The sequence below is a fragment of the Peromyscus eremicus genome, chromosome 1 (assembly GCF_949786415.1).
Source record: "Peromyscus eremicus chromosome 1, PerEre_H2_v1, whole genome shotgun sequence".
Classification (NCBI taxonomy): Eukaryota; Metazoa; Chordata; class Mammalia; order Rodentia; family Cricetidae; genus Peromyscus; species Peromyscus eremicus.
In genome coordinates, this window is record NC_081416.1 from 121002622 (window position 1) to 122156054 (window position 1153433).

General features: G+C 39.7%; 1 protein-coding gene and 1 long non-coding RNA gene across 2 annotated transcripts; one reads left to right on the forward strand and one right to left on the reverse strand.

Moving 5' to 3' along the window:
• Window positions 1-175423: 175423 nt before the first annotated feature.
• On the reverse strand, window positions 175424-941166 carry Agbl1 (AGBL carboxypeptidase 1). Its single transcript, XM_059270317.1, has 23 exons — window positions 941134-941166; window positions 940198-940261; window positions 938327-938473; window positions 934162-934293; window positions 929346-929439; window positions 871191-871228; window positions 847247-847455; window positions 842048-842213; window positions 841062-841126; window positions 834919-835035; window positions 833293-833873; window positions 831750-831833; window positions 831446-831532; window positions 828911-829059; window positions 827767-827854; window positions 815563-815707; window positions 803104-803257; window positions 677890-678070; window positions 564829-564958; window positions 548864-548995; window positions 513428-513604; window positions 406524-406681; window positions 175424-175652 (listed from the first exon to the last, which is right to left on the reverse strand). Exons 1-23 carry the CDS (start codon window positions 941164-941166, stop codon window positions 175433-175435), a joined length of 3351 nt encoding a protein of 1116 aa, XP_059126300.1. The 3' UTR covers window positions 175424-175432.
• A 169082-nt stretch (window positions 941167-1110248) lies between these two features.
• LOC131918652 (uncharacterized) lies at window positions 1110249-1121498 on the forward strand. Its single transcript, XR_009381043.1, has 3 exons — window positions 1110249-1110706; window positions 1119657-1119776; window positions 1120820-1121498. It is a non-coding gene; the product is annotated as an uncharacterized LOC131918652 (long non-coding RNA).
• Window positions 1121499-1153433: the final 31935 nt, after the last annotated feature.

The window sequence follows — 1153433 nt, forward strand, 5'->3', positions numbered from 1 at the left end:
GAAAGATATCAGAATCCTCATCTGTAAGCAGACTCACTGGGGTCTATGCTGATGAAAGCTGCAGAGATTTTAGAATAAATAGATAAATTCCTTATCAGGCAACTTGCAAGAAGAGATCCCAAGGAATTTATGCATCCCAGACTTTCTGGTTCCATGAATCTCTTAATTGAGAACCTTTTAGGTCAGTATTTTGCTTCCTAAGTTCATTTTTCTGAAGCACCATCAGAAAAACCAGAAACTTAAAATTACCTATTCATCTAGTTGGTCACTAGTTGATGTAGTAGCTAACATTTAGCGACACAGATTAACCAAAGGGGGAAAATACTATGGATAGTAACTTTTACAGAACTCATGGCTAGGTATATGTTTTATAATTTTCAAATTTACATTAAAAATCCCAACTTATGCATAAGTCTTGTTAACATTGATTTGATTTTTTTCTAGTATGTGTTGGTATTGGAGCACAATACTGAAAGAGTGACATAAATGTTTATTGATCACCTTGTCTGTTACCATTACAAATGTAAATTATTGTTTCTCATTATTATATTGCTATTATCCAATAATTTTGTTATAAGTTTCTTTTAATCTTACCAAATTCATCAAAGACTCCATATATGTCTTTCTAAAAACAGGCCAACTTTCACTAATCAGAACCATGGTTATTTATGAAATTCCATGGTATTGGATAGGCTATAGATATTCACTCTATGTCTGACATTCATGCATGATCTTGTAAACTGTGCTGGATTTGGATGACATGGCCTATTGTTAAAAAAAAGCTCTCCAGACACAGCTGGGTACCCTAGATGCTACCTTTTTTCCAATAGCTAGCCCACCTAAATGTTAGTGGAATTCCATTGGACTTATCCAGTGAGCTGAAGGTATTCCACCTGATCTAGCTCTTTCTATATCCATATTAACTCAAACTGTAGGATTTAACTTCTTAATTTTATGTCTGCTAAGTTAATGTGCTGGGGATGTCTTTTTGTATACTGTGAATGTGTTGCTCTGATTGATTGATAAATAAAATCCTCATTAGCCAGTAGCCAGGCAGGAAGTATAGTATAGATGGGATAAGCAGAGAGGAGAATTCTGGGAAGTGGAAGGCTGAGTCAGGAAATGCTGCCAGCTGCTGCCGCCATGAGAAGCAAGATGTAAGCCTGACATGGCCACACAGTTTATAAGTAATATAAGTCTCTGTGTGTTTACTTGGGTCTGAGCAGCTGCAGGAACTGGACACAGGAAAACTTCAGCTACACTAATGGGATAGGGCCTCTTTTTGACAACTCAATGCAACTGAACTTGGCCATGGTTTAAAACCTGGCCAATCCCAAGAAGAGGTTGCTCTTCTCTCTGCATCTTGGATGTTTGCTGAAGTCTTAATTTCCATTAGAAACAATATTTAGAACAAACTCACTCATTGTTCAGTAACACCACTCCCTCTAAGGCAGAAACAAAACCCAAGCTTTAAGCAGTGGTATCCTGGCCCACTGCACAGCACCACAGCATCATAAACATGACCCTGTTGACCATCATGATCTTTGCTGTTATCCATGAACATCTATGTGTCATATACTATGAGGTACTCATGCATGTTCCAAAAAGAGAAAATTGAAGACAGGGAACTGGAGTCAATTCCCCAAAGTCACACAGTGAGGGAAGTATCAGATGTGTAGCCAATGACAAAGCTGGCTCCCTTAACCACTGCCCCACAGAACTTCCCTGAGTGCCTTCCTTTTCTTACTTTGCAACAGTGGGGACCCATGGAAAGCAACATGGACCAGAGCTAGAACCTCCCATTGTCTACACACTATTTGGAGTTGTGCTCAGATCATTGTTATCATAGGAAGAGAAATTGTGACTTATTGGGAAAATTGGCCATTCTAGCCTCCACGATGATATACACATTTTCCTACTGAATGGTGGTATTTCCCCCCTAAATTTAAAACTCATAAATTCCCTAAAGAACTACAATCTTGGAAACATATTCAAACAATCCCACTGTTTAACTAAACTGGTCTGTTTCTGCCCTACTTTTAATTCCTGGTGGGAAGCAGTGCACTTGTTTGTGAGAATTACTTTTAACCATAACACTGTCTGTTGTCTCACATATAAGTTGTTCTTATATTTCATGCCCCCAAACTTAAATGGAAATTACTTCATAAATCAAAAAATTTCACAAGTTTCACTCAAGAATATAGATTTTGGAAGTAAACTTTTATCTTAATTTTTCTTACAACATTTTAAACAACATTTTCCAAGATCCTAATTAGGTTTAAATTGTTCAACTGTTTATATTTTCCTCCTTATTTGTAGGGGATTTAAAAATTCTCCTAACCATTTTATATTTAGTCATAATACAGCAGTGTATCCTTCACCTAAGTGATGAACAGGCCAAACAGCTTGTATTTCTTAACATCATTCCTTGAAACTGATAAAATAACCTTAATGGATTCAGGTTGACTCCTGGGTAACCAAATTTAGTTGGGGGGATGAACATTTGATAGTCTTGGAACTCTGACCCTGTTACTTTACTGTAGGCACAAACCTAAAAAGATGAAGTTGTTGACAGCATTAGTAACATGACTTTAGAGCTAATATCTTCTAATTTGTTTTACCCTACTCTGTAACTCCCTAAAAATAAGAAAAAAATACAGGATGATTGTTGATATTGAACTTCAAAACATCTGTTTAAGATGATATTAAAACCCTGTTCTCTGGGGAAATTTCACAAGGTCCTACTCCCAGATGAATAGTTATAAATGGTCAATGGTCTTTAAGGGGAGACAAATCAGTTTCCTCCAGGGAACAAGCTGCCATACAGGTTGTCAAATCCCAAATGATTATTTAGCCCAGATACATGTATCTAAAAGCAATGCTAAATGGACTTGGTATATTATGTATAAATATAACAATACTAATTAAAGCAGAGCTCATGTATGTGGGAGGGAGGACCCAAGCAGAGTGGGAAGGGGAGAAGTGTAGGAGTAGTATAGATGCAGTGCTCTTTGAAGTTCTCCAAAAATAAAATGGTAAAAAGCCCACCTGTCCTAACAAGCAGCAATTTCTATCCCTAAACTATTAGAGAGATCTCAGACAAAAAGAACAGAAATAAACTATGTTTGTTTCCTTCTTATTATTCAGAGGTAAACAATAAAGTACAATACAGAGAGAAATATGGAGGTGGACAGAAGTGATGTACACATACTTAAATTCTTAGCTTTAAAAGCAAGAGATAAAATGGGAGATGTGGTACATAGAAGTTGCTTTCCAGAACACAAAGACAGGTAAGTATTTCTCATGGAAACTCTTTGTGGAATAAGTCAGAAAAAAATAAACTATTTTAAAGTGGGAGTATTGAAACTTCTTAGACCTGTTGAATATGGTCTGATGAAACAAATCAGAACCACTGATCTCTGGGGCTGTATCCTAACACAAAGGGATGCCAACTCTTACCAAGCTATCTGTGTGTTTTTTCTGTATTTTGAATATCATTTTAGTTGACATCATTAAAAGCTACTTAAGGTTATACTCTACTCCTACTAGATAACTCTGTCCTGACTTCTCTTCTGGAACTGGGTCAAGATAGGTTCCTCTCTTATGTGAATGGGTACACTTTGTATATTTTGATTTACACCTTGTGACAATATTCCAGTGACATCTACTCATTCTATAAGACAGAATAAGGCAAATGTTTCCAGTGTTCTCAGTCTCTAGTCTGGGGTCAATTGAGTTAGCATGGGTACAAGAATGTGGGAGTAATTGAGAGCAACCCCCTCCTTTGGCTACCTTGCCTAAGATTGGTTTAAAGCATATTTCTGTGAATCCCTGAATATGAATGATAGTGGCAGCGCTGGATTATTCCAGGAAGCGAGCAGCATGGCAGAGGTGCACATAGAAACAAGTAGTAGCTTCTGAGGAATATCATGAGTCAGATTCGATACTGACCTAGTGTAGTGAAATCTGTGTCCATGAAGAAAAAGAACTGCTGGGCTATTTCTAGGAAAGGAGCACTAGGGCTTGGGGACTACGTGCTCTTCAGACATGCTTAGCTAACTGAGGCCTTGCTGCTAAATAATATTCCTGGATTAAAGCCCACTATGGGTACTGGAAAGGACAGAAAGTAACTCTATCAGCCAATCTTATCCTGATGCCAATACTATTAACATACCAAAGTAGGGGAAAACATTACAAGAGATGGAAACAGCAAGTTTTCTGTTAGTATCTATTAGAAATATGTACTCAAAACCTTTAACAAAATACTAGCAATACGAGCCCAAGAATCACATTGCAAAGCTGTGTACTCTGTGACTAGTGGGGTTTATCCTGGGATTATGAGGCTGGTTTAACATAGAAAAGCCAGCAAAAGCTCATAAAACAACAAAAACAGCATGATCACCTTAATACATAGAGATGAATCAAGTTACAAAATTAATACCTTTTTTTATGAAGATAGTCATGGAATGAAGGTCACGCAATGAACTCAGAACTCATGGGTTTTTTTGTCCACTAGTACAGTTGGTGATAGATGTACAAAGCTGTACTTTTTTATTAATGTAACATACAGAGGATCAAAACCCAGGTCCTAAATGCTGACTCAGAATACTAACCGAGCTATCTTTATAGGCCCTTCTCACAAAATTTAACCATGGTGCAGTCCAAAGAGAGTAATTAAAGCACTGGGCTTCTAACTGAGGCAGGGCAGAGGCTGAGAAAACCACTGCACTGCCTCTAGGTTACCTTAACATATATTCATTGGAATTTCAGATGAACTGCCTGCCTTATTGGCTCATTCTCCCCTATCTGTGACATGTCTATCATCTATGCCAGAAGCTCAGTTGTGAACTCTCAGACCTTCTTTGTCCTACATCAGATATCTTTGAGATAACTCACATGGAAAGTGGACAATGTTTATCTCACTCCTCCTCACCCTTGTACTGGCCTGTCATTTAAGCAGGGCAAATAATACAAAGTTTGTGGCTAAAGGAGCAATTTCTTATTTTTTCCAAATGTGTAGGTGGGATGAGAGTTTCTTCTTCAGTTTCCAGTAGGCAAAAAGACCTAATCTATCCTCATGCATAGTGGCCAAGGCTCCGTGTTTAATTGAGTTCCCAGAATATTTTTCCTCCCTGTTGCCTCCTTTTCTCCATAGGTTAGAACCGTTTTCCAAATGCCTAAGGGAAGACAAAGCAGAACTACAAAACCTCTGATGATCTAGTCTCATAAGTCCTGGGGTGCCATTTGTGGCACATTGTATTTGTCAAAGTAGCTTCTGAGATGAAAATAGACCAGCATCTCTGGGACAGAAGAGGTTTCTTAACAGAACCAAGGAATATATATATATATATATATAGATAGATAGATAGATAGATAGATAGATAGATATAGATATAGATATAGATATAGATTCATATATATGTATTCATATATATATCAAAGATGTCTATGCTTGGTGGGATCATTGTGATAATATTTTTCAAACCTCTACATCTACTTCCATTTGAAATCAAACCTGCCCCTTCTTTCCTCAGCTCCACTTTCAGTGAACGACACCACATTGCACCAACTGCATAAAAGCCTAGTTTGAGCCTTCAGATCTTCTCTATGCTACGCATACAGTGAGTCCCCTTCTAGACCTTGATGTTCACCAAAATATCTTTAATCTCATCAGCAGAGCCACTTGTCTAGTCCCAACTATCATCTTATCATCTTTTCTAGGTATACTGAGATGAACAATCCTATGTCCTTCGGGTCTGCCCTTAGCTTTGCAGACTACACACACACACACACACACACACACACACACACACACACACACACACACACGAGAGAGAGAGAGAGACAGACAGAGAGAGAGAGAGACAGAGACAGAGACAGAGACAGAGAGACAGAGACAGAGACAGAGAAAGAGACAGAGAGAAGACAGACACACAGACAGAGACAAAATCATCTTTGTGCTCATGGATCTAGTCATGAAAATTTTGTATCTGGAAAAATAGTTTGTACTTTGTCCTGCTATGACTTCTATGGTCTCTTCTAGCCCAATGCCTTTGCACATGCTATTGTAAACCACTACCCACATGTAAATGATAGACATCTAGGTTTCATTGGATTATACACTAGGCATCAACCATTTCCAGAACTAGGTTATATCTCATTCTTTTCTAACAAGTTTCACAATGCTCATAGGGTTGTTTCATATATCTAGTTCTACTTGGTTGACTGACAACTTCCATACAAGGATGTAGAATCCACAAGGAAGAGTAAAGACCCATCATACCTCCAGCAGTGTCCTGTATAAACAAAGCATAGGATAACTTGTAAAATGATTGGTTTAACTACATTAACAACTGGAGATAAATGGGTCTTGGTTTATATCATAACTCACCTACCTTAGCAGTGTGACTTTAAGGAAGGAATTTGTTCTTCCAGGTGAGGCTCCATATCAGTAAAACAAAGATGAAATATTTGTAGGTTTAGATGTTTTCTGAAAAAATTAATTGACTATTTTCAAAGCTGCTCATGCAGTGTCTGGAATATAGCAAATGTTCAGTCTTCTGACAACGTGCAGCCTAAGAGCTTCATCTTAAAATGAATACTGAGAGGAGAATGAGATTTTCCAAGCATCACACAGGTTGTGGTGGAGCTGAGTTGCATGTTAGCCAGATCTAAGCCTTTGTTACCCTATCAGCTATCTGTACGATCTGTTCCAGTTCCAGTTTCTTTTTGTATAAGATCTCCCTGTTTCTGTATCTGTCTCTGTGTGTGTCTCTGTCTCTATCTTTCTTTATCTCTCTGTCTCTGTCTCTCTCTCTCTCTCTCCTGTGTGTGTAGGGGGGTTGGAGAGAAGCTACCTTCCATCTATTAAACTGTTACACAAATCAGATGTCTTTATTTGGAAAGTGAAGGACTTTAAAATTCTTGGCTCCCTGGTGCTTCTTAAACCCAGTTTGATTCTGCATATTGATTTGCTCCCGTGTATTATAAAACACTATATGTTTCTATTATTTTTATTTTACCAAGAGAGTTAAGCATGACCGTAGCTCAAGGCTTTGCTTTCTTACTGACACCTGTGTGCAAAGCTTTAGTCAACTGTTTGCTTTTCATCCTTTCTCAACAGCCTTTGAACTCAGGAATGTTGAACAAGAATCCAAAATAATCAGAAAGCAACAAGACAGAGGTCCAATGGTACATGGGGTTTCTTGGTGGGAAGCAAGGCAGCTTCAATTCATATTTCCTAGTTTCTATGTTAAAAACTGATGTCTGACTGCCAGCTTGGGGAGGGGGCCTTTCTCTGCCTTGTTCCTTGCACTCCATACCTGTGTGTTTCCCTATACTTTTGTCTATGTCTGGGAATAGACTGGAGAATACCTTCTCTGAGTTCCTGATGGAGTTTAGGGAATGTTCCTCATCCCGTGAAGAAAGCTACTCACTACTACAACTATCTAACTACAATTGTGGAACTTTCCCAACTGAGTAAATCTAGAGCACTCATTCCAACTTCTTTGCCCAACTTTTCCTCTGAGATGGGGCTTTTCCCTCTTGCTTTAAAGGTAAAGAAGCATTGCTGCCTAATTACGACAAGGTTGAGATTCAGTGTTGAAGACCTAAGCCATGACACAATTAGGCACTGTGGCTGGTAACTTTTTTATTAGTAGTATAGGCCTTGCTGGCTTGTGGGTCACTCTGAGAACCAAAGTTAAAGTTATCAGCACAAATGGACTTGGTTCCACATGGCTATTACCTGAATCTGTCCCGAGACTCAACTCTAAGAAGTGTGGGACCAATAGGAATTAAACTCTCCTCAGAGAATACTTCAAGGTGGTTTCAACCGACTCTGTTAAGTGTAGATTATAAAGTTTTTATTTACTTATGACCCGTTTGCTTATTTTCATTCTTCTTTCTTTCTTTCTTTCTTTCTTTCTTTCTTTCTTTCTTTCTTTCTTTCTTTCTTTCTTTCTATTTAAAATAAATTTTTATTTCCTTTTGTATACCAACCCCTGTTCTGCCTCCCTCCTCTTCTCCTGCTTCCCCCCACCTTACCCTATCCCATTCCATCTCTTTCTCATAGAGGATAAGGTTTCCTTTGGGTAGTCAACACAGGCTGGCATACAAGGTTGGGGCTGGACCTTCCTCCTTGCATCAAGGCTGAGTAAGGCATCACACCATAGGGAATGGGCTCTCAAAAGCCAGTTCATGTACCTGGGATAAGTCCTGGTCCCATTGCCAGGGGACCCACAGGAAAGCCACACAACTTTCACCCACATTTGAGGGTCTAGTTCTGTCCCATGCAGGCTCCCCAGCTATCAGTCTAGAGTCCTTGAGCTCCCACTAGATTAGGTGGTTTTTTCCTGTCATGATTCTGACCCCCACCCCTTGCTCTTATAATCCTTCCTCCTTCTCTTCAGCTGAACTCCAGGATCTTGACCAAGTGCTTAACTGTGAGTATCTGCATCTGCTTTCATCAGTCACTGGATGTAGGTTCTATGAAGACAATTACGGTAGACACCAATCCGAGTGCAGGGGATGGCTATTCCAGGACATATACCCAAAAGATGCTCAACCACACCATATTTGCTCAACTATGTTCATAGCAGCATTATGTGTAATAGCCAGAACCTGGAAACAACCTAGATGCCCTTCAACCGAAGAATGGATTTTAAAAAATGTGGTACATTTACACAATCGAGTATTACACAGCGGTAAAAAACAATGTCATCATGAAATTTGTAGGTAAATGAATGGAACTAGAAAAAAAATCATCCTGAGTGAGTTAACCCAGACCCAGAAAGACCAACACAATACGTACTCACTCATAGACACAAAGCAAAAGATAACCAAGCTACAATCCGCAACCCCAGAGAAGCTAGGTAAAGAGGAGGACACTAAGAGGGACACACATTGATCACCCCAGGAAGGGGAAAGGGTTAAGATCTCCTGGGTAAACTGGGAGGAGGCAGTAGAGGGGAGAGGATGGGAGGTGGGTACATGAGGGCTTGAGATGGCCATTTTGGAGGAAAGATGAGGAGGGAGAGCAAGGAAAGAGATATCTTGACAGACTGTACCATTAAGAGGATGAGGAGAAATCTACAGCTAGAGAAAAAACCCAGGAACTCACAAGATTGTCCCTAGCTGAGACTCATAGCAATGGTGGAGAGGGTGTTGAGCTAGCTGTTTGCTTATTTTATTTTATTTATTTATTTATTTATTTATTTATTTTTTTGGTTTTTCGAGACAGGGTTTCTCTGTGTAGCCTTGCGCCCTTCCTGGAACTCACTCTGTAGCCCAGGCTGGCCTCGAACTGACAGAGTTCTGCCTCCCAAGTGCTGAGATTAAAGGCGTGCGCCACCACCGCCCGGCTCCGTTTGCTTATTTTTAACAGACGATCTGAGGGTGAGATTACAGTATAAAGAAATGCTGATACTATTGTGGTTGGGGAATAGTTCTGAAGAGAGATTTTCTTTACACAGAATTCTTTCTCGAGCCATAATAAAGCATCTGGAGATGTGTGGAAGCCACACTTAGTTTACAAAGAGCTAGGTAGAACAGAAGTGAAGTATTCAGAAAGTCTCCTGAAAAATTGGTTAAAGCACAGACTCCTGGGAGTCCTTTTTCCATTTTAACACCAAGCTCGCTTGTCACATTTTATCTTCCTTCTTCTTCCTGCTAATTTGCTGTCAGTCCCTTCCTTATAATGTAATCTCCCCCTCAGATCGTCTGTTAAAAATAAGCAAACGAGCACCCATAAGCAAATAAAAACTCCATAATGTACACTTAACTTTTGCTTGAAAGAGTGAAATTTCTGTTAGTCTATTAACAAAATTGATTTTGAGCAGCATATGTGATTAAAGTACTGAGTGCATTGACAACAGAGAAGGAAACATGTCATCCAGATTTCATGGTCAAGAGCCAATGGCAGCCATCCTTCCCTTTGAAGGGCCAGGCAGTATACGCTTTCAGTCTTGCAGAAAGTACCAGTGGTAAAAGTGCCATCGACATTATGGACATGAGCAGACATGGCTGTGTTCTAATAAAACTTTATGTGTAATGGAGCAGGATAGATTTTTTTCCCCATAAGCCATTGTTTTCTGATCTCTGATCTTGACATAGACATCTAATAGAGAAATGCTAACAAAATATATTGAATACCATAGTAGATTATCTTAAAAAATGAATGAAGTATATATACATTGCTTGACTCTTTTATTATTTGTATGTTGATTATGTAAGTTTCATTTTTATTCTTTACTAGCCTTTTGCTGATGTGTTGTTGTTTTTGGTTTTTGGTTTGTTTTTTTTTTTTTTTTTTTTGCGACAGCGTTTCTCTGTGTAACAGTCCTAACTGTCCTGAAACTCACTTTGTAGACCAAGCTGGCTTGGAACTCACAGAGATCTACCTGCCTCTGCCTCCCAAGTGCTAGGATTAAAGGCATACACTACCACAGCTGGACTTACTAGCCTTTCTTAAGGACACACTTTAATTTTAAAGACAGAAGCTTCTGTAAAACCACTTTCTAGAGAGCTGACTCTGAAACCAAATGTGGAAGAAGAAGGAATTAACATTCATGCCTCATCAGAAAATATGAATGTAGCATGAATCTTAAAAGTTCTTATTAATAAAATCAAACCCGGGGCCAGTTATTGGGGTGAAATGCTGGATGGTCAGAGAGACAGAACAAGCCACAGCTAACCTCACCTGGCCAACTTCTCAGCTGGTCTTGTTTCCTCAGACTGGAAGCCTCTGTGTCCTCATATCCGAATGGCTCTCAGCTGAACTGTGCTGCTAGAAGCCTGAAAGCTTAACCAGCCAAATGCTTCTAGTTTCTGGTCCTCACGCCTTATATACCTTTCTGCTTTCTACCACCACTCCCTGGGATTAAAGGCTTGCTTTCTGGGATTAAAAGCGTGTGTCACCATGCCTGGCCATTTCCAATGTGGCCTTGAACTCACAGAGATCCAGAGGGATTTCAACCTCTGGAGTGCTAGGATTAAAGGTGTGAGTGCCACCATTTTCTAGCCTTTGTGTCTAGTGGCTGTTCTGTGTCTGACCCCAGATAAGTTTATTAGAGTGCACAATATTTTGGGGAACATAATTCCACCATATACGAATTTAAAGTTATTTATGTTTTCACCTACCATATATCATCAGGGAGCTTGGGTGAGCCATTCGTTTTCATAGATCCCTCCTGAAAGCACTCCTTCTGCTCACTTTCTTTCAGGGTCCCAGGCCCTTCCACTTCCTTAAGATATGCAAACCCTGCAATAAATTTACAGATAAAATTAGACAAGAAAACTTCCATACTGCTCTATGTACATAATAAATGCAGCTTTCTCTTTTTAAATTCTTCTTTTATGTCTCTCAGTAGAGTGTCATCATTTTTTTCAACAGAGTCTAAACAATTCTCCAGTTTATTCTCAGACAGTTTATCTTTTTTGTGGTTCTTGCAAATGGACTCTTTCCTGCATTTCATTTTCTAACTTTACTGCTTGTGTCTAAGAAGCTATTGATTTTTATATAATAATTTTAAGCAGTCAATATGTAAAATTCTTTATCATTTAAATAGCTTTGCAGCTTGTTCAGTTTCCAAGTATACAATTATAACATGTGCAAATAATATCTTCATGTATTTCAATATCTGATACATTAAGTTTTTTGCTTACCATATTGATCCATACTATCCAAATTAATTAAGTTAAATATTGATTTATTCTGGATTTTAATGGTAATGCTCACATTTTACTCACTAAAAATGTTTATCTTTGATTCCTGAATATGTTCCACTTTAAATATTTTAAAAAGTATTTACATTTCAACTTTGCAATTTGCTGAATATTTGATAAATTAATACATAACTATGTGTATTTATAAATAAATCCAAAAATGTACATGTCAAATCAATGGAGGAAATTTAGATATTTAATTAATGGCACTAGTTGAATCTATCATCTCTCAAAGAAAACTTTATTTGGACTTTGGTTTTCATAGAATTTTCAAAGGAATTTCCAGTGAAATAAACAAAGTGAAAAATGCAGTGTTGATAGTAAAATATAGGACAGCAACAAAGTGAAAATGATGATAAAAATATACTGTTAACAAAATTGTTTCAATTCAAATAACAGTAAAAGATTAGTGCTTTTAATGTTCAAAGGAAATTTACAGACTCACCAGAAGAACATAATACAGAAGAGAGCAGGAAAAAAATGGGTAAGAGAGGTAAACAATTTGCTCAAGAAGATATTCAATTGATCAACAAACAGAAGAGCCACAAATTCATCAACTGGATGAAAAACAAATTTAAATCAGAAGAAATCCTTTCAGAAGTCTCAGCTGGATGGAAGCTAAGAGAAGGAACAGCATCTACTACCATGTGGGAGGCAGGTAAAGGGCTCTTACGTTCAGCATGGAGTTGTTGTGGATTGCTACTGCTTTGGGGCAAAGCCATCTGGCAGCATCTATTTAATTTATAAATCCGTGTGTTCTTCAACCTAGACATCTTTATCGTGGGAATCAGTTTCATTGCCAGAAAGCTATAACATTATCATGTACAGTGTGGTACCACACCCGGATGTCCCCAGTAGGACTGAGTCCTTGTTTTCCCAGCTGTCAGGAGTGGGTTATCAATCTGTTTAATCCTTAGAACAGATTTTCTTCAAGTGATATGAAGAGTATCTTTTAGGGACCAGAGCACAGTGTGCTGGGATGTGGTTTGTTCTATATCTGTTTTGATGCCTGAAGTCAAGTGAGAGAAAAGAAATCCCAGCTGGCCATGCACAAGAGGGAGGAAACACCAGAACCGCAGTGCATGAAGACAAGCAAGAGTCCATGTCATATTTCTTTCTCACTCAGTGCCATGAGAGATTCACAGGAGAAGCTAAAATCCCCATGGACCTGTGTACTCGTGAGCGTAAGATCCATCGAGTCTGAGTGGTAGAAGTTGTGGAAATAGGAAGAATAGTTAGTCCATCCATATTCTAACTAGTAGAGGTTGTGTAGGGGCCAGAAAGGTGTCCAAGCTACCAGTGTCCAGCTCTGTCGACTTTCAGATAAAATGAAACAGCTACAATGTTACTCTCTGGCTTACTCTAACACTTTGAAGTCTCTGTTAACAACTGTTTTGTAATTCACGATCTCTCTCAGTCCAGTCCTGGTTCTTTATTCCCCCCAAATGGTGTTCCTGGAAGTATCCTTAAACAAGTTTCCTATGGGAATTCTTAAGTACCCAGAATGAATGTATTCTGCAGAAAACTTAACACACATATATATATACAAATATTTTATGAATTCATAAGTATATAGAGACATATACACTTTTTGATGATAAAAACTCTGTGGTAACAATGTGTATCTTAATTATAGGCTAAACAGTTGTGTAATATTTCATCCATAGATTATGCAAGGAAGAAATGCTCCAGAGTTATTCTGGGTGATGTAGAGGGACTCCCCACCTGGCGTTTGTGAGAGCTAGAAGCAATATACAGAAAATTCCATGTTTTTAAAATTTGTGTATTTAAATGTATCCAACATATATATCCAATGCTCTTGTGTGTATGGTTTTATACATGGGTCTATTTGTGTATATTTATGTGTATATATGTTTGTAAAAACACAAGTAATTGCATAGCCATATTAAAATTCCAATTATTATGACAAGCTACTTCTTAACCTCATGGTGGCCAGGAAGCAGAGAGAGGAGAGGGCCAAGGTAACCATGGATCTTTTTCCAGGATGTGTCCAAAGTGACTTCTTTTTTTTTTTTTTTTTTCGAGACAGGGTTTCTCTGTGTAGTTTTGCGCCTTTCCTGGAACTCGCTTTGGAGACCAGGCTGGCCTCGAACTCACAAAGATCCGCCTGCCTCTGCCTCCCAAGTGCTGGGACTAAAGGCGTGTGCCACCACCGCCCAGCATATGACTTTTTTTTCAATTACAGTCTGATACCCATAGTTCCACCAACTCTGAATATTCTCTTCAAATTTGAATCCACCAGTGGGTTAATAATGGATGAAGGTAGAACTCGCATAATTCAATCAGTTCCTAAGACTTCCATAGGTGAAGATTTCTTCCATTGGGCAGGATGCTTTCAACACTGAGTTTTTGATGGGAACATTTTATGTACAAACCATAATCTTCCAGCTCAGATCCTAATGGCTCATAATTTAAAATGCATTCAATCCATTTCTAAAAACCCACAATCTCTAGCTCTTTAATATTGCTCAGATGTCTATGTCCAAAAGTATTTTGAGACTCAGGCAAAATCTTAGCTGTGAAACTTTATAAAAAGAAAACAAAAGTTACTCTTAAGTTAAAATGCCATTAAGCACCTACATTACAGATGGAGGAATGGGAGGAAAGAGAGAGACTGAATTAATCCAAAGACTTGAATTCAACATGAAGAGCAGAACATTTTCTTACTCTATGTCTGTTGTATGGAGCATGTGGTGGAATGATGTGAACTCTAAATGACTTGCTTTGTCCTGTTGAGCCTGGGTGTGGCCTTGCCATTTGCAGCCCACGTGGCCTCTCTCCTGGGTTGACTCAGCTCCCTGCCTGCAGCTTTACTTGGCAGATGTTCTATTTTTCTGGCACCTCAAATTTCCTTGGGATTTTATTGCATCTTTGGCTTCATTCTTATAGCCCCTTTTAGGAGCTGTCTATAGGCATTTTGACCCTACCACATATTGCTTGGCCTCTGAGACTTTCCTTTGAAATCTGTGTAGAAGCTTTTATGATTTGTAATATCTGCATTATGTAATACCTGAAAATACACCAATGTGTGGGACTATGCTAAGGCCTAGCAACAGTTTGAGTCGTACCCTGATCCCCCTAAGATCTCAGCAATAGTGGCTGGAGTGTTCAGGTCATTTAGATGGTTCTATGAAATAAAGAAACCTTGAAGCTGTCTTCTCAGAGCCCAGTCTTCTTTTTCTTTTTCTATTATTATTATTATTATTAAATTTTTACATTTATTTTTACATATCAACCATAATTTCCCCTCCCTCTTCTGCCCGCCCCACTCCCTCCCCTTATCTTGTTCCTCCTCTCCATCCCCTCATTGGAAAAGGTAAGGCCTCCCATGGGAGTCAACAAAGTATGATATATCAAGTTGAGGCAAGTCTTCTTAAGTGACTTAAAAATCTTCGTATTTGCAGTCTATACTAAATAGGTCTAGACATTCTAGAAATGCCATGAAGGCATCTATTGCCCCAATAGAAAAACATATTCAATTTCTTCAGGGCCCCAATTACTATGGCTTCAATTTGAAATGTCCTCTTTTTCTGGTCAAACAAGACATTTTCCACATCTTCCTGTTCTATTTTTAATCACAATTCTTAATATAAATTCAGATAAATGTACCCAGAAATACTAATGCTACAGCATTGATGTTTTATTGCTTTGGATATTCTGCCATCAGACTGACCCATTGATTGCTTTAAAATGAAACTACTATCCCACTCTACAGACCAATCAGACTTGAACTTGTGAACTTGCTGCCTGAGGTTATAGGCCTGTACCATTAGTGACTTACTTTTCCCAATAGCATGAGATTGCTGAGCTATATCAGGGAAGTAACTCCTTTGCAAGAAATATTTATAAATTCTTTTTTTTGTTTGTTTTTGTTTTTTCAAGACAGGGTTTCTCTGTGTAGCTTTGCGCCTTTCCTGGAACTCGCTTTGGAGACGAGGCTGGCCTCGAACTCACAGAGATCCACCTGCCTCTGCCTCCCAAGTGCTGGGATTAAAGGCGTGCGCCACCACCGCCCGGCCTATAAATTCTTACTATGTGTTAGACAGTAATAAATCCTCAATAAATATTTAAGTTAAATTTTTGCAGCATATTCTTTGAATAATTAATTTGAAAATTATGAGCTATTCCCAAAAGAGAAATCAAAATTAGAAAACAGTTGCATCTAAGAGCTTGGATATTATCTACTATGTTAAGAATGAAATCAACACTAATATTTCATAACAGTGATAAATTATTAGAGTTTCACATCTCTTCAGTGACCTACCTTTTAAATCACATTTAAAATTACTTTTATTCTTTTTAAAAATAATCTTGCTATTTAGTTCCAGTTGGCTTTAAACTTGTAATCCCCCTGCCTCAGCCTTCTAGCTGCTCAGATTCCAGGACTTTGTAACTATTCAAATCTTTAAATTTCTTCATATAAACTCCAAAATGTATTAATTAGGTTAGCCTTGATATTATAAGAATGAAAATAAATGCTGAAAATTATATTTTTTTAAATTTATATCTCTTCGGTGCTTACGGTCCTTGTTTTCTTCTTCCTGATAAAACAAGTGGGAGTTCCTGATACACTGTTTGTCTCTCCCCTTTCATTGTCAGGTTGTGTTTGTTGTTAACTTTGTTTGGGACTCAATCTAGTTTGTTATTATTATTATTATTATTATTATTATTATTATTAATTGTGACCTTTATTGTATCTTTGCATTTTATGATGAGGCACTTATCACTGGGGATAGCAATATGTCATTAGACTACATTTTATTTCTGTGTTCATTTAGCAGAATGACCATATTGGTTTTCCCGTAGGCCAGTCCAAGGTTCTTGGCCACTTTAGCAGTTTCAGGTGTGGGTTCCATCTCATGGAGTAAGTCTTAAATCTAGTTTGTAAAAAATTGGTTCCTCATATAACATTTGTGCCACTATCTTGTAGGTAGATCACTATCGTTTAAGTCACAGGGTTTGTAATTGAGTAAATTTGATGACTATCTTTCTCCTCTAGTAGCATGCAGAGTACCTTCCCTCACCATGAGTCCTAGTCATTAGAGGCAAGGCTTCTAGTTATACACAAATTCAACTCCTTCATCTTCTATGACACAAGTATTATCTTCAGCAATAGGGCCTTACCATTAGGGTATAGAAAGCAAACCGATGGACTTGGAAATTGAAATTGTTTGTGATGCTTGAGGGGTTCCATGGGATCTTTTTAGCCAAGGACTTAATTAGATGTAACTCGTTCCCCACACTGGGAGATTTACTGTGTGGCATAAAATGTCTAGTTGGGGCATTTATCTCCCCTATCATTTGGTGGCTCCATTTAGATTCCTTTCATATATGTATGTATACATTTTAGGAAGCTTCTACAGTAGTGGATTTCCATATATTTTTTTCAATGACTTTTACTGTTAGTTGTCCCTCCTCAGATTGTGTCCCTTACCCTGGCTTAGGAGACACCCCCTTCCTATTTAAATACTCCTAGTTTCCATAAGTCAATAACTCCAGATTCTATTTCTCCTTCCTTGAGAGTTGTTCTTTTCCCCAATCCCCTTACTAGGTACTTAACTTCTGTGGTTATTTACGTTGCAGCACAAGTACTGAAATCATAACGTCTACACATAAGAGAAAACATATGATGACTTTTTTTGGATCTGAGTAACCTCAATGTCTTAGTTAGGGTTTCTATTGCTGTGAGAAGACACCATAACAATGGCAACTCAACTCTTATAAAGGAAAAAAAAAACATTTAATTGGAGTGTATTGCTGCCTGGAGGAGTATCAGCCTCTAAGCAGCACAGGGCTTGAAGGGAAATCCACAGCATGGCAAAGCCAGGACTTTTCTATCTGAGGGGTTTTAGGGAAGGAAAATACTCACACGTTCTCCTGATGGTTCCTTTCTTTATTCTCCCACATGTGGTTCTCATCATGCTGTCCTATCTCATTGCCCCATTCACTCATGTGTTTTCACAGCTTATATATTCCAAGAAAACTCTTACGGGCAATACAGGAGTCATAAAACTATTACATTCCTAGATAAAGACATGACTTAAAAACAGACATCCTGACAACTCTCATATAATATATCAAAGTAGCCTGTCATGAGCAAACAAGGAGCATATTTTCTCAGCCAACTCTTTTAATTGACAGGCTGTAAATTGTAATTATAAAGAAAGAATCAATTACTGTATTATCTATCTTGAGAGGTAATCTTATTCCGAGATGCCTGGTGAGTGCTGGGTTTTTGGACAAAAAGAACTAAGGGTGTTACCGAAGCTTTGTATCAGCAAGTGGTGCTCAGGCATAAAATTAAAGGGATTTGAGCCTTTCTGGCTCCCAGTTATTCTTAATTTGAGCTGTGATCAGAAGCAGCTTCCAGGGGGAATTTGTGGGCCTTGACTATGTAGCATATCATTGTATTCACTTGTATTCCTCAAAATTATACAGTTAAAGGAGGAATCATCTTTTTTGACAATCCACAGATATAAATGCCCAGAAGATAGGGATGTTTTCATGGGATAAACATACTTCAAAACAAGCAATGGTGGACTCCCCACATCCAAATATATTATATCAGATACCAGAGAAATCATTGTAGCAATAACATGTAAAGACACAACAGAAGCAAAAGACATTCTGAAGCCTGTATTCTCATAAGCCTTGCTTAAGTGAGATGTATCCATCAGAGAATTTTTCTTCAGGTGGGCTGACACCTGAGCTTCAATCACCACCTGCTGTACCTCTGGAACAGCCACCAGCAGGAGTGGCTTACATTTTCAGAGGTTTAGTCCATTATCATCATGGCAGGACATGGCAGCATGCAGGCAGACATGGTGCTACATCTTGATCAGAAGGAAACAGGATGTAGACTGGCATCTGGGGCATGGCTTAAGCATATATGAGACCTCAAAGCCCAGCTCCGCAATGACACATTTCCTCCAACCAGGTCATACCTACTCCAACAAAGCTACACTTCTCTCTCAGTAATGCCATACCCTATGGGCTTATGGGGGCCAATTACATTCAAACTACCACATTCACTCAGGATAATTTTTCTCTATCTTTGTAAAATTACCTGCCAATTTCATTATTTCATTTTTCTTAGTAGCTGAATAATGTTCCACTTCATAAATGCACCAACATTTCATTATCCATTCATCTAACAGTTGATGGTTATCTGGGTTGTTTTCAATTTCTGGTTATTAAGAATAGATCAGCAATGAACATGGATGAGCAAGCATCTTTGTAGTAGGACATAGAGTCCTTTGGTTATATGCCCAGGAATGGTACAGGAAGGTAGATTGATTTCCAGTTTCCTGGGGTACTGCCATACTGATTTCCACAGTGGGTGTGCAATTTTGTAGTTCTGCTGCATGAGTAAGGGTTCCCCTTTACGAGCATCCTCTCTAGCACGTGCTGTCATTTGTTCTGTTGATCTTGGCCATTCTGGACCAGGGTAACGTGAAATTTCAATTCAGTTTAATTTCCATTTCCATGGTGGCTAATTATATTGAATATTTATGTGTTTCTTAACCATTTGTGTTTCATCTTTTGAGAATTCTATGCTTAGATTTGTATTCTATCTTTAATTTTGATTATTTATTGTTCAATTTTTGAGAGCTTTGTATATTCTATATACTAACTCTCTACCAGAGATATAACTGATAAAGTTCTTTTCCCATTTTTTTCTTTCTAAATATTTATTTATTTGAAATTAAAATATAATTACATAATTTCTCACCTTCCCTTTTCTTCTGCAAACCTTTCTCATATGTCTTCCCTGATCCCTCTCTCTCTTTTTCTTTCTCTCTTTCTCTCTCTCCCACACATATACACTGCTGTGGGATGGTCTGTATGTCAAATGTGTTGCTCTGATTGGTCAATAAATAAAACACTGATTGGCCAGTAGCCAGGCAGGAAGTATAGGCAGGACTAACAGAGAGGAGAATTGAGAGAACAGGAAGGCGGAGGGAGACACTGCCAACCACCGCCATGACAAGCAGCATGTGAAAATGCTGGTAAGCCATGAGCCACGTGACAAGGTATAGATTTATAGAAATGGATTAATTTAAGATGTAAGAACTAGATAGCTAGAAGCCTGAGCCATTAGGCCAAACAGTTTAAATAATATAAGTGTCTGTGTGTTTATTTTATAAGTGGGCTGTTGGACTGCTGGGGCTTGTTGGGACTTGGAGAGAAAACTCTCCAGCTACAATACATATATACATCTTTACATTCACACACACATATATATTTGTGTGTGCATGCTATTTCATGTGATACAAATGATGTATATGAAACCCATCTGTGTCCACTACAGAGATTTCAAAGTAAATATTCTTTGCTACTTTTCTTGAGTGCTAATATGAAATTCAGACCAACATAGATACAGAGTGACTTTACCAAGACCATTATTGGGTATTTAAAAAAATAAATATCATGCTAACACATACTTTTGAATGTAGCTAACTGCAATTCTAGCTTCTCAATTTCATTCAACCCTATAATGTTTAACTTTAGAAAAGTGTAACATAGTATTTAATATGTCAAAACCTAGAGAAATAACAATCTGTTTGGTGGGTAGAATTTGTGTGATTTTTCTTTTCTTTTTTTTTAAATTAATTAACTTTGTGATTTTTACATCCTGGCATCAGTCACCTCTCTCCTCTCTCAGTTGATTCTTAGGTTTGTCTTTGTTGGAATGGTGTTTTGTTCTTTGGTTTCTCTTTCCTCTCTGGAGTTCTGACCTAAACGGCTCAGCATTCTGGTGACTAGTAAGTCTTCATGTCCAGTAGGGTGTCCGGGGTTTGGGGGGCCTGAGGTCCCTAGATCTGGCCTGGATTCTGGTAAAGTTGCAGGTTATAAGGCGTCATCACTGTTATTATATCCAGGTCCCTTTGTCTTCCTCCCCTTACTAACCATTAACTTTGACTCCATCTTTTTCTGATTCTATCTTAGTGTTTCAGTGGGGCTGTACCCGAAATGGGACAGCACATGTCTAACACTCACCAAAATACTGAATTCAATTCTCAACACTGCAAAACTTTAAAAAAAAAACTATATTACATTTCATTTATGGAGTTGCTTTTGGCTTGCAGATGTGTCAACTTATTTCATGTCCTGAACATATATTCACATTGCCAAGTATGTAACTCTCCATGCCTTACGTTTTGTTAATTATAATTTATTCATAATCACACAGGTCAAAATCAATATTTCAAGCAAACTTTCATTGCAATATAACTAGCCTATAAACATTATAAATACTGAGTGTCTAGCTGAATGAATTTTTATACACAGACATCCAAAAGCACACAACCATGAAATACTCAATCTAGATGAAGTAATGGAAACTTCCCTGTATTCTAAAAGCATTCTTTATGCACTCTTGGTCACTGGATTGCTCCCAAAAGATAACTACTAGCTTAGATGGTTTGTGATCAATCCTTATTTTGCATGTAAATATATAAACTTATAAAATTTACATGAAGAGAACGTGTGTGTGATGTTTCACAGACTCTAATGCCATTGGTCACTCTCTTGCCTCTAGTTACTCCCTCAGCCTTAACCTCTAAAATCATAGCAGCTTTATCTGCTTCCCCAACCCCAGCTGCCTCATTACCCACATAAGCTCCAGTGACCCACGGCAAGTTTTAACCCTTAATGCCCCATCACTAAGAATCTACTGGCTCTGGTCATCTTAGACAAGCTAATCAGAAAGAAAAATAGAAAAAAGAGAGATCGCATCTGTAAGGTTTTCATTTAAGGTACTGAAGTATTCAGAATACATGTGCTTAACACATATAGATATTTTTCAAAGAAAGTGTGTGTCTTCTAGTAAAAATTCCCAATTTGTTATCTATTTTAAACATATTACAAGTTCAAGTTATTATAAATCCATGTCTGGTTTCTTGGATACTTACATCAGCTGTAGACTAGATTCACCATTTCCTCTTATAGTTATTTCTAGAGTGTGGCTGGGGACTCTAGGCAACATTTAAAAGAATGGCAGATTTTAAGTATTCAAGAGAACCTTATCTGTATATGAGTCTATACTTTATAATCTCTTATTTTAGCAAATGCATTTAGATTATTATTCATAGTTAGATGTGGAGATTTTGTGATTTCAGTCTGAAATGCCCCCCACAGACACACACACATACACACACACATATATATATATGTGTGTGTGTGTGTGTGTGTGTGTGTGTGTGTGTGTATGAATATAGCTACAGATGATGGTACTGTTTTGTACAGTTGTGAAAACTTTAGAAGGGGGTGGCAAACCGGCAGGTCACTGGAGTTGTATCTGGAAGGTTATACTCATTCCTGGTTCCAGTATTTAGTATGTGTTTCTTGGCTGGACACAATGTGCAAAGGGATAGGCATACATTCCTACTGCTGTGACCCAAGAAACTTCTGCAGCAGTGCTTTCCCAGTCGTGATGGATTGCACTCTGAGATTATTAGAGGTTCATTTTCAAATCTCTCCTCCCAAAGTTACTCTGTCAGGTTTTTCTCTCACAGCAACAAGAAAAATAACTAAGACAGTAGTAAAGCACCAATGTGGGACTAAGGCAGGTAGAGGCTCATGACTCTTCTAAGCCCTCGACTCTTTCAGGGGCCTCTACATGTAATCATGGGGAATTTACCCAAGTCCATTTCACCTTGAATTCTCTGAACTATAATTTATCCCTTTCCCAGCACAAGACTGCTGATGGCTCTGATCCTCTTGACCTCCAAACATCTATTTCTATTTTTTAACATTTGTTTCTTTTACATTTTGAAGAATAAAATATAAATAAAATGATGCCTGGAGTGATAAAGACTAGCAACCACATTTACAAATCAGCAAAACATTTAAGAAAAAATAAAGCATGCATTTGAAACTTCAAATAATTCTTACCATGCTTTACCAAAGATAACACTGTCTGAATTGTATATTCATGCTGTGTATTTTCCATAATTACTGGAACAATGTGTATCTCTATTTCTTTAATGTTTAATGTGGATCAAAGTGCTAAATTCTCAAATAAATTTTATAAAGTCTTAATAATTTCTAACATATGACTGATGATAGATAACAAGGAAAGCTTGTCCGTGTCATGTGAATACACTTTGCAATACAACAAGATTTCATTACAAACATTTCTTCAATTACTTGGTTCACTTACAGTGTATAGTTTTAAATGTTATAAGATTAAATATTTATAGATTCCATTTTACATCTACCAAAATCAAATGAATACATTTTTGACCATGGCATTGGTCTACATTAAGAAAATCATACCACTTATCTATCTATTTAGTTATTTATCTATCTATCTATTTATCTATCTACCTACCTACCTACCTATCTATCTATCTATCTATCTATCTATCTATCTATCTATCTATCTATTTATTTATTTATTTATTGTTGGTGGGTATCCAACTCAGGACTGCTTGTTTTTTGTTTGTTTGTTTGATTTTGTGTCTCGTTATGTTTTCCAGGTTTATTTGAACTCCTAAACTCACAGGAACCTTCTGCTTCAGTTTCCCCACTGATGAGAGTACAAGTATGTGCTATATGGTTTCTGAAGAAAATTTTACATCCTATCATCATCTGAAACTTCATTTTCCCAGCTTCTGTTTAGGTTGTAAGTATTGAAGAGTACTAAGGTTAACTCTAGTTAACTGTGGATATTCTGAAAATTCACATATTTCTTGAACCTATCGGAGAAAAGACAGAAAGCAGACTAGAGAAAGTTAAGACAATCCATGTCTGCGTTTAAATTTTATTTCTCCTATGGAGCATAGAACCAAGTAAAACTGAAGGAATAGGAATGTGCAAAGTAGTCTCCTTCCAGAACACTTAATTCAATAGTAACTGTTTTAAGTGCTAATGAAAAATTTTTATAAAACAAACTGAATGCTAGGCAGAAATCAAAATCTGTGAAGTTGAAATAAATTGATATATTACCAAGTACATTCTTGAACCACATTGGAGTTAAGAGAATCTATCTATTTTTCTATCTATATCTATATTTATTTATCTACATATAGATATAGGTAGATAGCAATAGATATGTTATATAAATTAAGATATAGATGGATATATATATATATATATATATATATATATATCAATAAAGGAATTATTTAGAAAACTTGAAGTGTTAATCACTCCGGGAAATCAGTAAATACTTTTGACTGACTACAAATGAGAATATAGCATACTAATAACTGTGACACAGTTGAGGTGGTGCTGTTAGAAATGTGTGTAACCTTAAAAGGTTATATTGTAGGGTATGGGGATACATGCTTTTAATCCCACCATTCTGGAGGCAGAGGTTGGTGAATGTCCTTGAGTTTGAAGCTAAATTGGTCTATATAGGGAATTCCAGACTAGCCAGCAATACACAGTGAGACTACACCTCAAAACAAAATAAAACCAAATACAAGGTTCCATTGAAAGCCATCTTGGTAGCACACACCTATAATCCATGAACTAAGGAGACAGAAACATAAGGATTAGGAGTTTGAAGATAATCTGAAACTAAGAAATAATACAAGTTTTATTTAATTTTTTTCCAGCAATAAACAGAAAAAGATTTTAAAAATACTTCCTAAATAATTTTTTTATTTTGTTGTTATACTGACACTGGAACCTCAAAAGACACGAAGAGAAAATGCCAATATTCTTTCATATGAATGCATATGTCAAAGTCCTCATACATATTAACAAATAAAATCCACAGCCAGATATTACACACAGAGAGGGACATTGGAACGCACATCTCTAAAAAGAATGTTTTCATCAACTATCTCCCTTCAAAGCTCTGGAAAGCCCATGGAAGAGGAGGCAGAAAGAGTATAAGAACCAAACGGGATGGAGGACCTCAGAAGAAGAAGGCATTCTAATTCAACTGAGCAAAGCTCATATGAACTCACAGAGACAGAAGCAGCAAGCACAGGGCCCACATGGGTCTACACTGGGCCCTCTGCATGTGTATTATACTTTTAGTTTAGTGTTTTTATTGGACTCCTAGATGTGTAAGTGAGTAGATTCTTGTTCCTGCTCTTGAGGTTCTTTTCATTCTGTTGGGTTGCCTGGTTTAGCCTAGATATGAAGGATTTTGTTTTATCTTATTATGTTTTAGTTTTTTATATTTGGCTGTTATCTCTTAGAAGCCTGTTCTTTTCTAATGAGAGACAGAAAAGGAGTGGATCCAGATGAAAGGGGGAAGAGGGGAGGAAATGGGAGGAGTAGAGTGAGGGAAAGTGTAACTGGGATATATTGTATAAGAAAAGAATATTTTCTTTTCTTTTCTTTTTTCTTCCTTCCTTCCTTCCTTCCTTCCTTCCTTCCTTCCTTTCTTTCTTTCTTTCTTTCTTTCTTTCTTTCTTCCTTTCTTTCTTCTTTGGGGGCGGGATTCCAAACAGGGTTTCTCTGTGTGTCTTAGTTAGGGTTTCTATTCTGTTGCTACAACCACAGCGACTTTTATCAGGAAAACATTTAGTTGGAGTGGCTTGCTTATAGTTCCAGAAGTTCATCCATTATGATCATGGTGGGGAGCATGGCGGCATGCAGGCAGACACGGAGCTGCAGACGTAGCTGGGTGCCCTGCATGTTGCAGGCAACAAGAAGTTGACTGTGATACTGAGAGCAGCTTAAGCAAAAGAGACATCAGAGCCTGCCTCTACAGTGACACTTCCTCCAACAAGACCATACTCACTCCAACAAAGCCCCACGTACCAATAGTGCCACTCTTTGGAGGCCATTTTCTTCCAAACCACCACATTGGCTGCACTGGAACTCATTTTATAGACCAGGCTGGCCATGAACTCACAGAGATCCACCTGCCTTTGCCTCCTGAGTGCTGGGATTAAAAGCATGTGCCACCACCACCTGGCTCTATTTTCAATAAAAGGGAAAATATATTAAAACAAGAATCTCCTGAGAATGCACGGTTGGTTCAATATTGCATGAGCCAGGGGACCAGGATATCTGCTCCAAGGTAGCTTCCTCTAAAGAAAAAAAAATAAGGGGGGGTGTGGAAACAAGCAGGGAGAAAGAGAGAGAACCTGAAATGAGGGCGGTATGGATGAAGGAGTAGATTTGCTAGGAATTGAGGGAGGAAAGTGAATATGATTAAAGACGTATCACATGAAATTCATGAAGATTTATTATGGGACACAATGAAAGCCATGCTAAGAGGAAAGTTCATAGCACTAAGTGTCTATGGGTTGGAGAGATCACATACTAGCAACTTAACAGCAAACCTAAAAGTTCTAGAACAAAAAGAAGTAAGCACACACCAGAGGTGTGTGAGCAATAATACAAATAATAATTAAACTGAGGACTGAAATCAATTAAACAGAAATAAAGAGACTAATACAAGAAATTAGTGAAACAGAGTTGGATCTTTGAGAAAATCAACAAGATAGATACACACTTACTCAAACTAACTAAAAGACACAGAGGGACTATCCAAATTAACAAACTCAAAAATGAAAAGGGAAACATAACAACAGATATAAGCAAAATCTAGAGAATCATAAGGACACACTTTAAAAACCTGTACTCTACCAAATTGGAAAATCTAAAAGAAATGGGTAATTTTCTTTATAGGTACCATTTACCAAATTTCCATACTAGATTATCTATCTATCTATCTATCTATCTATCTATCTATCTATCTATCTATCTATCTATCTAATTTTGTTCTTCTCTCATATATTACATCCTGACCACAATTTCCCCCCTACCTCTACCCCCAGTTTCTTCCCCCCAATTCCCTCTGCCACCAAACCAACTCTCTCTCCACCTCCCTTCAGATAAAAGCAGAGCTCCCAGGGACACCAACCCAACATGGCACAACAAGCCACAACATGACTAGGCACATACTATCACTTCATGGCTATATGAGGCAACCCAGTAGGAGGAAAAGGGTCCCATAAGTAGGCAAAAAAGTCAGAGACAGCCCCTGCTCCCACTGTGAGGAGTCCTACAAGAACACCAAGCTACTCAGCTATAACACACATGCAGAGGACCTAGGTCAGAACCCTACAGGCTCCCTGAGCTCTGTGAACCCACAATGAGTCCCTGTCGACTGATTCTGTGGGCCATGTTCTCTTAGTGTCCCTGAACTCTGTTTCCTCTGACCCTTCTTTCCCTTCCTCCACAGGACTCCCTGAGCTCCACCCAATGTTTGGCTGTGCAACGCTGCATCTTTTCCCATCAGTTGCTGTATGAAATTTCTCTGGTGTCTTTGATGAGGATTCTGCTAGTCTCCAGTCTCAGAACACTATACAGACAAGATGAAGTATAGGTGAAAGTTTTTATGGTTGAGTTGGTGTCCCAATCCCTCCACTTGAGGCTTTGCCTGGTTATAGAACATGGTCAGTTCAGGCTTGGTGTCATGTCTTCTATTACTAGAAGTCTTTAGTAGGGTTCTTTCACAGATTGTGTGGAGTGTCCATTGCCTTAGGTGTCTACCTTGCCCTGAAATGTTCACCAATTCTGATCATTTCTCTTAGTATTTTTTTTCCTCAGCCCTTCTCCCCCGCACCCCATCCCTCCTTTTCCCAACCTCATCCTCCCCCAGTCAATCCTAGGAATCTTTTCTATTTCACCTCCCCAAGGAGATAATTTCACCCCCCCTTAAGCAATCCATATTATTTAGCCTCTTTGGGTCTGTGGGCCATAGCATGAATATCTTTTACTTTACAACTAATATCTACTTATAAGTAAGTACATACCATGTCATCTTTCTTGGTCTTGATTACCTAACACAGGATGATTTTTTTCAGTTCTATCAATTTTCCTCAAGATTTCATGATGTCATTGTTTTTAACAGCTAATTAATACTCCATTGTGTAAATGTACCACATTTTCTTCATCCATTCTTCAGTTGAACAACATCTATGTTGTTTTCAGTTTCCAGTTATTATAAATAAAGTTGCTGTGGACATAGTTGAGCAACTGTTCTTGTGATGGGATGAAGTGCCTTTCGGATACTTGCCCAGGAGTAGTATAAATGGGTCTTGAGGTAGATCAATTCCCAGTTTTCTGAGAAGCTGCCAAATGATTTCCAAAGTAACTGTACAGGTTCACACTCCTACCAGCAGTGGAGGAGTGTTTCCCTTGCTCCACATCCTTACCAACATGAGTTGTCATTAGTTTTTCTTTTTTTTAATCACAGCCATTCTGACAGGTGTAAGATGGAATCTCAGAGTCATTTTATTTGCATTTCCTGATATCTAAGGACATTGAACATTTCTTTAAGTGTTTCTTGTTCATTTGAGATTCTTCTGTTAATAACTCTGTTTAGATATGTACCCTATTTCTAATTTGATAATTTAGTTGATTTATGTCTAGATTCTTGAGTTATTTTTTTAAATAATTTAATTTTATGTGCATTTGTGTTTTGCATACACAGGTGAAATCACCTGTGACTAGAATTACACACAGTTGTAAAGCTGCAAAATGAGTGCTGGGAATTGAATCCAGGTCTTCTGGGAGAACAGCTGAGTCACCTATCCAGTCCCCTTGAGTTCTTTATATATTTTGGATATTAGTCTTCTGTCAGATGTGGAGTTGGTAAAAATTATTTTCCCTTTCTCTGAACTGCTATTTTGTCATATTTATGGTGTCCTTTGTCTTACAGAAGTTTTTCAGTTTCATGGGGTACCATGTATTAATTGCTGATCTTAGTGTCTGAGCTATTGGTGTTCTATTCAGGAAGTTGTCTCCTATGCCAATGTGTTCAAGGCTATTTCCACTTTCTCTTCTATCAGTTTTAGTGAAACGTGATTTATGTTGAGGTCTTTGATCCACCTGGACTTGAGTTTTGTGCAAGGATAATTGATATGGATCTATGTGCATTTTTTTACATGCTGACATCCAGTTATGCCAGCACTATTTGTTGAAGATGCATTGCTTTTTCCAAATGTCTATTTCTGGCTTCTTTATAGAAAGTCCACTATACATAGGTGGGTAGACTTACATCTGGTGCTTAGATTCAATTCCATTTATTAATATGTTTGTTTTTACGCCAATACCATGCTATTTTTATTACTACAGCTCCATAGCAGAGCTTGAAATCAGTGACGGTGATATCTCCAGCATTTCTTTTATTGTCTAAGATTGTTTTTTGCTTCCCTTGTTTTTTTGTTTTTCCATATGAAGTTGAGTATTGTTCTTTCAAGGTCTATAAAGAATTGTGCTGGAATTTTCACGGTGATTGCATTGAATCTGTAGATTGCTTTTGGATGGCCATTTTTGCTGTTAATTCAACTGATTCATGAGTATAGGAGATATTTCCATATCTGATATCTTCTTCAATTCCCTTCTTTAAAGACTTAAGGTTTTTGTTTGGGTGGTTCTATATTATTGTTTTATTTATTTTACAACCTGACTGCAGTTTTTTCTCCCTTCTCTCTTCCTATTCCTTCCCTGACCTCACCACTGGGCACCCATCCACTCCTCCTCTGTTTCTGTTCAGAAAGGGGCAGGCCCCCCATGTGTGTCAACAAAGCATGGCATATCAAGTTGAGGTACGACTAAGCTCCTCTCCTTGTATGAAGGCTGGGGAGGCAATCGAGTATGAGGAATAGGTATCCAAAAGCTAGCCAAAACGTTAGGGATAGGCCATGCTTCCACAGCTAGGAGTTCCACAATAAGACCAAGCTACACACCTGTCACACCTATTCAGAGAACCTAGGTCAGTCAAATGCAGGCTCCATAAGCTGTTGGTTCAGAGTCTGTGGCTCCTATGAGCCCAGGTTACTTGTTTCTGTGGGTTCCCTTGTGATGATCTTGAGCCCCCTTGCTCATACCATTCTTCCTCCCTCTCTTCAACAGAATTCCCCAAGCTTAGCTTAGTGCTTGGCTGTGGATCTCTGCATCTATTTCCATCAGTTACTGGATGAAGGCTCTCTGATGACAATTAATATAGTTACCAATCTGATCACAGGAGATGGCCACTTCAAGCTACCTGTCCACTACTGCTAGGAGTCTTAGCTGGGGTCATCCTTGTAGATTTGTGGGAGTTTCCCTTGCATCACGTTTCTACCTGAACCCAAAATGCCAACCCCTATCAAGACATCTCTTTCATTATTCTCCCCTAATACCCACCCCCCAACCTGACCCCTAATGTTCTCCTGTACCAACCTGTCCCCAGTTTACCCAGGATATCTCTTCTTTTTCTCCTTCCTACCTTCCCAGGGAGATCCATGCATCCCTTCTTGAGCCCTCCTTGTTATCTAGCTTCTCTGAGTCTGTGGATTGTAGCGTAGTTATCCTTTACTTTACAACTAATATCCACTTGTGAGTGAGCACACACCATGTTTTTCTTTCTAGGTCTGGGATACTTCATTGAGAATTATTTTTTCTAGTTCTGTTCATTTACCAAAAAAATTCATGATGTCATTGTTTTTAACAGCTGAGTAATACTCCATTATGTAAAAATATCACATTTCATTTATCTATTATTTGTTTGAGGGGCATCTAGATTGTTTCCAGATTCTGGCTATTATGACCAAAGCTGTTATGATTATAATTGAGCAACTGTCCTTGTGGTATGATTGAGCAAACTTTGGGTATATGTCCAAGAGTAGTGTACTTAGAACTTGAGGTACATTGATTCCCAATTTTATGAGAAACTGCCATATTGATTTCCAAAATGTCGGTACAGGTTTGCACTCCCACCAGCAGTGGAATAGTGTTCTTGCTCCAAATCTTCTCCAGCATAAGCTGTCATTAGTGGGGTTTTTTTGTTTTGTTTTGTTTTGTTTTATCTTAGCTACTCTGACTGGTGTAAGTTGGAATCTCAGAGTCATTTTTATTTTCATTTTCCTGCTAGCTAGTGGTGTTAAACAATTCTTTAAGTGTATCTTGGCCATTAGAGACTCTTAAGTTGAAAATTATCTGTTTAGATCTATACACTATTTTTAAATTGGATTTTTTTGATGTCTAGTTTATTGAGTTCATTATATATTTTGGAGATCAGCCCTCTGTCAGATGTGGGGTGGGTGAAGATCTTTTCCCACTCTGTAGGCTGCCCTTTTGTCTCATTGACCATGTCCTTTGCCTTACAGAAGCTTCTCAGTTTCAGGAGGTCCCATTTATTAATTGTTGATTTCAGTGTCTGTAGTACTGGTGTTCTATTCAGGAAGGTGTACCCTATGCCAATGCTTTCAAAGCTATTTCCCACTTTCTCTTCTGTCAGGTTCGCTGAAACTGGGTTTATGTTGAGGTCTTTGATCTACTTGGACTTGAGCTTTGTGCAAGGTAATGAATGAATCTATTTGCATCCTCTACATGCTGACATCTGATTAGATCAGCACCATTTGTTGAAGATACTTACTTTATTCCATTCTATAATTTTGGCTTCTTTGTCAAAAAATCAGGTATGCGTAGGTGTGTGGATTCATGTCAGGGTCTTCAATTGAATTCCATTGATCCACCTGTCTACTTATATGCAAATATTATGCTATTTTTATTACTACAACTCAGTAGAAGAGCTTGAAATTAGGAATAGTGATACCCCTGGGAGTTCCTTTGTTGCACAGGATTTTTCTTCTAGCTACCATAGGGTTTTTTGTTTTTCCATATGAAGTTGAGTATTGCTCTTTCAAGGTCTATAAACAATTGTGTTGGAATCTTGAAGGGGATTGCATTGAATCTGTAGATTGTTTTTGGTAAAATGGCCATTTTCACTATGTTAATCCTACATATCCAAGAGCATGGGAGATATTTCCATTTTCATACCTTCTCCAATTTCTTTATTCAAAGACTTCAACTCCTGGTCATACAGGTCTTTCACTTGTTGGGTTAAAGTTACCCCAAGATACTTTATATTATTTGTGGCTATTGTGAAAATTGTCATTTCCCTGATTTCTTTCTCATCCTGTTTTATCATTTATGTATAGGAGGGCTACTGATTTTCTTGAGTTAACATTGTATTCAGTCACATCAGTATAGGTGTTTATCAGCTGTATGAGTTCTCTGGTAGCATTCTTGAAGTTGCTCATGTATACTATCATATCATCTGCAAATAGCAATTCTTTGACTTCTTCCTTTCCAATTTGTCTCCTATTGATCTCCTTTTATTGCCTTATTTTAGCTACAGTTTCTTCAAGTACTATATTGAATTGATATGGAGAGAATGTATAACCTTATGTTGTTCCTGATTTTAGTGGAATTGTTTTGAGTTTCCCTCCATTTCATTTGAGGTTGGCAATTGGATTTCTGTATATTGCTTTTATTATGTTTGGGTATGTTTCTTGTGTCTTGATCTCTCCAAGACTTTTATCATGAAGAGGTATTGAGTTTTGTCAAAGGCTTTTCAGCATCTAAATGAGATGGTAATGTGTTTTTTCCATTCTGTTTGTTTATAGGTGGGTTCCATTGATAGATTTTCATGTGTTAAACCATCCCTTCATTTCTGGAATGAAGTCTACTTGATCTTGGTGGATGATCTTTTTTATGTGTTCTTGGATTCAGTTTGCAAGTATTTTATGGAGTATTTTTGCATCAATCTTCATGAGGGAAATTGAACTGTATTTCTCTTTCTTTATCTAGATCAGGGTGACTGTGGCCTCACAAAAAGAACTTGGCAACCCTCCTTCTGTTTTTATTGTGTGGAATAATTGGAAGAATATTGGCATTATCTGTTCTTTGAGTGACTGGTAGAGTTCTACACTGAAACTGTCAGGCCCTGGGCTTCTTTTGGTTGTGAGAATTTTAATGACTGCTTCTATCCCCATAGGGCTTATAGGTCTATTTAAGTTGTTGACCTGGTCTTGATTTAATTTTGGTATGTGGTACTTATCAAGAAGTTTGTCCATTTCTTTTAGATTTTCCAATTTTGTGGAGTACAGGATTAGAAGTGCAACCTAATAACACTCTGAATTTCCTCAGTGTCTGTTGGTATGCCCCTCTTTTCATTTCTAATTTTGTTAATTTGGATATTCTCTCTTTGCCTTTCAGTTAGTTTGGATAAGGGTTTGTCTATCTTGTTGATTTTATCAAAGAACCAACTCTTTTTTTCATTGATTCTTTGTATTTTTCTATTTGTTTCTATTTTATCAGTTTCAGTCCTCAGTTTATTTCCTGGTGTCTACTCCTTTTGGGTGTGTTTGCCTTTTTTTGTTTTACAGCTTTTAGTTGTTCTGTTTTGTCTCTACTGTGAAATTTCTCCAAATTCTTTAAGAAGGCACTTAGTGCTATGAACATTTCTCTTAGCATTGCTTTGTTTGTGTCCAATAATTTTGGGTATGTTTTGTCTTCATTTTCACTGAATTCTTGGAAGTCTGTAAGTCCAGTAAGTTACAGGGGGTTATTTCAATGTTTTGTATCTGTTGAGATGTGTTTTGTGACTGAGAATGTGGTCAACTTTAGAGAAGATTCTTTTGTTTGGGGGTAAAATATTCTGTAGCTATCTTTATTTTTCTCTTGACCCATTGGTAATTCAGTTGAGATTTGTTCAGTTTCCAAAGGTTTGTAGGCTGCCTGTAGTTTGTGCTGTTGTTCAACCTCAACTTTAACCTCTAGAGGTCCAAGAAGACACCGAGGGTTAGTTCAGTTTTGTATCTGTTGAAATTTGCTTTGTGACTAAGTAAGTGATCAATTTCAGAGAAAGTTCCATGAGTTTCTGAGAAGGCAGACTCTTTTGTTTTAGGGTGAAATGTTCTCTAGCTACATGTTTGGTCTATTTGAGTCACAACATGTGTTAGTTCCCTTATTTCTCTGTTTAGTTTCTCTCTAGAAGACCTGTCTGTTGGTGAGAATGGGGTGTTGAAACCTCCCATTATTAATGTGTGGGTTTTGGTGTGTGATTTAAGCTTTACTAATGTTTTGTTTACAAATGTGGGGTGCCTTTGTATTTGGGGCATAGATGTCCAGAATTGACACATTGTCTTGATGGATTTTTCCCTTGATGAATAGGAAATATCCTTCTCTGTCTCTTTTGATTAATTTTAGTTTGAAGGCTGTTTTGTTAGATATTAGGATAGCTACACCAGATTGCTTCTTAAGTCCATTTGATTTTAAACTATTTTTTCTAAACTTTTACTCTGAGGTAATGTCTGTATTTGAAGTTGAGGTATGTTTCTTGTATGCAGCAGAAGGATGGATCCTGTTTTCCTGCCCATTCATTAGTTATGTCTTCTTTATTGGTGAATTGAGTCCAGTGATTGTTAATATATGTTATTTATTTGGTGGTGGTAGTGAGTGAGTGTGTGGGTGTTTCCATTCTTTGTGTTTTGGTGGTGTGTAAGATTATCTATTTCCTTTGTTTTTGTGGTTATAGCTAAATTTATTGGGTTGAAGTTTTCCATCTAGTACCTTCTGTAGGGCTGGATTTGTGGATAGGTATTGTTTAAATTTGGGTTTGTAATGAAATATCTTGTTTTCTCTGTTTATGATTGAAAGTTTTCTGATTGTAGTAGTCTGGGCTGGCATCTGTGATCTCTTAGTGTATGCAAGGCCTGTCTGGCTTTTAGTGTCTCTATTTAGAAGTTGGATATACAATCGATGAGAGAGAGGAGGGATTCTGCAGGCGGGGGACATAGAGATCTTGCTGGGAAGACGTGTAGAGATGACCAGCCACACTATTAGAAGCCTATGAACTGTAGACTAGTGGCTGTGGAGTCCGCATGGGACTGGGCTAGGCCCTCTGGATATGGAAGATGGTTGTTTGGCTTGAACTGTTTGGGAGGCACCCAGGCAGGGGGATCAAGATCTGTCCCTGGTGCATGGGTAGGCTTTTGGGAATCCGGTGCCTGTGGTGTGACGCCTTGTGCAGCCTTGGTGCAGTGAGGAGGGGCTTGGACCTGCCTAGGCTCAGTGTGCCGGGCTCTGCTGACTCCCCATGGGAGACCTTGATTTGGGGGGTGTGAGGTGGCTTGGGATGGAGGGCTAGGGGATAGGAGGAGGGAGGAGGTGGGATCTGTGGGTGGTATGTAGAGTGAGTAAAAAATTTCTTAATAAAGAAAAATGAAAAACAAATCAAAACAAAAGGAGCATATATATAATATATGTATATTATAACAAAATTGACTTTAAATTTGTATCAATAAACTAAAATCCATAACATTGTAAAAAATATATGAAATGAATGAGAAGACTTGGGGAAAACATGGTGTGCTGCCTAATTTAATGTCAACTTGACACAAGCTAGAGTCATCTGAGAGGAGGGAACAGCAAAAGAATAAGATCAGGCTGTAGGCAAACCTGTAGTGTATTTACTTAGTGATTGATGGGGGAGGGCCAAGCCCCTAGTTGGTGGTGTCACCCCTGAGCTGGTGGTCCTGGGTTCTATAAGAAAGCAGGCTGAGCAAGCCATAGGAACAAGTCAGTAAGCAGCTCCCCTCCATGGCCTCTGCATCAGCTCCTGCCTTCAGGTTCCTGCTCTGTTTGAGTTACTGTCCTGACTTCCTTCTTTTTTTTTTTTTTTTTTTTGGTTTTTCGAGACAGGGTTTCTCTGTGTAGCTTTGCGCCTTTCCTGGGGCTCACTTGGTAGTCCAGGCTGGCCTCGAACTCACAAAGATCTGCTTGGCTCTGCCTCCCAAGTGCTGGGATTAAAGGCGTGCGCCACCACCGCCCGGCCTGACTTCCTTCTTGATGAACAGTGATGTGGAAGTGTAAACCAAATAAACCCTTTCCTCCCTCCCCCCAAAAAAGGAAGTTGGATATAATTCCGATAGGTCTGCCTTTATATCTTCCTTACCCTTTTTTTGCAGCTTTTAATATTCTTTCTTTATTCTGTATGTTTAGTATATTGATTACTATGTGATAAGAATATTTTTTTTTGGTCCACTCTTCTTGGTGTTCTGTAAGCTTCTTGTACCTTTATAGGCATGTTCTTCTTTAGATTTGGAAAGTTTTCTTTTATGATTTTGTTGAATATATTTTCTATTCCTTTGAGCTGGGATTCTTCTCCTTCTATTTCTATTAATAATAATAATAATAATAATAATAATAATTTATTTTATTATTATTATTTTCTTGATGTCCCATATTTCTCAGAAAATATTAAGTATTCTAGAAGATTTTCTTTGACTGATAAATCTATGTCTTCTATGGTATCTTCAACTCCTGAGATGCTCTCTTCCATCTCTTGTATTCTATTGGTGATACTTTTATTTTTTTTCTTTTGGTTTTCTTGGGATTCTTTAATTAATTGATTTCTTACAATTTTTTGTTTGTCTTTTCCTTTTAAGGCATTTTTCATTTTTTCCTTAGGGGCCTCTATCATCTTCATGAAGTTGTTTTAAACGTATTTTTTCTTGTACTTCAGCTGCTTTGAAATGTTCAGGTCTTGCTGTCATAGGATTGCTAGGTTCTGGTGGTGCCACATTGCCCTTTTTGTTGTTAAATATATTCTTACACTGGCATTTGGACATCTGTATTTGGTATGATTATAGGTCTAGGTGTTAATTCTTGCATTTGTCTTGGTTGGAATGGTATTTTGTTTCTTTGTTTTTTTGTTTCCTCTCTTGTCTTCTGGTCTGAATGGTCAAGGGTTCTGGTGACTGGCAAGTCTTCACAATCAGTGGGGTGACTCCACTGAGGTGTGTGGGCCTTGGGTGCCTTCTGTAAAGCCAATGTCTTCTTCCACAGTTGTAGACCAGAATATGGAGCCCAGTGGAAAGGGAATGTTCTTATATCTGATGTGTGTGGTTCCTCGGCCTATGGAGTCTTCTGGCATTGTGGGGAAGGTCTGGTTCTGGGGAGGAATCTGAGGTGGGTGGAATTGGTGGAAGAGTTGGTCTTGGAGGAACAGGATCCAGTGGGTGGCAGCTGGCAGGCTGGTATCTCACCTGCCCTCTTGCTTGTGGGGACTGCAGCAGAGAAATTGAATTCTACCAGAGTTGAGGGGGAGGGTCCAAGAGCCTTTCTGGTGCTGAAATGAGAAGAGGATGTGCACAGGATATGTTCTGGGGCTTATGATGTTGAGATTGGGGTAGCTCAGCTTGGAGGCCAGTCACTCACCTAATCTTCCAACTGGTGTGGTCTGTACCTGGGCCTATGGGAAATGCAAATCAAAATGACTCTGAGATTCCACCTTACACCAGTCAGAATGGCTAAGATCAAAACACTAATGACAGCTTATGCTGGAAAGGATATAGAGCAAGGAGAATACTCCTCCACTGCTGGTGGGAGTGCAAACTTGTATAGCCACTCTAGAAATCAATATAGCGGTTTCTCATAAAATTGGGAATCTATCTACCTCAAGACCCAACTATACCACTTTTGGGCATATATCCAAAGGAAACCATACCTTACCATACGGACATTTACTCAACCATGTCCATTGTGGCTTTATTCATAATAGCCAGAAACTGGAAACAACTTAGATGTCCCTCAACAGAAGAATGGAAATACAAAATGTGGTGCATTTAAACAATGTAAGAGAAGGAGCCCATGCTTGACACTGCTTGAACAGCCAGAAATGGGAAACTGAATAGCCCAGAGGCCTAGGGTAGAACCCAAATATGACTGGTCTAATAAGAAAATCAACGAAATAATTCCTAATGATATTCTGCTATAATCGTAGATTATTCAGCTGTCAAAAAAATGACAACATGAAATTTGCAGGCAAATTGGTGGAACTAGAAAAAAAATCATTCTATGTGAGGTAAACCAGGGTACATGTGAGCTCACAAAGAATAAAGTGGCAAGCACGGGGCCTTCCTGGTCTGTAGTAGGTCCTCCATGTTGTGCCTCTTAGCTTGGTGTTTTTTGTGGGACTCCTACCTGGGAGAAGGTGTATCTCTGACTCTTTTGCCTGTCCTTGGGACTCTTTTCCTTTTATTGGGTTGTCTTGCCCAGCTTCAGTTTGAGGGCCTTTGCCTTGTCTTATCATATTTTGTGTTATCATGTTTGACAGTATCTCTTGGAGTCCTGCTCTTTTCTGATGGAAGACAAAGGAGGAGTAGATCCAGGAGAGATGGGGGGTGGAGGGAGCTGAGAGGACTAGAGGTGGGGTAACTTGTTGGGATGTATTTCCTCAGAGAATTGTCTATTTTCAATTTAAAAAGAAATACACTATTAAAAAATAAAATTAAGAAATTGGGCTAGTGAGTTGGCAGAGCAAGTCCAGGCATTTGAGACCAAGCCTGGCTTTCTGAGTTCAGTCTCTGGGAACTACATGGAGAATGAGAGCTCTAACTCTCACAGGTTCTCCTGAGATTTGGACTTGTTATTTCTGTCAAATAGAGAAACTAACAGTCCATATTTAATGTATATGTTTTGAAAGAAGTTTCTGGAAGGAAGCTGTGTTCAAAGGCTGATAGACTTATTTAAAAAAAAATCCAAGCAATACCAAGGGTTTGGAATGTTGCAGTTTCTAAGCCTAATTTACAATTATCTTAGGTGATCTTTAACCTACCGAATACCTTGCTCACCACTGTGTCATACCCAACATCTTGATCAACAGATAAAAGATCTTTGGGACATATTAATTTCATACCCTAATCTCCACCAATGCTGAGAATGCTATTTTTAACCCCTACATGCCTGGCTGTCATCTACTTCTTTGATATATCCACCAGTGTACTTTAAAATTTCCTTGATTTATGGCTCTCCCTGTTCTGCTACTAGAGAACTTCATGAAGCCAATTCTTTTTTTAAGAATTTTTTTAAATTCATTTTACATACCAATCACAGATCCTCCTCTTCTCTCCTCCTGCCCCTCCAACCTCCCCTCAACCCACTCCCCATTCCATCCTACAAAAAGGTAAGGCCTCCCATGGGGAGTCAGCAGAGTTTGGTACATTCAGTAGAGGCAGGTCCAAGCCCCTCCTACTGCTTCAAGGCTGTGTAAGGTGTCCCACCATAGACAGTGGGCTCCAAAAAGCCTGCTCATGCACCAGGGATGGATCCTGATCCTACTGCCAGGGGGCCCCTTAAGTAGATCATGCTACATAACTGTCTCGAAGCCAATTCTTTACTGCAACACGGGACCTGAAGTAACCCAACTCCATCTTCACTGGCCTTGGTCAGTCATGTTTGGCTCTAGTATGAACTGCTTCTTATTCCATTTAAAATGACATGTGCTTTTTGCTTCGCCAGTGTACACATTTCTCACAACCTGTTTAGGATGATTTTATTACTTTTTGTTTACGTAAAAATGTCATTATCTATTATTACTTTTGGTTTAGGTAATAATGTCCATTATCTATTAATAATTATTGCAGTCATTTTCACAAAAAAGTTCATAGAAAATGAAAATATAATATGTCAAGGAATACTGAAAATAGGTAATACATCAAATATTTTCTATATAATTAATTTTTCTAGAGTTTATTTAAATTGATATTAGCTAATGGTTTTGAATTCTTTATACACAGTATATTTCTACATGCATTATGTGTAAATCCTACATTTGTACTATTAGATGTAAAGAATTAATGTAAATTTTCTTTGAGTTATTATTACTATCTATAAATATTTTCTCTTTTGCATATTAAAATGATAAATTATTTTAATATATATTTTTCTATTCAACCAACTGCACATTCTTGTATTTAATTGTACATTATTGTTTTAGTTTGCTAGTTGAGATTACTAATGTATTATTAATATACATTTTGGATTTCTGATCTTTAAAAAATTAGCCTTTGAGTCTTCTTGAGCTAACTTCATGATTTATTATGTTAATTATACTTGATTTATTTATTTAATTGAGAATGAATTTATTGCTGTCTAGAATACAGACAATTTTAGAGAACTTGAACATCTTGTGTTTTTAAATGCTTTTCTTGGAACCTGTAGCTCTTAGGTCCCAGGATGTTAAAGGAATTTTAAAAAGCTGCTAAGGTTTTTCAGTTTTAATAAATTCACTAAATTAACACTTGTTTGTTGAGAATAAGATAGAAAAATAACCCATTGGGTGTATATGTTCTGGTGTTGTTAATGTTTCTATAGAGTGTTTTGCCTGTAAGTGTCCTCCATATTTGTAATACATTGCTGCTGTGGGAAGTTGGCACTTCCTAGATTTTTCCTGGTTGTGTTTCCAAAGTCTGATTTTAGGATAAAGCAGAAACACTAGCTTTTTCATTTATTGATCTTTTTATCAGTTCTCTAATGTATTGATTTCCAGAATTATGTTTAGTATGTACCTTAATGAGTTTTCCTTTTAAGAGTTATTATTTGGTAATTTTATTTTCATTTCCTAGTTCAATAACTGAAGTATTTGAACTCATGAACACTGTTCTAAACACCTTTTTCCATTTAAGTTTTTATGTGTTCTTACTGTTCTAGTTGACATTAATATCTGAGTCTGGAACTGGGTGTATTATTTCATCTTTGCTCCTTGAGCTATTTGGTATTCTATTTTCTTTCTTTTTTTTTTTTTTGGTTTTTCGAGACAGGGTTTCTCTGTGTAGCTTTGCGCCTTTCCCGGAACTCACTTGGTAGCCCAGGCTGGCCTCGAACTCACAGAGATCCACCTGGCTCTGCCTCCCGAGTGCTGGGATTAAAGGCGTGCACCACCACCGCCCGGCTAGTATTCTATTTTCATCTTTCACTTTCATTTCAATATAGGTACATGATTTGGAAGCGTCCTTTTGGGACTTTATTCTTTATTGTTGAGGAACTTCAGTTTCATCTTTTCTAAGATGTCTGTCATTTGCTTTGCATTATTGAGGACCACCTCAGATTCAGCCAGTCTCGTGATGCTCAGCCAGTGTCATATTCCCTTTCCTCATTGCTTTCCATGGAATAGTCTGGGAAGTCTGACTTCTAACTTGTGACATGAATGTCTCTCTCCAAACACTTGATAGAAAATGTTCATGTTTTCATTAGTTTTTGAATTTGGAGGCTAAGCACCAAATGAAAACTTATAAATTACCATTAGTTTTCCTTTAAAAATATGTTGTTCTTCTCTGTAAAAACAACAACAAGAAAAAAACATAATTTCACAAACTTTTCAAAGTAAACATTTGGGCTGAAATTAATTATTTGATATTGTAAGAATAAATTATTCCTCATAATAGTTCTGTTCTATACTCTTTCAAATAAGCAAATAACAAGAAAGCACTGAAGTTTAGCAGAAATGTTTAGGAAATTCTCAGTAGGTCTCAGATACAGGGAAAGTCCATTGCTTACAGTCCCTCTTCACTGATTTCTTTTTTGATCATCCAGTAAAAGAGACTCATGTTTACCATGATGTGATCAGGACTTGGAATAGCATTTCCATGCCAGCTCCCATCAAGGATTCCTCTGGGTGGGTCTGTCAGAAGATATCTAGTTTCCTTTAAAATTATATATTTAAGGAGGAGGTGCTGTTGTCTTTTATTAGATGTACAAGCAGAAAGAAACCCAAATTTCCTAAAGTTTGATTCTCAACATATGGCTTTAGACTTATTTCATGAATTACATGAAATCCATACACTAAAAATCTTCGTTTTGGACCCTAGGAGTCTATATAATGTCTTGTATTTGTTGCAAGTAGCCATAACTGACTGAATTAATCAACCACTGCAGTGATGCTGTTTATATTTAGGTCTTTATCTGCACATCAGTGCCTTTTCTATTGATGTAATAAAAACTCCATGAGTGAGGCAACTTACTGAAAAAAAAAATTAATTTGGGCTCTTGATTTTAGAGGTTTAGAGTCCAAGATAGCAGAACCAAGGGATGAAGGTAGGAACAGCTGAGAGCTCACACCTTCTACTATGAGCAGGAGGCAGTGAGAGCTAACTGGACATGGCATGTAGCCCTGGAAACATCAAATTCCCCCCTTGTTACACATCTTCTCCAACAAGATCACACCTCCTTATCCTTTCCAAATGGCTCTATCAAGTGGGGACCAAGGATTCAACCATTTGAGCCTATGGGGGCCATTCTCACTGAAACCAGCATAGTCACTCTCTTGATGTAGGACTGCATCTTCACACAACTAGTTAAAGGTAGTTCTTGCTCTTGTATGTGTTCTATGGCAATTACCATTTTCATGAACAGCCATTGCTTTAGTCTGCAGCAGCCTAACTATTTCTGGTTTCTGTTAAACTTTATTTGAATAGAAACTGGGACCATTATTTCACCTACCATCTTACAAGTACAATATAGGAACATGACATTTGTTTATCATGAAAAGATGTAGAACTGAAATCTAAATTTCCTGAATTTTGTCATGTGTGCTTTTTTGTCTAGCAACTATTTCCTAACTTTTCAAGCTCCAACACATTTTATGATATAGGCCACTAAGTCAAGGAATATAAAATTTGTAAAAGAAGAGTTAAATTGGAATATATGCCATAGAACTAGACCCTGTCTGTTCAGCCTTCCTACTTAGTCCCATTCAGTAATCCCACATTAACACAATTTGCAAACTACTGCTGTGGGGGAAAATCAACAAACAAAACATAGCAATACAGTACAAAATGAGTAATCAGAACTACAAAAGCTTAGAGGAAGGAAGATGCCATGTGGTAGTTGTAGAGGGAATAACTTTCCATTATAAACAGAGTAGTAAAGGGAAACATCACAGAGATGATATTATAAACAGAGTAGTAAAGGGAAACATCACAGAGATGATATTATGAACAGAGTAATAAAGGGAAGCATCACAGAAATGACATTTGAACAGGTTTATTGTTATTTGTTTGTTTGTTATAGTAGATGAGGGAGAGATGCTTGCAGCATGAGGATGGAAGATGTTCATGACAAGGGCATGATGCATCTCAACCATTGGGCATGTCCTGAATATAAGTGAAAAGGTGCATGGAGAGATATGAGAGGGAAAGTTTCACTTGCTAACCTGCCCTGCCATGTAGACAGTCTTGTAACAGAGTGAGTAACAGCTAAATCATTTAATACCAACTTTATTGATATGCCAACTGCATCTAACCTTCCCATTGAACAGAATCTTATCAAATTTTACTTTCCACAAATATGTCTTTGCATCCATTTCTATATATATTTATAGTGACTGAGCTAATCAGCTTGTTCTGGATAATAGCATTAATTGCTTCTGTGTATAGGCAGATTAGAACATACTTGATCAAGGCCCCTATCACAATGAAGCACAACAATGAATTTCATTGTAACATATATATGTATATGTGTGTGTGTGTGTGTGTGTGTGTGTGTGTAATTTTTGTTGCTCGTGTTCATTTCCTGTGTTCTCCTTCCTCTCCTCCAATTTCTATTCTCTTCTTACCAAATCATATTTAATAAACATACAAATAAGTTGAACTAATTCAATGACGTTATCCATGTTCATATTGTATAAATGAACATATACCCTTGGGAAGGTTTATGTGTTGAAGATCAAGGAATGGAAATTGTGGGGCTGAATAAATGACACAGAAATTCAGAGCATTAGCTACTTGTCCAGCAGCACCAATATGGAAGCTCACAAATGAATGTAAATTCAATTGCATCAAATCTGACACCCTTCCTTCTCTCTATATGTATGTGGTATACAGGCATGCATGCAAGCAAAACATTTGCACATACACATAAGAATGGATAAAAAAGTTGAATTTACATATACATGAAAGAAAACTTTCTTAGGTATCATTCAACATGAAGTGGACTTGAAGTACACTATTTTTACTATATTAGTCCTAAAACCTAGAGAATATTTGTATTGTATGAATATTACGACTGAAAATAGAACAATCATTTCTACCAAAGGAGATGAGATTTTGTTGCACAAAAATAAAAGTGTTATCATAGAGTTATTCATTAATTTATTCTCTTCACTCCATTTATTTCAGATGCAGGCATGTACTAGATGTAAAGGACCAAGATCTCTGCGGGGGGGGGGGATTGTGGGTTTTTTTTTTTGAGACAGGGTCTCTTTGTGTAGCCTTGGCTGTCCTAGAACTAACTCTGTAGATCTCCTGGCCTTGATCCCTCACAGAGATCCTCCTGTCTCTGCTTCCCAAGTGCTGCGATTAAAGGCATGTGCCCCCACAGCCTGAAGATCTTTGTTTTTGATAAAGCGTGTTGTCTTCCAGTATTGAATGGGAACCTTTTGTTAATATTTAATAGAGAAGTAGATGGGGTATAGGTGAACTAAGAATTTAAGGAGAGGTTTTGAATACAGTTCTCTTCTTAACAAATTGACATTTCCTTTGACAGAGTAAAGAAACAAATGCTTCCAAGTATGGTTTGTGACCCAGGGAGTTCTCCGGGCTTTCACATACAAGCATGGATGAAGGTTATTTACGAGAGCATAGGCAACTCCAAAATAGGTGCATCACTGAAGTCCCGGTGCACCATGGGAGATAACTTGAGAAAAACACTGCATGGATGGAGTTCACGTCCATGAGTTATCTGCCTCTTATGCTGTAGTACTTTCTAAGACCATGGTGCAGGTAGTCATGACTGTACTGCCTCACCAGAAGGATAAGATAGACTCCTTTGCAAATGGGAGTCAAATGATCTCCCTATTTCTTCTATGAGATAATGTTAACATGCTCAGCCTTCTGAGCATCTCCTTTGCTTCAATTTAAGATGCTACTCAACAACTCTTATCTGGAGGTTCTACAATACTCCATCTTCCTTCAACTCCTACAGGCTTTGTTACTCCTGTTCTATGATGTTCTCTGAGTCTTGTAAGGATTATTTTCCTCCATTTAGGACTTATCACTGGTCTGCGAGGACATAGCAACAGCCATTATTCTAACACTTTGACCCATTATGAGTGCCTGCAATAACTACTACTCTTTGCAGAAGGAAGCTTCAGTAACCAATGCCAGGGTCAAGAATAATGTACAGTTGTAAAAGCAAATGTTTCAAGGGTATTTTTCTTTCCTTTTCCTTTCCTGTTTCTTTTCTTGAAGACAAGTGCACAGAGGCTTAAAGCTCTTTGTATATTAGAAAACCATGTTAAATCCCATATCCTTTTTGCCTACATTTCCCAGGTACTAGGATCACAGGTTTGCCCCATCATGCCCAAATAGAGGGCAATTTTAACACACATTATATCTATTTAACAAAACAACGGCCAAATCTTTCCCCTAAAGCCTATGACTTCCCTCCAGCCACAGACTTTTTTTTTCCCTTATGGTACCAAATGTGAGTTCTTTCCCATAGAGACAGCTTTATGTCTAATCAGAACACAGGTAGCTGTAGCCATTACAGCCATGGCACTATCAAATCAGAGAGACATTCTTGCCTATATGTTAGCGTACAACATTCCTGCCTATAGTGATCAAAATCACTGGTCATAATCCTTCCAGAGTAGCCATCAAAACTTGTTGTTTTGGTACATAAACAATGGCCAGCAGGTCTGAATTTCCATCTCAGTTCCAGTGTGATTTCTTTATGTCTGCAGTCACAGTCTTTGGTATTTTCAGATATGGAGTCTGAGCATCTAGTTTGAGCATACAGCACCAATAACCTTAAGGCTCCCCTGGTGAAAAATTTGTAAGATGGTAACCCACCTCTGACACTAAAATTTTTATTAAAGTACATGGTTCCTAGAAATGTCTATCCACATATATTATCTTTTACAAACTCATTAGTCATTGTTTTAACATTTATGGGCATAGGCTATTATCAGATTTTTCACAAACACCATGTTGTATATTATCATCTATGCCTCATTCAACCATGAAATTCTCAAAAATTTCACAGCTGTTTCTGTCCTCCAAACCTTGTACCAATTGAATTTCCAGCCTTACTCCTGTGGGTATACTTGCTCAACTTCCAGATGCTTTTTGGATCTCTAAGACACTCAGAAGTGAGCATTATGCAATTTGTATAATGGAAAAGAAGTTAACAAAGAGTGGCTGTAAGCAGCACCTTTTATCCTGACTTCCTGGTCCCCCCAAAAAAAACTCACCAAACCTTGTATTAATTACAAAATGCTCTGTCAATAGATCAGGCTTATTACTAACTAGCTCTTACATTCAAATTAACCCATGTATATTAATCTATGTATTGCCACGTGTCTTGTGGCTTTACCTGTCCTCTAGCGTCTTGCTTTCCCTGCAGCTGGCTCCCATCTGTAGTGACTTCACCCTTCTTCATTCCAGTCTTCAGTGTAATTGTCCTACCTAACTTTATCCTGTCTTGTTATAGGCCAATCAGCTTTATTATTAACCTGTGAAAGTAATACATACTCACAGCATACAGAGGATTATCCCACAGCAAGTGGTCATGTCTTTGAAAGGCCTAACTGACCACTGCCAACAAGTGCCAATTAATCTTGGATTCAGCAGCAAAAGAGATGGTAAGCAGCAGGGGAAAGAAAAGAAAAAGAAGATTAAAAAGGAAAGCAGAAGAAAAAGAAAGAACAAGGCTCAATACACCATAAAGAGATCCCACTGCTTGTATCAGCTGTTACCTCATATGTCCAATGTTGTTTAGAGTGGATGATGGTACCACCTCACTTGATGCTCTTTGATCTGCAGTCATTCTCAGTGGGACATCCTGCTTCCTTATCTCCTGGCACTGCCACAGGGCCTCAATGTGCATCTCCCAACTATCAAGGGGCTTAGCAACCTAGCTTGCACTGCTCAGCCTGGCCAGAGGCCAAAAGTGACAGAAGACATGCCCTGGCCTCCCATTCCCTTGCCAGCTACACAATAGGACACTCTTCCAGGTCATGGCTGAATCTGGCTGCTGTCTCTCCTTTGCCTCAGAAAGGGTCTGAGAGTACTTTAAAATCTCCACCACCAGAATAATTTCTTGTATGGGAGAAATATACACAGTCTACTCTGCGGGGTATAATTAATCACCCTTGAGAGAAAATTTAGTCTTGTTTTTATTTACTTATTTATTTTGCTTTGACTCTCCTGTCAGTCATTCTGTCCTTATTTCACCCCTTTGGTGAAATGCTACTCAGCCTTTAAAGCCATGCATAGGCTCATAAACACTTAGCTTCCTGTCAATTTTCCCCTACAAACTCTGTCTTGACACTAATTTTGACAAATTTGTTTTGAGCATCCTAGAAATGCCTCGTTTTCTACTCACCACTCTTTTCAAACCTATTTTCTTGGTTTAAGGCACTCAGATCTGCACACTTTCTAGTTCATAAAAATAATGAACCATCCCGTGGCTCAGAAAAACCATCACAGAGCAGAACACACAGATATCAATAGTGAAATCTCTTCAGAATTCACTTATCATTATTAACTTTCCTAACTCTTGGGTGAACCCAGACCTATCTGGCTTGGTGAACTGGACATCACATCTCACCTCTCTCATGCCCGATCTTTTTAGTGTTATTCTCTCCCTCATTCATCTTTGATTTTACCATGGGTTCTAAGTGTTTGAATTCCACAGGCATGACTAAACACAGGTATAATTTGTACTCTTTTCTTTCTGTGTCCATAAGCAGACATTAAAAAAAAGCCTTGCTTCCCATCCTCTCTTTCTTGTTTTTAACAAACTTACCTACAAAATTGTGAATGATGCCACTTGCAAGCTTTTGTTATTATAATCCCTTTCTGGACCAAGTTCTTTCTGGATAGAACTCTGAGCCTTGGTTGTATTTCTTGACACCCATAACAGGAGAAATGTAAATTGCAATATAACAAGAAGGCATACTATTCCATAGCTCATGGTGAAGGGCAGACACATCAGGAACCAACCCAATGATGCTCCACTTATGGATGACTTGCCTTCAGTTGCATGTCTTGTCATCAACAGTGGCGGTCATCCAGCTGTTCCTCTGAAATTCATCTTTGGTCCTGCAGTATCCCTATTCAGGTACCAAGTGTTGTGTGCCAAAAAATGTGAACAGATATCTTTTCTTCATAGATTGGGACACCGACAACAGACCAAAACTCAGTCCCACCCAAATCCATTTTGGTGCACTAATGAGTTCATTGGACTTACATACTGGAGTAGTGGTGAAGAGTTACAGAAGTGTGGGTGGCCCTAAAATAGCTACAACATCAAAACGTCCCACACTGGCATGGTAACAACCTCCCAATAGCTGCATACGTGGAGTTGTCTCCAAAGTCATCTCTCCACCTCCCATTTGCTCTATCCCCTCTTGAGACCATGTGTAGTGAAGGCAGGCTTTTGTGTAGTTAGGCATTTGGGGAATGACTGTAATTTCACACAACAGTCTGATGACTGTCCTCCAATTCATTCAATGAGGGAATGTTAATGGGTCCAATCTTGTGAGCATCTCATGAATGAAGATAATCACAACTGCTCTGATTTCAGGATCACACCAGCCTCAGTCACAGAGGACAGAGTTCCACAGCAGTGGACTAATCGAAGAGGTGACCTTTGTACAGTTTTAAAGGAATGTAGACCTCCTGAGGGACCTCAGTTCAGCAGGATTCCTATGACCTAGAAGCCCCTGAGCAACAGGCTCAGATAAAGCCACTTAAATAGCAGAGCAAACCCAAAAAACATTCCTTGGAGCACTTGTTAAGTTCTCTAAGTAAAATTAGCCTGCAGAAATGACATCCATAAAATATTCTAATAGCATAGCCATCTCCAAGATGAATCTGGCCTGTGCATTTTAAAGATAGCAAAATATTTCCATCACCACAGTACTTTGCAAATATTTTTAAAGATCAAGGAAATTGGCCAATTTGGAAATGTTTAAAATGGAACACTTTTACATCACCTTGTATATTACCTACCCTTTAGCAATGCATTTTTTGCTTATTGCAGAGGTAGAGTTCTGGTCCTTCCACCTCATGGGATGAGCAAGCTGAATAAATGCTGTTGGTAAAAGGCCCAGTGATGATTCACGACAAGTTCCCTGGAGGTTGCTGTGCTTAAGATAGGCTGATGTTCCCTTACTTTGCCAGCTCCTATCAGATTTTGCCACTTGGAGAAAATTGACTTGGACAGAGCTATCATTATTATTACCATTATTTTATTCTTGCCAGAAACTGCCATTTCAAAGTGTTCCTTTCTGGATTGAAAAACAAAATAATGAGCCTGTACTTTTATTTCCTGGGAGGCCACATTCATTTACATTCACTTACTGTTTAGACTCCCCAGGTTCTATCATTTGCACAGTGCTTCTAGAAACAGGCATATAATCACAGCAGGAGGGCAGACAGCCCCCAAATTCTAGATATTTCAGACTCTCTAAGTTGTGCTCATGTTGACTCAGGGGTCTCATGCCTTATGCGCTATTCCCATATATATATGTGCTAAGACACGCAGAGAAATTGGATTCTGGTTTATTGTGCTAAATCTCTCATGTATCTGTGCCTGAATGCCAAATAGCCTGTTGTAGAAACCAAGCACCCTAAGTGGTTTCTTCTGGATGCTGCCTGTTCATTTCTGACGTCTCTTGTGATGTGTTAATCACACCAACATATATGTATTTAATATCTATCTATCTATCTATCTATCTATCTATCTATCTATCTATCTATCTATCTATATGTCATATATATAAAGCTATGAGATGTGCTTTCCCCAGGTAGACTGCTGCAAAACACTGATTGAGTGATATATCATTATTTCCAAGATTTGATTCCATCTATTCTTTTTTAATTTATTTATAAGATTTGCATATGGGTGATTTGTCTGCATTTATGTCTGAGCACCACTGTGTGCCTGGTACTGATGCAGGGCAGAAGAGGGCATCAGATCCCATGGAACTGAAGTTACTAATGATTGTGAGCTACCATGGAGGGTAGATGCTGGGAATGGAACTGGGGTACTCTGGAAGAGCAACAAGCGCTCTTCACCACTGAGCCATCTGTTCATCCCAGCTGACTATTCTTCTGCTTGTGTGCATGTATGTGTGTTTGTTATGCATCTCTATGTTTAGTGCATGTATGTGTGTGATGCATGTGTGAAGAATGTGTGTGCATTCATGTTTGTGAGTGCCTGGCCAATCGGGACAGTGTGAGTTCTGGCTTTCACTTTCTACTTTATTTGAGACATGGTATCTTTATTGTGTACCTCAGCTTAGTCCACCCATGAGCTTCCATCTCCCTATGGAGCATGGGATTTTATAAACACACACTAGCATGTCTAGCTTTATGTGGGTTCTGGGTAGTTGCACTTAGGTTCTCATGTTTGTACTGAAAGCTCTTTACCCGCTGAGCCATCTTCTTAGCCTGATCCCATCCATTCTTAAGTGTCCAAATATCCAGGCCACCCACCTCTGGAAAGCTGCAAGGAAATCTGTTGTCTATTTTTGGCTTTCCAGATGGAGCACTCTGTGATGCTTTTCTTTGCCATCCCTGTGATGACTTATATCAGCTGTTTAAGCCATCAGAGCATCCAAAGCAGACAAGGCTTGTTTCTCTTCCGGTTATCTATTGCTGCTTAACAAACACACTAAAACTTAGTGGCTTAACACAGCAACCGTTTTATTTGCTCATGATTTTAATTTGTGGGTTGGGCTCAGCTGGGCTTGCCAGTGATCATTTCTGTAACTGCATTCAGCTGGCAGGTCAGTTGGGACCTGGGCTCAGCTGGGGTGCTGGCATGGCTGGGCCTCTTTCTCTGCCCATGTGGTTTCAAGACCCTCCTGACCTGTGTGAATGGCCCACTTTATTTGTCCTTGCACCATGGACAGTGTCATAGGATTTGTTGCCTGGAGGCTCAGAGTTGCATTCATAAGGTTTCCAGAAGCTTCATAAGGCTTAGGCCCAGAACTGGCAGAGTGTCATGTCTACCATATTACGTTTCATAATTCAAGTCACACATTAAGAGGGTAGCCCAGAAAAAAAGGTCAAGGATAGGTTAAAGCTAGTAAGGAGTACTGAGTGAAATTCTGGTGAACACATTTGTGAATTTCATATTGTATGTGCCTACCATGCCTCACCTACTTCAAGTTCTATTGAACAACAACAAAAACAATAAGAACAAGAGCATAAGTGTGAGAGGCAGTTAGGACTAATTGGTGCCCAACAAAGAGCAGAATACCACAATCCTCCCTCAAGTTAATCATGAATCACATTCTTTTAATATGGTAGACATGCTCACTCTCTATTAAACAGGATACTAATGATGTCATCTTTATTCAGTTCACATTTGGGCAGTCATGATTGCAGGAGTTTATAGGTGCAGCTTCTGTTGTTACTAGGAGACACAATCTCACAGCAAACTCTTTGATTATCTGGCTCTTACAGTCTTTCCACCTCCTCTTCCACAATGTTCCCTGAACCTATTTGCAAGAGTTTTTGTAGATGCATTGATTGGAACCAAGCTCCATAACTCCAAATTTTGATTTTTCCTAGTTTAATGTGGTCTTCATCTGTTGCAAAGAAATTTTCTGGATGAGGGGTGAAGACAATACTTATCTGTGGCTTAAAGGACAAATGTTTATAAATTCTTGTTAAGAATGATACTGGGTTAGTAAATTAGTGATTGTAGTTTCTCCTCCAAAAAAACCATTATTTTCTTAGTATGGCCTCAACCCCATTCAAAGAACTACTGGTAAATGAGGAAAGCTGGGAACAGGAGAGGGAGTCTTCCCCCATAGAAGAAGACAATTGATCATTCAGTCTCAACCATTCTACCCTGAAAACATACATATCGGTAATATTATACAGGCTGAACAGGTTTTATTTAGGAATATATATGTGTATATGCATGTATACATGCAATAAGAATTTGTGAAAAAAGAGGCCTTGAAAGTGAAGATCAGAGAGAGGTTGTGTGGGAGGGTTTGGAAAGAAGGAAAGGAACAGGAAAAAATATTGTAATTACATTATAATCTCCAAAAAAAAAAAAACCAAACTTGCAAACAAACAAACCAACAGTATGGCCACCTCTTATCTCTATGCTTGGATATGAAGTCCAAGCTGGTATCTTCAAAGACTCAGACATGACTGAAGAGGGCTGTGTGTTGTTCTTCAGAGTAAACTCGATGAGTACACATTTTCTCTTTCTGAAGACTTTTTAACTTGGGTATGTGGTATGGCCCCATGTACCCTAGGGTATGACAGTTACACAGACACAGAAGTTGAATGACTTTGGTAAACACAAATATACAAAAAGCAAGAAAAAAATCTGTGAGCTGATTTCTGGAAATTCTGAAATTTCTATGCATACACTTATCACCATTGTCCTACCAGAGGAACAAGATGTATTCCTGAGATGAGACTCAATTCTAGAAGGTGTATGTGGGAGGGGAGGGGTGTGCACACGTGTGCATGCACATGTGAGCTTGTGTGTTGACTGTGCTTGCTCAGCTGTTTGTTCTGCCTTCTGCATTGTCCTTTCTTTAGAATATGCAAATGGCCTACATTTGTAACTGACAAATGTCTAAGTTTCAGATCTCTGGGAACTGTCCCAGTCATTTAAGCCTGAGTTGCTAATATTTTTCTATCAGTATTATATCAGTGTATCTATAAATCATATCAGTATTTTTATAAATACTGAATGATAAATAAATCATATCATTCAGATAAAAGCTATGTCCTCAAACATTTCAAGACACATCATTACACTTTATTTTGGACTAGTAGGATACAATGTCCTTACAGTTATTAGAAGTCCCTTTGTGTTGTTGAACACACACACACACACACACACACACACACACACATACACACACTTACACACACACCTCCTTCATGTTAAGTTCTTATAGAGCTCTAACAAGGAACACATAGCTGAGTTTCTGCTGAGTTTCTGATTCTATTTTGATTCTGGGCCATCTTCGCTGACAAACATGAACCCAGTTCTTACCTGGAAACCATATATCTCTTTAAGAATCATGTATGTTAAGGAAACTGGGATGAGAAGTGGCTTAGCTTTCTAACCCAGCAAGTAAAAATTTAGACATATTTTTCTTTTTATTTGACTCAAAATTAAGGAGTTTATTATTTAGTACATTCTCTCTCTGAATCGAATGGGGCTGGAACAATACAATTGGCTCTTGAGCACCCAACTTTGTAATCTCCTTAACTGTTTGAACACATTGGATGAGTCCATTTTCTAGGTTATCAGTGACAACACTGCTGAATGTCCTTTCATCTGGTAACCTAAGGTATCTTGCTCCAGTCTCCCTTTCTCACTTTCTTCATGCCTTTCTAGCACTTGCTGCGGGCCATTATTACCTGAGGTCCCTATGCTCCACCAAAACTGATGCCAGTATCACATGTATTATGTATTTGCTATGACATCACTCATTTCTAGGTGCTAATTTCCATCTGTGTTCTTCATTGTTGCATGACCAAGAACTTTAACAGGATTTAGAGTACCACCATTTTATTTTATCCTAATGCTGTAAGTCAGAACTTGGGATATCTTAGTATGTATGCCCCAAATAGCTTTGACTCAATATTTTGCTTAGCTTTATTCAGATGGTGTCCAGGATTAATAAATTGTATAAGAGGACTCTGTTTACATGTCTACCTTCTGTATTCCTTTGTACTGTTCTGCCTTCTTTGGGGATAGGCTATGCTTCCTTATACCTTGACGATTTCAGAATAGTCATATCATGTGTAGAATGTCTGTCTTCTGAGAAGGGGGTATCCTAGAAGTGATGAGAAAAAACTTCTCCACCATAGATCAAATTGAAAATTACCTAGAACTGCTTCAGATGCACTCTGTTGACCAAGAAATCACACATTCTGCATGCATTCAATGAACATGATCTAAGAGCTATTGATATAAAATATTATATGTTGATCATGATAGTTTCTTTCACCTACTCCCTTCTTCTCTGTAAAAAGACAAACTACCTACTGATCCGACCATGATTTGCAACTTACTCTTACACTCTAGCTGCTATCTTGCTTAGGACATTAAGTCCATTTTTTGCCTTAAGAAAATTTTCTGCCGAATGGACTACAAAATCTTCTACACTGTAGTTTAAATGTTCTATCAACATGCTAGTAAATCAGATCTCTAATTTTATTATTGCTGCTGGGTTGCTGATTTTTTTAATCTCTTATCAGGGCATAGGAGTTTATGAGAAGTAAGTCAGCTGATTTAAGAAAAGCAAAGTTAGCTTTCTCCAAATTTCCTAAATTATTCCACATGCAAAACATTATACATACCCAGTATGATAAGATCTGACAAATGCTTACACTGAAGTCAAACACTACACAATTATTGTGAAGAACTTTGGTATCACCCTTTCATAAAACCTTGCATTATATATCACTCCAGTACCTTCCTTTAACACTAATTCCCATGTCCAGGGAGGCTTTGATGTTTTTATACTACCAAGAAATTATTTTTATTGGATACAGCATTTTGTTTTATAAAATTTGTTACGAAGTTTTGTATTGGGGTATGTTGCTTCTAAAAACCATACTCATTTAAAATCCATTGGTATGTTTCCATGCATTTCTAATAAATTCATCAGCAATTTCAAGCAGCATTTTATTGTACTTATAAACCAAAATTTGTGTGTTCATGCACCTGTTGATGAACACTTATTACAATTTCTAGTTTTGGATTATTGTGAATTAAGCATGTTCAAAGAGCATTATCTCATATTTTTATTTCTTTTGGGTAAACACCTAGAAGGGAAAGAACTGCTCATGTGATGGTAAATATTTACCATTTGCATTACCAATAGTGTATGCATATTGTACTTGTTCTAGATCCTACTCCAACATCAGTGTGGTAAACCGTTTTAAATTCCAATCATCCTAATTATGGCTGTTTGGCAAACCCTTATGATGTTAATCTGTATCCTTACAATTATTAAGGATGCCAAACACATATTATGTACATATTAATCATTTGTTATTATTTTTTAATTATTTTAGGAGAATGTCAAAAATGAGTACTAAATTGACATCATTTACACTCCTTGCTTTCCCTCACCTTCTTCTATGTACCCTCATTCTCTCTTCTTTTTTATTAAATATAATATATAATGTATAATGTATGATATATAACATATGTGATATATGCTATATATGATGTATGTATATATTATCGAGAGAGTGAGAGAATCCATTTCGTTTGCTCATACAACCACTTAGGATCAGTTAATCTACCAGTGTCATGTTCTTGGAGAAAACTGGTTCTCTCCTTCTCAGAAGACATTGATTGTCTTTAGTTCTTCATCTAAAGGTGGGGTGTGAAAAATTTTCCCTATTTGAATTGTCTTTCTGGTTGCAGTGGTCATTATACAGGTCTTGTTCATGTAACCATACTATTGAGATTCCATGGGTGTAGCATCCTTGTCCTGTCTAGAAGATGCTATTTAGCAGCAGATGTCCTTGTCCCATGAGTCTTAATATCTTTCTTTTCCACAGAGTCCTCTGAGCCTTATGTGTAAGCACTGTATTATAGACAGACTAACTGTGGCTGGGTTTCTCACAGTCACTAGTTCTCTGCATTTTTACCAGTTGTAGGTCTTTGTAGTAGCCTCTGCCTACTGAAAAGTAAGATTCTTTGATAAAGAGTGTGAACTATACTTATCTGTGGTTATATAGATAAATAGTAAGATTATAGTTGGAAACTATACTGATTTATCAAAATGGCAGCAGTAGGTATAGGGTCTATCACACCTCTAGTCATGGGTAGTTGGCTATGTTTAAAGTAACAGATATGATTTCCTACCTGTCAAATGGGTCTTGAGTCCAGTTTGACAGCTGTTGGTTACCCTCAAGACATCAGTGCCACTACTGTACCACTGTGGATCTATTGCTGGGTCAATGAGTATGGTGGTTCATAGGTGTTATAGCTGGATAGACTACTGATGGCTTTTCCCCCTTGGCAACTTGCATAGCACCTTCTGATACTATCAAAGTTGGCCTTCAGGAAGGAGGTTTCCAGGCCAGTTCCAGCATTATTCCTCCTAGTGGTCTGTCAAATGTGTCTTTAGTAATAGGATCTTCTCATCAAGTTTGGGGAGACAACCAAGGGACATGGCAATAGCCTACACTGTTTTGGTATTATCTTGCTATGAAATGAGAGAAATCATTCACACACACACACACACACACACACACACACACACACACACGTGATTTCTCTGCTTCACTTTCAAATATCTTTAGTGCTATCTCTCCTTCTCCCTTCTCTCTCCATATTGCCTCCACCCCCTTTCCCAGTTGAATCCCCCACCCCTTTCCTTTACCCCTTCATAGGACTTGTGTTTATGAGGAAAAGGGTACAAGTAGGAATGCCTAAAAGTGGAATAGTAAAACATAAGTGCTATTTATTCTTGAATAAAGTCAGTTAAATAGTTTAGTGGGTAAAAGCATTTACTGCCAAGCTTGCATTCAATTCCTGAATCCTACATGGTGGAAAGAGAAAACCAATTCCCATGTGCCAACAGATCATAATGGATTTCTAAGGTCATTTTAAGGGCTTTTGCTTTTATTCTGAGTTATAATTCACTCAAGGACCATTTGAATATTTTAATGAAAGTAATTTGATTTAAATTATATTCTAAAACAATTATCAAATCTGAATATTCTAAAACAATTTTTGAGTGTTAGTAATGAATTCTAGAGTAAAAGCCACATAAACCCAGGCTGTTATTATTTCCTTCAAGATAAGTGATCATGGTTTCTTGCCCTAATGAACCTTTATTGAGTTTCCAAAATGGAATTAAATACCATGATGTGGTAATCTAAATTTTTTTATGTAACACCCATCAGAGGTGATCAATGAGTTCTTCTACTCTTACAGTTTAGACATTCTGTGATCTACTGATGTACAGCCTAGCACAGTCAAGATCTATCACCATTTGCCATAACCTAATCTCATTCACAGTGCTTCTATATTTGGGATGCCAATTTCCATTACTAACTAAGATTTTTTTCCAATTATAAACCACATAATAAAGTGTGCTTAAGGTTGTAGTCATATTTCTTCAATATAAATATAAAAAAATGAAGGGACATTTTCTAGGGTTCTGGACAATGATTTGAAATAAACAAACTTCTTTAGACCTCTCACAATGTTGGCCTATCTTCCTTTAAATCTATTGTGAGCTCATGGACATCCAATTGGCTAGCCATGTTGGCCAAAGGTGGCCAAAGGGAGCCCCCTGGTGGAAACAGGAGTTTTCTGAAAGCACTCCACAGGTCCCCTTGTATGATATATAAGATAACTTATTTCACACAAAACATGTTTTATTTCTGACTATAGTGTTTGATAATGTTCAAAACATCAGGTTATGAATCCAGCTAATTCTCTGCTGCCCCATGTACTATTGCTTCACATGTAGCTTACTGAACTCTTGAAACGAGCATAGTCCCAGTTGAGATGTTCAGTAAATACAAAATAGACATTAGATTTTGAAGAGTAACTATAATGAGAATGTAAACTATTTCATTAAATTTATAAATTACATGTCTGGATATACCTACCAAGTAAATCTACCATTTAAAGAATTATTTCTTTTTCTTTCTTTTCTTAATATGGCTACCAGGCAATTAATGCATATGAGTTGTATTATACTTCTATTGGTATATTACAGAGATAGAATCATAGTTCATGTTGTCATGAATGAATAGTGCATGAAAATGTACAAATATTTCAAGATGTCAGCGTACTTCCCACTTCCCTATTTGATTCATTATCTTCCTCTATACATTTATCTCATGTTTCTGTTTACTATCCTTCTAGTGGTCTTTATCTACAGTTCTCTCCAGACACATGTTCTTTGTCTATTATAGCCAGCTTTCTCTGCATGTTTGGGGGTTTTCACATCTCCAAAGCATCCTCTAGCCGTTACATAATCTCCATAATATCACCCTGTGCTCTGAACTTTGACAAATTGTGGCTGGAGACTCCACTGGCTATCCTTATTGGACAAGGAGCTTGGATTTGCCTGGAGTCACACCTGAAACTATCTTTTTCCACTTTCTGTGTTATTCTTCACCCTTCTCCCTGTTCACCCTCAGAACATGAGCATAATAAATCACTACCCTGCGAGTCTTCATGTCAGAGTCAACTTGTGAGGAACTTGCAAATGTTCATTCACTGTAAGTACCTTTAAGTGGCATCTTGGACACATATTTGTACTAAGCCATGATTCCTGATGAATCATTTTCTATTTTATGTTTCAGAGAGCTATGGGATCTACAGAAATCTGTGACTTCAGTGCCCCAGTCAATAATCATACATTTAAATGATGAGAAGTAGCAAGTGTATGCAATACAGAAAGACATTATCTAATTCTAAATGTCTCCTTCTTTAGCTTCTGAGAAAAGTAAGTTTCTTCCAAAGGAAATTAACTTGATCTAAAAAATCTGTTCTGGTTTGCAGGATGATCTGTGTTGGCTGCCCATCTCTGAATTTCATATAATATTGAAGATTGATATGTTGAGAGAAGAAACCCCAGACTCAGAAAACCAAATCCTTATATTTTTCTCTTATGGAATCTAGGATCAAAAATCATGTCTTAGTCACCTTTCTATTCTTGTGATGAGACACCATGACCAAGGGTAATTATAGAAGAAAGAGTTTAATGGGCTTACAGTTGTATAGGGTAAGTCACACATGACTATCATCGTATTACAGCAGGCAGGCAGGCAGACATGACACGGGAGCATTAGTGAAGAACTCTCTTCTTGAGAAAATAAACATGAATCAGAGAGAACTAACCAGAAATGGTGTGGAATTTTGAAATTTCAAAGCCCACCCCTGGTGATATACTTCTTTCCACACCTTCTAATCCTTTCCAAACAGTTCCACCACCTGGAGACCAATCATTCATATATATGAGCCTGTGGAAAACACTCTCATTTCTCATTCTAACACCATAAATATGTGAAAGCAAAATGGGGTGGAGTAAATAGGAACACATTGGGGCAATACAAATGGTAGCACTGGACAGAAATGATCAAAATTCATCCCATTCCACTGTGAAGTCAATATAAGCTAAGGAAACTGTAGAAATGCCATATATAGATGTGTGTGTGTGGAATGGATTGCAAGGGTTGTCCATCCTTAACTAATTGACTAAGTGTTGTAGGACTTCTCAGGACTATCTCTCTTTTAAATATGAAGTTATTCCCAGCTTTTTTTAAAAATTTTCTTTCATTTTTTCCTATTAAGAAATTTTCTACTCATTCCACACACCACCCACAGATCCCTCCTCCTCTCTCCTCCCTCCTCCCACCCCCAGCCCTCTCTCCCAAGCCACCCTGCATCCCCACATCCCCCAAATCAAGGTCTCCCATGGGGAGTCAGCAGAGCCTAGCACACTGAGCTTAGGCTTGTCCAAGCCCCTTCCTAATGCACCAAGGCTGTGCAAGGTGTCATACCACAGGCATAGGGTTCCAGAAGCCTGCCCATAGACCAGGGACAGATCCTGACCCCCCTGCTTGGGTGTCCCCCAAACAGTTCAAGCCAAACAACCATCTTCCATATCCAGAGGGCCCAGTCCAGTCCCTTGGGGTCTCCACAGCCACCACTCCTCAGTTCATGGGCTTCCACTAGTGTGGCCGGTCATCTCCGCACGTCCTCCCATCATGATCTTGACGTCCCTCACATACAGTATCTCTCCTCTCTCTCATCAATTGGATTCCCGGAGCTCAGCCTGGTGCCTGGCCATGGATCCCTGCATCTGCCTCCATCAGTCAGTGGACAAAGTCTCTATTATGACAGCTAGGTTATTTGCTAGGCTGGTCACTAGAGTGGATTGGTCCAGGCACTCTCTGGACCACTGCCAGCAGACCAAGGTGGGGTCAACCCTGTGGATTCCCAAAAGCCTTCCCAGCACCCCGCCCCTTCCTATTCCTATGATGTCCTCATCTATCACGGTATCTTCCTCCCTGCCCTCCCACTCCTGTTCCTGTTTCAGCTTGACCTTCCCATTTTCCCATGTTCTCATCCCCACTCCTCACCCTCCACCACACCCCCACACCCAGTCCACTCATGTAGATCTCATCCACCTCTCCTTTACAGGGTCATCCATGTGTCCCTCCTAGGGTCTCTCCTTGTTAGCCAGCCTCTCTGGAGTTGTGGATTGCAGTCTGACCATCCCTTCCCTCACATTTAGTATCCATTTATGAGTGAGTACATACTATGTTTGTCCTTCTGAGTCTGGGTTACCTCACTCAAGATGATATTTTCTAGTTCCATCCATTTGCCTGCAAATTTCATGATATCATTGTTTTTTACTGCTGAGTAGTACTCCATTGTGTATATGTGCCACATTTTCTTTATCCATTCTTCAGTTGAGGGGTATCTAGGTTGTTTCCAGGTTCTTGCTATTACGAATAGTGCTGATATGAACATAGTTGAGCGTGTGTCCTTGTAGTATGATTGAGCATTCCTTGGATATATGCCCAAGAATGGTATAACTGGGTCTTGAGGAAGACTTATTCCCAATTCTCTGAGAAACCGCCATACTGATTTCCAGAGTGGTTGTACAAGTTTGCATTCCCACCAACAGTGTAGGAGTGTTTCCCTTGCTCCACATCCTCTCCAACATAAGCTGTCTTCAGTGATTTTAATCTTAGCCATTCTGACAGGTGTAAGATGGTATCTCAGAGTTGTTTTGATTTGCATTTCCCTGATGACTAAGGATGTTGAGCAATTCCTTAAATGCCTTTCAGCCATTTGAGATTCTTCTGTTGAGAATTCTCTGTTAAGCTCTGTAGCCCATTTTTTAATTGGACTGTTCAGTATTTTGATGTCTAGCTTTTTGAGTTCTTTATATATTTTGGAGATCAGCCCTCTCTCAGATGTGGGGTTGGTGAAGATCTTTTTTTCCCATTCTGTAGGCTGTCATTTGATCTTATTGACCGTGTCCTTTGCTCTACAAAAGCTTCTCAGTTTCAGGAGGTCCCATTTATTAATTGTTACTCTCAGTGTCTGTGCTACTGGTGTTATATTCAGGAAGTAGTCTTCTGTGCCAATTCATTGCAGACTACTTCCTACTTTCTCTTTTATCAAGTTCAGTGTAACTGGATTTATGTTGATGTCTTTGATCCACTTGGACTTGAGTTTTGTGCATGGCGACAGAATCAGTTCTATTTGTGGGGATGGAGAGATGGCTTAGTGGTTAAGTGCACTGACTGCTCTTCTAGAGGACCCAGGAAAGGCGCAAAGCTACACAGAGAAACCCTGTCTCGAAAAACAAAAAACAAACAAACAAACAAAAAAAAGATCTATGTGCAATTTTCTGCATGTTGACATCTAGTTATTCCAGGACCATTTGTTGAAGATGCTTTCTTTTTTCCGTGGTACAGTTTTGGCTTCTTTGTATAAAATCATATGTTCATAGGTGTGTGGATTAATGTCAGGGTCTTCAATTTGATTCCATTGGTCTACATGTCAGTTTTTATGTCAGTACCAAGCTGTTTTTATTACTATAGCTCTATAGCAGAGCTTGAGGTCAGGGATCATGATGCCTCCAGAGGTTGCTTTATTATACAGGATTCTTTTAGCTATCCTAGGTTTTTTTGTTTTTCCATATAAAGTTAAGTATTGTTTTTTCCAAGTCTGTGAAGAATTGTGTTGGGATTTTGATGAGGATTGCATTGAATCTGTATATTGCTTTTGGTAAGATTGCCATTTTTATTATGTTGATTCTACCAATCCATGAGCATGGGAGATCTTTCATTTTCTGATATCTTCTTCAATTTCTTTCTTCAGAGACTTAAAGTTCTTATCATACAGGTCTTTCACTTGCTTAGTTAGAGTTACCCCAGGTATTTTATATTATTTGTGGCTATTATAAAGGGTGATGTTTCCCTAATTTTTTCTCAGCTCCTTTTTCATTTGTATATAAGAGGGCTACTGATTTTTTTGAGTTAATATTGTATCCTGCCACCTTATTGAAGGAGTTTATCAGCTGTAGGAGTTCCCTGGTAGAATTTTTGGGGTCACTTATGTATACTATCATATCGTCTGCAAATAATGAAAGTTTGACTTCTTCCTTTCAATTTATATCCCCTTGATCTCCTTATGTTTTCTTATTGCTCTAGCTAGAACTTCAAGTACTATATTGAATAAGTATGGGGAGAGTGGACAGCCTTGTCTTGTTCCTGATTTTAGTAGAATCGTTTTGAGTTTCTCTCCATTTAATTTGATGTTGGCTGTTGGCTTGCTGTAAATTGCCTGTATTATGTTTAGGTATGTTCTTTGTATTCCTGATCTCTCTAGAACTTTTATCATGAAGAGATGTTGGATTTTGTCAATGGCTTTTTCAGCATCCAATGAGATGATCATATGTTTTTTTTTTCTTTCAGTTTGTTTATACGGTGTAAATTCCCAGCTTTTATACTAGCAAAAGCAAAAAGGTAACAAAACATCAGATGACTTCAAAACACTGTAATAAACCACATTGAAGCAACCACAATAAACATGAATGTGCAGAAAAACTAGAAGTTTAGGGAAAATATGAAGTGAAAAGAATGTAATGAAAATTTATATCAACTTCTTTGTTCATACTTATAAAAATGTCATTTGAAACATGTGTATTTATTATTTGCCCTTAAGGGTGTTCTTTGTTATCTTAGTATAATAGGGAGCATTTATTCCTGCTCAGTGTCACTGGATATTTTACATAAGAAATATCTCCCTATATTGTTTATATACCTCCACTTCCAAATGCTGTCATCAAATCATCTTCCTCTTTGTAAGAGTGGCTACATCAGCGCAGCACAAATGCTGTTTTAAAGCAATGACAGAAAATATCTGCAACATCAGAAAGTGTCTGGGAAGTCACTTCCTTCCAGACACAAAGCTGACACATGGGAAGAGAAGGAGAGTTTGAGTTTGTTCTGGCTTACAGAAAGCTCGGGGTATTGTAGTTGGAACTGAAGAAGTAGGCAAATATGTTTGCCTGAAAATGAAAAATCCCTTTTTTATAACAGCAAATATTTGCCTTTGGTTGAGAGCAAATCGATGTCACCGCGCTCTGAAGTGGTGCTGCTTGTATCGAAAACGGAGACCCTGTGATGCGGCCCTCTCATTCTTCAATTCTGCAACAGTGCACATCAGAGGAACACTTGTCACTGGGGAGGCTGGGAGTGCTGAGGAGGAGGGGCTGAGACTGAGGGCAAGTACAGAGATCAAAATCAAACACCTTGATGAGTGGGAAAAGACTAACCAGTGATGGAATTCAGAGGGCTTTCCAAGGGAACAAATGTATTTCTTTCATGATAAGGTTGCTAGCTGTTAAACTTTTCCAATATTGTTAACAATATATCTCACAAGGTTTTTTATTTTTTCCAATGGGTGAAGGTAAGATGCATAAGGCAGCTGAGTTTGCATCTCTGAGTCCTTAGAAAAGGTTTACTGGCACCTTCCACAGCTTTCCTACCCATCTGGCTTTCTACATTTTCCTCACTTGTTTGCCATAATGGAAAGCCTGACTTAATTATTCTTAAATGCTGAACATCACAATATAGCAATGTACTTCATGTCCATGCCCTGAATTGTAGCTCAGATTTTTTTTGGGGGGTGCCTGTTTCATTATTGAGATTTTATAAGAAATACTTATTTGTTCAACTTGACTCTATGGGTATAAAAACAATACCAGCCCAGCTAGATGGCTCATTGGGTTAGACACTCACTGCCAAACCTGAAAGATCAGGTTCGGTCTTCAGAACCCCACTGTGGAAGTAAACAACTGACTCCTACAGGTTGCCCTCTAAGCACCAACATCAGCCTCACACACATGTATCCCCAATAACACTTAACCCTCCTTAAGCACTGTGATGAAATATTACAAAAGTGCATAGATACAGTATTTCAATATTTTAATACTAAGTATTTTAATTATAGTAGCAACACCATGTAAAGCTGCAAATTGCCTTTTTTAATATAAACATATTTTCAAATGCTGAAAGTTTAGCTGATTTTAAGCAGTCAATGCATTAATAGTTTAATTGTAAAAGATTATTTTTTTTTAAATTTTTATTTTGCAATACAATTCAGTTTTACATATCAGCCACAGCTTCCCTTGTTCTCCCCCCTCCCGCCCCCCTCACCTTCCCCCCAGCCCGCCCCCCATTCCAATCTCCTCCAGGGCAAAGCCTTCCCCACAGACTGAGATCAACCTGGTGGACTCAGTCCAGGTAGGTCCAGTCCCCTCCTCCCATGCTGAGCCAAGGGACCCTGCATAGGCCCCAGGTTTCAAACAGCCAACTCATGCAATGAGCACAGGACCCGGTCCCACTGCCTGGATGCCTCCCAAACAGATCAGGCCAATCAACTGTCTCACCCACTCAGAGGGCCTGATCCAGTTGGTGACCCCTCAGCCATTGGTTCATATTTCATGTGTTTCCGTTTGTTTGGCTATTTGTCTCTGTGCTTTATCCGACCTTGGTCTCAACAATTCTCTCTCATATAAACCCTCCTCATTCTCGCTAATTGGACTCCCAGAGATCCACCTGGGGCCTAGTCATGGATCTCTGCCTCCAGGTCCATCAGTAGTTGGATGAGGTTTCTAGCACGACAATTAGGGTGTTTGGCCATCCCATCACCAGAGTAGGTCAGTTCGGATTGTCGCTCGACCATTGCCAGCAGTCTGTTGTGGGGGTATCTTTGTGGATTTCTGTGGGCCTCTCTAGCACTTTGTTTCTTCCTATTCTCATGTGGTCTTCATTTACCATGGTCTCCTATTCCTTGTTCTCCCTCTCTGTTTTTGATCCAGCTGGGATCTCCCACTCACCCAAGCTCTCTTTCCCTCGACCCTCGCCCTTCACTACCCCCACTCCTGTCCAGGCTGTTCATGTAGATCTCATTCCATTTCTCTGTCGTTGGGCGATCCCTGTGTCTTTCTTGGGGTCCTGTTTTCCAGGTAGCCTGCCTGGTGATGTGAGTAGCAGTCCAGTCATCCTTGTTCCACATCTAGTATCCTGTTATGAGTGAGTACATACCATGTTTGTCTTTCTGAGTCTGGGATACCTCACTCAGGATGATTTTTTCTAGATCCATCCATTTGTCTGCAAACCTCATGATGTCATTGTTTTTCTCTGCTGAGTAGTATTCCATTGTGTATATGTACCACAATTTGTTTATCCATTCTTCAGTTGAAGGGCATCTAGGTTGTTTCCATGTTCTGGCTATTACAAACAACGCTGATATGAACATAGCTGAACAAGTGCTCTGATATCCAGAATATATAAGGAACTCAAGAAATTAGACATCAAAATGCCCAACAGTCCAATTAAGAAATGGGCTATAGAACTAAACAGAGAATTCTCAACAGAGGAAACTCAAATGGCTGAAAGATATTTAAGGAATTGCTCAACATCCTTAATCATCAGGGAAATGCAAATCAAAACAACTCTGAGATACCACCTTACGCCTGTCAGAATGGCTAAGATCAAAAACACTGAAGACACCTTATGCTGGAGAGGATGTGGAGCTAGGGGAACTCTCCTCCACTGCTGGTGGGAATGCAAGCTTGTACAACCACTTTGGAAATCAATATGGCGATTTCTTAGAAAATTGGGAATCCATCTCCCCCAAGATCCAGCTATACCACTCTTGGGCATATACCCAAGGAATGCTCAACCACACCGTAAAAGATTATTTTTATCTTTTATGAGTGTTTTGTATGTATGTCTGTGCTCCATGTGCATGCAGTATCTGTAGAGACCAGAGGAGGGCATTGGATCCTCTGGAACGGAGGATAGAGAGTGTTGCTAGCCACCATTTGGGTGCGGAAATCTAAACACAGGCCCTTTTCAAAAGTGAAGTGTTCTTAACTGCTGAGCCATCTCTCCACCCAATGTGTTAATTTTACATTACTTTGCTTAAGCATAGTTATAGAATCCTCACATTTCTCTCTTGTGCCCTTAAGCAAAGAATCAATGAAATTTCACTTTGACTTCACAATCCAATATTATCTTTATATATCTTAATTACTAAACTATCCCAGCAACCATTGTGGTTGGGAGAGTGTTTATCTGTACAATATAATGTCCAATAATTCTATATAAAGCTGCTTCTTGGGTCTTTGGTCTATATGTGGGGTGTGTGTGTGTGTGTGTGTGTGTGTGTGTGTCTTATTTGTGCCTCCAATGTGGGCTGGGAAAGCAGATAACAGGACATAAATATTACATTCTTGAAGCAGAAAGACATAAAAAGATGCTACCATTCTTATTTTCCTTCTTATTTATTTTTTGACACTGAAAAGTAAATTAAATTAAAACTTGGTTTCTTCATTACAGAGTGGTAATAATTTGATTCACCTAATAAGGTTTGTAGAATGACACATTAATGTACTATATATAAATGTTTGTGCACAGTTTCTCCTTTTGTGTTTATATTACTGTGGACTTTAGATCTTTTGCAAAAAAAAATATATACTGACAAAAACCATGCTAAAAAAAATTCAAACGTGGGAGCATTCATAAAATGCAGGCACCCCTGGGGCTGCTTTGACTTACTGAATTCTTGATCCTAGTTCTGGTGTATGGTTAAATTAATGGGCACTCCTGGAAAGTGATTTCTAGATAGATGAGTTGTTTCAATCTTGTATAAGAAACATTGATCCCCTGATTTAGGGAAACAACACATGCGTCTTTGAGCCAAAGGGAAAGTCAGTCTCCAATAAGAAAGACCCATTTTGGTATATGAGTAGAAAATGACCAAGCCACTGACTTCCTAATAACTTGATGTGTTTGCTGAAAAATATTTATGAAATGTCAGTTCTATTTTGCCTTTAATCTGGATATTGGAAGTATGAACCATTCAAATAGAATCTAAGTATATAAAGTTTGCTTGTGTTTTCTTACATGGAAATATGAGCTATACTCAGGACAGAGCTGTGAAAGCCAAGTCTTTCTTACGACATTCACTATGTTGCAGATGAAGTACATGTATCTAGGAGGAGACCAGGGCACACTGCAAGAAGGCTGTGAGCATTTGAAAGGCTAGCATAAGGTATTATGAGCTTCACATGTAAGAATGAACAGGACATGGATCACAGCTAGAGGTTTTGTAACTTCTGTTGCACATTTAGTAAAAATGGGTGACCTTAAATATGTAAGGCTTATTTTTCTCTTTTGTCAATTGTAAATAATTATTCCTGAATTTGTGTTAGAAAAGAAAAAGCTGTCCCCACACTTCCACCAACATGGCAGCTTTAAGGAGATGGGCTTTTCTTTCCTTCTTTATTCTCAGTGCCCTGAAGAGTTCCTGACTCTTAGAAAACGACCAGTTAGTGATTATTCAATGAGTGGTTGATTAAAATATGTCTAGAAGTGTGAAAACTCCAAACTTTGATTTCCTGTACATACTGGAGAGAGAATGATGTGACTCTACTTCAATTAAAAACATTTCAATTGCCTAGTTCATTTTATGAGGCCATAGTCACCCTGATAACCAAACCACATAAAGATTCAACAAGGAAAGAAAATTACAGATCAATTTCCCTCATGAAAATTGATTGGAAAATACTCAATAAAATAATCTTAAACTGAATCCAAGAATACATCAAAAAGATCATCCACCATGATTAAATAGGCTTCAATTCAGAGATTCAGGGATGGTTCAACCTACAAAAATCTGTCAATGTAATCCACCATATAAACAAACTGAAAGAGAAAAAGCACACAATCATCTCACCAGATGCTGAAAAAGCCTTTGACAGAATCCAACCTTCCTTCATGATAGAGATTTTGAAGAGATCAGGGATACAAGGGACACATGTAAACATAATAAAGGCAATTAATAGCAAGCCTACAGACATCATCAAATTGAATGGAGAGAAACTCAAAGCAATTGCACTAAAATCAGGACAATACAAAGCTGTCCACTGTTTCCTTGTCTGTTTAAAATAGTACTTGAAGTTCTAGTTACAGCAATAAGACGACTAAAGGAGATAAAGGGAACAAATATTGGAAAGGAAAAACTCCAAGTATCACTGTTGGCACATGATATGATAGTATACATCTGGAATGAGATAATCCAGACCCAGAAAGACAAACATGGTATGTATTCACTTATAAGTGGCTATTAACTGTAAACTAATAGTCATGCTACAATCCACAGAGCAAGAGAGTCTAAGTAAGAAGCAGGATCCACAAGGGGACACATGAATATCCCTGGGAAGGAGAAATATAATAGAATATATTTCATGGGTAGACTGTGGGTGGGAGGATGGGAACGGGAAATATTAGGTTGGAGAGAGAGAGAGAGAGAGAGAGAGAGAGAGAGAGAGAGAGAGAGAGAGGAAGTACTGGGAGAGATGATTGGAGGCTAGGGAGAAACCTAGTGCAATTGGAAACTCCTAGAAATTCACGAGGGTGACCCTAGGAAATACTCCTAGTAATGAGGAATATGTTACTTGAACTGGCCATCTTCTGTAATGAGGCAAGACTTCCAGTGGAGAGATTGGAACACCAACCCAGTCACAAAACCTCCAACCTACAATTAGTCCTGCCTCCATGATGTGCTGGTATAAACATGTTGTAGAACTTGTGGGAGCAGCCAACCAATGACTAGTCTAAATTGAGACCCATGTCATGAGAGGGCGCTCATGCCAGACACTGCCTGGAGGGCCAGAAACCAGAGTCTTGATAGTCCAGAGACCAAGGATAAAATCAAACATTATTGGCCAAAAAATGAATAAAAATAAAAGAAAAAAATCAGTGAATTGATTCCTAATGATACTCTGATGTACTCATAGACTGGAATGTCCCATAATCATCATCAGAGAAACTTTACCATTAACTGATGGGAACAGATGCAGAGACGTACAGTCAAACATTAGGCAGAAAAAGTTGAGAAAGGATTGTAGAATCTAGAGGGATCAAGACACCATAAGAAAATGGACCACAGAATCAACTAAGCAGGCCCATAGGGTCTACAGAGACTCAGTCGACAATCAGGGAGCCTGTATGGGTCTGACCTATGCCCTTTGCACATATGTTATGGTTCTGTGGCTTGGTGTTCCTGTGGGACTCCTAGTAGTGGGGGAAGGGACTATCTCTGACTCTATTGCCTGATTTTGTGATCCTTTATCTCCTACTGGCTTGCCTTATCTAACCTTAATATGAGAGGAAGTACCTTTTCTTTATTATAACTTGGCATGCCATGTATGGTTGATATCCCTGGGAGGTCTTCCCTTTTCTGAAGGGAAAGGAGAAGGAGCAGATCTGTGGGAGGGGGGATGGCAAATACTGGCAGGAGATGATGGAGGGGAAACCATGGTTGGGATACAAAATATGAGAGAAGATTAATTTAAAGAAAAAAAAGAACTACAAGAAAATCACAGTCAATCAATTTGCAGAGTTAGGTAACCCAGTCCCAATAGGTACATGTACACACACTCTCACAATAAGGCTCAGGTAACATTTTGGAAGAAGGGATGAAAAGATTGTAAGAGCCAAGGGATTAGAGAGTTTCTGTGAGATTGTGTCTGTTAGTAATTTCAGAAGCTATACCCATAAATTCTCACCAATATGACTGCCTTAACATGAGCTGAACAAAGACAATGACAATAGGCATGCTAAAATGGGTGGTGGAAAGCCAACAAGGGCTCAAGCCTGCTCAAAGAACTACGGGCACCCAAGGAAAGCTGAGAGCAGGAGAAATAGTCTTACCTAGGGAAGAACACACCAATTGGTATCCAATACCAAATGGTCAAAAGTGAAAATATAACAAGTAACATTATATAGACTGGCCAGGTTGTATCTATGTATTTAGGAAAATATATTTATATGCATATACATGTATGTGTGTAACAGTAATTAATGAAAAAAGAGGTAACAAATTAGAAAGAGAGCAAGGTGACTTCTTGTTACAAAGGATGGAGATTGACACAGAAAACTAAACTAACCAAAATACAGAATTGTTTATCCTAGTCCCAGCTGATACATTTGCAATACAACTCCTGAATCTAAGGCAGGGATCATTTTAGAAGATGGGGATGGAAAGATAGCATAAGCCAAAAGAATAAGGAGTTTGCTGTGAGATTGTGTCTCCTAGGAGTGTCAGAAGCTACACCCATGAAGTCTCACCAACCTGACTGCCTAAACATGAACTAAATAAGGATAGCAGTAACAGAGATGTTAACATGAACAAGGATAGGTTCAAGAGGCATCAACCCTACACAAAGAACTATAGGCAACTAATTTATTATAATAATATACCTATTATTGTTCGTATTCACATACATTAATTGATTAATGATTGATGTAAGAGCGACCATTCCTGGGCAAATGGTCTTGAGCTGTACGAAAAAGCAAGCTGAACAAACGGTGGTCTTTTCCTTATTCCCTGCCTCCAGGTTCCTGATTGAGTTCCTTCCCAGACTTCCCTTAATGATGGGCTGTGATGTGGAAGTATAAGCAAAATAACCTCCCCTGCCCCCAAAAGAACATATTTCAAAAAAGAAAGCAGTGATTATAGATGTAATAAAGCTGTAATATAACTAAAAGTTAAAACATTACTCATTTTAAACTGCAATTATGCCTTTTAAAACTCCTCTAGATGAAATTGGCTAGTTCTATCATTTAATTCAGTTACGCAGCAATCGTATTTGATGCTATACTCATCCTTAATCTGAGAAACTTCTCTTTGTAGTAATCAGTGGTGAAGGCTGCTCAAGGCTCTGAGAATAAGTAAAGGGTGAGTGCTCAGCCTTAATAGACTTTTATACCACTTCCTCTAAGGCTCAGGGAATATCATGAAATAAGGGCAGAAATAATGTGAGCTAAGTGTCATCCTCATTCTGTAGGTATGATACAGTCAATGCAACCATGATCTTATAGCATCTGCAGCTTCTGCACTTAGCCAGTACAAGAATGGGTCTATCAATAGTTACTCATGGATGAAAGCGGAGTTCATAAGGCTATACTCCTCTTTGTGAATTATTGGCTACTGATGTATTCTGAAGAAGGGAGAGTCAGTGTCTTTAGTATGAGTTATGTATGTATTGGTAAATACTCCAGGATCTATTGGATAATTCCAAGCCTTATAATCACACAGAAGGCTCTGGATAAACTCAGTGGGTCCTGAATAAACAAAACAAAACAAAAACACATAGATGTGGGAAAAGGGACCTAAAGGAAGAGGGACCTGAGAGAAAAATAAGAGAAGAAAAAGATGGAAATAATTAGAATTAAATATATACCTGTATGAAAATGTAAAAGAAAAAATAATTAATGTAAAATCAAGTCACAGCCAAGGGTGTATGGGTCAAGTTCTCTGGAAAGCAATACAGGAAAACTAAAGAAGAAATGCAGTGTTTTGCATAAATGAGTTATAATAGTGCTTATGGTGTAGCTCCATTTTTTTTCAATATAAAGAGCTCGCCATTGGAAAAATCTCATAAGTTACTGCTGAAAATAAGTTAGATCGGAAGGTAAAATACATTAAAAATTTCCTTTTCCAGGATGATCATGGAAAACAGGGGATGTCTTCCTTCTCTAGTGTCCTCACTTTAAAGATGAAAACAGTCCCAGAGGCAGCATTTTGCTGGTATCCCCTATGCAGAGGACATCTTTTCACTCTTCCCCCAGACTGCAAGCCAGTCACCAATGCCCAAGTCTGAGGAAACTGCCCTCATCCAGGCTAAGTCAAGTGCTATGTCTATCTTTAATTCTTGTTGGTCTCATTGCAACCAAAGCAAAATCTGATTTCCCCCCTGAGCATAAGCATCAGCTGTATGTTTATGAAAAGCTTTTCTTAGTTTTGTTTCCTTTGCTGTGATAAACACCATGACCAAAAGGAACTTGGAGAGGGAAAGGTTTTATTTCATCTGACAGCTTACAGTTCATTATGAAGGGAAATCAGGGCAGAAACTTAAGGCAGGAACCTGGAGGCAGGAACTAAAGCAAAGTCCATGCTTACTGGTTTGCTTTCCCTGGCTTGCTCAGCTAAGCTTTCTTTCACACCCCCACCTCCACTTGTCCAGAGGTGGCACTGTCCACAGTGGACTGAGCACTTTGGTGTCAATCATTAATCAAGAAAATGCCCTAAAGCCTTGCCTTCAGGACAGTCTGATGGAGGCATTTTCTTGACTGAGGTTCTCTCTACCCAGATCATCCTAGCTGTGTCAAGTTGACAAAAACATAACCAGGACAGGTGAGCTCCATATAGAACCAGTGGATCAGAACCTTCAAGGGCTACGCCTGAGTCTCTGTTTTAAGTAAAAATCTGAGGGGACTGTGAATGAAATGTGGAAAGGATCAACTCAAATCACTGTGTAGTTAGGACAGTTTTTAGCTACAAGTATTGAAATTTCAGTAGGGGCTGTGTTAAAGAATAACTTGTAGACAGCTCACATGAAAGAAGATACAAAGGCAGACCAAGAAAGCTTTTTAATTTTTTGCTGATTTGTAGCATATAGGAAGCTAAATCCTTTCTGTGTCTGTTCTGTTATAGCAGATTTAGCATTACCCTAAAACTTGATTGAGTTATATATGTAGGGTAATCTCTGAAAACTAAGAGAATTTTCTCCAGAATGCTCTAGAAAATCAAGCTTAATATGTAATACTTCAAGTTTATTAGTCTTCAAAACTATGCACGCCTTTAATCCCAGCACTCGGGAGGCAGAGCCAGGTGGATCTCTGTGAGTTCGAGGCCATCCTGGACTACCAAGTGAGTCCCAGGAAAGGCGTAAAGCTACACAGAAAAACCCTGTCTCGAAAAACCAAAACAAACAAACAAACAAACAAACAAACAAAAACAAACAAACAAAACTATCAATAGCAATGATAAGAACTGGGGAATGAGAAATGAGATTGATATAATTGGCTAGAAGTCATCAGTTGTGGCAATCAGCTATTAAGTGTTTTAGGAGATAAATAAGTGAACATGTAAGCAACATCTGGTCTGTTCTACCAGGCCGTTTTCAACTGAGGTCAAGAATCATGTTGTACGTGTTTTCTATCTCTAACAGCAATCACAGAAAGTACTTATAGTTTGATGACTGCATGTGGTGGGAATCACAAAGCTTAGTGGGAACTGAACTGCTGGACCCAACGGGTTTCATTCCCTTATCCTTGCCCTCGCCTATGCATCAAGATAGAGTAGAGCTCCGTTAAACAGGCTTCTAAAACATGATCGAGGGGAAGTAGGGAAGTGGAAATTGTATTCAGGGCAGGCCTCCTTGTTCAACAATTCTCCTACTGAACTTGACAGTGCAAGTGATAAAAGCACTCCTCCGCCTAAAATGCTCAGGAGTAAAAGTGTTGAATACCAGGCTTCTCTGTGTTCTTTCTATACCTTTTCTGAATCATTCTTTTGCTCTTGCCTCTGTAATGGACTTTATAATCACACATCCCTTAATCTGAACACTTTTTAAGAGATAATCATAATAACTCGCCTAGATCTAATGTTGTAGAGAAACATCTTATGGCCCTAGGATACATTTTCCTCCAAGTTATTAAAGTCCAATTACATCATGTTTTCTTCCAAGGAATTCCAAGTATTTAGGGGACAATACTGCAGCCACCCTCACTCTCTCTTGAAAATAATTACATGGATAAAGCTTTGATGTCACAGATAAAACCTCTGTTCTCTGCCCTCCCTCCCTAAAGGAATGGAAAGATGTGTTTCCTTGCCTAGGATTCCTCAATATACCCAGGGAAGAAAAAATGGGAGCAGAATGCAAACTCTCTCTTTCCATGAGCTAATACACACAGCCTTCTTTGTAGAACTACCCAGCCTGTGTTTTGTGCTTTTGATGAAAAAAAATTATCATGTGCAGTTAACAACTAAAGGGAATGAAATTAAAGGTTTTCCAAACAGCATACCCTTCTAGCTATAATGTAGTTCTACATTCAATCAGTCTGACTGTAGAAATATTAATACAAGCAATAACAGACTTATGTCATTATTAGAATTATGAATACTATCATTTTTTTTATTTTGAGTACACTAAAACTAACTTTTGTCTTCATAAAATCATGTGCAGTTGATCTTATTTTGTTTGGGGGTGGAATTTGAAGCTTCAAAGCTATCATGTGGAAGGTAGAAACAAAGAGATTGCTTTGGTACCCTGTGGTATCATCCACATCCACAGTTTACCAAGTCTGTGTCCCTGTACACTGCTCTGGAGTAGTTGAACTAGGAATTCAACAGTTGAACCTGTATAAGTCATTTCATGTCTCAAGAATCAACTTCAAACAAGGACTATATTCTCTATTTTGAGTTCTACAAATGTATACCCAAACATATAAAAAGAAGCATTTCTACAATGAGGAGCAGGTCTTTTGTTACAAATGGGACCTAATAAAGCATTTAATCCTCATGTACATAACTGTGGATACCTGTGTCTCTGTTTCCTCAATCAGAATACATTTTGTGCCTAACTTTTCTTCAAAATGAAAGATCAATTTACTCTCTTTTCTATTAATTGTGTGAAGTGTTTCCAAAATTGTAAAAGGGTTTGAGCTAGCTCTAATCAGATGCAATTTCTGCTATTGTAGTACAAATAAAGTAAAACCCTAATGTGTGTGAGGTAGCAATCTCCAAGATGTTCATGACTTGAGATATGCTGGAATGAAAATGGAAAATCCTCTGAGAAGCAAAAAGACCATGGACTTGGCTGAGCTTCATCCAGCCTCTCCATCTTGCCAGACCTTTGAGATAACAGAGCATGCATATTTAAATTTGAAAGGTTTTTATGATTATTTAATAAAATGAGGATGAAGTAAGCAAATAACTGTTGAAGAGTAACATTTAATTTCCAAGAGTGCCCTGAGAGACATATCATGGAGTGAAGCCATTTCAATTACTTGGAAATTCATTGTCAGAAACATTAAACTAATTCAGGCTACAGAAATGTACCCGACAGTATTATGAAGTAAATCCAAGTGGCTTTGGTTAGAAAATACAAATTATAGCCACAGTATATAGTACAAGGTTAAAAATCAGGAATTCGATATCAAAGGCAAAATAGTCAGCTAATTATCTCCTAGCTTAGAATCTCACAGCATCAAAGTGCAGTGCTGAAAAGAGATTTGAGACACCCCAAGGGCAACTGGCTACCTTTAGGTAAGTTTGCATTTCAGCCATAGTGAACGGATGGGTTCTGGTGGATTTTAATTTCACATTTCACTTTTTATTTAGCTTCCAGTTTGGGTAGCTCTATTGCTCAAAATGCTAATGTTTTCTATTGACCAAACTGAACATAATTAGAATAGTCTATAAAAATGAGTCCAGCCTATTTTAGCATCAGTGTTTTAATGGAGGAAATGATAGGGTTCAACCTTAGATCACTTTCAGCTTTCTCTCCTTCAATTCTCAGACATCCATCATCAACATTTACAGTGGTGGGAATTAAGATTCACTTACCAGTTAACTGTAAATAATTTACTTCAAGAGAAAGTATTTTATCTTATTGTTGTATTTCAACTCTTAAGTGTCCTGCACCATATTTTCAGTATTTAAAATTAAATACATCTTCTTAATCATTTTCATATGTACATATTAAGTTGCTTCCCCTTGTAACATCAGAAACTTAGCTATATGACAAATGAGAAAAGTAAAAGAGTTAGCTTTATGCTACCATATCTTCTTAATCTTTTTACATACAGAAATACTCAGTACACATCCCAGGGTTAGCCTTGAATGTAAAACATCTTAGCTTGACCTCCTAGGTTCTGATACTATAAGGCTGTACCATCAAACCATCATACTTGGCTTTGCTTGCATCTTTTAACTTTGCTTGGACAAATAGTGGTTCAGTCTTTCAAGGGTGTATGTGTGTCTCCCTGTGTGTATTGTTTGTGTAAATATATGTAAGGATTCGGAGAAAGAGAAGACAGAGTGAATATTGGAATAGATAATATGAAGGGTCACCTTGATTAACATAGCATTTTGAGTATGTTCCCTTTCTCAGCATTTATATTTCCAAATAGAGCTGTCTCTATTAAAAATTAGAGATAGGAGCCTCTATTGGGTCTTTTATAAACCTCAACAGCAGAAAATTAAATTGGCTATTGTTTTTTTTTAAAGTTTCATGGGGAGATATCTCCATAGAAAGTAAATGGAATGTGCACCAGCTTGTTCTCATCTTTGAAACTTTGATGACTCTTTTATAAATTCTCTGCAAAGTAATTAAAGTCCAATTAATTGGAAAAATATACACAATGGGTATTCTAATATTATATCTTCAACAGAAGCAGCTTTTATTACCTTGAACACATGGTTGAGCCGAGGCTACAAGTTCAAATTTTGAGCTCCCAAGCAAATATTTCAGAAAATACACTCTTGAGCTTTGCTGATGACTAAATAAACTCTTCTCCAATGGAGAGCTATCCCACCAGCTTTGGGAATCTATGATAGTGCAGTTTGCTTGTATGTAATGACTATACTATAAAATCATGCTGTCAGTGCAGTGCTTTTCAATAGACAGGAGAAGCCAGGCTTTGACTGGAATCCAGAAGGAATACTCTTGTACACAAATTATTGCCATGTGCTTCATCTGTCCTCTGAATGTGGACTTTTATTTATAACAGTTTTAGGTTTTGTTTTATTTTTTAAATTGTTGGTTTTTGTTGTGTGTACACACACACACACACACACACACACACACACACACACACACACGTGCACACATCACACATTCATGTGCCTGTAGAGACCAGAAAAGGGCACCAGAGTTGCAGGTGGTTGTGAGCCACCTAACATGGGTACTAAGAATGAAACTCAGGTCCTCTACAAAAGCAATGAATACTCTTAACAACTGATCCATTTTTCCAGCCTCTTTCCTTCTTTATTTTGTAAACATAAATTCATCCTTCATTTACATTACATCCCTGCCTTTATCCATTTATGTTCTATTTGCAAATAACAAAAGCTTGTGCTAAAATTCATATTCACAATGGTTAGCATACTTCAACTTTATCTTCTTTTCATTTCTATAAGCATGTGGGTAGGTATCTGTTCCATGCAGCCATTTAGAATCTCAGGCCCCTGTCACATGATAGGTCTCCTTTAATGCATGGCTCAAAGTCCCCATGAGAAGGCATGCTTTAACTGAAAGTGACAAGTTGTTTCCATCCACAATTCATTGGTGGAAAAGTTGCTCATAATGTCTCTCTCATACAAAGTTGTTCACACAAGGTAATGGATCTGTACTTACAGAAAGCAGAAAAAGATGGTGAATATTTCATCAGCCTATACTGCATGTTCTAGTTTGGAGCTTTTTTGGCAATTCTGTCTCTTTTTCTAGTTGTATTAAGGTTCTACACATTGACAGAAACTATAGAATGAATAAATAGATACATACTTAGATAGGTAACAGATATATGATAGACAAGTACATGATCTATATTACATAGAAAGATGATAGGTAGATAGATAGGTAGATAGATAGATAGATAGATAGATAGATAGATAGATAGATAGATAGATAGATAGATAGATAGATAGATCAACAATAGATAGATAAATAGATGATAAATAGACAGACAGACATTCAGACAGACAGATAGATATATGATAGGTAATTTATTAAAAGAAATATCCATGCAAATATGGGGAAATAAAAGAATTGGAGTGTGAAAGATGGTTCAGAGGCAAACTCTCTTGCTACATGAGAACTTGAATTTGAATCCCTAGACCCATTTAATGCCAGGCGTGGTAGTAAACCATCTGTAACACCAGGCTCCTATGGCAATATGAATGACAGACAGAAAAGTTCCCGGAAGTTTATAGTCATCTAGCTGATATGTGAGATGAATAAGAGGCTCCATATCAAACTAGGAGGAAAGAAAGGACTGATATCAAATGTTGTGCTGTGGTCTCAACATGCAAACTATACTACATCTATGTATTAGTCAGGAAGAGTTCTCTAAAGGAACATAACTAATAGAGTGAATATATACATTATATTTAGGATTCATTATATTGACTTACATACTGTGATCTGACTAGTCCATAGACATCAATGGCTGCCTGCCTACAGAAAGGGTAAGAATTCAGTAGTTGTTTATTTCACAAGGCTGTATATCTCAGAAGTCCCGATATGTGTGGGAGTTCAAGAGGATTCCTTGAGAGATTCTGGTCTTTAGTCTACATCGTCATCCCAAACAAGTAAGAGAAAAGGTGTCTCAGGAACAGGATATATTAACTTTCTGGCAAGAGTGAAGGCAAGCAGGCAAAAGATCAAAGCTTCCTTCTTCCATGTACTTTTATGTGGGCTGCCATCAGAAAAGATGGCCAAAATTAGAGTGGATCTTTACCTCAAATAATCTAATCAAAACATATATCACAGGAGTGCCCCGCTGTTTGTGTTTTAAATGATTCCAGATATAGCCAAGTTGACAAGCAAAATTCACTATTATAGTCTGCATACCTGCTCATGTGCATGTGCACACATACACATGAGAGAGAGAGAGATAGTTCCACAGTAAGAGAAAGAGAGAGATATTCCCACAGTAGGCCATCTAATTGAAACAGAGAGAGCCAGAAAAGCAATGATTTAACCCTCAGATCCAGAACAAAGATTTTAAATCCTTGGAACAGGAGTTATAGGTAGAATAGGAGGACCAATACATGTCTGTGACAGACCAAAGGGTAACAGATACTGAGTTCTGATGTCTAAGAGCAAGAAATGGGGCTCGAGTACTGGAGAAACTAGTCATGTTTCCTCTACTATGTTGTTCTACAGGACCCTTGTTGGACTGGATGTGCCTTCACAAAACAGATCTTCCCACTGTGATACACTGACATTGCTCCTCCAGGAATACCTTCACAGGCAAATTCAGAAATAATACTTTGTCATCTACTCATCTATCCCTTAACCTGGTAGACATCTAAAATTACCATCAGACCCCCTCCTGTTCTTCAACAGATAAAATTTTTCATGAAAAGAGGATAATCCAAATTTCCTTCTTATGACTTCCCTTTTTTCTCTTAAAAAAGGTTACACGGACTCATCAGTCAGAACATGGCAGTCAGCTACAGTATTAGCATACACATTAGGATGTACAATTAGAAACACTCACCATAATCTCAGTTTTAAGATGATGAATCTGAGATCCTGAAAGAGACCAGGCATACAAAGATGCGGTTTGCAGAGCATTCTTATTTGCCCAAGCAATGCATCCCCAGTTCATCAAAATCAGCTGTTTCTTCAACCAACAAGCCACTGTGTCCCTTTTTATCAATTTTCTTAATTCTTTTCCTCTTTGTATTTTCCTTCCAACTTCTTATGTATTTATCTCTAAACAAAACAAAACAAACAAAAAAACCTGACACCTAACTCTCACTGTGTCCCCATTCATGTCTCATATGAGCAAAAGTTGCTCTAACAATATATTGGTATCAAGAGTAGGTTCTGTTGTAAAGCTGTTAGAAATAACAATACAGAACCACTGATATCAATTGTAAAGGTCTCACCAAAGTCCAGAATCCCCACACATTTTCCATTAGAAGTGGTTTTCTTGAGGAAATAATTTAGTTAAGCAATTTGTTTTTCCACCTTATTGGCTTCATTTTGCCATTATATCTAATGCGCATCATTTTAAGAGTCTGATGTCCCATTATTTTCATTACAAGTGTGCAGTAATTCAGCTGCATTATTGTTAGCTATGGTCCTAGATAGCTTGGAAATCTGGTAGCCGTATAAAGCATTACTTTCCTAAAAAAAAATTATGCTATTTATTGCAAAAACTTCCCAGGCAATAACTTCTCATTTTCTTAAGAAAGAAAATAACAGGTTTTCAGTTCTTTCTGTATTCTTTGTGTATCTTCATTTGTGAACAGATTTTTAGTACAAGAGAATTGAAACAAAATTTCTATTTTCCCTAAAGTATAATATACATATATAATGGCTATTTCCTCCTTTCATTGTCTCATTCTCTGGTATATCTCATTCTTAATCCATGAAAACATTATTCTCATTTCATTCTTCATGGTATGAAGTACTTATTTGTACCATTTGTTCTTTATGACCTTGGAAAGTTGAGCTAGCCTTTCTGAAGAGCTTTAATTTACCTCTGCTTTTGCCATTAGGGTTGTGCCAAAGCCTTGCATTACAGAACAGTTGTTAAAAAATTAGATTCTGTATTTCTGGTGTCCTATTGTTGAGCACTGAGTAGCCACTTCACACGTATGATCTTCCAGAAAAGAATTTTGCAATATAACAACTTATAACAAGCTTAGTGCTTAAAAATCCACACAATTGCTAACTTGCAGTTTCTGCAAGCCAGACTTTGGTCATGACTTCTCTGAATCCTTTACTTCAGGGTCTCTAAGAAGGTATAATTAAGATATTGGTCAGGATAATCAGCATCATCTAAAGGCTGATGGGGGAGGAATCAATATCCAACAGAATCAATGCACTGTTGGACTGGTAGTGTAAGTACCATACTAGATCGTAGCCAAAACAGTAAGAATCAATGACGGACCAAGTTCCTAGATGGCTGCTGTAAAGAGGTTGTGTTCAGTTCATTTGTGCTTGGACCTTCCAGCATGGTCACATGCATTATGAAATCCAGCAAGGGAAAGCCAGCAGAAAATGAGAAACATGGAGATTGGACACTCTTGAAGCCAGCCATCAACATGTTACTCCCTAGTAAGAAAAGTCACCAGGCTAGATAGAACACAACTTGAGGGGCATCACAGAGAGCATGAGTCTAGAAAGTGTGATCACTAAGGACTATTTGAGGAGATACTTGCATTACTTCTCAACTGCATGCTTCCCCAGGACATTATAGAACTCACTCGGTCCCTCTCAGTATCTCTCTTTGTCCCCCCGATTCCCTCTCTCTCTAGCCATGTATTTACATATACATATAAATATATATTAGTTTAACATGATGTTTAATTTTGTATTTAATAATTCATATAAAAAATAAAAGCTATGCAAGAACAAATGAAGCAAAAATGGATATATATTAACCAGATATGCCTATAAATACACAGTAGGAAGTGTTTAGTACATAAAGAAATACGATATTTGTATTTTCTTGTCACTAAAGAACACACAGTTCAGAGGTTTATATTGGTTTTTCCATTAAGTCTCTTATATAAAAGCAGCAGAGGTATTGAGACTGTGGGCTTTGCAAACAAGCTTAATGACTCTCTCTGTGTAGTATAATAATCAGACGCTGGGAACCCAGGAGAAGTAAAGTAACCAAGCTAGTCAGTCAATCATAAAACCCTAGACTAAAATCATCAACTAATCAATCAATATCTATTCTGTGCTTTCTGTTTTCAAAGTCCTTGCTGGTTACCAAAGTCCCAAGACTGAGGAGGGTGGGGGAAAGCCACAAGAATTGAAAAGGAGCTTGAAAAATTGAAGCTGAGAATTAATTTACTTTCCAATTATTTTGATATATAAACAAATGCTGAAGCAGACTCCTTAGGGGCAGGAGGAATTGAAGGAGAGGTTGCTTCAGGGAAAGGGATGGAGAAAAGCATGCCACTAAACTGATAGGATGCAGGGAGAGAGGGCCCTGCAAGGAGGCCATAGGGACCTGGCGACTCTAATTAGGGATGTCTGACATGCGTTTGGTTATCTCTGAGACCCAATGTATGGAAATAAGACAGAGGCATGCATAGTTAGACTACAGAGTGGCCTGGGACCAGGAAATATGATTAGATCACATACAAATCATTCAAGTTCAGAAGGTGAAGGCTAGAGGGACTAGGTTTATTCAGCAATGCATAACTGAACAAATACGAATCAAAACAACAAGAAAGAATAATTGGCTATGGAATTCTTTTTTTCTTTTCCTTTTCTTTAATTTTGCTTTTCAATGGAAGCTTTGGAAAGATTCTTAATTTTAAAATTCTAGAAAAACAAGTTCAGTTATGAATATTTTCTGCATATAATTTTTTTTCTTTTTCTTTTCGAGACAGGGTTTCTCTGTGTAGCTTTGGAGCCTTTTCTGGAACTCACTCTGTAGCCCAGGCTGGCCTTGAACTCACAGAGATCCACCTGCCTCTGCCTCCCAAGTGCTGGGATTAAAGGCGTGCACCACCACCATCCAACTCATAATTTTCTTAAATAATATTTAAAGCAAAATGTGCATTGCTCTATTAAAAGGAAAAAAATACAGTCTTTAACATTTACATATTTGTTGATGTTAGTTATAGAGTCACAATTTATTCTGGTTCAAGTGAAAAATTTAAAGTATGAATAATAGCATTGATACTAAATGTAAATAATATTTATCAGGAACAATTACACATTAGATTCTCAACTGAAAGTTTAGACACTGACCCAATGTACTAACATTTTTGTTCATTTGTAATAGTTACATTTTCATTGGTGTGTCCCAATACCTGATAAAAGACTTAAGGCAGAAGGTGTGCACTTTGGTTCACAGGTTAGAATGCCTCATCCATTCATGACAGAGAGGGCATAGCAAAGCAATTCTGAAGGACAAAGGTAGAGTGAAACAAGATAAAATCAAGAACAAGACACTTTCCCAGGTCTACCCACTGTGACCTACTTCCTCCAGCTAAGCTCCATAATCTAAACTTTCCAGAAACTTCCGAGACAGTACCACAGAATGGAGACTAAGCATTCAAACCATGAGCCTGTGAGGAATGTTTTATATTCAAACTATGACACCATTCCAAAACTGATTAAGATGACTTCAAATATTTAATAACAAAGTAAACCCAAACCAGCAATTCTACTCCTACTTATATGCCTAATTGAAATGCATACATATGCTCATACAAAAGCATGCAATAGTGTGTTCAAAGCAATTCAATTCATAACAATCCAAAGCAGCACATTATTTGAATGTCTAGCAATGATAGGAAGCAGAGATGAATTGAGCAATAGTCACATGATGAAATTTTATCGTCAGTAGAATGAATGAGGGCAGTTTTACTAGCGAATCTCCTAAGGCAGGACTGACTGAAAGCTATGCAAAAGGATCTAAGTTCTGGTGTCCTGTTTATGCAAAATACAAAACTAGACAAAATTAAGATAATGTTAGAGGTCAGGATAGTATACATCCACTCTTATTATTTTTTCTATTTTTCATTAAAATATAATTGCATCATTTCCCTTCCCCCCTTTCCCTCTAAACCCTTCAATATAACTCCTCCCACTTCCTCTCATTTGTGACCTTGTAAAATTATTATTATATGCAATTATGTTAATAAATGCATAAATACAACCTACTGAATCTATTTAATGGTGGTTGTATGTGTGTGTTGTTTAAGACTGACCTCAGGATATTGGTTAACAAATGAGGGGCTCATCCTTGGGGAAGATTAACTTTCCCTCTCCCATCAATCATTAATTGTCTATATCTTGTCACCTAGGAGTAGGACCTGGTCAGATTTTCTCCATCCACAAAGCATGTCAACTAGTATTGTCATTGTTTAAGTCTTACTTAGGTAGCAATATTATTAAGATTTCATGTGTGTGGCTTCTCTGTCATTTCTCGAAGACAGGATCTCTCAGCAGACTTCCTAGAATCTGATTCTTACAATAATATTTCTTAAGATATTAAAAATATGTAATATAAATAATAATATTTCTACTCTCTCTTCTATGATATCTCTTGAGCCTGAAACATAAGAGCCGTATTTTAGGTATATCAATAAGAGCTAGACACCCAATGGTTAGTTGTTCTCTACATTTTGACTAGTTGGGGCTTTGTAGAAGCTGTCTGTTCACTCTAAAAGAAGGTTCTTTGGTGAGGGTTGACACTATACTTATCTGTGGATATGGATATAAGCATTTATAATGCAGTTGCAACATATCCTAGAGCACATCCTTAAGCACATGGTTTATATCGCAAGGTTCAGAACGTAGGATTTTGGATGCTTGATGAGAAGCATTCCTTGATTTGGGAGCTGGTTCCCAGAGGGTACTCTTCATACATTTTCCAAGTTTTATCCCCATAGTATTTTTAATGTTTTTTTTCTGTATATACTCTTCAAAAATATTGGTTAAGTGAATCAATTAATAAATAAGTAAAGACTCTATGGCAGGGTTGAAAAGTTAGAAGGCAGTTATCAGTTATCACAGTCCTTAGAAGGCTGGTAAAAAGTAAAAAGCTGAAGAGAACTATGCAAAATATAGTAAAACACAATAAAGTTGAAAGAAATTGTTACAAGGATCCCACAAGAGAAGATCACTCAGACACAGTTTAGAGCCTATTGAAAGTCTTTATTGAAAGTTGGCTGGGATTGCATTCAGGTATTTGGGACCCAAGTGTACCAGTGAGTGTTTAGAGTTTGTTTTGCTTTGACTTTTGTTGTTGTTGTGCGTAATTATTATTATTATTATTATTATTATTATTATTATTATTATTATTATTATTATTATTAGTTACATCCAGACCATAACTTCCCCTCCTTCCTCTTCTACTAGTTTCTCTCCCTACCTTTCCCCCACGTCTACTCCTGCTCCATTTCTATGCAGAAACAAGCCAATCTACCATGGATATCTATCTACCAAACATGGCACATCAAGTTGCAGTAAGAATAGTCACCCCCCTCATATTAAGGCTTGACAAGGCAATGCAGTAAGAAGAATAGTGCCCCAAAAGCCGGAAAAAGAGTCAGAGACAGTCTCTGCTTCCACTGTTAGGAGGCTGACAAGAAGACAAAGCTACACAACTGTAACATATATGCAGAAGACTTGAATCAGTCCCATGCAGGCTCCTTGGTTGTTAGTTCAGTCTCTATGAGTTCCTGTGAGCCCAGATTAGTTGATTCTGTGGATTGTCTTATCCTTGGCATCTCTGGCTCCTACACTCCTTCCTCATCCTCTTCTGCAGGAATTATTTTGATTTGTATCAATTTTCTTTCATGTTATAGGTCTATTTAAATTGTTTACCTGATCTTGACTTACCTTTGGTAAATGGTATCTATCAAGAAATTTTTCCATTACTTTTAGGTTTTCCAATTTTGTGGAGTACAGGTTTTTGAAATATCACTTAATTATTCTTTGGATTTCCTCAGTGTCTGTTGCTATATATCCCTGTTCATTTCTGATTTTGTTAATTTTGGGTATTCTTTCTGGGTTTTTGTTAGTTTGGATATGGGTTTGTCAACTTGTTGATTTTCTCAAAGATAAAACTTTTGTTTCATCGATTCTTCATTTGGCTCTTTATGTTTCTGTTTTACTGATTTCAGCCCTCAGTTTGATTATTTCCTGGTGTCTACACCTATTGGGTGTGTCTGTTTCTTCTTGTTCTAGGGGTCTACTGTTACATTGCTTGTATGAGATCTCTCTCAATTCTTTATGAAAGCTCACAATGCTACGAACTTTCCTCTTCCCATGATTTTCATTTTATTCCATAAGTTTGGGTATGTTGTGCATTCATTTTCATTGAATTCTAGGAAGTCTTTAATTTCCTTCTTTATATTTGCCTTGATCCAGTAGTTATTTAGTAGAGAGCTGTTCAGTTTCCATGAGTTTATAGGGTTTTTGTTGTTTTTATTGTTGCTGAAATCCAACTTTAATCTGTGGTGGTCTGATGAGATACATGGGGTTATTTCAACTTTCTTGTATGTATCTGTTAAGACTTGCTTTGGGACAGTGCGACAGAGTATGTGGTCACTTTTTGAGAATGTTCTGTGAGGTGCTGAGCAGAAGGTATACTCTTTTGTGTTTGGGTAAAATGTTCTGTAGATATGTTATGTCTATTTGATTCACAATGTCTGTAAACTCGATTATTTCTCTGTTTGGTTTATGTCTGGGTAATCTGTCCATTGGTGAAAATGGGGCATTGAAGTTCCCCACTATCAATGTATGAGGGTCAATGTGTGATTTAAGGTTTAGTAATATTTCCTTTACAAATGTGGGTAGCCTTGCATTTGAGGATAGATGTTAAGAATGAAACATCATCTTGGTGGGTTTTTCATTAGATTAGTGTGGCGTTTCCTTCTCCATTTCTTTTGATTAATTTTGATTTGAAGTCTATTTTGTTAGATATTAAAATAGCTACATCAGCTTGCTTCTTGCGCCTATTTCCTTGAAAAATCTTTTTCCAACCTTTTACTCTGAAGTAATGTCTAAATTTGATGTTGGGGTGTGTTTTTTATATGCAGCAGAAGGATATTTTTTTTTTGGCATCCATTCTGTTAATCTGTGTCTTCACTGGGGAACTGAGTCCATTGATATTGAGAGATATCAATGACCAACAATTGTTAATTCCTGTTATTTTGATATAGTTTTGGTGGTAGTAGTGTTTGTGTGTTTTCCCTCTGGGTTATGCTGGTGGGAGAATACTTATTGCCTGGGTTTTCTTGGGTTTAGTTAACCTCATTGGGTTGGAATTTTCCTTCTATTACCTTCTTTATGGCTGGATTTGTGCATATTGTTTAAATTTGAATTTATCATGGAATATCTTATTTTCTACATCCATGGAGATTGAAAATATTGCTGGATACAGTAGTCTAGGTTGGCATCTCTGGTCTCTTAGAGTTCGAAGCACATCTGTCCAGTCCCTTCTGGCTTTGAGAAGTCAGTTGTAATTCTATTAGGTCTACCTTTATGTGGTACTTGGCCTTTTCCCTTGTAGGTTTTCATATTTTTTTCTTTGTGTTGTGTGTTTAGTGTTTTGATTATTGTGTGGTGAGGGATTTTTCTTTTCTGGTCCAGTTTATTTGGTGTTCTGTAAGCTTCTTGTACATTTATAGGCATGTCCTTCTTTAGATTAGGAGAATTTTTTTCTATGGTTGTGTTAAAAATACTTTCTAGGCCTTTGAACTAGGAATCTCTTCTCTTCTTTTATTCCTATTATTCTTAGGTTTGGTCTTTTCATAGTGTCCAAGATTTTCTGGATGTTTGTGTAAGGAATTTTTAGATCTAATATTTTCTTTGACTCGTGTATCTATTTCCTCTATCTTGTCTTCAATGCCTGAGATTCTCTTTTCCATCTCTTGTATTCTGTTGTTGAGGTTTGCATCTGTAATTCCAATTTTCTTACCTCGATTTTCCATTTCCAGAATTCACTTAGTTTGTGTTTTCTTTATTGGTTCTATTCAATTTTCAGGGTTTGAACACTTTTATTTATTTCTTTCAACTGTTTGTTTTTGGTTTGGGGTTTTTTTTTTTGTTTTTGTTTTTATTTGTTTTTTCTTTGGTTGGTTGGTTGGGTTTTTTCTGGGTTTTTTACTTTCTTGACATTCTGTGAGGAATTTATTGATTTCCTCCATTTTTTTGTTTTTCTTTTCCTTGATTTCTTTAAGGAATTTATTCATTTTCTCTTTAAGGAACTCTATCATCTTCATAAAGTTGGTCTTAAGGTCATTTTCTTGTGCTTCAGTTTTGTTGGAATATTCAGGGCTTGCTGTAGTGTGGAGGCTGGGCTCTGGGGGTGACATGATTGTAAACAGAGGCTTTTCTGTCCCATCGAGTCCTTCAATCACCTTTAAAATAATCACTCAGACACTTATTATTAATTACAAACCATTTGTCCTATTGCTCAGGCTCATTATTGACTACCTCTTATAACTTAAATTAACCCATTTCTATTCATCCATATTTTGCCACATGGCTTCGTGTTCATTACCTATTCTCTACTAGATCTTGTTGCTCTGGCAGCTTGCTTGCTGGCATCTTCTGTCTCCACCCTTCTCCCTGTCTCTGCTTGGATTTTCTGCCTGGCTTTATCCTGCTTTGCTATAGGCCAAAGCAGCTTCTTTATTAACCAATGGTAATAAAACATATTCACGGCATACAGAGTGGTTGTCTTATAACACATGATTGTGTTCTTATGTGAGTGTTTAGTCATTTGGATTTGGAGTGATTATAGGTTGAGGTGTCGATTTCTGTTTTTTCTGTTAGATGAATGTTTTCTTCCTTGGTTTCTCTTTCCTCTCTGGTCTTCTGGCTGGAGTGGCTAGTGCTTGAGTAGAGGGTCTCTACCTGATCACAGGGCTGAATTTCTGATGGCCTGCATGGCCTCTGGTCTATCAGGACTTTGTCTCTCAAGTTGGGGGCTGGCGTTCTGGTGATGTGCACGGTCTCTAATCTGGCCAGTGGTCCTCCGGGGTTCAGGATGCTGGCCTGCCTCTGGTGGGGTAGGATGTTTCTGCCTGGTTTCAGGGATCCAGCCTGGTCTCTAGGGTTCAGGATGCTGGTATGGTCTCTGGGGTTCAGGATGCTGGACTGGCTTCTGGGGGGTCAGGAGGCTTCTGCCAGAGGGTTAAGACAAGATATGGTGACAAGATGAGTGGAGGGCTTTTCAAAGGTAAAAACTGCATCCTGGTATCTCACTTTGCAGCTGCATGTTTGCATAAGCAGTCAGTTTAACAGAAGCCAAGCTAAGCAGCTAGCTGGAGGAGGTTTGTATAAGCACACAGTTTAACAGAAGCTAAGAAAAGTTAGCTGGGGCATCTTGACCTTGGGTTCCTAGAATAGAGTTGGGTAATTTTCCATGGGATTCTCTATCAAGGAGATCAAATTCTAGTTAAATGGCCTCAGCAAGAATACAAAATGGAGGAACCTCTGCACTGTCTTGCTCTGTCACAAAATCAAAAAGCTTATCATTTCAGGTGGTGAGAACTGTATCTCAAAGGTGATTTTCCCCTATTGGTGCTAAAAATAATTTCAAAATGATAAGCAGTAGCCTCATAAAATCAGAACCTGAGGGTTGGGAGATATAAACCTGTTATCAAGACAGACTACTGCAGATCATCTTAAATGACCAAGAGCCTCCACACAGGTGAGTTCAGGTACTTTCATAAGAAAAAAAAGACACATAAAATTTAGTTATTGGAGGGAAAATTTTAAATTAAATAAAGAAAACTTAATTGTAGTAAAGGATATGTAATATACTCAGAGATACAAGTAACACGAACTAGTTTCCCCAGGGTCAGAGAATTTTTTCTTGTATTTACTTGCATTCTTTCCAAATACTTTTGTTTTACCAATTTCCTCTGTACATTTTTTTTTTCTGGAAAATATATTCAAATCTGGAGTAGTCAGATCTACTCATTGACATCACTATATTGTTGGTGCCTGGCCATTCAGGGCAGCACTCCCCAAATGAGAAAGCAATACATACTAAAGATCAATGCTGAGACCTTTCTTCTTAGGCTAATGATTTAGAAGAGACACTAGTCCCAGCATGTGGCTGGTCAGTGGGAAATAAATCTAACAATATATCCTTTTCAGGCTCAGTACAATAGGCCAAGCTCTTGCTTAAGGGAGGATGGGGAGTAGAATGTTAAAGACTTCAAGTTAAGTGAGATTTTTGTTCTGTATAAATCAAGCATTTGCTGAATATTTAGTATGAACTTGGTAGGGAAGAAACAGACAAATCCAAAGTTGATAGTCTTACATTTATTTTCCGCTGGTAGGATTTTTTTCAGTCGTTATTTTATCCTAAGTCACTGGAAAAAAAGAAAAGCTGAGGTAGAGATGCTCCATAACCTTGATGTGTTAGGGAAGGAGCTTCTCTCAGCTATGGCATGTGAAGAAACCATGCTGGAACATGAACTGAGGATAAGGGATAGATGCAGATGCTAATATGTATGCATTACTACACTTATGATCATACAGGGAACACAGAATATTTGTGTCTAAGCACTAGTCTTGAGATTCAAACCTCCCCAGTCTCTGGATCAACATTCATTTTTCCTTCCTCTGAAATTTTCTTATTGCTTAGATCAAATCATCTTGAGTTATTTTGCCTTGTCTTTAAATCTAGGGTTTTGTAATTCTATATTAATGTAAACATTTGCAGACCAGAACACATGTATTAGAACACTACAATTCTCTAAGTACTGTACTAACTTACTTGTCTACCACTGTTTACCACTATCGCATAAAAACTCATAGATAGGCTAGCATGAAATTCAAATGCCTGGCTCTGACTGTCTCACATTCTAACCTGTCACTTTAAAATAATTAAGATTTGAATTCTCAGGCCCCAGCCAGATCTTCCCAAATACAACAAATCATAAGTATATACTAAGAGTTAGAGGCATGGTTCTTTATGACTTCAAAAAAATCCTCAGCCTTTTTGTACTTCAAACATTGCATCAGGCATTAGTATATATATAATAACTTAAGTACATAATGTTCTATGACAGTATGTGTTATAAATATCTATCATTATAACATGAAAGTATAACAACACTATCCACACATACAAATACTCTAGTTCCCTTAATACTTAAAACTATTTTTGAGAAATAATTGTAAATCTAAAATGAATAAAAAAAATGCCTGCCCTGCTTTGCTTTCTATTGTGATAAACACAAAGACCAAAATCAACTTGTTGAGGAAAGGATTTCTTTGGCTTACACATTCCAATCACAGTCCATCATTGTGGTAAGTCAGTGCAGGAACAGAGGCTGGAATCATGGAGGAAACCTCTTACTGGATCACTTTCCATGGCTTGCTCATCTTGAATTCTTGTATACCTACCCAAAGATAGTACTATTGACAGATAGTGAACTGGGCTCTAACATACCCATCATTAGTCACTTCACCAATCTGATGGAGGCAATTCCTTAGTTGAGGTTCTCTACCCTCAAGTGACTCTTGTTTGTGTCCAGCTGACAAAACTAGCAAGCACAGACACCCAATGGACTTGGAAGACTTCACTCCAGAGGAAAGGATGAAAATGACCAAGCATATATAAGTAGCTCCGATAAGATGGGGGATGTTGGCACTGATTGACAGCTTTCTACAAGGAACTTGATATTCTATGACATCACACATAAGCACTCCTCAGAACTTTATTAAAATGACAGCACAAAAAAAAAAAATAAACAATCGCCGGTCGGTGGTGGTGCACACCTTTAATCCCAGCACTCGGGAGGCAGAGACAGGCGGATATCTGTGAGTTCGAGGCCAGCCTGGGCTACCAAGTGAGTTCCAGGAGAGGCGCAAAGCTACACGGAGAAACCCTGTCTCGAAAAACCAAAAAAAAAAACCAACAACAACAAAAAAAAAACAAATAAACAATCAAAAACCAGGAAACATTCTTCTACCATTTATCTACTGAAAATTCAGACAGGAATTTAAAATATTAAGAATTGATCAGCTGGGGGTGTGGTGGCACACCCCTTTAATTGCAGCACTAGAGAGGCAAAGGCAGGCAGATCTCTGTAAATTTAAGGCCAGCCTGGTCTATAAAGCAAGTTTCAGGACATCCAAGGCTGCACAGTGAATCCCTGTCTTGAAAAACAAAACAAGCCGGGCAGTGGTGGCACACGCCTTTAATCCCAGCACTTGGGAAGCAGATGCAGATGAGTTTGAGGCCATCCTGGTCTACAGAGCGAGATCCAGGAAAGGCGCAAAGCTACACAGAAAAACCCTGTCTTGAAAAACAAAACAAAAAAAAAGAAAGAAAGAAAGAAAGAAAGAAAGAAAGAAAGAAAGAAAGAAAGAAAGAAAGAGAGAAAGAGAGAAAGAAAGAGAGAAAAGAAAAAAAATATGATAAGACTTTATCATTCAGCATGGGTGGGGAGGGAGGGAGAATACAGCGAGAGTCCAGGAACTCCGCTGCGAGCTCCTTTTGGTCTGAGAGACACAGAAAATCTAAATTCCTGATCTAAAATGAAATGGCAGCAATAACAGAAGAATCAACTATATAATACTCCTCTTTTCCTTCAGTGGAGGAAAAAAAATTCTTTGCAAGGGTTGGACTTTCTATCCTGAGAAATACATTTTGGAATCTTCGACAATGAAAACCATTCTGACATTCTCATAGAAATAGAGACAGACTGACTGTAAACTTCCAGTGTTCAGTTCCTGTATTCCAGAGAGCCCGACTGCCCTTGTTGCTGGTGGCTTTAGATAATTCCTGCTGCCTTTCTTTTGAGAGAGGACCATTTGTTGTTTTCAGATTTCCAACCCATTCTTCCCATAAAATGAAGTTAATAATTGGATCCACACTTTGAGGTTATTGTGAGTTTGTGAAATGGTAACTATGCATAGAACTCTTCAGAGAGTGTTTGGAAAGTGGTAACTATCAGAGAAAGAAGTTAGTGTCAAATGCCTGCCCTGTGTCCCCAATGGCTAACTTTCTGTGATGTTCACACTGCTCTTCCCTCTCATTCGGGTTTCACCTGCTTGTGTTTTTGCTCTCATGAACTCTAGCTTCCACACAGAAGCCAGAGTATACTATTTAAAAATAGCATGCTCAGAGTCTCCATGGTTTTATCAGCCAGGCAAACGTCTTACCCCTGAGTTCTACCCTCATAAGAGGGCTATATCAACTTTAGAAAAAGAGACAAAGTTACAGTTGTGTGACAGAGCCTCTCATTTCCTAGAACCTGTAGAATCTGAAACTTGACTGCCTCTTTAACTTGACATACTCCTTACCAGTCAAACTGCTGTGGTTGCTTACTGGTAATCCAGATCAACTGGTTCTCCAGGTTTCTGTGGCAGGGTCTTTGTGCATACCATTTCCATTCCCTGGGAAGAATTTCCTGTATAGGGACAGATAGTTTTGTTTGTTTGTTTTTCCATTTTGCTTCAGCATTTGTTGGAAAGTCACTTTGATCACATAGACATTCTTAGGTATCCTCTTTAAAGGAGTACTCACCAAGCTCATCTTCACATACTTTCATTCCAAATACACACTGGTATATTCCAGATTCTACATTTATGTATGTATGTATCTGTTTAGTGTATATATATATATATATATATATATATATATATATATATATATATGCCCAAAATACATTTTTACTTAGAAAATATTTTAATAGCTTTCCAAATACACAGATTAAAAAAGAAAAATAAAGAAAATTTGGTAAAAGAGAAACTTTATAGTACATAATTATCTTAATAATAAAATCCTTATTATATATTTGTTGATAGAAACCTTCCTTAGCTTTCAAAACATTATTTCACCAAACCAATCAGACTGTGCAGTCAAAGCTTAGAAGTGCTGTTTCAATATGCGTGTGCATGCACACACACACACACACACACACACACACACACACACACACACAAAACCCAAGAAAGTATTTTCCATACTTCTTTTCAATAATTCCTTGATTCTTACCTGATAAAGCAAGAAAAAAAAAGCAAACAAATACCTGTCACAAGAGGAACCTCTCAAGATTGTCAATGCGAGGACAATATTAATTAACTGTGTAAAAGAAGCATGGGATTCCAGAAAAAACTTATTAAAATTAATCACTAAAAATTCTTATGAGGATTCTGATCATAAATCCAAAATCTAAAATATAGTACATTCTTTTAAACAAAAATGCAGGCTCAGGCAAGTGCTAACTAGAGCCTGGGTCCTCAAGGCCTGGACTGGCAGGAAGATATCCACAGCTCATCTGATGCCATTCTGCTTAGGCCAGCCTGAGTCCTCAAGGCCTTGGCTAGCAGAAAGACATTCATGGGCCTGCCTGACACCTTGTGATGCCAGGCGGGTGGGTGACGTTATGACAATTGTGGGAGGCCAGTTGGGAGACTGGCTCCCACATTTTACCCCAAGGTACTCTTGAGGAGTGAGGGATAAGAGATTTAGATAGAAGGATAGAGGGGAGAGAAACAGAAACATAGGATAGCCTCGGGAGGGCCTGGATCCTTATCCACCAGCCCCTTCTGTCCCTTCTAAACAGCTATTTATAGGAATGCCAAGGGATGGAGCAAAAGACCTCCCCCTAGCACAGCCAAGTGCAGACCCTTCCAATCACCTGGTAACCATGCACATGATCAAGACATCCTCTAATGAAGCCCTGCTGGGTAAAGCAATCTCAGATCTCTCTAGGAAACCTCTGTGGACCTCTACAGAAGAGCAAATGTGTGATAAAGAAATGGGAGAGAAAGAGAAGTGGAATGGTTCATGTGCTGTGGAAAGTGGCAGAAAGGAAGAGGTAAAGATGGTGAGGAGTAGGTGCCCTGCATGCCACCTGGGGCCATGGTGATGTCCAGACCTGGGCTGCTGCCAAGAGTCATGTCTAGGTCTGTGGTCCTACTGCAGCCAGAGTCTGTTGACATCCATGGCTTTATTGTGCACTCTAATAAATTTATCTGGGGTCAGAGAACAGAAAAGCCACAATATTAAACATAGATGTTAGGCAGTGGTAGCACATGCCTTTAATCCTAGCATTCCAGAGGCAGAGATCCACCTGGATCTCTGTGAGTTTAAAGCCATACTGGAAACAGCCAGGCATGGTGACTCATACCTTTAATCCCATGAAGTGATGGCAGGAAGCAGAAAGTTATGTAAGGCATGAAAACCAGGAACTGGCTGATTAAGCTTTCAGGCTTTCAAGAAGAAATTCAGCTAAGATCCATTTGGATGAGGACTCAGAGGCTTCCAGTCTGAGGAAACAGGACCAGTTGAGAAATTGGCAAGGTGAGGTAACTGTGGCTTGTTCTGTCTCTATGATCTTTCAGCATTCACTCCAATACCTGCCCCTGGGTTTGTTTTTATTAACAAGACTCTTTAAGATTTATGCTACACATGGCCTATGTTGCCACCAAAGGCCACAGGCATGCCCAGTGTCTGGGCTGCCCCATGTGGCCATGTAGTTGTCCGAGGCCTATGCCATTACAAGGGCCATACCAATCTGAGTGGTCTGTACTGTCAACCTGTCACCCAGGGCCATGGTGTTGTCCAGGCCAGAGCTGTTGCTGAGGGCCATGTCTAGGTCCATGGACCTATAGGAGCCAGGGTCTAAATTGACGTCTGTGGTTCTTATTACAAGTGAGTGCCATGTGGTTGCCCGGGGTCTGGTCAGCCACCTGAGACGATGTTTGTGTCTGAGGGCCTTGTTGCAGCCAGGACCATACAGATCTGTAAGCAAAGCTGATTGGACGAAAGGGTATAATGTGTGACACAGTGTAGCTCCCAGTGCCACCAAGATGAATGAAGAGGTATCAGAGAGACAGAAAAGTCAGAGGAGTGAAGAGTTTTTTATTTGTTTGTTTGTTGTTTCTGTTTTGTTTTGTTTGGTTTGGTTTTATTATTTTTTTAATTTTCTTTTGGGGGAGGGCACTGTAAGGGTGAAGAGTGGAGATGGGGCAACTGGGAAATGAGCAGAATTGCATTGCATGATATGCAATGCCCAAAGAATCAGTAAAGAAATTAAGTTTAAAAAATTCAATCCATTCTTCTATTTTCACAGTACACAGTAACAAAGTCTGCTTTTAATGTCCTATTTACAAATGTCAAAACACCAGAAACTGAACAAATGGATAAATCTAACTATGAAGATAAATGGAAAAAAATGGTAAATCTTAATGCCATGATATTAAGGAAGACAAAGCACGTGCCTTTTAATAGGGCAATATCGTAGAGATGAGTAGTGGTTTTAAGAACAAAAATAAAAATCAAAACTAGGAAGAATAATATAAATTAAATAATGTTCATTTACCACAAAAGGACTGTAGTTTGCAGGGATCATTCTACAGCTACATAAAACAGGTAAATTCAGAGTTCTGAGCACTGCGTATTTTAAAATAACCAATAGTCATCTTTACTTGTTGAATATATATGGATCAACCACTTTGGAAACAAAGTCAGCACTGTCATGTATAGCTAATAAGACATTGTTGTTCTTGTGGATTCTCACATTAACTTTTCTCTATCGAGCAATTACACTCTTGGGAATATAAAGTCAGAAAACTTGTACATGTAGAATGAAATATCCATAAGAATTTTGTAATGAAGTTTACAAATAGTAAAACATGATAATAATTTTCAGTAGAATATATGTGGTCCAGCACTAGCAATATAATTTAAAGAATTAATGCATTACTATTTGAGATATTTTGCTTATGCGATTATGCTTACCTATAGTAAAGGAAAATTATCTATTGATGTATCAAGAAATGATCAGAACTTGTTACCATGGATGAAAATGTATCAATATTCACAGAATGGAAATGACACATAATCATATCAATTGACACATCAGAAGAATTTGATAAATGTGAATAACATGCTATTAATAATAACAATTTGAAAATCTCTTTAGTCCATTTGAATCATAACACCAGTTAAGTCCCTTTTTTCTCTGTTAAGTTTTAATCTGGCAGATCTGCCCAGTGGTGAGAGTAGGGTGTTGAAGTCTCCCACTATTAATGTTTGGGGTTTTATGTGTGATTTAAGCTTTAGTAATATTTCTTTTACATATATGGGTGCACTTGTGTTTGGGGCATAAATATTCAGAATTGAAACTTCATCTTGGTGGATCTTTCCTGTGATGAGTATGTAATATCCTTCTTGATCTCTTTTGACTGATTTTAGTTTGAAGTCTATTTTGCTGGATATTAGGATGCCTACACCCACTTGCATTTTAAGACCATTCAAAGTGTCTATCTTTGAAATTGAGGTGTGTTTCTTGTATACAGCAGAAAGATGGGTCCTGCTTTTGTATTCATTCTGTTAGCCTGTGTCTTTTTATAGGTGAATTAAGTCCATTGATATTAAGGGATATTAATGACCAGTGATTGTTAGTTCCTGTTGTCTTTAGGTGGTAGTGTGTGTGTACTTCTTTTCTTTGGGGTTTTCTGCTGTGGCATTATCTATCGCCTGTGTTTTCATGGGTGTATCTGAATTTCTTAGTTTGGGATTTTCCTTCTAGTGCTTTCTGTATTTGTGGATAGGTATTGTTTAAATCTGGTTTTGTCTTGGAATGTCTTGTTCACTCTGTCTATGATGATTGAAAGTTGTGCTGGGTATATTAGTCTAGGCTGGCATCTATGGTCTCTTAGTGAGTGTCTGCATTACATCTGTTCAGGTCCTTCTGGTTTTCAAAGTCTCCATTGAGAAATTGGGTGTTATTCTGATGGGTTTGCCTTTATAAGTCACTTGGCTAGAAAATATCATCCTGAGTGAGGTAACCTAGACTCAGAAAGACAAACATGGCATGTACTCACTCATAAGTGGATACTAGATGTAAAGACTGCAACTCACAACTCCAGGGAGGCTACCTAGTAAAGAGGACCTTAAGAAAGACACACGGATAGCCCAATGACAAAGAAATGGATGAGAACTACATTAGCAAACTTGGGGTGAAGAGGGGTAGTGGAGGGCAAGGGTCAGGGGAAAGAGAGCTTAGGGGAGCAGGAGGTCCCAGCTGGATCAGGAAGAGAGTGGGAGAACAAGGAAAGAGATACCATGATAAATGAAGACCCCATGGGAATAGGAAGAAACAGAGTGCTAGAGAGGTCCCCAGAAATCCACAAAGATACCTCCACTGTAGACTACTGGCAATGGTAGAGAGAGTGCCTGAGCTGACCTACTCTGGTGATCGGATGACCAAACACCCTAACTGTTGTGATAGAACTCTCATCCAGTGACTGATAGAAGCAGATGCAGACATCCACGGCCAAGCCCCAGGTGGAACTCCAGTCCAATTGGCGAGAGAGAAGAGGGATTATATGAGCAAGAGATATCAAGACCATGATTGGAAAAAGCACAGGGACAAATAGCCAAACTAGTGGAAACACATGAATTGTGAACCAATAGCTGAGGAGCCCCCATGGAAATAGACCAAGTCCTCTGGATAAGTAAGACAGTTGATTAGCTTGAACTGTTTAGGCGGCCCCCAGGCAGTGGTACCGGGCCTGTCCTTGGTGCATGAGCTGGCTTTTTGGAACCTAGGGCCTATGCTGAGACACTTTGCTCAGCCTTGGTGTAGGGAGGAGGAGACTGGACCTGCCTCAACTGAATCTACCAGGCTGAGCTGAATCCCCAGGGGAGTCCTTGCCTTGGAGGAGGTAGGAATGGGGGGTGGTTTGGGGGGAAAGGCTGGGGGATGGGAGGAGGGAGGACAGGAGAATCTGTGGCTGATATGTAAAATTAAATTAATTATAAAATAAAAACTATTAAAAACTAAAATAAAAAATAAAATCTCTTTAGAAACCAGAAGTAGAAAAGGCATTTCATTAACCTTACAAATGGGTATTATGAAAATCCAACAAAATGTTACCATTTATATTTAAAACTATACAGTGAAGATTAATACAAAAAGCCAAAGAGCAAAACAAAAACCATACACAGTAGAATGAAATTCAGCTGTATTACTGGAGGATGATAAAATCATTAGTATAAAGAATCCTAAGAAATTGCACACACACACAAAAAAAAACCTAACTAGAACTAATGTGAATTTATCAGGAAAGCTAGGCTATGAAATCAACACATGGGAAAACCAATTGTCATTTTAGAGATTAATGATAAGAACTGAAAATGAAAGTGATACAAGATCATCAACAAATTATAGATGATTTATGGATAGCTTTATCAAGTGATGTAGACTTAGACAGTAAAAATTATAGTGCTACTAAATTGAAGTAAACACCAATAAATGGAGTTATATACAATGTTTGCATGTTAAAATGATCCAGTAGAATTAAGCTATCCCTCTTCCCACAGTAACTTACAGAGTGTATACAATTAAAGAATTGTGACTTGCTACCTCCTCCTCGAGTGCCACCTTTGCTTCTTCACCTTGCCTCTTTTATTTTTTTTCCTGAAGACATGGACAATTTGATGCTACAATGTGTATTGATAGCTGAAGGCCTTATAGTAGTCAATCTAAATTTGGAACTGGGTAAAAATCTGAAGACAGGGAATATCTGATTTCAAAACTTTTATCGAGTAATCAAGAAAGTATTGGCAAAATATAAATGCATTTTTATTTTGTATACACATGTATGCAGACATACATGTTGTGATGGCTAATGGCTGAATTGATTATTGACTTAATTTACTGGAGAAATAGATACTTAAATCCTTTGTGTTTCTCTGTGTGTGTATGTTTGTATATGAAACTGTGTGTCTGTGTGGTATATGCACATGTGTCTATGTGTCTGTGCCAATTCCCTCTTCTATCACTGTCCTTTTGGCTTCTTATTTGTTTTTGAGACAATGTTTCTTACTGAATCATGATGATGTTAGGGTAGGCGAGCAGCTAACAAACCCTAGTGATTCTCCTATCTTGCGACTCACTTCCATTAGTGCTGGACTTACAGGTGTGTGTTTGAACACACCTAGCTTTTAAGTGGGTACAAGGATCTTAACTCTAGTTCTTAGGCCTTTACAACAAAGACTCTTATCTGCTCAATCATCTCTAAAGCCCTGTGTCTATGATTTACATGTCAAGTTTTCCAGAGATGATCATGGGAATTCTGATCTACTGAATAATTTAATTCATTCACAGAATCAAAACTTGAACAGACTCCTGGGGGATAGAAAAAGTGGAATATTAAATCTGGTGGAGGGAGGTAGATTCCTTGTTTCATGTCTTTGAGGGGATCTTCCTTACCTTATCCTTGCCCATTACTGCCTCATTCTGATCACTGGCCACATATGCTTCCACTGCCATGATAATCTATCTACCTCACCATAGGCTCAGAACACACAGCCACTGAAATCGTCCAAGTGGTAAATTAAAATACATCTTTCTTCTTTAATTCTGTCAGATATTTTTAAAATATAGCTTTGCAAAAGAAATATACACACTGACACAGACACTCCACACATCACTACACACACACACACACACACACACACACACACACACACACACACATACACACACACACACACACTTTCTCCCTGGGAGTGTTAGATCCCAGTTAGCAGCAGAAACTCCATTTTTTCCCCAGTCTGCCTTTCTACCCTGAGCTGCTACCAACAATTTCCTGATGATAGGCTGGAGTCTTCCAGATTCCTCACACAGGTGTAAACCACAAATGTTCTACCCCCTTCTGATTGGTTGGCCCAGAATTGAGTCTGAACCACTAAGCCACAGAACTGCTTGATAGGCTGAAAGTGTGTCTGTCACCTTGGAAAGTCCCCAATTGCTTCTTTCTTTACTACATTATGATTGGATGGCACTCTGGACCTGTCTCTTTGTGGTTTTCCCTTTTAAACCTGGCTGCTGCCCCTGCCTCAGGGACATGGTTTGGAGACTGAACCTGCCACCTCCCTGATAACAGTTTTTTTCTAAATAAAATTTTGGCTTGCTCAAATCTGGTCTTTTGTGGTGGATTATTCGTGGATACTTAGACCCTAAAAGGAGAATGAGTAAAAGTTCTGAAATAGTAACTCATTTGGTAGAGGGCTCACATAGCTTTCATGAAGCCCGGGATTTGACCCATGCCTGTAAACTGGGTATCACAGTGCAAACTCATTCATCCCAGCCCTCAGGAGGTGGAGGAACAATAATGAAAAGTTCAGTGTTATCCTTTGATGCATAACAAGCTTGACTCCAGCTAGGCTACATGAGACTCTATCAGAAGAAGAAAAGAAACAAAGGAAGGAAGGGAGGAAGGAAGGAAGGAAGGAAGGAAGGAAGGAAGGAAGGAAGGAAGAAGAAAGAAAGAAAGAAAGAAAGAAAGAAAGAAAGAAAGAAAGAAAGAAAGAAAGAAAGAAAGAAAGAAAAAATATTAAGCCATATAAAGCCAACTAATTTTCATAAAATTTCCCAGGAAATAAATGACTTTTTTGGGTTTTTTTGTTGTTGTTGTTTTTTTTCGGTTTTTTGAGACAAGGTTTCTCTGTGTAGCTTTGTGCCTTTCCTGGAACTCACTCTGTAGCTCAGGCTGGCCTCGAACTCACAGAGGTCCTACCTCTGCCTCCTGAACGCTTTGTTCTTTTTAATGAATTATATCAGAACAATTCATACAGAGATGAATTCAAAACCCAAGAATAAATATAAAGCTAGAACTAAAAAGGAAGCTTATAGCAATAAACATGGGAAATATTTATAGATTAGACAGAATAACATGGTTAAAAAAAGTGGGTAAATTCAACTTCATTAGAATTAAACTCAAAATTTCTCTTTGAAAGAGACCATTGAGATAATTAAAAGGCAAGTCACAAAATGAGAGAAAACACTAGCAAAACACATCTGATGATACACTTTAGCCAAACAAAATTCTTACAAATATAAAATAAGAAAATAAGAACACAAACAGCTCGATATAGAATAGGCGACATCTTCAGTAGACACATTGCCAAAGAAGTTGCAGAGATGGCAAATCAGCATGTAAAAGGCTTCTCTGCAGCATCAGTCATCAGGGGAAAGCAAATTAAAACCATAATAGGATGTCACTGCATACACATTAGCATGCTAAAATTATAAAGGCTGATGATGCCAAACGCTAGTGAAATATATAGCAACTGAAATTCTCATAAATTGCTGATAGGAGTGTAAATGCTACAGCGATGAGGAAATCATTAGGCAGTTTTTGATTATGTTTGAGTTAACTGACAAGATGAACCAGCCATTGAGTTGTTAGACATTTCTCCACGAGGAAAGAAAATAGATGCCTGCACATAGGTTTGCGTGGGAATGTTTAAAGCAGCTTTTACACATCACACCACACACACACACACACACACACACACACACACACACACACACACACACACACACCTATCTGTCAGCCAAGCACTAGCGGGTAAGAGAACAATCTGTGCAGTGGAATACTCTTCTACAATTATCTTCTACAATTAAAAGGAGTGTGCTATGAAACCAGGCAACGATATGCCTGGGTTTTTGTGACTAAGTCATTTGGTTGTGGAAAAACAAAAGCTTGGTGTTTGCAAGTATAAAACCTGGAAAATGCACACTAACCAATTTTGATAAAAAGCAGATAGGTCATTGGCTGCAGGACCATAATCAGCTTTAAGTGGGTCCTGAGACCTTAACTCTGGCCTTCTTGCTTACCCAGCAAGTGCTCCTCTCCACTCAGTTATCTTTAGCCCTGTATCTGTAATTTACGTGAGAGTTTTCTAAGAAATGATTGTCTGATGAGGGTTCTGATCTGATAAAAAGTTTAATAGAGTGATAGAACCCAAATTTGAATAGACGGTGTAGAGATAGTGGCCTGCTAGTGGTAACAACAGGTAGAAGCATTGTGTTTACATTTTGTGTTCTGGTGGTTTGAATAGTGCATGTATCACATCTTATCAAATTGTTGACTTTAAGTTTCTGCTGTTTATAAAGAATTTCAGTGCATGTAGAACAATGGAATCATTGTTATGTAGCTGTTTTCTGCAAGATTACAGTTCTATCTTGGAAGGAAACACTTTAAGACAGGAAATCAACAACTTATAATAGCTTTGGGAAGTTCCTAAAACTGATCAAATTCACTAGGATCCTCCTTCCCCAAGATTATACAAACAGCAACTACTGCTGAGAGTAACTCTTTGGCAAGCCAAAGGTACAAGAAAATCTCAGACAAACCTAACTAGATGAAGCTCAGACCAACTGAGCCACCAGGAAAAGACACTCTGCAACTTGTTAAACTGACTATGAGTTGTGCAGTGTGCTTCAGGGTTCTATCTTCGGCGAGCTGTCACTTCTGCTGTGGTGGATCTTTGTGATACAGCTGTGTTTGAGTCTTTTATACTCTTTTAACCAACTCCTCACTCCTATTCCTCTAAGTAACCACAACAAAACACATAGGTTTACCAGGTTGAACACTGAGCCCATCACTACTTTGGTCTGTTTTGAGATCCTTTTCTAGGGTGAGTAGATATGTGTTTGTGTGTTGCATTTCCCCCAGGAAATATTGATCACACAACAGTCATTTAGAAAATACCTACTTGGGAAAACAAACAGAATTTCAAAAGATACATTGCAAAGATGATATATGTATGGCTAGTAAGGCCATAAAAGACATTTGGATCATTATATAAGAAATGCAAATTTAAACTGCAGTAGCTTAAATTCTAACCAAACACTAAACTAAACTTGTCTACTGAATGTGGATTATCTGATAGCCTCAAACATTTCTTGTGGGAATGTAAAATGAGTAATAAAATGTTTAACATGTTTTGAAGGTAAACAAAGACTTTCCACACAATACAAGAATTTCTTTTCTAAGTACATCTCTGAGACAAATTAAAACACACACACATACACACACACACACACATATATATATATAAAGTTTATATCTATTCTTATATGTAAATATTTATTTTATGTACATTAATAATAGTTGTTTTAAAACATTACTTACTGTATTTAATTACTACAACCTTATGTATTTAGTAGATAAATAAGCTACAGAGTCATGGTGACTTGAAATAGTATATTATGTTATTCTGAATTTTTAAATAATATTAATAGCATATGAAGTTAGTAAGAACTCCTAGCATTTAATATTATGTAATTACATGCAGGAATCTATTCAGTACAGAGTCTATGTTGTAGCACGTATACCTGGTGGAATATATATTTCCGTCTTATTTCTGTGCCAAATGAAAGAGGCATATTTTCCAAAGAAATCACTTTCATATTTCTGTTTCATCCTAAAATGCGTGAGAGAAGCTTATGACCTGGGAGAAATAGAACTTACTTTTAAAATACCATTGCCAGAGGATTACACTTTACAGGGAAGCTGCTTTGGTGAGATTTTCTGGGTCATTTCTCCTTCACAATTTTTGCAGTCACTTTGCTGTGTGAAACTGACTCTGACATTTATATACCAGTACTGTTTTCTGTAATGTTCCCCCAGGTAGGAATATCTTTCATTCAAAGAGACCATTAAATACAGTTAGAGATCACACACACACACACACACACACATACACACACACACACACACGCACAGCCACACATCTGTTTGCTGCTTTAGCCCTGGCCTCCTTTTACATCAGCCATCTCCTCCATGAGCGCTGGCTAAAAAAAATGACTGAAACTCCCTTTTTTGTATAAGACTAAGAGCTCTTCACTGACTTGATCTGCTGTAACAATAACAACAACAACAACAACAATAATAATAACAATAATAATGCAGAATTCAGCACAGAGAAAATGGAGACAGGGAATCACTGTGTAGCCCTGGCTGGCTTGGAACTTGCTATGTAGATCAGTTGAGCCTTTAACTCATAGAAATCCATCTATGTCTCCTAAGTGCCAGAATTAAAGATGTGTACCACCACACCCAGCAACAGTTCTCTTTCTTTAAGCACTTCAATTCTGATAATTTCTCAAGCCACATTTGAGGATGTTCTGTCCAGGGAATGACCTATGATAGCTGTCCCTTAATCCCTTCTTGTTTTGGTTGTGTGAGTTTATTAAGTATCAAGCAAGATAAAGTAAAAGACCAAGTAGCATGAAGCAAATGGATAGCAAGTCATCACCAAATCATGTGCTTTCATATCAAGCAGGAAAGGCTGAGACAGTCATACTAGAGTCCCCAGACGAGAGATTTCCAGGCAAAGCAGAGCATGAATGAGCATTTGGCTTCTCATTTTTTGATACCATGGAATAAACAATTTAGGGATATTTTATCTTCTTTCTATTCTGAGTGTGTCCTGTGGGATTTTTTTTATTTGTTTGTTTTGGTTTTGGATTTAAACACTTTTCAGCGCTCAGTTGTTCTCCTTCCTCTCTGTGTGCAGGGGGCCAGCCTGCCACATGCCTCATGAGTCTCAGAAGACACTTGATATGTGACAAAACCATGTTGAGTCCTAGAGAAAGGATCAGCGAGAGGCCATCTTGTTTTCCGAGTCAGCTCTCAACAAGCTCCAATGATGACTTACCAATATAACTTACATTACAGGAGATCTGAGCATTAAAGAAGAGGAAGGAGATAGAATGTGAGAAATTACTCTCAACTGTTAAAACATTTACCAAAAAACTCCAGAAAATATCCTTTGCTAGATTTTTCTCTTGTTGCTGGTTGTTTTTGCTCTTTTGGGGGGCCTTCACCTAGTTCACAAATAAATCACACATGGAGCCTTATTCTTATTTATGAATGCCCAGACTTAGCTTGGTGCCGTGGATATCGTTCTATATAAATAAAACACTGATTGGCCAGTGGCCAGGCAAGAAGTAGGCGAGACAAGGAGAGGAGAATTCTGGGAAGTGGAAGGCTGAATGAGGGAGACACTGCCAGCCGCCGCCATGACAAGCAGCATGTGAAGATGCCGGTAAGCCATGAGCCACGTGGCAAGGTATAGATTTATAGAAATGGGTTAATTTAAGATATAAGAACAGTTAGCAAGAAGCCTGCTATGGCCATACAGTTTGTAAATAATATAAGCATCTGTGTGTTTATTTCATAAGTGGGCTGTCAGACTCCTGGGGCTTGGCGGGACCTGGAGAGAAGCTCTCCAGCTACAGTTTGGCTTGTTTCTTGCCAGCTTTTCTTAACTTAAATTAGGCTGTCTATCTTTAGCCTTGGGACTTTTACCTTTCTCTATTTCTGTATATCTTTCTTTCTTACTCCATTACTGGTTGTATAGTTGGGTGACTGGCCATTGATGTCCTCCTTCTCTAGCTACTACTTCTTTCTCCCTCCCAGATTTCTCCTTCTATATATCCTCTCTGACTGCCAGCCCCACCTGTCCTTTCTCCTACCTTGCTGTTGGCCATTCAGCTCTTTATTAGACCATCAGGTGATTTAGACAGGCACAGTAACACAGCTTCATAGAGTTAAACAAATGCAATATAAACAAAAGTAGCATACCTGAAAATAATATTTCCCAACATTCTCTAGTAGTAGAGAAGAGAGGTGCAAAGAGAGCTTGTTAAGTCACAGGAAGGCAGTATTAGGATCAGGCACGTATAATTATGAGAGAGAAGTTTCTGCCTCCAATGTTGACTATTCACAACCTTTCATTTTTAAATTATTTCTTTTTAAACATCATAATGCAATTGTATCATTTCTCCCTTTCCCCCTTTTCTTCCAAATGTTCCCATATATACCTCCTTACTCTTCTTCAAATTCATGGCCTCCTTTTTCGTTTACTATTGTTGCATGGATATGTATAATATAACACACATATACACACATACACACATGCAAACACACACAGAGACATGCACACACACACACACACACACACACACACACACATGCATTTGTTTATTTGTTTCAAATGAGACTCACTAGAGAAGACAACAAAGAACTGGTTAAACTAGTCAAAGATGTCTCACATTCTTCTGAGTAAGAGCAAACTCGGCTAGTATAATGCTAAGTTCCCTGCCTCAGAGGACTGTTTTCCTTTTAAAGCATGCAAGTATGGAGAATCCTGACTATCCACTACAAGGTGCAGGTACATGCTCACATTTCCAGGCAATAAGAACTCTCTTCAACTCATCTTCTCAATAAATTCATCATTGCTTAGAAAGAACTTTCTTGGGGAGTTATACTCTATGCTCCCCTTTCTTGTTGCTGGTCACAAGCCTTCTTTCACCAGAAAACAGGAGTCACCCCTAAAGCTGCATCTATGCTGATGATTCTGCAGACTATCTAATTAGAACTTCTGTGCTTGTGGGGAATGGAATGTTGCAGACCCAGAGCCCAAATTATTTTTACTATCTTTAGTCCCATTAATGGACATGTATTGCCCACCTCTGTGTCTTTTGTCTGTTATTTATTTTCTTGTTAAAAGTTTAAGTTTGTGAAGAGTGTTTGTATGGTGTGTGTGTGTGTGGAGTGGTGCATGTGCCATGCTGCCCGTATAGAGGTCAGAGGACAACTTTGGGTATCGGTCATTGCATCCATCCTTGTTTGAGACAGGGTCTCTTTTTTGTTCACTATCTTGTATGGTAGACTAGTTGGCTCACAAACAACCAGGGATTCTCCTGGCTCTGTTCACCATATCCCCAAAGGAGTGCATTGGAGTTACAGATAAATGTGCTACTGTTTTTACATGGGTTCTGGGAATCCAAATGTAGACTGAGACTTACCCAGCAAACATCTTACTTCCTGAGCCATCTCTCCAATCTATTGAACATTCTATTTGAGCGAGGCTAACTCTGTGTTTCCCAACCATACTTATTTATATGTGGCTCAGCATACACTACTTTTCCCTTTAAGTACACCCTGTTATCTCCTTAGTCGTGTTTATTGGCTTTGCAATCATGAAGAAGTGAACCCACTTTATGTGGTGACAACACGTGTTGTAGGATACGGGAATGTAAAGTCTTCAAGAAAGTGCTCTTAAGTTGATTTTTAATATTGGCTCATTTAGCTGCACATATCTGAGTAACTATGAGTAGACAGCTAATGCATTGCATTGTATATTAACATAGTAAGATAACAGTGGTTGTGGAAGTTTTAGAAAATAATCATGCTTGATAGTACAAGATATTCATTTAGATAGAAGTAAGACACTGGTGTATTTTTGCTTACCTCTTCAGCCTTGCTCTGTATTTCTCATGTCATCATAATGGATTTATTTTTCTAAGAGATGCTAATTCTTCATGGCTCATGTTTGAAATTATGAAATAGACATATATTTTACATTATAACTGTGCAAAATTGACTAAAATTATTTGGTTTAAATGAGGGGGTTGACCAAAGCAAAACCCAGCATTACAACAGTCAGTATCATGAGTCAATGAATAAGATGGGGCCTTCTGAAGCTGTGGCCTGCACCAGTAGCAAAGGGTTCAACACAGACATTATTTTTCCTAAGTTTAAATATGAATTTGAAAAGCCATAACTCATCAGATTGTTTCTGTCGGTATTCTAACTCTGTTTCCCACTTCTCGTAGATTCCCTCTTACTGGGGCCAATGGGCCATGTAACTTCACATTTATTTGCCACGAGAGAATTGGCTGAAAACCAGAATTGCAAAGAGACTGGTTATCTATGAGTCTGAGAGGTCTTGCTGATTGTTTATCAGGTTATCAGTTAACAGTGAACAAGAGTGAATTCGTGGTCCTCTGTAGCTATAACACATCCTAACCCCAGTGCTTCTGTAATCATCAGGGCTCTAGTGACCACATGTCCCTTATCTATCTCCTTTCTTATAGCTAGGTGTTTCCTCTGGTCAGTACTTTGGTTCTATATTGGTAAGTGTTTGGGAGATAAGCTTATACTAAAGCAGACTTTTAATTTCATCCTAAAATGTGGACTGTAACTTAGTTTATTATCTAAGCAGATTTTAACCTACTTTCATAAAGTATGACTGAGTCTCAGCCAATCACAAGAAGCCATCTGTTCAAATCACATTCAAATCAGACAGATGCATGCTAAACTAACCAATTGGATTTTCTCTGTATCTCATTTTTGTTTTCTGTATGGAAATTTGTTTCCCTGGTTATAAATATGAACAGCCATTGCTCTAGAAACAGATATTCTAAACCATTTTTATTGAAACACTAATATCTTAATCTCTGGGTCATGACTGTCAAGTGGCAATGCTGAATACTGGAAGCACGAAACATTTGTCAACAGTAAAAAGTATGAATGCACAATGGTCATATCGAATTTGAAATAAAAAACACAATGAATCCAAGGTGTTGGGGCAGTGCTCCTCTGTGTTGCATCATGTGACTTCACTGCAGCCTTGGTCCAAACACACAGTATGGCCCCTTTGCAGTGTGCAAGCAAGTGTGCTGAATGCTCTCAGAAAGACTGCAGTGTGGATTTGAGACTATGGTTACATGAATAGTGATGTTTTCAATGCATATGCAAAGTTTTCAGCTCTTATCAACATTGTGGTTTAACTATAGTTAAATGGTTAACATATATCGAAATAAAAGCCATAGAAAATATATTTTTACCATTTTCTTAAGATCAGATGTCACTGTACAAGCGTAAAATTATTGTATCTTTGTATTGTATTGTGTTAGAATGCTTGATTTTAAAAATTGCTGTTTGAGTTGCTGATTTAAGTTTCATATCAATGTTCAGTTAGTGTTGGTTTGGGATTAGGTCTAAATTTCTAATTTCTGAAATGATCCTAAACACAGTTAGGACATTGTGTTATAAGAATTTTTTCCTCAGATTGATGATTAATGAAATCAAAATATTGTGCAAATTTGAAAACCACTAAAGGTGATCTACATTCTGTAGTACTAAATATTCAGTCGAGATATAATAGCTTATGTAAAAATAAATAAGCAATCCCATCTCAATAATATGTAAATTGAACTAATTTCTAATAAATGACAAAATTATATGTATATCAAAGAATTGTTTTAAAATAATTTCACTCATCATTTATTATCAGCAGCACTATGATTTGCACTTCTTTTATATACCTGTATGTAGCAGGATTTCTTGGACTACCAGTCCCCAAATCTGACACAGAGACTTACTATTAATTGTGAGTGCTCTGCCTTAGCTTAAGCTTGTCTCTAGCTAGCTTTTTTTTTAATTTAAATTAACCCATTTTTATTAATCTATATGCGGGCTTGAGGTTTGTTTACACCACATTCATACTGTACTGTCCATCCTGCTTCCCTGCTTCCTCCCTGTCTGTCTGGCCCCTGGCTGGCTGGCTGCCTGGCTCCCTTTTTTTCTGTGCCTGCCAGCCATGCCTATGCCTCCTCTGCCTAGCAATCAGCCATTCTGATTTTTATTAGACCAATCAGGTGCCTTAGGCAGACAAGGTGAAACAGCAACACATCTTTACATAGTTAAACAAATGCAGTATAAACAAAGCAACACATCTTTACATAGTGAAGCAGTTATTCTGCAACACATCTTTGCATAGCTAAACAAATATTATCTTCCACAACTCCTGTATACCTGGGATTGTGTAAAAATTTATTGGGTAAAAAGGGGTTGTGAGTAGAAAAGTCAGCAAGCCCTAGTCTAGACTGTTATCTGATGTGTCTATTGAAGATAAAAATGGTCAAGATCTGAAAATGGTTTGTTGTAATTGTCTTTTAGCACCAGTCTTCCTTTGATATCTTGGTGTGTGCTAGATCTGTTGCATAAACATTGAGCTTTGCTCAACAAGCTCTGTGGCTTTTGGACACCCTCCAGAAGTGTCTTATTGGTCTGAATTACTCTCATAGGTTTGCATCATATTTCACAAGTTAGTGTTTGTAGATACTTAGGACCCCCATGAGTGTATGTGATATCACAGAACTTACATTGCAGAAAATTTACTTTCTTCTTTCTCAGTATGGTTAAATTCATGCATCCACACTATTCCCATGCAATAGAGGATTTTTCCTCCATTATCAGAGCCTCTGGGCATTTCCTTAGACTTGTTTCAAGTCTATGTATAGAATTTCCAATGTGAAAACTTCCTCCTAACTACTGACCACATCAAAAGCAAATAGTCAACAGGATATTAGTAACAGATTATAAATTAGGCTACTGGAGTTACTTATACATATTGACAAATGAATCACAAAAGTTAACATTAATTTTAAAATTTAAAAAAAAATTAAAAACCAATTTTTGTCTAAAAAATATTTTATATAATAAGATGATGATAATCTTCAAAATATCACTGCTCCCATGTGTGTTCAACTATGAATGTGGTCTAACACAAAACTAAATTTACTTAAAACATTTTGAAATATATTTTGCCATTTTTGGTTCATGAGTGTGAGTTTTATAGATGACAACATGTTTTATACTGTCATTTTACAGTATAAAAAGGTGTGACATGTATGATAGACAATAATTTTGAGAAGCATTTTTAAACATCTCTGTTTTATTTTAAACACCCATTGTAACCAGCAATAGTATGATTCATCCATGTCACTGTATCTGGAGATTCGATGTTGGCTGAATTAAATAGAAGAATGTCTCTTTAACTCACATATTTGTTAATATTTATCTGATATTAGAAATAATATGAGAAATAACCATTTCAGTACATGATACAAGTCCCTGGTTTCAATTGCCAGTCCTCTCCACATATAAAATAACATAAATTTGTGATGTTTGGAATGAAAATCATACCTAGGAATTAAGCAATTAGCTACATCTTAATATAACCTAATATTTTTTTTCCTATTTTTGTCATAATACATCAGAGAAATAAAATGACACGGCAGGGAAGAACTCATTTGTAATTATAAGAACAGAGAGTGAATGCTTAAAAATCAACTTGACAAACAGTATATAGTGGTTAGAAGGAGAAATGAATAGCTTTTTGAGACACAAAGGGCACTAGTTTTAAAGTGGAATAACAAGCTCACTGAATCCATAGGAATTGATTTCATCTATACAAGTAAATGTATCAGGGCTGGAGCAATAGCCCAGAATTTGAGTGGTTACTACTCTTGCAGAAGACCTGAGTTTAGGTCCCAGAATCCCTGTTAGGGGATCAAAACAGCATGTAACTCTGGCTCCAGGGAGTCAGATACCTTCCTCTGGCCATCATGGACACATACCTACCCACAGATATACACATATACACAAAATTAAAAATAACAATGATTTTAAAGTATATGTATCACAATATCAAAATAAATTAAATAACCTTAAGTAAAGTGAAGGGATGATGATATTACTACATACCATAATATTATAAAATTATACTAATGTAGTTTTTTGACTTAGAATTGCAGATCATTGACATTAAGACTTTATAAGAATTATTGTTTGAATGGTAGTAGATAAAGAAAAGATATTCATACACATAACCCAAACAATAAATGGGAAAATGAAACAAATAAACCCTTTTCAAAAGACAAATTGCCTTATAATTCTGATGTTTTAAAAATAAAAATAATAGTATTCTTAGTCCCCAGGGAAATACAAAGCTTCCTATGGGACAAGTTAGAAAGAAAATTATGGAGTTATGAGAAAGAGAGATCCTCTCACCAGAGTTTGGGGAAATCCTCTCAGGATCTGGGACTCAAGAACATCAGCGAGTTAGCAACATATTGTGTGTGTGTGTGTGTGTGTGTGTGTGTGTGTGTGTGTGTGTGTGTGTGTATGTGAACCTTGCTGACACAGAGCTACCATTTCCTCACTTTGAATATATTTTACTTTAAAAGAACAATGAATCCAATTTAAAGCCTGAGTGTGTAGGACCTTTAGTAGGACTTCAGTCCTCGTGGGATTTTCTGGAAATTTCACAACCAAGACTATTAACTTTGTTACAGTAAAGATACCTGTCTTCCTGTATCCCATGAGCTAGCTTTATCCTATGAACTATAATCCTGTCAGTTGCTCCTCAGGAACTTTCTGGATTTCCAAAACTTAGATTCTTTTGCAACTCTTTGAAGACAATAGCTTAAAAACTCACCAAAATGGTGCATATGCATGAGATAAAGACAATCAAGATGGACCATCCTTTAAAAAGCCCACACCCATGTGTTCAGGTACCTCTTAAATTCTTTCTAAGTGTCCTTTGTTTCTCTTAACTTTTGTGTTTAGGCAAATAGATAATAAAAACGTTGTAAATATACACTATACTGTTCATCAGTAAAGAAAAATGAAATTATGAAGTTTGTAGACTAATGTAGTTCTCACCCTTCATCGAAGGAAGTTCTCTTTGTAACAGATGGAGACCATTACAGGAAATCACAACCAATGAAAATGCAGAGCTGAGAAGTCCAGTCTCAACTGACACATTTAAAACGTAATTTCTCCACCTAAGGCCCAGGGATCATTGAAGAAGAGGGTGACAGAAAAACTGTAAGAACCAGAGGAACAGAGAGTTTGTTGTGAGAGTGTATCTCTTAGAAAGGTCATGTGATGGCTATCCCATATATATCTATATATTTATATCTATCTCTATCTCTATCTGTCTATATGTACATATAAATATATAGATATATGTGTTTATATACATAAAGAGAGAGAGAGATTCATTCCATAAGTTCTATAACTCTAGAGACCCTGACTAATACAGATTTTGGTTCCAGAGTGGATCTAAAGAAACAAAGTATAAGGATGAATATTTTAAGTATCTGCAATAGACTTTTTAATTCATCAGCAACTTTACATTCACCAACATCTTCAGCTACTGAAGCCTCTCCAGTCACTCTCTCTCCTGTGATCTCAGAAAATACTGAAAGCCCATGGTATAAACTATATTTCAACCTTGAAGAGATAAATGCTTTATCTTGACTCATCAATAGTTGTTGGAAGGTCTTGCTGGCTGGTCAGAGGTTGCAGTCTATCATGGCCTGGCAGCTTTTTCCAAAAGCTTGGCGACATGGAGACTCCCTCCCTCCTCGGAGAAATTTCCTGCTCTCCACCTGCCCTTATCTGGAGAATGCCCCTGGGCCTGGAGGACTGACCTTCTCTAAAAGCTGCCTCTAAGCCTGATGCCTGATTTATCTTTAGCTTGACCCTTGGCACTGATTCCTCCTAGAAGCCTCTCTTGCTGCACGTATGATAACTAAGACTTGTGCTGGGAGCCTTATGATAGGACCGTGCCCCTTAATGCAAATTAGGGTTTGTCCCCAGGCTCCCCAATCCTATATATTCCTTATACTCTGGGGAAAAAAATGGAGCTGATTCACTGAAATCTGTCTCCTAGAGGGCTGTCTACATCATGCTCAGTGGCATATGAGTATCTCTGTCATTACCTCTGCCCCTTTATCTTTGTGGACTGATGGCCAGTAGACTGCAAAGACAAAGAGTACCCCTACCAATAGTGAGTGGAACCAGCCCAAGAGAAAGAAGTGTGTTGCACTCAACAAAGCCAAAAGGAGTTGGAAATCTGCAGAGTGCTTTGACATCAGACATACAGAGTTTGGAGTTTGCTCAGCTGATGTTTGATCTTATATTAGTCCAGTATTTCCTCACTATGCTCCCTTCCCTATGTTTTGAAATGGTAATGTATATCTTGTGCCGTTATATGTTGGAAGTATGTGATCTGTTTTTGTTTTTGTTTTTATTTTGATTTTTATGGGATTACTGTTAAGAGATTGCACGAATCTCAGAAGAGACTGAACTTTGCACTTTTAAACATCATTGAGACTGTGACAGACTGTGGACACTTCTGAAGTTGGACTAAATGAATTTTGCATTATGATATTGTTACAAGCTTTTGGGGGCCAGTGAGTGGATTGTGGTAGTTTGAAAGTAATTGGCCCCCATAATCTCATAGGGAGTGGCACTATTAGGAGTTGTGGCTTTGTTGGAGTGTGTATGGCTTTGTTAGAGGAAGTGTGTCACTATGGGGGTGGGCTTTGAGGTTTCCTATGCTCAGGATACTGCCCAGTATATCAGTCAACTTCCTGGATACTGCCCAATATGTCAGTCAACTTCCTGTTGCTTGAAAGATATAGGATTTCAGCTACTCCTCCAGCACCATGTCTGCCTGCATGCAGCCATGCTCTCCAGCATGATGATAATGGATTGAACCTCTGAAACTGTAAGCAAATTCTCCCAATTAAATGTTTTTCTTAGAAGAGTTGCCATGGTCATGGTGTCTCTTCACAGCAATAAAAAGTCTAAGACATGTCAGAAGCTAAACCCATGAAGTCTTCCCAATATGATTGCCTAAACATGACCTGAATACAGACAACACTAACAGACATGCTAATGTAGAAGAGGAAAAGCTCAGGAGCCTTGATTCAAAAGAAAGAACTACAGGCAACTAATGATGCTGAGATCAGGAGAAATAGTCTTCACTGGGGAAGCACACATCACTTGGTTATCCAAACCAAACTGTCATCCCTGAAACATACATGGACAAGTAACTGCAGATAGATTGAGCAGGTTGTATTTATGTATTAGAAACACACACACACACACACACACACACACACACACACATACACACACACACACACACACACACACACACACACACACACACACGTACACGAGCTTTATTAAGCCACAAAGAAGAATGGAATTATATCATTTGCAGGAAAATTGATGAAAATGGAGACACCACATTAAGCTAAATAAGAGAGACTCCTAGAAATTATACATGCTTCCTCTCCTATGTAGACATGGATAGAAAGGGATCATTTGAGAAAGGGAAGGGGAGTATTGTAGCAGGGGCCTGGAGGCACAGGAGACAATGGCAGTGAGTGAATATGGTCAAAGAAAATGTACTTCATTTTTAAAGATGACATTTTGAAATACAACAATGAATAAAATAAAATTATTACATAAAAGAAAAAAAAGTTGATGGGACAATCAGAAATTTAATTGGAAAAACTGGAAGAATGTTACCTGATAACTTATCCTAATATAAATATAAGATATTTATTAAGACATAAAGTACACATACAACACAAACAATATGACATAATTTTCACTGTGTTAAAAATGCTCACTATACACCAAACACTACATGAGAATTAAAAGGGTCAACACATTGGAAAATACATAATATGCTGAAATTGTATTGATCAGCATCTTTAAAATATACACAAAAACATTTAGGGGCTGGGGAAATAACTTAATCAGTAAAGCACTTAAACTCAAGGATGAAGGCCTGACTTTGATCCCAAGCATCTACACTTACAAAACAATAATGTATATGGACACTCACCTGAAATATCAGTATTGGATAGATACAAACAAAAGTATAACTGGACCTTGCTGGATAGTCAGTATAAGCTAACCAGCAGGCTTTAGCTTCATTGACAGATCTTTTCTTAGAAAACATGTGTGGACCAGGCTGGCCTCGAACTCACAGAAATCCACCTGGCTCTTTCTCCTGAGTGCTGGGATTAAAGGCGTGCACCACCAGGAAAGGTGCAAAACTACACAGAGAAACCCTGTCTCGAAAAACCAAAAATAAACAAACAAACAAACAAACAAACAAAAACGTGTGGAAAGTGATCAAGGAGGCTACCCAAATCAGTCTCTGGCCTCCATATGCATACACACATGCACAAACATGCATGTGAACACACTCTTGCATACAAATACACACACACACACATGCACACACACACAAGACTATCATGAATCACTAATAAAAAGTAAAGCATCTTGAGTGAGAAAAGCAACAGACATATATACAATAGGTAGAAAATAAGTTTGTTTGGTGCTAAATATACAAATGCATGGATTAAGTATATGCTCATGCCTGTGTGCATTCATGCATAAATTAAATACTATACTATAAAAATCAAATTAAAACTAAGTACACATTTTAATCGACTGGCAAGTATTTAAAAAACTAGCAATAATATTGCAGGGATGCACATGTGTGGAGGCCCAAATTACTCAGGGTCCGAGAATCTGAGCTTGCTTTACCCAGCAGAACTGCGTAAGAGGATGCTTGGATCATGGGCCTGGGTACTAGGTATTGGAAAGGGTCTACACTTGGCTGTATCTAGCAAGGGGGAGGTTTTTTACCTTGACTCATGGCATTGTTATTAAAAAGACCATTTGAATAAAGTTCTGGGCCGTTGGGTTTTGACCCAGGTCCTCCCAAAGCTATCCTGTGTTTCTGCCTTTCCTCTAGGAAAGGTCTATCACTCTATCTACAAGTTTCTCATCCCTTTATCCTCAAGAGTACCCTGGGAAAGGTGGAGGTAGCACCCCCCCACACACACATATGTCTAGATAGTCTTAAATTTCAGTACTTGGAGAGCGCTTTGGAATCTGCCTTTTATGGGCAATTTGGCACTATGTATCAAAACATTAGACTCCATTTCTGTTTTAGAAACAGAAGAAAAAGGTTCTACAAATTTGAGCAAAACAGTTGTTTACTACAGCATGTTTATAATAAAATATTTATATGCAAATGACAACTGTAAACTATTAAATAAGTAAATCGGTATGCTTGAAAAAAATCGCGTGGCATAGTGCCATATAGCTTCGGAAAATGATTTTAGGACTAGGGATGTAGCTCAGTTGGTACAGGGCCTGACTTGCATGTATGAGGTCTTGGGTTTGAGATCAGAACTACATAAACTTGGTGTGGTGGCACAGAATTGGAAGGTCAGCCCTTGGAATTCAGAGGCAGAAGGACAGGAAGGTTCACATCATCCTTGGCTAGCTGCAGGTTCAAAGCCAGCCCTGGTTACATGAGGCTGTCTCAAAAAGTAAAAAGTAACCACGAGACAAAGGGAAGGGAGAAAGATCATAATTAAATTATAATTTCAAAAATATTAAAAAAATAAGAAAAGGAAAAGAACTATAAGCAATTACAGACTGCTGAGAGAGGGAAAATTACTCCTTCCCAGAGATGAGCCCCATAACTGGTTATCTGCTATCAACTGGTCAGCTCTGAAATCATGTCTGTACAAACAATATGAAACAGACTCAGAAAGTTATAGTCATATATTTTATGTATACATATGTATATATAACATGTATTTGTATATATGTGTGTGTGTGAGTGTGTAGATGTGCATAACAATAATAATTAAAGAAAAAGAATCCATTAATTTGAGTGGGACCAATGGAGAAGAGATATGGGAGGGGCTGGAGAGAGGAGAGAGAAACGATGTAATTGTACGTTCATTTTAAAAATTACAAAAAAGACAAAGTTATACATGAATTATACAATGTACACTAAAACCTATTATTTATAACAAATATACACTAATAAAATAATGACATAGAAAACTTAAAATAAATAAAGGATTTTAGAAAAACAATGACTTGAATTTTTTTCTTAAAGATTTATTTTGATTATTTTTAGTTTTGTATGTCTGTGCGTCTGTGTAGGGGGAGAATGCAGTTGTATTTGTGTGCCCCCAAAGGCCAAAGGGGATGAATTCCCTGGAGCTAGATTTACAGGCAGGTGTGAGCCATCTGCTGTGGGTCTGGGAATTGAGCCCCAGAAGTTAGGTATAGAGTTAGGGGCTAGGAGAGAAGGATGGATCTCCCTAGGAAGGGGAAACAAAATAGATAGTAATGGAGAGATGAGGTGGTAGCACTAGAACGGGAGGATCAAACTGGGAGTAGGAGAGAAGGAGGTGCAGAAGGTAATACTGGGAGGGACAGCTAAAACTAAGGGGCTATTTGAGTGGTTTACAGAAACCTAAAACAGTAGAAGCTTGTGTGTGTGTGTGTGTGTGTGTGTGTGTGCGTGTGCGCGTGTGCGTGTGTGTGTGTGTGTGCACGTGTGTGTGCGTGCGTGTGTGTGTGTGTGTGTATGCTCGTGCGTGCGTGCATATGTGTGTGTGTGTGTGTTGGTAAAGCCCTATTGGGGAAGACAATACTGATTGAACATTGAGAAGTTGAGCTGGTGCCAATCCAGAATGTTACTCCCCATGGACTAGTGTTCATGGCACCAGAAAAGTACTCTGCCCACTACCAAAAGGGAAAGGCAAACACCAACCCAGCCACAAATCCTTTGGTTTACAATAGTGACCTTAAAGACACACTGGCGCAACAGTAGCACAAAGCTGGTGAAAGTAACCACCTAATATCTGATTTGACAAGGCCTATACTGTGAGGTGGAACCCATACAAGACACAGCTCAGGTGCCCAAGAACCTGAGACTAGATAGTCCAGGGACCTAGGGGGAAATCAAATACTATTTCACTGTACTGCTAAAGGAACATAGCAATAAAATAACTCCTAAAGACATTCTGCAATACTCAAAGATCAGTGCCTTGCTGAGCCATCATCAGAGAAGCTTCCTCCTGCATCAGACAAGTGCAAATACAGACACCCACAAACAGACAAGCTGCAGAGAGAGACTTTGGAACACTCAGTACAAATTTTTGTTGTTGTTTTTTTTTTCATTAAATCGCTCCTTTCAAAGCTCAGGGAACCCTGCAGAAGAGAAGGCGAAAGATTGTAAGAGCCAGAATGGATGGAGGACACCAAGGAAACAAGACCTTCTAAACACGGCAAGATTGATGTACATATGAACTAATAAAGACTGTGACAGCATGCATAGGCCGCATGGGTCTGTACCAGATTGTGTTCTAGAACTGAGAGGAGAAGCAGACCTCCAACCCTAACCCAAAAGCTATCTCCAGTTGACAACCACTTGCAAATGAAAAATCAGTTTTCTCCAAGGAAGTCTCATGGGGGAATCAAACCACTCTTAAGGTAGACCCCATGACCAGCAGTAGGTGGACAACATAAAATAAAATCCATGACATCTTTGGAAGTTCTTTGTCTCCTAATGTTATATTAGGGCTTTTTGTTTTGTTTTGTTTTTTTGTTTGCTTGTTTTTACCTTACAAACCTTTTGTCTATATATTATGGCTTCTGGTTTTGTGTTGTGAACTTACATGTTTCCACATCTACACATATTCCTTATGCTTTTTCTTTGGCTCCTTTTCTTTTCTTTGTTTTTGTCATTCTGTTTTGTTTACTTTTGTTTTATCCTATTTTACTTTATCTTATTTTATTATTATTACATAGATGTCTGTTTGTTTTTCTAAAGAGAAACAGAAAGGCTGTGGAACTGAATGGGAGGGAACATGGGAGGGGAAGAATGGGAGGAATATGGGGAAGGGGAATTGTAATCAGAATATACTATACGAACAAAACCTATTTTCAAAAAAGGAAAAGAAAGAGCAGTATGTGCTCTTCTCTACCCAGCCATCTCTTCAGACATACATGTTTATTAAAAATACATTTTTATTATTTTATTAAAATTTAAATAATATATTTATGATATAATAATGATCTTATGAGCAACATATGCCCAGTAATCTAAAATTATATATAGAGGGAGATTTAAATATACATAATTATGTACTGCAAGTATATATATTACTGGAGTGGATTATAATATTTGAAATAAAATACTTTATTAATGTATTAATAAATTATGAGTATGTGAAAAGATAATGAATCATTATTCCCATGTGATGGAAATAAAGTACTTTGTCATATTTATTCTTCTGCATTTTTTCAATTTTCTACATAGAATTTGTATGACTATTAGGAGAAATTTTAAATTATATATTATTAACTTATTTCCTTACGAGTTCATTTCTGCATTCAACAATTATTCTGCAGAATCTACGGTCATTCTTGCATGTCAGGGAAAACTGCTTCTGCTGTCATGAACCTTGCAGCTGAGTGTGGCAGCTAGGTCCCGGGAGCCTAAACGAATTCCACAGTTTCCTTCACTTGGGCTATATGAAAGCACTGACCAGTAGCTATTGATATTTTAAAACAATAATCTGATATAGTCTGGAACCTCAACAGATGTTTTCCTGAGGAAATAACATTTGAACTAAAGGATGCAAGAGGACTGTAGATCAACTCAACAACATGTAAGGGAGAAGGATCTCATACAAAATCACTAGCACTTTCCACCTGTTCAAAGGGAGGGACAACAATGAAACAGGAAAATTGAAGATGCTTATTGGTGTGGTTGCAAATGAGGTTCCCACTAGAAAATAAAGTAAAGGCTCTGTCTATAGCTTAAGAACCATGGATCATGGGAGTAGTTTTATCGTTCTTGTTAAAAGCACTCTATGGGGGAAGATTATAATTGCTCTTATCGCCAGAGCCTTCGATGTGATGAGAAATGGGTAGCAGACACCTTCCAAGAACAGCTTCTAGAGGCCTCTGATTTACCTGTCCAAACTACCAACACCACGCAGAGACACAAGTTGACTCTCACTCATTCTTTTTCATATCCCCACTCAAGTACTACAAATGAATTGTCTCAAAGTATGATTTTTCTGTCCTCTGCTCAGTCAATTGTGACTATGATCAACACAAAATAATTCTCAATCTGCCCCCCACCAAACTCACTTGAAATTTTTCTTTTTTTTAATCTAGAGTAGATGAGATATTTATAATTCTTTGTTACTGCCCATGTCCTCTCTGTTTTGCTCACTTTGAAATTGAAGCAATATTTTTTAGAAAATGATACACAAATATCCATGGCCCATTGCAGACCTTTTCAGAGCATTAATATTAGGAGCTAGGCAGATTTCATAATTCTAATTTTCAATGAAGAAACAAATTTAGATATTTATACCAAGTTATTGAAAGAAAGACCTGGGAAAAAAATAAGTTCCCTCTACAGTTAAAGAATGCTCTTTTTACCATAACACACTAAGTTCGCATGAGGCCCAACGATCCTTTATCACTCTCCCTAGGGAATACAAGGTACCATGTTGTTAGGCTTTATCTATATAGTTTGCTTTGTACAGAGTTAGCACAACATTCTTTTCAATGCCTAATAATCAAATTTGGATAATTGATAGTCAAAGTGTGATTTCTTTTTCTGATCATGCTATGCCAGGCTGACAAGAGAAGACTGGGCTAACTAGTTCCCTGCAGAGCAGGTAGTGACTGACACTGAGTGACTTAGAAATAGGTGGAAGTCAGCTGAAATTGCAGCCACAGTGAAAATGCCCTTTTAAGTAATTATATGCAAAGTAGATGTCTCACCACCAACAAGTTTCCGCTATTGATGGTATGCAACTAACAGTAGTTGATTATGTCTTCAAGGTAAGTTCAAGTCTCCTGGGCATAAGATCATTAGGGACATGATGCCATTTATATGTCACCATGTTCTCCATGTGGTAATTTAATGTCATTGGAGTTGTAAAAAAGGGATAATGACAATAGCTAATATACACTAAGTGCTAACTAATGGAACAGCTAAGCACATTATTCATCATTTCACCACCTTCCCAGGCTTCAAGCATTATTAATACACACTTCTAGTATGACTTCACAACCATCACACCTGTATCTGAGAGAAGTTTTGAGATTCAATGAAGGTCACACAAAGTTACAAAGATCTCAGTTTATCTGATCCAAATTTGCTTCCCTTGACTATATATAAACAGTTCATCTACTGTTTAAACCCAGATTTCAATACAAGAAACAGGCTGCTTCTCAGTACAGGACAGAGTTTATTGACTTACTGAGTCTATCAGAATCAGGAAAAAATGACTCAGGATTGCACAATACTAAATGTTATGATATGAAAACAGAATTTCCAGAGATTATGGAGAATACAAGTGAGAAGCATAGTTTGTAAATATATGTAAATTAACATGATCCGTGTACTTTTCCTCTTTGGAGGAAAAAGAAGGAAAGCCACATACAAATGTGTGCTAACCAAGGGAGAGAGAAACTGCAAATGGGCTTGATAATTCCAATAGTTGGGGAAATATGGACAAAAGCTGGTGCCTTGATGTATAAAATGAAAATGACCTTGGTTTATACAGTGAGAATACAATGGACAGGATTCCATTTTTCAATTTAGAGCTCATAAATTTAATCATCCCAGTAAATAAAATGCTTCATTTGAGATAACCATCTTATTCTACAATAAACCATTCATCACCCAAGCATAGATGAAACCTATGCCTTGCTTTGTCATGCCACAGGAAGACACTACCACCTCTTTAAAGCTGCCAAAGTGGCACCTCTTAGCCATGTGATGGACCAATCAGCTTATTTTAAGGATCTGAAAATTATATCTGCGCCTTCTCTCCTCGGACCATTGGTCTATAAAGAGTTGGCAAAGTAGGGTTCATAAAGTGACATCTGTCTGTTAGCAGTAACTTTCTGACATGTTGTGTTGAGGATTCTGAGGTTTCAGGCAAGGTGATAAAAAATATACTTAGAGTAATTGGCCAGAGGAAGGAGGAAGGCTAACAACCTAAGTAGTTATGGCAAGCAGAGAAGAGGAAGCTCATATATTTTCTTTCTTAGAATACCACCAAATTCATATTTTTCCTCACAGTGTTCAGAATTCATCATTTATTTGCTTTCTACTTCTGGCTATTCTATGGAAGAGGATATCTCCTTCTTCCTAGCTATGCTTGAGCTAGTCCATATAGTATTTATGAAGCATGGCTTAGGGTTTAGATCAACTGATAGTTTTCTTTCATGAACATGTCTTCCCTTCTGATTGTATATGATTTAGAGCAAATGACTAAGGGACCACACAGTAGATGTTTGTCATTATCTCCCACCATGGGTTAGAATATAACTACAAAGAGAAGTATCCCCATGAAACAGGATGACAAATATGCTTCTTTCAGGTTTAACTACGTTTCAAATTTGTAGGCTCAATCCATATCAATGTGGGATAGTATTGGTATACCAAATTATGGAAATGGGGATAGAGACAAGAGATGAAATGAGTCATTATCAACTTGAATTCTTGGGTTTCTTAATTTGGTCAGAACTGTCTTGGGTTCTATCATCCTGCCATTCAGAATGATGGAGGACAGTTCAGCTAATTTCATCTATTCTCTATGTAGAGATTAAATGTAGTCTGACTATGTTACATTGGGTCAATCATTTCTTCCCTTTCCCAACAGGTAAATTGGTTTATCTGTTGTACATCGCCTCTTGTGTTATCAAATGAAATCAAAGTAGCAAAAATTGTTTAGAGAACAAACCCAGGATATAAATGCAATTTCAAACACATTATGCCAGAGTTCAAACCATGCTATCATCACTGATTTACACAGGATCATGTCTTCAGTGCACATGGTAAAGAGGCTCAAATACATTTGGAAATCCTCAAAGAATATTAACAAAGAATACTGAATGTAAAAACCATTGAGTAGATTCTTATTCATGTGCTAAGGCTTACATGGAAATCAGACTGAGTTTTGTGACAGGCACAGACTTAAGACCATTTTTCATGGTTATTTCTAGGATGCATCATTCATCATAAAAGTATAAAGTAGCACTATGTTGTGAATATTTTTGACAGGATAATCACCTTTGGCCATTTCTATCCTTGCAAAGTGCAAGGCAAACGATCTCTAGTGATCTCTGCAGTAGTCATGTTGATGTTTGAAGGAATCAAATCCCTGATTGAGTTTGTGTGCATATTTTTTTCCATTAAACATTCAATTTAAAAATAAACCTTATACTCTCTCAATGAGACAGACAAATCTTCTTGTATTTGTGTAAAGTTGGAGTGTGAATATGAAGGTAAAAAATGTCCATGGAAAGTCAGACAGGAACCAGTTATGAAGCCTGGTAGATCAAAGCCTTACTGACAGGAAATCCTGCCACCTTGGCTTTGGTGTCCTTTTTACCCAAACATTCAGGAAAGGGTCCTCTTTATCCATGAAGCTGAGCAATTCAGCACACCAGACTTGGCATACAAGAGAATCCAAATTTTGTTGCAAATGCTTTAATCTCTCTTCTAAATTCAAACTTGATCTCCAGCTCTTCTGTAACTTTCTTGGAAAACTTTATGACATTTTCAAACCAAATCATATTTCATATCAATTCTTAACCTTTCCCAGCCTAGCAGCAGTGACTTCCTGTCCATTTACACAAACTAAGGTAAGTTTTGTGTTATAAAATTATATAGAGTCCCCTATAGACTAACCATTTCTGCCTATCTTATTTCAAATATTATTGTTTGTTTATAATTAAGTAGAAATGTACAAATGGAAAAAATATAAAGCAAAAAACAACTAACCTAATAAAAACCTCTTTTTTTCCTGCCACACCATTTGGGAAGGTAGTTATACTCATGATATTGTTTAAAGAATCATATTGTATCCCATTGGGGTAAACTAGCTGTATAGAGGATAATACCTAAAAAGATAAGGGGAATAAGATTTGCCTGACTGATGCGCCCCCGATTCAAAATCTTCTGGAGAACTCGGAGGCTACTGATCCCCACCATTAGACATATCTGTCAGGCTTCAAGGAAACAGCAACCTTGGGTTGCTGCCAGTGCCTCATGAAAAGTAAGGAGGTTTGATTCTTCAAGGAGCTGGAGAAGGAGTGAGAGTAGGCAAGCAGGATGAAAATGAAAGACCAGAGCTTCCAGGCAAGGAAGACATGTTCACTGTGAGAAGAGAGGACTCTGTGGTGTATCCAGCTGGTTCAGGGAGGGCATCCTTGTCTTTCTTATCCCCCCTTCCCCTCTTTCTCCTTGTGGTTTGGGTTTGCTACTCCCTCTCCTTCTCTTTCTTCCTTTTTCCTTCTTCTTAGTCTCTCAAGTCATGCTTTGTTTCTAGCTGAACGTAATACTGACATTTTCATACCAAAGGTTCAATTCTTAACCTTGCCAAGCCTAACTACACTGCCTCCCTGCCTACTTATGCAAGCTAAACTACAGCATGTTAGCCTCTCAGGCCTTACATTCAAATTCAACCTAGTTCAAGAAGACAACATGATTGGTTTTCTGCCACTTTTCTTTTGGGTTCTGAGTATTTTCTGAGTTTTCTAGATTTAGATTGTTTTTCCAATATAGAAGCCATGACAGGCCCAAAAGTGAATATAGTAGTCCACCCACCATCCCAAATCTTAAAAGGGCTCTGTAGACTATTCTAGACATGTGTACTTATAAATCCTACTATATACTCTGTTCCAGCATGGGTTATTCACTCTTGGAGTGATGTTACATAAAAATTATACTTTATTTCCATCCTAGTATTTTGTCTCCATGGCAAGCACCTTGATTTAAACTCTCATCACCCTATGGAGTTTTTCCACCATACCTTCTTTGTTTCTTTATATTTTATAATATTATATATTATAGTGTTGGGACAATTCTTTAATCAAAACCAGGGAATTATATAAGACCAATAATGTAGAGTTACTTTGGACATAGGTGAGGGCCCAGCTGGGTATAATAATCCATGTTTGTAATCTCAGCAGTTTTGAGGAAAGTAAACCAAGAATTCAAGGTCATCTGTGGCTACATGGACCAGCCTTGGTTACTTAAGGCACTGTATCAAAAATCAAAATTTAAAAATGTAAGGTCTGACTTCTCTGAATTTATATCTATACATTTGTGGGTGTAATTTGGAATTGAAAATCAAAGTGCTGTTTCCTTAATAGCATGGTCATTACATCTTACATTCTGTTAGCTGAGATTCTTTGATTATAGCACTAGAAAGCAAACTTAACATAGATTAGGTATAAAGTAGTTTCATTTGAAAAGTACCTGAGCAGCCTACATAATTAAATTGTAGTCAAGTCACAAACCTCACAAAACTATGACTGGGTCACTTCTGGAGACTTGGGATAAAGAAACCATGAACTTTGTGTGTGTGTGTGGGGGGGGGGTTCAATAGAATACAAACAATTTATTAAATGCTTACTAATCCAGGCACATGTCCAGCACATTGCTTGCATAATCTCACTATCTGTCTGTCTATCTATCTATCTATCTATCTATCTATCTATCTATCTATCTATCTATCTATCTAATCTAAAGACAGTTTCTTCTCTATACAATACATCCACACCACAATTCCCCTTCCCTCCACTGTTCCCAGCCTTCCCTTACCTCTCCTCTCCCCTAGATCCACTACCCCTCCATTTGCTGTTCAGAAAAGAGTAGGCCTCCTGTCAAACAGGACAAAACAAGATACAATAAGACAAGGTAAAAGCCCTTATATCCAGGTTGGACAAGGCAACCGAATAGGAGGAAAAGTGTCCCAACAGCAGGCAAAAAGAGTCGGAGATATATCTGTTCCCATTGTTAGGAGTCCCACAAAAACACCAAGGTAAAGTTTAATATACATTCAGAGGACCTGGTGTAGACCCATGCAGGCCTCATGCTTGCCTCTTCTGTCTCTGCTCTTATTTCTTCTCAGAGAATTTACCCTTCAGCCAAATTCCAATGGTATGGTCCTTAGTTCTGTATCTACTTATTTTCTCCTCTCAAATGGAGACACACTTAGATTCTCCTAAGTTAGAGCATATTCCTCTTTGAGTGAAGATGTAGAAAATATAATTATTTATCTTTAGCACATTGTAAATTATGGCAAACAGTTTGCCAAAAGAAGAATATTCAGTTTTCCTAAAATGAGATGCAATTTCAGGTTCGTCTACCAAGCCATCAACATTAATGAGTCCATTTCAAAGTTTCATGCTCAGCTGACTTCCTGCAGCATGCTCAAGTTAGGAATACTGGAACCCAGTTTAAATATAACAGTAACTTCTAGTCTGGGATGACCATTCAATCAGGACATTTGGGCATGCCTGGAGTCAGTTTGGATACCACCGCTAGAGATGAAGCAGAGGTCTGTGGTGCTACTGAACACCCTATAGTGTATAACATGACTTACTACAACTAAGAATTATCAGCCTGCAAGTGGAATAACTTCTGGGGAAGGAAAGTTTCCTGAAATACAGTAACCAATGCTAACTTCACTGTTGGAACCACATGTAATTCATAATTCTGTATTCAATTTCAAATTTCAAGGTGTAACTTCCATCAGTTGTCAGATTAGGATTACAGATCTTCTAAACTGTTTGGAGCAACAGAGAGAGAGAGAGAGAGAGAGAGAGAGAGAGAGAGAGAGAGAGAGAGAGAGAGAGAGAGAGAGAGAAAGGGGAGAGAGGAGATGCAGGGGCGGGCAGAGAGACAGAGAGGAGTCTTCTGGCCCAGATCTAATAATCCAATTGCTTGCATCTTTTTCTTTCTATTCTTAAATGATACCAATGCTTTACTCTTGAATCACACATAATGCTTTACCCAGGCTCTCTTATCCCTGTCATTACAAGTATGAAATCTGAGCCCAGTTCCATACTAGATAGTGCTGGGGGAAAAAAAAATCAGACACTCAACTACCTGAAAGCTACCGTCTTCAGAGAACCATTGTTCAGAAAACCATTGAACAGTAGTTCAAGAAGAAAGCCAGCAGCTCAAAAAGGACTCACACAATGACTGTGGGAGGAAGGAAGTCTGTAGCTGCACTCTCTAGCCCACACCTATACCAATTTCCCACTAATTCTGAGTTATGTGAGGCTACATAGATTAACAAATGGTTGAAGACTTTTCCCAATCTTTATTCATACTGTAGCACCTAATATTTATCATGTATATGGAATATGCTGGTTATGTATTTATAGAATTGTTTGATACAATTTTGCAATATTCCCTCTTCCAACATCTTAGATTATGCATAATTTATTTCATGTACTTGATTATATGCCTTTGAATGAGAAAGTTCTATCTTGTAGACCTAAGCTAGTGCTAGTGAGAAAAAAAAAAACATGCGAAAATGATTTAATTAGTGAATGACTAAATGTTAAGATAGATATTTTCATGCTATTATAATACTTTCAACTTGAAATTGAGCCACATGAGAATCATGAATGAAATCAGAGTTCTATATAAAATGTGTCAATATAACAACAGTAAATTATATCAACTGTTTTTATCTTTCTAGTAAATTTTGCTAGTTTCTGATCCCATCCACCCTTTGTCTTTCTATTGTTTTCTTAGTACATGCTGACTAAACGGTGATATTAGAAGTATTTATACCAACTTATCACCTATGAAAGACTAATGTGCTATTTTAATATCATCTTTTACTTTGTAGGTAATTGTTATTGGTGCTCAAATTCTAAAAGATAAATACTATTAAACTTATATTTTGTATTTTTTCAATCTGAATGTAAAAAATGCATGAAAGTCACATACTTCAGAAGGGTATCTTCTAAATGACCCTTTTCAGATAATTATCTTGAGGTGCAAGTATTATGTACAAGGTTCTGTCCTCCGTAACATTAAATCTACTTACTCAGAATCATTACCTTACAGAGTGAGCTCAGTAAAAAAAATATTCTGTGAATGGGGAGATGGTCCAGTCAGTGGATGGCAAGAAAGCATGAGGACCTGAGTTCAGGACATCAGAATGCAAGGCAAGGCGATTGACACCTGTAGTAGACAAGATTTGTGAGAGGAGGAGAAGGCAAGTTCCCTAAAACTTAATGAGCTGCTAGCTGAGCAAAGCGCATAAACATCAGATTCCATAAGATTCTCTCTGTCTCTCTGTCTCTCTGTCTCTCTCTCTGTCTCTCTCTGTCTCTCTCTCTCTCTCTTTCTCTCTCTCTCATCCCCCACATACATGCCCCCCCCACACACACATGCACACACACACACACACACACACACACATACACATACACACACACACACACACTAGATAGTGAATAAGGAATGACACCTGATATCAACCTCTGGTCTCTGTACACAGGTGCACACTTGTGCACACAAGTACACATTAACAAGTACAAATACAATATAGAAAACACAAAAAGCACGCAAAAGTCTGAAAATTCAATGATAATTTATAAGAGATATAATTTTAATTAACATGTTAAATGTACAAAGTAATTGGCTTTGTTATGACAATTCCCTGCGTGCACATAGCTTTTGTTGATATCTTCTCCATTTATTACCTATTGTCATTCTGAAACACACCACATATAGACACTCACACACTTTGTGATAGAATTAATATGGGGAAGACTAAGAAAACAAAATAAAGAGAAATTTCATTATGAATATTTGGAATCTCAGATATGTTAATGACATTGTAAATAACTATAAAGACCTATTACCTTGTAGAATACCATTTGGATAGAAAATTTCCCACTCCTTTAGTGGGTTGAGACAAGGTCTCTTGCAGGCTAGGGTAGTTTCAAACTCACTATGTACCTGAGGATAGCCTTGAACTTCTGATCATCATGCTTTACCCTTGATAACATTAAGAGCCACTGTGCCTGGTTCACTTGGTGCTGTGAGTCGATTTGAGTTTCCTTTTTTACCAGAGAGTTCTACTGTGTCACATCTCAAGCTTTGCTATCACTTTGGAATGCTTTTACAGAGAATACACAACACCAGGAGTGTATGGCTTCCCTCCTTCCAGGTCCTGGGCTTGAAACTATAAATTTTGCATTTTACTGAGGCTTATGGTAATGGTATTGTATCTACATATGTGTTTCTAAGCCTGAGTGCAACTTGTTCTGCTTTTCAAACACTGCTAAGCTTATTGGTTGGCTTCTCCAGGATAATTGAAGTTGAGAATTGAATTTGTGATTTGTAATAGAAAATGGTAACATAATATGACTACAAATAAGGTCTTGCTAACACATCTCAAGAGATTTCTTTAATGTTTTATCAGGAGAAATGGGGCAATTGATGATTTATTCACATATCCAGGCTTTCCAAACATTACACTGTAAAACAGCCTTCAGATCCATTTGAGGAGCAATGGCTGTTCCATGCCCTTTACTGTCCTCTCCACAGGAACGGAATCAAGACCATCTCAGTCTCCATGAGGAGAGGCCACTATGACACTGACCAGTATTTAGGAGTTCCATTGGTAGTAGAACTATAGTGTGGAATCCACTGTCTTTTTTCTTTGCTTCCCAGAAAGAGAGAAATCATCGGAGCCCTAAGAGGATTTATAATACTCACAACAGATAAAGACTCTCTTTCTCTCTAGCTTTATCGAGGCTTTATAGATAAATAAAAATATGCACATCTAAGGAATACAATATGAACTGACATTTGTATCTACTGGAAAATGAGCAAACATCAAGCTCATGAATGCATTGGTCATCTCTCATGTTTGCTATTTGTGGGAGTGTCTGTGTGGTGGTGAGAATAGAGAAATCTATTTTTTACCGAATTTCAATGTACAATATAATCTTGCTAACTGTAGGTACTATGCATTTTACATCTCTAATTCACTCATCTTCACACTGAATATGATTTTTGCATTTCTTCGAGTTTTGAATTTCCTCTAACATCCATCTGGCAGCTACCCTTCTATTTTTTCCATGAGTTTAACATTTCAGGTTCCTAGTATTAGTAAAGTCATGCAGCAATTGATTTTTGTGTTTTTTTCTCATTTAGCATAAGATTCTCTATGTTCATCCATGCTACAGCAAACTGTAAGTATTTTTTCTTTTCAGTGATTAGATAATATTCCTTTGTCTATATATGGAATATTATATATACATTTATGCCACATTTTTTACACCTTAATTCCTTAATTAGTCAATGGACACATGTTAGCATATCTCAGTGTGATATGCTGCAAGGTATATGAGTGTGTAGCTATCTCTTTGAGGAAGTCATTTTATTTTTGTCAAATATACATACATTAGTGAGGTGGATAGACCTTATGGACGTTCATGTGGGGCAGGGTTGGGGTAGGCATATGGCATGCATGGAGTGCCTGTGTGGAGTCAGAAGACAGGATACAGGAGTCAGTTCTCTCCTTCCACTATGTGGTTCTTGGAATTTGAACTCAGGTTGTCATACTTGGTAGCAAATGCTTTTAAATTCTGAGGGATCTCAGCAACTCAGCATTTAATGGTAACTCCGTACAGTTGTCTGTGATAGCTGTGGTGACTTTTATTCCCACCACCTATATAAATGTTCTGTTTACTCAACAGACACAAGGGTACTTGTTACCTTCTGAGTTCCTGAAAATGATTCACTCTCGTGTCAATCTCAACTAGAATTTGACTTGTGTCCTCTGGAAATAGAGTGAAAGTTATGGATTTGGTCTATTTCAACCAATCATCTCATGTTTATAAATACTATTGAGTTATTTATTATTTGTAGATTTGAGTTGGTCAGTATTATAAAGAAAAATAAGTTATAAAATAGAATGATAAGGATATGGAGACAGATGTGGCTCCATCCAAGGGAAAATGTGAGTCATCAAGTTCCATCTTTTGTCTGCATCTACTTAAGGACTAAGAACTTACTAAAACAGACTGTGTGAAAAGCAACATAAATAGTGCTCTATATTTTCATATTTTCTCTTGCTTTCAATTCAGTACAGAAAGATACAGAAGTGACTTTCAGTTGAATTTTTTAAAAAAATATTTATAAAACATATCCACTACATATTTCCCTCAAACTCTAAAAGAGTTCATTTGTGTTTTTAGAGACGACACAGTGTTAATCCCATTTCCCTGAACAAGACAAATGAACAGATTAATAAAGATCCAGTGTGGCCATGTAAACGTAAACATAGATCAATGATCCACGGGTTCCACTGAATCCATTCTAGAAATAGGAAAGTGGGAAGAGACTCAGATAAGAATAATGGGCATCATTATTTTGGTTTGGGAGATAAAGATAAGGCTAGTGAAAGGGCATTAAAGCAAATGAGAACAGAGATGAATGTGTTGAGGTGAGAAAAAGAAGAAAAGAATGAAGAAGGGGAGAAAATCTAAGAGGAACTCATTAATAAACCAGAAAAATAGTGTAGCTGTGTAGCTATCTGAAACATAGAATTTGAATTTTGCCATCCTTGTTTAAAAATTATAAACAAAATGAATAGGATTTTGGGAGGACTCTCTTCAAAGTCAAAAGGAGAAAATTCATATTTTAGATTAGTTCCCCTGGAGATGTGTAACATCTGCTAATAAAACCAAAGGAACATCCATTTCCCACAGAGAGATACATCCATAGGAATTCTTAGGAACATTATAGGACTTTGAAACTCTCTTCTGTGTTTTTAGGTCTAATTTTATCTCTAAGCATTAGAGAGAGACATCTAATTAATGGGGAAGGCATAATCAGCCAATGCCTTACATTATTGTACTCTAATTATATTTCCAAATATAAAATGCAGAGAAAAGGAAACATTTATTTTTATGATCAAATATTTTAAAAATATGAAAATAGCCATGTATATAAGACATTTTTGTGGGTTCATGGTATGATTGTTTGTATGTTTGCAAGTGTTGGGGAGTAGGTGTGTTTGGATGTACATGTACATGGGGTCCAAGGTTGGATTTGGGGTGTCTTCCTTGATCATTTTTCACCTTATATATTGAGATAGTGTATAACTCTTTTTATTTTATAATATTAGAGTTTATTTGGGCTTACAATTCAGGAGAGCCAATCTATAATGGTAAGGGAAGCATGTCACCAAGTATCTGGGAAAGGAAGCTGGTTATTCATATTTCACTGGCACACTAGAAGACAGAAAGAGCAAACTGGAAGTGATGGGAGGCTATAAACTCTCAAAGTTCATCCCCAGGGATGTACTTCCTCCAACATAACCTTCCTCAACAGAGCCTACAACTACAACGTGAGCCTATGTGAGGTGCTGTTCAGTCCAACCACCCGTGAGCCTATGGGAGACGCTGTTCAGTCCAACCTCCCATGAGCCTATGGGAGACGGTGATCAGTCCATCCACCCATGAGCCTATGAGAGAGGCTGCTCAGTCCAACTACCATACCTCATATGAGGTGTTTTTGCTTATCTCAACCCTAGCATGGACAGATGTGTGATTCCTACTTTCCAGATGGAAAAGTTGAGCCTCTGAAGCAGTGGTATGCTAAAGTGTATTGGTTTATCAAAACTAACTGATACATCTTTGGGAATTCAATGAGAGGATTGACATTGCATTGGTGTTTGGAATTGTTGAGGCCCAGTTTCATATTCTTAAAAGCCAACTGTAACCATATCACTCACTTGCATATTGTCATACAATGGTTGCCCATTCTATTCTTGAAGAAAAGGTACATATTTTCCTAAACAGGGCTCACTACTCTCATAAACTATTTTCATGATACACATCGCACTTTAGTTCCCATTAACCTCTCCACATCCCCTGTGCCTTAAATAATCCCACCATGTTCCCAGAAGAGAGGTCAGGTCTGCTTTAGTTAGTGTTCCCTCAACTCTTCCACCAGGAGCAGGGTCTCCATGTGAACTCCCAGCCTAGCATTTTGGCTAGTCTGCTAGCCAGGTTGAAGAGGAACTCTGGTCTCCACCTCCCAGTAATGGGATTACATCTCACAATTTAATCTTCATCTCTATAAAGACCCAAGACAAGGCTAAGCATATCATAAAACACAAGCTCCCCAGCTGCCCACTCCCCAAGCCTTTATGTGGGTTCTAGGGATCCCACAGTTTCTCAGGCTTGCTTGCCAAGTGCTTTCTTTACCACTGAGCCATATCCCCTAAAGTCTTTTTTTTTTCATTACAAGTTTGGGATCATTTTTAATTAAATTCCTGCATCATCTCTACATCCTTTCCCTTCCTACAAGGGTAAAACATTCCCTCACATTCTAGATATTTATTACATATTTAAGAATAAGCACTCTATATTACTGTTTCAAGTATCTTGGTATATTAAATACTATTTCACTCCATGTCTGCATTGCCACTTGCTTTCTTCATGGTGCTATATTTGGGGTTTGTTCATAGACATGTTCAGATCTTTCTTAATTCACTTTAGGAAACACAGCATATTCTACCGAATTAAAATATGAAGTTTAATCGCCTTAATAATAAACAGTAAAATTGCTTGCATGTTTTTACTCTTATAAACTGTGCCAAATGAATATTGTCTTAAATATCCCTTTGAATATATTTGTGGAGATTTTTCTAGGGTGGATTCATAGATATGATAAAGTTGGTAAAATGTGTGTTACTTATTTTTGCAAAAAGGTCTTCACAATGCTTATTTAATCAACAGGGAACTAAGGTTTTAGAGTTGCTTGGAAATCCATTTCACTTGTTTTTACATAATTAGCTAATTGTCTAGGTCCCTGTATTGAATATCACCCAGTCTTTTATATTATCTTACTTACAAATGCCCACAATCTATGAATGTGTCTATGTCTTCCTCTTGATAGTTAGCTTATACTTAACATATTTATCTATACTTCCATTAATATCAAATACCTGAACAATATTTCTCAATGGTGGGCGATTTTACATAGGGTATTTCAACCTTCACCTCTGTAGAGTTGAGAGGTCAGAGGCACTGATAAGTACCCACACTGCCCCCCTCACCTCCCCACACAGAGAATTTCAGTTTGCTGCTTTGTTTTCTCAGAATTAAAATGAACTTCCCCATATTTTAATTCATTTGTATAAATTTTATGATTAAGGTCTTAAATTCCAGAAGCATATTATGGAAAATGGTCATTGAATAAATTTTTTACTGAATGCATGATAATGGCAAGAATCAAGAGTTTATTATATTGATTCTTCATCTTCACTATAATATCAATCTATAACTATACAGATGCTTTATGCCGGTTCATTATTTAAAGTTTATATTTTTTATCTTAATGATCCATCATGTCTATGATACATTACAGAAGGATTAGTCCATTTGATTATACTGTTTCACAGGAAAAATTTTCAAATAGCTACATTATTGTTAGTTATTGCTGTGTAATAATATGACTAATTTTATATACAGATATTTTAAATATTTCATATTAGTGTGATAACATTATAAAATTGACTTATATCTAAATATTTTCTATAGAATCCCTGTGATTCTTCTTAGTAAGTATATCAGAGTAATTAGAATTTTCTAGAATGTTATCAATTATTTACATTCTACTTTAATTTCTTCTGTCTTAGTTGTGCCTCTGCCACACTGTGATGGCAAAGGAAGCGGTGGCCCCATCTACAGGAGTGAAATCCATTGGACTTCATCAGTGTCTCTTAGCTACTTTTCTACCACTGTGACAAAGTACCATGACAACTTATAGAAAAAGTCATTCAGTGGGTCTTCCAATTTCAGAGGGTTTGAGTCCATGATCATCATGGTGGAGAACACGGCAGCAGGCAGGCAAGCAAGACACAGGAACATTAGCTGAGAGCTTACATCTATTCAACAGGCATGAGGGACAGACACACACACACACACACACACACACACACACACACACACACACACAGAGAGAGAGAGAGAGAGAGAGAGAGAGAGAGAGAGAGAGAGAGAGAGAGAGGCAGAGACAGACAGAGAGACAGAGACAGAGAAAATGCTAACTGGGAATAGCATGGGCTTTTGACCCTCCAGGCTCACCCCAATGATATATGTCCCCCAACAAGGCCACACCATGGAATGCTTCCCAAATAGTTCCACCAACTGCAGACCAAACATTCAAATATGAGCCCACTGAGGCCCTTCTCAGTCAAAACTCTATAGTGTATTAAGTTTTATTAAGAAACCTTTCATTTCATGGCATCATAGAATTACCGCACTACACTTGATTTTGTATTCTTTAGCCGAGGTTCCTCAGTTCCAAATCAGTAGGGTCCTCCGCTGTTGTACCTACATTAGAGTGACTGTACTTTAAACTACTAGGGGCCTGGCTGCTCAGGCTGTAGCCTGGGGGAATCCTGTTCCCCCAGACAATGGCTCTGTTGCTGCTGCTAAAGGTAGATTTAACTAAATCTCTATTGTTCTAATAAAACTCTAGATTCAAAAGCTAGGGTGAAAACCTGTGAACTCAGAGAGTTAGAGTAGCAACTGGCAAACTTCCTCTCTTAGCTGGCCTCCCCAGAAGCCCCTCTCTTTTCATACCACCCCAAATAAATACCCACTATGCTTCTCCCTGCTACTTCCTGCCAACTGGTAGCTAACTCTGCCTCTCTGAGCCAGGTTAATTTTATTTATTTAACGCAAATGCAACACATCTTTACATACTTGAACATATGTAGCATAAACAAATTTAACACATCATTTCCTAGTTAAACAAATATTCCACACAGTCCCCCCATCACACCGTGTATAACATCCCTTATGTTTTATGTCATCTTTTCCTTTCCTTACTCTACTAACTTCTCATCCTCCATCCTAGATATCCAATTTATTTTTCACAATTTAAGTCATTTCAATCCATTCTATATGTACATAATATATATGTTTATCTGTGTAGTGTTATGTATTACATGTATGGAAGTTAAAAAAAATAACATCTTTTATTCTGTTCAGCTTCTTACTTCAGTAATAGCAGTTCCAAGATATTATTACATGACTTGATGAAAATGGAACTCATTACTAATGATAAAATATATCGTACTTCACCTTTGTCATACATGGTTAATTTTGTGTGCCAATTTGGCTAGGCAATAATAATCAACTAGTTTTTCAAACACCTGTCTAGACGCTATTATAAGATATGTTAGATGTAATAAACACTTAAAATGAGTTGGCTTTAAGGAAAGAATATTGTCATAAATGACTTTATCGAGGAGTGGAGATTCACATGTCTCAAATGATCAGTCTTGCTTCCAGGGTTCCACATGACAAATCTGTTTTAGTTCCTAGTTCCCAACCTCCAGACTCAGGATTACAGCATGAACTTCCAGGATAACCTGTAGCCTCCTGGCTGGAACGATAAGCTTTAGCCTCATAGTCTCCACAATATTTTAAGTCTTTAAAATGAACCTCTTCCCCTTCACCTCTTTTCCCTCCTCTTCCTGTTCCTTTCTCTAATACATATACACCTGTTTTCTGTGCCATAAAGACATATTTACTGGGGAAGTGTTGTTTGAATCTTAGATGGTCTTATAATAAAAAACCCAGAGGCAGATATTGGGGTGAAAGCTAAAAGATTAGAGAAGCCGAGCAAGCCACATGCAACCTCACCTCGCCAACTCATCAGGCAATCCTGTTTCCATGAATCCTCAGACTGAAAGCCTCTGAGTCCTACCCAAAAGGGTCTCAGCTGAGCTGCTTTAGTTCCTGTTTCTTCGAGCCTTATATACATTTCTCTGCCCTGACATCACTTCCTGGGGTTAAAGGTGAGTGTACTTCCCAGTACTATGATTAAAGGTGCATGCCATGGCTCTGTTTCCAGTGTGGCCTTGAACTCACAGAGAACCAGACAGATCTCTGCTTCCTGAGTGATAGGACTAAAGGTATGTGCCACCACAGTCTGGCCTCTATGTCTAATCTAGTAGCTGGCTCTGTCCTCTGATCTTCAGGCAAGCTTTATTAGAGTATACAATATATCATCAGAGGGAAGTGGCGATTACATGCTAATTCTGAAAAGTCTTTCACATTGTATAAGATAAGAGAATGACATGTTCTGCTCTGGCTTCATTAGTTAGTGTCACCTTAGGGTTCCAAGGACATGAATCTATAGAGCTTTATGAGCAGGCTGTGTACCAGAAGCTATAGTACATTCTCTTTTGAACTTACATAACTCAAATGAAAATACCTGGTAGAAACTATGTTTATATAAATATTTGGAATTTTTCCACTTGTATATTTTTATTTTTTTCCTTTTGTCATTTTCATCATTACATTCACATTGCACATCATATATATATGAATATATGTATATATATATATATTTTTTTTTTTGAGACAGAGTTTCTCTGTATAGCTTTGTGCCTTTCCTGGAACTCACTCTGTAGCCCAGGCTGGCCTCGAACTCACAAAGATCTGCCTGGCTCTGCCTCATATATATATATATATATATATATATATATATATATATATATGAGAATATACAGTATATGTTTTGTTCTGTGGCAACTACTGGCAAATAGAGCACTTTTTCCTTATCTGTTTTACTGATGAATGTAATCTTTTGTCGCTACAGATGATGCTGGTTGGGTTGTGTTTTGACAGGTTGTATATGAGCAGAACTCTGCATTTCTCCTAATTTAGTCCGTAGTATATGTTTATACTTGTGTCTGTACCATAGTACAGCTTGCTTTCGAGAACTACCATTTTTTACTTTACTCTCATCAGCATACAGGAAAGTGCAGTTTCCTCCATGACCTCACCAGCATATATAATATTGAATTTTAATATTTTTAACATTTTCAGTTTAAAGTTGTATTTTTTAAAATCTGGTGAAAGGCTTAGGCTGTCATTCCAATATGTTAAAATACAGTCAAATTCATTTAAAATTTTTCCTCTTCAAAATCTGGTTACTAATGTATTTTAAGCAGTTAATTCATTTCCTCAATTTTAGGAATTTAATCATGTATATTTCATAGCACCTTCTCAGCAGATTAAACAGCTCTGTTAATTTTGCCATTATATCTGATTTATATTCACCATTTCTTTGAATGCTTCTTTCTCCTAATCACACTGGTCGAAGGTCTCTTTCCCTTATCCTTTTTTTACAAACCAAATCTGAGTCTTGCTTTCAAAGCTTTTGTGCATTTTCCCACACTTACCAGGACTTTCTATAATTTTATCTGGATTTATTCATTTTGCTTTTTCACTCTGATTTCTAAACTTCTTTGTTTCCAAATCTTGATTATTTTTGTAAGGGTGGAGTTATGGTTTGAATTTTCATTGCCCTTCCACCTTCACCTCCAGCCCAAAAGATCAAAGTTTTGGTCACCAGCTGATGTTGTTTCTGTGAGGATCCTCTAGGAGAGACTAGGGGACAGGGTTAGGTCATTGGGGCATATAATTGGAGGTTCTGAGATACAGACCTCCCTTCTGCTTGCACTCCAGGACACAGGGTCTCAGGGTCTCAGAATCTCTCTTCTCTCTCTCTCTCTCTCTCTCTCTCTCTCTCTCTCTCTCTCTCTCTCTCTCTCTCTCTCTCTCTCTGTCATGCTGTCCCTCTATCTGTCTATCTCCTTCTCTCAGCCCCCTTCCATGGCCACCCTGAGATGAACAGGCCTCTTCCACCATATACTCCCACAGTAACACAGTGTAGCACAAGCCCAAAGTGACAAGGACAAATGGGCCTCCATAAATCCTCTGAGACCATGAACCAAGTAATTCACACAACCTTTTATGTTGACCGGCCCAGGTATTTGAAGTTAAGGACTCCTGTTAACTCCTGATGAGTAAAAACGCAAGCATTTTAACCCTTTTTAGAGTAAACTCTAGGGCAGCTGCAGTGCATGGCTTTTGTAGGCCACACCAAACTCTGTGCCAGTAAGCACTTTCGCTAGCTCTTCTCATCATGAATATTAAATGTCAGACCTAGAGGCATGCTGGGATAGGTGAGGAAGTGCTGAGTAGCTGAGAAGCCTCTCACTGTGGTTGACTTCTGTACTGGTCTCCCTGGTATGAACCTGAGGTGGGTGGGATACCTCCTTGAGAATTAGGTTTCCAAGTACAGGCTTAGAAGGCAACTTGGCTCCTTCTCAACCTTTCCCAAGGGTCTTTTTTTGTATATTTCTAATCTTTCCATTTCCTTTGTGGGTGAACAGAAATCCCTGTCCTGTGGTTTTACTTGCATGTCCCTGATGATTAATGGTGCTGAGCAGATTTTCATTTGTTTATGAGGCATTTTGATATTGTCTTTAGTGAACTCCCTCTTCAAGTCCTTTGTCCAACTTTAATTGGATTAGCTGTGTTTCTGCTTACTAATTATTTGAAGTCCTTTTTACAGTTTTTCATGAATCTTTTGATGCAGTTTCTGTTGCAAATATCTTCTCCAATTAGGATTTCCATTTTTACAATTGAATGGTTTCTTCTAATGAGTGAAATATCTCAATTTTAGCCATTTAATGTTAAATTTTTCTTTTGTACATACTGCTGTTGTGATCTATTTTTGAAATCTTTCTTGTTATTTCTGTGATGTCTTTAATAATGTTCTTTTAATATTTTTAATAATAGTAATTTTTCTAAAGTTGTGGTTGAATTCTATATATTTAGTCTTCAAAAAATCCAAGTGTGAAGTTATTCATATTCTCTGTAAAACACATCTTATAAATTTCATTAATCTGTATTTATCTTATTACTTCTCATTTTAACATTTTTGTGAGTTTAATTGGATATTCTTTCCCTCACTTCTTGATATGTATACATGGGTCATTGGTTTTTGAAGCTGTTTTAAGATTCAAACTCATTAAAACATCTTCAGAGTTATTTCTCCTCTGCAGAAATTTAACATGTAAATTTTTATTAAATTTTGAGATTTACCTTTGATTTGGAATACTTTTTTAGTTAAAATTTTCCTTATGCCTTTCTTGCTTAAAGAGCTGAGAATTTGCTCTTTATTACTGATATACAGCTTGGTTCTGCTATGATTAGAGAATACACAGAATGCAATCATTCTTTCAGAATTTGCAGAGCTGGATCTGAGACCTAGTATGTGGCTTGCTTGCTATTTTTATAAATACTATGTCTAATAAAGATACTTATTTGGCTATCACTGGCCATTGTTGTGTTCTAAGAAATTATAAACCTAAACCTGACCTGGAATTCAGTCTATAAATTATTCTTGAGAGCTCCCTGTTGATGGGCTCTGTCAGTTTCTGTATTTGAATGCTTCTCAATAGATTTGTGAGTTATCTTATTGATCACATTAATTCTTAAAATACTGATATACTGCCGGGCGGTGGTGGCGCACGCCTTTAATCCCAGCACTCGGGAGGCAGAGCCAGGCGGATCTCTGTGAGTTCGAGGGCAGCCTGGTCTACCAAGTGAGTTCCAGGAAAGGCGCAAAGCTACACAGAGAAACCCTGTCTCGAAAAACCAAAAAAAAAAAAAAAAAACAAAACAAAAAACTGATATACTAAAAAACTTTGTCACACACTGCAATTTTAAAATCTTTATGTTACTTGTGGCCCTTTTATGATTATGTAATCCCTCTGTTCCTTGAGCAGTGCCTTTACATGTAGAGTAAGCTTTATTGTTCATATATTTATGTTAATTTACTTTCTTATTATTTGATTGCCTAAAACACCTGTTTGCCAATGTACTATGAACTGTTGCATTTTTTTTCTGGTTTCTTCCCTTTGAACAGTGGCCTTCTATCTGACTTATACTGTAAATATAAAAGTTCCTCAAAGGTTAAGGAAGTTACTCAACATGGGTGCACCTCTCTAAGATGGCCTCCTTCCTGGGATCTAATTTCCCTGTCTCTGCCTTTGTTGGCAATTCTTTGATACATACATCTACATATACAGATCCAGTATACACATACATGTGTATATAAATATATCTTTAAAATTATCCTTATTTTTCCACACAAGAACTTTAGTCTACTTTAATCAACTCTATGACAAAATGGAACAGAAATCCCACTGAATCATCATTCACCATCATTTCAAAACAAAACACAACAGAAAAGAAAGACCTTAAGATCCAGAATCCAGGAAACATTTGATTCAGGAGTACAAGAAATCATTTCACAACATCCTTCTTAAATTTATAACTTAATTTATAGAGGAAAAGCAGTGACTGATCTTTTGGTTTCTAGCTGATTAATTTGATGTTTCCTGACTAGATTGGAGCTCTGGCAGGGAGAAGTGCCATGTCCCCAAAGGAGCTTCAAAGAACTAATGCCTAGATGATGAAAACATCACACAGATTGCTAAGTAGCAAACAGAAGACACATTGAGGATTAAATTAATGTTTCCTTCCACCCCCAACCTTCATTCACATCCACAAAATCCTTCAATAATTATTGGAACTGACTCAGAAGTGAATGAAAAGTCCTGGCCGTCTTCATGAAAAAACAGACAGGAAAAACCACAAACTACGGAAATTAGAGGTGGAATAAATTCCACTAATAAAGAAAGGAAAATCCCAAGTATTACTTTGCTAAAACGTAGGGAAATATTCCATTCATGAGAAAGCAATTTAAATTTGTATTAATTTAAATGTTACTTTAATTTGCTGATAGGAAAAAAATATCCAATGTGCTGATGATATCATGTGTGAGCTTTCAAAGTAGGCTTTCGGAGACTACTTCCAACCAGTAGTATCCCCTTAGTACTGTCCCTCCTAAAACCTGTGTTATAACTAGCAACCTGGTATGAAGCCATCTTTGAAAGAGATTTAGATTTGGAGTTGGGAGCCATGAGATGTAATTTCAACTGCACCTCAAAATACCTGTTCGACTTGGAGCAACTAAGTTAATCTTTCAGAATTTCCGATCTGGAAGTATGAAATGAAAATTATAATACTCATCTACCCTGAGCAGATCAAATCAGTAATGCACATGAAAGCACTTTAATGGAAAGTGCTACACATTGAAGAAGAATTGTTATTCTTTGACTCTGAGCTGCCCTTCAGCCAAATCTGCTTGTAAAAACCTTAAGGAGTCCCAATGTAACTTTTCAAGGAATAGACTGCCTGCATGCTGACTAGGAAAAAATAATCAGACTAGAGAACACAAGAGAAAGCTAAAAGAGGGTGGAGAGGGCTAATTGACATTCTATGAAGGTTTGTATTCCTCTAACAGGCAGACAGTGTATCCTAACACCCAACATGATAGATAGCATTAAGAAGCTCAAATTTGTTGAAGTTATGGAGCCTCCTGTTGTGAGTGTGATTTGCTCCTGTATGAACAAAGCCAAGGAAGTGGTCTTGCATCTACCTCAATGTGAAGACACAGAATCAAGTGCCATGAATGTGCAAGGAAGCTGCTCCTTTTCAAATCTGCTGGTGCCCTGATTTTGGATTTCTTAACTTCAGAACTATGAGAAATAAATTGTATTACTTATAAATTTCTCAGTCTTAATTATTTTATTAACAGCAGGAATAAGTATCTAAGATCTTAAGATATGCATGTATACACACACACACACACACACACACATATATATATTATATATGCATACACCATGATACCATTCTGCAATCAAGTAAATAAATTGTGTTGTAGCAATTTTCCACTGTCTTTTACCACACAGTAGAATGAATGGAAATGACTTCAAAGCTGGTCGTTTTTCTTCTCTTAACATGCTGAACTATTCCATGGCATCAGATTGTTTATCGGTAACATCCTTTAATCAGCTGCTTATCCACAAAGAAGATACCTCTTTCTTTATTGCTATTATTTGTTTATTCACTGTGACATTTTAAACACTGGTATAACAGAGTCCATGAGAACCATGTACATGAGGACTATGTATTAGACTCCTCTAACCTTAAACTAGAACCAACTTAGATCTGCCAGTCTGCTGTGTTTATGGCTTGAAACTATTTCAGTTTAGAAATAAATTCTGCTCACATTTTATTTTAAAAATTCACAATTACTTTGAAAGAGTCTCCTAAAGTATGCAAAAGATAACAAAAATGTGAGCTCATGTAAAAAAGATGATGCTTAGTTATATTAGCTCTCTAGCTGGTGTGGGACACATATCCACCTCTGAAGAAGAAGGTATTCAAGCATTTGGGTTATATATGTCCAGACGCAGAGGGCAACCTCTAGGAAAACTACAAATGCTGTAATTTTCCTTTTGACCATTTCTATGTCACAGTTACCATGGATCTTATATGACCTCAATATTGCTCAAGCCATGTCTAGTTAAGCAATGCATATATTCATAACCAAGAACTAATTAGGAACTGGGGGGGGGAGGGCGGTAGCTCTCTAGTGCATAGCTTGTCTAGCATGGGCAAGGCTCTGGGTTCAATCCTCGGTACTTTCAAATTCACACCCTGACTCACCCAGTGTGTTCCACAAGGGCCACTCTGATTTATCTCCACACAGTGATCTCCAACTTAGAAACAGGCCTGCCTTTCTCCTATGCAGTCTTGGAGTTTTATCAGTTTACTTGGCCTTGGGAAGCCTTTGTGAGTTAGTACGTTGTCCTAGCACTTGCCTGTATTTTCCAGGCTCTCTTGGAGTTAGTCTTGGCGCTTTGACTTCTTGATAACTGCCTTGGATAGAAGTGGTTTATTATTTGTCGGTTCTACAATCAATAGAGATGACCTGCATTATCTTTTGAACTTAATCTTTTCCACATGTTCATGTTTGGCCATCTCCATGGTTTTCACCCTTGAGTTTAAGCACACGCACAATTTCCCAAAGAGAATTATTGTCCTTTTCTCTGCCTCGTTATCTGGATGTGTGTGTGTGTGTGTGTGTGTGTGTGTGTGTGTGTGTGTGTGTGTATGTGTGTGTGTGTGTCCCATGAATGTAGTCCTGAGACAGAAAAGGCCTGACCAATTTGTATCAAGAGCTGCCTGCCGTTCACTCTACTTTTAGTTTCCTTATGTTCCCATCCAAGTCAGGACTCTTTAGAAAAAAACTGTTTTAAATGCCTGCTATAAAGTATGTATCAGAAAACATCCGGATTAAAAGGAAAATTATGTTCCAGTCACTGAGATTTTAGAAGCCATGTATTACACTAGTTAGTATTAATTATCTTGTCTAATATGCATAGTAGTTCTAAAAGTGTAATACTGATACTATAGAACTGCAATGCATGTAGCATTTGGATATAAGGTTAGCATAAACCTACAAGGAACCAAACCTGATACTGTGTCTGCAGTATGAGAAGGATATTGTTGTTTAATAGTTGTTACTAAGGAGGCACTGAGGACTACTGGTAAATTGGGAAGGTATTTCTTAAAAGGTGTGTGATGAGCCAGTAATTATCCTTCTTGTATGCAGAAGTGAATCAGATTGAAACAGATATTATGTGGAAAATTCCAGCTTTGAGGGTTTGGACTAACTGTTTGAGAAATCAAAATACTAAGTACTGAATACATGTTTAATGACAAATGCCCAACTGGGTTAAAGTGATTTAAGTCACAGACCAGGCTGAGTCTGGAGGTGGCTTTAATGAAGGTGAGAAAGAATCATGAGGGCAATAGTGAAAGGGAAGAGCATGCCCTAACAACCTCTCTAAGCTATCTGTATGCTTAGTGGCAAGTGGAACTAAAAGTAAATTAATCAGAATCTAAGTATTTAAGGGGATTAGACAACTGGAAGCCTCAAGCTTAACACTAAAAAATATTTTCTGAAACTTTATAACAAGCACTTAAGTCCTTTCGCTAAAGAGCACTGGCTCATATGAGCCCATAGGAAACTAAGCAAGGTGAAGGGCAAGCATCTCTGCTTTGAGTCAGTGAGCTGGTGAACTCTGCATCGTCCTGTTATCCACTCAAGGAGTATCAGCTTAAAGACGCTGTGAACACTCAATATTGCTCATCCTTCATGGAGGCTAAAGGCAACAAGACAGGTATTTCCCTCTAGCTTTCAAAATGTCTTGCTCCAGGCCCCTAAATGTACCTGAAGGCCTCTAGTTATTGTTCTAAATCTGAAGTCACCTAGGGTTCCAGGAATAGCAACAGCTCTCAGGACAGATAACCCCTCTCTCCCCAGATAATAGCTGTTAGGATGGTGTTCCATGGGGAAGGAATAATCATCTTATAGAAGCCATATTGCTCCCCTCAAGTGATGACATAGACTGCAGTTTCTCCAGCCCACATTGCAGAATCAGAACTGAGACAGTGATCAACCGGGCTACCTCTTGATCAAGGCTACCTAATTATGTACAACTCTTGACCCCTGTCCCGTTATTTGTATTTTTAAATATGAAGCTAAAGTTTGCATCAGCATCTCAGAGGAGGATTTTAGTCACTGGAATGACTGGTGTGTTCCTCCCTCTAACATATATCATTGATGAATCTCTCTTGATTTTCACCCTTCTGTCTTCAGTTGGCATATTGTGACAAAACATGACCAAAGATAGTTGGTACTTGTAAAACTGAGAATTTTGTCCTAAAAGTTTAGCAATAGGACAATTGCAGAGCTTTGAACATGAACATCCTGATCTGCCTATGCTAGAGTATCACAGCTTTCCCATACAATCCATGGCTATAACTATTGGTGAAATTATTAAGGCCACTCCACGTAGTTAAAAGGAGATTTATTTAATGGCATAACTTACAAATTAAGGGATAGGTAGGTCGCGGGGTCTGGGGAAGGTGTATCGCAGTAGCGGTGTTCTCTGGAGCTCTGCTTGGCCCACTTCCACCATCCAGGGTCCCGGAACGGAGAGAGCACTCGCCTATCCAGATCTCGGGTCCCCAGGCGCCTCCCTTGGCTCTGCCAGTTGCCGAAGTCTCAGTGGGGGTTGGAACTTCCAGATCAAAGCTGGAATGGCTACCCACTACATATAACCAAGGAGTGATATAGATATAGTGATATAGTCTTCACTTTTCTTCCAAATGAGAGAGACAGTTCTGTACAGAAACTCTCTTCCACTCGGTCAATACAGCCATTCTGCTGTATTGTATTTGTGTGTATCTGTCTGTCTGTGTGTCTGTCTGTGTCTGTGCATGCTGCACAGGCATGCATGTTGAGGAAAGGAGTTGAGGAGAGTTATGTGTTAGTTCTCAGCTTTCTGACTTCAAAAATAATATTTCCATCCTAACAGAGAAAACTAGGTGCACCTAATATTCACTCATCTCCCCCATTCACCTACCCTGTAGGTGAAACACTGGCTCTTATCAATATCTCCTTCTTGTTAGTAGCTCTGATGCAGCATTAGACACTGAGGGAGGACTACAGGAGACACAGGACTGTGACCCTCCCTGTTCTGGTCTACTTCCTGTGCATGTACCTATAGTGCATGCCTCAGCAGCACTGGGCCTCTGCAGCCCATGGTGCCTTGTAGCTGCCAGCACCCAGCAGCTGGTTTAGCACTCCTCCTTCAAGGATTTGGAATACAGTGCCACCTGGGAGATTTCTCCTTGATAATAGCTTTTCTAGATGGTTTCATTCTAGCAAATTTCAGAGGGCAGATTTCCACTATAGGCTCCCAGCCAGATAGCATAGTGACATCTGACATCAGGGGATGTACAATGGACACTTCAGTGAAACTGGACCTTAATTCAGGATGGACAATATCCACTGCAAAAGTTCCGGTTTGGTGCTCTGTTTAGACCTACTGTAGGGTTGCTCTTTATATCTGCGATACTGCTATCTTTCAACATTTTTTTAAAGCAGTAGTCTCTGACAACCCATTTCTTGTTAGTATTAACTGTGTTTTATATTGGTTTCCTGACATTTTTTTCTCTTGATATGACCAAACAATACAGGGTACTAAAGAGGTTGAGTAGTTGATTGTACGCTTGGAAAAGTATATTTCACATGGGGGAGCAAGAGCATCAGGATAGTTACCAAAGAAAAGGAGCTGGCAAAGTAAAGGTTAGGGTTCCAGGATATCCCTCTACAGTTTTACAGTTTTAACTCTTCCCTCTAAGCCACTTACCTGCTAACTGGCATATTGTTTCTTGCTTTTTCTTTCATGTCATACTAGTAAAGAGTTCAATTTATGGTCTTTGTGTTTTGTGTATGTCTGAATATCTTTGTAGAGAAGTTCATGTCTAGGTAGCCAGCCTTGTATCCCATGTGCCCAATATGTTAACATACCTATTGATCATTGTTGATCTGGTGACTTCATAATCACTCAACTCATAGATTTCTCCATACTTGTTATGTAATTAAGAACTATTCATCATGCTTTAATAAATCATCTCAGCTAAAATGGTTCTGAGTTTTAAGTTTCCTTAAAAGCAAGTGGATTGCAAAAACGGACAAACAAAATACAAAAACCTCCTTGAGTAACTCCTGTACTCCGACCCAACAAGGGCATCAGAATGTAAGTCAATTAGACAGTTCCTTTGGCTGAATTCCTTAAGTCTTCTAGACTTTTTATTAGATTTTTCAGCATGAAATCTCAGGTACAGGGTCCTGTTGTAAAGAAGGGATATTTTGTCACAGCACCATGAGGCATATTAAGTATGGGGAGATGTTATGTAATCCTTTGAGTTAAGAAGTAAGTTATAGACAGACTGATATAGCCAGAAGCATGAGCAGGAAGATACCAAATAATAAGAGGCCCTTGCTGAATGGAAAAGTGGGCAGGAGTGATGAACACTGAACATGGGTCACACGCAGGGGTCTTTGTAGAATTACCAACTAGTGTTGTTCTTTGCATGAAGCAAATTCACAACCCAAGGTCTTTGGGGAAGACATGTTTTCTTTGTTTCTTTTTAATGCAGTCATGTAGTAATAATGAGACCAAATCACTGGAAAAGCTCAACTTTCTTCTTCAGGTCAGTTAACTTCCACCAGGACCAGAATACACTTTTATATTCTCTGAAGTAGATGTTCAAAACACCAAGGAAGACTTGTCTCAACAGCAAGGATTATTGCTTCTAAACCTCAACCTTCACCTCACTCAAAAAGCAGGCTATTCACTTAGATCAGACTCGATTTTGTGGTGCATCTCAGACTAGATAATTATAATAGCTGAGTCTCATACAGCAAGATAGAGCCACCCTAGCCTCATCTTTTAAATAAGTTAAGAATATACTCAATATTTTGATTCAGACTGCATTGAGTCTGTAAATTGATTTATGGATGGTCATTTTAACAATATTAAGTTTACTGATCCAGGAATACAGGATGTCTTTCCATTTTCTAGTGTCTTTCTCAGTTTCTGCTTTCGATTTATGTTTTTGTGCATTCATATGCACACATATATGTAACAATAATTATTAAAGAAAAAGTGATTATTAATTTAAGAAGGAGGTATGTGGGAGAAGTTGGAGAGAGGGTACATGGGAAGGGCTGAAGAAAAGAAGGGGAAGTGATGCGATTCTACTTAATTTAAAAAGTATTAAAATGAAAGAAAAGGAATACACTCACTATTGTCAAAATAGATGAAAGAATGAAATGAAAGAATCTTTAAACCAAGTTTTACTTTACTCCAACATCAAGAACACATTTTGGCAATTACTACAGTCATGCCAGTAGCTAGGCATATCACATCCAAGCTCCCTGCTGTTCTCGTTGTTTTCGCTCCTAGTCAGAGGGTAGCTACAGCAATTCCACCCACCATATGTACATATAAGGCAGGGGAGCATGGAAGAAGGAAAAGATCTTGGCAGTTACATACACTTCTAGAATCAGGAAGGTATGTACATTGCTTTTTAACCTTTTGGTTAAGAACAAATACAGAAAGAAGGAGGCATTTTGCCTCTACCTATTCCTGTATAGGCAGATGTCCCTTGATGCAAGTCTTCCAATAGATGTAAGAGAAGATGGGGGTTTGTATTCAAATTTATAAGCATTGACTCCGAGCAATCATGCCTTAGAACTTGTGTAGTGCACCATCAAAATAAATGCTAGATAGCTCATAGAATAGCATGTAGACTCTAACAAGAGATGGCTAGCTAACTATACTGGTCACTCCATCTGTTTAATGTGAAGAATCAGACCTCATTCTGCTTCTCTTATCTCTACATGTCACATCTTACACTTTGAGAGCCTCGAGAACCATACATGGTTCCATTTTTTATTCAGGATAGCTTATAGAATCTCACACACACACACACACACACACACACACACACACATTGGTTTCTCAAGACAGAGTTTCTCTGTGTAGCCCTGGCTGTCCTGGAACTCACTCTATAGACCAAGCTCACCTCAAACTCAAAGATCTGCCGATCTCTGCCTCTCTAGTGCTGGGATTAAAGGCATGCTCCACCACCACCTGGCTTAGAATGATATATCTTAAAAAGGGATTTATTACATTAATTTGCATGATATACGCTGGGTAGTTCAACAATGGCTGCCTTCACACTGGTGAGGCTGAGAACCTGGTAGCTGCTCAGTCCATGAGGCTGGGTGCCCCGGCCGTCTGAGTCAGGGGCTGAAAGTTTGGAGGATTCTTGGTCAACCATTGGTCTTGAGTCCAAGGTAAACTGCTGAAGAAGCTGGTTTATGAGGTCATCAAGGAATGGCATTAGAAGCAGCAGCAATAGGGTAGATGAGCCTTCCACCACAGTGTGGAGACAAACAAGGCAGAAGCAAAGCCTTTTATTTCTCACTTCCTTTTATCTGGACTGATACTGGAAGTTGCCACCCACGGTTAGAGTGGGTCTTCCTATTTCAACTAACCTGATCGAGAAAATCCCTCACAAGTGTGCCCAATAGCTTGAATCTAGATCCCAATCAAACTGACGACCCGAATTCACCATTTTTATGTCTAGGGATCTGACTCTTGAGAGAATGGGCTCCCCTATGCCTGTACAGTGGAGTAATGCATGGTATGTAGTATTTATGGAAGGCTTTAATAGTCCTGCTTACACCTCTCTGTACTGTTAGCAAAATGCTAGAGCAAAGTCATACCCTGGCTTTTCTGCTGAATTCTAGATTATTTGTCAGGTAAATCTAACAATTTGTCAACAACATCAGCTCCCAGCCAGTGTGCCATGGAACATAGAGAACTGCCATTGCCGCCTCCCAGTTTAAAGCCTGACAAGCTGTGAAGAGTGTGGTTTCCTTTGGCTTCCCTGATCTGGTTTTTCATGTTCTGTGTATTTCTCTCTCTTTGTCTCTGCCTTCCTCTGTGACTCTATTTTTGTCTTCGTCTCTCCTCCATCTCTCTCTCTCTCTCTCTCTCTCTCTCTCTCTCTATCTATCTATCTATCTATCTGTCATCTATCTTTCTATCATCTGTCTATCTATCTATCTATCTATCTATCTATCTATCTATCTATCTACCATCTATCTTCTATCTATTTATCTACTATATATAGATATATGTACACAACACACACACACACACACACACACACACACACACACACACACACACACACTGCTCTGTTTGTCATTTTATGTTTGTTCATTTGCCTGTCCAAATTTCAGTCGATAGGCTAGGCTCCCACAAGCATAGCTCAGACATTCTAAATTAAGGCCATAGCAGAGACTAGAAGCCTGAGCACAGGCAAAGGGAAAACAGTGCCAATGGAACAACCTGCCCATCAGTTCATTCTCCCTACCCCCCTCTGCTTGTACAGCTGGCTCCCATTCTTTTCCTTGCCTGGGGTTAGGGCTCTACAGACTCTAGAAGAGACAAGGCTGGTTGCTGTTCTATTGTAGACTTTTTTTTTTTTTTTGCTCAACTCCCCACCACTGTGGTTGGGAATCTTTTGTTTATATTTGTAAAGTAAGTGAATTTGACATGGAAGTCACCAAGGGAAAATATGTTTGGAACACTGAAATGCCACTTTACAGTCACATTTCTAATCGTGACTGCCCTTTGAGGCCCACATAAAACCAATGCCTCTAGTCCTCTGCTTTCTTACCACCATGTGGCTCTCTTTGCAATCCCACAGTGTGACAAGAACAAGATTTCATTTCAAGTCAGACTTGACATCAGCTAAACACTAACATGGGGTCTTTGTGTTTCTGTAAACTCTCTGCTTATGGAGCTACAAAGAGCAAGAGAAACAGAGAATTAGGTTCCAGCCAAAGAGCTCTGTGCTGACCTGCTGGAAATGGCACTGCTTACAATTTTTAAGGGAAGAGGGAAGGCTTATTTAAAAAAACAAAAGTGCAGTGGTGCATGGCAGTGCATCCCTGGGGAGCTATCAACCCGATGTAGGCAAAGTGGAAATTTCTCCCATTAGCTAGCTTACTTTCAGACTTAGAACTCGCTCTTAGCCTTCTGGCCTTTCCTCAGCCATCTCTCTCTTTCTCTGCCTTACAGCCCAGTTAATGGACTCAAGTGCATGATTAATTTTAATGTCACGTGTACTGTCAATTCCTCTGAGGTGATTCCTGATGTTTGCATTTTAAAAACTTCCTTCCCATTGATTCCTGGAGTCATCCAAGATAGAAGGAAAGACTCTTGGAAGGACAGATTGCAAGTTTGAAAAGTAGGTAGGAAGATGGATTTGGAGGGAACTGGCTGGATTCATTTGTACACACATAACAAAAAGAAAAGTTACTCTTCCTGAGAATTTTAAACTAGGGCAGGACTGATGTTGCCCAAGCTCTGGTGTCCATTCACGCCATGCCTGTCATGTTGTAACTTCAATTCCATGTTGCCCAATCAACTATGTCTTTTGCAAGTATGGGAAACATGAGGTGATTTAATCAAAAGAACTTTTCAGAATGGTTACTCTGTTCTTCATTGCCCTACTCACAATTTTGTCCAGACACATCTTTTAAAATTACTTGTTAATATATGTGGGGTTTTATTTTGGCTGTCTGTGCAGGCATGGGGTTTTCTCCTTTCCTCATCTCTATTCAGGACCTAACATAGAATAAGAATAAATGACAGCACTGTAGTGTTTGTTCAAGACTGTATGCTGTGAGACAGGTGCTGTTTTAATCCTTGTGTTAACTGACTCCAAGGGGTGCAGTCTTATCTATGAAGCTCCTCATCATGTATACATAATATGTGTGTGTAGGTAATGAATATATATTTATTTTAGGTATGTATGACTAAAGGAGTGAATTATATGAACTTTGGAGACATTTGATTTTTTACTTAATTTTTACATGTGTAGATTCTTAAGAAGAGCCCACTGTGATAACCTACACCTGCAATCTTAGTACGGAGAAGGTCAGGGTGGAGGGTCAGGAGTTCAAAGTCAGAGCCTTAACTAAATGGTGAGTTGGAGTCCAGTCTAGGATATATGACACTTTGTCTCAAGACATGAATGAGCAAATAAACAAAATATGATAAATGAAATGAAATTTAAATTTAATTGAACACTTCAAGCCTGGAGATGTAGCCCAGTTAGTAGAGTACATGTCTAGCATACAGGAATCCCTGAATCTTTTCCCCAGGACTACATAACCAGGATGTGGTCGCACACAGCTGCAATCTCAGCTTTTAGGAGGTAGAAAGAGGATATCCAGAGTTCAAGGCTAGATTGCACTACTTAACAAGTTTGAGACCACCCCAGGCTACATTCAATCCATTCTAAAACACACACACACACACACACACACACACACACACACACACACACACACACACACAGCAAGCAAAAATAAAAAAAAAAAAAACTCCCATGGCAATAGAAGGGAAGCCGCATAGAGGCACAGAAAACAGAAGCTCTTTCACTTTCCTCTTAGACCCCCTCATCCTGGCCTATCTCTTGGATGATTCCTGACTGCTTCATTACATTACTCTTGGCCAATGGAAAGCTATGCAACTTCCTTCTCATTCTAACAGCTTTTTAGATACTTTAGGCCAGAGCATAAGTAATAGCCATTGAAATCCCAAGTCTGTCCTGGAAAAGATCAGGCTCTGAACATTCTCAGCCTGCAGAACAAGTCTCCTCAGAGAAGTGAGGTATCTTCTCCCTGTCCCAAGATTGTATCTGCATGTAGCTGCTTATTGCAATTATGAATTTTGAGCACAAGTTGGAAGAGATGGTGGATGCAGTATCCTGCTAACTTTAATAACACTCTATTATAAATCCAGAACCCAAAGTGATGTCTGATAGCTGCATCATGATGTTTTCATAAATGACATCCCTAGTCAAACATAATAGTGAAAGACACAGGAAAGTGTGTCTCATTTGTACAGTTTTTACATAAGGAAGATAAGCCCAAGAACTTAAGTTAGACCGCAGCTTTTCTCAGATTTAGAAGCCCCACTCAAGATTTATCTTCAAACCAGAGTCCTTCCCAGAACATCAGCATCCAGGGTGGGTGAGCTGATGGTTTTAGAACTTTCATGAGACACTAGGCATTAGGAGATGGCTTTACAGAGGATTCAGGGGTAAGCAGTAGGGGATAAAGGTCTATGCAAATGAAGCAGATATACCGAAAGTGACAGGGAGAAATAAAACAGCCAATAGACTATTATAATCAAGGAAAGAACCCTCTTAAGGCCACATTTCAAGGCTGGCTTGGAGGTCCTTTGCAGACTAGTTTGTATAAAATCTCAAATGGCAGAATTAAAGCTAATGCTATATTGTTGATAATTCTATTATTATTCATTCAATTGCACATTCACAAATTATACCTCAATATTTAGAAGATTGATTCAAACTTGGCCTTTAAAAAAATCACCATGGAGACCATAGCCAGCTAACAATTCTGTCTCCACTGGGAAGGCCCTCCTACACAGGCACTTTTTATATTTTTTTTTTTACAAGCATTTAAATGCTGGCTAAGACATCTTCTCATCAGAAAGAAAATCAGTCTGGATTCAGGCACCTAGTCTTAATGGAGGGAAATTTCTCTAAAAGGTTAATTTCTGCCTTCAGCAATGCCTTCATAATGGGCTATTATACAGAAAACAGTGGTGGAATGTGGAGTGCGCCACAGTTGATGTCACTGTAAAGTGATTTTGAACAATAAGTACGACACTCAGGACCAAACCACAAGGAGCAGTCCTGTCCTTGCCTCCTGGAGCTGGCTGCACGTGACCTCACTGTTTGCCTCCAAAGCCTGGTGATTTCAATTTATTCTGGGTGATTCTCTCTCCTAACAATTCCTTGGCCTCCAAGTCCAGGCAAATCCACATTGCCACAAAGGGAAGGGAAGACTTTTTAGGCAGCCTATTCACTGTCAGGACAGTTCATTGCCACACCATTCCCTCTTAGAAACTGAAAGAACTGGACGGTTGGCTTTCATCAAGGAATAACACCCAAAGAATATTCTGATTAGCTCTCTCTCTCTCTCTCTCTCTCTCTCTCTCTCTCTTTCGTGTGTGTGTGTGTGTGTGTGTGTGTGTGTGTGTGTGTGTGTGTGTTCATTTGTGTCCAGGGGGGTACATATATATATTTATAGATGCTATGCCCATGTGTGTATGGATATCCATGGCAGAAGATAATCTCAGGTTTTTTTTTTCCTTTTCTTTGAGATAGGCTCTCTGAGTGGCCTAAAAGTTGCCAAGTAGGCCAGTCTATCTGGCTAGCAAACCTCAGAAAATAGCCTCATCCTGTTTCCCTGGAATTAGGGTTGCATGTACATGCCACCACACCTGGAATTTTTATGTGGGTTCTGGGTATTGAACTCAGCTCCTCATACTAGCAAAGCAAACATTTTACTGAATAAGCCATCTCATCATAATGATGTTTTCCCATTTTCAATACATTGACAGAACCCAAATTTAATACTTGTGTCTATTTTTGCTGTAATAGTTTATCAATTTTCTTTGTTTGCCCTATATTAGGAAATGTTACATGGCATGTTTGGAGAAACTGATATAAAATGGTATTTGGGGAAATGGTATGGGGAGCATTGTGTTATGTCTTGGGAGCCTAAATTTGAGACGTGCTGTCCTAGCTGTGCCTAGGGAGCTGGTCCTCTCTTAGCCACAGCTCTCCCATCAGTAACACCATGCAAGCCAGATAAGATGCAGTTTTAATTCCTTTCAGCTTTACAGTCCTATGATTCTGCAATTACATTTGTCTTGTCCTTTAGAATACCAAACAGAAGCACAAATAGGCATTTAATAAACATGTCTAGATGGCATCGCTTTTTTATGTTTACTGCCTTTCTTCCCCTAAATCATCCCAGCTTTTTAAAGTCTTCAACTAAAGATTCTGCAAATTGTACAGTTCATTTTGTTTATATATTTAGGCAACCATGATGCCTTCGGGGTTATGGTTATAAATGATGATATTGGCTTGTTATGAGAAGCAAATAACTCTAGGAAAATGTTTCCCAATAGAATTCAAAGTATTTCCATCCTATCCCCCTACAATCACACACTCACACTTTGAAATTTCAGGACAAACCACACAAAAAAATGTGTTGTTAGCATGTGGAGTATTAGTGGAATGGTAACGAAAAAATATACTACTGATCATTTGAACTTACTAGATTTCAATGAAAGAAAATTAACATTTTTACATGGCTTCCTATGGACATTCTTACTATGTCACCCTGAGTATTTTCCTTGCGTTCATTTTGTGTCTTGGATCCATGAATTCTGGAAGCGACAGCTAACACACAGCAACAAATGTATGATGCTGTTTTGTTTTGTTTTGTATTTTGTATGTTTGTTTATTTTCTTTCTTAAATTCTTGAAAAAAAATAATTATTTGTTTAGAGCGAACTGTGTGCTTTTTGCAAGCAGAGAAAGCATTCCCTAAGCTCAGAGGTGACACTCAACAGAATATTTCGAGTTAAGCATCTGAGAGGTGTCATTCTCTATCTTTTTCCCCCCTTTCACTCAAAGCAATGGCCCCAACAGAACGGGTCTCTTCTTCACTGGCTGCCACGAGACCTCTTCCTGTCCTTGATTTTCAGGCTAAAGCTCTGTTTATGTAATGGTAGGAAACAGAAGAACTCTCACCTCCCTCCTTCTGTTCATAGTTGCACCATGTGGAAGGCAGCACTGGACTTGATTTTCATTCCAGAGTTCTTTCAGAGATAGGTGGCCTGTCTGCAACAAGTGCCGGGAATGAGAACCAAGGTCTCCAGTCCCTCTTCCTGGGGCCATTTGCTCTATTCTGTGCAGTGGGGGGGTGAGGGTGAGCCCTTGGCTACATTTTCACTTGAAATTTATTCGTGCTTTTACTGTTAGCACTCAGGGCACAACAAATGGCCAGATTTGTGGAATTCGTGGGTAGGCAGGCATGGGAGAAAAGAGAAATGGCCAGGGACGGCTAGGGCATTGACTGCACAGCTTCAGGAGAGCCACACAACAAATGCCTTTGGCTCTGCTTATTAAAGTATTAGTCGGCGGGAGGGTGGTTATACAATTGAAAAAAAAAAAGGCAGGTATGCAATCTCCAGAGACAGGCGCCTTCTAGTTTACACGGTCCAGGGAGCATGCCCTGTTTATCTGTGAATATGATATATAGCACTTCAGTGGGAGGCCAGAGATGAATGCCAATGGCCATAAAGAAGGCTATTATTGGGAGTTTGCCAGCTATACTCAAAGTTGAAATATCTTACAAGAGGACAGATCTGTTCAAAGAAGTCCAAACTCATCAGTACTATCAAGAAGTCCTGATGTTTTGGAAACCCCACAGCATTTAATTGTTTTTTGTTGTTGTTGTTATTGTTGTTATTGTTTTTTTTAAAGGAACCTCAGGCTCTAACATAACCCTGTTTTCATTTTCTAATTTGTGTGTGTGTGTGTGTGTATTTTAGAGGGACTCATATACTCCATGTTGGCCTCCAAGTCACTATATAGCTAAAGATAACCTTGGACTTTTGATCTTTGTGCCTCTAACTCCTAAGCGCTGGGATTAATGGCATACACCACCATTCCCAGTTTAGGTAGTACTAAGTTTCATGTATCCCTGGCAAGGGCGCTCTACCAACTGAACTATATCCTGAGCCCAAAGTTTCCAGCTCTTCAGAGTGCTCCTCCCTTTCCCGAGTCCTGGCTGTATTTCTTCTTTACTTGTTTCTCCCAGGCTGTGTAAGTCAAGGTAATGAAAAATGGTAGGAAACATCCAACTTTGAATTGGACATTCAGGGAATGTGATTCATCACAAGATTAAGACATAGCTAGACAATCCCCATCTTGATGGGGGGAAGGAGCTTGGTCCTGCCTCAACTTGATATGTCATGCTTTGTTAACTCCCATAGGAAGCCTTACCCTTTTTGAGGAGTGGATGGGAGGGGAAGAAAGGAGGTGGGGGAAAGGAACAGGAGAAGAGGGAGGGGAAACTGTGGTTGGTATATAAAATAAATGCATCAATTTTTTTTTTTTTTTAAAAAAAGCACAGCTAAAGAGTTTTGAGAATTTACCAGAGGCCTAGGGAATGTAGTGTGAAGCAGCCTCCTTGATAATAATTTTGATGAATTTTTAAAATCCAACTGAAAAGGCAAGCAGTGAAAAAGTGTCCCAACTGTGGTGTTCCTCCACTGAAAAAATGCTGGATTGGGTTGACTACTACTGCTATTCATGTCAAGTCAACTGGTTTCTTCTTAAGAGACTTTCAAGGCCTGATGTGGTCGATTAAATTAATACAAACCAGCATAAATAAATGTAGGGTTTGGGGAGGAGACGACTAACATGGGAATAAACTGTAGAGAAATCACATATCAGTACAACTGAAATTAATATAGATCAACTTCTCATATGAGGTGAGACTTGAGGTGAAATATGAGGATGACTTTTACTGGTTTTATCCATTCAATAAGAAGTATTAGCTTTATTCATTTAAGTAAGATAGAAGGAAACATGACTAGAGGAGTTGAACTGGGAAGAGGAAGGAGGCATGGTCTAAGTAGTTAAATGAGAGATTTCAATTACACAAACATGCACAGAGTATGCATGGTCCATGTGGGAAAAGGAAATAAGAGAAAGGAGAGAGCATGCTCATTGTTAAGATGCATACACTTTCACTTTTGTAAAGGGTAGCACTCAAAGAGTAAGAGGGGTAAAGTGAGCAACCCCCAGCCCTGTGATGATGTGAAAGAAAATGCCTTCAAAGGGAGTGGTACTATTAGGAGGTGTGGTCTTGTTAGAGGAAGTGTGTCACTATAGGGCAGGCTTTGCCGTCTCATATTTACTCAAGTTACTACCCAGTGTCTCAGTTCAATTACCTCTCCAACACTGTGCCTGCCTGCAGGCCACCATGCTTCCTGCTATGATGATAATGGATTAAATTTCTGAAAATGTCAGCCATCTCAATTAAATGTTTTTCCTTGTAAGAGTAGCTGCCTGGCGGCGGTGGTGCATGCCTTTAATCCCAGCACTCGAGAGGCAGAGGCAGGCAGATGTCTGTGAGTTCAAGGCCAGCCTGGGCTACAGAGTGAGTTCCAGGAAAGGCACAAAGCTACACAGAGAAACCCTGTCTCAAAAAACAAACAAGCCAAAAAAAAAAAAAAAAAAAAAAAAAAGAGTTGCTGTGGTCATGGTGTCTCTTCACAGCAAAAGAAACCCCAAACTAAGGCATCCCCCCCAATAACCATGCCACTCTTAGATCAACAATCTTAAGTAAGAAATTTGGGGTCTCTAAGTCAAAAGGAAAAGGAGCTTGTCAGACAGGGCCAGAAACTTTTGCAAATAAGGCTTGTCAAGAGACAGGCTCTCTCCAGCCTTCCAGTGTGAGGCTGTGTTCTCCACTGTGGCCTGTCTGCCTCTGTTCCTCTATGGCTCATCTTCTCCTCAGGCTCTGACTCCTTTATCACTTCGACATAGATTCTGCTAACACAGAGGCTCAGCATATTTATAGTTTCTATTTGTATAACATCCTTCATGGGCTCAATTGCTTTCTGAATTCTCAAAATGCTTCCCTGATCTAAATAAATCATTGTCTTTATATTCGTAGTTTAAATGCCTCCTACAGGGATCCCATTGAAACAGTTTCTTCTTGTTTGGCCTCATAGATCTATATCTATTAATCAATTGATATGTAATTTTATAGTGCAAAATGCATACAGTTAAATGCATCACCTGTAAATAAATGCACATACAAATATGTGTACAAATGGATGAATAAGCAGACAGACAGACAGACAGACATCATTTAATATTTACAGGAGATTGGTCCTAGGAGTATCTCTCATATATCAAAGGCCATAGATTTTCAAGTCCCTTATATTTTCATGGAATCTGTATACTCTGCCCTGTGTTCTTTAAATCATCTCTTCCTTGCTTATTTTATCTCAATGCCGTACAAACACTACTTAAGTACTTGCTACACTATAATTAAAAAAATAATGGCAAAAATGTCTGTACATTGTTTCTAACATTTCCAATCTGGGAAATCTGTAGATACTGAACTAATGAATAGGAGGGATCTGTCTGCCTGTCTTTCTGCCTCCCTCCCTCCCTCCCTCTGCCCCCCCCACACACACACAGACACACACACACACACACACACACACACACACACACACACACAGACACACACAACTATGATTTACCACCCTTGAAGCAGTTACTCTCCTCTAGTCTAAAATTGTAAATAACAGTGTAAGGTCATATTTTCACAAAATTATAAAATTATGACCTAGGTTTGACCTTCCATCAATGGCTTAGTGAAACCATTGCTCCAGAGGCCTATGATAGGCAAAAAAGATACCTTGGTTACATGTCTAGTACACTAGCATATGGGGATTATTTTCCAATGTTTATTAATACTGTGTGGTATGATGGATTCTATACTTATCACAGCCTTCTTTCTGGTTCATGTTTAAAATAACTTTCCCTCTTATTTGTAAATCATTTTCCATTGAGGTATACAATTCTCTCTCTCTCTCTTTCTCTCTCTCTCTCTCTCTCTCTCTCTCTCTCTCTCTCTCTCTCTCGTTAATTAGTAAGTGCTTCCTGAAAAAAAACAAAACAAAACAAAAAAAACAAAAAAAAACAAATAAGGTTAGGTGCCTTGTTGCATCCAGACCATCGTACTCCTGCTTTAATGAGACACCAAACCTCCATCTTTACTTCTTTTGTTGGTAGTGTTCTTATTCAACAGTTCTTCATGTTTTCCAACATCATCAACAAAGAAAATCAAATTGGTGAGAAAGTTCACCATCTACAATGCAGTAGTCCTGTTAGTGCTCCCACAAGTACCCACCTTATGAATCTTAAGGTATGTCTGCCGGGAGACTGGCTCCATTTGTGTCAGGAATCAGATCCACAAGGTTCAGGTTCATGCAAAAACACAGTGACATGACCATTTTATGACTGTGAGAAGGAATACATGTGCATGGGAGGTATGCTACTTTATTCAGAAGACATTATACCCGTGAGGTTTCTTGCTTATCCTGAATCACTCAAAGTTTGAATAAATTTCTAGAGTAAGAGTCAAAAACAATCATTTTGTTCAGAAAGGATTTGTACACCAAAGGAAACATAAGGGGAAATATAGTCATGGAAAACGAAGTTATCAATGAAGACCACACTCATTCATAGCACATTTTCATTTCTATAGGAAAGGAAAGAGTAGAGAGAGTGTTGTAAGTTCAAAGAGAGGAAAAGGAGATAGAGGAACAGGACAGTGTCATGAGAGAAAACCAGCAGGACAGGAAACAGAAAGAAATAAAAAGAGAGCAGTGGTGATGACATAGAGATTAGCTTTTTCTCTCCCTATATGTCAAGAGTTGTTTACTCTGGGCCAGTGATTTCCAACTTCCTTGTTAAGAAAAAACTAAGAGGTACCACTGTGAAGGGAAGAGAGTTACTTAGCCTACAAAAGTGCCAAGTATAATAGATCACAAGAGTTGTGTAATACAGAGTTCTTTATATTCTCTTGGGTAGAAGGGAGAGCAGGAAAATAGAATCAGAAAGAAGTACTTAGGAGTGGTGTTAGGAAGAGCTCTCTATGCAGTGGTGTTATAATGCATTTTCTTGAAGGAATCGGATTGTCCTGTGTTGTATGACCACACACACCATGCCTGATGGGGCAATTGTTCTCAAAGGGTAGACCCTGGACCAGCATCATCTATATTACTTGAGAACTTGATAGAAATAGATCTTATTAGACTTTGTCACAGGCTGTGAATTACTCTCCAAGAGTGGGCTCTTCCTTGCTTTAACAAGCCACTCAAGTAATTTTCATAACTGAGAAGTTCTAAGGGGTGAGGTGTCATGACATAGGGAAATTTTGTGATTCTCACCGGGCACAAAGATCACCAGTTCACAATGCGTAGCATGGTAAGGAGTGTAGTTATGTAGATAACCCATGAACAGTCTGAAACTGCTCTCCCGTCCAGAGTTCTCACTCCCCCTGCCAGGCTTCTCTCTCTCTAATAAGTTTCAATGCTGTTGTGCTTCTCTCTCCTGAATAAAGAATGAGCTGGGAACCTGAACAAACAACATGCCTGCTGAGCACCCGTCCCATTCATTATACGTCCCAGGATCATGATTAATACAAGAATGGACACAGAGCTTTTCAACAGAAGAGTCCCTTCAGAGCTAATATTTCTACTAACAGGGCCCTACTTCAAATAATATTCTTACCATTACTTAATCAATAAACTCTGGGCATGCTTGCAATAAAATTGAGCTTTGAAGCATCCTGTTACAATTACACACTTTTCTCCTTCAATGGGACTAAAGGTTCCCCATGTCCTTGGCAATGAAGATCATTCATTGTGCTTTTGGCACAGCCGTGTCCTTTCAAGCAGAATCATGAGCAGGACTTGCCAGCTAATCTGTCATGGCAAAAATGTTTGTGTTGTGTGTGTTTGTATTCATGTGTGTGCAACCATGTGTGGGTGTGTATATATGTTTGTGTTAGCAGGTGGTTACATCAGCAAGTGTGACTAGACAATCCACCTATACATTTAATTTGCTTTAGAAATACTGCCATAAAATGTATATGCAAATGAAAATAAAATAATTGATACTATTATGGAGAATTTCTTTTGTATTTGTATAGGTTATGTCTTTTATTTTGGTTTACCTTCTACAAAGATGATACACAAAGGTGTAATAATAGGAAAAGTGGAACGTATTTTACCTGATTCACGTGTCTTCAGATATTTATTGTGCCACTTAGCAACTGTGTAACTTAGAGTTAGTTTTTAACATCTCTAAATTCTCTTTACCTCATTAGTAAAATGTGGAAAATAATATTTAACATGAAATTTTATAGTGAGCATTTGGTAAGGTAATAATTCAGTAAGCAAAGTAAAATTTAGACATTCACAGTGATGATCAATATTATAAAATACCATGGTCTTCTCTGCAGTGGTAAACAGTGTGCTTTGCCAATGTATGACAGACACATGTGAAATATCAGACCAGAGTGAAAGAGATAAATGACCAATTAATGGAGCATGAAAGGACATAGCTAATTGCATAATAAATGCTGTAAGAGGTCATAGATGGAAGAATAGAGAGGATTTACAAATTACATTCAGATTAGAGGGCAATTTGAGATTTGAACTGGTTTTTGAGGAGAAAGAGAAACAGCCAAAAAGGGTGAGGAGGTGAGACCCTGCTAGAGAGACTGGGAAATGGAAGAGAGGCCCATTTGGAAGGCAGTCTTGCACCTGGGCCCTGCAACTTGCAGATAAGCACAGCAAGGCAGTCAGGGCAGGCTACAGAAGAGAGATCTTTGAATGTCAAGTTAATGCATCATGCAGACAACTGAAGGAGACTGTCTTGCCAGTTCGCTTTAATCTATCCTAAGCTCACATAATTCAACAGATCTAGGTACCCTTTCTACTTATTCATTATGCTTTAAAAGTTATCGAGTGTAAGAGGAAAAAAATGGATGAGGGACACCAGCTAGGAGAGTGTCACCTTGCTGGTGTGCTCCCGTGCAATCCTCCTCCATCCTCTGGCCTGTACATGTGGCTCCTTGTGAAGTGCTCTGGGTGACAACCCTCTGCATTTAGTGTGTCTTTCTTGTTATGTACTATCCTAGTCCAAATGAAAAGGCTCCTCTTTGTCCACCATCATCAAATGGCTCTCATCATCAAATGCCTCATATTTCTCCTATTTACTTCCTCCAGAACTTGCTTGTGACTCGGTTGTTTATTCTGAACTTCACTGTTTGCATTTTAATCTTTCTCATTGGTCCCTAGAGGTCTTTCTCTGGTTTCCTCTTTTCTACCTAGATTGTTTCATTATGAAATATTTTTATTTAATTTTAGATAATGAATGAAAAATAGTTTCCCATTCCTTTTCTTGATCATGCTTGATATTCTGTGACACTTAGTGATATAATTCATGGCACTTAAATTTATAACCACAATTACTCAGCAATGACAGGTCTATGCCTTCTGTTTACTTGACTTTCAGATTTCTGGATGTTGCTTTTTCGTTAGGTTTTGGTCACATCGCTCTGTTTTCTGCCATGATTTTTAATGTGACATTTTTATAGTTTTGAAAGAGTAGGCCCCACCAAACATGGCTGTTGGAATAAATGCAGTCTCATATTTATTAGCCCATTTTATTCCTAATTTCTAATTCTAAATATTTATATCTTTGAGTCTATATCTGCCATTTCCTAAGTTAATATAATATGACCCAGCAAATAGATTAGAAGATAGTAAAATTAACCCAGTTTCCTCTGTAACTGAGCATAAGATGTTTTTAAGTAAGTCCATGTAGAATATCTAGCCATTTATTGTCAGTTTTTCATGTAAATATAAAATCTTGTCTATAGCTTTATGGGCTGAAGAGACAACTCAGCAAGTTTAAACTTGATGTTCTTCCAAAGGAGTTCCCAGCACCCACATCAGGTGCCTACAACAGCTTGCAACTCCAACTTCAGGAGAACAGCATCTTGTTCTGGCTTTTGAAAAAATCTGTACATACGGCATATACATACATAAATTAAAAATAAAGTAAATATTTTTAAAGACCTTGCATTATACATCAAACTTTAGCATCATTTCTTCTTCTCAAGGATACCTAAGGGGAGGTCACTCTAAGAGAATGCATTCTTGGCCTGGGGCCACATGAAATACAGTACTTGCTGAGTAAGCATGAGGTTTTGAGTTCGTATTCACATCAGAAGTTAGGTACAGTGGTCCACACTTCCTGTGATCTCAGCACCGAGAAACAGAGACCGGAGGATTTTGGTGTCTCTGGCCAGTCAATCTAGAGGGTCAGTGAGCACTTGGCTCAGTGAGAGACCCTGTCTGAAAAACCAAGTAGGAAAGTTATGGATGAGAGAATGTGTGCATCTTAGATAACTAGTTAAAACTTTGAACCAGATGGAGATGTAAACATGTGGCTTCAGATTAAACCACCACTACAGGGAGTCTGAATTATGCAAGTTCCACACACTTCTATCTGCATCTTCTCCTGATCCTTCACAACTCCTGGTCATGCTCACTTCCCAGCATGGATGGATGGTAAATACAAGTTTAGATAGATCCATGGAGTCACATTTAAGAAATCTAGTACAAACCTAGGTCCATAACTAACTTAAAATGGAAGAGCTGTGTATATTGCTTCAACACTCCATGCCTCATTTTCCTCAGATTTAATGTTCTGGACAGTGAGGATAATAATAGCATTCACCTCACAGGGCTGTCAAGATCCAGTGAGATAATGGACATGTAGTACAATACTTAGATTGTTTTTGTCTAGTATCTTCTAATTCTATTTAAGGTAAGCAAAATTATAAAAATACACTTAAATGAGCTTTGCTTTTTATATAATTCCCTTCTTTTGTGCCATGGTGTCGTGGTTGCGATTTTATTGCTGTGCTAAAATACCATGACCAAGGCAACTTGTGTTTAATTTTTCATACTATTTCAGAAGGTTAGAATCCATGATGATAGAGTGTAGGAAAGGCTGAGGGCTCAGATTTTAGTGCACAAGCATGAGACAGAGACAGACAGACAGACAGACAGAGAGGAGAGAGGAAGGGGGAAAGCGTAAAGTAGGCAGATAATTATCAATGATTTGTAAAGATTCAAGTGTTGGCTTCAACCTGCTTTTTGAGCCTTCTCTCTCCTGGTTCTGTAATCTTATAGCCACTTCAGAAGAGACACCACTAACAAAAGCAATCAACAATCCAACCAGAATATTCAGGGGAAAAAAAAAAGAAAGAAAGAAACTTGCCAAGCTCCAGCGAAACCCATTACAATAGAGGAGGGAGAAAGTTGACTTGAGTCTGTTTGGTCTAGGGTCACTAAATAATGGGGGACAGACCACCAATGTCTATTAAACCAGAAGCAGACTTTATTCCAGAAGGAAAAGAAAATCACTGAGGGGCACAAAAGCTCATCAGCTAGCTGGACCACAGCCAGGGTTCTGGATTCTGAGGCTGTGGTGAAGGGGGTGGGTTTCAAGCCCCTTTTTATAACAAAAGTATGCATCAGGCATGGGATGCATGCTAGAAGTCATGTAGAACCAACTATTAAAAGTTGACTTTGGTCCAGGCAGTTGTTGGCTATAAGGGGCAAGGGGGTTAAAAGTTAACTCCTGGCTGTTGACAGAGGAGCTGGCTATAAGCAGAGAGTCATTGTTAGAAGTTAACTTTTAGAGCTGATGACTGTCAGTTTCAGTTTCTTTTTTTCTTTTTTCTTTTTTTTTTTTTTTTTGGTTTTTCGAGACAGGGTTTCTCTGTGTAGCTTTGCGCCTTTCCTGGAACTCACTTGGTAGCCCAGGCTGGCCTCGAACTCACAGAGATCCGCCTGGCTCTGCCTCCCGAGTGCTGGGATTAAAGGCGTGCGCCACCACCGCCCGGCCAGTTTCAGTTTCTTAAGTTTATTACTTTTTATTCCTATATTCCTATCTTATTCCTATATTTCTGGACGCTTCAAGTCTTACTTCTCAAATTGTTCTTTGCTAAGTGGGTTAGACTTGCTGAAGAAGCTGGCCCATATAAGCATCGATGAAAGTATGTAAAGCTGAGATTCAGACATTGTTTAAGAGTTAAAAATGTGAAGTTTCGTCTTTGTAAAATAAATTGAAAATCATTTGAAATGAGTTGATGTTTTATGTTGCAAAACAGATCTGAGCATAGGGGGAAATGGGCTGGCCCCAGCCCTCTGTCAGAGTTGCTAGAAAGAGAACTCCAAAGACAGTCTCATCACCAGATGAGCAGGTGGTGTGATTCAGAGCACCCACAGGCATTATCAATAGAAACCTAAGGAAATCATTTGCTGATCCACAGCAGGTACCCAAAGGCACGTGTTGCTTATCTCAACCCAAATGTGGTTAGGACTGTATCCTTCCATGATATTTACTTAACCTCTGTTTGAAATAAGTGTTCATCTTTTAAAATGATGCTCTGAACATTTGTTTAGGGAAAACATGCAATGTGTTTCTCACATTCCCAACCCACATCATTTTCTACCTCCATCAACTCATTGGAGAATTTCATCAAAAGGTCACTGGGCTTTCTCCTTTAGAAATACAGAATATTAGGCAAGAAAAGTCAAGATTAGTGCATTGGGAAGTGATAGATATTGACAAAGTTTAAACATAAGATCCATTTCCAAGTGAATCTAAAGAAGAAAGCATGAAAGTAAATTTGCCTCTGAGGGGAAAAAAATAACAGAGAAATAGGCCAACTTGGCCCCCAAGGACCATTCTTTACAATATTATTGGTCTGTGTGGAAAATCATAAGCACACTCACTACAGATCCTAACTTGGTCTCTCTAGTAGCCACTTAACCTGCACTGTTGAGTATTGCCATTATTGCATCATCTGTCGTTGAGATAACAATAGTGACCTCCTTCCCAGGGCTCTGAGAGTGATAAGACTTCATCTATGGATGGGCCTATGGAAAGAATTTCTTGCAATGTTTTATTGTTATTATCATAATTCTAAAAGTGTTATAAAATTGAACTCTGATGTCTTAGAAGCAAAGTCTTCAGACTTCCCACATCTACTTGGGTTTTCTTGGAGGTCTCTGCTAATTTCATCCTAAATGAGCAATTTCGTATTTCATCTCTTACAGACATCTTTAGATCTCAGCTCTAGATTGGAGCTAGGAGGATTTGACTGACAAGTTCAAGGCGTGGATATGATGAAGGGAGACCTCCCTAAATGAGAAATTTAGAATTAATTATTAGACATTACATTTTCATGGCTCAGGATTTCTCAGTTTCTTGATCCCCTCAGCCATCCTGAGAGAGTCCCTTCCCTCTCTCCTTTCCTTTTGTGCTTGTGAGCAGCACACAGTGCCAAACATCTAATGTTCTTATTATCGAATGCATAGCAGGACAGCATTTCGTTCTTCTGCCCAATCATGCTCACATTTGCATATACCTGAATTTATGCAACTTTCTGAGTCTCCATCCGATATGAATCTGCACCTCTGGAAACAGAGACTGGAAGAATTTCTTAGGGCTTGTAGAGAGAATCGGTCCAGTTTCCACTGCAGCCAAGTGTCTGCTGTCTCTGCATGCCTCGTGAAAGTGCAGAGTGGCTGAAACATTACATGGACCCAGTAGCGATGAGCTCTCTTTCCCTAACCCTCTTGCACACATCCTGCCCCAAACAATCAGATCTGAAGCTCGTTTCCATTGAAATCCCGTGTGTGCTGCAGAAAGGCAAAGAGGAAGCTGGGCCCCAAATGCTGAGAGACAAGGTCGACGAGGGCAGCTGGCCCGGACCCAGGAGGGGGCCAGGGACAGGAGAAGGACTGTGTAAAGCTCTCTCTTTGAACAACCAACAAAGAGACAACGAGAAGGAAGGGGCCAACTATGCCACAGAAAGGAAATGGACTAGAGAGAGCAGCCATGCCTCTGCTCCGCCCTCTGCCCCCTCCCCCAGCGTGGCATCAAACACATCATCAATGGTATTTTGAATTCTAAGAGTCCAGCCACCTAACAGGTCAAATACATGCAGATGAAAATGAATTTGACTCCTCTATCCTCTCCACAAGTTTGCTGACTCAATCCCCTGCTCTATTCTTCCTGTCTTCCTGTTTATGTTGTCACTTTGTTTCATTATTTATTTTTAGCCCTGGTTTCGGAAGCTCTTATTCTGCTGGGCATTGGCAGGGTGTCAAGGGCATCACTCTCCGCTCTGAAAGGATCATTGTCCAGCTCCAGTATCCATCCTCTCCAGACAGAGCACCAGTGTGAGCCGCCTCACGCTGCTGCTGCCTCTTCACTGGCCCAGCCAGCCTACAGCCTCTGTGTGGCATTCTCTGCAGGGCATCCAATGCTGCCCTTGTGAATGATAGAAATGTAAGTGACCTTAGCTTTCAGCTGATCCGGGTCCTCAGTTTTCAAAGAAGAGACTGAGATCCAGAGAAATGAAAGTTCATCTAGAAAGTCACATGTCAACATTATACTAAATCTGCCTTCTGGACTTCCTGTGAAATTCTCTTTGCAAACTCTAGGAAACAAGCTCTGTAATGATATCTTGCCTTCCTAAATTCCCCAAAGAACACCACCTTCATTTGCTCAATTTCACCACAATTCCTACACCATTTTGAATCCCTCTCTCTCTCTCTCTCTCTCTCTCTCTCTCTCTCTCTCTCTCTCTCTCTCTCATATATATATATATATATATATATATATATATATATATATATATATATTCTGGATTCCAAATTTACTTGTGTTTATGAAAAAGAAATCAAGCAAATGACAAGAACCTCAGTGGGACTGCTGTACATTATGCCCGTATTCTTTTTTCTTTGTTATTGCCCTTTTTTCCCCTTAAGAAACACAACTTTTTTTCTTGCCAATTTTTATTTCCAATGAGTCAGGAGCACCGAGCTACTGCAAGGACTGCAGTAGCAATGAACGGACATGCTTCAGTTCGCAGGACAACGGTCTCTTTGACTGGGAATATACCAACCAGTATGACAAGTATGAGAGAATAAACAAGGCTGGAGTCAATCTAAACTTGTTTTACACTCTGTTTTATTAAAGTCAATGTGTTTCCGTTCCTATGTGCGGAGCCTCTGCTGGCTTAATTATACATACCCAGGCGAATTCTAATGGGGACAGAGGACAGTCAGTGACTGGAAAACAAGGCCCTTTTCTGACCTCTACAGGCCATCGAGAGGAAAGGAGGCAAGCCTGCTTCTGGAAATTACAGGCTAGGATGGGGATTTTTTTTCCCCCTTTCTTTACTGCTCTGAGTGCCAGACACACACGTGTCCTACTTTCCTACAGTTTGCCTATCCATGTTTAACAGGTTACTGAGGCAACGAGGAGGAGGAGGGGGTCACTCTCAGGAGGCTTTTGAAATGGAAATTTAGATCTTCATCCTTCAATACATATAAAAAGTAAGTCCATCACATCTCAGACCCTGGTGCTATGTACAGAAAATGAAGGTAGTAAACAAATCATCTTTTTTTTCCCCAAGAAATTAGGCTGCTGTGAGGACAGAAGAGTTCATGGCAGTGTTGTGCAGGTTTCTTCAAGACATTATAGAAATTTAAAAACCATGGGAGACTTCCGGGAAGACAGCACATTTAAGCACAGGGTGTCTGGGGCTGGTGTTCAGAGAGAAAACCCAAGAACTTGCTAACTGGCTGCGTCAGGAAGGGTCCTGGTGCTAGGTTCCCTTTGCACAGGATCAGAGGTAGTTACTAATGGAAATAGAAGGTTCTTAGTCTAAATACAACCTGGTTGCCCAGATACCAGAGCTAGGAAGGGGATAAAGGCAAAGGAGATAATAGAAGGGAGGAAATATGTGTAGAAGTCCATGTTAGAAATGGCCCAAGGAGAACACACAGTGGCCATACTCACAAGAAAACTGGGTTCAGACTCAACCACACATCCCAATCCACCCATTTACTAAAGAACAAAGGCTTTGTTCTGAACCTGGGTCATGCATCAGACAGAAAGAGGCAGAAGTTCCCATTAGTAAGATCATGATTATTTAGGAACATGGAGAAAAAGATTTAAGCTAGGGGAGATAGTGAGTAGCCAGGCATTGAACTTGGTGAATTTGAACATAAGATGTCTCACAAAGATGCCTGGTACAAATAGCTCATATTGTGATCAGACCTTGAAAGTCACTGTAAAAAACACACTTTCTTGAAGCAAGGGAGCTGTTTCCAGGCCTTGATAGGATTTAGGTCTTTGAGGAGTCAGCCTTTCTGTATGAACCCATTTCTCACTCCCTGAATAGTATTAGACAGGATCTTACCTTCATTGTTCCCCAACATCCTCAACTATAACATGACCACTGAAGAAGGCTGCAAGGATAAGACACGGTAGTGCACAGGTGGTCTTAGCTGGCAGGAGGTAGCAGCCATATTCACTTCTTGTTATGGTCCTGCTTGTGTTCACCTCATCTGTGGATGTGGAAAACCCCTAAGTGGAAAACACTTGACTTCTCTTGAACAAATTTCTACTCCCTCCTTTACTTATATTTCCCCTATAAGGAGAGACTTCTATTTGAAAATGGAGGTCCCTTTACCTACCTTCCCACAAGTCAGAAGTGACAAGAAGCAGGGTCTGAGCACACAGGGAGGTTCCTCCTCCACGTACTTCCATAATAAAGGCCTCCTATGTAGGAAGTTCAGGAGGGGCCTTGGTAGTCTATTCAGGAAAGCTCATGGCTTTAGCATCCATACCATAGAACTTAAGCACAGGACTATGAGGCTTTGCTCCTTCATTCCACACCTGACTCATAACTGAACTTATGGCCATGTCTTACCTTACATCAAGAGAACAAGGTCACACTAAGTACCTCCACCAGGTTCTTCCAAAGAAGCATGCTTTGAGTTCAGTACTTTGTCAGGGGTAGTCTTAATCCTTGTCTGCTACCATGAAGTCATTTTAACCCACCAAGAACTCTAGAGTCTATAAAAGGTTCTTCTGACCTAGCATAGTAGGTTTTCCCCACTCACTTGTCATGAGACTCAAGTATGGTCAGTTTATTCAGTGTGTGCCCACTTCCAAGGACAGAAGCACTTTTGCTTTGTGACCAAACAGGCCCAAAAAATACCCATACTTGGAGACTGGCTTACGTTAAGTGTTGGTCAACAAAGAGCCCTGTTTTAAATTCAAGGTGTCTATTTCTGAATCTCTGTGTCTCCAAATAACCCCCCCTCTCTCTTTCCCTCTCTCTCCTCCCTTCCTTACCCTCTCTTTCCCCTGTGATATAGAGAATTCAAGTTTAATGCCATATTCCTTGTGTTAGGTAAATATAATAGTTTTTAAAGTTATATACAACAGTGTACAGTTAGGTACTGAAATACATTTCATCTCAAAAATCTCCCTTTATCATGTACACATTTTCTGACCAATACTTTGTTATCAAGAATCCATTGGGCATCAGAAAAGCCAAACTGTAACACAAACAAAAGGGGACATCTGTTAGGCAGACAACAGCAGGTTCCAGGCCTGATGAATTATTGTTGCCCAAAAAGCTCTCATGCTGAGTATCAGCTACTGGCTGTGTGTCTTTCCAAGGCTGGAGCCTTTGGTGGGCCCTGGGTGAGACACACCAGCAGGGCAAAGCAAATCCATCACTCTAATGTGGATCCAAATGTTCACATCAACCCTGTGGGTCACTGTGCCGAGTCCCTAACAAGGATGACTTATGTCAGGCATTCCTGGAAGCCTCCGCTCTTGGCAGGAGGAACAGGCTCCTCTTGGAATATGAAATTCATTCCACAGCTAAGTTTTCCAGACTGACAAATGGAAGCTGGGCAGGAGGATTTCACCTTCCTTTGGGGTGTAATGTTTCCTTACATGTGCTGGCAGCCCTCAATATGATCTCATAATTCAGAGATCAGGCTGTTTTCGAATGTATTTTGTGACTCAGAATCCTTTCTCTGGCTGCTCAGAAGAAACTGGAGGCAATGGATGGAATTGTGGGATGCTAATTTATCATCAATGGGATTGCCAGCAGCTAGGCAACTAGGTTGGTACCACGTGCATGGCCAGTTCTCACCAAAGTGAGCATGGTGTCTGTAGCACTTGGATGGATGATGCAGTCACTGGAGAGATGGAGATGCTGTTCTTTTATGTGCAATGTGCTACCATATTTATATCATGCATAAAGAACAAGGCCATTATCCCATTCTTTAGTTTTCCTGTAGAAGAACCAGTCCTCAGAATAACCACCAGCCTGAGAGGCAGGCTGTGCTCCTGATAGATGCCTTTTATATAAAACCTAGTGCCCTTTCTGTAACATAAATCAGGGTTTGAGATGGCAAATGGAAGGATTTAAAAGAAACATATGGGGCTTCATTGGGTTGTTGGATATCTCAGTTAGAATCTGAGTCTGAGAGGGGTAATAACACAGTTTTGAATCCTTCAATATGTAAGGAAACATTTCAGACACGAGGAGAGATGCAGGACAGTAGCAGGACTGCATTTTAGAGTCCAGATCTCGATGGTGCACGGGGAATGTGTATAAAAGGTACCTAAATCACACTGTAAGTGATAACCTTATTATAAAAGATATACATATATATTGATATCGATATATATACATATATATCTTAATATCAGATAGATAACATTTTATATGTGTGTATGTATGTATGTATGTTTGTGTGTACATACAGACACAGAAGAGAGGTCGTAATTTGTCTTAGGCTTATTAAAAAAGATTTTACAGAGCCAAAGATAAATTTGAAATGGGTTTTATTTTGATTCATGGTGTGGCATATGAGAATTTGTGTTCATGTGGGTGAATATGCCTGTGTTCTTGTGTACATATATGGGCATGCATGTGGGAGACCAGAAGTCAACAAATTGCATGTCTTCCTCACTGCATAGCTTTCCAGTGTCTCTCTCTGAAGATGAAGCTTGGTGGTTGGCTAGACAGACAGGTCATTATGCTCCAGATATCAACCAGTCTCTGCCTCTTCCCATCATGGGTTACCAAGTGTGAACCTTAGCACTCACGTGGTTTTCACATGGTTGTTGGAGATCCTAGCTCAGATCCTCATGCCTGTGTAGCAAGTACTTTGCTGACTGAGTCATCTTCCCAGAATCTGAACTGAGTTTTGGTGGCCCGCATCAAGTCATGGGAGTCACCTTGGAGAAAGAGAATCCCATGAAAGGAATTACACACTCAAAGAGGCCATTTGGAGAACTTTATGGCTCAAGAAACAGAGCACACACACGCACACACACACACACACATGTGTGTGTGTGCATATGTGTGTGCATATGTGTGTGTGTGTGCATATGTGTGTGTGTGTGTGCATATGTGTGTGTGTGTGTGTGTGTGTGTGTGTGTGTGTGTATGCACAGGGGTGACACTGAACTTCAATTCCTTGCTGTACCTCTCAGTTAAAGAAATTCCCTCCAACTCAATGTCTCTTAGGTTTCTAGTATTCAACAGTCTCAAACCACACTCACTCTTTTTACCTCACTGCATGTGTTCTGCCCTGTAAGCATGTTGTCATACTCAGGGGTAGTCCTCAAAGCAATGAACATCCCAAATGGAGAGAGTGCCAACAAAGTATTCATGAACATATGGGCAGTGTCACTGATGCATGGTGGGCATGCATCTGATATATATTGCTATCCCTCTACCACATTTAGAACCAGACTCAACCTCTTCCTGAACTCATGCCACATATTGTCCAGTCTAATTATTACCTTTCTTCTCAATTTCATCTTTTCACATTTCTCCTTTCCCATTCTACAAATAGAACCTTTAGTTAGTCATGCTGATCATTTAATCCCAAACTCCAACCTTACCTTAGGACCTTTAAACACATACTTCCCATTTCTTAGCATGTCTTTTGTTTGTTTGTTTGTTTGGAGTTTTTTGCCTATGAACTTGTGAATACCTTTCAATAGTAACAACAATTATGATCTTCTTTTGACAGAATTTTCCCAATACAAATATCCATATTAGAGTCAATATTTTTCATATTATCCTTTGTGTAATTTCATCATGGTCCATACCAATGTAATAAAATAAAATGTTTATTGTTCACACATCTCAAATGAGTTTTGAACTTGAAGATATAATCTCTTCCACTTGCATTTGTAGAGCTTAGTAGAGTATATGGCATATAATAGGTGCTTTATAGCCCTTCTTTGCACAGATAGATCAATGAATATTCCATGTCCTCGATGTTTTCTAAATTCTTCCTTCAGAAGCTAACCTTGCCCTGGTCACTCACAGTTCAGTTAGATGACTAGAAACTAAATCTTGAAATAATTAAGACAGGGGTGCTAATTCTGATGACGATCACTCTTCATCAATCAACAGGATTATATCTTTCACTCCTCAAGTCAATGGAAATCCAGGAGCAAGTTCTTTGATCTTCTTATTGAGAGTGGGAAGATAGGAAGATGAATACAAGAGATGTTAAAAGATGCTGTGAGTCTGGAATTTGAATTGTCTTCCTGGTTTTTTATTCTCCCTTAAATCTTACATGTATATTACAGAACACTGTATTTATTAATTGAAAGAATGGTTTTCCTGAGATGTAGCGAGAATTTAAAATAGAGGTATAATAGATGTAAAAGGAATAGACTACCAATGATGTGACATCTCTAAATTGCAAGGGGCATGCCTTTCTTCTACAACTTGGTGCTAAACTGTGGTAGAATCTTGCCCTGTGGCTTTCTCTGAGTTTTTTCTGTTATTATTTAACTAATTCAAAAACTATCTGGAGTTGGTGAACAGATTATGAAATGCATCTTTGGCAGTTAACATCAAATATGCGGTATTGTCTGTTTCTTTTGTTTTAAAAATTCAAATGTCAGCAACTATGTCAAGACAGTCAGTTTTCCACCTCCCTGATTGTCATCTGTGTGCTCTCTGGCTGGGATTAAGCAGAAATGTTAGGTGTGAATTTTTGAAGGGTAGAGAGCACATTCCATTTTATTTTGGTTGTTGTTCCTGATGACATACGGGATGCAGATGCAAAGGCTGATGCTTCTGTAGCCATCCTAGATTAAGAGTAAAAGCTACAACTCACAGAGTTCAAAATCTGATGAAGTAGCAGATGCTGGATCTCTAATACCAAGCATCTATAACACCAGCTCCAACTCATCTTTACATATGGAATTCCATATGAAAGAAAAGCACCTAGGAAATCTTCCACTATTTTGTAATTTCCTTCTCATAGTCAAATCCAACCCTAACAAAATTTGAATGGCAACTATATAGTAAATACACTATACATTTTCTGTTCTATTCTTATCTGTATCCCCAGGTTTCTTGGGCTTTCTCTCACTGACCCTGTTCATCTCACAGTTCAGTCTCAAAGCCATTTTTCTCTGTGTGCTGAACGACCCTCTACCATTTTCCCCCATGTTAAGCCTCCCCAATGTCTCCATTCTCTTCTGTGGCTTCCTTTGCAGATCTCTTCCAGGAAGAAGTACTTTACCATCATGTGACCCCAGACCCCAGAGAGCATTTGCTCATAACTGTGCAAATACTTATATAGAATTCTCTGTTGTGGGTGGGAAATGTGCTATGAGCTAGTGTTAGTGTGGAGCAGGTGCCAAGTTGCACACTTTCATATATGATCTTATTTCATCTTTACTATAACTTTGTGATATAGATATGTCCATTCCCATGGCACATATAAAAACCCTGAAGTTTAGAGAGATGTAATTACTTACTTAAATTTTCAGAACAAGTCACTGCCAGATGCAGGATATGAACCACATCTGTCTGTCTGATTCTATAATGAATGGATTTCCCAGCACACATCTTCTATCTCCATCATGTTTTAACAAATTTGAAATCTGTGAAGACCAGTGATTATATTGTTTACCACAGAATATAGCCCAGCTGCTGGCCTCTCCAACCTCTGTAAAATGTAGATTGTTATAGAGCATCGAAGGTGATACTTGCTGTGACTTGGTCTCATGGGCTTTTATGTTCATTCACCCAGGACCTGAGAAACTGCCAAGCCTTTCAGGATCTTAGTAGGCTTCATGTCTGTGCTGCAAGCTCAAATGTTATGCTATTGAGAAACCATTCATACGTGGAGTAACTTAACCACTTAGAACTCTTTCTGAGAACCCAGAAAAAGAACCCTCTTCTCTGGTTATAATCTCTTTCTGTGTCAGGCTCAGGACTGGTGAAGAGCTGAGGTCAGAGAATCCATGGCAATCCTGAAAACACTACCCATGTCCAAATACAAGTGCAATGATAGCATGCTGTATATATAAAATCTTATGACATATCCAGATTCTATGCATGGTAAAGCTAGACCAACAATACAAAGAAGATAGCTAAGCCCACACAGACTAGTTTTTCTACTGGCTTAGACGCTATATATCTAATAGTGAAGAAGCCATGTGATGGCCATTAATCCAATGGCTGGAGACACAGCGCTGGCACTGAACCTCAGGACTGGGGGACAGATCTTCTTCTCCACCCTGTCCCTTCCTCTTTTTCCTCTTCTTCATCCTTGTGAAAGGCACACTCCTGGATCTGCCGGTCCAGCTCAGTGAAGTTGGGTTCTGGGTCTGAGCTGCTGTCTGCACTGTAGTTAATCTCCTCCATGCAGGATGGCTCATCATCGACCTCAGAGGATCTGCTGGTGCTACTGCTGCTGCTGCCACATCTGTAGTTCATCTCCCCAAAGCAAAGAGAAGAATGAGGGAGGAGAGAAGGAAAAGCACATAGGGGAAGGGAGATAGACACAGGGTGGTGGAAAGTGGAAGGAGGAAGGAAAAGATAAGTTAGCCAGAAGGAGAAAATTTACAATACGGAAGAGAAGGGTAGCCAAGCCCCCTTTCTGACTTTTTTTGTAATTTATTATTTGAGGATTTCTCACTAACCTCTTCAGCTCCTCCCAGATTCCCTACTACACTATACCCAAGTCTTCATATTGTCTTTTTCTAAATAACCCACTAAGATCAATTAGTACTGCCTGTATATACATGGACATGAGGCTTTCCACTGAACAATGGGAAACTCAAGAAAGGCCACACTCAAGAAGAAAACTGACTCTGCCTCCTCCAGCAGCCATCAACTCTAATAATTCCCCAACAAGGGTTGGGGGTATCATGAACTCCTACCCCATCCATGCTGGAATTTTAACTGGCTTGGTCTGACACAGGTTTTATGCAGACATCCACAGCTGCTATGAGCTCAAGACTCATTCCTCCCTTAAGTGTTTTCATTCACATCCCTCTCTCTTTAATTCCCCCCTTGAGGGTAACCAGGGCACCATTCAAAGTCCATAGATTCCTTTCTTCCTCTGCCAATTAACTGCACTTCTCTCTCAATTAGTGAATTTACATCCAAATGATGTAGACAGTCTGGCATATGTAGAACTCTCAAGATAGGTTAAGTTTCATGTGGTCACACCCAGGAGGCTACTATTGAATGTATGAGAATGCCATTATATCCCTCCCAGCACAGAGTAGAATCAGATCAAAGTAGAGAGGACTCCAAGACTTAATGGCCCCCCTTCTACCAAATCATACCATGGGTCTCACATAGTTCTCCTTCATCATAATAAATGGTTTATTGGAAAGAAATTAATCCAGATGAAAATAAATAAATGAGCAAGCAAGAAAACAACATTCTGTTTCTCCTATGCTTATATTTCTCCATTATCCCGCCCCCCCCCAATTTATCAACAACTGGGTGATCAACAGGGGCTGAGCAGCAAGAGACAAGAGGGAGCAGCCGCAATGGATCAAAGACTTAACTGCATATTGTGATCAGAGGGAATTTCCTCCCAAGAAGCTATATATCTCCCTCATTTGCATGAGATACCTGAAGACTTTCTAATCACTCCCTACTTAGGACTTTACCAATTAGGATTAGCAGCATGCTGGGTTTCTACTTTGTGATTTATAGAAGGCAAGCACTTCATAAATCAGGAAGCGCTGTTCATCCACCTGCCTCTCCATAAACAATGGAAATGGGCAATCAGTAGCATGGTTACACGTTAGCTCAGGAAATGAATCAGGCCAGTTTCTTAATTGTTTACTGACTGATCGGAGTCCCCCAGTGCTCTCCACAGTCTCTGTTGCCTAAACTGAAGGTCTGGTAAGACACAAATGGAGAAGAGGGGAGAGAAATATAAACCTTGTTTCCACAGTCCCATTGCATTAATGGCCATTATATTTTACAGACCAAACTGTCAGTAATAAAGTCATTGAATCAAGGAAAGTAAAAGCTACCTAGCTCTAAGATAGTTTCTGTTCAGCAAGAATCTTGAGTGCCTGAATCTCTTCTGTTGTCACCCTAGGTACTGTGGTGACAGTGCAGTAAAACATCGAGAGCCTGATTTCAAGTCCTGGCTATGGGACTTTGGGGAAAACCCCAGTTTCATAGTGAGATCACAGTAGATGAGGTGAATTCTGGTGAAGAAACACAGACGCTATCTAGCAGAATGCTCTGTGAAGTAGTGTCAGTCAACAAATTTTAATTCCATTTCTCTGCTGTGGATATTAAGAAGACACTAAAACAGAAGAAAATTATGCATTTAAATGTGTTGCTTCCCACCCATGTCACTCCAATAATTATTACAGACAAATGGGTGCTGCTTATATTCTCTCTAAAATGTGTGCCATCACCAAATTTAGGACCTTGCAGCAACTCACCATTGCTATTTTTTTTTTTTTTTTTTTTTTGTTTTTTTGAGACAGGGATTCTCTGTGTAGCTTTGTGCCTTTCCTGGAACTCACTCTGTAGCCCAAGCTGGCCTTGAACTCACAAAGATCCGCCTGCCTCTGCCTCCCGAATGCTGGGATTAAATGCATGCACCACCACCGCCCGGCTACCATTACTAATTAATGGAACATGAATATCAATGGGTTTAATGGATAGGACTTTCAAATGGGGTTCAGTTTTCAGGAGTAATATGGTCAGTTTGCTCTACAAAGGCCTTGTCCTCCAGGAAGAGTATGCTCAAGTCAATCACAAACTTGGAGCCTCCCACTACAATATAGTTGATAAATTGATCCTGTTGGGATACATATATCAAACTTGATGCCTCTTCAATATTTTACTCATACAATCAACTTCTTGTAATCTTCCAAGCTCTCAACATCCAAGAAAATGAGACATGTTTCTATTAACACATTCATCTTAACTGCTACTAAGAGACCATTTTGATAACCTTTTCCCTTACTGAAAAATTCCCAACTAATTGTTACTCTAAGATAGTTACTGAATTTGTTTGGAACCAGAGCTTGCTATAATTTAATTGAAATTAAAATATAGCTCATGTCCCACCAAATTCATATCTACTTTATTCTACAGCTTATCTAAAATGAAAACAGCAGATGCAAAAATTTGCCACATTGAACATGTATGTTTGGGATAGATTGAAAAGGCTTTATAACAACAAGTCATTTTATTTAGCTGTTTTCTTTTTTTTTTTTTTTTTTTTTGGTTTTTTGAGACAGGGTTTCTCTGTGTAGCTTTGTGCCTTTCCTGGAACTCACAAAGATCCCCCTACCTCTGCCTCCCGAGTGCTGGGATTAAAGGCGTGCGCCACTTAATTGCTTTTACAAAATCTCTGGTTTCTAAAGTTTTGTGGATATTCATGACACAAATATTCTATCATAGATTATTAATGATGTAAAACACTGACAGTTTCCTGTAGAATTCTAGATAGAAGTCAAACAGCACAAAGTAGCACCTATTGTAGGAAAAAATACACCTACAGATTAAATGTAAACCGTGAAGACTAAAGCTAATAAAATTACATTGTGTGATAAACATTCTTAAATGAACAGACTTTTGGTGCCTCTCTCTTTCACAAACACACACATACACATACACTCATAGGCACACAGGTTCACATGGACATACACAAACACATACATACATACACACACAAACACACACACACAAACACACACACACACACACACAAATAAATAAAATAAAAACCAAAACCAAAAAATGTGTATCGCTGACTTTACTAGAGTAACCATTTTGCATCTATACATAGCCCGTGATGTTATGATGTAGACTTCAAATATGCAAAAGCACATGAACATTCTTTCACTAACAATTAGATGGCTAAACAAGATCAAAGGGGATGTCTCAAGGGAAGTCTAGGTTAGAAAGTGAAAAAAAGGAAAGTCTGGGTTAGAAAGTGAAAAAAAGAAAACCTCACATAGCAACTGCAAGAGAAAATTCAGAGTCAAAACTATAATCTATGATGTATAGAAAGTAGAAAAAGAGACATAAGAAAAAGATGCAGAGCAAGTAGAAGGAATAATTCAAATACGAGCAAGAGTTAATGGAAGGGAAGCAAACAGAAGGTACAAAAACAATGAAATAGACATGACTATTCGGAAAAATACATAATACTATTACAATTAAAAATTGATAAAGAAGAAGAAAGTATCAGCAATAAACTATGGTCATCCCTTAGATCTCTGAAAATTTTAAGTTTTCAGGGATCTAAGGGATAAAGCGATATTAAAAAGAACAGGCAATAACAGTAACAAAATCTATACATATGTGAACTTAGCACCCAAGAAATGATACAGATCAGTCTCTCAAACAATGAAAACAACCACAGGACCAGGTTTCTCCCCTACCCCATGATGTCTCTCTCTATCAAGATATCTCTTTCATTGCTCTTCCACTCCATCCCTCTCACAGCTTGGCCATCCCATTGCCTCATGTTCTCATCCCCCATCCCCTCCCCTCATTCCCAGTTTACTCCTGAGATCTCATTTGTTTCCCCTTCCCAAGGTGATCCATATGTCCCTTTTAGGGTCCTCCTTGTGTTCTAGCTTCTCTGGAGCTGTGGGTTGTAGTCTGATTATCCTTTGCTTTACATCTAATATCCACTTACGAGTGAGTAGGGAAATTCCCAGGAATCCACAAGGATGACCCCAGCTTAGACTACTAGCCATAGTGGAGAGGTTGCCTGAACTAGCCTACCCAGGTAATCATAAAGCTGAATAGCCTGTCATCACAGAGCCTTCATCCAGTAACTGATGGAAGCAGATGCAGAGATCCACAGCCAAGCAGCAGGCTGAGCTCCAGAAGTCCAGTTGAAGAGAGGGAAGAGGGTTTATATGAGCAAAGGGTGTTAAGATCATGATGAAGAAATCTACAGAGACAACTGAACCAAGCTCATGGGAACTCAGGAACTTTAAACCAACAGCTGTGGAAACTGCATGAAACCAGACTGCATAGGGGACACAGTTGTATAGCTGGGTCTGTTTGAGGGGCCCCTGGCAGTGGGATCAGGATCTTCCCTGGTGCATCAGCTGGCTTTCTGGAGCCCATTACCTATGGTGGGACACATTGCTCACCCTTGATACAGCGGGGAGTGGCTTGGTCCTGCCTCAACTAAATGTACCAGGCTTTGCTGACTCCCCATGGGAGGTCTTACCCTTTTGGAGGAGGGGATGGGAGGTGGGTTGGGCTGGGGAAGGCTGAGGTGGAGCAGGAGGAGAGATGAGAGGGGGATCTGTGGTTGGTATGTAAAATGAATAAAAATAATTAAAAAATAAGAATGAAAAACAGCCACAAGTTCCTTATGTGAAATGGAATATCTGAATGTCTCTGGAACTATTCAGAAAATTAGATTCATAGTTCCAAATGTCTTAATAATGACATGTTAGGCTCAGATATTTTCATTAGAAAAGTGTGAAAAATGGAAAAAAACCCAACAGTTCTATATAATTCCATCTAGAAAATAAGAGGTATTTTCTATTCATTTTATAAATCTTGTATTACACTGGTACCCAAACTAGACGTCGTAATCAGAAAGACAATTGTAAACCTCTATCCCTCATAAATAAAAAATGTGTTATTCTTTTAAGAAATAGGTGGTTGGATTCAGTATTATATATGATAATTATAAACCCTGACCACATGAAGTTAAATCTTGGGAGTCACGCTGGTTCAATACTTGAAAGATTAATAAATGTAATCCACTATATTAATAGGATAATGTGCAAGAATTACACAATCATATACATGTCTTCAGAAAACAATTGATAAAATCCTGTAATCGTTAATGATATAAAACACACTTAAAAATACCAAGAGTTTCTCATATGAACAAAGAGTCCTTGTAAAATCAGTTGATACTGGGCACAGTGGCTAAAGATTGATTCTCCATAAAGATTAGGAAGAAGAAAAAGCATTTCATCATTGTTATTCAACTGGAAGTCTTAGCCAGTAATGTAAGAGAAGAATAAAAAATATATATGCACAAGTAAATTAAAAAAAATGTCCTTTTGGGACTGTATGAAAGATAATCACAGTCCACTGCCAGACCAAAAAAAAAAAAAAATGAAGACATGCAAATGCTAACTGCATTTCCATACAGTAGCAAATTGCTGTAATATCTGTGATATAATTCATAATGACTGAACAAAAATGAAGCAGTTGGTTATTAATCTAACAACACACATACCAGACTCATGCCAGAGTTACATGCCATACAACAGGCAGAAGCAGATCACAGACTCATGTCAGAGTTACATGCCATATAATAGGCAGAAGAAGCAGCTCACAGAAAGGAAAGATGTTTAAGTGAGTGGACAAGCAGAAATGGCTTCACGAACTCAACATAGTAAAGACTGATAATGGAGATCACCCTAAAGCTTATATAGAAATGAAAATGAATGAGAAATAGCTAAGATGATTTTGAAAACAAGACCAAAGTGGGAATAGCTACTCAATCATTTCTTTCAATCAATGTTTTAAGACAAGAAGTCATATATTAGAGTGGCATTAGACTCACTATATGCTGTGGGATAATGCTTTTTTTTTGTACACTGGTTCAATAAAATCCTGATTGGCCAGTAGCCAGGCAGGAAGTATAGGTGGAACAAGCAGACGAGGAGAATTCTGAGAAGAGGAAGGACGAGTCAGAAGTTGCCAGCCAGACACAGAGGAAGCAAGATGACAAGGCAGAACTGAGAAAAGGTACCAAGCCACATGGCTAAGCCTATATAAGAATTATGGGTTAATTTAAGTGTAAGATCTAGTCAGTAATAAGCCTGAGCTAATGGCTGATCAATTATAGTTAATATAAGCTTCTGAGTGATTATTTTATAAGCTGGCCATGGAACTGCGGGGGCTTGGCAGGACCTGAGAAACTTCTGGCTACAACTATGTAATCAAGGTGACTTGAACTTCACACTTTCCTTCCTGCCCAGCCCCCAACTCCAGGGCGCTGGGATTACAGGTATTTACCATCATGCCTGGTTTATGTGGTGCTAGGGGACAGACTTGGGGTGTTGTGTGTATGGGGCAGATACTCTACCAGCTGAGTTATAACTCCAGATTTATCATTCCATTTCAAGATATACATAGTGACTGTGCTCAAGACAGCACAGTATTGGAAGAGTGGCAGACACTAAGGCCGTAAGAGAGCAGAAAGCACAGATGTACATGCACACAAATAAAGCCAATCGGTTGCAATTTCACAAAAATGAAAATTAGTGAATAGAAGAAAATTGCCTCTTTTGAAGCAACTGTATGTTTCTTAATAAAACGTAAGTAAACTCTTCCGTAAACCTTATACTTTATACAAATTTAATTCAGAACGGATTTTAGGTTCAAAACGTAAAATACAAAGCTGTAAATCTTTTGGAAAATAAACATCTAGGAAAAGGTAAGTGAGATTGGCCTAGACAAAGAATTTCTAGAAATGACATAAAATATGATCTGTATGAGAAAAATAACAGATAAATTGTACTTCATCAAAAATAAAATTTTATTCTCTAAGGGCTCATTAAGAATATGAAAAAAAAATCTACTTACTGTGAGAAAATGTTTTCAAAACACACATCTGATAAAGAAGTCACATTTAGAATTTGTAAAGAGCTCTGAAAATGGATTATAAAAATGTATTTATGAAATATGTAGATGACATGAGGAAGATATATGTATGGCATAAGATATTCATCAACAGCAGTCATTAGGGAAAGACTATGATAAAATGAAAATTAAGACTGAATGTTAAAAATAGCCGTAATACAAAATAGCAAAGAGGCTATCAACTAGACTCCTAATATATTGCTGCTCGAAATGTGTAGCCATTCTTGAAAATGGTTTGTAAGTTTTCTCAAACACAGGAAGCACTTTCTATATGAAGGACAAAGTGCACTCTTGTGCAGGTAATCAAGTTAAGCAAGCAGTTATAGTCACACTATCCCTTTTGACAGTTTTACTGAGTGTTGTTGTTATTTTATTTCCCATAACTACAATTCTTTGTGTGATCTTTGTAATTAGTAAAGGGGGGCCTTTCCTTCCTCCCTCTCTCTGTCCCCACTTCCTTCCTTCTTTTCTTCATCCTTCCTTCCTTTCTTCCTTCCTTTCTTTCTTTCTCTTTCTTTCTTTGTTTCTTTTTCTTAAAGAATTTGTGTCCCTATCTGCCTTGGTTAGGGTTTTTATTCCTACAACAAATAACCATGACCAAAAAGTAAGTTGGAGAGGAAAGGGTTACCTTTCCATACTGTACTCTCTCATTGAAGGAAGCCAGGGCAAGAACTCAAATAATGCAGGAACCTGGAGGCCAAAACTGATTCAGGGGCCATGGAGGGTTGCTGCTTACTGGCTTGCTCATCATGGCTTGCTCAACCTGCTTTCTTATAGAACACAGGACCACCAGCCCTGGAATGGAATCACTCACCATGGACTGGCCCCTCCCCATCAGTCACTAATTAAGAAGTTGCCCTACAGCCAGATCACAGAAGCACTTTCTCAATTGATGTTCCCTCCTTTCAGATAACTCTAGCTTGTATCAACCTAGCTATAAATTAAATACTTACATTAGTGTCAGAGGGCTCACTGGGTGTTTGCAATGTCTCAAAGGTTATAAAGAATGGGAAAGAAAAACAAAAGAAAGAAAGAAGAAAAAAAAAACAAACAAACAAAAGGTCCTGAAAACAAATCCAAAAAACCATGAAGACTTTGGGAAACATCACATGGCATTTCTTTTCTTTTTCTTTTTTCCTCAGAAATTATCAGCTGCAGATGGATTTTATGAGGATCAAGCACAATTTGACTTCAGTTAACCTTTTATAGCAACCTTAGCACCTTAGCAATCAGCACAACAGACACTCTGGTGGTGCCCTCCCCTCACCCCAGCAAAGTGCACTAATACAGTCATTTCTATCATCTCCTTTTCGGTCTTTGTCCAGAATATTTTGGACTCTATCAAGCTTAAAGGTTAATAAAGTCATTGAAAAGTCTCTATGGTGCAGGGTGAAGGAGGTGAGCCAGATGTAAAATGAATTTTGCTATGCAGAAAAGTTGGAATATGCCAATAACTCATGCATTTGAAAACTTTCTAACTTCTTTCAGTCTTCACAGGATTAGAATCAAAAGAAACTCCAAGATGAAAAAAAAAATCAAATGTCTGCTGAAAAAACACCTCAGTTTTGTATGTAAGTTTTCGGAGCAGTCTTGGTAATTGGGGGATGGTACAAGCTCTACAGACTAATGAGAGCTCTGGCATTGTTTCCGAACAGCAGAACGGCTTCATGCAATCAGTCAGCTCAGCTGAAAGAGCCAAATCTTGGTTGAATCCTTTCAGTACTACCTTGTGACTCTTTATTAGTGGATTCCATTTAAATAACTAATAACAGTAGCACCAGTCATCCTTGGTGGCAGCTAATTACTGATCGGTTGCTAAATAGCACACAGCACTAAGTAAGTTATTGAGTTCCTCAAAGAACTCACCAGGTCAGTTTCTTGATATTTAAAGTGAAAAATCACATTACAAGCTTCCCCCCCCCCCGTAACCCACATTTCCTACAAATACTAAATATCTAGATTTTCAATTCTCTTATGTAAAAAATAAAAGCAGGTGATTTGCATGTATACTATACATCTTTCCATATACTTTAAATCATCTCATAATTGCTTATAATTGTTAATATCATGTAAATGGTTGTTGTAGTAAGTTTTAAAGGGAATAATGACAAAAAAGATTGTATGTGTTTTGTACCTATGCAATATAATATACTTTTATACAGATTTTGATTGAATCCAGGAGGGCCAGTTTTGTTTACCATAAAGTAGTGTGATAAGGTTTAGGTAAGGCAGTATATACAAAGTGTTATACGAAGTTCCTAAATTGTCAGGGAAGAGCAGACAACAACCAACACAAAACCAAACCAAAAGACATTCAGTGTTTCCATCCTTTCTTAGTAGAAGCAGTTAAGTACATTAGTTTCCAACTTTGCCATCTAAACACCAAAATTCTGCCATAATTAACATGTTAACATGAGTCATATTACATTGTGATGTATAATTTTTTCGTTCTCTAACAGGAAAAACTGATTTTTTGCCTTTAGATAAGATTGTATGTTCTCTTCTGTTTGACCTGCTCATCTTCCTTCTCACTCCTATCAATAGAAATCTAATTTAACCCATGAAGTTTAACACATATAGTGATTAGTAACTTAATCCATTCATGCCACTCCTATCTTTCTGACCCTGTGAATTTTAGACTCTACTGTAAAATCTGAGGGTCTGTTTTGTTTATATATATCTAGTGTTCTTCCTAATATTGATCTGTAGGTACGCGAGGCCAGAGAAAGCAGTTCACAGCTGGCTCCTCTGCAATAGGCTTCCAGCCTCAGCACAAGGTCACCCTTTTATTTTTCTTTTATTAATATCTTTTCATTTTTATACCAACCACAGTTCCCCCTCCCCTCCACTTCTCCCACTCCCCTCATCTCACCCACCCCATCCACTCCTTAGAAGAGGTAAGACTTCCCTTGAGGAGTCAACAAAGTCTGGCATACCAAGTTGAGGCAGGACCAAGCCCCTCCCTTCCTGCATCAAGGCTGAGGAAGGTATTCCAACATAGGGAATAGGATCCAAAAAGCCAGTTCATGCACCTGGGATAAGGCCTGGTCCCACTGCCAGGGGCCCCACAAACAGATCAAGCCACACAACTGTCACCCACATTCAGATGGCCTAGTTCAGTCCCATGCACGTTCCCCAGCTGTCAGTCCAGAGTCCTTGAGCTTCCACTAGCTATGGTCAGCTGTCTCTGTGGTTTTCCACATCATGATCTTGATGACCCCCTCTTGATCATAAAATCCCTCCTCTCTCTCTCTTCAACTGAACTCCAGGAGCTTGGCAAAATGCTTGCTTGGGTGTCAATCTCTGCATCTGTTTTCATCAGTTACTGGATGAAGGTTCTATGATGACAATAGGGGGATTGATTACAGGGGAAGGCCAGCTCAGGCACTCTCTCCACTATTGCTAAGGAGTCTTAGCTGGGGTCATTCTTGTGGATTCCTAGGAATTTCCCTAGCACCAGGTTTCTCCCTAACCCTATAGTGCCTCCCTCTATCAAGATATCTCTTTCATTGTTCTCCCTCTCCATCCCTTCTACAACTTAGCCATCTAGATCCTTCATGCTCCAATCCCTTCCCCTCTACTCACATTCCCAGTTTACCCAGGAGATCTTAACTATTTCTCTTTCCTGGGGCAATCTGTGAGTGTCCCTCTCAGGGTCCTCCTTTTTCCTAGCTTTTCTGGGGCAGCCTACAGAATAGGAAAAGATCTTCCCAACCCCACATCTACAGAGGGCTGATCTCCAAAATATATAAAGAACTCAAGAAACTAGACATCAAAATACCAAATAACCCAATTAAAAATTGGGGTACAAATCTAAACAGAGAATTCTTAAGAGAAGAATCTCAAATGGCTGAAAGACATTTAAGGATTTCTCAACATACCTAGCCATCAGGGAAATGTCAATCAAAAGGACTCTGAGATACCATCTTAAACCTGTCAGAATGGCTAAGAACAAAAGCATTGATAACAGCTTATGTTGGAGAGAATGTGGAGTAAGGGGAACACTTCTCCACTGCTGGTGGGAGTGCAAACTTTTACAGCCACTCTGGAAATCAGTATGATGGTTTGTCAGAAAATTGGGAATCAACCTACCTTAACACCCATCAATATCAGTCATTGGCATATACTCAAAAGATGCTGAATCATACAACAAGGACACTTGCTCAACTATGTACATAGCAGCATTGTTTGTAATAGCCAGAACCTGGAAACAACCTAGATGCTCCTCAACCAAAGAATGGATAAAGGAAATGTGGTACATTTACACAATGGAGTATATCTCAGTGGTAAAAAACAAAGCCATCATGAAATTTGTGGGCAAATGGATAGAACTAGAAAATATCATTCTGAGTGAGGTAACCCAGACCTATAAAGACAAACATGGTATATACTTCATTCAAAAGTGGATATTAGATGGAAAGCAAGGTCACTCTTTACCTTGGGATTCTCCAGTTTCTTTGCACTGAAGGTAGTAGTGGGAAGTTTTCCTGTGTCCAGCCAGGTCCTGCCACTGCACGGACCCAAGTAAACACACAGAGGCTTATATTACTTGCAAACTGTATGGCTTAATGGCTCAGGCTTCTTGCTAGCTAACTCTTATATAACCTAACTCAACCTGTTTCTATTAATCTATATGGTGCCATGTGGCTGTGGTGTTACTGGTCTCCTAGCATCTTGTTGCTCTTTGGGCAGCAGGCTGAGTCTCTCCCTACTCAACCCTTCTTCATCTTGTCTTCAGTCTCAATGCACCACCTAACCTTATCCTGCCCAGCCATAGGCCAATCCAGCCTTATTTATCAGTCAATCAGACCCTAACACATTCACAGTATACAGAAAGACATCCCATAGCAGAACGGTGCTGGTCTCTCCCCATTAGCTGCCCACAACATTGCTGACAACCAGAACATGGCATCCAATGCTGCCAAATGCTCTCTGTCTGAGCAGGACACTTCTGGTTGAGAATCATTGCTTAAAGTGCTAAACTATGAGAAAGCTTATAAGTAGGGATGTGACAAGTAGAAGCATGCTTTTGGAAAGAATTTTGTGAGAAATAAAGGGAATGATAAAAGAAAATCTTGATTAAATATTACTTTGCTAGAGAAGAAAATCATCTAGGAATCAAAAGCCTATCCCCAAAATGATTAAGCGATGCATCAATCATGGTGAAGAGCCAATCAATGAAGTTCTCAATTTCCTACAATTAAACTGGACATTAAATTCAATCAAAAACACCAATGGCCACTACCATATGTAATATAATAATTATAAAACATCACAGCAATCAAATGAAATTCAACATCAAGAGGCACTTGTCAAAGCAACAATAGTAATTTTTCCCTGAGTGTTAATTTAGTAAAATTTGGCAAATAAAACCAGAGTATTTGGGGCTGATAAGACAGTTTAGCAGGTAAAAATTCTTGCTGCCATGTCTGACACCCCCTGTCAGATCTCTGGGACCAGCAGCATTGAGAGAATCGACTCACACAAGTTGCCCTTTGAGCTCCACATGTGCACTCCTCACACACAAAATAAATAAATCAAATAATTTATTTAAAACACAGAATACATAATATAGAAAAAGAGTCATAGCTATTATTTTGAATGCCAGGCTCATGTTTGTTGAAAGCAATTAAAAGGACATTTTAGGACAACAAAAGCTAACTTAGATGACTACATATACAAGTGTGTGTGTGTGTGTGTGTGTGTGTCTGCAGGTGCGTGCGTGTGCACGCATGTATGTTGTTTTGATATTTGAACATTAACTAGTTAAAACATTAATTTAAAAAGAAAAGATTATATTCATAACACAGTCATGATGAATAGAGGATTTAGTCATAAAACTAGGAAATACATAAGCTGACAGAAGGAAAGTAACAAATCTCATTGTGTGTGAACTGAACAAAACGCTATTTTGAAGTTACTAATTATATAACCACAAGAATTTGTGAGATTGGCATAGACCTAGGAGGCCAGATATGAAAATGTGGTTCAGAGAGATCTGCTTCATACACCAATAAATTCATTCAGGAAGGATGTGGGAGCAAAACCTTCTGGTTTTAGTGAGTGCAGGATCATGCATGTCTTCAATTTCCTTATATAAACTCTCCAAAAATAATAAAAGGAAAGTAAATGAGTTATTTCAATGACATTAACCAACACTGGTAAATTACCTTAGTTTCAAAATTATGAACTATTAAACTATATGAAAATGTGGATAATAAGCAATGACACTAAGTATGGACACATACTTCCCTAATTACCCAGCATGCTAAGCTGCTATGAAAGAAAGTAGCTGTCTTAATCAATATTCTATTGCTGTGAAAAAACACCATGAGCATGACAACTCTTATAAAGGAAAACATTTAGTTAGGGCTGGCTTACAATTTGGAGGTTTAGTTCATTACCATGATGATGGGAAGCATGGTGGCATGCAGGGAGACATGGTACTGGAGAAAGAGCTTCCATATCTGGATCCACAGGCAGCAGGAAGAGAGAGAAACCCCAAAGCCCACCCCTAGTGACATACTTTCCCCAACAAGGTGACACTTATACAAAAGCCTACACTTACTTGAACAAAGGCACACCTCCTAATGCCACTCCCTAAGGATTTAAATATGTGAACCTTTAGGGGCCATTCCTATCCAAATCACCACAGTAGTATACAGTTGTGATCAACCAGAAGGATTTTTAATTAGGGATTTTTTGCTCCTTGTTGAGGACGCTGTGACTGGAAGAGCAAGCATACTTAAAAAGCTACAATTTGCCACTGAATCAAAGTATGTGATGGGATGAAAGAAAGACAAACTGAGGATGATTTTGCATCAGATACAAGTAATTCAGAAGGAATGTCTTCATGTGAAGCAGAGTCCAGAAGGGAAAATCAAGAGCTGGTATTTTCCATAAACATACATAACTACATAACTACTGTCTATTCATTGTTAACTTAAAATACAAAGATTTGAAGATAACTTTTGTCTGAAGATCAAAGTGGGAATAAATACCAAGTCTCAAGAAACAAAAATGTAATCTATTCTGGACCCTTAATCTTCTGGGCAAGTTTTTATTCTTTGTATTTTGCTCATCCCTTCACGTAAATCGGTTTATAATTCACTCAGAGTCCAGTCAAGTATTGATAAAAGATTAGAAGAACAACTTGAAAGAAGGAAGCTGGAAGTGGTTACAAGTTATGGGAGACACAGCCATATTTGAAGCAACAAGAATCAAGATAAAATTGCTAGAAAAAAAATGTCAGTTGACAAGGAAGTCAGAGTTCCAAAATTTACATTAAATGCTTTGGGATAAACCAAAGGACCAAAAGAGATAACAGATAAGGGGGGGGGGGGGAGACAACAACTCAAGGAAAGATAACCCACTTCAGACCCCGGACTTTTTATTTGTTAGTCTGTGGTGTCTAGTAGAAACTTTATATCTCTATAACAGGCTGACTCCATTTTAACTTATTTTTATATGGGTAGGTATATATTGTAGGAAGCTTCTACACCAGTTGGCTTCTGTAAGACATTTCCCAAAGGTCTTCGGTGTTGCTAATCCCTCTTCTCCCTTGCTGAGGAACTAATGGCAAGTGTTAACTGCTGGGGGCCGAAGGCCAGGTTCTTAAGAGTGTTGCCTGTGGTAGGTCAACTGTACTCAAGTGGGATCCCACACACTCGGGAGTATGTAGCCAGCATAAACTTCCTTTGACAGGTTAAAAACAAACGAACAAAAAGAGGACAGAAAGTTGGGTAGAGAGAAAAGGGGAATATGTCTGGGAGGATATAGGGCAGGGAAAGAGTATGTTCAAAACAAATTGTACAAAATTCCCAAAGAACTAATAAAAATTGACTTAAAATAATAGCAAAAGAAAGAAGAAAAGAGCAAGTGAAGTAAATAAAATTAGAATTTAAATATGTGTTTGGAAAATATTAGATATGAAAGTAAAAGTTATCATTGGTAAAATATACAGTACAAAGATGAAAAAAAATAAATATAGAAAGGCAAAATTGTTGATCAAAGGAACACATCAAATGCCAGGTATTTAAACAGCCTGATTGAGAGCAAAGTGCAGGCCTCTGTATTTACTAATCCACTCACCCATGCAACTCTGACCCTTCCTTCTGCTAGACAGCATGCCTGGCTCTGGTAATAGTACACATGAGAAGTACATGCCGGATGACAGCAGAAAAGATATGAGCATGAAAATATAAAGGTATGTCTCCCAAAGTGGGAATGCACCTTAATTTTAAGGTAATGCCAGACCTAATTACTTTATGAAAATCTAGTTGACTTACACAGTAAATTTGTCACACAGGCAACACCCTCAAAATACAAAAGCTTGTTTGTTTGTTTTGGTTTTACTGGGGAGGGCAGGTAGACACAGGGACAAGCTTGAGGAAGTCCAGAACACCAGAAGTAATTAAATTCAGATTTCAGAAATGGAAAGATAGAATCAGAAAAGTTTTAGTGAGTATACTTCTGGAGATAAAGGAGAGAAATGTAGAGACAATAAGAAAGGGAATAAAGATAGATGGAAGGAGAAAGAAGGGGAACAGGGAAATGGAAAGAAGGAGAAGGCTATCAAAGAAAGGCTATAGCTAGCAGTTATCCCCAGTAAGTGGGCAGAGTAGCTGTACAAATCCAGATACTACTCCATCCACTTTTTCACTTCCTATAAACAAAATCACTCACATCTACCAAAGCACAATACAAACATCTTTGAATTTCCTTCTGGTTCTTCCCAGGTGAAAAGCAAAGCTTTCAAGTCACCTTGTTGTGAAACCTTCCTGAGAACATCTGCAAGAGTCTCCTCCCACCCACCCATGTGCTCCAGCATTTTGTTGAACTGATCTTTGAAAAGTCACATATCTTTGGTCTGATGACTGCCAGTAAAAATAAGTAGTAATAAGTGATGCTAAGAGTGCTGATCTTCTTCGACTTGCAAGGATCTTAATTTCACTGTCCTTTTGTGCTGAGGCATTAACAATTTGCTCATTCCAAATCATCCCCCATCTTTGTAATAGTCTCACCCTGATGTTAGTCTCAAATACCAGAACCCAAACACAATCCTGATGTCCAGAGACTTCTAAAGGCAACATTCTACAAGGCTAAAAGCAGAGAACAGCAACTAAAACAAATCCACCAGCATAACTGAGGTGACACTATCTCTCTAGAGCTTTCGACCTTACTTCCCTAGCACAAAATGCATGCGGTAAGCCAGGGTTATTGTATTTTCAGCAATATTTGAGTGCTAGCTACTTCCTGTCTCCTTTCTCTTTCCCTTTTCAAAGATGATACATTCAACAAGAAAGGGTTAAATATAATGGAGAATAAATAAAAGAAAATAATATGATGCAGAAATCTATTTGTGATATCATTGGGAGAGTGCATTTTAATACCTGGATGGGGAAACTACATAGACACTTCTCTGAATACTTCTCATGTCTTCTTTTCAGCTGGTTGTTTTGATGTCTTCTAGGCACACACCCAAAAGTTACTTTGGGTGGAAATAAGGAGTCTTGTGACATAGGAAAAAAGTATAAATTGAAAACAAGACAGAAACTTGGAATCAGTCACTCAACAGGGGGTTTGAATTTTGGCTATAAGCACCAAGTCTAAAAATAGAATTTACCTTCTGTAAGCCTCCTTGGATTAATCTATAAAATGACAATCTTATTTTCTTTTATAAATTGAAAAGCCAGAAACAAATGTCATAGCACAAGAACTCACAGTTAGTTACTGCTGTGGTTTGAATGTGAATTGCCCCACCCTGTTAGCTCATGTCTTTTAAATACTTGGTCCCCAACTGATGGTGCCGGGAAGGCCAAGAACCTTTAAGACAGTAGTTCTCAACTTTCCTAATGCTGTGACTCTTTAATATAGTTCCTCATGATGTTGTGACCCCCAATCATAAAATTATTTCATTGCTGATTCACAACTGTACTTTTGTTACTGGTATGAATCATAATGTAAATATCTGACATGCAACCCCTCCCTAAAGGGGCATGACCCACAGGTTGAGAACTGCTGCTTTAGGAGGTGGAGTTCCACTATTAGAAGTGGTTCACTGGGAGTGGGCTCTGAGGCTTTGACAGCCATGCTCCATGCCATGTTTGCCCTCTGCTTCCTGAGTGTGGATGCAATGTGACCAGCCAGCATCCAATACCAGAGCATTTCCTTTCCACTGCCATGTCTTCCCTGTGAGGGTAGACTATGGTTTTCTGGAACTCTAAGCCAAAATGAACCTCTCCGGTAAGTTGCTTCCATTAGAGTATTGTATCAGAACAACGCAAAGGTAGGTAAGACAGCTACTGCACTCCCTCCCCTTTCTTCTCTGCTACAACTGGAAACATTAAGCACAGAAAGAATCTTGTCCTGGCAAGTACATCATCTTCCTGATTAAACATCACCCTGTGGATGCAGCTTCACATAGTCTCCAAGCAAAGCCATTAAGAACTCTCTATTCCTTGCAATTCTTCCAAGCCAGACTGTATAGCAATTTGCAACTTTATGATGTGATAAATAGAATTTCTTTGTTTGGATTTTTCATTTACATATTTATTGAGATATGACGATCTTAATTAGTTCTGCTTTTTTTGTTCTGTTTGTTTTTCCTGGATGGGGAAAGACAGCTTTCTGTAGTCCAAAATAATTCTGCATGCTAACAGGGTGAACAAAACTCAGCCTGTGGCATTCCTTCATGTTGATGCTGCATAAAACGCAGCTTTGCAGATTCCTTTTGCACTTATTTTCTCTTCAAATGCCAAGGTAATACTCAACACTTGGGTGCCTGCCATACCTTGAGAGGCAGCCACCTACAGAGAGGCAAGAGGGGAACACTTTTAAAATTCCGAACACTTGTATTTATCCACTATGCTCTCCCCAGCTGCCTATCACCCATCTCCCTTCTGAGAATGCTGAACCTCCATTGCCTCTTGCTAATGAAATGCAGCTCTGTCTGCCCCTCAGCCTGTGTAGGACAGCAAAGGACAGCTCTGATTTCCCCCAGGGCCTAAGTTCTGGGGTCAAGGAAGGTTTTAGACAGCTTGCCTGCATTGTACTGTTCTCTGTTCACTCTCTACTTGCCTCAGATCAGAGCTGTGTGAATGCTGCACCTCCCCCAGGAGGCACTAGCAGCTTCCCCCATCATGTGCATGTTACCATCATCACCCAGAACAATTAGCATGGTTCCCCGGGGCTTTGTGTTTATCAGCTTCTTCACACTATCACCAAGTCTGCCACTGATTCAACACTTTCTAGAGAAAGGGCATACTATATTATTTTCCTTGTTTCATTTTTTTTAAGTTAACTAAACTAATGATGTACTTCCTGTGCACAGAAGAAAGCTCCAGGCGCTTTTAGGGAAGGATGAGGAGCGAGCATAGCTAAGCACCTACCATGCCACTTGCATTCATTCTCACGTCACTTAAAATATAAGCAAACAAGTCAGAGCAGATGCCACTGTTCTTAAACTAGAATAAAGAAAGACCTTAGAGGTTTAGATCATTTCTTTTCAATATCCTGAAGCCACACATGACTTAGAAGATGTATGATAATCACAGGGGGCCAAGTGCTCCTATAGCCTGTGATTCAATCAATACATATTTATGTGTATAGTTTACCTCTCTGGAGGAAGAACTATGATGAGACTTTAAACTCAAGCAAAACAGAAACTGGGGACTCTTGTCATGTGACCAAAAGGTCTCATAAAAAACTTGGCAGTCACCCATAGAAGGTCATGAAAATAATTGTCATCCTTCTTACTGCACACATGTTCCCAAGAAGGTCTCGGAAGTGTGATTCAAGTCATTCATCAAAATATAAGAAAGAATAGAGCAGAAGAGGGTGAGTTAATGAGGAGAGGATGAGAGTAAGACAGCAGGAGGAGGGGGAGGCTTTGCAGGATGTTTAAGGAGACCTGCACAACTGGTTTCTTATCATGGACTCTTTTCTCTTCAAAATGGCGGAGGTCAATGGACCTAAAGAAAAGATATTTGAAAGAGTAGTGAACTATAGATAATGGTCAATAGCTCAATGTGTAGCAACTGTCTGAGAGAAGTATTGTTTAAGTTTTTCTTTTATTTTTGAGATTATATCATTTCTATCCCCTCAGTCCTGCCCCTAGCCCTCCTACATAACCCTCCTTTGCTTTCTTTCAAATTCACAGCCTCTTTTTTGTTGCTATTTATGGATGTATATATTACTAAATATAATCTTTTCAGTCTGAATAGTGTTACTCTTATGCATGTTTTTAGGGCTGACCATTTGGTATTGGATAACCAGTTGTTGTGCTCTTCCCTAGAGAAGACTATTGAGAGAAGATATTTGAATGTCATGTAATACACTGAAGCTTCAGCCATGAATATCTAAATGATTTATTGAATAGAACTGGTGCAGTTGCCCTGAGATAAGCCATATTCATTTGCTTAGTTGTTTGCTTTAAACTGAGATTAGGCTAGATCTAGTATCCATGAATGTCTATGCTCTGCACACAAGGAGTCAAGAAATATTAACTACTACAGGGAAACACACAAAGCCCACGCCCTTGTAGATGTTTAAATCACAATTAGGATGACCTTGGAAAGCCAGTTTGTCACTTCAGAAAGGAAAAATGATGATGTCATTCTTATTACTACAGCTTCCTTGAGCAAAAGTCAACCATTCCCATGCTTGATTTTGACTGTTCTCAATGTGTTTTCTTGTGCAATGTTTCCAGATCTAATCCATTCTATAGAAAACTGCTACAATTTGTAGAGCTCTGTTCTATTTCACCAAATTTTGTTGGGTTTTAGAATATTATTTCTTGCGTACATTTTGGTTTAGAGGGAACCTATTCAAGGCCCTATACACATCTGTCTTGTTTGGGTCCAACAAAAGTTCAGAATGATGGAAGAAGGAAAGGGGAAAATGTATGAACAGAGGACAAATTTCTAGAGCTCTCTAGACTTATCAGCCCACAATCATTTGAGGCTTTATACTACCTTAAAGACATTCTTGTTGAAAAAAATCAGACTGTAAAAAATCAATAAATGTTTGGCAAATAAAAAAAAAGAAAATTGTGAAAATTGTTAAAATGTTACAGCATCATTGGATGCATCTGAGATATATCACTGCTTGATACAATCCTTGGAGCAGTGGGACAAAAAAGACATGGAACATCCAAGCTGTGGGTTTTGTCTAGTTGAACCATAGTCCTGCAAAATTCATCATCTCTGTAAAATGTACAGGGGAGCTTTTTCTTGTCTGCAAAGAAATCAGAGCATGTGGGAAGAAGTATACATTGGCTGAAACCACTTAGACTTGTGTTTAATTTGAAGTCTATCCTTTTACCCTAAGTGGCCCCACTATTCCAGCTTTATATTAGAAGGATTTTCCTTTTCAATATGCCTTAAAACCACAAAGAAGTAAACTTGGTCATGGGATATAAACTAAGCAACATGTGAGGGTGAATTATGTAATAGGAATAGTCAAGAGTGGTTTAGCAGTACAAAGAAAACTAATTACCAAAGTTTAAAAACTAGACATGGGTTCTAGTTTTTGAAAAAGTGAAAAGATAATATGTATATTTATGCTCTGACTCAAATTTTATTGGCAGGCCCCCTAAGTACCACTTTATAGTTATTTATTATGGATCCCTTATATATAACTGGATACAATCCTTGGAGCAGTGGAAAAAAAAAGACATGGGACATCCAAGATATATATATATACACACATCTCACCACATGCAAACACAATCTATTGCTCCCAGCCACTGAATCTAAGCACTGTCCTGGATTTTTTCTTATAAATTGCTCAGCTGGATTTGGTAAAGGATGGCTAAAATCTCTCACTTGGAAAGTGGAGACAGAGTGATCAAGAGTTCAAGATTGTACTTAGCTACATAGTAAGTTGAAGGCTAATTTAGACTACAAAAACTCTACCTCCAAAGAATAAGAAAGAGAAAAAGTTCATTCTTTAACTCATTTGTAGATTTCTTTTGATCTACCTTTATGCTTTAATTATCAGTTTTGAGTCACAGTGGCTCATAAGAGCCCTGCAAATAATAGTCCTGGAGATGGAAACATTGATGCAAGTGAACTGCTTGTTAGAAATGAGCCTGACACCCTGGGTACATTTAAGTAAAGAGGGGGTAAGCAAAATGAAAATAAATGTCCGTGGTCAATTGAAAGCTTCATGTTGAGGCTGGAAAACTTTTACATCGGATTTGGAGTCACCACCTCCAGGCCCCAGAAAATTCTGTATTGCACCACATGGCTACCATTCTCTCCTCAGTGTAACAGTAGTGGTAAGCTCTAGATGGAATTTTGGTTGACAGAACCTAAAAAGAATAGTTTGAATTTCAGTATCAGTGCTATTATTGAAACAAAGGAAGAAGATTAATTTGAAGTGTATATTTTATATGGGCTACTGAGGTGTTTTTTGTTTTCATTTGATTTAGTTGTATGGAAAAAGAGCTTCTGCTGCTGGAATATTTAGTTTCTACCAGGCAGTTCAATACAGTTTTAAAAGGTATCCCATAAGTATGTGGCTGCTCATCAGGTCATTTCTGATATAGTCTGAGAGGTGCTGAGCTGAGCAGGACACTGATCCTGGGATGTCTTTCGGTGAAGTCTGAGACCACAGGCTGGGAAACACAGGGTCAGTTATTCCCTCTTCTCTGCTATTCTCAGAAAACTAAATTATTTCTTTGGGTCTACGCAAAAGGAATCCAACTTTCTGAAGACCTGATATTCCCACAAGATGTACCCCCTTTCTCCTCCTTGGCACATAGAGACAGCAGGAGTGGTGAGAGATTGTAACCCGAACCATCTCCTCTTTGTTGCATTTCTTGTAGCCTGCCCCAGAAGATTTGGAATAAGTGAAAGACAAATTAAATTGTGTTGGGATTTACACACATCATTATGAATATGCCTGTGTGTGGAGATCTCCTTATCCAAGGGATCCCAAGGGGAGATATATTTTCTTTCTTTCATTTGTTTCTCTATTCATACTAACTCAATCAGAAAACTTTGGAAGCGCTTTGATATTGAAAAGAGCTTCACAAACTTCACTGTACCCCAGGAGATATGTACCCTTAATCGAATGATCTATGACTTTAAAATATCTTGGTGGTGTGAGTGGAACAATGTCAAGAAATGAAAAGTGAAGTGAGCAATTGTAAAATGAATGTGAGGAACTCATTGCAATGGGGACTATGCTCTAAGGACTTGGATGTCTTTCATTCAGATGGTATTGCCATTTTCACAAACACCTCCTCTTTACTAAACTCAAAATGACTATATATATATATATATATATATATATATATATATATATATATATATATATATATTAGCAGCCTATAACCGAATATGAGAACACACCAGAATTCATCTTGGGGAGGCGATTAAGCAATACTGGGGGAGCGGGCATACACTTGCACTGGTGGGCAAGATGTTGAAGATCAGGGGATTACAAACACTTAGGTATGTGTGTATTAAAGAAGGCACTTAAATCTTTAAAGCTGAGATGTACGGTTCAAATGGTGGGAAGCATACCGAGAAGAAGTGATTGTTGAGTGTTCAACTCTAAACCTGACATCTAAGGTTCAGGGGACATCAAAGAAGAGGGGAAAGGAAGAAGGAAAGCACCAGAGGAGGGGGGTGCTCTGAAGTGCTTTCTTCTAGACATGGCATGGTCACTGCATTTATGAACTCTCACCAACTGTGGTTACCTGCGTAAGACCTACACAAAGATGTGCCTATCAATATTCTATAGACAAGGGGAGGGGATGGTGAGGCCTCATCCCTCCTGGGGAGCTACTGGCAGTTATGGTTTCTGAGAAAGAGGAGATTATGTTCATTTTCCCCATGGGGAGGCAACTGGCAATTGCCCTTGCTCCAGCAAAGACCCCTTCTCCATGTTTATCTAACCAATACTAAATAAACCCAGTGAGTCACACATGTACACAAAGACATGCAATTAGGAGGGGGACTTGCAGGGAAGAAGAGGAGGCCAGTAAGAGTGGGAGGGAGATGGCAGAGGGTAGCAATGAGTTGACTGTGATTGGAATAAATTATACACATGTATGGAATTGTCAAACAACTAATAAAAATGCTTTAAAACATGCTGAAAGAAGCAAAATTTCCAAGTTTTTAAAAAATGATAACCAGGGTCCATAAGTTCTTGGGTTTAATGCAAAGTTCCATGTGATAGAGGCAAAATTGATATCCTCCAGCTCCATGGTAGAGCCTTCAGATCATAAGAAACATATTTTAAAGGAGATATCCAGGTTCTGGTCTCCCCCTCCCTTTCTGGCTTCCTTGTCACCATGAGATAATCATCCTTATTCACCATGTGTTACCAGTATGATATATTGTCTTGCTCAATCCCCCAAAATTGAACCTAGTAACCTCAGACTAAAACTTCTAAAGATACAAGCAAAAACCACCTTCCTTCCTTATAATCTTGTTATCTCAGGTACTTTGTCACAGTGATACAATGCTGATTAGCACAGATAGATGAGAGATGGAGAGTGAGGGGGAGGGGTCATAGATGTGCAAAGCATTCATGTATGTATCTTAATATGTTTGTCTTAATAATTTACTTTTACAAATCAGAATACTAAATTAGCAGTTTCATTGAAATTAAGCTATGATCTGTATCAAACATCTACAGCAAATAAAACTCCCTTCAACATGGGTGTGAATATGAGCATGCTACAATCCTTGGTTTCATTCTTCGTTCCTGACCTCTATAGAATTTTGCTTCTGAATCTTCTATTTTTGTGACTTGGCATTATATGCCTAGCAGGAAAAAAAATGAGCTTTCCACAATCTGATATCTATTTACTTTCTCCTGTGTGTTACACTATCCCCTCCAACATAATCCTTCCATTTAAGTTAAGACTGTCTCTCCTCTCCTCAAACACCCTCTGGGCTTGCTCATTCTCTAACTTGGCACTCATAGACTCTGCCTGGGATGCAATCTTTACCAACACAGCTAATTGAAACCTCCCCCATGTCTTAAGATCAAGCCCAAATGTCATATGCTCCATAAAAGTACCCATGATCTAGAAATAATTGCTCATTTTATTTTTTGGACATTTGCTCAACTCCATTTCCCCTTAGAGGTCAGAGATATGTTTTGTATTAATATGTATCCAGCATAGATTTTTATCCCTTGCCTTAAACACATAAGTATTGAAAATGACAAATACAAGCCAAACAATACTGTACGTTTAAACTCACGAAAAACACACTCTGACAACACATTGGGGTAACAGAGAATCTCTGCTGTTTTCTACTTGACGAACACACAGAAATGAAAGGGGTGGGGGAGTCCTTCAGAGAACTCATTCCTTAATTTTGAAACTGCAAGAGTAACAAGCACTAGTCAAGGACATTTCTTTACAAGATCAATTTACTAAGACTTAGATAATTGGCAATTTCACAGGAGTGTGTTTCTCTTGCCATGGGCACGTATTTGTGTCCTGTTTTACTTCATGGTCTATTTTATTTTACCTTCTATTCTATTCCTTTTTTCACAGCTACAACAATGTAGCTGGAAATGCATCAAGCTGTTTACAGTTAAGATGGAGAAAGCAAAGGTGGATGGAAGTCCAAAATCTGCAGGATGGGGTAGATGTTTGAGAACCCACATGGGAAAAGAGAAAGAAAGAAGGAAAGATAGAAAGAAAGAAAGAAAGAAAGAAAGAAAGAAAGAAAGAAAGAAAGAAAGAAAGAAAGAAAGGAAGGAAGGAAGGAAGGAAGGAAAAGACAGGAAGGAAGAAAGAAAGAAAGAAAGAGAGAGAGAGAGAGAAAGAAAGAAAGAAAGAAAGAAAGAAAGAAAGAAAGAAAGAAAGAAAGAAAGAAAGGAAAAATCAGCAAAGCTATTTAAACACACTATTTTGTTATCTTAGGAACTGTCTTCCAAATTCTATGTTTCCACTCAGGCTCTCAGGTTTCAGATAAAAGGATTTAGTGTTTCTATTGTTGCAGACTAAAAGAATTCTTTACACAGGCCTTTTTGTTGTAAGAACAAAATCAAATCTCCTCGCCTTCTCAAACACCAGGGGACTCTGGAGAGTTTACAAAGCAATGAATTTTGATCTCAGTTGGAGGAAGAAAAGGAGTCTGACTCTTGGTTCCAGAGCAGGGAACCAGCTACCACACCACCTATGTTGACTCTGGAACAAACCCATTGTTTTGTACATGTCCTTGGTCTAGTTCAGTTAGAAGTAACTGCTACCTGTAGGTTGTCTGTTTTATTACAAAAATTTTCCTGACAGTGAACTTGAGGGATTATCAGGCTGAAAGGTCACCAATGTGAGCACTATAAACAACTGCATGAATGAAATGATATGGGAACAGTCATGGTTGGTAAACATTCTGTGAGGTAAAAAGTGGCAATACTTCATGCTAAGTAGGCAAGTAATCAACATATGGTGTTTTAAGAACTACAAGATATTTGGAAAGGACAACGACACAGTATAATCTTATGGCTAGAAAATCTAGTCATTTTACAAGATACATCAGAGGAAGTTATTCAAACCCTCTGAGACTGTCTACCTTAACCTTCATAAACCAATTTTAGGTTCATACACATTCAATTCTAAGATAGTTTAATTAATGGGAAGTTAACTGAAAGAATAAATTTTGCTATAAACATTACTGTTGACCTTCAAGGACAGTGAAAAGGCACAGCTTGAACTGGGCTAGTAAAAAAGAGTATGGGCAAAAACAAAAGTGGAGGGCTTTATTTGGATATCCAAATACCAGTGAAATAGATGATAGTCTCTGTGTATAATAATTAATGGTGTACACAAGAGTATCAGAGAGTCAAAAAATTAAATGTCACTAGAAGAGGAGGTGTGAACATTTATTACAAATAATAAAATATATTATCTAAAACAATAAAATTTAATACAATTTATATGTCTAAATTTCTTATAAAGAAGTAAGCTACTATCACTATGCAAACATATGATAATCCATTATAAAGTACATTGGGTATTAAGTTGTTTTATACAGTATATGTAATTACATTGTTATGCATCATAATTTATTTCAAGACTTTTTTTGGTGCAAATGAAGATAGCATTGTTAAAGAGATGCTTTAGCATTATCTGGCAGCATATGCTCTATTAGGTGGCTTTGTTCATTGCCTAATTACTGAACAGCATAGCAACAGCAACAATAAGAAGCACAATAAAACCCATCTACTGTGTTTCAGAGTAACTGAGTGGCATTTGCTGGATCCTTTAAATAAATTACCTCATTTAACTCAATGGCACTGTTTTGTAGTATGTCTTTAACTTTTGATTTTAACATGTAAGTATTCTGGTTCTTATTCATTATCATGTGTGCCTACCATACAAATCCCCAACCCTCTAGCATTCATAGAACTCACTCGTTTACTTATTCTATTCAGTCAATCAAAAAAATTGATCTTGTCTGCCAGTTTTCTTAATTTATTTCTCTATCCACTAATTAGAAAAAGGAAATGAAAGAAAGAGGATTTAAAAAAGAGTCTCTTGTCTGCCACTACATGCTGAGGGTTCGAGTTGTACAAGACACCAGGATAATACAGAAGGAGCAGACAAGCTCAGAGGCAGGTAACAGATTGGTTGTACAGGGAATATTCTATCAGGGCAATGGGCCCTGAATTTTTGAGAGCTCAACAACGAGTTAAGAAAGACTCCTCCAAGAGGAAGCAAGTATATTTTAACTACAGAAGTGAAGGAAAGGGACCTTGGGATGAGGAATAACATAGGCAGAGCCTTTGCATCATGGAAGATGGCGGCACACATAGACAATAAGCTTTTCCAGGTTCTGGAAAACACAAGCTGTGTTGGCCTGGAGGGGCAAAAAAGTAAGAGGGACAGACAGTACCAGTGAGGCAGGGCCAATGAGTCAAGGAAGGTAGCCAGGCTTGCATTTATAGGTCATTTTATTTTGCATTTATGAAGAAGGTACTGAAGCACCCTCTATTTCATTAGCACGAGACATAATTATTTAAATATAACTTGCTAGAAATTAGATGTTCAATTTAAAAACATAATTAATTGGAGCAATGTATTAAGTGATAATATTTGGCATCTATTAATGAGGATATAATTATATGTGTTATTTAAAAAGCTTAGTGCAATACCAATATTTTCTCATAAAATGAAGTGAAGCATACTAACTTAAAAAGATTCAACAACTTGACTGAATTCATTTCAGGATCCACATCTCTGTCAATAATTACTCAATTTCTAATTTCGGGAATCTGGTTAAAATTTTATCCATGTTATTTTAAGAAGAATCTGATAACATTTTCCACGGAAAACGTATTTTTTAGAACTGAAGAGAGTAGAGTGGAAGAGTCACATGGGGTTCACGTAAATTCTTTGTGAAGGTCTCTACCTTCTCTCAAGATACCTCTAGGAAAGAGATTGCTATTCTGTTACAGAGGGTCAAGGGATTGAATTTTAAAGACTGGGTCTTGTATGGATGGAGTTTAATGCTGATGTGCCTTCACAGTGCACATAGTACCTTTCTTCAGAAAAGCTCACAGGATTGTGTGATTTAATTACTATTGACAGGTAAGTTTTATATGGCAAAAAAAAATGAAGCTTAAAAAGCTATCAGGATTGTAAAGAGAGAGTTCATTAAAAAAATATTCATTTTACAAGCCTTAGAACAGAGTTTAGATCTCCCAGACTCATATAATGTCTAGTGAGTATGACAACCAATATCTAATTCCAATGCTAGAGGGTGATGACAGGGGATCCCAGAGTAAGCTAACAAGCTAGACCTGCAGTATCAGTGAGCTCTGAACTCACATGAGAAACCAGGTTTCTTCCATGAATAGGATGGAAAGTTATTGAGCAAGACTTTTAAACTCCACATCAGCCTCAGACCTCTGCAAATAAACATAAATGTGTGTGTGTATGTGTGTGTGTGTGTTCATGTGTGTTGACATTGAAACACACGTGTGCCTACACACATGCATATATGAATGCATATGTAAAAAAGGTAGGGGATTATTTTTCAAGGTCACCCAGAAAATAATTAGTACTGCTGCATACTACACTGGGAGAGACTGTTAATTGATCACTAAGAATTTAATTCAGTCACTAACACAGGAAGATATTAAATGTATACATAGATATCTTCTACAATTTGAGCTGGATACAACACTTCAATAGTATAGATCTGTTCTTAATTATCTATTATCTAGAAAATGAAATCTGTGGGAAACATCCTGGAATATCAAGAGGTGCTTTACTTGGACATAAAATCACCCTCGGTTCCCATGTGTGTAAAAGGCTTGGCCTCCATTCTGTGGCACAATTGGGAAGTTGTGAGATGTTTAATAGGTGGGATCTATTCAAACAATATTGAATTATTTGGAGAGAGCCCTTTAAAGTGATGATAGGATCCATGCCCTCCCCTTATCCTGTGAGCCAAAATAGACCTTCTTTCTTTTTAAATTGATTATCTCAAGCATTTAGTGACAATGATAAAAAGCTAGTTAATACAATCTGCTTCTTAGGTCTGGAAAATCCAACATATTCTTCCCACAAGACTGCTGTCATAGAATCCATGACAGATCTATATCAGAGAGCAGGCATAGGATCAACTAAACTACTAAGCTTTCTAGATAGAGAAGGGCTGGATGTTATTAATTACTTACACTTTGACTTCATACAACTAGATCATTCTATCGAAAGGCAGCCATGGCCAGGGTATAGTGTGATACAGGAGAAATGAAGAAGAAAGGTAGAACAATCTTAAATTGTTTGGCAGGCAAGTACACCTCTTTCCTAGTATACTGGCCATGAAGAATAAGTTGGGTAGGTTTCTAAACTACTTACGAACTGAAATAACAGAGAACTAAGTAGATATAAGGGACAAGAAGAAAATGAGAATCATCAGGAGGACTCTGACTTTCCACTAAAGAAACCGAGGACATTCCAGGAGGTAAGGTTTCTCACAATGTAAGGGATTTTGAATAAAGATTTTCTGCACATTTCTTCAGAATTCCACTCTAATTCAAGAAATGCATTTATGTTTCAAAAAGAAACATGAAAAGAGAAAGTGACATAGTCCAGGCTCCCAAAGTTTCAGCAGGGAAGTGTAGTAGTTCTGGTGATGGAGAAATAAGATGAGAGTTGCCTGTCTCCATATGGACCATCCCTCATTCTCATCAGTATGAGGTACAGTTCCTCCATGGGGCTGAGGTTTAATCAGCACCAGCCGGGAGCCAGGTTCAGGGCCAGGTGCCAAGTGTGCACAAGAAGAGCACACTTCCCCTCCTCAACTCTAGCCCTCCAAGTGGTGGGGATGTCTGTTTGATGGGCTGTTACAGTGAAAATGATGTGGGCTGAGATGAGGGATTAGGAGTGAAACATGGAGAGCAGTATTCTGACCTGTGTGTTTATATTCCTTAGAGTATGTATACACATACATGCAGACATGCATACCCTCATATATGTACACACATATCCAAACCTACCTCTATACACACTACATATATATGGACATTTTCATATATATTAATATACATTTATCTTCCCTATACACATTAAGATGTACATATAAACACCCCAAAGGCATATGCATGTACGTCTTGTTTGTCATATATATGATCATGCTCACTTTCAGACATACAAGATGTATGCATGTGCATACTCACATTTACACACAGATCGTATCACATATGTACAAGCATATGGACACACAGGTACATGCACACACATGAATTCACATATGAAGTTGTGCATCCTCACTCACCCTTGCATTTATGCAAATGCCTAGTACACATAAAGCCATATACTAATTCAATACAGAAACACACATAGACATGTCTTTGTGCATATGAACACCCATAGGCTCACACATTCATATCACCATGCACTCACATTCACTAACGCCAACCTCGGCACATACAAACCCAGGCATTCACATACGCAGGCATCTTACCTGCACCCATACTCATATACCTAAATGTACAAACATACGTGCATGGATCACATCTACACTTCACATACATACGTTCATGGTCACACAAGTGTTCACATACATTGACAAAGACATCCAGCCCCCATCCCCCCCTCCCTGCTCACTTCACAAACCCTTCTCACTGCTGTTGCGATTCAGAAAACTTTTCCATTCTGCTGGCTGTCATTGGCTCTCCTGAAACTCACATTTGTTTCTCTATGTCTCCACCCCTACCTCCATGCTCACAGTGTTGACAGCTGGCTCATTTATCCCTTTGTTCTGGTAATCAGGCTAACAGTTTGCGATAACACTTCACATAAATGGCAGTTCCAGGCAAAGGGTCCTCAGCTTTGACAATGGGTGTGCAAAAGAGCTGATTTCTTTATCATTGAGGTTATCTTAGAGCCCACTTTCCAGATGCACTTGGGAAAATCCAACAGACTCTGGGATTCTATATTTGTTGTTATGAGAGAGAGAGAGAGAGAGAGAGAGAGAGAGAGAGAGAGAGAGAGAACAAAACCACTGAATCTTGCTCAAATAGTTCTAGTTCCTATCTGATGTATTTTCTCACTGAAGGGTGCTCTATGACCCATCACTTAACACAGCTCACTGGGGCCAGATGTAAGGGAACAGGTTGCTCTCTTCACTTGCTGTTGGCTCCCTACCACCTGCAACCTCACAGTTTTCCAAGTAAAGTGAGGTCTCACTTTGTTGTGAAGTAGCAAGAAAGACCTCATGGGTACCCCACGTCCCTCCTCTGTGGTAAAGATGATGTGGGTGCCACTCAGAGCCCTGGTATTACCTGTGACCTTCTCTGACAAACACCCACCAGCACACAGCAGAGTGGGTGGGTTGCCCTGGCAGGCCTGAGCAACGCTCTTTCTCTGATGTGTCCTCAGAACACACTTTCCTGGGACCTAAACCCAAAGAAAATACAAATGCATAATATGATGTGGGTGTTGTGTATTAATTAGTTTCCCTGAGTTCCTTCAGTAATTACAATCTGTAGCATTTGTACTTAATTTGCTCAGATTGACAATGGACATTTTGGCACATCAGTGAAATTCACAAGAAGGGCCAGTTGGCTTGAGAGAAGGTAATTTTACCTCAGGAGACCAGGACAAGCTGACGTCAGGCCAAGTCCCAGACAACACCATCTCCTGGACCAGGCTTCTACGGCAGCATACTATCATATTCAAGTCTTCCCCAAGGAAGGGCCATGTGAGGTAACCAAGTGGCCTCTGTGCTGTTCCATCACGCTCCTTAACCATCAGAGGAGCCTCTGTTTCAGGCGTATGTGAACTCAAACCCTTGCCTCAGCCCAGGATGTACAGTAGGGGACTACTTGGCAACCAGATGAGTTTAATTGGAAATGAGTTATTTTGTTTCATGGGAAGAAGCCCTTCCCTTGAAAGAAATAAGGGTGAGAACAGGACACAGGTTGAGAATGCAGGAAGGAAGCTGCCTCCTCCTAGAAACTGGCTTAGAAATATCTTTATGCTAAGCTTGTAAAAGGCCCTCTGCCTTCCAGCACCTTTGTCACTAGCCTCTCTTCTTCCTGTGTCTTTTTTACGCATCTCTAGGGCTTTCTGGTTGACTTGTCATGACTATTGGTGCCATTGTGAAAGGGAAAACACTGGCTGCCAACATCATTGGACCCAGAGAGTCTCTTGCCCTGAAGTTGAAGGGGCTAAAGACAGAGAAGAGTTGCTGTCAATCACAGCTACTGTGGAGGTTGTGGGCAGCACTGATATGGAAAAAGGAGGAGGTACACCAAGAGCAAGGATTGACCAGGTCACATTTGCCTAGTGCCTAGGACAAGGGAAGCATGGTGGGAGCGCTTTCACAGTCGCTCCAAACAGACCCTTGCAACTCTACTCGAACCTTGAAGACAGATTTTCACTGTAGATAATGGTTTTGCAACATGGGCAGCAGGTGCTTTATTTTAAAGAAATACAGATAGAAACCCATAATGAATATGACAGACGGTAGAGGTGGTTAGACAAAGAGCAAAACAGAAAGGAGGGACAATCAGGTGCCAAGAGACACCTGTAGCTGGTGAAACAGAGGTCTGCTGAGAAGGACGGCTGGCTTGCAGGAGAAAAGAATGATTTCCCTGTGAGCAGGTGACAGGAAACCCAGGTGTTTGGGATGAATCGGGCCCACTCACCATTCCTCTTATTAAAGATTTTGGTGCATAGCTTTTTATACTTCCTCACATATGACCTGTGACTTCTTTTGTTCTGTGGGTGGTATAATCAAATGCATATGAAAGAAAGAAAGAAAGAAAGAAAGAAAGAAAGAAAGAAAGAAAGAAAGAAAGAAAGAAAGAAAGAAAGAAAGAAAGAACATTTGTCCTGAAAAGCCAGAAATATTTGCTGACTCCCTGAAGAAGTTGGCTATGTCCTGATCAGAGCAAAATCTAAATCACAAATGCATATGTCTATTTATTCACTGTTTCTTGTAATGCAGGATCTGCCACTGTGGAAATCTGCCAAGCTACTGCCCTCCATGCAGAAATCAGTCTAATGTGGGAGGACATTTTCTGGTTGGACGGAAAGATAGTCTACCCATTTTTTTTTTTTTTTTTTGGTTTTTCGAGACAGGGTTTCTCTCTGTAGCTTTGCGCCTTTCCTGGGACTCACTTGGTAGCCCAGGCTGGCCTCGAACTCACAGAGATCCGCCTGGCTCTGCCTCCCGAGTGCTGGGATTAAAGGCGTGCACCACCACCGCCCAGCTAGTCTATCCATTCTAATGTTGTATATTGTAAACCTCAAACAGAGCAGGACAGAAGTAAGGATGCTCATATTAAACATGGCTCCACTATATCATATAGAAATGTGTTCTTTAAAGTGTTGATGCATTTGTGGGACTGATGAAATGGCTCAGTCAGTAGTCCTTGCCTTGAAAGTACAAGGACCTGAGTTCAACCCCCAGCACCCATGTAAGACAAACAGGTTTGCCAGTGCTGAGGAAGCAGAGACACACAAATACCAGGGGTTTGGAGTCCAGCCATCCTAGCTTAATCAGTAAGTTCCAGGCCAGTGAGGGACCAGGTCTCAAAAAACAAAGTAGATGGCCCTACATCTTCTTCTGACCTCCATACACGTACAAACATATGTGCATGTACTTCTTTGCACACATACATAGCTGCACATCAACCTCTACACATGAAATTTTGTTATATGTAAGCCTTGTCCCTGGAGAGTAACTAAGAAAGGAAGTGAGGAGAAGGAAGCAGGCTGGTAAGACAATGTACCTGATGGCGTGTATAGTGTCCAGTAGTAAGTATTATTTCGACAACCCAAGTAAGGAGCCAGGAAGAAGTTGCTAAGCTATGGAGCATTTGGTGGCCCTCAGGTCTCTTTGTCTATCCCTATGACTGATAGCTATAGACTGTAGATGGATGCTTACTGCCTTCTGGGTTTAGTGACTTCTCAAAGAGGATTAAAAAGCGAGAATGGAGCCTCTTCTCCTTAGTAGAAGGCCTCAAGCCTTGCCACTTTCCACCTGTCCCTCCACTGATGACCACAGACAAGACAGTTTCCTAGTATCTCTTCACAAATAGTTCTGTACTCAGAGGTCAGCTGGTTTTATCTCCCATCTCTAAGAAAAGCATCATCTAGTTTCCATCTGCACAAACCAATCCCATCCATGTAGAGCAATGATACCTGGGCCTGTAACATACTTGGTAGCAATTAATTCCATTAAGGATGGACACTTTCTGTGCTATCATCCACTTTAAAATGTGGATAAATGTGAGCACCTGTCATCCTCTCCATAACCAGGCTGAGATAAGAGACTGTTATTTGGATGTTCTTAGTGGGTCTGCCATGAGGTAGTGGCTAGAAAAAAAGTGAGATTCATTAGCCCTTGCAGAAGAAGACATGATGATGGAGAAGACATTGGTTATGGTGTTTGGCATATTTGAACGGAAGTATGTTAGAGAGCTGATAATAGACTCATATTCTATTACCTATTGGCTTTGAAAGAATTCTTTCAGTCCAATAGTGAGATGCATGGGTGTAATTCTTTCTTGAATGCCCTAGCACAGCCCAGGAATGTGAAATTAATACAATAATATGAATTAGGGCTATATTACTACCTGCCAGTCATAATACTAGATGATTAGCATGAACTCACTTATTCAAACTTCTCAACAACACTGTAGAAGGAAGGAAACTGAGACACATGTTCATTTTAGAAGATGCATTCTTGACAACCACAGACTTAACTCTTCCCTAATCTGGAACTAATGGTAATCGTTGCTGAAAGGAACTCTCCCACAGGAAGAGAGGCTCATTGAGAACTGGTTTTCTTATACCTAGAACACCTGGTCTGAGCACAGCTGGGCATTTACCTCTAGATTCCTGGATCCCATTTTGTGTAGCCCATTAGTGTGACTTTGCCATTGCCTTCCAGCTTTTGGTTCCTAAGTCCTCTCTAATTCCATGTTAGTCCTGGCATCCTTAGCTGGGTCATGGAGGAGGTTACTGGGATAAGACCCTCCTACCTGCCTCTGCTTTCCCATCTACTTGAGCCCTGCTTCCTCCACTGCTCACACCTGGATAGACTTCCTGCATGGTCCCTCAATGGTCACTGGTAATCAAGGTGACAATTCCCTGGAAAGCCAATTGAAAGTCTCAACTTTTAAGGCCAGAGCACACTTTTTCTGGCCTTAAAAATGAAGGATTTAATTTGTTTTTGTGTAGGTTGTATTCTGACCTACACACACACATACACACACACACACACACACACACACACACACACACACACACACACCCTGTGGCATACATGCAACCCCACACAAATAAATGAACAATAGATAAATGTAAAAAGTTAATTATCTTGAGTGAAAATATTGGCTTAGATGAAACAAGAATAGATGCACACTTTTATCCTTGATAGCAAAACTAAGCATGTATGGGAAAACAAAAACAAAATGGCCTGCATCCTGTGTAATGTTGCTACAAGGATGTTTCTGGAGTCAAGGGACCACTTTGTTTCCTTGTCCATAGAATAAGTGAGGATCCCTATGTATGTTCTGATGGTAGAGGATTGTTCACTTAGGAGGAAGTCAGGTAAGGTGATAATAGCTCAGCCCTGACTCCTAAGTCTATGTTCCCCTGATGTCTACCCAGATATTAACAGTATCTCTCTTGGGAGCTACTTTTAATCCATCCTTTGAATACAGAGAACAGAAGGCTGGAGCCCAGCCAGGGATTCAATATCCTATGCGATCATTATTTTCCTATAGAAAACAAATCTATTTATCAGTGCTATGCTACCACTGCATCTTTAACTCTATGGCAGTAGCTTCAGGCCACCAGGTGTTAATAAAACAAACCCTACTTGAACAGATGCAACATAGACACGACAGGGTAAGCTATGGTGCTCAACACTGATCCCAGCCACTCACATATCTGCTCCTTTTCTCTGAAAGCTTCGGTGGGGAAAATTAAAAACCCTGATGACACCATGGCAAGAGCATTCACTGCGCCTAAAGAAACCTGGTCCATTTTTTCAATCAGATACCTGATTCAAGGTTGGGTATCAGCTCTGGGCTTGTCCGAGGTAGTGGGTAGATTTATAAGACCCAGATTTTATTTATAGTGCCAGTGGCAGACCCTGATGAAGTGCTTGCCCTAGGCAGGGTGTAAGAAAGCTTAAGATGGATTTCACTCTCCTATTGCTATTAAAAGATCCTTAGCACTTGGTGTGAAGAGAAATTGTGAGGCTTGTTCTCTGGGGCTCATTAACAAAACATCCACAAAAGAACTAGTTCCACTTCAGCTGTTCTCTATTTTCACCTGTTTTAAGTCCACAGTCCTGGATATGACCTCTTTGTTTTCTGAACTGTAGAACAGTCACATTGCCACCTGTCACAAAGGACTGACCTAGGAGGAGAAGCTACTACTCTGAGCATCATGCTTAGGGGAGACAGACTCTCTCAAATGGTATTTTAAAGTGTTGGATTATGACCTATTTGCATATCCTAAAATACTCTATCAAGGAATTGTGGGGCAAATAGAGCTGAAAGCACCATATCATATATTGTGAAAAGTAAATATGGAGATCTCTCCATCAAATTGTGCCTTGAAATGTACATATATGTGTTCATAAGTGGGTTGCTGCGTAAATGTACACTCTATGCGTTGCTTTCAAAATACGTGAAAAACAACCATTCTAAGACACTGAGAGAACAAAGAATGTCCCCATTTTTTTTGTGTGTGTGGTTCTTTTCATATACAGTAATTACCCTGCCCTTGGGTGATTTGAGACTGAGCTGGGACCTTATATTTTCCAGCTTCCGTGGTAGGGACCCCAGGCATAGCCTCTGATATTCCCTTCCCCCTGTTATCAAACCAAGAGCAACTCAGACTGAGTGAGGCTCCAACCAATGTAATTAGAAGGAATTAACACTGGTTGTGTTTTTATTGTGTGCCAGTTATAGTCACCAGTGTGTGTGTGTGTGTGTGTGTGTGTGTGTGTGTGTGTGTATTTCATTACAAGCCTACAACAGGAATTTTTTTTTTTTACCATTTTTCACATAGGGAAATTGAAGTTGAACAATCATAATGTCATGGTTTTTCTAAAATCCTTACTGCATACTTTATGTTTCTGATATTTTTCCCTTTCAAAATTAAGCATCTTCTATGAAAATTACAATGCCCTTTCAGATAGATTGGGAAATATCAGCAAAATTGTGATTCTTCACAATGGCATTTTATCTTAAAGAAGCAATATATGCAATTGTCACTGAGCTGCAAAATGAACAAAATGTGAGTGTAATAGTCTAATCTGACCTCACCATGCATCTGTCAGGTGGTGAGGAGGAGCAAGGCACCCACTGTAGAGAATAGAAAATGGAGAACATAAAAGATAAATGATCCACGGATTTAATAGGCAATGGAGTCAAGTCCTACATGTGGTGTTTTTGTGTTCCCCAAAATATTGTGTACCCTAATAAACTTATCTGGGGTCAGAGAACAGAAAAGCCACTAGATACTTAGGATAGGCAGTGGTAGCACACGCCTTTAATCCTAGTATTCCAGAGGCAGAAATCCATGTGTTCAAAGATACAGCCAAGCATGGTGACTCATGCCTCTAATCCCAGAAGGTGAGCCTTTAATCCCAGGGAGTGGTGGTAGAAGGCAGAAAGGTATATAAGGAGTGAGGACCAGAAACTAGAAGCATTTGGCTAGTTAAGCATTTGGCTGGTTAAGCTTTCAGGCTTTGGAGCAACACAGTTGAGCTGAGACCCATTCTGGATGAAGACTCAGAGGGCTCCAGTCTGAGGAAACAAGACCAGCTGAGGATCCAGCGAGGTGAGGTAGCTGTGGCTTGTTCTGGTTCTCTGATCTTCCAGTTCACCCTAATACCTGGCTCAGGTTTGATTTTATTAATAAGAACTTTTAAGATTCCTGCTACACCTACACCCAGGCCATCCAATTCTTCTTTTTCGTTCCCTATCTGCTCATATTATAAGATAATAAAGTTAATTGTATCTAGAATTACATTTTCCAGTTCTTCTCATGATGGAAACAAGAAATTACCCCTCATGGGAACAGTATCATTAGTTCACTTGAAGTGTTGTAACACAATGCTGTAAGGTCATTTGTAAAGAACATACAGTAGTTTCTCAGGACTCTGGAGACTGGGAAGTCTAAAATCAAAATGCCAGCAGAGTTGTTACCCACACTTCCAATCCATACATGAAAGCTTTCTGTGCCTGCATGGAGGAAAGAGCAAAGGATGTTTGTGTACTGTCCCTTTTAAAGGCACTAACATGACCCAAGACAGTTCCACCCTCAAGACTTAATCACTTTCCAAATACCGTCATATTGAAGCTTAGTATTTCAATATATGAATTTTTGGGGTGGGAGACACCCCAAACATTTGTACCAGATAGGGAGGAAAAATTGACATTATTAAGCACTGTGGGGTGGAGATATTTTAAATGCCTTTGAAAATGCTGTTCAAAAGTGGATTCTTAAAAATTGCATTATCATGCCTTATAATCTTGTGGTACTCAATGGTAACTAGCCAGATTTCTAACTCGTTAATAGAATTCTGAGGATTTTATTCAGAAATCAACTCATGTGGCCCCAGTGGGGAAGCAGGAAAGATCAACATGCCTTTGGTCTCAAACTGCAATCCCCAGAGCGCTTAGAATGAAAAGGAAAGATAAGGGTTTTCTCTGTCACTTTAAACAGGGAAAATTAATTGCTCCTGTGGAGATGAAAACTTTATGTTTGAAAAGAAACCAGTGCAAAATGCTTTTTTTCCATCAGTTCCCACCTGTGGAGACCTAGGTTTGGCAGCAAATTGGAGCTTAAAGAATGTATTCACAAAGACAAATGCCAGACCCATCTCTAATTAGAAATGCCTGGTTCCACAGACATTGAGGCTGGAGGCTGGTGATGGGCAGAGGGAATGAGGTAAGCTTTATGGTATTTTCATGTTTGAGAATGAGTGTCTTCATACCTGCTCTGCATGTGCAACCAGGTGGGCCTTTTGAACATTATAGTAGTGAAAATTAAGTGAACAAGGCTTGCTGTTCATACAGTTATTGATTGACAACTGATATGGAGAATAGGTCTTTCTATTTTTCTAGTTTGTCTGCAATTATGGTAAACAGGCTTACAGTCCCCATAACAACAGCATGCAGTGTATAAACTCATGAATGGGGAGGGCATGATCCAGCATTCATGACATGAGCTTGAGCTTTACTTTTCTCAATGGAGTGGTTTTAGTTAAATATGAATATTGGTTTAGTATTCTTTTTTTCCATCTAAAAAATTGAAGATTGCTATCTTTTTTATTTAAAAATATATTAAGGAGAAGAATACAGGAGGAATTTTTGGAACTTCATAGGCTCTATTTGTGATTAAAGCAAGTGGTTAGTCTATCCTAGCAATCTAATAATTGCCTGTTTTTAACAGAGAGCCCAAATGTGCTGCGTGGCACCACAGCTTTGAAATTTTCTCTATATGTTTTAGATAGGTCTCTGTTAATCAATATTCATTGAAGAGATCCATCTTAGCAACACAACCCACTTTCTCATCTGAATGAGGAAGACAGGGATATGACTGTCACAGAGCTGTTGGTAGCATCAGGTGTGAAAATCTCTCCCTAAGTGTTACCCTATAAATATTAGAATTTAAATATAAATACACCATCTCATAATTACTCAGATCAATCAATCCAGATTATTCCATTTTCCCTTTAGCGATAATATAGAAAGGCAAAATATAAGTACCCAGACTGTTATTTGTGCAGATGGGTTATGAGGTTAATTGAAGAAGGAGTTCTAGGAGCCTGGATCTTAGGCATGGGAGGAGGTCAGGTCAGGTTGTTAGTTTGAAAAACATCAAGGCAAAGATTACCCAGTGGGTCCAGATGAGATACCAAAGTAAAATCATGAAGATAGACCAAAGAATCAACCATTGCAAGAAGCCAAGTCGCCTTTACTCTGATACATTGAAGCAGTCATACATCCTTGAATTTAGTTAAGAGTGGTGTCGTTGAGAGAGTAGATAGAAGGAGGGGACTGATAAGGAACTAGACACTAAGGAGGGCAGCTTCTCTCACAAGAACCCCTGGAAGGATAGTAGGAGTGAAGAGACATTAATTTTTTGAATCAACAGCCTGAACAATAGAACTAATAATGATTTAGCCCCAGCAATACCACTTCTTATGAGAAGTTCAGATGTTCATTTGGACTTGTTTGTTGAATAATCTACCCAGACTTCCTACTGGAGCATTTGTCAGGCTGACAGGTTAAGGTTAAGTCTTGTTGTCTTTAATGGGGAGGTGCATGGATATTCTCTTTGATGTCCTGGGTCCTGTAGATGAAAGATGGATGTTGCAAAAGACTGTGGATCTGAGGATGCTGTTTTCTTTCCTTTTTCCATGCCATAAGTAGAGTAGAAGAAAGAGGAAGAGGAGGAAGCGGGAAAAGGGAAGAGTAGAGAGAAGAAAAGAAAGAAGAGAGGGAAAGAAAAAAAGGAAAAAGGAATGACAATAATATTGCTAATTTGGTTTCTTCAACTAGTATCTTGGTTAAAACACTTAAGTGTGTCTAATTTAATGGAAATTAGCAGTGTAACCTCACATATATTAAGAGTGGTGGTGGGAACAAGGTCTACATTACCATCCGCTCACAACTAGCTACTGAGTTCCAAAGGATATAAATTCTCTTTTCAGATCAATGGTATAACGGAATCCAAATTTTAGCTATACACAGAACAAAAAAAAAAAAAAAAAAAAAAAAAAAAAAAAAAAAAAAACCTTTGCTTGGAAATTTCCAGTGTTGTTTCTGCAGCCAACTGAGAAAATTGAAAGATCAGATCCAATACCAGCTTTGATGAAATTGTAATCTCTGTGCATCAGATGCATCCCCTGCAGTGCAGACACCATCAGCATGCTAGTTTCTTCCCAAAGGGATCAGAGCCACAGTTTCACTGCATCTCTTTTCTTTGTGGTTTCTTCCACTCACTAGTTAATCAGATGCTTTTATTGTCTCCTCCCCTTTCTTGCTCTCCATGTATCTCTTTGAGATATGTCTGAAATAAATGCCCAGTGTCCCAAGATACTTCTGCTCATGTAAGTGCGTGCATAGTTTCCACCAATGTTTTCATACAGGAAATGCTTAAATGTCAAAGAGAAAGAGCTTTGGGGATTTTATTTTTCGTTCTCTCTCTATGGGTCCATTTTTAAATGTTCTTTCCAAGGCAAGTAGAGGTAATTGTAAAGATGCTTAAGTCTCACCTGTACCTGTCACTTCTTATTCAACCTTCAATGTGTGACTTAAATTTCTATAAGCCTTAAATTCTTCTCTTGCAAACTGAGAGTAAAAAGTAAGACATCACATAGTCCATAGAAAGCACTAGAAATTAGTGGCTATAAATTAGCTTTTTCCCTCTCCCTGTTGACAATATAACCAAGAAGGTCATATTATTAAAATGTAAATATGAACTCTGTGTCTATCATGGATATCTGTGTGTAAGATGAAGATTCTCTGAGCTGGGGTGAATGGCTGTAGTGGATGGAAGAGGGAAATTCTGCCTAGCTGAGGCTGTCTCAAAGAGAAGACTTATAGCGGGTGCATGGCCTGTTTCCCAGCTCTATTGATATAAGCACAGATAATCAGCCTGGCCCTGTCAAGTCCCCAAACCATGCTTTTCTTTTGATAAAATCCCTGAAAAAGTGGGGAATCCACTTAATATAGCTACAGAGTACAGAAGGTACTGTGAAGATGAGTGTAGACCTTGTCCAAATGTAATAAAGTGTGTGAAGTACTTATCATAGGGCCTGGTACACAGCCATCTTTGTAAGGGTTTGTCACAGTTGAGGTAGGATGTATGGTTATTATTATTGCTGTTACTTTTACTGTTACTATCACCTAGAATATTTGTCTTGTCTTTAGGCTCTGCCCACATATCAGATCTACAAGGTCTAATTTGACATCCTCGGAAATGTACTTCTTCCAGCTCTTGTGCTATGCTTGAGATCTTCCTTATGCAGGTAGAATGCTAGTCTGCTTCAGTGTTACCACATCTTAGGTTAAGTCATCTGTAGATTCATTTCTAAGAAAGGAAACCAAAGCCCTAAAGGTGTCTGTCATATCTAATCCAAGGGCATTCAAGGTTGTAAGGAAGAGAGGAGGCCATGCCTGAGGCTGGAGTCTGGTGAGCATTAGGGGCCTCAGTACCCCACATTCAAGGTGGTCATCACTTTGACTGCTGGGAAGACACAGTGGGTAATTTTTTTGGTAGCTGTGCCTGAATTCTTCAGCCCCATGCCAGTTTTCCCCTGATATATCTCTCTTGTTTCTCTGGGATAGAGTTGGTGAACTGACTATTACAGACTTCAGTAGTCCCTCAAATATTCTTTCATAGATTTAGTCTGTTTAACTCAAATTCAGCAACATTTATCACCCTGCCACCAAGGCAGTTGACAGCTAAGATAAAAATGCTCTACAAATTCTTTCAAAATGATGCCTTTGCTGGGTCCTTGAGGCTGTGTGATCTACAGCTCTTGCATTTGGAATGTCCTGAGTTATGAGCCAAGGTGTATATGCCACCTTCTTCATCTTATGCAAAAAGCACAACATGCAGTTTTTTTACCTATGTGGGTTGTTAAATTCTTTTTCTTTATGCTTTGAGATTGCCTTCTATTCTCCGAAAATGTATTTCCTGTGTCTGTTTCATTAATTTGTGTCATCCCACCCATAAATACTAATGGTTCACGGGCTCCACTTTTTGGGGTTGGATATGAGCCCAGGTACAAATCAGGCATTGTAGGGTCAGAGAATGAAGCTCTTCTCTCTTTAACAAAGTCATAGGTGAAAGAGAATTGATTTAACGTAAACGTAGATAGCCTCATCTCTTTGAAACATTCTTATCATGGCTCTTCTACACCTCTGCATTGGTAAAGTATTAACTTCCACGAGATTTTTTAAAAAACACTCAGCATTCTGTGCTACTTGGACGTATATCCTTGGCAATAAAAAAGTGTGGAGGTGAACTCTCTATATTTCTAGCCACTAAACTTGAAAGAGATCTTCTGGTATGGTGCTTTGAAGAAAGGCCACAGAGGTTTCCTAGTGTGCTATGGCCCTGTTTGATATGTGGTGGTGTTGTGCCCTGTGGTTAGTGTCACACTGGAGCAACACACAGTGTTGGCAGCTTTTCTTCTGAATAAATTCATTGCATTGAACAAATTCATCACCATCTTATGCCTATCCCTGTCAATGTGAGGGGTGTGTGTGTGAGAATGAGTGTGTGGTTGTGTGTGTGTGTGTGTGTGTGTGTGTGCATCCCTCCAACCTCACCAGATATTCCTCATCCTCACTCATGTTACATCCTGATCTCTCCTTTTGGCCCCACATAATTTTCTGCACATTGATATAGCTTCATTTTGGCAAATTTTAAAACTTCCATCATATAACTTCTCTTTTGCACAATGTTGCTGATATCATAGCCCAGATAGAGACATATATTCAATACAAATGAAACAAAAACAAAATGAAACAGCATGCATGGTCACCTGTGTATAGTAGTTGCCATTCCCTTTCTGTGCTACTTTACAAGGTCTAGAGTTCCTAGGACCTGGACATATGGTATTCCTGGCAAAGTTGTGACCTTGCATCAGAGGAGATGAATCGTACCTTAGATCTTTAACCATAAACCTTTGAATTTCCCTTGTTTTAAATTACACTTGCTAATTGCCCAAGCTTTTACACTTTTGTGAATCTGGATTCCTTTGGCTGACTTTATGTCTGACCCATGATATAAACAATAAGATTATACCGAAAATACCTAGCATCATAGGCTCTCCCTAGTTCACGTATGTTTCTTCTTCGTATCACTTTGCATTTAAAATTTTAGCTCCTTTTATAGGCTCACTTACATGAGGCAGTCCCACTTCAAGTGCGACACAGCAGACTCCACAAAAGCAGCAGAGCCAACTACTAAAAGTCCAATGGAAGGTATCCTGTGTAAACTTACACTTGATTTTAGCTTCTAAAATTGTTTCTGCTCTTGCTTCATACACCCAGAGCTCCTTGTTCCCTTGTCCAGTGACTTATAACATGTACCACAGAAATTCAAGAAGTTATTCTCACTTACCTGGTGAGGGAGTTGATTTGTAAAATGTGGAGTTAGCATAATGCCAGTTCGTGGTGAGAGGAAAATTGAAGTGTCAGCACTTTCAGCATGGCCCTGAAGAAGGTGTTAGGCTGTGGCTGACATGGGCCCAGGAAAATGAGGGCAGAGTATAAATGTAGCGAACTCTAAAATTGTAACTAATTGTGGTGATGAAGCAGAATCTCCCCACTCTCCACCATAAAAGGATACAGCTTTAGTCCTTAGAGCATGGAGTGCTTGTGTTTTACGGCATGTCCCTGCCTCCCTTGTTCCTTGTCACCCTGCAAGGCATCACACTACCACCACATCAGTGCATAATTGTCTCCTGAGAGATCATGCCCTCTTACCCAATGCCTTTGCAGACTTTATTTAAGGAGGTGGTATTTTTGTTTGGTCTCACCTAACTTTGGCCTCATATTCCAAATGCTCTTCCAGCATTTTCTACTGTGGGAAGTTTTCCCAACTTGCAGTCGATTGTGGGTGGGCACATAGTAAAACAAGAGCAGTCCTATTACAGATGTTTTGTGTTGTGTAATGCTCTGTGTGCTTCTTCTCTACAACAAAACTATTTTCACAGTAAGTTCATTCAGAGCAAAAAGAGCATCCTGTTTATTGTTGATTCACCTTCACTGGTGTCTAGCAGAACATTTTCTAAGGCTAATGATAAGCATTCATACATATAGTGCAAGGAGTGGATAACTACTGGGTTAACCAAATTCCTTCACTCTGAGTCTTGTAGTCATTCCTTGAGAATGTGAGCACTGTTGTACTGACACGTAATAAACAGTGCACAGGTCATAGGTCGATCGCATTTGGGATGTAGGTCCAATGGGATATTAGGAAGTGGTAGTCATTGGTAATTCCACTATAAAATGCCTGCTGTCCTTCACTGTCAAGACAACTCTTTGAATTTTTGTAACACAATGTTCATTTTGAGTTACAGCCCAGTTATGAGGAGGGAAATGGTTTTCTTTTCATATTCAGAGTTCCAGTGAAAGGGAACTATGCATTGAGAATGTAGAAGGGAAAAGGAGCTGGGTTGATAGTGATGATTCTTAGAGCACAGTCCTAGGGGAGGAAAAGAAGGCTGAGACAAAGGCATTCAGGTGTTATAGTAATCACAACGGAAGTGTTAATCACAACAGCCAAGAGCTACCAGACATGTGGACATATAAAAAGGACACATAATATGTTAACTCATGGAATCTCTCCTGATTCTGGGAGGGCTGAAGCACCCTCAAGCTGCACAGAGTGAGGGTACCCTCGAGAGTCAACCTAGGTTGGCTGAAAGCTCACTCTGCTCTCTTAGATGAGGGCCAGGGGAAAGGGAGGCTCAGAAGAAATGGAGGATTGCATGCTGCTGAGTTATGTCTTGCTGTGAAATAAGGTTTTAGTAGATAAGTTAAAATTGTGCCCTGGGAAGGAAATATAGTGATTAGTTCTGGGACATGGGATTCTCTTAGTCATTTTGAGTCAAGAAAACTAAATACAGCTTACGTAAACTTATGATCCACTTCCAGCATTTGCTCTCAAATTTATTTTTTTTCCTCAGACTATTATGGAACTGAGAAGGCAGAAATGAATTCTCTTGCTCTTTTTTTCCTATGCTGTGGGTCTATGTTTCTGAAATATTTGGTTTAGGTATGGAGTACCTCCAAAATGCTATCACAGCTTCATTTGCAATGTGTTATGATATAAAATGTGGAAATTTGAGTCTAAAGGACTGGAATATTGCATGTATGACTCTGGATAATTCAAATAAACATTTTGATTTTTTCTGATTCCTCTTCCATGAAATGAAGAGTGTTGTTTAGCCACCTCTTGGGGCTGGGAGTGTATATCATGTGAAATAGCATATCTGTAAGCAACTTCTAAATTTGAGGGAGATGATCCAAAGTGCTGTATCAGGGTTTATTGGTCTGTTCATTCACCATTCACTCCATGGCTATTTATGTAATTCCCACTGTGCGCTAACACTGTTAGACGTTCTGGGGATTCCATACGGAACAAATAAACAAACCCCTGCTCCAGGGAGAGCAAGTATTTCTATTGCAATGTTAAAAAGGAAGAAGGAAGTAAGCAAGAAAACATGGATCAGTTTCAGATTATCCAATGAAAGCTATGAACAATCAAAATATGGAGAGAGAGAGTTGCTTTGGCCACATCATTTTATCCAGCCACTACCACAGACTGGTGGCAGAGTGTGTAGTGTACATGATGCTTCTCCCCAGATGCTCATAGGAGAGTACTGTAAGATTTGGGCTGTACTGTAGAGTGTCCACTCTCACTCTTGGCATCTGGCACCTGGTGTGCTCTTGGAACCATAGTTTCTTCAGTACTCCACTAAATATATGGCAGTGACTGATCATTTTCCGATGTGCTCTTGCCATGAAATATGAATAACAGCGTCACAGGTTTGGGAGTTAAAATCGAGACCGAAGGCTTCAATCAGTTTGATATTGATACAGCCATTCAGTGTAATAGTATGCTGGCAAGCTCTAGGGTATGACAGACCTGGACTGACTCTGAATTCTAACACCAATTGCCACATCCAAGCAGTGTGAACTCTGTAAATCCATTTTCCTGTCTGTGACAGAGGAGTATAAGAAGCACGTTAACCCATAAGATTTTTGACAGTATGATATAAACAAATGAAAAGGGTATTTAGTGTGGTGCCTGAGTACACTGAGCCCTCAAGACATTTTTTAGTAGGTTAAAACCAAAACTAACTCAAGGTTTTTCACATGAGTCTAAACAAGTTATTGTAACAACAACAATAATAATAACAATAAAGCTAGAAGCCAATGTGTTGTTCACTATTTCATTTAGACTCCAATTTAGAGCTCAAAACTCAGTGATCCCCCTGGGCTAGGGCCTTTTTCCCCCCCCAAGTATCAAATAGATCTATGCAACAGAGGCCTTTCATTCCTCTAAAAAGTCACAATGACAGTGCATGTAGCAGCTGTCTCTTGTATAGGCACTCTGGCTTGTTGCCTCACAAAGCTGTGTCACCTGAGTAGCAAAGGGTGCAGTGTACATTCCAAACCCTGAGTAGGAGGGAGATGGGTGGGGTTCATCTGTTCTGGCCATATGCCAGGCATGAGGCTAAGTAGTTTATGTGTATTAGAAATAATTTTTAATTAAAAAAGAATAGCCAGGACAAGCCTTAGAAATAGATATGGTTATCTCCTCTTTGAAGGCTAAGGAAAATCAACTGTGTGTGCTTTAGGGATCCTAGTGTCTCTGATCCACTGGGCTGGACAGTCCATGCATTCTCCTCCTTAGACCATTATATTGTTGCTACCACTCTCTTACTATTGTGATTACAACATGCTCACAATTCCATGGAGCTTTCCAGAGTTAAAATACAAAGTGTTGGTCATTCAGAAGGGGAATCCTGTCTTACAACAACATGGACACTTATCAATGCCTACCCTAACAGCCTTTTACCTCAAGGAATAGACAGTACCTTCTATCCCTATATAGAAAAGGACAATGAGGACTTGTCAAAGAAAACTGAGCAGACTAACAAGCAGTGGTTGGGGAATTTCCCCAGCAGCTATTACTGTGACTTTCCAGTCATGCCAAAAATGAGACATGCATTAGGCCTCGAGAGCTCAGAGCTCCAACCCAAGTCATAGTTGTAGCAGCTAACACGGCATGAGTGTTTAAAGCTTTAATCAGATGTGCAGTCATCAGTTTCATGAGCACTTTTGCTTTTGATGAGAAAATACGCAATTCCTTAGGGGTGAATGTCAAATGTTCATAAACAGAAAAGCATCTGAAATATCTATGAGCAACATTTATTTATGGGAATAAATTATCCTGAGCCTCTGTGTGCCTCTGCAGCTCCAGTATTTATCTGTGGTATTATCTATCATTGCACAGTGCCCATATATCCACATGCACCATCTATTTATATTCCTGGAATCTACCTCTAATTGTTTTCAAAGCTCTAACTAGTGGGTAAGAGTAATTCACTTCCTGCTAGACGGGAGCACATGCATTTTTTTGACTGCTCATTTTACCCATAGTCAACATGTGGGCAAATCATTTATTGGTCCTTCCATGACTTTTTGTGCATCCCTCAGCTACTGCATGTCTTTCCATCTACAGTGTCTGACCCAGTCATGATGAGAACTCTTTTTCTCATACATTGCATTTCCCATTCTACCTTGTGCTTTCTTCTTCTGGCCATTCTATAATCCCAACAGTCAGTTAATGCTATGGTCAAAAAAGTACAAAGAACATTCACTTTTGAATGAGGATATGCATCTTCATGCCATGCATTTAGCTTTATGGGTGTACCATTTTCTAATGGCATATAATGACTAATCCTATAAACACTGAGATTAACTTCAGCCACAGAACCTGATTAGTAATCTAGTGTTAAGCTTTGGGATTTATTTGACTCTGTTTTCCATATATGTTGATCTTCTACACAATATACTTGACTCACCTAAAGGGCATTTTAAACCACTCCTTCCATGTAGAGACTATGATTCTGTATTGACATGCATTGTTTATCTTATTTAACCTAAACATGTGCAAGAAGCATACACTGCTGTTGATCCAAATACATAAAATGAGAAAACTGAATACTACAGAATACCACAAAATAAACTGTTAATCTATTGTCATAAAATGAGAAAACTGAGTGTCCTAGATATGTATAAATCAAATACACAGTATCTGCTTATAGACCTTGGTAACTCAGTAAGAATATACTAATAGAAAGAAGAAAAAATAAGTTTACAAGCCTCAATTTTTAGAGAATCAAAAGCAATGAATAGACTTAACTGTTATATCCTCAGTGCCCAGACATGAGGATTTGACCTGATTTCTAAGACCTACTCATATCTTTGAAGGTACATATTTTTTTGCATTATTCAGTGACCACATGGCTGGTTTAGCCTTGTGGATAAACTTGACAGTTCACCCATGAGTGGGCATGGAAACTTTAGAACTGGCCATTTCAGACTTCTTAGTCTTTGCTCGGGGATTTGTGTAGCATATAAATGTCACTAATAAAGCAAAACTAACAAATGTTTTTTAGTGGATTTGCTCTGCCATCACATAATATTAAGTGTTTGATATGAGAGCTATTCCATCTGCTTCTCATGTTGAATTCTAAAATATATAAATAGAATTCTAAAATTCTATTTATTAAATTAAAATTCTAAAATATACATATATAAAATATATAATTATATAATATATATAAGTAGATGACATTGGTGCTCAGTTGTATAAATGGGGAAACTGAAAAAAGGAAGAGTTTAGGTCACATTGATAGTCACTATTAAAATCAGGTTTTGAGCACTAATACTTTAGCTCTGAAGCCTCCCTGTTGTCAAGATAGTTTATAAACCTCCTAATCCTTCATTTCTGGTATAAATATTTCCTAACTAAGAGGGTTATATAAACCTGTCTTTGACACAGTCCTTTGATCAGAAAGTGATGAGCTAATTACATCACCACCACAATTAGTTGTTGCTTGACCTTGAACTCTCTGACAGCAGGAGCCAGAATCTAGCTCACTTATATTATTCCAGTGGCAACTAGACAGTATGGATTTGCCTTGTGTTGTGTTTATGCACAGTATTTACTTTTGAATGAAACTGAGGAGGTAATACATATGTGTGATGGATATCAGACTTCCCTAGAGCAGAGTAATTTAGAAATGGCTGAGGTCCTGAAACTTCCATAAGTAATCTTCCATGTTTCCAGTGAAAAAGTCACCATCTTGGGACTGGAGAGGTATATGCGTAGTTAAGAGTGTGTCTGCTCATGTAGAAGACCTGAGTTCAGTTCCCAATATCCATGTTGAGAGGCTCAAATCATTTTAACTCCAGCTTCAAGAGATCCAATACTTTCATATGGCATCCATAGCCAACTGAACTCATTTTCAGACACACATTCATATACATAAATAAAAATAATTTTAAAACTTAATCTCTATCATATGAAGCCTAATCTGTTAGAATTACACTGGGATCCATAAGGGCAGGAACAACATGAGCGCAGCTTCCTACATCCCCACTCCCTGGACATAAGAGCAGTAAAGTAGGTAACAGAAAATGTAGGGCTTCTGTGTCATCCCCATCTACCTTTCTATAGCTGTCTTCCTATAGAGATGTAGCAGAGAACCGATTTTTCTGGATAGAAGCAACTGGCTCACTAACATTTTCATAAACACAGAAGTGTGTGTTCATCCAAACAGGTGAGAATCTATACATAAAGGGGGAGAAGGGAGGGAGAGGGGAGAGAGATAGATAGATAGATAGATAGATAGATAGATAGATAGATAGATAGATAGATAGAGAGAGAGAGAGAGAAATAGAGAGAGATGAAAAGAAAGATTTGTAATGAGGAGGCTATCAAACATTAAGTTCCTTAGAATTGTCTGTCAAACAGTGATGCCTGCCAAGGGTCCCAGGACCAGAGCTTAATTTGCAGTCATGAAATGTCACCAAGCTTGGATGTCATTGTAAAACATTTATAAATCAGGCCCTAATGAACAGCTTCTGTGCTTTACAGCTGCATTTAGCTCTTATTCTTCTAACTTGGTTAAATAAAAGGAAGAAATTGTGTATGTATATGTGTATGTGCATATATATATATTTGTGCACATAGTTATATGCATATAAACAGGAGAATGAGATTCATATAGTCAGGATAATATAATACAAGAGGTTGTAAAAGTTAAGTGAGAGCCTGTTCTTGTTATGAATATAAAAATATACCAGGGCAGAGAGAGGAAAACCATATTGCTGACATAAAGGGAACAGAGGAATACTGTCTCCGCAGGTAGAGATTTGACGATGAATAATAAGAATGACAGTGCCCTGGGAATGTGCTTGTGGTGATATATTGTATACCCCAATAAAACTTATCTGGGGATCAGAGGACAGAGCCAACCACTAGATTAGACATAATGGCCAGACAGTGAAGGCACACACCTTTAATCCTATCACTCAGGAGACAGAGATCTCCCTGTGAGTTCAAGGCCACACTGGGAACAGAGCCAGATGTGGTGGCACACACCTTTTGTCCCAACACTTGAGATCTCATGCCTTTGCTTGCGAAGCACACATGCCTTTAAATCCCAGGAAGTAAGATGCCAGGGCAGAAAAAGGTCTATAAGGCATGAGAAGACAGAAACTCACTGTGTTTAGACTGAGGATTTTCTGCAGGTAAGTTAGTAGCAGTAGCAGTTCAACTGAGACCCTCAGGGGTGAGGACTCAGAGGCTTTCAGTCCAAGGATTCGTGGGAACAGGATGGGCTGAGGAGTTGGTGAGGTGAGGTTGGCTGTGGCTTGTTCTGCTTCTCTGATCTTTCAGCTTTCACCCCATTATCTGGCTCCAGGCTTTTTATTACTAAAACTTTTTAAGATTCGTGTTGCATGTACTTGTGCTAGACTCTATTCTCAGCCCTTACACCATCACCTCCTACAATCCTAGAAACATGACAGAGAGGGGGTTCATTCACTTTCCTTTACAGACACAACACTGAGGCTCAGAGAGGCTTAATTACCTGGGCCATGTTCATTGTTGCCAAGTAACTAGTGTGTAAGGCTTTTGAGATATCAAGCCTCTAAGCCCCTGAGTCACTATTATGTGCACACATGCACAGTTTTGGAGAAGATCAGATCAGACCCAAGTGAAAGCCCAGAAGTAGGTTCAAATTGTTTTCATTCCAGATTTAGTTTTCTGGCACCTGTTCTGAGGTCCATTCACCCCATTTTATACATAGTAAAATTGAGCCCAGTGAGTGTCATTCATTACTCAAGAACAGATACCTAGTAAGCACTGGAGATGGAATTTGGAATCTACTATGGCTGACTGGAAAGTGTTAGTTGTCTGCAGGTCCTATGTTCTCATATGTTTTGTGCTCAGCACCAGATAGCTTTATTTCTAACTGATTTTTTTTCACACCTACTACAGATGTCCTAGTCTCTCACTGCAAGTCTTATGCCACAAACAACCCCAAGAGATGGAACCTGTCTGGAATTGCACAGTGTTTTGTTTGAAACAAAAGTCTTTGGTGGAAGTGACATTTGAATTTACAGGACCCCATTCCAAATAGTATGGATTTCTTTTATTTATTTATTTATTTATTTATTTATTTATTTATTTATTTATTTATTTTGGTTTTTTCAAGACAGGGTATCTCTGGGTAGCTTTGCGCCTTTCCTGGGACTCACTTGGTAGCCCAGGCTGGCCTCGAACTCACAGAGATCTGCCTGCCTCTGCCTCCCGAGTGCTGGGATTAAAGGCGTGCGCCACCACCGCCCATCTGAGTATGGATTTCTAAAACAATGGTCTTAAAGGAGATGTATTTAGAGGAAGAGGCTACAAGCCCTTCTCCTTCACACCATCAGTGAAAAGAAAAATGCTTTGCACATTCGGTTCCATGCTGTTGATTTTTCACCCTGCTTCTTGGCACATTGGTATTCATGTATGTGAATATCTCTCATTATTCCTGGCAGGACCAGTCTGGCCTGGGGTATGTTGAACACAACTTCTGCCCTTCTGAGTGACCAATGCTAGAAACTTCCACTGTGAGTTGGTTATAGCTAGACTCACCAATTTGCTCTTTTCACACTCTCCAATACAGTGATTGGCAGTAGCCCATTTCTCTTCCACGCCTCTTCAAGTTTGCTTTCACTAATTAGACAGCAGAAGAGCAATGAGTTTTGGAATGGTTGGGCCTAGTCTGGAATCTTGGTCATAACATCTGGAAGCTGTGTTAAAGTAGGGAGGACATTCAGTCTTTCCAAGGTTCTGATTCTTTTACAAGCTTTCAGAATTGCTTAATGGATTAAATTACATGAGGTCTTATTAATAAGAGCTCACAGGCTTACAGTCTACATGCAATTGTATTTCAGGCTTGTCTTCCACACCCCATTTCATATATGAATGCATGCACACATGTGCAACTACACAGACAGATAGACAGACAGACAGACAGACAGACAGACACACACACACACACACACACACACACACACACACACACACACTCATCATCATTCATTCTATCTCCAGAGACTTAGTATCTCCCTCCACGATTCAATTTTTTTCAGCTTTTATGGCACACACTACCTTTCAGATACTATCAGTTTTGCTTATGTTTGCTCTATACCTTGCAACTGTAACTCTGATCTTTACCTGAGAGATAAACTCTTAAAAAACAGCATGATTATTCTGCTATGTGTGGAATACCAAGTGCCTAGAAACTTGTCATTAACATAATATGTTCTCAGCGATATTTTTGGAAGAAATGGAGGAGCAAATGAAGAATGAAAGGAAGGAAGGGGCATCATATTGGAATATATCTCAGCTCCTGCTGTCTCCACACCTATACATGTACACATACATGTGAGCACACACACTCATAGCACACATATACATACACACACACACACACACACACACACACACACACACACACACACACAGAGTCACAGACACTAGCCCAGCATGACTTGAGAACCCCTTGGAGTCAGAACTACTACTCATTCTTTTCAGCTCCAGTACCACACTGACACAGTCTGGAAATGATTGGGGCTGGTAAGCAGGGGTACTGTCTAGAACCCCACCATATTAAAGTATAAGGGAATTTCTAATGAGCCTGATTTTTAAATCATTTTCTTCACTCTACCATGCAGCATCTAGCGATTATTTACCCACTTTTTTATGCCGAGTATTTTTTTTTCCTGTTGTCCCTACATACTCTACTAAACACCATGTTTCCATCCTGGGAGATTGTGCTATGGGGATTGTATAACACCAAAGGCTTTTATGTCCTCTGCCAAAGTGGTACTATAGGACCCTAGACTTTGTGTAGTTGACTGTAAGGTGTTAACTGGTTAGAGTAAAAAGGAGAGCTGTAAAGACTATTCTGCAAGGAAAGGAACACTGGCAAGGGCTCACAAATAAGGCAAGATTTCACTACTTCACTGCCAAGAAAACATTGGGGAATGAAGAGACCCAGGTGTGGGATGTGGTAAAGAAGTTGTAAAGAGGAAGACAGACATAAGGAAATGGAGAAGTGACTTCTAAATTGAGTGTGTTCACTCATCATGTCAGTCAGTATTGACTGAATCTCTTCTAGGTGCTGGCAGGGATGCTCTGGCCTCTACATCTCCGAGTCCGCCGGGGAGCCAGAGTGAAGTGAAATAGTTATAGGAGAGTATAAAGTGTGAGCCTCTAAGTGTGTCATAGGAGATCTGATTTCTCTGGAAGAGTTAGAGAAGGTCTCCCTGAGAAAGGCAGTCTTAGAGTTGAGATTTAAAGATGAGAGAGAGTTAACTGGACAAAGGAAGGTAGGGAAAATTTTATAGTCCAACCAGAGAGGGAAAATACATACAAAGCCTATATTTGGGGACAGGAAATAAAAGGAGGTCAAAGACTAGATAGAGCAAGGATGTGCAGAGAGCAGCTTGAGAAGCAGTCAGAGAGGGATCCAGCAGGGGGAGAATCACAGACCACTGGGAGGGATAGGGTGGGAAGCAGTTAGAGGGTTTATGTTAGGAGTGATGAGGAATTTGAATTCCCCTATGCTAAAAAGTAAGGATAGAGGAAGAGCACTCAGGTAGGTAGCAACTGCAGGAGTCAAGCAAGAGCAAACAGTGCTGAGGTCCCTGTGCCAGCCGTGGAGGACAGAGGAATGGAGGTGTATTGAGGAGGCAGCAAATATGTGAAATGCAGAGGAGCTGGTAGTAGATATAAATGTGGTAGATAACTGATGTTTCCACCATGATGTCTGCCTTTCTGGAGTGTTCACCTGTGTGGCTGGAGATGGGAAGGAAATGGGTTTTGGATTCACATAAAAGCTGGTACAGCTTTGGATCCAAGCATGAACATTTCTGTCATACACATCACACCTCAAAGCTCATTTTCCTCATTTTCAAAGTGAGGGTAATAATGTCTACTGTATAGGGATAGTGTAAAGCAAAATGGAAATATATATATGTATGTATGTACATACATATATATATGCGTGTGTGTGTGTGTGTGTGTGTGTGTGTGTGTGTGTGTGTGTTTGGTGTCTAAGGTGTTATCTGGCTCTGTTTGCATTCCACAGACATTAGTGGTCATCTCATGATTACCTTTGTGATTTCAAGCCAACATACTTAACTTCTTTGCATATCTATTTTCTATTCTAGATAACTGAAATGACAATAGTGACTACTTTGTATTCTGCTATAAAGGACAATGAAGAAACAATGGTCACAGAATCAAAACTCAATGCACATTATTTTTTAATATTGAAGTTCTAGAGAAATGTCCATTTTCTGTTTGGCTGGAAGAGTGAGAAATGCCTGTGTGAACCAGGAGATCAGCCATACATCAATTATTTCACGTGGACATGTGTCAGCTCTCCTCTCTTTTAGATCTACACCTCAGCCTCAGCTATCCATTTCATAAAATGGGCAGAAGGACTGTTTCTACTTTTGCCTCTCAGAAGTCATAGAGAAGGTCATTATGGGGGAAAAATAGAAAAGAAAAGAAATCAAGCAATGAAACCAGAGAGATTTGTATTGTCAGGGGTTCAACAGAGCAATGCTTTTATGCATGGATCAAGAAAGAGGACATTCTCTTTTCAAACACATAGAGATGGCATCTCACCCTCTTGGGAGGCGGGGACAGGAAAGGCAGGAGATAATGGAAGAAAGTGGGAGATGAACAAAGATACAGCCTGGAGCTAACTGTGAAAGACAGTGTGCCTGCCTGCTGTCCACCCCTCTGCAGCAATGTCAAGACAGGCCCCATCACCAGAGATGAGAAATCAGCCATAGGCCCTCTGAGAGGGTCCATTCCAAGAGGTAATTTATCTCTGGAGGCTGAACCTATGTAATGTCCTTACTAATCTTGGGCTTCTGGGTTATGAAGCCTGCCATCAGGGATGAGTTATATTTCTAATAAGTCACTCTAGCTAATCAGTCCCTCTCATCAGGAGCTGTTAGAGAAGAGGGCAGGATGAACTGCTTTGCAGCTTCTGAGCAGAGGTCCAGAATGAGGAGAGAATACTCCACAAAGGCTTATGCCCTAAATGAATTCTGCCTCCACCCCTCTTTCAGCACGGAGGGAAACAGAAGGCATACAGCGATGCAAGGAAGATGAAGGGATCTATGTTTGATAGGGTTATGATTAAATCAAGGTTTTTGCTCTAATTACACTGCATTTAAATAAATGCAGCCTAGTAAGTAATTGTAATTGATGTGCAATTAAACATGTATTTATATCACCATCGCCTTTCCCATGCAGCTGTCTGTTCCAGCTTCTCATTGTGGCTGGGGACAGTGAAATCTGCCAGATGCTCAGTCAGAAGAGGCTCATTTCTCCCACATTAGTGCCTAGCTCTGTGGAACAAAGGGTGATCTGAGTCAGAGGTGGTAAGTATTGGGTTGTAGAACCCCTGAATTCATTGGAAGAAGGCCCACACATGTGTTATTTTGGCCCTAGGATTATCAGGACATGCTTAGAAATGACCTATAATCATCAACTGATGGACTTCTAGACCATCTTGGGAAGTAAGCTCCTAACATATTCATTGTTTACTTAGCTGATCTGTTGACTAGTCCTCAGTGCTGGGTCCCATGTTTCGTACATAGTAGCCCTCTCCCAAATACCTGTGAAAAGAAACTTTAAATACAAAGGGGAAGCCTTATACTGAATACTCACCTGTATTCACTCTAAATTGGGCAGTCATAATGTGAAGATGTCTACTATGTCACTCAATGTGAGATTTAGATCTTGTTCCTTTACTGTACCAGAATTATCCAAAAGTGATGATGGTGGGATGCTTTAGAAAGAGTGAACCTTTACAGGTAGAAGATAAGGACTAGATACTGCAATGTAGAGAAAGGGAGACATGTAAAAAAATTACATAAAGATTGACACACTATTCATAATTTAGTGACTACTCATCAATGTTCTTATCTAGAGGAAGTGATTAGTAGAAAGAAATATAGTCTAGAATATCCCTTTGTCTGTGCTCCATAATGACAGGAAAATATCCCAAGGGAGCTGGTAGTACGACTCAGGGAGTAAAGTGCATGCCATATAAGCATGAGAACCAGAGTTTGGATCCCCAGAAACCACATAAACAGCTTGATGTGCCAGTAAGTTTCTCTAATAACAGTGCTTGGGGCCAGAGGTAGGTAAATCTCTGGGGATTTCTGGCTAGCCAGTTTAGTCAAAATGGAGCTCTCCAGGTTCAAGAAAAGACCTGTGTTAAAAAGTAAGTCACTGAGGAGGACATCAACCTCTGTCCTATACCCATGCACTCCTACATATAGCACATACATAAACACCAGCTCAAGCCAAACAATAAAGCTTACAGCAATTGAAATAGAAACAACGTGAGTGCATTTTACTGCTCAGCAGAGTTGACTGTTTACTTGGGAGCCAGACAAACAAGATGGTCCTTTGGCCTGACTCTCCTGTGGCCCTGATGGAATGCATCCTGTTGGACCCCTTGTCACCCATCACAGTGCTAATTAAGGAGCTAGAAATACCATGGTGTGCCACATCTGTTTGTGTTCTCCTGCTGAAAGGACACCATACATCTCCCTGACAGTTAGTCATTACAGGAGCATATGGGCACCTCAGACTTCTGCCAGGGACAGCTAAACCCTGAAGAACCATAGCAGATCTCTAAGCCACACTGGCATGAATATCAACTGTCACTCCAGTGGTCAGAAGAGATGTACACTGTCGGCCACTGAGATGGCTGGTGGAAATGTGGCCTCTCGGAGGAGTGTCAGGGGACACACATCAATGAGGTGAGAGAATGAGAAAAGGAGAAAAGCGAGGGAGAGGGAGAAACAGCCAGGCTTGTGTGACTGCAACTCTCTGAGTTCAGTTTCAGATCCTAATCACTTGGAAGGTGAAAATGATTCTCAGCAGTTTGAAAAATGCAGCACTTACCACTCTCAGAGCTCTTCATGACAATGCACCTCCCTGGGCTTTATTTGACCTTTCTCCTCCAGCAGGAATTATTTTCTCTGAGTGATTAATTAAAAATAACTGAGGCCCTGAGAGGTTACTGTATTCTTCAAGGTCAGAGTACTTTATAAATGACAGGGTTGGGAATAAAACCCAGGCTTCCCTATATCTGCTCCTCCATTCTTTTAAGCCAATCAAATAAATGGGCACAAGGGATCTTTTAGGGCTGATGGAAAAGTTTTAAAACTAGATTTGATGATGGCTGCACAACCCTATAAATTTCCTACAAATCATTGTACACTTAAAGTGAGCTTTATAGTGTATAAATTATATTTCAATGCAGCTCTTATTAAATAATGGAAGCCAAGTGTTGTAAGTAGAACCTGGGTCTTCAGGTCATTAGAACAGAGGTCAGGTCCTATTTTCAGCCACTTTCCCCTGAATGACCTTGGACATGTTCTTTAATTTCTATAATCATCAGATTCTTTGTCTCTAAACTTAGGACAGTGCTATCCACTTCTCAAGGTTGCTCTGAGGATCCAGTACTAAAGCAATAGTGGCTAATTTTATTTCTGATATTTCTAATACCTAGGAATCATGACATAATAAAAAAGACAATTAGCTCCCCTTGGCTTGCTTAACTAGTAATGTTCATTCACATCAAAGGATAGCCTCATATGATGGTTAAACATCAATTTAGCTCTAGTCAAAGCTCTAAACCAGTGCTACCAATTGGAATTCAATGAGCAAATAACAGTAGTTCATCGTATCAAGCATATACACCATCTCATAGTCTCCCATACTGCTTTTCAAACTTGGCTGCTCATTGGGATCATGGAGGGAGTTGTAAAAAAGTAGAGTTCTTGGTATCACTCCAGAGATTTGATTTAATTGATATGGGATATGCCATAAGTGTTGGGATTTTTAAAATTTCCTAGTGTGATCCTAACCAGCGCAAAATTAAAGAGCCGCAACTCATAAGCCTTCAAGTCTGACCATAATATGATATACCTGGGGAGCTTCTAAAAGGTCCAAGCCAGAGCCTTCTCACATCCATCAATTCTGATTTAATTGATCAAGCAAGGGGTACCTCCCTTGCATATCTCAAAATCCCCAGGGGTTTCTTAGTAGGGCCAAGCACCATTGCTCAGAACCTCAGAGCAAGCTGTGTCTTAGGTAGGAGATCTATTTCATAGCCTCCTCTCTTTTTCTCCCCCCTGCTTTAAGGAAAGGGACTTGCCAGGTGCTGTGGTGACTCCCACATTAGATGCTGATCTTAGGGAACACATCACAGACTGCTTCTATGAAGGAAGCCCTGGGTTGTTTAAAACACATTAGAATGTTGGAAGAATAATGTTCATAATAATAATCTACCTTGCAAAATGGAATACTGGGAGAATAACTAAGCATTCCTTAAGTCACAATGACTACATTGTACGTAACAGGCTGGAGATGGGTTAGAAAGGAAAGTGTATGTGGTGCCAGATAACATAAAGTACTTTAGGAGACTCAGGACATGCTCAACCATCCATTCATCCATTTAACAATGTCCACTGGAGTAAAAGCTATGACCATGGTGAACAAGACAAACACAGCAGTCTTCTCAGAACTCAATAATAAACTAAGTAGGATCTGAAGAGATGGTTCAATGGATAACGTACTTGCAAATCAAATGTGACGACCCAAATAAAAAGCTCAGTGACTGTGGAAGCCTACCATAACCCGAGCATCAGAGAGACAGAGGCAGGAGAATCCTCAAGACAAACCGACTAGCTAGAATAGTTGAATAGATGAGTGCTGGGTTCAACAGGAGAACCTGCTTCAGTAAAAAATGATGAAAGTAATAGCAGATGGCATCTGATGTCAACCTCCGACCTCCATTATACTCTCACACACATATGCATGTGCACCCACACATGGATGTGTCCACACACATGACAGCATGCATAAACACACATGTAGACAAACAAAAGAAAAGTGAAAGCATGTTATGGATACAGGCAAATGAATAACTAACTTAAGTCTCAAAAGCCTAACCTTCCAATCACCTCCCTTTTTTCTACACAAAATGAAAATTTCTGTTGGCCACTGCTGCCATGCTTTCAAAATAGCTCCCCGGCCCACCACGAGCAAAGCATATGGCAGAACCTATCACTTCCCATTCCTATCCTTTCCAGGTCAGGTTCAAGTTGATGCTTACTGTTCTTTCTTAATACTGCTTCTTGTCAGATCTTTTAGTTATTTCTCAAGCAAGCTACTGTTCTAGATAGTTTTCAGGGGCAGAAACAGAGAAATCCAAAAGTGAATCAGAATTTATTCTGGCGTGTTTGATCAGAAATTACTTTCTCTTTCCAAAGAGTTTTGTGGAAATTCTGAGAAGGTATAAAGCTTCATTTATTGGAGGGAAAGAGAGATAGCTCATTTAGTAAAATAATTGCTGCACAAGCAGCAGATCTGTTTTTCAGATCCCCAAAAGCCATGTAAGGAGTCAAGCATTGTATCATGTGTATGTGATCTCAGAATTTGAGAAAGGGGAATTTCTGGGATTTCCTGGCTAACCAGCCTAGTTAAATCAGTGAGCTCTAAGTTCAGTGAGAAAAAAATGTCTTAAAAAGTAAGTCAGAGAAGTAATTGAGGAAAATGCTCAACATTCTGGCCTCCATTAGCACATGTGTGTGTGCCTGCACAGCACACACACACACACATGCACACGCACACGCGCACACGCACACGCGCACGCACACACACACACACACACACACACACACACACACACACTTTCATTCACTATATATGTCTAATAAGTATCTTTAGCATTTCCTCCTCCAAATCCATTTCTCAGTGCCTAGGGAAGAACACTGATGATGGGTCACCGACCTGGTAATGAATATCTCTGTAGCCCTCATCAGATTTTATCTCAGCCCCATCCTGAAAGGCTACGTGGATAGTGTGGGTCAGTTCTAGCATTCTCTGTGAGATAAGACCAGTGCCTGTTCTAAACCTTGGGGATTGATAGTCTCTGGAGAGAGAGACTCCACAGCCCTAACTCATTCTATCCCAGTAAGAGCATCCTATCTTGTGCTCTTCCCTTTCACGTCTTCCCTCATTCCCAGAACAGTAGATGAAGGTGCTGCTCTCATGGAAGTGCTAAGAGATGAGAGCTGCTGATCTCTCCATTACTATGACAGGCAGCATTGCTCACTGTACTGACTAGTTATATGTCAACTTGACACAAGTTAAAGTCATCTGAGAAGAGGGAACCTCAATTGAGAAATGTCTCCATAAGATCGACATGTAGGCAGGTGTATAAGGCATTTTTTTAGTGATTGATGGGGAGGGCTGAGCCCATTGTGGGTGGTACCATACCTGGGCTGGTGGTCCTGGGTTCTATAAGAAAGCAGCCCAAGTAATCCAGGAAGAGCAAGCCAGTAAATAGCACCTTTCCATGGCCTCTGCACCAGCTACTGCCTCCAGGTTCCTGCTTTGTTTGAGTTCCCATCTTGTCTTTCTTTGATGATGAACAATTATATGGAAGTGTAAACCAAATAAAACCTTCCCTTCCCGATTTGCTTTGGTCATGGTGTTTCATCACAGCAATAGTAATCCTAACTAAGACCCTCTCCTTCAGCCACATGCTTTGAAGAATGTTATAAATCTAGTCAGTTTAACAGTTGACCCCACACTCCCTCAAAGCACATTTTAGAAGTGATGATAGAAAACAATTACTGATTTCTTGTAATTCAGTTTATTTATCAAATAAGTAAGTATAACAATAACTAATAAGATAAGATGTTTTACAAAATACCTAACTGACAGAATGTATCTGTTATTAGCATTTCTGTTGGCCAAATGCACACACACACACACACACACACACACACACACACACACACACTCTTCATTTTTCATTTTCTGTGAGTTTTGAGAATGACTACATGATACAAAGGAAAACTGATGAATGGGTACTATGAACCTTTACTTTGAGCAACTATCTTATATTATATCTTGTAAGCCTTGCAACACATATCACATGGATAATTACCACTCTTCTGTATTGTATTTAGACGGGGTCATAGAGAATTTTAATGATCAAGATAATCATGAGAATACACACTCTTTTCATCTCAGCTCTAGAGAAGTAGAGTCAGAAGCATAAGAAATTTGGGACCATTCTTGGCTACATCGTGTGAGGTCAGCTCAGGCTACTTGAAATTCTGTTTTTAGAACCTTTTGAAATCTAACATAAATCAATAATTTTGTATCTTAATTAAAACAGTGAACACAACAGAGAGGGTTGACAGAGAGCAAGAAATGATGGGCTCTGGTGAATAAAGAACGTCGCAATGCAAGGTCACATTATACAGGCGGAGGCGACACATCTACAGGTACACTGCAGTACGAGGGCAAGTGGACCCTTAGTCTTAGTAAAATTTAATTAAGTTCTGTTCACAGAAATGACATGTGACAGCCACGGTAGGACATGAGTGTAACAAGGAGAGAGAACGGAAGTGACAGAAAAGGGATCAGGACATCAAACAAAGCAGTGAACACGCCCTCTGCATATTGGTAATTCTTCCAGCATTTAATCCAGGCCATGTCCAGACACTGCTTAATAAAATAATGGATGAATGAATGAATAAGTAATGTTCGTAGCCTGAGGCCGCAAAGACAGTGACATCTTGCTGCTTCTCAAGCCTTGGAAAGACTGTCCCGTTTGAATCCAGGTACCAGTACCTTTCTGCCTATACTAAATAGGAGTTTCATGCTTACACGATTGCCCAGTAAAGCTATCTGACCCTTTCCACTGAATATAATTGTGATGAGGGTAACTGAATAATAGTACCCAGGTAGATGGTTCTGTGCTCTAGAAATTTATGAGGCATCAGCAGTGAGGTCTCCTAGGCCAGCATGATTGGACAGAGAGGCATGGTGTGAAGAACATTCTTCTTTATTTTCACACTTTCACAAATATCAAAAGGAGTAGCTTTTTCTGTGACTTTTTGTTAAAACTAAAGCATACTGTTGAAAGAGGTGTAACCTGACAGGAGCCCAGGGCTTCTGAGGAAGGAGTCTTCCTTCCCGAATGCATTGCAAGCATGCGCTATTAGGATGGAGATCCAGGTTCAGGTAAATGTGACTAGCCACAGTTGGTCACAGACAAGAAGCCTAACAGACCCTGCATCATGCATGCATCACAAAACTTGGGGGTGAAACTGCACAGAGCTTCCTTTTCTTTTTTTCCATTTCAGATATATTTGTTCCATTTTCATCCCAAATAAAGCCTATCCAGATTCAGCAAGTCTGTTCTCCTAGAACTTGCTATCCTGATATTTCCTTGTAATTTGCCTAATATTGGTCCAAAAGGGAAGTATTATTGGAGGGCATGATCTTGTTTTTATAACCTGTTGTTAGGCTTAACAACTGCCCTTGGCTTCAGTGCCTCTGGCAATTCTGATTTGCATTCACAAGCCCCTCAATGATTTCTTTGCAACCATTCTAATGGTGGAAATGTCTACTTATTATGCTGGATGTGCTCCCAGTGAGGATGGCAAACTGGTACTTCAACATCCAGAGAAACTGATTCTTAGGGACCCTTCTAGAGACCAGCAATTTGTGCTGCTGAGGCAAAACACAGATATCTATGTAAGCTGGAACCACGAGTCACTAATATTCCATAAATTGGACTCATTTGAAATTTTACACCAGTTACCCTTTTTATCAGTCTACTTTACAACTAGTTATGGCAAAGAAAATTATTCCCAGTTTGTCATCCAGTTGCAAAGGGCCTTTCTCTAGATAATGAACCCCACTGCACATCCAATAAGCAAAAGGGTTCCATTCAGCGAGTGTCCAACCACAGACTCCATCCAGCTCATCTATGTGCTAAATGTTAAGTCTAACCATGCTGCCTGCTCCAACTTTCTCACCAGCAGGATTTCAAAGCATAAAAGAATGACCATTCCCCAAAGCCTTAATAGTACCTAGAAGATGGAATGTATTCAAGAGATGTTGAATTTTATTAATATCGTTATAGTCTCCATTTCCCCTGTGGATTGGTTACTGCTACATTCAAAAACTAAGAACAATGATGTTTATTTGTAAGTGACCACAATTCCTCTGATGAAAATCTAGTGTCTTTTCTCACAATAACTCCTCAGCTAGTGTCCAAGCAACGTCTACTGAACAGCTGACCCTTCAGTTTTGTCAACTAAATTTAGGTTAATGTATTTTGCATTTTACAGAGGAGAGCTAAAACTACTTTACTGATTGAGGCAATAGTTGCAATGCTGTGTTCAGTTCCTGGAAACTACATGTTAATTGGGATATCAATAACAAATACATGGACCAAGACTGTAAAGTGACCTGATATCATGTGATAAGAAGGATGAAGAGGGACATCATACATGACTTTTTAAATGGGCGAAGCATGCTTCTTCCATGCATATTCCTTTTATATTACCAGTAAGACAGGGCACAGGACTGTAATTTGAACACTTGAAAGACTTACACCAGGAGGATTGCAAATTCACAGCCGAGCTTGATGATATAGTGAGTTTCAAATCAGGTAGACCTATCCAAAAAATAAACGAATAAACAAAACAAAGAAACAAACAACAAACCGGAGCAAACAAAAATACATTCATTAAACCAGACTTCCAACATGGTCATTTTGTAGCTTAGGTGTCCTCACTCCAAACACTGACTATAAAAATTTCAATTAAAGAATATCTTTGGAAATAACCAAATAGCAATCAGTCAAGTTGTGACACAGAATTTATGAAAAAATGCTTAACTTCAGACAGGAAAATTCCACACCAATTGGCATTACAACACTGACAGAAAAAAATTCTTAAGCCTCCCCGCCGCCCTCCACCAGATGAAGACCTACAGACAATTAATAGCTCCTGCCTAGAGAGGGAGAATCAGTCTTCTCCAGGGAAAATCCCTGATAGATTACCTTATCCCAAGTCGTAAGCCCTAAACACACACACATACCCTGTACGTGAGCAACACTACATGAACTCATCAGGTTGCATGCATATTTGTATATACCGGTAACAACTAAGGAAAAAACCACAGTAAGACTGAAGCCATTCTGTTGAGAACAAGTGAGGGGACATATGGAAAGAGCTGGAGGGAGGGAAGGAGCAAATGATGTCAATACAGTCCTCATATACAAAATTCTCAAAAATGAAAAACAGGTTAAATAAATGAAAACTCAAATTGGTGCCATTCTTGCATTTGGCTGCTCTCAACTCATCTGGCATGAGGGTTCTAACAAGCTGGGCCCGTCTGCGAAATACAAACTTCGTCGAGGGAGAAGACTGATTTGCAGGAAGTAGAAAAAGGCACCCTATGTTAAACAGCATTGTCAGCGAATTCAGCCTTCACAGTCTCAAATGAATCAATACACAGCAAGCCAAAAAAAAGTGTGTCATCGTGAGAAATTTCAAGGGAGATGCTGTGATACGTGGCAACCATGAGGTTCCTTGAGAAGTTCTCTGTCGATTCCTAGATAACTAATAGGTTATGCACACCCACAAGGTGTGCTAACTAACACCTAAGTTACCCATACATGATGCTTGCTTAAAGTCTACACATATGTGGAACAGGACCTGAAGAAAGTAGAAACCGTGGCCAATTTAAAACTTGAAGGAATTGGAATCTGTGTCTCACAATACACAGATTTGTTGGCAGAGTAGAGACTTCTTGAATTGAGATGTTTGAGCACAACCTATCAAGCACAGTTTGATCACTAAGCTACACAGATCAGTGTGACACAGAAAAACATGTATAAATAAAACTGCGGTTTATTTTTAAAATTGAGCAAGAGCAACAGCAGTCACATTACCACGTTTTCTGTGAATTCAGTCAAAGTGAGTTACTGTGAGCATAACAAAACAGAGGCAGTGAAAGAAAAAACTTTGGGCAAAAAAGATAAACCAATATTCCTGGGGGCTGGGGAGATGGCCCCACAGTTAAGAACACATACTGCTTTTACATAGGCCATGAGTTCCATTCTGGTCCCTGCACTCCCCGAAGAGGGCTCACAACCAGCTATTGCCCCAGCTCCAGGGGAATCTCACTCCCTCTTCTGGTCTCCACAAGAACCTAAATTCATGTACACACACACATTGTTAGAAATAACATAGATTTTTAGCACAATATCCTGCCTAAATTGTTCTGGATCTCAGAAAAAAATTATGAGAAATACAAAGAAAGAAGAAAGTGTATCCCATACCAAAAAAAAAAAAAAAAATCTGCTGGGCGGTGGTGGCGCACGCCTTTAATCCCAGCACTTGGGAGGCAGAGCCAGGCGGATCTCTGTGAGTTCGAGGCCAGCCTGGGCTACCAAGTGAGTCCCAGGAAAGGCGCAAAGCTACACAGAGAAACCCTGTCTCGAAAAACCAAAAAAAAAAAAAAAAAATCTATCTTTGAGGAGACACGAGTATTATACCTAACAAAGACTTCTAAGTATTGAAAAGATTACATTGACAAAAAAACTATATTTAAATAATAAAAGAATAACAATGAATAAATAAGTAGAGAATTTCAATACAGAAATAGAAAGTTTAAGAATAGCCATATACAAATTTTATGAGAAGAATACACAGTGAAAATTACATGAAGAAACCTAAATCACAGAACTGGGATGGCAAAAGAAAAAAATAATAATACTCAGTAAATTTAAAGACAGAACAATCAGATTTGTCCAATTGGATTGTCAAAGAGAAATATCTGATAAGCAGCTGAAACTGAAAGGTATCAATAAACACATCATGGAACTTTCAAGAAGTGGAAGGAAAGAGAGGGAGCAAAAATATGAAAATAGAATAACCCCCAAACTCCCCAAATGTTAACAAAAATATTCATCTATAAATTAATGAAAATTAATAAATTCCAAGTAAGATAAACATTAAGAGATTCATACACAGTTATATTGTAGCCAAATAGGTCTCAAATATTTTTCGGAAGTTCTTACACAGGCATTGCACTTCAATCACACACCCGCACTCTACCCCTCCAAGTTCTCCTGTGCCCTCCACACAAATTCATCTCTTCTTTAATTATTATTGTTACTGTATATACATATGCATATCTATCTATCTATCTATCTATCTATCTACCTACCTATCTATCTCATCTATATCTATATCTACAAATACATGTCTATGTAATATACTGAGTCCGTTTAACTTTGTTCTATGTGTTCAGGGCTGACCACATAGAACTGGAAAACTTATGTGGGAGCTCTTCCCTGTTGGAGACTAATTCTATCTCTCTCAGCAACCTACAGCTCTTTTTCTAAGGGTGGAATTATGTGGAATTACCCTGTCTGTATTAGCATGCCAAATGGTATCATAATGCTGAACTTGTTGAGGGAACTCTATTGTTCATATATTCATGAGAAGAGCTTTTCTGTCATATGTAAAAGACTGTTTCATAGCAGACATCATGGCCTTCTGGTTCTTACAATCTTTCCATCTGCTCCTCCACAATTTACCCTGAGCCCTAGGTATATACGTTGCTTTGGGGATTATATTAGCTGGGGTTAGGCACCCCATAATAATTTATATTCTGCATTTTGACCAGTTGTGGATCACAGCTAAAGACACGGAGAATTCTTGTTACATTGAGATGAGGAGAAAATCATACATCCCCTCAGAAACAATAGGGACTAAAAGGCAGAGCAGTGAGTGATATATTCATTTCAATGAAAGAAAAGCAAACAAACAAACAAAACACTGTCAGTCTGCCAGCAAATGTATCTTTCAAAACTCAAGACAAAATAAAGACATGCCAGGCAATTGAAGCTGTAAATAGTGCTTTTTCAGCTAAGATGCTGTACATGAAAAGCCAGAGTCATTTATGTTGAAAAGAAATAATACCAGATGGTAACTCAAATCTACATAAAAAGATAAAGAATATCCCACCCAAATATATGTGTAAATATAATATAATGTATATGGACTCACATATTTTCTCCTTTCTTTTCTAAGCTTTAAAAATGTAAGAAGGAAATGAAAACTATAGAACTAACTATTCAGATTCTTGACATACAAGAGGATAAAACATAATAATCACAGCACAAATAATGGAAGAACTGAAGCTATGTTACAGCAAATTCCTATATTTCACCATGGTTCAATCTAAATTAGCTCACTCTGTTAAAATATGCATTGAATTATTTAGACAAACACTCATAAAATAAATTTTAAAGCAAGAAGAAAACCAACAAAGGAGTTCAATTTACACAATTAAAATTTCTATTCAACGCAAATAAAAACAGCAAAAGAACTATAATGGAATAAAAAGAAGAGACTAGCAAATCTCAAAGAGCAAAATACTAGTGATAATACCAAGGAAAATTGTGTCATCAACTGTGAATGGATGATATATTCCAATAGAAAAGCAGGAAATTCAAACTGTATAAGAAAAATTACGAACTAACTAGAGCCTCAGTTCAGGAGGCTCTCCAGATCCAAACACTCAAATTAATGTAAATAAAAAGAACAGAAAATATGCACCATAGAAAGAGACCATGTTAAATGTGAAAGTAAAAAGATATGTGTACCATGAAAGCACAAGCATAAAGAATGTTAGTCTTTGTATTAATGTAAAATATATTGATTAGAGGAAGATTTACGATTAGAAAACCAAGCAAAAGTAATGATGGAAGGATCAATTCAGTAGGATGATATAATAATTGCAAAGATGTACACACTTAATAACATGGCTCACAAACAAGAAGACAAAAATGGACAGAAATGAAAAAAAATAGACAAGTCATGACTATGATTTGAAAGTGTCAATATCCCATTCCCAGGAATGTGTAGTATGACTAAACAGAAAATGCTTGGCGACTGAAACATACATGTCATGTCAAGAATCTGGAGCATCCTTCATGAAAATTCATATGCTAAAATTATAACACAAATTTCAAAAAAATTAAAAGAACTAGGACCATGAAAAATATGCTCTTTGATCACAACAGAATTAAATCACATATTGAAAACAAAATGGTAGTGGTGGGAGTTTACTCTTTAGACACTGATAAATTAAGAAAAACACAACTTAAAGACCAATCCTGAAAATATGCTACAAGGGCTAGGACGATGGCTTAGTCGGTAAAAAGCTTGCTGCGCAGGCATAGGAACCTGAGTTCACATCCTTGGTACCCATGCAAAAGTCCAGACACTGTGCCACCAAACATCTGTAATCAAAGCACAAGGAAGTGAAGACAGAAGTTATCCTAGGAACTTGCTGGGCAGCCAGCCTGACCAGTGGTTAAGCTCCAGGCTTCCAGAATAGAGGAAGACAGCCAATGTGACCTCTGGTTTCCACATGTCCATACAGATGTGCACAAACGTACTCACATGCACAGAAACATACATCAGAGGGGGGGGCAAATAATAACACAAAAAAATGATGACTGAAATCATCAGAAGGGAGGGAAAATACAATACATTCAAGGCAGAGGCTCCAGTCAAGACAGAATTAGACAGAATAGATAAATTTAAGTGACTGTATTGGAAAGGCAGGAATGTCTTGTAACACTGCCTTAACTTCTGCCATCACACCTCAGATTTAAAAAAAAAAACAGACTAAACTGTAATCAAGCACAGGAAACAAATAATACAAATTGTGGTGGGGATTATTAAAACAGAAAACACATAGACTTCAACATTCACTCTTCGGTACAGATCTACAAAGTCAGCAACATTTACCCTGATGATCAGCAGAAAGCCAAGGAGAGGAGAGAGCACATGGGATCAAAATCAAGAAGAAAAAATAGTTTAAAAATTAACTTGTTTTGCTGCTTTTGGTTGATATCCCTGGGAGTCCTGCTGTTTTCTGAAGGGAAATGGAGGAGGAGTGAATCATGGAAGTGAGCTGTGGAGGAGGACTTGGAGGAGTGAAGGGAGGGGAAACTGTCAGGATATAATGTATAAGAGAAGAATAAAAAAAGTTTAAAAAAATTAGACATCTAAGGGTTCAAAAACAGACACATCCGTAAAAATATACAATTGGTCTAATCTGTCTCAAGAGAAAATTCAAATGTTGATTATTTCTAATATAAACAATAAAATTAAAACTTCAAAACATACTTTCTACAAAATTCTAAGCCAAATGTTTTCACTGATCACACGCGTGCACGTGCATGCGTGTGCATGCACAGACACACACACACACACACACACACACACACACACACACACAAACACAAAACCCTAGCACTTCAGAGGCTGAAAGCAGGAGGGTTGCTGTGAGTTTAAGCACATCCTGAGCCACATGTAAGTCCTAGGGCATCCTGAGCTACAGAGTAATACCCTGACTCAACAGATGTAGACACCTAAACAAAGAAAAAAATAAAATGATGACAATGATGAGCAATAATAGGATGTAAGGTTAAAAAAAGGTAAGGATACCAGAAATATAAAATATGCACTCACTTGAAGCAAATTGGAAGTTATCTAAGCATTAAAAATATTCTCAGCACACAGCTTAGCAAGGTCCATCCTACTGAAATTCATATCCATAAAACTATCTGTGGGAAATGTCCATGGCAACACAGTGCATAGTATCTCCAAATTGGAAAGGATCCTGCTGTCTGTCAACTGATTAACAGATAGACCAAATGTGGGAATACCATACCAATGAATAGTACTAAGCTGTATAAAAGAATTCACATATTGGTACACATAGCACGATGATTAAGTCTCAAAACTGTGTTGTGAGAAAGAAACCCGGTTCTGGAGACTGTATATCATAAAATACTTTTAAATGGGTTTTTAGGGGAAAACGGTTAGAAAACAAAACAGGATTGGTTGTCTGGATGGAGGCATGCTGTGGGAGAAGGTGACAGAATCACTTCTGGTAGGAACAGTTAAGCTAAGATGAGGCTGACATTCTAAAACTGGATTACAGTGCAAATTTCACAACTCCATATATTTGCTGGAAACAGATTAATATCTACATGGGTGGGAATTTATAGCAATCTATAAAATAACACATGAGATTCTTGAGCTCAGGGTTAGCCATGGTGCTTAGTTAGGAGGCAGAAAGCAAAACAATCAACTACACTTTTGATTTGGGTAATTTCCCAGTATTAAATGTTCACCACATATCTGTGCCATGGAAGTTCTCTTTAAATCCAGCCACACCTTTTTTTTCTCACACTCATCATTTCTTCTTGCTTTAAGGAGCCCGACTCTTCTCCATTTGTGCGTGGGAGTGTAGAACAGTGGGTCCCTGTGTTGCCTGTACTGAAGTTTGACTTCTCTTAAAGTTGTGGCATCTGTCAGGCTCTCTGAAGCAGAGCCATCATGCTGCTGGGGCTGAACATAGATTCCTGATCTGGCGATGTGCTTTAGAGATCTCCAGAAGCACTTAGCTACACTGAACACAGATTCATGCACCTTGTACTTTGCTGTTGCTGCCTTGGAATATCTTCTATTCCTGCATAGTCATGGTAAGTTGGAGTCAGAGGTACACAGTCCCTGCTTGGTGCCCTATGCTTGAGGAACTGCCCCCACCCACTCCTTCTATCATAACATATGGTGCCTGACCTGTCTGCAAGCACCACAAACCCAATCCTGGGTGCAGTTATACAAACCACGGGACTTGGAAACTCTTTCCAAACTGGATTCATTGTCTAATGAGGTCATTAAGGAAGCAAAGGGGAAGAATGCTGGCTCTCTAAAGACAACTGCCTGCTGCCAATGAAGGCAACACCCCCGTCTGGATTGCAGTAAAGACTAATTCAGCGCTTCTGTTCCGCAGACCTCAGCAGGGCAGAGTCCTCTGCTTGCAGTTGGGAAGGAAAGAATGCATCCTCCTGGAGAGTACTTGGATAATTGGAGGAGTTACAGAAACATTCAGGATTCCATTTGGATCCTGTACTAATTGCAATAGGCCAAATAATCATCTCAGCTGAACGAAGCACGGTGCTCACCTTTCGGCTATGAGAGGAACATTTCCCTACATAACGAGCCCCTCTGGCCCTTTATCAACCATTAGCTTGCCAGTTCCTCCAGAGGACTCAGTGGGATGTTCCCAGACCATTTCTTGTGGCAGCTAGTTTCTGATTCAGAGAAAGCAAGCCTTCTAATTGCATTGAAATGGAAAAGGAAGCCAACCAGTGGATGGGGCTTCTCTTGGCCACAGAGCTCAGGCAGAGAGGTCTGCCATATGGCGGCTTCAGGGTTTGATTCATTAGAGTGAAATTGATCTGTCTGAAGGGCTCAGAGTCAGAACAAAGTTCTTAGGCAATTCCAGTACCACCACTTCAATAAAAGCTTGCCCCTTCCTAGGAGTAAAAACACTCAAGGCAGACGCAGCTGCCTTTTGCTTTTTCAATATTGATAGGACAGGGGTCTCCTGACCTCACTGAAGAACAAACAGTCAATTCTTGCACACTGCCAGTGGGAGCCAAAGAATCCAAGCTGTTTCTTCTAAGTAAGCATTCAGACTACGCCTTTTCCTCTGATGCATCCAGAGTTTCCCACTTTATATCAACCAAACAGCTAGTGCTAAACCAGCCTTGCCTTTATTGAGCAACTAATATGAACCAGAGGGGAAGAAATTAGAGTCCCATATCTGATAAAGGATAAGATTGGTGTTTTTATTTTTTATTTTCATTTTTATTTATGTGTGGGTGTGGGTGGCAGTTTGTTTGAGGGGAAGAGGTACATGGAGGCCAGAGGTCAATTTCAAGTCTTGTTCCCCAGGAGCCACTCACTTTGTTTTGAGACAAGTTCTCTCACTAGGTCTTGGAGCACACTCATTAGGCCAGGCTTCCTAGCTAGTGAGCCCCAGTGATCTTCCTGCCCATGTCTCCTCACAGCTAGGATTACAAGGGTATGCCATTACACATGACTTTCCCCAGCAGTGCAGGAGTGAAGTCAAGACCTCACGCTTTCATGGTGGGAACTTTACCAACTGGGATAGACCCTCAGCCCAAGGTAAGTGATTAAACCAGCTTTGTCTGACTAGAGAGAAGAAATCTGAAATGTAAATGAAAGACCAAGTTTTGGAGACAGAATAAAAACACATTTAAAATAATAAATAAGAAAGACTCATTCAAATTAAAGGCTTCCATAGGCTTTTCCAGCCTGAAGGCACAGCCACAGCAAACATTCTCTGAGAGTCTCACTTGCATTCACCATGTGCCCACAAGCTTTGCCTCTCTTCAGCACACAGCTCTCCGTCCACTTATCCCAGTCTCTGCGTTCTCTGATCTGAGTCTTCAATCCCTATGCTCTCACACCTCTTTGCCAACAAAAGTCCTCTGAAAACCAGCCTGCCAACTCAGCGTGAATGAGATATGTTTGGGTCGTGTCAGCAACATGCCTACTTTACCTGGCTGGCCAATTGCCTGCTTCTCTCTTGTTGTTGATGGGAGACTGCCAATGAAAAGCAGGGCTGTAGCCAAGGCGAAAGGCCGATTGAATAACACCCCTCCCATTGCTGTTCCTCCAAGTAAAACTCAATGATCTCCCCCTACTACATTTTAACAAACAGGGACCTTTCTGTTTGTTGGCTTGTTTGTTTGTTTGTTTTGGGTTTTTTTGAGACAGTGTTTCTCTGTGTAGCTTTGGAGCCTGTCCTGGAACTCTTTCTGCAGACCAGGCTGGTTGTGAATTTCACAAAGTTCCACCTGCCTCTGCTTCCCAAGTGCTGGAATTAAAGGCCTGCATCACTACCACCTCAACTGGCTAGTAGGGATCATTTTTAAAAGATAAGTTTTAGAAAACAATAACCTTGTAGAATTATTTTCAGTGGACAGTTTTGTGTGTGTGTGTGTGTGTGTGTGTGTGTGTGGGTGTGTGCGCACACGCGCACATGCGCGCGCGCATGTGTGTGTTTAAGTGTTAGGGATGTAATCCGTGTGTGCTTAGTAGCAACAGAGGAAAGGGAACTATTTTGAAATGTGCTTGAGTATTTTTTCTTCTGAACAAGGCTTGTCCTCAAGGGAAACTATTCAATTAAAGTCTGCAGGTTTCTTATGAATGCCTAACTGACCTGAAGGAAGAACAACAACCAACTCCAAGAAGCTTTAGATATCTATACAGGAGAAGGAAACACTCAATTCCAGACAACTCTGGCTCTCCTCTTTCATCTAAAGAGGGAAACTCTTAGGAAGAATGGGAAGTATATAGTCAATGGTCACAGGACTCTGAAAAGCCAAGATTCAATCAGAAGACTAGAACATGTGGTCCCTTCATACTTTCTTCATCAGTTCATTCCTCAGGAACTATTTACAAGAGTTCCTCTTACCTATTTGACACCTCATGTCCACCTGTTAAAGAATAAGTATAAAGAAGCAGATGAAAAAATCAGAAAAAAAATAAACAGCACATTCAGTTTTATAAGGATGTTGGAGTCATTAGATGCAGAAATCAAGCAGGTGTGGTTAATATTTAAGATTCTAATATATGGAAGAGAGAGCCTACAGTACATCTGGGCAATGAAATCAGATGGAAATCCTAAAATGAATTAAAAGCAAAGTTGGAGATCAAAGACGGTCCCAACAAAAGTGAAGAGTACCTTAGACCTGTTTCCAATGGAAACAACTGAGGAGACAATCATGGAAAAAAATAGGAAAACTTTCTTCATAGAGAAATGATGATAAGAATTATCAATGACAACTCAGAAATCACATATGCAAGTAAAGAAAGGAGTATATTCTGGAGGGATAAAGCAAGCTAGAATTCTTCTCAAGCTAACAAAAATTTGAGGAAAGTTGATGCTCAGAGAAACACCTTGTAAGAAATAAAGAAAAAGATCTCTGATGAGAAAAAAATGAGGGTCAGACATTTACATTTATACAAATGAGAGCACTAGAAAAAGAGTAAAAAGGGTAAAGTAAAATACTTTAAATTCTTATCTAATAATTTTTAAATACAATAGAGGTCAACATTACCTTAAATTATATATTCTCATGTATATATGATACATAAGCATATATGTGTAATATGCTTATATTCAAGTGAAATTAGGAATAGGAAGACCATAATGAATTGTGACACTGGTCATTATAATTTACTCAAATGAAAGAGTATAGTATATATTTTAAACTGGATGTAAATTTATTATAAATTTATTTTTCAAAGCCAGGACAGGCATTTAAAAAGAAAGTAAAATTAGCGTGCTAAAACTGAATTTTACAAAGTATGCAATTTAAAGTACAAAACGCAGAAAACAATGGATGACACAAACAGGAACAAGGGACAAGCACAGCCCACACAGATGAGTAACATCTATGCTGGATGCTAATCCAGGTACATCAGTAACTGTCAAGTCACTAGGACAATTATTGTACTAGATAAAATGCAGAAAGTATTAGAGTGGTTCACAAAACAGGACCAGACTATATAGTGGTTCAAATAAAAATTAAATAACTAAATATCTGTATTGAGGTAGATTGTGAGTTCAAGGCTAGCTGGGTCTCTAAAATGAGACTGTTTCAAAGCTTAAAATGAAAGAAAGAGAGAAAGAAAGAGAGGAAGAAAGAAAGAAAGAAAGAAAGAAAGAAAGAAAGAAAGAAAGAAAAAAAGAAAAAAGGAACATAACATAAAGATACATGCAAATGAGGGGAAATGAATAGTTGTTTCCACTCTAGTCTGCAGAAGTGAACCTGGGAGAGTGGGGCCTAAAAATGAGACAGAAAAAAGTCTCATTAATAACCAACTTTATTCAGAGCACCAGACAAGTTTATACTCTGAGGGTTAAGATAGAATCACATGTGTAAGGTGTTCAATCACAAGGACAAGTCACATGTGGCAGCAGCATGTTTTTCCATAGAGGTACATGAATAACAGCAGATGAAGTCAACTCACTTCTATCCTCTACACCTGGGAGGAGCAAAAGACTACAAGAACAATTTGTGTTTTCAACTAAACTGAAGACACTTGTCTTGTTTTCTTGGAGTTTTCTCACAAGCACTCAGAAATCTCCTCACTCAACTCCATTCTTGGACCGTGTTCTGACAAAAGTGAAACATATACCATACTAACACTGGTTTTAAAAATAAAAGCTAGATTTTCCATGTTATTTTCTGACAGAGTCGACTTTGGTTCTAAAAAATCCATCATTTATAAAGAAAGTTGTTACATACTAATAAAGAGATCAATTCTCTGAGAAGATATACCAATTCTTTACAGACATCAAATTCTTCTCTAGGTAACAAAGTTATTGAACTACAAGAAACAAATGAATCCATTATCGTTGTTGGAACATCAACACTCCTTTATCAGAAATGGAGAGATCCAGTAAGCAGAAGAGTGGTAAGGAACTCAGTGATGTTATTAATTTGAGTTCACATTTACAGACAATGTCATCCATCAACTACAGAATGTACATGCTTCTCAAGGTCATAGGGAGCATCTACCAAAATAGACCACATTCTGAGCCATAAGACAGTTTTTAACATATTCTAAAACATTACAAGCTGTATATTATCTGTTTTAAGGACACAGGAATCGAATCAGAAATGACTAATGGAAAGATAACTTGATAACCTCTAAATGAGCAGAGATCAAGCAACATGGTTCTAAATAACAGAACTCAAAGAAGAGAAGCAATATCAAAAGAAAGCAAATATTTAGAACTTTAAAAAGGCAGATTGCTAGGTGGTGGTGGCTCATGCCTTCAACCCCAGCACTCAGGAGGCAGAGCCAGGCAGATCTCTGTGAGTTTGAGGCCAGTCTGGTCCACAGAGTGAGATCCAGGACAGGCACCAAAACTATACAGAGAAACCCTGTCTTGAAAAAACAAAAATAAATAAAAAATAAATAAATAAATAAATAAATAAATAAATAAATAAATAAATAAAGGCAGATGAAGATACAGCTTGTCAAACTTTGCAAGATGTGGTAAAGGCGGTTCTTAGAATGAAATTTATAGAATGTGATGTACAATAGAAGAAATATCTAAGTTTGACACTCAAATTTTATATGTTGGCAAATTAATAAAAGAAGAGCAAACTAAAGCCACAGCAAGCCAAAGAAAACATACAATAAGTATTGCCTATTCTTCAGGCAGAATGCTTGGCTGCACTGAAATTCTCAGCCAGACAAGATTATCTGTAGAATTTAAACTTCTACTGTCTCAGAGCATGGATACAATCTGCAAAACATTCTTCACCAGAATATAAAAGAAATGGTATGTAGTCCAGATGCCCAGAGTCTCAATTCTTACTTGAAACCTCTTGGGCACAGTCATCAACATGCATATTCTTTTTGGCATTCTGGCTTCCCCAGCCTCCTTAAGAATCACCTAGTAAGCACTGCTTATAGCATTATGGGGCCTCCCTTGACTGCATTTCCAATTTTCCCCCTTTATTCCTACAAACCAGTTCCAAAGACTCAGGAACATGGTCAGCTTTAGTCATAACAATGACCTCCATAATATGTTATCAATTTTCAGTATTAGCCAATATCAGATAGCTGTGACCAAAATATCTAGGTTGCTTTCTGTTGCTATGATAAACATCATGACCCAAAGCAACTTGTAGGGGAGAGGTTTATGTGACATATATCCTGATCACAGTCCATCATTGAGGGAAGGCAAAGAAAAAACTCAAGGCAGGAACTTGGAGGCAGGAACTAGAGTAGAGACCATGGAGGGATGCTACTTACTTGCTTGTTCTCTAGGATTTATTCAATTGGCTTACCCAGCGCCACCTGCCCAGGTGGCACTGACTGAGAGCTGGGCCTACCTTTATCAATCATCCATAAAGAAAACGATGTACAGACTTGCCTACAGGCCCATTTGATGACATTTTCTCTGTTGAAGTTCTCTGAAGAGAGATGTAACTTGTGTCAAGTTGTCAATAAAGTAAAACCAAACAAAAACATACTAGCTAGTGCACACATCTTAAAGTAAGTAACTATTTTGGCTTAAGGTTTTAATTGCTGAGAAGAATGGGCATTGAAGAGCCAAGAAGATCACATAGTGCTAACTAGGGAGAGGTAAAGTGGGGATCAATGGATGCAAATGCTTGTGCTGACTTCTTCTTTGTCTTTTTTTTTATTGCATCTAGGCTCCCATATATGAAATGAAGCTATATAGATCCAGGGCAGAGAATGACCCCGTTGTTAATCCTCTGGGGTACAACCAGAAGTGTGAGTTGCTGGTCTCCTAGTAACTTTTCAATCCACGTAAGCTGACAAGATGAACCTTCACACTGGTTCTTTGAGAGAAAAAAAAAAAATCAGTAAAACTGATATACTTCAGTTATAAGAGAACACAAGTTATTGATTTAAAAATGAAAAATGGTGAGATGTCTCAGTGGGTAAAGGCACCTGTTGCTGAGCCTAATGATCTGTGTTTAATCCTCAGGACTTACTATATGTTAGGGCGAGAGCATTAATGCACATATGTGCACACACACATACATACACACACAAATAAATATAAATAAATGTGATGAAATTTTAAATGAACTAGCTAAAATTACACATTCTGAGAACAGTAAAATGATGAGGGAATACTATGAAAAATTCCAAGCATATGAGTTTGATAACTTTTTTTTTTTTTTTTTTTTTTTTTTTTTTTTTTTTTTTTTTTTTTTTGGTTTTTTGAGACAGGGTTTCTCTGTGTAGCTTTGCGCCTTTCCTGGAACTCACTTGGTAGCCCAGGCTGGCCTCGAACTCACAGAGATCCGCCTGGCTCTGCCTCCCGAGTGCTGGGATTAAAGGCGTGCGCCACCACCGCCCGGCGAGTTTGATAACTTTGATTAAAAGGAAACAATCCTTGAAAAACACAAACAACTTAAAACTTACACAAGTAATAATAGATACTTTGAATGGATGTAAATTTAATCAAAAATTGAAATAAAAATTTACAATAATAGAAAGGATTATATACACATAGCCTCTCTGCAGTCCTACCACACATTATAAAGGACATTTTATGAATTTTATACAATTTTTTTCAAAGACAATCATTCTAATAATTCCATAAAGCCATTGTTACATCACTAACAAAAGCAGACAAAGATGTTAGAAGTAAAGACAACAGCAGATTATGATCTAAGACATCAGCAAAATATTAGAAAGTCAAATCTGGCAATATATAAAAATCATGATAATCCGAAACAAGAGGGATTTGGCCTAAGTGTGCAAGTCTGATTTAACATTAGAAAAATCAATTAATGCAACCCACCATGTGACCAAACTTTAAAAAAGTAAAAACCCAAGTGATGATATTGAAAGAGGCAGGAAGAACATTTTTTAAAAAGAAAGACATTCACGATTTTAAAAATCAAAAACTCTCAGTAAACTTTTACAGTTGATGATTTACCCAGTACCAAAATTATATATGAGACACTATACAAGAAATTCCCATTAATGGTGAGAAACACTAATTTTCCCCTCTAATGTAGAAGAACTCATGGGTGATTCCCTTCCACCATTGCTTTTAGCACTGTACTGAAATTTAAAATGAATTAAAATATATAAAGAATGTTAAAGGATAAATGTCTTTTCATCATAAAATACAGTATCCTCTTTGTATAACATCAAAATGAACTGACATAAACTCCTGAAATAATAGATGACTAGAGCAAAGTCACACTCCCAAGATTAACTTATAAAAGCCTGTCACTGTGTACTAACAATAAAAAAATTGAAATTTAAAACATAGCTCCATTCAAGTTAGCACAAATGGAAGAATAAGTAAAAATTTATCAAAAAATTTACAAGATGAATATAAGGAAAATATGGATTATCGACATCAAAGAACATCATAAATAGAGATATAGCATATCCATAGATAGGAAGTCTAAAAATTGTCAAAATATTATTTGTTCCCACTTGGTTTACATGTTCAGTGCAAGCACAATCAAAATTCCTGAAAATTATTTTGCAGGTATTAACAAGCTGATAGAATCAAAACCTAGACTAGCAGTGTTGTATTTTTAAAATGTCACAGTGCAGTCATGGTGGGTGGGAGCCCTGGAGAGGGATACACTATGCAGACTGCACTCACATGGAGAGTTTTATTGGGAGGAAGGGGAAGAAGGGAGTTGAGGAGAGAGGAGTAAAAAGAGAAGGAGGAGGAGGAAGAGGAAGGAGGAGGAGGAGGAGGAGGAGGAAAGAGGAAGAGGAAGAAGGAGGAAGAGGAAGAGGAGGAGGAGGAGAAAGAAGAAGAAGAAGAAGAAGAAGAAGAAGAAGAAGAAGAAGAAGAAGAAGAAGAAGAAGAAGAAAAGAGATGGGAAAGTGAGAAGAGTGGATGGGCACAGGCCACCTCCTGGAAATAGAAAGAAAGAAGGTGCCCACACCCTCACGCCCTGCTTGCTTTTATGAAGGGACATCACCCATACCTAGAGAGACCACATAGCAATGAGCGCTTGACTTTGTCAGGACCCTGAGCTGGCCAGGGCATTGCCTGCATATTGGCCAGGTCCCCAATTGGCAGGTCTGAATGCTAACAAATAGCAAAAAGAAATGAAAAATAAAACAACAGCACAAGAAGAAAACTCACATGAGTATCATTAAGCATAAGATGTCAGTCTAAAACACTACACAAATGAGATTTTGTAAAATGAAAAACTAGAGAGATGATAAGGTCTTCAGGGGTTGCAAGATTACCAGGGGATTTGGGTTAAGGGGCAGGATAAATAGGTAAAAAGTAAATAACAATGAAAATACTCTAGATAATGCTATACTTGTGGACTGGAGTTTATGAAATATGTATATTTATATATGTAATATATAAATATATATATATATATATATATGAGTAAAGCATACAAAATGCCATGTGCATGGAATAATTGTAATAAATCAATATAGATTCACATATTTTAGTGCATCTACCAAACTAGGGGATGTTGATAGGATGTGTACTTAGGGGAATAAGGGATATTTTTTGTAAATATTCTTCTCCATTTTGTTGTGATTTTAAAACTTTTCTGAAAAATTGAGAAAACCATGTGTGTCAGACACAACAGGAGTGACATACATATGAATTCACAGAAAGTGTGGCAGTCTGCTCAGGGGCTACACAGTTTCAAGCCACACACAGTCCTGGTGTTGAGAGGGGAAGGAGACATAAGCTCCCATTCCTGAACAAGAAGTTATTTCCAAGGCTATCTAGCCATAAAGGAAAAAGTAGTTTTATTCAGTGGAGTCACTGGCTATATTAAATGTAATTAAGGGCAGGCATCATGCTCTGAAACTGATGGTTAATACAAAGCAAACTCTGTGGTATTTTTGTACCCTTTTTGTATTGTATTGATTTGTTGGGCTTTTTTTTTTGTCTTACTAGTCTTTTTTTTGCTTGTATATTATTGTTTGTAAAAAACGTTAATAATATAAAAACATATAATAAAGTCAGGTACAATCATGCAAAATTCAGATTATAATAGATCCATTTTCACAATACTAATTCTGCTGACCTATAAGCATGAGAGGTTTTTCCACCTTCTAGTGTCTCTTCAGATTCCTTTCTTTGGTGTCTTAAGGTTTTCCTTGTAAATATCTATGAAGCCATGACTTCCTTAGTTAGGCTTATTTTGAGATATTTTAACATTTTAATAATATTTGTTTTAATTATTTGAGAATTTCATACAATGTATTTTTATCATATTTTATATTCACTTCTTGGTGCTGAGATTTTGTCTGGCTTGAATTTGTACATGCTGTCATACTGTATTATCCCTGTTTTATCTGAAATTCCTTTTTTCTTTCAGTCATTTACAACCTCTGGCTCTTATAATCTTCCCAATTCCTCTTTCACATAGATTCCTGAGTCTTGAAGGGGATTTGGGGGTCATTAGCGAAGACATCTCATTTAGGACTGAGTGCTCCAAAGTCTCTCACTCTCTGCAAATTGCCCAGTTGTGGGTCACTGTACTAATTCCCATCTACTTCAAGATCGTAATGCCTACTCTACTGGGGTTCTGTTCAAAATGTCTTTTCCTGTGCTATGAGTTCAAGAATATTTCTTACTTTCTCCTTTATTAGATTCAGGATATCATGTCTTATGTTGGAGTTCTTGACCATTTGGAGATGGATTTTAGTGCAGTTTGAGAGATACAGATCTACTTTTATTCTGCATGCAGTTAACCCGTTAAAATGCTTTCTTTAAAAAAAAAAAATGCTTTCTTAACTTCAGTGTAGATATTTTACTTCTGTCAAAAATGAGATCACCAAAGATGTCAGGAATTATAAGCAGGTCTTTAATTCTATACCAAGGATTCCTTATTGTGTCTGTTTTTATGCCAGTTCTGTGCAGTTTTTATTACTATAGCTCTGTAGTGTAACTTAAAATCAGGGGTGATGATACCTTCGTAAGTTCTTTCATTGTTCAGGATTTTGGGTATCCTTTGCATGTTTATGTTTTCTTATGAAGTTTAAGATTTTTTTTCAAAAACTCATTGAGATTTTGATGGGGATTATAATGAATATGTAAATTGCTTTTTTGTATATGTCTATTTTAACAATATTAATCCTACCAACCCATGAGCGTAGGAAGTCTTTCCATCTCCTGTTATCTTCTTCAATTTTATTCTTCAGTGTCTTAAAATTTTATTCTACAAGTCTTTCACTTCCCTAGTTACACTTATTCCAGGATAATGTGATTTTTTTAAGGTTACTGTAAATGGAGCCATTTTCTTCAATCTTTCTCAGTATGTTTGTCAGTTGTGTATTGGAAAGTTACTATTAGTTGTATGATAATCCTGTAGTCTATATTTTGCTAAGCTTATTTATCAGCTGTTGGAATTTTTGTGGAGTATTTAAGATCTTTTATTTATAGAACTATACCACCTGAATGCAAGGGTACTTTGGCTTCTTCCTTTCCTATTTGTATCCATTTTATCTCCTTACTTGTTGTATTGCTCTAGCAAAGACTTAAAGTACTATTTTGAATAAAAGTGGAGAGAATGAACATCTTTGTCTTGTTCTGATTTTGGTGGAAATATTTTGAATTTTTCTCCATTAAGTAGGAATTTACTTCAAGATTTCTACCTAGTTATGTTGAGATATGCCTCTTCTATTCTTACAATCTCCAGGATTTTTTCATGAAGGAGTATTCAATTTTGTCAAAATCTTTTCTTCTTATAATGTTTATATCAAATACTTAACATATTAAGTGTATATTTCAAAAAATGGAGATATCACATGCTAATAACATTTATTCACCTGAAGGTCTCAGAAAAACAAGAAGAAACAATGCCCAGAATGAGTAGATATAAAGAGATAATTAAATTAGGGTGGAAAATAATGAGATAGAAATTATGTTACTTGGGCTAATGATAATGCTCCCTCCAAGAGCCATAGACTATCTAAAAATAAACAAAAATCAGCACAAGCATGGGAAACTCCTTTCAAGTTGTTCCTCAAGGAATTCCAAGAGACTCTTCAAACATGTTAAGTTATTGCTGTTGACTTTGATTGCCTCCAAGAGTTCAAGGTAAATCATTATTGCTGAAAATATCATGTATTGAGGACATAGGATTTTGGAGATTTGAGATGGATCTGGTCTGAAAGCCTCCTCCCTGAGGACTAGCTTTCATAGTACAATAAGGTGCTATGCAAGCTACCAAATGGAGTATGTAATCAATAGATATAGGAAGTTATGATGCCTGTGAACCACAACAATATCCATCATGGCAAGATATCCCTAAGGGTCCAATAGTGGCACTCATATCTTGTCAGTAACCAACAGCTCTCCAATTCGAATTAAGGAGCTCTCAACAGGTAATGAAAACCTAGCCATTGGGGCTAGTGAGGTCATGGATCTTAGAGGGAAATATACTGTCATCATTTTTCCAAAATCAACATAATTCTTAACTGTGTTCTGAAAAGGCATACTTGTACTCACATGTAGCTAGAGTTTTCCTGCCTGGCCCACAGTCAGGAAAAATCTCTCTCACCTGCCAGTCCCACAGCCGCTCAGACCCGACCAAGTAAACACAGAAACTTATATTGGTTACAAACTATATGGCCGTGGCAGGCTTCTTGCTAACTGTTCTTACATCTTAAATTAATCCATTTCCATTAATCTATACCTTGCCACGTGGCTCGTGGCTTACCGGCATCTTCACATGCTGTTTGTCATCGTGGCGGCTGGCAGTGTCTCTCTCCGCCTTCCTGTTCTCTCAATTCTCCTCTCTGTTAGTCCCACCTATACTTCCTGCCTGGCCACTGGCCAATCAGTGTTTTATTTCTTGACCAATCAGAGCAACAGATTTGACATACAGAGTATCCCACAGCACTCACAGATAACTGAAGCTGTCACCCTTCATCAGAGAAGCTTCTCTTTGTAGCAGAGGGAGACTATCAGAGAAAATCACAACTGGTAAAAATACAGAAAACAACTTACCTGGGGTTACTAAGGCCTAAGAGATATGTCTACAACACAACTTCTTCACCTACATCTCAAGGAATGTCACAGAAGACAGAAGATAGAGTAGAAGAGCCAGAGGATAAGGAAGTCTGCTTTAAGATTGTGCCTTCAGGCAGTAACAGAGAAGCTACACCCATGGTATTACAACAATATGGCTTCCTAAACAAGACCCAAACAATTACAATACAAACAGACTTATCAGCATGGTAGGGAGAAATGTCAATAGTCCCCTATGCCTAGACAAAGAACTATGGGCAGCTAACAACTAATGAGAGAAGGATAATTAGTGTTCCCCAGGGATGAGCCACCTAATTAATTGCCCAATACCAAGTAGTAAGCACTAAAATTATATACTTATAATACCTAAATGGACTGAGCAGATTATATCTTTTAGTATGTGTGTGTGTGTTTGTGCATGTGCATGCATGTAACAATAATGATCAAATCAAAAGAAGCCATGATTTTCAGAGGGATTAAGAGGGGGTATAGAAGGAATTAGAGGGAAAGGAAATAGGAGGGAGGGGTGGGATTGAGGAAAGGGAAGTGGGAGTGATATAGTTATATTTTAATTAAAATGTAAAACTTATTAAGAAAAAATAGTATCTATCACAAACAAATTCTCTTCACCCTAGAGATACAGGGATGGTTCAATATGCAAATCAACAGACGTAATCCACCACATGAACAGACTTAACAACAGAAACTATACCATTGTGTCATTAGATATTTTAGTTTTGAAACCTATTACATATGAGATTAATTTCCTGATATCTTTCTCGATTAGTTTGTTTTGGTACGTAGGAATTATATTGATATGTCTCTGTTCATTTTATGTCCTGTCAATTTACTGAAAATATTTTCTGGTTAGATTTTGAGGGTCTAATGGATAAAGAATAATATTATCTGCAAATAATGATACTTCATCTTTTCTCTTTCATATTTGTTCACCTTTTATTTATTTCTCTTTTCATTTTGCTTTAGCTATGGCTTCAAGGATTATACTAAATGAAAGAAGTGGAGAATGTGGACCTCTTCGTCTTGTCTGTTATTTCCGTACATATCTCATTTGTATCCTATAGATTCACCTCTTTCCAGTTGGAAGCATGTAGCCAGAATTTTAACACTATGTTGCCTCAAGTATTCTAAAAATAGATAAAACAAATTGTGTTGGATTAAAAGCTTCCATGTGTTAAACGCCAAAAATAATGGATGAGACTTTATCTGAGTGCATCACTAAGGATGAGAGGTGGCAAGACACAGGTTTGTGAATTGAAGATGAGCTCCATCTTCAACTGGGAATGAATCACACCTGGAGAAGTAGCAACGTGTTGTGAGGAAAACAGTGTCATGTGTCCCTGTGGGGGCTTCCATTCACCAAGAACCAGTCCAACCAGGGGATTTGAAGAAGCTCCTGGAAGTCTGCAAAAATTACCCATACATTTCTGACCAAGGACAAGAGATATCTCCCCTAAATCATGGCCATTTAGAGCCTGAGACATAAGGGTGGGACTTAGATGTAGATTTCAAAAGATTAAAAGATAAAAATAAGGTGTTTCTAATATTATAAAATGAGATATCTGGCTTGGTAAATTAAGATCCCTACATGTCATGTTTATTTCTGTGAAGTCTTCACTAAAAATCACCATGGTAAGAAGAAAAAAACTTAGCTCATTATGCATCCTATATAGTTTTTTGGATACTTGATGATAAAGGTTATGGCACCAGTATTTAAGCACTTAGGACTCTGTTGACAAACGCAGAGATTTGATGAGCCCAAGGAAGTTGAAATTCCAATGACTTTCAGAGAGGAAATATAACATAAGTATTGACAGACACTACACACACCTCAATATTTGAATTAGTTGCCTTTCTTAATTAAAACTATAATGCTGTTTATAACGGAATAAAATTCTTTACTTAGCTATTATAAACTTTCTGCCCCATCAGATAGGAGAAAATTATAATTTTCTAGAAAAGATTTTAAGTTTGCATTACTGTGACATAATATCTGAGCGAATCAAATTACAAGGCAGAAAGCCTTATTTTAAGAACATGTTCAAAGGTTTCAAATCATAGTCGTTTGACCCCGTTGGGCCTGTGGTTGGCACAGTATATCCTCAGAAGTAGTTCAGGGTAAAGGAGGCCATGTCCTTCATGGTATCTGGGAAGCAGAGACACAGAAGAGGAAGAAGTCAGGGTCTCAATATCCCATTTAAGACTGTGCCTCAGATGAACTAACTTCCCCCTACTCTGCTTTGCCCCACCTCTTAAATGTTTCATCACCTCCAAATAGTGCCACATTCTGGGGTCCAAATCTTTAATGTATAAGAATTGGAGTAGCATTTTATATCCAAACTACAGCAATACTGAAACAGAATTAACTCACAGAAGGAAGTCTGCCCTAACATCTGACTTTGACACAAGCCTCAGAGGACTGTAAGTGAAGTGGCCAAAGGGCTTGAAGCTCAACTCTAGCTGGGGTGGATGCTGTGGGTCCTAAATCTTGACAGGAATCAGGAACAATTTTCTCTTCCTTTAGCTTAACTCTCCTATATACTGGCCATTTTCAACAAAAGGGAATTCAGATCCCAGGAAACATTTGGCAATGACAGGAAATATTTTTTTTTTAGTTGTCAAATCTGTAATGGGGTCATAGACAGGGTTGCTATTGGCATGCTGAGAACAGAAGCCAGGGCTGTGCTAAACATCCTGCATTCCACAGCATAGCCCCTCACAACAAAATATTATCTGTCCCTTAATATTGGCAATGTCAAGTTTTCAAAGCCCTGCTTCATATTAATAGCACAGAGAGACAGCCATGAGAACTTTGGGGCTTTGGGAGTCAGACTAATAAATTTAACATACAATGGATCAAATAAGAAATATGTAGACATCATCTTCAAAGAATGAGGGTCCCTATGGCAGAAAGCGGACAGTTTGATAAAGTAATTGATTCCCTGACAATCACTAACACAAGACTATTTCCACAGGACGTATGCAAAAAAAATCAGTGTCACAGAGGTTGGTGCTGGAAGTAGTCATCCTGGACCTTTTAGAATGTGCAATGCTCTGATCCACAAATGTGTTTTGCTTTTTCTCACTCTGATCCACAAATGTGGTTTGCTTTTTCTCTGATGATGCAACTTCTTATTGGGAATCAGATCTGCTGGATATTCTGTCATAGATGCAACATCAGTTCTCTTAATTTTACTACTTCACTTTGCAAACCCCTTGTCCATTGGCTTCACACATGGCCCTTCCAATAGGAAGAAAATGCACTGAAGGACAAGATAAAATTGCCTTTTTTTGGCTATTATATTCCCATCATGATTGAATGATTTGATATTTTTATTTCTTGAATGTATAAAACCTTGGGGGCTTGGTATTATCCAGTCAGACATCCCAAAAGCTTAGAATCTGGTCACAGATCATGGTGAATTGCTAGGGAAATACAACCCTACACAGACACCCAAACACCATTGCTCTGTGAGATCTCTTCAATAGCACCAAACTGCAGCAACAGGAAGAAAAGGGACCAAGCAACGCAAGCAATATATTTTAATGCAAAACTCTTCCATACTTTTGTTTTAGTTGATCTAGAAGAAGGATGCAAGGAAGGATTAGGGTTTTCTGTCCCACCCTTCTACAGCTTCCTGCATAAGGAGTTCTGTGGGTAGATTAAGTTATGGGTCAGTGGGTCCTCCTTCAGTGTTAGGAACTACATACCCAGCATGGAAAAGCAATGTGAGATATTTCAAAGAAAAATATGAAAATAATCACTTTTTAATTTGGAAGAGAGACCTGAAGATGAAATTGCTCAATTAGCCAAAACATTCCCCAATTGGCAAGACAACATTCTCTTGTGGTGCTGCCTCAAGGTAAAGCCAATTAAATTAGTTTGCACTGCATTACTGTCGGAAGCCAAAACTAGATGGAATAATGAACTGATTAAAAACCTGTAATTGGAATTCAGTGGAGGAAACCATTCATCTCACAGATGACTATATCCCTTACATCCCAGATTTCACAGAGAGGACATGCTAACTTAGGTGGGAGCAAGGACTAGGTGAGAGCAAGTTTGATGGGGCAGCTTGATCTGTAGTCAGGAAACTTCCAACTTTTGACTTAACCACTATAATGGAGGAGGGGTTCTCTCATGCTTTGATCCAAGAGCATTTTAAAGACAGATTTTTATTTTTGAACATCATAGAAGTTTCTGGATTTTTCCCAAAGAAAACTTTAGTCTTCTAGTGTTTTCCAACTTGTTTTCTTATACATTTTCTGTTTTGGAACTTATACTGCTTCGTATCAAGGTCATTAACTATTTTCTAAAGGCTAGATGGCAGAGGTTCTCAACTACAGACATAACATTATCTCTGATGCACACTGTAAACTCTGCTGTTGAAACACAGAAGTCATAGGACATGTGTAGCAAGTGGTGTTGTGTTCCAATAGAACATCACATAAAAACAGAGCATGAACAGATGTGTGGTTTGATTGATTTTGCTTAATGCACATGGGAATAGTTATTTGATCAAGACATTCTTTTTGCATATGTGATATACTTAATATCATTAACATGTCCAAGAAATATATACTAGCCAGAAATAAAATAAACATTTAGGAAAGCACATAAGCTAATCAATGAAACAAGCAGCCATCAGAGTGAGAAGTAAGTGGACACCAATGCTTCCTTGGTTCCTTAAAAGGCAGAGAGGTCATTTTGCACAGAAGGGCATTTGGGGGGGGAATGAAAAGATTTTCGAAGAGTCCATAAGAAAAGCAGTAACCTGTATGAGATCCTGGTAGTGTAAATATCATGAGATGCATGAACAATATATTTGATTTTTTTGTATTATTTAATTTCCTCCATCAATTAACATTGCTTGCTTGGGGAAGCGCTGTGGGTGGCTGTCTGTTCCATGGACTCTCCCAGCTGGAAGCAGTATAATTCTGGTTGTGACAGAAGTTGTTCTTAATCTATGGAGAACATAAATAAGAGGTAGACAATAAATAAGTAGATAGTTTCAGATGTTAACATTGTTATACTGGAAATCAAAAGGTAATTTTTACAAAACAAAGACAAAGGTAGAGTAGCTGCTGCATTCTCAGAAGTTGCACAGAGTCCCTTTGAGATGGTGGCTTTCTGCTAAGATTTAATAATGATAACATTTCTTCAAGAAGAGGAAGGAAGGAGAAACTGGAGGAATCCTGAGTAAAGCTGGAGAAAATGGCTAGAATGAAGAGAGTGGGCAGACTGGAGGCAGGTTATGGGGATTCAGACTGGATTTTACTTGTAGTACAAAGGAAGGGTATGAAGCTGTATGAAGAGACAGCACAACTGTAGCAGACCCTTTGGAGGACAAATACTGTTGGTGTGTGTGGATAGATGGTTGGAAGGGAAACCAGCTGCTCAGGTTCTGCTACAAATTGGTTAATTCTCTGAAGCATCACTTTTTATCCTCTTCCATTGTGTTACTGAATTTAGCATTCAGATCTTAGTGTAAATTGATAATTTGTATGTTACAACCTTTGAAAATGTTACTTCTATTGAAAAGTCCGAATTCTGTCTGAGGACTGCCTCTGGGTTTCACAATTTGTGAATTGCTGACCTCTACTGACACCCAACTTGATTTCCTCTTCTGTCTTAAGGGTTACCCATGTGGCCTGTTGGACATATTAGCTATTTGGGCTTAACAGCATAATTTTCCAATATTTTGAAATCAGTGAATGTACTTTTAATTCAGTATTTCTTTCCAGAGTTTTAAAACAGGGCATTTTTATCTAGCAGTGGAAATTCGTACCACTACACCTCTAGAGTTTTTTAAGAATATGAATGTTTTTCTCTGTAAGATTATATCATATGGTTTAGTCAAAGCATAACCTACAAGCAGCATGCTGAGTTAAGCATGTTCCTCAACTGCAGATTTGATCGAAGGTAAAAACAATTATTTTTCTTTCATTTTGGTGAAAGATGTGGCTCACAGAGCTGGATAAAAAATTGTCTTCTCAGGACATAAACCTAAAGAAACACATACAGGTGTTTCTCTGTGCATGTGTGCACACATGCATGCACACACACACACACACACACACACACACACACACTCACATATTTGTGTGGGAAGTCTGAGTCAGCTTCTGCTGTCTGTACCATACTCACTTTTGCCAGCTGTTATTATACATGCCTTTCTTCTTCCCTGGGGCTCACTACCCTCATCCACACCCTTCTGTTGACATTCTACCAAGTCACTTCTCATCCTGGCCAAATTTTTCACCTACCAACATGGCAGAGAAATCCCCTTTGCTCTGTAACCATGTCTTCATCTTTGTTCTTCTACATCAGCATCCCCTCTGACATCAATTAAAAAAAAAAAAGAAGAAAACAAACAACAAAACCTTCCTCACCACATAAACATTACATGTCTGTCACAGAATGCTTTTCTGTTCTGCATACTATACTTGCCTGTGGGGCATAAGAAAGAAAAGGCCTCTTCCTTCCTCCCACTGATAAACTATAAGCTCAGTACTTCATTTATACTTCAGGGAGGTCATTATAAGCCATCCTATTCTAACTGTTACTGCTTACTCTACGGGACAAATTTTTACTACCCCAGCTGTTGTTAGCAACTCAATCACGTCCATCCTCTATTAAATACATCCGTTAAGAGCTGGCTTGTAGCAGGACAGACTTATGTGAAGGACAGGGATGTGACCTTCGACAAGCTGCTTCTTTCCTTTTTGCTTCTGTTTCTCATCCATAAATTGGAGATAAAAATAGTATACACCTGTCTTAGCATGGATTACCCAGAACAAAGAGCCTAAGGCTACTAATTAACAAAGAAAGTGTAATCCCAGGGAAGCAAGAAAGTCAGGGGAAAGGGGAATGCATCAGGAGAAAGCTAATGTGAGAATGCCTTTCCAAGTGGGCCAATGCTTGGTGGCAACTCTGGATCATTATTGTGGGGCTGACTCTAGAGTAGTCCTAAGATGTACTCCCTTCTAGGAAAGTCTATAGGAACAGAAAGAGACAAGAGTATCCAAGATACACATGCCCCATCGGCTGTCCCCAGATAGAATTAATTGGCACACTTCTGGACCTTGCACAGCAGGCTGCCACACAGGTGCGTTGGCAAGGCCTGCCTTAATACAATTAGGAAACTTAAGGCTGGAGGGCAAACATGGCCTAACAAGGCAGGAGACACGGATGCTGGAGCTGGATCACCATGAAGTGGGTTATAGTGCACACAAAGTCACTTAGTTGCTTGGAATTGGAGCCACTGACTAACTTTCCAGTTACTCAATGAGTCATTCTGTCTAGCTGGTTATTGATACCTCCTCTGAGTGTATGCTTCTTGGAAGAATTAAAGTAACATGTATGGTTCTACATGCTTTGAGACTATTCCCCGGGGTCTATGAAAATAGATTTTCCTCAGAGCTACTTGTCCTTGTTATTTTTTTTTTTAATCCTAGGATGCTATACAGTAAGCTAAACCCATTTTTTTCATAGCCTGGTGTTCTGTGTATACTTATGTCTGATCATTAGTCCTTCCACATAAAGTGATCAAATCATACTAGTCATAGACCTTTCCATCAATCAGATTGTATTTCTCTTCTCACTATCCTCCCCAGAAATGCACTATGTTTATGAAGTTATGCATTTTGAATTGGCACTGTATGCACTGCTAACTCATTTAGAATAAAATCCAAAATCTTATTACGTTCTTTCAGTTTTTGGTGAAGAATCCCTGACATGGCATAGGTATGCACAAGGAAGAGATATTAGTATAGCTGAGACAAGGTTTATGGGTTAGTAAATCAGACAAACTCCAACTTCAAATGTATCATTGGAACTATGGGGTGAATCACTGTTATCCAGAAGCAGTATGACTTGATAGGTCTGATTGTTCCTAGTTCAAGATGGGCAGCTCCAGTTAAATATAGCTGGTGGACCTGTGGTCAGGTGCCCTGCCTCTGTGCACTAATACAAAAACAACTGCTTTCCAAATGCAAGTAGCTCTCTGCTATAGGAGTTTCTCAACACTTTTGAGAACTCCAAGGTGTGTACTGTGACATGCCCCTCCCCAACCCATTAGAGCTTACTGTGGAGATAATGCATCATTATCTTCACTACAGGCTTTTGAAGGCCAGACACATGGAAGGGATATAGGAAGGAGACCACTATCTCTGTATAACTAAAGTCCTTAGTGGTAAGCTGCCCCAATGGTCACAATATTGCTTCTGATTTAGTGTCTCATCTGGGAGGGCAAGGAGATTTTAGGGAATGTTTGTGCCATTTCATCTGTGCCAATTATTCATTCAAGACACAAGTAAATGAACACAAGTTTGATTTATGTATCCACTGGATTTGTGTGAGATGAGCTTGGGCCAAAGTCTATTTAATAGCTGAATTCCCTATACAAATTTAGCTGGAGGATTCTGCAGGCATTGTGGGATATATGAGTTAATGTTATCTGAGAAGATCCACCCAACAGTCTGTAAATTCTCTATTTCCTGGAGTTCCCGTATAACTGGCACAAATCCCTCTGGAAAGAATCAGGATCTTTACTTTTACAACGTATGATGGCATTGATGGGCTCTTTTCCTCTTTGGGCCAGACTTCACCTTCAATCAAAGTCATCTTGATCACACACATTTCTATAGAATGCTAGAGGCAATCAAGCCATGGAGATTGCCTTGCCAGCCTTCCTACTCATTACAGTACTTATACCAGACATGTCTTCCTTGCTTCTGGTGATTAAGAACTGCTGCTCATCCTAAGTCAGTCTGAAATTTCAGTACCACCATTTATATTAAAGAGCTCGTTTTCACAGCGATGTCTTCCTCTGTGAAATCCAGTATACAGAGGGCAGCTGCCACTACATTTCTCAAATTCTCAAAGCTGCTGATGTAGCCTCCTCCCTACCTTTTATTCTCTTAGGAAGGAGTAACCCAACATACATGGGAGTGTTTTAGAGGTGAACATTTAGGGCTAAAATGATGGCTCTGTGGTTAAAGGGACTGCTTTCTCTTTAGAGGATCTGGGTTCAACTCCCAGCACCTACATAGCAGCTCATAACAGTCTGTAACTCCACTTCCAGAGGATCCAAAGGCCTCTTTTGGCCTCTGTGGCACCAGTCGTATAAGTGATGAACAGACATCCATGTGGGAAAAGTACCCATGTTAATAAACACATTTTTAAAAAAGAAATACTGTTTTTGGTTTTTCGAGGAAATACTTTCTTAAAAATATAGAAATTTAAATTTTAGAGATGATGACATGAGATGAGAGTCTAGAGATGTTTAAGCAGAACACTTGATAATCACGATGCAGGTTTGACTCTGAGAACCGACAACATAACAGAGGTGGTGTTGCAATGAAAACCACATGAAAGTATAATCAGATGGTGCGTTTCAGATGTTAAGTTGAATCCGTTTTGCTGCCTCCACTGCCCTAGGGCTTCTGACTCCATCCTCATCATTATTCAAATGAACATATCTCAGCTTCAGTAGTATAAGGTTTTGATGTGTAAGATTTCAGGATGTTCTCTAAGGATTTTTCTCTTTTCTTTTGTGCATAAACCCATATGCATGCACAGATGCACATGTACAACTGAGACAAGAAAACCAGTAAGATCTATGGATTGTATTAATGTGGATTTCTCAGCTCTGATATTGGGTTATGATTCTGAAAGAAGTTACCGTTGCAAGAAACTAGGCAAAGCATATACATAGAATCTCTCTGTATCATTTCTGATAGCTCTGAATTATAGATCTATGTACTAGAAACTATATACTATCAACCTCACTATTCAGCTCAGTACCTATTTATATAATTCACTCACTCACTCATCCATTCATCCACCCACCAACTCATCCATCCATCCATTCATCCATCCAGTTCCCACCAGAAATGGAAGATCAGTTAATGTCTTTGCATTCTCTCCATCAACGGGTGTTCTCACTTCTTTTTATCTACATTTACATGGTGGCTTATAACACTTGAACTATTTTATATGATTATTTGCTTTATGTGTGTCTCCTTTGATAAATTTTTCTTCATATATTTAATTTGGTCTATCTTAAAAATGAGACAGTTTGATACATTTTACTGTTGAATCTTGCAAGCCTTACACATCTATTCTAAGTGTAAGTTCTTTGCTATATCTATGCATATAGATATGGTTTGCAACTTTTCCCAACATGTAGTTTGTCTTCTCTTCCTTTGTGTAAATATTTTGCAACATAAAAGTGTCTGATGGACTCAATATTTCAAATTGTTCACCTCATGGAGCATATGCTTGATATCAAGTCTAAAAGCTCACAAAATTCTTGAATAAGGTGTGAGGTACCGGCCGGGTTTCTCTGAGTTTATGATTGTTTTGTTTGCTTGTTTTTATTTAATGGTGCCAATTGCTTCAGTGCTGCTGGTGAGAAGGACATCTTTCATTTAATTTTTTTCACATTCATCAAAGTCAATGGAGTTATTTCTTTATATGGTCTGTTTTGGGGTTCTTTATTCTGTTTTATTGATCAAAACTTATATCTCTTTGCCAGTACAGGATTCCCTGATCACTACAGCCATAAAGCAAGCCGAATGTTTGGAAAGAATGATTTTTCCCATTTTACAATTTTTTCAGAATTGTTTTAGCTACTCTGTAATGAACATCTTGCCACATGAATCTTATGATAAACTCGGGTTTATCTATAGAAACAGTCTTGCTGTTTTGAGAGCAGTTGTATTAAACCTATAAATTTCTTTAAGGGAAATGCTCATTGAGTATATGAACATTGTCTCTCCACATATATTTTGGACGTCTTTCATTTCTTTCATCTTTTCTTTTATTATTTTATGTACTGTTAATTTATTTGTGAGCTTGTTTTATTTTTGGATAAATTATAAATACTTTCATATGTTACATTCAACATATTTTTTTCAATTTTATTTTTATATGCAGAGGGAGTATTCCCAAATAGTGATAAAAAGCATAGGAAACACAGCCCATTTACCATTATTAGCTATTGTATGCTGAGTATATTGAATGTGATATAGATGTTTATAACATCATCACTAAAACAGATTTTATGGTAGAAATTATTTCTCAAAACATAAAAAGCATACAAGACAGTATGGGAAACTGGACTTGATCAAAATGAATAGCCTCTGACTGACAGGGGATACAGTTAAGAAAACAAAAAGATGTAGGATTAAAACACTTACACATCATGTGCTATGTAATAACATTTGGGCCAACAGTGGACTATATGCACAAAAGTGGTCTCAGGAAATAACAGTGGACCTGGAAAATTCCTACAACCTAAGGGATCCCTGGGTGTTATCACACCAAAGCACAATGTATTACTCATATTTGTCTTTAGTATATAGAAATGTGATTAATTTCTGTGTGTTTATCTTATATTCCACAGTTGACCTCTTATCACTGTGGGTATGACTGATATGGTAAAAAGAATAGATTTTATGGGTATGTTTACATAATCATGTCACATTCATTTTGTTTCTTCTGTTCTAATTCATATACTTTAGTTTTCTTACACTGTTTTGCTTGCTAGAATCTGCGGTTCTATGTTAAACAGTATTGGTAGAATATGAAAATTTTTCTTGGTTCTCATCTTAAATGAAAAGCATTTAAACATTCACTATTTACTGTGAAACTAGCTATATACTTACTATAAATGACTTTTATTTTTAATATATTTCTTCTCCATTCATAATTTCCTGAATCTGTACATATATATATATATATATATATATATATATATGTTGAATTAAAAAAAAAGATTTTTCCTTGTTAGTTATATGATCATATAATTTTCTTTTTTCATCTATTAATGTGTACATCCATCAGACTGAGAATTTTCAACAATGACTCTGATAGAACATTAAACAGAATTCCAGTTGGCTGTTACTATGTCAGTTCTCTGTTGTCTAGCCTCCTGTTCATCTGCCCCATCCCAATGTCATTTATTCAAGACACACCCTCATTAAGATTCTCCTGTTTCCTGCCTAGACACAATAAAAGAGGTTGTAAATCTTTATGTGGAGGCTATATGTATTGGAACAAAACCATGCTTCCTTAACTGACCTGTTCTAAGGCCTAACTATTGGTCTGAAGATGCAGTAGGGTATTTTTGGAGAGTATTAGCATTATTTTGCATGGCCATTCTTCAGGTGAAGACACTTCAAGTTATTTTGCAAGGACAGATGGTTATCCTGAAGTAAGTAGGAATGGATTGCATTTGTATGCTCAATGAACTTAGGGGAATTTGGGCACTAAATGTTGGCATGTCTGCCCAGTAATCCTATGCCAGGTACCATTCTTTTCAAACAATGTTATACTTTTTTTTCAGATTACCTAGTTGAAGGGGAATATTTATATTTATGTGCACCTCTTTTTACTTTTATAATAGGCTCTGTATATGATTTTCAGTACAGTAAGACTTAGAAGAGAGGGGTCTCATTAGAACCTGTTATAAATACCCTGCAGGGTCCACAGCATGACTTAAGCTGGCAATGGACTGCCCTGAGCCTATCATTTTCTGTTGTCAAGGTGACAATTATTATGAACAGAAGCTGTCCATTACAATCTTTGCGTTTGTCTCTGTGTCCACTGTGCACCATCCTCAAAACCACCTAATAACAGTGGTTCTTCTCCCACCTTGTCATCAAAGTCATGGACTGGGAAGGCCATAAAGATGGTGATGCCATCCCATAATAGATTTGTCTTGACTAGTGTTTTAGACAAGGTTGATCTATGAAATGTAGAGTGCAGCTACATAAAGCACTTATAGCATTGCTATAAGAATATATATGCTTAATGAATAAAATTATTACTATTAATAATACTGAAAATATCACTGGCCTTTTTATATCATCTGTTCATATCTAAAGACATCATAAAATAACTAAAAAACTCATCAAATTGATTTATTGTTTTGCTACACAGGCAAGCCATTCTGACCACTGTATTTCAAACAGTTGTCTTAGCCATCTCTTTTTCTACATGTGATCTTAAATTTCATTCCTCTCTGACTTCTGGACTGCTTTAAGAATTTTCCACTTTAAATTAAAATATTGTGCTTCTGTCACCTGAGTTCACTTTAAGGCTTGCAATCTAAGTCCACCATCCTATGTGGTCTCTGATACCCTTTTATTCTATTACTATATGAAAAGCACATTGAGCATGTCTGAGATGTAGTAATCACTTAGTAAAAACATACTTCCTCTTCTTCTTCCTAGATTACTTCTTCCTATTTTCACCATGACTACCACCACCACCTCTGCTCTGAGTATTAACATTGTTGACATCATGACACCTTTAATGTACAAAGGATTGCAATGTTAGATTTTGCCTTCATAATTTCTTTGTATATTTTTTGTAGTTCATACAAAAACACTCTCAGGGAAGGGCATATAATGGCAAGAGCATAAAAGAAAACTGCAACCATTACAAGCACTACCAACTCACCTAAATTTATTGAGTACTAAAACAGGACTGTGGTGAATGCTTTGCATGGCCCATGCTATTTAATCTTCATAATAGTCCTATGCTGTAGGAATTATTACATTCATTTTTGGAAATAAGTAAACAGAGCCTTAAAACCTTAAATAGCTGTCTCTGTCTCCCAGTCCAACACAGGCAGAATAGTAACTGAACCATTGCTGTCTATATTCAAAATTAGTATGCCAAATCACAATATGCACAAGTAGTCTAGATCCCCTACAAACTCTACTGGACTGTCATCTCCCCACCTGGAGAATGCCAATCATTTACCATCCATGCTGACATCTTCTCAACACTTCTCCAGCTTTCATCTAACTTCTACTGAGAGATTCCTTCTTTGCTGTTAGGATTTTTATAGCTTGCACAACAAAATGTCAAAACAAAGGTGACTTAAAAAGGTAGAAATACGCCGGGCGGTGGTGGCACACACCTTTAATCCCAGCACTCGGGAGGCAAAGCCAGGTGGGTCTCTGTGAGTTCGAGGCCAGCCTGGTCTCCAAAGCGAGTTTCAGGAAAGGTGCAAAGCTACACAGAGAAACCATGTCTCGAAAAACAAAAAAACAAAACAACAATAAAAAAAGAGTAGAAATTCTTTGTCTTGTAGTTCTGTAGGTCAGAATCCAGAAGTCAAGGTATAAGCAGAGACTTGCTCTTTCTCAAGCCTATAGTAGAATTATTCCTTGATCCTTTCAGCATCTAATGTGTATCCTGGCATTCTTGCCATTACTTACCCTATGGATTACTTACCCCAGTCTCTCTCTATCATCTTATGCTGCCTTCCTACCATATACCCATCTCAGTGTCTCTTTTCCTCCTGGGAGGACAGATACAGTTTATTATATTACAAATTGACTCTAATCCAGCTTAGCCTAATATTAATTATATTTTAATTAATTCACCTTGATCATATTTGCAAAGACCTTGCTTTTCAGCTACAGTCATGTTCATAGGAAGCAGGGGTTTAAGGCTTCTACATACCTTTCAAAGGTGCATGATTCAGTTCCTAATATCAACACACACACACACACACACACACACACACACACACACACACACACTGGATTTAATAGTTGGAGGCTATCCATCATAATCACTATTATTTTCTTCAGTTCTCATTTTAATACAAGTGTGGAGAAATGGGATATGTGTAGAGCAAATTTGGATAGTGCTTGGTCTTCCAGGACTAGGTCTCAGATTGTGGTACAAGTTTGCCCCTGCCCGTGTATGAAAATCTGAATCATTTAGTTATTTGCTTTGAGACTTCATTTATAGTTTAAGGTAAGTATAATAATGTTTTTGATTTTTAAATTTTTATTTATTTTGTGTGTGTGTGTGTGTGTGTGTGTGTGTGTGTGTGTGTGTATGTGTGTGTGCTTGCATGTATGTGTACCATGTCCATGATTACTTCCTCTGGAGGCCAGAAGGAATTGGATTCTCTTGGAACTGCAGTTGTGATGACCATGCAGGTGCTAAGAATTGAAGTTGGGTTCTCTGAAAGAGAAGCAATTGCTCTTAAATGCTGGGCCATCTTCTCCAGCTCCTAATGATGTTTTTCTTGTACTCACTGTGAAGGTTTAACGACCTAAAGATATATGTTTGAGGAAGAACACAAACCATCTGCATTTGCAGTTCCTGCTGAGTGCTGAGGTATCACAAAGGGAAGAGGACAGGCACACACTTACACCCACCCACCTCCTTCCAGCCATGGACCTCAGAGTGAGAAAGTTTTCCACGTGTCCCGAGTCTATCCTCTGTCTCCTAAGGGACTTTTGCTTCTCTGCTGTACTAGGACTTGGTTTGAATTAGTGTCCCCAGGCTTCTTCCCTCAGCTGAATTTCCTACAAACACAGTCTTTTTTTCTACTTCTGAGTAGGTTTTTCAATGACCCTCCTCACCACTGTCAATTGTCACTTTCTCTGCACAGCCCACCTTGCTGATGAATGTTTTACAGCTGTACTTCCATTTCCTTTGAACCCATCCTCCCGTTATTTCTCTGGCGTCTGTGTCACCTGTCAGCTAAACGGCCTTTTGAAAGTCACAATGCCATTAAAAATGTAGACACTAAAAGCAAATAGCTGGACGCAAACATGACCGTTCCTGGGCAGCATGCTTCTTGATTCTGTTGTGGCTCCAAAGTGGCCACCCTGCCTTCTTGACTTTCTCCTGCTTTTAACTTTCTGGATATGATAGGTGACTCTCTTGGACCTGTGCCTTTGTGAAAAAGACCTTTCCATTCTATTTCCAACCATTCACTTTTTATCTCTGTCCTGGTGATGGGTGTTCTCTGGTCTTCAGGCTTTCATAATGTGTTTTCTCTTCAGTCCTTCTGAAAGAAATCATTCTTTTCATGGCTTTCACTGACATATGGTGTTCACCCCCCTGATAAAAAGGGAACGTACTCTCCAGCACTTGAACACACGTGCCCTGTTCCCACTGCCTCTGCAGGTTCAATAACTATAAAACCCAGGTGACTAACTTAGTTGCTTCTTTACCCTTCCCCTCACCAAAGCACCTTTTAAAAAATCCCCCATTGCTACAAATCTTTTAGCCTCAAAGCTCAGAGCTCCATTCAGGAATGATAGTTTATATCTGTAATTGTGGCACGTTTGGTGAGCTAGAGAAAGCCAGCTCATCAAAAGCACTAGGATGGCTTAAAATACAGCAAGTTTGAACAAGCTGTGCTGCACAGGGAGATCCTGCCTTAAAAGACAAAACAAAACAAATAAAAAACAGGAACAACAACAAAAATAAAGCGAAAAGGCTGAACTCACTTTCTATAATTCCACTTTGCTTTTCTTTCCAAGTCTTTCACAAGTGTTGAGATTCATCATCTCTTTCTCGGTCCATAGTCACCTAACAAAGCCTGAACTACTCCACTTGCCTCTTGGATGCCTGTCTTTCTGCATTACTCTAACCAATCACTCTAAAAGTGCAACTCAGTACTTCTTCTGCTTCTATAACTCCTGATAATTTGAACTTCTCATCAGTGTGATGATCCTGACCAAGTTCATGGAATTTCTCACTTTCTAACCATGAATACTTCAATTCCTTTACCTCATTCCCAGCGGTGGAAGAATATCTCATTATGGAATTTTGCAAAGAATACAAATGCTATGCTGGACCTAGGAAGTGTATCCTATAAACTTGTTTTCACTGAACTAGGCTAATCCACTTACAATTCAGAACTTCATTTGCTTCAAATACACACAATTTAAAACTAAACAGTTAAAAGATACACATATCCCTAAAGTTATTCAATTAATAAAATGTTCTTAGCAATTGATAACTGCTGGGAAAGGGAGAATTCGTTTTCTCTGAGGGTGTGTCCCCTGGTAGGTTGACCATACTCTGGTGGAAAGCTTAGATATATGGAAAACACAAATTAGACTTGACAGGTTAACAGGATGAAAATGACACAAGTTGGGGATTTAGAGGAGGGTATTAAACATGATCAAAACACATTGTACAACATTCTCAAGGGAATGATGAAAATGCCCTCAAGTAAAATGTTTGTTGAAAAAGATTTATTTTATTATGTGTACGTGTGTCAGTGTGTGTCCATGAGTGGAAGTGGCCTTGATGCCAGGGAAATGTTGAATGCCCCTGGAACTGGAGTTACAGAGGATTGTGAGCTACCCAGCGTGGGTTCTGCCAACTGAACTGGGGTGTTCCACAAGAGCAGTACATACTCTTAACTGCCGAGCCACCTTTCCAGCCCACTAACATGTTGAGGGAAAGGTATTTAGATCATTACAGTGGGGATATTAACATATATGGCAGTTCCACCATCAATAACCTCACACATATTACACACAGAAGTGTTGCTTAGTTGCCAACATACAAAATAGTATTATTCTGTCCATAGTTCATCCCTCAGATATGCAAGGTTAATCAATTTGCATATGACAAACAAAGTAAGTTTCTGTCTTTTCTACATAAATTATGTAATTATAAGGACACATAAAAGAAACGAGATAAAGCAACCAATACCAAAATGTAAATTACCAGTAAAATAATAGGTAGAATTCTGATGGAAATAGGATGGTTTATTTGCGTGTTCTCTATAAGAACCTGGCAAGTGTTGTTTATTACTATTTCACAGAAGGAAGAAATAAAGCTAAAAAGCACTAAAAATCCCTAAGAATAAACACAATATCAGCAAGAAAATTGAATCTTTCCTATAGTGAGCACTGAGGATAAATAAACACAGGACTTGTCTTATTTGAATTTAGATATGAACAGTGTTGACAGACTCACACTGCAACCAGACAACTCAAATCCAGAGTTCTGCTTCCTACCCTAAGCAATTCTTCCTATTCCTTTGTTAGTTCTTATTCTATCTCCTAAGATACAGAGGTGTGATGTCTGTTCTCAATGGCAGAGTGTGTTTCTACATCCTGGATGCACCTAGGGTTGAACACTGTGCATGTCTGATGTCTAGTGATAGTCAATGCTCACCATGACTATTCTCTGCAGTTTCAGTGTCCTGGATAGCCAGACTGGCCTTAACATCACCCCATAGCACCAGGCTTACCAGGATGCCAAACTAGAGTAGTTGGCAGGCTAAGTCAGAACCTTCATGGTTTCGAGGTCCTATTCATGAATTCCATCCACCAATAATGAGGGACTGAAGCCATTCATGGTAGGAGGAGGGGGAAGTGTTTCTCATCATCTCTTATAGCAGACTAATGGCTCCCTGTATTTGAATTAGCGACGTTCACATCTCTGCTTACGTTACTAGAATTTCCAGATTTTGGCAAGCCAGGAAACTTCTGGTTATGGGATCCTCCCTCTATAGACTATAGTTCTTTTGCTCTAGAGCAGACTGAGGGCTGATATCCATATCAACACAATTCCTCAGAACAATGATGCTGCCACCCATAAGGAATGATAGGTAGATATGAACTCCAAAAGAGAGTCTGATGGTATGTGGAGGGCAACCGGGGCATTCACATAAGAGCCTTCAGTGTTTTCAACCTCTGAAGATACCAAAAGAATGGCCAGAGTTAACTCTTTAGAAGACAGCCAAAGAATGTTTTAGAAAACATATTGCTCTTGAAAAAAAAAACAAACAAACACAAAAAAGCAAGAAAGTGTGATGGACCATTGTTATCAAAACATTTCTTCTGGCTCTCAAATGTTAAAAAGAATTCTTCATTACACACACACACACACACACACACATATATTAAAGTATCACTAATAAAAAAATAAGATCAGAGTCCCATATTGGATAATAAAAATGCCACAACAGCCCTGAGCTAGGTACCTAAAGCCTATTAACCTGAAGGTCCTCTGTGCCCCAGATTGATTAAGCACACACACACACACACACACACACACACACACACACACACACACACACGCATGCACACATACCTTCCCCTCTCCAGAATGTCTCTCTTCTCTATTGCACTAATGGATTTCTGCCCTACACTTGCACTGGTCTGACTTACTATTGGTCTGGTAGATAATTTTCATTCTCAATTTGCATTCAAATCCTGCCAAGCAGCTACCTATCTGTAAAGCCTTTTATTTCAGCCTAGCCTCCAACAAACAAAATTTTCCGTATTTCTGGATACTTCTAGTCTTTTACTTAGTTTTTTGTTTGTTTGCCTGTTTTTTGTTTTTCCTGCAATTACTACAACTACATTAGTTTATCACTTCCTATGTTGTGCATGCCCACCGTGACTTGTGCACAGTGGTGATGTTTATTCATTTTTCATTCTCTGGGTACTATAATGTAAGTGGGACAGTAACAGTGAGTCTGAACAATTGTGCATGCTTTCCATTTCTAGCAGAACCAGGGCGATGCCTATGAGGCTGAAGCTAAGGACAGGAAGATGGGAGATACTTTTCATGTACCAAGCATTGTTGCACAAATTTACAGGATTCAAATTGCTGGAACCAACAGCTAGACACAAGCATTTCTCAGGATCACCTCCGTCTGCTGAACTTAGCCATATACTGAGATCTAATCTCTATGGCAAAGGCTGAACCTCGTGATGCAGGAGGCATGTGGAAGTACTTGGTGCTAAGGCACTGAAAGGCTTATTTTAGAATACCTTAGGTGATTCTAATTACTAAGCAGTACTAATGAGACAAGTTAACAACTTTATATTTCTCTTTGTGGATTTTTCTAAAGTAAACTTAACCCCACTGCCTGAACAAATCACCATACAGAATTAGGGAGACACTAAGTCATCTTACATAGAGAAGTTTAACTTTGCTGTAGGAAAAATAGCATTCAGGCTCAATTTCTTTTGAAATTAAACAAAGTACATGAGGAAAAATGTACTTAAAAATGAAGCAGACAAATTGTCAGGCTAGTTTAGGCCTGCCTTCCAGAGACTTACAGGAACTAAAACCATTTATATGAACTCTATTACAAATCATTGATGTCCTCACAGATGTTACAATTTAATCTGGGACTCAATGAAAATTCACAGAACATTTTCCCATCTGTGGCTCAGTCTGAGAGGTAAGCAAGGCAGGCATTTTCCTCTGCCTTTTGGAGTTAAAGCAGCTGAGCCTTGAACTGGAGTTGTATGTGGGTAAAGGTGGTTAATGTGAATTATCACATGGGGTTGAAATTGTATAGTCTCTAGGCTTGAAACATGACCTCTGTGCTTTCTTTAACCACAGCACATTCAATGACAACCACTACACATTGCTTTTTAAAGAACTCACAATATATGTCACATCTTATACACCTATAGCTTTCTTTTTGTTATTGTGTTCCCAGTGGTATTTCCATTTTCATGTAATTGGAAAAGGATCTTTCTAAAATCCTTGGACACTTAGAATAGTTATGACTACTTGGTTGCAGAAAACCCATGCACTTAGAAGTTCAGTTTTAATTAAACAATACAAAAAAAGAAATTAGGAGAGTTGTTTGTGCAAAGAAAATGGGAAACTTGTTTTGAAACTCAGTCGATGTGTTCATTCCTCATCACTAACACAAGTAAGCTCCAACAAGCCTAGGAGAGAGAATGGTATCTACAGAGGGATCACAGTTGCATCTATAACCCTAATTTCCCTGCATTTTTCATCTCACATTTGAACTTCTTCAGTATTCCCTAGTTGTTAGCTCCATATTTAAAGTCCTTCTGATTTCCACCTATGTTTTCTCCAGAGAGCACTTTTTTTTTTGAGATAGGATTTGAATCAGTGTTTATTTATTTATTTATTTATTTATTTATTTATTTATTTATTTATTTATTTATTTTGCAATACAATTCAGTTCTACATATCAGCCACGGATTCCCTTGTTCTCCCCCCTCCAGCCCCCCTCACCTTCCCCCCAGCCCACCCTCCATTCCCACTTCCTCCAGGGCAAAGCCTCCCCCACAGACTGAGATCAACCTGATAGACTCAGTCCAGGCAGGTCCAGTCCCCTCCTCCCAGGCCGAGCCAAGCGACCCTGCATAGGCCCCAGGTTTTAAACAGCCAACTCATCCATGAGCACAGGACCCGGTCCCACTGCCTGGATGCCTCCCAAACAGATCAAGCCAACCAACTGTCTCACCCATTCAGAGGGCCTCACACTTTTTAAGACTCAGTTTGGCCAAAACATTTTTAGAGTTTTCCTACACCCTGTGGGATAAAGGCAAAGTTTCTGTATTTCAAACCCATGACTGTTTCTATGTTATGAGAGCATCCTCCTACTGAGATACATCCACTATCCTATGACAGTTCTTTATTGAAATGGTCTTGATATACATGCTTTACTAATAGGATAATGAATATGAATATTGCAAACATACTGAACTCTTTTGGACCTAACGTTCTAGGAAACATCCAGGTATTTGCACATAACCACTCCCCCTTTGCATTAAATAATCTGCCTTGGTCCCTTGGTCCATTTTCAGGACAAGCAAGAACCAGCCCCTGAGACTGGACTAGTGCATTTCATCCTCTGGTGCCATAGTCATAATTATGTTTGCACAGTTTTGGTAGAGATCAGTTTTCCTGAAAAACCTAGAGTTCATGGAAGGTGACTCAGATCTCACCAGCCACATGCCCAGAGTCTATCACATGCCAGCAGTTTAATTTTGTCTGTTTGCACCAATGAATATTTTATAGATAAAATGTATTTTATAGATATTTTATAGATAAAACTGCTTTCTAGATAAAGTGTAGGAGGAAAGATAGTACTAAAGCAAAGAAAATGTCAGTTGGGGAAGTCTACCTCTGGGTGGGCCATTTGCAAGCATTAGTGCACAAGGAATCCTGAACACAAGAATCCTGAGACAGGAATTTAATTAATCCAAACAACACTGAAGACTGAGATGACTTTAGGTCATTTAGTCCTGCCAGGACTATAATATTCCCCACAGTATATTTCCTAGTGTATTATCCTGTCACACTTTAATATTCTTGGTAATGGGACCTTTCAGAGGTGCTGATTAATAAGGTTTAGAGAAAGACGGCATGAATCAAGCTACACTCCCAAGACCAGAATGGAGACTAAGGGAGATAAGGAAAAAATAAGGGGAGGGGGAAAAGGAAGGGAAACACTCACATCATTGAACACAGAAAATGAAAGGATCATTCTCTACAGACTGTGTGTGTTGGAAAAGGAAAGGAAATCATATGGCATGTCATAACTAAAGGACATATGAGAAATTTCTATTCAAACAAAAGGAAATATTATGAATTAGTCACCCAGAAAGCACTAACAGAGATGATCTCTCTCTCTCTCTCTCTCTCTCTCTCTCTCTCTCTCTCTCTCTCTCTCTCTCTCTCTCTCCCCACCCAGTCTTCACCCTATCTCTCCCTTTTCTTCCCTCTCTCCCCCTCCCTCTATTCCTTGCCTCCTCACTCTTGGCTTTCCCCCTTCCTCTGCACCTCCAAGAACTTTTGATCTTATCTGAGACGTTGTGGGTAAGACTATAAAATAACTCTTGCTTCAGGATAGAAGGAAACAAAAAGAGTCTACTCATCCTGCTACCCTTACTTCTTGACTTCATTTTTGGAGCAAACTCAAGGATAATTTGATGTGGTTTCTTAATGGATTAAAGTGTTTCCATCCCAAATATTTGCACTGGAGGTAATAATTTATATTCATAAACTAGTGATCCAATAGAGCTTTTTCCAGCCAAATACCATGCAACACTCATACCAAAGAAACTCAGAGCCAGTTCACAGCTTTTTGTCCTCTTAGAACTTTTTTCCAATTATTCTGGGTGGCCTGAACCTCACTATTAAATTGAAAATGTGTGGTCTACCAAAGTGCTAATATTATTGAGTCTGTTAAGTTATAGTCATTTAACTCAAATAAATGTAGAAATTCAGCCATATGATCAGAAATTCACACATGTGACAGAGAAGGAAAGATCTAGGTGCTTGAGTGGCTCTGATAAGCTTACATGTAACAAATGAATTTTAGAGAACACAAAGAAAAACTCTCACAACCCCATATTGTATTTCATTAGTAAAACGTTTTCAGTAACTATCCTAAAGAATAGAAATGAGAAGACCCACAGAAATTGCTGCACTGCATATACAGATTAGAATGAACCACTGTGTTTTAGTCAAATAGATCTTAGGTTGAGTCATGAGTCTGCCATTTTCTGGCCAGTAACATTAGGCAAGTTAATTATTTTCTTTAATCTTTACGGGGATGAGGATGAAATGAGACCATGGATGTAACAAGCCTCTCCTTAGATCTTTCCATGTACGTCTTAATAAAAACAGCCCGAACAAAAGAAACCCTGAGATTATGCCATTGTTCCTTCATTAGTTTCTCACACTGTCTGTCATGACTGATCAATAAATAGTTTCTGAGTACATAATTGAATGAATTAACCAAAGAGAAAAATCCATCTGTGATGACGGATGACAAGAGCAGAGAACAAAAATGAAGCCAAGAAGCAAGAGTAGCAGGCTGGAAACTAAAAAAAGTAGCAGACTCAGTGACTAAAGAGTTTATCATGCTAGCATGCAGACCTGAGTTTAGCTCTCCAACACCCATATATAAACTGGCCATGGTGGAACTCACCTGTCATCTCAGCACTAGGAGGCAGAGACAGGAGAGTCTCAAGGACTCAGTGGCCAGATAGCCTAACCAAATTAATGTTTTCCAAGTTCAGTGAGAGATCTTATCTCAAAAAAAGAAAGAAAGAAAGAAAGAAAGAAAGAAAGAAAGAAAGAAAGAAAGAAAGAAAGAAAGAAAGAAAGAAAGAAAAGAAAGAAAGAAAAAGAAGAGAATGGGGAGAATTGAGGAAGATATTCAATATTCATCTCTGATCTTCATATGTGCATACATGAGCATATTTATCTGCACACACATGTACCCATATGTATATACAACACCCCCATACACACACATGAAGGTGCTCATGCACACACATAAACAGAAGTCACAATAGCAAAGAGGCAATGATCCAGATAAGAATGGTGCCTATAACTATAAAGAAACACTGTTGATAGTTGTCTTAATGTTTCTATTGCTGTGAAGAGACACCATGACCATGACAACTCTTATAAAGGAACACTTTGAATTGAGGTGGAAGCTTACAGTTTCAGAGGTTTGGTCCATTATCATCATGGAGGGGAGCATGACAGCAGGTAAGCTGACATGGTGCTAGAGAAGGAGCTGCTAAGTGTTGATCCACAGGTAACAGGAAGTAGACTGTCTCACTGGGTGTGGCTTGAGCATATATGAGACATCAAAACCTGACTCCACAGTGACACACTTCCTCCAACAAGACCACACCTACTGCAACAAGATCACACCACCTAATAGTGCTACTCCCTTTGGGGGCCATTTTCTTTCAAACCACCACACTAGTATAGTGGTGCGTGCCTGTAATCCCAGCACTGGTGAGGCTGCAGCATGAGGACAGAGAATAACAGCTCATGATGAACCCAAATTATAGAGTTAAATTCTGTCTAACATATGCCATCATGGTTTCTGCCTTTCGGCTCCTGCCTTATATTCCTGCCTTCATTCTCCTCAATGAGAGACTGTGACCTGGTAGTTTAAGCTGAAGTAAATCATTTTCTCCCCTAATTTGCTTTCAGTTAGAGTGTTTTATCACAGTTATAGAATGAATCTTGAACAGGTAGTAAGTAATGAATCTCAATTATAATCGTCAAATGTAATGTAATAGATTTAAAACAACAACAAGACTTTTTGTTCAAGTTTTATATGGAGCAGTATTGTTAAAAGTGATAGTACACAAAAACTAACTCAACTCTCTTTCAGTAGCCCTTATAGTAGGAAGGGTTATTGTTAATTTCCACTTTACTTGAGATCACATAACTAGCAGGTCTCAGGGATGGCATTTTAGTGAGCAGGTCTGAGGTCATGTGTCTTCAGTGACATTACTATCATGGCCAATTTGAACCCAGTTCCTGAAATTCCAGGCTTAGGACACACATTTCAAACAACAGTAAGTTTGCTTAATCTTAAGGAGTTCTACTTCGGTGTCTCTTTCTTTTTATTCAGACGTTTGTGCCTCTAGGTGAGTTAGTGATTTACTTGTAGGGTCAATCTGGGTGTTGGGTGATGTGATAAGGAATCCTACAATCTCCAGTACAACCTCATGGGCTCAAATCATGACTGTGTCCTTATCCTCTGAGTCAGGGAATACAAAATACTGTGATGATGTATCGTCCTGGAGGAGTACCTGCCTCTAACAATCTTCATGCTCTAGAGACCTCTTGCATATCCTTTTTTTAATTGATAATACTCAACAGATGTCCAATCAGTGATGTCAAGTGAATACACTAGCTCTTACAGACTATTCACCTTCTGACAAGAAGAAGGGTCTGTGAGAGATACCCTGAGATCAACAAGGACCCTAGCTACAGTTTCTGATGACTGGGGTGTTACAAGCCACTAACTCTGGTATTATAGACTATTATAAATATTTTCTGTTTCTAGAGGGATGCCATAAATTCATTAGGATACATATATGGTACAAATGTATTTTCAGGTCTTCATCTGTCTTATACAGCTATAGTGTGCTAGAGTTGGTTGTTGAAAGTTTGTTGGTGACTTCCCTTGGAATTCAGAGCAAATTTAATGTTTTATTTAGAAGAACATATATCTTGCAAGCAAAATATGTGGGATGAAGCACTCAGTGAACTTTAGGAAAATCAACCAGAATGTTCTACCAACCTTCTGGGGTTGTATTAAGAACAAATATCTTTGTGACATCAAAAGAATTATCCTAAGCACTTTCTAGTTACAACTTCTCTCTGACACATTCTCAACCCTCCTCCTAATGGCACATGTCTATTCATATCTAACTAGCTTCCTTTTGGCAGATGAACAGAAAAAGTCAGTTGAGAAGCATCCTTGGAATCGAGGGACTCGTCACAGAAAGTTCCTGTGGTAGGATAGGCTTTTGCAAAAGTTTTTGATACAAGCTAAAAGAATTCATAAAGAAAACTTCATTCTGCTTTTGTTCCACTAAGTCACTATCCTGTGAGTTAATAGAAAACCTCAGCCTCTAGGGTCTATTTGTCCTGTGCTCCTTACAGACATAAAATTCATTTTGAGCAAGAGGACAAAAGAGGCTCTATTTTTTTTCTCCTTTTGTAAAAATAATGGATTGTTATAATTTGTCATTGGCCCATGGGTTAGACAGCTCTGCTCAGCTCACCAATTATCTCCTGGGGCCAGAAAAGACCACTTGAGTCCCTTGCAATCACTTTTCCTAATATGCACTAGAAGCTTGGCACAGGGAGTCCCTCTGCTATTCCCATGCGACCCTGCTTATTCCCTTGGTGGCTCTGTGAATAGCATTGCCCTTCCTGGCAAATTTAAACTTCTCTTGCCTTAGTTCTAAGCTCTTGGCTCACAGTCTGTGATTTTTGGCCACCAATGCTTCATTTCTTCGTGTAGTGTGAGTTTGGAAAATAATTGTTCCAAAATGACTTTGGTACTTAAGACACTAAGATCTTCCATTATTTTCCTTCCATGCGGACATGAAAATATGGAAACTTCCTTGCCCTTTACCTTCTTCTGTGCCTGAGCCCTCCAAACACCCTGTTCATTCCCAGGAAAATGACTTAGGTATCTCTGTGCAAGAGAAAATAGCATGGCTCATGTCATTTGAGTTGTGCCTTGGGCCAGTGCCTAAAGGGTGATCACAGCTTGTCTTCTAGTTTAGCATCACATTAAATTGAAATCAGGGCACACATGGAACATTCACATTTGGTTTGGTTTTCCTCTGTTTTGCATCTTTCCTGAGGGTGGACTGACTGTTGTTTTCACATTTGCCATATTTTCGATTTGGAGTTTTTGCTGTTTCTGCTTCCACTACTGGAAAAAGAAAATGAGCTAAGGAGGAAATGTAGTGAAATACGTATTGGGAAGAGAGTTGTTTTTTTTTTTTTTAATTTTTATTTTGCAATACAATTCAGTTCTACATATCAGCCACGGATTCCCTTGTTCTTCCCCCTCCCGGCCCCCTCACCTTCCCCCCAGCCCGCCCCCCATTCCCATCTTCTCCAGGGCAAAGCCTTCCCCGCAGACTGAGATCAACCTGGTAGACTCAGTCCAGGTAGGTCCAGTCTCCTCCTCCCAGGCCGAGCCAAGGCATCCAGGCAGTGAGACTGGGCCCTGTGCTCATTGCATGAGTTGGGAAGAGAGTTTTATACTGTCATTAACTGGTGGTATCTATATGAACCCAAATCCACAGCAGTAAATAATGTTACTTACTTTTTTCTGTTTCAAGCCAGTAATGTGAGATAATGTATCTAAAGTTTGTCAGACTGTGAGCTTAATGCATGTAGCTTTCCTTCACCCTTTTCAGGATGATTGATGGAAAGTGACTCCCAGTGGAAATTACGGTGCTTCTTTTCACCCCTCAATATTTCCTTTTCATTTTAAATAACACAATTCTGAAAACCCTGTCCTTTATCATGACCCATTTGCTGTCTGACCTGTAGTTAGCATTTCTTTTTGAGAACCAATGTTTGTCATGTCTAAAATTCTGTAATCTATCTACAAAACTTTGAAAAACAAAATTATTTTAAATACTCAACATGTGTCTTTAATCTTGAACATTTATTCACTGAATGTACACTGAACATTACATGTTTATTGGGGCCAAGCAAGTTCAAGGGTCTGTGATACAAACTGAGATTTAGTTGATATTCAGGCTGATGCAGTCCCAGGCACCATGAATACTACAGAATCTGTGTAGTGGAAACTGAAAGATTTATATAACTCAGCAAAGGGTCATTTGAAACTGAAAACAGTAATGCCAACTCTAAAACATATGAGTAAGATTTTAATGTTAGTAAGTAAAACTTGGATAATAAAAGTTGCTTATTGATTCTCTATTCATAACTATTAAAGGAAACCCATACAGTTAGAATCCACCCAAGTATTTTTAAGGATTTATTCTTACCATCTAGTTAGCCACTGGCTCTCCAAAGGAATAATGTTTAATTATTCCAAAGTTTAATAGCACTCTTGAGTTGTTGGCCGGGGATGGATGTTTTCCATCTTCAGCAAAAACTGCCCAGATTTCCAGCCTCATGACTTTTAAGGCTCTTGAACCTCTAAATGATTCTATGGCTCTCTCCAGATAGGACAGGTAATAACAACAACATGTTCTAGTTATTGGTTGCTGATATTTTCCTAATGTCCTAACGAGTTTAATTGTAAATCTATCAACTTTTATGTGAAACATATTAGCAGAGACTTTAAATCTCTTCTGTGAAGAGATCTAAAGCCTGAAGCCCAGTGCAATTCCAGATAGACAACTAGATGGATGCTGGATGGATAGACAGATAGTAGATATGTAGAAGATAGACAGACAGATATGTAGACAGATGATACACAGTCAGAAAATAGATCCTACATATTTACATATTCATTCATAGATATTTTAGATAGATAGATAGACAGACAGACAGATATAGACAAGTCAAGAAAGGTTCTTGAAGTGTATTCTAATCATCTATAAAAGAAAGAGGTATCTCATAGAGATAAAAGGTATGACTGCCCATGAATGAACACCAGGGTGTTTAGACAGATTCAGTGAGCTAGAATTTGCTCATCATAAACTTACATACTAGCAGCTTCAGGAAGAATAAGGAGTGAGTGAAGTTGTGAATGGTTTAGTAAGCTTTTACATGTAATCAAGAGGAAATTACCATGGTCCTAAGCTAAGCAAAAATATGATCATTTCAGTTCTCTCTCCTTCCGTTTCTTTTCTTTTTTACTTCTCCATATCATTTTGTTAACAACTGGAATTTAGAAAAGAGACTTACAAACTGTGGAAGAATGATGATGGCTGCCTCTGAAGAAGCAGCATTCAAAGCTGTGAGATGGTGAATGTGACGATTGTTCAGAGATGAGTCCCTAAAGAAGCAGGAGGTGTGAGAGTTCCAGACTGTGGTCTGAAGGTCAGGATGCCTGAAGAGACACCTGTCATCTCCCCTTCAGGATGTCACCCACTATACCCTAACCGAGAAACACTGTTTCTGGTAAGAAGCGACACTCTGGTAGAAGAGAGGCCAGCTCTCCTTTACTTTCCAGTGTCCCCATGCTCCTTTCTTCTCTGTTTGTTGATGACCTTCTCTTTTTTCAATCAGGTAAGAATCTGTTGAGCAAATATTTTCACATTGGGGAGACAGCAGGTGAAAATTATTCTGAAAGAAGCTTGCCAGGTGGTGCATGGTTGCTAGCATATGGTTCTTGCTTGAATCAGGCATAGCTTGCCAAATTCAATTCTTAAATTATGTCTCACTTTGAAAAATTCCCTAAAAGCATTAGTGGCCACCATCCTGCAGGAAACTTGTAAACTAATAGCGCAGTTCAAGAAAGTATACTCATAACTACATGAAGAAATTTGCCCAACTGGATATTCTTATATACATAATCTTTTAAGCTTCATATTGTATATTCCTATCAATTTAAATAAAAATTAGAGAATATTGAACTCTTCCCATCACCTGTCTCCTAAGATGCAATATTTTTACATATATAGAAAGGTAGGATATAATTCAAAACTTTTGTGAGCTGATATGTTGATAAATTTCAGTCTTTCCCCATGCTTTGTACCATTTTGTAAACTTTTAATGTATTTTTTCCTAACTATGCCCATAAAACATCCCAATACACTACATATAAATACCATGTGCCTCTTACTTGCCAAGGATCCATGATAAAAATAAATAAATAAATACATACATACATACATACCCATCAAATGGTATTATTTTAACCATATGTTATGGGTATTTACAACGGAGGAAGTGGACATCAGGCACTGATTGATAAATAAGCATGGTATTGGTTATCCTATAATCAGAAATGAGTATAATGAATTATTAGTGATGCACCCAAAAGTAATGTGCTGTTTTGAAAAGCCCATATTCCACACTGTATTAAGCTGCAGTTTATACCTGGGTAATTATATGGATATTTTCTGTTCTTCACTGGAACCTTAATTTTCTGATCCAAACACTGCCAGTTACATGGTAATTAATCTTTGAACTTTTTTGATGACTTCAAGTATTATTAAGCAGTAATTTGCAGAACCATTTCATTACAAGGTAATGATTAGTTTTATATGCAATTCCCTAGCACTTTTTAGCTAAGAATTTCAAAATGACTTACAGAAGCATGATGAAGATGTTGGAGCTTCGTTTTTTGAATATAGTCTAAAGTCAACAAAAAAATAGAAGTGGAGTTTAAATTACTTATTCCATTTCCTCAACTGCCTAACGCCTGCAAGACTCCCCTAGAGCGGGGTTCCTGTAATTTAGATAATTCAATCACATTAATTCCATTTTTCTCATAGATGAGCCTCTCTGCAAACAACTGAGAGGGAGTATTAAGACAATAAATGTTTTCAGACATCATTATAAGGTGGTGTTTCATTTCCTCTTTGTGTATGCCTAGAAAAGAGATTGCTGGGTTATATAGTAATTGTGCTTTTAATTTTTTTTGACGCTTTCATTCTAGTTTCCATAATGAATTCACCAATTTGTATTTCCTAGAGTTTGTATCCAGAGTATCATCCCAAACTATTATTCCCCAACTTGGTGCAACTGGGTGGATGTAGAAAATTCAAGAAGGCCTGAGGAAGACTTTGGCTCATTGAGTGCATGCTCTTTAAGGATTACTATGAGCCTCATTCTTTCTCTATTTCATTTCTTTCCCATAAAGTGAGTAGTTTTACTCTACCACCCACATTACAGTGGGCTGCCTTGCTATGCTGCCTTGCCACCCTTCTGTAAGCCACAGGGTCAACTGATCCTGGGCTGGAAGTTTGGATATCAAGAGTCAAAATCAACGCGTTTTGTATATGAGCTTCCTATCACAGATATAGTGACAGAGATCTAATAATCCCACCAATGGTGTCCAACAGTTCTCTTTTCTCTACATGACTTCTAAAATAGTTTTCTTGTGTTCTTGAGTGAGTAAACAAGTATTATCTTTTACAATATATATGTATATATTAGGTTATCATAAAAAACAATGGATTTTATCATGGCATATTCATTCATATGTGTCATCGTGTATTTTTCTCAATTGTTCCTTTTCCTGACTGCCTCAGGCCCCTTCCACTCTCTTAATTGGTTATCTTTCTTTTAGTTAATACCCTTTACTGATATCACATATATTTAAATTTCCCATTTAAATTAAACCTTTTCCTCACTTCTCATGATCCCTTTGTTAGTTTTTTGACCCAAACACTCACATTTATTAATTTTAAAATCTTGTTTCCATATACAAATAAAACACAAATCATATGGCATTTTTCTTTCTGAATTTGTCTTTAAACATGTGAATTTGCAGTTGCATCTACTTTTTTTCAACAAATGTAATGATTACATTTGTCTTCATGGCTGCATAAAATTCCATTGAGTATATGGGCTGCATTTTTTTCTTCATCTGCTGATGTACATCTCAGTTGGTTATGCTTTCTAGATAGTTTGAGTAGTACACCAGTGAACACAGATGGGCCAGCATCTCTGTAGTATGGTGAGTTCTTTGGGTATATATTGAAGAGGGTACAGCTGGGTCATATGATAATTTAGTTTGGAATTTTTGAAGAGACAGCATACTAACTTGCATAGTGGCTACTAGTTAAGTATTCATTCTCGCCAGCAGAGACTGAAGTTTTCTTTGTAGCTAGAGTTTTCCTGCCTGGCCCACAGTCAGGACAAATCTCTGTCATCCGCCAGTCCCACAGCCGATCAGACCCAACCAAGTAAACACAGAGAATTATATTGCTTACAAACTGTATGGCCGTGGCAGGCTTCTTGCTAACTGTTCTTATATCTTAAATTAGTCCATTTCTATAAATCTATACCTTGCCATGTGGCTCGTGGCTTACCGGTGTCTTCACATGCTGCTTGTCATGGTGGCCACTGGCAGTGTCTCCTTCTGCCTTCCTGTTTTCTCAGTTCTCCTCTCTGTTAGTCCCGCTTATACTTCCTGCCTGGCCACTGGCCAATCAGTGATTTATTTATTGACCAATCAGAGCAACAGATTTGACATATAGACCATCCCACAGCAGACAGCATACTAACTTGCATAGTGGCTACTAGTTAAGTATTCATTCTCATCAGCAGAGACTGAAGTTTTCTCTTTCTTCATATTCCTGTCAGCATTTACTATCATTTTTTTCACTTTGATACCCATTCTAATAAGTGTGAAATGGAATCTCAAAGCACTATTACTTTGCATTTCCCTGATGACTTAGAATGTTTAACAGTTGTTCAATGGGTTGGTCATTCTCCTCCTCTTCCTTCCTCCTCCTCCTCCTCCTCCTCCTCCTCCTCCTCCTCCTCCTCCTCCTCCTTCTCCTTCTTCTTTTTGAGAACTATCTATTTGATTCAGTTACTCATTACTGATTTTTTATTTGTTCATTTGGTATTTAATTTTTGCATTTCTTTGAATAACATCCTATTTGATGTGTATTTAGCAAAGATTTTTCTCCCACTCTCTAGAACCCCTCTTTATTCTGCTAATTGTTCCCTTTGTTGTACAAAACATTTAAATTCCAAGGTGTGTGTGTGTGTGTGTGTGTGTGTGTGTGTGTGTGTGTGTTGTGCACCTGTGTGCCCGTGTGTGTGTGTGTGTGTGTGTGTGTGTGTGTGTGTGTGTGTGTACACAACACACATATGTGATTTCATAGTGCTTTTGACTTGGAGTTTTCTAATGACTCCTGATACTCAGCACCTTACATCTGTTCATCACTCATGTGTCTTCTTTGGAGAAATGTCTACTTATATCGAAGACATCTGCACCATTGTGTTTACTGTAACATCATGCACAATAAAAAAGACCCAGGAAAGGTGCAAAGCTACACAGAAAAACCCTGTCTCAAAAAAAAAAAAAAAGATATGGACACAACATTGGTGTCTACTAACAGATTGATTGTACACACATACAAAAAAATGTAAAAACATGAAGTCTAAAGAGACAGAGATAAACAATGGCCACAAGGGGAGGAGGAAAAACTGCATTTAGATCAGAATATAAGAAATATTAAACACATGGGATGAAAAAAAAGCAAGAGAAGGAAGTAAAGCACAAGTCTTGTAACTTGTTTTTACATGAGTGTATGATACCTGGGTGCTGAATTCTTCCAATGTGAGAAAAATGTCACCTTTTGATACTTAGTGTGAATTAGTGTCATCTCTCTTACTCCCTTTGTGTACACTGTGTAGAGAACACATTCTGTGTACTCTATATTTTTAATATTTACATATTTAATACTAGGGAAAATTTAATTAAAAATTGTATCCCTCAGCAAGAGGGCCTAAATGTTATAGTCATATTCTGATAATGAAAGAATGAACCATAGCACACTCAAACAAGATAGAAATCTGACCCATATCCAGTCACAGAAGGAAGATGACTCCAAAAGGAAGACTCATCTGAGAACTGTGGTCCTCCTTCTTCCTCAGGATCATCAGTTTGTGAGTAGGAAGGGAGCTGAAGCAGAGAACAGGATTCCAATGGCCCTGGATATGGCAGAGATAACCTCCTGGAATATAACTTCAGTGAATTACTTCAACTTTATTCCATAGTGTAACAAATATATAGGATTGGGCTCCCATGTTGCTGAGCTTAGAGAAAGATGGTAGGCTATGGTAGAAGAGAAGTAAATTCATTCTCCACTTTTCCAAAAGACACTAAGTGAAGATGGTCAATAAGCCAACTTCTTTCCCAAATCCTCATTACCAAAGCTCCCCCACCAAAGAAGCTACCTTGCAGCAAAAGTAATAATAAGACAAAATTTAAAACCAAACAACTAGAAGAAAAACAAAACTATCACTAACTGAATACAGGATCTCCTGATTATTGATTCATAACATTCTTCAAGAAATTCTAGACTCTGGCTTCACAACTAGCAATGTAGATATTGGTCCTAAATATGTGGGATGAACAGGGAAAGCTTCTTAAAATTCCTTCCATTCACCTTCTAACATGGTAAATTGGAAAGAAGGGTATTCATCTCACATGGTTGTTCAATGAATACATAATGTATGTAAGTTCTAGCTGATTTGTTCTGTAGAGTAATGGCTCATCCAATGGATGATGATCAATCTCTCACAAGGAAAACCAGTATACTCTATTTCAAACTTTTAAGGATGTCTTGTATTTGAAAGTACTAATGCCGTGAATAATAGCAGCATTTTTAGCCTCATGCAATTTGTGTTATTCCTAAAATGTGAACATTGTAGATTGAGGCATTGAGCTCTAGTTCAATATTAATGTGATTATGGGTGATACTTCAGCTAACTAACAGCTACAAAACTCAAGTCTGAGTTTCCAAGATTATTTTTCAGTTAGGGTTCCACACATAATTTAGCTTTTATGATTTGGAAAGTAGATTTTAATACTATAAAAGCATACTTAATTGTTTTTTTTCTTTAAAAATTATACCATAAACTATGTTTGGGTTTTGTGACCAGTACTTTGTTGGGTACCAAGAAACAACAATAGCATCCTCAAGATTTCAGTCAGAGTGTTTCTGAGGAGTGGCTAGATGTTTCTCCTGACTATGTTGTTTATGTCTGAATAGCACCCAAGCATTGGTTATCTCACCTTCAAGACACAATATAACTAATAGCCTTCCTGCTTACAATAAAACCCTGACTGATACATTGTCAATATTTTACTGACAATGACAAAGTCATACCCATAAGATGAAAGAGATGAAGGAGGAGAAGGAGGAGATATGAGCAGCTTTGTATCACACCATTTTGAGCCCACTGCCTCTACTTACTCTGTACTCTCTCCACCCCCATTACACCTTGTTCCATAGTTGTGTTTCCCTCTGATCTGCTGGTGGATCACTCGCCCACACCCTTCTGCTTACCTATAACATGAAGCTCTAGCTTGAAGGTCTTTCTCCCCAGAGATGAACCTTTGTTGATTGGTTTCCCCGAAGAAGCTGAGCTATTCTTTCAAGGAGATGTTTAAATGGGGTCCCTTTGTCTTGACCCATCTCAACTGCGATTAGCTGGAAGGATCACATAGCAATCTGAGATCTCTGAGCCAGATGGAAAGATCAATAGAGAGGCAGCTATCAGCAATTAGCATTTGTCTGGTATTTTTTTTTTTTAATTAGAGCAGATAAGCTGAAAGATATCAGATCTCACTGAGGAAGATGAAGAAGTGGAAAAAGAAAGAAGGTTGTGCTCCTCCTTGTAATGCTGCTTTTTATATTTCTTCATTTCATTCTTGGAGAATGTGGGCATTTATTCTTGGTATATAAAGAGCAACTTGACGATGAGGAGCAGCTCAAGGACAGTGAGAGCTATGTGTGTATCTACTCGGATACCCAGTATGAGTGAAGAATTTGTGATGTTGAGATGCAGGCCTGTGGAGGTCGTATAAGAAATATCATTAGATCTCTTTGTACCTGACACATGTGTCATCTTGTTTAGACTTCGAACAATTCTCCAAGGGAAGAATTCCCATGAGTACGTCACAGATGATAAAAAACAGAATAGACCAGCAACTTGTCAAACAGTGTACAGCCAAGCAGTTGTTGAAGTTTGAATTCAGGGTGCTGATATCCACAGTCCATATTCTAAACTACACTGTTCAGCCACTCAACTCAGCAACATCACAACTAATTCAGTCAGTCATTAAGATCAACAGTGAGGAATGTCTGTTGTTGTGAGAAATACCCTAGGTGGCTTTTCCTACTTGATTCATAAAACAGGTCTTGAAATCCTTTTTCTATGAAGAGACAAATGGCAGATATTTGCTTTTTGTGGAACATACAATCTCTGATGCAACTACTCAACTCTATTTTAGAGAACAAAAGCCACTTTGAATAACATGTGAATAAATGACTATAACTGTTTTATTGGAAAATGAAAAAAAGAAAAAATAAAACTTTATCAAAGCAGATAGAAGCTTGTGTTTTGCTCTTGAGCATTTTTCCTCTTTTTTATTTTTTTAATTTAATGTATTATGTTTGTGTCTCTTTATATTTTAGTTTTCTTATATTTTTGGTTGGGAGCCTAGTTTTTAAAGGCTGAGCCATCTCTCAGGCCCACACAGATATGTCATACAATCTCAACATATAAACTGTGCTGTTCTCAGGCTTACTATGCACCCTGAGCTGACCTCCAATCCAAGTTATTCCTGCCTTGCATTCCAAAATGCTCATGTTACAGGTAGGTGTGTGGCATCATACATTTCTTTTGTGCCAGCTCTCTAAATTTGTTCGGGAGCCATAATTTCATTCTAGTATGTGGTAAGTTATTGAGGAATATGAACCAGAATGACTATAGAATTCTTATGTCACAACAAAAAGTCTATCTGTCCTTACAAACCATATGAGTTGCTTTAGACAGAAGTGTTCAAGAGGCAAGTTATCCCATTGTTCTCCTTGATCCCCTCTCACACTAGTTTAATGGTAAAGGAAGAATTGAGGCCAAGAGCTTCAGTTTGCAGAGAGTTCACATGTGTGCTCTGGGGGCTCAGGGATGATCTTTTATGACAGAAATGAAAGAATAGAGTATATTGTGTTCAAAGCCCAATGACATTTACTTTTCTAAGAGAACAAATGTCCAGTCAACCAACTTGTCTCTTCACTTATCCCATCATGAAGTGGCAGAGACATGACATTTTAAATTACAATGAATGGAAAGGGAAAGTGGGTTCCAGATACATAGATACACCATTTTTCATGGTTTTGGGTGACACGATTATCCTCTGAGTCTGTGATTATGCATCTTAACTTCCATCCATATAACAGTATGGATATATAGATAGTATAATAGATGCAGTTGTTTATCAGGGCTAGAGGGATTACTAAGTAGTAAAGAGCACTTGTTGCTCTCAGAGGATCTGGAATCAAATCCTAGCATCCAAGTGGATGGATGCTATTCTTAACCATAGGAAACTCCAGGTCCAGGGATTCCAATGCCCTTTTCTAGGATTCATAGGCACTGCAGTCAGGTACACATACAGACATGTGGGCAAACCCTCAGACACATAAAATAAAAATAATAAATCTAATTTTTAGTCTAGTCGTTTACATATGCAAGAAGACAAATCACAGTAGTCCTGGGCACATGGTGGACATGTGTTATTTTCTTTCTGAGCAACTTTTTAAAAAAAATTTTATTTTATAATTAATTTAATTTTACATATCAGCCACGGATTCCCCTGTCCTCCTTCCTCCCATGGGGAATTCAGCTCAGCCTGGTAGATTCAGTTGAGGCAGGTCCAGTCTCCTCCTCCCTACACCAAGGCTGAGCAAAATGTCTCAGTATAGGCCCTAGGTTCCAAAAAGCCAGCATATGCACTAAGGACAGGTCCCCGTCCCACTGCCTGGGGGCCTCCTAAACAGTTCAAGCTAATCAACTGTCTCACTTATCCAGAGGGCCTGATCCAGTTCCATGGTGGCTCCTCAGCTATTGGTTCATAGTTCATGTGTTTCCACTAGTTTGGCTATTTGTCCCTGTGCATTTTCCAATCGTGGTCTCAATATCTCTTGATCATATAATCCCTCCTCTCTCTCGCCAATTGGACTCCTGGAACTCCACCTGGGGTTTGGCCGTGGATCTCTGCATCTGCTTCCATCAGTCACTGGATGAGAGTTCTACCATGAGTCTTAGGGTGTTTGGCCATCCGATCACCAGAGCAGGCCATCTCAGGCACTCTTTCGACCATTGCCACTAGTCTATAGTGGAGGTATCTTTGTGATTTTCTGGGGACCTCTCTAGCACTCTGCTTCTTCCTATTCCCATGGGGTCTTCATTTATCATGGTCTTCTATTCCTTGTTCTCCCACTCTGTTCCTGATCCAGCTGGGATCTCCTGCTCCCCTAAGCTCTCTTTTCTCCAACCCTTGTCCTCCGTTACCTCCCCTCACATCCAGGTTGCTCATGTAGATCTCATCCATTTCTCTGTCATTGGGAAATCCCTGTGTCTTTCTTAGGGTCCTCTTTACTAGGTAGCCTTGCTGGAGTTGTGAGTTGCAGTCTGCTTATCCTTTGCTTTACATCTAGTATCCACTTACGAGTGAGTACATACCATGTTTGTCTTTCTGAGTCTGGGTTACCTCACTCAGGATAATTTTTTCTAGTTCTATCCATTTTCCTGCAAACCTCATGAAAGATCCACCAACATAAAGTTTCAATTCTGAACATTTATGCCCCAAACACAAGGACACACACATATTTAAAAGAAATATTACTAAAGCTTAAATCACATATAAAACCCCACACATTAATAGTTGGAGACTTCAACACCCCAATCTCACCACTGGACAGATCTGCCAAATTGAAACTTAACAGAGAAATAAAGGACTTAACAGATGTTATGACTCAAGTGAAATTAATCGATATCTACAGAACATTCTATCCTAACAAAAAAGAATATACTTTCTTCTCAATACCCCATGGAACCTTCTCTAAAATCGACCACATAATTGGCCACAAAGCAAATCTCAACAGATACAAAAAATTGGAATAACCTCCTGTGTTCTATCAGAATACCATAGTTTAAAGTTAGATTTCAACAACGACAAAAATTACAGAAAGCCTACAATCTCGTGGACACTTAATAATGCTCAACTGAATCACCAATGGGTCAAGAAAGAAATAAAGAAAGAAATTAAAGTCTTCCTAGAGATCAATGAAAACGAATATACCACATACCCAAACTTATGGGAGGCTATGAAAGCAGTGCTAAGAGGAAAATTCATAGCACTAAATGTCCACACAAAGAAGTTGGAGAAATCTCACACTAGTGACTTAACAGCACACCTGAAAGCTCTAGAACAAGAAGAAGCAAAGTCACCCAGGAGGAACAGATGCCAGGAAATAATCAAATTGAGAGCTGAAATCAATAAAATAGAAACAAAGAGAACAATACAAAGAATCAATGAAGATTTAGTTCTTTGAGAAAATCAACAAGATAGACAAACCCTTATCCAAACTAACCAAAAGGCAAAGAGAAAGAGAGCATCCAAATTAGGAAAATCAGAAATGAAAAGGGAGACATGACAACTAATATTGAGGAAATCCAGAGAACCATCAAGTCATACTTCAAAAACCTGTACTCCACAAAACTGGAAAATCTAAAAGAAATGGATAATTTTCTGGATAGGTACCATATACCTAAATTAAATCAAGACCAGATAAACTATTTAAATAGACCAATAACCCCTAAGGAAATAGAAACAGTCACTAAAAGTCTCCCAACTAAAAAAAGCCCAGGACCAGATGGTTTCAACACAGAATTCTACCAGATCTTCAAAGAAGAGATAATACCAATACTCTTTAAACTGTTCCACACAACAGAAACAGAAGGAACATTACCAAACTCCTTCTATGAGGCTACAATTACCCCGATTCCCAAGCCAAACAAAGATGCAACAAAGAAAGAGAACTACAGACCGACCTCCCTCATGAACATTGATGCAAAAATACTCAATAAAATATTGGCAAACAGACTCCAAGAACACACCAAAACAATTATCCACCATGATCAAGTAGGCTTCATCCCAGGGATGTAAGGGTGGTTCAACATATGAAAGTCTGTCAATGTAATTCACCATATAAACCAACGGAAAGAAAAAAAACCACATGATCATATCACTAGATGCTGAAATGACATTTGACAAAATCCAACACCCCTTCATGATAAAGGTCTTGGAGAGATCAGGAATACAGGGAACATACCTAAACATAATAAAGGCAATTTACAGCAAGCCAACAGCCAACATCAAAGTAAATGAAGAGAAATTCAAAATGATTCCACTAAAATCAGGAACAAGGCAAGGCTGTCTGCTCTCCCATTACTTATTCAATATAGTACTTGAAGTCCTAGTCAGAGCAATAAGACAACATAAGGAGATCAAGGGGATACAAATTGGAAAGGAAGAGGTCAAGTTTTCACTATTTGCAGATGACATGACAGTATACATAAGTGAATTCGACGAAGGAACTCATACAGCTTACAAACACCTTCAGCAATGTAGCAGGATACAAGATTAACTCAAAAAAATCAGTAGCCCTTCTATATGACAAACAGGCTGAGAAGGAAATCAGAGATACATCACCCTTTACAATAGCCACAAATGATATAAAATACCTTGGAGTAACTCTAACTAAGCAAGCAAAGGACCTGTATGACAAGAACTTTAAGTTTCTAAAAAAAGAAATTGAAGAAGATGTCAGAAAATGGAAAGATCTTCCATGCTCATGCATAGGTAGGATTAACATAGTAAAAATGGCAATCTTACCAAAAGCAATCTACAGATTCAATGCAATCCCCATCAAAATATCAACACAATTCTTCACAGACCTGGAAAGAACAATACTCAACTTAATATGGAAAAACAAAAAACCCAGGATAGCCAAAAGAATCCTGTATAATAAATCAACCTCTTGAGGCATCATGATCCTTGACTTCAAGCTCTACTATAGAGGTACAGTAATAAAAACAGCATGGTACTGGCATAAAAACCTTCTGAGCAACTTTATCTTGTGAGCCACTGGATATTGCTCTTTGGTCATAAGACTAAGCAATGAGCAAGTTGCTTACAGTCACATGCCTCTGCTGGGGACCAGCGGGACCTGCACATCAAGAAGTTAAGCTCTCAAACATTATCCTATGACTGAAACTCATGCAAGCAATCCAGGAGACGTGCTACCCTTTCCAGGTAATAGAGGCCTCTGGGTTTGTTTAGGATTCCTTCTATTAAGAGCAAATATCTCAGAGTTCACTACACAATTTTAACAGATATATACAGACAAGAAAGCTTTATAATGATTAGCTGTCAGATATTACAGTGGGACTCTGCCAATCATCCCTCATCTAGCCAGTGATTTGTCTTCTCTTATTTCTCATTTGCTCATGTAGTGATCCCAGCAAGAGGAGGTAGTCAATGGGAATCAATGATATGGCTGTTCAAGGGTTCTGATTGGTATTGGAGAATGAGAGTTGGCCATTGGAGCACTCAGGGTCACAGAAACTAGATTCAAATTGTGAAATGTGTGTGTGTGTGTGTGTGTGTGTGTGTGTGTGTGTGTGTGTGTGTGTGCACGGATGTATGTATATGTATGTATGTATGTATGCTTTTTGACAAGGGCTGTTGAAAATGATTCTCTAATAAATAAATCTCTGGGATATGATGTGATGACACAGTTCTTCATATCTATGTTGCAAAACTGTTGCTTAGTTGTCTGTGTTTAGATCTTTGTTCAATTTTGAAAACCTAGCACCTTAACCATCCAGATAACCACAAAATAAGCTAAGCTTTCTGTTATACAGCAAGCCATGAGGTATGTGTCCAAGAGCTGTTCTTTACAGAGATTCTTTGAGCACAAATTTTGGCAGATGCTGCAATGAGGTGGAGACAATCAAGGCAGGTACTCTTTCCTATCAAGAAAAAAGTTTACTTAACATCAAATTCTCCATTTTAACCATTGCCAAGCACACAATTTTGTGACTCTTATTATATTCACAATATCATATAATTACCTGCTGCTTTCTGCTTCTAGAACATTCTCACCCCCAAGCATATCTATATCTATCAACAGTCACTCTCCATGCCCTCTTCCACTCATGGCCTGGAAAACATTAATTTGCTTTCTGTCTCTATTAATCCTCTCATTTGACCATTCACAAAAAAGCATATAATTCCCAGTCTTTTGTGCTTGGCTTCTTTCACTTAAAAATGTTTTCAAGGTTCTCCATGTTGTAGTACATGCCGGTAGTTTAATTCTTCATATGGCTAAATAATAGTCCACTGTCAGGAAGTCACATTTTTTATACTATCCATTTATCTCTTGATAGAAATCTGAGTTGTATCTGTTATTTGGCTATTGAAAATAGCACTGTTAAGTCACATTTTTTATACTATCCATTTATCTCTTGATAGAAATCTGAGTTGTATCTGTTATTTGGCTATTCAAAATGGTGTTGTTATGACTTTGTATTTGTGCAAGTTTTGTTTGTTTTTCTGTTTTCAATTCTTTTGTTACATTTTAGGAGTGGAATTACTGTGCTGTTTCATGCTTAACTATTCAATCACCAGCAAATTTCTTTATGGATGTAGCGTTTTATATTCCCATCACCATGACTAAAGATTCTGATTTCCCTTTGACTATCAATAGTTATTTTTGTTTTAATCATCATTTAGGGGGTTTGGATTGATATCCCAATGTAGTTTGACTTTGCATTTCTCAAATGAAGTGGGGCCTCTTTTGAAAACATATTCATCAAATATTTACATGTTGTCCTGTGTGCTATCTATTCTAATATTTGACCTATGTTTCTAACATTTTTATTGACATAGATTAACTTTTGTACATGGTAAAATTGTTATTTCAACAATATTGATCAAATTGAGGTAATCAGCATTTCCTTATAATCTCCATTTTCAGCGCCTTCTAGCTATACCTAAAGTACACAATAGCTTACTATTAACCTACTTATCACAGTCTGATAAAAAAGAACAGAACTCACTTCTGATGTCTGTATTTAATGTCTATTATCCAATCTAATTTAATTCCTTACTCCCTTCCCTATCTTGAATAGCCATTATTTTGAAAACACATGCAGAGTGATTTTGGTATTTTAGTTTCCACACATGAGAGAAAACATTTTTTTCTTATACTTCCCTCTATCTTGATGCAAATGTCAAGATTTCAATCTTCCTTATGTTTGAATAATAATCCACTGTGTATATATACTATCTTGTCTTTATACATTCATTAATTGTAGGAGTTCTCTGATTACCAGGAGCACAAAAATGTCTCTTTGATATACTGGTGTCATTTTTCTTTTGGAACATATACCTTAAAGTGAGATAGCATGATCATTTGACTAGTCTATTTTGGAGCAACTGTCATACTATGCTCACTTCAAAATATTACAGTTTGTCTTTCTGATGTTGAGTTATTACGCCTCAAGAGAGTAGATCATGGTTGTGATATGATTTGCAAATATTTTCTCATACTTTGTAGGTTGTCTTTTTACTGTTTTGCTGTGTCTGTTTTAGGAATTTTGAATTTTTTATATTTTACATATAAGTTTATGATGGCTGATATATTAATGTTTTAAATGAAGAAAAGCAGACTTAAAAAATCTATCTCTTTGTACGTGCAATAGTCTCCCCTGTGGTTATCTGTTAAAGACATTATTCATTCCTCACTTGATAGTGTTGGCATGTTTGTCCAAAAGGTCATCTGGCCAGGTACAGGCTTATGGCATTCTTCTCAACTGTATTCTGTTAACTTGTATGACTAGAATTATGGCATTTTCCCTTAAATAATATTTATGTCAGATTAAGTTATTCTTTGTATTTCAGATTTCCAATAGAAGGAGATTATGTGTGTGTGTATTTTTCAATAGAAGGAGATTGTGTGTGTATGCATATGCATGTGTCTGTGTCTCTCTGTGTATTTGTGTCAATGTCTCCGTGTGTGTCTACATATGCATATTTCTCTCTCTCTCTCTCTCTCTCTCTCTCTCTCCCTCTCTTTCTGTGTGTGTGCGTGTGTGTGTGTGTGTGTGTGTGTGTGTGTGTGTGTGTGTGAATCTGTGTCTGTGTGTATGTCTCTGTGCACCATGCATTGAATATGAATAAGGTTCATGGAGAACATTCCAGGAGCTATTTTCTAATTCTCATTCTAAACAAAAGGGTACAAAATATGTATTATTTACTATTAAAGTCTTATAAAGAACAGAAGACCAGGCATGATAGTAATACTCCTTGGAATGGGAAGCCAGGCTAGGAGACCGTAAATTTGAAGATTGCTCAGCTGCACAGCAAGACCTTCTCATGCTCAATATTCCCCCTCTTCTAATGCCACCATGTTCTTTTTGTTTTCTTTTCCCATTTCTTACAATTCTCTAAAACTAATGTGATTCTTTTTAGAGATGAAGGCTTTTGAGAAACAAAAGGCCAAATTGTTTGCAAAGATAAAACCTTCGTCTAAATGAAGGAAAAGACACACCAGGGCATGCAGAGGAATGACAGAGTATGGATGCAAAGAAGATGGGCTTCCAGAAGTCAAGGATGAAGGTCTCAGAGAAACCAAACTATTTACTCATCCCTCGATAGTGAATGTCTGAGAACTCTGACAGAAGTACCTCTTTCTCTCTTCTGTTGTTTGCAACAAATATCATTCCTAGTATTTTGTTTGTAGATTTTTCTGGGCCCTTCTTTTCTTTTGAGTGAGAATAATTACTGGTTCTCCCATGAACATGTTTCCTTTAGCTTGCAGAAGACACAGGGTATGTTACAGGAGGTGCAAGCACATGTAGCTGTGCATTTTCCAAGTATCTGTTGAATTCAATTAGAGGTATGCTGGATCCTTCTGACAGGAAGGGTATTTAGCATAGAAGATGATTAGGGAGCAATTCTGAAAGCGAAGTGCTAAATTCTTAAATTCTTACATCCTCCATACTGTTGCCTGATTACAGCTCCTGCATAGATATCGACCAAGCTCTGAGAAAGATCAAGTGCTGATTAAAATACAGCTGCATATGCATGTGTCTCTGTGTATTTGTATTTAAAGAAAAATAGGCCCCTGGCTTCCGTTCAGCTGTTAAATTTAACACAGCATGCAGGTTCTTTGCCTCAGGTTGACAGTGTCCCCTGGATACTTGATGGGATAATTTGTATAGTACCATTTTTTTTTTCTGGAGAAACAACATGCTTTGTCTGTCTGGATTTTCTGTGAGCTTTGACACTTGAAAATGATTGGCAAGTGACAAGTGAATCTCTATGTACCCTCCTCAGCAGGCTTTGCCATCCCTGGGATGAGAATTAAATAATAAAAATGCCTCATCAGTACTGAAAGTAAAACAACAAAACACTCTTATTTTTAAAGAATGCCTAAACTTTTAAGAAATCTGATAAGAAAGAAAGCAGAAATCAAGGAAATCAGAGATGATGGTATGTTACTTACTGATTAAGAGGTGTGATACCTTCCAGTCACCCAGTGACTTTTTTCATCATCAGAAATGATTCAAAAGATTGCAGTCATTTAAACAGAACTAAGAGCTGTGAAAGCACAATGGAGACTCCTCATGGTTGTCTCCATGGAAGGATGAGGTATTTTGTATCCCTGCTATCACCAACAGCATTCAACTGGTCAACAGACTATTTCCTTTCTTTCTAAAGCAATGGAATATCTCCAAGTCCTATAGAGATTGCTAAAGCTGGCATGTGTTGAAAACCACCCTTTGGACAAATAGCTGAAAACATACATACAAGTAGCATTATACAGACTGAATAGGTTATATTTAGAAATATTTATTTATATACATATATGCATGCAAAAACAACGGTAAACAGTCATGAATTTGAAGGACAGTAGGAAGAGGTATAAAGGAGGATTTAGAATAAGTAAAGAGAGAAATGCTGTAAATATATTATAATAATTGTAAGTATTATTATAATCAAAACAAAACAAAATCACCCAATGCTGGTTGAGAGCTACTGAAATATGCACCATGTTAATTAAAGTTGGCAGAGTCTGGACCACAGTTTTACTTAGACCTGGTTCATTGACCTAGAGGTATAATTTAATGTTCATTGCTCACTTCCCTGCAGCTGTCTGAGAAGATAGAATCAGGTCTGTTTGGACTCAGCTGTTTGTTCGCACAGTAGAATCTTCTGGGGACTTGTGCATAATGTCTGAGATGAAAACTTAGGAAACCTGGCAATAACTGTGAAAGTCAACATGGAAACTGCACTGATGGGAATTTGGTTGATGTTTACTTTGGATGATGCACTTTAGAAGTGTCACTGTCTCAATCTCACTCCACAATCAGACTTTGCATTCTAAAATATTTGCTCCTTTGGGATAACTCCTCCCAGTACCGTATCATCATTACATGCCTCAAGGGTAATCTCTAGAGACCCAGGGCTACAGAGCAGGAGACACAAGTATGGAAGTAAGTGGGTTGAGAAAGGCATGAAAACGCAGTGGATTGTGGAGCCTTGTATTTTACTTTTCAGTTGTATAGACTAATGGATTTAGATTCTGAGGTTTTGATCTTGCTGTAGATTGCAATTCTAATCTCTGTTGATTGTAGATGTAACCAACTGTCTTATTAAATAAGAAACACAGAACCAATGCAAAGAAGAAAGCCAAGAGATCAGAGCTAAGAGCCTTACCCGCCCGCTGCTGCTAGCCTCTTAAGCCAAGAGACCTCTCCAAAAAGGAGCTACTTCCTGTCGTTTGTCTTTATATAGACTTTCTGTTCTGCCTTCTCATTAGTTGTAAAACCAACCACATGACTGCCTCGTCACTGTCTGTTGTACAGCCCTCCAGGTCTTCTATGGTATTGAGATTAAAGGCATGTGTCTCCAATGCTGGCTGTATCCTTGACCACACAGAGATCTACCTAGCTCTGCCTACCAAGTGCTGGGATTAAAGGCGTGCACCACCAAGGCCCAGCTTTTGCTATGGCTCTAATAGCTCTGACCCCCGGGCAACTTTATTTATTAACATACAACTAAAATCACATTTCAATACAAATAAAATACCACCAGAGTTGACGCTATTTCTCTTGGATAGAATGATCTTTAGTTTAGTCTCCATCCTTTCAGATTTTGCCCATGTGAACTACTTTGCAAAAGTATACTTCAACCTCAAACCCTGATGTCCGCAGATCCCATCGGTCTTTTCTCTGTGCTTTCTGCTTGTCTGAGAATGCCAAGCTCCTGACTACTTCATCCCCTGTACTTGTCTTTTTTGGTCTAGAATATTTTCCTCTAAGATTCTGTATCTGGTTCTTTCTCGGCTTGCACAGCTCAGTTCCAATTTATGAACTTCAGATAGGCTACCTCTTGCTGGATCACCTGAGGCAAATTTGCTTAACACTTAATGGCACCCATTGTTAAGTATATTTGGCCCAGAATTTATCATCACTTAATTATTTACTTAATAATCACTTATACCTGGCAGGGATTTATGTATTTATTTATTGATTGATTATTTATGATTACCTTTTAAAGACATATACTTGAGGTGGTTTTGTATCCCCTTTTTACTGACTTGTCCCTTCTAGTACATGCTTAACACTTATTTCACAAATAAAGAAGTCAATGCCACTAAATATTATCCAATGTTTACATAGCTCAGCTGAAGTTGTGTCACGTTTCTTGCAATGTCTTCTTTGACAAGAGTGAAAACTCTTGAAAGTCAACTACCATATCAGTTTCATGCACAGGGCACTGGCAGCTTGCTACACAGTCCAGAACATAGTATATATCCACTAAGTGCTGAGTGAAATAACAACTCAATTAACCATTTTTCTATGCATCCATAGTGATATTTTTCTATAGCTTGAACTCATAAACAAAACACTACCGAGAATATCGAGCTTCACCTAAGTAAAAAGGCAGTTCCATCAGCCTCCAGAAACTACACCATGTTTCTCTGTCCCTGGTATCTCAGCTCATGGCCAGTACCTTCTGATGCTTCATCTTCTTTTTTTATGTTTTTTTTATGTTTTTTTTTCTTTTTTTTTCTTTTGCAATACAATTCAGTTCTACATATCAGCCACGGATTCCCTTGTTCTCCCCCTTCCCACCCCCCTCACCTTCCCCCCAGCCCACCTCCATTTCCATCTACTCCAGGGCAAAGCCTCCCCCGAGGACTGAGATCAACCTGGTAGACTCATTCCAGGCAGGCCCAGTCCCCTCCTCCCAGGCCGAGCCAAGCGACCCTGCATAGGCCCCAGGTTTCAAACAGCCAACTCATGCAATGAGCACAGGACCCGGTCCCACTGCCTGGATGCCTCGCAAACAGATCAAGCCAATCAACTGTCTCACCCATTCAGAGGGCCTGATCCAGTTGGGGACCCCTCAGCCATTGGTTCATAGTTCATGTGTTTCCATTTGTTTGGCTGTTTGTCCCTGTGCTTTATCCAACCTTGGTCTCAACAATTCTCGCTCATATAAACCCTCCTCATTCTCGATAATTGGACTCCCAGAGCTCCACCTGGGGCTTAGCCATGGATCTCTGCATCCAGTTTCCTCATTCGTTGGATGGGGTTTCTAGCATGACAATTAGAGTGTTTGGCCATCCCATCACCAGAGTAGGTCAGTTCGGGCTGTCTCTCGACCATTGCCAGCAGTCTGTTGTGGGGGTATCTTTGTGCATTTCTGTTGGCCTCTCTAGCACTTTGCTTCTTCCTATTCTCATGTGGTCTTCATTTACCGTGGTCTCCTATTCCTTGGTCTCCCTCTCTGCTGTTGATCCAGCTGGGATCTCCTGCTCCCCCAAGCTCTCTTTCCCTCGACCCTCACCCTTCATTACCCCCACTCATGTCCAGGCTGTTCATGCAGATCTCTTCCATTTCTCCATCATTAGGCGATCCTCGTGTCTTTCTTGGGGTCCTGTTTTCCAGGTAGCCTCCCTGGTGATGTGAGTAGCAGTCTAGTCATCCTTGTTCCACATCTAGTATCCTCCTATGAGTGAGTACATACCATGTACATCTGACAGAGGACTGATATCCAGAATATATAAGGAACTCAAGAAATTAGACATCAAAATGCCCAACAGTTCAATTAAGAAATGGGCTATAGAACTAAACAGAGAATTCTCAGCAGAGGAAACTCAAATGGCTGAAAGACATTTAAGGAATTGCTCAACATCCCTAATCATCAGGGAAATGCAAATCAAAACAACTCTGAGATACCACCTTATGCCTGTCAGAATGGCTAAGATCAAAAACACTGAAGACACCTTATGCTGGAGAGGATGTGGAGCTAGGGGAACTCTCCTCCACTGCTGGTGGGAATGCAAGCTTGTACAACCACTTTGGAAATCAATATGGCACTTTCTTAGAAAATTGGGAATCCATCTCCCCCAAGATCCAGCTATACCACTCTTGGGCATATACCCAAGGAATGCTCAATCATACCACAAGAGCACTTGTTCAGCTATGTTCATATCAGCATTGTTTGTAATAGCCAGAACATGGAAACAACCTAGATGCCCTTCAACTGAAGAATGGATAAACAAAATGTGGTACATATACACAATGGAATACTACTCAGCAGAGATAAACAATGACATCATGAGGTTTGCAGGCAAATGGATGGATCTAGAAAAAATCATCCTGAGTGAGGTAACCCAGACTCAGAAAGACAAACATGGTATGATGCCTCATCTTCTTATCATCCAAAAACTTGATGCATGTTTTTTGTTGTTGTTCTATAAACTGACCCATTGTATACAAGAAAATAGTTCCACAGAAAATGCCCAGCAATTTGAGAAAGCATGTTTTCCATGTAGTTTAAACAGAAGGATTTAGCCGGTCAATTCTATATATGACTTGAAATTGGCCTTTAAAATGATAAAAATAAAAGGACAAAAGTAAATATAAGATAAGATATTAGTAGAAAATTCTTAGATGAAAACTTGAGTTGCCCAAACTGAATAGTAGTTAAGAAAATGCAAATTAACCATGCAATCCAACATTCTTTCCATTGGGCATACACACAGAAAAGATGAGATCAGATCCTTGTAGAGATTTCTGCTCCCATGTTCACTTGTAGCACTGTTCACAATGTCTAAGTTACAGAGGCAACACTGATAAATCAAAAGGATATCATCTATGTGAGAAAAATCACACACTGAATAAAAATTACCGCATAATCTTATCTACATATGGAATTTAAAAAAAAAAAACAGTCAAATATCCAAAAAGAAGGTTAAACAGCAAAGGCCATGTCTAACAAGAGATACGTACATGCTGCACATCTGAAATGTCTCCTCCCTTGTGTATTAAAGAATGAATTCCCAAAATGACAGAATTGGGAGTTGGTGGAAACTTTAGTGAAGGAGCCTAATGGGGGGGTTTGCCTAGTGGGAGGTCTCCTGGGCACTGGTTGTGCCCTTGAAGGGGATAAATGAAGCCCTCGACCTGACTAGTCTTCCTCTTTCCTTTGCATTCCAGCTGTGAGGCAGAGTTTAGTGATGTTACCTGTCCCACAATGAGGTGCTGTTCCTACCACCAGAAGCCTAAGGGTGACAGGCCTGCCCAGTCGCAGACTGAATTCTTCAAAACCACGAGCCAGAAGAAACCTTTTCTTGTGTATGACAAAGAGTGCAATATTTGCTCTATTAACAGAAATCTGGCTATCACATAGCACAAGCAATAAAGGTACAAGGCAGTTCTCAGAATGATAAAAGCTAAATTCTGATAATGGTGACCTCAGGATGCAAAGAGAAGCTGTTTTGTGATATAGGTATGTAGATGTTTATTTTGTTTCTATTTTAATCATTTCTATTTTATAATGTTAAATATAATTCTAAGTACTGCAATTTTATATATACATATATCTTCTGAAGTTATATTTAACATATTATATTACAACATCCTTTGTACCTATCCACCACTGCACATTTCATAACAAATCAGACTATATTTAATAATTCTGAGACTGTAGCATTCATCAGCTTCTTGAGCCACATTCTTATATAATGATAAGAACACAGGAGAAACAGTGATAAATGCTTCAAGAAGATCCAGAAAAGCATAGAGTTTATGAAAAGAAACCCTTCACAGCCATTTCCCCATTAGTGTCCCTACATAAGCTACTCAATATGACACTCTTCTCTACCCTACACATTAGCACTAATGTACACTAAAATCATTCCCCACCTCCTGTCTCATATTATGCACCTGTTACAGACCTGGCTCCATGCATGTGTCATGATACTCTACACAGACATGAACTGCCAACCTTTGTATCTTATTGGTATGATTTGAGCACTCAGTGCCTTAAAATTCAGTTCTCTTGGGTCAAAGTAATCTGGAATGTGAAATGTCATACTATTCTGATTTCTGTAGGTCTCAAAGTTAGCTAATTATTATAATCATAGCATTCCTGTTGATATTGTTTTGTATTGTTTTAATTTTGAAACAGGATCTCACTATGGAACCCTGGAACTCAGTATGTACTAGGGTGGCCTTGAACTTGGAGCAATCCTCCTGCCTATGCTTCCTGTGTCTTAAGATTATAGACATGTGTCTCTAAGCCGGGTATACAGCTCTCTTCCTAGTATGTGATGATATTGTCATTAATATTCATAATACTGGAGGATAAATGACATAGACAGGTAAGAAGAACTAGTAACTGATATTTTAGCAAAATTTTGTTTTGAATGACACTAGATTTTCACAAGAAATATTTAAAATGATATGCTCTTTAATTATGTCAGACTTCATTTGACCCACATGCTATGAACCAGAAGCATCCCAATGTCTTGAAGGAATTTGAGCTAGATCTACTGAAAACTTTAATATTGTAGAGGATCTGTACTCCAGGGCAGGGTGACTAACACACTCCATGGACAACTTACAAGGACCAGAAACCATAGTTTCCCTTAAATTAGGGCTTTCATGAAGATGGGAAAATACATAAGAAAATAAGCACCTTCAAGCACTAGAATATCCTGAATTCGAGCCCAGTATATAAGTTAATAGAAACACCTAGGGAACATCCATAAAACATATTCTTAGCTGTTGAGGCAGGCGAAAACTCAAAGGACAGAACCTTGATTTCCGCATTATAACTAGCTACTTTGGAACTCTTACTCACAGGAAAATCTGCAAACCAAATGGGGAGTGAATATACCATGGCAAGCTCAAACAAATGCTAGCTATTATTTCTTGAATTTACATAACCACATCTCTTGTCTTCAGTCCACCAGTTCAAAAACAGCAAATTAACTCCCCGGTTATATTTTTCCTTAATCCAATCAGCAAGTTGCCTCTGTGTAAAACAGAGATCATTCAGCTCCAACATTGTTAATATTATCATTAATATTTAAGATGACATTAAGAGCTTACAACATACCAGCTCTGTTTGAAACACTTCATATAAGTTATTTCATATACATTTAATAACACCTCTTTATGGCAAATATTATTATTATTTCTATTCCTATTATAGACAGAAACCATAGGTTAAGAGACTGTGTAGAGTTACACTGCAAGGAAAGGTTACTGGAGGGTTCCAAGTTCACTTAACTCCTATCACAAATCCCACTTTCTTAACTATTCTACACAGCCTCCCATCAACCTGGAGTTTAACTTCCTTAGCAACTAGACTATAGCCACACAGAACCTTACCATTTAGTCCTCATGATTGTAACTGAAAACATAATAGATGTAACACCAGCAAGATGGCTCAGTAGCTAAACATGCTTGTCTCTAAACATGGCTGATGACCTGACTCCAGAACCCATGTGAGACTAGAAGGAAAGAAAGAACAGATTCCTCAAAGTTATCCTCTGAGCTCCATGTGAATGCTGGGGCACAAGGTACTTACACACACACACACACACACACATACACACACACACACACACAGACAGACACACACACATCATCATCATCATCATCATAATCATCATCATCATCACCATCAAATAGGACCTAAGAAAACACATGGCAGTGAATCACACTCCTTGGCAATGGAACCAGAATAACATGGACACATGCTCACAGACTTTACTTGCTTCTTGCCCACACATTCCAGTTCTGTGCCATGAAGGAACAGGAGATTATTTCTGCTTTGAAAGAGAAATCAATGTTTAAAAAATAAATAGTAAAATTTCCCTACCACAAGCATTTCCTGAGTGCTCTAGAAATTATAATATTCTATAGTAATGGATCCACATTAACTCAAAACAAGACTTTATGAAAACAAGAAGGAAAACAGTATAGAGGACCAGTAAGTATTTAAGGTCTGCAGCAGACATTGCTTCCCAATGGACTGACAGAAAGGAAAGGACAGCAACCAGGGTGTGGTAAATGGTGAGCCATTAAAACAACAGTGTCATTCAGCAAAGAAGTTGTGGTTACAACTGAAAAACATAAGAAATTTGGGAAGAATGAAGCAATTTCATGGGTATGGGTTCCCATGGGATCGAGCTATTTTCCCTGTCTTTGAACAAATTATACACATCATTGGAGAGATGAGGCACCACTTAAAGATAGAAAACAAGGAAAATCAACCAAAAGGGTTTGGATACTGTGAGTTGAATTTAATTTCACCTTCATCTAAAGCTGACTTGGAATGTATCCATTTCAGCAAAGATGCCCCCACTGTCTCTAACTCTGAAAACATTTTGACGCTAATCTACAAGTAGAGGTCTGCTCTACATCACTAAGAAATCTACTGGATGGGAATTCTTCATGCTTTTGTGTATGGTGATAGTTTATTTGTACTGAAATGTGATTTTATTTGTATGTTAATAAATGAAGTTGCCTGGGGGTCAGAGCTAATAGCAAGCAATTGCAGAAGCCAGGCAGTGGTGGCACACACCTTTAATCCTGATCACATGACAGGTAGATCTCTGTGTGTTCAAGGATACAGCCAGCATGGAGACACATGCCTTTAATCTCAATACCAACCATAGAAGACCTGGAGGTCTGTACAGACAGGCAGTGATGAGGAGGTCATGTGGTTGGGTTTACAACCAATGAGAAGGCAGAACAGAAAGTCAATAAAAAGATAGATACACAGGAAGTAGGACTCTTTCTGAAGGAAAGGGCAACAGTGGCAGCAAAGGGTAAGAAAGGGTTTTCAGTATCAGCTCTTAGCTACTACTACTCTGACCTCTTGGGCTTTTAACTCTGCATTTGGCTCTGTGTTTCTTATTTAATAAGACTGTTATATCTACACTTGTGGAGTGCTTTCTTTCTTCTCCATTGCCACCAGCAAACTTCTTTCAGCCTTAAATTGGATTGATAAATGTAAGTCTCAATGTCAACTCCAAACAGAGATATTGATAGATTACTGGGAATATGATTCCAACCTTCATTGGTAAGTCAGTATCATCAGTACATTTTAAATGTCATCATCAAAAGAGGAAACAATATTTTCTGGACCATGCAATTTCAGAGTAAGTTACATGGCATTTGACAAACACGGTCTTAAAATAAGAAGTAAAATTCTACCAAATTTATACCTGAATTCTCTTGTCTGTTTTTATAAGGGAAAGAAATGCATATTGAAATGAGAGATTATATATGCCAGTTAGCATAGAATCAAATGACTCTAACAAATCCAGAAGGCTGTTCTGCTCTCTGATACATAAGGATTATTGCTAAACAGTGTTAATGTTAAAAAATTAATAAAGATGTTTTAAAATGAATCAAAGGCTCTTGAACCCCACCTCTATTTAAAAGATATGTAAAATGTAATCCACAATTTAAAGATTATTTTATTCTGCATTATAACAAAACTGATATTTGAATGAGTTTATGAGATGGTAACTTTGGAGTTAGACTTTTGGTATATTAAATATCTAAAACTGATTCTCAGAGGTAGATAGCTTGTGAGATGTGACAGAGACAGGAGAACTAAGGTTCAGGAGAAATTATAATAGAAATGAACAAATCTGATTGTGCTAATATCTAACACAGGACCAGTTTCAAAATATCGGAGCAAAATATGCCTGTGTTTGTTCTCCTCAGTAGATGATTATAGCACCATAATCAGCTTGGAACAATTCTCCCACTAGTGAAGGTGGGAAAGGTATGTGTCAGCTTCAATTCTGAATTGCCTCTGATATTTACCTAGACCAGGTTAGAAGTCATTCTGTGATTCAGTTGGGTTCTAATGGTGTAATAACTCATATCTCAAAACTTAAATGCTCCCATTAAGTCCAAGAATATATATGTAGATACACACACACACACACACATATATATATGTATATATATACACATATATATACATATACACACATATACATATATACATACATACATTTATATACACATACCTATATGCACATATATAGAGACTAAGAAAAGATTGTTTATATTGTGATAATATTTCTAAAACACCCAGGAACATTCATAATCATAATGAATATTTTGTGAGCACCTATCATGGGTCTTGCATTCAGAATACATGGCCTCATTATCATTACTAAATTCTCATTTCAACTCCCACAAAGGAGGCATCACATTGAAATATTAAGAGAAACATATAAAAGAATAGAAAACATAATGTGTGCTTTTATAAACAGTAAAGTGGAAGGTGCTTATACAGTAGATGGTAGAAAATATGAGCATGCACATGAAGAGGAGGCATAGAAAGCAGAATATTGAGAACAGGGTGAGAAGGAATACATTAATGCACCTGAGGAATGAAGATGGATGATGTGTACCAAGCAGCAGTAGAGATGGTCAGCTTGGACAAAGCCTAGATGTTATGTAAAAGAGATGAGACAATACAGAAAGAAAGAACTTCTGTGGGACAATGCCTTTGTACATTGGTTTAATAAAATGCTGATTGGCCAGTAGCTAGTCAGGAAGTATAGGCAGGATAAGCAGACAAGCAGAATTCTGGGAAGAGGAAGGCTGAGTCAGGAGATGCTAGCCTGCCGTCCAGGGAGCAGCATGTAATGGCACACAAGTAAAGCAACGGAAAAATGGCAACATATAGATTAACAGAAATGGACTGATTTTAAGTGTAAGAACTAGTCAGTAATAAGCTTGAGCTAATGGCCATACAGTTCACAAATAATATAAGACTCTGTGTGTTTACTTGGGTCTAAGTGGCTGTGGGACTGGCAAGTGAGATATTTGTCCTGACCACAGGCCAGGAGGGACACAGGAAAACTTTCAGCTACAAAAAACAGGTGCAAAAGTTGGTTTAAGATGCTGTTTATATTGGCACAAAATTTTCAACTATTGATGAGTAAACTACCATAAGTTATATAGTATACATATATATAATATATGTATATACATATTATATACATATATATTTACTTATTTATCTCCAAACCAAAAAACTTTAAAAATTACTAAGAGAAGTTAAGAAGACTTAACTGATTGGAAGGATGTTTGGTTTATGGGATGGATGCTTTACTGGCAAACCAAATCCTCCCCCAAATTGATCAGTTTATTAACCATAGTTTCAAAGAGGTTCTCAGGATGCAGTGCCAGTAAAGCTTACCAGCTGATTATAATTTTGTTTAATGAAAGTGAAGATGGCCTATTAGAAGCAAAAACAAATAAATTAAATAAGAAGAAAAATTAAAAGATATAACTAACTATCTAGCAAGACCTATTACAAATATACAATCATGAAGATAGTATGATAGCACCCTGATGGCAGGGAAATGGATGAGTGAAATGAAATAGATTCCTGAAACAGTTTATGACATGTGCAGTCACTTAGAGTTATGATGAAAGTGATACAACGAGGAACTGAGATTAAGGATGGTCCTCCACAAATGACTCTTTGCCAACTGGAGGACAATTAGAAGCAAGTGTATCCTGACTACTACATCAGCCTGTACATTAAAATAACTAAAGAAGAAGTGCAGGTTTTCATGTGAAAGGTGTGAAAATGAAGCTCTAAGACGTTACACTTTCTGTAAATGGAATTGTGTAGCTGGTTTCCTCCATGAAGAGGATATTTTCAATGGTCCCTCATATTACAGCATAGATCAACAATCTGTTTTCTTTTCATTGCTGGGTAATATCCCCCTGTATGAAAACACATTCTGTTTGCTTCTTCATCAGTTAATGGCCATTTGCATCATTTTCTCTTTGCTTAATATGAGTTATGTCATTATGAGCAGTTAATGTGAAAACATCTATGCAAACAAGCATTCTCAATTCTTTGGATATCTAAATAGAAGTGCCGAGTCATGTGGTCACTCTATATTTAACCTTTTGAGCCATCTCCTGATGACTCATGAATCTAATTTTTTTTTTTTTTTTTTTTTTTTTTTTTGGTTTTTCAAGACAGGGTTTCTCTGTGTAGCTTTGCGCCTTTCCTGGAACTCGCTTTGGAGACCAGGCTGGCCTCGAACTCACAGAAATCCGCCTGGCTCTGCCTCCCGAGTGCTGGGATTAAAGGCGTGCGCCACCACCGCCCGGCAATCTAATTTATTTTTAATTGTATTTCAAAAAGCACTATTCACCAAAAGCCACAATTAAAAATGTGAAGGTAAACAAAGGATGAGAAGAAGAGGACTGAGGCAACTATAGCCTATACTTGATCCCTGCTTAAACATTGTTGAACTTCTACAGAAAGGTAAATATTATACTATGCTACAAATAAATGTATGTACTCTGGCTTAAAAATAGAAACAGCTTTTGAAGAATTCAGAATAAGTGAGACAAACAAGTTATATTGCACTAGATTAAATGTGTATTCTAAGAAATAAATTAACAAAAACAAAGAATACCACCAATAGTTGGGAATGAGGAACACCATACTTCTCCATATGGCGCTAATAAACCCTTTGGCAGTATCCAGTGTCCTTTGAATATATGTGAGTCATTAATTATACTTCTAAGTCCATACCTAAATAATTTCATAGTACATTCGCCAAAGGACAATTACAAGTAAAACTCCTTTTAAGACTCTTAATAATGACTCTTAATAATGACTCTTCTGTAGAAATTTCACAAATAATCACTGGATGCATGTTGAAATGGACCAACAAATTAGGTAAATAAATAATAAAATTCATTCAGTGTGGTTGCTGTAACAAAACATGATTAACAGAGTTTCTTACAGGCCATAGGAAGTTATTTATCACAGCAGCTATGAATGCTGCAAAATCTAAAATCAAGGACCAGAAGACTTACTGTCTGGTGAAGGTCCCATTCCCGGTTCATAGACTGAAACTTCTCCTGACTTCCTCACATCAAGGCAGTCTTAGGTCTGTTTCATAAAGGCACAAATGCTATTTGTGAGGGCTCTACTTCTGGTGATCTAATAACCTCCCAAAGACCTGCCTTCTAAATACAGTTACACTGGAGATGAGAATCAAATATATGAATTTGGGGTAGACACAAATATTCAGACCCCAGAAAATACTACTCAGCAGGGAAAACACATAGCAGCACTGTGGATGAACTTATAAAGCCCATGCTGATGAAAACAAGTTAGGCTTACTACATATGTGATTCCATTATCTGCAACATTCTAAAGGAAGACTCCTGGTGTTTGACAATGGTGACCAGAGACTCCCTAGGGAGGAGTCATCAGGGTGCTTTCAGCATAATACCCCCTTTGCCTTCTGGAACATGCGCGGTGTTCTCTGTAACATTCTGTGTTTCTATATCTTCTTAGCTATAGAGTCTTTGTCATGACACTTCTGTAAACACACAACACCACGATTGGCTCACACATTTGTATTTATATTAAACATGAAAGTTTTAAAAAGAAGCAGCAACAAAGTAGCACAATTAGTGCCAAATGTGAACCTGGAATTATTTTTCAGACCAAACACTCTCCAAATAGTTTTTCAGCATCTGAAAGGTTTATGGCCAGAGTGTAAAATTTTATTAGAAGATTAAAAAGAATCTTGAAACAAAACTAGGTATATCTATATGGATGATAATTGTAGCATCACAGAGTTGAAAGTTCTTCAGAAATTAAGCTGCAAATTCAATATAATTATAGTCAAAATTACAAAGTAATTGTTCTCTTTTTGCATGAGCCAATTGTAACCTATGGAAGCTGCAAACTCTAACAGTGTCCAGAAGAATCTTGAAAAGAAAGGGAAGTTGAAGAGACAGTTGAAATGCTATGGAAACAAGAGAGAGAAACAAGAGGAAGATAGATTGATATCAGTATATTTAAATATATAGCACATAAATATATTCTACTAGGAATAATAAATAAAATGTTAAGGTGTTAATATGTTTATCTGGATGGTACATGTACAACAATAGAAATTAAACAAACACAAAATAGAATATCAAGCCGGACGGTGGTGGTGTACACCTTTAATCCCAGCACTCGGGAGGCAGAGGCAGGCGGATCTCTGTGAGTTCAAGGCCAGCCTGGTCTACAAATCGAGTTTCAGGGAAGGCGCAAAGTTACACAGAGAAACACTGTCTTGAAAAACAAAACAAAAAAAAAATAGAATATCAAAGGAAGAATGGGTGCTTATGCGTATCTGCGCTTACACAAGACTGAAGCATCATCAAAAGATTTTGAGGCTCCCCCCTTGATTCCTAGCACCCACACAGTGGCCCTAGTTCCATGGGATCTGATGTCCTTTTGACCTCCCTGGGTACCAACCATTCACAGGGTACAGAAACATACATTCAGGCAACCAGAGGCAAAATAGCCCAGAGATTTAGGGTAAAACAAAATACCACTATTCTAAAAGAAGACAAGAAAAAGAGAGAAAATAAAAGAAAAACAATAAAATGACTCCTAATGGCATTCTGCTATAGTCATAGATTAGTGCCTTATTCAGCCATCATAAGAGAAGCATCTTCCTGCAGCAGATTGGAACAAATACAGAGACCTGCAGCCAGAAATTATGAAAAATGAGAGACCTTGGAACACACAGCTCTAAATAAGATGTCTTTATCAAATCTCTTCCCTCAGAGCTCAGGGAACCCCATAAAGAGGAAGTGTAAAGAGCATAAGAGCCAGAGGGATGGAGGACACCAGGAGAACAAGGCTCTCTAAATCAACTGAGCAAAGCTCATATGAGCTCATGGACTGAATCAGCAAGCACAGGGCTAACCTAGGTGCGCACCTGGTCCTCTACACATATACTATAGCTTTCAGTGTGATATTTTTATAGAGCTCCTGAGTGAATGAATGAGTGTGTCTCAGACTCTAGTGCCTTCTCTTAGATCTCTTTTCTTTTTGTTGGCTTGCCTCATTCTACTTCAATGTGATGGTTTTGTTTTATGTCATCATATTTTATTTCATTTAAAAAAATGCTATACTCCATAGCAAATGGAGACCATTATAGAAAACCACAACTGGACACAATGCAAAGATCAAAGGATTGTGGGAGGGCTAGTCCAAGTGGAGACATCTGTAATACAGTTCCTACATCTCTGGCTCAGGGAACATTGAGGAAGAGAAGGGAGAGAATTGTTTGAGCCAAAATACCTGTATGACTGCTGCTCTGGGAAAGGGCTGCATAAATAAGACCAGAACAATGACATTATCAATTGGTATGGTAACTCAGAAGGAACAAATTTCCACAGGGACCCACCTGTAGACAAATAATGACAGGCAGCTAATGATTGCTGAGAGAGAGAGAGAGAGAGAGAGAGAGAGAGAGAGAGAGAGAGAGAGAGAGAGAGAGAGAGAGAGAAAGAGAGAGAGAGAGAGTTAGCACCTTTCCCAGGGATGAATCCCTGACTGGTTATCCAGTGCAAACTAGTCAGCCTGAAAACCATATACACACAAACAACAAAAATGAACTCAGCGGATGTTGTTTGTATATTTGTCCATTTATATATGTAAAAATAATAATCAAAATAAAGGTTGCTCATTTGAGAGTGGGAGAATATGGGGAGGATTAGAGTGAGGAGGTGGGAAGGGATTAGAGAGAGGAAAAGGAAGTGGGGATTGATGGAATTATATTTTCATTTAAAAATGTAAAAACTAAAATAAATATAATTTAAAAGAAATAAATGCAAAAAACAAACAAAAAGCTTATAAAATTACTTAAGAATCACACAGAGAGAAAGAACAAATTTAAAAATAGACAAAGTGAATTAATAAGTGATTGAGAGCAGAAGAAACTTATATGGATAATAAAATGTGAATGGAGACTTCAACCACACTAGTAATTGGGTAAATTATGATAAAAGTGATGACAATATGGTATTTCACTTCCAGATAGTTAAAAAAAAAGAACACTGCATGAATATCACCAACTATATCACCATTTACACTTCCCAACTTCTCAGGGGCTGGCATAAAGGAACTTTTATAGACAGCAAAGAATGGAAATAAATTGTTGTATCTCAGCAAGGAAAATAGATCGACCCACTGTGGCCACCAATGCAATGGGAGGTGTACAGCTACTGGAATGAATGGAAAGGATCCACTTCTGTCAACACGGAAGTCTCAAAACCAATGTTTCTGGTGAAGAATGCAAGTTGGAGAATGGTCAAGTATGGTATGCATTTGAGGACTTTAAAATAAATCATGTGTTTTTCATGACTACATATGTGTTCTGTAACTACAGAAGATATCCACAGGGTGTTACCTACATGATGGCCCCTTCTGTAATGTTCAGTTCTGGGTGTTGTTATTATTTGAAGCAGGGTCTCACTTCGTATCTCTGGCTGACTTGAAACTTATTATATGAACAAGAGCGGCTTTGACCTTCCAGCAATTCTCCTACCCCAGACTCCTTAGTGCTGGCATTACAGGGATACATTGTCATGCCCAGTGATGAGATATTAAATGTGAGGAAGAGATAGCAATAGTCCTTAATTGTCTCTTACTACTTTACAAAGAAACCTGAAACAAATATAACACAACGTTAACTACATTTAACATTATATATCGATGGCACAGGCCTGTCTGTTACATTGTTTTCTGTTTTCGAAATATGATAATTAAAGTTTAATGTAGTTTTAGTGAGAAGTGCAGACATATCCTAGAAGTTTTATAATATGAGTTTAAAATATAAAATTAATCTTCTATGGCAATAGCTCAGGTCCAAGAAAAAGCTGAAAAGTGATATTTTAAAAAGCATTTTTTTAACTGTAGCCTGCCTTCAGCTGTTTTAAAGTCACCCACTCAGAAGTTAGTTAGAACCAAGGGATCTGCTGCCTATGATGTGAGCTCTTGACAATTGTTTCCATATTACAGAGCAACCTTAAACTTCTACATCACCTTTCTCAACTGGAGGATTTAAATCTGTGATGTACCTAGAGACTGGTAGTGTTTGAGGGGGTTCAGTTTTGTTTCTGGAACATACTGAATCCAAAGATGTTTCTCCTCCAGAGGCATTTACCAGGAAATCCTAGTTGTAACGTATGCATCATGTACTCAATCACAGTGTCCCATGGACTTAAACTCGATACCAACTTTAAACGATGTCATCTTTTAAAGACTGACATTTATGTTAAATAATATGCCTCAGCATGTAAAAATGTTAAACACTTACCCACAAATGCATGAAACAAAGATAAACAAAGAAGCATAAAATGAAACATTGTCTTTGCTCTATGCTGTAACTATCTTGAAATAACCCTTAAACATTATTTAAAATCCCCATTGGTAGCCATCTGTCATCATTAACCACACACCAAATGAAAAGACCATAAAGAGCTTTAAATTTGTAGATGGAAAATGATCCCACATTGAGAATTTTTCATATTCTAAGAAATTTTTTAATTTCTCTGATCCAAACTGGCACACATATAACCATCCTGGGTTCAGATTCATTGATTTCTCTTGCTGCTGTGTACACCACTGTGCTTCCTCCCACGAGTTATTTCTCAGCACTGAAGTTGAAGGTGTTCTTGGTTACAGTTGCTAGGCAAAGCCTTCTGGGATAGAACCACCTGCCCTAATTAATAGGCAAACATTTCTGAATGTGGGTCACTGGGGCTCACCAACACCCACATCTCTGTGAATAGATTTCTGTGGCAGTACTGCCCTTATCAGAGCCAACCTATTCATTTTCCATGGTTTGTTAAATAGGTTCCCATCTGTTAGAGGCTTCCCTGTGGAGATGGTATATTTCATTTGAAACCCTGTGAAGATAAGCAATGTAGAAGAGATTCTTCTCAACCCACATCTTGATGCGTTGCCTTTTTCTTTATCAATGGATGTAGAGCCAACTAGTGGCAGTTGAAGAAATCTAATTCTAGTTTTCGCTGTGTTTAGTCCATTGGGTGTGTGAAAGCTAATTGTATTGGCATCTATTATTTATGCCCTGGATCTATGAAGGGAATACATATATTTCCAAAGAGAATAACTAAAATCCTTCAAAATTTGGGTCAACTTTCTCTTGTTCCAGGAGGGAAACTGTTCCCCATAAAATCTCCCCCTCCATATCCCATCTCTGAATATCCACTTTGACTTAGGATATCTCTACTCAACTCTGTCATTCAAAGCCTAGAATACAGTTCTATGCAAATATGTGCTCAATCACTGTTGGTCAAAAAGAACTTGGCCTCGGGCAAAAAGCTGAGCACAACTGTTGCCTTAGTGACTTTTCCTATCCTTGTAAAAAAAAAGAAAACAAAGGACAGAAGCTACTTAAGGAGAAGGGTTTGTTTCTATCTCATTGTCTAGGGAGAGATATAATCTATGTGTCATGGCGGAGAAGACATGGTGATGGGAGCCCTAGATGCCCAGTCACATTGTCTCTGTACTCAGGGTGCAGAGAGAGATGAAGGTGCTCATGTTTCTCTCTCTCTCTCTTTTTTCCTTTTTGTGCAGTCTTAGATGCCTATCTGTGGGATGATAACACCTGCATTCTGGGGATACATTTTCTCCTAAGCTAAATTACTATGGAACACAACCCATTTCCACAGTTGTGTCTCCTAGAAGGTTCTCCTAGAACATTTCTAAATCCAGCTCAGTGGACAATGAAGATTAAGCCATAGTAACCATGCTCTTGATTCAGAGAAATCACGGCTTTTCTAAGCCCAGGCTGCCATCTGTCAAGTATGTTCCTAGCTCCAGATGGTTTAGTTTTGCAATCGAAAGGTTCACTGGCCTAGAGGAGCTGCTTGTGATCATGTATCTCCATTTCTTCCAGCCTCACTCACCTTTCAACCCACTCCACTAGGCTTTTGCTCTGATCTTCCTACTGAAACAGGGTCTAAGATCACTAGTGGTGTGCATGATGCTCAACTTGGAACCATTCTCAGTCCTTAGTTTATTAAACTATCAGAAACTGTAGGGTGGCTTTGTCCTCTAGGTGTAGCATGACAGTTGCCATCTTGAAATCAGAGAAGTTGTCATTACTCACAAAAGACCTACAGAAGATCAGGCCTATCAACATCCTTTTATAGAATTGGCAGGTGTCAGACTTGTACCTGATATTTCAGCCATTTAATTACTCTTCTGATCCTACCAGCTGCATATAACCATGCTCCGAATGCAGGCTACATGGAAAGTGAAAGAGTGACTGAGTGACTCATTGCCTCACTGGGACTCTAGTGATGCAGCTTTCAGGCTTATACAGTGATGTGATGCAATTGCCTAAGTCACCCAGTCTCCTACATGTTACCCCAATAAATTCATTGGCTCACCATGCTGAAATTGGGTGGAATTTTTCCTTTGGTTTGACAATGTCCCATCTGGGGAGAAGAATAGTGTCCATGAGTCTTCCTAGGAAAGTTCATACAACTGTAACAAACACCAGTGCATACTATAAGATCACCAAATATTTTTTTCTGCCCCAGCCTCTTGCAACATCCTTCTTGATTTCTTCCTGCCTCTCTGGTTGTATCTCCTCCGTTTTCATTTTACATAAAGCACTGGAGTTACCCACACCCAGGTAGGTCCTCTGCTCCTCTTGTTCTTCAGCTTTAATGTTACAGTCTCACACATTCCTATAACTTAAATTACTACTATTGTGGAACACAGTCTTCTGGGCATGGCATAGATGTTGTCCTCTTGAACTCTTCAGCATCTGTGACTGCTCACATGAGACTTACACAAAATTGAAGCTATTAACCTCCATCGTTGAGTGGTAGAGGGCTGACAAACTCTTGCCCCTAATCAAGGATATGTAAGTAGCTAATGGTTGTTGGCAAATTTACCTATGTTCCTATAAATAACTCTCACACTTGCTCCTCTGAGTGACCCTAATTAAACTCATTGGACCACCAAGCTAGACTTGAGTGAAGTTGTTATGTTGGTCTATTGCTGGAGCCCTATCTGGGATGAATAGACAAGTGTCTCCACAGGGAAAAAAAAAAAACCTCATACAGCAGCTATCAATGTGAAAATTACATGCAAGTGTTTGCTTCATGTCTAGAGAACTTTTCTGAAATACAGGTTGAGCTCTCCAACTGTCTTATCAAAATTTCTATATAAATATGACAACCAGATTGCAAACATATTAGGAAACAAACTCATTAGTCTTATATTTCTCCACATTTATAATTCTTATGGATATCTCTGTTTTCCATTAAATGATTCCTCAACCCATTTTCCAAGCCTAAAATTTCAGAGTAATTCTTATCAAATTATTTCTTCCTTCTCATTTTCCCACATATTTCTCACCAATATATTAATAAGTTTTAAACCTTCACTGTGTCTCTAATCTGTGCTGCTTTCTCAGTATCTGTACAAAAAGTGACCTACATTACCCTACGGATCTGGTAAGGAGTCTTCTCACATCATTTCTAGACCTCTGTGTGATATTATTCTGCATGCAGCTTGTATAATAGCAAAGTTTAAAAGTTTATATCTTGCTGAAATCATTCAATGATGTGTCGTCACTCCTAGGAAAAAGTCTAAATTCCTAATCTGGTATATTAGCTATTTTTTTCATTGATATAAAACACATTGCACATGAATCAACTTTTAATTGATTTATTTCAGCTTACAGTTTGTGGGTAAAGTCTGTTATGATGAGGGAGTTGTGTTGGCAGAAATATGAAGAAGCTGATCACTCTGCACCCTAGTCAGGAATCAGTGAGCAATGAATGCTTGTACTCAGCTGCCTTGCTTCTTTTTATCTATTCTAGTACCTAAGCACAGGGAATGGTGGCAATAACTTTTAGGATTAATTTTCCCATATCAGTTAACTCAATCAAGGTAGTGCTGTACGTAGAAGTTTTTCTCTGTTCCACTCCTTCCTGCACCCACTTCCAAATAACAACTCAGAGGCTTGTATTAATTATAAATGCTTGGCCAGTAGCTCAGGCATATCACTAACTAGCTCTGACACTTAAATTAACCCATAATTCTTATCTATGTTTAGCCACCTGGCTTGGCACCTTTTCTCAGTATAGCATTCTCATCTTGCTTCCTCTGCATCTGGCTGATGACTACTGACTCTTCCCTTCCTCTTCCCAGAATTCTCCTAATCTGGTCACCCTGCCTATACTTCCTGCCTGGCTACTGGCCAATCAGGGTTTTATTAAAACAATTTGAGTGACAAATCTTTACAGTGTACAAGAGGATTACTCCACAGCATAGTGCCTTTCAAGCATATCCAGAGACTAGCTTAATCTAGATAACCTGCCAAGCTCTTGTCCAATAGTCACAATCACAACCGGGTTGGGGGTGCATGGATGGTATGTACTGCTTTGGGTTCAAGTGATAGGACCAAAACTCAGGCTAACTGAGCATAGAGAATAAGAGCATACCTGGCTCCAAAATCTGAAACTGCAAAGCGTTTAGTTGACTTTATTTACAGCAATATTTAAGAGTTGAACTCTGCTACCAGGACAAGTTTATTTGCTTTTTAAAATAGCACTGTACTGTATTCCCAACCCCTTCTTTGTGAGACAGAGGCTTACTGAGCTGCTCAGGCTTTCCTGGAACTCATTCTATGATCCAGAATGGTGCAGAATATGGCTTTCTGCTTTAGCTTCCCGTGTAGTTGTTATTAGTAGTAGGTGTACACAATCATGCATTTAATAGTACAGTAAGTATAAACTGCTACCATCCATGAGGTAGCCATGCCACTATTGAAGTGGCATCTGTGCGGTGCCTAGGCTTACCTGGCACAGAGAGTTGGAATCTCAGGACTCAGAGAGGACCTTCCCATGACAGCAAAAATGTCATACTAAGGACAGCTCCTAGGCTGCTGCTCAGGCAATATGCCCATTCCTATCACAGTTACTGTTTAGGGGACACTGGTGGAAACAAGGAAAGAAAAACATAATGGGTATACTGTGGGCCATGTCAGCAACCCTGGAAATGGCAGTGAGTACTTAGCCCCAATTTAATTTCTAGGATCAAAAAGCAAGGAGAGCTGGCTTCCCACAAATGATACTGGGTAGTATGAAAACAAAGCCACTTTTGTGTCCCTCGGTGCTTGTGACTTGCACTCTGAGATCTAGCTATACTGTTCTTTTTTTTTTTTTCTTTTTGGCACGTGCCCTGTCAGAGAGTCACATTCTGCCCTCATCTGGCCTAGTACAAACTTCTAGGATGTTCCAATGCTGCCACACGTAAACACCAACTTCCATTACAGACTGCCTGGCTACTGGAAACATCACCTCCAGCATTCTTAGGGACCAATAAGCTCTCAGAATGTGAGTTGAAACCTGCCTTCCAGCAGCTGGGAAAGGCTGAATACTTCTCTGCATTTGTATATTCTCAGTTCATTGAAAAAAAAAAAACTATCTAAAGGGAAACTAAGTAACCACATTGGTGAAATTTTTCTTGTTATCCATTCATGAGTGTCTGACAAAAAAAAAGTATTAAACAGAAATGGAGATTCTATTTACCAACTGACTATGTTATCTCTCAAACTAGGCTAAATATTTTAGATAATGAGAATCCTGAATGGGCATACTAAATCATGCACAAAAATATGAGACAGAGACTATTTCTCACCTTCTCTAAACCAGAAGAAATCATGAAGGTTGAAGACTTCCATAGAGAATCTCAACATCACAGACTTCACCTGAAATACGCCAAGCTAACCATCGCAGGGGAAAGAAAAAGGACCCAACTTTCACCGTACTGGAAAAATCAGGTGTTGGAGGCTTGATTCTCTCCATTCACTAGCTTGTGTCATTTAGTGACTTTGAGCCCCTTTTTCCTTATGTTTAAAATATGGAAAGTGGCATGTGTATTGCAAGATTATTGAAAAGATTATGGGTAATTTAGCTAAAGTGCCCCATAGTACCTGGATTATTTGTGGTGGTATGTACTTCCATAACAGACAAATGCTAAAACCCCAGTGGCTGAATACCACATAAATCTTTTTGCTCTGGCAAAGTCCACCTCATAGCTTTGCATTAAGTGGTTCTCAGCCGGGTGGTGGTGGCGCACGCCTTTAATCCCAGCACTCGGGAGGCAGAGCCAGGCAGATCTCTGTGAGTTCGAGGCCAGCCTGGGCTACCAAGTGAGTTCCAGGAAAGGCGCAAAGCTACACAGAGAAACCTTGTCTCGAAAAACCCAAAAAAAAAAAAAAAAAAAAAAAAAAAAGCATTAAGTGGTTCTCCAGGACCAGCCTCTTCCCATCTCCTTATAGTCTTTTCAGGATTTTAGGAAATTTTTTTCCAGACTGCAGAAAAGAAAAGAGACTAAAGACCACAGCTTGGTGGCTTTCTTTAGCAAATCCAGGAATTGGACACCTTACTCCTGTCCAGTCCATGACTTTACTCAGCCACCCAAGTGCAAATGTACTTGAGATGCCCAGTAGAAGAGCATGTCTCCATCTCCCCAGCACAGTCATGGCAATCAACACTCTATCAGACACTGCCAGTTGTCTCCTGATGGGAAGCAGTGCATTATCAACCACTAGTTTAACAGCAATGCTTATTTTTAACAAAAATAAAGTAAACAAGAAATGAAGAACAGGAAGAGCAATAAGATACAAAACAAAGAAGGAACTTGGGTAAAAGAGGTAAATATTTTAATGCTGTTGCAATGGAGTAGGGAGTCAATAAGTAACAACAAACGTTTAAACTAAGAGGTTTAATTAGTGTTAAAAAGCACACCAGACTGTGTTTAATGCATAACTGGTTCCCTGCTCTGAAATATACGTAAGAACTCAGTCAACTTGAAGCCTTTTATTCTTCTTTTCTTACGGGATCTCCCAGTTTTTGTTTTGGTTTTGTTTGGTGTGTGTGATTTGAAGGCACTGGGATGAGATTAGAGGGGAGAAAAATCTGTTCATCCTAAGCATTTCTCCAAATCTCATATTTGTAGTCTGTGATTGCAATCTCATATGGGACTGGGATATTGACTATGGGGGCCGCAAAAATACATTAGCATCAATAAAATGTTTCTGAACTCACAGTGACAAAAAGATAATTCCAAGTAAATGTAAAATGACTGCGAGGTGTTTCTGCAGTCCAAGCCCATGGTACTTTGTATAATTACATTACCATATTGCTTCTGTATATACAACATGCACACATTGTTCTGTGTCTGCAGATACACCATGCATTGTCAACAAATGGTGCCTGAAAACCCTCAACTTGGATTTGAGACTGTAGTATGTTCTGAATTAGGGTGTTTTTTTTTTTCAGGAGGGACATGTAAAGTCTTCTGCTCTTAGAGAAACAGAATGATTTAATTACAGAAAGCAAAGTCTTTGAGTATTTCCTCATCATGTAAATATCAACTTATTATCTAGGATTATATTGTAGTTGAGTGTTTTATTTTAAAATTTGCTATTGAAGTTGCTGGACTGGGTTCATAATGAACTGTTCAATGAATTTTGGCTTGGGATTAGGATATAGTTTCCAAAATTTTCTGAAATGGCACTAAACATAATTCTGCTTATTTTGTACCATAATTATATGTGCAGCAGTGTTCTCAGCATTGATGATTATCAAATTGAAGTATCAATCAACTCTGAAAAGAGCTGAAGATGTTGTTCAATGCCCTGCACTATCAGCCAAGATTTATTTAGGCAAAAAAGTACGTGCATTATATTAGTATGTAAATTTGTTTTCATCTTGAATAAATGATAAAATTATATCTATGTGAAATGTTTTAAAATCAATGGCTTTATGACTTATCATCAGTAAGTGTTTGATATGTGTATCCATTTTATATTCCTATATACCCAGAGTCATGTGAAAAATGTTTCATATAAAAGAAAAATATTTAAGAAGCCTTGTGCCAAAGAATCCTTACGATATAATTTTCTACCACTGGGCTACTACTGTTTAACTTGAGATAAGGTCCTGCTACCAAGTCCAAGGAAGGTCACTGTTCACATCAAAGCTACTAATATAGTGAGGATGATGAATGAACAAGTGTCCTTGGACTTGGACTGATGATGCCCATGCTCTTCTGAGGGTGGTTAGACCAGACACCAATCAAACCGGACAATGTGAAATTATTGAAGCTTTTGTAGTGTTGTCTATGAAATGTAAAAGTAAGTGAGATTCATATGGGTTTACCAAGAGTGTGAAAACTACCTGTTTGGAGATGGATATCTCATATCTATACAGGGTCTCAGTCCTTTGAGCAAAGATGTCCAGAGCCAAATTAGGAATATTTACATAAGAAGACATTCCCGAAAAGCCAAGCATAGAGATCTCTCTCTTCCTTTCTATGGCTCAGGATAACAGAGACAGAAGCCTCTCTTTCCTATCCTGGGTAAACACTGACTAATTTTCCAGAGCAAGATGTCATATTTCATTGTACCCAGGGACTGGAATCTGACATTGGTAAATGATGCAAGATATGGTCCCTGCTGCTGATTTTACTGGAATAAACCATCCCTGTCCACCTTAGAGATCTTACATTGAATGATATTAAAGACCTCATGCTCCAATTTTGCAGCCTGAAAACCAGTATAGATTTGAGAAGTTGATATGTAATCCCATCACCAGCTGATGAGCTATTAGCATTTGATGGTTTCTAGGAGAAGGAGACTAGGTTCTTTTTAAAGATGTGACTCCTGGTAGGCTGACCACACACCAGAGGAGATCTCAATCCTCAAACTTGCTGAACAATACAAAATGGGTTTTGTAGGGGGAGAAGATTTTAAAAATGTACTCTCAAAGTTGGATAGAAAAAGATAGGAGAGTTGAGAGGGTGGGAAGGAGAGGAGTTGTGGGAGTGAATATGTTCAAATTATGTTGTGTGAAATTCTCAAGAAGTTAATAAAAATTATTTTAAAAATTCTCATACTCTCTTAGCATTTGGCATAACATCATGTTGTGAACCTTCATTCTGTTCAGTCATCTATCTGTTTTTTAATGAGTGCTATTATACTTCAGAGATACATCTAAAGACCTGGGACATATCAATAAAGTAGTGTGGGGCCTCACATTTGATAGAACTTATAGTCTACAGGACAGATAATAAGCAACTCAATTAGTTAAAAAGCATTTTCATATGGTAGTAACTTCGGTGGAGAAATCTATGAATGTCGTGTATAAAGTATGATGTCATGTGAGGTGGAACCTAGCTGAGATGAGGTGATAAAACAAAATATGGCCTCTTGGCATAAAGGAGAGGTGAACTTGTCTGAATGATAAAACATAACATCCCAGTAGGAAGGGCATTCTAAGCAAAAAAAAAAAAAACTAAAGTGTCTGAAGAGCTTGGAGTAAATCCAGTGCAGATGGAAGACAATGGCCATGGGAGAGAGAGGTATGATCCAAGAATGAGGCAACTCATGGTTGGATGGACTAATCAAGCTTGAAGGCACTTGCAGTACATTTATTTTTATCACTTTATATGCAACCAAGAGCATGGCACTGTCAACAGTCAATTGTGAAACAGGGAGGGGGTTCTACTGGGTTCCTCCCCCTCCCCCTCCCTGACAAGTGCCTATTAATGGATTCTGGAGGAGGTGCTGTCACTGTTTCCAGTTGAGGTATCCACTGAGGAGTATACTTGGCTCTGGTGTACAAACGTGTCCAAACTCACAGTCATACAGATAGTCTTATATGGCTCAGTGGGTCTAAGAAAATAAGAATACACAAATATCAGAAATTGTAGAGAAGAGGAGATAATGAGGGTGAGAGGGGTGAGGTTAAAGAGGTTGGGTAAAGCAATTGGGATGTACTTCATACATCTGTGAAAAAGTCAGAGGCCAAATTCAAATAGAAGTTATTTTTTTTTTAAGTTTTATGTTTTAAAAGAGAACTGAGCATTCCAGTCCATATCAAACCGCTTCTATTACCCGAAGGTGTTTCATCTCTGTGCATCCTACATGTTGCGATTACATCTTGGAAACAGGGAGAATGACATCCATCCAGACATATGTGACACCTAACAAGACCGTAGGACTCAATACACATCAGGGCATTGTGATAATTTTAAAGTAAGGAATTGCATCACTATGTAAAAACTGAATTTCATGATGAACAAAATTGCTTAATCCCCCCAGGGGAAAAATTAGATGAAAATGAAGTTGGGGGAAAAGGCAAGAGCTGTAAATTTGACTAGAAAAGTGAAGGGAGCAGAAGAGGAGAATCTAGGAACACCCTCATACTTAGAAGCAGAGTTCTCACAAAGACTGCCCTGGCTGCGGAGCAGTAGCAAGCTGAGGGTGTGGCTGGCTGGGGCTCGAAAATCAAGGCAGTTGCCTTGCACTGATGAGCTCTTTCTCTGCAAACGAACTCAGCTGAAGAAGGCCCTTGTCTCATCTGTGAGTAGCTGTCTGATTCTGCTCAGTTCATGGTTTACAAAGTGCAACGAAGAAACACAAAATAAAAAAAGGTTGAGTTCTACAAAAATCTCACATTTAAACAGACTTAGCCTTGTTTGGCTTCTCAGAATGAGCAATTTGGATTATCAGTGAGACTGTGGCATGCTTCATGGGAAGCTACCTGGAGACCAGCACAGGTCATGACATTGGCAAATCTCATTTTAAAATTGCTGTTTTGTTTTTTTTTCCTGGTAACTGTATGATCTCAGGAAAAATCTTAGGCATGTTCCTGCTTCTGTTTCCTCTACCATACAGTAGGAGTGTCAATAAAGCCATGGGAGCTACTGAGAGCACTAAGTCAAATGAGAAGGACACTTGGCTTTAGAGTCCTGCAGATACTGTATACTGTATCAGTTCTTTCCCCAGGTGGTGTGAGATTCTCTGGTTGTTTGCCCAGGAGATTTTGCTACTTCCTAATACTAAACTTTGCTTTAGATAATATGTCTCCTCTGCATTTCTGGTGAGGGGTCTCCTTACAATAGCAGGAGTTACAAAGTTTTCACAGGAAGAAGAATTCAAACAAGCAGGGGAGGGTCTCTCTCTCTCTCTCTCTCTCTCTCTCTCTCTCTCTCTCTCTCTCTCTCTCTCTCTCTTTCTCTCTCTCTCTCCCCTTAGTTTTGTTTTACTACTTTGAAATGGTTTATTATAAAACTAGAAAGGGGCCTGTCAATCTGTCCTTCTTTAGAGACAAGGCATCAGAATTCATGTGTTGTCCAGAGAATTGGTGGCTGAAAGCTAACTTTCAAGAATCTGGTCCCATCGTTTTCAAGATTCATCTACACACAGTGTTTCATTCTTTAAAAAACACAGATTTAAAATATGAACTTCCCTTATGGAGCTAATCATGTCTTTAAAGGGTTGATCTTCAAACAATAGTTCAAGGGAAGTAAGCATTATACACAGCTGAGCACTCCAGCATTAATTCTTAAACACAATTATTATTTAATATATTATAAATTCTCCCTACTTAAAATTTAATACAACCCTTTTTACTAACTTACTCTAAATCCTCATGTCACAGTTCTATTTCTTTCCTCTACTCAGCCAGGTTTTAAAAAGAAAATCTGCCAATTGCTTAGAGGTATTCAAAGAAGGTGTGTGTGTGTGTGTGTGTGTGTGTGTGTGTGTGTGTGTGTGTATGTTTGTGTACATATGTGTGTGTGCATATGTTCACGTACACTCATGTGTTGAGAATCCTTTTTCCCAGAACTTTGCCTGTAAAAAAATCACCAATATAATAATTCCATCCTTTTTAATCACTGTGAACATTCGCTTCTTAAGTATATAAATAAAAAACGGAACCTCTGCTCTCTTAATTCCCTGATTTTTGCTTCCTGTTTTCTCTTCTGTTAGAACAAACAGAAATTTGACTAAGCCCAGATGCTGAGAGAGTCTTCTCGGGTTAGGACTGTGTCTTTTTTGTTTGTATCCCTGAAACATAATCAGAGACCAGTACATAGATTATAATCAGTAAACATTTGACAAATGAATAGATGGATGAGTAGCTGAATAAGAGAATATCTGCATAGAAATATCAATCATTATGACTTGTTCCCTTATATTAGAAAAATTCATATATAGCTATCTATCTTTTCATATGAATTTTTTATCTCATAACTGATGGGTCTGAGAAGAAATTTAAATATTAGATATAATAACTTCATTATCAATAACTTTAATGTATGAATAGCTTTAATAATATCAATTTTATGAACTTCACAGGGCCACAGGGGTTAAACCTATAAAATCCTGAGCTTATACACATCAATAGTTTTATGAAAGCAGTAAACTAAAAGAAACAAAAATTCAAATAAAAGCCTAAGCAATCTAGAAGTGGTAATGTACTAGCTTTACAAATGTTAACAGAAATTGTTTCAATAGGCAAGGCACAGGGATGAGAAGAAGAGTGAAACCTCATTGGGGAGCTTCTGGGGCCTTACTCCTGGCAAGCAACTTGGTGGCCTTTTGACCTTGGCCAAATAAGTCAATACTTCTATGTCTCATCTGCAATACTGGATAACAGTCGTGACCTGTCTCACTGGGTTGTTTGGAGAGTCTAGTCAATTCAATTGAATTCTTAGACTGATACATGGCATATAGCCCACCTGTGGTGAGTATGGGCTGAGTTGCTATTATAAGTATCATGCAAAACCACCATGAGTCTGTTTAATTAAAGGCTAAAAGTACTTTAAGGCAAATAATTGCTCACTAAGTTAAGTCAGACCCCATCTTTCCTTGAAGTAGCCTAGACACTGTTCATTAATCTGTTGAGAAAAAATATCATATTTTTTTCTATAAGCCACAAATTATTACCCATCTATTTCTATCTTTGTGTTTGAAGTAATCATCTTATAAAACAATATCTATACTTCCAGAAGAGATATTCTGTCTTTGCTAACAAACAGAAGTATAGTTAGGCTATACATCAAACTGCTTCCACAGCATGCCACAACAGTGGTCAGTAAAAAGATTTCCTATCAGTCTTCAATTTATGCTCCTAACCTGAGATCTACAATTACTGCCCCCACTATGAATGCTGTACACCTCTATCTGCTTCATTTAACCCTGTGCATGCTGGCTTTCCCAAATGCCTGTCTGATCCCCAGAAAGTGCTACACAGGCACCCTCTTCTGCTCCCACTCTGGTTAGTCTAGCAGCAAAACTTGCCAGTAAGGATCAAGGATGTCTGCTGAACTCCTTTGTCTTCTCATTGGGCTGTGAAGGCTTTGATGAAAATGTCTGGTCATAGTGCCTATTACTTATTGAAAACACAGTGATCATTTGTGGGAAAATACACGTGTTACAGGTGCACAAAAGCAACAGAACTACCTTCAGAGAATCTTCACAGTGAGAAACATACACAGCAAATGCTTCTCCACTTTTAGGTCTGTATCACCTTCAAATAGGAAAAGTCACAATAATGTCTTCGGCATGTTGTAGTATATATAGAACATGCTTCATTCAAGTTACCCAGTGAGGGGCAAGCTTTTTAGTCCTCTATTTAATACCAAGAACACAGGCTTATCACCCTTACTATCCCATCTGCAATAATCAAAAGCACTCTAGAGCAACTGATTAGTGAATATCAATATTTGTTATCATGGCCTGGAAATGGATTCAGTAGGGAAGAGGTTAATCAAGTGTTTCTACTGTAATATATACTCACCCAACTCAAAGGTAACCCAAACTAACATTAAGACGTCATCTTAATATTCACCTGTAAGATTTTAAAAGCTTCATGGATATGAAATATCTTGGCCATGTTATGTTCTAATAACTTCAGATACTGAGGCGTAGTGAACTTAACAAATTTAAATTGTATAGGCTGGGGATATAGATCAGCTAAAGCATTTTTTATAGTATATTTAAGCACTGGGTTCAATCCCCAATACCATGAAAATTAATTCATAAAATATAATCTTTGCAAAGTGAACTATCAAAACTCAAATACTACTATTAATATTTTATAGAATATAAGCAATCCATTTACTTACATTTTATCACAAAATAGCTTAAAATGGAAAATAGGGATAATTTATAACAAGTGTTCATTTGCATGTAAAAGATTTTCTTCGTGTTAAAACTCTACATTTTTGTCTCAGATGCTTTATTCACACACACACACACACACACACACACACACACACACACACACACACACAGGGTGGAGACAGGCACAACACTGTTGCTAATATGTATAAATACATTCATTTAAATACTTTGACTCATACCCACATCCAAGTTCTTCATTCCTGGCAATGCTATCTGACAGCACTACATTTTTATCCTGCCGTTGTTTTTAAATGTTTACTACATATAGTTTTACCATAAACAGTTCATCCTGTATTTATCTTATAAGATACCTATACTACTACACTATTTTGCTTCATTTTGCTGTTATCTCCTCTCCTCTCTAACCCTTGTTCAATTCTGGAAGCAAACACATTATTATAAGTCTCAGTCATCCCAAGCAGTGACAAGAGAAATTTGCTTTGTAATTTCTTTCTCACAGTCCACTGAGCTCAGAAAGGCATGCTAATTTTTAAAAAGTTTCTGTCCCTTTTCCCCTATAACACAAGCTCCTTCACTTGCACCAGCCTCCTGTCCTTCCTTTTCTTCCCAATACCCAGTAGTCTTAAGAGAATATTTGTCCATGGTTTCCTCTCACTTTTAGTACATCTAGAAAGTAGCAATGTTCCAGGCCAGTAATGTGAGGTGTTTGTATTTACCAACAATAAGGTATGACTTAAAGTAAGATAATGATAAACTGGGACTACAACCTCTGAAGTGCCCTAGAGCCCCTCACAGTCCCTATAGAATTTCATTTACTTCATTTCTGTCTGTCCTCTTTAAATACACATTGTTCTTTAAACTTGGTCTAACTTTTATGTTTCCTAATTTTTCTGGGCATGTATCAACATCAGCAATATTTCCCACTGCAAGTTATTAAGATAAGATATGCTCAGTCACATGATGTGTTAAATAGCTCTTTAACCCTAAGAACATACAAATCATCTAAGATACTTTCTGTATGAGGAAGTATCTGGGAGATTGCCTGCATGGACCACCTTCTGAGTGAACATGCACTCAAAATGCATACCTTGCAACAGTTAAGTATCTGTGTTGCTCCTATTTCAGATGGTCTTCTGCTGTTACTGTCAATGGAGACCAGGGAATGACTGTGATTCAGGACAAAAAACTATCCATCACACTGTAACCCGGATGTCATGGGACATAGGGTTGCCTGTATCTTCTGCTATTCCTCTGGGCTTTACACATTTACACATTTACTCATTTACACATAACAATGCAATGCTAGATTTTATGTTCTTCAATACTTGGCCCTACTTTTAATACTATGGTGCTTATCACATGTTCCCTGTTTTGGTCTCTATACACCATACCCAAAATATCCTTTCCTCTTTTCTCTATACTTGCACCCTTCACTTGGATGAATTCTATTTAAAATACCAGCTAGTCTTCCATAAATATTTAGAAAGAAGGAACATTACAGATATGTAGAAGTGAATACATTATTGAGTTAGTATCACAGAACTCCATGACTGCACTTGAGTTCTCTGTTTCCAGCTTAAGAAACAAAGTCTCAAGGCTCTTTCATGAGAGAACCAGGGCTGCAACATAGTCTTTCAGACACTGATTCACTGCTTCTTCTTTCATTTCATAATATTTTATTTATATGTTGAAAGTTTTATCCATGTACTCAATCTATGTTGCTCTTTTCCAACCCCCATTATTTCCCTCCAACTTCCACAGTTCCTAACCTAGCTAACTCCTTGACTTATCTTTCACTTTATGACCTATTTTATTATTACTATTTTATAACTATTATTTTTATTATTAATAATATTGTTATTATTATTAATAAACACCTGTGTTCTGGTAGTGCTGACAAAATGTGTATGGGTAGTATGGATAGCAAGCCACCAAATGGTGTATAGGCAGTCCATAGAGTTCTGCTGTTCTCAAACTTGGTCAGAGAGACTTCTTTTTGTATTGAGTTGTGGTTAAAGAAGATTCCTAACTAGTCTTTGCCTCTTCTGAATGGACCTGGCTCTCTTGTGAACTTATCCAGAGGCCTTCTGCACTTTGCCTTCTTCCCTCAGAGATTTAGATGACCCAGGAAGAATTCCTGACTTGTAGAGACAGCTCGTGATTAGTCCTTCATTTTCCTCCGAGTCTTTCAAAATTCTTTCTTCATAGATTATTGGGACATCAAAATCACATGTATCTCTTACATCTTACAGATGGATTGCACCAATAAGGGCATGTGTATTTAATGTATGCACAAACTAGGTATAGTTGCTAGCTCAAGGAAACTTAGTTCAGCTCAACCTTTGCCACAACCAGTTGAAAGGAAGCAAATTCTGCAGGAAGTTGACAAAGCTTCACTTGCCTGTAATGCAGCTCCATTTATATTCCTAATTGTTTTTTAAGACCATTTCTACACTGCAACTTCCAGGTCCCACAGTGCATGGATCTGACTCATACAATCTTCATGAACATGGGAAATCACCATTACTACCTCCAAATTTTGTGATAATAAGATTAGAAAAGTTGTACCTTCTTGGCATTGTGGTGGTACAGGCCATGCTTCTTACTATCATGCTTGAAATATGGTAATTTTTCAGTAAACTTGTCATCACTGACCATCATACTTCTGCCTATATGAAAGCAAATGAAAACTGAAAAGTGCTATGATCTGTGACCAAAAGTAATTAAGAAAAAACCAGAAGCAAAGATTTGAGGCAATTTCATGAGGAAAAAAAAAACTAAAAGATTTTTCTATGCATGCATTATCATCAGAAAGCACCAACTGTGTTTAGTAGAAAATGCTAGGATGTTCCTCCCTCCTGTAAATTGCTGAACCAAGCTATGTTTTACACATCATTACCTGTCAGCCATTGAAAGATGTTTAGCCTTTGGACAATGAACCAGCTTGAACAGGCTGCTTCTTTCTTTCCTATACCCTACACACACTGACTTTTTGTTTTCTTTTTCTAGAGAGAATTGGGAAGATAATTCATGGAGACTCAGTTTCCCAAAGCTGGTAGCCTGACACTATCCGACCAACCTGACCTTATTATGAATGTGAACAAAAACAACAGCATATTCTTGAGCACGGTAAAGGAGAAAATATCTCAAGGTGTTATTTATTTTTGTAGGTAAACAGGAGGCAATAGCTCCTTTAGCTCAAACTGCAGCAGCTGGCTGGCCAGATGATCGATCAACTCGTTCTTACGGTGCTCTATTTACATGCACAGGCACAGAAGGCAAGCGGCAGAGACATCTCTCAGTGTGTGTTTCCATAATGCCTCCCCATCCTTCACCCCTTCTGTGGCTTTTCTCTGCATTTAGAAAGTCATTGAGAAATGTTAATGGTCTAGGGGGAAAGTCGCATTTGGGGAATGACGAATGGGCAAGTAGCAGAATGAGGGTGTGCAGCTAATGATTTCCTACAAGTGATGATTAAACATCATTCCTCCATCTCTCAGCACCTAATTCTCCCCAAGGCTGATTTATGGAAGACATCCTAACATACAGTTCCTGCAGTTTTATTAGCCAGGAACAATTTAACCATGAGAGGTAGTCTGGCTTTGCTTCTCATTTTCTTCCAGCCAAAGAAGAAAGAGATGATGCAAGGTAAAGAATGCTCAGGGCTTCATTTGCTTAACACTGAAAAGACAAAGCCACACAACCCAACACCAGCTAAAGACTCTGGGAATTTTCCTCCAGGATAGAATTCATGATGGCAATATTGTCACCCAGTTTTTACAGTTCCTATAAATGGAATCCCCTGATGCTATTTCAGTATATCTAAAAATAACTGCACAGCTCATTTTCCAAAGGTCAACTCTGGCCACCTTACCCACCTTCACAGAGGTTATAAGGCTTATAGAAGCATGTGGAAGCAAGACTATTTGTGATATCAAAAAGTGGGCATGATAAATGCTTCCCCTATGGGCAGAGAGGAATTAGGATCAAGTTGGGATTTGGAGAAGAACATGACATCATTGTGACTCTCTCCTCTCTGAAACCATCTGCTTGCTTCTTCTGGTTGATGATTTTAACATTTGTCTATATACCATATCCAGATTATCAGTGATAACTTCTACATTGCCTCAAATCAGAACTTTCTAACAATGGTTACCTCATGTTTATTACTTCTGAAAGCATTTCAGATCATATCCCCCTTGCTTATAAAATCCCTAACATTCACTGAATACTTACTAGCTGTTCAACATGATATTGTACATTTTTCCCCAGATTGTCATGTTTAGGTCTCATCTATTTCACTTAAAGTTTCTATTTTACACTGTATCAACAAGTTCTGAAGTCAACATGGATCCTGCAACAGTTTAAAATAGTGTTCTGAATTAAAATTTACATGAATAAAAATCCATATTTAGAAGATAGTCCAAGACTCCTCTCATTCATAAAAATCTGTATTATATTCTAAAGAAGAAGGGATTCAGTAGGAGTAGGAGAGGAATAAGTGTGGATATTAGGGAATGTATATGCTCAAACCATACTGTGTGTGTGTGTGTGTGTGTGTGTGTGTGTGTGTGTATGTGAAATTGTTAGAAAATAAATTAAAAAATAAGGTAGCGAGCTATTGTCAATCTCTTGTCTTCTCCACACACTTGAGTACACATTTACACATATGTGTCAACATGTACATACCTACTGAAAAAAAATCAAGCAACTTAAATAATATATATTAAACAGAATCACACTCTTCAATCACTGTGGTATCACTTGAAGTTCTATCAGGGCTGAGATTTGCCACTGCATCATAACACTTCAAACAGCAACTGGATCACCCACAATAAAACTCAAAACACTCAAACTTTTAGCATCTGACCAGGGAGCATCCCAGAGGCCAGTTTCTGGGACTATGATGGTAATCAGAAAACGATTCAGCCCCTGTTATTATGAAGTTTATAGTCCACTAAATCATACAGACATGAGTCATTCACAGTACCAATACAAATAATGATTTATGTGGTAAAATATACAGTATGTGGGTTGCATACATTTGTCCCAATTATTCTTGAGACAGAGATTCCACTTCTGAGAAAGTAACCACAGCAGTCATTTCAAGACTGAGAAGATATTAACTATAGGTTGGAAAAAGGTTCCCAGAAAAAGAACCTGTGCAAAGTCCTTATAAATGAAGGGATTTGGAAATGTTGGAAAGAATATGAAAGGCCAGCAGAGATGAAACGCATGGAAGTCATGTTTGACATGATGAATGGGGCAACTCGAGATATAGGGAAGAGATGGGCTTTGCATGCTTTACCAGAGTTTTAGGGTTGTATCAGAGAACTGGGAGCTGTGGAAGTCACCAGCTTGGGTTATAATTCTGAATACATACACTAATAGCACAAAAGGCCCTGATGATTGCTAGTGTGACAATTGCCCCTCACCCACACACTTTTGGTAAAGAGAAAGAATTATGAACTCCTGCACCAGACGTTGGACTACAGAAAGCTCTCTGAAGTGAAATAAAGTGCCTGGAATTGCTTGTCTTCCATTTGAAGATTACAGTCAGAGAGAAAATTATGCTTTCCGACATCCGAATTTGCATGTGTTGCCTGCTACACTATGGCAAAAGAACAAAGAGCTCTCTATGGCAGGAAGCGTCTTAGTCCAAGGCTTCAAACTGCAAATCAGCTTAAAGAGACACAACAGGCCAGAGAAGGGAAGTGGAGGGAAAAACAGAAACAGCAAGCCTGAGTACTGGGAGGAGGGAACCAAGACAACTTCAGAAAACAGGAGATGACAAGCGTGAAGAGACAAAGCACGTGTTTGTCAAGTGCATTCACTGGCTTTTCTGTTTCCTTTGGGCACTCCAGAATGATGGTTTGTTGAGCAACTCATTCCACTCTGTTAAGACTTGGTTTTCTCCTGTGTAAAGTCAGAGTTAACAAGTCCTCCTCCTAATGCTGTTGAAAGAATCCAAAGAAAGAGCATGGAAAAGAACCATTTATGTTAGGAGTGGCTCGGCACACATTATTTCACTCTTCTAGATCATGGAAAGTTGCTATCTAAGCAAGTTATCTCTGTCCCCTGTATGAGATTTTTAATTCGAGGGCCACCCACCCCACCCAGCTCTTACTGGATGGGGTGCAGAAGGAGCCTTCCTATTCCTCAGCAACAATAATAGCACCAAGTTTGCATCTGATAATTAATGTGTCCATTCTACTTATTAACTCAGCCAAGTACCCTACAAGATATAATTTCTCTGTAAAGCCAACAAATGAATAACTAAATGGACTCCAGAAAAGGGATTTGAGGACATCAAAACAAATCTCATTTGGAGCCCAAAGATTGTATGAGATAGCTACATCTTACTGTTCTTTCTTTTTGTTTTAATTGGATACTACAAGAAACTTGTGAGGTTGTATTTCAGACATGGCCCTTTTCTTTGTATTGAAGAATGGTTGTTATGACTGGCCCTTGGTATTAAATAAAAATGGTAAAAACCCTTAATTATATATTTGTGTATTTATTTGTTTGTCTTTTTGTTTGTTCCTGGCTCCTGGCATTAAATAAAAATGGCAATAACCCTTATTTATTTATCTATCTATCTATCTGTCTATCTATCTATCTATCTACTGTCCAGCCATCAGTAAAACCTGCTACTGGTCTGCTGTCACCCCTGAGTTTTCAAGACATCTGGAAGAACAGCAATCAGATAGATAGCCACCAGGAATCCTAGAATAGTGGATCCCAGGATGGGGTACACTGTTACATGGTATGGAAAAATCTCAGTCCCTGGATGTCTTCTTCCTTGCCAGGATATACATTATATCTCATTGGTCCAAGCTTTCAGGAATCAAGTTCAGATATCTTAGGTATGGTTGAGCATTCTGGTAGCACTTCTCCTCTAAGCTGCTCACATATTCTTATAAAGGATACATTAGCACCAAACTGAAGTCATGTGGCAACAATGTGAATCTGTGTGTACCTGGCCAACTCAGCTGTTGGAAGAAGGGATGACAGTTAGAGTCACAGCATTGGGGATCTACTCTCAACCTCCAGAGAAAGAGAGAGTGCAGAGCAAGGGATCCTATACTCATCCCACACACTACTGAAGTAACACAAAGAAATGCAGCAACACAGATGTCAGGCACCGAGGAAGACTCATGGAGGAAGAGATTTTGAGGCCAATTAAAAAGGATTGATGATTCATTTCTGGATCATGTAAAAGGCTCTTAAGAAATGCTATGGGTGCCCACTGGCTATTGGAAAAGACAAGCAACATGATTTATTTTTTTCTGAAGACTTTGAATTTTCCCACATTTTTATCTACTCTAAACACATGATGAGAAGAGTCTTGTTCTTTTAGTGATCCTTGACGACACATTAACTTTTTCATTCTACTCATATGTAGCAATAACTTATACTTAAGTGAAATATAGGCTAGAATTCCCATACTTCTGATACTAGTTGAATGAATGCTTCTGTTTATTTCTGAACAGGGGAATGACAGATTGGCTTCTCTATATTAGCCAAAGAGGCAGCTAAAAGCATGAGACTACCCATCCCAATTCTGCTTGCATTTGTTTTACCTGTCCTCCTCCATTCCTTTTGAATTTCTGTCTTTCCCATGGAGCAGAGATCAGTATAAAAGCCCATCCTTCTGGCAACATATTTTTTCAACTTGTGTCACACACACACACACACACACAAGTGTATATAGATAGATAGATAGATAGATAGATACATATATGAATATATATGAATGCATATGTGACGAAATTTTTTTTACAAGCATTTTTCAATGAGAGGCTCTGGATAAATCCCACATTCCACATCTTACATACACACACACACACACACACACACACACACACACACACACACACATATATATATATATATATACATATATATTCTAAAAGAGGCATGAAAGGATACAAAAGGCAAGAAAGGGGGTTAGGATGGGAATGAGACTCAAATGCCAGGTAAAAAGAAGGGCAGATAGGCTTTTCTCTTGAGTTTGGCAAAGCATGCAAGCTAAAAGGTCAGTGGCGCTGAGAAGGGAGTACAAAAGATAAAAAGATGGGAACAAAGAAGCCACTTTATGCAGAGGTATTAGTGCTATCAGCAACAATAAAACTGCACAGCCACAATTGAACATTAGTGTGAAAGTTGTCACTGAGCAGTGGCTGCTCGGTGACTTTTCGATGCACGGAACATTTGGACAGTTGGGAGAGACATGCATATTAAAGTCCTGCAGGAAACTCTGCCAGCGATCCATTCAGTCAGGGGCCTTTTCACCCAAGAACAGATGGCACAGAATTGGAAGACATGCCTTTAGCATGCCAGAAGCCCTGACCACATGCGTTTTCCTCCATTCTTGCAAAACTGCAAAGTGAAGGAAAAAGCCAGACATCAGAACCCACATGGTGACAGCGCCATTAAGCAGTCAATATTGTTTATCACTTAAGTTACTGGGTAGTCAGAGTTTTCAGCAATATGTGAGTTATAAAACCTGTCCTCAATAATCTTGCAGACTAGCTTGAGTACAAGCATTAAATACGGCAATATTAATTAGGGGTGCATTTCTCCGAGTAAGCACAAGACCCTTTAAATCTGTTCACTTTGTCTTAAAACTAAGTGTTTAAGTATGCATAAACTTGCAACATGATAATATTTGGAGCTTTTTATACTGCCAAACTAACAAATTTTGAGTCAACCATTACAATGTTGTATGACAGATATTGTTGTTTTACCGGAACTCAATCTTCAAGATAGTTTTCTTGGTTTAGCTTTCTTTGCTGTTGAGCTAAGCAGTACCAGTCATATCATAGTGTCTGGTAAGGCTCTCAGCATGTTTCCCAAAGAACTCATTGCTTGGGGCCAGTGAGATATGGAAGGACATTAGTCCCTGCTCTCAGTTTACTTGTATCTACTTCTAGGAAGCATGTAGAACTGGAAAAGATGCTGAAGTCCAAATAGAATAGCATCTAAGCACATGATAGGCATGTGCTTCAGATAGTTTGTATCAGTATCCTGATACTCCCAGTATAACATGGACACATATTGTCATGGGGATCAAGATACACTGTCTCTATCTTTCTCCTTAGATCTAGATGTGTGTAGTGAGAAAGGCAACATAGATCTTGCCCCAGATTATTCTTGTGTATCTAAAAATATAGCAGGCCCTGGACAAACACAGATATGATAGAAGCTGAGTCAGAAAACCCCTGGATCTCAGGCTTTCCATAGCAAGAATGAGATCATAAAATAAAATAGTATGCATAAAATAACAACTATGCAGCACTAATATACATATATATAATATAAATTTATATGTAATATACATATATAAATAAATGAAATATACTTGTCTCAGATCCATTCTTAAATGATTTATACTAAATAACAATGAGGTTACAGAACAATGTGATTTATAAGGAAGAAAGTGGGAGGAGAGATGACAGAGTCTTGAGTGTAACTCTACTGTTACAGTTGGGTGGGAGAAGTGTGTTTTCATGTGCACAGTAGGGCAACTATAGTTCAGGACAATGTTCTATATGTTCCGAAAAGTAAAGAGAAAGGACTCTGGGTGCTTTACAATTTTGGTAAAATTACAAATGTTTGAGAAGATAGATATATGTACCCTGATGTAAGTATTATACAATGTATACACATATCAAAAGCATCTTATGTTTCCTTAGTTATTTTTATATTTTATATATCAATTAAAAGTAAAATTAAAGGAGATATTTGTTAGGGAGAAAAAGTAGGGCATTATTTTATAAACCTTTAAAAAACCTATAGGAGGGACAATAGAGAGAAAGGAGGGGAAAAATCTAAAATCATTTTGTATTTGAATATTGCATTAATCTGTTCAACTCATTTGATGAACCTATCCTTCAACTAATCATGTGCTTGATTTTTTTATTAAGAATGTGTTTACTAAACAAATAGCATAAATCTAATTTATTTTCTCATGTATGACAAATAACAAAAGAGTGAGCATAAAGAATTTGGGGGGTGGGCTGGGGGGAAGGTGAGGGGGGCGGGAGGGGGGAGAACAAGGGAATCTGTGCCTGTATGTAGAACTTAATTGTATTGCAAAATAAAAATTAAAAAAAAAAGAAAAAAAAGAATTTAGCTTTCTCTTTTCATGTTTCTCAAAATACATTTTTAGAGACTTTAATGAAAGTCTTATCTTCATCTATCTGTATATATTTAGATGAACAGATAACAACTGATAGACAGACAGAAGATGAGTCAATAGATTATCAGTAAATGGTCTCAGGCTCCTCTGTCTTTTGCCACTTGGTTCTAGAAACAGCACAAAGATTTATAGGGAACAAGAGTGATTTATTGATCTCTCCCATTCTCCCCAGTGTATGCTGCCCACTGAGATAAGATGGCAAGGAAAGAATGTACTGCCTCTTTGTTCACATCACTTGAATCAAACTTACCACCCAAGGAAGGGCCTAAAGATCCTCTTTGTACTAAATAAAAGATGATGAATGACCTCATCCTGAGAACCTGGGTGGATGAAGACACATTTCAGAAATGCATCAGCACCCAGGATACCACAAGTCCACATGGCCTATCCACTGTTTCCCATGAGACTGGGAAGATGGACAGGCAAAACACTGGCAAAACTGAAAAGGAAGGTTGAGGAGAAGAGCCTAATGATAAAAGCTGGGAGTAGAGGTACATGCTTTTAATCCCAGCACTGGGAAGGAAGCCAGACAGATCCCTAGGAGTCCCTGGCCAGGCAGCCTAACCTACCTGGAGCTCCAAGATCCAGTCTCAAAAACCAAGGCAGAGCAGATCAGTGGATCAGGAGGCAAAAATGCTCTTTGTGCAGTTCTGATAAACAGAACCCACAGTGGAAGTTGAGAACAAACTTCCAAGTTATTTTCTGACACCTATACATGAACATTGGCAATACACACATCCACATTTACACACACACACACACACACACACACACACACACACACACACACACACATACACACACACACATACACACACACACACAAATAGATGATATAGATAGATAGAATGATAGATAGAAAGATAGATAGATGATAGATAGATAGATAGATAGATACATGCATACATACATATATAGATACATAGATAGATGATAAATTTGAAAAAAAATGGCAAGGCAAGGCAGGGCTCTGACCTCATGGAGTAAATGCTTCATAACCTGGGGGCTTCATTTAGTTGTTGGTTTTCATCCTGGCAATTTTCACACAGATCAATGAAGGTTCCAGAACACCTGCCTGTGGTATATGAATTCCTGCTGAGATGGCCCATTGGAGCAGGCATGCAATTGCAGAATGGCACAAAGTAAAGGTTAATTTGTTCCATACATAGAACAACTGGAGCGTAGGTAGTCAAGTACCTCTTAGTAATAACCCAGAACACCTTCAGCAAATGTGTACTGGTCACTATGACAAAAGTATTGCCCTTGTTACATTGATAATAGGTAAAATGTAGGCGGTCTGCCTGCCATTACAATGTGTGGTTTTCTTTTTGTCCTAAAAGGATGTCCAACAGTGTCTGCAGTCCTGTGTATATTTAACATGATCCCATAGATCAATCAATAAAGTGTGATCTCATTCATCTTAAATTGGTATCCTTCCTTTCTCCTCGCTTAAAAAAATTATTACAAACAGACCACCAAAAGCTGTGCAATGTGACTTGTGAACACATTTAAATAAGAACTATAAATAATAGTTTTCACCTTAGAGAAAAGGACCTCCCACACTCCTGAGTAGGGTACAAGGGCAGGTTCCACAACTGATCAAATGGGACCCAATTGATTTGGCAAAATCCATCAATATGCAAACAAGTCATGGACCTTGCCAGCTGTTCCCTTGCTTAATTTACAGTTATACAAAAGCAGAATGAAGTGAAGTGACCACTAGTTTCATTTTCTAAAGCAAAAATAAATAAAAACTACAACAATGGACACAATTTGGGCTGCAAAACATTCCTAATAGGTGTTAATGGAAGGATATTGAAACAAATGGGAATCTAACCATAAGACAGAATGCTACACAACTATCAAATAGCAGTTCTTTGTGTTTTGTATAAGACAAATTAACAGAGTCTACTCTTCAATGAAAATAAATAAAATAGCCTTGTATTACTGAATGACTCAAAGTGTCCCTTATCTGGAACTAGAGGAGCTTCAGATTTTGAATTGTTTTACAGTTTAAGATATTTAAATATATAGAGTGACTTATTCTGGGACTGAGACCCAAGTCTAAATAAAAAAAAATTCTATTTCATGTGTATTATATGCTCACATCCTGCAGATAGTTTTTACATACTATTTGAAACTGTGTCTTTATTATGAATCATCATATATCAATGGGAGATTGTTGAGAGGAAAAGCCATGATTAGAATACATTGTGTGAAAAAAACATCTATTTTCAATAAAAGAAAAAAAAGAGACAAAAACAAAAGGGAAAAAAAAAGAATGGAATTCTACTGAGGCATTATTTCAGTACTCAGAACATTTCCAATTTTGGAGAGTTTCAGATTTTCTGAGTAGACATACTTGACTTGTAATGACAATTAATCTCTCTCTCTCTCTCTCTTTCTCTCTCTCTCTCTTTCTCTCTCTCTCTCTCTCTCTCTCTCTCTCTCTCTCACACACACACACACACACACACACACACACTCACTCACACACAAACACACAGAGTAATTGACAAGAGAGAGATTTTTTCTGTAAGCATCTTAAGACAATATGAAGTCTTGTTGCCTTTAGACATAGTTTCATGTCATATTATTTATATCTTCTTATATTTTGTACATTTTATATATTTCAAAACTGTATGCTTTTTATAAATCTGTGTATTTTATTTTAATCAAGTTTTAAATAATGAAACTATACATAGGTGCCCCTTTATCTACAACAATTCTGTAGCCTATCCATGTATGATAAAAAGATGGATTTTCATTATGTTTTTACTATTTTTGCAAGTTTTTTGAAAATGTTTCAAATATGAAAATACTCCCCCCTTTCCACTTGCAGGAGCATGGTTATATTTTGAAATTTTGTTTTTAGTTTTAATTATGTGTATGTATGTAGGGGGTGTATGCACATGGGGGCCAGAAGAGGGTGAGATCCTCTGGAAGTGAAGTTACAGGAAATTGTGGGCCTCATCAGTGTGGGCTTGGAATGGAGCTTAGGTCTTGTGCATATGCAACAAGTCCTCTTAAACACTGAGCTTGCTCTCCAGCTCCAGGACCATGGATTCTAAGGGAAAACAGGAAAAAGTCATGATTCTCAATCGTTTGGCAGGATGCAAAGACATGCACCCCTTAGAGCCCTCTTAGAGTTTGGGGTGCTTGCTTGAGGAATCTAAGAAGCTGCAACACTCAGTGGTAGAGGGTGTCCTCTCAATTTTGTTTTTTTAACAGCCATGAGCATACTCCTTAATCACCAACTTATTAAACATTAAATTTTCACATGATTTCATCTATTCCATGACAGCTCAGCAACATAAGAAAGTGATCTATTATTGAAAAACATGAGGTCACCTTTGAAAATCTATAGTTTCGTTGTTTACGGGTTTATGTAGTTTTGAGGTTGCAAGTGATTTTGCCAATTAACTGAATAGTGAAGGAAGTTGGTGTTATATTATAAACATATCATTTTGCCACCGATGCTAGGTGGAAAGGTTGGCAAAAAAAGAAACTAAACATTCTCCATCATTTTCCAAATATTTGTTTAGTGCCTGCTCGGTGTTGCATCTTGTCCTAATTAATTATGGGGATGTGATGAGAACCAAACAAACACAGTTCCCTGCCTCAGTAAGCTGACAGTTGACGGGTCGAAGCTGAGGTGCACATTTTGGAAAATACAAGTAGGGGCAAAAATTCTAATTCTTAGATACATTCTAAGAACATCCTAGAGGGTACAACAGAGAAGTGATGTGTAAACTGATACCTCGTAAGTAACTAAGAGTCAAATTACAAAGGTTTGGAGACAGAGGAACAGTAACTCACGACTAAGAGGCAAGAGAAACTCTGTCATGCTTGATGAGCTAAAAAGATTTAACTCAGGGCAAGCCTACAGAGAAAGGAAGAACTATGTCTTCAGGGTTCTAAGTAATATTATTAAGGAGTTCAGAAGAGTTTAGCTTCATCTATGTAGCAGTGTTGAGATGCTCCAGAAAGATGTCATTGCCTGCAACGGTGAAAGAAGAAAATGGGTGGAGGGATGCTCTTTACCAAGATGACCACAGGGAACACCAAAAGGGGGTAAGTATTGGCCTATCCTATGCTTGTCAGACTGAGAGGGAGGGAGAGGGGGGAAAGAATGGAGGGAGGGAAAGACGGAGATGGGAAGGATGGAGTAGGGACAGAGGGAAGGAGAAAGGAAGGAAGGATGGAAGGAGGGAGGGAGAGAGAGAAGGAAAGAGAACGAGAGAGAGACAGATAGACAGAGAGAGAGACTCAGAATATCTTGGAGATAAAACAATTTCTATCATGAACTGGGCACTAGATCCTGAACCACATCTATTACTGATTTCAGACATGAGACTAAGCTCAATTGCATCAAGTTCTCCAGATGTCATGGGAAAGATGAGCTAAAAGGATCTTACCACTTACACAAATGTTCAACTCTTACCACAAAAAGATCACTGAATGAGAGGACTGAGCAGAACAGATCTATGTGGTAACTTTGTCTCCGTCTCTCAGGAACCATATAAATAAGATGGGTGGGAGTGATAAGGGAAATTTATGAAATCAGACATGTACCACATTGTGTTTTAAAATACTGAAAACTCTTCAACATCTGCTGACCAAGATAATGATCCAAATGCTGGTCCTTACATAAGAACCAGAAATTAAGCAGTGTTTTTCACTTCACCCTCATTTGTAAGTGATCTAAAGTCATTTCATGTGGCACATAGCATACTTTCATGAGGGGACTATGGGACCACACAGCCTTAAAGAAAATATCCTTTGCTGTTAAGTGGATATGCACTCACATGACCTCATGCAGGTCACTTATACTTATAGATTATATATCCATTTTGAAAAAAGAGATATTAAAGTTCATCTTTAAAGGCTGATGCATTTAGAAAGATATGGCATAATGCCCAACACGTAGTGATAGGTTTGTAAGTAGCTGTTATTATTACTGAAATGATCTATTGTTCTTCTAATTAAACATTAATGTATTGTCATGACACACATCTAATACACAACTAAGAAATGAGCAACATGTCTGTGCACACAGATAATCCCTGTGTTTTTCACAATTCAATGATTTGTGGTCTTTGACAATCGTTGCCTATATTTTCAGCCCCATACCTACCAAGTTCTTTTTCCAAAATGCTAACAGTTATACAGAGAGACCAAGACCCCTCAAGATCAACAGAAATATGCAGGGTGACCCAACTCTGGCACCTGTATCTAGCACTGAATCCGCAGGGCAGGAATCAACATAATGAGTTACAAAGAAACATGAGCAACTCATCTTTTTAAACTATGAATTAACTCAGTCAATAGAAAATAATATCTGTGGAGTCATCTCAAGGAGGTGTGACTTTTCTCTTAGAACAGATGTTGGACTTAGTGTAAGGAGTGTGTGGCGAATGGGAGGACAGAAGAAGGCTGGTGTACATTTACCCCTTCCTTGCCTGTGTAGAATGTCCCCCATGGTGCCCTATTCTAATGCTGATCTGTAAGAAAAGATGTCTCTGCCCTTTGCTTTCGGAATTGATGGTCTTGGACTCCACTGTTATTGCCCCAGCTCCTGAAAGGCCCGCTGATTTATTCCCTTTATATTAGAAAACCATATCTGCTCATTATCTAGGAAGGTCACTGGGAGGGAGATATGTCTTCTGACTTCAATAGCAGATCACTTGGCCCTTTTTCACATCGCTCTTGGCATGGCAGGAGCTTTGTGAGAACAGGGGAGGCTTGGACAAACAATCAAGGAAAATTTATTCCTAGGCAGAAAACACAATGCAAGAGGCTAGACGAACATATAAATATGTGTAGCAGGCTCACCAGCTCCCCTCCTTGGTTTCTATTTCAACTTCTAGTTTCAAAGCTAATTATTCCTGTCAATGAGAAATCCTGCCTTAGCCAAGGTGGCAGGAGACTGAGTCATTGAAAAGGGCTTTATGTTCTAGATGAGATTTAAATCTCTCATTTCATCCAATTTCAAAGAGAATAACATTTTGAAGGATGATGAGATTGTGTATGTGTATGTATATATACATACATATATACAGTGACATGCACATTCATTTGAAATTGCAGAGTTTCTAAAATATTTTTATCAGAAATAGAATTTATTTTCCTTTTAAATTATATATTCTAATTTACCCATATCAGCTTGCCTTTTATTTTTGTCAAAAATACAGCATATGTCTGTGTAATGACTCACACTCTAAAGTCAGTGTTGAGAATATAAAACTATAAATGGAACAAAAATGACCCCCAAATAACACCACTTAGAGTTGGCTAAATAAGTACAGTTTTCATTCCCAAACCATAATCATTCTGGCATTGCTGTGTGGCTAGCCAGAGTGTCTCAGAATCCTTCAGGGACCATCGACTTCAGAGTCCCCTTTGAGAGGCTCCTTATAATGCCAATGTCTTGTGTCTGCACTATCCCTCTTGAACCATGTATTTTGGATACAGATTATAGGAATAGGCCTTTAAAACACATTCCTGCCACTGATACACATTGGATTGTTAGTATAGGAACTCTCCAGGACTGGGGACAGAACTCAGTTGGCAGACTGCTTATCTAGCATGCACTATGCCCTCGGTTCAGCGCTCAGGACCCCAGAGATGGTGGTATATGCCCAGAATCCCAGTACTCAAGAAATGGACCCTAGAAGATAAGAAATTGAAGGTCATTCTCAGATACATAATGAGTTCAAAGTCAGCCAGGACTGCATGAGACTCTGTGCTAAAAACTAGTTTTTAAGAAGTTTAAAAAGGCAATCTTCTGCAGTTTTGTAGGTATATAGCCCATCCTTTATCTCATAACCTGACACCAGGGGGAGCTCTCCAGCCAGCAGCCCAATCTTCTCCATCAGGACAAGGGCAAAAGTGAACTAGGCTCCCCCACAGCTCCATTCAGAGAGGCATTCTTCGTCTTCCCTTTTATTATGAGTTTGATACAAGAGTAATTGCAACACTAAGGATAACCTAATCACAGGCATATTTTGTGATATTAAATTTTCACAATAAAGCTATTTTAATAAGGAATTTAAAATTATTTTTAAAAGGAATATTGTAAGTATTTTATGTGTTGAAGTGTTTGAGCCTCTAATACACTCTATATCCAAGATCTTTGGAGCTCATCAAAATACCTCTATTTATCCAAATAATAATACAGCTTAAGGCCAGAAATACAAAAATGAAATAAAACAAACTGTGTATCCTGTTACAGTAAGAATAAACACCTCCACTTCCCTTTCCTAAACAGAAACAGAGGAGTGGATTGGGGGTGGGAACAGAGTGGGGTAAGGAGGGGCTAGGAGGAGAGAAGGGAGGGGAAGCTGAGGCCAGGATGTGAAAGAAAGAGAGAAAGAAAGAAAGAAAGAAAGAAAGAAAGAAAGAAAGAAAGAAAGAAAGGAGAAAAGAATAATGAATGAATGAATGAATGAATGAATGAATGAATGAATGTATATGTTGTCTTTACCCCCTCATTTTCTGTGGAATTTATCTATATAACAAATGTCAACCAATGTTGATAGCCAGTTTTGTTTTCACATTATTTCCTGAAGAAAGCTACCTGTGAGTTTCTGACTCTTTCTGGTACAGATTTTAAACTAATGTAGTCCTGTAATCCCAGAACTCCTGAAATGGAGTCGGGGGATCCAGACAATAAACAAAGCCAGAGAGAACAGCAGGGACCACTTAATCTCCATAAGACGGCCTGTAACCTGGTGATTATATCACAGGAGTAAAGAGAGATCTGGGGGAAAGGGTTTCTTTCCCATGTTACTGCTCATATCAGGCTTGGCAGGGTCCAGGTCCCTCTCTCTGTGACAAAGCAGGCTAATCTCTAGTAAAGCTAGAGCTGAGAAGAGCCTTTTGGGGGAGGACCAGTCAGATGGGGCATTGACCAATGGAGAGACAAGCAGGGGTCCTTACCCTTTGTTCCTTGCATCCCCTATTCAATCTTCTGATTTTCTAAGTCCATGGGTACAAAGGAGCAGAAGAAAGTAAGATTGGTAAATAAGGAAAAACTCACGTGGCCAGAATCGTGACCTTTGTCTTTTTTGGCAAAGTATGGGTGAAGAAGGGTCTAGTCACTCCTATCATTAATTCTCTCCAAGGAGACTTACCGAAAGAGGGTACCATTTAACTTGTCAACTACTTCTATTCAATCATCCTGAGATGTCAAGGCATCAGAAAACACTGTGCCATTTGATTTCATCTTGAGGGATTCATAAAAATTGCAAAATGGAAACCTTCCAGGAACACAAAGGAGATCTGACCCAACTGGCACTTTGCTGCTGTGTGGGACGTATGAAAAACTATGCCAACGTCAACTGTGATTTCCCATGGCTTAGTGCATCACTGCTTGCTTGATGTCACTGCTAGGTCCTAAGTACTCCTGTGTACTGAGGAGGGAGTGAACATTCCCTTCCATTGTGTTGAGCCTTACATGGCCTATAATCCTCCATAATTATATCTAGTAGATGAGGAGAGCTAATAAGTACCCCAGTCTAAAGATGGCTTTGGGGGAAATGATGCTCACATCTATAAATATCTTCTCTGTGTCAGGCTCCATACTAGGTGTATGGCATTGATTCTTAAATAAATCTCCCATTTAAGCACTGCCTCTGGTTCTCAGACTATAGAACTAGTGTAAGAGAAGGTTAAATAAACATCTGAAGACAGGCATTAAAGCCAGTTTGAAATTTAGCTTAAGCTCTTATCCACTAAGGCAGTGGCTCTTCATCTGTGGAGCACAACCCCTTTGTCAAACCTCTCTCTCTCTCTCTCTCTCTCTCTCTCTCTCTCAAAATATTTACATTATGATTCATAACAGCAGCAAAATTAGTTGTGAAGTACCAACAAAAATAATTTTATGTGGACCACACAACATGAGGAACTGTATTACAGGATTGCAGCATTAGGAAGGTTGAGAACCACTGCACTAAGGAGTGATGTTTCAATTTTCAGTAAAGAACTCAATTATTATACTGAAGGTTGACTAGCACACAGTATAAAGTTTTATTCAAATTGTCATTCAAGTTCCTGGCAATGTAGGCTTTAAAGAAACCTCCACCAACATACAGAATCATGATGTCTTATCATAGTTCCAAATTTCAGCCATCCTCCTACCACGAGAATCAAAAATGAATTCTCTCATTTCTGAATGTTTTCTGTGTTTATTCTCTTTCTAACACTTTACAGTTTCCTTGAAGTTCAAAGTCATTGCTACTTTGTTCAAACTCCTCCTTTGTAACTTTGCTTCACCTAACTGTCCACCCACAATGGACAGTTGCCACCACATTCTAGATGCTTCTTTCCCTCTTTCCCCATAGTACATGACTTCTGTGTTAGTGGTGATATAACTTATTTTGACTCTTGAGGAATATTTTTCCTAATTATTATAGAATCCTTCTTTCAGACCCTGAAGCAAGATGGACTCCATATTAGGTGACCTTACCTCTAAGATACCTGATAAATCACATTGCTCCCTAACTGAGGAGGCTGGGTAGTGGCAAACAGAATCTGTGTACTATAGAGGAATCTTGCCAATTGGAGAGTGAAGATACATTTTGTATGGGGTCTTACATAAGATAAAGAATAAAAATTCTTCCACCTGTCCTCTGAGAGGGAAGAGTTTGAATAGATACTTATGAAAACCTAGTGTCGTTTGTGTGTTCCGGAGGGGTGAGGTTACTAATGCAGAATTCTGACATTCTCCAGTTCTTAATTTCTACTCAGCTAAATATTGATTGATTTTATTTTCAATCTGGAAATCACTATTTAACAAAGCCTTGAATTTCATTTAAGATAACTTATTTTCTCATTCTTATAAGGGAAAGAATCCCACCTAGAACAACTTCATTTTTCTCACCCACCAAGCACTCACCTGTCTCTCTAACCATTTCTGGATGGTGGCAGCCCCTCTGTCTACTCCTTTTATACATGGACTTTTAATTCATGTGCTATAATTACCACTCAATTCTATACCAGCTGATTGTGGTCTTCTACTCAATGTTATGTCCCTGGTTAGATAGCCTTCTCCTTAACATCAATTTGTGCCAACTTGAATCTACTCTACTGGTGGGAGATTTCTCAATTCTATCCTTTCCATCTGATCTCTAGACTATCATGCAGGGTTTAGATACTAAAAATTTTATGCCAAGAATCGTAGAAATTTCGGGATGGGAAACTCATATTAACAAGTATAGTATCCTCTCAAAGCCACATATGTGGAAGTTGAGAGCAGTTACTGTCACCTAACTAAGAGGATTCAGTATTAGCTCTCATATCTGACCGATAGTGAGCCATGCCAAGGATGCTGTTTTTAGACTTTATAATGAAAGAGAGAAAAAAAGATGCAGCTATTCATTTATAGAGGACCAAGTGAGCCCTACTGAATGAAACACACTGGATGGCCACCATTGTCTAAATGAGTAAGGCTCTAAGCTGAGTACTTTTTATTCCTTTTAAAAAGACTATATTGCCTCTTTAAAGTTCAGCTATTTTTATAACCATACAAGTCCTGAAACAGTAAACAGGGAGCAGGTATTTCAGGCTTTAAAAGGTGAAAGAGGTTATTTAGGAGTATTATCAGAGCTAGCCAGCTGTGAGCACACACACTATCAAAAAACCATAAACCTTTCCCTTCGTATATGGACTCAAGTATTCATTAGCCACCCTACTGAAATGTTGGAAAACCTTTGAGGTGCCCAGCCTTCTCTGCTGGTCCACTGGATGAATAAAGAGTTTGAAGAATGGTAATTGTCTCTCCATCTACTCATATCCCAAGGGTTTATTTTTGGAAGTGATAATGATGAGAACAATAATGGTGTTTGCCATTTCTTGACACTTCTAAAGTGTCAGCCTCAGTCTGTTATGCTGAAGATGGTCCTTGACTTATGGGAGATGGTCCAGTAAGGTAGGGGCAGAACTGGGATTTGAACTCAGATCTTTTGCAGACTACAGCTTATGATTTTTCATGTGGTTAAACCAACATTTCTGACTTCGCATAGAGACATTCATCCTCCTCAACCCCTGCAAAAAGAATTGAATGAAAAAGTGGCTTCTTAGCTATATGACTTGTCCACACATAGTTTCTATCTGTAAGAGCTTCAGAAAACAACCTTGCTTATTGAAGGCTCTGAGAAGACTTCCACAGTAACCTGTCTTTCTTGAGTAACTCAGGCTTTACAAATTCATTTGAGATCAGAACTCCATCTCCTACTACATGAGATGGTATTCTATTGTCCAAGGCACATCCTGGAGAATAATGTGCTTGTGAGGAGTACCAAAATGTCCTATGTAGCTAAATGAAGGAGGCGACTCTGCCTTATGTAGAATTGTAAAGTGGGCAGGGCAGCAACTGGTGGGATAATGATTCCAAATCACACAGAATTCTCATTCTCACAGTGCTCTTTGTCTTGGGTTTATTCTGACAGCTAGAACTCTGCTTCTCTATGTTGAGTTCTTTTGGAACAATGTGGCTGTGTCAAAAAGACCCTGGCCTCTGAACCTCACATCCATCCTTGTGAGTTAAGTAAGTTATCATGGGTACTTTGGCTTCTAAAGCTCAGGTGTCTTGGTAACAAAACAGTGATTTATAACAACAATAAAACAAAATATAACGACCTCACTATTTAGAAATATGATAACTAGAATCAATGTGTGTTTAAATCACTGGAAATCAATCACTATTCTTATACTCTTATTGGACTCTTATGGCAAATATGATCTTCCCTTTACCCAGACATAATTTCCCTGACTTTTGGTTTGATCCATAAAGTCCTGTTGTCCTTCTTAGGACCAGCTCAAACACTACTTCTGCTGTCAAAGTTTTGAAGGCTCTACAACAGGCCTGACCACATTCTTGCTTTTTTGCCCAGCTCATTGGGCAAGATCTCATTGTTTCCTATCCCACACCACTCACCACATGGCTCCAACACATTACGTATGTGTACACTTCTTTTTTTTTTTTTTTTTTTTTTTTGGTTTTTCAAGACAGGGTTTCTCTGTGTAGCTTTGCGCCTTTCCTGGAACTCTCTCTGTAGCCCAGGCTGGCCTCGAACTCACAGAGATCTGCCTGGCTCTGCCTCCCGAGTGCTGGGATTAAAGGCGTGCGCCACCACTGCCCGGCGTGTGTACACTTCTTGATCAGCTATGTAAAGACAAGGTCTGAGCCACAAACACAGTGATTTCTACAACCCCTGTCCAGGACACCAGAGGAAATCAAGATGCTCAAGAAATATTATGGGCATGAAGATACAAGGGCCTATAACACTTTATAGACTATGATTTTTGTCCACAGAGAACTTGAACTCTGCCAGAAATGGCTAATAATTAAACGCAATATACGATGGTGTCAAATGTAACGTGTTCTTATGATGGCTGGTTTTGTTTTTCAACTTGACACATACTAAAATTACCTGAGAGGAGAGTCTCATTGAGGTTAGCCTGTGAGGATGTGTGTATGTGAGAGATTATCTTAATTACTAATGTTAATTGATATGGGAACACCAAGTCCTGTGGGCAGAGCATTTTAAAATATGTAAGTAAGAGAGAGTGCTGAGCACAGGTGAGCATGCATGACTGTGGATGTGACCAGCTGCTTCAAGGTCCTGCCTTAACTTCCTATGATCCTGGAGTACAACCTGGAATTGTGTGCTAATACAGCCTCCTTTTCTCCTGTGCTGCTTTTGTCGGGATTTTTTGTCATAGCCACAGACACAAAACTAAACTTAGTGAGCCCCTAATGTGCACACACACATGAAAACACTCATATCACACACACACACACACACACACACACACACACACACATAAAATGTACTAAGTGATCTATAGAATTATATATATATATGTCCATAATCTGATACATGCAATATATCTATATCTAAAAAGATTGAACTAGGAGATGATAATAAAAAGTGCATCAGAACCCTGTGAATACTTTTAAAATGCCCCCATCAGCATTTTTTAAATTACCATTTTAATTTTGAAATTACAATAAAATCACACAATTTCACCCTTCCTTTTCCTCCCTTCAGACCTTCCCCTATAGCCACTCTTGCTCTCTTTCAAATTGATGAACTCTTTTCAAAAATTAATTTTTTTATGTATGTGAAACAGCTTTAAATTAATTCTCAGCCAAGAAATCGCACCCTTTATTCACATGGTGTGGGAGGAAAGCCTGTAAACATATCAAGCCACGAACTTGTTGGGGAGAGGCCCCCAAGACACCACCATTGACAGAGGAGCTATTGAAAATGGGTTGCTGCTGAGGGAGGGAGAGCCACTCCTTCAGGGACGTGGCTGCTGGTAGGCTTCCCACGTCTCATTAGATGGCCCCATTCCCATGCACACTTAGGAGGCACTAATTGGATTAATGAAGTTATAAATAACATCAACAACAAAAACAGGACATGAAGCTGGGATAGACACGGGGTGAGGCACTAGGGCAAGTCCAATGGAGGTTATAATAGATATGATCAAAATGCATTGTATAAAAAGTATGCAATTATCAAAGAATCAATTAAATACATTATTTTTAAAGAGACAAAGAAGCCCACAATAGCACTGAGTCTACACATAGAGATCAGGTGGTTGTGTTCTAAACAAGGAGGGGAGCCCCACATTGAGGGTACAGCAGCCACTTTTACAGTTTCCATTCCATCCTTTAACCTCCACCATGTGCAGAAGGGACATATGAACATCTCTTTGCTAACTTAAATCTACTTCTTCATATTCCTCTTCACACTAGTCTTTGTCCTGGTCTTCACCTTTCTTGAACAAAGCTCTCCTTGTCATTCCCTTGCCATAAAGAGCAAAAATTCATCAAATCACAGTTCTTACAACTTGAATTATGATTTCATTACCACTTCAGTCATCTTTCTTATTGGAATACTCACTCAAGGTCATATGACAGGAGAAATATAGACATGATAAGAGTCTATATTGAAGATGGAAGCCTAGTCTTCAATCTTGACCATACTGAAAGATACTTATATGACCTTGTATAAGTTCCACAACTGCCAAGAACCCAAGCTCCTTGAATTAAAAGTACTAGCTCTGTGTTGCTATGGTTTGAATGTGAAATGTCCCCATGGGATCACGTGCTTGAAGAGTGCATCTACCAGTAGCACTGGTTTGGGAGGTCAGAGAACCTGTAAGAAGTGATAGATGAAAGTAGTCCACTAGTTATAGCTGGATCTGTCTTACGGTTTGAAATCTTTCTACTTCCTGGCTCTGGCAAGATACTACAAGCTGGCTGCATGACCACATTACCACAAACAGTGCCCCAGCCACAAAGTGTTCACTCCCACTATTCACTGTATCCTCTCTCAAATCATGAACCAGAGTAAGCACTTCCTCTTTTAAGTTATTTCTGTTAGATACTTGGGCCCAATGATGAGTAAAGCAGCTAATGCCCTTGTGTGCTAAGATTCCTTACAACCTGAACATTAGAAATTAAATGTATATCAACTGCTTGGGTCTATGAAAAAGTATGACTTCAGCACAAGGAATTTTCATTATTGGGAAATCAACAGGGATCATTCTCCACGTGGCAAGTGAGTACTGGCTTAGCTAAGCCACAGATGCAGGATAAGTAGGAGGATTGCTTACAGGAGGTTGAGAAGGATTCCATGGTCTCAACAGCAGTAAGAAACAGTAAGGCTACAATGGAGAATGCTCTAGGTATGTTTGCCCATGAAGAACATTTCTCTTTGCCATATGTGGTGTGAAGGATAAAGGGACTCGCAACTGAGATAAGTATTAAGCCAGAGATATTAGTTATTCTTTCTACTGCTGCTATTAAACACTACAACCAGTGTCAGTGACACAAGGATGAATTTATTTGGGCCTCCAGGTTCTCAGGTAGATTCCAATTGGGGGAGAGGAGGGCATGGCAGCCAAGAGGCCAGAGCAGGAAGCTGAGAGATCACATCTTCAGCTGCAAGCATGAAGCAGAGAAACCAAACCAGAAGTGGGTGACGCTATCCTGCCCTCAGCAATATAACTTTTCCAGCAAGGCTTCACCTCCATAACCACCCCAAACAGTACTCCCCACTGGGGACCATACTAGCTGTTCCATTACCTGAGCCTATAGGAGATATTTCTCACTGAAACCACCATACTTGCCAATTGCTGGTTGTGAGATTCTTGGAAATATAACTTACAAACTTGGTTTATGACAAGTGACTATTATATTGCTGTAAGCACATATAAAACCATTAGGGCCATGACTTTTACATAATACAGAATCAATGTGTGTTAGTTATACTAAGAAACAAGAGGAACAAATTCCTGGAACTCAAAGAACAGTAATCGATGTTTATGTTTTAGTTACTAAATATCAGGTGACATCATATGTGGTGATTGAATATTCTCATATATGATGGTCAGTTTTATGTATTAACTTTATTGAGCTAAGAGATGCTCAGACAGTTAGTACAGCATTCTTTTTGGCTGTGTCTATGATGGTGTTTCTGGAAGAGATTAGTATCTAATCCAATAGCCTGAATGATTCAATATCTCCTTTGCCTTTATTATCATGGTAGGTAGGAATTACCAAACATGTTAAGGGCACAGACAAAACAAAAAGACACACAGAGGGCAAATTCGCACTCTCTCTGAGTTGGGACATTGTCATGTGTTTCTCCAGATTAATTTTCCTGATGTTCAGTCTTTGCATTCAACGCTGGACTCCCCAACCACATACAGAAACAAACTTACACCCCCAGTAGTTCTCAAGTCTGCGAACTCATACTACACTGCACTACTGTCTTATCTAGTACTCTAGCTCAGAGATGAGAGATATCAGGCCTTCCTGGTTTCGATAATTTGTAAACCAATTTCTTCAAGATCATCTCTCTCTCTTTCACAAAATCTCATGTGTATGTGTGTGGGTGCACACACATACCCACAACACACACACACACACACACACACACACACACACACACACCCTGAATAGTGCACATTAAACAATCAGAAAGGATGATATGAAATGCTATCACTGTCCTCATTTAAGATGAGGAAAACTATGCAGAAACAGCAAGAGACTCGCCTGTATCACATAGCTAATACATGGCAGTGGCTGGGGTCAAGCCATCAAGCCCAATCACTCCAAATGTAGTCTGTATATTAAATACTCTGCTGCCTCCAAAATTCTGAAAAATGAACCCCTTGCCACATGCTCTACATTCAAGGACTTAATTTTCAAGAGTACTGCCTTTCCTAATCTCCGTAACACTTCACATCAATCATGGCTTTAAATGCAAGGAACTATAGCCAGATGGGCCATATTTAAGAGTATATGCAACAACATTGGGGTGCACAGCCTTGAGAACCAGAACCAGAAAAAGAATTGTCTCCTGGCAGTGCCTGCTGCACTGTTAAAGACATTTGGGACATCACTGCATAGGAATTTACTATGATAATGGGGTAGATGGTAGATTATTAGGCAATTTTTTTTTACTGAAAAACAATTATAAACGTGGAAAAATATAAGTATATATACACATATATGTGTGTGTATTGTATTTATATATATACATTGTAACACGTGTGTATATACATAAATGCATACATACATGCGTACATATATACATGCACACATTTATTTATTTATACACACACATATATCATCATCATCATCATCTATCGCTTATTAGAAAAACTTGCATGCATCTACCTGGCAGCTGTTGCCTGCATTTGAAATGCAATTGTGCAATTTATGAACTGTGTAGTTTTAGATAAGGTATTAAGTGGGCTGGACATCAGTAGTTAGAAACAAGGAAAGCACTCTACCAACTAAGATAAGCAATACCTTTAAAATAAAAATTCAACAATTGATTCTGAATACACGCTTGAGGATTAAATTAAAAGTTAAAATAAAGGTAGATTTTTTTCTTCCATTTATATCATTCCAGGTTTTTATATCATTCCAAGGTTCTGAATGACCAGGCTTTTGAAAAGAGTGGAAATGAGGTATATTATGTATTATATAATGTATAATAATATATATATTATACATTAGCCCTTCTTCACTGGAAACCTATGAGTGCACTTTTGTACAATACCATTGGGGTTGCAAATCAGTTACGAAACAAACCATGTTGACTTTATAAAACATGTTGATTTCTTAGGCTAACATCATAGCCTAAGATTGATTTCTTAGGTTTCATCATAGCATCTTCACACACATGTATGTTACTTTGCTCTCATTTCCTCACTAATGTGGTCAATATAGCAAAAACATGGATGTACAAGAACCTCTGTGCTGTGTTAACTCAGAATCCATCAGACAGATTCCCCAAATCATATAAATGAGTCACATGGCCGTTAAGTTTCAGTTTGGAGGGAACCTTCACAATGCTTTCTGCAGTGGCCACAGGAGTTTATATTCTCACTAGTGAGGAATAAGAATTCTTTTCTCATGTCATTGCCAACATTTGTGGTCATTTGTTTTCTTGATGACAGCCCTTTTTTGAGTGGGATTAGATATAATCTGAAGAATTGAGTATTATTAGAAATTCAGTACCTCTTGAAACTAAAATTGTTCGCATGTGGCAGAATGGAAAGAACTCTGCAGCAGGATGAAAAGTCCTTGACCTCTGCACTTCATGCTAATTTTTCTGCATCTCATTTATCACATCTATAAAATAGAGGTATCTTTTGCACCTCAATGACTTTGGGACCCGTGGACAGACTGAAGTTTCTGAAAAGGGGGAAGAATGGTGACTTGGCTTCATACACTGTCTTTGGAATACAGGACACACCCTATTTTGCCTACATTCCATGTTTATGCTTTAACTAAGTGCCAAAAAAATCTTTCTAAATTTGACTTTTAGACAGCAAAACTTAAAACTTACACATTGCCAAAGTCTGCCTCCATGCAGAATAGTACTGAGAAGGAACAATGTCTACTTCTGGGTGTTCTGACCCAGCTTGACCTCCTTTGATGTAACCCAATAAACTCAATGACAAGGTACTTATTCTGGACCTCAGCCCTCTCACATAAAATAAGGGGATAGACTCGATCTGTGAGCCCTGTGCAGCTTGACATTCAATGATTCTGAGTCTATAAATTGATTTCTCCTGTGTCCTTAAGTTGGGAAATCACGATAAAGCTTTCACTCCATGGAAAACATGGTCATGTTATTACTTGGATTATATTTTGCTTTTCCAGCTTCAACTGCGCTCAGCTTGGCTGATCTTTACCTTTTAGTTTGGAGAGATAATGAATCTGAAAACAATTGCTTTCTTTGTCCTTGGAAATGAAAGCAAGATCAGGAGGCTGTCATCTCCATACCTTGCTTTTACTAGATGAAAGGCCATTCTCACTAATTGATGCACTATTGTCAAGACCACAAGTCACGGGAACGAAACAGAAATTATAAAAATTTAATGACATTTGCTTCCCTAGGCACCTCCTCCATAGAAAAATATTCTTTGCCAGTCATGCTTGTTATGGCTTCACACGTCCGCTGACACTTCTAAATTTACACATCCAGTCTTCTCAGGGCCATAAGGAGCACCAGGAGTCTTAGTTTCAATGTCACCTTTGTGCTGTGGGAAGTCCCTGAGTATGGCAGAATGTCTCACACCTTCATTTTGCACCTGTTAAACATCTGAATGGTGCAGTCACATTCCCTCCCAGGCCATTGTTGCATCAGTTTGGCACCTTTGAGCTTAGTGGCATGATCATTATCTTAGCATCATCCTGGAATTTATTTATTTATTTTTCTTTCTTTTTGACTAAACGCAATCCAGAAGGAAGGGAAAAGTGTGTTTCCTATGTTAATATCCTTTTCTCCAGATGGACTTTTTTAATGTTTTACTTAGTTTTATTTTTAAAAACATATATTAGTTTTACATATTATTGTGGCTCAATGTGATATTTCAACACATACATACATACATTCACATATATTTGTATATACATATGCCTGTAGCATGCACTAATCACACCACAACACCCTGTTTTTCACTTTCTCAACACCAACCTCTATAAACCACTATTCCACATTGAGGTCAACTATCCTTTGGCTTCCCCTTATGAGAGAAAACACACAGTATTTATCTTCTGCACGTGATGTCTTCTGCAGCTAATGTCTTCTGCAGCTGACTCATTTTACCTGACATATCCTTTAGTTTTACCTATTTTGCTCCTTAGAACAGTAATTCATTCTTATGAGTTGCTGAATGCTGTGTGTGTGTGTGTGTGTGTGTGTGTGTGTGTGTGTGTTGCATCGTCTTTATATACTCACCTACTGATAGTCACCTAGGTTGATTCCATTTCTTGACAACTAGAACTAGTGCTTCAATCAACATGAGCACGCACGTTTCTTGTTGGTATGCTACTTCCATTGCTCTGGTTCTATGTCCAGCAGTGGGAAAAGCTGAATCATAAGGTAGATCTACTTCTTAGTGTTTGGGAGAACTCCATGCTGTTCTCTATAATGATTCCCTGTACAAAATAATCAACTCAAAATAGATCAAAGACTTAAATGTAAGACCCTGAACTCTGAAACTACTGGAAGAAAATATAAGGGGACCAGTAAGATAGTCATGATGATATTTTAGATATGAACTCTAAAACACAGAAAACAAAGGCAAAAATAGGCCAATGAAGTTACAATATACCAAACAGCTTCAGCACACCAAAGGAATCCCTAATTGTTCCAAGGCACAGTGCACAGGAATGTTCTGTGAACAACTAACCAATAGAGTAGGCTAACTCGATTAATGATAAATGAAAAAGCCTTACAGAAACTTAACTAGTTAGTAAGTTAATTTCAAGGACAACTTCAAATAAATAGGTTGAGCAGAATTACCCTGCATGGGTGGACAATGCCACTCTCAGAACACATGGGTTATTAAAGGAAAAATCATAGTACAAAGCATGGGATAATAACCTATGAGTTATTGGCAAGGCGGTCTCCCAAACAACACAGGCTATTATCCTTGATTACCCATTATAACTTACATAGTGAGACACCACACACTTTGACTGCACAGAAATTGATCTCAAACTGACTGGAAAACTTCCTTCCTTCTGACTAACCATAAGGTGCTATGTTGGTTTCCATCATACATCAATAACCTTACCCAGCACTGTACCCTGTAGGCTGCAAGATAGACCTTTTCCAGGCAAGATATAGTTGTTCATGAAATAGTGGCAAGGCTATTATGGGGTAACTAATTAGATTTTGAATTTTCCTCTACAAGAAGGAACCTCATGCCTGGTACTATAATTATGATTAAAATCACATGGCTAAGGAAGTTGTAGGCCCTAGAGTAGAACTTTCTATAGTTATTTTGCCAAGTTGTCATTAAGAAAATTCTCCCTACCTTGGTCAAAGAAACATTTTTGGTAGAGGCTGGCAGTCAATAGAGAGATACATAACCGTTCAAAGAACTGAAAATAAGAGACTCAGTCTTATCCCTAAATGGGATCTTAAACTCCACTACCACCAAGGCTCAGCGAACACTGCAGAAGAGTCAGAAAGAATGTAAGTCAGAGGATGGGAAGGTGTATTGTGAAATGATGTATCTGTACACAAAATGTTTACCTTAAAATGATGTTGTGATGGCTGTGGTTACCTCATACAAGGCCTACATAAGATAAAGCCAGCAAAAATCCCAGAATAGATGGAATACTTGATATCCATGCAGGTCCTACATCATACTAAGGAGCTATCAGCAGTGGACTGTTGCTGGTGAAGGGAAGCTCATACTCTGCTGAAGATATGGTCAATGGCAGCTTGTGCATATTGTAGTGGATGACTCCAGCCCTATGCACATACTGGCAGCACTAACTTGAATTGGGGCATTATTAAACAAAACAAACAAATGATCAAAACAGTTACAACAAAAAGGTTAGAAGAGGATTCTACATGTTGGAAGAGATGTGTGGAAAAGTGGGATAGAGAAATGTGAAAATGTTTCATTGTATTCTCCAAAATAAATAATAAAAAAATTAAATCCACATTTCCCCATTCATTGTTGTCACAAACTCATTATACCAATAATCTAAACACAGTGCCACAAACGATAATAATGGACAATATCTAAGGATTATGAATATATAGGGACCTTGCTGTGTCTCATGCCTCTCAGACTCTGATCACATCTTTTTCTCTGCTGACCTAAGAAATACTTACTTCCTTTAAATCATTCCCATCTCTATGAAATGTTTCAGATAATCCAGGGCTCCAGTGCACTGAAGGAGTTACTGGATCACTCTCTGTCACTTTCTTTGCCCCTCTATCACCTAGACTATACACTCGTACATTTGTCACATTGTATTGTGATATGGAGATGTTGTATGCAAAGTCAAGTGCTATTGGAATTCCCTCAACGAGATGGATTATTTTTCTTTCTTTTATTCTACCATATAGTGGAAATTTCAAAGAAATATAATAAGAATATATACTATCTATTCTGTATTCATCCATATTTAACTTTTGGCTTCTTTTGATTTCTGTTCCCAAATACTTTCATTGTTGTTATCTTTCCCTGTGTAGTCAGCCAAACGTACAAGGCCATTCTTTCTTCTTCTTAAATAACTTAGTACTAAACAAATCCAAAACTTGTAATAATTCTAGAGAAAGTCAATATCCCCATGAGTGGCTGTCCTAATCTCTTTGCCCTTCAGTCCCTAGTTTCTTTATCTCTAAAACCGTTGGCTTTCATCTCAGTCATACACTCAATCACAACTAAGAGTTCATTTCACGTTATCTACTCAACTTCAAGTACCTTTTATCTTTCCAGTATTTGACATCTAGAACACCAACTCTGATGGTTTCAAAATCTGCAGAAACTTCTTCTCTATAGGTGCTATCACTTCTCTTCCCGCCCCCCCCACCTGCCTTGATTTTTCATGTATACATTTCCTGTCTTACTTATCTTATTTGTCATGCTTCAATAGTATAATCATTCCAGTCATCCACTCTCAACCATGTCTGTATTTTTTTTGCATCATCACTGCCTAGTATGTATAATGTATTCTCCATCTCTTTGCTCATAATAAATATTATATGCCTTACAATGAAGGAATCAGCTAAGGGACTGGTTGCATTTTATCTCAGAGACTATACATTATAAATAGTCCCTTGGCTGGGGAAATAAAGCTTCTCATATAGATGGACATATAACTTATGTTGTAAAAACTAGACACAGTCAATCATTTATAGGATAATTAACATTTGATATCACTGAAATATCAAATATTAAAAATGAACAGGTTATTAAAGACATTTAAAGATATAAAAAGATTAGATAGACACATAATGGAAAAGAAGAAATCAAAGATGATTCTCATGTAGTGTGGTATGACTTGCTTGCGTGGCATGCACAGGCCCAAGAGTAGGTGCCTACCTCTGAAAGACAAGATCATGTTCAGGCTTTGATGCTGATAATTGGGTAGATATATGTTTTCAGATTTAAAAAAATGATGAGGGAGAGGTAATGGAGGAACTGGTAAAGATGGAAGATAGGCAAAAGGACTAAATTTATTCTGACTTATATAAAGGAAGCTTTTATGAAGATATATGGCCCTTGAAATTGGGGTTGTGAGAAGTCAAGATACTGATTTGACAGTGGTAATTGCATGTGTACTAGCTCTCTCTCTCTCCTCTCTCTCTCTCTCTCTCTCTGTCTCTCTGTCTCTCTGTCTCTCTGTCTCTCTGTCTCTGTCTCTCTGTCTCTGTCTCTTTCCCTATTTCCTTACCCATCCCAGTGCATGTGTTTGTGTATGTGTTTATGTGCCTGTGTGTTGTTCCATTCTAATATTATCAAATATGTATATAAGACACATAGGCAAAAACTGCAGGCTTGGGGTCAAGCCTAATATTTAAGGAGTTATAAAAAAATAGAAATAAATAAGCAAGGTAACATGGGAATTTAGGAGCACAGAGCTAGAATGGTGTTCAACCGAAGAGAACACTAGCATATGCCAGATTTTAACATACGTTTCCCTAAACCCTCTCCCCTATTGGACGGACATCTTTATTTTTTATCAACAGGGAGATACACCAATAATCAGGAAGATCATCTTACACAAGTGGAATATCTGAGTGTTGGTACTTGCTGTACTTTGGAACTACAATGTCCCCCAAAGCACAGATGTTATTTGGTCTCCAATCCTTGGAAATACTGGGAGGTGATGGAACCTTTTAAAGGTAAAGCCTACTGGGAGGTCAATGTGCCTAGAAGGGTGTTGGCAATGTCAGTTTCTTCTCTTATTAATACCACCTGTGAGGAAAGCAACAACCTTTGCCACGAATTTCCACTATAATGTGCTTTGCCTTCATAGTCCCAGAAAATAAACAGAGGAAAAATTTCTATAGGCTGAAGACTCCAAAACTGTGACCTAACCTAAACATTCCTACTTTTTTATTTCATTTTGTTTTGTTCTCTGTCTCTGTATATCTCTGTCCCTGTCTCTCTCTCTCTCTCTGTCTCTCTCTCTCTGCTTGTATGTGAAAGAGAGAGACAGAGAGAGAGAGAGAGAAACAGAGAGAGAGAAAGAGAGAGAGAGAGAGAGAGAGAGAGAGAGAGAGAGAGAGAGAGAGAGAGAGAGACTCTGATTATGCTCTCATTATGTATCTCTGGCTGCCCTAGAACTCACTGTGTGGACCAGACTGGCTTTTAACTCAGTTTCCTCAAATATGTGTTAAAGTATCAGAAAGCTAACAAAATACAGAAATAGAATTTGGCTAACTTCAAAACTCTTAGCTTTTCCACCATTATCAACTATCTTCATTGAAGATAAAAAGCAATGTTTATGAAGATGGAATAATGGAAGAAAAATAAAGGATAAGAGAAGGGAGAGAAAGTTAATACTAGATGAATTCTACTGACTGAAAAGAAAGTTTTAGAATGGATTATGGTTTTACTGTGAATCTTATCCATAGTCCATGTGCATGGGAGAGAATTGAAAGACTTTATTCGTGAGGAAGAATTTGAACCTTCAGTGTCAGGATGCTTTACTCTTTTCAAAGTCTGGTGTACCTCCAGCATACATGTATACTTGCACTGATATTAATTACCATAGGCCTTAAAAAGTACTTGGAGGGTGTGGTAATTTGAATGTGAATGGCCCCCAAAGGTTCATATATTTAAATATTTGGTTCCCAGTTGGTAGAATATATAGGAAGAATTAGGAGATGTGGCCTTATTGGAGTGAGTATGTCACTAGGTTGAGAAGAGGGGTTAAAGACACATACCAGGCCCTGTCTCATTTTTTCCTTTCTCTGATGCCTTTAGATCAGGATGTAAGCTCTGAGCTACTGCCCATGCCATGCCTACCTTCCTGCCATGATAACTGTGGACTCACCTCTAAAACTGTAAGCAAGCCCCCAATTAAAGGCTTTATTTTATAAGTTGCCTTGGTCATGGTGTCTCTTCACAGCAATAGCAACTCTAAAACAGAGAGTAAGATAGATTTGAGGCTATAGGCTCTAAACTAGCTGGAGCATCTTTTCCTCTACAGGGCCTGATTTAATTGCTCCCCTACTGATTTGTAGTTTCCCTTGATCAAATGTTTACAGACTTCTCTTTGTTCTGTTACTTATTGAATACCAATGTTATGTTTCCCAAAATATCATTCCCATGGTATTAACTTTGTTCCCGAAAGGAAAATTCCTGCTAGAGTGAGAGGTGCGGGGGTATGGTAACTTAACTCATTAGGCATTCAGGAGAAAAACCCAGTTTTGTTTTGGTTTGTTTTTTTTTATGAGTACCAGATACAGAGAGGCTGGTTCTACTCAGAAATGCCTGGTTTTAATAGTTGAGAAGGTAAAAACAGGATTAGTAATTGATAGAATAACAACTTTCCTTTGTTCCTCTAAAAGTTTTAATTTGTTATCTTTTTTCTTGTTCAAAAGATAGATATACAAAATACAATTTATGGGGAAAAAAGCAAAACTTCCTTTATTTTCTGCCTTCTGCTGCTATGTAGCTGTTCCCATCTGCCTCATCTGTCCATCAACTTCACTTGTCTTTTGAGCTCTAGCAAGCTGAAACTATTCTTAAGGGGTTCCTCCACCTTGCCATGGCTTTGGGCACAGATGGTTCTTCTGACTTTCCCTCAGCTAAGCTGCACTGTTTGACTCTGTGTTATTACACTGTTCTTTCAATATAACTATCCACAGCCTGAATCCATAGTGGGGTCCCTGGCAGCTAAATTTATGTGCACCAATTTTAATATTTTCCTGCTTATCTTATAAGGATTTGAATTTTGATTATTCTAAATATGTTCTCTCCAAGTTCATTGCTATGCTGAAGCTGCTTTCCAGTGGTACTGTTGAGTATAAAAGATTAAACATGAAGCACAGGAAACACACATGGTACTCCAAATCCCCAGTCAGTTTATAGCTCAGCCATGGCCACTTCTGTTCTATGAAGTTACTGACTTGTCAGTAAAATGAGAATGTTCTGGGGAAAGTCTACAAGACAGGTAAGAACATCAAAATGAGGAACTCAATTTGGATAGCTGTCAAGGAACCCTATGTGCTCCTTGCAGTCACAATGACACACAGAACCATGGTATCTGTCAGGTTGGATTCCGCAGACCTGCATTGTTCTACCTACAAATATACTCATTGGTACATTTTTCCCTGGATTCATCAGGCAGGGGAAGAACTTCCAAAGATGTATGTTGACCCCTTTAGTCCACTACTGTTTTCCCTAGGAGAAAGCATAGGAATCTACATGAATTTAGATGGCAAAATAGAAAATAACATTGTCCCTGGGAAGTATATCCTACTTTTTCCTGTGGTTCCATCTCTCAACATAGTCATTGCTAACCCTCCTTGCATTGCTCTTCCATTTTCTCCCTTAAGGTTTCTTTCATTTTTCCCTTTGAATCATTTTGTCATCTTGGGCATCTTTCTGATTTGTCTTAATACTGATCATTAATATTTTTAAACTTACTATATGCCAGGCAATTGCCTAAAGCATTTAAAATGTATTAGCTTACAAAACATTTCTAGAGTTAGGATATATTACCATCTCTGCCCTAGAGGTAAAGAAACAAAACAGAAATAAAATTTTCCACAACACAGAATGATAAAACAACTCATCCAAATCATGTAATAAACAACAGAATCAGGATTCCATCCCAGGCTCTAGAGGGAAGCTGAGTCTGATTTCACCACGAAGACTCAGATTTCCCATCCTCCTCATGTGGTCCCAATGCTTTATCAGAAATACCTATCATCATTAGAGACAATTTCTCTAAAGAGTGGATGCCATAAGTCTAAGGGAAAAATAAACAATAAAGTGTATGTGAACCAGTGGATGCTGTAATAACATGATGTTACTATTAAATGGGCAGCTAAGTAGAATGCTGGAATAATGAAAAATAGCTGATTTCTCTTTACAGAGTTAAAAAAATAATCATTTGTAATTTATCCAATATATCTCTTCTTATGCTCTGTACTTTCTTCTCTCTCTTTATATAAATGCTTATAAATACATGAACAGTCTTGCAAATAAAACAAGAGATCTACCTAGCTATCTCTCAATCTCCAAATTCTAAAGAATAGGATTCATGTCATTTTGATTCCTAATGGTCAGCACCACATCAGTCAGTAACTATTTCATCTTCTGAAGGCACAAAGGAAGGGAAGGCTTCTATAAATTACCAAGGAAATAATAACAGTTTGATTATAAAGAACCACAAATTATAAAGAATCACTGCTTTTTAATGTGAAATAACATGGTTTATACTCTTATCCAGGAAGACCAAGATCATAGCTGGAAGACCCACACAAGTGCAGTCCCAAAGACTGGTTCAGACTAGAAAACGAGAGCTGTTTTCCTTGTGGCTTCTCTATTGTGTGTGTGCGATAAGGGTAATTGCCACTACAGGAATAGTGAACCACAACAATGGCAGGTACACAGGTCTCTGCCACTAATTCACTGCTCAGGAATTAGACCATTTTCTCCATTCTCTGACTTCAGAACTCGAAGGACAGCTCCATTCTGGGCATTTGGATTTGCAGGTGAATCAGTAGACTTGCTGGCTCAGGTCAATTTCCTCCATCTTCTTTTTGTAAAAGCAGATTAAGCTCCTAAGTCTGTAGCAGCTGAAGTGCTGGTAGTGTTGAGAGGCTCAGTGTGATGTGGCGGGAAGATCATGGGGAATAGACATTAAACTACTCAAAGTTGTTTGAGCCACCCCAAATTTCACTAAGCCAAGAAGTCTTAAAGGAGGAGCACAGCTCTGAAAACACTCGGGGTGCTTCCCTACTGAGAGTTCTCAGACTAGGAGGCCACAAAAGAGGAAGGATGCTGGAGAGAGCTCCCTCACTCAAAAGTTTAAACTGCTTTCCTCTGATGGCATGGCATCCTTTATGACTTGGGGGAATGAGGCATTAAAGTTCAGGGCATTAGTAAGAGGATTTTCTCTTTTTGTAAACCTTGAAGACTTAAAGAGGACTGTTGACAAGGTCATTACCTGAATTGAGGTGGAGAACTGTGCTAGGAATGCTGAGCCCTGCCTTGCTCCAGGAAGTTATCCTGGGAATTCAGAGTCCACAAGATTTGGGGTTTTTTTGTTTGTTTGTTTGTTTGGTTGGTTGGTTGGTTTTTTTGGTTTTTGTTTGTTTGTTTTTTCGAGACAAGGTTTCTCTGTGTAGCTTTGCACCTTTCCTGGAACTCACTCTGTAGCCCAGGTTAGCCTCGAACTCACAGAGATCCACCCGGCTCTGCCTCCGGAGTGGAGAGCTGGGATTAAAGGCTTGCACCACCACCGCCTGACCCAAGCTGTGCTTTTGAAGCATTTGAATTGTAATAGCTTCTTACAGACTCCAACATTCCCTTGTGGATCACTCCCATTGGGTCCATGTTTGTCTAAACACATTGACAGCTTTGATGAAGCAGCCTTGGATGCACATTTCCCTGACTTTAAACTTCATCAATTCACAGGAATATCACCTGCATTCTCCTTTGAACTGTGTAGTGATTCATTTCCCTGCGTTCAGCTAATGCCACTCCTTCCTACAAGTCAGGCACCTGACAACCATCTACACTTGACATTCAAATTCTGATTCCAGTATCACCTAAGCCTGGAATCTCTTTACCCAAGGAAGTGTGCCTTAAGAATCTTCTGTAACTCAGTAGCATATAATTTATATTTCATTGGTCTCATCCTGTTACCTCATACGTAATCCAATGCTTACGAACATCCTACCTCCCTATTTCTTCAACACTATACGTACTGAGATAAAGCAGTCATAGCAACCATATTTGTAACTCCTGGTCTTCACAGCTGGTAATCAACACTGTTGAACAGAGTAAACGTTCAGTCATTCATCAACACATTTATCCACTTTTCTTGCCCAGAGCTCCAGTTTTGTGTGCACTCAAGGAAATCTATACATTGCACATTGCACATTGCATCATTCGTATTTACAATTGCATCTACATGCAGGTCGATGCTAAACAATTAGCAGATGCTCCACGACTCTGTGTCAACTTTCTAACCTATTCATGAATGATTTGATTCTAAGGTATTTCTTTCAGTCACTACAAGGTAAAATAAAATCAGAGAGAAAAGGAGGGGGTGGTAATAAGGAGAGAGAAAGGAAGAAAGTGAAAGAGGAAGAAAGGAAGGGAGGGAGGAAGGGAGAATGGAATGAAGGAAGTCAGATGGACAGGTGGGCAGCCATACCCCCAAGTCTATCTACTTCAGCTCTTGCTTCCTGCATCAGGGCTGAAGGAGTCATCTCCTAGTGAGTTATGTGCCCGGAAGGAGATGCTTTAAGCTCCCACAACTAATTTATTATGCTGACCTGAAATCCTTTGAAGGGTGTTGGAGCACAGTTCTGTCTTTCATCAGCTCATTCTCTAGTTTGCACAGACCTGTTCCTTTCTGCCTTGTCTTTTCATTTATTCTGAACCTACTTTAATCTCCTCTAGTGCTCAACTAGCACCAGGGATTCCAATGTCATACTATAACACTAAAGTAGTTCTGACATTATAATTTCAACTCCATAATTCTAAATACTATGCAGTCTGGACCCAAAGTAGATTATGTTTAAAGAAATCCATATCCATAATTGTTCTAAGTGCAATTTAACTGTTTATGCATTTTAGAAGTTAAATTGACTCCATTCATAATCTTCTACAATTCTTTGAGATGTACCCCTTTCATAGAATTTTAATGTATTTTTGTCCTACCCCAATGTCCTTTACCCAGTAAAATGTCTTCTATAAACAGGCGGCCTGACTTTTCTACCTTTGTCCTTCCCAATCTCTTTCATAATTAATGATGTAGCTATACTTAGCTTCCTTTCTTCTTTCAGAGGAGGAAAGGGAGAAAGTAGAAATGTAGAATTAAGACCTTTTGCAGAAGAATGGGTAGTGTAGGGACCAGTAATGCCATGTAAACAAGATAGGGACCCCATTCTCAAGAAATTTCAATCCTACAGAGGAGGGGGAAACAGGAGAGCAGCTGTACTTTATGGGAGCTGGGCTGTAACTAACACCACAGTTCCATAGGAGGGTGACATCTGCTAGAATCTGGTTATGCCAACATGACTGAGCTCATCTGATGAGCAGAGAGCTCCCGCTCAGAATAGCAGCATGGAAGACAGTGCATATTCTGGGGAGTCTACAGGGATTTCATCCAGGACACTTCACTGAAGCTCCAAATCATCTGTGTCTGCATTAACTAAACAGACTTCACTCTTGGAAAACATGTCTACTTCCTGGAAACAGAGTTCACCTGTTTTTGTTGCCCTAAGGAGTCTAGAATTAGACCAGGTGTCTTGGTGTGTTGTAATCAATGCCTTACAAATGGCACGTATCCTGGGACAAATAGTATGGTCTCCGAACACAGGCTGACAGTGTTACAGCTCATTCAATTGCTGCTGCACCTAGCCCAAAACATAAGTGTTCACTCCTGGAGCAAGCAAGGATTTTTTTCCTCTTCCATATTAACTAATTAAGCACATTTTAAACTGTACTTAGCCTGGCATTATTTCTACCCAAGTGCATCAATTAGCCACATTAAAATTCATATTCTACTTTGAAGCCCAATTGAATAATCTCCCAGAGTTTTCCCTATTATAAGAGTCTGCTTTCACTTTTAACATTTTTCTCTGTTTTAATGCCAATAGTAGATTTTTTTTAAAGGAGCTTGCATTGCTTCTGTGATCATTTCCATTAAAAATAAGCCCATCACGAAAGAAATACAAGACAATGTCAATACACAGAAACCAAATGTATGAAAATATGCCTGGGCATTTTTAGTTTTGCTTTTTGTTTATCTAGCTTTTTAATTTCTTTAGGAAACAGAAACACTGGCATTGGATGGGCATTGGAAATACCTTTACGTGTTCACCTTGGTATAAATGTTAACCACTTAGTTTAATTATAAACATCAAAATATCTGGCTTCAGATAGGTTATGGGTGGGGGTGAGTTTGACCTTAGGTCTAACTAAGCCCTGATATAGTTCTGGGTATCATCTTCCTTCCCTGAATGATAGCAGAAATAAGATCCATCTCACAAAAGCTGTTAAGAAAGCCATTAAAAGCATGCCATATATCTGGTACTTAAAGAGACTTCTTCAAAGCTAGTATGATGATAGTGATGATCACATCAGATAGTAAATATTTAAACTTTAGGAGTCACAAGGTCACATGCTCTTGTGTAAGGAAATCAATGTTTGGAAATGTATAAGTAAATGTCTATGACTGTGATTAGAGGCTAACCAAAATAGAGGACAGGCTGGACTGGATTGGCTGAATATAGCTTGTGAAGTCCCATTTTAATGTCATTAGCCATTAGTTCACTCAAAAATATTTACTTGGTGTGTACAATAAGCTAGGAACTATAGCTGACTATAAATTATAAGTGCTAGCACCTTTTGGAAGGCAGTAATAAAATGATAAAAAATAAATCCTTATTCTCCTAGGGTCTGCCTCATGACTATGAAAGGAAACAGTGACTAATCAAGCATGTTCATGAAGCAAATAGGACAAATATCCCAAAGCACTGGGCTGTCCAGAGAATCCTAGCCAAAGAGACAGACAGTGTGCATGCTTCTAGCTAGTACGTAAGGCTTCTTGCCACACCGCAGTACACAGAGCAAAGTATTGTATAAGCTATTTCCTGAAAGGTTCTCATTGATCTCACTGATGCTTTTATCTTAGGATTTTCACAAAGATTTTAAAGGTTCTCAAGCTTTTCGCTCCCAAAGAACTGGGCTGAGATATATAGTCCTGAGCTCTTGAACAGGGGCATCCAGGAAAGAAAGCACTTCAAATACCTATAAGTTATCAAGGGCAAGAGAGAACAGCAGAGCTGCAACCTAACTATTACACAGAGGCCTGGTTGGATAGTGAAGTATTCTCTTTTCCACATTTCCAGGGTCCTTTAAGGTTATAGCAAGTCATCATCTGTGAAAGGGCCTCTAAGTCTAGTGAAAAAAATCACACCAATAATAGCTATAAGTCAGGCTCTAATCTGAATTCTTTCAGATCATCTACTTTGCTCTTTTGAACAACTCTAAGAAGAAATATTATAATCCCTATTTCACAGATGGCAGAGATGAGGTTTGTAGGATTATGACTCCTCACCAAGTCAGTAAGCAGAAGTGCTAATATTTGACCTTAAATCCTTCTGCCTGCAAAACCATCCACTCCAGGATTTTGTGGGTTTCAGAAAAGCCATTCAGAAAGATTCCTGTGTTTCTAGACTTTTCATTCCAATGTGCATTGTCTATCACTACTTTATTATCTATTATTGCTAAACCAACCTGCCATGCATTCATATGTTTATCAGTGATAAGGAATGCTGTCAGATGATTTCAAAAATATCTACTAACATTGAACTTACTCATTTCTCATTATAACAAGTCCAAGAGCAATTTAATTTTTTAAAGTATTCAAATGTGTTTGACATGACTTATTTTCACAAATCTATGCAACCTCACAGCAATTAAACTGCAATCTTTAGGTGTAAATCTGTGCAGGGCCCTAAGTATCAGTCTGTAATATTCTCCCATCAGAAATAACACCTCTGCCAGAGTCCACAGTCAATCATGTTTTATGTAAGATATAATGAGGGTTATTTTCAGTTTTACCCTTGTCTGATAGATTTACCCTAATACTTAAAAATGGGTTAATAGGTACTTCTAAAATGGCATTTCTAATCAAGTATACCAGTCAAAAAATGGAATCCATTGATCACTGGTACTTCACCTACTTATATCTTTTCCAAACTGTAAAGAATCTGTATGATTGCTTGTCTTGTTTTTTCTCCTGAAGTACAATAAGTAGATCTCTCTCTGCAAAGAGATGTTTGTGTTGAAAGCTGGTTGCAAATGCCACACTTCTCACTAAGACCTTTGTTACACACATATACTTCAGGGAGGTTTTATGCTCATTTTGTTTTGCTTTGTTAGTTTTCTCTTTGCCTCATTCAAAGCCCAGCTAGGAACCTCATGGTGTGTTAGAATCAGTTAAATATATTTTCATCTTTGAGACAAGAAAAATTTGGGGCAGCACTGGCCATTGGAAAAGAAATAGAGAAGAAACAACAAAAACATTCTTTGTCCATGTTTTTGAATGGTTACAAATACAATTTCAGAGACTAAAAGCACTTATATACAAACCAGACTCTATGGTGAGAGTTTTAAATAAGAAACTATGGTTTAGTAAACAATTGCTCTGAGATAACGAACGGCAAAGGAATGAGATAAAATTTCAGCTCTGTCCTGCGGAACTTTTTCCATGGCTTCTACACTATGCTGTCTTCTTAAGTATTATATCACTATTTAAGCTTGGTTGTTATTGAAAAACAAAGAGGAAACTGTTATACATTCTTTCCATTTTTGAATACATTGCATAGATACTATTACGCATTGAGTAAATATTTCCCTAATACACTGACTATATTTGAAGCACTGCACTTAACTATGAAATACCCTAAGGGGAAAGAACATATTCTTAACCAATGTCATTTTCATTTTGAAAATTCTGGACTGACATAACTGTGTATTGATTAGCAAGTTTATTGATTAGTTGGAGATTTGAACTTATGTTTAAGAACTTTATTGTTTTTTTCATTTTTTACTTATTTTTATAAAATCTTGCAAAACATGAGACAATTAGAGATTAATGCATAACTAAAGGGCACAAGAAATGGACTTCAAGAAAATATGTAGAAGAATTTTAAGCAGGAGATCATCATAACAAGACTAAGAAGAGCCTTATGACTGCGTGGTGGTGGTGGCGCACACCTTTGATCCCAGCACTCAGTTTGCAGAGGCAGGCAGATCTCTGTGAGTTCGAGGCCAGCCTTTCTACAGAGGGAGTTCCAGGACAGGTTCCAAAGTTACACAGAGAAACTCTTGTATCAAAAAAAAAAAGCCTTGCATAACCTATGGCACTGAAGATGGCCTTAGACACTAAGAAAATTCTTATGCAGAAGGGAAGAGAAAAAATATTTTCTGGAGTGAATTATAGATATGGTTATAAAGGAGTGAGACACACATATGAAAATACCAAGATACAACATGTTATTTTGAATGCTAACCTAAAATTTGAATCTAATGTTTAATTTAAAAAAAATATGGTATGCTCTTGATACAATGGGGTAGATTGAAAATTTGACATTTGGACCTTGAGACAGTGATAATGCGCTATAATTACATGGACTATTTTGGACACATTTTAAAATAAAGTTAAGGAAGCCAGGCAGCAGTGGCATACACCTTTAATCCCAGCATTCGGGAGGCAGAGCCAGGTGGATCTTTGTGAGTTCAAGGCCAGCCTGGGCTACAGAGCAAGATCCAGGACAGGCACCAAAACCACACGGGGAAAACTTGTCACAAAAAAATCAAAAATAAATAAATAAATAGATAAAATAAATAAATAAAGGTGAGGGATTTGGGGAGTGCCTTGGTACCCTTTGAGGTGTTTAAATGAGCTTTTGTGGTGATGATGAAGTATTAAAATGGGAATTTTAGGACTTGGGTAGAATATATAAAAAATCAGAGTTCCGGATAGCTGTGGAGAAATTCTATGAACAAAATAGAACATGGAACAAGTGGCCTGGCCCAGATGGACAATCTCAGAGGCAGTAAGTATAATGCCATGAGACTCAAGTTCTACACCTGTTGTCCTTGGCTCTTTGTGGCTAGATGAAGTAACCTTTTCAAGTACTTAGGCCTTATCTTTAGTAATACCTTGTTCTTAAGGTTTTATATAATTTCTTGGAGTCTGTGAGTATATTTAATTAGCACTGAGTCCACACTAATGTAGTTGAACTTATCTTAGCTCAAGCTGCCATAACTGATACCATAGACTGGGTGGCTCATCTAATAGAAACCCATTTTCTCATGGCATTAGAATCTGGAAGCACAATGTGAAGTCTCGCAGGGCTGGGTTCTGCTTCCAGTGAAGAAGATGCAGCTAGGTTTAAAGATGATCACTCTCTCACTGGGTCATTGCACAGCCTTTCCTTGAGGGTGTTTATGCACAGAGAAGGAGGAAGTCTCCAGTGTCTCTTATTACAGTTGACTGATCCTATCAAATTAGGGTTCTGCCTTTATGACCCCATTTTACATTAATTACTTCTATAATGACCCTGTGTCTGAATACATTTACATGGGGGGTTAGAGTTTCAAACCATGAATGGGAGAATGCACAATTAAGTTCAAGGGCAGTCTGGATGCAGTGGTGCCTATGTTCTGAAAGTACTGGCATGGAAAATCCTAAGAATGGGAACTGATAAGTTGTTGTTTCTAACCTGATTAGAGAAGGAAAATGAAGGAAGTGAACAGATTGAGAATAATGTCCAAGTTTTCCACTTAACTAAGTAGATAAATTGTGTTCTCTCTTGGACTTCCCATCAGTCTGACACTTTCCTTAATTCCCCAAGGAATGCTTCATGATAAAATGAAGTCTGGCCCTATAAAACGAGTCAACAAATAGCTACTTTCTTATCTCCATTAAAAAAAAAAGACCAGCTTCAGATTCTACTTTAAGGAAAATCTTGAGCATTTGATGATTGCAATAGTCTTTTATAACACACTTCCCTTTTTTTTTTTTTTTTTTTGGTTTTATGAGATAGGGTTTCTCTATGTAACAGCTCTGACTGTCTTGGAACTCACTTTGTAGACCAGACTGGCCTCAAACTCACAGAAATCTGCCTGCCTCTGCCTCCTGAGTGCTGGGATTAAAGGTGTGGGCCACCACTACCCATCTTAACACATTCTTTATTCAATGTTGCTTCAATACTGTATATAGGAAGTTTAGTAGAGATTTGCCTTGAACTTATGCGGTTTTTCTTTCCTCCAGTGGGATTTCTATAAATACTATCCATGTGGCATTGCCTATTTGATAAATTATGTAGACAATATTTGAATAAGTCAGGTAATATCCACATCCATTTCTATGAGTCATATTTAGAACTTACTGGGTGTGCAGTGGGAAAGATGTTTTATTTAATGCTTCTTTTCAGTGCTTATTTAATAAAATGAATGTCTGTTACAGAGGCATATCCTCTCCTCTTGTATGAGAAGACAGTCATGAGATCTTTGTTCAGTCATCTTTCCAACTGGCTCACAGAGGAAGTCTTCCCTAAGACACAAGTGAGAGAGAAGTAGTGGACCACATATCGGAATCCTTGCCTCTTGTTATGATGTGTGCTGTATAAATCTGAGAGTAGTGCATTGCTATGACCTGGAAGTTGGTACTGAGGAATGGAAATGAATCCCAATGAGCTGGGCACTTCCTGTGTGAAGTTCACTGGCAAAGAACTAACGAAGAGAGAGATGTCCCTTTCTCCCCAGGGACAGAGACTTGAACTCCATTCCTTAATTCATGGTAGTTGTCCTCATAAAGGCATGCAAAGTCTCGTTAGTCTCATAAACTAGTCAGTTATCCCTTTTGACTACGTTTTCCACTCATTGCTTTTTCCTGTCCATAGGAAAGTAAGTTATAGATCAGGTGACTGGGGTTGAAAAAACTCAAGTGAGTTAAGTCGGTTTCTCTGATGCCTCACAACAAATTAATGCAAGCGTCTGGCCTTTGACTAAAGTAGGTGATGGAAATGCTTATCTTATGAAATCCCCAGAGGCTGATTACAATATAATAAAGTACAAAAGTTTCAAACAGTGGAATCTGTCTCATAAGGAAAACCCTGTCGTGTTAGGATGCTAGGAGCAAAGTTGGTGAGCGTTTTCACTGTCTATGTGAACCATGGGTGAAATTTTAACGATCCCTTATGGCAGAACAAATTGTGATGAACAGCATACCATGGTAACTTTAGAAAGCAAGGTTTTTCTAAAGGAGACATCTCTAGTAGGTGACTCAGGGCCGGAAGATGCAATGACCATAACTGAGTACAACACTCAAGCTCCAAGTGATTGTATTCCAAGTATTTCCCAAAGTTAATAGGTTAAGCCTGAGACTCTCTTGTGTGTGTCTTTGTTTTCTTTGAGACAGGTCTCACTGACAATCTGGATCAGGCTGTACTCTACTTGTGGTAATATTTATGCTTCTGCCTCCTGGGTTCTAGGATGGCTTATGCCATCTTGCCTATCTCAGATCTAAGAATCTGAGTTCTGCCTCTTGGACTTTTGGTAAAATTGAGATTTTTCTAGCATTTTTCCTATAAACCCATAGTTATATGCATATTTAAAAAAACTGTAATTTCAAAATATTTTTAAATTTTCATTACGGCAGTAAAGGGTGGACTGAGATAAAGATATTGCATCTTTGATAAGTAGCACATAGATAAATCACAAAATTAGTTGATCATAATTTTTAATAATTTTCATAATCCATACAGACAAATTTACTGTTTTCCATTTAATATTTAATATCTTCTTTCATATTGAAATTAAATTATGAAGAGATATATTGCTTTATATGACTATCATGTGAAATGATTGTATTTCATACTTAAATTTTCTTTCTTTTTATTATTCAGAGCATTTCTACTGATATAGATTCATTCTACACTGTGTTGGCTTTCGTAAAGGTAATTTCCTTCAGATGTGTCATATACTTGGGTCATACACACCAAGACAGGAGAGATAGGTTCAGCATTTGATTTGCAAACAATTCTTTACAAGCAACATCAAGTTGCTTTCGAGGAAAATGCTTATTTCCTCAAAATGAAAATCCAATTGAATGTAATCGTCACAGAATTTTCTCTCTTTAACACCGCATTTCAAAACACTGCAGATACCTTGATGTGCTCCATGAGAATTCTAATCAGATGAATGCATGTTAAGTAACTGGTAGAAATGTGCACATCAGTACTTCTGTTTCCTGTCATCAGGCAATAGTACATTCTGAGTATAAATTATACAACATATGATTGGGAATGAAATAATTTGAGGCTGCATAGTGCTTACAGCCTTGTAATACTATCACTGAGGAATAAACTGAGTGGAAGGTTCAGTCAATTACAGTACCAAATCTTAAGTTCTTCATAGTAATTCAAACAATAGAGGAGACAGGAGAGAGAGAGAGAGAGAGAGAGAGAGAGAGAGAGAGAGAGAGAGAGAGTGCTTGCTGTGCATGGAATACTTAAACATAGGTATGGTGGTTTGACTTTCACAAAGGCTCTATAAATTTGGAAGAACTTAATATACTGACCGTTCAATGAAACATCAAGCTGTAGGATAGTAGCACAATAGTGAGTGATGGGTTCAGGGCATTGGCTAAACATTTTCAATATATGTACTCATGTAATCTCTAGAGCAACAAGATGAAGACACTATTATTTTCATTTCATGTGTTAGAAAATTCAAACAGATTAGCAACACATCTAAGACCATACCATCTAGTTATGAATAATTAGAGATAAAATTGTGCCATCTGGCTCAAGGGGTCAAACTATTACAACCAGGCTGGGATCAAATGAGGTAGGGAGAGTGTACAAATCCAGTTTGTTTCACATTGATTGAATGACTGTATATTTAAAAATAACAAATGAAATAGAAACGTTATTACCATTTTTGAACATATGAGCTTATCAGAATAACATATCCATGGTTAGAAGCTCTAATTCCTGTCTGTCACCATTCTACCTACATGAAAATAGCTTTTAGTGTTTTGTTTTGTTTTTTTACTGGGCTCAGAGACACAGACATATGTTGATGTTCCTGTAACTTCTCTGGTCACACATTCTCAAGTTTCTTTGGAACTCACACTCATCTCCTAGTCCTTTAGAAGTTGGAGTGTCCTAGGACTCAGTCCATGGCATAACATTTATTCTCTACCTACACTCATCTCTTCAAAGAGATTTCTTAGCACAGAGATGGTAGTCCAAATCCTGGAGGGTGATGTGGTCACACAGGAAAATGACCATGGAAGAAAAAAAAAGAATATAAAAGACAGCCAAGTCACTACTGGAAACAGCAACAGAGGAGGACAAGCACGTGAAAAATAATGCCGAGGACTCTGATGCTGTGAGGAGGAAAGGGACACAAGAAAAGCAACGTGTTGGAGAAATGTTCTAAAGGCAGAGGAAGTAATTAACTCCCTGTGGCAAACGAAGGCTTAAAATACAGAGAAAGCATGGCAACCATGAGGTATCATTGCTGAAAGCAGTTCTCACATGGCTGAGGCTCCATTATGAGTGAGCAGTGGATATCAAAGGCAGAATTGGGAACGACTACAATTTTGAAGATGAAGGAAAGAAAAAAAAATGGTTGTAATAAAAAATGTCAATGTGTTGTTTGATTTGTTAATTTACTGAGTGTCTACTATATGTGCAGAACTACTTAAACAGATTAGATACCCACGCTGAAGAGAAGAACAAAAGATAACCCTCACTAAATGTTGCTCTTTCGGGCTGGATGAATTTAAATCACAGAAGTCTCCGGGGTGATTATTCACATCATTTACATGACCTGCCAGGTATTTCTTTGACTACACACATTTTATATAACATTCCTTCAAATCTAAAGCGAAACCTTAGTTTCTATGTCTCTTTTCAAGGTAGTCTGATACTTGATTTTTTTTTTAAGTGTGAACAGTGAATGAAGGGAAAGAATGATAGAGTAATGTGGAAATCTGGGAAGGGAAGGGGATGAGAGGATAGGGAGAAGGAGAACAAGGAGAAAGGGAAGGAGAAGCAGGGGAAAGAAATAGGAAGAAAAGACAGAAAGGAAGAATCTGTGTTCTGCCATTGTGTTTGGTTCTTTCCAGCTCTTCCCCCTTTATATATCCTTCAGACCAGCCCAGAAGTAAAGTTGAAGTCCTGAGTCTGGGCCTCTTGGTATTTAAAAATCTAACTATGGCTTACTCAAATATCTGATGATATATGCACACCAATGTGAATTCTTCTATAGGTTTATGACATTCTCAGCCTTACTACAAAACCAGAGTCATCATGTTTTTACCTTCTAAATATCCTTCCCAATACAACCTACACACATACATACACCACCTCCACCAAACTCTGAAACTAACAAGCATGAAAAACATCTCTCTTCCCCCTCTTAGTGATAATTACTATACGATCTAAAGGGTGCATAGGCTGAAATCTTCCCAGCAGAATGTCATCACTTACTTTTCAAAGCATGTACAAAATCAAGTAGCATTGTGGGAAACAGAATGCAAATGGACTGAAGCTGACACTGAATGTGTTAGTGTGCACCAAGAATTCATTTGGGGAATGTTTCTGGGGTCCCCACAATGGAGCAGCCCTTCTATCGCCTTCACTTAGGTGTGGTGGAGAGGGGTACACTCCATTCACAGCACTGTGGTTCCAGAGTCAGCTGCCTCTGCTTGTCTTTAGAATTGTGTGTGGAGGACACATAAACATGAATTCAAATACTGTGTGTTCACTTGGATAAGGGAATTTAGCCTCAACCCAGATATGAATGCTGAGCACATCACATTTCTTGGATTTAATATAGAAAATTCCTTGGAAACAGTGAAATGCAATTGAAACAAAGTTAGGGATGCCTGTGTCACAGTATGTAATGAAGGCAGTACCACTCCTCAACGACACTTTTGGGGATTCATCCTAGTCTTAATTTTCTCGGGTTGAAAATAGCAGCTTTTAGTAATAACTTAAAAGTCATTACTATCGCTGTTACAATAAAATGAATGCTGACTTGAGACGTAAGAGATATAAACGTTACTCAGAGTTAAGAGCATAAACTAGTACACTCACTGTTAATCAGTATGTGCTTCCCTGAAGAAATTAGACATGAAACTTTCATGTGACCCTGTCATATCAGTTTTGAGATGTACATACAGGAATCAAAGCCAGTTTACCATAGTGACGACTGTATACTCACTGCCCCATTCAGAAACCATGGAATCCACCTAGCTGCCTATCAACACATAAATGGATAGTAAAACATGACATAAATATACAATGGAGCTTTCTTAGCCATAGGGGAAATTGAAATCAAAATGAAGTTGCAGAGAAATAGACAGAACTGGACATCATCATGTTAAGTAAAAAAAGTCAAACTCTAAAAGAAAATCTTATCTGTTTCTTCTCATCTGGATGAAGTAGGACTGGGGAAATGTGTCATGAGATTTAAAGTAGGATAATGAGAGTGCAGGAAGGGGAGTAGAGAGGAAGAGAAAAGATGGAAAGGGGTGAGACACAAAGTGGAGGGAATGAATATGATCAATGTACATTGCATGCATGTGTGGAAATGTCATAATAAAGCTCTTTTGTATAATTAATACACACTAATAAGACAGTATCTTCTGAGAAAGAAATCATTACTGTCTAACATCACTTAGGCATTTTCAAAAGCAGACTGCTGCTGATCAAAAGGTGTTTTAATGACTGACTACTTGAAAAACAAGTGGTTGTATAAGTTCAGTCTATGGAAGAAGTAACAGCCACACTTGACAACTAGGCCTTGGTTTTCAAATAGCACCTCCAAAACAGGGATGAAGGATTCTGAGGAATGTTTATGATCCAAATTGAGGACAATTTGAGCATCAAACTAATGACAGTAATAGTTTGCAAATTTTTGAAGAAAATAGTAACCCAGAAATCCATAGATGTAAAATGAAATATGTGTATAATTAAAGGAGAGCATAGTAACTCTTTTTGTTGTTGTTGCTTGTTGGTTTACTTTGTTTTGTTTTGGTTTTTGTTTGTTTGTTTTTCGTGGCAGTATCTTGTTATATGGCTCAGGCTATGTAGACCAGGCCAGCTTAGATTTTGCAGCCCTCACCTTGCCTTTGTCTATGAGTGCTGGAACTATGGCTGTGTATCACCATGTTTGACAGTAATCACTCTTTCTCACAATAAAATGCCAACTAACAAATGTGAAGGAAATGATGGAATTAAAAAATAACCACTTTTCATTTACTATAATCATAACTGTTTTAGGGAAAAACTGAGTGGATGCTGAAACTGATAAATGGATGGCAGAAATATCAAGGCTTTGATCCCACATGACCTGTATGAATTACAAAGAGGCAATACAAAGTTCATGGTGGCAAAATTACACACACTGCATTAAACAGGAGATCAAAGTTAAATCACCCATAAAAAGATGAAACTGTATCATGTGAGTGTTGGTAGGATGCACATAGAGAGAAAAGACCCCATTCCCCTTTCGTATAGCACGCTTGGCTACAGTACCTACTCTATGAATACTCATGAGCGAAAACATCAAGAAACACTGAAATGAGAGAAATTTGTTGCTTAAAGTCTTTTAGAAAAATATCAAGTAAGATGTAAAAAGAAAAAACAATCTGTTATAGATTAAAGGAAACTTGATATTTGACAACTAAATGAGACTTGTTTAAACCTGATACATTATTTTTACTGTGTCAGTTACCATTGGTTTAGTACACTGTGCTGTGTATGGATATGCCTTGCTATTTAAGAAATGAAACCAAGGAAGTGTAGATCTCACCCCTCATCAAAGAAGCTTCTTTTTACAGCAAATGGAGACCATCATAGAATACCACAACTGGATACAATGCAGAAGCCAATAGGTCATCATGGGGAGGAAAAATTATATATATATATATATTTATATATATATATATACACACACACACACACACACACACACACACACACACACACACACATATATCACCCTTCCTCCCAAGGCTCAGGGATCACCACAGAAGAGGAGGCAGAAAGAGGGTAACATCCAGAGGTGTTGGATGAGAACAAGGAAACCTCCTTTGGACACTGATCAGATGCATATATAAACTCACAGAAGTTGTAACAGTATGCATGAATCCTGTGTGGGTTTTGTTTTTTATGTGTTTCTTGTTTTTTAGGTTTTTTTACTTTGTTTTTGTTGTTCGTTTTAAAGAGAGAGAAAGAATACAAAGTTGGATGGGTAGGGAGGTGAGGAGGATTTGAGGAAGGGAAAACATGATCAGAACATTTTGTAAGAAAAACTTATTTCAATACAAGAAAAGTCATGGTGAGAGGAAGATTGTTCTCCTTTTGGTTGTTAGGGCTTCCTCTTGTTACCAAGTTGATTTAACCAGTTGCCACTGCTCTGCGTTTTTCATTCATACCAGAACCAATGTTTCCATTAGTCATTGACTTAGTCATTGACTAAGGAACAGAGGCGCTCCATCAAGCCTCCACATTCTTAGTACCTGATTGGGACTGCAGAGGCACCTGGCTTTATGGGCTGAGAAACTACTGGGGTCTTGGCCTCTCTGCCCAGAGACAGCCACTACTCTATTATTACTGACATCCCTAACCTGAAGGAATGGACAGTTAATGGGTTCTCAGCCTTTCAGAGGCAATACAGCTGTTATTACTATTCCCAGGTAAACTGATTTAATAAATTATTTTAATATACCCACATTTGTCCTTTTGGTTATGCTCTTCTAGATAACCCTGACTAATATATTCTGTATCCTAGGCAACTAACTCCAAGGACTGTCTTTCCTTAGGTCATGGGTTCCAGTTCAGGCAAACTGCAACATAATCTGGAGCTGAGAACTCAACAGCAGAAAGAAGATGCACTGACTCTGCAGTCTCCCTCCATGTGCAGCCATTGCTTTGTGTGACATTCATTGCTCTGTTTAAGGATACAGTTTCTAGTGGACAATGACTCTTCTACAGATGGAGGATGGAGGCTCTTTCTTGCTCGACTTTTATTGCACTGAGGACAATATCTTTCATACTCTTGTTATCCTTAGGTTACCAACCATCTTATGTTTTTTTTTTCCTTTAAGTTTGCTTTCCTATATTGTCTGTTCATTGAAGTTTTCTCAATAAAAAGGCATTTCTTCAATGTTAGGTCATCCATACAATCAATATAAATCCCAATTGGACAAACCTTATCTTATCTGACTTATCTGCAGTCATGTTTAAGATACTTTGTGCCAAGGGAAAAACAACCCCTGGAGATGTTCCCCGGTGTCAGAAAGAGACTGTGGTTACAGCGTATAAATATTCATGCAGCAGCACTGTCATGAGGAACCACTTTAAATACTGATGATGGGATATGCAGTCAGGCCCTTTCAATGAAAATAGCCCAAATCCAGGTTTTTCAAAATATGATTCTATGTCTCTGATTTTTTTTTTAGAAAAAAAAATGAGTTGGTTCATAGTTAATGTCTATGTCATTATTAGGAATAATATGCCTTAATACATTCTAGCACAGCTGTGGCAGAAAGTAGAAAGGGAAAGATAAAATTGGCTGAATGTAGTAGAACTCTATCGTTGTTGATTTTCCAGAGGGACTTCATATCTATGAGCATATTTGTATTTTGTTTGGAATCAATAGATTTTGCTCTATCTGAAATTCACCTCCATTTGCTACTCACTCCCATGTTTTCCCTCCCTTGCATCAAGCATCTGGGAGTATTTTACAATGCTTTCCTGTAATCTGCCAAACTATGCACACATGTGTTTTTCAGGAGTCCAATTTTCTCCACCCAGTAATTGGCCAATGCAGAGAAACAAAGTATCATTTTATTTTACGTAATGGTGCTATGTAAAATGATTCACTAATTCAGTGCTGAAAAATAATAACCACACGTTGGGAGATTTAAAAGCACACGTGAAAGAAGAGCACCCAGGGATATCTAAGTGTTCAGCACTTACACAAGCTCATTCTTGCCCCCTGCAGTTTGCTAAGGGACCAAAAAATGTTTTGCAATTAGCTTTGTGTCTTGCCTGCAAACTTGAGCTGAAATATTCGTTTGCCTTATAAGGAGCTGTCAGTACCCCCCAGGAACCCAGCACAGAACAGTATTATTTAGAAAAAGATTATCTCCTCTATCACGTGACAAATATTCCTTGTTCTTCCTTTGTCTCTTTTCTCGTTAATAAAGAAAAATCATCACAGAAAATTATGCAACCTACTACTTACTATGGATTACTGTGTTTTGTGCTCTCACAATTTGAAAGGCATGTCTATATAAATGATGAGCAATAGCTAATGCTTTTCCTAAATAATACAAGTTTTAAAAACACAATTCCTAAGAAAAGTGTGTGCACTTATCACCTGCAATTTCTTTGTACTAATGAGGTTATGAGAAAACTTTTTTCCCCAGAGCCCCAGAATTCAGCACCAAAATTGTGGACAGCACCCTCCAAGAAGGAGCACTTAAACCAAACTACTGAATGGAAACAGAATAAAAACCTGTGTGTGTGGTAACTAACTTCTGACAAACAGAATACCTTACATGCCAACTCCAAGTACCCTTATGCCACTTAGTATGAAAATCTGTTCTCTTTGATTATCCCAATGATACAAGACATATTTAAATCAATTATAAATAAATTCTTAAGTCCTTGCCACTCTTCAAAATAACCTTTGTGGTAGATTGTTTATATTAATAAAGGATTGAGTAAATAATTCAGGATTTTAGCTGTTTAAAAAGGAAAATAGGCTCACTCTCACCCCAAATGAATTTAATGTAAACATTATATTGTGTTATTGTATGTTTTATTCATATTTCACAGTTGGTCCAGGCCTTACATATGCTAGCATGCAGCTTGCACTGCATACTTGCAAGTCTGTTCTGCAAAGCATTTTCCACGAGCTGCATGTGCCTGCAGTCTGTAACGCTCCTTCTGTGTGAGGCATTTCTGTTCATTACATAGGATTTTCTAAGCAAGAATAGGGGTGTCAGAGATTAATCAGTATGGTTCCCTGTTAATAAACAGGGCTTCTTTCTTTCTAGAAGTGAACCCTTTTAAAATAGCTAGTAGAATTAGCACCATTTTTTCCACTGTTCTTTGGATCCAGCACTGTGGAGCCTTTTCAACAAATAGCTGCGCAATTTACTGAAGCCATGTCCAGTTTTGTAGCCACAAGTGAACTATCAGGTTCTAAATTCATTCTCTCTTTAATCTCTTCTCTTTTCTTCTCCTTTCCCCTCCCCCACATCCTGTGTAGAAGTGATGTCATTATATGTTACTCCACAGCTGTTGGTAACATTCTTCAGTCAGTGATTACTTTGGTTCTTGTTGCTTTTTTTATTTTTGTCTTTGGAGACAGAGTCTGTCACTAAGACAAGTCTGTCACCAATTAGACCTGACTGGAAAGCCAGGAAAGCCCAGGGATCTTCCTGTTTCTACCTCCACAGTGCTACAATTACAAGGTATCCATGCTACCACTCGTGGCTTCTAAAATACGGTTTCTGGAAATTCTACTCGGGTCTTAGTGTATAACAAGCAACGGTGTGCTCTTCTGAGAAAGTACACTCCTGTCCCTTGGCAAGAGAAACTCAGAACAGAGTTCATTATCCTTGTTCAGTTCCATCTATCATTTTGATCTATAATTTTAGTTCATAATATCAATTATCTCATCATTATGGTGTGTTACAGTGTCATATTACAAAGAAAGGAATGACCATTGCTTCTGTAGATAGAGCTAAGCATTTAAAAAAAAAAACCCACAGATAATTGAATGAGACAGGACTTAGGATAAAGCTATGAATGTAATTCCTTGTCCAGGATTATAAACTTTCCTTAATCAGGATTTGAAAGTATTCTTTCAAATAATAACAATTACACCGAGCTATATTATTTTCCAGACCATAAATATAATATGCTTCCCAATAAACATGTCATTACAGGCCTGGTAAGGATTTATTTGTCCATTTATTGATTGACTACTTCCCATGCATCAGGCATTGTTCTAAAAGTGCTAGGGATCCACTTTTGAACAAGGCAGCTAAAGTTCTCTCTCTGATACATTCTATCTGGAGAATACAGACAGTGGGAAATTAGAACTGTCACAGGCGTAGCAAGTAGGAGTGCTACTTTAGGCAGTGTGGTCATGAAAAATTTTGCTGAGGTGGTTGAAATGAATCTGAGATTATGACATTTAAGATGAGACTGGAATACCAAAGAAAAGCTCGTGGTGTGATCATCTGCAGGAACTGTATGCGGGCATGGTAAACAACTAGTGAATATGAACTGGGATTGGTTCAGCTCAGGCTGTTACCAAAACAGAATAGCAGTGGAAGTCTGGATGAGCACTTTGTTCTACAGTTCTGTATTTTCTTGGAAAGTAACTTGTAAAAATAAAAACATATTACGACATAGATGCACTCACTTCTGCATCCTTACACTCTACAAATTAAGGCTAAAGGAAAAAAGGGACCATGACTAATGGCTACATTCACCTACCACCTACGATTCTTAAAATTCCAAATGAATTTGAAGGAAAGAAAACAAAGCAGGGTTGTTTGGTGATATAACTGAAAGATATCTGGGCAATGATCAGAGTTTTGATTGCTGAGATATGATCATTCACAATTGCATGTACTGTATAACAGTTCTTTTGAACAGTAGGCCTGTGGATTTCAATTTATACTACCTATACATGACTAGAGTAAAAAAGTTAGATTTATTTATTTTCCTTCATGCAGGATAGTTGATAGCACCTCCTGCTCACTTTATAAAAGTCCCTAATAAACTTCTCATGATAATCCATATCAGGTTTTGCTAATTTTTGCATGAAACTCACTCCCTTATATTTAGAAGATGCTTTTTTCAGTGTGGGACAGTAAGAATATTTACCCTGTCTATTCACAAACATGTCTCCTCAAGAACTTTGTACAAGAGCTAAAGATCTTAATTTGCATATGGTTTCAACATTCCATTTTAATTCAGTAATTCTGGAAAACGTGAATTCAATCAGCTAAATACAGTTTCTCATTTTACCCTGCTCCTTGGAAGCAGGCTTCTTCTGTTATTTGCTTTCTCCCTCTGTTCCTAATCCTTCTCTCATTAATTCTCCCCCCTCCCTCCTTCCTTCCTCCTTTCCTCCCTTCATCCCTTTCTCCCTTCCTCCATCTCTCCCTGTTTTTCTTCCCTCTTTGTAAACAAATTTCTAAAAGCTCTTATTAAATAAAAAAAAAAGAAACATGGAGCCAGAAATTTGGGTTAAAGCCTTAGAGAGATCAGGGAAATATGGAAAGCTACCAGCTAACCTCACCTCACAAACTCGGCAGCTTCCAAGGAGAACTACTTCCTGTCTACCCAGGCTTATATGCCTTGCTTTTCTGCCCTCTCATTGTCTCTTAGCCCAGCTACCTCACTTCCTCTTCCTATACTGCTCTGTCACTGTCTGTACAGACCTCCAGGTCTCTATTGTTGGTACTGGGATTAAAGGTGTGTGTCACCAGCTTGGCTCTGTTCCCTAGTGTGGCCTTGAACACACAGATAATCTACCTGCTAAGGGATAAGGGCGTGTGCTGCCTGACTTCTTTGTTTACTTAAAATGGCTGGCCTTTCCCCCATCTCCAGGCAAGCTTTATTTATTAATGTACAAATAAAACATCACATTTCAGCACAAATAAAATGTCACCACACCTCCTCCCACTGAATACCATTCATACACATGCACAGATGTGAGCTGACTTGAACCTGAAGTCTTGCACATGCTAGCTTAATATTATTCTTTATGCAATAAGGAAAAAATTCCCTAGGTCAGGAAATCCTCCCTCCTAGAGCATTAGTCACCCACAACCCTAAGAGTGTTTTCCCTTTAGTTGTGTTTGTACATGAAATATAACCAGATAAATGCTTGTTTCTGCTAGTTTTGTTTTATATATGTCAACTTCTTTTAGAATGTTTATGACCTTCATTTATACCATATGAAAAAGCCAGAGTCTTAGAGATGCCAAATCTGTACTGCTATGGAGTGAGGAGCAACCATCTTATTTGATTGAGACATCAGTGATAAATCTCAATCAAGGATTAGACAGCTCTGGCTGTGCATATATGTGAACCAGCTTCCACTGAAGGGCCTTCAAAGAGCTCCTAATAATAGAAATTCCTGAGTTTAGTAAAGATAAAAAATAAATCAATGCAGTCATTATATATATATATATATATATATATATATATATATATATATATATATATATATATATCAGGATCCCCCAAAAGCATGTTGACTTGATGATTCCCATTGGTGCATTGCTCAATAACCAGTGATACAGACTTACCCTACACATTTTCAGAAGGCACTCACATTTCTATTTTGAAGCCATACATCAGTCTACTTGCAAGTCTTGATTTTTCAAAATCACTCATGACTATATAAAATACTATAGAGTATATACCATATAAGAGTGTTGTCATTTCTTAATAGTCCCCCAAGTTCCTGGAACACATCCTATTTGTCAGTTTGGTATGCAGAAATTGGGGCATTTTCATAGATGAGTGGACATACAGTAGATGTGAAGATTTTACCAGCTTCCATCCCTGTTTTGGAGTCCTCTTCCTTAAGACTATTGGAGACAAAGGTAGGTGAGGACAGAGCTCTCCACTCCACCCCACCCCTGAAACCCAGTAGACTTTGTGAATAAAATGGATAGCAGGAATACCCTAGAAGTGCTTTAGTCCACAGTAACTTCAGGATCAGATCTTAATGATGGCCACTTTGACACAGATGGGTTATTTGCCATCAAGTCCTTACATTTAACCCCATAAGTTTTCCTATGACTTAACAAGCCTCTCTTTTCATTATTACTACAATAATACTTAGAATTTGTGAAGAGACATCTATTTTTCTAATAGAAATCTGACTGGTGCAGATGCATTTGATTGGAAACAAAACACTGAATGGTTTTTACAAAACTACTTCTATTATTCACACTTGCTCAGTGTTTAAACACACTGGTCCCACAATCCACCTGCCATTGTCTAACTTCTGCTCTAACCCTTAGTAGTTGTCAGACCTTTGACAGATTATTTAAACCATCTGTATCTTGATTTTACCTCATATAATGGAGGCAATAATATTTATATCTTAGTACTATTTCAAGGGATTTTTAAAAATTCATATGAATATTAATTGAAAATAGTGTCTAGCATATGCTAAGCCAACAATAGATACTATTAGTTATAGCTATTATTATCAATGCAATTAACTAAATAATGCTTATCTGATGAGAAAACTCAATTCTCAAGTGTCTGTATCCTGGAAGAGCAGTGAATAAGTGTTTAATCCAAAACTAAGTCTGGGTTGCATGTTACCTCTACATCTTCAGAACATAAAAAAGAATGCCACGTCAGCTTGCTTGGTTAACATACTGTTTCATTCTTTTGTAAGGCAAATCTTCAATAGTTCATTCTAGGCAGACCTGAAAGCTAACCATGCATCTTTTTCTAGGAGTGTAGTAATGAATTAGAGCTTTCTCTAGGTCATTCCCAGGTTATTAACACACAAAGAAGAGGAACAACAAAATTAAATGAGCTACTTCCTCTTTGTGGCTCAAGTAGCTAGTGAGTCAAGACTTCAGAGTATTTGGACAAATTTTCTTGTACAATTCCCTGCCAGGGAGGGTGTGTACTGAACTTGAACTTTGTACTAAAAGTAGATGAGCTGGTTATTTGGAGAAGAGCTGGAGTCAGAAACTGAAGGTGGGGCCATGCAAGAGTGCTCCTTAGTGGCTTGCCTCTCCTATCTTGCTAAGATCGCTGTCTTACAGTGACCAGGCCCACCAGCCCAGGGGTAGCACTGCTCACAGGGAGCTGGGTCCTCTCAAAGGAATCATCAAATGCACCACAGGCTTGCCCACAGGCCAACCTGGTGGGGGCATTTCCTGAATTGAGGCTCTCTCTTCCCAAATGACTCAGTCTTGGGTTAAGTAGACATAGAACTAGTTAGTGCAAAGATTTGGAGGAATGTTTAACATGTGGGCTTCTTTACAGCTCTAGTTTTCTTCCTTCTTGAGAGGGAAAACTTGGCAACTGGTTAGAATAAAGAAAGGAGACAAAAAGATACTCATATGAACAGGAACTGAGAAACCACCCTCTTCTTCCCACATCGCTGCTGTCCAAATGTAAAATCTTATGAATACAAAATGTTAACTGTTTACCATTATTTTTATTCCCATCCTTAGTTTTCATATGTTGACTTTGTGTTTGTTCTATGTATTAGATTTTCCCATCCTCTCTATCTTTCTCCTCCTTCTTCCCAGCCTCCTTCCCTCTTCCTTTTCTTCCCTTCCCTCTGTCTTTGCTCCCCATGCTATTCCATGCATGTTTGTTTTCCTTTATCACATCTGGTAAATCAACTCATAGGTGAAAGTGCTTTCAACTAAAGAGCTAGCACTTTAGCCAGTAGGGTCAAGGGGCGTGTTATAAAGTGAAAGACAACCCAATTAGATGAGAACATAGGGGATGAATACTACTTTAAAATATGCATGTAGAGTTTGTGAATTTAGAGTTGTGTGAGACCACACACGTCCTAGGTTATTTGAAGCTTCCTTAAATTAGACCAACCAATTTTCACTGTTTGGAAAAGAAAAAAAAGTCAGGGATTTGATTAGTCCTTCCATTTTTAAGAATTAATAATAACAAAATACAAAGGATGCCACTGATATAGAGAAGGAAGAATTTTTTTTTTGATTGAAATCCTCCTCCAGGGGCTGAGAGCCTATTCTATTTTCAAGTGTTTATCATTTCATAGGCAAAAGATAAGGCATTCATTTGGCTGAGCCCGAGGCTGAGGAGAATGAGATTCCAGAATGAGTGGCCATGAGAAAGTCAATTAGTTATACCTGGAGATCTAGAGACTCGAGGGAATTTCCTGGGTTCTGTCTAGTCACTTGCAGAAGAGGGATTCCTGTAGGTTTGCTTTCATGGCTAAAATCAGGGAGAGACATTTTGAAAATTCCTGTAATAAGTTATAATAAATAAAAATACTTCACTCTTTTCTATGCATAATCATTTTCTCTTTTGAATTTTTATTTTTTTCTTATAAAAAACATTTAATTGGGGTGGCTTGCTTAGAGTTTCAGAGATTCAATCCATTATCATCATGACAGGGAGCATGGTGGCATTCAGGCTGATGTGGTGCTGGAAGAATAGCTGAGAGTCCTACATCTTTCAGGCAACAGGAAGTTGACTGATGCACTGGACAGTATCCTGAGCATAGGAAACCTCAAAGTCTGCCCTCACAGTGACACACTTCCTCCAACAAGGCCATACCCACTCTAACAAAACCACAACTACTAATAGTGCCACTCCCTGTGAGACTATGGGGCCTAATTACATTCAAACAACTACAGGCTGTATTATTATTATTATTATTATTATTATTATTATTATTATTTTATATCTCCTTTCTAGTTTTTTTTAAACTAAAGATACATGCAAATTTTCTGATGAGGCTTTAGGTAAAATACACATGCACAATGAAACTTATGAATGTCATAACTTGTTTCTCTTTCTTTATTTCCAAACACTTTCCTATTCGAAATAGGAAGCAATTATCAACAGAAATTTAGAATGATTGGAAGCATGCTAAACACTTTCATTTTAGATAATAAATACAAAGTTCAGTCTTGAATCGCTTATGACAAGGAAATAACTATATTTTACTATAACAGAATTTTAAAACAAAAAAAGAACATAAATTAATCTCTCAAATAATGAACACACACCATTTTTATGTTTATATTTACACCTGAGACTGCTATTATTTTATAATTATATCTAAACAGTTTTATTACCAAACCTCAGGTTATAGTCACTGTATTAAGATGGCTTAGATTTCTATTGCTGATATAAAGATGAAAAGAGTGAAAAATGTATCTTTTTATTGTATATATATATATGTATATAGAGAGAATTTAATATGTAAATATAATGGTATGTGTAAATTTGCTAAGACAATTGATTTCTACCTTAATTTTTGTTTTAGTCGTGACCCATTCCTGTGCTGGAGATAGTTAGCTAACTAGACTAGCTTTGTTCAAAAGCTTTGGGCTTGACTGAGAGATGCTACTTCAGTAAATATGGTAGAGAGAGACTGAGGAAGACTGTTGATGTCAACCTAGGACTCTCTGCACACACATGCATGCCCATCCACTGACTCCCCACTACAAAAGTACAGGTGATCCAACACACAGAAATACACACACACACACACACACACACACACACACACACACACACACACATCCCACATGTACACTAAACAAGTAAGTAAACAAAAAGCACAAACAATTGCTAGAAATATTATCTGCCATAAAGGGTCATTTATAGGCTTGAGGTTGATACTTACAAAATGCTTAAGCATGTAGATGATAGTAACGCTTGATCTATGCATTGAAATGCTCATAATTTTTGTGGTTTTATAGTATCCTAGAAAGTTTATCAATAACATTTCTCCCATGTTTTTCTTTTTCTACCTCTAGGAATTTGGGGTATTTAAAATTATGTGGTGATACGGCATCCTTTCTATAAATATCTACCTCATAAAATATTGTTTCCAGTTGTGTTTATTTTCTTGGGAGATATTCTGCAAGCTAGATATGTCGTATCAAGTGAGAGGTTTTTATAGACCTTCTTGCAAATTGCTAAATTACTCTCCAGAGGAAAGTAAACCAATTTGCAGATAGCTGTGTGATATTAAACCTCTTTCCTCATAGACACACTAACATTCAGTTTTTACTATTTTAATTTATTTATTATAAAATAATCAACATAAAATTGTATAAAAATATTTTTCTGTAACTGCTGATATAAGAAGGATTTTTGTTGGTGTCCTTGATTTCTCAGTCTAGAACTGGCACCTGTTCCTAACCGACCTATTCTTGTCATCCTCATAATCACCAAAGATTCCTAGGCCAAGTTCCACTGAAATGCTTCTGTCCATGTAGCATTTCTTGGTTTGCAACTACAGAATAAAGCTAAGAATATTCTGAGATGTTACACACCATAGGAATCACTGTGCCAGAATTCAATTAAAGAGAGGTCTCAACAGAATTGCCACATAATTTGGATAATTTGGAATTGATGGAAACAGTGATAATGTGAAACTCATAGATTTAATAGATACTTCATTCTGTGAATGATTTCATGGTACTTTCCAGAGAAACATTTTCCTGAATTCCTGCTGTCTTGTTTGGGTCCACATATGACATCTTTCTACCCATGAGTCCTCACTGGCATCTCCCTTTCCTCTCTCCTTGAGGTTCAGTGTAGTCACCCCAACTTTATTTGCTCATGCCACAATCAAAGGAAAGCAAAAGAACCTGCGTTCAGCTTCCCTGTGTTCTCTACACTGTAAAAGGAGTTTGATGAACTCCAAGCTCTTGGTTACTAAGAACTTACAGGGCTTGATAGGGCTCTGGTGATTGACCAACTGATAGACAGAAACTGTTGAAAAAGAAATGGAAAGACAGTGAAGAATGTTATCCCAGGATAATGCAAACTAATCACAGACTTAACATCACTACAAACAGAGGCAAAACCTCCCCAATAAAGAGCAAATAACTTCCATTTCTCTTTAAAAATAATATTTCAAAGCGTAACCAAATATCTCTTCCTTAGAAATTTAAGAATGGGTTAAAAAAAAAAAAACCAGAAAATCTACTAACATAATTACTCTCCTAATTAGAAGAAACAACCACTTCTCTAGATACATTTTTGAGTAATCATACAACTATGGTGTTTTAAGGAAATGAGCTATGAAAGAGCAAAATGAATAAAGAAGACACTGGACATGAGTATTACACCAATAGCCATTGACCAGGGCCTTGAATGGACTAGACAACTACACTATAATTAGTAGTCACATCTCCACATTCTGTTTTTGTCAGTTCTTCAAAACTTAGGATCATCCTCATCTCTAAGTCATTGTATTGATGAGGTCACAGAATTCTCAAATTTAAACACTGACTTAAAAAATGCTGGCCACCCTGAGGCTCTGTTGGGTCTACCAGCTTATCTAAGCCCTTCCTATCATTGTCCCAGGCAACTTTCCCGAGCACAATGTGCTTTACTCTTTCTTTAAAGCTCTCTTCCTTATTGTGCAGCTGCTTGTCTGACATTTGGCTGACCTCTGTGTTAACCTAACTCAGAGGACATAGTTTGTTTTCTTCTTGCTCACTTCAGCATTTTTCTTTTAGTCCCTAGTAAAAATCTCCTTGAATTAAAAAAAAAGTCTATGAAAGAATCTAAACATCATACAATAAGAAAAAGACAGACTGGGTATGGTGACGGGCATCTATAATTCCAGTACTTGAAAAAGATCAGGCATTCAAGGCCACCCACACAGTGCATTTCAAAGTCAGTCTGGACTACACAGACTCTATCTCAATACTGCGAGGCAAAAGCATGTGCCAGCAAGATGGTTCAGAATGGCTAAAAGCATTGGCCATGAAAGCTTGATGGCCTCAGTTTGGTCCTTCGAATTGGCAAAATGCCAGATACAGTAGTTTTGATCTGTAATCCCCTGAGCTACCACAGCAGGGTAGGAGATGGGAATCAGAGACAAGGGAAATGCCTAAGATGAGATCTCATGGGTGAGCTAGCCTGGACTACATAGCATAGAAGAATCAAGAGAGACCTTGCCTCAACAGCTAGAAGGAAAAAAATTTTAAACTCCCCAAAGTTGTCCTCTGACCTCCACGTATGCACCCCTCCACATACTCAACAAAAACACACATAATACATACACTAAAAATAACTTTTATAAATAAAAAGAAAATCTCCCAGATGTTTTTAAAAAGACAAAAATAAAGAGCAATGAAAAAGAAGTAAGGGAAGCTATCAAAATTTATAAATGGTACTATTGTCTATCAGAAAAAATATTTCATAAAACAAATTTAAGTCTAATTATTGAATCGAGTGAACCTGCAAATAAATCCACACTAATGCAGAATTTTCTTATATAACTAAAATAATAACAGGAAATGACAGATGTCTGAATGATAACAAATTTTTAAAGATGAAAGTTAAAGCTTATAATGCTTTATTAAAGAATCATATCAAGAGGAATCAGAAAAAACACAACATATTTGGTGAAGACCATTGAAGACTGAGATGAATAGACATGAGGTATCAGATCTGATGATGACATCAGTAGTCAATAGGCCAAATACATCTACTATTTTAATATAATTCAAGCTAAAATCCCAGGGAGTCAAGCTTTGTAGTTTAAAAACTCAGTAGAGAATTCATCAGTGGAGATAAGTAGAGGAAGACATGGATCACTTTCCTAAGCCAATAGTAATGAGCTATACTTTTGACATCAGATGTGTACATTGTAGTGCTACAAGCATGAAGTCTGATGGAACAGGGTATAAACCCAAAAATGTACTAGGTGCATACTTGTGATCACATCATAACAAAGTGATATTATTATTACTAATTAGTGATGAAAAAGTAGGCTATGTATATACAGTATATACTTATTTATAGAGCATTGAGCCTATGGTCTTGTGCATTGACTTGACTACTTAGGTACATCCATAGTCCTCTTATTTACATATTAGTTTGAGACAGTGCCTCATTAAGTTGCTCAGGCTTGCTGTTAACTTTCTTTATAATCCAGGTAGGTTTGAACTTTCTATTATCCTCTCTCAGATTTCCAAGTAGCTGGGGTTACATGTCAGCACCACCAAGCCTGAAAGATGAAGAGTATATAATGGTAGGAAATGTGGAAGAAATTATATGGTCTTTTAATATATTCACTGTGAATTTTGACAAAGGTTATCTTGATGACTAAAGGCAGGGGTGGGGTGCTTTTTATGTTTTCCAAATTCTATATTTTGATTCATAGAATAAAAACCATATTGTAGCAAGAATCTTAAAAGTTCTTATTAATAAAAACAAACCTGGAGCCAGGTATTGGGTTAAAGCTGGAAGAGCAGAGAAGCAGAACAGACCACAGCTTCCTCACCTCGCCAATTTCTCAGCTGATTCTGTTTCCTTAGAATGGAAACCTCTGTGTCCTTATCCAAATGGATCTCAGCTGAACTGCTTCTCGAAAGCCTGAAAGTTTAACCACTCTAGTTCCTGGTCCTCATGCCTTATATACTTTTCTGCTTTCTGCCATCACTTTCTGGGATTAAAGGTGTGAGTTACCATGTGGCTTTAATCTCACAGAGATCTGGATGGATCTCTGCCTCCCAAGTGATAGGATTAAAAGCGTGTGTGCCACCATTTTCTGGCTTCTATATCTAGTGGCTGTTCTGTTCTCTGACCCCAGATAAGTTTATTAGGGTGCACAATATTTTGTGGAACACAATATCACCACACCATACTTTCCTTCTTTTTTTAAAAAAAATTACTCTCTGTGTGTGTGTGTGTGTGTGTGTGTGTGTGTGTGTGTGTGTGTTTATGTGTGCCACATGCATTCAGGGGCCCACAAAACCTAGAAGAGGCTTCACATCTCTTGGAACTAGATTACAGGCCATTGTGAGCCACCATGTAAGTTCTGGGAAATGATCCTGGGTCCTCTGCAAGAGCAATGCTTTTAAGTGTAGAGTCATCTCTCTATACAATAAAACTATAGTTGAAAAATAAAAATCAATTGCTCCTTATTTATTAATTTTTTCCTAGGGCTAAGGAGATGGCTCAGGTGGAAAAAAGCTTGCCTTGCAAGCAAGAGAGCCTGAGTTCAGTTTCCAAAATCCACATAAAATGTAGACATGGTGGTACATGCTCATAATTCTCCAATTGTGTGTGTTGCGAGAGGGGGAGGAGTTGATGGAGACAGGAAGAGCCTGCTTAGTCTGGTGAGCCTAGCTTGTGTGGTAAGTTGCAGCCAATGAGAGATGCTATTTCAAAATAGTATAATGACATTTCAGATGAATGATATCTGGTCTGTAAGAAGTACACCCACCTACCCACCCTCACACAAAAACACAAACACACAAATTAAAGGGGTATTTTTCTTTCTACAGTCTGCGGAAGATCTTGGGTTTTAGTGTTGTCCCATCAAACTAAAGAAAGAACTAAGCAAATTTGGTCCGTGTAAGTGCTAAGCAGATTCAGACCAAAGAGGCCATCTGTGGTTTGGAGAAGCTGCGAGTTACCGAGCAACTGCTGAGGCGCAGAGCGTGGCTCTGTTATTAATGGAGGGACACATGGAGATAGGGCCTCTCAGCTGAGAAGATCAAGAGGCAGTGGAGGGACACAAATCCAGATGAACAGCAGCTGACTCGGCAAAACTGTTAAATGACTTTGCAAAAGACCTGTCACTGGGGATAAAAGACACTTCCAGAGGGAGAGGCTCAGCATCCCTCCCTGCCCTGTGCATGGTTATTTCCAGGAGAAGATTGAGAGGGAGGAGAAAGGAAGAGAGAAGGAAGGAAGAGCAAAAGATGCTTTTAAGGAGTCAGCAGACATTTTTAAAGTGAGCAACTGGGAGGAAGAGGACATAGAAGAAAACAGAAAGCAAAGAGCGCATGCATTTTATTTCACTGTTTCTACCTTTACTGAAAGACAGCAAGTTGCTCTGTGGATCTGATGGCACTCTAATTGTTTTTATGGTAAATGAGGCATGAAACCTATTGTCAGAAAACACGGTGTTCATGTGTACAGCCACACATTCTCTTCCCGGCAGGTCAGTCCCCAGGGGTTAATGTATTTGATAAAGCTGGAGGCTCAAATGCCATATCCTTGCATTTCTTTGAGGCAAACATTTGGAAAAGAGCATGCTTTCCTTTTTCCATTCTTAGAATATGACAACAAGATCTTTGTAAAGGGTAGTGGAAAAACTTGTGTATCCAAAGAAGAGACAGGGTGTGGGAAGTTTGACACAGATCTCTTTAAAATATACTAAGAGAGGTTAGGGATATGGCTTAGTGGCTAAGAGCATTTGCTGTGCTTGCACTTGTACTTGAGTTCAAATCCCCAGTGCCCATGTAAAAAGACAGGCATGGCCTAAAATGTTAAAACAGTGGAGGACAGAGATGGGAGGGTCCTGGAGCATTCTGGTTGCCAGACAAGTGGATTCAGAGACCCTATCTCAATGGACACCAAATGTACTCCTCTGGTCTCTGCATGCATTTACAGGGTGTGCATACTTACATGCACATGCATGTATACCACACACTCATATATTTACAAGATGTTTTAAAATACTTTATAAATAAAAACAAAACATATGGAGAGCTGTTGACAAGCATTAATTGTATGCTTGGCATTTGCATAAAATCTTGGTGCTGGGTAAATTCCTAGGATTTGGTCTGTTGATACTCATATTTCTTTCTTTCTTTCTTTCTTTCTTTCTTTCTTTCTTTCTTTCTTTCTTTCTTTCTTTCTTTCTTTCTTTCTTTCTTTTTGTATTTTATTCAAACCAGACAAAATCCCAGCACTGAGAAATTGAAGTGGACACAAAACCCCACACCTATTGGAGATGACATTTGCAATTGATAAAGCGAAAATCAGTTTCTCCAAGGGAGTGTTACTTGATATTTGAACCACATTCCTGGGCAGGACCCATGCCCAGTAGAGTTGGTCAACATAAAATGAACTGAGTTTGTGTGTGTTGTTTTAGTAATATTTAATCAAATATCTTATCAAATATGATTATGATTTTTCTTCATTTAATTCTATTCACCAGATAAAAACTAATCAAGTATAATTCAAACAGCCTATCCCTGGCTTCACACCAACAGATTTTATTTCATTAGTTTTTCTTTAGTCTACTTCAGTGAGTACAGATTTGTTTCCTGGGATATTTTGGAGTTAAGAAACTTTCAGGTTGATTTTCCACAAGCCATGTAGTCATGACGCGCTTTGAGCAGGGACCAAAGTCTGTTTTGATAAATGGCTTCACAATGTAACAGATATTTTGATGACAAATAAAACTGTATGAAACAATTTCTCTATGGTTATCTACCAAACACACCTAACAAGTTTAATTCAAATATATTCCAAACAAGCATGTTAATCACATCCTTTATTTGGGCATCCTGCCCTTAAGTTGCTGAGATAGTCTAAGAAGAGGCAGAGATCAAAGGGCACTGTCTAGCTTCAGCATCCTTGGACTGGTGGCAGCTGAAGACTGATGGTCAGTGGTATGAGGTGTGTGTGACAGCTACCTTCTAATGACAACCCACATAGCAGCCATTGTATTTGAAGCCTGACACTGAACTCTTTAGACTTGAATTAGAAAAGACATTTCTTTGATAGATTTCTTCTCGTTCTCGTTTAGGCAATCTTACTGCGTTGGATCAAACAGACGGGCACAATCAATTCGGGGAAATCAAGCAATGCCAGTTCTGCTCAATCTTCCCTCAACGAGCAGCTTAGGACGAAGGGGAGAGAAAGGTAAGGAAGATAATTCATCCACATCCCCACTTAATATTGCTCAGCAAAGGAAAGGGTGAGAAGATGAGTGGAAATACAAGTGGAGGCAGGTGGATACCCTTGTTGTCAGAAGGGGGAATCTGAAAACTCTGAGACAATGTCAAATAGGTCAAACCTTTGGGTGCTGAGGCATACTGAAGGAATCAGGGGCAGATGGAAATGATTGTAATGCCCAAACAAAAGTAAAGGGTGGCAGTATGTCCAGGGGGTCAGGGTCTGGATTTGCTTAAGTCTCTGTCATCTGAGGTTTATATTACTCTGTGATGAACAAGTTAATTACTGTGTTAGATAATTAAGTCCCAGAGAAATGGAGGCCTTCCAAAGTTGTATTAATGCACACTACTAGATCTTTTTAGGCCTGACTGGCCATTTGGTAAGAAGCCACAGTGAAACAGCAATTTAATAGTAACACGCAGAAAACTAATGACATTTAGCTGGAAATAAGAGGCTTCCCCATATTAATACTTTTGCCTTTGCTTTTGGAGGCAAAGGGCATGGTTATATGTTTCCTCATCTACCAGCATACAGTAAATCCCCCATCAGTCCCATTGCTCAAAGTACAGGCTATGACTTAGCCTCTTTGGAACTTCTGGTGCCTTCTGGTCCTCTCTTCTTTTTCATATCATTATTTTTCCCTTCTTGTAACTGAATTTATTCTGGTCAGGACTAAAGTATTTTCCTCCAGGAAAGTGCATCAAAAAGCTCATTTGGATAATGGTTCTCCATTCCTTGACTCACTGCTGATGCTCAGTTCTCAGATATCTAGCCATTCCCCACCATGAGAGTTAGTTTCTCCTGACCAATGACAAATCATATTATATCCCAGGATCATATAGTTTAAGAGACACTTGTCTATATATTGTCAATAAGACACTTCCCCATTTTTTTTTTTTTTTTTTGGTTTTTCGAGACAGGGTTTCTCTGTAGCTTTGCGCCTCTCCTGGAACTTACTCGGTAGCCCAGGCTGGCCTCGAACTCACAGAGATCCACCTGGCTCTGCCTCCCAAGTGCTGGGATTAAAGGCATGTGCCACCACCACCCGGCCACTTCCCCATTTTTATATTGAGCAACAGCTCGATAATGTTACACGTATAAGAATGTAATTTGAGAAGAAAAGAGTCTGTACATGTATAAGTCTGTGGCACCAAGCTTCAGTGACATTATCATAAGCAATACATAATAATTATATATTTATAAATATGTAAAGTTTTATACCTACACATGTGTGTACATGTGGCAACCTCCATATTTTCAGTATCTGTGAAGCTCCAAGTCTGGCTTTCCTCACAGTACAGTTGAACCTACCTTCGCTTGGTAGTTCATCCTTATTTTCTGTCTGTCAAGGACCCATTGATCCACTTAACCAGCACACTTGTACTGAATATACCTGAGACATCTCTGATTCCCCTGTAAGCATCTTACCGCTGGAGGTAGTGGTCCAGAACATCTGCATTCAGCAGAGTTGTAGCTCGAGCCAAGAGCTCATGGCTACAGCTTGCAGATTTCAGCTCCAAGATGAAGAGGCCCAAGCAGAACATGGCTCCCATTTCCTCCAGTTCACTGGTACCAAACTGTAGTCCCTGTCAGTTAAACAAAGCAATCAACAGTGACTACTCTGTGGGAATTGAGTAGTGACATTTTCAGATTAGGAAGAGGGACTCTAGACACATGTCTGTCATAGAAACTGAGAAGTAATAGTGTTTGTCAGTCACTTTCCAAAGCTGACTTTTCTCAACCTGTGTTGCATGAACATTCTGTGTTTCCTGACAGGATAGCAAGCTTGAGAGGATGATTAAGGGCATGGGTGGCACAGGACCAATTACTCTTCCTACCCCCATTGCAGTGATATCCACAAAGTGTCCATCTGTATTTTGAAGAGGAATTTACTGTGGAGACAAAGATTTATTATTAAATAATCTTGTTAAGAGATACGTCATTTGACCCTAATTTTATTAAATAATGGTAAAGAAGGGTAGACATCCTTCACATATTAATATTGGAACTGCAAAATGAGCCATATTTCCCTGAAATTATCTTTTTATCTGTGCCAGAGTAATGCAACAAGTAAAGTCAAGCCTAGCACTCTAAGGTATAGTCCATGAAGTAGAGATGAGCACAGTGACCAGGTGTGATGAGATATGCTTGCTTTCCATCACTTGGGAGTCTGACTCAGGAGGATTATGAGTTCCAGACTAGCCTGTACGACATAGTGAAACTCTCTCACAAATCCTCTCTATGAAGAAGAAAGGGAGGGTGGTAGAGAGTGGAGCAGTTTACAGCAATTGAAACAAAACCTTTTGCGCATCTACTTAATGCCAGTAAGTGGTCTGAACATTTCGCAGACTCACAGAATGATGTTGGTATTTCCTCACCAAGTCCTACAAAGTAATTATTTTATCTAATCTGCACAGAAGGAGATCAGACACACACAAAAAAACAAGGAACTTATCTGAGGTCCTACAGCCAGTAAGAAACAGAGACCAGCAGGGGAATTCTGCCTCCACCACTGCATGTGAAATTCTATATACAACACAGACTGCTACACAGCAAGGGAGAAAGTGTGCTCTTCAAAATTCAAATCAGAATTGGATTTAAATCATGGTTTCACTATTTTCTGATGGTATCATATGGGGTTCTAAAACTTTACTAGCATTGACTCCCTCATCCGTAAAATGGGATCATCATCCTCCCCTCTAGACATCTACAGTATTATAAATTCTGTCACTTTTGTATCTGATGATAAGTGTTCCAGAGTCCCTGCAATATAAATAGAAATTATCTCAGATTCTTATTCTCTTTTCCTAGAAAAGAGGTTTCATGTGATGGAAATTCAAAATAGCCCTGGGACTTACATATTTCATCTAAATAAAAAAATCAGTAATTGATTATTTTAATAAAATGCATATTATCATATCAAATATTTTACTAGGATATACTAATTGTACAAAATAACTGGTTTCACTCAATGTATTGTAATATAGAACATTATAATTACAACATACAATTATAAAATAGTAAACAGTTTATTATATATTTCAAAACAACTAAAAAATTATTTTAAATCTCACCAGCACAAGAAAACATGATGCATGTTTGATGTGATGGATATGATAATTACTTTGCTTAATCATTAGACATTATACACATGTACATACTGCTTAATCATTAGAGATTATTTGCACACAGCACAGTTCTCCAAAATAGGTACAATTATTATGTCAGTTAAAATTAAAGTTTAGGATTTTCCATCCAAATAACAGTGCTGCTATGTTCTAGAGGACAGAGATAGGGCAGGACTGATTGTTAAGAATAGCTTATAAACATCCCAAGGAAACCAAACAAATCTAGAAATTGGGAAGCCTCAAGCCTCATAGGAGTCTTCTGAGGTAAAGCATTCCCTGTGAGTAGAGAGTCTCAAGTTGATTTGAGCTGCTTGAAAATTGGATTTTCTGCTTGTTTTGACACCTGTTTCCTAAAGAAAGGAGACATTACATCAGAGTTGAAGGAAACAAGTTCCTCTGTAAACAGCTACAGTACAAGGGAAAGACAGATGTTGAACAAATCGCTTTTATTTCCTCCTCCAGTCCACAGGGGAAAAAAAGACCACTTTTTAAAAAGAGAGAAAAACCCCAGAGTCCCTTTCTGTGTGCTGAAGTTCTAAGGTCTGACTTTTTGCCCAGTCTTGTGTAGACTTTCTTCTTCCTTGGAGAATGACCTGACCGGGTCAGAGGAAAGGACATGAAGGTCACATTCATCCAGTGATCTGCCTCATATATGTGGCCTAGGAAGGTCTACTAGAAGAAAAAAAGAGGAAAACTCCAGCCTTCTGGACCTGGGAGAGCTCCATACACATCCCAGCCTCTAGCTAGGTGTATATCTGGATAAGCACTGTAGAAACCCATCTACTAGCATGTGCAGTATTGATGGGCCAGGGGCCACTGCTTCACACCAGTGCATTGATAGCAGCACAGTGATAGCATTTATAATGTGAAAATAGCTTCTATCCCCAGCGCAGCCCCACTTATTCCAGGCAGCTCTTGGCATCATAAAAACACTAGTTCAGAAAACTCCTAAAGGAACTCATATCACTTTATTGGCTGAGAAGACTTGGGCGAGACTGCAGTTTCATTTTGCCCTCTCCTATTGATTTTTCTTTCCCACTTTCTTTTTATTTTCACTCCTACACAGTATTAACAATATTTGCTTATATAAATGATCTCTTTCTCACATTCAAGTCCTGGTGTGGAAATAAACTTGCAAGGGAAAAGACTGAGTAGCATCTCTTTCTGACTTGAACACACACCCATCCATGGTATACTGTCAATGCCTAATAAATGAACATGCAAGGCCCCTTCCTGAGTGAATGTGGAGAGACCTTTGCAGACGTCCCTTAGGCACACACTGCACTTGTCACATGGACCTTGATTTCTCTCGGTGGAGAATTCATGAGCGCCTTCAAATAATTTTCTCCCACTTTCACAACTCATGAACATTAAAATTTGCATATTTTTGCTCAAGAAGAACCACATCTCTCTGGGTATGATGTGTGAGTTATCATGCACAACCTCTAAATTGGTTACTTGGTGGCCTCACAGTAGTGAGTATATAAATAAAGCTGTAGTTACATCAGTTAAAATTGAGAGCCAATAAAATAGAAAACTAACTTTTATCCCTAATAGTTCATTAACCACCCCAGAGACAATAACAAAGTCTGGCTATATTCACTTAAGCAAGTAAAATTTTCCTTTGCATATTACATAAATGTAGGGCATGGTAGAAGATTCATGGCATTATTTCAACACTTTAAAATCGTGGGTGTATCATCTGTCTTCCTTTCGATTTTCTTATGATTGAAAAATGACTGCTGTAATTTCATCTACTGCATCATTCAAAGGGGAAGAAAAGAAAATAATGGGGGAGAAATCACCAAAATGTTCTTGCTTACATTTCACTCAGCAGAACTATGTCATAGAGCCACTCCCAGATTTTTAACAGTCTGTAATAGAAACTTTTAGCTTGTTCAACCTCTGCAAAAAAGGAGAATAAGAGCCATGACAGTCAAGGTGGATGAGACAACTGTGTGTTCTACCTTGACACTTTCGTAATAATGTTGCTAAAATATGCGAGTGGCTATTCATGCTAGCAGTAAATACACCTCACTGCCATAACAATCAAATGTCTTAATAATCCCTGCCTCCCAAACAATATTTGTTAAATATGAGTAAGATCAAAAGAGAGTTCAAGAAACATAGGTTTAAATAGCATAAAGGCTAGAATAAAATACAAAAAAATTACTAAAATAAACATATGTGGGGAAATGTGCAGCTTCATTATTTTAAATAGAACTGCCATTTACACCCAGCAAATTAGTGCATATATATTTAAGTTTGCAACATTTCTGACCTCCCTTTATGCCAAAGGCTGCTAGATATCAAAGTGTCTGTTGGAATGTAAATTGATTCATACCTTTAGGGAAATTACTCAATAACATTTGACATGATAATGTCACTTCAGGGAACTATCCTTAATGAACTGATTGAAAAGGAAAGTGAAGCTATATGCATAAAAATGTAAATTATGCCAATGTTATATGTAATAATCAAAATTTGAGGGAAATAAAACCTAAATGTCTAATAAAGAAGGAATGACTAAAGGAACTATAATGGAATAAATCTGATAGAATGTAATGGAGTCATTAAAATGATAATTATAACAACCATTTAGCAATATGGAAAATGCTCATGGTTTAATGATAAAATAAAGCTACATACAAATTATGCAAAATATACTGAAGAGTTAACAATGAAGAGAAGTGGTTACCCAGCTTCCTGGACTCCAAATCCTGCCAGACTTTATTGCTATCATTTTCCAGTAAAACCTAGATATTTAGAAGAGAGAGGTTTTACAGTTATATCTTGAATGTTTGGATACCAAAATTTCAAGAGAACTCTGCTACATAAAAAGGTTATTAAAATGCTGTGTTCCATCAATAGATGAAAGGTAAAGTTTCTTCTGATTTTTGGGAGATCTGTTAATCCTTATCATTCTTAAGAAAATTTAGAGGTGGGAATGGGGAGTAGGCTGGGGAGAAGGTGAGAGGGGTGGGAGGGGGGAGAACAAGGGAATCTGTGGCTGATATGTAGAACTGAGTTGTATTGCAAAATAAAAAAAAGAGATTCCTTAAAATTAAAAAAAAAAGAAAATTTAGATTTTCATTTCTTTCATTTGGAATTCATTGACATTATAACTAGTCCTTCAAAAATTCTAGAAAAATAACACCCATTAGCCTTTTGAACATTGCCTCCCTGACTGTTCTCTGACAAGAATTTTTTTAAGTGACTAGTAAGTTTATGTTATTTGTTTTACTCTGCCCTTCATATGACTTAACTTTAATAACAAATTTTCCATTTCTCCTTTATTATGATAAATTCTGGATACATTTTGATAAAAATATTCCATTTCAATGATTCTCTCTCCAGCCATATTGAATTTTCTTGCTAATGCTCTGACTGTATTGAATCTTCTTGTTTGAAAACATTAAAAATTGTTTCTAAAAAATTATTTCTAAAACTCTTACTTTATTTTGATTTACCTTATCATATACAATCACACTGGGCATTATTTATTAGTTCCATTTTTCTTTTAAATAGTGCTAAGGTAGGATTTTTGCTCAGTTGTTTTACTATCATTGAAATTCTAAGTTCTTATCTTTTGAACTTTGAAAAAATCTTTTGTAAGTTTAATTCAATGCTTCCTTCTCAAGTTAGAAATTGTGTCTTTCTGCCTTACATACTTAGGGACATGAGCCATAAAATGTTACTATAGATCACATTTTTAAGTAATGTCCTTTACATGCTCTACTGTGAATTTTGAATTTAAACTTAATTGAAGGAGGGTTCTGACTAGTAATACAAATAGTGGGTTGGCTTCCTTACCCCCAAGCCCATTGAATATCCCTACTTTATCCCTTCACATGTTATAGTTTTACTTTTCATAGATGAATGTTGTTAGCTTGTAGTCCTGGCTTCACGTGATGGTTCCTAGTCTCTAGTCAATCCCCAAACCATGAATGGTCTTCAACTTTTACCGCAAAGCCCAAGACAGGAATGGGTGTTGGCCTATGAAGATCTCTAGAAAATTCTCATTTTATAAAAACTGGGCATCATTGAACACCCTTATAAATATATGCATAGGGAAGATAGTATGTTAGTAAGAAATAGTGCAACTGAAATAAAAACAAATACTTTCAAGACGCAGAACAAATGTTTTCTATTGAAATAGATTTACTATCAAAGTAAGTAGCTATAAAATTTCCTGTTTATGTTCTCAGAGAAACAAGAGCATATAGAACTGAGAATAAATGAGAAGAATGGAAAGGGTATAATAGAAGTTAGGAAAGAATGCAATATAGAGATGGAACATGGAATTACTAAGTTAAAAGCAGACACGGCTTAACAGACTGGTGTAGGTATAAAAATTCATTCTAGAGAAAACAACCTCATGACTTTATCCAATATTTTAAGGGAAAGATGGTTAAAATGATGAGTAAGTATTTAGGACAGATGAAGGAAGAGTGATGTTATCCTAACTATTTTTTTTCTTTTTTAAAAAATTTTATTCTTGGCCGGGTGGTGGTGGCGCACGCCTTTAATCCCAGCACTCGGGAGGCAGAGTCAGGCGGATCTCTGTGAGTTCGAGGCCAGCCTGGACTACCAAGTGAGTTCCAGGAAAGGCGCAAAGCTACACAGAGAAACCCTGTCTCAAAAAACCGAAAAAAAAATTTTTATTCTTAAGTACAGTACATTTTTATCATATCTGCCCCTCTCTCCCTCACAACTCCTATGTCTCACATTTCCTTCTCTACTAAAATCTTGGTCCTCTTCTTCTATTACCATTATATATGATATCTACTATCCATGCATATACATGTGCACAGACACACACGTGTGTGTGTGTGTGTGTGTGTGTGTGTGTGTGTGTGTGTGTGTGCGCGCGCGCAGCTCATCCCTGAGGAAATCTGATTCCCACTCCCTTTGCAGCCATTTACTGCCTATAGTTCCTCAACTAGTAGTTGTGAGCCCTCCCTTCCATAATGTTCCATGAGCCTTGGGTGTAGGGGTTGTGTTATAGATGCCTCATGAGAGATTAGATACTTAAACATCATTGCTAATTTTCTGCACTTTGACTAGTTGTTCTCTGAAATAACCTCCATCCACTACAGAAATATGCTTCTTTGGTGATGAGGAGAGCTGTGCTACTCTGTGGGTATAAGGATAAATGTGTAGAAGGCAGTTGGATATCACATCAATTTAGCAGAAAGCCAGCAGTAGGTTCTCTTCTATTGTCAATATTATCTCCAGCCTCAGGTTCTTGGCTATGTTTATATTCAGGCAGGCTTTTACTCTAACAGAAGTCAGCAAGAGGAAAAGAAACAAGATGAAGAAGTGAGTATCTGCCTCTTTTCCAAATAATAACTAAACCTAAGATCAAGGGCCCTTGCTAAATATATGAGATACAATTAGCAAGAGGACATGGGATGAAACATATTGGGATGGATAAGAGTAATCACGTTAAGCAACCCAAGACTGCTCACCTTACCAAATACTAAAGCCAATAAAGCAGGATGTACAGATTTTCATAGAGGTCAAAAATTACCATTTCTTTCAAAATGTTCATACATGCTGTTGTATGAGGGAGAAATTACCCAATATCTGCCCATTCCATTGACACAGCTCCATCCATGTATAGCTTGGTGAAATAGTGAATTGATTGGCATTACTGAAATGAGCATTGGTGATGTTCAGATACCTGTGACACTGGAAAGCCCATCTAAGCATTGGTGACAAACCATAAAGCTGCATCCCTTAATCTCCCCACCCAACTTGCAAGCAATCCTTCTGGAGAAGCTTGTCACTTCTCCTCAGCAGTCATCACTGCTTATCCAGCCTCTTGTACAGGCCTTGTGAATCTTCTAACTCTCTGAGCTTCTTGAATCTTATGAGCCTCCATCTTTCCTCCAGTAGTGATAGTTTTACTTCAGAGGAATTTATTATTTGACTGATGCTGAAAACAAATGATTATCATAATGCAGAAATAAAATAGATCCTAATTAGAGATGATAGATACTAGATAGATAGATGACAGACAGACAGACAGACAGATAGACAGATAAATAGATAGATAGATAGATAGATAGATAGATAGATAGATAGATAGATAGATAGATAGATAGAAGATAGAATATAGAAGCAGGCATATATAAACATTTAGATCCCAAATTAAAGAAATCCTGTTTAGAACTATAATCAAAATTTATGTAATGTGACCTAGACAGTATCTTTTTAATGGGATAGTAGTATCATTGGGAATGCCACTAAAATATATTTCACACAATAAGAAATTAAAAGACAGAGAAGAAAGAAGAAACTCATGGCAGCTGCATGCATTCCTGATGAAATTAGCAGCATGTGAGCCTCCAGAGAGCACTGTGCATGACACTCTGAAGTAGTACCTGCACCCAGAGAGCTTCACACCCAATACTACCATGTCTATCTGTATGGTTTGAAGGAAGTCATTTGACATTCTAATGCCTTCGTTTCCTTCTATGTATAATGGAAACAAAGTGATTTATAGCTTATTGAGCTTCCAAAATAATATTTTCTCTCCATTTCTCTGTTTCTCTCTGTGGGGCATGGGTTGTATGGAGGTGTATCTGTGTGTGTAACTTAGCCCATGCACATTAGAACAGTCTTCATTGTTATCAATGATAAAGCAAATGTTATATAAAACCAAGAGCTGTAACATTGCCCTTATTAAAGCTGTGGCCTAAATTATATCCTGCTCTCATCACTGTTATTTACCATTATTTGAAAAGTTCCAGAAAATCCAATAAGAAAAATGAGCTGCACATATTAGGAAGGAAGGAATCCCATTATCATTGTTTGAAGACTGGTCATATACTAATATAAGTCAAAACAAGCAAATAGAACACAGAATACATTAGACACACATAAAGAAGTAAGTAAGTAGACAAGGTTACAAATTAAATACATGAAAATCAATTTTTTCTCTGAAACATCAAAATAAATTACTAAGTGTAATAAAAAGTCCATTCACAAAAGCATTCTATCTATAAAATATCTGAGAATGGACTTAGTAACAACCATCCAAGAGTTATGTGATGCATTCTTGCACTTTACCAAGAGCTAACAAGGAAAATTTAAACAAATGGATAACTACAGTGAATTCTGGGAAAGCAAAGAAGAACCATACAACATCAATTCTCCTCATATTGCTCTACAAAAACATAGGAAATCAAAATGCCAATAGATGGTTTTTCAGTGCTGACAAACTAATTCGACTTCAGAAGAGCACATGGCAAAAATCCTCATCCCAGAATTGCTTTGATAAACAGCCTAAAAAATAATGAGTTTTCATTCACAGAAAGGAAAATCCTGTTACACACTTTAAAATAGGCATGCTTCATTTTATCATATTGTTCTCCACTGCACTCTGCAGACCATGAGCTTGTTTGCTTGTATATAAATTAAAGGGTGGCAACAACCATATATCAGCAAGCCTATTTGGATAATTTATCCAACAGGTTAGCTAATGATTAGAACCCTTAGCAATCAAACATTTTAATTAAGGCATATACATTCATGGGACACTGAACTTTTTGTGTGACTCACTTATCACTCATTGCAGTGATGGCCGTATTGCAATGGTCTTAAGCCAAACCCTTGATATCCCAGAGGTACACTCATCATTGAACATGATGGAATTGGTGCAAAGCATGACAGACAAAACAAGAGATGAACACACAAAACAGGAAAGAGCTTGCACAGTGCAAAGAATCTACATGGTCAGGGTATGTTCTATGATGATGCAAAAGCTGAAGTAATTGGTCAAAACACTTAAGGGAAAAAAATATTAGTCCAAAGATAAAAACCCTCCCCCTTTGATTATGAAGTTGAAGGCTTGAAATTTGAAACCTTTAAAAACTAAAGACTAGTGTTTTCTCATCACACCCAACTGGTAAAGAGCTGAAACCAGGAACCATTTGATCTCATCACCAATGGAAATACACGTAAGTACGTCCACAAAGGACTGGCTGGGTATATAAACCAAAAGGTCTTCAGAATTTCAAGTCCAGGAAATAATTTTAAGGAAATAATTGACTGTCTCTGTTTCAACACTACGTCATGACTATCACTGTGATGTCACTTGTTTAGATTACATTCTGTGATATGAATACACTCATGGTTGCTTAGCCAATAATGTACCTGTGTGCATGTAGTGTTTTCTCTGTTGTTCACCTTGTGCTTATTTCTCAAATTTATTTAAAATAGTTTTAAATTTTCATACATATATACAATGTACCTTGGTCAGACTAACTCCTAACTCTTCTCCTTCATTTTCCCGTAGATACTCCCAATATATCCCCCTTCCCAATTTCATTATCCTTCTCTCTCTCCTTTTTATTTTGTTCTAATAAAATCCATTGAGTTAAGTTAGTAGAGCCTATATGTACAAGGATATGGATAAATCACTAGGACATGAGCTATCTACCAGTGACCACCTCTCCAAAGAAGGTTGACTTCCTCTCCCAGTAGCCACCAACTGCCATCAGCTCCTCAGCTAGCATAGAGCCTCAAGTGCTTCTCACACATCCATGCTGGAATTTTAACTGTTTTCATCTTGTAAAGATCTTGTGCAAATAAATTACTTTCACACAGGTGTTATGAGCTCATGTATGTAACAGGCATATCAGGTCCAGAAGACAGTATTTTGCAAAAATTTAAGTGACCTCTGTATTCTGAGACACTGGATACCTCCACATGGTGAGTTATCACAACTCAAATATATTTTCTTAGAGCATTTTCCTTGTTGTTTTCTAATAATGTAAAAATAGCTCATTGCCACTCAAACAGTGCATCTAGTTTGAAAACAGTAGCATGTCTGAACTCATATTTCATATAATGGGAAGTTTCAAGTTCATGAATGAAATTAAATTTAAAATTATTTTGAACATTGTTGAGATTCAATCATATTAATTTAAACACTTAACAGGAGAAAATAGAAAGGGAATAAATGTTCTAAGGAATCTATAGGGTATTATTGGAGTATATTCATTTTACATAGTATGGAGCTTCATGAAGACATTTTCATGCAGGTGTATAAAATGCTTTAGACATAATCTCTTCTATACATCCTTTCTACTCCTCTTAATCCTTCTCATTAGCCCCTTCACTCTAGATAGTTTCACTATGACTTTCACTTTCATGTCATATATACATACATAATTTTATATAAAATCAAAAATAAACAAATGAAAGAAAACACAATTTTATCCTGCTGAGACTTAATTAGGCTAATACGATAATTTAATGGTGGATCTATTTTTCTGAAAATTACATAATTTTGTTTTTATGCATAAATGAAATTGCAATAACACACACACACACACACACACACACACACACACACACATAAATACTACAAAGTTGGTTCCATAACTTAGCTTCTGTGAATAGTGCTATAATAGAAACTGATAGCCAGGTGTCTCTGTGACATGTTGACTTGGTTTCCTTTGAGTAAATACCTAGGAGTGCAGACCAGGGTCATGTGATAGATCTATTTCTAATTTTTGACAAAATATCCATATTTCTTTCCGTAGTAATTGGAGAGTAAGTTATATTCTCACCAGCAATGTGTAAAAGTTCCCTTTTGCCTGTCTCCTCACCAGCATCTGTCATTTTCTGAATGACTATCACTCTGACTGGTGTGAGATGGAATCTCAGTGTCAATTTAGGTCATTTTTTTCTGACATATCCAGTGTCTGAACCCTCCATTTTCCTGTGTATACTTCCTGGTAGCATTTAGAATCTCATTCTAGGCTCTCACTATTTTCCTTATGTAAGAATCTTTTTCCTTGGTCTAGTCATAGCTATGAAACAACCTATTTCTTTGGTATTGTTCCTAGAAACATTCTCAAAAATCTTTATAAAATGCATGTGTGGGATGAGAGACAGTGACTTTGGAGACTTTTATGAGATTTACTTTTATTATTTTAAATATGTAAATTTATGTTTTGGTATGAGTATGTACATGTGAGCTCAGCTGCCCAAAGAGGCTAAAGATGTTGGCTCTCTCTAGAAGTGGAGTTATATGTGGTTGTGAACTGCTCAACATGGATATTTGAAACTGAACTTGGATCATCTGCAAATACAGAAGTGTTCTTAACTGCTCAGCCACCTCTCCAGAGAAGGCTGTGAACTGGAATTTAGTTTGTGCATTCCCTACCTTGTCATGCACCCAGCAGAGAAGTTAGAACTGAGCCAATCCAGCTATGCAGAGCTGAGAACTCTAATAGGTAGCAGGGAATAAAGAGAGAGGCTGGTGGATAGGCTCTATGGCATCCTCGCATATCGACTCCATCAAATGGACTCTAATGCTTTCATGCTGGGGAATGAATCAATCATGGAGCGTGTTGCTATCTCTGCTAGACTCTATCTGATGGGTTCTTCTATACAAAGTCCCCCAAACCCCCAGGGCCCATCCTTTCAGGCCGAGCTTCCTCTTCCATTACTGACAACTGTTTCCTTAGTAACTGAAAAAAAAAAAAAAAAAAAAAAAAAAAAAACACCGTATATTCACTAGACCAGCAGGGCACAAGGTGTGAGCTGGATTTCAAATATGTCCTTCATTTCTATGTTGGACTTACTGAGACTTTCATTGGTGAAATTGTCCCTACACTATGAATGACCACACAGCAGATAGCAAAGCTGTCTTTGAGTGCCTTTCATGTCTTTATGAACCACACCACCAATGGTAATTGTGAAACAGATGCTACATCTTTAAATAGCCTAGAATTTAAGCAAGCCTATTTCTCTGATCCACAGATATGTAAACGGGCAGTGCTGTGTGCACAGTTATATAGATCTACCAAGACAATGATGAAACAAATCTTTGGTCCATGCCAATGCAACACACACAAAAAAGTCAAGCTTCATATACCTGTCTCTCAAAAGCTTTTGAAGATCTGGAGGTCATCCTTTATTTCAGGCTACGTGTAAAGCTCTAGTCCCTTCTGGAAACCTCCACAAACACAGCTCTCTCAGTCTGGCACAGGAACATATGTAGCCCAGTTGTGGATCATTGCAGGTGGCTTTCCTTCCTCACTATTATCACTCACAACCCTGCACTCATCTTCCACAACCCTCCCAAGCCTATTTTACATGATGGCAAAAGTGATGTCTCTAGGTCTGGGACTATGTGGGTTCTGTCATATCTAACTTGAAACTTTGCTTCTACTCCATCAGACTGGAAAAGAGAAGACGAAGAGGCTGCTTTTCCCATGCTTCCCATAGGTTACAGCCATCATTTAGACAAGCTTGTCTGAAAGGACAATGATCATCTAGAGCCTTGCTGGCCATAGCGACAAAGCAGAGCTCTGGCCTTGCAAGTTGAACTCTTTAGTATATGCACATAATAACACGAGTATGAAGCTACAGCTTCCCCATCCCCATATGCATGTTGTCTACCAGGAAAGGGGTCCATTATACATGTCTTTGCCAGTCACACTGGCTGGAGGGCAGCTTTTATTGGTAGGAACATTAAAATCAAGTTCAATAGTTTTCAAAATGTGATCTGCATATTAATGCTTGGCTATGAAACATTCATAAATTTGTGTCTTTGATGAAATAAGAGGCCTGAGCCAAAAGGGAAGCCAGTCTTACAACTAAGCACATGGTTTAAGCTTAGCTCATTTTAACAATGAAGGGAACATTGTGGTGGCATTTATTTATCCTGTCTACTGGATTCTTAGAGAAACATGGCATTCCATGGCTCAACAGCTCATGGCCAATAGGTGTCAATAGATGATTTGAGGGGTACTATGCCCGAGTATATAGTCCCCAGGAAGGCTGTCATGTAGAATAGTGTAGTTTGTTAGTAATGATCTCTCAGGTAATCAGAATCTCAACTCAGCCACTCTCCCATCTATACAACTACATTCACATTCACACTGCTTTTAACTTCAGTACCCTCAATTTTAAAATGGGAAAATATTTCCTACCACTGAACGCCTCATGGGGCAATGAGCTATAAAGAACACATGCCCTGCCCAAAACTGTAGAATAGGTGCTCTGTCTAAGTGTCAATTAATTCAAGGACGTTATGTGGTATGGATGTATGCAAGTATGTGTATTTATGTGTGTGTGTATGTGTGTTTGTGTACAAGAGTAGTATATGTCTCTGATCATATGTGTATGCATACGTGTGTGTGTGTGTGTGTGTGTGTGTGTGTGTGTGTATCATAGGTCAACGTTGGATGTCTTTTCCTTTACCACTCTGCACTTGAATTGCTGAGACAAGTTCTCTTCACTGATCCTGAATCTTACCAATTAGGCCATGCTGGCTAGCCAATGAGCTCTATAGATCTACTTATTTCTGCTCCCTGCTGCCCACCCCCCAGTGATGGGGCTTTGTTTTGTTTTGTTCTTAATGTGGATTCTAGGTATCCAAACTTGGGTCCCCAAGCTTTTACCCCAAGTACTTTACCAGCAGAACTGTCTCCTGAGCCCACTGTTTCTGGGGTTTTCAGCACTCAGAGTATCAAACTCAGAGTCATAAAATTTTTCAGAGTTAAGAAATGCATGTCTATACATCTCTGTATATGAGTGAGTGCCACTAGTGACTGCTTGGTTTTCTTCTATGTGAATTATTTACTTTTCTCCATTATTTTTTCTGGCCAATATTATATAGGTAAAACAAAGCAATGAAGTATCTCTGATATTCAAAAGAAATTAGAGGTTTGACCATTATGTTTAATTAAATTAATGAGTAAGGCAAAATAGAACAGTATTCCTAGGGTGTGTATTCTGTAGGGAAAAAAAACAAGATTATTCAGAGAAAGAAAATGTGGATTTTGAAGTAGAGAAAAATTTTCCCAAAACAATGATCCATTACTAGTCAGATATGTTTGCTGGAAATCTGAACTAACACAGCATATCCAGCATCAAAGGCAAAGAAAAGGAGCTCTTGCAAAACCATGCATCCTGGTGAAACTTCAGCATCCTCTCCCAGAAGCACATGTCACAGGCTACTTGAAGGTTGTTCATTTGCTCTCTTCAAGAGAATTTATTTGGGTTTAAATAACCAAGAAATGTTGTAAACATTTGATTATTCTTAAATTGCATGTCCATATACATGTAGGCTTCTTTTAGGTAATATCTCTGGTTTCATGAAGAATTGGACAGTTTTATTAAGTTTGACAGGGGAGCTGGGTCAAACTATCATCACCAGCAAATAGTTTAAGGTCTGTGGTCAACTCACTCATCTAATGCACATCAGCGTAACCCATGGTGTCCTGGGACTTAAGATAAAAGAAGCATGTTCCGGCTTTCAAAGAAGACCTGCTCATCAGCCATCCCTAAAAGACTGCCTTCACTTCTTATGGGAGTATAGGGCTTGGTTCACGGGTGTGATTTTAGTTCTGGATGGACAGTGAAAGGATCATGGAAAGGGATAAAAAAAATTTGGATAGGTGGGACTTCATCAAAATAGGGGAACTACTTGCATGTTTCAGGAAACAAAACTTCTTTGACTTAAGCTAGGCTTTGGAAGGTGTGTACCTGCAGACATCTTCTGGTTAGCCACAATGCTTACCTATCAGAGAGTTCGAAAAGTGGTATAGCTAAGCTTGTATAGAAGCACAGGCTGTTTGGCAAGCAGTTCTTGTATTTCCCTAGTCCCTTGTAACTGCATTGCCTGCCTAGTACCCATAGGCACTCAAGTTGTAAGCATTTCTTGTCACCTACACACTCTCTCATGAATATGTGTATCATTTTCCTTCAGGTTTTCGCTGAACTGAATACATTAAAGAGGGACAGAACGGGGAAAACATGAACATAAACAACAAGAAGGGCTCACATGCATTTAAGTCTGTCGATTGCTGTGTGGCAGGGTTCCCTGGTAAGGTCCAAACAATAATATCTGACCAAAAGCAGTAGGACCACTTAGTATTCAGATCAGTCAAATGAGGCCTGACTAAATGGAGAGAAAAATCATCACTGACAGCTTAAAAGCAATTAAGATCACTGTGTGAATTTTTTTTTTAGATTTTAGTCAATAAGTAAATTAAGAAGTAATGATTAATTTCAGTATCTGAGTGAACATATCAATAAGAAAAATGTATTGACCACAGTGGAATATAATACAGTTAACATTAAGGGTGATTATTTTTTAAATTTTCTAAGTTGTTACTATTGTCAGACAATGAGACCAACCCAATTACATACATATTTGTAAAAATATGTGTAAAAGGCACACTCTAAGAATACAAAGTATTCTGATTATTCTGAAGGAGAAATTTGTTTGTTTTCATAAATGTATTTATTTTTGCTGTAAGCAAAAATAATGGAATACATATTGTGGACATTTTTGCATCAGGTATGCCTCTGGACCCAGATGCAAGAAGGGAACCCTGATCCAAATGTACAGGCAGTAGATCTTTTCAATTGAAAAGGAAGATTCTGTTTTTCCTCTACCCTAGGCCTGCCTGTAGAACTGACATTTTCTGCAGGAAACTTTCTTTCCTGTGAATGTAAGTCTACGTTTCTTTGGTTTGGCTTACCAGATAAAGGGAGTACGTTAAATTCATATCAATCCCAGAGTCACAGAGCAGTGACGGCAAACACTGTGCCTGTGGCTTGGTGAATCCCTGGGGTTTATGTCTGTGTAGACAGGCTTCAGAATCCATGAGCAGACAAGTAATAATAGTCATGAAAGCAGTAACAGACCTGAGCACTGCCAGGCTGTAATTGCTCTGGCAGCCAAGCAAACAGTCCTACTGCAGGCTACAAAGCTTTGATACCCAAGCACTCTGGAGGGAACAGCTGGAGACCCCAGCAAGCTGAATCCTTGTTAGCAGACTTTGTTCACTTCAAACAGGGAGGGATGTTTTGTTTTTTTAATGAAACCCTTTCCAATCAGCCTAGTCTTCTTCCTGCCTGCCTCCAACCTCATTCAGATGTCATGCTTTACATAAGGCAGAGTATCCAGGTTAGATGCTGTTGCTGGCCGAAGAACTGGAATGCACTGCCAATCAGAGGCTTGGAGTTCAACATGGAGCAGCAGACAACTGTGGGGTTTAGGGAAGAAGCAATTGCTACTGCACTCAAGAGAGAAAATCCTGCTTTGGGGCAAGGAGATGAACCTACACCAGGACCTCCTGCAAGGATAGGCCTCGGCACCTGGACCTTTGACTTCACAGACTGTGGCTATTGGAATGAGACTAGTCACCCTAAGCTTATATGTTTGAATATTTGGTCCCTAGTTGGGGGAACTATTTGGAAAGGATTAGGAGGAGTTATGGTCTTGTTGGAGAAAGTGTGTCACTGGGGATGGGTTTTAAGTTTCCCCAAACTAGTGCCATTCACAGTGTGCATCCCTGCCTCCTACCTGCAGATCAAGTTGTGGGTTCTCAGCTGTACTTACTACTGAGCAATTGCTCCACCATCATGGACTCTAATCCATATAAGTTAACTATAATCCAATTAAATAATTTCTCTAATAAGTTGCCTTGGTTATCATGTTAGGTCTCAGAAAGAGAAAAGTAACTAATATATATGGCTTGGAGCAGGGTCATATTTTAAGGTTACCAAAGACTTCATGTTTTAAATCAACTTATTAAGCAGTCTTGCAACTATTTAGAAACTCTTATCAGTGATTCTACAAATGATAACCATTAACAAATAGAATAACCTTAGCTTTTTCATTGCCAATAATGCACGGCTATTACTATATAACCATTTAGTGGATGTGGAGATAGAAAAGAGTTGTGACTCATGTAAATGCTGGTGGAAACAAACAAGAAAACAAAAAACTTTAAACTTATAGGAACCACTTGAGGGTATGGATAAGGCGGTGGAATAGGGATTAAATTAGGCAGGGTATTTTATTAATGAAACAGTCCTGACTTACTTTTGCCTTTACATGTGTTTCCCTCCCAACATGTGTCCTGCTCACCACAAAGAAAATGCTACCATAATATTCCTTAACCTTCATGATACAGGTATCCCCAACTTGAGGTTCTGTACCAAACACATTCCCCTCATATTTACTCTCTGGAAATCATCTTGTTAATATCTTTGTGTGAACTCATAGGCAGATCTTGTGACTTCTAGCTTTGATGTGACAGATAGTCAACAGAGCTATGTCCTGTGAATCATATACATATTTTAATCTTTATTCAAAGTCCAGGCCCCTCCTGCTCAATCTTGGAAGTCAACTGGTAACTTTAGCAGGGAAGTTTGAAAAGGACTTTTATGCTAATATCTACTTCAAACTAATTTCACACTCTTTGGATACCTTCAAGGTGAGACCCCAAAAGAAGGCATAAAATAATGAAATTCTAGCCCAATCTTACATGCTGGGTTCAGTTACCTTCTGGCTGGAGGATGTGGAAGTATACATGCAATTGTTTTTTGGGACTTCCCATTCAGGAGTTTCCTCACTTCTGTTTTTCTTGACAAGTACAACTCAGTTATAGATGGCTAATAGAAACCCAGAACAGTCCCTAGAGAACATTTCTTCTCCCATTGTGTCTGTCTCTTGTCAATGTGAACAAAGCCTGATATAACCCAAGGGAAAATTCTTTCTTTTGGCTCACAGTTTCAGGTGTGTTCAGTCCCCATGGTCATTTATCTCCCTTTGTCTGTTGTGACATAAAAAGAAATGGTCATGGGAATGTATGATAGAGAAGCTCTTTTGTGATGAATAGGAAGCATAAAAAAAGAGGAACATTGACCTTAAGCTTTCTCTTCTTTGCCTTTGCATTTAGCAATTGGAAGTCCCTCAAATTAATGGTCTGTCTTCTCCCTGAATAAATCTGTAAACACCCTCATAGACATACTCTAAATGTTTGCCTTCCTAGTCAGAGGTGACTATCTATAAACCCAGTTAAATTGACAATCAAAATTACTCCATATTATGGTCTGTGTTCCTTTCTTACTCCATATCACTAGGCTATGTCAAGCTCCCTTTCCTTCTAGCTTATGTCACAGGTCTCTGTTCACAGGAAGGAAACATCTATCATAAAACTGCTCTCAACTGAACTTGGTCTCTGATCCATCTTCAATGTGATAACTAAATATGATGCAATTTTCTAGAGCATTAAAGTGGGAATCAACTGCAATACCCCAAATGAAGAGGTCCCATATATATATCATTCTGAGCTGAGTATTAAGTATCTTATCTTAGAACATCAGAAGGGAATCTGTGACCCCAGGTCCAGAGCATTTTTAACCAAGACACCCATCAAAGACTCTTCATCCCTACCTTTCTTCTTGCATGCTCAGGTTAGTGCCCATTTACGTAGTCTCAAGAGTAGAAGATATGATCATAACTGTGGTGTGAGGTCAGCACACCACTTTAAATGTGAGTCCAAAATTCCATATATAAAATATACCATAATTATACATAAGACATAGTTTTCTGGGGAAACTTGAGCTTGAAACAGTGGTCTCCATTGGCAACATTATATATTCTATATTTTCATAACTGCTGTTAAACGTTTTCCTAATTTATGGGGCAATGAATTTCTACTCTAAACAGGACCTTCTGCATGCGCATACACACACACACACACACACACACACACACACACACACACACGTTTTGTGTTTTCTGCGTCTCAGTAGCTTTGCACATGTACAGGAAATTTTCCCTGAGGCTTGATATAAATAAATAAATTGACAGTCTGATTTCCCACTAATGCCACAGAGAAGGCTCTTTCAGAATATTTATCAGAAACCTTCATAAAGTAAGGAAGGATTATTAGAAGAAGCAAGAGGAAATTTGTTGATCCCTAGGGTAGGAAAACCAACTGGCCAGGAGGTTGGTGCCATGTGGCCTTTTGTGCTTATGCAAGCTGACTATATCCCAGGTTGGCTTTTCTTTCCTAAAATACTTAAATCCTAAAGCTATTTGAGGATAATAGAAGAGGTATGGTGGGTAGTTAGGACATCAGTGAAAGAAGTCAAACTCACAAATGAAGAGAGCAGAAGTCTTGGAAACAGTGAGAGTTATAACACAGAAATCTGGTGATCTTAAATGAATTATTTTAAGGACTAAATTACCTAATATACCTCAAATCAGGTAAAATCAAGGGCAAAGAAAAATAAGATTTTACATAAAAAGGGAGACAAGAAACTCAAAATTTGTTACATAAAATTGGCTCACAGTTCTTTTGAGATTCAAATTTTGTGTGCAGTTGTGGGATATCTCTGTCATTGTGGGATAGTTCCACCTCTCCCTCCCTCACTGTGGCTTTCAAGTAAGACTCCTGGGAAAGAAGGAAGGATGCTTCTAATACTAGGTGAAGAGGAAAAGAGTCAATGAGAAAATTGGATTAGGAAAAATTGCAAATGCATATAGCCAAGTTTTATACTACAGAGGTCTACTTAAATACTCTGCCTTGATTTCCTATTTCTAACATTCTCATTGAAGTCATAGCTCAAGATTCTTGTGAATGAGAGATATGGTATAATAGCTAAAGCAAGGAAAAGAGAGAGATTTTTCCAGGAGGAAATTAGCCAGGCTATAGAAATCAACTGCTTGAAAGTCAGAACAGTGTCTTACATTAGCAGATACTTTGTTAGTTTTCATGCCTAAAGTACTCATAAACTCACTATTGAAGCCTGGCTAAGTAGAAACCCATCTATGTTCCCTTCAATGATGAATCAGGAGTGGTGTTGCAATAAGTTACTTTACACCTATACAAGACAATGTGCAACATGCCCCTAAGACCCAAGATGACACCTACTCACTTTAAATAATATTAAATTGCTAGTACACTCCTTCTTGAAACGCCAGTCTTGCAGGCATCATATAAATTTCAAGTAATTGGAGTAAAATTTAATACTGTGCATGGTTTCTCGCCAGTTGTAAAATGGTAGAAATATTTTATGAGTATTTAATATAGAATACAAAGCCACCCCTATAAATCACAATTACCATCATCCAAAGGCCAGTAGGGAAAATGTCAAAATTAATACAACAAAGAACTTCATGATTTGATCTATTACTTCGAAGGTGATGGAAAGAGCTTAGCACCATCATTCACTGTCTTACAATGTTCTACTACACATCTTACTTATTTATAGCAACTCCACATGAGTAAGCATAATTATCTCTGTTTTATGGATGATAAGGTTGATGGACAGGAGAGGAGAGTAAACTATCTTGCTCAATATTTGAACTGTCTATCAGTCTCTCTGCCAATCATATTTACTATCTGTGGGAATCTGTTTCTCCAGTCAAAACTTTCCTAAAACACAACCAGACTTTCTTCATAATCTCTACCTAAACTTCACCTTTAACTGCCTCTTCAAACAAGTTATATCCTTTCATAACATCTACAAATTGTCAATGACTTCCTTTCTCTCGACAACTACCAACATTTATTGAGCATCTGTTGGAACACAAGGGCCTTTAAATTTTCTGAATGGTGCATCTTCTTATCAACACATAAAACTTGACAATGAAGAAGACTCCTTCTAGATGGTAGAAATGTCCAGAGTTATGTAAAATACAAGATGATTAACAAATTTGGGAAAGAAGATGGGGAAGAAAAACACAAGAAAGGTAAGTAACAGGAAAGTATTGATCACCGACTTCAGAATGGTACTTTGTAGATACTTAAGCATAATTTATGCCTGTGTATCTTCTCTGTAATGCCAGTGGGAAATCCATGTGTATAATGGTAATTCAATAGAACACAGACACAATTTGCTGGTCTAGTTTCTATCTTTTGACCGTGTACTCTACATGTTAGTAAACCACTGGAAGGCAGATTGTTACTAAAAATGTGTAAATCAAACAGAAATGGTGCGAAGGTTTACTCATGTTGTCTGTTCACCTGTACCCCCTCTATAATGCCTTTCCTAGGGAAAAAATGAATTTCCAGAGATTGAGATCAGCTCCAGAACTGTCCCACTGGATGTCACTGGAGTGACTGTGCCAGTGGCTATAACAAATCCTCCTTCTGACATGCTGTGAGTGTAAGGTCTTATTTAACACAAATTGTTTTTCTACAATACAACTTTGAAAAGTAGAAACTGCTTCGACATTATGTTACAACTGAGCAAGACCTTACTGAGTGAGATTCCAGAGTGACAGTCTCTTGCTCTCTGGAGCTCTATGAAGTCATCAATTCACTTGGATGGCTACCAAAATGTTCTGTCAAAGAAATACTGTGTCTAAGCTTTGTTTTCTCCATGGCTGGCTAGCTAGACAGGACTCAGTCATTTGGAGAGCCTTATCTAGAAAGGTACTCAAAGGTCAATGACCCTAGTTCTCCTGTCAAAGAAAATAAAAACAAAGGTAACATCATTATATTGCTTTAGTACCAGCCATACTTTCTGTTGCTGCTATAAATGATGAGGTTGATGGACAGGAGAGGAGAGTAAACTATTTTGCTCAATATTTGAACTGTCTATCAGTCTCTCTGCCAATCATATTTACTATCTGTGGGAATCTGTTTCTCTAGTCAAAACTTTCCTAAAACACAACCAGACTTTCTTCATAATCTCTACCTAAACTTTTACATTTTAAACAACACACATTTTAGACAATAAAGCTGGAGAACATTAGGGTGTATTTTAAGATCCTAAGATGAATGGACAATACTAGTGTCAAAACAGATGAATTGCACATAAAGCCCTGGGCAAAGAGTAGGAACTGCATTGTACCAGACACCAGATCCTACCCATCCACAGATAGGCGCCACAGGATTCACATCCTGTGATTCAACAAACTACAGACTGCCACTGACGATATTTAGAGAAAGAAATCTGTGTAGACACTTTTTCTTGTCATTATTTCTAAACAATATATTACAGCAAATACTTGCATAGAATTTATATTCAGGGTTATATTATCAGGAGACTATTAAATGTATATGAAGGGATATTGGAGAGATGGCTCAATGATTTAGAGTCCTTACTGATGCTTTTGCAGAGCACCCAGGTTCAGTTCTCAGCACTCATGTGGTAACTCAAAAACATACATAATTCCAGTTCCATGGAACCTGATGTCCTCATAAGGCCTCTGCCAGAACAAGAGTGCATGTGGTGCACATACAAACATGTAGGTAAAACACTCATACACACAATAGAAAGATTCCAAGAGTTTATGAAGAGATACACATAGTATACATACATATCTTTGTCATCTCATAAGAGACTTGATTTGAGTTTCTCTTGGAGTTCATTTTCTGCAGATTCCAATCAATCATTCCTGCATATCCAAGCATGTGACCATTCCTCCACTTCTTTTTCCCTTAGTCTCCTTCTTTGTGTTCTTTTACATTATGAGCTTGGGCCATAGAGACGTTCAAGTTCATGGCTCAGAATAAAATCTTGGTGGTTTTGTTACCAGCCAGAACCTTCCAACTTCTTGCAAAGACAATGTTTTTCATCTGAAGATACCAACATTCTAACAGTATTTTACTCTTCCCTCCACTTTAGGGTAAGCTTTTGTTTTTATTTTACCAAGCAAGTCATACACACTCATCTGTTCTAATCTGTCTTCATTTATAGCACAAGCTAATTGCAGCTCCCACATAAAGTTAAGAGCCTGAAAATGCAGCTGGAAGAGAATCTAGGTCCAGGCTTCAGTTGTGTTTAGTGTTCTGTTCCTAGGAGCCTAAGACACTGGATAGATCCCACTTAATTTGTTGGACCTTATTGATCTTTTAGCTCTTCAGCACCAAAGTGGAAAATCATTTCCATTAAAGACATATTTAAAATGATTCTTGGGTATGGTGGCCTGGGTCTCTTCCATCTGGGAGTAGAGACAGCCTGTGCCCACTCCAGAAACGGTACAGGCAGGGTGCATCAAGCCATTAGGAACAAGAAGGATAAATCCTTGGCACTTTTATTAGCTTTGATTAGTTTTGTTTTCAGGATTCAAGTACAGGGTTTATAAAATCAAAAGAAGCAAGCAGTTATAGATTGTGTACTACATGTCTTGATGGTTTATATCCTATGTCTGTAAAGGTTTTATTGGATTATCGGTAGTGTGTTTATTTGCCTGGACACAAAAAGTCCTGCTTGGCCTTGCCTTGACAATAATACAGAGGAATGAGGTTTTGTGATCTTACAGGATTTGTGATGCATCTGTGTCCTGTACTCTGGCAGGTGGCCGGAAACAAGGAAATGAGCAGATATCAGAGAGCCCAGAATGCACACAGTCACTTAAGAGGAAGTGAACTATTAGATGGGGAGGGAGCCCATCAAGCCAGAACTAGCAATTCCTTGTTTGTAAACCAGCATCCCCTGGGATATTTGTGCTTATTTAAGTCATTGAATTTGGAGTTGAGAAGGTTATGGAAGGACAAAAAAAAAAAAAAAAAAGAAGAAGACTACTTGGCATTATACCAACTGGCCGATGGGTGAATTAGTTTGTCCGTGAAATAAACATGAATATGCATCACATATACAAATTCTTATTTGGTTTCTATCACAGGGCTGCTGACATCTGAATCAGGAGAGCCTTTTTGTGGAGACTGTTCTGTGAATTGTACCAGGATTATTCATATATTCACAAATAACAAAATAACATAAACACACAGTACAGAAATAAAATCAATTATGTTGAAGTATGGATTCTGCCTTTATGAATGTCTGATAGGTGGTTATATATTACTTAGATATAAAACACTTTCTAAAAGAAATTTTTTTTAAATCAATGTTTGATGATCCAAGGATCACTGCATTATTTTGTTGTTTCATTAAAAAACTATCTGAGCATTCTATTGGTATTTTTTATATTCCCATGTGTGGTGATGGCATCTTCTATAAGATCTCTTTCAATTCAGGCAATGAACACTAGCCTTTTAAAAATATAATAGTAAAGCTGAAAAATTAATTGATTTGTGTATTATTAGAGTTTAATACTTAGTTGAGTCAGAAGTACAATAAAGCACTTAATCTTAATATTGATGTCATTTTTAGTATAAAGGCAGCACAATGATATATTATAGACAACTTGTAAAATAAGAAATGTCTGAAACATAAAAACATTCACTGGAAATATTGAGTATGTCTTGTACTTGTTAATAACTAAGCACATGCTTATCACCTACTATATGCTGACTAGAATACTATTATTCTAAGGGACTAGACTGTATCGGTGACCAAAACAAATGAACAAACAAATATCATTACAGTTATGTATCAGATTATAGTATGTTTGTAATATGTACATCTTGCAATATGTAACTTATATATAAATACATAACAGATACTGATGACCGAAAGGTGGTAGATACCATAGAACGAGTTGGAAAAAGTTCAATGTCTTAGAACTGCTTGAAGTATGACTGTGCCACCACTGGTACAGTTACTGAGAAGATGACACTTGGTGACAATTGGAGTCTGTGAGAATGTGAGAAAGGGTATCTTATGGCAGAGCCTTACAGAGAGGAAGGGCCAGTAAGAAAGGAAGCTAATGCCTGGTATTTCTTAGGAAAATTTAGCAGTCATTGATTAGCATAAAATGTAAAAGTCATAGGAAATGATCAGAGGATGGCCAAGGACCAAATGCTCTAGTCCTTTAGGTCAAGAGAAAGACTTTGGATTTTTCTCTGAGTAAAATCAAATGCTAGCAACATGATTTCATGCTGTAGGTTGCATGCTCATTGATCTTTTTATAACACTATTTGGGTGTTAGGGAGGGGGGATATAAGAGAGAGATCAGGGGAGACAAAGAAGGTAGGAAGCTATTTAATTACCCCAGTAAGAACTAAAGGAGTTTTGTACAGGGTAATAAACCCAAAATTGAATGTTAAGAAGCAGATTCCAGATTTGATTTGAAGATAGGGCCAAAAGAGTGTTTTGTGGGTTGGATATAGTGAAGAAAAGAAAGAATAATAAAAATTAAGGCAGTCTTAAGTTTGTGGTACAAGTCATTGCAAGGATGGAATTGCCATCCACTGAGATGGGGAAACAGAGCTTTAACAGATTTGCAGAAAGTTGAGATAACACAAACTCAGAGTTCTAAATGTTCAGTTCTGCAGTTTCTGTCAGAGATGATACCAAATTGATAGGTAAGTAATGACCAAGAGTTCAAGGAAAGGTCTTAAGGACACATAGATGACTCAGTCATGGGACTTTAGAGAAACAGGGTCACAGTATGAGTGAAGATTGACTTAGTGAGATATTACTCTTTTTAGAATGGACAAATAATTTATATGCTGTAGGATATGGTTTAGTAGAAACAGTGGTTTAATAGAAAGGCACAGATTTGAAGTGAGGAAACCAATCAGAGAGCTGGAGAATGAAGTATAAGAAGAACCAGGAAGCAACATGGAAGTCAAATGTTCAGGAGACCCAGTGAAGAAACCATTTAAACAAGTGATTCTCTTAGATAAATGAGGTAAAGCATTGTATTTTATAAAGTGAAAGTTATTAATAACATCTGGTGCAAGAAATGACAGTTTGAGAAAATAAAGAAGAATCAGCATTTGGGAGTAAAAGGAAACAGAAATATGGCCATCAGTGGAGGAAAGTGAGACGTAAAGAGATGCATGCCCTTCCTATCTATCCATGTTAAATGATCTGAATTGATATTCTGAGAATAATCCTTCAGAGGGCAAACACTGGTGTAAAGGGAATGTAAGGATTATTGAATTAATATTCCCTCTTAGATAATGTTATTTTTATGTGTATATTTGGTGTGTGTTTGTGTGGATGCACATGCCATGGTGTGCATATGGAAGTCAGAAGATGATTTGTGAAGTTTATTATCTCCTTCCATCCCTGTGTGGATTTAAAGGACCAAGCTCTGGTCATCGGGTTTTTACGACAAGCCGACAAGCACCTTTCTCTCTTCAGCCCTCTTAGTGACCCCAGTTTCCTTTTTCAGTTTTCTCCAAAATGCTGGGACTCGAGCCTAAGACTTTGCCCAGGCCAGGCAAATTCTCTACCACTGAGTTATATCCTCTGCCATGGTTAAATACTTTTGATTGAAGACAAAGAGAAAGAATTTATGTATACATATACACCCAAATTGGCCTAGATGAGACTCATACTCATTTATGATAAAAGGGAGAAGCAAGAATGACGAGAACAGGTACTACAAGATGGACAGAATTGCTCATGGGAACTCTCAAAGATGCCATTTAATTGATTTAATTTTGTCAGTGACACAACTGCATAATTATTTCTTTTATATTTTGAGATTATAAGTACACCATTCCCTCCTTTCCTCCCTCCAAGCCCTCCTGTGTGCCCCCTTGGTCTCCTGCAAACTTACGGCCTCTTTTCAAATGCATTGCTGTTCCATGCATACGGACATACATGTTTTATTTTGTTAATGAGGACGGGAGACTAACTGTTGAAGCTTTCAAGACAAAGGAAAAGGCAAACGACATGGCTCTGATGAGAGACTGCAGAGCAATGAGCGAGAGAAGCACGGCTCTCTATTGGCAGAGTAAAGATCCACTAGGATTTGATTGGGAATGCGAAATGAGATGATCAGCTTTGTTCTACGACATTCAGCAGTTTGGAAGCACAGTCTGGGCAGTAGGGAAACAGGAGCTGAGGATAGAGGGAGTTACATGGTTGCACTAGCTGGCTTTAGAGTTTAACCCAAGTAAGGAAAAGTAGGTGTCCTCATAATTAGCACCTTATTGCACACACTTTTCTCTTTCATGAATAGAATAAATGAGATTTGAGGGGATATAAACAATTACTGTGGATTGTGTCCTTTTATTCAACATTACGACTAGGCTATAAAAATACTCTAGCTTCTGAATTGGCCAGAATATATACATCAGCTTCTCTAGGAGCACTTAGTTTCCTGAGAACAACTGATAGTATTGGGGGTTTTGTTTTATTTTGTTGTTTTTGGCAGATATTCACTTTTCTCACCTTTAATAACAGTGGAATGCTTTCTTCTAATTTTATTGATATATGGCTATCTGAAAGGAATATCATATTTGCTATTATCTTTATATGGCCCTGTGATCAACTTTGGCCAAATGAGGGTGGAAGTAGTACGTGCATCATCTGAGCATCCACCCTTCACAATGTATGTATATATGTGTGTATATATTTGCCTGCATATATATGTATTCTATTGTGAATGGTAGACTCTCAGATGATATATAGATATAGATATAGATATCAAGATATATTCGTGTGTGTGTGTGTGTGTGTGTGTATGTGTGTGTGTGTGTGTGTGTGTGTGTGTGTGTGATTCAGGGAATTTGGCTATCTGAAACTAAAAAATAATACCTCTGGCTAAAGATATAAAGGAGAATGGCTTCTTCCATAAGCCAGTACTACTGCAGCCTTTAGGAACTCACAGATGAACTATAGCTACCCCATATTGTAAAAGCCTAACACCATGTTTATTAGGCCAGTTGTATGATACCCTATTTTTCATAAGACTAAAACAAATGAATAAATAAAATATTTCTAAAAGGGTAAAGGAAACACTGTCAAATCTAATAACTGTATTAGTTACTCTTCCTGTTGCTGTGACCAAATATCTGATAAGAAGCAATTTAAAGGAGAAAGAGAGTATTTGGGCTTAAAGTTGGAGAGGATAAAGTCCATCATGGTGCACAGACATGATGGTAGGCGGGGGAGGAGGTTACATAGTACCTTGGTCAGGAAACCAAGAGGATACAGGAAGTGGGGCCAGGCTACAAAATATCAGGCCCTACACTTGCTGATCCAGCTAACTCTTGTTCCAGCTAGGTCAACCTCCTAAAGTTTTCATAACCTTATAAGACAGCACCATCGGTTGTGGACCAAGTGTTTAAACAATGAGCCTATGGGGGACATTTGACATTCAAACCATAATAAATAAAAGACATCATGTTTATAAAACACAGATTTAGGGTCCCACAACAGCTTTTATCAAATCATAGTTTGGCCATTGTGTACCAGCATGTTGTCTAGAATCCTTTTTCCCTAGCACACTCCTTTCTTGGACCTGCAGATTCTAAATCCAGATATAACTTTTACAGCCTATGGCTAGTCTCATCTGTGCTATTATCTGCCTGGGACATATCCCACATAGGCCTGTGGTAGGGATTTCATTGACTTCACAATTCACTGGCAAAGTAGTGATTCTTAAAAGCTTGTACTATATGAATCCCCTAACCTTTCATGATTCAAATTCTCAAAACCCACCCCACTCCTCAGAAAGGGTAAGGCCTCCTTTGAGAGTCAACAAAGCCTGGCATACCAATCTGAGGCAGGACCAAGCTCCCCCCCCCCCCCGCCCCTGCATCAAGGCTGAACAAGGCATCCCACCATAGGAAGTAGGTTCCAAAAAGCCAGCTCATGTGCCAGGGACAGATCTTGGTCCCAATACTAGAGACCTTACAAACAGACCAAGCTAAACAACTGTAACCCACATGCAGAGGGTCTAGGTCAGTCCCATGAACACCAGGCTTTTTTCATATGAATTTTGAGAAATGAACTAAGTTGTTCATGCTTATACCTATTGAGCCATCTTCTCAGCCCTTCACACTCCTTATTAATTGACAAAAAAAAATAAATAAATAAGATGATCAAGTTTGTAAGACTAACGGCAAGGTAAGGTTATGGTCCTGTGTCTATCAGTCCCAACCTCTTCCTACAAAATATCACAGGACTTCATGGGGGCAAACTTCCTCTAGATGAGACAGAGTATACCACACTTATTTTACCACACACACACAAAAAAAAACAACTTAACACCAAATGGTGACACCATTTTAAATATAGGCACACAGGCCAGAATCATCTTTTTCCTCTTATGACAGGAAGGGAGCCAAACAAATGTAAACAGAAAAATGCAATCCCAGAAACAAAGCCTTAAAACAATACCCTTTCTGTGAGAAGACAATAATTCTAGAAAGTACCATAAAGTTGAGCGGACTGTCTAGGGCTTAACATATATATTTTCTGGAAGCCTGCTAACAGTCACTAAACTGAAATTAGCAATGCTAGACACCAGAAAGCCTTCTGTTTGAATTCCCTTTTCACTGCTTCTATGCATGACTCTCCACAGAACTATTTATATAGAATTACCCATAATGCCTGATGCCATGATAATTCCCTTCTGCTCTGATGCATCCCCTACTGACAGAACTGAAACTGTGCAAGGAAAAAAAAAAAAAAGGAAATGAATCAGCAAACTGTTGATGTAAGACAGAGAAATAAACATTCAGAAATCCTGCTCCATGCCAAGATACCACTCGCTGCCTGGCCAGGAAAGAGAGCACAGCATTGCACTTTCAGAAGGGTTTTCGAGAATGTTCCCATCACAAGCAGAAAACAATGTCTGATTGACATGTGGTCGAAAGTCAAATGTAAACCCAAAAATCAAGCTAAGAATTAAACAGTTGCTTTTGTTTTTCCTAGTTTTTAAAAATAACTGTGCTACCCTAATGTTCCAGGCCTAAAATTCCTCCTGCTCCTACATTCGGATCTTTGATGATGCAGTGAAAGTAATATTGATTTGAAACTCAGAAAATCAAGATTGCCATACAGGCTCTGGCATTCTTAACTCACTGTGTGAACTTGACCGAGTGCTTGATCCCTCTTGACATTTTTAAGATTACAGTATCTGATTAGCCCATTACTCAATACCCTTCCACTATCAAATTCTGAGAGGTCTTGAAGCTTTTACCTTTCCCAGCTGTCAGTCAGCTGTGTCCTTGTGGCTCTCCTGGAAGTAGAGCAGGAGATGGTCATGGGAGCTGAACCACAGAGCCACCAGGGTCACATAGTTGGCAATTTACTAAAGTTCCCAGGCCACAGTGCCCACATGTGATGAATAAAATCACAACAGAAAAAAAAAAAAGAATTTAACCCTTTATAAAAGCAGAAGAAATAGCCTGACAGAAACCAATACAGTCTCTACTGATCTGTGATACTTTGTAACATTTCTGTTTTCTTTTTACATGCATTCATACAACAATGAATAAAAAGTCATTTTTCAAGTATTAAAAGTTACACACACATATTTTGTTGTATGAGTGTGTGTGCATGTCCTTGCATGTCCTATGATGTGTGTATGAAAGTCAGAGGATAACTTTAGAACATTAGTTCATTCCTCCCACCATGAGGGCACTAGAGATAGACATCAGATCTTCTAGTGTGGCTGCAAACTCATTTACCAGCTAAGCTTTCTCATAGGACCTCACTGAGACATTTTCAACTGTCCTGCAGCTCCCATAGCATTTGATTCCTAAATATGTCATCTTGTCATCTCCAAAAACAAGGGCACTATCCTTCACAGCAACACCACAGTATCATACTCCAAAATGTAAGCCCAATAAGAAAATTCAAGCAAACACATACTTCATATGTAAATGTGTCCATATAAATCTACTGTTGGGTTGTCATAGGTTCCCCTAGTTAAATTGATGAGCTCAAGGTTCTGAGAAAGACCCTATCTCAGAAAATAAAGGGGAAAATTATTGAGGAAGACACCTGATATCATCCCCCACCCTCTGTATACACATGTACTTGTATATATGTGCACACATGCATACATACACAAAGATGGCAGTTAATAGTGAATGTGAATGTGAGATATAAACATTACATGATTTAGCTTATCTAGTGATTACATGAATATGTGATCACATATTATTTATGTAATCAATTATGAAAGTGTCAGAATAAAATGAATTAAGCAATTTAAATTTTAAATTATTTTTTATTACTTATACATGAAACTGTGGTATTCCTCCAAATTAGATACAGAACAAGCTACATTATTTGTATAAGATTTAGTAGAAATGGAAGGCTCAGAAACAACTTCATGATACTTTACCTATAGATATGGTACTGATGTAAAGCCCACTGAATCAAAAGTAAATACATAATAAAATAGTCTACTCTGGGGGAACTCTATAGTGAGAATATTATACATCTATGTAACTAAGATAAACACATATAGATGTAAATTCTTAAACCCTTTACCAGATAATATACATTTTCATTTCAAGAATTTAAAGAGAAAAAATAAAATATACCTCAAGAAAAATGGGAAAAAAGATAAAATACAATAAAGTTTATTTAAATTTGAAATTTCAAACTAATTATTAAAAACACTGAAAACCAGCATATAAGTGAGTTTAAGTACAAATTCTTAAGAAAAAATGTGAGATACAAATATTGAGTATGCTCCACAAATCTAATTAAGATTATAAGGATATTAAAAACAATCTATGTAAGGAGGATTATGTAATTATATTTTAATTTAAAATGAAAATATTAAAAGTTAAAAAGAAAGTGATGAATTATGTTAAATTTATTTCACAGTACCTAACACAAATGCCCTAATTAAGTTCTCAATATTATGAATATTATGAAAGAACATCTAGTGCAAGGTTATAGATACAGAAGCATTTTGGTGATTATAAATTACCCAGCACTACACAGAATACTAGTTAGCATATTTTAAAATCAGAATAAAATGAATACCACCCTTGGGATAGATACAAATTACAAAATTATCTCAGAAAAATCTAAGCAACCTAAATAATGCAGCAAAATGAGAAATAAATACTAAAATATGTATACAAAGAGCACTGAAGTTGAATTTGGTTTTAAAGACAGATAGTTGTAACTGTTTAAAGATTGGTGGTTACTCTTTCAATTGACTCTTCAACCCCTTCTCTATCCCACTACACTATTAATAGCTCTAGGAAGTGGTCCTACCAGTATTTCCAGGACAGTGTTCTGTTTGCACTAACTAATCAATGTAAGATTTTCGTTAATGTGATTAGAGTGGGTGACCCATCTATAAGCATAGCAATTATCTGTACAGGAAGTGCTTACAGCATAGCTTAAAACACTAAATCACAAGATGAGGCTGTCAATAGATTTCTCAAAATAAGATTCCTACCTCTGTCACATGAGAAGTTGTATAAAATCTGCCCTCACTGGACATCAGTCAGTAGTTAATGGTTGTTGAGGAAAATGGAAAATATTTTTCTTTAGTGCTGTAGTTACTACTAGCAAGTTGACCATACTCTAAGCCCTGGGTTCGCCTAAGAAAATAAGTAATAAGAAAACATTGATGTTGTCTCTTAAAATTCAAAAATTGATTCTTCATTTACATGTTATTACTATTCATTTTTCCAGTTTACTGAAAAGGTTTAATTAACAAACATTTTTTATAGTTTGGATTTATTACCATGATTTAAATTTTACTTAAATTGTAAATAGAAAGGAACAAAAGTAGGAACGAACTAGTTAGAAAAGGGAGGGTAATCAGCGGGAGAAAAAGAGAAGAAGAGAGAGTAGCAGGGGGTGAATAAGATCAAAATATATTGCATACATGTATGAAAATGTCATGATGAAATCCATTATTCCATATAATTAATATATAATAGCTAAAATAATCTTTTAAAAGTATCAAGCAGCCCCCCTTTCATTCTGAACAATGCACTATAAAGATGTGATGCCAAGCACTCAGACAAAAGCTGAATGGAGTCATAAAAAGAGACCAAATCCTGAGTGCTGCACAGTCACTGAATGAAACCAACCTCAAGCCCAAAACCCACTCATCCTCTTCCAATTCTGACAAATACTCATAGAAATACATTTACTTTAGAGACTGTGATTTTAGTTTCTCTATTGTGTATAACAAAAATAAAGAAAATAATTATCATGGAGCCTCAAAAAAGCTGCCAGCTCCACAGCACTTCTGAGAAAGGAAGTACAGCCCTAAACATCAAACTGAATGAAAAAGCTGGAGCTGCCAATGGAGATAACCAGATATCACTAAATATGATTTATTATGGAATGGAAGGCAGCTTAATTTAGTAACATTAAACATCAATATATTTAATGACAATAAGTAAAATATTAAATCACTGTAATAAATCTAAACTATAAAAATAAGTGTTAATTAAACCTTTTCAGCAAACTAGAAAAATGAATAGTAATAACTTGAAAATGAGGAATCAAGTTTTGAACTTTAAGAGACAATATCAATGTCACAGGTGAAATGCAGAGTAATATAAGAATAATATCTCTATTATCATGGTTTCTCAGTTATTCAAAATCTAATTGCAAAGCCATGAACTATCAACTCTCAACTATTCGGCCTAAAGGATAAAACAAGAGAAGGGACCCAAACAGTACTGTCCCTGGCACTTGAGCTGGCTTTGGGGAACCTATTCCCCATGATGGGTTGCCTTATCCAGTCTTGATGCATGGGGGAGGAGCTTGGACCTGCCTCAACTTGATGTGCCATGCTTTGTTGACACCCATGGGAGCCTGCCCCTTTCTGAATGGAGGAGTGGATGTCAGGGAAAAAGGGAAGGCAGAGGGGAAGAACAGGAGGAGAGAAGGGAGGGGAAACTGTGGTCTGGAATATAAAATAAATGAAAAAAATTAATAAATAAAAAAGTAGACAGTGAGGAGTATGTTTAGAAAACCTGGCATATCTCATGGTTGCTCCAAATTCTTCAACATCTTGCTTCCAGATTTATATGGTTTTTAGGTACATGTTTTCCGTGGTTGTATTTTCCTAGTGTATGTTTGAGTATTTCTCTACTTTAGTGATGCTAAGCTGTGATGTTTGATTAGGCTGATAGAATGTTACTAGGTATGAGCCAAGTAGACCCTTGAGATGTTCCTGGAAGGTATGAATAGTTCATTCCCATGCTATGTTATGCCATGAGCACATGTCTAAGGTAGAAGGTCCATAAGGAAAGACATATGAAAACAGTTTTGATATGAAATTATAGTCTGAAGCAGAGCTTTCCAAATCTAGTCCAAAGTGCATTTGGCTAGCTGATTGCTGAGCTGAGGAACTCATGTTTGTTGTTTTAATTCATTTAGTGATATGTGGTATTTCAACATTGAGGTAGTGATTTAATAACATGACTTGAATCATTTATATAACTCAGCAAAAGAGGAAACTGAAGTAAGGTGTAGATTTTGGACAAAAAAGGGAGAGGGTGTTGGAAACATAGGAATAATTGAGGAGGTTGGGAGGGGATGTGATGTGCATGCAATACTCATGTATAAAGTTCTCAAGTAAATAAAACAAAACTTTACAATAAAAAAAAAACACAAAATCCACCTGATTTTAGGCTGATCTAAATGCCCATGAAATGCCTTGTGTCATATTCCTGAGGAAGAATAGCACATTGGGGCAGGATCACCACTTTGTCAATGGTTATCACAAAAGCAGGAAGCAGCCAATCACTGAGCATTTTATCTGTGGTGAAGTCCAAATTAAGATGCACTGTAAATATAACAGAATATAAAGTATAAAATAGTTTGGTGACATGCTATAAAATATAACTATTCTAATTACATGTTGATCATATGTTAAATATTATTTCAATATAATGAATTATATGAAGTTTAATAAAATTAACTACCTTTTACCATTTTAGTTTAGCTGTACATTGTGGTGATATTTTATTTGTGCTGAAATGTGATATTTCATTTGTATGTTAATAAATAAAGTTTGTCTGGAGATCAGAGGTCATAGCCAGCCATAAACCAAATTCAGGTGGTGGTAACACATGCCCTTAATCTGATCACATGACAAGCAGAGTCTCTGTGTGTTCAAGGACACACCCAAGCCCAGTACCAACCATAGAGACCTGTTGGTCTGACTAGACAGGCAGTGTGGCTCGACTTAGAGCCAATGAGAAGGCAGAACATGAAGGCAATAAAGGAGCAGGTTAGACAGGAAGAGGTTCTCTTGGGAAGCTACAGCAATGTGGTAAGCTAAGATTAGTTGGCGGCTATTGCTCTGATCTCTACAGCTTGCACCTCTGTATTTGGCTTTGTGTTTCTTATTTAATAAGACTGTTTAGAAATTCATCTACAGTACATATTTGAATTCTAAATTGTTTAATTAACACATAGTAATCATATACATTTATGGTGCACACTGATATATCAATACAGGATGCAATGTGAAATGGTTAGATTGTAATAATTTTTATAGCTACTACTTCTAACACTCATCTTCCTTTGGCATTAAGAAAATACAAAATCCTTTGTACTCTCTATTCTTCAATTTGTAATTGAATATTGTCAATTATAGTTCCTGCATTGTACAACAGAATATTAGAAGTGATCCTTTCCATCCAACATCTACTGTGTGACTTACACTATATGTGTGTCTCATATTTTCTGTTACCTGTTTATAAAATTAGGTACAGTGAGGAATGAAAATTAAGTGAAAAAAAAAAAGAAAAAGAAGAGAAAAGGGAAGAGAGAAAATATTACAAATGGATAGAGGATGAGACTTAGCATTGAGCAGACATTCAAATCACTGAGGGAAAATAGTAGATGTCGATATAACTGTTCATTAATGTGGGGAAAAAAAGAGAACCAGATCCTTCTATGGCATCCTAAAGTAAAATTACATTGGTAACATCTGAGTCCAAACCACAAATATTTAAGAAGAGACAGAAAGGGTCTCAGTGACTTGGAGGTAATGAAAGATTTTAAGACACAAAAAGAACAGATCATAGAGGCAAGGTTGCACACATCTGCCTAGGGAAAAGTTAAGAACTTTGGTTCATCAGCTAAAACTGTTTTTAAAGAAAGGGAAAAGATACATAAGAGAACAGAATGAATGAGGACAAGATTGCTCAGTACATACAGCACTTGCAGAGCAAACATGAGGTCTGGAGGTTCATCCCCAGCACCCACATAAAAGCCAGGTGGTCATGGCATGGCAACCCTGCTGTAATGCCAGTTCTTCAGAAGTATAGACTGGAGGTCTCTTGAGCAAATTGGCTGTCTACATTAGCTGAAGGGGTGAACTATGGATTTTGCAGGAGACCTTTCCTCAGTAAATAACATGCTGAGAAATCCAGTTAAATGTTCAATGTCAGTCTCTGACTTCCACATATACCATCACACATATGCATGTGTACTGACATATACATGTACACAGGAGGAAAGACATGCATGCACGCATACCACACATGTACTGACACAGACATGTGCCCACACACATGTGAACATATCTACATGTGCCCACCACAACACACATCCATGTATAAAAGACAAGAAAGGAAAACAGTGACATATTCAGAATACAACAATGAAAAAGAAGTGCCATTGTTTAACCAGCATAATTTGGAACTGTGTATTCTTGACTGCTAAAATGAATAATAGAAAAAAATGCCACATTGTGGTTACATTTATATAAAATTCAAAGACAAGAAAAAATAATATATTGATTAGATATTGAATGCATACAATTACAAGCTTAGGAAATGAATATCATACAACTAGAGTCAGTGTTCAATGCAGGGCTGAGGGTTGATTATACACCAAGTGAGGACACCGGCAGACTGCCAAGTCCTGGGCCTGGCTCTTTTCCTAATCTAATGCTTGAGACCAGAGTTTTCATCTTATCATCATCATTTAAACAGCACACATGCTTTTTAGATGGTATCTATTTATTTGCTTTACATATTCTGAATATCCATGTGTGCTTAAAAATAGTTGATCATAATTTTTAAGGAGAGTTGAATAGAGTGTTCTGCTCTGGAAAATGTTACACCAGAAGTTAATGTATTTAGATATCAATAACATCATAGACATAGTATTAAATAAAAAAAATCTATGAAGTGATTTCAAGATACAGTCAAAAGATTAAAAACATTTAATTAAAAAGTCTTCACATATTAAGAGAGAAACATCAAGATCCAAGTTGGCAAAATCATGAATTAATCATTCACAGAAGAAAATGCAAATGATTTTAAAACAAATGTGGAAAAGTCAACTTTATTAATTAAAGAAAATAAAATTCAAATGAAATTAAGTATTTCCCATCAAACCATGAAGGAATGTAGAGTCACAGATGCTTCCAGGAAAAACACTTGGCCAAATTTGAAAAGTGCACAACTCCTGTACCTAGGGTTCAGAGATCAGAGCAGAAGAGGGGGCAGAAAGAATTTAAGAGTGAGAGGAACAGGAAGTTTGCAGTGAGGTTGTGTCCCCTAGAAATGACAGAAGCTACCCCATGAAATCTCAGCAACATGCCTTCCTAAACACGACCTGAACAAGAACAATACAAGTAGACATGCTAACAGGGACAAGGGAAAGCTCATGGGGCCTTAACCATATACAAAACACCATAGGTCACCAAAAAATGCTGAGAACAGGAGAAACAGCCTTCACCAGAGAAGAGGCACATCAGTTGATTAACTAACACCAAATGGTCAGCCCTGAAAAGATATATACTAATGGTGTCCTTTGAAGTCCAGCCTCAAAATCCCCTTCAGGACTCAGAAAAGATGCTACAACAAGCAAGGGAAACCTAAGAATCTGAGGGTGAAGGAATGAATCAGCTCAAAGTGTTCTTCATTGTTCTGTCTTAATTCTAGTTCTCTTATCCTAATTGTCAATAATTTCTTAGTTCTAATTCTCTGTTCTGATTCTAATCCTAATTTCTCTTAGCTTCTCCTTCACTTAGTCTAATAACATTCTACTTTACAGGAGGCTTGAAGCAACAATAAAAATTGTAAGAGTTACCTCTCATTGGTCAAAAGCTCATTCCTAGGGTAAGTAATAAGGGCAGAGCCATTTACCATGGCAACACAAGGTCCAAGGTTACAGGAGTAAGACTGTGACTAGAAGGCGGGGGGAGCAGGGCCCAGTGACAAACTTTGAGACATGGGTCTATTGTCAGAAGACTTCGCAAGTGAAGAATTGGCATGTTTTCCTTAGGGTGCTTTGTGTAGTAACCTTGGGAAGGCACCTGTGACTCTGACCTTGGATATAACTGTAAAGTTTTAAACTTACAATCTATTTACAAAAGGCTTTAGTCAAGTTTGAACTTGCTCTGAGGTAAAAATGAGCTAACTGTGTGCAGTTTGTGTTAGGCTAAGGAGAGATTGTTATTTTCTTGTATTAGCTTAAGCAAAAGGAACAAAGCAGTCTTTAAGTGTCTACAATCCACATGGGACAATAGATATGGCTATGAAGAACAGCCTAGTATATTTTCTATACACCAAAATTGTACAGCTAATGAAAAGTATCTTCCTGACCATCCATGGATATATGTGTGCCCGTAAGGTTGAGAAACAATCATGAGATTACATATACATATTTCATGAAAATGCATGGTAATAGGGAGATGTCACAGCTGTTATTGCACAAGAAAATTACAGATAAAAACAGCAGTATTCAGCATCAGTGGCCTGCAAGCCTTGTCTGACAGGGTATCCCATCTGAGAATTATTCCTCTGGTGGGTTGACATCTGAATTATCAATTGCTATAAGTTTATTTGCATCCTGGCCTGAAATAGCCTGTGAAAATGGCTTCTGACAATATACAAGTAATATTATACAATTATACATACTGAGAAGATTGTATTTATATATTTGCTAATATGTATGAACATATATATATACATAAATGCATATATATGGGAGGGATTGGAGGAAGGCAGGGAAAGGGAGAAATGATGTAATTGTATTATAATCTTAATAACAAAAATATTTTAAATGGTGCTAATACTGACCTCATAATCCAAAGTTAAAACTCTAAAAATGTAACTAGAGATATAGACACTGAAGTATTTTGGAGTTGAGTCAATAACTTATTCTACAAAAGAGGGGTAAGATGAATCTTCAAAACTTTGAGAAACAGTTAAACTTGTTACATATGTTTTAATGGAAAACTAAGTCACCAACAAAATAATACACTTTTATTGTTGCTTTATAAACTATAACAAGAAAATGGAACCAACCTAATTTTCTATCAATCAATGAATGGATAATGAAAATTTGGCACATATATAAAATGGAATGGTCTTCAGCTCTAAAGAAAAACAAAATATTAAAATCTGTATAAAAAAATGGAAGGATTTAGAATGTATAATTTTAAATGAGGTCACACAATTTCAGAGGTCACCCATTTTCTCACCCTTATTCAGATCCTCAGGTATAATATATACATATGAATGTAAACAAATGTACTTGATGGTATAGTGTAACATGTCAGAAGCAGAACAAGAGAGGGTCAATATTAGGTGATGAGGAAGGACTGAATGCAGGTAAAGGACATGTAAGTCATGAAAGAGGAAACAAAGCTAATTGCTTTTCTAGTTTTAATTGTCATGGGATTTTTTCAGTTATGGTAGTGAAAAAGTACACAAAAGAATATTTGATAGTAAAAGGTAAAACCTAGTAGGGAGCTCCACTGTTTCAGAATCATTGTTCTAACTGTCCATAGAGAAATGCAGACTTTGTATCTGATTAATTTTTTATGTGGGTGTTTGTTTTGTTCTGTTGTATTTAAAAGTTCATTATGATAAAGTTTTAATAGAAATTAGTATTCTCAAGTGTTCTGAATGACAAAAAATTGCTCATAATAGACAACAAATGCAGCAAGATAGAAGGTCTATGTGCACAGACCACACACACATGTGGAGTGCGCTGGAAAGAAATGATGGAATACCAGCAGAGGTTTCTTCTCATTATAGTCTCATTTCTATTTCCCAATTTTATACAAACTTGACTGTGTTTATAAGTATAAATGTAACATCTAGAAACATGTACACCATCATAGGTGACAGTTCCACTCTCAGAATTCTGGGTTGCAAAGGCAGAGGATGGATGCATAAATGCATTTTTGGAAAGGATTTGTTGATGTTGCTGAGCTCAAGCCATAATGGTCTAACTGGGGCATCTGTCTAGCAAAAGGCCTATTTTTCCAGATGGTGTATAAGAGATGTATAAGAGGATGATGTTGATGGGGTGAGCACTGCAATAATAACTGTGACACACATATAGAAGGCTACAATTCACATAGCACTTCCAAGCACGTTATCTCTTTCAACCACAACAGTCCACTGGAGAAAATTGTAACAGCAAAGCCCACTTGCCATCCACTCTCCCACTCTCAGTCCAACATATGCTGTTGGATAATACAAGAAAGCAGAATATAAGAACATTCTTATGAGGAGTTTACAATCTGTTTAGAAGAATTAAACCTGCAAATAAAGTACATTATATAAGGAGGCTGAAAACATTAATATACTCGGGTTTCTAGGTTTTCTTCTTCCCTGATAGCTTGTAAGAGCTTGCTTTGCTTGCTCAGTAAGCCCCAAGCCTGTTTCTGCAAAAACAGGATCAGCAAACACAGGGACATTTTGGTTCTATAGACACACCTTTCCTCTTAACTTCTGTCCTCTGGAATAGGAAGCAAAAACAAGAGTTCTAGGCAGTTGCATGGGGCAGAGAGGAAAGGAGAAATTTTAAGGCAACTGTGCTGTGTTAACCAGAAGGTAGAAGACCAAGAGGGAATCTTGGAGCGATATAGCGTAGAAAATGCTTGTCTTTTAGAACACCTGGGCAATCATGGTAAACAACATGTCAACATGGCATAACATGTGGCTATTAGATTATTTCTTCAACCAACTCACCGGACTTGAGTGTGAGCACTAATCTAACACTTTGGAGTTTTTTTTTACTCACAGCAGAAGGCATTTGCTAAAATACAATACTGAATTATTGTCTGTTCTTCTTTCACTGAGTCTCAACTTTTTACAAAGAGTTTGCAAATAGATCTGATTTAACATAAGATCATTTGAAGATCAACATCCAAGAGGACTCTCACCAATCCCCATGTCATATAAACTATGCCTTTCTGCTGTAGGTACTTCTTGAGAGTAGATCAAAATTAGTGATGAGCTCCTAGTCAACGGAGTGTACAGAGGCAATGGGATACCAATCCCCTGACTTGGAGTTTTCAATCACCTTCCCACTTACCTAGCTAAAAGAAACAAGATGCAATGTTCAATAAGCCAAGATACTCACAGGAAACAAAGGTGGCTCCCAGCCAACTGCCAGGCAGGAAGAGTCCTGCCAACAACCAGAATTATCTTGGATGTTCGTCTTTGCCACATTGAGCCTTGAAATCACTATAGACAAGCCAAGGCATCTATGAGAGATTGTAAGACACCAGAAATGCCCAGCCAAGCCCTAGCAAAATTGCCCCGTAGGAAGTGTGATCCTGTGTACCAATCTCATCTCTGAATTCCATTGTAATTTTTCACTCACCAACGGTAATTAACATGTCATACATAGCATTATCTTTTCTTTCACTTTGGTCTTTTTCTCAAATATTTCTCTTTTCCTAATCCCTATGATACTATTCCCTAAGGCAAGTTTTTCCAATCAAGTTATTTAGACACTGAAGCTCCATGCAAACAACACAGTATAAGGCTGGAATAGATTTCTGAGGTAGAAGAAAACATGCTTTTACTGTGGCCATCCAAGTCTATTACAAAATAGATCAAGAGTGTGGCCCTCACAATTCTTTACCTATACCTGCATCCCTACATGACAGAGAGTGATTCAAGCTTTAATGTGGCCCTCATGTTCCTGAAATTAGTCATGTGGTAGAGATGGAAATCCAGGGAAAGTATTACACCCATGTAAAGAATCAAAAAGTGCCAGATCTCACACCATGCTCACTAAAAGTTAAAGATGTATATAAGGGCATTTTAAAGGCATGTCCACCTCACTATCATACAAAACAATGGATACTAACAGGTGAAACATTACACGTCTTTACCTCACTGGGGAATGCTCAGAGAAGATTTGAAGAGAGAATTCACCTCTCCTTGCACTTCACCCCATACTTATTTTGACCCCAATCTTTTTTTTTTTACATGTATATGTGTGTGGTGTGTGTGCATACATGTTCACAAATTTTGGGGCATGAGTATGTGTCCATGTGCAAATGTGTGTGGGGTGTGTGTGTGTGTGTGTGTGTGTGTGCATGTAAAAGCCAAAGGTTAGCAATGGCTTTCTTCCTCAACAACTTTTCACTTTACTTCCTGAGTTGAGCCTGAAGATCAACAATTCTGGCTAGTTTGGCTAGACAGTTTTTCTTTGGGAACCCCTATCCCTGCCTCATAAGCATTGGGATTTCGGGCACTTTGCTTTACCCACTCAGCTTTAATGTGGGTTTGGGGCATACAAAACTCTTGGTCCTCACTCTGGCATAGCCCTCACCTTATCTACTGAGCCATTTGTCCAGCCCTGTGACCTCCATTCTGAACTCTCCTTGCTCCCAAAATCTACTTTTTTCAAAACATATCACAGTTGATAATTCTTTTTTTTTCATTTTTGTGACCCTTTGTCAATATATATTTTTTTAAATATTTTTATTTTATAATTAATTTAATTTTACATATCAGCTATGGATTCCCCTGTCCTCATCCTCCCACCTCCTAGCCTTCCCCCCCAATATACCTCCCATTCCCACCTCCTCCAAGGTAAGGTCTCCCCTGGGGAGTCAGCCCAGCCTGGTAGATTCAGTTGAGGCAGGTCCAGTCCCCTCCTCCCTACACCAAGGCTGAGCAAAGTGTCTCAGCATAGGCCCTAGGTTCCAAAAAGTCAACTCATGCACCAAGGACAGGTCCCAGTTCCACTGCCTGGGGGCCTCCTAAACAGTTTAAGCTAATCAACTGTCTCACTTATCCAGAGGGCCCAGTCCAGTTCCATGGGGGATCCTCAGCTATTGGTTCACAGTTCATGTGTTTCCACTAGTTTGGCTATTTGTCCCTATGCTTTTTCCAATTATGGTCTCAATATCTCTTGCTCATACAATCCCTCCTCTCTTTCGCTGATTGGACTCCTGGAGCTCCACCTGGAGTTTGGCCGTGGATCTCTGCATCTGCTTCCATCTGTCACTGGATGAGAGTTCTATCATGACAATTAGAATGTTCGGCTATCCGATCACCAGAGTAGGTCAGCTCAGGCACTCTCTTGACTATTGCCAGTATTCTATAGTGGAGGTATCTTTGTGGATTTCTGGGGACCTCTCTAGCACTCTGCTTCTTCCTATTCACCTGGGGTCTTCATACACACATTTGTGTTTTGTAGATATTTACTCCAAGTTTAAGCATTTCTTCCTGGAGGTAGAGGGAGAATTTCCCAAGACTCAGGAAGCTGAGAAAACTTAAATAGTTCAGAAAGCTTGTGAAATTACAGGCAAAGGAAGGATAGAAAGTTACAGATTCATAAGGCCACTCCTCAGCATTACGAAAGCAGTAAACAGTTGCTGGAGAAATATGACTCTTCCATGGAGCTGCCTGCAAGTTGTGTTGGGACCTTTAAGAATGCAGCTTTTATGAGTCTGTCACCCATGCTATGGTGGGATTTTTGATAATGCAGCTGCCTTAGAGGCACACATTATTCTATAAGTAATCCCAATAAACTCACTGGTTCACCAAACTAAACTTGAAAGAAATTGTTTTTTTGGTCTGCTGCAGGTGCCCTAACTAGAGTGAATAGACATTTGTTGACATCTCCCCAGGAAAAAACAAACAAACAAACAAACAAACAACAATGGTGTATCTTGAGTTATCCATTGAGTTGCTTTTGTAGAAAACCATAAACCCAATGAGGGCAGGGATCAGTATATTTTATCCATCCTCCTGTCTTCAAATTGAGGGTCAGGTGAAAGCCTCTTCTCTATAGAGTCCCACACTGCAAATATGTCAGCTGCCACTCAGTGTCTTCTGTATGTACCTCATAGGGTCTAACTTCATAGTTCCCGGGTGATAAAACTATGTCTTATCATCTGAAACCTAGTTTGGGTTCAGTGAGAACCTTGGGCAGCGTTAGCATTATTAAGTAGTATCGAATGGGTGAGAGAACAGAACTGTGCCTTGTGAAGGATCAAAGGAGATTCCATTGCTGTGTTAAGAAAGGTGATCCTTTCCTGCATTGCAGATTTATATTCCTGATGGAACAAGTGTCCTCTAAGCCAGTGTGATAAGATTTAAGGCTTCTGACTCACAGTGATTCAGTAATCTAATAATACTCTCATGGTGAAGACATTACTACGAATTTGTTTTAAAGATGTATTTTATGAGGGGAAAGGAAGGTTTCATTTCTCTCCTTAGTAACGGGAATGTCTAAAGAGTAGAGAATATTCTAGGAGAAGAAAGAAATCTTGATAAATTAAAGAATTCTTTTCTCATATTGAATCACCGTCTGGATATCCTCTGTGTTTTAAATTGGAATGTATGTGTCTGATAACACATAAAATTTCTTTTATCCTAGGGATAGGGCTGGTGTCCTTAGGGAATCTCTGTACCTACCTTGATCTCCACAGCAACATTTCTATATATATGTGGAGGAAATGGGGAAATATATTTGTGTATATTGGAATCTGTGAAGACATGTGTCAACAGAGGGGAATTGAACATGAAGCTCAAGAAGCTGAAGTTTTGGGACCCCTTGGAAACACTGCTGTGGGATGGTCTGTAAGTCAAATGTGTTGCTGATTGGTCAATAAATAAATCACTGATTGGCCAGTGGCCAGGCAGGAAGTATAGGCGGGACTAACAGAGAGGAGAATTGAGAGAACAGGAAGCTGGGTGGGGGAGACACTGCCAGCCACCACCATGACAAGCCGCATGTGAAGATCCCAGTAAGCCACGAGCTATGTGGCAAGGTAAAGATTAATAAAAATGGATTAATTTAAGCTGTAAGAACAGTTAGCAAGAAGCCTGCCATGGCCATACAGTTTGTAAGCAATATAAGTCTCTGTATTTACTTGGTTGGGTCTGAATGGCTGTGGGACTGGCAGGTGAGAGAGATTTGCCCTGACCATGGGCCAGGCAGGAAAACTCTAGCTACAAAACACACTCCCTCCATTATTATAAGATTTGCAGAATTGAGCTCTTTTTTTTCTTTAGCTTAAACTAAATGTATTTTAATGAGTATATAAAAGCACAGAAGTTATGCACATTTATATGCTTTGTGCTGTTCAAAGAGGCTTTTTCAACAGCAATGAGCTAACCTTACCATCATGCTTCTCTGATATTTCTGCTTTCTTCTTTCTTCTGTCATATCTGAAGAATGCTGAGGTAGTGTCTATGGGCATCCAGACACCCAACTTCAAGAGGTGACTTACAGAAGTATTGAGATACCCATATACAGATTATAGTGACTCTTGTGTGTCATTAGCAAGCATTTCAGTGTCTGAAGGGTTTCTAAGAACTCTGTTAATAATTCTGACTTCACTAACTCTTCAAATATCAAGATACAAAAGTCAGGGTTTGGCATTCTATCATACTACAAAAACATCCCACAGCCCTTAGCCCTGAGAACTGGAAATGATGGGACTCAGTGTTTGAAACGATTGTGCTTTTAGATTTCATACTGTAATTGAGCAACATTTTTTCCCTCTGTGATTTGTTATGATTTGTAATTTCTTTTGACATTCTAAGTAAATGTAAATTAAAAAAAAAAAAGCTGTTACATCTTTCCCGGGGAAGACCTCATTTCTAATATCAGCATACAGACTTTTTCTGGAATAAGGTAGATGGCAACTACCAAATTCTTCAAGGTCCTCAAGTCATCCCTCTTGCAGGAACATTGACCAAAGCTTAGTCTGTTCCTATAGCTTCTAAACATTGAGCTGAAGCAGTATCATCTTCCTGGGGTTACCTTCAAGGCAACTTGAATAACAGCTCAATCCAGCAGAAACTTGTCACTGATGATTAAGGCAGAAATAAAAAAGATAAAACAAAGCAATATTCCCTGCTACTCAGAGACTAGGGCAAGCAAAAGAATTGTGGGAAATCTCTGGGTACACTAGGATTGAGAAAAAATGAGAACAATTCATTCTTCTCTTAGTTCCACCAATTTCTTTTTTTGAACAAGAATGTATTACAAACCCAGTGAAATGTTTTTTCGTCTAATAGAACAATGTGCTGTTTGCCCTGTGAGTCATACTTTCTCACTCTACATCCAGCATATGCCTTTGAGACCACCAGGAGGGCACACAAAATGTAAAGTGCCATCTCTTGTTACATCTGTGTTTCTGGAAAAAAAAATGCAAAGAAAAGCGTTCTGTGGGGGCTATTGGACTCAGAAGAGAAACAAGGAATAGAACAATGAACACATTTGTTGGTGTGGACCTCTCGGCTATATTGACTTCAGCTAACATGTGGATTCACCTACAGCGACTGTTTTGAAACACAGTTAGCATTCTGAAAGTTTCTTCTGTCCTAGACTGCTCTCTCCTCTGTGCCATGGGTTTAGCAGGGGCACGCGTGCTAAAGGACACACGTGTGAAAGCCAGAAGACAACCTGCGAGGTTTGGGTCTCTCCTTCCACCATGTAGGTTCCCGTGAGTGAATTCAGGTCACCTGGCTCAGCAGCAAGCCCCTTGGCTCACTGAGTCATTTACATACCATACAATCCTTTTATGACATACAAGCAATTTTAGTGTATTCCCATGGTCGTACAAACACTAACTCTCCTTACGTTTAGAACATTTTCATCACCTTGTGGAGAAATTCCATACATAAGTGACCACTCCTCATTTTTCCTCCCCTAGTCAACCACTAGAGTGCTTTTTCAGATACAGATTATTCTGTCCTAGATATTTTCAGAAAATTGAACCATTTTATTGAGTAAAATATGTGACTCATGACATCTGGCTTCTTTCACTTAGCATGTTTTCAAGATGATCCTTGCTGCAGCATGGATACTTCAGTGGTTTTCGTAACACCTACTCTATGGATATACCACATGTTGTTTATCGACGGTGTCACCTGTGCAGCTACCTCATCAAACACAAATTGACATCTGAGATAGGGTTATATGTGTGTGTGTGCACTGTGTACTCTTGAATATAGAGATCAGAAGAGAGCCCTCTGTTTTTTTCCTCAATTGCCATCTAGATTTTTTTTTTTTTTGAGATAGGGTCTCTCTATGACATGGAAACCTCCAGGTAGGCTAAGCTGGTCAGTGATCCCCAGAAATCTGCCTGTCTGTGCCTCCCCAGCTCTGAGATTATGAGCATGTCTTACCACATGCAGTTGTTGTTGTCTTTTTGCTTGGTTGATTTGTTTTCATATCTGTTCTAAGGATTGAACTCAGGTCCTCATGCTTGGAAGCCAAACACTTTACCAACTGAGTTACCTCTCCAGCTCCTCAACAGAGTGCTGATTTGTAACCTAGACACTTGTTTATATTTGAGCACTGGCCCATTTTATGTGTGCCTAGTTATTCATAAAATCATAAGTAATACAGAACAGATGACATAATATAAAACTTTCAGCAAAAAAATGTTTCAAATACATGAAATATTTAAAATTGTCATTGAAAATGTCAGAAAATGGTCTTTTTTACACCTCGGAAGTGAATTCATCCCACTTATGAATGATCTCCCTGAAAAAAAAAAATAAAACCACAAAATTTAAGATAAAAATTCTGCTAAAGACCCAGGAGTCCAGTATTCTATGGACAGTGTTCATTTATTCACAGTTCGCTATGTATAAAACTTTCTATTTTTCAACAGAAGAAGTGCGTAAAAGACCAGGATTATTCACAACACTAAAGACAGTCTACATTATGTCATAGACAAGGTCATCTTGACATAGATGTTTTTGTCCTTTTAAGTTAGGAGCATGTAACTACATTCCATCAGAAAATAATTCATGGTGCAATCAAATGCAGAAAAACCAATAAGACTTATCTTAATGATATAGATAGTAATTAATGAGTGTGTAGAAGCCATAAAGGCTAATGATTCACCTAACTTCCATCGATTTATTTCCACATAAACTAGCTTTGCTTCTTCAGAGCTGTACTTTTGTGTCAATTCTAAATGATAGTTAGATAAACTCTTTTCTGTATAGTTTTTTTCAGATATTTTCTTGATCTTTGTTGGTAATTTTATTATAATACACTGCATAGTGTAGCATGAATCTTAACTGTTCTTATTAATAAAATCAAACCCGAGGCCAGTTATTGGGGTGAACACTGGAAGATCAGAGAGCCAGAACAAGCCACAGATAACCTCACCTGGCCAACTTCTCAGCTGATCTTGTCTCCTCAGACTGGAAGCCTCTGTGTCCTCATATCCGAATGGGTCTCAGCTGAAATGTGCTGCTCAAAACCTAAAAACTTAACCAGCCAAATGCTTCTAGTTCCTGGTCTTCATGCCTTATATACCTTTCTGCCATCTGCCATCACTTCCTGGGATTAAAGGCTCATTCCCTGGGATTAAAGGGGTGTGTCACCATGTCTGGCTATTTCCAATGTGGCCTTGAACTCACAGAGATCCCAGATGGATTTCTGCCTCTGGAATGCTAGGATTAAAGGTGTGAGTGCCAACATTTTCTAGCCTAAGTATCTAGTGGCTTTTCTGTTCTCCTACCCCAGATAAGTTTATTAGGGTACATAATATTTTGGGGAACACAATACCACCACAGCATAGATTTATTTTAACCATGAGTGTTGAGAATGTATGTATCAACCTAATGCTACTATTCAAAATGTTTACATCTGCATTTTGTCTTTAAATATTGCTCTCATGTTTCTGGAGGAAGCATTTTTGAAGTAATAAGTGAAACATGCAAGTGGTTCAAGAATGACTAGTTTTAACGAAAAACTTCTCCATAAAGACAATTATGATAAGGAAGAAGCATGTCGAATGAGTTTGATTGAGGTCAGCCTTCACAACACGGCAACACCCTTTCTCTGCACTGTTCTCCAAAAACGCATGTTCTCCTCCTTCTCTCATACTCTGGCACTCAGTCAGGTACATTCTTCTCATGGGAAATGATGCAAGATAACTAAAATGTTCCAGTAGGCCTCAAGTCACACCATAGATAAGAGATGGGTAAGACAGAAACACAATGTTTTAAATAAATAGAAGAATGCAGGCTATCTATCTACCCAGTAAATTTGGCTCTGGGCAAACTACTAAGTCTCTTTGATTTTCCCTCATTCTCGACCCATTTGAGTTGTCTAATAGTTAATATACAATATTAGTGACCCTCTTGTGGACTTTGCAAAGATTAAAACTTAGTGTTGAGTAAATTCATCATAAAGAGTGCTCAATGAATGTGAGAACACTGTTTCCCATGCCCAACCCACATCTCGCTTACTTTCTCCTAAGAATCAGACATGGGACACCATCCCTGACATGTAATGACTGTGGTTGGAATAAACAGTCAGGAGAACTCCATTAGCACCACCATAAGATACTCACTATGCCAATGGCTCACTGATCTCTATATTTAGTAGTGGTGAATCAAGCAGTTTTCTTTATATAAATCCAAAATTACTGACCATATTTTTGTTTCACTTTGAAATAAAAGTTACATGGCCCCCCTGGACTGTTAGAGTAAACCCCACTTTGTTTTTGTGCAGTGGTGGAAGAAGCTGAAACACATCACTGGCCAGGACAAGAGAAGGGAGCTCTACAGTAAATCAAGATGAAGTTCCTAAATACACAGTGTCTATATGTGTGGAAGCCTGTAGAATCAGTCTACTTGCTGGCAAAACCCCCAAGTGATTCCTATGCACATTAACTCTTAAGAAACATGGCACAGCCCCCCCTCCACTTCAGCACTACTGCCTCCAATTTCCCTTGTCTAGACCAGATACACAATCCAAGGAGCCCTTGTCTTTTATTCCAACACCTCAGTTCATTCCATTGTCAATGGTGAAGTCTGGCTGAGTTTCCCAAAATCTGTCATGCAGCAGGGAATCTGTCAGAGCTAAAATCAGTTTCATCAGCAGCCAAGAGAAGAACAAGACTGGGATGCAAAGGAGTTGGATTGGTGATGCTTGAGGGATGCAAACAAGGCAGGTCACAAACCTACTTCTCTTCTCCCTGTAACTTGTATTCTGAGCAAATAGGAGAATCAGAATCAGAATGAAGAGACCCTTACTGCCCTCTTCAAAGCCTCGCATTGCAGAATTTAAGATTCCGAGTTTAAGAAACATGTGGCAGCAACACATTTGCAAACGTGACAGCAACTTCTTTGCTTATTGCATCCCCAATTTCTATATGTATTAATGTAATGCAAATTAAGTCTCCTAATGAGAATTATAACAGAAGGGAAATGACCAGAAGATCCACACAAACTGTTCCTCTTCATCTGTTTTCTTCATTCTCTCTGTTCTGTTTTTCTTTTTCTTTTCCTCTTAGCAATGAATTGATTAGCACTTGATCTGAAGGAAATGCATTATCTGTCAACTCACTATAAATATGAACGGGAAATTCTGAGGGAGGTTTTTTTCTGTTTCTTTGGCATTTGTTTCAATGCTGCATGGATTTATTCTGAAATGAGCTGGGAAGTCAGTACTATAAAAATGACTAAATGCAAGCACAAAGAAGTAAACCTTTGTATCTCGGACTGAGCTGATGGTTATCTAGCTGTAGCTCATCTCCATTTTTATTGGCATCAAATTATGCATCTGTGTGTGATTCAAAGGGTGCTTTATTTTACTCCTCCCCTTCCAAAGGTGTGAGGTTGCAGGGGCTACAGATAACTTTGTATGAGCAAAAGGCTAAAGCTCACCTTCAGTTTGGAATGTCCTATCCGCAAAGATAGACTGATTGACAGATGTGCGTGTATTCACAAGATTCAAAACATCTGGGAAATGACAGTTAGCCCACAAGGATCATTTTAGTTTAAAGAAATCTTCTGCACCTAAACATATACCAACTTTTCCATTTCATAAGTAAACAAAATAAAAATGGTTTCTCCTTCTTGCTGCCTTCTGAAGCTCCAACTATTTCTGTCTTGTTTTAAAATGTTTGGGACTATGAAAAACTGAAAACAGACCATGATATCTTTCATAGCCAGGCAAGGCTCCAAGTAGCTGGATTGCAATGCATTTAGTTGAGTTGTTGGTCAAGGAGTTCCCATGGAAATCCCCCAAACAACCTAAGCTGATGCTAGGATAGAAGGTTGCTCTCTGAAAACTGACAGCAGGGAGCTACTGCTGAGGACACTATTCACACAAGTCCTTGAATGTAGAGAGATCAAGCCAGTGCCTCCATGGAGCTTTCACCTGTATGTTCTAGTCTCCTTGATGCAAGAAGATACCCTGCAGGTTACAGATTGCACCTGGACACCAACCCAGGCATAAAACCTTTGACCTATATTCTGTCTTGCCTGAAAGATGTGCTGAGACAGTGTGGAACAGAATTTGTGGGAGTAGTCAACCAATGTCCAGTGATTTAACTTGAGTCCCACTCCACAGGAGGGAGCCCATGCCCCACACAGCCTTGATGGCCAGGAACCAGACACTAGGTAACCCAGAGACCTAGAGTAGAAACAAATACAACTTGTAAATAAAAAAATTTAAAGAAATATCAATGAAGTGATTCTTAATGATATTCTGCTATATTCATAGATCAATGCCTGGTTCAGTTGTCTTCAGAGAGGCTTCCTCTGGTAGCAGCTCAGAGCAGATGTAGAGAGCCACAGCCTGGCATTATGCAGAGAGAGTCTAATTCAGAGGTCTTTGTTGGGTCCCTTCCCTCAGATCTCCAGGAACCCCAAGGAAGAAGAGGAGGAAAGTTTGTAGGACACGGAGGGTCCTAAAGAATATGGTCCAGCAAATCAACTAAGCAGGGCTCACAGAGACTGAAGCAGCAAGCAGGGGACCTGGAAGGGTCTGGATGAGGTCCTCTGCATGTATGTTATGGCTGTTAGCTTGGTGCTTTTGTGGGACTCCTAACAGTAGGAGTGAGTATGTCTCTGACTCTTTTGCCTGCTCTTGGGACTCTTTTCCTCCTGTTGGGATTCCTTGTCCAGCTTTGATATGAGGGCTTTTGCCTTGTTTTATTGTATCTTGTTTTGTCATGTTTGATTGTTGTCTTTTGGGGGCCTGCTCTTTTCTGAAGGGAAATGGAGAGGAGTGGATCTTAAGGGAGAAGGGACATGGGAAGAAGCTGGAAGGAGTAGAGGGAGGGGAAACTGTGGTCAGGATGTATTGTATGAGAGAAAAATCTATTTTCAATAAAAAGAAAAGAAAACAGAAACTCGAAGAAATGAAATGAAATGTTGGTAGCCAGGGGCTTTTGGCTGTTGGGGGATGTAATAAACATCATAATGATGAATATTAATAATACCCTTTGTGCTTGAAATTTACTATGAAATTACAATAGATAAGTTTTACTATGTGCAGTGCTGGGGATGTGAATTTGCTAGATTTGGGTCATTAGTTCACAATGTATATATGCATTAAAACATCATACTGCCACCTTGTATATATATGACTTTGCCAATTATACTTCCATGAATCAGACAGATTGAAAATAGATAAATAAAAATTTCAATGAGAAAATATTTTAAACCAACAGATATGTTTAAGGATCTGGGTTAACACATTGAAGAGTCCTGTATTGTTGGCAATAAAACCTATTGCATGTGAGAACAGTCAGCCCAGACTCATATCAGTGCTCAGTCAGAAAAGAAAAGAAATGCTTGGGGTTCCACACCTGCCTGAATGAATCTCCAGGAGCCTTCTGACTAGCTTGACAATTCCTCAAGTATGATCCCTAAAGCAGCAGCGGCATCCAGGTAGCTGGTTAGAGTGAAAGTCAGTTGGTGGGGTCTTCACCTCAGATCACTCAGAAACTCTGGAAAGGGGCCTGGTGAAACCCAGCACAGGGTTCTGGGGCTGCTGTGAATTGAGAAGGACCTCACCACCCCAGAACTGTCTCTGGGCTTCTTTTACTACTACTTGACTTCTCCTTCTTTAGTGACATTTAAAAAATGAACCCCAAACTTTCCTAAATGGCATGGACTGTGTGTGTGTGTGTGTGTGTGTGTGTGTGTGTGTGTGTGTACTTCTTCATCCAGCAATACTTACTGAATGAATCTGATGATTGGTGCATGGACACTGTCAGATAATGTGATTATAAAATCTCAAACAGCAGGGCGGTGTGGCACACGCCTTTAATCCCAGCACTCGGGAGGCAGAGCCAGGCGGATCTCTGTGAGTTCAAGGCCAGCCTGGTCTACAAAGCGAGTTCCAGGAAAGGCACAAAGCTACACAGAGAAACCCTGTCTCAAAAAAAACCAAAAAAATAAAAAATAAAAAAATAAAATAAAATCTCAAACAGAGCTTCTGATGTCCAGAGGAAATGAAGTGCTCCTCAGACAACTGTATCCTCATAAACATTGCCAAAGACACTGCCTCAGTGCCCCTTAACCCCTCAGGTGCCAGAGACTAATGACCCTTTCTTTAGCAACTTCCCTCCTTTGTAATACTACACATGTAATGTAACCCAGCCTCTGCCTCAGAGGGGATGTTCTTGCTTTGCTTCCTCACTTTCACTGTCAGATCCGTCTTCCCTTCAGCTTCATTTGTTTACATTGTCTCCTCTAATATACCTTCTCTCTAATTACCTTTTCTCAAACCTTGCCACTGCTTCTCATCTTTATTTTTTTCTAATATTGATTCTGGTTTCTTCCTTTTCTCACCAAGATTAAAAAATCCCAGGCATTTCTGTGCCCTTCCCCGAAACTCCAGCATGTGTTTTTAATTAGAATCCATGTCATAAGCTGGTGTCTACAGCATCTCATTTTTATTCCCGTTGTCATCATACAGGTTCAAAGATTATCTTTCTAACTATCTGGCCTGCTTTTTTCCTATATCCATTCTCAAATGAAAGACATACTTTGATTTCCTGTCATATTGTATATATCAGTTACCTTTTACCAAAACAATGGACAAAGATTCATTTCCAGAAATTTTAATCTCTGTATCATTAACTTATTTACTTCAGAACTGGTGTGGGTTCATCAGTGTCCCCAAGACAAAATTTTTTTAAAGGATGTCTACAATTTGATTAAAAAAAAAAAAAAAACTTTTGTGAGACCTTTCCTCCTGTGCTCCATGGATTTTAATAACTCAGTGCTCCATTTCCCAGATTCTACTCTTTCTTCACAGTGATTCTCATGTTTGCATGTCCCACATACATACCTCATTGTGTTACTACCCAGCTGAAAGTACCTGCTCCAAGGTGCTATCCTAACTCTGTCAGGGGATAAAGCTCCCTTCAGTGATTTTCTACAAATCTTTGCATGTTTTTCCTCGCCCTCTGCTGCTCTTACTTGTGTTTGAATATTGGCTTGACTGGGTTACATCTTGCCTCCAGGGCTAGATGTCTTTCCTGCCTTAATGAGTAAGTTTCTTAGGAGAGAAACTCAATAAACATTGGTTGGATATAATTGAATTTTGTTTTCCTTCTTCTGTGAACTTTACTGACTGTTCTTGCTCCCTGTTTGTTATTAGCACTTGATTCACAAATATCCTTCTTGGATTCCATTCCAAAGATGTAGAATCTACCTTTTCTGAGTTTCCTGGAGCTCTCTCTGTGCCTCCATCTTACCTTGTTTTAAACTTGTTCTCAGGACTCACAAGCAGTCTATGTATGGTGGCTAAATGAATGTCTTGATGGTCATGGAGTAAATCTGAGCAGATCTGGGTGAAAATGTTTTCCTGTACTGATTTTCTTTTGCCTCTTGCTAGTCTCACATGGCCTCAGCTCTTGTTAAAGGGGACTAACTCCTCCCACCTCAGATGCTGAATTCAGGACCAAATAAGACAAAGAGCGTGGAAGGTTCAACCAAATAATACACCGGGCGGTGCTGGTGCACACCTTTAATCCCAGAACTCGGGAGGCAGAGGCAGGAGAATCTATGTGAGTTCAAGGCCAGCCTGGTCTACGGAGCAAGATCTAGGACAGGCACCAAAAATACACAGAGAAACCCTATCTCGAAAAACCAAAACCAAAACCAAACCAACAAACAAAAAATAATACATGACAAATCTTCCTTTTCATTTCAGAGTTGCCAGGACCTGATTTAAAAAAAAAAAAAAGCAAATTTGCTTGTGTGTGTGTGTGTGTGTGTGTGTGTGTGTGTGTGTGTTTGTGTTTGTGTGTACAAGTTGGTGCATGTACCCATGGAGTCTAGAAGAAGGCATACACATGCCCCTGGAAGCTGGAGCTACAAACATTTGCGAGCTGCCCACTGATTGCTGAAAGCAGACCTTGAGTGCTCTGCAGGAACAAGTGTGCTGTACTGCTGAGTCATCTCTCTATTTCCAAGAATCTTTTATTTTACAGATGAAGAAAATGAGGCTCAGCTCTATGGACAGAGCAGCTGAAGGGCGTCAACTTCAAGGAAAAAGTCATTGTGCCTGGACTTTCTTCCTGATATTTCTCTAAACAAACTGCATGAATCTTCTTCCAGGAACACTATCCCAGTCCTGCGAGGTATGGAGATGTTCCTAGTCTCTCAGCTTACTTGTAAAGCAGCTGGAATCTAGCTTTCCTCCTGTTCTGAGGGAGCAACCTGGACTAGGGGAGTTTGGGAGGCCTTTCATCAGATCCCCAGCAGCAATGGTATTCAGTCGATTTCTACAGTGGCAGGGCTGACTCTGGGCTGATTTGCTCAGCTATGTGGGCAAGAATGGTGCCTCTCACATAACTGCTGATGCAGTCTAACCTGTGAGATCTTGACTACCAAATATGTTAGACTCCCTGGGGCAGTTGTGACACCCTGTGACAGTCAGGTGGATTCATCACAGCAGGGTTCCCCTTAATAAAACAAAGAGTACCTGGTGTAGGGGTGTAGGTTGTAGGTACATGCTTGGTGTGTGTGTGTGCGTGTTCACGTGTGTGTGTGTGTGTGTGTGGGGGGGGGGGGGGTGAGTCCCAACTTTTGGGCTTCAAGTCTTTCTCACTGCCCTTCCACCACCAAATACTACTTCAATCCTTTATTAGATGAACTGGCCTTGGTTCACTCAGAACAGGAGTAAGAAAGATGAAATAAAAGAAACTGAAGAAATGAAAGAAATAATTCCAAGTCAATACTAGACAATTCTAAAAGATAGAAGCCATTTCCTCCTCTTGATGGATCTCTACCAAATTTGTGATGGGCAATGGATACTATACGAGCTCAGTAAATGTTACTGAATACTGACTGTATCCCAGGCCCAGTGCCCTGACCAAAAACTAATACATGGCATTTACTATTGTATTAGATTTAGTCAATCAATCTTGAACAATTAGCACATGGCTTTTTAACCTGCTCTTGACTTTGAGTTGTCAACAGCGGGATTTAAAAGCCTTGCCTTTCTACTTGGCTTAGAGAGATTTAGACAAGAGAACTTTGCATAAAATTCTTTATAGAATAATTAGACAATGTTATTCACCTGTTGCTATTCTTTCTTTGACTTCCCACACCTCCATTCAGCTTGCCCTCACTCTGTCCCTCTTCTTAATCTCTGTTGTTTTCTTATGGAAAGGGCACTCGTTCTTCAAACTTTCCCAAGAGAAAAGAAACCAAGTCATAGCAGTTGCTGAGAACAGAATTCATCATCCCCAGTCCCCATCAACTGTATTCTTTCCTAGGTAAATGTCCCACAAAGCATATCTCAGTTTAGTTACAGGTGAATAAACATTAAAAATATATCAGGGATATAGCTCAGTAATGCAGCTCTTGTTTATTGTGTATTAGGCCCTGGGTTCCATCCCCAGGATCACCTCTGAAAAAGATGCTAATAGCAAAAGACGAATAATTGTGTTCCCAGTGTAAACAAATACATTTAACAGAATATGGAATTTTATGAAATGACCTTTTATAAAATTATCATGTCGCTTAGCATGTGTGTTTGTAGGGGGAGGTACATGTGTGTATGCACACGCATGTATGTTGCCAGAGGTCAATAGCAGACATCATCCTCAATCACTCTCCACCTTAGTTGTCGATTCAGATTCTCTCAGTGAATCTGAGAGTCGATTTGGGTAGACTGCCTGACCAGGAAGCATCAGGTAGCATTCTGTCTGTACCTCCCCAGCCCTGAGATTAGCATTTTATGTGTGTCCTGGAGATTGAATTCAGTCCTCATGCCTACACAGTGAGTACTTAACAAATGGAGCCATCTTCCTACCCCGATCATGTCACTTATTCTTGAAAAAAAAAAAACCTAATAGCCTATAATATATCGTTCAGCACAAGATGATTTCTATAAATACCTTAAGCAGTACTATCTAATTCTAATATATAATAAAATAAAACAATATAAAAGAGAATAAGAGCAAGGATACAAAGTTGATGTTGTTTTCACATCTGTAGAAGAGTTTGAAAAGTGAACAAAAAGAATGGTAGTAGAGATAGAAGGTGAGAGAAATGAACTATATACCACATAGACATTCTCTAGTGTGCAGATAGCCAGCCACAGTGCCCTCAGCTCACCCTTCTGGAGATCTTACAGCTAATGGTAGCCATTTCCTAGGCACCGCACTCTGTTAGGCATGCTGAATCCCACCCAGCACTCATGGTGACCTCTGCCAATCAAGAGTCTCAGGAAGTAGATGATCTAGCTTTTGTCTCCTTATAAAAATGGTACTCCCCACTCCCCTGAATGTATACTTAGCAACCTTGGTTCTCCTTCTGCCACAGGGAATTTTGCAAACTCTTCTTTCAAGAGTATGCCACATCCATCCCCTTGCATAAGGTAACCCCTCAATTCATTAAGAACCTCCTCAAATGCTACCTTTCAAAGCTTACCATGTTCTGTCTTCCTTTATGCTGCATACCTCCTCTTACCCCATTTCATTTCTCTCTGATTTATTTTCAATGACATGGAATTACATTAGACAGCTATCATGATACTTCATATTAGCTAACTCTGCGTAAGGACTTGAGTCTTTTCTATTTTGTCCAGTGTTAAGTACTTCATCATTGCTCATAAGTATTTATTAATCAGAAGAATGAATCCTGAGAAGATTTACTTAAACCCCTTCCCCTCCAGTATTTTCAATTCTGTCTTGCTTAAGAACGAGAAGAGGAAATTTTTCTAAATTTATTAATCAAGCACTTAGGCCAGTGGTTAATATTTTAGTGCAAAGCAATGCCGTACCTGTTTTCTAAAGTACTTTATTAAAGAAAACTTGGACAGGAGAATTAAAATATACTAATTTGTATGCTATGCTGGAGACTTTCCAAATATCACATTATTTATTTCTCTGAACAAATTCTGAATGGCAGTATTACTATTCTTCTACAGATGAGGAAACCAAGGCTCAGATAGAACACATGCCTTAACTAAAGCAGTAATGAGCTAACAGCATCCTCCAATGGTTGTTTCCAACCCACTAGTACCTGGAAATATGAGCTTGTGAAGAAACCAAGCTTCTTCAAGTATAATTGAGGACCTACAAATGATATTATACTAGATTTAAGTTGGTCTCAAACCCAGTTGGGGGTATCCTTATGAGAAGAATTAGGCACTAAGAGACTGACGAGGCAGCCCTGGGGACATGGGGACAGAAGCTGAGATGGCAAATATATGGCCAACAACCTGCCTCAGGTTGTTGGTGTTCTAGTTTCCTTGCTGTTGCTGTGATAACATATTATGACAGAAAGCAACATGGGGAAGAGAGGCTTTATTTGGCTCATACTCCCAGGTTACATCCCATTACTGAAATGAAGCCAAGGCAGGAGTCCAAACAACCAGTCACCTCACATCCACAGTCAAGAGCAGAAAGACAAAAACATCCATGTTATTCGCTTGCAACTCAACTAACTTTCTCTACTCTTCTTTAGTCCAGGGCCCACTCCATGAAATGGTGCTGCCCACGTTCAAGAGAATCTTTCACCTTCTACTAACAATAAAGACAACCCCCCCACACCCCCACACCCCCCACCCCCCACCCCGCAGACATGCCAAATGGGCCAACACTTTTCTAATAACTCCTCATTAAGACTCACTTCTCAGGTGATTCTAAGTTCTGTCAAGTTGACAGTTAAAACTAACCAGCACAGTTGGCAACCACCAAATGTTAGGAGACAACTAGAGGGCAGAATTTCTAGCCACTAGGTCCATGAGAGAATATACTTCTTGTTTTAAGCCACACTGTGATCATTTGTCACAGCTCCCATATTTAGCAAATATAACATCTTGGCATGGTAAATCCTGAGCAAGGGTTTGAACCTTGATCTGTTAGCTCCAAAGGACCTGGGATTTTTCCAATGACTAGCTGATTGCCCAGAGCTCGACAGCATGGAGTCCATCTTTGCACAACATATCTTAACCATATAGACATATTGAAACAGCAGAAGCCCATAAGTAAGTAAAATTTGCAAACAAGGTTGTTGCCTTTAGTTGAATTATCATCTGTATTCATGGCCATGGTGCAAAGAAGACACACACACACACACACACACACACACACACACACACACACACACACTAAGGAAACTCTTGGGTGAATCCAGATTGAAAGGGTTGCAAATGCCAGAGGGAAAAGAGGAGAAATGCAATGCAGAGGAACAGAAGATAGCAGCCATAGCAAGAAAAGCAGAAAATAATAAAGATTTAACTGTAGGGAAAGAGCAGCCGCTCCCTTTGATGGGAAATATTCAAAGCACAGCTCAAACTTGAAAAGGAGAGATGGTGCAGGCGGTGAGTCGGATTTAGACCAGTCATGCAATGCTCCAACAAGAAAAGGAAGCTAATACCATTTTGAAGCTCACTTTCAGAGGTGGAAAGATCGCACAGCTGGCAGGTTGCAAAGTCCCTTTTTACGAGGCTCTAATAAGAGGATAGATTATTTCTGAGTCACTTCAAACCAGACTCTGGAAATACACAACAAGCCAGAGGATTGATGAAAGTGTTAACCGAAATGAGTGCATGGAGAGGATGGATTGATTTCTGGGGACATATTAAATGCACTAAATACATATTCTTGATGAGGTGATAATTAAGGTCACTGGGGAAGCCATGGGAGCTATCTGGGAAGGGAGGCCCTGAGCAGTGGGTGTAGAATAGCTCAGAACATCTCACACAGGCAGGCAGGTAAGTGGGAGTGATGGGGTGCGACCCACAAAGGAGTGTTCACAAAGTCTCAGTGCAAACTTCCTGACAGGGTGAAGTTTATTGCATCTCTGTGCAACTCAGATTTCAAGTGACCTTTCGCCATTCCATGAGTGAAGTCATTTCCTTTGAGGAAAGGTGCTATATAAATGTAAACATGGGAGTCTGCACTGGACAGAGTGTTAGAAAATAGATACATCCTGGAATCCTCTTGCCCTAATCCTCCAGAGACAGGCTGGATGTGACCTCATAGATCTTTCTTTTCATCTTCTATTTATGGGAATTGTATCTGACACCACCAATTTGGTTTACCCTCTCCATGTGGGAAATTCACAAACAAGTGATATTACTGGAGACCACACTGTTCTAATGAAGAACTTGCCGAGGTCAGTCCTGACCCAGCTTGTCTGGAAGAATGATTATGTGACTAATATCAGTCTGTCTGGAAAACTCTTGATCAGGAGAAAGACTGGGTTCTGATAGAGAAGACTGAACTACATAGAAATATCCAGAACTAGAGCCTTGCAGAAATCAAGTTTTCCATTCGCTCTGCATGTACATAATCTTCAGTCCCTTCACATGTTTTGCATCTACTCCTGCAAATCGCTTCCTTCTTTCATTCCACAAAGCCAGGTCCAATGAAAGCTCAGTATTAGTATCCTTCTCCACAGGAGGCTTTTCTGTGGATGCCATGGAGCCATCTTAGGATGCCACGGAGCCCTCCCAAGCCTGGTAACCAGCCTTTGTTAGTGGTGTCATAGCCTAGGATGCCATTTAATTACTAATCACATTTTTGCCCTAGCTTAGGGTCTGGGACTCTGAGGTAAAAAGGTGAGATAATTCTCATATTCCACCTCTCTTCACCCCCACAGCACAGCCCACCCCACAGGTCTATGCTGACTGGTAAGCCTAATTATCCATAAATGGAAAAGAAGCTAAAGGTGATTTTCTCTCAGCTGTGAATTAACTAAAAAGGTCATCCAAAAATGTGATTTTTTTTTCCTCCCCAAGGAACAGTGATATCAAAAGCTAATGAAATCTGAACTTTATCATTTTCCACTGAACTTTTCATTGAGTTGTAGAATATTAAGAAAAAGAGAAAAGAGTGTGAATAAAAGGAAAACCAAAAGATAGGAGGTGGGTGTTAAGAGGCGCTTTGTTAGTAGGTCATCCTTGCTATAAGGCCACACACAAATGGCAGTTTTGTTACTGGTACGTATAAAGATGTTGTAGATTTTCAGAAAATAGGTATAATATCTATTTAAACTCTTTACTGAGTACCTATCATATGCTTGACATTATAATGACAGTAAAGAACATTTGAGCCTAGTAGTGTCTAAGTTATAGTGGATACATAATACACAGTGGCTTTACACATAAAAAGAATGAATGAAGAGGCTCAAACTAGATCAGTGCTTCCCTGGCCCCAGATGCCTGAGGGCTCTAGTTATAGAAGTATCTATGACTTTTTATGACATGGAAAGTCACAAATTTTAATTCTTAAGGAGCTAAATGATCAGTAGTGACACTGCTGACATTTCTGGAAGCAAGACTTTTAGCCCTAGGGGAGGGCAGAGCAGCAGAGCATTTGGCAAAGAACAGGCTGGATGCAGTATCATCCTTGGAGGATCTTCCATGGAGCAGAATGGGGAGCTTCAAACGAACTCCACTGTTCTGTTCCTAAGAACCCAGTGAATCCAGAGACATCCCACATCAGTTCTGGTGGAAGAGTGGGCCTAATATTAAATAATAGGCCCCTGTGTTGTCTTCGTACCATAGTTTCTGGTTCAGTGGCTCTCAAATTTAAGGTAACTGAGACTTGTTGTATTCACATTCCAGTATTAACTTTCATTTAGATGACCAATGAAACACCAGACTTTCGGTGGCTATCTGTCATTCAGAGTCTCTAGCTCCATCCTAAAGATTTCCACTCAGTAGGTCTAAGCCTGGAGCCTGCAAATAAATATTTAATTAAATAAACAAGTGAATTCCAAGAGGGTGGTCCTAGGGTCAAATGTTGAGGAAGATGCTTTAACTCCAATGTCCTTACTATTTTAATAAACTTGCCTATGTCATAAATGTAGTAAGCTGTACTTAGATAGGGAAGAGCCTTTAAATCACAGATAAATAACAGATTGCAAATGGAAAAAAATAGGAAAAACAAAACAGCACAGAGACATGTGTAGTTCTTTACCAAAACTGCAGTATTTTAAAGGCAAAATTAGGCAAACATGTTTTTCATTTTCTTTCTTGGAACCTAAATTCTCTTTGACGGCATCAGACTTAGCATCCTGGTCAATGTGCAATGAGAATGCAACTCCATTTGTTGTTCACGATTAAATAGTCTACCAAGACCTCTCAGTTCCTAAGATATGCAAGGGGAGATGGTAAGTTTTATGTGAAAGAAAAATGTAGTGATAAAGCCTTGGTCAATCAATTCCTACCTCACAGAAATATTTAAATATTTAAAAATATTTAAAAAATTCAAAATATTTGACTCACAGAAGTCTATGGGAGTTCTACTACCAAGTTCTTGCATTTTTGAACCGCCCTTTTCCTTTCTTTCTATGTGCATATGTATATATAATTGACCATTTTCAATCCACAAAACAGCATTTTCATAGTCTTTCCTAATATATAAACTGTGATTACAATATTGATAATATCATAGTCTAATCAATTCAGTTATATATTAGCAATGATTCTTGTAGCTGTTCTTTTCATTATAGGATATCTTCATATAAACAATTGATTAGTACACAGGAAGGATTTTATGTTCAATTCTACTAAAGTTTTGCATTTTTCACATAAAAATTTTTCTGATTATAGTGAGCAATATCATTTCTCCCACCATCAGAGCCAGTGTGGGCAGGTTTTTTTTTTTTTTTTTTTTTAACCTTGTGTGTCTAGATTTCAAAGTAAAAGAAAACAGCAGTGCTTAAAGGTCATGGGAGTATTATTGTTGACACCTTTGAAATTCACACAGTTGTCAGACTCCAGGAAACATCAATTCTGGCCAATGACATGAGCCCAAATTCCCGTCAAAAGGTCAATAAAGTAGGTGAAAGCAGGACACCTTATATAGAGAATGCAATTAGAAAGCATAGATCAAAGGTTAGGTCAGAACAAACCTAACTCACCAAGGCCAAAGATACTACGAAGACAGGTTCTCTCCTTTCAGCAGAGTGAAGATCAAAGGAGTGACCCCATATCTTGGAGACGGGCCTCTACTCTTTACTAATGGGGAATATTACAAGTCCTTTCCTACAAGCAAGCAGCTGTTCCTGGTGACAGAAGAGGAAGCAAATATTTTCTTTCTTTTTTTTTTAAATCTTAGAACTAAAGATATATTTTAGCTGAAGCATAATTTGCAAAAATAGAAAATTATGGGAAAGAGAGGGACACTATCATTGTCTACAATGAGACAAATTTATGAGTAATGAACAAAGTTATTCATCAACTGAATATTTGGCATTTGAAAATAAATATGACACTATTATAGATCTATGACTTTGGAGAAATATAAATAATTTGACACTATATAGCCATGATACATAGTTTTTCCAGGATAAACTGCATGTTAAAGCAAAGCAAAACTAGTTTGTGTTTGTCCAATGTTCAGGCACTAAAATTTTTTTAAGGTTTATTATTATTATTAATTATTTTGTATGTAAGAGAGTTTTGCATATGTGCATACCTGTTGGAATCCTGGAACTGGGGTTGTGGATAATTGTTGGCCAACATATGGGTTCAGGGTATCTAACCCAGGTCTTCTGTAAAAGCAACAAGTGCTCTTAACCACTGAGCTATTTTCTATCCTCTGCTCAGGAATTTTTACAACATTCTCTTTTAGTATTCACCTCCTTTCTCATTTCCTTTCTCACTCAACCCCTGAAATGTGAGCAGTACCAAACTCAGCATAAACTTACCTTACTGTGATCACCACTCCATGAAATAGCCAGCATTCCACCTTCATTTCGCTTGATTGGGGTAATGGATACTGTTATCAGCTTAATGTCCCTATCTCTACCACTGCAAACCTTCCCTGGGCCATTTCTACTTTCACTGCTCCAAGAATATTTTTGTTTCCTCCATGCTGATGTCTTTGCCTTTGTCTAGTCCCTCTTTATTTGTAAATGCCCCAAATTTCACCTTTATTGATTTTTCACACTTTACACACGTCTGCTTTCCAAAACTATTATCTATGTTGTTGACATGTAAATGTATTCCTTTGCTTTGGCTACTCAAGTTCAGAGTTTCATCTCAGTGTCTTGAGTTGGATGCTAGGCAAGTACTATACTATTGTGCTATGTTCCCATCACTCACCTTTGTTACTTAAGATGGTTTCACTAAGGTTCCCAAGGAGGCTATGAACTTGTGATCTCCTAACCTCAGCCTGCTGAGTAGCTGGAATTACATGCTAAGCACAGACATTTTTTTTTCCTTGTTGTGCCAGTCAATGATTTAGCACCAATTCCATCTCTTTGGATACCAACCAGGGATTCCCATCACCTTGATAGATCTAGATAAGATTGCTTCATGTCCATGGGATGTCACGGTCGTCAGAACTGTGTTGTCCACACTTGGATGGCAAGTGGCCCCCCTCAAGTTTGACTTATTAACAATCACACTTTTCATTTCCTTTACATTTCATCTTGCAATGTATATCAAATATTTTAAAGCCATAGTAAATACAAAATCATTCCAACTATATGCAAAGATCATAATTTTCTTCCAATCCCTCTCCATTCTTCACATTGAATTAAACACAAACTATCTGCTTCTAAATAGCCTTCCAATGTGCTCTTCTTGCTCCTTTCTTGATATTCTAATCTTATCACATCACTTACCACATCTTTTCCTAGACTGCTTTTTGGTCCATAGTCTTTCTTTTCATTTTTCATTTTCTTGGACCTTTATTTTATTTCCAATACTAGAAACAATTACCCACATTTGTGGATAAGGATTTTTTCATAATGTCAACATTATTCTTATATTTAGACTTCCTCATTGTCTCCCCACCCATTTCAATATGATATTTAATATGACATGTGAAACAAGCTGGTCTTATTTTCCCCAATAAGACCTCTCCTGAAATTCTTACACTTGGTATCATTATTATTTTAGCCAAATTGTCATGCATAAATTTTCACAGCTTTAGTTTGTTCACTTGTCTTGAAACAACTTCACACATTTCCTAGAAGGCCACCTTCAATGCCTGGTCAACTCCAAACTCAGCAGGTCTGTACCTCCAGAGAAGAATCTCCAGTAGGCCTTCAAAAGTATAATAGCCTCTGCTGTCTACCTACAAAGTAAACATTTCCTCTTGCATTTAGTGAAGGATACTGAAAGAATACTATTTCTTAACTACACTACATCATTCATGATAAGCAGACTATTTGAGCATCTACATTTGGGGTGTTGTTCTGGGTATTGAAGAGCAGTTGTGTGATGAAGTTCATTCAAATAAACCAACAGAAGCCCATGCACACTTTTGTTTAGTGCCACATTCAATGACATTATAATATGAGATTGAAAGTGATTACAAAAGAAATTATTTTACACCATAGAAATCAATGATCACTAGACAGTATCTTGCTCTAAGAACTGCTTATCAGCAGTGTATCACGAAATTTGCACAAAGTTCTTTGTATTATCAAAACACATATTCTAGTGAAGTAAAAATATGTCAAATAAGAAATGATATTCTGTAGCATGAATCTTAGAGAGTCTTACTAATAAAATCAAACCTGAGCCAGGTATTGGGGTGAACACTGGAAGATCAGAGAGACAGAACAAACCACAGCTAACCTCACCTGGCTAACTTCTCAGCTTATCTTGTATCCTCAGACTGGAAGCCTCTATATCCTCATATAAGAATGGTTCTCAGCTGAACTGTGCTGCTCAAAACCTAAAAGCTTAACCAGCCAAAAGCTTAACCAGCCAAATGCTTCTAGTTTCTGGTCCTCATGCCTTATATACCTTTCTGCTTTCTACCACCACTCCCTGGGATTAAAGGCTCGCTTTCTGGGATTAAAGGAGTGAGTCACCATACTTGGCTGTATCCTTGAACAGATGGATTTCTGCCTCTGGAATGCTAAGATTAAAGGCGTGTGCTACCACTGCCTATCCTAAGTATCTAGTGGCTTTTCTGTTCTCTGACCCCAGATAAGTTTATTAGAGTACACAATATTTTGGGGAACACAATGCCACCACAATTTTCATTTGACATTCAGAAGTTCCGTGTACTCTGTATAGAATAAATAGAACAAGGTAGAGTGACTTGGAATAACATAGGCATCACCAAGGATTAAGAAATCACTGGGTTGCCGGGCGGTGGTGGCGCATGCCTTTAATCCCAGCACTTGGGAGGCAGAGCCAGGCGGATATCTGTGAGTTTGAGGCCAGCCTGGGCTACCAAGTGAGTTCCAGGAAACCAGGAAAAGGTGCAAAGCTACACAGAGAAACCCTGTCTCAAAAAACAAAAAAAAAACAAAAAACAAAAACAAAAACAAAAACAAAAGAAATCACTGGGTAAAAACGAATAAAAAATTTCTTAATAATAAAAAAAAGAAAAAGAAAGACATCACTGGGCCTGAGAAGGGGTTGCAATGGGGAACTGCTACTGCCTTCAGGAATGACAGAGAAGTACTCCAGGGTCATCACGATATTGTCCATTAGGGGTAGAGTATGACAACTTTGCTTTATTCCTAGTGCCTGGAATAACACAACAGATGTTTAATTAAGTTTCAAATAAATTAGAATCTTCTACATGGAGTCAGATCACTAGTTCTCAGTTCCACATTCTGCTGTCCTGAAGCTGTTTCTGATTAATGAAAGCATTCAGAAGGGGCTAGCATTTTCTCTTTTTCCACCCAGAAATTCAGTTACCCACTAATTACTTGTGTTTCCTTTAATAACAAACCCAGAGTATCGTCACTCTACTCAAGGCTTCCCAAACTTATGTAGGTGTATAAAAGTCAACTGCAAAACTTTATGCTATATGTTTTAATTCAATGTGTCTGGAAAAGCTAACTTGTTTTCAAGTGAGGGAGACACTGCTATTCTGAAGACCCTACTTGGTAACTGTGTTCTCTTATGAAGTACTACTGGTTGGTGCTGGATGCTGTAGTTTCCTGCTGTATATTTTCCAGCTTCATCCCTGATAAAACCAGAGAGCAAATCTTACCTCTCTCATACATAGAACTTCTGAATTACTTAATATCCAGCCTTCTCTGCCTGTGTTAAGTATTCCCATCTTCCCACACTATTCACTGATCTAAGTGGCTTAGAGTCACCTGCCCATTATAGTTATTTTCTTTGCACCAGAATCTGATGTCAGGACATCAGCCTACCTTGAATGATGCAACTTCCAGGGTGATGGAATGTAGTCAGAAGATTTCCTGTGTCCCGGCCTGCCAGCAGTTGGGACAATTCTCTCCCATTCACATCCCCCAGTAAACTGTATGGCCATGGTTCAAGCTTTTTGCTAGCTAGCTCTTATATCTTAAATTAGCCCATAAGTATTCATCTATGTATCACCACATGTTCCGTGGCTTTACCTGCATCCCATTACATGTTGCTCCTTGAGCAGCTCTCTGGCATCTCTCTCTGCCTTCTTTCTGTCCTTCTCTTTGAATTTCCTGCCTGCCTCTAAGCTGCCTTGCTATAGGCCAAATGGCTTTATTTATCAACCAATCAGAGAAACACATATTCGCAGTGTGCTGAAAGACATCCCCCCCCATCAATAGAATCCTGCAACATTCACCAAGGCACAACACTTGGATTTCAATCTCATAGTCCCCTGTCCTGACTCCTTCTTTTATGTAACTGTTTGTATTGAGATTGCTCCCTGATGCTTGTCCTTATAAGAGCCTGAGAACGGGGCACAGAATGCTTCTTTCATTTCCAGAGAGAGATGGGTTGACAGACAGAGACAGCAGAGACACAGCTTATTGTGTTCTTTACCCATCACCATCCCTCCTATTTCCAGCCTCCTATTTCAAGAAGAGCAAACTTTCTTCCCATTTCCCTTTTCATTCTTTTTGTTTTCCAAGACATGTCAAATATTACCACAGGAGTAAACACATCAGTAAGTGCCGCAGGCAAGTCCCTGGCCACTTAAGCAGACATTCAGAAAACAAATAGCATGTTGCCGGCTACATATTACTAAGAAGAATAAAGGCCAGTATAGTAGAGAAAGGAAGAAGGAGGAATGCTCTGAAATCAGATGGGGAGACCCCCTCCCCCATGTAGGCATATTGAGGCAGAGACTGGTTTAGGCAAAGGCTATTTAAACCCGTTCTCTCTTGCTCTCAGTATAGAATGTCGATGGGGACACATTTTAACCTCTATATTTTATGGTCTTGTGACTGTGCCTTGCAAACTCTTTTGACATAAAATAGATTAACAGAAGGACAGCATACAGATTTGTTTAATACAAATTTTATGTTACACAGGAGCATCCATGAAGAAAGGAATTCCAAAAATGGGAATGAACTCTAAATGCTTTAAAACCAGGTTGAATAAAGAAAGACAACTGTGGAAATACAACCAAACCATGTGGAGAGGAAATGGTCAGAAAAGAATGATTATTAACAAGGACTGTTTATACAGAATTCTCCCAGCCTCAGCTTGCTACCCTTATCAATAGTGATGAGAACACTATTTTCTCCCTAGAACAGCAAGGACATCTCCGAGTGGATATAACCTCCTGCTTCCAGGAAGAATATTGGGAAGACTTAGAATGTCCTTGCTGCACCTGTTGGCTTTTAAAAATGTCTTTAATTCAGAATAACCTTATGTCAAGTGGCACCACCATCTTTCAGTATCTTATATTTGCATATTCAAAAGACTCCTGCGGGGAACTCATTCTGCTGTCCATCAAAAACATGGTTTTCAGGGACTCTGTCTTCCTCTCGGTCATACAACTTTTCAACAAGCAGTGAACAGCATGGGGATTTTATTCCCAGCTTATTTTCATTGTTTTCTCCTTCCCTCACACCTACCAAACAAGGAAAGATAGAGTTGAATGTGGACATTTGGAATTATTTATTGAAGTCCTTTATAGAATAGGGCAAGGACTACAAGGCAATTCTGCGGGTGTGTTCTGACCTATGCTTAGCCCAGCTTCCCCAGCCTGTCCCTCAGTTTAAACACCAGTGGCTTATGCATGCAGCATAAGAACAAATTTACTTTCTTGGCAGTCTTGCCCTTCTGTTGACTCACCTCAAGTTTACAGTAAACTGCTGCCTCTGAGTCTTTCCCTGTAGCTAGTTTTTCCACAGTATCTTAAACATGGGCTTGCTCTCTTAATGAGAACCAAGTCTCTGACCACTGTTGCTTACTGAATATAAAGCTTTAAAATAATAATGATAATAAAAGTCCCATGCAAATGTAAATTAGCTTCCTGATTATATTGCCAAGGAAAAAATCAAATGCAAGGGCAGAAAGAGGTGCAAGAAATCAGCAAAGATTTCCACAGCCTGCTTAAACTTCACTGGTATCTTGCAGGATCAAAAGTTAACACTTTGTCCTTATATTCATCTCTTTGTGAGTCCTTTTTCACTCTGGCTTAGCTTCCATCTCCTAGAAAAAGCCAATGGTTTCCCAGTGGATAAAAGTACTGAAGGAACATTTCATACCCCTTAGTATTAAAGACTCCTCAAAAGCGAGTTAGGTACTGTCCTGATTTATGTTCTGTATGGCCAATACCTAGAGAGTTTGCTAACATCAGAGGAGCATACCCTCAAATACACAAATATGTAAATGAACCCTTGTTCAATTAAAGATGAAGAATTTATAGCATTGTGGAGGTTCTGCAATATTATTTTTTACTCCTATGTACTGTCACATACCCTATGCATACCTATACCATATAATTCATCATAAACAAATAATACAATGTGATTTCCAAACTTGAAAGCTTTCGTATGTGGGCCTGCATCAGAATCAGCAAGAGGACTTGGGAGATACAGCTTGCTGAATGCATCCCTGAGTTTTTCACTCATGTCTAAGAATTAACATTTGTAACAAAATCCCAGATGGTGCAGATGCTGTTGGTCCAAGAACCACATTTTGAGAACTACTGGTCCACAGCCTACAAGCACCTCTATTTTACATCATGATCTCTATGGACATTTAATTTTAAAAAATGTAAGAGAATGCAGGGAAGGCGAAGAGAAGAGAAATGTGTTTAGGGAACTGGGTTCAGAACTCTTTTTGGACTTTTGGGTCTCAAAAGAATGTTAGGTAGCAGTGGCATTCAGCATCCAAACTCTCAGTGGGTGGTTTGTTTTTCATTTGTTTGTTTGCCTGTTTACTTGGTAGCTTTTTGTTTTTTTGTTTTGTTTTGTTTTGTTTTTCCTGTCAGTTTTGCTGGATTTAGATTTGGGTGTTTTTCCATTTCAAACACTGGAAGACATTGGGAACAGTATGTCTAAAGTTCTCTGAATCTGAAGTTTAAGTGAACTGCATTATCTGGCTAGTCCAGGGAAGTTCTTGACTTCATGTGTTTCTCCTGAGGCAGATACAACTTCACTCATAAGCAAAAAAAGAAAAAAAAAGAAATGGCTTATTAACTAGAGGCCCCACCTAAATATTTCAAGCCCATTTGTTTGTTACATGTTTAACACTTTAATTTGTCTTACGGCATTTGATGGTGTTTTATGTTAAGCTTGGTTTTAATCTCACATACACCAAAGAGCTAGTGAGTTGACTGAATCAGCTGACAGTCCTAACTGTCATAATGCTTAGCATATACCCCATGGCTCGAGGTGCTGAGACTTATCATACAGAGGTACCACAACCACAGTTTTACCATGGCAGAAGAGATCTACTGACATCTTCTACAGAACACACTGATTTTAAATGAAGCTCTTATGTCATTTTTAAAGCAATAGTTCAATTAAATATTTACTAGTAAAAAAAGGCATTTGTTGTCCTAACTGGGTTTTTACGTTTTTGGTATCTGGGAGGAGGGGAGATTGTACTTATGATTTATAGCTCGGCCACTAATTTACTCTGTTAATTTGTATCAGACACCATGTTCATTGAAAGGTGGTCTCATTTAAAAAATGGGTATAAACAAGGTTAAAGTGGCTGGATATGGTGGTGTATATCTGTAATCCCAGCATTTACGAGTTGAAGGCCGTCCTGGGCTCGTAGTGAGTCCCTGTCTCAGCAAACAAAAAGGTTGTAACAAAAACCTGAAAATCTGAGATAGAGTTTATTTAACATACTGTAAAACTCAGGTATATTGTTGGCATTTACTGAATAGTTACAGAAAATCTCGCCAAGTTGTTATGGACTTCACTAGCTTTCTGGGTGGTTTGACTTTGCTTCAAGATGCCTTTCTCTGCAAGAATGTTATTTACACACCCCCTCCAGCCTGGCGTTCTGAGAAACATCCATTGTTCACATGACTACAGTGGTAACAATACTCCCTTTGTGATCCCTCTTTACTATGTTGAGACATTTGTTAGAATTAATGGATTTTCTTTATTTTAAAAAAGAATTTTTTATGGGGATGAGGTATTTTGATGAAAAAATACAATATATTCTACATCAAATTCTTATTTTAGTCCACTGAGACAGTAACCAGCCCAAGTCCTTCCTAATCCCCAGCCAGTACAAGATATTGTAGATAATTTCCTAAACCACCATATACTGCATTTCCTATATTTAAATACCCTTAATAAAGTTTAATTCACATGTTAGGCACATTAATATTAACAGCAACAACTAGCAATAAAATAAATAGAATAATTATAACAGTATAATACAAGATATATGAATGTGGCCTCTCTTGAAATATTTAAAGCAAATATTAATACCTTAATAGAGCAATGGGCTGAAAATTATGGAAATTGGAGAAAATTAAATCCCTGGTAAAAAGATAGGGACTAACTGGTGTGAGCACAAAGCAACTTCTAGGGCTCTACATACTGCTCCCAATAGTTTCTGCTTTCCCTCTTCCAGCTGTCTATACACAAAGCAGTAATGAAGCATTCATGGGCCCAAGCAGCTGACACTGCTGTATAAAGGAGTGTTTCTCAGGTGGCCAAACCTGAGAAATGTTCCACAGCGTTTGGACATGTAAAATTTCTGCTCTGGTTTTCTTCTCTATCGTGATTTCCTTTTTAAAATGATTTTTTATTCCCCATTGATGTTTCTTCATTCTCCACAGTACTGGGATACATAAGGAAATTTTTATACAAGTGAATAAAATACATCGAGCACATCCCCCTGCTACGCTCTGATTTCTGCCTATTTGACATAGCTTCAAATCTATTACTCTACCAGAGGAAGGCCAGAGCCATCAGTCTTTAATCTTATAAAGACAGAAACGTAACTGGCTTTTGTCTATGATCTAGCTACTCAGGGGGCTAAAATAGTAGAATTACAAGTTCAACACAAGTTCGTCACAGAGTGAGTTCAATGCCAGCCTAGGTGACTTAGCATGATTGTCTCAAAATGAAGATTAACAACAACACAAAGGCTTAGGATGTATTTTAGTGGTAGAATACTTGCCTTGAATGGGGGAGACCCTAAGTTTACTCCCTAGCATGTGCATGTTCACACATGTGCGCACACACTCACACACACACACACACACACACACACACACACACACACGGGAGAGAAAAAATAGACAAACAAACACACAGAAAGACAGACAGACAGAGACAGAAAGAGCGGAGAAGAAGGAGAGATGGCAACACTTTCAGTAATTTATCTTTCTGGAATCCATACATGGCATTGTAATGTGGCCAAGAACCTCTGTCTAGACAGGTCATAGGCCATTGGGGAAAATGGCCTATGGAATAACTTAATATACTGTTATTCTGCTAATTGCACGTAGTATTAAAATGACTCCTAATGACTTAGTGCTATGTCCATAAATCAGTAGATTTCTGAATTCTCTTCAAAGGGGTTTCTTCTTACAGTAGAGAGCAATTAACACAAAGATTCTCAACCGGTAAAAATACAGACAATAAGAGACTCTGGAGTATCATCTTGAAATGAAAGACACATATCACACCCATTCCACTATGGGCTCAGTGATCTTTTGAGAAACAGGAGGTACAAAAGACTATAAGAGCAAGAGGTGGTAAATAACTTTAAGAAATCAGTGTTTTCAGACACAACAGAGAAGTTGAAGATGTGAATGCTCAGTAATTGTGATCACACGTACAAGTGCAAGCCAGACAAAAATCTCAGCATCCATGAGAGGGGTAGATAGACACAAAATCCTAGCCATTACTATGAGAGGGGCTACCAGTGTTTGATAGCTTCCAGGAGAGGGAGAATTGGATTTTTTGCTTTTCGTTTGGTTGGTTTGTTGTTTTTTTTTTTTATTTTTTTAATCTTTTTTGTCTTTCTATTTTTTTAAATTTTTATTTTTATTTTACAATACAATTCAGTTCTACATATCAGCCACGGATTCCCTTGTTCTCCCCCCTCCAGCCCCCCCTCACCTTCCCCCCAGCCCACCCCCCATTCCCACTTAATAGCGTGATCCACATATGAGGACAGGCCCCACTCACAGAAGTATTTTAGCACCGGGTGGTGGTGGCACATGCCTTTACTCCTAGCACTTGGGAGGCAGAGCCAGGCGGATCTCTGTGAGTTTGAGGCCAGCCTGGGCTACAGAGTGAGTTCTAGGAAAGGCACCAAAGCTACACAGAGAAACCCTGTCTCGAAAAAACAAAAACAAAAAAAAAGGAGTATTTTAGCAACATGAATTGGGACTCAATCAGAGAAGAAGGGAGAAGGACTTAAAGTTGGGTGCATAAGAGTGGAAAGAGTAACTCTTGGAGGGGTTGCAAAGGCGGAAAATTGTCAAAATGTATCACATGAAACTGAATCATGGACAGGGGAGGTCCTACCTCTAACTAAGAAGCTACTAGAAATTGATAGAGATGGGAGAGGAAAACTCAATTTACTTTAAGGGTACAGACCCTGATGGGTTGACCCTGCTCTAGTTGAAGACAACACATCTATCATTATATGGGCAAGACCAACTATATTTGATGGATTAAAAAAATAAAAGGAGACACAAAATTGGGTGAGTTGGGAAGCAGGGCTGAACCTGGGAGAAAGAATTCATCATTCCACGTGTGTGTATATGTAATGGATCAGGCAACATAGAGAAAGAAAATGTAGCATTACATCCTCACACAAATGAGTCACGATGTGTTGACTTAGCCATAACTGGAAATAAAATTATATACCTACAAAAGTAAAATAAATGGTCTTCCTATATTGTCATTGTTGAAGTGCAATTTCCCTTAAAGAACCAGTTAACAAAGTTAACCCACACAGAGTGAATATCACGTGCAGAAAGCCAGGTCTCATCCACAGACAGACTTCAGAAAGCTTACCAGGTTTCTTTAAAGACAGGATTCTATAGTGTCAACATACAGAAATAAGGAGATTCCACATTACAATCAGATTACTTTGAACAGTACAATCTGACTTGGCTCATATTCCAGAATTTGATAGCCAACTGAAGTTGACAGTAACTGCCCTTTCCACTAGGCAATGCTCTTCACCTTGCCAACATCATCCAGTATGGGTGCCTACCAGGTCACTTTCTGCTTAACTCTGTAGCTCAGCCCTGGACCACATGTGGTCCTTCAGGTGAGGCAGCTCAAGGCCCATTTTATTCTTCTACTATCCCCATTACATCTGGAGATACAAGCATTTTTACTTCTCAGTGAGGAGCTGCAAACGATATAATTTGAACATAATTGGGGATATAGCATCTAATCAAGAGAAGTGGAAATCAAAGCTGTGTTCAAGCAAATACTTCTTTTCTCTTTTAACTCCATAGATTAAAAAATCTAAGACTGAGGAGTAAATTAGGAGGAAAAGACAAAGAACAGACTTTCTACTCTACTTTGGATCTGGTCCCAGCCTGGCTTGGGCCAGATATTTTTCCTTTACATGTTAGAGATGATTACAGTTAGTGACCAAGGACTTGAAGTGTCATTTCTGGTATTTCTCTCCAGTGATTAAAGGGCTAAAATGCGCCTGGATCCTAAATAATATGCCTATATTCTAGCAGGGATAAACTGATTGTTATTTTAAAGTAATTGCATTAAATTGCAATACGTGATTGCTGTTTCATTATGGATGTTAAAGTCATTATAAACACTACTGGAAACACAGTTAGACGATGTAGATTTTAGAGCTTGGTTTTAAGAGTAGGAGGCAGAGTCAGGCAGATCTTTGTGAGTTTGAGGCCAGCCTGGTCTACAGAGCGAGATCCAGGAAAGGTGCAAAGCTACACAGAGAAACCCTGTCTCGAAAAACAAAACAAAATGAAAAGAGTAGCACTCACGTTTGCTAAGTGCATGCTCTTTTTTTTTTTTTTTAGTGCATAACCTCAATTAACAGGGTTTTTTTGTTTGTTTGTTTTTGTTTTTGTTTTGTTTTGTTTTTTGTAAGCCTTGGGAAATATATACCTGCAGTATCTCAGTTTTGCTGACTTCTGTTTCAGAAACATAGAATTCACAGAATAATTATTTCTCTTTAGAGAAACATTTCCATAGAAGCATCAGAAATCTAAAAGCAAAGCATGTTTTAAAACTCAACAATAACAGACGAATTTTTAAAAAGACAAATGACCTTAAATGACCCCTCCAAAGAAGATACATAGATTAAAAATAAGTCTGCAAGAAGATGCTCAGTATTATATGTCATTAGGGATTTTTAGTCAAATCAATAAAGCCTCTGTCTGACTTTGCATTCCATTGTTGTGATAACACAACAGCCAAAAGTAAGTTCTGGAGGAGAGGGTTTACTTCATCTAACAAGTTATAGTCCATCACAGTGCGAAACTCGAGGCAGGAGCCTGAAGCAAAACAAAAGAGAAATGCTGCTTACTGGCTTGCTCTCAGTCTCTTGCCTAGACATCCTTTATATACAGCATATGATTACCATTTAAAAGTGAGTCATTCAACAGTTTCCAGGAATCCAGAACATATGAGATCTTTAATAAACAATTTTCTCATATACCTTGCCCAGAGGCTATTTAGATAAAAATCCCTTGCCATCACTCTACATTAACTGAATGTGCCACTTGAACAGACAAATTACAGTGGGTAAGATCTGTGGTCAAATTTACAGCGTGGCTGTGGTTTTGAGGGGATGCTAAAAAAAAAAATGTTGCTACTTCCCTATATGTGCCAATTCACATGAGAGGACCATGGCTTCTAAACATCAGACCTTAGGCTTTAAGATAGGACTGATCAATTTAGGAATTAGAAGACATTATCTTACACCCCAGAATCTCATGAAAATACTAAACCAGAAGCCATAGCGTATACACAGAGGGCCTGGTGTAGACTTGCAGAGACCCTGTGGATGCTGCTTCCGTCAGTCTCTTTGAGTTCATATGAGCTCTGAGCATGTTGATTTAAAGAGCTTTGTTTTCTTGGTGTACTCCATCTCCTCTAGCTCTTATACACTGCCTCTTCTCTAGTAGGGTTCCCTGAGCCCTGAGAGGAGGGATTAGATGGAGACATCCCATTCAGTGAGTGTATCACTCACTGCATAATATCTATATGTGGGTCTCTGTATTTGTTCCCATCTGTTGCAGAAGAAAATGTCTCTGATCCTGGCTGACCAAGGTACTGATCATATTTGGTTCTTTTCTTTCTGTTCTTTTGTCTTGTCCAACTTCAATGTGTTAGTTTTGTTTTATACTCTTTAAAATATTATATTATATTATATTATATTATATTATAATTATATTATATTATATTGCTATCCCTTAGTAGCCTGTTTGTTTTTTAATGAGAGACAGAAAGAGAGTGGATCTGGATTGGAGGGGAGGAGGAACTGAGGAGTAGATGGAGGGGAAACCATAATCATGACATATTATGTGAGCAAAAATTTCTATTCTTAATAAAAATAAACAAAAGAAAAAGTGAAAATAAAGAAGCCATTATCATAAAGATCCTTTTCTGTATTTTTTTCTACTCATGCTTGAAATTCTCTTACGAGCCCCAACATACACATATAACAGAAATAGACAGACACACACACACACACACACACACACACACACACACACCTCTATCACACCAATCACACATACATATCTGGCCTGGTTGTCTGTCTTCAGCTAGGAGCAATATTGGACTAGCAAAATAAATGTTTTAACCAGTAAGAGAAATATCTATATTTCATGTGACATTGAGAATGAGGTTTATATATCAAAGATTAGGAAAGCAAAGGGGGGCTTAAAATAGAAAGTCCAACCAGCTTCTAACCCACAAGCTACTCCCATCATCCCCTGTGCCAATTTCCCACAATGGGGAAGTCCATGCTTAGTACCTGCTGTATCAAAGAATGATTGTTCAGCTCCTGCAGAGATTTGTGCAACAAGAGACATCAGAAATAAAAAAGCAATGCATGTGATTTCACAGAGGACTTAAGAGAGATATGGGACTCCTGGGCTCTCTAAGGAGATATCAACAACATGGAAAACCCATAATGCTTCCTTTTAATGCAAAGGATTTCCTTCATGATTTAAGGAAGTTTGAGGTAAAAGCTGAAAAAAATATTCAGCTTATTTCTTTTTAAGTGTTTAATTCTTATATAAGCAATCTGTTCCTTAAAATTACTCTGTCACCAATTTTAAGTCCTGAATGTGAAAAAGTTAGAAAATAGCAATATTTTCAATTTATAATTATTTATACAAAATTTTAATTGTTGAGCTCAACTATCTGTGTATCAACTAACAAGCAGAAGAGTGAACCCTCCTTCCCATCCTTTTGGAAATGAAGATGTAAACATAAATGCCCAAATACTGACGATAAGTAAACTGAAAAAGCAGATAAATAAAGCCACAAGCTGCTTCAGCCACCGTGTAATTGGGAGATGAATGTGAAGGATATACTATTGTCTGGTCCTGGGGTCAGAAGACATGGAATGTAATTTCACCTCCACTCTTCCTTGGTTGGGTAATTTCAGTGAAGTCCCACAATTTTAATAAAAATGTAGTTTTCTCTGGATCTCTGTAATAGGGATACTAGCATGTGTTCTCAGGATTATCATAAAAAAAAAAAAAAAAACAATTCGGAGCCAGGCGGTAGTGGCATATGCCTTTAATCCCTGCACTCGGGAGGCAGAGCCAGGCAGATCTCTGTGAGTTCGAGGTCAGCCTGAGTTAAGAGTGAGATCCAGGAAATGTGCAAAGCTACACAGAGAAATCCTGCCTCAAAAAAGCAAAAAAACAAAGAAACAAACAAAAAATTCAGATAAGCCACAGAAATATGTGTAGCCCAACCAATGCATAGTGCTTTTGATAACTTGTTTAATGAGGATATTGCCTACAATTTCATATTAATTTTTCTTCCATTTTTGTTTCTGTGCTTCTTTCTTGTATTTGCTTCCCCTCTACCTTAAAAAGAAAATGCATGGACTATTATAAAATATACCGTGATATCCTCTGCCATGAGTTGGTTGTAGATAGGTTAATTTAAATGTGATTTATATGTGCCAGTGGCTGACCTGAAGACCTGGTCATGTCAGCACATGCTTGCTCTGGGTTTCAGGTTATGTGCCTCTGTGCCTTCACACAGAAGTATTTAGGCAGCTCTACAGCTCTGGGTCGAGTGGAAGGCTCTGAAACACCCTGTTTGATGTCTCCAATGGACAATCTGTCCTCATTCTTCTTGGAAAGGAAAAGTGGAAATTTGCTACTCAGGGGCTAAAGAAGAAAAGAGAAAATACAAATGGCAAACAGACTGCTTCAGATGTCCGCAGGGCTCTCTGGGCTCCTTCCACTGAAGGATAAACTTTCCTGTATTTTGGCACTTTCAGTAGAAGTAATTAAAGTTTGGCAACTTCCAAATTTCTCTGTTTCTCTTCTCTTCCAGATGGAGGGAGTGGGAAGAGAAGGAAGGGGTCAGGCTCCCCTACTTCTGTCTGAAAACGATTCTTTTTCTGTTAGGTAACGTGCCAGCTTTATCCCATTCTTAGGCAGAGTGCCCACCTTGGATGGGAAGTGGATGGGCTGGAAAGCAGGGGTGTAGGGAGGCAGGAAGCTGGCAGGACTGCAGTATTAGAGCAAACCTTTAGCCAAGTGCCCAGATGCTGGAGACATGAACAGAACTGTGATCTTAAGAGAGGTACTACATGGGCTTTATATTCATGTCCTCAGGTCAGTCTCCAACTATTTCCTAAGTAACAAGATCACAAAAAAGAAAACTAGACCATTCAAATATTCATCAGAGGACAACCTGTGCTGAGATGCAGGAAAACTGTATTTAAAAGAAACAGGCAACAAAGCTCACAATGTAGAATAGAGAGATGGCTGGTAGGGATGGGTAAAAATGAGGAATCAGAGATCTTCCAGTTCTGAGAATTAGCAGAAACCATCTCCCCTGTTTGAGTGATGTGAGAAAGTGCCGCACATTCCAAATGGCTGATGACCTTCACTCTATCACTGGTTCTAAACTAAACTGCAATTGCAACCATTTGGTATGGAGCTTCATCACCAACGCAGGTCTACACCCAAGAGCATGTCAGCAGCCAGGGTGAGGCTTGATTTAAGATGTGTCACTACTGGGAAAGCAGCCTCCCCTGGTCCATTGCTAGAGGAACAGCAATTATAGAATTCCACTGAGCCTGCACACATTTTATGATGACTCCAAGAGACAAACACAGTGACTAAAGTCTCCCTAACCTCAGGCCCTGACTTCTTTTTTCTCCTAATGCATACAACTTCAGAATTCTCCCTTTCCAGTTCTGAATACATTTCTTCTGTCACAGTCTGATATTAAAGTAACTTCCCACCATGTTGACAAAATAGAGACCATCCACTCCAGTAAACGCTGATTATGATTCCACAAACATATAAGAAATTAGAACATTCATCTTTAGCTATGCAATCTTCTACCCACTGAAAACATTTTCTTGTACAAGAAAGGCATTGAAATCAACTGGCATTTGCCCAGAACTCTCCCTAACCATCTGATGACAGAATATGTAAGTTTATCTCAAATCAGAGTTATGTATTCTAGAGCTCCATTTCCTGCCTATTTGAAATGAGGATAGACTTGTCATTACTAAAGTTCTTATTTCATCATTGCTTATTGAGGAAATCAACAACATAACAGAGGCTACTACTGTTTAGTGGATACTTTGGTGTCACAATGTACTAGGGATTATGTTGAGGACTTCACAAAATGATCAAGTTTAACCTCAGAGGAGTTCCATAAGGGAGAAAATTTGTTATACCATCTACTCCCACCATTCCACATGTGACAGTGATAGATTAAGCTTGGGAGTCCATGGTTATGTTTAACAACTAAAGATTAGAATTTCCCTCACAAAGAAATCAACCTGCTTACTAATGTCACAGTGTTATGAAGAACAACAGAAAACAAAGGAGGGATCAAAGGTGAGAAAAAGAATGGAAGAGAGAAGGGTTGGAAGAGAAGAAGGGAAAGAGGAAGAAATCAAGATATAGTTAAGTTTAGTGTTCTGGGGAGGTGGTTAAGTCATTAAAATGCCTATTCTACAGTAATGAGGACCTGAGTTCAAATCCCTATCACCTACATAAAAAGTCAGGTTTGGTAGTACACACCTATGATCTTAGCCACAGAGAAATTGCTCTCTCACTCACTAGCCTTGCCCAATTGGTGAGTTCCAGGTTTAGGGAGAGACCTGCTCTCAAACATATGTAGGAGAAAGCATTAGAGAACTTCTTAAACTCTAACCTCTAACCTCTGGCTTCCATATGTGCATACACCTACATGAACAGCACACACACACACACACACACACACACACACACACACACATTGCACAGTTAACATCTGGTGGCATGAACTGAATAGAGATCTTTTGAGAATTCTTAGTGGCAACATAGCATCATGGAAGGAGTGTCCGGCTAAGCCAAGAGGCCTGGGCTCTGTCCTAGATCTGTTTATTAGCCATCTAGGTGACTTCCAGGGTGATATTTATCCTGCCATCTTCATTTATTTAATCTGCATGATGGAGACTGTCTGTAGCATAAATCACTTCAAAATTCAATGATACAGTGAGTATAGAAGATACTTGGAAAATTAAAGCTACCAGTGCATGTGTACATCTTTACTGATGACTACTTGAAATAGCAGGTAAAATGTCTCTCTCTTCTTTTGTTCCCATAACATATCACTGACACCTTCCTCTTAGGTCTTAATTAGTTGGAAAAGAAACTTGTCTATCTTTCTGCAGACTAACAACACCTTGCTTGTCTTTTTAAGAAGCATGTGTTTGTTCATTTATTGAATTAATTAACCTACTTCTGCCCAACTCAAGCATTACTGATGCTTAACTTTACAACTATATTTTTATATGAACTAATGTTTTCAAGCCTTCAATTCCAAGTTAAGACTTTTCCAAGAAATGCAAATTTGTTGTATTATTAGCATAAGCAATGCATAATGAGGAAGGGAAATACCTGAAAAACAAGACAGAAACTGAATAATGTATAGTGTGGTTTGCTTTCACAATTGCTGGCTCCAAGACTTAATAGCCAGCAGCTGAGTTCTCTGTTAAAGAGTCTGCATATCCACAACCAAATCTATGTGACAACCCCATCCTCCCCTTGTAATAAACTGACTTATAACCAGCAGACTTCTTCTCTTTTGTGTCTCTACCATCTTCTTTGACAAGAAGCCATGTCATCAGGCTGCTTGCTCCACAGGGACTGGCTGGAGGTCAATGTAAAAAGGCAGATGGGATAGGCTTTTTTAGTTAGTGCCAATCCTGGGGTATTTTCATATCCAGGAAAGCTTCACAAAGGGAGAAGTCTGCAAAGGCTACAAGTGCTTTTAAACAGGCTCTGAGCTCTTGGAAGAACATGAGAGCGAGCAGGGAATGCTGTTGCAGACGTTCTCCTCTGGCTTGATTAAATTAACATCATCTCTCCCCACCCCATTTACTATAGCAGTGTCCAGTGTCCAACACATTTAAGATATAAGGCTCCTTGGGAATGTGCCATTGAATGAACAAGTCAGTCTAATTTCTCTCTCATTCATATTCTTTGATTATGAAATTGCTCAGCTGTGAGAGTAATTCTGGAGTTGTTGTGGGGGAGATGGATGATAGAAAGGATCAGTAAAACTGTTCCACTTTAAGTCACCTTCATTCCACTGGGATCCTTTCTCAGGCTTCTGCTCTCCATTACATTCTGTCTAGCTTCAGAAGTAGAATGAGGGGGTGACTGTTTGAGTGACTATATTAGAAGTTTTCTTGTGTCTCACCCGATCCACAGCCACTCAGACCCAAGTAAACACACAGAGGCCTATTTAATTAAAACTGCTCGGCCATTAGCTCAGGCTTACCAGTGACTAACTCTTACACTTAACTCAGCCCATTTCTGTTAATCTATATGTTGCCACATGTTCTGTGGCTTTACCTGTGTGACATTACATGCTCCCTGAATGGCAGGCTGGCATCTCCTGACTCAGCCTTCCTCTTCCCAGAATTCTCCTTATCTGATTATCCCACTTATATTTCCTGCCTGGCTACTGGCCAATTGGCTTTTTATGTGTCAACCAATCAGAGCAACACATTCACAGCATACAGAACATCCCACAGCACTGTTTGAGTGACTGTCTAAATCCACCTCAATATTTCCAGGTGATGACTTTTCCCTGAACATAGTCTATGAGACATATGCAGAAATATCTTCATAGATGGGTGGTCAGATCCAAGTTAGCAGAAAGCCATAGCCCATACAGGCTTTGGGAAGGTCTTTAGAATCTTTCAGTATAGTGAAATATATTTTGGTACAAGGAAACTATGACCCCTGTCTTTGGATATTTGTATTACTAAAAGCCACATGTATATTCAATGTGCAGTGTTGAAATATTAAACTCCAATATTTACAAGAGCTCATCACTTCAATTTAGATTTAGAACTTTTCCAGGATATGTTTTTTAGTTCCAGCAGTGCCATGAGATATACTTTATAACTATTTGCCAATTTGATACTTTCCTTTGAATCCATTCATTCAGATTCTTTTCCTATGCTGTCCCGAACTCAACACATATTCTGTGCATGCTCAAGTCAGTAATCAATAGGAAGAAGGAATCACTTTCTTACCATTGTAGAAGAACTCAAAGTTAAAATTTAAAAGGTAGCAAATCAATGTACTATAATTTCGGTGTCTAACATATTCTCAGCTAAGTAACCTCTATGTGTTGCATTTAATGTTCTTATTTCAATAAGTTTCAATGGTATGGTTGTATACTGTGAAAGGAATATTATCATTTTTATCTAGTAAGCACTGTGTCTTAATTATGATTTTGAAAGCAAAGATTAAGGAATGGGGCTGACAATTGTTAAAATGGGAACCCAGCTAGGTAAGAAAGATTTAAATGTTAGATGAAGTCTCTGTCAATTATAGATATTGAAGCTTACTGACTCATCATGGAGCATGAGGATATCACTACTTGTGAGCACTTACTGAGAAAATATTAACTTGCCAAGTCATTATACATGAGTGTTATCAATCTATTTATCAGTCTCATATTTCATTTTCCTGAGTATTTGAGGCGTTTACAGAAATGTATAGTATAAGTAAAGTTAAAATATAAAAATGAAACTGGTTGCTATGTCATTTATAATAAGAGTTTAAGACTAAAAAGGAAAATCAAAAATAGAGGCAACAGGAACTGACATAGCTAACATGTTCGCTGCAAATTTACCCTTGGGCTTCATGGCAGCTGAAGCGCAAATAGAAATATCTTTGGTTATAGGATTCACATAGTCTTTACAGAAAGAACATCAAATTCCTACAGAAAATTCTCAGTGACAGATGAAAGGATCTATGTCTAGTAAGTGTTCCTTTGTAACTCCGGCTCAAAAACTAAGCAAGTGCATCATGGGTGAAAGAAAATCATCTCACTAAAAAACCAATCTCTCTTCCCTCTCAAGGATTCTCCTAAAATGAAACATACTCTCTTTCTTAAAGCAGTTCGTCATTAATCAACATCTCTTAAAAAACATTCTGAGTTGCAGACTCCAGGCATTGAAAAAAACTTTACACTTAATCTGTGTCAGCCCCTCACTCAAAGATCAAACATTATACAGTATCTCAAAGTCATTGAAACAATGGTTAACACTGGAATGCCTTCAATAGTGAAAGCCTGCTTCCCTCTCCAGGCAGGCTGATACATTTTAAAGTTCTTGACAGCCGGGCGGTGGTGGCGCACGCCTTTAATCCCAGCACTCTGGAGGCAGAGCCAGGCGGATCTCTGTGAGTTCGAGGCCAGCCTGGGCTACCAAGTGAGTTCCAGGAAAGGCGCAAAACTACACAGAGAAACCCTGCCTCGAAAAACCGGAAAAAAAAAAAAAAAGTTCTTGACAATATCAAATTCAACTGTAGATGGACAATTCGACACTGGAACTAAACTCAAAGCTAAATTTCTATATTGTAAATCTGCTAATTTATCTACAGTAAGCCATTGCAACTTCCAACATAATATCCTTAGTTTAAGTGTTAAACTGGGCCATCTTTTAAACCATTTAGACCATTTTTTATAACACTGGGAGTGTCCCCGGGATTAGGAAGGGAGCATAAAAATAAAAACTTACCGATATGTAAGCCTGAACTATACTGTCTTACTTGTTGATGTCAGTAGTGATGAACAAATATATCACTGCATTTGTTCCCAGCTAGCCATCCTGACATCTGTGTCATTACTAAAACCAAGTGTAAATGAATCAAACAGAAGAGATATGCAAGGTAGACTTTGTATTGAGAAACTATTTAGGTGGATTGACTTCCATTGACTCTGGAATTTGCTCTCTTGGCAGCACATCCATATATGTTCTTGCTTATGTACAAATGCATAAGTATGCGTGTGAACGTGTAGTGACCAGAAGTCAATCTCACAATCTCAGGAGTTTTCCTCTACTGCTCTCCACCTTTTTTTTTTAATTGTTTGAAATTATTATAATTGTGTGTGAATAATGTACGTATGTAGATACATGTTCCACAGAGGGCATGTGGATGTTAGAAGGAGAATTTCGCAGAGTTGGTAACCTTTTACTACCTTCATCTGAGTTCCAGGACTCAAACTCAGGTCTCTGGGCTTATACAACAAATGCATTAACCTTGTGGTGCACCTCACTGGTCTTCCCACCTTACTTTTTTGAGGCAGGGTCTTTCACTAACAGAGAGCTCACCAAGTCCCAGGGATGCTTCTGTCTCTGTGACCAGGTGGGGTTTTTTGTTTGTTTGTTTTGTTTTGTTTTATTTATCTGGCTGCTGGGAATATGAACTCAGGTACTCATCCTTGTACACCAGGTACCTAACTGACAAACTTCCCAGCCCTAGTATTATTTTAATAGTGGACATGAAGTTTTCAAAACTATGCATACACAATTCTACAAAGCCATTGAATATCACATATGATCACATACTGACACAATGACAAAAATGTCAAGATTTTATCATATGATTGCCGATGATGGCATTCTTAGACAGGGAGGATTTGAAACTGCTATGAATCTGTTCACTCTCTTACAAGCAAGAAAATGGCAAAAATGGGTCTAAGAGACTGAATTTACATACAGATCAACAATAGTCTAACAGCATGGCAATAAAACTCATCACACAAGAACTCAGAAAGCTGTTCAATGACTTCTGAAGTGATCAACACATGAATGTCAGGATAATTACAATTCTGAAACACTCACATTTCAATAAAACAATTGCCTTTAACCATCAGTGCATGCAGTATGTGCACGCATGTCTACAAGCAAGTATGTATGTTTCTGTAAATGATTTTGGAAAGAGAGTGGGTGAAAATTATAAAAGTATGTATGTATGAGTGGGGATATTTGATATTTTCCTTTTTGAAGGGAGGGGTGGTTTATTTTTGCTTACAGTTGCAGAGATTTGAGTTCATCATTGTGGGAAAACATGGTAGTTTGTTTATAGTGGGGGCTTGTCCGTATTGTGCCTAAGGACCAGGAGCCATGTTTGGTGTTTTCTTACTGATTTCCTAATCAGTAAATTCTCAGTTTTCTCAACATTAATAAATATGTTTACAAAGGATTAACACAGGTTTTTCTAAAAACAAAAACCAGCTGCTTCGGTTTCCTTTAGGGAAGAGTTGCTGTGAACAAATATGGGTCTTTGTTCAGTTCTTACACCTCACACAGTCTGGTTTAGTTCTTACCAGAAAAGAACTAAAGACAAAGCTTCATTGGAATGTGCACAGAAGGGTCTAAAAGTGAAGTGATGCTTTGGGGGCCAGCCTGCTGGGCTCCATCTCAGAGGGCCTGGCATATATAGCAGCAGTAGAGTTTGATCAGGTTATATTTGCCGTGTCATCTGACCTCAGGCAAATACATTCTATGTGCATGTGTGCTTCAGTCTTATTAATGTTGAAAAGCAAATCTAACAGATGGAGGCACTCCCTGCAGTAGTTTCTAGTGAGCAGGCACAGCAAGCAAGCCTGTCCTCAATGGCTTCAGCTGTCAATTTTCTTCTGATGGAGAGATGGGGTGAAGCCAGTCCCATTGTTTGAGTCTATAGGGTTCCTACTGGCAGAAGCTTCTCAGTTAGGGATAACTAGAGGAGACCAACTGTATCAAAGAGCCTTTGATATCACGTTTGAGCAATAGGAACCACAAAGCTCAGCTTCTCTATTCTTTAACGCAGAAAAGATTATACTCATTGTTACCAATATAGCCAAGCCAGGCTCAATTAGATTTCACATAACATTATATTTATCTATTAATTCATGATAATGTGTGCATGAGCATCCATGCATGCATATATACTGACATGTGCACATGTCACAGTGCACCTATGGAAGTCAGAAGACAACTCACAAGAGTCAGTTATCTCTTTCTGTCATGTGAGTCCCAGGACTTGAACTCTGGTCATTGGTCTTATTGATAAGTGACATTATTGGCTGAGTCATCTCACCAGTCCTACATTCTGAGTTCAAACATCTTAATATTGTATTGGTGAATTTGTAATGTAGAATTTTTCAGTTTTGCTCCTCAACTTCATTCTTATCTGTAAATATAATTAATTGGGTGACTAATTGGAAGCATTGTTTATTCCTTGAAATAAATTAACAATTAAAATCACAGGAGATAGTACTCAACATGTTTTGTAAGTCTGTGTGTTGCATATATATATATATATATATGAATACATACATAATGTATGCATATATATATATACACACATGTTTATACTCATACATATGGATACATAGGTATACATATATACACATATACATTTCAATATTGTAGCACTTTACAACACATATGAGGAAACTATTTCAAAACAAAGGACAGTGTGAATGGCTAGGCTTACAACCAAAGAGACAAGAAAGGGGTTAATGCCAATAAGATAGTCTAGATAGCCTTTGGGGTTAGAGAAAAATGAAACATTTGCTACTGGGCTCTCATTGTATGATCTTCTTCTCAGGGTTACCTACTTTTCCCAGCCCAGCCACTGTTGCTTAACTATCAAGGAGGGTCCCACAGAAACTTTTCCCTTTTTTTGATCAATATGGACTTTCTTTGGTCAGCATGCCTGTAATTGTAAATTTTGCTTACTTGGTTGGATTAGGTCTTGCCTAGGAGATTAGTCAAGCACTTGTCTGGGTGCATCTGTGAGGGTGTATCCAGAAATGTATAAGTAAAGGGGAAGACAGATCCTGAATGTGGGAGTAGGGGAGCTGCATCTCATAGACTGGGATTCAGATGCACTAAAAGGGGAAAATGGAAGCCAGCCAGCCCTGAAGTTCTCTGTTTCTTGGCCAATGTGGTTAGAACAGCTTTGCTCCACCCCACCCTCCCTGTCATGATGAACTGACGCCTCTGATAACATGAGCTAGAATAAACCTTTCCTCCTTCCACATTGTTCTATGGGAGACTTTACAGTGACAAAAAGGTTGACAAACTTGACACTCATGTCTCTCTTTAAACCGAACACATTTTTCTGCTTTCAGAGTTTTGCTGAATCATAGTACTTTTAAGAAAATCTCCAAGATAGATTTATTACAGCTGTTGCAGGAGAAGATTCTTCTGTCCCAGAAGAATTCTGTCCCATAGACTCAATGAACAACTGAGCAATAACATGACCAGAAGCTCACATTGCATCCCTGGGCTGTGTGTCTTGACTTTTGCTGACTCATCTTCCAGGAAAGTCCCCATTCCCTGTCGTAAAACTAGATCTGTATTTATAACATCCCTTCTGTGATGTCATCAAAAGCAACCAAATATATGTTCCTGTTCCAAACAATGTGTGAACCTGCTTACCCACTCTTTCCTGTGTTTTTTCCCCTCAGTATATTACCTTTGTACTCTTGGAGAAGAACAAGAGACTAGAAGAAGAAAAATGGAAAGCAATCAAATACATTTAAATCCCTGATTCTGCACTTCATGTGTCTAGGACTTTGATGAGTTAGCCAGCCTCCATTTCCCTCATTTTCTCATCTATAGAATGGATAGTAACACTAAGACCTGTATTAGTAGAGCAGATATGAGGGTCAGAAGGAAACGCCTGGAATATGCACAGGTGATGCTGCCTGGTGGAACAACAAGGAGCAAGGACTTGGGGGTCATAACTGGTGGGGCTCAAATCTTAACTCCTTTGGTTTATTTAGTGTGTGATCTGTGACATATCACTCAACTATTCTTTGCCATATCTTCCTTGTCCTAAAAGATAGATAATAAAAATAGCAATCACTGCATAGGTTTATGTTAACAGTGAATGCATGTAAATATAAGAGTACATATTGAGCTTCAACAAATATTATGATTTATTATAAAGTCAAGGATAATTTGAGGAAGCTCATGACAAGCACTTAAATGAAATCTCTTGTTACATTCACAGTCATGAACACCTGCTCAACTCCAACAAGAGAAGTTGTTCTCCTTGGATAACTTAGAATTATAAGTTAGGTGAGAAAAAAACATGGCATAGACAAAAAAAGCAAACGAGAGATTTACTACCCTTTCTTCTTTCTAATTCAGTCTTACCAGGAATTATGCCTCTGATAAGAATGCTCTTCCCTGAGAAGCTGGACTCTAATCCATTAGTTCTGCTCACCATTTGGGGCACACTGATAGGTACTCACAACAAAGACACATCTAGCACACACAAAAAAAATCAGAATTTAGAATGAGAAAGTCCAAGATGGAAAAATCACCTTACTTGGTAATCCTTCCCATGTCTCAACTCAGCCTATATTCACTATCAGGCACTAAGAACTTCACAAGCCAAAAACTAAACTCATCTCCTGTGTCCTGGGTGAAGAGAAGACTGTTAGCTTCTATCTTCCTTTTAGAAGGTCTTCAGCATTTGATGTCTGAGATTTATAAATGGTTTTAATTCTGTCTTTGCTGGTCCAGTGAGGAAACGGCAACATCAGGGAGATTTGCAAGAGAGAAAGACTTGGTGGCTTATTTATATGGAGTGGTTGATCATGCCAGCTGTAGTCAACCTGTTCATGAGTGACTGAGGAGTGCCCGAGGACTGTTAGGACACACAAATTGATTTGTTATGGTAACTGGCAATGGCTGTCAGTGGTAAATGAGATTTCAAATGACTGTTAAAATGATGATCCAATTTGGAAGTCAATCTGTTGTTGCAATGGCCTCTTCCTGGATACTAATTCAGAAGAGCTAAAGCATAGACAAACCAACTTATGAATTCTTTTTTATGAATAGTAAGATATCCAAATAACAAAACTTAAAAGGGGAAGTGTAACTACATCTTGTCTTCAGCAATCTTGGTGGGGTTGGAGAAAAAGGAGCCATTCAAATGAAGAGATAAGAGAACTTGAAAAAAACTATAAAGTAAAAGTAGCCATTCCATTTATATATACCTACTATCCTCTACCTGTTCACAACAGATGAAATATGTTACCATAAGTGAGTGAACTAAAATGCCCAATGTGGAAAGCCAACTTCTCACACTGACCATTAGCCAGAAGCAAAGACCAAGCCAGATCTTACTGGAAGAGTGACATTATCCAAACCATAATTTTCCCAATTATTTTAACCTAATAATTACTCTTTTGGAACTCTAACCAATTGATGAAATCATTGATAGTGAGTGAAAGAAAATATGAACTCAAAGATCTGCTTCCTAAAGGTAGATGAGCTAGTAAAAATTTGTATACAAAATAAATGACAACTATTTTTAGTAAATTCCAGCACAATCAATTAAATATTGCAACAAAATGTAATCATTGGAAGCATGAAAGATTCAAAGTTATGTGAAGATTTTTGTTTGTTTGTTATTCTTATTGTTGTTTGTTTTTTGTTTTGTTTTTGTTGTTTTATATTGGGAATTGAACCTAGGCCCTTTCACATGTTAGGCACATGCTATATCACTGAACAGTATCATCAGATTTATCAAACATCAATTAAAATGGGTTTTGCAGGTGGACTGGGGGCAAGTGAGGCTGGAAGCAGGAGAGAAGAATGGGGCTGGAGGAAGACAGTTCAGGGAGAGATGGCTGGAATTAGGAGCCATTTGGGGGGTGTGTTATTGAAACCTAGTTCAGAGGAAACTTCCTGGAATGTATGAAGGTGATCCTAGTGAGAAATTCTAGTAATGGAGGATACAGAGACTGGACTAAGCCATCTCTTGTAGCCAGGCCAGGCTTCCAGTAGCAGGACAGGGTTGCATTTGGTTGAGTTGTTGGTTGAGTAGAATTAAAGGAGATCCCCCAAATAACCCAGGCAGATGATAGGAGAGAGGATTGCCCTCCTCAAACTGACAGTGGGGCACCATTGCCAAGGACAAAAAAAAAAAGCTCAATGAATGTAGAGAGGTTGAGCTGGTGCCCACATGGAGCCTTTACCTTGACATACTAGTTTCTTTGGTGCAATAAGGTACCTGGACATCAACACAGCCACAAAACCTTTGATCTACAATCTGTCCTGCCTGAAAGATATGCTGGACCAATGGTGTCATAGAACTTGTAGGTGTGGTCAACCAATGTCTGAATTTAACTTGAGGCCCACTCCACAAGAGGAAGCCCATGCTCTACACTGCCTGGATGGCCAAGAACAGAGACTGGATAGCCCAGAGACCTAGGGTAGAATCAAACAGGACTAGCAAAAAAAAATCAATGAAATGATGCCTAATGATATTCTGCTATACTCATAGATTGGTATCCTGTCCAGCCATCATCAGAGAGGCTTCGTTTGGGCAGCAGATGGGAGCAGATGAAGAGAGCCACAGCCAGATATTCTTCAGAGAGAGAGAGTCTAAATTGAAAGTTTCCATTAGGTCCCTCCCCTCAGAGCTCAGGGAATCCCACGGAAAAGGAGGCAGAAAGATTGTAGGAGTCAGAGGGATGGAAGACATCAGGAGAACACAGCCCACTGAATCAACTCAGCAGAGCATATATAGGCTCACAGAGACTGAAGGAGCAAGCAATGTGCCTGCATGGATCTCCTCTGCATTTGTGTTAAGGCTGTTAGCTTGGTGTTTTTGTGAGGCTCCTAACACTGGGAACATTTGTGTCTCTATTTTTTTTTCTGCTCCTGGGCCTCTTTTCTTCCTGGGGATTGCCTTGTCCAGCTTCAGTGTGAGGACTTTTGCCTTGTCTCCTTGTATCTTGTTTTGTCATATTTGATTGTTGTCTCTTGGAGGCTTATTCTTTTCTGAAGGGAGATGGAGGGGGAGTGGATGGGGAGGGATGAGGAAGAACTGGGAGGAGTGGAGAGAGAGGAAACTGTTGTCTAGATGTATTGTATGAGAGAAGAATCTATTTTCAATAAAAAATTAATGATTCACAAATATATTTGCACATTGGTCATCAGTCTGTATATCTAGAGATGTGCATGTAAACCAAGTATTTAAAGAAACATCAAAATGACAAAATAGCAGAAATAGATACATATATTATATTTATGAACCACACTACTTTCCTATTTTTCCTTGATAGTTCTACAATACAGCTATACAAGATATATGTTTACACAGAAACACACATACAATTACATTTGACCTACTGTCAAAATAGTAACAAAATTATAGATTTACATTTATTGGAAGCTAGTGGTAACAAGAAAATATATAAGAATTTTGAATTGCACTGAAAAATAAGCATTAGATTTAAATTAGGTTGCAACAACTATTAATTCAGTTGATGTGAAGCAGTGGTGAGTGTATGATAGAGAGTTCCTCTATGTTAAGTAAGCAGTTTTCCAATCTCTTCCATTAACGGCTTGATGGATGGCAGACTCCAGATTATCATAGAATGACTTGTCTATAAGTTTATAAGCCAAATTTTGCTTCCTTCGTTCCTTTCTGGATATAACAGCGGATAGGTTCCTCACCAATGTTTCACTTCCTGATGCCTATGATTGCACACACACACACACACACACACACACACACACACACACACAAGTATGTCCTTTTTATTTATGAGATTCAACCCAAAGTAAGAATAGAAGAGTCACTGCAGAATTCCATGACATCATCCCTCACGACCTCAATCATCTTTTGTTCATGTCTGATCAACTTCACTTCCTGAATATCTCTTTGTTGTGTGTCTAGTATTATCTACGGTAAGCCAACACTGGGCAGTTGTGATCATTTTCTGGCTGGTCTCAGATCCTTCACTCATCTGTCTACTGCAGAGTTGTTAAAAACTATGATCCCATTATTCATCACCTTAAATCATACCAACACTCTCATATTACCTTGGAATTAAAGTCCACCCCTTTAATACAACCTACAAAGCTCGTTTCAGCTGATAGTTTCTTATTTCTACTACTAATCTTCCACATGTCTCTAAAAATTGAGTTATATTATTAAATGAAACACATTTTTTTCAGTGCAATTAGATAGGGTTGGAAAAAAAGGAGAAATATCATGCTTCTCATTTTAGTTATTATGACCATTTTAGTGTAATCTAATATCACATATGATTTTTAAGAGTCATAGTTCATATTTAACTCATATTACACTAAAAATTTAAAAAAAAAACACCTTAAACATTTTTATAAATTTTCTTACCCTTGAGTAATTTCTTTTTGTTTGAACCAAATACAAGGCTTTCTATTTAAACATACTGAATTCCTCTTTTGAGATTCTGCCTGCGATTCCATTTCACTGCAGTTTTTAAGAAACAGTCTTTGCCATGAGACAGAACTGCTTGTGCTATCTTCGTGGTGTCTGAAAATGTCACCAGCCTAAACTCAAATGGAGGACCCCTGGCTAGTCGTCAGGAGACTGACAAGCCATTGGAGTTTTCCCTGTCTTGGTCATCACTCCGTAGGTTGGATGTAAGGAGATACAGGTGAGATGACAGCATGTGATAAAGGTGGAGGTGCCGATTAGCTATATTTCATATCAGACATAAACTGAGTGCTTTTGGTACATTACACAGATGGAGGTATTAAAAATCAGCTCTTTCTTCTGGTGACTGAAGGTTAGAAAAGAATAAATAACCCATCTTATGTGCAGCCAACAAATGGGGGACCTAATGTACACAAGTACAAAAAGCCTAGTGAATATTATCTTCTTCCTTCTTTTTTATGTGCAACCCATTATTCAAACTGATACCTGTTTATTTCACTGGTCGACTGCTGATGGGAATTGAGTTTACATTCATGTTTCCCCCATTAATAAAGAGTGAGTGGGTATATACATATCTTAGTGCATTACTAGAATTAAATTTTGGCAAGTGTAAGCACAGGGTCAAAAATCATGCGTATGTTATGTTGGATATTACAAATTGTGTGTTATCATTAATGTATGAAATATTCATATTTTCTTGGCAATTGTAAAGAACATATTTTGGGGACCATTTCAGATTCACTCCAGGTCATCTGTTCCTGAGGCCCTGGAGGTGAATTTTGCCCCCAGTGTCACCAGCTGTGGTTGGGAACTGGCAGTTCCTCACCTGAGCCTCCAGTCACATGCCTGGGAAATTCTTCACATTTGCTGCCATGATCTAGGCAGGCCAACCAGCCTCACATTCTGATTTTCTGGCCAGTCAAAGCATTCTGGCCTTGGATGGGGAGCCACAGCAGAAGCCAGATTCAGATGCAACTGAAAATGCCACTTTAACTCTCTGGGGCACCCTTTGGACTAATGAGAAGGCAGTTGATGAGGGCAGGTAGGACATACAAGTAAGTGCTCTGTTCTTCGTGTTCTTCAATACGTGAGCTGCCTAGAACATCCATGTAGATGAGCAGGACCCCTGGGTGGCTTTCATCAGTATAGCAATGCTTATTTTGCATCACTTTTTGTTTCCCTGCCCTGGCTCCCTCTTGATCTTCCACTGTCACTTGCCCTTCATGTTTGGTGTGTAGTACATTTCTGACTCATTTGAAACTTTTTTACAAAAGTGTTTGTCAGTTACAGATTGATTTGAAAAGGGAAGGTGATTTCAGGAAAATAAAATTTGATGGTGCAGCCAGGATTTCCTATGGAACAAAATAATCATGCAGACCCTTATTTAAGTCTGGACTTCCTCTTCATCAGACTAAGCTAGACTTTCTAATCTTTTTGACCTTTCTGGTTCTCTCTGCCTCCAGGGAGGCAGAGTTATCAATGAATTACATAGCAATGCCCTCAGAGGATTTAGGGAGTGCTCCCAAGGAGGACCCCCTGGTGTCAGTCACCCCAGGATAAAGGGTCCAAGGACTCCAGCATGCATGATGCAAAAGCCCAGTACAGAATCCCTTGGTAAGATTTAGACATGGGAAATGAGACAGAAGGATGAAAGGAAATGAGGATGAAAGAGAAATCAAGAACTTCCTCACCCTGTCCTACTTGCAAATGATCGTCTTCTGTTTTCCCAGATGTTGTCTTTTTCAGTTTTACACGATCCCCCCTCCCGCACCAAAAAAAAAAAAAATCTTGTGGATAATTCATATTCAAGGAAACCAACATTTACTGAGACCTAAATCATCATCTCCTGTAGTTGGAGTTTTCTCCAGTCCCGCTCTGGCCTGTTGCTGCTTAGACCCAAGTAAACACACAGAGACTTATATTACTTATAAACTGTATGGCCATGGCAGGCTTCTTGCTATCTAGTTTTTATATCTTAAATTAACCATTTCCATTAATCTATAAGTTGCCATGTGGCTTGTGGCTTACTGGTACTTTACATCTTGCTTCTCATGGCAATGGCTGGCAGCATCTCCTGACTCAGCCTTCCACTTCCCAGAATTCTCCTCTCTGCTTATCCCGCCTATACTATACTTCCTGCCTGGCTACTGGCCAATCAGCATTTTATTTGTCAATCAATCAGAGCAACACATTCACAGCATATAGAAATACATCCCCAGTAATCTCCTTCTGCTCTCTCAATGCACCAGATCCTTCCTTACTACTCACTGCTGCTGTTGCTTATTTAATTATTTGCTGCTTTGGCTGGTAGAAGAGCTCTTGGGGAAGGGAGGTGCTAGTTCTACTCTGTGTCACAATCTTGGCTCTTAACATATTGTGGATTTAAAAAAAAATTCCTTGAATGATGTATGGAAGAACAAATGAAGAATGAAGATGTAATGGCCACATACCTGGCCTTGGTGAAGTGTTCTTAGTATTCTATATATTTCCACAGTCATCAGCCAGCTTCAAATAAAGTAGATAATAAGTGTATGTTGACTGATGAGACAATATAAAAACCATCTAATGTATGTCTGCTAATATCAAAGTTCAAAGTATTCTAAAATACTCTCTACTTAGCAATCTTGGAATAGATATTATAAAGAGAATTACTGCTTACTTTTTTTAAAAAATGAACTCTTAAGTCACTCTCCTGGAATGAAGACACAGCAGGAAATGACAACAAATTGGCTGGAGATCTTGAACTTTCTCCTTCTCCACATAGTAAAGCAGTTGCTGTGACCAGGTTCTTCTCTGTGTTATCTTTTGCTCTCTGGGTAGCACTGCCTAACCTGGACTGTGCCTTTCTGGGCACATTAGTATGTAGATGCTACTCCAAGGACTCAGTCATGCACCAGAGACCAAAGTCAAGCATCCCAGGTGGGACAAATCCTGAGTCCCAGTGCTACACGTGAAATAAAACCCTGGCTTAAGTCTGCTTTCTTTGGTTTTAGATGTCTGCTCTATAAGGATAGCTGGCTTATTGCATTTACATTGATCACATGGGGAGAGTAAGATTTACAGAGATAAACCACCTTTTCTTCTTCTGACTCGTTTGAAGCCAAATTATTTTTAAAGAACCAGAGGTCATTTAAGGCTTATTGGATTATTCCAAGTGTCAGATTCCCTCCTTATTTTTGATACAAGGAATCATTTTCTACAACGAGCATTTAAAATTCAAGGCTGCCAGAGTGTGAGTAATCCCAAGAAAGGCCCCTGCTGGCAACCTTATTAGCATCGCTGCCTCTTGATTCTTATTTAATTCCTTTTAATATTCTATCTCAGTGCTGACAGACACTATGAATCTGAGGGTTTCAGAATGAGGGCAGTATTTCACTGTATCATCAAGCATTCAGTCAGCTAATAAACTCTTCACAAAGTGCTTTGAGATCATATAGCCAGAGGTCAAAGGAGCTGGGGTTTTAGCTCAGTGGTAAGAGCATTTGTACAGCATGTGCAAGGCCCTGGGTTTGATCCCTAGCCCCATAAGTAAACAATAAAATGATGTGTTAAACAAGAGAACCACAAGCATGGAATCAGAGTTAATAAGCAAAGAAAGAGTACTGACATAAGCGGTCCAAATAGTCTTCTCCCAAAATGATGCATTAGCATCTGGATTTCATCTTTGTATCTGCAAAGGACTAAAGTGACATGCCAATGGCAAAAACAAGCACTTGGAAAACTATTCTTTTCTAAGCTCCAGGGAGGGGAAGGCTGTTACAGAACATGGGTGAAAAAGGGAAAGCTCATATAACATTCAAATACTAGCTTAGAGTAACCAAGTGTTTCATAGTGGGGATTTAGCATGTAAATCATATTCATATATGACTATGCATGCTAGCTCAAAAATAAATATAACAATAGTCTTGCCCTAACCAAAAGGTTAGCGCTCCCAGCTTCCCCTTACTCACTCCTGACCCTTGCCAACCTAATTTGAGTCTCTCAAGTGGAAACATTCACTGGGAGAGCTCCTGCAAAGAGAGTCTGTTTGAGCAGCTGGGACCTAGAGACTTGCTTTTCTAACAAATGCCAGGTACTGCTGATGTCCCATGAGCTAAAGCACCACCTGGGAAGAAGAGCTCTGGAAGATTAGTGTCCTGTGTAATCACAGAAGATTAAGACTGAAGTTAATCTAAAACACACTTAATGAGAGGCATCATTGTTCCCCTGCTAATGGATACCGAGGCAGAGATATCCAATGATTTACAGACTTTAGTAGATTATTTTTTTCAGTAAGTCAAGCAAAGTACTTAGAGAACTAACCAAAGTATGGAAGCTCTGCAGGGCCCTCCGGGGATCCTGGATTCTTGGAAACATTTGCAGGTGATCACAGGCCCTCTCAAGAACAACTTTAAAACTGTCAAGTCTTCTCCTAGGAAAGGCACATATAGTTCCTAGTCCCATCCCTTACATAATTACATCTTTTTCCTAGTTCTTGTAAGCTCACATAAGAAAATGGTTTAGTCTCCTGCTCTGAACTTGGCCCAGAAGCCAGGAGAAACAAACAAAATCATGTGGAATTTCCCTGGGAAAGTAGATTTTTTTAATATAAGTCTTATAGAAAAAAAACCTAAACTAACTATGTAAATGTGCAGAAGACAATTTTAGAGAAAAACAGAAGCAGGTAAGAACAGGGGAATTTGAGAGTCTGGGCATGAGCTGTGGGACTTTCTCCATAGCCCTAAAAGGGATCTGGAGTGGGAAAATAGTTTTAAAACAATCTTGTCTTTTATATTCACATAGATATCCTGCCTTGGTCTCTATGTGAGCAGATCCTGCATCTCCAGGTTCTGAATGATTAGCATGAGCTATGACAGTTTACCCCTGGCATCCCATCACTTGAGAGACTAAAGTAGGAGAAAACATATGATATAGTTTTAGGCCAATCTAGACGACACAGTGAATCCCAGAGCATTGTGAACTACAACAGCAAGACCTTGTCAAACACAACAAAATAAAAGTTAAAGTTAAACAAAGACAAGAAGAAGAGGAAGAGGAGCTGGAGAAGAAAGAAGGGGAGGGAAAGGGAGAAGGAGAGAGGAGAGGGGATAGGAGAGAAGGGAGAGGGAAAAGAGAACAAATTCTTGAGCCATGCCTTAACTCAAGAAATTTCTGACCTCATGGTTCAGAAGTCTCATTCTTTAAGCCACCAAGTGGTTTTAACATACATTAAGGTTTGAAAGGTCTTTAACTTCCTTCTGTTTACTATAGTGGAAGTAAAATCTACCTTGCTTGTTTTAGTTCAACTATGTTTGTAGACATTGCAAGTTGTCCCTTACACTGACATTTATTCCTCCTTTATCTCTTTCTGCTCCTTTAGATAAAGGCTCACAGATTCCCCTCTTCTTCATACTTTTCCAGGACCTCACATATACAATGTCTGTAATATATATATACATACATATATATATATATATATATATATATATATATATAGAGAGAGAGAGAGAGAGAGAGAGAGAGATTATGCTAAGTAGCAAGTTTGATAGATGAAATAGCTGATGATAAAGGAAATCTCTAAACATTACATACATTTTTCTATAATATAGGTAAATCTATGAACATGCATATATGTAAAGAGAAAGAGGTGGATAATAGTCTCCACATAAGACAACATCATTAGTTTTTAAACTCTAGCTGCATATTACAGTTTTTAAAATTCAGAGTCCTCATCTCTAATCAACCCTAAACGTTTGATTAAGAAGGTCTAAAATATATTATGGTTAAAAATTGTCATCGTGGATCTCTGCATCCAGATCCCTCAGTAGTTGGATGAGGCTAGGCCCCGGGTGGATCTCTGGGAGTCCAATTAGCGAGAATGAGGAAGGTTTATATGAGTGAGAATTGTTGAGACCAAGGTTGGATAAAGCACAGGGACAAATAGCCAAACGAATGGAAACACATGAACTATGAACCAATGGCTGAGGGGTCACCAATTGGATCAGGCCCTCTGAATGGGTGAGACAGTTGATTGGCTTGATCTGTTTGGGAGGCATCCAGGCAGTGGGACCAGGTCCTGTGCTCATTGCATGAGTTGGCTCTTTGAAACCTGGGGCCTATGCAGGATCGCTTGGCTCAGCCTGGGAGGAGGGGACTGGGCCTACCTGGACTGAGTCTACCAGGTTGATCTCAGTCCACAAGGGAGGCTTTGCCCTGGAGGAGGTGGGCTGGGGGGTGGGCTGGAGGGAAGGTGAGGGGGTTAGGAGGGGGGAGAACAAGGGAATCCGTGGCTGATATGTAGAACTGAATTGTATTGCAAAATAAAAATAAAAAAATTAAAATAAAAAAAATTGTCATCATTGGTAAGATAAAAACATAAAATTGCCATTAATAATTTTATTATCAATACAAACCAAAAGCTTGTTTGGAGTTTAAACAAGGAGTAAGCTCTTATTGTGAAAATTGAGGTAAGCAGTCCTCTAAGTGGTAGTTTCTTCTGTCTTGTCAGTTTTCAGGCATTGTGGACAGGCTAACCTTGAATCCACAACTCTCCTGCTTCAGTTTTCTGAATGTTTGAACTACAAGCAGAGCCGCTCTTTGTATACACTCAGTGGCTCATTCAATATCTACAAAGTAGATCTTCCTAGAGTCAGAGCTCCAAGGAGTACAATATTTCCTAGTGAGAGCCTAGAGCTCAGGAGTGTCTCAAGCTCTTCTCTGTAAGATCCATAGACCCCTCTGGAACTCTGACAAGGAACCCCCAGTGAAGAACAAGGTAAGGTTACTCAGTGAATTTGTAATTGGAATCCATTGGCATATACAAATGGTTGCAGTCTATCTCCCTGAGCTTGTATGCATGCCCTGGTAAAAGCCAATTCTACAGCTTAAGATGGATTTGAAAAGAATTCCTTCAGTCAGGTTTGCATAAGTCCAAAGGGATATCTGAGTGCAACAAGTCTGTGGTGAGACAAGAGGGAAGTGATTAGGAAGTGAAGTGAACAGAGAAGACTATAGGACAGGCCACATCACATGACGTTAGATTGGCTGTTTTACTTAAGATGTTCCACACTTATTTTGCTGCTGGTAGAAAGCTGCTATTTCATTTGTGTTCCATTCTTCCTTCCCAGAAAAGATGAGAAGGATGAGGGGAGCTGCCTCAGTAGGGTAAAAGAAGGAGAGGGAGAACAGTCCATAAAAGAAGGAATTTGACCACCAGCAAATTCCTGATAAAAGAAGAGAACTTTCTTCCTAGAAAAATAAATGGCTAGACACAGAACACGGTACAGATTTTTAGGGGTTTTATATTCATGTTGGGTTTCCTCAGCATAGGGGTCCCTTGGATCCTCAACAGACGTAGCCTTTCCAAAACATAATTTATCAGAAACTCTGCCTTTCTCTCGGTGTTAATTGTGAACCTCATATAAATAAGAACCAGGTTGTGTGCTTCTTCTGCTGCTGTAAATCTACTTAATGGCAGACAAGTACAGAAAATGGGTCTCCTGCTCCAAAAGCCAAGGATCCCTTTAAACAACTGCAATGCACTGTGGGAGTATGACCTGGCTAGCTTTGAATCCTTCAAGTTACTAAAACTCTCCTTTGTATTCATTTACAAAACATAGATAACGAATACAAAAACAGTAACTGTAATGCTTTCTTACAATACGGTTCTCATGGAATGGTTTAGTACATGCTAAGGGTCTTGCATCTTCTCAACACTATAGGAAGTGTGCTAATGTTACTGTTGCTCAAATGCTGTATATTGTAATATTCAAGGAGCACTAGTCAACATTTATTACAGGCTGAGACTCAAGATGATCTTCCATGAAGCTCTAAGAAATCCTGAACTTCGTTTTCCTCATCATGGAATAGAGAGAAAATAAGAGCTGTTATAACATGAACAGGGCTTCACAATATTGCAATAAAAGACACGAATGAAAGCATCTTCTTAGGATCAATAGTTAAAGGCATTTGCCATACAAATATCACCATATGAATTCAATTTCAGGAACCCAATTAAAAGAAGGAGAGAAAAGACTTCACAAAGTTGTCCTAGGACCTCAACACATGCATTATGCTGTTCACTAAGTGCAATATACAACTATACAAATAATAATTAATAATAATAATAATAATAAAGATTACATATAAATATAATCTTCATTCTTGGGTGTACATGTTCTGCACAAACCACAGAACAAAGTTAAATAGCATCCTTCCATAATGTACTCTTTCCCAGAACTTCAGAATACAATCCTGTTTGGAAACAGGGTGGCTGCATAGGAAATTAGTTAGGAAGAAGTAATACTTTGTAGAGCAAGGTAGAACCTCAGTTGTGTACTCTTGGAGTCCTTATTGGACAAGTAGAGGTGGAGAGAGGCACAAGTAGAGAAAGCTACATGAAAACAAAATAATAAGCTGAAGCTATGGGTATAGAAGATTCCTGGCAATACCAGCAGCCAAGCGAAAGGCATGGGATAGCACCTCTGATTGAGCTCTGAGAGAGAAGGTAGTCCTGCTAAGACCTTGATTTCAAACCTCCAAAACCATGCAAGAGCACTATCCACCATCTACAGTCATTTGTTATGGCAGCCACGCACAACTGCGGTAATATGTCCAACTTCCATTTCTTTTCAAGTGTTGGTGATTGAACCCAAGACCTTGAACAAGTACTCTTTCACTGAGCTGCATCCCTAGCCTTTAGCCCTTTGGATAATGTCTCTCTATGTAACCCACACAGGCCTTGTGCTCACCATGTAGACCAGAATGGCAAATGAACTGTGATCCTCCATCTTCCATATTCCAGATGCTGGAAAGACAAAAATCACAGCACCTGGCTGCCTAGCCCCCATTACATAGCAATATAAATAACTCACTACTCAGGTCAAGTCCTGGGCCAATAGAAGGCTTCATGTCCAAACTAACCAAAGCCAGTGGAGGAGTATGAATGAGGGATCCTGGGAGCCTTGGATGGTATTTGTAGATAATCGAATTTCCTTCTGAAATTCACCACTGTCAAAACATCTCCAATATTTGAATGTTTAGTTCTAACATTTATATTTCCTAATCTATGTCTTTTTAAAACACTGTTACAAGTTGTTTGCCCCAGGAAAGATATTTGGAGACTCAGAGACTCCCATAGAAGTATTTTAGGAGTGCTCTGTGCAACATTGGTGAACAACAGAAAAGCAGAGATGGCCAGGATATAAGTTAACTCTCACTGAAAATGCACTAGAGGCCCCAGATGATCCAAGAGAGAGCTTGAGAGCTCAATAGACCTTTTATAGTTGTCCTAACAGAGGCAAAGAGACTAGTCCCTTGTCCCAAACCTCTACTTGCCACTAATTGTACCTACTCTAAAGAGCCAGAGTTTAGGGGAAAACAGCTGGCAGCTTCCTTCAGATACAGGTAATGTATGACAATAGACGCAGTTATTAGTATGTAGAGGAAATGAGTGACTGAGCCTAAACTGAGTCCTAGAGTATGGACTGTGGCATCTACCTTGTATACAAATGGAAGTCCGTCTGTCTAATCACCATCTGTTATGAGAATGTGGCCATGAGAGATTCCACACCTGGACCAGATTGCCTTTTCTGGGAAAGAATCCATTAGGTGCTCTCAAATCATGTACATTGTGACAGGTCTGAGAGATCTCAGCTCTGGTTTTTTGGCCTTTCCCTCTCCCACCCACACACTTTCCATTTGCACATCCTGCAACAGCTCTCAAAATCTCCATTTTTACAATGGTTATGATGACATTTGGACCACAGTGAGTTCAGTTTTATTAGTTACTTGGATACACAGGATAATAATTTAACTGCCATTTAGAAATTTTGACTCATTTTATTCATTTATTTATTTACTCATCATATATTTTAATAATGATTCAATACTAGACAAGCATTGAATATTTTAAAAAAATCAAGAGATTATAAAAGTTCTTAGCATAATGGTAAACAATGGGATTTTACTTAGAAAAAAAAAGATACTTGGATCATATTGTGGATTGCTGTCCTCTGGCCTGTGACTATCTTAATTAGACCAGGTGTGATGAACTGCACACCAGCTGTGATGAACTGCACAAGACCCTTCCAAGATCATGCCCACTGGTAGTCCTTTATAGAAGTGGGAGGAAGGTCTTCAGACCCTCTCCTGTGATTACACCCTACTCTTTCCTTTTGAATGTAATTCTGCCTTAGTTGTCTGGAGTCTTGGGAGGTAGTAGAGTGCACGGTGGGTGAAAGGTCTACTAAAAGGGGACTCCTTCTGTGCAGCTCCTATGAGGGTGTTACCCATGCTGGAGTAGGAATTTTCAGTGGTACAAGTGTTGAGGACCACACAAGTTCCTCTAAGTAGCATCTCACCCATGCTACTGCAAGTAAGCAAGTGACAAAGTCTTGGTTTCACAACCCTAAATGAGCGGAGTTATCTTCTTGGTTTGTTGTTGGTGCCAGACATGGATAAATAGACTTTGTTCATACTTCCCAAGCAAAAGCCATCCGATAGATGGATTAAGGGCCATTACTATGACCTGAATAATTCAGGGTTGTGGAGAGGTACCTCAGTGGATGCTGGAGAACCACACACAGAGGATATACAACATAGAACAGCTAATGCATAGGAAGGAGATTAAACACCAATTAGTTACTCTTTGACCTCAGCTGCATCATTCATCTTCCATTCTTGCTCTAAGTAAAAGCATGTTATCTTTTCATACATCCACGGTGTTGCCAAGAAGCAAGTCAATGGCCTACTTGAGTGGGAGTACTCACGTCAGCCTCCATAGCCATCAGCAACCCATGAAACCCAGGTACATGCCTTTATATGTACAAGCATGTGAAGTCTGTGACCCCAGGTCACAAGCATTCAATAAAAAGCACACAGATGTCCCTATGAACTAGACATCTAAAAAAACATGAGCTCCCAATGGTTGTACCATTCATTCCATTTTGTCTTTCTCCCTCAGAAGACTTGAAAGCTTTAGGCCAGTCCCCAAAAGGTAAAGTAATTCTCTCAGTAGGCAGAACTTCTTGGTTAAACACAAATTATGGATCTAACTACACAACTAGAGCAGAGATTATATCTCAAAGAGATAGAAGTAGGAGATTTCTTTAGAACTATTCAACTATAGACTGGAAAATAGAAGAGAAAAATATCATATTAATAATAATTATCTGAATGTAGTGGCTAATGTTCTTTAATGTAGCTCCAGCATAAATGTCACTGTAAGAAATGCTATTTCACTTCACTACTAACAAATCAGGTACTTAGTGTGCTGGGGAGAAATGATTGGAACTGCTTTAAAGCCACGTTAACCAGAGAAACTGCAAAAATATTTATACTCTTATGAAGGAAGGAAGGAATGCCCCTCATGGGTGTATTTAAGTATCCTCAATCTTTTGGATAAATGGTAATGCTAAACAAAAAATGGAAAGATGACCTTAGAATAATAACCTCAAGACCCAACTGGGACTCAGCTTCCCAATATAAAAAAAAATTATTCGCAATATGTTCAGGGTAGAAATTTCTATACCGCTTTATACCTCATAGACTTTACGATATGCCTCAAACAAAAATCACTCAAACACCCAACTCTGGGCTGGCTTCCTTCCCATGAGGTAGGCCCTCCCATATGTAAAATTACTCACCCAGCCTTGCTCACTGTCTGTAATTCTGCTCAGTGACTCCACAGTGTTTGTAAGGACAGGAAAACAATGGGAAGGAGAAAACCAATCCATTCATAGAGGTGTTTCATATAGAGCCTGGGACTGTGAAAGCAAAACCTGGTCTGGCCCAGTTAGGGCTTTCTGTGGCCAGTTTTCTCTCCATCCTTTCTCTAAGAGACCTCATACAAAGGCAATGTGGAACATTTCACTGCATACATGCTGGGTCAGTGCCTGAAAGCCAACCCATTGGCTGAGTACCTTTCATCTTTGTCATTTCTAACAGCCATTGTATATGTTACATGGAAAGTGGAGATCTAGAAGGGACCTGACCTGTGAGCCATTCTCTTTTCAAACAGCCAGAAAGGCCTTTGAGTGTCCAGTTGAGTCATTATGAGTCGCATTGATACTTATGTGACTAGATGATATTAGGCTGAATGAGTTCTTGGAGAAACTAAGTCACTGACAGTCAACAATCAAATAAATCTGCAAAAAGTTGCATGGGATGTCTTTGAATGACTGGCCCCTTTCCATAAAAAAGCATACAGCAAAGAAATAAAATCCTACATTCAAAAGGCCACAGGTTCACAGTATTCCAGGCTTATTTTTCTGATACCATAGGTTTTTGAGTGCCAACAGAATGAAGAGATTCCTGATAAAAATACTCTCCAACCATCCACACACTTACAGAACTTGTGTGTTGTAAGGAGAGGAATCCTCATTAATATCTTCATTTGATTGGGCAAGCATCTAGGCATGTGAGGTAATGAGCTTCCAGTCCTTTTGATAAATGGAAGAGTGAGGTCTTTTGTTGCCTATGCAAAGATCCCAAATCTTTCTACTTTGCATCTGTATTAACATGAGCAAATTGGATTCATTTAGTCTAATAACATTAATCCAGTAACAAAGTAATTCTTTGAAGCAACTGTGTAGAATAATTAACAGACAGAATTAGTGAGACAAAAGGAATGGTTCAATAGCCCTGTGTCAAAAATCTCTTTGGCCAGGTGGGAAGAGAGACAGATCTCATAACCTGCCAGTCCCTAAACTTGCTGTGATAGCTAACAGATTTCTACAAATTCATGACAGATGCCAAGTGTTTACTGGCTCTTATAGGCGTGTCTCAAAGCTAACACCCAATGAGCTTCAGTGCTCATGAGGTCCAGGTAGTCTAGGGGTTGAATAGAAGTCATCAAGGAGCAGTCTGTCAACTTGCCTAAGAAATTTAAAAGAGTTCTATTACCCTGGCAGTGTCACTGTGTCTCTTATTTATGCTTCTCTATGGGAGAGTGGGAAGAGCAGCCAGAGCAGTGTGCTGTAGCAGCTATCCAGCTGCTCAGGCAGTTAATATAGCTGTAGAAAGGACATGATTTACACAGGAGTGCTTTCCCTCAACACTAGCACACGCATCAAAAAAAAAAAACCCACTCCTTCTGGTGGACTCATAGTCTACACACACTCTGCTGTGCTCTGGTGACTGCTGGTTTACACTGGCACATAAAACACATAACGCAGAAATGTTTTGAGCATACCTATAGACTCATACCCTCTGTGATGTGTATGGGACCAGTTTGGTTATTGAAAGAGATAACTGATTTTCATGCATCTAACCGCCATGTTTGGTAGTTCAGATCAGAGAGAGGTTCCCTGATGTTGCTAGTGAAGATACCTGATGGAAGCACTGCATTGCAAGGCATGCACAGATTATTTCCGGGACCAGCAGAGATGCTGCTGCAGGTAAAGATACTGATTGAAGTAGTTCTTCACAGCAAAGGAATGAGCCTAGACCCAGCTGGGAGCTTTCTACCCCTTGCAAGGGAGAAAGACAGGTCTGTTATTGGTTCCCATTTCTGTGTCCTGCTGTTGAGCAAATAGCAGGGGCCCTATAGCCTCACATACCTGGTAGGGGCCCTGGTTACAGCCACAATAGCTGCTCTCCATAGTGTAGCTTCTGGAAACTCCTATCTCTCTCCATACCACTACCCGGGCAGTGGAGGCTCGTGATTTTTCCACCAGAAAGCTGCAGCTGTTCATGGTGAATGCTGGTGCTAGCTTGTCCAGGATTTTAGGAAGCATCTGTAATTTAAAAAAAAAAAAAAAAAACAAATAAAAATAAAAAAAAAACAAATCGTGAGAAAATATAGGTAACTGGGAATGTTCATTATTTAAAAATTGATTCTCAACATTTATTACTAAACATCACTATACATCAAATACACAGTTACGTTGCTCTGAATCACTAATAAATGGATATCAACATTATTTTTTGTTACCATTTTGCCTATGCAAACTGAGAGGCTTGGAAAATAAAGACATAAATAACTTGAGAGCCACAGTCATGAAATGGTCAGAATGTGATCTAAAGGTCAACCTGGTCTACTCCAGCACCGTGAACTTGAGCTCTCCCTCTCTATGTCACTGTGCACCCAGTTTCATACTTTGTTGTGTTGTGCTAGTTAAGAACTACACATGTCATAGAGACCTGCAACTTCTAGTGACTCCATCCAGTTCCACAGTGGCCTGTGGGCTTAATTGCTGAGAGGCAATGATAGTCCTCACCCAAACAAAGCATGTCTAAGGTCACTCATTTCCTGTGAACGTGTAACTACCCAAATGAATTCTGTTGTTGTATCCTCTGTGCCATAAATCTGAAGCTGGATCAATTATGAGACTCCTAAAACTCCATCCTCTCAGGGTTCATATATCCTACCTTTTCTAGATTAAAAGTATTTTATTCACGACTTTTTAATCTCCATTTAGAAGATATGTATAGTCTCTTACTACTCCAATTGATCAAGCGGGGTTCCTAACCACCAGATGTACCTCCAAGGAGATGATGACTCAGAGTCAATAGGACACACAGTCATTGGCTCAGCAGAGACACTAAACAAAGACAGCCCCAGACTTCAGCAGCATTAAAAGTACCTCTCACTTCAGCGTTGACAGAATGTGTACAAACAGTGTATGATATGAAATTGTGTACAACAGATAACAAGTAGTGAAAGTTCAAACTTTCAGTCAAATTGAAAGGAAGAAAATATAAATCTAGCAGAAATGCAGTTTTTGTCATTTCTAGAACATTCAGCAAATCTTTCTCTCTCTGGTATTTTTTGTCCTTATATTTAATATAACTTAGTTGCGTAATTATCATTATAAAGAGTGTATTTTAAAAAGTATATTACCATAATTATTTATATGACTTATTATGATCTCTGAGTTACCACACAGCCTCCAGGCCTAGAGATTATTTTGAAAAGAAAAAAATTAAATGTTAATATCTTTCTTATTTGTGTTTCTGCAATTGACCTCTGATTGGTTCTTTCATATCCACACTCATTATTCTCTCTGGATGAGCTCTCACTCCATTTGTTTCTTCAAAGTGTTCATCACAACAACAATTAAAATTTTAAATTATCGTGTGTATGAGTTGTCCAGTTTACATTTCCTCTTGATCATGTAAGTTCCATGATGGCAGGTATATGTTTTACAAGAAACTCCCTACACACTGAGAAATGCTTCTCATGGACAACACTTGATGATATTTATTGCTGAAATAAATAGAATCTTATAATAGAGACACTTAGAGGACTGATTAAATATGCATGGATATATTATTACTACAAATAAAGTGACAGAGAATACTTTGAAATCATTTTAATTATTAATGTTTTACTTTGTTACAGGAAGTTCACTCTTATTTAAATAATAACTCATTGTATTGTGAAGCTATTTATTTATGTACATTTGTACCATTAAAATGACTTCATATTTTAAAGGACATGTTTAGTTTTATGGCAAAACCAAGAGGATGATACAGAGACATCCCATAGACCTCCACACCCTCCCATAACATCTGCCACCAAAACGGTCCATTTGTTTTGATTGATGAACTCAAGCTGAAACATTTACAATAGGCAGAGTTGGTATTAGGATCCAGTACTGAAAATGTACATTGAAAAGGCTTAGAAAGTAGGTTCATTGACAGTTATCCAGCATTACAGTATCACTGTAGAGTTTCATTGCCATAACATGCTTCTGCTCCACAAACCACCTTCCTTTTTCCCTAAAACACTGGTCAACAACTGATCTTTTACTGTCTTCAAAGTTCAGTCCTATCTAGAATGGTAATGGTTGGAACCATGCTACTTCAGAGACTGATTTCCGAAGCTTGAAATATTCATTTAAGGTAACTTTATGTCTTCCCATTCGTGGCAGTTTATTTCACCTTATTACTCAATAATATTTCATTATAAATCTTCTGATTATCCAAATTTAGATATTATAAATAAAGCTGCCATAAATATCCATATACAGGGTTTTCTGTGGGCATCTAAGTTTTCAGTTTCTTTAGGTAAATAGCAAGCAGGTAGTACTGGACTGAATAGGAATAATATATCTAAGATGCCAACAGTTCTATTCCAAAGTGGTTGTACCATTCAGGATTTCCACCAATAATGAACAAGCATCTCTGTGAATCTAAGTCCTTCTCAAAGTTTGGTGTCAGTATTCCAGGTTTTGGTCACTTGGGCAGATGGCAATGATATTACATCTTTTATCCTCAGTCCCCTGAGATATGTAACAGAGATCACTTCTTTGTGTGCATTTTTTACCACTTGTATATCATCTTTAGTGAGTATCTTCATTTCTCTATGTTTTAATCTGGACTTTGTGTTTTCTCACTTTTCAGTTGAGAAGAGCTTTTCTTGTGCGTGCCTTCTGAAACCTTACATAAGCTCTGCTCTGGATAACTGTCCATAATATTGCTTTACCATATGTATTTTGCAATAATTTACATTTTCATCCTCTTAATATTTTTTTCTCAGAGCCGAAGATAAACTCTTTGAATCTCATCTTATTTATTCTTTCTCTTAAGGATCATGCTGCTGATGTTGTATCTAAAAAGCCATTGTGACACAGAGGGGCACAAACTCAAGGTTGATCGGTTGACTGACAAGTCCATGGTCATCATCTACATATTCCCCTGCTGTTATCCTCTAGAAATTTTTATACTTTTTCATTTTACACTTTGATCACTGTAATGAGAATGAGAACAACCCTGTAGGCTCATTTATTTGCATGCTTAGTCACCAAGGAGTGGAATTGTTAGGATTAGAAGGAGTAGGAGGTATGATTTTTTTGGAGTAGGTGTGGCCTGTTGGAGAAAGTGCATCCCTGGAGTTGAACTGGGATGTTTCAAAATCCCATAATGTGCCCAATCTCTCTCTCCCCTGACTCTCTCTGCCTGTTGCCCATGGACCGGGATGTAAAGTTATCAGCTACTGCTTTAGTACCATGCCTGCCTGCTGCCATACTCCCCACTCTAATGGTCATATGATTAATCCTCTGAAACTTCAAACAAGCCCTCAATTAAATGCTTTCTTCTAAGAGTTTCCTTGACCACTGTGTCTCTTCACAGCAATAGAACACTAACTAAGACAGTCATTAATCCATTTTGAGTTAATTCTGTGAATGCTGTACATCTATGTTTAGATTCTTTTTCTTTTGCATTGAGATCTCCATTTTTTTTTCTTGATCTGTTTATTGAAAATACTATCTTTGCCATATTGTCTTACTCTTCTGTCAAGGGTAAGTAACTATGTTTATGTGGGTCTATTTCTTTCTTTTTTTTTTAAATTTTTATTTTGCAATACAATTGAGTTCTACATATAGGCACAGATTCCCTTGTTCTCCCCCCTCCCGCTCCCCTCACCTTCCCCCCAGCCGGTCCCCCATTCCAATCTCCTCCAGGGCAAAGCCTTCCCCACAGACTGAGATCAACCTGGTGGACTCAGTCCAGGTAGGTCCAGTCCCCTCCTCCCAGGCCGAGCCAAGGGACCCTGCATAGGCCCCAGGTTTCAAACAGCCGACTCATGCAATGAGCACAGGACCCAGTGCCACTGCCTGGATGCCTCCCAAACAGATCAGGCCAATCAACTGTCTCACCCACTCAGAGGGCCTGATCCAGTTGGTGACCCCTCAGCCATTGGTTCATAGTTCATGTGTTTCCGTTTGTTTGGCTATTTGTCTCTGTGCTTTATCCGACCTTGGTCTCAACAATTCTCTCTCATATAAACCCTCCTCATTCTCGCTAATTGGACTCCCAGAGATCCACCTGGGGCCTAGTCATGGATCTCTGCATCCAGATCCCTCAGTAGTTGGATGAGTTTTCTAGCACGACAATTAGGGTGTTTGGCCATCCCATCACCAGAGTAGGTCAATTCGGACTGTCTCTCGACCATTGCCAGCAGTCTGTTGTGGGGGTATCTTTGTGGATTTCTGTGGGCCTCTCTAGCACTTTGTTTCTTCCTATTCTCATGTGGTCTTCATTTACCATGGTCTCCTATTCCTTGTTCTCCCTCTCTGTTGTTGATCCAGCTGGGATCTCCCACTCACCCAAGCTCTCTTTCCCTCGACCCTCACCCTTCACTACCCCCACTCATGTCCAGGCTGTTCATGTAGATCTCATTCCATTTCTCTGTCATTGGGCGATCCCTGTGTCTTTCTTGGGGTCCTGTTTTCCAGGTAGCCTGCCTGGTGATGTGAGTAGCAGTCCAGTCATCCTTGTTCCACATCTAGTATCCTGTTATGAGTGAGTACATACCATGTTTGTCTTTCTGAGTCTGGGATACCTCACTCAGGATGATTTTTTCTAGGTCCATCCATTTGTCTGCAAACCTCATGCTGTCATTGTTTTTCTCTGCTGAGTAGTATTCCATTGTGTATATGTACCACATTTTGTTTATCCATTCTTCAGTTGAAGGGCATCTAGGTTGTTTCCATGTTCTGGCTATTACAAACAATGCTGATATGAACATAGCTGAACAAGTGCTCTTGTGGTGTGGTTGAGCATTCCTTGGGTATATGCCCCAGAGTGGTATAGCTGGATCTTGGGGGAGATGGATTCCCAATTTTCTAAGAAATCGCCATATTGATTTCCAAAGTGGTTGTACAAGCTTGCATTCCCACCAGCAGTGGAGGAGAGTTCCCCTAGCTCCACATCCTCTCCAGCATAAGGTGTCTTCAGTGTTTTTGATCTTAGCCATTCTGACAGGCGTAAGGTGGTATCTCAGAGTTGTTTTGATTTGCATTTCCCTGATGATTAGGGATGTTGAGCAATTCCTTAAATGTCTTTCAGCCATTTGAATTTCCTCTGTTGAGAATACTCTGTTTAGTTCTATAGCCCATTTCTTAATTGGACTGTTGGGCATTTTGATATCTAATTTCTTGAGTTCCTTATATATTCTGGATATCAGTCCTCTGTCAGATGTGGGATTGGTGAAGATCTTTTCCCATTCTGTAGGCTGTCGCTTTGCTTTGTTGACCGTATCCTTTGCCCTACAAAAGCTTCTCAGTTTCAAGAGGTCCCATTGATTGATTGTTTCTCTCAGTGTCTGTGCTACTGGTGTTCTATTTAGAAAGTGGTCTCCTATGCCAATGCGTTCAAGACTACTTCCTACTTTCTCTTCTAGCAGGTTCAGAGTAGCTGGGTTTATGCTGAGGTCCTTGATCCACTTGGACTTAAGTTTTGTGCACGGTGATAGATATGGATCTATTTGTAGCCTTCTACATGTTGATATCCAGTTTTGCCAGCACCATTTGTTGAAGATGCTTTCTTTTTTCCATTGTGCACTTTTGGCTTCTTTGTCAAAAAATTATTTTTTTTTTAATTTTTATTTTGCAATACAATTCAGTTCTACATATCAGCCACAGATTCCCTTGTTCTCCCCCCTCCTGCCCTCCTCACCTTCCCCCCAGCCCGCCCCCCATTCCAATCTCCTCCAGGGCAAAGCCTTCCCCACAGACTGAGATCAACCTGGTGGACTCAGTCCAGGTAGGTCCAGTCCCCTCCTCCCAGGCCGAGCCAAGGGACCCTGCATAGGCCCCAGGTTTCAAACAGCCAACTCATGCAATGAGCACAGGACCCGGTGCCACTGCCTGGATGCCTCCCAAACAGATCAGGCCAATCAACTGTCTCACCCACTCAGAGGGCCTGATCCAGTTGGTGACCCCTCAGCCATTGGTTCATATTTCATGTGTTTCCGTTTGTTTGGCTATTTGTCTCTGTGCTTTATCCGACCTTGGTCTCAACAATTCTCGCTCATATAAACCCACCTCATTCTCGCTAATTGGACTCCCAGAGATCCACCTGGGGCCTAGTCATGGATCTCTGCATCCAGATCCCTCAGTAGTTGGATGAGGTTTCTAGCATGACAATTAGGGTGTTTGGCCATCCCATCACCAGAGTAGGTCAGTTCGGACTGTCTCTCGACCATTGCCAGCAGTCTGTTGTGGGGGTATCTTTGTGGATTTCTGTGGGCCTCTCTAGCACTTTGTTTCTTCCTATTCTCATGTGGTCTTCATTTACCATGGTCTCCTATTCCTTGTTCTCCCTCTCTGTTGTTGATCCAGCTGGGATCTCCCACTCACCCAAGCTCTCTTTCCCTCGACCCTCGCCCTTCACTACCCCCACTCATGTCCAGGCTGTTCATGTAGATCTCATTCCATTTCTCTGTCGTTGGGCGATCCCTGTGTCTTTCTTGGGGTCCTGTTTTCCAGGTAGCCTGCCTGGTGATGTGAGTAGCAGTCCAGTCATCCTTGTTCCACATCTAGTATCCTGTTATGAGTGAGTACATACCATGTTTGTCTTTCTGAGTCTGGGATACCTCACTCAGGATGATTTTTTCTAGGTCCATCCATTTGTCTGCAAACCTCATGCTGTCATTGTTTTTCTCTGCTGAGTAGTATTCCATTGTGTATATGTACCACATTTTGTTTATCCATTCTTCAGTTGAAGGGCATCTAGGTTGTTTCCATGTTCTGGCTATTACAAACAACGCTGATATGAACATAGCTGAACAAGTGCTCTTGTGGTGTGGTTGAGCATTCCTTGGGTATATGCCCCAGAGTGGTATAGCTGGATCTTGGGGGAGATGGATTCCCAATTTTCTAAGAAATCGCCATATTGATTTCCAAAGTGGTTGTACAAGCTTGCATTCCCACCAGCAGTGGAGGAGAGTTCCCCTAGCTCCACATCCTCTCCAGCATAAGGTGTCTTCAGTGTTTTTGATCTTAGCCATTCTGACAGGCGTAAGGTGGTATCTCAGAGTTGTTTTGATTTGCATTTCCCTGATGATTAGGGATGTTGAGCAATTCCTTAAATGTCTTTCAGCCATTTGAGTTTCCTCTGTTGAGAATTCTCTGTTTAGTTCTATAGCCCATTTCTTAATTGGACTGTTGGGCATTTTGATGTCTAATTTCTTGAGTTCCTTATATATTCTGGATATCAGTCCTCTGTCAGATGTGGGATTGGTGAAGATCTTTTCCCATTCTGTAGGCTGTCGCTTTGCTTTGTTGACCGTATCCTTTGCCCTACAAAAGCTTCTCAGTTTCAAGAGGTCCCATTGTTTGTTTCTCTCAGTGTCTGTGCTACTGGTGTTCTATTTAGAAAGTGGTCTCCTATGCCAATGTGTTCAAGACTAATTCCTACTTTCTCTTCTAGCAGGTTCAGAGTAGCTGGATTTATGTTGAGGTCCTTGATCCACTTGGACTTAAGTTTTGTGCACGGTGATAGATATGGATCTATTTGCAGCCTTCTACATGTTGATATCCAGTTTTGCCAGCACCATTTGTTGAAGATGCTTTCTTTTTCCCATTGTGCACTTTTGGCTTCTTTGTCAAAAATTATTTGTTCATAGGTGTGCGGATTAATGTCAGGGTCTTCAATTCGATTCCATTGGTCCACATGTCGGTTTTTATGCCAGTACCAAGCTGTTTTTATTACTGTAGCTCTATAGTAGAGCTTGAAGTCAGGGATCGTGATGCCTCCAGAGGTTGTTTTATTGTACAGGATTCTTTTGGCTATCCTGGGTTTTTTGTTTTTCCATATGAAGTTGAGTATTATTCTTTCCAGGTCTGTGAAGAATTGGTTTGGTATTTTGATGGGGATTGCATTGAATCTGTAGATTGCTTTTGGTAAGATTGCCATTTTTACTATGTTAGTTCTGCCTATCCATGAGCATGGGAGATCTTTCCATTTTCTGACATCTTCTTCAATTTCTTTTTTCAGGGACTTAAAGTTCTTGTCATATAGGTCCTTCACTTGCTTGGTTAGTATTACCCCAAGGTATTTTATGTCATTTGTGGCTATAGTAAAGGGTGATGTATCTCTGATTTCCTTCTCCGCTTTTTTGTCCATTGTATATAGGAGGGCTACTGATTTTTTTGAGTTGATCTTGTATCCTGCTATGTTGCTGAAGGTGTTTATAAGTTGTATCAGTTCCTTGGTGGAATCTTTGGGGTTGCTCAAGTATACTATCATGTCATCTGCAAATAGGGAAAGCTTGACTTCTTCCTTTCCAATTTGTATCCCCTTAATCTCCTTATGTTGTCTTATTGCTCTGGCTAGAACTTCAAGTACTATATTGAATAAGTATGGGGAGAGCGGACAGCCTTGCCTCGTTCCTGATTTTAGTGGAATTGCTTTGAGTTTCTCTCCATTTAATTTGATGTTGGCTGTTGGCTTGCTGTAAATTGCCTTTATTATGTTTAGGTATGTTCCCTGTATTCCTGATCGCTCCAAGACCTTTATCATGAAGGGGTGTTGGATTTTGTCAAATGCCTTTTCAGCATCTAGTGAGATGATCATGTGGTTTTTTTTTTTGAGTTTGTTTATATGGTGTATCACATTGACAGACTTTCGTATGTTGAACCATCCTTGCATCCCTGGAATGAATCCTACTTGATCATGGTGGATAATTGTTTTGATGTGTTCTTGGAGTCTGTTTGCCAGTATTTTATTGAGTATTTTTGCATCAATGTTCATGAGGGAGATCGGTCTGTAGTTCTCTTTCTTTGTTGTATCCTTGTTTGGTTTGGGAATCAGGGTAATTGTAGCCTCATAGGAGGAGTTTGGTAATGCTCCTTCTGTTTCTATTGTATGGAACAATTTAGAGAGTATTGGTATTAACTCTTCTTTGAAGATCTGGTAGAATTCTGCACTGAAACCATCTGGTCCTGGGCTTTTTTTGGTTGGGAGACTTTTAATGACTGTTTCTATTTCGTTAGGGGTTATTGGACTATTTAAATAGTTTATCTGGTCTTGATTTAAGTTAGGTATGTGGTAACTATCCAGAAAATTATCCATTTCTTTTAGGTTTTCCAGTTTTGTGGAATAGAGGTTTTTGAAGTATGACCTGATGATTCTCTGGATTTCCTCAATGTCTGTTGTTATGTCCCCCTTTTCATTTCTGATTTTGTTGATTTGGATGCTCTCTCTCTGTCTTTTGGTTAGTTTGGATAAGGGCTTGTCTATCTTGTTGATTTTCTCAAAGAACCAACTCTTTGTTTCATTAATTTTTTGTATTGTTCTCTTTGTTTCTATTTTATTGATTTCAGCTCTCACTTTGATAATTTCCTGGCATCTATTTTTCCTGGGACGCTTTGCTTCTTCCTGTTCTAGAACTTTCAGGTGTGCTGTTAAGTCACTAGTGTGAGATTTCTCCAGCTTATTTATGTGGGCGTTTAGTGCTATGAATTTCCCTCTTAGTACTGCTTTCATAGTGTCCCATAGGTTTGGATATGTGGTGTCTTCATTTTCGTTGATCTCTAGGAAGTCTTTAATTTCTTTCTTTATTTCTTCCTTAACCCATTGGTGATTCAGGTGGGTATTGTTCAGTTTCCATGAGATTGTAGGTTTTCTGTAATTTTTGTTGTTGTTGAAATCCAACTTTAGACCATGGTGGTCTGATAGAACACAGGAGGTTATTCCAATTGTTTTGTATCTGTTTAGATTTGTTTTGTGACCAAGTATGTGGTCGATTTTAGAGAAGGTTCCATGGGGTGCTGAGAAGAAGGTATATTCTTTTTTGTTAGGATGGAATGTTCTGTAGATGTCGATTAAGTCCATTTGAGTCATGACATCAATTAAGTCCTTTATTTCTCTGTTAAGTTTCGATTTGGGGGATCTGTCCAGTGGTGAAAGTGGGGTGTTGAGGTCTCCCACTATTAATGTGTGGGGTTTTATATGTGATTTAAGCTTTAATAATGTTTCTTTTACATATGTGGGTGCCCTTGTGTTAGGGGCATAAATATTCAGAATTGAGACTTCATCTTGGTGGATCTTTCCTGTGATGAGTATGTAATGCCCTTCTTGATCTCTTTTGATTGATTTTAGTTTGAAGTCTATTTTGCTGGATATCAGGATGGCTACACCCGCTTGTTTCTTAAGACCGTTTGATTGGAAAGTCTTTTCCCAGCCTTTTATTTTTAGGTAGTGTCTATCTTTGAATTTGAGATGTGTTTCTTGTATGCAGCAGAAAGATGGGTCCTGCTTTCATATCCATTCTGTAAGCCTATGTCTTTTTATAGGTGAATTAAGTCCATTGATATTGAGGGATATTAATGTCCAGTGATTGTTCATTCCTGTTATTTTTTGGTGGTGATGTGTGTGTACTTTTCTTCGTTGGGGTTTACTGCTGTGGCTTTATCTATTGCCTGCGTTTTTGAGGGTGTATCTGACTTCCTTAGGTTGGAATTTTCCTTCTAGTGCTTTCTGTAGGCCTGGGTTTGTGGATAAATATTGTTTAAATCTGGCTTTGTCATGGAATGTCTTGTTCACTCCATCTATGATGATTGAAAGTTTTTCTGGGTATATTAGTCTAGGCTGACATCCATGGTCTCTTAGTGTCTGCATTACATCTGTCCAGGACCTTCTGGCTTTCAAAGTCTCCATTGAGAAATCGGGTGTTATTCTGATAGGTTTGCCTTTATATGTCACTTGGCCTTTTTCCTTTGCTGCTCTTAATATTCTTTCTTTATTCTGTACGTTTAATTGTTTAATTATTATGTGGCGAGGGGACTTTTTTTGGGGGTCTAGTCTGTTTGGTGTTCTATAGGCTTCCTGTATCTTCATAGGCATTTCCTTCTTTAAGTTGGGAAAGTTTTCTTCTATGATCTTGTTGAATATATTTTCTGTGCCCTTGAGTTGGTATTCTTCTCCTTCTTCTACCCCTATTATTCGTAGGTTTGGTCTTTTCATGGTGTCCCAAATTTCTTGGACATTTTGGTTCATGACTTTGTTGACTTTAGTGTTTTCTTTGACTGATGAATCTATTTCTTCTATTGTATCTTCAACGCTAGAGATTCTTTCTTCCATCTCTTGCATTCTGTTGATTATACTTGCATCTGAAGTTCCCAATCGTTTTCTCAGATTTTCTATTTCCAGCATTCCCTCTGTTTGTGTCTTCTTCATTTTTTCTATTTCCCTTTTCAGGTCTTGGACTGTTTCCTTCATTTGTTTCATTGATTTTTCTTGATTTTCTTTCAGTATTTTATTGTTCTCTTCCAGGACTTTTTTGATTTCTTCTAATTTGTTTGCCCTTTCCTCTAGTTGTTTACAGCATTCTTCACATTTTTTTGTCTTTTCCTCTACACGAGCCTCTAGCTTCTTCATGATGACATTCATAAGGCTATTTTCTTCTGCTTCTTCCAATTTCTGATGTTCAGGTCTAGGTGTTGGAGGAGGGCTAGGGCCTGGTGATGGTGTATTGCTATTCATTTTGTTGTATGTGTTTCTGCCTTGACGTCTACCCATCTCCTTGTGGTTCGTTCTTGGCCTTATCCGCACACTTGATTCAGACAGAGCTGACAGATTCAGGAAGTCTCTCTCTCTTGTCCAGATGGGAGCTCTCTGTGCTGTGCTGTGCTGTGCTTCAGAAGGGAAGTCCGGGGCAAGATGGGTCTATTTCTTGATACTGTAAATTCCCCCTATGACCTACCCATCTAATCTGTCATCATTACCATCCTCTCATGTATTCTGTGACTTTGTGGTAAGTCTTAACGTGAGGCAGTGCCGGAATTCCAACTGTGTTTTATTCCTTTGTATTTTCTCAGCTACTCTTGGTCATCTGCCTCTACATTTTGATGCCTACAAAAAAATCTTGATTAAAAAATGCATTAAATCTAGTTTAAGATGTGGAGAACTGAAATCTTGGCAATACTGAGTTTTCTGTCCACAAATGTAAATACTTCTCTAGTCTCCAGGCTTTCCTTTATTTTGTTCACTACATTTTGTACTTCTCTGTAAGATAAATTGCTAAACAGTCTTATTAGTAAAAAACCAGGAGCCAGATATTGGGGTGAAACCTGAGAGATCAGAGGAATAGGGCAAGCCACAGCTAACCCCACTTTACCAACTCCTCAGCCTCAAGAGAGAGCTACTTCCTGTATACCCATGCCTATATGCCTTTCTGTCCCTGCCCTCTTACTTCCTCTCTCCACTCAGGTACATCACTTTCCTCTATCTGCCCAGCTCTTTCACTTCCTGCCTGTCTGTACAGACCTCCATACCTATGGTTACATACATATGGTTAACCAGTGCTGGGAATTAAAGTGTGTGCCGGCATACCAAGCTCTGTTCCCAGTGTGGCCTTGAACTCACAGGGATCTGGATGAATTTGCCTCACGAATGCTAGGATCGAGGGCATGTGCTACCACTGCCTGATCTCTATGCTTAATATAGTGACTGGCTTTTCCCCCTGATCCTCAGAAAAGCTTTATTGGGGTGCACAAATAAAATATAACCACAGTTCTCTTTGTATAGAACTTATAAATGCTGTTCTGTTAGATTGATATTCAAGTATTTCATTATATGTGGTAATAATATAAGTGGTACTAGGTGTGTGTGTGTGTTTGTGTGCGTGTGTGTGTGTGTGTGTGTGTGTGTGTGTGTGCATTGAGAAAGAATCTTACTCTGTATACCAGGCTGGTCTGGAACTCAAGATGTAGACCACACTGGCCTCAAGCTCATAGCATTTCTCCTATACCAGCTTCCTGAGATTATTATTATTTTGAGACAGGGTTTCCTGATGTAGCCCTGGCTGTCCTGGAACTTGCTCTATAGACCAGGATGGACTCAAACTTATAGGTCCACATGACTCTGCCTCTGGAGTGCTGGAACTAAAGTTGTATACCACCACTGCCTGACTTAGTAAGTGGGTTTTTAAATCTCAAATCCATTTGCTGAATGCTAACTTATAGGAAAGCAACAGAATTTTGTACATTGCCCTTTTATGCTCCCATATTCCTATCAACACTTATTAGATCAGCTTGCTTTTATTTGAATTCCTGGTCCTCTTGTATTGCTAAATTTTCAGCATGATGCTGAAGTGAAGTGGTGAGAAGGAACATTCTTGCTGGGCTACTTATCATGAATAGTAAGGAAACTTTCTGTTTCTGAACATTAAAGATGCATGTCAGCTATACACATTTTTTAAAATATTCTCTGTCAAGTTGAGAACAGGGACTCTATTGGTATGGAGGAAAGGATATTGGGTTTTATCAAATACTTTATCTAAATCTATTAGATGTTCATGTGATTCTCCTTCTTAAGTATTTTGATATAATGATTTATACAAATTAATTTTCTAATTATGAACTAGCTATGGACCCTTATGAAAAATATTACTTGGTTATGGTGTGTTTTATATGTACTATTATATTTGATTTTCTAACATTTTCTTCCAGAATTTGAATTTTTGTTTATGAGAGATATTGATCTATTTTTTCTTTTCTTATACCTCTGCGTGACCTCATAGAATTAATTGGGATGCATTCTCCCAGTTTTGATTTTCAGAAAGTGATTATAGAAACTGGTACAATTTCTCCATGAACTGTTTTGCAAAATTCACTAATGAACCCATCTGGGTCTGATTCTTGTGGTTTAAATAGATTATGAATTTTTTATTATCACTTAAAAATCTTTCAAATGTAGCCCTGTTCAGATGATCTATTCAGACTCAGTGAACTTTGTTAGTTTGTGTTTTTCAAGGAATTGGTTCATTTCATCTGGATGATCAAATTTATGAATAAAAACATTTTCACAGTATTTTTCTTCTTCATTTAATGTGCACAGAACTTCTAATGATGTGCCATCTTCCATTTTTGATGTCAGCAATTTGTCCTCTGGCTTGCTTAGCCTTGATAAAAACTCAACACTTTTGTGGACTTTTCCAAGATTGATCTTTCAGTTTCATTGACTTCCTCTTTTGATTTCCTGTTCTCAGTTTTTCTAATTTATGTTCTCATATTTTATACAAATTAAAGTTGTATCTAATAAATGTATACAATATAGTTTAGCTTCCCTGATTTAAATATGTTCCCTAGTTTATGCTTTGTTTGCATTTAATTTTCCCTTTTACTTTTTAACTTCCTAAGATGTTTAGTTAGATGGTTGATTTTAGGACTTTCTTCATATGTGTGTGTGTGTGTGTGTGTGTGTGTGTGTGTGTGTGTGTGCATGTGTGTGTGTGTCTCCAGTGCAATATACCTTCATCTAGGTATAGATTTTTACCATGCTACAGACTTTTAGAAGTTTCAGTTTCATCTAGTTCAAATATTTTCTAATATCTATGGAAATTTTTCCTCCTCTGTATCTGTTATTTAGAAGACTGTTGTTATTCTCCCCTGTGTTTGGAATTTTATAGTTATCTTCCTATTGATGGATATATTAATTTTATTGTGTCTAGGAGAACATATTGTGACTTTGATCCTTTTTAAAAATAATATTTATATTAATTTGTTGAGTCATATAATGTATCTTTTTTAAAAATTTATTTTATTATTTTGTATGTATGGGTGTTTTGTCACATGTAGGTCTATGTACCACATACATCCAGGGCCCTTGGGACAAGAAAGGAAGGTCCTCTGTGACCTAAGTTACAGAGAGTTGTAAACTATAATGTGGGTGCTGGGAACCCAACTCAGATCCTCTACAAGAGCAGCCAATGTTCTTAGCCACTAAGTCATCTCTAGAGTCCTTCATGCAATGTATCTTGGTCACATTCACACTCTACCCCCAACTCCTTTCAGATCCAACTCCTTCCCCTACCAGCCCCCTTCACATGGTATTTTTTTTCTTCTTTTTTTAAAAGATATTATTGCACAGCTGTTGTTCTGGTGCTCTGACTCTTACAATATTTCCATCTCCTCTTCCCTGATGTTCCATGAGCTTCAGTGTGGTGGTTGTGTTGTAAATGTATTCCCACTGGCAGTTTATGTCTGCACTTTGAATAGCTGTTGTTTTCTATAATGAACTCTGCTGCAAAAGGAAGCTTCTGTGATGAGAAATGAGAGCCACACTCATCTGTGAGTATAAAGATAAGTATTTAGAAAGGACTTAGAGATTTATACTAGATCGGAAAGTGGCAGTAGTAGGTTCTCTTCTAGGTTCCCTGGCCTCCCAAGACATGGGTAGTTGGCTAAGTTTATAGTGCCTGGCATTCATTTCTTCCTACTGAATGGGCTAAAATATGTTTTATAGCATGCAAAGTGGTCTGTATTAGTGAATGGTTCATGGGTGCTTAAAAACCATGTCTATTTTGTGGTTTTGGATAAATTCTCTATAAAAATCAATTACATCTGTTGATTGATGGTACTTATTTTTTTCCTGCTTTATCTGTCTACTGATAGAGAAGTTGTGCAACCTGCAGCTGTAACGGCAGATGCATCTTCTCTTTGCAAATCTCATGCACTTTGCTTCATTCCCCTCTTACATTTTATGTGATTAAGCACGTGCACACTATTAACTGTTACTTGTTCTGAGAAAATGTATTCATTTAACATTACTGTATTGCCATTCTTTATCCAGGATAACCTTCCTTCCTTTGGAGTTTCCTTTGCCTGAAATTAATATTACTAGCTACTGCTTTATTTTCATTAGTGTCAGCGAGTTAAAGCAAACATTTTATATCGTTTATTTCTTCCCCTTTCTTAGTATAGCAGATAATTTTCACTTGGTTTTAGGCTGTCTTTGAGTGTGCAATATCTACTTACAATTGATACAAGCACACTAGCAAATAGTAGACTGGCATTTCAAAAGTGGTAGCAATGTTTCTAAATATTCCTCCTTTCTCCTCCTTTGTGTCATTCCTGTCATTCTTTTCACTTATATGTAAGCATGTGTGTAAACTCAGACTATCAAACATATTGCTGCTATTATTTTTTTAATAATTGCCATCTGCTAAATTAATGAAGAATTTAAAAGATTTCATTTTCCTGTCACCTATTTATTCCTTCTTCAGTCCTCTTTCTGTCTTTATATGCCCCAGTTTATGGCCTATAATATTTTCTCTCTCTCTCTAAAGTTCTTCGTAACACTTTGGAACAAGGACAAATTTCTTCAGTGTCTGTTTATGGGAGAGTGCCATTATTTTGCCTTCACTTTTAAAGCATAATTTTACAAGGTAAAGAATTCTAGTCTAGTGGGTTTGAGGATGAACACGTTAAATATTTTATTCCTCTGTTTTTTTGTTTGAAAGATTTCTGAAAAGGTCAGGTGTGTGTATGTGTGTGTGTGTGTGTGTGTGTGTGTGTGTGCGTGCGTGTGTGCGTGTGTGTGTGTGTGTGTGTGTGTGTGTGTGTATTCTTAGAAAAAAGTAAGGTAGAGTCCTATCTCCTGGTTTCTTTTGGTAACTTGTTTTTTTATTTTTTATTTTTCAGTAGTTTGAAAATGGTATTTTAGCCACAGCATTTTCGTATTCATTCTGTGTAGCAGTCTCTAGGCTGCCTGGAACTGTGGTTCCAGGATCTGACACTAAGGGAAGCCAGTCTTGTTAGCTAATATACATCTGTAGAGATGACCAAACATTCAAATGAACTTCATGTTTCTTGGGGACTTTAACGAGCTGTGATCGCTCCACTGAAGCCTGGGGATGGAGGATTTATAAGGTGAAATGGGAAATCATCCTGCTTACATTTCCACAGCTGTAGCTTATCCATTCATTAAAAAATTGACTCAAAACTGTGACATTTATAGAAAATTTTCTTTCAATCTCTTCATTTTTCTTTTTATCTTGCATAAATACATCTGTGTCTGGGAGAAAAGGCAATGATGGCTATTCTAAACTGGAAGTTGTTTGTATTGCTAATATGAACAGGAAACAGATGATCTCAAAATCTCAAGTGGAGCATTATTATCCCACAGAGATATAAGGAGATTTGAATAAGATGTAATATGGCCTCACGTGTATAGGCAACCCACATATCAAAATGTTATGTTTTAGCATTAGAAACCTACTTTTTGAAAAATTTCCTTCTCTGCATCTTCTTATTTTCCAATAGTAGCTTTAAGAACATAGACTGAGGGTTTTAACCTCAGAACTCACCTGAACATGAAATTTGAGGCCTCAAAGCCCAAGGGTATAAAGCAGGTAGGCCAGAGCCAGATAGACAAGTGCAAAAAAAAGTCCAGTTTGGTAGGCAGTTGATTTATGGCTTACATGAGCTTCTCTGCCTCCCTATGTCTTAGGCACATCCTCTACGAATTGAGAGAGTTAGCCACCCCTTATTAGATCAACCCAGACCTGAGAGCATTATAGAAACTAGCCAAGAATCTTTTCATAAACATTGAATTGCACCTGGCCAGAAAGAGTAGAGCCAGCTGGAACCTTAGATGAGGGAGACATGTTGATTTGGACTCAATCATTTCTGTTTTAAGGCACATTTTAGAAATCCAAGCTATAATTTACTTCATTTGATTTCTGATTACTCTTTCCAAACCAACCTCAGTTTCAAAATTCAAAGAAGGAAACCCTCAAAGGTGTGTTCAGACTTCTACAGATAGGATGTGTGTCAGAGCTCATTTCTAGAGAGGAACCCTGTGATCAACTTTGCAAACTCCAAATGTATTCTTCCCTTTGGGCTACTAATGTGGCAAGAATGTAGTAGTAGGACACTTAGATGTTACACAAAATCGAAATGGTCTTTCTAATAAAAAAAAAAATCCCAGAGCCAGATATTGAGGTAAATGCTGAAATATCAGAGAGACAAAGGAAAAAGCCACATCCACGTCTTACCTCTAGGACTCTTTAGCCTGAAAAGCTTTGAGTTCCTACCTCCTCACGCCTTATACACCTTTCTCCACCCAGCCATATTACTTTCTTCTTAGTGCTGGGATTAAAGGCATGTGTGCCTCCTAAATACTGGGAGCAAAGGCATAAAACCACAAATTCTGGGATTAAAGGTGTATGCTACCACTGCCTGGCTTCTATGTTTAATCTAGTGGCTTGTTCTGTCCTCTGATCTTCAGGTAAATTTTATTAGGGTATACAATATATCACCACATTTCCCCTTTTTTGTCTAAAATACTAAAAGAAGGTTATAACTAATATAAGAAAAACTATATAAAATAAGTATATACAATATATACAGTCAAGAATTACATTAACAATGTCTAGTCAATAAACATTTGACAAATTCAGAGAAAATACTCCATTATTTATCCTATTTTGGTGAATCCAAAGTGTACCTAATTCATTTTCTATCCTAACTTGTATTACCAAACAAGAACTATATTTTGATGTCTTTCAAACTAATTCACTTTACCCATTTGAGTGAGTTTCTTTTCTGAATTTGTTAATGAGGAAAACTATAACTATCTAACCTTCAACTCCCTCAGAGACCTGAAAAGGAAATAAAATTACCTAAGTACACAGGACATACAGACAAGCAACTCCCAAAAATGTGAGAAATGACAGAAACAGATGACTTCCTGGAAAGTCACCCAAGGTTCATCTGCAATGTTGGAGCATCCATCTTCAGCCTACAGGCCTAGCATATCTGACAGACTTATCTGTGAAGCAGATTTTCTGAAGGACCTTCCTACCTTGTCTTGGCAAAGTTTGACAGTCCTTTCTTTTGTGTCTTGTTTGTTCATTTTGGACAGTATACTGTCAGTTGTTGATGCAAGGGCATTTTGTTGCCCAGTGGTTAATTTTTATCATAAAGAAAGTAAACCCCATATGGAGTTTCTTTGATTCCCATCATTTCCTCTCAAGTAGATTAGCGCTGCCAGGAGCAAACATGTCTCACAGTCATTAAAAAAAAATAAGAATCTATGTTATTAAAACATCTTAAATGACATATTCTACAGATCTCTGAAGTATTTGAAGATGACCTGTCTATCTAAAATATATCTGTTTGACCTTGAAAACATGCCTAACATGACTTATAAGCTTGATTGTAATGACTAACTACCAACTTTCATTTCTTTATAGCCTAATTAGTTAGTAATAATAACTTTCAAGGACTATAAAATTGCATTATATTGTTCAATGAGCTGTATAGGTACAATACCTTGAACAAGAGTAGAACTATATACACAGTATGACAGTATGTTTTAACAAAATTAATTTCAACTTTGTATCAATATACAAAATTTCTATACAATATACAAAAATCCAATCCAATGTAAAATATTTAAAACTAGTAGTTGCTTTTAAAAAATAGATTCAATAATCTACCTTTTTATCTTATATCTATGTTCCTGTTTTTTCATTTCAGAGTAAATTCAATAATCTACTCTTTTATCCTATCATATCTGTATTTTTTCAGAGTAGATTCAATAATCTACCTTTTTATCTTATCATATCCATATTCTCCCTTTTTCTTTTCAGAGTAGATTCAATAATCTACCCTTTTATCCTGTCATTTCTGTATCTCTCTTTTTTTAGAGTAGATTTAATAATCTACCTTTTTATCCTATCATTTCTATATAATACATTTCTATATCACTTAGAACCATGTGTTTATGTTTACCATTACACTGTTCAGAACATAGTTTCCTGCTAATGAAATTTGAAAGAGGGAAATAACACTGCCCAACTCCAGGCTTCCAGGATTAATAAATATTTAAAGCCTCTCTTTACATGATATATGTCCCTTCTTTAACTAAGGCAATCCATTGCTTTTCATGCTCCAAGTAAGAATTTATTCTTGCTTTAAACTTCTCTTGAATTCTAAGCTGCAGAGTCATTTGACTCACTGTTCCTTTTCTCTCCAACACAGCATACCCTTTAAATACAGGATCTCAGGGGCCAGAGATTTAAACGTTCTATTCCAAATCCTAGTTCTTATTAACTACTCAATCTGTAACAATGCAATTTATTTCTGTATTTTTCCCTTGTATGTGAAACTGGATGTGAGTATAAATACTTATTTACTCAACAAAAATTTTTAAAACATTATCTAATGATGCACACTAGGGTAGCATAAAGTATAGCTCAAAATATTAAGTGTATTAATATATTAATGCATGTAGAGTATTACAATTGTGCTTGGCACTGTGGGAGGAGTATGGAACATTCTTATCTCCATTACTCCTTAGAATTGGAAATCTATGAAGAGGGTTAATGACTGAAAATGTCACTAAAAATGAATGCTTGCTTAGCAAATGTGCATAAGGCCTGACTTCAGTTCATCTTAACACAGTGCTCTATCATTCACTCCTGGAAATGCAGGTTCTTTAAGACTCAGTTTTTAATGATTACAGAATTTGTGCCTTCTACTGCTTCCAAGTTTCCTTGAAGTCACAGTTGAACTAAAAATTTCTCATGAGATGTTTTCCTTCACGTAAGTTCCTAACACTGATCATAGATTTATAACTCAAAAAAATGTGTCTACAGATGTCAGGCAGCATCTTCTAATCAGTCCTTCAGCCAAGGAGAATCAGTCAGTTCTTTCTTGCTGTGTTAACCCACAATTAATACTTCTCTTCTTATACTTAGTCTTTATTTTAAATTTTTGATCATCTGCCTGCCTGTCTATAATTTGTTAAAAGAAGGAACCCATGCCCAACACATCTGTGTTACACAAATATCTAGCATTCTGCTTAGCAGCTGGTGCACAATCAATAAATATTTGGTTCTGAAAATACACATCAACTTCACAAAGGTATGCATAATAGCCTAAAACTTTTTAGAAAATATGCATAGTTTGTAATAATTGCCACAATTCAGTTTTAGAACTCATATCTTTAACAATTTTATTCCTTCTCATTTGTGTCCAAACACTGCCTTGAGCAATTTCTGAGACACCTTTCAACACAGTTTTATTTCTTCAGAAATTGTATATAAATTAATCATAGTATTTTTCTTTCTGACTTCTTTCATTTAGGTGGATATTTTCAAAGTTCACTTCTTTTGCTTATGTTGATAGTTGGATATTTTCAAAGCGGGATTAGTTTTCATTTTAGGAATACACTGTACCTGTTCCATTCAGTACTGAACATATATAGAGTTTCCAGTTTGGAATCATGTGTACTATTTATTATCAACATTCATGTACACATGTTTATTTGGATCTTTATCTTTTCACTTTGCTTGGACAGAGAAGGAATGAAATTATTGGTTAAAAGTATAAGTTTGCATATTTTCAACCATTTCTATTGTTGTTAATATCCAGGATTCATCTATAGTTGTCAGATAGGATTCGGGTTGTTATTTAAATTTTCTTTTATCTGTTTAGACTTGCTTTATGTTTTTTTTATTTTATGCATACTGTAATTTTTGTTTTTTTAATTTTTTATATTTTTCTATTTAAAGAATTTTTTTTCTTTCCTTTTACATACCAACTCCTGTTTTTCCTCCCTCTTCTTCTTCCGTTGCTCTGTGTTGTAATGTGTGGCTAATTTTGGAGAAAGTTCCAAGAGCTTCTGAGATGAAAGTATATTCCTTTGTATCTGGATAAAATATTCTGTAAATGTCTTCTAGGGCCATTTGATTTTTAATGTTTTTTAACTCCAACATTTTTCTATTTGGTTGTTGTCTGGATGACTTGTCTATTGACAGGAGCAGGGTATTGAAGTCATCCACTATCCCTCTGTGAGGGTCAATATGTGATTATAGCTTTAGTAGTAGTAGTGCTTCTTGCATGAATTTGGGTATTCTGGTTTCAGTGCATAAATGTTTAGAATTATAATATCCCCTTGGTTGAATTTTCCTCAAATGGGTATGTAATGTTCTTCTTTATGTCTATTAGTTAGTTCTGTTTTTAAGTCTATTTTCCCCACTTCAAGGGGACTAAGCATTCAAATATATGAGCCTATGGGAACATTCTTCTTCAAAGCACTACAAATATGAAAGTTCCAGCTAGTATCTTCTCTCCAAAAACTACTAGTCCTATAAAATATTTGTCAATGAGAATTACCTTGATGAAGTATAGAATGAAAAGAATTTAAAGGAACAATTATAACCATGATTGATGAATTCAAGGAGTTTAAAGACAACATAAAGAAACAGCTCAATGAAATTAAGGAGAATAAATACCTGAGTGGTGCCCAAGAAAGCACAAACATATGGCTAATGGAAATTATAAAGACAACCCAGGATTGAGAAGGAAATTCAGCAAGAAGATAAAAAATATTGAGGAAGATTCAAGCTTAAGTGAAGATAAAATTGGGAAAATCACCAATAACTCAACTAGAAACTTCAAAGGAAAGCCTTCAAAGTAGAATGAATCCAGCTGGAGATAGAATATCAGGACTCCAAGATAAAATATAGAATCTAGACCAAATAAGCAAGGAATATGAAAAATGTTAATGAAACACAGGAAAGGTACATACAAGAAGTGTGAGACACTATGAAAAAAACCTTCAAATTATGAGCATAGATAATAAAGATAAATTCCAAGTCAATGGCACAGGCCAGATCTTCAACAAAGTCATAGAAGAAAATGAAGGCACGCTGACACAGATACCAACAGAGAACAGCAAATTAGTATCAGGGGGAAAAATCACCACAGCATATTGTACTTAAACACTAAGTATAGGTAATAAAGAAAGCATATTGAAAGCTGTGAAAATAAAATCTCAAATTACATATAAGGAAAACTGTAGCTGGAGTTTTCCTGCCTGGCCCACAGTCAGGACAAACCTCTCTCACCTGCCAGTCTCACAGCCTCTCAGACCCGACCAAGTAAACACGGAGACTTATATTGGTTACAAACTGTATGGCCGTGGCAGGCCTCCTACCAACTGTTTCTACAGCTCAAATTAATCTATTTCCATCAATCTATACCTTGCCACATGGCTCGTGGCTCACCAGGATCTTCACATGCTGTTTGTCATGGTGGCGGCTGGCAGTGTCTCTTTGACTCAGCCTTCCACTTCCCAGCTTTATTCTCCTCCTTGTCCCGCCTACACTTCCTGCCTAGCCAATGGCCAATCAGTGTTTTATTTATTGACTAATTAGCAACACATTTGCCATACAGAACATCCCACAGCAGAAAACCTATCAAAATAATAGCTGATTTCTCAGTTGAAAACTTTGGAAGCCAAACAAGTCTGGAACAATTCATTCTAAGTCCTAAAAGACCATGATGCCCAGTCTAGCCTAATGTAACCAGCAAAATTATCTGTCATAATTGAAGGAGAAAGAAAAAAAATGTCCAAGATATAAATGCCTAAAAATATTTTCTATCCAACCAACAAAACCTAAAAAAAAAATGAAGGAAGAAATATTTAAGGCTGAAGGAGGAATAATCATGGTAGAGAGATGTTGGAAAGAAATACAAAGCAATAATTATTAATACACAAAGTACCACTGAGAACACAAACAGCACCACCAAAAATCAACACCATGCCTGCAAGACTTCTACAGCAAAAACACCAAACCTGTGAAAAAAAGAGAGAAAGGAACTAGAAAATGGAAAGACATCCCATGCTATGGATTGGTAGAATTAATATTGTGAAAATAACCATTTTACCAAAAGCTTTTTAAAGATGCAATGCAATTCCAATCAAAATTTCCATTACTCTTCACAGAAATATATAGTCCTAAAAATCATAAGGAACCACCAAAGACCCAGGTTAGCCAAAACAATTCTACACAAGAAAAACAATACTGGAAGGATTTTCATTTCAGATCTTAAGATATGTGACAGGATTATAATAACAAAAAGAATATAGTAGTGCCACAAAAACAGACTTGCAGACAAATGGAACAAAATCAAAGACCCAAACATGAATACACATAACTTCAGCCACAAAGAATTCAAAAACATAAGCTAGAACAAAAAAATGCATCTTCAACAAATAGTTCTGGGAAATCTGGATGTCCATATGCAGAAGACTAGAATGAGACCCATACCTAACACTATATACAAAAATTAACTCCAAGTGGACCAAAGATGTAAATGTGAAGCTTGAAACACTGACAATTCTAGAAGAAATAATAGGCAGTATCCTATATGATATAGGTAAAGCACTTTCTGAGTAGGACCTCGTTTATCCCAAAATTAAGACCAATATTTGAGAAGTGGAATTTTATAAAAGCTAAAAAAGCTACTACACAGATAGAGAAACAATCAAATGGGTGATGAGGAAGTCCACAGAATAGGAGATAATGTTTGCCAGATACACATCTGATAGAGGATTAATATCCAGAATATATAAATAACTCAAAACACCAAGAGTGAAACAATGAGCAATTGAAAAACATGAGCCTGGGATCTGAACAAAGAGTTCTCAAAAAAAATATTAGCTAAAAATATTTCAAGCTTGGGGGAAAGGCTTGAGGGGAGTGGGAGGAGGGATGAGAGGGCAATCTGTGGTTGATATGTGAAATGAATAAAAAATTTCTTAATAAAATGTTTAAGAAAAGAAATATTTCAGAAAATTTTCCATATTACTAGCAATTAGGAAAATTCAAATTAAGATAACTTTGAGATTTCATCTTACCCAAGTCAGAATGGCAAAATTCAGCTAAACAATCTATAACAAATGCTGGAAGGATTGTGGGGGAAAAGGCATCCCTGTACACTGTTGGTGGGATTAGGAACAGGTGCAGCCACTATGGAAATCAGTGTGGAGAATTCTCAAAGAACTAAAATAAATCTACCATATGTCCTAGCTTTACCACTCCTTAGTACATGCCCAACTAAAAGACAAAACATTCTACTCTATAGATTCTTGCTTAGTCATGTTCATTGCTTTTTGTAGCTAGAGTTTTCCTGCCTGGCCCACAGTCAGGACAAATCTCTCTCACCTGCCAGTCTCACAGCTGCTCAAACCCAACCAAGTAAACACAGAGACTTATATTGCTTACAAACTGTATGGCTGTGGCAGGCTTCTTGCTAACTGTTCTTACAGCTTAAATTAATCCATTTCTATTCATCTATACCTTGCCACATGGCTCGTGGCTTATTGGCATCTTCACATGCTGTTTGTCATCCTGGCGGCTGGCAGTGTCTCTGACTCAGCCTTCCACTTCCCAGCTTTATTCTCCTCCTTGTCCCGCCTATACTTCCTGCCTGGCCACTGGCCAATCAGTGATTTATTTATTGACCAATCAGCAACACACTTGACATACAGACCACCCCACAGCAGCTTTTCTACTCAGAATATCTAGAAAATGAAAACAACATAAACATCCTACAACTGATGAATGGATAATGAAAATATGATACATACACAGTATGGAACACTATTCAGCTATAAAGAAAAATGAAACCATGAACTTCCCAGGTAAAAGGATGGGACTAAAAAAAGATCATATTGAGCAAGGTAACCCAGCCCCTAAAAGACAAATGTCACATATTCTCTCTCATCAGAGGCTCCTCCTTCCAAATCTTCATATGTGAATATACATCCTGGAGGAAATGAGAAATCAGCAAAGTAAAATGGGACCATTGCCAGGGTAGTGAGAGTAGGGGAGCAATAGAGAGGAAAATTGCAGGACACAAGCAATCTGATCATGAATATGATTAAGTCTCCACTTAGGGAGAAGCAGAGAGATAAATACAGAACAAGGAGATGGGAGGGTATAAAAGAGTAAAATGTCTGAAAAATCTTAAGGCATCATACTATTAACTATCTAACTAAAAACAACAAAAGCTATAATACACATGAATCTGTAGATGTACAGTTTAAATGAATTTTTCTCATCTCAGCTGACAATACTCCACTTCTCCTAATCCCCAAACACCATCTAACAAAAACCCTAATATCAGGCATGAGAAGCCCTCTTTTGAGTTGTTGGTCAGGGTTGCTGAGAGACTCCTAAAACATTATAGGCTGTTACGGTTGCCCTTTGTTGTCCCCTGAGGTGGAAGGTATTGCTGAAAATAACATCTACTTCAGACACAGGGTCCACAGGCCCCTCAGCTAGAATTGACTGAATGCCTCTCCTTGTGGACTAGTTTTCATGGAACCAGAAGGCTCTATGCAGGCTTCCAAAGGAAGGAAGCAAATAATAGTCCCACCCAGCTATTGTGCTTATGCACTACAACAGTGACCACCCTAAGGGAATAATTGCCCTGAGTGTGCAATAGTGGGACATATACCTTGGCAATAACCAACAGCTCCCTAATTGGATTTAAGGACTCCTCTATAAGACAGAAATGATGCCTGGTCCTGGAAACCTATCCAGCTATCCAAAGCTAGTGAAATCATAGATCTTCAATGAGAAACCTGTAACCATCTCTTTAGTAAATGAGCATAGGCCCCTTTACAATCTAAATATTTGTTCTCATACACCCCAAATAAAGCCCTCATGCTCATCAATGAATCTTCTCTTTGCAACAGGAGACTGTTATAGAAAGTTATAGCCAACTAAAATGCAAAGCTGTGAAGCCTTGTCCCAGTGGATACATCTACAAAACACACACACACAGAGAGAGAGAGAGAGAGAGAGAGAGAGAGAGAGAGAGAGAGAGAGAGAGAGAGAGAGAGAGAGAGAGAGAGAGGAGGTATTACATGAGCAAGGGGCATCAAGATCATAACGGGAAAACCTGCAGAGACAACCAAACCAAACTAGTGGAAACTCATGAAATTTAGACCAATACTTGTGGAGCCTCCACAGGACTGGCCTAGGCCTTCTGCATAAGCGAGACAGTTGTACAGCTTGATCTGCTTAAGGGGCCCTCTGGCAGTAGGATCAGGATCTATCCCAGGTGCATGAGCTGACTTTTTGGAGCCCACTACCTATGGTGAAACACCTTGCACAGCCTTGAGGCAGGGGGAGGGGCTTGGCTCTGCCTCTATTGAATGTACCAGGCTCTGCTGACTCCCCATGGGAAGCCTTACCTCCTTGTATAAGGGAATGGGGTGGGGGGAAGGTTGGAGAGTTGGGAGGATGGAAGAGGGAATCTGTGATTGGTATGTAAAATGAATAATGAAATTTCTTAATTAAAAAACTCATGCACCTAAGCTCAGGAAACATTTCAGGAGATGGGGTGGAAAGATAGCAAGAGTCAGAGGATCAAGGAGTTAGCTGTGGGCATATGTCTCCTAGTAATGTCAGAAGCTACAACCATAAAGACTCACCAATATGACTGCCTATACATGAACTGAACAAGGCTGACATCAAAATAATACCAAAGTGGACTGGGGGGGGCAGGGGGACCACAAGGCCTCAACCCTACACAAAGAACTACAGACAAATAAGGAATTCTAAGAATAAGAGTAATAGTCTTCCTCAGGTAAGAGTACATCAATTGGTTATCTACTAAAAAATGTCCTGCCCTGAAAACATACAAACCAAACAGGTTATATTTAGGACTATATATGTACCAAAGTATATGAACATAGCAACAGATAATAAAAAAAAAGAGGTCATGAATTTGAAAGAAGACAAGGAGAGGTATATGGGAGGGCTTGGAAGGAGAAAAAGGAGGAAATTATGTAATCATATGATAATCATAACACAAGCACATCTTTCTCATTAGTATGAACTTTTATAATCATATTTAATTAATCCAAAATTATGTATATACCAATTAACTATTTCAAAATAAATTTTCTCTATAAATTAATTTCAGTAAGTGTTTGGTTGGCATACCAATTTTATATACCAATGTACTTAACTTCATGTAAAAGTTTCTCAGGCAAAATGCAGTCATAAATGAGAAGCTTTGATCAGCATGTCAAGATGACATTTTCTTGAACTCTGCAGGTTTCTCTTAAGTTTTGAAACCATATAAATAATCCACTAAGATTATTCTCTTTTAAAAATTGCTTTGGCTTTTCTAGCTCTCTTGTGTTTAAGAATGGCTTGTCAATATCAATACAATAGCCTGCTGAGATTTCGATAGAAATTGTTTTGAATCTACAGAAAATATGGAGAAAATTCCATCTCAAAAATATTGGATCTTTCAATACATTAATTTGGTGTAGCTCCCATTTATTTTGCCCTCCTTCAATTCCTATCACGGTTTTTAGCAGCTTTAACACATTAACTTTTCTCTATTAAACCTACTACTAATTACTTTGATTTTGAAACTGTTGCAAATGGATTTTATTTCTGGATTTTGTTTCCAGATTATTTCTTGTCCATATAGAGATATTGCACCAAATTTTATATTGATCACATATCTTGCTCCATTGCTAAACTTGCATACTGGTTTCAATAGTTTATGCCTGATGATTCCTTAGAATTTTATACATAAAAATACCAAAATCATCAGTTCATAAAAGTGCTGCTTCTTTTCTAAATGATTCCCTTTAATACTTTGCTTGTGTTGTGCTTGCTAGAATATCTAACACTGTCTTGAAAGGAAGTGGCGAGAGTAACATTCGCGCTTGTTCCATTTTTGTGGGGGAAATATTCATGCTTTTACTATTAAATACAATATTACTTGGTACTGTTAAAACTCCCTTTTTATTTTCCTGTGGGGAAGGGTACCACAATGCCCAGGGAGGTCAGAGGACAATCTGCTACCATTGATTTTATTTTAAATGAGTGTTTTTGTCAAATGCTTTTTCAGCACATTCTAGATGATGCAGTCTTTGTTATTTGTTTGTCGGAAAGAAATATGGTAGTATTTTACCTCTAAATATTTAATTTTGCCTCCATGAGATAAAGCTGCACTTTGTCACGGTGAAGAATGATGGACATGTGGCTGGACTGACTTGCTAATACTTTGGAAAATAGTTTTGCACAGGTGTTTCCAAGAATCATTGAGCTGTCATTGTCTCTCCTTGTAATATCTTTTTCATGGCTTTAGCATCAGAGTAATTCAGGCTTCCTAAAGGGTTAGCAAGCATTCCTCCTCTATTTTCTCAATGATTGTTTCCCCTGAATATTATCCATTTCTTGAGAGTTGGCAAGAATTCACCAACAAAGTTATTCGGGCCTAGGTTTTGATTTGTGGGCTCTTTTTGATTTCTAATTCAATTTATTTTCTTAAAATATACTTATATTTTCTGTTTCTTTAACCCAAATTTCATAGTTTATGTCCTGCAGTTTATGCATTTGACTTGTGGTTAGTAACAAAAAAAAACTCTTTAAAATTTTAAGTTCTGTAGAGAAGGCTCGTCTTTTCATTCATGACTAGTAATTTGTATTTTCATTCTTTTCTTTATAGTTCTGGCTGAGGTATCATCATTTGTCTTGACCCTTTAAATAATTCAAGCTAGGATACATGGTCTCTCTCTCTCTCTCCTCTCTCTCTCTCTCTCTCTCTCTCTCTCTCTCTCTCTCTCTCTCTCTCTCTCTCACACACACACACACACACACACACACGCATGTCTGTGTCTGTCTGTATGTGTCTGTATGATGTGTGTATATGTATGTGCATATGAGTATCAGAGGACAACCTTGAGTGTCAGTCAGTCCCCACTTTCCACATTGCTTGAGACATGATCTCTTTGTTGTTCACCACTGCATACTTCAGTCAGGTCAGTTGGCCATCAGTCTTCCGGGAATTCTCCTGTTTCTGCTTCCCATCTCCCTCTGGGCATGCCGGGATTACACAGGCTCACTATCATGCCTGGTTTTACTTGGGTTCTGGCAATTTGGACTAAGGTTCTTGTGCTTGACTAGCAAACACTTCTCTCAATGGTATAGGGATTTCTTGCCTGATGATCTCTTCCCTACTTCACTTTCATCCTTTTGGAAGTATTTAATCTCTTACAAACAGCATATAACTGAGAAGTTTTAGTTGAGCCTTAGAACCTTTGCCTCTTGGATGAAATGTTTTGTCTATTCGTGTTTACTGTCATCATTTATTTTCAGAGTTATACCTTTTCTTCTATTTATTATATCCTATTATGTTTTCATTTATTTCTACTCATTAAAGAATATTTCCTTTATCATTTACCTTTATTCTTCATATATTTATCATGATAATTATTTTATTGTAAGTCTTTCCTTGTATGTGCATTGCTATACTTGATGCTAGCCTCCACATCTCAAAGTCTGCTTACTTTTCTTGTATCACTCTTCTCTGTTCTTTGAACTGGATAATTTCGAATATGTCATATTTATTGATTCTTTCTCTTAGAATTTCAAATCTGATGATAATTCTATCAAATTAATTTTTTTGCTTGATTATATTACTTTTAACCTAAAATTTCCCCCTTTCCTTTTCTCATTTCTTTTCTTTTTGTTGCCAAATCTCTAACAAATTACCTATAGCAAAGTCATTGCTACTACTTTTAACAGGAACTTTTGAGCATAGCTTTCTTTAATTGTTTGAACATGCTCTAACTGTGGGGTTCTCTGAGTCAATTTCTATTGGTTGCAATGTCTCCTGAATAAGACTCACATGACTAAAGCTCATAGTCTTCATTTTCATAATCTTTACAGCTTTTAGTAAAAAATGAACATCACATATTTTACTTTGTTTGTAACTTGTCTGTATCCTATTTTCTTTTTCTTTATATCTTTTTAGAATGTTACCACTTCCCTAGGTTAATCTGAAGAATCTCCTTATCTTTATTGCAGTATGTACTTCAGTGTTTTTGATGAGTTTTTAAGACGTATATTTAAATTTGCTATTTATCTCTATCTGCTCAACATGGTGACTAGCTAATAATGTGAGTAAAGGCTGCCCTCCAACATCTTAAAACCCTGTAACTTCTCTTTTTTGTGATTAATTTACATGTGTCTTTTGAGGACAAAGTTGTGGTAAGTTTTCACATATTTGGAGATTTTTTTCTATTATCTGGTTTCTCTGAAGTCTTCTCTTCACATACACATATTTTCCCATAATCCCAGATTATATATAGGCAATATATTAGTCTTTTTTTTGTTCTTACATCTAGATCTTGTGGCGTATTTTTGCCCATCCTGCTGCTCCATCTCTTTATCTCTATCTCTGATTATGTGCAAGTATGTGGAAGAGAGAGAATATGTGTGTCTGTCCTTATCCTGACATTTTTGAAAATTTAAAATAGATTTCTATACACTATATTCTGATTATGTTTTCCCCTCCCCCAACCAAAGCCACATCCTTTCCCACCTTGCTACCCAACCAAAGTCATGCCCTTTCTCACTCTTATTAGGAAACAAGCAGGCATCTTAAACAATAACAAAAAAAAAAAAAACAATCCAGAATCAGACAAAATAAATAATAACAAAAAGCTGAAGAAAAAGCACAAGAAACACAGAGATACAAAGACACACACATTTGCATACACTGAAAACAAAATTGGAAATCATACTATATAAGCAAAAGACCTATAAGGTTAAAACAAAACTTGCAAAACAATGTGAGACAAAAATCCTCCAAAAATACCATTGAGTTCATTTTATGGTGGCCATCTACTGCTAGGCATGGAGTAGATGGCCTGCTTTTAAATGTGGTTTGTATAACCACTGAGATTCCATTGGAGAAAAGTAATTTTTCTATTGCGAGTAATTATCAATTGGAGATAGGTTTGGGGTTAGGAGTGAGTGTTTGTATGCACTTCCCCTTTTAGTACTGGGACCCCAGTTAGGCTTCTATCTATGCAAGCAGGCCCTTTGCATACTGCCAGAGTCTCTGAAAGTTAATATGTGCCTCAGTCCTGTTTTGTATAGAAGTACTTGTTTCTTTTGGTGTCTTTTACCCCCCATTGGCTCTTACAATTGTTCCATCTCTTCTCCAGCAGTGTTCCCTGAGCCCAGAGGGGATAATTTGATGGAGATATCTCCGTTAGTAAGTTTTTCAAGGTCCCTAACGCTCTGCACATTGTCCAATTATGAGTCTCTGTATTTGTTCCCATATGTTGCAGTAGGAAACTTCTCTATAGTGGCTAAACAAGACTCTGATCTATGAATATGACAGAATGTCCTTAGGAGTCATTTTTTTTTTTTTTTGCTTTGTTTATGTAGCAGAACAGTATTCGGTTTTCCAAAATGTCACATCTAGTCCCAGATTCTTGGCCACCCAAGCAGTGTCAGCCAAGGGTTCCATCTCACAGAGTGGCCATAAATCTAACCAGATAGTGAATGGTTACTCCCACAACTTTTGTGCCACTATTGCACTCACATATCTTGCAGGCAGGTTACCATGGTAAATTGCTTGATTTGTAGTGAGGTTGGTGTTTAGGCAGAGTGCAGAGTACCCTCCAGTACCATGAACACTAATCTGTAGGGGTGAAGGCTTAGTTAGGCATCAGATTGACTTCTCCATGTTCAGTGCATTGTATAGGTGTTGTCTCCAGCAATCAAGCCTTACCATCAGTTTGTGGAGAGCAACCAATAGCTTTTGTATTAGCCTGGGTTGTTTGGGGGTCCCCAGTGGAATACTTTGGCCAAAAACTCAATTATGTGTAACCTATTTCCAGAACTGGAGGTTTCATTTGGAGGCAAGAGATGTCTACTTAGGACTTTATCTCCCCATAACTTGCTGACATTTTTAAGTTGTTCTTTTATTTTGTTTAATTTTGTTCTGCTTTGCTTTGACATGGGACCTCACTATTTAGCTCATGTAGTCTTAAGCCTTCCATACTCCTGCATCAGCTAAACTGAGACTAAATATGTTGGTACCATGCCTATCCCTGAGCTGTATGTATATTGATGAATAAATTTAAAAATGGTTAAAGAAACCCCATTAAGCAAGTCATATTTGGGGAGTTCATGCACAAAAATCTAGCAGTTTTCAAGACTGAAATTTCTCCAACTGTATTGGCCAGGTTCCAGAGGTTTACAACTTTTGTTAATTTTATCCTTGTTCATATTTGTGTTCTGCAGAATGTATTCACTGACCTGTTTTTAGTAATACAACTAGACGTCCCAATATGGTTGATTAATAAAGATGAATAAATATTTTGAGTGAGTATGAAATGTGTTTGTCATTTTGACACTAATATTAAAGGACAAAATTCCTCTGATTGAGTTGCTCTATTTGATATGTAAATACACTCTCAGGCTGTGACTTCTGGAAAGTGAGAGGACTATAAACATGTCTTGCATAGAAGGTCTTTCCAAGGTCTCCATCTCCACATAACAAAGTGAATGATCCCTCTCAATTCTGAAAAGATCCATTTGCACACATACAAAACCTATTTTAGGATAAACACCAAAATCAAATTCATTATTTATAGATTACTGTGCCTTAGATTTAAAATACCAATGGTGGAAGGAGATACATATTAATCAGGAACTGCAAAGCAAGGCTGTTAAGAACAAAAAGTGAGGGAAAAAGCTGAACATTACCCACCTTTCTCCTTACATACATTGCTTAACAGCCCATGAGTAAGCTTTGAAGAACTCCAGAGTACCAAAAAAATCAGTTTTATAAATTTCTTATAAACTCTGATTTTATCATTTTACAAGCTAGAATGTGGGCTTTTGAGCATTCCTCCATTCTTGTAGGGAATTCCCTTGATTTAATTAGTTGAGGTGAGGAGACTGGCCCATTGTGGGTGGGACCATTCTCTAGGCTAGGATCCTGGACTGTAAAAAAAATGTCATAAGCTAATTACAAGTTATTTATCTTCTCACTGCTTCCTGACTATTGATACGGTGTGACTTTAAACTTCTGTGGCCTTGACTTCTTGTCATGAAATACTGTACCTCAAACTATGAGCTATGAAAACCCAGTGTCCCTGAAGCTGCTTTTGTTGAGGTATTTTAACATGGCAAAGGAGAATTAAAACAGCTGTGACACCCAGCCTCTGTTCAATTTGATGTTCTCTTTGTATAGAAGAACCTTAAGGTTCTGTTTCTTCTCACTTAGTCCATAAATATGGTTACCTTTTCTAGGTAAAGACATGATAAAAGCCATACTGACTCTCCATAAATTGAATAATATATTTTATATCCACCTGCATTATATATATGAGATCATTCTTCACAGTTTCACATGGGCTTCCCAGGTGTATGGCTTCATGTGCTGGTTTCCTAAGTAATACAATGCAGTTGGGCTTCTGGTAGTCTGCCACTGTTGACATGGCTAAGACTTAGAGCTAACAGATTTCTGAGGATATGCTCTTGGTTCTGCTATAAATGCCTTAGGGAAAAAATCAGCAGAAGCACATATCAATGGCTCTGGTTAAAGAAAAACACAAGGAAAATATTTCCAGGTGAGGTTAATTTGGTGAATATTTGTTTGCTTCTTTTATGGTTGTTTTTTGTTTGAGAAGTGGTTCGTTTTGCTTCATTTTGGCTTTTGTTTGTTTGGTTGGGTTTTTGTTTTTGTTTTTCAAGACAGGGTTTCTCTGTGTAGCTTGCGCCTTTCCTGAAACTCACTCTGCAGCCCAGGCTGGCCACGAACTCACAGAGATTTGCCTGCCTCTGCCTCCTGAGTGCTGGGGTTAAAGGTGTGCGCCACCACCACCTGGCTGTTTGGTTGTTTATTTTGGTTTTTTGTTTGTTTGTTTGTTTGAGAGTGGGTCTCACTATGTAGCCCAAGCTGGTCTTCAACTCAGTGTCCTTCAACTGCAGCCTTCTAGTACTAAGATTAAACCCTTGGGCCACTCCTCCTGTTCAGTTTGGTAGGTTTTAATTTCTCTTTTAACATCATCATTAGCCTTAGAGATGAATCTACTTTGTGTACCATAAATTGTAATACTCATAATAATAAAAAATTTACAAGAACTTGGTATCATCATAATCTTGTTTCTATTCTTCATAATTTTGAAACAAAGGCTAGTCTTTATTTTGCATTTCAACAGCTTTGCAACTTACATCTCTTCTTGGTGCCCTATAAGCAGTTATGTTATACTGACATGGAATGGTCCCTCTTTGTTTTCCCTCCTTAACTTCCTCTTTATTGTAGTATGAATATACAATGGCCCATACCACTGGAGTCCACAGAGTATAAAATTAGGTTCAGTGGATAACTGTTCCATTTGTCAAAGAATGTTCATGCAGAGAGATGGTAGTTGACTAAAGCCTGGGTGTACTCATCCCTTCATATTTTCTTAAGGTTTTTGTGTTCAGGATCATTATATTCCTCCCATAATCTTTGTGAAAGAAACAGTATTTTTACTGTCTTTATTTTATAAGTGGCAGAATGAAAATTCACAGAGTTAATAATTATAAAGCCAGTTGTTAAAATAAAGCTTCTTGTCACCAATTCCCTGTGCCACAGAGAAGACAAGAAAAAAAGTTGCCAGACAGTGTGACATTATTCAACACAAATGTAGAGAGGATATAGAAACCTCTGTTCTGCTTACATTATAACTATATGTGCATAACCATCAAGACAGTTATTTTAAGAGAAAAAAAGATGAATAGGAACTCAAAGTATAAGTCAGTGGTAAAGCATCTGTCTAGAAACAAAGGTGAGTGGTAATGGGTACTCACAGTAAAGTTGTGGTCACAATATACCATACTATCCAATAGAGCGACTTACTCTGTAGCTGACATCCTCCAGGAGGGCAGCTCCACCCACAGTACAGCCTGCTTGCCACAGAGTTTCCTTTATGCTGCAACCATAAAGGAATACATTCTTCTTTTGGGAGTGACCATGGAAGTCGCAGAAAACCTACAATAAGCCACAGAAAAGAGAAAATAAATGCGGGCTAGTGCACTGGTCTTTTACATGTTTGAAATGTCCAAGTTGTGCATTGGCAAAGCTCTCAGGGAAGAAGGTAGACTGCAGGATTCCTAGGAGGGAACAGGATGCAAAGAAATGTGTGTCATGATTAGCTCTTTTGAAAAATTCCCCTATGATAGGGTCCTAGACAGTAATGAGAAGAGAAACAACAGCAGTTATGAAAACATGTATGAAAAATTTAAAAACTGAAAAGTAAACAGACAAGACCCATTGTAAGGGACTATATCCAATGTATAAAGGAGAATCATTATGATTCTTCTCCAGATTCTGACGTGAAAAAGGATGACCCCTCAAACTCCATGGTTTTCCAAACTCACTTTATTTTTTAAAATTCATGCTACAGATGAGCCATGAGGCTACACTATATAACTTTACTCTAGGGTTTAAGCTGAGGTAGAAACCCTCATTTGAGACATGCTAGTTTGTGACAAAGGGTAAAGTCATAGTGAAGGTGGATTCCTGTTTTAGCTCTTGGAGATTTTCCTAAAAACAAAGCAAATATCTATGTGCTCACATTGATCAAAGAAAGTTACGTGACTAGCTTATCAGAGGAGGGGAAATACATTCTTTTCCCATGTTTTCTTAGCAAGTTACAAGAAAGCAGTCAGTGGTGGAAAATATGTTAATAATTAAGAAAAATTATGAAATCCAAAAGATGACCCCAAGTTCTCCCCATGAGCACAGGTAAGGACTTTCACAATTAACTGTGTTCAATTGCTATCAAGGAGTCGACTATGTTTCTTTACCTTCTCAATCTGAACTTAGCCATGCAGCATGTCTTGTTAAGACTAAACAAGCTGTGGTTTATAATCCAATTGTACTTAGATTCACTGTCTTGGGGTCAGCCCTGGCCACCCTCATCAGATGAGAATAATCACCCAGCTAACACAGATGGTTCTCTCTCAAAATCAGTAACTTCAATAGATAGATTGTGTTTAAGCCACCAAGCATAGGGGTCATTTGTTATCCAACAGGAACTAAGTACCACAATAATCTTTGAGACAAAATAAACATGTCCCACCATTTTCCATGCAGTATAGATGAATAGCCTACATTGAAGGAAGATGTACTGAGAATTTTACTCTATAAAAGTATCAGAAGTCTAGTCTAGAGCTCATTATACTTTCTAGAGTCCATATTCACCTTCTCTTTTTTCCCTAAAAAGAAAGACAAAAGAAAACTGGAAGAAATTCTCCTCCTTTGGTTGGAAGCAGAATTAAGATTCTCATAAAGCACTTAGATGGAAACATACGAAAAGGATACACACAGCAGGTACTTTCCCATAACATCCAGAAGTGGTACTGGGAAGACTGTATCTTGCATGTCCAGCCAGGTGGCTGATTAGACTCCAGGACAACTCTCTGCCAGCAGAGTCCCAGTGTTTTACATCTGTTAGTGTTGTGGTCTAATTATTCTTCCCTATACTTCTTCACTCTTCTTTAAGAGGTATTTATTTTACTATTAACCTTGTCGACCACACAGGAAAAGGTCATTGGAGAATATAAAAATATGGCCTCCTGGAGGCCAAACAGATACCTTTCGCATTCCTGACACAGAAGATTTTAGAACCACAAATCACTGTGTTCTCCCAAAGTACAGTCACTATCAGTGAATGTACTGAAAAAGCACTGGAGAAAAGAAAAACATGTAATAGTAAAGAAAATATTTTCTTGATTTTAACTTCGGTAGCATGTAAATGGCATTCTAATACACAGGAGTAGTAATGTAGAGAATATTAATGTGGAGAATAGCTGCAGCATATGTAAAAGCAAATGTAACAGAGCAATATAAAATATGAGAAAATGAATGTCAATATACTTTTACATAGTTGGTATAGCGCACATAAGGCAACATATTAACTGAAGGTAGATTCTGATTCATTAAGATTGATTAATGAACGATGGGGTAAACATGAAATTATTTCAAGGTGCATAAATAAAAATCAAAGATATAAATCATATTCTCAAAAGTACTTGCTAGATTAAGCATAATTGAAATCTCTATGAACAAATGAAACACATACAAAATATTGAGTGTAATGACAAATTTCATTTCAACCACATACATAATATGAATCATTAAATGTTTACTAAAAGATAATATCAGATTACATAAGCAAGTTTATCTAACTGTATTATCTACAAATATACCCATTTTAAATATACAAATTGTAAAAAAAAAAAAAAAAAGCCAAAGTGTGGCCAGGTATGGTGGCACACACCTATAACCTTAGCATTTGGTGGATGGAGCCAAGATGAATTCAAGAGACTCATGAATTCAGCTGTTTTTCAGCCACACAAAGAATTTGAGGTCAGACGAGGCTTGTATGAGACTCTGTCTCAAGAAAAAAGAAAAGTAAATTTGTAAAATGTGTGTATGATACAAACCTAGGCAAAGGGAATATGGAGTATCTACAATAATTTAGATGTGGGAAATATTGAGGAAAGACATGTTGTGATGGCTGATGTACCTGTGTTGTCTTTGATGGTCAAGGCCACTTCTTTACTATTCTACTTTAGGATTCCACATTCCATCCAAATCAAAGATCTATATCAATAGTGGTGTTTACTACAGACATAGCCTTCAGTGTAGAAGGACTTCAGAGTTTTTTCAAGGATGAAGATGCTCCCTTCACTGGTGCATTGTTAGTGCCTTCGTGAATGTCTCTCCTTACAGACAGAAGGTAGGTATGGGTATCACAAGATAAATGAAGCACAGGACCCATCTCCTAAGCCTTCATTTCTCCCTGTGCCAAGGAAGATCGAGCATCTCAGTCTGACTAAACGTAGGTGAATGTGAGCAAAGGTGACAGTCACATAACTGATTAAGCCAGTAGTTTTCAACCTATGGGTAGCAACCTCTATAGGGATCACATATCAGCTGTCCTGTATATCATATATTTACATCATGATTCTTAACAGTAACAAAATTACAATTATGAACTAGCAATGAAATAATTTTACGATTGGGAATAACCACAGCATGAGGAACTCTATTAACAGGTCACTGTAGCAGGAATCTTAGAGATTCTTATTAATAAAATCAAACCTGAGGCCAGTTATTGGGGTGAACGCTGGAAGATCAGAGAAGCAGAACAAGCCACAGCTTCATCACCTTGCCAATTTCTCAGCTGATCCTGTTTCCTCGGACTAGAAGCTTCTGAGTCCTCATCCAAATGGATCTCAGCTGAACTGTGCTGCTCAAAGCCTAAAAGCTTAACCAGCCAAAAGCTTCTAGTTTCTGGTCCTCACGCCTTATATACCTTTCTGCTTTCTTCCATCACTCCCTGGGATTAAAGGCGTGAGTCACCATGCCTGGCTGTTTCTGGCCTTGAACTCAGAGAGATCCAGAGGGATTTCTGCCTCTGGAATGCTGGAATTAAAGGCATGTGCTACCACTGCCTATCCTCTGTTTAATATTGTGGCTGTCCTGTTCTCTGACCCCAGATAAGTTTATTAGGGTGCAAAATATTTTGGGGAACACAATACCACCACAGGTCACAGCAATGGGAAGGTTGAGAAACAGAGGATTAATCTGTGAAGTCAAAACCAGTTGTTCAAACTGACAAATTAGCTCTAGATTATGTACATTTTTCGATGATGTCTGCCCAAATCTAACAGTATGGTCTGTCCTTATTAATAAAGGACTCCAAGACTCCAATCTGGCATAAATTTCCTAGGTTACACATGATTTGTTAGCAAACCTTTGTGGTTCTTTTGGTTTATACACCATTTCCTTCTTGAGCATCATGTGCACTGATATTCTAATATTGTGTTCGTATGTGATCTGAGTTATCAGATTAGGAAGGTACATTGAGGAGTTGTGAGGTACCTTTGAAAAATTGAGTGTCCTCTTTCGAACCATCTTCCCTGGCTAAAATTATGTCATGGCTTTCCAGCAGAGGAAGAATAGTCTCATTTTTACAACCCATTGATGGATGAGATTTCGATGAAGTTCTAGTCTATGTTACGTGGCAATGGGTCTCATATATCAACATGCATCAGAATAACATGGAGGACCTGGCAAAGCAGATACCAGAAACTTGCTCCAGTAATGATTTAAGTAAGTCTGAGTCGGGCTAAAGAATTTGTCTTTCTAAGAAACTCCAATGTGAGGCTGATGATCCTGGTCCCAAGACCATACTTCGAAAATCCTCTTTTCTAAAAGAGCCAACAAAATAACTGTTTAAGGTCTAATCATCTACCATCATGAACTTTCCACCAACCTTTATCTCTTACATCTCAGTTTTTCTGTGTGAATAAACATGCACCATTCTTATGAAAAGTGTGCAAACAAATTAAGCCTGTGTCTTAGCAACAGATTTCTCAATAAAGCCAGAAGGCTGCTTGGTGACAGGAGTTCCTTAAATGCTGGATTCAGTTAGAGATAAAAGCTGTTATTTTTTCCTTCCTGATCCTTACAGACTCTGAAAGCTGAGGTAAATGACAAATTATAGACCTATTCACCTGTGGGAATGAGCACTGCTAAGCCTTAGGATTCCAGTGGCCTCTGAGGATTTGGAATGAAAGAAATAGAGACATTGTTCTGCTTGCTGCTCAAATGACATCCCTAAAAATAAACGCCTGTTAATTATAAGAAACATGTGCTCCTCCAAATTGCAGGGGGCAATTACAAGTCAAATTATCAACTTATTTCAGTTGAGGAAGCTTTTTCTTTTCTGCTTGAATACTATTTGATACTTGTATTTTCTTCCAGTAAAATTCTTTGCCAGAATTTAGTGAGTGTACCCAGTTTGGAGACTACAACATTCATAGATTAATCAACAGCCCTGTCTCACTCATCAATTTATTCAACAAAAAATCTGCATGTCTGCTCTGTGGCAGAAAAAATTAAAATTTTAACATAACTCAGTGTTGCCCTCCACAGCGACAATAACAATAAATAATTAATTTATCCATCGAACACTCATGAGTCTTCAGCTGGCATGTTAAAAATTATACAAAATGGATGTTATAGAATACTTAATTGTATAGTCATTTGCTAAAGATTTATAAATGTTATTATAAAATAATAACAATGAGTATCCTACGATAAAGTAGACATTGCTGTCCCCATTTTAAATAAGAACATTGAATTTCAAATAAATAATTTTCTCAAGTTTCAGTTATTGAGTATATGAGTAAATATTTGAATCCAAATTTCCCTCAATTCCCAAACAACATTTTTTTCCTTTCTATTTTATTTCATCTAAAAGCTATTTTTGTGGGGATGATCCCAAAAGGTAACAAGCCTGGCAGCTAGAGGAAAAAGCTGTAGTAAGGATAAGCTTAACTCTCTGGAAATCCAACTATATTTCATACTTCTAGAGAGGAGTGTTTTACATGCTCTTCCAAGGGGTGGTATCCTAGCAGGCATGCAACATGGTGGTCCTGAAAGTCCCAAAGAAAGGTTATACCCTCAATGAATCTTACCAAGCAAATGCAAAACAAACAAACAAAAAATGAGGCAGAGTGCACTATGCATTTGAGGAATTACAGTGATACAGAATAAGTAGAAAATGAATAAAGAATGGATTTTAGGAAGCTATAGACAGAGGTAGTAGGCTGCTTATTATTGCACTTACATGCCATTCTAGGGTGTCTGGATGTTTTCCTGGAGATTGTGAAGCATTTGGGCCAGGAGAAAAAACAGAATCACATCCAAATGTGTAGAGTTAAAGAGTGGATCCCAGGAAAGAGACAAAGAGGTAAGACGCATGACAAGGGTGTAGCTGATGTCAACAGACAAAAGTATATACAAAGGAAGTTTGGGCTGGCAAGATAGCTAAGGGGACAAAGAACTTGCTATGCAAGCTTGAGGACCTGAGCTCTATACCTGGAACCCACAGGGATGGAGGAAAGAACCAATTTCAGAAAGTAGTTCTCTGACCTCTACACCATGCACGTGCGCACACACACACACACACACACACACACACACACACACAGGAATTAAAATTATTTTTTTAAAAGAATAAAGAAGGGGATGCTTGTAAGGAGGTGAAATTCATAGGACTTGGAGATTAAGTGGATTTAAAGGCATAATGAGAAAAAGTTTGTAATTATATCTGAATTTGGGTTTTCAATTAATAGGCAATGATCATACGATTCTCTAAGGCAAAAAAGTAAAAAATAAAAATTAAAAAAAAAGAAGTAAATAGGGATTTAAAGGCTCCAAACAGTTTTGTTTAGTTTTGCTTGAGCTAGAGTGTTTTGATTTGACTTCTGACTCTTGACTAAACTGATTCCCCTCTTGGGGTCTTAATTTCTTCACCAGCAAAGTAAATGGTGTGCTTTGGGTTACGGTTCTAAAGCCTAGTCCTCATGTCTGTCCCTGGGACACCTCCCAGTGAATTAATGTCTGAGCTTAATTGCGAGGTTAATTTCATACATGCAAACATGTGTTCTGTCATTCATTGTGCCACAAAGAAGTTGATCAGGATCACATTGGCATGCTCTGCACACTCCTCCCCTATCTTTCTCCCTCCCTTAGTCCAGTTTTGATTTCGCTGCAAGTTAATTGGACTCCGATCTTCATGAGGTTACCCTGTTTCAAATCCTTTGCTTCATGCTCCCCCTGCATCCAGTGGCTCACCTAGCCATGATTGTGTTTACTACTCTGCTTTGCCAGCTTTGAGCTCCTGTGTTTTCTGCTCCTGACATCTGGGTCTCATTGTTCCTTCTCAGCAGTGAGACTCTGCATTATTTATACAATTGCCACAGGAAAATGAAAGCAAGGCTGAACCTGGGAGAAGGCAAGTTCTGGAGAATGTGATGGAATCCCCAAAGAGCAACACTTCCAATTCTGCCAACCAAGGTTCACTAAGCCCTGGAGATTCCACTTGTACACAGTATTGGACAGGCAGCATTCAACCCACGTTTCTGAGAATAGTAAATATCTCCATAAGGGAAATGATATTGGTGGCATGTGCAATTACGTTCCAAGAGCCCAGTTTATAAAACTGCATATCCCAGATGCAGTACTAGCTACTATAGGCTTTTCCCAGTATCTACAAAGCATCAGGTGCCCTCACAGACACAAAAACCATGAATGCTTAAGTCTCTTGTGCAAACAGAACTATATTTGAATATGTTATGTCCATCTCCCAAATACTTTGCGTGATCTTTATACTGCCTACAATACCTAATACATCATAAATGCTGTGTAGTTATAACTGTATATATTGCTACACATTTTTTTAGGAAATGACAGAAAAACAAAATTTGCAATGTTCAGCACAGCTACGTTTTTCCTTAATATTTTCAACCTATACTTGGTAGACTCTTTGGATGTGAAATTCATGCATGTCAATGTTTTAGTGTACTCTCTCCCTCTCTGTAGGTAACGTGATATCTAACTTGTAGGTGACATCCAATGATGGATGAGAACAGCCATAGGCAACATAAGGTTTTCTTTTTCAATTACATTGAAAAATCTCATATACAATAACCCAAAATATAGAGTTCAATATTTGGCTTTCTTTTGTGTTGAATACCTACCACAAATTCAATAATTTGAAGGCCTTATATCTATTAGAATGGGCCAATTACCATGCTAAGATCTTATATTCATCCACAATAATCTTTCAAGGAAATATGCTGCCGTTCAATTTCTACAAATATTACAGGAGATTAAACATCTTACCCTTGGATGCCCATAAAAAAGGAGACATGTTACATCTCAAACTCTGATCAGTCTGGCTCCAAACCTTTTCTGAAATCAAACATTTAAAATGGTGGATCCACAAATGAAAAAGAACACTGCAAAAAGATTGTTCATTGGCAAACTAAGAGTGAATTGCCAAGGTCTTGTGTTAGTATTTCCTACTCTCTGTCACTGGTTGGCTGTCCCTGAGCAGTAAGCTTGACACTAAGACAAAATTCTGCAGGGCTATCTGTGCAAGTGCCTCAGGCTGAAAATGGATCCCTTTCTCCATTTGTACTTGTTGAATGGAGGGAATCAGTAATCAGTAGCCCCTATGCCACCTTTAAACATAGTCCTTGTGACTTCTCAGTCTGAATGAGACCCTGCTATGCCATCTATGGATATCATGTGACTAGTCCTACCAGGGAAACTAAGTCACCAAATTCTCCCTACCTCTCTCCCCCAGAAGGTGAGACCTGCACTAGTCTTTTTGAACTACAACAGGTTTCCAAGTTGTCTGGATAAGCTTTTAGCACAGAAGGGGTATGAATGCTGGCCCATCCTACAGTAACCCTTTTAGTAGAGGAAGGTTTACCGTAGTTTTGCCTCAGTTTCCTGACTTGTACTGGTGTTCTTGAGGACTGGTGGTGATCTTGGCCCCTGAGGCCGATTGTGCTCTGCTCTGTGCAAGGCTTACTTTACACGCTAGAACCTGTCCACAACTATTATTGCCGTTATCCATTCACAAGTTCAACTGTCTTTGGACAATCTTTTGAGCAGCTGAAGAAATGAAAGCACCCCTCTTCATCTTCGTTTGAAGCCTTTGCATTGTCTTTTAGCCCTCCTTCAGAGAACAACTCCAAGCAAATCTTATTCAGCTGCCCCATTTCCACACAGTTATTACCACCTTCCTCCTCTCCCTCAACCCTCTGCCATTTGCTTTTTAACTATGTATTTAACTTTTTATTCTATTTTTTCCCAAAATAATATTTTTATTAATTCTTTGGGAGCCTCTTACAATGTACCTGATCAACTGCTCTCACTACCCATTCCTCCCAGGTCCACCCTCCCACTCTTGTGTCCCTCCCCCGCCAAAGCAACAAGTCTAATTTGTGTTGCCCATATACTCATTGGAACATGGTCAAAAGCCCAGTGGCCAGCCTCTTAAAGAAAAGTGAGTCCTTCCCCCACCACACACCTCTGCCAGAAGCCATCAACTGTGAAGAGCTACACTTCAGCATTTTTATCACAGTTTTGAAGGACTGTCTTCAATAGCTTCCTGTATGAACTATTTTTTTCTTATAGGGGGAGGGGTGATCCATGGTACTTACAAAGTATGTGAAAGACACCAATAGAAGAGATATGAAAAGCACCCTTGGGTTTTTAATATGTTTATCCAAGAAACTTTGGCAATTCATTTACATATAAACTATCTGTATCAGTAGAAGTGCACACCCAAACATAGCTTTTCAATAACCATGAAGCATTGTTTATTCTTCTGGCAAGGAACAATTCTAAACAAAAGAGTTCAGAATTGAAGTGACTTCTTCTAGCCCCTGTATGAGCATTACATTCTCCTCCCCCATTCAGTAGGAAGAGTTTATGGTAGATTTTCCCCCATCATATACTCAAATGCACAGAGTAGAAAGTTCTACATTTATATCCTTCACGAGCAATGGATATAAGCAAAAGCAACACCATTTTTTTTCTACCCCATCTGAGGAATACAGTACAAACACGTAACTATCTACTGAGTCTCCTGAGCTCTGTGTAGACAGGTTTTAGGGACCTGCAATCTTCCTCCTTTTCTCTGTCTGCACCATTTTAAAGGTAGACTAATTTAATAAATACATATGTGGGGTGTTCGAATGTAACCAGGGGAATCTTTTACATGCAGAAAACTCTTATTCCACTATACCTTAGAGAAAGTAAACACATGCACTTGTGCACGCACGTACACCGCCCCCCCCCCCACCACCACCACACACACGCACAACTTGCTCTGTCCCCTGGCAGAAGGCAGCCCAGCTTGTGTGAGTTGTAAACGGAAATCAATGAGCTCTTCAAAGAACCCTGAAATCCCTTTATCAACATGCACTCACATAGCAAGAGCCATGAGGATGGGAATCGATACGTTTCCTGAGCCTGAAGCCCAGTTCTTGGCAGCAGCCCAAGGACCAAGCCAGCTGCAACATGGCAACTCATCAGAGACTGTTTGCCTGGCTGCCCATGACCTCACTGTAACCTAAGAGCTTTCTTCCAGTGGTGATGCTGTACTGGCTTGTCCTCTGGGCCAAGGGTCTTCTGGCTCTTCTGTGGAACCTCACAAACAGGAAGCAAGTCAATGCCTCTTAACAGCCAATTCTTGAACTTGTCTGCTTCACTGAGCTTCCCTGCTGGCATGCTTTCTCCCTGGCTGGGTCTTCATGACTTCTAAACAACATTTTTACTGTCCTCTATCAGGTATTGGCAAAGCTGTCTTTCTTGACTTGACTCTCACCCTTCTGGGCTGACCAGTCCTGTTTCATGTACCCCAATTTTTCTCCAGCTGCATTTTTAACTTCTGTAATCTCGCTTTGTGTATTTTTAAATTTTCTGTATTCAGGCAAATCTTTTTCATTACTGGAAAATATAAATACTGAATATATAGTCAGCAAGTTTGGTATAACCGAGTCTCAATCATGATATAGAATTCCCACTACCTATAAGTTCTCTCCTAAACCTAAATATTCATTCCCTTTCCCTGGAGTTAAACAGTGCTCTAATGTTTACCTTCCTTTGTTATTGAAACACAAACATATAGTATGTGTCCTTTCATGTCCAATTTCTTTTACTTAACATAATGTTTTGAAATTGCTTCATATTATTAAATGTACTGCTAGTTAATTGGATTTTCTTATGGGGGTGTAGTTTGATTACTGTACTGGTTAGTTTTTATTGTCAACTTGACACAACGTAGCCTGAGGTCATATCTGTGAAAAAAAATGCCCTAATTGATGACTGATGTAGTAGGGCTTAGTCTACTCTGGACAGCACCATCCTTAGGCCAATGGGTCTGGGCTATATAAGAAAGAAAGGTGGGGCCGGGCGGTGGTGGCGCACGCCTTTAATCCCAGCACTCGGGAGGCAGAGCCAGGCGGATCTCTGTGAGTTTGAGGCCAGCCTGGACTACCAAGTGAGTTCCAGGAAAGGCGCAAAGCTACACAGAGAAACCCTGTCTCGAAAAACCAAAAAAAAAAAAAAAAAAAAAAAAAAAAAAGAAAGAAAGAAAGAAAGGTGAGCGTGAGCCAGAGACCAAGCCTGTAGACAGCATTCATTCCTCCATAGTTTCTGCTTGAGTTCCTCCTTCAAGTTCTTTTTCTGACTTTCTTCAATAATGAACTGTGAGCCGGAAGTGTAAGTTGAAATAAACCCTTTCCTCTCCAAGTTGTTTTTGATCTAGGTGTTTAGTATAGTCATCTAGGACAATTACTGAACAATATTTCAATACACAAATATACTTAAAATTTGCTATATGTCTGGTCTTTTGAGTCCAACGTCTGAACTCTTTAACAAACAAGAATAGTCATTCTGGGTTCAATAAAATGAGAAAGAGGTACCAGAAGGTCTGTAAGAGCCCAGGAGTGTTCCCCCCACCAGCTTACCCTTCCAAAACAGCTGAAGTGGTATCAATACCGAGTCATTCCATGATCCCATCTCAACTCTTCACCTGCATTACAAATGCCCCAGCAAAGCTTTACACAGGCCTCTGTTACCATTTTTTATAACTTTATGTCACATTGTCTCTTTTGAGAACTAACTCTACCTCCTACCTTAGTCAACTGTGAACTCAAATCTAAGGGTGATCTTTTATTCTGCTAAATGGACATAGTAAGAAACCAATACCTGAGTTCTTGTCTTTATGCCCATAAATAAATGTATTTCTCAACCTTCATCATAGAAGCTTCTTTTTATGGTATGTGGTGATTAATACAGAGATCTACAAACAGCCAATGTGCAGAAAATAAGATTGTAGAGTATTCAGTTCTAAATGGGACATCTATAACATGTCCTTTCCCGTCAGGGCTGAGAGATCGTTGGAGAAAAAATGGATGGGGCAGGGGATGATGAGGTCCCATTAGCAACTGGTGATAGCTAGGAACCTATTAGCAACTGATGGCTGCTTGTTAAGAAAGAATCACTTTTCTTTAGGGATGCAGGCCCTGGAAGGCCACTCATATACATACATGCATTAGTAAATAGATTCTGTGGGTATTAAAGTATATTTTAAAACACATGGCATTGGAAGAGAAATATGGAGGTGGTATAAGAGAGGAATTAGAGGAGAGATAACAGGGCTGGATTTGTTCAAACATGCTATATACATGTATGATTATTAAAGATTTTTAAAACTAAGAAACAAAATAAAATGTGTATATTGGCTTTGCATCCTTAGTGCCTACCACAGTCATTACAATTCCATGCTATAAATTAATATACAAAGAAAGAATGACTATCCAGATTGTTGGGAATGTGGATGGATGAAGGAAATGAAGAACATGGGTGTATCACCTGCTTTTTGGCAATCCTCAAAAGAAGCAGGGCAGTGATTGAAACTCACATTAATTTGACCAAGAGTCAAATACCTGAGAAGCATCTATAATAGGTGGATCTTCCCAGCCATCACACACTGCTTTTCCACTGCTTCCAAAACAGTTTTATAGCTAGAGTTTTCCTGCCTGGCCCACAGTCAGGACAAATCTCTCTCACCTGCCAGTCCCACAGCCGCTCAGACCCAACCAAGTAAACACAGAGACTTATATTTGTTACAAACTGTATGGCCATGGCAGGCTTCTTGCTAACTGTTCTTACAGCTTAAATTAATCCATTTCCATTTATCTATACCTTGCCACGTGGCTTGTGGCTTACCGGCATCTTCACATGCTGTTTGTCATCCTGGCGGCTGGCAGTGTCTCTGACTCAGCCTTCCACTTCCCAGCTTTATTCTCCTCCTTGTCCCGCCTATACTTCCTGCCTGGCCACTGGCCAATCAGTGATTTATTTATTGACCAATCAGCAACACACTTGACATACAAACCATCCCACAGCACAGTTTTTATAAGACCCAGAAATCAGGCAGAGTTGGCTTTCATCTCCAGCCACAGAACTTAAAAATCAGTGTGGACACGGAGGGACTCTTCCCTGTCTGGACAGGACCAGTCCATGTGAATGGCGGTGATGAAACTGCTGGGAGAAGGGTTCAATATAGCCCTGGAGGTAACTAAAAGGTGGCATCCAGCCAATTAGAGAGCTCTGGAACACTGTGAATAGCAGTTAGTACTCAGCTGTTTCTCACCCACCTCTCAGATGGTCCCAGCAGGAAACAAGTCTGCGGCTGTCATGTTTATAGCTAATTAATGTTTATTTATACTTTTAAACAAGCCTTTCACCTGTCACACTTTAAAATGAATGCCGCGCTCTTCAATTAGAGATTGTCAGAGCAGAAAGGAATCCTGTTCTGTGGTGGGTTTAATATGTGCATGTGTTTAAATGTGTATCAGATACGGGGTTCTTCCGTTCTTAATCGCTCTCTTCTCCTGGAGGCTAAAGCTTCCCACACAGAGAAACATCCATTCTCCAGCTTCCAACCATGAGATTGGAGCCTTGCTATGTACAGCTTGTTGAAGACAATCACCAGCAGAGATTACACTGCCTCCTTGGGTGAAGCAGGCATGACAGCAGCACGATGTTGTACGTTTGAACCAGTACTGAATTTAGATTCTTGGGAGTGGGAGCACATGTTGTTCTATGTGCAAAGGAGAAGTTGACTCGGCAAATCCGGGGCAGTGGAAGTTTGCGGGTTTTAAAGAATACTCTGTCTCTTGATAGGCTCTGGGAGATAAGCCTTTAAATCCTTGAAATATTCTGCTGGATTAGAGTATCTTTCATTGGCTGGGGATTTGGGCAGTGCCAGATGATCAAAGCTAATAGTGTGAGTTTTGGTGCAAGATTTGAACCTCGAGGTGTGAGTTTGACTTCTGGAGGAGGATGGATGTGGAGTGAAGGATTAGCCATGGGAAGCACCTCATGGTTACGAAGCTGATCATTTCCCCCAAAATTTATCTGAACCTAGTTGTGGTAGTATCCTGTGATATTTCAATGCACATATGGGATGTGGGGTGATCAGATCATGGTAATTTATATATCTATACCTTCACAATCACAATGTGTTTAGAGCTCTGAAATTCTAGAATATGTAAGTTCTTGTGAATTTGCAGTCAGTCCACTGTGTGGAGAAACACCAGAGCTCCTATGCTGCTGTGTTTTGGGTCTATTATCCAACTTTCCTCCATCTTTTTTCCCTCTTCCTCTGTCACTTGCAACTAATAGTTATTCTATATTGAAATTGACACTTTAAGCATCCACAAGTAAATGGGAACTGGGAGTATTTGTCTTTCATACTATTTTTTAATTTTTAAGAATATAGGAGTGTTATGCATTCTTATTTGATCATTATTTATCATATACATGTATTGAATTCCACACTGTACTACATTAATAAAAATAATTTCAATAATAGAATTAGGACAAAAATACCCTTAACACCAAATTCAGGTGAAATTACCTAACTGGTAGTTACACCGTTGCCAGATAATTAGGCTGTCCATCAAGCTCTATTGGAAGAGGGCACTTATACCAGCTCCCTCATAGATACTACAAGGGTGCCTTTTCAGGTGTCTATTTTAATATATTTCCCTTTACCATAACATATTATACATACAAATTATGGCTATATTGAGTTCCATGAGTCCCGAAGAATTTTTCAACCTAGAGGTTGGTACCCTCAACACACTCTCTCAAAGAGTAAGTCACAAAGAGAGGCTATACTTCAGCATCAAAAAAAAAAAAAAACCACAATGGAACTGAATCTCTATTCTGCTGTGTACATTTGAATGGCCTTATGAAAAGCACTTTATGTATTGACCTTGACATTTGAGTACAAATCTACATTACACATTCACATACCTTTCCAGGACTCTCTTAATCACAGAGTAGGAACTTTAGAGAGTGGGTTATAATAGAATTGTCTATTCTGATGTTCCTTCACTTTTAGTTAAGCTCTACATGTGGAGAGTTGTCCCCACACTTCTGTAGATGAATCTGCTCACAGTTTGTAGACAACACATGAGCATTCCCATAGACCACTCTCTTGTCATTTCTTCTCTCTTATCTGGAGCTAAGGTCTCTCATTTCAAATTGTCTGGTATCATTTGCATAGTACCTGGGACTGGAAAGGAAATCCTAACATATGAAACAACCTAGAACAGTACTAAATTTGTCTTGGAGAGTGTATTAGTTGAATCTAAATATGAACACAGATTTAGATTTTTTCCACCCATCTAATGGGTATGTACATTTTTTTCTAGTTTTATAATGTATGAATAAAACTAGAAAACTTTAGGTCAAGAAAATGTAATTAATTTTCTGTTTTGCCCAGTTTTCACCAATGAGTATTGAACCATTGATCTGAACCTATGATGAGGTGAATTGTACCTTTGCAAAAATATTTGTTACAATTCTAATCCCTGGTGCCTAAGAATACAACCTTATACAGAAGGAGCATCTTAACAAGAGGAAGAGTGCTGAGGTCAAACTGAGTAACTGTTCTAATTCAATGATGAGCATTCTTAGAAGAGAGAATGAGGACCACCAGACACCAAGCTCAGATGGTCCTGTGAAGGCATAGGCAATGACTCAGATAGGCCACCATAAACCAAAGACTGCTAAGCATTGCTGGTAACCACAACACATCTGCAAGAGAAGCAGGTATTTTTTTTTCTAAAGCCACCAGCGTTAGAACAGCTTGCCATCTCTTTGATTGTAGGCTGCCAGCCTCCAGAAATGTAATGTGAGGAGTTATAATCTTGTAAGCTGTCTAGTGTGTGGTAGGTAGTTTGAAACAACAACTATCATAATAAGCCACTCATTAAAGTTATCACATACATTTGTTTTTCCCCTTAGTTTTTCTTGCCTGGCCAGCTGATAAGCTGCCTCCTGGGGAGGGGGGGGGGGGAAGCGGTTAAAAGGAATCTGGTAATAGCATGGAAAGAAATGATGGAAAGAAGGAAGTGACTCACCACAGGCCCCCGGCCAATACTGCTCAGATAGTGAAGAAGACCTTTGGCATGGTAGATGGTTGGCTGGAGATGAGCTTGGGGAAGAAGCCACTGTCTATTGAGATCCTCGCCCCTCAGTGAGCATCTGTGACTGTGGGAAGGAACAATAAGCAAAGAAATAGACATTTAGAAGAAAAATAGCTTCATAGAATAAAACCCAAGCAGACAAACAAACTAATGAATCCAACTTCCCTCTGACTCCTGCCCAATTGCCACCAGCTCCAGATGTCCAGGAAGCTGCAGAACTGTCCTTTAAGTGTCCAAAGTGGCCTAGTTATTTACAGCTGCTAAAAGAACCAGAAACTGCACTTGACTTAATACTGGGTTAATAGAGTGTTAAGACAAATTTGGGAAACACAATTTCCCTCTGTATATACCTATAAAAAAAATTCAATGTATGACTCTCTAGATCTGTCAGTTCTACAAATAATTAATTCAAGCTCAAGGTAGCACACTGGGTATGGTGAAATACAATATTTCTAGCTGACCCAGTAACTTTGTGAAACTCAATACTATTGCACCTCAGTGAATAAACCGGAGCCTAAAATCAAATACATGAGTGACCCAAGATATGTAACAAAAGGCTTTACACCCATGTCTCTTTGCCTCTAGCCCATATGTCCCTTCTCTGTTTCATTGTTTCTTTCCCTAACCATGGGAAATTCCTGAAAGCTCTCAGAACTAGAATGAGCTCAAGATCACATGTTCCCTGGGTGCATTCACAGTCGAAGCTAACATGTTAGTTTCAAAAGTGATTCAACTTCTGAACCAGGAGGCAAAGTTTCCAGGTAGAGTCATCTCATGAGCCTAAGACAACTGGAAAGTTTACCAGAAGCAGCCCATCCAGAGGACATGTCCCTGATGGTTTTGCTATGATATCATTTACCCTACATATTAAACCAGCAAGGCGCCACAGATTGAGGGGTCAACACAACATCTCCATCACCAGAACTGTCACCATTAAATCCCCTCCTACTAGTACCTTCCAATCTCTACCACAATGGAACTGCTTAGCTTCTTCTGTGCAAGCATGCCTGATCCACATTTGACTAAGCTTCCCATATTTAGTCTATCCATTCCCACATATTTCACTTTCAGCGGGTCAGCCCAGCACCCAAAGTTATATACACTCCCAAGCTAAGGAATTCTATTCCTTTTTGTTCCACCATTAGTCAGAGTCCTTATAGAACCATTTTTGAGAAATTTGTATTAATATTATTTTTATTTATTTTTGTCCTCCTCATTAGACTGGAAGAAATGTGGGCTTCCTGAGGGCAAGAATAATCTTTAGTGCCATTAAAAATTCTAAAAGGAAATGTGTCAGCCAACCACATAAGAATGTGTAATGATACTTGTCCACAAGCCAACTTGGATGGTGGTATGTGTGCAATTTTTGCAAGGTTCCATCCTAGATGAATGGCTACCATTAATCAATAGGCATGAGAGAGGGGAAATCGGTTAATCAGTTCTTTCTAGGGGTAAGGCTCTCCGGGATTTAATCAATCTAAAGTGGTTAGTCCTAAATACTAGTATATATGAGCAAACTAAATGGATTCAGTAGGGTGTGCGTGTGTGTGTGTGTGTGTGTGTGTGTGTGTGTGTGTGTGTGTGTGTAAAACAACAATAAAAAAGAGCTTATGAATTTGAAAGGAATATGAGAGGAAATGGGAGAAGTAAAAAGGAGAGAGGAGTGAATATGATGGAAATACCTAACTCGTATATTAAATTCTCAAAATATATGAAAATTTAAATTATATAAAGAACTGTGTCAGAATTGATATTCAGTAAACAATATAGAAAAAATTCATGCTCTGACATTTAAATATAGAAGCAGACACATTTTCTGTCTTGAAGCCACTGCCCTATTTTCAATTAATCTTGGAGATGAAAAGGCTTAGGCGCCTTCTTGCAATATTTCAGTCTCCATGTTCTGAACTCTTCTTTAGACATTAGTTTCTAGTTGCTTATAATATCTCTCTTAGAGCTCACTAGAAATTGAAGATCTTTAGTCATTCATTTTTCCTGATTTTGCTATAAAATATTTTGACTTGAGTGGCTAGGAATGTAGCTAACTTGGCAACAGTGTTTGCCTAAGCATGCAAGAAGGCCTAGGTGTGGGAGCTCATGCCCTTAATTTCAACTCTCAGGAAGAAGAGGTGGGGAGATCAGAAGTTCAAGGTTATCATTGGCTACATAGCAACAGCTAATTTTTAATGCCAATAGCAGTGTAAAGGAAGAGCCTGCCAGACTTGATCTTGGCATATTTGCTGCATTTCAATTAGTTTTTCTTCTCAAGTCAAGGCATCCAAAAGCCTGAAGACACTTTAATAGCTCTGTGATTTTCTTGCCTTGACCTGGATTCTTATCAACAGTGCAGATTTTATTTTTTTCTGTGACAGTGACTATGATGAAATGATCCGAGGTTCTTTCAAAGCATTCCTGTTTGTGTAAAAAAAGTGTGTGTGTGTGTTGTTATGTATGCAGCAGCCAACAATCCAGCAGTTCTCTCTCCCTCTTCTTTCCCTCAGCTCCATGGAGACCAAGTTCAGGGGCGACATCTTCACGAAAAAGTCCATAGGTTACCACACAACAGAAACACAATTCTGTACCATAGTTTGCAAAAATAGAAAAAGTAAAGTTCTGTACAGCAGCTAGAAATCACCCAAGTTTTGATTAAGAAGTCATAGTTCCAATGTCTAGTTCTTTCACCATGTATGGGATTTGGAGACCACATTTAGAGTCACTATTCTCACATGGAAAAATCAAATAGATTTAACCTGCTTTTCCAAGGTTATCATCATCATGGACATCATTGTCATGCATCATCAGAGTCCTCTCCAGGATTATTTTGATGATCAAATGAAATGATCTCTAACATCTGTGTTTTCATGGAAAATTAGCTGCATAATCCTGCACCTATCTATGTCTTCCCATGTAATGTGTAACTATACCCACAGCTATATCCACACCCACACATGACTCTATCCATCCCTTCATTCACATGTGCAATGGTTAGGGATGCACAGCACATCTGTGATTATGTCCATTGTATTCTTGCCTTATGCAATCTATACTGCCTATGAAAAATAGTTAGGTACCAATTTGCAAGATGAATTGAAGAGAGTAGAACTTTGGCCAGGGACCACTGAGAAGAGGCTGTGATCCACTTTGAGGTTCATTTGATTTAAGCACATTTCATGGTGGAGGTAGTGAGATGGAACAGAAAAGAATTAATCAAAAAAATTAGAAAAAGGATTACCAATTACTCTTTAGGCTACTAGCCAGGGATAAGGGAGGAGAAGACATATTGGATTATCCATGACCTGCATGTGGAGAAGAGTTGTGACAGTTAAAATAGTATAGAAGTTAGAAAGCTGTTAGTTTAGGGCAAGTTTTCTTTGGTAGCTGTTTGTTTTCTGGGATAAAGAAACTGAACCATCCCAATGGCATAGCTAGGCTTGCAGAACTGAGAAGCACAAATGCTTGCATTTACATTCAGGCCTGCATGTGTGGCTGTGATTTGGAGGTATCTCTGTGTGTGCCTATGGCTTTGATATTTCCGACAGCTCAGTGACTGCAGAGGACCACAATGTATACTCCACCTACCTTGAGAGCTTTTTCTTTTATAGCAAATCTATTTGCTCCCAATCTGCAAATCCATTTGGCATTTTATGTTAATGACACCTGAGATCCCTGTCGTCCCAGGAGCTGCTGCTGCTCATCACAGGGATTTGTTTTAAGCATGCAAAGATGAAATGTGCCCCATCTTATTATCTACTGTAGCATCTCTGCAGTGTCAGCTGCTCTTCGATGTGCAGAGAATTAGCAGATGGACAGTGATGATGGGCTGGCAAGACATTCAGAGCCTGTAATTTCTGAAAAGGGGTCATCCCTCAAATAGAGTTTGATGTCTTGCTTTACTTACAGGAAGAGTAAGTAGTGATCAGTGCTCTTCCTCCACACTGAAAATGACAAACTTCTTTCACAGGGAAAAAAAATCACATACTTTCTGTTCTCAGAGGTAATATGATATAACTAGTCCTCCACAGTCTCTCTCTCTCTCTCTCTCTCTCTCTCTCTCTCTCTCTCTCTCTCTCTCTCTCTCCCTCTCCCTTCTCCCTCCTTCCCTCCCTCCCTCCTTCCCTTCTTCCCCCCCCCCGACAAATTCTCCTATATTCCAGACTGGAGGGCTTTGAACTTCTGATTCTCTTGTCTTGCCCCCTGAGTGCATGTGTCACCATCCTACTTTACAATATTCTGGGGATCAAAATTCAGACTTCAAGCATGTTAGGCTAGCACTCTACCAACCATACTACATCTCCAGCCTAGACTTCCATACTTTTTGAGCTTTATTTTTAATAACCTCATTTATAATAAAATTTGGATGCTGAAGGTGAGTTACTTCAGGATACCCATATATCCAGATGTTGCAATTTTACCTTGAAATACCTGCATCCCAGGAAAACCCTCAGAATGCAAATCACTTTATCTCCCAGTCTAGATCTGTAATTAGAACTAGAGTCATGGAGCCAAGATGCCTGACCAAAATGGGACCTCATTATTTTGTACTAGCTTTAGAATGTTCTGTGTATTTGTTTATTTCGGAAGCAAAGTCTCAAGTAGGTCCAAGTGACTCTGAACGCACCATAGTCAATAATGGTTTTGAACAATTAACACCCTCTGCCTCTACTTCCTGAGTGCTAAGATTTCAAGAATGTGCCACCACACCCAGTTTGGTTTATGCACTCTTTGTGATCAAACAAAAGACTTCATGTAGGCTGGTACTCAACCAACTGAGCTGCATCCCAAATCCCTAATGTTGAAATGTTGAGTGTTTCTAGGTAAAACAGGCACCTTCAGTGCCTATTATCACGAGTACTTCACATATACACTATCCACCTGCTCTTTCAGGCACTCACATCCTGTATCCAAAAAGTCACTATCCTTAAAAAATAATACACAGGATTTCTGTTGATGTTCTATTTGTTTAGATTATAATCTGAAAGAAGAAAAATAATAAATGGGTCAAGATGTCTGGGAAAAATGAGATAGAATCTGGAAAGATAGAAACATTATTAAATTTGAAAAGATTATTAAACACTGTTAAATTTCATAATTGAAACTTTGGTGTTATACATATCCTCTTTAAAAACAAAGAAAAACTAGCCACAAATGGTAGCACATTATTGTGATACTAAAACATGGGAGATGAAGGTAGGTGGGTCAGAAATTTAAGGTTATCCTCAGCTGTATAGTAATAGGTTGGGTAGCTTGGGTTAAGTCATGCAAATTTATATAACAAAAAGGAAAACAAGTAGAAAGAGAACACTCACTTGCTACTCATAAAATATGGCAAGTTTGTATCTAAACCAAAGCATCCTGGGTAAAATTGAGAAGACTGAATTAGTAGGACCAGAGCAACATTTTTAACTAAGCGGCCACTGAATATGACCAACTGCCTGACATTCTGAATAGTGAATAAGCTTAATCATCAGTTAGCTTAGAGTCATGCTTTTCTTTCTTTATTTCATCTCTTTTTCCTTTTCAGGTAGTCTAATTATGTAGCCCAGGTTGCCTTCCAATTCACAACCTCCTAAGTGCTGCAAGTCCAAGTATGTTACTACCAGGTCCAGCTTCTCAAAATCATATTCAGTACTAATTATAGATCATATTTATCAGATAACAATAGAGATCACCATGACATTGGAAAACAAATATTGTAAGCCATAACTTCAGAAAGAAGTGTGTGAACTACCAGGACTCCTGAAGCAAAGAATGAGCCATAAATCAGAAAACAAAGGGAGATCATGCATCCCTGTCTAAAAGAGAATTCATAAAACTCAGTCAGATAAAAAGATGATTCAAAAATTCCCCCATCCATCTATGCCTAAACAATGGAGAGCCGGTAGCCAGTAGACTGAATAGATGACACCAGGCTTGATAGGAAGGGAGCCCAGCACAAAGAGCTTTGGAGTCTTAGGAGAAGCAGGTTGTTTGGGATTTAGAAAGCACCTTCATCAGCCCAAGCATTATCTCCACACTGGGAGGAATGAAGGTACAGAAGGAAAATGTATGCAAAAGTTCAGAAAAGGATGGAAGCTTCTACAAATTGATAGCACAGGATGAGGCACAGTCATCCAGATACTGCCCTCAGAGCTTTCCAAATGAACATTTCTCAAGTGAACAGAGAGAAATAAAAAGAAAGAAAATAAAAATCAAATTAATTTCAGGGTCATTTGAAAGCTCAAAACAAGCAGGGTTTTGAGGAACATTTTGTTGTGCTCAGGTTATTATTTGTAGCTCAAAATACTTACAGTTAAAAAATGGAGAGCAGAAGAGACCAAGCAAGTTGTTCTCCAGCAACTGCAGGGACATGGGAATGAGCTCCCAGAGGTTGATCAAATCATAGCCCAAGAATGCCAAAGCCTCAGGGGTGTCCAACCTTTTGGTCATTGTGACATGATGTCATCTACAAAGTCCATGCTTGAGAACTGTTCAATCAAAAGTCACAGAAGGGTCTCATAATGTTTTAAATTAGTTTATATTTTGGCCTTGGACTGCATTCATACCTGTCCTTGGCTACATAGAGCCTGCTAATCAAATAATGAACGCGCTAGATGGACTAGACAACAGATTTCAGTTTAACCCTATCTTTACTAATGAAAATATCCAGAGGCTGGGGGAAATCTCTCAGTTAATAAAGTACTGGTCTTGTAGGTATTATGACCTATGTTTGGTCCACAGAACCCACATACATAAAAACAGTGGGCATCCTGGTACATTCCTCTAACCTAAGCACTTGGAAGGTAGACACAGAAGGATCTCCATGGCTTGCTAACTAGGCAGTCTAGCCTAATTGATGAGGATCAGGCCAATAAGAGGTTTTTGTCCCAAAGGAGGTGATAGTGTTCCTGTGGATGACAATTGAAGTTTTCTCAAAGCCCCCAGGTACACACACACACACACACACACACACACACACACACACACACACATTCACATACATATGAATGTACACACATATGAAGAGAAATACTCAAAGTTGAAATTTTAACCAAAGTCAATCAAAGCATAAGTTAGTTGTTCCTTATGCTTTCTTTGCCTTCAAAAGTCTCCATCCACCAGTAGCAACTATAGCACTCTGAGTCCCATTCCCAAATCGCTTTCATTTGAATAAGGCTGCTATGGAATCCATGCACAGTAAAGGGAAAGCTATGGCGCTTTGGCGCTTCTCATAGGACAGAAGGAAAGCAAGAAAGTTAACCTTTAAAAATGGAACCATGTCCTTTATAAAGGGCATCATTGCCCCACACTGAAGGGAACTAGAGCAGATGATATTCAGAATCCCAGTCTCACCTGGAGCAGAGGCAGCTCAAGGAGTGTGCACGGTGACCCTCCCCTGCAACAACACACACCTGCACACTCTGCTTCCTACTATTATGTTAGTGTCTTATGTGTTTTTAATTTGAAAATCAATACAGAGCAACATTTAAATGCAGTTTTTCCTATTACATAAGCCTGATTTCACAAAAGCAAACTTCAAACAAAAAATTCAAAAGAATTCTATCTGACAGTGGGGAGGAGGAGCCTAAAATGTCAGTCATATCCCTCAAGGATATGTGGTCAGTTCATTCTCATTTACACACAGGCTTTGATATCACACAAAAATACATACATGTTTACTGGAACCATTGATACCCAAGACATATGTTTCTAAATGCTTGTCTTGAGACAAGTGAAGGTGTGTGAAGAATCTGCTCAACCCCCTTGCTACGGAACAGTGATGGCTTAGTTTGCACCACCAATGCTGAGGCCATCCAAGTGCCATCACTGATGGCAAGTGACTTGCAGTTCACACTTAGCATTGCTTACTAGACAAGAGTAAATTATTTAGCTTCTAAAATTTTAAATATTTTATTAACCCTCACAAAATGTTAGAATAAAGGATAGTGGACTAAGATTTCAAAATCAAGAACTAATGATTACTTCTATACCAAAAAAAACAAAAAAACTGAAAAATTCGAGGTCTGATACAGTTAAGAAAATAAGGACTGATGTGTATAATGTATTCACAAACACAGCACAGTACACACAATACAACATGTACACACACAGCGTAACATATACAATCAGATATATACACACAACTCCACACACACACATACACGGACATACACACACATGAACATATACAACATATACACAAAAGAAGGAAGCCTCCCACTTTCACTTAATGAAGACATATCAGTGCAATTTGCACAGGATTCAGAACAAGATAACGAAGATCACTATCTCTATAACTGCTCAGCATGTAACATCATTCAGAGAATCTGAAAGAGATATCAATGAAAATAGCATTCATGTTGGTAAAGAAGATATGAAACCATGATATATACATATATATATATATGCATGTGCTTGTCTTTGTGTGTATGATACATATATGTGCATATAATAAATATGCAAATATACACACATCACATATGTATAGCACATGTGTCTATACCATACACACAAACACACACACACACACACACACACACACACACACACACATATATATTTATAGATGGTTTTACAATGCACCTTAACAACAATGAGAACAAATAATAAAAGAAACAGACATAGCATATTAGCATGAAGTAGAAAATTTCCATGAGAAAAGCAGTTAAAATTAATGTGACAAATCCAGAAAAAAAAAGCATTACACTTTCCAAAAAAAAAAAAAAAACTGTGTGAACTGAGCTGGTGTAGTGACTTTCAGGATATGTAGCTATGAGTTCAAATAAAACACATACAGGAATGAAGGAGAAATAAGGTATGTATGCATTGATTTATTTGTGTATAAATACAGGAATGAAAAATCAGAAATTAATAAAATGTTTGACCTATATTGGGCAGAAATAGAGGATAAACATAAAAGATGAATAAGCAGAACTGGGGGTGGAAGGATCAGAGCAAATGATGGTTCTCAGACCACAGCTCTGGGTGCAACTCCAGCTTCTGGAGCCAGGTTGTTTCTCACGATCTCATGACAGTACATATGTACACGAGCTTACCATGGGGAGACCCCAAACATGGTATAGACACTAAAGAGGAATTTAAACCCCATGACACATAAAAAACACTGGGGAAACACAAGGGGGCTCTGAGTATGTTAGTGTTACAGTTGTATAGTATTTCACATTGGGGATTGTTCATATTATTCTATGATTTCATGCTAATGTGCATCCATTCTCTTTGTTATTCATGCTAATCCTTATTGTCCAGGATTTTCCAGATAAACTCCATTATCTTCAAATATATACATATATGTGTGTATGTGATATGTATTTAAAACAACATTTTAGAAGACAAAAGAATAGGATACCTTCTGTAAACAGCAGTAGGGGATTTGAGCTAAAAGTGCTGAGTCTGCATGATGTAGCTTTTAGGACTGAGAAAATAAACAAATCAGGAATAATAACTATCAGGCTTCTTAAGAATTATGAACAAAGCATGGACTCTGTGATGTACTGGAATTGGTTGTCAGCATGAACTTACAGTTTGGAATACACAGAGAGGCAAATAAATAAACAGATGTTTGTGGGTGGGGTGCGTATACATATGTGTTCACATACCTATTTTATAATTCAGTACACTGGTAAATGTAGAAGCAAAATGTCTTTATGGCAGGAAACATATCCAATGCAGTGATCTCTATTTCTGAACATCATTACTTACAAGGAGTATAAGCACTTAAAGAAATATCTGTTTCCACTGTGGGGAAGAGCAGTGAAAAATATCAGTCTAGAATATATAGTGGCTTTGGAAAATAAAAAAAAAAAAAACTCTTTAAAAAAAAAGTACAATTTGCAATGTCAGAAATTCCAAGTCTACAGAACTATAATGGCCAAATATAGTAAGACTTATCAATAAGTTAAATTATAGTGGTAAAGTATTATAATTCATAGAAAATACTTTAAAGTTCATATTGCCATAAATAGTAAAGAAAAAAGAATAGGTTCTAATTTTGGTAGAACTTCAGTCAGCAAATACAGAAGGGGTGAGAAAAACAAAGTTATCATCTGGCAAACAAACAACACAGTAATAATTGTTTTAACAGAACTAATCAATGAGCAAAAGTGTGTAAGTAACAGAACATTCAAATCGGCTAAGAGGAGCTCCCAGTAAGATACCCAGTTCTATAGGGAAAATGGTGACTTCATGGTGGAGGAGGCATGTAGATACTACTTAGTGAAGAGATCAGAGTTACCATGACCATGTGTGACACGCCCACACCACGGACCCTAAAAAGCAATGCTCTGAGAAATTCACTTTACTTTGGCAGATGATAATTACATACAAAAGCACTACTTTATCATGAAGAATATCAGACAAACACAATACAATATTCTAATAACTGAACAGTACCCTTCAGGTATTTAAATCAAGAAAAGTGAAAATAAAAGGAAGAGATGGGGAGGGAAGAGGAAGGGAAGAGAGGAGAGAGAAGGGAACAGGCTGAAGGACTCTTCTAGATTGAAGAAAACTGAAGAAGCCTGACAGTGAAATCCATTTAAGTTTCTGGAAAGAGATATTGGTTCAACCATGGAATTACAAAAGGCATGTGCAACTAGTGCTAGAATATTAATGTTAGGAATTTTTGTTTTAATCACTATATTGATATGAAAGATGTTGGCTGTGGTGATATTGAGTTTCCCAAAATATTGTGCACCCTAATAAACTTATCTGGGGTCAGAGAAAAGAACAGCCACTAGATATAGAGGCCAGAAAATGGTGACACACACGCCTTTAATCCTAGCATTCCAGAGGCAGAGATCTGCCTGGATCTCCGTGAGTTCAAGGCCACACTGGAAACAGCCAGGCATGGTGACAAGAGCCTTTAATCCCAGGAAATGATGGCAGTAGCAAAAAGGTATATAAGGCATGAAAACCAGGAACTAGGCTGGTTAAGCTTTTAGGCTTTTGAACAGCACAGTTCAGCTGAGAGGCATTCAGTCTGAGGAAACAGGATCAGCTGAGGAATTGGCGAGGTGAGGAAGCTATGGCTTGTTTTGCTTCTCTGATCTTCCAGCATTCACCCCAATACCTGGCTCCAGGTTTATTTTCATTAATAAGATCTTTTAAGATTCATGCTACAGTTGGCATTTGAAAAAGCTAGATAGAAGGTAAGTAATACAATTTTATCATGATTTCAACTATATTTCAATTTTTTATTCATAAGTGTATATAGGCAATTTGAGTGCAGATGTTTGTGAAGGTCAGAGGAGGATGTCAGATTCCATGGAACTGAGTTATGGGTAGTTATGAGCCTTACAACTTGGGTACTGGAGCCATACTCTAGATTCTCTTAAGAACAACAAGGGCTTATAACCATGAAGCATCTCTCCAGCCCCACAACAGTAACTTTTATCAACACTATAAATTATTTCAAATTTTATTTGAGTTTCCCCAAACCCCCAACCCACCATGAATCATATGGAAGACAGAATATCAATCATGAGGAATAAGTGGAAGAATTAGGTAAATTAAGCAATATTTATAAATAGCTCATATTATATATAATAATGATGAAATCAGACTTTGAAAATTATTTACTATTAGCTTTTAAGTTATCAATCTGTGACCATGCCTATATTTGCATCTTTATACATTTTTCATTTTTATATTAATGATTATATTTTACTCAACCTTATATTTTAAGAAAGCTTTATTATTGTGTCTATAATATATTCTGTTGATTTCTGAAAAAAGATTTGAATAATCATATAGTAACACAAAATTATTAAACATTGAAATGTTGCATGCTCAATAAATCAAAACCTACTGAAAAGCAAAATGAATACTTGGCACAACACAGAACCTAAACCACATCATGCTCAACAATCATTCACTTCTTATGTTTGAGATACAGAAAACATTGGAGAAACTTGGTTTAGGCCACTTATCAAACATTGTTTTATGTCCTCACCAACATCATCATCATCTCTGTCATTTCATGAGCACCTTCCCAAACAGCACTCACTGAGTTCTAATTTCTCTCTGTGTCTTACTAGTTGTATAGTCTTCACAATAGCCCATAAACATAATCATAATTACTACATTTCAGGTTACTAAGTATAGGTATGGAAAGGTTTGGAAACTGGTCTAATGTCACACACCCAGGTTGGCTTTGGATTTGAATAAACTCTGTGTCATGAAAAAGCATGTTTGCAAGATACTCAGAAGCCTTGCAGAACTTATCTGTATGATGAACCCAGTGCCCTAAAGAGATGAAAGATGGAAAGGAAATGACCAGATGTGGAGAGTCTTTGCTTTGCACACCTGCACTCACTAGTACATCCCAGCTTCTGCCATTTGATTTATGTGTTAAACTTGTGGGCTCAAGTGTTGGTTGAAGTGAGGATTGTATTGATCAGTGTTTTCAAAATAAATGATCATGGGGTTGGCGTCCAACGTGGTGACAAGAGTTTCCACCTAAAAACGGAGAAAAAAAGATTCTAAAACGGAGCTAAAAACAGCTCCTAGTTGTCTCTTTCAAGCTAGTGGCAGCCTGCATGTTTGAGCTACTATGGCGGGTTCCTGGCGTGCATGCTCGACCTGCAGTATGGTGGGAATGAAGCCTCTGCAAGTGGTACATTAAGCTGTGTGGTGGATTTAGCCTTTGCTAGTACAAAACAAAACAACAACAAAAAAGAGGTTTCTGGGCTACACGCTGCTTTGATAGAAACATAGACCCACTATTTCTGAGAGTTGATGGCTCCCAGAGCTGGTGGAAAACGTAGCGCCGCCATGTTGGGAAGTTGAAGTGGGCGGAGCCAGCAGCCATAGTGCCAGCGCCATTTCAGGCTTAAAAAGCTGCAGTTTAAAGCAATAGGCTCAAGATAATATAAAAAAATAAGCCACGTAAAGATGGCTACCACACAGAGAATCTGGATTATGTTCTTTGATATTCATAACTGAAGAAAAACATTTGATTACAAAAGCTGTTGAGTTATGCCAAAATGTATATTTTAAAGGTACCTTGACTTCAAAATTTGGATGTAAGGATATGTTGCTTTGGAAAGGAGGCTCTGATTTTATTTCCACAGAAAGCCAGAGGCTATGGATTTGTTCAAGATTAAGATACATCAGGTTTGACCAGCCAAGACCCCCTGAAAGGTCTCCGATGACACCATGGCCCTGATGATCCAACATCCAGAATGGTTTCAAGGCAACTGGCTCAGACGACATACCCTCATGGACTATTCCATAATTCTAAAATTTTCTTTGTATCCCCATAAGATACAGCGCCCCCCTCCAGCAGGAAGTAGTAAGAGAAACTACGCCCAAATTCCCAAATATACCAAGCTGACTTTGGAGATATGTAAAGGTTAAAACCTTTTTTAAGAAAAGAAAAGGGGAAGTGCTGTGGGATGGTCTGTATGTCAAGTGTGTTGCTGATTGGTCAGTAAATAAATCACTGATTGGCCATTGGCTAGGCAGGAAGTATAGGCGGGACAAGGAAAAGAATTCTGGGAAGTGGAAGGCTGAGAGAGAGAGACACTGCCAGCCGCCACCACACCACCATGACAAGCCGCATGGGAAGATCCCGGTAAGCCACGAGCCATGTGGCAAGGTATAGATTAATGGAAATGGATTAATTTAAGATATAAGAACAGTTAGCAAGAAGCCTGCCACGGCCATACAGTTTGTAACTAATATAAGTCTCTGTGTTTACTTGATCGGGTCTGAGTGGCTGTGGGACTGGCAGGTGAGAGAGATTTGCCCTGACCGTGGGCCAGGCAGGAAAACTCTAGCTACGTGGGGTCTGGAGAAATGGTTATCAGAGACAAAGTACTTTCCACATGAATATGATGATCTGAGTGTGGATTGGCAGCACTCACATAAAAGCCAGGAACAGTGGTATACTTCCTGAACCCCAGTGCTGGGAGGCCATAAGGGCACATGGTTCTTTGGCACTCCTTGGTCAGCCGGTCTAACTAAAACTACAGACTCTACATTCAATGAGATACCCATCAAAACATTAGGTAGAGATCAGTAGAAGACACTTGGCATCAACTTCTGGCCTCTATATGTACACAAAGTGTGAACACAGTCAAACCTATATATGCACATATGCTTATAACACACACACACACACACACACACACACACACACACACACACACAGAAATAATGGCCTATGACTCTAAAGCCATGACTCATATCTTTACTGTAAGTCTTAGAAATCTTTTGACATCTTTGTTTGGAGTTTTGTTTCTGTGGGAGGGTGGGGTGTTTTTGTTATTGTTCTATGACCTTTGGTTTCCTTGAAATAGTGTTGTACTGTATAGCCCCAGCTGCCCTCAAATTTATACCAATCTTCCGGCCTCTGGCCCTCCACGTTCTGGGATGACAGGGGTGTTCCATCATGTTTGCCTTTTGTCTCCAGTTCTCTTAAAAGTAAAATAAACAATACCCTTCACATTTTACAAGTCGGTGTAAAGTGTAAAGGGATGTTCAAAATATAAAAGTATCCAAAAAAATAGGAATCACTAATTCACCACACATCGATTATCCAACTAATGTACCTACCATGCATCCATAGTACTCAGGTTCCCCCAATCATTACACCAGCATACATGTCCTTCAAAATTTTATGTGTTTGTTTAGGACTATTGTCAAGTGAGGTACCAGTCAGCTAACATAGTTGTGCTCTGTTCCTTTCTCAACCCCAGGACAACTTAGTGATCAGCATGTGGCAGCAACTAATTCATCTTTATCTAGAAAATAAAGGAAATTCAACTCTCTCTTCTCCTACTGTCAGCATAGTTCTTCTAGGGATAGTCAATATGTAAATTCAAACTGCAGTGTTTCTTTTCAACTGTCAACTCAGTAGTTTTAATCATGGAATATTGATGATCCCTGATCATCTCTGTCTCCACAATGGCCTCCTCAGTGCTGCCACAGTTGACTTTGGAATAAAAGTTACCATGTTTTCCTTGATGGAAATATTTATAGAAAAAAATCCTAGAAAGATAAATGTTACAAAAATTTATAATGTATAATTTATACATATATATATAAAGAGAGAGAGAGAGAGAGTCATAAAAGGAGTCTCATCCCCATATCCATGATGAAAACGTTGGTGAAGAAGTTTACAGCTGAAATCTCCCAAGAAACTCGGAAACCAGAGCCTTCTAGAGAAGCATAAGACTTTCCATTTCTTTTCCTGAAAGAAAGAAGTTCCTGACTCTTGCTCCTTCTATTACTATTGTCTTGCTGAATGGACACTGTACTGAACTGCCTTCTAAATACTTACCTCATAGATTAACACAGTTCTTAGCTTTCAGCAGAGAAGCTGCTTTTCAGATGGGTTAACAGGAAGAATCACAACTGGTCAATGTACAGGGGAAATTGACTAAGAAGTGCTTGGCCCTAAATGGATTATCTCTATTACCCCAGTACAAGGACCCAAGGACTAGTAACCATGACAGAAGAGCAGGTTGTAAGAGCCAGATGTTTGGAAGGAGAGCTGCAAAAGTGTGTTCTGCACATGACAACGTATTCTTAAACTCAATGCAGTTACACTTAACACCAAAAGATGTGGTGTACGTGATTGATCCCCTCAACATTTCATCATGAAAGGCACAAGGGCTCATGAAGCTCCGCCCCTCCCTAAGAACTACTGACTGACAATTAATGGTGGTTGGGAGAAGAAATGTTGCTTTCATCAGTGGTGTAGCCATGGATAAGTTGTCCATGCTCCAGTAAAGAACCCCCTACTAATACTCACACAGTCAACTCTAATTAAACTCAGTGAGATACACACACACACACACACACACACACACACACACACACACACAGAGAAAGAGAGAGAGAGAGAGAGAAAAGGAAAGAGAAAGAGAGATGATAGTAGGAAGGGGACTCATGGAATGAAGAAGGATTTCACCATGAGAAGGAGGGGTCGGTGAGACAGGGTAATTGGGGGTACAAAGTATAAAATTCAATAAATGTATATATAAAATTATCAAAGAATAGAAACTTTAAAAGGTAAGTCTTATTCCACTTTTTCTGTGCTTTAAAAATTGTTTTATATTAAGGCAATGTCCCTTTATAGATTAAAAAGCAAACTCACCAATGCATCTCCCCTAGTGACCTCATCAACCCCAAAGGTGTCTTGGGAATAACAGCTTCTCTTCCCTTTGACTACAGAGATATGAAAGAAAGATGGTCCTCCAGATGATTCCATTGTGGTTAGCTGTGCTGTACAGTGTCTCTGAGTCTGTAGGCCTAGGATCATAGATCTAGACAAATATTTGGGCTGATTGGGGCTCTCATAAGCTTGAAGACATCCACTGTGTCCCCTGACAGCAACATCGCCTACTAATACTACATGATGCTTGTGATGGTTTGAAAGAAAAATGATCCCCAAAGGAAATGGAACCATTAGGAGGTGTGGCCTTATCAAAGTAGGTGTGGCCTTGTTGGAGGAAGTATGTCACTGTGGGCAGGCTTTGAGGTCTCTTTTGTTCAAGCTTTCCTCAGTGTGATATGGGAAGACCACTTCCTGTTGCCTGCAAGATGTAGCATTCTCAGCTACTTCTCCAGCACCATATCTGTCCACACCCAGCCATGTCCCACCATTGTGATAATGGACTGAACCTCTGAAACTGTAAGTGAGCCACCCCAATTAAATGTTTTCATTTATAAGAGTTGCTATGGTCATGGAGTCTCTTCGCAGCAGTAGAAACCCTAACTAAGACACTGCTGGTTTAGGTTTGTTGTCTATTGCTATGGTAAAACACCTTGATCCAAAGCAAGGTGGGAAGGAAAGAATTTACTTCACCTTACAGCTGGCAATCCAGCATGAAATCAGGGCAGAAACTTAAGGTGGAAACCTGAAGGCAGGAACTGACGCAAAGAGCATGGAGAAATGCTCCTCCTGACTTGTTCAATTTGCTTTCTTATACCCTCAGTACCATCTCCTCCTGCATACTACCAGAATGTTATATGCTAGCCTATGCCTCTAATCCTCTCTATTGGTGATGGAACTAAGTCTGAAGTCTTTAGAAACTTTTGCTCTCTTCCCTTCCTTTCATGAAATTTCTCAAGGCCAAACACTGTCATGAGTCTTGATCTGACTCCATTATTCCACAATAATTTTCCTAAGCTCTGTATTTCCTTGAGAAAATGAAATGGTGGAAAGCTTACATGTATGCTATCAGAGCTGTTCTGTATATATGAGCTTGGTTTTACAACTTGATACATAGATTTGGTCAAATTATTTGACTGTGCTCTCATTCAATCTCTGCTTGATGATAACCCTCAAGAGTTTGTTTACTTCTTAGAAGTTCAATGACATGACCTACAGAAGGTACTTGAAGACGTGCCACACATTCTTATCTTGACAACAGTTTTTCCTTCTAAAATTCACATTTATATCACCAGCAAATAGTTTCCTGAACATTCACTTAACGAAACTTTAGATTTAGATTATGCACTGCTTATGTATAGTGCTGTGTTTATTGAGTCAGTTTCAATATTTAGCATGCTCTACTTCAAACAAATCCCAATACCTACTTGTTATATAAAAGCCTGGAGACCAATTATACCATTAGTAGCAGACTTTCTTGAAAATTTCAGTTAATCTTGAGAAATTTTAAGGAGAATAAAATATCCTAAATTGATTATTTAACCCCCAAGACACTTATCATTTCATGTCTGATGGAACTGCAGTTCGGGTTTATGTAACTATTCAAATGAAAATAGATGGTCTGCAGAAATCACAAAATTTGTTTTGCCTAAAGCACAATTTTACTCTCCTTGTGAAACATTCTTCATCATTATTATTTATCCCTGTATGTGTGTGTGTGTGTGTGTGTGTGTGTGTGTGTGTGTGTGTGTTTGCATTCTATGCCATTCTACTATAGGAAAGTCTTTGTTCTGACTTGAACTTATGCAGCTCAATCACATGTACGTATTTACATCCAAGAAATTAAAACTAAAATTACCAGTTTGCAATTTTATAAATGAAGATGGGAAAAGTAGCTCTCCTCTGTCTGTTCCCTCCCTACAAATGGCTCCTGAATTCATTCACGTGGTTGCTTGAGTCTAACACCTTATTGTCATATCTAATGCTTTTATTTTACACATCTATTCCCACTCCTTGGGAAATTTATAGATTCTGCTTAAAAATAAATATGAAAACCAGTAACAGTGCATCTCCTTCACCACCAGAACCCTGCTTAGGCCCCTATCAGGTCTTACCTGGACCACAGCAAGAGCCTCTGTTCTTCTCCACTGTAACCACCCCTAATCATCACTACTATGATCTACTCTGTGTAGAATAGCAAGAGACCCTGCTGTTATTTTGATAAAAATTGGCTTGCCCTACCCTTACCTGAACAGGATTCATTCTAGAAAGTATTGACATCTCTCAGAACTCTTCTACTGTTTTTCCATCTACCTATTGCTCTCTCTCTCCATGGGCATCCATAGTTTATTCCCTGGAATTTCAGCTACACACTAATTTATCCAAAAAGGTCTTTCTCTGCTTCCCAGTTGCCAGTTATGCTCATTTTATTATTTGATTCGTTACATTTAACAGTACCCGCCACTATGTCACATATCTACCCTTACTGTAGTTTATGCTCTATTATCACTGTAGAATGTAGGTTTAATAATAACATGTGTCTTACTCACTTAACAATTGTGTCCTTAGCACCCCAAACACCTCACAGTACATAATGCTGACTTTATCAAAAAGAATGAACGAATTGTTTTTTAATCTCTAACCTCTGGGAAACACTTCAGTTTATTCCCAGGGACTCCTCTTAGCAAATGGAACATCCTCACAGTGAGGTCTCTTGGACCAGCAAAAAAATCATCTTTGATTCACTGACTATTCTAAGCAGCAAAGTACACTTCTACATACATAATTAAACTGACTTGTACATCTCTTTATCAAAAAGAACAATTGTCAGAATATATTCCATAGGTAAAATTGTCTGAAGCTAATGCCCTCTTTCCTTCTTCCTTGTCCTTCTCACTTCAAAGTGAGAAATACCTCAAATTAACATTTTATGTATTAATATTTAAAGATGGGCTACAAAGTAATGAGTTTCATTATGGCATTTTCATAACTACCGTGCTCTCGCTTATCCCCTCCTCCATTGCTCCCCCTGCCTCACTCCCTACTGATTCCGTTCATTCCCCCGGTAGTCTCTCTTCTATTTTCATGTCACATGTCCTAATAAAACTTTATAAAGTATGATATATGCATTGATTTACTCAATGTCCACCTTTTTCAAGAAGAGAAGTAGTCCTCTCCGCTACTGATCCCCTCCCTCTCTCCTAGACTCCAGATTGGGAGATCACAATTATCAAAAAGGGTCTGTTTTTCTCCTTTCACTCTGTCATCTGTTCTGAATTTACATTTTCATGGGCTCTGTCAGGTACAATGTGGCAGATGGCAAGTGAAATCCAATTAGTGGTGTCTTGAAAGTTGTGTCAAGACTCTTCAGTTAGGACTGCTGTATTGAGAAGACTTGGGATGGCCCTGAGCTCTGTTCACAGGCAAAGGGAATCAGTAGCAGTGATCTTCATTGACCTGGCTGATTACTTAATGGAAACAGACATTTGTTTCCCCAGGCACACTTTTTTTTTTCCACAAAAATCTCAGAGAGTTGTTGAATAACATGGCACTATTAGGCAATGGTAATAACTAGGCAAGCGATGGGTATAACATAAACCCTTAAAACTCAATATTTGGAAAGGAAACATGCATGGAGCATTCAAATGTTCTAATCTTTTGCTGAGAATATATGTGCACAGTTAGGGAAGAAGTGAAAGGACCAAAATTCTCACTCATGACCAAGATTGTGACACCACACAAACAGAAAGTCAGGGTGGAATTACAAACTTCCAGATTGAGTACTGAAGACATAATATCAAGGCATACAAAGTGTCCCTCTAAAGGCTGTGAGACTTAATAGTCCCAAGCAAGTGAGAAAAATCTGTCTAATCATTCATTAAAACAACAACACTAAACAAACATAAACAAAGAAAATACATTGGATAGGGAAAGAAACAAATTTATACATATATAATATATATATATAATACACTCACAAATACATACACACATACAATGTGAAAATGTTTCAAAACAAAAGTGAACACTATGTTTTCTTCTTCTACTACTTTTTATTGAAAATAGATTCTTCTCTCATACAATACATCCACACAAGAGTTTCCCCTCTCTTCACTCCTGTTAGCTCCCCACCACCTCTCCTCACCTCCAGATCCACTTCCCCACAGTCTTCCTCGAGAGAAGAGCAGGCCTCTGAGAGATAACAACCAAACACAACAAAACAGAATACAGTAAGACAAGGCAAAAGCTCTCACACTGAGGCTGGACAAGGCAACCTAACAGGAGAAAAAGGAGTCCCAAGAGCAGGCAAAGGAGTCAAAGACACACCTGTTCCCACAGTTAAGAGTCCCACAAAAACACCAACCTAACAACCATAACATATATGCAGAGGACCTGGTGCCCTGGAACACTGTTTTAACTAACAAGTCTTTTGTACATCACATGTAAGCAGAAGAATCTATATTTAAATAAAGGGGCACTAGGAAATACCAAGTATCTACATTAACAGAATTAAAATATGGATATATAATTTATAATTGTATCCACATTATCTAGATTGTTATATATTCATTGAAATCCTTAGGGCAAAGAGAAAATAACTTGAAAAAATAAAAGAAAGAAAAACAGATTTAAATGCCAAACTATATAATATTAATTAACTCACAAATTTCCAAAGTGGTAGAGACAAGGCGAAGGGCATGTCTCAGTGGTAAAGTACTTGCCTGGCATGCACAAGACCCTGGGGTCGGTTCCTAGCATTGCAAACCAAGTAACATCAACCAATCTAAGGAGGAAAATGACAAGGAAGAGTGAGAGACACACAGAATAAATAGCAAAATGACATAATAAATACCCACTTACTCTAAATGTAAATTAATGAACTATTCAATATAATGTTTAAAATTAGAAGAAAAGAAACATGTCAGGTCTTTGAATTCAAACTGGCTTTGAAATAAATACTGTGGATTCCAAGGAAACAAAAATCCATAAGTTGAAAGTCAAAGACAGTTGAAGATATGCCATACAAAGAGAGATAAGAGACAGGATGGCTAGAATACTGGCCAAAGAAACTTAAACTGAATAAAAAGGTCAGAAAAGACAGTTATGGATGGTAATATCAATATAAATGATCAATTAGTGAGATGCTGTGTCAACTGTAAATATGCTTGTACATACATAACAAAATATCACAATACAGAAAACCAAAAACTCAACACAAATGAATCAAGGAAAAGATGAGTCTGCACGCATTGAAAATTTCATTTCCCTTACATTCAGTGTCTCATAGAGCAACTGGACAAAACCTGAAACAAACAACGTAACTTACACAATGCTATGGACCACTTAGCCACAGATATCTAGAGAAGAGTTGCTTCAACAACAGAATGGCTTATTCATGAGTCCATATGGAGTATCCTCCAAGACAGATCATGTGAGAGGCCATAACACAGACATAGGTACCTATAAAATACTTAATCTTGCAAAGTATTTCTATGGACAAAAGCAAATAAAATAACAAATTAGCAGAGGGAAATTGAGAAAATCCTTAAACACAGAAATTAAGCAACATAATCCTATATAGCAATTGGGTCAAAGGAAAAAAGAAGCACAAAAGAAATTAGAAAATACTTTGAGATGACCGATGACGAAAGGAGTATATCAAACCCTTTAGAATTGCATAGAAGCAGTACTTACAGGAAATCCCATATATAAAAGGGTCTATGTCAGGAATGAAGAAAATGGTGCAATCAATAACCCAACCTTCTAAAGAGAATATATCACTAGTAATCCATGGAGTCTGCTTAATGATCAAAGGATTTGATCAAAGGATCAAAGACAGAATAAAGAAATTTGTCGCAGGATCCTGGAAAGGTGAGGCATGGTCCAATGCTATTCTCTGGCAAGATCTACCCTGGTCCATCTCAGCATTGAAAACCATGAGGTATCAAAGAGGGACCAAGTACGTGCATCCCAGGATTTAAGGGTCCCAAGGGCCCTCACCCCAAGGGCATGTACTTCAAGGTCACAGGCAGATGTAACAGTTACCTGCTACCTCACTAGGGGTGATGCTTCAGGGCATGGCAAGAACAGATACCCACTAATCTTCTACTTTAATAAACTAGAAATCATGAGAAAGTTAAATTGGAGGAAAGAAGTGAATTAAATAAGATGAGAAGATAGAGAGAAGAAAAAAGAAAAAATAGAGAGAAAAAAACAATATCAAAATCAGTGGGCTATTTATATCAGCCAAACAGTAAACATAGGCCAATATTTGTGAGCAAATGGGTGGATGAACAAACACAGCACATTCCCACAATGAAATATTACAGAACCATAAGAGGAAATGATGTCTTGACACACTTAACAACACTTTTAATGTAGATCCTAAATATGTGCTAAGTTGACAAAGACAGCCATAAAAGGCCATGTACTTTGTGATATCATTCCTATGAAACATTCAGAATAAGAAAATCCATGGAGACACAATATAAAGTAAGTTGCCAGGGACTAAGGGAAGGGGACATGGACAGTGACTGATAATGGCTTTCTTTGGGGTCTAATGAAGTACAAGAATTACATAACAGGAATGACTGTACTACTTGTGAATTTATTAAGAAGTACATCCTTTTACAGTTCAAACAGCTAAACTGTAAAATCACATGACTTATACCTTTATTTGTCCCAACTGTAATAATTGGTGAAAAATAGATGTCTTATTTGAGATACTCAATTAACAATCTTCTCACTTGCCAAGGTTTTACTTTTTAAACAAATATGTGTACCAGAATGTGGAATGACCTGTTCTTAACTTCCCTGCCTCTTGATGAGCAGTCAATTGTCACAATATATTAGTGAGTTCTCACTCTGTGAGCTGACAAACTTCTGAAAACCTGGCAGCAAGAGCCGAGTCCCTCCACAGCATTTCTATGCATTAAAATGGAATCTGTAATCTTCACTCCATCAGTTGGCCCCATGAGCTCTTGGGTCCCAACTATTTACCATGTATCTTCCTGTCCACTTTATTTTTCAATTTATTTTATTTTTGGTGTGGGTGTGAGTAGAGGCCAGATGTCAATGCCAGGTGTCTTTTTCATTTACTCTCCATCTTACCTTTTGAGACAGTGCCTGGTGAACCTGCATATTCCCAATTTGGCCAGCAAGCTCTGGGGACCCACCTGTCTCCATTTCCTCAGTGTTATTACCACAGGTGCACCCTTTCAAACCTGGTCTTTTGTGTGAATGCTGGGGATCTGAATTCAAGTCTTTAGGCTTACACACAGGAAGCACTCTACCAACTGAACCAACTACTCAGCTCCTTCCTATCTATTGTGGAGAACAAAGGAACATTTTCCCTCTTGTCTATTGAATCAGCCTGACCACAGACTCAGCAACATATCAACTAACTCATAACTAACATAAAAAAAAAGATCTGAGACTGGTTGGCTCTTTCAATAACCACGACAGTCACACCTAAAAGGTTGCTAAGCATGATATTAGTGAATATGAAGATGGGGGACAGTCTGTTGCCAGCTCCTGCTGTTGACTTGAAACTTGCGTTTGTCAGCTGCTCACCAGGTCACTGCTTTCACTAGATACTTTCTAGGCACTTTAAGATAGCAGAATGATTTATTTACAACTTCAGCTCCCTTTAATGCATTTAAAAAGCTCACTTTGTGCTAGCAAAACCCACACCTATATTCTCATTCTATGGGACTAGTCCAGAACTAAACCGTAACACCAATTAATGTAGGTTGCCTTCTGTGTTTGACACTCCACAATAAATAACTTCAGTTCGATATACAGCCCTGCTTCTCGGTCTGAGTCAGCACTCTTCGAAGTTCCTACCAGGCAATTACCTGGTGATAATCCTCCCTATAGATCAGAGTTGCTCTGGGAACTTTTTCTTAACTTTTCAAGCATTTCTGTGCTTAAATTCAGTTGTCCTAAATTTATTTTACCTTTTTTACATTGTGTAGTCACAGAAATAGCCTTTCTTAAGGCCAAACCATTTCTCTCTTGGAATTTTAGCCCAGTTCAAATCCCCAGGCTTCCTGCATCTCTGAGAAGAGATTACACAATTCTCAGAATCAACTATAGCAAGTCAGTCTACTCTTGGCAAAAGCAATCATTAATCACTTCACTGATAACTGTTGTCACCTTTCTGTACAGGAATAGGATGTCTGGGATCCCTGTAATTTTTCTTGCTTTCTATCTATAAGGATCAGTCCCTTTACTCATTCTATTTAAATGTTTAGAGAGCATACGCTCCAAGCTGGAGTCAGTTTGGGGCATAAATGGTGGACTGGGTGAAGAAGTATGACAGTCTCTCTCTATACACACATGGAGCGTTCATTCTTGAAGGTAAAAACATGCAGAAGCCCAAGTCCTTTCCTATCTCCCTCTGAATTCATAAATGTGTTAATTGCCTTATGGTTGTGTTGCTTGGGGGTAGAGTTAATATGAATAAAAAGAGTTCAGTTTTGTACTTTGAAAAAAAATGGCATGTATTTCATTCATGTATTTTTATTGTTTGAAGATGCGCTTTCCAGGGTAGAGCTTCTGTTTCTCACAGTTTTATGTGAAACAACATTGAATAACAAATGACTCTTAATTGATAGTGGTTATTCCTATGAATCTTACATTCTATGAAAGAGTAAGCAAGAACAAAATATGCCTTGTAAGTCTCTGAGACTCCAGGGATGTAACTTTGTTAAATTACAGTGATAGCAACACTTTAAACAAAAGAAGCAGAGAAGTATATGGTACTAGGGTCGCAGCCATACTTGGATTCCAACCTTCTCACAATCTGTTCCCATACCCAATAGTTCAACTCTTCCCATGACAAGTGTCTGGGAAAAGTTGGATAACTTTTCAATGATTCATCTGGTTCAAAAATCTCTCGTTTTTGACAGATGAACTTTTTATGGAACCTCTGATTCTAAATTACTCAGGTTTGGTTAGGAAGTCCTTAGGATGCAAGCTTTTTGTGTTAGACATTGTGACAGGTACTATACAGGTACTACATATATCCAAACACCAAGGTGCCTAGGACATAGTCCCAACTAATTTGCTGTAGACCTGCCAACCACAGCCTATAAAGATGGAAGAAGATAAAATAGGAATAGGGAAGCAATTAATTCTGAATCAGGGGTCAATTATAGAGAGGAAAACATAACAGCCATTTATAATTATAAATTACTGTGCTATGTCTCCCTGGGATATTTTTAATTATGAAATGAAGGACTCTATCATCAGTTAATATAATTTCTACTGTCTACAAAATCTTAATAGAAAGGATTTTTGTTTAAACACAGAAGATTTAAGGCATGTATTCATCTGTTGGGCCTCCAGAGATTCCCGTTCCAAAAATTATTGCAAAAGATTCATAAAACATGTATAAGTCTTTGACCAAAAGGAGACAGGAGAGGCGACAACAGGCAAAAAGTACCTAAGTATCGAGAGACTGAGAGTAAATGACCCATGAGTATGTGGTTTTGCAGCACAGAGTTCTCTCAGACTTATATGCCCAAAGGAAATAAAGAATTTTACATGTGGAAAGGGTCAGATATTGGTTGCATATCTCTGAATGCAAAATATACACAAAATTTCACAACAGACTGAGGTTGGCTGAAAACATACCTAGGAACAGTCAGACCCTTAGATTTCATTCTTCATTAACTACACTCCCTCATCTTCCACACCAGGGCATCATTCTGGTCGGGCAGTGGTGGCACACGCCTTTAATCCCAGTACGCTGGAGGCAGAGTCAGGTGGATCTCTGTGAGTTTGAGGCCAGCCTGGTCTACATTGTGAATTCCAGGACAAGCTCCAAAGCTACACAGAGAAACGCTGTCTCAAAAAACAACAACAACAACAACAAATAAAAAGAAGGTGCCCGTCATAGCTGGAGAAAGCATGAGGCCCCACCCCCAAAGCAGGAGGACTTGCTAAAGTGAAAAAAAAAATCTTGAAAATTATCAAATTACAAAGACATGTTTTCTTTAAAGGGAGTCACACAGCAAGCAGATTTCACATTAACAACAAACAACAGAAGGCAACAGAGAAACATTTCATAGAGCTGGGGGCCAAATTAGAATGTCGTATCTAGATGATACATCACTCTACTGAAGATGAAGTGGAAATATTTAGAGATATAAAAGAAAGTTTATATTTTACTTTTCATAAAACTGTAAGAACTATAGAAGGTTATTCTATAGCAAAAAAGCATAGAGAAGGGAGGTAGGATTGATGGGTAAATTTATGTAACTACTGACTTAAAAACAGAAGCATTTTCTTGAAATAAATTACATTAAAATTAAAAGTAGTATCAAGAAAGATACAAAAGAGTGTGTGTGATCATTAATATTTGTTTTGCTGGTATTATTGCCCTATTTAAGAAAGCATAAAGATACTGTATGAATTCAGATAATGGAAGAAATTAAATAAAAATAAGACAGTGTAAAAATTTCTCAATATGTTCATATCAATCATCACATTCTATATAAATTATGCCTCAATAAAGGTGGGGCTTAATATATATTTAAGTAATTTATTAATGTGCTATACTCTGACAGACTGGAAATGTTTGGTTGTTTATATCATTTATAGGAATATGGATTTTAGGATAATTCATTTCTGTTGTATAACTTTCTATACTGGGAAACATTTATATCATACTTCAACATCTTTAAATTAAAGGAAAATAAAAATAATACAATATAAGTAATAGCTTTCACACTGGTGAAAGATACAAAGAATTTTTCTGTGTGATTGGAACCAAGGAAAGTAACAAAGAATGAGATAAGAAAAGAAAGTGAGGAATGCAGATCAGTGGTAGGTAGATTGCTTGCCCAGTACTCAGGAGTGTAGCATGAATCTTAAAAGGTCTTATTAATAAAAACAAACCTGGAGCCAGGTACTGGGGTCAACGCTGGAAGATCAGAGAAGCAGAACAAGCCACAGCCACCTCGCCTTGCCAATTCCTCAGCTGGTCCTGTTTCCTCAGACTGGAAGCTTCTGAGTCCTTATCCAAATGGATCTCAGCTGAACTGCTGCTAAAAGCCTAAAAGCTTAACCAGGCTCTAGTTCCTGGTCCTCACGCCTTATATACCTTTCTGCTTCCTGCCATCACTTCCTGGGATTAAAGGTGTGTGTCACCATGCCTGGCTGTTTCCAGTGTAGCTTTGAACTCATAGAGATCCAGACAAATCTCCACCTTCGGAATGCTAGGATTAAAGGCGCTTGTGCCAACATTTTCTGGCCTCTATATCTAGTGGCTGTTCTGTTCTCTGGCCCCAGATAAGTTTATTAAGGTTTATTATTGGGGGACATAATATCACCACACACAAGCCCTTGAATTCTATTCCCAGTACATGGCAAAAATGAAAGAAGGAAGAAAGGAAAGAATTGCTAAAGGGAGATAGAAAAAGAGATGGAGGTAAGTGGAGAAGAAGGAGCAAAGAAAGAAGAAAAAAGGAAATTATAAGACATAGAATACCCAGAAAAATAGAAGGAATTAGTCCTAACAAAGCAATTCTCAAAACAAATGCAAAATATATACAGTAAAAGAAATTACTACCTATTACTACCTACTGGCATTGATGTGTTTGAATGTATGATCTTTGATGAATGCATCTTTAAATTATGAGAGAAAAATACACTGGTGTGTGTGTGTGTGTGTGTGTGTGTGTGTGTGTGTGTGTGTGTGTCTGTGTGTGTCTGTGTGTGTGTGTGGTCTTTGACAGATACATTCTTTAATTCTGAAAGAAAGGTCAAACTTAAGAAAGATTCATTAGCTATACATATTTTATCTATTATATTAGTATTTCACAAAAACATTTTAAGTGTAAAATGCTGAACCAAATAGAGTACCAAAGAACTAATGATGAAATGTTTTTCACAAGCTTCCTTCAGAGTCCGAAATATTTAATAGAAAAAAATGAAAGGAATAAAAATTTAAAGAACAGAATCAAAAAGCTCGAACTTAATTCTGTTCCCAATGGAGAAAATGCTTACCTTTATACCGTTGTTGAATAACCATAGAAATGTGCCAGGCACTCTGCCCCAAGCAGTGTAGAGTTACTAGACTTACTCCCATAGAGGCCTAGTCCTCTGATCATAATAGCATCATATTAGAAATTAAAGATTTCCTCAAAGTTTATAAGAACAATTATTTGAACAGTAATAACATCCTACCACCACCTCCTGGCCTCTAAAAACAGAGCATCAATTTTTAATCTTAAGGAACAATGTTAGATATTACAAAATGTTAAAATTTAGACAAATAAGACAACAATGCTTACCAAATTACACTTACTTAATAAACTCTCTCTCTCTCTCTCTCTCTCTCTCTCTCTCTCTCTCTCTCTCTCTCTCTCTCTCTCCCAGCTACACACACACACACACACACACACACACACACACAAAGCCATGAACTATCTAGCAAAGAAACTCAGTGCCAATCACCCTTTTAGTTGTTGGTCATGGAGTCCAAGAGACTTCCAAAAGAATATATGCTTTTGTCGGTTCCCAGAATTTAAAGGTAAGACCCTATTGCTGAAGATAGCATATGCTTCAGACACAGGAGCTGGGGAATCTAGCTGGAAATGGCCTGGAAGCCTCCTCGAGGACTAACTCGAGAACAACCTGGAATGATGTCACCAATGATGTAATATTGGCACTGATATCTCTGGAAAAATCAACTGCTGTCTAATTGTATTCAAGACCCACTCAATAGGAAGGAATTCATGCTCAGTTTTAAAAATCTAGCTAAGAGCCCATGGCTGGAGTGATCATAGGCCCTAGATAAAATCCCACAACTGTCATTTCCCTAAATCAATATAGTTTCTAACTATATTCTGAATACTTACTCTTATACCCATTGTTAAGTGTAACTCACACCTCATCAAAGAAGCTTCTTTTTGCAACAAATGGATGCTATGATAGAGATCTACAATGGGACAAAATGCAGATGATGAGTAGCCATAGGGTACTGAGGATTAATAAGTTCACCTACAACTCAACCTCCACATCTGAGGCTCAGGTCACATAAGGGAAAAGGGAGCAGGAAGATTAGAAGAGCCAGAGGTCCAGAACTCATGTTGCAAGATAGTGTTTCCTAGATGTGACAAGGATGTTACATCCATGACACATTAACAAATGGCTGCCTAAACAAGACCTACATACCACTCCACATACAGTCACAGACCAAATGAAACGCAGACCTGAAACCTGGAAGTGGTAAAACTATGGTTGAAATCTGGGTCCTCTAATTCCAAAGACATGTAGGATTGTTTTGGAAACAGAATATTTCAGTAGTCTCTTTATTTGCATGAAATCATGTAAATCACAAAGTCACCTAATCATTTTGCAACTGGTTTTCTTATCTATAACTCAAAGATAAAAACCAAGGCTAAAATGCAGCTGCTGAGGCAGAGACAAATTGCAAACCCTCAGAATGGACTTGTTTTACAATTCTGACATCATCCAAACACATCGAAAATATCTGCTCATGGAGAAATATTCCTCAATTTATCACACACAAAAAATTTACCCAAATGAAAAAAAAAAATCCCTCACCTAAACAGTTATCTTATAACTTCCTGCTCCTGTAAATGGAAAAACAAACAAAAAGAAAGTAAATAATTCCTTCATCCTTTGGTATGGCCAAACAGAGAGTTCTAAGCAGATTCATCAGAGGAAATTGCTAACATGCCCATAGGTGTGAAGAACCCACCTACCAAGTGGACTGATGGATGCATTGTGGAAAACATGAAGGTCTCAGAGTAAGGTAGCTCGCACCTACTCCATGGCTCATGAAGGAGCGGGAGCAAGCAGCATCCTTCATTCCCAGTTACAAGCTTATTACAGCCCTATGTCTGTCTGGAGTGACTCCTCACGTGTAACGATAACAGAAAATACGAGAGAAGGAGAGAGCTGGGCACACTCTGTGCATGATGCATTTGCTGCCTAGTGGACAAAAGCACCCGGAAGCCCCTCATGCTGTGCATTTGGAGAGAACACAGGCAAAATCTGGAGGTTGAAGCCTTCACCTGTTCTTCCTTTCTTCTACCAGACAGGAATTTTGTTTATTTATCCATTTTCAGTCTCTGATCTCTTTTTTTTTTTTTTTTAGAATTTCATTTTCTTTTTTTTTTCTTTTTTTTTCTTTTATTTTACAATACAATTTGGTTCTACATATCAGCCACGGATTCCCTTGTTTTCCCCCCTCCCACCCCTCTCCCCTTCCCCCCAGCTCATCCCCCATTCCCACCTCTTCCAGGGCAAAGCCTCCCCCGAGGACTGAGATCAACCTGGTAGACTCAGTCCAGGCAGGTCTAGTCCCTAATGACGGAGAAATGGATGAGATCTACATGAACAGCCTGGACATGAGTGAGGGTAATGAAGGGCGAGAGTTGAGGGAAAGAGAGCTTGGGGGAGCGGGAGATCCCAGCTGGATCAAGAACAGAGAGGGAGAACAAGGAATAGGAGACCATGGTAAATGAAGACCACATGAGAATAGGAAGAAGCAAAGTGCTAGAGAGGCCCACAGAAATCCACAAAGATGCCCCCACAATAGACTGCTGGCAATGGTCGAGAGACAGCCCGAACTGACCTACTCTGGTGATGGGATGGCCAAACACTCTTTTTTTTTTTTTTAAGTAAATATTGTTTAGACAGCTGATCAGAAGCACTGCCAGGAAGGGCTCAAGAAGGAGGCGGGTTTTCTTGACATTCTTAGACATTTCCTGTGTCCAGTGCTTAATGCATGCTTCTTAACAGCCTAGACTGGAGCCAGCAAACTCGTTCTAGGGGGACAGTAAATATCTACTTTCCAGGTCTCACTGTCTCCCACAGTTACTCACCTCCACTGGAGCATTGAGAAAGGAGCCACGGCAGTAAATGAGCCTACTTATATTCTGCTGAACTCTATCAGAATAAGGCACAGCTCAGATTTACATCATGGGAGAAGCTTCCTGAGCCCTGAAGTGAACCCCAACGGTTTAGATAGGAAGTCATATGCCCCATCAATGTGTCATTGCTCCTGGTGAAATGTCCTAATCAAATTGGTTATTTTTATGCTTCCCGGTGGCTCCTTTTTGAAAGAGCAGGACACACACAAAAAGGCAACTCACTCCTAGGCACACCCACAGGTAGAAACAGGTTGGGAAACGCTATTAGACATTACAGTTGGAATAGATCTGAACAGATTGGACATGCATTTACACAGTCCATTAACCAAGCATTGTTTAAAGAGTAGGTCAAGTTGTGGGCACTGAGACCCTAGACACGAACAGACAAACAGGAAGTCCCTCATAAGGAACGTCTTCCCTGGTACAGAAGAGTGAACAAGTGCCATCGGCCAAACTCTGCAGCAGATATCACATCAGGCCATCTCCGTTGACTGTCCTCCTCACATCCTTTATCACACACCCTCCCTGTCAGCTCCCATAGCCCCTCCGCTTCCCAAACTAGTTAGTCTAAAGGGATTTTTAAAAAAGCACCACAGGGAATGGAAGCACAAAGAAATTACTACTCCAGTGTACAAATCCACAACAATCTTGTTAGCCAGCTACCAGGCAGAAGAACACAACAAATGTTCAGTTTATTTTTTTTCTGCTATCAAAAACAAATACTCAGAGGACAAATGACAGAGACAAAAGGATGAATGGTTGACACAAGAGCAGTTTCTGCTGCAAAAAGAGAGGAGGGCCCTTTTAAGGCTTAGGAGAAAAAAGAGGGATTTAACTAAGATGAACAGCCCCCACGTCAATGGAAGAAGCCCAAGAGTGAACTGTGATGAGTTATATATAACTGTTTGAAGGAAGGAAGGTATGTGTACAGGAACCAGAGGAAAAGACACCAGGAAGGGAGGGAATTAGGAGAGAGACAACTTATCAGGCGCCTGACGTGAGGAAACAAGAGGCCCTGCTCTGAGTCATGTATGTGGTGTCGCAGGTGGTGGGGTTCAGGCAGCCTTCGTGACCCCGCGGATCTTTTTCTAGGCCTGCGTCTGAGTTTGATTTCCCAGCATTACCTTATCATCATGTCCTCGTCAAACGTCAGTCGATCTGTCTCCCTCGCTCAGCCCTTGGCTGGATTTACAGAACTGGAGCTGGGTCAGCTTCTAATGAGAAGCAAACACGGTTTGGGGAGCTGGAACTGGACTGTGCGATCTGGCAGCAGCTTTTGCGGGGTGAGGGGAGGAAGGGAAGTGCTTTTCAGTAGGGGCGAAGTACATGATTGCTGGATTGCAACACAGAATATATATCTTCGGGTGACTTCCCAGCTGCAGAATCCAGGCTGCAATTAGAAACCTATATGTCTCGTCATTTCATCATTTTTATACATTTAGGAGCTCAAGTGTTTACTCTCGCAGGCTGCAGCTGGGATGATGTTAACTCCCAGCTGTTGTTTAGCTGAAATGCCACAACTAAAACTGTGGGCCAATATGACCGGAAACCAATTTGGGAACTGAGTGAAGAAGTACAGGAGGAATTAATGATGGGGAGCACTCTTACTGTTGGCTGTGGCCAGGTGAAACACCTACATTTAGGAGAAAAAAAGGGGGAACTCTGGAAGGAGTACAGACACTTGCTGAGTGTCTTGTACAAGAAAGAGACAGAAAACTAATGTTATCCCTCTGGTAATTCAGGCCCAAACACTGGCATTCCATTAGGCAGACTTCTGGTTTTCTTCTTCTTTCCCAGGCTCCCAGGTCAATTTTAACTCCAAACACACAGGTTTGGCTGCTTAGAGGAAGGATGAGTTCAGCGTTCAAACGCATCCCCCATGGGACCAGAGAGCAGGTGACCTTGGGAGAAACAAGCGGCACTGTCAAGCAGAATTACAACAGCAAGGGTGAAGATTTCAAGTGGCCTGAGTGTGTTTGTGGACATCCCCGAGGAACATGACCTTTCTGTCTTTTCATTTCTATTATATAAGGACTTCGGGTGCATGTTTTACATTATCAGGAAAGACTGCAGATCAGATCCAGAAACAACTGGAGGGGCCAAGGACTTAAAGAGCCACTGCAACCAGAGTGTTGGGCAACTCCAGGTTGCAATACTGTTTGGTCCTATGTGTCACAAGGAAATGAAGATAATTATCCAGTAGGCTATATAAGGAGGGATATGTAGAGAATATGTGGTGTGATGGCTATTCTTGGTTGCCAATTTGACTATATGTGGAATGAACTACCCAGAAATGAAGGGCACACCTGTTGGGATATGGATATTGAGGCAGGAAGACAGCTTGCCTTTGATCTGGATCTTGAGGCTGGAAGACACAGGCTTTTGATCCAGATCTTGAGGTGGGTCGACACACCTTTAATCTGAGCCACACCTTCTGCTGGAAGCCGATATAAAGACAATGGAAGAAGGAAGGTTTCCTGCTTCCTTGTCTCCTTCTATCACCTTGCCAACACATGCATTCCTTCACTGACATTGGAGCCTACTTCTTCAGGATTCCAGCATATACAGAAGACCAGCTAAGACACCCAGCCTTGTGGGACTGATCAACTACTAGATTCTTGGACTTTCCATTCATTGCTAACCATTGTTGGAAGCCTGTAAGTCATTCCAATAAATCCCCTTTACACACACACATACACACACACACACACACACACACACACACACACACACACACACACACATATATATATATATATATATATATATATATATATATATATATTTCACAAGTTCTATAACTCTAGAGAACCATGACTAATACATGTGGGCAGGATGGACACTCTCCAGGTAGAGACCAGTCCACTATGTAAGTGCCTTCGTTACTTGTCTTCAGACAAGCTTTTTTGGTTAGAGCATATACAAAATATCAGCACAGATATGTAGCCTCCCATCATTTCACAGATTCTCAGTCTCTCCTCAGCACCCATCTTTTGAGCATCATTCACCTCGCTTCTGTTCTATGGTAAGCCTACCATGGCTGCATGTGTACTCAGCATATATTTTCTTGCCATCATTTCTTCAACAACCCAATATAACACAGCACATTAGGTATTGGAAGTAACCAAGAAATGATTCAAAGTTTATGATAGGTTATGTTACGTTATATGTAAATATGTCACTTTACACAAGGGACTTAAGCATCCACAGATTTTTGATACAGGAATTGAAGTGGTTCAAGGAATCACCACACCACCCCAGACAGTGACAGGTAATCATACTGACAAATACAGAGAGAAGTCTAGAAGGTAAAATATAAAAAGTCTATCTTAGAAAGATATAATTAGCTATTAGCTATCCTCAGTTTCTTTCTCAGAAAAACTATGATATTTATCATGCACGTATGTTGCATACAGATGATGCATGGTGCTCCAAGAAACAGCCTGAGCAAGGTGCTCAGGCTTCATAGATCTTGTCATCCCTCCAGTGAGGTAAATATGCACATAACCATGGCAAATGGTACAGCAACTGGAATGGTGTCCATGACAAAGTGCATGCAAAAAAAGAGTGACTTCTGCCCAAATAGGGTGTAGGTAGGATGAGACAAGTTAGGAGAGATTCTAGAAGCCTACACCTAGGAGGAAATAGAATATGGATAAGAAAATTTGAAAAAAGCAACTTGGTGGTGGTGGTACAGCTATAAATTTAAAAAGACAGCTATAAATTTAAAAAGACAGTTGAAAATGCACAGCCTAGCTGGGCGGTGGTGGCGCATGCCTTTAATTCCAGCACTCGGGAGGCAGAGGCAGGCGGATCTTTGTGAGTTCGAGGCCAGCCTGGTCCACAGAGCGAGATCCAGGAAAGGCGCAAAGCTACACAGAGAAACCCTGTCTCAAAAAACAAAAAAAAAAAAAAAAGAAAAAGAAAAAAGGAAAAGAAAAAGCATAGCCTATAGCCTAGAGTAGGAGTCACACATGGCAACAGAGGTCTGTGTGTGAACAACTATGTTCCACATTTTGTAATAAGGACTGTAAATGCTTTGTTATTTAACATTTAGCACATAATTATCAGGTTACCACTATATAATTACCTTCAAATTAAACATGAGGAGACCTAGGCATATAGAGATTAAACACACTGATGAATGTCCACACACATCGTAGAAGAAAGAATTCAACCTTTAGTCCAGGCAGGTGTGATGTTTTCAGTCTCTTGCTTACAGCTTTGACTTCCATAGGGTCTAATACATGGGGTTAAAAAAAGAAGGTACTGGGCATAGCAGTTAAGAGTATGTATACTGTTCTTACAGAGGATACAAGTTTATTTCCCAGCATGCATACCAGACAGCTTACAATTGCCTGTAACTCAGCTCTAGGGGATCCAATATCCTCACTGATCTCTCAGAAATTGCACCTACATGGTATACACACACACACACACACACACACACACACACACACACACACACACACAAATAAAACAAATTAAATATTTTTTAAAAAAACCAAAAGAAGATCTATGGTTCAGATATAAGTACTCCCCACAAAAGATTTACATGTGAAGATGGTCCCCAATATAAGCAGAGATAGTTTTGGGAGAAGTGATTGGATCCTGGTAGGTTCACTTTTATGAAAAGGCTCATCTTTTGATACACTCAAATTGGGTAAGCTATGGCAATGTTGAAGATGGGGCCCACATGGAGAAAGATGGATCACTGGGAGAGCATCTTTGAAAGGTAAGACATCTTTCAAAGGCCCATTTCTGTTTGTCTGTCTCTCTGCTTTCTTGCCACTACAAAGTAGTTTTTCTGAAACGGCTTCCCTCTGTGATGTTCTGCCTCACCACAGGCCCAGAAACAACAGAGCTAAATGACCACAGACTGCAGCCACCAGAACCATGAGCCAAAATCACTTTTTCCTCCTTTGTTTTTCTCAAGATATTTGCTCAGGTAGAGAAAAGTTTGATAAGTGGGAAAAGGGACAAAGACAATGAAGTCTCCAGATTATAAGGAGATTTGGGTATCATCTTGAAGTCTTGACCTCTAGTCCAGGATTTGTCCAAATTTTCTGTAGTTCACTGACATCTTAATACTTACTGTTGCTAAGGAGGGTCAGTCGGCAGCTATTCTGGACTTCCTCAACTCTCTCCAATAGTAAACTTTGGCAAGAGAACAAACCCCTGTAAGAGAGCTGAGTAAAAATTTGCTAAACAATGGTTTTTGTCAACACATCCCCAAACTGAATATCCAGGATATAATCCAGGAGCCTTGTCAAATAGCCTCATTTGTCTCAGTGGGTCTGAGTTGAGCTCACGAACATTCATATTAAATGTCTGAGTTGATGGACACTGAATAAGGGGGAAAAGCCTTCATGTCTGCATAGTAGAATCAAAGGAAATAACTCTTCTGGTAACACAAATGATTTAAAACAGAGGCACAGCAAGTTGGCCAGTAGATTAGTCTTATAATCTCAGCGAAATGTGATGAAAATTGAAACCAAATGTGTGGCAATGGAAGAAGGGATGTTAGAGAGGTGAACTCACTAAGATCTGATAATAGATGAAATATAGGATTAAAAAGTACTGAAAATGTGGCTGATCTCTTCAGCTTTGGCTCTGGGATACAGGATGATAATATCTGGTAAATGGGATTTATTTAATAGGAAAGAAAGTTCATAAGGTGTTTTGCAAATGGCATTTCATGTCCAACAAATATTTATTATGAACTAGGACTTAGGCAAGGCCCTGTGAGTACAAATGTAACTGTCACACAGGCCCCTTTCATGAAGATTTTTCTGTGTGATAGGAGATGGCCAGAAGACTAATTAACAGACAGGATGGAGGTAACCTTGACAAGACAGAAAAGAGGAAACAGGGCCATGAGTAACTAAGGGCTTTCCAGAGGAAAAGATCTCAGAGCCTCTCGAAGGTGGGAAAATCTGCTCTACCAGCCTCACAGCTTAGAGTTATCAGGATTTTTATAGTTCCTCGGCAGAAATTCTGTTCTTACAGTTGTGTTGGGAAAGACTATTACTCCTTGTGTCAGTTGGGTTTCCATTGCTATGACAAATGACCTGAGGTAAACTACTGAAAAGGAGGAAAGATGCGTTTAAACTTACCATTTCAGCCTATAGTCACTGAGAGTGGGGAAGGGGAACAGGAAGAAATATGGCTCCCAAAGATGTGTCCCCTATGACCCAGATCCGAAGATCAGACATTTCAGAATAGCCCATTGAATTACAAATCCATCAACGAATTCATCTACCAGTGAAATCCGGTCTTTTCAATCCAATCTCTTTCTAAAAACCCTACCTAACACCGGTACACTGAGGACAAAGAGACACAAAAGTCTTTAGGAAATGCTTTTTATACAAAAACACAACACCACTTCTTTATTGAAGAGAATGGAGACACATGATGCTTAATGCAAGCTGTGGTAAAAAGTTTCATTTCTTAAAGGCCCTCTTCTCTCAGAAGGAAAACAGAATTGGAGTTTGGGATCTTTTAAGCCAGGAGTGAATGAATGACACCTGAGTGGAAGTGAAAAGATACTTAGGTATGAATATGGGGGCGGGGACAGCAAAGACCAGGGGATCCTAACGAGTGCCACGATCAATGCTGGTCAATGCCCATCAAAAGATATTCATGCAGAAATACCACGTATGTTCATTTTTCACGTGAGACCAATAATGTCATCAGATTCTCTAAAAGATCCATAATTCAAAATTAAGGACCATGACAATCAGATTTAGCAGTATAAAAAATAACAGTCTTTCTTGTCCAGACCTTGTAACACAGACTGTGAGAAATGACACCCAGATTAATAAGCTGTGTAGTTCTATGTGAAAGTGCACATCAGGCATTAAAGATCAAAATCTCCAATTTTAGCCATAGTGCTGCCTAATGATAAGCCCTGACAGTTTGAGCTGATCTGGAAGTTAAACTCTCAGGCAGAACAGCAAATTAGAAGCCTTATTTAGCAAGGCATTAAGAAGAAACAAATTTCTCTAGAAATAAACTGGAGATTTTAGATTTAACCATCAGATATGCTGAGCAAATACAGACGGAGCAAATACAGAGCATGAATCATTATTTCTCAGATTAATTGTTCAAGTACACAACAGTGGTCAGTAACTGAATATTTCTTACATGCCAGGCGTTGCTAGCAACATACATGATTTTCTACATTTAAGCCTCACAACCTCAAGATGAGACAAGAACTTAGTTTTCTAAATATTTCTGAAGGGCTTAATTTATCCATCATTGACATGGTAGAGTTCATGCCAAAATCTAAAATTATAGCCTGCATTTGCCAAGCCATGGCGCTGTGCTACAAGGCCAGGAAAAAACAAGGAGGCCAAAGGAGCATCAGTCCTTAAGCTGTTCTCTAAGATCTCTAGATCATCTGCCAAGCCATCAATGCTCAAAGCTGGGCCTCTGGAACAGCAGCATAGGCATCCATAGGTCTTAGTCACAAATGCACAATGCCAGGCCTCAAGTCAGTCCTACTCAATTCATATCAGCATTTTCACAAAATCCATGGTGATCGTCATAATCCATGCTGAGTGAGGGTAGAAGCCACATCTGGATAAAGAAAAGGCATTGATAGCAAATGTTACAGTACTTTAACTTAAACATTTGTTCACTGTTTATGCATAAAAATCACACACACATACACACACACAACTTTTGCAAAGGGCTAGAAAGGTGCTATTTTCAGTTTTAAGTACTGTAAAATTTATACAGCAAGTACTGAACTTGGTTACTGCAGTGCTAAAGTACCTGTTGCAAACGTGTCAACAAATGTGTAGTTATCTTCTCACAAAACTGTATTTATAAACATTGCACTTTGTAGTTCACACCATCCTCACATATTTGCACAATGTTTTCCGGATTTCTTTTAACCATACGTAATGTCAAACATATTCGGAGCTCATGAGACACACTAAAATGCATGCAATGGACAAGATTTGGCCTACAAGCCCTAGTTTTTTCAACCCTGAATACTACTAAACTGTGTTTAATTTTCATTTTGAGATGCAGACCCATTCATTCAAAGTCAGTATTTATTCTTGCCTTGGTAGATAAGAATCCAAGAGTCCCTCCAAAAAGCTTTCCAGAGCTCAAAACACACGGAGTAAGAGTTGCAGGGACATCCCTTTGTTGGGAATAGCTAAGAAGGAGCCTGGACATGACCTTTGCTTTTCTAGGCAGGTCAACAGTTACTCCGATCCATGCTGAAGACCACCTATCACCCTGCTGCAGTAAAGATTTCCCTGCTGCTGGTTAAAACTTCCCCTCTTGTAAAGCTCCTCACCAAACCCAAGACAATCAATCCAGGCTTCAAAAGATGGCTTCACCCAAGGAAAATGGTCAATACAGATACTGCTTAGAAACTGGATGTAAATGGGAATGTTTCTTGGAGAATGATGTCACTCTTTCTCCTTGGACCTCTGTCCTCCTGTGTTTCTGTTTATTTAAAATCATAAAAGTAACTCTCTCTAGTGCTTGCAGATTAGAAGTGTGATTTCCTGGAGGGTGCTTATCATTAGTGTCTCTCTCTCTCTCTCTCTCTCTCTCTCTCTCTCTCTCTCTCTCTCTCTCTCTCTCTCTCTCTCACACACACACACACACACACACAGAGTGAACAAAGAAACAAAAGGGCATGTTGCAAAGTTTTTATTATTTTATGATTTACTGGGTAAATTTTCAGCATGCTATACTAAGAATATTTTAAATGTTAGACCAAATAAACCTGAAAGTTAATATTTCTTTTACAATATATTAACTACATAATGTTGACAGACACAACCCTTATAAAGTTGACTAATCTTAACACAAATTACACCCTTCAGATGTCTTCTTACTGCCCTTAAGGTAAAACACTGCATGTCATTCCCATCTCCAGTGTAAGGACATTCTATTTCTCCTTCTCCCATCATCTTGAATGTTGTCCTGCATCACCCAGATTCTTCTGGACAGAGGCGCTCATGTCTCCAACAGCACAAGTACTCTTAATGATACTTAACTTCTCTGGCAATCACTTTCAGCCAAAAACAATGTGTTCTCCACAAGGTCAGACCCTTTTGCTGTAGGTAATGTAGTCTGTCTACGCAGGGGTTTAAAGTGTCTAGATAGCATCTTTAACCACAAAGCAACCTGACCAGTTAACTAGGCTCTTATCACTAGTGCCTATAGATTAACTTACCCTCTAACCAATCTTATCTTTCTCTCCACCAGAGTCCAAGAACCTTCAGTATGCCCACAACTTTCTTTTTCCTCTATCAAGATTCTTGAATATGTAGATAGGACCCACTATTTCCTAGAGGATTATACTTCCTCCCAGACAAGAAAGTATTCTCCGTGAGAAACCCCTTTCTATCAGTTTCAGAATAGTGTGTGTGTGTGTGTGTGTATGTGTGTGTATGTGTGTGTGTGTTTCCCCAGCTAGAACTTATCTGTCTTCTCTACTATCATGGTTCACTTCACAGCAAAGTGTCAGCATTCCATAAACATCTGTTGGATGAATAGATTCTAATCACTGTATTATAAACAACCTATCACAAAATGCTAACATGCACTCTCCATTTCCTAGAATGATATTGTTTTCTTGAGCTTGGTTGAAACTGGCTGTCATCAGTTCAGTCAAGAATTTGACAGGCTCATCAATACATCAGCAAGTTCTCTCACTCAGAATCTTTGGTGAGGACACTTACCCGTCCTCCTCTGCCAACTGCTCTGTACCTGGCCTCCAATATTCTCTTTTCTTCTCCTTAGGGAACTCTCCAAGAAGACTGAGGTTCAAAAGGTCATTGGCCCAAGAGTTTAAATGTCATTAACTGATGTGAACTCACAAATATAGCAGTTCTGAGTAAAGTTCAGTAATAATAGAGGAATCTAGGGAACTTCTTCAAGTTTCTGGAAACTCTTATCTGACCTCACACACAGCTTGTAAAGGTTCTCACAGTAAATCTCTAGAATCCACTGTGGTCAAGCCGCAGATTTTGAAGGGAATTAGCTCATGGGGGTAGAGGGTAAGAAGATTACCAGAAGTTCTTGAGAAGACATGACATATTGGTAACAAGCTACTCTTTTTTTAATTAAGAAAATTTTTTTATTCATTTTACATACCAATCAATGATCCCCCTCTTCCCTCCTCCTGAACTCCAGCCTCCCCCTCCCAACCCACCCCCCATTCCCTCCTACAAGAAGGTAAGGCCTCCCATGGGGATGCACATTTAGTAGAGGCAGGTTCAAGCCCTTCCATCTGCCTCAAGGCTGTGTGAAGTGTCCCATCACAGGTAGTGGGCTCCAAAAAGCCTGACAAGCTGCTCTTTAACCTACCTGATTTATATGCTCTCATTTCCGTGTGCCAAGGCAAAGTAGTTCTGCTGGATAACAAGCATCAAAGTGTAAGCCAAGCAAAGCAGTTCCTGCCTCAAATCAGCACACACTCCTTAGAAATAATGGTGGAACAAGGGAACTAAGCTAGAGAGTCACAGCCATGCCTCTGATTCACCCAGGTTCCCTGGCAGGCTGGGGCAATGGTAAGGTTTATTTCCTTACTTTCATCTAATTAACAAGTGACTCAGGACCTTACACACACATTTCACAATGACTGTCTCTGCAGATATGCAAACGCAGGTGATTAGGTGCTTCTGCCCAACCCCATGCATTTCTTTCCACCTCAAACTCTCTAAAAGTCACACAAAGTCTGCTTGGCTTCCTCCTCTCTTCTCTCAGCTTCTGCTCACAGTTTCTGTGAAAGCCTATGTTTCTTACAATTACAGGTTCTCAATTACACGCAGTTGCTACTTGCTGCAGGGGACAGAAAGTGTTCTTCCTCTCCTGGCAGCTGCTGAAGCCAGATGTTGTACTTTCAGACTGTGGTTGGTTAGGCTAGCAGATAAAAAAAAAAAAAAAAAAAAAAAAAAAAAAAAAAAAAAAAAAAAAAAAAAAAAAGCTCTTCACAGAGAGACTTCAGGAGAAAGATGTAAATAAACTTATTCTACAGCATTGGATCAGCAGGTCCTCATTAACCTGATTGGAAATGCCCTTTAAAGTTAAACTGGAAAGCCAGGAGGATGTGGTCCCAAGAACATTCCACTGAATACTGACAGCTCCCTCCCTGAGTACCATAGCAAGACAGTCCACTTTTTCACATCATAACACCATCCAAGACGAGCTGGGCTTCATTTGAGCCACATCTGCATCAATGAGCAATAATTGCAGGGATGTAGAAGTTTGTTTATTTTAACAGCTGAATGTTTATATCGCAGAAACCAATGAAACTTTTCTGTAATCACTGTTGGGATGCACGTGAACTATTCCATCTGCCCAGCTCTTCCCATTGTGTTCCTCAGCCAGTCACAACAGGCAGTGATTGGGCAGAATTAAGCAGTCATCAGCTCTTTGCCCTTGTTTTCTTGGGACAAGTGCAAGCCCCACACAGAGGATGTACTGTGGCTTCTGATAAGGCTCTTGTTGGAACAGTTAAAACCATGTGAAATAAAATGATCAACAAAACTCTTAATTTGCCTCATGGGCAGAGGGGATCTGTACGCACTTAAGTGTCTTCTCCTGTGTGCAAATGTATGTGGATTCACATGCCTGCATGTACACAGTCATGTGTAGATTAAAGGGCAACTTCAGTCTTGCCTCACTTATGTAGACCAGGCTGGTCCCAAACTCACAGAGATCATAGACTACTGGTACAAAGGAATGTAACATTTCTCTCTTTTTATTTCTTTGTGGTTTTTTTTTGGGGGGGGCAGGGTTTTCTCCAATGCTGCACTTCTAAGCACACAACACCAATTCCAGTTCTTTTTAGCAGGGGATCTGGGATTTGAATTTAAGTTTTCATGCTTGCAAAGCAAGTACTTAACCCCAGCCCCTCAGTTACCTTTTTTATTGATTTGTGAAATCTCTCACTATGTAGACCAGGCCGGCCTTGAACTCACTATGATCTACCTGCCTCCCTCTCACAACAACTATAATTACCAGACTACTCCACCAAGCCTGGCTAATGAAATTTTTCTTGACTCCATAGGTAAGTCCATGCCTATAAGACACAACGCAGGTAAAGCTTGCCATGGACAGAACAGAATCACTCTCCCTTCTTCCCTGTTCTTATTTTACACGGTGACACAAAGCCAAGCAAAGATTCTTTGCACTGCTTCCCAATATTTAAAAACAGAGTTCAAGCAGCGTTTTAGTAGAGTTTTTTGTTTGTTTGTTTTTTGTTGTTTTTTTTTTTTTAATTTTAGATACCAAAAGTCACCATGTATAATAGGAGAAAGAAAGGGGAGTTCATTCAGAATAGATTATGGAATATTATTAATTTTTTCTTACACAATGTAGAGTTAATCCTTCTGAAGGATTAGATATTTATTGCACACTGGACTGGCACCTGCAGGTACACTCCTGGGGATAATGCATGGCAGAAGTCATCAATCTCCATGACTCTGAGTAGGAGTCGATAATAATAATAATTAATAACCATTTGCACTCTCTAGCTCCCTTCAGCTGGGAACTCAGAATATTTCACTAACACAAATTCATTAAGCCTTGTACTACACCTGGGCATTCAGAAAATGCTTGAAGGTTAGCCCTGTTATTATTTTATATTCACATTGCCTCTTTCCTCTAAGGAGCTGAAAAGGATTATAAATAGATTGCCAAAGTAGGTTAACCCAGTGCAGTGATGGGTCGGAATGCATCACCTCTGTCCTTAGCATGAGAGTTGCCAGACTGGGAAGGATGGCCAAGGCTACAAACATCATAGCATAGGGTGGACTTGTCTCTGCATGCACCTATATAGTGCTTTTTCCCAGTCAGTGTTGAACTTGCCTAGAAGCAAAGATGACTTTCTCTCTTTGATTCTACATCTCAGCTGTATAAAATGCATCATTCAAGTTCAGTGCAGCTCTTTCTACTTCAGCAAAGTCTTAAAGCAAAGAATATCTTTCAGAGATGCCAAATGGGAATTTCAACTAGAGAGAATAATGAACCAGATGACCCCTGGCATTCCATCTTGTTCCAAGATGATAGGTTTGCAGAACATGCAGAAAATAAGGTACAAAGCATGTACTTCTCTTGGGCATTCATTGCTTATGTCAAACCAAACCAAATTGCCTTAAGGCTCAGGAGGACAAGTTGTTACATGAACCAGACTCTCTGGATCCAGGTGGTCTACTTATTCAGAATGAGGAGTAGGAGAACATAGATTTTGAAATGACTCATGTAAATTTTGCCTCCAACTAGACATCTAAAAATCATGTGAATTGGAGCAAGGCACATGACCTCAACATACCTTGACTTTCTGATGCACAATAAACTATCATCTAGGTTACCTAAATAAATGTTCAATGGAAGCTAGGGATGGTTAGGCATTAAATGAAGAGCCAAGAAAGTATCTAGCAAAATAATAATAATAATAATAATAATAATAATAATAATAATAATAATATTTGATAAGTGGACATATCCACTTTGTAAAACCCACAAAGAAGTCATCTAAATGTGTCAAAGGACCAAGTCAGAATGACCTTTTCTTCCTTACCCTCTACCCATCTGCTATGCACAAGTTCCATGTTGTGGAAATTATTTTACTCCTTATTATATGCCTTTTTTCTTCTTCCTCTTTCATCATGCACCCTATTTCTTGACTGAAAAATTGCACCACTGAAAATAGTCACTAGCAGAAAGAGAGTTAAGACAGGGATACCCATGTAGAACCTCACATTCGAGCAAGCTTCAATGCTCTTAGTAGGCTGGACAAAGCCATTCACATTCACCCTAAGCCTCAACCAGACTATGTTGTCCACAGTTAACTGAAAAGGTGTAGGTAGCTTTTCTGACCTGATGCCCTTTCCTCCACATTATTCCTGTGACCTTCTGAGTTCCAGCTATTAAAATCTCATGTAGCTTTGCAAGCTCTTCTCTAAGCCATATCTTCCAAGACAGTATTAGCTTAACCTCCTCTCTCCTTGAATCTATGAGAGAGGACATCCTGGGCACTTCTATCTCTTAACATTAGCTCATTCATGGGTATGTGTAAGTTTACCTCTCTCTATGACTATGGACTTTTAAAAATAATAGCATCATGTTCATCTTTATGTAGTGCTTGATGTCCTATACTTATTTAACAAATTTTTCCAAATGATAGTATAACTGAATCATTTCTGGCACAAGTTCTCTTAATAAGATTTTTACCATATATCTCTATTAGTATGATAAAGGCAACCAAGTCCCAGACCCTGACACAGGATTCAAAAGGGAAAGCATTTGAATGCTGGTGACATACATTCTTTCTGTTTGAAATAAATTTCACTGTGTATATTTAAAGTATACAACATATTATCATCGGATGTGTAAGCCTAGTCAAAAAGGTACTTAGTGAAACAAACCCTCCATTCTCTCCATTATATCAGGGTTACCCACTGTTGCTGTCATTTGCCTAGATCAGTTAAAAGCTCAGTGAGTGTGAACCCCAGTTGCAGTACGTTTTAATACCTCTAGCCCAAGATACATAATCATTCTTATGAAATGGGGAGCACTCATCCAGACATGGGCACTCCAGCATACTTCATGAAGAACTGTAAGTCAAAAATATTCTCCAAAGAGAAATTTGCCACAACTTATCAGGAGCAAGGAAACTGACCAAAGGCTTGACTCAGAAATACCAGTATAGGATAATGAAGAAGTGATAACCAAAGGGATGGGCAACAGTGGTGCTCACTTTTCAGAGTGAAGCACCAGGAGCCACTAAGACCCAAACAACAACATGACCATGCCATAAACGTGAACTCCCCAATTTGGAAAATACATATGACCAAAAATGCATCATTTTCTATTCCTGTGACAAAATGTTCAGTACACATTGAAAATGATGTCTCATAAGAACAGTTTTGACATGATGAGAAAATACAAATTCTCATTCTCATCAATTGACTAGCAAGCTATACTATATGATCTTTCTAAAAATACTAGACAAGTAATATACATATTACACACATAAAAATAATGAAAGTATAGAAAGTTAAAAAATTAACAGTGGTCAACTCACAGAAATAATCTATAGGCAATTTTGTTTTCTTGTGTCTCTTGTATTTATTTTTTAACTTTAATTTTATCAAAAATCAAAGTTAATAAATAAATTATAGATATATGATATTCTGACAGATAATAGAAAATAGCTATATGGTAGATAAATAGGCAGATAGATAGATAGATAGATAGATAGATAGATAGATAGATAGATAGATAGATGTTGGATAGACAGACAGACAGACAGATCCTTCTAAACACCTAACTATAACTTCTCCTCTGGCTTGTCTCATTGCTACCTAGAATATTCCTGTGATGGTCACAGTTCTCAATACATTCAGTCTTGTCTGCCCTTGATTCTTTCCATGCTCGGATAAGGTCCCTAGAATACTCAGGGAGAATATCTTTGTATTAATAAGAAAGTTGGCTAAAACCTAAATGCTACAAAGTCAGAGACTAGTGTTCATTAGAAAGGACTGGTAAAGTAATTGTAATGGTATTTTATATGATATGTGAACAATAAAATGTTCAAGATTATACATTATTCAATTTTTTCTAAACATAACTATTTATAAAATGAGTGGAAGGAAATCCATTAAAATATTAACTGTGATTAAATCTCAGTGTCAAAATAGTGAATTATTTTTATTTTATTATTTTTGCCAATTTATATTTCCTAAATGTTCTCAATTAGCATTTTCTCCAATTAGAATATTTATAATCAGCTAAAATAAAATTTAATGAATCGCTATAATAATGGGTCTCTTAATTAGCTGTAAAATTGCTTAATGTTAGGAAATGGTCCACTTAAAACAATTGTTTAATGTCAAGGAAGACATTTTCTTCCCACAGTAGCTAGGGCACAGAAAGCGGTCAGTGTACACTTATTGAATAAATTAATCAATGAACGAAACTATCAATTGACTAGGCAGTCATGCATATCAAAGAGGACACCCTACCCTAAGCCCATATGGGCAGAGCAATCAAAGATTCCAAGCCTTAGCCAGGTCTTTTAATTACAAAAGCCCAGTGGCTTTGCACTTTGTCTTCATGATACGAATCTTCTAGTCACCTATACAGGTTTTCTCAGGCTGCTGGAATTATGGGCCAAACACTTGGTGACTTAAACAACAGGTTTATTTATTCCCAGTCCAAGGCAACAAGTCCAACGATGGTGTTACTGGAGCTGTGCTCTGTACAGAACCTCTTCACCACCTGATTTTCAGTATTAACACCAAGGACACACAATGGGGATAAGTCCCATCAAATGAAATGTTGGCTATCCCCTTGCAGAGGACAAGAATTGGACCCTTATCTATGATCACATACAATAAATTAACAGAAAAAGGTTAAAGAATTAAAATTAAGACCTGAAGCTGTTAGCAGAACACATATGGAAAGGGCTTTTTGGTATCCATTTGAACAATGGTTGGTGGGGTTTTGACTCTAAAATAAAGACATTAAGAAGCACAAAAAAGACAGATATCACCAATCAAAACAGCTTCTACAAAGCAAAGAAATATTTAACAAGTGGAAAAAACATCCAATAGAATGAAAGAAAATACTTGCATACCATACATCTAGTAAGGGGTAAATAGTCAATATTTTTAAGAAATTCACCAAAATCAATATTAAGGGAAAAAGTATATTTTTGGAATAACCCAATAATATAAATAGATAGCTACCAAAAGAGGACATGAAAATAGCCAAAAATATATGACAAGGGTATTCAACATTACTAATTACCTGAAAAATTCAAATTAAAAGCACAGTGAAATATCATCTCACACATATTAAACTAGCTATTATCAAAGAGATAAAAGATAATAGGTTTGGGTGGACTGGTAGAAAATAAGAAACCATTATACACTGTTGGACTGAACATGAATTAGCATAGTTATTAATGAAAGAGGCATAGATATGCAAAAAAAATTATATATGACTATATATGATTATTTGGACATATAGCATATATAGTTCTCATATATAGATATAGGTAGGTAGATAGATAGATAGATAGATAGATAGATAGATAGCTAGATAGATAGACAGATGGACAGATAAATAGATGAGATGAAATCAACTTGTCTGAATGATGTTTAAATTCCCATGTTCATATATGTCATTTTTCACAATATCCAAGACATGGACTGAATAGATAAAGAAACTACAATGCATGTATACAATGTGATATAATTCAACCTTAGTAGAAGAGGAAATCCTGCCATTTAGGACAACACAGATGAGCTAGAGAACATGGGAAGTGAAAATGAGTAAGACACAAATGGACAGCTGCCTAAGGTAATATATTTATGACCTCTCAAAGAGTCATACATAGAAGCATAATATAGAATGGGAGTTATGTGAACACAGGTGCCTGAAGATTAGTAATAACGAATTGTACTGTTGAAAGATCCTGAATGTTCTCAGCAGCAATAAATAAATAACTATATGAGGTGTTGGACATGTTAATTACTTTGATTGTGTTAATCATTTCACAATGAATACAGACATTAAGACATCACATTGTACACAATACATGCATAGGACTATGTCAATTATATGCCATTAAAGAAAAATATCAATCACAATTCCTTCTGCCTTCACTGCTTCGTGTAGTGAAATTAGATTTGAGGAAAGGAGACGGAAATCCGTTTCCATTCACTATGAATATTGATTACCCATTTTCCCTAATTCCTTCACACACCCTCACATTTATTGCACAAAACACCCTTTATATACTGTAATCACTGGTATTAGCTAAGGAATTTACAAACCTGCCTCATTATTCCCTAGTGATGAAAAAAATGCCATAAGCATGATCAGTTTGAATGAAGCAAGTATATGGGTATGAGTAGTGAGTGTTTATCCCACATCAAGTCTGGTAAAAATGGAAGAGTCATTTTGAAAGGCCAGCAAGGGCTCATAATGAGAACACTTATGACTCTTTGACAGACACAAGGAATGAGTTTCTACTTGGAAGAAGAAAGACAACAAATAACTCTGGAGCATACAAAGGTGTGTTCAGGTTCCTCTCTGGGGCATCCACATATGTGTCCAAGCACCTCTCTGGAAAAGTGGATATACCCTGTAAATTAACCAGAAGCAAAATGAAGAAGCCACATGCTCTCACTGCAGCTCATGACAGCAGGGTCTCCAAACTACTCCTGGCAGCTGTGACACTTGCCTCTCAAGGAGATTCAGTAAGAAGAACTCCAGAACACTGAAATTTTAGAGATTGTTTCAGTTTCTAGATTTTCAGTGTGAAAGCCAGAACTCACAAAGTGTACCAAAAGATCCAGTTTAGGAGCCCTGAGTAAAAGGCAACTAAGACTATGAGTATCTCTCTTCCTCTATGACAGGTGGAAAAACTCACACGCAATTTTTGTCCAAGACCGCAGTATGAAACCCTAGTCCCTCACAGGTAGCGACTTCTCCATGATGACTCAGGCAACATCCCTATCTTTATCTTCAGGGGCATACAGTATAATTTGTAAAGGGGTATAAATAAGCAGAATGATGTAAAGAAACACATATTAAAGTCTCTTGTTGGTGTCAGAAAAAAAAAACTTAAAAGTACTGCAGTTTGCACTAAGATTGATAGTGTAGCCTTAACCATGAGCATGACTGCTAAAGGGAGAGCTGGCATCTACTGATTACTCATTCACACCAGACACTACTATCCATGCAATACATGGTTATCAGTAACTTTTCGTAACACCTTATTGCCAGAGGTTCAGAAAAGTCTTAGGCTTAGATAATTGTAGAATTTGAATTCAGATCTATCCAATTCCTTTGTGTATTTTCTTGACTCTCAGACAACACACACGGCATAGATGCAGCCTGAATCCACCGTGATTTTATTATTCAGCTACTTGAGCTAGGAGGAATTTGTAACTAGTTGTCTAAGGAAAGGGAAGAGCACAGCTCTAGGAATTTGCATGGCCTCTGTGAAATGAGGAGCGGCTGTGTGGCTGGCATGCAAAGGATTCTGTAGTAGTGTGATCACCATGAAGCGGCTGCCACTGCAAGTGAACCAATGTAGCTGTGGGACTCTCAGCAATAAAAAGAGATGAAAATTTTTGCAAAGGGGAAGGAAAAGAAAAAAATGAAGCACTGAAGAATAAAGGAAGGTACTGAAAAAATGTTGATAAATACAGGTCCATTTGAGGAATTTGCACTTTTTATATATTATAGATATTTTATGCATTTTATATATGTGTATATATGTATATGCATGAATGTTTATGGGATAAAAATATTAAGGTAGAAAGTCATATGGCACATATATATTTTTAAAATACGGTTTTCAGCAATTACATATTGGTGTAGTACTTCTGTGAAATCTTAAATAATAAAAAAATCTGTGAGGAGTAATGAGATCTTAAAACAGATCTGCGCGGTGCGTGTGCTCCTGGGAGACAAGTGCTAAATAAATATGAGACATTGCAGCATGCTCCTCTCAGATGGGGCTTAGGGAAGAATGTGACTAGGCATAAAAGGGCTTCATTGCAAACTCTCCCTCCCTGGAAAAGAGAGTCAGGGCAAGCAATATGCTGGTCTGTATGGTTCCTTTAAAGATGGTTTGGCAGTTTCTATCATCACAGCAGCGGCTGTAAACCATTTCCAACCTCCCTCCTGAGGACTAGCTCATGCTTGCAGGACTAGCTATGATTCTTGTGTCCAGGACAATGTCAGAGGGACCTAGTGCCTCTGAAGTGCTCATGTCAATGTCATACCTCAAACCGAGAGCATGAGTATCACCAGGTTGTCTCCACAGAGGGCTTAGCCAAGGTTTGCTACAATGTATTTGCTAAGCATATATCCATCCACAAACAACATGAACATAAGATCACATTATCATTTAATTTGGGGGCTAGAATAGTTTTGCTCAGCCTTCACACTTCTAGTTCTCTCACTGGGGGGGGGGGTCAAAGGACAGAAATACAATACAATAAGAGAAAATAAAAGATGTCAGTGGCCCAAGAGGCAGGTGATGCTGGGAGTCTGGAGAAAGCATCAGAAAGACAAATGACAGCCATGTAGAATCAGCGCTACAGATTCTAGGAACCAGAGAAAAGCACAAATGATAAAAGAGCATCAACTCCTACTTATTAACATCCCAAGATTCTCTACTGCTAAGAATGTCTTGGGGTGTTTATTTAACAATTCTAAGTATCATCCCAGTCTCTCAACTCCAATCTCCAGAGGAGTACCTAGAAACGGGTACCAAACTCCCCTTTAATTTTTTCTGATTATTTTATTTATTTCTTACAATTATTTCTCTTAGGTTTTTTTGTGGGGTGGGGGAGAATATTCTCATTTCTTTGTTTTGTGTAGACTGAAGTTTCTTGGTCCTGCCTAATCCTGCCCAGGTAGCAGCTGTTTTTATAAATAATCACTCTGAGGCTTAATATTAATTACAAACTGTTTGGTCTATGGCTTAGGCTTATTGCTAGCTAGCTATTACATCTTAAATTAACCCAGTTCTATTCATCTGTGTATCACCACGTGTCTCATGGCTTGACCTGTGTTCTATTACATCTTGTTCCCCTGGTGGCTTGCAGTGTCTCCCTAAACTCCATCTTTGTTCTTCCTGTGTCTCTCTTGGATTTTCCTCCTGGCTATATCCTGTGTTGCCATAGGCCAAAATAGCTTCTTTATTAACCAAGAGTGGCAACACATATTCACAGCATACAGAAAGGCCATCCCACCACAGTTTTTTGAGTGTGTATGGGCACACATGGAGAGGAGAATAGGATATAAAATCCCCTCACAGCGGAGGTCAGAGGACAACCCAGAGGAGTTCATTCTCTCTTTCTAACTTTTAGGACCTGGAGGTCAAACTTAGGCCACCAGATTTGGTGGCAAGTACCTTTACACTGTGAGCTACCTCCTAGTTCCCCTTTTAGTTTTTTAAAAATGATTTCCTTTACATGTTATATTATAATATAATTACATCATTGACCCTTTCCTTTCTCCAAACCCTCCTGAATTCTTTTCCTTGCTCTCTTTCAAAATCATGACCTCATTTTTCATTAATTGATGTTGCATACGTGTTAACATATACATATATCTCCTAAATACAGCTTGCTAAGTCTGAATAACGTTACTTGTGTGTATGTTTTCAGGGCTGACTATTTGATATTTGTTACCCCATTGGTGCGATCTTGCGTGGGGAAGAGTATTTCTTCCACCCTCAGAATTCCTTACTTTCCTGAAGTTCTCTGTGTATGTATGAGGCGTCATGGGCTTTCCCCATATACTTTAGCATGTCTATTGTGCTTGTTCAGTTCATGTTTAGGCAGTTTGCTGGTGAGACATTATGGTTGTAGCTTCTGATGTTACTGGGAGACAAAAATCTCACAACACATTCCCTGATCCTCTGGCTCTTACATCCTGTCTGCTCCCTCTTCTGCAGTGATCCCTACACCTTAGGTACATGAATTGTTTTGTAGATGTATCCATTAGGACTGGCCTAGCTGCATTTTGATTGGTTGTCATTTTCTATAGTGGTCTCTGTCTGTTACAAAGAAAAGTTTCCTTGATGAGGGGTGAGTATTACAGTTCTCTGTGGGTATAAGGACAAATACTTAGAATATAGGTATGGATTATATTTAGTAAAGTGATGCTTGTAGATTCACCTCCAAGATCCATGACTTTACAAGCCCTTGGGTAGTTCACTATGTTTCCAGTGCCAGGAAAAACTTCCCTCTCGTTGAACAGTTTTTAAGTTCAATTAGAGATCTGTTGGTTACCAATAAGGTATGTATGCTACTACTGTACCCTTAGGATTATCAATCATATCATGCTGGTAGTTGTTTTGGTTCATGGGCTTCATAGCTGGGTAGGACTGTTATTTGCTTCTTTCCTTTGGTAACTTGCATGGATCCTTCTGGAACTATGAAAGCTAGTACATGTCCTCTCCCATCTGAGATCTCAATAGGGTCAGGATTTCATCCATTAGCATTTAAGCATCTGTAGCTGACACTTAGAACTAGCATACCAACTGGAGGTGTACACCAAGTAAACAGTTCTCCGTTTCTGAATCTGTCTGGCTAGGAACTCTCTCAGGAAGACCTCACTTGTAAACATTTTCTTCTACTACTATAGAAGAAGGAAGAGTTGGCCATTCCTCACAGTTAAGCCTGATCCAATATTCTTTCATTTTGAAATTCTCTATGGCTTATATCACAGAACAAATTTCCAGGCATTGTAGCTCTGTATCTAAATCCACCATAAGCATGGTTTCCAAAAGAGTTAAGTGAGATTATACAGCAAGAAAGAGACAAAACAGGGGGAAAATTTCATACAATCTCTAATTTTTACCCTTAAATCTTCCTTTTCACCCAAACTTAGAATCAGAACTGGAAATTTAATATTCAGAGTTTCATATAAGCATGTTAAATAGAAATCCCACTTCCGCCTAGTTCTAAGCAGATGAAACTATACAAAGTGACACCCTATAGTCTGGAGACAAAGGAATATTTGCCACTGACTGTTGAGTATGTGAGTGTGTGGCCCAGGTCAAACTGAAATGAAAGAAGAACCAGAAATTCAGATGTGCAACATCTATTCATCTTACAAAATTGGCCCCAAAGTCTATAAGTATGAAATACATGCAGAAATAAAAATAATACCAGTGCTGTCACTGAAGTGGACCTTATTCAAAGGAGCATGGTACACTCACATGGTTGCTGCATATGCTTAGGCTATGGGATCAAAAGCAACCTGCCAACACATGTGAATCGAAGCCAGAGGAGAGTGGGGTATTTCAGTTTTCTAGAATCAAGTTGTTATTTGTAATCAAGCCTACTGAGGAGTGGTAGTTCATCTGAGAATACGGATGAGACTTTACTAAGCTTTAAAGTCAAAAGGTGAGTACATTTATAAGTTAGTGATTAAGTAATCATGTAATGTATAATTAATTCATAAAGACTTTGACTGAGCAACGCTCAATGGGACCTTCATATGTCTACTTGTCTGCACTGCAAATTGACTGCAATTTCCCATCTATCTTATTTTCTTAACAGCCTCATTTCCCTCTTCATATCTAACTACATATGACAGCCTGCTAGAAAGCTAAAACTCTATCCATAGACTGCAGCCTAGGAAAATCAACTTGTAATAAGCATTTAGGAATAGTGTGCCCTGGTATATAACCTCTCTCTGCCTCTAAGTTTCCATCTTTTAACACAGTTATAAGAGTATTGCTCCAATACAAGACCTGAAAGAAATAGAAATTAGAAAATGAACACACAGATATCTCAGTATTTGTATATAAATGAAAATCATGGTGATATGTCATAATATAGAGTAAATATACAATGAAGTAAGCATGTCTTAATAAAATTAATGGTCACTCATTTTCAGTCTATTTCTTAAAGATTTGAGTTCAATAAAGAAAGTTGAGTGTCATGGCAGGAGAATAGCAAGTTCAATGCCAGCCTGGGCCACATAATGAGATCTTTTCTTAATATTTTAGAACTTTGGTAAAGAAATTGCAAGCATCTTTTCCAGCAATAACTACTAAGTTGTCAAACATCATTTATTATTTCAGTAAAAATAAGCTTTTGTTGATGAACATATTGAAAAACAAAAGCAGCGAAGGGCTAGTAGGTTGAGGGGAATAGCTCCATAGTAGTTCAATGCTAGAGCACTTGCCTAGTATGTCATGAGCCTTAGGTTCGATCTCCAGCACTTCAAAAATAAATCATCTTCCAAGTGTTTTGAAAACTGACTTGATTTCAACACAGTTCTTTAAACTGCTATGAAGTCTTGCATTGACCTTGCCTAAACCAGATGTCAAAGCTTTGTTATATGGTTTATTTAACTTATTTTTTTAAGAGGTAAAAACCAAGTATCAGGAATAGGTTGCCTGTTTTTGAGTTGTTGGCCAATGGGGTCACATGGGTCCCTAAACTTTATAAAAAGTTGCTATTGCTCTTGGTTACTCTCCAGAACTTGATTGCCCTCCAGACCCTATTACTAAATACACCACATACTTGAGTCATAAAACTTGGGGAAATCACACAGGTACTGACTTGGAAGCTTCATCCCTCCTGGTTAGTTTTCATAGTGCTAGAAGGTGATATGCATGCTACTGGAAGAAAAGTGTAATCATCAGTGTTACCCAGCATTCAATGCTGGGAGCTACAAAAATAACGGTCTTAAAAGGCTATGCCCATCGGTGCAAGAGTGGCACAAATGTTATGAGATTAACCAACTGTTTATTGGATTCAAAGCTCACTCCACATGACAGAACCCATATTTGGCATCATTATCAGGACTAGACAGGTCATATTATGAAGGGGGAACCTACAACCATTGTTCTGCTAAATGGACACAGTATCGAAACAACTCCTAATGATTTATTGCTATACCCATAGATAAGTGTGTAACAGGAATCTTAAAAGTTCTAATCAATAAAAACAAACCTGAGGCCAGTTATTGGGGTGAATGCTGGAAGATCAGAGAGGCAGAATAAGCCACAGCTACCTCACCTCACCAGTTCCTCAGCTGATCCTCTTTCCTCAGACTGGAAGCTTCTAAGTCCTCATCCAAATGGATCTCAGCTGAACTGTGTTGCTCAAAGCCTAAAAGCTTAACCAACCAAACGCTTCTAGTTTCTGGTCTTCACGCCTTATATACTTTTCTGCTTTCTGCCATCACTCCCTGGGATTAAAGGCTCCCTTTCTGGGATTAAGGGCGTGAGTCACCAATCTTGGCTGTAACCTTGAACACACAGAGATCCAGGTAGATCTCTGCCTCTGGAATGCTAGGATTAAAGGTGTGAGTGCCACCATTTTCTAGCCTCTGTATCTAGTGGCTGTTCTGTTCTCTGACCCCAGATAAGTTTATTAGGGTGCACAATATTTTGGGGAACACAATACCACCACATTTCCCCTTTTTTGTCTAATATTGATAAAAGCTTATAACTAATACAAGAAAAACTATCCAATAAGTATATACAATATATGCAGTCAAGAATTACATTAACGATGTCTAGTCCATTAACATTTGACAGATTCAGATGAAAAACTCCATTATATACATAAAGAATGTCCAGTCCAGTAACATTTGATAAACTCAGACAAAAATTTTCATTACTTATCCTATTTAAAACAAGTAGTTCCTTTTTAAAAGTAGATTCAAAAATTGACCTTTTTATCTTATCATATTCATATTCTCTCTTTTTTCTTTCCATAACAGATTCAATAATCTACCTTTTGTCATTTTTATATCTTTCCCTTTTTTCTTTTTAGAGTAGGTTCAGTGATCTACCCATTTATTCTATTATTTCTTTATCTTTTTTCTCAGAGTAGAGTCAATGATCTACCTCATACCTATATTCTCTTCTTTCTTTTTCCTTTTTTTCAAACAAAAACTCTGAATCTAATCTCCTTGTTCAGCTCTTTTCCTGACCATTAACAATTAAAAATGTGTAACCAACCATCATAAACAACGACAATATCCATAACTCATTAAACAGCCAAAAACTCCCATCCCATTTCTTGGGAAATGTAGGAGTCATCATCTTAAAATTACTTCCTGCTTTCTGGAGGTGAAGACATCTTTAGGGAATCCTGAAAAGAAAAATTTTGAGTTAATTGTCCAGTCCTGTATCATTTGTCCAGGTGCTGCATAATGAGAAAGTGCAGGGCTTGTCTCAAGTCCTTGTTCGAGTAGTCTATGAATCTGGATCATCTCAGCTAGCCATCTTGAAATTGTGCTGAACAGTTTGTAGTCCAAAGTCAATCTTTCCCTGGTGTTAATTAGCTTATTAGCTTTATCATAGTCCATGTGGAATCATCATTGTGGGGTCCCATCATCCTTTTGAAGATCTTAAAGTTGTCGTTAGGTGTGGTCATGGTTCCCTGAAGACATTGTGTGTGTGTGTGTGTGTGTGTGTGTGTGTGTGTGTGTGTGTGCCTTCTCTGTGGTTTGGAGCAATCACAGTCTGATAAATGTCTGTCTCTTGGAACCATGAACATTCTTCCCTAGAAGAGAATATCTTCACAGCAATTTCTCCCTACCATTTGTCTTGCCAAACTTTTTCAAACTGACCTTTGCCGATGCTTTCTTGTAACATGATGGTCTTTGCAATTGTTCTCTAAACAAGCAGTGGTAAACCCTTCATCCCAGGTAGCAGCGATGAGAATCAGCCAGCAACTCGAAGCAACAGCCACTGTCTCCATGGTCCTGCTGCCACCGTTTGTGGCTGGGCCCTAGCCAGTCATAGCTTCTCCTTAGCAAGCCTCCTAGGCCAGCCTCAGATAATAAAACACAATACCACCACATAAGTGTATATCAATCCTCATCAGGAAAGCTTCTTCTTGTAGCAGATGGCAACTAGCCCCTAACTGGGCAATGTACAAAGAACAGGAGACCATGAAGTGTTTAGCCTTGAATGAAATGTTATATTGCATCCTTCCTTCAAAGGCACAGAGATCATCACAGAAAGGAGGCAGAGAAATTTTAAGAGGTGTGGGTAGTAGATGAGGACAAGGAAGCAGTCTTTTCTGGATGTAACAGGGGAGCTGTCCATGGGAACTCATAGCAGTTGTGACAGCATGAAAAAGGCCTCCACAAAGCCAAGTCAGACAAGATACTGCGGTGGAGTGGGGAAGGTAGGCACAAAGCCCATCTGTAGCTAAGGAGCTGTTGGCACTTGATAGATGCTGTAAAAGGAGCCAGTTTTCCTTAAATGTGTGACATCCTCAACCATGTTCGAGGGCAGGTCCTATGCCCAAGTGTAATTGGGCAAAAATAGTTGTACTCACTAAGTTTGAAAGAGTGAGGAGGGGCACAAAGTTGGGAGGGTAGGCAGTTGGGGTAGACCTGGGAAGAACTAGTGGATGAATATGATCAAAATACATTGTTGATATTCTCATAAAATTAATACGAGTATTGTTCTTTTTTTTAAAAAAAGGGGGGGGGGATGCAGTTCTGCTCAGAGGGGACTAGCCAGCCACAGGCCAGACAGGGTCCTCAAGGTCCTGGCTTGGAGAAAGACATCCATGGGCCTTCTTTGCAGTGCCAGGAAGGTGGGCTTCATTCTGATGGGGAAGGTCTACTTGCCACCTGGGGCCATGGTAATGTCTGGGCCTTGCAGCTGCCAAGGGATATGTCTGGGTCTCTGGTCCTATAGCAGCCAGCATCTGTGTTGATGTGTGTGTCACCTGTTGCCACCAAGGTACGTTCTGATTCCAGTGGTCTGAGTCACCACCTGTGGCCACCAGCTGCCATGGGGCTATGCCATCTGGGTGATCTTTGCAGCCACCTGGGGCCATGGTGACTACCTGATCCAGGCTGCAGCCAAGGACTATGTCTGTTCTGTGGTCTACCACAACCGAGGTCTGTGTTGCAGTCCATGGCCCATGTTGCCACCAAAGGCTACATTAAGCCTGGGGTCTGGGCCATAACCTGTGGCCTTGTTGGTTTTCCGAGGCCATGCTGTTGTCAGAGCCATCCTTATCTGAGTGGCTGGGGCTACTATCTGGAGCTACGATGTCGACCTGGCCAAGCTGCTGCCTGGGGCCATGTCTGGGACTGTGGTCCAGCTGCAGCTGGGATCTGTGTTGAAGTCTGTATCCCAGGTTCCCACTAAGGCCCATACAGAGGCTGGGGATCTGGTCAACACCCTGTAGCCTTTTTGGAGTCTGGGGGCCATGCGGCAGCAGGGGCCATCCACATATGGATGTCCTGTGCTGCCACCTGGGGCCATAGTGTTATCTAGGCCCAGGCTGCCACTGAGGACCATGTCTGGGTCCACAATCCTACTGCAGCTGGGGTCTGTGCCAAAGTCTAAGTCCTGTATTGCCACAAAAGGTCACACAGAAGCCCAGGGCTGGGGCTGCAACCTGAAGCTTTGGTGGTATCAGGGACCATGCTGCCACCAGAACCATCTCAATCTGAGTGACCATTGCTTCCACCCAGAGCCAGGATGTCATCTGGGCCCAAGCTGCTGCCAAGGGTCATGTCTGGGTCTGTGGTCCAGTTGCACCTGGGGTCTGTGTTGATGTCTATGGCCCATGTGACCTCAGGGAGCCTTAGGAATCATACAAGATGAAATCAGAAGGCCATTGTGAGCCGGCCCCATCCTTCACTAGCCCTGGGAAAGCTGGCCTTGTCTCTCACTTGATACTGTAGCAAGGGAACTGACTATCACAGGAGAGCTGAATTTGGGAGAGATAGCCCCACCACTTACCACAGGCCAGTGGGAACTGACCCTGAGGGCATGGGCTAGGGGAGCTGACTCTACCCCTCTCACCCGAGGCAGATGGCCCCAGTGGCCTGGACAGACCAGCTCAGCTACCACTCAGGCCCACAGTCAAGCCTTGGGTTGGCCCACCCTAACATCTACCCCATCTAGGACTTGCTGGAGCTGGTGAAGAGACTGGTCCTGTGGAACAATACCCTCAGGATCTCCGTGACTCAGGGTGGCCATGGGCTATCCCAGAGGATTTTCAGTGAGGATCCAGTGATGATGTGTACCAGAAACCAAAGGCCTTCAAAGGGACCAGTGACTCATTACAATGAACAATTTGCTAGTAAAACTGATGGAACAGAAGGGTATACTATATGACATACCCCAATGCCACCAGGACAAATGAAGAGGTGTTGGAGATATGGGGGAAAAGGAGAACCAAAGAGGGGTTTTTGTTTTGTTTTGTTTTTCCGGTTTGTTTTGTTTGCTTGCTTGCTTTGTGTTGTTTTCTTTTGTAGGGGGTGGCAAAGCAGGAGTGAGGGGAGGATATGGGGGGACTGGAAGGTGAGCAGAAACCGGGTGCATGATGTGAAACTCCCAAAGAATCAGTGAAGAAGTTACACTTTAATAAATAAATAAAAATAACCAAAGGTGGCAGTCTACTGTCTTCCAACAAAGAAAGCAGGGTGACCTTTTCTCCCTGTCCTGTGCTCACTGTCCCCATTTTTGTTATAGTTGATACCTTCACACTTTACTGCCTCTGCTATTCAAAGCAGTAGAAGTTGAAAGAGGTCAAAGGCCCCACATGGAAGAATCTGGTGTCCGTACTAACTCCAGGATGAGAGAACTCTCCAAGGAAATTTGGGAGTCAGCGGATAAAGCATATGCTTTCGACATTTCTTTTCCTGGTTCTTGTAGAATATGAGTCCTTATTTCCTACTTTCTCAAAGCAGATAATTTATGTAATCCTTTGACATCCTTTAAGCCAATAAGCCCATATCATCCTGCCCAATATGACTATTAGGAAGACAGATCCTGGAAACGTTCCCCAGAATACTTCTAATCTTGTTTGATTTCTAGATTATTTTACACTAAATCTTTCAACAAAAGATGAAGTTTGAAGCACAGGAGAGCACATAGTTTTCTCTAGTCATACTTGCCTGACTCTAGGATTCTCCTCAGTGAATTAAGACAATTTTGGGACTATGCCTCTGATTCTCCACATTTCTGAACTCCCTGAGCTCTCTGGAGACAGAGGCAGATTTCAGCATTAGAATTGTCTCTGGAAAGTTCTTAGGTAGGGAGGTTCCAGAAACCTGTCAAGTTGACCTTGCTCTCCTAAATGTTTAAGTCCTTTAAAGGACTTAAAAATTTACTGTCAACTGTTGTACAAGGGTTAATCAAAGTTAATCACAATTTTGGGTGCCCCAGCCCATGATCATATGCATCATTGCTTTGAACTGCTGGTGAGATAGCAGCCCACAATGAGTAACACATGGCAATAAAATGCTCACCCCGTGGCTAGAAAAAGAAAACAGAGGAGGAAGATGGAGAGACTAGAGTCCCACAATCCTCTTCAAAGATACACTTCCTATTGAAAGAAGACCACTCAATAGGTACCACCTTTTAAAGCTATCATAATCAATAGCACTGATGTTTTGGGATCTTAAATGAGACATGAACTGGAAACAATGTAAGATATATACCTTATATCTTTTGTATATGAGTGTTTGGGAGACATTTCAGATTCAAACTGTAGTGGCCCAGTTATAAATAAAAAGTTTGTTGTATATCTGATAGACAAAATGGTTTTCCTGGGTTACAGATTTTAGGAAGAATTTGCTTTCATAATAGAAAGCATGTGTACATAAATTTAAAAATAATACGGAGAACTAGAAGCTATTTTCCTTCTAGCCTTTAGCACAGCCTTCTAGGAAATAAGAAAAAATGAGGTGATTTGGCTAAGCACCATGATGAAAGGACTCTTGCCCACTTAGTTTACTAACAAGACAAAGTGCATTGTAATGAATATATAAGAAAATGGTCATTTGCAGAGCACAAAAGTCCTTTTGTTTGACATTCTAATATTAGCCATACCATATGAGTCAGCACAAAGGCAGAGGTTGTAAAATCTGAACAGGACACATTTATAGATTTTTCTCTATTTTACAAAATCAATTTGCTAAAAACTGATGTACATAAAAACACATGCATATAATAGATATGAAACATTCTCTGCCTGAAGTGAAATATTAAGCCACAATGCAGTACATTGTATTTGCTTTAGAAGCATGCTTAATTAGTTTCCTCATTGGAACCTTTTAATCCACCTGCAGTGCTGTTTTTACCAGATCTCTAAACTTACTCTAATTTGAGCACCTTGGCCCAAACGTGACATCTGGCTCCCAGGGATGCATGTCAACCCAAAGAATAAACTACTATCTTGTTAAAGTCTCCTCTGTCTTCATATCACACTGATCAGAGATTCTTCTTAGCTGTTCTGGAAGTTTCTATCCCACCTGAACCAGCATCACATGATCCTTGGTAAGGGCCTTTAATGAATGGCTGGGTCCTTTAACCATTGAGTCAAAGAGTAAAGATTGATGATACTATGGTCAACTTGACCAAAAAAAATTTCAGTGGAAGAGGAAAAACAAAATATCATGGATAGAATTGATGAGAAGGCTTTCCGAAGACATTACCTTATGTGTTTCTTAAGTTAACTATATAAATATGAGGTGAATTCCTAATGTTAAATTTATCTAACTTGGGTTTTCAAAAATAAGTGCAAACCATACAGCTGTTCTGTTTCATTTTGTCTGTTATTCTTTCTTGTTCATATTGGTTTTTAATTTTATCTGTTTATTACTTATTTAATTTTATTTTGGATATGTACATGCCACAGCCATATGAAGCCTTACTGAAGTCAGATCTCTCCTTCTACCATGTGGTTTCCAAAGATGGAACTCAGAGCTGCAAACTTAGCAGCAAGTTCTTTAACCCACTGAGCAATTTTGTCTGCCCTTATTCCTATTGTTTTAATTTGAAAAAATAATTTATATCTTGAATAAATAGTAGGCTGGAATTTCATCTTTCACACAAAAAACCTGTGAGTCTTTCATAGTCTATTAATCTGTATGGTCCAATCAGATGAGTTATAATGAGGTAAGAACATCACTAAATTAATGTTATTTGTCATCTATGTATAGGACAAAATGTTAGTTCTGGAGAAGGATGGATGGATAGATGGGTGGATGGATCATAGAATACACGACAATGATTTTGAGAGATCTAAAATCCTGGCTCTAGTTCTGTGACTGTGGGAAAACCTACATGAACTTCATTTTCTTTACCTGTAAGACACAGAAGATAAAGAATTGGACTACAATGATGGTATTCATGGTGGTGATCATGATAATGATGGTAGTGGAAGCTACTGCAATATTTATGAGATTTAAGTGACCACATCTTAGTGTGCACAAAGCCTGAGATCAATCCTCAGAAGTACACAAACACCTAACAGCTCAAATACTAACTCCTATTATGACAAAGTAAAGAATCTCAGAATGTACACTAAATCATATCACTATTTTCTATATATCTGTAAAGGCTGAGAGTTTATATGTTTTTTATTTTGCTTATATATTTTTATATATTTTATACATTCAATCATATATAATTGCTCATTTATTTTAAGTTATTTCATTGTGAGTACAGACATATAATTTGGATATAAGTACAATAATTTTACCTAACAGCAGCCAATTGGGAAACTGGATATCTTATATTGAATCAAATTTTAATTTAATAGACAAATTCATGCCAATGACCTGGGCTTAAAATCTGGCTCTGCCAATTATTAGCTCTGAGATTTTGAAAAAAGTTACTAACCTCTCAGGCCTCAACCTCCTTATCTATAAAGCGGTGATAAAATGATTGTGCATTTATAATACTGGTATAAGGTATGTCCTGTTATTCAATAAATATTTATGATGTGTCTCTTACATACTGGGAACTGTGCTGAGAACTGAAATGTCAGGCAGGCCCTGGAATTCATACACATCTCACATTTGCCTTGCCTTAGACATCGCTGAGATTTCTCAAAAAGAGGGCTGAAGAGCCAGGAATTGCTCTTGGTAATTTAATAAAGGTTCCTCAAACTCTCCTGATGGCTAAACTCTCAGTAGAATTTTCAGGAAGTGAAAGTTCCTCTTTGGACAGTGGATGTGAAAGATCTGCATGTGTTTGTTTTGTTCTGAATGCTCTTCCATTGCTTAGCTATGCTACCATTAGTTCATCCATTCATCTGTAAATAAATACTTGAGTGCTTTCCGGTTTCAGATTACATGTAGAGCTGTTATGGACAACTATGTGGACATTTGGTTCACTGCTCCAGTAAATACCTAGGAGTTGGATTACAGATTCATTTAGTCAGTGCAGTTTTAAACCATAGACACTTCAAAACTATTTTCTGAAGTGACCAGACCTTAAAACACTCCTACAATGAGTAAAGAACATCCCAGTTGTGTTCATTCATAACTGACAGATTAACTAATGGCCAGACTGAAATTCACCACATGGAAAGGATCCAGATACAGGGACCATTGCAGGCACTGGCCTGTGTGTGCCTGCTAGGGCACTTCCTTAAGATCTTCTCATCAGACTCAGAATCTTTTTCAAAAAGTGGGAGAGGGGTTTGGAATACAGCTCAATTCACAGAGTACTTTGCTAGCATGAAGAAAACCCCTGAATTCTATGCTTAAAACTGCATGAAACCAGGTTTGACGTGCATGCCTATAATCAGAGCACTTGGGAGGTGGCAGGTAGAGAGTCAGAAGTTTAAGGATCCCAAGTTCAAGATCATCCTAGGCTATTTAGTGAGTTGAGGCCATCCTGGGTCATGTAAGACTGTCTCTAAAAACTGAAGAAAGAAAGGGATTGAGGAGTAAGGAGAAAGAGAGAGAGAATAAGTCACAAAAAGCTTTAGTACTAACTAAAGGAAAGGAGGGGGAAAGACAGGTGAAACAATCAAGAAAATACAGACTAAGAAAAATATAGACTTTCCTACAAAAGACAAGTCATAGCCACCAGCTACCAAGAGGGAGAAGACTGGAAGCAGATGTCCTCCAGTGTGATCACAGAATTGTTTGAATTAATTGTTAATCATAAAACTGGTAAGGTAATTGAAAAATACATCTCAATTTTAAGACAGAGCATTTTTCCCAATGAGTTAGTTTGCTTTTGTGTTGATGTTGTTGCTATAGTCACTGTGGGTTGCTGAGACACCCAAGGCTCTCCACAGCTTCTAAGGTCTCTTTGTTAGCTCACCTCTAAGCATCTAAACACTAAAATCAGTTTTTTGTTTTTTGTTTTTTGTTTTATATTCAGGCACCGGAAAAGATGCCAATAAAATAAATTGACCAGATTTCTATGGAAGAGAAACCTCTACAACCTGAAGATTTTTCTCTGGCAACTGCAGCAGTAAATTCAGGCAATCCGGAGTAAATGTCAGGGTGCTTCCAGGAATAAAATGCCTCAAGATACCAAAATATTAAGAGGGTATAGGACTGCTAGAGGTGGGATTTATCAGCATTGCCTCCTCATCTCTCCCAGTCTTCTCCACAAAACAGTGCCAGACATGACGTCTTTTTTATTATTAATGCCATTGCACCAATATTGGATTTGAAGATTCAAGAACATGCATCTATATTTAGTTTGGGTGTCTGTTTATGTGGAAAAAAAGGAATGAGACTTTGGGAATAGCTCCCTCTAGTTAACCACACCAAACACAGTCATTTGGCATGTGTGTGCTCCCTTTGTGTTTTTATTTCTTGACACATATTCATTATGCAGAAAATAGTTATTGAGTGCCTACTGTGTAGAAGACAGTGTTCTCACAGCTGGATATAGAACAACACAACAAAGTCTCTACCCTCGTGGAACTGCCACAGTGGGAGGGAAGACGCAATGGGACACGTCATTGAATGAGTCCCATCAGGTGGAGCTAAGTATAAAGAAATGAGCAGGAAGGCTGACCAGTTATGGAGTGATTGTGCAGGGAATCCATTATAATATAGGATGATCCTAAAAAGCCTGTCTAAAAGGTTAAATTGAGAAGATACACTTCATCAAAGCAAAGAATATAGATATCAGAATCGCATTCTGGGCAGACGGAATGGCCACTGGAAAAAGAATATGTGACAGACATGGTGTGTCAAGCAGTCAGGGGCAGCCTGGGCAGGTCAGAAAGAGTGACACACAAGGGCAGAAAGGTCACTTCTTATCGGTATTTTCTTCTTCAGTATGAATATTGGAATATAGAGAGGTTGAGGGGAACCATTGAAAGATCGCTAATTGAGTACCTCGTTGTAGCAGACTTCTCTTGAGGCAGTGATAGAAAGTAGGGGTCATGATCAGGTTTATTTTCTCTGCCAGTTACAGAATAAAAAGGCAAGAAAAAAATCTCTAGCACAACAGGTAGCAGCCAAAACAAAAAACAAAAAACAAAAAAACAAAACAAATAAAAAACCAAAAACAAAAAACAAAACTCAAATACCATAAACAGGAGCAGACAGAATCAGCAGGTGAAGAAAGGCGCTTATTATTGAGGTTGAGCAAGCACACCCACCCATGGAGCAGACATAGACCCCCCTGCAAAGCAGGGGGAGCGAAGAAGTTAACTTGGGAGCTGAAATTTCCAGCCTCAAAGGGCTGGGGATTTTAGTCTCTGAAGCATTTTCTCCACTGATTTAGGACTGATCAATTTGAAGAAAGATAGGATGGTTGATCGGCCCACAACTGTTGTGTAACATGTCCTGATCCAGCCTGGAACTTATTGAGCCAGTCCATAAGCAGCAGACCTACTGGCCAGAGAGAAAGCCTACAAGACCTCTGTTTAAACTGCCAGGCTTTTGTCTCAGGTCAGAAGGATGAGGAAAAAGCCAACCGTCTTGGAAGTTTGCCACCTGTATTACCGAGTCATGACACAGCTCCCTGTCTGCCTGCCTACCACAGAGTCTGACTCCTTGTCCCGTGGTGTGACAAAGTACACATGGGGCAGAACAAGAAAGTGCAAGCCATGCCTGCCCTCCAACACTGGTTAAATGTGTGTGAAACACGAGAAATAAAAACACCAAGAACCTGAGTCTGCCATGAAGGAGTCTGGGTCTTACTGAGATAAGCAGATCTGATGCATATTTTCATCAGTGTCTAAAGGGGTGCACTGTGTATTATGGGGTTACAAAAGAGAGGCTCTTACACCAATTGAGAGGCCGAGGAAAGTATCCCTAAAGCACATGTGTAGAGAATAGCAGCCAGTCATGGAGAGAGACTGTGTAGACAACACATACTAGGAGAAGAAGATGTACAGATGGATTATAGTGTGATCATTTGGCCCGTCTAGAAATCTATCACTGAGTTTTTCAAAATGACTGCCATACAGGACATGCACATGATAAGGAACACAGAGAATTTTAGGAATAATATTTGAATCTAGAGATTACAATCAGATCATTTTTAATATTTCTAGTGAGTCTATTTGATGGGTACAGGTGAAGTTATTCAGACTGGAGAAGTGTTTCCCCACTGCACCAATGTGAGGAGGCCATGTTTAAGATTTAAAATTCGATTCGTGGAGTCACAATTTAAGTAGAAATATTCAAATAACAAAATACCCAAGGAACGAAACAGAAACCTGCTATGGTAAATATAGCTAGCTCTTAGAACCCAATGCTAGGATTAAAGGTGTGTGTGCCACCACTTTCTGGCCTCTATGTCTATCTAGAGGCTGTTCTCTTCTCTGTCCCCAGATAAGTTTATTAATATATTGGGGAACACAATATCACCACATCTAGATACTTATGGTAATAGGAAGAGAACATTATTGTAGAGACTGATAACAATCTATTCACAATACTAATCATCAGACTCTCCAGCCCATGTAGCCCTTCTTAAAATCAGATTTATAGCCTCATCTGAAACTCTTCAATCAGACCCCTATATTTATATTTTAGGAAAACTATCAGCTAATTCAGGCTGGAGACTAAAAATATCTTTACTTCTGTGTGTTCCTTTTTCTACTTATATAATGCAGAAAAACAATCTGGATATATATTAAAATGATAAAACAATTCCTAGAAATGGGAGCACCAAGAAAAGGAGCTCTGTATATACAAAAGTAAAATTCTTTTCAATAAGCATTCCTGCCACAAGGTTCATCTAAAATAGAGGCATCTGAGCTCCAGAGACATCTGGTTTTGATCATCTAGACTCACTAATACAAAGTTATTCTCTTAGATAGCATGAGGAGCAGTTGTGTCTTTGAAGGGAATATGGATCTACTCATCCTCCTGGGTACCCAGCCCTATCCTCAAAGAGTTATACATACCACATCACAAAGGAAAATCCAATGCAAATGTAAGTTTCCTCTGATTCCAAAGTAATCAGAAACTTTGCACCTGGATAGAGAAGACGTGCATTTGCATAACTATGATAGGAATGTTAGGAGAGTGAGACACTAAGAAATCTAAGATGAAAGCTCCCTCCTGGTGCTAAACCCACTTTCAGACACAGGCTTCAGTGAATTCACTTGGGCAAGTCTAACAGAGCTTGCCATGCCGAGGCCTGATTGAGTTTGTCTGGCCCTGGAGAGATCCTTTCCTGTAATGGAGTGCTGTATCTGAAGAATGAAAGGAGGGGAGCCACTGTAAGCCCGCTCAATCCCTCATTTGCCTATGTGATGGTTTAGTAAGCTCAACTGATTAAATTTAAAAAAATATATAAAGGGAAAGGAATATGAAAGGGACAGCAGAGTGGCAGGTGGCTAGAGAGACTCACTCTGGTTCATTCCTGGATCATTTTTACTTCCTCAGATTGGCAGATGCTTTTCCTACCTCCTTCAATCCATGTGTGGCCTCTTAATCCCCTCTGTCAATGTTTCCTCCTCCTCCTCCTCCTCCTCCTCCTCCTCCTCCTCCTCCTCCTCCTCCTCCTCCTCTTCCTCCTCCTCCTCCTCTGTCCTCCACTTTCTCTTCTTCCTATTTTTCTTCCTCTCCCCTTTTCCTCCCCCACCCCCACTTTCAAGTGTAATAAGAAAGCCAGCATGATGAATTACAGATATTAGTTGATATACTGTGTCATTTATCATACAACAGACCCAATACTACTGACAGGCCCTTTCCAATATGTCATGTTAGGCTTTTACATGGCCCCATTGTACCAAAACAAATATAGTTTAATATGATGTGCTGTATTCTTGAGCCATGACCCAATGGAGGGACTTAGGATGCAGAGCATTCTCTTCTTCCCAGCTGATTTATTTATTTACACTGGATCCTATTGCTGATAAATGGATAAAAACTCATCTGAGGTCAAGTGGAGGGAAAAACCATCCACAGACTTGTGTCTCATGGTAGAAGAAAACAGGAAGCTAGACTCAGAAACAGAAATTCAGGCTGCACTATATTATTATAGTCCCTGACAGGTGCCTGCTTCTTTCTTTTTCCTGTGGACTATGATGTCTGCCATGCTTGGCAAAGAGAAAGTTTCAACAGCAGAGTCCTGTTAAGCCCGAAAGTGACAAGAGACAGACGTGTGTCCCTGAAGGGCTTAGATTTTACTGCATGAGCCAGAGTGAAGTTTCCTAACCAAACCTTCATTTATGGCTGCTTTTGCTTTGGCCAAACCAAAAGAGTTTCAAAATATTTTCTGTGGTATCCCATCGTCCCAGAAGCATTGTCATAGCAGCAAGTCCTATTTTATGATTCCTAGCCCCTGGGCCCAGATGCCCTGCTACAGTCACTCACTGCCAACACCACTAGGACTTGTACACTAGCACAGACTTGAACTGTGAGGTTTCCCTGACTTCTGCCCACTAAGAGTTGTGCTCAAAACTGGACCAAGGTTTCTTGCTCCAAGTCAGCATAGCTTCTGGAGCGAGGCACACAGAGTAATAAAGGGGAGGCAGACAGGTCGGCATGAGCACTGAACTACATTGGCTGCAATTGCTCCTTTTGCAGTCCCCTCTCCTTGGCACACTTGCCTCCTCTTCAGCAACCCCACCTTACTGCTTTTCTGGTTTTTTTTTTTAATACACATTTCTAAATGGCAAAAGGAAATACAAATGTCCACATTATCCTCTATGCTTTACTTAAAAAAATTAAAAAACATCCCATTGAGAGTTGAGGCCAAGATGAAGATAACTGGCAACTTTGTTCCTGTCACTCTTGCCCTTCCTTTTATCACCAAGGCTACCAGGGTTGGCTTGATATTTTCCCTGCTTTCCAACATTGACTCTCCCACTGTTAATATTTTTTTCTCTCACGTCTCATTTACCCTGGTTCATTTCCTAGAGCCAGGATGGTACAGTGAATGCAGGGAAAGAATGATTTCTAACAACAGAAGACCACAAACGGTCTTCTATTATTGCTTCCATTATTAAACACAATACCAAAATATGCTCTGATTCAGATTCTGCAATTCACATTCTTGATCTATGAACACCAGTGTGAGGTAAATATGACCACATCCATTTATAAGTAAGGGAGTGGTATCCAGACAAGATAAATAAAGGTCCAAAATGATACAAGCAGTAAAAGTTGCCCTCTGAAGCTCACAGTCACTCAATTAGTGAGTGGCTCTGGCACACTTAGGGCTGGGAACAAATTCCATACCCTCTGCTCTAACAGATGTGAAGCCACAGACTTTTTTTCTCTTCTTCTGATTATGTGTTTACATTCTACAGGGATAATATGTAAGAAAAACAGGCACAACCTCCTGGAACTAGACAAACAAATGTCTCGAAACAGACTTTGCTCTGTCTTAGTACTCTTTTTCCTTTCTCTGGTCCTAGAAATGCCAGTCCCCAAGGGTATAAACGCTATCTACTGTTATCTCCTGTGTCACATGAATCACAGCTGGACCCACCGCTCTAGAGTTGTGCTTTTTTTTTCTTTTTTCTTTTGTATTTCATATATACATATATATAAAACCTTGGAGCTCTCTGGAGCTCCTCTGTACTTCATTTAAGCTTCCCTGATTGTGCCTTTTCCTAGATCTGATTTCATCCCAGTGTCTAAAATCTCTACTGGACTATGGGTGCTGGGCCTCTGTCTCTTCCAGGTTTGTTCTTTCACTGTGATTAGCTAAGATGGAGGATGCTGGCTTCTCTCCATCTGCCAATTCCATCATTATTACATTTATTCCAGTGAATTGATGCTTCGATTGGACAACTGTTAGGTATGGGTAGATTCTAGAAATGGAAGCTGTTAGACTTCCTCCAACAAGTGATATGGTGTCCTTGTGTGTGGGTATGAATAGTCATTTAGTCTATGTAGAGGTGATTACAGGGACTTGGCATGGCCTATTGGTATTGGTCCTGGATAGCCCCCTGGAAGTATAGGTATATTATTGGTACACCTACTCTGACATCATATCCCATGGTTCTCAAAGAAACTTGCTTATCAAATATAATAAGGAGGCTAGAGAAATGGCAGTGAAGAGCATTTACTATTCTTATAGATGACCCATGTCAAGAGTATAAACCCAATTTTACATATACATATACACATAATTTATAGTTTTCCAATAGAAGCAATATGCTGAGGGGGGCCCTGAAGGTGTGGTGGTATTGTGTTCCCCAAAATATTGTGTACCCTAATAAACTTATCTGGGATCAGAGAACAGAACAGCCACTACATATAGAGGCCAGAAAATGGTGGTGCACACGCCTTTAATCCTATCACTTGGGAGGCAGAGATCCATTTGGATCTCTGTGAGTTTAAAGCCACACTGGAAACAGCCAGGCATGGTGACTCATGCCTTTAATCCCAGGAAGTGAGCCTTTAATCCCAGGAAGTGATGGCAGAAAGGTATATAAAGCATGAAAACCAGGAACTAGGCTGGTTAAGCTTTTAGGCTTTTGAGCAGCAGTTCAGCTGAGATCCATTTGGATGAGGACTCAGAAGCTTCCAGTCTGAGGAAATAGGATCAGCTGAGGAACTGGTGAGGTGAGGAAGCTGTGGCTTGTTCTGCTTCTCTGATCTTCCAGCATTCACCCCAATACCCGGCTCCAGGTTTGTTTTTATTAATAAGACCTTTTAAGATTCAGGCTACACTGAAGGTGTCACCCAGGGGAGTGGACTTTGAAGAGATAAGAATGAAAATTTGGTTCAGACTGACTTTGTCAACCTGAATCAAACCTCCGGGAGTCTGGTGCCAGGCAGTTCATTGTCTTTAAAACACAGTGCAATTTGGAGAAAAGATTCCAGGCAATGATCATTCCCATTCCAGGTTTCTAGGGAAAATAATTCCAATTTCAGGTACACAATAAAGCTTAAAGTGTAGCAACATAGCAACTCCTTTGCAAAATACACATGACCTTAAGAGTGGGTTCCATAACTAGAAGGCCTAGAGTCTAGTGTGGTCTCTGATAGAAGCCATACAGTACATGTGTCTTTTCCCTAAGAACAGATCCTATTGACTGGGAGCTAAAGATAGAGGTCCAGGAAGGGAGAGTCTGGGACATTCATTCTGGAAGATTTAGGTGAGGTCTGCCTCTATAGCAAAAGGTGTATGAGGTCTGCCTCCACAGATAGTACAAAGGTCATGAGGTCATTAACAATATCTACTCCCAGATTCCTGGATGGGGAAACAGGTATTTGTCTCCTTCATTGAGGAGAGACCCCTGCATGTTTGACATCCCTGTTTTCCCTTGTGATCTGGGGGCAAGAGACCTTTGTGCCCAAAATGAAAAAAGAAATAAAAAGGAAGGACATGACTGAGACTTAACATGCCCCCACCAACCTTCTATAAGGGCTCTTCCTTATGCAAAAGTCTGAGAAATTGTTTGAGAAGGAAGTGGATATATAATTTTTTTTCCTATCTGTGGTATGAGATGTTGATTTCATCTCAGTTCCAAGGGTAAAAGACTAGGTCCACAAGGACAAGAAATAACAGGTATGGACTTCACTGGTATAAAAGATCAATGACATCATTAAAGACATCCAACTTTGCACTAGGAACAGTGAACACTCTCAAAGGAACTTCACCCAGACAGTCTCATGACACAGAAAGTGCCCAGAAGAGCTTTTCCAGATCAGTTTTCTGCCAGGGAGTCTTCATCTGCTGCTTCTGACCAGATTACCTTTCCTGTGCCATTACAGCTGGATGGACAGCTGCTGCCAGTGTCCATCAGCTTCATCTCTAATTCTAAAGGTGAGATCTTAGTTCCATCTATGCTGACCCTCATTCTGATTTATGACTCTGATCCCACTGTCCATTTCTGACACCGCAAAAAGGCATTCTACTCTGACTATGCCTTTTTGTTTCAATTCACAGCTATGATAAACTTTTAGAGTCTGATTGCTTGTTTCTGGTTCCCTTCCTTATCACATCCATACCATGGTATTGGTTGGAAATTGTGTTAAATGCACATCTCCATCTTAAGCTACAGCATCAGTGATATCATTCACTAGCAATGTAACTTGGGGATATATTGCACATGTTTCATCATATAATAATAAAAATAACCTTATAAACTGGTTGTGAGACATGAGGAAAATCAGGTCTGTGCTTAGCATGGTACCTGAAATAAAGTAAGGGTTAATTCTCATGCATTTTACGATTCCTCTTATAATGACTATTTTTCTGGCAGGAGTATGATACTCACACATTGTCAACATAACCCTTGGTGGCAACAGGCTCTTCTTTTCAAAAAGATACCTATTTCTGAGACTATAACACATGAAACAGTTATAGATATATTATATAATTTTTAGCTCTTTTCCAGTTGGGAAGTTTTCCTTATTATTTTAAAAAAATTATTCAATACGTCTCCCATGGAAACAGCATTAAATTTTCTAACCCCACAAGTCTCAGATCCCAATGAATGATTTTCAAAGTATCATTCGCTTTTTTACTATCATTATTATGCAGCCTACGAACACAGTATCTCCATTTCATAAAAGTATAATATGGCTGCACAGGAATCACCGGCAAATTATGGTGGAAAATTAGTCAATAAACTTTTATTATACCAGTCCTTAATGCTGTTATTAATATTGAGGAAGCTAAAATTAATTTCTATCCAGGGTAAGATTTACTGCAGAAACTCCAGAGACAAAGTGGCCTAGAACACAACTGAAGCCCCTTCAGGAACCTGTAGTACTCTGTACTCTGACATCAGGACACCCCCTAAGTAAATCAGGCATGTTTCATTCTGTATACCCACTCTGTTCTTGGCTTCTTGAGAGAATGACCTGAAGAGAAGCAGCTACTAGAATTTCCTCATCTTGTGAAACCTGAAGGGAATGTACATGATGGAGACTATGACATGATGGAGACTATGACATGACGGAGACTATGACATGACGGAGACTATGACATGGTGATAGCATGAGGTTGTCACTGCCTGAGAGGGTGAAAAAAAGCAATAGATTGCCATGCTTTGCTTAGTGTTTTTTTCTTTTCTTATTCCTATTGTTGACCTGTTCATAATCTTCAATGAACCATGCTGTGTTTATTTATTCATTTTTGCATTTATCTATTCATCTATTCTTTCAAATTATAGTGTGTTAAATACACAGCCTGGAAAAATCATAAATGAGCATTGTTCCTACTATTTATGGTTTACGGTCTACTTTGAAAAACTTGATATCTACTTTCTATAGCCATTAGCTCTGTTCTGTAAGAATGGAGCCAGCTATTGATCTCAGCATGACACTCTCTAGCATGGTCTGTCTGAGAAAATCACATGGGTCATAAACATTTGTCCTTGCCACAGTTTTCAAATTTGTGACTTATGAATGAGTTTTAAAATACTTAACTATGCCCAACATTTAAATATGAGTAGATAACACATACTTTTTAAATTTCAAGCTCTTCTTGAGAACTAGAAACACATGGGAATGTGGATCTCACAATGACACAGAAACACAGAGCTGAGAAAAAAACCACTGCCACCTCACAGCCCCTTGTATCATCATGCCCAACCATTCCACCACTGGCCTGAGTATTTGCATAATAAAGATTGCGGACAGCAGATAGGTGTAGTGGGCAGAAAAAAGGAACAGAGAGAGTTGGCAAATAATATGTAGACTGTCAGCTGGATTTGAATTTTCAATAAATAGATAAAAGTGTAGAGTAAGAATATCTCATTTTATATTGTGTAGGACATAACTATGCTTATGGCACTTTCTTAGAAAATTGGGAATCAATCTCCCCCAAGATCCAGCTATACCACTCTTGGGCATATACCCAAGGAATGCTCAATCATACCACAAGAGCACTTGCTCAGCTATGTTCATATCAGCATTGTTTGTAATAGCCAGAACCTGGAAACAACCTAGATGCCCTTCAACTGAAGAATGGATAAATAAAATGTGCTACATATACACAATGGAATACTACTCAGCAGAGAAAAACAATGACATCATGAAGTTTGCAGGCAAATGGATGGATCTAGAAAAAATCATCCTGAGTGAGGTAACCCAGACTCAGAAAGACAAACATGGTATGTACTCACTCATAGGAGGATACTAGATGTGGAACAAAGATGACTGGACTGCTACTCACATCACCAGGGAGGCTACCTGGAAAACAGGACCCCAAGAAAGACACGGGAATCACCCAATGACGGAGAAATGGATGAGATCTACATGAACAGCCTGGACATGAGTGGGGGTAATGAAGGGTGAGGGTCGAGGGAAAGAGAGCTTGGGGGAGAGGGAGATCCCAGCTGGATCAAGAACAGAGAGGGAGAACAAGGAATAGAAGACCATGGTAAATGAAGACCACACGAGAATAGGAAGAAGCAAAGTGCTAGAGAGGCCCACAGAAATCCACAAAGATACCCCCACAATAGACTACTGGCAATGGTCAAGAGACAGCCCGAACTGACCTACTCTGGTGATGGGATGGCCAAACACCCTAATTGTCGTGCTAGAAACCCCATCCAATGACTGAGGAAACTGGATGCAGAGATCCATGGCTAGGCCCCGGGTGGAGCTCCGGGAGTCCAATTAGCGAAAAAGAGGAGGGTTTATATGAGCAAGAATTGTTGAGGCCAAGGTTGGATAAAGCACAGGGACAAATAGCCAAATGAATGGAAACACATGAACTATGAACCAATGGCTGAGGGGCCCCCAAGTGAATCAGGCCCTCTGAATGGGTGAGATAGTCGATTGGCTTGATCTGTTTGGGAGGCATCCAGGCAGTGGGACCGGGTCCTGTGTTCATTGCATGAGTTGGCTGTTTGAAACCTGGGGCTTATACAGGGTTGCTTGGCTCGGCCTGGGAGGAGGGGACTGGAACTGCCTGGACTGAGTCTACCAGGTTGATCTCAGTCCTCCGGGGAGTCTTTGCCCTGGAGGAGGTGGGAATGGGGAGTAGGCTGGGGCAAAGGGGAGGGGGGTGGGAGGGGGAGAATAAGGGAATCCGTGGCTGATATGTAGAACTAAATTGTATTGTAAAACAAAATAAAATTTAAAAAAAAAATATCTTTGGGCCTGAGGAGATGACCCATTGAATAAAACATTTGTCACACAAGTGTGAAGACAAGAGTTCATATATACAGAACCAATTTAAAAGCTGGGCAGGTGCCTAGAAAGGAGAGACAGAGAATCCCTGGAGCCAGCTGATTAGGAAGACTGGTAGAAATGATAAGCTCCAGGTTCAGCAAGAGACCCTGCCTCAGCATATATAAGCAGAGAGCAGTAAGTGAAGACATTTGTGTGGTCCTCAGGCCTTCACATACATATGCACCACATGCACTTATAAACACACACACACACACACACACACACACACACACACACACACACACACGTTGTTGTTGACCTGAAATTCAAGTTGAACTGGATGTCTTGTATTCTATTTACCAAATCAGATTGACTTGGATGGTATTAGAGTAATTGAGAAATGGGAAGCTCATTCCTGATAAAGTGAATGGCATAAAAAAAGGAGAGGAAAGGACTTAGCCCATTCGGAAGCACAAGACTGCTGCATCTGTTCAGAGCATCACAGATGAGGCATAAGGGGGGCAGGTGGTGGGTGGTAAGAAGTTGGCTGTATTGAGTATTTTGTGCCAGATTCCATCCAAAACAGTTTACCAAAGTTACTTTTTTCTCCAGAACCTATGTTATATGTCCCATTTTATAAGAAGAGAGAGAAAAAAAGACAGAGACAGATAGATGGAGAGAGAGAGAGAGAGAGAGAGAGAGAGAGAGAGAGAGAGAGAGAGAGAGAGAGAGAGAGAGAGGAGAATAAAACAAATCTGAAACTTGAATTAAGCCTTTGGCTCAAAGACACTTGGTTGGGAGATGTCGTATTTGACTTCAGATGGCTCACCCCCACGCTGCTCCTAACTCCCCTGTGAAGGTTACTCACAATAGGAAGAGAAGTTCAAGTAGGAAGCAAATGAGGAGCTAGATCTGAGAAATAGGATTTACGTCTTTTCATCATCAAACCCTAACCTTTGCTCCAAAGAGCTTACTCATTGTGAGCTGCAGTTGCTGATACACTTATAGAATGAGAACTCACAGTACTCACTGAGCAACATCAGGACCAGCTAAACTTGTGACTGAATTCTCATCTAGAGTTAGCAAAGTTGGGGGAATAATCTGAAAACTCTAAACACAGAAAAGTGAAGGATAGCACTAGGTAGTTCCCTGCCTACACTGGACTGGCAAGAGGCCTCTGTTCTTCAACCTGGGTCTTGAAGATACAGCAATCCACAAATGCCTCATGTTGATAATACAGTGAATGCCTGAGTGAGAAGCAATGCCTGTCTCTGACTTAGAGCCCTCATTTCTTCTAATGAGGAGAGGAAGTAACAGATCACTGGGTGCACTGGCTAGTTTTATGTCAACTTGACACAAGCTGGAGTCATCAGAGAGGAGGGAACCTCAACTAAGAAAATGCTTCCATAAAATCAGGTTGTAGGCAAGCCTGTAGGGAATTTTCTTAATTAATGAGTGATGGAGGAGGGCCCAGCCCATTTGAGTGGTGCCATCCCTGAGCTGGTGGTTCTGGGTTCTATAAGAAATAAGACTGAGCAAGCCATGAGGAGCAAGCCAGTAAGCAGCACTCCTCCATAGCCTCTGCATCAGCTCCTACCTCCAGGTTCCTGCCCTGCTTGAGTTCCTGTCTTGACTTTGATGATGACATTTGATGATGAGAGCTTGACATTTGATGATAAGCTGTGATGTGGAAACATAAGCAGAATAAACCCTTTCCTCCACAAATTGCTTTGATCATGGTGTTTCATCACAGCAACAGAAACCCTAACTAAGATCCTGGGCTAGTATACCTCTATAACAGGGGAGTGTTGTTGAGAGCACCAAAGTACTTAAAATGCTATCCAATGCATGACACCAGGATTTATTAGCAATGTTTTTCATTATCCTCCCTAGTGGATACCTTAATACACATATAGAGCATCCTCAAATGGAAATAATTTATAAAATTATAAAAGTAATCAGTACAGAGTCACCCTCTCTAGTGATAGTAACTAGAGGAAAGACTGTTTTTAATGGAAAAATCCTGAGAAATTTGGCATCGTTAGATGCAAAATAAAACCTTCATCAGACCTCCTTGCATAACGATGCTTTTACAGGATCTGGCAGCGCCAGTTTGTTTTATTTTGATGAGCTGCAGAGTGTTGAAAAATATTAGGAGAAGTTCTAACTTAGTGATCATTTGTTCTTTATTCCCCTGTAGCTATTTTCCAAAAAGACAAGCAGATCCTTAGGCGCTCTCTGGGAAAATACTCATACATTCATTTCCTAGTCTTTCCTTAGCTGATCCATTCAACTAACTAACTTTGGGTACCTGCACCTTATAAAAAGCTGCTACTCTGCTTATTTGTAAAATAATTATTTGGGGATCATGGCTGTCAACTAATATTAATTATGACTAATGCAAATCTTCTCATTAACTTAGCATAACAGCCACTGCAGTCAAGGTCATGTTCTGGGCTCCGTCACCCTTCACATTAATATTGAGCTCAGTGCTTTTCACTTAGTGGGAACTCATTAAATATCCACTGAATTGATAAAAATTGCTAGCATTTCAGGGTCCCTAAACTGTTTTGTACATAAACTTAATTCTAGAAAAGAGCTTCCTTCTCAACAGGATCATTGCTCTAACGTATTCATTGGATGTACTAACCTATTTATGCCTATTTTCCTTTAGTTTTGTGGCTATCTATAATTATTTATTTTAGTTCTTATTTTTAATATCTTGGTATATCATATGTTGTGGCCTTTCCTTCACCCCTCCAACCCATCTAAATCCTTTCAGAAACACATAGTCTGAGAAGATGATGAAACGTGAACCCAGTTTAATCCCTTTTGGAAGCTCATGGATCCTCCACAAACACTGTTAACCATCATAGAGAGGGATGTGATAATCAGTTGTCCATATACACAAAAGGCTTAGAATCAAGGGTTCAATAAGAAATAGAAAAATGCTTGAAGGGAGAGTTAAGAAGTCTTACTGCACTCACCCCAAAATATGTTTCACTATAAGAAAAAAGAATTTAAATGTTTTCTTTAAATAATGATTTCTAGGAGAATAAATCTTAGCTAAAATAGGAAGCCAAGAGTTGTTGATCATTATTATTGCATCATTATGAAGTTGATAACTAACTACCATAAGAACAATAACTAAGATTTATTGAGTATTACTTTCATGCTAGCACAGTGTTAAGCACCTTACTTGTTTTTTTTAACACTAGTCAATAAGTTTTATTATCTCCTCAAATGTACTAGTTAAGGAAACTGAGCTTCACAGAGATTAACAAACATGACCAAGCTCATTAGCAGAGAAGGAGGTTTTAGAACCATGTTTCCAAAGCCCATTTGTTACCTTCATATTTATATAGTATGTTCGTATCCACCTGAAAACTAACTTTAGATTCTTTAGATTCTAAGGGAAATCATCATCTGACTAGGAAGTCTGCAACTCAGCTTAAATTCCAGATTCCAAAGTAAGTGATTCTTGCAAAATAGTTACTTTTCACAGATTAAAATTTTGCCCCTGCTTCCAAGATATGTTGGGGTAAAGATGGCACAGAAATTATGGGAGTGGCTAACCAATGACTAGCCCAGCTTGAGATCCATACCATGAGAAGGAGCCCCCCTGACATACAGACACAGACACACACTGCCTGGAGGGGCAAGAGCCAGAGACCTAGGATATTTCTAAACATGACTGGCAAAAAATAAAAAGTAGTCAATGAAATGATTCCAAATGATATTCTGCTGTACTCATAGATCAGTGCCTAGCCCAATTGCCGTTAGACAGGCTTCAACCAATAACAGATGGAGGTAGATGCAGAGACCCACAGCCAAACTTAGGTGGACCTTAGGGAATCCTTTGTGAGAGCCAGAAGGGTCAAGGACACCACAAGAAAACCACAGAATCAACTAACCTGGGCTCATAGAGGCTCATAGAGACTGAACCACTGGCCAGAGAGCTTGCATAGGACTGACCTAGGTCCTCTGCATGTATGTTACAGTTGTGTAGCTTGGTCTTCTTTGGGGACTCTTAACAGTGAAAGCAGGGTCTGTCTCTGACTCTGTTACCTGCTTTTGGGACTCTTTCTGCCTACTGGGTTGGCTCTTCTAGCCAACAGGAGAGGAGGTGCTTAGTTTTAACTGCAACTTAATATACAATGACAGGCTGATATCCTGCCCATATCTGAAGAGAAAGGAGGAGTGGATGGGGTTGGGGAGAGGGGAGGTTTAGGGGGAGTGACTGGGAGGAAAGGGGGAAGGAGAAACTGTGACTAGGCTGGAAAAAATTAATTGATTAATTATAAAATTTAGAAATCCTTCCCATATTGATTTACCAATAGTTTTTTTTTTTTTTTTTTTTTAAAGATGAAAATGTTAACTGTTACCTAAAGATGCCAGCCTAGTCCTCAGCGAGGCTAAACCTCCCTCACCACACTTGGTAGCAGCTTTCATGATTCAGAGCTCATCTTCCTTTTGCCTGGGCTTAGTCATTCCCACCTGCTTACAACAGGGCATATAAAGCCTGAATGGGATGTGTCCATTTCGTCTACATCAACTCTAGCTGAAACATATCACCAAGAACTTAAATAGGAGAAAAATAAATATTAATATGTCTCTTCAATGTGGAAGTCATGTGTTTGTGGGGAGATTTACTTATAGGCTAATGACTGAAAAGATGAATTCCCTTCCCTCACAATCCCTCCTCTTCTAAAAATCTGAACGAAAAGCCAGTCGGGTATTCCAATCAGTATTTTTGCCTGTTCTGCCCATGTTTTTGTCCTGAATGGATTTACAACAGAGCAAGGACTTTTCAGCATATATATTCAATCAGGAAAAGTTACTATTGGATCTTAATTTATAAGCTTCAGTAATTGCCATGACTGCATGCACAAAACAAATCCAGAACAACAAGGCATATAAACTCTGAATGTGATGTGTTCATTTCTTCTGCATCAATTCCAGCTGGACTATAAACCTCTTCCAGAAGGAAGTCATATCCATTCAATCAAGCTTCCCATCCCACTTTGCATGAGCCCAGAAGCACACTGGATATTAACTGCCACAGTGGTAACTGTATAGTTCCCTGAACAATTCCAACATTCTCTAGTGTAAAGTATTTTGACACCAGGTAGAAAAGTAGAGAAAAGAGGACCATCTAATGGATTCTATTTAAGGACATTTGATGAAAATGTTGACTGGCCCATGACCGATTTTATTCTTAGCACTTAAATGTTAGTTAGTCAGTCAATTTGAATGTTAATTAGCCATAATGACAAGGAATGTCTCTTTTTATGACCCTCTTAACATGTACCTAGGGGCTAATAACCAATGGGTGCATCCCATAAATATAATAAGTAAATAAATTTGCATCAGTTAATTTAAATGTAAGCAAACTGTGCTATGTGGCTTTTCCTTTACTCTCTCTTCATTTCGGTTATTTTCCTCACAGCATCTCTTCTCCTCACCTCATCAATTTCATGATCCAAACAATATACTCTACTGCTGAAGAGCAAGGTCAAATATTATTGAATTTGGTGTAAAGCAAGTGGACCTTTTTCACTTTGTAGACACAGGTTGTCCGATAAAGGGGCGGTTAGAATAAAGGTCAAAAGAAATGAGACTTTAAAAGTCTGCTGGTGTGGGAAACTGGTTTCAGTGCAGAGCTTAACCCAGACAGTTAGTGCAGTCATCAGAAAGGTTAACTTGGCCAATGAGCTGCCTACACTCCAGTTTAAAATGTTGAAATGATTATGTAAGTGAGCCATTTCAGTACTTCAGTAACAATTAAAACAATGGGTTGGTTGCGTAGACAGGTCTTAAGATGTTTGCTGTTTCTTCCACTGGCTGGATAAAGTAGAATTCCTCACAGCTGCCCTACTTTGGAAGGTGGAAAGCAGTCAGGAAAACTTTAAACATTGTGTCTCCAAAACTCCTGTTTATGTAAGTGGTGTGTCTCAAGAGAAAGGCCCACAGAAACAAAGACAGTTCTAGCTAGCAGAGGAGTAGTGGGGAGCTGTCCAAAAACGGTGCTCAGTATATCCCTAACCCCCGATTAGTTCCTCAATATTGATTTCCAGATTGGATTAGGAAACACATTGGTGGGTTTCCATTGAGTCTGATACAGAAAGGTTTGGAACTGAGTAGATATTGATGCTAGCAGGTTGGCTTGTAGAGTACCCTCCATGAGAGGGCCAACTACCCCACTGTATATGCCAAGTTCTCACAGAATTCAACTCTGAAGATTTTTTATTGCAAAGTAGACTTCTGCCTAAAAAGCATGGGTCACACTAAAGGTACTTATCTGTGAGTCCAGAGAGGAATATGGGGACAGTGACTGCTTGCTTCGTAGTGATGTACTCTTCTTCATCTGTTACTCAGTCTTTCTCACATTAGAAATGCCATCTTCATTTCAGAGAACAGCCCAGGACAGAAATTGCCACATTTTCTTTCTACAAATAGCTCAATAACCTCATTTAGAATAATACTACCCATCCTGCTTCTGTTCAAAGCAGCTGTACTCACCCATTAAAGACGTGGTCAATGGAGGAGTGAAAAAGAGCATCATCTTCTATAAAGGAATCCTCTGAGAATCCCGGAATCTCTGGGGGCACTTGTGTCATTTCTCCATTTCCACCAGCTTGCAGGTTGCTGCCCACCTCCCCATGTCAGAAGGCTTTGGCTTATGCACACTGAGTCACCCCAGACCTTTTGTTGTTGTTGTTATTTAGAGACAGAGTTTCTCTGTTTAACAGCTCTGACTGTCCTGGAACTCACTTTGTAGACTAGGCTGGCCTTGAACTCACAGAAATCAGCCTGCCTCTGCCTCCCAAGTGCTGAGATTAAAGGTGTGTGCCACTAGTGCCCGGTTTCACCCCAGACCATTTTGTCCCTAATAGAGTTCACTTTAAACAGGAAAAGCTGGCCCTGAACTTGCAATCAAAGCAGCATAGATTCAAGTACTGACCCCCAAATCCCTGTAAAATTGTGGGGAAATGAGCCACCCCAACCAGTATGACCCATTTCTATGCAGAAATACTGCCTTGCAGCCACCCAACCAAACCCACTCTTCTTTGATCTCAAAGTGAAGAAAATTCTGTCAATTTTTCATAGCACTGGACCCAGGAAAGTAATTTAACCCAAAGCAGAACAGCCCTAGGCTGTAGATCTCCTTGTCTGCCTTCAGGCTTTTATCTGAGCACCTCTTGATCTCTGCTATCCTTGAAACTGGCCTGATATTATTTAAGTTAAAAAAAGACTGTTGATAAAGAATACAGTATAAAGCAGTATGGGGTATGAAGCAGAGTAACTTTATGGTGGATAATGGCACAAACACTACCCAGCAAGGTCAGCATCAATATTGATGCCATATGATATATGTCTTCAACAAAATATAGTGAATTGCATTGGTACCTGCCTACCCCCTCCCCCAAACACAGTAACCCAGACAATCAGGAGCAAAACATCAGACAAACCCAATTAAGGGAAATTCTGCAAAATAAATGACCAGAGTTCTGCAAAAACTATCAGGCTTATTAAAAATAAAGAAAGTCCAAGAAAGTACCACAGCCCCCAAGAAGACTAAGGGAGCATAATTAAAGAAAAAGTAGTACTGTAGATGGCGTCCTGGGATTAATTAATTAGTTAAGAATTCAATAGAAACTAAGATCATCTAAATAAATAATTGGCTTTAACTGATAAGTACGTACCAATATTATTACCCTGCAAGTCTATGTACACATAGCTATTTGTAGGAGTTTACATAGTAGAGCAAGCCGGACAAAACTGGACCCTTCAACAGACAGACCCCTGATTCACAAAGATAAAACCTGCTTCTAATAACTTCGGATGATGAGAACTACTGATATCCCCACACTGGGGCAAAAATTACAGTGTAGGAGATGAATACTTGGATTTTAGAGTCTCAAAAGCATCATGGTTAATGTTGCATAGCCCAAGGGCCACATGATGCTCACCTCTTCTAGAAGATGATGTATTTGACATTGCTTAAAATTCCCTGCTACATGTCAGAGCTACATGGGGTCTCCACTAAGGGGGACATGTAAGGTAGGGTCAGGGAAGTCAAAGAGGATAACACCACCATCATTACAGTACTTTTCTAATATAATGGCCGCAATACAGCCACAGGCTATTAAGCCTTAGCATATTAAAATGCAGGTGGAGTACAGTGGCTTCTCAGGCACTGCATAAACACTCAGAAACACAACAAAATCTTATTAACTAAGACTAATTAGTATGAAGGGCAGTCTGAGTTACAGAAATATTTTGCATGTAGTTATTTTGCTTTCCACTACAGAGACCAGAAGCAAAAATGGTAGATGGCCTTGTGCAAAGGTTGAGACCATTTGAATGTCTTTAATGGTAATTGGGAATTCATCTAGTAACAATATTTTCATGGGAAACACAGTCTGTGCCATGCATTGTGCTAAGTCATTCATCCACACAAACCATATTCTTCCATTCTGCTGAATATCTTATAGTGGAGAGGTTGCTATGTTCATGTTACAGACTATTCAACTTGATATAGCTCATCCAGGATTATTTGAGCAGTCCTTAAGTATCACTAGAAGCACTGCTTTCTCTTATAATATTAGGTTCAGTTCTGGAAAGTGAGGTTGGGCTAGCTAATTAATAAGACCAATGTTGATAAGTGCATTGAAATTCTGGGACTTCGGAGCAAGGCAGACCAGGTTCAAGTCCCATTTTTACTACCTGGTAGCTATAAGAGCTTGCATAAATTACTTACCCTCTCTGAACCCTAGTTTTCTTAACTATATAAGGGGTTTTGATATTACCTCTTCTAGAGGGCTAGCCCAAGAATCACATGGAATTTGATGATATAAAATGCTTAACTTTCTTATTACATAGTAAGTTAGCATACTCATGAACCTTTGAAAGTTCATATGACAAAGTTGGACTGTAATATAATCTTGTTTTCCATCAAGGCTTATGAAGTCCTTATTCTTTCAAAGACCTATTCAAAAACCCCAATTGCCACCTTTAAATAGTGATAATGCTTTGGTCTCCTTGGGGGTAAAACTAATTTCCTATATGCCTCTTCCTTATTGCTATATACCTTGTTGATGTTTCTATTAAAACATATACCCCATGCCGGGCGGTGGTGGCGCACGCCTTTAATCCCAGCACTCGGGAGGCAGAGTCAGGCAGATCTCTGTGAGTTCGAGGCCAGCCTGGGCTACCAAGTGAGTCCCAGGAAAGGCGCAAAGCTACACAGAGAAACCTTGTCTCGAAAAACATATATATATATATATATATATATATATATATATATATATATATATATATACCCTATGTGTGTTGGTTAGGGATCCTGGGTCTGTCAATCTTAGTTGTATGCTTGTGGGAACAAGACCATGACTCTGCTAGGCTAAGACCTATGGTATCTATTCTTGGTAAGGTGTGTGTGTGTGTGTGTGTGTGTGTGTGTGTGTGTGTGTGTGTGTACTGTAATTTGCTGAATTCTGTCTCAGTGATGAGAAAATCCCATTACCCTACATATCACAACTAAAATCAGATTAATGATGGGCATTTTAAAATTATTATTTTCCCATAATATATAGATCCATTGATTTGTGATGTCTTAGCAGTTCAAAAGTTGGCTAACTCAAACCAGACTCCTACTTCCAAGTATATGGAAATTGTCGGAATCAAAACAGGCTACCTTGTATTTTCCTAATCCTCCAGAAGAGCAGCCTCCACCCCCAGCATGGAAGTCTGAACTGAACTCTGGCCAGTGTGGGTTATGGTAACAGATATTCATCAAAGTCAGTGTATTGCTTCTGTTTTCTGTAGCCATGGATTTTCTTTAGGTTCCCTTTCTAGTTGTGTGGTTGGCTATCTCAACACTGTAAGCCACAGAGCTCGAAGGCAATGACAAGAAAGATGCGTGGTTTCATAGGCAACATGTCCTGGCGGAAATCACTGCTTGAAATAAGATGAAAAATGGAGACATAGTTCAAGGTTGTATTCAGCCCCATGGTGAGAACACAGCCTGAGACTATAAGGTTGTGAGTATATGGGAGAGAAGGTCTTCCGTGTGGATTCCTCAGAGATGAATTCAAACAGAGAACCCAGGCAGGTTTGGCCAGTACTCAGCAGTTGCCCTATCTGTCAAATTTACGTTGTGAGTCTGCCGGGCCCAGCTATAATTTCAAGTTTGATAGCACAGCTGACAAGCTATTATACTCAAAGCAGTTTTTAAAAAACTTTTACTTTCATAGAAAAAAAATACAACCTTCCCGTTCTTTTCTATCCACCATACATGCACGGTCCCATGTTGGACTTTTAGATGATTATTTTTTATCATTTCAATGTGGTAGATGAGACACACCAGGTTAGTCCCACATAAAAGCAAAGGCAAGTCTCTCGTACTCAGTGTTCTTCAAGCTAGGATTTGAGGGATATCAGTGCACAAGTAATTCCCACTACCAAGAGTATGACGGACTTCCTAACAGCGAGACTAGTCCCATTTCTAATATAGATCCAAGGTTTTCAGTGGTCTTAGGAATTGGTACCCTTTCAGGTATCTTTGTAAGGGAAGCACTGAAGTAAAATGGCACTGTCTACATGTTTCTGGAACTCTCTATGAAGTCAGTAGCAACTTCTTTTCTTCTGTATCTATCCTGTTCTTAATATTCACTTCTTGGTATCACAGGCCCAATATCATAGAGTCAGGAACTCCTGGGAGATTAATTATCATTTCTCACTGTGAGACATGAGAACATGTGTCTAAATGGACAAATTCATTCAATCTCTGGTCCAGAAAAAGTCTCCCGCAACCCTTTACTTTCAGAAAAACTGAGTTTACACCTAAGTCACTATTGTGTTTGTGAATGATAAATCCACTGGTCAAAATATGAGTCCTTAATTTTAGCTACAAGCTTCCTTATTAAAGATATTTCCCTGAAATGGAGAACTCATATAAACTCAAGAAAATAATAATCACACAAGAAAATTACAAAAATATCCTCTAGGTATTTTCCAGTAGATAATGAAGTAGATTATTTCTAAATGGAGCATATAGAGCAATAAGTTTGTATAGAACAAAAAAGGGAAGAAAATTCCAGAGTATCTAAGGTAAGTTATGGATCTGGCCACTAGAGCCCTGGTCTTGTCTTCTGCATGTCTCATCTTCATCTTTATAGTATATTTTACTGTAATGCAAAGGTCATAGAGTTGGCTCTTTAAAATGGCAATACTTTCCCATTGTCCTAATCTTTGTTTGCAAGGCTTTCTACCCAAAGTTAACCCTAATTAACATTTCAAATGTCCAAAGTTTTATTTTGATTTACCTAAATTTCTACCTTCACCTTTGCTCATTTTATCAGATCACTTCCATTTAATGAGATTTAAAAAAAATCAATTGACATAAGTATATTGGCTATAAGCACCATGCTTTCTCTGAATGTCATTTACAGAACAGTGGACTGAAGATATATGAAAGGTTAATTATGACCCATCTCATTTGAGTTATTTCTGTCTGTGAGTGCAGAAACAAGAAAGAAACATGAAAGCGTGTTTGTCCATGTGCTTTGCCTACTTCATGATTACGTTTGAATTGTGAGAAAATAGGAGGAGTGTATTTCTTGACCCCTGAAGATAAAATAACCAGGAAGTAATAAATGCAATCAAGCTTGGAAACCACTGGTGTCAAAGTTAGTCTAATAACTAGCAACTCTATTTGCCATGATAATAATAATAATAATACATTATCCAGATTTTCAAAAAGAAAGGGTAGAATACTGAATAACCACACTGGGAAACCAAGCATAAATAAAAAGGGCTTCCTTGTGAAAACTGATTAAGAATGGCCAAAACTTGTGAATGACCATGCTTGCTAAACACAAACAGGTGCTTTATTAAGAAGTTATAAAATTACATAACATCTTTAGTTGTAAAATACAGGTCTTATTATTAAAGCAGACAGAAAAATAGAAATGTAAGGTACTGAATGGCAGCATAAAGCTAGAAATGTCACTTAGGACTCTGGAGATGTCTTAGTTTCAAACTCACAGAAATAGTGCCTAATTAATGATGCCCAGTATGTATGTACAGAATGTGCTTAGGAAAGAAAAGAATATTCATCCTCATACAATTTATGATTCTTGGTTCTGGATAATATAGAAAGGTTCAGTACATTTGCCATTGCCCTTCTAAGATGAAGCTTTTATAATTTTGTTCCATGAACTATGTATTTTTCTCTGCATGCTCATAAAAAGTATTTGTATTCAATGTCTGTCCCCATTGTCTTTGTTTTCTATTACTGTGTTAAAATACTATGTCCAAAACCAACTTGAGAAAAAGGGGTTGATCCCATCTTATGTACTATAGTCTCTTATCTATGGAAGTCAAGGCAAGTACCTGGAAGTACGAACTGATGGAGAAGCCATGGAGGAGTGCTGCTTACTGGTTTTCTCCTTATGGCTTACTCAGATTGCTGATTTATACTAACACCACCAACACAAAGGTTACACCATCCACAATGGGCTGAGCCTTCTCACATTAAACATTAATAAAATGCCCCATAGGCCAATCTGGTTAGGGGCATTTTTTTTAATTAAGGTTCCTTCTTCCCAGATGACTCTGTCTTGTGTCAAGTTCATATGAAAGTATCCAGCATATCCAGTAATGTGTCAAAATGTCATCAGTGATAGGAACATATTAGTAAGCTTATACCTTAACTAATCATCATTTGACTCTATCTAAATAAAATAAATACAATATATAACAAAGCAAACTAAGTAAATAGATCAGTTACACAACAAGGGAGCTTTATTACAGAATCCATAGAGTATTTCACCTGATGTAAGTTTCCATATTATATTTTATTCTCAGAGCTCCTTAAATTTCCATTGACAGAGGTAAAATCCAGTCCCTCTCCTACTCCAACCATCATGTTTAAGCTTCTGTTTTATGTTGATCTTACCTGAAGGAATGTTTTAGTTTGGACCAAGGGGAATTGACATTGTTCATATGTGAACTTGCAATGTGGCCCCATATTTTGATAAGGCTCACCTAAGCTATTGACAAAGTCATAACCCTTATATTAGAATTAGGTGTTCCATCAGATTCATAAAGTAACAGTAATCCTCTTCTTGGGAGAAGTTGGTCCTCAGTAGACCACTATAATTTTCTGTATCCTGCATTGATTTGTCCCATTCTGACCTAAAACAAAGGTGGTATTTCTTTGTCTGAGGGTTTTTATTTTGATGTCACAGAAACCTCAGCCTTTCTGTCTATAAATCTTTAATGTGTGCTTTCTAAATACAGAATGAAAGCTCACATTGGTCCTATATTGGCTTAAATTTTCTTTCCCGGATTTCTACTATACTTTCTTTGCTAACCATGTCTAATGGTGCAGACACATGTGTAAATTTCATGTCCATTGCAGTGCATGCTTAGGAAAGAATATGTACTGCTTCAAGAGGTCCCATTTATTAATTGTTGCTCCTAGTGTCTGTGCTACTGGTGTTATATTTAGGAAGTGATCTCAGGTGCCAATGCATTCAAGACTACTTCCTGCTTTCTCTTCTATCAAGTTCAGAATAACTGAATTTATGTTGAGGTCTTTGATCCACTTAGACTTCAGTTTTGTGGCACCAATGCATTCAAGACTACTTTCTACTTTCTCTTCTATCAAGTTCAGAGTTACTGGATTTATGTTGAAGTCTTTGATCCACTTGGACTTAAGTTTTGTGCATGGTGACAGATATGGATCTATTTGCAATCTTCTACATGTTAACGTCCAGTTGTGCCAGCACCATTTGTTGAAGATGCTTCCTTCTTTACATTGTACAGTTTTGGCTTCTTTGTTAAAAATCAGGTGTTCATAGGTGTGTGGATTAATGTCAGGGTCTTCATTTCGATTCCATTGGTCTACGTGTCAGTTTTTATGCCAGTACCAAGCTGCTTTTATTACTGTAGCTCTATAGTAGAGCTTGAAGTCAGGGATCATGATGCATCCAGAGGTTGCTTTATTGTACAGGATTCTTTTAGCTATCCTGGGTTTTTTGTTTTTCCATATGAAGGTGAGTATTGTTCTTTCCAGGTCTGTGAAGAATTGTGTTGGAATTTTGATGGGGATTGCATTGAATCTGTAGATTGCTTTTGGTAAGGTTGCCATTTTTACTATACTAATCCTACTAATCCATGAGCATGGGAGATTTTTCCATTTTCTGATATCTTCTTCAATTTCTTTCTTCAGAGACTTAAAGTTCTTGTCATACAGGTCCTTCACTTGCAAAGGACATGGTCAGTAAGACAAAACAACAGCCTACAGAATGGAAAAAGAGCTTCACCAACCACACATCTGACAGAGGGCTGATCTCCAGAATATATAAAAAACTCAAGAAACTAGAGGGCAAAAATACCTAAAAGTCTAATTAAAACATGGGCTATAGAGCTAAGAGAATTCTCAACGGAAGAATCTCAAATGGCTGAAAGACATTTAAGGAATTGCTCAACATTCTTAGTCATCAGGGAAATGCAAATCAAAATGACTCTGAGATATCATCTTACACCTGTCAGAATGGCTAAGATCAAAAACACTGAAGACAGTTTATGTTGGAGAGGATGTGGAGCAAGGGGAACACTCCTACACTGTTGGTGGAAATGCAAACTTGTACAGTCACTTTGGAAATCAGTATGGTGGTTTCTCAGAAAATTGGGAATCAATCTACCTCAAGACCCAAGGATACCACTCTTGGGCATATACCCAAGGAATGGTCAATCATACCACAAGGATACTTGCTCAACTATGTTCATAGCAGCATTATTTGAAATAGACAGAACCTGGAAACAACCTAGATGCCCCTCAACTGAAGAATGGATAAAGAAAATATGGTACATATACACAATGGAGTACTACTTGGCAGAGAAAAACAATGACATCATGAGGTTTGTAGGCAAATGGATGAAACTAGAAAATATCATCCTGAGTGAGGTAACCCAGACCCAGAAGAACAATCATGGTATGTACTCACTCATAAGTGGATACTGGATGTAAAACAAAGGATAACCAGACTGCAACCCATAGCTCTAGGGACGCTAGCTAGTAAGGAGGATCCTAGGAAGGACACATGGATCTCCCAGCGATGGAGAAACGGATGAGATCTACATGAGAAAACTGGGGGGGGGGGTTTAGGGGAGGTAATGGAGGGCAAAGGATGGGGGATGAAAGCTTAGGGGAGTGGGAGGTTTGAGCTGGAATGGGAAAAGAGTGGGAGAGCAAGGATAGAGATATCATGATAAATGAAGACACCATGGGAATAGGGAGAAGCAGAGTGCTAGGGAGGTTCCCAGGAATCCATAAGGATGATTCCATCATAAACTACTGGCAATAGTCAAGAGGGTGCCTGAGCTGGACTACTGTGGTGATCAGATGGCCGAATACCCTAACTGTCATCATAGAACCCTCATCCAGTGACTGATGGAAGCAGATGCAGAGATCCACGGCTGTGCGCCAGGCCAAGCTCCAGGAGTCCAATCGATGAGAGAGAAGAGGGATTCTATGAACAAGTGATATCAAGACCATGACTAGTGGAAACACATGAACTATGGAACAGTAGCTGAGGAGCCCTTATGGTACTAGACTAGGCCCTCTCGATAAGCGAGACAGTTGTTTAGCTTGAATTGTATAGGAGACCCCCAGACAGTAGGATCAGGACCTGTCCCTAATGCATGAACTGGCTTTTTGGAGCCAAGTGCCTATGGTGAGACACTTTGCACAGCTTTGGTGCAGGGAGGAGGGGCTTGGACCTGCCTCAACTGAATGTACCAGGCTCTGCTGACTCCCCATGGGAGACCTTGCCTTGGAGGAAGTGGGTACGGGGTGTGGGTTGGGAGGGAAGCTAGGGGGCAGGAGGAGGGAGGATAGGAGAATCTGTGGTTGGTATCTAAAATGAATATAAAATCTCTTAATAAAAAATTTTAAAAAAGAAAAGAATGTGTACTGCTTCTCTGGCAAGGGTGGATGCTGCATCTCTGTTTTGATGAATTTTCTGCATGCATGTCATTTTTATGTTCTCTCTCACACATCCCCAACTCATACACACACACACACACACACACACACACACACACATACATACACACACATACACATAAACTTGCACACACATTCACATGTTTTGCCTAGGCTTACAATGTCTCTGCATGGTAGGATGACAGGCAGGAGTATGAAAGTACAGTATAGCATAGGCAGGTAGTATAGAAACAGCCTCATTTCTGAAGTATGTATTATCTTTAAAATGGTTAATCACATACTCTAGTCTAAGCCACACACAAAAGAGTAGTTATACACACAAATTGGTCTAGATGGGGTGGGTAGGCAAGATGCTGGGTGAGTGGAGTGATATCCACAAGATATGGAGTGCATCTAGAAAAAGTTAGGGTGGGAGTCAATGTGTTCATAACACACTGTATGAAATCGTCAAAGAATTAATATTATTTTTATAAATTCAATTTCTCAGGTTCTCCCTGAATCAACTCTCTCCAAAATGAAAAATATATATATATATATATATCAGAAGCTGCAGTGGGTAGCTGTGGATTCTGCCTTTAGAAAACACCTCAAGTCATTCTGGTAATAGAACACATTTGAATATAACCAACAAAAATAATTAGCTTTTTTAACTGGTTATGAAAACACATTTACTTAAGCCCCACCCTATAGAGGAGTCACTTACCTAAAGTTACTTTCTAGGTTATATTAATGACCTGAAATTTTGCTGCTTAACCTCTTTAAGCTTATCATTTGTAGCAAACATTTCCACGTTAAATTTTATTCACAGCGTGTCAGATTTTCATGCTCAGATGATCTTTATAATCTCTGATTTATTCATATTCAAGAGGGATCACCATTGGTACTCCAGGGCATCAAGTTAATAGAGTAAAACAATTTAAATTAATATCACAAGGAATTTTCTAGATTCAAGTACACATACTGTACAATGATTTGACCCATGTGTAGCATCTCAGTTCAGTGAACTAAGATCAGGGGGATACACTTCTCACACCTCCAAACTAAGTCTTCCTGACCAGTACACTGAATCAGAACAAAAAGAATGAAGAGCCACAAGTTTTAGTTACAGGAGATGCCTGAATTGTCATAGGTCAGAAGCTGCTCTTGACTCTGCAAAGGCTTTGGCTGAGCATACCCTTAGCTTAAGATAATGTCAGTCTCTGCACACTTCTAAGGTTTGAAGACGGGCAGATGTCCCTCCGTTACAAAAAAGAGAGAGAACACTGAATATGAAAACATGGATTCTGACACTTGATCTTCAATGAAGTCCTGGAAGATATGAGCAGGGAAGTTCACAGCCCCATAGGAAAAGAAGCTGAACTCATAGACAGCAACAACGAATACAGAGAACAGCTTAGGGAATCATTCCAACTGTGCCAGCCCAAATTCATTTCACAGTATGACAGGTTATTAGATAAGGAGATGGGGTTTCACAGGCCTTCAACGGGGAATTTGCAAAAGTCTCTCAAGATATCCTTGCAACTTATATAAAGAAGGATGGCTCAACAGCAGCCCTAAAATAGATTAGAATGTGGTTGAGTGATCATAACTAAATGGATCTGTGTCTTTGGTGATATGCTTTCTAGTATTTTGTCCTTGGTTCACTCAAGTTCAGTAAATGCATCATTGCCATAATAAAAAGATAAAGGAAATTCATGCCAGTGTTGAAAGTTCCATGTAAATTAGGAGATAGCCAAATGAAGTGGGGTGACAGGTTCAAGATCCAAAGTGGTCTCCTAAGAATGAAATCTAATTGAATGAAATTTGGGTAAGTGTGACTTTATGTGCTTGATTCTTTCAGAACAACTACACACTAATAGAGCAGGAAGCTGTTAAGCTAATGGCAATTAATAATAAAAAGGACTTACATCTTTATTTAACAATAAATGGAACATGAGTTAGCAACATGATTAAGCCATCAAAATTGTTTAAGAAATCATGTTTCAGGCTTGAGAAAGAGCAGTTGTGTTTTCGGGAAGATTGTGACATGGTTACCTGAGAATCTGGAAATCTCACCACAATAAATACCTACATAATCCCAGGCTCCTGAATATGCCCATTAACTTGCAGATAGCTCTCATACCTTCCTATCATCACCATCTCCATACCCCCACCAACACAAATACATAGATGTTGGCTAATGCTCACTTCAGATCTCAATGTGGATGCCAGACAGTCATCCTGAACTTGAAGACTATCTAGTAAGTCTTACTAGTTAACAGTCATCAGCTTACTGCTAATTGTAGGGTCCCCTGCGCACTGCTGTCCTTTTACTTCTATAATATGGTCATCCTATTCTGCTCATAATCTTATCCACAGCTTGCAAACATCTCTCAGTTAAGAGATATTCCATAAATATTTACTGGACAATTGAGTGAGACAATTCAGATGATACTCAAGGCAGTGCAAGAATTTAAAAATGCACAAAAAGGTAAGGAGGAAAAAGAAATATAGCCCTCTTCACAGGAGTACCCTACCCTGGAACCTATCCCAGGGATGAGCCCCCTCATTGGTTATTCAATTCAAAGTGGCCAGCCATGAAACCATGTACACACAAACAACAAAAACAGACTCAGCAGATTGTATTTATGTATTTGTACATAAATATATACGTATATATAGCAATAATATTTAAAGTAAAAGAGGCTGTCAATTTGAGATGGGGGTGGTATGGGAGGGCTCCAAGTGAGAATACCTGAGAAGGGATGGAGGGAAGAAAGGGAAGGGGAAACTGATATGATTCTATTTTAATTAAAATATATTATTTAATGGTTGGGGATTTAGCTCAGTGGTAGAGTGCTTGCTAGTTTGGTCCTCAGCTCCAATGAATGAATGAATGAATGAATGAATATAAAAATGTATTATTCAAAAAGTAAAATTAAAAAAGCATTCTTCATTACAGTAAAGTCCAAACAGAAATTTTCGTTTATTTATCATAGCATTAAAAGTAGAATCTTTGAGATACATGTTTTAATGTGGTTCACATCATGGCTTTCCAATAAGTCTATCAATAATGGATATGTTTCTATGGGAAGAAATTTAGACAGAGTGCAGTTTGGGAATGCAAGCTGTGTGGTTCCACGGTAGAAATGCCTTAAAGGAATTCAAGAACAGGGTGTGAAGTAGGATGAGATGTAAATTTCCCTCAGAGTCCATAGTTGTATGATGACGTTACAGAACTGTATTCATCTATAATTCACATGGCCTTTCTCTTTAGAACGATAGGAATCCAATTTTCACCAAAGAGAAATGACATTTGTGGAAACATCAGTACAATGGAGGAGTCAATTGTCTTTTGACTTGATTTCATCTATTCTAGGAAATGAGGTAATCTTTCATAAGTAGCACCAAATCTAAACTTTTCCCTTCCTCTGTATGATGGAACTCTGAGTTGAACCAAATGTTTTGGGATGCTGTTATAAATGCATTGTCTATTTGATGCTACTTAATGCCTTAACATGACCTGCCAGAGGAGAGTGAGCTATTTCTCAAATATCCATTAGATTACATGCATTATCTCTCAGTCTCTCAGTGGCCAATTCTCGTAAATGGGAACACCCAATAACTCAGTGTCAAGATGGCCAGATTAATAGCTAGATATTGGATTATATTTTTTAAAGTCTTCCTCCACATTAGATCAGATGGATTCTAGTGCTTTGATTACTGTTGAAGGGAGTCTTGCTGTCTGAATTTCCTGAGTTACCACCACAAATGATGGGCATTGATGTATGCAGCATCTTTCTGGAGAGAGGCCCAGCCTCAGCAGGACTCACAAACATTGCAGTTTTTTGTCTTGACATTGGACAAATACAGCCCAAGCTTTGAGCATTTTTCCTTAATACTGCACTTAGGGGAAAATATCGATCTCAGTTCTGCTGACGATGACTCTCTCAATATCATATTAGCATAGCCCATCTCTATACTTTATATGATGTCAAAATCACAACGGATCTCTGGGGAACTTGCCAATATCTACAAGTGCTACTCAGAGTACATATTTGCCTGGAGTGACTTTTCTTTGTTTTACCAAGCACATGAACTGTCAGAGAAGGTGTCTTCTAAAGGAAGGGGCTGTTATCATCGTGGTCATTTACATCACTAAGGAAACAATCCACCAGAGAATAGAGCAACAGCTTCTATGCCTAAGCCTAAGAAAAGGCATTGAGGAACGCTTCCAATCTGAAATTCAGACAAAATATAGCCCAATAATATACTAGGAAAATAATACTTATATTTGATTTTTCTATTTTCATTATCCTAACTATAGCTATGATCTCCATGACAGCTAATATGTAACTTAATTTGTATACTTTTATCTTGGCTACTTTAATAATCATAGAGTACTATTAAATATTAGGTACATTGCAAAATGACTCTTTTAACTTACAGTGAAACTACAGAGAAAGTACTGCACTCTACAGAAAAGAATACTGAAGTGTGGATGCTGTGCTCTGTCCCTTAGAATGCACGTTAGAACTAAAGAATTCATTGTTCATGTGCTTTGTATGTACACAGGAAAATGTCAACAGCCAAAGGGATCTTCCAAGGCTGTATCCCTTTTTGGTTGCCTGTCTACTTTCCATGACTTTGGTAGGACATTCCATCTTTAGTTGAGCATCCAAGGCCTTTGTAATAATGGTTCCATCACAATTCAATCCTGTATGAGCTTCCTTCATTCACTTAAAATTGTTATTACCCAGGATACAACAAATAAATATTCCATAGCCAGTTATCAGGAGTCCATTTTCCAAATTATCCAGTTCAGGGCAAGCTTCTCATGTGAAGCCACAGAGGTAGTAAGTGGAACATGCAAGCACTCCTTCGTCAAACTGAACGTTCTTGGACACTGTGCTACAAGCTCCCTCACAGGAAGGCTTCACACCATGTCTTCACCTCAGTTAAATTCATGGAGGAACATTATCCAAGTGAAGGCATCACGAATGTGCCTCAGTGTATGTCGACAAGGCTGACCCTGTTCAAGTAACTTTAGGAAATGGCACATTCTTACCAATTCCAAGAGAAACTCCATTATAGTATTTCAATGGCAAGGACAAGTTCTATAATTTTAAATAAAAATCGATTAACCCAAACTTTACTAACCTTTCCAACAGCAGCAACTTCTTAAGTGAAATGTCCATTAGCACCACTCTGTCCCTTAGAACCAGTCTAGAAATGCTGAACTGGATACACTGCCACTCTTGCAAGCCTTCTCACTTAAAACTCCTGCTGATATCTGAGGTGACAGGTTTTTAACATTTTATCCATTTCAATACAGAGTTCTTTGCATTCTCTTTCTTAATGAGTACTTTGTTTTATGCCCCAAAACTTACAATATCATGCATAAGACCATATATAACTATCTTACAGAATGGCAATTAATTAACTTTATATAAAAGGATACATGCAAGTATTGTCATTCACCAGATAAGTTTATAGGCCTGGATTCTAAATTCAACTCTAACATCATAGGGATTAAAAACTAGTGCCATTCACAGCATATGTTTTTTTTTCTCTTCTGAAGTGTAAATCTAATTAATCTTATCAATATAAACCAGGAGTCAGATATCGAGGTAAAACTTGAAATATCACAGAAGCAGGAGAGCTGCCACAGTCACTTCCTTCCCCTTATGTTTCTCTAGTCCAAAAGCACCAAGATCCTGTCTCTGCCCCGCACCTTATCACTTCCTGTTTCCTCTCTGTACAGACCTACATACCTCTATGATTAACTAGCGGCTAGCTCCACCCTATGACTCCAAGCAAACTTTATTTGTCAGAACACAAGCAAAATTTCACACAACACTCTTCTTTCAATAAAGATGGGCTGGACTTGCTGGCATTGTGAAATGCCTTTCAGCATCAACATCACTTAATTCTATAGCCTCTGGTTCTGTAATAATGTAGTATAGTAAGTGGTCAGGCTTTAGTGACCCAGACACCGAAAGAGAGAAATAAATAAGAAAGAAAGAAAGAAAGAAAGAAAGAAAGAAAGAAAGAAAGAAAGAAAGAAAGAAAGAAAGAAAGGAAGGAAGGAAGGAAGGAAGAAAGAAAGAACGAAAGAAAGAAAGAAAGGAAGGAAGGAAGAAAGGAAGGAGTGAACTAAAGAAAGAGAAGGAAGGAAGGAGAAGAAAGAAAAGAACTCAGTTCAAGACTTTAGTCTTTACTCAATTATTTTCTGATGGAGGTAGTGGTAACAGCGATGATAATGAAGGCAGTGGCCGGGGAGGAGTTACTACATACTATCTGTATCTAACCTCTGTATTTTCCCAGATTTCAAATGTGAAGATTACTATCTAGCATAACCTAGGAGACCACAGGTCATATAATGAAGTAACATGCATTTGACACGGCATTGTTAAGAATTATGCTAAGGATCATGGAAAAAATATTTTCTGGTGGTTTATCTGTCATGAACACTCAAAAGTAACTTGCAGAAGGTTTAAGGAACTAAAGAGTGGCATTAGACTATAGTTCAAATATTATACCTTAGGACCAAAATGACCCTAACATGATTTAAATTCACAAGGAAAGAAAAATGATTGAAATACCACAAACGTGGAGAAAGATGACTACCAGACAAAGGATAATAGTCATAACTGGTGAAGAAAATTGTTCATTTCCATTGCTGATCATACAAAAACAGAAGTACTTAAATTGCATTGGGTTAAAATTAGATTGGCCACTTGCATTTTAACTCTGAGATTGTTCAGCACTAGGCTGTATCACTAAGGATGCAACATCACCTGTGCTTAGATGCCTATAGTTGGTGGGAGAAAGTTACATGAGTGCACACCAGTTTAAGAGAAGTTTGTCTGCAGATAGAGGAATTATCCATTCCTGGCAGTTTCAAGCTTTGTTGATGATCCAGCCGAACATGCTAAATGTTGCTGTTCCCAACACAGGGCTGTTGACAAGGAGATTTCTCCAGGGATTCCTTGGGCCAATTTCCTCTTTAAAGACCCGAGGCATAAGTCAACTAAGGGTGAGTGTCTGCAAAGCACAATAATAACCACTCTAATTAGGCACCATCTCCTAAGCGGGACATCAACACGGCAGCAGTGACTAGTGCTAGTAAATTAAAATTTTTTAATCCTGCTACAATCACTCCCCTGACATGCCCACCCCTCTTGAAGCTCCTCTCTCAGTTATTTTTTATTTATTGTAATTACTTTAGTAATAAGATTTGTTTTCTTGTTATTATATATGTTACTGTGCAGAGTAACAAAAAAAGTAATAGCCAAAAAGAGTTATGTGTCTTATTTATCTCCTTGGCTGTTATTGGGCCAGGGGGAAGGGTGGAGAGCGGGGGGAAGGGGGGGAAGCTGTAAATAGAGAAGAAAGTGTTTGTTGGGGAGTGAAGATGTATGGGAGCATATTTGCAAATAGAAAGCATGACAATGAAGGAATAAGCCTAATAATTTAGAAGAATTAAGTGGCTCACAGAGATAAATAACTGGGCAAAGGCAACCTGAAACACAGAGTGAGAAGGGTGGATCTACATGACCAGTGCTTAACTGCTGTCTCTGGCTTTTCTGTGTACAATCCTTGGGTGCTGTGCAGAAGGACCTGGAACTGGACAATAGTGAGCGAGACTGTGAGGTGATTTTCCAGAGCCAGCCCTAGAAAGAGAAGCTCCCTCTGGTTCTGATGAGGGGGATTTTTCTAATAACCTGGGCCTCTTGCGATTCCAAGTTTTGGGTATATCTGAGAGATAATCTTCAGGCTGGGGAAAGGAGATTCCCTGGACCCAAGACCTGGCTCATTACAGGCACCCTGAAAACTCTTCCAGATGTCTTCATAGAGGGAGCTGATGAGAGGATGACTTCTCAGGGCAAGAAGCCAGGTTTTGAGTCCATTCTAATGGGCCAACTAAGTCATTTTAAATCTAAGTATGAAGAGGAGAAAAGAGTATTAGTCTCAACTCTGGAAATTTAAGCTATCTAAAGTGCTATATTTTAGCTACAATTTACTCAGCTCTATAGCCACTTTCTGATATATCATAGATATATGTTATATATGATATCTGGATATATCAAAAAGAGCCTTTCTTCAACCTCATCTCTTCTCTCTGTATGATTTCTGTCCCTCTGATATGTCCTATCTGGGTCTCTTTGAGAAACTAAGGAATGAAAAGCAAGATAAAGATGATTAAGCCAGTGTGGCCCAACCACAGAGAAGAGCTTTGATGGTCACAGCACTGAGATCCAGGCATCCCAGCAGTGAGCAGAACCTCCCTCACTTTGTACGGCACTGTTTAAAAGTCCTGTGATATTTGATCATGACACTGAACAGGTAAGGCACAGTGGGTAGGGCTTGTGACCCCATAATAAGTTAAAGGAACAAGGATAGAGAGGTTAAGTAACTGGTCCAAAACCACTCAGCCGAAAGGAAGTTAAGTTTGACCTCAGGCAGGATCTTTTGATCATCTGGTCAGGATTATACACTGTATTATCCCTGCAACCACTATAGAAAATAAAGCAGGAACCAGGACAAAGGATGACAAAAACTGCCCCCTTTGAGAAAGGCAATGTGATCTTATGATAGCTCTGATAACAAGATGGACTCTCCCTTCCCTCACAAAGCAGAGACACCTCACAATGAGATTTGATATTAAATAACAGTTTTGTAAAAGCATCCTCTGCTTTGGCAGGGATGTGAGGGTTGTGCTTCCCACTTCCAGCCATAGAATTGTCTGGATTTTAGGAGGCCTAGTATTTCACGAATCACATGGTAGATGGAATGGAAGTTGAAAAAACTACATCAAGAGTTGTTCCAGAGTGATTGCTAAGTATATGTTGAGAGAAAGTGTTAGAAGTTGGGGATGCTCTGAGGACATGTCTAAAGGGGATATTGAGAATGAAGGATGGTGTCATGAGCCTCCTTCCATTCTGCTATCCCTGTCCCCATTTCTTTCCCCTCTAAGAGGGCTGTAGGGGAGGCAAGACAGGAGTGACATTGGAATGCAGTCAGACATCAGAACTTGATCAGCCAATGAAGGATCAAAACATTTAACAAAACAAACACATTTTCCCAAGAGCCTCAGTCCCCACTTGATCAATGATTTTGCAACACTGGCTCATTTTTAATTTAATACTTCTGGGAAGTGAGGCGGGGGAACCCATCAACTACCGGCACAGTTGGCAAGAGCTGGGTATTAGCAGTTGGCAGCATTTATTATCGCTGTTTACGAGGGCATAAATTAGGTTTATGCTGATATAATTAATAACCCTAAATTTGGGAATAATAAATAGTAATATTTATTCAAATCTGAAATGTCTGTGAAAGGCAAATGGAGTCCTAAAGCACCTGATTCCATCTCCATGTGCAGGCAATGAAGGAAGCCCTTAAGGGTGCACTCCCAGAACCCCCAGCCCAAAGAGATGTAGCATTGCACATTATGCTAATGACTTAACAGCAGGACCTTGAGAGTTCCCAGAGCAAATCATTTCCATTCTGATCTCCATGAACAAGTTCATCAGCAAGATTGAGTGTGTCGATTTTCCTCTGAACCAGGGCCCCATTGTTCTGAGCCCACACTGTGCCTGCAGTTTAGGAACAGAGGAGGATTGGTAGGCACAGCAAACACGACATTTTTTATGGGTTTCCCTGTCTCCTTCCACCTGTCAAGAGAGGTGACAAGAAAGCCCTGCAATTTCCCTCTAGACCATGAGAATTACTGACAGGCATTTGCAAAGAAAGAATTTAAGGCAGAAACAACAACAACAACAAAAACCATTTCTTTGATATCTTTTATTTTTAAGTTTAAATTTGTGCCTCTCATTTTATGAAGTTGTAGGGGAAAAAACTATGAATCAAAATATTCCTTTTACTTGTCCCCTTTGTCTAATAAAATATCTTAGAACACAAAATGGACTGAGAGACTTCTATCCCTTCTATTTTCCATTGAGGGTGGGAGGTAGATGGAGAAAATTACAGTTTCTCTGACTGGATCAAAGTAACAAATTTTCCCCAGTTTTGAACATAAGCAAGACAAAGAAAAGAAGAGATAAGATGGTCTTCACTCTCCTCCCTCAGAGCCCCCAAACACAGAGATCCACAAACAGGATAGAACCAGAGACTAGACTAACATTTCATCCAAATACTCAAGCTCTGTTCCATGTCCCAAAACCTAAAATATTTCTTAAAAATAAATAAAGTAAAAATATTGATCCACTGTTAACTCTGATGTACTATAAACAATACAAAAGAATAGAACCAACCCAAATAAAAGCTATGAGATCAACCAGGTGTAGTGGCACATACCCTTAATCGCAGTACTTGGGAGGCAAAGGCAGGCAGATATCTGTGAGTTAGAGGCCAGCCTGGTCTACACAGTGAGTTCAGGACATCCAGAGCTACATGGTAAAACCCTGTCTCAAACAAACAAGCAAGCAAGCAAACAACAACAAACCCTATATGGTCACAGGGTTGTGTCTTCAGTTCAGTGGAAGAGTGCCTACCTGGTTCATGCAGGGCCTTGGTTTGATTTCCAGCACTAAAGGAAGGGAGGGAGGGCAGGAAGAAGAGAGAAAGAAAGGCAGAGAGGTGTGGAAGGAGAGAAGGAGGAGGAAGAGAGGAAAAGGAGAAGGGAAGTATGGAGATGGTTGAAGTTTCAGTCCCCTTTTCAGTTCTCAGGAAGACTAAAGAAGTTCTGTTAGAAGGAACCAATGATTGGTTCAGGTTAAACTTTCACAGTTTAGAGGGAAAGACCATCAAAGGACCAATGTTTTGTAGACAGGAGCCATACCAGGGGAGTTTGCATTGCCATGGGCCAACACTGAAGGAAGAAATTTAAAGCTGAACCTTCAAAAGACAACACTGTGTTTATGCTATCAGCTCCACCAGCCTCTTTCTACAAAACAAACAAAAAACAGGAACCCAAGTGCTTATTTTTCCAAGTCTAAAGAACATATAGCATCTTCTCTTACAGGCTCTTCAGTTTGTGTTTATATATGTCTTCAGAAAGGTATCTTTTCTTTCGGGATAGGAAGTGGACACAAAGACACAGAGAGACAGAAAATGTGTTTAGAAGCAAAGAGATAGAGAGACATAGGAACAAAGAAAGGGGCAGCAGCACACAGACACATGCTGGCAGGCTGACCATCCTCTGCTCCTTCTTGTCCTTCCTCCTACCCGGAAGAAGAGCCTGGTCCTCTGCCCTTGCTTTATCAGAGGATACTGCAGAACTCACATCTGCAGGCATGCAAGCACAGGTCAGGAAACCTATGGAAAAAGGAATCACTTCCTCCCATGCTCCGAAAGTCTTAAAAACACAAATCCTCCCAGCTTAGAGGAAGCCACAGAAGCCAAGCTTATTTAGCCTTAGCCTGCTTGAAACCACCCAGAAATAAAATCAAGCTCCCTCCATGTCCTTGGTAATTTCTTCAAGAACACGAATAATGAGTAAAAGCAGGAGGAAATAAAACACTAAGTAATTATCATACCCACAAAGTCAACTGAACCTGGATCCCGAAGGGCTAATATAGAAATTTTCTCTTTTAATTTAACCTGTAGTGAAACAACCCTGTCATGTATATCAATATAGCACCCACATACTAATATTTGACTGACTGTATATCCAATTGAATATATATTTATTTCTAATCAAAACCTTTCAGAGCTCTTTCTCTGCTATAACTTCACACACACACAAGCCACATTTTAAGAGTTATCAAAATGATCAGGTGCACTCAACGGGGGATTCAACAAACAGACATTAGACACTTTCTACTTCTCATTTTCTAGCTAGAAACCTTCAAATGTCACAGGATGGTGGACTAGAAGCTGTGATATGATGATGCTGTATAACTTAGAAACTAAATACAAGCTTTGCAACCAGACAAACCTTAATTCAATTACTGACTGACTCCAAAGCTTACATGGTGTGTGACAGACCCTAGAGAATGTCACTCAATCCTTTTGCTCAGTTCTTTTTTAATCTGCAAGTTTTGAGTAAAATGGGGAAGTTGCCAGCTTTTCTGGGACTTTTAGTAATTAGAAGTCACAACTATAAAAAGTTAAAGTCATGTTTATCCTTTCATACTGACGCAAACACTGATGCTAATAATGCGTGGTGATCACAGGGATGAGGACACCCAGCACTACCATCCATTTTTAGTGGGGACATAAATCTGTGACTTTCATAATACAGGGAATTCATCCAAATAAACACTAAGCATACAATTTACATCAGATTTGATTCTACTGTCTGCACATGAAAATTCATCTTAAGGAGATAGCCAAATAAATTCATTAAGAACATAACAATACTACCCATCTATAAGTTGTATATTATGGAGAATTGTTTATTAACTCTGGTCCATTCAATACTCTAAGATTGCTATTTTTTTTTCTGGAGCTGAAGACTGAACCCAGGGCCTTGCGCTTGCTAGGCAAGCGCTCTACCACTGAGCTAAATCCCCAACCCTTAAGACTGCTATTTTGAAATTAATAATGATTGCATTCTTCTCCCTGGAAGATTTTGTTAGTCTATAAGTTATGTCACAAACTATATGACCTATGGAAAGCCTAGGTAGATATGGTTACATATTTATATAAAAATTTAATAAACTTGGACTGTCCATTTATGGACAAATAACTAAAGAACCTTTTCCAACATTGTTTTTCTGTGGAGTTCTGAAAGAAGCTCTGTTATAAGATTCTATATGAATGACACTCTTTGGAATTATGCAATATAGTGCTCTTGAATTTGGGTATTTTTACATTTCTTTTTTTAATTTTGTGATTTTTTAAATTAGCTTACAGAGCTATGTATTTCTATATGGGAGTTTCATACACATTTTATTTTGGCTGGGTCTCCCTCTTCCTAGTCCCCTCACTTCCTGTCCTCACTTTTTCCACTGTACCTCTTTGTCCCCATTCTTATATATACTAAATTTTCTACAGAGTATAAATTTTCTAAATTTCTTTGTTCTTATGATATATGTGTGAGTGTTTTATGTGCATGTATGTATGTGCAGTGCATGTGTGCCTGGTACTGATGGATGCCAGAAGAGAGCACTTGATTCCCTGGAACTGTTATGGACAGTTGTGAACTGCCATGTAGGTGCTGGGCACTGAAACCAGGTCCTCTGTAAGAGTACCAAGTGATCTTAACCACAGAGTATGAAACTTTCATCTTGTTGGAACAACAGAAATATTTTCTTTTTTTAAACGAAGAAGTGCCATATACACAGTACTAAGACACATACACTTAAAATGGAACATGAGTGCTTTACCCCTACAGCCTCAATACTTGGAAGACAGAGACAGGAGGATTGATACGAGTTTGAACTCCTTGCATCATGAGTTCCAAGCCAGCCTGGACTATAGAAACCCTGTCTCAAAGAAATAACCAAACAAAAACAGAAATAGAACAAGCCAGATGCTATTGCATATTAGGCACTTGATTTAGGGACATCTTATTGTTTGTTGTCAAAAGGAGCTAGTCACACACAGTGCCCAGACTCTCTCTCTGGTTTCCACAGAGATCCCATTCATAAAAGTCTCTGGAGAAAAGAGGAAGGCAAGAGGACAAGAAGAGCACATTTCCTGTTACCCGTTTCCAATCAGACTTGTATCATTGGTGCAGACCAATCAACCACTGTATGAGCTTTTATCATTCAAATAATCTGGTATCCTGAACATGACATTTTTATGAATAGAAATCAATGGATCTTTTACAATTTTAATGTCCAAATTTTACTGAGCACAACTCTTAAAATGTATTAGCTATTGGACTTATGATTATCTAGCTCTTTGGCGAATTTCACTCAATATGACCGCCACTTTTCACCTTCACCAAATTTGGGCATGGACACTGCCTTAAAATCACAATGGAGAAGCTGCTGAAATAAGATTGGAATGCTTATGAACACTTATAACTGAAGAATAAATGGTATAACAGAAGATAACTACTCAAAGAAAATTTAGAACATATTATCATTATAGCTGTTGTCAATCTCAACTGGCCAGTTAAGAGACTGTCTCCTGTGGCCTCTTCCAAGTGGCATATGTCATCTTTTCCCTAAAACCCAAATGGATCCTCTGGTTATACCAGAATCCTCTCAATTTGAACCTCTCTTCTCTCCCTTAAGGACATATCTTTCAAGAATCTTTCCCTGTTCCAGAATAATTTTTCCTGTTCAGGATGATTGACAATGGTAATCATCCCCTCACTCAATGAACACAGATAGCTCTATCCACTGAGAGACATCTTTGTGGAAACGAGCACCACATATCGCAAAGAAAATAACACATATGTACTACATCATTCTGACCAGGTGGATAGGCAGCCGATATAAAACTAAGGCTGAATTTCTCACCAGTCACCACTCTTGGGGAGTTCAGATAATATCTTCCATTCTTGTTTGTTCAAATGAAAGGGGAAAATTATGTAATTTATAAAATAGCCTTCTATTTAAATGTAACAAGTCTGAGAAACCAAGTCTAAGAATCCTCTGTGTGTTAGTACATTAAAGATGCTCTAAATACATTGGAAAGTGGAGCTGTGATCACCATAGTGAGGAAGAAGCATGGGCAAAGACCCTGTGAATGATAAAGCAAGCCCTATGTGACCCTGAATAACAGAGGGGAAAAAGAACACAAAATGGCCAATGGAAGAGGAGTGACAATAAGTGACTGTGACAATAAATATTCACAGGCAGCTAAGTGATGTTTACATCCCAAAGCTGGCAGTAACAGGGAAGGGTATTGTCTTTCATGGAAAGAGCTGGCAAGAACAGAACATTAAGGCCTAAACCATGCTGGGAATTCAAAGTCCATGAAGGGGAACTAACAGTATACCAGCCAGTTGGTTCATCCTGGGCCAAGATGGAAGAAAGCTAGGAAAGGCTTTACCTTAGCTCATCCCAGGCACCCTGAATATGAATGTCTAGATTAATAAGACTAAGTGTAGAATCTCTTGGTTGTTGGGGCCAATACTCTCTTTGAATTGCCATGCAAAGTGGGGAAGAGCTGATACATTAAAATTAACCAGGTTTTAGGGAATACAGGCTTGGTTCAAATGCTAGGTGTGTCACAAGTTCATCATGTAATTTGGGCATGTCTCTGTGTGTGCGAATGGACATATGCATGTGAGTATATGCAAACGTATGTGTGTATGCCTGTGTTTGTGTGTGCATATTACCTGCCTTGTGTGAAAGTGCGCATGTGTAGTTAATTATCTGGACTATTTCTTATTCTACTTCTACCTTGAACTTGTTTTGTGATCTCAGATGAGTCATTTCACATTTTTTGGTCTTGGTTTCCTTATTGTCTTAAGGAATAGAATATAAATACTGTGTAAGAATCCCCTCCAATATCCCAGCTAGAATATTTTATGAATCTATGTTTTAATTTCCTTAAACCTCTAAAAAAGTCTAGGAGAGACACAAATTCTACCCTGGTTCTGTAACACCAAGTGTTTAATCTACATCTGATACTTAATTTCTTGTGCTCAAATTTGCTTACCTGTAAATTGTCTACAAAAAGACCTGCAGTAGTTGGGTCATAGTGAGAATTAAATAAGACAATATAAATAAAAGAACTAGGTACTTTCTTGGCCCTTAAAAGGTACTGAGTGATTTTTTTTTAGGTCAGGTCTATAAGTGACCTTCTTGTAGTAAGGTAAAGACTTCATAGCCCACAGTAGAATAGACTATTGGCCCTCACTTGTAATGGTCCCAGGATTGTTAAGGTTGTTGAGATTTTTATGTGATTTTTATAGTTTGATTTGTTCCCCCTGGTACATCTAGCTATTACTTTTTAAACACCTGGCTGTGTTTGCTTGTACTAGGTCCTGTGCTCATTATTGCTGTCGGTGTCTCTTCCACGATGCCTTTGGAAGACGATAATCATGTTCATAGAGTTGTATATACCCTTAGGATCAATATGCTCAGTCTCCTGTGAATAAAGCATTAGGCTCTGTGTTGGTGTTGTAAGAATTATGTCATTGCTGCCATCAACACCCGAATTTTAAGAATGAAGATCAGGCTTGACTTCTTCCTTCATTCTCTGCCCATTTATATAGTATCTTTACCTATTTAGCAGCTTGGAAGCCTTCTCCTCTGTTCCAACTATAATCTACCTAGCAGTCCTCCTTCTAATTTAACCTGACTTGATGGCTCCCCATTCTCTTCTACCCCACCCTAGGAAGAATGATGAGTCTTGGAACCACTGCATTAGTCCAGTCTCATTGAGAACTCAGCCTAACGCAGTACATTATCCCGGCCAGCAGATGGGAAATTGTTTCTTTTGGAATTCTTCATAACAGACCCATCTTTGTATTTGTTTCCCTGTTCAGACTTGTGTTGCTAAGAGATCCTTGACTTGGCAAGACTCACTATATTTTTCTTGCTAGAAATTCCTGGCTGTGTCTCCCTAACCACTATTATCAATATCTCCCAGCCATCCCAAGAGGCTCCATCACCATTGCCACAAAAGGAAACTGCTCTATTATTACACATGTTTGCAAGTTCCACGGAGGTCCATGATAAGTTTTAAATTAAAAGTTTGTTATGGGGTTGGGAAAATACACTGATCAGTAAAGCACTTGCCTTGTAAGCATTAGAGATGAGCTTGGTCCCCAGAACCAACATTAGAAACAAAAATGCCGGGTATGACGGCTAGTACTCAAAATTCTAGAACTGGAGAAATAAAAATAGGTAGGTCCCTGGGGCTCCTTGGTCAGCCGGCCTACTTGGTAAGTCCCAAAACAATGAAATGTAAGATGAATGGTGCATTAGTCAAGGTTCTCTAAAGGAACAAAACTGATAAAAATGTGTGTGTGTGTGTGTGTGTGTGTGTGTGTGTGTGTGTGTAAGATATGTATGATTATATTTATATTTTTACTCAAGTATATTTTATATGTTTATATAGTGTAATATAAAATACATTAAATATAATATATAAATCTATTAAATGTAGATATATTAAATATATATAAATTATATAATATACTATATTATATATATATATAATGATATTTATGAGAATGACTAACAGGCTGTTGTCTAAATAGTACAAGAATGGCTATATTCCACCCAAAAAGGCAAGAATTCAATATTTGTTCAGTCAACAAGACAAGATGTCTCAGCGGGCCCAATATGGTGTTGGGGTGCCAGGGAATTTTGAGAGAGCAGCTGGTCTTCAGTAGTAGAAGTGGATTCTAATATCAATGGAGGAATGTTTCAGCAACAGGACAGATGAACTTGCCTGTAAGAGTAAAGGGAAAGCAGACAAAAAAAAAAAAAAACCCAAGTTTCTTCCTTCCATGCTCTTTTATGTACTCTACCACCAGAAGCCATGTCTCCTGAGCTCAAATGATCCAATTAAGAAAATTCCTCAGGTGCCTGTGGTGTGGCGCCTTGCACAGCTTTGGTGCAGAGGGAAGGGGCTTGGACTTGCTTAGGCTCAGTGTGCCGGGCTCTGCTGACTCCCCATGGGAGACCTTGATTTGGGGGATGTGGGGATGCAGGGTGGCTTGGGAGAGAGGGCTGGGGAGGGTGGGAGGAGGGAGGAGGGGGATCTGTGGGTGGAATGTGGAGTGAGTAGAAAATTTCTTAATAAAGAAAAATGAAAAAAAATCCTGATAGGTTTGCCTAGATTCTTGGGTGTTAGTTGATCCTAGATGTAGTCAAATTGACAACCAAAATTATCCACCATAGATGCTATCTGAGGAACAACATCTAACAGTGTGCTTTAGTCTCCACACGGATGCACACACATTCATGTGCATGAACACCTGAGGATGCACAGAGAGGCAAACACACAAGTACACAAAGTGTAGTCTAACTCTATGCGCCACGTTGATGTTTGGAATCACTAATATTATACAAAGATTATCTCCTTGTTAGTCAGATATATACAGAGCACCTCTGTTGCTTAAGATCTCTGTTAATAAGCATTATGTCCGGAGAAAATCAGTGACCCTCTGAACATCAGGAATGAAAACCATAAATAAAGTTTAGGTGAATTGCATTAAGCTTGGAGAATATTTCTCATGGGGAAACTTGAATGTGTACAGGAAAAAAATGATCTATGAATGGAAGACTGACTACAATAGATGAAGCTCAAAGTATAAAGACTGAAACACAATAAAAGTCACACCTACCTAATTATTCATAAGCATGACCTGACAATGGAATATCAATCACAGAAGTAACTCAAATGAAAGTTAGATGAAGCAGACAGATGTTAGGTCTGTTCTGAAATGGGCTCAGGATCTTGAGTTTTAAGCTTTTTCTTGTGAAATGCTGTGCATCCCCAGCAGCACTGAGTCCTTTCATAATGATATCTATGGCCTGCAGATTATTCTATCTGTGGAAAGTGTTATGATTTCCAATTATTTTTCAGCCGTCCTTGTTTACTCAGTCCAAGTGATCTACAAAGTGCTTCAGATTCTATGATGAAAGATGCTGTATAAATAAAAAGAGCAATCAGAGTCATAATAAATAATAGTAATGATGAGGAATGCCGTTGTCACTATGAAGAAGCTGCCCTGCCATTTGGGAAACAAAGTAACCAGCTGTGAGCTAGAAATAATGTGCACACCAGCCAACAGGCTCCTCGATGACTGAACCCCATTAACTTTGACCAAAGACCTGGAGCAAGCCCTAATTTGGAGGTATGAGCATTTAAAATAGAAAGAGCTTCAGTGCTTATTTCCTGAGCTTGAATATTGCTTTGGGTATGTGAGACTTTTTTTTTTCCAAAAAGTCTATCAGGAGCACATTGTCTTCTTCCACCAAAGGAGAAAGCTGAGCAGACCAAGGGACAGACAGGGGTCCTATTCAGTTAACACTCCTAGTTCAACACTCTTTCCAATTTCTTCCTGACCTCAGACAGTTCCATAGAAAGAGAAGAAGTGAGCCAAGTTGGGTAAAAAAATATCCAAATGGGGTCATGTCCCTCAAGATGCCTTCCTTAGCAATTTTCCATCCATTTACTAGCTGAGAAAGATCGCTAGTAAAAATTCTTGGCTGCTCAAGCAGTGAGCAGCACGAAATATACTGTGGACTTAGAGGAACACATGGCAGGAGTCAGATGTACTCTGAGTAGCATTAAAAGGCACTACTCCAGAACCTGGTCCAGCCTAAGATCCTAGAAACCTCATTGCTGCCAGAGGAGACTCATAGTCTTCAGTGAAGAACCTGGCCTCCTGACCCTCGATGCAGTCAGCATTGAGAAAAAGGATTTTGTGGTCCTCATCAAAAATCTCCACCTAGTAAATATATAAATGAATGAATAAATTGATGCATAAGCAAGAAAGGAAAGATGGAAATAAATAAATAACAGCTGTGAACTACTGAGTTAACCCAGCTATGTTAACCTAGTACACTAAATGTAGATTGGCATACTTTCTTTTCTTCCATCTCTTTTTCTCTTCATGTGTACTTCTTTCTTTCATTCATTCTTTCTTTTTTGTATCTCCTATAAGTAGTACTACTATAGTCTATAGCTTTGATTTGTTTGCTTTGATATGCTTTGTGACATTTCATGTTTTGGATTTAGGCTGTTCCTTTTACATTTGTAGTCATCATATTCTTAACACTTTAAATTTAATCTGTCTTTATACTTATCAAAAGAAAGCAGTTTATAGGAGTTGTTTAACTTTTTTTTTTTTTTTTTTTTTTTTTTTTTGGTTTTTCGAGACAGGGTTTCTCTGTGTAGCTTTGCGTCTTTCCTGGGACTCACTTGGTAGCCCAGGCTGGCCTCAAACTCACAGAGATCCGCCTGGCTCTGCCTCCCGAGTGCTGGGATTAAAGGCGTGCGCCACCACCGCCCGGCTGTTAACATTTTATTCCCTTTCTTAAAGGAATTAATCATGTTATCTTTCTTACATTATTCTTATTTGTTTAAGTCATTTAATCATTTATAAGTTTTAGTATTTCTTTATGATTCTTTTCATTTGTTGTTTTTCACCACTTTACTATCACTTTGTTTTTCTAAACTTAATTTTTGATTCTTTGCTAATAGTATTTTAAAGCATGATTTTCATTTTAGTCTTTGAAATAATATTTTTCCTCTCAGCATTTTCTATTCATCTTTCATTTTGTTTATCCATAGGACAGAATCCCCATTCTTCTAGGAAAAGGAGCTGTCTATTACTAAATAAGGCATCTAAACAGGTATCTGTAAAAGTTAGTCCCACCATTCCCTGGTTGTGTGATCTTGGGGACTTCATATGGGCCTGAGCTCAGACTCTGAGCCCTTCTGACAGATGTCATCAAATGAAATAGTCTTATTCCCTGACACATCCTAAAGGTACGCAGCAGCAGAGTGAAAATGAGGGTACCACACTTCTTTATTCCAGGCAGCATTCCATTTCATTGAAGTGAAACTCTTAAATATAGTCAGAAACAAGTAAAATATAACAGAATAAATTATTTTTTTGCACCTAGAACTAGTACTAATGTAAAACCATTGGTAGTCAACATGAAGACTCAGACTGATCCCTGAAATGCCACTGGTTCACCATGTGATCCAGGTGAGTGGTTAGGACCCTGGATACCAGTGCCTTCCTTCATGAATGGAGAACTGGAGAATGTTAGCTGCATAACTCCCTGGTACCAAATGCTTATGTTTCCATATATTTCTATTCAAAGAAATACCATGAGCCATGTACAAATGTGCATGGAGGACACACTGTTAATTGTTTCAGATAGAAGGAGCCCAAGAGAGTTCCCTGTAGACTACCTGTAGAGGCCCAAATTACTCAAAGTCAGAGAATCTGAGCTTGCTTTACACAGCAGGACTGAATGAGGGGATAATTTGACCATGGGCATGGTTACCAGGTGTTTGGAAGGGTCTGAACTTGGATGTATCTAGCAAGGGGGAAGCCTTTTGCCTCACCCCTTGGCACTGTTATAAAAATCCCTTTTGAATGAAGTTGGGTATTGACCCAGGCCCTCCCAAAGCCATCCTGTGTTTCTGTCTTTCTTCTCGTCGTCTAAGTCTCTCTTTCTACCTGATATTTTCTTATCCCTCTCTCCTCAAGAGTACCCAGGGTAAAGTGGGGGCAGGTTCCCCACAAATACCAAGGCCTCTCCTATTTTGCCCCTTGGATGAGACAGCAGTGGTTTATTACTGTAGTAACATGAATGCAGTTGTTTGTCCCTTAGGCTAGATGGGTGACATACTTGCCATTGATGACTCCATCTGGGTTGAGCATAGGGATGATCTTGAACACGAAGTTTTCCCTCAAGAGCTTTGCCACAGGGTCACTGCTGACCAGAAACTCCAAGGTCCCCTTCATCACCCAGCTGGCATTGCTCTCTCCTGGGTGAACTCTGGCTGTGATCACCTGATATGGACGACAGCCTGCAGGAAAGAGGGCGCAAGAAATTAAACCTAGATATGTTTTCCATTTCCATCAACAGAGTCTCCAGAGGGACAGAATTATACCTGAAGGGTATGAAGTTCTAAGTAAGATGGTTGTTTCTAATATATATGATCTACATTAATTCATTTTTCATCTGCCTCCAGAAGCTACAAGACTCAAAAGACTGATGACATCAAGGCTCTAGGCTATTATCAAAGCAAAGTACTTTGTGGTATGATTTAAAAAAAAAACTGCAGAGCAGATTTTAAACCAATTAACTCTCCACAGTCCATTAGCAAGATGCTGGATATCAAGGATCTTAGACTGAATCTTACCTTCATCATTTACCAACTTTGAGATTTTAAGCAAATGACTTAATCTTTTGGTGGCCATCTCCTCATCTGCAAAATGGGGATATTTATAATAATGACCTCATGTGGTTAGAGAAACAAACGGATATAGATAGAAAGTGTCAAATATAGTTCCTGCTACTCAGTCCGTGTTAACTCACTCCTTACTCGATTGCAGTCTATGAGAAGGATGAGCCCTTCCATTCCCTAGCAGAGACAGAGAGCAAGGAGAGAAGTTGTGGATGATTGCAAAACACCAAATCTGATCTTTGAAGGGAAAGGTGGAATACCTGCAGATGCGCTGTTAAGTGACAGCCTCCACTTTGTAAAGGGATAAAGGGGATACCTCATCACAGGAAGTGCACTGTATGTAGATCTTATGGAGGCTGCATTGATGATGGAAGGATAAGCTCACTGCTCTGCTTTTTTTCACAGAAGACTTCTGAAGCACCTCAGCATTGACATGGATTCATAGGCCATTTCTGAGCTCAAGCAGACAGTTCCTTGTTTGTCTGTTTTTGTGGTGTTACAGACTTCACCTAATGCCTTATATGTGCTAGGCAAGTGTTCTATTGCTTCACTGTATCCCCAGCCTGGGAAAGGTTCTGTGACTGGCTACTGATGTCTACCCTCCATATACTGGGAAACAAAGGCTAAAGGAAGTCATCGTATCAAGAATTCATGTTTGAAAACTGTAAGCTCATGACCAAATCTAGGGGTGGGCTTTTTTCTGACTCCTTTTTCATCTTTATCCTCACCTGATTCCTGACTGTTCCTAATTTTGCTATAATAACAACTACTATTTGCTAAGCATAAATAAATATAGTCACTATAAAAAACCCTAAAAGTTAACAAAGAATTTTTTTTAAGTACAGTTAGAATTAATCCAAATTAAATGAGTTCTTTCTGCTCTTCAACAGTAAAGTTTTCTGGTTATTTTTTTTTTTTAAGGAAACAAAACTTATCTCCCATTACACACAAAGAAATATAAAATGGAATAACTATTGATCACAGGGCTGAAGGTCAGACAACAGAATATACAAATGAATCTTTATAATACTGAATTATGTTAATATCACCAATTAAGACCAAAAAGACCCTCTCTGTCTCTTTTCTATTTTTGCCACCAGTCATTGATCCACTGAGGTCTAGACCGAAGGGGCATAGATCAAGGCTCTTTTACCGACTGCAGGGGAACAGCTTGCTTCAATTCTTTGTAGGTCATCTATACATTAGAGGGGATTTTCAGTTATGCATTTCCTTAAGCAAGTATCTTGAACCTATGCCAGGAACTGCAGAAGACACTGGGTAGTAAAAGTCAAATAAATTAAAGACCTTGTTCTAGAAGAGGCCATAGCACTCGTCAGTAGTGACACATATGCAAGAAAATAATGACAAGGTACCTAACGGAGGTGTGCACACAGTACCAGAAATAGATCTGAGGAGGGAAGGACCTTTCCAGGATATGATGGTATTTGGACTGTCTTGAAGCATAAGTAATGTTTTACCAGATAAAGAAGGTTAAATGATCTTCCTGAGAAAACATGAAACATAAAAAAAAAAAACAATTAAAAACAACTGCACTACACAATGAAGAGATGCTATGGTGACTGAAGCAAAGGGCTATAGGGAATGAAGCATGAATTTATGAAAGATCCTCCCTCCCATACATGTATTTGTCAGGATGGGAGCAGCAGTTGCATTTCTCCTGTAGGTCAAATGTTTTGTTTTTTGTTTTGTTTTGGTTTGGTTTGGTTTGGTTTGGTTTTTGGTTTTTCGAGACAGGGTTTCTCTGTGTAGCTTTGGAGCCTGTCCTGGATCTCATTTTGTAGATCAGGCTGGACTTGAACTCACAGAGATTTGCCTAGCTCTGCCTCCCAAGTGCTGGGATTAAAGGCGTGTGCCACCACCGCCCAGCCAAATATTCTTAACAATAAAAACGGCATGTCGCTAGTAGGCTGCGCCCAGTAATGGAGTATACTTCAAAATTATCAGTGACCAATGAAAGAAAAAATGTTTTGTTTGTGATATTATACATGGCACAAACTGCTGATAGCCTGTATATTGGCCTTTCTCTTCTTCTAACTGCCAGAGACCTGGTTTGGGACAGGATCAGGGATTTTCTCAGAATACAATACTCAGCTTCACTGATGCTCTTATAAGTAGGCAAGACTATGATAAAACAAATGTGGCCAGTGAGCTAACAATGCTAGCAGAAGGATTTTTACTGGAGATCTGATGGAAAGGGACAATTTCACCTTGTAAATGACTACTGCTTGTAAGATCTGTTCCTTGTGCTTTTTCTTCCTGTCATCCTTACAGATGTAATATCTTAAGTGAGAAAGCTACCTTGAATATTGAAGATACACAATAAGTATGATGAATGTCAGGTAGAAAGAAGGAGGGTTCTTGGTAAATTCTTTAAGCAACTACATGAGCCTTCATTGGCTTCTCCAATATGTCTGGGCATGTGAAAATAAAAGAAAGAAAGAAAAAAAAACTTAATGTTTTTCCAAGCAGTGTAATATGATTTCCATTACATACTGCTAAACTTTACCATGTGAATATAAGACCAGGTATAAAAATCATAATATTTTGAATGGCATTCATTCACATATGCTTTCTGCAGTGAGGCAGAAAGAGAGAGTTGTAATGAAAATGATATTTGATATACATTCCAGAAAAGAGCAATTGCAAACCACTGCTTTAAGAAAAGACCTAGGCTGGAGATGGAGCTTAGGTAGTAGAATGTTTGCCCAGAATGGATGAAACGCTGGATTTTATCCCTGGCACCACATAAACCTGGGAGGTGGAAATCAGAGGAATAGAAGTTTCCTGTCATTATCAGCTATGTAGGAAGTTCAAGACCAGCCTGGACTACTGTGAAACCTTACTAGAAGAGAAAAGAAAAGAAAAGGAGAGAGTAAAGGAAAGAAGAGGGAATAAAAAGAACCATGTGGTGGTTTAGCACCAGAGGAGAGGTGTGTCGAGGATCTGTTTTACAAAAGAGTTCTATTATATAGACAATGCATTTGTGCATGATAAGCAATATGGTATAGTGGGCTGAGAACAGCTTAGAGAATCATATTTCCAGGGTTCAAACTCATCTCATTATTTTTCACTTGAAGAGAAACTTGTCAGTTTGGGGGAAATGAACACTGGACTTTCTTGGTTTGTCCAAGGATGCTATAGCAGGATGCCATGGGCTGGGTGACTAACATACAACAGAGATTTATTTCTCAACACCCTGAAGGATAAAACCTATAATCAAAGTGATGACATTTGGTGTCAGGTAACAGCCTGCCTCCTGGTTTTCAGAAGGCCATGTCTTCACATGACAGAGAGGGCAAGAGAGATCTTCAGCAGAATCCTTTTCATTAGAGTACTATACCATTTGTGAGGGCAGGGCCCCTCTCAAAGGCTATATCATGGTTTTAGCATTTATAATTACAACATGAATTTAGGTAGTAAAGATTCAGTCCATAGCATATTGGGTATTCATGTATGACTGATCATTCATTAACTGAAATTTATAAACAAGCATGTTGGGTGGGAAAGATGCACAGTTCACAAACAGCACAATTGAAATCAACTAGAGGTCAGGTTTCTCACTATGTCACTTGTTCAGTCACTTTTATTCTTCCCAAATCAAGCTGTGTTGGCATCCAATAAAAAAGCTTTCACAGAAATAAAGAGGCTTGATGGATTTGCACCCAATCAGTAGCTTATTTTCAGTTCTGTAATTGCATATTACTCTCTTTGTGCTTTTTAGACTATGTTCACTGGCAACATATTAGATAACAATAGTTAAGTGCTTCTAGCCCCATAAGAACAAGAAATAAAAATTAGCTTATGCTCCTGCAGATTTCTGATACCAACAGAAGCCGCTTGGCTTCAACTGCCTTCATACCCTTTATAACATCGTGTGTGAGTCAATAAGCCCAACTCAAGTTCTTAAGAAGAGGCTTTAGCAGTGTGTTTCTTTCCCTGGGAAAGTTAGGTGGGTAAGCTATTATGCTGTAATCCACTACGACACTTAGCAGGCTGCTCTAGCATCTTGAGCATATCAACAGGGAAAACCGTGGGATCTAATGAAGATGTAAGCAGCATTTCAGCCATTCACATTGGTTTTCCTCTTTTCCCCTCTGTGGTTTCAGACAATTCTGCAGTCATGTTGGTGACTTCAACTTATGGGACCAGTGAGTTGTAGCCGCAAATGGCACCCCTGAGAACTCATAATAGCTAACAGCTGTGAGGAGCATGGAACACACATGCCATGAGGTTTTTCCCTTATAATTGATGATTTGGGCCTTAGTAAATCATCTGTGGGGCAAAACACACCAGATACTTATGTTCACTTTTTTCCCCTCTGAATTTCTTAAAATCAATTTAAGGGACCATCCCAACCTATGGGGTATCAATAATTTGGCCATATTTTAAATGAAAACGTTAAATATGAGTTTGTGTCAGTGATAGTGAGATCTGTAAAGAGAAATTAGGACACATTATGGACTTGAACAATGGCCAAGGGACATTTGCCTATTAGCTTTTGAGAAGTTGAGGGGAAAATAAAGATGTGCTGTTACACATATGTACCCAATTATAGGAATATCCATGCACTTCTTCCTTCCTTTTTCACCAAAATATACTCTGCTCCTACTGGCACTCTACAGGATAATGAAGATTACAAGAGAAATGTAATGATTCTCCCTTCAAGAAAAATTAATAATTATCTAGTGGGAAAGAGAGTCAACACAGAGAGTTACCACCCAATAAGACCAGAGAAATTTCCCAAGATAGTCTTAAAGTGGAATACTCATTATTATATTATTCATGACAATTTTCATAACTGGGAGTGGCATAAATAGCAACCATGGGACCTGAGTTAAGGAACTGACGTGTTGAAAGAATGCTGTTCAGCCAAAGAAAGTATTATAATCTCAAAAATGAAGTAATAATAATAATAAAGCAAACAAAAATAAGTAAAATATATGAGACTAAAGACAAAGATACCATCTGTATCTTTGAGATTATTGATAGAAGAATGTATCTAAGACAAGATTAAGAAAATGAAAAAAATAGGAATGTTGCAACAAAGCAGTACCCACCTGTTTGTAGTTGTTATAATATCTCTTTGAAGATATCTATACATAGAGATGCACCTGTCAATGAAGGTCATCTGGGTAATTTTTATGTCTTTTTTTCTTATCCCTGAAGATGGATGACCATATAAGGTTGAAGCATTAACTATATGGATAAAAAAATATGGAAAAGCAACTGCAAACTAGTTTGCATCTGCTTCCACAGGCACGTAGCACATTGAGGAGTTTAGAGAATATCTTGTGGGTTACAGAAGGACCATGGAAAATCATGATGCAGAGGTGTGACCTGATAGACTGCCCAATGGAGATGAAGATACTGAGATTAAAAGAGAAAACAGTAATAGGGGAGTAGACCATGATTTCAAAGTGGCATTATCTAATGTTAATTCTAGAAAACTTAGAAGTTAGTATATAAAAAATCTGATCATGTGTCATGGGGTTAGGAAGGAGAAAAGAAATAAGAAGAGCTGGTGATTCAGCTCAGTGGGTACACCTCTTGACACATGAGAGTAAGGACCTGCATTTAGATGCCCAGAATGTTTCTTAGCTAGGGTTTCTATTGCTGTGAAGAGCCACTCTTGAAAGGAAAGCTGGCTTATGGCTTCAGAGGTTTAGTCCATTATCATCATGGTGGGTAGCATGGCAGCATGCAGGCAGACATGGTACAGGAAAAAGAGCTGAGAGTTCTACATCTGGATCCACAGGCAGCAAGAAGAGACTGTGACACACTGGAAAGGCTTTTAAGCACCTAAGACCTCAACCACCCCTGTGATACATTTCCACCAACAATGTCACACCTACTCCAACAAGGCCACACTTCCTAATAATGTCACTTCCTATGAGCCTATGGGTACCATTTTCATTCAAACCACCATACCTTGTAAAGACGGACATGGTAGTAAACATCTGTAATTCCAGTGTATCTACAGTGAGATGGAGGCAGGGACAGTAGAATCCCTGGAAGCTCATGCTCAAGCCATCCTACAGTATGCAGTGGAGAAAAGGAGATCCTGTCTCAAACAAATTAGAAGGCAAGGAAGGGACCAGAAGTTGTCCTCACCTCCACAAGCATGCATGCACACATACATACACATACATTAAAACTAAAACAAAAGAGGTAGAGGAAAAGGGAAATATCATTACAAGTTCTGAGTGCTGTTGTTTGAATTTCAAATTCTCCTAAAATCCATGGGTTGGAGGCTTGTTCTCTAGCTTATCATGAATTTGGGAGGTGGAAGGATAGTGAGGAGATGAGGCTAAGAAGACGAAGTTAGGCTCTCAAAGGGGATGTTGGGACTCCATCCCTGTTTCTTTCTCTTTGAGTCCCGCATGCCATAAAGATAGCAGTTTTATCAGTCTAGTTTCAGCTATTATAAACAGTCCCTCTAGAGACTCCAAAGGAACTACCTGTGGACTGTAACCTCTGAAATCATAAGTTAAAATAAACACCTTCTCTTTGTAAGTTGACTACACCCCATATTTTGTCACAGTGTTGGAAATTAACTAATATCCTAAGCAAAGGGAAAATTTTGAATTGTAGTGGGAATTATATTAATCCTTCCAATGTTTCCCACAGAAAATTACATAGTATGCAGTTCTCACTCAACAACATAAACTTTTCCATAACATACAGTCTTCCACTTTTAAAAATCTGCACTACTGAAGTATAGAAATACATTTCTATCAATTTCAGTTTTACAACTCAATAAAATTTCCACATGTGTATAATGCCATAAAATGAAATGGATTTTTTTAAAACCATCATTATCATCCCCACATTCTCCTCATTTACCTTGCAAAAAATCACTTCACTACATTCTTTTAATAGAATATTTTTACTAATTCTTTCAGAATTTCGTATGTGCATACAATATAGTTTTATCATATTCACACTCAGCTCATCCCAGATCTATACTCATCTCCCCTTCCCCTCCCGACTTCATGTCCTCTTTCTGTTGTTATTTTTTTGTTTGTAATCCACTCAGTCCAATTGCACTGCTCATAGACTCATGGATGTGAAACCATCCACTGGAATGTAATCGACCTACCAGGAACACATCTGAATCTTCCTTCCCCAGACAGAAGCAATCAACTGTCAAAGCTCCTCAGGTAGGGGCGGGGCCTCTCACCAGTACCTCCTCCCTTCATGGTAGAATGTTAACTGGCTCAATCCTCTGCAGGTCTTATGCAGACAAACTATAGTTGCTATGAGCACGGGGTTCAGTGACCCTATTACAGTTCCAGTTTTGCTTTGGTGTTTATAGAACTATCGCTCTTATGATCTTTTCTCCCCGTTTTTCATGACGGTCCCTGAGCCTTGGAGAAGGGGGTATTATCTAGATGTACCCATTTGTGGCTGAGAACTCCACAAATACATATTTGTAGCCTCTTGATCGGTTCTCCTCACCACACTCTCAGCCTCTAGAAACCACTGATCTGCTTTCTGCCACCATCATGTGGTCTTTTCTGGAATTCCATAGTAACTGAATCACATGGGATGTCCTTGTCTCTTTCCTGTTGCTGTAATAAAATACTCTAACTGAAAGCAACTTTCAGTGGGAAGTATTTATTCAGCTTACACTTCCATGTCACCATCCGTCACGTAGGGAAGTCAAGGCAGGATCCTAATTAGAACGTGACACACAAATCAACACTGCTGGCTGGTTTGCTTATTGGCTCACGTTTAGCTAGCTTTCTCATACAGCACAGGGTCAACTGTCCAGGGAATGGTACCAATACAACTAACAGGACCCTCCGCTATCAATTAAAAATCAGGATAATCCCCTAGAGCTGGGGTTCCTAACCTGTGGGTCAAATGACCTTTACACAGGAGGTCTCCTCAGAGCAAAGAAAAAACACAGATGTTTACATTACAATTCTTAAGAGTAGCAAAATTGCACTTATGAAGTAGCAATAAAAATAATTTCATGGTTGGGGGTCAGCACAACATGAGGAACTGTATTAAAGGGTCGCAGCATTAGGAAGGTTGAGAACCACTGCCCTAGAGACATGCCTACAAGTCAGTCTAATCCAAGAAATCCTCTAATCAAGGCTTTCCTCACAGATGACTCTGGGCTGTGTCAAGCTGACAGAGCTAGCAAAGACACAGAATATAATGAGTTGTTTACCTAAATGCTTTGGGAGCCACCCATGTTGCTGATACATCAAAGATTTGCTTCTTCCAATCACTGAACTATCTTCTGCCATGTCAAACAACAAATTGTGGCTATGCCACATTCCTTGATCCTTTTACCTGGTGGCAGACCTGCTGCTCTTTCCTGGTTAGAGCTATTAGACTTATGTGTGTGCTTGTCTGTCTTCAGGGTGGCTACACAGGAGTAGGACTTCTGGGCAGTATAGTAATCTGGGGTTACGGAAGGTGATTGCCAGCTTTTGTCAAAATGCTTTCCAAAGACTCTACTGCATTTGCTCGACCCCACTAGTAGCGACTGCCTTCTCCAATTGACCTTTGTGTTGATTAATCCTTGATATCACCAAACCTTTTGATTTGGGGCAGGCTAATGAAGATGTAGGGTATATAACTGCACTTTTAATTTGTTTTCCCCTGATAACTAATAATGATGGGAGTATTTCTATGTGGTTGTGGCCATGTGCTCATCTTCTAAGTGAAATTTCTGTCCAAACTCAATTTGCTTTTCCTATTAAGTTCAAAGAGTTTTTTAAAATTCTTTTCCAAATAGAATTAACAGGCACAAGTTTCAGAAAATCTTCTCCAAGACATTAGCTTCTTGTTCTTTCCCTCCATTTTCTTGACAGTGCATTTTGAAGCACAACAATGGTTCTCTGAAGTTTATTCATTTTTAATTATTTGGCTATTCTGTGTCTTATTTACAAAATCTTTGCCTAATTCAATATATCCAGGATTTTCTTCTGTATGATGTATGCTTTGATTTACATTTGGGGATATTTGTGTTGGGTCTTAGCGAGTTCAGAAAACACAATGATGTAAAAGTTGAGACATGCCTATTATGAATATCTCCTTTAGGCTTTTGTATGTGTTCAATCTTCTACAAGTAACAATGGTTTCATTTCTCCTTTCCAAACCCTAAAGCATTTATTTCTTTTTTCTTGGTAAAAGAGGCACATTCTGTGCTCTGGGGATATTAGGTGATGTGAGAAATATATTTTTCATTATCACACTTGGGGATTCTAATGCTACTGTCATCGATTGAGTCAAGGCTAGGGACGCTGCCAAACATTTTATGGTGCATAAGACAGTCTCCCACAAAATGAATTATCTGTCCTAAAACATGAAAACAGCGAGTGTGAAGAACTCTGGCTCACTCCACAAGCCAAACAACTTCTTGCTCCCATTTTTGAAAGAGAACTGTAAGCTTTTCACCATTAGGTCTCTAGAAAGCAACCATTACCCAGGTAAGAACATTTCACCAGGTGGTGGTGGCGCATGCCTTTAATCCCAGCACTCAGAAGGCAGAGGCAGGCAGATCTCTGTGAGTTCGAGGCCAACCTGGGCTACAGAGTGAGTTTCAGGAAAGATGCAAGCTACACAAAGAAACCCTGTCTCAAAAAAACAAAAGAAAAAACAAAAAAGAGAGAGAGAGAACATTTCTTTCTGTTACTGCTTCCAAAAGGAATGTTTCTGAGGTCCTGGCGATTGAATCCAAGGCCTCATACATGGTAGTTAACAAACATGTTCCAGCCGGGCGTTGGTGGCGCACGCCTTTAATCCCAGCACTCGGGAGACAGAGCCAGGCGGATCTCTGTGAGTTCGAGGCCAGCCTGGGCTACCAAGTGAGTTCCAGGAAAAGGTGCAAAGCTACACAGAGAAACCCTGTCTCGAAAAACCAAAACCAAAAAAAAAAAAAAAAAAAAAAAAAAAAAAAACCATGTTCCTATCTCTTTGTAAGAGTCTGAAGTCCAATTATTTTAAGTGAAACTTTCACCATCTATTGAAATGAACACAAGGTTTTTCTCATTCTTAACGCAGTTCAAGAGAGTGGTTGCTATATTTTCAATTATTTTATAGAAACTACACATACACAAACCTATTTATCATTCAGGTATGATTACCAAGGCATAGCCATTCTTTTTCATTATGCTCATCTGCTCATCACCTCTCACAAGATTTTTTAAAACAAATTTCAGATATCACATTTTCAACATGGACCTATTCTTTTTGAAGTTATGTCAACAGTGTTCTCCTGGAATAAAGTCAATTGAATTATGAAATATTATCTTTTAATGCAATTCTGGAATCAGTTGTTTCTTTAGGATGTTTGCCTCTGTGTCTCAAGAGAAAAATCAGTCAATAATTTTTCTTTTCTGCAATATCCTAGTCAGACTTAGACATCAAAGTTATGCTGAACTGGGAAGCACTCCCTCTTTATTTTCTGTGCAAGACTTACAAATGCTACAATTAATTTTTTCCTTAAATGTACAGGAAAATTCACTGATGAAGTCACTTACCCAGGCCTGCAATGATACCAGATGATTTTAATCTGATTTTAATAATTAATTTATATGATCACAAATCCAAATTGTTTAGAAGCATATTCAAATTATATGCTAACAAACTCCTCTATTTAGATTTTTAGTTTTTTCTTTTGTCAATTTGATAATTAAACATGTTTTACAATTATACTTTTTAATTTGTTTCCAAAATCATTGGCATAAAAGATGTTGTACAATCCTGTAGTAAAATAAAAATCCTGTAAAATAAAAAAAAAATCTTTATTTTTATTTCTGATATAGGGGAGGTATTACTTTCCCCTACCAAGGCAACTTATACAGGAGGGGTTTATTTGGGGCTTACTGTTCCAAAGAGATAATAATCCATGATGGAAGAACACAGGATAGGTTGCAAGCAGCTGGAGCAGCAGTTGAGAGCTCACATCTAGAGACCAAACAGAAAACAGAAAACACACTGGGAACTGCCCAGTCTCCTGAAACCTCAAACCTGGCTCCCAGTGGCACAACTCCTCCAACAAGGCCATGCTTCCTAACCCTTCCCAAACAGTTCCACAAACTGGGGGATAAATATTCGAAAATTGGGGGTAGAGAGCTTCTCATCCAAACCACCACAGGGGTACTTTATTCTTAATCGATCTTAAAACAAGCGTTGTAATTTTGTGCCTTTTCAAGAACCAGTTCCTCTTTGCTAACTTCCTTTCTTTTAAAAATTGTTTTATTTTTCATTGATTTCTATTGTAATTTTTTAATCTTGCCTTTCTTGCACTTTTTTTTTTTTGGTTCTACTATATTATGCCTTGACAAAAATAACTCTAGGATTGAATTTAGGCCCAACATATGAAACTTTATAAATGCCACTGTGTTCATCAGAGCTGTTCAAGGATGCAATATTTCTTAAGTGCCTTGAATCAAATTGGTCAATACTGCTAACATTTCTCTTGCTAATGTTAGAGCTACCTGTTTATGGTTCACTGAGAAAGGCTTGTGAAGAGACCCCAGGATTCTTGTGAGATTGTCTACTTCTCCTTATACTGCTGTCAAATCTTTACTTACATTCCGTCTGTGGTTAACTGTACCCAGGTTTTCGAACCATTCTGCGATCCTGATTGACTGAGTGTTTTGTCATTGTTGAAGCATTGCTCGCTCTCCTAAGGCAATGTGCCTAAATGTCTCCTTTGTTTGTATTAATGTAGCTATGCGGTATTTCTTCTGGATTGTATTCACAATTCACATTTTTTTTTAAAATCTAATTTCAAACTTGTTATCACTTTCCCATCCCCATTTGTCTCTCGGAGCAGCACAAAGCTGGATGACGTACTTGATGCAGCTTGACGCTCTTTTGTTTTCTCTCAGCCTTAGCAGTTACTCCATTTACACTTGTTGCAATGATGACAGGCGCAGGTGTGATGCCATCCCTTCCTAGTTTTGCTTTACGTTTGCCCTAACTTTTGTACAAATGGTTTGACTGGTTAGCTTTTTTTCCCCTAGCGTTCCTTTGCTCCCTTGATTAGCTTAGTAGTTGTATATCTTTTTATTCTTCAGTTGGTCACCTTAATGATTATAAGATGCACCTTTTCTTGTATTGAAATAGTCTGTTCTGTTTCTACCGTATATTAAAATTCATGAGACATATTTATTGTATTATAAATTTACTATTAGTTTATATTCAATCACATATTCATCCTCTAAATTATTTTTTACTTGGTATTGTATTACAAACTTCAAGTGGTTTTCATTATTTCCCATCTGCCTGAAAAATCACCCCTTAGAATTTCTTTCAGAAGAGGTTAACTAACCGTGAGTACTCAAGCTTTTTATTTGGAAAAAAAAAAAAAACGCTCATTTTATTCAATTTTAAGAAATACTTTTGTTGGGCACAGAATCCTATCACACCTGCCGATAAGTTTTGCTTCCTGTTTATCTTCAAGTTCTTATTCCTGGGAGCTTATGAAAAATTAATTGTCTTTAATGGCCCTTTTAGAAGTAGCTAGAAATGAATCTCTCCTTTTTTTGCTAAGGTAAGAATGAGAGTTTCCGTTTTCTGTTGATGGCTTTTCTGTATACATTTTCCAAGAGAAGAAAAGAAAGTCCATTGTAATTAGCAAATCCTTGTACTATCTTATACATATTTAAGTCTTTTCTGTTGATTCTCCTGTAACTTCCAGAGATATAATACTGACAAATACACCATAGAGGCTTTCTCTTCTCACATTTCTACTTTCTTACATTTTCCTCAATACTATATAATAGAAAGAGTCATGTACTGCTATGGGGATTGATGGATATCTGGCTGATTAACAAGTAATTCTAGCTAGTTCTTTTGAAACAGGCCAGACAAGTACCCAATGAAGACATTCAGTGGCACCTGGCCACCAAGAAGACACTTTCTCTCACATTGTTCATCCCTTAGTGCTTCTAGTAAATCTGAAGTAAGAAAGATGGGCATTATCATTCTCTTCCTGTTGCCAGGGTGAGGGGCAGCAAGTAGGAGAAAGATTTATGTGTTCTGAATCCTATTCCAATGTTATTTTCATTTATCATGTATAATTCTGTGTGTGTATATCCAAAAGGAAAGCTGAAATGAATCCCATCAAAACAAACATCCTACCAAGAGATATAAACAAGGGCTATATAAATTATGGAAAAGGAGACAGGTTTGGGGTCTTGTGCCTCTTTCTAGTGGAATAGATTTGGCAAAATTAAAATCTTTTAAAACTTGAACTCCATCCCTATAAAGCAAACTGTTTCGTGGCTTTGTAGCTCTGAAGTCCATGGTTACCAATGGCGATTGTAACTTTTCTAGACAAGACTCAGAGATTTTAGTCAGTAGTTTCAATCCCTGTTAGGTCTATTATATCCTTCTGGATTTTTTCAACAGCCACACACAGGAAGCAAAATTGCTTGTCCTTTGACCTCTTATCAATCCTTTCCTCATATTTAAATACAAATACTAATATGAAAGGAAGCTATCCAAGGACAGGCATAAGAAGAAAAGAGGAAAGCACAGGTGGATGGTCACTGTGAATTAGTCTCTGAGTCACCCGCTCAGCTAGGTGGCATGGACACACATTCAAGCACAAAGTCTTCCCAGATGAGCAAAGTCTGTGGACAGCTCTCTTATATAATTCTTAAGCTACATCTGTATATCCCACCAGAATAAGACACTGAACACCTTTGATTTATAAAATACATGTCTTGGTGGCTGCCAATAATGCTGAGGTAGAACTCCAAGTTGATACCAAATGACTCATCTTCATCTCTACCCCCCTTACATCGACAACAAGCACCCCTAGACCCTGTCTTGCCTTTTTGTCAACTTTGCTGTCTGCCTTTTACCTCCAGTTTGTTACCCATACACAACGCTAGTCTGAAGAGCTCTGAATTCCTCTCTGAGATTTCCCTCATTTTTGACAAAGAAACATGGAGTCTGTTCATGGGCAAAGCTGGGAAAAGGTGGTTCTTAGAGCCAGTTTGCCTCACTGTGGATTCTTGGGGGCAACTGGGAAGGGGCCCAGAATGCAAAGGCTGCCCATAGGCTTTCTATACTTGATAAGTAATGAAACTGACATGAAGATTAAGATTGTTTTATTGGCATCCCATTAGGCTGTTTATTAACCTTTTAAACTTCTTCACAGATAATAAGTAACACACAAAGAATGTACACTCTTGGAAGTGTTCTCATTGAAATATCTAATAACGTTTCCTATCACCATTATGTTAAATATAGTTAAATATTCTTCACTTTGATGTTTACTATCCCCCAAACCCATCATGTCCATTTTCTCTCTGCACTTCTTTGCCTGCCAGACTTTCACTGCCCCTCATTCTGAAGCTTCCTATCACTCTTCCAGAGAAAAGTTACAGTATGTTTGTCTTGAATATTCAGGGCCTCAAAGGACCTACCATCTTCTCCTTTCTTTTTTCTCAAATACACATTTCCCCTTTCTCAATTCATGACTGCAACCTCTTCCTCACCATCAGGACCAGCCATGAAGCATTCCCATTGATCTTGAGGGAGAAAAGGAAAAAGACAGAGATACAGAGACAGAGACAAAGAAATGGAAATAGAAACTCTCCTGTCTGGTTGCATCACTTTCTGTATAACAATATGACATAGTATGCATTACTCCCAGGGCTGAGAAGAGAGCTCAGTTGATAAAGTGCTTGCAGTTAAAGCATGAAGACCTTTATGAGTTCAGATCATATGAAAAGAAAAGCTGCACATGGTGGCATACTCCTACAAATCCTAGTATTCATGATATGGAGACAGGAAAATCCTGCTCATCTACCATTGGAGAATCAGTGAACCTCAGGTTAAGTGAGAAACTGTCTCAAAAAAATAAGGTGGGAGGCAATATAGGAAAAGAGTTGATACCCTCCAGCCTCTACCTGTGCATGCACAAGTGTACATACCAGCACACACACATGAATACACACAGAGACACATATATGTACACATATCACATGTACATGTGCGTGTGTTCATGTACATAAATATGTGCATATACCACATGCACACAGAGGTGTGCACATGCACACACACATACACACACATGCACACACATGCACACACACACAAAGAATCTACACTCTTGGAAGTGTTCTCATTGAAATATCTAACAACATTTCCTATCACCATTATGTTAAATATAGTTAAATATTCTTCACTTTGCTCTTTACTGTCCCTCAAACCCATCATGTCCATTTTCTTCTCTCTGCCCTTCTTTGCCTGACAGACTTTCACTGCCCCTAATTCCGAAGCTTCCTTTCACTCTTCCAGCAGAATGAACAGCTCTCTTCCCCTAGGTCTTATGGTATCTGCTCTGTGGGTCTATACACAGCTCACTATCTTGTGGCCTTATAATTCACTTTGACATGTGGTCCTTTCCACTCTCCTACTTCCTCTGTCTTATCATTGCCCCCACATCTTAGCACATCAGCAGTGTTCAGGAACAAAGTGTGCTGAGAAGATGGGAATACATCACTGTAATAAGCTGTCTCAATTAACTCCCGCATGTCCAATTATTTCATATGATAACCCCTTTTATGCACTTATTGATTCATTAGTTAATTCAAGGATATTCACTAAGCTCTTGTGACAACTCAGGAACTACAGTTAGAAGTGTAAGTGTTGAGGGTAAAAATGTCAAAGTTCCAGACAAGTTTACCCTCTGGTAAGGAGGTAAAAGTATTAGAAAAGGAAACAAAGCAAAAGTCGGTCATGGAAAACAACAGAAAGTAGGAGCCATGACTTCAGGAAAGAGGGGGGCTTGGGGAGTGGACATCCAAGAAGCTGCCTCCTTGTTTTGAGGAAAATCATCAGCTCCAGAAACAGAATAAACTTCAGCGGGACCAGGAGAGAGTGTGTGAGTGTGGTACTCCACACAAGCGTGGCGATATGATTTGTGCTTTTGATCCACTTCATGGACGTACTTTTCCATGTCACAGTGAGAGTGATGTATTTAAAATCTAGACACGAAGTTCATTCACCTTCCTCAAACAGACAAAAACACAGTGTTTTATGCCTCAAACACAAAAAGGATGCCATGGTAGAAGCATCCCTTCATTTGCCTTGATGTGTTCATCCATCAGACTCTTTCACTTCATGTGAACACTGAGAGAATGTTCCCCATGAAGCATCCATCAGTGATAAGCAGGTGTTTATTTATCCCACACACAGGATTTTTTGTCTGTCAAGGATGATATCACCATGGGCCCAGATGAGTATTAGATAGTCCCTCTGGTTGAAGAAGTTCCTATTTTCTTATATGACATTAAAATGACTAACTGGGAATATTTTCCTCAACTAGCGTAGTTGATTGTGCCAAAATAGGGATTCTGTTCCATACATCTGGGGTTGAACCCAAGATGGCATTTGTATTAAGCTCCCACAAGGAAGGGGCTGAAGCAGTTGAGATAGCCCAATTCTGAGGAGCAAAGCTCTCTCTATATATTGGATGCCCACTGTGTATTTTACAAAAAATGAATGTAAAAATTTTAAAACACTGTAATTAATTTTATTTAACACATTTTATTTAATCCAATAGAATTTTATTATCTGCTAAATATAAAAAATCAGATATTTTTCATGTTATGATGTTTAGAAATTAGAAGGTTCTAAGTATTTTTTAGCTAGAGCACATTCAGCTTGGACTAAACATTTTTAATTGCTCAATAGCCTCTCATGGCTCATGGTTCAACTATGGTGAAGGTTGGGACCTATGCCCTCTATCAGAGGTCTCTCTGACTCCCTTTATCATACTTAATAGTAAGTTTATTATACCCTAATGGAAAATAGTCAAGACACAGAGAAAATGAGTAAGAGAATAAAGCTTTCCCACAAACAAAGCATTCTGCCTCACTGCCTTATTTCTCATGAAATAATCCAATTTCAAAATATTACAGACTCACATTTCTCGGTGAAGGGTAATTTTGCCTTCTTATTTTGTAGCCTTCCATCTGAACTATAAGAAAGTGGGTTCACATAATGGGAATAAATGAAAAGAAAATCAGCAAATCTATTCCTGGGCAATTTTCACATAACCAAGAGGAAGTGGTGTAATGGAGGCTGAGATAACAATTTTAGACTGTGCATAAATATGAGTAAATTCATCTGCATTTCCTCATCTGCTTCAAAGTCTACAGAATTTCTGGAGATTGTGTTATATGATAATATGTTGAAAATAAAAAATAATACATCTATGCTATAATGACACATAATATATACAGCATAATAATATAGTATTTGGATTAGGTTTGAGAAATCTGAAACGCAGAAAAACAAAAGTCATTGGGGAGAAGTGTGAAATCACACCAGGAAAATTGCAGACAGATGCTGTGCGCCCACCCGCATCAGTGTGTCAGCCGATCTCAGCTACAAATGCTTGCAAGTGTGACTCAGACTTGTACCTCTCTTGTAGCTCATGCTGCTAGTTCTGCTCCTACGTCTCCCCGGTAGAGTTACTACTGCCAGGAGGAATAGTGAATGGATGTCTGCATGCTTCCAGAACTCCTGGGGATGCCCCCAGCAACAACAGACTACTGAGCATAAAGCCAAGTTACTAAAGGCTGTCACTAAAGGAATAACTTATAAAGACATGGCCACGGTACCAGCAGTCTCCTTCCAGATCCTGCGTGCACTCTCAACAGAGCACATATGTCACAGAAACTGCTAGAACATAACCAAAGTAAGATGGAACTTTGCTTGCTAATGACTGCCTAACATCTCCCAGGCTGCTACATGCTATTGTAATTGTGCACATCATAGGTATATCAGAAGCCACTGAAAGGTGAGAAGCTTGAACAGAGACACAGCTATTCACTTTACTCAGAAAACTTTGAATGAGTCCTAGTAAGCAATTCTGTTTCCAGGTCAAATACAACTTTGAGTTCTGTACTTCTCCTGAAAAAAGTAATGGGACAGATAAGTGAGGGGTTTACAAGGTCTTGTGACAGACCCTTGACCTTCCTCTTCCTCCATGTTCTTGTCCCAAGTGCTGGGATAACTGGGAGGTGCCTCCACACGTGGCTGGAATGCAGAGTCCTTGAGGAGGCACATTGTAGGCTCCAAAGACAGAGCATCCTCTGCAATCAATGACTTGGCTTTTTTAGTGTCATGGGGGCTGTCCTGGCAATGTCACTCCAGGACATTACTGCAGGTGAGCGAAGACGACAAGGTAAAAATGAGGAGAATGGGACCTCCAAAATGTGGATCATGCCCATTGTTTAAAACCCTGACAGGAGGATTCACTGTCCACACTAAAAGCCAGTTCTCTTCAGCACAGCATGGCTCAGGAACTTTGAGCTCCCCCACCCCGCCGCCGCCGCCCAGATATTCTCCAGGTCCAGCTGTAAAAGACTGACATCTAGATAGCAGAAAAACTACCAACTGAGAGCAGCGTGGTGAATAAATTATGGCCCTGAGTCAAAGGAACCAATAAGATAGGAGGAGAAAAATCTAAGATCCTGAAGCCCCCAAACACACGTCACCACCTGACACAGCAGAACAGTTTAGAACTGAGAGTGTGCCAAGGAATTCCAACAGCCATGTCACTCACTTTAGGATGTGAAAACTTCTACTCTCTCAAGGCTTGGTGCAGAGTGGGGTGTTATCTAGGGGAGAGAATCTAGAGGTCCTTAATCAATGGGGAGAGTAAAAATCACTTGGCCACTCAGTTACCCTACAAACAGAACCAAGAGTGAGCGTGGGTGTCTGTTGGCTTAAACAGAGCCAAATACTCTTAACATTAAGGCTGGGCTACTTGTTTACTGTAAAATATGGAAGCAGGTGAAGAGAGAAAGAGCAAGCGATAAAGAAGGAAAAAGAGATGAGGGTCATTATTATTGCTACAGCTGCAATCAAAATCACTCCAGTGGTGGTCTGCCTGTTCTTCACTTGGATGACCTGACAAGGGTATTTTGGATTCATAGTTGCTTGGCAACCTGCCTTTTATGTTTAAACCATTTAAATGTATTCACCCTCTGAATTAGGTATATTCACAGCTGACTGGGCAACAAGAAAGAGCCCTGGGTAAGTAGAGAAATCTGAGCGTGTGGAAACAGCAATGTATATGGAGAGTAGGTCTGATGCATGAGCCTGGAGAATAGTAGTGACACAGTGAAGCCTGAGTGTGGTTGAGAACTGCAAAGCTTCAGTATGCTCTCAAATGAGGTTCCTGCCAGGATCAAGGACTTCTCTGGCCCTTTGCAGTATTGTCTTCTCCTTTCTGAATTACTCCTGAAGAGTTGGGTGGCATCAGTGGCCGTGGCTTGAGACAATAGCCCAGAGGGATGTCCCTTACATGTTGGTATGTCCTCCTATGATGAATGATCTGATACAAGGTGTTGGATGTCGTCATCCATCTAGTCAGCACACCCAGACATGGGGCAGACTCCCCACACAGCCACATCAGAGTCACCACACTTCTGAAGATTCATCACTCTGGAGATTCCTTCTTCTTAAACACTTTTTTGAGGCATTTATCAAACATACTTTTAAAATATGTAATGACTCCCTAATGCTTTAAGTTGAAATTAAAAGTTCTTATTGGGTCACAAGGTTGTTCCTTAACAGCCTTCCGAACATGGAACCCTCTGTGTTACAGCCCATGGCCTCCACGTGCAGCCATGTGGTAGAAGCATCTTTCCTGACCTTTTCTTTCACTTCAGTGGTTTCAGTTGCCCATGGCCAACCCACCAACCCAGATTGGAAGGTTCCAAATGAAAGCTATGTATGGGTTTTAAGTAACTTGTATTAAGGTATATTTTTAATTGAAAATAGATTTTTTTCTCATATAATATATTCTGATTTCAGTTTCCCCTCCCTCTACTCCTCTCAGTTCCTTCCCACTTTCCCCTCCCATCTGGACCACATCTTTTCTGTCTCTCCTTAGAAAATACATAGGCATCTAAGGAATAATAAAAGAAAAGAAAAATAAAATAAAATAAAATAAAACAAACAAATTATAATAGGACAAAATAAACAAACAGAAGAAAAAGAGCAAATGAAAATTCACAAGAAATACCTATAGATACAGAGGCACACAGGTTCATACACACAGAAATCCCATAAAAACCCCAAACCAGAAGCTATAACATATATGCAAAGAATCTGTAAGGCATGGGAAAATGCTCTGACTCAACATTATAAGACAAATATCCTCCAAAGATGCCATTGAGTTCATTTTGTGTTGGTCATCTACTGCTGGGTCTGGAGCCTACCCTTAAGAGTGGTCTGCTTCCCTAGTGAGATGCCATTAGAGAAAACTAGTTTTTCATTTTCAAGTGGCTATCAATTGGAAAGACCTTCTGGGATAGGGACTGGGACATGTGTCCACTTCTCCTTTTGATTCTAGGACCCCATCTGCTGCAGACCCATGCAGGCCCTGTACATACTGCCAGTCTCTGTGAGTTTATATGTGCATCAATCATGCCGTGTTAAGAAGGCCTTGTTTCTTTGGTGTCTGTCCTCCATCACCTCTAGCTATTACAATCTTTTCACCTCTTCTTCCACAGGGCTCCCTGAGCCCAGAGAAGAGGAATATGATGGAGACATCCCATTTAGGTCTGAGTGTTCCAAGGTCTCTCACTCTGCATAATTTTGGCTCTTTTGCTATTTGTAATTGTTGCTGTCAATCTCTTTCCATGCCTAAATGTACATTAACTTTATCAAAATTATGGAATCATAGGAAAACACATGGTATACATAGGGTCAATACTGTCCATGATTTCAGAAATTCATTAGGTGTATTTGAACATGGATAAGGGGAAAATATTATATAGCTTGTGATCTTCTGGTTCAATAGACACTATTGAGTTCCATACCTTTGCATAATCTTTCCTTCCACTGGGGTGCCTTTTCCACTTATTTTTTTGTTACTGGCTCCACTGAACCTCAACTTCATCTCGGTTTCCATGCACTTCCAGGATGTGCTCAAATTAAGTTCTAAATCCCTGCTCCTATTCCACCTGGAATGTATTTCTACCACAGAACAGATTTTTTTCTAGGCTGTGCTGGGTTTCAGTTCTTGATTTTCTTATCCATCTCTAGCCAAGACAAACCTCAAGACAAGGAGGACATGAACGGTCTTTTTTACTTCTCAGGTCCCTAGTCACAGCACCTGGAGACAACATGCTATATAAACTCAGAAAAAAAATGAGACTTGAAAAAAAATGCATTGGCTGCAAACCATGAAAGGAAACTATTAAACTGGAATAAATATTTAATTGTCCAAAAAATAGAGTATTATGTCAACTTCATTAATTGCTAACTTTAGTATTTATAAAAATTTATTGTTTAAAGATAACCAGACTACAACCCACAGCTACAGAGAAGCTAGCTAACAAGGAGGACCCAAAGAGGGACAAACGGATAGCCCTGGGAAGGGGAAATAGATGATATCTCCATGAGTAAACTGGGGATGGGGGGGAGGCAATGGAAGGTAGGGGGTGGGAGATGAGAGCATAAGGGAATGGGATGTACGAGCTGGAACAGGAATGGAGTGGGAGAGCAATGCAAGAGATACCATGATAGAGAGAGACATCATGGGGATAGAGAGAAACCGGGTGCTAGGTAAGTTCCCAGGAATCCACAAGGATGACCCTAGCTTAGACTATTAGCAATAGTGGGGAGGGTGCCTGTACTGGCTTACTCCAGTAATCAAATCAGTGAACACCCTAACTCATCATAGAGCCTTTCTCCAGTAACTGATGGAAGCAGATGCAGAGATCCACAGCCAAACACCAGGCCAAGCTCCAGGAGTCCGGTGGAAGAAGTAGAAGAGGGATTCTATGAGCGAGGGGCATCAAGATCATGATGGGGAAACCTACAGAGACAACCAAAACAAACCAGTGGGAACTCATGAAATTTAGACCAACACCTGTGCAGCCTCCACAGGATGGGACTAGGCCCTCTGCACAAGCTAGACAGTTGTATAGCTTGATGTGCTTAAGGGGCCCCCAGGAAGTAGGATCAGGATCCACCCCAGTGCATGAGCTGGCTTTTTGGAGCCCACTACCTATGGTGGACCACCTTGCACAGCCTTGAGGCAGGGGGAGGGGCTTGGACCTGCCTCTACTGAACGTACCAGGCTCTGCTGACTCCTCATGGGAGGCCCTACCTTCTTGTAGGAGGGAATGGGAGTGGGTTGGGGAAGGCTGGAGGGGTGGGAGGAAGGAAAAGGGGGAATCTGTGATTGGTATGTAAAATGAATAATAAAAATTCTTAATAATAAAGAAAGAAATCAATAAAAAGTAAAAAAAAAAAAGTATTGCTTTTGAAAGCAATTTGTAGGTAAGCTTTTTCTAGTCCAGAAGAATTCTTGATTATAATTATAGCTGATGAGTGACAGCCATCCATAAAGGATGACCTGCAGCCAATTAATTGAAAAGCAAACACAAGATCAGCTCAGACTGAACAACCAGAACACATTCAGTGTGGACTGTGAGAGGCCTTTGATTGTGTTTAATAAGATTGCTTCTAATTTTTACCTTACCTCGTACCTAAAAGGCTTGTAAAAATGACTTCCAACTACCCACATTTAATCTGTTTTTTTTTTTTTTTTTTTTAGAAATCACAAATCAGCAACACAACCGAGAGAATGCATACATACTTTCTAAGTGGTGTGGATTAGAAGAACAAAATAACTAGAAGAGGTGTCATCATGTCTGCGAATCAGACGCATAAACAGGTACTGACAAAGTTCCACTGTGCAGCCATCAAGACTCTCGGTGCTACAAAGGAAAGAACCCCATGAAATAGATCTCTAAACGGTGGTGTGCTTGGCAGGACTTGCAGATTAAGAGGGGGTTAATAAAATGCTTTTGTTTTTATGGAGTAAAAAGAGACAAACAGAAAAGAAAAAAAGAAACCTGAAAGAGACACACAGACATGTAAGAGGGACAGTGGGAGGACCGTAAAGCAAAGTGAAATGATCCAATCACATGGGTGTCTTTGGTCACCAGGTTTTCCTGTGCAGTATATAGATTTAAAGATCCCCAGAAAGCCATATAATACAAACCAAGTGACATCCCACTAGCGCCTTGGTTTAAGACAGTTCCCTAAGCTGTGCCAGAGGTGGGCCTTACAGACAGCATATAAACGGGTATTTTATAAATCAAGTCATCATTTAAATATACTCCAAGAGGTCTCAATTTTGAAGCACTCTGCTATGAATCTTTGTGAAAAGTAAGGATTTCCCCTGTCACATTTGAAGAGAAACACAGCTCCATGGGTGAGGCTGAACTGCCTGTCTGCAAAGTGCTACAGGCTAGTTGGAAGATCTGGGGAGTAGAACAAATAAAGTGAATTCCAGGGATCAGGACGATGGCTCAGTGGGTGCTTGCTGTGCAGGCAGGAGAATCTGAGTTGGGATTCACAGACCCACAAAACGTATCAAGTGTGGCAGTGCACACCTGTAACCCCAGTGCTGTGGGTATAGAACAGGTAGATCCGGAGCTTCACTGGCCAACCAACCAAGCTGAAACAGTGAGTTCCGGGTTCGATGAGAGACCCTATCTCAACAAAGAATGTGTTATCAGAAGACACCTGGACTAAACCTGGCTCCACACCCACGTGCACAGGCAAATACACCCCTTGATACATATTCACACTACACAAACAAATCTGCTCTGATCAGCGTATCGTATCAGTGAGGTAAATGGCTCCCGAGAAAGGTCAGAAACTAGACTGGGTGTACTCTCATGGCTGGTGGTGATGAACCATCCTCCTCCACTAACTGTTGTTCCAGGGATGAGGGTAAGAAAATACCATTTGTCTTGACTCTTTTGAGAGTAAAAAACACACATATCTTTTATTGTACACTATTGTTATCATGTTCTATTCTTTTATGATTGCCTCTACTCTCCTATTGTACCCTAACTTGTAAATGAACATTATCACAGGGATGCATGTATAAGAAAAATATGACACTGGGCTTGTAGCTAGCATTCTTGGTTTGGATCATCAGTAGGGGTCTTAGGTTAAACCTCTCACGGATAAGAGGGATTACTATACAATGTGCTTCAAGGACTTAGTTTTAATACTGGAGAAAATAATACTGTGTTCATCATTGGATTGTTGCTGAAATTAGATATGATAATGCATGTAAGGCTATTTGCAAAGAATGTGGTGATACTCAGTAAACACAATTAATTACAGTATAATCACCGGCATAAATTTAAAGGAGAATTATATTATTATTGTGACCATATTAAAGCAAATGAAGGATTGAATGAATTATTGGTGCCATCATATTTAATTTTTAAAAGAATTATTCGAATTGGACTTTAAAACTTTTTTCTGAAATATAAAAATATACAGGACTGGTTAAAAGCATATACTGCTCATGGAGAGGACCTGAGTTCAGCTCCCCAAATCCTCAGACTATACACAACAGCCTGTAACTCCAGCTCTAGGACATCTGACACCATCTTTTTGTCTTCCCAGAAAACTTCACTTGCATTCAAATGCTTTCATGGGCATATACTCCTAAACAGACAGATACACGCACACATACACACGCACACACACACACACACACACACACACACACACACACACTTGAAAATAATATATAGAAACAAAGAATATATTGAGCATTTTCCAGTTTATTGATGTGATAATACTATCTTATTATATCCTGCTCCATAAAAGTAAGTTTGTGTCCTTAATAGTGAAGAAAAGAGCTTTCAGAGATATAACTACAGGGAAGAACCACCATCATGATTTATTCAGGACTGCCCTAGAAAGTTTGTGTAGGAAATCCCTCAGGTTTCACAAAGCATCAATGTCTCTGTTGCAAAATAGGGCTAATAACAAATATGATGTGACCTCATTGTGCTGTCGAGAGAATTAGAGGAGGTAACGAAAAGGGCTTGGCCTGAACTAGACATACAGCAAGTGCTCAATAAATGGTAAAGATTTGTGAGCCCCTGCTAAGCCTGAAGATTCTCAGCACAGCTCAGTTGCAGGCTTGCACTGCTCTGCTCTGAGGAAGCACTAGGTTTGGCATGGTGGTTGCATCTCCCTGTGAGAAGGCAGGGTTTTTCAGGAGACTGCTTTCTGCAGACAGAACCCCAAAAGAACTGGAAGAGAGGAGGAGGCTGATGGGAAGGCAACGAATCGCCACTGACACAGAATGTTTTCAGTGATAATCAGCATTGACGGGAAAAGGAAATATGGGGAATTTATGTGACAGTTTAATAGGGTTTTGTGAAATATGATATTATTTTAAAGTTTGCCGGAGTGAAGCAGACAGCATATAAAGGTGACTCCAGCTCTAAAGAAAATGATGACACTGTGTTTTATATTTGCCCCTCTTCTTCTTTCCTGGGTTATGCAGAGGGCCATGTATTGTATTATGCATACACAGGTACACATGCTGTGCTGCAGTGCACAGTCCACAGGAAGATGGAGCATGAAGCCAAGTTGATAAAACCTACCCAGCACATCAGACTTAAATTCCTTACTCAGAAATTACCATCTACTTGTTTTGCCCTACCACTGTTATTTTGTTCCATGGTCTCTGTTCCTCCACAGGAAGGAGGAGGATATAGCCAGTGAGTTTGAAGTTTTCCTCCAGGTTACACACAAACCAGACTGTTAGCATGAAGGATGGAGATGAGGGTCTCAAAGTTGGCCTTCAAATCACCACATTCTAGAATCTGTAATATAAGGGGAAAGGGGACATCTAGATCCCTGTAACAGGGAGCATAGGACATAGCAGTCCCTGTCATATGAGACAGCATTCCTCATGGTGATTCAGAATTGGCTTACAGCATGATTAACATGCCAGAAACCAGTTGCACTAAGATGCCAAATACATAAAATATACTTGTAAGTTGTAATACAAAGAAATGTAATAAGAGAAGTTGTGACAACCTAATAATAAATGATAAAACTGGGGTTGAAGAAATGGCTTGGTGGAAAAGTTATTTGCCATGAGGCATAAGGATCTGAGTTTGGATCTCCAGAACCTATATAAAGCCAGAAATGGCAGCATGTGTCTGTAATCTCAGAGCCTCATGACAAGATGAAAGGCAGAGACAGGAGGATTACCAGAAGTTTGCAGGCTTGCTATTCTGGCCTCTTCAAAGGAAAATCGTCTGAGACCCTGTCTCCAATGAGGTGGCTGCTAAGAACTAGCCCCTAAGGTTACCTTCCAGCCTCCACATGTGTGATGTATGCTGTGTGACATGCACACTTGCAGTCACACGCACACACACACACACACACACACACACACACACGCACACTTTTAAATGAAAGAACTGATAAGAACAGAAGTACAAATTAAGACTTGTCTGTGTGGACCAGGAAGAAAACCACTTTCATTTTGGGAGTCCAGTGCAGTTACTGTGACCCAACATGCTATGACAGTGGAAAAGGAAGTCCTCTGGGCCATAGAAATAATTACATCTTTAACACTCATTCACTTTGTGCTGACGTTGCTTGGAGTGGAAAGGGTTGTAGCTTTCCTTCATAGAAGGCTTCATGGTTCCTAGTAGAGACATGGTCCTATGTGGCTGTGTGTATTTCATTATAAACTAATACATTTGATTGTGGATTTAAACTCCCTCTCTTGTGACTTTGGTCCATATATGATCAAGTCCATCTGAATGAGTGGGGACAAGATCAAGTTTTAGAAACTGCAAAGCAACATTCATCTCTATTTCCTCACTGTGGATGCAATGTGACCAGCTACATCATACTCTTGCAGGTGTGCCTTCTACTAAATAGACTCTGTGTCCTCAAATTGTAACTCAAATCAAACTCTTTCTCCTTTAAGTTGCTTTCTGCTAGTTATTTGTTCACAACAAGAAAGTAGCTAAAAGAAGGCTGGTTTTTGCATCGGGATACTTACAGCTGATCCTGCCTGGTTGCACTGTATTTGCCAGAGGGTTTACAACTGACACTGTCACTTAAGATGGGTGCTTGGATGGCTGAGTACATTATAGAAACCTTCTAATCTCAATACTCAAGAGATGGAATCTGAGAGGATTCAGCTTGAGGCCAGCCTGGGTTACACAGTGAAATCTTGTCTTTAAAACAAACAAGATAGATTATTGGGCTATTCTCTATCTGTTCCCATTTCTGTAAGAAATGGAGGCTAAAAGCATGGGTCAAGGCTCTGCAATGGTTGGTGACTAATGCTCAGTCTTATATGCGGTAGAGAGTTGAGACCTCAATAACTACTCTAGCACCAGAGGCTTGGAAGAATGTTTCTGGGTAGCAATACTTTGTGACTTGCCATGATAGAGAGGAGGTAGAGCCATCCAGAGGTCATAGGATGAAAGCAAAATGTGCCTGTATTTTGATTCCCTCATGAATTCTGCTCAGGGTCTCTTCCTTTGTCCGGCTGTAATTTGTACTTTCCATACAATAAGTTATTTCTGATCACAATAACCTACTCAAGAAAATTTCCAGACCAAGGTTTGTTTGGGAAAACCCCACAACTGGTAGTGGTTGCCAGAAGGAGAGCCATATTGGGTTTGCTCTTCCACACTTTAAAATTTGGCCCCAGGTGATGACATTTTCCTAGCACTTGCCCATTTCTTATCTGGCTGACAAACCATCCTTATTTTAGGCAAGTGCTCCATCACTGAGCTATATCCTTGCAAACTGACTTCCTGACTGTGACATTCTTGTGACAAGATTCTGACACCCTTGTTCTTTGTTCCACTGAACCCCTAACTTGGAACTCAAGCTTAACATGCATGCCATATCCTCAGCTACAATTTCACCTCTCTCTAGAATAATTCTGTTTTTCATCTTCCCACACAGGTTAAAAAAAGCCTTAGATACCTTAAACAGGAAAATGCCTGCTTAGACTCACCTTTTATATGACCCACTACCTCCTTTGCAGCAGTGTGTCCCCTGGATTGAGCTGACTCTGAGAATCCAAGTGAGTCATATGACTCTGACCTCCTGTTCCCAACACACATCCTGCCAGAAACCAAATGGATACATTTCCTTGTTGATTTTTTGTTTCTAATTTTCTTCCATTTGTGGCCTCTGTACCTGATCCTTTTACCCATGCCTGCCACTAAGTAATCTATACAGTAAAGGAAAACAGAAAAGGAATTTGGGTCAGCCCAGATTTCTACAAGAGACTGAGTTCCTGCTGCATAGTGACACCACTGTGCTCAATTCTGTTGTCAGCATGTAGTAAGCAGTACCCTTTCAAGTGACCCTTTTCAGGGCACAGGGGACGCATTGATGAAAAAGTTGGCATGATACAAGAACAGTGGAGTTCCTGGGGCTCGACAAAATTCCACAAATGAAGATCATATATCAATACTTAGGGAGGCAGGACCATGCTCATATGTGACATCACAATGGCTACAAGGACTCCCTGGAGTTGGCAAACAAGAAGGAGGACACAAGTTGAGACCCAAGTGGCTGAGTGTAGAGAGGTCATGGCAGGTTCCAGGAAGAAAACCAAGGACCAGCAATAAATCCAAGAATACTGACTCCATGGACATGGGTACTAAGCACTTCGCTAATTTCAAAACAGCTCATGGTGAAGAACCATTTCACAGATCAGAAAACTGAGGCTCAGAATCATTATGCTTCTGGTCTGAAGTCATACAGAAAGTGTATAATAAAGGTAGGACTCCAACATGGGCAGGAAGTGCTGTATGGTCCACCTTATTCTGTCTGCCACATTTGTAGAAAGTAGTATGAGGCAGGCATACGCATGACTGGGGACATAGTGACCCAGTAGGGTTGACAGTCCTGTGGTAATCTTTTGGTGGGACAGAAGCATCAGGCCAAGACAGAGAATCCACAAATTGTTCTCTAACTCTAGCCACTGACTGTCGTCACTGCCAGAGGGCCTGTGAGGGCAAAGTGGATAAATCAGAACAATCCATCACCACCCGGAATGCCCTGAAGAAGGCCCTGCCTGGCTGTCCTCATCTCCTTCCGAGTTGTACTACTTTTATGATATTCATATAAACACGATCATTAAAGCCAAACAGGCAGACCTCTAGGGCATCCATTAAAGTGTATCTGTGAAACACAAAATTACATTTAGCTTCATCCATTCTGTAATACATCAACAGGGGTTCCCTCACCACGATGCAAGTCTTATTTCATTCAAAATGCCAACAGACATCACTACATGTTGGATAGTTCATTGGAGAGGCATGTGGGATTAGAATTGAAGAAAGGTGACATTGCTTCTAATAACTACTGTGGCCTAAACCTCTGTAAATCAGCACTGTGAATTTTCACTTCTGTCTAACTCTGAAACAATTCCAGGCCAGGGTAGGAGCCCGCAGCAACGCCTCACCTGTGAACCTCTGCTGAGAGCCGTCTCTAGTCCTACAGTTCACACTATAGGCCTTGTCTAGACCACACGTAAGATAATTATCAGCTATTAGCAGCTACTAAACAGCAGGCCCTGCACTAAGCAATTTACACACACAATTTCACTTAATCCCCACCGTAACAAAGAGATTTATTGCTCTACTTTAAGCAAAACAAATGGCGGATAGGTATTAACTGTGCTCATGGTGACTCCTGACAAACAGCTCAAGAACTTGAACTTAGACAGAGAGATGGCTTAGTGGCTTCAGGTGCTTGCTGCCAAGCCTGGCAACCCAAGTTGCATCTCTGAGATCCCACGTGGTGGAAGGAGAGAACTGACTCCCACAAGTTGTCCTCTGACCCCTAGGAGCGCACCGTGGCACATATATATTCACACACATTCACTCAGACAAACGATACATGTGAGAAAATTTAAATGCATATGTATTTTTAAGAAGAACTTGAAACCAGACCTGAATGAACCCAGCCCCAACTGCAAAACTCAGCCTTCATTCACTCCTACATGTGACTCGGCCACAGGTTTTCCTCCATTGCGCTGTGTTCAGGCTTTGGTGTGCCCCCAAATCTACTTGAGTCTCTGCTTTTTTGAGGGGGCGTTGCTCTTCTGGCTTCTATTTTCACTGAGCTGCCTGCTCTCCATGAACTCCCATCCACTGACCTCCCCCGCCCACCATCTCCTTTGGTCTGCTGAGGTCAGAGACTGATCTCTGGCATACAGCACTTCCCCGCTTCACGGACTCCGGTTCCACCCAAATCACTGGACCTGGGCTATGGCAAACCTATTCCCATCCCTGCCCCCTATCTCACTTGGGACCATTTCTGTCTGTCCCAGATCCTGCCCCAGTGTGTCAAGGTTACTTCCATGCCCAAGGGAACAGAGCCACTAAATGTTGGAAGGGTGCCAAGGCCTCTTTGGGAGAAGTAATTAATCACACTATAAGAGGCATGCACTCGTAAAGCAAATTACACATAAAAATTCAGCCTGGAGAATTTCAAGCAGACTATCACCAAAATTTTCCTAAGGATGTGTTGTGTTGATTAAAGCACAATGAGTTAATTAGGTGAGTGTCCATAAGGTATATTTATACAGGTAATGGCCCATTAAGCTGCACATGATTTAAAAGTGATGTGAGGCCAGTTCCAAAACTTCTGAATGCTTTGACCATTTAATTACATGCCGGAGAGGATAAATTTAAGAAAAAAAAAATAAAAGAAAAATAGAAGGCGGTATTGCAAGGTTGGATCAAGTTCTCTGCCCAGTGCTTTAACCAAAATTTACTCTTCTGGGACCCAAATCCTAACCTTATCACCCAGAGCAGCTGGATCACCCAGTCTGTGAGGGCAGCAAAGACAGAAGAAAGCTCTTTCCCCCCATGAATACCCTGCTGCTCACAGCCTGCCAGACTCTGGTTCTTACCTTTTAGATTTCTCCAGACAAGCCTTTGCAGCAATTAGAATCTATCCAGGCAGCCTGAGGTAGGACCCAGAGCAGCCTTGATCATGTAAGAGATTTCAGAGATATTGTTTCCAGCACATGATGTAAAAGAAAATTTACAATCATGAGATAAAGGGTCAAAAAGTCTGAATTCCAAACCTGAATGCACACATAAGCATGTATTTTCATTGGTGTGTGTGTGTGTGTGTGTGTGTGTGTGTGTGTGTGTGTTTGTATGTGCATGCAGAAGGGTAGAGGGAGAGAAGGGGAGGATAGAAAAATGGAGAAATGGTGAGGAAGAGACAAAAGAGAGAAAGACAAAAAAGCAGAATGGAAGGCAGAAAGAAGGGGAGAGGAAAGGAGGAAGGAAGAAGAAGAAATGGGAAAATATTCTTATACTTGAGGCCAAGATGCAAAGCATTCAAATGACTCTATGTAGCATTAACCCTAATTGGTCTTAACAAAACCCCAGAGCCAGATATCAAGGTAAATGCTGAAAGATAAGAAAGATAAAGGAACAAGCCACAGCCACCTCTCACCTCACCAACTCCTCAGCCAAAAGGGCATTGACTTCCTGTCTCCCCCAGCCTTACCTTCTTCTCTCCACAGAACCATATCACTTCCTGTTTCCACCTCTCTAGTGCTGGGATTAGAGGTGTGTGCCACCACTGCTTAGCCTCTATGGCTAACTAGTGGCTTAGCTTCACACTCTGATCTCCAGGCAAGCTTTGTTTGTTAGATCACAAACAAAATATCACCACAAGGCTATTCTTAAGTGAGCTGAGCATTCTCATGCCTGGCACTGGAAGAACATTGCCAGCATCTGCTGCAACTTATTCACATTGTGCCCAGACAAGTGACAGGAAGAAAGAACCTACCCCATCAGCCAGTACTGCCCAACCTTATGGCCCATTTGAGCAGAAGGAAAAGCACACTTAGGAGAAATTCCCAGCAGCTGCAGATATATTGTCACTGAACTTTTCTGGGAAATGCTGAGACAAAGGATGTGGAGAAGGGGCATGGGTCCATAAGTCACATGTGAAGGGTGCTTGGGCCCCTCCCCCGATGGAAGTGGTTGTATACCAGAACTACTCTGACAAGGAGACTGAATGCCCTCATGCTAGTGTGGTGATATTTTAATTGTGCGAAAGGTGATTTTATTTGCATGTTAATAAATAAAGTTTGCCTGGAGATCAGAGGTCACAGAGTGAGGTCACATAGCCATAAACAGGATTCAGGTTGTGGTAGCACACGCCCTTAATCTGATCACATGGCAAGCTGAGTCTCTGTGTGGTCAAGGACATAGCCAAGCATGGTGACATGAGCCTTTAATCCCAGAACCAACCATAGAGACCTGGAGGTCTGTATAGACAGGCAGTGACGAGGAAGTCATGTGGCTGGGCTTTGAACCAATGGGAAGGCAGAACAGGAGGGCAATAAAAACACAAGTTAGATGGGAAGAAACTCTGGGGAAGTGATAGCGGTGAGGTGGTAAGATAAGGTAGTCAGGGCTCGTCACTAGTTCTCTGATCTCTTTGGCTAGTACCTCTGTATTCGGCTCTGTGTTTCTTCTTTAATAAGACTGTTTAGAAATTCATCTACATGCTAGTACATCATCACACAGCACCTGTTTCTCTACTGCATCCTGCTAGGGCTGTGCCCAAATCCTTCATATCTGGGGACTTGTGAAGAGAAGAAGGGAAGTGTCCAGGGCCCTCACCAGACACCACCCTATACAGCCCCATGTGGGATGGCAACTTCACGTTAAAATCTTTCCTATGTGATAGGCATCTCCTACATTCCTCTTGTTTCTTCAGATCCTCTTTAGTCCTCCCTGAAATGCCCTCCTGACACAATGCATCACACTCCCATTCTTCTGCTCCTGAACTGGGCCTTTATTTGCTCATACTAGTCAATGCCTAACTGGCCTTTCACAGTCTCCACACTTCCAACACTATCTGAATATTTGAGTTCCCATGGTCATCTAGGTAGGCTTGACATCTGCGCTAAATTCTAGACTAATAGACCCAAAAGGCTTCACATGACGAGGACTAGGCTTAGGTGCCCTCTGATCATTTTAGTGCTCAGTTCATATCTGTGAAGCCTTACTGTATAGAGACCATAGAAATCCCTGACAAAGTGTAGGTGATTTAAAGATCTTTTGCCTAAGGTACATTGGCTAGGAGAAAAAGGACAGATGTATCAACATCACAGACAACTCACACCAAGGCACAGGCAACATGCAGTGAGAGCAGAGAGTTAGGAAGGAAGGAGTACATAAAAGGCCAGGCTGGGATAAAAAAGTCATGATATTCACTTAGCCTATCACTGAAGAACAGGCATAGTGAAGTAAGACACAGGCTGAGAAATGGATCAGCATTCCTGATGCCTATCATGTAGCTGCAGCAGTGAATATCTACCCCAAACCACATGAGAAATTACTCAGGATGTCCAATACCAGCTTAATGTGCAGAAAATTGCTCTAATTAACCAATTTAGCTGCACTCCATATGTTTTGATGTATAGTATTTTCATTGTCCTTTACTTGAAGACATTTTGAGATTCCAAGGTGAGTTCTTAATGAAGAATTAAGTTTCCAAATACTTTTATGATTGATATGGAACTAAATTGCCTTCTGCTCATAAAACCTGCTATTGATTCCTTGAAATTGCCTGAGGAGTCTTCCTTTGTGACTTAAACTGTGGTTAGACTGTACAAGTATCTTTCATGATTGTGGAATTCTCTATGTTCCAGAACGACACATTTATTTAAATCACACACTCTGTAAATCTGTGTGTGCCTAGTAATTATCTCTAACTCGTTCTGTCTGTGGAGGTATAGTAACACATGAGGCTTTACTTGTTGCCATTTTCCAGTGGATATGTTTCCCTTAATTCTCTTACATTCAAGGCTGTTATTACTTCACAAATTTGCTTTTGCTTTTGGTTGGGGGGATGGAACTTTGTCTTAGGGTCATTGATATCTCCCATTAGCATTGTAGAGATAGAGTTCATCTCCAAAACTAGTTGACTTTAGTTCAATGACAGTTAATGATGTTACTAGCTTTTATGTATGCTTATTTCAACCAACTTATTTTGTACTTATTAACTTTTATTTTCTTTGCTCCTCTACCCCTCCTTTCTGACCTATGTTCAAACCAACAGAGATTGATATGTTATATCCTCCTTTCTTTTCCTATTAATTTCAAAATTATAGATTTTTGTGCCTGTATTTTAGTCATTATCATAATTATAATAAGTATAATAACTCCTTTGAGTAAAATTTAAAACCTTTACAGTGCTTCCTGCCCCCAAATGTGACAGGAATCTTAATGCATCTGGAGGAGTGGCTAAGTACAGTCTGATCTTCTGGCTGCTGTCTGGACTGTGTTTTATCATATAAAAGTATGCATTTATTTAATAGCCAATACATAGCATAGTTTTCCCATATCACTTAAGTATCATCTTTGGCTGGCGGTTTTCTCACTGAAGTACCCCTGCAAACATGGAAGTTTTGTTTCACATTTAGATTACTCTTTTAGAGATATCGCACCTGGTCACCGACCACTGTCTTTTGGTCTAATTGTTTGTCTCTCTTTCTCTTTGAGTACATTCTCCATTTTTCTTTGTCTACTGATGTTTCAACACAGTGACCAGAGATGAATCTTCTGTCTTGCTTGGTACCCAGAATACACCTTGAAAGATTCTGATCTTCTTTACATTCTGCCAAATTCTCAACTACTGTTTTTTCTACTATTAGTTCAGCAATCCCTCCAGTCACCAATGGAAGTCTTGTTAAGAAAATGCTGGAGAAGCCCAATAAATGTCTCCTTTCTCTATTCCTTCAAAGAATATATCTACTCTCCCCCACCTCTTGTTAATTTTCCATGTGGATTTCTTTAAATAATTCTTCTTCCAGTGGAATTTAGGATCAAAATGAAATGCTTATGTTTACTTTTTTGTTTGTTTTTTGAAGCTTGATGAAATTTTTATTAGAGTTCAAAAGAATCACCGAGCAGGCAAACTGTCTAGGGGAAGACAATGGAGAGGGGAAGAAAAAAAAACATGCCATTTAAGCCAGCACAGAGATCAGCCATGTGGTAGACAAGCAGCTACATGGTGGTGAGGGAGCTTTACAGAAAGAGCTATGAAATGGGAAATGTTGGGAATCCCAAGCAAGTGTTGGGGAAGTACACTGGCTTAGAAAGGAAGATTACAAGTACGATTATTTTTCTCGTTATTCTTTATAGAAATATACTACAAATGTTTTCATTTACAAGATTTTTAATTATTTCTCATGGCCATCTAGTCTTGCTCCTTTTCTATCTTTTTGTTTCATATGTTTATAGTTGGAATTATTCCCTCATTTACCACTTTGAGGATCCTCAATATAGCCAACTAGCCTTGCTCCTTTTCTTTTTGTTTCATATATTTATAATTGGAATTATTCCTTCATTTACCACTTTGAGGATCCTCAATACAGCAACTTTAAAATCCTCATATGAAATGTCATATCCCTGAAACTTTCATATTCTTCTTATGAAATTTTCATATGCACTGTAAGTGAATTTGTGGCTTTAAGACTGACATTGTTTGCTGTCTTCTTTTTTCACATACTCTGGAATTTTTATTTGCAGACTCATTTTGAAACTGGACTTCTCTTGGCTATTCTTTATGTTTTTCTCTCCCTCTGCATCTGACAAGTACAGCCAGTGTTTGCTTTCCTTAGCCACCAAATGCCCCAGTCAAGAAGCATTCAAGGACTCTGCAGCCATGGTCATATTAGAACTATGACATCATTGTGATGGTCCTAGTTACATCTTTATCTTTCTGGCTAAAGGAAGTCTAAGCCCATAGACTTCTTGACCAAATCTCCAAGCACCGAATCAGCACTGATTTTTTTTTCAGTGTAATTTCCTTTGTGAGAGGTTGATAGAATCCACTTTTAGCCTCTGGCGTCAAGCATTGAGCCTGGATCTAGGCTTCCGACTCCTGCAGGACAGTTTCAGCACTTCCAACCCAGCGATGATAGCACACTAGCTGCAGTCTCTATCCTCAGAGAAGGCAAAGGATTACACCTTGCTTAGTGCTGCAGATCCTGTGTGTTCCACACAAACCTTATTTAAGGTCTTTTTTTATTATTATATTACATCTTTTTATTTATATCTCTTGGTATCTTCAATATCAAGATAAATAAATATCTTTAAAACATTAATAAAGAATCTAAAAGGCCTCTTTTCTTATATATTCCTTGTAAATAAAGGGACTAAAAAAAGGGAAGTTGGACATTGCATCCTACAGACAACATGTCCCGGATTCATCTAATTCTCTTCATCCTTATTCTGCTATTAGAAACTTGACTTTGTTTGGTGAAACATTGCCTCTCCAATTTCCATTGACATGACTCAAGTGAGCATGATTATATGCACAAGAACCTTGTATATTCAATCATCTCTCTCCACCACACATCGTGGAAAAACCCAGTATCTGTATCACTTTATCATGAGGCAAATGCAAGAATTTTCTCAACCTACTGGTAAAACATGCTCTCTCTTCACAAAGCAATTCCTAATCAGTGAAATCAAACTTGGATCTGTAAGGTAAGGAAAGTTGATTATCTAGAAATACCATACCAAAATGAAACCCACAAAGAGTAGAGAACAGCCAAAATATTAGAAAATCACTCAATTTTTATGAAATTATTCAACCCTTTGATAAAAGCACACCTAAAGATTCGCTGAAATTCTAATTTACAGAAGTCCGTTCACTTTCTACTCTGCTGCGGATGGATGATGGTAAGAAGATACACACTCACTGTACAAATGTCCTGGTAAGATAGAATTCAGACCCTAGTCACCTGCTATATGCTTGAATTCTAAAGTCATTCCAGGCTAGTAACTTAAGTCAGGTTAATGAACCTTCTTATGCCTCAGTTTCCTGAGCTGTAAAGCAAGGATTAAAAAATAGGATTGATATCATAAGACTTTAATACTTCATAAATGAATTAATATCAAAGGTCCTCTGAAACTGGCTGACTCACAACACATCCTGCATTTGCTGAGTCTGTAATGCTGTTTCTCTTTCTAGACTTAATCAAATTTTAGTGAGTTTGCTTAAAAGACCAGTTCTCAGGCATCATCTCAGACTCAAGTCCTCCTTAATTTACAAAATGTAGCTGACTGAAAAAAGTGGGGGGGGGCTGTGTCACTGCCTCTGCTAGATACATTTCTTGAAGACAGCCAGAGATAAATCCTGAATGTAGCATATTAAATCAAGAACCTGAGCGACTTTATGGAAATTCTGCCAGGCTTGGAGACACAAAGCACTGAGAGAATATTAGGCGTCTTTCTTCACAATGTGCACAGAATCTACTTTGCTTAGATTCAAGTTCTCAGGGGGAAGAAAACGATATTTTTTGAGGAATTATGAAAAGGCACTGCAATCAGAGTCCTCCATTATGACAAGGATAAAATATCAATTTTTGTCAGGATAAAATGAAGCACAGATTGGCCCTGATAGGGAAAATTAAATTTCTAGCTTCCACTTGATTTGATATTTATCACTCCTTTACTCAAGAAATGTTCTGTCGCAAAACATTAAAAATTTTTTATTCATCACACACCAAACAAACTTACCGGCTCTCAGGAAAGAGAAATGGCAAAAGTGGATATGATTGAGAGAAAATCAAAGGGCGGAGCAAGAAAAGGGAATAAAAAAAAGACCAGAAGTATGAATTTGCAAAGACAAAAATGGTGCAGAGAAAAAGTGTAAGCATGGGTCTCAAGGAAGAAGTGAAAACCCTATCACACACTCTCTGAAACAAGGCTACTCAATCAGTATCAAATCACTGTGGCAGGCAGTTGCTAGGACAACCATACCCCTCCATCTTGGGTACCAAATATAGAGAGCTTCAGTGAGTGGAAAAGTGCTCATCACTTCTTTATTGTCAGATTTTCTCACCCAACATTTTAGGACCAGAAAAAAAATTTTCAAATACACACAAAACCAATATTTTTTTATCAAAAGTACCCAGACAATCATAAATAGTCTTGAATAGCTAAGTTGAAGCTGCCTAATGTAAGAAATCAAAATTGTGCTATGAATATTAATGAATCAAAATTTAAATTTTTCCCAACTCTCTGGAAATAAATGGAGTCTTTGTTTCAGTTATCATCTGTTTGTTGTAGAAGTGACACCTTTCTAATTTACAAGGTCAGCTCTGGAAATGTAATTAAGTCAATGACACATTTACCAGTGACATAAATGGGCAAGGCTCCTTTAGGTTATCTAAACACTGCCATTATAAAACAAACAAACAAACAAACACAAAAGTATGAAAGGTGCACTGTACTGAATTAAGACAAGATCTGATATCTACTTAATGTGCTAAAAAAAAACTATTCAATATAAATAAAGATCAGACTGTGCTATTGACAAGGTAGTCCTCTAAATAACTCATAAAGCAAGAAAAGTGGTGACAAATAGGCCCTGTCTTTAAATAATAATAAACGTCAAGTGGAGAACTAGGACTACAAATAACTATATAATACTTTGCATTTATTTATTGTGTTGTGTATATATATATATATATATATATATATATGCACATGGATATGTCATAGTACTCCACATGCATGTAGAAATCAAAGAACAGCTTATAGGAGTCAGCTCCCTCCTCATACCATATGGTTTCTTGGGATTATCAAGTTTATAGGCATGTAATTTTACCTGTTTAGTCATCTAATTAGCCTACAAAGTACTTAAAGGAAGTTCTATTAAAAAAAAAGTACAATGTAAGTAATGTGAGATTTCGAATGGGGAGCAAGATAAGTAGAGAAGATACTTTCAGATGCAAAATCTGAAGGAAAAGGTTCTAAGCAGAGGCAGGGAGGGGAGAATTAGGGTTCTAGATTAAAGCAATATGTGTACAAGAAGTCAGTGAGCAACAGAACATCAGAATGGCTGCAAGTTTGTGGGGGCAATCTATATAGGCTCAAATATTTACAAACTTTGTATTTGGTAATTAGTACTGTGATTGCTAGATTATAATTATAGTGCCTACTTCAAGTGTTATTGAGGTCAAAAGTACAATGCCTGACAGGGGTGAGCATTCATATATGTAAATTATTATGATTCACAGTAGTCATATAATGAGAATTGGGTGACAGATTATAGAGAAGCATGAATTTCAAAGTGCATTTGATTTCTTCTCTGAGGGAAATCCAGTGATGGAAACTACAGTGGACAATCATACCACAGTATAGACATTCTGCTTGGAGAAAGCAGCCTGCTGGCATGAGGACTATGGGTTGGTACATTGTAAAAGTTCAGGTGGGAGGGAATCAGCTTCACACTACAGTAGGGGCAGTAGGAACAGAAAAGGAAGACATTTATTTGGAAGAATTCAAAGAGTGGATGTAAGAGTAGGATTCTGATTATGCATACAAAGGGAGAAATCTACTCTGATTACAAAGTTTTAAGTCTGTATTGTGTGAACAGGGATATTATCATGGAGGGAAATTAAGGTGGTAGCAGGATATAATTGGAGCATGGAATGACTATCAATTTAGTTTCACAATGCTGGCACTGAAGTACTTATAAAAACCATTCAGGGTTAATCAAAATACATTTGAAAACATGAGTCAGTAATTTGGAAAAATAGCTTGGGCTTAACGTAATATTTTGAGATCCAGTTGCATACAGATCTGAACTTGTGATAACATATGCATAATGGAGAGAATAAATGTGAAGCCGGAAGAGTGTGGATAGAGAACACTGCCTAGGGAAACTGCAGTTGGGAAATGGAACACAGAATAGAAAGATGACCATCAGTGTCCTACATGGCAAGGAAAGTGAGGCCATCTAGGAGCTGATAGAGTATGTTATTGTCCATGGAAGGGTCATAAAGATTGCACAGGGAACAAGAAAGACATTGAATTATAACAAAAAGGTTAACTCACAACTCAGTGATACACCCACAATATCAAAACACCTATATACATAGATCAACAGTTGCCAATCTGAAGAAAGAAACAGACATACAAAAACAGTAGGGGACTTCAGTAAAGACACACTCATTAATTTGATTAAATGTCTTGATATGACATTTAATCTTTAATATGATTGTCTTTAATGGACAAATCATCAAAAACAGATTATTCATAAGGAAAAGACAGAACTGAACAGCACTAAAGATCCCATTGAATTCACAGATGTCTCTAGAACATTCTTCTTCAAAGAATGCACATTTTTCACAGTTGCTCATGGAATGTTCTCCAGTATGGCTCCAATTATGGCATAAAGCTATCTTAAAATCAAGACCAAAAAAATTTCAGTTACCTTTTCTGAAGATAATGGAATAAAATAACAGTAAGAAAAAAGGAAAATTGTAGATAAGTTGACATTTCAACAATGAGGAAGCTAGAGATAGTGACCCAACGCAGTCAGAAGTCTATTATGACTATGTATAATTTACTTGTTACTTGTTCTTTTATTTAGCAGTATTTGGGGTTGAACTCAAGGCCTTATGCATGCTCAACAAATATTCCTCATCCTACTAGTGAGCTAAATAAATCCAAGTAAGTCTTTTCTAATTTTATTTTCATTCCAATGAGTTGGAGAATAGCTCATTTGGTAAAGTATAGTCAGTAGAAACATTGCAGACAAAAGAAAAAAAAAGGCTAAGTGTTCTGGTATACATACTTGTAACCCTAGTACTAGAGAGATACAGATGGGTGCTCTTTGCAGCTCAACGGCCAGCAGCCTGGTCTAATCAACATGTGTCTGAACAGTGAGAGGCCCTGTACATGCATGCATGCATACATACACACACACACACACACACACACACACACACACACACACACACACACACAAGCATGCACATGCACACACACATACAGATACACAAAAGTAGATGGTACCTGAGGAACAGTACCCAAGGTTGTCCTCTGTATACATGAGTGCATACATATGCACAAACATACACACACACACACACACACACACACACACACACACACGGAGACAGAGAGAGAGAGAGAGAGACAGAGAGAGACAGAGAGAGACAGAGACAGAGACAGAGAGACAGAGAGAGAGAGAGTATGTTTTAGTATAGAACTCATGAATTTGACCAGACAGGATTACAAGTTTGTGTGTCACTACACACAGCTCTTTTTTTGCTAAGGATTCTACAAACTTGGGTCCAAGTGCATATACACAAATACTTTCCTGAATGAGATAAACACTTAGGCCTCAAGAAATAAAAATCAAAGTCCTGGAATCTTCATGCCTCAGACTCTTAAGTACCTGGGACTAGAGGACTTAGCACTAGCCCTGGTGCGTATGTGTGTGTGTGTATATATATATATATATGTGTGTGTGTGTGTGTGTGTGTGTGTGTGTGTGTGTGTGTGTGTATGTGTGTCTGTGCATGTGTGTATGTATATATACATATGTGTGTATATGTATATACATATATATGTATATAAGTATATATATGTGTGTATGTGTATGTATATATATAGAAAACTTTTTTTCATTCTGCACAAACTGAACCAAATGCATAGCATGCTGTAGATGTTAACAATAACATGAACTGTCATTTACCATGTTATTCTATGCATTGTTATGAATTATGTATGATGAAAAATATGCAAGAATTAAGACTACTTATCACTACAATGTGCAGTTTACTGGAAAGACAAACTGTCCATATGGAGATAATGAGACCCACATGACACCTTAAGTAGATACTGACAGCGCTTAACGTCACCTCAATAGCCACATAGGTGAATAAAACTCTAGACAGTAGCTGGCATAAACTGATATTTATTTTTATGCAGTTATGAATCTTTACACTCATATGCATCTTTTTTTACTGTGAAAAGCTTTGTAATTACAGAATTTTAGTTTTTCCTTATATATTTGTATATATTTTTCTGTGGTAAATTGTAAAGAAGATCATGACCTACATGTATTGTAAACATTCATGACATCATAATATTTTGCTGTCATTTTCATTATTTCTGGACTATGTGTTTCATCTGAGGTTTTTTTCAAATTATCAGAAATAAAAAGAAATCCATGTCTAAAAAACTCATACAGTGAAGTCTCATGTGGTCCTGAGACCAGTTGCATATTGAAACATAGCAACTTGGAACCATCATTAGATCAGAGAGGAACTAAGAATCAAAATTTTAAAATACCTGGAGACAAATTAAGATAAAAACACAACATAGCAAGACTTAATGGAATACAGAAAAGCAGAACCAAAATGGAAGTTTCTAACCATGAGCATGTCCATGATAAAAGAGGAAATATCCCAAACAACTTAACTTTATACCTCATGGCGCTACATAAAAGAAGAGACTAAGCCCTTACATTATCAGATAAAGTTATAATGAAGATTACACCAGAAATAAAACAGAGAACTGAAAAATCAATAAAGATTAAAGCTGGATTATTTCAAAGCATAAACAAAATTGGCAAACCATTAACTGTTGTATTAGGAAAACCAAAGACTCAAACAATGGAAATGAATGAAAGGACACTGTAATAAATACCTTGAGAGTCTCTTAAATTATTAAAAGCAGTTCCCAACAAGTTGGATAATCTAGAAGAAAAGGATAAACTGTTAGCAATGTGCAACCTAGTAAAATAAAATCAAGAAAAACCAGAAGGCTGGCCATGATGCTGCACATCTGTAATCCTAGACCACAGGTGGTAAAGGTGAGAGAGAGAGCATGTGGAAAAGTTAGCATGGGCTGAATAATGAGAGCCTGTCTCAAAAACAGAGCAAACACAAAAAAGAGAAGACGTGGAAAGAGGAGGGAGAATAAGTATAAATACAGACCCGACAACACATTTAAAACAAGGAAACTGAATCAATGAGCCAAAACTCTCTGCCCAAAGAAAAGTCCAGGAGAAGATAAACTTAAAAGTCAATTATACTCATATATTGAAAAAGAGTTAAAATCAGCATCATTAAATTTTTCTAAAAATCAAAAGTAGATATACATTCAGACCTAACTTATGAGACTAGCATCATTTGGATACCAAAACAAGATAAAATTCCTGAAAGAACAACAAAAATGCTATAAGTCAATATCCCTAATGATTGCTGATGTAAAAATACTCAATAAAATACTATCAAACTGAATTTAACAGCACATTAAAAGGATCATACATCATGACCAAGTGAGAGTTATGTCTAGTATGCAAATACATTTCAGCAAACACAAATTAATTGATGTGATGCTCTACATTAACTAAATGAAAGCAAAAAATATAATCACACCAGTAAAGGCTGAAATACATTTAACACATTTAACATCTATTCATTATTAACACCCCCAACAAAACAGATAAAGAGAAATTTTAACATAATAAAAGCCACATATGCAAAATACCACAGATATCATGATCAATAAAGAAAAATAAAAATCCTCCCTAAGATCAGATAAAAGTATATGTACTCATCACTTCTGTTCAGAATATTATAAAAATTCCTATCCAGAAGAAGTAAATAAGGAAAATAAAAAGCATCCAAAATCACAAAGAAAGAAGTGAGACTATCTATTTTTAGATGACCCAACCTCCAGGATTAAAGTAGATATATATATATATACATATATGTCCATATACATATATATGTAATACTTCTATAGATGAGCAATAAACTACCAGAAAAGGCAGTTAAACCAGAAATGCTATGCATGGTATTAGCAACTATAAAAAAAATAAAATATTTTAGAATAACAAAAAATAAAACATTTAGGAATACATTTAATCAAAAATGTAAAAGATTTATACTGAACACATACAAAAATTTTAAAACACTGGTAAATCAAATTAAATAGGGCAAAGATTAATGGAAAAGTGACCCACATTCATGATTAGTAGAATTAGTCTTGTTTAAAAAATGTGTACACTCCAAGTCATCTGCAGATTCAATGAAATTGCCATCAAAATTCCCCAAAAGTTTTTGCATACATGGAGAAAAGAAGCTCCCAAATTCACATGGAACCACAAATGCCTCAAATAGCCAAGTTAATATTATAAAGCACAATGCTAGAGGCATCACACTAAGAATTCACAATCGGTTATAAAAATACAGCAGCCCAAAGAGAACCAGCATCAGCAGTGATATAGCACCAGCATTTCAAAATGCAAAGCCATATAGAGAAATGGAACTGAGTGGAGATGTTAGCAAACCCATGCAGTCACCGTAGGTCAATGTGACAAAGGTGCCAGTAACACACGAGAAGAGAAGTTTCTTAAATGCATGATGCTAGGAGCTATCTGCATAATGATGGATATCTATGTGCAAAATAAAATTAGATCCTTTGCTACAGTGTATGGGGGAAAAACTTGCATATCAACTAAAGATTTAAAATTATGGCCTCACAACAGCAATGTGTCTTTTGTACCTCTAAGTCTAAAAATCAAATGGATTACTTCAAACTAAAAATTTCTGTGTAAGAAAAGAAACAATGAACAAAATTTTTTAAAAAACTCAAACTCAATGGGAAAGAAATACTTAAATACTTATAAACTGTATATTATATAAGTAGGTAATATCCAAAACATACACACAAAGCACAAAAAAATAAATAAATAGAAAATTTTATGCCTGAGTTTAAAACGAGCTAAGGACCTGAACAGGTATTTCTGAAGAAATTTCATATAAATGGCAATCAGGCATATGAAAAGGAAATCAGTTTTTATAATTATCTGGGAAATGAACATTATAACCACAATGAGATATACTTTATAACTGTTAAAATGGCTATTGCCAAAGACAATGACGGCAAATGTTGGCAAGGATGAAAAGAAAAAGGAAATCCCTGTACATTATTAATAGGAATGTAAACTGGTACGACCAGTGTGTATATTTGTTTATATTGTATATATAAAATGGTATAGTTGTTCTTCAACAAATTGAAAATAAAATTATCTGTGTTTGTTGAGCCCACTTTTGATTATATGTAATGAAATCTGTATCTCCTCTATACTCCCATGTTATGGAAGATCATTCATAAAAGCAAAGATATTGAAACAATAGAAATACTCATTGATGGAAAAATGGATAGAAAAATGAGATACATATAGATGTATAGACCATTGCTCAACCATAAGAACAGAAAATCCATCATTTGTAATATTATAGATATAAGGGGAAGATATCCTGTGGTGGTATTGTGTTCCCCGAAATATTGTGCACCCTAATAAACTTATCTGGGGTCAGAGACAGAACAGCCACAATATTAAACATAGAGGATAGGCAGTGGTAGCACATGCTTTTAATCTTAGCATTCCAGAGGCAGAAATCCATGTGTTCAAGGATACAGCCAAGCATGGTGACTCACGCCTTTAATCCCAGGGAGCAGTGGTAGAAAGCAGAAAGGTATATAAGGCGTGAGGACCAGAAACTAGAAGCATTTGGCTGGTTAGGCATTTGGTTGGTTAACCTTTCAGGCTTTGGAGCAGCAGTTCAGCTGACAGCCATTCAGATATGAGGACACAGAGGCTTCCAGTCTGAGGAAACAAGACCAGCTAAGAAGTTGGCCAGACTCTCTAAGATTCCTGCTACAATAACCTAAATGAAATAAAACACAGGACAACACTGTGTGACCTCAGTTCTATGTGGAATCTTTAACATTTAATTTTTTAAAATCACATAATAAGATAGATGGTAGTTGTCAGTGACGGTGAGTGAGGAAAATGATCAGAGGATACAAAAGATGGTTGAAAGGAAGTGCTTAAATTCTGGAGATCTGTGGCACAAAATGAAGACTAATCAATAATTCTGTACTAAGTACTTGAAATCTACATGAAAAGGTCATTTTAAATAGTCACATAACAGAAACTGCTACTTAAGATGTAAACATGTTAACCAGATTGACTATAGTAATCATATGTCACAGTGTAGCCATATATTAAAGTAGCATGATATACATCTTAAATATAAGGCACACATCTTGATGTAAGTATACTTTAAGGAAGTTGGTGGTGGACGTATGCCATAATACATATGTCAACAGTGAAATAAATTGGGAAAATAGAAATACTAGGGCTAAATAAATGATGACTTAATGGATGTATTTCAAACAGGAATACATGGGGTGGCACATTGGACAGAATGTCATTTTACTGTAAAGAAGCATGTGATATGTTGGGTCAAAGAAAAGGCAACTGGGGAAGCTACCAGAAAGGTAAATTATGAAGAGATAAACTGATAAATACATAAAAGGAAAAGGAAAGAGGGATGAGCACAGAAGGGCAAGTTAGACTTTGTTGAGCAAAGGTCTACTTTTACCTTCTGGGGGAACAGAACTTGGATAGAAAGCAGAAATAAATGATAACTAAGTGACTGAATGTAAGAAAGTTCAGAAAGAATAGTATTTATTTGGGAAAATAATGAATTGCAAGATGTGGGTTATAAGCACAAGTCCATTCCACTCTCCTGCCAATTCTATTATTCTCCGTACAGCATCCATGGCAAATGATCGTTCAGCCTTGACTTAATTATCTTAGAAGACATAGAATTCATTATCACATAAATTAGCTAATTCTAGTTTGGACTGTTCAAATCGAAAGTAAGTTTTCTGTAACCATGACACCTTAATCCTACATCTACCCTCTGAACTGAAGGGATTTAAGCAAATGCTTCAGCATACAACTGAAGATAAATGATATCCCAAGTCATTTCTTGGTTCTAACAAAAACATTTCATAAGTCCTTAAATATCCTCTCACTTTAGTATTTAGAATGATAGTTTATGTTCTTTCCCACCCTCTTTCTCCACCCACCTCAACAACAAAAACAAAACAAAACACAAGGAAAAAAAGAACTACAGGCAACTAAAGAATGTTGAGAGAGAGAGAGAGAGAGAGAGAGAGAGAGAGAGAGAGAGAGAGAGAGAGAGAGAATAGTCTTCCTCGAGGAAGAGACCCTCAATTGGTTATCCAACATCAAAGAGTCAGCCCAAAAAAACATACATACATATAACATAATACAGACTGAGCTGGTTGCAGTTTTGTACTTAGAAATATATATATATATGCATAATATATATGTGCATAATATATATGTGCATAAAATAGCCATATACATGTATGTACGTCACAATCAATGAAAAAAGAACCATGAATTTGAAAAGTAGCAAGGAGGGGTTGATAAGAAGTTTTGGAGAAAGGAAGGAGAAGATGAAGTGATGTAGTTACATTATAATCTCAAAGATTAAAGAAATATGATGATAGAATAGGCTTTAAAAGGATGGAGAAAATGGCTCAGTGGGTAAAATGCTTGCTGAACAAGTTTAAGAGCCTGAGTTCTAACCCCATAAACCCATTTGAAATCCTAAGCACCATGGCACATACCTATAATTCCAGTGCTGGAGAGGCAGTGGGACCCTGAAGTTTGCTGTCCAAGCAATCTAGCGAAATCAGTAAATTCCAGTATCAGTACAAGACCCTGTCCCAAAACTTAAAGTGGAAAGCAATTGAGGAAGATACCTAATTTAATTTTGGTAACTAAACTTCGTTGTCAACTTGAGACACTTACTAAAAGGGACCAAACCTCAAATGAGGAGTTACCCCTAATAGATTGGTCTATATGTGTGTGTGGGGGGGGTGCCTTTTCTTGATTGCTAATTGATGTGAGAGTCCAGCCCACGGTGTGCAGTACTTTCACTAAGCAGATAAACCTGGACTGTGTAAGAGTAACTGAATGTGAGTCTGGGAGCAAGACATTAGGCAGCATTCCTCCTCAGTTTCTGCTTCAAATTCCTGTTCTGACTTTGCTCAGTAATCACCTGGAGGAGTAAGCCAAATAAACCCTTTCCTCCTCAGTTTGTTTTGGGTCATGGTGTTTATCACCACAAAGAGAGATCAAGCTAGAATACCAATGTTGATCTCTAGCCTCCAAATCCACAGCACACATGTGCACACATACAAACACATAAACAAACGGACAAAAAAATTAATTTTCAAGATTAAAATGCAGAGTGTTTTAAAAGAGCAACGGGTGTAGGAGTCCCTAACTAGGCAGTGTTGGACAACCATGGGACCGTTGTGGAATTCAGTTGCATCAGGAGCAAAGTGGCACTCTGTCCAATGCACAGCCCCATCGTACTCCACAGAAGCCCAATAGATATAAATGCCAAGGACCTCACCAAAGGGAACATCTCTTCCTCTGCCCTGTGAGAAGTTGGCCTTAAGTCCTTCTGTGACTTAAAACCTTTCTCATGAGAATTATCACTCTGCTTCTTGCACAGTTCTGATCCAATTCTCAAGGTAAAATCCCTGTGGATCATCAGGTTCAAGGGACACAGCCAGGTTCTGACTTGAATCCTCTGACCCACTTAGAGACATTCACCTGGATTCCAGCCCAAGAAAAACAAGTTGGCCTTTTCAAGATAGAATATAGAGATTCCTTGTTGTTCTCAAGACATAAACTCAAAGTTCGGATATTAATTGACCTCCCAGGAAAGCTTTTCATTCACTGCTTATTTCCCCCCACTCTCTAACAAAGAAAAATATAGCTAGTCCACATAGATATGAATCCATGTAGCTTTCTATATGTTATTTCACCGATCTTCTTTCTGGTTGAACTTCTAGAAGCCCTACTTTATTGGTTTTATTCACATCAGTTTCTGTATTTCTAATTTTCATTCCATCCCCCATTCCCAGCTTCACCAACAGTCTATCCCTCAGTTGCTGGGCTTCCTGTCAGTCTAGCTCTTGCTTACCATAAATTAGCATTTTCAGTGTCTACACTTTGATTTAAAATACAGAGTACAGTTTTGTTGACTGACTGTGAAGTGCCGGCATACAGCCTGGCTGCCAAGGGTGCTGTTCACTCTGAGCTAGTGCTGAAAAGGGACAGGCAGACAATAGTTGCTCCCACAAGTGCTTCCATAACTTCTTATGATCAGAATGTTTGGAGGTTAAAAAAAAAGAGAGAGATAGGAGCCATTATTCAGGTGTGAGTTTTCAAAACAGTGGAGCAACGATAAGTAAACCCTGCAAGAGATGTCACTATGGGAAAAGTATGGGCCCAATGTTGATGAGGAACCAATTCTCATGGCCTCCAACTTCTGGTCTCAGTACCTAAGCAGAGCCAATTTCTCTTTGTATTCTTAATACATTAAAAACTGGTTTGAAATGATAGTTATATATCTGCATGTAGACATACTATGCATAAACACATACACACACAGAAGGCTTGTAAAGTTTAATAAAAGTATGTTTAAAAACTGAAGCTGAGTTTGAAATTCTGCCAAGCAATTTTCAAAAGCAGATACTGTAGGAGCATCGGGTATGCCATCTTCTTCCAATTTACCACTAAAGGTGTTAAAAAACGGTCAAAATCCATCATTTTGCTGGGCCAGCCTTTGGTGCTGAGTGCCAGAGTCGTTGACCATGCTATTTCCATTTCCTCTACATAATATATAATGCATGATACCTTCTCTGAAATTTTATGTGTGTACATAGTTTTAAATATCCAGATACATCCATCTATGTAGACATAGATATACCAGTTTATTCATTTTTCTATTGCCTTCATAGCCAATTAGCACAAGTTTGGAAGCCGAAATCAACATTCATTTATTTCATAGTCTGTAGCCTGAAAGCCAAACACATTTTTTTTAGCATCAACTGTGTAAGCTTCCTTTGTAGGGGAGCCCCCTCACACACACACACACACACACACACACACACACACACACACACACACACACACACACTTGCAATCGTACTCAGATTGTCTGCAGAACTGAGTCCCTCCTGAGTTCAGGACTAATAGCTTCCTTGCACGGAGCCTCTCCCAGCCTCCTTCCTCCATCCTCAAGGCAACAACCGCACATGAGCTTCTTCTGTTCATGCCCCCACTCTTTCTATCTGGTGTTTCACTTCTGCTTCCTTTTCCACCACATGTTCTTTTGTAAGGGCTTATGTAACTAGATTGAGACCACTCTGGTAACCTATGGTAACTTTAATATTTGAAGGTCCATTATTCCCTTTGCTATGTAAAACAGCTCATTCACAAATCAAGGAAATAGACCGGGGAGCATCGTTAAGGAATTGACCTTGACAATAAAATTTTCACCTGAGATCCTTGCATCCTAAACTTCAATTGGAGTATATGCACTGACTATAGAGAGGCATACATAGCACATTGTGAAATCACTCTTTGTTCTCATTGTTTACATGTTTGTGAATCAATGTGTTCTGATTTCACCATTACTTTGGCTTCCCATTAATTTCTTCTCTCTCAGCTTCATTCAATCCCTAAACCACTTCTGATAATAACAAAGGCTTATGCTGAAATCTATCCAGCATTAGTGGATCACGTTCATCTACTCTTATCCAAGTAATTACAAACTTTTCTTCACACCTTATCTACCATTTAGTGTCCATTCATGAGCCATCTAATGCCTAGGATCATAATACTGTCAATCATATCACTGTGTTGGCCCACCACCAAGTTCTCCTAATATCTCATTGATGTTCATAAGAACTTCTCTTCATACCCATGTCAATCTGAGCCACAACTGGGAGCAATTTTATTCTAACATCCACTTGGATGTTCCTCATAGAGCAATGTCTGGAAGAAAAACAGAATCTGTTTTCCACATGCCAGGTCTGGGCATACCCCCTGCTTAAGCAGATGGGAACAATAGCAATCATGCTGTTTAGTGCCTTCATCTGGCTGTGTAACCTATGGAGAAGTTAAATGCAAACCATGTGTTTATTTTGTGTGCTACACTCCTTGGAATTAAAATACTGTTCTGCACTATACTTCTTGAATCTAAAATATTGTTCTGTACCATATCCACATATTTTGTCTTGAGGCATGGCTGAAAAGAAAAAAGATAGCTATATTGATCAGATCATGTCAAGTTCACCATAGCGACCACTGGTGTTCTGTCATTTCTCATCATTCAATACAACTTCATGCTCTGGTTCTCATCTGACCCTAATCTCTCAAATGTTAGTTGGGAGATCCAGACCCTTACTTCTAATTCTTCGAATTCTATGCTGGCCTAAAAGTATAGATTAATGTAGTTTTTGGATATTCCCTCCTATCAAATCTTTTCTCTGTGACTGTTTATATATTTCATCCTCTTGTTCAAGATTTCATTCCAATGACTTTCATCCAGTTGATTACTCTCATAGTTTCCAAGACAAGCATCTTTAATATCTACATTTTTCTGTCATACACATTATTCATCTTACCCATCAAATGATTTTATCATGAGATCACATACTCTACAAAATGATTGGTAAAGCTTTCTAAATGTGAGGAAATAAGAATGGCATTTATTTCATTCTTCTGGCAAGGAAGTTCCTTCCACTTTGGAATCTTGATGGGTTTTATTAATGTTCTCCATGGTCCTCTCTCTCCCTTTCATTAGTAAATGAAGCTTGACCTAGTACTGACCACAGTGGCTGCCAATAAATGATGTCCTTACAGTTCGGAACATTGCTTTGTATTGATGGTCCTTGTTTATGGACATAAAAGCAGATTGAAGCTGCAAGACCATCCTAACACTGGCCAATTTAATTTCACAAATAGTCTTATGAAACTCTGTTTCATTCTTTTCCTGGCAGATCCTGAGTATTTTCAGATAGGCTACTGCCAAACCAACCAAATTCTCCTATCCAGCTTTTCTGCAGAGCATGGTAGGAAAGCTACAGTGGATAACACACTGTTGGGCCAAAAAGAACATGATTGGAAATTACATCTGGATTTTTGTTCAGCCATTTTCTTACCCTGCTAAGTTTCTTTCAACCTGCATTTTATTCATCAGAGGATGACGCATTGCTCATCAGAGGAGTCTTTAGTGTCTCCCTTCTAGGTGTTTTTGTTTCCTCAGTGGCTGAGGATCGATCACAGAGCCCTGTATATGTGAAGAATCCCCTTGCCATCAGCCTGCATCTCTCCCACTTCTAATACTTTATACAAAAATAAACTACTTCTCTTAAATAATGATACAATGCAGACCAAAGAATGATCCTCTTATGATGATTGGGCCACTCTCCAGTTTAAGAGTTGATATTAACATTCCTTAGTTGGTTATTTTCTGTATTTTGGTCAGTTGTGACTTTCTGCATTAACTGTTATCCACAAATAAGCTCCTCTCATGGGGTCTACACTGGGATGAGAGCTGCACTAACCTATGAGTGGAGATATGCAAATTTAGAGAGCAGTTTAATACATGTTGACTTAGCAAACTACTAGTTTGCTATTATTTGCCATATAGCAAAAAAAATGCTATTTATTTGCTATAATAGGTTCCCCGCCCCCAAGACCTGTGATCTCCATAACCATGGGATATTTTCAACACTACTCGTGTTTCCTCATGTAGAGTGGGCCTTAAATCCAACTAGAAAGTAGTTGTGTACCCCCATAAAATTTGGGACATCTATATCAGGCCTCCTCCCCAAGGCTCAGGGTCCATCTTGGAAGATGAGGAGAAAAGACTGTTAGAGAAAGAGTTATTTGCAGAGCAAAATGGTGTCTTCTGGACCTGATAGGGCCACTTAATCCATGAGCTCCCAGTAGGTGAGGTTGCCTGAACAAGACCTGCATAAGATCAAGCCTGCTAAAATTCTAGAAAGGAACTGGGAGGGAATCAAGAGAGCCCTAACCCTAAGTGAGGAGCTACAGAGAAATGATGGCTTATGAGGAGGAAAGAGTCAGTTTCTTTAATGATGTGGTTCTTGGTAGGATGAGCACACTCCAACAAATGGACCCACTCCCAGAAATATATGAGGGAACAAATCAGAGTTTGAGGGTTATTAAATTTTAAAAAGAGGATATGGAGTTGGAGGTAGAGACACAGCACTAGATCTGGTGGATTTGGAGTGAATATGATTAAAATACATTGTATGAAATTCTCAAGTAATTAATAAAAATATTCTAAAAGGAAATTCTGAAGGAAAAATGAAGCCATCTTAGCTTAGAACTCTAGAAAATAGAGCAGTGTGTAGGTACTAACCTGTTAATATTTTGAAAGGCACAAACATGGACCTAAAGAAAAAGAGGAAGAAAGAAAAGGAGACAAGGAAAGATACAATGCTATGTCAATATTACATTTTTGCACTGACTCAAAGCCTTCTCCAAATGGATAGGTCTCTATCCATGGGTTGTCTGTTTACAAGGGACAAATGTCAACAATCTCTCCACATACTCACCAAAAAGAAGGAATGAGTAAAGTATTCTACTCCTGCCTCTTATTTCAGTCTATCAGTGTTCATCCCACATGGAATTAGGCCTTCCTCAATATTTTAGTGGGTTTTCAGGCTTACAACATGACAACCCATATTTTCCTTGTAGGAAAATCCATGCTCAAAATGGCTTTATGAACCAGAAACCCCACCCTGGCTGCTAGTTACCATGGCTGCTTAGAAATAGCCTATGAGAGAAGACTGGTTCTTTTCAGAACAAGTTATTGGCCAGTTCCTGGCTGGAATATTGTGTAGGAGGTAGGCAGCACCTCCACAAGAAACAGCTGAGGTATCTGAAGAAGTCTGTAAGCCATCTGTCTAATGGAGTTTTCTTTCAATATACAAAGTCAAGAACACTTCTTATGTGTGCTTTCTTAAAACTAGAATAAGAGGTAAAGGAGTGGGAAGATGGGCAGGGAGAGAGAGGGGGAGAGAGGAGGGAGAGAGGGAAGGAAAGGTGAAAGAAGTTTAGGGAAGAGGAGGAGAAATATTTCTGGTCACCAGTCATACATAAATAAATAGCTTCACCCTTGGAAACAGTACAGGAAAGGGAAGAAAAATATACAGAAGGATCCCAAAGTCACTTGCACACAGAATTTCACTAAACTTCATGTCAAATATTTATATGTAATTATTTATATATAAACTTATAGAAATCCTAAACTGTGAAATATTTAGAGGGAAACATTAATATCTAGAGTGGCACTATTAATTTGGTAAGGTAGAAGTTAGCTAACCTCTAATATTTGTTTTCATTCCATTTTTGCAAAAGAAAAACATTTAAAAAACTGCTCAATGGTGGTCACCAATAAGATGAGTCCATCTTTCACAAACTATTTATGGAGTGTGCTAAGGACTCTCCAATGACTCATTAACATATTTGCAGATTATCTGACCTGATAGATAACAATTCTTAAAGCATTGTATGCATTAGAAGTGACCTTCACCCTCCAATGACACCAATACTCCACCAATAGTAGAGGAGCCCTTATCCTCAACATAAATTCCCTCTATCAAAGGTCAGGAGTAATTTCTAGAAGATACACTTAACTTGGGCAAGAGGAATACAAAGCTGGCCTTCCCTTGCCCAATTCTGGTCTTAGACACAGAGATTATTCACTTGGACAGCACTCAGATGCATTTTCTGTTTAATTTGTGTTTGAAATGTTCTGGGAACTTCTCCATGAATCAGCACATATTTCCAGCCCACCAGGGCATGTTCAGTCTCACATAGAACCTACCATAGCACAAATTCTTTTTTATTTAAATTTTTTTTATTCACTTTACATATCAACCACAGATTCTCCCTCTCTTTCCTCCTCCCACTCCCTCCTGCCTTCCCCCTGACTCACCCCCATCCCTTCCTCCAAAATGGTAAGTCCTCCCATGGGGAGACAGCAAAGCCTGGTACATTCAGTTGAGGCAGGACCAAGCCCCTCCCAGTTTTATTAGAGGTGAGCAAGGTGTCTGACAATAGGTAAAGGGATCCAAAAATCCAGCTCATGCACCACAGATAGATCCTGATCATACTGTCAGGGGCCCCACAAACAGACCCAGCTACACACAACTGTCTCCTGTATGCAGAGGGTCTAGTCTGGTCCCATGCAGGTTCCACAGCTGTCAGTCTAAAGTTCGTGAGTTCCTATTTTTTTGTTTGTTTGTTTCTGTAGTTTTCCCTATCATGATCTTGAATCCTCTTGCTCATAGAATCCCTGTTCCCTCACTTCGGCTAGGCTCCCAGAGCTTGACCTGGTGCTTAGTTGTGGATCTCTGCATCTGCTTCCATCAGTTACTAGATGAAGGCTCTATGATTACAGTTAGGGTATTCACCAATCTGATTATCAGGGTAGGACAGTTCAGGCACCTTCTCCACTATTGCTAGTAGTCTAATCTGAGGTCATCTTTGTGGATTCCTGGGAATTTCCCTAGCACCAAGTTTCTCCCTAACCCCATAATATCTCCCTCTATCAAGATATCTCTTTCATTGCTCTCCCACTCTGTCCCTTCCCCAGCTTGATCAACCCATTCCCTCATGTTCTCATTCCCCATCCTCTACTCTCTATTACTCCCCCCTCATCCTCAGTTTACTCATGGGGATCTCCTCTGTTTCCCCTTCCCAAGGTGATTCGTGTATCTCTGTTAGTGTCCTTCTCTTTACCCAGCTTCTCTGGGGTTATGGATTATAGCCCGGTTATCTTTGCTTTGTGTCTAATATTCACTTATGAGTGAGTACATATTGTGTTTGTCTTTCTGAGTGGGGGTTACCTCACTCAGGATTATTTTTTCTAGTTCCATCCATTTGCCTACAAATTTCATGATGCCATTGTTTTTTTACCACTGCATAATACTCCATTGTGTAAATGTACCACCTTTTTTATCCATTCCTTGGTTGAAGGGCATCTAGGTCATTTCCAGTTTCTGGCTATTATGAATAATGCTGCTATAAACTTAGCTGAGCAAGTGTCCTTGTGGTATGATTGAGCCTCCCTTGGGAATATGCCCAAGAGTGGTACCCTTGGGTCTTAAGGTAAATTGATTCCTAATTTTCTGAGAGAAGTTGCCATACTGGTTTCCAAAGTGGCTGAACAAATTTGCACTCCCACAAACAGTGGAGGAGTGTTCCCCTTACTCCACATCCTCTCCAACATAAGCTGTCATCAGTGTTTTTGATCTTAGCCATTTTGAGAGGTTTAAGATGTTATCTCAGAGTCATTTTGATTTGCATTTCCCTGATGACTAAGGATGTTGAGCAATTCCTCAAATGGTCTTTCAGCCATTTGAGATTCTTCTGCTGAGAATTCTCTGTTTAGATCTGTAGCCCATTTTTTAATTGGATTATTTGGTATTTTTCTCTCTAGTTTCTTGAGTTCTTTATATATTTTAGAGATCAGCCTTCTGTCAGATGTGGGGTTGGTGAAGATCTTTTTCCATTCTGTAGGCTGTCATTTTGTCTTATTTACTGTGTCCTTTGCCTTACAGAAGCTTCTCATTTTCAGGAGGTCCCGTGTATTAATTATTGCTCTCAGTGTCTGAACATTGAACAAGAGGGCTGAGGGTCCTCTTCAGAATGCACACACATTATCCAAGTTCTTTTCCCAAACATTTAACATTGTCATTTGCTATCTCTGCTAGTTATGTTTCTGAGAATGTCTAAGGGAAGTTCCAAGTGGGACTCCCAAGATTTTATCCATCACCTACCTTCTCTTCTCTATTGCCATAGACACCTTCTCTGCACTTTCTTTTAAATGCTGCAGCTGCTTGTCAGAGTCCAAGCCATTGGCAAGTATAACTTCCTAATGCTAATAGTGAAAAATTGCCCAGATGTGTGGCACAGCAAGTGTGTCACCTACATGAAACAGAACAAGATGTTTATGCCACATTTGATAGGAACAAACTATCAAGTCTTGGTGCCTTTGTCAGACTCTTTGCCTGCTTGATCTTCATAACAATTCTACGCAGTAGGCATCACATGCTGTGATGGCTGCTCTTGCTTGTCAACTTGACTATATTTGAAATTAGCTAAAACCCAAGCATCTGGGTGTACCTTTCAGGAATATTTCTCAATTACATCATTTGAAGTGGGAAGACCACCTTTAGTCTGAAATTTTTTTAGGTGGGAACATTAATTTGGGAAACACCTTATCATGGTCACCTATATAAAGGACATGAAGAAGGGAGCTTTTTCTATTTGCCTGCTTGCCCTCACTCTTGCTGGCAAGTTCATTCTTTCATTGGCATTAGAACCTACTTCTTCAGGATTCTGGCATATACTGAAGACAAGCTGAGACATCTAGTCTTGTAGACCGAGCAACTACTAGATGCTTGGACTCTCTGTTGGTAGGCAGCCATTGTTTGAGTAGCTGGACCACAACCTGTAAGCCATTCTAATAAATTGTGTGTGTATGTGTGTTCTATTCATTCTATCAGTTCTGTTCCTCTAGATAACCCTAATACACATTCCCATTCTATAAAAAACAACACTGAACTTCAGTAGTGTCATAGTTAGGGTTTCTATTGCTGTGGTGAAACCCCATGAGCAAAAGTAACTTAGAGAGGAAAGGGTTTACTTGGATTATGCTTCCATATCAAATGAAGTCAGGACAGGAACCCAAACAGGGTAGAAACCTGAAGGCAAAAGATGATGCAGGGACCATGGAGGAGTGCCGCTTACTGGTTTGCTCCTCATGACTTGCCCATACTTCTTTTTTATACCACCAGCTCTGGAGTGATACTACCCACAATGATCTGGACCCTCCCCCCAATTAATCACTACTTAATAAAAATGCTCTACAGGCTTGCCAACAGCCCACTTTTACAGTGGCATTGTCTATTTCAAAATTCCTCCTTTCTGATGACTCTACCTTGTGTCAAGTTTATATAAAACTAGCAAGCACAATCGGAAAGATGGAAGTTGCTCTGAGAGATAAAAACCATCTTCCAGTCCCAAAATCTTTTCTTAGTAGATCATGCTTCTCCACATCTCAATCACTTCAAAATTTCTTAGCTTGACCTTCATTTCACAAAGACTTCTCCAACAGGACACAGTTGCAACTTGAAAAACAGTACCTCAAGACCTCATGCTGTGTTGTACCAACATAAGGGAGCTCAGGACACTGTAACTGAATCATATACCAACAGTTGTACTTCACTTATTCCAAATTGTATATCGAGCTCCCAGTATATTTATCGTGTTGTTAGATTTTAAAGGACTCAAACAAAGAAGCATCTGATGGAAGTCCATAAGTTAACTGGAGTATCAATAAACAAAGGCCCTGAAAGTTAATAACATATAGGTATCAGGCAAGAGTTTGCAAGCACAGAAACTGATTTAAACACATATAAGAATCTTAAATGAGAGTGAATCACCAGGATTGGACACCTTGCTGTTATCATGGTCAGTATTGGACTGGATAGTTCTTTGTTGGTGGTCACTTTTTTTTTTGCCATATAAGATTCTAAGCAGCATCCCTAATGGAAAAATTTCAATAGACCTATTTCTACACAAATTAAGTAGTTTAAGATAACAGAAATGTATTTTCTTACAGAAAGAAGTCCAAAATGAAAGTGTCAGCGGGTTTGGTCGCTCTGAAGTCCTTTCAGCTCCCAACGGGTCTTGATTTGTTGGCCTTCATTGGCCTACAGCAGAAGGACTTCAAATTGTGCTCCTGTCTTCATGGAGCCATCATCCCTCTATGTGTTTGTCCCCAGTTTTTCTCTTCTTATAATAATGTCAGTTAGTGGATTAGGGCCCACTCTCATCTTAAATTGATTGTGTCTACAAGACGGTTTCCAAAATAGGTCCACATTCATAGGTCTGAATAGTATCATAGTTAGGATTCTATTGCTGTGACAAAACACCATGACCAAAAAGGAAGGTGTTCACCTTACACTCCCATATCACTATTCATCATAGAAGGAAGGCAGGACAGAACTCAAACAGGGCAAAATCCTGGAGGCAGGAGCTGAAGCAGAGGCCATGGAAGGGTGCTGCTTACTGCCTTGCTTCCTGTGGTTTGCTCAGCCTGCTTTCTTATAGAACTCAGGACCACCAGCCCAGGGATGGAACCACCCAAATGGGCTGGGTCCTCCCTAATCAATAACTAATTAAGAAACTGCCTTACAGCTGGGTCTTATGAAGGCAGTTTCTATATTAAGTTTCCTTCCTTTTAGATAACTCTAGTTTGTGTGTCAGATTGACTTAAAGCCAGCCAGTACAACTCTTTCCTTGTCAAATTTACACACAAACACATCATTATTAAGCCATACCTTTCATTTCTTATTCATCTCCAAGATCTGACATTAAAAACATAATGTTAAAATTTCCACAGACGTTACAAATTCAAACACATTAAAATTTCAGTCTCTTTAAAATATCCAGCTTCTCTAAAAATCCAAGATCTCTTTAAAAAGTTCAAAGTCCTTCAGTTGTGAGCTCCTGTAAAACTCAAAGTTAAACAAAATGCCTTCTACAAGTAGAAAGAACCAGGGCACAGTCACATTCTGAACCAAGCAAAACCAAGCTCGAACAGTATAAATAACTCAGTGTCCAATTATCTGGGATTCACTCAAGATCTGAACTCCTCCAAAGGGCTTGGGTCATTTCTCTGGTTTTACCCTCTGCTGCAAACACAGCTTGTCTTCTAGGCTCTGGCTGGCTCCACTCCACTGCTGCTGCTGTTCCCAGTAGTCATCCCATGGAACTGACATCTCCAAAATGCTGGGCTCTTCTGTTGCAAGTGGGATGTGCTTTCACCAATAGCCACTCATAAGATCTCCTTATGGTACCAAGCCTCAACTTCTTTGCATTGACCTCTTCAGTCCTGGAAGTTCAATTGCCACTGAGGATGCACTTTCACCAACAGCTTCTCATAGTGCCAAGCCCCAGTTGTTCTCCATGACTCCTTCACACTTTCAAAACTAGTAGCTCCTGGGTGACTCTTATGCATCGTCATGTCTGGCTGCCAGCATGAGGTACAACCTTGGCTACCTCTGGAACACAGCTTATGTGTACTCTCAGGAAGTACTTCCCAGAAATTTTCACCACAACAAGGCTGGTTTCTTTTTAATCGCCATTAGTTTCTCAGCTCCAGCCAACCATCATCAAGTATCCCAGCAAAGCAAAGGTTTCGTGTTACTAGTTCTGGTCTCTTGTTAGTCACAGCAGTTAGTCACTAGCAGCCCAGGGATGGAACCACCTACAATGTGCTGCCCCCCCCCATCAATAACTAAGAAACTGTGTTACAGCTGGATCTTATTCTTCAGCCCCAGCTAACCAAAACTACAGATTCTTCCCACAAAAAGCCTAGTATGGTCTTTGCTTCCCTCTGAAATTTCATAAGTCAGCCCCCCATCTTCTACACTGCTCTCAACATTCTTATCTTCCAAGCTCCTAAAGAACATCCCACTGTGCTCTCAACATTAAATGGCTTTTCTGGCCCAAAGTACAAAAGTTCTTCCACAATCTTCCCCAAAACATGGTCAGATCTATCACAGCAATACCCCACAATCCTGGTACCAACTTTTCTTACTTAGGGTTTTTATTGCTGTGACAAAACACCATGCCCAAAAAGGAAGTTGGAAGGAAAGGGTTAGTTCATCTTACACTCCCATATCACTATTCATCTTTGAAGGAAATCAGGACAGAACTCAAACAGGGCAGGATCCTGGAGGCATAAGCTGAAGCAGAAGCCATGGAAGGGTGCTGCTTACTGGCTTGCTTCCCATGGCTAGCTCAGTCTGCTCTCATGTAGAACCCAGGACCACCAGCCCAGGGATGGAACCACCTACAATGTGCTGGGCCCTCCCCCATCAAGAACTAAGAAACTGTGTTACAGCTGGATCTTATGGAAGCTTTTTCTCAATTAAAGTTCCTTCCTTTCATATAACTCTAGTTTGTGTGTCATGTTGACATAAGACTAACCAGCACAAATAGACAAAATTTGGTGGACACTAGTCAACCCAGACACCTGGCTTCTGCCCATGACATCATTCCATCACCACCAATGATGATAATCAAAACTGTCTTCAAACAATGCCAAATATCCCTTCAAAGAGGAAAAAAATCATCTATGATTGAGAATCACTATTCCACAGAGATCAAAAAGGGGGAGTTGTTAGCATGCCTACATATCCAGCAGAGATGCCAGTAGAAAAGATCAAAGGTAAAAGAAAAGAGGGGGTAGTTCTGCCTGCTTTTCATGGTTGCTCTCCCCTCTTCACGCTTTTTCCTCCTATTATACTTATCTCCTACATCTGTTTTTGTGTATGTGTATAGGGGCATCTTCATGTGTACACACATACATACATGTGTGTGAGGAGGCCAGAGGACAACCTCAGGCCTCAAGACCACCACCTTTGAAAAAGGGTTTCAAAGCAGCCTGCCAACAGCTGACCAATCAGCCCCAGGGAGTTTTCTGTCTCTGTTTCCTCAGTGACAGAATTACAAATGTTTGACACTATGCCCTGGATGTTTACATAAATTCTGAGTCTCCGACCCAGGTCCTCATGCTCACAAGGTAAGCACATCACTGACAGAGCCATCCTCCCAATACCTCTTTCTCATTTTTCTCCTTTTGTTTATTAGCCATTCAGTCTTCCTTTTTCTCCATGTTCCTTTGGTTCCCCCTCCATCTGCCAGTGCCTCCCCTCTTCCCCCCTTTAGAGGGATGTCATAGAAACATCAGAGTACCATAGCATCATCATAGTACCAGCAGGAAAGTTTCCATGGAAAATATCAGCTCCAGCTGATGGGTGAAAGACAGTTAAGGTAAGCTGGGAAAGATGGAGGTGAAACAGACTGTCCTCTTCCTTGTCATCTTGTGAAGAATAGCTCTTACCCAGTCCTTTATTTCTTAAGAGTTTATTAAATTCATTCAGTGAGGGGAAAAAAGAAATGTAAAAGGAATTATGAACTCTTGAGGAAAATTACTTTTTTTAAGGTTAAGTAGCATGACAATGGCAGCTGATAGAGCAAATTAAATTCTGACTGCACCAGTGGTTTGATAGATATCATTTTGCTAAGTGTTACTGAGAAAATGCCTTCTTGGGAATATGACCCTCATGTTCAGAATGAAGACTTGTCAGTTGTGGCATTCGATTCAATTAGGTAAAATTCATTAATACAAAGAGGAGGAAGGTCAGGTGGAAAACTACAGTTTGTTCAACAGGTCCAGAGCATTTTTATAGAAAATATACATGCAAGAACTTCAGGAAAACACGGGTTTATTTAAACCAGGGTAAAAGGGGAGGAAAACAGTTTATATTTGCATCAATGAACAGTTAGAGTTGTGGTTAGAATTAGTTAATTTTGTGAGGTATCTGAAAAGTATGCATAAAATATGCTTTGTCTCAGTCAACCTAACGCAGCTTGATAGGGGGTAATCCATCATAGAAAAACACCTTCAGTCCTCAAGACTTAATTCTGTTGTCACAGGAGTAAGACGCTCAGGACAATTGCAATTTTTTTTTATGTCAAAGCCTACAATCAAGAATGTTGAGCAGTAAAGGCAACCACCATTGGGGGCTTTTCAGTAACTATCGGGTCATCACTTTAAAAATTAATAAAATGAGTACTGTATAGTGTTCTTCATGAAATATTTATAATCCATTTGGTAGACCCCTTCTCTTAAGGCATCTATGCAGAGTTTGCTGAAAGAATTTCAAAATCTTACTTTGCCTACATGCAAGTAAGTCTGCCTCATTAGTGATCAATTACCAGCCTGGTCAGTCCTAATAAGTCATTAATATATACCTTGTACTGTCAAATCCAGTAATTGGGTGCCACACATCCAATAAGCCATCAGATGCTATTATTAATAAAGCCCTCAAAGCTCCACCAGGATCCATATTGTGTAAACGAGGCACCAAATTAGGTCATTTTTCACTGCCTTACAATTTGGCCTATGATAGATCAGCTCAAAGCAGCCAGTACTGGAACCCAAATGCAGAGTCTTGCTGCATAGCACGTCATTAGTATTGATTCCTGAGGCTTCCAATAGAGGCATTGTTTGAAAAAGCTTCTTCTGGTGGGCCGTTAAGGTATAATGAACTTAAGCATGACCATTTTGGATAGTGCCCAATTCCGTCTTTTATATGTACAACAGGATTAGGTTAGGTATGTTGCTAGACCAGAGCAAGTGAGATCACATCTTGTTTGGATTAAGCACTTTTTAGAAGGAATTATTCATGTCCAGAAAATAAAAAGAAAGGGTTGAAGAGAGAAATTACAAAAGCCAAAACTAGTGAGAAGAGGCCCAAGGAGTCTGGGTGATGAAGAAATTGCTTTCCCCACCCGCTAAGATGTCCACTATCTGACCTAGGGCATCACCCAGGACCTTTTTCTAATAGGGAATTGTATTTGCTCATTCAGTGAAGATAGAAGATCAGTCTACTATCCATTCTTCCACTTTTCAAATTTTGACGGACCAACCCATCATGTCCCATGCCACACATTTAAATAAAAAGACTGTCTTGATAGATGTGCCACATCTACATATTTTAGGAGTGGTTTAACCATCAGCAGTCCCTCTTGCTCTACCTGCTCTTTATGGCACCTCTTGGCCATCCTTCAATGCTCAGCCTAAATGACACGCCCAGAGAACTCTGGTTTACCTGCTTTCTCAGAGTGATGGCAAGTACCACAGCTCTCTCCACTTCTTTGCATCGCTGCTCTGATTTGAATAACTACTTTCAAGTTTCCTAAACTGTTTGCCATTATATTCCTTGTACCTTGCACAATACCTGAAACACACTAAGTACATAATTATTGCAGACTGATTAAACGTTAAAGTCAAACTGCAGAAGGCAACCGTAACCAATGGGATGGCTTATCAACAGCAGAGAGTCATGGCTTTCCACTAACAATTCTCAGATTATTACCCCAAACAATCATCCATAAAGATCCTCCCTCACCCCCCATTCTTCCTCTACTCTTCTTGGGTATACATCGCTCCCTGCTTCTTGACTGTACATACAATGTGGCCAGCTGCTTCAAACGCCTGCAGTCATGACATCCTTACCATGGTGGACTATACTCTCAACCTCTGAGCCAAAATCAGTCCATCCTTCACTAAGTGGCTTTGTCTGGGTAATTTATCACAGCAACAGAAACACAACAAAGCAGGCAAGTAAAGACTATGTAAAGGGCCCGAGACAGACCTTCTTGCCTTCTTTGTTCACTTCTGCTTCCCAGAGCCAAAAGCACAGCCTGGGAAAGAGGAGGTGCTCTCAAAGCAGATTTAATTTGCATTTCTGGTGTGTAAAGATGCTAAACACACTTTCAAATAATTATTGGTCATTTGTATTTCTTCTCTTGGGAATTGACTATTCAGTTCATTAGCCTGATTGATTGTTTGGGTTATTTATGAGGGGTGAGGTTTTATTTCGCAGCTCTTTTTGTATTCTAGATATTAATCCCCTGTATGACGCATAGTTGGCAAAGACTGATTTTTCCAGTTTTGCAGGAGTCTCTTTACTCCTGTGGTTGTTTCATTTCCTTTACAGAAGCTTTATTAACCTCATGTGATCCTATTTGTCACTCAGTGTGATCATTTCCCATATGAACACTATTTTTAAAAGAAGGATCCCAAGAAACCCCAAACAATGAAAATCTACGTCCTGGGTCATAGAACTGGCAAGTTAAATGCCTGTGAGTCAACTCAGGTTCATCTGCTCTCAGATCCCTCATCCTAATCCCTGAACTAGGCTGTCTCCTACCAGACATGCAGTTGCAAATCCAGAGCTACTTCCCATGTTCATGCAGTCCTGTATAACTCTAGGGGGATCCACTGAGGTAGATGCAAGGCAAAGGCTGTCTGTGAGCTTGAGCAACATGCCAGTACTATTCATACTTGCAGGGATAAAACCTGCAGGTGGCAAACTCCCAGCTGTCTCCTTGGTAGAAAACTTCCATACTCACCTCCAACAGGAAGCTTTGGAAATGAGAGCTGCTGCCATTGTCCCATCATAACCATTCCAATGATCATTCAGTGTGACAATAACAACTACTCAAAGGCCCATGGTATAATTCTGCCTTTTGTTCCAGTGTGGCCCAATGGCCATGTCCCTGCCCCATGTGATGCCCATCAATACACATTTTCAATAGATTGCATTCAACTCCGATGGCCCTCTGGTTAATTTACACAGTGCCAAACTGACCTTTCCAAATGTGTCCCACAGCACAGTGAGAGTGAAGGAAATTTACTGCTGTGGAGCGGCTCAATGATTATTCACCATTTGAGGAAGGGGAAAGGCAGTTCAGAGGCCTTCAGGGGCCATATTTCATAACCCTATCAACTGCTCACATAGGTGATTAAAAGCCTTGCAACCAGCAGCAACTGCAGGGCCTGCTGGTCACATTCTAGAGAAAGAGATGGATTTCTTTGAGAAGAGAAATATAAGAACCTGCAGGCACAAGGATTTCCCATGTGAGTTCATTTGAGAAGACAATTTTCAAGCCTTCCCCCTCTTCTTCTAATCTTCTATTCTTTATGGAAAATCTGAGAATCCTTTAATATATGTTTTTCTAAGCACAAGCATTGTCTCAGAGATATGTGTTTGCCCATTCCACAGGGAGTCATCTACCTTCTAAGATGCACAAAGAAGAATAATTCCTAAGAAGACCAAAGCTCAGAGTGGTGGCAGGAAACACACACACACACACACACACACACACACACACACACACACACACACACACATTACTGAGGGGAATAAGGAAGGCATGATACAGTATTCTGGGACTAACTGCAACCATTCTTAGACTAAAAGCATGGGGCAGAAAGCCATGGCTGGGGCCTCCAGAGGGTGTTGGGTGTGAAGAGGCAGCTTATCAAAAGTTATGACCTTCAAAGAAAGGAAGCAGCCAAGGACAAAGCCAGGAAGAAAACTATCACAATCTCACTCGCTTCCTTTTAGCAAGTCTCTCTTTTTTTTCCCATTGTTCAGACCAAACCAAAACCATTGCAGCAAAGGATTCCATTGATATAGATCATAAAGATTATCAGTTCTCCTAATTCATAAACTGCCTGTCCAGAGCTATGGAGTACATTTGGATGATGAAATGGATAATATAAAAATGTCCAGTATACAAAAACAATTATTAAGACACACTTTAATCTCTGACCTCACATCTTGTTCAAATTCATCAAAGACCATGTGTCTATGTTACAAGAGCCTGATGGGTATCCAGCAAGATGATGAAATTTAAGTTTGTATGTAGCTTGTTATCAACTAGAAATGGGCTCTTGCCTTTAAATTCACAAATGTTTCATTCATAGTGGATTATAAAAGCATTGTGATAATTCTGGAGACAGCCTTTGTTCCTTCCCATCCTATAAAAGTCTTTAAACCAGGAAAACATGATTTGCTAATGATTGATCAAAATGTGCACTTATACCAGATAATTATATATTTGTTATTTAAGTATCATAACAAACATGAAGATGAGGACATCCAAATTCAGAGAAGTCAACAAGTTTGGCACAAAGGTCCAAAATCAGACCTTTCTGAAGTTCAGATCTTAACCATTATGCCATTCTATTTCATATCCATCTCTGAAACCTCCACAATGTTTATTAAACATACCTGATACCCAGAAGCACTATCTGTATTTCTTAAACGAATGGATAGACATATGGGTGGAGTTAGTTATTCTAAAAGAATAAGTGCATAACTCACCAACCCTACTACTATCTCTTCAGCTCTTTAATTCATTTTATAATCAATTATTTAAGCTGTAATTTTTATAATCTCAAAATGTAGAAAGCAGGAAGCAATGGTCCTAGACTCACACACACAATATGCAATATATATTGGAAAAGCTGTACCAACACAAACATAAGTCCAGAAACATAACTAAGTTCATCAACAACTACATATGGTGTGTAGAGAAATCACCCCCAAGATAGCCAGCCATTCCCTCGATGTCTGTCTTTTGAAAAGCTGAAACAAATTCAGGAGCACAGCAGAGGAGTACTGGTCAGGCAGAGGAGTGGCAGTACAAAAAGGATGTTAGAAGACAAGGCCAGACACATTGACAGTGGGAGTGAATGGAGACAATTTAAGGTCAGCAGCCTGCATTACCACAAGAAAGCACGGAGGAGGAGGAGAGTCACCCACTGCCCTTTTCAAACCAGCATTCCAATATGTAATTACTCATTTCAACACCCCTGTTCATGAAAACATTCATGTAAGTTAAATAATAACTTATTCATAGTGGAAGGATTGGCCTGAGAAATTCTATGATGAAGAAAATTCTAAAGTGAAAACTCTTTTTAAAATACTGTTAATGAGATCCCTTCCTCCTTAAAGCAATGACTCCCAAGTAAAGGGGAAGGACAAAGGACATTTCTGACCATCATTGCATTAAGGCTCATGGTTCTTCTGAGTTAGAGGACTTGATTGGTCTATGATTCATAATGAGAACTCGAGCCTAAGAGGATTACCTCCACATCTGTGGGACCAGAGAATGAAATAAGGAAAAGTTATAGAATAGTAAGTTCAACAACCTTCTAAGAATAAAGAAATGGGAACTCTTTCAAAGCTACCTAAGAACTTCTACTTGTAGAAATAGATTTATGTGTCCATTAAGCACAACTTAAATCTATTTCTCAAATATAATAAAAAAGAAGTCCCTACTAAATAGAGGGAGGTGAGCCAACTGTAGATCTCAGTACCTACAACAGGACATACAGATAGGATTTCTGGGTTTTCTTTTCAACCATATTTCCCAAATTCGAAACAGAAAATGTTGGTCACCTAGAAATATCAATGATCACAGTTGAAAATTAAAGACAAGAGAAGTTTCAACAAAAACTGCTCTGCTCTAATCAAAGGACCAGGAGAAAAAGCAGCCCAATAAGACAGAAAACTAAGAAAATAACACCTGCTCAAGCATCACCAAAAACTATAACTATTAAATTGTGTAGACTTCTACTCTGGAACAGACCCCAGTGAGAAACCCTAACAGGCACTCATCCCAACAAAGTGTTCCATTCAGAGTAGGCCAGGTAGGGAAGCCACAGTGTCAATGAAAACATGGAAGAATTCTGGACTCCTACTTCCTACCTCAGCAGTAATGGCTCCACTGTGGTATCAACACTTTTCTTAAGTCAGAACTTCCACTACTTCCTAATAATAATGAGGCTAGCCCTCATGATAATGTTACAAGAGGCCTCCTCCTAGTCAGTGGAGTAAGTGCAGAACCTATGTGCAAGAAAATCCCACTCTAATCAGAATGCACTGTTCCTGCTCCCTTATGAGGTCAAGATAACAAGTAAACCAGCTGGGTGGTGGTGGTGCACGCCTTTAAACCCAGCACGTGGGAAGCAGAGGCAGTTGGATCTTTGTGAAATCAAGGCTAGCCTGGTCTATTATAAGATCTCAAGTGGATATAAATTTTCAAGGCCCCTATCAAACTCATTTATACCAGCTAAAACTGGAGGCTTTAATAAAATGTACAGTTGCATAGCATAGCAGAAAATATCTGGATTTCAATAAACTATCAATCATTATACATGCACACACACACACACAGAGAGAGAGAGAGAGAGAGAGAGAGAGAGAGAGAGAGAGAGAGAGAGAGAGAGAGAGAGAAATTCAGGAAAGAGGACCTCATTAAAGGTTAACACTGAGAAGATAAATGCCAGAATCATTTGATAGAAACTTTTAAAATGTTTTAGCAAGCAGTTGTGAATATACTTCTACGTGGATCACAGAAAGTGAATGAAGTCATGAATAATGTGTATTGTTTGACATGGTGTGGCCATTGTATATAATAGCCCTACTTTCTTATTTATGTGCATGTAATAACTTCCTCCTCCTTGTTTAACTTTGTCTGTTCAACTGTACACAATAAACAGAGCTTCTAGAGTGCTGCAGTTTCTCTGTCAGAGATGCCAGTCTACCTGACCCCAGCTTTTCTTGGTGTCTGTGCATTGATCTTTTCTCCATTCCCTCACTTTCCAGCCAGGTCCATCCTGGGAACTGTGCTAGGCAAGGCAAATTTTAAAGCAAAGAAAAATTAATAGTAAACAAAATGGAATACATAAAGAATGGCCACACAGAAATTTTAGAAATGAGAAACAGGAGTGGGGCTGCATTCTGATGATCCTAGCATTTGGGAAGTGAAAATGAGATCAGTTCAAGTCACCCTGAGCTACTCAGCAAGTTCAAAGGCAACCTGGGCTATATAAAGCCCTATCTAAAAATATAAAAAGAACAAAAAATTTAGATCTAAAACATAAGCTTAAGGAAGAGAAGAATAGTTAATGGGTATGCTAAATATCAGTATGAAAAAGAGATGAAATATTCTGTTAACTTGGTAGAAAAATAGACCTTACCAAGTCTGAACCACAGAGAACTAGCCTGAGAAAATCCTAGATCTTCAAAGAACTATGACATATAAATAAAGGACCTACTAATCTTGTAATTGCATCTCTAGAATCAGAGGAGAAAAGTGCAGAGCTGAAAAAGTATTACAAGAGATAATCACTTCAGTTTCCTCAAATGTTCAGCCCTGGAGATGAACCTGTAGATTCAGAAAGCTGAGCGAGCTCATCTTTTCCTCTTGAAGTGGGTCCTTGTCCTCCTGGTAGCCATTGGCAATGCCACATATACATATAGGAAGCACCAGTCAACCAATTCCCACTGATACCATGGGACTCACTATAACTACTGTCTGAAGACTAAGGCCTGAGTCTTGATACTGCCTCTGTCCACAGAAACCCTGACATGTGAACAGGCTTCCCCAGTAGATCAACTAGGGCTGGTATCCTTTATCCTCTCCAGATAAATCAAATTATTAATGAGCAAATGAGTCATAATTTCCTACCAACCTACTAAAAAATAAACTGAGCAAACTACAAATAGGATAAATACAAAGTAATACAGAGCAAGACCCGTCATGCTCAAACTTTCAAAGGCAGGAAAAAAATAATTCTAGAAAGCAACAAGAGATAAGCAACACCTTACCTATAGGGAGATCGCTTGAATGAAAGTGGACCTCTCATCAGAAACCACAGAGGCTAGGTGGCACAGTAGTTTTCAAGCACTAAAAGAAAATCATCATCAACCCAAGAGTCTTCTATAAAGAGCAAAGAAGCAGTGTAATCTGCCGTATCAATGGGCTCAAGAAGAAAAATCACATGTCCATATCAACCAAAGAAGAAAAGGCATTCAATGGAATCTAGTATTCAGTCATGAAAATAACTCTTAAGTAAAGAGCAATGAAGGAATACATACACCATTCAATATTATTCATCTACAAACCAATAGGTGGTTTCTACCATAATGCATAATTGTATTGGTCTCTGAGATACTACTATACCAGATACCAGACACTAAATTTTGTAAATCTACAAAGAACAGAAATGTATTATCCCACAGTTCTGGAGGTCAATGTGTCTAAGGTCAAGCCTCAGGCAGGTTCAGATGTCTAGCTAGGGCTTCTTTCTTTTAGAATGGTATATCTAGCAGGAAGGAAAATTTCATCCTCACATAGTGGAAAGCAGTGGGTAAGGAGAGATTAAAAAGCTCTCTGGGCCAGGTGGTGGTGGTGCACACCTTTAATCCCAGCACTCGGGAGGTAGAGCCAGGCAGATCTCTGTGAGTTCAAGGACAGCCTGGGCTACAGAGTGCGTTCCAGGAAAGGCACAAAACTACACAGAGAAACCCTGTCTCAAAAAAAAAAAAAAAAGCTCTCTGGCAAATTCTTTGGTAAGGACACAGAATCCCTTTCATGAAGGAAGGAACTCTCTAATTGTACCATATAGACAGTCTCCATCTCCTTTTTTGTTATTGTTGTTTGGTTGGTTGGTTTGGGTTTTTTAAAACAGGGTCTCCTTGTGTAGCCCTGGCTGTCCTGGAACTCATTTTGTTGACCAGGCTGTCTTCAAACTTACAGAGATCTGTCTGCCTCTGACTCACAAGTACTGAGATCAAAGGCATGTGAGACACCATGTCCAACCCATCCCACCTCTTAATACTGTCAAACTTGGATTGCTCAAATTGCGGAGGGAACACGAAGCTAAGAGAAAAATGAAACATTTTTCTCCTAAGATTAGGAGCAAGACGAGGGTGTCTACTCTTTCTAATCACATATGAGCTGATGCTGGGAGCTCTGGCTTGTTTGATTGGCCAGGAACAGTACGAGTGCTGGTCTCCTGACCCCAGTCAGAGCAGCATGGCCATATTGTTTGTCCCGAGAACCATCCTCAGTCAGACTCCTTGTTATGCATCTTTACACTGTTCAACAAGAAAATCTGTTCCTTAGCCCACAAAATGCATCTCATCTCACCTCCTCTTTCCCACACTGTTCCGTTCAGTGTCACTGCTACTTCATGTCTGGAATGCTCCTACTTCACCTGTATCCTGTCACAGTCCCCTCGGAGATCACAATGATCCTTTCAAAGTATGAATCAAACATATCCCTCCTCCGCTTCAACCCATCACTTGTGCCTAGTCTCCTGAAGGAAAGCCACCACACATACAGGGGCTACAACCTCTTACAGGAACTGGGTCCCACCAGTTCTCAAACCTTGTCTGTCTCTTCTACCTCTTTATAGTTAGAAGCTACCAGGCATGCTCCCATCCCTGTATTTTTTCAGATACCTCTTTATTTATGGTCCTGCAAGCCACTTCTAGGGGCTGACCCTCAAAGAGACACTTCTTTACCTCTTATTATTCAGTACACTCTTTTCCCCAGTCTTTTCCCCTTCAAACCTTGTGACAATTAATCCATGTATGTGTTTTCTGTGTCACCCTTTCAGTTAAATGTAAACTCTGAGGGGTCAGAACACAACACTGTTTTGGCACCACTGCCAGAAGAATGTCTGGCATATACCAGGCACCTGGGAATTGTTCATTAAGTAACTGAATGAATTAAAGTAGTATTGTATGTAAGTCTTTACCTCAGTTCCCTCTTCCTTTCTGCTACACATTTTTTTCTTTTTCCTTAAACAATTATGCCCACACCTCCTACTGACAACAGACAGCCACAGATCCTGAAATACATGAGTCAACATATTTGACTGTATTTCCCCAGGCATGGGGGAAAAAATAAAACATGAGAGCAGGGCCATAACTCAGTTTGCAAAAGTCTAATATAAATTGTAACAGTGAACACACAAAAAAGGAACTAGGTTAGTTTGTTTCAAACCACTGAGACACATGTCTGACATTTAAAAAAAAAAAAAGGAAGGAAGAAAAGGATGATTTGTTTTTTTCTCAGAGTTTCAGAGGTTTCTGTGCATCGTGGCAGGGACAGCATGGCATGATAAGCGAAAGAGCACAGAAAGAGAAAAAAAACTGTCTAAATTAGCTGGTCTTTTCTTTCCCACCCAGGGCCTCAAGCCCACAATGTGTTGCTGCTCATATTCACAGTGGGATTTTCCTCATGAACACACATGGAGACTTAACTGATCATCTAGACAATTCTCAATCAAACACACTAACAATCAAGAGTAGTCATCATAGGACCAGAGAACCATTGGGAATTAAAAGCTCCCAGGATTTCTAAATTAGCCATTTTGTGTATTCACCTAATACTTCACATTTTAAGAGTAATGTTAATTTTTGTCTTTATTCCCGAGCCAGGTAGTAACTCCTAAACCCTATGAAACAGTCTGGTGGGCCATGTATTCACTTAAACAAATTCCCTGGTATTCTAAGACTGTCTATACATGGAAATAGCAGATGGAAGGGTAATTTATTCTTAGTTATGGGTTTCCAATGATCACTTGTCAAAATAGGAGCTCGTGTCTGGCCCTTTTCATCTTTCTCTGCCTTAGGGCATTAGCCATTATGATACTCACTCCCAGAGCTAGGAAACACCACCAAGTCTCTGCCACATGAGGGTTGGGAGGGTAGGTTTTCAGCCGTCATCAAAGATCCCAATAATGAACAGGGCCTTATCTGCTCATCCATCTTGTTGTAAATCATGGATCAGACTTGGGGAGTGTCCAGCCCACCCAGAAATCCTGCACTGACTAAAACCCCTCTCCTCTCTATTCTGAAGCAAGAGCACTGGATAATAAAAACGCAATCCCTTGCCAACTCGGACGCGACAGTTCTTATTCCAGATGAGCGCTTTGTTCCCGTCTGCCCAAGAAGTGGGGAAGATTATTCATTTAGCTCTAAATGAAATTTATTTTCTGAACTTGTTTCAGTTGGATTGCCTCATGCTTTATGCCCCATAATAAGTTTATATTCTGTTCTACTTGAATCAGCAAAACCTCGGGGGGCTTCTCTTGCAAGTTACAGGGAGCGCTGATTAGCAACTCCAAATGGAAGCATGCACAAGAATTTCAGAAAAGGAATCCAATCCCACAGAGCAAGATGTGACTCTGAGAGAAAGGTGCAGCAAGAACCTGAGCAGGAGCGATGAGCTGGGCACCCCTATCTTGTCTCAGCTCCAGTTTTCCTAGGGTCAAGGCTGCTGTCATACCCGAACACAACAGATGGAACAGCCTTTCAACCTTTTCATGGGTTCCTGGATTTAGACAGCCTTTCTTACCAGACAACAAGTGGATCTCATGTTCTCTCTCTTCTCTGTGTCAACATCCTCTAACCCAGGCATGTGGAGCTGTTATTGAAGAAAACATCAATCCCAGAGAGAGATGAGCTAATAATGGTTGATGGCGTGTTTGTCAACACAAACTCAAGGGACTAGTCATGTAACTTAGTGGTAGAACACATGTCTATCATATATCAGGCATGGGTTTTGATCCTTAAAGCGGGAAAAAGCAGAAACACAGTCCGTGTATTGGATGTTAGATGGCTCAGTGCAGTTCCCACAGGTAACAGACACAGAAGTACAGTAGAGCCTACTCACTCTAAAAGCTGAGATCTCCCACTTAACACTTGCATCTCCCCTGTATGTATTCTTACATTTCCTTTTTCTTACTTTCCCATTAAGAACTTTCCCCCAACTTAACATCTTATTGTTGCAGTTTTGAAAACAGTCACCAAGCACTGTACCACATTATGTCTTTCTTTCATTTAGAGCCTACGAATTTCCATTGATATTTTCTGTTCCGCAGTTGCACCTAAGTGTGTCCAAGTGAGAGGCATTCTCATCTTCAGTGTAGGAATTCAAGTCTTCAGACTTGTGGGAAATTCTCAACCTGGGTTTTCAGGACATCACCACGACTTCCCGTTCCACTGTCTTTCCGAAGCTGAGAATTTCTGATTTCTTCTTCCCTGTCTTTCTTTTGGGGCTAAAATCTATATAATGTCTTCAAATATGGCCTTTGTTTTTCTAAATAATTCAACCATCTCTAAATAGTTGACCAATCCGTCTACTGTGCTTTTATATGCAGGGCTGTGCTGTTTTCATTCTTAAAAGATGTCCTAGCTTTGTTTTCCAATATGATTGTTGGACTTTAAAGAATTTTAGTCTGTATATACATATATACTCTTTATTTTTTTTCCATGGCCATTTAAATATACATAATTTGAAGAATCTCTCAAATCAATTTATCCTGTCAATTTTAGAGCACAGTATCCTTGATTATTGTTGTGACCTGTGGTTTTTCCTTCATTATGCATTATTCCATTGGGTTCAGAATACATTTTTATTATCAGCTTTTCTTCAGCTTGGAATCCTAATGGTCGCTGCTTGAGAGGACTGCCAAAGAGTGATTGAGCAGTGCCTTCTTTGGGGTAGAACATTAGCTTTTCCCAAAATTTGTGTTTTCTTTCTTGTGTCCTGGCCTTGAGAATCCTTTTTGCTTCTCTAGGCCAGTCTGAAACCTTCCTCCTTCCACTTCCAATGATGGAGGCATTCTTACCAGCCTCAAGCTGGGGTTTTCTGCTGGCCTCTTCCTTATCTTTGTTTCACAAGGACATACTGCTCATCTCCACAGATCCCCATGTGTTACCTGGGTCTGTCTTCATGTCCTTACATTTCTCACAAGCTTACCCCTCAGACTGATGTTGGATTTTGTTTTGTTTTCTATTCTGGCACAACTCACCTTATTTTTATTATGAGGTGAGTTATCTTCTTGAACCACAACTTTTTAAAATTTTATTTTAAAATGTCAGAAAAGTTGAAAAACTAGTTCAAAAATTGCTATACATTTTTCATGTAGAGTCCCTAAATCTCAACATTTTACCATTATCTATCTGTCTCTGTCTCTCTTTGTCTCTCTCCTCTGGGTGTGTGTCTCCTTCTCTCCCCACCTCTCTCAGTATTAAGTTGTCATACCTTATTCCATGTTTTTTCTCTTACTATAGAAAAACCATAATAAACATTAACTTAGTTTCCCATGTTGAGAAGCCAGACTCTGTGGTTGAAATGGGAAATGAGAAGTAAGATCTATGTTCGGTGTTTTAATTTTTTTATTCATTTGGCCTTCAGTATAATAGAAAAATGTTGAAGAGATAAGCTAAGACTTAAAGAAAAGATCTTCTAAAGCTCACATCATTATGAGATCTATGGAATTTAAGATAATAGATGACATACTTTCCTTTAAAATACACATCTTAGTCCATCATCTACTCCCACACACACCAAGCCTTGCTTGAGGATTGCATCCTTCAGCCCTCTGACATCAGTCACTTAAGGTAGGGACCCTATACATACACCACTAATTCTGGCCACCCCTGAGAGCTGTGTGAGGACCATGTGTCCCATACTTGCCCTTTGGCTCCCTCTTTAGGTAAAGACCTAGGAATGCTATCACCATGTCCTCCCTCACCAGAAGTCTGCTTTCTGCTCTTCCACATCCAGGTAGACCCTAAATGTATACTGCCAATTCTTCCTACTCCTATGGCACACCCTTTCCCTCCTCCAAGTAAGGACCTAGATTCTCTCCACCTACCCCCACAACCTATCTGGGGATTGCATGCCACATGCCAGCCTTCTGCCAGTCCCTCTCTCTAGGCAGGGTTTTGTGCTTCCAACCTTGCCATCCTTGTGGTCTGCCTAAGGATTGCATGTCCTTTGCCCACCTGCTGGTTCCCCCACTTCAGATAGTGATCCCAGGCTCACATTGCCAACCCCATGTAATACCACAGGCTGTCTGAGGGCTGTGTGTCCCCTCACAAACTGCCCATCTTCCCAGGTAGGGATCACAGACTCTACCACATCTCCACCCAGACTGCAGTCTGAGGACAAGTTCTGAGTACCTCCTCCAGACTCCTGAGGATTGTTTGCAAAAAACTTCTAACTCTACAGAAGGTCTGCTCCTGGGCTTAGAAACTTCAACTATCCTGGACTGAGCTGGGACCACTTCTGTTGTCTCATTAAAACATCAACACTGACTTACCCCAGGACTGAATCATAAGCCCCATTCACCTGATCTACAACCTGATGAATTGGGATATGATGAAATAAAGATCCAAATACCCACTTGGCAAAGAAAGGCAAGATTTCTATACCAAGAAACCCCTATCAAACGCCAAACTCCAAATGCCTAGGTCCCACTGCAAAAGCACAAACATGAAGAAAATTAGTCTTTGTGAAAAATTAGTACTCCCAAAGTAACATTTCCTTAATAAAGCAACTTTAGATGACACATAAAACAATGATTTCAAAAAAGCAATAAAAACAATCAAATGAGTAAAAGAGTGTGTGAACAAATGCCCACTGAAGACCACAAAAATACAGTTTAATGAAATAATAAAAACAATTCAACATGTGAAAATAGAATGTAATGAAGATATAGAATCTCTGAGTAAAAGGCAAAATGAAATAAAACTAAAATTGAAAAGTTCAAGAATTCAAACAAAAACACTCAGGCAAGCTTCACTAAATAGAAGAGAGACTATCAGGTCTAGAAGACAAGGTAGAGCAATTGTACCATTCAATAGAAGAAAATGTTAAATAAATTTTTAAAAACTTATGAATTGAACATGTGGGAACTATCAGAACTAGAGAAACACTAAACCTCTATATAGAAGGAGGGAAAGAAATGAAGCTCAAAGGCACAGAAAATATTTCAACAAAATCATAGGGAAAAAATTCTTGATCTAAAGAAAGAGATATCTATCATGGTCCAAGAGGAATATGGGAACACCAAATAAACAGGACTAAAAAAGTACTTCATGTCATATAATAATCAGAATACTAAATGCACAAAAACAAAGAAAAGATATTCAAAGCTACAAAGAGAAGTATCAGCTCATATATATGGTGGACCCATAAGAATAATATCAAGCTTTCAAAGGAGACTATAAAAGCCAGAATAGCTTAGACTGATGTTCTATGAGTTATAAAAGACCACAGATGCCAGTATAGAATACTATACCCTGCAAAACTGTCAGTCATAATCAAAGGAGAGCATAAAACTTTCCATGATAAAAAGAGATTTAAGGAGTTCATGACCACTAAATCAGCTCTATAAAGAATACTAGAAAGAATACTAAAGTCTGAAAAAAAGTTAAATGTACTAAAGAGGGCACAAGGAATAAATAAATAATTCTAGAACATTTAATATAAAAATTCCTAATAAATTAGCACCACAAAATAACCAAATTATAAGAAATAATATGCAAAATTAGTGCTCAATCTCTCTAATAAACATGAGTACAAAAACATCTCAATAAAATATTTGCAAACTTAGTTCAAGAACACATCAAAAAGATTATCCATCATTTTTCCAGAGTTTTGGAGATGGTTCAAATGTGCAAATAAATAAACATAATTTACCACATAAATAGGGTAAAAGACACAGACTACCTTCACCTCATTATATACCAAAAAAGCTCTTGACAAAATCTAATATCCTTCTGGATAAAAGTCTGGGATAGTCTAGAGATATGGGTGACATATCTCAATATAATAAAGATAATATACAGCAAGTCTATAGCCAATATAATATCACACTTAACTAAGAAAATCCCAAAGCATATCTACAACAATCAGGAAGAAGAAAAATATGTCCACTCTCCCCCATTAAATACAGATCTTGAAGACTTAGCTAGAGCAGTAAGATAAGTGAAGGAGATAAAGTGGGTACAAATAGTAATGGAAGAAGTCCATTTGCATTTGGCACTATTTAATACATAAAAAGCCTAATGACTCTACCATAAAATTCCTGCAGCTGATAAATAAATTAAGAAAAGTTCAGGATACACAGTTAACACACAAAAGTCAGTAACTTTCCTATATACAAATCACAAATATACTGAGGAAAAAATCAAGGGAAAAAATACCCTTTACAATAGCCTCAGAAAATTAAATATCTTATAATAAATCTACCCAAGGAACTAACAAGATTTATTCATGAATTGGTAGGATTAATACTCTGTGTGTGTGTGTGTATGTGTGTGTGTGTGTGTGTGTGTGTGTGTGTATTCCAAAAAACAATATACAGATTCAATGCAATCCCAACCACATTTCAGCATAATTCTTCAGAAACTGAAAATATAATCTTGAATTTTGTCAAGAAACATAATGTAGAATACCCCACAAGATCCTGAACAATTAAAAATGAAACTACTAAAGGCATCACTATACCAGATTTCAAGTTATACTACAGAGTCATGGTAATAAAAACAGCACGGTACTTCTATAAAAATAGTCATCAATCAATAGAATAGAACTCTGAGCCTACTATAAGCCTACACTCTTACAGCCACTTCATCTTTGACAAACAGTAAACACTGTTGAAAAGACAGTATCAGTAAGAGATGACTGATCAAGCTGGAAAGCTACACGTAGAAAAAAAAGTGGACTGTTATCTCTCACCTTGCACAAAATTGAACTCCACATGCATCATGGAGCTTAGCATAATATCCCAAACCTTAACCCTGACAAAGAAGAATGTAAAGAGTACACTTGAACTTATGAGCACAGGAAAGGATATTCTGAACAGGATCTTGACAGCATAGATATAAAGACCAGCAACTGCCAACTGGGGACACGTGAAACTAAAAGGATTCTGTACAGCAAAGGATACCAACATCTGAGTGAAGAGGTAGCCTACAGCACGAGAAAAGAACTTGACTAGCTGTGTATCTGACAGAGGGCTAGTATCTAGAATATAAAATCAGTTCAAAATAATGACATCAAGAAAACAAACAACCCAATTATTAAAAATGAGACATAGAACTAGAGTTTCCAAAGGATGAAATACAAACGCCTAAAAACATCTTTGAAAAAGTTAAACATCCTTAGCCATGAGGAAAATGCAAATTAAAACTAATTTGCAATTTCATTTTACCCCATTAAGAATGACTAAGATTTTTAAAAAATGATGACAAATGCTAATGTGGATGATGTTAGGAAGAGGGAATATTCATTCACCGTTGGTGGGAGTGCAAACTGGTCCAGCCATTATGGAAATCAGTGTGGAGTTTCTTTAAAAAGCTAGAGATAGGTCTATAAAGCTAGAATTTATCTACCATATGATCCAACCATACCACTCTTTGGAATATACTCAAAAGACTCTTCATCTCACAATAGAGACACTTGCTCATCTTATGACCATTGCAGCTCTATTTACAATATCCAAAAAAAAAAGTAAACAGCCTAGATACCCATCAATAGATGAACAGTTAATAAAAATGTGGTACATTTACACAATAGAATACCATTCAGCTGTTAAGAAAAATGAAATTATGAAATTCACAGGTAAGTGGACAGAGCTGGAAACAATCATTTGGAGTAAGGTAGCCCAGACCAGGAAGGACAAGCATTACCTGTTTTCTCATATTTATAGATATTAGTCTTTAATCTTTAGATACGTGTATTTTATCTGATTACCCACGGAGTTCAGGAAATTGGTAAGGAGCCACAATGAGGGGCGGGGCTTCAACAGAGAGAAGGTAGAGAACAGTGACACGAAGGGAGAATGGGGAATAATGAAACAAGAAGGGTTAAATGGAGTGGCATGGGAGGACAGAGTGAAAGAGGGAAAACCTCTAGGAATTATTGAAAAAAAAACTACTACTCTAGAAGTTTCCAGAAATACAAACTTACACATTTGTTAAAAGAGCTTAAATTGAGTTTCCCTATAATAAGGCAACAATGCTCCTAATACATATTCCACAGAATAACAAATACAAAGCCTAGCGTCAAAAATGCTTTACAGTTAATGAGAGTTGTTGGCTTGTAGATCTCGTATCACAGGCTGTTGCAATTGCTCTTGGTTACTCTCCAGAACTTGTCAGTAAGACTCTTCCACAGACTTAAATCAGAAAATGTGGAGAATCAAGCTGGTACTGACCTGAAATCTTCATCTATATTGTCTAGTGTGGTGATATTTTATTTGTGCTGAAATGTGATATTTTATTTGTATATTAATAAATAAAGTTGCCTGGAGATCAGAGGTCAAATATCCATAAATAGAAGTCAGGCGGTGGTAGCCCACGCCCTGATCACATGGCAGGCAGAGTCTCTGTGTGGTCAAGGACACAGCCAAGTGTGGTGACACGAGCTTTTAATCCCAGTACCAACCATAGAGACCTTGAGGTCTATATAGACAGACAGTGACGAGGAAGTCATGTGGCTGGGCTTAGAGCCAATGAGAAGGCACAGTAGGACGGCAATAAAAACACAAGTCAGACAGGAAGAAACTCTGTAGAAGCTACTGCTGGTGGTAAGTTAAGGCTAGTCATGGCTATTGCTTTGATGTCTTTGGCTATTACCTCTGTATTTGGTTCTGTGTTTCTTATTTAATAAGACTGTTTAGAAATCCATCTACAGTCTAGGTTTCATAGTACTGGAGGGTGCTACGCAAGCAGCTAAAGAAGAAAGGTCAATATTAATCTTGTCCAACTGTGAACCCTGCAAGCTACAAAGAGGAGTGTCCTGGCAAGAGATATCCACTGGTACAACAGTAGTATGAATACCATGAGAGGAACCAACTGTTTTCTAGTTGGATTTAAGGTTGACTCCAAAAGATGGATCTGATATTTGTTACAGTTATTGGGGCCAGGAACCTGTAGCTAGATAAATCATAGACCCAAGTGGAGACTACTATTACTTTGCTAAAGGGCACGTCATATTAAACAGACTCCTAACAACTTGTTATACCCATAGAACAGTACATCTCTCAAACATCATTGGAGGAGCTTCCTTTTGCAATAGATGGTGATTAACACAGAGATCCATGACTGGTCAAGGTACACAGAATAATTCACTACAGATTGTTCATAGTCAACATCTACATCACATCCCCTTCTCCAAAGGCTTAGGGATCATTGTGGAAGACGGGTCAGAGTTAGTGGATGGCTACAAGGAAATGGAGTTTTTCAGATGCCATAATAGGGCACTTGTGCATATGACCTCACAGTGGTTGTGACAGGATGCAGGAGACCTGTGTGAGCTTAAGAAAATAGGTAGGCAGGAAGTCCCACCTCTAGCTGAGGAGCTCTTTGTAATTGATAGCTCCTGGCAGAAAAGCAGTTAGTTTTCTTTAAGGGTGTGGCCTCTGGTGGGTCTAACAAGCTTTAGAGGAAAACCACACACCCAGGAGTATATAGGCAGCAACAACTAAATGCAACAGGTTAAAAAATAGAATAAGGATACAAAGTGTGATAGACATGGACTGGGGCAATGGATCTGGAAGGAGATGTGGAAGAGGGGGAATATAGTCAAAATACAACATACACAATTCTCAAAAGGAAATATTTTAATACTATGAAATAAATAAAACACAGAGACTAGAGGCCTCAGGGCAACACACAACACATCCTACTTGATAGTCACTGAGCCTCCTCTTGTTCTAAGAGTGGAGAGTAAATAAATTAGAATGGCTGTTCTTTTCTCATCACTAAGTAATTAGGCAAGTCACACCTGCCTCTGGTTCATTTGTAGCTACATTCTGGCTTCTTTCTGAGTTTTATACCTGTCTCCTTTGGCAATTAACAAACTCAGCTGAATCTTCTGTGACACACCTCAAAGTGCCATATGCTCATAATGGCTTCTGTATAGAAAAGCAGCTGACATTGCAAGGAAAACATAAGCAAATGCGAAGTAAACAAACACTCCTGGGGACATATGCTGAAGATTGATTCCCTCACAGGCAGCTTCCATCACTTTTCGAAATGAATGAGCAAAATCAAACCATGTTCTGGTGGCATTTACATTCAGACCAGAATTTCTACATCCAAGAATGAGCATTATTATGTGACAATGAGTCAGAAGTGTTTTTACCTACAGAGTCCCACCTGCAGGACAAAATGGTAGCTCTCCTACCATGGGAGGAAAACTGTTCTCTCGTGCTTGGAGTCTCAGAAGTGTATCTGTCTGGTAAGAGCTCAGTTGACTCCATGTCTAAAGTGTGTGGCATTAACCCTCCTTTTTAATCCCCCCAGTCATTCAGTTTCCCTGATCTACACAGGGTCAATGTTGCCCATTGTGATCTCACCTCTCCCAAAGGAGCTGAGCAAGCCCTGTGCTCCCTCTACGTCACTGTCTGACTTGCGCAGCTTTTTCTATTCCCTTTTAAGAATTTTCTTACTTCGACCACTCCCCTCAAATCCTTCTCCTGCTCTCTTCCTCTCTTGCTGATGAGCTAATAACACCTCTCATAAAGTATCCTAGACAGGCAGTGTGGCCTTCCTCTCCCTGAAGCTTGCTATTTCAGCAACACTGGCTGGCCAGCAAGCCCCTGAAATCCATCTCTGCTTCCTAATGCTGGAGTTAGACATGTGCAAATAAACCTGGCTTTTCATTCAAATTCAGGTCCTCCTGTTTAAATAGAAAATACTTTATTCACTGAGCTATCTCCTCAGACCCATAGGTTTCTTTTCGGGTGTCTATGGTTAATCTCTAACTTCTCTTTATCATTAGTTATGATCAATCTTGTCTGGTTTTCCCTATTACCCAATTTTAAATGAGCTTTGGGCCCAGCCATAATTACAGAGTCTTCCTGGGCCTCTTTGCCCCACAAATTTATTATCTTATCATATGCATATACATAATATCCATATGCAAGCATATAAAATGTATGCACATACATATGTGTACATATACACATATGTATGTATATAATTTTCTTGAAAATTATAGCCGAATGTAGTTTCAGTGTGTGTGTGTGTGTGTGTGTGTGTGTGTGTGTGTGTGTGTATTTCTTGGCTATTGTGAATAAGCAACAAATATCTCTACAGTGTGCTAAGATTCCTTCTGGTATTCACCCAAGAGTATGTAGCGATGAAGCACATGGTAGTTCTATACATTGTTTTTGGAAGAACCCCTGCACTGATTTCCTCAGTTTGCATTCTCAACAACAATGTATAAGCACTCTTCCCAAAGGCAGTTCTCAAGAGAAGAAATACAAAGGACCAATAAATGCTTAAGAGAAAGATTTTCAGCATCCTTGGGAAAAAAAAATTAAAATCTTGAGATTTCATCTCACCCCAGTCACAGCAGCTGTCATTAAGAAAAAAAGCAAATACATCTTGTTGAGAGAATGGTCGATTATCTCTTGCTCACATGAAGCTGAACCATGTTGTCCTAAACATTGAAAAGTATTGTTGGACCTTGATAAACTGTGCTCACTTCCTCAGTCACCATGAGTAGGAAGCCTAGTACTTGCTGATAGAGAAGAAAGAAGACATGAAGACACAAGAAAGCTACCAAACTAGATACAATAGTACACCAACTGCCCTCCCATCCTAAGTACAAACACACCACACACACACACACACCACTGCCTCTCAGGTCTATACAACCTGTTAGCAAATAACAGACAATGTTTCCACTACAGCCTAGTTTGGGACATTGCTTTGCCTGATGAGACTCAACCAAGAGGCACTAAGGAAAGACACACTGGCTAGTCCATGCTCATCTAGTTGAGTGGTTGGGAGATGGCTGTGCTGAGGCTTGCTGGGCCGTGTCACTGGCCAACTCAGAGACACAGCGATGCCAAGCTGGCAGCAGAGGCGAGGACTCCCAGGTGTGAAACCTGATTCCCCACCATGTAGGTTAACAAATTGCAGAAATGTGATTTTCCAAAATGCATTCATCTCTTATGTAAGTCCAGATTGCTCTACCAGTTCCAGATAGGACTGAATGTCCACCCTCATGCTGTTCCTATCTCTCATACTCTTTGCCCTCTGCAAAACTTTCCCCTTTGCTGAATTTTGAGGCTTAAAAAATAGTCCACAGTCTACCTGTCATCTGTAGCTGTCCCATTTTCCTCCTTGTTTCTTGTACAAACACTTCTCAAGTAGTCCTCTCTCTCCTTGCTGCCATGCTGGGATCTTCCTTCCCTACTCTCTTGTCTTCCACCCCTCTGGTCAGTATTACTCACTGACAGAGGTGTAACATTTCTAAGCCCCTATTCATTCTCTCTCTGTCTCTGTGACTTTGTTGCTGACTCTACCTTTCTCTGTCTCTCTCTGTATGTCTCTCTTCCCTCTCTCTCTCTTCCTCCTTCTCTCCTTCCCTCCCTCTCCCTCTATGTGTGTATATGCATGTGTCTTTGTGAGTGTGGTGTATATGTACAGATGTGCACAGATGTGTTAGTGGAGGGTGCCAGGTGTGTTTTCCTATCACAATCTTCCTTATTCTCTTGAGGGAGTGTTTTTGTCTGAACATAGATCTTCGCTGAGAGTCAGAAAGCCCCAGAGATCTTCCTTTCCCCATACCCTAGTGTGCTATCGTTTACAAGCACACATGTGCAAAATGTGCAGTCTTATCTGTTTTTTTGTGAGGATGCTGGAGATTCAAACTCAGAACCTCATGCTTATATACTGTGGTGGTTTGAATAAAATGCCCCACATAGGCCTATAGGGAGTGCACTATTAGGAAGTGTGACCTTGTTGGAGTATGTGTGGCCTTGTTGGAAGAAGCGAGTCACAGTTCTCTTCTTGCTGCCCACAGATCCAGATGTAGAACTCTCAGCCACCTCTCCAGCACCATGTCTGTCTGCACCCCACCGTGCTTCCCACCATGATGATAATGGACTAAACCTCTGAACTGTAAGCCAACTCCAGTTAAATGTTTTCATTTGTAAGAGTTACAGTAGTCATGGTGTCTCTTTAGAGCAATAACACCCTAAGTAAGACACATACCAAGTGCTCTTACCTACTGAGCCATCTCTTCAGGCATCTCTCCCCCTCTAAATTATTTATTGTTAATAACATTTTTTAAACATTTTTTTTAAAATTGGGGCTAAAGGATGGCTCAGCAGTTAAAAACACTTGGTAGTCTCACAGAGGACCAAGGTTCAGTTCCCAACACACACATCACTGCTCATAATCACCTTTAACTCCAGTTCCAGGGGGTCTGATGTCCTCCACAGGCCTCTGGAGACAACAGGTACATAGGTAGTACACAGACATCCCTACATACAGACAATCACCCATACACACAGAGTTTAAAAAAATAAAAAATTAACTTTAAATTCTTTGGAGATTGCTCACCATCTACAATTTAAAATCTAAACTAATATCTTTTCTGGCTACAGTGCCTCCAAACTCTATCATCTGCTTAGCTCTCCCCCATTATTTCCCACAGTCACCATGGCTTCCTTTTTCTTTCTTGGAACACATCATAACTGTTCATGCTACGTGACCTCATAGGCTATTCCCTCTGCCCTGAAACGTCTTGTCCTTGTCTCTGCACCCTATTTCAATCCAGTTTTCAAATGGTAAGTTCTTGCTCTTAAGACATTGGCTGGAAGTTTGTCTATTCAAAGAAGGCATCCTTATCTAAATATTTATCACAGCATTCCTTCTTATTCTTTATCATCACAACCAATATGGTGTCTTTACAGATATTATCACATTTCCTGTTACAGTTTTTCTGGTTTATTGAATGTTTATCCTTAGTATGAAAGTACCCAAAACAGTTTAAAATATAAACCAGAAAACACATAGACAAACATCCCTGAAGAAGTCCCTAATACCTAGTAGACACAATATGAATTAAATTAATGAAGTAAATAGTATACACAAATTAAATAGAGGACCCCTGACTACTGTGAACGCCAACCTACAGAAGACCCTGTGTGCATTCCACCATGCTAAGGAAGACTTCCATAGCTAATTGCTAACATTCACTCTTTCAAATCTTATTTGACTTCTTTTACTCCTAAGTATAGTTTCCAAGTTTCTTCTTTATATTATGTCTTGAATTTGTACAAACTTTCATACTAGGCTTGCCATATATAAATATATTTATATTCTTCCTCTTCAGAAAAGCTTTAGTCATCATCACATCCTTACTACCTAATCCAGTGTGTAATACCAGATTAAAATTATTTGAATTCTTAAATAATTAACCAAATAAGACATGCATAGGATTCTATTCTTTTCATTACAGCCCAAGAAACACTATGCTACAGAATCACGTGACAGTCTCCTTTGTGCACACCACCATGCATTACCTGGCTTTCTGGAAAACACAATAATGCAACACAGAGTTTACTATCCAGCAACATATACCACTTCCAAACTGTAAGGCATGTCAACCTATACATGGAAAATAAGAAATGTAGTGAAGGGAGATCAATGCTAAATCCATTAAGTTTGTGAAATACTGTGAAAGGCTGAACACCAATAATCCATGACCTTAATACAGTAAAAGAAATAGCTTCAGATGTCACAACTACGGTGTTGAATGTAAGGACTTCCAAGAAAAGCAGACTCATAGGAATTGGCCTTTTAGAGATTAACTCTGTGTTCGGATATAGAGTGTGTCACAGAAGAACCCAAAGTCTTGAACACATTTAGAATAAATGTCCAAGTCAGTCTTTGCACTGGGCACTGACTTCCATAAATACATTTGCACCTGCAACATCACATGATCCCTAGCATCGTCTGTTGGTCAAGTGAGTTTTTTTCCTGACGGTGGTTGGAGTTTGAACATATTCATTCATGTAACTATATGGAGGCTCACAAAGCCTCTAGAGAACCAAGTGTGGTAACCTGAGGTTTTCTAGGCATGCCATTCTCCTGACAGACTTTACATCTATTTCTAATGTTAGTTAGTTGTTTGCATGACCATGGAAAAGCCAAGCACTTTATTCTAATATTTTTGTCATATCACTTTCCTGGTTTCTACAGCCACTCTAAAAACAAAATAAGCCATGAAAAATACTCTTTAAAAAGTCTCTCCTGTTCCTGGAAATGAAGCAAAGGAGACACCCACACTTAACCTCAAAAAAAAAAAAAAAGAGTGCCTGACATGATTAATATAATGCAAAGTGTCACTGTGCAGACGTTAGAAAGGAACAATGCTGTATTCTAAAACAAAGTGACAACAGGAGACCAGGAATAGAGGAGAAGTCAAGTCATCTTTAGCTCTGAGAGTCTCCTGAAAACCCCTAGACAATTCAAGTTTTACTTTGACAATAGGAAAGGTCACCGGAGATATAAGAGGACACATAAAGTCAGGCCAAAGTGGAGACTTTAAAAGGAGACTATTGTAAATATTGATGCTCTAAACAAGGTTAAGTATAGTCTACAAAGTGAACCAGAACCAAAACCAAAACCACTTCACAAAAGGAAGAGTAAAAAAAAAAATTACCGTAACTTAATTCTGATGCTGCTTTGGAAAAAGCCATATACATGTTCACATTTTCCAAATAATTTTTAATTGAAATTCATACTGTTGACATAGCTTGAAAATCACTATACTAAGAATTTAATACAAAGTTGGCCCATGTTTAGGCATGATGCCAGGAGATGAGTAAAAGAAATTCTGTCGGGAGGAATCTTATGTAAAGTTACAGGGTGTTCCTCTAGGTGCTCCAGGTAAATGGGCATCTGAGCAATCAATATTCAAAAAGGATATTAGAAACAACAACACACAAAATGACAATAGACACCCAAAGGCATACATTATTAGGTATAGTTATACTGTGCAAATACTTGTTCCTAAATGGTTAAACTACGAATATTATATAAAGCCAAGTGATGTTATGACAATCAAGATAAAGAAGATAATTATATAATTACCAATATCTCAATTAATATGGATGTATTAATTCTACATTTATATGCAACTATCAACAGTGCCTTTTTGTTTTGTTTTGTTTTTGTTTTTTGAGACAGGGTTTCTCTGTGTAGTTTTGGTGCCTGTCCTGGAACTCACTCTGTAGCCCAGACTGGCCTCAAACTCACAGAGATCTACCTGGTTCTGCCTCCCAAGTGCTGGAATTAAAGGCGGGCACCACTACCATCCAGCTCAGTGTCTTAAAACAAATAAAGCTAAATGTGGTAGTATTGTGTTCCCCAAAATATTGTGTACCCTAATAAACTTATCTGGGGTCAGAGAACAGAAAAGCCACTAGATACTTAGGATAGGCAGTGGTAGCACACGCCTTTAATCCTAGCATTCCAGAGGCAGAAGTCCATGTGTTCAAGGAAACAGCCAAGCATGGTGACTCACGCCTTTAATCCCAGAAAGTGAGCCTTTAATCCCAAGGAGTGACAGTAGAAAGAAAAGACATATAAGGCATGAAGACCAGAAACTAGAAGCATTTGGCTGGTTAAGCATTTGGCTGGTTAAGCTTTTAGGTTTTGAGCAGCACAGTTCAGCTGAGAGTCATTTGGATATGAGGACACAGAAGCTTCCAGTCTGAAGAAACAAGATCAGCTGAGAAGTTAGCCAGGTGAGGTTAGCTGTGGCCTGTTCTGTCTCTCTGATCTTCCAGTGTTCACCCCAATACTTGGCTCAGGTTTGATTTTATTAATAAGAACTTTTAAGATTCATGCTACAGCTAAATTTATTAGTTACATGGAAAAAAATTAACTCATTGTAATGAAGTCTAAACACAGTCCTCTCAGATACTGTTAGTTTGGGCAATCAAAAGAGAAGCAGATGAAGATATCAGAGAGTTAAGAACACAGATTAACATGTTTGATTTAAGGCATACACAGTAACATAATGAATGGTCAAAAGATATATATTCTTTCATAAATACATGAGATATTTAGGAAAATATTCATGCATCAGTCTATAAATATAGCCTCAATACTTACCAAATTATGAGTAACAGGCAGTTCACTTATTTCTCGTAATAAAAATAATTTATAATCAAATAGATGAATTTTTTCAAATCTGGAAAATCTCCTAAAGATTATATAAATTCATAGGTTGAAATGGACAGTAATGTGCTGTGGGATGTATGGCAAATATGTTGCTAATTAATCAATAAAACACTGATTGGCCGTTGGCTAGGCAGGAAGTATAGGCGGAGTAAGGAGGAGAATAAAGCTGGGAAGTGGAAGGCTGAGTCAGAGAGACACTGCCAGCCTCCACCATGACAAACAGCATGTGAAGATGCTGGTAAGCCACGAGCCATGTGGCTAGGTATAGATTTATGGAAATGGATTAATTTAAGCTGTAAGAACAGTTAGCAAGAAGCCTGCCACTGCCATACAGTTTGTAACCAATATAAGTCTCTGTGTTTACTTGGTCGGGTCTGAGTAGCTGTGGGACTGGCAGGTGAGAGAGATTTGTCCTGACTGTGGGCCAGGCAGAAAAACTTAAGCTACAAATGGCGTCCAACGTGGTGGCAAGAGTTTCCACCTAAAAACTGAGAAAAAAGATTCTAAAACGGAGCTAAAACCAGCTTCCTAATTGTCTCTCTCAAATGAGCGGCAGCTGCCAGTTGGAGCTACTGGCGGGAATGAGGCCTCTGCAAGTGGCACATTAAGCTGCATGGTGGATTTAGACTTTGACAGTACAAAACAAAAAAAAGAGGTTTCTGGACTACATGCTGCTTGGATAAAAGCATAGACCCACGATAGCTCCCAGAGCTGGTGGTAAACGTAGCCATGTTGGGAAGCTGAGGTGGGCGGAGCCAGCAGCCACAGCTGCTGCAGTTTAAGGCAAGAGATTCACAATAAGACAGATTCAGATGTAATAGTTTACAATGTGTGTAAAAGATACGTAGGCTTGAAAGAGACAAAAAAGGTGATATATAGAGTTATAGAAACAAATACATAGTTTTAAAAAATAAAGTCTTTAAAGAGACAGTAAAGGTAGTATAAAAAATAAGCCACGTAAAAATGGATATTACACAGAGAATCTGGATTGTGTTGTCTTTGGGATTTTTAACTGCAGAAAAACATTTGATCGTAAAAGATGTTGAGTTAAACCAATATGCATATTTTAAAGGTACCTTGACTTCAAAATTTGGATATAAGGATATGTTACTTTGGAAAGGAGTCTCTGCTTTTGTTCCCACAGAAAGCCAAAGGCTATGGATTTGTTCAAGATTAAGATACATCAGGTTTGACCAGCCAAGACCCCCTGAAGGTCTCAGATGACACCATGGCTCAGATGATCCAACATCCAGAATGGTTTGAAGGCATCTGGCTCAGACGATACAGCCTCATGGACTATTCCATAATTCTAAAATTTTCTTTGTTTCCCCATAAGATACAGCGCCCCCTTCCAGCAGGAAGCAGTAAGAGAAGCTACGCCCAAATTCCCAAATTATATGTAATTTTACTTTGTTAAGGTTAAAACCTTCCTTTTTGAAAAAAAAAAAAAAAGGGGGAAGTGCTGTGGGATGTATGGCAAATATGTTGCTAATTAATCAATAAAACACTGATTGGCCGTTGGCTAGGCAGGAAGTATAGGCGGGGTAAGGAGGAGAATAAAGCTGGGAAGTGGAAGGCTGAGTCAGAGAGACACTGCCAGCCTCCACCATGACAAACAGCATGTGAAGATGCCGGTAAGCCACGAGCCATGTGGCTAGGTATAGATTTATGGAAATGGATTAATTTAAGCTGTAAGAACAGTTAGCAAGAAGCCTGCCACTGCCATACAGTTTGTAACCAATATAAGTCTCTGTGTTTACTTGGTCGGGTCTGAGTGGCTGTGGGACTGGCAGGAGAGAGAGATTTGTCCTGACTGTGGGCCAGGCAGAAAAACTTAAGCTACAGTAATGGATATTAGATAAAAATAGATTTGACAAAAAATAAAAATGCCTCATAGAAATGCCAAGAATATAGACCTGAAGAAGTATATAAAGGAAAATGATGGGCTGGAGAGATGAATCAGTGGTTAAGAGAACTGACTGTTCTTCCAGAAGACCTGGGTTCCATTTCTAGCACCCACATGGTAGCTCACAACTCTCTAATCCCAAGAGCACCAGGCACAAAAGTGCTACACATACATGCGTGCAAAACACTCATACACATAAAGTATAATTAAAATTTAATAAAATAAAGGAAAACTAATTTCCTTCAATACTTGTTTCAGAAAAGAATAAAAAGTAAACAAAGGTGAAAGAAAGAAAATAAGGCTGGGAAATAGCTCAGTCAGTTAAAGTGTTTCTCGTGTAAGGATGGGGACATGGTTTTTAACCAAAATTCACACCACAAATGCAGCTTGAAAATCTATTTATCACCCATGATCTTCAAAAGAGTATGAGGACCTCAGAACCCATAGTTTTAAAAAAATCCAGATGTGGTGCTGCATGCTTTGCAATCCCAGCTGTGGGAGACAGACACATTGATCCTTGGGACTCTCAAGATAATCAGCCTAGTCTATTCGACAAGCTCCAATCCAGTGATGGGCTCTATCTACACACACACACACAAACACACACACACACACACACACACACACACACACACACACACACCAAAAAAAAAAAAAAAAGAAGGAAGGGAGAGAGGAAGGAAGAGAGGGAGGGAAGGAGGGAGGGAGACAAGAAAAGGCTAAGATTATACAAGATGGATAGCATCTACAAAACACATCTGAATTGACCTGTCTCGTACATACACACACAAGCTTGTGCACCCTAACACACGTACATCCTTATTGCCATACACACATATACAAGACCACCTGTCAATCTTGGAGATAAATGGGGGGGAAATGTTAATCATGAAGTAACTGAATCAACAGGTTAAAATTTCTCACATGAAAACCCCAGACCCAGAGAATAGGAACAGTAAATTCTCCCTGGGGTTACAGAGATTTCTAGATAAAAGGAAGAAGGAGAATTTGCTCAGCCTGCTACTAATGTGCAAGCTCAACCCTGATACCTAAGCAGACAAAGGAAGCAAAAGAAAGAAAAATTACAAGTTTCTTTTAACCATCAATACACATAAGCAAATCGCCCACCTCGCACTGTGACCAAGCAGTGTATTCAGAAGCTAATATATAATGACAGATGGATTTATTTCAGGAATGTGAGTTTAGTTTAATATTAAAAAATCAATTAATGTGATTTATCTCAATAAAAGATTGCAGGAGAAAAACTATCTGATAATCATAATAGATGTGGGAAGAAACAGCAAATAAAATTCAATATCCACTCATGTTTCAAAAAGCATGTTAGCAAATGGTGATGAGAAAGGCACCTTCTAATCTCATAAATAAATGCAGTCGCACATGCATGTGCGTGTGTGTGTGTGTGTGTGTGTGTGTGTGTGTGTGTGTGCATATGTATGCATGTGTATTCATGAGTGTGTGTATGTGTGTGACACTTCAGTAAATTTCATACTTAATGGTGGAAGGTTGAAAACTTTTTTTTAAGACCACAGCTAATACAAAGATAAGAACTGCCATTCTTCCTACTACTAAAAGCTGTTCTGGGTACATTAAAAAATTAGAGAAAATGAAGGATATAACACATAAACCAAGGGGAGAAACCTGTCATTGGTGAATGATATGATTATCCATATAGGGAACACTAAATAATGTAGAGGAAACCATTACTTAAATTTTTAATGATAGTGCACTCGACTCTCTAAGAACAAAACCACTGGAAAAGCTGGTCTCATATCTCTATGCCAGTCAGAATCATTTTACACAAAATTTTAAAGCATATATCATTTACAATATCCCACAAGTATATAAATTTTGCAGAACAAAATCATAATGTATAAGCAAGATATTTATTCCAAAACTGTGAAATTTTATGAAAGCTATCAGGGAGCTTTGGCTAACTGGGAAATACATGTTTGTGGAACCTTATTAGATAGGAACATTCAATACCACAAAACCAGAATTTTTTTCCAGGCAGATATATAATTTCAATGAAATCCAAATAAAAATCCCAGTAGGAGTTTTGTATTTATGTTCTGCAACAAGACAAGCTGATATTAAAATGTTTCAGAAGTTACCCAAAAAAAAAAAAAAAAAGTTTCGTGAGTCATTAAAATGTTCCTAGAGCAAATCAAAGCCCAAGACTTCCCCACCCATTATCAGAATGTACTCAAAGTGATAGAAATGAAACTTGCTTGATAGAGGTGCAGAAATGGTATACAAAATAATCAACTGAGATACCAAAACATGGCTCATGTCCCTCTAAAACTGTAAAAACTCCAACACAGCTAGCACTACACAGTGAGGGGAAAGATTCTGTAGATGTTGTGAGGAAAGGATGAATCAAGAGTAAAGACACTTAATAAAAGAACAAATCCAATGGGCCAAGGGGAGAGTTTAAATGATGCCCCACTTTGTTGTAACCAACAAAATGTCAACCCAAACTCCAGGAAGATAGCATCATCAACACACCAGACCAGAAAGAAAAGACAAAGTTTGATGAGTTAAGAAGTTAAGTCAGGACATGAAGCATCTCATCCATATTAGTCTAATATCCAAGTCAAATTTCCCTACAGCCGTGGACATTATATTTCCCCTTTATATACATACCTGGCTTATAACAAGTGTTCCATCACATCCTGCCTGAAACATCATTTTTAACAGCAAATATCTAATTATGATCAACAGGAAGATTAATGTGAATGTACTCATACAATTATAATTATAGAGGCAAAAAATAACATTGGTAAAATTGGTTGGTTTTGTTTGGCTATGTGTTTTATTACCCCTGCTGGCAGAAGGGATGTAAAGAAGAAAGCCCTCATTCAAACAACTTGCAATACATACCATGACTACAAGAAGATCCAGCCAACTGAGCCAATGACCATCTAAGACCAAGGTTTTTCAATGCCTCCCATCCACATCTTTCAAGACAAAATATATGCTGGTCTAGTAGAATCCCTACATTGACTCCAGTTTTCTATCTGTAAGACCATGGCCTATGCATTCCAATAGCTCCCTGCTTTAAAATTCTAATGAATCTACCAAAAGACTACCAGCTTTGTATCCTCTTTTTTATTGTTTACTCATCAAAGCCAGCTTCTGTTGCCCATATATCCTTGGATGTGTGGTCTTCCACTGGAGCATGATTGACTCATCAGAGGCTACATACTTAGAGACTCTCCCTCTCCCAACAGCTTTCTATGGTCAATAGCTTCTCAGTGTGGACTCTTCCCAAGATCATGTTTTGACTTTTCTGCAATATCTAAGCCTATATTTGGGCTTTCATGCCAGACTTTACTAACCAGAAAAAAAGTAATTAAATGATCCTAAAGGAAATTGTAGAATACAAAGTATCTAAACTAGCTTACATGAAAAGTCTCATCTTCTTCCACCAAAGACCAAAGGAATTTCCTCGAATATCACCCACTCATCTCTTCCCTGAAGCAGTGAAGTGCTCTCCTAGAAATCTCAGATACCCATGGGAATTTCCAACCCTTCCAGACAGAAACATCAGCAGCAGCAGGTCAGGAATGGAGACTCAAAACTCAGTGCCTGGTTAAGTCAGGCTTTGTAAAAGGCGCCATTCTTGGAATAAATTTTTGTTATAATCTCCACTGAAATAACAATGTCTGCAGATAACTGACTAACACATTTTCTTGAGAACAACAGTTCCAAGAAGCTGTTCTTCTCCCAAGACATAAACTCTGTTTTCTTCTCTGAGATACTACCTCTCCCCTAGACAAGAAGGGAAATCATCTATCTCTACCTGTTCCGCTGGACAAGACATGGAAATCATCCATCTCTACCTCTTCCCCTCGACAAGACAGGGAAATTACCCCTCTCTTTCAGGGTTCCCTCAGGCTATGGCATGGACCTACTTGATAGTCTCAAAAACAGCAGGATTTTTTGGCCATCAGAGGTTAGGGGCCTAAGACTCTGGTATTAGTCTCCTCATTAGTAGAATTCACTATCTAACTTCAACCCTGTCTTTTAATTCTTTGAGCCTCCCTTTGAAATGTCAGCACCCATTCTATGAACAATGCCAAGTTGAGAAAGCCCTGTTCATTCTGACCACCTCTGAACTGAAGACAATCTTGCTTCATTAAAAACCCCACCAGCTTTATCTGTAAAGTTATCCCAAGAAAAAAAATGCTTAAGGATTTCATAATTAACATGTGGCAGCAGGTGCGACGAGCGAGGCAGGCACAATTATAATAACTTGAAGTCAATAATTCATAAATGATAATGTATTATTAATCAATTATTGGGGCCAGAACAACATTTAATGAGATTAAGCTGATTGCCAGCCTGAACTGTTGGATACACATTGATTTAATCAGAGTGCTTAATTAAACTATGTAAGTTGCCCACCAAATCATTACATCACAGCTTCCTTCAGAGGAGGACCATTTATATTCTGCTTCTCCCTTCCTTGTGAATAAGGAATTATTATTGATTGAAAAGAAATTAAGATAAAGATGCTTGCCTTTCATAACAACTGAAGAAACTGCCATGCCATCTGGTGACATTTCTTTTCAATCATCAGGAATAAGTGCTCTGTGTGTACATACATGCAGAGTTCAGTTTGCTATGCAAGAATTCTTTGTTTTCTCCAAAGAGTTCAGAATCTTAATAAGCAAGGCTATATTATATCGCTAAACAAAGTAGATAGTCATTTGCAACCCTCCACTTTAAAGACAGATATTGCAAGCCTCAGAGAAGAGAATGATCCCTGCCCCAAAACACTGACATAATCCAAGATTTGAATCAGGTGCCCCCATTCCCATTTCTTTTCCAGTTTCACATATTTCCAGAGGATCCATTTAAGCATCAGTCACTGGAAACCAGAGATTCATACCAGTTTTATTTTCCATTTCCAAAAGCATCCTCGGAGGCTAAGGCTGTTTCTCTAGCTGCTGAAACCTCGGCATCGCTCGTCATTTTCAAGGATGCATAAATCCCCATCTTTTGGCATGCCAGTCCTCCTTTCACTTGTCACGGTGCTAATGATAGGAGTTATTTATGTTGAGCATTGAACAAAATGTTTTTTTGCTCAATGTTCCAGCCGGATGATCCTGCCTGGGGGTAGACAGTGACAGCTCTGTCAAAGCATCCTGGGGTAAAGTGAGACCTGCTGGTCTTTCTAATTAGGGCTTTACCCTGTCAGTTTCCTGAATAGCCACTTCTAAATGGGATGTGCATCACTACACGTTGAGGTTGCCCTTGCCCTATAAAACTCTGGGATGTCAAAAATCCACAGCTGCCACCTGGATGCTCAATGAGCCACAGAAAGCCAGCTGCAGGGAAAGTGCTCACAGACACCCTTCCTCTGAGCTGCTGCATGTGAACTCTTGAAGTGATCATCTGGTGCAGGCAACAGAACACTTGTGCAAACCAGCCTGAGGCAAGAAGGCGATCACTCAATCATCACCAAGGTGGCTATGGACATACATTTTAATTACCATATTCTGGGCAGTTAATGCGCCCAATGACTCAGCTCCTAACCTGTGGTCCTAAATCTCTCATACGATGAGAATCAGTGAGGTGAGAGCTCAGCTATGGTCTCCTGTTTACAAAAGATTCTCTAGTCAAATCACATCCTTTCTTCAACTTGGTTTGAAAACAAAAACAACAACAACAACAAAACTGGCTGTGGAAAATCACCCTGAACGAACAGAAGTTGCCTTGTCATTCATATTTACTTTTATCCACTCTACCAAATCTGACTTTTCAAGAAGAGAGAAGTACAATATAGTAAATCTCAGCATTCTATAAGCTGGGATTCTGATGGTACTGTATGAATGCACTTTGCTTTGAGGGGGGAAGAAGTCTCTTCTGTCTTAGCCACCCATCACTCACTTCGCAGGGAGGACCATGAGCTCCCTGGGTCATGACTATTCCTTACAGAATCTGGCTCCGGGTTCTGTTGCATCATTCTATCCTGGCTTTTGAAAAGCATGGAGAACATTGAACACAATGCAGAGCTGAGACTCATTCATTTTTCCAATTACCCTGTACACCTAGACTGCAAGTTAGAATTTAGAAAGCTCTGAACTAAGAGAATCTCTGCCAGATTCAAGAAGGCAAGCTCCTTCCATGCTGAAGATATCTCAAGCAGATTCCATAGAGCAGAGCAGCTGAGTTAAGTAACAGCTACTGGTGGTTGCTGATGTTGGTGCTGGATACAGGTGACTAGATTCATATAAGCAAGATGTTTCTGGGTAAACCAGTATACTTAAAGACAAAAATGTTACTCTTCTCATGATCCATATGGTCAAGGAAATAGAAAGCCCTGCAGAAAACTGGCCCCTTGTAATCTTAATTTAAACCCAAGATATTTCTTCACTAAAATTCTTGCCACAGTTGGGAAAAGTATCACAGAATCATAAGACAAAGAATATTTTTTCAGTAGGGTTATTGTTATTTCCAAATATACAAGACATACTATTTTAAATTACAAAATTTGAAAATCATATTAACCATCATAGTAATTTTATGTGGGAGGGAATGGAGTATTCGTGTGTGTGCTTCATTTATATACACAGATATATGTGCACTGTGCATGATTATGTGTATATGAGTGCATGCATATGTTCAGGTGAACATGCACGTGTGTGTGTGTGTGTGTGTGTGTGTGTGTGTGTGTGTGTATGTGTGTGTGTGTAAAACAGGGCAACTTGGACTATAATTGCTTGGAAACCATATACTTTATTTTGTCGTGAGACAAAGTTTCTCACTAGAGCCTGGAGCCTGCAAATTTGCCTCAGCTATTTGACCAGTAAGCTTCAGAGACCTGTCTGTCCCCACCTGTACAGCTGGGGTGATGAGTGCATAGCACCACATCTGACTATTTCACGTGAGTGTTGGGAATCGAACTCGGTCCTCATGCTTTCATAATACACACTTTATTGACTAAGCTACATCCCCAGCGCTAGCATAGTAAATTTTTAAGACAGATCTTCATTTTCTATTCTAATAGAAAGAAGTAGCATGTACAGTGGAAAGATCAAAGAGGGAGAAAAAGCGGTATTCATGTATTTTTTTAAAAAAAAATAGACAAAGTAGCCTGTGCAATCCTTCAAATAAAACAATACACTTTTAAAATAGAATATTTTTTCCAGAAATTCTTTTAATGCACTACTGCATTTGTCTGAAAGGATAATTCTGTAGATGGTAAAAATAAACACCAAAGCAACATTGGTAGATAGGCATCAAAGCATGTTTTTGCCCTGAGGGCTTCAACAAACCTTGAAAACCTTGTGCTTCTGCTTTGAGAGATATGAGAAGCCAGGAGACACACATGGGGCTACAAGTAGGAGACCCTGGAATAACACTGAAACCTCCCCTCTGCCTCAAACTCACAGAACAAGAAGAAAGTAAAATGACTTTTATGTTATTTTTGTCCTAGGAATTCATGAGAAATAGGTAAATCCTAACATATATTTGAATTCATAATCCATATGTGGCATTCAAAAATCCAAGGCAGCAATGACTGGTCCAGCCTGAGACCCATGCCACAAGAGTGAGCCCACCCCTGACCCTGCCTGGAGTGTCAGGACCCAGAGGCTGGATGGCTGACCCATAGACCTATGATAGAACCAAACACAATTGGAGGATGAAAATGTCAACATAATGATGCCTAATGATATTTTGCTATACTTATAGATTGGTGCCTGGCCCAATTGTTGTTAGAGAGGCCTCATCCAGCAACTGATGGGAGCAGATGTAGAGACCCACATAGAAACATTAGGCTGAGCTCAAGGAATCCTGCTGAAGAGAGGGAGGAGGGATTGTAGGAGCCAGAGGGGTCAAAGATATCACAAGAAAAAACCCACAGAATCAACTAACCTGGGCTTATAGGAGCTCACAATCTGATCACCAGCAAGCCTGCGTGGGACTGACCTAGTCTCTCTACATACAAGTTACAGTTGTGTACCTTGGTCTACTTGTGGGACTATTTGTGGAAGCAGGGGCTCTCCCTAATGCTTTGGCTGACTTGTGGTACCCTATTCCTCATACTGGGTTGCTTTACCCAGCCTCAATACAAGGGGGGGGGGGGGGTACTTAAACCTACCTCAACTTTATACGCCATGTTTTGTTGATATCCATGGGAGGCCTACCCCTTTCTGAACAGAAACAGAAGAGGAGTGAATTGGGGGAGGCTGAGCAGAGAGGAGGTGGGGAGAAAGAATGGGAGGAGAAAAGCGAGGGGAAACTGTGGTTGGGATGTAAAACAAATAATTTAATTAAAAATATTCAAGGTAGCTATTACAGTTGTCTCAAGATGAAAACACTATTGGATGACTAGGAGAAGCAAATACTGATGATACCATGGACCCAGGCTCCAGACCAACCCTCACAGCCTCCCATTCCAGTGGACCCATGGTCCAGGCCTATCCAACAAAACTCTAGATTCAGGCTTATTCCCAGAAGACTTGGGCTCCATCCCCTCACATCTGCTGACCCAGGAACTCCATCAGAAATCTTGTCTTTAGATCACATTAGAATACACATATGCATATGTGCATGTGCATACACACACACACACACACACACACACACACACACACACACACACACACCACTACATAAGCAAAACTAAGTTGGCTTTTCAAAAAGGTAAAATTTAGAGACTTCTGACTGGGCTAAGCAAAAGAAAGCTCAACTAAAACTATAAATGAAACAAGAAGCATTATAACTGGTATAACAAAATACACAGGGTCATGAGCTTACCAACAGTGTACAGCACAAAATAATTTAATCTAGAAAAGAGATAAATCTCTAAGAACATGCAATCTAGCATGACTAAAGAAAAATATGCCCAGTCGCTGGTGGCTTCACAAGTGAGTTCTGCCAACCATTTACAGAACCAACGAATCCTTCTCAAACTCTCCCAGACAGTTCAGAAGCAGGAAGCACCACCACACTTTCATACAAGGGCAGAATTAGCATCATCTCAAAGCCAGATAAAGATGCCACAAGGAAAGGAAATTTCAGATCAATTTCCCTGATGATCACAGCTACAAAAATTCTGAAGAAAACCCTAACAAATCTGCATCAATGTCACATTAAAGGGTTTATATGCCATGACCAAGCAGAATTTGATACAAATAATATATGATGTCTATATAAATGTAGAGTACCATAGTAATAGATAACATGAATAGAATGAGAGAGAAAGATCACATGATCCTGTCTGTGTTCCTCAGGATCCTTCCATGAAGAATTCTTTGTCATGCTGGACTGCACTCATGAACTGTGAACCAAAAGAAACCCCCCTAAAGTTCGTGGGTTAGGCTATTTCATCACAGCATCAGAAATGTGACTAAAATACCATTATAATAGCATCAAAATATAAATATAATAATTTGGGATGAGTTTACTCAAGGAAGTCAAACTATGAAAACTCTGACACATGAGTAAAAGAAACATAAGAAGACAAGAATAGCTGAAAAGTTATGCCATGTTATCAGTTAAAAGATTATCATATAAAATGCTCATAGTATCCAAAGAAATCTACAGACTGATACAGTCCTTATATAATCACAAATTAAATTTAGAATTTAAAAACAAAAAGCAATTCTAAAATTCATACTAAGTGACAAAGTATCTGGAACAGTCTGGATTCTAAAGGATATCTCTGGAGATACCTGATTTCTCAAAAATGCTACAAAGCTATAATGAGCAAAAAATGTCACTGGGAAAAAAAAACAGACTTCAAAAACAAAACAACAAACAAAAAAGCAGACTTCAAAACCATGTGATAGTAAAGCCAAGGAGTAAATCTGTGAATTTAGGGTCAGCTGATCTTTGACAAATTTGCCAAGAACACACAATGACGGGACTGTGTCTCTTCAACTAATGATTTTGAGAAAACTAGACATTGTACGAAGTTGTGTGGAAATAGACCTTTACCCTCACACCACATGTAAAAATCAGATTAAAGTGGACTCCAAGGTAAATTTTAAAACTTTAGACCACAGAAGAAATACCACAGACTGGGTAGCTTAAACAAAGACTTCTTCCCATAATTCTGGAGGCTAGCTCCCTGAGGCCAGGCTGCCAACTTGGCCATTCTGATGAGGGCGCTCTTCCTTGCTTCTAAGTTGACACCTTCTGTCTGTATCTGCAGATGATCCAGGGAAGGCAAGTAAGTTCTCCACTGTCTCTTTATACAGCGATACAAATCCCATCAAGCTCTGTCCTTTCAGTTGACTTAACCTTCACTGTACCACTTCCTCCTTTTGAAAACAACCACATTGGGGATTTAGGCTTCACCTCATAAACCACAGAACAGTAAACTGACATAAATTCATACAAAAATTGTAGACGAATGAACAGTGATTAACTCAGACTTAAACATGTCACCTTGGCTCAATCACAAAAAGGTTTAAAACAATATACTTTAATGATAATTTTAATGGCTATCACATGGTCATTATGTGAGTCTTCTGTGGAATATATTCACCGGGGTTCTATCCAATTAGTATAGACTAGTACTCTGAGTTTGGAATGGGAACTGGGAGGCTGGTAACAACCCACCTCTCAGGGCACGTGTTGATAGATATAGCACATACATGAGAAATTTGAGTTAGGTTTTTGTGTCTCTATTATAGAAACTGAGAAATAAAAGCATGTAGATTATAGAGACTGAGGTTGCCCACTAGTCCCCTCCCAGTTTGGGTCAAAGGAGCTATTTACCCCAGAAACTTGGACAATCTCAGACACCAGATGCTGCTGATGTGGCACAGTTTTGAAAAGTATTATTCCCCTCACCTCTACCTGGAATCCAGTGCCTTTCTGAAGACACAGTAATGGCAGTGGTCAAGTCATCTTCACAGCTGCACAGAACAGCAGAGGTGAAGATAAAAGCATATAACCACCAGGAGATGTTCCAGAGCTCATGATGGTGACTTCAGCCCATGACTACTTTCTGAGATCATTTGAAGCTATCCTTGGAGACCCCAGAAAGCTCATGGAAAGAGATAGCTCTTCACAAGCAGAAGAGAGGATAAAGGCACTGTTGGTGAGTTAGGAACAAGAACAGATAAAAGAATTTCATGTATTTGTTCAATAAGCATTCTGTGCAGAGAATGCTAGTTTCTGAAGACATAATGGTAACAGCTACAGCATACAGTATGTGCTTTCATGGAGCTCAGTCGCAGGAGTTATGAGGAAACTGTGACAAGGTCATAAGATAAGGACATTACGAGGGAGGAAACAACATTATATGTAGTGACCCAGGAAGACTTGCTAGACCAAAGTTAAGCTAATAGATGACAAGGAGAAAGCAACCATGCAAAGCTTGGGCTCAGAGGGAACAGCAAATTCAGTGGCTGGGAGAGATAATGAGGCTGCTGTGTTTGAGAAATAAAAAGGCCCCAGGGGCTGTAGAGCACTGGCAAAGAGATCCAATAGAGGTAAGAAAAGCTAATCTTACTGGGGAAGTAAAATTTAGTTTTTACTAAACTTAGAATGATTATTACTTTTAACATGAGAGTCCAACACATCAGAGAGGTTTGGGATATTTAGCTTGTAAGATATTATTCTCACACACATAGAAATCTTTTATTTTCTTTCTTTGGAGACAGGCCTTACTATGCAACCCTGACTGGCCTAGAACTCTCAATGTACAGCAGGCTGCCTAAAACTCATAGAAATCTAGCTGCCTCTCCCTCCCAATTGTTGGACTACAAGCATGGGCCACCACATCCAGCTGTGTGGCTTGATGCTAAGGGCCACCATTACTGCACAGCTGGAAAGTGTAGAAGAGAAAAAGGACCAAGATTATGGGTTTGGAATTCAGAAAGTTTTCATTAAAATCCAAGCTCTGCTTCATGTATTGGTTTGTCACTTTTTCAGAACCCCAATTCCATCATCTGAAACTGGAGATGATAAATGCAGTTATTTTTTGTATACTTACCTCAAAGGGCTGTTGCATGGAAAAATTAGTCATACATTAATGATTTGTAAACAGTTCATTACCTTAAAATATGTAAATCATTATATCAAGTGAGCCAATTTATAGAATAGAATGTTCTGGAATTTGATTCTGATAAAGTATCTTTTATGTTTCCAGTACAATAACCACATCTAGACAACATTGGTCTCCTTGCTAATTGAGCAAATTATTCAAGTAATACAAAATTTGCTTTATTTCCCTCTGAATTGGATTATATTTCATCACATATTGGCTTTATAATTACACTTCTACTGAATTCTCCAGTAATTTTCAGGACTCTGAAAATGAATGTTTCCAATACTGAACTCATCCTTCCCGATAACCGTCTTCCTTTTTTTCTCTTTCATTTTTCAGATTATAATACAATTGCATCATCTCTTCATTTCCTTTCCTTCCTTCAAACACTGCCATATACCCCTCATTGCTTTCTTTCAAATTCCTGGCCTCTGTTTTCATTAATTGTTACATGCTTATCTGTATCCACATATATATTCCTAAATATAACATGCTCATTCTATATAATGCTATTCCTATGTATGTTCTCAGGGCTGACCACTCAGTATTGAATAACCATTTTTGTGCTCCTCCCTGGGGAAGACTATTTCTCCCACTCTCAGCATTATTTGATTGTCTGTAGTTGTTTAAGGATAAGGCCTTGTGGCATGTCTACTGTTCTCCTTGTTCAGCACATGTTTAGGCAGTCATGTTTGTGAGATTTTATGGGTGTGGCTTCTGAGGTTATTGGGTAACACAGTCTTAGAAAACCCCCATCAAAGCTCTTACCATCTTTCACTCCTCTTCTGCATTATCCCTGAGACTTGAGGGTCTTTATCTTTCTTATCTATAGTTTTGTTAGCATTAAACTATCCAGCCATCACTCCTTGCCCACCATTCCCATTTTCTACCATCACCAAAATCTCTCAGTTCTTAGACATGTATCCTAAATTTAGAAACATTCCTCCCATTTCCTTAGACCTACTACCTTTGTTTAGAATCCCATCTCCTGTGTAGATGACCAACAACTGAAATATTTCTTGAGCATCCGTTATGTGCTAGGCATAGTTCTAAGGCTCTTACTACTCACAGATTGAAGGAGGTACTATTAGTATTCACTGTTTACAAAAGGAGAAACCAAAACAAAGTATGTGAGCATCTTTTCCCAGGCATCATATTTACTTTTCCTAGAGATGTGAACAAGCATTTGTTCACCCCCAGACAGCCACGAATAACAGGCTAAAGTAATAAATCTACTTCAGTCTAGCTTGGTGGACCAATGCATATATTAAAGTAACTTATAGGGGAATGGGTGGCTCAGGCAACTGCATCATCACGGAGCCTATTCGGACATAGGCAACAATTCACAAAAACTGCAGAAAAGCATGGTTTTTCTCCTCCTTCAGTTCATTTTTCATATCCTATACACTCCTGAACCCTGGAGACTACAAGTGGCTGGAGAAGAAGGACATAAAGCTGGGAATGAGGTGCGGAAAGGACAGAAAGAAGAGAATTTCAAATGAGGATCAAGTAATCCTGTCTACCTCTTCTCTCTATAAGTGACTATCAATGGGCCTCCTCTTTATGAAGGCTTCTTGGAGGTATTCACAGTATCTCTTTTTTTTCTAATGTGCATTTGGTGTTTGGGCTGCATGTATGTCTGTATGAGGGTGTCAGATCCACTGAAACTTGAGTTACAAACAGTTGTGAGCTGTCCTGTGGCTGCTGGGGATTGAACTCAGGTCCTCCTGAAAAGCAACTAACCTATCCCTCTAGCCCAGTTTCTTTACTTGGATGGTAAAACCCATGTTATTGCTGGAGAATAGGGTTCTGCAATACAAGGTCATAATGCTGATAAGTGACAAAGCCAAGCCTTGCATTCCATTGAGTCTGAATAATGAGTTAAAATGCATGTGAGTATCATTTTTCTGGGCTCCAGGTCACCATTTTTTTGGTGTATCAAGCCAAGGTTTCTCTGTGTAACAGTTCTGGCTGTCCAGGAACTCACTTTGTAGACCAGGATAGCCTGCCTGTGCCTTCTGAGTGCTGGAAATAAAGGCGCGAGCCACCACTACCCAGCTAGTTCAATTTTTTCTACCAAATTGTTCCAAAATTTCCTTCAGAAATGAATTTGACCTTACTATCCTGCTTCTAATATCCCAGTAAGTCATTGCTGACTTTAAGGGAAGCTTCCTGACATGAAAATGAAGATCATTTACCATTTAACCCAAACTATTTTTTCCACCTTATTTTTCTCCTTCAATCTTCTACCATGCTATTGCCCTGATACTCTAATACTTTAAAAGACTCATACCTAGGGCTTCCTGTTCTTGTGTGTGATGTTTTTCTGTCTCATAAAGTCACAAACACAGACAGACAGACTGACAGACAGACACACACACACAGACACACACAGACACACACACACACACACACACACACACACACACACACAACTTAGAAGCCTGTGGGATGACTCAGCCCTAATAGTCATGAGGGCCACCAGCCCAAACCAGTAATGAAAGCCAAATTGGTAATAAGATACTTCCTGAGAGCCAACTTGGGTCTGCCTAGGGGCCTTAAGGACAGGAGCTGAGATATGATCTGAGATGACCTGGACCAATGAGAGGCAGCCATGTCACACCAGCAGATGCATATTCATCAGACCTTGCCCCAGGATGGGGTGGAGGGTATATAAGGCTTGCCTCTTCCTGAATAAACTGATCTTGCTGTTTCAACATCCCCCCAGAGTCTGTGTTTGCTGTGGGATGGTCTGTATATCAAGTGTGTTGCTGATTGATCAATAAATAAATCACTGATTGGCCAGTGACCAGGCAGGAAGTATAGGTGGGACAAGGAGGAGAATAAAGCTGGGAAGTGGAAGGCTGAGTCAGAGAGACACTGCCAGCCGCCACGATGACAAGCAGCATGTGAAGATGCTGGTAAGCCACGAGTCATGTGGCAAGGTATAGATTTATAGAAATGGATTAGTTTAAGATATAAGAACAGTTAGCAAGAAGCCTGCCATGGCCATACAGTTTGTAAGCAATATAAGTCTCTGTGTTTACTTGATTGGGTCTGAGCGGCTGTGGGACTGGTGGGTGACAAAGATTTGTCCTGACTGTGGGCAAGGCAGGAAAACTCTAGCTACATGTGTTATTGACTCTGTGCCTACTTTCCCCCTCCCCCAAATGGAACAACACAGGACCCTGCCGCATCACACAGGACCCTGACACAGAAGCCAATTCAAGATGCAGACCAAGTGGCATTTCCATTGAATCTTTCTTTTATTAACCCTAATAATGGTATAATAGTGATTTATTTCTTAATTCATGAGGCAACTATTGCTACCAAATAATATTTTGTAAAAATTTCTAATTCTAATCCAGTCTTTGTGATGTAGGCTTGTAACCTCAAGTATTCAGGACTATGAGGCAAGGTTTACATACTTAAGACCAACCTAAGCAACTCATTGAGATCCTGTCTCAAAACTGGATTCCAAAGGATGCCTAGGGCTATACTCAGGCCTGAGCACAAAACCCTAAGAATAAAATATCTATACGCTATGATATGTGCCAATTTACTTACCTGTTGGGTTTTATAATCTTTCCTACCTCCTCCAACTAACCTTGAGAGAAGAAAGGATTCTTGGCCTTTCTTTAATTGACATAACCTGGCCAAAATTGGAAGCAACAAAAAGCTACTCAACTGATCTAAATGCCATGGAATGTTAGGGGTTTGTGTTACAAGAGCCATATTTTATAAGTCCCCATTTTTATGCATGCAGATCAACCACAACAAGATGGATGAGGAAAAACAGATAATGGCTTGGCTGTATTTCGCAGACACTCTTTTATATAGTCTCAAGGAAGAGTCAGGTAGTTCTTTAATATCTTTGTGGTTTCCAACTGCAGTTTCTTGGAAGTCCTGTTAATATGAGAGTAACATGCACATGTAGTATATATGGGGTGCCTTGTGTGTATAAGTCCACCTGTGGTAAGTCCTCTCTGCTCTGTGCCTCCACTGTACTTTGTTTCCCTCCTGTTGCTGTGCACCTTGTTGTGGTGGTTTGAGTAAGAATGACCCCCCCATAGGCTTATTTGAATGCTTAGTTGTCAGGGATTGGCACTGTTTGAGAAGGATTAAAAGTATTAGGAGATGTGACCTTGCTAGAGTAGATGTGGCCTTGTTAGAAGAAGTGAGTCACTGGGGGTAGGCTTTGAGGTTTTAAAAGACCATACCAGGCCCAGTCTTTCCCTGTTTGCCTATGGATCAGGATGTAGTTCTTAACTACTGCTCCAGAACCTGCTTGCATGCTGTGTGCTTCCCACCAGGATGATAATGGACTCTTTGAAACCCTAAGCAAGTCCTCAGCTAAATGCTTCATATTATGAAAGTTGTCTTGGTCATGGTGTCTCTTCATAGCAATAGAAAAGTGACTAAGATACTTGTTCTATTATAATTACCTGTTTACATGACTTACACACACAAACACACACACCCTATAGATTATGAGGACCTCAATCACAAGAGGTGGAATAATATTATCTTTATATTCCTACTGCCTACCTTAACAATCAAGACAACATTAAACAAGACTGCGTACACATATATGTATGTACATATATTCATATATAGGTATATATGTTTGTATATGTATATATGTCTAATTTAGTCCAAAAGTTTCTGAAAAAAAAAGGAAGCATGGTCCTATGCCCTGTTTGCTTAGAATAATGAAAATCGCATGGCAAAAAATGGGTACAGTTTGGGTTCTCTAACTCCCTTTCTTTAATAGTTCCAAAGAGACACAACAGTATGTTTTTGCTCAAAGCTTTGTCAGGTGCAGCACACTTTGAGGATGAAAGGAGGTTTAAGCAGAAGGCCAGAAGTCTGGGGTCTAGCATTGCCTCTACTACCCCTTAGCTAAACTAACTAAAGTGGAGCACTTCCATTCTCAATAATCCAGATTCCATAGAATTACTTGGTTGCACGTGCCGTTGGGAGGTTTCAAAAATTTCCAGGATTGAGAGGGTTTTCACTTGACTTGACTTTCTATTCTGTATTACCACTGCTGTCACTTGTGGCTGTAACAGAAAGCTCTGTCCTCCATACCAGATCATGCATCTCAAACACAGACAAAGGCCAGAGAGGATGGAAAATGATTTGCAAAGAAGCCGAAAGGGGAATTCTGTAACCGTGTATTTTTCCACTCGGTTCTAATTTAAAACCACTTACAAGTGACAACTCCCAACCCAAGGCAGGTGCCTTGTGGTAGCTCATTACACCCTTGGGACCTCATGTAAATCTTTTTTTTTTCCCTGAGAACAGCTATTGTCTTCCAAGGAAAAGCTTTTAGCATAATGGCAGGTTGAATAGAACATTGCTTCTGTAAGAACAATTTTAGAAAAAGAAAAAGAGAAAGGTATTCTTTAACAACTGCAAGTGCAGCCTCCTTAGCTCCCTCCACCTTGGCTCCCTGGAAAGAACAGCATGCTAACTGTGGGAGACCCAGGCAGTAGAGTGAGATAATCTCACCTCCAGAGACATATAAAGGTTACACTCTGCTCTTTTAGCTATAATAAGAGCAGGGTGGAGGTGCCTCAGTTGCAAAATTAGTATATCCACCCCCTCATGTACCTTTGTTGTTTCCTGGCTTCTCATCATCCAGTGAGCCAATAGCAACTCTGCTGAAGAAGAATGGGACCTGTGAATGAGAAAATAACATGTCCCCTCCAGAAAAGGTCCATAGAGTAATTATCCCCTCTCACAATACTCTTACAATCAAGACAATGTTGAACAAGACTGTGTACACAGATATGTGTGTACATATATTCATATATAGGTATATATGTTTGAATATGTATATATGTCCAATTTAGTGCAAAAGTTTCTGGGGAAAAAAAAGGAAGCATCCATTGCAGAAATGTAACTCTATAGGATAAAATGGGTCTCCACTGTCTCTGTGCAGAAATGGATCCTTTAGAATATGACATTATAAAGGGAAAGTAGAGAAAGTAGAAGGGTTAACAAAATGCTGCCAGTCTTTAATAAGTAGTGTGCTTTAATCATGAACATTTCTGGGGAAATTTCTCCTGAAACAGAGAGAAAAGGATAGGATGATGGAGAATACAGAATGGTGGCCTGGAGTCTCCTTCCCAAATGACCACTTCTCACTCTCCTGGTTGAAGGCTGGTTGTGAGCTTTTATTGAGCAGCCATCTGCAAAATGGAGATAAAGATGAGAAGTATAAAGAAGTCCAAAGGTTTAAAGTAAGAGTCATTACCACCTAGGGGCATCAGAAGTTCAAGGCCTGCCTAGACAACTGAGCAAGAGAAGTCATCAGAAATATTTAGTGGTTTGTTTAAAAAGTGACATCCCAACAATTAGTGTTTGTGTGTGTGCATTTCTTGTCCTTTCTCTTCTTCTTTTTTTCTTAATTCTGATTTGTTTTGTCTTTTAGTTTGCCTGTTTGTTTGTTTTCCAAAGAGAAAGAGGGCCTGGAGTTGGGTGGGGAGACAGGTGGGGAGGCTCTAGGAGGAGTTGGGGGAAGGGACAACATGATCAGAATATATTGCATGAAAAATTTATTTTCAATTAAAAAAAATAGTGACATGGTAGACTTCAGAGTAAGATGATGGTCAAGAGTCATGTTGGAATGAGTGAAAGTTAGGGAAACCAATCAGCTGCCTCTTCAGTTCCCAGAATCCACTGGGTCAATGGTTCAGTAAACTTCCTCTGCCATCAGACCCATGAACTTTCTCTAGCATCAGACTGGCTTTCTTGCTGCAACGACAATCAAGGCAGCTGCTGCCATAACTGCAAAATCCAAAAGACTGGGAAGTAACTGCAAACTGGTGGGAAGAACTCCAGCAGAAAACTGACCAAAGCTACAGTGGTGAGGATTTATAGCACCCAGCAGCGAACTGCAAAACCATAAACCATAAATAAGAGCCCTAAACAGTGCTGTGGGTACCACACACCCCCTTTGTCCTACAGTACTGCAGCAACCACAGCTGGGAGAAACCTGCCTTGTCTGTCCTTGGCTCACACAACATAACTAAGCAGTTCCCCATGCCCCCCCACACACACCAAAAACAAACAAACAAACAAACAAAAAACTTCACATAAAAATGAAGCAAGAGTTCATAAGAGAACAGGATTGGTAAAAATCAATATCTAGTATAGCCCAGACCAGGACTGGGATAATGCAACAAATCCACCAAGGAAATGAAATCAACACGCAAGCCAATGACTTCATTATCTTATATCTCCATTTAGCTGTGCTTCCAACTACAGGGATTCCTTACCACATGACACCCTAGGTCAATGCAGGAGGCTAACTCTATCCTCTAAAGATTTCATCTTTCACCGTTTTTTTTGTTTTCTGTGGGTTTTTTTTTTTTGGTCCCCTTTCTTTTTTCCCATCTTCTGGTTGTTTTTTCCTTTCTATTTTCCATATGCATGCCTCTTATTGTTATACTTTCAAAGTCCATAGGCTGGCCTAATTTATGATATAGGAGTACACGACTTTACCCCCCTTTGTGGTATATTGTTAACCAAAACACTCACAGTCTCTACCCTATATCTTTCCTTTGCCTCTATTATTCCCACTTCTTTGTATGTTCCTTTCCTCAACTCCCATCCAACAATCGAATACTTACCACCAGACTCCCTGTGATTGCCTACGTCTTTCCCTTTCCACTCATACCCACTATAACTGACATATTGGCATACATAGTACTATTGTGTCTCTTTACTTCCTAAACCAATAAGCACTTAAGAAATGTTTATTTTGTAGTCACCTGCTACCCTATTGAAAGAGTGGTTTAACTGCTAGATAGCACCTGTTCTTGCAGACAGCACTCAACTCTCAGGGATAGAGTGGAAATTCCACCTGGCCCCTGGAACAGCAGTGTAACAGAGGAAAAATACTACAACTATACTGCAATCTGGTCTCTCCTGAACACTGCAAGGCTTCCCTACAGATGATACTGGAAAGAATACTTTAGAAGCACATTGAAGAGACTGAGGGAGAAAAAAAAAAATGATGCTAAGACACTGGTTAAACAAAATGCAACTGAAAATTCTCTCAACAGTAAAAAAAAAAAAAAAAAAAAGAAAGAAAGAAAAGAAGCAATACACGTTGTCTTAGTTGGGTCTCCTATGGATACTACCTCCAATGAGTAGTGAGGAGTAACTTGAATTAAAACTAAAACAACATAGCCAGGCATAATGGCACATGCTTTTAATTCCAGCACTCAAGAGGCAGAAATCTCTGTGAGTTCGAGGCCAGCCTGGTCTACATAGTGAGTTCCAGGACAGCCAAAGCTACATAGTAAAACCATGTCTCAAAAATAAAAAAAAAGAAAGAAGTAAAGAAAAGAAACCCTAAAACAACAAAATTCTTACCAATGATCTAACCCAGATGAGTAGATCCCAGGAAATACACACACACACACACACACACACACACACACACACACACACACAATATGGCAACCAGAACAAACTGTTATCTCCAAAAATTACCAATCCTATAGTCATGACCCCTGATGAAAATGACTTGCATACAATTACAAATGCAGAATTCAAATAAGTGAGTCAAATAACTTACAGAGCACATGAATATTTTCTAAGAGACTGAGGAAGGAAAAAAATGATGCTAGAACACTGGTTAAACAAAATGTAACTAAAAATTCTCCAAATGGTAAAAAAAAAAAAAAGTAAAAATGACAGGAAGAAATACACATTGCCTTAGAGTTGCTGTGTTGTAATAAAATAACATGACCAAATGTAACTTAGAGAGCAAGTTGTTTATTTCATCTTACAACTTTCAAGTCATACTGTATCACTGAGGGAAGTCAGAGTAGGAACCTGAAGGCAATAATTAGAGCAGAGGCCATGGAGTAAGAATGCTTACTGGCTTACTCCCCATGGTTTGCTCATCTTACTTTCTTATACATCTCAGGACCACCTGCCCAGGAGTAGTACCACCTGAAATGTGCTGAGCCCTTCCATAGCAGTCATTAATCAAGAAATGCCAACCAGAGTTACCAGTGTCTAATGGTGGCATTGTCTCAATTGAGGCTCCTTTTTCCCAAATGACTCCAGCTTGTGTCAGGTTAATAAAACCAGTGATGACGCACACCTTTCAATAATAACTCTGAATATTAAAGTCTCAATTCACTAATCAAAAGACACAAACTAGCAAATTGACTTAGGAAACAGAATCCTTTTGATGCCTCCAAGAAACACATCTCACCATCAAAGATAAATATAATCTTAGAGTAAAGGGGATAGAAAAGGGCATTCTAAGCAAATAAAACCAGAAAAACAAGTAGACATTGCTGCTCTAATAATGGTAAAATAGACTTCAAGTCAAATCTAATCAGAAGACTTAAAGAGGGCCACTTCATATTAATCAATGGAGCCATCTATCAAGAGGAAATCACACACACACACACACACACACACACACACACACACACACACACACACACAAAACACAGGCTCAGTCAATTTTATAAATCAAATACTACTAGATTTAAATTCACAAATTAATTCCTAACACAGTAATAGTGGGCAAATTTAATACCTCATTCTCACCATTAGAGAGATTAACTAGATCAAAAATAGAATAAATAAATATTTGAGTTAATTGACATCATAGATCAAATGAACCTAACAGATATCTAGAAAATATTTCATCTAAACACCAAAGAATACACATTCATCAAAGAAGCCCGTGGAACTTTCTTTAAAATAGAGCATATATTAGCATGCAAAGCAAATCTGAAACAATACAAGAAAATTAATAAAGCCCTATATTCTAGCTGATAACAATGGAATAAAGCTAGATATCAGTAGAAACTATAGAAAGTATACACAGTACTTTTAGTATAGGAAGGCCAGACAACAAACTCTTGAATGATGGAATCAATTTCATTGATGAAATCAAGAAGAAAACTTTAAGATTCTTAGAATTAAATAAAAATGATACACAATGTACTCAAATCCATGGGCTATGATGAAAATAATTGTAAGAGGGAATTTTTTGCTCTAAGTCCCTACACTGAAGAATTAGAGACATCTCCAACAAACTACCAGATTGTCAGTTCTAAAGCATTAGAAAAACAAGACTAAACCAAATCTAAATGCAGTAAACAGAGATAACAAAGATTGGGGCGAGAATCAATGAAATAGAGATGAATGGCACAATATAAGAAATCAGTAAAATTCAGACTGATTCTTTGAAAAGATAAACAAGATTGGCAAGTCCTCACTCAAATTATCCAAAACCAAAAAAAAACAAAAAAAAGGAAGAAGAAGACCCAAATTAACAAAATTAGAGATAAAAACAGAAATGTTACAACAGACACTGGGGAAATTCAGAAAAGCATGAGGACATTAGAACAGTATTCCACTATATTGGAAAATCTAAAAGAAACTGCTTGATATTTAGATGCATATAACATATCAAAGTTAAAACCAAGGTGAAGTAAACAATTTAAACAGACCTCCAGCAAGCACAAAGATAGAGGCAGAAATTAAACATCTCCCAACAACAACAACAAGAAAAATCCAAGGCAAGATGGACTCAGTGCAGAATCCTACCAGACATTCAAAGAAGATCCAACACCAAAACACCTCATAATATTCCATTAAATAGAAAAAGAAGAAACACTTCGAACCTCTCTTTATAAAGCCATTGTTGGGGCTGGTGAGATGGTGGCTCAGTGGTTAAGAGTGCTGGCTGCTCTTCCAGAGGTCCTGAGTTCAGTTCCCAGCAACCACCTGTAATGAGATTTGGTGCCCTCTTCTGGCCTGCAGGCATACATGCAGGTGGAACACTGTATACATAATAAATAAATAAACCTTAAAAAAAAAAAAGAAAGAAAGAAAAAGAAAAGAAAAGAAAAAGAGTTGTATCTGGTCTGGGGTAAAAGGGATGAAGGCCCCTTTTAAAAAAAAAAGCCATTGTTATCCTAATACAAAAATCAGATAAAGATACAACAATAACAACAAAAATTACAAATCAAGGTCTCCCATGGGGAGTCAGTAGAGCCTGGCACACTCAACTGAGGCAGGTCCAAGCCCTCCCCACTGCACCAAGGCTGTGCAAGTTGTCACACCCTAGGCACTGGGCTCCAAAAAGCCCACCCATGCACCAGGAACAGATCCCAATCCCCCTGCCTGGGTGCCCCCCAAACAGTTCGAGCTAAACAACTGCCTTCCATATCCAGAAGGCCTAGTCTATTCCTATAGGGACTTCATAGTATTAGTCCACAGTTCAGGGGTTTCCACTAGTGTGGCTGGTCATCTCTGCAGGTTTTCCCATCATGATCTCGACATCCCCTGCCCACAGAATCCCTCCTCCTGGGGAGGGAAGCCTGGGGGGTGCGAAGAGGGAAGAGGGGGGATCTGTGCTTGGTATGTAAAATGAACAGAAAATTTCTTAATTAAAAAAATGAAAAGAAAACAAAAATTACAGACTAATCTCTGAATATGCAAAAATTCTCAGTAAAATACTTGCAAACCAGATTGAATAATGCATCCAAAAGATCATCAACCATGATAAAAGTGGCATCAGTTCAGGGATCCAGAAATGGTTCAACATATGTAAACCAATAAATATAATTCATCATAAATAGACTCAAGGGCAAAAATCACATATCATTTCAATAGATGCAGAAAAGACCTTTGTCAAAATCCAGCATTCCTTTATAATAAGAACCCTGGAGAGAGCATGGGTGGAGCAAACATATCTCAACACAATAAAGGTCATTTATATGACAAAATAATAGCTCTCATATGTCAAATGGACAAAAACTCAAAACATCACCACTAAGGTCAGGAGCAAGATGCTCTTGACATTGCTATTCAGTATAGTACTTGGAGTCCTAAATCAACTTATAGAGAAGGAAATAAATGGGGTACAACTAGGAAAGGAAGAAATCAAAGTAGCCCTATTTGCATATGATAAGATTCTATGAAGAAGAGACCCCTACACTCCACCAGAAAATTCCTAGAACTGAAAAGCACATTCAGTGAAGTAGCTGGTTGCAAAATTACCCAACCAACATCAGTAGCTTTCTAATCTACCATAGACAATTCCACTGAGAAAGAAATCACAGAAACAATCCCATAAAAGGAGCTTCAAAAATACCTTTAAAGAAACCTAGCCAAGAAGCTGAAATATCTATATAATAAAAGTTTTCGGACACCAGAAGATGCCATCCTACCAAAGCAATCTGCAAATTCAATACAATCTTCCATCAAAATTCCAATGCAATTTTTCACATTTTCACATTTTAAAATTCAGATGCAAACACAAGGCCATGAATAGCCAAAACAATCCTAAATGATAAAAAATACTGCTAGAGGTATTACCATTCATATTTTCAAGTCATGTTACAGAGCCATAGCACTAAAAACAGCATGGTACTGGAACAAAAAACAGACATATGGATTGACAGAGTTTGATAGATTGATTGAGAACCCAGATACTAGTCCCCATAACAACAGTCATCTGTTTTGGGTTTTGTTTTGTTTTGTTTTGTTTTACAAAGAAGCCAAAGGTACACATGGGAGAAAATACAGAATTTTCAACAAATGATGCTGGGAAAACTGGGTATCTACCTGTAGAAGAATGAATATTGACTCTTACTTTTCACTCTGCAAATAGAAATTAATTACAAATTAATAAACACCCTCGATGCTAGACCCGAAACTCTGAAATGTCTAATGGAAATCACAGGGAATACAGTTCAGGCTCTGTATCAGGCAAGGATTTCTGAATAGGTCCATAGCTGGCCATGTAGATCAACCATCCACAAATGGGACCTCGTGAAATTAAAAGGCTTCTGTACTGCAAAAGAAGCTGTTGATTACAGAAAGAGGAAGTCTACAGAATGGGGAAGAATGTTTGCCATCTATACAGACGACAGAGAATTTGTGTCTAGAATGCTCAAAGAACCCCAAAATCTAAACACCAAGAAAACAAACAACCCAATTTAAAAGTGGGTTATGGAAGTAGAAGGTGGTTCTGAAAAGAAGAAACACAAGTGACTAAGAAATACTTTTTTTCAAGTGTTCAATATCCTTAGCCCACAGGAAAAGGCAAATTAAGCTCCTTTGAGATTTTGTGCTACCTGATTCAGCATGGCTAAGATTAATAAAACAAATGCTGACAAGAATGTGGGGAGAAGAAAAACTATTCAATGTTGGTAAAAGTCCTAGCTGACACAGCCACTGTGAGAATCAGTGGGGAGTTTTGTCATGAAGCTATAAGTAAACATATGACTCCTGGTCACATCTCAAAGGTTTTTTTTATTCTTCTACAGAATTGTTTGCTCATTGTGTGCTTTGCTGCTCTACCCATAATACCTAGGAAACGGAATCAGCCTTCATCTCCATCCAATGATGACTAAATAATGAAAATTTGGTACATACACACAATAGAGTTTTATTTCATTATGTAGAAAAATGAAACTAGAGCTGGAGAGATGGCTTAATGATTATGAGCCCTAGCTGCTCTTCCAGATGGACCTGCATTCCATTCCTAGCGCTCACATGGTGATTCACAACTGTCTGTAACTCCAGTTCCAGAGCATCTGATGCTATCTTTTCGCTTCTGGACTTAAGTCATGCACATAGTACACAGACATACATGCAGGCAAAATACTGTGATGACTATTCTTGGATGTCAACTTGACTACATCTGGAGTTAACTAAAACCCGAACAGCTGCATACACCTATGAAGGCTTTTTCTTAATGGGGTCATTTCAGGTAGAAAGACCCATGCTAAGCCCAGATCTTTTGAGGTGGAAAAATCCACCTTCTATCTGGTCCACAACTTCTGGTGGCAGCCTATATAAAGGGCAAGGAAGGAGGAAGTTTGTTCTTTGCCTGATTGCCTTGACTCTCATTGACCATTTCAATCACTCACTGATGCTAGGGCCTACTTCTTTAGGATTCTGATGTGTACTGAAGACCACCTCATGCATCCATCCTCCTGGACAGAACAACTACTGGGTTTAACACAACCCATGTATATTCATTCATTCTATCAGTTGTTTCTCTAGAGAACTTTGACAAATACAATACCCATACACATGAAATAAAAACTAAAAAGTGAAATTTAAAGGAAAATGGATGAACCTGGAAAAATGATACCAAGTGAAAGACCACCAACACAGAAAGACAAATCCTCATTTATCTCAAAAATGTGAGTCCTAGCTTCAAATCTATCAAAGTATGTGTTTAACTTGCAGTAGCTATAGAAGCCAGAAAACTAGAAAGGGCCATTGTAAAGGCAAGGAAGATCTTCTGGAAGGGGAGTGATGGTACTCATATTGTTTGAAGAGAGAAAGGGGAATAATGTTAGGGAAGTTTTAAACATGGAGGGGAATAGGAAGATAGGTTAAAGGAGAAGATGGAAGGGAGGAATGACTAACAATAAGGATATTTAAATAAGCCATATGGAAACGTAATATTTTATAAGTATTTTATAAGCTCATGAGAGAGAGAGAGAGAGAGAGAGAGAGAGAGAGAGAGAGAGAGAGAGAGAGTTTAAATGCAGTTCCCCTAAAAGGGGTGTGGGATAGAGATGTCTCAGTAGTCATAAGTTGCTAATCTAAAGCCCAGTGCCAGGCATGATACATGTCCCTTTGAGCTATTGGTAAGGGGAATCCCAGAAACCCCTAAAACACAACAGGCTATTGCCACTGCTCTTGGTTGCCTCTAGAATTTGATATTGCTGAAGATACCACATACTTTGACCACAGGACATGGAAAAATCACGATGGCACTGATCTGGAAGCTTCCTTTCTGCTAGCTAGTTTCCATAGTGCTAGAAGATGATATACAGCTTGTGGGAGGAGAAAAAACATCAACATGCTTACCAAGCCATGAACCTTGTGAACTACAATAATGATTGACTTGACAAATATGTCTATGGATGAAATAGTCATTTCAGTGTTACAGGGATAACCAACTGCTTTCTGGTTGGATCTAAGGCCCATGACACAGGAGGGAACACATGCCTGGTTCTATAAGCCTGACCAAGAACATGAGGCTGGGGAAGACATGGGTCCTAAAAGAGAACCTACTATAATTATTTTGCTAAATAGACACAGCATCAAACTGCCTTTTACGTATTTCCTATACCCATAGGTTAGTACGGCTTTCAGTTCTCCTAAGAAAAAGAAAATTGGCCATGGATGGTGGTTCATACAGTGACTCAAAATTTATTAAAGTACAGAAAATGTCTACAGAGTTTTCAGCTATAAATGGAACACACACATGAAGTTGAGAAAAAATGTGGAAGATGGAGTTGTCCTTGTAGAGTTGAGAGGGAGAATGGTGGGTAGATATGACCAAAATACATTGTATACACGTCTGAAATTCTCAAGGAATAAATTTAAAAGTATTATACTTATTTTTAAAAGGACTGTTTGAGAGATTGCTTGGCAATAAAGCAGTAGAGGGCTTGTCTACCATGGCAAGGCCATCTGTTCAATTCCCAGAGGTGGTGGGAGGAGGTGGCACAGGAAGAAGAGTAATTTGCACACAAAGGCAGCACATTTTCAGTGAAGAAAAAAAAGGAATGATTGGAGTAATGGCTGGGTCAAGAAAAATATAGAACTACTTGCCTTTCTAGGTTTGGGTAAGTAATGAGACCCAAGACTCCTCTCTACTTCTACTAGGGTCTGGGTGAGTAATGACTACTCAAGATTTTCTTTTCTTAGAATTCCTCTCAATTTCTGCTAAAATTCAGCATCTTCTCTCAGTTCAAATCCAAGAATACAGACAGACAGATAAATACCAACACACACATAAATTAATTGACAAGTATGGACTGAAGATAAAACCTTCTCTGATTTTCAAAGTTGCATGTTCAAAGGTTAGGTTCATCACTTTATTAACATACAAGTTGTTTAAAAATAACTTAATCGGGCTAAATGTAATTGTGCTGAAATACCATTAGCCAATGAGCACTAGCCTCAGAAAGCACTAGAAACAGTGTCTGTATTGATCTTGCCAACCAAACCTATCCCTAGGCCTGCTCATGAGCTAGCTGTCTTCTGTTCCATCCTGTCCGGGCATTTGTCCCATCATGTCAGATTCTATTCACTCCTCATCCTTTGCTCTCTGCTGTGCATGTCTTCTTACATGTCATGTTTTCCTTAGATAGCACAGATTGTACCAGTTAGCAGGGGCCTAGACTCACTAATAGCCCACGCTCTTTAGAGAACCCTCTTTGTCAGTTGGAAGGATCTAGAATCCCTAAATCCCCAATGTCTCACACATCCTCATGAACCAGGATGGTAGGCTCATTGTCTTATAGAGGGCTCGTTGCATCATCAATTTCTCCTGAAGCTTAGCTCCTCCATAATGACTTCATTGGTGCTTTCTCAGACTGCCTAACTACTGTCCCACTGAAAAGGACAGATATGTGTGAGACTTTTTAAGGTCTACTGGGATCTTGCTTCTAGGGGCTTAAACTCAGATACAAAGTCATGAGCCTTCTCTTAGGAGCATTTTAGGAAAACATCATCCTCAAGTCTCCAAGCAGAGATAAAAATGTACAGCCGGTAAATCTGGTTGAGTACTGAACTGAGAATATATTTATCAAAAAAGGCAAAACCATTCCAGGAAAATAACTTTTTAAAAAAGAAAAATACTTTAGAAAAATAAATCAACCAAATAAATGCTTCTGGGAGACTCTTGGGAGTCTACACCCAAGGAAGAAGTAAAAGTACTCAATAAATCGTCCTTAGAAATGACCAGTTCTGGGCATTTACAACAAATAGCCAAGGGAAGCAGCCTTGACGAAGGAGATTCTCTTTGGGCCCCATAACCACACTGGTATTCTTTGGGTTTGGAAAATAAAACTCAAGTGATAATCCTACAGAGTGGAAGGAAAACCCTTCACTGCACAAATCCCTCCTTAGGAAAGGTGAGTGGCAGCCATCGAACCAGAAACAGGTTGCATCACAGCTAAATCACCCACACCTGACTGAAGCTGGCCCAGTCTCTCCTGGGGAAGAAACAAGTGAGACAATTTAAGCTCACCTGAAGGGAAGCCTGGAGGCAAAGAACCTTGAGCCTCTGGCTCATTTGCTGTGTTCTAAATCAATACATTGAGTTCTATGGTTCACAGGAAGTTAAGTGGTTTTACTTCTGAATTACAGGCATGGTTAATTGCGCTTTGAAGTAGATGGTGTTTATATTGTGTTGGGTCGTTCTTATTTTACAGACCCAGAGATGGCATTTATGCACTGCAAAATGTGCTTACAGCCATGTGCATATGGGCAGCACTAATTGAATTCAGTAGGTTAAATATAATGATGATGCTAATAATATTGATGAAGTTTGGAGGGAGATGTGTTGGTGAGACCCCAGGAGGAAGTAAGGTATGATAAAAACACATTGTATATATGCATACGTTTTTCAAACAATAAAAAATATAACAAAAAAATTTAATTATATGGCTGTGGTGAGCCTGTACCCCGCTCCCCCAACAGACACACACACACACACACACACACACACACACACACACACACACACACACACACATTTAAATCCAGTCTCTGCAATCTGAGCTCTGGGATGGGAGGGATCGAAGGAAAGATCTTGAAGTCAAAAGAATATAATCTATGCCTCCCTACTCCTGTATCTGGAATGTCTACATTTACCATTAGGAAGAAAAAAGTAAATAAAACTCATTGTAAACAGCAAGAGAGCAGGATATCTGGGGTTTATTAATATGAGTTGCCACAACAACTACCCTACTTCCTATTAAATTGTAGACAGAGTACAAAGCGAGTAGAGGAAGTTCTTGCTCAGAAAGTGAAGCCAGAATACTGCTGCGCAGCATGATGATGGCGTCAACACATTTACTTTTTTGTAGACTCTGGAGTCAAAAATAACAATGTTGGAAATCTGGCACTGCCATTGATCACGGTATTGAACCTTCCTGAGTCCCACTTGTTACACCTGTAAAACAGGATTTGCTGAAATGAATCCTCATAATGAAAGATAACCATCAGTCACTGTGCTGGTTCATTTTATGTCATCTTGACACAAGCTACAGCTAAAAAGAAAGAACCACAATTAAGGGAACACTTCGGAAAGACTGTCCCATAGGTAAGTCCATGCGGTACTGTTTTGATTAATGATTGATGTGGGAGGGACCAGCCCACAGCAGATGATACTAGTGGTCCTGAGTTTATAAGAAAGTAGAATGAGCAAGCCATGAGGAGCAAGCCACTAAGAAGCATTCCTCCATGGGCTCTGCATCACATCCAGGTTCCTGCCCTGAGTTCCTGCTCTGACTTCCCTCAATGATGGACTGTGATGTGGAATGGACTGTAAACTGAAATAAACCCTTTCCTCCCCACTAATTGCTTTTTCTCATGGTGTTTTATCACATAAATAAAGTTAAAATACTCTAATGAAGATAGCCACATAACACACACAACTAAGGTGGGTTTTTTGTTCGTTTGTTTTTGTCGTTTATTTTTAAGTGAATGAATGTTCAAAATAAGCTGGAAATCTTCTTACATGATATGGAAAAATAAGATGATAATATAGAAAAGCACCATCCTTGCCTATGTTTTAATTAACCTTGGATCATCCAGAATCAGATATACAATTTGCAAAACCTACTGCAAAATGTAAATCCAGGGCTCCTTGTCAAAACTTGTTTATTTATTTATTCTTTGCTGAGGCCCTTAATTTTTAATTTTTGATTTTTTTAAGTTTTTTAATAGACATAAAACATGCACATATTTATGAGGTAGTGTGAGACTTCAGTAGGTTTACAATGAGGCATGATCTGAAAAAAGTTTTTGATGTATAAAACACCTCAAACATTTAGCATTTCTTTATGACTAAAATATCAAAACTCTCTGTACTGGATACTTTCAACTACTACAATGAATTGCTAACAGCTGAGGTTATTTCTCTGTGCCATGGAACATTAGAAGTTTCTCTTCCTATTCAATAGCATCACCATACCCACTGCCCACCCCCTCCCTCTTTTCTTCCCCCAGTACTCTTCCCAGTCTGTAGAAATCACTACTTGAGTCTGTGTTAGTTCACTTCTCTATAGCTCTCATAAAACACTGACCAAAACCAAATTAGGAGAGAAGAGGGTTTATTTGGTTTACTGTTCTATGTCACAGCCCATCACTGAGGAAGTAGGACAGGAACTCAAGCAGATCGGGAACCAGAGGCAAAACTGAAGCAGAGGCCACAGAACATGTCTTATTTGCTTGCTCTCCATGATTTGCTTGGTTTACTTTTATACAACCCAGAACCATCTGGGCATTGTCCACAGTGGGATGAGACCTCCCACATCAATCTTTAATCAATAAATGCCTGCATTGTCCTCAGGCCAATTTTTTGGAGGCAACTGAGGTTCCCCTCTTGTCACCTGACTACAGTTTGGGTCAGGTTGACTAAAAGTAGTTACCAGCAGAATATCTGATTCTGTGAACTGCATTTTTAGCTTCCACATACAAATGAGATCATATGGTATTTGTCCTTCTGTGCCTGACTTGACTTACTTAGTCAAAGTCCTTTAATTTCCTTCCATGTTGTCACAAATAACAGGTAGAAACTATTTTTTAAAGAATTTCAAGATGGTAAAGGTGAAGGATACGCATCAAACAAAACCATGGCTCTTCTAAGCAAATAAACATGTGAAAACATACATTTCTATTTATTTATTTATTTATTTATTTATTTATTTATTTATTTATTTATTTATTTATTTAATATCCCAACCACAGTTTCCTCTCCCCTCTCTCCTCCCACTGCCTCCTCTCCACCTCCCCCCTGCCCCATCCATCCACTCCTCCCCCATTTCTATTCAGAAAAGGGCAGGTCTCCCATGGTTATCAACAAAACATGGTATATCAAGTGGCAGTAAGGCTAAGCACCTCCCCATTTATTAAGGCTGGGCAAGGTGACCCAGTATGAGGAGTAGGGCCCGAAAAGCCTGTAAAAGAGTAGGAGACAGCCCCTGCTCCCACTGTTAGGAGTCCCACAAGAGGACCAGGCTACCTACATAGCTGTCACATATATGCAGAGAGCCTAGGTCAGTTCCATGCAGGCTCCCTGGTTGTCAGTCCAGTCTCTATGAGTCCCTGTGAGCCCAGGTTAGTTGTTTCTGTGGGTTTTCTTGTGATGTCCTTCACCCCTCTGGCTCCTACAATCCTTCCTCCCTGAAGCTTGGACTAATGTTTGACTGTGGGTCTCTGCATCTATTGCTACCAGTTGCTTCATTAAGACTGGGGGTGAGTGGGAATGGGAACATGAGAAATCAGGTGGGGACAGGGATTACCGAAAGAGCCAACTGGAAAAGGGGCGTATTTCGGGTCAGGTAGAAAACTGATGCAAAGGAAACTCCCAGGATTCTGCAAGGATGACCCAGCTAAGACTCCTAGCAATTGCAGATATGGAGCCTGAACTGGTCATCTCCTATGACCAGGCAAGACTTCCAGTGGAGAGATTGGGACACCAACCCAGCCACATAACTTTCAACCTACAGTCTGTCCTGCCTATATATACAGGGATATACAGGGATAAGGGTGGCCTAGAGATTATGGGAGTGACCAATCAATGACAGTTCTCCCCTGAGACCCAAGCCATGAGAGTGAACCCACCCCTGACACTTCCTGGAGCACCAGGCCCCAGAGGCTGGGTAGCCCAGAGACCTAGAATAGAAAATACACATTTTAAATAAAGAGCAAGCAGAAATCATTCTTATTTGACCAGAGGATTGGAAACGTCCTAAAACCCAAACTCCAAGAAACAGGTCAAAGAGGAGGAGGAGGAGGAAGAGGAGGAGGAAGAGGAAGAGGAGGAAGAGGAGGAGGAGGAAGAAGAGGAAGAAGAGAAGAAGAAGAAGAAGAAGAAGAAGAAGAAGAAGAAGAAGAAGAAGAAGAAGAAGAAGAAGAAGAAGAAACAGGAAGAAAAGACAGTTATGATTCAATGGGGGCTGATTTCTGCTTGCTATTTATATGATAACTTAAATATATATGTATATATACACATACATATATTGTTTTCATATGTCTTCTATGTTCTCCTCCTTAGGAACAGAATTTAGAAAACACAGACTTATATGTATCTACTTTCTTAAATAAATAATTACCCAGTGAAGATTACTGGATTACTACCTCCAACTCCCTGGCTCTGCTCATCTGCCAAGTGGAGGTGGCTCTGTGGCTGCTGGGAAATTGCTCTTAAATGCATAAAACACATAAGAGAATTTTTTTAAAATCCCTTACTATTCATTAAGGCACTTTAGGGCCTTGTTAATTCCGATGGGATAATCAGTTGTTGAATTGCCAGGTTGTTAAGCATCCATTGTCAGACGCTGATGGGATGTGAGAAATTACATTTTGTATCTACCCAAGAGTCACCTGAACACCATTAGCACTTCATCAGGTAAGATGGTATGTTCTGGGAATAAATTCGCTTGGCTTTTGTTCTCCAGTCTTTTCTTTCATCTTCCAAATTTCTTTTCATTGCAAATCATTCCTCATTCTCTTTTGTTTCTCTTGCCTCAGTGAGGTCTGAAGCTCATTGGTAACAAATCAGCCATGCTTATACTCAGGACTCTATATTAAAAGGGCATAATAGATCTGTATTTGGGAGTGTCTGTGTGCAATCATATGTCCGTATGGCTGCCTAAGTATCCACATGTGAATCGATGTCAATGTTTGTACTGTGCTCTTGATTTGGCTTTGCTTTGATTTCAGAGTTCTTGGCTATATCCTCAGACATTGAGCTGCAGCTACTCAGGTTACCAAGAGAATTCATCACCCAGGGCTCAAAGATTTGGTTTCCTTCCTTCCCATACTGACTGACTGAGAGTCACAGAACAACAAAGAGCATGGAGAGAGAAGAGCCTGGGTTAGAGGTTGGAAAATGTGATTCAGGAGCCTGGTTCTGTTTTCAAAGAGGAAGTCACCATCACGGGTGATCTGCTCTGTATCCTAGCAGGTCATTTCCTCTCCCTGACAGTTAGCTATTCATTTTCCCCATTCTTTAACCACAGAATGATATTAACATTTACTCTTGATGTCATATCAAGAAGACACAGTGATGTATTTCTATTAAGACAGACAAGTCCTCAGTCAGATAAAGACTTCTGTTTTAAAACAGAAGGAGTATTACCAAGACTTCAGAGGGACCTCTCAGCCAAATTTGCAAGAAGAGGGTCATCATTCTACTCACGGAACTGCTCCAGATGCTGGGCACTGTTAGATTCAGGAAAGGCAGTGATAGTCACCAATGGACATGGATTCCCTCCCAACGTCTGGCAGAGACTGTCTTGCCGGAAGTAGACTTGCCTGGGATCAATGCTTCTCTCCAGAATTTCAAGGTGAGTCTAGAACAGAAATAAAACAAGCATGCATATTATTAATATTTATCTAATAGCTCAAACAGGAAAAAATATCTTACATTCATTAAACCTTGCAATTTTCAGAAGTGCTTATGCCAACCCAATCTGCCTGATGGATATGAAGCACTGAGTGATGAGTGGCTGTTCTTAGGAGTTTCGGGGCCAAACAGACAGCATTGGTCCTGCACATATGTGCATACCAGATTTGTTTGCAAGTTGCACTATAAGTAAGAAAGCAAGAACATAAAATGTTCTTCCCATCACCACAGTGTAATTACTATGAACACAGAGAATACCAGAGCACTGGAGACCATGAAACCATGAGTCCCAGCAGCACAGAATCTAGTAGGTCCAGGCATTAATGGAAAGCTATGACCATCTTGAAGGAAAACAAAAACAGCTTACCTATGGGATGCTAAGTTAATGGGAAAGTGGCCAGTAACAACTGAGTTTTTCCTACTCTGCCTCCAGACTTAAAAACTAGTTGAAAGCACAGCATTACACAAAAGATGGGAAAGCCATCAAAACAAGGACACCTAGTTAACAACCTTTAAGACCACTGATGTTTTCACTAACCAAAACAAGGGGACTACTTAAAACATGCTAGAGATACCTTGTGACCCCCATCTGCTTACAGTGACTTCAACAACTGGAGATGGCACGGCCAGCCCCACAGCAACACATGAGATTGGTGGACAGACTTAATCCAGCTTCAGATATCAAGTTTTAACTATAATCAGGTAAAATATCAATAGACAAAAGAAGCAACCTACCTTTTCTCTTGATGATTGAGCCTGCTAGGTAAATAACACACACACAAACACATACAATATCTTATAAGAATAATTGTGAATATATTGTGGCAGGGTATAGTGTAGAGGAAGTGTTTATACGTGGGCAGAATTATGTCCCCCAAACACTCATGCTCTCACCTATAGAACATATGAGTACTTAAGCGTAAATGGACACAGAGGCTATAAGATGAAGATTCCCATAAGACAAGGATTCTATCCTTATCCTGTTGGGGTCAATATAAGTATAAGGAATTAAAAGCAAAGACTCTTTCCTGGCTTCTGAGAACCAATGAACACCCAGCCTGCTATCCTGCCATGGGAGATAGAGAATGGTACAATCAACAGAGGTGTATGAGAAGCTCCAGAAGCTAAAAAAGGCAAGAAAAATGACTCCTTCAGACTTCAGAAGGGGGCACATTCTAATACTCTGATTTTGTCCAAAGACATCTATGTCAAACTTCTAATTTCATTTTTCTTCAAATTCTTGTTTAAACCACTAAGTTTTATGACAATTTGCTGCAACAGAAATAGAAAATGAATATAACAAAAAACAAGGGAAATAATGTTCTAAATGAAGTTTAAGGAAACAGCATGGCTATAAATATTTAAGTACTGAACTATTTGAGACCCATGGGAAAATAAAATGTGTCCAGGAACAAAAAGAACCACATAGTCCTGTGGATTTTCTTCTACTTCAAGAGCACGTGGAAATTTTACCTAGAATTGAGCCTCCTCGTGGCTCACATTTGTAAGTTCAACACTCAAGAGGCAGACAGGAAGATAGCTGAGTTTCAGGCCAGCCTTGGCTGCCTAGTGAGCTCAAGGCCAGCTTGGCCTCCACAGGGAGGCTCCATGTCAAAAAACAAAGAAAGAAAACAAAGAGATTTGGGGAGGATGAAGGGGAGGAGAAAAAAGGAATCGGAAAGGGAAGAAAGGAAAGGGGGAGAAAAGGCATTAGGGAAGGAAAAGAGGAAAAGGGAGACAGAAGATGAGGAGATAAAAACAAAGAACAAGAAAATTTGACCCGGAGTCACGTGCTCCTTGAAACTGATAAACAAAATCACCCACCCCTTAGGGCTTACTGTTCCCATTGACATGACCTTTACTGTTTTACAAGACGCTTGTCCAAGAAAATAAAATAGAGCATCCATCAAACCTCCACCCATAACCATTTGAATCTCTGTCTTCAAAATCATCACCTTATATTGTCCACAAATCTGAAACAACCATGCCATGATTCTTACCTAAGCCTACTCCTACCCCCACATTAAACTACCTACCTTTACACTGGACTTCAAAGTTTCAATAAGTATCCTCATTTTGTCCTTCCCCCTTTGAGAAACTGTCAAGATTTTGTCATATTCTTTCTCCCGAGTCAGACATACATAGGACAGAGGTCAGGAAGCTCAAGGACCAGGGCTCACGACTTCCCCAGACGGACACAGTACCTAAACATTTGCTCAGCATCATTTCTCAGACCATGCTGTTCCATCACAAACAGTGAGAGGACCAAAGAAAGCTGCTCAGGAGACTCCAGAGACCCCAAACAAGTCCTCTCCATACATTCTGTCCAGTTGCCTTGCCTGCATTCTTTCTTATAGATGAAGTTAATTCTTGGTAAACCCTGGCCTCATGTCTAATGTTTTTGGTTGTTATTCTAAACCTGATAGCACTACCCTCCCTGGAACAGAATAAAACTTGGACCTGTAATTAAGTCTACTTTTAAAGTGTATGTGTTTCACTGTAGGTACCTGTCAGTATGTGTGTAAATAATCCTATCAAACATGTATCTACATGCACACACAAATTTCTTGTTTATACTCCTTTCTGCAGAACTAGATGCCAGAAGAAATGAAGTACTGCTTGGAGATTGATAGTAGAAAGGATTTTAATCCAATAACCCTGTTTCTATCAAGTTTATGATCATGAGCAGTTAAAGAAGTTTTAAATCAGCACAACTGTTGAAAAACTAGTTTCTAAATAATATATATGACTTTTACAAGAAATGAAAGCAAAAACAGATACATGAAAGGGGAATAAATTAAAACAAATATTAACTTTTTCAGTGCATACATGCACACAGCAATATTTGATTCCTGAAAATAAAAAGCATTAAGCCTCCCAACAGAAAGGCTTAGAAAGAGCAAGGTGCTTGGGCCACACTGCCTGTGTTTACATTCTGACTATGCTTTTGTAGAGACTTAAAAAATATTATCCTCCTTATGACTTAGTTTTTCATCTTTGAAATTCATATTAAAATAATATTCTCTACCTCATGCAGTGGTCGCTAACTTCAGAAAGAAAAAAACAATGTGAGAAAATATCTATTGCCAAGGGCACAAGCCTATAATGCCAGCATCTTGGAAGGCTAAGGCTGACCATTTCAAGGCATGCCTGATCTCACAAAGAGAGTTCAAGGCCAGCCTGAGAACTTAACAAGACTCTGTCTCAAAATAAAAGATTTTAAAAGGTGGGTTTTTTTTTTTTTGAGATTCTAATATGATTACATCATTTCCCTCACTTTCCTTTCCTCCCTCCAAATCCTCCCATATACCCCTCCTTGCTCTTTTTCAAATTCATGACCTTTTTTTCATTAACTATCATTATGGGCCTGTAGATAGATAGATGATAGATAGATAGATAGATAGATAGATAGATAGATAGATAGATAGATAGATAGATTATAGAAAGACAGACAGATGATGGATGGATAGACAGATATAGATGATAGATGATTGTTACTTATATGTATGTTTTCAGGGCTGATTATTTGATATCTGATAGCCAATTGATGTGCTCTCCCTTGGGGAAGACTATTTCTCCAGCTGCCAGCCTTCCTTAGTTGCCTATCGTTCTTAGTTATGGTTGGTGCCTCCTGGACTTTCCCTGGAGGGGAAAAACCTGCCTCCCATTGTTGTTCTTGTTCAGGTCATGTTTAGGCAGTCATGTTGATGAGACTTTATGGTGTAGCTTCTGAGATTATTAGGAGACACATTCTCACAGAAAACTTCCTCACCTTCTCTGGCTTTTACAGTCTTCCCACCCATGCTTTCCACAATGATCCCTTGGCCTTAGGTGTGGGAATTGAATTGTAGATGTATCATTTGGGACTTGACTCCACAATCTGCACCTTGTTGGTTGTGGTTTCTTTAATGGTCTCTGTCTGTTGCAAAGAGAAGTTTCCTTGATGTGGTATGAGGATTACAATTATTAGGCTAGGCCCTAAAGAAGGGTATGCAGGGTGGAGAGGTTAGATGAGGTGAGTTTTGTTTTTAATGTTTTATATTTTTGCCTAAGGAGGTAGCTCAGAGGTAGAGCACTCGCCTAGCATGTGCGATTCCCTGGGCTCAATTCCTAGTACTTAGTATAAAAAGTTATGACCTAAAATAAAATGAAAAAATAAAAGCAAGGTCTGGAGAGATGGTTTCATGGTTAAGAGGGTTTACTGCCATGGCAGAAGATGCGAGTTTCATTCTAGCATCCATGTCAAATGGTTCACGGGTCTGACACTCTCTTCTCTCCCCCATGGGCAACTGCACTCCTGTGCTCATACCCCTATACAGACACACATGCATATATATCATTTTTCCTAATTGCCATGTAGGAACACTCAATGCTATCTGCTATTGTTGGTAAAACAATATTAACTTCAACCACGTTATAGTGAAGAACTAAAAATGAAGCACCGGTAGTTTGCAAACAGTCAAGAGTCGGGGAAACATCTCAAAGAAAATATGGTCCACATGGCACTTGAGAACAAAGACTGCAGCAAAGCACAGAAAAGAACATCTCCTCAAATGACAACCATAACCAAATATGTTGCAAGTATAAATGAGTTAAATCAGCCTTATTAAATGACAGGAACATTTTAATTACCGCTTTTAGCATTCTAATGCATGTTGTCTATAAGCGGTATTTTTGAAAGCAGCTCTGTGTATATGAGAAACTCTCCTAAATTATCTCTTTATTTTTGTTTGCCCGTACTCTAACATTTTAAGGGAGAAATATTGGATCTAAGAGGGAATGTGAACATAAATTAAAGTAGGCAAGGCAACAATAATATATGACAAAGTCATATTCCAGATCAAGTGCATTAAATGGGATTTTAAAATCTTATTTTGATAAAGGGCACAATTCGCAACGAACATATAAAACTCATAAATCTTAAGAATCAAATAACATGGTTTTGAAATATGTAACACAAAGCGGCAGAAAGAGAAAAATGACACGGGGAGTAGGAAACTGTAAAATGGCATCACAGACTTAGGTAAACAGAAGTGGCAAAAGCAGTAACACAGGACCACTGAACAGTGTTGCATTTACATAGTTGTCGTAACAGGGACCGTGTTTTATTTAATTATTCTCAAACATCCATGAAATTGGAATAGCAATTAGTCATATATGAGGCTATTAAAATTCACTGCATTTCAACAAAAAGAAAAATTATGTAAACCACATTTCCTGATCATTATTAAGAGAAATTAGAGCCAAATTAAAAAAAAATGGTCTTAAAAATAGCAAAAAATCAAACAACTGTTTGGGAAATAGAATAACATTTTCCTAAGAGAAGCTTACTGAAGAAATTTATATTCCAAAAAGGAAACCGGTCTTTGGCTATTAGCCCAAGCCCCGTTGTAAGACTTAGATGTGTCAAAGTGCAGATTAATATTCAGGTGTTTGCTTAGTATTTGCAAAAGCAAAGAACCTGCCCTGCCGCCTTTCCCAAAGTGCATTCAGTGGGATGTTAATAAATGCTGGAATATCTAGTGAGCTGGAGGAGGTGAGCCATTCAAAGCCTGAACATTGGAAATGGTAAGTTAAATACTATGAAAATATCTTCATGCTGTGGAACTTTTCATCTCCTTTACTATGTACACATGTCCTGTGAGTACCAAGAATAAAGACTGGCACTCGGAGCTTCGTGAATCTATATGCCACTAGACTCTTTTTTTTCTATAAAGATATCAGGAGGGCTTGCAAAATGGCTCAGTAGGTAGAGGTGTTTGCTAACAAGCCTGAGGATCTGAGTTCAGTCCCCAAGACCCGCATGATAGAAGGAGAAAACCAAATTCTCCAAGTTGTTCCCTGGCTTCCACATGGGCACAATGGTCCACATGAGTTCATGTACATACACACACTAAATAAATACGTAAGTGTAATTTAAAATTTAAAGATTTAGGAAATTGGAGTGTTGCAGAATACACTTTAGGAAATATTTTTGCTCCAAAGTGTTCTGTGCATCAGACTCTATATTTCAATTGTTTCTCATGTCATCATAGACACAAGAGTCCTCACTGAGATGGACTGGGATGAGTGACAGCCTGCTGAGGAAAAGCAGTGATTATCATTTTGTGTTACAAATAACTCACAGAAGTTTAGTCCCTGATACCGAACAATAAAAAATATATGAAATGATGGGGCTGCAGCACAGCTCAGGATGGTAGAACATCAACTTGTCAAGACTGCAGGAGACCCTGCCTTTACTAGACAGTACTACCGGGTATCATAATTGTATTAATAATTAAATCTAGGTTTTAATGCTCAGTTTGTTAGGATTCTGTACATGCGCAGCTTGGGGGTCTTGTCTGGCGTCTTACGTCATCAGTGGGCGACTGCGTCTCCGCCTTAAAAAGCCACACACTGACCCCCATGCTCGCTCTCTGCACCTCTCTTTTCTGTTTCCTCTCTGCTCCGCTCCCGCCATCTTTCTGTCTTTCTAGGCCTGGTTTCTTTCTAATAAAGCTCTTTCTAACTCTGGGAGTCGTAGCCGTGGCTTGTAACTTTTCCAACGTGCCTTCCGACCCACCAGCGCCATTCATCCTTTCACAGTTATGGGAGGCAAGTTCAGCTTTCCATTTGTCTATGGAAGTCATCAAGGACAGTTGCTTGTGAGTCAACAAGTGACAAAGACATTGCCATGCCAGGGAACTTGTCCTTTCCAGTACACTTCAACCTGCTGCCCACCAGCAAATGCAGGAGCAACAGGCTTGAATTCTGTTCATTTATATTACACGTGTAATTATCACTAGCATCACAACCCTCCAAATGCCTAGTATACATTAACTTAAGCTCATTCCCATGAACTGTAATTTTCCCATAGCCATCTCCCACACCTCTCAATGAAATATTTGTCCCTTTGGACCTATCACCTAATATGCACCAAATATGTAACACCTCCAACTCCAAGAGGATTATTTTGGCTCTAGTCACACAGGCAATGAAAAATTCTGTGGATTTCCTTTAGCTCACATGGCTTTGTCTTGATCTCCAGCTGAAGGCTCCCACCTCAGGTCCAGAAAGGCTCTCTTAATTGGATATTGTTGGAATCCTTGATGGGAGAAGCAGGGCCTATGAATACCAGTGCCAAGTGATGCTAATTACAGCCCTGTGGAAGCCACAGGGGTGGGTTTCTTTGTGAAAGCAGCACGGAGTTCAAAGAAATTGCTGCAACACCCAGAGAGGTTGGCTCCTTAAAGAGAAAGGCCTGTCTGCAGGGAGATCAAGCAGATAACCTTAGCCTGGGGCTGTATCCAGAGTCCTTGGGCTTTCTTAAAGTGCTACAACAGCCATTCCCTGACTTCAGCAGGCTACTCTGCTGATGGCCACTTACAAAGTGGGAAGCACTCTGCTCTGGAAAAATCATCTTTTCTTGTTATGATCTCCCAAGAACTGTACTTTCTGGTGCCCTAATTTAGGGGGAAATAAGCCCACCCCTAAAGACATGGCCTATTTTATTTTTATACTGCTTACTTCACTGGGCACTTCAGTACACTCAGCAGATAATCAGAATGTCTCATCACAGGAACAAATAACACCTTTAAGTAAAAACCTAAGCCAGAGAGCACACTGGAAGTTCCAGACATGCTTTAGCCAAGTGCCCACCAGACAAAAGCAGCCCCCCTAACTTAAAGGGACTTAAGTCTGTTTTCCTGTGATGTTGCTGATGGGTACGAGCATCTGGTGAACACCTTGAAAACCCCTACCACTGAAAGATATCCTCACAGTCCAGGGGCTAACTCTAAGAACAAGGGGGACATTTGCCATTTATAAGGAGAAGAGGGCTTTAATATCCATTATCCATTAAAAAGTAAAGATAATAAGTAACCACTGTGATGAGGACATCATTAGCCTTGTATTTATTTCCTTGTGCTCTTCTTCTATTTGAACTTAAATACTTTCCGTCCTAGTACAGACCACATCAGTGCTCTAATGGTTACCAACTAGAATTGATTCCTGGAGTAGGCACTTTTAAATTTCCATCTATCAATGATCATATATTCATAACAGCCTATATAGCAATGGCATTTTGCTTCTGTTTTACAGGTGTGAAAACTAAGTTAGGAAGAAGTTTAAAACTTTGCACATCGCTCCAATGCAAGAAAACATGGAGCCTAGATTCATCCGTGTCCATCTGACTTCTGAAAGTTGTCCTTACATTGTGGCTCTCATGGTGTGAGCGTTCATGGGAAAGGTGTCTTGAGACACATCTACTCCCCAGAGGGACAGAAGCCACTGACAAAACAAAGAAGTGACTCCTGTCCAAGACCAACTTGGTGAACCGATGAGTTTATTGGGGTTACTTACAGGTGTATGGGTGACTCAAGGTAGCGGTACCACTGAAGAGTCCCCAGTCTCAGTCAGCCTTCTACTTCTTATTCACTAGCACCCCCAAGACCACATGCGGCAGATGCATGCTGGAGTGAAGACAAGTCTCAGATAAGGGGATGGTGGCCCTCCTTCTTTAATTTCCTTACTAGTATATCAAAGAGCCCTCTGTTGCTCTTACTTTCTTGCCTTGACTGTTGGCCAAGGTGTTCCATAGCCACCACAGCAACTATGCTTCATGACTGCCTACATTAAAGTCTTGCCCAGAGAAAACAGCTCTGCCACAACAGCTCCAGACATGTGACATTTTCCTGCTCTTGGTCAAAAGCCTGTCCTTCAAACACATCTCAGCTCCTTCATGGTCACCTCCTCGATACCAAGACCCTACATCAGCATCAGCCTTTTGTTTTGGCCCCTAGGTCTCTGTCAATTGATTATGTGACAACACTGATTTATAGCTTGCTGGTTGCTTCTTTGATCTACCACATGGAAGCCAACACTTCCCATTTGATGTCTCTGAAATTCTCCATTTATTCTGAACCCTTCATAAAATGGAAGATAGGTACATATGAAATTCTTCTCTCTTCTCCCTCCTACATTCCCTTTTTTCTTTCCTTTACTCCTTTTCTCATCTCTGAAGATGGAAGCAACATTTTCTTCACTGAGTATACGTACCAGGGAGAAGAAAAACAAAAAACTCTGCTCCAATAATCTACCCCTTACAAGCTTTATTATGCTCTCTCAGTATAGGGATCCCACTTATGCCAACCTTCCTTATCTTTTGCCAGCTTATGCAGATAGAAGTTCTCAATGAGATTCTATTTCCTCACCTCCTAATCCACCCAAAATTGTCTGGGAGCCTCATTTTCAGGGGGTACCACTGCTCCATTTACACCATCCATACCATCATCTCAGTACTTTAAAAGCCAATACTAACATAGCTGAGCAGTTTTTTCAGCTACTTCTATCTTGATATGGCTGACTGAAACCTAACTCTTTGTTTGCTTCAGAATTATAATATCCTATTTCTTTCTCTTAGCTTTATTTTAACGCTGTAATTTGCACAATTATCCAGCAGAATTGTTGGCAAGCATCTGGAAGATATCAGTTTGAAAGGACCAAATACTGATTCTCTTATTATAAGAAAAAAATAGTGTTTTTAAAGTTTGAAAATTATAATCACAGTAAAAATTTCCAGCATATGGTCCTTTGCTATGAAAATGTTTGCAATTATTAAGCATGATCATTGTTACAAGAGATTCATAATTCCATATGAAAATTTATTTCCCACCCCTCAACATAAGCTTCAAGTCACATGCAGTTAATTCTATCCTTAGGGCATCATTCACATTAGTTTGTCATTGATCAGTTGGAAAAGAACTGTTTTAGGACATGTTCAAAAATAAAAATGACCAGTGTGTGTACCAGAATGCACTCATTCTGTTGGTGGTGGGAAGAAGAGTTTCACAAGTGAAGCCACAGTCAATTACACTCCTAACCTAGAGAGGACGAAGACTATCAGTCACTGGAAATGTGAAGCCTAAAATTCAGAGTATTTTTTTTTCACTTTTCAGATAACAGATTATCTTTTTTACCCTATTCTGCTCATTTAAGAGGAAGAAGCCCTTCGAGACACATTTTTCCTGTCTTTTCTTATTAAATTTTCTCAAACTTCAATAGTTAGTAGAAACAGACCAAAATGCCAGAAGTCACTTAGCAATCTCATCTATCTATCTATCTATCTATCTATCTATCTATCTATCTATCATCTATCTATGTATCTATCTATCTATCCATCCATCATCTATCCATCTATCTTCTATCATCTATTCATCTATCTTCTATCATCTATCTATATCTATCTCTTCTCTATCTATCTTCTATCTTTCTATCTATCTATCTATCTATCTACCTGCCTATCTATTTCCATCTCTTTCCTCTAAGAAGAGTCTTCTTTGCTGGTTCTTTTGTCAACCTTGAAGATGAAATTCTTTTTCCCTTGATCTCAATTACTTCTTAGTTACTTGTAAGTTGTTAAACATGAGATCCTGTGCTCTAGTAAGACAAGCCTCTAGAAAGCAAGTGTCCCAGAGGCCTGAAGCAAAATGTAAACCTGATTCCAGTCTTTGAACCAGCTTGTAAACACTCACCAAGAGTCTATCAGAGCATCCTGAGATAAGTGCTAGACTATGTTTGATTAAAGAAAAACTTGATAGTATTCAGCTGAACCACAACCACAGAACTCAGTATTTCAGATAAAATCCTTGAGTTGTTGATTTAAGCTCAGCCATCAGATATATTTTTATCCTCACAGAACTCAATGACTATACATGCTTATAAAACTTATCAAACTGAATTTTTAGTAGCTATGGAATTTAATAGCCAGCAATTACACTGAGCTGATTCCAGAGCAGAGAAGTGCACTGGATTTATTCAATGCATCTACAATACAGTAGGAAGGCCACAGGGACTAACATAAAAGACCTGTGTTCTAGTCCCCACTTTGCCACCAGCCACATATCAGACCTCTCAGGCTCAGTTTATGCATCTATAAATGTTACAGGTGAATCAGACAAGCCCCCAAACTCCTTTGAATTTTTTATATTCACCTCCACCAAGGACCTCCTCAGGGTCCAAGGCAGTCTAACAAATTGGGGTGGTACTTGGGTGTCCTATACCCATGTCTCTTCCTACAATGGAAAAAGCAAGTAGTTGTGCAAAAGTGTATCTCCTTCCCCAGTAGATACTCCATACACAGGGCTTTACAATCAAGACCATACACATGGGAAGACACTCATGAATCCTGCCTGTTGTTTGTCCCCAAAGGCAGCAAGTATGTCTTAACAACAGACATGGCTTGCTCCAGCATAGTGTAAGATGTGCATTCCTTAGATTAGCTTCTTGAGCTCTCTAAGGGGGATACACAAATAACACTAGTTGTGCTTCTTCTGCAGTCTGGAAAACAGTAAAAATATCTCTGTAGGCAAGACAACATATGGAAAGAAGGACAGCTGCAACACATGAATGGCTCAGCCAAGTGGTTTAAGTGTGCCTGCTCCATGAGAAGATTTTTATTTATACCAAAGCATTCCTTTTGAAGGGTTGTTATCTTGTCCTATTCTTTATCATAGTCTTAAAATGAAAATGTTCAACCTTCAGGCTAAATGCTATACACAGACATATACATAATATTACGAATATGGCAGTAACATTTTGTATTAACACATAGGATAAAAGCATCTTGTAGATGATATTGTAGCTCATTATTCCAGAGGAGAGTTATGAAATAGCTGGGGGAAAATGATAGTTTGCTAACTTTTGGAAATGATAGGAAACAGCATGGTCTAGGCATAAGTTTACTCAAAGTTGTCCTATGCACAATTTTGTAGGGGCTTCAAGAACAGGAGTAACTGTGAGTCTGGCTGGCTTATGACGCACTCTCTACAAAAATAATCATGGCCACTGGATAGACTAACTCAGACTCATGGACACAGAATCTCTGTCCTCCCATCTACCTCTCGCATCTAGGGAGGAATCCTTCACTGCATCTCTGCCTACTTGAACCCTAATTCACGGCCCATCTAACAACTTCATCCTCTATTTGTGAACTTACTAAAGACAGAGGCCCTAAGAAGTGACCCCAGCTCCTACTCTCAACCAGTAGACAACTTGGGTCTTTAGAACGACACTGATCATGACCCAGTCATGCCGTCCAACCAGGGAAAGACATGGAACATCAGCCAAGTTAATGACAACAAACCTCCCTGTCTCAGGAAAGCAATAGCTTCCCTTCCCCTGCTCACCCCAATGCTAGGGTCTCTGGAATAGCCTCAGAAAAACCTCTGAGGGTCCCTTCTCTCTTGCCAGGGTAACAAAGTGATAGGACGTTACCATGAGGCTGGAATAGGTGTAGGGATAGTGATAGGCCAGGTAGCAGGCATCCTCATTGTGTGGAAAGGTGACAGTGAAGGTGAGGGTGTAATAGTGCTTCCCAGGTGCTCCGTCCACGGTAGCTGCGTTCGGACGATAGTGGTTTCTAAAGAGAGAAAGTAAACGGAGTTCTAAATGTCATAAACCTCCTGGATTACATATTGACAAGAGAACAATCACTCAACGATCAAAAAATACTTGTGGGTACAGGGATGTGAATTCACTGCCTGCTCATGTATCAGTTCAGCCACACATACGCCTGACCCAGTGTCTCCCACTTGTTATATACACGCTTTGGCTTCCCTTGCTGCATCTGCAGATGAGCACTACCTTGTCATTTTGCTGGGAAACAGAGGACGATGTAAGCAATGCTGTTTCCTACTGTCCTATTGCAGACAGCCAACCAAATATGGTTCCCCAGTCCATGTCACTCTGCACAACCATATAAGGCCCAGATGATTCCTTTAATTTTGTTTTATTTTGCTATGTCATGTCCAAAAGCTGTATTTTGTTTGTACATCGTCCATCCCCTTACTATGATATCCTTCCTGCTCCTTCTTCTGTGTTGTTCTGAGTTTTGGAGGGAGTGATATAGATTTCCCATTCAGGGCTAAACACAACCACCATTTATTCTCGGTGCTTTGGCCATTTATGAATCTCTGCATTAACTGTCTCCAGCTGTAATAAGACACTTCTCTGATGAAGACATAATACAGCACGAATCTATGGACAGCAATCAACATGCAGCTCACACTCTTTGTGTCTGACAAATGGATTTATAGCTATCACTACTAAACACTGAATTCCATCTCAAAATTCACACATTCCTCTTTTGTTACTACTGAAATAACTCATTGTGCAAATGAAGAAATGAAATCTTGGAATGACTAGTTGATCTTAAAGCCAAGAAGTGCCTGATACAGAACTTGAACCCAGATTTCTCTAGCTGAAAAGACTGTTCTCACTGAACAATAAGTTCTTACCAAAGGAATGTCTTTGTCATCCCAAAGGTGACTCTACTTCTTAAAGCTTGAGAATGCACATTTACCTTTGTCAAAGATGAAGAAGCAATTTTGATACTTCAGAGAAGAGTATCAAAGTAAATTGCACCCAGAAGTACATTCCAAGCAATGTTTTTCGTACACACTGCCAGTTACATTCTCGTTTTGCTTGTGGATGTTGAGACAGCTGTACAGGCTTTCCTGAGAAATGTTATCATCCAGGCTGTATGATAATGCAAAATACACATAACTCCAAAAAGGCAATTCCACCTTTGGCATGACATTAGCTTGTTGCCTCATTGTGAGGTTTTAGGAGTTTGGGTGAATGAGAAGGAAGAAACAGATTATTATTTGAGTATTCTTGTAAAACATAGAAACTAGGTATTCTTTTCTGCTTTTAGCTGTCTTCATGATTTCCTCACCACCAGTAAGCCAAAAAGGCAGTTGTATACAAAAAGAACTAATAGCTCACTATCATATTTCCTATGCTCTTTACGATGTTTCAATATCTATTTATTTATTTAATGTTTCAGTATTTATAAAACTGGGGTAGGTGTATGAGACATTGTCAGTCCTTCCAACTACAGCCCAATATGCTTTGCTTGCTTCAGCTTCTGTCCACATGGCAACCTTGAGCCTTTCATTCTAGGGGAAAAGAAGATACACCCCCCCTTAACAACATCAGGACCAAGCAACTGTCTCACACAACTTCTGAATCACACCAACAGAATCTATTTCCCATGCCCATCAGAAATAGCTTTGAAAGAGTATCTCCCCACATGGTGTTATCTAGATCTTGATATATAACTGAATCTGGTTTTTTTCCAGATTTCCCCAAAGTTTTGAAGTTTCTCCAAAAGCTAAGGCTATGGTTATTAGAAAGTACGCAAAGAAGCAGATGGCAGCCCAGAAGGCATGTGAGGCACATGTTTCTGTCTTTATTTATTTTCTGATTGCACTTGCAAAGGCTCTAATGAAAAGGCACGTTTTCTTTATATCTAGCTGAATAACAGATAGGTACTGGTCAGTTACAGCTCCTAACCAAGGGAAATGAGCCAGGGACACCACATTACAGCATGAAAGAGTGTCCAATCTATAAACAATACACAAGCACACACACACACGCTCATGAATATGAAAACAGGTAGAAACATGATCAAATGCCTACTGTCACCAGGTTCATAAACAGTGGGGACAGAGTCAGCATCTTGACTTGAAAATAATAAACTCACATAAAAATCAGTTGTAGTCATCTTCTTTGGCAATGGCCTTGCTGTTTGTGGGTCTACCTGTGAACTATGAAGAGTAGCAGTTGCATGCAGCATTAAGTATTGAGGCTTTGTAGGTTGCCCACTGTACATGGAAGTCACATCACAAGTACATTTGCTCACCACAAATTCAGCCCTCCTCCACTCTGCTACAGAGAGCAAGAAAGAGAGAAATGAAATCTCTGTGTCTGTCCTTATGCTCCTCACCATTGCAACCAGCCCTGGGCTCCAAGGAAAGACCAGGTCCAGTGGAATGGAAAGAGAAATAGCATGATCTAAGTCCGTGGTTTTAAGATTCCATGATCCAAGTGATAGAAGAGAGGAATCCAGATAGCAATTTTGACTATATGAAATCTTCTCACACATGCATGCATGTAAACACGACACCACACACACACACACACACACACACCCCACACACACACTCATCTTTCATATTACCCCTATAGACTGAGGGCATCAACCTCCTCCCTGGTAAACTAGCCTTTTCCAAGATGGTTGTATCCTGTTAGGATTGAAGGAAATGGGAAACCAAACATCAGCTTATAGAGAAGGAAATTCAGCTATAGGAAGTTTTCCTGCCACCTCTAGTGAGGAGTCTAATTTCTGGATGAATCTAAAAAAAAAAAAAAAAAAAAAAAAAAAAAAAAAAAAAAATGGCAGACTTTCCCCCTGGGAACTTCTCTGGTAATTACACCATAGAGGGGGTGACAATGCTTCCAGACAATGTTTTTCAGAGACCTTTGACAGTGTGTCTGTTAAGTCTCTAAAGTGAAATGTGGCTGTCATGATTCAACTTGTTCATGGTAGAATAAAATCTACCAATTAGGGGCTGGAGAGATGGCTCAGAGGTTAAGAGCACCGACTGCTCTTCCAGAGGTCCTGAGTTCAATTCCCAGCACCCACATGGTGGCTCACAACCATCTGTAATGAGATCTGGCACCCTCTTACTGTGTACATAATAAATAAATAAAATCTTTAAAAAAAAAAAAAAAAAAAAAAGCCGGGCGGTGGTGGCGCACGCCTTTAATCCCAGCACTCGGGAGGCAGAGCCAGGCGGATCTCTGTGAGTTCGAGGCCAGCCTGGTCTACCAAGTGAGTTCCAGGAAAGGCGCAAAGCTACACAGAGAAACCCTGTCTCGAAAAACCAAAAAAAAAAAAAAAAAATCTACCAATTAGTAGTTTTTATTTCCTCCATTACAGTGTGAACATACTGAAGGATTTCTTCAAGGCAGTAACATTCAACCTTCCTACATTAGCTGCTTCCAGTGTCACAAGGGCATAGAAAGCCTTCGTCGTCATCTCCATTTCTCCTGTTCCCTCTCTCGGCTCAAATGCTTCCCCTTCCAGGAATCCTTCTCTACCATCCCACATAGTCCGTGGACACTTGTACCTCCCTCACTGCTGGTACCTACCAACAAGACCAGCTTTAGTCCTGTGTGTGTTGTTGGGCTTGGCATTTGTGTGTCTTATCTGAACACAGCAACTGCTCAGTTGAAGTTTACAGAATAAATGGAGCGAAGATTCCCTGAGTAATAATTAAGATGTCTCACCTATTTTGCATCAATCTTAATGTTACCCTTCCAGGGAACATAACCTTTCAGGCAAAATGACCTTTTCAAGGTAAATACTTTTTACACACTCTATCGGTGGAAACATTGGGGCTCAATTCTGTGAAGCATCTTGAGTAATTCCACATAAGCAATACTTGGTGTAAACTTTGCCCTGAAACTAAGATTCCTTTCATTATATCATTTCCCTCTTAGAAATGGACATAGGGTAAGAGAAATTTTGTTCAGTTCAGCAAGTAAGGATCTGAGGTTTTGGTCTGTATATACCAGGACTGCTACAAATTTATAGTCTAAAACAAAGAAGGAATATAAAACAATCCAGTGAGTACTAGCTAAGGTTATCTAATTACTGTCAGCGCTCAGGCAGATGGAAAGAGTTTCCGTACATAATTGCGTTTTTCTTTCTCAGTGCCTAACCCTTATACTCTCCTGTCCACTATCCCTTCAGGAACCTCTCACTTCTCAGTTCTAGATCTCAAAGACGCCTTCTTTTCTATTCCTCTCAGTCCTCAGTCTCAAAATATCTTTGCTTTTACCTGGACTGACCCTGACACTCACCGGTCCACACAGCTGACCTGGACTGTTCTGCCACAGGGATTCAGAGACAGTCCACACCTATTTGGTCAGGCTCTGGCCTCTGACCTGCTTTCTCTGTCTCTCCCTGGCTCTAAACTAATACAGTATGTAGATGATATTCTACTCTGTAGCCCATCCTTACAGGTTAGCCAAACTAACACCTCTGCTCTCCTAAATTTCTTATCCAGCCGGGGTTACAGGGTATCTCCTTCTAAAGTTCAGTTGTCAACTCCCCAGGTCACCTATTTGGGTCTATCCATTACTCCAACTCACAAGGCTATTACTGTAGACAGGAAGCGTCTAATCCAGTCCCTCACAGTCCCTTCTACTAAACAGGAGATTCTGTCTTTCCTAGGAATAGCTGGCTTTGTACGGTCCTGGATTCCATCTTTTTCTCTCCTTGCTCGCCCCTTATACGAGGCAGCTCAGGGCTCACCGCACGAGCCCCTCCTTCATCCTGTCACTAAACCTTTCCATAGGCTCCAGCAGGCTCTTCTTCAGGCTCCAGCGCTCCATCTCCCAGACTTAACCCGTCCCTTCTCCCTCTATGTAGCAGAGAAGGAGGGATTTGCCCTGGGAACTCTAGGGCATCAGCTGGGACCCTCCTTTGCACCTGTAGCCTATCTGTCAAAGAAGCTAGACCTTACCAGTCAGGGCTGGGCACCTTGCATCCGTGCCTTAGCAGCTGCAGAGCTCCTTATTCGGGAATCAAAGAAGCTAAGTTTTGGGTCATCTATTACTGTTTTCTCTCACCATAACCTGTCCCATCTTTTAACTTATAAAGGCTTACAAACTTTACCTCCTTCCCGAGTTCTTTCTCTCCAGGTGGCATTACTAGAGGATGCGACGCTTACCTTCCGGACCTGTCCACCTCTCAATGTTTCAAGCCTCCTTCCTCAACCTAACGCTGACTATTCTCCTTCTCATTCCTGCACTGAAACCTTAGAAGAGCTGTTACCTCACCCTTCACACATACAGGAGGGCACATTGCCTCAGGCTACTTATACCTGGTACACAGATGGCAGCTCCTTCTTATATGAAGGGACCCGTAAAGCAGGTTATGCCATAGTGTCAGATACTGAGACAGTGGAGGCACAGGCATTACCCACACACACCACTAACCAGCAGGCTGAGCTGATAGCTCTCACCCGTGCCTTCCAATTGGCACAGGGACAATCCCTAAATGTTTACACAGACTCCAAATATGCTTTTCATATTCTCCTGTCCCATGCTGCTATTTGGAGGGAGCGTGGCCTTCTCACAACAAAAGGGGGATCCATATCTAACTCAGGCCAAATAATGGCCATGCTGGAGGCTTCCCACCTCCCCAGGGCTATAGGAATTGTCCACTGCCGGTCTCATCAGACCGATAGCTCCATCATCTCTAGGGGAAACAACCGGGCTGACCAGGCAGCCAGGACGGCGGCCCTCCAGGGCCAAGTCTCACCTCACCCACCACAGGGAATCCATACAGTACAGCCTACACTCTCACAGGGAACTCCAGACACTAGACAAATTCTTTCCTATCTACACCAGCTCTTTCATCCTAATAATCTTGCTCTGTCTCAATTCGTAAAAGCTCACCTGCAGCCCACCTCGGAGGATTTACAGTTCTTAAGAACTATTACTGCCTCTTGTGAGATCTGCCAAAAAACAGATCCCAATACCAAGTACAGGAGTCAGCCTTTTCCCACCCACCAGGCTAGAGGTTCCCTTCCAGGGACTGACTGGCAGCTCGATTTTACTCATATGCCCACCGTCAGGAAAGTTAAGTATCTCCTTGTGATGGTGGACTCATTTTCAAATTGGGTGGAGGCATATCCGGTTTCTAATAAGCGGGCTCAGACAGTTGCAGACCTCCTTCTCCGAGAAATTATTCCTCGGTTCGGAGTCCCCGCTTCTCTCCAGTCTGACAATGGCCCAGAATTCACTTCTCAGGTCTCTCAGACACTAGCTAAGGCGTTAAATATTCCCTGGAATTTTCATATCCCATACCGTCCTCAATCCTCAGGAAAGGTGGAGCGTACCAACCGGTCTTTAAAAACTATTCTTACTAAGATGTCACAGGAACTTCATCTCGACTGGGTAAGATTATTGCCTCTAGCTCTCCTCAGGCTCAGGGCTCTTCCTAAAAAGCCTCTTTCAATCTCTCCGTTTGAACTAATGTATGGAAGGCCAGTTCTAACACCAGGTCTTTTATCCAAACCTCCAACTATTCCAGATAGCCTGTTAACTCCTCTTTTATGCCACCTAAGGTCTATCCTATGGAGCTATGCAGACTGTTCATTACCTCAGCCGTGTGACAATAATTGTCCACCTCCAATACATATTGGGGATCAGGTTCTTCTCTTTCCTCCAGGCCAGTGCCCTTCACCCCTTTCCCCTAAGTGGCAGGGACCCTTCAAGGTAATTCTTGTGACTCCTACAGCTGCTAAACTCGAGGGCTTTCCTCACTGGGTCCACCTGTCTCATCTAAAACCTTTTATCTCACCTCCATCCCAGAAAAATCTCTCTTCATATACAGTGAAACAAACAGGGCCTCTCACTCTCAAGCTCCAGAGGACACCAGGATCCACTGCCTTGTCACCAATTCCAGAGGAATAAGGTATCACCCCTTCATTTCCCAACCAGGGCCACACAGAGCCGGAGGCAAAAAGAACCATCAATATCCAGGCGGTAAGGAATAATGTAATACAATAATCTATCATTGTTCAATACTCAGCAACTGATCACCTGCGTTTCCTAAATGCTAACCTAATAAGGGAAACAGGTGCCTTAAATAAACTACCTCTAATAAGGCTTGTCTCAGATAAAAATTAAGCAGAGTACTAAGGCCAGATCTACCTCAGGTAAATATCACATGTCTCTATCTGGACAAGCCAGATCTACCTCAGACAAATACAAACTCCAAAATAAAATAATAATGATTCTTTCTCTCTAAGTCTTTTCTATGTCAACAGTATCTTGTCAAACAGAAGGTTCCTAGCCACAGCACGGAAGGTTCTCAGCCACAGCACGGATGGACAGCTGCAGAACGAGGGGACGGCAGAACTTCATTCCAGGACCTGCCCACCATCATTCCAGGACTTCACAAGATACTCTCTCATCCCCCTGCCCCCAAGAGCCAACCAACGCCCACTATTCAGCTGGAAGCAGTCTTTGAGAGAAACGTCGCCCCCATACCCAGTCAACCACAATTTTTTTTTCTTTTTTTAAAAAAGAGTCAGGAATGAAAGATTTACAACACGCCCCCACGGTCAGGCGTGTTCGCATATGCCTGGCGGACACGTCCGCCTAGCCAGGCCCAGGTCAGGATAGCCATTTCCGGGTCAGGGCATCTCGCGTGACCGAGATGCGTGACGTTTCACTGGCCACGTAAGCGCGCAACGTGGCCATGTGATCTGCGCACTTGCGTGTAGTAGTGACGCTGATCTGTCCACGCCCAGCCTTTAAAATCAGGCGCCATGCTCCTGGTTCTCCCTTCTCCACACACGTGTTTCCCGCAGGCCTGTTCACTCTCTGTCTCTTTATCTTTAATAAAACTCTTTGTTAGCGGATTCTGTCGTGTTTCGTGGCATTTCCTTGCTGGGTAAGAACACAACGCAGCTAAAAAACTAACATATACTATGACTCTATCATCAGTAATTGAGTCCTTTAAGATGATTCTAGTAATTATCACTAAGAATTACTAGCACGAATTGAATACTGTCTTTGACTTACTATGTGTTTTACTGGGCGCCCTCTGATCTTCAGAACTGCTCTGTGGAGACAGATGCCATTTTTATCCCTGTTTTACAGACAAAGAAGCTAACATTGATTAATTTGTCCAAGGTCACTGTGGTGAAGGAATGGTGGAAATTTACATCCAAGAACAATTTTCTCTTCTCAGCATCTCTTCTAGGTGGATAAAAAAAAAAAAAAAAAAAAAAAAAAAAGCCTGACTATCAGCATGCTTTGAGATCAGCTGGACCCTAGACAGGTCATGTTGGGACAGAGACAACCTGGGCTACACAAGCCCAGCTGCTCCACAGTTCAAAGCTTCTCCTTCCCTGACCCACTCATCCTCAGAAGGATTCGCACTCTGGTGAACATAAAGCCTTCAATGAGGCAGAAAGAAACGTACACCAGGCAGTTACAAATTACATCCATCTCCACTCGTGCTAAGATATAGTCCAGGAAGTTGTGTGTCATGTCAGTTGTTCTGTGTGTGTATGAAATTAGCAAACACTAAAGCCTCCCTCAAATTAGGCAATTTCACAATGATGGAGGCTCTTTAACAATGGTACATCATTTTACCTAATGGGATCGAATAAGGCACAGCGGTTGAGTCGCAGGGCTTCCCTGTGACTGCAGCATCCCTTATATTCTATCTAGCACCAAATCTCTCTCCTGAGATCCCTCGGAAGGATGGATGATGGCAGTGCTCTTGTGTGGCATTCATCTTCATGAATGAGCTGTTCCATCTCCTCTCACGAGCGGAGATAAATGTCAGAGGAGATCAGCTGCGGTGTATTACATGGTCACTCAGTGCCTACAGCTTCCCTCCCTCGCCCTTCAGCATCGAGATTGCTTTAGACCAGAGCTGGGAGAGGACTGGGAAAGGTGTGAAAGCTACAAGTCAGACAGAGAAGCAGGCCACAGGGGAATAAATAAAACAAACCAACGTGTCCTTGCTTACTTTCTGAGAGGCACAGCAAAATGAGCCCACCCATTTGGTTCTTCCATCTCCAGAGTCATTTTCCCGCTTGGTAGAGTGGTCTTGGAAGTAGGTGGGATATGGAAGCAGAATAGAAAGAATAGCAGGGGAAATGACTGAATTGTGCACACAGAGACAATCTTAAAATTTCTCCTGGAATGTATTGTTTAGCTAGGTAATTAAAATCTCTAATGTTTAGCATGGGGATTGACCTGAATTGTCTCTGAAGTCCATGTCAACCATATAGGATGAATAATTACAAAACAAGTTTGATTTGGAGGCAGTGGAATCAAATCCTCTGCCCTGTTTCATTCCCTGGAGAGATAACAAAAACCACACTAAATTCTACATCAGGTGTGTGTGTGACATCCAGCGCAGCATCAATGGCCCCAGCGAGGGTTTTCCTGAGAGGAAAACAGGAATGACGTGGCCCTCCCTCTGTCTTTTGCTTTTAGCTTCTGGCAAAATATTTAAGTACCAGAAGCACATTTTTTTTTGATGGATCTGTAGATTAGCTTATCTAAACTAACCCTCTCAGAGCAAACAATCGTCTTTGTGATGTTCTGTTTAGAAATCACAGATTGATGACATCATAAAATCGCAAACACACAGAACAGGAAAAGAGCAAAATGTACAAGGACGAGCCCCAGAACTCCCCGCCCTAGCTTTCTCAAGAGTGCTATGCGTAAAAGTAATCTGGTTAGATATGGAAAACTACCCCATTTGTTCAAAACTATTCAAAAGTGTGGTTTTCACACTTTCTCACTGGCATTTCCACACTCAGATTTCTCATTACATTGAGCATCCTAACATCCCTTAAAACACGACACTAACTGGGAATTTAAGATCATGATGACAACAGAGCGTCTGAGTTCGTCCTAACACAGAGAAGAGTAGGAAACATAGAGGTAAGGGTCCCCCTGACTGACACCCCAGAGAGAACAAATGCAGGAGTGAAACAAAGAAACTCTCTACAGCACATCAATTCACAGATTGTGATGGGAAACTGGGCAGAAGAGGTTGTTCAGTAAAAGTATTTCATAATAGACAGAGGTGTTGTAATCTGTGGGCGAATGGAGATTACACATATCTAGCCTGTTGTTACATCGTATTATTGGAAACGTGTTAACATCCTGTGGTGAATAATTGTAAAACAAACTGCATCACAATGTAGCAGCCTTATCCATTCATCTCTGTTACATTCACGGCTAGAATATGAAAAATGAATTACATTATACATGCATGGTTTTCATCGTACCCCTCTGTTACTCCTTAATCACATAACAATTGTCTTGTTAATGAATCTAAAAGCTATTAACACTGGCTTCCCTTAGGCCAGAGCTGTGCTTTTGGCTATGTGTCTTCATCTTTCTCCTCCGAGGAGACACCTGTTCTCCTTGAACTTTATTCTTAATCCCCAGTTCCAAGAAGAGCATCCCACTGGCGAGCTCTATTCCATTCGTTTAAAAATGCAAAACCTTAGGTTTGAGCAAGCCTCCTATCTCAGACCCTAGCAAGTTTTATATTAAGTCTTTTACATGTATTGACACTAACTGTTTTCAGAGGAAATTAAAAGATATTTCTGACACAATAAAAATTAGATTCCATATTTGTTCCCAGCAATTGTGAACTCTACAACCCTGAGGTGATTTTTAACCTAAATCTCCCTGTACCATAAAAGGAGTCCTAGGGGTCCTAAGATAAGTGGGCCAGGAAGTAATTGCCGTTTTGTGAATGGAAAAACCAACAAAGTTGTAATATTTTGCTATTCTTCTAAAGAATATATGAAAATGCTGCTTGGATCCATATCTTAATACATCAAGGACTGAAGCTGCCAACTCTTTTATTGCAGAACGTTAGTCAGCTCAGCTCTGTGCATAGTGGGCTGGTGTTGTCTCTATAGCGATTTCTGCTGTTATCCAAACAGAACCACAGGACCCCTGACCTTTCCTGTCAATACCATCCCCAGAGTCTTGAAGCAGAGAGACATTAAGTGAATATACCTTCCTTCTCCTAGCTGCTGATAATCATCCTAAATACTAGATTATCTCCTAGTAGTATGTTAGGGACCTGCTGTAATCTTAGAAAGAGTCTTTTTAAGTCTTGCGTTAGCTAAAAAAAAAAAAAAAAAAAAAAAAAAGGCACTAACCTATTGATTTTTATGAAATCTAACAATGAGCTAGAAAGGCATTGTGTAAAATCTGCCTGTCCTAACATTTCTTAGCCCCTATTTATATATTTGAATTTTATTTTCCATATAAGAAAAATGGGCATGTAGATAACAAATCCATTTAATTCTTTAAGAATATGGATAATTTGAGTTTTTGTCACAAATCTGCTGAGTAAATTGATGAAACTAGCTGTTGATTGAAGAATAAACATGAATAATGCAACCCTCTGTCTTGTTTTGTACACAAAACTGTTTCACGATGGAAGAAGGCTTGCATGTGTACATTTATCATCTATTTATATCCCTGCACCCTTGAAAAGTAAAGCACACGTGCATAGGGACAGGACATAGCTTCTCAGACTTCCTGTTCATTGAGTCCAGTGAAAATAGGTGAGGACCTAAGGCTTGAAGCATGAATTACAGCTTCAGTATGTGTAACTTGTAAGACTTGGCGATAAAGTTCAAAAGGTTTTTTGTTTGTTTTTTGTTTCTTGTTTATTTCGAGACAGGGTTTCTCTGTGTAGCTTTGCACCTTTCTGGAACTCACTCTGTAGCCCAGACTAGCCTCGAACTCACAGAGATCCACCTGGCTCTGCCTCCCAGTGCTGGGATTAAAGGCGTGTGCCACCACCCCAGCTCAAAAGTTTTAACAATCATGTGAAGAAAAACTAATCATTTTCCAGGAATTCCAAAATTATTGAATAGGGGTCTAATGTAACATGTAACCTAAAATACCTCAGGACAAGCATTGACAAGTGTGGCAGACAAACAGGTTGTGGATGTTTATAACAGCAACCGGAAAAAAAAAAAAAAAAAAGAAAAAAAAAAAAGAAAAATTTGAGAGCAAATGTCCATGTAGATCACATGAAGCCAACAGACATACTTGTAGTAACAAATTTCAGAGCCTGTCCGTATCCAGGCAGGTCGGCCGAGAAGAGCCTCTTTCACAGAATACAGGGTCGGCTGCATCCCTACGAAATAAAAGCAAGACTTAATCCACAAGAAAAGAAAAGAAGCCAAATGGAGAGCAGAGCAGTGGGCTGGATTGTGACCCCCAAAGACACCCAGTTCTTGATCCCTCAAGGCTGTGCTGTGAATGTTCATTATATATGGTGAAAGAGACTTTGCAAATCTAATTAAATTTAGATATTGAGCCAAGGTGATTATCCCTGTGGGTCTTGAATGTAGCCACGGATGTCCTTATCAGGAGGAGGCAAAGAGAGACTTGACTAGAGAAGAGAAGCCATGTGACCAGAGACATTAAAGGTGTTGTGTTACTACTGGCTTTACAGAGGAAGGTGCCATAAGCCAAGGGGTGTGAGGAAAGCAGCTCTCGAATTAGGAAAACAACATGCATTCTTCCTTAAAATCCCCAGAGAGAATGCAGCCCTGCATACACTTAAACCCCCACCTTTTGTGAAATGAATGCAAGACTCGAGGCTCGTATTTTCTTTTTCTTCAGGAATGAGTGTCTGTCCTAGACAGTATGGAATAGAGGCAGGGCCTGACACTGTATGAAATAAAGGTAGTACCCATACTTGTTCTTCATTCAAAGCCACCAAATACATTACAAGTGAGCTACCCCAAGTAGATCATCGGGATATAAGCATTTCCAGAGTTTTCTGGGTACATAAAGCAGTGTTCAGGTAGGTTTTGCAGCTCTCCTGTCTTGCAGCAAGCAGACCAATATCTAAATATCACTCTTGTGATATTTAGAAGATGAAAAGCAGAAATAAGTGAGAGAACCTTCCAGACTCCAAAGTTAAAATGTGTACCTCAGAATGTACTGCAATATTGTGTACACTACTCACATTCTGTGGAAGAGTGAGAAGCCCTCAATGGCCTTCTGTATTTTTGCACTATGCCCTTAACTGGCTACTGCCCTGCCACCCTGGCAAGTGAAGACCACCGGTCCAGCCTCAAGCCTTCTGGGACACCAAAAGGGCTTCTGACAATAATGCAAACAATCAAGAAGTGTCACCATTCATGATAGCTACAGAAACCCCCTGCTCCCCAATAGGTCATACCATAGTTGAACTGGCTGTTGGGTTTCTCACAGTTGATGACGTTGAAGCGGTAAGGGATGGCAGCCCTCATGCCGCTCACCTTGAAGTAGAACCACTGCTGGTGCTGGGAGCTATTCACATCAGCATTGATCAACAAGTCGTACTCAAACCTGTAGAAACAAGAGCAAATGCTGGAGCTGCTCTTTAAAAAAAAAAGTGGTATTTTTGTCCTAATTCATGCATACTCTCCCATTCCTGACCCCAGATAAATGACATTTGTCTTAATTAGGATTTCTATTGCTGTGATGAAACACCATGGCCAAAGCAGGTTGGGGAGGAAAAGGCTTACACTTCTATACCATAGTCCATTATTGGGCATAGTCGGGGCAGGAACTCAAACGGTAAGAACCTGGAGGCAGGAGCTGATGCAGAGGCCATGGAGGGGTGCTGCTTATTGGCTGGTTCATCATTACTTGCTCAGCTTGCTTTCTTACAGGAACCAGGACTACCTGCCCAGGGATGGTGCCACTCACAATGGGCTGGGCCCTCCCCCATCGATCACTAAGAAAATGTCCTACAGCTGGAATTTATGGAGGAATTCTCGCAACTGAGGTTTCTTCCTTTCAGGTAACCCCAGCTTGTGGTAAGTTGACACAAAACCAGCCAGCACAACATTGGTTAGTGATAATTATGGAAGGGTAGAGCTTGGAACAGGATCTGAGTGTAGAACAGAGCTAACTGATGGAGTTCCACCTCTCACTTTGTGGCTGTCAGGACCACACCAATGAGCTCTCCATGCAATCACTGAAGCATACTCAGCTGGGTGTGTAAGTCAGGCCTACGAGCAATTCAATGACTCTTATTATCTACCATTCTCACAGTGCTCGCTCAAAAAAGTAGTCATTAAAAATCCTTACTAAAATGTTTATTTTCTTCCAATTTACTCTGCTGCTCTAAACTATAGCTGATTACTTAGGAGTCTGCTCTCTGATCAAAGGCAGATCTAGAGAGAAAGAAACTGACCACGGCAGCAACTTAGGCAGATTCTGGACTGAAAACGATCCACCTAGGAGACTCTTAAGTAAATATTACCTTCTGGGTCCTTTGATTTCGACTTTAGAAACAAGAAATGGTGTAAACAGTGTAAACAGTGACTCCCTTTCTTTAGAAACCTATGCCTACATTTGGGTATGTATAGCTCAACCTCTCTCTCTCAGTCTCTCTCTCTCTCTCTCTCTCTCTCTCTCTCTCTCTCTCTCTCTCTCTCTCTCTCCTTCCTTCCATACCTAAATCTATATTAAAATTTTTCAGAACAAACTCCAATGTTGTTGTAAGAAAAGCAAAACCAAACAGAAGCCATGGGACCAGGTAGAAGCTGGGCTGATAGTAGAAGTAGGTTGCAAAGTTGACCTAATTGTCTTTTTCTTTAGCCCAAGTAACTTAACTTGTCTCTGTGTCAGGTTTTGTTGAAGCAGTTCATGTACAAAAATAGAACCAAAAAAAAAATATCATATATAACTCTCCCCTCAATAATTAACTTCAAAAGTTACATGTTAAATCTGAGCTACTCTAAGTTCTGCATTAAAGTCATGGTGAGCATGTGTCCCTGCAGAAGGCCATGTTGACTGAGTGCTTACCATGTGCCATGCACTATTCAAAGGGTTTTATGCATTCTAATTAATTCTGTTCAAAACAACTACAAAGCAGGTGTTACTACTATCCTCATTTTGCAGGTGAGAAGATAAAAGCATGGAGTAGCTAGGCAACTCAATCCTAGGCCACCCAGAAAAGAGGTAGAAGGAGCCCTGGTTGTATGATTCCAGCATGTGTGGCTACTATACCATTAACTATTATAGAGGGCATGATTTATTAGAAGTTCGCCTATAGAAGAAGGGTTGTGTAACTAGTAAGTCTAGTCTACTAGACTATGGCAGAATTGTGTTTCATCAAGAAAGCATGTAAAAGGATTACTGCAACTCCTTCATTTTAGTTTTGTTATATCCATCCCTCGTCTGCCCTTGCCTGTGGAATCATTTTCTGTTAATCAAAATCTCATTGGCAGCTTTTGCCAGGGGTTTACAGCAAGGTCACTAGAATGAAAGATAGAAATCCAAGGTGGTTTCCTCCTAAATACAGCCCTGTGGAATTAATACTTTGGGGTAGGAGAAGGAATAGGGAATGTCATGTACCCTTCTGTGTCTACAGGTCCAGTCTTGGCATAATGGAAGCGTAAGTATGTACTGAGAGGAGTCTCTTACTCTGAAATGTGCAAATGCTATTTGGAACAAAATTATATGTATGCATGTAGTGAACAGTTTACCTTGCTAAGGTATCAGCCAATGGGTTCCCTCATTGTCTGTTGACAAACATTTGAAAAATGAGAGAGAAAAACTTTTATTGATAAGCAGCATTTGCCAATTTTCTTGGTAAAGATACTATCATAATAGCTGGTTTCAAGCTACCAATATGAGGTCACTAAACAGATAATGGTAAGCAATGGCTGCCACTTGCTCTCCTGTGCTGACAGAAACTGTACCTGTAGCTGTTCTTACTTACTCGCGCACTTGGATGGCTTTTCGAAGATTTCCTGATTCAAACTTGGAGTAGAATCTTAAGCAATCAGCAACAGGGCCTTGCACAGGCCTTTAAGGAAAGAGAATATGTGAACATGTCATATTTCTGTGCTTGGACACAGTTTTACATTCCTTAAAGATAAGATGTCTCTTCTAATGTTTGAAACAGAATAGTCACCATGCTGGTTTCAGAACAGAAGTGGATTACCAACATGGAACACAACTATTAACTCCAATTAACAGAATCCTCCATGCCTCCCATTCCAAGAATGTTCAAGACCACCTACCAAGGCTCGTCTAAACTGAAGACAACTTTGTTTATAACATCACTTGGCTGGAGGAACCTCCGGACATCCTCAAGGATCTTGATCCTTGAAAACAAAATTGGAAACCGAGTAAGTGTGAGTGCCCACTCTTTACCTCAGTCTCAGAAGTCACTAGAAAAACACAGAAAAAAAAAAGCTGCTTAACAATGCCCCAGCCTTAGGATCAAGGGGTACAGACATCACCAACCTTCTTTCTCCTCTTCTGTAAAGCATAAGGATACATGAACAGTAGGAATGCAAGGGAAGGAAATAGATTTTGTTTAAGGGATTCATAGCTTGAAGAAAGTCATCAAGAGAATCTGGGCGAGGGTACTAAAGTTCTTCTGGCTGTATGAATAAGAGATTCCTCTGCACTAAGGGAGCTTTGAGGAAGAAATTACCACTATTGACTGTTTGCAACCTTGAAGCTTGGGTGGCTCCAACAAGGCTTCTGTTTCATATTTATTCTGTACATTTGTATTCCTTGGACTATTCTCTAAGGCTGAGGTCAGCCTTCTGTCTGAATGAAAAGAAAAGTTTCCGTGAGATTTAAATAAGAGGAAGAGAAGAAGTTGAAGGGGGATTTCTTATCTCTCCTTACATTCCCAATTAATTTTGTTGACATTGGGTAGGAGAGTGATAGAGCTGAAGGGAACCCAAAGCCTGGACCGAGAAGGAAGAGGGTCTGTGCAGAAGTAAGACGTGGACAGACCACCCACAACGTCTTAAGCCTGAGGAGCCTAAGCATGGCATTCATGTTGAGGTGAGATCAGCCAAGAATTCATGTGGGAACTGTTCTTGAACCCTACCATCAAAAGAATAATTTGCTGAAGACATGAAATTTAAATTTAAAAAAGATGCTGGTCTGTACATTTGACTCTACTGGCTTCAGATATGGATACCCATATTTTCCCTCAGGAGAAATATGTTTTCCTTCCTCTTATCAGATTTAATTTTAATCTCACTGCGCTGATCCAAAGACAATGCAGTCTTTCTTGAATTCTGGGAATAATCTCCAGATTTCCTCCCTGGAGAATACGTGGGGTGTTTTTCCACCCCTTCCTCGGTGATAGAGAAAAAACTCTCTCCAAACACTAGAACTATGGAATAGAAATATGCCACTCTTCTCTATCAACGAGAAATCAATCACCGATTTATAGTAAATACAACAGAGATTTCAAGTACTCCATTCCTTGTTTTTCTGAAATTATTCCTTTCAGGAAAGGTTCTAGTAGGTGGCAACATTGGATGATGCCCCCTGTTGTGATAGCTTGCCATGGATATGACTCAAGGGTTTATATTAGAATCATCCAAGGAATTCTCTGCCCAGAAAAACATACCTACCCACAGTTGGTTAATAAATGCTCCAGTTGAGAGGCAAGATTATACATCTCCTAAGGACTTTAAGGTACTCTAGGCTAATGCTCACTTTCCAACAGTTAGAAGATTACCTATATAAACCACTCCATATATAAAACTATTTAAAAGAGAAAATCTGTAACTTCCAACTCAGTAACACCCTCACCTCTGTACTCCCCATTTGCGATTCAGCATGGGCTGAGCCGTGGGAGGTGGACAGTGCCCCCAGAAATCAGGAAATGCCATCGTCTCAAATCCCACAGCAGATCTGGTTCTCATAGCATGGGCCATATAAAGACGAGGATCATGGAAAGGTGTATGCTTGGGATGTGTGTGCAGAAGCTTCTCTGTGGCTTCATTGCTTTCCTCTGGCTCAGGGAAGTTGGAAAATGAGGAAGTTATCCTTGGGGAAGAAATTGATTCTATGTCCCAAGCAGCCTCTTCTAGGGAAACCTGGATGCCAGAGGTATCGTGTCCAGAAGAATCTATCCCCAAGCCATTTTGTTGTATACTTCGGTTCGCATTTGTTAGATGCCTTTGTTTGGAAGACGGCTGTATCCTAGATTTCCCTGACTTCACCGTGTCCAGAATGGAAGTGTGGACTGTGTCTTCTCTTCCTCGTCCCCAGGAGCTGGGCTCCCTGATGAAGCACTGTTGTCTTAGAGAGGCAGCATTTGGAATGTGGTTGTGATTGGCATACAGAGTGTCCTCGAGGGTCAAACCGTCTCCATATTTGGGTTCTAGTTCCTTCAAATCCAAAGTAGAAAAAAGTCTGTATTAATGGTTAATTAATTCCTTCCAGATAGATAATATAATTTGATCCTTATGCTAGCTGTCTGAATTCAAAACTCAGTGTAACCCTTGTGATTTAGTCAAAGAATTAACCAAAGGAGAAAAAAAAACCCTAAACTTTAAGAATAAACAAATGCCAGAATCACACAAAAGTCAGGTTCAGAAGGGGATTTGGATGGGTCTAGTATGATTCTATACAGTTTGAAAAAAATTTGCAGCCCCCCCCAATCCAATTACAGTCTGAGAGAACAATCTCATTTATAGAGGCCCCAGTGATACACAAAGGAAAGCCTTTCACTATGCCCCCAGGCAGTGCCTTTGATATGAAGACAATTCCGTGGTTTTTTTTTTAAGTCTTTACACTGAACTGAAATTTTCTTCACTGAAACTTTGACCACTGATCATCTTCTGCTTTCTAAAGTGAAATAGGATATATCAACTTCTCTCTATGTGTGCCTCTCTCTGCCCTTTGATGTGGCCAGACTCATAATTTGTTAAAAGCAATAAGAAAATAGTAGAGACCAAAAGGCATGTCCAAGGCTCGATATCAGCAAGAGCAGCAGCAGCAACTGCACACTGGGATAGCAGCAGTAGATCCAAGGTGGACATTTGCCTGTACCGATTCCAGAAAGCCTGGAATCTGGATGGTGACCTTTAACAATCCATCTACGGTTGACCTTCCTAATTTGGCAGAAGCACACCTAAATCATCCAGAATTTTCATTTACTTCTTAGTGTGGAGCCAGGGCTCTACACCCACGCAGCAGGCCATAGTAAGTAATATGTAATTTCATGTCAATTCTATCCTAGAGTATCAGACCTTAGGACCCTTGAAAATGTTCTGGTCTCACTATCCTTCTCCCTTCTCCTTTTCTCTCAGAAGGATCTAGGAACAGTGGTGATGAACAGTGTGATCCCTCTGGACACCTCTGTTTGGCTTCCCAGGTTCTGCAAAGATCACACCATGCATCACCAAGAAGTAGACTATGGCCTGTGCTTACCTCAAAGCTACAGGAGAGCTCAGGACACATAGCATCATATTGTGCCAGCTCCTCCTCAGGTCGGTCAAGACCAGGTTTAGAACTCAGTTTGTTCATATCAGTTTCCAAGTCATCATCCTACAGAACAAAGAATAGGTCACAGTCAAGAAATCTACCCTGCAGGGTATCAAGACGAGATACATATCTGCTTCTTTACCAGGTGAGGCCATGAGTTCCTTATCTTTAGATTATAATGCTAGCACAGCCAGGAGGGAACTTAATATACTAGGTCATATTTTTAAACTTAAAAGAATGAGGTCATAAACATTTTTTTCAGCATGTATGTCAGCATTTACTAGCCCTCATCAGAAATAAATATGCAATAAACTATGTAAACAATAAAACATGCTATAAGCAATTCTTCGTATTGTTCATAAATAGTATCATTGCTGCCTCACCCTTTTTTACCTGGCTACCTTTCCTGTTTGGATGTTTCACATGCACAAACATTTAAAGAGCATTTTCTATGAGCAAGTGTCTCTCTAGATACTACAGAGTCCGTGGTGATGGAACAAAGGTCCAATAGTCCTGTGGGACTTGTCTTTTAGTAAGAGAACTGAGACAGAAATAAATAGAATACAGTCATTTCTAAAAGTGATAATTGTCCTGAAAATGCTGGAGGATAGAGACAAGATTGGCATTAAGACTGGAGTGTCTGGGTCTGAGGCCCTACGGCAGCTGAGTCTGTGTTGATTTCAGTGGCCCATGTTACCACCGAGGGCCATTCATATGTCCACGGACTATTCTATCACCTGAAGCCATGTTGAGGTCTGTAGACCATGTGGCCACCAGAGGCCATACTAATCTGAGTGTCCTGCACTGCAACCTGAGGCCATAGCAATGTACAGGCCTGTGCTGCCTCCGAGGGCCAGGTTGGGACCATGGTCCTACTGCAGTCATGGTCTCTGTTGATGTCTGTAGTCCCTGTTACCATCCAAGGCCAAGTGGATGCCTGTGATCTATACTGCAGCCTGAGGCCATGCTGATGTCTGTGGTCCGGGCTGCTTCCGAGGGCCTTGTCTAGGTCCAGGACCTGTTACAACCAGGGCCATGTTTGTGGTCTGTGCTGTCACCAGGAGCCAGGTAGAAGCCCATGATCTGTGCTCCTGCTAACTGTGAAGCACAGGAAAGCTACTTTGGCAGTGTTATCGATGATTGCAGATGCACAGTTGAGAAACAGGGGCATGGAAGACTTCTGTGAAACTCCTACCCCTACCCCAACCCCCACCCTACTCTCAAAAAGTAGCAACCTAAACAAGAAGCCATCAAAGCGAACTCTTAAAATGTGTGATAAGGGGGTGGAAGTGTAGCCCTCTACAATAGATGGCTTCCTTCAAGCAGAGGGGCAAAAAGGGAAGGACTCAGTTCTATTTAAGGGATGGGACACTGAGAGTTTCACCAAGCTCCAGCAAGAAGATAGATGGCACAAATTAGACTTATTTTTGTTTTTGTTTTGTTTAATTTATTTTTGTTGTTTTGTTGGAGGGGCCATAAGGCGGAGGGGGCAGACATGGAAGGACTGGGAAGTGAGTGTGATGGGGTGTATGATATAAAATTCCGAAAGAATTAATAAAAATATTATCCTGGGGGGGAAAAAACTAGAGTGTGGGTAGCTGTTGGGACTGAGTGACCTGAGAAGGCTCACAAGGGAAGTCACTGTGGTATACTGAGATCTAGAAGGCACAAAGGACAGTATATAAAGAAAAGGATTCTTTCGCAAGGAGCTGATTCAATTTGCTTACAGAAAGAAGATGCTAGAAGCATGGAGCTAAGAGGAAGATCATAGCAGATGAGATGTGAGAAGAGACAGCAGAGGGGCATGGCCAATGTGAGCAGTTTCCGGGGAAGAGTCTGTACTGCTGTGCCTGTGTCTCCATGTGGAGTTAAAAGTTCACAGGCACTCTGAGTTTTCTCCTCATGGAGCAAATCATATGAGCAATTATGCTTTCTTCTGGACCAGTGTCCTGTAACAGCTTAATGGTGATGTTGACTCCACTTTGAACACATTTGTGCTTTCCAAGGGTTGTGGAGTCTTAGAAATAAAACATACCAAGAATGGTAATGTCCAAACTCTCTGCCTTTCCACAGCCTAGATCAAATATCCTTACTAAAATAGAGGACATATACCTACCACATAGAAACACATTTGTCAAGTTAAGGAAAACTTGCCAATCCTGAAGGCCTAAATCAAAGAAATGTGGGAAATAGACGCTTATATTTCTGAGCCAGTGGAAAAGAAGAAATTGCAATGTTCCATTTATATTACATAATTTTTCTACAAACTCAAATCAAAAGAAAAGTAAATCTCCTAAGTCTGGCTTAATGATATATTCAGGCACCATTCAGATAGGCCTCCATACCTACTACTCTTGTCTCTACAAGCTTTGTCAGTCAGTCCTGCTCCCCACCCTCAGTCATGGCCCAGGGTGGTCCCAACAAGAGCACAATATGGCTAGCCATTGGAAAGACTGTCCCTACCAATGAATAAAGCTGTGTCTATAGTGAAAAGTGTCATATACTCCATAAATGGCAGCCTAGTAGATTCCACGTGTGGTCATTGACCCATGCAGCTCTACAGGAAGCATTAGCAAACTGTGGTCTTCTGCTTTTCTTTGTAAATAAGACTTTATTGGGACAAAGTTGCACTCATTAATTTATATGTCATCAATGACTGATTTCTTTGTACAACAGCAAAGTAGAATTGATGTAGAAAGACTATTTCTCTTTGACAAAGACATGAAGCTGAGCCTGGAGACATGACCCAATCGGCAATAGTACTTGCTATGTAAGTATGAAGACCTGGGTTTGGATTCTAACCCCACATAAAAATCTGGACCTGATCATGTGTGCTTGTAACCCCAGTGCTATAGGGGGCAAAGACAGGAAAATCATTGGAGCTTGCTGGCTGCCAGTTCATCTCCAGAACTGTAAGGAACCACGGCTTTTTTTTTTTTCCTGACACAGGGTTTCTCTGTGTAGCTTTGGTGCCTGTCCTGGCTCTCACTCTGTAGACCAGGCTGGCCTCAAACTCACAGAGATCTGCCTGGCTCTGCCTCCTAAGTGCTGGGACTAAAGGTTTGCGCCACCATCGCCCAGCTAGGAACCGTGTCTTAATGGAACATGGTAGAGAGAAATAGAGCAAGACACCGAATGTTCTCCTCTAACTTCTATACGCACATGCAACCACACATACTTGCACACGTATGTGTGCATGTGCACACAAACACATCTATGCATGTACAAACACACAAACACAAACACACAAAGACCCTGCAGCTTGATCGTTGCATCTCCAGGAACCCTCATCATATCGTATAAGGCTATTTCTACTCCTCTAAGGATGAACCTGCTAGTGTGTCCTCCTATTACCTAGGATACTGATAGCTCCTCGAGCTATACAATAATTTCTGACCCTTCCTCCTTAAATTGGGGCTCTTGGGCTCTGTCCCTGCCCTGCCTCATACTTGCTTACTCAAATCCTAAGTGCTAATTTGGTCTTTAGTAAGGACAACTCCCAAGTTCATGACAGTGTGAACTCTGATAGTAAAAGTCCACGACTTCTCTCTTTTTGTATCATACAACCAACCCCCAGAACTTCATCTGATGTACATGGATCATAACCAAGAAAGCATCTGAAAGGAAGAAAAGACATTCAAAAGGGAAGGAAGCGAAGTGGAGGAAGGAGAGCGTGAGGGCACGGTATACTCTGCTCTCCCCACCGTTTGCTCAGCCAGTACCTTATCTCCACGTGCTGTTTCTCTTCCCTATGCTGACCATGACAGTATCTAATCAGAGCAGAACTTTTAACTCCTCAGACCTCCTACTCACAAGGTAGTCCTTTAAATATTTTTACTCAGATATAGGTCACATTTATCTGCAACTTTCAAATGAGAACATGACAGGCTAAAGGCCCAGGTCAACTCTGTAAGTAGAAAAGCGGCCTGGCTCCTCATCCTCATCATTGGCAGCAAATGCTACAGTGTTCACAAAGGAAAAGCTAATTGTTGGAGGGCCAGCTCCCCTAGGCTTGCTGTACCCCAAGGCAAGCCTAATTCCTATGCCACCCCATGGCTCCACAGCTCAGATTCACACCCAGTTCTCATCCTCTCCTCAGCCATAAGCTTTGATGAATAGCTTCCAGGCCCTCACCGATTTATCTTCTGCTTCTTTCTCAGTGGGATTTTCCTATTTGTTTAGTTTCCACTCCCTCCTACCCTTCCATCCTCTCCAGAGTGGAGTTGGGCAAAGTACCAGGACCCCCTCCCACTCTAGCTAGCTGTGTGGACTCAGGCATGTCATCTACTGTGTCCCCCCTGCATCAGATACAAGAGGCAGCTGACAGTGCATCAGACATCCAGTTACCAGAGTGCAAGCCAGAGAGGAGTGGAAGGTGGCATTGATGAATGACTGCAGCAGCCCAGTATTATTCAAATGATTCTGCACGAACTCTATAGGCCTGCGTGGCCAAGGCACAGCAAAGAGCCAATTTGCTACTGATGACTTCAGAAATGATTCTATTTATCAACAAAACCCTGGGACCGTCAGACTGTCAATAGAAGTCTACGCCCAGAGACGGGACTGAGAGATGGCCCCTAGATGTCTGCCACCACCATCAGCAAGGTGAGAGACTGCTCGGACAGGGAACTCCAAAACCTCTCTCCAGGAAAGGACAGAAGGGGACAGAGGAAGGGAGAAGAGAAGGAAGGAAGGGGAAAGGGGAGAAGAAGAGAGGGAGGGACTTGTTTCTTTTATTTTTGTATAACATTTTATACAAAAAGTGTCTGTCTGTCTCTCTGTCTGTCTGTCTGCATGTGAGAGGATGGGGGGCTGCCTGTGTCTGTAGGTGCATGTGAGGGGATGCATATGCGTGTGTTTATGCCTGTGTGTATGTGTGTACATGTGCATGCCTGTATGCACACACGTGAATGTGTGTATTCACAGAGGTGAGAGGACAACTTGGGAAAGATGGTTCTTGCCTTCTGACCTGTGGGTTCTGGGGATCGAACTCAGATCATTAAGCTTTGCAGCAATCGCCTTTATCTGCTGAGCCATCTTGCTGGTACAGAAGAGTTTTTAAGTTTGAATTTCACCTCTAGGACTGTCTCTTGGATCTTATGCTACAGATGACAAAATTACGGAACTATACATGGAGAAACTTACCCAACACTACATACAGCAGCAGGAGAAATGGAGACAGAATGATAACTCATAGACCAACTATCATTTTTTGAGGAGAATGGCTGTCAATTAGGAGTGGTCGGCAGTTCCTAGAGCTATTTTTGGTTCATGAATGAGGGGTAAAGTGATGGATGCTATGGGTGATGAGTGACAGACAACAGGGATGCTGTGAAGCATCCCACAATGCATAAGAAACCCCCTGAATAAGAAATATCCAGTCAATAGTCAAACAATGATAAAGTTTAAAATGCCTATCACCAAAAAAATGCTATAAACAAACTATGTTCTTCAGACTGAAAAACAGCCATACCCATTCAGTCAGATAGTGGGGATGGCAGTTTTTGTGTTGTGATGGCAAACTGAGTCATTGAAACAAAGAACATGTGGTTCCAAGAATATAAAATAATTACTATGTGAACTTTGATTTAAAAAAATAGTTCACTAACCTCCCTTTCGTGGACCATTGTGTGAGAGGGAACCAGGAGCATCACTTCTTTGGGAATTGAGCTGCACACATTGCAAGGTAAGAAAGACTAATTCACATAGGTGTGAATGGGAATGCACAGGCCTGCAACCCTGTGCAGAATGGACAGGGGATAAGAAAATGGATTTATGAAGACACTTCAGGTCTAGCAGAATGTTTCCTAAAACATCCTTCTATGCACTTATTAAATACATCAACCCTAAGCATGATTCTGTCAGATAGAATATTTGGATCATAATCAATAGACCTGATTCTACAAACAGACTATGTACTAGATATAGCAAGATAAAAATGACATCTGCAAAACCAGCAGCAGTATCTGTTCCTTCTAGACATCATTATCGTTGGAGTGTCAATGCTGGAATAAACACAGGAAGTGATACATTTTCTTTTGCATAGTGTCAGTATGGATATCGTGGCAAGCAAGGGCTGGTTTACCCACTTCTTTCACAGCCTCCACATCTGAGTCTTTGTCAATCTCCTCCTCACCATCATCTTCAAAATCTTCTGAGTGGAAAAAGGAGACAAAAGAAAGAGGATGCTCATTGTCTGGTATTTACCCTGTCATGCACAATGCCTTGCATTTCTTGCAAATAAGGGACCCAGTACAAAGCAAGTGTACTGTGTCCCTGCTCGCTGATTTCTGTACTTACTGTGCACATGAGCATATGCAAGCAGGATGCCATGACGCCTAGACTGATGTTCTATGTGAAATGGAAAATGAATTTGGACACAAATGACACTGCTGTTACCCTCCCATTCAATTTGAAGTATTGATGCAACTGACATTGTCTTCAAGTTTACAGACCACGTGCACACTAAACTCATTGTATTTGAGATAGTGCCTCGATTAGGTCCCTAACTGTCAAATGGAGGAATTCATTTCAGAATTATCCACTCAGTTTAGAAAGTATCAGCTGCCACGTGACAAAAATTCCAACTGTGGGAAATCTGCTCCACAGAAGGAAGGTGGGGTAAACAGCACTAGAGTCTTTGACTTTAAGATCTCCCTGGAGGTCGAATCATCCACACTTTCCGATATCATAAAACATGTATCATGGGATTTAACATGGTGAAAGCTTTATTTCAGTTTTGTTCAAAAGACAAATTAATTCCACCAACAGACAGTGCAGTAAAGAGATTGGGTCACAAAATTGTGAAAAGATTGTTTTTCTTAATTAGATGAAATGACTGTGCAGCAGGCATTCAGTAGCCACCAGGCAAAGTGGCGACAGCTAATAATTAGGGACAATGTGAGTGAGCACAATGCTTGTTCTCTCTGCTTATAAAAAAGTCTACTCCTTCATACATGTCTCTAATGAGCTCATTAGAACATCATGGTTGACCTGTACAACCGCTGCTTCTCCTTGATTCCCCATCCCTCTGATGTGTTGTAAAATGCAAACACTCATCTGAAAGCTACCTTACCTTCAGTTAGAGCTTGTGGAAGCCCTGAGCTGGTGCTCCCGGGAGCTGGGAAGGTGTAGGCACTAGTGGCTGTGACCAGGGGAAGTGGACTCTCGGGGTAGCATTGCCTGAGGATCTGAAGCACCACAGAGGTCACAGGTTCCGTGCTCTTCTTGTCCAGGCAGGTCTGAGCAGAGAGAATGTTATAACAGACCCTGTGCCCAGCCCCCATGCTAGTACATTATTTCAGATAATGAAATGCACACAGCCTAAGTGGACAGTAAACAGTCTTACTGTATAATGTTTAGTAGTTTGAACATTCCAGTGGAGAATAATATCTAATCAGAATCTGCCTTTTTATTTCTATGTTGCTGCTCAGATGGCACTGGGATGAATTTAGTCTGAAAGTAGACTTGAACTTGTTTCAAGGGAGGCTGTAACTGAGGCAAGTCCTTCTCTGGGATGCATGAGGAAAGAGGAATGACACATTCCTTCAGACACCCCTGAGTCACTGGGAATTATTGCCCAAGTTAGGGAGTGAGCGGCTGAATTGATGAAAGTCTTGCTTTTGTCTTTCTGCTAGTATCTGAACAGAAAGATACAAAGAAAAAAGAATAAAATATGAAACCATAAGGAAAGCCTAAGTAAATCCCAGGTGCCTAAATTAGCCAACTTTGTATGTCTCAAAGCCCAGTGTTCTGATCCTGCTTGGTAACTACTCAAAGCAAAGAAAACTTGGATTTGCAGATGTAATATTTTGATGGTGATAGAACATGACAATATATTTCTTTGCAGACACTGTGAAAAAATGTAAAAACAAGTTTACTAAATTGATACAGAGTCATATGTAACCCTGTAACTCTTTGGCCAAAACACATCCTCTTCCTCTAGAAGCTTAGAAAATGTGTTATGTGCTGAACTTAGTGCAGAAATATGTCCACGATGAACCTCCAATCTGAGAATGTTAAAGGGTGCAGAATGTTCTGAGACCAAGAAATTATAATAGGTGCTGAGCATCCACCACAAGGCCCAGGTTATGGTGCTGTCCTACTGTGGTACCTCAAAAATCCACATTACAGGTAGCTCATGAGAGTAGAGAGAGAAAATATCAATAAAAATGTAGCTGGGGAAATGTTTCCACTAGTAAAGTTCTTGCCAGGCAAGCATGAGGCTCTTGGATTGACCCTCCAGGACCCACATCAGAAAAGCAGACAGCACAAAGAAGCACATCTATGATCCCAGCACTGAAAAGACAGAAATTTAAGGACACAGAGATCTTGATGGTCAGCCAGCCAAGCCAAATCAATGAGCCTCAGGCTCAGTGAGAGACCCTGTCTCAAAATCATGGTGGAAAGGAAATGAACACGGCACTAGATACTAACCTCTGGCTTATATACACACACACAAGAATTAGCAATGAGAGCTTTGGATTCTGTCAGGGTTAGACCACTTGCCTAGAGTGTGAAAAGCCTGCATTCAACCCCCAGCCACCCCCGCACACACAAAAAGCAGACTGCAAAATACAAGCGAGCCAACTTTCAAAACAGAAATGTCTTAATGCAATCAAGAATGCCCCTTTTCCTTTAGTGTGCTCAAATGGTCCCAATCAAGTGTCTCTGCGGACACAGCAGGAAAAACTCCCAGTGGAAAATGAATTAGTTGAAGCGAGTTCAGCCCTTTGGCCTGCTCAGATGGCCTCAAGTGTTTGTTGTAAAGCTGTTAGTATTGGAAAAAGAGAAAATGGAGTGTAGAAGAGAAAGAAGGGGAAGGGAAAGTAGATGCAGATTGGAGACGATGCTCTGAGCTTCAGCCTTAGGGAAAACAGAACAAAGACCAAGCCAAGAATGCCAAAGATGCCAACATTTCAGAGCCCAGCTCTCTCTGTAATTGCCATTGACGTGGACACGGATGGTGATTGATGGCAACGGCTTTTTTGCTTTGTGTGAGATGGTCCAGGTGAGAACCGAATAGAAAGAGGGAAGCAAGCTCATGCATCCTAAAAGTGTGGATCATGCCAGGAGCTGAAAGAAGGGGAGTGGGCAGGGTTGTTAAAATGTAAGAGACCAGGGCATTATCAGCATGCCATGTTGGGTACCTTCTTCTATTTGGAGAGAAATGTTTATGAACTTAAAGTTTGATTATTGATTCCGAGGAAATAAAATTTCCTAGATTCAATCGTCACCGTATCCCTTGTTAAAGCAGCTGCTAGGTAGAAGGGTAAGTCAGAAGAGATCACTAGGTTAAGAAGTGAACTTGGGGGCCTGGAGAGATGGCTCAGAGGTTAAGAGCACTGGCTGCTTTTCCAGAGGTCCTGAGTTCAATTCCCAGCAACCACATGGTGGTTCACAACCATCTATAGTGGGATCTGTTGCCCTCTCCTGGTATAAAGGCATACATGCAGATAGAGTACTCATACACATAAAATAAATAAATCTTTTTTAAAAAGTTCCTATTGGAAAAAATACTGTTTAAAAGGCTGAAAGCCAAGTGGAAACATCAGTAAATATGAGGAATCCAATCCCTGGGAGTTTCACCCACAAATTGTGCACATGTTTCCATGTGAAAGGCTTAGTGCATCATGGCCAATTTATTCAGCATTGTTTCAGGATTCTTCCTGGACTGCTTTTTCATATAATACCTATCAGAGATTGCAACACAGGTCAACGTCACTTAAAATGTAGATTCTGCCTTTTCCCATTTAGCTTCCTTTTACAGTAGTAACTGGAGGCTGGAAGCCTGTTGTTTGCTTACCAGTGGGATTGAAGACATACGTTACTGAGCTGCTAAGGAACTCCTTCTAAAGCGCTGCGTACATGTTTGCAGCCCCTCACATGCCTGGGCTTCCTTTGGTGTGATATTTTTTCATTGTGTCCCTCTCCACAATATAAAACTGTAAAGTCACCATCTTCTTTCTCTGCCGCCCTTTTAGATAATTTTAGTTCAGAGCAGGAAAACAGTCAATAGTATAGAGGACAGAACTAGGCAAGCATGCCAGCCAGGATGGGGGTGCCTGGTATCAGCAGCCAAAAGGGGAAATTCACAGGGACGGAGTGAGATTAGAGACTTGGAGGATCATGAGCCTACAGTGTACAAGGAAGCTTGGAAAAATTGAAAGCACTGCTTGAAATAGAAAAGCAGAATGCAAAATGTAGCTATTTCATGACTGAGAAGGTCTGAACTCAGTAATGACAGAGAAAAACACAGAGGTGAGGGCAGACAGAAAATCAGATATTGGTTTGCGGTATCGTGTTAGTGTTTAGAGGGGGAATGCTATTTTTAAAGAGAATAGGGAAAGTCTAGGGACACGATGGTGGGAGACCAGCGCTCTCATTGGCTGCTTCATTACCCCTGCATATACCCAGGTAGAGTCAATTTGGAAGGTGTCCAGAGGGGAGCAATGAGCAACAGAGACTGACAACGAGGAAAACAACAAGGACCATGAGGCATATGAAAGTGAGCAGAGATAGATAGCTGGGATATCTGTAACATCAGCTGGGAGGGTATCGAAATCGGCCCTAGTCAAGTGTAGCTAAGGAATGTGTTCCTTGGGTTGAAGCCCAAACATCCTTGGACCACACCCCCTACCTGGTGCAGATAAGTGCCAGCCAAGGAAGAAGCTATTCCCTTCCCCTGCAGGGTGTCTTGGGGTGCCCATGGTGCAAGGACACATGCATTTCTCACCTGACATTCTGTGTGGTGTTCCACCGCTCTGAGGGTAGCTTCCCATTCTGAGAGTCATCAACTAGGGGATGGAATGCTCTTTTCCTTAAACTTGGTTTGACGAGCTGTCCAATAACTTAGCTTTGGGTGTCATCTACTCAGAAAAGACTTAATGTCTCTAAATGATCTTCTCCCTCCATTTGTAGGGGTCTGTCTTATTTTATTGGTCTCACAGACCACTGCAAAAATCTCTCTCTCTCTCTCTCTCTCTCTGTGTGTGTCTCTCTCTGTCTCTGTCTCTCTCTGTCTCTGTCTCTCTCTGTCTGTCTCTCTGTCTCTCTGTCTCTCTCTCTCTCTGTCTCTCTCTGTCTCTCTCTGTCTCTCTCTGTCTCTCTCTGTCTCTGTCTCTCTCTGTCTCTCTCTGTCTCTGTCTCTCTCTGTCTGTCTCTCTGTCTCTCTGTCTCTCTGTCTCTCTCTGTCTCTCTCTGTCTCTGTCTCTCTCTGTCTCTGTCTCTCTCTCTCTGTCTCTCTGTCTCTCTCTCTGTCTCTCTGTCTCTCTCTCTCTCTCTCTCTCTCTCTCTCTCTCTCTCTCTCTCTCTCCCTGTCCTATCCCCTCTTCTCTCTAATAAAGCCCATTCTAACTCTGGTAACCATGGCTTGTGATTCTTCCGCTGCCAGCCACATCGCGGCCACATCGTGGCCACCGCGGTATTCAGTGCCAGCCACCAGCGCTGCCAAATGCCCTTTCAATGGATGTTTTGTTCATTTAATGCCTGTCTCCTACTAGGATGTGAACCCCATAAGATCAGAAGACTTATTTGCCATATTCCCCAGAGACTCCAAGTACTATTTGGTCCAATGACTGCTCACACTCAAAAGAAGAAAATAAACTATTAAAATACAGTATGTACTTGCCTGAGTGCATGAACCACATGAACTTACTTAGTGCACAAAATCTAAATGTTTTAATTCTACTTTTTTAGTGTATATGTGTGTGTTTCTTTTATTTCTTTTGTTGTTGTTGTTGTTGTTGTTGTTGTTGTTGTTGTTGTTGTTTTTAGGACAGGGTTTCTCTGTGTAGCCCTGACTGTCCTGGAACTCACTCTGTAGATCAGGCTGGCCTCGAACTCAGAGATCTACCTGTCTCTGCCACCCAAATGCTGGGATTAAAAGTATGGGACACCATGTCTGGCTATATGTTTCTTTAAAAAAAAAAAAAAAGAAAGCAAATTGATTATTTGAAAAGGCAGAGGTAGCTTCAAAGTTTCACAGCTTTAGGCTGGGATCTGTGATTGTGGAACCCGTACTCTTAATAACTATGTTATTTGTCATCTCTACTAATAAACACACAATGATTGAATGAACACATACTGATTGAATGACTGAATGAAAACAGGAATGAGTGAATGAAGAGGGATTTGAATTTAAAGCACCTGCCATGTTGAAACAGGCATCATGTTGAAGTTGTTTGCATTTTCTCTGCTCTGTTCAGGACAATTTTCAAGCTTCAGCCTTCAAGAATCACCACTGACTCACTTAGGAAGTCCCCATGCTGGCTACCTGTGCAATGCTGAAGAGAGTCTCCATGCCATGGGCTGCCAGGAAGGCCTCCCTGCCGGACCGGAGGGTGACAATGTGCCTGAGACAGAGCAGGAGCCCGTGGCGGATCAGCACATAGGTGTCGGTCACATCATGGCTGTGCCAATCCTGATGTAGCCTGAGCAAGCTGGTGACATAGCCTCTGTTCACTGCCCTGCGGCTGTTAGACTCTGGAGAAAGAGGGAAAAGGTCATGTCAATCTCAGCTCCCCAGGACGCAGTTGCCTGAGAATGCCACAGTGTGTCTCCCACATAATACTTATAAAGGTAATAACAACTTTTCGGTACATAAAACTGGCAGGTGTTATTTTAACCACATGATCAAAATCAACAGTTCTAATAATGGGACATGGGCTTGTAACATGCCCCCTTGTTATGATGGCCTGAGAAGAACACAGCATTACTTCCATAGTATTCCCGCCAGAACACACGACCTTAATCTTAGCATTGGGAAAGTCGGCAAACTCATAGTGAGGTAAGTGCTATAAGACACATAACCTAGGTTGTTCACAAATGTCAAGATAATAAAAGGAAGAAGACAAAAAAAGACTTGGAATGGGGACAGAAAGAGATATGAATACATGCCACCTAAGAGCAGCAGGTAATTATAATTCAGATAATGGACCAAGTTAAAAAAAAAATCATTTCACTAGAAAAAGCATCAGTGACATGCAGGTTAAAATTTGAGTAAGGTTTGTAGATCACCTTGTTGCATGGTGTCAACATTTATGTTACATAGCTATTTCCTTCTGACTGAAACAGTCCCTCCCCCTCCTGGAGGGAGGCTCACAAGACAACTCACAAGATCCCCAAGACCCTTCCCCAAGGTTATATAAGCAGGAAGTAGCTCTAGTGATCAAGGAGACTCTTTTCCGGAGCAGCCGCCTGCAAGTTCTGAGGGGTACAGCTGTAATTCTCATGAGTCATTGCTCATGCGACTGGGGTGGGCTCTTGGGTGACACAGCTGTCTGAGTCACCCATGTCCCTGTAACTAACCTTTAACCCACGCTCCTGCAAAATCACCACAGTAAACTCACAGTTTCAGTAAGCGAGACTTAAGTAGAATCTTTTCTTTGATCTGTCGTCAGTGCCCTTTCTGTGATGAATATATGTTGATTCATGTCTCCACGGGGAAAGTCACATAACACGGTTGCCACCCCAAGACTGCTTGACAGAGCCATAGATAATGTGGAGGGGAGCTGTTGAATGGCTCCCGCTATTGGCAGTCAGACATGCGGCTGAGTCTGGTGTATCTGAAGACGGGGCATCCACAGGGACAGTCGCCATGTGGCCATCTTCCCCCCACGTAGTATGGGATGGTGTGGCTCCTTGCTGTTGTGGGCGTTGTGTGGTCTCTGCTTTGGACTGACAACACATGCCACTGACGCCAAGTCATCTGAGGGCTGAGTGCCCTTGGAGGAGATCAAGAGGTGACCGGCTTCCTCCAGGTGGCACAAAGTGGCTCATCTTGAGTCTAACATGGGTCTGAAGATGCCTCCCGATGACTGCTGAGCTGGAGAAGATACCTTTAATAACTTAAAGTGGTTCGTGCTGAAAGGGTTCAGAGAAGGGCTGGGGTAGCATCTGTGGGTGACATACAACTGAAGCGGAACTTTCTGACTGGGGAAAACTTCCGCCCTTGTGGGGGAGGGGCGACACTGGGAGAAAGGCACATGGATGCTCTCCTCAGCACTAGCATGATAAAGCAGAAAAGGCTAGGATGAGACTGGGGTGTTTGCTTGCTGTTTATCATAGCTGATGGGACACAAGGGAGGGAGAGTACACATTAGATCTTGCTAACGAGCTCTTCCTGCGATCCCAAAACATGGAATCCATGGGAAGAATCAGACAACAAGAGAGAAAGAGAATGAGATCAAAGAGATGGAGGGTTCTATTTCAGTTCAACCTTTGATGCAGAGAAAGGGGATCCTTGACTATGCATGAAGATGGGGGCTTTAATAATGGGAACTATCATAACCAGGGAACAGTCTATCTCTGAACTTCTGGAATTGGGAAAGAATTTTAAGCAAGCAATGGGAGAGTCCCTCACAACTTTGCTTGTGAAGCTGACAGACATGGAGGCAGACAAGATCAGTCTGAGTACTGTCCAAGTAGAAAAGCTGAGTAATGCAACTGTTCATCCCGCCTGGAGACAAAGACTTCATATGAGGTGATACAAAGGTCCCTGATGGACAGGCTCATACAACCCAATAGGGATGCTTGATGATCACTCAGTGAAGTCCTCATGAATATCAGAAATGGAGAGATAAGAGAGGATGGACACATATTACTGAAGGAATTAGGTGACAGGTTCTCTTTCATGCCCAGTTCACTGGGTCAGACAAGTTTGTGTTCACTGAAGAGTGATAATTATATATTAATTCATCAGGGACTGCAAGACTAGCTTGGAGCTTTAGTGGCTCTGGAAAGACCCATAGTAGGGCAGAATTTAAGGTCAGAGGAGCTCTGAAAGATCAGACATGTAAGTCATATTCATGAAGTATAGGTCACATGTTTTCACCTCACACACGGGTACACTGGATGTGGAAGTTGTTCTCCCAGGCTGAGTCCTTTCAGCAGCCAGGTGTGGCTGAGAAACAAGCAGTGGGTGCTGACCTGGGGCCTGTCAGACCCAGGGAGCCAGTTTTCAAATTGCCTTCTAAATGTCCGTAGATCACTGCTGCTGTCAGCCTCAGTTATGGGGAGAAGCTTCCCTTTTCTTTGCAAAAGGCCGTGGTTACTTCAGAGACTCATAACCTGTTAAGCTGCTGAGAATAAGTGGCAGTTACTGTGACATAGTAGTTCAACGCTTCCGTAAGTGGAAGAAAACAAGCAGACATCCACATCACCTTCTCCAAGGTTCAGAGAACACCTCTTCTCGAGGCCCAGGAAGCTCACAAAACTACTGAATCGACAAGATGCCCTTCTCCAAAGTTATATAAACAGTAAACGGTTGTGGCGCAGAGACTGTTCAGTGGAGCAACTGCCTACCAGCTGGGACAGGAAGTGCCACCCATGCAGGTCTGTGAGTTGAGTCGTGACCTAGGCAGGGATTGGGTTTTGGGGTGACACAGCTGCCTGAGATTCTTGTGTCCTTATAAGTGAACCATTATTCAAGTCCTGTAAGTAATGTCCCAAAATTAATCGGTTCCCCAAGATAGACTTTCAACAGAAACAGTGCTTTGGTCTGTCATTTCCTATCTGAGAAGAATAGATATTTGTAACTCTCGTAACTCACCAGGAAAAGTTACACAACCATTTATTTTTAGATTTTGTTAAACAGAGGTTATATAAGAAAAGATCCTACTTTTTTGTAAATTCACTATTAAAAATATGAATGTCATTAAGTTATTAGAAAAAAGAAAATGTTGGAAGAGAAAGGGGGAGATGAGGAAAGGTGAGAAAGAAACAGGGAAGATGAGAATGAAGAGGTGGAGGAAAGAAGTGAGTATTTTCATATTTCCACTCTTCTCTGTGTCTCTAAAGGCTGGATTGGGGAACAGATCAAGTTAGATACCTCATCTTGAAGGTTATCACTGGTAGGAGACATGCTAGGTGCTTTTCCCAGAGTAGAGAGGCCAGTTAATGGGCAATCACAGGGTCACATGCTCAGTTAATATAGTTACCATGTCATCATCCACTTTCAGGCATTGCTTTATTTTGGACCCTCATTATACCACATCACCTCTGGCCTAGTGAAACCTTCCCCTCTCCAGGAATGAATCCAATATGATGTACTTGATCCTCAACTCATGGACACTAAGCGTGCACTTCATTAACTATCAGTCAGATCTAAAGGACAAACCAAAGTCATAGAAGTAAGTTTTCCTCACTCCATACTCCTTTGAAGGAGTCAGTCCACAACCTCTATGGACAAGCCCTTAAATGGACCATGGCCCTAAGTGAAGGTGTGGTCCCTTCACATTCTCTCTTCCCACCACACGTTGACTCCCTACCACACCCAGATTCCTTTTTAGCACCTATGGACATCCCACTTTTCTCTGGGTCTGAAACTGATGATTGCTGCTGTAACAACTTGTGTCTGGTTCTGTTGTATCTTCTGTTCAACACACCAAACTGAACCTCCCCTTGGTCAGCACTGTCCTTGTGAATGGCTGTCTTAGCTTATGGCTCCTCTAGACAGAAGGACTATAAAACCAAACCACAAAGAAATTACAGCAGAAGGCCAGGCTCAAAACAAGAAGGGAACTCACTATTAAACACCAAGATGGGCTGTAGGAGAAGAACAAGCCGCTCTGATGATGTTCAGGCCAAGGCTGAAAGTCCGCCCTAAAGGGTTGTCCTGTGGGGCTCCCCAATCCATATCTGATAGAAGTTTAACAGAGTTCTGCCTTCCCTTCCTTCACATCATGATTTCTCTGTCTCAGCTCAATTTTCTTGGTGGTCTCCACTGAGACTATTATATGGATCTGTCTATCAAGATACCTTGTCAATTGTCTCTGAAGAAACAAACACATGGCCAAGAACAGTCCAAGATATCTCTGTCAACAGTCAGTCCATGCTGTTCTTCAGATTAACTTCCCTGGGCCACAGAGTGAATGAATGAGTGTGGGAGCGTCAACCCAATCAGAGGAGTGTGGGCCTTAGAGCGTCTACAAACCAAATGAGGCATGCTGTGGGGCTCTAGAGGACTGACTCTGTGACTCCGCCACAGATGTTCGAATCCTGCCCTTCTCTCGAGGCTACGTGGCTCCATTGTATGAACTACTCATGCTGCTTTATGAGACAGTATGTGCTTCTAGCCAAATGTGCGTGAGAGAGCTCCCCTGAGCTGTAATCAAAAGAGCTTCAAGTATTATTTTTCCACAAGACCATGTAAGTGCACACCAGTGTAAAAAAAATAACAACATGGAAATTCACTGCTGCATTCCATGGAGGTTTTTTCTCATAACATTAACAGATCTTTTATTTTGCTTGTTTATAACATTTTAAGTTGCAGGCCTTCACTTAGCACCCCTGAGAGTTTTGACCCGGGTGAGGAGTTGATTTTATTTTGGTTTTTCTTTTTATAGCATTCCATGCAGCCATGACCCTGAATCGGGAGTGATAAGACTTATGCCTGGTGATATGTTTGTGAAAGATTTAAAGCTCTTCCAATGCTTCCTTTAACAAATTATTCCTTTGTAACAAAAGTATCTCTTGCTTTGGATGATCTCGGCCACATAGTGCTAGAATTCTTTGCTGCCTAAATGAGGTTCCAGTCTACCTGATACCTAATGTTTAAAAGAAAATTGGGGACTAACAAGGAGGTATTCAAAGAAAATATTTCTTGGTGAAAAGTGCCAGAAATGGCAAATGTGGGACACAGGGCCCCTGTATGCAGTGGAAGGTGGATGACATTTGTCTTTATCTATTCTAAGGCAATGAGACCAATAATACATCATCCTAATGACCTTCATTCATTATTCATTTTGGGTAAGAAGGAGTGAGTAATGGAGATAAAAGGTCTCTAATTGTCCAAGAGAAAAATCTCTTTTCAAACAACAATGATTTTATTCATGGTTTTCCTGTTAATCCCCAACAAGCCGCCATGTTTACTAACTTCTGAAGCGACTAAACCTCCTTCTTTGCTGACCCTACATCAGTCAATCAATCTCTGAGAATAGTTTGGGAAGTTTTGCAAAAGTCAATACGTATCTAACACCAGACAAGTGGAGAATCATCAAACTTTGGAAAAGCAAAAGTGGAGAAGAGCCAAAGAATGAAATGAGGGTCGCTAGGATCAACAGCTCAGAGGAGTTCCTGGGAGATTTGAAAGAAAAACACCACTTCTCAGAGCAGAAAAATATTCAGGAGAAAATGTGAGTTTTCAGACACAGTTCTGGGTGAGCTCAGAATCCTGGGGACTCTAAGCTCCCCAACCCTCTTCCAAGTAGACCAGCTCTTCTGTAGTCTGGCTATATAAATGGCTTCTTCCTAAGATTTTTTTTTTTTTTTTTTTAGAGAAATGGATGTCTACTGTGTGTGTGTGTGTGTGTGTGTGTGTGTGTGTGTGTGTGTGTGTATCCATGCATATGCGTGTGTGTGTACACACACACACACACACACACACACACACACACACATCTTAATTTCCTAGAAAGCTGAGATGAGGTACATCGATTGAAGATGGGAGTAGGATTTAAAGACAGAGGAAAATCCTAAGGCCTTGTATCTTTCTGCTTCCTGGGCATTGCTGGTTTGGTTGGCCACACTAGCTACCGTTAAAGATCTTTGGCCCATTTTCCATTATGGAATCCTTGAACAGCAGAGACTTGATTCATTTTTTTCACTCCAATTCACCTTTCTGTATTCTACTCACCTCTCTGGGTTATGTCCTTTCGGAGCCTTCCTTACTTTTAGCTAATTCTCGGTATGAAACGTGGTCTACTGGTATCCTTATTTGGTATCCTCAATTTTACTCAAAGCATTTTTAATTGAAGTTCAAATGTTTTGTTTAGGAGAGATACCCATTGGTGCAGTTTTTTGCACTCAGGTAAAAAGAAAAATATGAAGAAACCAGGAAAAAAAACATGCTAAAGTATCAATGGTATTTAGCTACAAGAAGGGGTATTGGTGATCCATTTGCCTGTTCAGATTCTTCTAACATTTTTACTCCAAATATTCTACAATACATTTAAATAATTAGGAGAGTAAGGGGGCAATAATTTTGTAATTTGGAGCTACAAAGTAGTAGCCCATAGACTTTTGGTGTGTACCATGTTGTCAATGTTTAATCACAGGGCAAGCAGGCCTGCAGGTTACCATAGCAACCACCTCACCTTTTGTCTTACCCCATCTCCTTTAAAAGTGAATTATCTAGCTAGGCCCTGAAGGCATTGGTGAGCAGAACCATCTTTACAAAGGTATTTGTCTTCTAAACAGGAACACCTAGAGACCTTTCAGCCTCAAAGGATTGACTTTCTCCTGGAGAATCGGGAGCCTCACAGCAGCTGCTTGTGAGAAATGCTCGGTCTAGATTAGTACCTCCACAAGCCTCCCACTGCTCTGCCTTCTCATTTGGCAAAGGTAAAGGGAGCTGTCTGTCATCACTGTTCTTTATTCCCATACCTCAGGATTGGGTCATTCCTTTAGAGGTAGAGTGAGGTCCTTCAGCAAAGGAAATGTAGGACTCTGCAGCAGAGGATCATGTGACACCATAACAGCTACATTAAGAAATGAGACAACCAGATCGGTGGAAGCCGCTAAAGTCATCTTTGCCATCCACAGGCATTCATCCCTGCTTTGCCAGTCCTGATCCCTGTGCAGACCCCTTAGCTTTCTGCCAGCTGTCTACCTGGAGTCCTGAACAAGGCTGGGCTCTACCAATTCTAGCTGTGCAACGTTGAGCCTGTTACTTCACACCTCCGCTGTTCAGTCTCTTACCTGAAAGGCAAAAACCAGTAAGAGCTTCTTCATTCTTAATTTGAGAAAATTAACTGAGATAATACCATAAAGCAAGCCATCTAATGCTGGACACACAAAAACTGCTCAATACCTGCCGCCTGTGAAAATCACCATCATCAACATGACCAGCACTGTTTAGGATGCTAATAATCCCTCAGTTCTCGTGCACAACAAAGTAGCAAATGTCCCACATGTATGTTCCTTTTGAAATCCTCGTGCAAGAACAGGAGCATCAGAGTCACATAGCTTTTGGATTGAGCATTGACTGTACCATTTCCTAGCTATATAATCTTGATTGCATTATTGAGTACTATGCTTTGAATGCATTTACAGTTGAAATGTGCCCCCTCCTGCCTCCCCTGCTAATTCAGGGGTAGCCTGTGTGGTTCAAGGTAAATGCATAGATGTGAGCCCCTAGCTATAAGATAAAGAACAAGTTACAAAATACATTGACACAGGGTTAAAATTTCCATTCCAAAGAGAAGTGGGGCATAGAGAGCGGGAGTGGTCCCACCAGAAGACCAATAATCACCATAGGGACTATGTGGTGAGCCAGTCAGCTCACCATAACAGACAGCAAGCAGAGGGATTCAGGAAGGGGCAGGGCATGATAGGCACCAAAGATGTGACCCCAGTAACTACTTCATCAAGCTAGGCTTCCCCTCCTAAAGTTTTCCAAATATTCCAACACAGCACTACCAGCTGGGTGCCTGGGTTCCAACACTTGATTCTGTGAGGATATTTCATATTCAAACCATTACAACTACTCTTTTTTCCCCCTCATTCAAAGTAAAACTTTATTTCTGGCTCTCAGTTGACAAGAAAATAGAACATTTCCATTATATATATGCTTGTGCCATAGTAGAATCTTTTGATTTCCCAGAAGCAACTTGCAGGTTCATAAAATCAGAAAGCATGCTTAATTATTGTATTCTGATTTTATACACTTATGCATTATAATCCATGTTTGTCCCCATGTTACATAACCACATTTGGCTCTAAATCATTGTTTCTTAGTCAGACTTTCATGAGATGACTAGCCACTTTTTGAAAATTTTCAAAGAACGGGAATTCTGTGAAGGGTGTGGTTCCTGAATGGAATGCTTAGGAGTAAGCGGGCATTTCCTATATCTTTATAAAGTAACTTCTTCTTTATAAAGTAAGTTCTTTATAAAGTACCTCACTTATACCACAGGGACATATGCTCAACTACATCCGTGGCAGCATTACTTGTAATAGCCAGAACGTGGAAACAACCTAGATGCCCCTCAACTGAAAAATGGACTAAGAAAATGTGGTACATACACACAATGAGTACTACTACTCTTGAGTGTAATGAGTTATATGTGTATTAGAATAAATGCGAAGACTGGAGGCCTTCTGACACTTCTAGGTGGAAAGATGAGTTCAGCTACATTGTATGCTCTACCATGCTATCTTGGGAAATTCCAAACTGTAAAGATCAAAGAGCTCTATGCTTGGTTCAGAAAATTCCTAAAAGTCCGTTTTCTGAGCACATGTAAGCTCTTTCTTCTCAGGAAATAAAACTCGGAGTGGACAATCACTTAGAAAGGCTCATCAAATTACACTGTTGTAGTGATATATTGTGTACCCTAATAGCAAGGAGAGCCACACACTGTACCTTCCAAGATCTTCTTGCAAGCCTTCTCCTCACAGCCTACCAACCAGGAACAATCACATCACAAAATGTGTTCAGTTCTGATCAGGACTTCCCACTGAAACATGCACTTTGATCCACAGCACTCAAGTCCCACAATATCCCACCTGGAACTCCCAGTTCTGAGACATCCCGAGGCTCAAGATAAAGATGTCCCTACCTACAATATGTACTGTGTGCACCTTTGCCATAGATTGTTTTGGTGAGTTTCTCAGTGAGCCAATTTAGAAGATATTTCTGGACAAAATAGCCTTTCCCAAGGCTTCCAAATCACATTATAAGACAATGAGCTGCCTGTTTTCCCACTGTAATACCAGGTATAAGGGGAGCTATTTATTTGCTGGATGTTTTCTATGTGCTGAGCATCAGCTAATCGTTTCACGTGGATCGCCTCTTTTGTCTTATGGAAGTGCTGTAGGCTAAACATTATGTGTCTCCCTTTACAAATGAAGATGCAGAATCTGAGGGATGCTGAAAGGTTTATTGAAGTCCATCAAGCTTATACATGGCATCTCTGGGACTCTAATGGACTCTGCCATCTGACGGCAGAGCTGACATCCTATGCTATCCCCAAACCGTTGATGCCCCAGTTAGCATCCAATCTTGCATCCAGTACAAACACAAGACTCTTCCCAGTACAGCTAAATTTCTTGTAAAATGTTTCTGGAAGGCTGCTGGAGATAAAGCCTAAGGGTCTCAGAGGAAATGGGTTTCCTTCCCCATCTTTCATCTGCCTCTTTCCTCCCAGTTCTAGTGAGAAGCCAACTCCCGAAGGTTCATGGCCCCAAATAAGTAGCCAACAATAATTCAAGTCACTCAAGGCAAGGTCTGGAGGGTTGAGGGGTGTCTTCCCGATACCCAGAGGGAAACCAGGTGAGGCCAGGCCAGAAGTCGGGTTCAGAATGTAACAAAAGTGCTCTGATTTTGAGAAGGAGAGGCCTAAAGTTGTCTTCACTCATTCACTCACTCTGCGGCTGCAGCAGAGGTATGGCTCCTACACAGAGGAGCAGCAGCGAGATGCAGACTTAAATATAATGAAACACTATCAGGAGTGGAAACCACACTCGATCATTGGTTGCTCGAACAACAGTGATGATGTCAAATTCATTTACCGGTGCTCCTTTCCCTGTCACGTAGATACATTTCAGTAAACTTGCCCATAAAGTGAGTATTGGTTTCAAACAAATCTTGTTTTCCTATCACCTGCCTTTATAAACTTAAGGACACTTTCTCTTAGTGCCAGGAATGGCGGCTCAGACGGGGAAGGAGTCACCCATAATGCTTCCACAAACGGTTTTGAATCTAGATGTTTCTCTTTTAAATCTGAAGCGCCTCCTAGTAGCTTGCTATGACACAGTTCCACATCAGAGGAAGGTTTTTCCTCAGGTAAGCCTTGCAGTTGGTATCTGCCTCTCCCTGCAGAATGGGGGGTATACCATTCCTCCTCCTCCTGTGCTCGCTGCCCGGTGCAGGACGCTTGGCAGCCACGCTACACTCCACGAGAGAAAGGCCACTGGAACAAAGATCCTCTGATTCCACATTCCACAAATCAATATTCTCATACCATAATTTATTGATTTTTTTCTTTTTTGTGTGTTTCTGGGGCTGGAATCTAAGGTAGGCCCAAACTATACCACGGAGCTGTGATTTAATCACTTTAAAAAAAAAACTTTCATTTTATTGATTGATTGATTGATTGATTGAGACAGGGTCTCACTAATTGCCAGGCTTTGAACTCACACTCTTCCTACAGCTTCTTGAGTAGCTAAAATGACAAGCCTGACTTATACTTTTCTCAGTTCTAAAACCTATCTTCCATGTTTTTGCAAATGGTAAGGTGTTACCAATGTGCTTGTCTATTGCAGTTGGCTGCATTTTTTTTCACTCTTAGTGGTATGTGGATATTGATGATGCACTTTTCAGGTGGTGCAAGAAAATATTATCAAATTGTCACATTGATACTTTAGAAAATATCTAAAATCAATTGATTCCCAGCAATGGGCAGCAACCTGGATGGTTTACTTTGCATGCACAAAAAGACAGAGACCTTTTCCCTCCAAACCAAATCCTGCTGCTCCCGCTGCTTTAGGCAATGAATTAGCAACTAAAATCATGTTCACACACCTAGGGTGCTGTATTAATTCACTCAACAAACGTTTACTTAGCACCAGTGATATGCCAATGTGTTCCCGGAACTATTGCTGTCGCTAGGAACACAGCTAAAAACAACATGAAGTCCCAGATCTCACGGGACATGCCTGAGTGTGAAGGCCATGGAGGGGTGCAGGTGCCAACATCCACAGAAACTTCTGGAAGTGGCCAGTGGAAACTGAAGGGATCTTCCAGGGACTGGTGGGGCAGCTATGTTAGACTGGGTCAGGGAAGACTTTGCAGATGGGGCACCTGGGGCTGAGACCCACATTGTAAGGAGTTACAAGGCATAACCTACAACTAGAACATTCCTGAAATCTGGAGAACATAGCAAATGGAAACTGTCAAAACTCAGTGGGGAAAAGTAACGAAAATCAGAGGAGCTGAAGCCACGGGGCAAAGGGAGGGGGAAGTTACAGGGGCACGCACACTTTGAGAGCCATTGCAGAGAGCTACACAGACGTGAAGGAAGATGTCAGGCCAGAATTTTCTCACCCTTCATGATTATCTGTCTCTGGCATCTCTGCAAAAGAGACCCAAGGAATGAGGAGCTTTGCCTTGAAGCTTCAGGGACATTTCCATGCATCCATAGTTTGGATCTGAGCTTATTCTCTCAGTGGATGAGAAGGTGCTCACCAAGCCCCAGGAATAACTGTTACCCCTGCTGAGGCCCCGTGGGAAACCCTGTCCCACACTTCACTTGGCTGCTTCCACTGCCAGCGCATCAGAGGACACCTGAAGGAGACAGCCAGGATTTACACCTGGAAGGAAGGAAACAGCCTTCCTCCCCTGCCTTCTCTGCCGGTTGATACATGAGGCACCTGTGTGCTGTGGCCCCTTCTGCTTCAGACCACAGTGCAGTTGAGCACTATGGACTTCAAGAAAGCAAATTGTGTGGTTTTATAGACATCGTGTAATTTAGCCCATGCTTCATGGAACCTCCAGACTCTAGTATGTGAGGAGGAGCAAAGAGCACACACATCTAGCCTTCTGCCTCTGGCCTTGTCATCCAATAGCACATCACTATGCAATGCCAAGTCCTCGAGCCTTCTGCATGCTCCTTTGAACTCAACTCCAGTCACTATCAACATTTCCATTCTCTCGACTATTGCCTGGAATATACCAACAATGACCTCCTCCAAGACCGCTATGTCTCCATTCTCTCTTCCTGCACAGCCCATCTTACTAAAGCACAACATGGAAGCTTTACACACACACACACACACACACACACACACAGAGAGAGAGAGACAGAGAGAGACAGAGAGAGACAGAGAGAGACAGAGAGACAGAGACAGAGAGACAGAGAGGCAGAGAGAGAAACAGAGAGACAGAGAGAGAGATACACACGTTGCCACCAAAAAGCAGACAGTAATGGCTCCAGGAAACATGGAAGGAATAAGGTTCCAGGAGAGGTCTGGGATTATGGACAGGAGCTAAGGGAGAGGTTGAGTGGCATCTCTAACCCTCACTGCCCCCCATTTATATGCACATCTCTGCCAATATTTCATTGAAAATCATTTACTTAAAAAATGGATTTGAAACCTTCTGGAATAAAAATAAATGGATATATTTTATTCCCAACACACCCAATGCATATTATGCAGCTAGGAGGAGCTTGGCCAACCTCTCTGAGCCTCAAAAGAACAAGACTTTCTCAACCCTCCATTGTGGGCATCTGGATCTGGATATTACTTATTGTAGGGGGACCATCCTAAGCATTGTAGGATGTCAGTAGCAAATTTTGTCTCTATTCCATAGCTTCCAGGAGCAACCCTCCCGCAGATATGATACTTACAATGTCCTCAGCCTCAATAAATGTTCCTTCAGGGGCAAAAATCAATCACATTGAAAGTCATTGTCACAGAATTGTTAAATATTTACCTGTCTTATAGTACTGTTTCGGGCATTAAATGAGGTAATATATGAAAAGATGCTTTGTAACCTGCTACTTCTAGAAGCTGTAGGAAAGAGTTGATGTGCATCTTGACACAAATAAATAATCACACAGTCAATCGTGGATGTGGTGAGGAAGCAGTCATGTGCCTCTAGAGCTGGGGAATGTTTATCTTTTTGTCTATCCCTTTAAATCTTTGTGAGACTTTATCTTTGTCAACCCACAGCCAGCCATCAATTATGCCAGAATGATACAAGTTCTAAAATCTAAAGGGTTTACATCGCCATAGCCCTGAGTGTTAACTCCTGAGTGCCCAAAATGGAAACAAAGGAAGTGCATATTGATGGACCGAAGGGGACCAGATTTGCACGTATTTGTGTGTTTGTTCATTCCTTTGCTTATTCAAAGAATTTGCTCTGAATGCCTGCTGTATAAAAATACATTAGAGTTAATGGCTTAAGAAATAAGGATTAGTGGAATACAGTCCCCAGGGCTGAGGCTCACTCCCTGTAAAGCAGGGGTCAGCACACAGCCCACAGCCTATTTTTATAAAGTTTTATGGGGACACAGTCATAGCTATTCCTTTATGTGCTTCCTATAGCTGCTTTGCCCTCTCGGGGCAAAGAGAAACAGCTATTACAGAAACTGTGTGGTCCACAAACTCTAAACTATTTTCTGTGAGTCCTTTCCCAGAAAAGGCTTCTGCAGGGAAGATGGACACTAAAAACAACCAGGTGTCATTCAATGCAGGGGACAGATCTTAGGAGACTAATTTAAATCTGAACATCAACTCCTAAACCCTCCAGTGGCAGGAATGATAAACTAACATGGACGTTTAACAAAATCCAGTGCCCTGCTCCCATTCCTGGTACATCATCTATTTCTGTGTTAACTCACTGTTTCTTAAAGGGGACAGACCTGCCTACCTTGATAGCCATGTCTCCATGGATGCTACAGTTTGACCCCACAGTATCATGAGAGCAGACATCATGAGTACTCTGTAAAGACTGGTCTCTACCATGTCTTGCCCTTATGGAGATTGTGTTACGCAATTATATCAAATGCATGCCCTCTTCATCCATGACTTGGAACCTTGGACACTTTTACAGTCTTTTTAAAAGAGCACTATGGCCCAAACTTGCAAGCAAATGCTAGGATTCAGGGAAAGCCCTGGAAATAGAGGTAGTAAAAGATAGCACCCTGCCTGTGTGTAAGAACAGACCCTAGTTAACAACTACATGGCAATTATAATTTGTAGCCAAGTTTTGCATCAAGCAGGAGCATCATCATCACCACCATCCACAGCTCTGTTAAGACCCAAGATCGTCACCTCTGAAGAGTTTGACCATCACAGGAAGGGAATCTAGTACAACTCCACTGTCCTCAATGTCTCAGGTTCAGTTCAATTGCTTAATTAGGCCCCTTAGTCCTAAGAGACTTCAAGATGACTAAATGGGGCCTTGATGATGAATACAAGACTCTGGATTTCTCTGGGTCAAATTTCACTAGCTTTTTCTTTTTCTTTTTTAAATGGCCACTACTTAGAGAAGTGTGGCACACTTTTCCAGCCACCCACAGGAAGCATCATGTCACTCCATCTTTTAGCTGTAATCTCAAACAACAGATCAAGCCCCCAAAGACTCCACACAGACACTCATTCAGAAGTTTTCAACGTTGATTTCTTCCAGACCCCCGGAAACTTCTCTGGAAGCTTCTTGGAGTCTACCAAGAGTCGGGAAGCAATGGAAAAGCCAAGCTGTTGTTAATTGGGGTCTCCACCTGTGCTCCCCTTGTGTCTGCTGCGCATGTGTCATTTACGCTTAGGCTTTGATGATAAAAAAAGAAGATTCTGTTCCAAAGAAGCTTCAACAACTACCACCACCCCCAATCCTCCACTTACAGAAAAGCAACCTGAACTCAAGTGCAATGCCGAAGGTCAAGTTAGATGGAATAGTCAATCTACAGCTGAACCCAGAGTCCCAGGCTCCTGGCTCCAGCTGAAGGTTGGCAGAAATATGAACACGGGGTGCTTTGGAAGCAGTCACAACCGAGGTAGAATTTTGTTTTCCTTGTATTGTTTGTGGAGTCTCAGCAAGTCTTTATTTTCTGCTAGCTACATCTTCCTGGCACATAAAATGGGCACAGTAACATGATTATTACATAAATGAGGACAGAGAATTCAATGGCACGTGAGCAAAGTGTCCAGCAAGTTTACCAATCTTCATAGTCATCACTTCCTGCTGTGGGTGTTCTGGTATGCAGTCGCTCTCTTTCCAACCTCTCCCACTCCCCAGCTTACAGAGGGCTTGCAATAGCAGTTCATTAAAATGCCATCAAATGGGAGGAGGGACTCCTGCCGAGGGTGCAGAACTAGAGGACTGTTGTCCTTCCACACTAATCTAGGACCTTTACAAGTTGTCACAATGTTCTAGGAGACTAGTGACCCTAACTTCCAGAGTTGCTGCTGTCAAGCAGCGACAGCCTGGGAAAAGCTACTCGGACTCCCCCGCCCCCGGTCAATCCTGCTCAATCATGCTAACACCACCAGGAAGGCAACAAATTCCATCATCCGATGTTTCTAACCCCAGGCTCCACTCACCCGGCCTCCTCCCACCTCCCTTAAATAATGGCTGCGCAAATGCCTCTGAGACCATCTTCAGCTAATTTCCTTCAAGACATGCAAGCTGCTAACGCTGGGAAGCACAGATAGTGTGCACTAGCAAATATGGCGAAAATTAGATTAAAATAACCTCCCGATAAACAAATTACTCACCGAAAATAAATATTGGACTAGTAATAGTGGGGATAACTAGAAGAACAGCCCCACCACATGGCAGGAAGAGGAACTACAGGAGCCGCTGTCTGCAGCTCAGCCCACACAACTCTCAGTGTCAGACTGGGGGTGGAGGGGGAGGAAAAGGGACAGCAGGGCTGGTCGCAACCTTTTAACTTATTTTTAAAATACTTGATGTACTTATGCAAAATACGTAAGTATTTGGCAGAGAAGGCTGGACTTTGAGCCAAGAAAATAAAAAAAGGAATATGCCAAATTGTATGTGGCACGACATAATAGGAGCCTGTAATCTTCCTAGTTCCTGCTCGCCCCAGTATCTCACGCCCTCATTCATCAGCCTTGCCTGATGGTCACCCTCCAAGCAGATGACATGGGCCCCTCACACGCACGCTAGGGTTTCAACGTCTCTCACTGGGCCCCATTCAAATGTTATGTGGAGTGGACCGTGTAATGTTTCTGACTTAAGTCACACATGATCTTCCAAAACAGTCCCTTTGATACTTGGAAAATATTTACTTGGCTTCCTTTCCGCATTTGGTTGTACCTTCTTTGGGTTAAGCAGACCCAGCCTCTTGAATCTCTTCCTGGTGCAGTACAGGGCTGAGCTCACTGCAGGGTGAACCCTGAAGCCCTGCTAGCTGGATAAATTATTTAAGCCTTCCAAACTTCAGTTACCCAACCTGTAAGATGAGGATGGCAAAAAAAAAACTCCTCGTCAGGTTAAATGTATCTACAGTACCTGACATACTTAGAACTCAATTAATGGTGGATATAACACAAGTGTTGTCATTTTAAGCCAACCTTGTGATAGATGTTGCTTGCTATGCTGACTTCATACGAAGCCAATTGCAGCAGTCCATCCCTGTGTGACAAATGTATACATAAAAAATCAATATTATTTGAAGGAGATTTTTATCTCATCGGTGAAATATATTGCATGCTTCCCCAGAAGTCATAGGATATCAGGTTTATGAACATACATACCACAAGCACTAAGGCACAGTGTAAACAAGTTCTAGGAAACTGGATTCCTTCCTCATTCAACATTAATAATTAGCAGAGCCTCTGCTGTGGCCCCGTATGAGGTATAAAGATGTAATAAGAAGCCTGACTCCCGTGGGAAGGCTCCAAGAACAAAATAGTTATACATGTTTATCTGCAAAAGCACACGATCATTGATCACACCATGGCTAGTTCCATTCTGTGCAAAGCAGTGGTTCTCAACCTGTGGGTCATGCCCCCTTGGGGGATCATGCATCAGCTTTCCTGAATATCAGATATTTACATTATGACTCATAACAGTAGCAAAATTACAGTTATGAAGTAGCAATGAAATAATGTTATGATTGAGGGTCACCATAACACGAGGCACTCTATTAAAGGATCTCATCATTAGGAAAGCCGAGACCCACTCTACACTGTAATGGATTAAGTGGGTAGTACTCAGACATCCCCTGACAGAGGCATGTGTGCCCAGATGAAAGAAGAGTCCTGTGCACTGGCCTCTTCTGCTTACTCCTTAGTTTTATTCTATGGGAATGAGAGGGACAAGAAAAATCAACAGTTTCTAGGGTATTCTGGGGCCTTGTATTTCTAGTAATGTCCCTAAATTATCTTGCAGGGGATCCATGAGAACTAGATTGACATGGCTAAGCTCTCTACTTGGCAAATGCACATGTTTGGCAAAGCATGATGGGCCATGCCTGTTATCTCAACACTAAGAGACTGAGGACTGAGGATCAAGAGTTCAAGTTCCGTCTGGATCACACACAGTAAGTTCCAGACCAGCCTTCTCTAAAGGAGACTGTGTTTTGGGGGAGCAGGGGGAGGGCAGAGGAAAAGGAAAAGCTATTTCACTCTTCTTAGCCATTCCACCATATGTCACATTTCACATCATACTGTGCATGATAAATATAGACATTACTATAAGTTAATCAAAATATAAATAATGATTGGGTTGGAAAGATAGATGAGTGGGTTGGTAAAGCGCTTATTGTGCAAGCATGAGGGCCCTAAGTCCAATTCAACCCCCAGAAGCCACACAAAAACACCAGGTATGGTCATGAACATGCTTGGAATCCCAGTCCTGGGAAGGTAGAGACACACAGATCCCTGGGGCTCACCGGGCAGCTACCTAGCCTACTTGGCAAGCTCCAGGTTGAGTAAGAGACTCTTTCAAAGAAACAAGATGGAAAGTGACTGAGGAATAGCTTCTGAAGTAGATCTCTAGTCTCCACATACAAGTGAACTCACACAAGTGTACCTGTATGTACAGAGAGAGAGAGAGAGAGAGAGAGAGAGAGAGAGAGAGAGAGAGAGAGAGAGAGAGAGAGAGAGAATGAAAGACAAATGTTTGAAGAAATACAAGGAAAACTCAAGGTTTTATAGCTGTGACATTCTGACCATCTTCAGTTTCTTTAGGAAACAGACACAGGAAGCACAATGTCTGGAAAATCTGGAGTAACAGGTTGTCAAGACAGGTCAGTGCTCCTGGAGGTAAGGTCACAGGCTACGTGGAAACATGGATAAGCACACGAGTCCGGTGAATGCTGCTCCAATCTGCTGGTACTTGTGTATGGCCACTGGACCAAAGGGGCCACAACATCAACCATGTTCAAACACACACACATTCTGAAGAGATGCTGGCACTCCTAACATCTTGAAATGGGCCCATCTTGGGCATTTGACAGCAGAGCAATCATCTGGCCACCGTGTCCTCCAGCATCTGCACTCCTGGCCACCAGGCCACAGCAGGTGTTCATTCTGAGCATGAGGCTGTCTGGCCATGCTAGGTCTCTTTGTGTCTACAAGGTTTGCCCTTCCTTCCTATTCTCTGCAATAACACTGCTGCAGGCTGTCCCCTGTGGATCAGACAGACAGAACACTACCTAGGAAGGCCTGTGAGAAGTCTCATCTTCCCACCAAACTTTCCATTAGCTCTCTTTCATATTCCCCTCCCTCCTTTCTTCTTTGTGTTTCTTTCTCTGCTAACTTCTCTCAGCCTCCTCCCATTCCCTAACTTCTGCAAACTTCTTAATGCTAATTCCTAAGTAGGAGAGATGTATGAAGCAGACGCCTCATTCTCTCAGGAAGATTTAGGGCCGGAACCAAACAGAAGGTGTTTCCTTGTTACAAGATTATGACCTTTAAATTCGGGCAGCAAGGTTAATGCTAAGACATTATTGGAAGATTCATCCCTGGGGCCAACAGAAATCAGCTCTCATCCCATTGCTGCGCCTCATTCAATGGCTGCGTCCAGGGTCACAATTTTTCATAAATGCATTTATGGTTAATGGGCATGGAGAAGAGATTAAAAAACAAAAAGAAAGAGAGAGGAAGTGTGGGGACAAAGACATCAAGAGAGGGCTCGGAGAGTGAGAGAGAAGGGCAGAGAGAGCAGTAAGAGAAACAGAAGCATGGTGAAGGGAGGGAGGGAGAGAGGGAGGGAGGGAGGGAGGGAGGGAGGGAGGGAGGGAGGGAGGGAGGGAAGGAGAGAACAAGATGTTGTTTTGGCTTGTTAGAGAAAAAACAGCATAAGCAATTGAAGTAGTGCGATTTCTTAATCAAGGCTTTATTAAATTTTGATAATAAAAAGCTAAGTGCTTTTGGATAGAATAAAACACAAAAAGGCAAGTTCTTGGTACAGGAACGTTTGATGGAGAATTTGTGCATGTGTGAGCATAGAGAAGAACTGATTTGAGGAATGATGTGGAATTTAGATCAGGCCATTCTAATCTAAAAGACAGAAACAAATGGACTCTTGAATGCACAATGATTTGTTTTTTTATTTATAGTGTCAAATGGCTGAGACGATTGGGCAAGAGGCCTGATTTCTAAGCAAAATTTGCCTGCCCAGGAACTGAAAGAGATTTGAGACTCCTCTTGCTTCATTTCTCTTGCACATCTCCTGGGCTGGCTTTTCCTGCAGCCTCTGTCTGATGAGAGAGAGAGAGCCAAAGGAAACGAGTAAACTCTCCCTAACATGATCCAAACTTCCTTCCTTTCCCTGGGTCATTGCTGTGGACAGGCCCCACACCTCCCGAAACTCTGAGTCCTGCTTTTTCTGCCACTAGTGGGGATCAACTCCAGTCGGCCACAAATAGGGTCTTGGCGACTTCAGATACCTAAGCCTGGCCTAGTATTGACTGTCATAGGAACACTGACTACCCCCAACCAGTAAATGTTTTGTTCTAGCTTTATTTAGACTGGGCAATGTCCTCTGTTTGTGATGTAGTTACTGAGACCCACTACCACTGTCAACTTTTATACTCACTGTGAGTAAACATCAGTGCCAGAAGAGCTGACACTTGAAAGAAGTATGTCTTTTGTAGGTTAAAGTTTGAATAACATTCCAGGAGACCTGTGCCACATGCAGTTTGAATTTTAGACAGAATCTAACTTGTTGCATTTAAGTTCAACTGATAGGAACCCACTCTGCAATTCAAGTTAAAAGGCATTCCATGTTAAGGTTTAGCTACACAAGGCATGTAGACATCATAAAGTGACTAGCAACGTCCAAGACATGCAAAGCCCTGCAGAAGTCCAGCCTGCTTGTATTGGTGTCATCTAAGTCCAGATGCACAATTCCATGTATACTTTGGTTAGTCTAGTAACCAATGACAGCAACTGTTTGGTAGGCTGTGCTTGCTCTTCAAGCCCATAGCCCAACTTTTCCATCTCAGTGGAGCCTTCCTTTGTGCTGAGCTCATATATGATCTCAGAACCCTTCTACCTGCACATTAGTGTGGCCACTTGTGATAAAACCTACCTACCCTCCTTATTCTAAGACTTTCAAGAGCTTCCCCAGCAGGTTTCCCTCCAAGTAATTTGTGACTGTTTATAATAATAGTCTCCCTTTAGTTCTTACCACTTATGAATGTATATGAATGATGCTCAATGCTGGGGAATCTTAGATCAATTATGAAAGATGAAAATGTTTATGAAATGCCAAGAAAGATATGTAGGGAAGGATCCTTTGAAATTTCGGGTAGATTTCAGCTCATGTGTGTACCCAAATAGGTATCGGTGGTTCTCAACAGGAAGCAGTTTTGATTCTCATAGCGTGGGGTGGATTGTTACATTTAAACACAATGCCAGGTGCTAATACATAGAGATCAAGGGTGTCACTAAATAGTCCACGATGCATAAAACAGATCCGAACAAGAAAGAAATACTGAATCCAGAATGCCAATGGTGCCAAGGATGAAAGACTGATTGATATATGTGAAGGCTGTGTATTTAGTGTGAGAAAGAACATTAGAGAGCCTCTGATCCAACTGTCTCATGGTATAAACAACCAAAGACCCAGGCAAAGACTCATATGGACAACTCAGCAGAATTAGCAGATAATTCCATGTATCTTCCTAATGGGACAGGAAAGCCTGCTTTATATGTGGAAGACAGCAGACTTTCAGTTCCCTAACAGTCTATTAGTAAAGTAAATAGAGATTAGAACTACAAATGTTAAGACCATTGGTTCTAGGCATAGATTGTTAGATTTAGGTTGTAAGGAGCAATCTCACTATTTTGTGTGGGTAAATATCACAAATCATTCAATTAATTGTAACCAACAAATATGTACTTTCAGCTCTGTTGTGCTGCCACAAGAAACACATGGATCAATATAGATGACCCTGTCTGTCCCTTAAAAGCTTCTGTTGAGAGACAAGGACAAAAACAACTTCAGTACAGTACAGTCAACCCTGAGGTAGGAAAGCCTGTGGGAGCAGAGAGCAGTGATGCCTAAGCAAGTGATCGAAGGAAGATTCTACAGAGGACACGAGTCAGAGCCGACCTCTAAAACAGTGCTTCTCAGCCGGTGGATTGTGACCCCTTTGGGGGGTTAAACAATCTTTTCATAGGAATTGCCTGAGACCATCGGAAAACGCAAAGATTTACATTACAATTCATAACAGTAGCAAAATTACAGGTAAGAAGTAACAGCAAAATAATTTTATGATTGGAAGTCGACATACATGAGGAGCTGTATTAAAGGGTCTTAGCATTAGGGATGTTGAGAACCACTGCTCTAAAAGAAGAATGTAAGTTAGAAAGCTTCATATCCCTGCAGACTCAGCTTATGAAGCACAGCCAGTGTGCAGAAAACCTAGCCACAGTGTGTAACTGAATCTGTTCATATTTATACATACTATGGTCTTCTCCTAGTCTGAGATACCATGATCCTTATCTCTAAAGTTGAGGAATGTGAGAATAATTTCAGATTTTTCACATTATAGGTACATATTATGAAAGTGTACCTAACTTCAAGCTTAAGGGCTAAATGGGAGTGTATGTTGGAGGTAAGATGGCCCTACTTAGCTCTCAGGGCTCCCTTCCCAGGAAGCATCAAGTTTTCCATTGCCAACATGGGGCTGGGAGGACTCAGGAGAAAACTACTGTCCCAAAGCATGGTATTAATTGGTTAAACAAATGGGCAGTGTTCATTTCCTTCACATCCCTCACCCTACTGCATCCAACACCAAACGTTAGAGTACAGAATGATACCATGTGCCATAATGAGAAACAAGAGGTTAAACCTGGAATAATTCCACTCTGAAAAATCAGTGCCCCTCCCCAGAACCCACAAGAAATACCTTTCCATCTTAGGAACTCCACAGACTCCCTCTCTTCCCTTCCTAGTCTCCTCTCACAGCCTTCAGTCTACCCCATGTTTTAAAGCTGTGTTTGAGGGCAGACTTGGACACAGTATGAAGTTCCAATCAACCAAATGAATTCAAGATTCATTTTTCTCTTCAGTCTATAAAAGGAAACATCATGTGCTTTCACTTTTTCCCCATGCTTCTGGTTGACAGAGATGTATGGTTGGTGGAGAAAGAGTGTTTTTATTTTTATTTATTTATTTATAAGTTTTATTAAAGTTCACCTATTACCCACAGGCCTCAGGCTCCCTATAGAGAAACAAATATCACCATTGAAGAAGTTGGTTTCCAAGGTGCCAAATTAAAACAGATGAAGCGGTAAGGAGGGGAGGAATAAAAACATTAAACCAAGATTTCACTCCCAAGTGCATCATACCGTCTATTATATTGCACACGTGAAATTGACTCCCAATGTAATTAGGCTAAGGCTATGAGGCAAAAGAAAAAATCCTCACAATAATTCAGACCCTCCAAGCTATTCTTTTGCAATCACTCATATAACTGAGGAAAGAAATAACTTTTTAATAAAAAAAAAAAAGAAACTTAGCAATGTCTACATTGTCCAAGTATTTCCCAACACCCTACCTGCCCAAGCACATAGAGTCATGAGCTAAGTTAAAAACCAAATACAAGAATCTGCTACCTACCCAATCATAGCCTTTTCTTCCACTGGACAGTCCCACAGGCTGGGATTTATTCTAGTAATGCTGAAGGGCTGCTTCCTGTGTCAGAAGGAATTGAAGAGTCCCCAGGGCTGCAATAGACAACTTACTTCCCTCATAGGGAAGGTTGTCTTTGTCTTAGCTATTTTTTCTTGTTGCTGTGATAAAATACTGTGACAAAAGCAACTCAAGGGAGAAAAGGTTTATCTTGGCTCATAGTTCAAGGTACAGTTCATTATGGCAGAGAAATCAAGGTGCCAGGAGCTTGAAGCAGCTGGCCATATTACAGCCATAGCCAAGAAGCAAAGAACAATAAATGATCTCTACCAGTAAATGGTGGCACCCATATTGGCCAGGTCTCCCCACATCAATTACTTTAATCATGATAATCCCTCATAGGCACCCCAAGAGACCTCTTTCTCGGGTGATTCTAGAGTCGGTCAACTTAACAATCAACACTAATGATCATGTATTATAAGTGGACATGTCCACAAGGAAATCTCTTTTCTACGGCCATCATATTCTCTCTTTTCTCCAATAGGCTTGGGACACAGCTCTCTATTTCTTCACTGGTCAGAATGGAGCCATGGAACAAAAGAGTACCTTTCACAAAAATAAAAATGGGAAGAGATAACCCCTCTTTTAAAGGGATGCTTACTGGATTTCAGCAATGCTGCCAGAACTTCAGTGGCTGCCCTGGGGAGAAAGAAAGAAAAGTGAAAAGTCAATGTTCAATGGTCTTTTTTTGTTAGCCCATGGACCCCATAGTTAGCGTGTTCATTGCTACCACCTATCAGACTCATTATTAACCACGTAGAAGGCATTCTATTGATCTCTGCTGACCATTAAAGAGGCATAAATGTAGAAATCACATTAAGTAAGGTGTCTATCTTCCAAATGGGTCTCAGAGGTCCCCTCTGCTACTGAAAATATCCTTCTTCCCCTCATCGCTTCCCACCTTCCACCAACTTCTTTGCACAGCATTCTTCTTTTTCTATTTTTTAACTGTTGCTCATACCAGCAAGTGTACTTGTCAGTTTCTTGATTTGTACCTGAAAACATGTGGAGACTCTGGAGGATGAGTGGGAGGGAAAGGGTGAGGAGGCACACTGAACACAGCAGTTCAGTGCAAACTTCCTGAACCACTCATGCCTCTGGGGACGCACTGGAAAATGCATACATATCAGAAGGAGAAGCTGTTTCCTTAGGATGGAAGACCATTGCTGGAGTTTTTCCTCTAACCACATTGCTTTTGCCCACAGAAGAATTTTACAACCTTTGCAGCAAAAAAGAGAGGAGAAGAAAAACATCTCTTGTTCCATTTCTTAGTGACCCTTCCTTTTGTTCCTGACATCTGAGAATACACAAAACCCCACTGCTATCCTTTGAATGCATCCTCCAAAGCTTATTTATTGGGACTTAATTCATACATCCATGGTATTTTGATGTGAGGCTACGGAGGAATGATTGAAATTACATGAGATAATGAGGGTAGGGTCCCAGGATGGCATTTATGGTTTTATTAGCCCTGCTGCTCAGTGTGTAGGTCTCTACCTACAACCTCACATTTGCTGAGACCCAAAGAGAAATCTAGAATCGCCAACTGACTCCTGACCTCTTGAATTAGAATCCTTTCCTAACAAGTTCTTATGTGCATGCATCCTGAGGAGTATGAATAGTGGGTTGAGAGGATGTATCAATGCGTCCCTATCCATCTGGCTGGTGATCAAGTAGGGTAGGTACCTTGCTGGGACATTCTCAAACCTTTCCTGCCTTCACACTCATATACTTTGCTTCTCTCCTAATCTGTTTTGGTGAGGTTAATTTGGCTGCTCTACTCTTTCCTCTAAATACTAAGCTACTTCTCCAGCTTCCGAGTCCCTTCTTGTCCCATCCCAAAATAGGTCCTCTGTTCCATAGCACCTGGATTTTGCCAATCTCCATGGAGTTATAAGAGTAAGGTTGCAGGAGCCAAAATTTGAATAGGAAAAAAATATGGCAATGAGTGACTAATGGGGGAGTCTCTCAGCAGACTCTGGCCCCACTGTCTTGGGAGTATCCTGGGCTGGTTTCACTGAGCTGAGTGATTGTCTCTGCTGTGAGTTTACACTGGGGGGCCATGAGTTGCAGCCTTTTGCAACTGTTGTAGGAGTCCTGAAGTTAGGAGGTGCAAGTGTATCTCAGGTGCTTTGTTTCTGTTTTAGTCTCTTATTTTTTCCGTTCATTTGTCTTCTTAACACTGCTGACTCTGCTTTCAATATTTGACAACACACTGCAAAGAGCACTGTGAGGTGAGGAACTATAGGACAGTAGGAGAAAAGGAGTCCTGGTTTGGGGCACAGGTCTATTCTCCTATGTGTGTAACTTAGGAAAGACAACCTAATCCCTCTGGCCCATTTCCCCAATCTTCAGAGGTGATTGGAACTTATCACTGCTTGGTAAGCCTTAGCATAAGTTACTAGGATCATATGTACTATATCTATTCTTCTTTTTTTTCTTTTTTTTTTTATTTTGCAATACAATTCAGTTCTACATATCAGCCACGGATTCCCTTGTTCTCCCCCCTCCGGCCCCCCTTATCTTCCCCCCAGCCTGCCCCCCATTCCCACCTCCTCCAGGGCAAAGCCTCCCCCCCCAGGACTGAGATCAACCTGGTAGACTCAGTCCAGGCAGGTCCAGTCCCCTCCTCCCAGGCCGAGCCAAGCAATCCTGCATAGGCCCCAGGTTTCAAACAGCCAACTCATGCAATGAGCACAGGACCGGGTCCCACTGCCTGGATGCCTCCCAAACAGATCAAGCCAATCAACTGTCTCACCCATTCGGAGGGCCTGATCCAGTTGGTGATCCCTCAGCCATTGGTTCATAGTTCATGTATTTCCATTCGTTTTGGCTATTTGTCCCTGTGCTTTATCCAACCTTGGTCTCTGCATCTGACTTTTTTTTTTCACCTTTCTTTTAATTTTTATTTTGCAATACAATTCAGTTCTACATATCAGCCACGGATTCCCTTGTTCTCCCCCCTCCCGCCCCCCTCACCTTCCCCCCCCCCCCAGCCTGCCCCTCTTGCCAGTTGTGGTGGCACACGCCGGTAGGATTTGCTGAAGGAGGCGGAGGCAGGAGGATCACGAGTTCGAGGCCAGCCTGGGCTATATCTTTTCTTAATAGGAACAAACAGAATTCCTCCAAGATTCATGTTGTGGTGCACTCTAAGCCAGTGTTTTTGTCTGGACATATTTTAATCTATTTTCTGTTACTATGACAAAATACATGAGACTTCATAATTTAGAAAGAGTAGAGGTTTGTTTAGCTCATTGCATTAGAGTCTGGTAAATTTAAGAGTATGGGTTCAACAGGTTCCTGTTATTAGATTATGCCTTCTTGCTGCATAACACAGCAAAGAACATTACATAGCAAGACCAAAAAGCCAAAACAGATTAGAAGAGAAGAGTAAAAGTGTGAACTCAGGAAAAGATGAGGAATATTAAGACAAGGCACCTAACCTAGTCTTAGATCACCAGCCAGGTCATAGGGACAAACAACCTGGTATGACTGATCTGCAGAACACTTTCAACATGGGAAAAGACGCAAGACAATAGGTTCAGAGGACAGAGTAGGGGTGAGGAGACAGGAGTAGCTAAAGGAAAATTAGAGTCTTGCTGCTCAAAATGTGAGTCTTTCCTAGCACCCTCACATTCATTGAGAGTCCAACAGAAATGCAGAATCTCAAGCCTATCGCCTGATCTGATGAGTCAGAATCCCGTGTTAGCAAATCCTCATGTTCACATGAAAGCATGTTAATAAATGGTTTGCCCATGAATCGATGGGCTTGGGCATTCTTTGGTTGTTGACAGGGGTGTTAAAGATGACTCCAAATCTTAATTCTCTAGATAGTATCAAATGGCATGACGATATAACAAATAAATATGATCCCAGCAGTGACATTATATGACATGGTCAATGTTGCAGTCAAATTAAAGCTGATTCCTGAGGCACAAGAGAAGATTTATTGCTTTGAAGGTCATGGTTTGGGAATCGACATTTAGTTAGTGTCACAAAGAGCACACTTAGGGAAAAATGATGGAGGTCATAGTTAAGGCCAAAGTCTAATAGTATAAAGAATTCAAATTCAACCCTTTAGATAATGAGACATTATTCATTTGTTTTTAATTAAAAAGTATGATGTCAGTGACGGAAAACTGAGATGAACATTATTACTCACAAAACACAGTTACAGAATACAAAAGAAAGAAAAGAGCTGAGTGACTATCTGAAATATTTGCCTGGGTAAAGCTAATCATAGGAAAGCCGCTAAGTGACTAAGAAGGGAAGTCATTTCATTTAGAGAAAACAATGGCTTTCATTTAGGACATGCTGAGTTCAAGACAGTCTACGTGAAAGCTACCTGAAACTACTTAGAATACAGCTGCAAGCATCCATCTACAGTTCTGGAGGACACTCAGAAAGTGGGGACATTTATTTACTAATTTCTACAATCACTACAGTAGTTTGCAGCCTTTGGAATGAATATCTTCAAGAAAATTCAACCAAAAGCAGAGCAGAGGGTAAGCAGGAAAAAAAATCATCAACACCAAAGGAAGGAGACCCCTAGGGGATGAGAGAATGTGCAGCCAGGGAAGGCAGTGGAATGAGAACTGGGCAGGAGATAGGGCAGGGGCATATTCAACTTAGAAAATAAGTTACTAGATGGCCTAGGTCCAATGCTTTCCCAAAATTCAATCTGTGGGTGTGTGGTAGGTTTTAAAATTCAGTTTTATAGGTTTTTAAATGTACTAGACTTGTAATAAAGTATATTGGAGCAAAATGTAATATATTAATGACTTCAGAAACTTTTATCTCAGTGTGTGTGTGTGTGTGTGTGTGTGTGTATGTGTGTGTGTGTGTGTGTGTATGTGTGAGTGTGTTTGTGTGTCTGTATACTGGGAATGTGATACAAATGCTTTGCTTCAAAAAAGAAGTAATTAAGATGTTGTTTGGGGTGTAATGCCTGTGTAAGATTTAAAGAAGAACAAATATCTAGAATAAACTAATGAGTAACTGAAAATATTCCATATTCCAGTGGTTCCTGGCGTATGGAACAAAGGTCACTGCATGAATGTCACCAAGAGGCTCTTTGTTTTTGATCTAGTCACTGGGCAAGCATGTAGCCATGATCTACTGTCTGAGCAAGGCTCTTCTGATTGGTTTCAGTGCAACATGAAAAACAATAACACTCAACAGCACTGAGATAACTACTTGGATCAACCGACGCCTCTACCAACCAAAAGGAACATTTAGTTGGGTGTGGTAGTGCAGCCTTGTAATATTAGCATTGGAGAGGCTGAAATAGAAGAGCGTGAGTTCTAGGACAGACTAAGCTACATAGTAAGACCCCACCTCAAAACAAACAAAAGGCAAAACTAAGACAATTGGGCTTAAACAGAGAAGAAAGCTCAGTATTCCTACTTGAAGAAACGAAGCCCACTGCATTGGGCAAGTGAACCGGAGTCCCACTCTGTGCCTTTGGGATACCAGATTGCCTCCTGAAAGTGGACATCCAGCAGCCATCATTCTGGTAGACCCACTGATTCTACAAAGGGACAGGGAGGACATTTTTCCTTAAGTCCATCATTCCTTACTATCGCTTCATGCTATTTGAGTGCTGAGTGGGCTGTTTTGTGGGATGGAAAGTAAATTCTTCCATCTCTCTCTGTGTTCCTATTAATGAATGGGTCATTTGGGAAATTTTCTAAGAACGTTTTGGTCCAAATAACTACAACAAACCCCAAAGACAGAGGGACAACTTTTGTTCCATCCATTCTTTAAAGCAGGGCACTCCAGTCAAGATTTGAGGCACCGTGGATATTCTAACTCTCTTAGCAAAGGCTAAGGCTAACCTGTTGGCAGGTTCATAAATATTCTCCAGCCAAGAATCTACAAAAGAGCCACAGAGTTACAACAATGCAATTTACTTCCTCAGGTTGAAATAAATTTTAAGAGCCATTACTGGAGACTCCTTCATAATTGTCACCACTACTTAGGGAGACTCTATAAGTGTCAAATACTACACGTCCTATATTCATCAGCATACATCACTTTGAACTTCACAGGAATGACAGATGATAAGATTCCTCAGTACAGGATAAATAGCCCACCTAAGGCCCTGAAGCTAGACAGCAAGCAGCACATTGAGGCACAAGTCTCCTTCTGCCTCACTCTAAACCTAGCCCTCAACTTTCTTCTACTTTCAACATAATTCTAGACAGTCTCCAAAATAACTCTCTGTAACTTCTTTATCTTTCAGATATGGGCTCTTGTTTATGATCAGACAACAGAAGCAAGGTCCTAGGGTCAATACACAACAATGAAGCAGATTTGCCCAGCTGCGTCAACTGCTTGACTTAGCTCTATATAGAACAATCACACTCCGTCCTGAGACTTAGATATTCAGTGGTGGTCATGGAGACAAGGACAGAGAACTTCACTGGAGGCAAGCCCGGAATATATTACTTGTTCTTATGATAGGTGTTTACTGAGCATCAGTTACATACCAGAACAAATTGAAAGAATAGCTATTATATTCAAAGAGTTTATTATCATGGGGGCTATGGTTTAAGAAATTGTAAATAGCAATATTTTTATACAGCACACTAACTTTAGATTCTCAAATACAATAAAGGGTATTTAAAAAGTAAGACAAGGGCTAGGGAGATAGTTCAGCAGTTAAGAGCACTCATTGCCCTTACAGATGACTCAGATCTTCTTCCCAGCACCTACACAGTGGCTCACAGACATCCATAACTCCAGTTCCAAGGGATCTGACACCCTCTACTGAACTCTGAAGGCATCAGGCACACACATGGTACATGCAAGCAAAACACTCATACACATAAAATAAATAAATGTACAAAAGGAGACAGAGAGGTAAGAACAGGGTAAAGAGATCAGCTATGTGAGGGTAGACTGCAAGTTTGGAGAGTGTAGCTAGGGTAATTGCATGGGAAGGTAGCACGAACAGAATGTGAAGAAGAAAGTAATCACATAAACATCAGGAAGATGCCTGTGTCAACGTGAAAGGAGAGCCTGTACAGACACAGAGCCATGCTAAACAAGCAGACGGAGATGGGTATTATAACTATGGAGAAAATGAAAATAGGAATAAGTTAAATAACAGTTGGATGAAACAGGAGGTCCTTTACAGGAATTGAACACATTGCCATGAGAACAGACACCCAGAATGCCATCTGGTACATTCCAGCCCCCTGACTAGCTTGAGAGGAAATGGAATGGTAGAGAAAATACACACACACACACACACACACACACACACACACACACACACACACGAGCCAGGTGACCAAGAAAAATGGGCAACTCTTGGCTTCAACCGATCACTTTCAGGAAAGAGTAGAACCCAGAGAGGAAAATTGAGATGGATCCTGCATGGTGGAAGAAAAGAAAAACCATGTACATATGGTATCAAGACTGAATCAGATCCTGTGCCCAGCATGGAGCTTTTCCATTTCTCTCTGGAATGGAAAAGAGAAAGAAACATACTCACACACCCAGCTCTATCCAGATGCTGTCAAAGGCAGCTTGTGGGAACCATCATCAATCATTATAAATTGTAACAGAAACTGAAACCCAAAACCCAGGCTAATTTTTGGTTCATAACACACACCAGGGACAGGGACAGAGGATGGCTGTCATCCAAGATGGAGACCTGGAGTACAGCTCTGCAATGAATGAGCTCCATACCACCAGGCTCGTCATATGCACAGGGTCTGCAAAGGAAAGATGGTTTAGAACTTCTTCCAAGTCTGCAGGCAACAGCAGCAGGATGGAGGCAGCCAAACATTTGCGAGAATTCCCAGCACCAGAAGTAAAAAGTAATGTCTGGGAAGAAAAGAGCAGGCTGAAATTGACGTGGGCTCCCCCACACAGGAGAGTTTCTTTCTACTTGGGAACGTGACTCTCAAATTAGCACTTAAGGTAAACAGCTTCCACTTCCTTAAATTATTCATAAAGTAAGATATACATTAATGTGCGACTATAATCCTGTGTATAATGTGTATATGTAAATGTATAATGTGCAAAGTCTATAATTAAGCATATATATGCAAAATAAACTTTTACAGAGTGTGTGCTAAATGACTATGGTAGAATCAGAGTTGTACCATACCTAGCTGAATACAAAGCTCAGAGTTAGTTTTATAGGAGCTACACTTTGCCTTTTAATAATGTCTACTCAATGCGGGCAAAAGAACTCTCACCTCTATGTAACTGGACTCTTCTTCCCTTGAAGATAGAAATCAAGGTCTTCATAAACCAGATGATAGGAAAGATCTTAGGGGGGAAAATGTCCATCTTACTTGTTTAAAAGATTGGATTTATTACTAAGAAAGTCCAACTGTGGTTATAGTCTCTCCAAGAACTGTAAGCACAGTGTACTGCCTGAAGTCCCTCTGCATGTACCATGGCCTTGGCATGGCTCCACAAGTTTGAACAAGAAGTCCTGCAGTGCTCTGGGAAGTCATCTCTGTTTTCATCTTTTTTTCTATCCACCAAAATCCTATTCCCTCATCTACCTACTTTACAACATCCAGGTCAAGTTCCAGCCTCTACACTCCTGCATTCCAAGCTGTGTTACATTCTGCTGAGTTCTCATCCACCTTCTAATTTCCTTTACTACAACAGGTTTTCGGTAACATGGGAATCGTGTATTTGTGCATCACTCTCCACACTTGTCTATATAAGATCTGAGGACAGCAACTGTATTAGAGTCTTAAACATTTAAACAGTTATCATAAAACATGCTACATGGAAAATTCTTCAATAAATGCTTTGGTTAGGTAATCAATAACCGAGCAGCATACAGTAGTCTTTTACTAACTAAAATGTACTTCCATATGGAGTCCCACATTACCTTATGTGGTGGTTTGAATGAAAATGTCCCCCATAGAGTCATAGGAAGTGGCATTATTGGATGAGTGGCCTTGTTGGAGGTATGGCAAGGTTGGAGGAAGTGTGTCACAGGGGATGGGCTGTGAGGTTTCAGATGCTCAAGCCAGGCCCAATGCCTCACTCTTTTCCTGCTGCCTGTTGATCCAGATGTGAAATTTTCAGCTATTTTTCTAGCGCCATGTCTGTCTGTATGTCACCATGCTTCCTGCCATGATGATAATGGATTATATCTCTGAACTGGAAGCTAACCCTATTAAATGTTTCCCTTTATATAGAGTTTTTGTGGTTATGGTGTCTCTTCACAGCAATAAAGCCCTAACTAAGACAGTCTAGAAACCCATAGAATAAGTGCCACAAAGAAAAGGGGTTTGGGAGGAACAAGTTTATATAGCCCAATAATTGCTCACTTCAGTGTTTAGTCAAGTTGAAAACTCATATCCATACAAAAAACTGCACATAGATACTTATAGCAGCTTCATTTGTAATGGCAAGCACTACAATGGCAAGAGTAATCAAAGTATCCTTCAATAGGTGAGTGGACAGACTGTGGTATGTCTATACAAGAGAATGTTATTCAGCACTAAGAACAAATGAACAGTCAATCCAGAAAAAAATAACCTTAAATGTACACAGAAGTGTATAAATATACCTCTATAGTTTAAGTGAAAATTTCCTATCCAGGCTGACAGTGCTCCCTCCAAGAGTCAAAGGTCATATAACAAAAACTGAAACACCTGGCATGAGAAGCCCTCTTTTGAGTTGTTGGTCAGGGCTATCTAAGAGACTCCAAGAACATATAGCCTATTTCTGTTGCCCCTGGTTATCCGCCAGAGGTGGAAGGTAACTCCCTATTGCTGAAGACAATATTCACTTCAGATACAGGGCTCAGAGGATCCTGAGCTAGAACTGAGCTGATATACCTCCTCCCCAAGGACTTCATTTTTCATGATACCAGAAGGTTCCATGCAAGCTTCCAAAGGAGAAAAGCAAACAGAGATCCTACCAAGCCATGCTTGTAAAACACAATAATGACCAGCATGGAACAATAACTCTAAGTGTTTGGTAGTGGCACACATACCTTGGCCATAACCAATAGCTCTCTAACTGGATTTAAGACCCACTCTACAAGAGGGAAATCATGCCTCGTAAGGAAAATAATCATCAGTTCAACAAAGTTCTTAAAAATAAGAATTTTAGATGAAATATGTTGACATATATAACAGAGAAGAGAAAACTTATTGCAAAAAAAAAATGGTTACAAAGAAGGTAACAGAATGTGCTGAAGTCCAAGTTATGGAGTTCCAGTTCTATCTGACCACCCAGCTTCACCTGAAATAGCAGTTTCTTCTGCTTGAGAGATATGCTGCTGTGCTATTAATAAAATATGTACTTTGGTTGCTGTCTTAGTTGGGTTTTCATTATTGTGAAAAAACACCATGACCACAGCAACTTTCATAAAGGAAACACTTAACTGGGGTGGTAGCTTAGAGTTTCAGAGGTTCAGTCCATTATTATCACCATGGGGAGCATGGCAGCATGCAGGCAGACATGGTGCCAGTCCTTACATCTTGACTTAGAGGGGAAGTTAACTGACTGCCACACTGAGGGAAACTTGAGAAAAAGAGACCTCAAAGCCTGCCCCCACAGTGACACACTTCCTTCAACTAGGCCACACCTCCTGATAGTGCCACTCCCTTTGGAGGCCATTTTCTTTCAAACCACAGTAGTTGCCTGTTTCAGGAACAATTACTTTAGGAATTCATCTTGTGAAAATATTCTAACCTGTAAGTTATAAGTTATCTGACAAAAGGTGAGTGTGTGTATGTACCTTTGGAAGAGCACATTGTGACTGTTTTCAAAGCACAACCGTGATGATCTTTAAATTTTGTTAAAACCAAGTCAAGCCCTCACAGTCCTGAGAATATATTGACCCTAAAATGTAGCCTGATCCAAGTACGGTTTTCTACTTTTCAATTATTTTCAGCATCTTGCTCAGTTTCATGATGATCATTAAGTGCTTATTTGTGTACTTTCCCTCAACCCCTTGTGCAAGCTTAAGTTGCTCCAGGACAGAGGTGTAGTCTGACCACTCTTCCCAAATTCAACATGAAGCCTTCTCATGACACTGCTATGGATCTTATCTAAGTTGAAATTTTTTACAACTTCCAGGTATGCCAGGTGAAGATCCATTTTTCCAATATGACAGGCCAGCTTCTTCTCTACTTACATTCTCAGAAACATGGCAGAAATAAGAACACTGAATTTTTGTTAAATTAAGAATCATAAAATGTAGCCTTTGACATAATAGAATGGTATGTCCTGCTTCGACCATGGACTAGCAATCACTGAAATTCAGAGAACTCCCAATGTGACACATGTTCACCAGCTTCCTTTTAATTTTTTTTTAACAACAGAGCTAAGATGGTCCCATTTTACTATGAAGAGAGAAGTACGGGGGGCATGATTAGCTTTTTCAGCAAACTTTTTTTCTGATTCTCAACTGAATATTCTGGTCCCAGGACAGTGATATTTCTATGCTACACTGACATCCTTAAAAGAAATTCATTAAGAGAGAGAAAAAAAAACATGGAAGTGGAAGAGGTTAGGAAATAAAGTTACATGACACTGTCTCTCTCATGCTTAAGATACGGCTTAGGCTTGATGGGACTGTCTTTCTCAGACTATGGTGATGGAGTTAAGTTATGATATACATGTCCAGATTCCATCTGTGTTGTATAAATTCTCCTCGAAGGCTCTCAAAATATAAGGAGCATCTAACCCTTCTGATATTGAAGTGTCTTGATATCACAGATCTAAGTGATTGAAATACCACACAACTGTAATATTTACCAATGGAAAGAATGACTTAGATTCCCAAGGTGGACCAAGAGGTGGGAATAGTCTAGCGGTGTGCTTGTTAGTAGCATCTAGGTTAAAAGACCTTCTGGTCTTCTTGATGATACTTAAATAACATCTCTTTACTAACATCTGAACCAAGGTCATTTTCATAGATGTGTGAACACAAAAACTTCTTACTTTGTAAATGGCAGAGACTGAGAAGAGAGAGAATTTGACAACTGTCATGTGTGGCACAACAAACTTCAATATCTTTCCCAGGTTTTGAATGACCCCTAGACAAGTCTGGTGTTCTAGACATAGACACTCTAAATTATTATTATGCATTATTAAAATTACATTAACCCAGTAGACAAAGTATGGTAATGATAATATATGAAGTATTTAAATATAAGTATTCATGCATGCTGTATCATTGAATATCTGCTTCAACAAACATGATATTTATTAGTATAATTATACTTATTATACCATTATCATGTGCTTTTGCTATGTAAAAGTGTTTGGGTGAGAATTTTAAAAGAATTTTAATGAATTCATGATTTTTTTTTAAGCAACACCATTATGGAAATAAGTGAAAAACTTGGTGGCTATTAGTCTACAAAAACAATATAATGAATCTTAAAGTGCTATAAAATAAACACCTTTAAATAATGACACATATAGAATATCTCAGCCTTGGTGCCTAAAATCTAATAATTTGTAAATTACCCATATATGTGGCATAGATGAGATAAATGAGGTACTAAAAATTTAGTGAGCTTGGGAAAGAACTTTTTTTCTTATAATTTTTGAAAACAGGACAGAAAGTTCATTAAAATTGTTAAGTGTCTGATCCATCAATTTAATGATGTTGGTGCCTTTTCCTTTGCCTCTGTATATATGTACACCCTCCTAAATTAAATCCAAGCCAAAACAAGGCATTAAGAATGAAAATATAAAATAATTAAATTCTTTTTAATTCTTTCAAATATTGAATTGACAGATTTTCCCCAATACTGTGGACCTGCAAACATCTGGGTCAACAAACTGAGATATGTGGGTGACAATTTATAACATTCATGTGGGATTTGGATTTGTGGTGTTATCTTTGTTTTGGAAATCAATCCAATCCTCAAATGAAGACCATCCCTTGTCTAGGATAAACACAGCAATATCTTGGCTCTTGCAAACAGGACAGTGTGTAAACTCCCAGGCATGTTAGAATCATCCATGTTTATTTTAACAACCCCACTGATAGGATTAAATGGGTTTAAAGATTAAATGGCTTTACAAGAGTGGGTTTTGTACATATGTAGAATGTTTGTTGATAAATAAAATTAGATTCAAATGGTGTAAATTATGAGAAGCAATTTTCCTCGTAAACACTAGGCAAATTTTGAAAACTTTTCTAGGGAGGCCAGAGTCTTTCATGTTGCCAAAATCCTGCCTACAAATTCATTAGTCAGATTTACTCTATTCAAGGCATGCATGTAGCTAAAAAGAGAATCAGTCCAAATTGAAACAAGTCAGCTGTTTGTTGAGTAATGTCACAATTTCCATAACAGTAGAGTATCATGAATGAAAAAGCAGAGCATGGTCCCCTAAAGAATGGGTCCTTAGGAGTTTTGATGCAAGGGAGCCAAAGGATGCTGATCAAGCATTTGGCTATGTGCTAGGACCTGATCTGACCATGCCCTTTGGGAAATATCAGCCAGATGTATTCTACCATGGCCAAAGAGTCAATTGTCAGGAGAGGTTCAATAAGTAAACTGTATTTAGGACAAATTGGTACATAACATAGTACCTGCACATCTGGATTAGCAGTTTCAAAAAGTATCCTGGAAAACAAAAGTTCCAGATTTTCCATTCAGATAAATGTGGGTACTGGTTCAGATAACATTTCCCACACAAAAAAAAATGATTGAAGAAATAATGCACACATGTAGTGTGTCTGTGCACAAGGAGTAAGGATTTAATACCTTGTTGTGTAGAAAAAAGCAGCTTATAACATACAATAAAACAACAAAATTTAGGTAGGGACTAGGGAGATAGCTCTGGCTGTAAAGTGATTGTTACAAGTTTGATCGCCAAAACCCACATATAAAAGCCACATATGACATGCTTGAATTCCCAGCACTGAGATAGAAACAGGTAGATCTCTGGGGTTGGCAAGCTAGCTAGCCCAGTCTACTTGGAGAGTTCCAGGATAGTAAGATATCCTATCTCCAAAAGGAAGGTAGTCATTGCCTCTGGAAAACACCCTTTTCCACAAACTTCACCTAAGGTTGACTTCTGACCTCACATACACAGACACACCTTAAAATTAAACTTCTGAATGGTGAGCTAAATAAATATTTTTGCTTTTAAGTTGGTTACTTCATGTGTTGTTTTACATTACAAAGCTGACCAGTACGGTCCTAAGTCTGGTGAACTAAACAGTGTTAAATATGTATTGCATGTAAATGAAACTTCCAACTCCCCTGAACAATAGACAGTAAGTGACCTCATCTTCGGAGAACTCCAAGGGCAAACCTGGGTATGTGTGTCTACTTCGGTCTCAAAGGAACACACGTACATTCAACCAAACAGAACTGCAAAACATCTTACCTACATGCTCTTCACTAAAGGACCTCTCAAGGGGCGGAAGTCACTGTGCTTCTACAAGAATCTATGGAATGCTTGATTGACATCTGCCTTTTCTCTTAATGAAGAAAGCCCTTGAGAACAGAGACGGCCTTACAGTATTCCATAAGTAGTATCCATGTAATAACTCCCCCTACAGTAAGCTGTCAATAAAAGCATGGTGAAAGAATGAATATATGAGTGAATGAGGCATTAAAAAATCCTCATAGATCAATTGATGAAGTAAATCACTCACTCTGAGTGACTATAATAAAAGAAAAAAATTTATGTTCCTCATAAAATAATGTCTACAAGTAGACAAGAATGTGTCAAAGACAGTATATTTGAATCAGGTTCTGCAGAAAGAGATAAATGACAAATTGTAGAAATATGTGTCTTTCTTTATATATGTCTTTTACTTAAGGCCTTGCTGGCTTATTCCTTTTGTGCTGAGTTTGATGGGGTTTGGACCATGATTTAATCAGCACAGTGTAAATTTTCAGGCTATGACGTTCCCGTTAGAATAAAGAGCTGCCTATGTATCTCTGAATGCTGGCATATCAGCTCCCTGTCCTACTTACTCAGCATGGGATCAGGAATCCATTTCACAATTTAACATCTTTGCTAGGCACCACTAAGGTTACAGACTAATTAAGAATAAAACTGGCTTGTGAATCAGGGAGTTAAGTGTTCTGGTACATGGATACAGACAGAGCATCAATTTCCGGAACTCTCTGCTTCGAAAAGTGCCATCATCACAGATCCAAAAGCACATCAAATTGAATGATCTTCAGAGTCAGACAGTAAAGGCAATGCTGTGATCCAACAAAGCAATTGGGAAGCAGAGGGAAAACCACAGGAGCGAAGATCCCAAGGCTTTAGTCAAGTAGACATGGAATTCCATCAGTATATACCACTCCTTCTTAGCAAACCCCAGACAGCTTGACAAATGAGTAGGATCATGGAGAACACTAAGGAAGATGATTAAGGGAGTGGAATAATTGATATATGAAGAGAGAGGATCTTGAGGAATTTAATTATAAAGATACCCAGCCAAATGATGAGCTTGCTGAGGAAGTGCAGATGTACTTCTGGTTTGCTCTCATGAGCAAAGCCCAAAGCAGGATAAGAAGAAAATGTGTGATCCAGAAAGGATATGAGTGGGAGTAAAAGGACGAAATAATAAACGTGGAAATCAAGAACCAGTATCAGGGCCAAATTCTCACAGGAGAATGTGTAACTCAAAGGATGCTACCCATGCCTAGCTGTCTCATTCCCAGACAGAGCATGTGGAGGCTGACTCCAGTTACTCCCTTCCGTGTAGCCTCCTTGGCACAATGGGCTAGCCAGGAAAAAAAAAATCACTTATAATCAGTATGACTGTTTAATACAAGCAGTCTTTGTGCTTACAATAGGAGCTTGGTTAAAATAAGCTTAGAAAATACTCCAAAACTAGAGGGATTTTGAACCTCCTTTGGAATCTGGCTAAAATTGGCATGCCAGTGGAAATCTGAGAGTGACTCAAGTCCCATAATCTGCACCCTGGTGCCCTCTAGTGTGTTAAGGAATAGAGTTTCTCATTCAAATGTCTATCCATTTCTCCATGCCAGACAGGTCTTCCAGAGACTTGACTGAGAGACCTGTGAAGCCTGTCCCCCAGTACTCTGTGTCTGTGTGTAGGCTTCAGTCACCCCAAGATTGACAAAAATCAGAACTCACTCAGAGTGGAGAGGAAGTGTTGTCTCAAATGGGCAGCAGAAGGAAGATAAGGAAAGGTTTAAGTGACTGCAATGGCAGCCTCATGTGAGGCCTGCTCACTCAGAAAAATGCTAGCCAGGCTCTGCTGCATCCTTCTGATCTCCTGTGAACGACAAATTCTTGACCTGGCAGACCACAGTCCCCCATGTCTATATGGCAGACCACAGGCCCCATGTCTATATGGCAGACCACAGTCCCCCATGTCTATATGGCAGACCACAGTCCCCATGTCTATATGGCAGACCACAGTCCCCCAGGTCTATATGGCAGACCACAGTCTCCCATGTCTATATGGCAGACCACAGTACCCATGTCTATATGGCAGACCACAGTCTCCCATGTCTATATGGCAGACCACAGTACCCATGTCTATATGGCAGACCACAGTCCCCCATGTCTATATGGCAGACTACAGTCCCCATGTCTATATGGCAGACCACAGTCCCCCATGTCTATATGAAAGACCACAGTCCCCATATCTATATGGCAGATCACAGGCCCCCATGTCTATATGGCAGACCACAGTCCCCCATGTCTATATGGCAGACCACAGTCCCTCATTTCTATAATCATGTTCTTTGGTCTCCATTTTTATGCTCTCACTCTGTCGCATCCATTGGCATTCTATCTTTTCATTTCCTCTCTTAGCAAAAGAATGCTGGAGGAAGCTGGGCAATCATAAAGGGCAAATCCCCTCCTCCAAGTGACATCTCTAAAGAGCCAATGAAGCATCCCTTCCACACATACCACAGTGGCTAGTGTGAGCATAGTAACTAATGGATCAAAAACTATTTTTCGTTTAATAATTATTTAGCTTTCTAAAAGTGATCATATTAAGTTAAAAATTAAAAATATTTAAAATAAAGAAAATATGAAAAACACAAGTACAAAGTTAAAATCTGATTTTGTAATATACCAGGAGAGCTCTAAATAGACAGATGAATGCAATGGATCTATAATTGAAAGATGTCTAAACTAGATGATTATATGGATATATGTATATGAATATTAATTGATCACACTATATAGACTGTTATAGAACCTCTATCTGCATCTATCCATCTCATCAAATGTGTTTGTATTATTCTATATATCAAAAATATTTTCCTAAATATGATTATTCTGTGGCTGTCTAGTAATGTTACATACATGCTATTATTAACTTCATCAATATTCTGTGATTCCATTTAAAAAATACCCCTTATCTGAATACTCCTCCATTGCTGGTGGGAGTACAAACTTATATAGCCGCTTTCAAAATCAGTGTGACAGTTACCCAGAAAACTGGGAATTAATCTGCCTCAAGATCCAGCTATACACTCTTGGGCATATACCCAGAGGATGCTCAATCATACCATAAGGACACTTGCTCAGCTATGTTCATGGCAGCTTTATTTGTAATAGCCAGAACTTAAAAACAATCTAGATGTCCCTCAACTGAAGAATGGATAAAGAAAATGTGGTACATTTACACAATGGAGTATTACTCAACTGTTAAAAACAAGGACATCAGGAAATTTGCAGGCAAATGGATGGAACTAGAAAAAATGATCTTGAGTGAGGTAACCCAGACCGAGAAAGACAAACATGGTATGTACTCACTCATAAGTGGATGTTAGCTGTAAAGTAAAGGATAACATGCTACAATCCACAGACCCAGAGAGGCTGGGTAACAAGGAAGGCTAAAGGAGGGGAGACATGGATCTCTGGGAATGGGAAACAGAAGATATTTCATGAGTGAACTGAGGATGGGTGGGAATAGGAACATGAGCAATCAGGTTGAAGGGGCAGAGGTGGAGGGGAAGGGTACTGAAAGAGACTATTGGAAAGGGGGGTATTTTGGATCAAGTAAAAATCTGACTCAAGGGAATCTCCCAGGAATCTACAAGGATGAATCCTAAGACTCCTAGCAGTAGTGGAGAAGGTGCCTGAACTGACCTTCTCCTATAATCAGGAAGATTTCAAGAGGAGAGAGTGGGAAACCAACCCAGCCACATAACCTTTGGCCTACAGTCTATCACGTCTATGGAATGTTCTGGGGTAGGAGTGGCCTAGAGATTGAGAGAGTAGCCAACCAATAACTGGTCTAGCCTAAAACCCATGCGGGGAGAGTAAGCCTACCCCTGACACTGCCTGGAGCACCAGGACCATCCATAGGCTGGATGACTGAGAGACCAAGGATAGAACCAAACATGACTGGAGGGGGAAAATGTCAATGTAATGATGTCTAACGATATTCTGCTATACTCATAGACTAGTGCCTAGCCCAATAGTCATCACAGAGGCTTCATCCAGAAATTGATGGAAATATGCACAGCCACACATTAGGTTGAACTCCTAGAGTCCTGCAGAGGAGGGAAAAGGATTAGAGGAGCCAGAGGGGTCAAGGACATCACCAGAAAATTCACAGAATCAACTAACCTGGGCTCACAGGGGCTCACAGAATCTGAACTGACAACCAGGGAGCCTGCATGGGACTGACCAAGGCACTCTGCATATATGTTACAATGGTGTAGCTTGGCTCTCTTGTGGAACTCCTAACAGTAGGAACAGGGGCTGTCTCTGACCCTTTTACAGGTGTTTGGGACCCTACTCCTCCTACTGGGTCACCTTGCCCAGCCTTAATACACGGGGAGATGCTTAGTCTTATTGCAACTTGATATGCCATGTTTTGTTGATATCCATGGGAGGCCTGCCCTTTCCTGAACAGAAATGAAGGAGGAGTGGACTAGGAGATGGGGACAAAGGTGGTGGGAAGGGACTGGGAGGAGATGAGAGAGGGGAAACTTCGGCCAGGATGTAAAATACAAATTTAAAAAAATATATATTGCTTATCTTTCACTATTGTACAAGATTGTCAAGATTTCCATGTTCATAAATATCTGATAAGTTAAAAGAGCTTTAAAAATGAAATTTTTAGGTCAAAGAAATTAAGCACTTTTACGGCCTTTAATCTGCGTTGACAACTCTGATGTACGAACAAATCTGTTTAAACTACATTCTCCCCAAAACTACTGCTGTCATTCATCAGAATGACCCATATAAAAGATAAAATACTTGAGTACCTGTTCCTAAATACGTGTGTACATTAAGAGACAGTAAAGAGGGGGGCAAATAGGATTAAAATACGTTATACATGAACCAAAATGTCACAATGAAACAAATTATTATTTACTAATATATGCTAACAAAATATTTAAAATGTCTGAATCTGTGTAAATAAGGAGTAGTGAGAGTGGATATAGACTATGAAACCAGATAGAAGGCCACAAGAGGAGATGAAGGGGGTGTTGCAAAAGTGGGGGAGGGGACAAAAGGTCACATGAAAGTAGAAAAGAAGCAGTTGAGGTCAAGAGGGCACACGGGATTGGGAGTGGGGAGGGGAGGAAAGAGTGGGAGAGAGAAACATAAGAAACAAACTTTCCTTGAAAACATCCATGCCCAAGCCTGATGGTCTGTAAGCTAATCAAATATGTTACAGCTACCTAAATTAAAGAAGTATTAAATACTTTACAACATAGGATTATGAAAACTTGTCATGTCCTTTTTCTCAGTTCGCCTTTATGTTTAACTATGAATACGACCAATGACTTCCCAGTAGTAGTTATGTGTATGATCTCTCAAAATTACATGTGACATAATATGTAATTTCTGTTACTTGAGCAGCGAAGTCTCCACATTTCATTCTAACTTTATCAGTTGCATTCCTCAAATCTCCTTATCTTCATAAAGCTTTGTCTCCTTGTGGTCTGCTGCATTGTAAAGGAGATGTAGGGGACATCTGCAGTCCTCTGGCACGTCCATTGGCTTAGCAAGACACACACAGGTGCCATCTTTTGGGATGTTGACATTTTAATCACCATTACACTTTTCCGTTGATTTGTTTTTATTTCAGTATGCTTTTCCTTGTCCTCCTTACTGTTTGCCATCTAATATTTTTTTCTGTTGTAATAGCATTTTATGTACCTTTTCTATGGGTGCTGTGCCTGTTGCTATACTGCCGTCTTCATATGTATACCTGTCTCTGTGTCTTTATTTAACAAAATGTCTCTACAAATGTCACATGGCCAGCCTTTGAAGACTAGACTCGGGTGCAAATGTTGAGCTCAGGCAACTCATGTTTATTGGGATGTGCTCGGATGTCTGCCTTCTTTTCTGTTTTCACTGCCAAGACAGACTTCCCACTGTCTTCTTTATTATCTTCACATTAGTTAAAATTCCTTGTTTCTTTTTCTTACTCTACAGATTTAAGAGTTGGAGATTTTTAATTTTTTTCCATGGTTATTTGGAATTTTAAATATACATGAAAAAATCCTAAAAGTTAGATTCAGCTAGAATTTTACTTAGGAAAAGGTATTTTTCTTTTTCCTTTCAATCTTTGTGAATTTGAAAGTTTTGGGGGGGGGGCATTTTATTTTACTAGTTTTAATTTTGATTTTTATTGTTTGAAAGTGTCATACATAAATATAATCTGATTTGATGAAACCTACTCACCATCCCCCTCCCATTCCTCTCTGGTTGCCTCGCCCACTTTCCCTCCCAACTTCATGTGGTCTCCTTTAACAATTCACTGAGCCCACTTAGTGCTGCCAATATGTGCATGGATGCAGAACCATCTTCCGGAGCAATTTAGCCCTTCAGGTGCCAAGGCCCTGAAGAGAACTGACTCTCAGTCCCCAGTAGACATCGATTGCCAACAGCTCCATAGCTTAGGGTGAGACTTCATGAGCCACTCCCCATCCATGCTGGGCTTTTGACTGGCTTCATCTTGTGTAACTCTTGTGCATGCAGTCATAGCTGATATGAGTTTATTTATACAATGGCACTGTCATTTCCAGCAAAAACTATTTTAATGTATACGTCCACTACTCTGACTCTTGTAATCCGCCCCCGACTCTCCCGTGATGAGCCTTGCTAGGCGAGAGTGTGTTCTAAATGTCCCTTTTGGAGCTGAGTACTCTGTGATCTCACTCTCTGCTCACTGACCAGTTGTGTATCTCTTTACTAATCACCAGCTGCTGCAAAAAGAAGCTCTTATGTGAGGCTTGATAGATCTGTGGGTATAAAGATAAAACCTTAGGGCAGTTTATTACTATGTCCATGTAGGAGAATTGGTGCCCCTCTGAGGGCCCGTGACCTAGCAAACCTTGGATTTTTTTTTCATCCCAGTTAACAGCTGCTTTTTATTAGGATAAGGGACAAAGAGATGAATACAGAAGTCAGCTAACAATTTCTTTTTTTTTCTGTATTTCTAAATGATGTTTGCAATTTACAAAGCTAAGAATACAACTAAGTGATTATTGATTCAAATAAAATCCAGATTGATGTGGAAAACAAGAAAATATACTTTTCCCTGTATTTAAATCTGACTCCCTGACTAGGAATATGACATAGTTGGTAAAATGCCCGGCTACCAAATGTGAGGACCTGAGTTCAGATTCCCAAAGTCAGTATAAAAAGCTGGGCCCAGTGATCCACGTCTACAGTCCTCATGCTGCAAGATAGGGTCAGAGACTGGAGACTCTTTGGAAGCCCAGAAGCTAGCTACTCTCTCCTATGCAATGAAGTTCCAGGCCAATCAGATACCTTGTCTCAAAGGTTGAAGGTACCTGAAGACTGGTGACTGGAGGTTGTCCTTTGACCTCCACACATGTACCATGACCATGCCCATATGCGTACAAACATACATGCATAATACACACACACACACACACACACACACACACACACACACACACACACACACACTTCTACTGCCCAGAGGACACTCGTTAAATAGTTCTGGTAGTTCTCCTAGTAGTTATCTTTACGTTGTACATGACACACTGACACCACTACTTAACTGGCATCAGACACTGACTATGGACTTTTGTTCTGGTAGATGATTCTGCATTGACCTCTCTATACCTACAGATAAGTCTTTGTGTTGCTTTCACCAAGAATAAAAAGATACAACACCTCTCTTGACTCCCATGAATCTAAGTGTGACCATGTGACACATCTCTGACCAGTGAAAAATGTGAGGCTCTCTGTGGAGCTTATTGCTTCCTTCCCAGAGAAGGAAATTTCACTAGTGGAAAGCAATTTGGTTCAAGTCCTGCATCCACTTTCCCATCAGAACAAGAAGGCACAATTACAATACCTCAAGGATGTTGAAGGAAGAGCCTAGAAAGAACTTGACCTCTGATGATACCTGCACCATGTTTCTAGTCCATTATGCCTGGTCCAGGATTTCAGGCTGTTGTAGTTGGATCTTGTCTCTCTCATAATTGTTGTATTCCTTTGTATTGTAGAAAGACCAGTTATTCTTAGATACCATAATCTCTGGCTTTTGTATGAATGTTGACATTCTAATTACGTTAATCTTTATTACTGTTTGTATTCAATCATTACAAGTCTTTTAGTCATGAATTAGTTTTCCCTCTGTGTCTGTTCTGTCTCCATCCTATTAACTTCATTTAAAATTGGAATTTGTGTTCTCACTTTTTCTTCCTCAGTCATCTCTCTCCACTCATCTATCTTTGTGCTCTTGAATTACTGAATTCATGAACTTAAATTATTCTACACTGAGAAGTAGTTGCAGGAAATAATCATTCATCTCTTGAGTGATATTTTCTTCATTTAGATTCTCCATCTGCTTTTTGGATCCTTCCTTGCTTACATATTTAGAAGGTTATCACGTACATAGTGTTACTTCCTATACTAATTAGTGCTGTGGGATGGTCTGTATGTCAAATGTGTTGCTCTGATTGGTCAATAAATAAAACACTGATTGCCCAGTAGCCAGGCAGAAGTATAGGCGGGACTAACAGAGAGGAGAATTGAGAGAACAGGAAGACAGGGAGAGACACTGCCAGCCACCGCCATGACAAGCAGCATGTGAAGATGCCGGTAAGCCACGAGCCACGTGGCAAGGTATAGATTTATAAAAATGGATTAATTTAAGATGTAAGAACTAGATAGCTAGAAGCCTGAGCCATTAGGCCAAACAGTTTAAATAATATAAGCGTCTGTGTGTTTATTTTATAAGTGGGCTGCCAGACTGCCTGGGCTTGGCGGGACCCAGAGAGAAAACTCTCCAGCTACAAATTAGGACAGTTCATACTGCATATTTTAATCATCTTACATGAACTTGGTTCAAGTACCCATTAGTTCATCTCCCCATCATCTGACTCCTGGTTAAAGCAGCCATATGTGAGACCTTTAGCAGATAATGTCTTTCATTTTCTTTAGTAAAACTTCTATCAAATAGCTAGAATTGTCAAAACTGACATAGTTCGGTATGCCAGAAACATGCACATGGATGAAGAAAATCCAGTACACATTTGGATGAAATCATCAGCAATCTTTACATCTTCATTAACATCTCAGAGAAGACAAGAAGACAGTTTGAGTCTCCATATCCTAGTCCGAAAGCTAGGGCTGACACATAACTCAATCCTATAGAATTCATGATCTTTAGTAAGGACCAACAGATCCGACACCAGCAAAACCCAAAGAAGGGTAACATACACACACAAAGAGAGAGAGAAAGAGAGAACCAACAACAACAACAACAACAACAAACAACAGGAATTAACAATCACTGGTCATTAATATCTCTCAATATCAATGGACTCAATTTACCAATAAAAAGACACAGGCTAACAGAATGGATACAAAACAGGATCTATCCTTCTTCTGCATATAAGAAATATACCTTAACATCAAAGACAGACATTGCAACCTCATACTCAGTCACAAAGCAAGTCTTAACAGATACAGAAAAAAAAGTTTTCCAACCCCCTGTATCTTATCAGATCACCATGGATTACAGTTGAAGTTCAACAACAACACAAACTACAGAAAGCCTACAAACTCATGGAAACTGAACAACTCTCAGCTGAATTACCAGTAGGTCAAGGAGGAATAAAAGGAAGAAAGGAAGGAAGGAAGGAAGGAAGGAAGGAAGGAAGGAAGGAAAGAAGGAAGGAATTAAAGACTGTAGCTAGAAGTTTTCCTGGGTCCCACTGGGTCCCGCAGCAGCTCAGACAAGTAAACACACAGAGGCTTATATTACTTACAAACTGTAAGGCGTAATGGCTCAGGTTTCTCACTAGCTAGCTCCTATAACTTAACCCATTTCTATTAATCTATAAGTTGCCACATGGCCATGGCTTGCCAGTACTTTCACATCTTGATTCTCCTGGCAGTGGCTGACATCTCCTTCTCTGTTTTTCCTTTCTTCTTCCTGTCTATCTGCTTGAATTTCCTGCCTGACTCTAAGCTGCCTTGCCATAGGTAAATACAGCTTTATTTATCAACCAATCAGAGCAACACATATTCACAGCATACAGAAAGACATACCACAGCAAAAGACTTCTAGAATTCAATGAAAATGAATGCACAATATACCCAAATTTATGGGACACTACAATAGCAGTGCTAAAAGGAAAGTTCATAGCACTAAGTGCCGTCATGAAGAATTTGGAGAGATCTCACACTAGTGACTTAACAGCATACTTGAAAGCTCTAGAACAAAAAGAAGCAAATATATCCAAGAGGAGTAGACAGCAAGAGGTAATCAAACTGAGGGCTGAAATCAATAAAATAGAACAATACAAAGAATCAATGAAACAAAGAGTTAGCTCTTTGAGAAAATCAACAAGATAGACAAACCCTTATCCAAACTAACTAAAAGACACAGAGAGAACATCCAAATTAACAAAATCAGAATCAAAAAGGGGAACATAAAAACAGACACTGAGGAAATCCAGACAATCATTAGGTCACACTTCAAAAATCCGTACTCCACAAAATTGAAAGATCTAAAAGAAATGGACTACTTTCTTGATAGATACCACATACCAAAGTTAAATCAAAATCAGATAAACAATTTAAACAGACCTATAACCCTTAAGGAAATAGAAGCAGTCTTTAAAAGTTTCCCAACCAAGAAAAGCTCAGGGCCAGATGGTTTCAGTACAAAATTCCAACAGACATTCAGAAAAGAGTTAATACCAGTACTCCTCAAATTATTCCACACAATAGAAACAGAAAGAACATTGCCAAATTCTTTTTATAAGGTCACATTTATCCTGATATCCAAACCACACTAAGACTCAACAAAGAAAGAGAATTACAAACCAATTTCACACATGAACATTGATGCAAAAAATACACAATAAAATACTGGCAAACTAGAATCCAAGAACACATCAAAAAGATCATCCACCTTGATCAAGCAGGCTTTGTCCCAGAGATGCAGGGATGGTTCAACATACAAAAATCTGTCAATATAATCCACCATATAAACAAACTGAAAGAAAAAAACCACATGATCATCTCATTAGATGCTGAAAAAGCCTTTGACAAAGTCTAACATGATAAAAGTCTTGGAGAAATCAGGGATATAAGGAACATACCTAAATATAATAAGAGCAATATACAGCAAGCCTATAGCCAACATCAAGTTAAATGGAGAGAAACTCAAAGCAAGTCCACTAAAATCAGGAACAAGACAAGGTTGTTCACAATCTCTTATCTATTCAATACAGTACTCAAGGTTCTAGCTAGAGCAAGAAGACAACAAAGGAGATCAAGGGACACAAATTAGAAAAGAAGAAGTCAAAGTATCGCTATTTGAAGATGGCATGAGAGTAAATGTAAGCATCCCCGAAAATTCTACCAGCGAACTCCTGCAGCTGATATACACCTTTAGCAAAGTGGCTGAATATAAGATTAACTCAAAAACAAAATCAGTAGCCTTCTTATAAAAGGGCTGAGAAAGAAATCAGGGAAACAAAACACCCTTCATGATAGCCACACACAATGCAAAATATCTTTGGGTAACTCTAACCAACCAAGTGAAAAGACCTGTATGACAAGAACTTCAAGTCTTTGAAGAAAGAAATTGTAGAAGATAACAGAAGATGAAAAGATCTCCCATGTTCATGGATTGGTAGGATTAACATAGTAAAAATGACCATCTTACCAAAAACAATCTACAGATAGAACACAATCCCCATCAAAATCCCAACACAATTCTTTACAGACCTTGAAAGGACAATTCTCAACTTCATATGGAAAAACAAAAAATCCGGGATAGCTAAAACAATTCTGTACAATAAAAGAACCTCTGGAGGTATCATCATCCCTGAACTCAAGCTCTACTACAGAGTTATCATAATAAAAATAGCATGGTATTGGCATAAAAACAGACACACTGATCAATAGAATCAAACAAAGGACTGTGGTGGTTTGAAAGAAAATGGCCCCCAAAGGAAGTGTCACTCTTAGGAGGTGTGGCCTTGGTGGAGGAAGTGTGTTAATGTGGGGGAAGGCTCTGAGGTGTCTTTTGCACAAGCGTTCCTCAGTGTGACTGTCAGCCAACTTCCTGTTGCCTGCCAGGCAAGATGTAGCCAGCACCACATCTGCCGTTTCACACTGCCATGATGATAATGTTCTGAACCTCCGAAACTGTATGCAAGCCACCACAATTAAATGTTTTCTTTATAAGAGTTGCCGTGGTCATGGTGTCTCTTCACAGCAATAAAAACCTTAACGAAGACAAAGACCCAGATAGTAATACACATACCTATGGATACTTGATTTTTGACAAAGAAGCCAAAATTATACAATGGAAAAAAGAAAGCATCTTCAACAAATGATGCTGGTCTAATTGGATATAGGCATGTGGAAAATGCAAATAGATCCATATGTATGCATGTATGTATATATATATATATATATATATATATATATATATATATATATATGTATCACCCAGTACAAAACTCAAGTCCAAGTGGATCAAAGACCTCAACCTAAAACCAGGTATATGGAACTTGAGAGAAGAGAAAGTAGAGAAAAGCCTTTAATGCACTGGCACAGGAGACAACTTCCTGAAGAAAACACCAGTAGCATAGACACTAAGATGGACAATTAATAAATGGGACCTCATGGAACTGAAAACTTCTGTAAAGTAAAGGACATTGTCAACAGGACAAAACAGCAGCCTACAGAATGGGAAAAGATCTTCACTAACTCCACATCTAACAGAGGGCTGATGTCCAAAATACATAAAGAACTTAAGAAACTGGATATCAAAAACCAAATAATCCAGTTAAAAAATGGGGTACAGACCTAAACAGAGAATTCTCAACAGAAAAATCTCAAATGGCAGAGAAATATTTTTAAAAATGTTCAACATCCTTAGCCATCAGGGAAATGCAAACCAAAATGACTCTGAGATTCCATCTTATACCTGTCAGAATGGCTAAGATAAAAAACACAAGAGACAGCTTATGCTGGAGAAATGTGGAGTAAGGGGAACACCCCTCCATTGATGATGGGAGCGCAAACTTGTACAGTCACTTTGGAAATCAATTTGGTAGTTTCTCAGAAAACTGAGAATCAATCTACCTCAAGATCCAGCAATACCACTCCTGGGCATATACCCAAAGGATGCTCAATCATACCATGAGGACACTTACTCAGCTATTTTCATGGCAGTTTTGTTTGTAATAATAAGGATCTACAAACAACCTAGATGTCCTTCAACTGAGGAATGGATAAAGAAAATGTGGTACATTTACACAATGAAATATTACTCTGCTATTAAAAACAATGACATCATGAAGTTTGCAGGCAAATGGATAGAACTAGAAAAAAATCATCCTGAGTGAGGTCACCCAGACCCAGAAAGACAAACATGATAGGTACTCACTCATAAGTGGATATTAGCTATAAAGTAAAGGATAACATTCCACAGACCCAAAGAGGCTAGATAACAAGGACGGTTCAAAGAAAGACTCGGATTTCCCTGGGAAGGCAAAATAAAAGAGATCTCCTGGGTGAACTGTGGGTGGGTGGGGATGAAAACCTGAGGGACTGGGTTGAGGGTGGGTGGAAGGAGAGAGTACAGAAGGGGATGACTGGAAAGGCAGCAGGGGCCGGGGTCGGGGGGCTTCTTTCCAGTGATAGCAAGAGACCTGATGCAAGGGAAACTCTCACAAATCCACAAGGGTGACCACAGCTAAGACTCCTAGCAATAGTGGATACGTAGCCTGAACTGGCCTTCTTCTGTGATCAGATTGGTGACTATCCCAACTGTCATCAGAGAGCCTTCATCCAGTAACCGATATAAACAGATACAGAGACCCATAGCCAAACATCACAAGAAAACCCACAGAAACAACTAACCTGGCTCACGGAAACTTACAGAGTCTACATCAACAACAGGGAGCCTGCATGGGGCCAACCTGAGCCCTCTACATGAATGTGACAGTTGTGTAGCTTGGTCTGCTTGTGGGACTCCTAACAATGGGAGCAGAGTTTGTCCCCAATGCTTTGGCTCACTCTTGAGAATGTATTCTTCATACTGGATTGCCTTTCCCAACCTAAATACAAGGGGAGGTGCTTAGTCTTACTGCAACTTGATATGCCATGCTTTGTTGATGCCCCTGGAAGACCTGCCCCTTTCTGAAGAGAAACAGGGGAGGAGTGGATTGGAGGATGGGGTGGGAGGAGGGAATGGGAGAAGAGGAGGGAGGGCAAACTGTGGTCAGGACGTAAAATTAATAAGTTAATTAAATAAAAAAGAAAAAACAAGGACCAGCAGAACATCTCCACATCATGAGAAGCCAGCATATCAGCCATCCTCTGTTCTCACCCTCCACTATTTTTCAGTCACTGGTTATTTTAATTTCAACCCATGGGATAGGAAGTATTCCTCTGTTTCATAGAACATTCAAGGAAACAGTGGGATAAATATGTTAAATGTACATTTGTTCGCACTGTGTCCTCAAGCTAATTCAGAGAGTGCTACCTTCAGCTGAGCATTCCATCATCCGGAATATGAAAAGCAAAATGAAAGAGCTTAATTAGTGTAGAAATACTTGCTTGTCTTGTGCCAAGTTTTTGAGATTCTGTCTTCACTTCTACTTCCCCATACCTTCTCTAGACTTGCCAATCTCAAAGTATTTTTGACATCTTATACAGTAAGTCTGGCTTTTCTTGTTGTACCTCTCCAATCTGAGCATGAACATCCTTCCATCTGTCACTAAAAGTATGTAGTATACAGCCTTCTTCTAAAGTGGCTATCATTTCCATTAACTGAACTCTTTTAAAACTTGGCTATAATATCCACAACATTTAAAGACAGAATCTCCACATTCCCAGCTACTGTATACTTAAATCACACATTTAAATGACATTACTCAGGGTGGTGTGACCATGGAGAGTCCATCTCTGTAGGCTACAAATCATGTTGCCAACATCAGCCAACATGACAGCAATATAGACAGGATCTACTTATTCATCTACCTATGCCATATCTGCAACATTGTATCCATCCATTATCTTAGAAGTTCCCATATGACTTACATTTCTCTAAACTTTCTACACCCACAATGAGAAACAAAGGTTTTTTTAATATCTTATTGAGGGGTTTTCTAGAACACAATACTTTCAATGGAATCATTACTGTCCAGCAGAAATGACTGTTCACCCTTTATCTTAGAACATATATTGGTGTAGCATGAATTGTTAGAAGGTCTTATTAATAAAAACAAACCTGGGAGCCAGATATTGGGGTGAATGCTAAAAGGTCAGAGAAACAGAAGAGGCCACAGCTAACCTCACCTTTCCAACTTCTCAGCTGATCCTGTTTCCTCAGACTGGAAGCCTCTGAGTCCTTATCCAAATGGATCTCAGCTGAACTGCTGTTCAAAAGCCTAAAAGCTTAACCAAACCTAGTTCCTGGTTTTCATGCCTTATATACCTTTCTGCTTCCTGCCATCACTTCCTGGGATTAAAGGTGTGAGTCACCATGCCTGGCTGTTTCCAGTGTGGCTTTGAACTCACAGAGATCCAGACAGATCTCTGCCTAGGACTAAAGGTGTGTGTTTGTGCCACCATTTTCTGGCCTCTATATCTAGTGGCTATTCTGTTCTCTGATCCCAGATAAGTTTATTAGAGTGCACAATATTTTGGGGAATACAATATCACCACATATTGGCTTTTTTTGTTTTGATCTTTGTTTTGTTTATTTTTAATCAGTATTTTGAAAGAGAGACAGAGACAGAGAAACAGAGAAAGAGAGAACATGAAGTTAGGGTGGGTAGGGAAAAGGTTGCGGTGGGCAGAGAGAACGGAGACGATCTGAAAGGAGATGGAGGAAAGGAAAGAATGTGATCAAAATACATGAAAAAATTTTAATGTACATTAAAATACATTAAAAATTTTAACATTAAAAAATATAATGACAGAATTCAATTTACAAGGATAACAAAATATACTATTCATATGAGCTTTCTTAATCATGCCTTCCATAAAGCTTGGGCCATGACAGAAATCATCAACCCCAGAAGTTCAAAAAGAAGGTTTGGGAGAGACTGCTCTCTAGTAGCTATGTACAATGACATCTCACCTGGGGGAAGCAAAGGTCTGAATAAAACTCATGGGCTTGGGATACAAAGTTACTTCTTTACAAGGTCATGAGAAACTCATCCCAGGGCTCTGTATTAGTTACAGTTTCAATTTCTGTGAAGAGACATCATGACCACAGCAACTTTTATAAAGGAAAATATTTAATTGAGGCTGGTTTACAGTTCAGAGGTTTAGCCCATTATCACATTCCTATGGCAGGAAACATGGTGGCATGCAGGCAGGCACGGTGCTGGAGGAGCTGGGAGTTCTACATCTTGATTTTCAGGCAACAAGAAGTGGGCTGTCTACCACACAGCATAGTTTGAGCAAAGGAGACCTCAAAACCCACCCCTACAGTGACTCACTTCCTCCTACAAGGCCACACCTATTCCAAGAAAGCCACTCTTTCTAACAGTGCCACTCCCTTTGGGGGACATTTTCTTTCAAACTACCACAGGCTCCTTGTGAGTTTGCCTAAAATTGTGAATATTTGTTGTTTATTTTAAAACTAGCAGTTAATCTCTTTTTCAAGGACACCATGCCTTGATTTTCACACTGGAATAAGGTGGTTTCTACCACTCGATACCTTACACACATTTTAAAAGTTTGTCAGGATCAACAGTAAAACAACAACAACAAAAAAAATAGAATGTTGAGTAAAGCAATTGATTTGGCATTTGTGTGAAGAAGATACACAAAGAGCCAGTGTGATGGCCAAACTTGGTTATCAACTGCACACAACTGAGAATCTGAATCTCCCTCCATCAGATTGGCACATGGACACATTTATGAGGCATCTTCTTGATTGATAATTGATGTAGAAGGGCCCAGTTCACAGTGAGCAAGCAGTACCATTCTTGGGCAAGTGATCCTTACCTTTCTAAGAAAAATAAGTGAATATAAGCCTGGGAGCAAGCCAGTTAGCATTCTTCCATGATTTGTTTCAAGCTCCTGCCTTGAGTTAGTGCCATGGCTTCCCTAAGTGATGGACTATAACTATAAGCCAAAAATACCCTTTCTTCCCCCAAGTTGCTTTTTGTCAGAGTGTTTTACCACAGCAACAGGAAAGCAAACTAGAATAGCCAGTGCACAATAAAAAACAAAATTCCACAGCATTAGTCTTCATGGGAAAGTGTATCAAAGGAGACACCACTTCACTGGAGCCCAGAGTGAATAAAATAAAAATAAGAGGGAGTAGAACAGGTTAGTGCAGAGGTTGGAAACTGTTGTAATCCTCGTTCATTACTGGTGGGAATATAAAATGATACAAATACTGTAGGAAAGAATTCAGGGCATCTTCAAAAAGTTCACCTTGTAATTATTTTTATAAACTAGCAATTACTCTTATCTATATACCTGAAGTATTAAATTCAGGTAGTCAAATATATGCACACATATGTTCTATTAGCATCACCAATCACAGCAGCCAAATGGTAGGGGGAAAATGCCCATCATCTCATTAATGGGTTCACAAAATGTGTTATATCTTTTCAATGGGATATCATTAATTCATAAAAGAAAAGAGATACTGATGCATGATGCAATAACTTAAAAATGTACTTCAATGTAACGCTTGAAAATAGCATGCTATATGAACCAAAGAGCCAGACAAGAAAGGCCACAAATTAAATCATCTCATCTATTTGAAACATCTAGAATAAATAAATGAAGAGAGACAGAAAATAGATTAGTAATTATTAGGGGCTAGAAGAGGTGGGAGGAGAGGTAGGGATGGGAGTGACCGCTTAATGGGTGTAGCTTTTTCTTGAGAGGGTCATGAAACTTCTTACATAGCTAGATAGAGCTGGTTATGACACAACCTTATGAATGTACAAAATGCTGCTGAGTTGTAAACTTTAAAATGGTTAATATTGGGTGCTACAGAAATGTTTCAATGGTTATGAACACTTATTGCTCTTGCAGAGGAAGGACCCAGATTTGACTCCTAGCAACCACATGATGGTTCACAACCATCTTTAATGCCAGTATCAAGATATCCAACACCCTCTTCTGACATTCCTGGGCACCAGGCAAGCACGTGGTGTTCATACAAACATAGAGGCAAAACACTGATACACACAAAATAAATAAATCTTCATTTTAAAAATTGGTTAATCTTCTGTTATGTGAATTTTACCTCAAATGCAAAAGAAATGATACAAGACATGTTTATGACCTAACTCATAAAGTATTCATAATGTATCGTTAAATTAAAAATGTAATAGAAAGCAAATAGCTTTAGGACAGTCTCATTTTGTAAAATAATAAAAGCTATCATGCATATTATAAATATGTACAATTTAGTGAATATGTAAAATAATTCTAAGCATTATAAGGAATTACTCAGAGAAGTTAGCTATGGAGACAAAATTGCAGGAGACATCCATTATATACGTCTTACTTTCTAAAGGAAAATATAAAACATGTAGCAAACTTTTACAATGTAATTATAGATTCCTCCTACATATAAGATGAGTAAATTATCAACAATTTTTAACCTACTTATATATCTCAGTTTTTATATCTACTTATATATCTATTTTTGTGTGTGTGGCTTTTAAATTTTAATATTAACATTTTTTAAAAAGATATTTCATCTCCATCTGTCCTCATTTTAACAGCTATCCTCCTACATTAGAAATAGGAGTTGTTTAGAAAATGGAAATGGCAAGGTGGACATTACCTTCTTCACTCAATCTGGACCTGGTAGTCCTGTAACTACAAGAGATGCCTTAAGTCTTCTAGCCCATGTTCACCCTTAGTTTCCAGTCCTGAATGCTTGTGGACACAGAAAGATGGTCCACCCTAAAGTTCTTCTCTTGTCTGCATATGACCCTGGAAGTTCTTCAGAAAGACTTTTGAGGAGCTTTCAATACATATTTACAAAGTCCTAGAGTCACAGACACCATGTTAAGGTAGGAACATTTTGGGAAGACTGCTTTCAAAGAGGTAGCTCTTATCTACATCCTTTGGGAGTCCAGTGTAAGGATTCATTTTCAAAAGAAGCAACATCTTCCACTCTAAGGAGAAAGTCTTGTAAAGAAATCAGACCTTGAACACACAGAGCAAGGCCTTTTCTTCCCCACACCCTTCCTACTCACTCCTGTGTTAGATCTTGTTGCCCAGTTGGAGGGTGTGGACATTGGTTTTCATCCGGGTGTGTGAGCTGCTGAACAGTTTGGCTGGTTTTGCTTAGAAGCAAAGAGGAAGCTGCTTAGTTTGAGATAGCATTGGCATCAACAGTAGCTGGGTGATCCAGATCACAGATGAGCATAAACACAGCCTAGGGCTGCATGAATTGGAAAAACTAGGAAAGGAGTTTAGAGTTTGGGGTTGGGTACTCTGATTTGACTCCACCCTGGCATGACCTCAGATATGCTGACAAACATTTCTTAGATTGTTTCCTTGTTTATAAGTTGACAACACCAATGCCACATTCATAGTCATGTAAAAAAAATAAATAAGATAATGTATTTGAAAACTTCTCTCATGCCTTGGGTGTATAATTGATGTTTCATTTTTATTAATATTGGTGATTCAATATTTTGAAAATCTATGATAATAACCATCTCCTATGAAACTTATTTATGAGAGACCTTTCTATACAACAGCCCCAGGGTTCCAGGTCAAATTGCCTTATGAGGACAAAACAGTGACACACAACAAGCATTGTGACAGATTTGCAGGAGGCATGCTCTATTACTTAACACTACAAGCAAAATCCCTGGGAAGAATAGCTCTGTGTCCTGAACCCCTGCAAGGGTGATGAATTGATGAACATTTCATTTTTGTGGAGAGACAGAATGTTGTAGATCCAGAGCTTAATTATAGTTTGTCTTGTGTTCTCATTAGCCTCCCTAACAACATTCCCTGCCCACCTCTCTGTCTCATCTAACATCCTAACAGCTAAAAACTTTGGGGATATATTAACTTAGCAGACCACTCACTAGCTTTGACCAACCAATAGGCAAAGAATGCTCCCAGTCTGATAGTATCTGAGGCCTACAGCAGAGCTTTCCAAGTTTTGATTTAACCCACCAAACTAATGTCTCTTGGTGTGTTTTAAAAGTGCCTTGATTTGGAGCTGAGGGGATAACTTAGTGGTTAAGAGCACTGGTTGCTCTTCTAGAGGACCCAGGTTCAATTCCCAGCACCTACATGGCAACTCACAAATGTCTGTAACTCCGGTTCCAGGGGATATGGTACCCTTACACAGACATACATACAGGAAAAGCACCAGTGCACATAAAAATAAATCTTGAAAAAAAAGAAAAATTAAAGTATTTTTAAAGTGCCCTGATTTAGGACTTTCTTTGTTCTATTAGTATAAAACTTCACTGAACTATTACCGTGTTAGAACATGAAACTTGTGGTAGCCTGAATCTATGTTTCCAAACCATGGTCACTCTTACTTTGTTCTAGAGTAAACTGTCTCTTATTCCCTTTGAGATGAGAGTTCAGTTTTTATGTCAACACCCCAACACTTGAAAGCCTGGGGTACACAAAGCAAAAAGATAAATCTTTATAGTTTATTAACTGTCCCATTTTGCTTTTAACTAATGAGAAAATAAGGTCCAAAGATTTATACCGGGGAGAATGACTTTTCAAATTCTATCATGGTATACGACAACGTACCATCTTTCATGGATGTAAGTGAATTCAATTCTCCAAGACTGGGACACTCATAAATTAGTTCTTGCATGAAATGCTACTTTCTAGCCATTTCTTAAAAGATGATTTTCCTATACCAGTATTACACACACACACACACACACACACACACACACACACACACACACACACACGCCCATCCAACATTCAAGGGCCATCATAGAAGAGATGGTAAAAAGATCGTAAGAATCAGAGGTTAGAAAGAACTGACATGAAACACTTTCTTCTGGACAAGACAGCACTGCACTCAGGGACTCACAGAAGCTGTGGTTACCTCCTCAAGACCTGCCCGAGATCAACACCGTCAACATTCCAGCATAGATGGGCATGGGCTTATGAATCCCCACTCCCCAACGCATGCTGAGTAGCTATTGGCAGCTAGAGGCTTCTGGGAGAGTGGGCAGCAAGTTTAATTCGAGGGTGTGACCCCTGGTCTACTCTAGTAGATGGCTTTGCATCATATGTACAGCATTAATTGGACTCCATGGGTTGTTTTTAAAAAGGAAAAACAAAGAATAGGCCATGAACCTGGAAGAAAGCATATTGTGTGGGGGTCTGGGAGGAGCTGGAATAGGAAGTGAGAGGATATGATCAAAATACCTTGTAAACATCTATGAAGTTCTCAAAGAACAAATTAAATATATATATATATATGTATATATATGTGTATATATACACACACACACACACACACACACACACATACACAGAGTAATTTTCTTGGTCAGAAATATTTTTTATTTTGAAATTCCTTTTCTAAGAAACAAGAAATTATTTTAGATCTGTGTTCTTGAGTTGTTTTCCCTTTGAAGCAAGCAAGAAAAAAAAATAAGACAAGATTAGAATGTGTACAAAATACCATTGAAAATCAAAGTCTTTTTAACAGTTGCCTTCCAAAATACGCTCTTCTATTTATGCTTTTAAAAACAGAATAATTATTGACCCAGTGACTAATTGTTCAAGGAACTCACTTCAGCCTTCAGCAGCAGCTGTGATCAGAAAAAAAAAAAAAGAATAATAATAATGCTACTTTGGAGTGGGCATGTATCCTAATCAGAAATAAAATTTAAGAAGTCAATATTTGGATCCTTCAAACAACAGGGAGAAAATAATAGCGAATTAAATTTTCAAAAGCTGTTTTCTTCGAATATCTTTGAAATGACAGGTTTGTATCTAAATAAGACCGGTTTGTGAACATGGCAAAATGGAGCTGTAATACCTACAGCTACCAATAGATGGCACTACGTTACACATGCTCAGGACTCATGGATTGCTGCCATCTCCAACAATCCTTCATGTTTCTCTGCTTCACTGAGTGTTGGTCATGTTTCAGAAACATTGCCTTCCTCTACTGCTATTGCCTGATTATTTTCTGCTTTCCCTCTTTCTCTTTTATATTTTAATCTTGCAACTCTATTATATAACCCTGTAACAGCATCACATAATTGGGGGAACCCTGATATTAACTCTGAAAATCCTTTTGGGGGGATTCATTTGGCCTGCACCAAGCACCATAAGGTGGGATTATATTATGTGTGATGATGATTACTATGATTAGGGTGGGTCATTTTTAAAGACAAATTATTTCAACCTCCGGGAAGCAGAGAAGCCTGAGGCTGCCTCTTTCCTCTTTAGAGCCCTTGTGCTATAGTAAAACTGTCCACTGCACATGTTTTATTTATTTATTCTAGCCATTTAATCATTTCTGTTTTTAAATTGTACTGAGAGAAAAAGCCATCACGTTGCAGCCTCATGCATGTGTGAGAATAGTTTCTCTTGCCCACTACTTGCATAGTTAGAGACACCTGATTCAGAGCCACCATTTTATCAAGTAAGATTATAAAATGGAGTACACTCCACTCTCCCATCTGCATGTAAAAATATTCAAATTGTAAAAATGCTAGCCAGATGGTGGTGGTGCATGCCTTTAATCCCAGCACTCAGGAGGCAGAGTGGGGTAATATACTATGTACCCCAATAAAGCTTGCCTGGAGATGAGAGGACAAAGTCAGCCACTATATTGAACATAGAGGTCAGGTAGTGGTAGCACACACCTTTAATTCTAGCATTCAGGAGGCAGAGATCCATTTGGATCTCTGTGAGTTCAAAGCCACACTGGGAACAGAACCAGGCATGGTGGCACACACCTTTAATCCCAGCACTAGGAAGGAAGGAAGATGGCAGAGCACAGAAAGATACATAAGGCATGAGTAAACAGGAAGTCTCTCTCTTGAGGCTGAGGATTTCATAGAGGTAAGAACGTGGCTGGCTTGCTCTGTTTCTCTGATCTTTCAGCTTTTACCCAAATATCTGGATCTAGGTTTTTTATTAATAAGATCATTTAGCAATTTGTGTTACAGCAGAGGCAGGCAGATCTTCGTGAGTTCGGGCCAGCCTGATCTATAGAGTGAGTTCCAGGACAGCTAGGTTGTTACACAAAAAAAAAACTGTCTCAAAAAAGAAAACAAGCCAGGCCGTGGTGGCGCACGCCTTTAATCCCAGCACTCGGGAGGCAGAGCCAGGCGGATCTCTGTGAGTTCAAGGCCGGCCTGGGCTACCAAGTGAGTTCCAGGAAAGGCGCAAAGCTGCACAGAGAAACCCTGTCTCGAAAAACCAAAAAGAAAAAGAAAAAAAAGAAAAAAAAAGAAAAAAAGAAAACAAAACAAAATATTAGCAGGAATAAGAAACAGAAATGCAATATCCTGAAGTAGAACATTTAGAAGTCTCTGATAGCCAGAGATATATGATGGAGGGCCTGGTGAAGCATTGAAAAACAAACAAAACAAACAAACAAACAAAAAACCCTATCCCAGAGGAATGAGAACTCGTGGTGAAAACAGTATGAGAAACTTGTGGATTGTAAACTCAGGTTGGAGTACCTCCCCACCCTGCGTGTGAGAGGTCCTTCAGAATTGCTCCTTGTCACACACACCTGAGAAGTAGCCAAAATGGGGAACATCATTAAGTGGCAATGGTAAAGTAACAAAACAAGACTGAATGCTATGGCTTGGATGTTAATCGCCCATATATATTTGAACACTGGGTCACCAGCTGGTGGCGCTGTTTTGAAAGGTTGTAGAACTTCTAAAGGACTTTTTACTGGATGAAGGCGATTTCTGGGAGCAGGCAGGCCTTGGGGTTTTACAACCCCACCATGTGGTCTGCTTCCTGATTGCAATAGAAATGTGACCAGCTCCCCAGTTCCTGCTACTCAGTCCTCCTCATCTTGGTGAACTATACCCACAAACTAGGACCTTAATAATGCAAACCCTTCATCCCTTAGTGATTTCTTATCAGGTATTTGGTCACAGCCAGGAGGAAAGTCATGAATACAATAGCCATCAGTGCCAGCCTCCTCCATGCTCCTACTCCCAGAACCCAAAGTGATAAAACAGCAATGATTTTTGTTTCCATTTTGAGTCCATCAATCTGACCCTAGAGATCCTGCTATACTATATTTAAGAAGAAACCAATGGGACTGCTTCTGATTTTAAACTAATACTAGTATTGATCATACACTAATACACATGTTTCTGTGAGAATAATACAGCAGAAAAAGCTACTCTTCAATTCAAAGATGGAAGGAGTCAATTTTATGAATATTCAAAGAGTACTTCTGACAGAAAAAAATGTAATGAGAAAAAGGATGTTCACTCGAGGGATATTCCAGAGGACGCTTGTGTCTAAGATACAAGAGCGAGTTGACATGAGGCTGTAAATCTAAGATCATACAAAATGGAAAATAGGTAAAATGCATAGTAATGGGTTTGAGACTTGGTGGTTGCCAACTGCAGGCAAGATTCAGCAGAAACTGAATTATTTAAATTGAAACAAAAGTAGAGAATTTACCTAAAATGCAAAAAAATAGGTTGTTGTTGTTTTTGCTTTTTGCTTTTTAAGTAAAGTGACAAAATATTCTAGGAGAAAGAGAGGAGGAGGGAGGGGAGAAGAGGAGATAGAAGAAAACATAAGGCAATAGAGAGAGAAAAGACCTTAGATGTATCCACTGTCTATCTGTCTCCATCTTCCATCACAATCTATCTGTACTGTTGCTTTGAACAGCCAACCATTTCTTTTCCTTGCCCAAATGCTGCTACATATATTCTAAAGCTTGTTTCCCTGTCCAAGTAACAATGCTTTGTTCCATCTTCCATTTCTCATCCCTAACACTGAGAACTGAAGTCAGGCTCATCCATCAAAACCCCTCTCCATGTCCTCTTTGAATGAACGAAGGTATGACTTGATTACTGATGATGTGCTGTTAATTTTCACACAAGCCAGACAGTGTACTAAAAATATATTCTAGACTAGGTAGTACTCAATAATTCCCATTTAGTTTAAATTTTCGTAATTACAAAAGTGATGCCTGATAATTACAGAAAACATTAATAACCTACAGTCCCATGACCCAGAAGTGTTGGCATCCTCCTTTGAATATTTCACTGTTCATGTCTTCCTCCCAGCTTTTATAAGTGATATAATAAGATGTAATTGACACACAATAAGTTGGACACATTTATATACAATTTGATGAGACTTGACAACGCATAAACCTTTGGCCAAAATTGAGATGAGGAACAACCCACAGAAGTCTCCTTGTGTTCCTACATAGTTCTCTCACCCTGACTTCACCCCGATTCCCTATCTCCAGACAGCTACCAGTGCTTTCCCTTACCTTATCTTATTCTAAAATTTAGTAAATATGGAAACACATAGTATGCATTTTGTCTGGATTTTTTCTCAGTGCAATTTTTTCTCTTTATTATTAGTGTTTAGGTTAGCATACAAAGTAACAGACATTTTTATACATCTCAGTGGCATCTTCATGCATGTATATCGTTATGCTTTGTTTACATTAGTTCCTCTCCCTCCATTAACTCCACTTTGCTTTTTTTAATCACATGTATTTCTTATACTTCCTATATCTTTAATTCTCTTCCTTCCCTCACATGAACTGCTCCTAGTGCCATGACCTACTCATACATACATATACAATATACATATACACACATATAATTTGAAATGCAGCTTCCTGATATAAGAGAAAACATGGTATTTGTCTGAGTCTGACTGACTTCACTTAACATAATGATTTCCAGTTGCAATCATTTTCCTGGAAATGTCATGATGTCATTTTTCTTTTCTAATGCATAAAATCTCTTGAACACACATACTACTTTTTCAATCTATTCATTTTTTGATGGACATCAGGCTGATCCCACTTTCTGGATGTTGTGAGGAGCCCAACAATAAACATGCACCTCAGTACAATTATTTTGATGTTGACTCATGCTGTAGCCTTTACAAATAATGTATTTTGGTTGCTGATCAATATCTCATTGTATGAAAACATTACAGTTTATCTGCACATCAGCCAGTGGATATTAGGATTATCTCCTGTTTTTCATTATTGCAAATAGAGTTGCTATGAACATTGTGACCACATCTTCATAAGGATATGTGCCTTCCTTTCTACTGGGTAGTTACCTAGAAAAGGAATGCTTAGATCACATGGTAGGTATGTGTTTAATTTTAATAAACCATTTTCTGTTATTATTTTATATTTCGTATTCCCACCAGCAGTGAGTGAGAGTCCTGGTTCTTCACCAGCTTTCCTAACTCCTCTGATATTTTTCTTAGTATTTTTTGAGATTATAATTTAATTATAACATTTCTCCCTTCCTTTTTTTCTTTCCAAACTCTCCCATATGCCCCTTCCCCTCTCCTTCAAATTCTTGGCCACTTTTCTCATCAGTTGTTATTGTATTTGTGTGTGTGTGTGTGTGTGTGTGTGTTGTATGTGTGTGCATGTATTCCTAAATATAACCTGCTCAGTCTGAATAACGTTATTTGTATGTACGTTTTCAGGGATGACTGTTTGGCATTGGGCATCCAATTGATGTGCTCCAAATCCCAGCTTTCCTCAGTTGCACGTAGTTCTTTGTTTAAGGTTGAGGCCTTATTGGCTTTTTCCCATCCAGTCTGTCATGTCCACTGATGTCATCTTTCCCTCTTGTTGAGTGGGTCTTAAGTGAAATCAGAGAGCTGTTGGTTACCACCAAGGTATGCGTACTACTACTGTACCCTTAGGGTTACCATACCATGGTGGTCATTTGTGTGGTTCATAGGCATCATCACTTGCTAGTCTTTTTAATCATAATCTTTTAAAAGTTCTCTATTTGCTGTTATATTATGCTGATATATATGTATGTATGTACATATGTATGTATGTATGTATATCCCTAATGAAATATATGCATGAGCTTGTTTCTATTTGTGTCTCTTTTGGTAATATATATGTTCAAAACTTATGTCCATTTTCAATTGAATGCTTCATTTTCTTTTCTAATTTTAAACATTGGTTATATATACAAGATAAGTTACACCTTTTATGAGATACATGATTGACAAATATCTCTCAGCCTGTGCCATGTATTATCATGATCTTAATAAAAGCTTTTTGAGATTCAGGAGTTTTTAATATTAATGAAATACAATTTATCTAAATAATTTTCGCCTAGACAACAATCACAAAAGCTCCATTTCTTTTCTTCCAGACATTACACGGGTGTGATTTAGAGAGTTATGTTTATTATTACTATACTTTTTATGTTAAGTCCTTATGGTGTGAAATATAAGCCAAAATTTATCCTTTGCATATGATTTTCCTGTTTTCTAAGCACCATTTATTAATCAGACACTTGTTTCTCTGTGGAATACCTATGCCAAAAATGAACTGTCCAAATATCTGTAGGTTGATTTCTGAACTGCTTGTTCTGTTCCGTTAATCTGCTTGTCAATGCTGGCATCACTACCATAGTCCTGATTACTGGAGGTTTATTTTAACACCTGAAATCAAGTGCTTTTACTCTTCCAACTTTGTACTTCTCTTTCAAAATTGCCTTAGCGATTCTAGATCCTCTGCATTCCCAAGTGAATTTCTAAATCAATGTATAAGTTTATAATGAAAAGGAAATGGATAACTTGTACTGGGAGTGCATTGGATCTATAGCTCAACTGAAGGAAAACTGACGTTTTAACTCTAACAAGCCCTCCGAGCCGTTAGTTCTACTTGCCCAGGTACTGTTTATTTTGTCTCTGCAGAGTTGTGAACTTTGCAGTAAACATGTCTTTTTCATCTATTCTCAGATACATCCCTATTTACTCAACCATTTAATGTGATTGGAAATCAAAAGCAATCTTCAGATTCAATGCTATCCCAATAAAAATTTCATCGCACTTCTGAGCAGAGAGTTCATAAGAGAATAAATACAAATGTCTAATAAACATTTTTAAAATGTTCAACATCATTAGCTATCCTGCAAATATGATTTAAAACTACTTTGAGACGTTGTGGCATAATCTTTTTGTACACTGTAAAGATGTGTCTCTGCTAAGACACCTTCTGATTGGTTTCATAAAGAGCTGAATGACCAATAGCTAGGCAGGAGAGGATAGGAGGGACTTCTGGGGAGAAAGGAACTCGGGGGATGTCGGAAGACATTGCTGGCTTGTCAGAGGTCACAGCCTTCCCATGGTCTAGCAGCTTATCTCAATAGCTTTGAAACCTGGAGCTCCCTCTCTTCAGCAAAGCTTTCTACTCTCTATCTGCCCTTATCTGGAGAATGTCCCTGGGCCTGGAGGACTGACCTTATCTAAAAAGCTGTCTCTAAACCAGATGCCTGATTCATCTTTAGCTTGACCCTTGACACAGATCCCTGCTAGTCCTAGGGGCTCTGCTATAGGACTCTACTGCCACATACTAAGCCTTGAGATAGAAGCATGCCACTCAATGCAAATTAGGGTCTTTCCCCCGGGCTCCCCAATCCTATATATTCCTGATATTCTGAAATGAAATTGAGCTGATTCACTGAAATGTGTCTCCTGGAGGGCTGTGTCTATTCGTGCTCATGGGGAGTCAAAGCTTCCTGTTGCCCCATCTGCCTCTTTCCCCTCTAGGCCTGGTAGTTGATTTCTGAACTGCTTGTTCTGTTGTGTTCTGTTCCATTAATCTGTTTGTCAACGTTTGCATCACGACCACAGTCCTGATTACTGGAGCTTTATTTTAACACTTGAAATCAAGTGCTATTACTCTCCCAACTTAGTACTTCTCTTTCAAAATTGCCTTGGTGATTTTAGATCCTCTGCATTCCCAAGTGAATTTTTAAATCAGTGTATAAGTTTATAATACTGGTGGCCCAGTGGGGAAAGAGGACCCCCATGAAGGGAAGAATCAGAGGCAGGGAATTTGCTGGTGAGACACTGAGGAAGTCAGACATACATTGTATTGAGGAAAGGTAACAAGCCATATGGCAGAATGCAGATTAATAGATATGGGTTAATTTAAGTTAAAAGAGCTAGTTGGAAACAAGCCTAAGCTAAAGACAAGCTTTCATAATTAATAAGTCTCCATGTCATTATTTGGGAGCTGGTGGTCCAAAGAAAGTCTGACCACATTGAGATTCCTTTTCCCTCCAATCAGAATGGCCAAGATTTTAAAAAAATGATAATAAATGCTGGTGAAGATGTGGGTGAAAAGGGAACCCTCATTCACTGTTCAGTAGGTATAAACTGGTGAAGCTATTTTGGAAATTACCATGGAGGTTTTTGGGGAGGCTAAAACCATAATTATCATCTGACTCGGATATACTATGCCTGGGCATATATCCAAATAATTATATACCTTACCATAAAAATACCTGCACACACATGTTCATCACTGCTCTGTTCACAATTGTTATGAAATGGAAACAGGCTAGCTGTCTATCATCTGTGAGTGAATAATGAAAATCCAGTACATATGCACAATGTAATTCTACTCATTACTAAAGAATAATGTAATTACAAATTTTTAGAGAAATGGATATATCTACAAAAATGTTATACTGAGTGAGATCATCCAGGACCAGAAAGACAAATAACATGTACTCTCACTCACATGTATATCATAACTTTGAATATTTAGATTTCTGTCCTTAGTTGGAAGGGGTATCTCTAAAGGCCCAAAAGTAACAAAGGGACCATGGGATGTGCAGGGGAGGCCTTGTGAGGGACAGGAAAGCATGGGTGATATGAAAGTAGGAAGCATACACTAAGCAAGGATTTAAATAAGATTGGGGTAGGGGATAAAGGAAAGGAGGGAAAGTCAATTAAAACTTGTGATGTGTAAACAAGCCATGCAGAAACCTACTACTTTATAAGCTAACTGAATTTATATAGTAATAATTTTTTTAAAAAAGTTTAAATGGAGGTACTCATTTTTGGTACACAATGCTGCTCTAAGAAGCCATAACTTTAAAAAAAAAAAAAAAAGAAAGAAAAGAAAAAGAAAAAAACAGTGCTGGCTGTGGACCATCTTCCTATGACTGGGTGGCCATGAAACCCCCAGAGGTTCCAGAAACAATTCAGACATTCCTGTTGCTCTTGGTTACTGGCCAGAGCTAGATAGCAAGACCCCAGTGGCTAAATGCACCCCACATACTTTGGATACAGAAAAATCAGGATTGTCTGGGATATAAGCTGGTGGCTCCCATACACAGTGCCAGAAGGCAGGAGGGAAACTTCATCTGTGGCCCTATCCAGCTGTCAAAGCAGCATGTTACAATACCAGCATGCAGACAGAGTGTGTTCACTGATGCAGTCATGACACACTGTGGTAAATAATTACTTGCTGATTCGATATGAGACCAGCTCACTGGAAGGAATACAAGCCAGAATCTATAAATCAAGTCAACAGATTATGACTGTCCAAATGTGACCTGTGCATGCTAAACTCGATGGGGAAATGCCCACAAGACCTCAACCCTACACAAAGAACTATAGGCAACTGAAGCAAGCTGGGAGTAGAAGAGGCGGTCCTCCCTGAGGAAGAGCACACCAATTGGTTGTCCAGTGCCAAATGATCAGCCCTGAAAATACACATGAGTAACATTACACAGACTTATGTTATGTTTATGTTTACAAATATGCAATAGCAGTTAGTGAAAAAAAAAATAGGCCATGAAGTTGAAGAAGAGCTGAGAGAGGTGTACGAGACGGTTTAGAAAGATGAAGAGGGAAGGAGAATTATATTACAAATCTCAAAAATAAAAAATAAATCCAAAATGAAATGAAGTATCTCATTAGCCACTTTCATCAAAAAAAATAATAAAGTAGTCAGTAATAATAAAAAAAAAAAAAGTGAAAACATGTGCGTGTACACATGTAGACTCATGCTGCTCTTGACCTTAATCAGAGAAGCTTCTCATTATTGGGGGTGATGGTTAATGTAGAGACTCATCACTGGCCAAAGTACTGAGAATTAGTGACTGTTGAGTCCTCAATCCTAAACAGGATATCTATAACACCCACTCCAAAGCCCAGGAAAGAGGAGCCAGAAAGATCATAAGAGCCACAGGATGGGGAGAGGTGCTGAGAAGCGCTAGTTTCTGGATCTGACGAGGCCATGGCAGTCAAGAACACACCATAGTGGTAGCTACCTGCAAAAAATAAGGAAGTGAAAGTAGGAAGGGAGGAAGAAGAGGGAGTGGAAAGGAAATGGGAGAGTATAATAGGAGATGGTCATGATCCTATTGTGTTACAGGTAAGCCCAAAATTAACAAAAATACATTTTAATAGGATGTTTTTAAAGAACACTATTTTTAAGTTTTGTTTTTGTTTTATTTTGTTTTACTTCCCAGTAGCTTAATGAACCATTTCGAGATAAAGCTTATGTTTGCCTACTGGTCTCAGAGCCTTGCTATGCACTACATCACAGAGACACTGCACATCCACAGTGACTGCTGCTCTAATCACAATAGAGAGGAAATGAAGCCAGTCTAGAAGTCCATGAACTGACGAAAATGGAACTGTACATATACACAATGGAATGTTAAATTTTTTTTTTGGTGATCTTTTTATGACCTGGTAATAACAGTTTGCTAAAATTAAGTTATGGATATTGCATCTATTCATAAGGAATACTAGTTGGTTGGTTTTGGTTGTTGTTTCATTCTGTTTTATTTTCCCTTGCCTATTTACAGTATCACCAGAATGCTGGATAAACTGAAACTAGTCCCTGTTATAAAGTTTTCTGCAGGAGTTTGTGCACAATTTCTATTACTCAGTTTCCTCAACTGTGAACTGGAAGAAGACTCACTCATTTTCTTACTCATATTCTCTCCCTCTCTCCTTTCCCCACCCATCCCTCTCTTCCTCTGTTCTCTACCCAGCACTCTTAGCTCCAGTACTCTGTCCTATAAATTCTAGGCACATTGAACCCTCCAAACTTCATATTGGCTCAATTCTATCTCCTTAACTACAGGTGGGGCTGCACCTGGATCCTCACTACCAATGTCCCCTGCACTATCCCTTGGGAGTTCAGACAGTCATAAGGGGCAATACAGGAACGCACCTTTCAGGGACCACTATTTGATATTGCCGATGTTTGTATGTTTAAAAGCATTGTTTTATCTATATTTCTTACATGTGGCAAGAAAAATCTATCCCTAGTTTTCTCATCTTGACCTGAGTCATTACATATTTTTACATGAATTTGAAACTGATATTTTTTAGTCAATATTTTTATTGCAAGCAGTTTTCCAAGACAAACCTCTTTCCCTAGTCTGTTTTTGTGTTTTGCTATATAACACTGTTATATATAAACATATCACATTTACTAAGGATTCTGTTACTGAATTTTTCTGTTTATATCATTTCTGATTATAAATAACACTGTGATTGATATTTATAAGCATGAGTCTTCATATAACTTTCACAAAAATTATTTAGGACAGATTTCAAGAAGTGAAAAAAATTGAGTTGAGTAATGGAACTTCCTTCTAACCTTTGTAAACTTCACCCTATTGTTTTCATGAATGTGTTGTCTACATTCCCACCAGTAGGAAAATGTCCATCTTAGTGAATCCTCACCAACAGTAAATTTTATCGGATTTCAAAATCTTTGCTGCTCTAATTTATAAAATTGGTGCTTTCATCTAAACTACATTTTTGGATTATTGAAGAATTAAATTTATGTGAGTTTATTTTTTCTTTCTTTGAGAATAAGATATTCCTATTATTTTCTACTAAGATAATAGTTTTTTAGATCAATTTGGATGAGCTTTCTACTTCATACTCTTGCATTATACTCCAACTAGGCATTAAATTGTATGTGTGTGTATATGTGTGTGTGTGTGTGTGTGTGTGTGTGTGTTTGCATATACATGCCTGTACATCCATGAGTAAATGTGTGTGGTTTTGTGTTTCCAGTTTTTCTTCTGTCTCTATTCAGAAGTGCCTGTTTTTTGTTTTTTTTTTTATAACCTTAGCATCTGGGAAATACCTTACTTCATACCTAAAGCTTCTTTCCTTGTAAATTCTCCTCTGCCAGTTTCTGAGTACACTGAGACCCCACCCTGCCTTCATGAATTCTCCATCATAATGGCATTTGTCTTGCTCATTTGAATGCTGATGTGTTATGTATCATCTACAAGCTCCTTGAGGGCAAGAGCCATTTCTTTTCATCTCAAATCCCACACATCTCTGCTAAAAATAAAATCTTCAAATACTATTGAATGAATAAGTTAATGGTTGAAAGGATGAACCTCAGGTAAACTGAAGCATCAGTACTCATTAACGTAACTGGCATTTACTGAATACCTATGATGTACCATCTGAACGACATTCAAACTTAATTCATAATAATTCACTCCTTTTAAATAGCCATCTATTGTTCCCTATTTTTCTCATCAGCTCTGTTGAATATAACTGATGATCACACTGAGATCTCGTTTCAAAATAGCACTGTAATTGAACAAAGCAGAAAGCCCTCATCCCGAAATCTCTGCCTAAACTTTTGAAAACAATTAGCTTTCAGTAACTATGCACAATGGCTTCCTCTGGGCTTTTTCCTTTCTGGCTGACTGGATGCTTTTATTTGTTGAACATACTCAGCCCCAAGACACCATACCGCATCACTCTCAGCTCTACAAGAAAAGAGCTTCCCCAATTTGCGTTATGATCTTATGGTTGTGGTATGTAACTATGAAATCATCCCCTATGTGGCCATGGCCTATTAGAAATACCAGTCCCATATGAGCAAAGAATGATGGTCCCAAGAGTGTTTCCTATTAAGAGTCTTTCTCTACTTCTCTTCAGTCCCTTGAAATGCTCCCCAGCATATACATGGTTGTTTACAATCTTGTAAAGAAGGTGTAACCTGTAGGAAAATAGGAAGATACAAACTTGGGTATGAAATATTACTATACCAAGCTGGGCTCAAAGACTTATTTCTTTGGCAAGTAAAGGTATCCAAGAGTCTGCCTCATATCAAGACGGAAAAGGGCCAGGTAACTATGGAGAGGTGAAATATAAAGAAGCTTTGAGCAGATACAAAAGGAAATGGGAAGAAAGTCACAAGGGACATATAGAACATGTCAGTTCCCCCTCGTACACATAGGACCCAGGATGCTTGCTCTGTTTTGTGTGGAATTCTATCTAATATCAGTATATTATCCCAATTGTGACTCCCCCATCATGTCATCATGAGGAAAAATGCTATATCAACAGTGAAAATTATCTACTTGCCATAAGTGAAAGAATGGTCTTAGAATCTCTGGGCATCCCAGCCACACATAAGTCCCAGAGCCACCCCTCCCCAGGACATCTAGACTACTTCACTCAGGTGACAAGAGATCAGAGGGCTCTTCAGATGGAGGAAAAGGAAGGACTGAGCCTCAAGCTCCCAGTGCTGCTAGACTAAGCTTCTCTAGGCCCCAAATGGATACTTTGCACAGATTTCAAGGAAGAACCAAGCAGACACCCTGACTAGCAAAATCATATAAGAACATTTTTAGGGAGTAGAAAACCCATCCACTTCACAAGCCCAAGACTGGATCAGAATGGGCCTTTGTGTCACAGACAGTGCATTTTAAATGTTGCATAGATTTAGAAGCTTAAGGACAAAAAAAATCTTCTGTTGTTTGTAAATCTTCAATGTCTACTTCCAAGGTAAATGTATCAAATATCAAATAAAAGTTCTAAGGCACATCTGTTTTGTATTACGCAGCAGGGTGCCATTTCATAATGACATATGTCTTGAAGCTCATTAGGAGTTTGATGAGCTTCTCCTTGTTTCACTGACCTCACCTTAGATGAAGGAGATGGACAAGAAGGAAAGTTCCTTGGAAGCTTCCAGCTTTCAATCCTGTGACTTGAATATCTATGACTGGCCCTAACAGAAAGAGGTCACTGGCTTCTGAAGAAGATGAAAGGGATTTCAACCCTAGGCCTCACTGCCAGGGTTTAATTCATGTAGGAAACTATTCATTCCACTATCAACTACAGGCTTGGAGTCAGGTTGCAGAGGCTATAATCACTTTGTCAGTAAGTCGAGCCCATGGTGTACATCCCCAATATCAGCACTTGTGAAGCTGGGCTGGAATTTTTTTTTGTTCCCATTCCAAAGTATTTGAGTCCAAGTGCTCCGAAGCACATAGCCTCTGAATCACCAATATGAGCCCATGCCCTGGAAAACCCAGAGTCCACTTATATTGAATGGAAGGTTATAATGCTTTTAATGGTAATAGAAGCAAAGAACACCCAGGAGAATAAGTAGCTATTTCAAGAAACAGAAGAATCTGTTTCCTGTAACTTGAATCCCCACTCTCTCAGTGACAAAGTAGCTGTGTCACCTAAGTTGCTATGATCACAAGGAAACTATTAGCTTCAGCTGAGTCTCCATTCATCTATCAGCTACTGTGATCAAGTAAAATGGAATGGTATGCTGGCTAGAGAAAGTCCAGAAGGCTTGACTTTGGAAAGACAGTGATTCAGGGAGGAGAAGAAGTATGGGACATTTTTCTAGCTCATAAACTGAAGATGAAATCACCATAAATAGCTGCCAATGAAGCAATGCCCAGTAATCCTGCACTCAGGCAAAACTCAAATGCCAAAGAGGCCTGGCAGGCAGAAGCTCGAGAGGGAGAGGCTCACTAACACTATTCTAAGTACAGGGAGCCATTAGGACAGCCAACGGGACACTAAACTGAAGAATTTGCTTACGAGGCTTGTTAGAAACCCAAACACAATGTTGCCTCCTGTTGCCAAGGTATTTAATCGCAGGTCCTCTAGAGCACAGAAGACTACCTGCAATTATGCCAAGATAGTCTATGGCCCAAAGACCCCTGATCTTGAAAGATAAATCCCAGCATTATAGACCTGCTGCAAGGAGTGATGATATTGAAGAAGACCTCTTGTGTAAGGATGAGGCCAGCATAGTCCAGAACACAATTCTTGACTTTCCATATTATTGGGGAAGCTTCAGAGACAATGCCAGTGAAGAATGGGGAAACAATCTTAGCCTATTGATAATCCTGAATCTTCTTTCTCAATATGTGGTGCAATGACCAGGGAATACAATGGAGTTGAAGAAGCAGCTTCCGCCAAGAAAACGCTAATTGACTTAAAAGTCTGTGAGGCGTGGCAAGCTATCAGAGTTTGGAAGCTATTGTATACTGGTAACATCTGATAAGTCATCTGCAACTTTGGTATAAACATTATGGTATGAAGACCCAGCAGGATCAGAGAGAATGTAGCTATGCTTTGGGAAATGTCAAGTAGACACGGACATCATCACTACTAAAAGCCTGAAGCCATGGAAGTGAGAGAAGAAGGGGACCACTGGAAGCAGAAAATGTTGAGGCATGGAACAACACAAGCTCTTCTATGTAGCTGGAGTTTTCTCCAGTCCTGCCTTGTCCAGGGTTAGGACAAATCTCTCTCACCCGCCAGTCCTACAGTTGCTCATACCCAACCCAGTAAACACACAGAGACTTATATTTTTTATAAACTGTATGACCATGGCAGGCTTCTTGCTAACTGTTCTTATATCTTAAATCAACCAATTTCTATTAACCTATAAGTTGCCACGTGGCTCGTGGCTTACTGGTACCTTACATCTCGCTTTTCATGGTGGCGGCTGGCAGCGTCTCTCTGCCTCAGCCTTCCACTTCCCAGAATTCTCTGCTCTCCTTGTCCCGCCTATACTTCTTGCCTGGCTACTGGCTAATCAGCATTTTATTTATACAGAGCCATATCCACAGCACTTCCCCTTTTCTTTTTTTTTAAAGGAAGGTTTTAACTTTCACATAGTAAAATTACATATAACAAAACAATTATCAAGCAAGAATTAGAGTTACAATATCTAGTCTATTTATAATATCTAGTTATGTTTGTGAGTCTAAGGTTTCATATCTAACTTATCTTTTATCATAACTAGGGAAATTATAATTATCCAGTCTTCAACTACATCAAAGATCTCAGAAGGATATACTATTATCTGAGAAATGAGAGAAGGACGCAAGCAACTTTTGGAGTCTTGCAACAGTAGACAGAGACAGCTGGCAGCTGGACAGTCATCCAAAGTTCCTCTGTAAAGTTGGGGCATCTGTCTTCAGCCCACAGGCCTAGAGTCTCTCAGTCACTTCTCTCTGTGTCCTGTAGAATGTCTGGCAGTTTCCTCTACAAAGCAGGAACCTGAAGGACCATTTTGCCAAGCAAAGTTCAGTGGTCACCTTCCTATGGGTCCTGCATGTCCAGTCGATGCATTTTTTCAAGCACTCCAGGCAAGAACAGTTTCTTGTCCAAATGGCTATTTTTGCCAAGAAGAAGATAAACTCCATATAGAGTGTCTTTGATGCTCATCCTCCTCTCTGAAGTAAAACAATGCTGCCAGGAGCAGACATGTCTCATATCCAGAAAGTCTAAATTTTTTAAAAACATTTTAGATGTCATATTCTGTAGGTCTTTGAAGTGTTTGAAGATTACCTATTTGAAATATATCTGTGTATACCTAGAAAACTTAACTAACATGGTACAAGTTTAACTATCATAGAAGACTAATTATTAATCTGTATTTCTTAATTATCCATTACAATTTTAAATGAGCTATACAAACATAATACCTTAAAAAAAGCATAAATATATACACAGTATAACAAAATTAACTTTAAATTTGTAGCAATAAACTAAAATCTATACCAATGTAAAACATTTTAAACAAGTCATTGTTCTTTAAAAGTAGGTTCAACAAACTATCCTTTCATCTTATCATATTTATATTATATCCCCTTTTTTTCTTTAGAAAGAGATTGCATTTATAATCAACCTGTTTTAAATAAAAATATTGGTTTTTCTCTGCCCCATACCAGAGGGCTCTTCTGATATGGAACACAAGAATCTCTTAACCTTTTATTTCAGGAATATGCTTCAGTTTAGAGAAGGAGTGAGCCAATTCCATCTCCAAAGCCAGCTTGGTATATTTGGGAATTTGAGTGTAGTTTTTCTTACTACTTCCTGCTGGAGGGGGGGGTGCTGTATCTTATGGGGACACAAAGAAAATTTTAGGCTTATGGGGTAGTCCATGAGGCTGTATTGTCTGAGCCAGTTGCCTTGAAACCATTCTGGATTTTGGATCATCTGGGCCATGTTGTCATTGGAGACCTTTTAGGGGGTCTTGGCTGGTCAAACCTGATGTATCTTAATCTGGAACAAATCCATAGCCTCTGATGTTCTATGGAAACAAAAGCAGAGCTTCCTTTCCAAAGCAACATATCCTTAGATCCAAATTTTGAAGTCAAGGTATCTTTAAAATATACATATTGGCTTAACTCAACAGCTTTTACAATCAAATGTTTTTTTGCAGTTAAGAATCCCAAAGACAACACAATGTAAATTCTCTGTGTGATATCCATCTTTATGTGGCTTATTTTTTTATATTATCTTTACTGTCTCTTTAAAGACTTTATTTTTAAAAACTATCTATTTTTTATATAACTGTATATATTTCTTTTTTCTCTCTTTCAAGCCTATGTGCATTTTTCACACATTGTAAAGCATTTAAAGTCTTATTCCATACGAATCTGTCTTATTGTGAATCTATTGTTTTAAACTGTAGCATTTGTAAGACCGAAACAGCCACTGTGGCTGGTGGCTGGTGGCTCCGCCCTCCTCAGCTTCCCAACATGGCGGTGGTACATTTACTGCCAGCTCTGGGAGCCATCAACTCTTAGAAACGGTAGTTCTGTGCTTTTATCAAAGCAGAGTATAGCCCAGAAACCTCTTTTTTTTTCTTTTTTGTACTAGCAAAGACTAAATCCACCACACAGAGTAATGTGCCACTTGTAGGTGCCTCATTCCCACCATACTGCCAGTCAAATGAGCATGCCAGGAATCCACCATAGTAGCTTAAACCTGCAGGCTGTCGCTAACTTGAGAGAGACACCTAGGAAGCTGTTTTTAGCTCTGTTTTAGAATCTTCTTTCTCAGGTTTTGGGTAGAAACTCTTGCCCCACGTTGGGCACCATTTGTAACTGGAGTTTTCTCTAGTCCTGCATGGTCCATGGTCAGGACAAATCTCTCTCACCCGCCAGTCCCACAGCTGCTCAGACCCAACTGAGTAAACACACAGAGACTTATATTTCTTATAAACTGTATGGCCATGGCAGGCTTCGTGCTAACTGTTCTTATGTCTTAAATCAACCAATTTCTATTATTCTATAAGTTGCCATGTGGCTCATGGCTTACTGGTACCTTACATCTCGCTTTTCATGGTGGCAGCTGGCAGCGTCTCTCTGCCTCAGCCATCCACTTCCCAGAATTCTCTGCTCTCCTTGTCCCGCCTATACTTCTTGCCTGGCTACTGGCCAATCAGCATTTTATTTATACAGAGTGATATCCACAGCACTTCTAAGTCACAGGGAGTTGAGCAGCTGTGGGTAATTGATCACCTTTGCCTCAGGACATTTTCTTGCTTAGTGAGTTTGGACTGCTTAAGGCCAGCTTTGTGCAGATAAACAAACTGGTCCACCCATGGACCAAGCTTGTTCTCTGCCTTAGGATCATTTTCTTCTCTCGATTTCTATAGCCCACCCCACAGATTCTACCAGCACAGGCAACCTAACTCAAAGAGAAGCAACATTTTCATATCAGTACTTCCCCCCACTCCTGCAATGCCCTTCAACTTTTGAATCTTTCCTTCTGCCAACCTGTCAGCTCCCCCGGACAACACTAACCAAGACACAGGGCTCTAACACTTCCCTTCCCTCCAGTGAGCAAAACCGTGCTCCCTTTCAAGCTGAGGCTCCAGCTTCTCTTCTCTTGACTGACTTCTCCAAGGTTCTTCAGTCCCTCATATCACACAGTTCTTGGTAGAGTGGCCACATGAGTTTTCAGGTATGTTTAGACACATGGCAGAAGCCTCCATGTAGATCCAGCATGGGATCACGAACAAAGATGACACTAAATATGAAGTGACTTATTCAACAGATGCTGAAGTTCACTTATTCATATGTTAGAATCCACCAACATCTTTTAGTTAAAATAGTTCTTTTGATGCATATTCTGACATCATACATACTAACGTTGGAGTGATACAGAGATAGTTAGCATAGTCTCTGCCCAAAAAAAACACACAAAGCAAACTTTGTGAAGAGTTTCCAACATTAGTAGGTAGAAACACTAATTGCCCTGATTTACTCATTACATATTGCATGCTTGCATCAAATTATCACATAGTACCTTACAAAGAAGAATGATTATTATGTGCAAACCTTTTAATTTGAATTTTAATTAAGATCTTTGAATTTAGTTAAGAATCTACCATAGGAGCTAGACCCTGTGGGGAAAAACAAGGATGTGGTTCAGTTTCTATTTTGATAAGCAGAGAATTTAGAGGGAAGAGAAGACACTCAGGCACCACTGTATAAGGTTAAGTACAAAGTGGGTGGAAGGAAAGGACGAACAAGATTCCAGAGCGTCTTTGAGGAGAGATGGTTCCCTCTCCCCGACTCCCCCAACACAGAGGCTGGGTAGCTGTTTTATCCTTTGATAAAGCGGCAACACCATGCCCGGAGCAAAGCCACACATAGAGACAGCTGGCTCGATAATGTAGTAAGAAGTGGATGGGGGATAAATGAAGCACATTCTTGAAGGTTTCTAGTCAGGGAAGACAACTTAGAGGGCTGTAATAGCCTTCCAAGTCTGACCATGACTGTTCAGACCAAAACGGCAGACATGGGGAGCAAAGGGAAGAGAGAAGACACAAGCAAACACAACAGTACATTGGTGAAGAGTGCCAACACGGTGGGCATCTAGCAAATGAAGGAAGACTGGAATGGCTGCCCTCCAGGCATGCAAGCTGGAACAAGACCACAGGAGGAGGTTCATGATATTGCCACACAGGCCCTTTCTCCCTAGCAAGGCTGGAACTGCGGTCATAAATCTTTCCCTGAGTATCATTGGAGATCGGAGGACAGCTGCGTGTCTATTTTAGGGATGCATAGGAGAAGTAGAGCAGGTTTAATCTCCACAGGAGGAAGGAGTCACAGTGGCACCACACTGGGCACCCACTCTCACAAAGGCATCCTGGAATCTCTCCCATAGCTTGCAAGGTTTTGCAGGATGATACTCAGGAGGGCTATTCATGTCCTACAGGTGTACTACCATATCCTTCCCTGGAAGAACCCTCAAAACCTCCTGGTATGCAAGTGCAGGAAATTAAGTGGAATTTATTGGGGTTCATCTTAGTTGAGATTTGGGAGATGGTGCTTATGGAAGCTGTCTGGCCTCAGGCAGGCAGCCTATCACCTAGCTGTATCTCTATTACAGGTGATTGACATATCCTAGCATGTCAAATCCCACAGACTTTTCTAGCCATTATTTCTAATGTCTACAACAAACCTATAAGGTAAGACTTGACATTCACACTTTGAGGAATGTCAGAGTCAGTTAAGGGAGGTGAGACAGTTCACAAAAGAACCAGCTAGAGGTGCTAGGGGGTGTCTTCTGGTTTCGGGGCCTTCATTTCTTATCTTCTAGCTAGAAAGTGGGGGTTTAAAGGACTGGAGATTAGAACACAAAGTAGCTTTGGGGAAAAATTCAAAAGCAGGGAGAATAGCTATTTAGCCTTTGAGAGGAAATGGCCATTCAATTGAAGAGAAAGATTCCCTATCATTAAGCAAATTGTTCCATGGATATGAACCACTTAGACGGTAAAAGAAATTTAAGCAAACTTTAACTACTTATGGTTGTCTTACATATGGTGGTTTTAGAGATATAACACTGGAAATAGACTGCAAGATACGCCAACGGTGCTTTAAAAGCTGAGGCTCATGTATCAGGCAGCGTTGAAATCCTGGCTCTTTCACTTAAATCCCCACCAGGTTACTCAGCTTCTTTCAGCTTCTGTTGTTTTCCCCTGTAAATTTAGACACAATAATAGCACCTGCCTCAAAGACAAAAAGAGGCTCAAATGAGATAAGGCATGCTAAGAGCTGAACGCTGTGCTAGGCACCTAATCAACACTCTGGCGATGGCAGCCACATTGGGAAGAGGCCTCTCCTCTGTGACCTTTGGTTTTTAGTTCAGCATTTTGCTTAAGAATGGGGACCATCTGGCACAAAATTTCTAAGACTGACCAGACATACCAGAAATGGTATGGCGCTTAAAAAAATACCTGAGATCCTTGGCAATTTCCTATTCTTAGGAGCATCCCGCCTCTGTTGATCTCTGGTTCTGAGGCCCTTTGATCAGATCTGTACCTGAACTTGACTTTTTGCAAGAGGAAAGGAAAGCGATGCAGAGGGCCACGGTAGTTGTCCCTCAGAAGGGGACGTCTATGCTTTAATGACTTGTGATTGTCTTACATATGGTGCTTTTGTTGCTGTGTCCTCCCAATCTTGGCTTTAATAACAAAGAGAACAGAAGCCATCAGGAGTGGAACCATAGGGCCACATGCCTTGAGACCCAAGGTTAACTGACAAGGACAAGGACAACATGGTGCTCATGGCAAGGAAGAGATTACTGGGAGAGGCTCATCTGTACAAGGGCACAGTGAACAGTACATTGATTTTCACATAGTATACGAGAAAAAACAAACAATTGCAACAGAATCTTAGGGACACCAATATGACCAGGACAGGAGTGTAAAGCTCGTGTGTTAGTGACCAAAGGACACGTTGAGACTGCAGATCTCAGCCACAAAGGCAGTGCACAGCATCAAAGTTAAACATACCCAAGAGCTGAACATCCCAATGGGCACAGACAACTAAGGACAAGCTGTGTTCTCCACCAGCATTTTTCACTGCCACCCACAGCTTCTTAAAATCTAGACTGTAGGCCCACAAGAGGAATGCAATACAAAGGAAGGAATCATGGACTAAAGAATCACTAATCTGACTTGATTCCTGATGAGAATTTTTGTCATCTGACACAATGGACATTTAAGACCAAAATAAAGTAAAGCTACAGGAAAAATAAAGGGGTTCTTTCTACCCCTGGTTTTGACCCTGAGGTTTTTCACCGACTATATAAGTGAGCCTTGGTAGAGTTGTGTTGACTCCTACTTTGCAACAAATTTCCACTTTAGAGTGTAAATATCCAAAATGAAATGCATACTGGTCTAGCCCCTTTTAAAAGGTAGTATGTAAGAAGCAGCATTTCCTGGCCAAATTGGTCTTGGAATGGAGCACACTACAGAGATAGGCCCAGTGTGTATAAGTTTTACAAAAAAGGCTCTGGGAAGCTGTACAGTAAAGAAACCTATCTCACTTTGTTTAACCCAGAACTTCTCAATTTATTTGATGGGGCCATTTTTTTTTTTTTTTGGCTGATATGAAATGTATTTCACTTCAGGAAATGCTGGTGTAGAGAACCATAGGTGAGAATGGATGATGATGGCGTAACTGTGGTGACCCAAGAGAAAAATAATCAGGTGAAACGCGAGCCTAAGATTGATGCTAGGATGCAGAAAATATCATGGCTGGGCATGGAAATGCGACTTGCCAAATGACCCCATATATCTTAGAAATTGGCTGAATTTCTTCTAATATTCTCTCAAGGTCCTCGCTGAGTCACTCCCATAAATGATGGATCTTAATGGTGCCGAATATCTCTAAAGCCTTTATGTGAAACCATCTCCCTTTTTAACTTAGTGATTCACTCCACTCCAGGATGCAGAGGCAGAGAGAGAAGAGGCCAGGTTTCGTTCTCCAGTCATAAAACCACATAACAAGAGCAGCACACAACCATGATGAACTATTAGAAGGCTCGGAATTCATCTAAGAAGTTGAACTGGATGATTCTTCGGAGACCCTGTCACTTCTGGGCTATCTTGTGAGGATTATGCTCATTTATCACTGCAGGTAAAAAGGATTTATCTGAATGCACCAGACCAAAATCAAGAACAACAACAAAAGAGAACATGAGGTTTCCAGTCTGAATGATACGGATTTAAACTTCACCTCTGCCATTCCCTAGCATTGTAACCTTAGATCAAGCGCTCTCTGCATTTTAGCTTAAAAGTTCTACATTCATTTGGAATTATTATGGGGATAAGAGGAAATGAGAAACTTGGGAGGAGGTAGAGATGCAGACTGATGTGGGATACAGACACCATACATCTCCAAGGAAGAAGGTATTAACAGATTGGACCAGAAAAATCAAGGTCTAAGGGCGGCCATCTTTATCTTGCCATCCATCACACAGTGCCCAGGGGCACCAGGAACATGCCCTGTACCTGATTGTCATGGTGTGCTTTCGGGTGTAAGGAGAAATGACCTTGAAGAGCAGCTCCATCGCTCCGTTAATGCCCAGCATGGCTCCTGTGGTGACTGAAGACAAAAACACCATAGTAAGTAGCTGTTGTCACAAGAAGATGTGTTAATACAACTTAGATTTAATCACTGACAACTTTAAGGGGGTTAATACATGTCAGTGAAAAATAAAACAACAAAATTAAAAGCCTCTTTCAGTAGCCTAGTAAGTGAGGTAGCTCTTTCTTTCTACCTCAGTTTCAAGTTCTCTATTTTAACACTTGAATCCCCCAAGCCTGAGGCAACGAGTTGATTGGCCTCTACTAGAATACCAATAGAAGAATGAGTCCTTATGCTCCAAGGTAACCAGCCTGAGAATATTTCCCTTTTCATTCAGTTGTGTGGGGGGAGGGGGGGTAATTAAAACATGGTCATAGATCTGAATGATAGAAAGTCAAAGGAACACCAGATAGATAAAAATTTTCAGTTGCCACTGCCATCTCCCAGGATGCCCCAGCTTCTTTCCAATATGGTCCATACCCCTTCTCACCTCAGCTGAATTTGAGAAGAGCACAGAAGAGGAAGCCAGGAGATACAGAAATGTATGCGGGGACAAGGAAGTGAAAGGAAGAAAAATGGTCCCCTGATAAAGTGACTCCTCTTTTTCCTCCATTGTACTGGAGCGTCTGAGAGGGTAGATCTAGGACTGCCTGGTACTTTGGGCCTGACTTATTTCTGAGAAAACAGGTGGGAACAAGGCATCTCAAAGATGCAAAGAGAGGAACAGGTGTGTTTCAGGTTGACTTATTTCAGGCCTCAGGAGAGGAATGCAGTTCTGGAGGTGCCAATACCACAGTACTATCTACCAGACAGGGACTGAGACCACCGCCTTGGCCGTTATAAGGAGTTATAATGCTATCAGGAGTACATGTTCCTCTGTCTGCACTCCTACTGCAAAGAGTACAAAGCATCACCACCCAAACTAACTGGGTGGATTTGGCACCGTGGTGGTGGCCATCAGTCTTCCCACTCTTAGAGTTACTAATTTAGTCCTCACTTCTAAAGTGGAATGTAACACTAGAGTAACAATTTTGGCCGATGATTCAATAAGAATTAAGGAATTAAGTGGACTTGGTGAAAGTACAGTTTTAATATCTCTGATTCTAACACGGAAGTTTAGACTTGAAACTGGGGGAGGATACCAGAAGAAACCTCACTGGGCTCACCCTTACCAGGTGGCTGCCCACCATGGCCATCTGGCTGCTGCCAACTTCATTGGCTATCATAAACCCATTAATGGCTGCAGCCAACTAATCAGAAGGAAGTAGCTGTTGCGAGAGCTTGCTGAAACAGCCAAAGGTGGGTTACAACTCACCAAAGAAAGAGAACCCACAGGCTTCTTGAACTCTGTCAGCCTTTCACGAGCAAATGCAATGCACAGTACAATAAATGTAGGCTAGCATATCACCAAACTTGGTTACCTTCTCACACTCACAGACAAATGTAAGGCTTTCTCAGAGCTAAGCTGATGCTATATTGCTAGAAATTGATAATCATTGCTTATATGTACTAAAGAAAGCGAGTCGCTCAGCCTTTAGTAAACCAAGACATGCAGTAAGTCTTGTGCTGCCAGCAAGCTCCAAATTGGCTGTCATGCTTTTAGGCTAGTCATTAATGACAGTTGTCTCTCATAGAATGCCCCAGTTCCTGTTTTATTGTTGTGGAGATGGGTTTGTACAGATTCATTCCGATATTACCAAATGCTCTCTGATAGTCTTTGTTCTCTCTCTCTCTCTCTCTCTCTCTCTCTCTCTCTCTCTCTCTCTCTCTCTCTCTCTCTCTCTCACATACACACACACACACACACACACACACACACACACACACCCGAGAGAGACAGAGGCAAAGACAGAGACAGAGAGAGAGACAGAGAGAGAAGACACTATTTGTGAACATCCAATAAGCCATCTCATTATTATACTGGAGGAAAACTATCTCTTTATGTATCCCCCATGTTTATTAAGAGAACACAACAATGAAAACTGAGATACCGAGCCAGGCATAGTGGCACATGACTGCAATCCCAGCATTTGGGAGATGGAGGCAGGAGGACATGGCGTTCAATGTTATCTTTGGCTATATGATGAGTTTGAGGGCAGTCTGGGCCACATGAGACCCCATGTTTAAAGTAAAATGAAAATCAGTACAATTTGGATATTTCAGCAGCTCTTAGAATATCTGGAGAAATTACATGGTTACTCCACCTATGTGTACTCTTCCTGCGATTTCAAAATGTTAGAGAAAAGTGTCAGGTTGGGGAAAGGCAGCTGCTGTGTCACGGTCTTACCTGGGCACATAATCTTATTTGTCCCATCTGACAAGCCCATGAGATTTGCTGAGGGTTGAATGCCTTCCCCAAAATCCATTTTAAAGCCCGAATCCCTATGACCTAATGAAGTAATTAAGTTAAAGGGAGGCCACTGGAGGAGGGATATAATCTAACCTGCCTTGTGTCTGTCATAAAGAAAATTTAAGCATAGAAGGAGACTAAGGATGTGCAAGCCCACGGGAAAAACCACGTGGGGACACAGCGAGATGACAGAATCTTCTTAAAGCCAAGGAGACAGGCTACAGAAGAAGCAAGCCTTGCCAACATCTTGATCTCAGACCTCCAGCCTTTAGCACTGTGAGAAAATTAATTCCTGTTGTTTTAGTGAGACAAAAACCTAGCAGATTAACAGTAATAATTATTGCTGCTATAATTTTACAAAGTTAAAAAAAAATGAGGTTAAGCAGGTCAAGTATCCATGTTCCATGACTCATAAGAAATAGCATCAGAGTCAAATTCAAGGCTCCCTGGCTCTAAGCCCACATTCTTTCCCCTACAGAGTATATTACATCTAAATAATTGTCACTTTTATTCCCCGGGAAGGGAGCTCAGAAAGGAGAAATGAAAGTCTATGCTCATTACATGTGAGATAGGAGGTATAGAATCTAATCTATTAATGAAAAGTGCCTCCGTATGGAGTAGAATTAACATGATTTTTGGAATTTTAAAGCCAGCCTTCAGGACTTTTTATCTGTATAAATTTAAGTAATTACTTCACTCTTCTAAGCTGCTGGATTTTTCTTTGCTCAGATATGAAAATGTAGATCTAAACACACAATTATTGTGATAATTAAAAATAGTTGAGTTAAGTAGATGCTTAATAACCATCAGCTGACATGTTCCGATGCAATCACCCAGAGAGAGGATTTGTTGGGAAGGATCATGAGGTTAGAAAAAAATCAGTAAGGATTTTGTTATATAAGTGAGTAGCTTCTTGGAATCAATAAGGACTATTCTTTGTTTTAATGTGTGTGTGCACATATTTGCACAAATGTGTGCGTGGGTTCACATGCACTTGTTTGTGGAGGCCAAGTGTCATCCACAAGAATGCAGTCAACTTCCTTTGAGACAGAGTGTCTCATTGGCTTAGACCTCACCAATTAGGCTACTCCCCGCTGACCAGTGAGCTCCAGGCATCCTCTGATAAGATAAAAGGGAGATTATGGAATCTACTTTTAAAAAGGAACTACTTGTTTTAAATAAGATAAGTAATGAAAATTTTTTGTCTGAATTTGTCAAATGTTACTGGACTGGACATTGTTATATATAATGGAATTTTTTATCTGAATCTGTCAAATGTTAATAGACTAGACATCATTAATGTAATTTTTGACTGTATATATTGTATATACTTATTAGATAGTTTTTCTTGTATTAGTTACAAGCTTTTTTTAATTTTAGACAAAAAGAGAGGAAATGTGGTGGTATTGTGTTCCCCAAAATATTGTGTATCCTAATAAACTTATCTGGGATCAGAGAACAGAAAAGCCACAATATTAAACATAGAGGTTAGGCAGTGGTAGCACACGCCTTTAATCCTAGCATTCCAGAGACAGAAATCCCTCTGGATCTCTGTGAGTTCAAGGCCGCATTGGAAACAGCCAGGCATGGTGACTCATGCCTTTAATCCCAGAAAGCAGCCTTTAATCCCAGGGAGTGGTGGTAGAAAGCGGAAAGGTTTATAAAGCGTTGAGGACCAGAAACTAGGAGCAATTGGCTGGTTAAGCTTTCAGGCTTTGGAGCAGCAGTTCAGCTGAGAGCCATTGGGATGAGGACACAGAGGCTTCCAGTCTGAGGAAACAGGACCAGATGAGGAATTGGCAAGGTGAGATAGCTGTGGCTTGTTCTGTCTCTCTGATCTACCAGCATTGACCCCAATATCTGGTTCAGGTTTGATTTTATTAATAAGACTCTCTAAGATTCCTGCTACAATCCTCCTGTCCCTACCTCCCAAGCACTGGGATTACAAGTGCACATACTAGCATTTTTATGTGGGTTCTTAAGGCCTTATGCTTGTAAGTCAAGCATTTTACTGGCTGAGTTATCTCCCCAGGCATTATAATGTTGTTTTCATTTTTCTAACAGATGTAACACATAATATTATGACTATGTCAAGATCTGAAGAAAGTTTGCCTTTCTCCTGCCACGGGACTTCTTTTACCTGGTAGTACTGATAGAGAAACTTATAATGCTGTAAACGCAACTCAGAGGGAAAGCCAAAGCCAATACCGAGGAACTAGATCAAGAGCTCTACCTGACCAAGGCAATAAATAAACAACTTCTGGCCTCCACAGCCTCTGGACTGTCAGGTTCCTTTCTGTGTCTGAATGGGACGACATGCACCCTCCATGCAAACCCCCACTCCACCATCACATGGTTTCCAGGTGTCCCAGTCCAGGTCTGGAACTTACCACTGGAGGCAAACACACGTAGTGCCCAGAGACAGTGGAGGAGGTTGTGGCTGTGAGATAGGTTTTTCCTGGCCAGAATCAAGGTCACATCAAGTGCTTCTAATTCCAGTGCCTTCTGTCCAAACTTCTTATCTAGGAATACAAATCCATCTCTCTTAATTATGTCGCAAATTCATTCTGAAGGTTTGGGGAGAGAAGGAAAATGACAGGGGTGGGATGGGGGGACAATTATAGCCAAAGACACTTTTTAGCCTCATTAAAAATATTTCAAACATGCCCCCATTGGAACCAAATGCATAAGAAGAGTGAAGTCTGGATGCACTTATTGACATGAAGGCTATGGGGTCTAAGAATGTAAGACTTTGACTCTAAGCACTCCTGGTCATCCTCATATGTACCAATGTCTTTAAGACAAATCTGGGATGAAAAAAAAAACAACGTAGCATTTTAATGCAGTGCATGAACTTTGATTGAATCCTGCTTTTTTTTTTCTGTTTTCTTTCCTTCCTTCTTTCTCTCTTTCTTTCTTTCTTTCTTTCTTTCTTTCTTTCTTTCTTTCTTTCTTTCCTTCTTTCTTTCTTGAGACAGGGTTTTTCTACATAGCCCCAGCTGTTCTGGTACTCACAATAGAGACCAGGCTGGCCTCAAACTCACAAAGATCTGCCTGCCTCTGCCTCTGCCTCCACCTCTGCTTCTCAAGTTGTGTAGGGATTAAAGGCATGCCGGGCATGAATCTTACTTCTTCAATTGGATATTGTTTTAAATATGCAAAAGATAGTATGGAACTTTTGGAGAAGTTAGATCAAAGTTATTGGTAGATGGTGATAATCTTTCTATTTAACAAAGAATTTTCATAATGAAAAGTAAAAACAGATTTTAAGAAACTAAAATAAAAATTAAAAGTATTTCTAAATGATTGCTCTAATGTCAAGCCATCTAGTGTTATAAGCAAATCATCATCATCATCAACATCATCATTTCAATAGTTACAAAATAAGCATGAAAAACACAAGGAAAGGTCCTCTTGTTTGGGCTCTTTGTACCCACTATCAGGTGACTGTGTCTAGTCCCATTTGTTTGTGTCATTTCCCAAGTGTGATGCTTAAATCATCATTATAAAATTCATAGAAATATACGTCTATATTTATTTCATGATTTCATTTAGCATAATGTCCTCTGAGTGCATCCCATTAGGGGCTAGATTATATTCCCTTTCATATGTATATCACATTTTCTTTATCCAGCATCTATCCATGGATGCTTAAGTTATGTCTATGTCACGGTTATTGTGTATAGTATCGCAATGACTATGAGAAGGCAGAGATCTTTATAAGTTAGTCGTTTCCTTTCCTTTGGGCATATGTTCAAATCAGAGATTATAGAAATATCTGAGTCAGATGATAATTTCATAGTCTGTTTGTTGGTTTGTTTGTTTGGAGACAGGGTCTCCTGTAGCCTAGTCTGGCCTTGAACTGACTATGAACTGCTCCTGCCTTTATCTCCCAAGTGTCGGGATTCCAAGTGTGTATCACCATGCCCATGTGGTAGCTCTTTTTTTTTTTTAATTTTCTATGTCATTTTCAATAATGGCCGTCCTGATCTTCAGCACTACAATATGTCCAAAGGTTTCCTTTCTTCACACCCTCACCAACATTTGCTCTCCATTGTCTTGTTGACAAGGCATCTCCACCAGCATGAGGGTCAGGAGCACACAATGGTAGAGACTGGAACAGGGTCTCCCACTGACTTTGGAGACTGAGCAGAGGAAACAGGGAAGGAGGAAAGGTCACAAGACACAATACAGCAAATTTGACTCAGAATAAACAAATCGAGAGCTCTTCTGTTCAACGTGAAGACGAAGCTAACAAAATGAAAACAGCTGTGTGTAGCTGCACATAAACCTGTAACCCCAGCACTGTGGGGGTAATAGTAAGAGGATCCCAGCAGCTCGTTGACAAACAAATCTAACAGAGTGAGCTTTGGGTTCAATGAAAGACTCTGTCAAAAAAAAAAAAAAGGTAAGAAACCCAACCTCACCTCCTAGTTTCTACATGTACATACATGTGAATTCATAGACACATACATTTAACACACATGCAAAAGAACAGTAACTCGGGAACCACTACCTTGGTATGTCTCTTAACACTTGACTGTTAGTCTCTAACCCCATATGTTAAGGATGTGACTTAATAACTCATTTATTCTTCCTAGGAACTCTAGAATTAAATTCTATGCTTCCATTTTAGACATAAGGGCACCATGGTTCATAAACCTTAAGTAACTTGACCAGGGTCAAACGTCTAGTAAGTATCAGGGACAGACTTGAAACCAGCCTGCACTGGGTGACTGGGGGACAGATCAGGTCTCTACTGTCTTTTCTTAGAGTTCACTTGGCCCACTCAGCTTTGCTGACTTTCCCCTGTTCTTCAAGTTTCAGCTCAAATGTCACTCTCCCTGACCATGCCATCCTAGGGTAGCATCCATCTTTCTCTTCTTTGAGGTACTCATCACGGTCTGCTAACATCCGGTTAATTATTTGCTGACCAGCTGGCCTGCCCCACTTGGAACAGAAGTTCTGTGGGAGCAGACTCCTTCACTGTCTTGGTCACAGAGATGTTTGTGGTGTGTGGAACTGTGCATGAATGATCACTAAATGAACATTGTTAGTTATGTTGGGACATATTCGTGCAGGTGCTAGCTAATGCCTGTTTCTCAGTCCATCTGTAGAATGTCAATGAACTGGAAGTAGAGATCTAAACACTGACAGAGTGTGCTGGAGCCTTTGGTTTTGGCTGCTGCCAGTGAACATCAAAGGGACCTGAGCTTCTCAATTGTGACCGTCACGATATTCAACATACAGTTTAAGCTTAACAGTTAAAGCGTTTTTTGCAAAGTATGCATGAACTCTAAATGCTTAAATTATTCAACCCTGCTCCAGGAAGTTCTGGTGACCTAAGAAGGTGTTTCAGGGTCCTCTAGGAGGAAAGAGAAATACCCAGAAGCTCTGTTGCTATGTGACTTATCATAGTTGATTGAACTAACAGTGTCCCCTCACCCATCCCCAAATCCATTTCCACCCAGACATCCAAGACGCCATCTTATTTGGAAAAAGAGTTTTGTACATTGAATTACTAAGAAGGGATCAGACAGGACAAACTGGAACCTAAACCTTATGACTGATACCCCTGTATGGAGAGGAGAGGACACACAGAGTGAACACACAGAAAATACTCTGTGAACACAAAGATAGAGAAGGGAGTGATAAATCTATAAATCAAAAGAGAGGAAGGAAGCGAGGACAAAGGTTCTGGCAGTACCAAGAGAGAAGCAGAAAATAGAACAGACTCTGTCGGGCCTTCTAAAAAGATCCTACCCTGTCAGGACTTGATTTGGGACTTATGAACCCCAGAAGTATCAGAGGCTATATTTATGGTGTATAATGACAAACTGCCTGGGGCAATTTGCTATGATCACTCTAAAAATTGAATGCACAAGTATGGTCAGGCTTGGTGGTGCATTATCTACAGTCCTAGCACTCTCCTAGCACTCGGGAGTTCAAGATCATCCTTTGCTACATAGTGAGTTCCAGGCCAACTTGGCTACATGAGACTCTGCTTCCAAAACAAGAGGAAAAAAAGCTAATGCACATATTATACTTTCATATGAGATATATTTCCCCAAACAGTATCATTTTGTGTAAGTATTTAAAATGCACTGGAGTCACTCCCATCTTTTCTGACTTATGATCCAAGCTTTTGCAGTCCATGCCAGCTGTGACTGCAACTTCTGGATGTCATTCATTCATTTCTAAAGCAACATATTTTTTATTACCTGACATCTAGATAGTTTTTAAATTTACCTTGCCAAGTATTGTGGTGAATACCTCTGATTCCAGTATGCAGAAAGCTGAGGCAAAAAAGATTGCAATAAATCTGAGGCCACCCTGAGAAACATAGTTTGGAGCCAGACTCAAAAACATGTACTCTGTGCCTCAAAATAACAATAACGAAAAGTAAAATTGCCTCCCTTATAAGGCTGGCCCTGCTGTCACCAAGGCACTTGAGACCTCCCTTCTGCCTCCCCATAAGGGCTTTCCCCAACTGTTCTCAGAGAGCAACTCCAGAGGTATGTTGTCAGTCATCATTAGGTCTTGAAGTGCTAGTACCTCTTAGGCCAACTTTGGCCATCAGCCTGAAGAGAGGAAGAAGGATGTCATAGTCAGGAGAAGCGGACCTTGCTGTGTCCACCAGAGTCTGCAGAAGGGCTTCACTGCCACCTTTGCTGATCATGTAGTAAATCCTCCGGTCTGTGCCTGGGAAGAAACCAGAGGAAAGATGAGCCTCCTCCCCAGAGCGGACCTCAGCCCTCACAGCCGGAGACAAAGCAAAGTTTCGTTGATTTCACCACAGAAACACAGACTGGCAGATGTGTGACATGACTCTTCTTCGAGGTGTGCTACCATCCGAAGGGAGAAAGGTGGGAAATATGGTAGTTGTGGAATATTTAGAGATTTTAGTATATTCACCTTCCACAGATATGATAAATTGAGTGATATTACAAGTTCTGGGGACCTGTGAACTCTTCACTGATGTGTACACATGTATGTAGATGTATATAAATAGACGTGCAAGCATCATATATAATATGCATATATGATGCACATCATCATATAGTGAACATTCTTCTGCGAAAAACTTGGATCATTAGTGACAGGAAAGGGGTGGTATCTTATCTGGAATAATTTTGTTGATGGTGTAATGGTTTTCTAATTCTGCTCTTTAGCAACTAGTAGAAAGGAATTATAGGAAACACTGTAGGAACCCCTTAAGAAACAAAATGCCCAGGCACACCATCTGATGACTCCTGATCAGAGTCCTGAGCAATGGGGAAGTATTTGTCTTTCTACCAAAGAATAGATTTGAATAAGACCTCTCTCACTTTACCCAAGGACACTTCAAAAGTAGTGATTACAAATTAACATGAAAAAGGCCCTGTGTGGCCTAACCAAGGTAGCCAATAAGGTATAATTATATCAATGGAGAAATTTTGATTTTCCCGGAATTGTCTACCCAAAAAAAAGGAAGAAATAAAGGCGGGAGGAAGAAGGGAGGGGAGAACCACATGTACCCACAGGTGGTGGTGCACACTGTAATCCCAGCACAAAGAAGGCTTAGGCAGGAGGACTGCTAGTTCCAGGGCAGCCTCGACTATAGAGTGAGACCTTGGCTTAAGAAAAAAAAAAAATCATCCATAACGGCGAAGAAACTCCAAGGCTTCATTCAAAACATTTTCACACTCCTCCTAAAGACAGTTTTATCTCAGGAGAGGAGTGATGACCTGTAAAAGAGAACTCATTCAAAAAACAAACAACAAAGCTACAGGGAAGTGGCCCTGCCACCAGAGGACACAAAAGCTGGGTTGTTTTTTGTTTTTTTGTTTTTTGTTTTTTTTTTAAGGCCACAGTGTGATGGGACCCTTGAGACTTTATCTCTGTCTGGCATGTCATTCATCCTTAATGTTGCCTGTTTGTGCTAATATTTCTTGATCCAGTTAACCCAGATGACTTCTAGATACTCAATCCTGTCATCTCATTTCTGAAGATGTAAACAGCTTCCTAACTTATGAAATTCCCCTGCCTCGTAGTCCAATCCCCACATGATATATGTAAGAAAGCTGCAGTACCTGGTTCCTCCAGTGAGCCACAGAGGAAGGGAGCCTAGGAAGGTGACGGATGTAGTCGCTGAGGAGCCCTCCCAGATGAAGACATTTGGCTTTATAGAGGGGAAAATATAGCATAACCACCCAACATCTCACTGCCTCCTAAGTCTGGGCATTGTAAGGTAAGTGACAAGACTGAAAAGCCTAAGTGTAATTACCCAAGTCTACACATGTCTTACCACATCACATCAAAGGGTTCTCTCTTACACAGGAAAGTTAAGTTACAAAAATTCCCAGCTCCACCGTTTCCTGGGACAGACCATAGCCAGCACTGTCCCCAGTCCACAGTATGATTTGATATGGCCACAGTCTACTCACCAACAGAAAGCAGATCGCTGAGGACCTGGAGGATGGCCAGGATTGATGCTTTGTCAGAGGAGTTCTGCAATGATAACACAGACAGATATCTTGACAATGTGTGCAAGAGGACAGAAGTAGTCTGGTTAGAGATGCAAAGAATAGGCAGCTAAGCTTTGCTGCACGGAGAAAAACCCCACAAAGTGAAAGAAGAGACAAGGGAGCTCTCCTTAAGTAGCAACCAGTGCTCTCACTAAGATAGGGGCTGCAGAGGCTGTGCCTAGATAGTGTTGAAGACCCCTCTTTGGGGACCAGTTTAATAATAGCATCATTGAGGTACACACAAACACATGTATTAATGAATGACCCTGAGACGACAAAGTAAAGGGGTTTTGTGGACCTCCGTCCCAAGGACATCATGTATTTTAGTAACCTTGGATTATTTTTAGTGGTGATCACAAAAAGCAACAGAAGCCATCTAAATGTTCTGATGCAAATACTGCCTTGTCAAACAAAGATAAGCTTTGATTTTCCAAAGAAAAGGGCAGAGTAGTAGCAGATCCTATTGTGAAGATTATCTTAGAAATTCTTGTAAGTCCTGACACTGTCACTTTTTTTTTTTAGAAGAAAAGTCTTTATTCAGAAGGTGGAAGAACATGCAGAATTCTCTGGGGTAACCTATATCTTAGTTCCAGAAATACAACCCACTCCACATTCCCACTGTAAGATTAGGGGGTGGTCATTTTTGTCTTTGTTTATTTGGGTAGGTGTGCCATTTACAATAAAGTCTTAACATTCTCATGAAAAGTCTTGTGCTTCTTATTGGCTTTGAAGACCTCAATAACTCTCTGCTATACACAGGACAAAGGCAAGAAACCAAAATTTTTCTTTCTTTTTTTTTTTTTTTTTCAAGACAAGGTTTCTCTATGTAGTTTTTGTGCCTTTCCTGGAACTCACTTTGTAGAACAGGCCGCCCGCAAAATTTTTCATGATCTTCTGCTACTATCTCCAACTTCATCATTAATTTCAACATTCTTGTTCAAAATAGGTATTTCTCATGGTATGGAAATTTGTAGATTCCTGCTCAAGCAATGTTATAGCTTGGTCTACAAGTTCAACCATACTGTTTCCTCTTCTGGCAGCTCTTTTCCCGCCTTTCAGCCTGGTCAATGCTAGCTTATCCTTCCAGTGCATGGTGGACCCTGGGATATCTCCACCCTTCCTTCCCACAAGCCAGTTCTGGGATACCTTCTACCTCTCCATCACCTAGCTTTCAGTTTTTGACAGAGCACTCACTGGATAGTACTGACATCGATGTATAGTCTTTGTTTCCTATCCCACCCCCACTAGGTACTAGAACCTTTAACAAACAGCACCTGGAAGTGGGGTTGCTTCAGAGAAAATGTGAAATAAATATTTCTCATAGAATCCAGAAGAACATCAGGAGATTCACAAAGTCCACTACCACCCAATACATTCCAGGAAATTATACTTCAAAACACCTAACAGGGCTATATACTCCAGCATAAAATTCCAGAGGACATTAAGAGACAGAAGGTATCACACTCCCAGATTTCAAGTCCATGTGAGCCTTTGGCAATTGACAGTTATGCATACACACAATGTCAGTGTCCTCCTCTACTCAAAGCTGGAAACAAGAACCATTGATCTTTTCTGACATAGACCTATCATTTGGGGGTTTGCAGAACTCCAGACATTTGCAAGTAGACCCAAAGATTATTTGCAGTAGAATAAAAACATGTTTACGGGGTTATTTCTCTGACTAATATTGACATTTATGGGTCAACCTCAATCACATCCTCTCTTTCCGTGAAGAAAGGAGATAAAAATGTTTTGTGAGACTATACAAGTGCTTTATAACTTAAAATGCTAGACTCATTACTTGATGACAAGGAAAAGGAAAACAAAAGAGGAAATGAAGAGGTGAGAAAAGAGAGAGAAAAAAACTAATAAAGTAGAAGCTGATGGAAGGGGAATAAAGGTCCAACTTTCATTTCCTTCTGTTCAATTATTCATGCATTCGTCCCACAGACATCCATTGGATGTCATCTGTGTTCTAGTCACTGACTAGGCAGTGAGGATACATATTGATCAAAACACAATCTGCCATCACAGGCTCCAGGCCTGGCTGAGGTAACAGCTGGCAGACAGTCAGACCTGGGGACGCTAAGGCCTGTGGCAAAGGTAAACACTGGTGCTGAGAGAATCAAGGGAAGGGACATTTAACCCAGCCATGTCCATGACTGAAAAGTCAACGTAACCAAGTAAAGAGGGGACAGCGGGACATTCTAGTCATACTGTAGCCTCTTGTTTCCAGAGGGAAGCACGGCAGCATGGTGACATTGATGTGTGAATCTGCATTCTGTATGACCAATTGAACAGAGCAGATGGAGCGGGGAATTTAAAATGTTTTGTGGGTGAAAGCTAGGTCTTACTTGTCTCTATTCCCATCTCCTGAGGTATAATAGGCAATCCGTATGTTTTATTGAATTAATTTCTCCAGCTAAAGAATTGCCTGCTTTGTTACAGGGCCCACTAATGCTCCCTGAGAACATCCTTGTCTTATGTGTTCCTATTGTATTTTCCAGCAGGGATATAGCTGGCCATGTGTTATATATTAAATCACCAGCCCCAAGTTACTTTGACCTGTGGCCAAAAATACGAGCTTTATACAAATCAGACAAATCAACCATCCCTCTGTAGTTCATTCCATGAAAAGCCTGTCTGTAAGACAAGAGAGATGCCATGGTGGTTAAGACTACTACATGCTCTTGCAGGGAACCATGTTTGATTCCCAGCACCTACACAGTGGTTCATGACCATCTATAATTCTAGTTCCAGGGCATCTGGTGCCCTCTTATGGTCCCCATGGGCACTGTATGCATGGAGTGCACATGCATTTATCAGACAAAATACCCATACACATAAAAATAAGTAAATACATAGTTTTATTTATTTATTTTGCTTCAAAGGAGCAATCTAGCACTGATAGAGGATGCTGGTCCCTCTCCCCAGCCTAGAGAAGGAACCTGGTCAACTCTTCGAAGCCTTTCTGGAGTTAACATGACTAGTTTAGAAGTGGATGTAAGTCCTGATTCTGAGAGAAAAAAAAAACCTGAGTGGAAGTCTGCTGGAAGATTGTGTAAAGGATTTTATGCAGAGAAAATTCCTATTTTGAATGTTGTTGTATGAAGACATTATCTTGAGTCCTAGGTGACATTGTTAAGCCACCAAGTCCACCTATATGTGGACTTATTTGTTATAAGGAATATAACAAATACCCTCACTTATAAAAAGTCTCTTAAGGTTGGAGAGTTTGCTACTGAATTCAGTTGTGACTTTTAAAGAAAAAAATTTATATCTCTATGTGCCCTCTTCCCAAGCCTAGTGATCTTAATAGAAAAGAAATTGATTTTACGGACATGCTATAGGTCCATCCAGAGAACCTTGATATGACAAAGAAACAAAAAAGACAGTTCCTTCCTACAGATGTTGAGCTCACTACTTTCTCACTCAATGCTCAGCCAGAATACATCAGTGTTGGTTTTTCTTTAAGTAAAAATTATGGCTATGAGTGGAGGAAAAAATGCCCCTCAAAAATCTCAACTGGCATTAATTTATGCATTGCTATATTTATCAATAAATATTTTACACTATTTAGAAGAATAGCACAAGCCGTTATCTCACCCACAGTAATAATAAATGAGCAATTAAAGAAGGCAGGATGTGATGTGCCTTGATTTTCCTTTAATGATTCCTTTTAAATGAATCACTGAGTAATCCCCTGTCGGTTAAGACTTTCCAATAAAAAATGGATCTGCCAAGCTTTCAGGGCGAGAAAAACCATTGAAAGAACAAACAGTGTCTTTCAAGGACTGCAGTTTTGAATTGCAATTTTCTCATAGACTTGTTTTGAATTGGTTGCTTTCTTGTCTTCAAATTATGTGTGTCTCCCTTTTGCCTTCCTCCTCCTGTCTCAGTATCATGGTATGAAGGCACATTTCATATCACTGCCATGAAGGCACATTTCCAGTCCTTTCCCCACCCCAAGGCAGAACATCTCAACTACACAGAGCCAGTAAGTGTGCCCAAGAGCATCATGGGTACCTGTGCCATGTGGGATTTGTTCATCCCAATGCCACTGATTGAGCATCATTTATCCTCCCTCTTACAATCGTATTTTAGTTTCCAGCTCCAGTTCCCCTTTCTCTATGGTTTCCTCAGCTATCTTGCCTTCTCAGCACCCATTATCCACAATTGCCAAATGTCTGAACACACCGGGTACTGCACAAGTCCAGTGGATCAGCAGATGTTGTTCACAAAGATTATGGTATGACTGGAACCACTGAAGTGAGGCAGTGCTTGGCCTTACCGGAAATAAACTTATTTTCTGTACATTTGTGTTTTCAACAACACCTTATACATACCCTTCCTTAGATAATGCTTACTTGAAGCTGGTTATTTTCTTACCTCCCGTTCTGGTTCTGTATGATGAGGTAACAAACTACTCTAAAACTCAATGGCTTCAAACAACGGTCTTTCTTCTTGTCTTTTGATTTGGGGAATGGGGGACTGGGACAGGGCTTGATTGGGAGTTTCTTTTGTCTTCCTTGGTGGCAACTGGGGTCAGAAAGAGGTACCATGCTGGCAGACATGCTGATCACATGTCTTGAACTGTAACAAGATCTGGGGAGCTGGGCTCACCTGGGACTATTAACCACACACGTGCTTTTTAACAAGAGAGTCTTAAGTCTCTTGAGTGTCTGACATGGCAGCTGATTTCCCCCAGGGATAGCTTTCAAGGGGAATTAGCTCAAAGTCTCAGGGTTTCTTTTGACATTGTCTCAAACCCCAAGTATGTCACATCCACTACATTCTATCAGTTAATTGGGCTATGATGTTGTCCCATATTCAAGTGGATGGCCCTAGACCATCCTTAAGCAGAAGAGTCGAACATTTCTCACTTGTCCACACTCCACCTGGGCTGTGAACTCCTCTAGACTGAGAATTAGGAATTGTTCCTTTTAGCATCCAAAGTATCTACTATAGGGTCTTGCACAGAGAAGCATTGCAGTAGCCATGGGATGGGATGAGACAGAGGGATGGGATGGAATGAAATGAGAAGATATAAAATGGATGGGATGGAACGGGGTATAACAGGATGGGTTAGAGTGAGGTAGAATGAAATGGATGTGATGGGAGTGGGCAGTACAAATCAGACAAACACTAGGCAATCTGCCATGGCTTTGCTGCTCTGTTCTCCTCAATCCTGAAATTTTCCTTAAGGTATGTTGTAGTGTGAGCATTGTTGCAGAAGTATCCCAAATACACAGCTTGAATATGCTTGACAAGTGTTCTACCACTAGTTATACCCCCAGTCCAAAGATGTACTTCTAATGCCGGTTTACTTTAGGCCAGCTTCCATTACCTCCATAAAATTCAATTTCCATATTCACAGTATTCCCTAATAATTACTCCTAACTCATAGGTGTTATTGGGTTAGATACAGCATATCCGATGTAAAAAGTCTTGATTACAATAAACACTCACTAAAACATGAGTAAATAAACACATGTGTGGGCACATATGGTGGAGAAAAGGTGAATAACCTAAAAATAGGTTGGAAGGTCATCAGAGATACAGCCTCCTGAGTCAGTTTTCCATCTGGGTCATGATGTTCCAGACTTAGCAAAAATACTCATAAGGAGAGCAGAGGGGAAATAAATGTGTGTCTGAAGAGAGTGAGGTTGATTCCTCCATTAAAAACAATCTGGAGTTCTGTGCTTTGTCAACAGTACACAGCACACTTGTTGTCAGTAGAGGGTGAGGTCTCCCAGTCCTAATGCTAATCATGACAGTAATCAACAGCATCATATCCCTGAAAGGTTCTCTGATTTCCTTTAAATGGCATTCATTGGAGAGCCAGCTCTGTCTCTATTCTAGGCAGGCTCTGATGTCTCTCCAAGACACAGTTGACAAATGACAGCACGGAATGGGCAGGTTAGAATTCAAAAGGACAGAAAAGCAGTGTCAAACAATTTTCAGCTTTCAGATGGATTCTAAACACAGCCAGTAAATAACACCTCCTGGTGCCTACAGCCCAGGCCTCAACACCAGCCCTGAGGAAGGGAGTCATCACTTTCTGGTTTCAGCCAGAAGCCACCATTTCTTACTTAGATGCTTGCTGGACCCAGTACCTTTAAAATATATATTAAAGGTACCCAAGACAGGAAACTCAGCTATACACCTGAGAAGCCACTGAATCAAGTACTTCTCAAGAAACTTCATCGCCAAGGTACTGAGAAAACGCCCACTTTCCAAGTCCTATACCCAGCTACTTTTTTTTTTTTTTTTTTTTTTTTGGTTTTGGTTTTTAGAGACAGGGTTTCTCTGTGTAGCTTTGCACCTTTCCTGGATCTTGCTCTGTAGACCAGGCTGGCCTCAAACTCACAAAGATCCGCCTGCCTCTGCCTCCCAAGTGCTGGGATTAAAGGCGTGCACCACCACTGCCCGGCTTACCCAGATACTTCTTAAAAGATATTCTAAAAGCCAGGCAGTGATGGTTCATGACTTTTATCTCAGCATTCAGGAGACAGAGGCAGGCAGATCTCTGAGTTCAAGGCCAGCCTGGTCTACAGAGTGAGTTGCAGGACAGCCAGGGCTACACAGAGAAACTCTATCTCTAAAAAAAAAAAAAAAACACCACCGAAAGAGAGAGAGAGAGAGAGAGAGAGGATCCAAAGCTGAGTTATCACTCAGGAAAGTGCAACATTAGGAGCTATGATAAAAAGTCAATTACCAGGCTTGATCAAGATCCAGAGGAGGCATGGTGGTGGTTTGCCTTCAAAGTCAACTTGACTAGACTTAAGTTCTCCTAGGAGACACACCTCTAAGTGTGTCTATGAGGCTGTTTGCAGAGAGGTTAGACTGAGGGAAGACCCAGTTTGAACACGGGCAACCTCATCCCATAGGATAGGGTCCTGAAGTTAAAGAGGAGTTGGCCTGCTAAGGGCCAGAACTCATCCACTATCTATCTGTCTATCTACCTAGCTAGCTAGCTATCTGGCTATCTACCTATCTATCTTTCTTTTTTCTTTCTATTTGCTATCTGTCTACCATCTACCTATCTACCATCTATCTATCATAATCTATCTCTCTATCTTTCTTTCTTTCTATTTACCATCTATCTACCATCTATCATATATATCATCTATATATATATACATATATCTTTCTATTTACTATCTACCATCTATCTATCATCTACCTATCTTTCTATTTACCTTCTATCTGCCATCTGTGTATATATATATATCTTTCTATTTACCATCTACCATATGTCTGTCAATCTATCTATCTATCTATCTATCTGTCTGTCTGTCTCTATCTCCCTGCTTCCTGACTGCAGATGTCATGTGATGAAGTGTCTTGCACTTGTGGACTGTGTGGACCATTGTGGACTGTGTGCCCTGAAATTGGAAGTCAAAACACATTTTTCCTTCTTCTGTCAGGTATTTCATCCCAGCAACGAGAAACTATCTAATACAAGCATAGACTTGACTTCTTAGTGGTATGCACTGCAGGGATGCCTGTTATTGCATGGAAAATGGGCCAACATGAGGACTCTATAAATTTACAGGGAATAGCCATCCTTAACCCAATCTTAAGAGCTATTTTCAGAGACATTATACACAATTTGAGAATTACAAAACAGGCATCCAGCACTGGGGAGACCGTACAGAAGTTAAGTGCTCTCATGCAAGCAAGAGGACCTGAGTTCAGATCCCAGCACCCATGTAAAAGGCCAGGTGTGAGCTCACGTATGCTTGTAACCTGTGCTGCGGGACACAGAGATAAAAGAATTGCTAGATTTCGTAGCCACCAGTTCAGCTCCAGGTTCAGTGAGAGACCCTGAATTCAGCGAGGAATAAGGTAGAGACTGATACAAAAGGACTCCAAATCCTCCTCTGGCCTCTGGAAATGTACACAGAGGTACAAGCACACACATGCACACAGACCATACTCACATGTGCAGACACACACACACACACACACACACACACACACGCACACAGACACACACACATGCAGAGAGAAAGAGAGAGAGAGAGAGAGAGAGAGAGAGAGAGCGAGCTGGGCATCAAGGTATGAAGAGGCATGCCATACAGTCTACTCTATTACAGTGGTGTCATTTGTGCATCTACTATTTCAGGGATCATTTACTTTTTAGCCCTCAAAACAAAATCCTCATCTTTCATTTACCTGTGTCTATTCCTCTTGTAATGAAAACTGAGAAAATTGAGGACAATAGAAACTGAATAACTTACTCATTAATAAGAACAACTTTCTCCATATTTTGTAAATTGAGTTTTGAAGCCTAGAAAGTCTGAAAAAGAAAATCAGACATTCAATAATAGCCAAATTAATGTCTTTTATGAAAGCATTTAAAATGTAGGATATAAACTGTGAGAATTTTAACATGTCCTCAAACACTTTGGCAGACCAATCACCAACAAGTAAAAGCTGTGTCTCCTACCCTTCAATCTTGGGAACATTCTTATTACCAGATAGAAGAACGAAACTTGGGAACTATCTAACTTACCAGATAGAATGAAACAGAAGTAAAAGTAGGTGCCTTTTGAAGCTATATCATAAAAAAAGCAATGTAATTTGAAAGCTAAGGAAAAAGTATCTTGACAGAAGGACATTGACATTAATAACCCAGAATTTCCATCTAAGAGTATAGAATACTCTGAAGTAGCCAGACTGTAAGGAATCCTGGGCTATGTAGGAAGATCCAGATGGTGTTCAGGTGGACAGCCAGTGAAGAAACCTACAGACCTGGGAACAGCTGCCATCAACTGTTAGCCATGAGAGGACGTAGCCTCAGATGCCCAGAGCAGTAGCAGCTTTAGGTGGCGGCTTCTGAGAGCAACCTCAAAAAACACACTCAGTAAAACCACCCTGGAGTGTATTTTCCAAATGCCTGATTCATCAAATTGTGAGGGAAAAAAATGTAATCTACCTAAAAAAATAAAGATCTCATGCAGAACAATAGTGATTAGAACATAAACCTATCACAGCAGCCGATCAATAAAAGAACATTGGAAAATCTGACTTAGTATCCCTGAGTTTGGAAAGCAACCAGTTGGGGGGTGGGGGAGGCGGAAATAGACCACAGCAAATATAAAAGAGGAGCTAGGGAGAGAGGAGAGCTAGCTAGACCAGTATTTAAACTGAAAATCCAACAAATATTTTACTGAGCTTTTCTCTGAATTATTGATTTTTTTTTTAAGCGCTACCATGATGGAATACAAAAACACTTCAGACTCAGAGAAGGCAAGCCTAGTCCTAACCCTTATTTTTCCTTTATGGCTTCAGATTAATCATGTACCTTCTCTGGCCCCCACGTGGCTCTCCTCCCCCATTGGTTATGGCAATAATTAAAGAGAACTCCTCAGGCCCCTTCCCTTTCACATGACCTGCTGACAAGCTGGTACGATGTCAGACTGTGTCAATTAGTCTTCATGCTAAGAGGCATGCTTTCCACTGTTTTGGTTATTGGGGGCCAACAGTCACTTTTCAGTGTCAAACTCTGAAAATGTGAAGTTGGAGAGAAAATGGTAATGTGTCCATCTGCTGGAAGCATGCCAGGGACCACATAGGACAGGTACCTGCTCAGGCAGAGCATAAAACATTGTTAATAACACTCCCCACCCCCGCTTCTAGAACAGACAGAAGCCTCAGGTGAAAGGGACCATTCCAACTTCAGTATAATGGTTCTCTCCCTGCCACAATCTCTGCGGCCCTTTATTAATTCAAGACAGTATTGTGCAATTCCAAAAGAACAACTAGACAATTGGCATATTTCCAGGAAGGGATAATTCTTTTTCTTCGGTTGCATTTGTTGGACTCTGGTCCATGAAAATATCCTGGCAGTCACCTTCAACCTTCATATTTTTTTTATTTATGTCTTTCTCTCCAACCTGCACACATTCCCTCAAAAACGTCTACTCTGCTGATTATCCTTTAAAACATGTTCCAATGAATTAACTTACACTAGTGCAGGGTTTCTCAACCTAATGTCCTAATGTCTATGTTTGAAGCAAATGAGAATATGTTGAAGTGGAGGACTGGGAGATAAGGTATGTAGCAATGCCCTTCCTACTCAAGGGCAAAACCACCTACCACACCCTGCTTCATCTGTGACAGTAAAGTACATCTAGTACTAAAAACTGCAACTTGGCTCCAGTTGAAAAAGACTATGATAATGCTTTGATGAAAACCTGTGTGTTATGATGCCCCTCTCAAGGTAGCTAATGAAGATAATGATACAAATCAAAAGAATAAAGTCTCCATGTTTATACAAAAGACCCAGGATAACCAAAAACAATCCTGGATAATAAAAACACTGCTGGGAGTAACATCATTCCAGATTTCAAGTTATACTGCAGAGCTACAGTAATAAAAACAGCATGGTACTGGCGTAAAAGCAGACACACTGATCAATGAAATAGAACTTGGGACTCCCATATAAAACAGCACTCTTATAACCAAGTGATTTTTTTTTTATGTGAAGAGGACAATACATATTGAAGAAATGACAGCATCTTCAACGAAGGCTGCTGATCAAACTGGATAATTACGTACAGAAGAATAAAACTTGATCTTCATTTCTCAGTCTTCACAAAACTCAACTCTAAATGGATCAAGGATACAACATAAGACTTGATACCTTGAATATGGTGCGGGGGGGGGGGGGGAGTAAGGAAGATGTTTGAGCATACAGACATAGGAAAAGACTTTCTGAGAAGGGTCCTGTTAGCCAGGCATGAAGACAAAGAGTGACAAATGGTACCACTAAAAAAACTTCTGTACAGCAAAAGACAACATCATTCAAGTGAAGAGGCAGCCTACAGAATGGAAAAAAAATACTTAATTGCTATACGTCTGAGGGCTAGTGTATAGAATATGAGAAGCCACTCAAAACTAAACATCAAGAAAACAATCAACCTAATTTAAAATTGGGGCACAGAACCAAGGATAGAGTTTTAAAAAAAAAAAAAAAACTGACACAAGATCTGGAGAAATGTCTCAGCGGTTAAGAACATTGGCTGCTCTTCAGGGAACTCAGGTTCAATTCCCAGCACCCACGTGATGACTTACAGCAGTTTCCTCTGGCCTTCTTCTGGTGCACAGACATACACACAAGCAAAACACCCATAAAAACAAAATAAATCTTATTTTTTAAAAAAAGAAGAAAAATGGGGGAAAAAAGAAATACAAATAAGAAATATCCTTAGCCATCAAGGAAATGCAAATTAAAACTAACTTGAGATTTCACCTGACTCCAGTAAGAATTACTAAGACTTTAGAAAAGAAAACAAGACAACAAAGGCTAGAGTGAGTGTGGAGAAAAGGGGAACCTCACCCCTGAGAAGTTACCCATGCTCAGTAGGTAACACTACCCCCATGTACATACTGGCAGCACTAGGTGGGCTCTATGGATTTAAAAACATAAAACATGAAGTTGGAAGTGATAAATTGTGGGGAAATATGGGAAAGAATTGGAGGGGAAAGAATCAGGGTAGATTTGATCAAAACACATGATACTAGAAATGTATGAAATTCTCCATCAGTAACAAAAATCTGGTACTGCTGTCAAGTGATATAAATTTTTTTAAGTTTCCTTGTATTAAGCATAAATTGTTTCTTGGATCTAGCAAATGAGATCTTTCAGCAAGGGAAAGAGAAGATGAAGACTCATATGTGAATCAGCATAACTTACATCAGTCCTTCATGTCTCTATTGATAATGGCAGAACACTGAGACTGAGTTGGGATGGAGGGATGAGATACACCACATAGGGAGGGGCAGCAAGTGTTTAGAAACTGACTGTTCAAACGTTATCATTTCCCAAGCCTCTTAGTTAGTAACCTACAGAACCAGAGCAATGGTGCTACTAACAGCTACAGATTCCACCCTTTTTACATTGCAAGAAATTACTTAGTAAGCAGAGGAGCAATTCTATTTGTTATACGAGCTATTTAAAATCATCTGACCACTGCAATAAATTATCCCAAAGGTATAAATGGCCCAATTGCAAAAAAGAAGGGTTTCTTTTCCATTCACACAAAGTCCAAAAAGAGATCATTTTTTGACTGATTGATGACTAACTGGTTTACCTACCACGTGGGGTGCTGCAGGAACTCTGTTTCCATCTTCCTATAGTTCTTCTTTACCTATGTGCTATAAGAGGTCAATATATTCATTTGCATCAAATAAACAGAAGGAAAATGCAAGGATCTTTTCAGGAGGCTTCGTCCATTGGGCCTAGAAGTGGTCAATCTTTCTAGCCTCATTTCTTTGACTAATATTGTCATATGTTCATACATATCTGTCAAGAAAGACAGAATAGGCATTCCAAGTGCTCTGTTGAAAGAGGTACAAATGGTTTTTGTAGACTGTGAGCTTGGCTCTGCCATAATCAAGTTTCCACTTATGGTTTCCCACTCACTCTTGACTAGACTCCCTCTAGAGGATTCCATTGATCTCTTTTCACCGTGACTCACCTTCCATGTCTGTACCACAAAACTATAGATCAACATAAGCAAGATCAGCAGATACTGGGCTTCCCATCCTACCATGTAAGGTAATTTCCCAAGTTATTTCCTATACGAAGAAGCAGCTCATTCATCAAAGATTAGCTCTGGTATTGATCACAGCTTTCAGGAAAGGAAAATCCTCAACATCGGTGGTAAGGAAAAAATTATATATGATAGAGCTTCCAACAGTAATAATAAGGAATTACCAATGACACCAACAATAGCCAAGGTTGGAAACAAAAACCACATAATTCTGAATAAATAAGTGCCTTAATAAGCACAGTCACAGTAGTCAAGGTCAAATATGGAAAAGCCAGACAGTAAAAGTTCCTAGAGCTATTTCTTCTATGATAGCCAGATTGCTGGGGAGTATTTCGGGAAGAAAAATACTTGTCAATACTTACTTTCTTGAGTTTCCAAGAGAAAGAGATTATACAGTCTGCATGGGCAGCATAACCTCCTCATTTCATGAGGCTCATCTTGGAAATATTTTAAACCATATGATGAGCTTCTAGAAAAAACTAGCTCATTCCAAGTGCCTTTGAAGAATCTCAACCGTTATTTCCATCCAAACAATGTTCATTTTCAAAGCAAATCCTTTCTTAACTTATCCAGGATGGCTGTGTGGTCAGTGAAAACAAAAGTTTATTGCAAGATCTGTTATGGTAAGTGTAACTACAATAAATCAGCTAAACAGAAAGCAGTTTAGGAAATAAACAACCTATTAATCTTTCTTTTCAAATGCCTAAACACTTCATTTCCATATTATACCAAGACTAATTCGTTACCATATTTTTCATCTTTTTATCTATTGTGTGTCCTGTGGACTCCTTTACTGAATAAGATGTCCAGAGTTAATCATGACTATGTGAATGTCTGGGTGTGCTTTGTAAACAATTCTTCCAGAGAAGCCTCATCTTTCACAAAGAAGTTCACACAGATCTTGCTATCGATTTATAAATATGCTAGATATCACTTTGAACATGTAACATCCCGTCCTAGAACTATAAGAACCCACAGATGCCACATCAGAACTCCACCAGAACACTGCTTGGACTCTCGATTGTGGATAATCTCATACAAGGCCTCAAGCATCCAGGCAGTATTTCATGAGGGCTCAAGTGAGAACAAATACTTTTTATATGATAGTGCTGAATACATATCCCACTTACGGTTTCCCAAGAGGTGTGATATTTTTGCCTTCTTTATAAAGCACACCCAAGAAAACCAGAGGATTTTGCAAAATCAGTGTTCACAGAAAGGGCTATAAAACTAATAAAAATTCACGGCTATAATAAATAAGAATTACGATAGAAAAAAGAATATAAAAAAGTGGAGGCAGTACTATACTTCCACTATGAATCAAGGCTTCCAGATCAAAGATTGTCACAAGACAGTGAGAAAAAATACTCTATATATGGCAATCGGTCAATAAAGTCACAATTCCAATAATCTATGAAAGTGTGTGCAGGTATGTAGGATTATAAAATGGATAGAAGACATCAGGCAACTCTTTCATCTAGTTGTTAGAGCTGAACTCCAAGAGCTAAGGAGACCCTCAGTAGGCTCCTAGTTCAATAGTCTCACTTATGGAGGACAAATTTGTTTCATTTCTCCTTCCTGCAGTTCTCTTTTATGTTGAATTATTAAGTAAGTGTCATGAACAGAAATTGCTTTTGTCTATCCTTTCATGGAGTCTGAAAACACGGCTGGGATGGGACCATCAGGAATCCAGCAACATCTCTCTGCCTAACCAGAAGGATGGGATGAGATAGTCACTAAATTCATCATTGAGTTGTGATGTTGTGGCAGAATGCCCATTTACCTGTCTTTCTATCCACCCATCCAATCAATTATTTACTTAAAACTATTTGATATTTTTAATACATTGAGCCAGAGTGGAAGGTGTGACTTCAAGGACATGATCGGTGTGAGAATTCTCAACACAGATACAAAACAAGCCCCCCAAAAACCCAAGTTATCCCACTCATGTCTACACTGAATTCAGTGTATGAGAGGGGCTAAGGCATGTTGAGCGAGAGTGAAAGGATGTAAACTCTGTGAAGAGCCCCATCACAGTTAGTACAGTAGACAGTGAGGAAGTAGGGGATTCTTTCCAACTAGGGGCAGCTATTTCTTTGGTGAGCCACGACTATACCATGTTCTTGCAGTTTGCAAAATTTATAGCTGAATAGGACTATTAATTGCTTTTCTCCCTTGGGAGCTTGCATAGCACCTTCTAACACTATGAGAGCTAGGTCTCATGTAGGAAGCTTCAAGGTCAATTCCAGCTCGAATCCTCTAAGTCCTGTGTCCAAAGTATGTGGTGTCTTCAGAAATAGGGTCTTATCTCGAAGTTCTGGGAGGTAACCAAGGGCCATGGCAATAGCCTATATTGTATGGGGAGTCTCTTGGTCCCCCTCTGATTAGCAACTCAAAAGGAAGTTTTCCACATCTAGCACAGGAGATATTGTTAGTTAGTCTATGGTTCTTGGGAGAGGCATTATCACCCCATGTGGCATAACTCCATTTAAAACATATGCATATATATATACACTTATATTATATATGTATTTTAAGTAAACATAATATTTCCCTGTGGCTTTTTCAAATGTGCTTTGTGTCCCTGCTCCCTCCCTTCCCCTCTCTACTATCCTCCCCACTCTCCACTTAAAGTCCGCCACTTTGCTTTTCCCATCCCCCCTTTACAGCACCTGTTTCTTCCTATCCCTCTCTCTAGAGCTCCTCCTCCCTTTTTTGCTTTCCTGGTTTCTGGGGTTACCAGGTTATGTACTCACATCTAAAGACTCAGGGCTCCAGTCAGAGTGGTTAAGATCAAGAAAACAACTGACCACAAATGTTAGACAGTATGTAAGGACAGGGGACCCCTCGTTCGCTGATGGTGGGATAGAAAATTGGCACAGCCATTGTAGACATGAGTGCGGAGAATTCTCAAAATGCTAAAAGTAGAAATACCATGTGACCCAACTATTCCACTCCTACACCTATGCCCAGAGGACTCGACATCCTACCCACAGATGCTTGCTCAGCCATGTTCATTCCTACTCTGTACATAATAGCTAAGAAATAGAAACAACATAAACATCCTTCAACTGATGAATAGATAGTGGAAATATGGTATATATATAAACAATGGAATTCTATTCATCTGTAAAGAAAAATTAAACCATGAAATTTGCAGGTAAGTGGGTGGAGCTAGAAAAATGTTATACCAGTGGTTCTCAACCTGCAGGTTACAACCCCTTTGGGTGGATCAAACAATCCTTTCACAGGGGTTATATATCAGACATCCTGCATATCAGACTCATGCCATTACAGCTCACCAGTAAACAACAAAAAAGTATGAAGTAGCAACAAAAATGATTTTATGATTGGGGGTCACCACAACATGAGGAACTGTATTAGAGGGTCACAGCATTAGGAAGATTGAGAACCACTGTACTGTACTGAGTAAGGAAATCCAGGCCTAGAAAGCCAAAGCTCCAAATTTCTTCTCTTAACTCTTTAGGGAAGTCAACCATGTAAAAACAAGCACAGATTGGCCAGGATTGAAAACCACAGTTCCTCTCCCTCAGCAGACAGAGGGAGTCAGCTGACTAAGCAAGGGCAAACAGCTTTCAGTCCATCAGGGGTACTATAAAGACACTGCCTCACTTTGAGAGATGTTTAGTAAAACTACTTCTAAAGACCCTTTTATTCATTCCTCCCCAAAATCAAGTCTACTGTGTTAGCATCCATCAGTTTTGTGCCCATCTGTAATTACAATGGTGGCTTGCCATTATGGATGCTTATGAGTTACTTTGTCTATAATTAGGTTAAATATTTTGACCCTCTTCTAATTTTCAGTCTCCATGGTCAATTGTCAAGAATTTGATGATGAACTTATCACTAAAACTATTTCCTCATAGGAAGTAACATTCTAAAGCTTTGTGTCTACGCCATAATATTAGAAGCATAGACACTCAGTGAAGAATACACTAATTTATTTAGAACCACAATGAAGGTCAATATGAGAGGCATGGCCAGGTGTGTGAAGAAAATGTGAGTAAGCTAGGGATGTGCTTCAGTTTGTAGAGTGCTTGCCTGGGGTTACACAAGGCCCTGGGTTTGAGTCCCCAGCAGCATTTATACCATTATGGTGGTGTACGCCTATAATCACAACACTCAGGAGGTAAAGGCAAGAAGTCAGCAGTTCAAGGTCATCCTTAGCTATGTAGCGAGTTCAAAGCCAACCTGAACTAAAGATAAGAGAGCAAGAGAAAGAGGTAGAACTAGAAAGACATAGGTAGAGAGCTACTTGTGTGCAGGGAACAAAAAGCCCGAATTTTATAAATTTTTAATAACTTAGGTTGATAGAAAAGCTTCTAAGACAGTACAGAAGGCCCCTGTTTCCTCCTTGTTAAGCATTATACAATGGCGTGTTACATTTGTCAAAACTAAAAGAAAGAAAGAGAGAGGGGGGAGAGAGAGGGAGAAAAAGGAAGGAAGGAAGGAAGGAAGGAAGGAAGGAAGGAAGAAAGAAAGAAAGAAAGAAAGAAAGAAAGAAAGAAAGAAAGAAAGAAAGAAAGAAAGCAGAGCTGGTAGCTTGGTAATAGAGAATTGGCCTAGTATGCATGTAAGGTCCTATGTTCCATTCTCAGCACCAGAGAAGGTGTATGAGGGAGAAAGAAAGAAAGGAAGAAAGAAAGAAAGAAAGAAAGAAAGAAAGAAAAAAGAAAGAAAGAAAGAAAGAAAGAAAGGGAGGAAAGAGAATCTAATATTCATACCTTATTGTTAAGTGAACTCCAGACTTCCCTAAATTTGTAAGTTTTTCTACCCTAGTTCTTGCTCTTTTCCACCATTCCATCCAGGAGATCGCATCTCATTTAAGGGCTAAGTTTCCCCAGGCTTGTCTGATCTGAAACTGCTTCTCAGCCATTCCTTTCTTTTCATGACCTTGGCAATACTGAGAGATGCTGAGGAGACGTTATAGAATGGTCCTCAGTCTGGGTTTTTCTGACTCTTTCCCTATTACCACACCGGGATACTGCTCTTCCGTGGTGAAAGTTCCATCCATCCCACAGCAAGGGCATGTGAGAACCACATGACATCATTGATGATGCCATCACTCAGCAAAGCATTGGGTAAAATGATTTATAGTCATGTTTTCACACTACGCGATTACTGTTTTTTCCTTTCTATGATACTTTTTCTTACATTGAATCACTAAAGCTAGGCCACTACTGGAGAGAGAGTGTAGAATTCAGTCCCATTACACAGACATCTAGATAAAGTCTTTAATAAACTCTTGAAGTATGAGGGAGAAATATGTATATATATATGTGTGTGTGTGTGTATATATATATATATATCTGGGCTACACGCTACTTTGATAGAAGCATAGACACATTATTTTTGAGAGTTACGGCTCCCAGAGCTAGGCGGATCTCTGTGAGTTTGAGGCCAGCCTGGTCTTTGAAGTGTTTGAAGACTACCTATCTATCTGAAACATATCTATGTATACCTAGAAGACTCCCAAAAGTTGCTTGCGTCCTTCTCCCATTTCTCAGGCAGTATTATATCCTTCTGAGGTCTTCGATGCGGTTAAAGACTAGATACTTACAATTTTCCTTAGTTATAATAAAAGATAAGTTAGATATAAAACCTTAAACTCACAAATATAAGATAGATAGGATCTCTTCTTTAATATTGTAACTGTAATTCTTGCTTGATAATTGTTTTGTTATATGTAATTTTACTATGTTAAAGTTAAAACCTTCCTTTTTAAAAAAAAAAAAGAAGAAAAGGGGAAGTGCTGTGGATATCACTATATGTAAATAAACTCTGATTGGCCAATAGCCAGACAGGAAGTATAGGCGGGACTAACAGAGAAGAGAATTGAGGGAACAGGAAGGGAAGGGAGAGACTGCCTGGAGCTGCCGCCAGGACAAGGAAGATGTAAAGTACCGGTAAGCCATGAGCCACGTGGCAAAGTAAAGATTAATAGAAATGGGCTAAATATAAGAGTGAGAGCTAGACAATGATAGACCTGAGCTAATGGCCAAGCAGTTTAAATAATGTAAGAGTCTGTGTGTTTATTTTATAAATGGGCTCTGGGACTGGCGGGACTTGGTGGCGGGAGTTGGAGAGAAATTCTCCAGCTACATATATATATATACTCAGTGCACTGACTTTTCATGGGAATTTCCAAAACAGTTCTTCATAATCCCATGGCCATTAACTCTGCTTGAACATGGTATTCTGCAACACTCAATCTGTCAGTACCTCCTGCAACCTTCACAGGAAATGGCCAATATCATGTTGCTCTGATAACTGCTTCACCATCAGTATCAACAGTGAATACTGGCTGCTGAGAGGTGAAGGGGGAAGGAACTTGGAGAAGGTTCCTTGGAGGAAGAGCATACATTTAAACGCAAATGTGTGCACTAATTAGGTATGATGGGCTGTAATTTTCTGACTTCCTTTTGCAAAGCAAATTGCTTTTTGAGTTGAAATGTTCTCTGGCTTTCTTTCACTCAAGTTTGGCCTTGTATGAAAGTCCCCATTTTCAAAAGGCAAATTTGTTTCATTTTATCCTATAACTAATTTAATGCTAATTGCACAATGACTACATTAGGCATTGTTGGACTGTAGCACATTGTGGTAGGAACACTCATCTGTCAACCTGAAAAATGTAAGTAATCTAAGAGACTTTCGAACACTAATCTCAGAGAGCTGCCTTTGAGCTTGATGCTGGTTGAGACAGGGCTGCAGAGCGGGATGTGTCCCTGGCTCTCAACACAGCTGACACTTCTAGAAACATCCATTCTCCTCAGAATCCTTCCGAACTCACCAAAGAGATAAGAATTTCAGACATTAGTTGCCTAGTCTGCACAGATAACCCTATACAAACAAAGGGTTTTTAATTTTTTTTTAAATTTTGGGGATGTCTTAGTTAGGGTTTCAATTGCTACAGTAAAACACCAGGATCAAAAAGCAAGTTAGGGAGGAAAGGGTTTATTCAGTTTACATTTCCACATTGTTGTTCATCACCAAAGGAATTCAGGACAGGAACTCAAATAGGTCAGGAACCTGGAGGCAGGAGCTGATGCAGAGGCCATGGAGGGGTGCTGCTTACTGGTTTGCTTCCCATGACTTGCTCAGCCTACTTTCTTATAGAACCCAGGACCACCAGGAAAGGGATGCCACCACCCATCATTGACCAATGGGGGAGGCTGGGTCCTCCCCATTGGTCAGTAATTAAGAAAATGCCTTACAGCTGGATCTTATGGTGGCATTTTCTTAATTAGGGCTTCTTTCTCTCTAATGATTCTAGCTTGTGTCAAGCTGACATAAAACCAGTCAGTATAAGGGAGTTGTTTGCTTGGGTAATGTATGTGGGTTCATTGGTGTCTTTGTCTATTCAGGATGTAATATAAACTAGCCTGGAACCCATGATCCTCCTGCCTCAATCTCTCAAGGGTTGGGATTACAAGCATGCACCATCCACCATACCTGGCTTCTTTTTTTAAATGCATTCAGGGTAGAAAATTGGGCATCTTCTAAAGTAGCTTGCACTCTGTTTTAGACTCTAATTTTAAAGGAGGTCCTCCTGAGACCTGGCTATTTCTTTATGGTTTATAGATTTATACATCTGCCTACTCTCTGTGAGAGAATAATGATAAATTTGCTTTAAAAATAATCCACATCCCACATGCCCACCTGGGGCTGCTTGCCCTGAGTGCATAGAAGAAACCATGGGCCATTATGGTTAGCAAATATATGGAGGAGTATGTGAGTGAGACAGAATGGTTTATGTCCTGTGGAGAGAGGCAGATCTGAAGAGGTGAAGGCGGTGAGGAACAGGCTGATGTGGGTGGCCTGCTTCCCACCTGGGGTCATGTCTCCATCCATGGCCTTGCTGCAGCCATGGTCTGTGTTGATGTCTCTGGCTCCTGTTACCACAGAAGGCCAATGAGAATGACGGTCTGGTGGTGAGGATGCCACAGTGGTGCCCAAGGGCCATGCCAAGGCAGGAGCCATTCTAATCTGAGTGGCCTACACTGCCACCCAGAGCAATGGAGATCTCTGGGCCCACGCTGCAGCCAAGGGCCATGTCTGGGTCTGTGGCCCTCCCATAGCCAGGGTCTGTGTTAATATCCATGGCTCCTGTTACCATCAAAGGCCGTTTGGATGCCTGAGATCTGAGCCAGCACCCGAGGCCATGTTGGTACCTGAGGGCCATGCTGCTGCTGGGGCTATGCTGATCTGACTGGCCTGAACTGCCACCCGGAGGCCATGGTAACATCTGGGTCCTAGCTACTGCTTATGGCTATGTCTTGGTCCATGGTCCTGATGCGGATGGGGTCTATGTTGATGTCCCTTGCCTGTGTTACCACAGGGAGCCATGCAAACTATGTGTTGAACCATGTGTTGAAGTACAAGGGCCTTGCTGAGCTGGCCCGCCCCTCCTCACTGGCCCAGAGAAAACTGGCCTCCCCTCACCAGAGAGCTGATCACACCCCTAGCAGGTGCTGGGATAGACACCAATGACCCAGCAAGAGAGAGATGGGTCCACCCCTCATAGGAGAGCTATCTCCACACTTGAGAAAACTGGCTCCACCCCTTACCACAGGTATGGAAGAGTTGGCTCCGCCCCTCACCTGAATGGCATAGTCCCAGTGGCTTGGACTGACCAACTCAGCTACGACCCAGGCACCCATCCAGGGCTTTGAGTTGATACTCCCCAACATCTACCCCATCTATGACTTGCTGGAGCACATGAAGAGACTGGTCCTGAGGAACCATAACCGCAGGGCCTCCATGGCTCTGGGTAAGGGTGGGATACCCAAGAGGAGTCTTGATGAGGTTCCAGTATCGATGGTGTACCAGAAGCCAGAGGCCTTGAATCTAACCAACAACATATTTACACAATGAACATGTGCAAGTAAAGCAGTTTGGACAAAAGGGTATACTGTATGTACTACATGATATATAGCAGCTCTCAATGCCACTAAGATCAACGAAGAGGCAATGGAGACGCAGGAAAGATGGAGGAGCAAAGTAGGGTTTTTTTAGTTTGTTTATTTGTTTTTGGTTTTGTGTTGGGGGTTGTTTTGTGTTTTTTTAAATTAATATTCTTGTTTGTATTTTTTATTTTTATTTTATTTTTATTATTTCTTTTTTACTTTTCCTTTGTGGGGTGAAGGGCAGATACAGAGGGACTGGGAAATGAGTGGGATTGGGGTACATGATGTGAAATTCCCAAAGCATCAATAAAAGTTATGTTAAAAACTAGTCCACGCCAGGCGGTGGTGGCGCACGCCTTTAATCTCAGCACTCGGGAGGCAGAGCCAGGCGGATCTCTGTGAGTTCGAGGCCAGCCTGGGCTACCAAGTGAGTTCCAGGACAGGCGCAAAGCTACACAGAGAAACCCTGTCTCGAAAAACAAAAAACAAAAAACAAAAAACAAAAAAAAAAAAACTAGTCCACATCTATGTACTTTTTCATGGAAAAAAAATACCCAGGGAAACAGATGTTAAAAGTTCTAAGTAGCAGAATTACAATTTTTGCTTATTCAAATGTAGGATTTTCTAAGCTGACCCTGAGCCTCTCTTATAATAGAAACTGAGGAAAGTGGCCAGGTGAAATGGCTCAGAGGCTAAGAACACTGAACTGATCTTTGAGAGGACCCGCATCAGGTGGCTTACAATATCTATAACTCCAGTTCCGGGGGATTCTATGCTCTCTGGCCTTCAGGGACTCCTGCACATAAATGTACACACAAACTCACAAAAGCACACATAAAAATAAATGACCAGATCTTTAAAAGAAAATGAGAGAAACTGATGAGAACAAAGGGGGAGAGGGAAGAGCATAGTAGGGGATACAAGAAGCCAAAAGTTTCTAATAGTTCTTGATCTAGTGATACACTTATTAAAGAGAAATCTATAGCAGTGAATATTCTTACAATATATTTAAATATTTTTGCATCAATTCAACACACATTTATTGACAACCAAAAACAATGTACTGAGAATTATTCTAGGCACTAGTAACACACCATTGGTGGGACAGAATTTGAGCTCAAAGCATAATAAGACATATAAGTAGACTGAGCAAGAGTTGAGGTAGTTCCTAAACACTGAAACCAGTTAGTCAGCTTTTTCTCTATTCGGTGGTACCAGACCCAAGAGGACATCACCAGCAAGGATTTACATATTTACACCAATTCTCAGCATTTAACAAAGTGTTTCCAGAAAAGGACACCTTTTTCTCGCTGTCACACAGGTACCCAGAAGCTTAACAGCCATCTTGAAGATGGGCTCACTGTGTACATCGGGGAGGATTTGCTTAGTTCTGGTCTGGAGTCAAGGCGGGTATTACAGAGAATATGTTTGGGAGAGAATGCTGGATATTTGCCTTAAAACCAAGAGATGTTCGTTCATCAAGTAAGGAAAGTGAGAGGCCTTTGTGAGTTGTCCAGTAGCCTCAAGTACATGCAAGGGAAGGCAAGAGACAGCCTGAGAGGAGAGGAGTGGATGGGAAGCTTATATTTTACCCTGTAAGCAATGGGAAGCCCCTGGGCTTATGACCTGATGTCCTGTGCTCAGTGTGTCTGTTGAAACATAATTGGTTTTGAATGAACAGAAAGATGAATGACTGAATGAATGTGAACAGAAAAAGTGAAGGAAAATCAAGCAGGCTTATTAATAATTCGTGAATGTTTGAAATTGAATGCTAAGAAAAGATTATAGACAAACTCTTCTCTTCTCTGGATTCATTTATCCATCACCAAAACCTTTGCACTTCTGTCTCTATGAGGGGCCATTCAGAGACAAAAGTGATGTGTTGCCAACTGTATACCCTCCAGGACCCGCCCACCCATCCACAACAAGGAGACACCTACAGTATACACAGAAGCACAGTGGCCATGTATTGACAAACACAAGTACACACACACACACACACACAGAGAGAGAGAGAGAGAGAGAGAGAGAGAGAGAGAGAGAGAGAGAGAGCTTTTCTTAAATATGCACTTCCCTTTCCGTATCTTGGCCACTGTGTATACAACCACATTTATGGTTACAACTATGCCCACTACCCCCAATCGATGAATGGAGGACTGAGCAGCTCATTTGCACTGGGACTCTGCTTCTCTGGACTGTGAAGGTTGGTATTTCTCTCGGAGTGAATTCAATATAACTGGAAAACTCACGAACTTATTGGCTTGATGAATGATATAGTAAGGGTTGATAGAAAAAAGCCAGAAGGAGCTCGACTATGACAAGAAGGAAGTGAACTGCTGTAAAGAAAAAGCAAGGACAGAAGCTGCGTGGGGGTAGAGGCCAAAACCTGGAAAGAGGCCCATGACGAGGGGCAGGCTTTAGTGGAGGGGTTTACATGTGACATGAAAGCAGAAGTGGGGGTACCAAGGGTGGGAGGGTTTAAACATGGATGGAGAGCAAGGAGATGGGGAAGGGGGAGTAGGAGGAAGGAAGCAACCAAAAATAAGTATGTATACAAATGTCATAAGGAAATTTGGTCCTTTTAAGCTAATTTTAAAATAAAACTTAAAAAAAAATATTACTTGAGTTCTACCTAGATTTAAGCACTGGCTTGAAGTAGGAGATGCAGGGCCACTTCAGACTGTGATGGTCAGAAACATTCAGATCTCTACAATTAATTCTCTTTCCCATGCAGACTAGAGTTGTGTTTAATGACTTTTTTTTTTTCTATTCCAACTGTGTGGTTTAAATTAGTCTTGCTGGAATCTGGATCTGGCATTCTTTGATTTGCAATCAAGCTAAAGATAACATGACAAATGTATAAAGTTCAAGGACTCCAGAACATGTAGGTATGGATCTCACTGGCACCACTCAGCCCTTTTATGTAACTTCTCAGACACAGAGTGTCATACAACCTCATCCCACAACCTCAAATCTCTCTGTAGAAACTAGCTATCATGACCACAAAGTTCCTGGTACCCTCCTTGAATAATGGTAGTTGTTATCATGCCTATACTAAGAGATTCTGTTATAACATAGTTGATCAATACTGAATATGTGAGAAATTGAGATGTTCACAGTAACTAATGTAAAATTGAATCCTAGGGACCCAAAATTACCTAACTGATACCCCATCCCAAAAGCTTTTGGTGAATCTCCCTAAATTTGCCTAGCTGTATTGGGAACAGAAAGCCAGCAGAGAATTGGTGTTTTCTGCCCCATGTCCACCCCCCCCCCTTAATGCTTGAGCCTCTAGGAAAACAGTCTTATCCTTGATGGATATGACAGAAAGCTAGACTGAAAGTTCTAGTTTGTAAGGAGTGTATTTTTAAGCTATTTCTGCTGAGCATACACACATGCTCCTAGAACAACCAAATAAGGAATACTTAAGATGCAGCTTCTGGCTGCCTTTGTTTTTGAAGCATAATTATAATGTTGTCATTGGTGCTGATTCACAGAGGGCCAACAGTGTGCGGGAACTGCAGTGTTCTTACAGAGACCGCCTTTTGTGAGCATAAACAGGGGAGTTATGCCTCGAATATTATTTTTCTGTTTTGAAATCCAACCTGCTGGTTTGGACTCTTTATACTTTTCTACTTGTGTCCCCTTGCCAGCCTCAGGCCTACAGAGAAGAAAGAGGAAGATGAGCAGGTCCAGCACCTCCAAGGACAACACTTCAACAGACCCCAAGAGACAACCTCAACGATGCAACCAAGCTCACTCGGGAAGAGGTGAGATCCACCCGTGAGAGAGTGCATTCAGGAGATGTCTTGAGAAGAAGGACTGTGTTGACACTCCATGGGAGGGTGATAACAATGTCAGTGAGACAACAAATTCAGAGAGTCAGGCAAGCACAATCATTCAATAAACATAGCCTTTTCAATCCAAGAAGATGATACCAAATTATGACCCACAGAGTGTTTCTGGAAAACTGGGCTTCTTGTGCCAGAAGCTCACCCGTGAAGATATGCATCAGCTTTCTAAATCAAATCCTTCCAATCCTTCTACTCCCAGGATGTAGGAGAGATTTGAATTTTGTGTTTGGCTCTTTAGAGCCCTGTGACATTCTCCTGCCATCTCCAATCTCATTGAGTCTGTCTTTTCTGTCACAACCTTGATAGAGGAAAAAAATGTATCCCATGTGATGGTCAGAAAGGAAAGTTTCATTTAAACTAGGTAAATAAGTTTGGAAGACCTCTTGTGTGGCATAGGAAGTGTTGACCATATACATTTTACATTATTTGTCATACTAAAACATTCTGAGCTTTGGTTAGCTCCTCTATAAAAGATAGAAATGCTCATGTCGTGAGCTTTAAAGAGAATTAAATAAGGACTTCATAATGAATCTAGCACATTGCTAAGGAAAACAAAGGTTTATCACAGAAGTAAAAGGAAATTAGAACCAGTAAGTTTGATGGCAAATCAATCTCATTCTATTTTATTCTTTCCATACCCAGACTCCTTCCTATAAATAAGCTCTAACTTAATGGGGGGGGGAGCAAGATGAGACAAAACCAGCTACTATGGCAGCAAGAGATTATTTCTCTCTTTTCCTAGTGAAAGGTCAACTTTAGTAGGGATTCCTAACAGCCACATTGGAATGTAGAATGCATTTAAAATAGGCTACCATATGTCACAAGAGTATTATGGAGGAAGAGCTAGAACCATGAGCACAAGGCCCTGAGATGGCTTACCTCCATATTTCCATATGTGAGAAACAAAAAAAAATAACATTTCATTCTCCATTATCCATAGCCACCACAAATTCTAATCAACTCAGCCACAAGAGGAAATCTTTAGCAAGACTTTGATGATGACAATTGATAAATCATTAAGCAAATGGTCCAAGTAACACAGAAACCTATAAGAAAGTATTCTTGAGGCCAACTGAAGAAAAATGACTAGTTGCAACTATGTTCCAGAGAATGAGAAGCAAGGAACCAATGAAATAGAAAGATAGGAAGAGGCCAAAGGAAAAGCAGAGGGAAGAGGAGAAAGAGGGATGAATAGATTTACATAGGAATTTGCTATGAGGATATAGAATCTGGGAGATCTCATGACTTGTTTGAGCTGGATAGCTAATAACATCAGTAGCCTAATTCCATCCAAGTATAAGGACCCAAGAAAAGGGCAATGGTTGCTCAGACTCCCAGTTGCATCTGAAGGCCTGAGAACTTGGAGTATGGAGTTGCTACTCAAATGCAAACCCCGGAGTCTGTAGGCCAAAGAACAGAGCTCAGTGCCCCAGTCATACTCCAAGAACTTCCGGAGAACTTCCCCAGGGGCTGGGTGGAAGGTATTTAAGGCTTGCCTCTTCCTGAGTAAACTGAGCTTGTTGTTTCAACATCCTCCCAGAGTCTGTGTCATTGACTTTGTGCCTACTCGCCCCCTCCCACAAAGGGAACAAACAGCACAGGACCCTGCCACAATATTATACAGACCCTCTCCAACAGCTACATTCAGAAATTATGCTTGCCCAACTAACTGGACATCCTTTAACCTAGTTAAGTTGACACTCATTAACCATCACACCAACAAGTGACTGGAAAAAATGAACTTGGAAGCCGGGCGGTGGTGGCGCACGCCTTTAATCCCAGCACTCAGGAGGCAGAGGCAGGTGGATCTTTGTGAGTTCAAGGCCAACCTGGGCTACAGAGTGAGTTCCAGGAAAGGCACAAAGCTACACAGAGAAAACCTATCTCAAAAAAAAAAAGAAAGGAAGAAAAGATGAACTTGGATTTTGGCACCAAAGAAAACTAACCTTCAACCCAGCCCCAACACTATTAGGACTTTAGGTAACAAAGAAACATGATCTGATTTAAATGTTGACTTGATGTCCATGTGGAGAATGCATTGCATTTCAAGGCCTATCTAAGTAAGAGATGACAGGCTTGAACTAGAGTTGTAGCAGGAGAGATGAAAGTGGGATATTTGAATGCAGGGTCCATGGGACATATTGATTGATTGGTTAAGAAATGAAATGACCAGAAAAAGCTCTCTTAGAGAGCTGGTGTGTGCAACTAGTAAATGCTGAAACTACAAATTGGGAAGAAATAGGGGTACTGGGTATAAAAGTGGGGTCTTAGGAAAGATTTAAGAGCCAGAAGGGATACATGACACCAAGGAAACAGTGTCTTCCAAACACAAGAGGACTGACATACATATGAACTCAGAGAGACTGTGGCAACATGCACATGGTCTGCACATCTCCAAGCCAGTTGGGGTCCAGTCTGAGAGGAGGAAGTAGACACAAATCCCCACCCCTAATCAATAAGCTATCTTCAATAGACAACCACTTGCAAAGGCAAATTAGTTTCCTCCAATGGAGTCTCAGTGGGTGTATTTAAGGGCAGGTCTCATGCCAGCAGTAGATGGCCAACACAAAAAGAACTCAGTTGTATTTTGGGAGCTATTTTGTCTCTATTTGGACATTATTATTATTTTTTTTTACCTTTCTGGTCTTCTGCTTGTATATTATTTCCAATTTTGTGTTTTATGGGGTGGGGGGCTCTTGTGCTTTTTTTTTTCTTTTTTTTTAAATTCTGGTATGTGCTTTGTAGTTGTCATTTGTTTTTTAAAAGAGAGAAAAGGAAGGCATGAAATTGGATGAGTGAGGAGCGAGAAGATCTGGGAGGAGACGAGAGAGGGGAAACTGTGCTCAGAATATATTTCATGAAAAAAAATATTTTCAATAAAACCTTGGGAAATGCTTAGTTTTCAACATAATAATTGTGGTGCCTATAAAATATTCAAATGAAGGTGACAAACTGTCAGAGGCATATGCAAACAGTGGCAAAGCTGGAACCTTGTGAGAGAGAAATGGAGTGTCACTCACTAATAGGGCAATAGCTGTAAATCAGAACTTCCCCAGAAAGATGGACTGTTCGGTCATTGTGGATTCTTAATTCTGAAGTTTTACGGAAAAGGTGGGGACAAAGTAGATTTCAGGTACTATTTCCCTGTGACATGTAGACTGAATGTGATAGAGAATGATGCCCTGGGAATGGAGAAGGGTGGAGAAGAAAGAAGATCAGGGGAAGAGAAGACAGGAGAGTAGGAAACCACACCAAACAGTGACCACGGACATGTTTCTGGTATATTCTTCGAAGCCACAGAGAACAGAAGAAATTAGTGTGTTTTTCTTGTTGTTGTTTGTTTTGTTTTTAAATAGGAAAGGATGAAAATAACAGTCAATAACAAGAAGATTTAGCAGGAAGGCATGTGTACTGTGTTTATACTCTAGCACAACCTAGTGGTCCTGTGCTTAACAGGCAGGCCTAGGCAAGGATGGAGAAAAATGCCACTGTTAAAATCATCCTTTGAAGTTTCAATCCACCACTGTGACTTCACGGTGCTCACCTGGATCATGGTATTAGCAGCATGATGGCTGTCACAACACCACCTTGAGAATGGCATACACATTCCCCAAGAAGGACATTTTTAGGGTTTTCATTGTTTCGTACTGTGTCATTTTGCACTAGCAGTAGCTTTTTTTTTTTTTTCTTTCAGTTAAGATATGGCCTGGAGTCTTCCTCATCTGATATGCCAGGCAAGTGCTTATCTATTGCTCAGGGATGAACAGTTGCTCTGAAACAGTCACAATTTCCCCACCCTTTTACCTTAAAGTATAACATGAAGCTCAATAAAGACGACATTCCAGAAAAGACCCAAATCCAACACAGACATTCCGGAAAAGACCCAAATCCAACACAGACATTCCAGAAAAGACCCAAGGCTTAGTTCACTCTGAATTTGGTACGCAGCAGCACTAGGTACAAAGAGCATTCACTTGAACAGACTTGCTCAAGGACCTTCAGCATGGTTATGCACAGGTGACTGAATACCAGTCACCATACCCTGGAAATATTCTGAAGTGACTATACATGGTGTGAGCTGCCATGAGCACCAAGCTCAGCAAGCACACAGTTGCTTCCCTGGCCACACTGGAGTAGACAGAATCCCTAAGCCAGCAAAGCCTGGTCTAGAGCTCCAGCAAGCTTTAGATGCATGAAGCATCAGTAAGAAGATCTTCCCTGGATTCTCCCATACCTCTCTTAGTTTTAGAGATGAAGCTCTTTGAATATCCACATGAAGTAAGATGCCTGATCATTTTGGGCATGGGTCAACATTTGGGTCACGGTAAGCTGAGTTCTTACTGCTTTTCACAAATGTGAGGCTCCATAGAAAACATCTCCTGCAGCAGGCAGGTACACAGAAAGAAAATCAAATGAATTAAGACCACGTCCCACAAATTTCATGGGAAATGAGGCCTTCTGGCTCTTTCTTCTGGAACTTTGGTCAAGCAGAACATGCAGGCACTTCCTCAGAGAGTTCAAGGCTAAAGACACAGAATTACAACCCAATAACCAGTTGTAGGTTCAAAACACAACATCATCTTAATATTGCAAATGAAAACATGGCGTACATGTTATGTGTAAAGAGTTCCTTAATTGGATTGTTGAACAAGGCTAGAAATAGTTATTGGATTTCCATTGCAGCCAAGTATGTAAATAATTACAGTTTGTTAAGGCTGGGGTATTAGGAAATACAGCCCTTGAAATGTCAATGGTAACTCATGTTTTATTTCAAATGTAGTTAATGAGTTGTGGGTAGAATGTTCTTAATGGTTTTCCTTTTGTTGTTATTGCTGTTATTTGTTTGTTTGGAATAATTATTCTTTGAATGTCTTCAAAGAACTAGTTAACATTGCATACCTTATAAACAAATATCTGATTTTTCCTTTGGGGCTGGGAGAATGAGAAGAAAGGAAGGTCAGGAGTCAGGTCATTTATCTAAAACTATCCAGCAAGTCTGAAGAAAAGCAAAAGAAAAAAATGTGACTAACAGAATGTCACAACCTGAGAAGTGGCATTACCTCTTTGTCGCTCACATTAGTGAGCATCCATTATGGGGAGCATTGAAAGAAGAAACTGCCTTTGCCTCTCAGGAGCTTAAAACCTGGAATAAGACACAGAATGCAGGCCTATCGATCATCTATCTGCAAATGTTCTGGACAATGAGGCACCCTTTGGCAAGCCCTCCAAAATAGTGGCAGTAAGGTCCTGAGAGCCATTAACAGAATTTGAAATGCCCAAAAGGCTGTCGGGGGTCTGATTTAGGAATTGAGGCAAGAGTCCCCACATCTGCCCCCGACCCCAGTGCTGCAGACTCAGCCCTTGCTAACAGGAACTGGATCTCCTTCTTTCAGACCATAGCTTTCATTTTTCCACGTTTTTAAATTTTGAGGACATTTTTTTTAAAAATCTGATCCTGGTGCCTTCAGAGAGAATTTCCTAAGTCAAAAGATTCCCTTGCCCAAAAGAAATAAAACAGGCAATTTACAAAGACAGAACACAAGTGATAACAGGCTTATAAAAATGTTCAATCACATTAGTAATCAAAGAAATGCAAATTAAAATGAATTACCATCCTTTCCACTCTCAAATGGGCAAAGATTTAAAAGCATGATAAAATTCAGCCCTGGTGAGGGTGAGAAGAACCAGGCACTCTCCTACAATACTGAAAACAGCATAAATCGCTGCAACTTTTTTGGATGGGCAATTAAGAAATACTTAATCAAAAGCCTTTAAAATGTACAGACCCTCTGACCCAATGGTTCCACTGCAATTATTTCCAAGAGATGGAGATAAACATCTATTTGCAAGGATCTTCATCACTTCATCCCTGTTGCTGATCCCAAGAAATTGAAAACACTCTCAATGCCTAACATTAAATAAATTGCTAGAGCACAATGGGATGATACTCAATCATTGAAGATGATGTTGTTGTAAGACATTTTTATTAATGTGAATATTCATTTTGTGTTATTAGTTGTATAAAAGATATTTATAATGTGTCCTGGTATTTGTGTGTGTTTGTTTAAATGTTTGTGTGTATATGTGTGTGTGTGTGTGTGCGTGTGTGTGTTTAAATGTCTCTATATATATTCAGATATATATATATGAATAAGCATAAAGCATAAAGAACAGGACCTGAGCATTATGGATGCCCATCATCCCTGTCAGCCTTTCTATCAGTGAACATTCTCTGTCTGCAGTTTCATGGAGACAATGTACTATGTGATTTTGCTCTTTTGCACGTGATCTCACAGCAAATCTCTACTAGAACTTCAAAATGTAACTCAGATATCACTTCTGCCCTGAGTATCTCTAACTCTCCCACATACTATCAGATCAAAGGCAGCCATGAATCTTCATAGTCAACCCCTATGCTGTGGGATGTTCTATATGTTAAATGTGTTGCTCTGATTGGTCAATAAATAAAACACTGATTGGCCAGTAGCCAGGCGGGAAGTATAGGCGAGACAAGGAGAAAGGAGAAGTCTGGGAAGTGGAAGGCTGAGGCAGAGAGACACTGCCAGCCGCCGCCATGACAAGCAAGATGTAAGGTGCCAGTAAGCCACAAGCCATGTGGCAAGGTATAGATTTATAGAAATGGGTTAATATAAGATATGAGAACTAGATAACAAGAAGACTGCTGCTGCCATACAGTTTGTAAGCAATTTAAGTCTCTGCATGTTTAGTTGGTTGGGTCTGAGCAGCTATAGGGACTGGCGGGTGAGAGAGATTTGTCCTGACTGTGGGCCAGACAGGACCAGAAAAACTCTAGCTACACCCCTATGCTTGGAAAGGCAAATAAATAGATAGATGATAGATGATAGATAGATAGATAGATAGATAGATAGATAGATAGATAGATAGATAGATAGAGTCCACATTACTATCTTGACACCCAAGTTCTAAAATAGATACAAATATTTTTAGAAAGAAAGTCTTCTCCAGTTGATTGGCTTGAACTGTTTGGGAGGCATCCAGGCAGTGGGACCGGGTCCTGTGCTCATTGCATGAGTTGGCTATTTGAAACCTGGGGCTTATACAGGGTCACTTGGCTCGGCCTGGGAGGAGGGGACTGGACCTGCCTGGACTGACTCTACCAGGTTGATCTCAGTCCACGGGGGAGGCTTTGCCCTGGAGGAGGTGGGAATAGGGAGTGGGTTAGGGGGGCGGGAGGGGGGAGAACAAGGGAATCTGTGGCTGATATGTAGAACTGAACTGTATTGCAAAATAAAAAAATAAAATAAAATAAAATTAAAAAAGAAAGTCTTCTCTGGACCCTGTCCCCAGAACATGAGTTTGCTCTTGGTTACACAGGATGGTACAACTGTATGCATGTGCCTACAGCACAAAATGTTCACGCGCATACTGGGACTTGGCACTATGCACCTTTCTCCTTGTCAGTCCACCCATCACAGAAGAGAAGTCAAAACTGAGAGATGAGTGGAGAAGGCAATAGACTCCCCTCCCCTAAACATGCAGGTTCATTTGATTTCTAAATCCTCAGAAAGCAAGAGCAACCGAACACCAATCCGGAATTTGCCTGAGCTCTGACGCCTTCAAGGCAATTCTACATCTGGACTGATGGCAAAAGAAATGCCTGAACAAGTCAATCCCAACTTCTCAGGGGGCAGGGGGATGCTGGGACAAGAGGTAACTGTAGCTCTGTGCAGTGATGTAGTTACGTGACCATGTTCTGTTGGGAAAACCTGGAATGGGTTTACTAAGGGAATCTCTGCTGGCCAAGAAAGACGGGAGGGTAGTCCTAAATCCAGTAATCATGTCTTCTTGCTCTTCCCCATCCACACTGACCCTCCTGAGCTGGCTCAGAAGCAATTCTCAGAACCCCACACTGCTATGGGTACCAGGAACCTTGACACACCCCTAAGTGCAAACTTCTCTTTGAAGAAGATGAGAAATCTAGCTCCATAAAAAATGAAATGTAATGTAACCTTAGGTTACCAAGGCAAATGGGGCCAACATTTCCACATTCTCATCTTGGGATCCTTTGTCATCATCAGAGGCAGATTTATCATGAATCTTACACAGCTTCAGTTCAGGCTCTCTAACTTCCATGTTTCTGTTTTTGTTTTTGTTTTTGTTTCCTAAAACCTGAGAAAGGTTCTGGCCATGGGTTTGCATAGGTTTCTTATGGTCATGGTTTGTTTGTCTGTTTTTTATACAACTTAAAAGAAGTATTCTAAGCACAAGTAAAATCCATCTTTAAGTGACATTCACCTTGAGTTGAGGATCTACTCAAACCCTGGGTATAAATGGATTTATCTCTCTGATTTGCAGCAACTTTTGACACAATTAAGTCGATTGTAATAGTGGCTTCCAAGAGCATATCTGCTTGTGCAGAACCACAGGATTCAGTATTAATACCCTATCTGATGAACAATTTGTCTCCAATGCCCAGCACAGAATGTTAGTAGAAGAGAAGAAATGAGGCATGCAATGAAAAGAGGCAGAAGCTACTAGAAGTAATTGTGGTTTGACTATGAAATGCAGTTCCCAATAGGCTCATGGATCCCCAGCAGGGGGCTCAGTTTTGAAAGCTGTGGAACTTCTAGGAAGTGGAGCCATGCTAGAGGAAGCGGGTCACTAGGGGAGGACTTGAGGTTTTGTAGCTTGACTACAGACACTTCCTGTCTGTTCTCTGCTTTCTGAATACAGAGTGGCCAGCTGCCTCATGTCCCCATTGCCAGACTTGCTCCTTCATGATGGGCTGTAGCTTTCTCATAGGACGAGCCAACATAACTCCTCCCTTTAAGTTGCCCATTGTCACGTGATTGATCACAGCAACATAAAAAGTACTACAGTAATGTTATTCAAAGTTCTGTTGAAAGAAACTTGAGGGTTGTTTTTTTTTTTCTCAAATTTGACAATAATCCTAGATGTTTGCCTGATACTGCCTGAAAACAAGTTGTGAACCCGAAAGAAATTTGTCTTTAATTATCAATAGTACAAAATAAATTTTGATCAACCATGCTGGGGAAGAGGTTTGAACAATCTTTATATTCTCTATAGAAAATGGTATTATAAAATGTCACATGAATAAGGCAATCAAAGGATATTCAGGCCCCAAAAAAGATATAAAGAGGCATTATAAAGAAATGCCAAGAAGTCAATTTAAAAATGTTATTTTTCTGATTTTGTGAAGCTTGTGGTATTTGTCAGCTTTAAAGAAATCATTCCTTTCTAAAGACTTCTTAGTCTAGATAAACATCTTCATTCATGCCTAATTTTATATTTGTTTTGTATCCTTTTCCTTAAAGCAGGATCTGATGTTGTATAACCTTCTATCTCCACAAAATCTGATAATCATTTTTATAATATTTTCTGTGTACATACTAAGTACATCCAGAGGCTGCAATGTGTAAACTCTCCCTTCTCATTTTATTTTCCTCTCTCAGAAAGCAAACTCCCATTTTACAGCTAAAAGATCTTCATTCTAAAGAAATGTAAGAGAGCTTGGGAGGTGTCTCCATGGGTAAATTTCAGGTCATGCAAGTGTGAGGACTTGAGTTTGGGTCCCAAGCACCCACATAAATACTGCATCCCACTATAATCTCAGCACTCAGCAGGCATCCCCATGGAAGCCCCAAAGTTCACCCCCATCCCTGCTAGGGAATTCTAGAGCACACAGAGCACCCCCAGAGCAAACTGCCTAGCTAACTGAGGATTCAAATGAGAGCTCTTATCTCAATATAGAAGGTGAAGAGCGATCAAGGAAGACATCCATTGTCAACCTCTGACCTCCTCGTGCACATAAACACACATATGTGAACATGCATGCACACATGCCCACATAATGCACAAATATGTATTCAAAAGGAGATTCCAATCTATGGTATTCTCACTTCAATATGCCCTGCTCCTTGCTAGTAAAGGATCTCAAACCAGTTTCTAACCACTGTTTTAACTTTCATGTATTTCCGTACCAGAAGTTAAAGTGAAATACATGGGTGGCTCCTCATAAAGCAAATTAATAGTGAGCTTCAGAACCCCAGTTTCCTATATTAAAGATATACCCACAACCTAGGATGGCAGGAAGGATTTCTGGCATCTGGTCTAGTCTCCTATACCCTAGGGCAAAAAGCCATTCCTCAAAGATGAGGATATTTGATGACTTTTAGCAATCACATGGTATCTGTACATATATTAAAAATCCTTTACTCCTTTAACAGAAGCTCAAAAGTATCTCACCTCTCTTGGTAAGCATGAATGCATAATTTTGCAAAAAATTAATATCGACTTCAATGAATTATTGTTGCATGTATAAACTTCAGTCTCTATTCAGCCACTCTGCTTACACTAAAGGAGTTACCTTTATTGTCTTCTGCTTTAATCTGCTGGTTTCAGTGAGAGGGCTGGCTTGCAAATTAGACTCAAGGGCTCATTTAACTGCACTGCTGGTTACGGGGTCATAGCATGGGGCTGTCCTCATGCTGGGGAAGATTCATATCACACCATCAGTTCCATTATCATTTGGTCACTTTCTAGGTTCTTGATTCTGTATCAAGAGAGTGGATGCTCCTGGAGAATTGAGTTATAAAAAGTGAGGTACTATTCTACATGGAACTGGAATCAGAACCCATATGGGCACACAAGGCCTTTGAGAGGCAGAGAAAGAGCAGAGAGTGAGAAAGCACAAAAGAGCAGCAACCTGATCCTAGAGATTCCTGCTTCTCAAAAAGACTTGGGTCCAGTGTTTGCCATCCTCCCTCCTTCCCCTCCATCACTGCCCATCAATGAAGGAAGAGGGCAATCCTGCTGAATGTGGGTAGTGAAGTCAAGAATGGTTGGATCTCTTGTCTTTGCTGCAGATTTCTCTGATGATCACCCTAAATCAGCATTTTCCAGCCTGTAGGTCACAACCTTTTTGTATGGGGTCAAACAACCCTGTCACTGGCATCACATAACAGATATCCTGTATATCAGATATTTATATTACTGTGGTAATATTCTATTTGTACACCCCTATAAAGTTATCTGGAGATCAGAGGACAGAGCCAGCCACTATATTAAACATAGGGGTTAGGCAGTGTAGCACACGCCTTTAATCCTAGTATTCGGGAGGCAGAGATCCATCCAGGTCTCTGTGAGTTCAAGGCCACACTGGGAACAGAACCAGGCATGGTGGCACACGCCTTTAATCCCAGCACTAACCATAGATGTCTGGAGGTCTATACAGATAGACAGGAAGTGATAGAGCTGGGAGGACAGAGAGAGGAAGTGATGTAGCTGGGTGGAAAAAGGAAGTAAAATGGTAGAACACAGAAAGGTTTATAGGTATGAATATACAGGAAGTAGCTCTCTCTTGGCTGAGGATTTCCTAGCTGTAAGAATGTGGCTGGCTTCTTTCTGCTTCTCTGATCTCTCAGTTTTCACCCCAATATCTGGCTCCGGGTTTGTTTTTTTTTAATTAATAGGACCATTTAGCAATTCATCTTACATATTACAATTCATAACAGTAGCAAAATTACAGTTATGAAGTAGTAATTAAATAATTTTATGGTTTGGGGTCAGCACAGCATGAGGAACTGTATTAAGGGGTCACAGCATTAGGAAAGTTGAGAACCACAGCCCTAAATACTTGCAAGAGAGCTTTTCTGAGAGTCTCACTGTTTTGGTAGGATTAGGAGGGTGTTGTAAATAAGAATGATCCTCGTAGGCTCATATATTTGAATGTTTGGTTTCCAGTTGGCAGAACTGTTTGAGAAAGATTAGGAGGCGTTTTCCTCTTGGAGGAGGTATGCCACTGGGGGTGGGCTTTGAGGTTTCAAAAGCCCACATCACTCTAAGGTCTCCTCTCTCTCCCTCCCCCCTCTCTGTCTCTCTCTCTCTCCCTCCCTCCCTCCTCTCCCCTCCCCTCCCTCTCTTGCTCTGCCTCATGCATGTAGATCAGATATAACCCCTTAGCTACTGCTCCAGTGCCAGCCTGCCAGCCTGCTGCCATGTTTCCTTCCATGATTGCCATGGACTCCAACCATCTGAATCCAGGATTCCCAAATCAAATGCTTTCTTTTATCAATTGCCTTGGTCATGGTGTCCCTTCACAGCAATAGAAAAGTCATTAAGTCTGATGATGGGGAGATGCCTCAGCTGCAGAGAATAACAGGGTAAATGAATATTCACCAAGCATCTGGTATACGCTGTGACTATACTAACTTATTCAGAATCATGCCTCCTGTCTCCACAGTAGGTAGGTATTGCTTCCCCCTTTTATATATGAAGATCCTGAAATTGAAAGAAGCTAGAGAGCTTAGATAAGAGCGCATAGCTTTTGTGTGGTACAGCTAGAATTAGAATTGAGTTCTCTCTGGGGCCAAAGCATCGTCTAGCCACTACAGATCAAAATTAAGCTCCGAGGTCTTCAGCTATGTTGCAGGGGAGAAAAGCAAGAGCAGGATAAAAATCATGGAGGTGCAGAGTTGCCGGTAAAAATCTCCTATTTCACCTTGCCCTGTGTTCTCCTGTGTGCTTGTAAACCACAGGGAGTCATATCCATCTTTATTTTTAGCATGCCTGGATCTTGGTGTGCCTACACCAGCTTGCTGAATGATTTGGAGCCAAAATGCATCCCACCGTGTGTTTGGTTTTTAATCAACTCTAATTGGTTTCCACCTCCCCTTTGTGAATTATAATATTCCTTGCCTCTAGGCATGTGTCACTCACATAGTTCAAAATTCCTCTAGCCTCAGGAATGCATCAAAGCAAATCACACTGATCACTGCCAATTGGCTCTCCGGACTCCACAGCACACCACCAGAGGCAAGTGAGGAGGAGGAGGAGGCTCTGGTGAGAAAACGCCTTCCTGAGAGCCACTAGTCCGATCCTTCCATGAGCAACAACACGAATCAGCAATTATAGTCTCTCTCTCTCTCTCTCTCTCTCTCTCTCTCTCTCTCTCTCTCTCTCCCTCCCTCCCTCTCTCCCTGCCTCCCTCTCTCCCTGCCTCCTTCCCTCACTCCCTCCCTCTCTCTAAGCATTGTTTGAACTATCACATATTCTACCACTGAAATTTTAGCTTAATAAAAATAAGTAAAAGGTTGATTGAACAGAGTGTCTTAATCTGTCTTGTGTTACCATAACAAAATACCTGAGGCTATATAAGGAAAAATGCTTCTTTAGCTCACAGTTCTACAAGTACAAAAGCATGGCACCAGAGTAAGAAGGTGGTCAAGATCCATCTGCCTTCCACCAGACCCCACTTCTTAAAGGTCCTTCTACCTTTCAATACCATCATTTTGGGGAACAAACTTCTAGCACATGAATTTTGGGGGACAAATGATACCTGAACAAGAGCACCAGAGTTCTCGGTCTTGGCATTTTCGGTATTTTGGAAAAGAGCACTCATTACTGGGGAGAAGACTGTGCTTTATAGCCCTATTATCACAACTACAGTGATAAGCAATGGAATGCTTAGCCAGTAGCTCCCACAACTATGATAACCTGAATTATCTCTAGACATTGCCAGATGCCCCCCACCCCCGACAAAGAAGTATTGCCTCTGGCTGACAATCAACTGAAAACAGCATGTGTTGTCTCAAGACTAGATGGAGATTCCTAGCCTTGGATTATGACTTAAGCTTGATTTGAAGATCTTCTGCACTGTCTGTCCCTCTCCATGGACCCTCAGCAAACCATCCATGAAAACTGCATTGACTGTAGGTAACTGAGGACATACAAATAACGTTTCTGCTCCAAATAACTGGGGATTTAGCTTTTCTTAAACAACGTTGTGAGTCAATTCTTACAAAGACCCAGCACTTAGAAGCAACATATTCACTAGTTGTTGAACTATCCTAGTCTCTGTATTTCTAAGCTATTGACAAACACAGTAGAACACTAGGTTATAATGAACCGGAAAAGCTAACCGTATATCAGGCCTAACACATTTATTTGCACATTGTTGTTCACATAACACTTGTCCCTATGCCATGGAGAACTAAATAACAACATGGAGTAAGGCATTTGGATATGAGGACAAACGTGATTCCCAGATTGAGTGAGATAAGATAGCAGGCCATTCTATAAATACTAGCGTAACTTCAGATACCCCATGTGCCTGTAAGGCACACCAAATAAAACTAAACATATAACACTGACTCACTTTCCCCAGACCTTATTGAATCAGTCTCAAAACTCACCTGCATGGAAAAGATGCAAAGTACCTTAAAAAGAACCAAAATTGGACAGTTCTGAAAGAAAACACAAGAAGCTGATTCAGCCTACAGGGATCTTTAAAACTGGAGAATGGGGATATCACACAAAGGATGGATTTAAAGACTGTTGACCCTGTCCTCATGCAAAGCAACACAGTGACCTAGAATGCAGTAAGTGCCCATTAACATCCCCTTTTCCTATTGCCTTCCTTTTCTCCCTCATCTTCTCTCTCCGCAGAGTCTCCCTTCTCTGCTAGTAGACTGAAAACTATCGTTAACACTCTATTTATGTATCGATAAATTGGTTTCATGTCCCATAATCTCTAATTCCTTGGAAATATTCAAGTTACAGATCTGTGTTGGGGTAGTCACTTCACACATGTGGTAAGTACCTTCACTGTCCCAGGTGGAAGTGCACTCAATTTACCTCTGAGAACAAATTGGTGCTGACAGCTTCCAGCTATATAGCCTAGCTGAACTGAGTTGAGCTTCGGTGAGTTCAGCAAGAGATGCCAAGAGTCCTAACAGTGGAAGATTAAAAGATACTAACTCTGAGAAGAAGCAGCTGTTGGTACTACTGAGTAAAGAATCTACAACAGATTAAAGTGCAAATCTGTAATCCCAGGACTAGGGAGACTACGGCAGTAAAACTGCAAGTTCAAGGGCAGCCTAGGATGCATAATGAATGGAGGCCAGCCTAGACTGCCTGTCTCAAAAGACAACAAAACAAAAGCAAATATTGGGAACGATAACTCTAGTAAACCTTGAAATGGAGGGGAAATTCTAAGCTCAGAACTCTGCTCAGTGTATACAATGATATACATTGAGGGAGGCACTAATATTCAAAATGCCCAGAGCACTCAAGAGTGGGGAGTGGGTAGATCAAGATGCATTGCACACATGGATATAAGTTTCAAAGAATAACTAAAAATACTATCTTTAAAACGTCAATAAAAAAGAGCCAAATAACCTATTTTTATTAAGAAATGTTCTATTCATTTTACATACCAACCACAGATTCCCCCTCTCCTCCCTCCTCCTGCCCCCCAGCCTTCCCCGCAACCCACCCCCCATTCCCACCTCCTCCAAGGCAAGGTCTCCCATGGGGAGTCAGCAGAGCCTGCACCAAGGCTGTACAAGGTGTCTCACCATAGGCACTGGGCTCGAAAAAGCCAACTCATGCACCAGGAATGGATACCGATCCCACTGCCTTGGCAAGGACAAACATGGTATGTACTCACTCGTATCTGGATACTAGATGTAAAGCAAAGGATAACCTATTTTTTTAATGGGAAAAAAATCTAAATAGCCACTTCACAAAAGCAGTTATCAGTGCTGTTGAGATGGCTCAGCAGGTAAAAGCACCTGCTGCCAAGCCTGAGGACCTGAGTTCAATCCCCAGGACCCACGTGGTAAAAGAAGAAGACCAAGTTGTCCTTTGACTCTGTATGGGGTTGGTGTCATGGCACACATAGAGAGTAAAGAAATAATAAATAAATTTTTTAGAGAGTAGATCTCATAGAAACATAGAGTATGATGATGGCTATCAAAGATTGGCTTAAGTGGAAGAAGGGGAGAAACGGGGCAGAGAATACATAATTACAATTAAGAGCAATAGGTTCCAAGAGATATACTGTGCGGCAAGGTGTCCATTTATAATAATAACATTGTATTCTTGAAAAACGTGGAGAGAGGATCTTCTGTGTTCTACACACACACACACACACACACACACACACACACACACACACACACACACACACAATGACTAGATGAGGTGCTGCATCTGTTAATGAGCTAGATTTAAACATTCCACAATATTCTCATGTTTCAAAGCATCGTGTTGAACAATGTTAGCCTTAATTTTTTTTAACCATAAAAAAAAAAAAATGTAATGGCAAGCAAAAAATTCTCTGCTCCTGAATGTGACCCACAGAATTCTGGAAGCCAGCTAGTAGGTTTGAGCAGCTCATTTCAGGGTCCTATATCTTCCAGAAAGATAATAGAAAAGAAGACTTTTCTAATATCCTAGATGCCCCAGGATTCATTGGCTAGCCTCTGGTCAGCATGGAAAGTGAGTTTAACTAATAAAAACTGGTAGTCTTGCTGTGAGGAAAATCAGAACATGCTAGTTCATATTAGCTACTCAGCGGAGAGAAGCCAGGCAAAGAATAGGGCCATAGCACTAATCTCGAAGACCAAGCGTGTCTGCTGTGAAAGACTCCTTCTTCCAGGAATACTGGGAGAACTGAAGTGCTGAATTCTCTCGGCTGGTTGTCATGGCTACATTTCAGATATGGAGTCCCATCCAATCAATTTAACTCTTCAAGCTGCTGGCCAATAAGTACTCAATCTGATGGATGTATGAACTCAAAAATAACATGACTCATACCTTTTCCCCAACACTCCTCTCTCACAAGGAGAGAATCATAGAATAATATAACATAATTTTAACCTAAAGACTCCCCAATCCAGTATGTTCTTGAAAGGTCACAAACCTCTTACAGAGAGTATATGACTTGGATTTAGATGCCACTGGAGACATAGTATTAAATATCATGGAATCGCATGGAGAAAAATGTTTATTCTCAGTAAAGTATTTATTCTTCTTTGGGGAAATATCATTCAAGTCCTGGTTATTAGTACATTTCCAATACCTTGCTAATATTGGTTGATCTTTTTAGAAAACAAATAGCAGGCCCAAGGCTCATAAACGCCAGAAAAACACTATCCAGTTGGACTTTAATAACATTATGTTGCTTGTATTACATTTATTTTTGTGACTACTTCCCATTTGTGTAAAGTACTACTGTGGTGCTTATGGCTGTATATTAAGTTTCACCTTAAGCTACAATTATAAACTAACTGGAAAAATGGTAAATAAACAGCATAGTAGAGCTAACATATGAAAAACTCTTGGCATAGCATGCAAATGACCAATGTTTAGGAAATACTGATTTTTTTTAATCTCCATGCTTGATTTTGTAGATAAATCACGACAAAGGGGTTATGGGGCTTATGCAAAGTCAATTAGCAAATCCAGGATTTGAACTGAGGTTACATGATGACCACATTTACCAGTCACCAAGCAGTCTATGCTTTAGTGGGCTGCAAAGGTCTTCCAGCCAGAGGGAAGACAGTGACTGACAGCTCTCAATAATGCCCCTCTCGGTATCTTGTCTCCAATGTCATGTGAGAGTATGTTATAATAAAATAGGTATATTTACTTATCTTCCAAGATCTTGGCACTTGGTGCCTAAGACCTTCATAATTTCCTGAGAGATCAGAGCAACAGGAGAATCTTCGGTTATGTTTGATTTGCTTCCTTAGAGTGCTTCTTAAACCCTTGGGATATTCAGAGTGAGTGTTTCAACATATGTCTACGGGATAACTGGTGAGTAGAATTTCACAAATAGCTTCCAGATGAGGGCTGGTTGCCAAAAAGGCTGAGGTGGAATTAAAGGGCTGCCATTTTCAGCCCTGTCTTCTAATTTCTGGCAAGAGGAGAGGGATCAGGGACTAGGTTCATCACCAATAGCCATGCCTACTTAAAGCAATCTCCACAAAAATCCCCAGTGAGAGTGTGCAGACAGCCTCCAAGTAGGTGGATACCTTCACATTCTACAAGGATTTAAAGTTGCTACTCCCAAGGACGTGGGAAGTTGAGACCAATTTTCTACTCTTAAAGATTTCTAGACCACTCAGATGAGTGAAGAATGACTGCCTGTGAAGACTGGCTTGGGGACAGTTCATGTTAACATCTAGAACAGGGTGTCAGCTTCAGCCTCATGTGGTGACTGGGGGCGCCCACTCTTCACAAGCCTATGTTCTAACCTTTGTTCTCATAGATTTACAAGGCCATCAAGAGCATGGTCACCCTTTCCAGCTCACCTCCCCCAGCTGTAAATTCCTCCACAGCTATAGTCTGGATGTGTCCCCCAAAAGGCATGTGTTGGAAGTATATCTCTCAATTGAACAATGTTAAAAGATGGACTCCCCAAGATTGACTGATTAGGCCACCAGGGATGAATTCCCTCACCACAGAAATGAGTCCCTCCTCTCTCTCTCTCTCTCTCTCTCTCTCTCTCTCTCTCTCTCTCTCTCTCTCTCTCTCTCTCTCTCTCTGTGTTCCTCCCTTCTTCCCTTCTTTCCTCTCTACTTTCCCTTCCCTTTCTCTCTTCCCCTCTTCTCCTGTTCCTTTTTTTCCTTCTATCCTTACCTGTCTGCCAAATGATTCCTGCTGCCATGTTATGACATAGCAAAAAAATAAAAAATAAAAAATAAATAAACATGCCAGATACTGGCCCCTCAGTCTTATTCTGTCCACCTTCCAGTACTGTGAGTCCATATATTTCTATTCATTATAAAGATCCCAGACCTTAGTGCTTTGTTATAGTTGCACAAAACAACCAGTAACAAAGACAAAAGTACCAGAGTTTCGCTCTTTCCTCTGGGTCCCTCCCATCTCCCGACCTCAGTCCACTGTATGATCATTATCCCATTAGAACATTGATGCTTTTTAGAAAAGGTACTTACATTTTATCCATATTTTAAAATTATCTCCAGTGCAAAAGTTGGACTGAATTACCTAATCTGCCATTACTCAGAAGCAGAGGTTCACAGAAGGTTGAAGGTTGATTAAGGTCCTCTTCATCCAAAAGGAACCTGAGCTTGCCGTTCCCTCTGCATTTATAATTATACGTAGTCCCTATGTGTCATCCCAAGCAATCCCAAGGCAGAGGTTCTTCATCAAACTACAGGTAAGTCTTTTGAGTCCTAAATGCTGTGAGTGAACATATGCACTTAGGTAAGGAGATCTGAGCTTTTTTACATTGTCAAAGGTGTATCTGGCTCTGCATCTCTGAAAAGGCCAAGACAATGTCATTTTTATTTCGAGGTTCTCATGGAAGGAGGTTTGAGCAAATCAAGAATAACTATATTTGTAACCAAGCAAAGCAGATGTGAGTGCAGAGGTGAAAATACTTGGGTGCTTCTTGAAGAGCAGGGAATACTGTATAGCTGAGCTATTAGAAGAGGCTGTTTGGTTTGTGGGGTTTTTTTCCTTGAAAAGTAATATTTCAATTGGTATGACAAAAGAATTAAGTTTATTTTTATGGTTACTTTCTTATTTTTACTAGTTTATGTTCACTGTGTATAGCACTTGGTTTCATAAGGACATTTTCATACGCATAAATAATATACATTGAGCATATTCCTCTGTTCCTGCCCTTCCCCCACTCCCCACACCCCAACCCTCTACTGTTAGTCCCCTACATTCTCCTGTATGGTTTTCACTTCTGTTTTTATGTTATATATATGCATGACTTTATATATCTATATAAAATTTAGGATGCACAAATCAAAGAATCAAGGGGTACTTTTGATTTTCATAAGGATACGTGAAGTATGAAAGATGTTCAAGTCTAAATTAGGAGGCAGAGATAAGAATGTTAGAATATAAGAAACAGAGGATGGGAGAGCCATGAAAGGCTGACTTCTCAACATGGCATAGTTGTCACAAACATGAACTCACAGCATCTGGGTTACCTGCACCAGACTAGGCCAACCAAATCTCTAGCATAGATTGGAGATGACCCCATGTCTGTCTCACCCCTTACCAAGCAGCTATTGGTAGTTAATCGTTTCTGGGGAAGAGAGGAGCATTCTTTTTTGAGAGTGTGACCACTGGTAGATTTCCCATGCTCAGTGGGTGACCCCATAGCCATGCATTTATGGATATGACTAACCAGACTAGGTGGGTTGTCAAAAACAGAAGAGAAGACAAGAAGTCTGGAAGAAGACATTTTGGGGGCAGGTGGGGGTAGTTGGAGGGTTGTGGATATGATTATATTTCATCATTCACATATATGCAATTCTCAAAAAATGGAGACAAATATCTTTAAAAAAGGAATATTGTTTCAAGTCTAAAAGCATGAGGGATTTAACATGATTGGATCAAAATTTAAGCTATCTTTTATTTGATTAGTACCAGTTCTACTATTTTGGTACTTCAAGAGTCTCCATTAGAAAAATCTATATAGGGCTGGAGGGATGGCTCAGAGGTTAGGAGCACTGGCTGTTTTTCCAGGGGTCCTGAGTTCAATTCCCAGCAACCATATGGTGGCTCACAACCATCTGTAATGAGATTTGGTGACTTCTTCTGGCCTGCAGCTACACATGTAGGTAGAACACTGTATATTGTAATAAATAAATCTTTAAAAAAAAGAAAAACCTATATAAAGACTTGAAGAAAGCAAGAAGATTTTTCACTGTGTCTGTGTGTGTGTGTGTGTCTGTGTGTGTGTGTGTGTGTGTGTGTGTGTGTGTATGTGTGTGTGTCTGAGGAAAGTGTTATTACCTTTCAAAGAATATCTACAACATTCCACCTCGGGGGAAAGAAGATTAATAGACCTGTATTAACTGGCATAGGTATATGGGTGTAACAGAATACACAGCTGCTGGGATCTCAGCTCTTCCCCTGAACTGGGAATAACAGTGTCCCCATGTTTTCAACCAGCTCCCATTGGGTACAGTCCCCGTGGAGCAAAGGCATCAAGAGTGATTGCCTTATTCTCGAGCTCTCTCTTCATGACATGAGACGGTAGCATTTAGAAGACTTAGAAGTGTACAGCTGACAACATTCTGAGAACCTTCATCTGAGAATCTATTATCTGGTCTACTAGCATCTGGTCCAGCTAACCACTCAGTATATGAAAGAACAAAAATGAGAGAGAAAATGTCGAGGAAATGAGTGTCACTTACTATCATTGTTGGAGAAATCTCATAGTGCTGAAGTCTGGAAGCTACCAGTACGTGGAGGATACTGACCCAGAAATTCAGATCAAACAGAAAGACAATGACAGTGTCCAAAACCATCCTGAAACTCAGCCAAGAAACCTGCATATGCTCATTTTAAATAAAATGTAGATGAAATGTAGACCTTCCATATGCTAGCAAGTGGCACTCTAGTGATGCAAGAGAAAGTCTTCCAGTGAAAGAAATGCCAAGTGCAAAAATTCATCATTGTTGGCACAAATGAAGTATAACATGGCATAAAGCTCTATGAGAACAACAAGGCAAGAAAACAGAGGAACATGGGATAAAATTTAAGTATCATTAAGTACAAGAGTTCATATATAGGGGGAAAGTCTTACAGACAAAAATAATCCATGAAAGAAATGTTTAATAAACCTAACCATTAAAATATAGCATATATCATCAAAATTAATAAACATAAAGTCAGATTTAAGTGAAGCACTAAAAAAAGTTGTATTCTTTTAAATTATTGTGTGTCATATATTTTAAAATATACAGTGTACCATAAAGAATGGACTGGGTCTATAGGTCTAGATTGAAAAGCATTCATTTATATTGATATGTAAAAAAATGATGTGTAAACATGTTAGAAATTGAGTTACATAATCAGATAAATATATGTGCAAACATCTAAAAATATTCAGTAGACATTTACACAATTGTCTTAGGGAATAGGATTTGATATGGGGGATATCTATTTCCTTCAATTTTAACTATGCATTGATGAAATTTTTAGAATAGTGCACTCATATTGCTTCTATATTTGTGCTAGAGAAGAAAGGGGTAACTGGGAAAGAGACACTATAGCCCAATGGGTAGAATGCAGGAAAGTCTGGAGTTAGAGTCCAGAGGATTCACATTTTACCTCTGCCACTTAATGGGCTCTGTGATGTTAATCAAGAATTATGCTTCTCATGTGTAAAACAAAGCAGAGATGAGACAAGAACATGGAAGATGCTTGGAATATTCTTAGCACATTGTAAGTACTTAGCAAATATAAGGAGCTCACAGTGAAAATACTCCCAGAATTTTAATAGCTACTTTCCTTCAAATACGATCATCTTAGCCTCTTCTCTCCAAAATTTAGGAGGCATTTGAAACATTTTTTTTTTACCTTTAGGACATACCACATATATTTTATTGTTCAATAATGAATATCAAAGAGAAAATGAAATTTGCTTATAGTTTCTATCTAGCCATTATGAAAAGTAGATGATATCTACATTGTCCTTCCTGGGAGCTGCTTGGATTGGCTGTGTCTTTAAAAGAGTGGGATAAAGATGTTCCAGAATAGGGAGTGTGGGACACTGGGCTTACACAGTTTGAAGGGACTGGGAGAGCAGAGATGTTGACACACTTGCTTGCGGTGAGGGTAGGGAATGGTGAGAGAGAATTCATTACTGACCCTTTATTGACAAGGCTGCTTTTCTCCAAGTCCCCTGGGAAGAGCTTCATCAGATAGCTTGACTCTGAAACATGACTCTGCCTTTGATCTGAAACCCTAGGCTGAGGCCGTGGAATCTATATGGCTTCCTGATCATATCAGAGTGTCACTCCTGAGCCTCCAGGAAGAACCTTCATCTGCTCTGGCTCTGAAGCTTACGGTTTTTCTGCCAGTGAAACTCACCAAGCAGATGACTGACACCAGGCTGCCAGTAGAAGTGACTTACATTCCACTCCCATTAGAAGTTTTCAATATTCTGAGATCAGTTCCCACACCAAAAGAAAGTCAACCCCACAAACCAGCAGGGATGAAACAAGGCATTAGTCTAGAAACCATTGTTTTCCAAACGTGTTGCTGTATTCCTTTTAAAAACTGTAAGGTTTTGCCCCTCAAAGTTAACCCAATTCCAAGATGACCTGGAAATACCATAAATCGTGTCTTCAATCTATCAACCATGCATATTTTATGAGTCCATCAACACACATTCACTGAACATCTGCTGCACTACCAGACAGTGTTTTAGGTAATAGTGATATTAAGACTGAACAGGACAGAGGGTACTCTAATCCTGGTGGAAGAAGAGAGAGAACACCAAAGAAAATATTGGGGAATATGCAGAGAATGAGCAATAAGACATACAGTGACAGAGTAGACAGCAATGCTCTCAGAAAAGCTTACTTAGTGCAAAAAATATATTTAAATCGAAAATAATTTTTAAAGATCTTTGTTAAAATATCTAAGAAATATGCCTGTATTAACATTTCAAATTCATGCATCCCTCCATTCTTTTATTAAGTTGAAAGTGGCATTAGAACACTATTTGAGAAGTGATAGTTTGAATGTAGACCTCATGTAGGTCGTGATGGGGAATATAGACACTATCTACACTACAGCACCCACCACACTCACCTATGCTGATGAAAGCGCTTCTGAGAGGACTGGGAATTCCATGTGTAGCTTCTACCAATACCAAGAACAGATGGATAACAGGAGACTCTGGAGATACTGTGCATGTCAGAGCTGTGCATTCAGGGCCTGCAAGATTCTCCCAGGACTACCAACACCTGAAGGGATGAGGTGTTGTCTGCTCCTTTGTAAGAATGACAGCCTAAGATTGAGGAGGTTATGTACCCCATACAGGTTCCATTTGGCAGTTTGCAGGAGCAAATGGCTACCCACAGCTTCATCAATTACTATCTGCCAGCCTCAGCTGCCACCCTTGCTCCTGGCCTGTGACTGCAGTCCAGGATCAGCAAACTACAGACCATGGGCCAACTCCAACCTCAGTGTGTAGTTCTGTCATACAGGCACAGTTTTGTTTGGCGATCATCTACAGCAAATAGTGACGAGACTTAGTAGGGATGACATTGATGCTACAGAATTATACTATCAATCCCATACAGACAATGCTAGTCAGAGTTCTCATTGTTGTGACAGAATGTCTGATGTAAATAACTTAAGGAAGAAAGTATTTGCTTGGGTTTACAGTTTCAGAAGGTTTGGTCTATGGGTGTTTGGCTCCATACAGTTGGGTAGAACATTGTGGAGGCAGAAGTGTAGGGTAAAAAAAAACTCAATTACCTCATGACAGACAAGAAGCAGAGAGCAAAGAAGACACCAGGGACCAGACATAACTTTCAAAGATCACTCTTCCAACCCAGTGACCTACTTCCTTCAATAAGACCTTACTTCCATAAATTTCCTGAACCTTCTAAAATAGGGCCACCAGCTGGAGATCAAACACTGTGGGAGACATTTTATATCTATCCTATGACATAGTTTGAAGAGTCCAGCACTGAGCACCTGTTCTCTTCCTTCTATACCAGTGATTCTAGTCATAGGGACAGCTGACACCCTTCCCAGATTTGCAAGCATGAGAATCATCTCCTCCAGGAAGCAATCTACCCCAATAAGTCTCTATTTGGAGTGTTTGTAAAGGCTCACCTTTTGCTTAAGAGACCTAGTACATATGGAAAAGGGGCCTCTCCTGGAATAACTTCCCTCCACTGAAATTCCAGAAATGACATGGGCTATCCTTGAGATGGTAGGACATTTATTAGCTTCCCCACTCTTCCATTTTAGGCTTTTGAGTAGAGGAAAATAACACTACCTTACTCAGAGGATTGCTCCAAAGACTAAATGAGACGACACCCACAAAGAACTTTGCACAGCTTCCAACATATAGAAATGCTTTAATGAATGTGAGTTGTTCTTTAATGATTTTTATGGAAGGATGAGAGGGCTCAGAATGTGGTTTAGTCAGTGAAGTGTTTGCCCCAGAAGCATGAAACCTGAGTTCAGATCCTCAACACCCAGGCAAAAAGACAGATATGCATGTGCACAGACATGAAAGAAGAAAAGAAGGACATCATATGTGACATCTACTAAAGACTCCTACAGAGTCTAAGAGCAAGCGCCTCAAACCACGTTCAGCTGACGAATATATATGAAGCAACTTCAGGCAAGAGTGTGTAGTAGCCAAAGCTTTCTCAAACTAATGGTATCTGCGTGGATAATAAGTACTTTTTCTAGAGTAAACCATTTTCGAAAATTAATTGCTGTTATCTATGAAAGTTGAACATATGGGTACCCTAAAACACTATTTCAGTAGTAACTATATATCCAACAGACATGTATACATATGTTCACAAAGACTTTACTAGAATGTTCATAACAGCACTATTTTGTTCTGGCTCCAAACTGCAAAGCATCACAATTATCACCAATCCCAGAAGGTAGAAAGAAATCATAGCATAATCACACAATGGTATTCTGTTGGCCATGAGAATCAGCATTTTCAACTATATGCAAAACTTGGAACAATTGCACAGAGTTAAATAAAAAGAGGCAGACACAAGAGAAGACTTGCTGTAGAATCCTATTTATATGAAATGTAAAATCTTCAGAAGCAATCTGTGGTGATAGGAATCAGAGAAGAGGTGAATCCGGGGAGCAGTAGACAGGACAGGGTCCCTCTGGGGCACAGGGAGTTCACTATTGCTTCGTCTGGGTCCTGGTGACAGGAATGCATACTATTCTCTGTATGGTTATAATAGTTTAGTCGGCTTGTTTGTATTCAACTCAGCTTTGATTTCAATTTTAGGGTTTGTTTTTCTTTTAAAATTGATTTTTTTAGTTGTTTTCAAAGATTAAATTTGTATTAATTCTTTTTGTAGGCACAGGTAAAGACTGTTTGAATAGGACTCTAGTTGCCCAAGACCAACCATCTGTACTGCAAAGAAAATTAAGACATTTCTGTACTGCAAAGAAAACTGTAACTGATTGAAGAGGCAGCCTACAGAATGGAGAAAAATGATAGCTCTATACGTGCCTGAGTATTAGTGCCTAGAGTATACACAAACTCAAAAAATACAGAACAAGAAAACAAACAAGCCAATTAAAATGTGGGCTGTGGGACTAAACAGAGTTCTCAGAAGAAATACAAATGACTAAGGAACATTTTTAGAAGTATTCACTATCCTTAGCTGTTGGAGAAACATTAACGAAAACTAGTCTCCATGTCATCTGACACCGGTCAGGATAGCTAAGATTAAACGCACACTAATGGGTTATCCAGTACTAAATGGTCAGCCCTGAAAACGTACATACAGGTAACATTATACAAACAAAGCAAGTTGTATTTATGTATTTAGGGATACATATGCATACAGTTATTGAAAAGAAGAGGCTGTGAATCTGCAAGTGAGCAAGGGGAGGGAAGTTATGAGAGGGTTTGGAGAGAGGAAAGAGAAGAGGAAGTGATGCAATTATATTATAATCTCAAAAAAATAAAGGAAAGAACTTTTTAAAGGAAGTGAAACAAGAGGTGACAAACGTTGGCAATAACATGGGGGATCTTCATGCACTGTTAGTGGAGCTGCAAACTGGTGGTGCCACTATGGAAATCTGTGTGACAGTGCACATGATTGACACCACACCTGGGCATGTACCTGAAGAACTCCACTTCCTACTACAGAGCCACGTGCTCATCCGTGTTCACTGCTGCTCTATTTGTAATTGGTGAATTCTAATACAGGAATACTTAAAGAGTCAATGTGCCGGCATATGAACAAGGATCTACTTAAAAGAATTGAAAGCTAAACGTGTTTGCACACCCATGTCCACAGCACTACCGTTCACATTACTCAACGGGAAAAAGCAAACGCTGATGAATGGAGGCGGATATGTAGCACTTAAATATGCTGGGATATTTATTCAATCTTAAAAAAGAAAAGAAATTCTGACACATGCAACAAGGAGAATGAGCCTTGAGTATTTCACAGTCTCTTACTCTCTCTATTCATTGATCAGTGTTGGTTTCCATATAAATCATTATCTACTGCAAAGGAAGCTTCTGCAATGAGGAATGAGAGGTGTGCTAATCTATGGGTATAAAGGTAGGAACTTAGGAGGCAGTTTATTACTGTGTCCATTCAGCAGAGTAATAGTATTAGGTTCTCCACAAGTGCCTGTGGTCCAGGCAACACTAAGTGGATTCAGTGATGGGGGACAGTAGTTGGGAGTGTGGTGGAGGAAATGGAGGGGAGGAAATGGTGATGATGGATTTGATCAAAATATATTACATGCATGTATGAATTCTCAATAAAAAATAAAATATGTTTATTCATTTAAACAAAAAAGAATGAGACTTAGGAACATTGCATTAAGAAAAATAAACCAGACTCAAAATAGCAAATTATGGTTCTGCTTACACAAGGTCCCCAAAACAGAATCGTGGTTGTCAGGGGCCAGTGGGAAAGCCTGGGAAGGTGTTGTAAGTTGAAGGGACTTGGAGATTGCATGAACAACGGTGAGAATGGACTCACACTAATGAACTGAGTACTGAAAACTGGTTAAAGTGACAAACGGTGTGTTGTGTGTATTTGATTGCAATTTTCTAAAATGAGACAAAATCTCATTGCATAGCCTAACTGACTGATCTCAACACACAGCCAAAAATAAATAAATAAATAAATAAATAAATAAATAAATAAATAAATAAATAAATAAATAAATACAGCCCAGTCAGACCTTATTCATAATCCTCCTGCCTCAGGCTCCTGAGTGCTAGGATTACAGGTGTGTGCCAACATGTCTTGTCTACAGTTAAAATTTTTAAATAAAAACACGTGCCAAGAAAACTTAAAGGGGGAAAGGAGAAAGAAAGGAGAAGAAAGGACGTGTGCTCAGGGTGGACTCTGGGCTGTTCTTCCACATCATTTCTCCATCCCCAGAATCACTGCTCCTGACCTCTCTTGTCTTACGCCTGTTTTGCACCAATGAGGAACCAGTTTACAGATGTCTTTTGAGGAAACCATGCAGCAAAAAAGGCACAGATCCAACAAAGCCTCTACTTCCTTCACTCCAGGTCTGGCAAAAGTATACGAAGGTCACACCCAAGAGGATGCATTTCCATTCAGCCATTTCTGAAACATGAAGAGGCATCCAGTCTATTTGATTCATTGCTGCCTGTCCAATGATTATAGATACCGTAACAAGGACACAACATCTCCTCTAATGAGCATACCGCCCCCCTTACCTAGGGTCTAGACTGAAGCTGTGCTTGGCTCTTCTAAGACCCACTCCAGTTTTACAAATTGAGAAATTGCAGAGCAAATGTTGCCAATTTATAGTTTCTGTTGGGGCCTGGGTCTGCCTGTTGGACATTTGCCTCAGCCTCTCACCAAGATCCAATTATACCTCAGAGCCATGCTGACCTCCATGTTCCACCCTTTGCTGTGTCGAGGTGGATATTCAGGGACAGGGACACAGCCAGAAGCAGAACCAGGGCCCTGGAGGTGCAAATGCTAACTATTCCTGGTTCTGAAATGGGGATAGGACTTTCTGAAGTAGCTCTGGTTGCTTTAATTTAGCCATGGGTCAGAGCAGCACTGATGCCGGAATATTTGAATACCACCCCTAAAATAACTGTGTGTCTTCCACATTAAAGTGACAACCCCCCAAAAAAGTATTTTAAAACATCCTCCTCCCTCAGTCTAAACCTAGACTTAATCTAGCCCTTCTCTGTGGGGTGGGATTAGGGTTGGGAAGACGCTCAAAGGTAGGTCAGATACAGGGGGAGGGAAAGTGAAGAGCGCCAGACTGTGGCCAATCAAAGGGAGATAAAAAAGGAATGGGCGGGACCACAAGTTGGGTCGAGAATAGAGGGTGATCATAAGTGGTGTAGTCACTGGCAAGCTGCCCAAATCCAGTGACTAGCCTTCCATATGTGCTCATTTAAGCAATCCTCCCCCGCCTTCCCCTCTCCCTCTCCCCCTCCCCCTCCCCCTCCTTCCCCCCTCCCTACACACACCCTATGATACAGTGGACATCATTCTCTGGCCTCCACATGTAAACACATCCATACATGAACACATCCACAAACACCCATAGTGCACAGGCACACACCTACATGAATACTTACATATTCCTCATAAAGACACATTAAAATAATAATAAAGCCGGGCGGTGGTGGCGCACGCCTTTAATCCCAGCACTCGGGAGGCAGAGCCAGGCGGATCTCTGTGAGTTCGAGGCCAGCCTGGACTACCAAGTGAGTTCCAGGAAAGGCACAAAACTAAACAGAGAAACCCTGTCTCGAAAAACAAAAATAATAATAATAATAATAATAATAATAATAATAAGTTTAAAAGGAAAAGAAAAAAGGGTCAAGGATACATTATTTGAAAACATCATGAAACAGTGTTGCATCAAATCAAGTATCACTCAGTTTAAACAGTTCTATAGATGTTACCTTGGTTGAGGCCACATTCAGGAATTAACAGGTATTTCCATGAGCATATCAAGCCTGAAGCTCACAACTCAAGGCCCTTCATTTGAGCAAAACTCTGTCTCCATCTCCCTTTTCTCTTAAATATTTTATTTTAATCAAATTGGATATCATAGCAAATCCCAAATAACCTGTACATTTTCCCTAGATAGGGATGATCTCGTGTCCTCTGCTCACTTTGGTCAGCCCAGGCTGACCTCCCACTAAAACTGGGGTCTCCTTCTAAGGCCTTTCATGAACCTCTATCTAGGAATAGTTTCTAGTCCAAATTACAAAAAAAAAAAAAAAAAAAAAAAAAAAAAAAAAAAATTTGATGTCCACCTTTACCACAGCTTTCATCACATGTAAATTTATTTTTCAAATATTTGTCTTCCTATCTTTTTACTCCGCACCAGGTTTTCATGAGGACAGGAACTGCATTTCACTATGATAATTGCCACTACTGGACACAGGCCACTGTGTTTATGCCTTGGCATACATTTTTTCTTAATTTATGAGCAGCCTATTAGTAGGTGTTATGAATCTCATTTTGAAGATGAAGAAATTTCAAACAAGGAAGACTCAGTTGTATGGCCAGAGGCACACAAGTTTTAAACAGAGGGCTGTTTCTCGTGTATCACCCACCCAATGGTCTTTTTAATCTCCTGCATCACAGAGAAAATGATAGACAGATAGATGGGTAGGTGAGGGATGGGTAGCAGGTGGACAGTATTGAGAAGATCCAACAGGTCCATATCAAAAGTATTACCTTCCTTTATGAGGAGTTATTTTCCTCTGCCCTGAGTTAAGAGGTAGAATAAGCAAGCCTCCCTCTATTTTGGAAAATTAACATTCCTTCAATCTTCAACTCAGTCAGGCCAACATAATTCCCTCAACGCAAACATCACTTAAGAAAGACTCAGGCAAACTTTGTAGTGGCAAGATCTCTTTCACATCCCCTTTCTGAGTTGTAACTAAATTTCTGTCACTGAGCCTTGGGTGGCTTCACCTTCCTTTGGACAGTGATGGTCTCATCTCAAAGGCAGGATAGCCACACCTCCTTCACTGGTGGCAGGGCGATATGAAGTGATGAAGGTAACGGTTTGTCCATTTTCTCTGATCTCAAAAGCCTTTAGGAATCTGTGAAATGTTTAGTGGTCTTGAAGAAAAACACCAAGTGGAGGTTTTGTTCTGCTTCCAACACTCTGCACACCTGTATGCAGCCATCATTCCCTTCAGGGTTCAATTGGACTGGCATGTTTGTCCCTTAGACTGACAGGTGTTACTCCTCGACATTTTTACATTTGTTCTATTTTGTATGACACTAGGGTGATTTTTTTCCTTTTTTCCATTGGTGATCAAAATTAAGACAGTTCATTCTGCAACCATGTTTACATCATGATTGAGGTAAAGGTCTACAACAAACTCAGAAAGCCTCCAACATCCCAAGAGAACGATCTTAATGAGTTCTTGTAACTCAGTTCTCAGTGTTCCCTAAGTGGGAAATGCTTAGCTGCATTTGTCCAAGCCTTTCTGTTTCTGTCCAAGGGAAAGGTTCTGTTTCTGTCCCATCTAGTTCCACAGATAGAGTAGATGGGTAGTTCCTCATCCTCTGTGGAGAGGTCTACAAGGGAAATTACCAAGCACATGTGGAGGCAAGAACTCCTAAGAGCTCTGAATGAGACACATCGGTCACCATTTTCCCACACATTCCCTTCTTGCAGTCCAGGCACTGAGTCACCTGTTATCTTGAAAATAATCCTTGGAGGACCAAGTCCAAAGAAAAAAGTAGACTAGATGTCCCAGTCCAGCTTTCCTATTAGCAAAGGTCAATGTTTACTCAAGACAGAAAACCCCACATCCTGAAACCTCATTTATTCACAATCCATAATAAATGATGCTCTTGGAACCTCATTAGAGAGAGGCAATCAGCTATACACATTTTGGCAAAGCTGCAGACCTGGGATTCAGTTTGAACAGCTATAACATAAAATAATAAAGTACGAATGCAAACAGCAAACATGTACCCACATCGCAGCTCAGAGTGTGCCAAAGCTGACCTAATCATTATACATTTTTCATGATTCAATAAGGTTCTTAACTGGCATTTCATGGGACACTGCTGGATGAGCGCTTGTGACATCAGGGCTGGCACACGGTCCACATCCTGCGACCCTGGCAGCTCCCCATCTTCCCCATTAGCTCAAACCACACAAAGAGACAAGACCAGGGCAAAATGAGACACCTTCCTCTTTTCCAAGTATATTGGAGTCCACCCAGGACAGGACAGGTTTATGAAGGATGTGGAGAAGTATTCCCAGCATCTCAGGATTGTGTATTCCTCTAGGGAAATCACCCCAACCACAGTCATTTGGACAGCCATGTGTAGTTTACAGGTGCTTTTTCAAATATGTTCTTTTAACCCTCACACTAAGGGCTTAACAACTTGTTTTATTGCTCCCTGCCCCCATGCATACCTATAGATCCATAGAGGGATGGCTAGGGAGGTCAAGGGGCTTGCATATGGATAAACAGCTGGTAAGTGCTAAAGTCGGGACTGGGCCACAGTCCCATACACCTCTTACACCTGTGTCTCCCCTTCACCCTGAAGATTCCCCTCAGTCTACTTTTCTACCTAAAATCAAAGCTGTCAAGACCAGGAACTTGGAAAATATCTCAGTAGAAAATTGATTCTCTAGGTAGAAATGAGGCTGTGTTAAAACTGAAGTAGGAAAAACAATTGTCCCATCTCTTTTGCACAGAGAAAGGTAGCAGGCCAAAAGAATATTTCACGATGGTCAGGTTTATGCTGTGATTCCAAAGAGGTGACATTCTCAAGGTGGGAGGCTTTTAGGATTGTGGGGGGACATTATAGGGCCATCTGTCACACTGAGTGTGTTCTTTCTAGTCCTGTTCTCATTGGTCCTTTCCTCTTGTGGGACACTTCAAAAACAAGGAAACTGAGAACCTAAGTTCATGTCTGTTCATCTTCTCCAGAGGTTTGGAAAGCCACAAGATGTCTTCTATCTGTCACTTTTGTGCATGATGAAAAAGAGAAGGTTTGAATTGGGAAGTTCTTGGAAATTCCTAAGTAGGAGTATTTCTGCTTATGCCCTTTCAGAAGCCTTTGGTAGCCTCTAGAATCTTAAGCCAATGGGGAACGGGCATTGGGACCAGGCATCAAATCCATCACCCAAGACTACTCCAGGCTTTCTCTGAGTTTATTATTTTTTTTTAAGTATCTTATAGTTCTGACTTCTACAATGGAGCTAGATACAGGGCTCCTAGAAGCACTTAGCAGGGGTCAAGCTGGCTCAAGTCGTCTCAAGTCAAGTGCGCCACAACCACACTAACCGGCAGGAGACCCACTGGTGTTATTTTAATGTTCTAGTTAATTGGAAACTAAGTAGGGCCTAGTGAAAATAATTAAATCTTTCTCTGATAGTTGAGAATCTTGCAGTGCCCTAGAGTGTTCATTCTAAATATCAATTATAGATCCCCTCTGGCAGGAAGACGGAAGACAAAGCTGCACCCACGGTGACTTGGAGCCAGCCAGCTGCAGGACATTCATTTTTGCTGAGCTCTTGATGCCCATCTGTGGGCAACCTTCTTTTCCCAGACAGCTGGAACAAGGAAACTTCTAAACAGCCAAGGCTTTGGCTCCCGTGAGCAACAGTTAATCAAGAATTCTGTATAACTTCAGAAATAACACCAAAACTCGTGGTACCTGACTGTCAAAGCACCCAGCCACAAAACCCCTTTTAAGCTGTACTTCACCAGTTTGCTTTTGAGGTCCACTCCCACCTTCCGCACCCCTGACCCAGATGTGTCCTTGCCTTGGATGCATCACAGACAATGAGACAAATGACACTAAATAACTGGACTTCGGGTCTGGGGAGATGACTTAGTCAATAAGGTGCTTGCCATACAAACAGAGGGACCTGAGTGTGATCTCCCGAATCCACACACACAAGCCAGGCATGGTGGCATGTACTTATAATCCCAATACTGGGGAGATGGAGACAGGCAGGTTGTTGGGATCTGTGGCCAGCCAATCTTGCCAAATCAGCAAGCTCAAGGTTCAGCGAGAGACCCTGCCTCAAAAAGCAAGGTGATGAATGATAGGTACCCACGGTTGGCCTCTGATGTCCACATATGCATGCGCACATGGACCTATGCACATGCAAACATACAGTGTGGGGGGGGGACACAAACGTATACACATGAATCAATTTTAAGTTCTTGAAGGATGGTCCAGGCTCTCCTCTTCAACAGTCATTGTTGTGATTTTGCAAACTCACTCCATTCACTTCTAGGACTTACTCTCCTTTGTAGAGGGTTCCTTAACATTTTAGGAACGCCAGTCTCCTTCAGGTTGCAGGAGGGAGGAGCAAACATTTTTCACAGCAGGCAGACAGGAGCACATGCAGAACACTTACAAAGTCTATGCCCCCTGCCCTGGCAGGCTGTGTCTTTTGACTTCTGTTCATAACAATCAGGTTCAAGCCTCCCTGGGCAGAAACCCTTCAAGGCTTCTTGAGCACCAATAACCTCTGAATCCCACGAAATGCAAGCATCTTCCCAAGTAGTTTTCAACCTCAGCTGTGTGTTAAGACCCAGGAATTTCTAAACTTTCAATGAGGATTTCTCCCCAGAATAAATGAATCCACATCTTGGTTTGGGTTTGGCATCCCAAATATCAGTATTTTCAGCATACTCTAGGTAACTCCACAGTGCAAACACTTTTGCAAAACACTGCCCTGGATAAAATGCTTCTCAAAATTACCAGTGAATAGCATCACCATGGAGAAAGCCAATTCCGAGGCTCCAGCCCCTGATTGGTTCCAATGCCTTCTGGCCACATCTAGCCTGAGAATAGACACAGCTAGCATCCTGGGCCAGTCTGGTGGAGAATACAATTTGAAAGCTTATTGAAGGACTCATTTAGCAGGAGAAGCCCAGAGAAGACTTCTCTCTAGCTACCATTCCTCCCACACAATTCTCAAGGTTTTTACCTCGTTCGATAGCTTTACTACACATCCTTCATTTGCCAGACAGTCTCCCCCGCCCCACATTTCCCATATCTAGCAAATCTGTATCTTTTAGCCAGAGCCTTTGATCCCACCAAGTTCAATAATTTAAGCAGAACAATCAACAGCATTGTCGTGTTTAATATTTAAACACCATAGCATCACTTAGGGCAGCTTCAAGGTGAGAGCTGGTGCCTTAGCAAACCAGGTCACTGGCTGTCAGAGGGACTGAGTGTTCACGCACCAACACCAGCCAGCAGGGCAAAGGCAAAGCCCGCTGGGTTGTGCACGTCCTACCTGAAGCGTGTGCAGCAGCACCTGCAGGCCACTGCCTTCTTGTTCAGCCATCTCTCCTCAGGTCCTGGGGCACCAGTGGCCTGAGGCTGGATCCTGGCTAGAGAGGCGATACCTGCCAAGCTGACCTCGCTGCCCGCCTTGCAGGAGGAGACTGCTGTGCAGAGGCCTCAGCTACACATGCTGCCGAGTGTGAAGTTACCACTGTGCAACCTTAGCCTTCAGCACAGGCGTGGATGCCCCCTGACTCCCACTGTGGGGATTAGGTGAGCCCTGGCTCTGGGAAGGGCTGAGCATTTGGATGTAGGAGTGGGGAGGGCACCCTCATGAGTCACTCACCCACCTCCAGACCCATACAGGAGCCTAGAGGAAAAGCCACCCTGGATGGTTGACAAGCATTCCCAGCTGACCTGGTCAGACTCCCTGCAGAGGTTCACCCGCCCGTACCGCCGCCCCCCCCCCTCCGCCCTACCCCACGCACACACTTATTTTGGTCTGTTGCCGGCTCCTGGTTGTAACAGGAGACCCAAGAGTGCTTGCACAACTGTGGCAGTTCAGGCCACAGAAGCCCAGGGCCCCCTGAGGTCCCCGGCTTAGGGATAGAAGCTCAAGCCGAGAAGGAAAATAACTACCCTGGACATTTTTATGGACCGAGTCCTTTATATAATCCTTTCATTTTCACCAGAACTGTGGAGAGGTGAGTTTTACTATTGCTATCTTTATTTGGCAGTAGAGGAAACCAAGGGAAAGAAATTCTAAGTGTCAGGAGCACAGAGTTGGGGAGCTTATGCCCGGCCACAAACAGCCAAGCTTGCAGGAAAGTGGAAACGCTAAGACAGTCTGGCCTCCTGCAGCAAGCATTCTTCAAAGCAAGAGACCCAAAAGGCTGTACCATGGTGGGACACACACACACACACACACACACACACACACACACACACACACACCACACCACCTCGCAGATGACACTTCCTGCAGAGCTGGGAGCTCTCAAGAGCATCCCAGGCATCTAGCCTGTGGCTGCCCAAGTGCTCTGCAGCCCAAATGTGGGAGGAGAGTATGTTTGCAGGTCCTACTTGGCCTGAGTGTCAGTTCTGAGTCAGGGGTCAGGTGTGGCCAGAGTCTAAACTCAAAGGTGAATTCTTGTAGTTCTTGCCCTTAAGAAATTTCCATGACAATTGCCAAGTATCCTGTTGCACGGCAATACTCTCAGCTAAAGAAGAAGAGGATCCTAAGTTCAAGGCCAACCTAAGCTACATTATGAGATCAAGGTCAGTCTTATTTGTAGGGTGGGGTGAGGGAAGGGAAGGGAAGGAAAGGGAGGGGAGAGAGAAGGGAAGGGAGGGGAGGGAAAGAGGTAATTTTAGTGGATTTAATTGTGAAAGCCTCCCCTTCATTTAGGCTAAATTGCTAGTAGTAGGATAGTATGCTCTTCAGCTGTTTGCCTCTGAGCAAGGATTTTCCTAAAGGCCAGAGCTAAAATCAAGCATGGAATCCTCCTGGGTACAGTACCTTATCCAGAAGTAGACTGAAATAAATACCATTACAACACATGAGGCAGCCATGACGAGAGGGCCCCCCCCCCCTCTCTTGGGTAGACCTTTGAGGAAGCGGTCTGCTTGTCTGCATTCTCGCGGAGGTTAGGGGAGACGACAGAAGATCCTAGAAGAAGCCCCAAAAGAAATACACTCTGGATTCAAAGAACGATGCAATGCTGTCCAGAGATTCTGCAGTCCCTAAGACCACCTGCTGATTCAGGGACTGGAGGGAAGGAGTCACAGGGCTGGTTGATCACAGTAAAGGGTTAAGAGTCAGAAAAGAAAGCTGAGAGAGGCCTTGAGCTGACAGTGTCTATCCATGGTGGCATTCAGTCAACACTTCTCCACACAGCCATATGTGCAGCACACACACACACACACACACACACACACACATGTCAAGCTTACAGAGGAATTTTGCCCACATCTTAGAGCCCAGGGTTTTCCTTGGCATTGATCATATAGATAGAGTTGATCTTATCCTCTAGCACCTCCAGAAATCAAGGTGATACTCCACGACCCAAGACCCTAGCATAAATCCCACTATTTTCATAAACAGTCTAGCCTAGGGTCCCAGGTAAACAGACCCTCTTATAGCCAGAACATTCCAAGAGCTCTGAATTTATCTCCTAGGAGTTGGAAACAAAGGTCAAAACTTTGGACAAAATCAATTCTTTATTGAACAAATGTTTTCTTATCCCATAACATCAGACATGAGATTCTTCTATATTGCTAAAAATAAAAATAAAAAAAATTTTAAAAATGGAGTAATGCATATAGGCCTGTATAATTCAATAGCTGGCAGCATGCTAATGCTCAAATAGTAGTAATTAATAAATTTCACTTGAGTGGAGTATGTTTTCTAACAGTGTCAGGAAACCCATGGGTTTTTCTATTCATCATTTTTATCAATGACTTGGATGAAAATAAATGTTACATGCTTATCAGTTTTCTGATGACACCAGTTGAGAAAGGTAGAAATACATCAGATGACATAGTTGGGCTCCAAAGAAATGTCAGCAGCCTTGAGTGATGAACCAGGTCCTACAGGATGAAAGAGAACAGAGGGGAAGCCAGAGGGAAGCTCCTCTCCTGGGTCCTCAGCACAAATGGTGCAAAACTAAAGCTGGACAACTCAGTGAACTGGTATTGGATGTGGAAAAGGCTTGGGAGTTAGCCAGAGGTGAGACCAGGTTGTCAGCATGGCCCTATATTCCCAAAGTGTTACTCCAATCCAAAATCATCACATTGGAAGGGGGATAAATGTTGTCTCTGTTACCAAGAGGAAGTGAAGCCGGATGAAGAACTCATCTGAGAAGAGGATCAGTGTGGTGCTCAGCATTGAGGAGGTCTGTGTCATCCAAACTGGATGTTAGCATTCTGGACAGCAGCAAGAAGACTGTCCTAATGCTGACAGAGACGATTCCCAGGCTGCTCAAACATGCCCAGCTTCTATGCCCAGCTTCTAGAGGCACGTGGGTACCCACAGAAACACAACAAAGATGTGTGGAGGAAGGGTGGGCCCCAAAGGCTAGAAGCAAGGCCCGTGGGTAAAGCCAAAAACACAAGGGAAGAGCAGTACTGACCTTTTTCAGACAGACGCTACAAGACTGATTCTCAACAACAGTGATGGCCAGTGTGGCCCGGAAGACATCTGTTCAAAGGGTAGCAAGGGAAAATGCAGGACTGAGTGGCCAAAGACAGGTTCCAAGTTCAGAAGTTTAGTGAGGTGAGGAGAAAGAGCCGTGTGTACTCACCCCGGGCCACACAGCCAGGACATGACAGTGGAATGAGGTCTCTGTCCTTTTCTGTGCTCTCAAAGCACCCTCTCCATGGATGAAGTTTCAGTGTAACTTCAGTGAGTTCTTGAAATTTGGATAGGTTTTAATTTCAACCTATCTTAGAAATATGCATGTGTGTGTATACATATACATATAGAGAGAGATAGAGATATTGAGATAGAGATAGAGAGAAAGCCATCTCTCCAGGCCTGATGACACCCCTTTGAAAGGTGTATTTTATTTTATCCCTAGTCTGTGTGTGTGTGTGTGTGTGTGTGTGTGTGTGTGTGTGTGTGTGTGTAATTCCTCAAAAATCTGCTTTCTGAGATATTAATCCCATGTTGAATGTTAAAGAGCTGGTCCAATGGCTCAATGAGTAAAGGCACTTGCCACCAAGCCTTACAACCTGAATTTCATCCTTAAGATGCCTATGGTAAAGGAGAGAATTGAGCCCTGCAAATTGTCCTCTGACCAAATACACACACACACACACACACACACACACACACACACACACACAGAGTGCACGTTTGCCTGCTTGCACATGTACACACATACACACACACAATGTAACAAAAAAATGAAGGATTAGAAAGGAGTCAATGATAAGAAAACATTAAGTGAACAGTAATATATGGCACCCATTCATAGTAAAATCCCCCAGGGAAAACAGTTAACAGATGAATTTATGAAAGGCTCACATTACTTTGAGTTTTCCAGTACTTGAAACACACAATTTTCTTCCTAGTTGAACAGTGAGACTAAATCTCACTCAAATAATATCCAACATCTCTCTTGCTCAGAGATGTGTGTGTACTGATATAGACATGGTCCGTGACTTTCCACTGGTCATTATGAAGGCACCTTGCAATGTGTATCAGAGTTAACTAACTGTTCCTCTTGCCCTTCAAAATCCTTCTTCCATCTTTTCTTTACCTGTGAAGTTCCTGGTTGTGTGGCAGAGGTGTTATTCAGCTTTGCTTCACGGTAACGAATTCCCTAAGGTAATCAACTTATAAAGAAGAAAGGTTTGTTTTGGCACAGTCTCCTGATCCCACCACTATGACAAAGCAGAGCATCACTTTGTGGCAGGGAATGGGTAGGTAAACAAAGCCACACTCGTCGTGGAAGACAAAGAGGAGGTAGGGAAAAGAAGGAGGCTAGGCATAAAATACGTCCTTCAAGAGGGTGTCATCAGGCCTGGAGACATGGCTCAATGTTTAAGGGCACTAGTTGCTCTTTCATAGGACCAGGGTTTGATTCTTAGCACCCATGTGGGAGGCTCACAACTATCTGCAACTCCAGTCACATGGGATCTGGTGCCCTCTTCTGTCTTTCTCAGGCACTGCATACATGTAGCATACAGACATGTATTCAGACAAACATACATTCAGACAAAACATCCATACGCAAAAAAATTTTTTAAAAATTTAATGAAAAGAAAACATAAACACATCGTCAGTGACCTAGCTGTAACTAGGCTCCCCCTCCTAATATTTATTTCTACCACCTCCCAATAGCTCTGAAAGCTGACTCCGAGGTTAGATTAATAAATGCTTGATGTCAGAATCCTCAAGATATGATCACCTCTCAAAGACCTTGCCTGTGAAAATGGCTACTTTGGGGATCAAGCCTACAACACATGAGCTTGAGAGGGCAGTCAAGATCCCAGTCATACCGGTGGAGGAAACATTTCAAAGGAAATCTGTTTGCAAGAGTGTTATTTGTGCATGTTGTCTAAATCAGTCTTTACACAAGCCCTCTGAGGTGGACATCCTCCCAAGGTCCTTTCCAGATTTTCACTGAGTGGAAAGGCTGAATATGGAAAAGTCTCTGGCAGAAAAATTCTCAGTGGATTTAAACTCTCAAATGGCAAAATGGGATTGCTTTGCTGGAACGAGAGGACAGCATAGGTCACAGAAGAACATGTCCACAGTGAAGCCAGAGGTGAAGACTCCTCAGAGTAGGCAGAGACTTTGATGCTCAATACAGGTCCCTTTTGTGGAAGAGGACAGTGAAACGAAAGTTCCTTCTGGACTGGTCTCTCCTCTCTAAATATAGAATGTCTGTGTTCAAACTCTTATTACCTTGTCTGCTAGCTGTATAACTTTAAGAAATGAATTAAGTTCTCTATGGCCCAACTTTCTCATTTGTTAAGTGTGAGGGTGATAGTTTCTAGCTCACAAGGAGCTGAGAGTACTAACGGGAGTAACAGTCACAGTGTTCTTAGCACAGTGCTTGATAAATGTAGGTGTTACTAATGTTATCGTTACTGCTATGGGTCCAGTAAAATCTACCTTAATTAATGACGAGAGTATTAAGAGTGGTATCCAGAGTATTTTTTTTCCAGGACATCCTGTGGGTTCCAAGCCAATGATGCTCAAGAGCTTCATAACTGACCTGGTGTACTGTGTGCCCTGTGCACATCTTCACACAAACTTTAAGTAGTCATCTCTAGATTACTTGAACCAACAAACACTAGAGAAATAGTTGTTATTGAATGTTATTTAAATGGTGATGACATGGAGAGTCTATACGTGTTTAATATAGATATAATTTTTTGAAATCTTTCAGTATGTGTTTGGTTGAATGTATAAATGTAGAACACTGAGATACAGAGTCAATACCATACCAGGAGGGGATTCATGTAAGGTGATGAGTAGGTAGGAAATTTCTGAGCAGTGTGGTCTGGGGTTCCTCATCACTTAGAGGGTACTGTGTGGAGGGAGTGACACAATATCCCAATTTCTACCCAACAAAGAGAATCATTTGGTACTCTGGTCACTTTTGGACATCTCTGGGATGACCTCCTATGACCACAGGGTTTGCAGATTCCAAACAGAGCAAACATGCTCCGCCTTACTTACTTACTCTAAGGGTCTTAGAGAGCTGGAGGCCAGCATGAGGAACTGAAGGGAAGCCCACCTTCAAAGGTTATGGGAAGAACAGTGATTTTCCCTTTGGGAAGAAAACAAACTCAGAATTTAACAGTGAAGGAGCAAAGACAACACAGCCATCTCCACCACCACCAGATCACTGAACACCTACTGCAGGCTCACTGGTACCTTTAGACTACTTTATGATGCTACCAAGCAGGAACTGAACTGACTTTATCCCTCACTAAACTGTGCCTTCTCTCCTTGCCATCTTACTAACCTAATACCACTGTATCAAGTGGAAGAATTAAATGCTCTTTTTCATATGTCTCCAGAGAACACATACAGATAACAAAGTGGTAATTCTATGCTATAATACTTGGTCAGTGTGAATACTCCATCACTAGACCTGAGTCTTCTAAAGGCCACTGGCACCTTCTATGTTCATAATGTCCAGCATAGCAGTAGACACATACTGGGTTCCATTGGCTGCCAATGAAAGTGGAAAGTCCCACCTCTGGGCTAGGTAGTATATAGACTGATGTTCACAGCCCTGTCAGCAAGAGGCAGCTCAAAGGTCATCATACCCTTGGCCCTATGAGGCAGAAGGCCAGCTCTACTCAGCATCTACTCAGGACTTCACTGTCATGGACACCTGACAGACTTCTTCAGGGAAAGCCAAGAAAACCTGCCCTCCAAGCCAGTCTCATCAGGAGCCAGGCCTATGGTGCTGACAGGTGTGGAATGTCCGTCAGACCTTGAAGCTTAGCCAGCTCAGGGGCTCACAGCTTCTGAGCCCCCAAGATGAAGTATCAGATCACAAACAAGTTGGAAACAAGGGCTTCTCGGGCCAGGCTGCCCAGAGTGAAATGGAGGAGGAATAGAGATATCAGCCATCAGGGTCATCCGTCCAGATGCCTCCTCCTTCCTCAGCAAAGGCTGAGAGATCGCTGGCCAGGTTACCAGGAACCCAACACCGGCCTGGACTGGGGCATGGATTCACTGAGAAAGAGCTGTGAGGCGAAGGCCACACTCTGGCTTGTGACAGGTCCATTCAGTTATTTGCTTCACATATGCTTATCAATCACTGTTCTAGAGCAGGAAGTGTGAGTAGCTCTGTAGCATAGCCCAAGAATAATATCTCTAAGGTCACAACCTCAGTTCACTTCCAGGTGCCTCCAATTCTAGTTGCGTAACTTAACGAGTTATATAAATTCTACGTGCCTCAGTTTCTCAGTGCTGAAGCAAAAATAATTTTTTTTTTTTTTAACGAAAATGTTGTAAGGGTATAAATGGGCAATGTATTAAAAATGTGCGTGCCCAAGTCAGGCACAAACAAGTGATGAATGAATGCTAGTAGTTACCATTTTCAAGCATTGGACTGGTATCTAATGGCTAAGGTGAAATTCAGTTCCCATGCTCAGTGATTCTGATGCTATATTAATCAAACAACTGATTGAAACTTCTGATAGCGCTCTCTTGGGAAGCCCATGACTTGGGGACCATATCCGATATTCCAGATTTCCCTTCTACAATATGGCAGCTAATGCTCTCACTGAGTTGTCTGTCTTTACAGTAGTTCAGAGTCAAAACCCCCACACTAGCTCACAACCTGACTGCTATCCAAAGCCAAGATCCAAGAAACAGAGTCCTTCATCCTCCTTAGTCTGTGTCACACACCTAGTTCAAGTGTGATTTCTTCTGTTCTCTAACCCCCCGTGTCCTCTCTCAAACACAAGATGATCCAGTGTGAGCCCTGAACGATGATGACCCATCCATACAACTAAATTTGGTTAAGAGTAACATCAGAGAAGTGTTTGAAATTAAAATCCTCTGTCATCTATCAACATGGCTTAACAAAAAGGCATCACTTCATTTAGAAGGGTACAAAATAGCTGAAAACAGGTGGGGATGCTTGAAAGGTAAAAAGACCAGTGCTCAGTGACCTTAGGATATGCTACCAATATGGTGGTATTTTACTTGTACTGAAATGTGATTTTAATTGTATGTTAATAAATAAAGTTGCCCGGGGGTCAGAGCTATTAGAGCCATAGCAAGAGCGTGGCGGTGGTGGCGCACGCCTTTAATCCCAGCACTTGGTAGACAGAGCTAGGTAGATCTCTGTGTGTTCAAGGATACAGCCAGCATTGGAGACACATGCCTTTAATCTCAATACCAACCATAGAAGACCTGGAAGTCTCTACAGACAGGCAGTGACGAGGGCAGTCATGTGTTTGGGTTTACAACCAATGAGAAGTCAGAACAGAAAGGCTATAAAGACAAACACACAGGAAGTAGCCCCTTTTTGGAGAGCTCTCTTGGCTGAAGAGGATCCCTGAAGCAGGAAGGGTAAGGCTCTTAGCTCTGACCCCTTGGCTTTCTTCTCTGAATCGGCTCTGTGTTTCTTATTTAATAAGACAGTTGGTTACATCTACATACCAAAGTGACATGAGAGTTGGCATTGCTTAGCCCTTTGGGGACACTTGCAAATGACATGGGATGATAGGGCTGGGGAGATAGCTACAGTGATGAGGTTCTTGATGTACAAGCAGGAAGACCCGAGTTTGACGCTTAGACATACATGCAAAAGGAAATTCTTTTTTAAAAAAAGCTGAGGATGGTGGCACATGCATGTAATTCCAGCACTGGGGAGGCAGAGACAGGCAGATCCACAGAGCTCACTGAGCAGCCGTCTAAACCTACTCAGTGAGCCCCCATCATAGACTTTGTTACAACAAGAAATTGGACAGCACCTAGAGAACACTACCCAAGTGTGACCTCTGGTTTCCATATGCATGCACACGTGCACACACATACATACACACACAAATTATATATATATATACATATATATACATATATATATACATATATATGCACACATTCATATGCAAACACACACACACACACACACACCACGCGCCACACACAAGGAAATGGTATGATAGCTTCCCACTCCAATTCTTCACTTCTCAGTGTTCACGCCTCTGAATGACTATGCATGATTTCTTGAGTGTGGGAAGGATCTGTTCTAGCTAACAAAACATGTCAATGAGTGACTACATTGCATTGTATTAGACTCAGCCCTGTTGTCAGCATCGCTAAAGAGACTGTCCTCTCTCTCTCTCAAAAGGAAGCAGCCGAGTTGAAAAGATCCATTCGTCACAAAGCTACAGGTGATCAGTAAAGGACAGCCAACAAGGAACTGCCACCCTCCAACATGCAGCCACAGTCTGCTTCTAGACCACAGGCACTTGTCATGATGTCTCAGCCATAGAGGAATTAAACTGAAGCCTTGTAGAAGCCACAGCCACCGAGCAGACCATCAAGCCCAGATGCCCCTCCCTTCCATCCTTCACCCTTTCCCTCCTCTCACCCCACCCCCCAGCCATCCTGGCATCCCAAAGAAGTCCTGGCAAAGTCATCCAAGTACCTGTCCCTCTCTCGCACTCGCAAACTAGGAAGTAAACGGAGAAAAGCCGCTCTCATCTGGCTGTTTGAAACCAATTCTCATTAGAGTGATTTACATGAACAGGGGTGTAAATTTGCATACCATCGAGTGTTTAAGATTAACTCGTGCACATTTGATTTGATTTGATTTGATTTTGGCCTTAAATTCTTCATGGATGCTGTGCCTTCGTGGTTTTCTCCTTCCAAGTAACCGAGCTTTACACCAAAAATTAAAACTGCCACAGCCAATGACTTCCTTCAGAAATGCATATTTGCTTTGGGGAAGGACAGCCGGGTGCACTTGGAAGGCTTTTTAGCGCTGAAATGGCCCTGGTCCAGTGATCAATACTCACACAGAAGTGTCCTTAAATAGGAAATAGAATTTTAATGGGAATCTCTACAGAGCTCCAGGCAAGAGTTTGCATAATACAACCTCCTGCCAGCAGAATAGTGGTTTAGGGAGAGGGAGGGGTCCTGTCGTCTTTTCGAAAGTGGAAAGAATTTCACATGCACTTAAACCTACCTCTGGGATTTACTCACACCTCTCCACTGGACTTACTGTGCCAAAACCTGACTGGGTGTGGCCCATCAGCCAGTCTCCGTAAAATCTTGTAACAAGACTTTACATAAGGACCAAAAGCCACACTACATATCTCTCTCTTTGCCCTGGAAAATGATCGGGAGGAAGCAGGTTTTATGAGCTGCACTGACATACTGTGTCTCAGTGTGATTAATCCATCTCGGGAAAGTGACTTGAAGAGCCAATTAAAGGCAGCTTAGAGGAGCTACTTTGCATTGTCTCTTTATTCTGTTCCAGGCGACAATTGTACCTGTCAGGCAAGCTGTGAAAAACTATCAATTTTGGCAGCCTGAATTTTCACAGGAAAACAAGAACCATTGCCCTGGGAGAGAGCAACTGTCCTCAGAGTGCAAATCCCCATGCCCAAATGAGGCCCTCGCAGCCAGTGACTTCCATGACAAAACGGGGGCTTGGCTGCTGGTGGGGTGGTTTCCAGCTCTGGGGCATTGTCTGCTGGGCTGGGCCTCTTCTTTGCCTCCCTGTCTCCCTCTGCTCTGCAATAAAGCACCTTCACATCCAAACTCAAGCAAGGTACATGCACGTCACCCTAGAGGATCACAAGGAAGAAGAAAAGGGCGAAAGGATGAGAAAAAAGAGAAGGAAGATCAGAAAGAGGGGGAAAAAAGAAAGCTCCTTCTGTGACCAGACAAGGCCCCAAGCGGAAGGTTTGGAACCCCAACCCAGCCACAAAACCTTCAGCCTACAGTGTGTCCTGCCTGCAGAGTGTTCTGGGACCAGAGCCTAGCAGACTAGTCATCAAAGAGACCAGAGAGACTCCATCCAGCAACTGATGGGAGCAGATGCAGAGACCCACAGCCTAACACTAGGCAGAGCTCCAGAAGTCCTGCAGAGCAGGAGGAGGAAGGACTGGAGGAACCAGAGGGGTCAGGGACACCAAGAGAACATGGCCCACGGAATCAACTGACTGGGACTCTTAGGAGTTCACTGAGATCAGGGAACCTGTAGGGGTCTGACCTAGGTCCCCTGCATATATGTTATGGCTGCGTAGCTTGGTGTTCTTGTGGATTCCTAACAGTGGGAAGGGGGGTCTGCTGACTTGTTTGCCTACTTATGAGACCCTTTCTCTCCTACTAGGTTGCCTCATCCAGTCTTGGTGTGACGGTATGTGCCTGGTCTTATTGTAGCATATTATGCTGTGTTCAGTGGCCGCCCCTGGGAGGCTTCCTTTCTTATGAGGTGAGATGGAAGAGTCATGGATCTAGGGGAAAGGAGAGATGGAAGGGAGAAACTGGGGACAGGGGAGGGAGAGGAAACTGTGGTCAGACTGTAATATATGAGAAAGTAGTAGTAGTAGTAGTAGTAGTAGTAGTAGTAGTAGTAGTAGTAAAAGAAAGCTCTTATATCCTGGAGCTGGGAAGGAAGAGACAGGGAGATGCCTAGAACTTGCTGATCTGTCAGGTTAGCAAAACCAGTGCACTCCAGTTTCATCAAGAGACCCTGTCTCAAAATATAAGCGCGAAAAGCAATAAAGGAAGACACTTGACATAGACCTCTGGCCTCAACAAATGTGCATGCAGAGATTCCCATGCATCTGAGGGTGCATACTTGCAGGCACACACGTGCACACAATAAAGGAATAAATAAATGAAGGCAGATCCGTGGTTTCACTCAGCATGACTGAGATTGCTTAACCTCCTCATTCAATTCTTTTATATCAAAGAATGGAGCAATATATATATATTTTTTTTTAGTAGAAACAAAAAAACAAACTTGTAACCCTTACCCTTAATGCTCTTCTCTGAAAACAAGACCTGCCTGCCCCCCATAAAAGAACAGTTCCCAGCCCTCAACTGTGGAAGGGCAGATGGTCCCGGCTTCATCCAAAGGAAAACAAACACTCGCAGGCTTGTCCAGGTGGCCCCATAGGTCACTGCTCCTCAGAGGTGAGCTAGTGGCTGCCAGTGGCTCAGATGTCATAGCCAAGTGAAACGGCTGCCTCAGCCCAGGGCTCGGGTTCTGCGGCTCAGCTTGGGTAGGGTTACAAGTTTCTTGTGATCCCTGTCAACTTCTGGTAGGGACAAATATCCACTAGTTTGCCTTTCCAAGAGTTCAAGGCTATGCCTGGTAGAGAGGGTCAGACAGAGACAGAGCTGTGAAGCCAAGAAGGGAATTCTGTGAACCCCTCAATTACCCTTCTGAGAACAATGGGGTATTTTCCAAATAAAACGGAAGTTCCATGGATACCACTGTCTACTTTAGGGACCTAAAGATCTGTGTAGGTCCCAGATCCACCAGGCTGAGATAGTCCTGAGACCGTAGCCTCAAAGTCTTTGGGGGAACGCATACATTAGTTATAATTAAGATCGTTATATCTTGGAGCTAAGGGGATGAGTCCGCGGCCAAAGCATTTGCTGTGCCAGTACAAGGACCTAGGTTTGATCCCTAGCATCCATGTGCAAAAGCCAGGTGTGCTGCATATGCTTATATCCTAGCACTGAGGAGGCAGAGGCAGGGGCAGGTGCATCCCTGGGACCTGTGGGCCAGTCACTCAAGCCTCATTGGTGAGCTCTAGGCTAGTGAGAGACCTTGTCTCAAAAGAAGCAAACAGTGTTTCTAAGGATGACACCCAAGACTGCCCTATCCATCCATCCATCCATCCATCCATCCATCACACACACACACACACACACACACACACACACACACACACACACACGGTAGTGCCTTAGCCAAAATGATAACTCTTTCACAAAGCATCCTAGAGGCTTCTGGAACCAAGCAACCTGATAAACCATGTTCACCCAAGTAACACCAGAACCTAACTCTGGACCTGGATTTCCAGAGATGCTCAGGAAATAGCATTAGATAGAAGAGGAAGGAAGGAGAAAGGACTTACTTTGTATGGTTAGTTGGTTTTCTTGATTGCCAGCGATAAGGGGAATAGTAAAGTAACCAGTGTACAGCAAAGCAAATGTATTATATCTGGCGTGTTTCCAATTACTTTATTTTATTGTAAGTACTTTTATTTCCCTTGTTATAATATATATGTGTATATATATATATATATATATATATATATATATATATATATATATATATATATATATATATAACTGAGGCTTGGAGCCATTGGATACCTTTCCCAGAGCTGCACAACTATTAAGGCTCAGAACTGGAAATTCTAACCTCTGGCCCATTTATAATGTTTTCTCATACTAGTTGTCTTCTTGGGCTCATAAAATATTTGGATCAAAATGGACCTTAGCTGTTTGAGGTCCAAAGAGGTTACTTTATTTGCTTCAGGTCACCTCGTTGGTGTATGGTAGAGCCAGGAACTCATTTCCTCCAACTTCTGGCATTATCCTCAGCCTCTCCAAAGAGCTGTAGCCAAGTGTGACATTATCCTATCAAATAAGCTCATTAAGAAACATTGCAGGTGATTTGGAAGAACGGTACCACTGTCTGTCTTCCAGAGCAGCTGCTGGTTCGTACATGGGACCAGGAAATAAAGAGGCCATCAGGCTCCTCACATTCCTGGAAAGAAGTCCGCACCTGGGGGCAGCAGGAGCTCTCTAGGAAGTTTTGTTGAGCCACCAAAAGCCACTCAGACACAAGGAGTCAGTGAGGCCAGTCATAGGACTTTGTATTGCTTTCCCAGAAAAATGAATCATCCGATGGCTCCGATGTACTGAGGTCTTCACACCTCAGTAACTTTCATGCCCATGGGCACCTCACCATCATCTTCTGAGGACTGCTCTCTGTCAGCATGTTTGGGGTGGCTAAGCGGCCACTCTGAGAAGACCAGGTACTCACTTAGCTAATGACAGTACCTGAACGGCATGCAAAATTCACTTTCAGCCCCCAAGCTTGATGCAGAGAAGGTTGTTTGGCTCATGTCCTTCTCCTGGGTGGAGGCTGCTTCTGTTTGTTCTTTGTCTTGGTCGATGTTACTCTGTGCCTCTTGATGTCTTTTCTCCTGTGACTTCCCATTGTCCTGATCCTCTATCCTTATCTCCAGAGTGGCTTATGTTCTCTACCCCTAAGGGGGACAGTTGTATCCCCTCACTGTGACGTTTTGTGATTTTCTTCAGGACACTCTAATTTGTATAATTTCTGACCTCCCGTGCTTCACAGCATTGCTGTGTGATTCGGTCGTTCATTACACACGGTCATCTTTTCCGGTAACTGCTTCCCAGAGGCAGTCTCATTTCTCTAGTACATATGCAACTGCTGAAAGGCGGGGACCAAGGGTAATGCCGCTTGTTTCCTCTCTGTGGAGGTTCACAGAAGCACAACGAGACAGAGGGTATCTGGAAGATATCTGCAATGAATGTGCTGGTGGGTTTCAGGCAGGACCCACCTTGATCATAATGTGATCACGCCTTGGAAGGATAGCAGAGTAAGGTTTCTGGAAGAAGAGTCAAGTTAGCCATTCCAGAATCCAACCACGGGAGATGCCAGGCGGGGCCCCACAAAGACTGCGCATACCCTAATACCACACTGCTCAGGCCATGCTTAGGGTGTGGAAACATAGAACTAAGAAGGAATAAGTCAGCTGCCGTACGGGAACCGAGGCATGGAGGGTGATGGAGTAACAGATTAGGCCCAGACCCAGTGGTTAAAAAGTGACTCCAAAGCTATATCTGCTAAAAACTCATTCAAGGATTAGCTTGGAAGCATAACCCCACCTGCCTGTCGATCCCCCACTTTGTGTGACAAGCTGTGCTTAGAAAAGTCTGATTATTTGTGAAGATAGCTTTATGTGAAGGGAAACAAGGCAAAGGGCGGAGAGTGTCCCCATCCTTCTTCCTGGCTCATCTTGCCATTTGTACCGATTCCTCGGAAGGCTGTTTAGCAATATGCTACCCCCACTCTGTTTAACTAGAAGGTGTGTGTCATGGAGCCAGGCTGCCTGAGCTCTATCCTGGCTTTGCCTCTACATAGGATTATAAGGTTTATAATCTTAACTAAATTACTTCATGTTCCTTAATTTCCTTCATGGCATTTGCTTTCCTTGTATGCAGAATGGATGTGATAATGTCCCCACCCAAAGGTTGGTATAAAAATTCAGTGAGTTCATATTCTTAAAGTCTTTTGAATGGTTCCTAACGTGTACATGCAAATGCTTTTTTATTTCCTTTTTTGGCCCCGTTTTAGTTAAATACGCCACACATAGCTAAACACTCATCCTTTGAGTGTAAATCCTTTAAGAGTAAATTAGCTTTCCCGTCTGCAAAGCAAAGCTTTCCTAAGACACAAGTGAGTTTTGCTCTTACAATTTGTCTCACCTTTATAATGACAGAGAAATTAATTTAGCTTAAAATCATTTCATTCCGCAAATGACTGCTGTTCATGTTAATGACTTATGCACTGTGGTAGGCATGTAAATAAATTCTACTCCTCAGCCCTGGTGAGTTTCCAGTCTTGTCGGGAAGCAGGCACAGGACAATGTAGCCCCACTGTGAAGTATGCCAGGAGCCTTAGTAGATACAAAGTATCACAGGTACCAAAAAGAAAAAGAGGACGTCTGGAGCATGGACCTCATTCCTATTAAGCCTTGGAAACCTACTCCTTCTAACTCAAGCTAAAGGGATTTGCCATGAAAACACTGGAGTATCTCACCAACTACAAGAAGAGAGTCCCTCAGACTTCCTCACTCAATACACATTTGTTGTGGGGTTAATCCATGTCCGGCACTGGGGATGGAGCCATGAGCCATGTGGACAAAACTGTCTGCCTACTTAGAGTCGCTATATTGCCAAAAGAAACAGAGAGAAAACAACATGAGTCAGAGATACATTCAGTGAGAAGAGAATAAGACCCAAAGAAAGAGAAGGGATTGGAAGGATGAGTAAGAATCAGCAGAATGATGACTTTGAACACCACTGTGATTTTTAAAAGCCCAGAATATTACAATATTCTGCAATAGTCCCGAAGGAAGCAAGGGTAAGGGTAAGTCTTCGGTCTTAGAGCAGTGGCTCTCAACCTGTAGGTCGTGACCCCCTTAAAGGTCGAAGGACACTTTCACAGGAGTTGCATATCATATATCCTGCATATCAGATATTTACATCATGATTCATAACAGTAGCGAAATTACAGTTATGAGGTAGCAATGAAATTAATGTTATGGTTAGGGGTCACCACATGAAGAACTGTATTAAGGGTGGCAGCATTAGGAAGGTTGAGAGCCACTGCCTTAGAGAAAAGTACGAAGGGAGAGGAACCTGACCCTGCAAAGAAGCAGACCAGGTTAGCTTTGAGAACAGCCAGGGCCCAGGAGAGACCACTGCAAGCAAGGCCAGAGGCAAAGAGAGACCAGCTCACACTGGATCTTCAAGGTCAGGAGAAAGATCCTGACCTGCTGTGTGAGAGACATCACCACTGGGTTTTAGGCAGGCTTTCGGAGTCACATGTGGGGTCTGAGAAGAGAACAGAACTAAGGATGCTCTGTTCTCATTACTCCCACGTATCCAACTGCCTTCTCATCATTCCACTGAGATGTCAGGTTGGCAGCTCCAACCTGCCGTGGACAAACTAAGACTTTGAATTTTCAACCCGAAACTGGATCTCCCCACAGCCATCGCCATCTCGGGAAATGCCACTCATCCAGTTGCTCAGATAGACTCATCATTCTCTCACACCCACAAGCAGTTCAAATCCACCAACAAATCATTTTCCTCCATCAAAAAGACACAAAGCCCGGTTGTTTCCTGCCCCTTCCACTGCCGCCACCTTCGTTCATACTGCCGCTGGCTCCTATCTGGAGAGCAGCAAGAACCGTAGAGAGCCTCACTACCTGCTGCTGCTCCATGTTCCTTTCCCTCCACAGAATAACTTGTGTCCCTGTTAAGCCCAAACCAAACCATGTCCGTTTAATGGCTCCCTGTTGTAGAATAATAAACTGAGGCCCTTAGGTATTTTTCTCTGTGATCTAACTCCAGTGCTTGCAACTGCACCAGACCCCCAAATAATACTTAGTCTCCACTTGACACATGGAAACAGCTGGACAGACAGACAGATGAATAATGGAACTGGAACCCTGAGAATGACTGGAATCAAAATACACTCGCACTCTTCCCCTACACCCACCCCCGGAGTATCTCCTTCAGTGACCCAAATTTGTTTCTCTCAAAAGAATAAGTTATCATCAACCTCATGAGCCAGTTATTTGTGTCTGGGTAGGAGGAAATAATCGTACAGAGTTTCTGAGTAGAGTAGGGCAAGGAAGAGGTGGGAGGGATTCCTGATGTGCAAGCAATACCTGGAAAGACCTGGGCATACAATTCAACAGGAGGCTGGGGAGATGTCTCAATAGCCAAAGTGTTTGCAGCACAAGCATGAGGATCAGAGTTCAGATCTCCTCAGACCCACATAAAGCCCAGGCGGTGGTGGCACACACCCCTAATCCTAGCACTCGGGAGGCAGAGCCAGGCGGATCTCTGTGAGTTCAAGGCCAGCCTGGTCTACAGAGTGAGATCCAGGACAGGCACCAAAACCACACAAAGGAATCCTACCTCAAAAAAAAAACATAAATGCAGAGTAGCCACCTGCCTGTATTTCAGCCCAGGAATGTGGATCCCAAGAGCAAACTGGCTTAAAAGGCTAGCCATATGAACTAAATCTAGGTTTGATTAAAAGACTCTGCCTCTTTGAAGGAGAGTGATAGAAGATAATTCTTGACGTCAACCTTGGGCCTCCAAATGCACTCACATACACCTGCACCTACACCAACACTGGTGGACCCCACGCATGCAAATATGCACACACATAAATATGCATACTGCACACAGGCATATGAAGATAGGAAAAATAAATAAGCAAATAAAATTCAATAGGACAGATTATCAGAGACTCCTGAAATAAAAGAGGCTTCTTAAAAAATTCACAGGAAGGGATTTAGAGACAGGGCAAGCACTGTGGAACTGAACAATAGCCTAGGGTGAACAAACCAAGCTGGCAAAAACCCAGGAGTGGACGGATAAAAGACTCACTGCTATCTTCCTATCTCAGCCTCCCATAATGCACCTCCATGCCCAGCTTGGCCAAGTGTACCAGCACTTAATGAGGCTGGAGAAATTATTGTTGTATCATAAACACAGACCTGTCTTATATACTCAATCCTGCCAAAAGACGAAACAATGTTAATGACAAGTCTTAGACACCTGGAGAGTCAACTGTGACTTGGCTAGCAAAGGTTTCAGCCCCACTTCTTCCCATTGGCAGCTCAGAAATTTGGGGGAGTCCTTCAATTTGTTTCTGTCTTGACACTGTATTTAAATTTTACCTATAAAAGGGGTTGTGAGCCGGGCGGTGGTGGCACACGCCTTTAATCCCAGCACTCGGGAGGCAGAGGTAGGCAGATCTCTGTGAGTTCAAGGCCAGCCTGGTCTACAGAGCGAGATCCAGGAAAGGCGCAAAGCTATACAGAGAAACCCTGTCTCAAAAAAACAAAAAACAAAAACAAAAAACGAAAAGGGGTTGTGCCGTTACTTGAGAATGTCCATCCATCGCATCAGGCCCTGCATAGGACTTTTGACATAGGGACAATATGAGGGTTGGGATCATGCTCAGGACCCATCCATCAGGGATAAGACATGTCAGAGTACGGCACTGCCCAGGGAAAGGGGTCTTACAGGCTAGCTGCCAAGGAGTATCCAACATTTAGTCTCTATCTGCTGTATCAGCACCAAGACTATGCCACTGAACAGGACATGTCTACACTTTTCCTTTCATCTATTATCAGCTTCATTTGTTCACAAATCTGGGTTGCCAATTACTGCAACTGTGTAATCTTATTAAGTATCTGAACTAATGAAATATGAATGCAAAAAGATTGCACGTCTGTGGAAACTCAGTTAAATATCTAGGAAAGTCGCCACAGAGACAATAAACCTTAAAGATTGCTTTTGCTTTTCCAAATTCCTATGGTAAAAGACCATAAATGAGGGCTGGCGAGATGGCTCAGCCGGTAAAGGAGCTTGCAGCCAAGACTGACAACCTGATTCTATCCCAAGGACCCACATAGTATAAGGAAAGAACCAGCTCTGCCACACACACACACACACACACACACACACACACACACACACACACACACTAAATAAATTAAAAATTGGAAAGAATTGAAGGAAAATAAACCACCTATACAGAGTCTGAACTCCAAATGTTTCGCTTAAGCTCTGATTTCACTTCAAAGAAACTAAGCCTAGAAGTTATAGGTGATTCATGATGATGAGGTCTACGACAGGAAAAAAAATGGAGTGGGTTAGTAAAATGCTAACCACATAGACATGAAGACTTGAATTTGGATTCCCAGCACTTATGGAAAAAAATAAAATAAAATCTGGGTTTGGTGGCATATGGTTATAATCCCAGCTCTGAGGAGGCAGAGGCAGGAGGATTCCCAGAGCTTATGGCCAGCCAGTCTAGCCAAATTAGTGAGTTCCAATTTCAGTGAGAGATCTTATCTCAAGATATATAATGAATAATGATGATGATGGTGGTGATGATGATGATGATAATAATGTAGAGAGCAATTAAAGAAGATGCCTGATGTCAACCTCTGTTCCCTGTACATATGTACACACATAGGCTTACATGTATGAACACATCACATTTCAGGCATACACATATGAATATATCACACACACACACACACACACACACACACACACACACACACACACATGCTCACACACAAATAGAAACAAAGTATAACTCTGGCCAGAGAGGCCACACTCACATAAAAAGCTATATAAAAATCTGGTACAAGCACATATATTTAAGTCAAATCTTAAAAGTCCTGTCATACGTCATTTTGCTACAACTCTTTAAATGACTCCCAATTGCTCCATCTTTCAACATGGGTCTCCCTGACTTCGGTTCAAAGTCGGATGAGAATACTAAGTAAGGAAGTGTTTTCAAACAATAGAAGGCAGCTGACAGCCTTGGAAAGGGTTGTCTGCTACCTCGTTTTGTGTCTGGTTTTCGGTATCTAATGCAATCTTGTGAGCATTGTAAGAGATTCATAAGTTGTCCTAAATGTGTTTTATCACCACCAGCTCCACCCTCCTGGGTGTCAATTTCTCCAGTCCTCTGCTGGAGGAATTAATTAAGAGATTGATGACAGCTGCTATCAGTAAGAGAGCCCTACATAGCAGAAGTCCATTTCTCACTGTGTTGGGTCATAACCCAACACAACACTGTCCTTCATGTGATGACTTTGAAATCTAAGTCGTTCCAGCTTCCAAGACATTGGTTTCTTCCTCAGACGAGAAAAGAGAAAGCAGATGCCGAAATGAAGGCAGGCACACATCACTCACCATTGGTTCTAATGTGGTTATACCTGGGTGCAAGGGGCTCTGGGAAGTGTAGTACAGGCATCTCAGTCTCAGAGAGCTACTTTCAAGGACAGTTAATCACTGGGGGTGCAAGGTTTCTAGACACAGACTAATATCTGAATGGAGAACCCTCAAGCATCAGGTTGGTGTATATCAATAAAACAAAAACTCACACCATATTATACAATGGTGCAGAAAGCTGAACTGGCCCTTCAACCAAGGCAAGAAACACGCAATGGTGAACGTTTTGATACATTGACTCTGCTTGGTTGCTCTTACTGTTGAAGGGGAGAGCTAGGAATTAAACCAAGGCCTTTGGTGCACACTAACAGTGTGTTCTGCCACTGAGCTACACCCCCAGACTTGAACTCTTTTCTTACCTGTTGGCTTGTTATGCACCAAACTCAGATAGGTAAAGGAAATGAGGTTCACTTCATACACCCATGATCTAATTTTCTTCTCAGTCTTCATGCACTTGCTAACAAGTTTTGAGCAAGAACTAAATTCTAGCAGTGCCTTCCATACTTTCCCAAATCCCTGGGTCTTCCTCACATTCTGCACATGTTCCTGGCCTCAGCATTCTCTCAGGGAGCTTTGTTGGACTTTATCATAATGGGGTCCAAAGAGGTACAATAGGTACCACCAATGCAATTGTTTTCTGAAACCATCACTCCTCAAGGTACATGTGGCAATTACCAGGATCCACCTGTAGCACATGACCAATCTAGAGCAGGTTAAGAAATTCCAACTACACCAGACTGGAAAGCTTGTTTTATAGGGTCAAGCAGGAGAAGAAGAGGAATGTCTTGTCTGGCCAGACAGTACAGCAAATGCCCTATTCCTAAGAATAAACCTACAGAAACACATCCCCCACTGGGGTCACACACACGCACACACACACACACACCACTGTGGCAACACAAACTTTAGTTCAAAGCCTGGTGTATCTGCTATTCCTTTCTTTCCCCAATTCCATTCACTAGAAGATTCATTGACCACCTTTCCACAGCTGGCTAGGACCTTGCTTAGGTTTAACTCCTACAGCCATGGCTGGCCCTGGCTTGTTAACACTACCAGGAAAGCATTTTCCTCTGTTCCTAATAGAACAGGATCCAATGTGATAATGAAAGCTGAACAAGTTCTTCATTGTTCTAAGGGTTACCCGCTCCCCTCAGAGGCACTAAAACTCGTCGCTTTCAAGTTTGAAAGTCCTCACTCAGCAAGGTTTTGCAGGTCGTGGACATCCATACAAAATGACTTCAAGTAATTCAGTCCTATAACAAAGGCAAAGGGAAGGGAAGGGAAGAGAGCCGTTGGTTTGTGGGAGGGACCAGTACAGGAAAGGGGCTAAAATGAGAAATGGCACGTTCTGACAAAGCTAAAAGCCAAACAAGGACATTGGACTTGACTATATAGATAACAGCAGACTGGAGTTTGTGATATAGCTAATCTTCCTTGCTAACCGAATGGGTTTAGAGTCACCTAGGAGACATACCCCTGGCGTGTCCATTACCATGTTTCCAGAAAGGTCTGTCTGAGGAAGAAAGACCCACCCTGAGCATTGGGCAGTGCCATTCAGTGGGCTGTGGTCCTAGACTGAGCAACAAAGAGAAGTTGAGCTGAGCAATAGCATTTGTTCTCTGCACCCTGACTAGACACAATGTGATCAGCTGCCTCACTCTCCTGCCGCCATGACTTCTCTGCTGTGATGGACTGTACACTCAAACCATGGACCAAAATAAATTCTCCTTTCCTGGGGTTGATTTTGTCACACCAACAAGACCAGCGACTAATACGGAGTCGAATAGACCTGTGAGAGATCATCATTTCTTCTGCTTAGTAGGAAGGAAAAACTCCTGTGAGTTGTTCAGTTTTAGTCGAGGGGAAATTATGATTACTTTCCTTACAGAGTTGATGTGAAAATCAAATTCACATGCCGGAATTCTTCATAGTTCCAAAAAATATAGGGACAGACTTTATGAACTTTGGAATCATCTTCAAAACACATTGCTTAAAATGGAAAAAAGTGAGAGACGGCTCACTATGTGTGTTAGCTTCCAGTTCTAGCATAAGTAAGTGCCATGAGAGTTGGTAGCTTAGCCCACAGACATTCATTTCTGGGTTTATAGAGGCTAAAAGTCCAAGAGCAAGGTGTCAGCAAATTAAGTCTTTCCACTGCCTTTCTCCTTGACTCCAAAATGGCCAGCTTCTCCAGGTAGCTCCCCACTGTCACCCAGCTGCTCAGATCATCTGTATTGTATTCTTTTCTTGAAAGGATACCAGTGATATCACATAAGACCCATCATATTATGTTATGAAAATTGTATCTTGAAAGGTCCTATCTCCACATACAGTTAATCCTGAGGTCCTAGAGTGCTAGAATCAGTCTCCTCCCCCACAAAAATTCACAGATTGAAATCCTCACCTCCAAGTCAATAGTATCAGATGGTAGGGTCTTTGAGAGTGATTAGATCACAAGTGTAGACTCCTCATAATTGAGTTAGTGCCCATGTGTGTATGCTTGTATGTGTGAAAGTGCATGTGTGTGTAAGGGGGAATGTCCACATGATGTCAAACTACATTGTCATTCCTTGGGAACATTGTCCACCTTGCCTGTTTGACAGAAGGTCTCTCTCTGACCCAGACTTCACCAAGTAGGCTAGCCAGGGAGCTCCAAGAATCTCCCTATGTTTACCTTTCCAGAAACTGAAATTATGAGCAAATACCATCATGCCTAGCTTTTCAATAAGGATTGAACTCAGGTCTCTATGTTCCAAGACAAGCACTTTACCAATTAAGCACCCTCCCCAGCTCATAGCATTTTTAAAAGTAGCCTAGAGAGTTTCCCTCCCCTCTTGTCACATGACAACACAGGAGAGGGTAGAGAACTGAAAGGGACCTCAACCAGCTGTCAAATCTGCCAAGGCCTCGATCTTGGGCTCTCCAGGCCCTAGAATTTTGAGACATAAATCTCTGTCGTCTATAGGATACACCATCCATGAGATTTTTGTCACCACAAAAGCTTTGAGGCAGAAGGCTGCTTTTTGTGTTGGGATATCTTAAGGAATGATGTAGACAAACCTAATTAGAGCCTTCCATCTCCTAGCTTGAAAGTCCTACTCCCCCACCTTATTTAAGCCAATGCTAAGCCTTCCATGCGTCTGTTGAGAGAGCCTTTTCTTATAGTGTTCTCTCTTGCTGCACAGTAAATCTTCTCTTCCGTTAGCCTGTCTGTCAATTAATGCACGTATCCTTGACCACATAAACAGAAGCAGGTAGAAGAAAAGGCTGTTCCTCCAAACAAGCAAAATACAAAGCAAGAAGAATAAATGGAGTTCTTATGCACGCATCCTAAAAGCATTACGACAAGTCAAAGAAGCAAGGCTGAAGAGACAACTCATTATGTGTTCTGTGTGTGTGACAGAGCAGAAGAGGCAGAACTGGGGACATAAACCAGCGGCTGCCAGGTGCTGAGAGTGTGGAGAGAGGTTTGTCTGTCCACAGTGTGAGTGAAGAACTGCTCAGGGGGTGTGGCCGTGATGACCTGTTGAAACTCAGAGTTGCATTACAGTACAGGGTGTGTTTTAGTTTGTGTAAATTATACCTCAATCATTAAAAAATACTGCAAGATATTTATTCTCTGTTAAAAGAGATTAGAGGTTGAGATGATACATTGAATGTCTTGCAAATATGTAAATAAGGTCTCTTTGGAAACTGAGTGGTATAATAGCGGCTGCAGGGGGATCTGAAGAAAATGGGATCTGAGCACACGCAGGACAAAGAGGAGATGAGAAAAACATTTTACTCAATACCTACATATTCTTTTTTTTCCCTTTAAGTGTGTCCATGTTCACATGTGTATGTGTGTGTGTGTGTGTGTGTGTGTGTGTGTGTGTGTGTGTGTGTGTGTAGGTATGCATGCAGGTATATGTGGCAGAGATCAGCTTCAGGTATCATTCCCCAGGCTCTGTGCCGATTGTTTTCTGAGACACTATGTCTCATTCTTACCTGGAACTTGCTGATTATTAGGCAGGCTGGCCAGCAGTCCCAAGGGTTGCCCTGTCTCTGCCTCCCGGTGTTAGAGTTATCAACTTGTGTCAACACACCTAGATTTTTTTTTCAGCGTGAGTTCTGGGGGTCAAACTCAGGCCCTCAACCTTGCAAGGTAAGCATTTTACCGACCGAGCTGTCTGCCCAGACCCTTTTTATTTTCAGGAAAATGTAGTACCAGTTCACAAAACTGAACACCAACTGATCGTCTAACGCGCTAATGAATGTGGAAGAGCTTGGTGTAAACTGCGATACAAAGGCTGTCTGTTACTTTCAGGATAGTGTAGTCTGAATGGGAACAGTCATCAGAGGTTTATATGCTTGAACACTCGGCTCCCAGCCAGTAGTGCTGATTTGGGAAGTTGTGGAACCTTTCAGAGGTAGGCTTTGCTACAGGAAGCGGCTCACTATGGGCGGGTCTTGAAATTTTACAAGCTGGTTCCACTTCCCTTCTGGTCCTGGCTTTCTGACTGGATGCAGTATGATCATGTATTCTCTGCCGTGATGGGCTGAATCTCTTCACATTACAAGCCAAATAAACCCTTTCTCCTTAACTTGCATCTGGTTGGGTATTTGAACACAACAACAAGAGAAGTAATCAAGAGAAGAGAGAAAACCTTTTTCTAAAGCTTGTTAAAATAGAATTGGGTAATTTTTAAAACAATTATTTTGTTGCTGCTTAATATTTACCAAGTCAGCGTTTTCCAAAGTGAGAACCATTCTCCTAGACACTGCAATAAAAATGCCATAAGCTGTCAGGCAAATGGTGAAAACAGTTTCGTGTGTGTGTGTGTGTGTGTGTGTGTGTGTGTGTGTGTGTGTGTGTGCGCGCGCTGTGAGAGATTAATTCCAGGGCCTCGCACATACTAAGCAAACACCTACATCTGGGTCTCATTCCCAGTAGCGATGAACATTGTTTTCTACATGAACTCTTGGCATTTCTCCACTGTTACCTATTACAGGGGGTGATACAGAAAGATCATTCGGTTTCAACTTAACCCAAACTTCTCCTGATGAACCTAACCATGCCACACTCCCCCTTCCTCCACACCTCTGTGGCACACTCCTCTAGCCTCCTTTTCCACTGTGGCAGCCTCTTGAGAAGGTGGTTATAGCCTCTGAGGGTGATCTTTGGGGGAGCAAGCCAAGGCCTGGTTCGACAGTCTAGGTGAGAGCTGGCAGAATTCTGAATTCTTCGAGTTGGAGACAGGTTGTAGACCAGCAAATGTGATAGTGAGTCACCTTAGGCCCAGAAATGCCACAGATACCACCTCAGGTAAACTGCTACCCATAAGGCGTTTCGCATCCCTCTCCTCCACTCGCCTGGCTTCCTCTACCTTTTACTGAGGAGCAAGTCACAAACAAGATCATTAGCTGGCCTGGGAAATCCTGCAATGAACAAGAGACTCTCTCAAACAAGGCAGAAGGGAAAACTAGCAGCTATTTCCTGACCTCCACACATGTGGCATACATACATGTGAACACACACATATACATAGAACATACGCAGACACACAAAGATTTGTCTTTTTAAAAAAATCAAAGTTATCAGACCACCTAAGATCACAACCCCTTTGGGGAACCAAAAGAACCTTTCATAGGGGTCACCTAGGAACATTGGAAAACATAAATATTTATATTACAATTCATAGCAATAGCCAAATTACAGTTATGAAGTAGCAACAAAAATGATTTTATGATTGGAGGTCAGAACAACACAAGGAACTATACTAAAGAGTCTCAGCATTAGGGAGGTTGAGAACCACTGCTCTAAGGACTGGACAGAGTGGGAGCATATGAAGGCTGGGATTGTATCCCATGCAGTGGAACTCAGGGAATGGACTGGGATGGGGGATGGGCTTTCAAAAGCTCAAGCAAAGTGAATAAGAAAGTGGATGGAGAGTTCTTTGGTATGAGCTGTGAGGGCCTCCTGGGACTTCTAGCATCTCCTAGAAGAGGAAGAGTGGGGACACTTCCCCAGGAATTGCTATAGACCATGTGCTTGGCCATCCTTCAGTGCTTCCGAGGGGCACAGGGAAGATGTGAATGACTCTTTGGGCTCTGTCTTTCCATGTCACTTTGCTCAGCAGATTCCCACCCTGTGAGCTCTGTCACTGGAACAAGTCTATTGTAAACTTGCCTAGTGAGGACAGAGGACGGTAACTGACCAGGAAAAACTGTTGGAGGTTTATCAGTGGGATCTGAAACTAAAGGATTCTATTACATGGCAGGACCCACACAAACTTGGGGTCTCAGGGAAATAACCAAGGTCTTTGTTTGATGTTAGATCCTGTCAAGGATACCTCACATTCCCTACTTCTTAGCCTTCCTCCATACTTGGGCTTGTTCAGCCTAGTCGCCATGGCAACATAGCCTGGCAGGAGGAAGTCAAAGGCGAGACTCACTAATAAGTTCACATGTCTCTTCCTTGGCGCACAGTGCTCAGACTCCTGTAGTCACTGCTATGAGGCAAGGCAGCAGGGCTAATTGTGACCAAGACAAGGTGACAGATGACATGTGCACCTCCGGATTTAGGCAGGAAAAGACATCTCTGTGATTCCCACCTATCTTCCTCCCTCCATGGGGAACATGGAGGCTTCCCACTGTGAAGAGTTACTCACTGAGAGTGGCCCAAAGTTCAGAAACATCAACTGAATAGCTGGACCGGCTCTAGATTCCACCCACCATGAGCGTGTCCAGGCCACCTACACACTTCTGCTCAGGGGTCTCTACAGCCCCTCCTCAGGTTTGATAATTCATTTACTAAAGTGATTTCCAGAACTCAGGGAAAGTCTTTATCTGCCACCCTCAGTTCATTTCAACGTGTACGTATAAGGAACAGCGTGAGAGCAGGAGAGCTGACCACCCCCTTCGCCGTCTGCCATGTGGTGGCATGCATGAGGGAAATATGCCCTGCAGCCCATACTCCTTGCCAACTGCAGCAGGCAGGAGAGCTGGCCTTGGAAGTATAAGACCTGAGGAGCTGGCCCTGTCCCTCACCAGTCGGGAGAGCGGGCCATACACCTTGCCTGGGCAAAACAGTAGAGCTGGCCCTGGTGGTGTGAATGCAGGCAAGCATGACACCAACACCTCTTCCCCCCCACCACCACCACAATCACCACCCTCTCCCCCCACCCCCACCCCTGAGGGCATGAGAGCAGGAGAACTGGCCCTGCTCCTTGCTGCCTGCTGCATCTCTCCCTGGTGGTGAAGATGAGGGTAAGCTAGCAGGCTGACCAACCCAGCTACCACCCAGGCCCAGAACTAGGGCTATGACTTACCCCACTCAATATCCATCTCATCTGCTAGAGTATGTGAAGGGGCCAGATCTGCAGATCCAAAGCTACAGGATCTCCATGATACAGGACAACAACAGGATACCCAAGAGGAGTCCCAGTGAGAGCCCAGTAACCAATGGGGATAGCAGAAGCCAGAGGCCTCGAGCCAGACCAACAATCCATTGCAATGAGCACTTAGAAGTAAAGATGTATGGACTAAAGGGTATACTGTATGACTCACTGGGCCACATTACAGCTTCCACGAGGAGATTTTTTTGTGTATTGGTTTGGTTTGGTTTGGTTTTTTGCCTATACTTTCAAATTTTGTTTTGTTCTGGGGGCAAGGGGAGGTCACAAGGGCAAGAAGATGGACAGGTGGATGAGTAGAATCAGGATACATGATGTGAAATCCACAAAGAATCAATAAAAATTTAAAAAAGAAAAAGAAGAAGAAAAGAAGACGGAGAAGCAGAAGCAGAAAAGATATCTGGTTTTGCTTTAACACTGACCAAAGTCCAAATACCAGAGTAAGTGATGCCTTCACTTTCCTACACCCACCCTCCCAACCTTTCTTTTCTTGAGACACCACTGCATCCAGCTGTGTCCCTTGCTTCCATTTCTTTTAACCTTAAAAAGCTAAAGCTGGAAACTCTAAAGCAGAAACACCTCAAGCTATGATCTATAGTTGAAATCTGATCCATACTCTGTGTTTGTAAATAAAGTTTTATTGGAACACAGTCAGGCTTATTCATGTACATATGGCCTATGGTTGTTTCACATTATGATCATACAGTTGAGTCAAAAGTTTGCAACAGAAACCAACAGGCATTCAAAGCCTGTTTTAGTTAGGGTTTCTATTGCTGCGATGAAACACCGTGACCAAAAGGCAATTAGGACAGGAAAAGGTTTATTGAGCTTATACTTCCACGTTGTAGAGCATCATTGAAAGAAGCCAGGACAGGAACTCAAACAGGGCAGGAACCTGGAGGCAGGAGCTGATACAGAGGCCATGGAAGGGTGCTGCTGACTGGCTTGCTTGTCATGACTTGCGCATCCTGCTTTCTTATAGATCCTAGGACTACCAGCCCAGGGATGGGACCACAATGGCTAGACTTTCCCCCATCAATCACTAATTAAGAAAATGCCCTACAGGCTGTCCTACAGCCTTATCTTAAGGAGGCATTTTCTCAGTCTAGGTTTCCTCCTCTCAGATAACTATAGTTTGTGTCAAGTTGACATAAAACTAGCCAGCATATAGCCTAATAAATTTACTTTCTAATCCCTCACAGAAAATGTTTGCTTATCCCTGCTCTGCATATGGAAACTCCTTCCCCACTGGGGCATTACTCTATGAAGCTGACCCATGTTTCCGAGGATGCCAGAATGCTTCTGGCTGTTTAGAATGCATTTTTGTGTGTTCCTTCTCTCCCCCACCCCACACACACATGTGCATACAGAGCATTCTATAAAGAGGGCAAATCAGAATGATTTGCCTGAGCACCCACTTAGCATCAAGGGAAGTGTCTAAGCTTCAGGAGAGCTCTCACCAGTGGTCATAGTTTGAAAACACCATAATGAAACAAGCTTTTAAGCATCCTTTGCAGAGTGTCCGCCTCTTCTCAGGGGCGCTGGCCTGGTCCTGTCAGGTGCAGCTTGCCTTTGACACAGGTGCCCATCAGCATCAAGCATTTTCATTTGCTTTCCTACACAGTACGCCTCCACAAAGGCTGCCTTTTTCTATTTCTCAGAGCTGTTTAAAAGACATTCCTGCTAGTCTCTGTCTGAACAAAGACAAGGCATGGAATCGTTCCACACCAAAAGCTCCTTACAGAAGGGTGGGGCTTGTCCCTTGAGTCTCTTGAATTCATGCAATAATCACATGAGTAAATAGAGTAGATGGTCAGCAAGGGTTATTTGTTGGATTGGGTTTGATTTCCATAAATGATTGAATTATATTTCATGCCTAATACAGCCCTCTTGACCCCCTTTCAGCCTCTAGGACAGATCTGGCTACTTCTACTGTCCTAAGGAATACTTTAATCTTTAACTCTAGTCTTCCTAGCTTTGAAGGCTGGTACAAAACTTTACGATTGCCATGAACTTAGACTAGAAGATTAACTTTCAATAGACTTGCTTTCTAAACTGTTAAATGGGAATAGTAAGAATTATGGCTTAAAAAATACAGTGAGATTTTATGTAGAGCATCTTAAATATGGAGACACTAGACTGGGACTAAGGTACTCTTCACTGGGATTGGTCATTTTTGAGCATATCAGGGCCAAACCCATGAGATGTACACAGGCTCTATATATGCTCCCTCTGCCCAACAGAAAGGTGACCATTAGTTATTTGTCCAGTCAAAGAATTGGTCATGTGTGCTACATGACTGACTGATGATTCACCATAGACCTCAATGTTGATTCCTGTCTCAATGGGAAGTAGGACTGGATTACTCAAAGGCTATCTCCTGGGGAAAATGAGGGAGAGCTACTATTCCCCTCCACAAATAGCTTTAAAAATAAAACCCTTAGCGGACTCTAATTCAGATTCACAAAAGGCTTTTGTAGAGAAAGCAAGGTACAGAAGACTATGGCCAGGAGAACCACATGCTGGCTGGGATGTTCCACCTAATCAATGCAATTGACTTTGACCTCCTGGGACTACTACTAGTGATGCTTTAAACTCATGGTTCTCAAATTTCCTGATGCTATGACCCTTTAATACAATTCCTTGTGTTGTGGTGACCCTCAAGCATAAAATTATTTCATTACTACTTCATAACTATAATTTTGCTACTGTTATGAATCATAATGTAAATATCTGTGTTTTCCAGTGGTCTTAGGTGACCCCTGTGAAAGAGTTGCTTGACCCCAAGTGAGTCGTGACTCATAGTTTGAGTCACAATCACAAAACAACTGATGCTTTAAACAAACATATGATGTTTCTACAAGCTAAATCTCTCATAACTATCTATATACTTTATGTTAGTCTATGCACAGGACTAAAGAGAAAAGAGAAGCCTTATATATTCTGATGCTACTGAAGTCACCAGAGGTTCTACAGTCTAAAAAAAAAAAAAAAAAAAAATGAGCCCATAACATCTTAGTAATTTAGGTGTGTTTTTCTTTATGATTTGGGGCTCCTGACAAGGTCAGGGAAAGTAACTTTGCAATGGACATCGCCCAAAGAAACAGCCACTATTACAGTCAGTCATCACTGCACTATGTAAGTGTTCAGGTGGTGGGTTTTTTGTGTGTGTGTGTTTGTTTGTTTTGTTTTGTTTTTCCCTCTATGGCTTCTGGTGAGTTCCACATTGAAAAATGGTTCTGTAGTAGCCATTGCCACAGTAATACTAAGGTTAGTTTGACTCATTCAAGAGATTCTAGGGCTCAAGAGACGCTTTAGTGGCTAAGAGTACTTGCTGTACAACCATGAGGAACAAAGTTCAGATGCCAGCACCCTGAGTCCAGCGCACACCTGTAACTCCAGCTCCATGCAGGACAGAGACTGGAAGATCACTGGGGCTTGCTGGCTTTCACCCTAGTTGAGAAAACATGAGCCTCGAGAAACAGACTAGTACTAGAAGAGGACCCCCTTCTGGCCTCTGCATACACACAAGTATGTGCACTTGTACATACACATATACTTTAAAAGGAGAACAGAGATTCTGTAGTAGTCCCAGACTTTTCAATCTATGATTACAGATTTTCAGGGTTTTTTTTGAAGTATATGCTCACCCATTAGACTCAAAACAACATCACCTATCAGGGTGGCAAAGTCCAAAAGAGCTTTAAGTCTCAATAACATACCTTCTGGTGATCACAAATTACCTACCAAAAGACTTACCCATGATAAGAAATTGCACTATGAGCTCCCTGGAGTCTCATTTACCCAATAATTCCTGTAGATACTCACAGAACAGTAGGAATGTTCTAGCTTTTAAACTTTGAGAGAGAAAAGTCATCTCTCCCTTTTCCCCTGTTCTTCCTACAGAACCTGAGATTCTCCTCACATTTGGTCCTCCCCATCCAGGACTAGCTGCTTATCGAAAGTATTAGCAGAAGAAGCCTTTATCAGGCCATGAGCTTATCCCATGTGCCAGTCCTACAAGGCTACTTAAGAATTCAGATTGAAAGCCAAAGAGAGACACCAAATTAGAGAAGTGGTTTAAATTGTTCTTAGGAGCATATCTGCTTCATCAGTTTAAATTATTTTTAATTCTGCCTCATTGGCCATTAATTACTTTTATTTCTCTTCTGAAAAGTAATGCATTTTTATGGGACTAGGATATTTCTTCCAAAAAAAAAAAAAAAAAACCATGTGTGGGGCTAGAGAGATGACTCAAATAAGCCAAATATGAGTGTCCATGCCCTGGGAACACAGATTCAAATTACCATGAATGACATGTTTCATCATGAAAAGATTATATGAAATTTACAGTCACAGGGGTAAAATAGTCATGAATAAATATGCTCCTAAAATACACAGTAGGGTCATCTGACAAGAAGCTGCAGCAGTATGGGAAAATCTATAGAATTTAGGTATTGCCTTTATCAAAACCTTAGCTTTAGCAGTGGTGATAGCTAGATACGTCAAGGTTAGAAAAACATTCCAAAAGTTAAAAGATGTCAAGACAGATACAGAGGTAGATAGTAAGTGGTTATTGAAAGGGGGCTAAAATAATTTTAGCCCAAAATATTTTTGTCTTTTGACTTCCAATATTTCATCTCTCCAAAACCACAAAACATAAGAATATGATTAAAACCCCTAAGAAACTCACTGGTTGTATTAGTTGCTTTTCTACTGAGGCAACAAAGCACCATGACCACAGAACTTTAAAAGGAAGTATTTAATCGGGCTTATGGTTTCAGGTTAGAGTATACTAAGGTAGAGCAAAGGGTAAAAGGAACAGCTGAGAGCTCACATCTTGATCTCAAAGCAGGAAGCAGGAAGCACAAAGTGTTTTGAAACCTCAAAGCCTGAACCCCAGAGACATACCTCCTCCAACAAGGCCCCACCTCCTGGAGACCAAGTATTCAAACAGATAAGCCTATGGGGCTATTGTCATTCAGGCCACCACACACTGGTCCATTCTCTGCTTCTTGGGCAAGCTTCATTCATTCACTTAACACTGTTGAGCACCAAAAGGAAATAATACAAACATAGAACCTGTCATTCAGGAACTCAGAATTCTAGTAGGGAAAGACAACCCAATAACAGTGAAGACTAGAAGAGCCACACACAGAGGACAAAACCCCAGTAGTGTGGTCTGAAAACTCACCTCGCCAGTGATGGGAAGGACTGAGGATAGGCGCATTGATTCAGAGAGGGTAGTTTGTGTACTACATGATAAAGGAGTTAGCCCAAGAGAACCACACACAATGAGTACACTTCCTGGTGAGTACAAAGGCAGAGATAAGATCGAAGGAAAGTTTATTACTTGCAGTTAAGTAAGGAGAGCACTTGAGATCATTTTCAAAGCAGTAGCCCCTCCCACTAAGAAACTACAGGCTTTACTGGGTAAATTTCTACATATTCATGCAAGAAAAACTCATCTTCACATGTACAGATGAGCATACTCCTGAGCATGCTTATTTGAGATCACAACCATGTATTCAAAAGAATGGCAGAGAGGAACACCTGGGGTGGATTTAGACTTATAACAAGCAACATGTACTCTAGTTCATCTAAAAGGGATGAATGTAGGGGATTTTGACAAGTTCTTCATAAAATTCTCTCAAAGACCTTGCCTGAAATAAACAAAGAAAAGACAACTTTGAAGATAAAATCATCTTGTAGAAGGGCGACAGCTTTAGCCCCAGAAGTATAGGAGCTTGCTCTTCGAACACCTGACCACGGCAATCCAGGCAGAGGCTACAACATAGGCAGATATCCAAAAAATGTTCATTGTGTGGAATGATCTACAAGCAGTATGATATAGTCAGTACGGTTGAGCCTAAGTGCCCAGGAGAGGGCTTGAAGGTCCTCCTGACAGCTGAACTTATCCTGTAAAACGCACAGGTAGACAGTTGATAACTCATGACTACAATTTTAGTTTCCACCACATTTCAAAACTAAGTTTTTAACTGGTGGATGCCAGCCCACTTAGGCTGAGTTTCTCACAGCTCGGTGGCATCGCACAGCACATGCTTTCTTCTTGCTCACACTCACCTCCGTTGTGGGTTGAGCCCAGCTTTGCTCCACAATCTATTCTAAGATGGTGACAAAGGGAGCAAGCTCTGCTTGTGATATACATTTCAAAGAATCAGGAGCCCTCAGCGTGCTGGATATTCGTTTCAACCAGCAGCAGTTGAGTAGAAAGCAGCCACAGGTAGAACTATCATCCAGACTTGAGAAGATCCTCCCAATATTCCAGTTGCCATTGAATCAGCCTAGAGATTTTCCTACTTCAAAAAGGCCGACTTGTAGCACCAGCAAGTATGAATTCAGCTGCCATAAACTCTCCCTACAGGAAAACTTCCAGCCAGGAAGGAGACAGACTAGCATCAAAAAGCCCAAAAGGATTGCCCTACATTAAAAAGCTTCTGCAAGAAACCATCAACGGAGTGAAGACACAGCCCACAGACTGGAGGAGGACTGGGGGTGGGGGGGACAATAATGTCTAGACTATATGAAAAACTCAAAAACTGATACAATGAAAAAGTAAATAATCCAATCAATAAATGGGCAAATGAGCTGAACACACTGTTCTCAAAGAAGTACAATTGGCCTATAAATAAATGAAGAAAATGCTCAATGTCTTTGCAAATCAAAACAGCATTGAGATTCCACATACCCCAAGCAGAACAGTTATCATCAAAAAAAAAAAAAAAAAAGGAGAGGATATGGGAGAAAAAAACAAACCCTTACACATTGCTGGTAAGAATGCAAATTAGTCTAGCTACTGTTGAAAGCAGTGTGGATATTCCACAAAGAAGTTAAGAGAAATCTACCACATAGCCAGCCTCGGGACATACTCTCCAAAGAATCGATATCAGCTTACCATGGAGATCACCTGTACACCAATGTTTACTGCTGTCCACCATGCTTTGGATAACTAACATATGAAGATAAAGAGCCCACTAGACTCTCCCACTCACATTAGAGCACGAACCACCTCCTTTTCATTAAATTGTGTATACCAGCTTCTCCATGGGACTCTTCCTCAAGGTGTTCCATGATTGGGCCCTCATGTGCCCGTGTGAAATCCAACTGTATCTTTGTTCCTGGCAGTTTTATCTCAGTAAATTCATCACATTTCATTCCCAAATATGAAGAGGAGAAACTCTTTCCCTTTCACATATATTTGCAACAGAGGGAAATGGTACACACCAATGCTATTGGCACTTCTCTGACCAGAGCACGCCATGTGTGGCCATGCCAGCGGGCTGGGTAACATTAAACCCCCCACCACATGAGGCCCAGTAAAAAGAAAGAGTAAATATTTGAAACAAATTACTTCATCTACGAAGTACTCAATATTTTACAACCCAATACTTGTAGAAAGCAAGGACTTCTGAGTTTTCTTGGAAAAGAAAAGAAAATACACGTTGGCCCCGTGGTGTTCTGTTCCTGTATGACAACAGTCGGTGGCCTTTTAGATGAAAGCATGTTCTTTCTAGTCTGCCTCTGGCCCCACCCTGCCTGTCCACTCTACTATGCTTTGAAGATTCCTCCAGCCTGTGCTCCTGAGGCAATGGGCAGTCACTGAGGAGACCAAGGAGGGAAGCGGCTGGATTAGCTCCGCTTTACAGTTTTGCTGCCAGTGGCAAAGTCTGAGGAAGTCTCAAAAACAGAGAGACCAAATTGAGACATCTGTCCAGTGTTTCCAGGATCTTGTTACCATCAAAGGGAAAAAAAATGAGAGAAGGCAAAAGAGAAAATTGGGAGGATGGTTATTACAAAGCAAAAGCACTCAGGGAGCAGAGCACCTGAAGAGAGAGACAAATTCCCCTGGGATCTGGATGCTGCTGTTAGATTGTGGTTGTGGTCATGGTTTTGTTCTGTTTGGGACATGTTGTTGTTTGGTTTGATTTGAGGTGCGGAAGAGGTTTTTTTTGTTTTTTGTTTTTTGTTTGTTTGTTTGTTTGTTTGTTGTTTGTTTTGACTCGGCAGGGTCTTCTTAGACATTTCTGGTCAGTCTGTTCATCACTGTGTGTCTCAGGGTAGATGCAAATTCATAGCAATCCCCTGCTTTGATGTCCACAGAGAAAAGATTGTAGACATCTAACCCCACACCTGCCTGGACAGCAATTCCTATGGGAAAATCCTACCTGTATGGAATCATTATTCATGAAGAGAAGGAGTCTGGGAGCAGGTCTGGATCTCTCCCACAGTGGGCTTTACTCAGGCTTTGGTCCCCTTTGCTGTCCTTCTGTGGTTTTACAGGTATGACATGGCATCTGACAAAGCAAACAAATTTGCAAGGCTAATCATATGCAGATGGCATTAGAATAAAACAAAGGGCATTTAGCAATCATTCAGATCAGCCATGTTGGTCCCAGCTTGTTTGGAGTGGCCTCCTGCTTGAGCGTTCCTCTGAAGTCCTACCATGAAACATTATTCAGCTTGTCTCTTTGGGTTTTTTTCCCCCTATGCCTGTCTATCCTGCCTCAATCTGGAAGTTTGAAGCTGAACAGGAGCACAGAATGGAGCCAGGACACCAGTGGAAGGTCACTGCCATAATCTCTAAGCCAGCACAAGCATGTGGTTCACAAGACCAGAGAGGAAAGGCTCTGTCTGCTATTCTTTATCCAGGGAACAACTGCGAATACCAGACAGAGACAGCCAGCAAGGACCAATGTATGGACATGGCTGACAGTTGCCTTCAGGTAAAACGACACAATGGTACGGGGGGGGGGGGGGGGGGGGGGGGGGGGGGAGAAAAAATCACCACTGTGAAGGCTGGGTTTGAGCAGTATCTCCCCACCACATCTCAAAAGCCAAACCTTCTGTGCTTTCCAGGAAACTGACACCAGATTCCAAATGCAGCCTCACTCTGCAGTGATGAAGCCGCAGGCATAAGAACCAGAATTATTAAATAGCCACATTGCTCTGGTTTTTCCTCCCCATCTCCCACTGGGTTTCCCTTCCTCTCCCACCCACCGATGGCCTAAATTAAGTTTTCGAAAGGCTCTGTGCTGATTTTTTTTTTTTTTTGGCTGAAGAGCATTCAATTCAATAAAACATAATTATTGATTTAATTAAAATAGCTGCTATGTGAGAAGCGAAGCTTTTTTAATAGCTAGTAGAGAGGGGAGAGCCCTCATTCACTTCCACCGCAGCTCCTGAAACAAATTGGGCTGCTGTTTTTAATAGGCTAATTCTAAGTGCGGCTTTGAAATGGATCCTCTAGCCATTCACAAGCTGTAATTCACCCAGGGAAGAAGCGGCTTTTCTCATTGGCTGCCTTTTGGGATGGGAAGGGGGAGGCACTGTGAGCCTGGCGCCCAGAGTAGGAGATGAATAATTCATGGCCCTTCTTCTAAGTTTCCCTGTGTTCCCTTCTGCTATCTGTGCTTACACTTGAAAGGAAATGTAGGCTGGGGACTATCATGCTGTGAGCACCACATCCTTTCTTGATCTCTAAGGAGAGGAGCTAACCCTGGCGGGGGAGGGAGGGGCTGGAGGCCTTGGGAGGCACCCACACCCTTGGGTGCTTGCTCTCCCGCAGAACATATGCCTTCCCTGCCTGAGTACTGACTGAACAAGGTAGACACAGGAACTGGAAGGTGATGCTCCCCGGTGACTGGAAGGGCTCCTTTCGCCTGCACCACCCTCTTTCCATATCACCCTCCTTTGGCACCTGCCCCTGCAGGTGAGCATGCCCTCCCTGGCATATCACTGCTATGCCAGAGAGTGATGATGTATCCTCTGAGGAGACATTAATGAGGTGATGACACAGTTTTAATTAAATGCCGTATGTAGATTATTAATCTATTCCTCCTGGAAAAATAGACAATGACATATTATAAACATGGGACAAGCCCATGTATCCAAATGTGTGAGCATGTGTGTTACACACACACACACACACACACACACACACACACACACACACACCAGACCCTAAAAGGCATCTTTGTATCAACTACTGCCTGAGAGGGAACCGCATCTGTGTTGACTCTGGGCCTCCTTAAAACAAAAATTATTAGTTCCACTTGATTTGTTTAAAATTGCAGTTCTAGAACGCGGGTCCTACACATGCTAGGCAAGTGCTCTACTACTGCACTAAACTCCTTCTCTTCAGCGACACATGCTAAAACATGATAAGGAAGATTTTAGTCCGGTCCACCGCGATAGGTGTAGGTAGACACTGCTACAGTTGGAATTCTACCATGGGGGAGAGGTCTGGCTCAGCACAAGGAAGTAGGAAGGTATACTCAAAAAGCAAGGTGAGGTCAATGAAGGGAAAATTACTTAGTGGGAATAGTCAGAGAGAGTTTCACTAACCAAAGAGCATTCTTGCCCAAGACAGACCTGCAACATCACCCGGGGGAAGGGAAAGAGATCAAGGAACCAAATCAGACACAGAGTAGGTCTTCTTGCTGACTTAGTAGGGATTTTTGTTCAAACTGGACTTCTCAAGAAGCTCACAGACAGGCTTGGAAAAGGTTCAGAAGCCTGACTCATGCTTATCAGCCTCAAGTTTGTGCCTGGAGCCCGTGTTAAAGAGAAGTGCCCATGCTGCTTGTAAAAGACGGTGCTGCTAGAGTTTGTGGTCAGAGCCTGGATGCTGGCAGCCCTAGCAAGCTAGCTTGGCCAATAGGCTAGTTAGAGACAAGCCACAGTGAAAGGTGGAGAAAGGAGATTTGTGCAGTATGGCCACACTGGACAGAGAAATAAACAAGGAGACCCAGTGAACTTCAAGTCTATCTTAGGGGGTCCTGACATGGTGTAGAGTTAAATAGAGGATAACTAAGCAGTCCTAATCAAGATGTGGTCCTCCCATCACTAACCCATCATTGTCTGGGCTTCAGTCTCTCCTGCAGGGCGATATGACAAGTTGTCAGAACATTGTGAAATCTCTTCCCAGGAGACTAGTTCCTCTTTTGGCTGACACTAGACTTCAGCCTCTTCCCTCTTTCATCATGAGGTTCCTGGGGAAATCTCAGTTTCTTGGGGACCACTGTTTCAATAGTCCGATAGCTGAAGGGAGGGTGCAAGTGTCTCTCCTCAGATTTTTCCTCTTCACTCCTGCCAGGATAGTTACAACAGGGAGATAAAATTTATTTAAGCAGAACCACTCTACGTGGTGGTTTGCCTGAGAATGGCCCCCATGCACGCATATATTTGTATGCTTAGCCCCCAGGTGGTGAACTGCTTGGAGGGATTAGGAGGTGGCCTCGTTGGAGGAAGTGCGTCACTGGGGGTGAGCTTTTAGGTTTCAAGAGCTCAAGCCAGGCCCAGTGTCTCTCTGCTTGCTGCCTGTGAATCAGCATGTAGCTCTGAGCTACTGCTCCAGCACCATGCCTGCCTGCCTGCCTGCCTGTCACTGTGTTCCCTACCATACTGATCATGAATGAAGCAGCCACTGAAGTTGTAAGCAAGCCCCCAGCCTGCCTTCGTAGGAGCTGCTTTTGTCGCGCTGTCTCTTCACAGCAACAGAACACTTAAGACTCCATAATCTGAGCTTTGCAGTAGGGAAAACAGGTCGGGCTCATCCCTAAAGCCAGGACATGTGGAAAATGTGTTCCAATAAGCAAAGTGGAGGCCAGTGGGTGAGAAACTGCTAGGAAGAAACATCAAGGCTAGTAGGAGTCTCGGTGGTCCAAATGAACAGCATTCTGGTAAAGTCAGGTAAGGATGATGAGCTACGAAGGTAAGGGTGAAGAACTTAATCTGGTTCTCTAGGCACCCAGGATGGACTATCTCCAGTACACTGACTAAACAAGATTCTTTCTAAAACTGGATTAAGCACACGAAAGATGGGTTAATCAGAAAGAGGACTCAGGAGCCTCACTCAACTTTGACCAAAAATAGTTTTGTCACTGTTCTAATTAGGGTTTCTATTGCTGGGATGAACACCATGACCAAATCAGCTTGGGGAGAAAAGGGTTTATTTCAGCTCACAAGTCCAGGTAACAGTCCATCACTAAGGGAAGTCAGAGCAGGGACTCAAACAGGGCAGGAACCTGGAGGCAGAAGTTGATGCAGAGGTCATGGAGGAGTGCTGCTTACTGGCTTGCTTCTCATGGCTTGCTCAATCTGCCTTCTTATAGAATCCAGGATCATCAGCCCAGAGATGGCACCACCCACCATGGGCTGGGCCCTCCCCCCAGCAATCACTAATTAAGAAAATGCCTTGCTGCTGGGTCTTCTAGGGTCATTTTCTCAGTTGAGGTTCCCTCCTTTCAGATAACTCTAGCTTGTGTCAAGTTGACATAAAACTAGTCAGCACAGTCATTCCGTGGGACTTAATGGGCATTCTCTGATCATCAACACACCCACTTTCCAACGTAAAGCCTGCCGGTGGAAGCCATAAGAAGCCACTGGAGTCACGTGGCTCTCATGGCAACTCATTTTCAGTCAGCCAGGGGGCAACATCGGCAGAGACGGCTGATTTCCATAGCAAGTGCCCTGCCTCTTCCTGTTCTTGAAATGGTCCTCGGTTCTCCCTCCTGGCCCGCAACAGCTCTTCAGTTTGACTGGAGCTAAAGATAGTCTCCTCTTACTAGATTCTCCCGGGGTGTTGTAGTTACCTTTTGGTATCAGTGTTGGATGCCACTAACATGCTTTTAGAATGTAAAGAAACAAACTAAAAACCACAATGGTATTAATGGTCAGTATTGATATGCCAGGTTCCTGATCACACCACCCTGAATGTATCCAGTCTTGTCTGATATATCAGACACTATTCCAAGAACAGTCCCGAATTATCTTTGTCAGGCCCTATGAAGTAGGCATTAGTGGTAGTAGTAGTATATTACAGATAAAATAGTGTTTAAGAATAAAAAGCTAATAACTGGCAAGGACAGACTCTAAATTCTGTGTTTCTGAGGAGTTTACCTTTTTGTTTGTTTTGTAGTTTTGTTTGGATTGGCTTTGTTTGGTGGTTTGGTTTGGTTTGGTTTGGTTTGGTGATAAGGTCTCACTATGTAGCTCAGGCTAGCCTGTTACTTAATATAAAGCTCAGATAGCCCTCAAATTCTCAAACCCTCTGCCAGTAGAGTTACAGTTGTGTACCTGGCACATCTAGCCTATTGAGTGCTTTCTAGAATTCATACTAATATTATTAATTCTCACATTGCAATCAGGGAATCATAGCATAGACAGGTCACCTTTCCTACAATGCCTAAGAAGGAAGTAGAATTAAAATCCAAACCACCAAGATCCAGAATCCAAGTACGTGCTCTCTGCACCAATTTGAGGACAGGCAATCAAGCGCTTCTCTCATATCCACACGGCTGGAGAGGGATCCATAGGCTATTTGTTCTCAATTATTTCCACTATAGAAATCAGCAGCGGATGTCAAGGGAGAAATCAGCATCTCGGGAGAGAAACAGGATGTCATGCTTTTCCTGCAGAGTCATAATGAGACCCAATCAGTATTTTGGGAACACGCTTCCATTTCTCTCTATCACCTCACATTTCAAATCTCCTTGGGAAAGAAGGACATATTCTGCTTGCCTGCAAGAGACTCCAATTCCCAGGAGGAACAAGTTTACATTCAAAAGTTCAGAGTTGCTCTGGTCTATGCATGATGGTCATCCCTCCCCTACCTATACTTTACAAGGGAGTAACCAATCAGATAGGATGCCTCTATAACCACTCTGAAAAGTAACTGGATCCAAAGGAAGTACACCAGAGACATAGGGAGTGCTGTGGAGACTTTGAACCTAACATCACTGTGGAACAGAAGCCCTCAGAATCATTCTGCATTAGGATGTCTCATGATCACGGCACTGTAAGGATCCACAGTTGACAAGCCCCCCTTGAAGCCACAGGAGGGAGTTTATTTTTTTAAATGCCCGGAGTGCACTTCACAAAGAATCACACTGTGCTTAACGAAGTATACCACACCATCTAAGGCAGCTTTCAAAATCACTCGTTAGCTTCTTTAGGTAATACATTCAGGATACTAAAAACCAATAGTAGAGACCGTCATTTATGAAAGATGGAGACATTGCTTAGGTTGATTGAATTCGTGCCTTTGGGGGAATTTTTTAGTGAAATAACAAAATAATCCTTGTAACATGGGATGCGCATATTTCCCTCAGTTTACATCCTTCTTCCTCTTCTTTTCCTTTTTTTTATATATCTAATCATGAAAAACCTGAGCAATTGAAACGCAGGGGGGTTGTAATTATTTGGGACTCTTAACATACCTTAGATGGACAGCACAAAGGTGTGGTACAGGTGACAGGATTCTATCTCTGAGGCAGCTCTCCCCTCAAGGTTCTTACAAGGAGAGAGTAAGTTTGCAGCATCCTAAAACATCTCTCCATGTTCTTTGCTTGAGTTAGAACAGTTGAGTGAGGACATCAGCCAATAGGCAGGAGAAAACCAAAATTTCATCAATTATTTAGTGTAACTTCCAAGGCTCCTATCCTCAGACCCTCTTAAAGGCTGGGAGAGTGGGTGCTGAGAAGATGGCTCAGTGGATTAGTTACATGCCTCACAAGTGTGAAGACTTAAATTTGGATCTCTGGGACCCACAAAAAAATTTAAAAGGCATAGCAGCATATAGCTATCTGAAAACTTAGAGAACAGAGGCAGAGATGGGGGACCTCTAGAAATCTAATGAGCCTTCTAGGCCGGCATATGGGGCAAAGTTCCAGGCCAATGAAGGACCTTATTTCCAGATTTAAAAAAAAAAAAAAAAATGGAAGATATTCTGATTGTTGATACTGGAGACTGCCCTCTGACCTCCACACATATATTGTACACGTGCACACCTGCAACCACACATTACCTGCATACATAAACACATGCACACTACATACAAAGCTGCGTGACCCTGTGTAAGCTACTCAGTAACCATGTGTTTTGTGGAAATTTCCATCAGATTGAAATATTCCCTCCAGGAAGAAGGGGTAAAGCTCACTTGTTTTGAAAAATAAGCAATTCACAAGTCTCAGGAAATTTCTGAAACTAACAGACTTCTCGAGTTCCCACAGCGAGGTTACGAAAGCAGTGAATAGCTGCAGAGAGAGGAGACTCTCCAACTCCACAAGTCACCTGGAAAGGGCTCGCTGGGCTGCTGCGATGTCTGCAAGTTCTGCAAACAGCTCTATGACTGCAACTTTCATGAGTCATCCTAGGGCAGAGTTTTCAGTATGCAGCTGTCTTTGAGAACTTCATGTTATTGTACGTAACACCTCCCCTATACTTTTAAATAAATACTTTAAAATGAAATTGATTGGCCACATTAGAATTGTTTCTTTGGTCTGTTATCAGTGCCCTATCTGGGGTAAATAGACATTTATTTGTTCGTGACTCTCCAGAAAAATTCGTCCAACACTCTGCCTTCCTCCCCGAGGTTATGAGGAAAAAATAAAAAAGTATCTGTGGCACGTTTTGCATGGTTGCTAACACTGTACACTTCTTAGCTCCTGGTATCATCTTCTTGCAGATGGAGTCAACTGAAACAGTCCTTCTGGGCCCCAAAAGAGCAGTATTCTGCACATATATCTCTAAAAAGTCGCATGGATTTTAGCATTCAAATTCTAATTTAGGAATACAGAGGTAACCAATCTCTTGCAAAGCAGCCCCCCACCAAAAAAAAAGGAAAAGAAAAATTGAAATCTATAATTGTTTTATGATACCCATTTCACTTTTATAGACATGTTGTGAGTTCTGACTTTCAGAGGCTGGGTATTGATTGTTCTTGTGTTGTTAACTCATAACCAAACCATATTTGAACACATAAACTTCAAGGGAGATAATAAAAAGAGGCGCATCCTCACATAAGCCTCATTTCTCCTAGTCGAGTGGAATACTTAAACACTGAAGAAATCTGTGAAGTTATGTGACTTGAAAGAAAGCCTGTGTTGTGGTGATTTAGGGGTCAGTGGGTTCCAGCTGAACTTGGACTGTCTCAGACTCTAGCCCAAGTTCTAGGGCTGCTATAAGAATGTCATCACCAGTCTTTAGTGGTGCACACCTTTAGTAACAGCTCTTGGAGGCAGAAGCAGGCCACCGTCTGTAAGTTTGAGGCCAGCCTAGTATACATAACAAGTTCTATGCCAACCAGTGGACAGGAAAAAGAGTGTCATTACTTGTGTCCATCTGAGTAAGTGGAATCAGTGTATTATGCAGACATATCACTCTAGCCCATGATAGACAGGGAGGCTGAGGACTTGACATAAGAAAGATGGATCCAGAGACAGGATTGGGAGGTGGAGAAATGGCTCAGGAGTTAGGAGCACTGATTGCTCTTCCAAAAAACAACTGTTCAGTTTCTTAGCACCCACATGGTGGCTAACAACCATCTGTAACTCTAGCTCCAGAGCATCCAAACACTCTCTTCTAGCCTCTGAAGGCACTGTTCACACATGGTGCTCAGACATACATGCAATCAAAATGCCCATATACATACAATTATTTTAAAGTCTTAAATTAAAAAAATACTTTTTTTGGGGGGGAGGGGTTTCGGTGGTGGTGCACGCCTTTAATCCCAACACTCGGGAGGCAGAGGCAGGCAGATCTCTGTGAGTTCGAGGCCAATCTGGTCTCCAAAGCGAGTTCCAGGAAAGGCGCAAAGCTACACAGAGAAACCCTGTCTCGAAAAACCAAAAAAAAAAAAAAAAATACTTAATAAGGGATATTAAAAGATTCTCAGGGCTGGAGAGATGGCACAGCAGGTAAGAACACTTTTTCCTCCTACAGAGGACCCATATCCAATCCCCAGTGCCTGTGTTCAGTGGCTCACAACAGCATCTAACTCCAGATCCAGAATATCTGACACTTTTTTCTGGCCTCCTCTGTCACTCCACTAAGACACATTGTCTTAATTACTTTTCTATTGCTGTGGAGAGATACCATGACTAAGGCAACTTATAAAAGAAAGAATTTACTGAGACTCATGGTTCCAGGGGGTTAGAGTCTGTGATTACCGTGGTGGGGAGTATGGCAGCAGGCAAGCAGGCATGGTGCCGGGGCAGTAGCTGAGAGCTTACATCCTAATCACAGACATGAAACAGAGAGAGCTAACTGGTAAAGGTAAGGGGTTTGAAACCTCAAAGCCCACCCCTAGTGACACACCTCTTTCAACAAGACACACCTCTAATCCTTCCCAAACAGTTCCACCAACTAATGAGTAAGCATTCAAATACATGAGCCCATGGAGGCCGTTCTTATTCAAGCCATCACAAACATATACACATATTTAAAAATAAAATTTTTAATTAAATTTTTTAAAATATATTTTTAAAGGTTGTCACATTCAAAGTTTTATTTTTGTACTTTCCTAAGGTGACTGAGAAACTGGACATATAGAGGAAGGAAGACCCAGATGGGGTGGTGTACTAAAATATGCATAAGCTCCAAAGTGAGGATACATGAGGCCGAATAAGGTTGCATTTTGTTTCACTGTCTATAGGTACAAGGATCTGAATTCAGTTTGAATCCCAAGACCAGGTAGGGACACAAATGTTTAAAATCACCTATTAAAATGATAAGGATGGTCCGAGGAGATGGCTTTGCAGAGAAGATGACTTGCTGACCAAGCATGAAGACTTGAGTTGGAATCCCAGCACCCATGTAATAACTAGATCTGGTTAGCTTGTCTATATATAACCCAAGTACCCATGTAATAACTAGTTCTGGTTAGCTTGCCTATAACCCCAGCACCTGTGTAATAACTAGTTCTGGTTAGCTTGCCTATAACCCCAGAATTGGAAGACAGAGACAGGTGGATCCTGAGATTTCGCTTGGCCACTCAGCCAAGCCTAACCAGTATGCATCAGGTTCAGTGAAAGACCCTGTCTCAAGGGAATGTGGTAGAGAGTAACAAAGACAGCAGGTATCCTTCTCTGGCCTCCAAATGCATATGCATGGTTTTGTACACACATACACACACACACACAAACACACACTCATATAACACACACACTCATATAACACACACACAGACATACACACACACACAGAGAAAACAAGAAATAGGGGATAGCTAGCACTGATATGATGAGAAGACTGGAGTTATCCACTATGGTTTGAATGTCTATTCCCTCCCAAACTCATATGGAAATTTAATTGCATTTACATGGTAACAGTGTTAAGAGGCAAGGCCTAATGAGATGGGATTAGGTCCTGAGTGCACAGCCCTCATAAATGGATTGATGCCCTTGTTGAAAGGACTTCTTGGGATGTATATATCTCTTCTGCCCTATGAAGACAGAACAGGAAGGGCTCACAGGTGGGTCACCTTGACCTTTGATTTTGTGGCCTCCAGAACTGTGAAAATCAAAATTCTGTTCTTTCTAAAGTATCATGTTATAGCAATACATGGAAGTATCAAGTGTCATGTTACAGCAATGCAAACACATTAAGTTATTATTTCAATTCAATTTTTGGTTTGTTTGTTTTCCCAAGATAGGATTTCTCTATGGAACAGCCCTGGCTGTTCTGGGACTAGCTTTGTAGACCAGGCTGGCCTCAAACTCACAAAGATCCACCTGCCTCTGCCTGCTGAGTGCTGGGATTAAAGGTATATAGTGCCTGCCCGGCTTCAATTCAATTTTAAAAACGCATATTAGAAAAAAAAACAATCAGCTTTTGGCCAGTTTGGCTCATAAGCCTCTAATGGCAATCCCTTCAAATAATCTCAATCAAGTTACTTAATTCCTTTCTTTTTCCTGAAGTTCTTCTGTGACACTGGGATATCGATATGGTTTGCTTTGGCGAGTGTCTGCAGGGCTCAGTCAGTAAGCAAGAGATATGGAAAAACTGTATAACAAATAAAGAGCTTCATCAGTTCTGGGTACCATTTTTAAACAACTTTGCAACTGATAAAACAGCTTTTAAGAGTGTTGAAGTATCATACAGGAGAGAGGTACCTGTCTAATTAGGAAGAAGGGTTGGTTTCTCTCTTGTGATGAACACTAAAATATGGAGTGAGATAAGCGTTGGGTTTCCTGACTTACGGAGACTGAGGTCCTAAGATGTGGTCAAGATCCTCAGAGTACCCTGAAGAACAGCATCTGGAAGTGATGAGAGAGCCAGATGGACACAGTAAAGGGCTGAGCTGTAACAACTGCCAAGTTGCTGCAGTTATAAGAGAAGCCTCAGCATGCGCATAGGAAGTCTGGGGCTAAGAAAACCTAATACCTGGAAAATTGTCTCAACTAAGACAAGGAAGCTAGACTCTTGTGCGTTCATAGGGGCAAGTCACTGTATCCAGGTGCCTATGAGAAGAGTATAACCTTGGGCATCTGAGCCACAGGACTCAGCTATGAGCCATGGTGGCTGATGTTCCTGGCAGCTGGGGACTGAGCTCATCCTTTCTGAATAGAAGGAGTCCGGGCAGTGCGACACCGCATCATTGTTGGAGGTTACATGACCTCACCAATACTTATAATAGAAACAATGACAGTGATTGATAATATAATGAATCAGCATTTCCTGGCTGCCTCCTATGGAACAAGTGTTCTGCTAACCCCTCATTTGTGATTCCATTTTATCTTCACACTGGCCCTCTCTAAATTATAAGTGGGAAATTTTAAGGCATGGTTAAAACATCATTCTACCTTTATTCCCTCTCAAAAACAGATTTAAAATTTTAAGAAAGTGTGTTAGACCCCAACGCTTGAGAAAATAGCCTTTCAAAAAGGTTCAAAATTTTCCAAGAACCTACCATGTCATGACAGGCTCTACACAGATGATTCCTGAGAAACATCTTTTGCTGCATGGGATTTGTGCTCCTGTTTCCCAGGTGAGGAATCCAGGCTCATAAATTTCAGGTCATTGTAAAGCATGGTCTACATTGCACTCAGACTCAGAACCATCTGATGCCAAAGTCCTTGCTCTCCCCTGATAGCCACATTGCCTCATTAGATGACTAAATTCCAAGTCTAAAGGCTGAGACTGTGTATCGTACAGCTACTGGAGGGCTCCAAGAGGATTATGGGGCTATGAAAATTGATCACAGCTGCTGGTGTTTCTCATGTGCAGTCCCAGCACCAGTGAGGTGGAGGCACCCTGGACTACATAAAGAAGCTCTAACAAGGAAGGAAAGGAGGGCAGAAAGGAATGACAGAGATGGAAGAGAGGAATGTCGCTGCAGGTTACATGAGCTCCTACAGTCTCAACTGTCAGAACCATTGGCCTAGAGGTTGAAGGAACCCAAGAGGACAAAAGAGCACCCTCAAACCGCCCAAGCAGAGCATCAAAAGGAAGGCTGCAAGCAAGTAGGGTTTGTTCTTCATTCATCTTCATCACCCCCCTTGAACAACCATCTCAGAAGAGAGGGATTGGAATCTCTCGCCCCGCTTATCAAAGTCACATTCATCTCCATCTGGCAAGGGCATTGAAGCCCTAAGACCTGGGTTTCTACTAGCAGCAGATCCTAGACCCAGCATCACCACTTTATCAGAGTCCCTCAGGGGATCTTCGGAAAGAAAGTCCACCCAGCTGTCTCCAAAGTAACTTAAATATGAGTCACCCTCTGACAAGAGGTGGTAGAGGGTGAAAAGATAACGATTCATTTTAAGACAGCCCCTAAGGGGTTTCCAAAACTCTTCAGGCCAGCTGACATGCATGATCTGTGTGGGAGGTATCCCACTTACCTCTCATCGCTTTACCTCTCATTTCCGGCCATCCCCACCTTGACCTATTCTAGATCCGGGCTTCTATTTTTAGAGCTTTAAAAAGAAAACACAGTTTCAGTGCTGACTCACGACTGCATGATCTCAGAACTGTGTCTTAATTGCTTCATTATTTTTATCTGTAAATGAAAAATCATAAAGGCAGTATTTAGGGAAAATGCCTATAGAAGATACCAGAGTCCTCTCACCGTTTCCCTTCCAACCTCTTCGTTTCTCTCAAACAAACAAATCTAAACATAATGAGCACGAGATGAAGGAGAGATGGGAACATAAACCACACTGAAGTGCAGAGAAATCCTATCACCCAAGCCATACCCACGTCAATAAGCCCTGGAAATTTTTAAACTCTATTTCAACAAATATCAATCAAGAACCTAGTAGATAATGATCCATGGGATGTAAAGATTGAAAAGTGGTACCAGCCAGGCTCCCAAGGTGCTCAGGCAAGAGCTGATGCTCAATGCTTATGTCCTTTTTACTCATCCAGTGGAACTTTGTATCAGATCTTTCATGTATGCATCACCCCCCAGAGAGCTGTATATTACCATATTATTGTTATTATTCATAAAAACCAAGTGAAATAGATTTTTTAATTTTTTGATCTTGCAGTCAATGCAGTATTGAAAAAGCCATTTGTGACAGGGGTATAAGTGTGGATAATGGGAGCGGGTTAAATACAATCCAAGTACCTTCTGCATGCACAAAGCAATCCTAATGAAGCCCACTGTGTTATACAATTACTGTATAACTTTTTAGAGTGCCACCTGGTCCAGGAAGTCTAACCAATATAGAAAATTTGGTTAACTCATCAGATGAAAGACTCCCTCCTAGGACTAGATTCAACACATAGTAGACCTGTAGAAAGCACCTCAACCCACCTCCACCCACAAGATCAGGTCTCAGGTAGCCCAGGCTGGCCTTGAACTCACTACGTAGCCACAGATTACTTTGAGCTTCCGATTCACCTTCCTTCACCTCCCAAGTGCTGGGATTACAGGTATGCACCACAAAATCTGGTTTTATGTAGTATTGGGGGTGAACCCAGGGCCTCTTGCATACTAGCCAAGCACTCTACTAACTGAACCATGCTCTCAACCTCATCTCACCTCATTTGTGAGGGAAAAAGAAAACAGTCGTTTGCTTTATCCTAGAAAGGCCTTCTGTGTTTGGTCTGGAGCAAATTTTCACTGAAGCAAAAGTCAATGATTACTCCAACCCTAGGCCCCACTGAGAATTTGAGGAAATTATGTTCTCATGGCTCTCAAATGGCAGAAAACCAATTAAAGCGCAATTCATTATTGCATTCTAAATATGGGCCAAGTTGGGTCCCCCGAAGCCTAGTAACCTATTAACAACATACACTAGAAGTCTGCTGTCACCCAGTCTCCAGGTAAGTAAGTCTACAGTGGAAGTCAGGAAGTGCAGTAGCACAGCTGTGGTCCAGTTGTGAGTCCTGGAAGCAGGAAAGAGTCTGATATGCTGAGAGATGAGAGGCAAAGCAAACAAAAGCAGTTTCTCATAGATCTATGCAAAAGCCTGGATATGCAAAACGGAGGAGAAGGGAAAGAAGGGAAAAAAGAAAAGTAGGGGAAAGTGGGAGAAAAAGGGAGGACAAAATAGGAAGGGGAGGAAGGGTACATACTGAGTGTCTGTCGTATGTCTTGGTGCTCTAGCTACTTGATATATACTATCTATATTAGGTACTTCTCTACTGATGTGATAAGGTACCACGGCCAAAGCAGCTTATGGAAGAAAGGGTTGCTTTGGGCCTGTAGTTGCAGAGTGTTAAGGTCCAGAAGCAGCAGCCAGCAGCCAGCAGCCATGCCAGCTAAAGCAGAAGCAGGGGGCTCATCTTACACTGTGAACCAAAAGCAGAGAGAGGAGAGGAGAGAATGTCACATGGCTTTGAAACCTCAAACCCCACCCCTGATGATACAGTCCCTCCAGGCAGGACACACCTCCTAAACCAACAACTGAGGACCGAGTATTCAAGCAGCTGAGCCTGTGGGGTACACTGTCATCCAAACCACCGTACCCTTCTATTATTGCAACTCTATTACAGTAGCTGAACCTGCTGAAGTGAAGTAATTCCCCACGTCATACATTAGGAAACAACTGAGCTCCACAGTCTCTTTAATTCTCAACTTGGCCATCCAGGGGCAGAGATGATTAAAGAAAGCTTTAGAGAAGTGGAAGTACTATTCGTCTATACAGATGAGACTAATTCTCAGACATCTCAGCTGCCTTGCCCCGCCCCACATTGAGTGTTCTTTAAAACCAGAATGCAGAATACGATGGAAGAATTCTCTCTGGGATCTGCAGTGATTTGCATGTAAAATGCCTGTCACTCCCAATAGGCTCATGTTTCTGAGTGCATGGTCCCCAGCTAACAGTCTTGTACTGAAAGGTTATAGAACCTTCGGAAGATGGAGCCTCACTGAAGGAAGTTGCTCATGGCCGGTGGTGACCTTAAGGTTTGATGAATTCAGCCCTGCCTCCTCTACGCTGCTTCCTGACTGCAGACATTATGTGACTAGCACTTCAGTCTCTTATAGCTATGTGGTCCCTGTTACGGGAGGTTGTATCTCCTCAAACTGTAAGCCAAAATAACCCATCCCTCTGCTAAGTCACTTCATGCCGGCTGTCTGGCCACAGCAATGAGAAGAACTAGTATAGGATTCATTGAGTCAACGGAGAGTGCTATTGCCAGAATGACTGGTAGAACCTGAGCAGCATGGCTCCAGGAACTAAATTTCAGGATGCAACTAAGGGCACTGGTTTGTGACAAAAAGGGACACATTATCAGGGGTCCAAACTTTTACCTCCAACTTTGACTCATTCCCTCAAGAAATATGTCTAGAACACTCTTTGTTAGGTAAGTGCCCCACGCTGAGGAAAAGGACAGGGTGCGACCCGATAGAAGTTACCTCCTAGTAAAGGTGCCAATATAACCACATTGAAGGTGTTACAAGAAAATAAACAAACAAACAAAATAGTGGGTGGTAAGTAACTAGCTGGGTGAAGAGTGGTGTGCATCACTTAAGAAAGATCAGGGATACTTCTCAGAACAGAGCAAAATGTTGTTTTCAATAAGAAAGCTGCTGTGTTTGGCATCATGATAAGAGGATGTATGGGCAAGAATCTGAGGTCCTGCCAACCTCTCCGAACTGGATATGTGAGCACTAAACTTCTTCCCTCTGAGCACACAGCAGAGTAAACTTTGTTTCCCAGGCTCTCTTGCAGACAGGGAATGTCAGTGCAGAGTATGTGTCATGATCACTATAAATGGAGAAAGGAAAAATAGAAAAAGAATGGAAAAAAAAGAAAGAAAGAAAAGTGTACTCACAGACTCTGCCTAACACTCACAGCAGCATTTCAAGAGGAGACAGAATCTGATTTGGACTCAGTGATAGATTAGGAGTTCTCGCCATGGCGAAGGACAGGAAGGGCAATTCAGATAAAGAAAAATAGCATATGCAGTGGACCAAAAATACATATCCTTTAAACATCAGGGGACCAATGAAGAGCTGTATCATATATACCACTGAGCTTTAATCTCCATAATGATTCTGTAAGCACCTAGGAAGCCAGAGAGCTGTCCATCTCTTTTGCATCTTTATGTGCCCATGGTAAGAAGAAAGGAAGAAAAATGAGGAGCTGGAGAAAGAGAGAGGGGAGATGATATAGTACACATGGCTGCAGGCAACCTACCCATCCTCAGTCACACGGGGATGGTCTCAGTACTGAGAGAGAACACTCAGGGTTCATTTGCCTTTGATTTACCCCATGTCTATATTCACTTCACACCATCTGACAGCTGTTTTAGGCCATTTCACTCGCCATTGGAAGCATGATCGGGCCTGAAATGCAAGCTGTAAATAGTGTAGATTACATAATAAAGTTGGATTTAATGCAGAGTATGTTTTATGAATGCTGCAACATTTATTGTATATTTTAAGTTGTCATTGATTTTTATTGAAGGGGGCACTTTTATTATAAGTATACTATGCCAGAAAAGCCTCCCCTCTAAGCCCCCAAAGCAAACTTGGGTTAGCTCGCTGTAAGTGATATAGAAAACCAAGCACGATTTGGCTGGCCTGGATGATGCTTCCCCAGTGGCATCCCTCACCCACACACCTCTCGCATGAACAATCGGAAGGGGAGACAGATCGCCTTCACCTGGAACACGGTGGATGCCAAGGAAATAAATAGAACTTGTGATACTTTATTTCAGTTTTGACCATAAAAACTAATGAATAAATGACTTCAGCTCCATGTCAGCTAATATGTCATGAGCATGAGACACAGTCTTTAGATTTAGATTCTGGAATTGTATTTCTACTCCACTTTCCATCTCTGTGAACAGCCCACACCTGGGAATCCCTTGCTCTTGCAGATGGTCTTCATAACCATTTGGCATGTCAGATAGTCTTTCTTCCAGTCCCCCCCCCCCCCCCCCCCGCCACCTTTTCCTGGACACATGAAACCTTTCCCAAAAGACCTAAATGCTGGTCCAGGTTCTTTAATGCATGCCTGTACTCAAGAAGGTGAAGCTGGAGGGTCTTGAATTTGAGGCTAGCCTGAGCTACATAAGGGTACCCAGGTTTGTTGCTATGATTGTCATTTTTATGAGAGAGAGATAAATGAATATTTGGATTGTTTAATATGGTAGTCATAGACATATGTGACTGCTTAAATTTAATTTCAAAAATATTTAGTTATAAATCCAATTCCTCAGGTGAAATATCCAGGTTTCAAATGCTCAAGAGACACACCCGTCTACAATCTACTACAAGAGACATATGTCTGCATGCAATCTCCTATATCAGGAGACATCCATGCTTGCAATCTACTGTATTGGACAGTGGAAAATAGGCCATTTCCATTTTTGCACAAAATTATATTCAACTATATTCCTATAGACCACAGGCCCGTTGAAGAACTTGGGAATAATCACATATACTGCTTGTACTGTAGATCATCCTCCTGGAGTTAGGTTTGAATTCCTCTGGCCTCTTTCCCTGACTCTAGCCATTTCCCAGCTTCCAGCTTGCAAATCCCAACCCCAATTCGATTCTTGCCTGTGCTGGGTGCGACTTTCCTTCACACTCATCCACCCACTCCCAGTGTCTTGCCTAGCAAGTATGTGTGTGCCACTTGCTTCCTCGATGCCGGGGGTGCAAAGGCAAAGAAGATTCCCTTCCTCATCCTCAAGGGCATCCTAATCAATCAAGCAGTGAGCACTAATTACGATGCGTGGTTGTTAAACAAGAATTCACAAGTCATTTTATTTCTTGCTAAAGGACCTTCAATGGGGCAATTTTTCCCAATGAAAATGTTCAAAAATATTTGCTGTAAATTATTCAATATGTGTATACAGTTCCAAGCACTAATATTTCTGTATGTCAGAACTGAGAAATAATAAAGTATCTTTTAAACACTTCCCTCTCCTGTAAGATTAATACCACTTACTTTAAACCTTTACAGTCAATGCTCTTGAGAAATATATCTATCTGCTTATAAACAATTTGTTGCCAAAGGGCATAATTTGGAACGAGGAGGTGTGAGCTTCTTCCTTTAAAGTCCTCAGGACATTAGGGCAAGCTAATGCTTGTGCCACTTTGTGGAAGTATTTAGTGCCAGGTGAGCCTGGAGGACATTTGGGGATGTAAATCTCTGCTATTTACTTACACCCCAGTGAGCTACCCTCACCCAATTGCCAAACCATATCTCAGCAGAGAAAAGGGTGCAGGAAAAGGTAAGACCACTCAAGCCAACAAGTGAAAGTCAGCCACTCCTGTCATCAGAGCAAAGAATTTATTAATATCCCTATAATATAATAATATCATATTCATTAATTGTAATAAATTATATAATAAGTTTATAAAAATATATATTTTAATGCTGAAAATTTGAAGGTTTTAAAGCCAACGGATAAATACATTTTATAGAGGTTGATGGACTCATGGTTCAAACCCAAGCTGTCTGGTTTCTGGGGCTGGGGTCTTAACAGCTACAAGATTTGCTACTGCCATAGCCCATTGCAATAAATATATAATAAATTATATATAAATATATTATAACATGTATTATATAAATAAATATATAATCAATTATAATAAGCATGTAAAATACATTATATATAATATATTAGACTATAATATATGGCATAATAACAAAATATATATTATAGAAATATGATATGTTAATAAAAGATATGATATATTATACTAAATTATAATTATAGTATGTAATTTAAATAATAAATAATATACTAACAAAGTAGGAATATCCTTATTTATAAGTTCTTTGCTATGATGACAGTAGTGGCAGTTACTGTTATATGTCTATGTGGGTACTGGATCTATCTGGCATTAAGAACGACAGTAGTGTAGCCTCCTTTCAGATAACCACAACCTCAATAAAGCCATGCTTTGTGGGCTCCAGCCCCACTCATCAATCTGCATCAACTGCACATTGTTCATCTCAGGAGAATCAAGCATTTCCTATCTCCTCCAAGTCCATGAAATGTATGCCTCCAATGGATGCATCTCGCTAGGGAGCATTATCTAGAAAGAACTTGCTTGGAAGCCCTATGCTTCAAGACACTTGAACAAAAGATCATGAAATCCCACCTGTTCCTGCCCAGATTATCCCTCCATGGGTTATGGGACACTTCCAGCATCCTTTGCATCAACTCAGAACTCTTAGGTAAAGCTATTCTGTATTTACTTGGATTTGGATGTCTTCTAACATCACTTTACCCAACACATAAAAATCCAAAGGACCAAAGCCAACTTGCATGACCATGGCAGTAGCAAACCTCATGGTTGTTAAGAAAGTCCCATCCCTGCTCCAAAACCAGACAGCTTGGGTTTGAATCATGAGTCCATCAACCACTATGGAACACATTTATTCCCTGACTCTGAAATCTTCAATTTTTTCAACAGTAAATTGGACACATTATAGTACCCAATCTATAAGATTATTGGGAGGATTAAATAAGAAAATTCAGCTAATAATTCTAACATTTAACTAACAATAATCACAACCAGTGCCTGGCTCCTACTACATACTTAATTCATTGCTTCTTTTTTCCAGAATGGACTTCCTTATTCTACTGGACTTGGCAGCAGAAACCAGGGAAGCCAGGCTGTGGAGGACAGGGACATTCTGTGTCAATATTTATCTTCTTTGGGAGGACATAGTAGTTGCTGGCTCACTTTCCAGAATGAACTGACATCTGCTAAGACTCACGAAAGCTAAGACAGGATAATGGGCTGGTTAAAAAAAAAAAAAAAAAAAGAGGCAGAGTTCCCTGCCTTATAGCAATTGTCACCTAAAATGGGGGTCTTATGCTGTCACCCCAAGACAGAATCTTTGCAGTTTCTCCATGGGATAACCTGAGACCTAGACTGAAGAAGTTGTCTCACCATTACCCCTTTATCATACTGAGCAGGAGAAGAGACATGGTTTCTCAGGATGCTAACAATGGACTCTCCTCTCCCAAACAAAGAACTTTTCTCTATCATTCGCAGTTTGGGTACCATGTGGATTACTTTTTGTCATACTGACATGAACTGGGGTCACCTGAGAAGAGGGAGCTTCAGTTGAGGAATCCCCTCCATTGGACTGCCCTGTGAGTAATCTATGGGCCTTTTCTTGATTGCTGATTGATGTAGCACGGTCCAGTGACATCCCTGAGCAATAGCTGAGTAAATCCAGGTGCCCCAAGCCAGTAACAGCTGCCCTCCATGGTCTTTGCCCCAGTCTCTGGCCCGAATTCCTGCCCTGGCTTCCCTTGAGGATAGACTGCAACCTGTAAGCCAAAAACCCTCCCCACCCCCAGGGTTTTTGTTGTTGTTATTGTTGTTGTTGTTGTTGTTGTTGTTTGTCATGGCATTTATCACAGAAGCAGAAACCAAATAAAAACAGGTATCTCTGAGGCACTACGAAATGGAATAAATAAATAATGTTGTGATAAGAGCATAATGAAATCTTTATACCCACAACATTCCCCTGCACAGGACCTTTAAGACAAGCTTAAAAGTTCCCATTTAACCATATTCAAAACCCAAAACTCTTCTCTGGAAAACAAACCATCCCAGTTACTGGTGAGAATAGAATGCCTGGCCCCAGAAACTGGCCCAGAAACTCCAAATAACCAAAATTCTAGAGCAGTTCTGAGTATGTTGGGGAAAGCTATTCATGCCTTACGCTTGAGGCTGGGGTCCCGTTCTGATCACCTTCATTCTTCCTGGCTTTACTGACGATCAAGATGTTTTGCTACCATGACAACTATATTAAATCTATGCCCTACTATCCCCCTCTGAGCTAGTTGTGACCTTTCTCCAAACAGAACCTTGATGCAATGGACACAGGAGGGAGTTAGTGTCTGAGGAGTGACTTGAGGCTAAAGCCCAAATTCCTTAGCTTCCATTCAAACATGCTTCCCAATGGAAGGGCCCAACCTCCCCTCCCAGGTATATTCTGTTCTGTGTCCTCAGCTACAGCCCTCTCTCTGGTGGTTTAAAGAGACAGCATGCTTTTCAGAACTCTGAATCTGTTCAATGAGACTCTTTTGCTAAAATCTTCCTCCTCGTTCTGCCTCCCTTCAAGTCCAAATCCAAATGTCATTTTCTCCTCCTTTATCAGAATAAGATCTCCTAACACCCTCCTAGTGGTTTTAATGCTCTTCAGATTTTTTTTAAAGAACCACCATTGATTGTGAATGAATCCCTTAAAATTTTATGGAGAAAGTAGACCCTTATCAGAAAAATGCTTATAACCACCCATGATTAGCAGCACAGAATTTCCTGAGATCATCTGAAGACTTATTATAAATTCTTATTTGTTCTTATATTCTTCTTATGTTACTTTTTCTATCACTTGTTATCACTAACATTTATTTCAGGCAGAATATTCTAGATAATCAGATTTCCTCCAGGGCAGCTATGAGCAGCTGCCATACAAGAGAGTAAAGAATAGTTGATTGACTAGTTCTAGCTGAGATACTGAGTTTCTCCTAAGCTAAGGAGCTCTTGAATTGTCCATCCCTAGCACCAGAAGCACCTCTTGGGCCTGTGTCCCGCCTTCTCCCTTTTCCCATGGGACATTTCCCTGGCTTCACAGACTGATGAGAAACGTCCCTATCAAATGGGAGCCAAGCTCTCTATTGGGAACAGAAAGAGAGTGTTTAACTACTGCAAGGCCACTGACTATAGGTCTGAAAACGTTTGGAAACTGAAGGGTTGTGTACAAGTACAATGACCTTTGATGGAGTCTAAAACTCAACTTGACGTTGGCTTTGTGTTTTTATACCTGCAGAGCCTAGATGGTCAACCACCTATCTAATCCAGACTACTAGATTAGCTTCCAGACACATTGCATGTTCCGTCCACCTGTTCCTCTGACACTCCTATAAAGAAATATACCCTTCCCTTGGGATACACATCCTGCTTCCTTCTAGCTCCAAACCAGTGAGTCAAACTTATAATCTGTCATCTTTTAGGGTGCCCAGACCAATGTGCTAGAAAGAGGGATAGAGTCACTGGAGGCTGAGAAACTCCCGCTCTATCCCATCTGGACCACCCTTCCACCAGGACTTGGCTCCCATCCACATATCCAGATGAGAGCCAGGACTCACACTCAGAGAGAAGACAGGCTTTGCCATCCTCTTTCAGCCACCTTGCTGGCTGTGTTTATTGTCCCATTAATTATCTCTCTGCATCTTTTAACAGTATCAGTCCTGGAAGAAAGCTGCAGACAATGATTCCAATGTGACTTTCCAGAGTGATGGAAATTACAAAGATGTCCAGCCCTGGAGAGCATCAGGCAGTGTAACAAGGTTCTAATGGAAAGCACAGAGCAATTAGCAGGGAGATTTACCTCCCTGTCTTAAAAGCATTTTTATTACTTAATCAATCACAAGCAATTTCTAAACAAGGCTGGGATTTTACGTGGAGCCATAAATCTCTTCCGTTTGCTTCCAGGGGCAAGAACAAGAAAGTAAACGTGACACTCCAGAAGGGACATTTTATCCCCCGTTAAGACAAAAATTGAACCCAGGTCACTCGGGAAACAAAAAGAAGGAACAGAAGATGGCCACAGGGTTGTAGAGGGCCCACAAAAAGGAGGAAATAGTAAGGTAAGGGGGCTTGGCCATGGCAATGGAGCCAAGTTCAGTCCCATTACTTCCCACACGTGGAGAGGGAAGAAGACTGAGGAATACAGCGTGAAGATCTCCCAGAGGGAGCCAAGCAGGCTTTGGGGTTCTTTTTGCCTTCATTTCATGGCAGGGCTGTCTCCAGGCCTCAGTCTCCTCACCTGTAAACCGACAGAATCCAAGCTAGACTGCAAACAATGATTCTGAGCCTCAAGAACAGATCAGAGCCACCAGGGGAACGTTTTAGAAAACACCATTGCCAAGTTCCTTCCCCGACCAATTAAATTATATGATCTAAGGCCCAGCTGAATGCTCTTTAATCTTATCTAATTCCAGCTTGAACAGTCGACACAGGGAATCATTTTGAAAATGAAATGTCTGAGGTCCTCATAGCTGTGAGGCCGTCGCTTGATGATAGAGACATTCTGCGTGCGTTCACACCTTCTTTCCTTCCTTGCGCAGTATGCTTTTCCCAAGCTCTTCTGAGGATCACATCCGAGGCTGGGTCTATGGGCACGTCTCACGGCTTTACCATGCTTCTAGAAAGCATCCCCATTAACTTTTATTTATGCCGGAAAAGTGCTGCCTGGAGGGCCTCAGATAGTAGCAGGTGCTGGGGTAAGGAACTGCTGTCCTCAGATAAACCAGTGACACCTTCCAGCTCTGTGGGCTTATCATTTCTTGGCTCTTGGGGCCTCTTTAAAGACTGGTATGGAATAATAGTTCTTTCCTTACATGAACCGTGCTGGCACATGCTGGGTAGAGAGATGTGACCATAATCTAGCCCTGGCCTCTAACTAGCTCCACCTTTGGCAAACACAGAAGAGACTAGCTTCCTCTAGAAGCTAGGAAAAGAACCTATGTCAATGAGCTTTCTCTTCACTGTGACCAGATACTTGACAGAAACAAGGAATTAAATATTTGAGCCACGGCTTCTGAGGGTTTAGTTCATGGGCACTTGGATCTAGGCACATAGACATTATCATGGCAGCAGAAACTCCTATCTGAGATCCTCGGGAGCAGTGACCTGGAACAAGCTCATGCTACACCCATCCCTTCTATGCTCCTACTGTTCTCTTAAACAGACAATGCTATCTACCCACTGTAATTTACTTTATCATATTCTGATTTTATGTCATACACACACACACACACACACACACACACACACACACACGCACACATGCACATATGCGTGCACACAGAAACCTACTCATAGAAGCACCCGTAGTACCTGATATTTTAGTAGCTACTACTCTTCCCGGCCCTTCTCCTTGACATAGAAGTAACCATTTTTCTTGCCTTCTTGATTCTTGGACCAAGAGTTGGGGAATTGAGTACTATTCATCTAGCAATTCTGTCACCATAGTAGAGAATACTTGGTAGAGCATGAATTTTAGTTCCCACCTCTCTCCAAGCCAAAGATAAGCAACGTTTCAAAACGGGTCAGATAATAAAGGTCGTGAGCTTGGGGGATATGTGGTCACTGCCGCAGTTGCATTCCAGTAAAATCTTACCCTCAAAGAGAGCTTGGGTGAGTGGGAGATCCCAGCTGCATCAACAACAGAGAGGGAGAACAAGGAATAGGAGACCATGGTAAATGAAGACCACATGAGAATAGGAAGAAACAAAGTGCTAGAGAGGCCCACAGAAATCCACAAAGATACCCCCACAACAGACTGCTGGCAATGGTCGAGAGACAGTCCGAACTGACCTACTCTGGTGATGGGATGGCCAAACACCCTAATTGTCGTGCTAAAAACCTCATCCAACTACTGAGGGATCTGGATGCAGAGATCCATGACTAGGCCCCAGGTGGATCTCTGGGAGTCCAATTAGCGAGAATGAGGAGGGTTTATATGAGCGAGAATTGTTGAGACCATGGTCGGATTAAGCACAGAGACAAATAGCCGAACGAACGGAAACACATGAAATATGAACCAATGGCTGAGGGGTCACCAACTGGATCAGGCCCTCTGAGTGGGTGAGACAGTTGATTGGCCTGATCTGTTTGGGAGGCATCCAGGCAGTGGCACCGGGTCCTGTGCTCATTGCATGAGTCGGCTGTTTGAAACCTGGGGCCTATGCAGGGTCCCTTGGCTCGGCCTGGGAGGAGGGGACTGGACCTACCTGGACTGAGTCCACCAGGTTGATCTCAGTCTGTGGGGAAGGCTTTGCCCTGGAGGAGATTGGAATGGGGGCGGGCTGGGGGGGGAAGGTGAGGGAGGCGGGAGGGGGGAGAACAAGGGAATCTGTGGCTGATATGTAGAACTGAATTGTATTGCAAAATAAAAATTAAAAAAAAAAAAAAGTAAAAAAAAAAAAAAATCTTACCCTCAAAAGCAGGCCGTAGGCCAAGTCTTTCTAAAGTTCCGGTGTGTGGTCTTGTCTCAGCCACTAGACTGTGACAGGTGGGCTTGCTTTTCTCAATTCAGTCATGGCCCTGCCACACCTGGTGACACAGGCCTGTAATTCTAGACATTTGGTGGTAGTTGGGGGCAGGGGGAGATGACCGGAGGATCAAAAGTTCAAGGCCTACCAGGACTACAGAATGAATTCAAGGTCACAAAAGGATTGAGAATATAGCTCAGAGATAAAGCACATACCAGCAGGCTCAAGACCTTGGGCACAAGCCCCAGTATGGCAAAGTGGGGAAAACAGTCCCTTCAAATTATTAATACATGTAATACAAACATCCTAAATATCACTATAACCCTTGATCTAATCATTTCACTCCTAGGAATTTATCTTAATAACCAAGGGTAATGAAGAATTTTATCTTTTGTGTCTATTTTATGTTCATAGTAACTCCTGTGAGCCATATTTCTGCCTCTGTTTTGCCTCTAAATAAACAAACAAGGATGTTAAGTGACACCCTCCCGGCCCCATGACACAAAGCTAGAAAGTGATAAAGCAGTGACCTCTAGTTCTTACGTGAAATAAACAGTGAATGCACAGAAATCCCAGCCACGTGCCACCAAGTTTATAATATAGCCAAAGAAATCATCAAATATCAGAACTAGAGAACGGGAAAAGGATGGCAGCATAGTAGAATACAAGACCATGGTAGGCGAGAATGTTGTTCTGCAACATGGCCTGCAGTAGCTCTTGTCCACGGACAGCATCCCCTTGCAGTGTGCTGTGCTGCTTCTCCCTTCAAAGAGGAAACTTCAACCAAGAAAATACCTCCAGGGCTGGAGAGATGGCTCAGCCATGAATGGTTAGGCTCACAATCAAAAATACAGGAGAAAATATCTGTCAGGCTGACTGATAGATAAGCAGGTGGGGTGTTTTCTTGATTGATTGATGTAGGAGGGTCCAGCCTACTGTGGGTGGTACAACCCTTGGGCAGGTGGTCCTGAATGGTATTAGGAAGCAGGCTAAGCAAGTCAGGGGAGCAAGTCAGTAAGCAGTCTTCCTCCATGGTCTCTGCTTTAGTCCCCGTTTCCAGGCTCCTGCCCTGAGTTCCTGCCTTGATTTCCCTCAATAACACACTCTGACCTATAAAATATAATAATCCCTTTGCTCTCCAAGTTGCTTTTGGTCTTTGTCACAGCAACAGGAAAATACATGAGGACAGCATCCTATGAGGGAGACTCTTCAAAGAAAACTCAGCAGAAAAAAAAAAACACAAAACAGTAAGCCCATAGAGTCTCTATATTCAATAAATTATTTTAATTTATTTATTTTAACATAATTTTATTGATTCTCTGGGAATTTCAGATCGCGCACCTCAATACCACTCATTTTGCAGTCCCTCAGCATCTGCCTTTTACCCTTGTAGTGTCCCCCTCCAAAGGAAAACTAAAATAAAAATAATAAAAATAAGATAAATATTAAAAAATACAAATAAGAACATTAATTTTAATGGCATTTTTTCAGGTGTATATTAATATAATAGTAATGTTTGAGAATATATGTTAAATACCAAAAGAGGGTAATCAAAATTTTCTAATCTGGGGGTTGAAAACATGTCTTAGCAAATCCCAAGCATCCAAACTTTGGTAGTATGTGCCTGGTGAGGCAAAGGAAAAAGGGTCCCTGGCAATTGCTAGCCAGCCAGTCTAGCTGATTCAGTGAGCTCCAGGTCCAGAGGGAGACCCTGTCCCCAAAAATACAGTGTAGAGTGATTAAGGGACATCCAATATTAATCTCTGTCTTCCAGATGCAGAAACATTCAATAAATCCCTTTCTCCTTCTCTCCCTCTCTCCTTCTCTCCTTCTGCCCCTTTTTCTCTGACAGGTTCCCATTATCTAACCTCTCCTAGCCTCAAACTTACAGTTCTCTGCCCTAGGATTAATGGTGTGCACCATCATGCCCAGTCTCTCTCTTAGTGTTTGTACTTAGAAAACTCTGACATTGTATAGTGTGTGTGTGTGTGTGTGTGTGTGTGTGTGTGTGTGTGTGTGTGTGTATTATTGTGGGAATGTACTGTAGCCTTTCCCCAACCTTGTACTGATCTTTAATTATCTACAGAATTCCTTGAAATTCCTTTAGCACTATATAACTTTAAAGATTTGGCAAGATTTCAAACAGCAAATAAGGGACAGAGCCTTGCCTTTGCCTGGGTAACAGTGAAATGACAGAAAAGCCAAATATATGATTAAATTATAATACAGTGATTAAGGGTATAGGATAGAGAGAAGTGGTGTAGGAAAAAAATCTGATTTCACAGACATCTTTCTAACCTGTAAGTACTGCAGATTGTACCTGTTCTTAAGACATTTTGGACAGTGCTATGCTTTGAATTGTTCATGTGCTACAAGTTTAATCCCCAAAGTTTACGCACTGATAATATTAGATGTGATTAGGATTAGACGAGGGCCAAGGCAAGGCCCTCCTGATGGCCTTGGCAGCTTTATTGGAAGGAGAAGAGGAGCCTAAGCTAGCATGATTGTATTGTTGGACCATGCAATGCCCACCATGAAACAACAAGCATCCTCCCCAGAAGCTGAGCCCATAAGGACATCATGCTTTTGGGCTTCTAGAACTAAGAGCCAAACCCATTTCTCTTCTTCATTCCCACCCAGCCAGTGATAGCTGGAACAACAGAAAATAGACTAATACAGGAGAGTATGTGAGTAATTTAAACAACTTTTAAAACATGCATATTCCTGGGCCCTTCCTTTGAAGATTACAACTCCATAGAACAGGAAGGAGGCAAGTACTTTAGAAAACTCTACAGGTAAGAACCGCTGGTCCTATGTTTCTCATGGCTGTTTCTCTTCCAGTGGTATTAAGCATGACAAGGAAAATCAAAGCAAGTTTCCTGGAAGAGGTGGCCCATAGCTGGGACCTGAGAGATGTAGGATTAGAGACGCCATCTCCACTATTTGAAGTAGATTGGTATGTTCACTAATACATTTGCAGATGGCTCCCCACACCAAGCCTTCCTAGCCTGGGCACCCACCCTCACTCATGCTAACCAGACCTCACCAGGACCTAGCTGTAGCACCCAGAAGCTACACCTCTGCTCCTATTGTTGGGGCTTTGCTTAGCCCCTCCTCTATCTGACTACATCAGGCTCCTTACAAGCTAATCTGATTCTCTCCATCCCTTTCTTCCAGACAGAACTCACAGAACACTGTCTTGAACTATATCTGTTTGCAGCAAGTTGTGATATATCAGATATGGAAAGTTTGCACCATACCAGCATCTGCTCGAGATACGTGGCCAAACATCAGAAACATTTACAACACAACACCCATGCTCCACAGTGTTGCCTTTTTGATGGGGCCACGCTTGATGGCAGCTTTCAATTATCCACAAGGGGAGGGAAAGACTTAGCAGGGCCAATGTGAAGAACAAATTTGAGGCCATAAATAAAAACCAGTCTTCAAATAATAGGCTAGGAGGATCACATGTATTTGGATAATTGAGCTATGACCATAGGCAAGTCATTTATTCCACAAGCTGTGTGTGTGTGTAAACCAGGACTCCAATTTATTAATTTACGGCTAGAAATAAATGTACTGCCATGTGGCCCAGACATTCACATCTGTCTGATAAAACTCGCATTTACTCCATCAGCAGCAGTTTCTGGGGAAGTCAGATTATCAAAAGGTTGCTTGGGGAGTGTGGAATCAGTACAAGAGGAGCTTGCTCGGTAATTTAACTCCAGGGGGGAAAAATGAGCTTTATATGTCAGGCATCATGCAATATGGAAACAAAGATGTGATTCCCAACTTTGAAGAGCTTGCTTGCATCCAGAGAGATGTGGTTAGGTGGTCATTTGACGCGATCATCAATATAACTGAAATATTAGAGAGAGGGTTATGGCTACCGCTCAGGGGTATAGTGCTGGTCTGGCATGCGCAAGACCTTGGACTCCATATTCCATCCCCAGCACAAGAAAGAAGGAAACAGGGGCTGGAGAGACTGCTCAGTGGTTAAGAGAACTGACGACTCTTCCAAAGGATTCAGGTTCAGTCCCCAGCAGCTATATGGCAGCTCACAACTCTCCATAACTATACTTCCAGAGGATCTGACACTCTCATACAAACATACATGCAAGCAAAACACCAACACATATGAAATAAAAATAAATAAATAAGAACAAAGGAAAGGAAAGAAGGGAGGAGAAAAATAATTAGACATATAGAATACATATGGGGCCTTTAGAGATTTGGGGAGGCATTATCTTTCTGCTAGGTCTTGAAGGTTTAATAGGAGTTTGTTAAGTTGGGATGGAGAATATACTTGGTGTAGTGGATTTCACTCATTGGCAAAGCAGCAAAGGGTGGAGGTTCACTATGTCAGGACGGGGGGGTATGACATGGGCAGTGCCAGGTCATGATCATGCTGCTGGTTAGATGCTAAGGGAGCTGGATGCTTTTGCAAAAGTGGTCGTGTTCAACTTCTATTATTTCACACGTACCAGGTGTATATTTAATACACTGTTCTGAAGAACATGCTCATTTTCTTTAAGTGTCATGAGTCTTCTCACCCAGTCTTCTTGCCGGGAGCCCAGGCACTAGTATTGCTAGATAATGACAGAACTGGTTCCATATGCAGTCTGTGAAAAAAATCTAACTCAGAAAATGATAGAAGCATAATGTCTAACTATTCTTTTGTTTTATTTATTTACTTATTTAATGTATATGAGTGTGTTGCCTGCACGTCCATGCGTGCACCATGTGATGTCTGATACCTCCAGGGGTCAGAAGAGAGTATCAGATCCCCTGGAACTAGAGTTAGAGTTGGTTGTGAACCACCGTGTGGGTGCTTGGAACCGAACCTGCATCATCCAAGAGCAGCAAATGCTCTTGTCCACTGAGTCATCTCTCCAGCCTCCATATCATCAAGCTCCTGATGGATTTAATGAGGTGGTTATTCTATCCCCCACTTTACAAACAGAAAACTTCATGACAATAAAATAGTTGGCAGAGGCAGGATGGGAGCAGAGAAAGCATACTGGGGTTCTGCAGAGGAAGAAAACCAGAAGAAGAAACAGATGTGGACTCATAGAAAGAGAGAGATGAACAAGTGAAACAGAGAGAATAGAAAGAAATATTTGTTATAAAGAACTGGACTCATATGACTATGGGGCCAATGATCCAAATCCTACAGGGCTGCCTAGAAATTCAGGTGAGAGTTGATGTTTCAGTCTTGTGTCTGAAGTCCACCAAGCAGAGTCTCAAAGCTCAGGCAGTTCTCCATGGTCCACTCTAAGAATTCATTCTTACAAACACCTACTCAGCTTTAGCCTTTAGGCCTTCAACTAATTGAAGGAGACCCACTCACATAGAGCAGAGTGCAATCTGCTTTATTTGAAGTCTAGTCTTTATTTGAAGTCTTGACATTCCCTGAACCGTCCCAGCTAGAATCCCATCTCTAGCTCTCCTTTATCATAGAGACTTACCAGAGGCACATTAGGAAAAAGCAACACTGTTCTGAAGGAATCAAAGCTCCTGGTTCTAGGGTCACCTCCTCCCCAAAAGAAACTGTGAAATCCACCACCTAGAAGACAGCGCCTTAACCCAAAGAGTAGGAACTAAATGGCAGAAAACAGGCTTGGCACATACGTTCTACACTACCAAGCAGAGGTAGGTCTCCATAAAGGGAACTTAACTGTATTTCTATCATATTGGGGCTTGGTCTCCAGGGCTGACACAATGACAATCACCAGTTTCTGACATTTCAATGCTTAATAAGAACAAAAGTGCTGAGGCACAGTTCACCGATTTAACGCTGAGGATTTTGATAAATGGCTCCTTTATATTTTCATTTGATAGATTTTTACATCAGACAATGAAAGTTAGGAATGTGCTGCTTCGTGGTGCAAAGACTGCCAGCCAAGGGGAAGCCTTGCAGGGGTGGGGGTGGGGTGCTGGATAAACTCCCTGCTGCAGCCCTGCTTGTTGCCAGGCTCACACCCTGAGCCTCATCCAGACCATGGAGGACAGCAGAAGGCTACTGACTCCAGTTTGGTGGGGCAAGAAGGAAGCCGGCTTTTTGGACTGTGGTGATGTAAACCAGTGACTGTGAGTCCATCTAAATCTCATTCCTCTGGGCCTCCTTATGGGAGGCCTTGCCTTCTTGGGGTGGGGGGATGGGGTACGTTGGGAGGGGAAAGCTGGAGGAGCGGGAGGAGGGAGGAGGGTGATCTTTGGTATGTAAAATGAATAAAAAAAATTTCTTAATGAAAAAATAAATATAAATCTCATTTCTCTCTTCTGGTGGTAAAAATAACACAAGGAGGTCAATATCATATAGATACTAAATTACCTCATTATTTCAAGAGAAATTGAAGCCACGCGGGACCTTAAAAAGCCCCTCATAATACTACAAATTCTCCAGGGGTCAGGGATGGGAACTCACTTGCCTTTCGAGCCAATTCTAAAGCCACCTAGCTTTCAGATTCCAAAGCACTATTCAGTACTCTCTCTCTCCTCCTCCACTCCTACCCACTTCTCTCTCCCATAGTTTTAGCCCAAAGCATTTTAGTTCAATATGTGATCATGGCTTTTACCTGCAAGCAAGTTTACTTGGTTTAGTTTACACAGGAAATAAAATTATTTCTACGATATCAGTCAGTTCTCAGGGAGATAAACAGTCTGGAAAGTGTGTCGTGTTGTCTAAAGAGCCTCTACAGCTACAGGCTGAATATTGTTACTTGAAATGCCTGGGGCCAGAAGGGCTTCTGTGTCCTCATTTCTTAGGCTTTGGGTGTTGGCAGAAGCTTTATCAGCTGAGCATTCTTAATTGGAAAATCCCAAACTGAAAATGCACTGAAATCAGATTTGAGGTGTCTTGATTGAGATGCTAACTTATATTGAGCACCACCTCCAATAACACAGCGAGAACTTGACATTAGAGCTGCCACACCTTGTGTCCTGAGAACCAAATCAGTCCTGCATCAGGAACTTGACATGGCTAGTCACTACTGTAGTAACTGAAGTCCAGTTGCCACAGCAACCACAAACAGCCAGTCCTAACTTCCTCGGGAAGCTTACAATAGCCCTGAAAGGCCATTTGGCTCCAAACTCACTTCAAGACGGGCTAGAAACATGAGGTCTGAGCTCTACTCTCCAATCTGTGACATCTTACAGGTCCAGTGATTGAGTCAGAAGCCAGGATCAGCTCCCAGTGAGAGGCTGCACTAAACCTCGAGATCCCAGTCTCTGATGCAGTTCTTTGTCCTGGTTATGAGCTAATTATGGGGGTGACACATGGGATTTACAGAATTAGAGTCCTTAGAGAATTGAAACGTGTGGAGTACCATTTTTGAATACTTTCCTCTTCCTCTTGGAAGTAAACCAGACTTTGAAAGACATACACAGATGCTTGGAAGTGATACCTATCTCCAAAAGTCCGCCTTGCTAGCTTGTCTAACTAAAAGCCTTGGCTATGTTGTCCTGTTGTTAGAAGTCTGCAATCACAAATCAGTTAGCAGTGCAGCAGAAGACAAAAACCACGGCATTCTCTAACTAAATAGTCTATTTGGGGAAGTCAAAGAGACACCCACTTTACTCCTTTTCTCAAGAACTCCTTTAGTATATCACAGATAACATCACAGCAGGCACGAAAGCAATGACATAAACCTCCAGAGAAACAAGGAGCCATGGACCCACAGGAGAGGTCTGAACGGAGCTCAAAGCTAGTTATGAAGTGTCTTTAAAACTTCCCCTATGCTGTTGGTGGGAGTACAAACTTGCATAGCCACTTTGGAAATCAGTAGGGTGACCTCTCAGAAAATTGGGAATCAATCTACCTCAGGACCCAAGGATACCACTCTTGGGCATATACCCAAGGGATGCTCAATCATACCACAAGGACACTTGCTCAGCTATGTTCATAGCAGCATTATTTGTAATAGCCAGAATCTGAAAACAACCTAGATGCCCGTCAACTGAAGAATGGATAAAGAAAATGTGGTACATATACACAACAGAGTATTACTCAGCTATAAAAAAAACAATGGCATCATGAAATTTGCAGGCAAATAGATGGAACTAGAAAATATCATCTTGAGTGAGGTAACCCAAACTCAGAAAGACAAACGTGGTATGTACCCACTCATAAGTGGATACTAGAGGTAAAGCAAAGGATAATCAGACTACAACCCACAGCTCCAGAAAAGCTAGGAAACAAGGAGGCCCCTAAGAGGGACTCATGGATCACCTTGGGAAGGGGAAACAGATGAGATCTCTATGAGTAAACTGGAGACCAGGGGGTGCATTAAAAGGGAGGGGATGGGGGATGAGAACATGAGGAAATGGGATGGTCGAGCTGGAGGAGGGACAGAGTGGGAGAGCAATGAAAAAGATACTTAGATAGAGGGAGACACTATGGGGTAAGGGAGAAACCTGGTGCTAGGGAAATTCCCAGGAATCCACAAGGATGACCCCAGCTTAGACTACTAGCAATAGTGGTGAGGGTGCCTGAACTGGCCTACCTTGGTGATCAGATTGGTGAGTACCCTGTCATCATAGAGCCCTCATCCAGTAACTGATGGAAGCAGATGCAGAGACCCACAGCCAAGCATCAGTTGAAGAGAAGGAAGAGGGATTATATGAGCAAGGGGGCAGGGTCAAGACCATGATGGGGAAATCTACAACTGAACCAAGCTCATAGGAACTCAAGAACTTTAGACCGATAGCTGTAGAACCTGCGTGGGATCAGACTAGGCCCTCTGCATATGGGAGACAGTTGTGTAGCTTGTTCTGTTTGAGGGGCCCCTGGCAGTGGGATCAGAATCTATCCAAGGTGCATGAGCTAGATTTCTGGAGCCCACTACCTATGGTAGAAAGCCTTTCTCAGCCTTGATGCAGGGGGAGGGGGTTGGTCCTTCCTCAACTGAATGTACCAGACTTTGCTGACTTCTCATGGGAGACCTTACCCTTTTGGAAGAGGAGATGGGTGGGGGGAGAGTCGGCTGGGGGGAGCAGGAGGAGGGATGAGAAGTGGATCTGGTTTTGGTATGTAAAATGAATAAAAAATTTTAAATAAAAAAAGTTTCCTGGGTAGAAGAAGGCTGGTGGAGGGGGTGGGAGGAGGGAAGAGAGAGATCTGTGGGTGATATGTAAAATGAAATAAAAAATCCCCTATGTGGTTAGATGATTAAACACAATATTCACCATTGTTCTCCTATCCTCCTTGTTCTCTCTCCTCCTTCTCTAAGTTGAGAAGGTGTTGTGGGCTAAAAGATATCCCCCAAAACAATCAACTTAAATGAGTTAATGCATTAATTTGGGCTCACAGTTTCATAGCTTTCAGTTCGAGTCACCTAGATCCATTGCTTTGTGCTCGAGGTGAGGCAAAGCAATATGGTGAAAGCAGGTGATGGAAACTGCTCACATGGAGGCAGCCAGGAAAGCTTCCAGGGCATGCCCCCACGGGCCTCCTTCCCCAAGTAGGCCCCACCTCCTAGTTCCCACCACCAGTGATATCACCAAATTATTGACCCACCCTTGGATTAATGAATTAGAACATCCTCCCCAAATCCATCAACTGTCAACTAAGCCTTTTAACACATGAGCCTTCAGGAGTCATTTCCGATTCAAAGCATAATAACAGCAAGTACCTAAGAGGTCACTTAGAGAAGGCTGTGTGCTTCCCCCTTGGTCTGCAGGGGAGGGAAGAGAAGGCAGCCACCCATACCTGCACTGTAATGAAGATGTCAGCAAGACACTCGGTCAAGACACCTTAGATTGGCCTCCACAGTTCTCCTACCTCCTCCAGCAACCATCTCTTTTTAAATGTGTTTCTTTTATAAGATTTTAATATGTTTGTATCATTCCCCCCTCTTCCCTTGCTTCCCTGCCAAACTTCCCATGTACTCTCCCCTTGCTTTCTTTGAAATTCATGGCCTCTTTTTTCTTTGCTACACACACATATATGTATGTATACATATTTTTCTTTGTTTTAATATATATATGTATGTGTATGTATTACATATATACATATATATTTCTAAATTCATAAATACAACCTGCTCGGTCTGTACAATATTGCTTGTATGTGTATTTTCAGGACTGACCATATGGTAGTGGATAAGCAATCAGTGTGCTCTTCCCTGAGGAAGACTATTTCTCCCACTCTCAGAATTCCTTAGTTGTCTCTTGTTCTTTGTCTAGGGTCAAGGCCTCCTGAGCTTTCCTCATCCAAGTTAGCAACTCTATTGAGATTGCTCTTATTTAGGTCCTGCTTGGGCAGCCATATTTGTGAGACTTCATGTGTGTAGTTTCTGACATTTCTAGGAGATACAGTGTCACACCAAATTCCCTATTCCCCTGGCTCTTAGACTCTTTCTCCCCCTCTGCCTCAATGCCCCCTGAGCCTCAGGTGCAGTATTTGTATTGTCCATGTATCCATTGGTGCTGGGTTACACATCTATGCATTTTTATTGGTTGTAATTTTTGGTACTGTTCTCCATCTGCAGCAAGCAACTCTCTCCTAAAACCTTCTCCAAGTCCCCGTTACAGGACCAATGGAAATCCCAGCTATAGTGGTCTGCCCTTTCATGTGCTATTGCCTTATTTTGGAGGTTTTTCAAGATAGGGTTTCTCTGTGTTGTTTTGGTGCCTGTCCTGGATCTTGCTCTGCAAACCAGGCTGGCTTTGAACTCACAGAGATCCGCCTGCCTCTGCCTCTCGAGTGCTGGGATTAAAGGTGTGTGCCACCACTGCCCAGCTTGGAAGGCCCTTTCTTGTCAACATACCTAAAAAGGATTTACCTATCCCTAAAAACATAGCTCAGAGGTCTTCTCTATATAAACACCCCATAATCCTGTATATATATATATATGTGTGTGTGTGTGTGTGTGTGTGTGTGTGTGTGTGTATATGTATATGTATATGTATATGTATACACACACATATATATATACATATATATACATATATATACATATATATATATATATTCCCCTGCAGCACTCTCTCATGTCTGCTGATTTGATTTATGTCATCATTATCACACATCCTTTCATCATATAATATAATTCTCTAATTTGTTCTTGTGTCTCTTCTACTAGAATAGGAATAGCTGGAGAACTGAAATCATCTCCAGCACACCATGCTACCTAGATCATGTGATACAGAAATAAGCCCTGCTGTAAGCTATTCTAAAAGATGTATTTTAATCTCACCCATCAAATAGATCCTGATGGTCCTAACTGGAGTCCTCTGGATAATCACTACAACTCCTTTGTACTCTTTCCTCTGAATTCTCTGATACAATATTACCTCCTGTTGTGATACGAAAAAGGTTATAGAGCAGGAGCTGGAGAGCTAGCTCAGCAGTAAGAAACCCAGGTTCAGTTCCCAGCATTCACAACCACATATAATTCCAGCTCCAACGGATCCAACACCCTCTTCTGAACTCCAGGAACACCAGGCACACATGATGTACATAGACACACAGGCAGGTGAAACAATCATAAACATAAAGTAAAATAAATATATTTTGTGGCCTCTTTCAAATTACCTTTATGAAGTCTTGCTCTGACTTCTCCTTCACCCCTAGTGGGCATTGTCACACCTCATCTTTTTTATATGAGGGTCATGTCCACCTCTTCCTGGGTAGATGTCCAGATAAATCTTAGAAGGGAAGTCTTAAATTTTTACTAAGGTGTAAACGGAAGCCTCGCCTTTTAGCACATCAAGTTGTTAGCTTGTGGGCACAACCCCCAGGCTTTCCACAAAGGCTATCTTATTTTCAAATTCTGAATCTCTGGTCTTTTCTCCTATCAGCAGTAGATGGTAAATGTCTAGTGAGACACTGAAGGACAAATGGATGAACAAATGAACCAAAGCTAAAGGCAGGAAATTGTTTAGAAAGGGGGAAATGTATATTTAATATCCATCCTTCAAAAGCTGCCATTTTTCTTGAAGTTTTCTCTGTTCCCACCCTTTGCTCTGCTGTACCCACTCATAAAGGAGGGTAAATGTTGTCACAGTCCTTGAGTTCACCAGGTGAAAGGACTTGGTGATGCTGATAAAAAGACATGCAAATTCAACCCAAGGAGCCATCAAACTCAATGACATTTGGGGGAATCTGAATAAAGTCATTATTATAGGAAGGCAAATTTGCCCAGGGGAAGGAAAATAATGGAAGAGAGATAAATGAATATTTCTACGGAAAACCCTGTTCACCCCGAGCTACTGTGGAAGGAAAGCCCTTGTGAATTGACTAGCCAGCAGGCTCTGGAATTTCACTCTGAGGTAGAGCCAGATCCTTCAGGTTTAATGTCTTCACTTTGATTTTCCACACACTTGAGAGAACAAAGGCCACAAGGAAGCCACCTGAGCCCTGCTGGCGGATCTCTTTGCATCTCTCTCTCCTTCCATCCCTTTACTGATCTTCTGTGACTTCTTGTTCAAATAAAAGCTCTTTCTGCAGTCCTTCCTCCTGTATAACAGGCATTCTGCTAGGCACTGGGGATATCGAGATGAAATACAATCATCTCTCAGTATCTACAGGGTATTGTTCCTGGGTCCCTGAAGATGCACAAGGACCTTACATAAAATGATTATGTGCCTATAGCCTCCACACTTCCCTCTCATACACTTTCAAGTAATCTCTAGATTATTCATAATTCCTAGTATACTGTAAATGCTATATAAACATTTACTGTAGAATATCAGTCAGGAAATAAAGACAAAGAAAGAATTCTGTTTAAAAAAATACAGATATAGTACAATATAGATAGGGTTCCTCTTAAGATTTCAGTCTATAGTTCATTGAATTTCCAGGCACAGAATTCACAGCTACGGAGGGCCAAATATATCCACAGATACGTAAACCTGTAACACATGAACACACAAATACTTCCATATAAGCATAAACACAATCACAGGCACACATACAAATTTTCAAATGTAGGCATGTGTTCACACACAGTCACACATATGCGCTTCTCCTTAGGAGTCTGCAGTCTATGAGGACTGTCAGAATTCCATGAGAGTAATTGCTGTCATGTAGTTGCACGCAAACTGAGTGAGAGCATGGTGGAGGGGTGGGGCTGGTCCCCTAGGGAAAGATGAGGAGGGTTTTGCAGACGGCTTGGTGCTGAAATGAAATCTAAAGGGTGAAGAGGAGGGTAGACAAAGGGAGAGACTATACTTTGGTAGAGAGGCAGACACAGATAAGAGAGCCAATGAGGCCAATAATTTAGAAAGCAAGGGATTTGTGTGACTCAGAACTTCTAGAGAGTAAAGTCACATGGGTACTATCCGTGGGGACTATGGGAAGCCCCAGGGACTTACCTGGGGTCATTGAGTCTAGAGAGAAAGGAAATACAATATGGCTTCCCAAGCACTGGAGATCCAGAAGCCAAGGAGCAGAAGAGCAAATAAACCAAATGTGTTTCTACACCAAGCCTACTTGGTAAGGATGTAGTCTTCTCTCTATGCTTTAAACCATTCTCATGACTGTGATATGAATAATTAAACCAAGACCACCAGCAGATTGGTCCCTCAGAATAAATAAATAATGGGGTCGGGGCTGAGTTAATAGCTCAGTTTATAAAGTATTTGCTTGCCCTACAAGCATCAGGACCTGAGTGTGATCCAGAACACATGTATATAAAAGCTTAAGTGTCTCTTTGTTCAGCCTTGGTACAGGGAGGAGGGGATTGGACCTGCCTCAACTGAATGTACCAGGCCAGGCTGAATCCTTGGAGGAGGTGGGAACAGGGGGTGAATTGGGGGGAAGGCTGGGGGTGGGAGAGGAAAGACAAGGGAATCAATGGCTGATATGTAAAATGACTAGAAAATCTCTTATATAAAATTTAAAAAAAGATCATCCCACAGTATGTCTTCCTCCATCCTTTGGCATGAAGAGAGTCTGGTATGCCCTAACAGGCTAACTGTTGTAAGAATATGGTTGTTATTAACTCATAATATTGTGCATATCATTTAAGAGAGATTTGATGTTTACATCTATAAGCAGGACATCTACTGTAGTATGATTTTTTTAATTAGGAAAAAAGAAAATTGGAGATATACTGAGAATGCATACAATTTGTCCTCCAAACACATAGTGTATTTACGTGCCAATAAATTTGTCTCTTCAACACGAAAGAAAGAAAGAAAGAAAGAAAGAAAGAAAGAAAGAAAGAAAGAAAGAAAGAAAGAAAGACCTTTAATCCCAGCACTCGGGAGGCAGAGCCAGGAGGATCTATGTGAGTTCGAGGCCAGCCTGGGCTACCAAGTGAGTTCCAGGTAAGGCGCAAAGCTACACAGAGAAACCCTGTCTCGAAAAACAAAAAAAAAACAAAAAAACAAAAAAAAGAAAGAAAGAAAGAAAGAAAGAAAGAAAAAACCTTAAGTGTCTGATTGTAACCCCAGCACTGGGGAGACAGAAACAGACAGATTCCTGGAGGTTACTAGCCAGAGAGTTCAACCTAACCAATGAATCTCAAAATCAATGAGAGAACCTGTCTGTGAAAATAAGATAGACAATGTGTTAGGAATAACACCTGACGGTCACCTCCAGCCTACACACACACACACATACACACACACACACACACACACACACACACACACACACACACACACACACACACACAAGCCTACACATGTTCATACATACACACATACAGCACACTCATAACCATATACAAACACACAATTAAAGAATGCATTTGTCTGATCTGTTTGAACTCTACGACGGCAGAATCTCTCATCTCTGTTCAAATCCAATTTATGCCTGATTCCTTCTGACCTCACCAAAATGTCCCCTCAGTAGGACTGGTGACACCAAACAATGCCCCAAGTCCTGTTTCCCCAGGTCCCGTGAGTGCACCCACACCAGCTCTCACCTGGACTGCTGTAGTCACCTGCTTCTATTCCAGCTCCTCTATCTTCCATCCCAGCCTGAGGTACCTTTGGAAACTGGAAGGCCGATCATCTTATCCCAGTTCTAACATCCCTAGGGGATTACATTTATCCACAGTATCTGAGAGAACAACTCTAGAACCAAGTCCTATGGGCATCACTAATTTCAAATCTCAAGTGCCCTGTGCCTCAGCCTCGTATGTTGCAAAATAGGGTGAGTAGTTGTAAAAATTTGTATTAGCTTTCCATGGGTATAGCAAATACCTGAGCTAAATTAACTAGAAGCAGAAAGGACTTATTTTGACCCACAGTTTCAGGTGTTCCTGTCCATGGCCCTGTGGACATGACTTGGCTTGGCCTGTGGTAACACAGCACACATGTCGTGGAGCAGGCTTGGAGGGAAACACCTGCTTGCTTCATGGCATGCAAAGGAAGAGTTCAGAAGGAGCTAGATTCCCAGTGTCACCTTCAAGCATACAACCCAAATACCTAAGACTTCTCGCCAGACCCTTCCTCTTAAAGATCTACCACCTCTACTAATGCCAAGCCTTTCACACATGAGTCTTTAGGCTCTATCCAAACAGCAACATCCCGTACTATCTGAGGGAGGATTAAATCACTTACTCGAAGGAGCAGTCACCGGCATTGTATTTATTTTTTTACTAAGCTAAGATCCAGTTTCTTTACCATAGTCTCTGCCTGTATCTAGGACTTAATACTGATCTACCCTGACCCTAGTTCAGTAGGTAATAGTTAAAATAATCTGTTGAACTTTAGATGAACTGAGGTCACATGCATTTAAGGCTTTTTCCTTTGCTATTCTCTTTCAGACACTATTCTCAGCACATGGCTAGCTCCCTGCCCTCATTCAGTCACAAGTAGAAATGTTATCTATATCACATTGAATTCTTCCTCTATCCCCTACCTATGGCTTGCCTTCATTGTGTTTTAAATCTGTGCTCATTTATGTATTGGCTTGCTTTTTTTTTTTTTTTTTTTTTTTTTTTTTGGTCACCTTTCTTAGATTAGAAGGAAAGTTTCACGGAAGTGAAAGCATGCAGAACAGTGTCTGGTGTGTGGAAGTAGCTGAGAACATATGTGCTGGCTAAGTGAATGAATGCATCCACACACTTAGCACCCTGCAAGTATTTACTGAACACACCAAACTCAGTTCTAACCACTCCTGGAAATGGAAACAAACTACAGTTTAAGGAAACTCAGACTCTGCCATGTGACAGATGTGAAATTCTGATACCACGTGATCCAATTAGCATCACTCTTGAAAGGGCATTTGATTCTTGGATATGATTACACCATCTGTCCTAAAGAGCTTTCATGATTCACAACGAGATAAGCACTGAACCCATTTGGCAGGTCTCATAAAATGACTTTATCTTCTCACTGGGTTCTAGCCATGTGTGGGCAGTGTTTTGACATTTTCAAATGAAATATGGGCTCAAATGAAAAACACATAAAGTATTGAGATGACACGGGCCGGATTGGAGTATCATACTTTGTAAAGTCCCAGGGTGTATCCAGGATGGGTAATGGAAGCATAAGCCTGGGAAAGAATTGGGAACATCACCCAATGGGAAATTGTGAAAGTCTGGCTTTATATCCCATTGCTGGTGGTTCTATCACACATAGTTTAAAAGACTCATAGCACATACCATCAACACTGTATGAAGGCCCAAAGGTCTTGATTGTGGGGAATGACGAGCTGAATAAAATGGCGAGACTAGAAGAAACATAGTCATCTCCATATTACAAATAAGAAAAAATGACTTCCAGCCACCATTCCCCTTCCTTCTAGAGAAAATTTCATTCTCCTTGGAGGACTTTCCCACTTCTCTTTTCTGGGTCTTTGTGGCTTGGGTGGAACCTACTGTAATCCAAGGATTAGAGCATGATTTAAATTCATCCAAACAGAGAGTCCCATCCTCTAGCCACTTGAATGGCTCAGAAATAAATATATATATATATATATATATATATATATATATATATATATGACCTACATCAAACAAAAAAAATTCTCAGATTTATTTTTTTAAAGAAACCATTAATAAAGAGAAGCTATCTGTTTAGAGAGCTCACTCAAAATATATGACTAAAAGTAATCAGTTTCCATTCTTTTATGAAGAAATTGCCAAAGTAGTCACTAACCAAATAAGAGGCTGAAGCTGAGAAACAGGACGAAATGAGTCCAAAAATAGCCAGTCTCTGGGTAGAACTACTACAAGATACTTCAACTACATGAGTCCCAATTTCCTCAAGCTCCTCATTGTAATAAAACTCTACGATACAATAGAAAATTATGTGGCCTCTGTCTCTGACTTGTGTACAGAGTTGCTCAAACTTTTGGAAGTTCCTGATTTATAGGGGTGTCTTCTAATTCCTTTGAATCACAATGAAGTTAGGCTTGATCAGTAGATAACTTCAAAATGGGGATGATCACCAGATAGATCAAATATTAGAGAACTGTAACTTTCAGCCCTGGCCTCTAGTAAGAGGAAGGTGGCTCGAAATTAGATGTATAAAAACCTAATATGATAGAAGCTTATATATATATATATATATATATATATATATATATATATATATATATATATATATATATTATATATAAAGAATATATATACATTTTATATATATAATGAATATATATACATTTTATATATATATATATATATATATATATATATCATGACAACAATGTCCCTACTAGATACTGGAAGTTAACAAAAAGCTCACTGCCAGGTACGAGTTCCTTCTTTTGGAGTTGTTGGCCAGTGAGGTCCTATAGAATACCCCCTAAACATTACAGGCTATTGTCATTGCTCTTGGTTACCCTCAAGAACTTAATAGAAAGACCCTATTATTGAAGATACTTTGTGCTTGAGTTATAGAATATGAAGAAATTAAGCTGATACAGACATGGTATCCTCATCTCTACTGGATAGCTTTCGTAGTGCTAGAAGTTGGCAGGCACATTACCAGAGGAGAAAAATAATAATCAGTCAGAGGCAGTTATGAACCCTGCAATCTACAACAATTGGCCCAGAATGTCCACTGGTGTAATAGTGACGCAAGCATAGTAAGAGCAACCAACTACTTTATGATTGAATTTAAGTCTTTCTGCACAGAATAAAATCCATACCTGGTACCATTATCAGGCTAAGAACCTATGGTTAGATGGGTCATAGGCCCTAGGGAAGAACTTACTAATACTCTTCTATTAAGCAGACATGTCTTAGGATTCCTAGTGTTGTGATAAAACACTATGACCAAATGCAACTTGTGGAGAAAAGGCTTCTTTTCAGCTTATACTTCTACACCATACTTCATCACTGAAGGAAGTCAGGGCAAGAACTCAAGAAGGTCAGGAACCTGGAGGCAGGCACTGAAGAAGAGACCATGGATAAATGCTCTTTACTGACTTGCTCTTCATGGCTTGTTCAACCTGGTTTCTTAGACTACCCAGGGATGATACCACCTACAGTGAGCTGGACCCTCCTCCACCAGTCATTAGTAATAATAATAAAAAAATAGCCCACATCCTTGCCTACAGTCCAATCTTATGGGAGTGTTTTCTCAATTAAGATTCCCTTTTTCCAGATATATCTAGATTTGTGTCAAATTGAAAGAACAACCCTCACAATAGTATTGAAACAACTCCTATTGACTTATCATTGTAACTATAGATCAATGCCTCTCTCATCTCTCATTGACAAGCTTCTATTTGCAGTAGACAATGATTAGCATAGAGACTCACAACTGGCCACGGTGCAGAGAATAAGAAACTAAGGAATGTTTGCAGCAGGCCACAAGAATATATTATAGAGATTCAACTGTATATTAAAGCTATACCTAAAAAAGTCAAGGAATTTTTCTAAAGGAAGCCATTTATCAAGGAATATTTGGTGCTATTTAGCTTTTACTATAGATCAGCTGTCTTCTGCTACGAAATTCTTGTGTGACCATATACTACTAGGCATTATGGCAAAGAGTTTAGCTTGTCAGTCCTGCTGCTAATCTACCAGGTAACACCCCTGCAGGGCCTAGGAGACAGGTGAGCTGTAGATGCATAGCTTTGTTTCTTGTGCAAATGAAGCTCAGACCATCCCTTGCCTTCAGGCCTAGTAGCATTGCAGAGGGATTGACTCAAGACAATAGGGCTTTTTGCATAACCAGGTGCAGTAAAGACTGGAGCAGAACTACTAGCAGAGGCAGAGCTGTGTGGCCAGAGAGAGAAGAAGAGGACAGAGTTGCTCAGAGACAGGGATAAGGAGCAAGGAAGGAAAGATGGGGGATGAAGGAACAGAGGATGAAGATGAGGTTGAAAGCATAGGAGCTTAGTTAGGACTGTGACAGGCAAGCCCAGTAGGTACAGAGAGGAGCTGAATGTGAGGATGGAGCTGAAGCTGTAGAGATAGAATTTTGTCTTACAAAAATAAATGGATGAAAGAGCATGGTGTACATAGATTCTTTCCCCTCAGATAACCCCACACTGGACATAGTGTCTTCCCCTGGACTCTGGGAAGAATCCTCTCAGGGCAGGCCCCTGGGAAAATCCCATTAAATGTTCAGCCCCAAAGGAAGCGTATAAACCTCACCTGTCCACAAAGTCTCAGGCAACATCGCAGAAGAGGGGGGCAGAAAGTGTATGAGAGCCTGAGGTGGTAGATGACTACATGGAAAGACTACCTTCTGGACAAAGCAGGATGACAGAACATATGAACTCACAGCATTTGCAACGGCATGTATAAAACCTGTGCAAGCTCAAGCCAGACCAAATACCAGCACAGAGTGGGGATAGGGGCACACAAGTCCACCCCAAGCTGTGGAAAAGTTGATAGTTATAAGCTGCTGTGAGAGGGAGAGACAGATTTCGCTAAGAGTATAGCTTCTGGTAAGTTGATGACTCTGTGGTACAAGACCACAGACCCATGATTATTTGAGCAGCACAAATTGGTCTTGAAGGAAAAGAAAAGAAAAGAAAAGAAAAGAAAAGAAAAGAAAAGAAAAGAAAAGAAAAGAAAAGAAAAGAAAAGAAAGACATAAATTGGGTGGGTAGGAGTGAAGGGGTGAATGAAGAAAGAATTGGAGTTAGGGGAGGGGAATGAATATGATCAAAACACATATCAAACTCTCAAAGAACTGATTTTCATACAAAAGAAAGAAAGAAACAAAGAAACAAAGAAAAAGAAAGAAACAAAGAAACGAAGAAAGGAAGGAAGGAAGGAAGGAAGGAAGGAAGGAAGGAAGGAAGGAAGGAAGGAAGGAAGGAAAAAAGGAAAAGAAAGAAAGAAGGAAAAGAAAGAAAATGAACATAGAAGTAAAGGCTCCATGCAGGCACCAGCTGGTCCTCCCTACATTCAATGAGCTGTGTGTATGTTGTCCTCAACAATGGGACTCACTGTCAGTTTTCAGAAAGCAACCTTCTGTCCTAGCATCAGCCTGGGTTGTTTAGGGATTACTAAGGAACCTCTCAACTAACAGCTCAACTGAACGCAACCAAGTTCCACCACTGGAAGCCTTGCCTGGCTACAAAAGACTGCCAGTTCTGACTCTGTATCCTCCATTACTAGGAGTCCTGTGGAATCCGAATGGTTGAAGAAGAATACTTACTCCTGAAAGTTGTCTTCTGACCCTCAGGGCATGCTCAGATACAAACAATAAATACATAAATTTAAAGCAAAACAAAATAGAATTACTCCCAAATGAGAGAGAGGGAGAAAGAGAAGGTGGGGGAGGAGGGAGCTCATATTATTTTAAGAGTTCTTTAAAACTCCAATGTTGGCAGTAGAGCTCAGCAGTAGATGACTTGCTTAGCATGCACGAAGTCCTGGGTTCAACCCCCCAATAGTTCTCTACAAAACTCTTGAACCATAAGATTCAGGGAGCTTCTGACGTGGAGAATACACCAAAGTTTTGGAAGAACAGTACACTCAAAGAGCTCATAAATGCTCTGTTATTAATGAATTCAAATGCTGAATGTGTTAAAAGTGAAAAGAACTGTGATTTGTCATCTGAGGAATTGCAATGTGGAAGGTGTCCAGACAGCTCCTAATAAGTGCTCTAAGACAGTCAGGGAAGTGGGAGTCTTTGTATATCATTGAATCTTGAAGAAGGACGGGAGCTACATGATAGAAGATATAGAATATACTTAATAAAAATGCTCACAAGTCTGGTAGCAGAGGCTCTTAATGTGTATCAAGAGCCTTTGGGTACACTGTAATTGTTCTGTAGTTCTGGCTGTTTCAAATGCCCTGGGACAAAAGGCAAAGGTGGCCAAAGTCCATATTCCTGAGCGACACTTTGAGACGTGCAAAGGTTCTCTGTAAAGAGAACCTTTAATGTTACCTTATCGTGGTTTGTCTTTTATTTCATCACATCTGCCACAACACCTCACCCTATGCATCTTTCTCATCTGCATTTCCTGAATTGTAGCCATTCTAATAAACCATTAGTAATGACTGAAGTATGTTCTTGAGTTATTAGTCATTCTAGCTAATTATCAAATTGTAGGATTATGCACACACGCACAGAAGCATGCACATGTACCTGCCCAATTTACAGCTGTTCAGGTATAAGTACTAGTGGCCTGGCCCCTGGAACTTGTAACTAGCCTCTGAAGAAGTAGAAATCTTGTGTGACTGTGCTTTTAACCTATAGGGTCTGCATTAGCTCTGGATAATTAGCATCAGAATCTAATTGAATTGTGGTATACATGCTTGACTCCAGATAATTGTATGCTTGGTGGTTGGTCTGCATAAAAGAAAAATAAGACACGTAAGTGTCATAAGTGGTGTTGAAAACAATGCAGATGGAAGTCCATTCTAATGGGACTTGCTGCTACTCATAACCAAGAGTCCTGAGCAAGTCAAGAATCCTAGAGTTAGAAAATGTATGTAACTCAGCCAGAGTTGGCCTACAAAACTGGAAACCAAACCAAACCTGTGTGATTCCCAAACCAAATGTCTCATTGTTGTGTTTTTCTGGGGGCTACAGCATAGGCTTCTAGACTCTTGGTGCTCCATGTTCCTGTCACCATATCTTCCCACAGAGGATGGTTAGAGCCTGTCCACAAACTCCAAAAAGCAGAATCCTGAAGTGACAGCAGACTCAGGTCCCCTTATTATTCTGATGCTCTGAGAATCATACACATGGACGGCTGCCAGCATGCCTTCTAACATGACACTGCCCATCGCTGTGTCCTGAACAAGGTTCAGCAGTGAGGGTGAAGAAAGTAATCTATTTTAAAATCCAGCACATGAGAAAAGCTTCAATGAACTGTTTAAAATATTGGCTATTTGTTCTTTTTAGATGCATGTGCATACATTTCCTCTGATCACTAAAATAGACTCTAATATCTTTTTGGCAAGGACTACATCTTTGATATTTTAGAGTTTCCCTCCAACCCCAATACTACATCTTATGCATAAGAAAACATAATGAACAGACAATTCAAGACCTTTTTTTTTTTTTTGTCCTGCTTTACATCATTATCTGTCTCCTTCTAAATTCATTGCTTCTAAATCTGATATTAGAAAGTCCTTCTCTAGGCTTTATTTAACTTCCCTAAGACGCATGTTTTCCCAGATGTGTGTCACGTGCACCATGCTGATTGGCTGTGAAATTAACTTTGAATATCGGCTCACCCACATTTAAAATAAAATGGCAGCTGGGAAGAAGACTGAGTAGGGACGGTGATCATAAGCAGAGCTAGAAATAGAGCAGATTTGAGCATCTGGTGGAGGAGAAGCTGGGTCGAGAGAGAAGGGACATAGCCCTGGGTCTGGAAATGCCTGAACTGATCGCAAAGGGTGGTAGTTGGACCACTTGAAGTAAGATTACAGAGACAGTCTGAGTGAAGAGAATATAGTGTGCCTGGCTCAGATCACTAGGAAGGAGTTCCCACCCATCAACAGTTTACACAGACAAGACTTAGAAAGATATAGAGCACATTCTTCTGGGACTCAATTAAGAAAGCTGAGAATGTGATTCAGCCATGCTGGTCTTTTCAAAGTGCCCTGTGTTTTCTTCTCTGAGCCTTGGACCCGCGGTTTCTGTTTCTCTACCAGGAAGCTCTTTCTGCCCTTTCCTCATTTTCTCTGCTGGTTCTGGTCATTACTACACTCGCATTTTATATGTTTCCTCTCCTGGGAAGACAACCCACAAATCATGGCTCCCCGCTCACCTCCAGTGTTACACTGTCACTACATGTAACACAGTGCAGTTTTGCTCTAAATCAGGGATCTCCCTCCCTTGCTTTGTCCTACAACTTTTACTACACGTGCTCATTCTGAGATTCAGCCTTCCCCCAGTCCACCTATTCAAGCCGTGGTAGAAAATGAAAAGCAAAATTCAGAGATTCACACAGGACCAAGTCCCTGATACTTGGGATGTCACTAACCCAAGTCTTTTAGTACAAGGGCATTGTTTCCCTGCTTTATCAAGTGGCAGGAGAGTCTGTGTGTACAGCTTGGAATTCAGTGGGTCCAGGGACATGGAGTTTTTCAGAATCCTTTGTTATAGTCTTATATGGATGGTCATTTGGAGTAGAAAAGTTACTTTTACTCTACTTCACTTTCTGCCAAGTTACATAATGGGCATAGGTCAGATTCTTGTGTTTACATGACAATACCATTGAGGATAAAGAAAGATTAAGGTATCTAGGTAGAAGACCCCAAAATTCTCCTTGCCTTGCACAGAGCCGGTGGGGATAGTCTGGCTGCTAAAGTGCTTGCTGAGCAAGCAACAGGACCTAAACCTAACCCCCAGAACACAAACACAAAAAAAGCCAGGCATAGCAACGTATGCTTGTAATCCCAACGCCAGGGAGGCAAAGACAGATGGATCCTCAGGTCTTACTGGCCAGAGTGCCTAGCCAAGTTGGCAAGCTGCTGGCCAGTGAGAGACCTTGTCTCAAAAATGAAGGTAGATAATACCTGAGGTTGATCTTAGGACTCCGTTCTCTGCTTGTCTGTCTGTCTGTCTGTCTCTCTCTCTCTCTCTCTCTCTCTCTCTCTCTCTCTCTCTCTCTCTCTCTCTCTTTCTAGCTCTCTGTCTCTGTCTCTTTTTCTAGCTCTCTGTCTCTGCCTCTATCTGTCTGTCTGTCTGTCTCTATCTGTGTATCTGTCTGCCTGCCTACCTACCTGTCTCCCTCTCTCTGTGTGTCACTGTGTCTCTGTCTGTCCCTTCTTCTGTCCCTCTCCCCCATCTCTCTCCAAACCACTAATTCCTCTTACCTTGACAGATGCAGAAGGGCAGGAAAAGCAGGAACTGGACATATAATCAGATGTATGCTACCATCCTTCAAACACAATGATGAGGAGGCATTCGCTCATTCAGCAAACACCTACTGAGTTTTTGTGGGACCTGAGTTCTAGGGGCACAGAATCCTTGTCTCAAGGTATTTAAAATATTGTAAGGTACATAAATGCAAAATTTTGTTCTTTTATTAAAGCTCTCTTCCTTATGTTAATCATTTTCACTTTCTTATTCCAAACCTACTCTATGGAGGTAGGTTTTTCTCCCACCTTATTGTATGATTTCCATTTCTTAGGGTTAGCTCATCTGTGCTGGTTGTTTGAATAATTGCCCTCAGTGGCTGCTTTTCTGTGTGGTTTATCTCTTAAGCATCATTATTATCATCCTCATCATGACTATTTCTAGCTCATCTGCAGCAAGCCTTTGTACCCTGTAGCACTGTTATATATTCCAAGTACCTAGAACATCTTCACCCAGCAGCCTGGGCCTTGCTTTTGTAGGATCTTAGAGATTCAACGTCTGGAATCACTTTGATATTAATCCCTGGATTTTGGTGAATCTGGACCCCACACTCAGTTTGCACCTGGATCTGAAGTTTTCATTTCCCCTTAGTAATCAATGCTGATGGGCAGAGGATTCCTGGTCCCCAAGGCCAGGGGGCTCAGGTTTTTGTGAAGAGTAGGTTACTCCTAGCTCTCCCATCTCTGTTCTTCCCAGGCCTTGGATGAATAGGAACAAAATCTTAGTCTCTCTCAGTCTGAAGCCCCGGCCAGTGGCCAGCAGAAAAAACCCTCAGTCCATCCACCTTGGATGTTTATGGTACTTAGGGCTTCTATTTTCTTACTTTCAAGTATAGGGCCTTTTATTGTTTGATAGAATGTCTGTGCCTTGTAGTGAACAAACTGTCACCATGTTGCCAGAAAACCCAAGCAGAAATCAGAGTAAGGAATTTTTATTGTTTTCTTTCTAAAAAACAGAGGGGGATCTTAATGAGGTTCCACAGTGGCTCCCTTCACAGACAGTGCTGTGAACTTGGAAATGTCTGCTGCATACCAGTGTCCACCTGATGCCCCTGAGTCCAGCAGTCTTTGATGGTCCTTTGAAGGCACCAGGGGCCTGAACCTCTGTGCAGATTCTTCAAAAGATCCTTTATTCTGCCTGATGGACAGTGCCTTCCACTATGGGGCAGGAGCAAGAGTGAGGGAGGTCACAGATACCTCAGGAAACAGAAGGAGAGCTGAACAAGAAAAATGATGTGCAAAGACAGAGGACAAGAATAATGAATGAACATGGACACTGCCTTGTCCCACACTGTGGCATCCACAGACTGTCAAGGCAAGGAACTGCCAAGCAAAGATGAATGGGGCAGAGTAACTCAGGAGAGCTCTCATGAAGGACTGTCTTTTTCTGTATCATATTGAAACACTTTTCTCATGTTTTGTGGTTGTTTGGGCAGGGGCAGAGATAGGGTTTCACTCTGTAGCCCCCCCTCCCGTGAATTTACCAGTAGCCCAAGATGACCTTGAAATCACAACAATCCTCCCTAAGCTTAGATCACAGAAATGTGTTATAATGCCCTGCTCATATGTGTGCATGTGTATCCATATGTGTACATTTATGTGTAATTATGCATGTACATGTGTACCCATGCCTGTAGAGGCCAGAGATCGATGCTGGGTGTGTTCTTCAGTTACTCTCCACCTTCTTCTCTGAGACAAGGTCTGTTACTGAACATGGAGCTTACCAATTCAATGAAGCTTGCTGACCAGGGAACTCTAGGGATCTGCCTGTCTCTGCCTCTCTAGAGCTAGGATTACAGATGTGTGCTATTGCATCTGGATTTTACATGGGTGCTGAGGACCAAAGCCCAGGTCTTCAGGTCTATCTAGAAAGCACTGACTGAGGACCCTGCCTCCACCCCCGGCTATGTTTTTATTACTTTAGAACAGTTTTTGGTTTATAGAAAAGTTGAGCCTAAAGTACGCATTTCCCTCCTCTATTATTAGTGTCTTTTTTGATGTGACACATTTGTTATTGCTGATGAATGGGTTTCAAGATGTTGTTATTGCCTGAGGTCAGTGGTTTACAACCAGCTCACTGCTCATGCCGTACTTCAGTGGGTTTTGACAAACATTTGGTTACATGTGTTCACCATTACGATGACAGTACCATACAGAATACTCCCACTGAAACACTCATTTTTAATATATACATTTCTAAACACTATACTTCTGTCTTTGTGTAACTATACAAGATAATTAAAAGATGATATGCTATAGCTTGGATATAAATGTATACCATAGGCTCATGTATTCTGAACACTTGGTCCTCAGCTGGTGATACTGTCTGAGGAGGTTATAGAATCTGCAGAAGATAAGCCCTGGATAAAGAAAGTGGATCATTAGAGGTTGAGTCTTGACTTTTATAGCTCAGCTCAACTTCTGTCCCAACTTTCTCTGCTTCCCCACCAATGATGATGAGAAAAGGTCCCACTGCCCCAGGCCAAGCCAGTCCCAGCTGCCCTTTCTTCCTATCATCGCAGGCTGTGCTGCCCTTAAACTGTGAGCCAAAATGAATCCTTCCTCTCTGAAGTTGCTTCTGCCTGGTTTGTGATCACAGATATTAAAAAAGTAATGTGAAGTATCTGCACATCCATGTTCATGCTAGCATTGTCCACAACAGTCAAAGTATGAAAACAATTAAGTATCTCCCAGTGCATGTTAGGAGTAACAGAATGTGCTGTGTATATGTGATTAAATGTGATACACACAAAAAATGGAGAACTACTCATCCATGCTATACCATGAACATTAGGCTAAATGGAATAAGCCAGTCATAAACTACTACACATATGAGTTCACTTAGGGGAAGTATCTAGAATAGGGAAATTAATACAGACAGGGTAGAATGGAAGTTACAAGAGCTGGATTTTACTATTTAATGGGGAAAGAGTTTCAGTTTGTGAAAATAAGAAGGCTCTATAGATGGATGCTGGTAATGACTGACCACAAAGTAAATTGCTTAATGCTACAGAGCAACATGTTCTAAAATGTTGTTTATTTATCTTGAGACTTGAATAATAGTTCAGTCAGTATAGAGTTTGCCACATAAACATGAGGACCAGAACCCACGGGGGAAAACAGTAAGAGTGGTGGTGCAAGCCTGTAATCCTAGCCCAGCTCTGGGATTGTGGAAATGCACAGAGCCTTGGGGCCCACTGGCCAGGCAGCATAGCTCACTTTGCAAGTCTCAAGCCAGTGAGAGACTCTGTCTCAAAAATGTAAGGTGGATGATATTGGAGGAATGATACCTGAGGTGGTCTTGTGGCCTACACATACATACATACATATATACATGCACATGCACACACACACACACACACACACACAAATGTACACAAAAATGGTTATAGTGATAAATTTGGTGTTATGCATATCATAGATATGATTTTCAAAAAAATTTGCTTTCTTTTTAAATTTCACTTAGCTTATATGTGATAATTATATGTATGTGATGTTTCAATGTACACATTGCTCAATAATCAAGTCAAGGTGTTTAACAAATCTGCCACCTCATTTATTTATCCATTCTTTGTGGTGAGAAAGAAGCATGATATCAGTTCTCACATAGTAACTGCCATGCTCAGCTTATGGAGACATTTCCTTTTTGGTACAGTCAGTGCCTTTGGTGCCACCTGGTAGAACCAACTCTGCCAGCCTGTACACCCTTCACAACAGCAAAGTCTCACCAGGCTGTGCCAATGGACAGCATGACATGGAACAGCAAGCACTCCCCGTTCCTACAAGAGCCTGCAGAGGAGAAGGGTAGAGACGACAAGCAACTGTGGCCATCGCCAAGAGAGAAGCACTCCTCTCCAGGTCCATGGACCACTTGGGGGTTGAGAAATCTGGTTGGGATGACCACTTTCTTCTCTAACAGCCCACAGTCCTACCCAATTTTGTCTTGAATGCACAATCAGCTACTGGCATTCTTCCTCGGTGGTAGAGCAAAGGCACACCATTCTCCCACACATCTGAGTTTGGGGCTTTGACAATTGGAACCCAAGTGGAGGCATTTTCATCTCATTGCACATTCCTCCCTCTGCCCTCAGCCCCATTCTCACTCCGCTCCTGCCAACCCATAATGGCATTGCTGTCCTGTTCCTCTTGTTCTCCCTGCCTTCCCCCCTCTCCCACTCCCCCAACACACAGGTGGAAAGTAAAAGCCAGGTTTGGCAATGCTGGAACACATATATTGAAGCTGGAAATAAATTGAAATGAGCAAGCTGCAGCAACATAACAGGGCCCTGTGCCCAAGGCCTGACAAGCCACCCACACCAGTTCTGCCTGCTCCCAACAATGTGTTATGATTGCCTAGCTGAGTCACCTAGCCCAAATGATAGTAATTCAGCTCAATCATGTCAAAAATCAAAATTGTGCAGCCATCTGGCCACAGGCTTACTCACCTATTAGGGACACCCATTGACTTACTTCTGGCATCAAAGGTCACAGAAAGTAGGTGGGTAAAGGAGAGCTCGGGGTAGAGAGATGGCACTAAGCTGCTATAGGCCATGGGTGTCCAGCGTTGTGTCTGCCCCATCTTTTGGAGACAAGCATGGAAGCTTAAGCAGTGGGTCATAAGAAAGGTTCAGAGTGGGTCTCCCCTCCCCACTTTCGTCTCTGTGTTCACTCTGTGGCTCCCTCTATTACAAAACCAGCTCACTCCACAGTGACGACTTTCTGCCAGTGCACATGGAAAGAGAAGACAGCAGCAGCAACAACAACAAATAAAACAAAAGGCAATATTTAAAGGCGACAGCTTTACAAGAAATCCGCACGTTCATAAATCGCCATGTAGAAGGTAAATTAATACAGTTTGGGAAAAGCATGTTGGCAATAATACATCAAGATTTTTTAAATTGTTCAAATTCTTTCACTATCCGAATCTGTATAATTCATCTTCTAAATCTGTGCCCTAAGAAAATAATCAGAAATAAGCACAAAAAATATTAATATTACAAGAGTGTTCACTTCACTCTTATTTATAATAGGAAAAAAGATAGAAATCAAAAGAACAAATGGAGAGAGGAGGGAGAGAAATTCAACTATCCTACAAAGAAATGGCTAAATGAATTATAGCCACACATCCAACTTACTAAGAGACAGCCATTAAAAACCATACCTTCAAAGGGAATTTAATGGCATGGGAAAATGTTTATGACTTTGCAGTATATGCAGAGTAGGCCATAAAACTTCGTATATAATGTGAATTGCATTATGTTGAATCATATAGAAAATTGCTTTTTTAATAGGTCAAGATGGTTGAATGTTACATATCTCCTATAATGCAAGTCAAGAAAGAAAAAAATAGTTATTATAAACAGAAAAATACAAAAATGTTAAGTTACGGTTTGTTCTGTTGACTTTTAGTTTTCTTTTGCTTGTTTGTTTTTTATCTTACACCCCACTTTTTATTTCAATGCTCCACAGCAGGCCCTCTGCACTGGATGTTGGTAATTTTTTTTTCAGTGAAAATTTCCAAAGACCATGGTAAATCAGTTCCAGAGAGTGATACGCTAGAGCCAGTGTAGACCACTCACAGGAACATCCTGGGTGTTTCCAAATTCCTCTTCTCAGAGTAATTGACATCACATCAGGTTTGGAGCTTGACAGCAGCCATGGTGGAAATATTTACACCACAAAAATTTAAAAATGCTACAAATATGGACCTACTTTTCTCAGCAAACTTGCACAGAGGTCTGTGGATTTTAATAATTCAGGACCAGTCCTGTCCAGACCCAGAATGTCTCTGAAGCCTTGCTTTGGTATTGAGACATAGTCCTCAATCACCTGACTCTGTACTGAGATTCCAGGTTGTGAGCCTCTGCCTACATACCATGTGTGAGTTCAAATGGCTTCCATGACTCTTTCCCATAGGAACAATTCTTGAGATGTATGAGTCCATCCAGGAGTAGATGGACTAAGTGGGTGCATATTTCATTGTCATTTAATCAATTAACAGTTCTAAATAGGAAGGGATGTGCCTAAGACAAGTACAGGTTTCAGCATTCAGAAACTATGACACCAAGAGAGAAGTCGTGGTTGTGCAGATTCCTCTCCCTAAGAGGCTCCTGTGCCAACTGTCAGCCTCTGACTCCGTACTCATACTACCATGCTTCTTCTTGGCATTTCCACATTACTTATTAATATTGATAACAGCATCTGCTTGATGCTTGACATACATTATATCATCCAATCCTCCCAAGAACCTCTTACACCACATTACAGGGATACTTGTCATGTTTTCGGTAGTTGACATCTTGGAACACCTTTCCTGTCTTCAGAGCCATCCCTCCCTTTTAAGGGTTTTGAAATACTGGAACACAATTTCACTCACTCATTCTTAGCCAGTCAGATGCACTCAAAAATCTTTTGTAAGAATCTGGTGACCCAAAACATTAAGCATCTTGTGAAACCACTGTGGAGTGTCATGATGGACATCCACGTCCGACAAGGGGATACCCAGAATTCCTCCAGCAGGTCCAGTTGCAGTAACACAGCCCTATAGAGCAGTACAGACCTCACAGCAGTCCACAAGCCTGCAAACTTGACCTCTTGGCCCACCTAGAAAGCTAGGGGCAGCCAGATTCCTTTCTCAAACTGCTAGGCTTAACTTCCAGAATAGTTTCTGTGTGTCTCAAGAATTTCAAAACCTCTTTCAGACTTGTAGATAAAATTATTGCCAGATATAATGTACTATTAACATCCCCCTTTGAAGACTCTGGCATGCTGGGTCATTTGTCCAGGTTCATGTAATTATATTCCTAGACCCCAGAATAAACCTTCTAAGATGCTGCTGCAATTTACCACACCACACCCTCCACCCCTCCTCCATCATGAATACTGTCCACACCACCACCTCCATCATGACTATTACCCACGTCACCACCTCCATCCCTCCTCCATCATGGAATTTACCAACACGACTGTGAGATGGTCTTTCTGTATGCTGTGAATATGTATTGCTACTATTTGTTAATAAAGAAGCTGTTTTGGCCTATGACAACACAAGATACAGCCAGGTAGGAAATCCAAAAGAGATACAGGGAGAAGAAAGGCAGAGTCAGAGGAGATGCTGCAAGCTGCTGGGAGGAGCAAGATGTAATAGAACACAGGTAAAGCCATGGGACATTTGGTGATACATAGATTGGTGGAAATTGGTTAATTTAAGATGTTAGAGCTGGCTATCAATTAGCCTGAGCCATAGACCATACAGTTTGTAATTAATATTAAGCCTCTGAGTGATTGTTTTATTAAAAATGGCTGTTTCCCCAGGCAGGACCAGGCGGGGCCAGGAAACTTCAGTCTATACACCACCACCTCTATCCCCCCTCCATCATGAATGTTACCCACACCACCTCCTCCATTCCATCTCCATCATGAACATTATTCCCAACCCCACTTCCATCATGAACATTACCCACACCATCACGTCTATACCACCTCCATCATGAATATTACCAGAAGCTACTTCTGAGCTTCATATATGTTGAGCTTCTTTCTCAAGGGAATATAGGTGGTTGTCTGTTAGTGAACCAGTACTCAATCCCTGGGCAACTCACTTCCAGACTCTATCCTCTGCTGCTAGATGTCCTAAGTCCTGACTCAGCACACACCCCTTAGCACTCCCCAGACTCCATCCCCCCCTTTTCTATGTGGATGATGGCCTTGACCCTCATCACCTCCTGCTTGTGTTTTCCCTGACCTAGAACGGGCTTGCCGTTCTTCCTATTTCTCATCCAAATTCTACTACCTTTTCTAGATTCTCAAATTAAATGTTACCTGCTCCCTGGGGTCTTCTTCTCACTGTATCAACTGACATGACCACACGATTTTTCTGAACTCCTATGAATTCACATTCTTTCTGAACTGTTAATTTAAGGACATCATCCTGAGCTTCCTGACACAGTTGCTAATTCTGTCGTGTCTTCACTATCACAATGACAACCCTTGGCAAGCAAATATTCCCCTCACACACTCAGCATCAAGCCAAGTGCTGCGCATACAGCAGGCACTCGAGAAATATTGCTGAACAAACACATGAATATGAAAGCAGTCGACTTGCCCTAATTAACAATATGAACCATGTGACATGTTATCTTAATGCTGTTTGTTTGGCCATGCCTCATTTCTCCAGATATGTAGATGTTTTAAGAGGGAATTCAAATTCATTAATGCTGTCACCCCTCTGTCAAGTGTGGCAATTCCATAGGAACCGGGCTTCTATGAACAGGATAACTGATACAAATTATCTCCCAGACTGGAAGGTTCTAGAATCCCCAAAGCGCCTAAGAAAGAGTCAGGGCCATCAGATCCTTCCCATACATTTTCCCTCTGCTCGTTAACAGCAGCAATGTGAGGTCTTGCTATGCCCAGCTTCTGTTTCCTTGACTCCCCAAATTGCTCTGAAAAATCATCTGGCTTTGGCTCTAACATCCATTCCAGACCCGATTCTTCCATTTTTTCAATTGTTTTACCTTCATCATGCTCATCTCTCATATATACACAGTTATGTCAGTATGTTCAAACCCCATGTGATGATGGGCCTTGAGGAACTGATTAGTTCATGAGGGTGAAGCCTTGGTCATGGGATTAGTGCTCTTATATAAAAAGACACTAGAGAGGAGTGCCCCCACTCTCACTCTCTCTCTCTCTCTCTCTCTCTCTCTCTCTCTCTCTCTCTCTCTCTCTGTGTGTGTGTGTGTGTGTGTGTGTGTGTGTGTGTGTGTGTGTCCCTCCCTCCCATGTAAGGACACAATAAGAAGACAGAAAGGAGACTAGAGAGCCTTCAGTAGAGCAACTATGATCCTGGACACCCAACCTACAGAACAATTAGGAATAAATTTCTCTTATTTAAACCATCTAGTCTGTGATAGTCTGTTATAACTGCCTGAACTAACTAAGACATGCCCATCCATATCTTTCAAAATGTTTTCCTGTGCCATAGGATCATGGTCTCCTCCAATTTCCTTGGCAGGGGAATGTACCATTATATGTCCCAACTCCCATCCATAATCCTCTCCCCACTAGGTACCTTCCACTTTGGGCTTGTCTGTGACATTCATATAGCCAATAGGATAGGATCAGCCTCTTGAAGAGAAGGGCTTTTCCCCCTTACCATTTCTTCTTCCTCTCCTGGCATAGAATGTAGATCTGAGACCTGGAAGTGAAGCAGCCCTTTTGAATCATGAGGCAACAAGTATAGCACTAACGGTAATGGTAGAAAACTGATAGAAAGAACCTGGATTCCTAGAAGCTACGGTGTCCTACCCAAGATGTCTCATGGTGTGAGACAGTGCAGCCTGCTCATTACAGCCTAGTCACAGGATTGACTGGCATTTGGAGATGCTCGTGTCCTTGTTCCATACAAATTCTTACCAAATAAGATATCCACAAAATAGTGTCCATTGCTATCTCCCCTTAAAACATCATCACATAGTGCTGTGATGTGTGGTGATTTACACACCTATCACTTCCCATCTTTCCACAGCTTCAAGTTTTCTGGGGACAGAGTCCATCCATCTATTTTGAATTTCAGCACAGGATCTCCTCCATTACTGAGCCAACCATGTTAAGCAGGAACACTGTCTGTACCTGTCTGCTAATCTGAGAGGAAATGTGTCCTTTCTTTCTGGCTCAATCTTTTAGCCAGTATCTCCTAATTAGAGAGAGGAACCTGCCAGTACTCTCATCCCTGTGTACGGAAGAAAGCCATATCTTCCAGGCAATCATCAGCACATCATGTATATCTTTCCCTGCTGCAAATCCGTTATTTACATATTAAAGTGGTTATTAGAGAAGAGAATTCACTGATGCAAATTTGACATTCAGATGTCAACTACTCCATAAATAAGGTCAACTGTGATGAGGACACATGTTAGTCTCCAATTAGAATCTCTTAATGTCTTAAATAATGCTAATGTGAGGCATCTGCCACCCCATCTAAACTCATAAACAAAGATGCTGATGAGAGCCAACCTGCTCCAATGCACCTCCCATCCCCACTCCACAGCTCTGGACTCTGAGCACAAAGACTAGTCCCTCTAGGGGTTGTTCTGTCTGGTCAATGAGTGGACAAAGCAGCTGTGTTATTGCTATAATGGAATAGCACACACTGAGAGTTTTATAACAGAGAGGAATGTATTGAGCCTATGTTTCTGGAGGCTGGAAGCCAACATGGCACCATAGCGTGGGAGGAACTTGTGTAACACCTTGAGATGATAGAGGGCATCGTGTGGTGAAACAGAGCAGGTGCACTTTGTGCTAGCCTCTTCTCACGAGGTTGCAAGTGCCAGGCTAGGGACTCTATTTTTATGCCTTTATCGCCAACTCATTATCTCCCTTGAAATTTAGACTTATCTATAATTTCCATCAAAAAAATGCATGTGGGAGCCAGGCAGCAGTGGCCCACACCTTTAATCCCAGCACTCAGGAGGCAGAGGCAGACAGATTTCTATGAGTTTGAGGCCAGCCTGGTCTACAAAGTGAGTTCCAGTATAACTAGAGCTGTTACACAGAGAAGCTCTGTCTTGAAAAAAAAAATGCATATGGGGATGCTGGGAAATGGTGCAGTGAGTAAAGTGCTTGCCGCACAAGCATGGAAACACGAGTTACAATCCTCAGAATCATGTCAAAGAAAAAAAAGGCGCTGTGGAGCATGTCTCTAATCTCAGCACTGGGAGGCATATTCCCAGAGCTCGCCGGCCAGCCAATCTAGGCAAAATGGTAAGCTCCAGTTCAGTAAGATACCTCATCTCAAAAAATAAGGAGAGCAACTAGGAAAAACACCTGGTATCTACCTCTAGCTCACACACACACTCATATAAACGTGTACATGTGCTCACATGTACATCGGCATGTACACATATACCACATGTGTGTACCTCCACAAACAAAAAAAAATGCATATGGGGAGTAGGCTTTTAGAACATACATCTTTGGGGGCATATTCAAACCTCAGCCTGTGAGCACAGAATCCTCCAGATCTGTGAAGCCCACAGCCAAGAGCTACTTGGAGATATTCTTCTTTCTGTCACAACTCAACTCTTCCCAGAGAAACATGGAGCTGTAGAAAGCCTTGGAGCTCTATCAAGCACATTTTCTGGAAAAGCCCAGTTGAATAAAAAATTTATTTAAAAACATCATAACACTTTCTCTGATAATCACTTAAGGCAATATTTAATATTAAAATATGCATAGGCAAAGCTTACATTGTTTTCAATATAAAACATCAAAATTCTAATAAATTTTATGTTTTGGGCCAAGAGAACTGGGTTCTTCCCAATACCTTTGATGAGAAAGTCAAAGATCACTCCAAGGCAAGGCAGCCATAGTTCTGCCACAGTTTAGAAAAGCTGTGCCTGAAGCAGGGTGTAAGGAAAGGCTCTGCAAAGGTAACATCTGCAACAGTCCTTAGGAAGTCCTCTATCTTGCCAGGGAGCCGAGGTGACAACATAATTGGCCTGTACCCCAGAGTCAGCACAGTGTCCCTATTTTCTTAACCCTGCTCTCTTCCTGTGATAATTCATCTTCACTCTCAATGTCACTAGATTTGGAATCACCTGGGAGACACACTTCTGGGCACGTCTGAGGATGTTTCCAGAGAGGATTAACTGAGAAGGGAAGAGCGACCCCAAAGCGGCTGGTGCTTCTCACAGACTGTGAGCCCAGACTGAATAGTGGGGTTGGGGGAGACCAGATGAATGTCAGCATTCAACTTTCCCTGCTTCCTGGTCCCAGATGTGAGTAAGCTTTCACTGCCATCACTAAGCCATTCCTGCCATCATCCCTTCTCCATCATCATAGACTGTGTACACTTAAATCGTGAGCCAAATTGTCCTATCTTCCTATGAGTTACCTGTCAGGTATTTGGTCATAGCAATGGGAAAAGTAACGAATACATTTTCCTATGTCCCCCTTTGTTCTTCTCATCAGTCATACCCTGGTTCTCCCCTCCCTCGTTGGAAGGATGAAGTCAAGCTCTGACACCCTCTGAAGCCTGGTTTTCCACTTCTGACTGGCACTGTGATTAGCAACACTATACTCCTTCTCTTGGCCCTTTGCCTTGTCCTGCCTCCTCCATCAAGAGAGAGAGAGAGATGTGCATGAAGGGCCTGGAGTGATAAATCAGAGGTTAAGAGCTGTTCTAGTTTGTTTTCTGTTGCTGTGATAAACACCATGATTAAAAGCAACTTGAGGAGGGAAGAGATTCTTTGGCTTACGGATTACAGCCCATCATCGAGGAAAACCAAAGCAGAAACCAGGAGGAGGAGTTAAAGCAGAGATCACAGAGGAATACTGTTTACTGGCTGGCTCAGCTACCTTCCTTACACCACTCAGGCCCACCTACCCAGAGGCAGCACCACACACAGTAACTTAGGTCTTCTTGCATCAGTTAGCAATAAAAAGGAAGGGAGGGAGGGAGGAAGGGAGGGAGGGAGGGAGGGAGGGAGGGAGGGAGGGAGGGAGGGAGAAGGAGAAAGAAAGAAAGAAAGAAAGAAAGAAAGAAAGAAAGAAAGAAAGAAAGAAAGAAAGAGAGAGAGAGAGAGAGGGAGGGAGGGAGGGAGGGAGAGAGAGAGAGAGAGAGAGAGAGAGAGAGAGAGAGAAAGAGAGAGAAAGAAAGAAAGAAAGAAAGAAAGAAAGAAAGAAAGAAAGAAAGAAAGAAAGACATATATTATATCATGGACATGTCCATAGGTGAATCCAATGGAGGCAGTTCCTCAGCTGAGGTTCCTCTTCCCAACTGTTTCTAATTGACAGCCAAGCAAGCAAACAAACAAATCCAAAAAAGATCTGGGGTTACAGATGTGTGAAGGACCTTGCCAGGCTGTCTTGTTATATGTTAGTATCTGCTCTCCAGACCTCATGCTCGCTTGCACATCATCAACTTTTCTTGTGATTAATCTTGGCTGTCATAGTGATCTGCCTGCTGCTACCTCCAGAGTGCTGGAACTAAATATATGTGTCACCATGCCTCACTTCATTTTCTTTTTTCTTTTTCTTTCACCTGTAACCCTAACTTTGAGGAGTTTGGAGACAAGTGAACATCACTGGGTCTTGCTGGCTACTACACTGGCATGAGAAATGAAAGTACTGGGTTCACTGAGAGATCCTGCCTCAAAGGAACACAGTGGAGAGTGATGGAAGGATGCTAGTGCCCTCCTCTGGCCTTTGTACACACATGTGCATATCCACCAAATGCACATGTGCTTGGTGTATACACACAGAGACACGCATTATTTCATAAATTGTGCAAAACCCTTTAAAATATCTGAGAAAGCAAAGGGGCCCTTTCAATTGAGATTCACGGGATATACCTGAAACACTAGTAAAAATTATCCCCAATGACAAAACTCTCCACTTTCTCAAGCATAATCCCATTGCCAAAATTGCACTTTGGAAAATCAAGTTCAAACTTTCTCGACTGACACTTAAAGCTAGAACTCAAGAGAAGTAGAGATGACCCCCGTCCAAAAGCATACCTCTCCCTCCCCCTTTTCCTTTTTTCCTTAAAAATGCTCCCCACAGCCAATTCTAATGCCTAATCAACAGATGTCCATCATGAAGGACAATGAACCAGGACTGTTGTAAGTACAGGGCACGAAACAGGCCATGCTGTTCCCTAGGCAGTCATCCCACCAGGACATAACACAAGAACGTTATCCGGAGATGCTACCTGCAAGAACAAAAGCAAAACACAGCCTAGACAACAGTGTAACTCAGATAGCCCATGAGAGCCTCTCTGAAAGACACATTTAAGGAGAGTCATGAGACTCCCACACATTGTCCTCTGACATCCACACACATTACAGCATGCATGTGTACACATGTACATACACACAAAAAAAACCTAAATGTAAGAAAAACTAAGAAATGTTAGTTAAAAAAGAAAAGAAATGAACAAGCCTGACATACAGAAGAATTCCACAAGCTCCAAAGCCCTTTCAAGATCTATGTCCTTGGACAAAGTATTTAATCTCTACACCTTTGTCTCAGGACCTACCTCTTTGGCCTATTAGGATAAATAAAGGACTAACCTATTCAAAAGTGAGAGCCCAGTCTCTGAACCAAGAGCATATGTCAGTATCTTCAGACACAGCCGCCTGATTCTGTACAGCTGGAAGGGATGCACCTGCCTCCACCTGCCCTTCGCAACCTATTTTCACCACATAATCTGCATCATTTCCTGTCCTTCTGTATATTTCTCACCTTCCTCTAGTAGTTGATGAATATGTTGGGAATGAAGATCTTATATTGTTCCCTTCTAAGACTCCCACAAAAGTAGCTTCAACATTTTCAATGAAGAAAAAAAAATCGTCACTTTTTATTAAATGAAATATAGAAATCTGAAAAAAGATGCTTGATACCTTTAACTTTTACTTGGAAAAACACACATTAACCAGTCAACTGTGAACTCAAAACAGTTTTCTTAAAAGGAAGGGATGATGAAGCAGATATTTCGGGCAGAAAAAAAGAAGAGAAGCTTTAGGGAACAGACTTTGGAGACCAGTGTAATATTTCAAAGTAAAAGGCCCAAAATAAAGAATGATTTCAACTTCTGTTGACTTGCGCTGCAATTAAATAAGCAATGATCCAGATGTCAGACTTTCTCCTCTCTCACCTTAGAGAACCACCACCCTATTCACCCAGTTCTCAGTCTGCTCAGATGGGATGGAGATGACAGGATCTAACCCCCAAATCACCAGAGAAAATAGCTTGTCACACACAAAAAAAAATCAATAAGTAACTGCTCAAGTCTATCCAGATATGAGCAAGCTCCCGTGGCCACATCTACTAGTCATGCCCATTATCATGCCTTCCCACCAAGACAGACAGTGTCCTCTTAAACTGTGAACCAAAGTAAATATGTCCTCCTTTTTCTTTTTTTTTTTCTTTTTTTTTTTTTTTTTTGGTTTTTAGAGACAGGGTTTCTCTGTGTAGCTTTGCGCCTCTCCTGGAACTCACTTGGTAGCCCAGGCTGGCCTCGAACTCACAGAGATCCGCCTGGCTCTGCCTCCTGAGTGCTGGGATTAAAGGCGTGCGCCACATGTCCTCCTTTTTTTAAAACAATCAATGCATAGATGTTAGCAAGAACCATTTACTAGGCAGCAGCACTATCATTCATCTGGGAAATGTTTGTGTTGCTGTCTTAGTCAGGGTTTCTATGGCTGTGATGAAACACCATAAGCAAAAACAAGTTGGGAAAGAAAGGGTTTATTTGACTTACACTTCTACATCATAGCCCATCGTTGAAAGAAGTCAGGACAGGAACTCAAGCAGGGCAGGAACCTGAAGGCAGGAGCTGATGCAAAGGCCATGGAGAGGTGCTGCTGACTGGCTTGCTTCCCATGGCTTGATCATCCTAATTTCTTATAGAACCAGGACCACAAGCCCAGGGATGGCACCACCCACCATGGCCTGGGCCCTCCCCCATCAATCACTCATTAAGAAAATGTCCTACAGGCTTGGCTACAGCCTGATCTTACAGAAGTGTTTTCTTAATTATGGTTCCAACCTCCCAGATGACTTTAGCTTGTGTCAAGCTGACATAAAACTAGCCAACACAGTATCCCTAAAAGGCCTGAGAGGAGAGAATTTTAGATGATCCCCAACTGTAGGGAAACAACTTCATGCCAGTGTGAAGCATTTCCAGTAAGTTAAATATGAAAATAATTTCTTATTTTCTTAAGAGTATATTCAAATGATCTAATCTAGGATAATAGAGTTGAGAAAAGAAAGAAGTATCAGTCCCATGCAGTTGAGGAAGAGAGGGCTCTGGTCAAGAAATCACTGCTTGAAAGATCACAATACAGGCTTGAGTTGCATTTCATTTGGTAGAGCATTTTCTTTTTCTTTTCTTTTCTTTTTTTTTTTTTTTTTTTGTATGTGTGTGTGGTTTTTAAAGACAGGGTTTCTCTGTGTAGCCCTGGCTGTCCAGGTGGAGTGTTTTCTTATTGTGCATGTATCCCTGGGTTTGATCCCCAACACCACAAAACTCCCTCAACACCTGGAGGCAGACACATCAGAAGCTGAAGGTCCTTGTTAGCTGTAGTCGATATTTGAAGCCATCCTGGGCTACATGAGACTCTGTCACAACAAAAAAAGTAAAATTAAAATAACAACACAATTAGAAACCCAGAGTTTAATGTGAAATTTATAAAGTATGAAACACTATGAAGCCAGGCATCATGGTGTGTTTATTAATTGTTGATCTTAGTACTGATATTGGTGTTCTGTTCAGAAAGTCTTCTCTCTTACCAATAAATTCAAGTCTATTCCCTACTTTCTCTTCTCTCACATTCAGGGTATTTGGTCTTATGTTGAGGTCCTTGATCCATTTGGAGTTGAGTTTTATGCAGGGTGATAAATATGGATCTATTTGCATTCCTCTACATTTCCAGTTTGATCAGGACCACTTGTTGAAGATTCTGTCTTTTCTCCAGTATGTATTTTTTGTTTCTTTGTCAAAAGTCAGGTGTTCATAAGGTGTGTCAACCTATGTCTGGGTCTTCTATTCAGGTCTGTTGATCAAAATGTCTGTTTTTATACAAACACCAGTCTATAACACAATCTGAAATCTGGAATAATATGATCCCCAGCAGTTCTTTTATTATTTGGGATTGTTTTTAGCCATCCTGAGGGGTTTTTTTTTTTTTTTTGGTCTTTCCTTATAAAGCTGAAACTGACATTTCAAGTCCTGTGAAGAATTGTGTTGGGATTTTGATGGGGATTGCTATGAAATCTGTAGATTGCTTTTGGTAGGATGGCCATTTTTATAATATTAATTTTATCAATCCATGAGCATGTGATATCTCTTCATCTTCTGGTGTTTTCTTCAATTTCTTTTTTTAATGTCTTAAAGTTTTTGTGACATAAGTCTTTCATTTGCCTGGTTAAAGTCATCCCAAGATAGTTTTCTTTTTTGAGGCTATTGTGAAAAGTATTGTTTCCCTGATTTCTTTCTCAGTCTGTTTTCAATTGTACAGAGAAAATCTACTGGTTTTCGTGTATTAAATTTATATCCTGCTATTTTGCTGAAAGTGATTGTCAACTGTAGAAGTTTCCTAGTGGAGATTCTAGGGTCTTAATATGTATAAAATCAAATCATCTGCAAATAAAGAGAATTTCTTTTCTGATCCTGTTTATTTGGTATTCTGTATGCTTCTTGTGTCATGATGGATACCTCCTTTAGATTGAGGGTTGTTGTTGTTCTGTGTCTTTGACATGAGTGTCTTCTTCCACTATTCATAACATTCATATATTTAGTCTTTGTACCAGATTTCCTGGGTGTTTTGTGCTTGGACTTTTTTTAAGATTTCTTCTACCTTGTCTTCAGAACCTAACATTCTCTCTTCTATATCTTATAATCTGTTAGTGAGGCTTACTGTTGAGTTTTTGTCAAACTTCCTAAGTTTTTAATTTCCAGTTTTGTTTCAGTTTGGATTTCTTTTAGTGATTCTATTTCTACTCCCATGTCTTAAACTGTTTCCATTATTTCATTCAACTGTTTGTATTTTTAAGATCTTCATTAAGGCATTTACTTGCATCCTCTTTAAAGGTCCCTGAACATAATAATTGCTATTTTGAAGTCCTTGTCCTGCACTTCAGCTAAATTACATTTCTCAGGGCCTATTGTACTAAGGTTACTGGCTTCTGTATGAGGCATATTATCTTAGATGTTCATGTTTGTGGTTTTGTGATGGGACCCAGGCATTTGGAGTTATGCTGCTTGAATTGTTGGTGTCTGGTCTTGTCTTTGTTGGATGAGTATTCTGTTCTTTGGCTGCCATTGCCCAGTCTAAATCCTAAGCAAGTAGGTGGTTGTGGGATCCCTGGTAAAGAGTGTCTCTGCAGGTTGGCAGGCAACACAGAGGAATAGAGATGGGATAGCAGGAAGTGCTGAGAAGTCTACTAGAAAGACCTAGGGGGGCAGGGTTCTGCACCAAGAGGTGGTGTCCCTAGGAATGAAGGTAGGATGGAAGGAGAAGCTCTCATAGGCAGGTGGCTGCAAGACTAAGAGTAAGCCTAGAGATATCAGAGTGGAGGACAGGAAGGTCAATAAAGATCACCTACCTGCATTACAGTCCAGTGTAACCACTGGGGATCCCTAATAGGAGTTGTTTCTGTGGATTGGTGGCTGACACAAATAAATGGAGATCAGCTAGAAGGGAAGGCTGAGAGGGTCAGCAAGAAAGAGCTAAGGAGACCTTGAGTCTGCACCAAGAGGCAGAGTCCCCAGGGAATGGAGGTAGGACGGAAGAAGGGATTCCTATAGGCAAGCTATAGCAGAATAAAGAGTAAGTCTGGAAAGACTGTAATTAAAGGGCTAAGGGGACCCTGTGTCCATTCCAAGAGGACAAGACATTACTGGTCAGCTGTATTTGTCGAATCTTTGGTTAGGTATGACTTTGCTACAAAGGAACTAGTTAAGGCATTCACAAACTTAAGTAACTCATTCCCTACAGAAACCAAAACACTCATTTTTTCCCTAGATATTTAGATACTTGTCAGTTCAGTGAACAGCTTGACAAGTGACTTAAAATATTCCTAAATCTACCATTTTGAATTTTGTGATTGTGATCTTGGGAAAGTTTTAAACTCATTCTGTCATTAAACTTCCTTCATGAAAAATAAGATCAATAATCAGGCATACCTCACTAAAAAGAAGTCACAATCCAAAAAGGAGTTGAGATATTTTAAATACCTAGTGAAGAACTTGGCTCCTGAAAATAAAAGTTCTATTGAAGGAGTCTTAGTTTCTTTCTGTTGCTGTGATGAACACCATGACCAAGAGCAGCATGGGGGGAAAGCTCTATTTTAGCTTACGTTCCCTAGTTAGTTCAAGAAAGCAACACATGAACTCAAAGCAGGAGCTTGGAGCAGAAGAAATGAAGAAACGGTGCTTACTGACTTGCTTCTCCTGGCTTGCTCAGTTACCTTTCTTGTATGGCCCATGCCCACCTACTAAAGGATGTCACTGCCCATGGTGAGTTGGGACCCCAAACAGTCTGTAATCAAGAAAATTCTCTGCAGACATGGCCACAGACCAGCCTGATGGAGGCAATTCCTCAGTTGAGGTTGCCAAGTTGGCAACCGAGATTAGCCATCACTGAAGTGTTGCTTCATGGTAACTGAGTCTTGTTGTAGTCAGTGGTTGCTACAAGTCAATTGTACATGGTTTTAGTCACTATAATGAAAAACATTCATCTTAAAATGTGCATTTTTATGTAGTTTAGATCGTGCACTATAGTGAAATTCTCAAGGGACAGATCTCATCCTTAAGAATCACATACATCTTTATCCATATAAGAAAAGGAAAATCATCACAGCACAGCTGAAGCATTCAATACATAAAAAGTAGCAACTCAATGTTATATATATATGATTTTCTAGTCATGTTACATATCAGCCACGGATTCTCCTGTCCTCCCTCCTCCCGCTCCTCAGCCTTCCCCCGCAACCTGCCTCCCATTCCCACCTCCTCCAAGGCAAGGTTTCCCCTGGGGAGTCAGCAGAGCCTGGCAACTCAATGTTTTTTTAAAAAAGAAAGTCAGGAAAAAAGAAAAACTACCCGTAACACTTAGAAATATCAAATAGCTGTACATTCAGCAGCACGGATAAGACTTGAAGACATAGCATTTAATGAAAGGAAAACAAAATTAACAAAATACAACTTTTAACTATACCACTTGCTAAATTAATGGTCTTATTAATGTAAATTACCAAAGCACCAGGACATTTCTTATGAGGATAGATGTATATTAGGAATATTCTAAAGGTTGTAATGGTGAGAGCCTGTGGGACATTATAGGTATAGAGAAGAGAGACACAGAAGGAGATAACACACAACAAGAAAAGGACCCATGGAGGCCAGTGGAGACAGTAGGCTGCTGGTGGAGAATTGGCTCAACTCTCTGCAACTGAACATGATCAACAATCCCAGGAGCTGGGCATGAAATATGGCAGGTGTATTAGTTACTTTTCTTGCTGAGACCAGGTATATGACAACACAAGGGAGAAAAGTTTTATTTTGGCCCATGGGTTGAGGATACAGTCCATCGTGAAAGGAAAAATATGGTAGTGAGAGCAACTCTAGCTGTGGCGGGAGAAGTATGAAGGTGCTGGTCACGTTGTGTCCTCAGTCACCAAGTACTAGAGGTGCTGGTGCTCAGCTCACCTTTTTCCTTTTATTCACTCCAACATCCCAGCCCTTGGGGTGGTACTACCCACAGAGATGGTGGGTCTTCTCTCCTCAGTTAAATGTCTCTGGAAATACCTTCACAGTGTGTCCAGAGGTACGTCTTCCAGGTGATTTCAAACCCGGTCAAATTGACAATTGAAGATTCACCACAGCAGCACGTTCTTGCAACAGAAGGAAATGATGCAAAGGTCGCAAATCAGAATCACAACATAAGGCAGTATACAGATAAGGGTTGAATTAACTCTGTAGACAAATGTTTCCTTAGATGGGAATAAGGGGTTTCAAACAGAGATCCAAGTCTGAAGAGAATCTCAGAGTCAGTCATTGAAGAGCATGAGGGCATGGAAACACTAAATAACCAGATAAATGATCACTATGATGATAAAACAATTACCACTTACACTGAGTGCTTTTTACATGTTATGTAATTTAAGCAGCTTAACATCATTATCAGGCAGAGGCTGTCACTTTCATTTTCTGTAGGAGAAAACTGAGGCTCAGAGAGATGAGGCTCAGGTAATGCTCTACAGCTCTCACAACCTGTAACGAGAAGCTGTGAGACTCGTTTCCTGTAAGCTCCGCCTCCAGAGAACAGCTCCTTACTATGCAGGTGTATAGTATGCAGCATTCGGACTAAAGAGCAGAGCACGAATTGAAGGCTAAGCCTGTGGAAGGAAAACATCCTGTGGAAGGAAAACATGTTTAGCAGGGAGAGATGGTGCCAAGGGGGAAGGACCCTGAATACCAGGCTGTCGATTGATGGCTTGATCTTCTAGACCAAGGTCTCAAATTTTCATTGATAGGCATTTTTCCATCTTCCAAATCACAATGCACCCTCCCATATGTGAACTGTTTATTTTCCACGTGTTTAAGTTCATTGATATATTAAGAATTCCATGAAGTACACACAAAAAGCAAATGCTTTAAAGAGGTAAGACACACATTGAATTCAAAGTTCCCGTTATTTTCTTCTTGTTTTTGAATGAGCTGCCTTACAAACATGGCTTGGTCCTATCCAGGTCAGACTCTTTCCTTTGAGACTCATGACTTCTCTGCCTTCAAATGCTGAGTGCTCTGGCATGTTCATAAAGTCAATGCCAGCTGAAGCTAAGCGCCAGCACCCAGGAAGTCAGTTTCTCTGGGCTTTCCATCAGTCCCCATAGGTCCTCCTCCCGGGACCCTCCTGAGCTGCAACCCTGCCCACACTCAGGAAAGGCCCTCTGCCTGGTTCCTGCATCCCAGATAAGGTTTCCCCAAGTTAACCCACGTCCTCTAAGTTGCCATGGAAACAGGAGATGGACACAGGTTGTTTTGTGAGTAACCCTGTAAACAGTCACCAAACAACCTTGCCGCTCTTGAAGCTAATTTTCAAAAGGCACAGCCTACCCTTCATGGATAGGCTAGATGTGGGAATTGAGACCCATTTGTTCCTCTCGTCACATTAGCAACGCCTAGATTAGGTTTGATAATCCTCACACCACCGCAGAGCAGGTGGGTTCGCCTGCAGAGAGGAGAGTCCTGACAGTTGGGAATCTGAAACAATCCCAGCGTTTTAGAACCAGCCCGAAATACGCCCACCATGAGGCTAAGTAGCTACTAAATATTTGCCCACACCTGGCACTCAGCTTCTAAACACTTCACCCACCTCTGGATTGCCGCCTACCAGAGGCCACAGCTGTAAGCAAAGTCTTTATCTCTTAATACCCTGGTGCTTTGTGGGTAGCTGTGCCGGAGTAAAAGTTGAGCTAGTCTGCTGTTGACGCACAGGCTGACTTGGGTTGGGTTTCTGGCTTGGCAACGAAGTAGCCACGTCCATTTGCAAGGAAAGGGCTGTCAGCGAAACATTCTATCACAAACTGGGTGACTTGGAAGTGAAATCTGCAGTTCTGGAGGCTAGCAGTCTGAAGTCACAATATTAGTGTGGCCATCTCTCTCAAAAGGCTCTGCAGGAGGCTCCTGCCCTGCCCCTTCCAGGCATGTGAGGGAATAACTCCGATTTCTGCCTCTGCCTCCATGTGACTGCCTTCTATGTGTCTGTGTCCACAGCTCCCTTTTTTAAAGAGGAGATGAGCCATATTGGGTTTAGGACCTACCACACTTCGGTATGATTTTTTTAACACAAGGTCTCATGTAGGCTAGGCTGAGCTCTGATTCACTTTGTAACTAAAGAAGACCTTGAATTTTTGAACCTCCACCCCCCAAGTGCTGGAATGCCCAGTTCATGTGATACTGCGAACAGAGACAGGACTTAGTGCATGCTAGGGTAGTGCTCTACCATCTGAGTTATACATCTCCAGGCCCCCATTATAACTCATTTTACTAAATGAATTTTCAGCCACTGTTTCCAATAAGATAGTATTCTCAGGTATTGAAAACAGAGTAAGTTTCAACACACCTTCTGGGACTCACACAGAGGAATTGTGTGGTTTGGAAAACAATTGGCAATAGTTCAATTGAAAGTTATAATGCCCATGCTCTTTGGACAGGAAGGTGGCCTCTGGCTATTTATCCCGAACAGCTGAACTATGTGCATGGAAAGGACACTCACTGTTTACCAAAGCAAGGGACTGAAAACACTCACAACTTATGGCACATTTGTATAATGAAATACTAGATGGTCATTAAAAATACTGAGATAGTTCTTTCTATGGTGATCACCACAATACATTTTTAAAGGGAAAAAGTACAGAGAGGGGAGGGATGAATCAATGCAGAGGTTTTGTAGGGCAGTGAAACTAGTCTAGACAATCTACAATGGTAGCTACATGTCTTTATTTGGTCATCAAAGCCCATAGAATGGGCAACATCAAGAGTGAAAATATCTTAGATTCAGGTGACTGAGGCATCAGTGTGGATTCATCAATTGTAACAACACTCCACTCTAGCAGGAAAGGGGGACATTAAGGGGCTACTCGCCTATGAAGACAGGAGGTACAAGGGGAATCCTTACACCCCATGCTCATTTTTGCTGAATCTAAAACCACTCTGAACATTCTAATTTTTTTTTAAAAAAAGGTCCATAAAAAAATGTTTTGTTGTACACATCATCACAGGAAGAAAGCACATAGATATATGCATATATGAGCAGACATGCAGACATGTAATATTTCTAGAAATGCATATTTAAAATAGCAATAGTGCTTTCTTTAAAACAAAAGAAATCAAACAAGTGTAGTAGAAAAGAAAAAGAGAGAGACACTTCACTGCATGCTTTCTGTGCCTACTGAATTATGGACTACATGCACAAATTATCTATTCAATGAACAGTAAACATTTTAAGGGGATAGTAACAGGTTTCTGAGGTTTATGGCTAATTAGGTTCCATCTAGACTAACAAGAAGCACCAAGGAGATTTCTTGTCTTGTGAGGTCAGGGAAGCTGATTAAGAAGCTAATGGTAAGCAGCTCAGCAGGTACCTTCCATTCAGGGTCAGATGCTAACTGTAGCTGAGAATACAAGGAGCTGGTTCTGGCTTTCCAGAAAAGAACACTGATAATACAGAGAGAATTCGAAATAAATAAATAAACATCAAGGAAAAAAAACCTAAATCATCTAATCAATAAATGAGCAAATGAATTGTAAGGACAATTTTCAAAAGAAAAAAATACAAATAGTCATTAATTGTCTGAATAAGTGTTAAACATCTGAATACAAATCAAAACACTATTGAAATTCCATCTCATTCCATCAGACTAACTGTCATCAAAATAATGAACAAAAAATGCTTTCAAAGATGCTAGGGAAAGGAATCCTTGTGCACTGCAGCAGGATTGTAAATCAGTACAGACAGTGCAAGTCAGTACAGAGATCCTCTAAAAGCAGAATTGCCATATGATCCAGCTATACCACTCCTGGGTACATACCTAAAGGACCTAGGTCGGTACAGCCCAGAGGTACCTGAACGTCCGTGTTTATTGCTGCCCTATTCACAATAGCCAAAATACGGAGTCAGTAGGTATCCATCAATAGATGAATGGATAAAGAAAATGTGGCATATATGCATAGTAGTGTTTTATACAAAATTATATCATTTGAGGGAATATGGATGGCACTGAGATCATCATGTTAAGCAGAATAAACCAAACTCAGAAAGATAAATATCACCTATTCTTTCATACCCAAATCTTGATTTGAAATATACTTGATATAATGCATATGCATGTATATCCAAAGCCTGCCTACAGTAACATATTTCCTCCAATGAGGCCGTGCCTCCTAAACTTCCTCAAACAGCCACCAACTGCCTATCCACACAGCAGCACCACCAACTACCTACCCACACAGCACCACCAACTGCCTACCCACACAGCAGCACCACCAACTGCCTATCCACACAGCACCACCAACTGCCTACCCACACAGCACCACCAACTGCCTACCCACACAGCAGCACCACCAACTACCTACCCACACAGCACCACCAACTGCCTACCCACACAGCACCACCAACTGCCTACCCACACAGCAGCACCACCAACTGCCTACCCACACAGCACCACCAACTACCTATCCACACAGCAGCACCACCAACTGCCTATCCACACAGCACCACCAACTGCCTACCCACACAGCAGCACCACCAACTGCCTATCCACACAGCACCACCAACTGCCTACCCACACAGCACCACCAACTGCCTACCCACACAGCACCACCAACTGCCTACCCACACAGCAGCACCACCAACTACCTACCCACACAGCACCACCAACTGCCTACCCACACAGCAGCACCACCAACTGCCTACCCACACAGCAGCACCACCAACTGCCTACCCACACAGCAGCACCACCAACTACCTATCTACACAGCAAGCCACACCACCAACTGGAGACTAGATGTTCAAATGCGTGAGCCTATGGGAGACGCTTGAATTCCCCGAAGATAAAAATAAGGATGCACATGCATGGGTGAGAATATCAAAAATCATCCTCTAATGCCAATCATAAGTTTACAAATAAATAAGAAATGTTAGGTAGACGTACCCCACCACCACAATTAGAACACCACAGGGCTCAGTGGTGCAGACAGGCACCCTGAGAGCCAAGACAGTATTCTAGAAGGGAAGGTGAGGCAGACAGCAGAACCAAAGAAAGAGCATCTCACACTGGAGGCACATAACCCAAGCATCCTCAAGGATGGATAAGGTTCAGGTTGTGGAGGCCTTGGCCAGGCTCGAAGCATACACCTGAGTACCTGGTAGAGAAGACAAGGAAGAGGAGGGCCACCCCTCCTCCAGCAAAGCTGGGGAAGGAAGGAAAAAGGAGCCAGGCCCACCGAGGCTCCACTATTGTCCAAACAATTGATGTTCATTTCCTCCCCTCCCCCAAGCCTACCCAGAAAACACCCTCCACTCCAGGGGTCTGGCTGATTTGATCAGCTAATCAAGACTCACTGTCAGGTATTATTTCAAAGGATCACAAAGAGTGCTTCTTCCCCAACAAACTTGACCTTGCAGTATTAATAGCTGTTAATTGCTTAATCTGCTCATTCTTCCCAAAGGCAATTGCATTTTAACTAGAGCTTCAGACACTCAAAGGAATGCATGTCTACAAGAAATTATGTCAGGACTTCTGCAGACAATAGAGGAGAACTGTCTGGGACTAAAAGCATTCCTTGGGCCTTTCAAATCTCATGACAAAGTGAATTATGGGATTGCTCTTCTCCACTCCCTCACCTCCTGCTTTTATCCAAGACCATCCCTGAAATAAAAGCAAGGACCACTTTGAAGAAATAAAAGGAAAGTCATTTGCAATGGAACCCACCAAAGTCTGCTCTACACAGCAGGACTAAATAAAAGGCCAACATCTTCTGAAGGACTCAACAAAACACAATTGACCTGGAGTCTGTCGATCAGATCAATTCCACTGACAAAATTTACCTGTGGCAACATGTCATGTCCGTAAAGAAAGAATTGCTGGGTACCAAGAGAATCAGTACTCAACATCAGGCATTATCGGTAGGCCTAGGAGTGTTCTCTTTCTTCTGTTTATGAAACTCCAAGAACTTCCCCAGTCCACACACAGAATTACTAACCTCCTTGCAGGGACAGAGGCCATTCCTTTGTGTTGCCACTGACAATGAAGAAGTCAGCCTATCTGGCCCACCCTCAAAGAAAAAGCTAGTCAGTGCAATTTCCCATAATCGCCCCGCCATTTAGTAAAGCTTACCATCTCCCTTAGGGGCTAGCTTCTGTTAATATGCAATGTATGGAAACTTCTCTCGCCTCTCAATTGCTTTCCTGCAATTATTATATTGATTCGATGTGGCTGTAGATCCATGTTTGAGGTGGTTTATGGTTTTAATTTGCAATTAAATCAAATGATGCCTCTTCACTAAGATGGCTGACATTTGTTTATAGTCTGTAACAAGCAATGAAGGCAACTTTTATTTACCATCATAAACATGCAGGATGAGAAGCTTGAAATTCTAAACAACTCATTTTCTTGCCTGGTTCTTAAAAAAAAAATAATAACAAGCTAAGGAGCTAAGATTGCTGGGAGGGGAAGAGACAGAGGCAGTTTTTTTTTTTAATCATGTGACCCACCCACCCTCACCACCCCCACCCCTGGTTGGTTGGCCACACACCAGGGCAGACCCCTTTCCCAAGACTAGGCATTACAATCTGGACTTGGAAAAAAAAAAAGAAGTAGTCTCAAAGGTGAGTGGGAAGGGATGGAATGGTGGAGAGGGCAGTAATGAGAGGGGTGAACATGTTCAAACACTTGAAAAAGAAATTAAATTGCTTCTCAAACAAATCAAACTGTGGCGGGGCGGTGGTGGCACATGCCTTGGCAGATCTCTGTGAGTTCGAGGCCATCCTGGTCTACAGAGCGAGATCCAGGACAGGCACCAAAACCACACAGAGAAACCCTGTCTTGAAAAAAACCAAAATAAAAAAAAAAAAAAATCAAACTGCGTATTCGTGCCTTTTAAAAATGGTCCAAGCGCTGGGCAGTGGTGGCGCACGCCTTTAGTCCCAGCACTTGGGAGGCAGAGGCAGGCGGATCTCTGTGAGTTCGAGGCCAGCCTGGTCTCCAAAGCAAGTTCCAGGAAAGGAGCAAAACTACACAGAAAAACCCTGTCTCGAAAAACCAAAAAAAAAAAAAAAATGGTCCAAGTACTAACTGGGACATTCCAGTGGTAATCGAGTAATGTCACTGTGTCAATCAGTGTTAGGTCCCTGTGACAGAACTCCTGAGAGCAACCAATGAGGAGAGACTTATTTGATCCAATGGCTTCAAAGCTTTCAGGACATGGTCACCAGGCCCCTTGTTCAGGGCCTGTGGTGCTACAGGGCAAAGCAGTTAACCTCGTAAGACAGGAGCCAGTGCAGGGAGAGCTAGGAGCAAGACAGAGCCCCACGTATTATGTCCCAGAGATCCACACCCTCCAATGAAATCCCATCTGTTGTTTTTCCATCATTTCCCAAAAGATCATGAAATTATAAACCAATTAATTGATTAATCCACTGATGACATCACAACTGTAGTGATTCAGTTGACCCCTAGAAGTCCTGTCTCTGAACATTGTTTTTCTGGGGACCAAATCTTCAACAGGTGATCATTCTGGATTCAAACTATAACCATTACCAAGCAAGCAACATTGGAAAGTTAATACTGGGACAAGTAGCAAGAATAATTGGTCAACTTTTCTTATAGTCTCCCTTTTGGAATGAGCTCTACACATCAAACCCTCTATGTATTTTTTGTTCTCTCAGTCTGTCATGAAGCTGCATTGCATCTGCTTTCAGAGTTATGGTCTGTTTCAGCACAGGTACCAGAATCCTTTTTCCCAAGAACAGGCAAGTGGTGGTTGACAAGAGTTTTACTCTCAGGAAGGCATTCTAGCATCAAAACAGCAACAGCAGCCAGTGAGCACTTTGACCTTTGGCACAAATGTCCCACCTTACCTGAGGTCTCAGAGACACCTTCAAGAGCTGCCTGACTCTTCAGACACCACAGACCCACCAAGTCACCTTATGACAGCCAAAAATACCAACTGCAGAAAATGATGCCTATTTTTAATCATTCTAAGTTTTCACAGCTCAGTAGAAGAGGATTATCCTGTGTCAGACAAGGAGGGTAGAGGGTCCGGAGATAAGATGGCCACAGAAGATAAAGGAATAGAATGCTTCAAGGACAGCCATCCAAGGACGATGATATACTAAGAGGTAAACGAAAACGAAGGCTGCATGGCCAGAAAAATATGCTTTCAAACCCTGGGTAATACTCAAGACTATCAGATGGTGTTGAGGTAACCATAGTGATAACTGCTTTAGTGGAGTAATTGATGTTGGAGCAAGCATGGAGCATTCAAAGGAATGAACCATGGTTATCACTCTGCAAGGTAGATGCGTCCTTTCTCAGCAACCAGAGCTGTAACTACAACATCAAGATCCCTCAACTAGAGCAATATGCTCAAGGGAGCTTTTAATTTACCACTTCCTAAACTTATAACTCAAATATTGCCTTATGTAAGAAAATACAGATACTAAAAAGCCACATCAACCATATAGGTATGGTATGAGCCACCCCCTCATCCTTTCTCTGGTGCTGATAAAATTAAGCCAAGAATAGCTCAGAGGGCTTCTTTGTGCTGCCCTGGGCTGTCCTTAATACTTCCTTTGTAGCCTGATGGCTTCCTCATCCCTGCTCCATTCCCACGTCCTTTGCCAGCCCATGATCCTTGCTGATCCATGACAATCTATGTTAGACCAGCCACTTGCCCACATCACAGCCAAACTAGCATTTGCTGAGAGGTCTATCGGACACCTGTTTCTTCACAGCTCCAAGTTCATGTGACAGCTTCAGTACCAGTGGCGTTTGCTTATCCCACGCAAGTGCGAAAGCAACCAGAAGGGAAATTTCTGCACTGACCCTCCAGGAAAACGTTGTGGGGATGTGTAGATACTGTCTCCAACTGTGGCAGGAGCAGGGAAGGGGGAGACATCTTGAATAGTGATGGTCTCTTGCAAGCTCTTCCTCCATGACTCCAAGACCTTCAGGAAAGTGGTGATAGGACCTGCTCTCTCCAACATCTTCTTCCAATAGCCTCCCTCGCCCTAAGATACTGCAGAAGGGACATAGTCCTATGGGGAAAATATGGAACAGAACTTACAGAGAAAGAATGCCACTTCAGTGATTCCATCCCCTCCTCTAGAAATAAAATGGCCCTGTAAAGTATGGGGAGATAGAGAAGGACAGGCTTTTGCCATGGGGATCAGAGGTAACACTCAGGAGTACATATTACATCACGGCAGATTTAAGACATGCTTAACCTGTGACCCTCAGGCCACAAGTGTCTCACAAAAGCTATGAAAGCAGTCCAACACACATGTAAATAATTGTCATGTCACATTGTTTCAAGGTTGGACATCCCTGTAACCCTCCCACCTTCTGCCATTTTGAGGATACATCAAGAAGGCCCAAATGCTAGCACCTTAATCTTGGCCTTCCTGGCCTGCAGAGTATAGGAAATAAGTGTTTGTGTTTACAAACCAACTCAGTCTCAGGTATTCTGTTCAGCAGCACAAACATGACTCTTGCGAGCTCCAAAAACACTGTGTTCAAGAGCCAAGGTGAGTGACTCACCCCTGCAGTGTGCCTTCCTGTCCATCCGAATCGGCACCCTCTTCTTGCTAGCCTTGTGTCCCTTAGCTGTGTCAGGGATGTCCCTACGTTTCAGCTGTCCTACAGAAACAAAGGTCACGAGGTCAACTTCCAGTTTGTTCTAATGATTAAACGGAACTATAATACACACAGACCTAGTGAAATGCCTTTGCTAAGAAAGTAGAAATACCCAGTAAGAAAGGCTTTTTGTGGCTTATTACTCTTTCAAGATATACTTTTTTCTGAGACTATGATCTAAATTGTCTTCCTATCTGGCTGACATTGAAAATCAGTGGGGGAAAAAAATTAATTTTGGTCAAATTTAACCTTCAACGTATAATACTACAAACACACACACACACACACACACACACACACACACACACACACGAGATATATATATGAAAATGTGTGGGCCTTTTCAGACTGCCTAGTCTAGAGTCTGGATATGGTGTCCTCTATCCAGCCCAAATGGGACAAGGACAGGCAGGTGTGTAGAATGCCATGTGTAACTAAGTGCTGTTACAGGAATGAGGAGGGCTATGGGAGAAAAATGACTCAACACCCATAAACATCAACCTGACTTTACATGTAGCACTTAAATCCAATGAAGACTCAGGAGGCCTCCTGGAGAATGGCTTGTGTTATTTTTATTTAGTGGAGGTCTTTAAATACTTTATTGTTAATCCTCCTGTTAGCTGGCTAGCTTCCTCTTGTAGAATCATAAAGCTAGGTGCAATCTTGAGTGGGTTATTTTGGGGCTTTATTCTCAGTCTCTAAGCACCTGTTTGTCTAAACCTGAGTGCCTAAGGTGCCTGAGGTATATAAAAAGAATAGCTGATTGCTTTGCCTTCCCAAGATATGAGCACATGGCAAGGGGCTGGGAAAAGAGGGTCACAGAAAGAGATGAGGACTCCAGGAGCTCAGAGTGCGATAATAGGGGGACTGTATAATTAATTAAAAGTAAGCTCATTGATGAATAAAAGGAGGCAATGTGGCTGACGACAGAATCTGACATCTCTGTCACATCTGTTGAATGGACTACAACACAGCCACTTAGCAAATATGCATGAGAGGTTTATAAGAACATTGGAAATGCTTGCTTTACATTACCCTGTGCTTTCAGTAGAGAAATAATAACTATGCTTAACTGAGCACAGACTTTCTGCTCCATGCATACGTGTGTGTGTGTGTGTGTGTGTGTGTGTGTGTGTGTGTGTGTGTGTACTCCTGGCCTGAAAGCAGAGGAAACTGAGACACCGGGACTCTAAGACACGTGTCTAAGGTCATGCATTCAGCTCATTGTAGATTGTGGCTTTGTATTCCAGCTTATCTGAACGTAAAGTGTGTACTCTCATTCTCTCTACCACATTGAGAAATCCACCATAGCCAATGCCAAAGATTAGGCAGGAATGGAGAGGTGTGATTCTATCTGGACCCTGTTTTTAAACTGTTGCCTTTTAACCAGAAAATCTACAAATTTCTGTCATATGAAGATTATTAAGCCTTTTCATATGATACCAAGCCAATACAGGAAGCCTGGAATGAGCTGTTTGCTCGGCCCTGGTTCCTACTTAGTGATGGGCTGGATTCCACTGCATCTCTGCTACATGGGTTGCAGAGCACTGCTCTGTGCTCCATGGGAGATGAGGCTGAAGTTTTCCAAGTATCTCTTTAAGGCTAGTCCTCAACTCAAGCCACACCAAAATGAAGCAGGATGATGCTAGATGATGCTGGAGAGGTGTGGAGCTTCTGCCACCTCATGGTTTCTAACAGAGTGCCATAACTGGGCGGCTTAGAACAACTGAAATCTGTCCCTCCCCATTCTGGAGGCTAGAAGTCTGGAATCAAGATACTGATCTGTCCTTGCTTCTGTCAGAGGCTCTAGGTCCAAGCATTCTTGGCTTACAGCTGCAGCACCTCAGTCTTCACTCTGGCTTCACATGATTTTTCTCTTCCTTATTTTTGTCTGCTCTTCTGTTAGTTATAAGGACGCTCGTCAATGTATTGTGAGTACCAACCTCCACATCCTAAGACAAGCTTATCTCAAAGTCTACTTTACTTACTTACATCCACACAGACATTTTATAAAAGTAATGTCACATTTGTAAGTTCCAGGAAGTAGCAAGTGGGCATGTTTCTCAAGGGGCCCCTCTTGGGCTCATGATGAGAGATAATGAAGAATTTAATGTTGAAGTCACATCTCGTGAAATCAGCAGTTCCACTGTTTGACATTAAATATTGAAGCAACCATATCATCTTAAGAAAACTGCTGGCAGATGGAAGAGAGCAGAACTGTTCACTCTTTTCTCCATCTCCTCCTTCACTGTTCCGTGCACAGTGGGCAGTGGTTGATCATAGGACTGAGCCATGTCCCTTTAAGTTCCTGAGGTCTAAAATCTTAAAAAATCTCTCTTTAATTGTGTGGCAACCATTAGGAGCTTTGTCAGGGAAGGATGACAGGCGTGGAAGTAATCACCCGAAAACAGATTTCTAGGTAATTTATACTTAGTCAATCCAAACCTAATTCCTGAGTGACCTATACTGTGCCTAAGGAGCCTGAAATAATCATGTATTTACCCTTTACCCTGAAATTAGATGGTACTTACTGTGCAATTACCCAGCCACTAAGTGACAATTACCACGTAATTAAATGGTCAGTGGTTACGGTATTATTAAATAGCATTGACACGATATTCATTCCACAGAACCTTGTACTGTTGCCACAGAATTAAGCTCCCCACCAAGAAATTGCAGCCATTCTTGAGATCTGCTCTTTGCTTGGATGACTTTCAAGTTGGCACAAACCCTTAGCATTATGAGCACCAGAGGGATTCAGAAAATGGCCAACACTGGGACAAGGAAGAGCATGGTCTCTTGGACATGGGTAACTCACCAGACAAGAGAAGCACCTCTGCAGCCCTGCTGTAGTCTCCAGCTAGAACATTTAGGAAAATTCCCCAATCCTTCTCTGAGAACATGGTACAAATGAGGGGAAGATGCCACATTCTACTCAGAGAGCTGGAATATCTGTGTAAAGCAACAGTGTTATTTCAGCTTGTTCAAACATCACAAACCCTTCAATATGGGCATAAGTCACTTCATATGAGGACAGAACTTTTGTCTTCTTTGTACATCACTTCATCACCAACACCATCCCTGGCACACTTAGATGCGCAGAGAATGTTAGTTGGATGAATTGGTTCATTGGGTGATTGACTGATCAGTATGCATCTACCACATTCTGGGTGCTATATACATTAAAACTATTAAGGGACACTGGACTCAACACGGAGTCTCAGAAAGGCCAAGCCACTTACTCAAGGCTATCATACAATCAGTCAACATCATGTACAGGACCAAACACAGATTTCAGACTCCTAAAGATGGATCTTTCTAAGACAGTATAAACTCTTGTTTATACTTCAAAGCACTCTGGGAAGCTAAGAGAGACTTTGTAAGGCTAGTGGCTCCCCCCAGAGTAAATCCCTTTTAGATCTAAGATTTATTTATGAATAAAAACCAACATAGTTCATATAAACTAGATTTTGCTTAAGGGAAGCCCAGAGAGATTAAGAAACTAGCCTAAAATCACATTGTTGATAAACTGTTTAGAGCTGAACTTGAACTCAAAGCCATTTGTCTACCTGATATACTGGGGAGAAACAGACTGCCTGCCCCAAGCCCTTACATTTCCACCAATGCAATGTTAGATCATTGGTTCAGCATTGCTTCCAGATGTTGCTGCTAAAATATAGTGTCTCACTACCACTCTCTAGAACCCTAAATCACATTACTTTGCCTCCAGAAATAAATACAAAGAAAAAAATGAGACCGTAAAAAGTTCGACCTTGTATAAAACAAAATAGATCTCATGTTAAAACTCAACTCTGATCAATTAATAGTAGAAGTCTAAAAAATACACCATATTGTGAGGCCTCCTGAGCTTGTGTCATGGTTCACCAGTATCATGGTTGATTAGTGTTGTCTTCTGTGGATTGGTTAGGAAGCAGTAGCACATGGGCCAGGTATTTACCACCTCTGAAATGCAGTGTGGGATTCCATAAAATAGGCTCAAGCTTGGAACTGATCAGAGCTCAGACGTCAATGAATGAAGCCAGAAGACCAACTAATAAAGTAAGCAGCCACAGGCATTCTTTTCTTCAGATATAGACGTTCAAAGTAGAAAGTAGGAAATATAATCTGCAAATGAGAACTTGGAGCCAGGAAATCTTGCTTCTTTTCACAGCTTTACAGTTACTGGGTTTAAGCAGTTTCCACCCATCGCTGCCTCTCTCACTGGATCTCATGCATAAAATGAAAGCGTTTGAGTAAGAAATCCCTCAGCCACTTCCACATCCAAGATTCGGTAAGTCTATAATGGTTGATACTGAGCAGAATAGAGAAAAGGGAAAATGATGGGCAGGAGAGAGTAGGTAAAAGATCACACACTTTTGTAATGAGATACCCAGGTGAAAATCAATACTCCCATTTTGGCCATGATGAGGTTTAATTATCAATTGAACATCCAAGTAGAAATCTTAAGTATGTAATTGAATATTTAATTCTATCACTCAGAGGACACCCCTGGGTTAAAAAAAAAAAAAGAGAGAGAGAAGCATCGAGAAACAGGAAACATTGGATAAAAAACTCTGAGGGGAGAGTGTAGAAAGTAAGAACCAACAAAAACGGAAAAGGAATGTCCAGTGGAGGTGTAGAGAGAAAATGATGTGATTGTCACAGAAACATAGAGAAGAAACAGTTTAAAGAAAAAAAAAAATGGCCATCCACGTCCATCATGAGAAATGCAGCCATATGAGGAAGGGGAATTAGCTGAAGTGAGTTTTATCAAGGTGACATTAATTTAAAAAAAAAAAAAGTACAAGAGAAAATGCTACCAAATTAAGGTTAGAAAGAGGAGATCCTGGGAGATGAAGGCCTGGGTTTGAGAATCACATGACCCAAAACTCATTGTTGGCTTACTATGTTTTTGTAAGAATATATATCAAGGACTCATCAGTGCTTAATACAACGGTGCTCAAAATGATAAACTCTGTCCCTTTACTCCACCTACATTCAATCAGTCAGTTATCTTCCCAGCAACATCAGGGATCCCTGTTGGATTATAGTAAGAAAAGTCTTATCTCTTCTCTTTTCTTTTTTTTTTTTTTTTTTTTTGGTTTTTCAAGACAGGGTTTCTCTGTGTAGCTTTGGAGCCTGTCCTAGAACTCGCTCTATAGACCAAGTTGGCCTTGAACTCACAGAGATCTGCCTGCCTCTGCCTCCTGAGTACTAGGATTAAAGGTGTGCACCACCACCGCCTGGCTCAAGTCTTATCTCTTGACTGTAGAAGCTGCTGATCCACCTGTAAGATTTTCCTGCTCATCTTTTCATCCCTTTTTGTTCTGTCAGAGTGCCATGTCATCAGACAGGACATGCTAAGGCCAGAACAACACCTCATTCAAAGAGAAAAAATTGACCATGTCAAATGACTTCTAAGAAAACCTTGCATGGAAGGTATTGGAGAGGTCTATAAATAATGCAATAAGAGCTGTCATCCTTGGCCACTGCCTCTACTGACCCTCTTATAGGACTTTACAGTCAATATCCCAATTACTGCAAACAAAGAGGGTTACTCAACTTTCCCTCTTGTAGCTGAAACATCAGATTGCCCATGACAACAGGTGGTGCTCATACTGATCAATCCAGCCCATCTAATGTTTTATAATGCATTTTTCTAAACATCAATGCTGCAGGCTGTAGGATATTCAATAAAATCTACGACACAAAAAAGTATAACTATTCTCTGAGTATCTACTACAGGCCAGTTTTCTAAGCTCTGAGGTTCAACAGTGAACAAACAGTTTGAACAAACTGAACTCCAGACTTTATGAAGGTTTTCATCTCAGTTACTCTTCTGGCTCTGAGCTTGCTGGTCTTCTAAATCAGTCTAGGAAAAAATAACAATGAAAGTGAAGACTGAAATCCCCACAGACCAGATCAAATGATTAAGTTTCTGTCAAAAGGATGGAGATATAGGGAACTAGTGACCAACTGAGACCAATCTAGATCTGAGAATCTCTCTAAAAAAGAAAAAAAATAGAATCAAGTCCTTAAGAGTGGGTGAAATGGCCAGAGACAACAAGTGGAAAGGACTTTCCAAGAGGGGGGATGGAAAAGAGCAGCAATATTATGACGGAGATCAACAAGGATGTCTAAGACACATGAAAGAGAAAAATCTAGAAGAGACAAACAAATGATTACAGGGCTCCTCCAATGTGAGACTAGGAAGGGAGTTTGGTCTTTGGGAGATGCAGGAATGATCCCTAATCAAGGAAGAGAGATGATGGCAGTTGAGCATGATGAAGATCCGGAGTCACCACATAGCATGATGAAGATCCGGAGTCACCACATAGCAGGGAAGTAAGAGAAGAGAAAGCAAGGGTTCCCCTGTCCTGAGCCCCAGCTCTATGCCAGGATCTTTGCAGCCGGGAACTTGGTGGTTTTTAATGTTTAAAATAATTTTTCATCAGTTGCTAATTGGAATGTCCCCAATTAACACATACATCCCAATGTCTCTTGTTGCATCTTTTTATGCAAAAGACATTCTCTAATGTTGTCAATATACAATGATCTGAGGCAGGAACATACCATCTAGCTAGCCATCACCACCATCTGGTCTTCAGACAAAATTCCAATCTCATCAATGGTCCTAATAATATCCTTTAGAGTAATATAGCCCAGCACAGAAACATACACTTCCTTTAGCTGTCATGTTTCTCTATTCTCCACAACTTGGAACCATTTCACTGGCTTTACAGGAACTCATCAGGATTTCCCAACAACCTTGCTATGTACATGCTGTTAGTAATACACTGTTGAATGCTATTAGTAATCCATTGTCAAGGAGAAAAAAACTAAGACTCAAAGAATTTAAGCAATGAGCCCAAGGTATCCTGGTGGAAGAGCCCCCAAAGCATGTGTCATTCAAAGCCCTGAGAAAGAAAAGAGGACACAAAGTTCAAGGGTTTATAGGGAGGTAGAGGTGGATCTGGGAGAAATTGGGGTAAATACCACCAAAATGCATTGTACAGAATTCTCAAAGAATTAATAAAAATATTGTAACCTGAAGGGGCTATGTGGTTGGTATGTAAAATGAATAAAAAATTTCTTAGTAATAAAAAAATATTTTAGCCCAACATCTGTTATGAAGAGGTGAGCGGTCAAGATTCTGTCCAGTAACAGCATTGTGAGATGGATAAGAAACTGGTCCAAGCTTGCCTCTACTAAATGTACCTCCCCATGGGAGGCCTTACCTTCTTGTAGGAAGGAATGGGGGGGTGGGGGTGGGAGGGGGAGGTTGGAGGGGGGGAGGAGAAAAGAGGGAGATCTTTGATTGCTATGTAAAATGAATTAAAAATTTTCTTAATAAAAAACAGAAAGAAAAAACTTGGTCCAAGGCAGAAGCAATAGATATCAAGAAAGGAAAGTGGGTTTGAAGGACCAAGCTTGAAAAAAACCAAGGAGTGATTGTGTTTTTCAGTTGACTCACTGACAGCAACAATTAAAAGATGCCTGAGGCTTTGAGCTTGGGGGACCTGTTAGGAACTGGCTGAAGGAGAATGACAGGAAGTCGGCTCTTGTCTGGGCTATGGAGATTCCTCTCAATGTGAGGTTTCAATGAGCTACTGAACCACTCCCCCATAGGGAACAGATCACTGCAAAGACCTTTGTCCTTAGGGCAAGTGGAACTTCATGTTGAAAGCTGATGTCATTCCCTAATACTCTTAGGTTATTTTATTTGCTTTTTGTACATGAACCTTCTTTCGAAGGTCTTGTATAGGTAATTCATTTTAAAATTAAAATTACTGTTTAGAGGGGTGATTCATTGATCTACATAAAATAATTTTGAGTTAGTTTACATCATCAATTGCCTATACGATAGGAAGAACTCAAAAAAAAAAAAAAATCATGAGAACCCCAGTCACCAGGGAACTTATGGAGAGTAAAGGTTGAAACATGAGTACATGAATCATGCAAGGAAGAAAATGGCACTGGAGAAACAAATGTCTGAGGATGTCCAAGCCAGAGAAGCCAGCAACACTAACAGTACATCTATCATACGCCTGGTATAGAATTATAAGCTTTGTCTTTTTATCTTAAATGCACCGTCTGTCACACCTCATCAAGTCAAGGGTCTTGCCCACATTTCAGAGATGAAGAAATGTGCCCCCAGAGAAATTAAACAGCTTATCAAAGTTCACCTTTGAAATGTGGTAATGATAAATCTAGGATACAATTCCAGGGCCATTGTTAGAATTCCTAGCCACTCCCCCAGCTACATGACTGCCTGTGCACTATCCAGTAGCCAGGCAAGATGCTTAGTCATCTTAAGGCCTTACGTCCTACATAATCTATGCGCATGTGTGGCGTAGGTACATAAACCCATATGTGTATGTGCAAGGGGAGGACCTATAAAAGCAGGTTCCACCTATTCCTTCCCTCTCTTCCTGCATGGTCATTCATTCCATAGGCCTATGCACACCTCTTCTATTCCCTTCCCTTAATAAACTCTTACAGTGGGTTTTGTTGTGCCTCGTGGCTTCTCTCGAATGGTAAATAGCACAGCTTAATAAATAACATTGTGCCACGTAACAAATAACAGCCATATCATCCCTAAGTCTAGTTTATCTACCATGCTACCTGCCTCCAAGACCACTGCCCTTTCAGTGGGTGGATTGTGCTTCTGTATACAGTTGACCACAAGAGTTCAGCTCGGGGCTGGAGAGATGGCTCAACCGTTAAGAGCACTAGCTGCTCTTCCAGAGGTCATGAGTTCAATTCCCAGCAACCACGTGGTGGTTCACAACCATCTGTAATGATATCTGGCTCCCTCTTCTGGCATGCAGACAGAACATTGTATACATAATAAATAAGCCTTAAAAAAAAAAAGAATGTGGTAAATTTAAAAAAAAAAAGAGTTCAGCTCAACTGCAGCAATGATTTTGCATAGCAATGTGTCTAGCTGGTAAGATAGTCTTAGACCAATAAGCTTCAAAATTTACATTCTTATCAAAACTATCAACAAGTCACAGAATTCATCTTTAGGGTCCCTTTGTCCCTAAATGCAACAATCTCTGTAATTCCCACAGGTTTTCTAGAGCATGAATGGCTTCTACCCCTTCCTTCTTGCCCTTTTCTATGCAAGGAACAGGAGACACCTCTGATCACCTCCAGCAGTTCCGGGCTCAGCACTCTAAACCACAGAAGACTGGAATGAACAGGGCACCGTGTCTGGGAAATGCTAACATTTTCATTATTCTTCCTAGACACAGAACACTGGCTCTGCATTGGCGTGTGCTCTCCTCCCTGGAGGCTGGGCACATGCTAGAGCCTACTCCTTCCTGCAGATGGTGAATAGTCAAACAAGGCAACACACAAATGCTCCTTCATGGGAACCCAGCTGAGGAGCAGTGACCTCAGATAAACCTTCTGGAGCCCCGCATGAGCTTATCATCTCCTGAGATGCTACACAACTTGCGTTGTGAATGCTGATATAAATGTAGTTTCCCCAGGAAGCCAGCCGTGCCAACTGACTTTTCACTAACATCTTGCTCTTCAAATGTCCCTTGATGTCACTGCTTGAAGATGCTCAGCCACTTGAACCTTGAACCTTGGGGTTCAAGGGCACTGGGAATCACAGCCGGTTTGTCAAGTTGATGGGCTTTCTTCTACCATATTCACTGCAGGCACCATCTTTAAGGAATACATTCCTTGTGGGCTTGACCAGACATTTCCATGCATGCCTGCTGTATTCTGTTAGGGAACATCTATGTTCCCACTAGCCTGAAATAGATAGTCTGAAGCTTTGTCCTGGAAGTCATAGGAAAAGATATTGGTTGGATGCCTCTCTGGTACTGTTTGCTATGAAAAAGCAAATTTGAAAAAAGACAATGGGGCATGGGGTGGGGGTCCCACAAAGCCCTACCCTTCCCTAAAGGTCAATAGACAGTGAGAGGTTATAGTGGGAGGTTTTCTTCAGTGGGATAGCCACTGATAAAGTGCCATGCTCCTGTAACTGACCCCTCACCCATGTTCCTATAACCCTCCTGAAACTGATGAGGTCACCAGAAATAAAAAGACATGGAAGAAAGTAAGAGAGAACTGTAGGAGTAGAGTAGGGAACAAGTGGAATAGAATCAAAATATAGACAAAGGAAATGCCATAATATAACCTATTATTATGCATAATTAATATATGCAAATAAAAACTGACTTTAAAAAGCATTGATAGCAAAAAAAAAAAAAATCCATTTTCTTCAGGCATTCTCAGTGACTTGACAAAGGCCCCCAGATCTGATCTTAGCTGCTCTCTGGCCTGATCAGAGTTCCCTAACTCAGCTTAAGACACAGCAAATGCTTCCCAAGTCTGGATAGCACCTAGTCTCTCCTCTTCTGGTCATGCATGAGAATAGGTTCCCTCCCTGGCATATGTCATGCAGAGCCTTAAAAACAACAGCCTACAAGCTAGGTTAGTTCTGAAGATACATTTGCTTGATCAACACATACTGGCTTATATATTTTTTATTAAATTTATGCCTAACTTATGCATAAAAGCATAAAATGCTATAAATTAATGGAGTATAGCATCCTATTTCACAATATTTTATTTTGTTAGTATTTTTAAACCTGAAGACTTGGCTTGAAAAAAAGTCATCAATTCTGACTTTTCTTAGAGGGACAAATGAGAAGAGCTGGCGACTCTGGGCCCACCTTTCACATCACACAATTTTTGGCTAAAACTAAGTTGCAGCTGTGCCTATTCTTTATCCAGATCATGCACGCTCCAGTTCACCACTGGCCCCAGCCAACGTTCATTCGTCAATCATAGTGCTTTAGTGCTTACAACAAGACAGGCTGCCCCCAGTCTTAGTGGCACAGAAGTGGTATGAGTTAGGTTTTAAATTTGTCCCAAAAGCCCAGGCATTGAAGGCTTAGACCCCACTTTTGGTGCTATGGAGAAGTAGTTGAACATTTTGGAGGTATGGCCTAGTTTGGAGGATCACCAGATTAATGCCCTTAAAGAAGATCATAACATCACAAATGCCTTCCTGTTTCTCTGTTTTAACTCTAGCTACCGTGAACAGCGCTTATCTACCATATGCACCATGACATAATGTTGTGTCTTATCAGACCCACACCGATTAGAATCAAGCCAATGGTCAACCATGGTCTGTCTTCACTTTCGACATCATTGGATCTGGAACCACATGGGAGACACATCTTCACATGTCTGTGAGACTGTTTCCAGAGAAGTTTAGCTGAGAAGGAAAGACACATCACGAACGTGGATATCACCATCCAATGGGTTGCGATTCTGAACTGAAATAGAAAAAAAAAAATGGGGGGAGGAGAAAGCAGGGGGATTGTTCGGTGGTTAAGCACAGTGGCTGCTCTTCCGGAAGACCCAGGTTCAATTCCCAGAATCCATATGGCAGCTAACAACCTTCTATAAGCTCAGTTCCAGAGATCTTACACTCTCTTCTGAACTTTGTGGGTATCAGGTACACCTTTGGTGCACAGATCAATATACATGCAGGCAAAAATACCCATACATGTAAAATAAAATCACTTTTTTCATTTTCAAAAGGAAAAAGAAAACTGAACTCCAACAATCGTCTTTCTCCTTTCTGACTGTGGACACAAAGTAACCAGTCCAAAGGCATGCTTGCCTCTATGCCTTTCCACCATGATGGACTATACCCTTAAACCATGGAGCAAACAAAGCTTTCCCCCAGGAGCTGTTCTTGCTCAGATATTTAGTCACAGCAATGAGAAAGACAACTTACACACAATCACAGACTGAAACCTTGAAACCATGAGTGCAAATCAGCCTTGCCCCCTCTAAACTAATTCTCTCAGGTATTTTATCACAACCGAAAGCTAGTAAAGCGAGACAAAGAGAGGTGTGCCCTGATGCTGCAGAAGGTGCATACAAACATCTCAGCTTCCTCAACCAGGGAAGGGTGACGGGTGACTGTGGTGGTATTGTGTTCCCCAAAATATTTTGCACCCTAATAAACTTATCTGGGGTCAGAGACAGAACACCCACTAGATACAAAGGCTAGGAAAATGGTGGCACTCACACCTTTAATCCTAGCACTCCAGAGGTAGAAATCCCTCTGGATCTCTGTGAGTTCAAGGCCACATTGGAAACGGCCAGGCATGGTGACACATGCCTTTGATCCCAGAAAGTGAGCCTTTAATCCCAGGGAGTGATGGTAGAAGGCAGAAAGGTATATAAGACATGAGGACCAGAAACTAGAAGTATTTGGCTGGTTAGGCATTTGGCTGGTTAAGCTTTCAGGCTTCTAGCAGCACAGTTCAGCTGAGAGCCATTCGGATATGAGGACATAGAGGCTTCCAGTCTGAGGAAACAAGACCAACTGAGAAGTTGGCCAGGTGAGGTTAGCTGTGACTTGTTCTGTCTCTCTGATCTTCCAGTGTTCACCCCAATACTTGACTCCGGGTTTGATTTTATTAATAAGAACTTTTAAGATTCCTGCCACAGGTGACATTCATCATCATCCTTGTACTATTGACTTCCTTTCAGAACAGTATTGCTCATATCAGCCCCGTGTCACTCTCACTCCCTGTCGCCATCTGAATTACACTGTCAACTCTAACCCTTCCTTTACCATCCACCCCACTGGGGTGAGAATGCTTGAAGGATAGGAATGTGGCGTGTGATTTCATATTTTTGGTGTGAGGACCAATTTGTCAGAATACAGTAAGTGGGTTTTCAGATCTAGGAGGCTACACATGAAGAGTTGGTAAAAACTCAGTGAATGAACAGGATAATGAAGGGTATGGGTCACGTAGGAAATAGTCTCAGTAAAAATGATCCCAGTTTTGGCCAGAACTGTGATTACATTGACGTTCACCTAGATCAGGCCAAACACCGCTTCTAGAACTATCTTTCTTCTCTGCTGTCTCCCAGCTTTGTCAGTCCACCCTTGCTGTACCACCCAAAGTTATGGCTAACACAGTGCTGAGGTCTGGAAAACAGCATATAAAGATTCATCTTGTCCAGGCAGTGGTGGCGCACGCCTTTAATCCCAGCGCTCAGGAGGCAGAGCTGGTAGATCTCCATGCGTTTGAGGCCAACCTGGTCTACAGAGTGAGTTCTACAACAGCCAGGGCTGGCCTAGAAACCCTATCTCAAAAAAGACAAAAACAAAAATATTCACCTGTACTCAGGCAATAATGAGTGAAAATTTTTGAATCAGGCAAGCCTCCCAATTCACACCAGGTAATCTTGAGATACCAGAACAACAGACTACCCTGGTGCATCTTCTACCAGTAGTATTGTCCTCTACGATGGGGCAGGTGCCTAGTAATCCTTAGGACAAATGTCTGAAGTTAATGATGAAAAAGTAATGACTCAGAGCAGAAGAGCAAGCGCTGAGCATGAGGCAGCTCCCCACAATGATGAAGGAGCCGGGCCTTTCAGGAAGTTAATCAGCATGTCAGCTCTGCACCACTAAGCAAGTGCACAGCAGCAGGCACCGTTTTGCCTCATTCATCCTGTCCCTGGAAGGCATTGCTGCTCTCCAGGCCACAAGAGGCTCCCAAATGTTCCCAACAGAAGGATCTCACTTGGCTCCAGATGGGACCGGTTGGCTTCTTTGATGAGTCATTTAGCACCGAGTGGAGAAAGCCTTGCCTGAAAGGATGGGAAGGAAGGTGCAAGGCCAATAAAGATGGCCACTTATAAAGCCATCTGCTCACGTGAGTGAATCATTAGTCCTCCTCATTCCATCCTAATACACCAGGGGAGAGAAGAAAGGACTGGAGAAAGGGGGAAGCAAGCCAACATCCACGGGAACACTAACTGTACAAGCCCTGTGAATGCACACCTCGCAGACCTTCCCTCCAAACAACGAGGAAGATGGGTTTTATTCTGTTTCAGACAGGGAGAAATTAGAACTTGGAAGAGTTTAGCCATGGGATCAAGTGCCCACAGCCCTTCCAGTAAGGGGAAGGACTTTGAGTCTTAGTTGACTGAATCCCAGAGGGTCAGTTCTTCACCACTGGGTTAGCCTTGAACATGTCTGAACTCTATAAACAGCCCCTAGTAAATATGTAGTGGGTGGAGTCTACAAACATCAGCCAGAATGAGGCTTAAAGAGTCTCTGTAAATTTGCATTTTTTTGAGACCCCCTGCCCCTCCCCTTAGCTCTCATCATAACAGATGGAATAGGGATAAGATCTTTTCAAAGCTTCCCAAAGAAAACAAAGGCTGCCTCTCCTTCTGGGCCTTTCTAATGTCCTTAATCCCAGGAGATAACCAGAGCAACAGAGGATAAAAGATTTAATCCCAAGGGGACAGTGCCAAGCACCAAGAACACAGAAAGGCCTGTGAAGCCTGTCAGGGCTGGAGGCAATTGACCAAGGCCCAATCTGCAAGCCCAGCACACTAAGGAAGCCTTCTTAACTGTGCTCACCTATTGACAGACACGCTCTCATGCTAACAGCCAAGTCCATCCTTCGAAATACCCAGTGAGCACTGAGGATTCTGTACTCCACCATTTAGCCAATGTGAGTGCTCCACTGAAATCTGCAAAACAGAGTCCTCCTTAGCCAAAACTTCCTGTTCTTTCATGTTCCCCACCCATAAATGGCACCATCAAATACCCCAGTACTGAAGCTACAGTTCTGGAGCTCTGTCCTTTCTATTCTAGGCTTACGAAAGTTCAAATTCATATCAAGGTAGACCAAATGATACATCAAACCCCTGTGGACCCATGACCCAACTTCAACAGTTATCAACTCACAACCATTCCTACCTCATCCGATCCCAAGCCCCAGGCCTCCGCCTTCCTCTTTCTTGTGTTATTTTGAAGTAAATATTACTGATTCACAGGATTGCCAAGACACTTTCAGGAAAACTGTTATGTCAGAGCGATGTTTCATACTGTGACATACTTGTGTTTTTTGTTGTGCTGATATTTGTACTAATAGTACAAAAACAAAAACAATGGTAAACAGCTGCCCCAGTTTCACTCAGGATAAAAACAGCATCATTACAGCCTTCCCTACCTACCGGTGCATTGAAATAAGCACCCATCACACCAAAAAACGTCCTTGAGAAGCAAGTAATAATTTAATAGTCATTCATTTTTAGTAAATCTCAGCTCTTACATGCACATCATCTGAATATGGTAAGTGACAAGATAGAAATGTCCACAAAATGCTTTCCATTGCACACCTAACTATATCGGCCCCAAATATTATGCAGACCTGTGAGCGATGAGCTAAGTTAGCCTTTTCGTGGAATACTTTTTATATGAAAATTTGACTGACAGACAAACTTCAGGCTCAGGTGTTTAGCACACATTTTTCTCAAAAATGACTTAAGGAAGACTGTTGTTTCAAGGCAAACAGCTGACAGCATTTGTTGCCAATGACATTGTTCAACCTTAAAAGAAAAGCTCACTCTTTGAGGAAAATTCTATCTGCCACCATGGGTTTGACAGCCCTTCAATACTTAAAAACTTCCCAATGCAATCTGTGGTGATAACAGCAAGTGTGATTTTTCTGAAAAAAATCATATAGTGAAATATGGTGGCATTGGAAGACCTCCATAAACCGGTATTTACAATGACCAGTGACTGGTAACACAGAACCATGTATGGATAAAGGACCCATTTAAAGCAACTAAGTATAAATGACACATATGTAATATGTATGAAGGTGGCATGATGAAACCAATTAATTTCCTTCCTAACCTAAAGAATTAATACAAGTAAGTAAGATATTAACAATAAGGCACAAACTAAAAAGGACTGCAATCTGACAAAGCAGAAAACGTTCATTAATATCATAAGTTTGTCAATTTCTTGATACGGTATCAGAAAAGAATTATATTTATGGAAAGGAGCCATTGAGAAAACACCACTGCCTTCACCAACTATCTATTTATTTGATGTGTTAGTTCCCTTTCTGTTGCTGTGGTGAAATATCATGATCTTGGCCACTTAAGGGAGAAAGGGTTTATTCTGGCTTTCTGTTCCGGAGGACTACAGTCCCTAAGGTCAAGGAAAGCATGGCACAGTCAGCCAGTGCAGGACGCTGAGAGATCACATCTCCAAACACAAATACAGAGCAGACAAAATGAGCTGGAACTAGAGCAAAACTGTAAATGCTCACAGCCCACACCCAGGGATGTAATTCCTTCAGCCAGCCTCCACCTCCTAAAGGCTCCCTAACCTCCCCAAAAATGTGCCACCAAATGCAGATCAAGCTTTGAATGATGAAGGGGACATCTCATTAAAATCAGCACATTTCGGGGAAGCAATCTTTTTTCAAATACTCTATTCAAATCCCTGAACTATAATACATTAAACTCAGAAGCAGGTAGGAGAATACAACCATCCTCTATTTTTCCGTTATACCATTAGCATACAAAGTAATGGACAATCAACTTCCTTAAACTAAAAATGAGAGTGATTTGCAAAAAATGTAACAATAATATCTTCTCACTAGCTACTTTGAAAATATAGTTTTCTCTTAAAATACATCATTCATTATGAATTAATAAACATTATAAATTAATGTTAATAAATATATATTTAAATTTTAATTTTATATGATAAGTAGCTATAACTCACATTGAAAAGTGATCTATGGAGCTGACTGGGAAGATAGCTCAGTTGGTAAAGTGTCTGCTACGTAAGCATGAGAACATGAGTTCAAACCCCCAGCATCCACATAAAAGCCCCTTGTGGTGGTATACTACTATAGTCCTAGCATTGAGGAGGTAGAGATAGGAGGATCCCTGGGGCTTGCTGGCCAACCAGTCTACCTGAATCAGCAAGCTCCAGCTTCAATGAGAGATGCTACCTTAAAAAATAAAATGAAGAGTAATTAAGGAAGACACCAGGACTCTGCACGTGCACGCACGCACGCGCGCGCACACACACACGCACGCGCGCGCACACACACGCACACGCACACACGCACACACACACTCTATGGACTCAAATACTTTTTAAGTACATAGGTATCTCAAGAACTCCCCTTGGGGCTCAAGGAGGTATATGGAAGAAGAGGCAGTAGAAAGGTCGTAAGAGCCAAGGATGACACCAAGGATACAGCAGGATGTGAGTTCATACAACATATGAACTCACAGGCCAGGCAGAGGCCCAGTCCTAAGAAGTGTATACATGCTCCCATCCCTTACCAAAATGCTGTCCCCAACTGACATCCAGGAAAAAATAGTTTTCTTCAATGGAGTCTCACTGGGTATACAAGCCGTATTTAAGGTCAAGAGCCCATGCCCAGCAGTTGCTGACCAACACAAAACAAACTCAATGGTATTTTTGTAGACTTTCTTTTGTCTCATATTGCTTCATTTGGGAATTTTTTCTTTCGTCTTACTGGACTTTTGCTTGTATATTATGGTTCTGATTTTGTGTTTTTATGCTGTGTGTGTGTGTGTGTGTTGTACTTTTTCTTTGTTTACTCTCTAAATTCTCATTACTTAGTTTTGTTTGCTTGTTTGTTTTCAAAAAAGAGAAAGAAAGAAAGGACATGGAATTTGGTGGGTGGGGAGGTAGGAAGGATCTGGGAGGAGTTGGGGGAAGGGAAACTATGATCAGAATATATTGTATAAAACAATTTTATTTTCATTAAATATATAATTCAAAAATAATAACAAAATGTTTTAGAATTACTGCTCTACAGTGTCACTATTTCCATTTACATGTCTTGAAAATAAGTTTAAGCATAGTCAAAATCTCATCCTTAAAATTAACAGCTGGCAGCAAAGCTGTGGAGAAGAATTCAGAGTTGAAATAAAATCCACAACTTGCAATATGTACTCTGACTCACAAACAGATACTCTGTGCTAGAATAAGCCACCGCTCACCACAGACTCACTAAAGGAGAAAAACAAAAATGAACCTTTTGTACTAATTCATTCAAGCCCTTAAGCCTCTTGGGAAAACCCAACAAATTAATCTTACAGATGAAACAACACAGAGACCACTCATCACTTTAGCATCTTCCAAGACAACCTTAAAAAATCACCCATCCCTTAACTATTTTAGACACCCCCATGGCATCCCATGGCTCTCTTGTTGCATGATGCGAATAATAAACATATTGCTATTGTTGCTTTAGTACAGATGTATATAGAAATTAACAATCATAAGTTGAGGCTGTCTTTTTTCTCTCTCTGAACCACTGAAACAGCCTCCTGATGGTCCACTCTGCTCTGCCTACTATTGTAGCCCAAGAAGCGATCCCAACACTTAGCCACCTACAACAGCTATTCTAATGAGCTGATGGTTCTGTGAGACAGGAATTTAGAAAGGACGCAGCCTGGAACTTTCTTAAAGTTCAAGGGTGCCTTGATCCCATCTATATATTTGTGACATTGCATGGACTGACCAAATTCAAAGACTTAGGCTACTGGTGACATGGGACTCCTGTGTCACTTGGATTCCTCACAGCATGTCAGCTAATTGCAGAGGGAGGGTAGGATTTCTTTCATGATATCCCAAGTTCTAAGCCCAATTCCACCTAGTAAGATGGAAACTGCTGTCCGCTTTTATGGCCTGTCCTTGGAAGTCATATGGTGCCAAATCCCACTGTGTCCTATTGATTAAGAGCAAAGGCCTGCCTAGGTTCAAAGGTCAATTGGGTTTTATCTCCTAATAAAATTCTGAGGGGTTCAAGAAGAATAGTATAGAAGAAGATGCACTTAGTAGCTGCCCTTAGGACCCGGAGTCAAGCTAAGTGATTGGGTAGCAGATTGAGCAATATACACAACAGAGGCACAGTTGCTTCCAAATTCAGAATTCTCTGAGCTGCTCCCAATATTTGTTCCCCAACACATTAGTTTAGTTAGATATTCGACAGACACTATTCTAAATCATGACTCCATAAGAGATATCTTTAAGAAGGTCAAGCTACAGAATCTCCTCCATTGCACGGCCAGTCTAGGCTTGAATGTGATCATTGAATGCCCGGTCTCCAGGAGAAGGATATAACGTGCAGTGGCCCTCAACTCATGCAACTACAGAACTCTTTCTGTTAAATATAGTCCCCACCACCACCACTTCTCCAAACACTGTGTTCTATCTGTGTCCCTGACCCATGTGGCCCGGAGTTACAAGTAACAGGAAACCTATGGCGGGGCTTGCTATCCTAGGAATGAGCTGATTGGCTAAAATTGAAGTCATACTTTTTGCTAACACTCTGGATAGGCTATCAGCACTGCTCTACTGATCGCAACTGTGTCTTGCAAATATATGAGCCTCTCATTTGGATGTATGAATTATGTTCTTTAGAACAGTGAGTCATTGAGGCCAAGCACTGCTGAGGATTGCATTTCTTTATTGGGCCAAGAAACTCTGAGGCTGGCTCTAGGCCTGTTCCATATAGTAGGAATGTGTCTCCAGCTTCCCAGAAGCAGTCTGGCTGACCCTGGGTGTGTGAGTTGGGGGTGGGGGTGAATTCACTAAAGGGCCACAACCTGCAGTACTCAAAGGAGATGATTTGTCTCTGATGTCCCTAGCACTCAGTTCCCAGAATAGATCTCTAAAACTAACAGGAAGGAAATGGGTTTAAAGGTTGCATTTCTAGTAACTACCTGTCTCAGATAATGCATGCTGGAAATTCTTTGGGGCTTGATTTTATCAGAAAGTCAAAAAATATATATTACTATGACCTAGCTAAAGTTGGTCATCCTTCTCATATACCCCCATATAACCACTAAAGAAATGTAAGTTCAATAAAATCATTGTCTTAAAGGGAAGATCAGCACACCTTCATAGCCACAATGGCAGCTAACACAACGAGCTCCTTGCCATGCACCAGGCACTAGTATAAGTATATCACAGTTCTTCTTCATAGGCATCCCATGAGACAAGAAGTTTCTATTGTCTTTATTCTACAGAAAAGGAAACTGAGGCACCATACTGACAAACTTAATTACCTCACAACTAATAAATAGAAGAACTTAGATTTGTATTCATGTCACTAGTTTATGGACTGTGACTCATCTAAAAAGCTCAAAGCTGATAGGCAGCCTCACCTGCCTGATGAGCCTGGGGACACAGGTTCTGAGACTACCTCTTACCCTTTCCTGGACATACAAATAAGCTGCAGGGTCTTATCAAACTGTGGGCCCCGGCTCATCCTGGAGTCTGGTGGAAGCCGAGGTTCACGTGTCTAGTCAGTTATCAGATGATGCTGAATGCTTGATCATTCACCATATTTTGTAGCTTTAAACAATAGTTAACCATCGTGGCTGTGTTCTAGTCATCCTGGAGAAGTATTAAAAATCCAGGGGCTCCACACCTCACCAATGAACTATTTACTACTGATGGATTCGGGGGTAAAGGAAATCATTGCTTTCAGTCATGTTCCCACTAGTGACTCTTCCAGGCACCAGTGGCTAGTTCCAGTCCAGTACGGATCACAAAACAAAATGAGAAGTTGTAAATCCAGGAAAGGAACTTGTAGAGATTGAGGAGAGGCGATAAGAATGAGAGGGAGGCATGGGAGGGTGAGTGAGAGAGTAACCAGAATATACTGCATGCATAAATAAAACCGTCAAAGAACAAGACCTAGGGGAAAAAAAAAAATCCCATCCCCAAACAAAATAAGTGAAATATGTGGGGGCAGAGCCAGTATCTGTATTTTTAATGTTTCCAGTGTCCAGCCAAGACTGCAAACACAACTCTAAGGGTCCCGAGCTATCCAGGAAACTAGTGTGAGGGGAAGAGCAGGTCTTAGTCCACCAATGAAATGCATGAAATTTCAAAACAAATCATTATTCATAACCGGTCCTAGCAGCCTTTTAAATGATAGTGGTCCAGTCTCCTTTCAAGGCAGCCATCCGGTGTAATCCCAGAAATGAACTGATCTGAATTGCCCCCCATCTCCGCCGCCACCACACACACACACACACACACACACACACACTCACGTACGCGCGCACACACCCACACACACATGAACACACTCCTTCAACATTTCACTTACCTGGATCTGTTTGACCTTGAACTTGGAGAAGGCCATTCCCACCCTGATCTGCCACCCCTTCCACTAAGGCTCAGAAGAAAACACCTCAATACCTCAGTACATTCCCTAACACCCACCCCACTCACCCGATGGAAAGTGTGAACATAAACACCCTGGTGTGATCGAAGCAATAAGGGCTTCACCAGCTGTCTGTTTCTTTTGACTAGAACCAAAATACTCACAACTGACAGATGGAAGAAAAATAAGAGGGGAAGTGTGTCAGGGCTGAAGAAGAAAGAAAAAGAAAAAAAAAAACACCTAGGGCAAAGAAAGGACCCCAAAACTGCCATAAGATATGGGTTGTGTTTCTCAACCATCTACTCCTTCCACACACATCTGCTTCCCCGCTCCCCCTCCGCCCCCCACTGCCGTGTGTGTGTGCGTGTGTGTGCGTGTGTGTGTGCGTGTGCGTGTGTGCGTGTGTGTGTGTGTGTGTGTCCCTCTGACAGCCTCCTCTTGTCTTTCTCTCTTGTTGCCCCTCCCCTGGTTATTTTTCTCCGCACTCTCTTTTCCTCTGGGAAGGGAAGGAAAATTAATTAAAAAGATCTCCTGGAATAGATGATATTCCTCTCTGAAAAAGCCTGGAGGTCGATGCAGAGCAAGACATAAATAAGCAGGCTGTGAGAGAAGGAAGACACAACAGGCAACAGCCTATTCAATTAGGGAAAACTCGAGGACTCTTGTTTAGAAGTTCCTCAGCAATAGATCTCATCAACAGAAACGATGCTACCAGAGGGGGGATCGCAAAGGAGGCCAACAGATGAGCCCTACCGCGCCAAGAGAATCAGTTCTTTGAGCAAATGGAATTGTTTGGATGATGAAGTACAGATGAATTCCTCTGGAAGACTACCCACCGAGCTCTGCAGCATTGTCCCCTATGCTCCTGAAGGCAAGGCCTCCCACTGGACTATGCGGCATGACTCATAGTCCCGAGGGTCTCTAAGCTATAGGAGTCTCTTACAGTGACCAACGTGTCCTACTTTTCCTGGAACTTCCCTGGTTTTAGCCCTGAGAACCCAGATAGTCACTCTGTTCCTTCCATCAGTGGGACCCAGATTTTAGACAACTCTAAGAGGCCTTTCTTTTCAGGGCTGTGCTCCTCTACCCGCCTTCCTGAGGACAAACAGGTAAATGAGAATGATATCATTCCCCTCAGCTGCCGTCCTGATGTGGGATGGTCTGTATGTCAAATGTGTGCTCTGATTGGTCAATAAATAAAACACTGATTGGCCAGTGGCCAGGCAGGAAGTATAGGCGGGACTAACAGAGAGGAGAATTGAGAGAACAGGAAGGCTGAGTGAGAGAGACACTGCCAGCCGCTGCCATGACAAGCGGCATGTGAAGATGCCGGTAAGCCACGAGCCATGTGGCAAGGTATAGATTTATAGAAATGGGTTAATTTAAGATATAAGAACAGTTAGCAAGAAGCCTGCCATGGCTGTACAGTTTGTAAGCAATATAAGTCTCTGTGTTTACTTGGTTGAGTCTGAGCGGCTGTGGGACTGGCGGTGACAGATTTGTCCTGACTGTGGGCCAGGCAGGAAAACTCTAGCTACACTGTCCAGTTCACCAACAGTGCTTCATCTTTTCTGACGCTAACGATGTGGTTACCCACGCTCTGAATAGTTCACTTTGAGCAGTAGTAGTCAAGGATGGACCTTGGCAACATGCAAAACAAGCAGTGTATCTCCTTCCACCTCTAACATCTGCTGAACAGCCAAATGTTCTGTTAGGCTTTAGCAGGTCTAAAAGCAGCAAAGGAAAACATCTATGGTGGATGGCCTGGACTGATTCCGGGGTGGGATAGGGGGAAGGGCAGAAAAAAAAAAGCATGGGCAATTCTGTTTCCAGTTCTTCTTATCCCCCTGAACCAGCTTTAGGTCCCTATAGGTGTTTAACCTATCACTGATGTGGGGTCTCATCTGGTCAAGTTGATACACCTTGAGAATGACCCAACCACTTAGAGACTGGGAAAGTCTTAGATTATTCTCATTTATAGGGAAAGGGGGAAAGAGCAAGCCCATGAAAAAAAGTAAAAGTCGGGTAGTAAGTGTGAAAGACCTTAATCCTAAAGAACTATATGCACAGCCACCTTTGGAAACCCACAGTGTAAAATCTTCTGTTACAATGAGCAGGTTCAAAAAGCTTCCTGTCTTTTCACTCCCCCAAGTTTTCAAGGAGCCCAGTTCAGCCTACAGGACTCATTTTGGGTTCACTCTTCCTGGGCTGACCTTAGCATCTCAATACCACCTCTCTCTCTCTCTCTCTCTCTCTCTCTCTCTCTCTCTCTCTCTCTCTCTCTCTCTCTTTCTTCTTCCCCCTCTCTCTCTCCCTCCCTCCCTCCCTCTCTCTGTTCCTCTCTTTCTCTCTCTGTGGGGGGTGGCGAGGTGTGGATATGTCCATCTGTCTGTCTCTCTATCTCTATCTCTGTCTGTGTATGTAAGAGAGACAGACAGACGGACAGACAAACAGAGAGATGGGGAGGAGAGGAGGAAAGAAGAGGAGGCAGGACAATAGCTCACTTTGCTCCTGATCTAGTTGATACCACTGAAACACAACGGGCCCTTTTGCCGCTTCCCCCTGGGTGAGGTAGGAGAGGACAGAACATGAGATCCAGCACAGTGAGCACTGAGCGTCCAGAGCAGGGGACTGGCCTGAGGACGTGGGAGTCCCTCAGATCTTGTGTAAAAGTTCTCAATTCCTTCCTCCAATCCCCTTCTACCTCTCACTGTAACAGACCAAGGCATGGCTCACCCCTCCCATCAGCTCAAAGTCAGCCTGTGGGCACATAGGCTCTGGCTAGGGGAGCAGCTGCTGCCAGTCCACTGAATAACTGCATTGGTACTCTTTGCTCAGGGAAGCTTTCAAGCACTCTTAGGATGAAATGGGAAAACAAACTTTTGTGATGGGGCTCAGCTTGAACTACAGCTATGTTTACTTAGACCTCAAATAGGACTTGTAAAGTCCAAGAAACCAGAAGAGGAGGCATCACCAGACCATCGTGAGAGTCTTAGAAGGAATTGTGCATAATCCAAGTAGACACAGAGAAGTAATCTAAGGGATGATGATTTCTCCAGTGAGGAGACTGCAGATCCAAAGAAATACAGTTTTTTGTTGGTAATAGTGGTAGTTGTTTGTTCCTGTTTGTTGTTGTTGTTGTTGATTTTAAAACACTTTCATACAATATATTTTGATCATATTTTCCTTCCCCAGTTCATCCCAGATAGTTCCCACCTCCCTACCCACCCAATTCCATGTATTTACTCTCTCTCTCTCTCTCTCTCTCTCTCTCTCTCTCTCTCTCTCTTTCTCTCTCTGGCTCTATCTCCCTCCTTCTCCCCCTCCTCCTCTTCCTCCCCCTCCCTCTCTCTCTCCCTCTCCCTCTCCCTTTCTTTCTCCCTCTCTCTGTCTCAACAAAAACAAAAATGAAAATCAGTTGTTGTTGTTGGGTGTTTTCTGAGACAGAGTCTCACCGTATAACTCTGACTGGCCTGGAACTCACTGTGTAGATCAGGCTGGCCTCTCAATTTACAGAAATCCACCTATCTCTCCTTTCCCAATGCCGAGATTAAAGGTGTATGTCACCACGACCACCTCAAGAATATGCTCTTTTATAAAATAGTTGCAGCCTCATCTTTAACCCTAGATCAACATTCCCTGGAAAATATTCTATAGCTGGTATTCGAACCCTGTATTGTTCTTTGTTTGCTTTTGAGTGAGTGTATATCTCCCATATACTCTCCAATCTCTTCTTATTCTAATTAGCACCTCAAAAAACTGAAGGCAAGTTCAGCTTTTAAATAACTTTTCTAGATGGTGTCAATGCCTTGCCGAAACCTAAGCTCCAGCAGAAGTAAGAATATCTAAAATTGAGTTCTCGTTTAAAAACACTTCACATTCCAAATCTTCTTCTCCTTGATTCCAATCCTCTCTTAGAAGTTTCTGGGCTTCTGCAGGACCAGAAATCATTGGATACTTAGGTCTAAACTCTGCAGAACAAGACAGCTCCATTCATCTGGCTTCCAGCTTCTGGGGGACCAAAGCACCAGACTTCTGCAGGACCAGAGAGCCCTGGGAAAGTAGGTAGACAACTAAAACCAGAAAGAACAGTTCTCTGGCCTTCCGTTTCTACAGGACCAGAGAGCCCTGGGAAAGTAGGTAGACAACTAAAACCAGAAAGAACAGTTCTCTGGCCTTCCGTTTCTACAGGACCAGAGAGCACCCTAGGAGATCAGTGCAGGGCCCATGCTTTGGCTCCAGTGTACCCAGGGTCCCCAGAGAAATTGGAGCTTTGATTCCATTATCTTTGAGATGGTTCCAGGTATGGAGCTCTGATTTCTGAGGTTCCAGAGGTCACTACAGGACCTGGAGTCTATACTGCCACAGTTCCACAGATTTCTTGTGGCCTGTGGCTCTAGCCATCATCCCCAGATAGTAGATAGACTTCACTGGGTCTGAAATTTGCTAGGTTCATAGACTCCAAAGGGTGACCCAGGTCTTGGCTCTATCTGGTCACCTTAGTTCTTAGTGTGTACCCCACCCTTGGTCCTGATGCCACATAGCCAAGACAGAATCACTGCCCTAACTCATCTGCTAGTCAGCACCAAGTTTCACCAGTCCTCATAGCTGAAGTTCATGCAGATGTTCCGCTGGGAAGATTCACAAAGACAGAATTTCAATAGGCTCAGAAGAAAAGGGAATCAAAACAAATGTGTTTCAATGTGTGCATAAAACATGAAAAAGCAACACAAAAGAATAGGACATAACCACTACCCATGATCCATCACCAACCAGCCAACTCCCCTAGAAGGCAATCAAAAATTACAGACACACCTGAGATCTGACAATGAATTGAGAGTCTTACTATTCAAGAGAATTAATGAGCATACAGGAGAGTCAAACAAACAGATCCAATGTATGAATTATGGAAGTCTATCTAACACCTTGACAAGACAGTCTCCAAAGTTAATGTAACAGTTAATAAACTGGAGCCAAAAGTTTAAAATATGGAGGGAAAATTTAGCAAGGCTATTGAAATGTTCAAAACCAATCAAACAGAAATACTTGAAATGAAACAAATGGTCAATCAAATAAAAACCACAACAGACACCATTATTAACAGACGAGTCCATGCCAAAGACAGCATTTCAGGGATGGAAGACAAAATGAGGACAACAATACAAACAGGCACATATAAAGGAGAAAATTAAGGAGCATGAATTATATTTACAAGAAGTCTGGGATACATTTAAGAAACAAAATCTGAGAATTAATGGAGTAGATGAAGGAACAGAGGTAAAACTGAATGGACTAGACAGACTTTTTAATGAAATTATAGCAGACAATTACCCAATTTACCAGAGTTAGGCAACCAACTACAAGAAATAAATAAACTTCAAATAGACTTGACAAGAAAAGAAACTCTCCACGACGCGTTATAGTCAGGATGTTAAAAATACAAAGTAAAAATATAATCCTAAAAGCAGCATGAGAAAAACATCAATTTACATATAAAGACAGAAATATCAGAATTACCACAGACTTTTCATCTGCAACTACAAAATCCAGAACAGCATGAAATAAAATATTTCAAGCTCAGGAAGTACCGTGAATGAAGAATGCTGTACTCTGCAAAGCTATCTTTCCAAACTGATGGAGAAATAAAGGGATTTCAAGAGAAACACAAATTAAGGCAATGCATGACAGCCAACCAACCCAGCACTGAAGAGAGTTCTCAGGGGCAGACGTTAAAGGGAGGGAGCGGAAAGATAGCCAAATGACAGATAAACGAAGTGAACGTGGGAAAGAAACAGCATGACCAATACAGCAACTCAGCCAACCCTCAAAATTAATTTAGGAGATGAAAAGGAAATGTCAGCAATCCAGTAAAATAGAGCATCACCTAACAAATATACAGGAAACAGCAAACCCCTTTCTATAGTAACCTAAAAGGCAAATGGCCTCCCTCAACTCATCACTAAAAGCGTAGAGACCAATGGACTGGATTAAAAACAGGAACCAACTATATGCTGGCTCAAAGAAACACACTTAGTCAGCAAAGATACTAAAATGTAATATCAAAAGATTGAAAACAAACTACCAAGCAGAAAACATAAAAAGCAGGTGGAGCTATCCTTATACCAGACAAAGTAAATTTCAACCCAAAACTAATTAGAAGAAATGAAAGAGGACAATAAATAATAATAGAAGAAAAAATTCACCAATAAGACACAACAATTGTAAACTTCTCTGTGTCAAATATTGGAGATAAGAAAAGACAATTGAAAGGGGAGAAGCCAAACTATTCCTATTTGCAGATGATATGATTCTACACTAAAAAGATCTTATTGATTCTACTAGAAAATTATTGGACCTGAAAAAATATACTGTAAAGTTTCAGGATACAAAAATCAATATTAAAAATTATTCTTCATTTATATCAAAAGTCTACTCTCAGAGAAAGAACATAGAGAAAATAATCCCTTCAAAATAACTCCAAATTTTTAAGTATTTGAGAATTATATCCAACCAAAGAAATGAAATACTTCTATAATAAAAACTTAAAGATATTGAAAAAAGAAATCACAGAAGATATTAAACAATGAAAAGACATCCCATGTTGCTGTATTTGAATAATTAATAATGTGAAAATGGCTATACTACCAATATTTATTTTACAAATTTAATAAAGTACCTAACAAAATTCTGGTATCATATTTCACAGGTTTAGGGAAAAAAACAATATGAAAATTCTATGGAACCACAAAAGATTATGAATATCCAAAGCTATCCTAAGGAGTTAAAACTGTTGGAGGCATTATAGTACCCAATCTCAAATTATATTATAGAGCAGTGGTTCTCAACCTCTGGGTCATGGCTCCTTGATTTGAACTACCCTTTTACTGGCATCACCTAGACCATCGGAAAACACAGCTATTACATTACAATTCATAACAGTAACAACATGACAGTTATGAAGCAGCCACAAGAATAATTTTGTGGTTGGGGATCAGCACAACATTAGGAACTGTATTAAAGGGTCACAGCATTAGGAAGGCTGAGAACCACTACTTTTATAGAGCTATAGTGATAAAGCCAGCCTGGTGCTGACATAAAAATAGACAGGAAGATCAATGGAATAGAATGAGGATACAGAAATAAACAACACAATACGCCCAGTTAATTTTTGACTAAGGCAGTGAAAACATGCATTGGATAAAAAGACTCCCCTGTTCAGCAAGTGGTGCTGGCAAAACTGGATTTCTACCTGCAGAAGAATGAAGTTAGATTACTATACTTCATCTTGTACAAGTATCAACTCCAAACAGACCAAAGACCTTGATTTAAAACCTGAAACACTGAAGCTTCTACAAGAAAACCTAGGGGATACCCCTCGAGATATTGGGGTAAGCACACCAATGGCACAGGAAATAAACCAAGAAGAGACCAAAAATGAGAATAAAAAGTTCTGCACAGCCAAGGAAATAATGAGCAGAGCACAGAGCCAAAAGAGCCTAGCCAAAAGAGCCTGGAAATCTTTACCAGATACACTTCCGATTAGAGGCTGATAGCCAGAATTTACAAAGAAGTGCCAAAATTAATACCAAGGGGAAAAAACGTCAATCAACAAATAGACATTTTTGAAAAACTGAATAGACATTTTTTGAAAAAGAACACAAATGGCCAGTAACCATTATTATTTTTAAAGTATTCAATATCCCTAGCCATACTTTGAGGTACCAACACACCCCAAGCAGAATGGCTAGCATCGGTAAATTTGACAACAAATGTAGAGAGACAGGAACCCTTATTCACTGTTGGTGAGGGTCCAAATTAATGCAGCCATTCTGGAAATTAGTTTGGAATTTTCGCAAAAAATTAAAAATAGAACTACCATACGACTTCTGGACATATTTATACCCAGACAACTCTGGAATCTACCATAGAGATATTTGAATTCATATATTTATTTCAGCTTTATTCACTATAGCAAGAATTGGGATCGACCTAGTTGTCCATCAACAGATGAATGGATAATGAAATTTTGGTATGAAATACTACTAATCTTTAAAGAAAAATGTAATCATAAAATTTGCAAGAGAATATATATGGATTTAGAATATATAATATCAAGTGAGGCCACACACTGTCAGAAAGGAAAACACGTATGTTCTCTCTTATATGCAGAATCTAGGCAATAACATAACTAAACAAATGTACATATATGTTCAGTACAACATGTAGAAAATAGAGCAAAATGACTAAATATTTGGAGATGAGAAGGACTGAATGCAGGTGATAGACACGAGTTATGAAAGAGAATAAAAGGTAGTTGTTTTTCTAATTCTAACTCTGTCACTGATTTCTCATTTTGGGTGGTGGATAAGTGTGCAAAAATATATTCCGTAGTGAAAAGTATAAAATCCAATGTGAAGTGTCACAGCCTTAATTCAGAATGGTAGGTATAACTGTATGGAAGTTCACTGACTTGCATAGTCTTTGGATCTGGTTAATTTTGGTGTGTGATTTTTTTCTTTTATTGCAACATTTTTATAATAAAAATTTTTATTGAATAAAAAAAATTAAAGAGGTTCCTGAAGAAGCACCTTCAATTTCTGTAAGCTATAATATTCGTTGATGTTCTTCTGAATTTTTCCTGTCCTTTGTCACTGAAATTTTCCATCTGTTTTATATGCCTTGTGGCTAGTGGTGACTAAAACGGAATATTTAATGGAGATGAGCATTTGGATCCCAAAGCTGGGATGATGTAGTCAGCTGTAATCTTTGTGGCTCCTTCCAGTCCTGGGAGATCACAAAGGTCATCCTGGTAATTTACTACAGAGGAAGAGAAAGTCATTGGCACACAGTTGGGAGGCCAGGTGACTTCTTTGAGAGATGTGCTGTCTCCTCAGTATGGCATCCTAAAGACATTTGTAGCCTCAGTGTACTTAATATGATCTCCTCCCATATTTTATCATAGGAAAGTTACAAGATTGAAAAGTGCAGGCTGTCCCCCACGTTAATAGCTCATTTCCTCCTTGTAATTTTCTCAGCTCTGTAGCACGATGAAGCACAGAAGGAGAAAATGGTTTCTCTAAGAATACATGCCCACCCTGACAGAGCCTTATGATCTGATCATCTCTGGAAATGTCCTCACAGACTCACTCAGAGGTGTGCTTTACAATCTTTTGTGCATTTTACACATCAGTCAAGTTAATAGTCATGACTAGCCATCACTGAGGCCCAAGATCCTTCCTACAAAATCCTCCAGCATCCCCATTACTTGTTTAGATTGAAAGCTCCAAATAGTATCTTCAGATCAAAGCCAGGTTAGTGAGGACCTTCCTACTCTGTGTCAGGCACTATGGCAAATGTTAGGGACCCAAGGAAGACAGGGTCCTGCTGTCCTACAGCTAACATAATGGAGGATTTGTGCCCCCCAAAAAATAAGTATATAAACAATTACAAAATTTGGTGTTATGGTAGATGTCACGTAGAAGGTTGGAAGGAGGAGGGCCACAAGACATAGGGCTCACTTTGGAAAGACGACCGTAGAGGTTACAATTAAGCTGAAACTTGTCGTATGACAAGGGGCCAACCATTTGAAGAACCAGTGAATGAGCCCTCCAGGAAAGAAGAGATCATGAGAAAATCCAAGCTGAGACCAGGTTAGGGTGTTATGCTCCCAGTCTGGAAATTTGTGGTGAGAGGGTAGATAACAAAGGCATCAAGGAGAAGCAGATTAGGACCACATCATACAAGGGGTGATAAATTAATCAAATTGTATTATAAATGCAATGGGAAGCACTGAAGGGGTTTATCAGAAGAGTGGCATCGGCATATATGCTATCTATGTGTAATTCATAGCATTATATACACTATGTGTAACTATTGTTGCTGGGTTAAAAATGAATTGTAGTAAGGGAGAAGTAGAAGGAGAAAGCAGTGGCTTCTCAGGACATCTGAGATGGCTTCCCACAGCTAAATTTGTGGTGGCCCATAATGGATGGGCTTGAGCCATGTAATGAATCTAGAGGGTGAACTGTGCTGTGGTTTAAGTAGAATTTGTCTCTCAAACTCATGCAGGAGTTTGGGCCTCAAAGACTTACGTTAACAGTAATAAGAGGGTGGAAATTTAATCTGATCATGGTCTTTGGAGGCTGGGAAGTTATTAGATTAGTTTAAGTCATTGGAGTGGTTCTTCCGTGATTAAATCCAGGTGACTATAGGAGAGAGAGAGAGAGACCACACAGGGATTCACATGCTTCCATCACAATGTGATGTAGCCTACATAGGCCTTTGTTAGAACCTGCATGTTCGTCAACTTTATGGTACTATCATAAAATCCCTAAGACAGTCAACTTAAGAGGAGCAAAGGTTTATTTTGCTCATAATTTTTGAGGCTCAAGCTATGGCTAATTCCCCTGTTGCTTTGGGGAAGGTGGCAAGGCAATACATCAGATGGGAGTCAATGGCAATGAATAAACTACCTTGGAGCAACTGGGAAATAAAGAGAAACAGACCAGATTCCCGATATTCCCTTCAAGGGCATACCTCTAATAACTGAAATTCTTCCTACTAGGCCCCACCTCTTAACTGTGCCATGGACCTTTGTGGGGCATTTAAGATTTTTTTAAAAAATCAATAACATTGCAACACACTGGTTGAACTTCCAATATTCAAAATTTCGAATTAAATAAATCTCTATGTTCTTTATAAAGTGTCCTGCTTCCTGTATTTCATTATAGTAATGAAAAGCTGATTAATGTGTACTGTAATGAGGAAAATAGAGAAATCACAATTCAAAACAATTTGGCCCTCAAACGGGCCCCATGGAAACCTCCAAATAACTCAGACTGTTGCCAAGATTATTGGTTGCTCTCAAAGGTAAGACCCTATTGTTCTAGAAATTACTTTAAATGTGGAATGGTGTGTTACATTTGTTTATGCTGCATTTGTTTAACAATGTAAGGATATGTGTTTAATTATGTAAAGATGTGTTGCATTTGTTTCACCTTGCCTGCCTAAGGCACCTGATTGGTCTAATAAGGAGGTGAATGGGCAATACCTAGGCAGGAGAGGGACAAAAGGGATTGAGAGGCAGAGAGAATAAATAGGAAAAGAAATCTAGGCTCAGGAGAGGAATGAGAGAAGAAGGAGGAGGAGAGAATGAGGGAGATGCCCAGGGCCAGAAGCCAGGCAGCTAGACAACCAACCAGGCAGACACCCAGCCAGACACAAGAGGCAGTGAAAGTAAGACATACAGAAAAACAGGTGAAAAGCCCTGAAGCAAAAGTAGATAAAGAGAAACAGGTTAATTTAAGTTAAAAGAGCTAGCCAGAAACAAGCCTAAGCTAGGCCAAGCATTCCTACCTAGTAAGAAGTCTCCATATGACGATTTGAGAGCTGGTTGGTGGCCCAAAAGAAAAAAAGCCTGGTACAGCCTACTGTTGAAGGCAATCTTTATTAAATTATAGAACACAGAGAAGTAGAGTTGGTTAGTTAGAATCTTCACTCCTACTGACAAATGCTGATGGTACTGACAGGTATTCTGCATGCTACCAGAGAAGAAAGATAACCATCAGCCCAGCTACAAACCCTGTGATCTTTGATCTACAATGGTGACTTAATGGCATGATGCATTTGGTTCAACAGTGGCACAAATGTGTGGGAGTAACTAACCACTATCTGATTGGCTTTAAGGCCCACTCTACAAGATGGGACCAATGCCTGACATTGCCCAAGTAGCCAAGAACCTGAGACTAGATAGGCCAAGGGCCTAGGGGAAAACCAAGTACTATTGTTCTGCTAAAGAAACACAATAATAAAATTGTCCCAGCAACATTCTTCTTCACCCATAGATCAGTGTCACTCAGCCATCATCAGAGAAGCTTCCTCTTGTAGTAGATGAGAATAAAGACAGACACTCACAACTGGACTATCCTCAGAAAGTGAGAGACCTTGGAGCATTCAGTCCTAAATGGGATGTCTTCATCAACCCCTTTCCCTGCCCCCCCACACATGCATACACACCCAGCACTCAGGGAGCTATGCAGAAGGGGGGGCAAAAAGATTATGAGAGCCAGAGGGAATGGAAGATATCAAGGAAATGGTGTCTTCCAGACACAACATGACTGATGCACATATGAACTCACAGAGACCATGGTGAGTTCATATGTGCATCAGTCATGCAGAGGGCCTGCGAAAGTTCAAATCAGATGGAGTCCCAGCACTGAGAAGGGGAAGTAGACATAATCTCCCATCCCTAACCAAGAAGCTATCTCCAACTAGCAACTGCTGGCAAAGGAAAAATTAATTTTCTCCAATGAAGTCTAAGTGGGTATATAAACCACACTTAAGGGCGGGCCCCATGTCCAGCAGCACACGACCAACACAAAGTCAACTTAGTGATGGTTTTGTAGACTTCTTAACTCATATTGCTTTGTTTGGGCATTTTTTTTTATTTCAAATCTCTTTTGTTTGTATTTTTCTGGTTTTGTGTTTGTTGGGTTGGTGTGTGTGTGTGTGTGTTTCTTTTGGGGAGTTGCTGGGCTTTTTTATTCTGGTTTGTTTTATTTTTATTTGCTTGTTTGTTTTCTTAAAAGAGAGAGAAAGCAGGCATGGAGTTGGATGGGTGGAGAGGTGAGGAGGAGATGGGTGAGGGAAAAACCATATTGTATAAATGTTCAGTTAAAAAAAAATTAAACTAAGAAAACTCTTTGGCCCAAATGAGTGGATGGCACTATTTTCAGAGTTAGGGACATGATAAAACACCATATCCAAAAGCAATTATGGAAGCAAGTTTATTTGGGCTTACAGAGTCCTTCATGGAGGTATGGGGGAGGGCTTGGCAGTAGGTGGCCAGAACAGAAGCAGAAAGATCACATCTTATGCAGCAAGCAGAGAATAAACTGAAGATGAGGCAAGGCTCCACTCAAAGCCCACCCCCAAGTGACATGTTCACTAGCAAGGGACATTCTAAAAGTTCCATGACCTCCATAAACAGTACCACCACCTGAAGAGTGAGTGTTCAAACACCTGAGCCACAAGGGAACATCACCCCCACCTGAAGAGCAGGTGTTCAAACACCTGAGCCACAAGGGGACATCACCCCCACCTGAAGAGCAGGTGTTCAAACACCTGAGCCACAAGGGGACATCACCCCCACCTGAAGAGCAGGTGTTCAAACACCTGAGTCACAAGGGGACATCACCACCACCTGAGAGCAGGTGTTCAAATACCTGAGCCATGAGGGGATATCACCATCACCTGGAGAGCAGGTATCCAAATACCTGAGCCATGAGGGGATATCACCATCACCTGGAGAGCAGGTTTCCAAACACCTGAGCCATGATGGGACATTTCTCCTTCAACCATCACTGCTGTGTATTAGTTACTTTTCTAGTTGCTGAGGAAATACCTGACAAAAGAAAGTTAGGGAAGGGAGGGAGGGAGGAAAGAAAGAAAGGAGGGAGGGAAGGAGGGATGGAGGAAGGAGGGAGGAAGAAAAAAGGAAGGGAGGGAGAAAAAAGGAAGGAAGGAAGGAAGGAAAGATGGAAGGAAGGAAGGAAGGAAGGAAGGAAGGAAGGAAGGAAGGAAGGAAGGAAGGGAGAAAGGGAGGGAGGGAGGGAGGGAGGAAGAAAAAAGGAGAGAAAGAAGGAAGGAAGGAAGGAAGGAAGGAAGGAAGGAAGGAAGGAAGGAAGGAAGGAAAGAAGGAAGGAAGGAAGGGGAATGTGATTGTTAAATTTACTCATCAACTGACTGAGTCACAGTGCCTGAATATGTGGTTAGACATTATTCAGGATGTTTCTGGGAAGCTGGTTCTTTGGATAGAGGGTGGGCTTTGAGTAAAGCAGACTGATTTCCATAATGTGGGTGGGCATCATCCAGCCAGTTGAAGACCTGAACAGAATAAAGACTGACCCTCCTTGAGCTGGAAGGAATGCCCTTTGGATTTGAACCACAACATCAGCTCTTTCAAATATCTGAATGAGATTTCTCTCTTTCTCTCCCTCTTTCTCCCAACCTCCTCTCCTTCTCCCCTTCACCCTTTCCCTCTCCTACTAACTCTGTTTTCAAGGAAACCCTGACTAATACAGGCTAGAGAGTTAGGAGTGAGGGGGCCTAGAAGATAGTGATAACTCCAAGCAGAAGAGTAGAATTCTCTGCTCTTGTCCAGCCCTACTCCACAGATACACTCTTCTTCACATGTATGCTCTGGATTCACAAGGACCATGATTTGCTGTAAGGGTACCACTAGACTAGCAAGAGCAAATCCAATTTAGAATCATATCTTGGTACTAAGTAGAGAATGAACCAATTTGTCTCCACCTATGATGCTCCTTCTACTATGAAAGACATTGTTTTTACCCTCAATAAATATCTCCCCACTCTCTGACTCATCCTGGTCTAAGATTAGTGTGTCTTTCTGAAAAAGACAAGGATAGAATATGATTAAAAACAACCCCCTTAAGTATCACTGAATGGGTCATATATTCAAGAAAACACAAAACAAACCTTGTAACATTATCCACAGATGAAGCCATGCACAGCATAATTATGAAGTGGAGAAAGATAGCAATGAAGATTAAACATTAAAATTCTATCACCAAATCACAAAATCTGCTGAGCAATTGATCTGGTCATTTCCTATAAACCTTGATGATGATGGATAGAGTACCGGCTCTAAACTCTACCAAGTAACTGAACACACAACACCCAACCCTGGGCCAGTGACGTAGGCAGTGACTCATCAGTTCCATGTTCTCAAGGCCCAAGGAGAGAAGACGGCCAAAAGCATGCCACGTGGACTCAGAAACAGCAGGAACCACCAGGGACAGCAGTGAGAAAAGAAGCTAACCAGTGTTTCCAGGGGAGGATGCAACCGGTTTGAATAAATCTTTGGGCTGGAAAGGAGGTAAAATCATTAGGTTAGAACAAGGTAGGGTGCAACTGTTCCCACTGACAGGAGAGGATGTCAGACAGAAAGCTGTTGTGTGGGACAAGCATGCTCATTAAGAGTAGAGGAACTAGGGCTGGAGAGATGGTTCAGCTGTTAAAGGCTAGGCTCACAACCAAAAATATAAGAGTAGAGGAACTATGTGGGGCTCAAAGATGTGAAGACAGCACGTTTAAGTCTTACCGTATTTTAATGTTGTGGTTATCTTTTGAACTACTTGTTTATAATAAAATATTCAGTATGTGGGAATTAATATAGAAAATCATTTTTAATATTTTGTACTTACTTTTTTTGTAAATCCCATCCATATTTCCTAGTCACCTTGAGCTGGCACAGACTGGGTGACTTAAACAACATGAGCGCAGTTTCTCACTGATCTGGAGACTGGACATCCCAGGGTGGAGTGCCATCTTGGACAGGTTCTAATGAGAGCTCTCTTCCCAGCCCTACCTAATTATCTCCCACAATTCCTATCACATTAGGAGTTGGTGCTTCAACATAAGAGTTTGGGAGATGGGTAGAATATAGATCCTCATACAACGCTGCACAATAGGATGTCAGTTAATATAAAAGAACAAATTAATGATACAAAACCATGTGAGTGGATCTCAAAAGCATTATTCTAAGTAAAAGAAGGCAAAAAACATGTACTTTGTGACTCAGCTTACAAAATATTACTAAAGGCAAAACTCTGGAGACAGAAGTCAGTCAGTGATGCCAGGAGTTATGTGTTCAGCAAATGGATTTACCTCAGAGAAACACTAGTTTTCCTATAGGAACTCTCTGTGTCTTGACCATTATCATAGTTCTACCACAAAAGGTGTTAAGAGTCATCTGAGAGGAAGGAACCTCAATTAAGAAAATGCCTCCCATAAGATCAGGTTGTAGGCAAGCCTGTAGGACATTTTCTTAATTAGTAATTGATGCAGAAAGGACCAGTTTATTGTGGGTGGTGGTGTTACCTCTGGGTTAGTGGTCCTGGGTTCTATAGGAAAATGGGTTGAGCAAGTCACGAGGCACAAGCCAGTAAGCAGTACTCTTCCATGACCTCTTCATCAGCTCTTGCCTTCAGGTTCTTAATGCTGCTTGAGTTCCTTCCCTGACTTTCTCTGATGATAAACAATGATGTGGAAACATAAGACAAATAAACCCTTTCCTCTCCAGCTTGCTTTTGGCCATGGTGCTTCACCACAGCAATAGTAACCCTAACTAAGACAGTAACTCAACACTTTCCCATCCACTATGTGGCTCGCTCTCATGGGACCTAGGAGAGCAGATGAAGTTCGCTGTGATCTCCACAGGAAATAATAGCTGCAATTGATTAGCAACAAAAACTGCATCTTCCAAGCCAGAAGCAAAAGCTCTGCCCTTACTGTCCAGAAAAATATGCCCAGGCAGTAATGTCAACACAGCCCCCGTCGGTTCTCTGGGTAGACCTTACAACAGGGATTCTTAAACATTTTCCACTCAGAAACCCATTTCACTTGAGAAATTTCTATGTGACCACAGGCATATACATATTCAAGAAATACAAGTCAAACATTTTCTGATAATAAATTATAAAGAAATTTGTTTTAGAACAATTCACTAGTATACACATAATTTTACTATTTACTACACAAGAAAGCAAATTTGCATACTAATGAGATGGATGTTCTTGCCTCTCCATCGCAATACGGTCCAAAAGTTTACTAATATGATACTTACATGCTGAAGAATGCTAGGAAAACACTATGTCTGGTGTTCTGTAATTAAGCCGTCATGCTTCTATGAGATCAGGAGACCCTGTGTGTACAGCAAAAAACATTGCAATCACATCACTCAATGGTTTCAAATCTGAGCCAAGATGTTTCAGGCAGTGCTTGTTGGCACTGTGTGGTGTGATGACATAGACAGAGCAAAGGGCACACATTTGTGTTCAGAACCAAGGCTGTGGTGATGTTTTACAGTACAACATGGGCAGGCACCTCCA

Coding starts and splice junctions, on each gene's coding strand:
- Agbl1 (XM_059270317.1), bottom strand. CDS start 941,166: ATGAAAAATTTTGCGGGCGGCCTGTTCTACAAA. Junction 831,834..833,292: donor CGCAAATGGGGAGTACAGAG/GTGAGGGTGTTA, acceptor TTTGTTTTCAAG/GATCAAGATCCTTGAGGATG. Junction 513,605..548,863: donor TGGAGGATGTCAGCTACAGA/GTAAGTCGCTCT, acceptor TTTAAATTACAG/ATGCTTCCTAAAATCCTGGA.